The sequence below is a fragment of the Pristis pectinata genome, chromosome 13, assembly GCF_009764475.1.
Source record: "Pristis pectinata isolate sPriPec2 chromosome 13, sPriPec2.1.pri, whole genome shotgun sequence".
Lineage (NCBI taxonomy): Eukaryota > Metazoa > Chordata > Chondrichthyes > Rhinopristiformes > Pristidae > Pristis > Pristis pectinata.
Window position 1 is genome coordinate 48,133,491 of NC_067417.1, and position 1,153,433 is coordinate 49,286,923.

Here is a 1,153,433-nt window from a genome sequence, read left to right on the forward strand (position 1 = left end):
TGATATGACAGCATCAATTTCTTGTCTGATAAGTCTTATGAAATGCCTTGGGGATTTTTTGCCACGTTAAGGGTGCCATATAAATGCTGTTGTTGTTGAAGGATGGTTCTGGTTGCTGGGACATTGGGACCACTTCACAGGGTTAGGCAACTAGCAGTTAGCATAACGCTATTACAGCGCCAGTAACCTGGGTTCAATTCCCGCCGCTGTCTGTAAGGAGTTTGTACGTTCTCCCTGTGTCTGCGTGGGTTTCCTCCGGGTGCTCTGGTTTCTTCCCACATTCCAAAGACATATGGGTTAGGAAGTTGTGGGCATGCTACGTTGGCGCCAGAAGCGTGGCGACACTTGCGGGCTGCCCCCAGAACACTCTGCACAAAAAGATGCATCTCACTGTGTGTTTCGATGTACGTGTGACTAATAAAGAAATCTTATCTTACACTGTACTTCAAACAAACACGTCAGCTTGTGAATGTTGGTGTGGGTGTGGCTTGTAATTCTGCCTTGCTGAGTATCCTCAAGTATGGGGACGCCAGGACCCAACCCTGTCGTCTGATGCCTGTGTGATATAGTGCAGAGCGGTTCATTTTGCATTTATATTCCTGTATAATATGGGACTGTTAGCAACCCTGGTTCCCCTCCCTCCTTCCCCCTTCCTATTTCACCTGGCTCCCTCCCTCCTTTCCTTCCCATCCCACCTGAAGAAGAGACATATAAAATTGGTAAGTTGGTTTATTACTGTCACATGTACCGAGGTACAGTGAAAAACTTGGTTCTGCATGTCATCCATACAGATCATTGCATCACAACAGTGCATTGAGGTAGTACAAGGGAAAACCAATAACAGAATGTAGAATAAAGTGTTCCAGTTACAGAGAAAGTGCAGTGCAGGCAGACAATAAGTTGCAGGGGCCATAACGAGGTAAAGGTCAGGAGTCCATCTTATTGTACTAGGGAACTGTTCAATAGTCTGATAACAGTGTGCTTGAGCCTGGTGGTACCTGCTTTCAGGCTTTTGTATCTTCTGCCAGATGGGAGGGGGGAGGAGAGAATGTCTGGGGTGGGAAGGGTCTTTGATTATGCTGGCTGCTTTACCAAGGCAGTGAGAAGTGTAGACAGAGTCCATGGAGGGGGGGCTGGGTTTCCGTGATGTGCTGAGCTGTGTCCACAACTCTCTGCAGTTTCTTGTGGTCCCAGGCAGAGCAGTTGCCGTACCAAGCCGTGATGCATCCGGATAGGATAGTTTCTACGGTGCACCAATAAAAGTTGGTGAGGGTCAAAGGGGACATGCTGAATTTCTTTAGCCTCCTGAGGAAGTAGAGGCACTGGTGAACTTTCTTGGCCATGGCGTCTACTTGGTTGGACCAGGACAGGCTGTTGGTGATGTTCACTCCTCGGAAATCTCGACCTCAGTACCGATGATGTAAACAGGAATGTATGCACCGCCCCCCTTCCTGAAGTCAATGACCAGCTCTTTTGTTTCGCTGACACTGAGGGAAAGGTTGTTGTCATGACACCATGTCACTAGGCGTCATGTCTCCTGTATAAGTTGATTAGACTGCACTTGATAAATCAGCTCAAGTTAATTTAAAACCTCCGCCGCCCTACATTGCAACTCAAATTAGCTTTTTGTGAAGATGCACAATGGTGGGGTGAGGGACGGGAGGAGGGTGGTGTGGTCAACCTCGTCGAAGGCCGGCACTGGGTTAGGGCGGACAAGGGAAGCACTTAACGTGATCACACAGGACGTTTTGGCAACTCTGATTAGCACCGTTCCAGTACAGTGAGAGAAAACCAACTGGAGGGCCACAAGCGAGAAGTTCCACATGAGATGGACCTGAATTTGGGAGTCTACCGTGCGATCAAGGACTTGAAAGAGGGGGTGGGGGGTGGTTTGGGTGGGTCATCTGGCATCTTTTCATCAGGGAAACATCCTCATTTTGGTATCAAGAGATCACCCCCCTTACATGACTGATCTCTGATCTTATTCCTGTCTCTAGTTGGAACTCCTGCTCCTACTGATCAGTTTGAACATGACCCTGATATTGTTGTACGAGTATCAATAGAAGAGATTTCATTGTAAGTTTCCAAAACAATCCCTTAAGTGGCCTCCTGCTGTGTACTGGCAGCCTGTAATCACTGTACAAGTATCAATAGAAGAGATTGCATTGTCAGTTTGCAAGCAAATCCCTTATGTGGCCTCCCGCTGTGAACTGGTAGCCTGCGATTGGTATTCATGGTAATCTAATCAGTTGTCTGTATAAGTCCCTCTGTGGTATCCTCAACCAAGGTATACACCTTCCAAGTACAGAAACTTCTAATTGTCATCTTGCATTCAACAATTCCACATATTTGGTAGGTCCTGTGCTGTGGAGTCTCCCACAGTGCTATGAATTAAGTTTTCCTGCTCTCCAATACTGTGAACATCACGCTCCCAGGAGGTTCTTGTATTCACTTCCCACCCACTCTCCCTGTAACTGCCAGCCTGTGTGCACTCCACTACCAGGGCATTTGCACAATACCTGCCCCTCTCTCTTCCCTTCCCCCCACCCCCCACCCCCTGCCAGTCTGCCCTGAAAACTCCCAGCTTCCCACAGGCATCATAATGGGTCCAGTTGGCCCCCACATGGAGAGCTCGAGCCCGAGCAGGACTCTCAGTGTTGGCAGATTTACATTCCAGAGCTGCGTGAGGGCCCAGATGTGCAGAGGGCTGTCCCAGACCTTCTGCCCCATAATGGAATTGTTTACCCTTAAAGCTATTTCACTATTTAATCTACCATGGAACATTAAAATCTCAAACGGACAATAAATACTGCGTACCCCAAGGTTACAGAGGGGGTGTGTCCCTAGAAAACTCGGTAAGGCGATTTTCCGAAACATGAAACATTGAATCCCATGTTACAAGTGGAGATGCAATCCGACGGGAAGTTTTTCCCTCAAAATTGCTACCCCTCTGGGTGTGCGGTCTATAGGCAAGGGAATTCTGTAGGCAGAAGAGAAAGGGTTGTTGTTTTAATTAACTAGAAATGGCTGTTACATTGTTTGATGAAGTATCATTCTGTGAGCATCAATAGAATAAATTGCCCTCTCAGTTTCCAAAGCAAATTCCTTAAGTGGCCTCCCGCTGTGAACAGGCAGTCTGCAATCATTGCCCTTGGTAAGCTAGGTCAGTTTTCTGTACACATTCTGTGTTTATTTTATTTCACATACATTTATTAAGATCAAATTTTTATTACATATCTCAGTTTTTTTGGTTGTGATATGTATACTTGGTAAGGGTGAATGTCTGTTAACTATTAATGTTAACTAATTAACTAATTAATGTTAACATTTATGGCTTATGTGTAATGGAAACACTGGCCAACCAAACCAACATGAACTTAACACTGGCCAACCAAACCAACACTGGCCAACCAAACCAACACTGGCCATGTCAATAAAATGGAGACGTGTATCTACTTCCTTTACCGTATGGCGAAAAGATGATTTCCCTTTCCGACATCCTTGTCCATACCTCCTACAACCACACCCCTCCTTCTCCTTCTCTCCCTGCTCCACATCTTTCCGGGACACAAGGTTTCAGTGTGGTCCTTCCAGTGAAACAGTGACTCATTTCCACTTGTGCTGGTTTCATTTCCATTTGTCAAAGCCCCCAGTTTCTGGCTGCCTGCCAGTTTAACTTCTTACCCATCTCCCATTTTAACTCTCTATCTAAAGCCTCCCACACTACAGCAGTACATTCTCTCCTGGACATTCCTCACCGGGACATTCTCTCTTCTCTCCTCTTCCATCGGGTAGAAGATACAGGAGCCTGAGGGCACGTACCACCAGACTTAAGGACAGCTTCTACCCCACTGTGATAAGACTATTGAACAGTTCCCTTATACAATGAGATGGACTATGACCTCACGATCTACCTTGTTGTGACCTTGCACCTTATTGCACTGCACTTTCTCTGTAGCTGTGACACTTTACTCTGTACTGTTATTGTTTTTACCTGCACTACATCAATGCACTCTGTACTAACTCAATGTAACTGCAATGTGTAATGAATTGACCTGTACGATCAGTTTGTAAGACAAGTTTGTCACTGTACCTCAGTACAAGTGACAATAATAAGCCAATACCAATACCAATGTTCAACAGAAGCTGAAGCAACACCTTTCAATCAATCACTTGCGAGCTGTCTGACTACTACTGATTCAATCATTTCAAAGCAAAAGTACAGCTTCTTTTTTTGGGGGGGACCAGGTGGCAAGTCATGAATTCACTGGCCTTTAATTTACACCAGCGCTTCACCCTTCTATAGACTTTCCCTTTAATTCTTCACCCTTGCCCTCTACCTCCATCTAACTTTGCTTAATCCATGTAGTACATGAAACATTCGCACCCCCACCCCCCCCCCCCAATTCTGGTGAAAGATTGGTATTGGTTTATTATTGTCACTTGTACAGTACAGTGAAAAACTTGTCTTGCATACTGTTCATACAGATCGATTCATTACACAGTGTAGTTACATTGTGTTAGTACAGAGAGCATTGAGGTAGTGCAGGGTAAAAACAATAACAGAATACAGAGTAAAGTGTCACAGCTACGGGGATGTGCATTGCAGACAGACAATAAGGTGCAAGGTCACAACAAGGTAGATTGTGAGGTCAAGAGTCCATCTCATTGTATGAGGGAACTGTTCAATAGTCTTATAACTGTGGGATAGAAGCTGTCCTTGAGCCTGGCGGTACGTGCCCTCAGGCTCCTGTACCTTCTGCCTGATGGGAGAGGAGGGAAGAGAGAATGACCCAGGCGGATGGGGTCTTTGATTATGCTGGCTGCTTCACCAAGGCAGCAAGAGGTAAAGAGTCCATGGAGGGGAGGCTGGTTTCCGTGACGCGCTCTGCTGTGTCCACAAGTCTCTGCAGTTTCTTGCGGTCCTGGGCAGAGCTGATGTGAAACAGGTTGTAGATTGCTCTGATTCTACCAGAAGTGGTAGAGGCAGGTACAATTACGATGTTTAAAGGACAGTTAGACAGGTATTATTTAAGTTTAGATAAGAAGTTTAGAATAACATATTTAGATAGGAAAGTTTTAGAGAAATATGGGCCAAATGCAGGAAAATGGAAGTAGCTTAGGTCTAGGTCGGCACGGACAAGTTGAGCCGAAAGACCTGTTTCCATGTTGTATGACTCTACCCTCAAAGGCTGGATTCAAGTAGGGGTGCACCTTTTTGTCTGCCTGCACTGCACTTTCTCTGTAACTGTAACACCTTATTCTACTTTCTGTTACTGTTTTCCCTTGTGCTACCTTAATGCACTGATGTAATGAAATGATCTGTATGGACAGCACGCAAAACAAAGTTTTTCACTGTACCTCGGTACATGTGACAATAATAAACCAATTTACCAATTTACCAATCCTGCCTGGGGAGGCAGTTGGATGCATGTGGAAGACACCACATATTTAGGGTGAAGCAGTGGCGCAGCTGGTCGAGTCGCTGCTTCACGGCGCCAGAGACCCAGGTTCAATCCTGACCTTGGGTGCTGTCTGTGCGGAGTTTGCATGTTCTCACTGTGACTCCACAGGTGTGTAAATTGCCACGTGTGTAGGTCAGTCTCAATGGGGCGAAGGTCCTGTTTCAGTGCTGTATTTCTCTGTGACTCTGGGTGAGTCTTGTCCCTGCTAGAATCTGGGAAGTGCTGACAAGAATGTTGGGAGAACATAAAAAAATTGGGATTAATGTAGGATTAGTGCAAATGGGTGGTTGATGGTTGGCGTGTTGATGGGCCGAAGGGTCTGTTTCCATGCTGTATCTCTCTATGACTCTGTGATTAAGAGGGCATCATCATAGAGAAAAAGTGCAGAGAGATGGAAGTAGAGCAGAACTCCGATGTAGACCGTTGCACCACCACTAGCCCCACACCACCAGGTTCAAGAACAGCGAGTTCCCTTCAAACATTCGGTTCTTGAATCAACTGGCACAACCCTCATCACTAGAATTTAGCAACACTGTGACCACTTTGATCACCTTGCAACGAAAATAGACCTTTTTTTTGTTGTGTTCTTTCTTATAAAAAATGCATTTATGTTTTTCTTGTGAATGTTGCGTATCTGATGCTCTGTGCCTGTGATTCTGCTGCGAGTAAGTTTTTACTTTCCTTTTTCAACCTTTTTATTGAATTTCAGATGAATTCAAATTAATATACATAACATTAACGATTATACACATGGTGCGAAAGGATCAGAATTACAATCATAACAGTTAATATTTATACTCACAAGGAGTAAAATATGTAATCTGGACCTCCCGCTCTCCTGCTAAGTGAACATGATACAAAAAAAATTGAAAAGAAATTTAATTATATGAAAAAGGAACCCCCAAATTAAAAAAAAATATTAAACAAAAGCAAACCAAAAACTTCAAAAAAACTGGACTGAAATTTCTTCAGTTAAAAAAAAACACATTCTTATGTCGTCAGCTCTGCTCCTCTGTATTCAAAGGTTATTGAAAGGGATTCGAAAAAGGTCAGCTTATATCATATGGAAATACTGACTCCAGACTTCCTCAAATTTAAGTGAAGGATCAACAGTACCTCTCCTAATTTTTTCTAAGTTTAAACATGTTATAGTTAGAGAAAACCATTGAAATGTAGTAGGGGGTATAGGGTCCTTCCATTTAAATAGAATGGATCTCTTGGCCATTAATGTAACAAAAGCAATCATACGACAAGCAGAAGCAGATAAATGGCCAGAATCCATCATTGGTAACCCAAAAATTGCAGTAATAGGATGGGGTTGTAAGTCAATATTCAATACAGTTGAAATAATATTAAAAATGTCTTTCCAATATTTTTCCAAAAGAGGAATCATAGAACCATAGAACCATACAGCACAAAACAGGCCCTTCGGCCCACCGTGTTGTGCCGTCCATCAGACCACCCTCACACTACCTAACCCCTTCCTCCCGCATATCCCTCTATCTCACGTTCCTCCATATGCCTATCCAACAAGCTCTTGAACCTGTTCAATGTATCTGCCTCCACCACCACCCCAGGCAGTGCATTCCATGCACCAACCACTCTTTGGGTGAAAAACCTCCCTCTGACATCTCCCCTGAACCTCCCACCCATAACCTTAAAGCCATGACCTCTCGTCTTGAGCATTGGTGCCCGGGGAAGGAGGCGCTGACTGTCTACTCTATCTATTCCTCTCAATATTTTATATACCTCTATCATGTCTCCTCTCATCCTCCTTTCCAGTGAATAAAGCCCTAGCACCTTAAGCCTCTCCTCATATTCAATACCCTCCAATCCAGGCAGCATCCTGGTAAATCTCCTCTGCACCCTCTCCAATGCCTCCACATCCTTCCTATAATGAGGCGACCAGAACTGAACACAGTACTCTAAGTGTGGCCTAACTAGAGTTTTGTAAAGCTGCATCATCACCTCGCGGCTCTTAAACTCAATCCCGCAACTTATGAAAGCCAACATCCCATTGGCCTTCTTAATTGATCTTTCCACCTGTGAGGCAACTTTCAATGAACTGTGAATATGAACCCCCAGATCCCTCTGCTCCTCCACACTGCCAAGTACCTTGCCATTTACCCTGTACTCTGCCCTGGAGTTCGTCCTTCCAAAGTGTACCACCTCACACTTCTCCGGATTGAACTGTGGACAGGACCAAAACGTGTGTCAGGGAAGCCACCTCCGAATTATGTCTGTCACATATAGGGTTTATATAGTGATAAAAACGGGCTAACTTGTCCTTCGACATATGGATCCTGTGAACCACCTTAAACTGTATCAAAGAGTGTCTAGCACACATTGAAGATGTATTAACTAGCAGGAGAATTTTCTTCCACGTCTCTGTAGGTAAAAGTATCTGGAGTTCTCTTTCCCATTCAATCTTAATTATATCAAGTGTCTCTAGACGTATTTTCATAATCAGATCATAAATTATTGCTATCAAGCCCTTCTGATAAGGATTAAAACCCAAAATTTTTTCCATAATTTCAATTTTATGTGGTATCGGAAAAGAAGGTAAAATAACTTTTAAAAAATTTCTAATCTGTAAATATCGAAAAAAATGTGATCTAGGCAAATTGTATTTATTAGACAACTGTTCAAAAGCCATGAAACAGTTATCAATGAATAAATCACAAAAGCATGTTATTTTCTTCATTTTCCATAAAGAAAAAGCTAAATCAATTCTAGATGGTTGAAAGAAAAAATTGGATTGGATAGGACTTGATAAAATGAATCTATTCAATCCAAAAAATTTATGAAATTGAAACCATATTCCTATTGTATGTTTAACTATTGGGTTAGTCACTTGCTTACTCAATTTAGTAAGTGCGAGAGGGAGTGAGGCTCCTAAAATAGAAGTTAATGAAAATCCTTGAACGGACTCATACTCAAGATACACCCATTGAGGACATTGAATTACATCTAAATCTTGTGCCCAGAAAATTACATACCTAATATTAATTGCTCAATAATAAAATCTAAAGTTAGGCAAAGCCATACCACCATCCTTTTTTAATTTTTGTAAATATTTCTTACTTAAGAATGGGATCCAAACTGGAGAGACTGGGGAAGATGTGTTTGGCTCTCAAATAGAGAAAGCTAATAGTGGGTACGAGAGGGAGGAAAGGCAGGTGATAGAGAAGGGACGTGCTCAGACTGGTTTGAGATGTGTCTATTTTAATGCAAGGAGTATAGTGAACGAGGCAGATGAGCTTAGAGCTTGGATAAATACTTGGAGCTCCAATGTGGTGGTCATTACAGAGACTTGGATGGCTCAGGGACTGGAATGGTTGCTTCAAGTGCCGGGTTTTAGATGTTTCAGAAAGGACAGGGAGGGAGGCAAAAGAGGTGGAGGAGTGGCACTGTTGATCAGAGATAGTGTCACGGCTGCAGAAAAGGTGGACGTCATGGAGGGACTGTCTACGGAGTCTCTGTGGGTGGAGGTTAGGAACAGGAAGGGGTCAATAACTTTACTGGGTGATTTTATAGGCCGCCCAATAGTAACAGGGATATTGAGGAGCAGATAGGGAAGCAGAACCTAGAAAGGTGTGAGACAGTGAGGGGTTTGGATAGGGTGGAGTTTGTTAAGTGTGTTCAGCAAGGATTCTTGACACAGTATGTAGATAGGCCTACAAGAGGAGAGGTTGTGCTTGATTTAGTATTGGGAAGTGAACCTGGCCAGGTGTCAGATCTCTCAGTGGGTGAACAGTTTGGTGATCGTGATCATAATTCTATCTCCTTTACGTTAGCACTGGAGAGAGATAGGAACAGACAGACTCAAAAGGTGTTTACTTGGAGTAAAGGGAACTATGAGGCTCTCAGGCAGGAAACTGGAAGATTAAATTGTGAACAGATGTTCTCAGGGAAAAGTACGGAAGAAATGTGGCAAATATTCAGGGGATATTTGTGTGGATTTCTGCATAGGCATGTTCCAATGAGACAGGGGAGTCATGAGAGGATACAGGAACCGTGGTGTACAAAGGCTATAATAAATCTAGTCAAAAGGAAAAGAAAAGCTTACAAAAGGTACAGAGAGTTAGGTAATGTTAGAGATCTGGAAGAGTATAAGGCTAACAGGAAGGAGCTTAAGAAGGAAATTAGGAGAGCCAGGAGGGGACATGAGAAGGCCTTGGCGGGCAGGATTAAGGAAAACCCCAAGGCGTTCTACAAGTATGTGAAGAGCAAGAGGATAAGATGTGAAAGGATAGGGCCTATCAATTGCAGCAGTGGGAAAGTGTGTATGGATCCGGAAGAAATAGCGGAGGTATTTAATGAATACTTTACATCAGTATTCACTACGGAAAAAGATTTGGGGGTTTGTAGTGGGGACTTGCAGCGGCCTGAAAAGCTTGAGCATGTAAATATTAGGAAAGATGAGGTGCTAGAACTTTTGGAAAGCATCAAGTTGGATAAGTCGCTGGGGCCGGATGGAAGGTACCCCAGGCTGCTGTGGGAGGCGAGGGAGGAGATTGCGGAGCCTCTGACGATGATCCTTGCATCATGGATGGAGACGTGAGAGGTTCCAGAAGATTGGAGGTTTGCAGATGTTGTTCCCTTATTCAAGAAGGGGAGTAGGGATAGCCCAGGAAATTATAGACCAGTGAGTCTTACCTCAGTGGTCGGTAAACTGATGGAGAAGATCCTGAGAGGCAGGATTTATGAACATTTGGAGAGGTATAACATGATTAGGAATAATCAGCATGGCTTTGTCAAGGGCAGGTCCTGCCTTATGAGCCTGACTGAATTTTTTGAGGATGTGACTAAACACATCGATGAAGGGAGAGCAGTAGATGTAGTGTATATGGATTTCAGCAAGGCGTTTGATAAGGTACCCCATGCAAGGCTTATTGAGAAAGTAAGGAGACATGGGATCCAAGGGGACATTGCAATGTGGATCCAGAACTGGCTGGCCCACAGAAGGCAAAGAGTGGTTGTTGAAGGGTCATATTCTGCATGGTGACCAGTGGTGTACCTCAGGGATCTGTTCTGGGACCCTTACTCTTTGTGATTTTAATAAATGACCTGGATGAAGAAGTGGAGGGGTGAGTTAGTAAGTTTGTGGATGACACAAAGGTTGGGGGTGTTGTGGATAGTATAGAGGGCTGTTAGAGGTTACAGCAGGACATAGATAGGATGCAAAGTTGGGCTGAGAAGTAGCAGATGCAGTTCAACCCAGATAAGTGTGAAGTGGTTCATTTTGGTAGGTCAAATATGATGGCAGAGTATAGTCTTAATGGTAGGACTCTTGGCAGTGTGGAGGATCAGAGGGATCTTGGGGTCTGAGTCCATAGGACGCTCAAAGCGGCTGCGCAGGTTGACTCTGTGGTTAAGAAGGCATATGGTGTATTGTCCTTCATCAATAGGGGAATTGAATTTAGGAGCCGTGAGGTATTGTTGCAGCTATATAGGTCCCTGGTCAGACCCCACTTGGAGTACTGTGCTCAGTTCTGGTCACCTCACTACAGGAAGGATGTGGAAGCCATAGAGAGGGTGCAGAGGAGATTTACAAAGATGTTGCCTGGAATGCGGATAATGCCTTATGAAAGCTGGTTGCGGGAACTTGGCCTTTTCTCCTTGGAGCGACAGAGGATGAGGGGGAACCTGATAGAGGTGTATAAGATGATGAGAGGCATTGATCGGGTAGATAGTCAGAGGCTTTTCCCCAGGGCTGAAATGGTGGCCACATGAGGACATAGGTTTAAGGTGCTGGGGAGTAGGTACAGAGGAGATGTCAGAGGTAAGTTTTTTACTCAGAGAGTGGTGAGTGTGTGGAATGGGCTGCCGGAAACGGTGGTGGAGGCGGATACGATAGGGTCTTTCAAGAGACTGTTGGACAGGTACTTGGAGATGAGTAAAATAGAGGGCTATGGGTAAGCCTAGTAATTTCTAGGGTAGGGATATGTTCAGCACAGCTTTGTGGGCCGAAGGGCCTGAATTGTGTTGTAGGTTTTTCTATGTTTCTATGTTTTATGTTTCTTAACCTTGGGTTTTTATTCTGCCATATATATGAAAGAATTTTAGAATTAAAAGTATTGAGAAAGGATTTTGAGATGAAAGTTGGAACCGCCTGAAATAAATACAAAAATTTTGGTAAAATATTCATCTTAACCGCATTAATTCGGCCAATCAATGATAGAGACAACAGGGACCATTTAGTAAACAATTGTTTAACATGATCAATTAAAGGTAAAAAGTTAACCTTGAATAAGTCCTTGTGCTTCTTGGTAATTTTAACACCCAGATACGTAAAATAATCAGTCACTAATCTAAATGGTCATTGCCTATAAATTGGGACTTGCATATTTAATGAGAAAAGTTCACTCTTATTAAAATTTAATCTACAACCAGAGAAATCACTAAACTGAGCAAGCAATGATAGTGCTGCAGGGATAGATTCCTCTGGGTTAGAGATACAGGTCATCTGCATATAGTGATATCTTATGGATCCCTTTTCCACGAGTAACACCAAATATGTTAGAAAAGTCCTGAAAGGCAATTGCCAAGGGTTCCAAGGCAATATCAAATAATAAAGGACTTAAAGGGCAGTCCTGTCTAGTGCCTCAAAAAAGCCTGAAAAAGGGGGAAATCTCTGATTATTAGTAAGTATTGAAGCCACAGGTATATGGTAAATCAATTTAATCGCGGATATAAAATTTGGGCTAAAATTAAATTTCTCAAACGTGTTGAATAAATATTCCCATTCGACTCTATCAAATGCCTTCATTGCACCTGTGCACACATGTACGTGTGCACATGACAATAAACTCGACTTAGACTTTGCACTTGGTGGTGGGGGGATGAACGACAAGGTTCTGTCCTTCATTCTGTTCAAGGTACCCTCATCTTGTTGACAGGTTTGATAATTTCACAATTAACCAAGTTTTAAGGCTTGGTTTCCATTTACATGATGAGGCCATGTTAATTGTACTAGAATGTAGTTCTGAGGAAACACTAATGTTGTACCTCAGCTGAAGCAATAATGATACCCCATTGACCCCTCTCACCCAAGAGACGATGCAAAAATCTCAAGGGCAGCACAGTGGCATGGTCTGAAGAGATGATACCTCACAGTGCCAGAGGCCCGGGTTCGATCCCGACCTCGGATGCTGTCTGTGTGGAGTTGGCACGTTCTCCCTGTGACCGGGTGGGTTCCCTCCGGGTGCTCCTGCTTCCTCCCACTTCCCAAAGGGTTGTGGGTTGGTAGCTTAATTGGCCGCTGTTAATAGTCCCCAGTGTGTGGGTGAGGGGTAGAATCTGGGGGAGTTGATGGGAATGTCGGGAGAATAAAAAAAGTGGATTAATGCAGGATTAGTGTAAATGTGTGGTTGATGGTGGGCACAGACTCGATGGGCCGAAGGGCCTGTTCTCCTGCTGCATATCTCTACAAATCTTGCAGAGACTTGGCTGTCGCCAGGGCAGGAATGGATACTGAATATTCCCGGATTTCAGTTTCTTAAAGGGGATAGGGAGGGGGGTAGAAGAGGGGGAGGCGTGGCATTACTGGTCAGGGATACTATTACAGCTGCAGAAAGGGTGGAAGTTAGGAACAAGAAAGGAGCAGTTACTCTACTGGGAGTATTCTATAGGCCCCCAGTAGCAGCAGGGATACTGAGGAGCAGATCGGGAGGCAGATTTTGGAAAGGTGCAAAAATAACAGGGTTGTTACCATGGGAGACTTCAACTTCCCAAATATTGATTGGCACCTGCTTAGTGCCAAAGGGTTAGACGGAGCAGAGTTTGTTAAGTGTGTCCAGGACAGATTCCTGTCACAGCATGTTGACAGGCCAACTAGAGACAATGTCATATTAGATCCAGGTCAGGTGACAGATCTCTCAGTGGGTGAACATTTGGGGGATAGTGGCCACCGCTCCCTAACCTTTAGCATTGTCATAGACAGGGATAGGAGCAAAGTGGAGAGGAAAATATTTAATTGGGGAAAGGTGAATTATGAGGCTATAAGGTTAGAACTTGCGAGTGTAAATTGGGATGACATTTTTGAAGGGAAATGTACTTTGGGGATGGGGTCGTTGTTCAGGGATCTCTTGCAGGAGGTTTGGGATAAATTTGTCCCGGTGAGGCAGAGAAGGAATGGCAGGGTGAAGGAACCGTGGGTGACAAGAGGTGGAACAACTAGTTAGGAAGAAGAAGGCAGCATACATAAGGTGTAAGCAGCAAGGATCAGACAGGGCTTGTGAGGAGTATAGGGTAGCAAGGAAGGAACTTAAGAAGGGGCTGAGGAGAGCGAGAAGGGGACATGAAAAGGCCTTGGCGAGTAGGGTTAAGGAAAATCCCAAGGCTTTTTTCACTTATGTGAAGAACAGAAGGATGACGAGAGTAAAGGTAGGTCCAATCAGAGACAAAGGTGGGAAGATATGCCTGGGAGCTGTGGAAGTGGGCGAGGTCCTCAGTGAATACTTCTCTTCAGTATTCACCAAGGAGAGGGACCTTGATGACGCTGAGGACAGTGTTGGTAAGGTTAATGTTCTAGAGCATGTTGATATCAAGAGAGAGGATGTGTTGGAGCTGTTAGAAAATATTAGGACAGATAAGTCCCCAGGGCCTGACAGAATATTCCACAGGCTGCTCTGCGAGGCGAGGGAGGAGATTGCTGAACCGTTGGTTAGGATCTTTGAGTCCTCGTTGTCCACGGGAATGGTACCAGAGGATTGGAGGGTGGCAAATGTTGTCCTCTTATTCAAAAAAGGTAGTAGGGGTAGTCCAAGGAATTATAGACCAGTGAGTCTTACATCTGTGGTGGGCAAGCTGTTAGAAAGGATCCTTAGAGATAGGACCATTGGGCATTTAGAGAAACATGGTCTGATCAGGGACAGCCAGCATGGCTTTGTGAAGGGCAGATCATGTCTCACAAGCCTGATAAGGTTCTTTGAGGAGGTGACCAGGAAGATTGATGAGGGTAGTGCAGTAGATGTGGTCTACGTGGATTTTAGTAAAGCATTTGACAATGTTCCACATGGTTGGCTTCTTCAGAAGGTCAGAGGGCATGGGATCCAGGGAAGCTTGACCGTGGGATTCAGAATTGGCTTGCCTGTAGAAAGCAGAGGGTTGTGGTGGAGGGAGTGCATTCAGGTTGAAGGGCTGTGACTAGCGGTGTCCCACAAGGATCGGTTCTGGGACCTCTACTTTTGTGATTTTTATTAATGGCTTGGATGAAGGGGTGGAAGGGTGGGTTAGCAAGTTTGCAGAGGACACAGAGGTTTGTGGTGTTGTGGATAGTGTGGAAGATTGCAGAAGATTGCAGAGGGACATTGATAGGATACAAAGCTGGGCTGAGAAGTGGCAGATGGAGTTCAATCCGGAAAAGTGTGAAGTGGTACTCTTTGGAAGGACAAACTCCAAGGCGGAGTACAAGGTAAATGGCAGGATTCTGGGCAGTGTAGAGGAGCAGAGGGATCTGGGGGTTCATATCCACAGATCACTGAAAGTTGCCTCACAGGTGGATAGGGTAGTTAAGAAAGCTAATGGGATGTTAGCTTTCGTTAGTTGTGGGATCGAGTTTAAGAACCACGATGTTATGATGCAGCTCGACAAAACTCTGGTTAGACCACACTTAAGAGTACTGTGTCCAGTTCTGGTCGCCTCATTATAGGAAGCGTTGGAAAGGGTGCAGAGGAGATTTATGAGGAGAGACTAAGGGAGCTAGGGCTTTAATCTTTGGAGAGAAGAGGGATGAGAGGAGACATGATAGAGGTGTATAAAATATTAAGAGGAATAGATAGAGTGGACAGCCAGCGCCTGTTTTCCAGGGCACCAATGCTCAATACAAGAGGGCATGGCTTTAAAGTAATGGGTGGGAAGTTCAAGGGAGATATCAGAGGAAGATTCTTTACCCAGAGAGTGGTTGGGGCGTGGAATGCGCTACCTGGGGTGGTGGTGGAGGCAGGTACATTGGTCAAATTCAAGAGATTGCTAGTTAAGTATATGGAGGAATTTAAAATAGGGGGATATGTGGGAGGAAGGGGTTAGATTGTCTTAGGTGAGGTTTAAAGGTCGGCACAATATTGTGGGCTGAAGGGCCTGTATTGTGCTGTACTGTTCTATGATTCTATGAAAGTCCTCTCTGTATCGGGTAGACATATAAGGAACATGTGGAAATGTAGCATCCATCTCCCTGCAGATTCCTGTGGGACTTAGACTCACTTTCACTCTCTCTGTCTCTCCCTCTCCCCAAGAACCTCTTGCTCCTAACAGCCTCAAACTGAGACGTAACCTTGGCAGACACTTGACTAAATTACGATGATTTGGAAGCAATGCTGTAGGATATTAGGAAATATGTGGCTATCAGCAAAATCTTAATTGTTGCAGGAAAAGTAATGTGATTCAGCAGACAAGTCCTTTGGTTAATATTTCCCATCTGGAAGCTCCTTTCAAATTTCAAATATCCTTCTGCAGAATTCCATATGCTATTCCTGGAGTGATTTAAGAACCAGCAGAATCCCTACTTGCCAACTAACCTGCCTGCCAGGCAACAGTGAGATTCCAACCCAGCTGTGAGCAATGGGCAGAGAGCCAGGTGATGATGTCATTCTGCTGGATCCAACCCGACGTTTCCTTCTTCATTCAAGGGATGTGCAATTCACAGGCTGAGCCAGCATTTCATTGCCCGTCCCTAGTTGCCCGTGAGAAGGTGGTGGTGAGCTGCCTTCTGGAACCGCTGCAGTCCGTGAGGTGTGGGTGCACCCACAGTGCTGTTAGGGAGGGAGTTCCAGGACTTTGACCCAGCGACGGTGAAGGGACGGCGATGTATTTCCGAGTCGGGACGGTGTGCGGCTCGGAGGGCGACTCCCAGGGGGGTGGTGTTCACCGAGCTTTTGCTGCCCTTGTCCTTCTCGCTGGGAGGGGTGGTGGGTTTGGAAGGTGCTGCCTGAGGAGTCTCGGTGAGTTGCTGCAGTGCCTCCTGTAGATGGGACAGACTGCTGCTGCTGTGTGTCGGTGCTGGAGTGAGTGAGTGGGTGTGGATGGGGAGCCTGTCAAGTGGGCTGTTATGTCCTGAATGGTGTCGAGCTTCTCGAGTGTTGTTGAAGCTGCCCTCACCAAGGCAAGTGGATAAGAAGGGGGACTGTAGTAATTGTAACTAGCACCAAGGCATTGCCAGCTGAGTATGTTAGGTCCTTATTATCCCTGGTTTACTACCCACAGGTCAGCATACACCCGAGGTCAGAGCTGGAGTCTGGAGGGTGATCACCATAGTTACGGTCCAGAACCAGGGTCTGGAGTACCAAATGTTCCAGCTTTCAGCAAACTGAAACCTACATCGAAGTTGTTCAACTCATGGGGGAGTTGACCTGGATGTCATTGCGGACTTGAGTGACATTGCTAATGGCCCTCGTGGCGCAGACTGTCCCCAGGGTACGACAGGGCTCTGTCCCTGAGAATTGGCCATAACGACCTCTCATATGCTGAAAGAAGAACTCTTGATCTTATCGTGGCCCTTGCACCTTATTGTCTGCCTGCACTGCACTTCCTCTGTAACCGTAACACTATATTCTGCATTCTAAGATAAGATGTCTTTATTAGTCACATGTACATCGACACACACAGTGAAATGCATCTTTTTGCGTGGAGTGTTCCGGGGGCAGCCCGCAAGTGTCACCACGCTTCCGGCGCCAACATAGCACGCCCGCAACTTCCTAACCCGTACGTCTTTGGAACGTGGGAGGAAACCGGAGCACCCGGAGGAAACCCACTCAGACAGGGGGAGAACGTACAAACTCCTTGCGGACAGCGGCGGGAATCGAACCCGGGTCGCCGGCGCTGTAAAACGTTACACTGACCACTACGCCACCGTGCCTGCCTTTCCCTTTCTGATTTCCTTTTCGTTTTCCATTCTGTTTTCTTTTTTACTACCTCAATGTACTTGTGTATGGCATGATCTGTCTGGAGGGCACACCAACAAAAGCTTTTCACTGTATCTCGGTATATGTGGCAATAGTAAACAAAAACCAATAACTGAACTGTTAATAAACTCATGCAGATACCTGAACTGTTCATAGATCAGAAATGAACAACATTGTACGGGAGAGGGTTCTCCAAAGCACTGCCAGTTCTACCAAGTCTGACAATTCAGACTCTTACTGCTTGGGGATCCCAATGGTTTAATTTCTGGCTCACTTATTAGTCCCTGAAATTGGTAGTATTATTGTCACATGTACCAAGACACAGTGAAAAACTTAGTTTTGGATGCTATCCAGACAGATCATTCCAAACAACACACACAAAGTGCTGGAGGAACTCAGCGGGTCAGGCAGCAACCGTGAAGGGAGATAAACAGTTGACGTTTCGGGTCGAGACCCTTCATCGAGGCTGGAAAGGAAGAGGGCAGAAGCCGGAATAAGAAGGTGGGGGGGGGTAGGGGGAGGAGCACACGCAGGGAGGGGAGAGGTGAGTCCAGGTGAGAGGGGGAAGGAAGGTGGGTGGGGGCGGGGGGAAATGTAAGAAGCTGAGAGGTGATAGGTAGAGGAGGCAAAGGGCTGAAGGAGGAGGAATCCGGTAGGAGAGGGCAGTGGACCATGGAGTAAAGGGAAGGAGGTGGGGAATAGATGGGCAGGTCATGAGGGCAGGGGGAGGGAAAAGCGAAGGGGTGAGGGGGCCACAGGAGTAAGGGAAAACAGAGGGTGGGGAGTGGGGGGAGAAGGCGGGGAGGGGTTACTGGAAGTTAGAGAGATCGACGTTGAGGCCGTCAGGTTGGAGACTCCCAAGGCGGAATATGAGGTGTTGTTCCTCCAACCTGCGTCTGGCCTCAACGTGGCAGTAGAGGAGGCCGTGGATAGACATGTCAACGTGGGAGTGGGATGTGGATCATTCCAAACATAAGTACATCGAGGTAGTACAAAGAAAAAAGCAATAACAGAATGCAGAATGTAGTGTTACGGTTACAGAGAAAGTGCAGCGCAGGTAGACAAATAAAGTGCAGGGGCCACAACAAGGTAGACTGAGAGATCAGGAGACATCTTTATCGTACAAGAGGTCTGTTCACCAGTCTTATAACAGCGGGATAGAAGCTGTCCTTGAGCCTGGTGGTACGTTCTTTCTGGCTTTTGTATCTTCTGCCTGATGGGAGGGGGTTTTTAATTATGTTGGTTACTTTCCCAAGGCAGCAAGGAGTGTAGACAGGGTCCATGGGGGGGAGGCTGTTGATTACTGGGAATACGCAGCCTCTCATTATCCATGGACTATGGATCAGGTGAGCAGCTGTGTACTACTGCGGTTGGGAAAACCCAGCGTCCAGAGTGCTTGTATTTTCCGGCCTGTTAGGCACAACCTGAAACTCACCGTCTCAGTTTCCCGCTCCCTTCAAACTCACTGGGTTCACGGGGAAGTGTATTACACTACCATGAAATGTGGTTTTATAAAAAGTGAAATGTAAGTGTGCAGGTGTATTAAGATCTCTTTATTAGTCACATGTACATCGAAACACACAGTGAGATGCATCTTTTGCGTAGAGTGTTCAGGGGGCAGCCAGCAAGTGTCGCCACGTTTCCGGCGCCAACATAGCACGCCCACAACTTCCTAACCCGTACATTTTTGGAATGTGGGAGGAAACCGGAGCACCCGGAGGAAACCCACGCAGACACGGGGAGAACGTGCAATCTCATTACGGACAGTGGCCTGAATCCAACCTGGGTCGCTGGCGGTGTAATAGCGCTGCGCTAACTGCTCGCTACCGTGCCTGCATGATAGAAGTAACATCCATGAGTCTGAATGAAACGTCACCACCCAGGTTATCAGAGTATTACTGTGTGTTCCTATGCGTCCGAGAGCATTGAAATACCCTCCCTCCCCATCCCCTCATCCTCAATCTCCCTCTCCTCAGGTACAGGGCAACAGGTCACTGTTTTGGTCATCGTCGCACTGCACAGAAGCAGGCCCTTCAGCCCAACTAGCCCATGCTGGCCATCAACCACCTATATACACTGATCCTATATCAATCCCATTGTTTTTATCGTCTCAGCTGCCCCAGATTCTACCACTCGCCCACACACTTGGGGCAATTTACAGCAGCCAGTTAACCTACCGACCTGCACGTGGATGCGGACACCGGAGCACCCGGGAGGGAAACTCACAGGGTCACAGGGAGAACGTGCAAACTCCACACAGACAGCGCCAGAGGTCAGGATCGAACCCGGGGTCTCAGGTGCTGTGAGCTAGTGGCTCTACCAGCTGTGCCGATGTCTTAGTTGGTGAGCGATCCACTGAGTGGACCACATCAATTGACTGACAGCCATAAGACATAGGAGCAGAATTATAGGCCATTCAGCCCATCAAGTCTGCTCCATCATTCGATCACGGCTGATTTATTTTTCCCTCTCAACCCCATTCTCCTGCCTTCTCCCCGTAACTCTTGACGCCTTTACTAATCAAGAACCTATTAAATATACCCAATGACTTGGCCTCCACGGCCGTCTGTGGCAATGAATTCCACAGATTCACCGGCCTCTGGCTAAAGAAATTCCTCCTCATCTCTGTTCTAAAGGGACGTCCCTTTATTCTGAGGCCGTGCCCTCTGGTCCTAGACTCTCCCACTACTGGAAACATCCTGTCCACGTCCACTCTATCCAGGCCTTTCAATATTCGGTAGGTTTCAATGAGTTCCCCCCCCCCCCCCCCCCCCCCCCCCCCCCCCCCCCCCCCCCCCCCCCCCCGACCTCCATCCTTCTAGACTCCAGCAAGTGCAGGCCCAGAGACGTCAAACGCTCCTCATACATTAACCCTTTCATTCTCGTAAACCTCCTCTGGACCCTCTCCAATGCCAGCACATCCTTCCATAGACATGGGGCCCAAAACTGCTCACAATACTCCAAATGTGGTCTGACCAACGCCTTATAAAGCCTCAGCATTACATCCTTGCCTTTCTGTTCTAGTCCTCTCGAAATGAATGGTAACATTGCATTTGCCTTCTTTAGTACTGACTCAGCCTCCAAGTTAACCTTAAGGGAATGGTGAACTAGGACTCCCAAGTAACTCCCAAGACTCACTTTGCACCTTCGATTTGTGAATTTGCTCCCCGTTTAGAAAATAGTCTGCGCCTTTATTCCTTCTACCAAAGTGCATGACCGTACACTTCCCTACACTGTATTCCATGTGCCACTTCTTTGCCAATTCTTCCGACCTGTCCAAGTCCTTCTGCAGACTCCCTGCTTCCTCAACACTACCTGCCCCTCCACTGATCTTTGTATCATCCTCAAACTTGGCCACAAAGCCCTCAAATTCCGTCATCCAGGTCATCATCATCAACAGGAGGACCTCACAACAGGAGGACCATGTCGTCAATCGACTGACAGCCACTGACTTGGTATGACCCTTGGAGCCGAGCATGATCTCAGGTGCTGAGCACTACGGGAGGCAGCATATTCTGTCGGGAACCCCCGGCGTGACCACGGACTGGGTCAGCCACACCTGTCAGTCCAAAGTCACACATCTTCAGCTCAAAGGTAGGACTGAGCAAACGGCTGGATAGTTAGAGATCCTGGTGAAGGACACCGGCAGAGTGGATGTACTTTGACACTTGGAGAATCTAATGCAGGAAGTAACAGATGTGACCATTGCTAAGGTGCTGAGATTTCACTGCGTTGAACTGAGTTGTACGAGACATCTCATAGAGGTGTATAAAATCCTGAGAGGCACGGACAGGGTGAGAGGTCTTTTTTACAGCTTTGGGGAATCGACAAATAGAGGACATAGTTTTAAGGTTAGAGGGTGAAAGGAGGGGCAACTTTTTTTTACACAGTGGGTGGTAGGTATATGGAACCAGCTGCCAGAGGAAGTGGGGGAGGCAGGTACATTAGATACACTTAAGAAGTATGTGGACAGGTATATGGATGACAAGCATTTGGAGGGATGTGGGCCAAGTGCTGGGAGATGGGATTGGCTTGAATGTACATCTTGGTCGGCATGGACATGTGTGGGCTGAAGGGCCTTTCTCCGTGCTACACAATGTGACTCTATTTGCCCACTATTCCTGGCTCTGTCTTCAGCAGGTCTGAAACTCTGGAACTACCACTCTTCAAGGCCGCTTTAACCCCTTCCTCTTTGACCGAGCATATTGTTACCTCCTTCCGAGGCTTGGATTGTCCCTGATGACCCTCACCAACTTTTATCGATGCACCATAGAAAGCATCCTATCTGGATGCATCACAACTTGGTACTGCAACTGCTCTGCCCGGGACTGCAAGAAACTGCAGAGAGTTATGGACACAGCCCAGTGCATCATGGAAACCAGCCTCCCCTCCATGGACTCTGTCCTCACTTCTCACTGGCTCGGCAAAGCAGCCAACATAATCAAAGACCCCACCCACCCTGGATATTCTCTCTTCTCCCCCACCCTTCCATTGGGCAGGAGATACAAAAGCCTGAAAGCACGTACCATCAGGTTCAAGGACAGCTTCTATCCCGCTGTTATAAGGCTACTGAACAGTCCCCTAGTATGATAAATTGGACCCTTGACCTCACAATCGACCTGGTCATGGCCCTTGCACCTTATTGTCTGCCTGCACTGCACTTCCTCTGTAATTGTAACACGTTATTCTACATTCTGTTATTGTTTTCCCTTGTACTACCTCGATGTACTGATGCGATGCAATGATCTGTATGGATAGCATGCAAAACAAAGTTTTTCACTGTACCTCAGTACATGTGACAATAATAAAGATATCTTAATTCCTATCTTAATTTTAATAAACCAATTTACCAAATCCTCCAATCAGCACTTGCCATATTTTGCATTAAAGGCAACACTAATGCAACACTGCAAATGCAGGAATCTGGAGCAATGAGTAAACTGCTGGATGTTGTATGGAAATAGAATGGCCAACGGCCAACGTTTCAGGTCGAAACCCTGCATCAGGACAAGCTGTTATTGAGTCACAAGGCCCATCCCCCAACTATGGCAGGGGAGAGGGCCAGCACTCCTCAGTCTTCATAGGGCTGAAGGTTAGTGGTAAGCTTTCAAGCAGCACTCTGATTGATGATGATTGGCAATGAGCAGGCTTTGGGTAACAGCTGAGGCAAATTAAGCTGAGCTCTCAATCTAATCTGCACATCAAAAATACAAAGAAAATCAATCCATTTAGTTTCAATAAGAGCAGTGAAGAAGCTGTGCTGCTAATTAAGGAGCCAATTTGTCTGTTGCCCCTTGCATTTTAACCCCTAATATACAAGTCAATAATGTGTTGGGAGAGGCAATGTGGTTCGTCTGAATGATGCATCCACAGACTCTCTGGGTCAGTACAAACCATTTGTGCACTCTCCTGCCTTGTAGCTGTTTGTGGAACAGGGGCAGAGAACATGTGGGCAACCCAAAAGTGTACCCAGTATTGGCCACAACCTTTACTTAAACAGGAATGTCTCCTTGGGCCTCCCTAGGTAGCTTGTGGCAAAGAGGCTGTGTTGCCACTGACCACCTGGTGATGGATACTACAAGCAAAGGTAAGGAGGGTGAACATGAACCAGTCTACATTGCTGGATCAGCGGCAGAGAGGGTCAGCTGGGTGTTAACCTGTCCTGGGCCCAGCACATAGATGCAATCACAAGGAAGGCGTGCCAGCGTCTTTACTTTTTTGGAAGGTTAAGGAGGTTCAGCTTGTCACCAAACACTCCAACGGACTTCTGACTGGTTGAAAGTATCCTGACTGGTTGCATCATGGTTTGGTATGGCAATTCCAATGTACAGGAAGACATGAAACTGCAGGGAGTGGTGTCCTTTGCCCAATACATCACAGGCATGCCCCACCCTGCCATCGGTAGTATGTACAGGAGGTGCTGCCTCAAGAAGGCAACATCCATCATCAAAGATCCCCACCATCCAGGCCGTGCCATCTTCTCGCAGCTACCATCGGGCAGGAGGTACAGAAGCCTGAAGTCCCACATCATCAGGTTCAGGAACAGCTACTTCCCTTCAACCATTTGGTTCTTGAACCAACCTGCACAACCCTGATCACTATCTCAGTATAGCAACACTGTGACCACATTGCACTGCAATGGACTTTGTTTTATTCTATTTGTATTCTTTCTTGTATAATTTGTTTTTCTTGTGAATGTTCTGTTTCTAATGCTGTGTGCCTGTGATGCTGCTGCAAGTAAGGTCTTCATTGCACTTGTGCATACATGACAAATAAACTTGACTTTGACTTTAGTCAAGGTGTCCCTGAAGAGGGAGCACGCAGTGTCCACTGGCTCTCTGGAGGTCTTCTGGGACCTGTTGGCACTGCAGGGGCTGGAGTGCATCCTGGACAGGGATGGCAATGTTTAAATTTGATGTATATTTGTAAATACTGAATTGAGAATGATATAAATATGTTAATAAATCCTTTTTTAAAAAAAACAGAAGCTGGTCAGCAGTCTCAGAGATAACCAATATTGTTCTGGTATCTGCCTACCAGTGCTACCTGCAGTTGTACATCTGTGAACAATCTTCATTCATTTTTTTAGGAATTTCATTGCACCCTGGTGTAGATGACAATAAACTAATCTGAATGTCGGTATCATTGGCAAGACCAGCATCGATTGCCCACCCCAGCTGCCCTTGAGAAGAAGCGGTTATCACCCTGAACCGCTGCAGTCCTTCTGGTGAAGGTGCTCCCACCGTGCTGTTGGGGAGGGAGTTCCAGGACTTAGACCCTGTGACAACAATATACTGGGGACAGTGTGCGAGGGAAGGTGGGATTGAACCTTTGACATTTCCCCAAGACAGTGTATAGTATTTTATTCATATCCAGATGTATTAAGTACACACGTTGGCTGTGCAAACAGCCCAGAGTCACAGCGTCGTACAGAATGTAAGACATTAGAAGCAATCAGACATTTATTATTCAGTACATCACCTGATCACCAACTGTAGGTAGAAAGATTATATGGAATGATCGTTTTACTGGGCAGTGACACATGCAGACAATATCTCCGAGTCTCCAACATCACGGACAGTCCGTTATAGTAGAAGTGGATGCAAGAAATTCCTGCACCTCTGGCATTAAAATTTCCAAGGAAGCTCCTTGCAGCGGGTTTGAGGCTGTCGAGGTTTCTCATGTCTGTGCTGGATAACAATGAGAAGGTCTCTGCAGTGATTTATTAAGGGATTTTTGCTTCAAGTGGTTAATTGTGTGATTTCTCCCAGTATCTGAATGGATAGACGGGTCCTTCTCACTAAATTGCCAGGCTCCAGTCTCCAGCCCATGCCCTCTGCCACGCATTACCCGATGTCCAAGTCCAAATGAGCCGCAAACATTACTCCTTCAGAGAGTTCCATTATTTTGGCTTCCTCTTTTGTCTTGTGCACTGTAATGATTCTGGTCATGACGCAGAATTGGATACACCGGTCTCCTGAATCACAGAAGAGTTCCATGAGCGGTTGGCAAGGCAAGTGGAGGATGGAACTATCGAACTTGGCGTTTGTAGTGTACGGACAGAAAGTCACAATGGGATTTGACCGGGTTAAATAATTACAAAAGAAATAAAACCAAAAGGAACGGTAGGGTGGGTGGGGAGGAGTTAGCAAACTGGTCACTGTCCACAGGTCCTCATCAATAAGTCCATTGTGATCCTTCAGCCATTGGCAACCCAGTCCTGCATCTCCACACGAGTACTTGGGTGAGAGCAGGCATAACTATCTCGGATGCTTCTGATGTCAACAAGGGATTGTAAAACCTGGAAAAGCAGGTGCCTTTCTTTCAAGCGGCGATGATGCAGGAGTTGGGTGGCTTGCTCAAGGAACCCAGTTGCCTGCAATGAAGCACCAAAGCAAAAAATCAGTTACCAGACAGCGCAATGGATGCTCCCGAAGTTCCAGCTCTCTTAAAACGTTCAATACCCTCTCCCGAGCCAGGTGGCAAAGGCAAAACCATTGGAATTGGCACTCAGCTGAAAGCTGCCCCATTACCCGTGCACCATGTTGGTCCGTCACTCAGTAGGAGCTCCACTCAGAAGGTGGAAGGTCCACTTCTTCAGGAGCAGTGCGTGTAATCCAGGCCGACACCTCCGTGATGATAGGGTGTTCTACCGAGACACTGCTACCCCAGGCACCAGATCCCAACATGTTTTTGAAGAGCCAGGGGACTCTCCCTAGTGTTTATCCTCCACCCAACATTAGCGGGTCATACAGTATGGAGACGGGCCATTCTGCCCATCATGTCCATGTCGACCAATGGACACCTATCCGTATTAATCCCATCTTCCAGCACTTGGCCTACAGCCATCCATGCCCAGACAATTCAAGTGCTCATCTGAACACTTTTTGGAAATGTGGCACTGACAATAAATGGTAGGGCACTGAGGAATGTCGATGAATGGAGGCAACTTGGGGTTCAAGTCCATAGTTCCATGGAAGTGGCAACACAGGTAGTTAGGGTGGTGAAGAAGGTACCTGGCATACTTGCTTTCATAGTCGCCGCACAGGTTGATGGGGTTGCTAAGAAGGTGTATGGCGTGTTGGCCTTCATTAGTCGGGGGACTGAGTTCAAGAGCCGTGAGGTAATGTTACAGCTCTATGGAACCCTGGTTAGCCCACCCTTAGAGAATCGTGATGAAAAACATGACGATGCTGGAGGAACTCAGCAGGCCAGGCAGCATCCGTGGAGAAAAGCAGGCGGTCAACGTTTCGGGTCGGGACCCTTCTTCAGGACTGAAGATAGGAAAAGGGGAAGCCCAATATATAGGAGGGAAAAGCAGAGCAGTGATAGGTGGACAGAAGAGGGGAGGCGGGGTGGGCACAGGGTGGTGATAGGTAGATGCAGGTAAGAGACAGTGACAGGCAGGTGCGGGGGAGGAGGAGAGAGCAGACCCACCGGGGGATGGGTCACAGGTAAAAGAGAGAGGAAAAAAAGAGGCTAGGAAAGGGAAGAAGGGAAGCATGGTGGGGGGGGGGGGTGTTTGTGGGGAGGTGGGGTGGGGATTACTTAAAGTGGGAGAATTCAGTGTTCATGCCGTTAGGCTGCAAGGTTCCAAGACGGAAAATGAGGTGCTGTTCCTCCAGTTTGCGCTTGGAATTCTCCTGGCAGTGGAGGAGGCCGAGGACTGACATATCAGTGATAGTGTGGGGGGGGGGGGGGGGCGCGAGTGACTGGGAACAGGGAGATGCAGATCGCGGTTACAGACAGCGCGTAGGTGTTCTGCAAAACCGTCACCTAGTATTACTAAAGTATTGTGTTCAGTTCTGGGTGCCACATTATAGGAAGGATGTGGAAGCTTTAGAAAAGGTGCAGAGATTTACCAGGATGCTGCCTGGATTGGAGAGCATGTCTTATGAAGATAGGTTGAGCGAGCTCGGGCTTTTCTCTTTGGAGAGAAGGAGGATGAGAGGTGGATTGATAGAGGTGTACAAGATGATAAGAGGCATAGATCGAGTGGACAGAGACTTTTTCTCAGGGAGGAAATGGCTAACATGAGGGGACATAATTTTAAGGTGATTGGAGGAAAGTACAGGGGGATATCAGAGGAAAGTCTTTTTTACACAGAGTGGTGGGTGCGTGGAACATGCTGCCAGGGGTACTGCAAGCGGCAGATACATTAGGGACATTTATGAGACTCTTAGATAGCCACATGAATGATAGAAAAATGGAGGGCTATGTGGGAGGGAAAGTTAGATTTCTCTTAGAGTAGGTTAAAAGGTCGTCACAACATCATGGGCCGAAGGAGCAGTACTCTGCTGTAATGTTCCATGTTCTATGGGCCGGGGCATGGAATATTAAAGACTCAACTTCACAAAACACCAGTTAAACCATACTTGGAGTACTGTGTGCAGTTCTGGCCACCACACTACAGGGAGGATGTGGCTGCGCTGGAGAGAGTCCGGAGGAGATTCACCAGGACGTCGCCTGGATTGGAGGACCTCAGTTACAGGGAGAGATTGGACAGGCCATGCTTGTTTTCCCTGGAGCAACGGAGGCTGAGGGGTGACCTGACAGAGGGATATAAGATTATGAGGGGCATAGATAAGGTAGATCTTTCTCCCATGGTAGGGGTATCAAGAACAAGAGGGTATAGGGTTAAAGTGAGAGGAAGGAGGTTTAAAGGGGATCTGAGGGGAAGGTTTTTTTTCCCACACAGAAAGCGGTTGACATCTGGAACGTGCTGCCAGAGGAGGTGGTGGGATCAGATTTATTTAAGAGGCATTTAAACAGGCACTTGAAGAGGTAAGGCTTAGAAGGGCACAGACAATGCGAGCAAATCCTTTCGTGGGATTAGTGTAGACAGGTAAAAAGGCCAGCATGGACGTGGTGGGCTGAAGGGCCTGTTTCTGCACTGTATGACTCTATGGTACATTTCTTGGCAGGAATACTAAACCACGATGTCCCACCCTGTACCCTATTTCAGAATGCTGTCTATACACCTGTCACCAATATTTACACACTTCCAGGTTTAACATCCTAGTTTATCCAATACTTCCCAAAAGGTTTCCATGCTAGTCCTGCCAACCACGCCCCATGCCAGTGAGCTCTATCTCACCAGGGCTTGAGTGTATCATTTACCTCTGGTTCCTTCACTGGATTAATCACTATCTTACATTTAAGGCCCTTGAACCCCTGCATGTGGAAGATTATCACGGTAATCTATGCCCCTTACAAAGTTTCACGTCTAATTCTATGTCCCCCTACTTTTTCAGTTTCATTTGGGAAATGAAAGCCTTGAATTGGCTCTGCCGACACTTACAGTGGAAGATCTGTTTCAATACTCGGTAACAGTTGTCGAACAAAGCCTTGGGCCGGATTCGCCGCCTCCTGCTCTCCGCGTCCATGTCACTGATTCGATAGAGTATTTCCTCTACCCGCTCATCCTCAATGTCTTCAATCTGAAAACGAGGAAGGATTCACTGAACAGCAGTGACTTCATTCAACTCAACCCCAGGAGGTTGCATCCAACTGCAATCCAGGATTTTGTAACCTCTGGGTAAATTTGCAAAATGGGGTGCTGGAGGAACTCAGCAGGTCAGGCAGCGTCTGTGGAGGGAAACAAACAGTCGACGTTTCGGGCTGAGACCCCTCATCGGTTGACTGTTGGTTTCCCTCCGTGGATGCTGCCTGGCTTGCTGAGTTCCTTCAGCGTTTTTGCATGTGTTGCTCCGGATTTCCAACATCTGCAGAATCTCTTGTGTTTCCTAGAGATCCTATACGTTTACTAAGAGCAGGAGGGTAACTAGGGAGAGAATTGGTCAGTGTGGCCGTCGGTGTGTGGAGCCACAGGCAACGAGCAGGATCTTAAATAAGTACTCTGGAGAAGGTGACGGAGGCTAGGGAACTTGGGAAAGAGTACAGTGATGTCCTGAAACATACCAACATCATGAAACAGGAGGTGCTGGAAGTGTTGAGGTGCATAAAGGTAGATAAATCCCTGAGGCCTAACCAAGTGTGTCCTAGGACGTAAGTCCCTGGGGCTTAACCAGTTGTGTCCTAGGATGTTGTAAGAAGCAAAGGGAAGAAATTGCAGGTGACCTGGCAGGAATTAGTATCTTCCTTAGCCACGGGTGAGGTACCAGTAGACTGGAGGGTGGCTGATGTTGGTGCTTTGTGGTGCTAATGTGGGCAGGCACAGTACTGTAGCGGTCAGCGTAACGCTATTACAGCGCCAGCGACCCGGGTTCAATTCCCACCGCTGTCTGTGAGGAGTTTGTACGTTCTCCCTGTGTCTGCGTGGGTTTCCTCCGGGTGCTCCGGTTTCCTCCCACATTCCAAAGACGTACAGGTTAGGAAGTTGTGGGCGTACTATGTTGGCGCCAGAGGCGAGGCGACACTTGCGGGCTGCCCCCAGAGCACTCTACGCAAAAGATGCATTTCACTGTGTGTTTCGATGTACATGTGACTAATAAAGAAAGAGAAAGAAATCTAATAATTAATCCATAACATACCAAATTTCCGACCCTGTAGCACATTCTTTGGAGTTTAGAAGAATGGGGGGTGGTCTTATTGAAACATAAGATCCTAAGGGGGCTTGATGGGTCGGGACGTTGAGATGTTTCCACTAGTGGGAGAGTCACGAACAGTGGGACATAGCTCCAAAAGAAATGGCCGGTCATTTAAAGCTGAGGTGTGTCAGAACTGCTCACAGAGGGTGACGAATCTCTGGAATTCTCCACCGCAGAGGGTTTTGGAGGTTAGACGACTGGAAGTATTTAAAGACTTTGATGGATTTTTGAAAGATAAAGGAATTTAAAGCTATAGGGAGCTGGCACAGGAGCCTGCGAGGGGTCATCCATGATCATATTCAATGGTGGAGCAGGCTTGAAGGGCCAAATGGCCTACTCCTGCTCCTGCTTTCTTGACGTGTTATGATCCAATGATGTGCTTGCATTTGGCACCAGATTCCTGTGGCATCACACGAAAAGTTAAGCCCTGGTGACGTCATCAAGACCACTGGGTCGCAAGCTGAGGGGTGTGACCTTCTCTTGAGAGAGGGTGCAAGGGTCACACGAAGCCCTTGAGGATTTATTGGGTGATTCAGTCTGAAACCAAATGGGAACACATTCGGCACAAATAGCTGCCCCGACGTTACGGGTGCAAGCAGAAACAAGATTCCTTCAGAGGAGCGGCCTGTGGCATCATCAGGAATTCATACTGAGTGTGAACGGGAGGTCAAGAGGGGGATGGGGGCTTTGAGAAAAGTGGGAGTGGCTGTTCTTGACCAGGGTAAGAACCACTGGTATCACTGGATGTGACACCACCGCCGTAGCCCACACATTGATTTCAGTGTGAACCACGCAGGTAGAGGTACCCTCACAAGTATATGCACTTAACACACATTTGCCATACAGTAACCAAAGATGTTAAACAGTGTCCGAAAAGCACAGCTTTTGTTTAACCATTTTATGAGGATAGGTTGAGTGAGCTAGGGCTTTTCTCTTTGGAGAGAAGAAGGAGGTGAATTGATAGAGGTGTACAAGATGATAAGAGGCACAGATCGAGTGGACAGTCAGAGACTTTTTCCCAGGGTGACAATGGCCAACACGAGGGGACATAATTTTAAGGTGACTGGAGGAAGGCATAAGGGGGATGTCAGGGGTAAGTCTTTTTAACACGGAAAGTGGTGGGTGCGCGGAATACACCACCAGCAGAGGTTGTAGGGGCGGAAACATCAGGGACATTTAAGGCACTCTTAGATAGGCACATGAATGATAGAGAAATGGAGGATTACGTGGGAAGGAAGGGTTAGCTAGATCTTAGAGCAGGATAAAATGTCGGCACAACATTGTGAGCTGAAGGGCCTGTACTGTGCTGTAATGTTCTACGTTCTGTAACATTTTCTTTGGAAAGGTGAAGATATATCTGCAAATGCTGTTTCTATATGACCATTAACATTACAAACTCAGTAATGGTATTTACTAGAGCAGAGGTTTTCAACCTGTGATCCGTGGCGGGTTGCCAGGGGGTCCGCGAGCAAGCCAAGAAAAAAATGGAAAAGCGACGTATTACAAAGACGTAGCTTACTTGCTTGCTCCAGTTTTCCACCATTCAGAAAATCGGCCATATCTATTCTATCTGTTACAGGCGACAATCTTAGAGACTTAGATGGTGTTCCCTTCTGGTAAGCTGCCGCTTAATATTTGATTTGTGTAGTCAGAGTAGTCAGTAGTGTTCACTACTCACTACTGTTCTGTTGAGCACTGTAGTGTTAGCGAGACTGAGTGACGTTGCTGTGCCTTAATAATATTGCTTACTTACCGTGCATTTACGCCACAGTGATGTCACTGTTAAACGAAAAGTGCGCAAGCGTGTAAATTTTAGTTTTGATAATTTTGTTTATCAGTAATAGTAATTAAACTGTCCAGCATGTATTGCTGAGTATGGAGAAATTTCCGAAGAGAAAAGCTGACCAGAAACAGGAAGATTCTGATGACGAAAGGGATAAGGGTGACCGAAAGAGAGAACAACCCAAGTACGATCCAGAATACATTTCATATGGCTTCATCGCAGTGGGGACAAATGCGGACCAACCTCCCTGTGTTGTGTGTCTGCAAACACTGTCCAACAATGCAATGAAGCCAGCGAAGTTGAAGCGCCATTTAACAACAGTGCATCCAGATATCGCCAGTAAGCTGAAGGGATATTTTGAGCGGCAAGAGGAGCTGTACCTCAAGCAGAAAGGCAAAATGACAGCCTGCGCCACTGTAAATGAGAAGGCTCTTCGCACATCATATTTGGTAGCATTACGAATAGAACGTTCCAGAAAGCCTCACACAATTGGAGAAGAGCTTATACTGCCTGCAGCAGTAGATCTGTGCGAAGTTGTACTGGGAAAAGAATCCAGTCAAAAGCTGAAAGCCATTCCACTGTCTGATAACACAGTAAGCAGAAGAATTGGCGATATGGCGGAAGATATACAGAGCCAGCTGATGGCACGTCTTCAGCAAGTCAGGTTTGCAATTGAGCTTGATGAAAGTACTGATGTTGCCAGTGCTGTGCAGTTGATGGTTTATGTTCGATATTGCTGGGAAGGAGAGGCTTTCGAAGACTTTTTGTTTTGCAAGGTGCTCCCAGGGCGTACAACCGGTGAAGAAGTTTTCCGTGTACTTGACACTTTTTTTGTACAATTGGCATTGGCGTGGACACAGTGTATTGGAGTATGCCCGGATGGTGCTGCCGCAATGACAGGACGGAAGTCGGGTCTAATCGGACGAGTGAAAGAAGTAGCTCCACATGTAGCAGCGACCCACTGCATGATTCACCGTGAGGCTTTAGCTGCAAAGGATATGGATGAAAATCTTGCGGATGTGTTTTCCACGTGCATTAAAATCATTAACTTTATCAAAGCCAGGCCGCTTTGATAAAGTCACTATTTCAGTAGGGCCTATGTGCAGTAATTTAAGTGTTGTATGCATGAATTATCGATTGTTTGATTTTGTGGGTCCACCGTCTAACAAGGACATGTTCTGGGAGGCCGCAGCATGAAAAAGGTTGAAAACCACTGTATTAGAGTATTTATTTTGGAGCTATATCCCATTGTTCATGACTCTCCGACTAGTGGTAACATCTCAACATCCCTCCCCATCAAGCCCTCTTATGTGTACAGCACAGGAACAGGTCCTTTGGCCCATCATATCCATACTGACCCTTTTGCCCCACTGCACTAATCTCATTTGCCTGCTTTAGGACTGTATTCTCCAATGCCTTAAGGTTATCAGATATTACAGGGGGATCTTGATCAGTTAGGCAAGTGGGCCAAAGTTTGGCAAATGGCTTTCAATTCCAAAAAATGCGAAGTTTTGCATTTTGGGAAGTCAAACTAGGGTAGGACTTGTACAGTGAAGTATTGTCTTGTGAAACAGAGGGACCTAGGAGTACAAGTACACAGTTAGCTGAAAGCGGCGTCACAGATAAACAGGATGGATCTCTGGCCTTCGTCAGCCAGGGCACTGAGTGTAGGAGTTGGGATGTTATGCTGCAGCTGTACAAGGCATTGGTGAGACCACACTCGGAGTATTGTGTACAGTTTTGGACCACCCTGTTATAGGAAGGACTGCAGGGAAGATTTACAAGGATGCTGTCAGGACTCAAAGGCCTGAGGTTGGGCAGGCTAGGATCTTACTCCTTGGAACATAGGGGTGACCTTATAGGGGTGTATAAAATTATGAGGCATGTAGGTAGCATGAACACACACAGTCTTTTTTCCCCAGGGCAGGGGAACTAAAAACTAGAGGTCATAAGTTTAAAGTGAGAGGGGAAAGACTTAAAAGAGGGAACTTCTTCATGCAGAGGGTGGTGTGTATATGGAATGAGCTGCCAGAGGAAGTGGTTGAGGCAGGTACAATAATAACTTGAAAGACATTTGGATAAGTACATGGATAGGAGGGGTTTAGAGGGATACAGGCCAAACGCGGGCAAATTGTGGGCACCATGGTCAGGATGGATGAGATGGGCCGAAGGGCCTGTTTCCATGCTGTATTGCTCTATGACTCTATTTAAGTGTCCGTCTAAGTGCCTCTTGAACGTAGTAATTGTATCTCCCTCTGGCAGCACATTCCAGATATCAACCGCTCTCAGTGTAAAAAAAAACTTACCCCTCAGATCCTCTTTAAATCTCCTTCCTCTCCCCTTAAACTATGCCCTCTGTGTTTATCAGTCACCAAACAACTAGTCACATTGGGATTGCTGGGTAGCCACATATTGGTCAGGGTGAAGGTCCTGCACCACACTGGTCTATCGTCAGTGAATCTCCCACCATCAACATCCTGGGGGGTTGCCACTAATCAGAAACTCTCAAATATGTCACGCTTTTTCCAGGTTAGGTGAGAAGTTGGACATTCTGCGGTGAGCTGTCACCAAACCTTCCCAGCACCAGCAGGCCAGGACTCAGACGGAATACTGCCCACTTGATCCCAGTTGTGTAAAAGGCCCCGTCTCCACCCTCTGAACCTTGGATGCACACAGACTTCCCCCAAGGCTACGTGCCAGACTCACAGAGTAAGATACGAGGCCTTTCCAAAAATTATTTTCACCCTGTGAGAGCAGTGCCATTTTCCTTGGTTGTTTGCGACATTAAAGCAATGCACTTCTCGCTGGGAATCTTCCTTTAGTGGTTTCGTAGCTCAGAGAGAGAGAGAAGCAAAGAGTGTCTTCTCAAATCCTCCCTCCCCCCAGTAGCGTTGTCTTCAGAGAAAGGTGTCCCAGAATGGTAAACCCATAAAACTCCTCTTGTTACTGTATCATTCTGTACCAACAAACACAAGGTAATGGGTACACTCCTCCCTGATTATTCCACCTCTCAGTATATTAAAGATGGATCATTCCCTCTCTCCAGTCCCCCTCCCTTTCCTCTAAACTTAACAGGTGTGTGTTAAACAACCGTTGGAGCCTGTTCTCTTCACTTTGATTGCAGTTGAAATATCTCTAATCCCCTCACATACTTAGAAACCACCCGGACACCTTCCCATTTTATCGCACCGATTTTTCGACTTCATTTTGTGTTAAAACATATTATTACCAAGAGTCTGTGCTTCAATGACTTCTGCTTCTCCTCTGGCCACTTAATTCTACCGAGGAGTCTGAGGGAATCCAGAGACAAGCACGTGAAGTGGGGACGTAAGTCACCTGAAGGTCAGGTCAGGTTGGAGTGGTAGGTGTGTGACGCCAGCCCCCAGTGACCAGGTTAACTTGGTTGCTAGTCCAGTACCCATTTACATTAGATCACGGGGGTGGGGGGGGAGGTAACAAAGCTGCTCGTGTCATTCTTTTCTTTTCCCCCCGCGCTGAGTCCAAATTTCCTTTCCACTGCTAACCTTAAAACATACCTCGCAGAAATGATCCCAAGCCCATTTGAGTGTCAATCTGATTTCTATACCTCACATTTTTATGTGAAGCTTTGATTCAAAATTTCAGAACTTATTGTGCGCAGTTTTGGTCACAGCATTACAGGAAGAATGTGGAAGTCTTGCTGAGAGGGAAGAAGGGGTTCACCAGGATGCTGCCTGGGTTAGAGAGTATTAGCTTTAGGGAGAGTTAGACTGACTTGGGTTGTTTTCTGACGGAGGTATATAACATTATGAGAGGCATAGATAGGGTAGACAGTCAGAATCTTTCTCCCAGGGTGGAAATGTCAAATACCAGAGCGCATAGCTTTATGGTGAGAGGGGGAACATTTAAAGGAGATAAGCGAGGTAACTTTTTTTCACACAGGGAATGCTGGGTGCCTGGAACACACTGCCAGGGGTGGTGTGAAAGCGGACACAATAGTGTCATAGAGTCATACAGCACAGAAACAGGCCCTTCAGCCCAACTCATCCATGCTGAATAAGTTGCCCACCTAAGCCAGTCCCATTTGCTTGCATTTGGCCCATATCCCTTTAAACCTTTCCTATCCGTGTACCTGTCTAACTGTCTTTTATATGTTGTTATCGTACCTGCCTCAACCACTTCCTCTGGCAGCTCGTTCCATACACCCACCACCCTCTGCGTGAAAAACTTGCCCCTCGGGTCCCTTTTAAATCTTTCCCCTCTCACCTTAAACCTATGCCCTCTAGTTTATGTTCCTTTTTCCCCTGGGAAGAAGACTTGGTGCATTCACCCTGTCTATGCCCCTCACAATTTTATACACCTCCACAATGTCACCCATCAGTCTCCTACCCTCCAACAAATAAAGTCCGAGCCTGCTCAACCTCTCCCTATAAGTCAGGCCCTTGAGTCCTGGCAACATTCTCACAAATCTTGGCACCGTTTCTAGCTTAATGACATCCTTCCTATAACAGGGTAACCAAAACTGTCTACAATACTCCAGCTGCGACCTTACCAACGTCCCCTACAACTGCAACATGATACCCATGTTTAAGAGGCATTTGGACAGACACATGAGCAGCCAGCAAACAGGGGGATGTGGCATCATGGTCAGCACACACACTGTGGGCCGAAGGGTCTGTTCCTGTGCTGTACTGTTCTACGTTCTATGAAAAGGCATCTCACAGCAAGGCTACCAGTCAAAATTAAACCCCAAGCCACATTACGGGACAGATGACCAAAAGATAAGTCAAAGTGTTGCAGAGTGGTGCAGCTGGTTCCATCCTGACCTCGGGCGCTGCCTATGTGGAGCTTGCACGTTCTCCCTGTGACCTGCGTGGGTTTCCCCCGGGCATTCCGGCTTCCTCCCACATCCCAAAGATGTGCGGTTTGGTAGATTAATTGGCCGCTGTAAATTGTGACGTAAGTTGATGGGAACGTGGGAAGAATAAAATGGAAGGAGTGTGGGATTGACGGTTAGTTCAGACTCAATGTGTTGAATAGCTTGCTTCTATGACCATATGACAAAGAAATTATGGGTCTTAGAGATGGATATGGTATAGTTTGGGGGGGGGGGGTGGCGGGGTGGTTCCAGAGCTTAAGGCCCAACCAAAAAGATGCAGTCGCTAAAATCCGGGCCACTCGAGTGGCCAGAGGTGAGGAAGGACGGAGGCTTGCAGGAGATTACAGAGATGGGGAGGGGTGAAACCTTGCATTCGGAAGGAAGGCCGGAAATTCCAAAACTGAGCTGTGCGTGGATCGGGAACCAGGGCAGCTCCACAAGCACGTGTGTTGAGGGCAAGGAGGAGTTCCGGAGCCCTGGACGAGCCCAGCTTACACTGGGACACCAGGAGTGAAAGAACACCTCTGCTGTTTCTGCACACGTACTTTCGATCCGTCTCAGGTCACTCTTTTGCCTTCAGAGCAGGACTTACCATTTCTTCTACACCCAGCCTCAGGTAAGTAAACAGCATGGCAATATCCTCCACATAAGCTCTTGAAGGGTGTCTTTTTGGAAGAACTTCAAGGACTGTCTCCAACACTTGAGAATTGATGTAAATCCATAACAACTTCAGATCGACTTCAGTAAAACCTCTGTTTCTCTATTGGAAAAGAAAGAGGGACATTTTATTGGGAAGTAGATTCGACTGACCTGCAGAGACTAGCAGATACGCCCTACAATTTCACACATGCCTATAACCCCATGGCTTAAATTCTTGGGATGTTTTGTATCTTGGAAAAGTTTACTATAGCCCAAAGCTTTAGGTGATGCATGTTATCTCAGTTGCCCAGCAAAACATCCTTATACTTTCAGTCCCTCACTTTCTCCCTCATAGAATGTTCCCTTGGATGGTTTAAATTACACCTTTGAAGAGATCGTTATCCCGTTTTTAGAAAATGAGGCTGAAGGGTAGGTTTTGAACGGTGATCACTCCTCACTCATAAAGGCCACTCGCTTCAACGATACAAGTCCAGGGGGCGAGGCCAAGCAAGGAGTCTTACCAATGTCTCGTACAACTGCAACGTAACACCTTTGGGCAGACACATGAACAGGCAGGGAATAGAGGGATGTGCACCATGTGCTGTTCTATGTTCTATGAAAAGACATTTCACTGCAAGGCTAGCAATCAAAATTAAACGCCAAGCCACATTACAGGGCAGATGACCAAAGGTTAAGTCAAAGTGTGGTTCAATCCTGACCTCGGGTGCTGCCTGTGTGGAGTTTGCACGTTCTCCCTGTGACCACGTGAGTCCACTCTTACCTCTGACTTGATTAACCAGTGCGGGGCTCACGAACAGGGTTAAACAGCACCGATCAGTAGAGGGAGCCACAGGCTAAGTTCAACTGTACCACAGCCAGCACACACGACTTACAGTTTAAAGGAGGCCCACTTATTGATCCAATTCACTGACCTCATTAACATGTCCATGTGTGCAATAAATTAGTGGCACAAAAACTTTCTTATAAACATCCACTTCTGCCATGACTAATTCTCTTGTTTTGATTGCAATGGATTAGTGTCATTAACAGGATAAGGACAGACCTGAAACTCCTAGCCACAGGGGATCAAAGAGCACATGCAACGATCATACGAGCCAGGAGATGGAAGAAAGGGCGAGATACAGGCAGTCAATGTTAAGGGGGGTAGCTTGACGTTCAAAGCTCCCTCTCTTCCTCCTGTCTGTCCCATGCTGGCAGTGTTTTGGGCACCAGCTTTTCACAGGTAGTCAAGTCGAGGTAGCTGAAATTGTAGAGTGGAAATCTCCCTTCCCAGAGACAAGACACCCCACACCCTCAGCTGGATTATTCTGCCGGTTTTAGTCACAGGGCCCAGGTTAAAGGACAGGACCTGCTATGGAGATCAACTCCACCAACCTGCTAAAGACTAGTGGGCAGCACAGTGGCTAACACAGCCGCTGCCTCACATCTCCAGCGACAGGTTCAATCCCATCCTCCAGCGCTGTCTGAGTGTGGAGTTTGCACGTTCTCCCTGTGACCGCCTGGGTTTTCTCCCACATCCCAAGGACATGCGGGCTGGTTAACTGTCCACCGTAAATTGCCCCTCATGTAGGTGTGTGGTTGGAAAATCCAGGGGAGTCAGTGGGTATGTGAGAAAGAATAGGTTACAGGGAAATAAGTGAGGGAATGGGCTTGCTCCCAGAGCGAGCATCAACAACTTCTTGTTAAGAAGGCGTATGGTGTGTTGGCCTTCATTAGTCGGGGTATTGAGTTAAAGAGCCACGAGGTAATGTTGCAGCTCTACAGAACTCTGGTTAGACCACACTTGGAGTATCGTGTTCAGTTCTGGTCGCCTCATTACAGGAAGGATGTGGAAGCTTTAGAGAGGGTGCAGAGGAGATTTACCAGGTTGCTGCCTGGATTGGAGAGCATGTCTTATGAGGATAGGTTGAGCGAGCTCGGGCTTTTCTCTTTGGAGAGAAGGAGGATGAGAGGTGGATTGATAGAGGTGTACAAGACAAGAGGCACAGATCGAGTGGACAGTCAGAGACTTTTTCCCAGGGCGAAAATGGCTAACATGAGGGGGCATAATTTTAAGGTGATTGGAGGAAGATATAAGGGGATGTCATAGGTAAATCTTTTACACAGAGAGCGGTGGGTGCGTCGAACGCACTGCCGGCAGAGGTTGTGGGGGCAGATACATTAGGGACATTTATGAGACTCTTAGATAGACATATAAATGATAGAGAAATGGAGGGCTATGTGGGAGGGAAGGGTTAGATAGATCTTAGAGCAGGATGAAATGTCAGCACAACATCGTGGGCCGAAGGGCCTGTACTGTGCTGTAATGTTCCATAACTACATGGGCCGAATGGTGCATGGAAATATGGGAAATATGATCTATTGTTGCCCTCCAGAGTTATAAACAGTATCCAGCAATGCAGATTGTGAAGATGAAATACAGGGTTAGCCGGGTGTCTGTAAATTGGATTACAACCTACCTACACCCATCCTAAAATCACCAGACTCTCTTCAGATTGTCAATAACCCTTGGAGTTTTTATTCAGTTGATTCACTCTCAGGAGGTGAGCACTGTTGGTATGGCAGCACCCACTGACTGCCCAGTGGTCATTGGGTCACCTTCTCAAACTGGAACCTGCAACCACCAGAGCAGGCTGACGTCCCACACTTGAGGGGAAATCCCGAGTGCGGGACTGGAGTCACATGGAGCCCCGGACCGGGAACAGGCACAGGGTTTCCTCCTCGAAGCAGATCGGTAGCAATAACCGGCTGCCTCGGCCACATTCTGAACAGGAATAGATTTATAATTCTGGCATTTGGAAACAACTTCAATCTTTGGCTGCTTTCTCAGGGTTCTCCGGATGCTTGAAATGAAACCAGAAAATGCTGGAAACACAATGAGGAATTAGGAGGAACATACAGTCTAAAACTAGAGGGCACAGGTTTATGGTGCGAGGAGAAAGATTTCAGGACAATCTGAGGGGCAAGTCACACAGAGACTGGTGGATATATGGAATGAGCTGTCAGAGGAATTGATAGAGGCCAGAACTGGGAAAACAATTTAGTTTTCAGTGGCAGAGAACGATTGGTAAAATGAAGGGAATATCTCTACTAGGGTGAGACCAAATGAGTTAATGCAGCAGGTAAAAACACATAATACTTCTTTCTGCAATGTGTTGTTAATAGCAGGGCTGTGGGATATACCCAGCAGGTCAGACTATACTAATAGAAGCAGAACAACTGATCCAAAATGATGACAGTTGGAAATTCTGAAGTTTAAATCAATTGCCAATTTCCTGCGTTATCAGGGAATTAATCTAATTTCAAATAATTTCACTACAAATGCTCAAAGGATGAAAGGTGCAACACTCTCTCCTGCACCCTGGGCTGTTTGGCTGGGAGCGTTGTGTGTCCAGCTACACTATAACCGAGCTCACTCCCAGCCACTGGTTCTTCCCTCCCGGGTTCTGCGCTGCAAGATGGGTGCAGGAGAGAGTCATGCCTCAGCAGGCTTTCATCCGGTGAGAGTTTTCAGTGGAGCTATTGGGATGATTATTAATTCGCCAAAAGCAGAGGAAACTGGCAACTGATTTACACTTCAGAATTCATACTTCATTTGGAAACATTTCTTTCTGAACAACAGCAGCCTGCCACGTTACATCGAGCTGTGTGTGGTTTTACTAGCCTCTCGAGGACATAATCTCTTTCCAACCCCAGGCTGCTTGGACTCTCTATAAATTACATTCTTGGGTATCAAGTATTTAAATTCTTTCCCCTCAGGCTCATTCCCTGGTGCTTCAGAGGCTCGACGTGGTAAGATTTCTGAATACCCACACCACTCTCCAATATAACAAAGTCATCAGAGGGAGCCAAGGAGAAGTTACTTAAAATAAAATGTGCTGGTGGTGTACATTGGTTTATTATTGTCACATGTACTGAGGTACAGTGAAAACCTTTGTTTTGCATACTGCCCATACAGAACAATGTGCATCAAGGTAGTACAGGGTAAGACAGTAACAGAATGCAGAGTCACAGCTACAGAGAAACTGCATTGCAGGTAGACAGTAAGGTGCAAGGTCACAAGGTAGAATGTGAGGTCGAGAGTCCATCTTATCATACTAGGGAACTGTTCAACAGTCTTATAACAGAGGGATGGAAGCTGTTCTTGAGCCTAGTGGTACATACTTTGTATCTCCTGCCCGATGGGAGAGGGGAGAAGAGAGAATGTCTGGAGTGGGTGGGGTCTTTGATTATGTCGGCTGCTTTACTGAGGCAGCGAGAAGTATAGACAGAGTCCACGGAGGGGAGGCTGGTTTCCGTGACGTGTAAGGCTGTGTCCACAACTCTCTGCGGTTTCTTGCGGTCATGGGCAGAGCAGCTGCCATATCAAGCCATGATGAATCCAGATAGGATGCTTTCTATGGTGCATCAGTAAAAATTGGTGGGGTCGATGGGGACATGCCAAAATTTTTTAGCCTCCTGCGGAAGTAGAGGCACTGGTGAGCTTTCATGGCCATGGCATCAACGTGGTTAGACCAGGACAGGCTGTTGGTGATGTTCACTCCAATGAACTTGAAGCTCTCAACCCTCTTGGCCTCAGCACCATTGATGTAAACAGGAGCATGTGCACCGCCCCCCCTTCCTGAAGTCAATGACCAGATCATTTTTGTTTTGCTGACATTGAGGGAAAGGTTGTTGTCATGACACCATGTCACTAGGCTCACTATCTCCCTCTGACTTATCGGTATCTGAGATACGGCCCACGACGGTTGTGTCATCTGCAAACTTGTAGATGGAGTTAGAGCAGAACCTGGCCACACAGTCATGAGTGTATAGGGAGTAGAGTAGGGGGCTGAGGACGCAGCCTTGTGGGGCACCAATGTTGAGAATAATCGTGCTGCAGGTATTGCTGCCTATCCTTACTGATTGCGGGCTGTTGGTCAGGAAGTCGAGGATCCAGTTGCAAAGGGAGGTGTTGAGTCCCAGGTTTAGGATTTTGGTGATGAGTTCCCAACCCTCCTGCTTGGGTCAGGAGACCGCAGAAATGGGTGACCATCTCCCGGGCAATGGTGTGCATTAGCGGAGATAGGGCTCCCCTTCCGAGCTTGCAACCAAACCTCATTTTGTGGGACTGGAGTCACTTCGAGGCCAGACTGGGCAAGTGCACCGTGTTTTCTTTTGGAGACGCACAGCAGGGAAACAGGCCCTTTGAGCCACCAAGTCCGTGCCGACCATCAACCACCCATTTGCACTAATCCCACGCTAATCCCGTTTTATTCTCCCCACACTCCCATCAACTCTCCCCAGATTCTACCCCTCACCTACACACTGGGGGCAACTTACAGCGGCCAATTAACCCACCGACCCGCCCGTCTTTGGGATGTGGGAGGAAGCCCACCCAATCACAGGGGGAACGTGCAAACTCCACACAGACAGCATCCTAGGTCAGGATTGAACCCGGGTCTCTGGAGGCAGCAGCTCTACCAGCTGCACCACTGTCCAGAGTGTTTGTTACTGCAACATTCATAATCAATCCTTTAACAAGACCAGGTTTATGGTTCTGGATTTTGAAAACAACTTTAATTTTCAACCTCATTTTCCCAATTCAATTTTTACTTCCCTTTCATTCAAGTCCTCCCCTCTGCAAAGCCCTGCTCCAAAGCTGGTCGCAAGGATGCTGCTGCTGTAGAGAGTGCGGAGAAATAAAGAACAAATTCTAGAGGGGGACAAAGGGAAAGACGGCGAGATATCAGCCTGTTGTAATGGGTTTGTATTGTAGACAGGACAACATTGTTAGAGCCACAGATCTGTGGGATCTGGACCGCAGTGATGAATCATGACAGGCGATGAAAATAATGTCGTTTGTTTTGATTTGTTTTACAAAACTTGCTGTGTTGAATTTCACAGAAATCTTAATCAAAATCTACTCTTTATCCATTATGGTTTTGTTAAGTCAATGATTTAGTTGATGTTTTCCATTGTGATAGTTTTCCCATATTGATTGCAAAGTATACTCCCACGCTGTTCAGCATTAAACCTCTTCGCTTGATTTTGAAATTTATAAATTCTATTAATTATCTCAACATACAATCAGCAGTAAACTACTATAATCAAGACTGGGTGGTACTGAGATACTAAGCTCACTATCATTTGCAAACAGTGGACAATCATAATTTACTCAAATGTCACCTGATCATCTCTTTTAGGATTAGAGTCGTAGAGTAATATAAACAGGCCCTTCGGCCCAACTCATCCATGCCGACCAAGGTGCCTATCCAAGCTAGTTGCATTTACCTGTGTTTGGCCCAGATCCCTCGAAATGTTTCCTATCCATGTACCTATTCTACTGTCTTTTTAATGTTGTTACTGTACCTGCCTCAACTACTTCCACTGGCAGCTCGTTCCACATACCCACCACCCTCTGTGTGAAGGATTTGCTCCTCAGGTCCACGGTAGTGTAGCGGTTAGTGTGACGCTATTACAGCACCAACGACCCGGGTACAATTCCCACCGCTGTCTGTAAGCAGTTTGTACGTTCTCCCCGTGTGTCTGCGTGGGTTTCCTCCGGGTGCTCCGGTTTCCAAAGACATACAGGATAGGAAGCTGTGGGCATGCAGTGTTGGCGCCAGAACTGTGGCGACACTTGCGGGCTGCCCCAGAACATTCAATGTAAAGATGCATTTCACTGTGTGTTTTGATGTACGTGTGACTAATAAAGATATCTTATCTAAATCTTTCCCCTTTCACCTTAAACCTATGCCCTCTAGTTTATGATTCCCTATTTATCCTATTACAGGAAGGATGTGGGGGTTTTGGAGAGAGTGTAGAAGAGGTTCACCAGGATGCTGCCTGGATTACAGAGTATTAGCTTTCGGGAGAGTTAGAGTGTCTACCTGTGACACTGCTTTCAGCAAACTATGTGCTTGTACTCCTAGGTCCCTCTGTTCCACAACACTCCAGGGCCCGACCATTCACTGTATAATTCCTACCCTGGTTTGACTTCCCAAAATGCAACACTTCGCACTTATCCGAACTGAAAGCCATTTGCCAATCTTCGGCCTAGCTGATCAAGATCCCCCTGTAATTTTTGATAACCTCTTCACTGTCTGCGGTACCACCTATTTTAGTATCATCCACAAACTTACTAACCATGCCTTGTACGTTCATATCCAAATGGTTTATGTGGGTAACGAACAACAAAGATCCCAGCACCGACCCCTGAGGCACACCACTAGTCGCAGGTCTCCAGTCTGAGAAACGACCTTCAACCATCACTCTCTGCTTCCTACCACTGAGCCAATTATGAATCCAGTCAGCCATCTCTCCCTGGACCCCATGCAACCTGATTACTTCAGATCAAAGATTTTTTTCACTTCTGTTTCAGGATCTAGGCAGCATGTAAGATAAGATTTCTTTATTAGTCACATGTACATTGAAACACACAGTGAAATGCATCTTTTGCGTAGAGTGTTCTGAGGGCAGCCCGCAAGTGTCACCACGCTTCCGGCACCAACATAGCATGCCCACAACTTCCTAACCCGTACATCTTTGGAATGTGGGAGGAAACCGGAGCACCCGGAGGAAACCCACGCAGACACAGGGAGAACGTACAAACTCCTTACAGACAGCGGCGGGAATTGAACCCGGGTCGCTGGCGCTGTAATAGCGTTACGCTAACTGCTACGCTACCATGCCTGCCTTATTGCCCATCCCTAACTGCCCTTGAAAAAGATGGTGATGAGCCGCCTTCTTGAACCACTGCAGTTCCCCCACTGAAGTTGTTCCTTCAGTGCTGTTGGGGAGGGAGTTTTGGGATTTGGACCCAGTGACAATGAAGCAATGGCAATGGATTCCCAAGTCAGGAGGGTGACTTGCAGGGAAACCAGCAGGTGGTGATGTGCCCCTCACCTCCTGCTCTTCTCCATTCTGAGCTGGAGGTTGTGGGTTTGGGAGGTGTTGTTGAAGCGGCCTGGGTGAGTAATGCAGTGCATTTTGCGATGGTACACACTGCAGCCACAATGGTGAAGGGAATCGTTGTTTAAGGTGGCGGACAGGGCGTCAATCAAGTGGGCTGCCCTGTCCTGGATAGTGTTGAACTTCTTGAGTGTCATTGAAGCCACACTCATCCAAGCAAGTGGAGGATATTCCGTCACACTCCTGACTTGTGCCCTGTAGATGGTGGAAGGGCTCTGAGGAGTCGGTCACTCACCATTGGATACACAACCACCCCCATTATTAATGTGGTTGGTTCAGTTAAGGTACTAGTCAATGGTGACCTCCAGCATGTTGAGCAGCGGAAGTAGACAACGGTAATGTTACTTGCTACTTATCAGCCCATGTCTAAATTCTTGCTGTATGCTACTTCATTTGTTGAAGGGTTGCAATTGGAATCGAACATTGTGCAATCATCCATGAACTTGTGACCTTATGATGGAAGAAGGGTCATTGATGAGGCAGCTGAAGTTGGTTGGGCCCAGGTCACTGCCCCAAGGGACGAGAAGTAGGCATTTGGTAAGCTCGTCTACATAGGCCGAGGCGTTGAGTGTAAGAGTTGGGACGTCAGGTTGCAGCTGTACAAAACATTGGTTAGACCGCACTTGGAGTATTGTGTACAGTTCTGGTCGCTGCGCCGCGGAAAGGATGTGGTAGCAATGGAGAGGGTGCAGAAGAGATTCGCCAGGGTGTTGCCCGGAATGGAGGGCAGTAGTTATAAGGAGAGATTGGACAGGCCGGGTTTGTTCTCACTGGACTGCAGGAGGCTGAGGGGTGACCTTACAGAGGTTTATAACATTGTGAGGGGCAGAGATAGGGTAGGTGGTCAGAATCTTTTTTTTTCCTGGTGTCTCGAACTAGAGGCCATAGATTTAAGGTGAGAGGGGAGAAACTTAAGGGAGACCTGAGGGGTAAGATTTTCCCCACACACGGTGGTGGGTATATGGAACGAGCTGCCAGAGGAGGTGGTAGAGGCGGGTACAATAACAATATTTCAGTGGTATTTGGAAATGTGCATAGGAAAGGAGGAGAGGGATGTAGGCCTAATCCTGGCAAATAGATAGGCAACATGGTTGGGATGGACAAGATGGGCCGAATGGCCTGTTTCTGTCCTGTATGATCCTAACAACTGCAGTGAGGTCCTGGGGCTTGGATGACTGATCTTCAACAACCACAACCATCTTCCGTTGTGCAAGGGATGACTCCGACCATGGGAGAGTTCTTAACCATGGTGGCCAGAAACACCAATTTTGCCAGGGTTCCAAGATGCCCCACCAGGTCAAAGACTGGCCTGGTCCAGGGCAGACACATCGCCCCACCTTTGCAATCAGCTCTTCACACCCCTAGAGTTGGTAACTCCAGTGGCTCAGGCAGTTGCAACTGTGATACTGAAAACAGAGGTCAAAAACACCGCAGATGCTGCAAATCCAAAACAAAAACAGAAGATGCTGGAAACTCTCAGCAGGGTCAGGCAGTATCCACGGAAAGAGAGACAGAACCAACATTTCAGGTCATAGGACGAAGGGCTTCGACCCAAAAACCTTGGTTCCACTCTTCTCATCATAGACCCTGACTGGCCTGCTGAGCAATTCCCAGCATGTTCTGGTTTTGCTTTTGACATTGAAAACTGAGACGGATATTTGTTGGACCACAAGGCAACGTGAGTGGATCGCGTGGTAAAGAAGACGTAGGGCATGCTTGTCTTCATCAGTCAGGGCACGGAGTATAAAAACCGGGAAGTCACGTTGCAACTACATAAGGCTTTGGTTAGGCTGCATTTGAAGTACTGTGTGCAGTTCTGGTCGCCCCATTACGGGTAGGATGTGGAGGCTTTCAAGAAGGTGCAGCCTCGATTAGAGAGTATTCGCTCTGTGAAAGGTTGGACAAACTTGGATTGCTTTCTCTGGAGCGTTGGAGGCCAAGGAGCAAACTAATAGAAATAAATAAAATTACAACAGGGTAGATGGTCAGAGTTTTTCACCCAGGGTGGAAATGTCAAGTGCTAGAGGGCATAGGTTCAAGGTGCAAAGGGGAAAGTTTAAAGATTTGCGAGGCACGGTGGGTTTTTTTAAAAGAAGAGTGGTGGGTGCCTGGAAAACACTGGCAGTAACAGAAACGAGAGCATTTAGACATACATATACAGTACCTCTTGCTGCCTTGGTGTAGCAGCCAGCATAATCAAAGACCCCACCCACCCTGGTCATTCTCTCTTCTCTCCTCTTCCATTGGGTAGAAGATACAGGAGCCTGAGGGCACGTACCACCAGGCTCAAGGACAGCTTCTACACTACTGTGATAAGACTATTGAACGGTTCCCTTATACGATGAGATGGACTCTGACCTCACGATTTACCTTGTTGCACTGCACTTTCTCTGTAGCTGTGACACTTTACTCTGTACTGTTATTGTTCTTACCTGTACTACATCAATGCACTCTGTACTAACTCAATGTAACTGCACTGTGTAATGAATTGACCTGTACGATCGGTATGCAAGACAAGTTTTTCACTGCACCTCGGTACAAGTGACAATAATAAACCAATACCAATATGAACAGGCCAGGAATAGAAAGATATGGACCACATGCAAGCAAATGAAGGTATTTCAGATTGGCACCTTGGCCGTCGAAGACATCGTGGGCTGAAGAACCTGTTCCTGTTCTACGAATATCTCTTTCAAAGATCGGTCTGCTTTTGCACTGAGAAATTTCCTGAGAAACGGGAGATTGGGCTGAAGGAGCAGATCAATGTTGACGTTCCTTCCACTAACAGTTAGTTATCGTTGAGTACGTTCAGTTTCTATTAAACTGATTACGGGCAAAGCTGAAGTAGAAATTCCATCTGATAATGGCAACCTGTCTGCATTCTTAAAACTGGAATTGCTGCAAATATGCAGATAACATCGTCTCTCTGGAGATTAGAGTTCTGGGAAGATCTCACTAACAATGCCAACTGTCCTGGTAGTATTTTTGTTTTTAAGGGCTTTCCAGATCTGCATTGACTGATTTTGCAAGCAGGAAGGATGACAATGGATCGGTAAAACCTCCAGAAGTGTTTCCTTAACATCTGTCAGGGCCGTAGAGGAGGCCTGACCCAAAAGCAGAGCAGCGGGGACGATTCAGCAGTGAGTGACGACTTCAATAATAGACCACAAAATAACAAGGCACGAGGGGCCCCAAAACCGGAGAGGACAGAAACTAAACAGTGCAGGCAACAAGGTGACCTTAGGCAGGGGGAGTAAAGCTAGGGGCAACTGGTTGGACCCGGATGAGTGAACAAGGACTGTGGATGAGAACTGGGGTTAAATAGGCTGCAGGTGATGAGTCTTGAATGAGCGGCAGGTGAATCCTATTAGCTGGGTGGAGACTGGGAGATGCAGGCTGGGAGGTGTCCATGGGAGTAGGCCCGACAGGACCCCCCACACCCCCGCCCCCCCCCCAGCAGCCCAGGATGATCCGGATGGGTCTGTTCGAACTCAAGATGTAGCTGGACAACACCCAAGACCAGTCGACCAGGTACGGTGCACCCCGTCCACGATGAAGCGAATCCACCGGATCACCTTCCACCAGCCCAGATGTCAGATGAGCAGGCTCAGGTGGGTCGAGTGGTCCCTGGACAGCGGGCTGGAGGGAGGACACGTGGAAGGTGGGTGCAATCCTCAGGGTCCGAAAGGCATCACCAAGTATTTGTAGTGGCTCAGTTGGGGGTTAGGAACGCCATCCTCCACTCAACCCCCCTAGCGGATTCGGATCAGGTTGTACGCACTCTGTAGATCCAGTATGGTGAAGATCTGGGCCCCGCAGAGAGTTTCAAATGCACTAATCCATCGAGGGGAGAGGGTAGCGGTTCTTAATGGTCATTTGTTGAGTCCACAGTAGTCAATGCAGGGACGAAGGCCGCCGGCTTTCTGTTTGACAAAGAAGAACCCTGCACCAGCTGGGGACTGGCGTGGGCGGATGAAGCCGCGCTGGAGTGCTTCGGCGATGTGGTCACTCATGGCTTGGGTCTCAGGAGGAGAGAGGGAGAACAGACGGCCTCGGGGAGGGGCGGTGCCCAGGAGGAGGCCGATTGCGCAGTCGTGTGGTCTCTGAGGCAGCTTCCCTTTTACTGAATGCGATGGCTGAGTCGTGATATTCCTGTGGGAGTTCGGCGAGGTCGAGGGTTTCCTCCGTCTCCGCGGATTTACAGGGTGAAGTCGACTGAGGTGGTCCGGCAGGTGGGTCCCCAACTCGGCAGTGTACCAGGGGCCCAGGTGAAGTGAGGGTGGTGAGGGGAGAGCCAGGAGTAACCCAGGAGGAGAGGAGTGTCGGGCAAGTCGATCGGGAGGAATTAGATGGACTTGCGGTGCTCCCCAATGCTCACGTGCACTCTCTGACTATCCCCGGCTCCCAAGGGACATCTGTCAACAGCCGTGATGTTGAAGGGGTGAGAGACAGGTTCAGCAGGGAGTCCAAGCTGCACGTACCAGGGTCCGATCCAGTAAGTTGTCCGCTGCGCCGGAATCCACCACAGCCTCCTGCGTGTGTGGAGCAGACAGAGTGTGAAGGAGAACAGAGAGAGCGAGACGATCTCTTGTACTGGGATGAGGATCTGGGGAGACCGTACCAGATAGAACGCCCTCGTCCCTACCTGGGGGTGCCACTTCCCGGACACAGTGGGCATTTGGCGCGCTGGTAGTCGGCTGCTCTGCAGCAGGCGCACAAGTCATTGCTCCGCCAACTCTCGTGCTCAAGAGGGGTTAGGGGAGCTCTCCCTAACGGCATGGGGTATGGAGGTGCTCGTCAATACGGAGAGCCAGAGTGATGAGGCTTTCGAAGTCGGTGGGCATCTCCCGGGTGGGCAGCTCATCTTTCAAGCGCTCCGAGAGAGGACCAGAAGCGCATCTGCATTCCCGCCGCGAGGGTCCTGAATTCAGCACAGAGTGCGAGCCTTGACGCAGGCGAAGTAACAGATCCGCTGCTCCCCTTCCACACCCCGGATGGTTGAAAACCCGGTGCATCTCAAATATGAGGTGAAATCCTCACATCTGTTGCAGACGGTAGCCTTCTTGTCCCAGTTAGTGACGGCCTAGGTCAGCTCTTGCCCAGTCAAGAGAGAGAGATGAGAAAGACGATCTTGGCCCAGTCCGTAGAACACAGAGACGGCTGGAGCTCGAAATGGAAGGCGCACCGGGACAGGAGGGTTGGAGATCCGTCGAAGGGTTCGGGCACGGGAATCCGGGGCCCAGGGGGGCGAGGTTGACTGGCGCGGAGACCCTGCGCCGAGGCAGAGGGTCGGATGAGAGTGGCGGACAAATCGGTCAGTGGTTTCCTGATGCCTCTGGGTTGCGTGCTCGTGTCAGCGGACATCTTCCTTCAGGTGAGCGTACTCTGCTGGGGTCAATCGTGGGTTCACTCATCCTCTCAGGGCCGTGGAGGAGGCTTGACCCAAAAGCAGAGCAGTGGGGACGATTCAGCAGTGAGTGGCGACTTCCATAATGGACCGCAAAATAACAAGGCATGAGGGGCCCCAAAACAGGAGAGAACAGAAACTAAACAGTGCAGGCAACAAGGTGACCTTAGGTAGGGCGAGTAAAGCTAGGGGCAACTGGTTGGGCCCGGCTGGTTCGATGAGTGGACAAGGACCGTGGATGAGAACTGGAGTTAAATAGGCTGTGATGAATCTGGAACAAGCAGCAGGTGAATCCTATTAGCTGGGTGAAGACTGGGAGATGCCCGCACGTGCAGGCTGGGAGGTGTCCATGGGAGTAGGTCCGACAACATCAAAGAGAAACTGGGTCGATGCTCAACCGTAACTGCAAGCTTGGGTTCAATCTGGGTAGGGCAGGAAGTAAAAGCAAGATAAAGATGGGAAATTATGAAGAACACAGATAAGGTAGATAGTCTTTTTTCCCATGATGGGAGTATCTAAAACTAGAGGGCATAGGTTTAAGGTGAGAGGGGAGAAATTTAAAGGGGGTCTGAGGGGCAAGCTTCTCCAAACAGAGGGTGGCAGGTCTATGGAACGAGCTGTCAGAGGAAGTGGTGGAGGTGGGTACAATTACAATGTTTAAGAGACATTTGGAGAGGTACATGGATAGGACAAGTTTGGAAGGATATGGGTCAAATGCAGGCAAATGGGATTGGCATAGATATGCATTTTGGCCGGCATGGATGATCAAAATCTATAAAGATGGAAATGCATCAGGCGTGTAATTTTACGTAAGAGATTAACTCTGGTCCAAAATAGGTAATGTAGGTGGCAAATGGAAGATAAAGAGGAAAATGTATAAGGAATGTAACTTAAGCAACTGGCCAGCTTCCAACTTAAACAGGGGCAGGCAATCTACAGAATAGCAGAACCTACCAAATACTCCCTCCTGTATGTTATATCTTTTTACAATTAGACGTATCTGTAAGCAAATTGGCTGCTGTTTTTTCCACAGTTACAGTAGGGACCATATTCTAAAGGTATCCCGTTGGCCACGGAGCACTCAGACAATGACCTGCGGTTGTTATGGGCACACACTCTACAAAAGCAAGCCGTTCTACATCCAGTGAGTCAACTCCTCCTCCTACACACAATCACACAACTGCGGCAGTGTGAAATGGCTTCTGGTAAGGAAAGCGGAGTTCTTTGGAAAAAAATCTGGCATGCTACTTACTAAAATAAAAACTCGGCAACACGGGTTCGGAGGTGGTTGGGAGGGGGTGGGAGCAGGAGAGAGAGGAAAGAAGTCTCCCCCACACCACTTGCCCGTCCTTCTGGAACCCAATGGCACAGGTACAGAGACATCAGGACGAGGATTCTGAACCAGCAACAGGTTCACAGCCCGAAGATTCATGATCCAGAGACAATTTAGGATAAGCAAGAAAGAAAGGTTGAACTTTCTGCATTTGAACCTACCATTCGAGTAACATTTATCGTTCGATAAATATCTTCGTAGTGAACTTGAACGGAGTAGCTAATTGGAAGGTAATCTTTCTGCAAATGAAATAAAACCAACCATTAACCCCACATAACAGCGTAACGTTAAAACATGCTGTTGCCTCCCCCCCCATCGCAACCCTCAGTGCAAGATCCACCCAATGCCCCTTCACAATCAGCGAAAGCGCACTGCTCACGTTCTCGGTGGCTGCCCTCCGATTGCATCTCCTTATCACATGGGTCTAAATCCTCAAGGACTATCCCAAAAACCAATGACACAGTTTGCAGGAAACACATGGAGCAAAAATGGACAGGGAGAGTTTTGAACTTCCACTCAAAATGGGAAGAGGTAGGAGTGGATGATGGAAAAACTCCCACTTCCAACACAAACTCGGATTAGGTACCTCACTGGGGAACCGTGTCCCCAACACTTCATAATGAGTGATGCCACTTCATTTCCTCAATTCACAGCTGTAACCAAGTTGAAGAACAAGGCTAGTTATGAAGATGCCACGGTCAAACAGCTTACCCACATTGGCTGGCTCCTCGGGTTGGTAGACCAACAGTCACTGCCAACCACAGATCTCTAGCGTGGCAGCGATCAGTGACTTCATTTGAGGGAAAACAGGTAGGAAGTGGGTCGGGGGGAAAGCAGCCAGAATCCCAGAATTTGCCACTTTTCCAGCCAGAGAATTTTGGAACGAAAGCACTCACGGGAGCCTCGGCAGGGGTACGTGCTATTGCAACGTGAAGCACCATTTACCATGTACTTGACCCGTTGTCTGTACTGCAGCTTATTGTGAAGCTCCTCCAGATGGATACAGAGTGAGTCAGCAGTCACCAGTGCCCCGAGGAGACTTAAATCTGAGGGAAGAGAGGCAAAACTCTGAGAAATCGCAGTGGTGGTGTGGAAATTGGGTTACAAGCATCGGAAATCAAACCAAGCCCACTATTCTAACATTGCCGACACACCCGCCAACCAAATCCTGTGGATGAGAGGTTAAAGTCAGGAACCCTACCCCCACCCTCTCGCAGCGTAAGGGAGATGTCAGTGGTGCCCAGGCTAATGTACATCCCTCATCTCTGAAAGGGAGCATATGGTTAGTATTACTTTGCTGTTGTGTGATTTTCTTGTGTATAAATTGACAGTCACATTATTTAACGGATGGAAAGTACTATGGGATATACTGAAGTTATAGAAGGTCTTACATAAAAGTTAAACCTTTGTAACTCCAATTCACTGAAACCAACCCACCCTGTAACCCAATCCATTCAACCCAACCTACCCTGTAACCCAATCCATTCAACCCAACCCACTCTGTAACCCAATCCATTCAACCCAACCCACCCTGTAACCCAATCCATTCAACCCAACCTACCCTGTAACCCAATCCATTCAATCCAACCCACTCTGTAACCCAATCCATTCAACCCAACCCACCCTGTAACCCAATCCATTCAACCCAACCTACCCTGTAACCCAATCCATTCAATCCAACCCATTGAACCCAACCCACTCTGCAAACCAACCCATTCAACCCAACCCACCCTGTAACCCAATTCATTCAACCCAACCTACCCTGTAACCCAATCCATTCAACCCAACCCACCCTGTAACCCAATCCATTCAACCCAAGCCATTGAACCCAACCCCCCTCTGTAACCCAATTCATTCAACCCAACCCACCCTGTAACCCAATTCATTCAACCCAACCTACCCTGTAACCCAATCCATTCAACCCAACCCACCCTGTAACCCAATCCATTCAACCCACCCATTGAACCCAACCTACCCGGTAACCCAACCCATTAAACACAACCCACCCTGTAACCCAACCCATTGAACTCAACCCAACAAACCCAAACCACCCTGTAACCCAACCCATTGAACCCAACCCAACGCACTGAACCCAATCCACTGTACCCAACCCAACCCATTGATCACAACCCATGCTGTAACCCAACCCATTGAACCCAACCCCCTCACCTGCGACCCAATCCATTGACTGGATCCCAGTTTCTCCTGTTCTGACTGCCTGATTTGTGGTGTCAGATCATTTTTTTTGAAAAGCCAGTGCTTCTATTACAATGCCTGGCGAATGGTCCCGAGCATTTCCAGGATACAGGGTGGCACAGCGGCACAGCCAGTAGAGCTGCTCCCTCACAGCTCCAGCGACCCGGGTTCAAATCTGACCTCGGCCGCTGTCTGTGTGGAGCTTGCGACCGTGTGGGTTACCTCCGGGTGCTCCGGTTTCCTCCGACAACCCGAAGACCTGCAGGTTGGCAGGTTAATTGGCTGCTGCACATTAGTGTGTAGGTCAGTGGTAGAATGTGGGGAGAATAAAATGGGATTTGTGTAGATGGATAGCACAGACCCAATGGGTGAAGGGCCTATTGACGCGCTGTACGACTGACTCTACGATGCTGGGAAAACCACAGAGGTGTTAGAAGGAGATACATTTCTTCATTTTATTTCATCATTTAATTAATCAAACACTGGGGGGAAGGGGGAGGGATGAAAAGGGGTGACCAGTCCTGGGATGAACCTTCAGAAACAGCCCCATGTCATACAGTCATACAGCACGGAAACAGGCTCTTCAGCCCACCTGGTCCACGCCAACCAAGATTCCCATCTAAGCCAGTCCCATTTGCCCATGTTTTGCTCTAAACTAGGTGCAAAGTGCACCAGTCCTGAAGCAGGGTCCCGATCCAAAATGTCGACCATCCCTCTACCTCCACAGATGCTGCTCGACCCACCGGGTTCCTCCAGCAGTTTGTTTTTTTTGCCGTTTTGTGCATCTCTAACAAACATTATGCACTGGATTCCGGTCAAATCAGTTCAGATCTGGGTTCTGTCTAAACATTTGTGTTCAACCAGGGTCGAGTCCTGTTTGTGCTAGGGCCTTTATCCGGGTCATCCCTCTAAACCTTTCCTATTATGTACCTGTCCAAGTACCTTTTAAATTCTGTTAATGTACCTGCCTCAACCACTTCCTCTGGCAGCTCGTTCCATCTACTGACCACCCTCTGGGTGACAAAGCTGCCCTTCAGCTACCTCTCACCTTAAACCTGTACCCTGGGAAAAAGTCCGAGTGCATTCGCCCTAGCTGTGCCCCTCATGAGGTTACCCATCATTCTCTTACACTCCAATTGAATGAAGTCCTAACCTATTCAACCTCTCTCTGAAACCGAGTCCCTCGAGTCCTGGCAACATCCTCAGATATCTCCTCTGTGCTCTTTCCAACATAATGGTATCTTTTCTATAGCAGGATGACCAAAACGGAACACAATATTCCAAATGTGACTTTGCCAACGTTTTGTACAACTGCAACGTAACATCCCAACTTCTATACTCAGTGCCCTGACTGATGAAGGCCAGCGTGCCACATGCCTTATTCACCACCCTGTCTACCTGCGATGCCACTTTCAGGGAACCGTGTACTTGTACTCCTAGGTCCCTCTGGTCTACAACACTCCCCAGGGCCCGACCGTTCACTGTGACTGACGGATGTTGCAGGGGTTGGATGCATGGCTTCAGATTCAAGACACCCGATCCCAAAAGGCAACAGTGTGTGGATAATTCTACTGAGATTTTAACCCCGGCAGTGCTGAAGCCAGGGTTAAAATCTCAGTAAAATTATCAGAAACGGACCGTGTGGTGTGGGGGTGAGAGATTTCTCAGGAGCAGCAAGGTAGAGAGAGAGAGGGGTCCAATAGAGCAAAGAATCAGATGCAAACTGCGCAAAGTTTGCAACTAGGTGCAAAGTGCACCAGTCCTGAAGCAGGGTCCCGATCCAAAATGTCGACCATCCCTCTACCTCCACAGATGCTGCTCGACCCACCGGGTTCCTCCAGCAGTTTGTTTTTTTGCCGTTTCGTGCGTCTCTAACAAACATCATGCACTGGATTCCGGTCAAATCAGTTCAGATCTGGGTTCTGTCTAAACATTTGTGTTCAACCAGGGTCGGGTCCTGTTTGTGCTAGGGCCTTTATCCGGGTCAGTTCGACTCGGGATCAGGACGTGGGGCTGTGCTGGACAGACATTCAGCCAGGGAGCTGATAAGCAACATGATGTGGGACAGGAGGGTGATTTTTTTTGGGTGAAGATTTTGACTGGGTGTGAGCAGCGGGCAGTGATGCTCAAGAGGAGAACACACTCAGGTTTTCAGTGGTACGTTTCTCTCTTTCCACCTTCCTGTACCTTCTTTGATCTTCCCTAGTTATTCGTTTCCCCTCCTCTCGGACCAGAGGGCACAGGTTTAGGGGGTAAGAGGATTTTTGAGGCAGGCACGGTAGTGTAGCGGTTAGCGTAACGCTATTACAGCGCCAGCGACCCGGGTTCAATTCTCACCGCTGACTGTAAGGAGTTTGTACGTTCTCCCCGTGTCTGCGTGGGTTTCCTCCGGGTGCTCCGGTTTCCTCCCACATTCCGAAGACGTACGGGTTAGGAAGTTGTGGGCGTGCTACGTTGGCGCCGGAAGCGTGGCGACACTTGGGGGCTGCCCCGAGAACACTCTACACAGAAGATGCATTTCACTGTGTGTTTCAATGTACATGTGACTAATAAAGAGATCTTATCTTATCTCAGAAGAGATTTGAGGAAGAATGTTTTTCACCCAGACGGTGGTTGCAACCTGGAACCCACTGCCTGAGAGGGTGATGGAGGCAGAGACTCTCACAACACTTAAGAGGCAGCTGGACAAGCCCTAAAATCACCAAGGCACAGAAGGCTACGGACCAAGTTCTAGTAAGTGGGATTAGTAGATGTAGGTACCTGATGACTAGCATAGACGTGGTGGGCCGAAGGGCCCGTTTCTGTGCTGTATTATTCTATGACTCAGACTTTTCTGAGAATCTAGCAGGCAAAACATTCTATTCATGCCAACCTAAAGTGCTAACTCTGTTTCTCTCTCTGCACATGCCGCCTGACCTGCTGAGTGTTTCCAGCCTCTTCCTTTTATTACAGTGCATCTTATGTATGGTAACACAGTGCGGCCACAATGTGATAGTTGTTAGCTGGATGGGGTAGAGTTTGAGTGTTGCTGGACTTGTGCTCAATGAGGTAACTAGAGAGTGTTCCATCGTACATCTTATCTGTGCCTTGTAGTTGGTAGAAAGGTTGTGAAGTGCAGTTAGCTTCAGGAGAGCAACCTGCCATCAATTCTAAAAGGCACAGTCTTTCAACTCAATAGTCCAGTCATTTCTGACTCCCAAGAAGCTGGTGACAGGGGATTCAATGATGGTAATATCTGAACATCAAGGGGAAGACGTTAGACTCTCTCTAGTGGAGATGGCCATTGCTTGGTACTTGGGAGACGTCAGTGTTACAGTAAAACTCCAATAATCCTGCACAGTGGGAACTTCGGCGGTGCCAGCCTGGAACTTTTTCCAGACTATTGAATTAATACCCTAACACACCTTTAATTCACCCTTTTTGTTAAGATGTATTGTAGTAAGTTTTCCAGTGAACCTAGTTAGCTTAAAGGGAGCACAGGGAATGGGCCTGGTAAACGTAAAGGGACCAGGGGAAATATCAGCTCGTGAACCGGATGCTGAGCCGTCAGGATTCCCGAATAGTCGGACAGTGGACGACCGGAGTTTTGTCGCACTGTTGTCCAGGTGTTGCGACAGGCAGGTACAGGTTACTTCATTAGTGGAAAGGAACACTGTCATCAACACACAGTCCCCTCTCTGACCTTACGACAGAGTGAAGGTCATCAGTTGAGCTGCTGTGACCAACTGTGCCTCCACCGGCATGACGGACTGCAGCCCCACTAACAGTGTTAGCTGGGGTTGAAACGTTTGTAGCTCCAGCCACCTTCCTTGGTTTGAAGGATGGCTCCAGCCATGCGGAGGTTCCCCCGACACCTCATTATAGGAAGGATGTGGGAGCGTTGGAAAGGGTGCAGAGGAGATTTACCAGGATGCTGCCTGGTTTGGAGAGTATGGATTATGAGGAGAGACTAAAGGAGCTAGGGCTTTACTCTTTGGAGAGGAGGAGGATGAGAGGAGACATGATAGAGATGTACAAAATATTAAGAGGAATAAATAGAGTGGACAGCCAGCGCCTCTTTCCCAGGGCACCAATGCTCAATACAAGAGGGCATGGCTTTAAAGTAATGGGTGGGAAGTTCAAGGGAGATATCAGAGGGAGGTTTTTTTTAAGCCAGAGAGTGGTTCGTGCATGGAATGTGCTGCCTGGGGTGGTGGTGGAGGCAGGTACATTGGTCAAATTCAAGAGATTGTTAGATAAGCATATGGAGGAATTTAAAATAGGGGGATATGTGGGAGGAAGGGGTTAGATAGTCTTAGGCGAGGTTTAAAGGTCGGCACAACATGGTGGGCCGAAGGGCCTGTATTGTGCTGTACTGTTCTATGGTACACATCTTCTTGAGCTCCTTCATGTTTCTCCTCATCGTGCTGCCTCGATCTCACCCTATCCTTGCCACCCAGAACCCATTCATGCCCTTGTAGGGACCAAGTTTACAATAAGTGGTCTTGGCAAAATCCAATGCAAGTATCAGCAGACAGGCTATTAATGAGCAAGTGCCACTTGATAGTGATGTCAACGTTCCATCATTATGCTGCAGCGTAGACTTGTGCAGCAGCAGTTAGATGGTTTGAAATATAACTGTACAATCCTCCACTTTCTTAGATTGTGATTTCAGTTCCACAACCAAAGCCAGGAGCTATCAACCTTTGCTTGTGCTCTTAGCCACTGCTTCATGTCACCTGGATCAAACTGACACATCTGGTTTCCGTAATGGAGGAGATCTCAGGAGAAGGTCGAGGTGGATCAGCCGCTTGACACTGGTGCCTCAGAATGGTTGAAGAGGCCTCATCATTTTCTCCTCTACCATCGCTGTGGATGGCAATGTGTGCTCTGCACACTCTAGACTTTGGCAGCTGCGCCAAATGACTACTCCCCTGTAGGGCCATTACAGCCAAAGGCCAGACTGGCATGTGGCTCTCTCTCCCTCTATGTGCCCCTTTGTGTGTGTGTCTCTCTCTCTATGACTCCCAATACCTCTCTCTGTCTGTCTCCCTCTCTCTGACTCCCACTGTGTGTGTCTCTCTCTCTCTTTGACTCCCTCTCGACTCCCATTCTTTGTGTGTGTCTCTTTCTCTGTCTCTCTCTCTCTAACTCCCACTCTCTGTGTGTATGCGTCTCTCCCTCTCTCTGACTCCCATTCCGTGTGTCTCTCTCTCCGACTCCCTCTTCACACGTCTCTCTCTCTCTCTCTCTCTTTATACAAGTGTCCTCACACACACACAGCTGCCCATGCACACAGGCACAGTGTCCAACGGGACCATTTGCTCCCGAAAATTGCAAGGATAGCTATTATATCATTCCTGTTGGGGGAGATTTTGTTTTCCACTAAAATACTTCAAAAACTACTTCCTTGGCTGCAAAGCACTTTGGATTGTCCAGAGGTTGTGAAAGACAATACAACTTTAAGCTCTTTCCTTTCCAGGTTGGCTAATTTCCCGGACACCAATTTTTTTTTTGATCATAAATATTTGAACAAGGGGCTTGATACTGGCCACTGGCTCCCTGGTTTGATGCATTCCTCCTGGACGGACTGAAACTGCATCAGTTTTCTCTCCTCCATTACAACTGGCATCCATATGTACATTGTAATTATTGAGGGGCACAACTTGAGTCCAAGGGACCCCTCTGGAGAATTTCATCGCAGCCCTCCAAACAAACTTCAGCAGTGGCAGAAAGCCCAATGCATGTTTCACTTGGGTCTTTAAGTGCCTCGACTGATTGATCCTACACAGCAGCACTCAATCTGGATCTAGTCACCTCACAGAGGGTGTCTCGGAAGCTTGGAGAGCTGTAAAGAGCAAGCAGCTGAGGTTTACTGGGCTCTGGAGGCCACTGTGGTCCAGATGTGGCCGGGGTAATGCATCACAAGATGGTGCTTCAGCCCTCTTGGTTTCAACAGTCACAGGGAATGAGAAGATCCCACAATTTGGAGTTTAGTCCAAATATATTATCTTCAGGTGTTCAATGTGTTATCCAAATTCTTCACATAGCTCTCTTGAGTTTCATTTCACTCGACGTTTTGGCCTTTTACCCTCTCCTCTATTGATGGGCAGAGCTGAAATCGGCTGTTAACGCTGCCCGGACCTTGTGTGGGATGGGGGTGGAAGTGTGGCTGATTTAGTCTGGGTCACCATCAGCAGAATTCGGCTAGGATCATTGGAGCAGAGGTTTGGCACAGGGACAGACTGACAAGTGGCAAGTAATGTTCACACAACAGGCAGTGACCATCTCCAGCAGGGCACTAAATAGCCAACCTTTGACATCCAGCGTCGTTAGGGACAGGCACGGTAGTGTAGCGGTTAGCGTAACGCTATTACAGCACCAGCAACCCAGATTCAATTCCGGCCGCTGTCTGTAAGGAGTTTGTACGTTCTCCCCGTGTCTGCGTGGGTTTCCTCCGGGTGCTCCGGTTTCCTCCCACGTTCCAAAGACGTACGGGTTAGGAAGTTGTGGGCATGCTATGTTGGCGTCGGAAGCGTGGCGACACTTGCGGGACACGCTATGCAAAAGATGCATTTCACTGTGTGTTTCGATGTACATTGAACTGATAAAGATCTTAATCATCACTAATTCCCATAACAATATCCAGTGGGAAAGGGTTCACCACTGATCAGAAACTCAACTGTAACAGACCATTCTGCAAGAGCAGATCAGTGGGTGGGTATCCTGTGGTGAGTGAATCCCCCACTAACACCCCAAAACCCTTCCATCATTTACAAGGCACAAATCAGGATGGCAGACTCTACTGGCCTGGATGAACACTGCTCAACACAGGGTGCTGCTCCTCATTTCTGAAGAGAGGCGGAGAAGGGGATTTTCTTGGGTTGCCTTGTGCCAACCGTGTGCCTGTTGTGACGCACTCTGCCAATTTTCCAATAATAGAAGGATGTGGAAGTCCCAATGAGTCCAAGTGACTGTGTGCCTTTCCTCCAGGTATTCTGGTTTGCTCCCAACATCAAAGACATATGGGTCGGTAGGTTAAATGGCCACTGTGAGATGTCCCGAGTGTGTTGATGGGTGGTAGAATCTGGGGGGAGTTGACAGACATGCAGGGAGAATAAAACGGGTTAGGGTAGGATTAGGGTAGAGGGGAGCTCGATAGTCAGCACAGACCTGGTGGGCCGAAGGGCCTGTTTCCGTGCTGTAGTGCTCTAATGACTCTAAGAGTCATACAGCATGGAAACAGGCCCTTTGGCCCAGCAAGTCCATGCCGACCACATTGTCCACCCAGGTAGTCCCAGTTTCCTGCGTTTGGCCCAATATCTCCTCCACCTATCCAAGTACTTCTTAAATGATACCACTGTACCTGCCTCACCCACTTCCTCTGGCAGCTCGTTCCATATACTCACCACCCTCTGCGTGAAAAAGTTGCCCCTCGGGTCCCTTTTAAATCTTTCCCCTCTCACCCTAAATCCAGGCCCCCTAGTTTTGGACTCCTCTACCCTGGAGAAAAGACTGTTACCGTCCACCTTATCTAGGCCTCTCATAATTTTAAACACTTCTATAAGGTCGCCCCTCATTCTATGTTGCAAGGAATAAAGACCTAGCCTGGCCAACCTCTCTCGATAACTCAGGCCCTCCAGTCCTGGCAGCATCCTCGTAAATGTTTTCTGCGCTCTTTCCAGTTTAACCACGTCTTTCGTATGACATGGTGATCTTCTGACTAAGTCAGACCCAAGCAGATATCGCCACGGTCTTTATCCTTCCCTCGTCTCCAACATTCAAACAAGGTTGCTCTGGATTCTCATGATAGTCATCGATCTAGTGCACAAATTCTGTTTCTCCCTCTCCACAGATGCTGACTGACCTGCTGAAAATTTCCAGCATTTTGTGTTCTTATTTTGGATTTCCAGTATTTGGCTTTGGGACTCAATTTTACTTGGAGGTTATAGACAAAATTAAACCTGTGAAATGAGGTGGTTACAGTTGGTACCATTCATACCAGTGAGCTGGGTTCAATCCTGACCTCTGGCGCTGTCTGTGTGGAGTCTGCATGTTCTCCCTGTGACTGGGTGGGTTTCCCCCAGGTACTCCCAGTTTTCTCCCACGTCCCAAAGACGTGTGGGTTGGTGGGTTAATTGTTGACTGTAAATTACCCCCAGCGTGTGGGTGTGGGGTAGAACTGGGGGGGGGGGTGGAGTTGATGGGAATGTGGGGAGAATGAAATGGGATTAATGGAGGTGGGTGGTTGATGGTCGGTACGGACTCGGTGGGCCGAAGGGCCCGTTTCTGTGATGTACAACTCTGTGAGAGGTCTCTCAGCCATCTTACTGGTTGTGGCACAGCCTTGTCCAACTCCACATGCAGTGGGAGGCAAGGGGTCTACCACCTGACCATAATCAAAATAGAAACACATAATGTAACCAGAAGGCTGGTTTAGAAACAAGTGTGAATGTGGGTTGCCTCTCTCTCTCCCCTGCATGTCCTTCTATTCTCCAATCCAGTCCACTTGCAGTCAAGCGTTCTCTACCCCAGGCGGTTGTGGAGGCTACATCAGTGGGAGTATTTAAAGAGGAGATACAGGTTGAATCTCTCTGATCTGGCACTCCTGTGGTCTGGCATGTTTTAAATCCGTGGTACAGACCTGTACTAACTAACTAATTCTAATTAAAATTAACTGGGATCTGCACTAATCTGTCACTAATTAACCTACCAGTGCAACTGCTCCCAATCTCAGCGGACAGCGTTTCCGACTTCTGGAAACTTCGGAGCAGGTAGTTCTCGGAACCCTTGTGTGACCCAAGGAGTGTCTATGCTTTTCAAAACAAAAACCAATTCTCCTGCTCAGAGGAAGATTATCGGGGGCAATTTCGGTGGTCCGGAATTGTACTGGACTAGAGTGTTTCAACGTGTCGATACATTTTTTTTGAAAGACCATGGAATGGAGGGCTAAGAGAAACTGGCACAGGAGTTGAGGCCTGGGGCAGATCGACCACAATCCTATTGAATAGCAGGGCGGGCTTGAGGGGCTAAGTGGCCCACTCCTATTCCTATTTTCTCATGTTTTTATGCCAAACCTTGGTCCCCTGTGGCAATGCACATTTCCCACATCCCCTTTCTGCAGTCAGACCCTCACTCCACCCTTCTGTTACTAAAAGAATTGAATACCTGAAGGCTCCCCACACCACCCCGTCAGCTCATCCAGAACTCTCTCGCATCGATGTCCTTCCTCGAAACCCTCCCGTTTACACCGACCTCAAGATCCTCACGTTAGGGAGCTTCCCCAGGGTCGCGGTTACTCCATCCACTGTATCCAACCTGGTGTTGCCCCTCCCAGTTCTGGGCCCCTATCCACTTCACTGCTCTGTCGCCGAGATACCGTCCTGACTGTCGACTCGGTCTATGCTTCTTATCATCTTGTACACCTCTATCAAATCACCTCTCATCCTCCTCTCCAAAGAGAAAAGCCCTAGCTCACTCAACTTATCCTCATAAGACATGGTCTCCAATCCAGGCAACATCCTGGTAAATCTCCTCTGCACCCTCTCTAAAGCTTCCACATCCTTCCTATAATGAGGCAACCAGAACTGAACAGGTCGTTGCATCTCAATTTGCACATCAGTGCTCGCCCTCCCAACCAACTTGACTCCCTCACCACATTACAAGCCAAGGCCTGGTTGGCCAACCACCCACTGTTCAGGGTGGGGGGGGACAGTGGGTGAGACAAGAGCAGCAGAGACTGGGTTCAACGTCACGTGTTCAGAAGCTCACCTGATCAAACCTCCAGGTGCTGGTAAATGGCGTTGGTATAGAAATGTACGAGGGCTGGCATGGACATGATGGGCCGAAGGGCCTGTTCCTGTGCCGTACAACTCCATGAGGGATCCTTTCCCCTCCAACCTCACCCCACCCTGTAGCAGTGGTTACCAATTTACCCTCAGATTCCTGCCTACAGTTAATTCCCTTGATAGATTTACAGTGAAAGGAGAAATGTCTCACTTGTAATGGCTCTGCAAGCAAACCACTGCTCTCTCCAAGTTGCATCTGTTCCTTTACAGATTTTATTATACAATCACATTCTCAAATAGATACTCAGAAATTTCTACCAGGGGTTTGTAATCCAGAGCTGGGACCTGTGCTCCATCTGTAACACTGCAGCCTTTGACAACAAACAGAGGAAGGAGAATTCCTGTTCTAACTGGCGTCAGCTTATTAGCAAACATCTTTCACTAATAAAGTGCCGAACCACATCTCAGAATGCTTTCAAGATGCTTTGCATACTTAGAATTATATGCACAGACTGTGGCTCATGAGGGGAACACAGCCAGCCATTTGACGGCACAAGATCAAGTTAAATGATTAGTGAACGTCTTTTCCAACTAGTTGACAGTTAATCTTGCATAGTTTTTTTCAAATGCAAATTGGCAGTCTTCAAACCTCCACCCTGATGGCAAGCCTCCAACTGATGGCATTGTGGCCAAGTTTGCAGTCGATACCAAGATCGGTGGAGGGACAGGCAGTGTCGCGGAGGCAGGGAGTCTGCAGAAGGGCTTGGGCAGGTTGGGAGAGCGGGCAAAGAAGTGGCAGATGGAATACAGTGTAGGGGAGTGTGGGGTTATGCACTTTGGTAGGAAAGATAAAGCTGTGGGCTGTTTTCTAAATGGGGAGAGAATTCAGAAATCAGAGGTGCAAAGGGACCTGGGAGTCCTGATTCAGGATTCCCTTCAGGTTATCTTGCAGGTTGAGTCGGTAGTAAGGAAGGCAAATGCAACGTTAGCATTCATTTCGAGCGGACTGGAATATAAAAGCAAGGATGTACTGTTCAGGCTTTATGAGGCGTTGGTCAGACCACATTTGGAGTACTGTGAGCAGTTTTGGGCCTTGGATCTAAGGAAGGATGTGCTGGCATTGGAGAAGGTCCAGAGGAGGTTCACAAGAATGATCTTGGGAATGAAAGGCTTGATGTATGAGGAGCGTTTGATGTCTCTGGGCCTGAACACGATGGAGTTCAGAAGAATGAGGGGGGGGATCTCATTGAAACCCACCGGATACTGAAAGGCCTGGATAGAGTGGACGCAGAGAGGATGTTTCCATCAGTGGGAGAGTCCAGGATCCGAGGGCGCAGCCTCAGAATAAAGGGATGTCCCTTTAAAACTGAGACGAGGAGGAATTTCTTCAGCCAGAGGGTGGGGAATCTGTGGAACTCATTGCCACAGAGGGCTGCGGAGGCCAAGTCATTGGGTGTACTTAAGGCAGGGATTGGTAGGTTCTTGATTGGTGAGGGGGATAAGGGTCACAGGGAGAAAGCAGGAAAATGGGGTTAAAGAATCAGCCATGACTGAATGGTGGAGCAGATTCGATGGGCCGAATGGCCCTGATTCTGCTCCGATCTCTCATGGTCCACTCAGAAACCTGGGATGGGCAAGTACCAGCCTTGCCAGTGAGAATCAGGACGGCACGGTGATACGATTGGTACAGCCGTAGCCTCACGGCTCCAGTGACCCCGGTTCAATTCCGGCTTCCGGCGCCGCCCGTGTGGAATTCGCACACTCTCCCTGTAACCATGTGGGCTTCCCCCCGGGTGCTCCGGTTCCCTCCCACATCCCAACGACGTGCGGGTCGGAAAGTTACCCCTAAAGTGTAGGTGGGAGGCTGGAGAATTATAGTGGGGCGTTAATGGGCATGTGAGACAGAACAGGGTGTGGGGGAATGTGATTGCACCAAGCACTGGCATAGACTCGATGGGCCAAATGGTCTCCTAGGTTGAAACTTCCCTTTCGCTTTGATAACAGACACGTGATCCTCAACAGGAAAAGAGCCTCGAGTTCAGTGCTTACACACGGGCTCAGTCACCGCACAACAGCATCAGCCTAGATTACGAGACAGGAGTGGGGACATAGCCCAGCAGGCAGCACCAGACCAGCGGGGGCTCGGTTTCCAGCTACGGACTCCCGGGGGTATTCCAACAAACTCCCCAGCTCCAGCAGTGGCCCAGTGACTTGTTACTGGGGCGGATCTCAGTCTGTGCCCCCGTGGGACCCCTCTCGCCGTATAGGGTCCAGAAAGCCTGCAGCCCACCCCTTTAAAAACTGAGTGCAGTAAACTACAGCTCTGCAACAGCAGTGCAGTACTACAGGAGGCTGCCTGGCCTTTACCTGTCACGGGCGTTGGGTGGAAAGCCCTGTGTCGATCATTCGTACCCCCTTCGCTTATCAGGAGAATCGGGGCAGGTTGGGTGTAATGTCACACAGAGGCAGGAATGAACATAGAACATTACAGCACAGTACAGGCCCTTCGGCCCACAATATTGTGCCGACATTTTATCCTGCTCTAAGATCTATCTAACCCTTCCCTCCCACATAGCCCCCCCATTTCTCTATCATTCATGTCGCTATCTAAGAGTCTCTTAAATGTCCCTAATGTATCTGCCCCCACAACCTCTGCCGGCAGTGCGTTCCACGCACCCACAACTCTCTGTATAAAAAACTTACCCCTGACATCCCCTTATATCTTCCTCCAATCACCTTAAAATTATGCCCCCTCGTGTTAGCCATTGTCGTCCTGGGAAAAAGTCTCTGACTGTCCGCTCGATCTATGCCTCTTATCATCTTGTACACCTCTATCAAGTCACCTCTCATCCTCCTCCTCTCCTAAGGGAAAAGCCTTAGCTCAGTCAACCTATCCTCATAAGACATGCTCTCCAATCCAGGCAGCATCCTGGTAAATCTCCTCTGCACCCTCTGTAAAGCTTCCACATCCTTCCTATAATGGGGCGACCAGAACTGAACACAATACTCCAAGTGTGGTCTGACCAGTGTCCTACAGAGCTGCAACATCACCTCGCGCCTCCTGAACTCAATACCCCAACTAATGAAGGCCAACATACCATATGCCTTCTTAACAACCCTATCGACTTGCGCAGCAACGTGAGAATGAAGCCAAGGATTAATTCCCACTTTGAGGAAAATTAACCCAATGGTGTGACATCAGACGACCTGGGAAAGTCCTCCTCGTGAACATCTGGGAATGGGAGCCTAAACCGAGAGAGCCGTCCCACAGAGTAGTCACAACAACAGTTGTGCTCGGAGAATCGGACCTCACAGACTCCTCGCTCATAGTCCCCACACATGGTATGGTCCCATTGTCAGGACAGAGACAAGAATGGCAGTACAGTGTGGTCCAGGGAGGATGGATTGGCTCTGAAAGTCTCACAGCATCAGGGCGAACTTCCTCCAGCGCATCACCCTCTGTCCCCCCCCTCAACTGGTGAATCAGTGCTCCATGTTGAGAGACACTTGGAAGCAGCACTGGAAACAGCAGGGGTACAGAATAAGTGGGGTCTTCAATGTCCACCACCAATGCAGACCAGAGACCCAAGGAACAAAGCTGGCAGACTGGGTCTACGGCAACGCCTTGCCCTCACCAATCTACCTACTGCAGCTATATGTGTCCACAACAGCACTGCTAGAAGCGATTAGCTAAACAGCAAAAGCATCAGGCATTAGACAAAGCGAAGCAACCCAACACAACCAACGGATTAGATTAAATCAGTAAATTGGTTTATTATTGTCACCTGTATGGTGGTACAGTGAAAAACTTTGTTTTGCATGCCATCCATGCAGATAATTTCATCACATCCGTGCATTGAGGTAGTACAAAGGAAAACAATAACAGAATGCAGAATAATGTGTTACAGTTACAGAGAAAGTGCAGTGCAGGCAGACAATAAGGTGTAAGGTCTCAACTAGGTAGATTGTGAGGTCAAGAGTCCATCTTATTGTACTAGGGGACCGTTCAATAATCTTATAACAGCAGGATAGAAGCCATCCTTGAGCCTGGTGGTACGTGCTTTCAGGCTTTTGTATCTTCTGTCTGATGGGAGGGGGGAGAAGAGAGAATGTCCAGGGCGGGAGGGGTCTTTGATTACGTTGGCTGCTTTGCCAAGGCAGCGAGAAGTGTAGACAGAGTCCAAGGAGGTTTCTGTGATGCGCTGGGCTGTGTCCCCAACTCTCTGCAGTTTCTTGCGGTCCCGGGCAGAGCAGTTGCCGTACCAAGCCGTGATGCATCCAGACAGAATGCTTTCTATGGTGCATCGATAAAAGTTGGTGAGTGTCAAAGGGGACATGCCAAATTTCTTTAGCCTCCTGAGGAAGTAGAGACGCTGGTGAGCTTTCTTGGCTGTGGCATCTACATGGTTGGACCAGGACGGGCTATTGGTGATGTTCAATCCTAGGAACTTGAAACTCTCAACCCCTCTCGACCTCAGCACCACTGATATAGACAGGAGAATGTGCACCGCCCCCCCTTCCTGAAGTCAATGACCAGCCCTTTTGTTTGCTGACACTGAGGGAAAGGTTGTTGCCGTGACAACTCTCTACTCTGTACTCCGTAGATTAAAGCTCTGCATCCTGCCTCACCTCACTGTGAACAATGGTGGAAAATTAAACAGCTCCCAGGAGGATGAGACAGTGACGGTGGGGCCCAGAATGTAAATTCTAAAGATAAGGCATCCATCGCCGCAAGTGTTGAGTGGATGATTCATCTCGGCTTCCCTCCGGGGCCCCCACCACCATCGAAGCCAGTCTTCAGCCAACTCAACGCGACATCAAGAAACTGCCGAGACCACTGGGCACAACACAGGCTATGAGACCAGCTGTGGTGCTGAAGGCCTGCTCTCCAGAACCAGCTGTGCCTCCGGCCAAGCTATTCCACTATAGTTACCGCATCTACTAACATTGACAAAGATCGCCCAGGCAAGTCTTGTTCACAAAAAGCACGACAAGTACAAGTAAGCCAGTCTACCCTCTATTATCAGCAAATTAGTGGAAGGAGTCATTGACAGTGACCTGCTCCTGGACACATGGTTTGGGTTTCACCACAATGTCTCTCTACAGCCTTGATCCCAACACAGACCAAAGAGCTGAGGTCCAGAGGTGAGGCGAGAGCAACTGCCCTCCATATCGAGGCAGCAGTTGACTGAATGAGGCATCGAGGGAGGCCCTGGTAAAACTGAAATCGATGTGCATCAGGGAGAAACACCCCTACGTTTAGAGTCATATCTCACACAAAGGTGGCTGTGGTTGTCAGAGGTCAATTACCACCCCCCCCACCACCCCCCCAGCCCCAGGACATCACCACAGGAGTTCCTTAGGGCACCGTCCTAGACCCAACCACCTTCAGCTGCTTCACCGACGACCGTCCTTCTGCTGTAAGCTCACAAATAGGGATTGAACAGCAGATGGTTGAAGAGCTAGATTCTTAATTCACCAGTCGTCGGAGCTTTCTGTGTTGTTCGGATGAAGGGTTTTTCACCTGAAGCATTAACTCTGCTTTTCTCTCCACAGATGCTCCCTGACCCGCCAAGTGCTTCCAGCATTTTCTGATTTTTATGTCACAAGTGGGGATATTTGATGATGACTGCGCAATGTTCAATTCCTCTAATGTCTATACCTGAATTCAACAAAGCCTAGACAACGGCCGGGGCTGGGCTGATTCGCACCACATAAGTCAAACGACCAAGCTTGATATCCAATGGCATTGTCCCCCACTACCAAATTACTGACCAGAAACACCACCGGACCAGCCACATAAATACCACGGTAACGAGGCTGGGTATCCTTGGGTGACTGACTCGCTTCCTGATGCACCAAGGTCATTCCACCAGTTACCAGTCACAAGACAGCGGCGTGTTGGAAGGTACTCCACTTACGTGGACGAGTGCAGCTCTCAAGCAAGGGCCCTCCCCCATCTGCCTATCACCCGTCCCCACCGGGATCCACCTATCGCCTGCCAGGTCTTGCTCCACCCCTTCCCCTCACCCTCTTTATGCAGGCTCTCTCCCCGCTCTCCTTTCAGGCCGGACGAAAGGGTCTCAACCCGAGACGCCATCCGTCCATTTCCCTCCGCAGATGCTGCCCGACCCGCTGAGATTGTTGCAACAGAACTGCCCGCCTGATTGGCACCATCTAAACCTTTCATTCCCTCCACCACCAGCGCACAGTGGCTGCAGTGTGCACCATCCGTCAAACCCACTGCAGTCACTTGCCCCGACTGCTCCAACAGCACCTCCCAAACCTGTTACCTCTATCCCCATGAAGGACAAAGGCAGCAGGAACAGGGCAACACCGCCACCTGCAGGTTGCCCTCCGAGCTGCACTGCATCCTGACTTGTTCCTTCATCGCCACTGGGTCTCAGTACCGAAACTCCCCAACAGCACCGTGGGGGACCCTCACCAGGCGGGCAGCCGCGGTTCGAGGAGGTGCCTCACTATTAGGGGACAACTGAGGGTGGGAAATAAATGCTGACCTTGCCTAGATCCTGAAAAACGAGTAAAACAAAAGCATAGACAACAGCCAAGCATACAGGGGGGTTGGGGGGGGGGGGGGGGGGGGGCCTTGGATCACTATTTGAGGATTCAGGAAAATAGCATGAGAAGTCGGAATGTTTCAGAAGTGGGTCAGTCACAGGGGCCAATCAAACGCTTTGGACTCTTTCATCCAAAGTAAGCAGCCCTCTGACTTCCCGGCATCTGCTTCCCATTGGAACGACTGGCTTCAATTAGTCTACCGAGCACTGGTCCCAGCTGATGATCACACGGCGTGCAGTTGACGTGCCTCCAGCCACCTAGCCCGGATCTGCCTCTCACACTCTGAACCTGGAGCCATCTCCTCTGCTGTTCTGTCCCAAAAACTCTCGCTAGAGTCCCTCAAACAACCTTCAACACTCCTGCAGCTGTATCTGTCTAATCAAATCATCTCAGGCACCCTATTTAAAAAAAAATTAACAGCACCAAGGAGAAAACCAAGTGAAGCTGTCTTGGAAAAACCACTGCATCAGAACGCTACTGCTGAAAAGAGGCCACTCAGTCCATCGAGTATGTGCCAGCCCTTAAAGATCTGGTAAATTAACCCTCATTTCCACCACTCTCAGTGTTTTCCACACACTGCAGAAGTTGTCGCTTCCAGAATTTACCCAATTGCCTTTCAAAATGGGCAGGCACTGTAGTGTAAGTGGTCAGCGTAACGCTATTACAGCGCCAGCGACCCGGGTTCAATTCCCGCTGCCGTCTGTAAGGAGTTTGTACGTTCTCCCCGTATCTGCGTGGGTTTCCTCCGGGTGCTCCGGTTTCCTCCCACATTCCAAAGACGTACGGGTTAGGAAGTTGCGGGCGTGCTATGTTGGCGCCGGAAGCGCGGTGACACTTGCCCCCAGAACACACTACGCAAAAGATGCATTTCACTGTGCATTTCAATGTACACGTGACTAATAAAGAGATCTTATCTTATAAAAGTTATTTGTGAATTATAAGCTGACAATTAGCCGGAAGAGTTATTATCTTCATTTGCTGCTTATTTTATTTTGAAGATGTGGCTGTCTTTCTCTCCCTCTCACACACACACAGCTGGATTGAGATCTGGAGACTAACAATGTGGTCTTTACTTTCAGCGAGAGTGACCAGCTTTGGGCTCTCTGCTGTCTTACTGGAACCACTTCAGCAACGTCCTTCATTTGGTTTTCAAACACAACTTCCATTCCAGTCGGAGACCCCGTTCCTGGTTCGGTTGCTGCAGTAACTCTCCTCAAGCACTGCGTGAAATGCAGCGAGCTCCCTTGGAACTAAATACACACAGCTTTCACCATGACAAAGTTCTGCTTGAACAGAGTTGAAAGTTCAGATGATCTAAGACATTCATTGCAGACAACTCCAAAAACTAGGAAAGAATTTAGAGTCTGCATCTTCACTGACTGTTGGTGGTAAATGATTTCAAAGCTATGACATAGGTTATATGATTTACTTTTGTGTTTAACTCCATTCTAACAGTCTTCCTCACTCTGGTGATTATTGGACTATTAACCTGGAAAACCTGTAGGTTTTTTTTTCCTTTCAGTGCTGTGTAGTTACAGCCCTCATTTCTTTGGCAAGTACTTTTCTCCCCCAAAAATAGAACAGTAGTACTGCTAGTAGAACCACTACCTCTCAGCGCCAGAGTCCCGTGTTCAACCCTGACCTCGGGTGCTGTCTGTGTGGAGTTTGCACGTTCTCCCTGTGACCGCGTGGGCTTCCTCCAGGTGCTCCGGTTTCCTGCCATATCCTAAAGGCGTGCAGGTTGGTGGGTTAATTGGCCGCTGTAAATTGTTCCTACCCTGTAGGGGAGCGGTAGAATCTGATGGGAGTTGATGGGAGTGTGGGGAGAAAATATGGAATTAATGCAATGGATGCTTGACAGACAGCATGGACTCAGCGGGCCGAAGGGCCTGCTTCTGTGCTTTATGACTCTACTTTATTCACGATAGATACAGTACATGTCATGGAGTCATCGAGTTCAAGAGCACGGAGACAGGCCCTTTGGCGGCATGGTAGTGTAGCGGTGAGCATAATGCTATTACAGCACCAGCAACCTGGGGAATCCGGTAGAAGAGGGCAGTGGACCATGGAATAAAGAATGGAGGAGGGGAGTCTTCCCTTAATCCTGTGGCTCCCTTCCCCTGCCTCAATGACCTGCCCATCTCCTCTCCTCCCTTCCCCCGTCCTTTATTCCATGGTTCATTGCCCTCTCCTACCAGATTCCTCCTTCTTCAGCCCTCGGCCTCTTCTACCCATCATCTCTCAGCTTATTACATCTTCTCCCCCCCTCCCCCACCCACCTACCTTCCCCCTCTCACCTATCACCTGCCTGTGTGTACTCCTCCCCCTCCCCCCCGCCACCTTCTTATCCTGGCTTCTGCCCTCTTCCTTTCCAGTCCTGATGACGGGCCTCAGCCCGAAACGTCAACTGTTTATCTCCCTCCGTGGGTGCTGCCTGACCTGCCGAGTTCCTCCAGCACTTTGTGTGTGTTGAGAAAGACAGGGGAGAGTGGGCAACCCTGCCTGACTCCAGACTTGATGGGGAAGCCGTCTCCCCCCCACTGATTTCGACTGCAGTACGGATGTCTGTGTAGAGCAGTTGGATCCAGTTCCTGATTCCCTCCCCAAAGCCTATTTTGGAGAGCACATCCCTCGTGTATGCGTCCTTCTCCTGGTCCAAGCTGACCAGCTAGGTCAACACACACACACACAAAATGCTGGAGGAATTCAGCAGGTCAGGCAGCATCTATGGAGGGAAATAAACAATTGACATTTTGGGTTGAGAACCCACTCCCCCCTGTCCTGTGTGTAGGCGATGGTATCCCTGAGCAACGCAAGGCTGTCAGAGATTTTCCTGCCGGGTACAGCACAGATTTGACCCAGGTGGATCACCCGTCCCAGAGCAGACTTGACCTGGTTGGCGATGGCCTTGGGCAGGATCAACATCCACATTCAACACTGAGGTGGGTCGCCAGTTCCTAATGCCCTCCTTCTCTCCCTTTTGCTTGTAAATGAGGGTAATGATGCCCTTCCTCGTGGACTCTGGCATGCTGCCTACCAGAAGTATAGCGCTGTACATTTCCAGCAGGTCCAGGCCCATCCACCCCCACAGAGCTGAGTATAACTCAGCCGGTACGCCATCAATTCCGGGAGGTTTATTCATCTCAAAGGAATGGATATCAGCTCCTCCAGGATCGCTGGCTGGTCCAGACTCTCCTGCTCGCTGTTGTTTAACACCTCCGTGATGGAGGATAGGAAATTCTGTGGCCTTTCTGTCACACAGACCAGCATAGATCCTCAATATGTCCGTCTGCAATGTTACTGAGCCGCCCTCTTCCTTAAGGCCGTGGATCACGGAGGTCCACTGTGAACCTTACAGAAGAAGAACTGTGAGCACGTTTCATCCCCTCTGGATCAGAAGATGATGTTGGAGTGTTCTGAGGTAAAGAGCAAGGCCTGCTTTAACCCATAAATCCAAATGGGGACAACCTAAAACCTTTCAAAAGAGTTACAAAGACAATCCAGGTAAACCGGAGATTAAATTAGGAGGTAATCAAAAAGGAAAAGATGAAAAGAAGCCAGGGCTGGAGAAACCTGTTGAGCGTACTTGTTATTACTGTAGGAAACCTGGCCATGTGATATCTAATTGTGCCCTTTTGAAGAAAAGGAAGGAAGCTGTGCCCAATGCTTGCTTTCAGGCAATTAAAAATCAAAAAGGTTTAGGAGATTGCTGTTAAAGATCAGTCCTTGCAAGAGGGAAAAGTGGAAAAGTTGGAGGAGGTGAGAAAAGAATTCCGTTCGTATGTATCAGAGGGTTTTGTTTCACTGAATGATGAGTCACCCCAGGTGCCAGTGAAAATTCTTAGAGATACTGGGGCTAGTCAATCTCTCTTGCTGGACAGTGTTTTAAATTTTGGTGAAGAAAGTGACACTGGTGAAGTAAATCTAGTGCGAGGCGTTACAGGTGAGACCATGTCTGTCCCTTTTCACAGGGTGATTTTAAAGTCAAAGTTCGTAGAAGGACCAGTCGAGATAGGGATAAGACCTAGTTTGCCAGTGGAAGGAGTTTCTTTGTTATTGGGAAATGACCTTGCAGATGGAGAAAGTGATCCTGTGGTACGGTTAACAACCAAACCAAGGATTGATGAGTCTGAGAATGATCCAGATGTTTACCCATCATGTGCGGTGACTCGAGCTAGAGCTAAAGAATTAGCCAAGACAGACAGTCCGGTGCAGTCTGATGTAGTTCCTTGTGACAGTCCTAAACAGGAAGAAAATTATGATGCCTTATCTGAGACTTTTCTGTCTTCACTGGAGGATCAACATCCTTATAGTGAGCCTGAATTTAAAGATTTGTCTTTGTCGAGGAAGGATTTTATGGTGGAACAGACAAAGGACCCTGAGTTGACAGAATTGAAAGAAAAAGCTCTCTCATGTGAGGAGATTGAAAAAGTGCCAGCTGGATACTATGTCAAAAATGGAGTGTTAATGAGGAAATGGAGACCTCCTCATGTTCCTGTTAATGAGGAATGGGAAGTTATTCATCAGGTTGTTGTTCCAAAAGTTTATAGGGATGAGATTTTAAACCTGGCCCACAGTATGCCTTTGGGTGGTCATTTTGGTGTGAATAAAACTGTAGGGAAGATCTTGAAACAATTCTATTGGCCTGGTTTGAGAAAAGATGTGGTGATGTTTTGTCGAACCTGTCACACATGTCAGATGGTAGGTAAACCAAATCAAAAACCCCCTGTGGCTCCTTTGAAGCCAATTCCTGCTTTTGGTGAACCCTTTTCGAAGGTGATTGTGGACTGTGTTGGCCCCTTACCAAAGTCTAAGACTGGAAATCAGTATTTGTTAACCATCATGTGTGCCACTTCTAGATTTCCAGAGGCAATACCCCTTAGAAATATTAAGGCCAAGACGGTGTCAAAGGCTCTTGTAAAATTTTTTTACCTTGTTTGGTTTGCCAAAAGAAATCCAATCTGATCAAGGTAGTAATTTTATGTCAAAAATTTTTCAACAAATAGTCTATGAGCTGGGAGCAAAGCAGATTGTATCATCTGCATATCACCCAGAATCTCAAGGAGCTCTGGAGAGATTTCATTCTACTCTCAAAAATATGCTGAAGACTTATTGCTTTGAAAACACCAAGGATTGGGACGAAGGTATCCATTTACTTTTGTTTGCCGTTAGAGAATCAATCCAGGAGTCAATAGGATTTAGTCCGTTTGAGCTTGTATTTGGACATAGGGTGAGAGGACCTTTGGAGTTGTTAAGAGAGCAATGGGTTAATGAGGAAGTTCACTTGAGTCTGTTGGACTATGTCCAAAAATTTAAAACTCGGTTGGAGAGAGTCTGCCAGCTAGCGAGAGAGAATTTGAAAACAAGCCAGATAAGAATGAAGACATATTTTGATAGACGTGCTCGGCCTAGGACATTCGCAGTGGGGCAAAAGGTGTTGGTATTTTTCCCTAGCCAAAATAATCCCTTGCAATCTCGTTTTTCTGGACCCTATGTTATTGAATCTCAAGTGACTGATCTAACATATATAATCAAAACACCAGATAGACGCAAGAAAACACAACTCTGTCATGTAAACATGCTAAAACCTTATTATGAGAGGGATTCAGTTGTGGCCTTGGTGGATGGTGTAAAGGTTGTTTCTAGAATGCCTGATGTTGATGTTGAGGAAGGCCAATTTAGACCAAATATTGTTCCATCAAAACTAAAAAACCAAAATATCCTGGAGAACCTTGAAACGAAGTTGGACCATTTACAAGTTTCACAAAAACAACAGATGAGAGAATTAATTTTAAAATTTAAAAATCTGTTCCCAGATGTTCCAAACAGAACATCGATAATTACCCATGATGTTGATGTTGGGGATGCAAAACCAATCAAACAACACCCATATCGAATGAATGTAGAAAAAAGTAAACTTGTTGATCAGGAAATAAAATACATGTTGGAAAATGATATTATTAGACATTCTACTTCAAATTGGAGTTCGCCCTGTGTTATTGTACCTAAACCTGATGGAACTGTTAGATTTTGCACAGATTACAGGAAAGTGAATGCTGTAACAAAGTCAGATGCTTACCCTATTCCTAGGGTGGATGATTGCATAGACAGAGTGGGAAAGGCAAAATTTCTTACAGAGATTGACCTATTAAAAGGGTACTGGTGTGTTCCATTAACAGATAGAGGAAGGGAGATTTCAGCCTTTGTAACCCCTTCTGGATTGTATGAATACAATGTTTTGCCATTTGGAATGAAAAATGCTCCGGCAACATTTCAAAGAATGATTAATTCAGCGATTCATGGGTTAAAACATACAGATGCCTACATTGACGACTTAGTGACTGGGAATGATACATGGGAGTATCACATCTCTGCGTTAGAAAGGTTGTTTGAAAGACTTTCTGAGGCTAACCTTACAGTTAACTTGGCTAAAAGTGAATTTGGCCATGCCACTGTGACGTATCTTGGTTATGTTGTAGGTCAAGGCAAGCAAGCTCCTGTTCAGGCAAAAGTTCAAGCAATATCTGAGTTCCCTATTCCCACAGGTACGAGGACTGTTAGAAGATTTTTGGGAATGGTTGGATATTACCAAAAATTTTGTAAAAGTTTTGCTGATATTGCTCTTCCCCTAACTAATCTTCTGAAGAAGGGAGTAAAGTTTGTTTGGACAGATTCTTGTCAAGAAGCATTTGAGAAGCTGAAAGCCATTTTATGCTACCATCCTGTGCTCAAAACACCTGACTTTGAAAAGCCATTTTCATTAGCAGTAGATGCCAGTGATGAAGCTGCAGGAGCTGTGTTATTGCAGAAGGGTGACCTTGATGATATTGACCATCCTGTAGCTTACTTTTCAAAGAAATTTAATGAGCATCAAAAGAATTATTCCACCATAGAGAAAGAATTACTGTCGCTTGTTTTAGCCTTGCAACATTTCAGTGTATATGTTTGCACCGCTCAGAAACCATTGACTGTATATACAGATCATAACCCATTGGTGTTTCTGAGCCGAGTCAAAAACAAGAACAGAAGGCTGTTAAACTGGAGTTTAATTTTGCAAGAGTTTGATCTCATGATAACTCACATTAAAGGCAAAGATAATGTGATTGCTGATTGTCTTTCCCGATGTTAAATGGGAAACATGTATCCGTACTAATCTGATAGTCTGTAGTTGTGTAGTATGATAATCATTAACATTACTAACTGTATGCGCAGTTAAATTTTTCTTGGGAAAAATTTTTTTTTAGGTGGGAGGTGTTACAGACTCAGTGAAAGTCCCTTTAAGATAGAGAGTGTGTGTGTATGTGTGTGTGGGGCGTGCTTACGTCAATAGAAGATAAAGGACGTAATGACATTGTTGAAGAAGAAGAAGAAGGAGAGAGAGAGAAGGGAGAGAGACACCAGCCTGCTTGTTTTCTCTATCGATGGATGAGAAACAATAACTGTGTTTGCCATAGAAATCCATGTATGGAAGTTGGAAGTAATCCGGTGGAGTTCACTTTGTTGCTGACCTGTAGAAGGAAACAGGTATTTGTGTGTGGACGACCACGATTCGGATGCTTTTCGGGGTGAGGAAGTCACTACCGAGTAAACACTGAAGTGTCGTTTGGGTTCCATCGTGGAACATTTGGATTTTGTATGTACTCTCTCTATGTTTTTCTACATCTACATCTTATCTTCAGACGACGGTGGTTGTTGAAGAAGCCCTTGCTCATGTTTCACCTTATGGCTTGCGGAACTGAACTTTAAGAACCATTCCGGAACTGGGAGTTTTGGACTTTGTCACACACACACACACAAAGAGTTTAGTTTTGGGGTTAACGTTCGAGGTTTAACATTTTTGAATTCTAACATACTAACATTTTTACTTTTATTTTACGTATTATCATAAGTAGTGATTAATAAAATAGTTTTTAACACTGAATCATGCTCAGTGTGTTTCTTTTGTTGCTGGTTTGTGACACTATGAGGAGGTGGTGATCTTCCTCTGAGGATCAGCAAGCAGCAGCCCTGAGAGCAAAGGGAAAGACCCTTCCCACCACCAACCAGACGGGGCCTCGTCTGAGAGGTCCGCTGACGAGGCCCTTTGCCAAACAAGCGACAGTTGCCTCGCGGAACCATCCCACTGGATCCGTAAACGACACGAGTAATTACCTCAAGGCAACGGTGCAGAAATGGGCCATTCGACCCTTGTGGTTTATGCCAAGGTTGGACACACAGGCCTCCTCTGACCCATCCCGGGCTCACACCGGGGAGCAACAGATCAACACACTCAGCGCTCTTCCTGAGAGCACCCTGTAAGCAGACAGGGCCTGGTTAGAACATCAAGGGACCACCATACGTAGTTTGCTCGTTGCCCGAGGACACAGACTGGAAGACCTGAGTTCATGCCTCAACAAGAATCATATCTGCACACACTAAAAAAAATCTCACTCAACTCCATTCTCTGCCTTGCCCGTTCACATTTTTTGCTTTTTCTTTCCCCTGTCCAAAGGAGTTTTATTCAGTGATTACAGTACCACATCATTACAATACCACAGTATTCCACGATTCACACTATTTACAATTATTAGCTTCCTTTATAGCTTTGCGGTAAGGGCACAGAAGTCACTCAGCACAGCCACGTACAGGAGCAAATCCCACACTGTCAACACTTTATGGGTAAAGAACAGATTTATTACGTTGAAATGCTCCTTGTTCTGACTGCCTGTCTGAATGCAGCCCGGGTGACCTGTCCTGGGCCCAGCACATAGATGCAATCACGAAGAAGATGCATCAGCACCTCCACTTTCTTAAAAGCTTCAGGACACTTTGCACGTCACCAAGTACTTTACCAAACTTCACTGTAGAAAGTACCCTGATTGGTTGCATCACAGGCTGGTACGGCAGTTCTAATGCACAGGAATGCAAGATGCTGCAGAGAGTAGTGGACACAGCCCGGTCCATCACAGGCACAGCCCTCCCCACCACTGACAGCATCTACAGGAGGCGCTGCCACAAGGAGACGGCATCTATCACCAAGGATCCCCAGCATCCAGGTCATGCCCTCTTCTCGCTGCTACTGTCAGAAGCCTGAATTCCCACACCACCAGGTTCAGGAACAGCTACTTTCCTACAACCATCAGGTTCTTGAACTGACCTGCACAACCCTAACCCTGCCTCAGCAACGGAACACCACGGACCACCTCTTGCACTGCCGTGGACTAGTCTCTATGTTTTGTCGGCACTAGTGTCTGGTTTTGCCGTCTTTTTCCTCAATGTCTGGTATAATTAATGTTCTGTGTGTTGTCCATACCTACGTGTCTGTGATCTGATCTGCAAGCAAGTTTTCCATTGTACCTGTACCTCACTGTACTCGTGCACATGACAATAAACTCGACTCGACTTGAACAGGACCACACAAAAGCCAAAGGGCCTATTTGTAACAGAACTAAAAGAGAATGTACACTGAGGTTAAGGAGTGGGTGGGTGAGGCAATTGATAGCTGGCCTGCTCCAAATGAAGGAAGCTGTGGATAGCACAACTTTCTTCCCACTACTCCCTCCACGGTCCCCTACCTCGTACCCCCAGTGATAAATTCCTCCCCCTTCCCCACCCCCCACCAACCTGCAAGCTGGGAAACCCAAGCCCCAGTGTAGAATTAGCAAAGGAAGTGTTAAAAGGGGATGTCGCGTTAGAACCTTAATATCATCTGATAATAACAAGAAGAAATCAGAGCTGAGGCAAAATATAATCACACAAACACCAAGACCTTGCATCTTCAGAGTAAGAGGTCCTTAAGAGATTGCAGTCAACTGTGGGTAACACTGCTGAATCTACAGGCTGGTCAAAGAGGCAGGTTCAAACCAGCAGCTAGGAGTTAGAGAGTTATACAGCACGGAAACATGCCCTTCAGCCCATCTCGTCCATGCTGACCAAGATGTCTATCTAAGCTAGTCCCATTTAGAACATAGAACATCACAGCACGGTACAGGCCCTTCGGCCCACGATGTCGCGCCGACATTTTATCCTGCTCTAAGATCTACCTGACCTTTGTCTGCATTTGGCCCATAACCCTATAAACCATGTATCTGTCCAAATGTCTTTTAAACATTGTAATTGTACCCGCCTCTACCAGCTCGTTCCATATATACACCATCCTCCGTGCGGAAAAGCTTGCCCGTCAGGTCCCTTTTAAATCTTCCCCCTCTCACGCTAAACCCGTGCCCTCTAGTTTTCGACTCCACTGCCCTGGGGAAAAAGGACGGTGAGCGTCCACGTTATCAGTGGAGGGAGGAGAGGAGCAGAGCTTGCACCTCGACAGCCTAGGACAAGGCCACTGAAGTGGAGGTAAGAGACAGGTTGAGATCTCGGTGGGTTGTAAGGTTTGGGAGGAGGAGACGGGGCAGTATGAGGGCTTTAAGTCATGCAACCCAAGAGCCACGTGCCACCTATCAATTTGTAACAGTCAGGCTCAGCTCATCAGGTGGGAGGAAGAGATTGCCGGCCAATACCAACCATTGTCCCCGCAGCCCTTCTGTGTTCAGCGGGATGGTGACCCTGGGCAAACTTACTAACCTTCGAATCAAAACCGCTTCTGCAAGCAGAACTAAAAGATCATATTCACTCACAGATAGCTCTGGTGAAATCCCACAACATCTTTGTTGTCCCAAGTGCAGCTCCCAGCAGCAGACCTCGCTATGCCTTTTCCCGCATCGGATTCGATCACTGTTCCCAGCTCTGGATCATCTGTAGAGAGGCAAGACACAACTTCAGGCCTGCTTCAGACTTTTGCTCTTCGTAGATAATGCAGCGTGAGGTAGAAAATGAAGCACTTTCCATTTCCGTTCCAGGAAGGTCTGGCACAGATTAAATACTGCCCAAGGCTCCTCTATATTGCCCCACCAAACGTTCCCAAAGCAGGTATGCCAGAGGTTAGGTATTACAAAGACCCCGCTATACGCTCTCCCATCTAATATTCCTAAGGCAGGTACAGCAGAAATTAAGCATAATAAAGCTCCCCTCTACACCATCCCTTCAAGAAGGCGGCATCCATCACTAAGGACACTCACCACCCAGGGCATGTCCTCTTCACGTTACTACCATCGGGGAGGAGGTACAGGAGCCTGAAGACCCACACTCAATGATTCAGGAACGGCTTCTTCCCCTCCGCCATCAGATTTCTGAACGGTTCATGAACACCACCTTGTTATTCCTCTTTTGCACTATTTATTTATCTTTGTAACTTATAGAACTTTTATATCTTTATGCCTTGCACTGTACTGCTGCCGCAAAACAACAGATTTCACAATGTATGTCAGCGATAATAAACCTGATTCTGAAAAACAGGTATTCCTCAGTAAGGCATGGTAGAGATTAGATGTTACAACGCTCCCTCTACACTGTCCCATCAATATTCCTTGAGCAGGAAGGCAGGGGCTAGACAGTAACAAAGTTCCCTCTGTAACTCACAGACTGGATGCACAATTGGCTTGATGGTTGGAAGCAGAGTGTGATGGTGGAAGGCTGTTTCTCGGTCTGGAGGCCCGTGACGTTCCCCAGGTCTCGGTGCTGGGCCCATTACTATTTGTCATCGATGTCAATGATTTGGACGAGAACATCCAAGGCATGGTTAGTAAGCTTGCAGATGACACTAAAATAGGTGGTGGTGTTGACAGTGAAGATGGTCCAGGATTTACAGAGGAATCTTGATCAGCTGGGTAAGTGGGCCAAGAAACGGCAAATGGAGTTTAATTCGGATAAGTGTTGCATTTTGGGAAGACAAATGAGGGTAGGACTTTCACAGTGAACAGTAAGACCATGGGGAGTGTTGTGGAACAGAGGGACCTTGGAGTACAAGTACATGGTTCCCTTAAAGTGGCATCGCAGTTAGACAGGGTGGTGAAGGCAGCTTTTGGCACGCCAGCCTTCATCAGTCAGGGCACGGAGTATCGAAGTTGGGACGTTATGTCGCAGTTGTACAAGACGTTGGCGAGGCCACAGTTGTTCAGTTTTGGTCACCCTGCTATACGAAAGATGCCACTGAGCTGGGAAGAGCGCAGAGGAGATTTACCAGATGTTGCCAGGATTTGAGGGACTGAATTATGGAGAGAGGTTGAGTAGGTTGGGACTTTTCTCATTGGAGCGTAGGAGAATGAGGGGTGATCTTATGGAGGTGTTTAAAATCATGAGGGGCATAGAGAGGGTGAATGTGCACTGTCTTTTTCCCAGGGTTGGGGAAATCAAGAACGAGAGGTTTAAGGTGAGAGGGGAGAGATTTAATAGGAACCTGAGGGGCAACTTTTTCACCAGAAGGTGGCCAATATATGGAATGAGCTGCCAGAGGAAGTGATTGAGGCAGGTACATTCACATTAGAAGGTACTTGGACAGGTACATGGATAGGAAAGGTTTAGAGGGATATGGGCCAAACGCAGGCAAATGGGAATAGCTCAGATGGGAATCTTGGTCGGCATGGACCGGTTGGGCCGAAGGGCCTGTTTCCATGCTGTACGACTCTCTGACACGTCCAAGGCTCCCAGAATGGATTCAGTGAAAAGCCTACTGTTGTTGTGATGTTGCTTCAACAAAGAGCAAAGGTAAATACTATTGCCCCCCCAACTGCGAAGTATATCCTCTTGAATCTTCCCTACTTCAACTACAAATTGATGCAAGTTTCCTCAGCAGATTTATTGATAAAATCAAGTTCAATTTTTGGTACATGACAACCAAAGTGAGCAGTTTTGTGTGAAAACTGTCATTGTCCAGGCTCAAGAACCGAAGGTTAATCACCGGGGAATCAGGAAACTGCTAGATGCCAAATCGTATCACATTCATAATCCTTAAATACACGGTGTTAGTTGTAACGGAAATAGGGGAAGGATCAATAAACTGCCTCCCTGGGTGGTCGGATGTCACGTGGTTAAAATATCCGAAACACAGTCGGCTGCCTGGCAGTCAAATCTTGGCCAAACTGCAACCCTGCCTCTCCATGGATAATCGTTTGGGACCTGTGGACATCTTGTCAACTGATTGGCTCCTCACCTCTGGAATTGCAAGAGAAATAAAAAGTGCCAATGGTCTCTCCTGTCATTCAGCCAGGAGATTTCCTTCCAGAAAGCAGACTGCTGAAGGACTTCCCCTTCCAACAAGGCCCTGGGGAATCTTCACACACGTTGCTCATGAATCATAATTTCCCATCACTATACCAGCAACTGGTTCAGACGGACTGATCAAGTGCAAATTCAAAATCCTGACTCACCGGGTCACTGAGGCAGACAGAGGAACTGCCAAAGCATACTTCATTCAGTCGTCAAAATACCAAATGGTAACAGGATGAACTGCAAGAGAGGCTAAACATAGTGCAAGAGGCCAGATGAGGAAAATAGCACAAGAGTTCAGCAAAAACTGGAGGCATCAGACTAAAGATACGTGCTAACTAGTCTGTACTAGGTTCAGGCTGCTAGGAAAGTATTGAATAAGGTACATCGGCTATAGGCACACCACCATGCGAGGTTATCACGTTGAGGCAGTAGGAGAGATTGGGATAGTTGCAGAATAAACAAAGAGGGGTAGGATTCCAAATTAAGAACGGAAAAATGCTGGAAATACTCAGCAGGTCAGGCTGCATCTGTGGGAATGAAGCGTCAGTGAAAAGCTTACTGTCGTGATGTTGCTTCAGCAAAGAGCAAAGGTAAATACTATTGCTTTCCACTGTGAAGTATAGCCAAGAAGAGCTCTTGAATCTTCCCTACTTTGGGCAGGTAGCGATTAGCGTAACGCTTTACAGCGCCAGCAACCCGGGTTCAAATCCGGCTGCTGTCTGTAAGGAGTTTGTACGTCCTCCCCGTGTCTGAGTGGGTTTCCTCCGGGTGCTCCGGTTTCCTCCCACATTTCGAAGACGTACAGGTTAGGAAGTTGTGGGCATGCTATGTTGGCGCCGGAAGCGTGGCGACACTTGCGGGCTGCCCCCAGCACACTCTACACAAAAGATGCATTTCACTGCGCGTTTCAATGTACATGTGACTAATAAAGATAGCTTATCTTATCAAATTGAAAAACTGTCGATGCAAATTTCCTTAGCAGATTTATTGGTCATCAGAAGTGGGAAGGAGATAAAAGAAGCTGCAGGGAGGGTGGGGAAGGGGGGAGGGGAGATGTCTCTGACAGGGTAAAACCAGGGTGACCAGGGGGATAAACTGTAAACAGGATTATCTGGTCAGTGAGTGAATGGGAGCAGTGAGAGAGATCGTGGACAAAAGGATGTAGGAATTGTGAAATGCAGAGCAGGAGGATGTGCCCGGCAGGTCGGGGTGGGAACGTCCTCCACTCCCAGAGAGGGAGGAGATAAAAAGAGACAGGAAACAAGCTGAGCCACCATTGCAAATGGACGACCGATACAGACTGAAATCAAAACAATGACACAAAGTGACTGCAGACACTGGAATCTGGAGCAACAAACAAGACGCTGGAGGAATTCAGCAGGTCGAGCAGCATCTGTGCGGGGGTGGGGGCGGTGTGGAGAAATGAATTGTAGATAGAGTCAGAGTTAGAAACTTCGGCCCAATCATCCACATCAACCAAGGTACACACCCAAGCGAGTCCCATTTGCCCGCATTTGGCCCATATCCCTCCAAACCTTTCCTATCCCTGTACCTGCCCAGGTATCCTTTAATGCTTTCCGTGGGAGGTTCTGTTTGATGTTTCGGGTCGAGACCCTGCATCAGACAGAAATCAAGTTACCCGATGGGATTCCCTTGGGTACAGGAGAACACTTCTGATCACTGCATTTCCGGCGCCAATAGGGGGAAAAATATGTTGGATTTAGTTCTGGGGAACTGAGATAGAGCAAGTTTGACTGGAGAACCATTTGGGGATTAGGATCGTTATCGAAGAGGACAAATAGTTAACTTCACTGAGTTGATAAGGGATTGGGCCCTAAAACATTAATTAAAACACTGTTCAGGCAGATACTCCCGTGAGACAAAGGAAGAGTTTGAGAGGTCAAATATATAATCGTAGGTGTGTGGATGAAACAGTGCAATGGACCTTTTGACAAATGCATTGGAAAGCAAAACTCCCTACACGAAGCACCGAGGAAAATATTAAAAAGAAAGTAAAAGGTAAAGAATGGGAAGTATATTAGCAGTAAGCAGAAAAGGGAATCTAGAAGTCTTTCACAGTTTTTGTAATTACATAATTATCAAGGTGTAGTCAAAAGGAGGAGTGGAGAAATTATGGCCCAAAAGAAGAGATAATTTGTACAACCCAAGGCCATACAAATGATATACTGTAAGCTTGCAGATCTTCCCTGCAGCGAGGACAGAAAGTAGCAGCAGTTGGTAAGATCTGGATCTTTCGGTGGTGCTGTTGGTGGTGAGGGGGCTGCAGGGTGACACTGATCAGTGGGTAAGGTGGGCAGAGCAACGGCAGATGGAGTTTAATGCTGCAAATGTGAGGCCGGACATGCACAGTAAACGGAGGGACCTTGGGGGCACTGAGGAATGGAGGGACCTCGGTAAACAAGTAAGGACCCCTGAAAGTCTACCAAACTCTGGTTAGACCACACTTGGAGTACTGTGTCCAGTTCTGGTCACTTCATTATAGGAAGGATGTGGAAGCGTTGGAAAGGGTGCAGAGGAGATTTACCAGGATGCTGCCTGGATTGGAGAGTATGGATTATGAGGAGAGGCTAAGGGAGCTAGGGCTTTACTCATTGGAGAGAAGGAGGATAAGAGGAGACATGATAGAGGTGTACAAAATATTAAGAGGAATAGATAGAGTGGACAGCCAGCGCCTCCTTCCCAGGGCACCAATGCTCAATACAAGAGGGCATGGCTTTAAAGTAATGGGTGGGAAGTTCAAGGCAGATATCAGAGGAAGGTTTTTTACCCAGAGAGTGGTTGGGGCATGGAATGCACTGCCTGGGGTGGTGATGGAGGCAGGTACATTGGTCAAATTCAAGAGATTGTTAGATAAGCATATGGAGGAATTTAAAATAGGGGGATATGTGGGAGGAAGGGGTTAGATAGTCTTAGGCGAGGTTTAAAGGTCAGCACAACATGGTGGGCCGAAGGGCCTGTATTGTGCTGTACTGTTCTACGTTCTCCCCACAATCTTTTTCCCAGGGTCCAAATGTCTAGTACTAGAGGACATGCATTTAAGGTAGGAGGGGATAAGTTCAAAGGAAACGTGCGGGGAAAGTTTCTTTTGTACACAGAGAGCGGTGGGTGCCTGGATTGCGCTGCTAGGGGTGGAGGCGGAGGCGGAGGCAGAGGCAGATACGATAGAGGCAGTTAAGAGGCTCCTATGAATATGGAGAGAATGGAGGGATAGGGACCTCCTGAGAACAGAAGGGACTAGCTTAGTTAGGTGTTTAATTACTCGTTTAATTAGTTTGGCACAACATCGTGGGCCGAAGGGCCTATTCCTGTGATGTACTGTTGTAGATATCTATTCGCCCCAAGCATTGATCTCCAGAGCATAATTTAATGGACAGCATAGTGCACAAAAATCAAAATCATAGGTAGACTGATAAAATGTGTAGACAAGGGGCTAAATATTTAATGGGGAGAAGAACTACATAATAACTTTTGGTAAAAGGAGGATTGCCTGTGTAAACTAATTGGTACAACTTTAAACTGAATGTAGGAATTGCGCGTCCCTGGAACATGAACAGCAAAACCTTTGAGGATACAGAGCCTTGAATTTCATTAGGAGACAGAATGGAAACGCTTGAAGGTTATAAAACAAACCACAGAAGTAGTTGTGTTCTGGGTGCCAAGTTTACTATGGAAGGGTGTCTCAAGCCTTGAAGGGGAGATTAACTACGGTGTCAGAAATAAGGGGCTTCTGTTAACAAGAGCCTGAAGAAGCTGCGATTGCCCTTCTTGGGCCAAAGTAGGTTATCGGCAGATCTGATTTTACAATGACACAGGAGGCAATTCTGTCATCTGGCTCCATGCCAGCTCTCAGGAGAATAATCCTATCAGTCCCGTTACCCTTATATCTCTGTACCCCTGCAGCTTATTCTCTCCCACGTAATATCAATTCTTTTTTGGCTTATTTTGCCAATAATCTACATACAGGACAATTTAGAGTGGCCAATTAATCTACCAGCGAGTTCCTGGGATGTGGGGAGGGGGAAAACAGGAGCACCCGGAGGAGCCCACAGGACCACGAGACGGTTGTGGAAAACCCGCACCCGAGGTCAGGTTCGGATCTAATGGGGCAGCGGCACTACCTGCTGCGCCGAGGGGCCGACCGTCGAAATTTTGGAGGAGGAAATAAGGTTGCTGGCCACAGAATGGGGAGCACCAGAAGGACAGACAGCAGGAAGAAAAAGTTGTTGGAAATTCATCAAATGTCATCTTCCTGAGCACTGCAAGTGTAAAGTAATATTCAAGAGAGGAAAATATAGGGTTACAGCAAAATAGAGTCATGCAGCATGGAGACAGGCCCTTCAGCCCACCGAGTCCGTGCTGACTACCATGCACCCATCTACACTAACCCCATTTTATTCTTCCCACATTCCCATGTACTCCCCCCCACCCCACCCCCAGATCCTACCCCTCACCTACACACCAGGGGCAATTTACAGTGACCAATTAACCTACTGACCTGCACATCTTTGGGATGTGGGAGGAAACCGGAGCACCCGGGGGAAACCCACGCGGTCACAGGGAGAGCGTGCAAACTCCACACAGACAGCGCCCAAGGTCAGGACTGAACCTGGGTCTCTGGAGCTGTGCGGCAGGGGATCTACCAGCTAAACCACGGTGCTGCCTATTAAGATGGTGGGGGGCTAGACAGGCATAAGAAATGGATTAGAGGGCATGAGCTATGAGGAGAGGTTGGACAAACTGGGGTTGTTTTGTCTGAAGCGGCGGAGGCTGAGGGGAGACCTGATAAAGTTTATAAAGTGACGAGGCTATGCTCCTTCACCCTGCATACAAACAGAAGCTGACAGCCGTCAATGTACCTGTGCCCACAGTCACCATTGCGGACACCAGATCAGTCTCCCAGAGAGTGAACCCACAGAAAACATCCCCAGCCGCGTCCTTAAATCCTGTGCAGATCAGCTGGCAGAAGTATTTGCAGACGTTTTTAATCTCTCCCTACTTCCATCTGAGGTTCCCACCTGCTTTAAGACGACCACTATTATCCCGGTACCTAAGAAAAACAAGGCCTTAATGACTACTGCCCAGTGGCTCTGACATCCACCATCATGAAGTGCTTTGAGAGGTTGGTCATGGCACATATCAACTCCAGTCTCCCAGACAACCTCGACCCACTGCAATTCATCTACTGTCGAAACAGGTCCACAGTGGACGCCATCTCCCTGGCCCTACACTCAGCTCTTGAGCATCTAGACAGTAAAAACACCTACATTAGACTATTGTTTATTGACTACAGCTCTGCCTTTGATACTATAATTCCAGGCAAACTCATCTCCAAACTCCTAGACCTAGGACTCAACACCTCCCTTTAAATGGATCCTTGACTTCCTGACCAACAGACCGCAATCAGTGAGGATAGGCAGCAACACCTCCAGCACGATTATCCTCAACACTGGTGCCCCACAAGGCTGCGTCCTCAGCCCCCTACTCTACTCCCTGTACACTCATGACTGTGTGACAAGATTCTGTTCTAACTCCATCTACAAGTTCGCAGATGATACCACCGTAATGGGCCGAATCTCAAATAACAATAAGTTGGAGTACAGGAAAGAGATAGAGAGCTTAGTGACATGGCGTCATGACAACAACCTTTCCCTCAACGTCAGCAAAACAAAAGTGCTGGTCGTTGACTTCAGGAGGGGGCAGTGTACATGCTCCTGTTTGCATCAACGGTGCTGAGGTCAAGAGGGTTGAGAGCTTCAAGTTCCTTGGAGTGAACATCACCAGTAGCCTGTCCTGGTCCAACCACATAGACACCACGGCCAAGAAAGCTCACCAGCGCCTCTACTTCCTCAGGAGGCAAAAGAAATTTGGCATGACCCCATTGACCCTCACCAATTTTTATTGATGCACCACTGAAAGCATCCTATCCGGATGCACGGCTTGGTATGGCAACTGCTCTGCCCGAGACCGCAAGAAACTGCGGAGAGTTGTGGACACAGCCCAGCGCATCACGGAAACCAGCCTCCCCTCCATGGACTCTGTCTACACTTCTCGCTGCCTCAGTAAAGTGGCCAACATAATCAAAGACCCCACCCACCCCGGACATTCTCTCTTCTCCCCCCTCTCATCGAGCAGAAGATACAAAACCCTGAAAGCACGTACCACCAGGCTCAAGGACAGCTTCTATCCCCCTGTTAATGAGACTGTTGAACGGTCCCCTAGCACGATAAGATGGACTCTTGACCTCACAATCTACCTCGTTATGACCTTACACCTTATTGTCTGCCTGCACTGCACTTTCTCTGTAGCTGTAACACTTTATTCTGCATTCTGTTATTGCTTTTCCCTTGTACTCCCTCAATGCACTGATGTGATGAAATGACCCGTATGAATGACATGCAAAACAAAGTTTTTTCACTGTACTTCAGTACATGTGACAATAATAAACCAATTTACTAGTTTAATTAGTTTGGCAGAAACATGGTGGGCTGAAGGGCCTGTTCCTGTGCTGTACCGTTCTACAAATTCCAGACCTATAATGGACAGGCTGTCCTATCACAAGCGGCTAATGAAATTAGATCGATATTCTTCAGGGCTTAGAATGAGGGCTGATCTTATTGAAAGATACAAGCTGATCAGGGGGCACGATAGGGCGGATGTTGAGATGCTCCCACTAGTGGGACTTAGCTGCAAGATCAGCAGGCTGTCAGCTGAAACCGAGGAGTGTAGGAACAACTTCTTCCAGCGGTGAATCAAAGATTTCTCCACATCAGAGGGTTGCTGAGGGTACTTAAAAGATACATTTTTGAAAGATCGAGGAATTAAGGGTTATGAGGAACTGGCACAGAAGAGGAGTTGAGGCCCGGGACAGATCAGCCCTGACCATATTGAATGGCGGGGCAGGCTTGAGAGGCAAAATAGCCTCCTCCTGCTATTTCCTTGCGTCCCATGTCCTACTTAGGACCAGTAATCCCACAAATGTGCCCCTTAAAACAGAGAGAGTGTCTGTAGTTGTCACCCCTATTTTGGGAAGTAATGATACATCCCCCAGAACTGCAAACCAATTCCCCTTCATTGCCTACAGTCGATGCACGAGCCCATCGCTGTACAAAATGCTCTGCAAAAGTTGCATCAAATTAAACAAGATCCTCACAAAAGCAAGTTTTTGTAATATGTACGATGGCATGGCACATCCCTCTGGCATTCCTCAAGAGGGGAAGATAACACTGCTTCTTAGAGCACTTAGAGTACTGTGTCCAGTTCTGGTCTCCTCATTATAGGAAGGATGTGGAGGCGTTGGAAAGGGTGCAGAGGAGATTTACCAGGATGCTGCCTGGATTAGAGAGCATGGATTATGAGGAGAGACTAAAGGAGCTAGGGCTTTACTCTTTGGAGAGGAGGAGGATGAGGGGAGACATGATAGAGGTGTACAAAATATTAAGAGGAATAGATAGAGTGGACAGCCAGCGCCTCTTTGCCAGGGCACCAACGCTCAATACAAGAGGGCATGGCTTTAAGGTAATGGGTGGGAAGTTCAAGGGAGATATCAGAGGGAGGTTTTTCACCCAGAGAGTGGAATGCGCTGCCTGGGGTGGTGGTGGAGGCTGATACGTTGGTCAAGTTCAAGAGATTGTTAGATAAGCATATGGAGGAATTTAAAACAGAGGGATATGTGGGAGGAAGGGGTCAGATAGTCTTAGGAGTGGTTTGAAGGTCAGCACAACAATTGTGGGCCGAAGGGCCTGTATTGTGCTGTATTGTTCTATGGTTCTAGAAACACAGAGCTGTACAGCACAGAAGCAGGCCCTATGCTGACCATCGTCCAGTCTCATTCACCTGCATTTGATCTGTGGCCTTCTATGCCTCGGTGATTCAAGTGCTTGTCTCAACGCTGTGAGAATACTTGCGTCTACCGCCTCCCCCGGATGTGCGTTCGAGGTTCCAATCACTTGGTGAGAACGTTTCCCCTCCAAAATTCCCACCTCTCCCCTTATACCTATGCCCTCTTGTTTTAGACACCCCACCATGGGAAAGAGATCTTTGCCATCTACCCTCTCTAGCCCCCTCAGCCTCCTCTGCTCCTAGGAAAACAAACCCAGCCCGTTTTAAGTAGATGTATCTATACAGCCCTCACTGCAGAGCGTCCTGGGCCACGACGTTCCCCATAATACACCACAGACTGAGCTGCTACAAGGTGTGATTGGTGCGTGGATAATCGTCAAAAGTCGGTCAGGAATCCCAGGAAGGGAGACTTGTTAACCTGGTACAAGGTTAACAAGTGTCCGTGCCACCCTCTAAGAGGCCAGCAGTGCATCTACTTGTGGTCAGAGTAGGGACATGGCCCGAGGTCGCAGGGGAAACAGGCTTTATATTCCGAGTTCTGTCATGGATCAGGGTGCAGAAAGTGGGAGAGCTTGGAGACTGGAGGTTTGGGTGATGTGGGGTTGATTACATAATCAATAACTTCCAGCATCCCCTTGTTCCAAAACCTTGAAGTTTAAAAGTCTCCCTGAAGGGGGGGGGGATTGTTCCAAACTGGTTAACCCTTGAGAATTGGTCATATTTTGCTTCTGAACTGATTTCAAAGTATGAGAACGCACTGAGTTTTAAGATGTTGTAAGGGGTTTGATAACTTCTGAATCCCTTTTGATTTACCAAGGAGAGAGGGAGAGTGTGAATGAGCAAGGTGGAGAGGAAATGACAAATCTGTTACGTGTTTTGTCAGCTCTGTTCTGGGAGGAAGCTTGCATTGATCCTATGTTCTGTGTAAACTATAAAATGCACTGCAACTAAAAGGCTTGGTCCTATGTAACTGAATGCAAAGTAAAAATTGCGGCATCACATATTTTAAGGGGCAGTGTCTCTTTAAGAACAGTGTGACTGCGTAAGCAATGCGAGGCTCCATTTTCAACACTCATCCCAAACAAAGGGAAAATTTCACTTCACTATGGACATCGACGATTTATGCATCCCAGAGGAGGAGGGCTCAAACCTGGATTTTGTTTTTTTTCCCCTTCCCCAGGTGTTATTTGGCTTCCTTTTCCCTTGGCTTATAGTTAATGCATTTAATTCAAAGATAATTTTTACCCTAATTAGTACTGAAGATTCATAATGGTACCTGGATTTCACAACTGCAGTTAATGCTGTAAATTTTATGAAATTGTTAATTCCAGGTAACAGCAAGCAGCAATTAGTGAATAATTAGATTTGGCATTTTAGAAACAGCTGGGGTGTAACCTTCTTTAACCAGGGTGTTTACTTCCCTTAGATTAACAGCGATACTAGTTGCGGTTTCTGACATTTTGATTTTGGATCCTTAACACAGACTTCATGAGAGCTTTACAAATCAAAAAGCAGTTTAAAACTAAATAAATGTACTCTAATTACACTTACGTTCTATTGAAATGCTACAAGAGGGAATAACCCTACAGAGAGATTAACCCTTTCCACTGACAGCTCCTTCATTAAAGTTGTTTAATTTTAAATAGATCTTTTCCAAAGTGACAAGTTAATAAGCTCCTGGCTCATAATCAGAGGCACAATGGATGACGTTTTTTCTTAGTAAAAGATGTGATGATAGCTCTTAAACCACAAGAACTCTGTGAACGTCAAGAATTCTAGTAATCCTCTGCAAACAAGTGGCACTGTGACACATTGGACTTAACCCATTTGGGGCTGTTTGTTCCTTTCTGGAACAGAGAGTTCAAGGGAATGATCAAACCTTGATAGAAGCTTCATTAAAAAGTGGTGCATATCAAGAAGCTTCATTTGGGGAACAAAGCTAAAACTGTGAGAAGAGCTGTCACTCCAACAATAAGTTTTGTTGAGCAAATGGGGATGGGAACGTCAGCAATGAGGACACATATTCGGACATTTTAGGATATTTCTTGGACTTAAATAATCAAAGACAGGGCTGGTAAATCCATGTATTGACAGCTTTGTGGAAACGCTGTATTGGACAGTGACGATTTTCTGGAGCTCCTGAATATGACAAAGTGGTAATTTCAGTCATATAATTCTACATTGGAACCAGAAAGTCACCCCATCATTTTGGAAGTTTTACCCAAAGATGTTTTTGAGTACGATTACCTGAATACTTGGTTATAATTCACTAACAGATACTAGCTACATGTTGAAATTGGGAAGGGTGTAGTTAAAAATAGTTAATTAATCTCTGAGAAGTTTACATCCTAATCGATGAACATTTTAGGGAATCTGACCGCTGGCTAGATAGAGAGAGACACACGGACTGAAGCTGGCAAAACTGCAGTAAGTATGCAAGCACATCCCCTCACTCTCAATATGCCGAACTTGTACTGAAGAACAGCTCCCAGACATGCAACTACTCGACGACAGCCCGTCATCACTGTTTAAACCATCAAGGCACTGATGCAGAATTCAGTTGGTTATTATACATGGGTTTTAATAAAGCAAGTCAGACTTGGGATTAAAGAAGGGACAGAGCTTGTGGATGGGGATAGCTTAATGCAAAGGAGAAGGATGATTTGCGATGATTACTCAGCCCCCTACCTGCAATTGACAAATCCTTCTCCACAGGCCAGGTGCAGAGTCTGCTCCATTGTCTACACCTGCTTTCAAGTGCTTGCTGCACACCTTGTATTAATAGGTTTCTCTGAATCAATTTTGCACAGGAACCATTAAGCAGGCTTTGTTGGTGACAACACACACCCAGGGATGTGACTAAAGGCCTTGTTATACTCTCGGAAGCACCAATCCTGCTTTGCGATCAATTTTACATTTCATCACGTAGCAGATATTTCTTGTGTGCAATGTGATTACATTAGGACAATGTTTTTTGAGAGAGGGAGGGAGGGAGGGGGAGGGGGAAGAGGGAGGGGGAAGAGGGAGGGGGAAGAGGGAGGGGGAAGAGGGAGGGGGAAGAGGGAGGGGGAAGAGGGAGGGGGAAGAGGGAGGGGGAAGAGGGAGGGGGAAGAGGGAGGGGGAATGAATATTATGGACCAAGATATTGTACAATTTTTGACTGGATTGAAGAACTAGGAGTTCAAACAGCAAGACTGTCCCAAGTGAATTCCCTGCTACAGATGTCTCCATTCATTCACTGAGGCAGAAAATGTAAAGATATTATAAATAATTGTTCTAAAATAAACAAGAGGAAACAGTAACAAAATAATTGGAAATCAGATTTAAGCCAAGGGAAAACCAAAAATATGTAAAGTTATTAGACAGGGAAAAAGACATACGACGTCTATGATTTAAGAGTGCTTGGCCCAGATTATTAGTTATACAAACATTCAGTACAATGAATCAAACTGAATGAGGGACAGATACCATTTCAACTTTGTGGGCAGTCATTACAGAGAGGTGGTCAGGACTGGGTGGTAAGTATTCACGTTGCAAGGTATCTAGAAAGGTTAAAACAAGCAAAGGAGAAGAAATAGTCTTGGTGATTAAGGATGAAGGCACTTTGGTGGCAAGAACAGACATTGAGAGGTAATCCATCTGTTGAAACTTTGTGGTTAGAATTGCAAAATCACAAAGCATTTAATGCTGTTAAGTGAGTTGTGCATATGTATTCTGGTACTAGCTGCTAATTGGAAAAACAATTATATTGATTAAACAAATGTAGCAAATTCAGGGTGGTTTTTAAAAGGGAAACATTGCTCCATAGAGATTTAGATCTATATCTGAAAATTTTGTAAGTAATTTTTTTCTTTAATTATTTTTTGTAAGCAAGTAATATAATAAGGTAGTCTTCTGCAGCAATATGCCCCAGAACCAATATTAGATGAACTGACATTCAAAGAGTCAGGTTTATTTAAAGCATTTCGACACAGGAGACGGCAGATGCTGGTATCTGGAGCAACAAACAATCTGCTGGAGGAACTCAGTGGGTCGAGCAGCGTCTGTGAAGGAGAGGGGAATTGTCGACGTGTCAAGACAAAACCCGAGTCCTGATGCAGTGTTCCCACCTGAAACATCGACAATTCCTCCCTCCCCACCCCTAAGATACTGCTCGGCCCAACTGAGTTCCTTCAGTGGAATGTTTGTCAGTCAATAGCAAGATGGTTTGTTAACCTTTATCTAAAAATGACCAGAACATAATGAGTTTAAGGTAACAGGGAAAACACGAGGTTGAGATGTGGCAAGGTGGAGTCACTGCAATAAGGCGGAGGCTGGGCAAATCTGTAAGTGGGTAATGGCAGTCAAGCATCAGTGGGAAGTGTCCTTTAGAAACAAATCATAACCTTAAGGTGGAGGGGTGAGGAGGGGGGTGGGGGGAATGAGGGCGAGACGGGCTTGCACACAGGTTTCTGCAACCGATTAAACCTCTGAGCCCAAGTATCACTGGTGAATCTACCGTGTACCCCGCCCAACCCCAACTTACCCTGTCCTATTAGGTAGAGAAACTTCCCTTGTGAGGGGAACGGAGGGATATGGATGATACACAGGAGGAGATGGGCAGGCACGGTAGTGCAGCGGTTAGCGTAACGCTATTACAGCACCAGCGACCCGGGTTCAATTCCAGCCGCTGCCTGTGAGGAGCTTGTACGTTCTCCCCATGTCTGCGTGGGTTTCCTCTGGGTGCTCCGGTTTCCTCCCACATTCCAAAGACGTACGGGTTAGGAAGTTGTGGGCGTGCTACGTTGGCGCCGGAAGCGTGGCGACACTTGCCGGCTGCCCCCAGAACACTCTATGCAAAAGGTGCATCTCACTGTGTGTTTCCATGTACATGTGACTAATAAAGAGATCTTTAGTATATATTGGCATCAAGACTGGCACAACATTGTGGGCCGAATGGCCTGTCCCGTGCTGTACTGTTCTAATAAACAGAAATATGGCAAATATATTCCAATACTCCTGGGCTGACTGCATCTACCAAGGATCTCAACATTCCCATTTTATTAGTCACACCTCACACTCTCCCTGAGCAGGGTGTAAGAATAACTGCATCTGCTGACGGACAGTACCCTTCCCTGTCACAAGTCCAGCTATAATCACCAAATGTACATCCCGGTCCCAAAGTTCATTGAAAAGTCAGTGCATAAAGCACACAGGCTATTTCAGTAGTCATTATAACAAATGGAACACAAAATAACCTTTCAGCTGTGGCTAACACCTTCTTTTGTACACATCCTCCAAGTGTCACATTAAAAGGGCAACGCATCAACTCCAGTCACTTCATCTCCCCCCCCCCCCCCCCCCCCCCCCCCACTCCATCACTGATACGTCAGTCCTCGGCCTCCTCCACTGCCGGGAGAAGTCCAGGCGCAAACTGGAGGAACAGCACCTCATTTTCCGTCTTGAGACCTCACGGCCTAACGGGATAAACATCGAATTCTCCCACGTTAAGTAAACCAACCCCCCCCCCCCCCCCAACCATGCCTCTCCTTTTCATCCCTTTCCCAGCCTCTCTTTTTTCTCACCTTTTCCTCTCTCCTTCCCCCCCACCCACCACCCCGCCCCCCCCATGCCGCCTGTCTCCACACCCTTGACCCATCCCCTGGTGGATCTGCTCTCCCCTCCTCCCTCACATCTGCCTATCACCATCTCTTACCTGCATCTACCTATCACCACCTTCCCTCTTTTGTCCACCTATCCCTGCTCTGTTTCTCCCCCCTTATATACTGGGCTTCCCCTTTTCCTATCTTCAGTCCTGAAGAAAGGCCCTGACCCGAAACGTCGACCGCCTGCTTTTCTCCACGGATGCTGCCCGGCCTGCTGAGTTCCTCCAGCGTCATCGTTCTTGCATCTTTGTTTTGATAATGTTAGCAGCAGATTTACAACAGATGGTGTCTCCAGATCTTACCAGTTGCCTTCTTATAGAGCATTAAATAGGAGTATCCTGTATCTCTCAAATTATAATTCACTTGGCACATCCCCCAAAGGATCCCTTCAACCACAACTCAGATTTAGAACAGAACCAGTTATTATCTCCTGGGTGTTTTCACAGATCAAGTTAACCGCATACACACACACTTGACATTACACTGTAAATCCCAGAGATGGTACCAAGAAAATAACTAGTGTTTGCACCTAAGGCTATGATTTTCTCACTGGCCTTCCAGAGGTATAAAATCAGATATCCCGCACCACATCCATCATTAAACCAAAGTTCTTCTCTCTCCCACGTGTGCCACACACATCCTATTCCTCTTCCCCGTAAAAAAAAATAATGAACTTGAAGTCTACATGGCCTTTCTCCGCAACCAGTGAAACACCATAAAGATGTAATGCTGTTACAACATAGGGAAGTGCATCCTCCAAGGAAGGATGCAATTTGGTGCAGAAGAGACCCACAAGGATGCTGCTGGGACTGGAGGGCTTGAGTTATGAGAGACTGGATAGGCTTGGACTATCCCTGGAGCGAAGTAGGCCGAGGTCTGACCTTATAGAGGTTTATATATTTATGATGGGCGTAAGTAGATAGATAATCACAGTCTTTTCCCCAGGGTAGGGGAGTCTAAAACTAGAGAGCATAGGTTTAAAGTAAGAAAGATTTAAAGGGAACCTGAGGGGCAAGTTTATCACACAGAGGATGGTGGGTATATAGAACAAGATGCCAGAGGAAGCTGTAGAGACCAGTATAATTACAACATTTGAAAGACATTTGGACAGGTACATGGATGGGAAAGGTTTAGAGGGATATGGGCCAAACAAATGGGAATAGTTTGGATAGGCAGTTTGCATGTGTTGGGCCGAATGGCCTGCACGGTAGTGTAGTGGTCAGCATAACGCTATTACAGCGCCAGCAACCCGGGTTCAATTCCGGCTGCTGTCTGTAAGGAGTTTGTCCGTTCTCCCCGCGCCTGCGTGGGTTTCCTCCGGGTGCTCCGGTTTCCTCCCACATTCCAAAGACGTACGGGTTAGGAAGTTGTGGGCATGCTGTGTTGGCGCCGGAAGCGTGGCGACACTTGCGGGCTGCCCCCAGAACACTCTACGCAAAAGATGCATTTCACTGTGTGTTTCGATGTACATGCGACCAATAAAGAAATCTTATCTTATAACTCTATGAATCTATAAACACATGGTCTCCACGATAACAAGAACACCATTGAAATAAATGACTGCTCAGTGTCCCGTTTAGTTATGACTCTGGAATCGTTCACTTAATGCCAGGGCATCTTTTGCATTTGTACGGTTGAAGAGATGGGGCCCTCATTTTAATGTTCCCTTCAGTACCGGATTGAGTGCCGTCGCTGGAAGGGGACTTCCTCTCGGGGTCGAGCGCACAATGGCTTCACAAAGCGATATTTCATTCCCTCCCTCAATCAATGCCTTCCACAGCCTCTCATTTCCCCAACCCCCACCTCCCCGTCTCACTTTGCACTCACTCAGTTACCAAGTGGATCCTTGCTGCCTCTCTCCCCAAGAAGCAGCACTGCCAATGCCAAAAGATCTAGGAGTCGAATCATTCCCCATTCTCTCTTCCGTTGACTTGCGGATCTAATTATCTGACAAACATGTTGTGGCCCCTTAGGGTACAGTCAGATTAAAATCAGCCCTCTGGATTCAACATGACATCAGTCTCATCAAATTTATAAAAATGCTTTTAGTTTTATAAAGTCAATCACCCAGTTACACTAATTCAATTTTATTCTCCCTACATTCAACTTCCCCCAGATTTTATTCACCTACCTACATATTAGGGGCAACTTACAATCCAATTAGCCTACTGACCCGTACGTCTTTGGGATGTGGGAGGAAACCGGAGCACCCGGAAGAAAGCCACGCGGTTACAGAGGGAGCATGAAAACTCTGCACAGACGGCGCCAGGCGGTTGGGATTGAACCTGGGTCACTGGAGCAGCGAGGCAGCAGTTCTAATCGCTGTGCCACTCAGCTGGGGGCCGGTGATCCTGGGAGCCCTCAAGCATTGACACTGGGCACCTTGAAGCCACAGGCAAGAAACTTTCCTGACGACCGCCCACCTTCAGCTGAGGGTTCAGTCCTCCACACTGAACTCCACTGGGAAGTAGTAACAAAGCACAGAAAGGGTTCTAGGAGGTATGAATATGACACAAATAACGGTCGGGTTGTGGATAGCGAGGGGGATGGTTTGGATCATCAAGAATAGCTCGATAGCACTAGCACTGACTAACCTGGCCCAGCCTTGAAGGACACAGTTACCAAAATGGCTCAGGGCAGGTGGTAAGGTAGGATAAGGGTAAGATAAGGCACGGTAATGCAAGATATCTTTATTAGCCACATGTACATCGAAACACACAGTGAAATGCTTCTTTTGCGTAGAGTGTTCTGGGGGCAGCCCGCAAGTGTCGCCACACATCCGGCGCCAACATAGCACGCCCACAACTTCCTAACCCGTATGTCTTTTGGAATGTGGGAGGAAACTGGAGCACCCGGAGGAAACCCATGCAGACACACAGGGAGGACATACAAACTGCTCTCAGACAGTGGCGGGAATTGAACCCAGGTTGCTGGCGCTGTAATAGCCATGCAGACAAGAGGGGAAACACTGATCCACTCTCACCAATCTGTCACAGCTATATCGGTATGGATGACCACTTTACACATTGTCACTTTCATGTCACCCTCCAGGTTGTATGGGACTGACCTAGAAGATCCGAACCAGGCATCAGTAAAGTGCCAAGGGCCTTCTACAGCAGCGGAACCGTATTCCCTCCCAGTCCGGCTCCTCGTGGCCTGGCACGACCCTCACCCCACCACCAGGTTCCAAAGCAAAGTGTAGGAAGGCATGGCAGGGCAGCACCTACCTACAGACTATAGGTGCCAATCTGGTGAAGCTACATCACACCAATACATGCATGCTGAACAGCAGAGTTCTCGTAACTTCTTAAGCTGCAAAAGGCCATTCAGCCCATCGAGTCTGTGACAGCTCTCAGATCCATCCCACTCCCCATTTATTTCCCTGTAACCCATTCACATCAAATGCTCCCTGATTCTCCCACAACCCAGCTACACTGTGTGGGTATTTTACCACAAGCCAATTAAAGCACATTGTGGGAGGAGACCAGAGCACCCGGGAGGGAAACCCACGTAGTCACAGGGAGAATGTGCAAACTTCACACAGACAACACCGGAGGTCAGGATTGAACCGGGGTTGCTGGAGCTGCAAAGGTAGCTGCTCCACCAAATGCACCACTGCGCCACCCCTTGTGGTGTAATTTCCCCTGCCCTGCCAGACATTTTCAGTGGTCGGCAGCTCCCCCGTGAACGGGCGCCGGAGGGCGAAGGCTGCCCTCGACTCACCGGCTGCGGAGGGACTCCCCCAACTACAGACACCGCGAGGGGCTGAGGCAAGGCAGTCGACACCCTCTTTCTCCCGAAGACGTTCTGGAGCCAGAGCCCAGGGGCCATGAAGGGTAAACTCTGGAGGAGGAGGAGGAGCAGGAGGAAGGGAGTGGCCAGAAGGGGGCGGTGACTTTGTTCAACGTCCTCACCTTCCGGTTGAGTGGAGGGCCCAGACGCTGATCGCTCGATAAAAGGTCTTCCGCCCCGCCACGGGCAATCGTGAGTCGCGATGGCCAATCAAACAACTAATTCTCCCCTCTCTGCAGAAAACATTAGAGGGCATGCATCTAATACCAGAGGGCGTGCATTTAAGGCGAGGGGGGAAACGTTCAAAGGAGATGTGCGGGGCAGGTTTGTTTTTTTGTACACGGAGAGTGGCGAAATGCACTGCTAGGGGTGGTGGTGGAGGCAGATACAAGAGAGGCATTTAAGAGGCTCTTAGGTAGGCACATGAATGTGCAGAGAATGGAGAGACATGGACAGAAGGGATTTGGTGTCAAACACAATGATGCTGGAGGAACTCAACAGGCCAGGCAGCATCCGTGGAGAAAAGCCGGCAGTCAACGTTTCGGGTCAGGACTCTTCTTCAGGACCCACATCATGTAGCGGTTAGCATAACACTATTACAGCGCCAGCAACCCAGGTTCAATTGCGGCTGCTGTCTGTAGGGAGTTTGTACGTTCTCCCCGTGTCTGCCTGCGTTTCCTCCGGGTGCTCCGGTTTCCTCCCACATTCCAAAAGACGTACGGGTTAGGAAGTTGTGGGCATGTCATGTTGGTGCCGGAAGCGTGGCGACACTTGCGGGCTGCCCCCCAGAACACTACGCAAAAGATGCATCTCACTGTGTGTTTCAATGTACATGTCACTAATAAAGAGATCTTGTCTTTTTCATCTAGATTCCAGCACCTGCAGTCCTTTGTTTCTCTAGGGATTAGGTGTCATTAGCTTAAATAGTTCATCACGACATTGTGGGCCGAAGGGCCTGTTCCTGTGCTGTAATGTGTCGTGTTCCAAGCTCTAAAAACTAAACTGCTGGAGGAACTCAGCGGGTCGAGCAGCATCTATGGAGGCAGAGGGATGGTCAACGTCTGTCGAGACCCTGCCGCAACACCCCATTGTCAATGTCCTGGGGGTTACCATTGACCAGAGGTAGCCACAGTGTGGCTACAGGAGCAAGTCAGAGGCTAGAAACTCACCGCCTAACTCCCCAAAGCCTGTCCACTAGGCTCAAGTCAGGTGTGAGGGAACACTCTCCACTTGCCTGGGTGAGGGCAGCTTCAACAACACTCGAGAAGCTCGACACCATTCAGGACACAGCAGCCCACTTGACAGGCTCCCCATCCACACCCACTCACTCACTCCAGCACCCACACACAGCAGCAGCAGTCTGTCCCATCGACAGGAGGCACTGCAGCAACTCACCGACACTCCTCAGGCAGCACCTTCCAAACCCACCACCTCTCCCAGCGAGAAGGACAAGGGCGGCAAAAGCACGGTGAACACCACCCCCTGGGAGTTGCCCTCCGAGCCACACACCGTCCCGACTCGGAAATATATCGCCGTCCCTTCACCGTCGCCGAGTCAAAGTCCTGGAACTCCCTCCCTAACAGCACTGTGGGTGCACCCACACCTGACGGACTGCAGTGGTTCCAGAAGGCAGCTCACCACCACCTTCTCACGGGCAACTAGGGACGGGCAGTTAAATGCTGGCTCAGCCTGCGAAGCCCAAACCCTTTGAACAAGTGAAAAAGAAAGCAGTTTTCTTTCTGCTCCAGATTCCAGCATCTGCAGTCTCTTGTGTTTCAACTTTCTCTCTCTCCCTCCCTCCCTCTCTCAACCTTGGCTAAGGTCAGCAGCAGAATCCAAAGGACTTTCATCCAAGAAGTGATCCATCCCAGCTTCCCGCCCCCTCCCCTGCCAATCAGGTTTCCAGCAGCACAAAATCCAATCCAATCCCCTCCATGTAACAACAGGAAACAGCCGAGTTCACTGCATACAGTAAAGGTCACAGCCCACACCCCAACTGTAGTACAGAAGACCCATGCTCCAAAACTAGCTGCACCTCCAGCCAAATTGTCCCACTGACAGCTAACTCACAATTTGGAAAGTTACTCAGTAGTGCCTTGCCCACAAAAAGCAGAATAAATGCAATCCAGTCGGACTAGCCTCACTCACCATGGAGAATGCTGTTGAGAGTTCAACCAAAGGCATTTATTCACCAGTACCTAGAGACTGACACTCAGTTTGTATTCCGCCTGGCCCACTCAGCTACAGCCCTCTCACACAGTCTTATGCCAAACACGAACAAAGGCAATGTATTCTCCAAGTGAGGCAAGAGTGTCGACCATCAACAGTAAAATAGCTTGCGCCCAAGCACAGAAGAAGACGGCTGTGGTGGTTGGAAGTCAATCACCTCAGCCTTTCAAGGTCAGAGTTCCTGAGGGAAAGGCTTTGGGCCCAACTGCAGTCAATGGAAATCGATGCAAATATAAAAAAATGGATTTGCTAATGATTGCACTATGGTACTTGTATGCAACACCATCTCGAGTTCACATGTGGAAAGATCTGAACAACAGGTTGGCATGGTAGAGTAGAGGTTAGCGTAACGTTATTACAGCGCCAGCGACCTGGGTTCAATTCCCGCCGCTGTCTGTAAGGAGTTTGTACATTCTCCCCGTGTCTGCGTGGGTTTCCTCCGGGTGCTCCAGTTTCCTCCCACATTCCAAAGACGTACAAGTTAGGAGCTGTAGGCATGCTACATTGACACCAGAAGCGCGGCAACACTTGCGGGCTGCCCCCAGCGCATTCTCAGTAATGCAAAAAGATGCATTTCACTGTGTGTTCTGATGTACATGTGACTAATAAATAAATACCTATCTATCTACATTCAAACTTGGGTTGATAAAAGGTAAATAACATGCACTCCAAGCAAAGAGCACTACTGACCCATCCTAAGAGGGTCTAATCATCTCCCCTTAACATTCAAAGACATCGCCACGATTTAATTCCCTGCCATCTATATCAATTAGTAGCATGGGTACATACATACTAGACGCAAAAGCATTAAAAAAAAGGGCAGTAGGCCATTCTGCCTCTCGAGCCTCCTCCATTTGGCTCGTCTTCTATCTCAGCACCACTCTCCTGCCTTATCCCCACATCCATTGATTCCCAAGTATCTACCAATCTAAGCTTTGAATGAGATCAATGATTAGGCCCCCACAGCAAAGCAGGGTAGAAAATTCCAAAGAGTCACCAATCCCTGAGCGAAGGAATTTCTCAGTCCTGAATGGCCTATCCATTACTTTAAAGTTGTGACCCTAGTTCTAGACTCATTACCAGGGGAGACATCCCCACTCCCAATGTATACCTGACCAAGCCTCTTAGAAGTTGGTATACTTCAATGAGATCACAAAAACTCCAGAGAATAGAGGTCTAGTCTCATATGACTGACCTGCCATTCCACAGACCGGTTTCTCTCTACACTCCCTCTGTAGCAAGTACATCCTTTTTTTCAGGCAAGGAGACCAAAATTGTAAACTATACTCCAACAACAGTCTCACCAAGGCTCTGTATAATTGCAATAAGATATCTTTCCTCTTGTACTCAAACCTTCAATCAATAATAGCTGATTATACCATTTACCTTCAGTCCTGAAGAAGGGTCCCGACCTGAAACATAGAAAAACTACAGCACAATTCAGGCCCTTCGGCCCGCCCACAAAGCTGTGCCGAACATGTCCCTACCCCAGAAATTACTAGGCTTACCCATCGCCCTCTATTTTACTCAGCTCCATGTACCTATCCAACAGTCTCTTGAAAGACCCTATCGTATCCGCCTCCACCACCGTTGCCGGCAGCTCATTCCACCCACTCACCACTCTCTGAGTATAAAACTGACCCCGACATCTCCTCTATACCTACTCCCCAGCACCTTAAACCTATGTCCTCTTGTGGCCACCATTTCAGCCCTGGGGAAAAGCCTCTGACTATCTACCCGATCAATACCTCTCATCATCTTATACACCTCTATCAGGTCCCCCCTCATCCTCCGTCGCTCCAAGGAGAAAAGGCCGAGTTCCCTCAACCTGCTTTCATAAGGCATGCTCCGCATTCCAGGCAGCATCCTTGTAAATCTCCTCTGCACCCTTTCTATGGCTTCCACATCCTTCCTGTAGTGAGGTGACCAGAACTGAGCACCGTACTCCAAGTGGGGTCTGACCAAGGTCCTATATAGCTGCAACAATACCTCCCGGCTCCTAAATTCAATTCCACGATTGATGAAGGACAATACACCATATGCCTTCTTAACCACAGAGTCAACCTGTGCAGCCGCTTTGAGTGTCCTATGGACTCGGACCCCAAGATCCCTCAGATCCTCCACACTGCCAAGAGCCCTACCATTAATACTATATTCTGCCATCATATTTGACCTACCAAAATGAACCACTTCACACTTATCTGGGTTGAACTGCATCTGCCACTTCTCAGCCCAGCTTTGCATCCTATCTATGTCCCGCTGTAACCTCTGACAGCCGTCTATACTATCCACAACACCTCCAACCTTTGCGTCATCTGAAAATTTACTAACCCATCCCTCCACTTCTTCATCCAGGTCCTTTTAAAAGGAGATAATCTTCCTCATCCTTTTAAAAGGAGATAATCTCATATTTCTCCCACACACATCGTTACCACTACTCACATTTCCACTTGGATACATAAATACCGTGGCTTTGCACAAATCAAAGGCCGTGAGCCTTCCGAAGAGGTATCCCCATTCCCAAGTCACAATCTAGAACACACTGCTTGAGAAGTTGGGGCAGCTCACATTTAAGAAGCAACTGAATGAGCCCTTGAGTCACCAAGGCATACAGACGGTGGGCTGGTAAATGGGATCAGTAATGGAACATAGAACAGTACAGCACAAAACAGGCCCTTCGGCCCACCATGTTGTGCCGACCTTTAAACCTCACCTAAGACTATCTAACCCCTTCCTCCCACATATCCCTCTATTTTAAATCCCTCCATATGCTTATCTAGTAATCTCTTGAATTTGACCAATGTACCTGCCTCCACCACCGCCCCAGGCAGCGCATTCCATGCCCCAACCACTCACTGGGTGAAAAACCTCCCTCTGATATCTCCCTTGAACTTCCCACCCATTACTTTAAAGCCATGCCCTCCTGTATTGAGCATTGGTGCCCTGGGAAAGAGGCGCTGACTGTCTACTCTATCTATACCTCTTAATATTTTGTATACCTCCATCATGTCTCCTCTCATCCTCCTTCTCTCCAATGAGTAAAGCCCTAGCTCCCTTAGTCTCTCCTCATAATCCATACTCACTAAACCAGGCAGCATCCTGGTAAATCTCCTCTGCACCCTTTCCAACGCTTCCACATCCTTCCTATAATGAGGCGAACAGAACTGGACACAGTACTCTAAGTGTGGTCTAACCAGAGTTTTATAGAGCTGCATCATTACCTCGCGGCTCTTAAACTTGATCCCTCAACTTATGAAAGCTAACATCCCATAAGCTTTCTTAACTACCCTATCCACCTGTGAGGCAACTTTCAGTGATCTGTGGATATGAACCCCCAGATCCCTCTGCTCCTCCACACTGCCCAGAATCCTGCCATTAACTCTGTACTCCGCCTTGGAGTTAGTCCTTCCAAAGTGTACCACCTCACACTTCTCCGGATTGAACGCCATCTGCCATTGTCCTGTCACCTTGGATACAACTGTGTTCGAGAGAGTGTACATGGTCAGCACGTACGTGGTGGGCCAAAGGGTCTGTTTCTGTACACAGTCTTTTCCCCAGGGTTGGGGAGATCAAGGTATAGGTTTGAGAGGGGAAGAGATTTAATGGGAACCAGAGGGGGAACTGTTTCACCCAAAGGGTGGTCCATATACTGTATGCAACGAACTTCCAGTGCTTGAGGCAGGTACGTTAACAGCATTTAAAAGACACTTGGACAGGTACAGGGATGGGAAGGGTTGAGATGGATATGGGCCAAATGCCTGTTTCCGTGCTGAATGACTATGATGGAAGATAAGATCTCTTTATTAGTCACATGTACATCGAAACAGACAGTGAAATGCACCTTTTGCGTCAAGTGTTCTGGGGGCAGCCCGCGAGTGTCGCCGCGCTTCCGGCGCCAACATAGCATGCCCACAACTTCCTAACCCGTACGTCTTTTTGTAATGTGGGAGGAAACCCACGCAGACACAGGGAGAACGTACAAACTCCTTACGGATTGTGGCCGGAATTGAACCCTGTAAAGCGTTACGCTAACCACTACACCACCGTGCCGGACATTTCAACTGTCAAGAAGCTCAGCACCACCCAGGTCAAAGCAACCTACGTGTACTAAAGTAATCCCACATACTACCCCTGGGATGTAGTGCACACCCTTATTTAAGGAAGGATGTATGTTGGAAGATTCAATGAAGATGAACAAAATACCTGGAATAGGCAAGTTGTTATATGAAGAAAGATTGGACAGACTAGGCTTGTATCTGCTGGAGTTCAGAGAAGTGAGAAGGGATTGAAGCATACATATAAGATTCTGAGGAATCTTAACGTGAAGAGGATGTTTCTTCTTGTGGGAGAATCTATAACTTGGTGTCACTTTAAAAACTAATGAGTCCCCCATTTAGGACAGGGATGAAGTGATTTTTTTTTCCCCTTGGGACGTTCATTAGCTTTTGAAACTCTTTTCCTGAAAGGCAATTTAAACATTTTTTTTCTTTAACATTTTAAGGCAGAGATGGATAGACACTAGAAGAAAAAAAAACTGCTGGAGGAAGTTCAGCAAGCCAGGTAGCATCTGTGGACACAGCCCAGTGTGTCACGGAAACCAGCCTGCCCTCCATGGACTCTATCTATACTTCTCACTGCCTTGGTGAAGCAGCCAGCATAATCAAAGACCCCACCTAACTGGGTCATTCTCTCTTCTCTCCTCTCCCATCGGGCAGAAGATACAGGAGCCTGAGGGCACGTACCACCAGGCTCAAGGCCAGCTTCTATCCCACTGTGATAAGACTATTGAATGGTTTCCTTATGTGATGAGATGGACTCTTGACCTCACACTCCACCTTGTTTGACCTTGCACCTTATTGTCTACCTGCAATGCACTTCCCTGTAGCTGTGACACTTTACTCTGTATCCTATTATATACTACCTCAATGCACTCTGTATTAACTCAATGTATCTGCACTGTGTAATGAATTGATCTGTAGGAACCGTATGCAAGACAAGTTTTTTCACTGTACCTCAGTACAAGTGACAATAATAAATCAATACCAATACCATGGCTACGGTGTGCACCATCTACAAAATGGGCCTCCCACTCTCCTGACATCCACCAGCAGGGCAAACGGCTGCTCGGAAAGACTAGCACCTGGATTTGCCTCCAAGTCACACACTGCCCTATTGTTGAAATATGTTGCTGATCTTCAACAGCTTGCAGATGAGATTCCTGGTACTCTCTGACCTTCAGAGGTTCGAACATTCCAACACCACCTTATCAAAGAAGGTAGGGTTGGTATTAAATACTGGTCTTGGCACCGATATCCACGTTCCCGAAGTCGAGAATAATTTCACTTCCTAGCCTCATCACTGTGTTGAGCTTTGCAGATTGGGTCAGTTCGAACTATTTTGAGTTAAAATACTACACTAAAAAACAGGCATAGGAAATCTGGAATAAAGTCAGGAAATCTGGAGTAAAGTCAGGAAATGCTGGAAACACTCAGCAGGTCAGGCAGCAATTGTAGGGAAACAGTCAGCATTACAGGTTCAAGATCATCAGAACTTTGAGACTAATTCGTCTCTCTCTTTCTCAGTTCTAACAAGGGGTCTCCAACCTGTAACATTAACTCTGTTTCTCTCTCCACAGATGCTGCCTGACCTGCTGAGTGTTTCTCTCTCCACAGATGCTGCCTGACCTGCTGAGTGTTTCCAGCATTTTTTGATTTTATTCGAGTAAAAATGGTCCTTTCATTACTCATTTATTCTGAGTAACACCATACTTCATGACTGAGTTCACTGATTTGGCACTGAGTAACCACAAATGATTCCTCCCGTTCCAAATGATTCCTCCCGTTCCAAATGATTTTTCCCTGTTGCTTCGACAATGTGGGTTAACTGGTACAGCAGCTTTCTATTCCGTCATCAAGTGCGAGCAGCGCCACGAATCATTCCCCAGCATCAAGCTTCAGAAGAAGCCACTACACTATTCTCCCGAGGTGTCTCTGTGGCAAAGTCAGCCAAATCTCCGCAGCACTTTCTTAATCAGCGCATGTCAGATAATTATCACACAAAAAAAAATCCAAGTCAATTGCACCTCAGTAGGATGGGGCTAGCAAATCCAACTTTAAAATGCACCACAGAAATTCATCAATCCCGAATAATCGCCAAATTGCTCACCAACTGTACTTTCCAATCACTTTGTACATTAAATTGCATTTCACTAAAACAGCACACTTATTTATTTTAGAAACAAAGTTAAGCAAAAATATATTTATTTAGGAGTAAAATGGTTAGTTGGAGTGCCAAATTAGAAGGTTGCATCCAACACGGAACACCTAAAGTGTACATGAAGCTTTGCTGCAATATTTTCCAGGTGCACTAACATTATAGTTTGCTGTAACAATGACAACCGCAGCAACGATTAATATAGTGGACACTGTCGAGAAATCCTGTCCAGTCCGAATGCAAATGACCCGATTCCTCTACGCTGGGATCTGAATATTCCAGCATCCAAGTTACAGGCTGCTAATGGTGAAATAACGCAATCGTTTGACTTCACAGATTGCAAACCAAGTCAGTGTGCATTTCCAGAGAAAAGCGACTAGAACTGACATTCTCACGGGAAGAAAGGTGTTAATTGCAAATGAAAGTTGTTAAATACAATGCAAATTTTACCGCTCCGGTGCGCACTTACTTCGCCGGTTGCTCAAAGTAACAGCTGTTGCCGAACATCGCCGCCGCTGTTCAGCTCCTGTCCGCGGCGCAACCTTCAGCTCCAGCCCGGCAGCCGGGTCACGTGCGCTCCGGGGACCTGTCACTCACCCTCCTCAGCCCTCGCCGGCCGGCGTCAAGGGAGCATGCGCGGCCGCGCGGCATGCCGGGGGTTGTAGTCCATCCGTGAGACCCGACTCTTCGCGCCTGCGCGGTGGGTGTGCCTCCCGCCCATCCCACTGCCCTGGGCTTGTGGTCCTTGTGCTTGGGAAGCATTTGCAAGGGCGGGAGGACAGGGAGCAGGAGACAGAAGAGCAGCAATGTAGAGGAAAAGCAAAACCTAAAGAGAAGATCCAACCTTGCCAACCATTCTCCATCTTGCTGCACTTCACCATGTGACTGCAGGGAATGCAGCACCTCTTCCCTTCCCAACATCCAGGTGAGGCAGTGATTCAACCTGCACTTCTTCCAATCCAGTCACTGCATTTCAGTGTTCACAGAGTGGTCTCCTCTTCACTGGAGAAGCCAAATGCAGATTGGGGGTGATCTGCTTGTGGAGCAACTACCTTCAGTGAGCGGGAGTGACCCTGAGCTTCTGGTTGCCCACCTCCACTCCCACTCTGACCTCTCTGTGGCCTCCTGTACAATTATCACAAGGCTCAATGCAAGCTGGGGGAACATCACCTTCTGTCTGGATACGTTGCAGCCTTCTGGACTTGTTATCAAATACTTCAAATTTAGGTAACTCTAGTCTTTCTATCTGTCTGTTATCAGAACTGGCCATCTCTGTCTGACGTCATTCTGACTTTTTTCTATTTTTCTCTTGTTAGGCATGTCCCACAGCCTTGTTAGCAGCTGCACAACACACAAAGAAGCTTAATCTGATCCTACTCTAACTGCTATACTTATTTATTTTGTCTCAGCCTTCCCTTTGTTCTGTCCATCCCTCCCCTACTGAAAAGTAATTTGATTTCTCTCTTTCCCAGTTCTGATGAAGGGGCTCCGACCTGAAACATTAACTCTGTTTCTCTCTCTACAGATGCTGCCTGACCTGCCGAGTGTTTCCAGCCTTTTCTGATTTCCAGCATCTGCAGTTTTCTGATTTTCATTTTACTAAAGAGAAACCTTGCTTATCCTGCCACTCCTGATGAGAGATTATACCCCTGAAGTGTTAACTCCCTATCTCCACAAATGCTGCCTGATCTGTCAAGTATTTCCAGAATTCACTGTACTTATTAAAGAGCTGCCAGACTGGAACTCATCTGTGAAATCCCAGGGCTAGTTGAACTTGCTTTGTCCTCACCACCTTGTTCATCCCCTTAGTGCCTGCCTTCAGTGTGCTCCATCCTGCCCTCAGCTCCTGGACAGGGCTACTTCAGTGGTTGTTGCATGAACCCACGTGTGTCTCTGTCTTCTCTCTCTCTGTCTGTCTCCTGCCTCTCTCTCTGTATCTGTGCCTTTCTGTGCCTCTCCCTCTCTCTCTCGATCTCCCCCTCCCTTTCTCTCTGTATCTGTGTCTTTCTCTGTCCCCCTATCCCTCTGGTTATGTATCTCTGTCTTCCTCTCTCTGCCTCTATCCCGCTCTCTGTCTACCCACCAACCCCATCTCTTGGTGTATCTCTCTCCCTCTCTCTCTCCCTCTCTCTCTCTCTCCCTCTCTCTCTCTCTCCCTCTCTCTCTCTCTCTCTCTCTCTCTCTCTTCACCACTTATGTGTGTGTGTTGATGTCCATAAGTGGGGGCAAAGACCGCCTTGTCCTAAAAGGCAACTTCCACTGCTCAATTTGATGCTCAGGACCTGGAATATCCTCAGGGACCGACCCTACAATCACCTGGCTATCGTAGTCCAACTCTTGATAAGCTTGACACCATTCAGCCCAGTTGATGGATACCCCTTCGGCCACCAGCACACAGTGCCTGCAGTGTGCGCTATCCACAAAGTGCACTGCAGTTACTCACCCAGATTCCTCCGGCAGCAACTCCCAAGCCCACAAGCTCAGCCCCAGGCAAGGCCAAGGGCAGTAGGCGCATGGAAACACTTGGGAACACAGTCCTTCATCGTCCATGGGTCTAAATTGGGACCTCCCTCCCCAACAGACTATGGGAACGGTTTCACCGGAAGGACTTGCGGCAGTTCAAGAATGTGGCTCACCACCTTCTCAAAAAGCAATTAAGTGTGAGCAATAATTACCCAACATTGCCAACAAAACCCACATTGCATGAATGAACAAAAAAAGGCATCAAGCAGTCCAAGCCGCTCATGTTGTTGAGGGAGTCAATCAGTCAGTAATGCAATTACCATTGGCTGGGTGCTCTATCTTATGTAATAGGCAGGTAGGTCAAAGTTGGAGCAGTAAAGCTTTCGACACATTGCCTCATGGTAGGCTGATCCAGAAAGCTGTGATTTGCTAGACTAGATTCAAAAGTGTCCTGGCCATGGAAGGGTAGTGGTGGAGATGTGTTATTCTGACTGGAGGTCTGTGACCAGCGGTGTTCCGCAGGGATCGGTGCCGGGACCTCTGTCGTTTGTGATATTTATCAATGACTTGGACGAAAATGTAGGCGGAAAATACACAAGGAAAAGTGCTGGAGGAACTCAGCAGGTCAGGCAGCATCCATGGAGGGAGACAAACAGTCGACGTTTCGGGTCGAGACCCTTCATCAGGACTGGAAAGGAAGAGGGCAGAAGCCAGAATAAGAAGGTGGGGGGGAGGGGGAGGAGCACACGCGAGCAGGTGATAGGTGAGCCCAGGTGATGGGGGGAAGGTAGTGGGAGAGGGAGAAGATGTAATAAGCCGAGAGGTGATCAGTAGAAGAGGCCGAGGGCTAAAGAGGGGCGGGGTTCCTAGAAGTTAGAGAAATCGGTGTTGAGGTCATCAGGCTGGAGACTCCCAAGGCGGAAATATGAGGTGTTGTTCCTCCATTTTGACTGCACACCCAATGTGGTTCCACCAAACGGGTGCAGTTAGAATCATCCCTTGCATCTACAAGTCACCCACACTCAACAATTCAGGAACAGCTTCTTCCCCTCCGCCATCAGATTTCTGAACGGTCCGTCAACCCATGAGCACCGCCTCATTATTCCTTTTTGTTTTGCACTATTTATTTATTTAAGTAATTTATAGTAATTTTATGTCTTTGCACCGTCCTGTTGCGGCAAAACAACAAATTTCACATCGTATGTCAGTGATAATAAATCTGATTCTGATCCTGGTTCAACGCACACAGGTGTAGCCCAGAGAAGAAAAAGGATTGGCCTTATCTCTCCTGCACACAAGCATCTGAGCTTAACTGAGAGTCCAGTCTATGCACTGCAAACGTCCCTCTGCTGCAGAGAAGGAGGCTTCTATTTCTCTGTATCTTTTTTTATTTTATTTGTATTTTTTCAATAATTAATTTGCATTTTTCTTCTGTTCCTCCATGCAGATGTGAACGTGTGTGCGCTTTTGTACATGTATGCTTATATTTGTGTGCATATTTACTTGCAAGCATTCATTTGTGCGGCAAAAGAATTCAAACAGCTACCCAGACACACCACTCATTTCCTAAATTTTGAACTTCGGTTGGGACAAAATGTTGGTGTCAGTGAAATCACAGACCCGTGTCGGTTGGGCTTTACCTTTAGGGGCATGAAAGCTGGGGAGGAGTTAAGTAGCTCAGGCAGTGGAAGGTAAGTCAGCCTCTGACTGGGGTATTTACATCCCTGACCAAGTTGAATTTCTGCTCAATGGTATTCCCAAGATGGTGATAGATGTGGGGTCATAGCAACAGTGAGGACACAAGGGGTTCAGATCTCTCTTACTGGAGGTGGTCACTGCCTGTTCAGTAGTGCCTGCCACACTTCCCACAACTTGCTGTTCCAGGGAGTCAGCCTGATGATGAGCGGCAGCAACTAACCCAAGAGGGACAAACGTGGCTGGGTGACCCAGATCCCAGAGAAGGAGGTGGCATTGGACAGCTTTGTATGTTTATTGATGAGGTTGTGATAAGAGAGGGGAGCTGCAATGTTTTGGTATTGGTTTATTATTGTCACTTGTACCGAGGTACAGTGAAAAACTTGTCTTGCGTACTGTTCGTACAGATCAATGCACTTCCCTGTAGCTGTGACACTTTACTCTGTATTCTGTTATTGAGGTAGTTAGTACAGGGTAAAAGCAATAACAGAATACAGAGTAAAGTGTCACAGCTACAGGGAAGTGCAGTGCAGGTAGACAATAAGATGCAAGGTCACAACAAGGTAGATTGTGAGGTCAAGAGTCCATCTCATCGTATGAGGGAACTGTTCAATAGTCTTATCACAGTGGGGTAGAAGCTGTCCTTGAGCCTGGTGGTATGTGCCCTCAGGCTCCTGTATCTTCTGCCTGTTGGGAGAGGGGAGAAGAGAGAATGTCCCGAGTGGGTGGAGTCTTTGATTATGCTGGCTGCTTCACCAAGGCAGCGAGAGGTATAGACAGAGTCCATGGAGGGGAGGCTGGTTTCTGTGATGCGCTGGGCTGTGTCCACAACTCTCTGCAGTTTATTGCGGTCCTGGGCAGAGCAGTTGCCATACCAAGCCGTGATGCATCCAGATAGGATCCTTTCTATGGTGCATCGATAAAAGTTGGTGAGTATCAAAGGGCACATGCCAAATTTCTTCAGTAGGAGAGTCCAGGATCCGAGGGCACAACCTCAGAATAAAGGGACTTCCCTTTAAAACTGAGATGAGGAGGAATTTCTTCAGCCAGAAAGTGGCGAATCTGTGGAATTCGTTGCCACAGAGGGCTGTGGAGGCCAAGTCACTGGGTGTACTTAAGGCAGAGATTGATAGGTTCTTGATTGGTAAGGGGGTTAAGGGTTACAGGGAGAAGGCAGAAGAATGGGGTTAAAAAAAAAGCAGCCATGATTGAATGGCGGAGCAGACTCGATGGGCTGAATGGCTGAACTCTGCTGCTCTATCTTATGGCCTTATGGACGTAGTTGACTAAGTGGCTGTCTCTGTGCTGGATGACTCTGTGAAATGAGACACAAACAAATTGAAAGAGTGGTCAACTGCGCAGCAAATGAAGTGTCAGGAAATGTGAAGGGCATCGCACTGGGGCCAAATGTAAATGAAGAGAAGCTGGGAACTGCAAAGACATCAGATCACTAACAGTTGGTGCAAGGGTTAAATGCTGAGAGGAAGCACGATGTGAATCAGTGGTATGGAGCATTGGTCTTGATTCATCCAGAGACCGCACTTGGTTTTGGGAAACACTGTGGGAAGGGTATATTGGCCTCGGAGAGGTGTAGAGTAAATTCACCAGAATACAACTGAGGGATTTAAATGATGAATTCAAGTCATATAAACTCAGCTTCCCCTGAGTTTAGAGGAACGTAGAATGATGTAACTGAGATGCTTAAAGTGCTGTCAGGTTTTGATAAGTTAGACCAGTTCCCCTACTGGGGAAATTGGAAACAAAAAGGGGATTTGATGTTAAAATTAGAGACAAGTATTCAGGATAAAATTAGAAAGTGCTTTTTCAAACAAAGAGTAGTGGAAACCTGGTGTTCTCATCCAAGAGGATGTGGCAGCCAAGTCAACTGGAGCTTTGAAGTCAAAGATCAATAAACTTCGCTGGTTAAGGGCATTCAAAGCACAGGGAGGGGGTGCAGATTGTTAGGGATTGTCAGGCATGGGACATCCTTCAAGAGTTATGGGGATAGCAGCCATTAAAGCAAGTGAGAATGAGTCTTCAATCTAGGGCAAGGATGGAGTCATAGAGCTATACAGCACAGAAGGAGGCTCTTCAGCCCAACTCGTCTGAGCCAACCAAGGGGCCTACCTGAGCTAAGATATCTTTATTAGTCACAAGTACATCGAAACACATGGTAAAATGCATCTTTTTCGCGTAGAGTGTTCTGGGGGCAGCCCACAAGTGTCGCCACGCTTCCGGTGCCAACGTAGCATGCCCACAACTTCCTAACCCATACATCTTTGGAATGTGGGAGGAAACCAGAGCACCCGGAGGAAACCCACGCAGACACGGGGAGAACGTACAAACTCCTTACAGACAATGGTGGGAATTGAACCCGGGTCGCTGGCACTGTGATAGCATTACGCTAACCGCTACACTGCCGTGCCAATCCCATTTGCCTGAATTTGGCCCATATCCCTGCAAACCTTTCCTATCCATGTACCTGTACAAATGCCTCTTAAATATGATAATACCACTTAGTTCTTAATTCCATAAACTCACCACCGTCTGTGAGGAAAAAGTTGCCCCTTGGATTCCTTTTAAATTTTTCCCCTCTCACTTTAAACCTACGCTCTCTGGTTTTGAGACACTGTAGTTGCCGGAAATCTGAAGCATCACACAAAATGCTGAAGGAACTCAGCAGGTCAGGCAGCATCTGTGGAGGGAAATGGACAGTCAACATTTCAGGTCGAAACCCTTCTCGACCCGAAACGTCGATTGTCCATTTCCCTCCACAGATGCTGCCTGAACCGCTGAGTTCCTCCACCATTTTGCGTGTTCCTCTCTGGTTTTGATTCCCTTCCCCGGGAAAAAGATAGTGACCTTTCACCTTAGATGTGCCCCTCATGATTTTATAAACCTCTTTAAGGTCACCTCTCAGCCTCAGGGATAGCTTGTTGAATACATACTATTGTCTGCTGAGAGATCCATGTTTCAATACAGTACTAAAAGGAGGCTGTTTTGGGTATCTGGATTCCCAGCAGAGGTGTCTGAATATTGCAGAGGTGCTCCTGTCTGTTGAGATGCGCTCCAATGGTAAAGTTAATTGCATGGAGACGTTTTTCCGCATGGAAAAATGTTGAAGTTGAAATTGCGTTTAATCACATGTTGTTATCTTTGTGCTTAAGAAGTATAAAAGCTCATTGTACTTTAAGTTCAATGGAATTCATTTGAGATTCTCCCAGAATACCTGCTTGCTGTGCTCACTGAAAACCGTCCACATCAGCTCCTGTCTCTGTGTGGCTCACAATACAGGTCAGTCAGATTCTCAGTGAATGCATTGGAGGGGCTTGACTTGGGGGTGCTGAATCATTGTTTCCTCTGTAGCTCTTGGTGTGTGTTAACCAGCAGCAAACTACGAATGGGTTGCACCACTGACATCATATCACAACGTGTGCAAGGGCACAAGTTAAACAGGAGAAACAAAGGGCTGCAGATGCTGGAATCTAGATAAAAAACATGATGATGCTGGAGGAACTCAGCAGGCCGGGCAGTATCCGTGGAGAAAAGCAGGTGGTCAATGTTTCGAGTCAGGACCCTTCTTCAGGACTGAGGATAGGAAAAGGAGAAGCCCAATATATAGGGCCAATATATAGCTGTTCCAAACTGCTCCATCCTTAAGTAGAGTGAGGAGGAGATCTTTTTTCCCCCACTTAGAGCAGCAAATTGCAATTCTCTCTGGAGCTGAAACTGACCTCCTGCCTTTGTCTCAGGAGGATGCCAGGGATACTCTGTCATTTACTGAATGTTATTGCCTGATGTTGCTTCAACTCCGGTTAAAACGACCATAGTTCTTATATTTTCTTACAAAATATGGGCCATTTGGCCCATCAAGTCTATGCCAGCTCTCAAAGCAATCCCATTGCCCCATTTAGTTCCCTTGTAATCTATTTTATTTCACATGCTCATTAACTCTCCATTGATTTTCCCACCATCCACCAATGCGAGGGGCAATGTACCGTAACCATTTAACCTACCAATCTTTGGGGTGTGGGAGAAAACTGGAGCACCCTCGGGCAAACCCCCCACCCCTGATCGAAGAGCGAAGGTGCAAACTGCACACAGACAGCACCCGAGGTCAGGATTTAACCGGGATCACAGCAGCTGCAAGGCAGCCATACTAAATGCTGCACCATCGTGAATCCCCAAAGCCACGGCAGGAATCACTGGGCCTCCCCTGTAAGATATGAGGGCCAAGTTTTGTTTCCCTTCCCTGACCGTCAGCGAACCCGCCCCCACCAGAGTCGGGAGCAGGGGACGTCTCTCACTGCTTGTCTGTGAGGAGATCACAGTTGTTGAAGCACTTAGAGGGATTTCATCACTCACCTGAAAAGCTTTAAGAGTTCAATCCATACCTTCTTTCAAAAACTTCTGGAAAAATGAACAGAAGAAACTTCCAATTAGCCTCGGGAGATTCCGGTGCCGTGGACGGCAGAAGAAGCTGAAAGCTGCTCAGACTTTGAAGGCCCTGAAAGGATCGCCCTTGGATTTCCATTACGCCCTTCATCAGCCCCGCGTGTCTGGAAGTGCCCTGCAGCTGACAAACTACTAATGCAGTGCCGTCTCTGTCCAGTGGGAGCGCGGGCTGTTCAGATCAGCTGAAACAGAACATAGAATATAGAAAACCTACAGCACAATTCAGGCCCTTCGGCCCACAAAGTTGTGCCGAACATGTCCCTACCTTAGAAATTACTAGGCTTACCCATCGCCCTCTATTTTACTCAGCTCCATGTACCTATCTAACAGTCTCTTGAAAGACCCTATCGTATCTGCCTCCACCACCGTTGCCGGCAGCCCATTCCACACATTCACCACTCTCTGAGTAAAAAACTCACCCCTGACATCTCCTCTGTACCTACTCCCCACCACCTTAAACCTGTGTCCTCTTGTGGCCACCATTTCAGCCCTGGGAAAAAGCCTCTGACTATCCACACGATCAATGCCTCTCGTCATCTTATACACCTCTATCAGGTCACCTCTCATCCTCCGTCGCTCCAAGGAGAAAAGGCCGAGTTCACTCAACCTTGAAGAATAAACTTTGATGTAAGGTAAAACAAAACAAAAAGATCAGTGGATTAACTCTGTCTCGTCACCACGAAGTATGTGATGTTTAATATTTAGATCCTTACACTGGAGAGTGTAGAAGGTAGGGTTACAAAAGTATACCAGCACTGGCTGAATGTTTTCCTGGAGATTTCATCACATGACCTTCTGCTGTTCACCGGGCAACACGGAAGGGTTGTGAGGGCACCAGCCTTTTCTCACCACGTCCCCGACCCCTCCCTCTCCCAGCCTGCCTGCTGGAGACATGCCTATCCGGGAGTCATGCAGCTAGAGTCATGCAGCACAGGAACAGGCCTTTTGGCCCAACCGGTTTATTCCGACCAAGATTCCTATCTAAACATCCCAGTTGCCAGCATTTGGCCCATATCCCTCTAAACATTTCCTGTCCATGCACCTGTCCAAGTGCCTTTTAAATGTTGTTAATGTACCTGCCTCAACCACTTCCTCTGGCAGCTCGTTCCATCTACTGACCACCCTCTGGGTGAAAAAAGTTGCCCCTCAGGATGTATCTCACTGTGTGTTTCGATGTACTTGTGACTAATAAAGATATCTAAATCAAAGACCCCACCCGCCTGGGTCATTCTCTCTTCTCTCCCCTCCCATCAGGTAGAAGATACAGGAGCCTGAGGGCACGTATCACCAGGCTCAAGGACAGCTTCTATCCCACTGTGATAAGACTATTGAACGATTCCCTTACACGATGAGATGGGCTCTTGACCTCACAATCTACCTCGTTGTGACCTTGCACCTTATTGTCTACCTGCGCTGCACTTTCTCTGTAGCTGTAACACTTTACTCTGTACTATTATTGTTTTTACCTGCACTACATCAATGCACTCTATACTAACTCAATGTAACTGCACTGTGTAATGAATTGACCTGTACGATCGGTATGCAAGATAAGTTTTTCACTGTACCTCGGTACAAGTGACAATAATAAACCAATACCAATCCCAGTCTCTGCCCTCTCACCTTAAAGCTATGTCCTCTAGTTCTTGATTCCCCAATCCTGGGAAAAAGACTGTGCGTATTGACCATATCTATGCCCCTCATGATTTTATACACCTCTGTAATATCACTCTTCATCCTCCTACACTCCAATGAATAATGTACCAACCTGCTCAACCTCTCTCCATAATCAGTCCCTTGAGTCCCAGCAACATCCTCGTAAATCTCCTCTGCACTCTTTCCAGCTTAATGGCATCTTTCCCACAGCAGGGCGACCAAAACTGAACACGATATTCCTAATGCAGCCTCACTAATGCCTTGTACAACTACAACTGTTGAAAGTATCCTGACTGGGTGCATCATGGTCCGGTACGGCAATTCGAATGCGCAGGAACGTAAGAAGCTGCAGAGAGTAGTGGACTCAGCCCAGTACATCACAAGCACGTCCCTCCCCACCATTGGTAGTATCTACAAGAGGCACTGCCTCAGGAAGGCAACATCCATCATCAAAGATCCCCACCATCTGGGCCGTGCCATCTTCTCACATCAGGCAGGAGGTACAGAAGCCTGAAGTCCCACACCACCAGGCTCAGGAACAGTGACTTCCCTTCAACCATTCGGTTCCTGAACGAACCAGCACAACCCTAATCACTGCCTCAGTATAGCAACACTATGACCACTTTGATCACTTTGTACTAAAACAGACTTCATTTTGTTTTTGCTCCAATTGTGTTCTTCTTTGTAAAAATTCTGTATAATTCATGTTTAATTTACGCTTTTCTTGTGGATGCTGCTTATGTGCCTGTGATGCTGCTGCAAGTAAGTTTTTCATTGCATATGTGCACACATGAACTTGTGCATGTGACAATAAACTCCACTTTGACTTTGAACATAACATCCGAGTCGTGCCCTCGCACTGCAACATTGCTCCACAGCTCAAAACCAAGATTCTGTGTGTCACGGTGGGTCTTCGGTAGCAGCGGCCGAGCTATACTCTGCCAGTGCCCCACCGCCTGACACATTCCTCACTCTATCACAGGCACCCAGCCCTGGTGCCAAGCTGGGCACGGTGCACTGAACCACAGGCAGCACCAGCTCCACCCTGATGTTCAGGTACACTGCCAAATCCCATTGTCAACATCTTGAGGGTCACCAAGTTCCATGGGAAGATTGCCGACACTACAGGAGGACAGGGTAGAAATCGGTGGCTTAGGGTCTGAACTTGTGCAGGGATATGGGACCAATCCCTGTATCCCTGCAGAAGTTCAGACCCTAAGCCACCGGTGCACTCCACTTTTATCCCTCAGACAACAAAATGGGGCAAATCTCCTGTCCAGAGGCTACACTGGGACCAATCCCTGGTGTAGCCTCTGGACGGGAGATTTGCCCCATTTTGTTGTCTGAGGGATAAAAGTGGAGTGCACCGGAAGGTGATTAGTGTCTTTTTAGGGGTGTTCATGGGATCAACAGCACACTTCACCATGTGACAACATCCAGTGGTACTGGTTTGAACCTCACTTGAAAGTTGAGAGGGATGGGAAGAGAGGGGGAGGGAGAGAGAGAGATAGGGAGAGGGAGAGAGTGGGGACAGAGACAGATGAGGGGAAAGAGAGCAGGAGGGAGAGGGGGAGAAGGAGAGGGAGGGTGAGAGATGGGAGATATAGAGGGCGGAGAAAGATGGGGGAGGGGAGAGGGGGAAAAGGGGGAAGGGAGGGAGCAGAGAGAGAGAGGAGGGAAAGGAGAGAGAGGGGCGAAGAGTATGGGGAGGGAGACGAAGGGGGGAAAGAGGGGGTAGAGAGAGAGAGATGGAGCAGCCAAACATGTATTGGATGAGATCACAACATCAATGCAAAATACATCGTCCCTCCAGAATATTTTTTTAAAACAAAAGTTGGAAGTAAAATCCCATACGTGTGATTCATGGCCAACATCTTCCAGAGATCCAGACTGAGAAATAAAGTAGAGCCAAACACAAAATAAGCAAAGGAATAGTGGAAATAAATCTGGCCCAGTGCAGTCATCGCCAAGAGCAACAACGCTGAAGAGTAAGTCAAGACGATAAAACCAACAAGCTCCACAGTTTCTTAAGATTTTTTTAAAGATCTCTTTATTAGTCACATGTACATCGAAACACACAGTGAAATGCATCTTTTGCGTAGAGTGTTCTGGGGGCAGCCCGCAAGTGTCGCCACGCTTCCGGCGCCAACGTAGCACGCCCACAGCTTCCTAACCCGTAAGTCTTTGGAATGTGGGAGGAAACTGGAGCACCCGGAGGAAACCCACGCAGACACGCGGGAAGAACATACAAACTCCTTTAGGAAGTTGTGGGTGTGCTATGTTGGCGCCGGAAACGTGGCGACACTTGCAGGCTGCCCCCAGAACGCTCTACGCAAAAAAGATGCATTTCACTGTGTGCTTCGATGTACATGTGACTAATAAAGAAATCTTATAAACCAATTTACCAATTTAATGTTTCCTGCAGTCCACCCCATCTATACACCTCATAATTTTATATACCTCAATGATGTCCCCTCTTAACCTCCTCTGCTCCGGGGAAAACAGACCCGGCCTCTCCAGTCCCTCTCGTAACTGGAACGCTCCATCCCCGGCAACATCCTGGTGAATCTCCCCTGCACCCTCTCCAACATTATCATATCCTTAGATCTCCTCTCCTCAAAATGTGGGGGAGGTGAAAGCAGAGCCTTTGAATATTTTGAACGGAGAGGTAGATAAGTTCTTGATACGTAAGTCCATAAAGGGTGACCAGGGATAGGCAAGAAGGCAGAGCTGAGATCACAATCGGATCAGTGGTGATCTTAGGAAATGATAAGGCAGGCCCAAAGAACCAAATTACCCACTCCCGCTCTTAATTCCCTTATTTGTAGGTAAGCTCGTGGGGTGTAAATTCCACGTTACAGCCGTTCATGAAACAGAATTTCCTTTTCTGGAATTCACAAACCACTATGAAAATTTTGGAGATGTGGAATAAAAATGCACTTTTACGGAATATATATGAGGAAAAATAACTAAATAAACACAAACGGTAAAGAAACAAGAAGTTTGGTCATTTTTTCGTCAAGGGTTTTGCGTTATGGAAAATTGCGATTCTGGGAAGACCGCCCGTCTGTAACGCATGGGTTTACTGTACGTAGCTATGACTACAAGCATATTACCAACACTGACAACCCAAAGTAGTTCCCGGTGGGCCTTGCGAAGAATGAAATATTCAACCACAAAACTTCTATCCATGGATGAGACATCCATTAATCCTGGTAACGGGGGTGGGGGTGGGGGTGGGGGTGGGGGAAAATCCCACCGGAGGGGAGGGGTACCTAAAATTGGAACACTCCATGTTCATACCATTGGGCTGTAGACCACCCAGGCTGAACACGGGGTGTTGTCCCTCCAGTTTGCGTTGGGCCTCACCCAGGCAGTGGAGGGGGCCGAGGATGGGCAGGTCGGTGAGGGAATGGGAAGGGGAATTGAAATGGTGGGGTGACCCCTCCCTTCACCATCACACCCCCCCCCCTCTCTCTCTCTGTCTCCTTCCAATCCTCCTCTGGCTCTCCCATTTTTGTCCCTCCTCCCACCCACTTGTCTCCAGCCCTACACATTCCCTCCCCCCCATCACGCGTCTTTGTCCCCCTCCCCCTCCTGTTTCCACCCACCCACTACACACACACAGGCTCCCACCCCCTCCATTCCCCCCATTTCCCCCCGGCTGGTTCTGGCTCCATCTGCCATACGCCTCTCCCCTAATGGTTCCCGCCCTCAGCTCCTTCACTTACCAGATTCCAGCACTGGTGTAGCGGTTAGCGCCGACGCTATTACAGCGCCAGCGACCCGGGTTCAATTCCGGCCGCTGCCTGTAAGGAGTTTGCACGTTCTCCCCGTGTGTCTGCGTGGGTTTCCTCCGGGTGCTCCGGTTTCCTCCCACATTTCAAAGACGTACGGGTTAGGAAGTTGTGGGCGTGCTACGTTGGCGGCGGAAGCGTGGCGACACTTTGCGGGCTGCCCCCGGAACACTCTACGCAAAAGATGCATCTCACTGTGTGTTTCAATGTACATGTGACTAATAAAGAGATCTTATCTTATATGTTCCTGCTTATCTCCCTCCAGCAGCCATCTCCAACCTTCACCCTCCTCTCCCCCCGCCTGGTACCATCTGCCTCTGCCTTTTCTTTTGCCTACCTCCTCCTATCACCTACCTGCCCGTGTCTCCCAGCTTCACGACCCTCCCCCATCCCCTTCCTGGCTCAACCTGCCCATGCTCAGTCCACCAATCACCTCAGGCCCCCACCCCCCTCTCCTCTCTACACCGGCCACCTCCCCTCTCCATTCTCGGTCCTGATGCAGGGTCTCGACCTGAAACGTTAACGGTTCCTTTTCCCCAACGAGATTGTGTGTCGCCCCAGGTTCCAGCATCTGCAGTCTCTTGTGTCGCCGTGGTATTACTTGTGTCTGGGTCTGCAAGGTGGGGATCAGACTCAATCCACAACTCACCTTAATTTTGACCAGTGACCTTCCATAAGCTAATGTCAGCCATAAGAACACAGCAGCACAACTGGCAGAGGTGCTGTCTCACATCTCCAGTGACCCAAGTTCGATCCTAACCTCCGGCGCTGTCTGTGTGGAGTCTGCACGTCCTCCCTGTGACCACGTGGGTTTCCTCTAAGTTCCATGCAAAGACGTGCAGGTCGGTAGGTTAATTGCCCACTGTAAGTTGCCCCTAGCGTGTAGATGAGTGGTAGTATCTGGGGAGATGCAGAGAGAGTAAAATGGGATTAGTTTAGAATTAGTGTAAATGGGTGGCTGCCGGTCACCATGGACCCACTGGGACGAAGGGCCTGTTTCCACGTCGAATGACTCTGTGAAGGCACAAGAGACTGCAGCTGCTGGAACCTGGAGCAACGCACAAGATGCTGCAGGAACTCAGCGTGTCAGGCAGCATCTGTGGGGGAAAACGGACAGTCAACGTTTCGGGTCGAGACCCTTCATCTGGACTCTGCATCATGGGTTGCAATGACTCAGTCACTTTATTACACATGAAATAGAAAGGGCAGATTTGGCCCTTGGAACCACTTGAAATGATCACAGCTGACCTCTGCATCACTAATTCCTTTAACCTCCAACCAGACACGGCAGCACTGCAATCCCTAAAGTTCAAGTTCAGACCTGACACTGAAAATCCATTCACCAAAATACCCTTATCCTTAGCAATCAGTCTACTTTGTGTCCCTCACGTAACAGCCCTAAAAAAAATTGTGAGTGAACACAGGGAGATGTATTCCTCTCGTCAGAGCTCTGAATGTGAGACTCTCCCTCAGAATCACAGAGAAATCATGCACGGATGTGCAACAGCCTTGCTGGGGTCCCGGGACACCGCCACGTGCCAGAAGTACTTGGAGTGTGAGTGGAAGGCTTGGATTTCATACATTCGACCTGCCAAGCCTGAAGGCTCCTATTGAAATTCGAGAGAAACTCACGCTACAGACAGTGCGGACCTGCCAAGCTGGGCTTGTATGACAATCAGCAAGCCAGGCAGCAAATCCAATACCAGAGGGCATGCATTTAAGGTGAGAGGGGGCAGATTCAGAACAGACGTGAGGGGCATGTTTTTTTCCTCAGAGAGCGGTGGATGCCTGGAATGCGTTGCCTGATAGGGTGGTGGAGGCAAATTCATTGGGGGCTTTTAAGAGGGGCTTGGATGGGCGCATGAATGAGAGGAAAATGGAGGGATATGGGATTTCTGCAGGTAGCTATGTCGGCACAACATTGTGGGCCGAAGGGCCTGTTCTGTGTTGTACTGTTCTATGTTCTAATTGAAAGAAGCCAACTGCCCAGAATCCTAAGAAAGTGCAGATGGTTTCCCCAACGAGGGTGCTGAACTGCAACAGAAGGGCGAACGTCTTCGGACTGTGCTGGAATCCCAACGCACTTCCTCCGCCATCTCAGACCCATGGCTCAAACGTGGATTCTGAGCCAATGATCGGGAGGGCGGCCGATGTCCTCCGACCTTCCTCGCGCGAACCATTGCTTATTATTCTGCCACAGCTGGGGAAGGCAGCCAGTGAACTCAGGGGCTGCAAGCTAGCCTTACTGCCATCTACAACCCACTTTTTGTTTTACAAACGTTTATTCTCTAAAAGCACTACAAAAGAACATCCAATGTCAAAACTACAACAACTAATATAAGAAAGAAGCAGAAAAAACTACGCAGACAGATTCTAACTATAGCAAATAGCGTTAACTAACGACCGCAAAATGCACCTGCAATACTTTAGATAAGAATCTCGTTCACACCGTCCACGACACACGCCATCCCCTGAGGGGCCCACTGATGGCGGAATTCCCCCAGGGTGCCCACGGATACCATGTGCTCCCTCTCCAAGGACACCCGGGTGCGGACGTAAGCCCGGAAGAGGGGCAGGCAAGCGGACCAGCCGGAACTCTCGGCCACCCGCCGCCTGGACCCGTGGATGGCCAGCTTGGCCAGGTCCAGGAGAAGACCCACCAGGAGATCCCCTGCGCGACCCGCATCTCCCCCCCCCCCCCACCGCACCGGGTGACAGTAGATCAGCAGCGTTGGGCTGAAGTGCAGCCAGAACTTGAGCAGCAGCCCCTTCAGATAGGCGGAGAGAGGCTGCAACCTCACGCAATCCACGTACACGTGGTACACTGTCCCCTCCCGGCCACAGAAATGACAGGCGGCCAGGATGTCGTGAATCGGCTCAGGAAACGGTTGCGTGACACCGTCCGGTGCAGCACCCTCCCCACTAGGTCCCTGATGTAAAGGGAGAGGACTCCTGTGTAGAGAGACCTCCATCGGGGACCCCCCTCGCCGCCTGACGGCAAGATGGACCGCCATGGCATGTCCAGGTGGCAGACAAGGGCGAGGTGTCTACAACCCACTAGTTGCTGTAGTAAGGGCAGTAGACAACAATAATACTAACCCAAGACAAACGAAACTTACTGCCTACGGCCAACATAGCAATCATCGACTGTCCAGCAGTGACCCACACTGTGCTTCAACCCTTCCCATTTCTCCCCAGTGTCGGACTGTTTGGACTTTACCATGTTTCTACATAATTGGCAAGTGGACCAAGGATCTGATACAAGTACCAAGGATTGTAAGAGGCGTTAGAAGGGGTAGATGTTCAAATGTTTTGCCATGGTAGGGGTATCAAAAGAGGGCATAGGTGAAGGTGAGAGACAACCCAAAGGGGACTTCACACGGGGAGCGGTTGATATCTGGAATGCGCTGCCAGAGGAGGGGGTGGAATCAGATACAGTCACTACACTTAACAGGCATTTAGACAGACACTTAAATAGGCAAGGCATAGAAGGATACTGTCCTGATCGGGGTATTGAGTTCAAAAGCCGTGAGGTAATGTTGCAGCTCTGTAAAACCCTGGCTAGATCACACTTGAAGTATTGTGTTCAGATCTGGTCGCCTCATTATAGGAAGGATGTGGAAGCTTTAGAGAGGGTGCAGAGGAGATTTGCCAGGATGCTGCCTGGATTGGAGAGCATGTCTTATGAGGATAGGTTGAGTGAGCTAGGGCTTTTCTCTTTGGAGAGAAGGAGGATGAGAGGTGGATTGATAGAGGTGCACAAGATGATCGAGTGGACAGTCAGAGACTTTTTCCCAGGGCGACAATGGCTAACACGAGGGGACATAATTTTAAGGTGATTGGAGGAAGATATAAGGGGGATGTCAGAGGTAAGTTTTTTACACAGAGAGTGGTGGGTGCGTGGAACACACTGCCGGCAGGGGTTGTGGGGGCAGATACATTAGAGGCATTTAAGAGACTCTTAGATAGACACATGAATGATAGAAAAATGGAGGGCTATGTGGGAGGGAAGGGTTAGATAGATCTTAGAGTAGGATAAAATGTCAGCACAACATTGTAGGCCGAAAGGCCTGTGCTGTGCTGTAACGTTCTCTGTTCTATGTAATGCAGGCAAATGGGATTAGGGTTGAGTAAGTGTCAGTGACCATAGAACATTAATGTATGGAGAGACTTTGGGGTGAAAGTGGCAACACAAGGGGATAGGATAGGGTAGATTTGGTGTGCTTGCCTTCATAGGCTGAAGCATTGAGTATAAGAGTTGGGACGTCAGGTTGCAGCTGTACAAAACATTGGTTAGACCGCACTGGGAGCGTTGTGTACTGGTCTGGTCGCCGCACTACAGGAGGGATGTGGTAGCAATAGAGAGAGTGCAGAAGAGATTCTCCAGGGTGTCCCCTGGAATGGAGGGCTGTAGTTATAAGGAGAGATTGGATCAGCTCTCAGCCTCCTACGCTCTCACTGGAGCGTAGGAGGCTGAGAAGTGACCTTACAGAGGTCTATAACATTTTGAAGGGCAGAGATAGAGTAGGTGGTCCGAGTCTGTTTCCCAGGGTAGGGGGTCCAAACCAGAGGGCACAGGTTTATGGTGAGAGGGGAGGAATTTAAAGAAGGTGTGAGGGGTAAGTTTTTCACACAGAGGAGCTGCACACAAGAAGTCACCTCTCTCCGGCACCGTCTTTGGTCTCCCTCCCCACCACTGAGGACATCTTCAAGAGGAGGTACCTCAAGAAGGTGGCATCCATCACTAAGCACCCTCACCACCCAGGACATGCCCTCTTCTCGTTACTACCATCAGGGAGGAGGTACAGGAGCCTGAAGACCCACACTCAACGATTCAGGAACAGCTTCTTCCCCTCCACCATCAGATTTCTGAACGGTACCTCATTATTCCTCTTTTGCACTATTTATTTATTTTTGTAACTTATGGTAATTTTTATTTCTTTATGTCTTGCACTATACTGCTGCTGCAAAACAACAAATTTCACGACATATGTCAGTGATAATAAACCTGATTCCGATTCTGACAGAGGGTAGTGAATATTTGGAACGAGCTGCCAGAGGAGGTGGTAGAGGCAGATACAGTTACAACATTTAAAAGGCATTTGGACAGCTACTTGGCCAGGAAAGGTGTAGAGGGATACGGGCCTACTGCAGGCAAATGGGATTAGTGTAGACGGACATCTTGGTCGGCATGGACAAGGTGGGTGAAGGGCCCATTTCTGTGCTTTACTTTTGTAGGATTCCATGATTCTGTTGGTGGGCAAAAGGGTTAGCATAGACATGTGGGCTGAAGAGCCTGTTTCTGTTCTGTACAAGTCTATGACTCAATGGCCCTAAATAATGGTCTCTGCAGGGCTTTTTCCCACAACCTCCTCAAGGTTTCTACAAGCAATGTGTCTGCTGTTCCGAATTGCATTTGCCAATCACCTGACTTCAAACTGTGCAGGAAAAGACTTTAAAAGAGGTTGAAGACGCTTTGACTTAAGACCTGTTGATAACAGTGGAACGTGCCTTTAACTGGAAGCTGTGGCCAGATACAGCTGATCCTGTCATCTGAGCATTGTGCCTCAACAGCCAAAGAGCACATGTTCCTCTCGGTGTTGTCTGTTGTGAGAGCAAGGCTTGGTATGATCCAAAACCGGGCTACTGAGATGCGGCTGTCGACTGCATGTTGACCTTCTACAATCACCTTTGAAAACCAAGGCCAGATGATGGGAGTGTGAATGTACACCTGAACGAGCTGGAGAAGCAACTCAGGAGACTTTAGCTCCTCTCCTTTGTGATTGGTCCTTCCTACATCCAGAAGTGTACACCCTCCCGGGCTGCCAACTCTCAATCCAAGTGTGTGACATCGGCAATGCACGCTACCACCAGGAAACCGAGACCACCAGTTCATTGAGACACAAGCCACTGTTGGAATCTGGAGCAACAAACTATTTGCTGGAGGAGCTGAGCAGTCGAGCAGCATCTGTGGGGGTGTGGGGGGGTGGGAAAGGAATTACCTCCCGAGGCAGGGTTTTTGACCCAAAGCGTTGACTAGTCTCCTCCCACAGATGCCGCTCAGTTCCTCTAGCAGATTGTTTGCTGCACCAATTCATTGAGTGTTGGTACCGGCCAGCATTGCTCCTCTAGATACTTACCATGCCAAATCTACCCACAGAACAGTTGCCTCTAGTGGCAATAACCTAACCAACCCCCCCCACCCCGCCCCCCGCCCGTGGGGATAAACCAATCTCCCCGCTCACCACTGTCGGATCCGGTTATTTTCGAATCCACAGGTTCTTTCAGGAGTCCAGGAATGAGTTGAAAACAATTTGGTAATTTGGTGCTTCACAAAGTTTTATTGGAAAAGTTTAAAACAAAGGAACAGTCACGGAGCACGTGGCACTGGCTTTACTACTGGGAGACGAGCCGAGACAAGAGGAGCTAAAGATGAGCTCGGGGGAGGGGGCCAAGATAAGCAAGAGAGAGATAGAGGCAGAGAGAGAGAGATAAGCAAGAGAGAGATTAACAGAAAGCGACACCTTTTATACCTGAGATAAGAGGTACTCCTGAGCTAACAATAGTCCAATCAGAAAACTATTAGATACCTGTGGCAAAACCAACCAATGAGAAAACACGTATTCACCTGATGGATGAACCAATAAGCCAGTAAGCGGCCATTCCTCGTGCAGCCACTTGAGGTGTACTAAACACTATACATGTTAAAAAATCTACTTAAAACAGTCGAATCCAACACCACTAATTCTCCTGGAAACCAGTTTCTAGGCGGGTGCCCGAGTCCTGGAAGGACACAACGAGATTTGGAGGAAAATGTCATCTGAAGCACCATATAGAATGAATCAGTGACCTCTGACCCAACAGATTGAACTGCCACATAAAACACAGAAGGCTGTAAATCAGATCCAAGCGAGGTGCATTGTGATCACTTGAGCAGAAATGATGCATTAGGCGTTCTGCTGAATGTGACAGTGGCAGCCCTAATCAGACAATGGACCATGTAACAATTTTTTTACAGATGCCCCTTAGAAAGCGTCCTATCTGGATGCATCACAGCTTGGTATGGCAACTGCTCACCCAAGATGCAAAGATATTGCAGAGAGTTGTGAACACAGCCCAGGCTGTCACACATGCCAGCCTCTCCTGCATGGACGCTGTCTACCTGTTGCCTTGGGAAAGCAGCCAACATAATCAAGGACCTCTCCCAGCCCGGACATTCTCTCTTCTCCCCCCTCGAATCGGGCAAAAGCGTGAGAACATGTACCACCAGGCTCAAGGACAGCTTCTATGCAACTGTTATAAGACTCCTCTTTATTCAATAAAGATGAACACTTGATCCCTCAGTTTACTACCTCATTGCCCTTGCACTATCTGTCGACCTGCACTGCACTTTCTCTGTAACTGTAACGCTATATTCTGCATTCTGTTTTTCCTCACCTTTTGCACTACCTTGATGTACGGCATGATCTGTGTGGATGGTACGCAAATAAAAGTTTTTCACTGTATCTCGGTACATGTGACAATAATGAAACCAATTACCAAATCTCTTCCCTCTGTCTTCCTGTCCCCGGGCAGTCCCTCAGGGTCGTGGTTGAATCACTGCCACACTTGTTGTCTTGGTCCTGACTGACAGGTGAGCTCATTTTGCCAACTGCTGGTCCATTCATTCTGATAAAGGCTTCATGTATGAGAAGCATCTGATGTCCCTGGGCCTGTGCTCGATGGAGTTCAGAAGTATGAGGGGGGGATCTCACTGAAGCCCACCGAGTACTGAAAGGCCTGGATAGAGTGGATGTGGAGAGGATGTTTCCATCAGTAGGAGAGTCCAGGATCTGAGGGCACAGCCTCGGAATAAAGGGACGTCCCTTTAGAACTGAGATGAGGAGGAATTTCTTCAGCCAGAGGGTGGTGAATCGGTGGAATTTGTTGCCACAGAGGGCTGCGGAGGCCAAGTCATTGGGTGTAGTTAAGGCAGAGATTGATAGGTTCTTGACTGGTTAAGGGGGTTAAGGGTTACGGGGACAAGGTAGGAGAATGGGGTTGAAAATAAAAATCAGCCATGATTGAATGGCGGAACAGACATGATGGGCCGAATGGCCTAATGCTGCTCTTGTATCTCCTGGTCTTATGGGCCTAGATTTACTCTGGGCCCCTGTGGGGTCCAAAGGCATCTGCTTCAGGAGTCTGGTGCTAAGCATGCAAGCACATTGTCCTGTTCAACTTAGCCAGCCTTGTGTAATTAGGGCCTCAGTGTTGGGAGACCATGTTGTTCACTCATCTTGCCAGTGTATCTGGAGAATCATGCACAGACATCAGTGGTCGTATCTTTCCAGTTCCTGAACCCTTCAAAATCCTTTCTAGTTATCTCTTGACACACACACAAACTGCTGGAGGAACTCAGCCGGTTAGGCAGCATCTATGGAGGGACATAAACAGTCGACGTTTCGGGTCGAGACCTGGTCCTGATGAAACGCCGACTGTTCATTTCCCTCCATAGATGCTGCCTGACCGGCTGAGTTCCTCCAGCAGTTTGTGTGTGTTGTTCCAGATTCCAGCATCTGCAGAATCTCTAGTGTCTAACTATCTCTCGAACCTGTGTATAACGTCCAATTTAATATCCTTCCCTGTTAGCTTATTCTAAACCTTGTTTGAACAAACTCTGCACAGCATAAGGGCAGGTTCCCAGGTTTGGCAGTCCTGATGGAAATTATTCAACTCCAGTTGGAAGCTTTAGGTCCACTGAGAATCATATGCCTGAGAATATATATTTTCCAAGAAATGTACCAAAAATGTGCAAGAAGGAGCTTTGGCCCACACTCCTCAGATTCCAGTTGTTAAATTATAAACTCTTGGCATTTCTAATCTTCAAAATGATTTTCGAATTCTCATCCCTGTAACTGAATTGCACCATCGCCTCATTTGTCAGCGGAGTCTACAACTAAGAGGGCAGAGGTTTAAGGTGAGAGGGGAGCGATGTCAAGGGAACCTGAGGGGCGAGTTTTTCACACAGATGGTGGTGGGTGTGTGGAAGAGGCGGGTACAGTTAAACATTTAAAAGACAGGTAAATGGTGAGGAAAGCTTTAGAGGGATACGAGCCAAACGCGGGCAAATAGGACTAGCTTAGATGGGCATTTTGGTCGGCATGGACAAGTCGGGCCGAATGGCCTGTTTCCGTGCTGTCGAACTCCATGAATCTAATCAGGGCCCACTAACTTTTCACGCGACCAAGCTGTAGGTGAACGACTTCCACACCAGAGCTGGAGGCAACCTTGACACGATGAGTTTAAATACCAAGCTGTGAGAAACCTTGACTTGGAAATGTCGATTGCACCGGGAAATGTGCGGGGAATGCGACGCACAAGAAACCTACTCCAGTCTGACCTTCTGCAGGTCAAGCCTGAGATTCGCTGTCAACCAGCGGAACGTGCAGCCAGCACCAGCTTCAGAGCGTCAGTGTGCTAATTCAGGAGTGACCAGCACCTGTCAAGCGAACTGAAGTTGTCACAGAACCTCCCAAACAGGAACAGCGCATCAGAGCACAGGTAATGGAAGCAAGAGGAGACCGTTTGGCCCTCACTCCTGTGCTACCAATCAATAAAATCATGGCTGATCTCTTACCTCAGCTCCACTCTCCCGCACCGACCCCGTATCCCCGATTCCCTCGTTCTCTCAGCCACCAGGCAGGAGCCTTTTCTGAGCCTTCCCGTGGGAAATCAGGCTGATTTTCCGACCCCCCCCCCCCCCCCCCCCATGATGCCGGTCCAAGAGGTGGAGAGACAGAAAGAGTTCTCCGCGCCCAGCGACCCAGAACAACCCGCCGAAAAATTATGGAATAACGGTCAGATGAGGTGACAGAGGAGATCCAGGTCCTTCCGGGACCTGGATGTGGTGTGTTTGGTGATCTTACACCCAGGGTCAAGGTCAGCCAATAATACATCAAGGGAGCCCGCCTCCGTCAAAAATATAGCTTCACGTGACAGCAACCATTGCCTTCCCTTGACAACGCCCTTCTATTAATCGCCATTCATGTCCTCACCTTCGACACGTATCACTGCTCATCACGGTTACTTCCACATCTCACGGATGTTTCCAGAAATTCGGCAATGACTTGCTTGTCACGGAGAGAAATGGCCATGCGTTACTGAGGGAGGTATCACACAGCAGGCTGACGCTGTCTTCCAGGTGTGCCAAATTGGCAGGAGCTGGTTGAACAAGTAGGCACATAACATGATATCAACCTAGGCACTCCCTGCCAAATACCAGTTGTTTGATAGTGTCAGCCAGTGAAGCAAAGCTGCACTGCAGCTCAGTCAGTTCAGCAGGCTGTGTCGGAAGGTGTGTCGACATGGCACAGCGAGTAGAGCCACTGCCTCGCAGTCCCAGAGGCCCCGGTTCAATCCTGACCTCCGCTGCTGTCCATGTGCAGTTTGCACGTTCTCCGTGACCGCGTGAGCTTCCTCCCACATCCCAAAGATGTGCGGGGTCTGTCGGCTAATTAGCCGTGTAAATTGCCCCCAGTGCGAGGGCGAGGGGTAGAATCTGGGGGGAGCTGACGGGAACGTGGAGGAGAATAAAATGGGATCGGTGTAAATGGGTGCTTGATGGTCAGCACGGATTCGGTGGGCTGAAGGGCCTGTTTCCGTGCTACATGACTCTATGAGGAGCCTATGACGTTTTAAGAGAGGTTGCTACAGGGTTTGCGACCAGAGGCACAAGAACACAAGAAAATAGCAGGAGTAGGCCACTCGGCCCCTCAAGCCTGCCCCACCATTCAGTACGATCATGGCTGATCCACCACAGGCCTCAACTCCTCTCCTGGGCCAGCTCCCCAGCACCCTGTTCCCTGATCATAGAACATAGAACATTATAGCACAGTACAGGCCCTTCAGCCCACAAAAGAGCTGGTCATTGACTTCAGGAAAGGGGACGGTGTACATCAATGGTGCTGAGGTCAAGAGGGTTGAGGGCTTCAAGTTCCTGGGAGTGAACATCACCAACAGCCTGTCCTGGTCAAATCACGTAGATGCCATGGCCAAGAAAGCTCACCAGCGCCTCTACTTCCTCAGGAGGCTAAAGAAATTTGGTTTGTCCCCTTTGACTCTCACCAACTTTTACCGATGCACCATAGAAAGCATCCTATCTGGATGTATCACGGCTTGGTATGGCAACTGCTCTGCCCAGGACCACAAGAAAGTGCAAAGAGTTGTGGACACAGCCCAGCGCATTACGGACACCAGTCTCCCTTCCTTGGACTCCGTCTTTACCTCTTTGTTTTGGTGAAGCAGCCAGCATAATCAAAGACCCCACCCACCCAGGACATTCTCTCTTCCCTTCTCTCCCATCAGGTAGAAGATACAGGAGTCTGAGGGCACGGACCACCAGACTTAAGGACAGCTTCTACCCCACTGTGATAAGACTATTGAATGGTTTTATTGTTTTTACCTGTACTACATCAATGCACTCTGTACTAACTCAATGTAACTGCACTGTGTAATGAATTGACCTGTACGATTGGTTTGTAAGACAAGCTTTTCACTGTACCTCTGTACAAGTGACGATAATAAACCAATACCAATACCAATGTTGTGCTGACATTTTATCCTGCTCTGAGATCTATCTAACCCTTCCCTCCCACATAGCCCCCCATTTCTCTATCATTCATGTGTCTATCTAAGAGTCTCTTAAATGTCCCTAATATATCTGCCCCCACAACCTCTGCAGGCAGTGCGTTCCACGCACCCACCACTCTCTGTGTAAAAAAACTTACCCCTGACATCTCCCTTATATCTTCCTCCAATCACCTTAAAATTATGTCCCCTCGTGTTAGCCATTGTCGCCCTGGGAAAAAGTCTCTGACTGTCCACTCGATCTATGCCTCTTATCATCTTGTGCACCTCTATCAATTCACCTCTCCTTCTCTCCAAAGAGAAAAGCCTTAGCTCGCTCAACCTATCCCCATAAGACATGCTCTCCAATCCAGGCAGCATCCTGGCAAATCTCCTCTGCACCCTCTCTAAAGCTTCCACATCCTTCCTATAATGAGGCGACCCGAACTGAACACAATACTCCAAGTGTGGTCTGACCAGAGCTCTGCACCTCGCGGCTTTTGAACTCAATATCCCGACTAATGAAGGCCAACACTCCAGACGCCTTCTTAACAACCCTATCGACCTGCGTGGCAACCTTGAGGGATCTATGGACGTGGACCCCAAGATCCCTCTGTTCCTCCACACTGCTAAGAGTCCTGCCATTAACCTTGTGTTCTGCCTTCAAATTCATTCAAGTAAAGTATGGTCTGCTCATATCTAACCTGCTTCTCATTCCATTTTCCCGTCAGTTCACTACCTAATGATATGAGGGCAGATTGCCCAAGTATACACAGCTCCCAGGCCAATGCCACCACCCCAACTCCCACTGTCATAACCCTACCAGGCAAGAGAAACCAAGGACTGCAGATGCTGGAATCTAGAAGAAAAACACGATGATGCTGGAGGAACTCAGCAGGCCAGGCAGCATCCGTGGAGAAAGGCAGGCGGTCAACGTTACGGGCTGGAGCCGAACCGGGAGGCCTGGAAGTGGACCTGGAATCCACGTGGAACAAGGTGGCAGTGTGGACACCGAACGAGAAAGGTCACATGGCTGCGGAACCGAGTCTGAGTGAGCGCATGGTCGAGGAACGTGTGGATGGTCGAAGACCCGACCTGGCTCCTTCCCTGCAAGGAGCTCGCCGCCTAGGCGCTGGTGGCCGAGCAAGAAGGCAGCGGAGGTCTCCAGACAAACCACTCCGGCATTCCCAGCTCAGGGAACACTCAGGGTACTGTAAAGGTCTCGATACACAATCTACTGGTAGTGAGTCATAGCGTCATAAAGCACGCAAACAGGCCCTTCGGCCCAACTAGTCCATGCTGGCCAAGATTCCCATCTAATCTAGTCCCATTTGCCCTTCGTTTGGCCCACATCCCTCTAAACCTTTCCTACCCATGTACCTGCCCAAGTGTCTTTTTATATGTTGTAACTGTACCCGCATCTCCCACTTCCCCTGGCAGCTCATTCCATACACCCACCACCCTCTGTGTGAAGAAATTGCCCCTCAGGCCCACTTTAAATATTTCCACTCTTGCCTTAACCGTATGGCCTCTAGTTTTTGGTTCCCTTTCAGAGAAAAAGACCGCACACGTTCACCCCTGATGATTTTATACACCTCTATAAGGTCACCTCTCTGTCTCCTACACTCCAAGGAATAAAGTCCTAGCCTGGCCAACTTCTCCCTATAACTCAGGCCCTCGAGTCCTGGCAGCATGCTCGTAAATCTTCTCTGCGCTCTTTCCAGTTTAATGACGTCTTTCCGGTAACAGGGTAACCGAAACTGTACAATACTCCAGGTCCCCAGGTGATGAATCTTCAGGTTCCAGCTGAAGAGTCCCCCAGGTCCCAAATAAAAACTCTCAGGTCCAATGTGAAGAATACCTGGTCCCACAGGGAGAGTTGCAGGTCCCAGATGGAGAGCTCCATATCCCTGGTGGTGATTCCAAGGTCCCAGGTGGTGAATCCCCAGATCTCAGACCGATAGTCCCAGGTCACGGGTGGGGAACAGGTTGTGAGCCTTCAGGTCCCAGGTGGGGAGTTCCAGATCCCAGCTGGTCACAGGTGGTGGGTCCTGAGGTCCCAGGTCTGGAACTGCCAGGTAGAGAATCCCTACACCCAGGTGTGAATCCCCGGGACCCAGGTGAAGAGTCACAGTTTCCAGTAGAGGGCAGGAAGAATGGGCAGTTGGACGTCTCCAAGGGCAAGGTTGAACAGTGATCTGCAGTGGGTAAGTATTTTATCGGGGCAGTCTATGGAGGTCGGTTGCAAACCTATTGAAACAATTGCCAGAACTGCCCAACATTAAATGAGGCCTCAGGGAGAATAGGCGATGTCAGCCTCAACCTTGCTCGGGAGTGGAGCCTGGAATGTAACACCGAACTGTAGCCGGTCTCTCGTTCAACAACTGCAGACCCCGTCATCTTGTAGCAATTGGGGAGTGTTCACTAAACACCGTCCTCCCAGAGATTCACACAGGGTGTGAGTGACGAGGAAACAACATCCCTCTTGATGCGAAGTTCCCTCCTTCCCCTGTCGGTCATCACACAACAAGAAGGATGTGGCAGCGCTGGAGAGGGTACAGAGGAGATTCACCAGGACGTTGCCTGGGATGGAGAGGTTCAGTGATGAGGTGAGGCTGGGTCTGTTCTCCCTAGAGCGGAGGGGGTTAAAAGGGGACATGACTGAGGTATATAAAATGATGAGGGATATAAACAGGTTGGACTGCAGGAAACCTTTCCCCATATCAAAGGCAGATAAAACTAGAGGACACAGATTTAGGATAAGGAGGAAGAGATTTAGAAGGGATCTGAGGGGGACCTTTCTCACCCAGAGAGAGGTAAGCACCTGGAATACACTGGCGGAGAGAGTGGTGGAGTTTGGGTCACTGATATCAGTTAAGAAGTGTCTGAACGAGCACTTGAACCACTTCAGGTACAGAGGACTATGTGACAAGTGCTGGAAGATGGAATTAATACGAATGGGTGCCCATTGGCCGGCACGGACAAGGTGGGCCGAATGGCCTGTTTCCCTGCTGTGTGACTCTGTGACTCTACCTCAGCGGCAGAATCAACTGCCCTCACGGTTCCGCCGAGGGAAGAGCAGCAGTAATCTCACCACCGAAACTGCCAGTGCCCTCGCTACAGTTGGCCATTCAGCCCAGACCACTAGTAGGACATGACCCTTTCCATGGCTGCCTGAGGTTGTCCTACGTGGGCACCTACAGCTTCATCCACATCAAGGGGTGGTGTGCTCGGCTGGGCCAAGGGAAGGGTCACGGGTGTGGGGTCTGCACGTGCTGATTAGCTGATGGTTTCAGGCGACCGAGTCCTGTAGGTAGAGTTGGACTGTCGATTGTTGAGTCTTGTGATCTGTGACCAGGCAGACACTACGGCGGTCAGGAAGAGAGGGACGGTAAAGTGGGAATGAGGAATTTTCTTTCCTTTTCCTTCGATACACAGGATATGTGCATCGCTGGGAGGTCAGTATTTAATGATCCCCTCAAGAAGGGTGAGGTAATCTTGTCCCACTGACAACGTGTGGTGACGATGGCCCTGCCCCGGGACCACCCCAACCACAAGCAAGAAAAGGCAAGATATCATGGAGTCATTGAATCACAGAGCTGTACAGCAGAGAAACAGGCCCTTCAGCCCATCACATCCATGCTGACCTTCATACCCGTCTACCCTGATACCATTTGCCTGCATTAGGTCCACTTCCTTCTACACCTTGCCTATTTGAGTCATAAAGTCACAGAATTATACAGCACAGAAAGCAGGCCCCTCGGCCCAACTCGTCCATGCCGGCCAAGATGTCTATCCGAGCTACTCCCATTTGCCTGTGTTTGGCCCATATCCCTCTAATCCTATTCTGTCCTTGTACCCAACACTATACTGCCTTAAATTCAGTGACTGTATCTGATTCCACTACTTCCTCTGGCATTGTTTTCCAGATATCAACCGCTCTCTGTGTAAAAGAAACTCACCGCTTGGCTCTTCTTCAAATCTCCTTCCTCTCACCTTAAACCTACACCCTCTTGTTTTCGATACCCCTTCCATGGGTAAAAGGATTTGACTATCTACCCTATATATGCCTTCTATCAGGTCACCCCCTCTTCCTCCTTGACTTCAGGAAAAAATAAGCCCCACTTATCCAATCTCTCCCCATAACAGAAGTCCTCCAATCCAGGGAACATAAGCTTCCAAGATCAGGATGAAGTGTTTCCTGGAAGTGACTTTGCAGGTGGCAAGGCAAGATGCAGCCTTGAATTTTTAGATGATATAAGCTTCTGAGAGTGTGTGGGTTGCTCTCGCAGAAGCCCCGGTGCGTTGCATTTTGTAAATAGTGCAGCCAGGAAGCTCGGAGAGTGAAGGTCTGAGAGATGGCAATGAAGGAGGTTGCTTTGTCTAAGATGATGTCCAACTCATTCAGCATGGTCACAGTTGGGTCCACCCATCAGGTACAGAACATCCGTCTGCAACAGTGATATGGCTTTAAAAGGGTGGTACAGGGCAAGGACCGATTCCCTTCCGAAAGAATACCAACTCTTCACATATCTCCCGGCACATCCATCCACATGAAGTGCTTGGTCCGGGCAGTTCCCTGGACGCAGTGGTGTTTCCCTGGATGCAGTAGGTGAGACTTACTTACAAGGGATGTGGTTAGATTCTCTTGTCATTAACTCACAGTCTGAGTCGTAATGTTACCCAGGCTTTGGTGTGTGGATTTTCCCTTAGTGTGAGCTGCTGGTCTGTGGAGCAGTTGAATCCTCAGCTAATGTGGAAATCAACCCTGTACTGACGCACATCCAGGGACAGTCACCCATTAGTGCTTCCTGCCTTAACCTTCACTGAGTCATAGAAAGAATCAGGGTAGAAATGGACTCACCAGGACTTCAGTGGGAGCACAGCCACAGACTCACAGAACCTATACCATCTACAAATTCAAGGGTCCATTTTGTCTGGGTACGCCGCCCCCTGCAAGGTCACTTCCAGGAAATACTTCATCCTGACCTTGGAAACTTATGTTGCCTGGATTGGAGTACTTTAGTTATGAGGAGAGGTTGGAGTCCACTCCAATCCTCAAGCACTCAATTTTACATTAATCTTACCGTAACCCATTTTATGCTTGCCACATTTCCAACACCGGGCCCCAGAATGTACCACTCACCTACGTACTAGTGGCCAATTAACCTACCAATTAACTACTAGTGGCCAATTAACCTTCCATTTAACCTACCAGCGGCTCTTGGGATGTAGGAGGAAACCAGAGCATCCGGGGGGGATCCCACGCAGTCACAGGGAGAACACACAAACTCCAAACAGACGGGGCCCGAGGTCAGGATCGAGCCCGGGTCTCCGGCGCTGCGCCACTGTGACACCCAGGGCGTCTCCTTGTGCGGGAATGGGCTAGAAGCTGGACATGTGGCTGATCTCGGTTACCCCAGCCTGAAACGCTCCAGTCTTGTGCCCGTGGCTGAGGTTCTATCTGTGTCTCACTGCCTCCTCAATGTCGATCTTCTATGGGGGGGTGGTACATAGAAGGTTGAGATATGGACCCTCCTGGCCAGATTCCTCAAGGCCTCCTCCTCTTCACCTCCCTCCCCGGTGCTAAGGCCTTGTCCGCTCACTCTCCCCCTGCTTGTGGTTGGCTGTGCTTGAAGGCCCAGCAAGCTCCCAGTGATGGGCCCCCAACGGCACCCGTCACTACAACCCTGCCTTGTGGGTGAGGATCTTGAGTGAACTCAGGAGCTCCGGATGGACACAACAGCATTCCAAGGAACATTGAATTCTCCCACTTGAAGTAACCCCCACAACCCCACCCCCACCCACCATGCTTCTCTTCTTCCCTTTCCGAGCCTCTTTTTTTCCACATTTTCCCCCCCTCTCTCTCTTTTACCTGTGACCCATCCCCCGGAGGATCTGCTCTCCCCTCCTACCCCGCACCTGCCTGTCACTGTCTCTTACCTGCATCTACCTATCACCACCCTGTGCCCACCCCGCCTCCCCTCCTTTGTCCACCTATCACTAGCTCTGCTTTCCCCTCCTATATTCTGGGCTTCCCCCTTTTCCTATCTTCAGTCCTGAAGAAGGGTCCCGACCCGAAACATTGACCGCCTGCTTTTCTCCACGGATGCTGCCTGGCCTGCTGATTTCCTCCAGCATCGTCGTGTTTTTCATCTAGATTCCAGCATCTGCAGTCCTCCAGCATGGCAAGGATCTAGTACTGAATCACAAGGTCATGTAAACAGGCTCAAGAAGTCCATGCTGAGCATTAATCATCTATTTAGACTAATCCAAACCTGTTTTCCCACATCCCCATCAACTGCCCCCCAGATTCTGCCACTCACCTACACACCAGTGACAACTTACAGTGGCCAATCAACCGCCCGCCTGCCCTGTGTTACAAATCTGAAAGCAGTCAGCCGCATGACCCCGCGCTTAACCAGGAACCAGACTTAAAGCAAGACACAGCCACTGGGATTGTACCGAACCGTTGGTCTTGCAAAGGTTCTGAAACAATTCAACACCCCCGGTTCTGCCTACACCATCCCCAACGGGCCCACAAAGGGGTCGAAGACACCGCCGTCACGATCAGCACTAATGGAAGTACGAGGTCTGCCTCTCTGCTCGACAAAGTTACCTTTCAGAACCAAGGCCCCACTCAATCACCGCACATTTTTCTAATCTGCACTCAGGCAGCCAGGAATGGAAACTCTGCCCAGCGTCGACACACAGAGGAAACCAGAGCTTTCCCAGTGTCTCGCTGAAGACGATTATAAAAGTCTGTCAAGAGTCAAGAATTTTCCCAAAGGCAACAGCTGCTGAGATATTAAGGAGATTTTCCATCTCAGCAGCCCACAAACCGGGGGCATAGTGACGAGTCCATTAAAATGTGTTGAATAACCGTGGTGTGCAGGTATCTGAGGTTTGCTGAAAAGCTCTTGCAGCTTGCTCCAGGAGCTTTGCAACAAGAGGTCCACCCTCTAATGTTATGATGAAGCACTCCTGACATTTAAAACACAGGAACTTTTAATGCCTCTTGTTAAGTCTCAAAATGTTTTACAAGCTGAGGAAAGAGCAAACAACGGGGAAGAAAGGAATATAGTCAGTGAGGACAACAAGGTTAACTGGACCAATGGGTTGTGGGCGTAGGAGGATGATGTGTATAACGTCCTAGACCTGGGGGGGACTCCGGAGCTAAGGATCTGAAGGTGAAGATGTGCATCTTATAGGTGGGGCGGCGCAGCTGGTGGGGCTGCTATCCCACAGCTCCAGCGACCCCGGGTTCGATCCTGACCTCCGGTGCTGTCCATGTGGAGTTTGCCCATTCTCCCTGTGACCGCGCGGGTCACCCCCTGGGTGCTACACTTTCCCCCCACATCCCAAAGAGATGGTGGGAATGTGGGGAGAACAGTGAACAGGGGAAATCAGTACATTGTTTTTAAGACCTCGTTTTTGCACAGTCATTTTTCTTCACTCTCTTCACTGTCTTGTATAATTTATGCATAATTTATATTCTGTGTGTTGTCTGTGCCTGCGTGCCTGCAATGCTGCTGCTTGCAAGTTTTTCCTTATACTATTGTTGTGAGAAAGGTTCTTTTAGTATCTTAAAAATAAAGGTCTGGACACAGTCTTTGTAATTTAAAAATGGTTTATTAACAAAGACAGACACGGGGACGGAATGAATGTGAACAGATGCACATCACACACTCTCAAGCAGGAGATCGCGAATGTGGAGGGAAATCGCGACAGAGGGTGAGGTGCGCGCGCGCGCGCGCGCACGCACACACACACACACACACACACACACACACACACACACACACACACACACACACACACACACACACACACACACACACACACACACACAATAATTGGTTACAAATGATCAAGGAATAAACAGTACAATGTTTGGACACCCTGATTCTGGACAAACATTGGCTCTTTGGTCTCGGGAGTCCTTAACTAACTGCCCTGAAGTAGTGCACAGCTTACCTCAACATCCTCGGAGACAGAAAAAGAGATAGAAAACCAAACGTGCAGCACTTTTATGCTGCTGGGGGGCTGGGTGGCCCAGCAAGGACAAAGGTGTTTTAAACGGGCCAATAGTAGATGTGCCCAGGAATAAAGGTGCTTGCACAGACCAGTCCGAGTGGTCCAGCAAGACATAATGGGGTGGAAACAAACCTTGATTGACTGTGGTGTAGCTTCTGACCTAATAGGCAAGGCTATCATCCGATCATGGGGGTCAGTAGTGTTGTCACTGTCATCTGACCCCTGGCCTTTCATACTACAACTATACCTCACCGTAAGTGCACATTACAATAAACGCGACTTGATTTGACTTAAAAGGGATTGATCTATGAGCCAGCATTGATTTGATAGGCCGAACTGGCTGCTTTCCATGTGTCGTATGAAAATAAGTGAAGCACTGACCTGGTGTAGCTTTGGGAGGTCAGAGGGTGATTAGGGAGCAGCCTCTTTTGGACGTTTGGGATGATTTGTGGTTTTGTAAGTGGTCGAAGCAGTGAATCTGCCAGAAAAAGCCTCGGAGGAAACCAACCACAAGGAATAGGAAGGGATTAAAGATCAGGGTTCGATGGTCTGGGAGCTTGAGGAAGGTTGGAATAGTAAAGGACTGAACCGGGGAGGAAGCTGAGCACAACAGCATGGTGTGATACTTCCCCAATCCAATGCTCAGTTGACGATTAAAATCGGCCATCTCAAAATCATAGTCACACACCCTGCTCAAAGATATAGCCTGAATTTAGATAGCGCCTTTAACGTGGACTGTTTCTCATTCAATTTCAGGATATCAGTGATATTGGCAACGAGGGGCCAAGTCGCCTTCCCCTCGAACCATTGCTGAAGGCGTTCACTCAAACCTCACGAAGGATGTGGCAGCAATAGAGAGAGTGCAGAAGAGATTCACCAGGGTGTTGCCCAGAATGAAGGGCTGTGGTTATAGGGAGAGATCGAACAGGTTGGGCTTGTTCTCCCTGGAACGTAGGAGGCTGAGGGGTGGTTTATCAAGTTATGAGGGACATGGATAGGATAGATAGTCTTTTTCCATGGAGAGAGGAGCCTGCAACTAGAAGGCATGCCTTTGACGTAAGGGGGGAGAAATTTAAAGGAGATCTGAGGGGTAAGTTTTTCACACAGAGGGCGGTGAGTATCTGGAACGAGCTGCCAGAGGAGGTGGTGGAGGCACATACATTTACAACATTAAAAGGCATTTGGACCGGTACTGGGATAGATCTCTTTATTAGTCACATGTACATCGAAACACACAGTGAAATACATCTTTTGCGTAGAGTGTTCTGGGGGCAGCCCGCAAGTGTCGCCACGCTTCCGGCGCCAACATAGCATGCCCACAACTTCCGAACCCGTACGTCTCTGGAATGTGGGAGGAACCGGAGGAAACCCACGCAGACACGGGGAGAATGTACAAACTCCTTACAGACAGCGGCGGGAATTGAACCCGGGTTGCTGGCGCTGTAGTAGTGTTACACTAACCACTACACTACCGTGCCTGCCCTGGAAAGGGATAGGGAAAGGTTTAGAAGAATGCGGGCTTAATATAGGATTGGTGTAAATGGGTGGTTGATGGTCAGCATGGACTCGGTGGGCCGAAGGGCCTGCTTCCCTGCTGTACCTCTCTACGACTCGACGACTGTGCGTCATCTCGGCTGCCGTCACATCGCAAGTAAGTCCAAAGAGCGGCAGGAAGGTGGAGGCCAGAAGTGGGAAGAGTCACCGGAGGAGACCGAGGATAAGCACTGGAAATCAAAGGCTTGATGAGAGATACTTAAAATAAGAACAGGAAATGCTATGTAAGTCCTTCCCTGGTTTGACTTCCCAAAATGCAATACCTTGCACTTATATGAACTGAACCCCATTTGCCAATCTTCAGCCCACTTACCGAGCCGATCAAGATCCCCCTGTAATTTTTTGATATCTGTCTTCACCGTCTGCAATACCACCTATTATAGTATTGTCTGCAAACTTGTTATCCACGCCTTGTACATTCAAATCCAAATCACTTACATGAATAATGAACAACAAGGGTCCCAGCAACGACCCCTGAGGCGCACCACTAGTTACAGTCCTCCAGTCCGAGAAACAACCTTCAGCCATCACCCTCTGCTTCCTACCACTGAGCCAATTATGAATCCAATTAGCTATCTCTCCCTGGATCCCAGCTTCTCCTCCCCACAGCTGCTGCCTGACCTGCTGAGTGTTTCCAGCATTTTCTGTTCTTATATTTGTAAGCCCTACCTGACATAAAGCCAATCCATCCACATCAGAGGTCCCCACATTGTAATCTTTGTTCACGTACTACTGGTCGATATTGGTTTGGGCCTGAATTGGGCTGTGGTACGTTGGGATGTGGATATTCGTTGACGGTTACAGTATCCCTCTGCTTTAACTGTCTGCCCAGACTCACTGTCAGTGAAGAAGCAAATCTATTCTGCTGAGGCACCTTGAGGGTCACAGGTACCACTTTGTACTGGACACGACTTTTTGGTCTCAAACGAGAAACAGACGTTTTGAATTCTGCCCCTTCTTAATCATTTAATTACCCTTTCCTATCTTTTATACGGAACTGAGAAACAATTAAGGAACTGCATGACTTAGAAGTTGATGAGCAACATTTCGAGAAGGGACTTTCCAGTCTTGTGTGCTTTTCAAAGTACTTCTGGAAGGCCGCTATAATGATCCAAATGAGAATAGTGCAACAGAATCAGGTTTCATTCTGGCAACCTTCTGCTGATATTTTTCTGCCACCCAGAGCAACTAGTTACATTCCTGATTATTTAAATAGCTCAAGCAAAGCCCTGATTCTACAGTGTATTTTACAAACATACGTATTAGGAGGAGGTGTCTCTCACTTGGTCTCTCAAGCCTAGCTTCACTTTTTAACTGACTGATTGATTATAACCTTGGCTTCCCACACCCATCTACCCCAGTAACCTTGCACCCCTTTGTTAATCAAGAATTTATCTACCTCTGCCTTAAAGTATTCAAAGACTCTGCTGCAACATACTTTCGATGAAGAGCATTTCAGAGGCTCACAGTTCCCTGTAGCAGTTGTACAAGATGTTGGTGAGGCCACATTTGGAATGTTGTGTTCAGTTTTGGTCTATAAGAAAGATGCCATTAAGCTGGAAAGAGTGCAGAGGAGGTTTATAAGGATGTTGCTGGGACTCGAGGCATTGAGTAATGTAGAGAGGTTGAGCAGGTTGGGACTTTATTTATTGGAGCATGGGAGAATGAGGGGTGATCTTATAGAATCATGAGGGGCATAGATAGAGTGAATGCACGCAATCTTTTGCCTGGAAAAAGGGAACCAAAAACTAGAGGGTGTAGGTTTAGGGTGAGAGGGGAAAGATTTATTAGGAGCCTGAGGGGCAACTTTTTCACACAGAGGGGGGTCCATTTATGGAACAAGTTGCCAGAGGAAGTGGTTGAGGCAGGTACATTAACAACATTTAAAAGACACTTAGACAGATACATGGATAGGAAAGGTTTAAAGGGATGTGGGCCAAATGCGGGCAAGTGGGACCAGCTTAGATGGGTGCTTTGGTCGGCATGGACGAGTTGGGCCGAAGGGCCTGTTTCCCTGCTGTATGATTATGAGAACATCTTTTGACCCATCTCTGCCTTAAATGGGTGACCCCTTTGTTCTAGCTTGTCCCACAGGAGTAAACACCTTCTCCACACCCACCCTGTTAAGACCCTTCAGGGGCATATACATTTCAATCAAGTTGCTCTCTTTGTTTTAAACTGCGGCGAATAAAAACCTAGCCTGTCCAACCCTTCCTTACAAGACAACCTGCCCATTACAGATATCAGAATAGGAAACATTCTCTGAACTGCTTCCAATGCATACCTGCCCTTTCTTAAATGAGACAGATACAGTGAGAGTTCCAGATGTGTCCTATCCAGTTGAAGCATAAACTCTCTACTTTTCAATTCCCTTTGCAATAAATCATAGGCTTGTTCATTTCCTTAATGACTTGCTGCACCTGCACGCTAGTCTTTTGTGAATTGTGCACTAGGACACCCTGATCTCTCTACAACTCTCTGCACTCTGCAGTCTCACACCATTTAGATAAAGTGCCTTGCTCGTAGCCAAAACAGATTCATACTTCCCACGTTATATTCCATTTGCCAGATCTTTGCCCTCTCACTGAACCTATCTATATCCCCTTGTAACCTCTTTATGTCCTCACTACTTACTCTCCCACCCAGCCATCTGTCCTCACCAAATTTAGCAACCGTACTTCCAATCATTGAGTCGTAGGGTTGTACAGCATAGAAACGGGCCTTCAATCCAGCACGTTCATGCCCACGTCTCAGAGGATCTATCCTGGGCTCAACACATTTGATGCAGTCATGAAGAAGGCACGCCAGTGGCTCCACTTCATTAGGAGTTTGAGGAGATTTGATACGTCACCAAAGACTTTTACAAATTTCTACAGATGTACGGTGGAGAACATTCTGACTGGTTGCATCACCGCCTGGTATGGAGGCTCCAATGCACAGGATCACAAGAGGCTGCAGAGGGTTGTAGACTCAGCCAGCTCCATCACGGGCACAACCTTCCCCGCCATGGAGGACATCTTCAAGAGGCTGTGCCTCGAGGAGGGGGCATCCATCACTAAGGACCCTCACCGTCCGGGACATGCCCTCTTCTCGTTACTCCCATCGGGGAGGAGGTACAGGAGGCCTGAAGACCCACACTGAACGATTCAGGAACAGCTTCTTCCCCTCCGCCATCAGATTTCTGAACAGTCCATCAACCCATGAACACGACCTCGTTATTCCTCTTTTTTGCACTATGTATTCATTTTTGTAACTTATAGTAACTTTATGTCTTTCCACTATACTGCTGCCGCAAAACAACAAATTTCAGGTTGTAGCGGTTGCTACCGCGGAATAAAACAAGACGCTAGTCAGAGGATTGCTGAACAAGAACTGGTTTATTTTCCCGCCTTGCACGGGCCCTTTAAGGGAGACTGTTCCCGCCCAAAACAACCGGCAATGACGTAAGTCCTACGTCATCAAGACTTTCCCGCGCGCGGGTTCTCCCCGTCGCTCGGAAAGACGAGGCCCGCTGCCATCTTGGGCCTCGTCGCTCCGACGCCGCGCGACCCGACTGCCGAGCCGGTTTGCCCGACTAAACGGTGAGTCGCCACACAACCTCCCCCAGAACCGGCGATACAGTCCCCAAGGTCCGTGGGCTGTGCCAGCTGCCGCTTAGGGGGCCGGCCTCTGCGTCGCGGCGTTGCAACCTCGACAGGTTGTTGCAGATCCAAATGGGCCGGTTTGAGGCGGTCCGCCGTGAAAACCTGTTCCCTGCCTCCAATGTCCAAAATAAAGGTGGATCCGTTATTGCGTATGACTCGGAACGGTCCCTCATATGGTCGTTTCAATGGCGCCCGAGGTGTGCCCCTGCGAACGAAAACAAACTTACAGTTCCGTAGTTCCTTGGGCTGGCAGGATGGGGCTTGACCGTGCCGTGAGGTGGGAATCGGGGCCAAGTTGCCAAGCTTCTCACACAGTCTTTGCAGGACTGCTGGGGGTTGTTCCCCTTGGTCCCGAAGGGCAGGTATGAAATCCCCGGGGACAACTAGCAGTGCCCCGTACACAAGCTTAGCTGACGAAGTGTGGAGGTCTTCTTTGGGGGCAGTGCGTATGCCGAGCAGGACCCAAGGTAGCTCGTCAACCCAGTTAGGACCCTTCAGGCGGGCCATCAAGGCTGATTTCAGATGGCGGTGAAAATGTTCCACTAACCCATTTGATTGAGGGTGGCAGGCCGTGGTGGTGTGCAGCTGTGTCCCTAGCAGGTTCACCAATGCAGCCCAGAGACTGGAAGTGAATTGGGTGCCTCTGTCTGAAGTGATGTGGGCCGGAACACCAAAACATGAGACCCAAGTTGTGAGCAGCGCCCGGGCGCAGCAATCAGTTGTGATATCACTCAGGGGGGTTGCCTCAGGCCACCTCGTGAACCGGTCCACGATGGTAAGGAGGTACCGGGCTCCTCTGGAAACCGGCAGAGGGCCCACGAGGTCGACGTGTATGTGGTCGAACCTCCTACGGGTAGGCTCGAACTGCTGTGGTGGGACCTTGGTGTGTCACTGGATTTTTGACGTCTGGCAGTGCGGACAAGTCCTGGCCCACTCACTGACCTGTTTGCGCAGGCCATGCCAGACAAACTTGCTGGTGACCAGTCGGACGGTAGATCTGATGGACGGGTGCACCAACCCATGTACCGAGACAAAAACGCGTCTCCGCCAGGCTGCAGGGACTATAGGGCGGGGCTGACCAGTCGCAACGTCGCAAAGTAGGGTCCGCTGACCTGGACCAACCAAGAAATCTCGGAGCTGCAGACCCGAGACTGCGGTTCTGTAGCTGGGCAGTTCGTCGTCCGCTTGCTGTGCGTCAGCTAGGGCCGCGTAGTCGACACCCAAGGATAGGTTGTGGATGGTTGGTCTGGAAAGTGCATCAGCAACGACATTATCCTTTCCGGAGACACGTTGGATGTCAGTTGTGAATTCGGAAATGTAGGATAAATGTCTCTGCTGACGAGCTGACCAGGGATCGGAGACTTTGGAGAAGGCAAAGGACGGAGGCTTATGATCGGTGAAAGCGGTGAAAGGCCTGCCTTCTAGAAAGTATCGGAAATGCCGGACCGCCAGATACAGTGCTAGAAGTTCCCGATCAAAAGCGCTGTACTTCAGTTCGGGCGGTCTAAGGTGCTTGCTGAAAAATGCCAAGGGTTGCCAGCGGCCTTCGAGTAGCTGTTCCAGTACCCCACCCACCGCGGTGTTGGACGCGTCCACCGTGAGGGCAGTCGGGATGTCAGTCCTAGGGTGTACAAGCATCGTGGCGTCTGCCAGGGCGTCTTTGGCCTTAACGAAAGCAGCCGCAGCCTCGTCAGTCCAGGTGATGTCCTTGCCCTTACCAGCCAGCAGCGAGAACAGAGGGCGCATGATACGGGCTGCTGCAGGGATGAACCGATGGTAAAAATTGACCATCCCAAGAAATTCCTGTAGGCCTTTGACTGTGTTGGGGCGGGCAAAATGGCAGATAGCGTCCACCTTGGCGGGTAGAGGTGTTGCCCCGTCGCTGGTGATTTTGTGGCCGAGGAAATCGATAGAGTCAAGTCCGAATTGGCACTTGGACGGGTTGATCGTGAGACCGAAATCGCGGAGGTGGCAATACAGCTGGCGGAGGTGGGAAAGGTGTTCCTGGCGGTTACGGCTGGCGATCAGTATGTCGTCTAAGTAAATGAACACGAAGTCCAGGTCTCGGCCTACCGCGTCCATCAGCCGCTGGAAGGTCTGCGCGGCGTTCTTAAGGCCGAACGGCATCCGAAGGAATTCGAACAGGCCGAATGGGGTGATAATCGCAGTTTTGGGGATGTCATCCAGATGGACCGGGATTTGGTGGTATCCCCTAACGAGGTCCACTTTGGAAAAGATGCGGGCCCCGTGTAAGTTCGCTGCGAAGTCCTGGATGTGAGGGATGGGATAGTGGTCCGGGGTGGTAGCGTCATTCAGCCTGCGGTAGTCGCCGCAGGGCCTCCACCCTCCGGTGGCTTTGGGGACCATGTGCAGGGGGGAGGCCCAGGGGCTGTCTGACCTGCGAACAATCCCCAGCTCCTCCATGTGACGGAACTCTTCCTTTGCCAGGCGGAGCTTGTCTGGAGGTAATCGTCGTGCTCGGGCATGAAGGGGTGGCCCTGTAGTAATGATGTGGTGTCGTACCCCGTGTTTGGGCCTAGAATTTGTAAACAAAGGTGCCAAAATTGATGGGAATTCGGCTAGGAGCTTGGCGAAATCGTCGCCAGAAAGGGAAATGGAGTCCAGGCGCGGGGCTGGTGGGGTGATTTCTCCCAGGGGATAGGTCTGGAAGGTGCTAGAGTGGACTAACCGCTTCCCTCGCAGGTCGAATAACAGGTTGTGGGCCCAAAGGAAATCGGCTCCTAGGAGTGGTCGGGCGACGGTGGCAAGGGTAAAGGTCCAGGTAAAACGGCTGTCGCCAAATTGTAATTGAAGTGTACGGGTGCCGAAAGACCGTATCGTTGTACCGTTGGCGGCATTGAGTAGAGGACCTGGTGGCCTGGCACGAGTGTTGCGGCCGGTCGGGGGCAAAATACTGACCTCCGCTCCAGTATCAATGAGAAAACGCCGTCCAGATTTCTTGTCCTGAACGAAGAGGAGGCTCTGTCGGCGGCCAGCCGCCGTAGCCATCAGCGGCGGCTGGCCCTGGCGTTTCCCTGAAACTTGCAGGGTGGGCGGCATCGACGGGCCTCCGCACCCCACCTCTGATGGTAGAAGCACAGCTGGTCACCCGTGTCGTCGTCTGCGTTCCTGGGGTGTGGCTGCTCGGTTGCTGGGGCCGGGCGAGACGGGCGTTGGGCTCGCAGCCTGGTGATTTGACTGACGGACGAACCACTCTCGTGCTTGGCCCTCCACAGGACATCTGCCCAGGCGGCCACTTCACGGGGGTTGCTGAAGTCGGCGTCAGCTAACAACAAGTGGATGTCATCGGGGAGCTGTTCGAGGAAGACCTGTTCGAACATCAGGCATGGCTTGTGTCCCTCGGCCAATGCCAGCATCTCATTCATTAGGGCGGATGGGGATCTGTCCCCCAGGCCATCCAGATGAAGCAGGCGGGCGGCGCGCTCACGACGGGAGAGGCCGAAGGTCCGAATCAAAAGGTCTTTGAAAGCCGGGTACTTATCTTCCTCCGGAGGTGACTGGATGAAGTCTCCAACCTGGGCGGCTGTCTCCTGGTCCAGAGAGCTAACCACATGGTACTTCGTGGAGTCGGAGGTGATCTGCCGAAGGTGGAATTGCGCTTCAGCCTGGTCAAACCAGACGCTGGGCCGAAGTGTCCAAAAGGTGGGCAACTTGAGGGCCAGTGCGTTGGCTGCTGCGCTGTCGTCCATTGCGTGGGTCCAAAAGCCGTTTGGACCGTCGAGGTCACCAATGTAACGGTTGCTACCGCGGAATAAAACAAGACACTAGTCGGAGGATTGCCAAACAAGAACTGGTTTATTTTCCCGCCTTGCGTGGGCCCTTTAAGGGAGACTGTTCCCGCCCAATGAAACCGGCAATGACGTAAGTCCTACGTCATCAAGACTTTCCCGCGCGCGGGATCTCCCCGTCGCTCGGAAAGACGAGGCCCGCCGCCATCTTGGGCCTCGTCGCTCCGACGCCGCGCGACCCGACTGCCGAGCCGGTTCGCCCGACTAAACGGTGAGTTGCCACAAGGTCATATAAATCAGTGATAATAAACCTGATTCTGACCTTTTTGCCCATCTGCTCTATTCCCACTTGCCCGCATTAGTTCCATACCCTTCCAGCCTTGGTGAATTTAAGTGCCCGTCTCTTAAATGTAGTAATTGTATCTGATTACCACCTCCTCTGGCAATGAGTTCCAGGTATCAACAACTCCCTGTGTAAAAAAAACTCCTTATTCATTCAAGGGGTGTGGGCTTCGCAGGCTTAACATTTAATTGCCCATCCCTAGTTGCCCGTGAGAAGGTGGTGGTGAGCTGCCTTCTGGAACCGCTGCAGTCCGTGAGGTGTGGGTGCACCCACAGTGCTGTTAGGGAGAGAGTCCCAGGACTTTGACCCAGCGACGGTGAAGGGACGGTGATATATTTCCGAGTCGGGACAGTGTGCGGCTCGGAGGGCGACCCCAAGGGGGTGGTGTTCACCGAGCTTTTGCTGCCCTTGTCCTTCTCGCTGGGAGAGGTGGTGGGTTTGGAAGGTGCTGCCTGAGGAGTCTCGGTGAGTTGCTGCAGTGCATCCTGCCTCAGCTAACAAAGGAAAGCATTCTCCATGCTTTTATAACTATTTTATTGACCAGTCCTGTTACCCTTAAGGATAAGGACATACACTCTAAGATCTCTTGTTCCACCACCACTCTGTGTCCTCTCATTTGCTGTATATACCCTTGATTTGTCACCTCTTTGACATCCCGTATGTGTTACCTTAATTCTCTGAAATAAATTAAACTTACCAGTGTTCTGACGGCCTGACTACATCACCAATATCTTCCTGCAGTCTAAATCTTTCCTCGTCACACACCGGCCACTTTTTGTATCTTCTGCAAAGTTATTTATCCTGCCCTTTACATTTAGGTCTAATTCAATAATAAATTGTTCCAAACAGCAAGAGACCAGGGAAACAAAAGACTGCAGATGCCAGAATCTAGATGAAAAACACGACGATGCTGGAGGAACTCAGCAGGCCAGGCAGCACCCGTGGAGAAAAGCAGGCGGTCAACTTTTCAGGTCAGGAGTCCTGAAGCTGACCACCTGCTTTTCTCCACGGATGCTGCCTGGCCTGCTGAGTTCCTCCAGCATCATCGTGTTTTTCAGCAAGAGACTAGGCACTGAGCCATGTGGAACACTTCTAGTAAGAGTCTTCTAGTCACAAGAACACCGATCAATCATTACCCTTCTGCTTCCTGCCACTGAGCTGATTTGGGCGGCATAGATTCATAGAGAGAAGGTGAAAGGAAACAGGCCCTTCGGCCCACTGAGTCCATGCCAGCCGCCAACCAACCATTTTGCCATCCTTGGATACCATGGGCCTTCACTTTTTTGACCACCTCACCATATGGGACCTTGCTAAAATCCACTGACCTTCTGTGTTACCTTTTCAAAAAATTCAATCAGATTCATCAATTTCCCTGACTAAATCCCCGAGTTCATTGCAATTATTCAGTTTATCCCTTTTTAAGCAACAATTACAACACTAGCAGTCCTTCAAATCCTCCAACACCACTCCTGTACACTGGGAGACTTGAAAGATGGGAGCCAGAGCCTTCCCTGTTCTAACAGCCTGGAATATAGTTCATCAGAGCCTTCACTTTCCATGGACTCTGCCTATACTTCTCGCTGCCTTGGTGAAGCAGCCAGCATAATCAAAGACCCCACCCACCCGGATCATTCTCTCTTCTCTCCCCTCCCATCAGGCAGAAGATACAGGAGCCTGAGAGAACGTACCACCAGACTTAAGGACAGCTTCTACCCCACTGTGATAAGACTATTGAACAGTTCCCTTATACGATGAGATGGACTCTTGACCTCACACTCCACCTTGTTGTGACCTTGCACCTTATTGTCTACCTGCAATGCACTTCCCTGCAGCTGTGACACTTTACTCTGTATTCTATTATTGTGTTTTTTTTAACCTGTACTACCTCAATGCACTCTGTACTAACTCAGTGTATCTGCACTGTGTAATGAATTGATCTGTACAATCGGTATGCAAGACAAGTTTTTCACTGTAGCTCGGTACAAGTGACAATAATAAACCAATACTTACTTTCAAACATGCTAAAACCTTTGGACAGAAATGCACATATAGCTTATCGTTTTGATCCTTTGTAGACCCAATTCTTTCCTTAGTTACGCTCCTGTGCTTTATACACTTAACTGTCTCTGCATTTTCATTGAGTTTTACCTGCCAATAACTTTTCATGCCCTCTTTCCACTTTCCTAATTCCCCTTTTGATTTAATGCCCACATTTTCCGTAATTGTCTGGGCCTCCTGCTTTTGGTATCTCATATAAGCTTCCCTTTTTGCCATTAATTGCCCCATAGGTTCGTTGTCAGCTAGGAGATTCTGGACTTGACTGTCTCACCCTTATTCTTTGTGACACAGCATGGAAACAGGCCCTTCGGCCCACCGAGTCCGTGCCGACCATCGACCACCCATTTACACTCATCCTACACTAATCTGAGTTTGTTCTCCCCACCTCCCCATCAACTCCCCCCTGGATTCCACCACCCAGCTACTCACTAGGGGCAATTTACAGTGGGCCGATTAACCCACCGACCGGGACGCGGGAGAAAACCAGGGCACCCAGAGGAAACCCACCCGGTCACGGGGAGAACGTGCAAAGTCCACACGGAGAGCGCCGGAGGTCAGGATCGAACCCAGGTCTCTGGCTCTGTGAGGCAGTGGCTCTACTCGCTGTGCCACTGTGCTGCCCAGAACCCCTCCTAATTGGCTCCCATTGCTCCAAGACCCATTTACCTAGAGGTAGCTGTTTGGCATTGACTTTTGCTAAATCATTTCTCAGCCCAGTAAAATTGGCCATATCCCAATTTAGATCTAATGCTTTTGTATTACCTTTGCGTTTTTCCACAACTCTGCCAGATCTACCTCCGTTATGATCAATACCATCACTTCGCTCTCCTACTGGTACTTCTTTCCCACTTTGAAACTAAATCCCTTAGCCCTCCTACATCCCTTCTTACGCTTGCTAAATTTTGGCTAGGAGTATCCTCTTGAATGCAATTTAGGAATTCTGTGCAGAGTTTAATATTCGGTTAATTGAAATCCAGCGGTCCTACTGACCCAGAGACTTCCTGACGAGTTTATTCTTCTATCGGCTCAAGACTCTTTGGCAGACAGATGCAACTCCCAACTGTGTGGAATGCCGTGGGATGTTCCGAGGTTGTGAAGGTACTGAGAGGTAAATCAGTCCCAGATCGATCAGTGCCATCAGCTCCTGACACCAGGAGAAGGAAAAGCAGCATGCTGCAATTGTTAGGTAGGGGACGAACCAGTCAGTGCTGTCAAGAACTGGACTGAATCACTCATGCTTCACTTGAAGAACTTCCTACAACTGCAGCGATTGTTCGCCTTAAGGATCCTGAGGGTTGCTTAAGTTCATTTCTTGGGGTGTGGCACAGCTGCAAGGCCAGCTTTAACATCCTTAATTGTCCTTGACCTGTTTTGCTAACCCATTTAAGAGTCAACCATGTAGGGTGGGTCTGCATGTACATATCGTCCTAACCAAGTAAAGTTTGGCAGGTTTCCTCCCATGAATAACATCAGTGAACCAGATGGTTTTTATTTTAGTTTTCTTTTCACCATCATCATTATTAGAGTCATACAGCAAGGAAACAGACCTTTTGGTCCAACCGGTCCATGCCAACCAAGATTCCCGTCTAAGCTGGCCCCAGTTGCCCGCATTTGGCCCATATCCCTCTAAACCTTTCCTATCCATGTGCCTGCCTGAGTAGCTTTTAGATGTTGTTAAGGTACCTGCCTCAACCACTTCCTCTGGCAGCTCGTTCCACATACGGACAACCCTCTGGGTGGAAAAAGTTGCTCCTCAGGTTTCTATTAAATCTTTTCCCTCTCACCTTAAACCTGTGCCCTCCAGTTCTTGATTCCCCAACCCTGGAAAAAAGACTGTGCGCATTCACCCTATCTATGCCCCCCACAATTTTGTACACCTCTAGAAGGTCACCCCTCAGTCTCCTACACTCCCAATGAAAAATGTCCCAACCTGCTCAACCTCTCTCCATAACTCAGTCCCTCTAGTCCCGGCAACATCCTCGTAAATCGCCTCTGCACACTTTCCAGCTTAATGGCATCTTTCCTGTAACAGGGTGGCCAGAACTGAACACAATGTTCCAATTGTGGCCTCACCAATATCCCAACTTCTATACTCAATGAAGGCCGGCATGCCAAAAGCCTTCTTCACCACCCTGTCTACCTGCGACACCACCTTCAGGGAACCATGAATTTGTAATCCTAGGTCCCTCTGTTCTACAACACTCCCCAGGGCCCGACCGTTCACTGTGAAAATCCTACCCTCATTTGTCTTCCCAAACTGCAACACCTCACACTTATCTGAATTAAACTCCATTTGCCACTCCTCGGCCCACTTACCCAGCTGATTGAGATCCCTCTGTAAACCCTGAACCATCTTCACTGTCAACGGCACCACCTATTTTAGTATCATCTGCAAATTTAATAACCACGCCATTATTACTAAGATTTGATGTGGGTTTTGTTTTCAAATTTGAGGTTACTAACTGAATTTACGTTCCACAACACCCGCAGTGGGATTTGAACTCAATTCTCTGGATTGCTACTCCAGTAATCTAACCACTGTACCACAATTATAACCTTGAGTTGTCGCAGATTAGTTTATTGTCATATACACCAGGGTGCAATGAAATTCCTTGCTCACCTCAGCAATGTGCGCAGAACAACGGAATGATGCAAAGATTGTCATGTAGTGCAAAAAGAAATGCTGAAGTGACAACAACGGAATAACCGAGAGAGGTGGAATTAAGAGTCCAATATTCACGGCATATATGGTGGATGTGGAGGGGATGCTCTTACTTGTGGAAGGATCCACAATGAAGTGTCATCTCTCGGGAGTTTGTAAGTCTCTTCCTCGAAGGGCAGGGACTTAAATTAAGACGGAGGTAGATAGATTCTTGATAAGGTGGTGAAAGGTTACTGAGAGTGAGCAGGAACGCAGAGTTGATGTCAGTCATGATCTTATTGAATGGTGGGGCAGGTTTGAGGGGCAAGTGACCCTCTCCAGTTTCTAATTTCTATGTTTATAACTCCAGCTTACTCTTCTGATGGCCTCTTCGAAGCTTCTTTGCAGATTTCGAGATACATATGTTTCGTATTATCTAATGTTTGGAAATTCTATGTTGTTTCCTTGAAGTAATTCCTTCACCTGCCTTTAAGCCTTGCATGCTCCTCATAGTCAGAGAGAAAGCACCTTGCACTTGAGCACTGCCTCATCACTCCTTCAGGAAAGTCCAAAAGCACTTCGCTTACTTTCACCTTTAAAAAATTATGGTTTTCAAATTTATACAAGACCACGTGCAGAGAAGAAGTCATATCATGAGCAGAACACACTTACACTTGGGGGAGTACAGCAAAGGTACACCAAGGGTGGTGGGTGTCACATGAAGAGAGATTCAGCAGACTGGGGCTATGCTCCCTGGAGTTTAGGAAAAGGAGGGATTTGGGAAAAGATGGAGCACGTCCAGCGGGCCACGGTGTACAACCCCCCAGAGAATGGGGGCAAAAGTGTACCCAACTTTGCCCTCATCCTGATGACCACCTTCATGTGTGGCTGCATCAGGCTGTGCGAGGATCCAAAGTACGTGGGCACCAAGTGTCACTACGTGCCGAGGTTCTACCTGACCCTGGTGTTGCGGAGGATGGGTCTGGCCCTGTTACCGTGCAACGTCCCAGTCAGCTAGACTTTGCCGCACTACCTGTCCTTTGTTCTTCCAAGCAAACACCTTTGAACAAGTCCATCAGGCAGGGGTCAGCACGGAACATCCTGCAGACACTGTGGAACAAGGATACTCTGGATACTGTGGGGTGGTTCCCTGAGCAAACTGTCCAAATGACCTGGCAGAACGCCTCATGGCCAGAAGTCACCAACAAGCACCAAGACCTCGCTTGGCTGGCGGTGAGAGGGTCCCCTCCCAGTCAGATCCTTCCTGTACAGATGATATATCATCCCCAACGCACGCTGCCCTCGGGACGGCTGTGGCGGGGAGGAGACGGTCACCCACCTCTTTGCAGACTGTGGATTTACTGAGAGGGTGTGGAGACGGATGCGAGGGTCCGTGTCCAGGGTCATCCCCAGCAGCTGTGTAACAGAGGACTCTCTGATCTACGGGCTGTTCCCAGGGATGCACACCGGGACATACATCAACTGCCACTGGAAGGTCACCAACTCGGTGAAAGGGACCCTTTGGTCGGCCCGAAACTTGTTGGTCTCCCAGCACAGTGAGATGTCCATAAGAGAATACTGCTAACTGGCACATTCCAGGCTGCAGGAGTACGTGCTGAGGGACGCACTGAAGCTCGGCGCAGCCAATGCAAGGGCTCGATGGGGAAGGACCACAGTCTGGGCTCCTTCCCCTACCACACATGGAGGTGCTGAGTCGAGTAGGGAAGCCCCTCGAACAATGATATGGTGCATCACCCAGGGGGGCCACATGAGTGGTAATGGAGCTATTGTAGCCGGTCGCAGTGCGTGGCAGAAAAGAAAACGCAGAGACGTAGAGGCTGGACCGGAGCACACTTTACTGAGAGAAGCAAAACGCGCGCAAAAGTACCCAAGAGCCTCTCCGGCGGATGTGACGTAAGGACCCTGCCGGAAGGCCCGCCCCGTGGTTAGCCTACGCCGCACTCCCGCGCATGCGCCCGCGGCCATTGATGGCGGTTTGAGTTCTGTGAGTCCGGGCCACTACACCAACCCCCCCCCCCCTCCAGAAACGTCCATCGGGGGCGTGGGACCCCCAGTCTGTGCGTACTTCTTGGGTGGCCTGCCCCGCTGGCGCGGTGAGGGCACCTTCACGGGCTGCCCGATGTCCAAATGCCGCGGTTTGAGGCGGTCCACTGTGAAGGTCTCCTCACGGCCACCCACCTCCACGACACGCGTAGATCTGTTGTGCCGGATCACCTTGAAGGGTCCTTCATGCGGCCTCTGCAGAGGTGACTTATGCATGCCCCTGCGAATGAAAACGTACTCACAGTCCCGGAGATCCTTCGGGATAAAGGGCGGTGTAGCGCCATGTCTGGAGGTCGGAACCGGTGCCGGGCTCCCCACCTTGTCCCGCAGCTTCGTCGGCACTTCCGCTGGCGTCCCTGCTGGACCTTGGGCCTCTGGCACAAGCTCGCCCGGGACCGTCAGGGGGGTACAGTAAACCAACTCTGCCGAGGAGGTGCCCAGGTCCTCCTTGGGGGCTGTGCAGATGCCCAGTAGAACCCAGGGAAGCTCATCTGTCCAGTTGGGCCCCCTGAGGCGCGCCATCAGGGCTGACTTGAGGTGCCTGTGGAACCGCTCGACCAAGCCATTGGCCTGAGGGTGGTACGCCGTGGTGTGGTGTAACCGGGTACCCAAGAGCTGCGCCAGTGCTGTCCACAACCCTGACGTGAACTGTGCCCCTCTGTCGGAGGTGATGTCCGCTGGGAGCCCGAACCTGGCGATCCAGTTTGCGATGAGCGTCCTGGCGCAGGATTCAGTGGACATGTCCGCTAGCGGCATGGCCTCCAGCCATCTGGTGAACCTGTCGACCATGGTAAAGATATACCTGGCGCCCCAGGAGACGGGCAGGGGGCCGACGATGTCCACGTGGATGTGCTGAAACCTGCCGAGCGTCGGCCGGAACTGCTGGAGGGGGGCCTTCAGGTGCTGCTGGACTTTGGCGGTCTGGCAATGTACGCAGGTCCTGGCCCAGTGTCCGACCTGCTTGCGCAAACTGTGCCAAACGAATTTGTCTGCTACCAATTTGATAGACGCCCGGATGTATGGGTGGGCCAGGCCATGTAGCTTGCCGAAAACCCGTCGCCTCCATGCTGCTGGTACCACAGGTCGAGGTCTGCCAGTAGGCATGTCGCACAGGAGCCAAATCACTGTTGGGCCGACGGGGACGTCCTCCAACTGGAGTCCCGAAACGGCGGTGCGATAGGCCGGGATCTCGGTGTCCATTTGTTGTGCCTGCACCGGCGCCATGTAGTCGATCCCTGGGGCTGAGGTGGTCACTGAGTGGATGTGGGGGCAGGACAGCGTGTCGGCGATCACGTTGTTCTTCCCCGCGCTGTGGCGGATGTCTGTGGTGAACTCCGAGATAAATGAGGGGTGCCTCTGCTGCCGAGCCGACCATGGGTCCGATACTTTTGCAAGGGCGAAGGTGAGGGGCTTGTGGTCCGTATACGCGGTGAAATCCCTTCCTTCGAGGAAATACCGGAAGTGCAGGATAGCCAGGTAGAGCACTAGCAACTCCCTGTCGAAAGTGCTGTACTTCACCTCCGGTGGTCGCAGGTGCCGGCTGAAAAAGGCGAACGGTCGCCACTGGCCCTCGACGAGCTGCTCCAGGACTCTGCCGACCGCCCTGTCGGAAGCGTCGACTGTGAGCGCCGTGGGTACATCGACTCTTGGGTGTACTAGGATGGCCGCCTTCACCAACGCCTCTTTGGTCTGCTCGAAAGCTTCCGTGGACTCCGTGTCCCATACCACCTCCTTGGCCCTGCCGGCCATCAGACCGAACGAGGGTCTCATGATGCGCGCCGCAGCCGGCACGAACTGATGGTAGAAATTTACCATCCCCACAAACTCTTGCAGGCCCTTGACCGTGCTGGGTTTGGGAAACTGGCGGATGGCCTGGACCTTGTCCGGCAGAGGGGTGGTTCCATGCTGGTTGACCCTGTGGCCCAAGAAGTCGGTTTCTGTCTGCCCGAACTGGCATTCGCCGGGTTGATTGCCAGTCCGTGGTCGCACAGGCGCTGGCAGAGTTGGCACAAATGTGCCACGTGCTCTTTGCGTGACTTGCTGGCCACCAGGATATCGTCTAGGTAGATGAAGATGAAATCTAGGCCTCGCCCCACCAAGTCCATTAGCCTCTGGAAAGTCTGAGCGGCGTTCTTGAGGCCGAAGGGCATCCTTAGGAATTCGAACAACCTGAATGGGGTGATGAGGGCTGTCTTGGTCATATCGTCAGGGTGCACGGGGATCTGATGGTACCCCCGGACCGGGTCGATTTTTGAAAAGATGGTCGCCCCGTGGAGGTTGGCTGTGAAATCCTGGATGTGAGGTACCGGCTATTGGTCGGTGGTTGTGGCGTCATTGAGTCTCCTGTAGTCCCCGCAGGGCCTCCAACCTCCTGCGGACTTGGGCACCATGTGCAGCGGAGATGCCCAAGGGCTGTCTGAGCAGCGGATGATCCCCATCTCCTCCACCTTCCGGAACTCCTCCTTGGCAAGGCAGAGATTGTCAGGTGGAAACCTATGAGCCCAGGAGAGCAGCGGTGGTCCTTGTGTGGGAATGTGGCGCTGCACGCCGTGCTTGGGACCGGTAGTGAAGAACTGTGGGGTGATGGCAGAGGGGAAATCCGCCACACCCTGGTGAACTTGTCACCCGAGAGTGTGACGGAGTCCAGGTGGAGGGGCGGAAACTGGGCTTCCCCGAGCTCGAAGGTTTGGAAAGTCTCGGTGTGGACCAAACGCCAGCCTTTCAGGTCGACCAGAAGACGGTTGGCCCGTAGGAAATCCGCCCCTAGTAATGGCCGTGACACCGCCGCTACCGTGAAGGTCCAGGTAAAAGAGCTGGGGCCGAAACGTAGCGGGATGGTACGCGAGCCGTACGTCCGGATGGTGGTGCCGTTCGCGGCGGTGAGGTCGGGGCCTGGGGCCACGGTACGGGTGTCCATGTTTGAGGGGGGAAGGACGCTGGTCTCGGCCCCGGTGTCCACCAGGAAACGTCGCCCGGAGCGTCGGCCCTAGAGGAACAGGAGGCTGTCGTGATGGCCAGCTGTCGAAGCCACTAGCAACGGCTGGCCCCGGCATTTCCCAGAAAGGCACACGGTGGACAGCAGCGGCGCGCGTTTGACCCCCACCTCTGATGGCAAAAGCACGATTGATCTGAACCCTCGTCCTTGTTCCCCGTGGGTCTCCGCGGTTTCGGTTGTGGGGTCTTGGCCTTAGGCTGCGCAGTCATGGTTAGGCAGATGGAAGCCGCTCCCTGCTACTTACTCTGCCATAAAATGTCCGCCCTGGCCGCGAGGCCGCGCGGGTCACTGAAATCTTCACCTGCGAGGAGGAGGCGAACGTCCTCTGGCAGTTGCTCAAGGAACAGCTGCTCGAATAGAAGGCAGGGCTTATGGCCATCCACGAGCGCCAGCATGTCGTCCGTCAGCTCGGATGGCTTGCGGTCGCCCAGGCTGTCCATGCGCAGAAGCTACGTGGCTCGGTTGCGGCGGGAGAGTCCGAAAATGCGGAGGAGGAGCACCTTGATCTTAGCATACCTGTCCTCCGTAGGTGGATGGTGCAGGAAGTCGATCCGGCCTGCCATGGCCTGGTCGAGCGCGCTGACCACGTAGTAGTACCGCGTGGCGTTGGCTGTAATGTCTCTGATACTGAACTGGGCCTCAGCCTGCTGGAACCAAATGTCGGGCCGAGCGGCCCAGAAAGTCGGGAGCTTGAGCGAGACTGCGTTGTTCGAGTCGTTGGGCTTCATGTCGCGGGTTCCAGACACCGTCTGGAAGCGTCCGGGTCACCAAATGTAGCCGGTCGTGGCACATGGCAGGAAAGAAAACGCAGAGACGTGGAGGCTGGATCGGAGCACACTTTACTGAGAGAAGCAAAGCGCGCGCGCTCGCAAAAGTACCCCAGAGCCTCTCCGGCGGACGTGACGTAAGGACCCTGCCGGAAGGCCCTGCCCCGCGGTTAGTCTACGCTGCACTCCCGTGCATGCACCCGCCGATGGCAGTTCGAGTTCTGCGAGTCCGGGCTACACTATAGTTTTTTATAAAAAAATAAGTTTACACCACTGAATGTAACGACCACGAATGTAAAATTTTGCACTATTTCTTCTTTTGTATGTATTTTTTTTATTATAAATAAAGTCTAGTTTTGAAATTTAAAAAAAGTTTAGGGAAATGAGAGGTAATCTCATTGAAAAATTGGGGCTCAATAGAGTCGAGGCAAGGTAAATATTAAATCAAAAACTAAAGCATGCAAAGTGGCAAAGCCGGTGGTAGATCAGTGGAATTTTTCAGGAACCATCAGCAAAGGACGAAGAAAGCTAATGCAGAGGATGGACACTGCTCATGAGAGTAAACTGGCAAGTAACACCAAAGCAGACAGCGAGAGCTGCTCTGAGTATATAAAAAGAGGGCAGGAAGGCTCAGTGCGGGACTTGTGGAGAGTGAAACCGGGGAATTAATAGCAAAAAAGAAGAAAGTGGCAGATAATTTAAATCAATACTTTGCACCGTATTCACTCTGCAAACATCACAAAGATAACAGGTGGGCGGGTTTTAAATAGAAGTTAAGAAGTTGTAACAAATTATAAGATAAAGGAGCAGAATTAGGCCATTCGGTCCATCAAATCTGCTCCGCCATTCAACCGTGGCAACCCCATTCTCCTGCCTTCTCCCCGTAACCCTTAACCCCCTCACCAATCAAGAACCTAGAGATCTCTGCCTTAAATACGCCCAATGACTTGGCCTCCACAGCCCTCAGTGGCAACGAATTCCACAGATTCACCACCCTCTGGCTGAAGAAATTCCCACTCATCTCAGTTCTAAAGGGACGTCCCTTTATTCTGAGGCTGTGCCCTCAGATCCTAGACTCTCCCACTGATGGAGACATCCTCTCCACGTCCACTCTATCCAGGCCTTTCAATCCATATGACGAGGGGCAAGGTATTGTAAAAGCTCATGGGACTGAAGGCACACAGGTTGCCAGGATCTGAGGGCCTGCTCCCAAGGGTTTTAAAGAAAGCAGTTGCAAAGACAGTAGAGCCGTTGGTTGAAGCTTTTCAAAACTCCCTGTGTCTTGGGAGGGTACCAGCAGATTGGAAAACCAGAAGTATGTTCAAGGAGGGAGGGAGACAAAAAGTAGGAAGCTAAAGGCTAGTTAGCTTAACATCTGTCATTGGGAAGATGCTGCACTCTATAACCAAGGAAGAAATAGCTAGTTATTTGGATGGTCTTATAAAAAGATTATATTTGACACATCTTGAGTTTTTTTGAGGATATAACAAGCAGAGTCGATAGAGGGGAATCTGCAGGTGTAGCGTGTTTGGAATTCCCAAAAGTGTCACTTAAACGGCTGGTGCACAAGGTAGGAGTTCACGACATTGGGGGAAGCAAGTTAACATGGACTGAAGACTGGTTATCACAATAAATGCGTCTTTTGCAAACTGGAAGGATCAGTCCTTGACCCTCAGTTACTTGCTACCTCTGTTACTGAAGGAAGGGGAAGAGTGTAAGGTATCCAAGTTAGCTAAAGACACGAAAATAGGTGGGTAGGCGTGCTGTGATGAGGATATTGTGGCGCTGCGATGGGATACAGATAGGTTGAACGAGGGGGCAACGACTTGGCAAATGGAGTTTAATACAAGAAAGTGCGAGGTCATGCACTTCGGTAGGAGGACTCCATTTCTCAAGTTGTTGCCCCCATATACGTGTCTTTTTGCAGGGGCAAGGTCAAAGCGGAGTTTATTGTCACATGCACAAGTCCACGTGTGCACAGGTGCAATGAAAAACTTACTTGCAGCAACATCACAGGCACACAGCATCAGATAAGCAGCATTCACAAGAAAAACGTGAATTTAACCTAAATTATACACAATGTTTACAAGGAAGGACACAATTAGAATAAAAAAAACAAAGTCCATTTTAGTGCAAAGTGATCAAAGTGGTCATAGTGTTGCTAAACTACAGTGATTAGTTTTTTTGCTAGTTTTCAAGAACCGAATGGTTGAAGGGAAGTAGCTGTTCCTGAAACTGGTGGTGCGGGACTTCAGGCTTCTGTACCTCCTGCCCGATGGTAGCTGTGAGAAGAAGGCATGGCCAGGATGGTGGGGGTCTTTGATGATGGATGTTGCCTCCTTGAGGCAGTGCCTCGTGTCAATACTACCGACGGTGGGGAGGGATGTGCCGGTGTTGTATTGGGCAGAGTCCACTACTCTCTGCAGCTTCTTACATTCCTGCGCATTCGAATTGCCGTACCAGGCCACGATGCACCCAGTCAGGATACTTTCAACAGTATATCTGTAGAGGTTTGTTAGAGTGTTCAATGACAAACTGAACCTCCTAAGGAAGTAAAGACGCTGGCACACCTTCCTTGTGATTGCATCTATGTGCTGGGCCCAGGACAGGTCATCTGATATGTTAACACCCAGGAATTTAAAGCTGCTGACTCTCTCCACCGCCGATCCCCCAGTACAGACTGGCGCACGTTCACCCAGCTTCCCCTTCCTGAAGTCAACAATCAGCTCTTTAGGTTCACTGACATTGAGCGAGAGGTTGTTGTTGCAGCACCCACCCAGCCAAGTTTGTTTTGATGTTACCTGCCGGATTTTTCTCATGATCAGTGTCGTTCTTCTGCATTAGCTCTTAGTCCTCTGCTGATGGATCCTGAAAAAATTGTCTGATCTACCACCAGCTTTGCCACTTGGTATGCTTTAGTCCTTGGTTTAATGTTTTCCTTGACTCGACTCTATCAAGCCCCTTTCAATGAGATCACCTCTCATTTTCCTAAACTCCAGGGAGTACAGACCCAGTCTGATAAACCTCTCTTCGTGTGACAAGACCCACCACCCTCGGTGTACCTTTGCTGCATTCCCTTTAGTGCAATTGTAGCCTGCTCACAATATCTTCATCACAACCTGCCCTCTCACCTATTTTGCAGGTGGAGTAAGTAATTAAAAAGGCAACCTTGGCCTTTTACTGGTGGAGGGTTGGAGTTTAGAAATGGGGAAATATTGTTATGATTATACAGGGTGTTGCTGAGGCCACACCTGGATACTGTGCGCATTTCTGGGCCCCTTCATTTCAGAAAGGATAAACCAGTATTGGAGGTCGACCAAAAGAGATTCTCTAGTCTAATACTCTGCACCCCCAATCACTTTGTCCTCTCATTCGAGACTCCCCCCACTGCTGGAAGCATCTCAGTGTCTGCCTGATCACACCCTCTTTAGACCTTGTGTTTCAATAAGGTCACCACTTGTTCTTTCAAACTCCAAAGAATGCAAGTCTGGATTTTTTAGCTGTTCATGTTAAGACAACCCTCTCATCCCAGGAATTATCCCGGTGAGCAAATACACTGTACGTTGAAGACTGCAATTACTACAGCCACAGTGTGCCAGTAATGGAGGGAACGAATGCTTAAGGTGCTGAATGCTCATGAAGTGGGCTCCTTTCTCCTGGATAGTGCCAAGTCCCTTGTCCTTTGGAGCTGGATTCATCCAGGCAAGCGGAGAATATTCCATTGCACTCTTCATTTGTGCTTTATAAATGATGGAAAGTATCCCTGCCCCAGGACACCTGGGTTCTACCCTATCCAAGTAACCACAGTATTTACGCAGCTGGTCCAGTTGACTTTCTGGTCAGTGGTGACCACCATCCCCCCCCACCCCCCCAACATTTTAATGGTGGAGGTCTTAGGTGGGATAGTCAGACCCCGTCTCTTGATGGACACTGCTACTTATTAGCCCGAATGTTGTCTCTGCAGGCATGGACTCTTTCAGTTCCTGATAGTGGCAAAAGGGATTGAACATTGCGTTTAGCATAATGGACACCGTGCATTTGTATTTTTACAATTCGACATGTTGCCACATGAAACATTACTACCTAAGACAAGAGTAAAGTGAACAGGAACAGAGAGTAACAAAAGGTTCAAACTTCCTTATGACCGAGGAGGCCACTCTGCCCAGCAAGTTTGTGCCAGCTCCTAAACCATTCTGAATCCCCCACTTATTTACCTGTAACTTATTCTCTCTGACATGCCCGTCAACCCCATCCGGACTCAACATCCCACCTACACTGGGGGCAATTTACAGCTGGCAATTAACCTCCCAACTTGCACGCTGTTGGGATGTGGGGGGAAACCCATGCAGTCACAGGGAGAACGTGCAAACTCCACACAGACAGCACCAGAGGTCAGGGTCGAACCTGGGTCTCTGGAGCTGTGAGGCAGCAGCATTACCTGCTGAGCCACTGTACCACACAGCAGAGGGTAGCAAAACCTCCCTATTTCGATACTCCATCCCCTTTGCAATAAAGGCCAAGTTTCCATTCACCTTCCTAATTACTTGCTGTACCGGAGTAGCGAGCTTCTGTTTGGAAGGCTGCTATTAGCTGCGTGCCACTGGGATCAATACTGGGGCTAAGATGGAGGGACTGAGAGGATCCAGGTTTGCTGAGATACAAAATAATACATGGGAAGGTAAGTTGGGAGGACTAACGAAGTACTCCCCTATGAAGCAAAACTCGGTCCATCTCAGTCAATGACTCAGCCTCCACTGCTCTCTGGGATAAGAAGAAATTCCTCATCGCCCTCTTAGATGGGCTACACATTCCGAAGCAAGAACGCCCTAAATCTAGCTTCCCTACCCATCCGCTGGGGAAACATTCCCTCCACATCTACCTTGTCAAGCCCCTTCAGGAGGATCACCCCTCATTCCTATAAGCTCTTAAGAGTATCAGTCTGATTCTTTCCTCATGGGTAAACCCCTTCATCTTAGCAATCAACCCAGTGATCCTTCTCCAGATTGCTGCTAATGCAAGCATATCGCTCCTTAGATAAGGAAACCAAGACTGTACATGGTACTCCACCCATGGGCTCACTAACGTCCTATAAGTTTAGCGAGGCTTCTCCACTTCTAGGCTCTTCCCCATTTGCCTTCCCAATTACTTTCTGTGCCTGCATGTTAACTGTACATTTCATGCGCAAGGAAACCCAGCTCTCTCTGTACAGCAGCAATGCGGTCACCTTCTGGTTAAACAATACAGACCGTCCTCGGGTTATGAACGCACGACTTATGGACACCCCTACGTACAAACAACCTCCCGTAATATTATTGAATTAAAAAAATCTGATGTATGTACATGCATTTGTTCCTATGAATGGTAGGACTAGTTTTCTCTCTCTCTCCGCTGCAAGTAATCGTTCTTTCTTATCAGTCTGATGTGCTTTTGACGCCATTCATTACAATACTGGAGGTATGGTTACCGTATCGAGTGACTGTTGTGTATTTTCTGACTTAAAGACAAATTGACAAGGATGTCTGTAAAAACGAAACCCATTCGTTACCTGGGGACGGCCAGTATTCTGCTTTTCTGTTCTTCCTACGAGTGGATGACCTCACATTTCTCTGCATTATATTCTATTCACCATACATTTGCCCCTTGATTAACCTACAGTCAAAGAGTCATAGAACGGTACAGCGTTGAAACAGGCCCTTCGGCTGACCACGTCCATGCCGGCCTTTATGTCCACCTGCACTATTCCTATTTACCCACTTATTCTAAATCTTGCCTATTTGAGTGTCTGCCTAAATGTCTCTTATACATAGTGACTGTATCTCACTCCACCTCCTCCTCTGGCAGCAAGTTACGGGTATAAAACCCTGGGTAAAAATCTTAGCCCTTAGATCTCTTCTAAAACTCCTTCCTCTTATTTTTAACCTATGCCCTCTCAGAACATAGAACACTACAGCACAGTACAGGCCCTTCAGCCCACAATGTCGTGCCGACATTTTATCCTCTTGTTTTGTTCACGGCAGGCACGGTAGTGTAGCAGTTAGCTTAACGCTTTACAGCGCCAGTGACCCGGGTTCAATTCCGGTCGCTGTCTGTAAGGAGTTTGTACGTTCTCCCCGTGTCTGCGTGGGTTTCCTCCGGGTGCTCCGGTTTCCTCCCACGTTCCAAAGACGTACGGGTTAGGAAGTTGTGGGCGTGCTATGTTGGCACCAGAAGCGTGGCGACACTTGCGGGCTGCCCCCAGAACACTGCGCAAAAGATGCATTTCACTGTGTGTTTCGATGTACATGTGAGTAATAAAGAAATCTTATGATACCATGGGGAAAAGATTCTATCTACCCTTTCTAAGCCACTTACAATCTTATATACTTTCCTCAGGTCACCCCTCAGCCTCCTTCACTCTCAGCCTGTCCAATCTCTCCCTGTAGCTAAAGTCCTCCAATCCAGGCAACATCCTGGTGGACCTCCTCTGCACCCTCTCCAGCACAACCACCTATGTCCCTTGGCAGCCTCTGCTTCACCTTCACAACTTGCTTTCCCAGCTATCTTTGCATTGTCACCCCCGCAGTGAAGCTTGTATTCCACTTTCTGACAGCCCAAAGCACACGTCAGCACCGTGATGGGACATGCTCTCTTTGCCTGGATGAGTGCAGTGCAAACACAAGTTTGACGGCACTCAGAACAAAAGCCTCGCCTGACTCACTCGCCACCCACCACAGCAATGGGCTCAAAACCAGTTCCTTTTTCAGTTACGTTATTCGGGTAAGAAATTATGTAGTCTCTTCATGCTACTTTGAATAGTACAAAGGCTTTGATCAACACATGGAATTACAGATCAACATTCCATCCATTCTGTCTCTCTTAGTACTGTATTAAAGGCTTCGGCTAACTTATGTAGTCAGATCCGAAACTGGAGCGAAAGAGTAATCAGTTAATGGTGACACAAGAGACCGCAGATGCTGGAATATGGAGCCAAGCACAAAGTGCTGGAGGAACTCAGCGGGTCGGGCAGCATCCGTGGAGGGAAACGGGCAGTCGACGTTTCGGGTCGTGACCCTTCACCTGGACTGAAAGACGGAGGGGAGACGGCCGGTGTAAAGAGGTGGAGGGAAGGGGTTGGAGCAAGAGCTGGCAGGTGATAGGTGGATCCAGGTGGGGAGGGGCGATGGACAGATGGAAGGGGAGGGTGGGAATGGGGACATAGAGGCCGGGAGGTGATTGGTGGAGGCAACAAAGGGCTGAAGATGATGGAATCTGATGGGAGAGGAAGGTGAAGCCTGGAACCGAGGGAGGGAGGTGGGGAGGGCAAGAGGGGAACAGTGGGGGGGGGAGGGGGAAACCAGTGGGAGGATGGGTAGATGGAGAGGGTTTGGGGGGGGGGGGAACCAGGAGGAACAGAGGGGGAGCAGTTACTGAAAACTGGAGAATTCAATGTTCATGCCGTCAGTTTGTAGAGCAGCCAAGCAGAATGGGTATTTAGTTAATGGCAGCACTTGTACCTTACAACTTCTCAATGCCAATTTTTAAATAAATGATGAACGAAATTCCACCAGGAAAATATGAAATACAGGTATATTGTGGTCAGCACCACTATTTTTATAAAGTGGACCCATCAAACAATAAGGCAGGGAACTTTTTCCACTTTGTAAACAAATGAGTCAAGCAAAAGCTGCTTGTTCTGAGATGATAATTTTCTCAGCAAGATGACTGAGGTTCATTAACAGCTATCAGCAAATGCTTATCAACCACAGAGATAAAAACAGTACACTTCTAATTATAGCTCATTGAAAATCCAGTTTTTTCAGTTGGCGTAAGATTTCTACTGTGTTCACGATCTAATAGCACATTGGTAAAGTATACAGGAACCCACGGGTAACAATGAACCTTGCAGAACCAAACCTGTCGAGATGTAGACATGGAATAAATCGTTACCATGCTTTCTACTCAGTTGTGGGGCCTGTGTGAAAGTAAAAAAAACCATAAATATGTTGTCCAGAAAATCTCAGCTGAGGATGTAGAATACTTGTAAGGAATAGAACTCAAAATTCAGATTCAGATTAGCTTATTGTCATATTGCACCAGGGTATGATGAAATTCCTTGCTGGGGTGAAGCTCACAGAATAAAAACAGCGTACGTGGTGATAATAAATACGATGACGAGCGCAAAATGGTGCAAAGGTTGTACTGCAGACAGAAATAGTGCAGAAAGAAATGGTAAAGTGACAATAATGGAATAACCGAGAGATGTGGAGTTAAGAGTCCGAGAACGCGGCAGCATCTCCAGGAAGGGGATGTGAAAGAGGTGATTAGTTCAGAAGCCTGACAGCAGTGGGGAAGAAGCTGTTCTTGAGTCTGGTCACCTGGGCTTTCGAGCTCCTGTGTCTTCTCCCAGAAGGTAGAAGAGAGAAAAGGTAACGGCCAGGGTGGCAGACATCCTCGACGATACCGTTAGCCTTTATGAAGTAATGCACTGTGAAGACGGACTGGGGCAGGAAGTGACAAGCCTGTGATGGACTGGGGCAGTGTTTACCCCTCTATGTTCCTTCGGTCCAGAGTAGAGCAGTTGCCATACCAGGCTGAGATACAACCTGTCAGAATACACTTTATAGCGCATCTGTAGAAGTTTGAGAGAATCCTCATGGACAACCCGAATCTTCTCAGACGCCTAAGAAAACGAAGACGCTGATGCATTTTCCTGATCACCGCATCACTGTAGAGGGACCAGGTGAGATGCTGGTGATACAGATGCCAAGGAACTTGGAGCTATCGACCATCTCTACAGCGGCTCTGTTGATGCGGAGAGTGTTGTGTCTGGGTTAAATATACAAGGACTATTAAGACGGGCTAAACACGTGCACAAATGTTTTGAAAAGGAATGGGGGACCTGGGCTCAATCCTGACCTCCGGTGCTGAGTGTAAAGTTTGCACATTTTGTCCATGACCTTGTAGACTTCCTCTGGGTGCTCCACCCTCTTCCCACAACCCGAAGATGTGCTAATTCACTAACGTAAATTGCCCCTTAGGATAGGTTAATGGCAAAAAGCATCCAAGGGAAGTTATTGGACATATGTGAGAAAGAAAAATAGTGGTAGTACTGGGAGAGGGGATATGGGACTAATAGAATTACTCAGGTGGGAAATGGCAGTTTATACAGCACTGAAACAGGCCATTCAGCCCAAGTCCATGCCAACCAATGGGCACCCATCTGTAATTTGGCCTGTAGCTCTCTCTGCTGATTCAAGTGCTTGTCCAAACGCTAATTAAATACTGCCAGCAACAAACAATTTGCTAGAAGAACTCAGCAGGTCGAGCAGAACCTATGGGAGGAAAGGAATTGTCGAAGTTTCGGGTGGAAACCCTGCATCGGGACAGAGGGCGGGGAGGCAAGATGGCTGGTGTAAAGAAGGGAAGGGGAGGGGGCGAGACCGGAGTCCGAGGCAATGGGTGGACTGAGGAAGGGTGTAAGATGACAGGCAGGTAGGGGAGGGGAGCGGGGGTGGAGTAGGGAGATGGTGGCAGGTGAATGATAGTGGGGGCAAAGAAAGAGAGGGAAAAAGATTAGGAGCAAGGTGTGGGGAGGGGAGAGGCTTGGAGACAGCTGCGGGAGGGAGATAAGCAGGAACACAAAGGGCTACCAGGGCTGGACTCTGGTAAGTAAAGGAGGTGCGAATGGGAACCACTAGGGGAGAGGTGTTTGGCAGATGGAACCAGAACCATCTGGGGTGGATGGTGAGGAACCTGTGGGTGAACTGCATGTGTAGTGGGTGCATGGAACCAGGAGGGGTTGGGGAGTAAGATCGGTGATGGGGGGCAGGGGGAGGTTGAGGTAAAGGGAGGAGCGGAGGAGGCTCATTAGGGGAGGGGGTGGGAAACAACCCACCAGAAGGGAGGCTCACCTAAAATTGGAAAACTCCACGTTCGTGCCATTGGCCTGTAGACTACCAGGAGGAATATGTGGTGTTGTTCCTCCAGTTTGCGTTGGGCCTCACCCTGGCAGTGGAGGAGGCTGAGGGTAGACAGGTCGGTGTGGAAATGGGAAGGGGAACTGAAATGACACGCAACTGGGAGCTCGGGATGGCCACTGCGGACAGAGCGCAGGTGCTCTGCGATGTGGTCGCCCAGTCTGCGCTTGGTCTCAGCGAGGCTACATCGGGAGCATCGAATGCAGCAGACGAGGTTGGAGAAGGTGCATGTGAATCTCTGCCTCACCTGGAAGGCCTGTTCTGCTTCCACTGCTCCCCCCGGCAAGGTGTTCCAGGTGCTCACCGCTCTCTGGATGAAAAAAAAAGTCCTCTTCAGATCCCCTCTAAATCTTTTACCCCTTAACTAAAAGCTATGTGCTCTGGTATTATCCACCTCCAGTACGGGGTAAAGTTTTCTGCAGAACACCCAATCTATACCCCTCAAAATTTTAAATCGTGAGCCCTCTCAACGTCCTCCATTTCAGGGAGAACAGACCCAATCTCTCCTCGTAACTGAAATGCTCCATTCCCGGGCAACATCCTGGTGACTCTCCTCTGCGCCCTCTCCAGCGCTGTCACAACCTTCCATAACTGCACGTGGTACTTCAGCTGAGGTCTGACCAGTGTTTTGTAAAGTTTCAAAACCTCTGTTTTTGTATTCAGTGCCTTGACTAATGTAGGTCAGTATCCCAAATGCTTTCTTAACCATGTTATCTACCTGCACTGCCACCTTCAAGGATCTTTGGACTTGTACACCAAGTTCCTCAATAATCCCTAGAATCCTTACATTCACAGTGAATATCTAGCCTCATAAGATGTCTTTATTCGTCACATGTACATCGAAACACACAGTGAAATATATCTTTTGCATAGAATGTTCTGCGGGCAGCCCACAAGTGTCACCACGCTTCCGGCGCCAACATAGCATGCTCTCAACTTCCTAACCCATACGTCTTTGGAATGTGAGAGGAAACCGGAGCATCCGGAGGAAACCCACGCAGACACGGGGAGAACGTACAAACTCCTTACAGACAGTGGCGAGAATTGAACCCGGGTTTCTGGCGCTGTAATAGCGTTACGCTAACCGCCAAAATGCATCACCTCATGTTTATTAGGATTAAAGTCCATCTGCTATTTCTCAGCCCATTTCACCAACACATTGATATCCCTCTGTAGCCTAGGACTAGCCTGCACACTGTCAACAACTCCACCAATCTTCGTGTCATCTGTGCTGTACTGAGCAGATGGGCTGAATGGTCCCCTGCTGTGCTGCTACAAGTATTAAACGAACCCGCCTTTTGTGTGATGCCCTTTCAAATAGCATTCACTATTCCAATCCACACCCTGAACAACAACACCCCCGACCCTTCAGCCTCGGGTGATTTCCCCCGTGAGAGCCAAAACGAGCACAGATAAATAAAAACAGACTGAAAGGCAAGCAAAGAGTTTCTGAGACTGTGATAACAAGTGATATTATTATTCTGAGCTGCTTGTCAACCACAGTTTATAACCTAGATTATTGATATTACAGAAGTTTAACCAGGCATTCAGCCAATTAAGTCAGGAACGCTTCCAACATTATTTTATAACTAATCCATATTTGCTGCACATCTCAGTAATGTGTACTAATGATTCAGAAGAGAAATCCTTAAGGTCTAATCTCACTTCTTCCCTGCATCAAGCCTCCTTAGTTCTTACAACACTGTCCGCCTCAAGAAATCAATCATCTGGACAGCATCTACACTCTCCATTATTTAAGAAATGCACAAATCACGCAGTCAAATCTCATGTTTTATAAAATATGCCCAATTTCTCTGAGTTGTTTTGGTCTTCGTACTCTCTCATATCAGTAACTAGTTAACTGTGGTATGCTTCAACGTTCCTCATCGCTGAAGTCCAAAGGTGCATCTAATACTCTGTGATCTTAAAAAGTTTTTTTTAGAAGAGATAAGTAACTTGGCCCTTTGGGGTTGCTTCACAATTCAATAACATCGTCGTTAATCACCTATCTGCATTAACCCGATATAATTTTTATATCTAAAAACCCTACCAATCTTTGTCTTGAATATAGTCAGCACTGAACCTCTGCAACACTCTTGAGTAAAGAATTTCAAGACTCCATGAAGAAATTTCCCTTCTCGGTGCCAAATGGCCAATCATGTATTTTAGTAGTGTGACCTCCCCTGCTTCCAGACACCTCAGCCCAGGGAGTTGTGATCCCCACATCTACCCTGTTATTCTCCAAGCGAATTTTGTATCTTTCAATGAGAGCACATCTCAATCTTCTGAGCTTCGGAGTATAAACATTCTTTCCCCTTGAAGGACAGACCCACCATAGAACATAGAACAGTATAGCACAGGAACAGGCCCTTCAGCCCACCATGTCTGTGCTGACCATGATGCTAATCTAACTTATCCCATGGTCTGTATCCCTCCATTCCCGGCCCGTTCATGTGCCTGTTTAAATGCCTCTTAAATTTTGCTATGGTATCTGCTTCCACCACCTCCCCCGGCAGCGTGTTCCAGGCACCCACCACTCTCTCCCTTAGAAAACTTGCCTCATGCATCTCCTTTAAATTTTCCCCCTCTCACCTTAAAATGATGCCCTCTAATAGTTGACATTTTCCACCCTGGGGGAAAAGACCACCTAACCTCATCTATGTCTCTCATAATTTTATAAACTTCAGTCAGGTCACCCCTCAGCCTCAGACGCTCCAGAGAATACAATCCAAGTCCGTCCAACCTCTCTGATACTCTCCAATCCAGGCAACATCCTGGTGAACCTCTTCGGCACCCTCCCCAAAGCCTCCACATCCTTCCTGTAACTCCAAGTATGGCCTAACCAGTTTTCTACAGCTGCAACATGACTTCCTGACTTTTATACTCTATGCCCCAACCGGTGAAGGCAAGTATGCCATACACCTTCTTTACTATCCTGTCCACTTGTGTTGCCATTTCCAGGGAGCTATGGACTTGCACCTCAAGATCCCTCCGTACGTCAACGCTCTGAGGGGCCCTGCAATTAACTGTATACTTTCCTCTTGCATTTGATCTACTAAAGTGCAGCACTGATTAAACTCCATCTGCCATTTCTCTGCCCACATTTCCAACTGCTCCATATCCTACTGTATCCTTTGACAACCTTCCTTGCCATCCACCAACTCCACCAATTTTTGTGCAATCCTAGGAATCGACCTGGTGATGACTTCCTCACGAGCATACTTTTCCTTGGGTAGGGAGACCAGACCTGTGCTCAATATTCCGGGTGTGGTTTCACCGGGTTCCATCCAATTTCCGTAAGACATCTTTACACTTCACTCAAATTCTCCTGCAATAAAAGCCAACCACCATTTGCTTCCCAAATTGCTTGCTGTACCTAGATGTTAACTTCCAGTGATTAGCATAAAAGGATGGGTTGAAGGGCCTGCTTCCATGCTGTGCCTCTCTATGTCATTCAAGGATCTCTGAACACCAACACCTTTCAATCTTGCTTTCAAAACAAATTACTCAATTGTTCTGCTTTTTTTCTACTAAAGTAGATGACAACACATTTTATTCTATCAGTCATGTCGCTGCCCATTCACTTAGCCTGTCGATATCCCCCTGAAGTCATGAAGTAACCTCCTCACAACCCAGTCTGAAAACTAGCTTTGTCTTGTGAACAGACTTGGATATATCACTCATGCTTGCCACATTCAATTTATTGATATGGACTGTGAACAGTTGGGGATGGAAAATACAGATTTTCCATTACAGTTCTGTGTCTGAATCCTTGCCATCCTGTACTCTATTACCTCTGTCCTTATCTGTTTGAAGAACTTTTTTTTAATGTCTTATAAATATGAACCCTGAAATCTGGTCATTCACACATCACCCAGCTTTTCCCCATACAGAGTCTAATTATTCCCTTATGTACAGAAAAGTACAAATTCATTTTTACTGTAATTTTTTTTGTCTGTTCTTCCATTTTAACCATGTCCTATTTATATCCCTTAGTTTTGCATTATTTGCACTTTTTAAAATATTCCCTTGAGTCTTCAATCTAAATCACCGAGGCACAGTTAACAGAACCCAACACTGACAAGGTGATTTAATCTTTAATCAAGGTTAGAAAATTCCCCTAACAATCTGCAATAACTGAGTTACCTCTGTCTCTCAATAAGGATGGGAATTATACCGGACACAGTTAGGACACTTTCATACTTAATAGGAGCCCTAAGATCAAGTTCATACAATCTATGTTAATTTCTTTTCTATTTCCATTAAAATCCTTTGATTTATTCTATCACATCCCAAATTTTCTTCTTTTATATTATTTAGAACCATTAATACAGTAAAATGCCCATAGTTCACACAAGTCAGGCATATTCATAAGGGTATTTGGGTAGGTGTTCAGAAGCTTGGTCAGAACTAAGATTTAAGGAGCATCTTAAAGGAAGAAAGGGAGAAGTGTGACAGACAGATTCAGGGAGGATATTCCAGAGTTTAGGATCTTGGTAACTCAAGGCACGGTCAACAATAGAACAAAGGAGGTCACGTATGCAATATTATCATTGGAGGAGCAGAGATTAGGGGTGAGCTCTTTAAAACCTATTGATATCAGATTGCCGATTCAGGTTTTATTCACTCCAATTTACCACCCTTCTTTTTATTGTAAACACTGATGAGAAATACATGTTATATATCCTAGCCTAATTTCTTATTCTCTGCAAACTCATTATCCTCCCTCATTGGGAGACCAACCTCACAAATAATATTTGAATTTCCTCATACATGTGTTATTTGTTCTTTTTAAATATTTTGAGACTCAAAATTTATTTTCTTTATTCCTATTAACCTTGTTCTTATTTCCTCAAATAGTAACTTATGCCACATGAGAAGGTTCTCCAGCTTATTCCTAACCACCATTTAACTGAGACAGCCTGAAAGAGTAAATGTTTTAGTGATAGGCTCCTCTCAGGGGAAAGCAAAAGATCCCATTGTTCCTTCCCCAGTGCCCTTGCCAATATTTATCACTTGCTTCTTACTAAAAATCAGGCATTATCATATCGGGAGGTTGTTGTGGACAAATTGACCACTGTGTGTCCTACATCACAGGGTGGTGAATCTATGGAATTTGTTGCCACAGAGGGCTGTGGAGGCCAAGTCATTGGGTGTATTTAAAGCAGAGATTGACAGGTTCTTGATTGGAAAGGGGGTTAAGGGTTACAGGGAAAAGGCAGGTGAATGGAGTTGAAACAAAATCAGCCATAATTGAATAGTGGAGCAGAATCGATGGGCCGAATGGCCTAATCCTGCTCCTATATCTTCTGGTGCTTCCTACACCACAAGCGAATCCTGTACAAAAGAAGTCCATTGACTGCAAAATGCTTTGGAACATCCAGAGGGAAGTGAAGGGTGCTACATAAAGGCAACCTTTTCTTTAATATTGTACCTTCCTTTTTAAAAATATCCTAGAAATAGTGTGCGTTATGTGAGAATTTCTCTTTCATCTCATTCATCTTTCAAAAATCTCCTGTATGGCAATTTGGTTCACCTGCATTTGTACGAAGTTCTCTCCTTTTTAAATTTAAGCCTCACCACATTAAAGCTATTTAACTCAATCATTTAGAATATTAAACTGGATCTGGAAATGTCTCAAGGGATCCTGCACTCAATTTAGGAATTGTGCTCTCCTAGTTCCATTAATTGCCTCTTCCAGTCATTGACTGGATAATTAAAACCTATTAGAACAATGTTGTTATGCATACATAATCATCCTATGTATTATTTACTAATTCCCTACTTAGCTAGATTAAATATACAACCCCATTACTTTTGATTGCTGACCACATTGCATGTTGGATGATTACTCAAGTGTCTCCACACAAAACTCATACTACCACCCCCACTTCAAAAGGAATGTTGATAGTCTAGTCTCGGCTCACTTTAAAATGTTCTTGAATGTGCTCAACAAATTGGATTGAATTAGCTTGGGTACAAGCTGAATGATTTATGAGAGTGATATTGGACTCTCTTGCAACATCTATGTTGGTTGCTGTTCTGCAGACAGAATACAGCACCGCATCAAGCTTAAGATCATCCTGCTGGAGTTGTACAGGACTTAGGTCAGCAAAGACCTTAGATGTGGTAACCAGTTTTGGTCAAAGGTATTAACCAGAAAATATGCAGGGAAGTGCCAGGACACTGATCTTCTGCATCAAAGGATTATGAGAACAGACTGTAAAAAAGACTCCCACTCTTCCTGCCTTGAGAAATGATAAGGGGGAGCCTGATTTAGACAATATGTAAAATAGAAACCATTCAAGTTAAATACACATATAACAAGGAGTATAACAGCTAATACCCAACAACTAATATCTGGATGACATGCTGTCCTTTGAAGAAAGGTTTGAACAGGCTATCCACTAAAGTGCAGGGAGTTGATCGAAACACTTGATCCAGGATGGTACTGACAGGATGGATGTGAAGAGGATATCTTCCGTTGTGGGAAGACCTAGACGAGGCGGTCACTGTTTTAAACAAGGGATTGCGTATTAATACATGGCTGAGATGAACTTATTCTCTCATGTTACAAGTCTTTGCTTTCTACCTCAGAGTGATGAGGACAGAGTTTTTTGCAGGTTTGACCGATTCTTGACTGCAGATTCTTGATAACAACAAGATTAAAAGATTACTGGTACATAGATTGGAATGTGCAATTGAGATTACAATCAGATCATCCAAAATTCTCAGTAAATAGGATAGTAGATGTCAGAGGTTGAGTGGTCTACTCCTAATTGCACTTCACTTTACAAACATGCCCTCTGGCTTGTTTTAACACCTCTGATGCAGGCTCAGGTTTTAACTAGACCACTGTCCTGACTTGAGAACTTGACTGGATCATGTTAGGCAGACTTACAACTGAAGATGGCCCTAAAAAGAAAACATGAGCTAACTGGTTAAATGCTGAATAGGGAAATAATCTGTATGAAAAGCTTGGAACCAAAGTTTTAGCTATTTGTCTCAAAGCTAGAATGTAACTTTTGCTATTTAAAGTCACCAAAGTTTATTGTCATATGCACAAGTGCAATGAAAAATTTACTTGCAGCAGCATCACAGGCACATAGCATCAGATAAGCAGCACAAGAAAAAACAAATTATACACAAGTTTTACAAGAAAGAACAATTAAAAACAAAAAAAAAGTCCATGTTAGTGCAAAGGGATCAAAGTGGTCATAGTTGTTCCTATATTGAGGCAGTGATTAGAGTTGTACTGGTTTTTAAGAACCGAATGATAGAAGTAGCTGTTCTGAACCTGGTGGTGTGGGACTTCAGGCTTCTGTACCTCCTGCTGATGGTAGCTGCAAGATGGCGTGGCCCGGATGGTGGGGGTCTTTGGATGATGGATGTTGCCTCCCTGAGGCAGTGCCTCCAGTCAATACTACTGATGGTGGGAGGGATGTACTATGATGTATTGGGCTGAGTCTACTACTCTCTGCAGCTTCTTATGTTCCTGCGCATTCGAATTGCTGTATCAGACCATGATGCACCCAGTCAGGATACTTTCAACAGTACATCTGCAGAAGTTTGTTAAGAGTGTTCAGTGACAAACCGAACCTCTTAAGTAAAGACACTGGTGGCCTTCCTTGTGATTGCATCTATGTGCTGGGCCCAGGACAGGTCATCCAATATGTTAAGGCCCAGGAACTTAAAGCTGCTGATTCTCTGACATCAAAACATCACCTCAAGCATGGTACATTTGCATTTCACAAAAAAGACATCTATGAAGTCCCTGAACAATTTATTTAGAATAGACAATCGTGACAACTGAATTGGCATACTGCTGCTTAGTTGGTCTAAACCCCTTGTGGCACTGAGGAGCTGGTTTCAAATGTATATGACAATTTTTCATTGTGGGCAATTGCACAATTGTCAGCTGTTTGCTCAAGCAATGAGTTAACAAAACTCAGGAGAAAAATGTACTTTGCAAGACAAGTGATGCACCATTAAGAATCCTGTGCACGATAGGTGTTTGGCTGTGAGCTCCTTTGTGTATTCTTGTACATCAGCTCTTTGAAAGGGATGAGTGAGCGAGCCAAGTTAGCAAAGTAACTACTTAAAACAAGACCTTTCAGAATCAAGGATGCAAAATAAAATGTTTACTTCCAAAGAATGAGGAAGCTCAATGCTAGTAGCTCAACATTCTTCCTGCTTAATTCCGCATTTTCATGCAAATGGCTCAACAGGTTCATGCACCTTCAGATCCAAGTTCACATAATGACTTTACAAGTAACTGCGTTTGAATCTAAAAAAAAGTCCATGAGAAAACATAACCTGTGAATTGAGTACTTAATTTACCCAGTGGCTTCCAACCAGTTGTTGACTAAAAACAGGTTATTAAGAGTACCACCTTGATAAAAGGATCATCAAGTGCAGTACTCAGGTCACTCAAGTTTAACATACAATTAAGGGCTGAAGTCTTTAAACTTAATGGAATTTCTCCTAAACTGTACAAGGGTAAAAAAGTTACATTCTTGCTGAAATTCCTTATGTTTAGAAGCATCAAGAATAGATCCTTCTCACTGTTGAATCTCTTCTTCACAGTCCAGACTGACACACGAATCAGGTGGCAACTTGAGTAATAGTAAAAGAGCGGCAAATAGCAGTTTTATTCATTCACAAGACAGGAGTCTGACAGAGCAAGGCTAACCAGCATCTATTGACCATCCATAATTCCCATTTCTGAAAGCATATCACTGATCCTACCACAACAAAAGAAAACGAGCTGCTGGAGGAACTTAGTGGGTCAACCAGCATATGTGGAGGGAAAAGGATGGTCAATGTTTCGAGACCCTGCATCAGTGTTGAGTAAAGGGGAGATAGCCAGTATAAAGAGGTGGGGGGGGTGGGAGGAGGGGTAAAGCAGGAGCTGGCTAGTGATAGGTGGAACCAGGCAAGGAAGGGTCGATGGACAGATGGAGCCACGTAGGCGAAAGGAGCAGTTGAGGCAGCAAGAGGCTGGGAGGTAAGTGTAGAGATGACAAATTCTGATTCTACAGTCACTTACATCAGTGGTGGCTCGTTCAGAGACGGCAAAGCCAGACCAGGTAGAGATAGCAAATTTTTTTCCCCCAAAAGATTAGTTTAAAAATATGCCTTTTTAAAAAAAGGTCCAATAGTTAATTAAATGAAAAGCTGGCATCAGTAATTTGATTTAATCTCCCCAGCTTCCACATGGGACTGGAACAGAATCCTGCTATTAATTCAGGCATCTGTATTACTAGTTCAGCAACTTAACTACAAATGTTAATTAACAGCTGTTGACGGATGCAATCAGCAACTGTAAATTATTGCACGAAAACTCGTGGTAATCTCTTCAATTGCCAAAAATAATAGATTTAAAGTGTTACTACTCACCTCTCCACCTTGAATCCTGCAAGCAGCTTCTTCATGTGGGAAACCAAGTCTGGGTTCAATGAACTGTTTCATAATTTTCTTTTAATTAAGCGTTCCATGTTATTCTAAATTCCACCATGTTAAACAACTGATCTTTAGCAAAATGAAAAAAGAAAATCAGCCCTAGAAATTAGAATAAAGACAACACAATTTTTCCAGCGTTTACAAGCAGAACAACCGTTAGACCCTACCAAGTTTCTCCAGCAAGGTAATTGGGCAAATTAGTTTTCAGAGGGCATGGGATGGGGGAGAAAGATGTATGCAGAGAGGAATGCAGGGTATCCTGATCTTTCCCAGGTATAGAGTTCTGACTCACATTCATGGACTTTTCTCCTCCCCCCCCCGAGGTTGCGATGACTAGTTCCACAATGTCTGAAGCTCCATCCAGATTGGAATCCAACTCTGCCCCCCGCCCCAGGGTGAATCACATCCTTCAGAATTACCCCAAAACTGACTCTTGATCAGTCACCACACAGAGGTTGTGAGCAAGGGCGGTCAAACCCAAGTCTGTCTCCCCAGGCTCATCGCTGTTCTCCCAGATCATTTCTGGTTCCCTGATTCTCCCAGCTTGCGGTATTTAGGCCAGAAGAATATTCTCAGAATGCAAGCTATTTGGTGAGGGGCATAGACAGGGTCAATGCGCAGTCTTTATCCCCCCCCACCTCCCCCAAGGTAGAGGAATCAAAAATTGGAGGGCATCGCTTTAAGGTGAGAGATTTAATAGGAACCTTAGGGCTAACCTTTTCACCCAGAGGTTGGTCAGTAGATGGAACGAGCTGCCAGAGGAAGTAGTGGAGGCAGGTACGTTAACAACATTTAAAAGGTGCTTGGTCAGGTACACGGATAGAAAAGATTTAGAGGGATATGGGCCAAACAGGACTCTTGATCGATTGGATGGATTCTTGATCGGCATGGACTGGTCAGGCCAAAGGGCCTGTTTCTATGCTGTAGGGCTCTGACTTTAGAAGGGCCACAAAAGGTAAAGTCAGGAATGAGCACTGGCCAGAATGGGAGGACAGCGGGAACGCAATACTGGAGGGCAGGCGCACAGCAGGATTGCAATTTCAAATTACACTGCAGATTATGAAAGCTCCTCAGACATCAGTGCCTATTTTACTGTTAAAAATATTGGTATTCTATTAATTTGTTAAAAGAACAAATAAAACTATTATTGACCTTGCTCTTAAACAAAAATCACTCAACAGTCTTAACTTTAACACCTTCAGACCTAACAAAGGCAGACATTAAATACGGGCATTACTTCAGATGGATCACATGTTCCAGCTTGGCGACTTTGTTGAAGGTAATTTCCTTGAACCCAAATGCCAACTTGCTCCGTGAAGAACGAGGTACAAAAAGGCTCATGCCTAAAGCTGACAGCTGAGTTCAGGTTAGCCAGCAATCATTGTGCTACAATTAGCTTTAAGAGGGGGTTGCTGTCAGGTAGAGCTACCAATCCTATTAAACGGTTGGTGAACTACTATACACAAGGGACAAAAACAGAACATAACCTTGATGATATAACATAATTAAACAATTTCTTCAAATGAAGGTGGCAAAATATGCACCACCCTAATCTTATTTTATCCTTCCAGAACCTTCGAGTACAGAGTCGATTTGCAGTTTGGAAGCAGCACAAAGCAACAATTATGTTATTAAAACAGGGATTTTATTCTACCGTAGCCACAACTGAAAAGCAACAGTTTGTCTTAGGAAAATGGCTGCTAATCACACAGCAGCCTCCGAAAGCGCTTGCAAAAACATTATATCCAGCCTCGAACCCTGTGCCCCCCCCCCACTCAACAAAATCTTTAAACATTTTTAATGTACAAAACCATATTTACAAGAGAAGGTTACAGTCCATTCAATATGGATAAAACTTCAGCTGGGTGAATGGCGAGAGTGCTGGCATTATTGCTCTTTCTACCTCCTGGCATTGTACAATGCCACCAGCACAAGTTAATGACACCAGCACAAGTTAATTAACACAGCACACTTTAGAATGCATAACGTGTTCTGATGTCTTCCAGTTTTTTGGACACCTCGGCGGGTGTTCTGTCCAACTCTTCTGCCACACTCTTTTGTTTAATCGGATCCATGGAGTTAAACTGTTCACAAAGATCACCGTCGATTACATTCTGGAAAAGCAAACAAAAGTACATTAATCAGGTCAGTTTGTAACAAAGCAGGAAACAAGAACAGAGATTTAAGCCTCAAGTTTGATGTAATGACTCAATAGAGGTACACGTGGAAACTGGGAACAAAGATATGGTGAAACCCATTTTCCCCATACATGCTTCCCACTGCTCTCATTTAAAATTACTACTTTGAAGGCAAACCCAGAGAGACCTTTTGTGATCAATTGGATGCAACTGCCTGTTTGAGACAGCTGTGGAGAGCTGGGGAGGGGAAGGGGAAGAACTAAATCAGCAGTGCCAACATTCTTTAAGGCATTAGAAAAATCAGTCATCTGTATCTTAAAAATAATCAAAACTTTTTATCTTTTTTATACATAGTATCCGTGCCAAAATACCTGGCATAGCTGCTTTCATTTTATAATCTGACACAATTGGTTGCATTTGAAAAGAATTTCTCCTCCTCACTCAGCAGCTGGCAGATCTCAGCAATTATATAATACGCCCCATGGACAAGGAAGCACTGCGTTTCTGATTTCAATGTTTCATTAACCTCAGGAAATCATTCCAAACCTTCCCCAAATGAATTTTCCATCTTTATTCCCTGACTGGATTTCATTCTGTCTGCTCACAAGCCAGGCAGTATTTATACGAAGGAAAATTAGCAACTAAGGGTCCTGTCACCTAAATACTGTAGTCAAGGCACATGGATTAGACTATCAGATTTCAGAGAGTCTGTGCTGTATATTCAGACTGCCAATGAAGTGTTAGAGGTGTCTTTGTGCCACTGCATACCACAAGCTGGGGCTCTCAATTAGTTGTTATACAGAGACCATCCACACTGCACAGTCTCCCCCCTTTGGAAGTGTATACATTTGAGAACTGGATCAAGTCCAGTGACTGGCAAAGACTATCAACAACACAAGGGTAAAATATTCCTGCAGGCACTCTGTAACCAGCAAACAATTCTAGAGGCACAGTGCAAGTGGTGTTATCTGTCTCTCCAGCTTTCTGCTCATGGAAACTCTGGGTGTCAATGTCATGACTCACTCATACAGGAGGGTGGAGCTTTCATGATTTACCATGCGATGTCCAAAGTACATTTCTTAAGAACACTTAAACTGTTAAACCAATCAGCAAATCCCCAGCAACACTGTTCTACTTTCTTTTGTACTTGGTTTAGGCTTGCAAGGGACTGCTTTAGCATTTAGCTTGTTGCCTCACTTGTTGATAAATAATAAGTAATTAAGTTGACCATTAATGACTTGGAATATATATAAATGAAAAGGAGTATGCACTAAAAACTTTAATTATGGTTGCAGGATACAGTGAAGAAGGCTGTCAAAACAAAACACAGATCAGTTACAGATATGGGCAGAGAAATGGCAGATGCAGTTTAATCCGGGCAAATGTGAAGGGTTACACTTTGGGAGGACAAATTCAAGGGGAAAGTATACAATTAATGGCAGGACCCTTAACAGCACTGATGTACAGATGGATCTTAGGGTCCAAATCCATAGCTCCCTGAAAGTGGCCTTCATTGGTCGGGGCATTGAGTATAAGAGTAAAGAAGTTATGTGGCAACTTTGGTTAGGCCGCACTTTATTGTGTGTAGTTCTAGGTTGCTCCGTTAAAGGGAGGACGTGGAAGCTTTGGAAAGGGTACAGAAGAGGTTTACCAGGATTCTGCCTGGATTAGAGGGTACAAGCTACAAGGAGAGGTTGGACAAACTTGGTCTGTTGGAGGCGAGGGGAGACCCGATAGTTTATAAAATTACGAGAGGCATAGATAGGGTAGACAGTCAGAGTCCTTTTCCCAGGGTAGAAATGTCAAACACTAGAGGACATGTATTTAACGGTGAGGGGGAAAGTTTAAAGGGGAAAGTGTGCAGAGCAAGTTTTTTGTTTAAAACATGGAAAAGGCTGTCAGGTGCAGTGGTGGAAACAGATACAATACTGGTGCTTAAGACCTCTTTAGATAGATACATGAATATACAGGGAATGGAGGGATACAGATCATGTGCAGGCAGAAGAGATTTAGTTTAATTTGGCATCGTGTTCCTGTTCCATGTTCTAATACAGGTAGTTCTGCGAGAAAGCATTTCCATAATTTGAATTGGTTATAACATGACTGATAGATTTTTAAAAAATTTTTTTAAAGAATTTCTTATTTACAGCATGGTAACAGGCCCTTCCGGCCCAACGAGTCCACACTGCCCATTTTGTTTTAAACACAAATGAACCTACCTGTACGTCTTTGGAACGTGGGAGGAAACCGGAGCACCCAGAGGAAACCCACGCAGACACGGGAGAACTTATAAACTCCTTACAGACAGCGACGAGAATCGAACCCCGATCGCTGGCGCTGTAATAGCGTCGCGCTAACCGCTACACTACCGTATTTGCATTACATGGGCCGCAGTGGTTATAGTGCAATCACGATCGTGAATAGCTGTTTAAAGTTGTGCTTTGAAAGCAACTACAGCCTCCTCTGCTGTACTGCAACTTTCTATAACGCAAGGTTTCTTAGGAATTTAACTACTGCATTATAGCAGAACTACACACCCAAACAATTAAAAAAAAGCTTAGATACTCCATTTAGAAACAAGGATCTATTGCTTTACTGTCAAGCTGCAAATCCCACAGAATAAAGCTGTGATAGCTTTAATATTAATTCCTTAAAGCAAGGCTCAACAACAAGAACAGCTAAAAGTGTATCTACCTTCACAGGGAAGTAGTAGCAGCGGAAACTCAGATGGTCACGACCACACAGGGGAGGGTGTTCTGATCTCATGTGCATCTCCAGGTGCTGGAAGAAATCATGGTCCTAGGCAAAAAATAGATCAATTACGAGTTTAAAAAGGGTTAACGAAGCTCAAATGAACTTGAGATTTACTCAGAAAAAGCTCAATGAACTCAAAATTTACTCAGAAAACTCTCCCCTTAACACCATTGGCTATTTTAGCATCATTTTGTGGTAAATCCACTATTCCAAAACAGAATGGGAACGAACCAATTTGATCAACAGGTGAGGCCATGACATTGTACTCAAGGTTTGTCCTTGGAAGCCATTCTCAACAAATTTAGTGACGTTTATTTTGACCATTTGTTACTTAGGCTGCTAATGCAGAGTTGAAGTAGGGAGCTCATTCAACAAAATGGATCTTGAAGCATATTGATATCAAACCAACACACATGGAAAATCAAATGCATCCAATTTCTAAAAAAAAAGAAATAACAGTGCTTTTTAGGAATGCTTTTAAGTTTTGCATTTTTTGTGGTCTACTTAGCAATATGACAATATAAGACTTGAACCGAGGGCGGTGGCCTCAACCATAGCCACGGTTGAACGCAACGGATCAATGACTGTGGCATCCGTGAGGTAGGTGGGAGGGAGATGCAAGCTACTTTCTCCAAGTGCCGTCTAGACAAACCTACTAACAGAATGTCAGGTTATTTGTCCATACTGACATCAAGTTTATTTAAGATCACAAAAAAAATGTCACTTCTGCATTCATCTGCAACTTACCAACAAAAGTTTACACTTTCAGCAAAAGAATTTAAAATAAAAAATCGTATCACAACACCAACCAGGCATTACATCAACTAAGACCTAAAGAAAGCTAACATCTGACAATTTTACCTCATGTGACGTGAATGGGACCAGGATCCCAATGCCCCCAGAGAGTGTTGTATACACAAGAGATTCTGAACCGCCAGGAATTAATGTTGTCTTCTGCAGCGAAAGCACAGATTCTCCCACATGGTAATTAACAATGATCTCAGCCTGAATGAAGAACAGAATTACAGTTACATCGGACCTCACCCTGCCAGTTGTTAACTGATATCTGATCTTACTTGAAAGATTTGTAAATAACTAATCCATCTACCCAACCCACACTCCCAAATAACTAGACCAGTTTAAATAATCCATTAACAGTTGATCAGAAGCAGTGAAGAAAAATGTGGACAAGTTAGTCAAATGCAGTTCCTAAGAAGCACAAACAAAACAAATCCTAGAGAGTAGGCTATCCAGAGATGCCTAGAAAAGTATTGTGTGATCATATCATCAGAGTCACTATTTTTAAAGACTGCCAGTTAACATGTGGGTACAATGAAGGAACATTAACATTTTTTTTACAGCATTCAATGTCCACATTAACACGAGAAAGCACATCTGAATATAGGATGGATCCTGAAAGCTGAGATGTACTTTTCAAATCCCAGCTGCAGCTCATTCATGTGGACTTTGCCTAACCCCAGTGTCCTGTCATTACATCCTCTATATTAGATTCTAGAAACGTTCCCATAATTGACATTCCCCATTTCCCTGCCTTTTTTTTTAAAAGTGGGGTTACACTTGCCACATTAAATCTGCGCGAATTTTTCTACGTTATAGAAAATATGAAGAGTCTCGACATGAAACACTGACTGTCCATTTTCCTCCACAAATGCTGTCTAACCTGCTGAGTTCCTCCAGCAGTATATTTTTTTTAAACTGGAGATGAGGGTATTCCAGTTAATTCTCTTCCAGTAAAAAGGTCCCCAGCCCTATTTCTGAACCATCTCCTATGTGCAATGAATCACAGTGCAATGATTGGGGATGTGAATTGGGTTTGCATCTCATGACTAAGGTTGTTGACCACTGTAAATATGAAAATATACGCATACTTACCGCCAATTATTTAATGGCCAAGGTCAGGATTGCTTGTGCCCATAACTATTCTATCAATTCAAATTTTATTACACATGAATGATGGGCACATGAATAATGCACTGGCAGGTACTTCAGATTAAATAACAAGTCACTCTATTCTATTAGGATGATCACACACCAATGATACACTTTAGACCTATGCCCAGAAATGGAACTGCCTCTACACCAACAATACCAGCATACCTTTTGGGAAGCTCCATTGAGAAGACCTCTATCCCACAATGCTTTGTTCCCAGTGGGATCCTCATCAACATCATCACTTGTGTTTGGTGGCAATCTCACCTGCAATGGTTAAAGCTGCTTCTTAATAAAATTTACTTATACTTCTCTGTTTTCTCCCAGAAACACACATAGCATGCTAATGAGAACATTTTAATACATTGCAGAGATACTTCATCTAAGAAAACACAGCAAATAACCTGCCAATCAGAAGAACACACAATGTATGACAGCTATTATTTGGGGCAGTATTTTTTTAAACAATTTCTATATATAGGACTCTGATAATTTACAACATAGTTTCATATCACGAACTGCCTGCATACAAAAGGGCAGTGACTATGAAGCACGGGCTGAGTCAAGTGCCATCTGGCCAACTACCTACTCATGTTACTGGTGATTCACAGTCATTTTGGGCTAAGCTGCTTGTGCTTTCTATAAATGTCCTGCATGGGAGGAATCTTTCAAGTTTAAGTGCAGGATAGGCAGCTGTACTGCGCAAATTGCAAACAGTAAGCAAATTCAGTAATTGCAGCCAAATAATCAGTGGAAGAACCTTAGTGATCAAATACTTGAACTTATCAAGAGCAGGGGTGGGGGGTGCGGGAGTCAGGAGTTGGAAACCAGCCTGCACGCAAGGATCCTCTGGTGGAAAGTTTGTGTTACACAACGGGGCCACCACAGCAAGACTGAAGCAACTGTATTCCTTTTTTTTCCTCATAATGGGTGCAATAACAGATGAATGGATTTCTTATGGTTGAGTAGCCTCTGTAACTGCATCCTATTACATTAGTTCTACCTCGGTCACTGGGTCCGTCAGGAAACCAAATAGCATCACCTTCAGCTGGTACCCAAACCAGTGCCCCAAGGCACCAGACACGTCTAAGAATCAAACCTCCACCCACTATTCGAATTCACAGGGGGTAGAGAAAGCGCAAGATTTCACTTACCACACTAATGTTGCCGAATTTATCAGCACCGGCCATGGTTTCGTAGTCCAACAGACAAGCCGTGGTGATCCAGCGGGGTAATGTATCGTCAGCAAAGATGATAAGCTGGTTCTCGTTTCTTTTGTAACGAATCCAGAAGAAGCTTTCCTGCACATCTGAGACTATCACCCTATGTCCGATGGTGTGGATTGCCACTATGAAATTTGGAATGTGCTGAAATAAATGAAGCAAGTTACAAACAGTGCTCATTTCATAATAAGATCCTTTACTTCAGGTTTATTACACAGCACGCTGCCTTCTATTCTTCTTTCACCTGGATATGTTACGAATTGCAGTGCAATGGCCACAGTAATGCCTCCAAAACATTAGGAGAGGGTAAAGGGCCATCTCCTCTCCCTCCCAGCCGTTTTTCCCTTCTTGCTTTTTCAATGCCATCATAGTGAGATTGAAGTTTCAATCAACACCTCACCATCAGGACCAAAAATAACATCAGAAGCATAAAAGGCAGCTTTCAATTAACACCTCTCCACCAGGAGCAAGAATAACATCGGGAGCACAAAAAGCAGCCTTCTTCAGGAGCATCAGAAGTTTTGTCAATCGTTGTTTGGAAAACCGAACATTAAGAAAAGCTGGCGCTCCCCATCAATATCGATCACTTCAGATGCAAATTGTTTCTCCGCAATATCCATAAAATGATGAGGGTAGAGAGACAATAAATGCTGGATAATGAACCAGAAGGCATCACTATAACTAGTTCTGCACACATAGATTAAAAAAAGTTGCAATGGAATAACTACCAAGCTGGGAAGTAGACATTGCCAGTGCTTCACTGGAAGTTTATTGTACAGCAACGGCTCAGTGAAACTTTGGAACTTCCCCAATTAGAGCATTCTGCACACAGCTGCATGGAAGCTGCACTTCTAGCACCGAATTCCAAGTTATATTGTAAAATTCATTTTTAGAACAGAGGCATCGCTGACAAGATCAATGTTTATTGTCTATCCCTAACTTCCTTTAAATGGAGCAGCTTGCTATGAGGATTCAGAGGTTATTTGAAATCAATAGGATTAGTGGCCCCTGAGTCCACAAGGCCAGAAAGGGGAGGATGGCAGATTCTTGCCTTAAAGGGTGTCAATGAACCAGATGTTCTTTTAAAACCATTCCAAACTAGGGTTTACAGTCCCGAAGTAAGAAGTCAGCTATTCAGGACAGACATAAGAAATTTCTTCACTCGTGAGTGATGAATTATTGAAATTCTCTACCCAAGAGGGTTGCGGAGGCTCTGCCCGAGTATATTCAAGACAGAGTGATTTTTGGATGTTAAGGGAATCAAGGATATATGGAGTAGTGCAAGAATGTAGGGCTGAAATTTAAAAAAAACAGCCATGATCTTTTAGAATGACAGCTTAGGCACAAGGAGCTATATAGCCAATTCCTGCTTCTATTTCTTATTCTTTTGCGTACATGCCCAATTCGAGTACAAATCCCGAGAAGCTATTAACAAGGTAGTGGCCCATCGTGTGAAATTTGGCTTTTCTGTAGGTACATTTGTTTTTGATATAGTTTTTGGATGTCACCTTCAGCAAAATAGGGAGTTCAACTAGTTTACCCCCGTCACTATGGATTGAACAAAATCCTTTCATTTCACACACAGTTCTGTGCTGTACACTGCCACCTTGAGTTGTCCTTATTGCCCACATTTGGGGACTGACAGGAAGCTACTGCAAGGGAATGTGCAGTGATCATGATTCCATGAAAGTTCCAGACACTATTCAAAAAAATAGTTGTTGTAAGAGCTGGATGCCTTGTAGGTTGCCTGCTGTATCAGAGTGCCTAGTTGTATTTTACCATAAAAATTACTTGGGTCAATGTCACATTTTTTGAGTGCGCCCATTTATCCAGGTCTCACTATTTTTAAATGCCACACCTCCCATTATGTTGTTAGTATCTTTGCCCCACTAAAATTATCCTCCAGTGCTTTTAATATTCTATCCGACACTGCCACCAACATCGTCCAAGCCGAAGTTCTTTACCTTGGCAGAATACCTTATTTGCATTCTATCGCCATGCGGAACTTGAGAGAGATTTATTGCACTTGGCCACATTGGATAACCATTAATGACTATCAGCTCCAAACAGATTAGCCATACAAAATCTAATGCACTCTCAGAAATCTTTAATAGTTCTACCTTATTTTCACATTTTCTCAGCAGCTTCTTCTTCCCCAGGTCATAGATGCGCAGGAGCTTTCCCAAACCCACCAGAACACGGCCCTGGAAAGGGGCAATGGCCGTTGGAACATCTTCAATGGATGTCTGTTGGAGGAAGGTTGAGGCGGGGGATGGGGGATAAAGGGAAGAGAATTAAAATAAAAATGTAAGAACACTGTTGCTTGTATCGCGGTAATAGATTATTGGAGTTGTTTAATTGAAAATACCAAATTGTGTTATATTGGTTGGTACTGAAAGGTACAACTGGAATTCATACATACAATTGTATCCTGTGGTTGATGTTCGTATCAAACTAGAATAATGGAAATTAGACTTAGGTGCAGTATTGAACCATGGGGCTTCATTTTAAGGCCCATTTCAAGTTTTGAAAATGCCTTAAATATTGCCTCAGATACATCATTAGGGACCCTTAAAACTGTACTAAGCACTCTTCAATTTGGGGCTGTTACTATGTTTCCCAATATTCAACAAGCGAGGCAGGACTAGGCTCAACTAAGAAGCCATGCAATCATGGTCAGTCTGATTGTACACCAATTCTAGGTGCTTACATTCAAGCTACTGGAGTGAGTTACTAGAAGGAAAGAGGTAAAGAGAAGCAAGCTGGAAAAGTTCCACAAAAATAGATTCAACAGAATGATCCCAGCGGTCTTGAGCTGTGTTACAAGTGTTGGAAACACGGGGGACAAGGAAAACTTAAAATGTACAATTTGCAACCTCTTATATGCACTGCAGCCTCACCTTGTGCACGAATTCCAGTTTCTCGCCACTGTTGATGAGTTTGTATGTGTAAATGAATCCACCTCCAATTGAACGGGGATTGAGGATCAGGTCCTTGCCGACCCCAACTAGAACGTACCAATCATCGCCACCATTTGCAAACTTACAAACAGCAACACTGGGGACACAGAACATCTGCGTTAATATAGGCTAACTCCTCAAAGAGCATACCTGGCCCAAATCTCAGCACATTCATGGAGAGGAATAAAAGCATGAGCCACAATCTGCATTTAAAGAAAATTATTCAAACGCCACTTTACACGTTCCCTCATAATTTTGAGAGAACATGTCTTGCTATCAAAGTTCCACGAATCCTGCTCCCCACAACTAACCTAAGCAAAGAGGAATCAAAGATACTCAGGTTTATGAGATGTCCTTGCAGTAATAATGAAAAGCAGTGAGACCCATTTTATATTTCAAAGAGCCAAGCACTCGGTAAGTACCACAAAATTTTAACTAAAGGAAAACCAATGCCAATTCAGTAATGATATTAAGATAAACTATTTGTTTTGCACACCTGAAAGCTGCCTCATTCTGTTCCAGTTGGATTTGATCATACACGTTGCCCTGAATAGGGTTCATTACTCGAACAACTGATGCCCACTGTCCACTCCCTGCCTTGGGGGATCCAAAGATGGATTCGGGCAAATTCTCATTCAAGAAGGCAGCTGCCATCTCTGCTGCCAATTCTCGCTCATCCTCTCCAGCAGCTTCCACCATTTCCTTTGTAACAAGTAACACTTCCATGATTAATGTTAAGATGACATAGTAAGAACAAAATAATTAATCTATATAACTCTACGTTTTCTGCTGTTAAACACAATGTGTCAGTAAGTCAATAATGCTCCAATTCAGTAACTCAAAATTTCTGCATTGTTGTGAAAACACAAGTCACACATATACAAAGAAACAACTTATCCAGTAATCTTCTTCCAGTCCAGGTTAAGTCTGATGTTGTGCAGTAACTTGCATTTCTATACGGTTTTTAAAAAAGATTTACTGGATCGAATGCGAATTGCAGCAATGATTATCCAGTTACCTCAGCCATCTGTTGCTTGCGTTGGGCTTTGGTGGCCTCAGTGTAAGCATTATGATCAGTCTCGATGACAATGATGTTGTTGCTCTCAGGGTGAATGACAAACTTCCTCGGGGTATACTGCAGAGAAAAGGAAACCTGATTGAATACCGCCCCCAGCTTCTCGAGAGCCAAGATTCTGAAAAGAAAGCAAAAGAAAATAAATGGAAACCTTTCAGCTCACAATCCTCCACACCACACACACTTACATTAGAGCGTTACCTTACATCTCCTGAGCAAGGTTAAATTGATTTATGGAGTCACAATGAAGCACGGACGAGAAAGAAACCTACATGTGGTTTATCCTCCAGTTGAATGAATGGATGAATAAACATTGCCCACTTTTTCCACCTACAAAATGTGTAAATTATGCTCTTATAATTAGAGGTGTCACCAGAAACATACAACACAACCTCTAGACGAGGTTATGCCTTAAATATTTTAATTGATTTGAGTGGATGAAGCAAATCTAGTTGATATTGTTCACTTTAAATTTCAGAAAACCTTTCAGAAGGCCCCTCATGCTAGACGAGGCAAAGCCAAACTGCATATATAGTTTCAAAGAACAGTAGTGTCAGATGCAAATGTAGACTGGCAAGAGTTGCTTTGCCAGGACTTGCTATCCATGGACAAAACCCAAACAATAAATGAAAGGAAATAATCTCACATTTACAACTGTGAATAGTGAGCCAACTTTAAATCAGAAACATTGCTGTAATCACAAGGTATCAGGTGAAACACAGACTAAATGCATCATCATTTTTTTTTAAAAGTTGACCACTTCTGTTTCTACGCTATATCTAGATTAAATCCATTTGCTGTTGACATTTATTTCCCCAGTCTCTTAACTGCACTCCACCACACTCTTAGTCTATTCAGATATTTTAACATTTTGAAACAATATGATCATTCTCCCAATAATATCGTCCTGGTCTTTGAAGGTAAACTGCAGTAACAGACGACTAGGACATCATTGATAGCATGCCTCCAGACTGATCCACATCTGGTGATTTTTCAGTTGCATTAAGAAATTTTTTCAATCGATTTATTGAACTTCTACTAATGCAAGTATGAAGTGACAGTAATTTTTAATCGCAACAACTTCAATATCAGAGATCTTGCCCAATCTTCTGATCGTCAACAGTCTTCTAAAGCATCTTAGTTGAATGTGGTCTGATTCCCTCTCCTCAGATGTTCACTGACCTGCTGAGTACTTCCAGCATTTTCGGCTTTTATTTCAGACTTCTAACATCTGCATGCAGCCTGTTATTCAATTAGCTGAATGCTCTTTGGTTTCTTGGTAAGGTAGGGTTGTGCCAATTACGCCTCATAGGCATTAATCACGGTCATCGCCACAGAAGCCTTGTATGTCTTAAGTTCAATAGTTAGGCAAGCCATGGCGGTGTGACTCATGATTAACTGGACAGCATTTTTGATATGCCAATACGTCAGTCAATCCCATGATTCAAATGATTCACTATGAAAAATCAAAAAACTGCAGATGCTTTAAATATGGAAGAAAAACAGAAAATGCTATAAATGCTCATCGGGTGAGGCAGCATTTGTAGAAAGAGTAACAGTAAATATTTCAGGTTGAACCCTTCATCAGAACTGGGAAGAGGATAAAACAAGATAGTATAAAAATGCAGGGGACGGGTGGGGAAGGTTGGCTAGAACAAAGGGAATATCTCTGATAGGACGAGGTCACATTTACCTTGGGATAAGCTGTAAATACAGACGGTGAGTTAATGGGGACAATTAGGGAGGAATAATACGGTCTTTTTACAAAGTGCAATGCTGCAGGTCAGGATATCCTAATAAAAAGAGAAAAATTGAGCCAATATCACAGATGAGAGACTTGGCCTATTCTGATACAGACAGAATAAGCAAGTTAGATGAGGTTGCAACATGCCCAGACAGAAGATGAAGTATTGTTCTTCTAGCTTGAGGCCAGCCTCATAAATGTAGGAGGCCACAGACAGTTAGGACAGAGTAAGGGTAGTGTTACGAAACAAAGTGGCAGGCTTCTGGAAGTTCAGGGTCACCTCCAAACTGAACAAAGGTGCTCTGCAAAAGAGTCACACAATCTGTGCTGTGTTTCTTCAACACAGAAGAGACCACATTAAGAACCTGAATGCAGTACACTGGACAGGGAGAAGTGAATTGGTTGAAAGGACTGTTTGGGTCCCAAGATGGTGGGAAAGGGAGAGGTGACAGAATAGATGTTGCATATCCTGGAGTTTCATGGGAAAGTACCATAAAGGGGAGAGTGACTATTCTCCGGCATATGGATCTGCATCAAATCTCACTACATTTCCAAACCAGTGTGCTCCAATAATCAAAACAAAGACGAGAAGATTTTGCTCATGCCAGGTTGTTGAAGAAAAAATTAGCATTTTTTTGCCTCTCTTAAAACAAACAGGCCCTCAGATTTAAATTTAATAGGAATAGATAAACTAAAAAATCACCTAGCATTTGGAAAAGATAAAGTACCAACACTCACCCCTAAAACCTTGCATCATATGTCTACAGCTTTTGTTTGGTCAAACTTACCGCAGTGTGTTAGTGGAGATGGCTACAATACCCTCAGGACATTGTTCGGAGGCAAATCCAGACGCATATTCTAGAGTTTCATAGGACAGTGGTGTCAGGTGGAAACGGGACTGGTATGAGTAGCTCAGCCATGACCTGCTGGACATGGCCAAAACCTACATTGGAAAGAGATCAAGCAAAACATCATCAACAGCAAGGAACAATGAAATTAGAAAGCATTGCTTGAGAACAGTAGCAAGCCAACTTTAAATCAGAAGTAGTACATTAATCATAAGATATCAGATGAAACACAGACTGAAGGTATCATCATTTTAAAGCTGTTCAGGTTTGTGGGTTGTGGGATAATGACTTCACTGAGCTTAAAAGCAGCATGGGAGATTCTGTAGCATTACACTAACACTGGAGGAAACATTCGGAGGAATCCACGATCACAAAAACTGCCCCAGGTTCAGAGTGTGGCAAAACTACCCATTAATGCCCAAGGTTAGCAATACAAAGGCATTTCGAAGCATGTACCCATGGAAATATAATACACTGGTCTAAGGGTAGATTAGAGAATGGTTTCTGCTGCTTGTATTTGTTAAGCAGCAAAAACTTCAGAACTCTTTAGTTAGGCTTCTTTAGTTGCCAATTTCAGGACAGAATCCCTTTAATGTATGACAAGAAGGAAACTGCAGGCAGTTAACGACAGTTCAAAGAAAAAAATGTAAAAATAATTCTGATTTTTTTTTGCTTGTAGCATAGTTCCAAGCAATAACATCCAGCATTAGACTTTTTTCCAATTTAGAACAGTCAAGTGAGCCTTTTAAGATTATGACTCACGGTAACGAAGAATCAAGGCAGCGCAAAAAAAATTGTCATTATCATCCAACCCTTCAGACTGCGAAAAGCCGAAACAATAATTGTGCACACTCACTGCTTCTTGACCTTGCATCCTGACCCTAAAAAGCTTGACGGGTCGTGATCCCAGGTATCTGGTTCTTGTGTCAGACAGGTCTCCAGTGACTGGGTCCAACACTGTCCTTAGCAATACACCGTTCTAAAAGAATCATAGAAAAATCTTAGAATGCACTACATCAAGGAACACTCAACTTTGAATAAGGTACACCAGGCAATGCTACCCACAGACAAATGGTCTTTTGCTCTAGGTTGTAGTCTTTCAACGATGTGTTAGAAGAGTCATATTCTAAACCCTGCATAGCATAGGCCTGTTTTAATCTGTGCCACTACAATGTAACAATCATGATGTAAATGTCAGTGACTCAACTGAGAATGAGCAAAAGGTAACCAACCAGCTGATCAGTTCAGTAGGATTAAGATGCGAGCAGTCCTTCACATCACACCAGGGTGACAGCAACTTTCACATTCTCACCATGTTCTGAATAAAGATTTTTCTCCAAAATTCTGGATTTGCTGATGACCATATGATATTATGGGCTTTCACTCTGGAGGTTACGACAAGCAGAAAAACCCTGATATCTACTCCAGTAATTCCTTTGACTGTTTCAGAACAGCACCTTTTCCCTAGGGAAAGCCCCAGCCTCTAATGGTGGTGGTACACAAGGTTGGGCTTCTTTAGTTATGAAACTGAGAACTTTTATTCAATTCCTACATACTTAAACTCCTTGCCCCAGGTAGTTTACTCACCTGTAAACCAATGTTTAGGTACAAGAAGCCAATGGAACCCTTCTCTCCTAGTTCATCTTGTTTTTCTGCACCTCCCATCTCAACTATACAGAGAGATTCAGGCTGTGCAGGAAGAGCTTGCATACTGAGAGGCTGCAGACAATCCTGAAAATGACAAAAAGGACAGGTCAGTGCAGCTCGTTAAATAGGAAAGTTAGTGTGGTAGAAAGCAATACACTCTAGAAAGTCCAAGTTCAACCCCCGATCTATGTAGTCAATCCCGAAATATTATTGATGAGAATGAAATGGTTTCAATGTTCTGAATCAAAGAAGAACATATTTAATGTTCACTGAAGGTGAACTGCAAGTTACAAGCTAATGACACCACTATACTGGAAGAGCAGAGGTGATGGTGGGAGACAGCCAATAGAATCTCCACTTAAGATTAGATAAAAAAATGTCAAGATATTGCTTGCCGTTTTACTCCTACAAAGAAAAACTGCAGAGACTTTAAAGGTCACAACACCAAAACTAAAATTCAGAGGCAGCAATGAAAAGATACCCATTAGGTTATAAAGTTCTTTGGACTAGGGTCAAACAACTGGAAAGAGTTCCACTTTCACATTCCAGGATAACAAAAGGATGAGAGGTTGCGATGAACTTTCTCAGAATATAACATATTATAGAATTATAATAGTTGAGAAATAATTAGTGTAAAACATGATCAGCAAGAAGAAATGATCATGGAAAAGATATACACTGAAAAAGAGATCGAAGCTAACATATTCAGATCTGAAAGCTGGCTATTTCTTCCTATGTGCTGTTGTTTTCATTGAGAAATAGCCACACTTTAGAAGAAAAACTAAAGGAGTTTAGTCTGCACGTTTATGTCATGCTGGCATCTCGTGGAAGGAATGTACCAATGTAGCAGTAAACCCTTATCACCAGGAAGTTCCAAATCTTGTGGAGTTATTGCTTAACTAGCAGATTCAGTCACCACACAACTTTCTGAGCAACTGCCCCATCTACTGATGAGAAGTCAAACAGCAGTCTCTATCAAAGCTCCTCTCCACAGGTTAGTAGACCACCGGCTTAGAACTTAGCCTACACTAAATAAAACAGGCTCAACAGATTTGTTGCAAGTTTCTTGGAGAATCAACCCTAGCTAAATCCATATATTTGACAGGATTTATTTTAAACAGGGTAAGGATTGGAAATAAGGACTACTACTTAGTACATCTAAACAGTTTTACCAAAAGAAATTGCACAAAACTTACCGAGGGGTCCAGAGAAATAATCCTGACCGTGTTATCTATGAGACCCACAGCCAGAAATCGGGAACGCTGCTCCCCTGGAGGAACATTTGCTAAACTCATGCAGACTACATCAGTTGACATCTCTTTACGCTCTGTGTATTCATTCAGTTGTCCAGACTATAAACAAAAGTTTAAAGATGCAACACATGAAGTATCTGACGGAATGCACTATAATAATTTAACTTAATCAAAACAGCTATATGATTACAATAACCATTGACCAAGAAAATAATTGCTTCAAATACAATTTGACCCAAAACGTAAACATTTTAATACCGCTCCCCTTTCCATCTTTCCCTGCAGTTCTTTTGTCCCAACCCCAAATACTTCTAAAACTTTACTGGCTAGCATAATCTAAATCTATGCTTTCTGCACATCAGTATTGTAGTAACCTGGCTTCTCCTTTCACTTATTTCCATTTCGGAAGCGAGACCAATTTTCAAGCACAAGAGCTTTAATCGGAAACCAGATCTTCGAGTATTGCCCTTATGATTTTGCAAGCTCCGAATCTAGAGCTGAACACTTACACCTGGTCACCTTTGTTAGTTGCATGCATAGAGCAGTGATGCCCAGGAACAAGTTACACGCTTGGAAGGAAACATTGAAATAATAAGACGGCAAAGTCTGGCCAGATGCATCCATTTTAGTTGAAAGTTAGGAACATTGACCTATTAACTAAAATATCTCTGCATAGCACTTTACTCACCGGATCCATCTCAAAGTAAACTAGCTCCCCGCCTGTCAGTGCAATCACCACCTGTCGCTGGTTCACTGCACATTTCACAATTGTCTTTTTACCAGGGGTCTTCCACTCATTGACTCTCTTATCTGCACGGATGTGACGGATCCCATCAGGGTATACCTAAAAAAATGAAGCAGAAAGGGAGTTAACCTGGGCTACTGAACAAAGCAGATATTCAAGTCCATCTTGTTTTTTTTTGCAAGGTTAAATGCATTGCTGAATTTCTATTTAAAAGAGCTACATTGCACCACATCACAACATGTTTAAAAAATTAATTATTAAGAAAATTCTCTCATTCCTTCTGCTCATTTCAGTTGTTCAATCAGGGTAAGAAACCTCACAAGTCTAACCTTGGTTACCACAAAATAACAGCAACGTACGTGACCTAATTATTCTAAATCATCTTTATTTCATGTTGTTCCTGTCAAAATAGATAATGTTCCTTTTAAACATACAATCTCCACTTCAATAAAAAAAACTATGGAAAAGAATGCCATACTTCCATAAATTATTGAATGTAAAAATCTAATATCCCCAGCAATCATTCCGTTATAATCCCAGGTCCATTCTTGTTAATAACATGCCGATTGGCAAGAACTTTCTATTAGTATTTATCCTCTGAAAACCTTCCATCACGTCCCCCCTTCGTTCTATTTCTGCTTGTGCTGGTCCTCTTCCTACTTATCTGAGATTAGAAGGCTAGCAAAACATTAGTGGGCTAGGTAGATTATTCAAGAACCCTTAAAGAATAACTTAAAGAACTCTAACTGCAACCATTACAAAATGTTTAACTGAACACTCATCAAATCAGTACCTCCTTTACAAATATTGCTTGAAATTCAGTTCTTTAAACTACACAAAGCCATGCATTGGAACAGAGGTAGGCCACTAAGCTACTCAAACTTGTTTCATTGCAATCAACGGTAGCCAAATCAGTAATTTAACTCCAATAATCTTTGTTCAGTAATTCTGGCCAAATAAAAATCCATTATTCAATTTATGGTTTTTCAACTTATCCAATTCTAGTAGCTTTTAGGCAAAGAGCTCCAGATTCCTATTTGTTTGAATATGTACTGTCATCAACCCTGAACGGTCTAGCTGTAACATAAATTATCACATATTAACCACTCCAAGCAACACAATCGCACAGCAATTTTCTATACCAAGAGAAATACAATCCTAACTCATTGAAACTGTCCTCATAATTCTGGCCCAAATATTATTCTGGCGAGCTTGTGCTGTGCCTGCGTCCCATGGTCAATAAACCCTTCCCATGCTAAGGGCTCAGAAATGAATGTAATGTTTTCAGTGGGGTCCAACAATAGCTCAATGCAACTTGCAATTTTTGCATTCCTGACCCTGGGATAAAAGCCAGCATTCATTAGCCATTTTTCTTGAAAAGTACCATTCTAATTAAAGCAGAGATTAATTAAATCATGCTTCAGTGAAATATGTGAAATTATCACTCAGTCAATAGAAACCTCAGGTATTCTCTAGGATTTCATCATGTCACTGGGACACAAAATTTTTGTTCTCAAGGAAAAAGCCATGCACTTATATATTCTGTCTTGCCACTCTGAGTTGAATAATGCTGGATGAGGCACTAGAGGTCACCAGGCTGGATTTAGGAGAAGTAACACAATGTTACCAATTAAAAAGACTTCATCTGTGGCTTACAAGCTCAAGACTTCCCATTGAGACTGAATATACCACCTTTTAAAAAATATACGGAAAAGGCTCAAATTCAATAAATTAGATGCTGCATATTTTTCAGATAGCAAAATAAGGGTGAAATAAGAGGGGTATGCTAAACTCAGGGTATTCCAACATTCACCGAAATTCTGGTAATAGCCACCAAAAAAAGTTATACTTTGAGTTGAGCCACTATACAAACTAAATTTTTTCCCCCCGCAGAATATGTGTACTGCCAACACACCTTTTACTATCTGTCCTCATCAAAGGGATGACAAGCTTCCTTCTTGAATTGCTGCAGTCCATGTGTTTAAAGTACTCCCAGTGCTGCTACGTAAAGGGTTCTAGGATTTTAACCCAGCAACAATGAAAGAACATACATTTCCAAGTTAGCATGCAGTGTGACTTGGAGGGGAATCTGCAAACAGTGACATTTCTACACTCTCGTTGCTCAAGTTTAGATTTGAGAGGTGCTGCTGAAGCCTGGGCAGGAAGCTGCACGTACCTTGTAGACGTCACACAGGACAGTCGAGGTGTGCCATGATCTACGAAGGTGGCTTTTGTGTGCAGGTTTTATTATAATACGGCACAACCATTTTACTTTCCATGTCAGTGAAAGAAACTGAAGAACCCATTTTAGAATGCAGCAAAACAAAAAAACAGCAGCAGGCAATAAAATATATCCAAATGTGGTATATCCTGGAGTAAACTCTGTGCCCCTACCTGAACCAATGCATCCTCACCAAGCAAGGAGCAGGAGAGTGTAGGGGTGGTACCCAGAAATCCAGAGTCTGTCACTTCCTCTACGGTCTCACCAATAGACAGTACCAGTGTGGCATTCACGAAAGACACAATGATGTATGCATCATATTCATCTAAACACACACAAAAAAGGTGCAAAATACACTTGCAGGTTAACATTCAACACTGTTAGTACAGAATACAATTTGCCAATAAAAGTGTACCTTGCCTTTAATGGAAATCACTTTAAGCTTTAATTCCTCATTGCATCTTGTGGGTTTCATTTTTACTGTACAAATAGTCCCTCCTCTCAATATCAAAAGAAATAAAGCTGACATGTTAGGATAACCATATTTTCTGCTGAACGGAGTCAAGTGTCCCTTACAGATTTGGTCCTATTTGTTTATTTTGTGCTAGAGGACTTGGAGAGGACAAGGGGAAAAGGACCACCATAAAAAGATAAATATTTGTACAAGTGAAATACCACTTAGTGCTACGAGTTTCTGCTAAAAAGTCCTTAGCTAAGGTAATATTAGCTACAAGTCAAAGAAGTTGCATGAAAGGAAACAGAATAAATTCCATCATGAAATTTTTTAAATGCATAAACCACTTTGGCTTGAGACTGAAAAATTTTAATAGTAAAGACAATGAGGCTAATTACACATTTCCAAATCAAGAGTTTTGCTATCACTTAGCCACTGTTAATTATGGTCTGGAAGATTACAACCTAGAGCAGCTAACAGGTTGCTAAACTGTCTGCTTGTAGCAAACCCTGCTTAGGAATTGGTAAGATAAAAAAGTAAACTCACAAAGGAAACGTTAAAGATTTATTTGGTGAATTTGGACAATCCAAATTGAATTAAAAGATCAATTAAAGATCCTTAAGTACAATAAACCTCACGATTTGGATGTTCCTAAATTAATCTTGCACTAGGCTAAACAACACTGATTTGGGATTTCTTATCCTTTCCTACGAAAATCTGCCAACCTTGTATTTTACATTATCAGTATGACCATCCCAGACCAAAATTTAGCATTTATTATCTCCTACTATAGCTAGAAAGGAAACCTGACCTAACGAAATGTAACAATTACTATATCTTGTCTTCATAAATGCCCAAATAAACCCAATTCAGAATCACCACAATAAAACACAATAAATATTATCTAGGGATGTTAATTAAAGCATCTCAACTCTTCCATCCAAATGCAGTTACCAAGATTTCAGGTGTAATCACTGCCATGGTGAACAGTGATGTACAATGATATATGATGAACTTCCAAACTTGAGTCGCATTTGGAGGGGGAATTTTGACTTTCATATTGAGTTAAACTTTTGGTGGCTGAGGAGCTTGCAATTTAGGGTGATAATAAATCAAGAATTGCAAAGCATCACATTTGTAGTGCAGTTCTGCATTAATACCGATAAAAGTACATGAGACCTAATGACAACAGTGACAATATTCTTGCTGATTCTTGTAATGATTCTAGTGTTGGGATGGGAAGGTTGGGAACGTTGCAGTTTTCCATTCATGTAGAATATCTGTATCGACAGTACTTTGCTTCATGTAATCACTGATTAGGACCGTTCTTTACAATGTCTGTCCTAAACCAATATCCCGGAGGCCCTACCAGCAGGTACGCACCTAGAATGAGTAGCACCTTCCCCGGCCACCTGTGGGAGAGAAACAGAGGCTTGGTATTGGTAGAGATCGAGCCACCACATACCAGCCAGGGTTAGTACTGCTCTTTCAGACTCAAAAGAGACAACCAGGGTTTAAACTATAAACAGCAAAAAGATCACTTAGGCTAGGCGTATCGAAACTTCTTACCCACCAAACACTGCAGGCAAGGAGTCAAATGTAAGTTGCCATTATAAATGAAACAACAATCTGGGAATTAAACGAAATCCACTAGCCAATTTAGAAGACTGAATGATTTTGCAACAAAAAAGAGGGTGTTGTAATGGCAGAGCAAGTTTACATTCTTTCCAAGTTTATATCCTAAGGAACTCATGTAAAAAGCATCACTAATTTGTAAAGAATCCATCAAAAGGTAGCCATTTCCATTCTCGGCATTTAAAGTTGCAGGAATGTCACATGCAACTCATTCCCAACTAAACACTAGAAGTAAATTTACTCAAATGACTGAAAGAAAATCTTTATCCCATCTTTGCTAATATTTTTGGTTGCATTGATAAATATATTTGCAAGCAATTGTACTATAAGGGCAGTCTAAACTTGCTGTGCCCAGCCCAAGAGATCAATATTGCAGTTTTCACTTTTGTACAACATTTACAAGAAACACAATGACAGAAATCACAGCATGCCTCTCCCGATTAACCCCAATTTACTTTCAATAACCTAAATTCATCTTAAGTAGTTGTGGAGAATATAACTGAGTGGTGTACACTGGGCTAGGACCAGAAATTCATCCAACGGTCCACTCATAATTGCTATTCCATGGAAGGAGCAAATACAAAAACACAGGCACAGCTCTGATAAAGGTACTTCCCAATGCTTTTGGAAATCTAGTGAAAATGAAGGACTGCCAGTATATTTCCAAGTCAAGTTGGTGTACAAGGGAAGCATGTGGGTGATGGTCCCCCCGTGCCTCTGCCCTTGGTAGTAGAGGTCACAGTTTCGGAAGTGCCATCAGAGTAGCATTGGGGGGAGGGCGGGGGGAACTGCAGACCATTTTCTACAAGATTATATGCTCCAGCCACAAAGCCAGTAGTGGAGGAAATGAACATTTGGGGTGGTGGATGGTATACCAATTAATCCAATGGGCTACTTTGGCCTGGATGGTGCTGACCTTCTTAGTGTTGTTGGAACCGTACTCATCCAGTCAACTGGTGAGCATTCCGTCAAGGACTGTGTGATGATCAATGTAATTATGGACAGATGCTTCTTCCACGGGTAGATCGGAAAGGATGAGGTCAGGTGTTAGTTCACTCACCACCTGTAGTGGAAGCAAACTGGCAGCCACATCCTTCAGGACCCATCAGCTTGATGAGAGATGGTGTTATCGTGCACCTCTTGTGATGAAGTCCCTCACCCAGAGTACATACTGCACCTTCTCACTTTCACTGCTTCTTCCAATCATTGTTCAATATGGAACAGTACTGATCCATCAGCAGAGGAGACAGAAGCCGGCCCACGTTTGACCCGATATCATGAGACTCGGGAGTCAAAGCTGAGCCTTTTTACCTCTGTGGGTCTATCCCAGGGTTGGAGGAGGGTTTTGGCTTGAACACTGTATGAATCTGGAGGATGACTAGGCTTGACAAGTTTGTGGGACAGCTGTCCCAATTTAGACACCAGTCCCCAGATTATTTATGAGAAGGACTTTGCAAACTTTATGAGAAGGACTTTGCAAACTTGGCTAGAGGCTGGGAACAACTTTGCCCAATATTAGGTTTTGTTCTGTTTCAACATTCTAATCTTTGCCAAACTGTGTGGTCTGTCAGTCATTTCAGAGTTAAACAAATTGGTGGGCGTGAAGTCACACAAGCTAGGCCAGGTAAGTTGGCAGGTTTCTTTCCCTGAAGACAATCCAGTAGTTCTATTATTATTACTAATGATGTTTGAAAAAAAATCCAGAATATTAACTGTATATAAATTACACAGCTGCCCTAAGCAGATTTTGTACTCAGGTCCTTGTACCGTACCAGCCTGGTAACTTAATTACTGTGCCACCACCGTACCCCAGATTTGAGGTTTGCAAAATACCCACAAGTTTAATTGGCACATTTTAGTGTTAAATCAATGAGACAGTCACTCTAAATATGTAAAACTAACTTATACATTCAAATGTACAAGGACTGCAGTTCAAACATCAGAACTGCAACATAGATAAATAAAAAATTCTTTCACTCCCAGTAATTTTAATTTCAGAACCAGGATGAAGTGGGCGACAATAAGGATTTTGGGGTGACATGAAGCAAGAAATAGGCAGATAAGGTAACGAGGACAAAATGCTGAAATGCCAGTCTGGTTGTCATGCAATACAATTTTACAAGAAAAAGGGAATTTAGGGAATCAGAGGGTTTACCCAGTGGGTTAAGCAAGTCCACATGACAAAATTACATTTACCATTCAGCAAGGAGACATGTTAAGTCAGAATTTTTGCTTCCCTCATTTTGAATTGTCATGAATTCCATCACTTGCCAGCATCATTGCTGGATACAGTCAGGTGAATATTACCGTATCTTGTCCAAAACAAGTGTGTGCCTTACATTATTCAGACCATACCTTCCACGTGTCTTCTTACAGTCCATACAGCATTAGGATTACCGGGCAGCTCAGAGACAGCCATTTCTGATACCTGTCAAAAAAACAGTCACTTTCTACATTATTCACTTTAAGGGAATTACAAGTGTAAAATCCTTCAGTATAAAATCCAATCCAGCTAGGAATGAAATTGGTCATCATTGCACATTGACTAGGATGGAACCACATACAATGGCTTTGGTCTTCTCAGTGTTAAGCTGAAGGAAATTCCTGCTCAGAAAACTAGCAACTTGACAAATCATAGTCATGGAGAGCTATGGACTGCTGAATCAGAAAAACAGAATTTTCCCCAAATACATTTCGGAGAAGAGACATGATTAACATCATTTCAGCAGCAGCATAAGTAATAACTCAGGCCTTTCCTTACCAAACATACAGACATAGGTGGAGTCCTATGAGAACGAGAACCTTCACCAATACTTTCCTGCCATCCTGCCTCAAGCACAGTGACAACAAAGCCTATCATACCTTCTATCTGCAAATAGCCAATGAGGCAACCTACAGATGGAAACCAGGGCCAGCTACAGGTCGATTCTATGAACTTCCGGATTCGAAAGTCTCAAAGTGACTAAAGGTGAAGCTACTGCTGTCCTTATACAATCTCAAAAACAAACCATACCTCAAGACCATGTCTCAAGACTCTCAACGATGACCTTGGCCCTCTCCCACAAGCGACGTACAACTGAGGTGTATCTTCATTTGCCAAATCAGCAATCTGCCAGTAAAATTACCAACAATGGTTAAACACCAGGGGCAAACAATCATCATACCAATTCACAAATAACTGAATCAAATCAGAGAACTAAAACTTTCCTCGAGTGTATTTTTGGTGAAGAAACAGAATTAGATTCATTGAGTCAGCATTATAAGCAGCAGTGACTAATTCTGCCAACATAAAGAGCGCAATCAATTCCTAAATGTTACTTGGTCAGGCAATCGATAGATCATGAAACAAATGGAAGTACCTGCAAAGCAAAGGATTTTGAATGCATTGTGTACCTGGCACGTCAAAATTGGTGACAGGCTGTCCAGCTCATCCACTAATACCAAGTTTTTGAGAGGTCGTGGTTGGAAGAAAAAGGTATCTCCTTCCTCCAAGGGCATGGCTGAAGAAAATTCTGGTTCATCATCATCATCTCCCAGATGTGCAATTTGATAAAGGTAACTGCAATATGAAAGTTGTGTATTTATTTAAAAAAGGCTCACTAATTGCACTATATCTATCAGCTCTCAATCAGTGAGCCTGTGATCTGCTTGGTAATTTCATTCCAGCAAACTCAGATACTCCATACATACTCATATCGAAACTGGTTTGAAAACTAAGAGAACGTGACACCATTGTCTTCTAAAAAGTGAAAACAATTAATTAAGAGTGTGAAGCCAAGAACAATTGATTAGCCTGATTAAGAGATCACCATATTCTCCTTTGCCAAGGTATAATGAGAAATGACTAGCAAAGTAGAGACCAAGATATCTTTAATTAGAGGGAGAAAAGTGATACACAAATTTAATATTTAAAAGAGTGGAAAAAAGAACTAACGTATTGTGACTTCTAGCCAGAACATTGCTGAGGAAAGGGATAAAAATGCCTGTACACAAATATTCAAAACCTGTTGGACATTGCATCAACTGAAATTTGAGGCAGAGATTGACAGATTCAAAGGTCAACCCTGAGACATAATTCATTTTCTCTCTCCAAAGATGCCGCCCGACCTGTTGATTACCACCAGCACTTTTTGTCTGTTTCGGATTTCCAGTATCCATAGTTATTTTTTCTTTCTGACTGATTACTGATGGGCAGGGTATCAAGAAATATGGACATTACAGACAACATAAACATCAAATAAGAGTAAAATGGGGCAGGGGGAGATGGTGTAGGAATGGGAGCCATAGAGGTACTGGCTGTTCAAAGCAAGGGAAGGGAACTAAAAAAGTTATGTAGCCAGCCGCTATAATCTAGAATGCATTGCCCGAAAGGGCATGGAAACAGATTCAATAATAGCTTTTGTCAGAAAATTGGATAAATATGCAAAGATGGGAAATTTCCAAGGCTGTGGAAAAAGCAATGGTGTGGAACTAATTAAAGAGTTCCTTTAGAGAGATGGCACAGACACAACAGGTCATATGTCCATAAACTGGACCAAACTGTTCCATTGTACATACTATAGCAGGATTAGACACACAGGGTTCCTTTATTACAAATACCAAAGCTGACTCCCTTGGCCCATGTACTGAGCCAAGGCACAGAAATCGAGAGACTTGGTCCTAATTTCTGTGCTTATTACCTTCTAAGTTTTCCAGCTGGTAATAATTCTCATAGCCGGTAACACAACCAGCTAGGTTAGTGAAATTAGGCATCTCAATTGGAAACTGGATTAACAGTTTGAATCTGCCCTCCATGACATGTACTTATAAGGCCCACAAAGTTTTAACATCCTTCAATTATCACACTGAGGTATGTCCTCAAAGGAATTCAAACATTAAACCACTTAGGGCTATCTTTCAATTAGATGTATGACAACACTCACTCAAGTCAGAACAGGAACACAGAAATATAAAAAATGGATTTAAAATGTCTGGCATAACTAACGCTAAAACTGAATACGTACTGATTGCCAAATTCTGAGGCAACAAAGAGGAATCCAGTCTTCAGCACACACATGGCAGTGGACACAGGAACAGTGTCAAAATACTTCAGCCTGATTTCAGTCACCTGTAGACACACAATGAACACAGCTTCAGATAACTGGTCATGAATTCCACTGAGAGTAAGAGCAGCAGGATGTTGGAAGGGGACAGTGAATGAGTGTAAACAAGAAAGACAGAAATAAAAAAATACAACTGTAATGGATACCAGAAGTTAAAAGGGGAATTCAACAATATTTTATTATATTCGCTTCAAGTAAATCTATCCGGAATTGAGCTTCAGGGATACTTGAGGGGGCAGGGGATGTAGAAGTTTGATTTGCTTTTTCTCTTTATTTATGGAGTATGGCTTCTGCCAGCATTTAATGTCCACATTTAATTGCATTAAGCCATCAGAAGTTTTGGAGTTTTAACCTAACCACAATGAAGAAGTGGCAATATATTAAGGTCAAGATGGGGAAATAAGTATTTGGCAGGAAACCAGAAACAAGATAGTAAATTTAAAAGTACATGCGTCACTCATTTAGGGAAAAAATAAAACACATGAGAAGAGAACCTGTATTCAGCAGTAAACCAAGAACTGTACATCATGTGGTCTCTCAGCTTCCTCAACTGTGGTTAATTCCCAAACTAAGACAGTGCTTTCCTCAACTTAAACAGAACCACTCGAGGAGGGGGACAGAATAAGCCCTGCCCACAAAACTGACAGGCAGCTCAACCACGTCTTGGGCTTAACTGGGTGCCAAAAATATTGAATGCTTCTGACAGTCGGAATAGTCAAAAATATTAAGACTATTTAAGTTCTTTGTTAATAGACCCAATCAATTAGAATCTAAATTAATTAATTAATATGGTATACCCTTACAGTCGTTCCCTTCCACTGAATAAACAGAATGGGGGAAGCCATCCTGGGCACAGAGCATATTCTCTAGAATTTGACAGGTGGTAGTGGCACTGGAAAGTCACCACAATTTCACACACCCACTCATCCAAGCAGGTTTATCTACGTATCCAGGAATTTCATTCACATAGAAGTGCCAAGCAGTTCACAGGGATAAACATGGGAGACTGCTGAGATTTCAATCACCGCAAAATCCAAGCCATTGCTTCATTTATTTAACTTGCATTTTGCAAAGAATACTTCTTTCCAAGAAATTACCATTTGCAGCAAGCTTCATGGATCTCAAATGCGATAGTGTTACAGGAAATAGGAGGGGGGGATGGGACAAATAGGATTGCTCTGTTCAGAGCTGCCGTAAACCTGATGGGATGAAATCCTGCTTCTGCATTGTAAGAAAGAAAATTAACAAGTCTATTTTTGCTCATTGTCATCAAAATGGATTGTTCAAATTCTGGATTCTGGTGCAAGAACATTCCCATTAGGAAATGGCAAAACACACCAGATCTTGGGTGAGTACATATTTTTTTAACAACCTTAGAGCGGCAGTTTGATTGTAGATTAACACCAAAGAAAGCCAAAACACAAGAAGGGCTGAGTTGGACAGATCAATCAGGATTTTACTGACTCTCCCTAAGTCAAACCTAAAACGTGAAACGCAAGGGCTTGCTTACCATGTCTTCATCTGTTTCGAGTGTGATTTTGAAGATGTCGCCTTGTTCAGTTTGTGCCAGGAAGAAGAACATGGACTTTGTTTTGTGTGTTGCAGAACAGACAAAGATCATTCCTCTCTCGGGATCATCCAGGTCATTCTGGAAGGGAAACCAGAAGTCATGTTTAAAATGCCATCTGTGGTACAGTTCTAGAATTAATCAATCCTATATAATTGCAGCTTCAACGTAACAGTTTGATTTGCCCCTTTATTTAATGGAGTATGGTTTCTGTCAGCATTTAATGCCCATGTTTAATTGCATTAAACGGTCAGAAGTTCTGGAATTTTAACTTGGCGATGATGAAGCAATGGCAATATATTAAAGTTAGGACGAGGAACAACCTGGGAGGACACCTTACCCACAATGAAACACCCTACCTTCAGAGTGCACTCCTAGGTTGCAGGCGTCATAGTTCTGGGAAGTATTGTTGAGGAAGTCCAAATTTCTGAAACGTACTTTGCACCCTGCAGCAACAAGGTGCTGAAGGTAGGGTGGGAACGTTTAGAGCAGAAGACCTGGTGTCAGTCAAACAGGCTACTTTGCCCTGGAGGATGTCAGCTTCTTCAATATTGATGGATCTGCACTCATTCAGGCAAGTGGACATTACACCCTAGGTTTGTGCCTTGTACTTGAGGCAAAAGACTAGTAATTTGCTAAAAAATACCCAGTGCATAGTCATAGTCAATGTCAATGCCCATAGTCAATGTAAAATCCTGACTCCGTATGCACATCACCAGCAAAGAGAGGGGTTAGGAGAATAGGGAAGGCACATGCAGAACATCAGCTAACGTTACCCCTCTACATTGGGAGAATGAACCTCAACACTTCAAAATACAGAGCGACAGCTAGCCAGTAGTACACTGATAAAGAGGCTAAATATACTCAAACCAAACGCATATACATTAGAACCCGAGAAATAAGAGGTCATGGGCCCTCTCAGACATTCAATGAAGTTATGGATGATGTGATTATCAACCTCTCAACTCCATTTCCTATCCGATTCCCTTAACCCTAATTCCCGTTTTCTAAAAATCTATGTTGTTCAGCTTTGACTAAACTTACATTCCGCATTGAGCCACTCATTCTCTACTCAAAAGGAATACGTTTCTTTTTCAATCTTTTTATTAATTTTCAAATCAGTACAAAATAATATATAACCTTAGTAATTCTACATGTGGTGCTAAGAGATCAGGATAGCAATCATAAGGAATAAATAAAAGTAATCTAAGACCTCCTGCCCTCTTATTAAGTGAACAAATACAAAAGATTGAAAAGAAATGAAAGTTAATTATATGAAAGAAGAACCCCCAAATCAAAAAAAAAATTGATAGTAAACCAAAAAAAAACAAAAACTTCAAAAGAAAACTGGACTGACATTTCTTCAATTAAAAAGAAAAAGAAACATTACTATGACATCAACTCTGCTCCTCTGCATTCAAGGGTTATTGAGAGGGATCTGAAAAGGTCAGCTATATCATATGGAAATATTGAATAAATGGACTCCAACTTCCTCAAATTTAAGCGAGGGATCAACAGCACCACTCCTAATTTTTTCTAAGTTTAAACATGCTATAGTTTGAGAGGAGGACCATCTTTGACTACACAAAACATAGCCAAGTCAAATACTCCCGAATAAATCGCAATAAGCTGAGCAGCTAATAGATGTTCATTACGAGTGTCAGTATGACTCAGCCAGGCCAGAAGTTTGCAGAACCAAGCCTCACTCAGCAGCACAATGTAGATGTGAAGTGCAGCATTGCTACGGCTGCTGCCGTGGATTGGGCACGAAACACCTATTACCACCTGAAGACCAGGGTCCTTCCATCTTCATGGCCAGCGATTGTCCTTGTTTTAATGTTGCAAAATTAAATTACCATTGTCCACCATTTTTATGACATTTGGCTGTACATAGATGTGCTGTTGCGTTCTGCTACAACAGCAGCTACAATTAAAAGGCCTTGAAAAGTTTTGGGACACCCCAAAAAGGTGCAAGTTATTTCTACAGCATTAGCCAATTTTCAACATTCACATTCCACACGTCGAAATTCCTCTCTTCGCTGCAAGGGTGAATGATGTGCGAGTAACCATGAAGTGCAATAAGGTTCTTACCCTCCTCCTGGGAATGGGGCATCGGATGTCAGGCTGGTCTCCAAAGTTCTTATATGTGATGTAGTTTTCAGAGCAGATTAGTACACCACTGGGCCCATCAGAGCCTCCTGGAACTGTGAGAGAAAAAGATTTCATTTTCAACACACCAAAACTTTGTGGCATTTTTAAGCTTTAAATTAAATTACAACCTAAGAGTATTTGTAACACAACACTCAGTGGCACAATTGGTACAGCTGTTGCCTCAAAGCTCCAGCAACCTAGGTTCAACCCTAGTGGATTTTGCACATTCTCCATGACCAGAGTGTGTTTTCTCTCATATTGAGTAGTACAGGATTGTACCAGGCCCTTTGGCCCAACTTGTTCATGCAACCATGGTACTAGTCCAATTGCCTGAGTTTGGCCCATATCACTGTAAACCCCTCCTATCCAAGTACTTATCCAAAGACGTGTGGTAAGTTTATCGACAAATGTAAATTGCCCTAGTGAGAGGTAGAATCCAGAATGAGCTGCATGGAATTGTGGAAAGAATAAATAAGATTAATGCAGGATTTGAATTAAATGAGCACTTGATGGCTGGCGCAGACCCAGTGGGCCAAAAGGTCCATTTCCTTGCAGCATTACTTCATGACTCGGTGAGATAAGAAATAGAAGTCCAGTCAATGCAAGATGTATTTGGAGGGACTGGTTAAATGTTTCAGGTAAAGACCATTTGTCAAGGCTTTGAGATTTCCCTGCCAGAATCCTTGCCCTCTTTCATCAAAGAATGAGAGATCCCAAAGCAAAGATCTGCCAGTTTTGTTAGCTTCAATAGCCACTGTCTATCCCACTCCTGGTAGAGTTAGATTTGCTTGGTGCTCTCATGATACAAGAGATTTTCGTGCTCACTTCCCTCACCATACTTAACCAGACACAATCCCAACTTTCACCCCAAATTGGAGTCACCCTTCTCCCAAAACTCCACCGTAGATTCTTTACGTACTGGGACATCAGCCTCTTAGTTCAAAACCACTTTTGTTGGTCAATACTGTGTTTTTCCAAGAGCATCAATAACAAATACTCTCCAGACAGGTATAATGTGGGTTCAGATACAAACTAAAGCAACCACAATTCTGCGGAACATGCAAAACTAGACTTTATGCTGCTAGTCAGATCTTTACTATTAACTTTTATCATTCCCTTCAACGTTAGGCAACCTTGGTAAAATTTAACAAGTACAAGAGCTTTTCCTATTGCCCAAGAAAAGTAAAACCAAGCTAAGATTGCTCTCCTTTCATGCCAGACTTTCACAACAAACAGATAAATCTTCAACCTCATTAGTCTGATATAAATTTACACCAATCCAAAGATGGTAATTTGGTCTTTAAGCAACTTCCCCAACTAATTTACCATAACTCTGGTGAAGAGTGTTTAAACTGAAACGTTAACTCTGTTTCTCTTTCAACAAATGCTGCCTGACTTACTGAGTGTTTCAAGCATTTTTTTTATTTCAGATTCCCAGCATCTGCTGTTTTTTTTGACTTTCTTTCCCACCGTGAATTATTTCATCATACCTAGGTGTGTTTCAGCACAGGTGACAAGGTCTATGACTCTATATGCCTATTGAACACAAACTTATGCTAGCTCACCAAATGTGATTCAATCACCATGCAGCCCACTCTTGCCATACCTGTAATCAGGAAGTTGCCATGTTCTTCTAGAGGCTCACTGTATTTCCTGACAACGTGGTTCAGGCCCAAGTCCAACTCGTAGAACGTCAACGTCTGCTGCGTATTAGCAGCAGCTTCACCTGTAGGATCGCTGTCTGCCTCCTACAACAGAGAAGAAGAACACTCAAACCACGGAAAAGACTGTTTAACTCACAAATGCTTTACTTAAAAAAAAAATTTTCAACATTTTATGACTGAAGGTACAACAAATTGTTTTTCATGTATGATCATTAACCTGAATATCAGGTCAATATGGAATTCAACATATCTCCAATTTTATTCCTTTATCTGTTGGAAGCTGACTCAGTGGCCAGATCTTCATATTGCTACACTTCCCCACAATTGTTAATGAATGGCAATCAAGAATTGGAATATTGCCAAAGATTTAGCATCATATTAATTCCGTGCAATAAGTTCCTGTACATGCTTTAATGAAAGATCAACACAAAACATTAACTGTCAATTTCTCCGCAAATGCTACGAGACCAGCTGGGTATTTACATTGTGTTTTTTATTGCAGGATTTCCAGCATCTACATTATTTTACTTTTTAATTTCTGGTGCTCAGCTGAACCATGAATCAAAGAACTTGTACCTTAACACCTATCAAATGAAGCCTGCTCTGAGGAAAGTAGCAATTAATCAAAGATTTCATCAGGAGAAAAAAGCTCTTCAAATGATAAATTTTCTCCTCGTACAAGTACAAAAGTAAAAGGGACTAGAATCTCATCTGTCCCTATATAGCCAAGTTATAATCGATAAATTGGATGCAGTCAAGTTTAACTTGGCTATATAGGGACAGATGAGACTAGAATCTCATCTGTCCCTATATAGCCAAGTTAAACTTGACTGCATCCAATTTATCGATTATAATTGTTAAGCAAAACACAAGCACATCTTCATTGTACAAAACAATTTTTCCCCTAATACTGCATGATAAGAATTTTTTGTACATGTATACCACACTCTTGAACCCCATGTAGCACTAATTCACATTAGAGCTCCAGCTCTTAAAGGACACCTTACCATTAAGGAAGACTGCTGCTAAGCAACAGTGATTATGATACAGAGAGAATTTCTGCATGTGCAATAAAAGCACCTGACAAATTATAGACAGTGAAGGGTTCATGGAGTACGAAAACAGAGAACTAAAACTGTCCCCAAATAGATCCTCAAGAGGAGATATGATTCACATTTAATAAGCAATATACACGATTGCTCAAGCCCAATTCGTTACACATTAGGCATCCATGTACAAGCCACTGCAGCGGTTATTGTACTGCAAGCAGCAGAATTATTTATCAATTGAATCATTAAGGGAGTAATATGTGGTTGAGGGTTTCAGAAGCAGATGAATTGAAGATAAAGTTACTGATGTTATAGAAGAGACGTAGGCAACTGAATCCAATCAATACTCCATAAATTGCTGGAGCCATAAAACTGGTCACTTGTACAAGGTTTATATTAAAGAATTTAGAGCAAAATCTCCCCTTCTAAAAAAGTGACTGATTTTGTACCGAACCACAAGTACCAGATGTGAGATTCAACTTGGTCAGTCCTGAAGTAGCTGATCTCAGCTGGGTCTTATAGTTAGCCAATGCCCAAGGCTTTTAATCACCAGCCACAGCTTCCAAAAATTTCACATTAAAGAATGGGCATGACTGAACTTGCCATGATACTCCCCAAAGCTAAACTGCAGAGTCCAAACTTCAAACACAGCTGTTTAGGAAGAGTCGATGTCCTGAAGACATTGCAGAAAGTGAGAAAACTTGAGGAAGCGTTGTCATTTTCCTGAAAAATTAGCTGCAGTTTCATTATTTGGCAATAAATGTCTCAGGAACACAAAAAAAATATTTACTCACACAATATTAGTCATACAATTCCCTAAAGCCAAATACCTCATAGTCCATCTCAAGGCAAGCAAACATAGGATTTTCAAAGCCCACGTCGACACCAACTACATGATACACCAGAGTATTTGCTTTATGTGCTTCTAGCGGTGAAGAAATGGTGAGACGAGCAGCAGCATCTCTGTTCAGAATGTAGACCAGCTTTTGCTTCTCAATGGCACCTGGTAACAAACCAAGCCATTTATATCATGGAACCAGAGAGTACAATGAAAACAACTTTCTCTTAAAAATATTAATATAGATCACTCAAAGGCACTGTGATGAACGTATAATTGAAGCAGAACAAAGCCACATATTGTGAAATGCAGATTAAGATCTGCCTCATCAAGGGATACACAGTAACCTTCAGATTAGTTTCTGGGATGAGGGAAGGACAACAGAAATCTTCCAGGTTTTCTACTTCTGAATTTCACTCCCTTCCAGAAAGTAGACAAATTTCAGGTCAAGTCCAGATTAGTCTTTCAATATCCAATATCAGATTGTTGCTCCCATATGACTTGTGGCATTTTCAAGAACAAGACTGGTACAATGGGACAATAGTGGGATGAACAGGTGATGCAGCAGATTAGTCATAATCTAACTGAATGGTGAATAAGCCTCATGATGAATTGCCTGGTTCTTACTTTCACCCGTCACTCACCTATCATGACAGCGCGGCCTTTCGGATCAACTGCCAAGTACTGGCCAGGTACAATGCGACGGCACCCACTCTTTCCGAAGGTTTCCTGATGAACCTTGTCAAAGATATTCTTGGATGGCTGGTATTCCAGGATAACAATTCTGCCAGAGTCACTGCCGACTACTATGTAATCTAGGGATAAAAAAGGAATAAGATTTATGACAACAGTGTACCGACGCAATGACAAGATAACGCAATGATACATTGTCATATGGTTGGTGTATATAATAAGCAAAACCCAGATCATCGGAGCAATTAGCAACGGAAGTAACCGCGGTGCCCTTATTTGTGCACTGGGACTTCCTATGGTGTTTGCTTGTGGAAAATGGCAATTACTTTTACCTGTCGGGTTAATTTTCTTTTCCATCTGACAATTTTAACTGCCAGAATGGTGAAGCAAACTAATGATATGGCAATGATTACGATGGCCACGTGTGAGAGGAGGTGGACCCATGGATGAATTTGTACATTCAAGCCCCAGTTCCAGAAATCATCCCATCATTTGGTGACTTTGATTTCTTTCATCTATCCTTCAGATCTTTGGTGCATTGGATGACTTGGGTAGAAGATTTATAGGTGCACACTAACTGTGTTGGAGCCTAATTTAACTTCAGACTAGGGTAGAACTTTCACAGTAAACTGTAGGGCCCTGGGGAGTGTTATAGAACAGAGGGACCTAGGAGTACAACTACACATTCCCCTGAAAGTGCATCACAGGCAGACAGGGAAGAAGGCATTTGGCATGTTGGCCTTCATCCATCAGGGCACTGAGTATAGGAGTTATGTTGCAGTTGTACATGACATTGCCCTGGAGCATTATGCAGTTTTGGTTATCCTGTTATAGGAAAAATGGCATTAAGCTGAGAAGAGTGCAAGAAGATTTACAAAAACGTTGCCAAGACTCAAAGGTCTGAGTTTAAAGAGGGAGGTTTGGCAGGCTAGGACTTTATTCCTTGGAGCATAGGAGTCTCAGAGGTGACCTTATACAGGTATATAAAATCAGGTGAGGCATAGATAGGGTGAATGCACTCAGTCTTTGTCCCAGGGAAAGGGAATCAAAAACTAGAGGGCATAGATTTAAGGTGAGAGGGGAAAGACTTAAAGGGATCTGAGGGGCAACTTTTGCCACACAGAGGGTGGTGTGTACATGGAATGAGCTGCCAGAGGAAGTGGTAGAGGCAGGTACAATAACAACACTTAAAAGACATTTGGACAGGTACATGGATCAGAGGGATATGGGCTAAATGGGACCAGCTTAGATGGGCATCTTGGTCAGCATGGATGAGATGGGCCGAAGGACCTGATTCTGTGCTGTATTACACGATGACTGTATAAATACTTAGTGTTTTTAATCAAACAAGTTTAAATTTACTAATAGCAGTCACCCAGGTATGGTCAATTACTCAGAGAGACTTAATCCTTGAATAAACCCCGTATTTGCAATTCAAAGGCACTGATTAGAGAACAAAAATTGAAAACATCATTGTGGGAGTGTGAGAACTTGAATTCAGTTTTATTAATCTCAAACTAAAGAGCTAATATCAGTAAAAGTAGCCATAATGCTTTCAGATTCAGAACCTAACTGGTTAATTTATGTTTTGCAGGAAAGGAAACCAGCAGACTGCTTCATATGTGACTGTAGCTTCAGACACACTTAGTGAACCCTTAATTATTCTCCAAAGTATATTTGTGTTGAATGAAAACCCCACATCCACCTTCCTAAAGGCAATCAAGGACAAGCACATTCCTAGAATGAATAAAAACTATGAATCTTTCCTTGCACGTTTCAAGTAACTAATGGATAATTTGAACTCTCTTCATCCTAAATCAATAGAAAAGTTACAATATTTACTCGGACTACAAACTCCCAAATGAGCACTTCATACAAAATCAAATTTCTTAAAAGTCAACTGTTTGTAAAATTCATTTCATCCAGCTTTCATTACCCCACACTACTCCAAAACAGCCTAATAGCTAGAAGCTAGGGTTAGCAAGATACTCAGAACAGCCACTGAAATATTAAATTAACATCAACCCAAATATTAGTCAACACAAAAGATTCAATAACCACTTCGTGCAACCTTTAAGACTTTGTGGTATAATGAGTAGCTACAAGACACAATTACAAAATGTTTAATGAATTTTAGTACATCAGACAAATCTTTCGTCTAATAAATATTAACAAATGCAATTAATTCAGATTGATAGCCAGCCCAGTTAAATTAAGAGAGTTCACAATTTATTTCAATTTCCATCACCATCATCCTGCACTGTTTTTATTTTAAATTGTGCAGTTTCATTAATCTAGTTTTCAAGCATTTTATGGATGCTCCCAAAGCCAATCCATTTCTTTGAATCAGTCAAAAATCGAAAATCCAATCTTTTTCATGACTTCCTATGTGGGGCTCACACACTTCCAACTACTCTATGCAATAGCTGAATTGTGGCTCACCACATCCAACCACTGGGAGACGCTCTTTCAAGCAGACCTCTAATCCACAATGCTCTGGCGAATAAAGTCAACAAGTCAGATAAGTCTAAAAGGGATCCAATTAATCTCCCACACCACTATCGCCCACAGTGGTAAATTGCATGACCTCAAACATCCCTTGCATCCACTAGGATCAGGAATAACGTATAACAAGACGGTGCTTCTACATATGATTTGGAGAGTCATAATGGAAAGGTGTCCATATGGAACTGAGAATAAGATCCAGTTCATGCCATTCATGATTAGGTTTTCACTTAAGGAAACCATTTGAACAAAGCACTAAAAGCCACTCCAAGTCAGGTGAGCTGATAGATGAATTTAAAGTTGCTGAATTCACAAACATTTTTGTAGTGGAGGTCAACACTCATTTACCTTTGGTACCTCCAGTTAACCGGAAGGCCATCAAAGAACGAATGATCCCAAAGGCCTCCACCGTCAACAGTGTGTGCACCTTCCCAGTATTTGCATCCGGACGGAGCAACTCCAGGATCTTTCCCCTGGAAACAACAATCTCCTGCATTTTGGTGCCTACAATGAAACACATGAGTCAATCAGAAGGACATTTCAAACAATTTTGAAACTTTTGTTCCGTAAAGGCAGGTAATTCAGGATTGACAATTTTGCAAAATAATCTCCTGCAGCTCGGATTAGAGAGCCACATGATTAACGATGCTGGAAACAAAATCCATTTTGCAGAAATTACTTGATTTATAGTTTAGATGCAAAGGACCCATGCTAAAATTTTATAAATCACTGGTTAAGCCTGTTGGCATATTGTCTCAATTTTTGGGCACAATGCAGAGGGATGGCCAGGCTTTCAAGTAAATAGATTTACTTGGATATACCAGAAACAGGAAAAGGTTACAGAGCAAGAGAAGTGCAAACTTCTGAAGGGTTTTGATGAAGCAAATGGGAAAAAATATTTCCCATGACAAAAAAGGAGAGAAAAAAAAACAAATCAGATATTTGGCAAAGTAAGTGTGCATGATGAGAATTTTTAATGTGCAACTTATGATCTTAAATTAAATTTGAAAGGCTGGTAGAAACAGATTCCCGAAGAATATTCAGAAGAGAACTGAATAAATAGTTGAAGGGTAAAGATGTGCAAGGGTAAGAGAAAGAGCAGATCTACTTGGTTAGCTAATTCAAAGTATTGGGCCAAATACCTTTTTTTGATTATTTTAGTGACTATCAATTACAGAAAATCTTTTTAATGGTTTTAGCTCCGCTATCTGAGGTCCTCCGGTTCACGTATCATCACCATCTCGAAAGCACTTCCAAAGAGCGCATTGAAAAGAATTCTCCAAAGAAGGGACATTAACTAAACGGTTTTTGTTCCCAAGCACAAGAAAAAAGCATTCTCTCCCACCCTAGCATTTCCTTCATTTTCTAACACAATTAAAATATTAATCAGATTCTGTCCCAATTGTTTGAGGATGTTATCCAATTATTCACCAATTAGAGGGCATGACATGAAATTTTTCAACATATTTATTTGAAAAAGCTCACATTTTTGAAGATTTGTATTCATTCTACAGCATCTTTCATGACCTCAGGACACTTTAAGGCACATTTAATATATTTTGCCACATTTATAATATGGGACACAGGGCAACACTGTGTTTGTAGCAAGTATCACATATAAGTGATGGATAATGACCAGTTGTTTTAGTGCTGCAGACTTGAGGAATAAATTTTGGCCATGACATGGGGATACCTCCTTGTTTGAAAAAATGCCAGGCAGGGTTTAACATCCACCTTGATTTATCCGAGGATTCCCCAGTATGGAAACAAGCCCTTTGGCCCACCACATTCATGCCGACCATCTACGTGCATCCCATTTTTCCTCTCCCATCCCTATCAACTGTCCCCCTCCCACACTTGGGGAAACTTACACCAGCCAATCAGCACGTCTTTGGTCTGCAAGAAGAAACCAACATGGTCACGAGAGAATGAACAAACTCCACACAGATAGAGGGCAGAATCGAACCTGGGTCTCTGAAAATATAAGGCAGCAGCGCTGACTGCTACGCCACTGTGTCATCCCTTAGCAGTCTACTGTAATGTCAGTTGAAATTTTTGTGAAGTCTCTGGAACATGACTTGAATTCACAACATTCGCAATGGAGTGAGATAGTCAAGACAAGACTGGAACATAAAACTATAACTTTATGGATAATGTAGGTGGGACCAGGTCTAAATAATAAAAGGAAGTTTCTCATGTCAGGCTCTGGGGTTCAAGAAAGAACTGGAACACAATCCTACAGTCTAGTGCTGCAGTTGCGTATTATGGAGATACTTCCACTCTTTACGGATGCCCCAGAAAACTGATGGCGCAATCCGACTCCTTAATAGCAGAAGTCAAACAAGACTAGCCCGCCTGCAGATCCTTACCTGAGAAGTTTCCATGAATGGCATGTGATATGCCAGTTGCTCTTTGAAGGGTCAGATTATACAAAAACATGATTCCACAATTTCTTTTATCACTTAATAAAGAAATTTGGATCCAGCTTCCAGCGGTTAAGAGTGGCTGCAGAAAGAATAAAAATCAGACTGAGTAGCTGTATAAGTATTATAGATTACAAAATCAGATGAAAATTAACAAGACAGAGATAAATGAAAACTGATGAACATTAACTCTGTTTCGCTTTCCATTGATGCTGCCTGACTTACTGAGTATTTCTAGTTTGTTTCAGAACCACAAGATAGCTGGGAAACTTGACAACTGTTAGTAAGTGTTCAAAATCTGCAGCCCAGGTGCCACACTTTATTTGCCAACCACAGAGCAAAACGGACTATGTCACAACGGCCACTTGATATCTAAAAGTTTTTAAAACTGAATAACACCGACTTCAGTGGTTAAAAGCTATTCTCAAACACCATTCTGAACAGAATAGCCTGAAAATAAACCATAGTCACAAAAATTAAATTTTGAGGTTCATCCTGCATTTCGAGGTACCAATGGTGATGCATGTATTTGAAGGGTGGAGTCCTGTAGCTATGGTGCATTGATTGATCCCAGCAAGAGCAATTTATAGGAATGCAACAAGTGCCTCAGCATTTCTAGTTATGAAAAGGAAAATACACCAATCTTTTACAGGTATGGAGAAAGCCTCAACTTCATACAATTCATCGCCAGGACCAGGGCTCTGATAATAGAGCATTTACTCAGTACTACACAGGAATGCCAGTCTGAATTCATCCAGGTGGTTTAAACTTCACAAGCATCTATCCAGAAACAATGGTGGATACAGCTAAACTTGAGATCTACTTTGTGTCAATTGTGTAACATATTTCCCACTCAAAGCAATTGTAAAATGCATTGAGTATAAATTTTGGCCACGACACAGGGATATCTCCGCTTTACTAGTTTGAAAAAAATGCCAGGGGGTGTTTAACATCCACCTTGATTTATCCGAGGATTCCTCAGTATGGAAACAAACCCTTCGAGCTGCAACATCTTTAGCAAGTTAGGGGCATTCACTTGTGCTAAATTTTGGAATATAATGATGCCATTCCACAAAGATCCTTCATTGCAAGCACAGAGGCCATTAAGTTCCTCGAACTGCAGGAGACAGGTAGGGAAATCTGGATCCAATTTTAAACTACACTGTCTTCAAATTTATTCCAGCTTCCGGTTACCTACAACTTTCAGATCATGCTCTTCATAAAACATTTAACAAGTCTACAGATTCTGAGTTTCAACTGATAGCATAACTGATGAGCTCCTACACATTACACAAAAGGACAATTTTACCCTGGAGTCATTTTTGTTTCAAGGGGATTAGACTCTTCCTGCTCCAATTGTGAAATCTAGCTCACTCGATCTATCTACAGATCCATAAAATAAAATTTTTGCGAAGTACTAGTTAAAAGATTCTAGCATCCAGACTGAAACATCCCAACAAGAATAACCAAGTTTGATCTTTCAACGTAACTACGTTAAGGAAAAACTGATTATTCCTGCTAGCACACTTTCTAGAGAATATACCAAATAAACAGTGGAACGAGATTAACATGGAAACCTCAAACTTCTGGAACTCAACAGGGATCAACTGCAGCCACACACGAAACGCTGGAGGAACTCTGCAGGTCAGGCAGCACCTATGGAGAGAAATGCACAGTCGACGTTTCGGGTCGAGACCCTTCATCCGGACTGAAGGATAGAGGGGAGATGGCCAGTATGGCCAGGGATGGAGGGAAGTAGAGGGCGATCACTGAGTCACACAGCAGGCAAACAGGCCCTTCGGTCCATCTGGTCCATGATTGCAGTTCGTTTCCTGGAGCAAGGAGTAAATGTAATAAGAGATCTAACATGAGGAGGAACGGTTTTGCATGGCCATGTAAGAGGCTCACAGGGGAGGGGGGGGTCTGGCTATCAGAAGCCAGTGGCCAGCAGCCCATGCCGGTGGAGGGACCCACGCTGGGCGAGACGTCGGCCGAGGCCGAGGCGTTTCTGCTGGGGATTAACGTGCGGATTCAGCGCACGGAGCTCAGCCAGCCCGAGGCAGAGGCGGCCGGTGGCCCAGCGGGCTTCAAGTCACTTCGGCGCCCGGCGCTTGGCCACGGCCCAGCCCAGCCCAGCCCGGGGACAATGAGCAGCCAGCTAGGCCCGAAAGCCTGGCCCGCCGCCCGGCCGCCTCCCCTCACCGACCCACCGAGCGCCATCTCGCCGCAATATCGCCAGCCGCAGCAGCGCGGCGGCGCCCCGGGTCGGCGGCGGCCGCCCTACCTGCCGAGGGAGGCCGGATGCCGCCGATGTCCGCTCAGAGCCGCCCGGCCATCGCTCCCCCACTCACCGCCGGCCCGCCACAACCCAGGGTCCTCGCTGCACCCGCCGCTGCCCCGCACCCGCCTGACCCGGCCCACAGGCACGGCCAAGTCCAACGGGCAGCACACCCCTCGGAACACTGCTCCTCGCCGTCAAATAGTTATAAATTATATCTCAAAGCGACCCTAACAAATATGAACACCGTTGACAGACTGGTGCAAAACATTTTTTCAGGCAGTTACTCAGACACCTCCACTGCATGGCCAAGTTCCTTTGTCTGGGTGCATGTCTGCAGGGAAAGTTTGTCTCACATTGTTGTAGATCAGATTTAATATCTTCCAATAGGTTACCTTAAAATGTAGTTGTTTCTTACTTTGATTTAGAATTGCATCATGATTTGTATTATAATATAATTTGCATTATACTCTTTTAACAGTCTTAAAGCAGTTCATGCAGATAATTGGTTTATTATTGTCCCATGCACCGAGGTACAGTGAAAAACTTGTCGTGCATACCGTTCATACAGATCAATGCACTGTACAGGGTTACACAATAACAGTGCAAAGTGTTACAGTTACAGAGAAAGCGCGGTGCGGGTAGACTAAGGTGCAAGGTCATAACAAGGTAGATTGTGAGGTCGAGAGTCCATCTTATCGTACTAGGGGACTGTTCAATAGTCTTATAACAGCGGGTTAGAAGCTGTCCTTGAGCCCGGTGGTACGTGCTTTAGGCTTTTGTATCTTCGGCCCAATGGGAGAGGGGAGAAGGGAAAATGACCGGGGGTGGGGTCTTTGATTATGCTGGCTGCTTTACTGAGGGAGCGAGAAGTGTAGACAGAGTCCACGGAGGGGAGGCTGGTTTCCGCGACGTGCTGAGCTGTGTCCACGACTCTCTGCAGTTTCTTGTGGTCCCAGGCAGAGCAGTTGCCATACCAAGCTGTGATGCATCTGGTAGCATGCTTTCTATGGTGCATCAATAAATTAATAATTTATATGGGTAAAATCAACATTTATCATTCATTCTAAGGTGTCCCTTGAACTTCCAGTCCTAGGCAATGTCCTAGAGAAGTTAAGAGTCAGCTAGTTGAAGGGTTTCGACCCAGAGCGGCAACTGTCCCATTTCCATCCATAGAAGCTGCCTGATGCGCTGAGTTCCTTCTGCATCTTGTTTGCTGTAAGAATCAGCCATATTGACATTGGTGAGACTGGAGTCTTGCATAGCTCAGACTAGGTATAACTAATGGTGATTTTCTACCTCAAAGTACATTCCTGAACCAAAGTACAGCCCACTTTCCTATCCAAGGTCATTGCCAATCATGTCAAGTCCATTCTGGGTTGGGTGATCGACCTGGACCAAACCTGTGCTGTACTCAGCAGGAAAATATCTGGCAGCTTTGTGCTGCTCAGGGATAACCATTGCCTACGTGCAGGGCATGCCTGGTAGGCTTGCACCAGAAGACCTTTGACAGGATATCACACACGGACATGATGGACGTGCTCTCCAAAATGGACTTTGGGGAGGGAATCAGAAATTGGATACAACTGCTCCAATCAGGCCACAAGAGATAAGTCAGGATACTGTTTGTCAGTTACAGCTCGGTGTTCAACACCATCATCCCCTCAGTGCTAATCAACAAGCTTCAAAACCTGGGTCTCTGTACCTCCCTCTGCAACTGGATCCTTGACTTCCTTATCGGGAGATCACAGTCAGTGCCAATCGGTAGTCATATCTTCTCCTCGCTGACAATCAACACAGGCGCACCTCAAGGCTGCGTGCTGAGCCCACTGCTCTGCTCTCTCTACACTCATGACTGTGTGGCTAGGCACAGCTCAAATGCCATCTATAAATTTGCCAATATAAATTCGTTGTTGGCAGAATCTCAGATGGTGACAAGGAGGCGTACGGGAGTGAGATAGATTAGCTGGTTGAATGGTGTTGCAGCAACAACCTCGCACTCAAGGTCAGCAAGACCAAGGAATTGATTGTTGACTTCAGGAAGGGGAAGTTGGGAGGACACACACCAGTCCTGATTGAGGGGTCAGCGGTGGAAAGGGTGAGCAGATTTAAGTTCCTGGATGTCAACATCTCGGAGGATCTATCTTGGGCCCAACACATTGATGCTATCATGAAGAAGGCTCTACTTCATTAGGAGTTTGAGGAGATTTGGTAAGTCACCAAAGACTCTTGCAAATTTCTACAGATGTATGGTGGAGAGTATTCTGACTGGCTGCATCACTGCCTGGTATGGAGGCTCCAATGCGCAGGATTGAACAAGGATGCAGAGGGTTGTAGGCTCAGCCAGCTCCATCACGGGTATAACCCTCCCCATCATCGAGGACATCTTCAAGAGGTGGTGCCTCAAGAAGGCGGCATCCATCATTAAGGACCCTCACCATGCAGGACAAGCCCCCTTCTTGTTACTACCATTGGGAAGGAGGTACAGGAGCCTGAAGACCCACACTCAACGATTCAGAAACAGCTTCTTCTCCTCCGCCATCAGATTTCTAAACGGTCCATGAACACTACCTCGTTATTCCTCTTTTGCACTATTTATTTATTTTTGTAACAGTAATTTTTATGTGTTGCACTGTACTGCTGCCGCAAAACAACAATTTTCATGACATCCATCATTGATAATAAATCTGATTCTTCTTCATAGTCCAAACTAACAGGTGGGAAACATAAAGCTTCTCCGTCGTGTCTGAAGTCAGGCAAGGCTGCCCACTCTATCTTGTTTTCATGTCTTATTGAACCACTTGCCGAATCCACAAGAATGACACAGGCATCAGAGGGGTGAAAATGCCAGGCAGTGGAGGCACTCAGATTAAAGCCTCCCTGTATGTGGACAATATCATCAACTTGGTATTGGTTTATTATTGTCACTTGTACCGAGGTACAGTGAAAAACTTGTCTTGCATACCATTCGAACAGATCAATTCATTACACAGTGCATTGAGGTAGTACAGTGTAATAACAATAACAGAATACAGAGTAAAGTATCACATCTACAGAGAAAGTGCATTGCAAGTAGACAATAAGGTGCAAAATCATAACAAGGTAGATTGTGAGGTCAAGAGTCCATCTCATCATATAAGGGAACCATTCAAGAGTCTTATCACAGTGGGATAGAAGCTGTCCTTGAGCCTGGTGGTACGTGCCCTCGGGCTCCTGTATCTTCTACCTGATGTAAGAGGAGAGAAGAGAGAATGTCCCGGGTGGGTGGGGTCTTTGATTATGCTGGCTGCTTCACCAGGGCAGCAAGAGGTATAGACAGAGTCCATGGAGGGGAGTTTGGTTGGCAATAATAAACCGATACCAAATACCTTAAATCACAAGTCCATCCGGCAGCAGTAAGCATGGAACGTCCTGGAGAAGGACACAGTGCATCCTGTGGGATGGTTTCCCGAGCAGACTGTCAAAGTCATTTGGCAGAATGCATTATCAAGAACCAAGACCTCGCTTGGCTGACAGTCAGAGGGGCCGTCCCTGTCAGAACCTTCCTGCACAGCCATGGTCTCACTCCCTTCGGAAATTGCTCTCAAGATAGGTGTGGTGCGTATGGGACGATTATTCATCCCCTCGTGATCTGAGTGTTAGCCAAGAAGGTCTGGAATAGGATGCAATGGTCCTTATCTAGATTCGTCCCAAGCAGCTGCATTACAGAGGACTCTGTGATCCACAGACTGTCCCCGGGAATGCCCACTAAAGCAAACGTCAACTACTGCTGGAAGATCATCAACTTGGTGAAAGATGCACTTTGGTCTGCCTGAAACTTGGTGGTCTTCCAGTGTAAGGAGATGTCTGCAAGCAAATGCTGCTGACGGGCACATTCCAAGGTGCAGAAGCTCACGCTGAGGTATGCACAGAAGCTCGGTGTGGCCACTGCCAGGGCTCTGTGGGGATGAACCACAGGCTGGGGTCCTGCCATCACTGCACACTGAGGGGCTCAGTCCTGTATAACAGCCTCTCAAACATTTAATGGGTGCATTGTTCAGAAAGGAACATGAATGGCATTGACATATTGTAAGAAAATGGTATGGTATAATGAACATAGAGAAAGACGTCCCAACTGCATTTACTGTTTTTTGGGGAAAAATGAAATCAAAAATGCTGGAAAGACTCAGCGGGTCAGATGGCATCTGTGGAAAGAGAAATATTTCCAATTCATGTTTCTATCATTTTCTGTTTTTATTTCATATTTCCAGCATTTGCAGTTTTTTCATTTCAGGAGGTACAGGAGCCTGAAGACCCACACCTCAAGGTTCAGCAACAGCTTCTTCCCCACTGCCGTCAGGTTCTTGAACCCACCTGAAAAGCCCTAACACCACCTCGGATGATATTTCCTTTTCTCTCAACCTTGCACTGGTGTCATTATATTTACCTTGCACACATGTAAGGTATATATATAACTTATGTTACTTTACATTTATGCTAACATATGTTTGTCCTTGTCTTGTATCGTACTGTGCTGCTGCTATTGCAAAAAGCGAATTTTCATGGCATTTACACCCTCTGCACGTATGTCTAAGCCAACAGTAAACTTGAACTTGATTGGTTTTTACCCTGAACCTGGGTACAGTCACTGGAAGGGCTCTGTGGAGAAGGGTCAAAGTTTAGGGCCATCCTACTATTACAGACAAATTCTGTTTTATTACATTGAAATCTGTAATTAAAATCTGTGTCAAAACTCCCAAGAAATATTTGCTTTGAGATTGTGAATGAATGCACTAATGTTAGGTAAAGGGAATGACACGATTTGTTATGAAGATATTGACTTGAGCATTGTGTATTGCACACATTTTAATTTTTTTATGAATAATGTATACCTTAAATTAAAAAAAAAGGTTCTAACAACATTTTAGTAGTCTCCAGGACAGCAGTTGATATGCTACTGTTATGAAGACTTAAGATGCTGGAATCTGGAGCAAAAAACAATCTGCTGGAGGAGCTCAGCGGGTCGAGCAGCATCTGTGGGAGAAAAGGAATTTCTAATGCAGGGTTTTGACCCGAAACATCGACAGTTTCTTTCCTCCCACTGATGCTGCTTGACCTGCTGAGTTCCTCCAGCACATTGTTTGTTGCTAATGTTATGACATCAGTTAAGAAAGCTGATTATAAAGATTAATTATTTTTTAAATTAAATTTTTAAACGTTTTATTTACAGCGCGGTAACAGGCCCTTCCAGCCCAACGAGTCCGTGCCGCCCATTTTAAACCCCCATATTAACCTACCCGTACGTCTTTAGAATGTGGGAGGAAACTGGAGCACCCGAAGGAAACCCACGCAGACACGGGAGGACGTACAAACTCCTTACAGACAGCGACGGGAATCGAACACCGATCGCTGGCGCTGTAATAGCATCATGCTAACCGCTACGCTACCGTGCCGCCTATATAAGGATAGATAAAATCTATATAAGGATAGATTTTAGGCCAGTCCTTTGAGAAGAGAGATTTATGCTGGGAATTCCAGACAGTCACACCAGGGCTGCTGAAGTAAAATCCGACATTTATAACAAGCCTGTCTTGACCTTAGCACTTCCCAAACTATTTACAATCACTAAAATATTTTTGAAGTGTGACATTATTGTAATGCTAGATATGGCAGCCAATTTGGTCAATGCAAGGCCCCACAAACAGCAATGTAACAGAGGCATTTCAGAGGCTCTTAGATAAGCACATACATTTGCAGAGAATGGAGGGATGTGGACATTGTGTAGGCAGAAGGGATTAGTTTAGTGAGGCATTTAATTACTAGTTTAATTAGTTCAGCGCCACATTGTGAGCCGAAGGACCTGTTCTTGTGCTGCACTGTTCTATGTACTAATGACAAGATAATTCAGTTTGTTGGCATTATTATAAATATCAGCCAGGGCAGAAGGAAGAATTTGAAATCAATAAAGTGCAGATGTTGGAAATCTAAAATAAAAACAGAAAATGATGGATACACTCAGCAGGACAGGCAGCATCCATGGACATAGAAACAGTTCACGTTTTAGGTTGAAGACCCTTGGTCATAACTGGGAGAAAAACATTTAAAATAAAGGTAGATTTAGGTTGCAGAGAAGAGGTAGGATTGGACAAAGATTATTACACTTTTTTGTGCTATTACTCCCCAACTGCCTTCGTTAATTAACCTGACCAGACGAACCCTCATTGTTATGGCCTTACCCCAATCACAGATATTCCCATTGTCCTATCCTGATAAACACACTCTTCATTTGATCTCTTGAGCACAAATCTGTACATTCTGCAACGGATTTCATTAACAATTAAGAAGCCACAGATACCAAAATTGTTGAAGAGGGATTCATTTATAATTTACACTTCCAATTGTTCAAATTTCTGTACATTTAATACCTGATGGCACAGGTTTATTGGGTAGACAGGTTTATTGGAATGGTAATTGAACATACATTCAAATCACTACAAGCAGTACTCATTATGTGCGTTTGGGGATTCAAATGTGTTACAAGTCTGAGCTTAGCTTCTGTAAATGCACATACAAGTTACAGATATCCCATTTTCAAACCTTTTCCTTACTTCTTCCATATAATGATCCCTACAACCCAACAAAATTGCTTGATTAAAATACAACTCCCTAAAAAGATAATGTAATTGATTTATTTTTATTTATAGTCTTCAATGCGTTATTTCTCCATAGATACGTAACACACCACCTCTTCTGTCATTCTAGTGATAGTTCCACCTTCGTCACACGTAAATTCAAGTTCAAGTTCATTGACATAGGCATATATACCCATGAAAGTTAGCTTTTTGCAGCAGCAGCACAGCACGTTACCAAGATGACAAACATAGACTTAAGTTAACATAAATTATATATAACTTGCACGACAAACTAAAATACGATAAAAAATAATGACATCAGTGCAAGTTAAGGGAAAAAAAGAAATATAGTCCAAGGTAGTGTTAGGGTTTTTCAAGAATTAAAAAAGATTCCTTTTTTAATTAAAAAAAATTAATTGTTAGGGTCCCAAGATTTAAAAATGGTGCTGGAGAGGGGCAACTCTTTGCATGCACGTGTAAGTAATTTCATCAAGTGAAATTTCTTATTGTGATTCCGCACCAGTTTAAGTAAAATCATTTCCTTCATTGTCATTGTGCTTTTCAACATATTAAATTTTTCTGAACTACACACTCAATAGCAGTACGTCACCAGCAGATTACAAAACAATCCGATTAACCCCTTCGTTACAAACACCATCCGAGGTCATTGTACAGAATTAAGAAGCAATTTTTTGGTAATATTAATGTATATTTACACTGAGTATATGAGGACTTTTCTTCAGATCATTTCAGCATCAAATATTCCTGTCAAGATACCGTATGAGAAGAGGCAAAGCAATTTACTCCTTATTGTTTTAGCACCTTTCCACTACTGTAGCAATGCACTTTTTTCCATCTTATCACTGTCAGAGGGCCACTTTACAGTTAATAGAGCTAAGCATAAGGATTTTCCAACATCCTCTCTGTAACAAAAAACAAACTGCTGTAAGAACACAGCCAGTCAAACAGCACCTGTGGATGGAAAAGGATGATCAATATTTCAGGTCAAGATCCTTCATCAGGACTGAGAACGTAGAGGGAAGATAACCAGTATATAGAAGCAAGAGGGAGGGGTGAGACAGAGTCTAGAAGGTGATAGGTGAAACCAGATGAGGGGGTAGGGTGATGGAGCCAGGTGAGAGCAAGGAGAGCAGGGTAGAGAGAGAGGCTGCTAGGTGATAGTAGGAATTAATTGAGGGAGGGATGATGGGCAGATGGATGTTTCCACCTATCACCTACCAGCCTTTGTCTCAACACTTCTCCCCCCTTACCTGGTTCCATCTGGCCATCAGCCCCCCTCCTCAAACGGACATGCCCAGAAGGACAGGTTTAGTTTTTCTCACAATGTGATAGAATTTTACATTGAGTTTTGAAAGTGATGAGGTTCAATCTGAAAATAAGGTATTCAATCTAATTAAAGAAACTAGAAGGGTTTGCGTTGGATGCGATTGCTTGGGGAAATACATTGAAGGGTATGATAGTAGGCAGGTATTCTGTATTTTAAATTACAGAAAAAAAGTATTTTCTTTTAGGGCACAAAAACCCAAGAAAAAAAACATGCTCCATTCAAGGCTGAGAAGAGAAATAAAAAAAAAGTATTAAATCAAAAAAAGATGCTTTTAAAATTGCCAGGTATCGTAATTTACTCAGAATCAGATTTATTATCATTGACTTATATAACAGGAAATCTGTTGTTTTGCAGCAGCAGTACAGTGCAAAGCTATAAAATTACTATAAATTACAAAAATAAATAGCACAAAAAGAAAGAATAATGAGGTAGTGTTTATGGACCATTCAGAAATCTGATGGCGAAGGGGGATGAGGATTGGAGTATTTTAAAATGTAGAAAAGTAGGACAAAGGAATTGATAAAGAAAGGCAAGATAGAAAATGAGAGTAAACTGGTAAGAAATAAAATAAATGGACTGTATAAGCTTCTATAGGAATGTACAAAGGAATGTACAAAGGGCCAAATGTGGGTCACTTACAGACAGGAACAGGAGAACTTGAAATGAGAAATAAGGAAATTGCAGAGGCATTAAACGACTACGTTTGTGTCTGTCTTCAAGGAAGAAGATATAAAAAAGCACATTGCCAGAAATGACAGGGGAACAAGGGACCGACAAGAATGAGGAACTGTAGGAAATAAATACTAGTAAAAAAAATTGTACTGCAGATATTGATGAGATTAAAACTTGATAACTCCCAAGGATCTACATCTCAGAGTTTTGAAAGAAGTAGCTAGAGACAAAGTGAACATTCTGGTTATCTTTTAAAATTCTATAAATTCCAGAATTGTTCCTGTGGATTAGAGGTCAGGAAATATGTTTATATTGAAGAATGTACTAATAGAATACCTTGAAAAGAATAGTAGCATTCAGCAGAGTCAGCTTTGATTTATGAGTGAAAATCATGTTTGATTAACCTATTGGAATTCTTTGAGAATGTTACTGGTAGAAAAGGTAAGGGGAGACCACTGAATGTAGAGTATTTGGATTTTCAGTTAGCTTTTAATAAGGTCCCTCACAGGAAGTTGGTCACCAACATCAAGAGTACACAGGATTGAGGGTAATATACTGACTCAGATTGAGAATTGGTCTTCACACACAAAGCAAAGGGCACGAATAAATGGACCTTACTCAGGTGATCAGGCTGTGGCTAGAGGGTACCAGAGTAATCGGGCCACAGCTATTCTCAATCTAATAACAACAATTTGGTTGAGGGGACCAAATGTAATATTTCCAAGTTTGTTGATGATAGAAATCTAGTTGGGATTGTGAGTAGGAAGGGAGATGTAAAGAGGCTTCAAGGGGATATCGAGAGGCTGAGTGAGTGGGTAACGATATGGCATATGCAACGTACTGTGGAAAAATGTGAAGGTATGCACTTTGGTGCAAAAAACAGAAAAGCAGATTTTTTAAAAAAATGGTTTGGATAATGTAGAGGTTTAAAGGGACCTAGGTGTGCATGTACATAAGTCACTGAAAGCCAAGATGCAAGTGTAGTAAGCAATTAGGAAAGTAAATGGCATATTAGACCTTATTGGTAGGGGATATTAGTACAGAAGTAAAGATGTCTTACTGCATTTATACAGGGCCTTGGTGAGACCAAACCTGGAATATTACATACAGTTTTGGTCTCCTTACTCTAGATATACTTGCCTTAGAGGGAGTGCAGTGAAGATTGAGTAGATTTGTTCCCAAGATGGCAGGTTAGCCATATGAGGAGAAATTGAGTAGACTAGGCCTGTATTCGCCAGTGTTTTGAAGAATGAAAGGAGTCTCATTTTAGGGCTTGATAGGCCAGATATAGGCAGGTTGTTTCCCCTGTCTGAAGAGTCTGGAGCCAAGGTTCACAGTATCAGAATAAGAAGTAGGCCACTTAGGACTGAGATGAGGATAAGTTTCTTCACTCAGAGGGTGGTGAATCTTTGGAATTCTCCAGTTCAGAGGACTGTGGAGACTCAATCATTGAGTTCATTCAAAACAGGGATTGATAGATTTGTGGATATTAGGGGACTCGAAAGATATGGGTATAGTGCAGGAACATGGCATATAAATAGATGATCCATCATGATTTGCTGAATGGCAGAACAGACTCAAAGAGCCAAATGGCCCACTCATGCTCCTATTTCTAGTATTCTTATGTTTTGTTTGATTAAATACCAAACTTGTATTGTCAATTTATATGAAATAAAATTTATAGAAAGCTCCTTAAAGCCAAAAGAAAAACAGGGCAAATCTGATATAATCTGTAAACTACAGACTTTCTAAACACAATAAAGTGTACAATGGTGGAGTATTACTGAGAGCAGTAATTCAGTCCCATCCAACCTTATGGGAAAGTGTATCAGAAAAACTCACTCTTTACAGCTTTACAGCTAAGTAAAATACTGATAAATCATATTCAGTTAGAAAATTGCATCACTTATCATCGTGAATTGCATTATTATCCAGGTAAATACATAAAACAAAATATGAATTGCAGAGACTCACCTGCTGTGCCTCCAGCAAACACTGAACATTGCACCGGACAACCCAAACTTCAGTTTCTACTTTGTAATGTTAGACAGTCTGTTACCATGGATTTTTGAACCATTCTGGGTCTTCTGAATCTTTAACTCAAGGTGATGCTATAAAGTTTAACTTTGCGGCTTGGAGACTCTAACAAAACAACATTGAACGTTTTGAGATTAAATGTTAAGTAACTCCATTTCTGTACATTTGAAGCATCAAGGCTGTTTTCAGGGGTGGAGAACTGAGTTTGAAAGCTCTACATTTTTCAATCAAGTATGATATTTGATAAAAAGTGTATAAATCTGCATCTGGAAAATTATAAGAGCAGGTGAATCAAACTGGATAGATTTGATTTTTTTTGTTGCTGTGGTGTGGGTTGCTGAGGGGGATTAGTTGGGACTACCTGGGGCAGATGAAGCAGGGTGAAGTCAACTGTACAGGTGGTAGGTACCTGGCTGGGAGTGTTTGGATCAGGCAGCCGCCGGCCAGCCCGGGGAAGGGTCCTCGGCCTCGCCACCGGAAGCGGTTGCCCAGCGACGGCGAAGATGGCGGGCGGCTCCACGTCGGCAGCGGGCTGCAGCTCCAGCCTGTCCATGGAGTTTCTGGAGGGACTGACGGAGATCGCGGAGCTGCAGGAAGCCTACGGCCAGCTGTGCAGTGAGGAGGTGGGGGAGAGCCGGGGGCTGGGCGGAGGGGCGGGACCAGGGCCTCAGTTGCGGGGGCCCCAGGGCGGCCCTGCCGGGGGTGGGTGTGTGGCCGTCCCGGGCCGTGCACAGGGGATGGTGGTTCTCTGTGAACCTGCTCAAGTTCACTGTCACACGCACAAGTCCTTGTGTGCACAGCTGCAATGAGAAACTTATCTCATAAGATCTCTTTATTAGTCACATGTACATCGAAACACACAGTGAGATGCATCTTCTGCGTAGAGCGTTCTGGGGACAGCCCGCAAGTGTCGCCGCGCTTCCGGCGCCAACATAGCACGCCCACAACTTCCTAACCCGTACATCTTTGGAATGTGGGAGGAAGCCGGAGCACCCGGAGGAAACCCACGCAGACACGGGGAGAACGTGCAAACTCCTTACAGACAGCGGCCGGAATTGAACCCGGGTCGCTGGCGCTGTAATAGCGTTACGCTAACCGCTACGCTACCTTTTTCAATCCTTTTATTAAATTTCAAATTAATACACATAACAATAGTAATTATACACATGGTATGAAAAGATCGGGATTACAATAATAATTGTTGACATATACAAACACAGGGAGTAAAATATATAATCTGAACCTCCCAATTTCTTACTAAACGAACATGATATAAAAGAATTTGAAAAATTTGATTATGTGAAAAGAGAACCCCGAAATTTAAAAAATCATAACAAAACAACAAAAAAAATGACAATAATAAACAAAAGCAAACCAAAAACTTCAAAACAAAAAAGCTGGACTGTCATCTTTCTTCGGTTGAAAAAAACATTATTACGTCGTTAGCTCCGCTCCTCTATATTCAAAAAGAAAGTTATTGAAAGGGGAACCGCTACACTACCGTGCCTGCATCACAGGCACATAGCATCAGAGACGCAACATTCATTAGAAAAACATAAATTATACAAGAAAGAACACAATTAACCACAACAAAATTGTTCTACAACTCCATTGTAGTGGAAAGTGGTCATCGTGTTGCTATGCTGAGGTAGTGATCAGAATCAGATCTATTATCGCTGACTTATATGTCGTGAAATTCGTTGCTTTGCAGCAGCAAAGACATAAAATTATTATAAATTACAAAAATAGTGCAACAAAAAAAGAGGAATAACGAGGTAGGGTTCATGGACTGTTCAGAAATCTGATGGTGGAGGGAAAGAAGCTGTTCCTGAATTGTTGAGTGTGGGACTTCAGGCTTCTGTATCTCCTGCCCGATGGTAGCTGTGAGAAGGTGGCATGGCCTGGATGGTGGGGATCTTTGATAATAGCTGTTGCCTTCTTGAGGTAGCGCCTCATGGGTACTACCGGTGGTGCGGAGGGATGGGTCTGTGATGTATTGGGCTGAGCCCATTACTCGGTGCAGCTTCTTGCGTTCCTGCACATTCAAATTGCTGTAACAGACCATGATACAACCAGTTAGGATACTTTCAGCAGTAGAAGTTTGTTAGAACATTCATACAATGCATATTCCTACGGAGACACAGGAGACTGTGGAGACACAACAGACTGCAGCTGTTGGAATGTGGATCAACACTCTGCTGGAGGAACTCGGTGGGTCGCATCAGGACTGAGAGGGGAGATAGCTGGTATAAGGGGAAAGGGCGAGTGGTGAGACGGGCTGGGAGGTGATTGGTGGACAGAGTGGGAGGAGGGGTTGTGGAAGGATGACTGGCGATGAGCCAGATGGGAGAGGGGGACTGGTGGAATCAGGAGATTTGATAGATGCCGCAGGCAAAAAAAGGAGGAAGATGGAGCCAAATGCCAGGCGCAGACAGATACGTTCCTACAGTGTCTGTCACCATCCCAGGTCACTGGGAGCGTTTCATATTTCGAAGTGTGATTGCTGTTTTTTAATGTTGGAAATGTGACAGCTGATACGTGCACAGAAAGCTCCCACGAATGATCAGGTCGTCTTCTTAAATGTTGATTGAGGGTCAAGTGTTGTGGCCGTGGTGTTGGAGATAACCTGCCAACTCTTTGAATAGGGTCGCGGTCTTCTTGGCTGAACGTCCTTTCACTCATGTGCTCTGTCCTGGATGGGGATGATCCTGGAGTCTGTTTGTTAACTCTTCCATTTTCGACTGTGATAGATGACTGGATGCAGCGGAACTTTCATGTGATTTTAGCCTTTAGCTTTATTTATGTGATGTTTGAAGTTACTGCCTCCTGTACAAGTGCTATTTCTTGTCCAAGAAATGGTTTGATCTAAAAGATGGTTATTCAAAAGATTGTTGAAAGATAATTTGAGTTTGTTTCATGAATGGAAGCAGGTGGAATACCTTTCATGGATCGACATGTACAGAAAGCCAAGAAATCAAGACAGACTGCAATTAGGCCTATTGTCAAGGAAAGACAAACTGCTGGAGGAACTCAACACATCAAGCAGCATCGGGGGGGGGGGGGGGGGGGGGGAGGAAGTCGATATCATATAATGCTCCTTTTTTTCTCTTCTGTTGGTGTTGTCTCCTTATGAGAAATATTTTCAATAGCTTCCTCTAAACTGCAATGTTAGCCAATTGTCACAATGGGTGTTACAACTGAGCCTGATCTTGGATTAATTTAATTTCCAGACATTTGTTCTTTTCAATGGGGGATACTGGATTATGACCAGGAGCAAGAAATTTTTTTCCTCCTTGACCCTAATCTGGGAGGATAAAGGTAATTCTAGTAGCTCAGCTGTACCATAATTGAAATTATTACATACCACAAACCTGGAATCAAACATAGGTCATCCCTGGTTTGTATGGCTTAAATTCAGCTGAGAAGGTGTCTACACTCAGTCTATAATTCTCATTGCTTCGGTAAAGCAGCCAACATAATCAAAGACCCCACCCACCCAGGACATTCTTTCTTCTTCCCCCTCCCATCGGGCAGAAGATACAAAAGCCTGAAAGCACTTACCACCAGGCTCAAGGACAGCTTCTATCCCGCTGTATTAAGACTATTGAATGGTTCCCTAGTATGATAAGATGGACTCTTGACCTCACGATTTACCTCGTCATGGCCTTGCACCTTATTGTCTGCCTGCGCTGCACTTTCTCTGTAACTGTAACACTTTATTCTGCATTCTGTTATTGTTATTCCTTGTACTGCCTCAATGCATTGTTGTAATGAAATTATCTGTATGGATGGCATGCAAAACAAAGTTTTTCACTGTACCTTGGCACACGTGACAACAATAAATCAATTTACCAAGATGTTTTGATACCACAGTCATTTTACACGTTGTAGAGACTCTCTGTTCAGACTTACTAATGCAGAATACCTACTTAGTTGAAAAAGTGGAGATTGTAGAGCAAAACCTGGTGTGTTTGGGGAAAGAATGCTTTTGAGCACCTATACCAGCGAGGAATGTGGTGAAATTCTGTGCTATCGGAAAGGTTACTTTTCGTGAAAAGCTCTTGTGTGGTCTTATCGTCGTTTGACTGCAAGACATATTTATGTGAAGTGTGTTTGACATTGGAACCCTTTATAATTTAGTGTCTCTGTAAGATGTGTTTATGCAGAGTTTTACTGTTCTTTGGTAAACAGCTAATTGATTTCTTATGTTCTTAATGCAGAAGGAAGTTGAAGCAGAACTTGAGGCTCTTTTTGGACAACAGAGCAGCCTGGAGGGTAAAATGGTAGCTCTGCACCGGATGGGGTAGGTACCAGTTGTAAGAAGAAGTGAATAAAGAGCTGATGCACAGTGGGCTACTGTCAAAAGCCAAGAGCACTTTTTTTTGGATCGAGTTCTCAATTTCACTAATTGCTTCCAAACCATTGTGTTGGGCAAATTGTTTCTAAACAGCGTGTTTTGCGGTATAGTTTGGATCTGTTTAGTGCACTGGTGCTAATACACTTCAGGAAAATGCATTCATTTAAACTTACTTAAAGACGTACAGAGCAATTATTCATTTTATGGGAAATTCCGCCTTGGTTTTCTTAGGCTTCTGTCATGAACTTCATTTCTACCTCTACACATCATTGGTCTGGTTGAGCTGCTTAATCATTGATGTTCGCCAGGTCCTCATTTTGGATGTGTGGCTGCACTGCACATGTCAGGAGGTCATCAGTAGTCTGTGGTGCATCACCGTACACACATGTTAGGCTGTTCTTTTAATCAATCCTATAGGATGTGGCACTAAAGCATCTGGCTCCATAACATCCTGTTTAATCCATTAGTTGCAGATGTTCATACGCAGATGGAGTGGATGTTGGTGTGTGTATGAGGTGGTTGAATGGTGAATTAGGTTAACTGTGTCAGCTTGATTGACACCAATGTTAAAATCATAAAACATACCACAGAGCTGGAATCAAACATAATTCATGTCTGGCGTACAATGGTTCAAGTCTCATTGGGTGAGAACTTTCACACTATGTGCCTCTAATCAGAATGTATTTCTTGAATTTGATTGTTTAAGTATTGGATGCTCCCTTATTGATGCTCATAGTTTTCACATTGAATTAGGCCAAGGTTGCCTTGTCCTTTTAGTTGGGGAGGTGTTCTGATGGTATTGACAAAGTGTCAACATGAGTTCATTTTACAAACTAAGTTACTATTCTCATTGTTGAATTCAGGGCAACTGATTTTATTGCTGTGGCTCTGGCTGTAATCTTCCATTTCAGGGAAAGTGCCTGAGAACTGGAAAATTGGAAATGTTACAGTGTTTCAAAAAAAAGCTATAGAGGCAAACCCAGTAATTACAAATCAATCAGTTTAACCTTGCTGATGGGAATATTCTAGAACCAATGATCATGGACAGAATTTGAAGGGTGCAGAGGATGTTTACCACGGACAGTTGAGTGGAGATTTAATAGGGGTGTACAATGTCATGATGAGTTTAGATAGGGTTGGAAGAAGCTGTGCCTGTTACTGCATTGTTCAAGGACTAGGGGATGCAGATTTAACATGATGGGCAGAAGTTACAGATGGTAAAAGCTGATGGTGGGGGTTGGTGGGGAGGGAGGGGACGGGGAACGATAGTGGAAGTCTGAGGAAAAATTCTTCCTGTGCGTGGATGGTTGAAATCTGGAACTCACTGCCTGTGGAAACAAAGTCGATCAGGGCGTTCCAAAGGGAATTTGATAGGCACATGAGGGAAAGTAACTTGCAGGGCTACGGGAAAGTAACTTGCAGGGCTACAGGAAAGAGCAGAGCAGTAGAGCTGACTGGATTGCTGCATAAGATCCTGGTATGGGTTTGATAGGCTGAATGGCCTTGTGTTCCCTAATGATTCTGTCTTTTTGGTTCTAAAAGATACATTGGTTATATGGGCAATCTAGAGAGGGTGAAGTTGTTCTCAGAGTAGCGGAAGCGTGGGAGATTTAATAGAGGTGATTGGGATTGTGAAGTTTAGTAGAATTTAGGGAAAAATGAGGATTGGTGATCAGAGCACACAGGTTTAGGCTGATTGTTTAAAAAAAACTGCTGGAGGAACTCAGTGGGTCAAGCATTATCTGTGGAGGCAAAGGGACAGTTGACATTTTGGGTCAAGACCCTGGACCAGGATTCAGTTTCCTATTCAGCCTTCTAATCTAATTTAAATCTACGATTATGGAGGGCCCTGGTACTATTGGTGGACCCAGGTTCAATCCTGACTGGGTGCAGTCTTTGCAATTTCTCCCTGTGACCACGTGGCTTTCCTCTGGATGCTCCGGTTTCCTCCCACATCCCAAAAAATTGGCCGCTGTAAATTGGCTCTAGTGTGTAGGTGAGTGGAAGAATCTGGGGGGAATTAATGGGAATGTGGGGAGAATAAATTACAGGGAAAAATTAGTAGGGAAATGGGATTGCTGTCTGAGCTGGCATAGATGATGGGCTGAATAGCCTCCTTTGACATATGGTCAGAAATCTTTATTTCAACATTGAGTTTGTCAAATTTGACCCAAACACACACGAATATGCACTAAATTTATTCATGTGTTCAAATGATTAACTATTAGGTAGCAATGCAACAGTGACACTGTTGTACTGCAGTTAGTGCTGCTGCCTCACAGTTCTAAGGAGCCAGGTTTGATCCTGACTTCAGTTGCTGTCTGTGTGAAGTTTGCTCATCCTCCCTGTGACTGTGCATGGGCTTACATCTGGTGCTCTGGTTTCCTCCCACATCTCAAAGACGTGCTGGTGGGTCAACTGGCAGTTACTAATTGCCTGTTAGTATAGGTCAGGAGAAAACAAAGGGGAGTTGATGAGTTTGCAAGAGAGAATAAATTGGGGGCTATGGAGAACAGGTATGATATTGCTCTGTTGGGAGCTGGCTTGGACCCAGTAAACTGAATACCTGTGCCTTCAAGTAGGTAAGTAAAGCATCAGGAGCCATGTGTGTATTTTAGTTTTTTGTGAGAATTTTTTATTTTGTAGTCTTAAGTTCTTTTGAAATGTTAAACTTGTCCTTCCTCTGCCCTGACGCTGGCTAATCTACCTTCTGCTTCCACATTTTCTGTGGAATGTTCCATTGTTTTTATTGCGCACACACCTAATGGTGTTGTAATGTTCCTTTCTCATAGTCCCCTGTTGCTTTCTTTTCTAGTCCGAATTTGCAGCTGATTGAGGGGGATGCCAAACAACTTGCGGGGATGATCACGTTTACATGCAACCTGGCTGAAAACGTAAGCGGCAAAGTTCGACAGCTTGACCTAGCCAAGGTACACATTGCTTTTTAACTCCAATACAACTGCTAGGTAGAGTGTTATTATGGCATCCATAAATCAGAAATGGATAGTGACAGCTTTTGGGAAGTCTGGAAATCCTAATTTCTTAAATACTCAGTTGCATGTTAATTGCACCATTTTGGCCAGTGGATACAATAGAAGTTCTGATTCCTGGACCATTAGATATCATACCTGGTCTGGTTATTCAGTTTTACATCCTCTTCTGTTAAAGGTATTGGCTCAGGTTGGGGCACTGCACTATGAACATTTAATACAGTTGCCAATTCATCAGAACCCTTAATGGCTTTTGCTAAGAATTTAGTTTGTGCGTCCATTTAACATTTTGGAAATTGAATCCAACAATTTTATAAACTATAGTAGAGGTGACATCCCTGCCCCACCCCCCCCCCCCCCCCCCCCCCCCCCAACATTAAAGCTGTTCTGGTAATGGAAATTTGCCTTTGCAGCATTTGCAAACCACTACCTAAAAATTTGAGATATGGAATAAAAATCTGCTGTCACGGAATTTACACGGAAAAATGTAAATAAATATAAAATTTAGAGCAACAAACAGGAATTGTCAGCATTTCGGGTTGAAATCCTTCGACCCGAAACTTGGACAATTCCTTTTCTCCCACAGATGATGCTTGACCCGCTGAGTTCCTCCAGCGGATAGTTTGTTGTTCCACCATTTGCAGTCTCTTGTGCCTCAAGTATAAAATTTACTTGTTTTTCAACTCGCTTCTTGATGCATGTGCAGATGACATGGCATCGTGATACAGGCCATTTCTAGGAATGCAACCCCCTTCTGTAATGTGAGGATCGGCTTTATAGTCATGTTCTGCAATACAACTTATCAGTCCCCATGAGGTCACTGATTCTCCTGTAATGGACCCCTTTTGTTGTGCACATCCCATGAGTGTCTGTTCTTCATGCCCTGGCTCTGATACAGGTATCGTCAGTGTTTTCCCCTGGATTAGCGTCAGTGTTTTCCCCTGGATTAGCATCAGTGTTAACATAAGCAACACCGGATGCTGACCAGGTTTGGGAGTCTTTAAGTAACTTTCCTTGCCTGGGAGACTTGCAGTAAGTTGTGCACTTCAGCTGCTTCCGTATCCAGCCCTCCTAGCTCTCACCCACCTAAGGTCCATGTACTGGGAATCCACTTGCAGATTTTCTGATCTATGAAACCCAATGGACCAGTACCTTACAAGTCAAGGCACTTGAGCTACTCTGCAGTTCAAAAAAAAATGAGGATTATTAAAATCTGAATTGCACTTGGCTCCATCACAAACTGTAGATGAAACATTGCATTGGTCAAGGCCTTGAGATTGAGCTTGTCCATCTGCTCTGTTGGTTAGTAGGTATCTGTGATTCTCAGCTGATAGAGCCTGAGGGGAAAAAATACGAACAGTAGAAGACTGGGAAAAGGTTTGTGTGGTAATCATAGTCTTAAATATGCCTTATAGAATCGGATTTACCAGGCCATTCAACGTGCAGATGACATCTTGGATCTTAAATTCTGCACTGATGGAGTGCAGACAGCCCTGCGCAATGAGGACTATGAGCAGGCAGCTGCACATATCCATCGCTACCTGTCACTCGACAAGTCTGTAATTGAACTCAGCCGGCAGGGGAAGGAGGGTAAGGATTTTAAAATACTAACTCGTTTAAATCTCCAGTCTCATGATTGTGAAGGGTGCCTTTGGAACCGAGGTTCAATTCTTACGTTATTTTTCACTTCATTAGTGATAGATTCCAGTATTTACCCTATACTGGTTTCAGGCCAACTGGCTGGTATTTTGCTGTGTTTCTTCTCCCTTCTGAGATAGTGAGGTTACTTTTACTATTTTCCATTATAGAATGAATCTATGGAATTTTGGAAGGTGAAAACTAGAGAGTGCATCCTCGGTCAACATATCCACCCCTTCCAAAATCTTTGGTCATCAGATCCTGGAGATTTATTGTTTTTTTTTCATTGATTTTTTCCAGTACTTTTTTTTGTTTAATCAATGTTAATTTCTTTTAGCCCTTCATTCACTCTAGATTTGTTCTCCACTATTTTCAGGAGGTTTTCTGTGTCATTTTCCCTGAAAACACAAAAGTTTTTACACAGTTTCTTTGCCATTCCATTTTCTCCATTATAAAATCTTTGGTTTCAGTCTGTAAGGGACCAACGTTATTATTTTGTTAATCTATTTCATTTTACATATTTATAGGGACTCCTATTAGCCTGTTTTTATGCTTCTGGCTAGCTTATTCTCTCATTTTGCTTTCCCTTTATTTACCAATTTTTTTTGTCCTCCTGCTGAATTCAAAATTTTCCCAATCTTCAACTTGCTGTTCTTCAGCAACAGTATAAGTCTTTCCTTTGATCTAACACTGTCTAACACCTCTTGTTAACCATGGATATTTGTGCTATAGCTGGTCCAATTTTCCTGGGTTTTTTTGTGTGTCTTGAAGCAACAGTTATTTGATGTAGCTGGGTATTCTTTACATGTAAACCATCGTTTGCACACTGTCCTACCTGTTAATTTAATGTCCCCGTCTGCAATAGCCAACTCATACTTTATACTTTGGTAGTTTGCTTTGTCTGGATTTAAGATCCTGATTTCAAATTAAGCTAATGCACCTTTCCCCAAAGACCCTTTAACTACCAGGTTGTTAATTAACCCTTTCTGACTGCGCAGTACTAGGTCTGAAATAACCTGTTCCCTTGCTAGTTTCTCGCATGCTGATGAAGGAAATCATGTCATGCATCCTTTATGCTGGTGACATGAAAATGGGTGGAAGTGCAGGTTGTGATGAGAATACTTGTGACCTTCCAATGGGATATAGACAGGTTGAATGACAGGGCAAAAACTTGGCAAATGGAGTTTAATGTGGGAAAGTGTGAGGTCATGCTCTTCAGTAAGAGGGATCAAAAGGCAGTTTATTATGTAAATGGAAAAAGACTGCAAATGAATGAAGGGATGTATGTGTTCTTGAGTATGAATTACAAAAAGTTAGCAGGTAAATACATCATCGTTAAGAAGGCAAATGGCATACTGGCCTTTGTGATGCAGGAGTTGTTAAGAAATGGGAAAGTTTTGTTACAATTGTACAGGGTGTTGGTGAGTCCACACCTGGAGTACTGCACACAGTTTTGGTCCCTTAATCAAGAAATGATTAGTTGCAATGGAGACAGTCCAAAGGAGATTCCCCAGGTTAATTCTTGGGATGAGAGGATTGTCTATCAAGAGAGACTAAACAGGTTAGATCTGTAATCTTTGGAATTTAGAAGAATGAGGGATGATCTTATTGAAAGAAGATCTAGAGAGGACATGTTGAGATGTTTTTGCCAGTGGGAGAATCTTGAACTAGGGGACGTGGTTTCAAGAGGCCTGTGATTTAAGACCAAGGTACATAGAAATTTCTTGCAGCAGGGGATGGTAAATCTCTAGAATTCTCTACCCCAGAGAGAGTCCTGGAGCCTAGCTCATTATAAGTATTTAAAGTGGAGGTAGATAAATTTTTAAAAGATTGAGAGATGGTCGGATTTGGTACAGAGGAAAATTTGAGGCCTGAGTAGATCAGCTATGGTTACAGTGAATGATGGGCAGGCTTGAGGGGCCTTCTGCTCCTATTTTCTTATGTTATACACACCATTAATATGTTCTCCATCTATTACTATTTATTTGGTTTGCCCAGGCTATATACACACTGCTGTGTACGTTCACACAAAGAGCCCTGGCTTTTGTTTCTTCCACAATTTTTCCCTGCCCTGACTTACGCTTGTGTTCTCCTTCCCTTTCTGATAGTCTCTGATTATCATTACCCATTGCACTGGTCTGCACAATTGTCCTGTCCTTACTCCTTTAATTTTCTAAATTTTCCCTCAGCAGAACCCAATCTCCCCCCCTCCACTCACTGTTTAGTTTAAGGCCTTATTTGTAGACCCCAAGTTCTAGATTCTTCTGCAAGAGAAAACATCCTGTCCACGTGTAGCCTGTGACCAGTGGTGTGCCTCAGGGATCGGTGCAGGGCCCACTGTTGTTTGTCATCTATAGTAACGATTTGGATGACGATGTTGTTAATGTGGTTTGCGGATGACACCAAAATTGGTGGTGTAGTGGACAGTGAAGACAGCTATCTAAGATTACAACAGGATCAAGATGAACTGAGGAAGTGAGCCAAGGAATGGCAGATGGACTCTGATGATTGCGAGGTGTTGCATTTTGGTTAGGGCAGGACTTGCACAGCAAATGGTGGGGCTGTGGAAAGTGTGTAGAACGGAGAGACCTTAGGGTACAGGTATACCGTTTCCTGAAAGTGATGACACAGCTAGATAGGATGGGGAAGGAGGTGTTTGGCAGGCTTGCCTTCATCAGTCAGGGCATTGAGTACAGGAGTTGGGACGTCATGTTGCAACTGTATAGATCGTTGGTGAGACCACACTTGGGGTATTGTGTGCAGTTCTGCTTATCCAGCTATAGGAAGAGTGTCACTCAGCTGGAAAAGGTGCAGAAAAGATTCACAAGGATGGTGTAGATAAGGTGGATGGTCACAGTCTTTTTACCCAGGGAGGGGTCTCTAAAACTAGAGGACATAGCTTTAAGGTGAGAGGAGAAGGATTTAAAAGAGACCTGAGGGGTAACTTTTCCCACACAGAGGGCGGTGAGTATACGGAATGAGCTGCCAGAGGAAGTGCTAGACACAGTTACAATGTTTAACAGACATTTGGTAGGTTCATGGATAGGAACAGTTTGGAGGGATTCCAGCCACTGGAGTGCTTTTCCCTTGATGCCCATTGGCTTCAGTTCTCCTTGATGCTGTACTTGGTCAAACTAAGCCCCCATACCACCACCACCCCCCCCCCCCCCCCCCCCCCCCACCCTTGGTCACCACATGGGCCAGATGGATCAGCTTAGATAGACATCTTGGTCGGCATGGATATTGGGCTGAAGGGCCTGTTTCTGTGCTGTATGTCTCTATGACATTTAACCTGCTCTTGTGTCTACAATACTTACTTGGTTAACCTGAGTTTCATGTCTGTTGTAACCTCCAGAATGTTGATTGTGGAGGACTTGTTGATTGTAATGCCAATGAATGCCAAGGGCAGGTGGTTAGACTCTGCCTTGTTGGACATAGTCATTGCCGGTGCTTTTGTGGCTCAAGTATTCCTTGGCTGTTATCAGCAGTGTAAGGTGGTTGGGTTGGGGCATCACCATGAGGAAAACTTGCAGCAATGTTTAGGATGATTGACCTCCAACCATTGTGTGACGTTTGATTCCAGCCACTGGAATGTTTTTCCCTTGATGCCCATTGGCTTCAGTTCTCCTTGATGCTGCACTTAGTCAAGTGCTGCCTTTATATCAAGAGCAATTACCCCTCCTCCCCCCCCCCCTTCCCTTGGTCACTACATGAGCCACACCAACGGTGGCTCATGTAGTGACCAAAGCTGCAATGAGGTTTGAGAGCGGTCCTGGTGAAACCCAAGCTGACTGTCAGTGGAGACTAATCCTTTCTTGATAAAGGGACCAAAACTGTGAACTCACCAACACTGACGTCACTGTCAATGGTTTCGCTGATGATTGGGAGTAGACTATTGGGCATTAATTAGGTGGATTGGATTGGATTGGATGGTCCTGCTTTTTTGAGACAGGACGTATCCAAGGGTTGTGATGAAGCAGTTTGGCGTATTATCTATAAGGTGTGTTGAGCTCTAAATCTATACATGGAATAATAGGCAGGAGGTTGATTGACGAACATGATAGGCTAATTATTAGTAGTGGCAAGTTTAGTTAAAATGAGCACACAGTAGGCAGCAAAAGGAATGAATAAATGTGAAACAAGGATCTCTAATGTTCGCTCAACTAATTGTAGCTACGTTTCCCAACAGCTAATGTCATTGATGCAAACCTCAACCTGTTGCAAGAGGCAGAGCAGCGGCTCAGAGTGATTGTTGCTGAGAAGTTTGATGTAGCCATCGTGGAAGGTGACCTGCCACAGGTGGAGCGCTTCTTCAAGATCTTTCCGTTGCTGGGATTGCACGAAGAAGGCCTGAGCAAGTTCTCCGAGTACCTTTGTAAACAGGTAAAGGGCACGGAGGACAGAAGGATGGTCTTTTTCTTGGGACAACTAGGCTGCTCCCTTTCACGTGGCGACCCCCTCCTGTGTTACCATGTCGGTGTTTCTGTGACTCAGTCATGGAGTCGTATGTATTCTGAATCATCATGTGTTGAAATCTGGACCCATGTTGTTATGCAGCACTAAAGGATTACCGCACTGTTGGAGGTGCCAACTTTTGATGACACATTAAATGAAGGTCCCAAATGTTCCTTCAGATGGACATCAAGGGTATCAGGGCACTTCAAAAAAAGGCTCCAGGTTAAACCTAGTTATTATTTATCCCTTGAGCATCATCAATAAAAAAACACAAGATATCTGGCCATTTATTTCATTGCTGCTTGATAGATCTTGCTGTGTACAAATTGGCTACTGACTTTCCAGCATTACACTAGTTTTAGACTGTACTTCATTGCTTTTAATGAACTTGGGACATCCAGACATCATGAAAGATGTTGCATAAAGGACGAGTTCAATGAGGATTAGTTGTGTTTGTCATTGGATCAGCAACACAAAAGGGAAGGAGGTGGGTGGAGTTTTAGATTGTAGTTGCTCTTGCAATGTCCTTGGCTTGGATGCGAATTAGATTTTGCTAAGTCCTTATACTACTTAGATGTTTTCTTTCATTATTGAAGATTGCAAAAAAAGCTGAAGAAAACCTTCAATTGGCACTGAGCACTGAGATGAGTGATCGCAGGGCAGCAGTTACCTTTGCTGATACCCTCACACTGCTCTTCGAAGGTAAGAATATCTTTGTGAATCTAATTAAAGAGCTGCAATCGAATGCAAATGAAACCCCTAGGTAACAGAAGGGTTACAACAGTGGCGGTAGCCTGGTACTTTCTAATCCTGAGCTTGAGCCCAGTTTATTCTATGATACAGAGTCGCCGTTCATGCCAGAAGCACCGCCAAGCTTAAAATTCATTCAAGAGCATTGTTTAATATCCTTTCCTGGCTGCCCTGTGAAAAGGCTGAGCCAACCTCTGGAACTGTTACTGGTGGCTTGATTCAATTGTACGTTAAAAGTCAACCATGCTGCTGTGGGAACAGAGTCATCTAAAGGCCATACGAGATAAGAACAGCATCAGTTGGGTTTTTGACCACAATCCTCGTGGTCACTTGCTGACTGTGAGGGTCTGGTGAATAATAAGCCTGTGTAGCAATAGATTGGCTTTGAGGATGTTGTTCCCATAACTGCCTATTTGGCAAAAGCATTCTGGTGACACCATTAGTTGGAATATGATATCTAGTGTTAGTATTGTTAGTAGTGTTAGTATTATGGAGCATGATATCTAGTGTAGGGAATAGGGAAAAACCTCAAACTGAGACAGATGGTTGAGGTAGAGTGGAGAGAGGTTTACTGTACATCTAACCTGCCAAATTGACCTTGAACTTTGAGGGGTGGGTTTTATGATGCAGATGACGTGTATGGTTGTGTTGATCTTTCTCACAGGGATCGCTCGAATAGTGGAGACTCACCAGCCGATTGTTGAGACGTACTATGGGCCTGGGCGGCTTTACACACTTATAAAGTATCTGCAGGTAGAGTGTGATCGACAGGCTGAAAAGGTGGTGGACAAGTTCAATCAGCAGAGGGATTACCACAGAAAGGCAAGCAAAGCATTTTTTTAAGTTTTACAAGAAAATATACTTTTACCTCTTGCAGTTTTGTAGGTTTCCTTTCTTTTCACTGCTGAAAAGTACAGAATTATAGACTGATGTAGCACTGACTAAGGCATTTCAGCCCATTGTACTGGTGGAGACCAATTAGCTATCCATTTGGTCTTTCTTTCTTGCTTTTTTTTATGGTCTGGCAATTTTTTCTCCCTTCAGATCTTTCTCCAGTTCTCCTTTGAATGTTATTACTGAATTTGCCTGCATCACCATTTCAGATTGAGTATTCAGATCATAGCAGTTAATTGTTTTTAAAAAAAAATTGCTCCTCTTTTCTTCTCCGCAAAGCACAGGCAGATCACTTGATAGTAAATGGCACAGGGCCCAGTAACACTGTACAGCCCAAAGTCGAGGGATTGTTGTAGATCAATGCTGCTGTGGAGTTTGAATGTGGATCTGAGACTGGACAGTATATGTGCAGGTATACATAAAAACCATGAGTTAGAATCATGTCTTTGTTTGAGCTTTCTATCTACCTTTCTTACTTTTGGTGTAAATTTTCTAATTCAAGTCCCAGTCTGTCAATTGTGATGTTGTGGCTGGAAGAAGAATTGTTTCAGTTATTTGAGATTTTCTGTCCATTTGCATACCATTATCTGTTCTGATGTATGTGATACGAAGTGTTATTATTGGAAAGAGTACAGGCAAATATATGTTTTATGACCATGACCATCCCTATCTCTAATCTCCTTTAGCCTATGAACCTGTAAGATGTGTGAACTCCATCAGTTTTGGCCTTTTGATCATTTTTGAATTTAATGACCTTTGCCGACTATCCCCAATATTTGAACGTCCTTCCCTAAATCCCTCAGGATCTTTGACTTTCTTCAACATGCTTCTTAAAACCTACTACTTTAACCAAGCCTTTGCACGTTGGCTTTAATACCTTCAGTGGCAGCGTTAAATGTTGTTTGATGATGTTCCTGTAATGTACCTTGGGACATTTTGTTGTGTTAAAGGTGCTATATGAATATAAATCTTTGACGGGTACATGGATTGGAAAGGTTTAGAAGGTTATGGGTCAAATACTGGCCAATGGAACTAGCTTGGATGGGGCATTTTGGTTGGCATGGAGCACTTGGGCTGAAGGGTCTGTTTCCGTGCTATATGACTCTGTGACTCCCACTCTATGTTGACAATTCAGTTTTTTATTTGAGCTGATTGGCCATAAGTTAAAGCCTTGGGCAGTGAGAGTAACAACCATTTCCTCTTCCCCAGCTTCTCTGTTCTTCCCAGTGATTCAAAGGTACTACTCGCATTCCAGTAGGTTATCCAAGGGTGCACTGTTCGTGTGGGTCATCACTTCTGACTGATCCCCCTTGCTGACAATTGCCCATGGTGAGGACAGGATTGAAGCTGCCTGTAATTCAGCCACTCAAAATGGATCACTAGCAGTGTCAGGTTAGGGTCACATAGATGCATAGAATAGATAACAAAAACAGAAATGCTGGAAGAACTCAGCCAGTCAAACAGCATCTGTAGAAAGAGAAACCAGTCAATGTTTTGGGTCAGGGATGCTTCCTGAGAACTGGGGGAGGAATGGATGTCAATTTTGGGAAAGGTTGCATCTATGTTAGGCTGGCTATAGGCAGAAGAGCTCACATTAGGGACTGAGTTTCTTCAGCATTGATCTCTTTTATCTCCAGGACCCTGGGGTTACCCTTGCCACCCTCCCACCAACCATGGCACAGACTGTGCTGCCCTTTCTGTTTTGGTTTCTCACCACACCATGCAATCGAAGCATTGAGGGGGATTATCATACCATCCCACCCTGAAGCATGGCTATCTTAACCTGTGGCTCAGTATTCTTTTTTGTGTGTGGTCTTCATTTTGTAACGCACTCAACGGATGACAGTCACCCTTCCTGGATTGAAGTTCCTTGAGTGACTGCTCTCTGGTAACTTGACTGCACAATTTTCCAGTTTGAATTTGGATGCCAAGACTCAGATTATTTAACATTGTGGACCTCTGCCGTTAAATTCAGTCTTATCCCTTCAATGCAGACTGTAGCTGTTTACCTCTTACCCATAGCTAGTACATAGGCAGCTGCAGACCTGCACTAAAATTGCACGGTGTAACGTGGTATTACATGGTCCCTCTTCATTTTATCTTGCTTCAAGTAATACCCTATGCCACACACACACCTCTACAAGGAGGGCAAGTAGTCATGGGACCCACAAAAATGTCTCCTGGGAGGTGTGCTTATGTGTGTGCATATGCAGCCTGATCTATTTTTTATTTTCAGCATATTCTATCTTGTGGAAATGCGCCTACTCTGTAGTTGACAGAAGCTAGAGAGTCTCTTCCAAAGAATGGTGACTATAGATATGGGTCTAACCTTTCACAGTCACAATGATATGCTGGATTGTAGTACAGAGCCAAGTCCGGTTCTGCATTTACTATTTAGAGTTAAACTTGCACTGCCACACCTGTGCTTTCAGTAAGACAAACACTGACCATTCATCTTGTGTCTTTGCAGTTCCAACGTGTGCAGAACAGTATGATGAGAAGTTTAACAATGGACAAAATAGAACCCAGGTATGAATATTCTTTGAGTAACTCTACTATTGCATTTCATAGTAAAAGTAGTGTTTATTATTCTCTCATTTTTGATTGGTGTCTCCCCTGAATCCACAATTTTTTGAGGTACAAGAATTATCTATGACTTTGTTTTTAACAACGATTATTGACATAATATTAGGCTTCAAAGACACAGGAAGCAGCAATCTGGCTCATCTTCCTTATGCTGGTTCTTTGGTAGAATTACCCAACTAAAATCATTTCCTTCTCTTTTCATTTCTTTTCCTTTTGTACTCTTACAATTCTCTCTTGAATGTAACTACTAAAAATTGCTTCCACCACTCCTTTAGGCAATGCATTCCAGATCGCAACGACTCATTGTACAACAAACAGCTTCCTCAACTTGGCTCTAGTTCTTTTACCAAACTGTTCACCAACCCATCCCTCATTGGAAATGGTTTCTCATTATTTTTATATCTAAACCTTTCATGGTTTTGAGGTCCTCAATTAAATCTCATCTGTTGTGAAGAGACTGATCCCAGCTTGTCCTGCCTATCTGCATAATTAAAATATTTCATTCCTTCTTTGGTGGTTCTTATTGTGGAAGTGTTGGCCCTCCAATTGAACAGAGATGGAATGGAGACTGTCTTCTGCCCGTGCATTGCCCTGGTCATGTTTTTCCCTTGGTTTCTCCCCAGCCCTTCTTGCTGTAATTCTAACATGCTATAGGGGGTTATGGAATTAGCTGTTCTTCTCAACAGATGGGGAATTTTGGAAGGCCACTTGACCTAGAGAGCATCAGAGTGGATCCTAATTCTGTCCCTGAATAATTTTGATAGCAATGTACCTTCCAGCTGAAACCACTAAATATTGACCAAGCGCCGTGCCCTGGAAGGCTTCTGTGTCCCGCACATAAGTGCTGAGAATAATTAAGATGGATTGGCTACCTTGTAATAGACCAGTAATCTGGTGTCTTTGTCACTCAGCAATGCAGTACACGTATTTGAGTTGTTTCCTTTTGAAGCAGAAAGTTTAATAACACCTTGTAAGACGTGTCAATATTCAGTTTTATCCGTTTGTAATGGTATGGTTTTCGGTGTTAAAGTTAATTTTAAACACATTGTTAAGATCTCATCTCAATAACATTCATATTGACTAGGCTTACAGCACAGAAACAGGAGCCATTTCCTCCCTCCCCACTTCACTGCACCACATCCACACTTCTTTCCTCCTCATGTACTTACCCTGCTTCCTTTTAATTCTATCTATGTAATTCACCTCAGCCATGTGGTTGTAAATACCACATTTTCCAGGTAACACCAGCTTCTCCTGTTTCACCATACAACTAAATCCTTCAGTCCTTGTACCAGTCTAATAAATCTCTTCCGCACCTTCCTTAAGACAACGCACGACTCCAAGTGTGACCTAATTAGTGTTTTAAAGAAACTTCCTTGCTCTTGTGTACTTATCCTCCATTAATAAAGCCAAGTTTCCTGTATGCTTGTTTCAACACCATTCTTCAATGGTTCTGCTGCCTTCAAAAATATGTATCCAGACCTCTCCCACGTTCCTCAAAGATGGTAGCACTCAGCTCTTCTCATTCCTCCTACTAAAATATACTGCTCACACTTCTGTGTCTCATTTTATTTGCCATGTGCCTCTCCATTTCACCACTCTATGCCCTTCTGAAGTCTGTTAAAAATCCTCATTATTTACTTCAATTTGTATCACCAGTAGACTTTAAACTTACTCTTTTTATATCTGGGTTTATGTTGTCAACATGCATCAAAAAGCCCAGGGATGACACCATTGTATATTTGAAAAGCAAAAGTCTCCAAATGCTGGAAATCTGAAATAAGGTCAGAGAATGTTAGAAATGCTCAGCAGGCCAGACAGCATCTGTGGAGAGAAAGAGGGCCAATATTTCGGGTCAATGTTCCTTCATAAGAAATGCTTAGAGTAAGAAATCAGGCATATATTGACGAAACATTAACTCTTTCTCTCCCCACATGAGCTGCCTGATACACTGAGTTTCTCCAACATTCTTTGTTCCTGCTTCCTGAGTACTTCCCTGGAGCTTGGCAGACAACCATTCACCACTACCCTCTGCGTTCTGTCCATTGGCCACTCATAATCCCTTTAATGCCGTGGGGTTTAATTTAGTTAAGTCTATAATGCTGTTGTTAAACACCTTTTGAAACTCCATTTAGACAGCATCAGTTGCAGGCCTTCACCAGCCTCTCCATCAAAAAAAGCCTGATCAATTTATGCAAACGTGATTTCACATTTTGTATGGACTTTCATTCATTTGTCCATGTTTTTTAAAGACTAATTGATTATGACTCAGATTATTTTCTCTTAAAAAAGACCACTAAGATCAGGCTTATTGGCCTGTATTTGCTTTGTTTATATAGGGAGGTAACGTTTGCAAACCTCCAGTATTCTGGCACCACACCAATACCCAAGCAGGACTGGAAGATTGCTACCACTGCCCCTGAAACTTCCACCCTTCGCTCAGTAATCCAGTCTGCATCACATCCTAACTGGCTGACTTCAATGTTGAAGACTGCTAACGTTTTAAATGCATCCTGTTAATACATTTATATCATGTCCAATTCCTCTGTTACACTGGCAAGCTACACATCTCTATATTTGAACATAGAACAGTATAGTACAGGAACAAGCCCTTTGGCCCACCATGTCAGCACTGACCGTGATACCAAATTAAACTAATCCTATCTGACTGCACGTGATCAGATCCGTCCATTCCCGGCCTGTTCATGTGTCTGTCTAAGTGCCTCTTAAACATCACGATTGTATCTGCTTCCACCACTCTCCTGGCAGCATGCGTGTGTGTATCTATATGACGCGCGTGTGCGCGTGCGCATGCACGCACACACACACACACGCACGCGCACACACACATACACACAATATATATACACATCTCCTTTAAAGTTTCCCCCTTTTCACCTTAAACCTATGCCCTCTAGTATTTGACATTTTCACCCTGGGAAAAGTCTTTGACTATCTATCCAGTCAATGCCTCTTGTAATTTTATGATTTTCTCTCTTTATCGCTTCCTTTCTCCCTTTCTCAACAAGGTCCACATGATAATGATCAGGAAGCAAACTCCTATTTTTTTAAAACTATCTCTCGCTCTCTCTCTTTCTTTCTTTCTTCTAAAATAGGTTCCTTAATTGTTGGTCTGATGCAGCAATCACACCTGAGAGCATATGGTCATTATAGCTACATATACATGTAGAAGGTTTGGATTATTGTGCATCAGCAGTATATAGATGAATACATGTACCTGAAAGAGTTTATTTTTGATTTGTCTTAGGGAACTTGACACTATTTTGGCAGAGGTTACTTTGATGAATGCTCGCGCAGAACTATACCTGCGCTTTATCAAAAGAAGGATCACTGCTGATTTTGAGGTTTGCGATGCAGTAGCCTCGGAGGAAGTCAAACAAGGTACCTGACTATAAATGGTGGGCTTTCTCTGGATCATCAGAACGGCTTGTGTGAAAATAGCTTGAAAACTGTTTTTCCTTTGGTGTTCTTTTCCTCCTGCTGGCCTATTCTCTGCTGGCCTGTACTTCTGTCTGAGAAGTAGGGGGACAGGTGAGTAGGTGGCCTGATCTGATTATAAACAAAACACATTACTTGTTCTTTTGTGGAGGTGCGAACCAGAACAAGGAAGTGGAATTTGACCGCTCTTCTGCCTGTGCACGGTCCTGTGTCATGTTTTCCTCCTAGTTTCTCCGTAGCCCTCCTACAATTCCAAAGTGTTATGCTGGGTTATGCAAGTAGTTCTCCTCATCAGATGGGGAATTTTGGAAGGCCATTTGACTTGGAGGCCACTAGAGTGGATTCTGATCCACGCCTAGTTTTAGTACAAAAATATTTTCCAGCTGATGCCACTGGATATTGACCAGGATCCAATGTAATGTTTCTATGTCTCCCACACAGCAGTGCTAAGAAAATTAAGTCAGATTGGTAGACCAGAAATATGATATCTGTTACTTAATATTGTTATACACCGTATTTCTGTTGAAGCAGAAAGTTTTAATAACTTCACATAAACCATGTCAACATCCAGTTTAAACCAGTCCATTTGTAGTGTTGTGAGGTTATGTTTTGGAATTGGTTTATTATTGTCACATGTACTGAGATACAGTGAAAGGCTTTTGTTTGCGTGCCATCCAGACAGGTCATTTCACGCGTAAGTACATCAAAGTAGTAAAAAGTAAAACAGAATGCAGAATATAGTGTTGCAGTTACAGAGAAAGTGCAGTGCAGGCAGACAAATAAAGTGCAAGGGTTACGATTGTGTAGGTTGACAGATCAAGAGTTCATCTTCCAGCATATTAAAATTAATTGGGTAATACAAGGGTGTTTGCACTTGTGGGGGATAGTAAAGACCATTAAATCCAATATAGGAGAAACTTCTTTACCTGGAAAATGTGACACGTGAATGATAGAGAAATGGGGAGCTATGTGGGAGGGAAGGGTCAGATAGATCTTAGAGCAGGATAAAATGTCGGCACAACATCGTGGGCCGAAGGGCCTGTACTGTGCTGTAATGTTCTACGTTCTATGACACTCACCACCACATGGTTGAGGTGAATTACACAGACACAGTTGAAATGAAACTACCGAGTACATGAAGAGGAAAGAGAGGTTGATGTGAAGAGCGTGGGAGAAATGGCTCTTGTCGGGATGAGTGGCTTGTTTCATCCCTGCAAGATAAGGGAGCTATAAGCCTGGTCTATATGAGTGTTACTTCCAATTGCAACATCCCTTAGTTCATTGTTATTTTAAATGTTTCTTGATTCTACCAGAGCATCAGAAGGCACTGGATAAACTCTGTAACCTATGCTTGCTGAGTCGGAATATGCAGGAACTGATAGGATATTATATCACCATGGAGGAGTACTTCATGAGAGAGATGGTCAACAAGGTATTGTATAACGTGGGCTGCATACTCTCTTACTGATTTTCTATAATCTTGTCTCATGGCTCTTGCTCCACCAGTATCATAGGGTGAGAACGTGTAGGGATAACTCAGTGATTCCCTCTCTGTGTAACGTGGCCTCCTGTCATTAACCTTCCCAGCTCACCCTTGGGCAGAGCACAGAGTTCAGAAGAGGAAGCTAAGGGAGAAAGGCTTCATGATAATTATGAAGAAAACAGTTATTGATTTGTAGCCTTCTCAGATTAATCAGATGACATCGTTTAATACTGGCATTAGCCCTCCTGCTCAACAGATGAAAGAGGGGGTTAGCATACCACCCGAGAAAGTTTACTTTCTGCTCCGTGTTGTTCAGTTTCACCCAATGCTTACTGTTAAGGGGTGAAGTTAACTCAGGCACATTTAAGAAGATGACCATTGCATGGCATACAAAGAATTCTGCACATTCAGTTAGAATTCTAAGCCAGACTTTGGGTTCAGATGTTGGAAGACGTAAAAAAAAAGATCCAAGGAAGATCAGAATCACAGTGCATTCTACTGGAGAGTTCCGTCCAAAACATTTACTGAGCATCCCATTTCAGGCCCTGGCTGATCCGCGCAGTTCCAACTGATTTTGCTCCAGAATCTGATGTCTTGGCACGTACCTTGATTCCTAATCCTGGCACCTAATTGGACAGTGCCATGCCAATTTAACCATCTGATGTTCTCCCAAGCCATGTGTTCTTACAGTGGTTCAAGTAATGCAATCCTGCCTCTAAAGTATTCCCTGATGGCTTCCCCAGCACATGTACATGAATTTATTGTACACTGACCACATCCTGTCAGCAAGGGTACGGTAATTCTGGATTAGTGATCCAGAGATTTGAATTAATAATCAGAGAATAAAAGTTAACATTTTACCATAATAGTTTGAACATTTAAAGTAGTTTAAGCAAAATTCTGCAAGTACAGTGCTGCTGTCAGTAAAAGTCACTTTGAAGCTGTTGATTGTTGTAAAATGCCAATCGTGTTGCAAAATGCCCTCTTGTATCTCCTCTTGTATCCATCGGTGAAAATCATGGATTCTTCTATCAGCAGACACATTGGTACTTGTTTACATGGTGAATGTTAACGGTGGGTTCTTTGTACAGAAGGGCTCCCAGAGATGTGATGTGGATCCTCACGCCATGGCCCAAAACCCAACTGATTCACAAGTGTGATTTTTTTTTGAAGAAAACTTGCTCTCCTTAACTAGTTTGGTCCGTATGTGACTTCAGTCAGACACCATTGTGGATGTCTCTTAACTAGTCTTAGGGTTATTATAGAGGATGCACAATAAATGCTGGGCATCCTGAGAATGAATATCTAAGCATTGCTCTTGACTGTGCAGTTCTGGTGGCCATCCATTAGTTCAGGCTAGGGAAGGGGATTTGCCTCCTTACCTTCTGTTTTGTACCCTGGGACTCTGCTTGTCCAGAGCCTGGACAGGACTGGTTTTGTGAGACAGGGCAAGCTGGGGATGGACAGAGTTCAATTCGGACAGGCGAGTTGGGTGAACTTCAGCAAAATCACACAGCACAGGTTGGTGAACTGGAGTTGAGGGGACCAGAGGGTCCAAAACCTGGGCAGGAGCAAGGAATCTCAGCGGGAAGACTGATAGGTAGACAAGTTGGAGAATAATGCTGGATGGTCCATGGCAATGGGGCTGAATACCAGTTAAGTGACTAGTTTGGATATTTACTATCAGATACTTTTGAGACTTATTCTGCCACACATCTTGTTTCAATCCACATTTGTCTTGAACAGTAATCAGGATTCTGGCATTTTCCCATGCTTATTTATATTATTATTATGAGGTTAGAGCATCCAGAGACGGGGTGACTAATTTTGGTGTCTAACTACTGCTCTGCCTGGGATCATTCTCCATGGCAACGGAAACTTAGGTTTATAATGTAGGGAAGCCCACAAAGACGAACATTGATCCCGTGGGTGTTTGAAGACATGACTGGTTGAAGAGAACTGTGTTCAGAGGAAATTTTCACAGGCGGGGATAAATCAGAAATTGAATTTGGGACTTTCTTGATCGATGGATAAGTTTGCCCAGGCATTTAAAGGTTGAAATGTTTGATTGCAGGCTGTTGCAATGGACGTCTGTGAGAAGGGCCAGTTGACGTCCAGCATGGTGGATGATGTATTCTTCATTGTGAAGAAGAGCATTGGCCGTGCTCTGGCAAGCTCCAATATCGACTGCCTGTGTGCTATGATCAACCATTCCACCACTGTACTGGAGTCGGATTTCAGGTGACTAGGATGGATGTGACGGTGTGCCTCACCTGGTCCCTATTTTTCTTGGTGTTCCATTGCTGGAACTGCTCACTGGCTGCCACAGTGCATTAGTTGGTTGAAACTATCTCTTGCACTGCAGCTCTGCTGACCGCACTATCACTAATAAATCCACATGTCAGTCAGATCACTGCCAGACGTTCATTTGAGTTTGTTGTTGGCTCAGTGAGTTGAATGTCCTGCTCTGATCCACCTCTTCTTTTTGTATTCTCTCCCTTCAAACAGTTAAACTTTAAATATCTAGATTAGGAGTCACTGGATAGTATTCCTAATTTATCGCCTTATATTCTTTGGAACCCTATTAATGCACGCATTAATGGTTGAAGCTGATAAATTGCCCAACAAATTTTAAAAAAATGATTTTTCTCTGCATTTTTGGATCACACTTGGAGACATCTCACTCGTCATGGCTTTGTAGGTCATCTTTACTTATGTTTCAGTTTCACCTCCATTCCCAAATCCTGTTGTGCTATAGGGATTGAAAAGATGCCAGGTTGCATCCCCAGCCTTTGCTGAGTTACCTATTTTAAGACTTAGAGCGTTGACTGGGGCTAGGGTTACTGTCCAGTTATCTCTGCTGACATATGCATGTGGATGGGTGTGTGACAGGTAAGAACAGGTCAAAGTTTGGCTTTCATTTCTGCTCTGCTGAATAGCCTGACCCCGAAAGGCAGCCTTGGGACTATAAAGTATCTTGAAGCGGGTATTGGAGAATCTGACTGAAAGAAGGACATAAATTTTAAACTTAGCTGGACAGTAAACATAGAGATTTTCTGATTCCTTTCCATATTTTCAGAACATTCCACACCCTTTCAATAAAAGCTCGCTGTCAATTAAAACCTTTTACCTGCATCACAATCTTTACAATAAAGTTATATTACACCACTACTGTTTATGAGGGAATAAATTTGTCTGTGATCTGTCTGTTTCCTCCAATATCACAATGATGGCTCTGGATTTTCCTGCTTTATTCCAAATATGCGCTGATGTAATAAAAACAGAAAATGCTGCAAAGAACTTGAGTTGGGCAGCATCCATAGAAGGAGAAAGAGCTAATATTTCTGGTCAAAGAGCCTGTCGAAGGATCTTCAACCTGAAACATTAACTCTGTTCCTTTTTCCAGATGCTGCTTGACCTGCTGTTTCCAGCTTCTGTTTTTCTTTCAGATTTCCAGCATCTGTAGATTTTGTGTTTTTTAACATATATATACGTATATATATGCGGCACCATACATTGTTCCTTCACTTTACCTTGACAGCGTTGAAATAACAGGCTTACCACACTGTGTCCACTCAACCCACCCCCTTTCGCCAGAGCCAAAAATATAGACTTCTTCATTTTGTTTTCTCTCCCTTCAAACAGTTAAACTTTAATTATCAAGAATAGCTGTCACTGGATAGTATTGCTAATTTATTGCACCTTATTCCACCTTTCTCTGGAACTCGATTAATGTATCCGTCAATGGTTGAAGCTGCTAAATTACCCAACAGTAAAACAAAAAAAACCTTGATTTTTCTCTGGGTCACACTTGGAGACATCTCACTAGTCTTGGTTTTGTACCTCCATTTCCAAATCCTTAAAACATTTCTGGAGCTATTGCAGCTATCAGGATATGTTCTCAGTTTGTTTTCATTCCCTCACAGTAAATGGGATGAATACATTGTCTTGATGGACATATTCAACATAATTTCTCAAGTTGACAGATTAAAACATTGACACATAAGCACTTTCAACAATGGCTTGGTGGTCACTGCTAACTGCAACCGAGTGGTCTCTCGTAACCATGGTGGTCATGATAGCTGAGGAAGATCAAGTAAAATAAAGCTTTCCCTGAGCTACAAACACTCTGCTGGAAGAACTCAGCAAGTCAAGCAGCATCTGTGGGGTGGGGGGGGGAAGGAATTGTCGAAGTTTTGGGTCGAAACCTTGGATCTGACCTGATGCAGGGTTTCGACTCGACGTTGACAATTCCTTTTCTCCCACAGATGCTGCTCGACCTGCTGAGTTCTTCCAGCAGATTGTTTCTTGCTCCAGATTCCAGCGTCTACAGTCTCTTGTAAGTCTCTTTACCTGAGCTGGTTCTGTAATCGTCCAGGTCTTGGCAGCCTTTGTATAATGTGAGTTCATAGCCAGTCTTCACAACTGTTCTACTATGTATTGTAAAGTTACACAGCAGCTTTACGGCTGGTGATGCAGTGTGATATAATTCTGTCTCTTTCTGTTATGCAGGGAGGTGCTTTATAACAAGCTGCAAATGGGGTTCCCGGCTACAACCCTTCAGGATATACAGCGTGGTGTGACCAGTGCAGTGAACATCATGCATTCCAGCCTGCAGCAGGGCAAATTTGACACTAAGGGCATTGAAAGTACAGATGAAGCCAAGCAATCCTTTCTGGTATGTTTTTTTTGGTTTACCTCTTGTATTATGGATGATGTGTTGTGGCTTCATCTTCCCTAGTATGCCAATGTTGGGAAATCGGTGTGTGGCGAATGATCAGCAGGTCAGGTTACATCTGCAGAGAGAGAGAGAGAGAGAGAGGGAGAGAGAGAGAGAGAGAGAGAGAGAGAAGAGAGAGAATTAATGATATAAATTGGGCCTACATTTTCTGTTTTTGTTTCAGATTTCCAGCATCTGCGGTATTTTGCCTTTGGATTGTGTGGAAAATTATTGGCGTAACCCCACATCTCAAAGCTTCCTTGCTCACTGACCAAATTCAACTCTTTTTTTTAAAGTTGTTAATTTTATGCTTGAACGAAAGATGCTAGTGATGAGGAAAAAGGTGGTGTCCATTTTGTACTCCCAGTTCTAGAAGCAGGTATATCTAAACTTGCCAAGTAATATTGCTGTGACCTTTGTAATAATTCGCTTTGGCCACTGAACCCCCGTGGGGCCAGGATCCTATGCTACAGTGACTGCATTAGGCTCTTGATGGTATTCACTGATGCTGGTTGGTTAGAGCAATCTGCTTTTTCTCACACACTCAGTTTCTGCTTCAAATACTTCAAGTTGATAGCTACAGCACGGAAACAGGCTCTTCAGCCCAACTGGTCCCTGCTGACAAAGATACCACATCCAAGCTAGTCCCATTTGCCAGCGTTTGGCCCATAACCTTCTAAACCTTTCCGATCCATGTACCTGTCCAACTGTCTTTTAAAAGTTGTTGCGTCAACCACTTCCTCTGGCAGCTCATTCCACATAGTTACCACCCTTTGTGTAACAAGGAAAATCTTTCCCCTCTCACTTTAAACCGATGCCCTTGATTCCCCAATCCTGGGAAAAAGGCTGTATGCATTCACCCTATTTATGCCCCTCATGACTTTATACACCTCTATAAGATCACCCCTCAGTCTCCTATGCTTTAAGGGATAAAGTCCTAGCCTGTCCAACTTCTCCCTATAACTCAGGCCCACAAGTCCTGGTAACATCCTTGTAGATCTTTTCTGCACTCTGTAGTCTGTTATATGAAGAGTGAAGCTCATTTGGCTTGGTGTGTACAGACTGCCGGTATTGGTTTATCATTGCATTGATGTAGTACAGGTAAAAACAATAACAGTACAGAGTAAAGTGTCACAGCTACAGAGAAAGTGCAGTGCAATAAGGTGCAATGTCAGAACAAGGTAGATTGTGAGGTCAGAGTCCATCTCATTGTATAAGGGAACTGTTCAATAGTCTTATGACAGTGGGGTAGAAGCTGTCCTTAAGTCTGGTGGTACGTGCCCTCAGGCTCCTGTATCTTCTACCCGATGGAAGAGGAGAGAAGAGAGAATGTCCCGGGTGGGTGAGGTCTTTGATTGTTCTGGCTGCCACACCAAGACAACAAGAGGTAAAGACAGAGTCTGAGGAGGGGAGGCTGGTGTCTGTGCTGTGCTGTGTCCACAACTCTCTGCAGCTTCTTGCAGTCCTGGGCAGAGCAGTTGCCGTACCAAGCTGTGATACATCCAGATAGGATGCTTTCTATGGTGCATCGATAAAAGTTGGTGAGAGTCAAAGGGGACAAACCAAATTTCTTTAGCCTCCTGAGGAAGTAGAGGCACTGGTGAGCTTTCTTGGCTGTGGTTGTCTACGTGATTTGACCAGGACAGGCTTTTGGTGATGTTCACACCCAGGAACTTGAAGCTCTCAACCCTCTTGACCTCAGCACCATTGATGTAGCCAGGTGCATGTACACTGCCCCCTTTCCTGAAGTCAATGACCAGCTCTTTTGTTTTGTTGACATTGAGGGAAAGGTTGTTGTCATGACACTAAGCTCTCTATCTCCTTCCTGTACTCCGACTCATCACTGTTTGAGATATAGCCTACAACGGTGGTATCATCTGCAAACTTGTAGATCGAGTTAGAGCAGAATCTGGCCACACAGTCGTGAGTGTATAGGGAGTAGAGTAGAGGGCATTATCTCATTATCATCACATCGATTACCAGCTGGTGGTCCATGTTGAATTAACATATTTTCTGTAGGTAATGCAGAAGCCAGAGGCATACTTGCAGTGCCCTATCCAGAGTCTCAACCAATCCAAGGTCAACTTTCTGATCCGTTAGGGCGATCTGACTCTCGCACCTGCTGGTGTTGTAGATCTGTTATGTTTGGTTCTGTGCTGTTGACTGTATCATTTCTTCTCATTTAGGTGACTCTGAACAATGTGGAAATGTGCAGTGAAAATCTCCTGACCCTGAAAAAGAACCTGGAGGTACGAGAGAATTTATGAGGGCAGATGTGTTGCTGAGGATTAAGTTATTTTTGTTTTCCCTCTTTGCTGTGGAAGGTACTGACTGCTGTGGGTTACAATCCACAGGCAGACCCTCATCACAACTGAGTGCCCTTAATTAAACAATCATTATATTTTCAGAGACTATGTGAGCTGATTCACAATGAAATCCAATCCATTGCCACGCAACAGCTGGACACATGCTTCTGACCATTGGCACCTCTCCAGTACAGAGGACTGAGGCCAGACTAATTGTTCATACACTTGGATTTACAGCTTATAGACAGGGGTGCACCACTCGGTCATACTTGGCATCCCTTTGGGGGCAAGAAAAGAGGCAGGAAGGCAGCTTCAGGGCATGAGGGCTGTATAGTTTAGAAGATACAAGTATGAAATCCAGACCTCAATTGGCTTTCAAATGATTTCCTTCTCCCTCACAGTCCCCATGCCCAGCCAATTAAAATCCATTTAAAACCTATTTCTTGATGGTATTAAAAACAATAGTCTTATTTTTCCAGAACCATATGCTAGAAGTTTATAAGATTATGAGAGGCATAGATAGAGTAGATAGCCAGTATCTTTCTCCCAGGGTCAAAGTGTAATACTAGAGGACATGCATTTAAGGTGAGAGGGGGTAAGTTCAAAGGAGATATGTGGGGCAAGTGTTTTTACACAGAGTGTGGTGGGTGCCTGGAATGCACTGCCAGGGCTGGTGGTGGAGGCAGATACGGTAGAGGCGGTTAAGAGTCTCTTAGGCACACGAATGTGCAGAGAATGGAGGGATGTGGATGTTGTGTAGGCAGAAGGGATTAGTTTAGTCAGGCATTTAATTACTAGTTTAATTAGTTCAGCACAACATTGTGGGCTGAAGGGGCTGTTCCTGTGTTCTACTGTTCTATGTTCTATATATAAAATAAATAATTTTATTAATATTAGTCTCAAGGCTAGGCTTATTACAAAATTTGTCAAAGACCTTTGAGATTTTTAGACATGTACTTGTGAGAGTGTCTCACAAGGGCTACATCATCAGTAAAGGCTAGCATGGTACAATAAAAGTTGTCTGACCCAAGATAAAACCTGCACCCATCCCTATCAAGTGAACGTAATAGAATGTCCATAATGATACTAAATAAATTGGAGGGGGAAGTGGGTCTCCCTGCATCACTCCTCCTGTTAGGGATGGGCCCAGTTCTGGCCTTGCTGTTTTCAATAGAAGTTGTTGGATTCGCATAGCTGGGCTGCAGCATGGGCACAGTTCTGTTTTTGTGAGGTTTCTCCTTTTCTGAATGAACCTCCTCGTGTGGGGGAGTTCCAGGGGCAGTGTCAACATTCCACTGTCTCTGGGTGGAGGGTAACTACAAGAAATTGAAGTACAGTACGTTTCTTCACAGAGTGACTGTACCAAGCTGTTCAGCCAAGGACTGGGAGCGGAAATGGCACAAGCAAAGATTGACAGCTGCCTATCGGACCTGGCTGCGGTGTCCAACAAATTTAAGGACCTCCTGCAGGTGAGTTGCATGCTGACTGTCTGCTCCTGTTCTCTTTCCGCTGGAGCACGTCTTACTAAGGACTCCAGCTTCCTGTTGTGAAAATCTCCTGGCGCTACAAATCACAAACGTTTGGTACTGGGATCCTGCCATGGTAATTCTGGAAGTTGGTTGATGGTTTAAAATCAATTTTTACCACATCTATCTTCTGACAAATGCAGACCATAAGACAACAGGCCCATCAGTTTATGTGGGTGAAACCTATTACTGTCCTGCCTACCCAATAATGAAAACCTGTTAAAATCCTTAACCAGTTATGATGTCAGGACATAGAGCATGTGAGACCACCCAAATACCGGCAGCAGTAGCAAACCATAAAATGCCTGCCATAAATTTTTCTGCTTTTGGGGGAAGATAAAAGTAAAACCTAACTTGAAGTGTATAAAATATTGCACATCTCATAAGCTTGGATGTCAAACCGGGCTAGGACCTATTACAGTGAATGGTAGGGCCCTGGGGAGTGTTGTGGAACAGAGGGACCTGGGAGTACAGATGCATACTTTGCTGAAAGTGGCATCACAGGTAGAGAAGGTGGTGAAGAAGGCATTTGGCACGCTGGCCTTCATCAGTCAGGGCATTGAGTACAGGAGTTGGGACACTGTGTTGCAGTTGTACAAGATATTGGTGAGGCCGCACTCAGACTGTTGTGGACAGTTCTGGTCGCCCTGTTGCAGGAAAGACGTCATTAAGCCGGAGAGAGTGCAAAGAAGATTTGTGAGAATGTTGCCAAGACTCGAGGGCCTGAGTTATAGGGAGGGCTTGAGCAGGCGAGGCCTTTATTCCTTGGAACATAGGTGACTGAGGGGTGATCTTATAGAGGTGTATAAAATCATGAGGGGCATAGACAGGGTGAATGCGTACAGTATTTTTCCCAGAGAAAGGGAACCAAAAACTAGAGGGCATAGGTTAAGGTGAGAGGGGGAAGATTTAGAAGGGACCTGAGGGGCAACTTCTTCACAGAGGGTGGTGGGTGTGTGGAACGAGCTGCCAGAGGAAGTGGTTGAGGCAGGTACAACAACAACATTTAAAAGACATTCGGATGAGTACATGGATAGTCAAGGTTTGGAGGGATATGGACCTAACAAGGGCAAATGGGACTAAATTAGGTGGGTATCTTGGTTGGCAAGGATGAGTTGGATGTACTGTTTCCGTGCTGTATAACTCTATGACTCTAATTCATCAGTTTTCCATACTTTTAAATCAAATGAAATGTTTGAGGCACATTCTTTGCCTCAGTGTTGTCATTAAAAAGAGGAAACGGGTAGGAGAATCTTTTTCCCCCACTTGAATGTGAGCACATGTATGAACACTCCAAATAAATGACACTTGCACTGAGGTGCAGCCTTTTGTGACCCAGGGACATCCCAAAGTCTCTAACAACCAATGAATACCCCTGAAGTATTCCAATGTAAGAAACACAGCAAGCAGTTTTTCCCACAGTAAGGCTGGCGAAGCAGCGATGAAATAATGAGCTGATAATCGGTTTCATTGCAGAGATATTGAAGGTTTGAAGGTGGAATACAAAGTTAATGGCAGGATTCTTAGCAGTGTAGAGGAACAGAGGGATTTTGGGGGCCATATCCATAGATCCCTCAAAGTTGCCACACAAGTCAATAGGGTGGCTAAGAAGGTGTATGGTGTGCTGGCCTTCCATCAGTTGGGGGATTGAGTTCAAGAGCCGCGAGGTAATGTTGCAGCTCTACAAAACTGTGGTTAGACCACACTTATTGAGTTCTTGTCACCTCATTATAAGAAGGATGTGGAAGCTTTAGAGAGGGTGCAGAGGAGACTTACCAGGACGCTGCCTGGATTAGAGAGCATGTCTTATGAGGAAAGGTTGAGCAAGCTAGGGCTTTTCTCTTTGGAGCGGCGCAGAATGAGAGGCAACTTGACAAAGGTATATAAGATTATGAGGGGCACAGACAGAGTGGAAAGCCAGTACCTTTTCCCCAGGGCAGCAATGGCCAATACCAGAAGACATCAGTTTAAAGTCAGAGGAGGAAAGATTATGGGAGATGTCAGGTAGGTTATTTTTTACAGAGTGGTGGGTGCCTGGAACGCACTGCCAGGGGTGGTAGAGGCTGGTACAATAGGGACATTTAAAAGACTCTTAGGCACATGGAAGTAGGTAAAATGGAGGGTTACGGGCTGGGTAGGAGGGAAGGATTAGATTGATCAGGGAGTGGTTATTTATATAGGTTGGCACAACATCGTGGGCTGAAGGGCCCGCACTGTGCTGTACTGTTCTATGTAGATACTGGATAGGTGTGGGCTCCACTTGACATTTCTTTGGATAGATGGCACCTCCAACAGTGAGGTGTTCTCTCAGTACCACGTGCTCAAGAGTGGGACTTGAATGAGCCTTACCACTTGGCCAAAGTTGACTTTGGTACATGATCAGACACGCAGTTCTTCAGATGAAATGTTGGACCGTGGTCTTGCCCTGCAAAGGTTCTGTGACACAGTTGAAAAGTCCAGCAAGAATACATTTGCTGTTACAGCGCTCAGTCTACATTAACAGTTTGGATTTTGTCTTCCAGGAAGGCTTGGCAGAACTCAACGCCACAGCTATCAAACCACAGCTGAAGCCCTGGATAACCGGGTTCCTCTCCATCTCCCATAACATTGAAGAGGTAAGAGCAATTAATCTCATATGTTAACTCTCCATTGCAGTCATCTCTGAGCAAAGGTATTTGCCCAAGCCACCCTGCAGTGTAAATACATGCAGCCCTCAGAGTTAAGGTCGCATCATGTAGTTTGGGCCTGCTAATTGACTGGAGGTTGTTTGTTCTATGAACCTCCTCACCGACCTTAAAACCAAAATCTCGCTGTCACTTCTCCCAGCGTGTAAAAGTATCAGTCTACCACCTATAAGCATGATATTTTACTGCTTCATGTTCCAAACTTTATGCATCCAGCAATCTATTAATCCCTCACTGTTGGTGTTTAAAAAGTCTCTTCTTTATCTATTAGAGGCCATCATTCCACTCCATGTTACTGAATACCATTTGATCAAATGTAAAACCAATTCACCTCACTATTTATAATTCATGCAGCAGTGAAGTATCCTTGCTATCATTTCTGGATGCTCATATCATCATTGCTGTTGAAGTTAAGCCAGAGCGTTGCTTTTATTGCCATGGGATCTAAATTCTGGAACTCCCTATTTAACTGCACTGTGGGAAAACCCTCAGCAGGCTGGGCACAGTGATGCAGCTAGTAGAATCACTGCCTTGCAGTGCCAGAGACCCAGGTTCATTCCTGACAGTTGGGTGCTGCCTGTATGGAGTTTGCATTTTCTCTTTGTAACTGCGTGAGTTTCATTCCACGTCCCCAAAGACATGTGAGTTGGTAGGTTAATTGGCCACAGTAAATTGCCTGGACTGTGTAGGTGAGTGGTAGAATCCGGTGGGGGGGGGGGGGGGGGGTGCGGTGTTGATGAGGGATTAATGTAGGATCCATGTAAATGGGTAGCTGATGGTTGGCGTGGAGTTGGTGGGCCAAAGGGTTTGTTTCCATGCCGTATCTCTCTGGCTCTATGGACTGCAGCAGTTCAAGAAGGTGGCTCACCACCGCCACCAAGGACAATTAGGGATGGCTTTGCAAAGGTTGCAAAGTTCTCCTGCATCCAAAAGTTGAATAGTTAAAAATAATATTAACCAAGGTACTGCTATAACAGACAAAATCTCACAGAATGGACTTGACCTCAATTGCAGACGTTTCTTTCACGTACATAATGTCCAGGAATGTTCTGATACCAATCACTGATACTCTGGATTCCATGAATTTGCTGCAGAATATTCTGCAAAAGTGAGCCATAATGATAGGAAAGCAGGTCATTGAGCGTAGGGTGCTCACGCTTAGTCCTGAAGAATTATTTCAAAGAGAGTAAATTGCTGGGTATCCCAAGCTACAGTCTTTACTTCTGTTTAATTTACATGATTGTATTCCAGGAGGAGTTTAATGATTACGAGGCCAATGATCCCTGGGTCCAACAATTTATTCTCAACTTGGAGCAATTAATGGCAGAGTTCAAGGTGAGTGTGCAATGTTTGCTTCATGTCCCCAATGTGACATGACGTGCAGTTTCCCCAACCATTAAATCTAAAATTATGTACATGGAGCAGTAGTGGGGAATGTCAGTGGCTCTCTCACATTCCGTCCCAAAGATCTTAAGGCTTTGGAACTCTTTGCCTCCCTCCAGTCTTTCTGTTCCCATGGAGCATTTAGCCCTGCAAAATGCAAGGCTCTGAATTACTGTCCTCATTTACTTGTCTCTTATGTTTTTTTGCTATCCGTATGGCACTAGAGCACTAAAGCTCTGGATCCTTCACCTCTTTAAAAGACTGAACTAATTTTAGTTGGTAACTGGTCAGCAGTCCAGCTGAGTGGAAATAAAATACATGCTAGAGAGGGAGATGCCAGACTCCAGCACCTGGACTCTCTTGAGCAATGAACAATCTGCTGGAGGAACTTAGCGGGTCGAGCAGCATCTGTGAGGAGGAGGGGAATAGTTGATGCTTCGAGTCAAAACACCATCCGGACTAAGGGTAAAGAGGAGAGATAGCCAGTGTATGGCTGATTTACAACACCACTTTGCAATGGAACCTTAAGAGCTATTCTCCTTGTGTTTTTAGAGGCCATTTTTCTTCAGTGATGTGTGTAGGGCCGGTGGCTGGTCTTGTATCAACTCGCTCCTGGTGTTCAAGGAGTGGAAATATGAGATAAAGAGTGTGAGACTTGCTGTATTTGTGAGGTTACTGATGGGACGGGCCAAATGACTCAGTGGATGGGTCCTCTGCTTGGGGTGGAACTGGAGTACATGGACCACAGGCAGTCTGGGGTTTGGACACTGGTGTTGGCCATCTGGTGGTGGGAGGTCCTGAGGACCCTGGAACTGGCTTCAGTGTCCTTGGGTCATCCAGGATAAACTCATCCCTCGATTCCACTTCTGACTCTCACTTATAGATGTACGTGCGAGAGCAGGGAATGCAGGTGACATCTGGTTTCACTGGGACACCCTTCCCACTGCCGGATAGTCTGGTCACAGTGGGAAAGATGCAGGTGATCGGTACCATGGAAACGCATCCATGGACGAGTCAGTTATTTGAGGAGCAAGGAGATAAAGGAATGAAAATAGATCTAACTGCCACCTTGTGTGCTGACTCGCTGAAGTCCGTCTTTTTACTGATTATTTTTCAATATTTCTTGTAACGTGGGGAAACACTTTGAATTTAGCACCCATCCTGTGTTGCTAGAGAAACAAAGGACTGCAGATGCTGGAATCTAGATGAAAAACACAATGATGCTGGAGGAACTCAGCAGGCCGGGCAGCATTGGTGGAGAAAAGCAGGCGGTCAACGTTTCGGGTCAGGACAATTCTTCTTGAGTCCTGAAGAAGGCTCCTCACCCGAAACGTTAACCACCTGCTTTTCTTCATGGATGCTGCCTGGCCTGCTGAGTTGTGTTTTTCATTCCTGTGTTGGTTCCATTTGTAGTTTTTGTTTCAGACTTTTACTGTTCATTTGTTCTCCCTCAAGCAGTGTGGTGATGCAGCAGTTAGTGTCTAAGCTCCAGGATCACTTATTCATTCCTGACCTCAGGTGCTACCTCGGGTTTCCTCCGGATGCTGTGGATTCCTCCCACATCTGGTAGGTTAACTGGCCACTGGAAATTATCCCTTAGTCGAGTTAGTGTAGGTTAATGGCAAAAAGAATCAAATGTTGATGGGCATATGTGAAAGAGAAGTTGTTGCTGGGAGAGAGGGAAATGGGATTGATGGAATTGTTCCCCTGGGAGTTGGCCTGGACCCAATGGGTTGATGGTCTTTTTTCTTTGTTGTTACAGGTAAATAGCAAGGTAGGATGTGGCGTGGCTGGAAGAGAGTAATCAGTCCTGTCCATACTCTTGTGTTCTGCAGGTTGGATTGTCCCAAGTGATCTACGATAACCTCACCAGTCTGATGACCAGCCTGATCGCAATTGAACTGGAGAAGGTGGTTCTCAAGTCCGTGTTCAGTCGGGTATGAGCAAAATAAGTCCTCGAGTATGTTGGCAATCTTCGCCCCTTTGGATCCATCTTTGTCCCCCTTCGCTTCTTGGTTCCATCCACCAACTTCACACACAGGTTAACCCCAACCCCCCCCCCACCAAAATCTGGTTCCAACTGTCCATCACCTCTCTCCTAATGAATCCCATTCCTCCACTGGTAGGCTTTGTGTTCCTGCGATCTCCCTCCAGTAACCGTCTCCTGTCTCCACACTCCCCTGTCCCCACCTTGCTCCATCAGGTTTTTTTAATCCCTTCTTCCTCTCTCTGTCCGCCTCTGTCTATCATTCACCTGCCACTGTCTCCCAACTCCACCCCCACTCACCTCCCTTACCTGGCACTACCTGCCTGTCATCTTAAACCCCTCAGTCCACCAATCACCTTGGAATCCCTTCTCATCACTCCCCCTTCTCCTCTTTACACCGTCCATCTCGCATCTCCACTGTCAGTCCTGGTGCAGGGTTTCGACCCGAAACGTCGACAGTTCCTTTCCTCCCACAGATGCTGCTCGACCCGCTGAGTTCCTCCATCAGACTGCTTGTTGTTATGGATCAGCCATGATTTGAATGAATGGTCTACTATTATAAAGTTGGTATTATTCCAGACCTGATGCATGGTCTGTGCGGAATGAGCTGATGTTAGTGCGATTGAAGGAAGGCACGGTGTTTGACATCTGCATTCCTGGAGGGGAAACTCTTGTGTTCCTAGTCCACTCACTTACCTGGGTCCATGCTGGAGGATGGAGTATGCAGATATTGACCAGGGAGGAAGGGATAAATCAAGTGATCGCAGGGCAGTTAGTTGAACTTCGGCGCCTGGCAAATAATTACATTCAATGGTTTTTTGACTGGCATGGGCACAATGGGCTGAACAGCCTTCTATTGTGTGGGAGTCCTAGGGCAGGATTCCCTAAAGGTTAACTTGCAGGTTGAGTTGGTAGTAAGGAAGGCAAATTTCAAGAGAACTGGAATATAAAAGCAAGGATGTAATGCTGAGGCTTTATAAAGTGTTGGTCAGACCACATTTGGAGTATTGTGAGCAGTTTTGGGCCCCATGTCTAAGCAAGGATGTGCTGGCATTGGAGAGGGTCCAGAGGAGGTTTACGAGAATAATCCCGGGAATGAAAGGGTTAATGTATGAGGAGTGTTTGATGTCTCTGGGCCTGTACTCGGTGGAGTTTAGAAGGATGAGGGGGAATCTCATTGAAACCTACCGAATATTGAAAGGCCTGGATAGTGGATGTGGAGAGGATGTTTCCAGTAGTGGGAGGGAGAGTCTCAGACCAGAGGGCACAGCCTCAGAATAGAAGGACAACCCTTTAGAACAGAGATGAGGACGAATTTCTTGAGCCAGAGGGTGGTGAATCTGTGGAATTCATTGCTACAGATGGCTGTGGAGGCCAAGTCACTGGGTGTATTTAAAGCGGAGGTTGATAGGTTCTTGATCAGTAAGGGCGTCAAAGGTTACGAGGAGAAGGCAGGAAGGAGAATGGGGTTGAGGGAGAAAAATAAATCAGCCGTGATTGAATGATGGAGCAGACTCGATGGGCCGAATGGCCTGATTCTGCTCCTATGTCTTATGGTAAATTTTCTTTGATCCTCTGAGGAGGAAGGTCAATAGGTGAACACATATATCTACATAGGAACTGCAGGATGTACTCAAGTACTGAGTATAAAATGTTAGTTAAATTTACTGCTCTTTTGACTTAAATCGTATTCTCTGCTATTCTTTTACACGTTGGAACTGATTTAATGTCTTCCGCCTAAGTGACTTTGCAGAATGAATACCACCTTCCACTTTATTTTGTAATCATTTTCTTCTCCAAGGTACTGACTTTCAACGGACATCAGGTGTCCTCCGGTCCATTCCCTCACTCTACTAGTTTCTACCTGTTCTGATTCTACATTATAAACATATCTGTAGCACCACAGAACATGATGGAGGGTGACCTCTGTGTGCAGATGATACTTTCTGTTCACAACGACTGCGTGATGGTCACTTCAACAATGCATCTGCTCTTGTTAGATTGACGAGGATGAGGTCAAGTAGGTTTATTTCCCGTATTGGTTCGCTCACTTCTTACCATAGGCCCAATCCGACAGATACGTCCTTCAGAGCTCCATCAGTAGTGGTGCGACAAAGCCACACAACAAAGTCTCCCACGCAGTGTACATTCTGTGCCCTTGCTACTTTCAGTGCTTCCAGGTGTTGTTCCACGTGGAAGGGCACTGATTCGTCATTTGAGGGAGGACAGTAGGTGGTAATCAGGAGGCAGTTTTCTAGTACATGTTTGACTTGATGCTGTGAAACTTCAGGGGGCCTGAAGCCAGTGTTGGCAACTCCCAGTGCACTCCCTCCCACTGCTCTACCACTGTAACGCCACCTCTGGTGGATCTGCCCTGCCAGTGGTTCAGGACGTTCCGAGGGATTGTGATGGACGGGTCTGGCACACTGTAAGATGTGGTTCTGTGAATACGTCTGTGTTGGGTTGTTACCTGACAAGTCTGTAGGACAACTGTCCTAATTTGGGCACGAGTCCCCCGACGCTTGTGAGGCTAAACCTTGTGAGGTTGGCAGGTCTGGGAGAAACTTCACTGTGCCTGAACTCAGTGCCTACATGGATGCCGAGTGGTCTGTTTGGTTTTATCCTTTGTCAGATTTGATGCAGCAGTTTGACAGAAATGGCTTGCTGGGCCATTTCAGAAGGTAGTTATTGTTGTGGTTTTGGAGACACCCATCGGGAAGACTGAGTGAGACGGCAGATTTCTAGATGGGTTTTCACATCAGTCTGGTCTTCATTGTTAAGCCTAGTTTTTAAAAAAAAAATTTCAGAATATTAACTGGCTTTAATTTCCACAGCTGCCCTGGTGGGATCTGAACTGACTGTTAATCCAGCCTCTGCATTACTAGTCTGTAACCACTGCATCACCACTATTCCCAATGCATTTGCAAATAAGGCTGTATGATCAAGGAATGAGGACTCAATTATTTCAATAACCATGGGTTGAACAAAGGACGTATCTTTTAAGTTTCATCTACCCGATGGGGTTGCCTACCTTTATAAATATCCTCTCGTTTTTGAAACCCAGCTTCACGCTCTCGCCTGACTTTTTTGTTGGTATTCCTCAGCTTGGTGGGTTGCAGTTTGACAAGGAGCTCCGTTCGCTAGTGGCTTACCTGACGTCAGTGATCACCTGGACCATCCGAGACAAGTTTGCCCGTCTGTCTCAGATGGCAACGATACTGAATTTGGAACGGGTGAGTGTGTTGTGTGAGATTCAGTAAGCGGACTGGGAGCAGGCTCAGATGTAGTATCTTTCATGATCTCAGGACATCCCCAAAACCCTTATAGATGTTGAAGTACTTCTGAAGTGCAGTCATGGAATTGGGGATAACATATTCACATGGAGAAGGGAATGGTTAAAGGGCAGATCACACAATGGGTTATTTCAGGGTGGCAGGTTTCCTATTGCATTGGGTTTCCTAGTGGGATCAATACTGAGTTCTCTGCTGTTCACAGTTTAGACGGATGGATATGGTGTTAGGTTAGTGGAAAACTCGGTTGTAAGGATACAGAGACCATGCAAAGATTGGCAAAGTTTAAAAGGATGACGGGTGATCTTATTGAAACATATAAACTCCCTAGAGGGTAAGATGGGGTATGTTATGTATGCACGGAGCAAGAGCGACAACGGTGCGGTAGAATAAATATCTTTACTGATTCATATTAACCAAAATAAAGAAACTGAGCAACTTAAGTTGTAGATCAATGAGAAGGTCAACAGAGACCTAAAAGCGTGCAAGTCCCCGAAGTCCTGCACCAAAAGTGATGTTCCAGGCTTAGGAAGTGTCGTCACTCCACCGAGCGATTGACCTGCAGGTGCATGCTTGCGTACTTGCCGTGTCGTGCCGTCAATCCGCTGGGTGGTCAATGGCCTGTGTGTGCACATTCACTGCATTCTCCGTACAGTTCGTCCGTACAGTTCGTCCATACAGTTCAGGGTAGATGCCAAGCTGTTTTTAATAGTGGGAGAGTCTTAAATCGGGGCAGTTACAGGATAAGTGGACGGTCATTTTAAACTAAGGTGTGTAGTGACACAGTGCACTGGAAAATGATGGTAGGTCCATTATTAAGGGGAATGGGACTGGTAGGGTTACTCTCCTGGGAGCTGGCATGGACCTGATGGTCTCCTTTGCTACAGGTAAAAGACAGAAAAACACAGTGGTACAACAGTGTTGCACAGGAACCACAGAATCCACCCGAGAGGTCAATTGGCCTCATAAACAGGCACCATTCCCATCTTGGGCTGTTGATTTCTCAATTTCAGCAACTTGTCCCTCTGGTGACATTCGCTGACTTTTGCGGGACCCTACTCCACATTGCCATCATCATGTTGGAAAGAAAAAGTCCTTTCTTTAATCATGCACGAGACTTGTGGATGATCTACTTGTCTCCTAACCTAAACACCTGACTATGGGTATATGTTTCATTATCTTAACAGTCTGAGTTTCATTGGATTTTTTTCCCCCAGTAATTATTTCCATGTTTCATTCCTTCATGACTTGGCCCCCTCAAGCCTGAAATCCTGGCCATTCCTCCCTTTCTCAAGCGCTGGGACCTTTTTGATAATGAAAACTGCATGTCATGTTCCAGAACTGGCCTCCTCGTTGGTGGGGTTAATGTCTGTTTAATTTGCTTTGAATTTCTGTCCAAAACTCCCTCAGTGTCCCACTGGACAAAATGCCTCTCACTGACCAGATGTTTCGAGGTGTATTCAATTACTACTTCCAAAATCTCTCAGTCAGTCTCTGACACTGGAGATCCTTTCAGTTGGAGCACGTCCATTTCCTATTCTCTCACGTCCACTATCACATTAATAGCCATCTTTAGTATCTCAGTGCAGTTATCAAAAAAAACATACAACTTAGTTGTAATGTGTTCCAGATATTAGAATAAAGTGTGGATTTGCAGTAAATGTCTCCTCTTGTTTTCTGTGCCTCCAGGTCACTGAGATCTTGGATTACTGGGGCCAAAACTCTGGGCCATTAACCTGGCGTCTCACACCCGCCGAGGTGCGTCAGGTACTTGCCCTGCGGAACGACTTCCGCAGTGAGGACATCAAGAGGCTTCGCTTGTAGACTCAGCCCCTGGACAGTCTTTATAGAATTGCTTGGGCAGTAAGACACAGACCCTCCTATCTCCAGGTAGTGGAAGCTGAGCCTCATCAATATGCATTGAAAATGGCTCCCACATATTTCTTCCCTTGATAGGAGGTTCATTGTGCATTATTTCACAGACTCCTTGAATGTGTCAGCTTCAGTGCTTCTGGGAGGGTTCTACGACCATGCACTTCCATACTCTGCTATGGAAATAAAGGGGGTTACTCCACAATACCTGCACTTTGCACTACAGGTTTTGCTTTAAGTTGCAGCTAATAAGAGAGTTGGTTTGCTTTCCGAGTATGATTCCCACACTATTCAGAGCAGCCTGTTACTTTGCTGAGTTTTCAGACTGATCCCGCCCTGGGGCATGTGACACTGTCTGATCTTGTCTGGATTAACAGAAGGACTCCATCCAAAGTGAACACGTGACTATCCAGCTCCTGGATACTGTTCAGTGAATCCTGTTGGAAAACGTAGGTGTGGGTTAAGTGCCTGAAGGTAATGACTTGTCTGGTAGTGGTGGGAGAGCCTGCCAGTACCCAATGTGGGTGAAGTACCAGAGATCAGAGTGCAGCTTGGAATGAGTCCATTTCTGGAGTGGGACTTGAGCCCACCACCTCAAGAGATCAGAGTGGTGTTTCGCCATGGTTAATTCACAACTCAGTCCAATTATACTAATGGTTACAACAGGCAAGCTATTATCTGCAGAGCTGTCTGACATTGAGAGAACTGTATTTAACTCTTAAATGCCAGGCACAGATGAAGCCAGGTACAAATGCATTAACTTGGGTTATTTAACAACTTGTGTGATGACATGTTGAACATGATCACGGTGATCAGCATTGAGCGGGCCCGCACTGTGTGGGCATACTATTCAATGTGAATTATTTCAGAATTAACTGGAAAATGACTGCAAAGATTCGGGTTGGAAAATATCCATGGAGAGAATTTGATGGCATTGACTGTAAATGTTGACTCAAGGCTTTTCACTGTAACTCTTGTTATACCCAACCACTACAGCAATGGTGAGGTGCACCATTAAATAAGGGCATTAAAATCACTGTTTTTGAAGATGTTTTATTCCACCTCGAGCTGTGCGGAAATGGTACCTCACTGTTCAGCTGCCCAAAGCAGTGCTTTAAGCAATGGGTAAAACAAAACTAATATACTGCAGTTGATGGAGGTCGTGAAATAAAAACAGAAAATGCCAGAGAAACTCAAGTCATTGGCCTGAAGCAAATAACTCCTTCCACTGACATTATGTGTCCCTCATTTTGTTTTCATTATCCTTCTAATGTTGTGATGTGTATATTAGTGTCAAACAAATTCCCTGCCATTGAAAATTAACTATTATTTGAGTAGAGTTTTATTCTGGCAGATTTTTTAAAAATGTTAAAATTAATGTTTCTTGACTTAATAGAATGTTTTTCGGTGCCTGATTTGACATTGAATTCAACTACTGTACTTCTAGCTCAGTCCTTGTGGTTACTTTAGTTAATCTGATTCATTATTTGCTCTCTTCCTTCACATTTCCTGCCTCTGAAGTGATTTACTTCAGTTTGGCATTAATATTGCTTGTTTTATGACCTCATGATAGAGGTAATTGAACGTTTGGTACTGCAGTATGGGTTAGTTTGTGTGTCTGTTATAACTATCAAACACTATTATTGCTCTTAAATTATGGCTACTAAAGATACAAGCACTTAATGTTCTGTAATTCATCTTTTAACGGCAAGTTCTGGGCCATAGTGGTTGCTGTCTTCTGTCAGTGTCTTAGTAACTTAATTTAACAAATATCACACAATTTCAGCTCACTGAATAAATGCTAAGCCCTCTTATACAGAATATCTTGTGTTTGCTGACCACTTGTTACTGTTAGAATTGAATTTGCTGCTTATGTATTTCAACCTTGTAAGTGTATGTCAGACTGTAAATTAGCCCCATTTTAAGAACTGATTGAGCAGCAATTGAGGTCGAGGGAGATGTACAGGAGCTGGGGGTTGTGCAGCACCCACTTGGTCAAACATTCACGCAGTAGTGGTTGTACAAAATTCATAGAATCACAAAACACTGGAAGAGGTTGTCTGGTTTGTCATGCGCATGATTGGTCTGTAAAAGAGCTGCCCACTTTGTCCTGTTCCCCAGATCATTCTCACAATGATCCCTTTGGAATCATTGTCCTTTCTTCAGCAGAAGGATTTCAGGACTTGTACGGGAACATTGGATCAGGTGTGTAGATTGAGATATGGAAAGTCGGAAGAAGATCAGGATGGGAATAACTGAACAGCTTCAAAGGCCCATTGGAGAAAGACAAGGATCAAGGTAGGTAGCAGTGAGTCCACCGTCCTAGGTACAGAAGAGGATATGAATCTCTCCTTGGCTTTGACATGGCAAAGACAGAGCTTACATAGCCAGCTGAGCCTGGTCATAGACGTGATCAGATTGAGATAGCCAGTGTGAACTTGTTGCAGAAAGAAAAAGGAGTGAGTGAAAGGAGAGAGAGTCAAGGTGAAGGAGAAACCACAAGTGACAGTTTTTCTAGACTTGAACCACGTACAATTTTGAAGGAAGCTGTGGGGCTGCTGCGTCTGTCAGAGGAATGAAAACTACGTCATGTTCTCAGGGTAAGGGGGAAATCATGGAGTTGGGTGAAATACTTTCACTCAGAGGGTTGTGGATCTTCAGAGATCGCAACCTTGTAGACTATGAAGGTACAGTTGTTGAATATGTTTAAAATGAAGATAACAGTGGCAAAGCAGGGATGTGAGAATAGATGGACGAAACAGTGTTGAAAATAGCCACTAACTGAAAGCAGGAGCAAGCTTGAGGGGTAAATCACCCGCCCTGCTCCTATTCCATCAATTCTAATGTTAGTAACTGTTAAGAAGTGTGATTTCTTCCTCTGAAGTCTGCATTAAGCTATTGCTGTGAATGACTAAGTCTGGAGATCAAATATACTGATGATGTGTTGGCAGTAGCCATTGTAGGTTGGAAATGGTGGTAGTTTCTTTGTTACTGGTTATCAATCGACACGGAATCATCAATATTTAAACAGGATGTGGATTTTTCATTGTTGCAATGTTGTGTTAATGTCAAAACAAAGGAGGCCATTTGGCCCATTGTGCCCTGTCTATCCCTGTCTAGGGCAATCCAATATAAATCACAGTAATTTAAAGTCAAAAAGACTGCAGAAGCTACAAAACTGAAATAAAAAGCAGAAAATACCGGAAACACTCAATAGGTCCAGCAGCAACGTTTCAGGTTGAAGACCCTCCATTGGAACTGGATAAGACACAAAGCAAGTGGGTGATAAAGGGACAGGACAAAGGGAATATCTGAGGGTGAGGGCAGGCCCATCCAGCTGGTCCCTATGTTTATGGGGTGTTTGCTTAATGAAAGCAGTTAAAGAAAGCAAAGGAACAGGTTAAAGCCTTGAAATGCAGGTCAGAGCCGCTGCTGAAACCCAAAAACAAAAGGAGAGCGGTGGAAATGTCCGGCAGATCAGGCAGTGTCTTTGGAGAGAGAAAAGCTGAGTTACTTTTACAGCAGAACCGGGCACTTCTGAAAAGGTGAGTTATCTGAAATCATTGACTTCAATATTGAGTCTGAAGGGCGAACCCTGCCGGGAGACAAGATTTACTGCTGCTCCTCACACTTGCTTTGGGTTTTGTTGTAACGTGTTAGGAGGCCATGGATGGGTCAGAGTGGGATGGAGAATTAAAGTGACAGGCAATGGGAAGCTCATGGTGGTTGTGCAGATTCAATGGATCCATCATCATTGAGGACGGGGATGTTTATGGAGCCCCCTGCTCTCGTTGGGTAATTAATTGTCCACCGCCATTCGTGACTAGATGTGGTAGAACCGCAGGTCTTCAATCTGATCTGTTGGATGCAAGACCACTTTGCTCTGTCTATTGCATATTTTTGATATTTAACATGCATGTTGTAGTCCTGCATTACAGCTCCTCCTGACTGGTGCCCGGCCGGTTTTTAGGTATGCCGACTGCTGCTCTTGCTTTTCTGACTCTTCAGGAAACCAGGTTAATTCCTGTCTTAAAGCAAAGGTAGAGTGAGGAATATGCCAGGCTGAGGTTAAAGATTGAGCTCCACAGCATCTCATGTCCAGGTTTGAGCTGCCACATCTGTCTGTCCTATTTAGCGGATTTGTAATGTCACACAGCACAACGCAGTGTGTCCTCAGTGTGATGATATGATTTTGCCTCCACGAGGACTCCGCAGTGGTCACATACTAATGCTATCGTTGACAGATACATCTATCACTGATAGACTGACGAGGTACGTTTTTTCAGCCTGCTGGTTCACTCAGTACATGCCAGAGACCCAGTCTGGCAACTCTATCCTTCAGGGCTTGGCCAGCGGTGGTGCCAGCAAGGCATTTTTGGCGATGGGCATTGAAGTCTCCCACCCAAACTATACTCCGTCCTTGTTATATTCAGTGCATTTTCCAAGTATTGTTCAACGTGGAGGACCACTGGTTCCTCAACTTAGAGAGGATGGTTGCGTCTGACTAAAGATTGCCCATGTTTGACTTGATGCCATGAGATCTTGAGGTCTGGGGTCGATGAAGACGCTGAGGGCTAGTCCTCCCTTCCTCCTGTAAAGCACTGTGCCACCATCTCTGGTGGGACAAGCGACACCCAGGGATTGTGATGGAGGACTCTACCACCATTGTACAGTACAATTCTATAAATCAGTATAACTGCTGATAAATCTGTGTGACACCTCTCCCAGTTTGGACACCAATCCTCAGATGTTTGTAAGGAAGACTTTGCAAGGTTGACTGTGTCTGGATTTGGAATCTGGGTCATCTGTCTGGTTTTATTCTTTCTGCTTGAACGTAGCAGTAGTGGTACAAGTGAATGGTTAGTAATGCTGCTCCGGGGGTGTTTGAGTCAACTACAGGGGGTGGCTCTGGAGTTACAGACCAGGCAAGGATGGCAGATGGGTTTTTACAACAATCCAATAGTTTCAATGCTCATTATCATTGAGACCAGCTTTTTTTCCCCCCTGATAACAATAACAAGAAAGTATTTATTCTAGACCCTCTCAACAAGGAATGGGATTAAAGGACCTTGCAGTGCCCCTTCAGGGCTCTAACCCTGAAGTATGAATCGTTACAAACCACTCAAACTTCATTTGTTTCATCACGTCACCTGTATTCTAGAAAAATACTTACATCAGGTTAACTTCTGATGTGTGAGGCAGATAGAGGAAAGTTCTGATTAGTGTGTCATAATCAAAGTGAACTATACAAACAAAAATTACTAACACGGATGTCTTGAACTACTCAAATACCAATACCAATAAATGTAATCAGGTCCATCAATATTTTCAGTGATTTTCCTTAGTTCTTGATAGAACAAAGTCTGTTTTGGTTGGTCAGGTAATCAGTGTGAGACTTGGGTGTCCCTCTGGTCCAGTCAGGCACACGGTGAGTCCAGTCTCATCAACCTCCACCTCATGGACGCTGAAGTTCCCCAAACCCTGCGGGAAGGACAGAATTCACAGCCGTTAACAATCTAGCCTCGATCTTCCCGCCAATGGACTAGTGAGCTCCCTGTATGTTTCCAGCTTGGGTAAGATAGGGAGTCTGCCACATTTTGAAACTTGGGTCAAGGTGACTACATTGCTAACAGAAACAGGACAGGAGAGGATTGAAAAAAATATGGATTATTTCACAAGAACAGATTTTTAATACTTAGGTTGCATTTTAGGATTAGAGGACAGAGAAGACCTCACTGGAAATGGAAAGTCCTTCCAAGAATCTGGGAGTGAGCCTGGGGCTTGAGGGTCAAGTCACTGCCCGAAAGGTTGACACTTTCTTCCACAATCTACACTCCGTTTTCAGCTCTGAGCTGCGCAGGGCAGTTCCTGTCAAGTTCGTAAGACCAGGGGGCAATCCTTGCAGTCCCCTGAACCTGTTCCGTCACCCAGTTAGAGCACAGTTTGATCTAACTCTGTGTAACAGTCTTGGTTCCACAGTTCTTAATCGGATTGCTCTGTCCAGCGTACCTTGTCCTTGCACATTTGCTAGCTAGATTACTCCTTGTGCTTCTGTTGGAAAGGGAATGCAAGTTACGTAGATGCATCCTGTCCCGATTAGTTTAACCCCAGCAGCCTTCTGGTGGAACTGCTTGCCAGCTGCCGACCCTTTCCTTCCAGAAGGTGCTAACTTCAGGAGTTTCTGATAGAGATAGTATCAGATAGTAGGGATGGAGAGAGTATTCCCAGCTGCTCTGACACTGTCCATTGGCTAGCTGAAGCGTGGGGCTTCGAGGATGTAGCAACAGCTTCCCCATCACTCTGGGTAACAAGTAGTTCATGGGAGAATCCGAACAGAACAAAAGAACTGAGTGACCACAACAGTTTGGGGTGTCAGGGCTTCAATGGGGAATGGTATCACCACAGAGCCACACACAGCAGACGACCTGAGTCTGTTGGCATCAGCCAGGGCAGCAGTGGGGAGACTGGGGACAGAGAGTGGATTACGTCCCTGGGGATGAAGCAGGTTGGAGAGAGGATTGAGATGTTTGGGGGGGGGGGGGGGGAGCGGAATGGCATCAGCTGGAGGATTTACCGGGCTGGGTGGAAGACAGACAGTGGTGGTGGTGGGGGAAGCAGCAGAGATGGGGGTTGGATGGAGGTTTGTGTGAAGGGATTGAGACTTGAGTGTGGGGTTTCAGTCGCACAAAGATCTGGTATAAGGGTTGGGAGGTGGACAGGCATTGGAGAGAGAATCGAAAATGAGGAGGGGTTTTGATTCTCTCTCTGACCCTCCCCTCACCCCCCCCCCCAACTACCTCATAATCCTCTCTCTGACATCCTTGATCCAATCCCCCAATACTCCCTCTACTATCTCACCAGCAGTGTTGGGACGTCATGGAAGAAATTTGACTGAGTACAACTCCTTGTGCGCAGCAGTCTGGGAGTTATTCAGCAGACTGTGCCAGGAGTTGCTGTGGGCTGAATTTGGCCATCCCCAATTTAGACTCTGTTCCACCATTCATTAAAATCAGGGCTGATCTGTAATCTAACTCTGACAGCAGGTTAACCCTGTCCCCCTCTTCGTAGCTCGAGCCTGAGGTGTTGAGTATTTCAGCCTTCCTGCATCTGCACCCAACGCCCTGTCCCTTTCCCTACAAACCTTCACGCCTTCAAGTAACTAAATCTATCAATCTCAGGTTTCACATTAACAAATGACTGTATTCAACAGCAAATTGCAGAAGTGAGTTCCAAACTTCTACACCCCCTCTGTGTACAAGTAGCTCTTATCTTTACTCCTCGAGGTCCTGGCCTTAAGGACTTCCTAAGAATGGTTTCTTGTTACCTGGCCCGTCAATTCCTCTCAACGTCTGCAGAAGTTGAGTCAAACCTTCGAAATGCCAGGAACAAACCTGCTTCGTGTAATTGCTGCCTTTAAGACAATGAGGACTGTGCTAGTGGGCAAAGGCTACAGCTCCACAAAGTCCTGGTCAGGGTGCATCCGGAGTATTGTGAGCACCTCTGGGCAAAAGGTCCACCTCTTCTGTAACCAGTTTAAAGAAAAATCAACAGGGTTGTCAGGTGTGGTCTATTCACTTAAAAGCCTTTTTTTTAAGCTCTCCCTGATCAAGTGAAAATTTAAGGTGTGCAGTCATTCAAAAGTGTGTAACAAAAGAAGAGTGGTTTCTAACAGAACATTGAAGCAGAATGAGGGATCAACCACTTGTGACGAGGATGAGGGGACATTTCTTTGTGCAGGTGGCTGTGAATCTTTGGACTTAGTTGAGCTCTGTAAGGTAGATGACGCTCAATGATTGAGTGTATTCATTGGTGAAGGTCGATAGATTTTTACACACGTGGTGCACTGAAGAACATGAGGATGCAACAGGATGAGGCACATAATGAGCCGGGATCTGGTGAATGATGAAACCGGTCCTCGGGTACATGGTCTACAGCAGGTGATACCATCCAACACCTTCCACTGGTCTTTGCAAGATGAACAAAAGAAATATCAAAATCAACATTTATTTTTACAATTGGGTAAAAGAGAGTGATCAGGGCACCTTGTGGATAGATGATGTTGATTTTATAAAAACAGCAAACATGTTGAATGATTACTTTGCATCAATATTTCTATTAACAATATACACGTCCCAAAGAAACAAATATTAAATTGGGCTATGGGGGGGGGGCCTCATGGAAATTAATACAAACAAAATTGAATAATGGTCCTAAAGAGTGATACATCCCTCAAGATAGTTTCTTTCCCTTCGTTATAATACTACAGCTGTCCTGGCTATAGTTTTACAAAGCTTTCTTGATTTGGAAATTGTGAAGCGCTGTCATCTGTGATCACTGCCTTTCCTATTTTTCCATCATCCTTCTAGACTGGGTTTTTATGTTATCAGCTCTGTGTCCCTTGGAACCACATCTCAGCGAAGGTGACCGTACCAAACTCTCCAATTCATTCCGTGTATTTCTTATTCTCGTGGCTTTGTGCACAGAATGCTTATTTGGACTACACACCCTAACCTGACTGTCTAATGTTTTACGCTTGGATTTCTCTTCTTTTTCCACTTTATATCCTGCGGCCTTCCCTTTACTAAAGTACTAGTTCCAACGATTAACCTTCTCTTCCCTTCATTTCTTTTCTATTTACCACCTTCTCCTGAGCTCTCCACAACCACCACACCCTCACCTAGCCTCTTTTGCCAAGTATCTGGTTCCCATGGCGGTACTAGTGCCAGAGATGCACAAAACAGAACCCCGCTCAAACCCTTGGCCACTTTTCTACAACACTCCTCCTCTCACTTGTCTATACCTGCTTACTCCTCGGCCAATTTGCATGGACCTCAGTTAGCAATCCAGAGATTATAAGTGGAGAGGACCTGTACATTAATTTGGCTCCAAGCACATTGCCACTTTCCATACGGTATCTCCTTCCTTGTTGTTGGTCCCAACACAGGCCACAATGATGGGATTCTTCTTCCATTCAAGAGGTTCATTCATCCGTTACCTAACACTAAGCAGGCAACACATAGCAAGTGGACTCCTGGTCACATTCGCAAATGCCGCTAATTGTAACCCCAATTATGGAATCCCCCAAAGCTACCACATCGTGCTTTCTCGCCGCCTCCTCTGGATCGCCTCCTCCTCCAACCCATGATTTGCATTCAGACAATATGTTACTTGTAACACTCAAGTGATAAATGCATTTGTTGGAGATGGTCAGTTTCTGCGGATCCTCATTCCCCATCTCCCTGGAGTTCACCTAACACGATACCACCAGTCACACCAACTCTGCACCTCGCTATCAGGTGTAATGAAGGTCTGGAGCAAATTGTACGGAAGCTCCTCCCCCTCCCTAATGTGTCAACGATGTTGAGGCAGAGAGATGCATAACCCAGACATCTGCTACAGAAATGTTCGCTCGCCACATTCTCCCTGCTACAAACCCCCACATTCTGCAGTCCAGACACACAACCTGCTTGGTCAAGCTTTGTCTAAATTATTCATGTTTTACTTATTGATTTATTAGAGATTTTATTTTTAATTAAACACACTAGCTTGCACTAAGCAATGAAATACTGGACAAAGTCTTGTGTACTGCCTTGAAGGACAACAGGTATTGGAGCATTTCCTTCCACCCACCCCCCCCCCCCCCCCCCCAACAACTAAATCCACTGCTTGGCACTTTCTGTCTACTTTGTGTGACCACTGGCCATCCTACCTCGCTTGCTCTCAGTATCCTCTCGATTGCTTCTTTCTGCCGAGGTTTTCTGGTTAGGAGATAAAGGAAGCCGCCACCTCCTGCCCCAGCCAAGCTCTGCCCATGTACGTGGGGCTGCAGGATGGTCATCATCTCCCGGACCGCCAATGGCTCACACCCAGGTGCCATGCACTTCTTCTGCTGCCAGTAGGTATTCAGGCACCGCCCGATCCAGGAGAGGTCGCCTGTCAAATGTACAAAGTATACTTTGTCATGTGTAGTTCTTCTCTACGCTGTTCTCCCTCTTCTTCTCCTGAACATGTCAACTATAGCTGGACAGGAGAGCAAGAATTGAAATTTAGCCCCCGTCTACTCACCAACTTTTATCGATGCACCATAGAGAGCATCCTATCTAGATGCATCACGGCTTGGTACGACAACTGCTCAGGACCGCAAGAAACTTCAGAGATTTGTAGACACAGCCCAATGCGTCACAGAAACCAGCCTCCCCTCCTTGGACTCTGTCTTTACCTCTCGCTGCCTTGGTGAAGCAGCCAGTCCTGTGGCTCCACCCAACTGGGACATTCTCTCTTCTCCCCTCTCCCATCGGGTAGAAGATACAGGAGCCTGAGGGCACGTACCACCAGATTTAAGGACAGCTTCTACCCCACTGTGATAAGACTATTGAACGGTTCCCTTATACGATGAGATGGACTATGACCTCACGATCTACCTTTTTGTGACCTTGCACCTTATTGCACTGCACTTTCTCTGTAGCTGTGACACTTTACTCTGTACTGTTATTGTTTTTACCTGTACTACCTCAATGCACTCTGTACTAACTCAATGTAACTGCACTGCGTAATGAATTGACCTGTACGATCGGTATGCAAGACAAGTTTTTCACTGTACCTCGGTACAAGTGACAATAATAAACCAATACCAATACCAATGTCCCAGCTGCTAATGCACAATTGGTCACTGATGTAATGTGTGAACACAAGGTCCCATAGGGTACAAGAAGATAAATGCCTTGGTGATGCTGGCCAGGACTTGAATTCTTTAATAAAATATAGTGCCACAGGAGCAGATGTGAAGGGGCAGGCCATGTCTGTCACATCTGAAAGACAGCTTCTGCCACTTTGCAGAACACACTCACTACTGCAACCCTTCCGATCTATAACATGTGGCCGAGTCTCTGGAGTGGAGCTCAACGCTACAAGGTGGAGCCCGACGCTACAAGGTGGAGCCAAGGTTGTTACTAGGAGTTAGGCTGTAATAGGAGTTGTAACTGCACATGAGGACTCATTGGTAGCTCAGTCCCGAGTAAAGCTGTTGGCACACACAGGCTCAGCAGAAACCCCAGGATCAGTACCGACAGTGGCCTCCTCGAGCAGCCGTTCATACACACACACACACACACACACACACACACACACACACCCGCCCCCAACACCACCACCCCCCGCCCCCCCCCCCAACCTTCCAATGCGGTTCAGTAGAGGGATTAGGAACAGTAGCCCTATTGTTCATCACCTTAGCCCAGGAGCACTGTCCAGCTGGTTCTCCATCTACTTTCTACCCACAGACATGCAAAGAGGAGTTTTTAAAAATATGTATAAAAATTATTTGAATTCAACAATATAATTAATGAGGCAAGCAGACAAACATATGAATTAGGAGCAGAGGTAGGACATTTTACCTCTCAAGCATGCTCTGCCATTCAATGAGATCATGGCTGATCTGACCGTCATTTCAGCTCCACATTATCCAGTAACTGTGCACCTCCCTTGTTCATCAAGAATTTACCTACCTCTAGCTTAAAAATGTTCAAAGACTCGGCAGGGGGAAAGAGAGGTGCAAACAACATCGGATTCCAAGCAATCCTAGCCTGTCCAACCTTTCCTCATAAGACAAGTCTATTCCAGATATTTTAATGAACCTCCTCTGAATGGTTATACCCTGCCTTAAATGAGGAGACCAATAACGTACGGAGTGTTCTATATGAGGTCTCCCCAATGCCCTATATAAAGCATTATTTCCCTACGTTTGTATCAATTTCCCCCAGCATTGAACAATAACATTTTCTTAATTACTTGCTCTACCTGCATACTAGCCTTTTGGAGATTATCCACTTGGACGCTCTGCAATCTCTCACCAATTAGATAATGTTCTGCTCTTTGTTATAGTTTTCCTAACAAAACGGACAGTTTCACATATACTCCACTTGCCTGCTCACTTAACCTACCCTCCTTTTGTCCTGATGCAGGGTCTCGACTCAAAACGTCGACCATCTCCCTGCCTCCACAAATGCTGCTCGACCCACTGAGTTCCTCCAGAATTTGCTTTTCGCTCCAGGCTCCAGCATCTGCAGTCTCGTGTCTCCTTTGGTGACCTTTACAACTTAGTTGTGGAAAAACTCCATCAACTTGAATTAAACTATTCATGCTGGTACTGTGCGGCCAACTCAGCCTGGAGCATGGAGTGAATCCAATGTAACCCGGGGCGCAGGGAGACTCTGGCAGGGAAAATTGCTTCAGGATCTTTTACTCCAAACTAGCTTACCTTTGATAAAAGCTTGTGCACATTCCTCCGCGTTCCTAACCAGTGCGTCTGTGTTCTGCACGATACTGGGCAGTCTGGCGTACCAGTTCCGCAGCACATCCTGGAAAGCAACCAAAACCATTGTGGAAACTTGCACAATGTTCACCCGAATCTCATTGAAACCTACTGGAAAATGAATGGCCTGGATGGAGTGGACGCGGAGAGGATGTTTCCATCAGTGGGAGAGTCTAGGGTCTGAGGGCACAGCTTCAGAATAAAAGGGACGTCCCTTTAGAACTGAGATGAGGAGGAATTTCTTCAGCCAGAGGGTGGTGAATCTGTGGAATTCATTGCCACAGAGGGCTGTGGGGACAAGTCATTGGGTGTATTTAAGGCAGAGATTGGTAGGTTCTTGATTGGTGAGGGTGTTAAGGGTTACAGAGAGAAGGCAGGACAATGGGGTTACAAAAAATCAGCCATGAGTGAACGGTGGAGCAGACTCGATGGGCTGAATGGCCTAATTCTGCTCCTGTATCTTACGGTTTTATGGACTACTCTCTATCTCAACCTCAATTACTTGTCTTTGATATCCTGACCCAACAAAAAACCCACAGATCACAATCTTGAAATTCCTATTGGCCCAGTATCAACAGCTGATTTACAAGCTGAGTTCATCCAGTGTGGTGAGGTGAAGTTCTGCTCCAAAAGCTCTTAAGCATTCCACTAATGAGTGCATTTGGAGAAGCATAGTCTTATTAGGGACAGTCAGCATGGCTTTGTGAAGGGCAGGTCGTGCCTCACAAGCCTAATAGAGTTTTTTGAGGAGGTAACAAAACAAATAGATGAAGGTAGAGCAGTGGATGTGGTGTATATGGACTTTAGTAAGGCGTTTGACAAGGTTCCCCATGGTAGGCTCATCCAGAAAGTCATTAGGCATGGGATCCACAGAGACTTGGCCACATGGATTATGAATTGACTTGCCTACAGAAGGCAGAGGGTGGTAGTAGATGGAGAATATTCTGCCTGGAGGTCAGTGACCAGTGGTGTTCCACAGGGATCTGTTCTGGGACCCCTGCTTTTTGTGATTTTTATAAACGACTTGGATGAGGATGTGGAAGGGTGGGTTAGTAAGTTTGCAGATGACGCTAAGTTCGGAGGTGTTGTGGATAGTGTCGAAGGTTGTCGTAGGTTACAACGGGATATGGACAGGATGCAGAGTCGGGCGGAGAAGTGGCAGATGGAGTTCAATCGGACAAGTGTGAAATGATACACTTTGGAAAAATGAACTTGAAGGCGGAGTACAAGGTTAATGGCAGGATTCTTAGCAGTGTGGAGGAACAGAGGGATCTTGGGATCCAAGTCCATAGATCTCTCAAAGCTGCCGTGCAGGTTTATAGGGTGTTTAAGAAGGCATATGGTGTGCTGGCCTTCATTATTCAGGGGATTGAGTTCAAGAGCCATGAGGTAGTGTTGCAGCTCTACAGAACTTTGGTTAAACCACACTTGGAGTATTGTGTTCAGTTCTGGTCACCTCATTATAGGAAGGATGTGGAAGCTTTAGAGCAGGTGCAGAGGAGATTTACCAGGATGTTGCCTGGATTAGAGAACACGTCTAATGAGAAAAGGTTGAGCGAGCTAGGGCTTTTCTCTCTGGAGCGACGCAGGATGAGAGGCGACTTGACAGAGGTGTATAAGATTATGAGGGTCATAGATAGAGTGGACAGCCAGTACCTTTTCCCCAGGGCGGCAATAGCCAATAACAGAGGACACCAGTTTAAGCTTGGAGGAGGGAAGTTTAGGGGAGATGTCAGAGGTAGGTTTTTTGTTTTACACACACACACAGGGCAGTGGGTGCCTGGAATGCACTGCCGGGGGTGGTGGTAGAGGCTGATACAATAGGGTCATTTAAAAGACTCTCCAATAGGCACATGGATGTTGGTAAAATGGAGGGTGATGGGCTGTGTAGGAAGGAAGGGTTGGATTGATCAGGGAGTAAGTGTTTATATAGGTCAGCACAACACTGTGGGCCAAAGGGCCCGTACTGTGCTGTACTGTTCTATGTTCTAAGAGAGTTTCCGAACCCCAGTGTGGTTACAGCACACAAGGAGACCTCTCGGCTTTTTAAATCTGTACTGGCTCTATGCAAGCCTGGACCAGCTGGTCCCACTACCCCAGTCTCTCCCCTGGGCCTGGAACTTCTTTCCTTTCAAGTACTGAAAATGGAGACACGGGTAGACAGGGAGGTAAAGAAGACACTTGGCTCGCTGGCCTTCATTGGTCGGGGCACTGAGTACAGGAGTTGGAACGTCATGTTACAGCTGTACAAGTTGTTGGTAAGACCGCACTTGGAATACTGTGTGCAGTTCTGGTCACCCAGTTATAGGAAGAAAGTTATTAGGCTGAAATACCTCTCAAGGATGTTGCTGGGACTGGAAGGATTGAGTTATTAGGAGAGACCGGACAGGCTGGGACTGCTTTCTCTGGAGCGTCGGAGGCTGAGGGGTGACCTGATAGAGGTTTATAAAATCATGAGGGGCATAGATAGGGTGAATCGTCATAGGGTGAATTCTAAAACTAGAAGGCATAGGTTTGTGAGAGAGCAGAGATTTAAGAGGGACCCGAGGGGTAAGTTTTTCACACAAAGAGGGTGGTGGGTATGTGGAACGAGCTGCCAGAGGAAGTGGTAAGGTAAAAGCCATTTGGACAGGGACGTGGAGAGGAAAGTTGAGAGGGATATGGGCCAAATGTGGGGAAATGGGACTAGCTCAGGTAAGTAACTTGGTCAGTATGGATGAGTTGGGCCAGAGGGCCTGTTTCTGTGCTGTCTGACTCTGTGACTCTTATCCAGCTGCCTCCCTGGAGTACAAGAAGCACATTCCAGACCCTAACCCCTCACTGCCTAAAACACTTCTCCTCACTTTTGATTCTTTTGCCAATCAACTTCATTCTGTGTTCCTTACTTCTTGACCCTTCCACCAATGGAAAGATATTGTTCTATTAACTCTGTCTTCATCCTTTATAATTTAAATACCTCTATCAGAACTCATCACAACTTCCTCTGTTCCAAGGAGAAGCATTACAGCTTTTCCAGCCCATTCACTGAAGAGTTTTGTCCCTGGAATCACCTCAGCAAATTGTCTCCTTGCCCAAGTCCACACTTCTCCAGGGCTCTCACATCTTTCCTAAAGTCTGGCACACAGAACTGGACACAACATTCCAGTCAGTCTCGTCCCTGCTACACCCAACGCCAGATCCCCCATGCAGGTCTGGTCACCACACTGTAGAATGGATGTGATTAAGCTGGAGAGGGTACGGAAAAAATTCATGAGGATGTTAATTGCATTTGAAGACTTGAGTTATCAGGAGAGATTGGATAGGCTGGGTCTGTTTTCCCTGGAGCGAAGGAGGCTGAGAGTTGGTAAATTGGTTTATTATTGTCAAATGTACCGAGGTACAGTGGAAAAACTTGTCTTGCATACCGTTCATACAGTACAGTAGCGTAGCGGTTAGCGCGACGCTATTACAGCGCCAGCGATCGGGGTTCGATTCCCGTCGCTGTCTGTAAGGAGTTTGTACGTCCTCCCGTGTCTGCGTGGGTTTCCTCCGGGTGCTCCGGTTTCCTCCCACGTTCTAAAGACGTACGGGTAGGTTAATATGGGGTTTAAAATGGGCGGCTCAGACTTGTTGGGCCGGAAGGGTCTGTTACCACGCTGTAAATAGAATTTAAAAAAACGATCAATTTATTACACAGTGTATTGAGGTCGTACAAGGTAAAACAATACAGAATACAGAATAAAGTGTCACAGCTACAGAGAAAGTGCAGTGCAGGCAGACAATGAGGTGCAAGGTCATAACGAGGTAGATTATGAGGTCAAGAGTTCATCTTATCGTACTAGGGGACCATTCAGTAGTCTTATAACAGTGGGATAGAAGCCGTCCTTGAGCCTGACATGAAGTGATGTGACAGAGGTACATAAGATTAAGAAAGGCATGAGCAGGGATCGGTTTCTCATAGTAGGGGTGTCTAAAACCAGAGGGCATAGGTTTAAGGTGAGGGGGAGGAGGTTTAAAGGAGATCTGATCTGAGGCAGTGTAGCGGTTGGCGTAACGCTTTACAGCGCCAGTGACCCGGGTTCAAATCCGGCCGCTGTCTGTAAGGAGTTTGTACCTTCTCCCCGTGTCTGCGTGGGTTCCCTCCGGGTGCTCCGGGTTCCTCCCACATTCCAAAGACGTACGGGTTAGGAAGTTGTGGGCATGCTGTGTTGGTGCCGGAAGTGCGGCGACACTTGCCCCCAGAACACTCTACGCAAAAGATGCATCTCGCTGTGTGTTTCGATGTACATGTGACTAATAAAGAGATCTTACATTAAGGAGGGGTAAATGTTTCACCGAGGGGAGTTGGTATGTGGAATGAGCAGCCAGTGGACGTGGTGGAGGCGGGAACCATAACAAGAGGCTTCTGGACAGCTACTTGAATGAGCAGGGCACAGAGGGAGACGGCATGAATGCGGGCAGGTGGGATTAGTGTAGGTAGGCACGACAGCAGGGACACAGTGGGCCGAAGGGCCTGTTTCTGTGACTCTGTGAGGGTGGGCTGTCCTAGTGAACATTTTACACCCAAATGACAGGGACACGAAACCTGGGTCCATCACCTGGGCTGAAACGCAGCCCCTCTGACAGTCAGAGTGCTTTGGGCTGCTGCTTGTGGGAGTGCTCACCTGCAGAAGGTTGCGGGCCAGCCGTGTCTTCCCCGTGTACACCAGCAGCAGGTGGTCATTCAGGGTCTTCACAAACTCGCCAGTCGCCGGGATACGCTCAATGTCCACTCTGAGGGGCAACTGGGGCTTGGAGCGACCGACCTTGATCCCAGGCACCAGCCCTCCCACTTGATCTTGCCAGCCTCCACCTGGGGAAGGGAAGGAAGATTTACCAATGACAAAGTGCCTTTCACAACTGCGGGATGTTCCACAGTGCTTTAACTGCTGATGATATACTTCCGAAGTCTAGTCACTGTAGAACAGGAGACACAGTGAGGCAGCACACAAATGAAATGAGACCAGAGCAAGGGCCAGAAATGGGTGATAACTCTTGGACTGACGGCCCACAATACAATCGGCCTCCTGCTCAACCCTACTGAATTCAAAAGAACTGAACTCACAGTTAAGGCCATAACAGGCCATTAGTCTGATAATGCCCACTGGGGACTCTACCCCATTGGTTGAGAAACAAGTACAAGTAGTGGCCAGGAAACCAGCGAGAATATTCTGCTCTGAATAATGCTGAGAGATCTTCTAATGTTATAGAGGAATTGAAGAGGCCTCTGTGTAGAATCAAGAGCCTGTAGTACAGAATAATACTGGGGAGAAAATGAAAAGTTGCACAATTGTGTTTTGGAAGGCTGCAAAGGTGGGGTGGGGTGGGGTGGGGAAGGTGGGCTTGGAGTCCCATGGTACTCGCAACAGCACAGGACCCCTTTTCAGGTTAGAGAAACACGATGCCCTAGAGGTTGGATCTCAAGGTACCACCTTTGTCTGTGATACAACACAATTCATTAAAAGAGAGGATGTGATTGAAAAGAGGTGACTTGATGAATATTACAGGGTCTGTGATATTCACCCTGGTTCCTCTGTATGCACGGAGGAGCCCTGCAGTGTTGTGGCCTCCAGTGCACACCTGGATGTTACCTCTGCAACTTTCAAACACACAGGCCCTGCATTACCAAGTTTCCTTTGCTCTGAGTCTTGTGGCTTCACTGAATTTTCCAGTGGCAGAACCCTGAACAAGACACTCACTGGCTTGCTGCAAATCGGCTGAGTAATGGACCTTTAGAGGCACCGTCCAATTTCCAGCTCCCGTGTGCAAACGCATCCTCGCCCGGCTATTCACTGAGTCACAACAGTTGGCCATTTAGATACATAGTTGGCTGGTCTGGAAGGTTAGATCAACATGGGTTCCAGGGTGAGCTGGCTAAATGGATACAAAATTGGCTTAGTGGAAGAAGTCAGAAGGTGGTAGTGGAGGGTTGTTATTCAGATCAGAGACCTGTGACCAGAGGTGTGCTGCAGAGATCAGTGCTGGGTCCACTGTTGCTTGTCATCTATTAATGATTTGGACGAAAATAGAGGTGGCACCAAAATTGGCAGTGAAGAAGGTTGTCTAAGATTACAACAGGATCTATATGATCTTGGGAAGTGGGTCAAGGAACGGCAGATGGAACTTAACTTGGACAAGTGCGAGGTGTTGCATTTTAGACAGTTAAACCAGGGCAGGATTTACACAGTAAATAGTAGGGCCCTGGAGATCGCTGTAGAACTGAAAGACCTCGGGGTACAGGTACATTGTTCCCTGAAAGTGGTGACACAGGAAGGCAGGGTGTTGACGATGACGTTTGGCACACTTGCCTTCATCGGTCAGGGCACAGAGTACAGGAGTTGGGGCGTCATGTTACAGCTGTACAAGTCGTTGCTGAGACCACACTAGGAGCATTGTGCGCAGTTCTGGTTGCCCAGATATAGGAAGGACGTCATTAAGCTGGAAATGGTGCAGAAAAGATTCACGAGGATGTTACCGGGACTGGAGGGCTTGAGTTATATGGGGAGACCTGGACTTTTTTTCCCCTGGAGTGTTGTAGTTTGAGGGGTGACCTTGTAGAGGTATATAAAGCAGGTTATATACAATATAAAAGGAGAGCAGATAAGGTGGTTGCTTGCAGTCTTTATTGTGGGTGCAGGGGAGTCTAAAGCTAGAGGGCATAGGTTTAAGGTGAGAGGGGAAAGATTTAAAAGGGGTCTGAGGGTCAAGTTTTTCACACAGAGTGTGGTGGGTAGATGGAACAAGCTGCCAGTGTAGAGGCAGGTACAATACAACATTTAAAAGACATTTGGACAAGTATCAGAATCAGATTTATTATCACTGACATATGACGTGAAATTTGTTGTTTTGTGGCAGCAGTACAGTGCAAAGGCATAAAAATCGATAAATTACAAAAATAAGAACATGGATAGGAAAGGTTTCGAGGGATATGGGCCAAACACAGGCAAATGGGACAAGCTCAGGTTGGCAACTTGGTCGTTGGGCTACAGGACCTGTTTCGGTGCTGTGTGACATACAGTTGTGTTGTATCACAAAGACAAGGTGGTACCTTGAGATCCAATCTCTAGGGCATCGTGTTTCAGGAATCCTCATTGCTCTCAGCATTTTTGAGCAATATCGCAAAATACACTTGCCTGTGAAAAGTGTATTCACTAGTAGCTCAGTGAAGGCACTGTAACTAAGAGACTAAAAGGCACCTGCTTTAATCTCTTGTTTTCTACGAACGGAGCTGGTGTCTGCTATAACAACACTCAGAACCACACAGTTTGTCTCAGTGCCTAGAGCCTTCCAGTGATTCCTTCTGATTTGGTCCTTGCAGAACTGTAGGGTGACAGTGACATGCCATGAGGAATGATCCATCTGCTGAGGCTTGCAGGGTTGTGCCCTGAGGGAGAACGAGTGATGAGGAACCTTTTGTCAGTGGCGTCAAAAGAAGAACTGAGGAGCTGTATCCCATGAGGTATGAGCAAGTGGGAGAGATGACAGTGAGTGATTTTTCACGAAGGCCGACGAATAAGGCTTGGTTTGGACATCTGCATTCCAAAGTCAGTGCCTTCAGGTGTGGAGACAGTAAAAGACAAGACATGCACAAGTCAAAATATCTGTTTAAAACCGAGTAACTGATGAGTTGTTGCAGTTAAATGTCATTGCCTGTGGCTGCAAGGGATGTTCTTGTTTCCTAAACTCCCAGGCAGGAACATAAGGAATTTTAGAATCATCACAGACCAACAGAGATGTCTCTCTTTGCTGAGGTTCAATTACATCTCCCCACTTTCTCACCATCTGTAGTCTCTTTGCGCATTGAATCATCTCTTGAACCCATTACAATTCCCTTGCCTGTTAAGTTGTCCCAGAATATGATCTCCCAATCCCCTCTTTACTTCCAATTGACAACTTGTCGCTCCTAGAAATGACCACAATAAAGGAATCACCTGGATCTATTCCCTTGACAATCACAGAGCCTAGATGTCTGGGATGGTCCCGCTGATTACCTGTTGTCAGGATCTGCTCCAGGTGAAGCACAACATGGATAAGGGAAGTGGTATCACAGGACTTCCCAGCTGCTGAGATCAGGGCTGCTACCACCGCGCCTGCCAGGATGCTACTTGTTCCTAAGAAAACAAACAGTAAATAATCTAGAAATGACAGCAATGCATTAGCTGAACCTTAAACGTTCATTGTATCATTGTGACAGATGGCATCCACTATTATTGGCTTACTAATAGCTTGTCAGATAAGGAGAGGTTAATGGCACAGCTCGTCGAGCTGCTGCCTCACAACTCCACAGACCTGGGTTCAATCCTGACCTTGGGCACTGTCGGTGTGGAGTTTGCACGTCTTCCCTGTGACTGCTTTGGGTTTCCTCTCACATCCCAAAGACGTGCGAGTTGGTAGGTCAATCGTAAATTGCCCCCGGGTGTAGGTGAGGGGTAGAATCTGAGGGAATGTGGGGAGAATGGTGTGGGATTAGTATATAGTCAGCATAGATTTGATGGGTGGAAGAAGCTGTTTTTGTGCTGTATAACTAAGAGGGGAAGCAGACAGAGCCTGTACTCTTAAAGGATAGTTCAGAAGAATGAGAAATGATCTCATTGAAGCATACAAAATTCTAAAGTTTAAAGGAGATTTGTGAGGCAAGTTTTTTTTTACACAGAGTGGTGGGTGCCTGGAACGTGCTGCCAGGGGAGGTGGTGGAGGCAGATACGATGGCAATGTTTAAGAGGTATTTAGACAGGCAGGGAATGGAGGGATAAAGACCATGTGCAGGCAGATGGGATTATGTGAGTTGACGCTGGGTGTCCAGAACCCGGGGTCACGCTCCCAGAACAAGGGGTTGGTCATTCAGGACACAGATGAGAACCTTTGGAATTCTCTACCCAAGAGGGCTGTGGGGGTTCAGCCGTTGGATCTCAGTCGGGATAGAGATCAATAGATTAAGGGAATCAGAATATGGGGATAGCGTGGGGAGGTGGTTCTGAGATAAAAGATCAACCACAAAGGGGTTTGAATGGCCAACTGCTGCTCCCATTTCTACATTACACTCAGTTCCCATTATTGCTGATTTGCTTTCCAAGGACACTTGAAAGTTTGGCCCTAGGCCCCATCTCAAATTTTTTTACCAGAGGTTTTGAGCCACATCAGAAAATTTCTGAAATCCTTCCAAAAGGGAGGGAATGCACACAGATGTAGAAAAGCTTCATACTTTAGTGCTTATTAATACCCGACCAAACATGATCAATGCTTTCAGTGGAGAGTCACCGTGGTCAGTTTCCAAACCACTAGTATAAGTGGCTGTCTGCTTTGAAACATCACAGCCACTGTTCTTATACAGAGCGGTCTTTGCTCCTGAGATTTTAGAACTGATTGCTGTTTGTAGGTATCAGTACATTTAAAATATTTGAGTTTATTTGGAGAGGGGTTTAGTGGAATCTGTGTGTTTTGTAATCTGTAGTAAGTTGTGCCCTTATCCCTAACAGATAATGAGGACTATGTGTAATCAAAGAACAAGATTCATCTTATATTCAGTGTCATGTACAGTGACTTTGGCCTGGGCTAAGGATAATGTGCCTAAATGGGTTTGGTACACTACAGTCAAAGAGATATAAACTTCAGCGAGGGCTCCTCCACATGTGTGGGTTTATAAGGTTCAAGCACTTTAACTGAGGTGCAGAGGTGAAGAGCCAAGGGCATATAGTGAGGCAACAGCAGGTTATATAGTGTGATAAATTAGGAAGGAGTGAACAGCTACAATCAGCCTTGAGTTTTAAAAGCTCAGTATAGTAATGAAGTAAAGAGGGAGATAAGATATTCTGAAGAATGAGAGAAGAGCAACGAAACTTGATTTTAACACAGGATATACTTAAAGCAAATATAAAGTGATAGATATCTCTCCTTCCTTACTGACTGATCAAATGAAAGTTTCTTTTCCCCCCGAATTACGTTTCAGTTCACTCAGGACCCAGGTGTTGGAGCGTTAGAATGAGAAGTGTGATGGAGTAACTGCAGATCAGTGTGATTGGAGGAAGGAAAGGAAAACTGGAATTCAAAGAGGGAAGGAAGCAGAAGTTATCTTTGACCCCAGCAGTGCTGCCGGTCCCAGGCTGGTCTCGCAGTTACTCACCCATGCCAGATCCATGGGGCAGACTGGACCAAGTGTGAAGCTCAAAGCCGCCGCCAAACCCTGCCATCAACTGATCCCGCAGCGACACCTGGGAGGGGTACTGGATGATTTCTGTGCAGATAAAGGCTGCCTTCAGCAAAGCCCCTGTCAATAAATGGTATACTTATTAATCAAAAGAACAATTCTAATGTATAAAATTACGAGAGGCATAGATAGGATAGATAGTCATTTCCCCAGGATGGAAAAGTCAAATACTCGAGGACATAGGTTTAAGGTGAGAGGGGGAAAGTTTAAAGGAGATGTGTGAAGCAAGTTTTTTTTTACACAGAGCGGTGGGTGCCTGGAATGGACTGTCACGGGAGGTGGTGGAAGCAGATAGCAATGTTTAAGAGGCATTTAGACAGGCACCTGAACAGGCAGAGAATGGAGGGATATCGCAATGTGCAGGCAGGTGGGATTAGTTTAAAATTGGCATCACGGTTGGCACAGACACTGTGGGCCGAAGGGCCTGTTCTTGTGCAGTAGTGATCTGTGTTCAGTTGTTCTATTTCCAATGTAAATTCTACAATAGCTAATTTACTGGCAGGATTGTTTCACTTTAGCAATTGTGGCATCAAACTTGAGACTGAAAGGCAAGAATTGGTTATGATTCCCTCTGGATACACCTCTCCTCACATCTGTGCCTGTGGCAGACAAACTCATAGAGCTTGATTGGCCTGTTTAATCCATTATTGTCACATTATCAACAGGTTGTATCTATATAGAGCCTTTAACATAGCAAAATATTCCAAGGCACATTACAGTACTCAGATATTGAGGTACTTTAGGAAATATTGGGGCACATGTCTTCAAAGGTTAGGGATGGACTTCTATAGGTGAAGGTCTCAGCTGTCCAAGACGAGAGACACTAATGGTTGAGCAATGAAGTTTGGGTGTGCTAGGGTTTGAAACCGGAGGAGTGCAGGGATTCTGGGGCCAGAGGAGGAAACAGAGAAAGGGAAGGCGAGGCTAGGAAGTGATTTGAAGTCAAAGCAGAGAATTTGAAACTGGGACATCATTTAACAATCAGACAATGTGAGTCAACAAACCCATGACGGGAGTTTGGAAAAGTTAGGGCACATGCAGCAGAATTTGTGATGACGTACAGAGGCTAAGAACCATAGAACCATAGAGCACAAAACAGGCCCTTCGGCCCACCATGTTGTGCCGTCCATCAAACCTAGGCACATAATTATACAGCACCTTTCAAGACACCCCAGGGAACTTTTTTTTTCCAATTTCACATGAAAGGGGTTATAGTTTTAAGAAGGGAAATTCAGCAGCCAATCAGTGCACAACATGCTGCCACAGACAGCAGTGCTACAATAATCAAATAACCTGTGCTTTTGTCAGTAATTGTTGACTTCAAGACAAATATTGGTCAAGGTAATGGGGAACTCTGCTTCCAGGGATATTTTGTATCAGATTAGAAGAGCTGACAGGGGCTCAGTTTATTGCCTCAACTACATCGCTGATGGTGCAGGATTCCCTCAGTACTACAATGGAGCATCAATATAGGTTTTTGTATTAAGATCGTGGTAGTGGGGATTGAAATTATTTCTTTCTGATTTAGAGTCTTGGCACTCAAAGCTGAAGACTTTCTTGAGCTACCATCAATGCACCATGGCTTCAGGGCATGCCACCTACAAAATTCATTGCAAATAATTCAACAATGCTTTCAAAACATGTGACCTCTACAACTGAGGAGAAGGGCAGAAGGTGAAGTGTAACACCACCATCTTTAGGTTCCCCTCCAAGTCGCACACCATCCTGGTTGGAAGCATACCACCAATCCTTCTCCATTGCTGGGATCATATCCTGGAACTCCCTACCAGGCAACATCGTGGGAGTAACTTCATGGTTGAAGCAGGCAGCTCCCCACTACCTTTGCAAGGGCGATTAATAATGGGCAATAAATGCTGGTCTTGCCAGCAGATCCCATATCACATAGCTACACCTTCTACCACCTTGGGCCCAATTAGGCAACTTAGTACAGAGCAGGGCTTTTCCCTGGGACTTTCCATGCCCAACTTTCTATGGTTCAGGATAACAATCAGTGATGAAGGTACCTGGTGCATGGGGCTGACAGTAGTCCTTCAGATCATCCAGACTCTGGCACGTTATCTCCAAGGGCATCCCCTGCTCTCTGCCGCCTCTGCTCATGACCAGGTGCAGCTTTGGCTCCAGGATGCGGCGCGCTTTTGCGCCAATCGGTTTCTGCTTGTCCACCAGAACGGCGACATCCAGCACCACTCCCCCGTGTTCGTACGTGATGGGTGGTGTGTCACTCCAGCCACCTACGGGAGACAGTTGGAGATCTTAGACTTCCACATGGAGTTACGAGGGGGATGTGGGAATGGAATAAAAAAAAAGATAAAAACTTTAGGAATGATTCGAAATTAACACTCACAGATCATGCAACGACACAGCCAGATTTAAGGGTGACTACATTAAACAGTGCAAGAGGCCACAGACCAATATTAATGCAGTATTTCCCTCAGCTTCTATTGTGCGGGCCAGAATTTCATTTGTTTATTTATCATCTCATCAACTCAAGATATCCTTAATATTGGATGAAAACCAAATAAAAACTTGAAGATGCTGGAAATCTGAAATTAAAAAAAAGTGCCAGCAACACTCAGCAGGTCAGGCAGCATCTGGAAAGAGAAACAACGTTTTAGGTCAAAGATCCTTCTTCAGACACTTTGACCTGAAATTTTCACTCCATTTCTCTCACCACAGATGCTGCCTGACCTGCTGAGTGTTTCCCGGTTCCTCCACACCATTTGATCCTGTACCCCTATATTGAGGACGTTGCACTTACCCGAGATGTCGATACGAGCCGGACATTCGGCGACCAGCCAGTGGTTCATGGGAGGAAGCTCCGCCTTGCTCATCGAGATGAACTCATGGGCTGACATGACAGCCTGTCGGATCAGGATTTGCTCCGCCCCCTCGTAGTGACGGGCAGCCCTCACAAGCAGGTCAGGTCTACAGGTGAGGCAGTGTACCAAAGACATAGAGGGGAAAAAAAGCTACGTGAAACAATTTCCTCTGTAACACACTCTGATGCATTGAAGTCCATGTATGTTTGTGAAGTCCTCAGATTTTAGTTCTCCAGTATAATATATTAAATATCCTTTTCTGTTTTATTGTTGTAAACCAATAAAGCAATAACAACCTTTTGTTTTCTTGGAACTCAAGCACTTTACTCTGTATTCTGTTATTGTTTTTACCCTGTACTACCTCAATGCACTCTGTAATGAATTGATCTGTACGATCGGTATGCAACACAAGTTTTTCACTGCACCTTGGTACAAGTGACAATAATAAACCAATACCAATACCAGCACCAACAATGTTTTCCTTAGAGTAGCTGACAATCTGTTGGTCATTTGGGCAGGGGCATCCCAACATTTGCCCAGACACTAGTTCAGCTCACCTCAGAACCACACCCAGTAATGAAATAGTCTTAAACCCACTCTCAGCTCACGGCCTTCTCCTAGGTACAGTTCCGTTTACAATGCACACACGAGGCGTCTCCCTCAAGAATTCTTATTTGCATGTGTGATTCCAGACAGCAAATGTGAGGATGCTATTCAAATACAGGGGGTATTATGGCTGTGCAAGAGACTGTCCTCAATTGGGAAGCACACATGCGTGCACACACCCATTTTGTAGCTCTCTCACCTCTGAGTCAGGGGTTGGGGTTTCAATAAAAAAACACCTTGCCTGCATTGCACTGTTGCAGGACTGCAGTAGGAGATACTGTCTTTCAGATAAGATTTTGGACCTAAAAGTTCTTCTTTTGAAGAAGTTTATTGGCTAATGATTGTCCCACCATCAAGAAAACTAGTAAAACCAAACTATCTGGGCACTGTAACACTAAGCTGTTTTGAAATTGGCTGCCTAAGGTCCCAGGCTAATAGAGTGACTACACTTCAAAATGCATTTCACTGTTTATAAAGTGCTTTAATATCCTGAGATTGTGAAAGGTGCTGTGGAAATGCAACTTTTTAAATCCAGAACACACATACAGTTACATGCATGAGGAGCAGAAATACTGGCTGTTTTACTGTATTGATCCGGAGGCAAAAGGTAGCAGATCTTTACTATACCTTGTGGTACCTATATCCTGTCTCCTTGCCGGTCTACACTGAAGGACCAAGGGAGAGATGGATCATTAGTGCTGCAATCATTTTATTTCAGTGACTGACACCCTGTGAATCGAAGCTAACATTTCCATTATCCACCAGGGGAGGTTCCAATGGATTTTAAGCAAGTTTGTCCAAAAGTGTATTTGATTTTGCAGGGGAGAAATTCTCCACAGAGTGAGCCTTGCTGACAGCCTGCCTCACAGGAGTGAACCTTCACAGCTGAATCTTAGAGCACAGAACAGTGCAGCACAGGAACAGGCCCTTCAGCCCACGATGCTGTGCCAAACTAATTAAATGCCTAACTGAAGTAATCCCTATTGCCTACACCGTGTCCATATCCCTCCATTCTCTGCATATTCACGTGTCTTTTCAAGAGCCTCCTGAAACCCCTCTATTGTATCTGCCTCCACCACCACCCCTGGCAGCGCATTCCAGGCACCCACCACTCTCTGTAAAACACTTGCCCTGCACATCTCCTTTGAACTTACCCCCTCTCATCTTAAATGCATACCCTCTGGTATTAGACATTTTGACCCCGGGAAAAAGATACTGGCTGTCTACTCTGCCTATGCCTCGCATAACCTTATGCTGGAAGGGTGAAATGAAAACATGGGCAGAGAATATCTGGGTCCCTGGTCTGTTGTTGGCTGTAAACTCCACACAAATATTTCCACCACCAGGGGCATCACAGAGCCTAATGCCGCACACACGTCCACACCTCTGAGACCACTCCCCAACACTAAGCAGCCCAGAAAACTCTTGTGCTGTCTCACCATTGCCTCTACTTCCTCAGGAGGCTAAAGAAATTCAGCTTGTCCCCTTTGACTCTCACCAACTTTTACCGATGCACCATAGAAAGCATCCTATCTGGATGTACCACGGCTTGGTATGGCAACTGCTCTGCCCAGGACCACAAGAAACTGCAGAGAGTTGTGGACACAGCCCAGCGCATCACGGAAACCAGTCTCCCCTCCATGGACGCTGTTTTTACCTCTTGCCGCCTTGGTGAAGCAGCCAGCATAATCAAAGACCCCACCCACCTGGGTCATTCTCTCTTCTTCCCTTTCCCATCGGGCAGAAGATAGGGCACATGCCACCAGGCTCAGAGACAGCTTCTACCCCACTGTGATAGGACTATTGAATGGTTCCCTTATACGATGAGATGGACTATAACCCCACGATCTACCTTGTTGTGACCCTGTACCTTATTGCACTGCACTTCCTCTGTAGCTGTGACACTTTACTCTGTACTATTATTGTTTTTACCTGTACTACATCAATGCACTCTGTACTAACCCAATGTAACTGCTGTGTGTAATGAATTGACCTGTACGATCAGTTTGCAAGACAAGTTTTTCACTGTACCTCGGTACAAGTGACAATAATAAACCAACTGCAATACCAATACCAAGCCCCCACAGCACTTGCTCGGCAAGACGGCGGCCCCCAGTGGTCCAGCAACCCGTGGGCCTGGTGGGAAGCCCGGCCCTCACCTGCTCAGCCATTTACTCCGCTCCTCTGTCAGCTTCTCCACCCCGAGCGCCACGTTCCCGCTCTCCAGCAGCCGGAAGGCTCCAGTCCAGGTCCGATTGGCAGCAGGCCCGCTTCGGAGCCCGCCCCGCCCCCTGGCCATACAACCCAGGACATCGGCCACGCAGGCAAGGGCACGGGCCGCCACTCCCAGGTCCTTGGTGGTGGCAGCCACTGTAAACCAAGACAACAGCTGGTGGGTAGCCTGCTCAGCAACATCCTCCCCGACTATCAACGCTGGCTGTATAACAGGCCGCTGATCCGTCACTGTCAGCGCCATGTCATGCTGTCTGCTCCTGGTGAACTTCACCCCTGTTCAAACAGGCTGGCAGCAGTACAGAGGCACCAGAGAGGCCTCAGAGGCTGGAACCTGGAGCAACACACAGAGCGCTGGAGGAACTCAGTGGGGCGGGCAGCACCTGTGGAGGGAAACGGACAGTCGACGTTTTGGGTCGAGACCCTTCATCTGGACTGTCTATTTCCCTCCACAGATGCTGCCTGACCTGCTGAGTTCCTCCAGTGTTTCATGTGCGGCTGTCATACAGGCCAGTCCTGTGTTACGGCTGTTCAGGTTACAGAAATTTGCCCTTACAGAATTCGTAGATCAGTACCCAAAAATGTGAGATAATGAGTTAAATTCGCTCTTATGGAATTTATGTGGGGTAAACATGAATAAACAAGCACAAGGTGCTAAAGAAACAACAGATTTTCTCAATTTTTATCAATGTCAACCAATGCGTTGGTTAGGTTGGCAGTCACAGCCGAGTCCCTCCTCTGCCACACCCTCTCCGGTGCGAGGACGCATGAACAGACGTTCAGCACTGCAGATCTCTTCATCCGCCAGGCATTTTCTCTGACACTGTGCTGTGGGGAGCCGATGGAGCCATGGCCAGGTCCTCAAAATAACCCCTTGGTGTTTTAACCCATTACCTTCCCTGAACTCTTTCTACACTACCATGAACCCCAATCCTTAAATCCCATCCCTTTCCCTGGTATCCCCACTTCCTAATCCCTTTCCTAATCCATGAGTGTCAGAGAAAATGCCTCACAGGTGAAGAGTGCACCAGGCCTGCACTGTGAGATGTCCGTTCATGCGTCCCTGAACTGGAGAGGGCGCAGCAAAGGAGAGACTCAGCTGTGACTGCCAACCTAACCGACGCAGTGAGGTCACACCCAAATGCGGGGATCGTTTGTACTCTGGTTCCACTTAATTACATTGGTCAGTGAGTCAAATTTAACTGGCATCTAATATAGCATGTCACGGTAGTGCCGTCACAGCAGTGTAGCGGTTAGCGTAACGCTTTACAGCACCAGCAACCCGGGTTCAATTCCGGCTGCTGTCTGTAAGGAGTTTGTACGTTCTTCCTGTGTCTGCGTGGGTTTCCTCCGGGTGCTCCGGTTTCCTCCCACATTCCAAAGACGTACAGGTTAGGAAGTTGTGGGTGTGCTATGTTGGTGCCGGAAGCGTGGCGACACTTGTGGGCTGCCCCCAGAACACTCTACACAAAAGATGCATTTCACTGTGTGTTTCGATGTACACGTGACTAATAAAGAAACCTTATCTTGTCTTATATTGGCATCTGCACAGTTTGGTTTGGTTTCTTCCCATCTCGGATTTGAGAGGTCTTGGGTTGAAATGGAGTTGAATTTGAACTCCAGACCACTGAACAGCAGAGTACTGGGGGTGCTTCGCACTGCCAGAAGAAGCTGTCATTTAGGTGAGGTAGAGTCTTAGAGTTGTACAGTACAGGAGCCTTCAGCCCACCACGTCCATCCTGGCCTTACTGCCCATCTATGCTAATCCCATTTTCCTGCATTGTCCGTATTTTTCTATGCTTTACCTATTTAAGCCTCTTAAATGTAGTAATTGTGTCTGATTTCACCACCTCCTCTGGCAACGCATCCCAGATATCAACCACTCCCTGTCTAAAAAATGTGCCCCTTGTTAAAACTCAATCTGCATCTCTCAGTTACAGGGGCTTGGATAAATGTTGAAGATCCCAGTACAGTGTTATGAACAGCAGGCAATTTTGTTCTGGCAAAGCTCTAACATGCTTTCTTTATTATGACATGTTCTTCTCAGAGACACAATACATATTCCCAATGTGGTGGAGCAGAGTCCAAGTATATCAGGACGAGGTGCAAAGTTACATTTTTCCAGGCTCCCTGATGGTTTGTCTGGCAATTGTGATGGCAGCATAGCACTCTTAGAGAAACCACAGCAGAAACAGGCCCTCTGACCCACTGAGTTCATACCGAGGATCAAGCACCCATTTTTACACTAATTCTATGCTAACCCATTTTATTCTCCCCACGTTCCCATCAACTCCCCTCGGATTCTACCATTCATTCACACACTAGGGGTAGTTTAACAGGGGCTAGTTAACCTACCAACCCGTACATTTTTCAGTGGTGGGAGGAAACTGGAGCACCCGGAGGACACCCACGCGGTCACCGGGAGAACGTGCAAACTCCACAGGCAGCACCCGCGGTCAGGATCGAACCCAGGTCGCTGGAGCTGGGAAGGAGAAAACCCCAGTGGGGTCACTCAGGCCACTCAGTGTGTGCGTGGGCAGGAAATGTCCCAGACAGAACAGAGTTGGGCATTGTTGCTCTCTGGCCATCTGGGCACACCCAAGGTAGAAGAATCTCTCCCCTTGGACCCAACCCCTGAAGGATTCAGCACCTTCAGAAGACAGATAGGGAGGAAGGTAAATAAACTCTACAAAACTCTGGTTAGACCACACTTGGAGTATTGTGTCCAGTTCTGGTCACCTCATTATAGGAAGGATGTGGAAGCGTTAGAAAGGGTGCAGAGGAGATTTACCAGGATGCTGCCTGGTTTGGAGAGTATGGATTATGAGGAGAGACTAAGGGAGCTAGGGCTTTACTCTTTGGAGAGAAGGAGGATGAGGGGAGACAATGATAGAGGTATACAAAATATTAAGAGGAATAGATAGAGTAGACAGAGGGAGGCTTTTCACTCAGAAAGTGGTTGGGGCATGGAATGCACTGCCTGGCGTAGTGGTGGAGGCAGGTACGTTGGTCAAATTCAAGAGATTATTAGACAAACATATGGAGGAATTTAAAATAGGGGTATATGTGGGAGGAAGGGGTTAGATAGCCTTAGGCGAGGTTTAAAGGTCGGCACAACATTGTGGGCCAAAGGGCCTGTATTGTGCTGTGCTGGTCTATGGTTCTAAACATACTTAACAGATTTAAAAAATTAAGTTAATTGGATTGATAAACCATAAATGTATTTCTTAAAGCTATCTAAATAAGGGTTGCATTTATATATAGCACCTTTCAGAACCCCAGCACACTCCAAACCCATTACAGCCAACTGAGAGTAACCCCCATGGCAGTGTATGAAATGCAGTAGTCTGTGCATAGCAAGATCCCATAAACAGTGTTAAATGACCAGACTTCCTATTTTTATTGCTGCTAATCTGAGGCCAGTAACTAGCCTAAACTTGGGGAGAATTTCTATGTTAATAAAGCTCTTGAGTCTGTCATCTCCTAAGAAACAGAAGCAGGAAAACACCATTTAGCCCCTTGCGCGCACTCTGATATCCACTAAGATCGTGCCTGCACTTTCACCTCAGTGCCATTTTCCTGCACTAGCTCCATATCCCTTGATTCCCTTAATATCGAAGGATCTATTGATCTCTGCAACTGAGCTTCCACAGTCCTCTAGGGCAGTGAATACCCAAGATCCACCACCCTCTGGGTCAGGAAGAGTCTCCTCATCTCAGTGTTCCTGGACTGTGAAACCCTGGTTCTAGGCTAATCAGCTGGGGGAACTATCACATCTATTAATTCAAACCCCATTGGACCTTGTACATTGCAATAAGATCATCTCTATTCTTCTGAACTCAATAGTCTAGGCCAACTGTACATAATCCCACCTTCTAGAACAAACACAACATCTCAGGAATTAATCTGGTGAACCTTCACTGCACTTCCTCTGCACCAAGTATATCCTTTCCTAGGTAGGGAGAACAGACGTACATAAAAGATAAGATTTCTTTATTAGTCACATGTACATTGAAACACACAGTGAAATGCATCTTTTTGCGTAGTGTTCTGGGGGCAGCCCACAAGTGTCGCCACACTTCCGGCGCCAACATAGCACGCCCACAACTTCTTAACCCGTACGTCTTTGGAATGTGGGAGGAAACCGGAGCACCCGGAGGAAACCCACACAGACATGGGGAGAACGTACAAACTCCTTACAGGCAGCAGCTGGAATTGAACCCAGGTCGCTGGCGCTGTAATAGCGTTACGCTAACCACTACACTACCGTGCCTGCCACCAGGATCCTTTATTATTGCAGTGAGACAGTCCGATTCTAATACTCTAGTTCTCTTGCAATAAGACCAACATGTTGTTGATGGATGTTGGTGGAGCTTTAGTCTAACCTCATCTGGAAGGTGACACTGCTGGCAATGTGGTACCAGCCCACAGCTCCACTGAAGCTTGAGCCCAGAGTGTGAGCTCAGCCATTCAGGTGGGGCTTGAGCCCAGGAGCTCCTGACGAACTAAAATCCATAAGCTGCCGTTCAGCTTCCAGTTCTACCGACCCTTAGGGAAAGTTGCCTCTCACCTGTATCGAGGGTGTGGAGTATCTGCTGCTCATGTCCCTCACAGACAGCTGCTCTGATCAGAGGGCAGAGGCTGCTGTCTCTGCGGGTGTGCAGGGTGCTCTGCACTTGGTGCTGGGCCCGGGCGAGGAAGAGCTGCTGCCTCCAGGCGAGCTCAGCCTGCTGGTCCAGGCAGCTCAGGATCTCCCTCATCGACAGGCGCCAGGCGGACTGCCACTTCCTCAGATCCCGTCCATCCTGCCGTCCGAGGAGCCACAGCACATCCTCCAACCCGATGGGCTCGGATGCATGCAAGATCGGGAAGAGCTGAGCATTGAGCAAGTTGTTTTCCAGGCGGCTGGGAGCCCACATCTCCTCTTTCCTATGAAAGACAAGTCAATCAGGCAGTGGTCAGCATGGAACATCCTGTAGATACTGCGGGACAGGGACTCTATGGGTACTGTGGGGTGGTTCCCTGAGCAAACTGTTCAAACCATCCGGCAGAACGCCTCATCGCCAGAACTCACCAACAAGCACCAGGACCTCGCTTGGCTGGCAGTGAGAGGGGCCCTCCCAGTCAGATCCTTCCTGTACAGACCACACATCATCCTCAACGCACGCTGCCCTCGGGACGGCTGTGGTGGGGAAGAGACTGTCACCCACCTCTTTGCAGACTGTGGATTTGCTAAGAAGGATGCAGGGGTCCTTGTCTTGGTTCATCCCCAGCAGCTGCATAACAGAGGACTCTCTGATCTATGGGCTGTTCCCGGGGACACACACGAGACAGATATCAAGTGCTGCTGGAAGGTCATCAACTCAGTGAAAGACATCTTTTGGTCTACCTGAGACTTGTTGGTCTCCCAGCACAGTGAGATGTCGGTAAGGAAAAGCTGCCGACCGGCACAGTCAAGGCTGCGGGAGTCAGTGCTGAGGGACGCACTGAAGCTCGGTGCAGCCAATGCTGAGGCTCTGTGGGGAAGGACCACAGTCTGGGCTCCTTCCGCTACCACACATGGAGGGGCTGAGTCGGGTGGGGAAGGCCCTCGATCGATCAAATGGTGCATCACTCCAGGGGGCCACGAGTGGTAATGGAGCTATGGTTTTAAAAAATAAGTTTATTCTACTGAATGTAATGACCATGAATGTAAAAATTTAGCACTGTTTCTTCTTCTGTGTATATTTTTTATTATGAATAAAGTTTATTAAATAGTAAAAAAACAAGTCTCTGATTTGCAGCCTTCCACTTTACCTTCTCTCATGCCGGCTTAAGCAGCAGACAATGCTCGTGTGTCCAGGGCCACTCCGTAACCATCTCCCCCACAACGGCTAGGCTTTGGGGGTCTCTCTGATTACCCCTCTGCTTGGTCAGGGAAGGCTGTCTTGAATTGGTGCATCCACTGATGACATCCAGAAACTCACTGCAGGCGCAGACGTGGACACACCTCCCTCACGTCAAGATTGATGATAAAATGGACACGGGGTACATATCTGCCTCCCACCACCATTGGTGTAGGACCAGAAGATGTAGGAGCAGAATCAGGCCATTCGGCCCATCGAGCCTGCTCCGTCATTCAATAATGGTGATTTTTTTTCCCTCAAACCCATTCTCCTGCCTTCTTCCCACAACCCTTAACCCCCTCACCAATCAAGAACCTACCAATCCCTGCCTTAACTACACCCAATGACTTGGCCTCCACAGCCGTCTGTGGCAATGAGTTCCACAGATTCACCACCCTCTGGCTGAAGAAATTCCTCCTCATCTCAGTTCTAAAGGGATGTCCCTTTATTCTGAGGCTGTGCCCTCGGATCCCGGACTCTCCCACTGATGGAAACATCCTCTCCACGTCCACTCTATCCAGGCCTTTCAGTATTCGGTAGGTTTCAATGAGATCCCCCCTCATTCTTCTCATCCAACAGGCCCAGAGGCAAGTTCACACGTGGCAACCATTTTGGGATTGCAGCAACCAGCTGCGTGGTGGTGAGTGAATAACCTGAGGCAGGGGTAGCAGGCTCAGAGGGAAAGGCTGCGGCATTGAAGCAAAGAAGGGACTCCTCACTGGGGCCCAGGACAATTAATAGCCCACAAAACAAGGCCAATAAAAACAGATTATTTTAGTCACAGTGTGTTCCCTCTGATCCTGCTACACTCAGCACAGGTCACACCTCAAATTATTCATATACTATTTCTTAAAGTCTTAATTTCTAAAAGAAACCTGTCTAATTCGTGTATGGATGAACATTTTCCATCCTTTCCCCAGTGCAGCAGCCAGAGCAATGTCAAGTACCCCATTGTGCTGCCTAGGAAGAGATGTTGGAAACCACAGAACAACGGGGCACAGTGAAGGAAGGTCATGTTATCAACAACTGGTCAGTCTCAAGTGAGAACACGGCTGAGACAGCTTTACAGACCTGTGGACTATCCCACTGTGAGCTATCCAGAGGACAGAACAAGCAGCTAGGGGTATTTGGGACCTGACGTCTTGTGGAAAAGGACATTTGGCAGATTACAAATCTCAGATAAACACTCTGGCAATTTAGGAACGAAACAGTTAAAATAATTGTAGGACAGCACCAGCAGGAATTTGAAGAAGTTAAGGAAACGCATGCTCGTAAGGATAATGATCGGAATTAAGGCTGTATAAGGCAATAAAGAACTAAGCAATGTTTGGGAGGTATGTGAAGAAATGCATAGAACGTTGCCTTATGAGATGACCAGCAACACTGACCCCAGAGACCAACCACTGAAGGCGGCGGCCCTGAATCGGGGACTCAGAGAAGAACTCGCCAAGATTGAACCCTGGCCAGGTTCCTCAAGAGTGGGTGATATCTGAATACAGGTGATGGGTTTTGGAAGTTGTGAAAGTAAACTAAAGGGTTATGCTAGTAATTAAGAGTTAAGCGATTGAAACTATGTGGTCAACCTTTGAGCTGTTTGAATCAATCGTGATTAATAAAGAAGTATAGTTGTTAGGCAAAGTCATTGCCTGGTGTGTTTCTATCGCATGCTGTATTTAATTGGCAATACCAGACCATACTCAAAGTCATAGAGAGAGACAGTAGAGAAACAGGTCCTTCAGCCCATTGAGTGCGTGCCAACCATTAAACACCAATTTACACTAATCCTACCCTAACTCATTTTATTCTCCATATAATCCTATCGACTCCCCCAAAAATAGGCGATATACAGTACATTCACCGACACAATAAGGGCAATTCACAGCAGTGAGTGAATCTGTGGTCAGTGAATCTGCGCCAGACCAGGGGAGGCAGTTTCCAATCCGTCTCAACCGTGGCACTTTGATGGAATGCTGCCTTTTGCAGTCAGTCTGAAGAGAAAGAGACGTTTAACCCAGATGTCTCTGGGACCAGCCTCTGGTCTGTGGTAAACTTAGGACCTCCAGCAGGAGAAGCAGGCAGCTGGGAACACGGTTGCCCCAAAGTCACACTCAGTCCTCTCGTGGACATTTAGCATTGCTCTTTTCACCACTAGCTAAATCACCAGTAGGATTGCACTGATTGAAGAAAGCAGCTCATGACTGGCAACAAATTCTGGTGTGGGCAACATATAAAAACCATTTTTATTTTAAAAGAAGTAATGGAATGCTTGGTATCAGCTCATCTCTGGCCACCTTCCACCACGGTACCCTGCTTGCCATGTGAAATGGATGGAGAAACACTGAAGACTAAATTTGAGGAGGCCCTGCTTCACTGATCAAAAATCATCAGTAGTCCGCTGTAAGTGCTTACAAATCCTTGGCTGCCAAACCTCCCAGTGAAGAGAGCCAGCAAAAGAACCAGGAAAATGAGGAGGAGAAATTTCTCTCTCTCTCTCTCTCTCTCTCTCTCTCTCTCTCTCTCACACACACACACACACACACACACACACACACACACACACACACACACACACACACACACACACACACACACACACACACACACACACACACACACACACACACACACACAGAGGGAGGCATTGTTTGAGAAGCCTATAGCTGCAAATCCAATTGTAAGAGAACTGGCTATTTACTTGTAAAGGAAACTTCAGGGTGACAGCAGGGAAATGGGATTAATCGCATGAGATTAATGGGATTAATGAGCCTCCTGTGCTGCACGTTTCTATGATGCTACCACTACGATACTACTTCCAAGGTGCATGCAAGGAATGACGTAGGTCAGCCTTACTTGATTCCTGTTCTTTCAAAGAACGTGGACCATGGTACGTTCAGGAAGGTTGAGGACCTATTGCTGAAAGGCACCTGTAAGAGAGACCACAAGATCCAAATGTTGAGAACGGTTCAGATCCACCACAGGAAACTCAGAAAGGGCTGGTTTGTGCTCAGCATGTTGGGTTCTTGCAAATCAAAATCTGAAACACTTAAAGGAACTGGGACTGTTTTCAAGGACAGATATCCCATACTTAACCAAGTCCAAAAATGGCAATTCAGGTGTAATCCAGGAGAGCAAGTTCCATTCCACATCAGTTTTACTCCCAAAAACATCCACCTCTGCTGTGAATGTGTTCAAATAACAGAGACAAGAACTTAAGGGTGAATGCACGAGCCATGTTTTTTTTACACTTAAAAACAGGAGAAAACAATGCAGAAGGTTGAGCTGATCCCACCATTCAATAACATCCTGGCTATCCCGTGCTTCTAACCACAGTCCCTGACCAATCCCCATATCCTCTTAATTCCCTCAATGGACTAGCATCAATCAGACTCAGCCTGGAATATCCTCAATGTCCGAGCATCCACAGCTCTCTGAGGTAAAGAATTCCAAAGATTCACAACCCTCCATGAAAAGAAATTTGAATCCTAAATGGTTGACCCCTCACCTTGAGACCAGGCTTCCTGCCCCTGCGAGACTAGAGGAAGAAGGTTCTCAGTAACATACAGAATCTTGTGTGTCGCCATGACAACACCTCCCGCTCTTCCCTACTCCAGTAGCACAGACTAATTTAAAACCTCTTCAAAACCTGAAACCAAAATCAAAAGGGAAGAAATGAAACAGAAAACACTGGAAACACTGAGCAGGTCAGGCATCACCTGCAGAGAGGGAAACAGGGTTAATGTTTTGGGTCCAAGTCATCTGTTCTGATGAAGGGTCTTCGACTTGACATGTTGAACTTTTCTCCCCCCCCCCCCCCCCCCCCCCCATAGAAGCTGCCTGACCTGCTGAGTGTTTCCAGCATTTTCTGTTTTTATTTCATATTTCCAGCAATTTTATTTTTTGATTTTCAAAAGGGATCGAATTGGGATAGAAAATCAAGCAGGGTGTAAAATGGATTACCACCCAACCTATTTCAGTTCTACATTGTCTGGCCTAAACCTGACACAGGGCAATACTAAACATCAAATTTGTGGATGACGCCAAAATCAGTGATGTGATGGACAGTGAAGAAGGTTGTTTTGGGTAACAACAAAGTCTAGATCAAAGTAGGCAAATGAACGGCAGATGGGATTGGCTCAGACAAATGTGAAGTGATGTATTTTGGAAAATTAAACCAGGGCAGGATATACACAGTGAATGACAGGGTCCTGGGGTGTGCTGTAGAATAAAGAGACCTAGCGTACAAGTACATAGCTCCCCAAAAGCGGTGACGCAGGAAGACAAAGCGGTGATGAAGGTCTGTGGCACTCTTGCCTTCATCAGCCGTGGCACTGAGTACAAGAGTTGGGACATCATGTTACAAGACGTTAGTGGGACTGCACCTGGAATATTGTGTGCAGTTCTTGTCGCCTAGTTACAGGAAGGATGTGAATAAGCTGGAGAGGGTGCAGAAAGGATTCATAAGGATGTTGCCAGGACTGGAGGGCTTCAGTTGAAAGCAGAGGCTGGAGAGGCTGGGACTTTTTCCCCTGGATCAAAAGAGACCATGGGGTGACCTTATGGAGGTTTATAAAATCATGAGGGGCTTAGATAAGGTGGAAGGTCACAGTCTTTTTCCCAGGGTAGGGGAGTCTAAAACCAGAGGTAAGAGGGGAAAGATTTAAAGGGGACCTGAGAGGAAACTTGTTCTCACAGAGGGTGGTGTGTATGTGGAACGAGCTGCCGGAGAAAGTGGTAGAGGTGGGTACAATTACAACGTTTATAAGATATTTGGACAGGTACATGGATAGGAAAGGTTTAGATGGAGGGAAATGGTACTAGGTCAGGAAGGAATCTTGGTCAGCATGGACCCATTGGGCCGAAGGGTCTGTTTCGATGCTGTAAGACTCTACGATTCTATTGTATGTCTCAGAATCAGATTTATTATCAGACATATGTTGTGAAGTTTGTTGTTTCGTGGCAGCAGTACAGTGCTAGACATAAAAATTACTATAAGTTACAAAAATAAATAAATAGTGCAAAAGAGGAATAACAAGGTCGTGTTCATCGGTTCATGAACCGTTCAGAAATCTGATGGCAGAGGGGAAGAAGCTGTTCCTGAATCATTGAGTGTGGGTCTTCAGGCTCCTGTACCTCCTCCCCGAGATGGTAGTAACGTGAAGAGGGCATGTCCCGGATGGTGAAGGTCCTTAATGATGGATGCTGCCTTCTTGAGGTGCCGCCTCTTGAAGATGTCCTCACTGGCAGGGAGGGTTGTGTCCGTGATGGAGCTGGCTGAGTCTACAACCCTCTGCAGCCTCTTGCGATCCTGTGCATTGGAGCCTCCATACCAGGAGGCGATGCAACCAGTCAGAATGCAATTTGCAGAAATTTGCAAGAGTCTTTGGTGACTTATCAAATCTCCTCAAACTCCTAATGAAGTAGAGCCACCGGTGTGCCTTCTTCATGATTGCATCAATGTGTTGGGCCCTAGACAGACCCTCCGAGATGTTGATGTCCAAGAACTTGAAGCTGCTCACCCTTTCCACCGCTGACCCCTCAATGAGGACTGGTGTGTGTTCTCCCGACTTCCCCTTCCTGAAGTCCACAATCAGTTCCTTGGTCTTGCTGACGGTGAGTGCGAGGTTGTTGTTGCGACACCACTCAACCAGCCAATCTATCTCACTCCTGTACGCCTCCTCATCGCCATCTGAGATTCTGCCAGTAACAGTGGTGTCATCGGGGAATTTATAGATGGCGTTTGAGCTGTGCTTAGCCCTACAGTCATGAGTGTAGAGAAAGTAGAGCAGTGGGCTAAGCACACAGCCTTGAGGTACGCCTGTGTCGATTGTCAGCGAGGAGGAGATGTTATTACCGATCTGCACTAACTGTGGTCTCCCGATAAGGAAGCCGAGGATCCAGTTGCAGTAGGAGTTACAGAGTCTGCCCTTGACACTGATGCCACACAACACAGGTCTACTGGTTCTCTATGTCATTGCTGCATCAAAGGTGAATCTACAAAGAGGAGGCCACAGTAACCTGGCATGTTACAATTGATGTCAGTACTTCAGGATGGGGAAGGAAATAAAACCTTTCAAGGTTCCCTCTCCTCATCATTTTTGAGTGCAGTGGTTGGACACATTATTGAAGGATGGCACTGGGCTCAGCCGCACTGGCCTTCATAGTTCAACGCAGTGTTGAGTTTCACTGTTTTAGCTCAGACAACATAAACCTGTGAGAGGTACCGAAGAGCAGCAGGCACTGGTGGATCCGCACAGCAGTGTGAGATGATACCGTCAGGCAACAGTGAGAAGAGCAACGATGAGAATCTAGAAACTCAAACTGGGCAATGCCGCGCACATTGGACTGGCCTTAAGGGAACCATGCTGAGATGGGCTGGTCGGCAAGGAGGGAAATGATGTTACTAATTGATGTGCCAGGATATGGAAACTTGGCTTGAACAAACCAGTGATTAGGAAAGTCAAAAAAACTGCAGAAGCTGGAAATCTGAAAACAAAAGCTGGAAATGCTGGAAACACTCAGCGGGTTAGGGCTGCATCTGTGGAAAGGGGACACAGAATGAATGTGCCAGGTTGGAGACCCTTCATCAGAACTGGGAAAGAGATAAAAAAAAAACAATTTTAAGTTGCAGAGAAATTGGCAGGAGAGATGGGTAGGACAAAGGGAATATCTGTGATACAGCAAGACCAAATTAAATGGGTTAATGTGACAGAAGGTTACTAGAATGGGAGGTGATGTCATTGAGACTCGCACGATTCTGAGAGACTTTTCAGTATGTCACTGAGAATCTATTTCCTCTAGTCAAGGATAGAACTAACGTGGTCTCAGGGTAAGGGTAGACTACCATTTAGGACAATGATGAAACAAACTTTCTTTACACTGAGGGTTGTAAATCTTTGAAATTCTCTACCTCAGGTGGCTGTGGATGCTTAGACATTGAGGATATAATGGCACTTTGTCTGTGTTATGTGTGGCTAACAGCAGGGCTGTGGCACGTACTAGTGGAGAGAGAAAAATCACTGATGGACCACTTACAGTAGAAATGGACAGTTCAGATACAGACAGAAAATGCAAGTTACCTAAAGTTGGAGGGTTCGATATTGAGTCCAGAAGGCCGCAAAGTACCCAGATGGAAAATGAGGTCTTGTTCCTCAAGCTTGTGTTGGGCTTCATTAGAACAGTGCAGGAGGCCACAGAGAGATATGTCACAGTGGGAGTTGGATGGAGCATTAAAATGGCCAGCGATAAGGCAGGTCCTGGCACATTGACTAATGATATCCTTTCCCTCTGTTCTGGCCAACCCATCTAGGAGCGTGAAGTTCCCAGTCTACGATGTAGTATTGAGTCAGCCCATCTCAAAACAACATCCGATAAGTGGGAGGCGTTTAAAGGTGAGATAGTAAGATCTCAGAGACAGCAGGTCCCTGTAAGGGTAAGAAGCAAAGACGGTAAGATTAGGGAACCTTGGTTAACACAGGAAATTGAAGCTTTGATTGGGAACAAGGGAGAAACACATGTTGTGTGTAGGTATCATGCGAGTCCTTTGATGTAGGACAGAACTTAAGAAAGAACTTAGAGGGCAAAAAAAGAACATGAAGTGGCCTTGGTAAGCAAGATTAAAGAGAAACACCAAACCTTTTATAAGTACATTAGAAGCAAGGGGGTAGCTGTGGAAAGAGTAGGTCCCTTTAGGGACCAAGGGGGAAATTTGTGTGAGAGCCAAGAGATATAAGTGGGATCTTAAATGAATACTTCTCCTCAGTAGTCACCAGGGAGAAGGATGTGGAGGATGGAGAGTTAGGGAATGGGTATGCTGATATTCTGGAAGATGTCTCTGCAGGAAGCAGCAAGAGATACTGGCACATATTAAAGTGGGTTAATCCCCAGGCATAATGGGATCTATCTACAGATGCTATGGGAAGCAAGGGAGGTGACTGCTGGATCTCTAACGGAGATTTTTGCACCTTCATTACCCACAGGTGAGGTAAGAGAAGACTGAAGGACGGCTAATGTTGTACCCTTATTCAGAAAGAGAGTAGGGAAAAGTCAGGTAAATACAGGGGATGAGCCTTATATCGATAGTAGGGGAATTACTGGAAAAAATTCTAAAGGGATAGGATTTCTGTTCACTTGGAAGGACAGGGACTAATTAGGATGGTTTTGTGCAGGGGAGATCGTGTCTCGCAAATCTGATTGAGTCTTTTGAGGAGATAACTGAGAAAATTGATGAAGACAGAGTGGTAGATGTGGTTTACTTGTACTTCAACAAGGCTTTTGACAAAGTCCCACGTGGTAGGCTGGTCCAGAAGGTGAGGGCACATGGAACCCATGGTGTGTTGGCAAACTGGATCCAAAACTGGCTTGGCAGAGGGTAGTGGTGGAAGGGTACTTTCCTGACTGGAAGTCCGTAACCTGCGGTGTACCGCGGGGATTGATGCTGGGTGACTTAGCTGAGAACGTAGGCGGGTTGATTCGTAAATTTGCTGACGACACAAAAATTGGTGGAGCAATAGATAACGAAGAAGGTTGTGAAAGGATAAAAGGGGACATGGATCAGTCGGAAAGTTAGGTGAAGCAGTGGCAGGTGGAATTTAATGTGGACAAGTGTGAGGTGATACATTTTGGGACATCATATACTAATAGGAAATAGACGGTAAATGGCAGGGACCTCAGCAGTGTTGATGTACTGAGGGACCTTGGGGCATGTTCATATCTCCCTGAAAATGGAAACGCAGGTAGACAAGTTAGTGAATAAGGCAGTCAGCATGCTCGCCTTCATAGGCCAAGGCACTGGGATGTTATGTTGCAACTGTACAAAACATTGGTCAGGCTGTATCTGGAGTACCATGTACAGTTCTGGTCGCCACACTACAGGAAGGATGTGGTAGCATTAAGTGTGGAAGAGATTCACCAGGTTGTTGCCTGGAATGGAGGGCTGTAGTTATAAGGAGAGATTGGATATGCTGGGTTTATTCTCAGGTTGAACAGAGGAGGCTGAAGGATGACTTATAGAGGTTTATAAAATTATCAGGAGCATAGATAAGATAGTCATAGGCTTTTTTGTAGGAGGGGTAAGTCTTAAATAAGAGGGCATAGGTTTAAGGTGAGAGGGGAAAGATTTAAGATCTGAGAGGTAAGTTTTTCACACAGAGGGTGGTGGCTCTATGGAACGAGCTGCCAGAGAAAGTGGTGGAGGCAAATACAGATACAATACTTACAATGGACAGGTACATGGATAGGCAAGGGTAGAGGGATCTGGGCCAAACGCAGGCAAATGGGATTAGCATAGATTCCATCATGGTCAGCATGGACGAGTTGGGCTGAAGGGCCTGGTTTTGTACTGTATGACTCTACGACTGTGACTCCGGATAAGGTGTTGGTCACTTAGTACCGAGATGAGAAGTAATTTCTTTCTGCAGAGCCACTCCCTCCCTCAGGTGCCTGTGGATGCTCGGTTACTGAGTCTGTTCAAGGCTGAGTTTGGTAAATATTTGGACACCAGGAAAATCAAAGGATGTAGGGACTGGGTCAGAAAGTGATCTTGAGGCACAGAGTCAGAATGAAACTCTAAATAGAATTGTGGTAAGAACACATCGCTGAACTAAACTATCAGAGGAAAAAATGGATCAGGTTAAAGAAAATAAATTTTTTTTGCAACTGGTGGAGTCTAATGAAGTGTAAACTTTGACACAGGGCCAACTGGTAATGGATGAGAATAATATGATATCATGATTGGTGGAAAATCCCTTCTCCAATAATTCTTATGAAACATTTTACTGTCCTTCAGGACCTTCTATGTATCAACGTCAGGAAGACACCATTGCAGGCAAGTTGTGGAAATGGGAATAGGAAAATGTAAGGTCCCACTCTGGGATTGACGTTACTGGAGCAGGACACCTTGCGGCTCATCCCATTACTTACACACTTTCACCTATCCATCTCTACAGAACCAGTTTGCAGCGTTTCTTGTTGCAAGCACAGGACGGCAACAGAACGGCGATGGTGGGAATCTTGCTGGGCAACGAGACATTTGCCCAAGCAATGAGATTCATGGACTGAGGATCAGGAATGACCAAAGGAGGAAAAATGAGGGTCAAATGAGATTATGAGAGGCATAGACAGTGTAGACAGCCGGTACCTTTCCCCCAGGGTCGAAATGTCTAATACCAGAGGGCATGCATTTAGGGTGAGGGGTGCAAGTTCGAAGGAGATGTGCGGGGCACGCTTTTTTTTTATTACACAGAGTGTGGTGGGTGCCAAGGGTGGTGGTGGAGGCAGATACGATAGAGGCGGTTAAGAGGCTCTTAGATAGGCACATGAATGTGCAGAGAATGGAGGGATGTGGACGTTGTGTAGGCAGAAGGGATTAGTTTAGTTAGGCGTTTAATTACTAGTTTAATAAGTCTGGCACAACATTGTGGGCCGAAGGGCCTGTTCCTGTGCTGTACTGTTCTATGTTCTAAACAAAAATCAGGTACAGAGTGAAATACAGATGGAAAGAAACGATTGGGAAGAGTGGCACAGTGGTGGAGCTAATAGACCTGCTGCCTCACAGTTCCAGGTACGCAGGTTCGATCCAGACCTCTGGTGGTGTCTATGTGGAGTTTGCACATTCTCCCTGTGACTATGCGGGTTTTACCCCGAGTACCCCAGCTTCCTAACACATTCCAAAGACATGCAGGCAGTTTACCACGTGTATGGGCAAGTAGTAGAATTTGGGTGAGGGGGTAATGGGAATGTGGGGAGAATGGGAGGATTAGTGGGTGAATGGGACATCTCTGTGAGCCGGTATCAACCTGATGGGCCAAATGGCCTACTTCTATGTCATAAAGAAATATGGAGAAGTAAAAGATTAAAAAAAAGCATCACAGGAATAATCTTAGGATAAGGACAGAGAATCATGAATCTCTGGAGGTCTGTCACTGAGTAAATTCAAGGCAAGATCATTAGAATTTAGGACACCACAGGATGTGGGGTGTGGATGAGGCAGAGAATTGTGGAACAGGCTGGAGTCACTATAAAATATTTGAGTCACTATTTCTTATATTCTTAAAAATCTGACTGCATCGTACCCTTTCTGGCTTGGAGAGGGAGATTGACATGCCCTTCATATTTAACATCAAGACAGCGCTTGTAATTATCAACCCAAATCTTTTGGTCCGAGTTTAGTGAGCAATTGCTGCACAAGTTCTTCAAAATAACAGGCAGATTAAGGGCGAGGTCCGAGGCAAACCTCCCTGCAGGTCTTGGGGATCTGCAACCCATGGCGTCCTTTCTTAATCGGGAGCATGGTGAGCACACCATGACGTTTCCAGCACTGATTGGTCCATTGTGTGCCAGAGTAAGCGATAACATTTTGACGTGAAGGGAGGTGGGATCTGTGAGATATGTGCCTCAAGACCAGCTATAGGTTTTGCCCCCTTTGCCCCCTGAAGGTGCCCTCAGCTCCCTGGACCGCGATCCATGGCAATGGAAACCCTTCCAAACCTCCCCCAGTGAGCTTTGAAAGGTGAGTGTCAGCTGACCTGAGAAGTCCTCAGGTTGTTAACGCTCAGGGTCCAAATGCTGGAAGTGCAAGATAATCGGCCACTAAGTGGATCGCAGGGATGCAGGAGTTGGAGGAGCCACCTTTGCTGCAGCAGCGGGAAGTCCTGTGAGATTGTGGCTAAGCTGGGTTAATGTAAAGAGCAGAGGGAACTTTACATCTGTGCGAACTCTCTCTGATACCGAATATTGCAAAGACGGATATCGTCCATTTGCAAACAATGCAGGGTTCCCCAAGGTGAAGTTAATGAAGTTCCCAGATGAGGAGCATCTACCGCACCTGCAGGTCATCCAGACGTCCCATGATGGTGAAAGTCCTCAGTTGCAGGCCCCTCAGCCTGATGTGGTGCCCCTGGATGATCACGTCACAGAGCTGGCGTCGTTGGAGCGCGAGGGATGACGGCACATCCACCCCCGACAGAAGACAACCAGACCCCAAGTGAATGGACCCCTGGCAAACAAAACGCAGAGAGAGAAAAACATTCTTCAGAAACCAAGTCGAGATCATCATCTCAAACATCAAAACCACATCAGCCCCCTGTTTTTAATGTCCGGCTACTTGCTCGTGGACGCAGTATGGCAACAGGCCCTTCGGCCCACTGACTCCACACTGACCTCTGGTCTTTTGTCCCACCAGTTTCCTGCCCCTTTCCTCTTCCCCAGAAGCTGTGCGCTGTAGCAGGCACCCACATCTCGGCACCTCACCGACACGGTCAATTCCCAAGTGCAGACACAAGAGACTGCAGATGCTGGAATCTGGAGCAAAAGAAATCGAGCTGCCAGAACAGCACATCACATTCCACCTGGGTACACTACAACCCGATGGCATGAACATTGAATTCTCCAACAACAGACCATCTGCTGGAGGAACTCAGCGGGTTGAGCAGCACCTGTTGGGGGTGGGTGGGGAGGAATTATCAACGTTTCAGGTCGAAACTGTGCAATCAGGACCAGATTGCAGCAGCAGCAGTCCCTTGTCTCTCTACTGAAATCTCTAATTTCAGGTAACCTGCTCCCCCCTCTGTCCTCTTCTCTCTCTTTCTGATCTGTCCTGGCCCCCTCACACACACTTTTTTCCAACCCACTAGGATTTGGAGAGGAGGAGGACGAGAGGTGACTTGATAGAGGTGTACAAGATGATAAATCCGGTGGACAGTCAGAGATTTTTTCCGAGGGCGACAATGGCTAACATGAGGGGACATAATTTTAAGCTGACTGGAGGAAGATATAAGGGGGGATGTCAGGGGTAAGTTTTTTTTACACAGAGAGTGGTGGGTGCGTGGAACACACTGCCGGCAGAGGTTGTGGGGGCAGATACATTAGGGACATTTAAGAGACTCTTAGATAGACACATGAATGATAGAGAAATGGAGGGGTATGTGGGAGGGAAGGGTTAGGTAGATCTTAGAGCAGGATAAAACGTTGGCACAACATTGTGGACCAAAGGGCCTGTACTGTGCTGTAGTGTTCTATGTTCTGTGATTCATACCACAGCCTCGACAATAACACCAGAGCTCAGGACCCTCCCACCTTCACCCAATGCCCACACACACCTGCGCTGTACAGCAGGGCTTGAGGATGGGAATGAGCTGTAGATTCTCTATTCATCCTAATCCAGAAATAACACAGAATGGCAGCTCATTCACTGTCCATGGCAGGTTCAATCGGCATAAATCAGGGGGCGGATCTTTAGATCTCCCTGTATGGATTAATCTCAGCGATGAAACCCTACATCCAGTCTCACAGCTCAATAACCACCTTGCAGAAAGATCAGGCAGATGGCTTTCATGCAGTCTAGACTGGCTTGACCCCTTCTTGGAGGTGAGAGGTCAGTTGCCCAACTAACTGCACTAGTGAGTTCAATTTAATCAAAATATTGCCAAAATCTTATTCTTCCCATACATTAATTGACATAGTTCACAACATCTCTGGTCTTTGTCTTAATAGAAAGAATATCAGTTTGGTCCAGAGGCATTCAAGCTAGAGAAGTATCTTGGGGGGGAGGGGTGGGGAAGGATGCTTATGTTGGTAGCTTGAGACAAGGTCAGGTGAAAGGAAGCTCAAATGGAGCAGAAACCTTCTGGCTTGTTTCTCTTCAAGATTGCCTTAAAATTGCTCATCATCCACAAAGGGGTGACAGAGAGTCTACCTCTGGCTCAAAGCACTGTGTGCCACTGAACAGGGCTTGTACACTTGACATCTTTCCTGTGGGTGCCCAGAGTCTCAGTGTGGGTGAAAGGTCAAGGTTGGGATGAGGGGCTGGGCTTGGGTTAATGGAGTTGGTTGCTCGGGTCAGTAAGACTGGTAGTTGGAGGGTAAGATTAGTTGTTGGGTGGCGAGTAGTTGGTAGGTTTGGCAGTAACGAATGGGGTTTGGTGATTTGGTGGAGTGAATGCTGGTTGAGGGTGTAAGTGGTGGTTGCGGGGGGGAATCCCAGAATGTCGATGCTGAGTGCCGTTTTGAATCAGCAGATTTGTGGATGGTGGGGACACGGGCAGGGCTACGAACCTGGGGGTGCGGAGCAGAGGGATGGGGGGATGCCAAAGGACAGCAGAGCATGTACCTACAAGTATCCTAATGAGGACCTATCCACGTCAGCCCAGTAAACTATCTCAGACAGCTCCCTTTTAAGTTATGGAGAAACAGGCCTTGCAGGCATTGGGAAAGTCTGCTCTTAAGCGAGGATGGAACACGTGAATGAAAGCTATGAAAGAGGCTGTGTGTTGCAAGCCAGTGGATGTTATGTTTGTTCTTCATCAAGAGACAAGCTTCACGTGGGTTTAACATCTGAACATTTTATTGACCAACACCAGGCTGGCTTGCTTTCCCTCGCTTTTTACAGCCACCTCCTGTTCCCCCATGTGACCCCTTGCATTGCCGACTGGGAACTGTAGTTCTTTATTATAACTACATAATAACACAGTGGATACTGACGTGCACGTCAGTGGTCCTGCACGTGTTAACATGGCACACCCATGGGGATCATCCTCCTTGGGACCTGCACACAGTCCCTAGAGTTCAACTGGCTTCAATTTTTGGAGACACAGGAGACGGCAGATGCTGGCATCTGGAGCAACAAACAAACTGCTGGAGGAACTCAGCAGGTCGAGCAGTATCAGTGGAGGGAACAGATGACCTTTTGGGTCGGCACCCTGCATCAAGCAAAATCTTGTCCTATGCAAACCAATTTCTAGGCATGTGTAAATTAAATACATGCAAGTAAATAGAATGGTACCATTGGGGGATTAGAGAAGAAATACCATCTATGACAGGCAGTGGAGATACTTGTTCACAGCCTGGGCTTTACCTCTAGGTGGCAGTGTTGGACCACACTGTTTGCATCGACTCTGGTCTCTCCATCCAGGAGGCTATTGATGACAGAACAATTCTCGTTCAGCAGAGCAGGGTGCTTTAAAACAAAGCTGAGTTAGAAGGTAAGCTTCATCCCTTTGTTTTGTACCAAAGTGAAAGCAACAGTTTTTAAGTTATGCAATGAAGCCAAGTATCATTTGGATTTAGCAATATCTATCAATATCAGAAGCTTGCATCAATCTAGTGCCTTCCATGTAGCAAAATTCTCCAAAACTCTTTGCAGGAGGACAAGGAGGCAGAATTTTACACAGAGCAAAACGAGATGATGGAAGGAAGGTTACTGAAACATCGGTTCTGGAGGTAGGTTTGAAGAAGTGTCTTGAAGGAGGAGATACAAAGAGGTTCTAGGAAAGAATTCCAGAGCCTAGACAGGGGCGGGTGGAGATTTTTAGTGGTTATCCAAATGCAGGATAAGTCAGCCTTTGTGGCCTCCCCTCGTTTCTGGTTTCAAGGAGGAAGAAGGAGGCTGAGATTTACGGCAGCTTGAGATTATGACTCTGAGGTGGGAGGTCACAGGGTGTCCAGGAACCTCCATTAGAATCTGCGTAAGCTCTTGAATTCACTGTAGTTGGAAGCTGATGTGAAAATCTAAACAGAATCTGATCATCATTTGGTTAGGTAATTTTAAGCAGGGAAGGAGGTTGGGTGGCAGAAATAAACTGGGCAACAATTTTGTCTTGACCCCTGACCTGTTGAGTATTTCCAAGTAGTTATTTTATATTTCCAACATCTGCAGTAATGGATTGATCTGTACGATCGGTATGCAAGACAAGTTTTTCCACTGTACCTCGGTATAAGTGACAATAATAAACCAATTCCAATACTAATACCAGTTTTTTTTTGATTTGAAACAATTTTGTCTTTCGTTGTAACGACAACACTGTTCGCTTTGGGATGATCATACGACCGATTGCTTTAAGGTCAATAAGGTAAAACCAGCAGAGATGTTTAGCTCAGTTCTCAAGCAGAGGTGGCACGTTCACTGCAAACCGATCGGGAGCAAGAACTGGGGCTTTCCCTCTGCTCCCATCACTTCATACCATAGAACTGAGGGGAAAACACTGACAACTATGTATTTAATTAAGGTCAGATATGGGAAAGGTACTGAAATTATTATTGGAAACAGCCAGACTTGAACAGTCAGCTTGTATCAACTGATTGAAGGGAGTAGGCATGCATCTATGAAGGGTGTTTGATTAACGTAGTTAAATTATTTGCACTAATTTGACATTCTGGCGCTTTCAAGAATCACTGAAATGAGATTTTTAGCTAAAATGGAAGTCCATCAACTTGATGGTAACCTTGTGGCTTGGGTAACCAACTGTTTGACATAGGAGTACAGGAAACGTTTGCTGAGAATCAGGCTGTTTCTCTAAAGGATCAGTACTGTGCTTTCTTCTTTTCAGCTTGGATATTAATAAACTGGAAGGAAAGGAATAGAGTGTTGGATTAAGAGTTATATCCGAATGTGAAGATGGCACCAAATTAGGAGACAAACTGAGCCGTGCGTTTGGGAGGAGGAAGATGTACAGAGGGACAGTCAGATGAGTTAAACCATGCCAGAAATCATTGTGTGTGGTAAAATTGTGAGGTCATCCACTTTGGATTCAAGATAGACAAATTGGATTTTTATTTAAAACTGAGAGAGACGAGGAGTTGTGGAGAACCAATGGGACTTGGATGTCCATGAATGCTGATAACTAACAGCTTCTGTGGTCAAAAATGCTAATGGAATGTTGCTCTTTAATCTCAAGGGGGCTGGAAGTGATGCTTCAGCTATACACATTCTTGACTGGATCAAACCCCATTTGGAGTTTTGTATTTGGGGTGGGAGTGGGCACTGGTTACAGAAAAAGCACGCTAGCCTTGGAGAGGGGGAAATGACCAGAATGACACTAACTTTTATGTGTATGGCAGTTAAATTACTAGAGTGGCAGCCAGAGTTCAGGACTATTTATCCAGAGATACGAGTTCAAATCCCAGCAAGGCAGCTTGGGAATATGAATTAAATAAATTAATTAAATTAATCAAGTAATTACATAAAGTAATCAAGTAATTAAATAAAAGTGGAAGTTAAAAGCTAGTCTCAGTAACCATAGTCATGAAGCTACCAGACTGCTGTAAAAACCCACATTGTTCACTAACATCCTTCAGGGAAGGAGATCTACACTCTTTGCCTGGATGTAATCCACCAATGTGGTTGACTTTTCACTGCCTACTTAGTTTAGGGCCAATTAGGGGTGGATATCAAATGCCAGCATTGCCAGCGACATCTACGTCCCGTCAATGAGTAACAAAAACGTCTGAAAGGATTAAATGGACAGTGTGCAGAAACAGTCTGTGAACCTTAAAGTCTGCAAAATTGCAAGATGGTCCAATTACAGCACTTAAAATGACAAAGGTGTTTGATGGGATAGGTACAGAGACTCTTTTTACTCTCATGGAGGTTCTAAACAAGTGGAATAATGCAAGTATAACATTTAGGAGAAAAATCAGGAAATATTTTTCGCAAACAAGAACACCAAGAAACAGGAGCAGGAGTCGGCCACTCGGTCCCTCAAGCCTGACCCACCATTCAATATGGCTGACTTACCCCAAACCTCAACTCCTGTGCCAGTTCCCATAGCCCTCAATTCCTCGACCTTCCAAATATGTATCTGTCTCCACCTTAAATATATCCAATGATCTGACCTCCAGAATTCCAGAGATTCACCACCTGAGAGAAGAAATTTCTATGCACCTCAGTTTTAAATGATCAGCCCTTAACTTGTGGCTGTGTCCCCTTGTTTGTGGCTCTCCTGCTGGTGGAAACATCTCAACAGCTACCCCGTCAACCCCCTTTTGGATCTTATATGTTTGAATAAGGTCACTCCTCATTCTTCTAAACTCTAAGGAATACAGGCCCGACCTGTCCAGCCTCTTCTGATGGAACAACCCTCTCATCCCAAGAATGAGCCTGGTGAATGTTCTTTGGACCATCTCCTGTGCTTCTACATCCTTTTTTTAGGCAAGGGGAACTTAAATTCAAGTAATTAAATAAAATTGGAAGTTAAAAGGTATTGGTATTGGTTTATTATTGTTACTTGTACCGAGGTACAGTGAAAAACTTGTCTTGCATACCAATTGTACAGATCAATTCATTACGCAGTGCATTGAGGTAGTACAGGGTAAAAACAATAACAGAATACAGAGTAAAGTGTCACGGCTACAGGGAAGTGCATCGCAGGTAGACAATAAGGTGCAAGGTCACAACAAGTCTCAGTAACTGGAGTCATAAATGGGAAATGCTACCTGAAAGTGTTGTCTATGTTGGATCAATTGAATCTTTAAGGAACGAGACCAAAAGATTTTTGTTATGCAAAGGGTCACAAGGCAGGTAAATATAGTTGTTATAGATCAGCCCAGGATTAATTAAGTGAAAAGCAAAAACAAAATGCAGAAGCTGGAAATTTAAAGTAAAATCAGAAAATGCTGGAAACACTCAGCAGGTCAGGCAGTGTCTGTGGGGAGAGTTAACGTTTTAGGTCGAAGACCCTTCATCGGAACTGGGATGGAGAGAAAAGAACCCCCCCTGAGTTTCTTCTGCCTCCTTCCCTGCTCTGACGTAGGGTCTTTGACCTGAACCGTTGACTCTGTTTCTCTCCCCACAGATGCTGCCCGACCTGCTGAGTGTTTCCAGCACTTGCTGTTTTTATTTTAGGTTAGACTGAGTGATGGCAACATCCTGAGGTGTTGTCTGGCCTGCTGACGTTCCTAGGTTCAGAACCACACTCACTCACTGAACTACCAGTGGGGGTGTTGCACTGGGTTGTGGAACTGGATGGCTGAGTCCAATTGCAGGAAGTATCTGTGACAGAAGGAGGAAGGAGTGAGATGGGAAAAGAGGCATTAATGGGTTACATACTGTCAGCTTAGAGTACACAACGTGACGGCTCACGAAGCAGTCAGACACATTCCCTCTCCGGGTCAGGTTCCGTATGTGATCATCGGGTGACAGGCTCATGTAGTCATAGCCACCATCAGTTATAAGGACTGCAAAGCACAATAGACACCATTACCATCGTCAGTCTAGGCTCAGCTGGTAGCACTATCTCCAATTAGCAGGTCACAGGTTGAAGTCCCGCTTCAGAAAGCTTAACCCAAAACGTGCCAGTGCAGAACTGAGGAAAAGCTGAACCGTCACAGATGGTATCTATAGGATGAGACATTGAACTAACATCTTGTCTGCCTTTGCATGATAAAAAAAATGATGCCGTAGCAGGGCAGTCCGTCACGTTGTCCTGGCCAAAGTTTATATTTCAGCAAACGTCACAACGTCCGATGACCTGACCATTTATTTCGCTGTGGTTGATAGAGCTGGCCGTGCGTAAATTGCCCACAACATTCTCTACAATAGTAGGGTCATAGAGTCATATACCACAGATACAGGACCTTCGGCCCATCCAGTGTGTGTCAACCATTAACCATCCATTTACATTAACCCCATTTTATTCTCCTTACATTCCCGTCAACTCCCCCTGGAATCTATCACTCACACTCAGGGTAATTTACCGCGGCCAATTAACCGAGCAACCGAGCAACTTTGGGATGTGGGAGAAGACGGGAGCACCCAGGGGAAGCCCACGCGATCACAGAGAGAACGTGCAAACTCCACACAGACTACACCCGAGGTCAGGATCGAACCTGGGTCTCCGGTGCACTGAGGCAGTGGCTCTACCTGCTGCGCCATCCCAAATAGTAGTTATATGCCAAAAGAATGTTGCAAGTGCTTCAGGATGTTGTGCGATTGTGAAAGCAAATGTATATTCATTATATAGTGGCAGGAAATTCCCACAATGGCTTGGGTGCCCAAGGTAAGCCTGTACCCTATGGATTAGCATAAGCCCAGAGTAGACTCAGCAATGTGACACCAACTGGCTCTGTTGCCCCTGAACATTCTTATATACTTGTAGGTAAGTGGGGAGAAGAGAGATTAGGTTGTTGCAGCAGTAATTATGTACAAGGACTGACGTACCCGCGCCACAAGTGTGAACCTCACTCACCCGCAGTGATGGGAATACCTCGGAGCTCCTGCCAAAGAGCAGCCCTGGCACTGCTCATCGTCGCCGCGTCCGTGCTGGGGGGAGTGATGTCGCCGCTCTGCAGGATCCTTCTGGCCCCGTCCACAAAGGCCTCCTTGCCAATGTGGCGTGCCATGCAGAGCAAGATGTCAAAGAAAATGGACAGCTGTGGGAGCAATGGAACATGTTACAAGTGGGAACAGGCACAGTTCACAAACATTGGTTACAGGCACGACAAAAAGCATTTCACACCACACAGGTCCTCCAAGTGTGGAACGACTTCATCTGAAGGCACAGACTCATAGAATCCCTGTCGAATGGCCTCTGATACTGGAGCCCTGACAGTGGAGTACAATCCCAAGCACTGGGGAGCACTCTCACCTGAGTTAAGGTCAGGGATTTAAGTCCCATTCTACTGACACTCCTGTGCAGTACTGAGGCAGTGTTGCACTGTTGCAGGTCCCATGTTAAACCATTGCCATGTCTGCCCTATTAAGTGATTACAGGTGACAGATCACCCAATGACAGTGACTACCAACACCATGCAAGATGTGGCTGAAACCTACTTGAGTAATTTGTTTGGAGACACAAGATTTTTTTTCTCTCTAACTTCTGGTAACCATTCCCCTCGGTCCCTTCCCCCTCCCCATTTTTTTTCCCTCCTGAGCCTACTGGCCCCCACCACCCTCTCTCTCACCTCCCCCACCCTCTCTATCTGCCCATCACCCACACACTCCTCCCACTGGTCCCCCCCCCCCCACCCACCTCCTTCCCTTCATTCCATGTCCCACTGTCTTCTCCTATCAGATTCCATCTTCTTCACCTGTCACCTCCACCAATCACCTTCCAGCTTCTTGCATCATTCCCACTCTCCTCCCTCCCTCACCTCCCAGCTTCTGCCGTTATTCCCACCCTCCCACTCACCTGGATCCACCCATCACCCGCCAGCTCTTGGTCCACCCCTTCCCCCCACCTTTTATACTGGCCACCTCCCCTCTATCTCCCCAGTTACGATGAAGGGTCTCGACCCGAAATATCGACCGTCCATTTGCCTCCGTAGATGCTGCCTGACCTGCTGAGTTCCTCCAGCTTTTTGCGTGTTGTGTAATTTGTTTGTTCATGGTTCATACGTGACATCAGACGGGGCAATCTTTATTCCCTGATGCCACTGTGAAGCTCAGTGATTCAAACACGTGGTTACCTGAACAGGATGAGCCCCTGAGTCCAGACCCATGTAGGTGCAACCGTCCAGTGGAGGAATGACGTGTGTAGCCAGGAGTTTCTCAGCCGTCTCTGATGAAAAGAACACGATACCGGATACCTGGGGAGCAGGAGGGCGTGGATGAAGGAGACGAGCCTTCATCTGTTCAAAGTGCAGCTGATGATGGACCAACCAAATAATCATCGACTTCCCTGTTGGTTTCAGTTACTCTCCTTTCTGCCGTCATTTAAGTATTTAGTTCTTTAGTGAAGGTGCACTCTCCACCATTGGCCCCGAGTGGGCATGCTTCACCAGTAAACTAACACAGAGTGTCAGGCTGGGGAGAGCAGTGGACACCCTGGGGTGAAGTATTTGACCTGCTCTGTAATAGGAAATGTGTTCCTATTTTGCAGGACAGGCAACACCCTACAATAAAGAAATCACTGCAGGGGTAGAGCAGTGTTGGTGGAGCATGTAAAGAGTGTCCCAGCTGTTGCCTGAACTGTGAAGCAGGTGAGGAAAACATTAATGGCAAAATAGGTGCAGCATCTGTATTAATATGCTCCGTGAACTTGGTCAACCAAGGCAGAAGCAGTAGGGTTCATTCGGAGATTCAGTTGACCCTTGCCACCTGTACTAATATCCCTTTATCAGCAAGAAGGGAAGAGTGTTAAAGCCGGGAGTATGTGTCCAAAACACTGTCAATAATAGGAGGCAGATGGGAGGCTCTGGATAACACTCCTATGAAGCACTTTGGGCCACAGTATGACTCTTGCAACCACAGCTTTTTGGAGACAGGGTTCAAGATTTCCGGATTTCCACTAAACATTGCTGGACATAGAGCTTCCTAATTTCACTGCTAAATGACCAGCGATGTTCAGCGCTCCAAAAAGCTGTGGTTGCAAGAGTCTTAAGATTGTGCCTCCCTAGTTTAGACTTTACCACCAGAGGAAACGGGAGCAGGAGAAAGGTGATCAAAGATTCAGAAATTCCTTCTACATACCAGAGGAACTCTGCCGTCCTGTAGTGCACATTCCTTTATCTTCTCCTCTGTTCCCTTGTAGATGATGTCACAGATGTAACCCTAGGAAGAGAAGTGCAATCCATCTCTACACATCCCACTACAGGAACTCCTTTGCTACAACCAGCGCCTTCCTCCAGATACCAGGAGACCAGGGGCTAACCCACTGCTCACACTCCAAATCTGGGGTCCCTTACCCTGACTCAGGAAACTGGGTCAAACATTCTGTCCCTCATAGAGTTAATGTATCACAGCAGTGTCAGAAACCTGGCTCAAACTAGCGCAGGAATGGGCAAGTACAAATTCCTGGCTGCAATGTGCAAGTGAACGGTGCAGGAAAGAAGGGTTATGGCATTGATCAAAGGTACTGTTGCACGTGTGGAAAGGGGTGAAAAGCTCGAGAAGGTTCAAAAACAGAGGTACAGACATTCATCCACAGTCACACACTCAATGTGAGATGTAGCTGCGTGCGTGCATTATATCCACTTTTGAAAGTTGGTGCCATTGAAGTCCATTCCACAACAGTCCAACTTCATGCATATATATATATAGTAGCTACATGCTACTATATATATGCATGAAGTACACATGCTTGAAGGCAAATGACTACCTCAGGATCCTCAGACTGAGATATTTATCTTGGCAACCAATAAACCAAGAGAGATATATGCCCCTGTAAAATAAGAACAAGCTAGCAAATGATACACCATGGATTAATAAAAATGAAGAGCTACAGGTAAAATGGAAACTAAACATGGAGGTATAGACGAGACAGAGATCGTAGTCCAGGGCACGCAGGAGTGAGCCAGTTCATAGATGGAAGAGAAGTGCAATCCATCTCTACACATCCCACCACAGGAACTCCTCTGGTACAACCAGCGCCTTCCTTCAGATACCCTCAATGTCAACAAAAGAGCTAGTCATTGACTTCAGGAAAGGGGGCGGTGTACATGCACCTGTCTACATCAATGGTGCTGAGGTTGAAAGGGTTGAGAGCTTCAAGTTCCTGGGAGCGAACATCACCAACAGCCTGTCCTGGTCAAATCACGTAGATGCCAGGGCCAAGAAAACTTACCAGAGCCTCTACTTCCTCAGGAAGCTAAAGAAATTTGGGTTGTTCCCTTTGACACTCACCAACTTTCACCGATGCACCATAGGAAGCATCCTATCTGGATGTATCACGGCTTGGTACGGCAACTGCTCTGCCCAGGACTGCAAGAAACTGCAGAGAATTGTGGACACAGCCCAGCGCATCACAGACACCAGCCTCCCCTCCATGGACTCTGTCTATATCTCTCACCGCCTTGGCGAAGCAGCCAGCATAATCAAAGACCCCACCCACCCGGGTCATTCTCTCTTCTCTCCCCTCCCATCAGGTAGAAGATACAGGAGCCTGAGGGCGTGTACCACCAGACTCAAGGACAGCTTCTACCCCACTGTGATAAGACTATTGAACGGTTCCCTTATACAATGAGCTGGACTATGACCTCACGATCTACTTTGTTGTGACCTTGCACCTTATTGCACTGCACTTTCTCTGTAGCTGTGACGCTTTACTCTGTACTGTTATTGTTTTTACCTGTACTACCTCAATGCACTCTGTACTAACTCAATGTAACTGCACTGTGTAATGAATTGACCTGTATGATTGGTTTGCAAGACAAGTTTTTCACTGTACCTCGGTACAAGTGACAATAATAAACCAATACTAATACCAGGAGACCACAGGCTAACTCCTGCGTGCCCTGGACTACAGACCCTTCCCCTTCTTCCTGCTGTCTCAACAGTTCACGTTAATCAAAGTGCAGGAGTGAAGATTGAATCTACTTGACGTGACTTGTTCAGGGAGTCCTGCCCTCAGCTCTGACTCCCACTGCCCATTGATATGCTCAACAGCAGGAGCAACTGTGAGAGCTGGAGTGGGCAGGGATGGATGGAGAAAAGAGAAAGAGTAAGAGAGAATTGGGGGTGGCAGGAGGAGAGAGGGAGTGGACCTGAGAATTTTAATTTACATCAATAAAGTCTCAGTTAAGCGGACAGGTTGGCTGTCATGCATGCTTTTGCATGTGTCCTTGGGGCTGGGGAGACTACAACCAAATATTATAACACAAACTCGGCTCAGTTAAAAAAAACTCATGCATTAAGTAAAATTGGTAAATTGTTTTTTTTTGTCATATGTATGGAGGTACAGTGAAAAACTTTATTTTGCATGCCATCCATACAGATCATTTCATCACATCAGTGCATCGAGGTAGTACAAAGGAAAAGCATGCAGAATATAGTGTTACAGCTACAGAGAAAGCGCAGTGCAGGCAGTCAATAAGGTGAAGGCCATAACAAGGTACATTGTGAGGTCAGGAGTCTATCTTATTGTTCAATAGCCTTATAACAGCGGGATAGGACAGCAGTCCTTGAGCCTGGTGGTACGTGCTTTCAGGCTTTTGTATCTTCTGCCCGAATTGGGGGGGGGGGGGGTGGTCTTTGATTACATTGGCTGCTTTACTGAGGCAGCAAGAAGTGTAGACAGAGTCCGTGGAGGGGAGGCTAGTTTCCATGATGTGGTACTGAAGTGTGTGAAATACTGAATGAGGGAGGAGTTGACAGATGGGAAAACAAATAGGCTAGGAAAGAAGAAATAAATTAAGTATGGGGAAACTAAGAAATTAAATAATCAAGGTGTATGAAGAAAATACTTGAAGTGTCGTCCCGAAATCAATTTCCCTATCCGTCCGCTGTAAATAACACAGTGCCATGAGGTCAATTCGAACAAATACCTTTATTAGCAGTGCACCGCTAGGAGAATTCTCTTCAGCACTCACTAAGAGTCGCTTCCCGAGTTCTCCCCGCACAAAGGGCAGACAGACATTTATACAGGAATTGTCACGCACATCCCATGCAAACGGCGCCGGGAGTTTCGGTCAAGCTATAGAGATCCGGAGACAGCTATCACACCTTTTGTCTTAGTATAATTGAGTTAGAGTCAAGGCTTTCAAAGGCAGGTATCACCCTTCATTGTTCAGACCAAGTCTTTACCTCGATGTTAATTACACTCGGTATCACCACTGTCTGACATATCGGAATGGTCCGTTACCCGAAACAAAGGCAGTTAACATACTTAACATTCCAACCTAACTAGTGGGTCAGCAGCTTGCTAGCCCTTGCTAAAGAAATATAAATGCATATATATTTTTTTTTCTTTGCCAGTTATAGGTATGGTTGTAATTCTTAATCCTTTGCTTCCTCAGAAGGATCCTACAGAATAAATACAAAAGAAATAGAAGAGGGATAAGAGCACTGTGGGATGTCCAAGCTCAGCAGACGTGTATAAAAATAGCAGAAATATTAACAATGATTTGCCTTTGTTTTGACCAGGGAGCCAAACAGAGGAACAGGAGTGGGTAGCTTAGCCCTGAGTCTGTTCCTCTATTTGAAGAGATAGAGATGACCCAACTGCATCCTGCCTTTTCTGCCCTTCCCTAATACTTTCCATTAACCAAATCTAGCAATCTATCACAATTGATTGAGCATCAACCGCTGTCTGCAGAGGAAAGTTGCAGATTTCTACTGCTGCAGCTGGTAGAAGTGTTTTCTATCTTCTCTTGAGAAGCCTGGCTCTAATAATTAGACTCTGCCTCCTTGTCCCAGATTCTCCAACAAATGGTAGGTGTTTCTCTTTACCCCTTCACTTGCCCTTGAAAACGCTCATCAAATCTCCCCTTAATTTTTGAAATTCCATGGAATACCATGGAATGTGAATTCTTTAACCTCTCCTTAGAATTAAGAACAGGTCCTTAGGCCCACAATGTCTGTGCTGACCACTGCACATCTGCCTGCACATGGCCCATATCCCTCCATTCCTGGCCTGTTCATGTCTCTGTCTAAACGTCTCTTAAACGCTTCTATTGTATCTGCTTCCACCACTTTACCTGGCAGCCTCCACACGCTCTGTGTAGAACACTTGCCTCGTAAATCTCCTTTAAACGTCCCCTCCCTTTAAAGCTAAGGCCCCTAGTGTTTGATATTTCCACCACTGGAGAAAGACTAACCTTCTACCCTATCTATGGCTCACATAATTTTATATAATTAGCTTAACATTTGGGAGTTCAGGTATCATTCTAGTAAATCTGCACTGCACTCCCTCCAAGGCCAATGTATTCTTCCTGCTCACAGTACTCCAGATGTGAGCTAACCAGAGCTTTGTTTAGCTGAAGCACAACTTATACCCGTGTCCTCTGGATTTAAAGGGCAGTATTTTATTAGCTTCTTCAACAATTTTAATGATCTATGTACATGGACCTGGTGTCTCCATGGACTCACTGCTTCTAGCTTTCCATCATGTACTCTGTATTGTACTTTCAAGATCCAGAACAGATGACCTCACATTTACACAAGGTGAAATATATTTGCCAAGTTTTGCCTATTCACTCCCTCTGTGATTTACTATGGCCAAATTTTTGTCATCAGTAAACTTGGATTACAGGTTTTCCAATCAGATTATAAATCCAGTTAAGAGTTGTGTTCCCAGCACAGACTCATGCCAGAAACTAGCCACATTTTGGCATCACGAGTCCCTGCACATTATCCCTACTCTCTATCTCCTGCCTCCAGCCAGGTCAGTAATTTGTTTTCAATCCCAGGACCTTGAACTTTAACTCATAATCATGTATGAGGGACAAGTGACTTCTGGAAGTCCATATAAATGACATTCCCCTGCCCAATTACCCTATGCAAAAAATTCAATCAGGTGAGTCACTCATGATACACTGAGTTCTTCCTGATAAGCGAAGACTGAAGCTCTTCAGTCTCTCTATATTTCCTGATGACAGAAGCTGGCCAACTGATCAATAGTTTCCTGGCTTCCCTCCCTGTTGAACGGCACTGTCATATGTGCAATTTTCCTATCTAATAGAACAGGTCTTGAACAGACAGAACCTTGGAAAGTTACCGGAAGGGTCTCACCCACTTCTTTTCAATATCTAAAAGTAAACTATTTCTCTTGGGGATTTGTGTGATGTCCCTTTTTTCTACATTGTCATTATTTGCTTACATTTATTTTTGCAGCTCTTGTCTCTGATTTAATATTCCTCAGGTCATTATCCATTTCCACTTCTGTATATAACATTGTAAAGTAAATATATCTGCCATTTACTTGTTTTTATTTAGAGTATCAACATTATCTGTCATTAAGGAACCCACATTGCTCCAGGCCATCCATTTCTTAATAACATTGTAAAAATATTCATGTTGATTTTGATATCCCTTGCAAGTTCCTTATCTTAACCCCTATCTATTTTCTCACCTGTGGTTTACCATATCTTGCTTAGTTGACAGGGGTTGGACTATTTTCTGTCTTTGAACACTTTTTCTTTTAGTTTATGTTGACCATTCCCTTGTTAATTCTGCACTTCTCAACAATTTGCCTGCATATTTGCTACTCCATCATCCCTGATGATTGGGGTGCATCGTTTCCGATGTTTGGGAGTGTATCATCCCATCCCATTTTTTGGACTTCAAGCCACATGGCTTTGTTTTGTTGATCTTTTGAGTATTTCAACCCTTCCACACAGCTGTGATTATTTTCCTAATACAGCTACCCTCCCCTTATTTTACCCACAGTAGATAGGAATGCCCATCTTTAAGCCACGTTTCAATAATAGCCACCTTGTCACACTCTCATCTGTGCCATCAGTTCACTTCTATTCCTTATATTACACAAGTGAGCACTGCCAAATAATCTTGTTTCCTTTCTCCAGCATTTGTTTCCTCTGTAATCCAAACTCAGTCCCCTCCTTCTAGATGTTTACCAAGCCTCTATCTTCCATGCCCAATGCTACCTCCCCACCATCTGAAACCCATGTCATATACCCTGCCAAGATATCCCCAACAGCAACAGTAACGGTAGTGGCTCCCAGTCCTGCCAAGGTGTAACCCATCTGGCTTGTCCAGGTCTGGAATATCCCAGAACCAATCCCAAAGCCCCAAGGATCTAAAGCCCTTCCTCGCCCCAACATCTCCACAGCCACACATTCATCTGCAATATGCCCTTACTTCTGTACTCACTGGTGTATAGTGTGGGGAGTAATCTGCCTGCAGGACCTCATCCTTCTTACTACTTACGTCATTAGTGTTGACATTTTCATATATTATTTTCATTATCATCGTAGGACACAGAAGGAGGCAATTCTACTCATCAAGTATGGCCCAGCACCTGGTGTTCACCCCCTCACCTGCACCTGCTGCCTAATATCCCTGAGCCTGGCACCTGACAGGCCGTACGTCATCCTGCCCACAGAAAGACCTAATTGACCCCTTAACTATTCAGTCACTGATGCTTCCAGCACATCTGAGGCATAGGTAGGGTAGATGGTCAGAATCTTTTTTCCCCATGGTAGGGGTAGCAAAAAAACAAGAGGGCATAGGTTTAAGGAAGGAGTTTTAAAGGGGATCTGAGGGGTAAACTTTTTTTTAAACACAGAGAGTGGTTGATATCTGGAAATCACTGCCAAAGGAGGTGGTGGAATCTGATACAATCACTATGTTTAAGAGGTATGAAGACAGACACTTAAATAGGCAGGGCACAGGAGGATACGGTCCTAATGTGAGCAAATGGGTTTAGTGTAGATGGACAAAAGGGTCGGCTTGGACATGGTGGGCCAAAGAGCCTGTTTCTGTGCTGTAGACTCTATGATCTCTTGTCCAAGATGCATGAAGCATCCTGGATTTGCCACATGAGATGAAAAGTGCAGATTAAAGGACTGAGGATCCCCGCCATGCCTCTATTTACCAGGAGTATTAAAATCCAACTCTTGCCTGACATCAGCACTTCCTTAACCCTCAGCATTTTTACTGGTTTAACTGTTAAATGGTTGTTAATTTCTGATTCAGGTATCCCAATTTTCTTTGTTTAAATAGCGAGAAGCTTCACTGAATTCCATGCCTCACCAAATTCCCCATCTACACTAGAAACTGCTCCCTGTTGAACATGCACTTGGCAGCACAGAGCGTCTAGTGTCAGGGAACAGGCAGCAGAATAATTAGCAAGCTGGCAACAAAACAGGAAGCAAAGACCAGGGTTTGTGGGCAACTACTCTTACTGGCTGAAGTTTTCACAATCTGAACTCGGGAGTTGATAATACAAATTCAGAATCAGAATCAGGCTTATTATCACAGACATATGTTGTGAAATTTGTTGTTTTGTGGCAACAGTACAGCGCAAGACATAAAAATTACTATAATTTACAAAAATAAAAGTGCAAAAGAAGAATAACAATGTAGTATTCATGGGTTCATGGACCGTTCAGAAATCTGATGGCGGAGGGGAAGAAGCTGTTCCTGAATCGTTGAGTGTGGGTCTTCAGGCTCCTGTACCTCCTCCCCGATGGTAGTAACGAGAAGAGGGCATGTCCCGGATGGTGAGGGTCCTCAGTGATGGATGCTGCCTTCTTGAGGCATCGCCTCTTAAAGATGTCCTTGATGGCGGGGAGGGTTGTGCCCGTGACGGAGCTAGCTCAGTCTACAACCCTCTGCAGCCTCTTTCGATCCTGTGCATTGGAGCCTCCATACCAAGTGGTGATGCAACCAGTCAGAATGCTCTCCACCGTACATCTGTTGAGGAGTCTTTGGTGACGTACCAAATCTCCTCAAACTCCTAATGAAGTAGACCCGCTGGCGTGCCTTCTTCGTGATTGCAGCAATGTGTTGGGCCCAGGATAGATCCTTTGAGATGTTGACACCCAGGAACTTGAAGCTGCTCACCCTTTCCACCGCTGACCCCTCAATGAGAACTGGTGTGTGTTCTCCCGACTTCCCCTTCCTGAAGTCCACAATCAATTTCTTGGTCTTGCTGACCTTGAGTGCGAGGTTGTTGTTACAACACCACAAAACCAGCCGATCTATCACACTCCTGTACACCTCCTCATCGCCATCTGAGATTCTGCCAACAACAGTGGTGTCATCAGCAAATTTATAGATGGCGTTTGAGCTGTGCCTAGCCACACAGTCATGAGTGTAGAGAGAATAGAGCAGTGGGCTAAGCACTCATCCTTGAGGTGCACCTGTGTTGATTGTCAGCGAGGAGGAGATGTTACTATCGATCCGCATTGACTGTGGTCTCCCCATAAGGAAGTCGAGGGTCCAGTTGGGAGGTACAGAGCCCCAGGTTCTGAAGTTTGTTGATCAGTACTGAGGGGATGCTGGTGTTGAACACCGAGCTGTAATCCATAAACAGCAGCTGTTTTGCTGTTATCTAGGTGCTCCAAAGTCGAGTGCAGAGCCAGTGAGATTGCAGCCGCTGTAGACCTGTTGTGGCTGTAGGCAAATTGCAGTGGATCCAAGCCCTTGCTCAGGCAGGAAGGAATTAATTCTAGCCATGAGCAACCTCTCAAAACACTTCATCACAAAGCATTTCAAAATCTACAGGGTGGGGATTGCAATCAATTCAAAAGAAGACTGTGAGAACACACAAAAAAAATCAACCAGAAACTTACAGAATAACCATAAATGAGTTTCAGAAGAGGCAAGTCAAAGCTGGTGGGTTTTGTTAGAAGGAATAAGGAGGTGTACATGGTGCTTGGAGATAAGTGGGCTAGAAGAACATGGGTACCAAGGATACAGATTAGGATAGATGACACAAGAAGTTCTGCAGATGCTGGAATCTGGAGCAATACACAAATAGTGCTGGAGGAACTCAGCAGGTCAGGCAGCATCCATGGAGGGAAATAAAGAGTCGACGTTTCGGGCCGAGACCCTTCATCAGGACTGGAAAGGAAGAGGGCAGAAGCCAGAATAAGAAGGTGGGGGGAGGGGGAGGAGCACACACAGGCAGGGAAGAGGTGAGATCAGGTGAGGGGGAGAAGATGTAATAAGCCGAGAGGTGATAGGTAGAAGAGGCTGAGGGCTAAAGGAGGAGGAATCAAGTAGGAGAGGGCAGTGGACCATGGAATAAAGGATGGGGGGGGGGGGGGGAGGAGAGGAGATGGGCAGGTCATCAAGGTGGGGGAAGGGAGCCATGGGAATAAGGGAAGACAAAGGATTGGGGGGGGGAGGTGAGGGGAAGAAAAAGAAGGGGAGGGGTTACCGGGAGTTAGAGAGATCGATGTTGAAGCCGTCAGGTTGGAGACTGCCAAGGCAGAATACGAGGTGTTGCTCCTCCAACCTGTGTCTGGCCTCAACGTGGCAGTAGGGGGGCCATGGATAGGATAAGATAAGATATTTATTAGTCACATGTACATCGAAACACACAGTGAAATACATCTTTAGCGTTGTGTGTTCTGGGGGCAGCCCGCAAATGTCGCCACGCTTCCGGTGCCAACATAGCATGCCCACAACTTCCTAACCCGTACGTCTTTGGAATGTGGGAGGAAACCGGAGCACCCGGAGGAAACCCACACAAACACGGGGAGAACGTACAAACTCCTTATGTCGGTATGGGAGTGGGATGTGGAATTGAAGTGGCTGGCCACCAGGAGCTCCTGGTTGTTGCGGTGGATGGAACGAAGGTGCTCGACAAAGCGGTCACCCAATCTGCGTCGGGTCTCACCGATGTACAGGAGGCCGCACTGGGAGCACGAGATGCAATAAATGACACCCTTGGACTCACAGGTGAAGCGCTGCCTCACCTGGAAGGATTGTTTGGGACCCTGAATGGTGGTGAGGGAGGAGGTGTAGGGACAGATGTAGCACTTCTCATTCTGCCCTCTTCTGCCAGATTCCTCCCTCTTCAGCCCTTTGCCTTCTCTACCTATCACCTCTCAGCTTCTTACATCTCCCCCCTCCCCTACCCACCCACCTTCTTATTCTGCCTTCTGCCCTCCTCCTTTCCAGTCCTGATGAAGGGTCTCGGCCCTAAACATGGACTGTTTATTTCCCTCCGTGGATGCTGCCTGACCTGCTGAGTTCCTCCAGCACTTTGTGTGTGTTGCTCCAGATTCCAGCATCTGCAGAATCTCTAGTGTTTCAGCTTTGGTGGGAACCTTGGTCGGCATGGACGAGTTGGGCCGAAGGGCCTGTTTCGATGCTGTACTATATGATTCTATAATGATTTGTGAAGCATTATATTTTGTGAATCCTTACCTCCCGGTCAATGAGGTAGACACCATGATTGCGAGCATAACTGACAGTCCCAGGTATGGACACCACTCGAACACCACTGAATCCATCCCAACATATATCTGGAAAAAGAATCACATCTTTAGATCATTGATGGAACTTACGGACTGGCAATCAAGATCAGATCCATTACATCTTGCCTACTGAAGTTATGACACACCAGGGTACGGCATCAAGTCAAATCATCCTTCAAGGTTAGGTCTTTTGACCTGTCAAGTGCTGAGTTGGATAAGCTCAGTTTGGGCAACAGATGGACACAACTTGTTATGAGAAAGCAGGAAAGAGGTCAGGTGAAGGGGATACCTCTGGAGCAAAAAAATAAACTGCTGGAAGAACTCAGTGGGTTGAGCAGCATCTGTGGAAGCAAAGGGACGGCTGACAGTTCGGGACCGGAGTCCTTCCAACAGTTTATGTTTTGCTCCAGATTCGGCATTCGCTTGTGTCTCCAATGGGGATACCTCTGTTTGTCACATAAAGCACTGAAGGGGGCTATTCAATCCACCTCAATTTGACTTCATCAATCTTCTCCCTTTACACAGAATAATCCTACATTCTCCAGATAATTAAAACCTGTCACCCTTGATAACTATAGAATAAATACCCTTTTGCACCCTCTTCTAGGCCATGAAGTCCTTTCTAAAGAACAATGCTCAGAATTGTAAGCAATATTCCAGCTCTAGCTTGAAAAAGGTGTAGCATGACTTCCTGGTTTTTGCGATCAGTGAGGTATAAATTCATTATTGATCACGTGTGCATTTTGCTTTCAAAATTCAGTCCCATTAAAGTTAATGTGAATGTCAACATACAGCATGTGAGAAGCAGAAGCAGGAGGAGGCCTATCAACCCCTTGGATCTCTTCCGGCATTCACTAAGATTACAGCTGATCCAATCTTGGCCTCAACCTAACTTACCACTCTATCCCTGTGTCCCTCGACTCCACCGCTCTCTGGGGAACTGAATTCCAAAGATTCATTAGGCTTTGAGAGAAGAAATCCCTCCTCATTGCCATCTTAAACAGGTGACCCCTTATGAAACATAGGGTGGACTGATAGGATGATCAGTTACCCCTCTACCTCTTCTTATCAAGTTGTATGTTTTATTAACTTGTCCTGCCACCTTAAAAAGATTTACATACGTACACACTCCTGGCTCTCTGTGACTTTAAAATTTCACCAATCAGGATAAGCTGAATGCTTCATAGAACACTACAGCACAGCACAGGCCCTTCGGCCCACAATGTTGTGCCAACATTTTAAGATCTATCTAACCCTTCCCTCCCACATAGTCCTCCCATTTCTCTATCATTCATGTGTCTATCTAAGAGTCTCTTAAATGTCCCGAATGTATCTGCCCCCACAACCTCTGCCAGCAGTGCGTTCCACGCAGCCACCACTCTCTGTGTAAAACAAAAACTTACCCCTGACATCCCCCTTATATCTTCCTCCAATCACCTTAAAATTACATGCCCTCCTTTCAAACTTACCCCTGACATCCCCCTTATATCTTCCTCCAATCACCTTAAAATTACATGCCCTCCTGTTAGCCATTGTTGCCCTGGGAAAAAGTCTTCCTGCCAAAAGTGATAACCAGTTACCTATGCTTATATTTATGCAATACTCTGGTGAGTTATATTTTGCCTATGTAGCTCAAGCTGAATTTCTTTAACTTGTACTTCTGCAACACACACATGGCTGTCCACCTTCATTGTATCCTCCTCAAACAGGAACACAAGAAAATAGGAGCAGGAATAGGCCACCAGACCCTTCAAGACTGCCCTGCCATTTACTGTGATCATGGCTGATCTGTGCTGGCCTCATCTCCTCTTCTGTGCCAAATCTCCATGTCCCTCTATTCCCCAATCTGTCAAACTTCTCTCTATCCACCCACTACAAGAGGTAATGTGGCATTAAATCTGTTCACCATCAACACTCTATTCATATATTGACATTTGCTTCCAGTACACAGTGCCTTAATATTAAGATTCTCAGCCTTGTTCAAGCCACTCTATAGCACCACTGCTTCCAATCTTGGTGTAACTCTCAGATTCCTGGTCACCACACTACAAGAAGAAAGTGACAGTGCTGGAGAGGATACAGAGGAGATTCAACATATGGGGCCTGGGATGGAGCATTTCAGTTATGAGGAGAGACTGGAGAGACTGGGCCTGTTTTCCGTGGAGCAGAAGAGATTAAAGGGTACACAAAATTATCACATATATAGATTGGTATTGGTTTATTATTGTCACTTGTACCGAGGTACAGCGAAAAGCTTGTCCTACAAACCGATCGTACAGGTCAATTCATTACACAGTGCAGTTACATTGAGTTAGCACAAAGTGATACGGTAGACTGCAGGAAATTTTTCCCTTTATGAGGGGTGGATAAAACTTAGAAGACATAGATTTAGGGTAAGGGAGGGAAGAAATTTAGAGGGGATCTGAGGGGCACTTTTTTCACCCAGTACCTGGGACACACTGCCTGAGAGAGTGGAGGAAGCAGAGTCACTGACAGCACTTAAGAAGTCTCTGGATGAGCACTTGAATGGCCTTGGCAAAAAAGGCTGTGGCCCAAGTGCTGGAAGATAGGATTAATACGGAGGGGTGCCTGCTGGTCAGTATGGGCATGGAGGGCTGAATGGCCTGTTTCCCCGCTGTGTGATTCCATCTATTCCTGTGCTCTGCCAATTCTGCCCAGTTGATTTTACTTGCACCGCCAGAGGGTGCTGTGCCTTCAGCTGTCAGAGCCCGGACCACTGGAACTCTTCACTTCACTATCCGTTAAAACCTAACTTTTCGATCAAGCTTTTGATGGTCTGCCCTAATATTGCCCCACATGGCCAGCTGTCACGTTTTGTTTTGGACCACTCCTGGACAGCACCTCGCGATGATTTACTAAGTTAAATATGCTAAAGAAATACAGATGTCTGGAAATAAGGTGGCACGAAACAGAACCCAGGCCCATTGCTACTGCTGCAGTCTGGATGCAGTCTTCAGCTGTCAATGCCCTAGTTAGGTCGACACACATCTTGAGCATGTCGTGCTGCATTATCTTTTTAACTCCCAATTCAAGATGATCAATAACTCAATGCCACACAACTACTGAACCCTAAGACCATACAATAGAGGAGCAGAATCAGGCCATTCGGCCCATCGAGCCTGCTCCGCCATTCAATCATGGCTGTTCTTTTCTCTCAACCCCATTCTCCTGCCTCCTGCCCGTAACCTTAACCCCCTTACCAATCAAGAACCCAGCAATCTCTATCTTAACCACACCCAATGACTTGGCCTTGACAGCCCTCTGTGGCAATGGATTCCAGATTCACCACCCTCTGGCTGAAGAAATTCCTCCTCATCTCAGTTCTAAAGAGACGTCCCTTTATTCTGAGGCTGTGCCCTCAGATCCTAGACTCTCCCACTGATGGAAACACCCTCTCCACGTCCACTCTATCCAGGCCTTTCAGTGCACCAGTCCTACACTAACTGACATTAAGCCTTCAGCAGTTAAAGGGAACCTCTCCACTGAGCCACAGCAATGCTGTACTCCGGTGTAAGGGCTGCATAGGAGACAGTGCAAGGCAAGGAGTGTGCCCCCAGTTTTATTGGGAATGAGGGTGAGAGGAGAAGACATGTCCTTGCTGACAGGAATGCCCCCAGTAAAGAGGTAGTTACAGGATGTGGCTGGAGAGAAAATTGCACAAAATAATCACCTAGTACCTGAAAACATTATGGAAGGAACTCCTTGAGCTTACGAGACGTGTCAGGATTCATGCTCTGACACTTAGCATGCATCTTTGAAGCACACACAGTGTACCCTTTAGACCTCAGTTCTCTCCCTCTGTCTCCCACACACACACAACTTCCTACAGCAGCCACTAATTCTCCAGTTACTCACTTTTCAATACCTCACTCTCCTCTGCAACTAACATGGTTCAAAGCACACCACATGGAAAAAACAATTGAAAACAATATCATGACTATACTTTGGTATTAAGCTTAATAAAATCACCCAAAACAGGCATCCGACTCAACGAACCAGACGAGGACCCTTCCAGTCCCAAAGCCTCGCTGGGCTAGGGCAGAAAGTCTTCCTCCTCAAGGGTCACACAAGCTGTCAACCCCACTCCAGTTGAGAATGACACTGGGTTACAAGGTAAGCATGTCCTTGCAGGAAATGTGTCTCCCTCGTCCCCCAGTAGCAATAAATGTCTGATATATATCAGCGTATATGCTGGCACTACCTCCTAAAAGCACCATGCGTGTTCTTTGTTTTGCCGTTCCCAGTGGAAGACCTCAAATACCTGCATAGCCCTCACCCCACATGGGAACAGCACGTCATGAAGCAGGAGGAGGAGGAAGATGCTGCATTGTTGAGCCTTATACCACCCAGTGCCAGTTCAGGATACTATCACCATGAGGGTTGAACAGATTAGAGACGTGCGCTTCAGATGGAGACACACGTGGCATTAGCAGGCTCCGGTTAGATTGAAGGGATACTGAGCCAATATGTGGGGCGTGGTGGTGCTGCAGGTAGTGCAGCTGTCTGACAGCTGCAGCAACCCGGGCACGATCCTGACCTTGGGTGCTGTCTGTGTGGAGTTTGCAAGTTCTCCCTGTGACCGCGTGGGTTTCGTCCAGGGGCTCCAGTTTCCTCCCACACCCCAAAGATGCGCTCGTTGATAGATTAATTCGCGACTTTAACTGACCCCTAGTGTAGGTGGGTGGTGGGGAATCAAGGGGCACAGGTGAGGGCATGGGTTGCAGAGAAATGACTGGGGGAATGAGATTGCTCTGAGAGCTGGCATGGACTCGATAGGCTGAATGGCCTCCTATGCCATAACGTAATATGGAAACACATTCCAACTCCCTGGATGCGAGATTCTGCTGTTAGTGACTCACATGAGGACTACAATGGTGCAATAGAAAAGGAAGCTGATGCACGTGGGAATCCTTAGTGCACTGACCAGCCAGCTTAACAGCAATGTCCAAGATGTCAAGATCCACTGGCGCAGCAGCTGATGGCATAGTTTTTTGCTTCCAGTGATGTGACTGAGGGACTCTCAGGTCACTCCAACAGAGTTCTGTTTTATTTGCATTATGAGCAAACTGCTGTTCTGCAAAAGCAGAGAGATTCCACCTGGGAACAGATTACTGCCACTTGGGAGTAGACTGCTTTCCTACAAGAGCAGGGAGATGCCACTTGGGAGCAGACTGCTTTTCTACAAGAGCAGGGAGATGCCACTTGGGAGCAGACTGCTTTTCTACAAGAGCAAGGAGATGCCACTTGGGAGCAGACTGCTTTTCTACAAGAGCAGGGAGATGGCACTTGGGAGCATACTGCTTTTCTACAAGAGCAAGGAGATGCCACTTGGGAGCAGACTACTTTTCTACAAGGGAGCAGATTACTTTTCTACAACAGCAGGGAGCTGACAACCAGGAACACACTGTTGCCTTCAGGGAGTGGATTAGTCTCAAGTGGGAGTTGATTGGGAGCAGAGGCACAAATGGCATCTGTATGATCTGGGTCACAGCAAGGTCACAAGTTCCAGGCAAGTTCCACTGGCATTGTGGTGTTTGAAAGTGCTGCCCTTTCTCAGGATATTTGTATCTTTCTTCTCACCAGTAGCTTTTGGAGACTGCCCTCACATGCATCATTGTTACTCTACACTGCAGCCTCTCATTCACAATCATTCCTTGCAGGCCAGGAGCTACTTGTAATTGCCAGTTGCAAAGAAATAATGGGATCAGCAAAGTTGGAGGGTTATCACTGTGGATCAGTAAAAGGGTGTTCAGTTATTATTGTTAAAACATATAAAATGAAAGGTCCCTCTAGCAGGCTGTGGCATTCCAAAGGTCACAGATGATCTTCTACCTCAACACCATCTTCCTGCCCATATGTCTGGAATCCATTAATATTCAGAAATCTTAGCGATCTCCATTTTGAATGAAATCAATAACCTCTTAGGTAGGGAATTCCAAAGAAGTGTACAAGTTCTACCCAACCAGGTAGATAGGGCGGTAAAAGGCAGTGTTTGGCACGCTGGCCTTCATCAGTCAGGACTCTGAGTCTCGGAGCTGGGAATGTTGCAGATACATAAGTCATTGGAGAGACCGCACTTGGAGTATTGTGCACAGTTCTGGTCGCCCTGTTGTAGGAAAGACGTCATTAAACTAGAAAGAGTGCAGAAAAGATTTACCAGGTTGTTGCCTGGACTTGGGGGCCTGAGTTACAAGGAGGGGTTGCATAGACTAGGACTTTATTCCCTGGAGTGTACGAGATTGAGGGGTGATTTGATAGAGATGTATAAGATCATGAGGGGCATAGACAGGGTGAAAGCACATAGTGTTTTTCCCAGGGAGAGGGGGGTGGGGGCTAAAAACAAGAGGGTATAGGTTTAAGATCAGATGCAAGAGATTTAAAAGGGACATCAGGGGCAGCTTCTTCACGCAAAGGGTGGTGCATATTTAGAATGAGCTGCCAGAAAGAGTGGTTGAGGCAGGCACATTAGCAACGTTTAGAAGCCGTCTAGATAAGTATATGGATAGGAGAGATTTAGAGGGCTCTGGGCCAAACACGGGCAGATGGGACTAGCTCGCTGGGCAGTCAGCATGGACAAGTTGGGCTGAAGGGCCTGTTTCCATGTTGTATGACTCTATGATGCTTAGTGAATTGGGTTTCCAATTTACAATCAGGCTCATTTTCTTCCCCATTCAATTTTGAGTCCAAGCTCTTCGGAACAGCGAAATCTCTCCTTATTTCTGTCCTAAATGGCCTATCCTGTAGTTTGAGGCTATAATAGCAAGTTCTAGACTCCTCAACCGAAGAGTGGATATCACATAGTAACCTTGTTGTGTGGGCCATGGTAACCGAACAATAAAGGCAGTGCCACAATGGCAGCCAACCATTTCTTCACCCATTACTTCCCTGCCTGAACACACAGCCCGTGGAGTGGAATGCTCAAGGGAATTTCTCAGCAATAAGATTTGCCCCAATGTTGTATCCGTGGGGAGGGGTGGGGGCTCTCTACACTGTCATCTGCTGGCATCCTCCTCTGCCAACTGCGCTGCCTACTTTTCCTCCTCCTCAACCTCTTCCATCTCCTTCTGATGGTCTCCGGCAAAGGCCAAGCTCTCCTGATGGCAAGATTATGAAAGACGCGGCAGATGGCAGGGAAGTATCCAAACCTCTAGGAAGAGTGCTACAGGGTGTGGAATGGTGCAGGCACCAAGAGTTCAAGTCGAGGACACCGAGGCATTCATCACCAGGTCCCTGGTAGTCCTGTAGCAATCTTTAAGAAGTTACTCTGGTGTAATAGTTGGCACATGGACCAAAACCAAGGAGGTGGTGAAAGCCTTTTTCTCCAAGATGTGTTGGGTAGCAGCTGAAATACAGGGGCAAGGCAGACTGGCAAAGTGCTACATGTCCTGAGCTTGTGACCCCTGGTTAGTCATAGAGTCATAGAATACGGAAACAGGCCCCTTGGCCCAACTGGTCCATGCCAGCCAAGATTCCCATATAAGCTAGTCCCATTTGTCCATGTCCACGTTTGGCCCATATCCCTCTAAACCTTTCCTATCCCTGTACCTGTCCAAGTAGTTTTAAAATGTTGTTAATATACCTGCCTCAACCACTTCCCTTGGCTGCTCATTCCATATACTGACCACTCTCTGGGTGAAAAAGTTGCCCCTCAGGTTCCTATTAAATCTTTCCCCTCTCACCTTAAACCTGTGCCCTGTAGTTCTTGATTCTCCAACCCAAGGTAAAAGACTGTGCACATTCACCCTATCTATGCCTCTCCTAACTTTATACACCTCTCTAAGATCACCCCTCATTCTCCTATGCTCCAATGAATGAAGTTCCAACCTACTCAACCTCTCTCCATAACTCAGTCCCTCAAGTGCCGGCAACATCCTCATAAATCTCCTCTGCACTCTTTCCAGCTTAATGACATCTACACACCCGGACAAGGAGAAATATCTTCATTGTATCCAGCCTGTCAAGTCCTGTCAGAATTTTATACACTTCAATGTGATCCCCTCTCAATCTTCTAAACACAAGTTAATCAATGCCTAGTAGACTCAATCTCTTCTCATGCACAGTCCCAGCATCTCAGGGATCAGTCAAGTGAACCCTCACTGCACTCCCTCTAATGGCAAGTATATGTTTTATGAGGTAAGGAGACATAAACACCACACAATACTCCAGGCGTGGTCTCACAAAGACCCCGTCTAAATGGAGCAAGAAATGGTTGTTCCTGAACTCAAAACCTGCCATGAAGGCCAACATACCATTTGTCTTCTTAACTGCACCTGCATGTTTGTTTTCAGTGACTGGTGTGCAAGGACACCCAGATTCCTTTGTATATCAACATTTCACAATCTATCACCATTTAAGTAGCAGCCCTTCTCTCTTTCCTACCAAAATGGATAACTTCACATTTAGCCACATTATACTGCATCTGCCATGTTTATGCCCAGGGATTCAACCTGCCTACATCGTCTTGAAGCCTCTTTGCCTCCTCTTCACAACTCACAATCACACCCAGATTTGTAGCACTGGCAAACCACCCACCTACCTTGCCCCTCTCACCTCTCACCTGCCAGCTTGTGCTCCTCCCCTTCCCTTTTTATTCTGGCTTCTGCCCTCTTCCTCTCCAGTCCTGATGGTGGGTCTTGACCCGAAACGTTGACTGTTTGTTTCCCTCCATAGATGCTGCCTGACCTGCTGAGTTCCCCCAGCATTTTGTGTGTGTTGCTTAGAAATATTCAGTTTCCTCACGCAAATCATTGCTGCATCTTGTGAATGGCTGAGTTCTAAGCACTGATTTCTGTGGTACGCCACTAGTCACCGCCCGCCACTCTGAGAAAGTCCCATTTATTCTTACTCTCCGTTTCCTGTGTCTGTCAATCAATTTCAATCCATGACAGTATCTTACCCCCAGTTCAAGGGAATCAAGCAATGTCAGCATGGATTTGTGAACGGGAAATCATATTTAACCAAATTATTGGAATTCTTAGAAGTAACATGCGCTGTGGTAACGGGGAGTGAGTGGATGCAGTAAACTTAAGATGTTGCATTAAAGGTTATTGTGATAATAACAGCTCAAGGTGTAGGAGGAACATATCCGCATTGATAAAAGATTGGCTATTTCTCAAGAAAGAATGTAGCCATAAATGGGTCTATGGTTAGTTGGCAAGAATGAACGAGTAGTGTGCCACAGGAATCAGTGCTGGGGCTTCAACGTTTGGAGTATAAATGACTTGGATGAAGGCACTGAAGATATGGTTACTAAATTTGCTGATAACACAAAGACAGGTAGGAAAGGAAGTTGTGAAGAGGATGTAGGGAGGTCAAACGTGTGGCACAGATCTGGCAGATGGAATACCATGTGGAAAAATAGGAAACTGTCCATTTTGACAAGAAAAATTTAAAAAAGCATGTTATCAAAATAGTGAGAGATTACAGAAGTTCAGTGATCTGAGCGGATGAGCTGTCTTATGAGGAAAGGCTGGATAGTCTAGGTTTGTATCCACTGGAGTTTAGAAAAGTGAGAGGTGACATGATTGTAACATATATGATCCTGAGGTACTGAGATGGGATGTGTGGACAGGATGTTTCCTCTTGTGGGAGAATCCCGAACTAGGGAGGGGTGACTGCTTAAAAATAAAGTGTTGCCCATTTAAGACAGAAGAGGTGAAGGCCTTTCTCTCCGAGGGCCATGGGCCTTTGGAACTGGAGCAGTGGAATATTTTTAAGGCTGAGGTAGGAAGTGAAAGGTTACCAGAGGTGGGTGGGAATGCAGAGTTGAGGGTGCCATCAAATGACCCACAGTCGCACAGGCCTGAGGGGTTGAGTGGCGTCTTCTCCTATTTCATATGTTGTCATGTACGTACGTTGACTATCAACTCTACAGCTAACTCAAAACATCAGATTTAAGGCTGGAGGGAGACAAAGCTCTCTCCTTCAGACTCAGGAGAAAAGCTGTAATCCTGCATAAAGTGGTAGGAAGTCACTTGCACTGAAAAATGGCTCAAACAATTAGTTTTGTGCAGCTTAGTAAGGAAAGAAATAGATTTATCAAATTGCACTTTCATTGTATTTTTAAATAACTATCTAATCATTTCCTCTAACTGTGCAAACTCCATACTATTCATTCAAGTCTGTTATCTAAATAAACCATTCCCTGATTCTGCATCATCTTTTAAAGAGGATTTTAATAAGCTCTTGGGGTATGGAGAGAAAATGCACATTGTGCTCCCAAGTGTGGCTTAACCGAGGTTTTACATAACTTTAACATTACTTCATGCTTCTTTTCCCTCAACAAATCCACGTCAGCGTTCTTTATGGTCTCTTCATGCTTCTTTTCCCTCAACAAATCCACGTCAGCATTCTTTATGGTCTCTTCATGCTTCTTTTCCCTCAACAAATCCACGTCAGCGTTCTTTATGGTCTCTTCAGCTTGCATTGCTACTTTCAGTGATTTATCCCTGAGTTCCCAGAAGTCTCTGTTCCTTTCTCCGATTTAATTTTTTGCCTTCCAAGGAATAAATGACTTCCTTGTGTCTCCTACCAAAATGAATAAACTCATGCTTGGCTGCACTGAATTTTATTCACTACTTACCCATATCAATTTAAGCTTTGAGGCAGAGATTGCACACGGGATACTAAATGACTAGTTTGCCTCTGGATTGACCAAGGCGAAGGACATGCAGGATAGTGAGAACAATGTGGAGCGTGCTGACGTGCCAGGGTATTTTGAGATGAGGAAGGTGGTGGTGCCTGGTCCTTTGGAAAGCATCATTGTGACTAGGTTTTGCAGTTCAAGGTTTTAATCATTTTTCTTTGGTCAGTGGGCACTGCTAATGAAGGATTGCGGCAGCAGGATCCCCAGGAATGGGCTTGTGTCAGCTGGCCCTTGGGAGGGCAGGCACCACAGCAGTAGATTGCTGACAGTATGACCCCCCCGCCTCCCCGGGGTCCACTCATCTTTCTTCCAGCAATCCCTAGGCCAAGGGAGTCTTCTCCTCTTTAAGAACATAAACAGAAACCAGAGAAGACCATTCAGCTCTTCGTTCCTGCTGCTTCATTCAATACGATCATAGCTGATCTTTTGCCTCAGTGACACTTACCTGCACCCATTTTCCTTGGATCCTTTGAAATCCTAAAAGCTATCGACGGTCATCTTGAACATACTCAGCAGCTGAACCTCCACAGTCCTAATTAGGAGAGAATTCCATGGAGTCACAGCCCCAGTGTGAAGGAATTTCTTCTCATCTCAGTATCAATGGCACATCTTATCCTGAGGTTCCTCTTGCTAGATTTTCCTTCTCCCCTCAATGTTATTCAATCATAACCAGTGCTGGCTCCCTGGACACAATCTCCTTTTCTTTACTTGTCCATCATCATCACTACTACCTTCCTTTACCTTGCCCATTACATTTGTTGCTTAATCACACCTCCCTTTCAGTCTTCCTGTGGCTCTTTTTATAAGCAAGTGCAGTGGCAAGAAAAGTGTTCATCTCAAAGTTCTGATGATATGAAATAATAGTTTTGTTGCTTCAGGCCAAGTGACCTACTGAGTGCTTCAAGCATTTTCTGATTATATCTGATTTCCAGGATTTGTCCAATGCCTGGTGGATTGGTTCAAGTCTCGAATAGACCAGTCAAACACCAGAACAGTTATTGAGTATCAGAAGGTGACTATATTTGCTGTTGTTTCAAAACACTCTATTCATGAAGAAAATTGTTTGAAAATCTGATGCATCAAGTGTGACTGATATTAAACGACCTCTGGAATGATACAAGTACAGACTGCGAGAATCTCATACATTAATCTATAGACTACCATTTGTGCCCTTTACACTATTTCAGGGTACAGCGTTCATCAGGTCACACCTTGGTTCGTAAAGTTTGGGCTTACTTACCTCACGGAGGTGACATTTGCATTGGCAATCTTTACAAAGACTTTGACCAGAAACAGCAGACCCACTGATAGCTCTCTTCAATAATCAGGCTGCATAAGGATACTGGATTACAAATCCAAGCTAAAACACCAAGGTTGTATCATCCTTTAATGGCATCTGCCCCACATACACAGCCACAATATAAACTCAGAATACTGTACTTTTGGTGCTCACTCCCTAAGGCAACAAACATCCCTACAATTTCTTCACTGCTCAACTTGCACAGCACACATACATCTGAAATTTTTGGTGCATTCAGATCTTCATAGGAATTTTTACAAACCAATCCTTCCATTGTACCTTAACTATATAATATCCATCCAGTTACCAACATGCACAATGGGGCACAAGTATGTGCTCCCTGAACTTATAAAATCCTAAGACTACTTCTCTAATCGAACATAAAAAGATAGAAATCTTGCCTTTGATAGGTGGCACAGCGCTTCTTGTGACTGTGAGAGTTTCTTCCAAGTATTCTGGAAGTGCAGGTTGGTGGGTTAATTGGCCACTGTAGATTGTCCCTTGTGTGTAGGTGAGTGGTAGAATCTGGGGGAAGTTGAGGGAGTGTTGAGGAGAATAAAATGGGATTAGTGTAAACGGTGCTTGATGATCGACATGGACCGAAAGGCCTGTTTCCATGCTGTATAACTCCATCAGTGCCACTAAAGAGATGTCAGTGATGTTCTCCGCTCCTGATGTTCAGTTCCAAAGACCAGGGAGGGAATTTGAAATTATGGCACCAGTTTAACCCAAAACACTAAGGATGCATTTCTATTTCAAAATTTCCTTGAATAAGTGTCATGAGCAAAATGGCAGTGTATCGGTATTGGTATATTATTGTCACTTGTACTGAGGTACAGTGAAAAACTTGTCTTGCATACCATTCGTACAGATCAATTCATTACACAGTGCATTGAGGTAGTACAGGGTAAAAACAATAACAGAATACAGAGTAAAGTGTCACAACTACAGGAATGTGCATTGCAGGTAGACAATAAGGTTCAAGGTCATAACAAGGTAGGTTGTGGGGTCAGAGTCCATCTCATTGTATAAGGGAACCGTTCAATAGTCTTATCACCGTGGGATAGAAGCTGTCCTTGAGCCTGGTGGTATGTGACCTCAGATACCTATGTGTATCTTCTGCCTGATGGGAGGGGAGAGAAGAGAGAATGACCCAGGTGGGTGGGGTCTTTGATTATGCTGGCTGCTTCACCAAGGCAGCGAGAGATATAGACAGACTCTGTGGAGGGGAGGATGGTTTCTGTGATGTGCTAGGCTGTGTCAACAGCTCTCTGCAGTTTCTTGCCATGCACTGCACTCTGCAGTGTCTATAAATTGAAAATTTATGGCTCTTTGGGCTTCCAAAAACACCCAGAGATTAGAGGCAGATGAATCTCAAAATCCCACCCAACTAGGACAACCCAACTACAGTTTTGTGTCATTCCCCTACTCATTTGCTGTGCAACCAAAAAAAAAAAATTCATCCAAAACATACCATGCAAGTTAAATAAAATGATGCTTCTGGGTCGGCATCACAACACATGATCACCTTTGGCTGTTGTAGGCCTGGAAGGGGAGTGTCTAAACAGGTCAACACCTCTCACCAACACAGCCACGGAGATCCTAGCTCCCTGCTACAGTTCGGTGGCCTGATGCTTGCCTGAGTCAGAAGGTTGATAGTAGGTGCTATTCCATACACCCTGGAACAAATTCCAGCCTGACACCACGGTGTAGTACTGAGAGAGTGCTGCACTATTAGAGGTGCCTTCTTTTAAACGAGACACTGAACCAAGACATTAATCTGCCCTTTTGCGTAGATGTAAAATATTTCCTCGCACCATTTTGAAGAAAAGCAATGGTGTTCTCTGTGGCTTCTTGGTCAATCTTTATCACTGAACAAACGTTACTAAAAATAAACAGATTATCTAGTCATCATCTTCAGATGATTTTTGGGATCTTGCTACATGGTAGTGAATGCTGTGTTTCCAAAATTACAACAGTGACTAATTTCACAGATACTTCAAAAACTGCAAAAGGAGGTCTGGAAAATGTGAAGGGCACTTTATAAATGCATTTCTCTTTCTCCAGAAGACAGAAATAAACAGTAAGGTTACCATCACACCCAGTTAGTCATGTTGGAGAGAAAAGCTGGGTCAAGGAAGATTCAAGGAAGAGCCGTGCAGATACAGCATACAATTTTAATTGATGCTCGCCATTGAAAGAGTCAAAACTAAGGTGTTAAAACTGTGCTAACTTACTATTGTGGTCTGTGAAGTTCTCATTACCTCTTGCAACATAGGAAGCCATTCAGCTCACTGAGTCTATGCCATATCTCAGAACATTCTGATCAGTCCCGTTCCCCTACATTTCCCTGGAACCTATTCTCTCTCATGTGCCCATGAACTCCCCCCTTCATTCTCCTCACTCCTCACCTACACATTAGGGGCAATCAGCCTACCAAGCCACACATTTGCAGGACGTGGAAGGAAACTGGAGCACCTGGGTTTAACCCACATGATCGCGGGGAGAACATGCAAACTCCAGGTGAACAGCGCCGGAGGTCGGCGCTGAATCTGGGTTGACGGAGCTGTGTGGCGGCAACTCCACCTGTTGCACTACTGTGCTGCCTGTTTACCAAAATATGTTGCTGAAATGAAGAAATCACAATTGACCACCCTTACCTTTGTTGGCAAGGCTCCAGACTACTTCCTGCCTCAAAGATTTTAGCTGTCACTATAAGGCGCTCGTGCAAGTAAGCCTCGTTTCCTTGCAGTCTAAATTTAACATGCTGACAATAACCAATTAGCTTCTTTCCCCTGACCATGCTGTGTTGGAAACACTGCTCGGAGGGTCCAGGTGCTGGAGCAACTGATTATTAGGGAGTACGGCTAAAGGTAATTTTAAATATGCTGTTACAGCTGTACTCAGGAAGAGAATGGAATTGAATCACTCTATTCTTATAAGCATTGCAATTATCCTAATTTGTCCTTGATTGGATCGCCTCAATTAAGAATTAAGCAGCACCAACCCTAAGGAGTTGGGGTCAGATTTATTATATGTGCACAGTTGAGAAGTGAACATGATGGGCGTCAGATCAGGAACCAAGTGGTCGCATGCATCAGGTAGCAGGTTCTTCCTCCTTTGGGACCAGCAGGTTGTTTTCAGATGCTAAACTGTTACAATTATTGTTTTGCCTCATTAATTTTCATTTACTTCAGAGATTTTTTTCACAACATTTTTTCTTTGGTTCTGGTCTCCCATGGAAGGAACATGTAAACTGCTGGGGAAGTTTAACATTTAGCATGATCAGTGATTCTGTGCACATATTTGCAAGCAGTACACCTTTGTCTTTCAGATTGTTGCTGTTTGGCGGAGTGAATAGTCGAGCCCCTCTTCAAACTCACAGACAAATCTCCCAGTTGAAAGGCTTGCTGAGTTATCAGAAAGTGTGGTAGGTGATAACGAAGGCTGACATGAATCCTCCTCCTACCAGGAGGCCATCATCCGGCTCTCTGAGGTGCCAAGACAGACTACATCAGGACTTTGGAGACGAACAGCTCATTTCTCAGCACCAATCACCTGATGTAACTCATCAATCTTGGTAAAGGAAAAGCAGAGCTGATTAAACAGAGTGCTGTTTCTCCAGAGGATTACACAAAGAATGGACGTTGTCAGCATCCTGCTGCAGATTATGGTGCTGCATGCGATTGAAGGCTTTGCATTTAAATCACAGGAAACCATTCACACTGAGGACAAATTTAATCAGCAGGTCACCATATCAACATATTGCCAGTAGTGGCAGGACTGATAATGCACACAGTTTTAACTGCTCTGTGCCAGAGGTTGGGCTAAGGAGATTTATTGAAGTAAAAGTCCAACACCAGTTTCTGCCTGAACTTCACTTTGAACTTTAAATTAAAGAACTGAAAGTCTGCGTGAACATTAATGGAATCAACAAGGTAGAATGAAGACTTGGAAAGTCCCGTTTCAGAGATTTGAACACATAATCCAGGCTAAATTGTGCAGAGCTACTGAATGTTACACTGTCCATCAGGTGAGACATTAACCCAAGGTCCTAGCTCCATATGTATATGGAACTAAAAGATACCAAGACTGTGTTTCAAAGAGAAGGGGAGCTCTTGCCAGAGTCCTGTGTAATATTTATCTCCAAACTAACATCACTAAAACACCATCTTATTCACACTTGTGTAGCTTTGCTGTACATAGATTGGCTGCTGCATTACCCATGTTAAAACAATGACTGCAATTCAACATCAGTTTGTTGGCTGTAAAACAGTGATATCCTTTGATGCCTTAAAATGCATAACATAAAGATTCTTCCTTTTCTTTCTCTTGAAAGTCCTTGATTGGAAGATTGACTCTTTGTAGTTCAAAGAATTGCTCAGAAATTTCAAAGCTGAACACTTTGAAATTGATGCATCAGGGAGGCAAATAGAGGCTGGAAAGTGATGCAGAAGTCATTGACAGCAAGTTGAATAGGTATGACAGGCAAGAGAATGGCAGGGAGTGAGGAAAGCCTATTGGATTAAATTGTACTTATTTCATTTAAGGGGTCCTACAGGTAAGGCGGATGAACTTAGGGCTTGGATAGCTACGTGGGACTGGGATATTGTTGTTATTACAGTAACACGGCTAAGGGATGGACAGGACTAGCAGCTGGATGTTCTGGGATACAGGTGTTTTAGGTAGGATAGAGGCGGAGGAAAGACAGGAGGGGGAGTTGCATTTTTGATTAAGGGGAATGTCACAGAGGTAGTCAGAGATGAAGTCACTGAAGGATCATCAATGAGGCTTTATGGGTGGAGCTGAGAAATAAGAAGGGGTGATCACATTGTTGGGTTTGTACTATAGGCCCCCAAATAGTCAATGGGAATTAAAAGAACAAATATGCAGGGAGATTGTGGAGAATTGTAAGAATAATAGGGTTGTCATAGTAGGGGATTTTAACTTTTCTAATGTAGACTGGGACCGCCATAGTGTTAGGGGCTTAGATGGGGTGGGATTTATTAAGTGCATTCAGGAAAGTTTCCTTGGGCAATATATTGAAGGCCCTTCTAGGGAGAGGGCAAACCTCGACTTACTCTTGGATAATAGGGTGGGGCAGGTGACTGAAGTGTCAGTGGGGGAGCACTTTGGGACCAGTGACCATAGTTCTATTAGTTTTTAAAATAGTTATGGAGAGGGACAGATCTGGTCCACAGGTTCAAGTTCTAAATTGGGGCAGGGAAAATTTTGATGGTATGAGACAGGAGCTTGCAAAGGTTGATTGGAGTAGGTTGTTTGCGGGCAAAGGGGCCACAGGCAAATGGGATGCATTTAAAGGTGAGACAGTGAGAGCTCAAGGTCTGCATGTTTCTGTTAGAGTGAAGGGCAGGGCTGGCAGGAGTAGGGAACCCTGGATGACGAGGGATATTGAGTCCCTGCCAGGAAGAAGGAGGCAGCATGGGTCAGGTACAGGCAGCTGGGATCAAGCGAATCCCTGGAGGTGTATAGAGAATGCAGGAGTGTACTCAAGAAGGAAATCAGGAGGGCAAAAAGGGGGCATGAGATAGCTTTGGCAGAGAAGGTTAAGGAAAATCCAAAGAGATTTTACAAGTATATTAAGGAAAAAAAGAGTAACTAGAGAGAGAAAAGACCCCCCTCAAAGACCAAAGGGGCACCTTTGTATGGAGACGCAGGAGATGGGCGAGGTCCTTCATGAATATTTCTTCTCTGTTTTTACCATGGAGAAAGACACGAAGACTTTGGAACCAGGAAAAGTATATGGGGAGGTCTTGCGGAAAGTCTGCATTACAGTAGAGGAGGTGCTGGATGTCTTAAAAGGCATGGAGGTAGACAAATCTCCAGGGTCTGATCATGTATGTCCAAGAACACTGTGGGAGGCTAGCGAAGAAATTGTGGAAGCCCTGGCTGAGAAACTTGCATCATCGTTAGCCATAGGTGAGGTGCTGGTAGGCTGGAGGGTGGCAAATGTTGTGGCTTTATTTAAGAAGGGCGGCAAAGAAAAACCTGGGAACTATAGACCAGTAAGTCTTGCATCTATAGCAAGTAAGTTATTGGAGAGGATTCTGAGGGATAAGATATACATACATCTGGAAAGACAGGTTGATCAGAGGTAGTCAGCATGGCTTTGTGCGTGGGAGATCATGTCTTACGAACTTGAGTTTTTTGATGAAGTGACCAAGAAAGTTGATGAGGGCATGGCAGTAGACGTGGTTTATAAGGACTTCAGTAAGGCCTTCGATAAGGTTTCACATGGTAGGCTGCTCTGGAAGGCTAGATAGCATGGAATCCAGGGAGAGCTGGCTAATTGGATACACAATTGGCTTGATGGCAGGAAGCAGAGGGTGATGGTGGAAGGTTGTTTCTCGGACTGGAGGCCTGTAACGAGTGGTGTTCCCCAAGGGTCAGTGCTGGGCCCGTTGTTGTTTGTCATCTATATCAACGATTTGGATAAGAATGTAGAGGGCATGGTTAGTAAGTTTGCAGATGACACCAAAATAGGTGGTATAGGTGGACAATGAAGAAGGTTATCAAAAATTACAGGGGGATCTTGATCAGCTGAGTAAGTGGGCCGAGGAATGGCAAATAGAGTTTAATTCAGGTAAGTGCGACGTGTTGCATTTTGGGAAGACAAATCCAGGCAGGACTTTCACAGTGAACGGCAGGGCCCTAGGGAGTCTTGTAGAGCAGAGGGACCTAGGAGTAGAAGTCACTGAAAGTGGAATCACAGGTAGACAGGGTGGTGAAGAAGGCTTTTGGCATGGTGGCCTTCATAAGTCAGGGCATTGAGTATAAAAGTCGGGAGGTCACGGTGCAGTTGTACAGGACGCTGGTGAGGCCGCACTTGGAGTATTGTGTTCAATTTTGGTTGCCCTGCTTATAGCAAAGATATTATCAAACTGGAAAGAGAGCAGAAAAGATTTACAAGGACATTGCCAGGACCTGAAGGACTGAGTTATAGGGAGAGGTTGGTCAGGCTAGGACTTTATTCCTTAGAGTGTAGGAGACTGAGCAGTCATCTTATAGAGGTATATAAAATAATGAGAGGCATGGATAGGGTGAATGCACTCAGTCTTTTTCCCAGGGTTGGCGAATCAAGAACTAGAGGGCACAGGTTTCAGGTGAGAGGGGGAAGATTTAATAGGAACTATAGGGGCAACTTTTTTTTTACATAAAGGGTGGTATCCATGTGGAATGAGCTGCCGGAGGAAGCAGTTGAGGCAGATACAATAACAACTTTTAAAAGACAGCTGGACAGGAACATAGATTGGAAAGGTTTAGGAGATTATGGGCCAAACGCTGGCAAATGGGACTAGCTTGGATGGGACATCTTGGTTGGCATGGACCAGTTGGGCCGAAGGGCCTGTTTCCATGCTGTATACCTCTATGTTTGCAGAAGGGAGCGATGCCCAAGGATGGGAAGATCTTAAGGTTCAAAGCTCTATGGTCTTGGGAAAGAATGCTACATCAAGGAACTGCTCAATGTTGATGGAACTAAGGATTGCAAAGAGGGTGACTGCATTGGACAGTGAATTGATAGCATGAGAAATAGGAGCAGTTTGGGTAACACAGCACCTTGAGTCTGCTCCAATATTCAATAAAATCATGAAAGACAGTCAATCTCAACACCAACATCCTGCCAGTTCCCCAAGAGTCCAGAGATGTATCAACCTCCATCATGAATATACTCAATGACAGAGTATCCACAGACAGATTCTGAGGAATTCCAAAAATTCACAATTGCAAGTAAAGAAATCATTCCTTGTCTTAGTTATAAATGATTGGCCCTTTATCCTGAGACTACTCCACTCACCTGTCCTGCTTACACTTATTCCTGGCCTCTTTATACAGGGGAATCAGCATTTACTCTGTCAAGCCCTCGCAGAATCTTTTGTTCCAACAGGATCACTTCTCACTCATATAAACTACAGAGAATCTAGATCCATTCTATTCAATTTTTCCCCATTGGACAATCCTCTCATCCAAGAATCAAACGAGTGAACTTTAGTTGTAGTTCTAACGAGATCAAAATCACAGACAGTACTCCAAGTATGTCTCAACAAAAACCCTATGCAATTGGAGTAAGCCTTCTTTACCTTATTCTCCCTTTTGCAATTTGGGTCAATTTACCATTTGTTTTCTGAATTACTTGTTCCTGCATGTTAACTTTGTGTGATTTATGTAAAAGGATTCCCAACTCTCTCTAAACACCATTGAAAAATTATTTCTTTTTTCTCTTTTAATCCATATAAATAATTATCTTGGGTAAATAACTATAAAGAAGATAAAGCTCTGAAAGTTCAAAAAGCCATTCAAGTGCCAAACAATGACTATATTCAGAGTCTAACAGCCTTACCATCATAATAATTTAACACTATAACAACTTTATTCATCTTTAGCCACTTACCATTATTAAAGCAACAACAAAACCATTATGTACTATGTGAACTTTTTTACCTGTGAGTTCACTCCTGCTCTTTTGTTACTGAGTGTTTACTATCATCAACTGTTCAACAAAAGGCAGAATTGTACAATACTTTGGGAAAGAAACTGCTGATCTCCAGATTCACACTGTTGAAAGCATTAAAACCCTCTACAAGTTCTGCAAAAAGCTGTTGACCTAAAAAGGATGAATTAGTAATTTTAAAGTTATTATCCAAATCAAAACTGAAGTCCACTTCAGTTCCACAGATTAGTGGAGCAAAATGTCTGGAATGAGCAAACTTGTAATGCTCCAAGTTCAAATGGCATACAATGCAACTTCACTGTGGTACGAACCTGCTTGCAGTCAGTGGCTTTGGTCATCTCGTAGGTGCAAAAGATGAGAGCAAACGTTTAGAAGCAGACCATCAGAGGATTGGCCATCAACGGTAACCAGTTACCCACTGAGAGGAGGGAATCATTGCTCCATGCGAACCACCAAATTGTGGCTCACATAGGCAACCCATCATTATGGAACACTGATGACTGCAATGTTCAGGTCTATTTGCAACCTTTCAGATAATGAAAACGTCCATCAATGTATGTAACAAGACATGGAAAAGATTAAGGCTTGAGCTGATAAGTGACAAGTACCACTTGTGTCATTCAAGTGCCAAGCGATGACTATCTCCAGAGTTTAAGAACCTTACCATTGATCAATCGCTCATCATTAAAATCATGGGGCAATCACCATTGACTGGAACCTTAACTGGACCAATTACATAAACACATCAGAGGCTGGGTTCCTGCGAGTGACTGACCTCCTGATATCCCAAAGTCTTTCCATCATTAACAAAGCACAAATGAGCAGTGTGTGACGGAATGCTCTCTGCATGAATGAAGTAAGTCTAGCAACGTAGACAGCATGACTGACACTGCATTTCATCACTTTAAACATTTAATCTCTCCAGCGTCAGTGCACTGTGACAGTCGTATGTGCCACCTGCAAAATGCATCCCTGCAGCTAGCCAGGGCCTCAGTGATGGGATCTCCCAAACCTGCAACCTCCACCACCTGGAAGACTATCAGATGTAAGTGACACACCTTTTAGATCTGTCCTCAACATCACTCCTTCATTACTGCCATGTTAAAAATCCTGTTTGGTTAATCTCCAGTTTGGAAACATGGAGAGACTGTTGGGATGCAAAGATATCTTGGCCAAAATAAATGGCAAGATTAATATGGACTGCTTGATGATTCTCGTAGTCCCTATGTTTTGTGTTGGCGCCTTGTTAAAGTTAGGGGCTAAGTAAATGAGACCATGTCATCCTTCAAAGGGGGAGGGTGACCAGTAGTTGGCAAGGGAGAAAATGCTAAGTGAAATGCAGAATTCAATCTTTGCCATGCTCCAGCTCACACATCATGGTTCACACTTCCAATCACCCATCATCGGATGAGTCCTAGGTTCATTTGTTTTAATTAATGCTTTTGCTTTGGCAACATAACTTCATTTGAAGGCTTGAATGAACTAACATACAGCTAATTTAAATTATCTTACTGATAAGCAAGTTTAAATTAAACATAAAACACCCTGACGTAGTCATCCATCCAGATAAAATTGTTGCTTCTATAATTAATGTACCTAACCCAAACTAGCATATGTGGCAGAAACATTCAAATCAGGCGATCTACAGTGATATATTTAACACAGATGACCATTTATAGGTGATATATCTAACCCAGACTACAACCTATAGGGTTTTATCTAATCTAGACTACCATCTGTAGATGAAATACACAGACTGTGCTGAAGTAATGTGGGCGATACATCTTATCTGAACTACATTTCAGAGAACACATCTGAGTAAACCATTGGAGATGCATAATTATGCAGAATTAGACAAAATATTCAGCGCCCAGTAAAAGGCCAATAATACAAAAGGTAAAAACTGCGAATGCCATAAATCTTAAATAGAATTAGAAAGTGCTGTAGGGACTCCCTGACAAACTGATTAAGAATCACTTACTTGAAAGATCATTTCTGTTCCTCATTCTACATCCTGACTAATATCCTCCTGAAACTTTTTAAACTTGGAAAAAAGCTGGTAGAAATATCTTTCTCTTAAAAGCAAAGGCACCAACCTGAAAAGTAAGGTATAGTTGTTCAATTAGACAAATAGAAACAGGAAACAAGAAAGCAAATAGGAGCAATCTGTCAAGAAAGAAAAAATTGCTAAGTTCTATATATAAAAGTTCATTGTGCTTTTGTAATATCCCTCAGTGGTAGTTACTCTTCAGCACTCACATGATGTCAAGGCCGAATCCAGCTTGGCTACAATGCCTCTACAGCAAAATGGACTTCCAACATACTCGCACATTAAGCAGAAAGAAGATGAAAGCACTGGATTCTTGTAATGTCCCCTCCTAATCTCTGTTATAACCAATAGTCATACAACTTTTCCAGAACTTCTCGATTATCCAGTACTGGCTTCTTGTGCATTCCCTCTCCCTCCCTCCTTCTGCTACCAACTCCCCTTCCTCCCCATCCTTCAATCCATATCAACAGACACATCTGCATCTGTCCAGGCCCCAAGGTCTGTAATTCCCTTCTGAAATCTTCTGTCTCCCCATCTCTCTTCTTTAAGGCGCATTTTAAAATGGCTCTGATATCTCCATTTTTTGTTTGCCTTGGTATCAACCCAGGATAGAGCATGTCTGGATAATATCCTACATAAAAGGGTGTGTGGGTGTGGGTGTGTATGTGTGTGTAAACAGCACAGGGACATGGGCATCTGCGGCTTGAGAATTTACAGACATGGAAATACTTGCACTACTCCCATTTGTACACAGAGTAGGATCTGGTTGTAATAATGATCAACAGTCATTTCCTGGAACAGACATGACTGCAGGTTTGATGTTTTGAACTGCTTGTGAAGTCTAAATCAGTCATACTACTCATTTCCTTTGGAATGTTCTTTTAATCTGATTTCTATGAAGTCAAGAGCTTATGTTATGAGTCCCAGCTTTACAACAAGGCTACACAGGCCAACTGAAACACTTACCAAGCATTGGCAAGTCAACCGTTTTGAACTTTTCCACTCAACAAACAAGAGAAATGAAAAAAAAAAGTGATTAAATGTTCTTGATACATTAGGTCAGTGGTAACTCCCTGCAGTAACATGCTCACCTCTGCCAGAAGATTGTGAGCACAAAATTTAGGTTGATCTACAATGCTATGTGCCTGTGATGCTGCTGTTAAGTAAGTTTTTCATTGCATCTGTACATGCATGTACTTGTGCATATGACAATAAACGCAACTTTGACTTTGACACTCCAGTGCAGTGCTGCATTGAGGAAGTGTTGCACTGTTGTGAGCATTATCTTCCAGATGTGACATAAAACCAAGGTCTGAAACAGAAGAAGTGCTACAAAGCCTCATCCAACTGATCCCTGGGTTGATGGATTTATCTTATGAAGAGAGATTAAGCGCTTTCTATAATTAGAATAGAGTGATCTAATTGAAATATATAACTTTTTTTTTACAGTGTTTTACAGAGCAGGTGTAGGAATGGTGTTTCAGCTGGCTGGGGTGAACAGAACAAGTCTCTAAATAAGGGTGCAGTCAATCAGCATGAAATGTCTTCACTCAGAGGTAGTGAATCTTTGGAATTCTCCACTTAAGAGGACTGAGAAGTCTCAGTTACTGAGCATATTCAAAAGAGAGATCGATAAACTGTTGATGAACATTTCAGATCTAGGACTCTTCAGCTCTGAGGAAGGGTCCCAGACCTGAAATGTTAACTGTCTCTCTTTCCCCACATTTTGCCTGACCTGCTGACTGATTTCAGCATTTTATTTTTTTTATTTAAGATCTCCAGCATCTGCAGTTTTTTGATTTTTCACTATTGATAAATTTTTGGATGTTAAGATCCATGGGATTCATGGAGACTTGGTGGATTGGATTCAAAGTTGGCTTGACCACAGAAGACAGAGGGTAGTGGTGGAGGGGTGTTATTCTGACCAGCGGTGTTCCGCAGGGATCAGTACTGGGACCTCTGTTGTTTGTGATATATATAAATGACTTGGACAAAAATGTAGATGAGCTGATTAGCAAGTTTGTGGATTATAGCAAAATTAGTGGAGTTACAGTTAGTGAAGATGGTTGTCAAACGATACAGCAGGATATGGATCAGTTACAGATATGGGTGGAGAAACGGCAGATGGAGTTTCCGGGGAAGTGTGAGTTGTTGCACTTTGGGAGGTCAAATGTCAGGGGAAATGGCAGGACCCTTAGGAACACTGATGTACAGAGGGATATTGCAGTCCAAGACTATAGCTTCCTGAAAATGGCAAAACAAGTAAATGGGGTAGTAAAGAAGGCATATGGCATGCTTGCCTTCATCGGTTGGGGCATTGAGTATAAAAGTCAAGGAGTCATGCCGCTGTATAAAACTTCGGTTAGGCCGCACTTGGAGTATTGTGTGCAGTTCTGGTCGCCCCAATTGCGGGAAGGATGTGGAGGGTTTGGAGAGGGTGTAGAAGAGGTTCGCCAGGATGCGGCCTGGATTAGAGAGTAATAGCTATAAGGAGAGGCTGGACAAACTTGGACTGTTTTCTGTGGAGCGTCAGAGGCTGAGGGGAGCCCTGAGAGAGGGTTATAAAGTTACGAGAGGCAGAGATAGGATGGACAGAGTCTTTTTCCCCAGGGTAGAAATGGCAAATACTGGAGGACATGCTTTTAAGGTGAGAGGGGGAACGTTTAAAGGAGATGTGTGGGGCAAGTTTTGTTTTTACACAGAGAGTGGTAGATGCCTCGAACAGTGGTGGTGGTGGTGGAAGCAGACATGATAGTGGCATTTAAGAGGTATTTCGACAGGCACATGAACATGCAGGGAATGGAGTGGTATAGATCGTGTGCAGGCAGAGAGGTTTAGTTTAATTTGTCATCGAGATCTGCACAGACATGGTGGGCTGAAAGGCCTGTTCTTGTGCTGTTCTGTTTCATGCTCTATGTTATGGGAATCAAAGAATACTTTATATTTTCTATTTTTATTTACAGCGTGGTAACAGGCCCTTCCGGCCCAACAAGTCCGCGCCGCCCATTTTTAAACCCAATTAACCTACCCGTACATCTTTGCAATGTGGGAGGAAACCGGAGCACCCGGAGGAAACCCACGCAGACACGGGAGAACGTACAAACTCCTTACAGACAGCGACGGGAATTACAGGAAAGCGGCTCTGAGATAAAAGATCGACTGTGATCTTATTGAATGGTGAGCAGGTGCGAGGGGCTGTTAGAAAAAAAACAAGAAATTCTTCCCAATATCCTGGCTTATTGCTCAGCCTATATCACCAAAAACAGATCATTTGATCGGTATTTGAAAGCTATTTTTGTACACTGCGGTACCACAATTCCCGCATTACACATGCAAGTATATTTCAAGAATAATTTACATATGTAAAGGACTCAGGATAACATCAGGCACAAGAGAAATGCGAGATCCTTCCTTCTGTCAATGCTTTTGAATCTGCAAAATTTCTGGCAACAAATTAGTGAATGATAATATTCATGAGTGGACAGAAAGGGAGATTAATTGACTATTGTAGATTACCCCTACTGTGTGAACACATGGTTGAATCTGGGCGAGTTGATGGGAATGTGGAGAGAATAAAATGAGTTGGATTAGTGTAAATGGGTGCTTAATGATCAGCATGTACTCGATGGGCCAAAGGGCCTGTTTCCCTGCTATATTGCTCTATGGCTCAGTACTATGCCCGCCATTACTGGAAACTGCACCTTGGAAGCAGAAGAATATTATTAGAATTGGTTTATTGTTGTCAGTTGTACCAAAGTACAGTGAAAAATTTGTTTTGCATACTGTTCATACAGATCAATTCATTACACAGCGCATTGAGGTAGTACAGGGTAAAACAATAACGGAATGCAGAATAAGGTGTTACAGTTATAGAGAAAGTGCAGTGCAGGTAGACAATAAGGTGCAAGGTCGTAATGAGGTAGATTGTGAAGTCAGGAGTCCTATTGTAATAGGGAACTGTTCAATAGTCTTATAACACTGGGATGGAGGCTGTCCTTGAGCCCAGCGGTACATGCTTTCAGGCTTTTGTATCTGCTGCCCACTGGGAGAGTGGAGAAGAGAGAATGTCTGGGGTGGGTGGGGTCTCTGATTATGCTGGCTGCTTTACTGAGGCAGTGAGAAGTGTAGACAGAGTCCATGGAGAGGAGGCTGGTTTCCATGATGCGCTGAGCTGTGTCCACAACTCTGCAGTTTCTTGCGGTCCTGGGCAGAGCAGTTGCCGTACCAAGCTGTGATGCATCCAGATAGGATGCTTGCTATGCTGCATTGATAAAAGTTGGTGAGGGTCAAAGAGGACATTCCAAATTTCTTTAGCCTCCTGAGGAAGTAGAGGCACTGGTGAGCTTTTTGGCCGTGGCGTCTACGTGGTTGGACCAGGACAGGCTATTGGTGATGTTCACTTGTAGGGACTTGAAGCTCTCAACCCTCTTGACCTCAGCACCATTGATGTAAACAGGAGCATGTGAATTGGCCCCCTTCTTGAGGTCAATGACCACTCTTTTGTTTTGCTGACGTTGAGGGAAAGGTTGTTGTCATGACACCATGTCACTAAGCACTCTATCTCCTCCCTGTACTCTAACTCATCATTATTTGAGATTTGGCCCACCACGGTGGTATCATCTGCAAACTTGTAGATGGAGTTAGAACAGAATCTGGTCACATAGTCATTAGTATATAGGGAGTAGAGCAGGGGGCTGAGGACGCAGCCTTGTGGGGCACCAGTGCTGAGAATAAATATCTCTGAGGTGTTGCTGCCTATCCTCACTGATTGCGTTCTGTTGGTCAGGAAGTCAAGGATCCAGTTGCAGAGGAAGGTGTTGAGTACCACGTCTTGGAGTTTGGTGATGAGTTTGCTTGGAATTATAGTATTGAAGGCGGAGCTGTAGTTAATAAACAATAGTCTAACGTAGGGACCTTTACTGTCCAGATGCTCCAAAGCTGAGTGTAAGGCCAGGGAAATGGTGTCTGCCGTAGACCTGTTTCGGCGATAGGCAAATTGCAGTGGGTCGAGGTTGTCTGGGAGGTTGGAGTTAATTAGTGCCATGACCAGCCTCTCAAAGCACTTCATGATGGCGGATGTCAGAGCCACCTGGCAGTAAGTCATTAAGGCACGTTACCTTGTTTTTCTTAGGTACCAGGATGATATTGGTCTTCTTAAAGCAGTGGGAACCTCAGATTGAAGCAGGGAAGAGGTTAAAAATGTTTGCAAATACCCCCACCAGCAGATCTGCACAGGATCCAAGGACACAGCCAGGGGCACTATCCGGGCCAGATGCTTTCCGTGGGTTCACTCTCCAGGACTACTGCATATTGTCGACCTGGGAAGAGGACAATAATGCCTGACAACGACGGGGAAGACCTGTCAGTACAGGCTTAACCAAACCTGTTTGATAACTGATATTATGTTCTGTTTCAACCTGTATACACTGGCCAAAATAGGAACAATAGAACTTGTCAGCATGCACAAGTGTGAGTGGTTATTAATGTCAAGGAAGGCGTCAACCGAGATTTAACAGAGTGGCTACGGGGAAATGAATATTCTATACCACCTTTGTTGGATCATCTGAAGAGATTTGTTGCAAGAAAACTCTAAAATCTAGTCTGTGGAACTGGGGGCTCAATGTACAAATGCATCCTTGGATTAGAATTATTTTCCACACCCTCATAGTAGTCCTGGTGACATTGATGTTATACACCATGTGTGCAATTCAAAAGCTTTATAGTCAGAGTCTAATCAAAAACTGTAAGATATTAAATGACCTAGGAGAGTGGATGCCACTACAACAGAAGAATAAACAAGTTAGGTTTAAAGTCGATACCTGCTGACTACGGGAGCAGTGGGTCCGGCCGCAGTAACTGATGTAATTTTGGGGTGGCACGGTAGTGTAGCGGTTAGTTTAACGCTATTACAGCACCAGTGACCGGGGTTCAATCCCGGCCGCTGTCTGTAAGGAGTTTGTACGTTCTCCCTGTGTGTCTGCGTGGGTTTCCTCGGGGTGCTCTGGTTTCCTCCCACATTCCAAAGACGTATGAGTTAGGAGCTGTGGGCGTGCTATGTTGGTGCCGGAAGCGTGGCGATACTTGCAGGCTGCCCCCAGAACACTCTACGCAAAAGATGCATCTCACTGTGTTTCCAAGCACTTCTGACAAATAAATAATTATCTTATCTACATTACCTAGGATTGCTGAAGTATAGGAAAACAAAAGGCGAACGTTTGGGAAAATCACTGTGACAGCAAAAGGGCAACGGTGGGCATAGGATAGAATAAGAAAGGGTTAAGAATCAGAGATGGTTGTCTGCTCGCTAATTGTGAAGCTAAGTGCCCAAGTCCCCAGAAGCATTGATAGGACCCTCACATGACCAGATTCAGAGGCTATAAATTTTGCAATATAATAGGGAGAAGACAATGCTTGCTAATTGTGTTACGTCTTGAGAGAACAAAGACCATGAATACTGCAAGATATCAGGGGCTGAGTCTCAATTCATTCAGAACAAAGGCTTCTAAAAAGGAACAAAGGGTTTAATTCTGCCAGCTCCAGCAAGATTTCACCATCAAATATCTAATCCCTTTCAGCATTTTGAAGGGCAGCTCTCTTTGTGAATCCCTGGGCTGCTCTTCCATCCCCATCTACTGCTCCCCATCCTAAACAACCGCAAGAGATGCAAAGCCTGTCCGTTCATCCCTTTCCCACCATTGGGGCACCCAAACGGACCTTCCTGGTGAAGCAGCAATTCACTTGCACTTCTCTCAGTCTCTGTACTGCATTCAGTGTTCACAGTGTACCGTTACACTGCCTTTAATGCCTCCTTTACACTGGAGAAACCAAATGGATATTGGATGATCGCTTTGTGGAGCAACTACCTTCAGTGTGTAGGAGTGACCCTGAGTTTCCCGTTGCCTGTCACTATAACTCCCACTCTGACCTCTCTGTCCGTGGCTTCATCCACTGTTATAACAAGGCCCAATGCAAGCTCAGGGGACAGCTTCTGTCTGGGCATTTTGCAGCCTTCTTACTCTTCCTTTCTGTTGAGAACTCGCCATTTTTGCCTGCCATCCATTTCTGTTTTTCCGTTTATTTTTTCTAGTCAGACTATACAACATTACACAGTCTACACGAAAAACCAACAGCTGGAGGAACTCAGTGGGTCAGGCAGCATCTGTGGAGGGAGATGGGAGTCGACATTTTGGGTCGAGACCCTTCATCTGGACAGTCTCTTGTGTCTACAGCCTATACAACATTAGCAACACATGACAGAGACAAAGAAGCTTAATCTTAACTGCCCCATTATTTCACTCTGTCAGAGAAACCCTCCTCCACCTTGTTTGCTACCAAGACTAACTTGTTTCTCTCTTTCCCACCGCTGGTGAAGGGTTCTGGGCCTGAAACATTAACTCTTCTCTTTCCACAGATGCTGTCTGACCTGCTGAGTTTTTCCAGCATCTTCTCTTTTTATATCAGAACAAAAATAAAATCAGTGATCAGAGTGCTTGAGTTTCGAAGTGCAGGGTGGGGGTAGGTCTTGGAAACAGGATTGTCCCATCCCTGAATGTAACTCAGAACCAACTGGAAATTAGGACCTCCCAGCACCAGCTTGTGCAGCACCCCCAGCAGGAACACAACAAAGGAACCATGAGAAAGGGATAGTGACCAGAGAATCGGCAGTGCACATCACCAAAAGTCATGTACATAGCTTATAACTGTCTCCTATCTTCTCTCCCCCATCCAGACTCGAGTATAGCACACTGCACAAGCGGTTGGGTACCCCTTTAAATAATGCAGCTGCTATGAAAAATGCAATCTAATTTCAGCTGCACATGCTTCTCATAAGCCCTGCACAACAGTTATCCATGCATGTCCTATGTATCAATTGCCTTACGTGTTCTAGTGCACTCTCAAATACCTTCGGCCTTGGGATCTGTGGGACTGAATCGCTCTTCCCCTCTTCTCACAGGATAGTGCTGTATGCAGTTTCGTGGTTTTTGCAAATCACTTGGAATGACTGAGTTTGCGTAAGCTAAACAAAAATTCTTCAGTGTCATGAACAAAAATGTTCTGCAAGTGAAATAAATTTTGAACTTTCGGTTTACGTAAAGTTTCATTCCTTGTTTCCTCTGAGCTAGCTGAAGTCAATTGGCATGGTAAGCACTCCACGTTTGTTGGAGGTGAATTTATCTAACATTGCCATTCTAAATCCTGCATGCCATATCCAGACAGCAGCTATGATGGACTGTACAATCTACCAATATGCACTGGTTTAAGATCACAGTTAAGGCTTGGGCTTCTGGCCAAGTGTGACAACGTTGTGTGTAAAGCAGTCCCTCAGTGATCCTTTACATTTGAGGTGTTGGTTTGTTAATTAAATGGTACAATTTGTTGTGACAACTTTACACAATACATTTTGGGTTCATTACCTGGGTAGGAAGGGACAGTCAGGATCATATCTGTGCTGCACACCCATACACCTGGTGGACTGCCTGGTCCCAGCTGTAATAAACAATAACATTGACGTTATTGTGAAGCATTTTGTGTAAGTCCTCACAAACCCCTTTGTCTTTTGCACACTTTTATCAGTTGGTACATTAACACGATCCCTTTCAGCACACCTACAATCACAGAGAGCTACAGCACAGAAAACAGGCTCTTCAGCCCACTGACTCCGCACCAACCATCAACCCCCACTTACACAATCCTATATTAATTTAGTTTTTTTTTAAAAAAAGAATTCTACCCACATTCTCATCAACTTTTCGGGACTGAACAAGCCCAGTCTTTACACAGTACACATGGCTCAACCTCAGTTTCAAGTTCCCACCCCCGTTCCCTTTAGGAATCACTCAATATGCAACAAACCTACTAAAGTCATCCTTCTTCTTTCATTCTCTTTTTGCACTATTTATTTATTTTTGTAACTTATAGTAATTTTTATGTCTTGCACTGTACTGCTGCTGCAAAACAACAAATTTCACGACATCTGTCAGTGATAATAAACGATTCACCTGGTCAATTTGCTATTGCTCTATGTACAATTCTCTTGGATCCAATGAGGTATACCTCTGAAAACACAGGTGGAGTATTTGATGCAGTATAGGCAAGCACTAAATCACAAAGAGGACAAGGCCCTTGGTCTGATTCCTTGCTTGTGCTGAAACATTGATCTCATTGGAGCTGGAAGACTGATTTTACAGATCCTGGCATGGGAAAAGGGAAGGAGGGTCACAATTGCTGACCCTAAGTCCCCTTATTTAGAGACAGTGTGACAACCAGGCCAGGCTTGACTTCCAATGGCTCCAAGTAAAGCTGCTAGTCCGGGCCTCCCCATGAGCCTGACTCCTTGAGTGGAGTAAGTGAAGTACTGTCAGTATCTGTAAGGGTCCCAACACGTCCAGGACTTTCCCAAGAATCACTGGCAGCTTTGCAATGAACTGAAGGCATTTCTCCACAGATGTGGAATTCCCAAATTTCTTGACAGATGTTCGCTGGGGTTTTCTGTGCTCAACATCTGGATTCCAGCAGCAGTGTGAATTTCCTGCAATTCCCATCACATACACAAGGGTAACTGCTCACTCAGACTGTGCTGAGTCGGACCTGGTGCAAAAACTCAATTCATTTCAATGGAGAGGAAAGGCATCAATGAACTGAGTTTAACATTTTTAATTATTTCAAGTGGTTTGTTTGTTTTCTTTACATTTTTAATAATGCTTAATTTTCTTTTCATAGTTTTCATAGTTTGCATATTTCTTCCAAATACCTTTTGATATTCCTGAATGTCGGAATTTGAAATCAGCATTTCTGCTTGATCAGAGCCAGCTACGTGATGAGATTTACATCCAAAACAATGAAGACAACTTCTGTGAGTAAGTTCTTGCTGGGGGTTATGCTAAAGTCAAAAGCGGACTCAACACATAGGTGAGCAGTGTGCATGGTCAGCATCCCGCTGTCAGGAAATTCTGCATCGATGTTAAGAAGGAGTGTTAAAAACTGAGGAGAAATTCAGCCACAAACTTATCAGGAATTTGGACATTGGTCCATGCAACTACTATTTATTGAAATTAAAAAACCTTTAGCCTTTTAAATTACATCTTGCACCTGCCCATTTGGTTATATGTGTACATGGAATCTCAATCTCTCTTCCATCCACAGTTCCTGGGTTCACACCACTGAAAAAAACTCAGCCAGCATACGTAGGGTTAATGTTGATGACCACACTTTCCCCTCTCTACCTGGAATCATTCACAAGTAACTGACCTTGTGTGTCATGAGGTGCAGCAGAACATCGATGTTACAGACAAGAGCCTCTGCTTTTCCAGTGGGGTTCTCCATTGGGAAGCAGGTAAATGAACGGCCACAGTCATCGAAGGGAAAGTCTCGACCCTGCACATGACAACAGAGAGAAAAGAAACAAAGATTTTAACATTTCAGCTTAATTTTTGTCCTTGTTCTGAAGTCAACGGTTGCTGGGCCATGGTCTCCAAAGAATGTTGCAATCTTTCCATTTCTTATCAGAGTCGACCATCTCCATGTGCAAGTCTGAGCAGGAGAAGAAATGGAGGCATGATTGGGAGCAAGGAAAGAGATAGGCAGTAGCTGGGGGCAAGGGCAGAGGTGGGAGCAGTGGCTGGGAATGGGCCAGGGAAAACCCGGGAAAGCAGAGGCTGATCCAGTCTTCACCCAACATTCCGTACTTCATCTCTCATGGCACAGAAGGAGGCCATTCATCCCATCTATGTTAGCTCTCAGAACATTCTTATCAGTGCCATTGCCTCAATTATTTTCCTGCAACTTACCCTCTCTCACATGCCGATTGACTCTTCCCTGATTCTCCCACTGCCCACCAACACCAGGGGTAATTTACAGTAGCCAATTCACCTACTAACAAATCTTTGGGAGAAGCACCCAGGGGGAAACAGGGAAAACATACAAGCTCATTTATGATTTGGGCCCAACACATTGATGCAATCACGATAAGGTGCACCAGTGGCTCTAATTCATTACGAGTTTGAGGAGGTTTGGTATGTCACCAAAGACTCTTGCAAATTTCTACAGATGTACGGTGGAGAGCATTCTGACTGGTTGCATCACCACCTGGTATGGAAGCTCCAATGTGCAGTATCAAAAGAGGCTGCAGAGGGTTGTAGACTCAGCCAGCTCCATCATGGGCACAACCCTCCCCACCATCGAGGACATCTTCAAGAGGCAGTGCCTCAAGAAGGCGGCATCCATCATTAAGGACCCTCACCATCCGGGACATGCCCTCTTCTCATTATTACCATTGGGGAGGAGGTACAGGAGCCTGAAGACCCACACTCAACAATTCAGGAACAGCTTCTTCCCCTCCGCCATCAGATTTCTGAACGGTCCATGAACACTACCTTGTTATTCCTCTTTTGCACTTTTTTTTGGTAACTTACAGTAATTTTTATGTCTTGCACTGTACTGCTGCCGCAAAACAACAAATTTCATGACACATGTCAGTGATAATAAACCTGATTCTGATTCTCCATACCAGACAGCACCGGAGGTAAGGATTGAACCCAGGCTGCTGGACAGCTGCTGCACCACCATGCCACCTGTTACTTACACTCTCCCACATTCCAGCAGGCTTCATGGGATAGTAATCAGGAACCAGAATTCTGGCTGATTCCCCTTCCTTCTCAACGCTAGTGCACTGAGGTCAATAGCAGCACTTCTGTTAATACTGACTAGTCCTGCACTGATGAAGGATTTAACCATCGACCCTCTGCAAGGCGTTGTAGCATCTGTCCCTCAACAGGAATCTCATGCCTGCACCTCAGAACGTAACTGGGTCAATGCCATTCTGCAATCTCCATCTCATCCACCATTCCTGGCTTCTTGCTGTTGAAAGATGCAGAGTACAATAGATAGATTTCTGATCTGTCCATGAACATTACCTCGTTATTCCTTCTTTTTTGCACTATGTATTTATTTTTGTAAGTTAAAAATAATTTTTTTATATCTTTGTACTGTACTGCTGCCGCAAAACAACAAATTTCACGGTATAGAAGTCAGGGATAATAAATCTGATTCTGAGAGTTCTGCACATTTCAGCGAGAAGTTAGATGTATGCTATCGGGTGGATGCAACCATGTTCCTTCTGAGCCATTCAAAAGGCATTCTTGATGTCCTGCCAATACTTATCTTGCAACCTACATCAGCAAAACACATTGCTGTTTGTGGGACCTTCCTGTGTGGTAAGTTGTGATACATTTCCCCAAATAACAACAGTGACTACATTTCACTTCAAAATTAATCCATTAGCTGCAAAATATGTTGGGATGTGCTGAGGTCAGGAAAGTATATAAATGTATGTTTGTTCAATCTTACTGGTTCTTTTATCTACTTAGCCATTGACAGGCACCTAATGACTTTAATGGCTTCAAAGTTAAACAAATCCTCAGTAATGAAAAAGTGAACTGCCTATTCTACTGGTTGTGAGGAGTCAATGTGCTGAATGATTGGCCTTCCTCTGATTAACAAGACCAATTGCTGACGAGTGCTGTTGAGGCAGAGGCTTAAGAGTTTGCTGACTCTTACAAGACATTTATTTTACAGTCACTTTATTAAACTGGGCAGCTGCCAAACGGCAACAATCATTTCTCAGCTTTAACGAGACATATACTTGACATTTACTGCATGCTGCCCAGTGTAAAATACAGCCCACTCAACGGAGTTTATAGAAGGTTTTGAAAAGTCTGTCCAGAAGCAGTGAAACCACCATCAAATAAATAAGGGGAAGCTTACTAATGAGCTGAACTAGGATTTCTCCCAACATTTTAAGGGGATAAATGTGGCACGTTTTGGAGCAAGGATTCATGCAGAGCAAGTTAGATCCATGATGCTGTAGGAAGCAGGAGGAGACTCCAGTTGGTCCCAGGATTCTTGGATCATTGAAGGGAACAGAAAGCATCAGCTCAACTCCCAAAGTTGACTGCTTCCAGTGACTTCTTACTGCTTATAGGGAGAAGGCTTCTGTGGTTTCATGAGAATGAATAACCTGCCAACTCCATGAAAGGGGAAGTACTGCAACGTGCCTTCAATATGGAATTGGAACTTTACTTGAGAGATAACAATATGCAGGGCTATGGGGAAAGAGTAGGGTATGAGACTGATGAGATTGCTTTACTAGGAGCCACTGTAGCCTTGATGAGCCAAATGGCCGTAAGATTCTGATGATTTGATAATTGCACATTTCTTACAGGGGAATGGAGAGTGAACTAGGAAACGTCAGGTTGATGAACTCAGTATCAAATCAGGTAAGGAAAGCAAAATAAAGAGAGCAGAGAGAGGGGAGGAGAGAAAGGGGTGGATGAGGGAGAAAGGAAAAATAAATAAAATCTTTTAAATCATCAACAATAATTAAATTCCAAAGCTATGAGACTCCAAACTTGCAGAATTAATTTTTAGTGCCAGAAAGGATGTTTGGCAATAATAATGTGCTTACACTGGAATGATCATCCTGATTTCTCCTGCATCTGCAATTTTTCTGATTTTCACTCCTAATAAATCTTCTACAAATATACGAGACATTCAGGGTAATCTCAAGATATTCAATGCATTTGAACATTACAGCGCCAGCGATTGGGGTTCGATTCCCGTCGCTGTCTGTAAAGTGTTTGTACGTTCTCCTGTGTCTGTGTGGGTTTCCTCCGGGTGCTCCGGTTTCCTCCCACATTCCAAGGACGTACAGGTAGGTTAATTTGGGTTTAAAATGGGCGGTGCGGACTCGTTGGGCCGGAAGGGCCTGTTACCACGCTGTAAATAAAATTGAAAAAAAATATTTTCATTGTACAGCTTTTGGAGCAACTCGGGAGCTCTGAGAGAAAGTTACTGATTTGTACATTTAATTGTGTGCTTAAGCTCAGTGGAGGCTACAGACTGATCATGTGGACAATGTAACAATAGCTTTGTTAGTCTCACCATTGTTTCTCCTACAAAATTCCACCCGATGCATCGGTTTCTAGCCAGATCAAGATTTAAAAGCAAATCCAAACATCAATATCAAATGCTTTACTGAACAGCATGGAGCACACTGCGGAGAGGACAGGGAGTGGCAATAGTAGGATTCTTTTTGCACACAGCCAGTAGGGACGGATGGGCTGAATGGCCTTCTTCTGTGCTATAACCATTCCGTGATTCTGTATACAATTGGGAGTGAGTGTCTGGCAATAACAGAGGCCTGGTCAAAAACTGGGACAGGAATTGAGTTCTAAATATTCCTGGATACAAGGCAATCAGGGAGGATAAGAAGGGGAGAAAGGAGGGAAAGTCCCAGTACTGATTAAGGAGAATATTGTGGTGCTGGAGAGGAATGATGACTAGAATGAACAAGGACAGAAACCAGGGAGGGCAGTAAAAGGGAGGGGGGAGTGGCATTGCTGATCAGGGACAGTATCACAGCTGCAGAAAGGGAGGACGTCCTGGAGGGATCGTCCACTGAGTCAGTGTGGGTGGAAGTCAGAAACAGGAAGGGAGTGATCACTCTATTGGGAGTATTCTATAGGCCCCCCAACACCCAACAGGACACTGAGGAGCAGGTAAGTAGGCAGATTTTGGAAAGGTGCAAAAGTAACAGGGTTGTTGTCATGGGTGACTTCAACTTCCCTAATATTGATTGGCACCTCCTTAGTGCAAAAGGTTTAGATGGGGCAGAGTTTGTTAGGTGTGTCCAGGAAGGATTCCTGACACAGTATGTGGACAGGCCGACTAGAGGAGAGGCCATATTGGATCTAGAACTACGCAATGAACCTGGTCAGGTGACAGACTTCTCAGTGGGTGAGCATTTTGGAGACAGTGACCACAACTCCCTGAGCTTTAGCATAGCCATGGACAAGGATAGGAGCAGACGATATGGGAAAGTTTTCAACTGGGGGAGGGCTAATTACACTGGTATTTGGCAGGTACTTGGGAGCGTAAATTGGAACAGATGCTCTCAGGTAAATGCACAGCAGAAATGTGGAGGTTGTTTAGGGATCCCTTGCATGGGGTTCTGGATAGGTTTGTTCCACACAAACAGGGAAAGGATGGTAGGGTAAAGAAACCATGATTGACAAGAGAAGTGAAACATTTAGTCAAGAGGAAGAAGGAAGCATACTTAAGGTTTAGGAAGCAAAAATCAGGCAGGGCTCTTGAGAATTATAAGGTAGCTAGAAAGGAGCTTGAGAAAGGACTTAGGAGAGCTAGAAGGGAGCAGCCTTGGTGAGTAGGATTAAAGAAAACCCCAAGACGTTCTACACGTATGTGATGAACAGGAGGATGACTAGAGTGATGGTAGGACCGCTCAGGGATAAAGGGAGAAAAATGTGCCTGGAGGCGGAGGAGGTAGGAGAAGTCCTGAATGAATACTTTGCTTCAGTGTTCACTAGGGAGAGGGACTTTGACGAATGTGAGGTTAGCGTAGAACAGGCTAATGTGCTGGAGCATGTTGAGGTTAAGAAAGAGGTAGTTTTGGAGCTTCTGAGAAACATTAGGATAGATAAGTCCCCAGGGCCAGATGGGATATACCCCAGGTTACTACAGGAAGTGAGGGAAGAGAATACTGGGGCGTTGATGATGATCTTTGTGTCCTCCCTGGCCACAGGATTGGTACCGGAGGATTGGAGGATGGCAAATGTTGTTCTGTTGTTCAAGAAAGGTAATAGGAATATCCTGGGAATTATAGACCAGTGAGTTTTTTGTCAGTGGAAGGCAAGCTATTGGAGAGGATTCTTAGGGACAGGATTCTTAGGGACATTTGGAGAAGCATAGTTTTATTAGGGACAGTCAGTACGGCTTTGTGAGGGGCAGGCTGTGCCTCACGAGCCTAATTGAGTTTTTTGAGGAGGTGACAAAACAAATTTATGAAGGTAGAGTGGTGGATGTGGTGTATATGGACTTTAGTAAGGCGTTTGACAAGGTTCCCCATAGTAGGCTCATCCAGAAAGTCATTAGGCATAAGATCTACGGAGACTTGGCTGCATGAATTCGGATTTGGCTTACCCACAGAAGGCAGAGGGTGGTAGGAGATGGAGAATATTCTGCCTGGAGGTCGGTGACCAGTGGTGTTCCACAGGGATCTGTTCTGGGACCCCTGCTCTTTGTGATTTTTATAACTGACTTGGATGAGGAAGTGGAGGGATGGATTAGTAAGTTTGCAGATGACACGAAGGTTGGAGGTGTTGTGGATAGTTGTCGTAGGTTACAATGGGATATAGACAGGATGCAGAGTTGGGCGGAGAAGTGGCAGATGGAGTTCAATCGGAAAAGTATTAAAAAGTCTCTTAAATGTCCCTAATGTATCTGCCCGCACAACCTCTGCCAGCAGTGCGTTCCACGCACCCACCACTCTGTGTAAAAAAATTTACCCCTGACATCCACCTTATATCTTCCTCCAATCACCTTAAAATTATGGCCCCTCGTGTTGGCCATTGTCGCCCTGGGAAAAAGTCTCTGACTGTCCACTCGATCTATGCCTCTGATCATCCTGTGCACCTCTATCACGTCACCTCTCATCCTCCTTCTCTCCAAAGAGAAAAGCCCCAGCTCACTCAACCTATCCTCATAAGACATGCTCTTCAATCCAGGAAGCATCCTGGTAAATCTCTTCTGCACCCGCTCTAAAGCTTCCACATCCTTCCTGTAATGAAGTGACCAGAACTGAACACGATACTAAAAGTGTGGTCTAACCAGAGTTCTATAGAGCTGCAACATCACCTCGTGGCTCTTGAACACAATACCCTGCCTAATGAAGGCCAACATACCATACACCTTCTTAACAACCCTGTCGACCTGCTTGGCAACCTTGTGGACCCCAAGATCCCTCTGATCCTCCACACTGCTAAGAGTCCTGCCATTAACCTTGTATTCGGCCTTCAAATTCAATTTCTTGAAGTGTATCACTTCACACTTATCCGGGTTGAACTCCATCTGCCACTTCTCAGCCCAGGTCTGCATTCTATTAATATCCTGTTGTAATCTACAGCAACCTTCTGCATTATCCACAACACCACCAACCTTTGTATCATCAGCAAACTTACTAACCCACCCTTCCACATCCTCATCCAAGTCATCTATAAAAATCACAAAGAGCAGGGGTCCCAGAACAGATCCATGTGGAACACCACTGGTCACCGACCTCCAGGCAGAATATGCTCTATCTACCACCACCCTCTATCTTCTTTGAGCGAACCAATTCTGAATCCACACAGCCAAGTTTCCCTGGATCCCATATCTCCTGACCTTCTAAATGAGCCTTCCATGAGGAACCTTATCAAATGCCTTACTAAAATCCATGTACACCACATCCAGTGCTCTACCTTCATCGATGTGCTTTGTCACATCCTCAAAGAATTCAATCAGGCTCGTGAGGCACGACCTGCCCTTCACAAAGCCATGCTGACTGTCCCTAATCAGCCTATGCTTCTCTAAACGCCCATAAATCTTCTCCAGTAGTTTGCCCACCACTGAAATAAGACTCACTGGTCTATAATTCCCAGGGTTATCCCTACTCCCTTTCTTAAACAAAGGAACAACATTTGCCACCCTCCAATCATCTGGCAGTACTCCTGTGGCCAGTGAAGATGCAAAGATTGTCACCAAAGGCACATCAATCTCTTCCCTCACTTCCCTTAAAATCTTGGATATATCCCATCTGGCCCCGGTGACTTATCTATCCTGATGTTTTTCAAAAGTTCCAGCACATCGTCTTTCCTCACATCGACATGCCCTAGCATATCTGCCCGTTGTACGCCATCCTTCCAAACGTCAAGATCTCTCTCTCTGGTGAATACTGAATTGAAGTATTAAGGACCTCCCCTACCTCTTCCAACTCCAGGCAAACGTTTCCTCTTTTATCCCTGATCGGTCCTACCTTCACTCTAGTCATCCTCCTATTTTTCACATAAGTGTAGAGCGCCTTTGGTTTTCCTTGATCCTACTCGCCAAGGACTCCTCATGCCCCCTTCTAGCTCTCCTAAGTCCATTCTTAAGCTCCCTCTTGGCTACCTTGTACCTCTCCAGAGCCCTGTCTGATCCATGCTTTCTAAACCTCAGGTAAGCTTCTTTCTTCTTCTTGACAAGATATTCTACATCTCTTGTCAACCACAGTTCCTTCACTCTACCATCCTTACTCTGCCTCAATGGGACAAACCTATCCAGACCCCCATGCAAGTATTTCTTAAACAACCTTCACATTTCCACTGTGCACTTCCCCAAGAACATCTGTTCCCAATTTACGCTCCCAAGTTCTTGCCTAATAGCATCATAATTCCCCCTCCCCCAGTTAAATACTTTCCCATATCGTCTGCTCCTATCCCTCTCCAAGGCTATGGTAAAGGTCAAGGGGTTATGGTCACTATCTCCAAAATGCTCTCCCACCGAGAGATCTGAAACCTGATCAGGCTCATTGCCTAGTACCAGGTCCAGAATGGCCTCTCCTCTAGTCGGCCTGTCCACATACTGTATCAGGAATCCTTCCTGGACACACCTAACAAACTCCGCCCCATCTATCCCCTTTACACTAGGGAGGTGCCAATCAACATTAGGGAAGTTGAAATCACCCATGACAACAACCCTGTTATTTTTGCACCTCTCCAAAATCCACCTCCCGATCTGCTCCTCAGTGTCCAGTATCCTGGTGGGTATTGGGGGGGGGGGGGGTTCTGTAGAATACTCCCAATAGAGTGATCGCTCCCTTCCTGTTTCTGACTTCCACCCACACTGACTCAGTGGACGATCCCTCCAGGACATCCTCCCTTTCTACAGCTGTGACACTGTCCCTGATCAGCAAAGCCACTCCCCCACCTCTTTTACCTCCATCCCTGTCCCTTTTGAAACATATAAACCTGGAATATCCAGCAGCCTTTCCTGCCCTTGTGACAGTTTCTGTAATGGCCACCACGTCATAGTTCCATGTACTTACCCATGCTCTAAGTTTATCAGCCTTGTTCCTGATACTTCTTGCATTAAAGTAGACATACTTCAGCCCATCCAACTGATGGCAATTTTGCCCTTTCAACTGCCTATCCTTCCTCACAGTCTTTCTACACTCCGCATCTACTTGTACACTAAATGCACCAACCTCTGACCTATCACTTGGGTTCCCATCCCCCTGCCAAACTAGTTTAAACCCTCCCCAACAGTTCTAGCAAACCTGCCTGCAAGAATATTGGTCCCCCTCCAGTTCAGGTGTAACCCGTCCCCTTTGTACAGGTCGTACCTTCCCCAGAAGAGATCCCAATGATCAACAAATCTGAAACCCTGCCCCCTGCACCAATTCCTCAGCCACACATTCATCCTATTCTTACCCTCACTGGCGCATGGCACAAGCAGCAATCCAGAGATTACTACCCTCAAGGTCCTGCTTTTCAGCTTCCTATCTAGCTCCCTATATTCCGTCTTCAGAACTTCATCTCTTTTCCTACCTATATCATTGGTACCAATATGTACCACAACCTCTGGCTGTTCACCCTCCCCCTTCAGAATGCTGTGGACCCGAGCAGAGACGTTCCTGACTCTGGCACCCAGAAGGCAACATACCATCTGGGAGTCTTTTTCAGGTCCACAGAATCTCCTGTCTGCCCCCCTTACTATGGACAGGTTGCAGCTCTATAAAACTCTGGTTAGACCACACTTAGAGTATTGTGTTCATCAGATCTGGTTGCCTCGTTAGAGGAAGGATGTGGAAGCTTTAAAGAGGTTGCAGAGGAGATTTACCAGGATGCTGCCTGGATTAGAGAACATATTTTATGAGGAAAGGTTGAGCGAGCTGGGGCTTTTCTCTGAGTGGTGAAGGATGAGAGGCAACTTGATAGAGGTGTATAAGATTATGAGGGTCATAGATAGAGTGGACAGCCAGTATATTTTCCCCAGGGCAACAATGGCCAATATCAGTGGACATCCGTTTAAAGTGAGTGAAGGAAAGTTTAGGGGAGATGTCAGAGGTAGGTTTTTTTCTTTTACACACAGAGGGCAGTGGGTGCCTGGAACGCATTGCCAGGGGTGGTGGTAGAGGCTGATACAATAGGGACATCTAAGAGACTCTTAGATAGGCACACGGATGTAAGAAAAATGGGGGATATGGGCTGTGTAGGAGGGAAGGGTTAGATTGATCATGGAGTAGGTCTATATAGGTCAGCACAACATGGAGGGCTGAAGGGCCCGTACTGTGCTGTACTGTTCTATGTTCTAGAATCCATTTAGAACTAAGAATCAATGGAATTGCATCCATATATTACATCTGATGTCTTCGAGGATCTCACCCCTCACCTCTCCCTCTCACCTCTTTATACTGCCTATCTCTCCTCTACAATCTCAGTCTTGATGCAGGGTCTCGACCTGAAACATCAATTGCCCACTTCCCTCCGCTAGATGCTGCCTGACCCGTTGAGCTCCTCCAGCACCTTGTTTGTCACTCCAGGTTCCAGCATCTGCATGTATCCATGTGCTCATTTGAAGAGCCCTCCAAGATATACTCCCTCAACACTGCAGTGATGGTCTCCTTAATCAATACTGCAATGCCTCCTCGTCTTCCTCCCCTGTCACGCCTGAGGCTTCGCTACCCTAGAACATCGACTTGCCAGTCCTGACCCTCTTTCAATCACGTCTTCAAGACTGCAACAACATATTTCCACGTTCTGATCAACACTTGACGTTCATCTGCCTTACCAGGCATTAGAACTCCTTGCATTAAAACAGATGCAGTTTAGCCTTCCAATCCTCCCATGCACTTTTACACGCCCATGTCTACTCTGCTTACTGGACTCACCTAATTTTCCTTCTATATTTGACTCAGCCTCCTCCCCAACCATACACTTATACCCTGTGTCTCATTCCACTCTAAAACCCCGAGTAAACCCCTGCAAGGATATTGGTCCCATTCTAGTTCAGGTGCAACCTGTCCTGCTCGGACAGGTCTGACCTTTCCCAGAAACGGTCCCAATAGTCTAAAAATTTAAGGCCACCTGCACCATTCCTTTAGCCCCACATTCATCTGATTTGTCCTCATACTCTTTCTCTCACCAGCATATGGCACTAGAAGTAATCCAGAGATTACAACTCAAAAGTCCTGCTCTTTAATCTATGGCCTAGCTCTAAATTTGTGACCTCATCTTTCATTTTACCTCTGTTGTTAGTAACAATGTTGACCACAACCACTGCTGTTTGTCCTTTTAGGCGGCTTTGAGACATCCCTGACATTGGCACCATGGATGTAATGTATCATTTGAAACACCTGTCTGCTCCCCTTACATCAAGTCCCCTGTCACTATAGCTTCTCCATTCCACCCCTCCTGTGCAGCAAAGCCATCCCTGGATGCCATAAACTCGGCTGTTGCTGCTTCTCCCGGGAGGCCAACCCTGCAACAGTATCCAATGCTGTAGACGTTTGACAAGGGGATGGCCACAGGGGACTTCTGCTATACATGCCTGTGCCGACTGTCAGTCAGGAGCTGCAGCTGGACACGCATCCTGCACACACAGTCGCCAGGGACACTAGGGGTGTCTCTGAGTTCCCACATAGTACAGGAGGAGCACACAATAGGGCCGTGTACTCCTGCCACGAACCCATGAACGATGTTAGTATTTTAAATTAAGGGAATAACCAATTAAGCCAGGAGCTTTGTTCTTCTCTAAGCACAACCTACTACAATCTGAAGTCTCTCCCTTTACTTTCACTCCAGTAAATAAAAGAAGTCAAGAAAGGTAGAAACGGTAGAAACGGTACAACAGACGTAAGGGGTAAGTTTTTTACTCAGAGAGTGGTGGATGCCTGGAATGCGTTGCCTGAGAGGGTGGTGAAGGCAAATTCATTGGGGGCTTTTAAGAGGGGCTTGGATGGGCACTTAATGAGAGGAAAATGGAGGGATATGGGCATTCTGTAGATAGGAGGGATTAGCTATGTCGGCACGACATTGTGGGCCGAAGGGCCTGTTCTGTGCTGTACTATTCTATGTTCCATGTTCTAAATACCCACTTGTTGCTACTCCAATCACCCTCCCCAGTGAAGCCCCCTTCCTCACTGAAGCCCACACTCTGAGATCACCGCATTCCGAGATCTACTGTGCAAACCCACACTGTGGTTTCTCTGCCTCTCTTTTTATCCCCTCAAAGCAGCTCCAGTCTAGATGGTTGAACTTAATTGACTTCACAATCACAGTGAAGGGAGGTCCCAAATCAAGGTACCGTATTGACCTGCAACCTTCAGCTAAAACGAAAAATCAGCCTGCAAGAAAATGACTAGTTTTGACTATTAGAATAAACTTAGTAAAATAATAAACACTTACACTTCCTTTATCTTCCCTTACTCACCAAGCCTGCAATGAGATTGCTGCACTTCGGGATCTGCTGTGCAAAACCTTGAAATCTTACAGTTTTCATCCTTGCTTTCAAAACACCCCATGCCCTCGCCTCTCCAGATCTCTGATCTCCTGCAACTCTCTAGTCCTCCGCTATATCTGTGCTCCTCTGTTTGTGGTTTCCCGATCATTCGTGATTTAATCACTCCACTAACAGTGGCCACGGACTAAACTACCAAAGCCCTAAACTCTGCAATCCCCTTCCTAAACCTTTAAACCTGTTCCATTTCGTTCCCCTAAGAATCTAACTTCCTGACCAGAGTTTTGATCTTCACCCAAAATATCTGTGTGTAGCTCCATGTCAAAATTTGTTCAGTGGTGCTTCTGTGAAGTCCCTTTGGTAGTTTTATCTTTCACCCAAGTTGCTGTTCTTTTCCTGAATCTCGACTTGATTCACCTTAAATACGTTGCGAGATATTAGTTGGTCCATGTCAAAAGATAAACAATATAAGCGTAGACAGAGAGAGGGAGGTAGAGAGAAAGATTGCTTTTCATGTTTTTAATGTGGACTTGTGGGGGAGGGAAGTCAGCACTAGAAAGTGGAACACTCACTAATTTTAGCACCAAGCACTCACAGGTCAGATTGTAGCAGAGGCTTCGAAAGTGAGATTTCTATCTCCTGTAAACAAACTATCCCTACAGCTTTGCTTAATAAAATTGTTAACAGGTGCATAATGATAAGCTGAATTATGTTGGCAATTTACAGATGTAGGTTAAGAATGCCCCAGGCTCATTTCTATCGTGACTTCTACAGTTAGTAGAAGCAGTATTTTCAGTTTGGTTGGATCCCACACTAAGTCCCAGATTGAAGACCTGATTTTCGAAAGGCACAATAAATTATAACTTCAATGTGTATTGTTCCATCTTTTCTACGGAACACTGCAATTGCTCTAAATAAAGAAGACCAGTGGTAGGAAAGTGGAGTCAAAAATAACCCCAGTACGAAAAAAATAAGTGTCTCCAGTGCTGGCATCACTGAATGTTAGGTGTCGGAGAGCTAACATTCCTTTCAGGTGAGACAGAGATTCACCTGCATCTCCCTTAATATCATCTGCTGCATTCGGTGCTCCAAGTGTGGCCTCCTCTCCATTGGTGAGACCAAACGCAGACTAGGTTACTGTTTCGCAGAACACCTGCGCTCTGTCTGTAACCACAATCTGCATCTCACTGAATGTTATGTATTGAGCTAGATTTTGGAGAGGCAAGATAGTGCCCTGGATCTTTGTATTCCACCAAAGAGGAGTAAGATGGAGTCTTCTGATCCTAAAGTCAATAGTAGCGACAATGCAGCACACTCTCAGTACTGCAATGAAATGTTAGTCTCTGGAATGGTACTTGAGCCAATGATCTTCAAACTCAGATCAGGAAGGCTGCCTCCTGAGCCCTGTGTGGTAGTGAACCTACATTCTCACTACTCTCTGCATAGTGTAAACTGATACAAAGGTCACTTCTGTTGACTTGTGCTGGCTGCTGGGTCATGCACCTAACCTTTTCTTAAGTGAGCTTTTGCCTTGCCTGGGATTATTCTAAGCATTATTAGTGGTTTGAAGCAGTGACTATTATCCTCCTCACTGACCACAGGTTTGCTAATTTCATGTTATCCAATACTGCCTTGACCAATATAAAGTCCAATTTCTCCCTGTAGAACAGATCTTCACATCCTTAGGAAAAGTAAGGGAGAAAGTGGACATTTAAACACTGGAAATAATCTAAATGGCTCTTTCTCTGCTTCCTGTTGGAATGATTTATTATCCAATTTATGACTTCCTCCTAGCTACGTCTCCTGTGAAAGCCATTTCCTGAAGATGATATTCATAATACCAAGCACACGATGTCTGTCATTGACTCAGGTCACCCTGAAACTAAAATTATACAGCATGACGGGTCCCCAGCTGCCTTTAGTGTAAGTGGTTTTCTACAATTATTCTGCAGTCAGTTATCCTGTCTACTGATATCCAGGCTAGCTGGTCTGTGCTGCTGACTGTTTGAGTGTCATGTTATCAGTTTCCCAGCTTGGCAAAAAATCCACCAATGCAATCCTTTCTGTTCAAAATTTATTTTTCACAGTATTCCCTACTCCTCACCTCAAGTCTTAAGAGGTTGCAGCTCATATTGCTCTTCAGGGTGGCACAGTGGTGCAGCTAGTAAACCCGCTGCCTCACAGTGTCAGTGAGCCAGGTTCAATCCTGACCTCCGGTGCTGTCTGTGTGGAGCTTGCACGTTCTCCCTGTGACCACATGGGTCTCCTCCAGATGCCTCAGTTTCTTCCCACATCCCAAAGGTGTGTGGGTTGGTGGGTTAATTGGCCACTGTAAAGCACCCAGAGTGTACGTGAGTGGTAGAATCTTGGGGCAGTTGAAGGGAATATAGGGAGAATAGGTCATGGGGAAATCTAGTGGAGGAATGGGATTGCTCTGTGTGCCAGCATATACTCCACAGGTTGAATGGCCTTCTTCTATACCATATGGAGATGTGAACTTGGAGAAAGTGTGTCAACATCATAATTATTTAACTGTTGGAGCATTATATCGGGCACAGACTGACTTCAACAAGTGCTTAGACACATGTATGTGTGTGCACACAGGCTCACCCAAATTAAGGCATTAAGAGTGTCCTCTAAGCCACTGTTCTTTTCCCTGAATCCAGAAATGCTGGAGTCCACTCCAGTCCTCCCACTGCAGCAGGGATTACCTTACACAGTACAAATCACAGATCAAACCTGGAAGCTCTTGCTACATAAGGCTCAGCATAAGCAAGGCAAATATTGAGTGGTATAAGGGCAGTGCAGTGCTGGCCATTTTATTGCAATGTTGGAGCTAGGATGAGGAACAGTTTTGAGGTGTTCCTCTCGGCTCAGTGGGTATCAGTCTTGCCTCTGAGTCTGAAGGTTGTAGCTTCAAGTTCCAGTTGCACAAACTGAAGTAGGTACTTCTACAAAGCACTGCAGTGCTGTTGTACCGTTTGATTTGCTGGTTCTCGGACGAGATGCTAAACTGAAAATCTATCCCCATTTTAGATGGATTTAAAAGCTTCATGGTATTTCCTGAAGAGTAATAGGGAAGTATTTATGCCTCATGAAAGAATCGTGACAAAAATTGCCTGGTTGTTATCATGTTGGTATTTGCAGGAGCTTGCTCTGTGCAAGTTGGCTGCCACATTTCATACATTACAACAGTGACTATACCTCGAAAGTAATTTATGGGCTAGAAAGAGCTGTGACTCATCTTGAGATCATGAAAGGAGATACTATAAATGGATGATCTTTCTTTCTTGATGAAACTACATGCTGGAGAGAGCTGCTACTCTAATTACTAAAAAAACTCTGGAATGCACTGAGAGAACTCCGCACGAGAGAAATACGTTCATCCCAAAAAAACTGGCGAAAGGTCTAACTTAAAGAAAATTAGGAAGAGATCCATTTGATGTTCATCTGCATTTTTGTTCTCTAAAGTCAGATACAGCTACTTTACCTCCCTCCTTATGACGATTACATTACTGGACTTAAATGACTCACCATGTGGAGGATCAGTAGTCGTGCTGTCTGCAGTACATCAGAGGTGACAACCTGGAACAAAGAGGTGAGACACAGTTAGAATACCTTGGTTCTTTGTCTCACATGCTCCCAATCCCTTCGGAAGATATTGACTAATAACTGGGGTATTGTTTCACAGGTACCAGTGTCTCAGTGGAACTTGTATGAATTGTCACTCTTCTTCTGTGAGACTAGATAGGGAGTTTCACTAGAATCCCTGTGGAAGCATCAGAGTCAAACTGGGGCCTGTATCTGCTTGCCAAGGACAAAAATCCAAAGTTGAGCAGAGTCACTGGGTAATGAGACCCTGGGGTATATTTTTCCCTCGAATACACGAATATGAGGAAATAACCACTGTGCTGTTAAACTGTGAACAAAACTCAGATCAGATAATTAGTTAGTTTCAAAATTTAACTCTTTCAGGTCTAACATTAAGATGCTCCTCTCTAACCCAACCTTTTTAATATTACTCAGCTCATTATATCACTTACAGTTCATAGAACACAAAACCATGTCATCAAGCATTCTTATACATGTGCACAGACAGCCTCTCTCAACAAAGCTTTCTCTTTCATTATTACTTACAGAAAACTAATCTGTAGAACCTGTGAGGAACCAAAGAGAAATATTCCACAGTGCAACTCACTGTACAGGACTGATGCACAAAAGGAAATTCAATACACAGTGCATTTTCAGACTGCATAATCCAAACACAATGCAGAATTGAAGTTCTAGGAAAAATACTATCAATCCAAGCCCATGCTTTTGATAAAGCCCTCAGGCAAAATCCTCAATAAAAGCAATGGAAAATATAAAAGAATATTTAAAAGCTACAGTGAAATATTAGTCCAACATTACTGTGGAAATATCAACAGTCATCTCCATAATGACGAACATTTACCCACATAACTGAAAGCAACTTCAGGGTCATGAATGTAGAAGGCCTGAAGCTGCTATCAGCTGTCACTGACATGCTTCAGTAATTTGCTCCAATGTTGGAATGTGTGAGGGAGCACAAAGTTGCAGCAAGTCGACAGTGAATCTATCCTAACAACCTGCAGTGTCAGGGTCCCCATTTATTTGAATGGAGAGGAACAGCTGTGAAGGACAAAAGGTGTATATTAGTTAATTTGCATTTTATTAATTGTTTGCTCTGTATTGTGAAGGTGTTTTGAACCCCGTTAAAAGATCTCAAGCATATTTTAGAGCAATCACACTAATAACTCGGTGGAATTTAGCTCTTTTGTCCACCTTTGCTCCTAGTCTGCAATGAGTTGTGCAGTCCCGGTAAAGCCTAAACTGAGCATCAATGAGACTGTGCCATTTAGTAACATTACCAGTAGGCAGGTGGCAATTACCAGATCAGATTTGTCCTTTTTTGTGGAGAGAACATCTCCGTAATTAAGTGCATGATAGATCTCCAGGTACACTGTAATGAGCCGGTTGGAGGTGCAGCTAACACAGGACTGTAAATCTTCAGCACTAAACCACAATGCTGGGTTCTGAAGCCTCCACTGTATCCAGCGCTCTTAGCTGCTTCTTGATGTCAGGTGGAGTGAATTGAATTGGCCGTAGACTGGCCACTGCGATGGTGAGGATCTCAAGAAGAGGGTGTGATGAATTATCCACTTGGCACCTCCTGGCTGAAAACACTTCATCCTTGGCACTTGGATGCTGGGCTCTACATCACTGAGGCTGGGGGTGTTCTCAGAACCACATTCTCCCTTTGGTTGTTTAATTATCCGGATGCTGGGATCTACATCACTGAGGCTGGGGGTGTTCTCAGAACCACATTCTCCCTTTGGTTGTTTAATTATCCGGATGCTGGGATCTACATCACTGAGGCTGGGGGTGTTCTCAGAACCACATTCTCCCTTTGGTTGTTTAATTATCCACAACTGTTTACAGCCGGATGTAAACTGCTTAACAGGCATGTAGTTGCATATTGGTTCCTCGTTTATAGGTTCTTCTCCTGACACACTTTCACTGAAATAGGGTCGGTCCCCTGCATCGGTGGCAACGGTAGAGTCTGGGATGTGCCAGGCCACTGGGTGAAGTACAATCCTGCTGCCCCACTTAATGAATGCTAAGTTCTGAGCTGCTAGATCTATTTTATCTCATTTAATGGGAATGGCGCACAATACAGTAGAGTGTGGCCTCAATGTGAGGGTGGGGCTTTGTCACCACAAAGTTTGTGTGATGGTTACTCTGCCAATAATGTCAAACATAGAAGCATCTGCAACAGGTTGGAAGATGATGTCAAGATCAAGTAGGTTTCTCCCCACATTGGTTCATTTACTAACTATCATAGACCTTGTTTGAAGGTTGTGTCCTTCAGGACTCAGTCAGCTTGTGTAGTGATGATGTTACTGAGCCACACATGGCGATGGACATGGAAGTCCCCCACACAGACTATATCTGTGTCATTGCTACTTCCAGTGCTTCAAAACAGGTGTCCTGATTCATCGGATGCGGGAGTGCAATAGGTGGCAATCAGCCCACATTTGACGTGATGCCTTGAGGTTTCATGGGATCTGGAACCAATGTTGAGGATGTCCAGGGCCATTCTCTCCCTACCAACTACTGCGCTGCCAACTCTGGTGATGCACATACTCCAAGCGATACTCAAGTAGGATACTATTGGAAATGCCATATTTATGGAGTGCATCAGCACGAGGTCCTGGATCGCTTCTCAAGTGGATGAGAATGATCTCATTCCACTATTCGAAGAAGAGCCGGGGAAATCTCCCCAGTGTCCTGACCAACACTTCTGCTACAACCAACACGAAGAGACAGAATGTCTGGTCATTATACTATTGCTTTTTGTCAGATGTTTCCAATACCTTCATGCTCCTGCATGTGACCAAAGCCTCCAGAAATTATAACAATAATTAAAGGAAAACATTCTGAAATACGGTGTATGAAGGCAGAAACATGGGAATAACTCCTGCTAGGTCTTGCCTGAACTAAGTTCAATGGGCCACATCAGAATAATAAGATCACGGCACAGTTCCATGGGCAGTCTTCCTGCAATTGGCCCAGGGTCTGCTGGTAATAGAGCAGCATGGTAAACAATGCTGCTGCTATCAATTCCAAGTAATGAGAGCTCCCTCCAGCAGTCTTCTGTCAAGATCCAGATCGACACTAACGACGCAGATATAGAGCTCTGTTTACAGACACCACATAACAAATCCAGAATATTGCCAATACCATGACAGGACCGACTGGGATAATACAACACTGCGGTGCAGTAAACTATCTCAATTGATTTCAAATTAGGATTTTGCTTTAAACCAGCAAGGGATTGAGAGACACAGTCAAATAATTTAGAACGACCCACCACACCCCCACCCCCACCCCCACCCCCAGTATCAGCGAATGAGATAGGGAGGAGGGAGTCTGAAGGCTTTTGTCACGGTCCTGAAACACCAAAAGCCCCAGGGCCCCTCACTTTCTGACTGCAGTAAAACTCTGATAATCCAGCACCCTCAGGACTTTGGTTATGCTGGACTAGCAGATTTTCCAGACTATTGGATATTACTCCAAACAATACCCCAACAAACGTTTAATTAACATTTTATTTTACAAGTTGCACAGCAGCATAATAAATTTTCCAGTGAATCTGGTGGGTTTAAAGGGACGAGGAAATCTAGAAGTACTGACCCCAGCTCCAGCCGCATATCTACCCAGCTTCCTGACCCATGGTGCTCCAGACCCGCACTCTGGCCACCACCTGGCCCACAGTCTGGATCCCGGTCCCAGCTGCACTCCAGTTCCCTGGCTCTGGCTGTGTAGCACCGCGCATACCCTTGCTCCCTGGCTCGCTTTCTGAACTAATGAGTGAGCCTGATACTGAATTGTTAGGACTTCTGAACAATTGGACATTGAGCAAAAAAAACGAGCTGCTGGAGGAAGTCAGCAGGTCAGGCAGCATCCGTGGAGGGAAATGGACTGTCGAGACCCTTCGTCTGGGCTGAAAGAGTAGAGGGGAGGTAGGCAGTAGAAAGAGATGAGGGGGGAGCGGTAGGGCAAGAGCTGGCAAGTGACAGGTGGATCTAGGGGAGGACGGGTGACAGGCAGATGAAGTCAAGTGGAGGGAAGGGAAGGGTGGAGATAGCGACAGAGGTTGGGAGGTGATAGGTGGAGGCAACAAAGGGTGGCAGATGATGGCATCCTATTAAGAAAGGAAGGTGAAGAGTGGAACCAAATAAGGGAGAGATGGTGGGCAGATGGGAACAGTTGGGGGTGGGGTGGGGATGGGGACCCAGTGGGAGGGGTTTGTGGGTGATGGGCAGATGGAGTAGGCAGGGAGGCGAAAGAAACTGGGTGATAGGGGGCTGGGGGGGGGGTGGTTTGGAAAGAAGTGAGAGAGGATCTGGATAGATCAGAAGGAGATAGAAAGGGAGAGTAGGTGGGATAATTGGCGTTTTACTGCACTTAGTTCCTGTTAGAACTGAGGGGAGAAGGCTCTGGAAGTTGGTGGAAGTGTACACATTTTAACAAAAGAACCGCAATTATACTAGCAATGCCCAATTTTGCTGGTGACAACTGATTTTTTGAACTTGCCAGTCGCTTGTCATTGAACCACACTATTTCTTCCAGTAAGGTCCTGGGCACAGTGTTCTTCTGGGAGGTTGGCACCCAGCCGATCAATGAAGCCCAGACTAGCATCAGGCCCTGAGCCCAACATCATCTTCAGAGTGGCTTTAACAGCTGAGGAGCCCCCATCCCCAGGTAAAAAAGCTGTCAGATAAACTGGTACGGAACAGCTCAGTTCATTGTCCCAAGTGTGCCGATGAAGTTTATTGCCAACCCAACACAACACCAAGCACAGCACTCCTGCTCTTATTGGCTTCAAATCAAAATAAAATTCTTTAATAGCCCCTTTTGGCAGCATGAAAGGTGAGCAAGGGCAAGATGTATGAAAGTGAAGAGGTCTGAGATGTGTGTGAATGTGTGAACATGTCCATGGTGTGAGGCTACGTGTCAATCTGGCAGGTGTAAGTTTATGCATATGAATAGATTGTGTGTGCGAGAGCAGACATGAATTACTGAGTGAGAGTATGGGAGTATGTGTGTGTGAGGGTGCCTAGATGGCATGACTGTGGAGTACCTTAATGGCCAACTCTTCAGTCACAGTGCTAGACTGGAGCTTGGATCATTAAACGAAGTGACTGATTTTCCACAGCCCAGCCTCCCATCCTCTTCTTTCTCTCTTCTGCACAGTGCAACTCCACCTGCTCTGCCACTTGTCTCCTTTTGAGTTCCTACTCTTGCCCTCTTCACCCCAATTGACTTTGCCCCATTTATCCATCTCTCTATGTGAAGTCTTCAATCAATTGCCAGTACTAGGAGGTGAGCAAAAACCCGGAGAAACACAACCTGTGCTGATGTAACTCTTGAGCATTATCTAATGGCACTGCAAGTGGCCAGGGAAAGACTGAACCAAGGCCATTGTAGTGTGGCAAGGGCAGAGCTCCAAACATGTCATGTCACACATAAGACAACTGACTCAGCAATCAAAAGATTATTTTAAAAGGCCTTTCCCCACATCTCCTGAAAGCATTGGCAGGCTGCCAAAGCAGACTAATTGGTAGCAGCCTCTCTTTTAAGCCAGAGGGTCATGGATTCCAGTTGCAACCTAACTCATCATCTGGGCTGACAATTCAGTACAGAAGGTATCCCTCAACTAATAATTAAATGAGATTATTTTATCTAATGTAATTTCCAGGAACGTATGAAAATTGCCTGTCACATTTTTTTTAAACATGAGAAGTGTACAAAAATGTGCAATGTGAGAGTCTGAGAGAGAAATCCAAGAAAGGCCAAGATCCAAGTGGCTTTGATAAACCTGAAAGTTTTGAGAAAGATCAGAGTGAGTCGGATCAAAGAACCACATGCTAATTTGAAAGACAGAAGAATACCTCAAAATACACTAAACCTTTGAGAAGGAAGTCAGACAGAAGCAAGATCAAGGAAACAGAGATGCAGGAGGGAGAAATCTGGACTGAGTGGTGAGACACTACGACTAGTTAAAATGAAATAAGAACTTGCTCTTTAGTATACACATGGTGTATAACACTACGATCTTCTATACAATGAACATGATGAATAACAAATCCAGCAGGGTAACATGGACACCAAAAGCTGCTCTCTGTTGATGGCAATATGGAACTTTCTTTATACTAGTCACTCATGGGAATACATTATTTTCTAATTAAAGTAAACAACAGTGTTCAAATTGCACCTGGTACCAAACTGATGAATAGGCACCCATTGATCCACACGGGCGTTGTATATCATTGGATCCACACAGGACAGAAGCCTCAATGGGCCACATGATAAAACATAAACTAGTGCTGCCTTGGATGGCAGCATTTGGGCACATCCAGAGGCAAGGTTTACCTCTTGTCTTAAAACACAGCGAGATATCGGCAGCACGAACAATATATAACCAGCCTAAATGATAAACTGTTTTAGAAAACGTGACTGCACTTCAGAAATGCTCCTTTGGCTGGGATGTTCCAAAGCCATGAACAGTGTAACAGAACCCAAGTCTCCCTTCCTATAAACAAATCCCATCACTGGAGCTGGACTGTGTAATCAGCAAAACGTGATTGTACAGACTGCCCTGCGATAAAGGAAACTTAGTCATTAAGGAGGCCTGGTAATAACATGGGAACATTCCTATCAAAGGGAGGTCGCTTCCAAACTCATTTGAACACGATTTATTTGCAAGGGTAGATATGTCAAAATTGGTGATACTTTCATAGCAAAATGAACCAGCAAACCAATGATGCTTGGCAGGTCTGCCAATTGCAAGTAGAGTAATTCTGCTGCAGAAGAAAAGGATCAGTAGTTAATAGCGGACACAAGAGATGGCAGATGCTGGAACCTGGAGCAAAAAGAAGCTGCTGGAGGAACTCAGCGGGTCAGGCAGCGTCTGAGCAGGCAAAGGGATAGTTGACATTTCAGGTCAAGACAAATGTTGACTACCCTTTTGCCTGCACAGATGCTGCCCAACCTGCTGAGTTCTTCCAGCACCGCCACTGAGAACAGTCTCTGGATGAACCCTAACCTCAGGACAAGACTCTCCCTGTGATGCGCCTATATACTTTCTATTCATTGCCCTAATTATTCAAATTAGATCATCTAATTAGTGTGGATTAGCACTGAATTACTGGCTTTCCATCAATGGTGGATAAACAACATGAAAGCAGCTTCTAATGGCATTGGTTTATCAACAGTCTGATAAACCTTTGTTGATGAAAACCATCTGCTACCTTATGTTACATCCCTGAGTGGATGGGTCAACATTATTTCCAGCTCTTCCAGTTAGGATCTAATGGCAAGTCAAAATCATACCTGAAAGAACATCCTCTTTGGCTTTCCATGGTATAAAAGTGTTTAGTAAATGGAGCCAAGGTCCTTTCTAAACAGCAATGGGCTGTGATGTTCAGTCCAACAGCAAAAGCAGCACAGGCTTCTGCAAGCACTTTGCCAGTGGGCCAGAAGTACCTTATTAAAAGGTCTCATCCTTCTAATAGTAGTGCAGATGGAGAGGAAGAGGTTTCTGGAGATAATTTCAGAGACTGAAGACTAGATAGCTAAAGGCTCAACCAATAACAATGGGACGAAGGAAGTGGGAATTATGCAAGAATGTGAGGAATGCAGAGACCTTGGAGATTGGAGGAGACTACAAAGCATGGAGGGGCTTGCATAAATATTTGAGAACTTTAAAGTTTAAATTTCAAAGTCACATACCGAAAGAACACATTTTAGAAACGTAAATGGAGGATCCACATCACACTTCCATAAAGATAAAAAGCACACTCTTCTCAAGATTTTGTAATTTTGCATTTAATTTATTGAGATTGGGCCAAAAAGTGTATATTTGTGGCTAATGTAATTGAATAACATGGAATATAACTTTAAAATATACTTGTGTTAAAAGGTAGGAGGGGTACTTTTTTATGTAAATAAACCTGGCAATTGAAAATACTGGTGTGGAATTGGGGAGAAATCAGCCTTTACTGTAATAAAAGGTTTAAAATTAAGAGGGAGGAGCACCAATGCGAGCATGAATTCCAATGAGCCTGCACCCTGGGGATAATCAGCTGAAGAGTACAGCTGGAGTGTGACGCTTCAAGCTCTAAACAAATATGTTTATGAAGCCCAATCTGAAAGCTGATTCCAAAAAGCAATCACTCTTAGTCCCAGTAATCTAAAGGACAAACTTGTACAACGAATAACCTGAGAATGTGCATTCTGCTGAATAACATACATTGATTACACACTCAGATCACTTCAGAACATGATTTTACCATTAGCTGTCAGGCATTCTCAAGAAGTACAAAATTACCAAAGCAGTATCCTTAGGCAGAATCTTTTACAGCAAACAGCATTTAAAACTTGTGTCAATCACAAGTTTAAATTTCACAAGCTAGTCAACCATTTTAGCTATAAATAATATTTAATATCAGATCACAAACTAACATGGAACAGTCACGACAGAGCAGTTAAGATACCAAACTAGTAACCCGGTAACCCAAATTCAAATCACGCCACGGGAGTTGTGGGATTTAAATGTAGTTAGAAACCTGGGTTATTTAAAAAAAAATACTCCTAAGTAATGATGATCACAGAACTAGTAGATTTTTGCAAAAATTTATCTAGGTGACAGGGGAGGAAATTTGCCACTCTTTTGTGGTGACTCTAAACCTCCTAATGAGATTGATTCCTCAATGAGTAAACTTCTGAGGTCCTCACCATTACAGAAACCACTCAGTTGCAGCACTATAGTGAGACTGAATAAAAAATGAAGACACAAGAGAATGTCGATGTTGGAATCTGGAGCAAAGTGCTGGAGGAATTCAGTGGGTCAGATAGCACTTGTGGAGGCAAAAGGATGGCCAGTGTTTCAGAAATGAGACTCTGCATCAGGACTGAGAGTGTAGAGGGAAGATAGCCAGTATAAAGAGGTGAGTGGGAGGGGTGAGACAGGGGCTGGTAGGTGATGGGTGGAACCAGGTGATGTGGGGTAAGATAGGCAGATGGAGGGAGGTGAGATAGGGAGGGGAGTTTAGAGACAAAGACTGATGAGTGGTAAGTGGAAACGGATAAGGAAAACAAAAATTAGGTGGATGGATACAGGTAGGGGGAGGAGAGGGTGCAGGTAGGGACGGAAAACAACTGAAATTGGAAGGACCACCCACATTGACCTAGGCAGCAAACTCAGACACAATTCAGAATTCAGTCACTCCCAGTCAACCTTGCAATGTCCACCTCACAACTATGGACTGGCGTCTAAATTGAGAGACCTGTGTCACAGATGAGTCAAATTGTACTCACAAAATTGTGTCCAATTCCTCCTTCACAATCCCTGGATGTGCTCTGACCCACAGTAGGGCACAGCCACCAGCGAGCCCTTTGAATCTCAACATTGGCTCCAGACCCCATGATGCCTCATGGTACTGAAAGTAGTGAGGGTACAGAATGTGTTCTGGGTGAGAAATTCAATCATCACTCTCAGCTAGCCCAAGCTGGGACAGGAAGTGAGTGTACTAACACAAGAGTCTCACCTCATCCTCACCAGTCCATCTGCATCAGGTGAGACCATAAGACATAGGAGCAAAATTAGGCCACTCAGCCCATCAAGTCTGCTCCGGCATTCTATCAAGTCTGATTTATTTTTCCCTCTCAACCCCATTTTCCTGCCTTCTTCCCGCAACCTTTGACGCCCTTACTAATCAAGAACCTACCAACTTCCGCTTTAAATATACCCAATGACTTGGCCTCAACAGCCGTCTGTGGCAATGAATTCCACAGATTCACCAACCTCTGGTTAAAGAAATTCCTCCTCATCTCTGTTCTAAAGGGACATCCTTCTATTCTGAGGCTGTGCCCTCTGGTCCCAGACTCTCCCACTACTGGAAACATCCTCTCCACGTCCACTCTATCCAAGCCTTTCAATATTCGGTAGGTTTCAATGAGATCCCACCCCCCCCCCCCACCTCCATCCTTCTAGACTCCAGCGAGTACAGGCCCAGAGCCATCAAACACTCCTCATACATTAACCCTTTCACTCCTGGGATCATTCTCATAAACCTCCTCTGGACCCTCCCCAATGTCAGCACATCCTTCCTTAGATATGGAGCTCAAAACTGCTCACAATACTCCAAATGTGGTCTGACCAATGCCTTATAAAGCCTCAGCATTACATCCTTGCTTTTATATTCTAGTCCTCTCAAAATGAATGCTAACATTGCATTTGCCTTCCTCACTACTGACTCAGCGTGCAAAGTTAACCTTTAGGGAATCCTGCACTAGGACTCTCAAGTCCCTTTGCACCTCTGATTTCCGAATTTGCTCCATGTTTAGAAAATAGTCTACGCCTTTATTCCTTCTACCAAAGTGCATGACCGTACACTTCCCTACACGGTATTCCATCTGCCACTTCTTTGCCAATTCTCCCGACTTGTCCAAGTTCTTCTGCAGACTCCCTGCTTCCTCAACACTACCTGCCCCTCCAACTATCTTTATATCTTTATAACTTGGCCACAAAGCCCTCAATTCCATCATCCAGATCATTAACATATAACATGAAAAGTAGCAGACCCAACACCAACCCCTGCGGAACACAACTAGTCACCGGCAGCCAACCAGAAAAGGCCCCCTTTATTCCCATTCTTTGCCTTCTGCCAGTCAGCCAATCTTCTATCCAAGCTTGTACCTTTCCTGTAATACCATGGGCTCCTATCTTGTTGATCAGCCTCATGAGCGGCACCTTGTCAAAGGCCTTCTGAAAATCCAAATAAACAACATCCACTGACTCTCCCTTGTCTATCCTTCCTGTTACTTCCTCAAAGAATTCCAACAGATTTGTCAGGCAAGATCTCCCCTTAAGGAAACCATGCTGATTTCGGCCTACTTTACCATGAGTTTCCAAGTACGCTGAAACTCTAAAATCTTACTAACCACTGAAGTCAGGCTAACTGGCCTATAATTTCCTGTCTTTTGCCTCCCTCCCTTCTTAAAGAGTGCATCTGATAGCGTTGGTAAATGGGTTTATTATTGTCACATGTACTAAGGTACAGTGAAAAACTTGTCTTGCATACTGTTCATACAGATCAAATCATTACAACAGTGCATTGAGGTAGTACAAAGGAAAACAATGACAGAATGCAGAATAAAAAGTGTTACAGTTACAGAGAAAATACAGCGCAGGCAAACAGTAAGGTGCAAGGTCATAACGAGGTAAATTGTGGGGTCAAGAGTCCATCTTATCGTACTAGGGGACCATTCAATAACCTTATAACAGTGGGGTAGAAGCTGTCCTTGAGCCTGGTGGTACACGCTTTCAGATTTTTGTACCTGCTGTCTGATGGGAGGGGGGAGAAGAGAGAATGTCCGGGGTGGGTAGGAAGCAACCACCACATTGTCCTTGTGGAGACAAGGTTAGAGTCATAGAGTTATACAGCACGGAAACAGGCCCTTCAGCCCAAATCTTCCATATCAACCAAGATGTCTAGCCAAGCTCGTCCCATTTGCCTCTGTTTGGCACATAGCCCTCTAAAACTTTTCTATCCATGTACCTGCCTAATAGGCTTTTAAACATTGTCATTATGTCTGCTTTTACACTTCCTACAGCTTTTTCTGGCAGCTTCATAAGGTTCCAGCCTCAGACCAAGGACACTCTCTACCATGTTGTGTGACATTACTATTGTGCTAGACTTGGAGCCAGCAGCTCAAAGCTGTGCATTCTTGAGGTGCCATAGATCATCAGCAACCGTACACCACCACAGTTTGTAATTGCCTGGCTCTTCATGTCACTACTGGCAGGCACAGTAGTGTAGTGGTTAGCGTAATGCTGTTACAGCACCAGCGACCCGGGTTCAATTCCAGCTGCTGTCTGTAAGGAATTTGTACGTTCTCCCCGTGCCTGCGTGGGTTTCATCCGGGTGCTCCATTTTCCTCCCACATTCCAAAGACGGATGGGTTAGGAAGTTGTGGGCCTGCTATGTTGGTGCTGGAAGCGTGGCGACACTGCCCCAGAACACTCTACGCAAAAGATGCATTTCACTGTGTGTTTCGATCTACATGTGACTAATAAAGAAATCTTATCCTCTTATCTACTATCAAGCTAGGAGAAATCGACCCCGGCTCAAGGAGCAGGACCATGCATGCCTAATAATGAGGTGCCAACAGAGTGAAGCTGCTACACAGGACTATATGCATGCTAAATGGCAAAAGGAGTGCCAAGCAATCTCACAACCCAGGGATCAGATCAAAGCTCTGCACATCTACTAGTGGGCAATTAAACAACTGACAGCAGAAGGATGCTCCAAGAACATGCCCATCCTCAACGATGGTGGGGCCCAGCGTGCAACCACTAAAGACAAGGCCGAAGTATTCATAGCCATGTTCAGCCACAAGTGCCAAGTGGATGATCCTCCCAGCATCCTCCCGAGATAGTCATCGTCACGGGGGCCAGTCTTCAGATAGCTTGATTCATTCCCCATGTTATCAAGAAATGGCTGAGAACACCAGCTACCGCAAAGGCCATGGAACCAGACAACATCCTGGCTGCAGTGTCGAAGACCAGCACACCAGAATTAACTGCACCTCTGGCCAAAATGTTCTGTGCAGTTACAATATATCGGTATCTACCCGACAATGTGGAAAATTGCCAAAGTGCGCCCGGTTTTAAAATGAAGAACAAATGCAATCCAGCGGTCTCAGAAAAGTAATGAAAAATGACATTGACTGTGATATCAGGTGTCACTTACTCATCAATAAACAGCACAATGGTGCACAGTTTGGGTTTCACCACAATTGCTTTGATCTAGATCTCATCATAGCCCTGGTCAAACACAGGCTAAAGAGCCGAGGTGAGAATGACTGCCCTTGACATCAAGGCAGCATTTAACCAAGTGCAGTACTAAGCAGCCCTGGTAAAAGTGAAATCAATGGGCTTCAAAGGGAAAGAACTTCAATAATTGCAATCATACCTTACACAAAGGAAGATGGCTGTGGTTGTTGGAGGTTGATCATCCCAACCCCAGGTCACCACTGCAGGAGTTCCTTAGGGCAGTGTCCTCGGCCCAACCATCTTCAGCTGCTTCATCAATGACCTTCCTTCCATCACAAAGTCAGAAGTGGGGAAGCTCACTGGTAACCGCACAATGTTTATTTCCATTTGCAACTCCTCAAAACGTGAAGCAGTCTTCCCTACATGCAACAAAACCTAGGCAACATTCAAGCAACTGGCAAGTAACTCTCATGCCTTAAAAGTGCCAGACAATGACCATCTCAAGAGGGGTTTAACCACCCACTTTTAATATTCAATGGCATTCCATCACCGATTCTCTTGCCACCAATATCGTGAGGGTTGCCTTTAACTAGAAACTCAACTGGATCAACCATATAAATATCATGGCCACAAGAGCTGGTCAGAAGCTGGGTGTCTTGCGACTCACCTTTGACACCCCAAAGCGGTCTCATTATCTACATGAAACAAGTCAGAAGGCCAATGGAATACTTTTCTCTTGCCTGTATGAGTGCTGCTTCAGCAACAATCAAGCCTTCAGCACCATCCGGGTCAAGCAGTTCACCTGAATGGCACCTCATCCACCAGCCTAAACATTCATTTCCTCCAACAACAGCACATGGTGGCTACAGGGTGCATCATCTCCAAAACACACTGCACTTAATTTACCCCGACTGCATCCCCCAAACCTCACACTCTGCAACCAAACAGGGAAAGGAGAGCAGGTACATGAGAACACCACAGCTTGCAGGTTCCCTTCCACGTCGCACACCATCCCGACTTGGGAATATATCAGCTGTTCCTTCACACACTGTCGCTGAGCCTAACTCCTGGAGTTCCCTACCCTATAGCACTGTGGGAGTACTATTACCAGACAGACCCTGCGGTTCAAGGCAGCAGTTTACTGCCATCTTCTGAAGGGCAGTTAGTGTTGCGCAATACACACTCAACATGCAGACATGCAACAACTCACCAGTGCCACCCACAGCCTGAGAAATAAATGAGAAAATAAATTAATATGGTGGCCGTTGAGATCTCAGATTTGTATGTGTGTTAACTCGTTACTGTCTGCATGTTGAGTGTGTATTGATGCGTGTTGTGTTTGTGCATGCAAGTATGTGTCATGCCTGTGCGTGTGTGTGCATGCTATGCACGTGTAGTGTTTGTGTTTGCACTTGCCCAAAGTGACACTTCTCTCCAATTGCTCCCACTGCAATTCCCTGTTCTCAACAGCTTTCCAACTCTGGTCCCTCAAATGTGATGGTTATTGGCACTTGGACTTGATTAATAATGGTGGAGTTAAAATCAGTCCAGCATTAAACATGGTTCTTCATCAGTCTAAACTTCCACATAACTTACACATTGTTCAATCTTCATTCATCCCTGATCACCTTTATCCACACAGCCCCATTACTTTGACATATTGCAGATAATCCTGATGCAAACATTTCACACTATTTCCTGACATAATACTTATGGAAAAATTTGATAAGTAATGTGACCTGATAAACAGGATTGATCATTAAATTGGTAACTTAGAATGGCTTTTGTCTCATATGTTGATTTAACCCGATCTATTGCTCAGCCCTACAATCTAATTAATGAGCAAATCAGCACTGTGCGGAAGGTTCAGTTCTAATTTCAGACTTTGCAGATCAAGCAATACATCAATGAGCTCATTAATCCATCTTTAATTTTAGTTAATGCCCAATTTTGAAATTAACATAGAATGAAAGAATAATTAGAGTTCAGTGAAGGATGGCAAAAAATGAGCAGCATTCTGCAAGAGGTAGCTTAAACAAACAGTAAAGTACTTCAAATGTGTAAGCCTATTTTAAAAGTTTTCCTGATGCTTCCTGAAGTTTTAATACTGTTGCTGCAATGGATCAATGTAAAAGATAATAATGCAAATACAACATATATTAACTGTATTAAAAAGATCCAAGTTTGAGAATCATAGCACGTCAGTCAATTCAAGAACAATAAAAACTGCAAAGAATATGGTGAAGCAGAATAATGCTTAAAACATGAAGGACATGAGAGTTTAAATTAGTCTGTGGGGTTATATTTACAGCAGACAGATAGCCTGACACAAAACAAGTACCTTAAATCTATCAGGAATATGCTAACAAAGTGTGGGACTTCAAACAAGTGAAGTAGAGCCAGAAAACTGATGAAGAAATATAGAGAACAGAGGGGTTGAAATATCCAAAGGGCCATGTTGCTTGAGACAAGTGACATTCATCACTAATTATTAGGAATAAGGGTATCAGGGCAAGAGTGAACAAGGATGTTAAAGAAAGGCTTAACATGCAAAGGAGACTGGATTACTAACTGATGAAACATAAAATTGTATTTTTGAAAGAAACAGATCAAAGAGAAATGTATAAAGAATGGGTATGTGAGAGAGAGGAGAGAGAGAAAACAATGAGAAACAAGAGAACCTGCAATCGACAGGGCACAATGGGAGGAAAAGAAACCGCACCACAGTTACTTGGAGAGTGAAGCTCCAAAGTTTCAAAGAATGTACTGTGACTGTTAAGTGCTGCTTCTTTGCGCTGGATGCAACTTACTGAATAAACCTGCTGTGATTATAATCTATATACCTGTACCCAGAGTGGTTTGTTGCAGACACAAACAAGATTTTTGAGTTAGGTTATATTAAGTCTCATAACTCCTTGCGATGTTGAATAAAGATTGGTTAATGGACACAAAACAGTGGAATTAATGGGTCACTTTCAGATTGGGAGCCCGTAACAAGCAGCGTGCCACTGGGATTGGTACCGGGGCTCCAGCTGCTCCCTATTTTTATAAATGAGTCGGACAATAGAACAAGGGAAAATATATCTAAGTTTGCTGATGGCACAAAACTGAGTGGCAGTGCCAGTTGTGAGGCGCGTGTAGAATGGCTTCGGGGGGACATAGTCAAGCAAGTAAATGACGGAGGATGGGACAGCTGGAATATAACGCAGAGTCATCCACTTTCTCGGAAAAAAAGGAAAATCAAGAATTTGTGGCGACTCACCGTCTAGTCGGGCGAACCGGCTCGGCAGTCGGGTCGCGCGGCGTCGGAGCGACGAGGCCCAAGATGGCGGCGGGCCTCGTCTTTCCGAGCGACGGGGAGAACCCGCGCGCGGGAAAGTCCTGATGACGTAGGACTTACGTCATTGCCGGTTTTTTGGGCGGGAGTTTTTCTCCCTTAAAGGGCCCGCACAAGGCGGGAAAAAAAACCAGTTCTGTTTGGCAATCCTCCGAGTAGAGTTTTGTTTTATTCCGCGGTAGCAACCGCTACATTGGTGACCCCGACGGTCCAAACGGCTTTTGGACCCGCGAAATGGACGACAGCGCAGCAGCCAACGCAGTGGCCCTCAAGCTGCCCACCTTTTGGACACTTCGGCCCAGCGTCTGGTTTGACCAGGCTGAAGCGCAATTCCACCTTCGGCAGATCACCTCCGACTCCACGAAGTACTACCATGTGGTTAGCTCTCTGGACCAGGAGACAGCCGCCCAGGTTGGAGACTTCATCCAGTCGCCTCCGGAGGAAGATAAGTACCCGGCTTTCAAAGATCTTTTGATCCGGACCTTCGGCCTCTCCCGTCGTGAGCGCGCCGCCCGCCTGCTTCATCTGGATGGCCTGGGGGACAGATCCCCATCCGCCCTAATGAATGAGATGCTGGCATTGGCCGAGGGACACAAGCCATGCCTGATGTTCGAACAGGCCTTCCTCGAACAGCTCCCCGATGACATCCACTTGTTGTTAGCTGATGCCGACTTCAGCAACCCCCGTGAGGTGGCCGCCCGGGCAGATGTCCTGTGGAGGGCCAAGCGCGAGAGCGGTTCGTCCGTCAGTCAAATCACCAGGCCGCGAGCCCAACGCCTGCCTCGCCCAGCCCCAGCAACCGAGCAGCCACGCCCCAGGAACGCAGACGACGACACGGGTGACTAGCTGTGCTTCTACCATCAGAGGTGGGGTGCGGAGGCCCGTCGATGCCGCCCACCCTGCAAGTTTCAGGGAAACGCCAGGGCCAGCCGCCGCTGATGGCTACGGCGGCTGGCCGCCGACAGAGCCTCCTCTTCGTTCAGGACAAGAAATCTGGATGGCATTTCCTCGTTGATACTGGAGCGGAGGTCAGTATTTTGCCCCCGACAGGCCGCGACACTCGTGACAGGCCACCAGGTCCTCTACTCAATGCCGCCAACGGTACAACGATACGGTCTTTCGGCACCTGTACGCTTCAATTACACTTTGGCGGCAGCCGTTTTACCTGGACCTTTACCCTTGCCACCGTCGCCCGACCACTCCTAGGCGCCGATTTCCTTCGGGCCCACAACCTGTTAGTCGACCTGCGAAGGAAGCGGTTAGTCCACTCTAGCACTCTCCGGACCTATCCCCTGGGAGAAATCAGCCCACCAGCCCCGCGCCTGGACTCCATTACCCTTTCTGGCGATGATTTCGCCAAGCTCCTAGCCGAATTCCCATCGATTTTGGCACCTTCGTTTACAAATTCTCGGCCCGCACATGGGGTACGACACCACATCATTACCACAGGGCCACCCCTTCATGCCCGAGCACGACGATTACCTCCAGACAAGCTCCGCCTGGCAAAGGAAGAGTTCCATCACATGGAGGAGCTGGGGATTGTTCGCAGGTCAGACAGCCCCTGGGCCTCCCCCCTGCACATGGTCCCCAAAGCCACCGGAGGGTGGAGGCCCTGCGGCGACTACCGCAGGCTGAATGACGCCACCACCCCGGACCGCTATCCCATCCCTCACATCCAGGACTTCGCAGCGAACTTACACGGGGCCCGCATCTTTTCCAAAGTGGACCTCGTTAGGGGATACCACCAAATCCCGGTCCATCCGGATGACGTCCCCAAAACTGCGATTATCACCCCATTCGGCCTGTTCGAATTCCTTCGGATGCCGTTCGGCCTTAAGAACGCCGCGCAGACCTTCCAGCGGCTGATGGACGCGGTAGGCCGAGACCTGGACTTCGTGTTCATTTACTTGGACGACATACTGATCGCCAGCCGTAACCGCCAGGAACACCTTTCCCACCTCCGCCAGCTGTATTCCCGCCTCCGCGATTTCGGCCTCACGATTAACCCGTCCAAGTGCCAATTCGGACTTGACTCTATCGATTTCCTCGGCCACAAAATCACCAGCGACGGGGCAACACCCCTACCCGCCAAGGTGGATGCTATCTGCCATTTTGCCCGCCCCGACACAGTCAAAGGCCTACAGGAATTCCTTGGGATGGTCAACTTTTACCATCGTTTCATCCCTGCAGCAGCCCGTATCATGCGCCCTCTGTTCTCGCTGCTGGCTGGTAAGGGCAAGGACATCACCTGGACTGACGAGGCTGCGGCTGCTTTCGTTAAGGCCAAAGACGCCCTGGCAGACGCCACGATGCTTGTACACCCTAGGACTGACGTCCCGACTGCCCTCACGGTAGACGCGTCCAACACCGCGGTGGGTGGGGTACTGGAACAGCTACTCGAAGGCCGCTGGCAACCCTTGGCATTTTTCAGCAAACACCTTAGACCGCCCGAACTGAAGTACAGCGCTTTTGATCGGGAACTTCTAGCGCTGTATCTGGCGGTCCGGCATTTCCGATACTTTCTAGAAGGCAGGCCTTTCACCGATCATAAGCCTCTGTCCTTTGCCTTCTCCAAAGTCTCCGATCCCTGGTCAGCTCGTCAGCAGAGACATTTATCCTACATTTCCGAGTTCACAACTGACATCCAACATGTCTCCGGAAAGGATAATGTCGTTGCTGATGTACTTTCCAGACCAACCATCCACAACCTATCCTTGGGTGTCGACTACACGGCCCTGGCTGACGCACAGCAAGCCGACGACGAACTGCCCAGCTACAGAACCGCAGTCTCGGGTCTGCAGCTCCGGGATTTCTTGGTTGGTCCAGGTCAGCGGACCCTACTTTGCGACGTTGCGACTGGTCAGCCCCGCCCTATTGTCCCTGCAGCCTGGCGGAGACGCGTTTTTGACTCGGTACATGGGTTGGCGCACCCATCCATCAGATCTACTGTCCGACTGGTCGCCAGCAAGTTTGTCTGGCATGGCCTGCGCAAACAGGTCAGTGAGTGGGCCAGGACTTGTCTGCACTGCCAGACGTCAAAAATCCAGCGACACACCAAGGTCCCACCACAGCAGTTCGAGCCTACCCGTAGGAGGTTCGACCACATACACGTCGACCTCGTGGGCCCTCTGCCGGTTTCAAGAGGAGCCCGGTACCTCCTTACCATCGTGGACCGGTTCACGAGGTGGCCTGAGGCAACCCCCCTGACTGACATCACAACTGATTCCTGCGCCCGAGCGCTGCTCACAACTTGGGTCTCACGTTTTGGCGTTCCGGCCCACATCACTTCAGACAGAGGCACCCAATTCACTTCCAGTCTCTGGGCTGCATTAGCGAACCTGCTAGGGACGCAGCTGCACACCACCACGGCCTACCATCCTCAATCAAACGGGTTGGTGGAACGTTTTCACCGCCATCTAAAATCGGCCTTGATGGCCCGCCTGAAGGGTCCTAACTGGGTTGACGAGCTGCCTTGGGTCCTGCTCGGCATACGCACTGCCCCCAAAGACGACCTCCGCACTTCGTCAGCTGAGCTTGTATACAGGGCGCCACTAGTTGTCCCCGGGGATTTCATACCTGCCCTTCAGGACCAAGGGGAACAACCCCCAGCAGTTCTACAAAGACTGCGCGAGAAGCTCGGCGCCTTGGCCCCGATTCCCACCTCATGGCACGGTCAAGCCCCATCCTGCCAGCCCAAGGAACTACGGGACTGTAAGTTTGTTTTCGTTCGCAGGGGCACACCTCGGGCGCCATTGCAACGACCATATGAGGGACCATTCCGAGTCATACGAAATAACGGATCCACTTTTATTTTGGACATTGGAGGCAGGGAACAGGTTTTCACGGCGGACCGCCTCAAACCGGCCCATTTGGATCTGCAACAGCCTGTCGAGGTTGCCACGCCACGACGCAGAGGCCGCCCCCCTAAGCGGCAGCTGGCACAACCCACGGACCTTGGGGACTGTCTTGCCGGTTCTGGGGGGGGGGTTGTGTGGCGACTCACCGTCTAGTCGGGCGAACCGGCTCGGCAGTCGGGTCGCGCGGCGTCGGAGCGACGAGGCCCAAGATGGCGGCGGGCCTCGTCTTTCCGAGCGACGGGGAGAACCCGCGCGCGGGAAAGTCCTGATGACGTAGGACTTACGTCATTGCCGGTTTTTTGGGCGGGAGTTTTTCTCCCTTAAAGGGCCCGCACAAGGCGGGAAAAAAAACCAGTTCTGTTTGGCAATTCTCCGAGTAGAGTCTTGTTTTATTCCGCGGTAGCAACCGCTACAAATTTGTTTAAACTGTGGCAGATTAGAAAGTGTTGATGTTTATAAATACCAGGGTGCCTTTGTAAACACATCACCAAAAGCTAACATAAGAGACTACAAGAGACTGCTGATGCTGGAATGCGGAGCTGGAATCTGGAGCAATAAACAATCTGCTGAGGAACTCAGCAGGCCGAGCAACATCTGTGGCAGGGAAAGGAATTGTCAATGTTCCGGTTTGAGGCTCTGTATCAGGTCCTGAGATTAGGGGATTGTTGTACGAGGAGAGATTAAGCAGACTAAAATTCAGAAAAATCAGAGGTGATCCCTTTTAAACATACAAAACTCTTACGGGACATGACAGGTTAGATGCAGGTTAGGATAATGTTTCCCCTGACTAGGGAGTATGGAGGCAGGGTCACAGTCTCAAAATAAGGAGTCGACTATTCAGGAGTAGGGTCAGAAGAAATTTCTTCAGCCAAAAGTTATTAAGGGAACCAAGGGGTTTGCGGTTAGTACTGGAAAGTGGCAATGAGGCAAAAGATCAGTCATGACCTTACTAAATGGAAGTCAAGCACAGGGGCCAAATGACCTACCCCTGCTTCTATTTCTTATGTTTGTTCTTTAGGATTTTTCTTCCAATTTTCTTTTTTCCTCAGTCATCAACCTTCTACATCTAGACTGAAGATATAAACACGTCGTGTCTCATACATTCCAGGAGGTGATCACTCCAAAGCCACAGACAGTAAGCAGGAAGTGTAAGGATGTTAAGGGAGCATGTGCTGAGCATGAGGGAGTAGGGGAGGTGACGACACCATGAAAGTATGCATTCCAGAACATGGCCTCATGACACAAAGGACTGCACAGGGAGGAAGAGCAGAGCATTGAGAGGCAGTGATCACAGCAATAGTCAAGGGGGCAGACAGGTAATTTGGTAACCCTTAGTGTACGGCTACATGGTGTGTATATACCTCTGTAGACACCACATTGGAGAGCAGAGAATACTCTATGGATGGAAGGAGGTGAGCCAGAAACCTTAGTAAAGGTTAGCACCAACAACAGAGGGAGGGTAGGAGTTGGGGTTCAATGGTCTGACTTTTGGGAACTTGGGATAACATTTGAAGAGAGAAATCTCTGAAGTATTATCTACAAGGAGAGGGTGGACAAACTTGGGTTGTTTTCTCTAGAGCATCGAAGGCTGAGGGGCAACCTGACAGATATAAAATTATGAGGGGCACAGATAGAGTAGATAGTCAGGGTCTTTTTCCAAGGGTAGCAATGCCAAACACTAGATGGCATAGGTTTAAGGTGAGAGGGGGAAAGTTTAAAAGAGATTTAAGGGACAAGTTTTGCTTTATACAGAGAGTGTTAGATGCCTGGAATGCACTGCCGGGGAAGTGGCAGAAACAGATATGAAAGCAATGTAATAAGAGGCACTTAGATAGACATATGAAAAAAGGAATACAAGGATATTTCTAGGCAAATGGGTTTAGCTAGATTGGTATCATGGTGGGGAAGAGGGCCTGTTCCTGTGCTATATTGTTCTGTGTTCTATTACTAGTGCCAAGCACTAGCAGGTGTGGAAATAAGATGTGACAGATTGAGGTGGGCCGGAGGGAGGGCGCTAAGTCCTTATGGGAGGAAGGCCCCATTCAAGATGTTCTGCAGGGTTGGGGAGTGCGTCACTAGAAGTTCACTGACAGAGTCAATCAAGGCTTTCAAAAGGGAATGGTATATACACTTCAGGGAGAATAATCTGCAGGCTATGGGGAAAGACAAGGAGAATGGGTTAACTGAAATGCTCTGATTGAATCCAGCATAAACCCAATGGGCCAAATGGTTTCTTTCTCTGTTTCACATTAAGTGGGAAGACTATTGCACCAGAAGCTTCGTTTTCACCATAGCCAATGAAACTTGAGAATGAAGTCTTGGACTGGACACCGTGTATGGATGCCCAACTCTCGACGCCTCAAACAAGTTTTATACTCTCTGCTTAGTCATAGCCTCTGTTTGCTTTTCTTTTCCCTTCTTTACTTTCTGTTACCCTTTTTCCCGCAAACATTTTGGTCAATTTCCCAGAGTGTTGGTGACTATAAGACAAAGGAGGAGAATTAGGCCATTTGAGCCCTTTGAATCTCAACACTGGCTCCAGACCCCATGATGCCTCATGGTACTGAAAGTAGTGAGGGTACAGAATGTGTTCTGGGTGAGAAATTCAATCATCACTCTCAGCTAGCCCAAGCTGGGACAGGAAGTGAGTGTACTAACACAAGAGTCTCACCTCATCCTCACCAGTCCATCTACATCAGGTGAGACCATAAGACATAGGAGCAGAATTAGGCCACTCAGCCCATCAAGTCTGCTCCACCATTCAATCACGGCTGATTTATTTTTCCCTCTCAAATCCCATTTACCTTCCTTCTCCCCGTAACCTTTGACACCCTTACTAATCAAGAACCTATCAACTTTCTCTTTAAATATACCCAATGACTTGGCCTCCACAGCCGTCTGTGGCAATGAAGTCCACAGATCACCGCCCTCTGGCTAAAGAAATTCCTCTTCACCTCTGTTCTAAAGGGACGTCCTTCTATTCTGAGGCTGTGCCCTCTGGTTCTAGACTCTCCCACTACTGGAAACATCCTGTCCACATCCACTCTATCCAGGCCTTTCAATATTCGGTAGGTTTCAATGGGATCTTCCCCACCCCCCCCCCCCCCCCATCTTTCTAAACTCCAGCGAGTACAGGCCCAGAGCCATCAAACGCTCCTGATACATTAACCCTTTCACCCCTGGGATCATTCTCTTAAACCTCCTCTGGATCTTCTCCAATGACAGCACATCTTTCCTTAGATATAGGGCCCAAAACTGCTCACAATACTCCAAATGTGGTTTGACCAATGCCTTATAAAGCCTCAGCATTACATCCTTGCTTTTATATTCAAGTTCTCTCGAAATGAATGCTAACATTGCATTTGCCTTCCTTACTACTGACTCAACCTGCAAGTTAACTTCAAGGGAATCCTGCACTAGGACTCTGAAGTCCCTTTGCACCTCCGATTCCTGAATTTGCTCCACATTTAGAAAATGGTCTATGCCTTTATTCCTTCTACCAGTGACTCTGCAGAAGGTGATTGAACAGCATGTTGGTGAAGGTAAGGAAACAGGGTAGATATTTCAATCAGCTAGCAAGTGCGGCTTTAAATGGAGCTGGGAGTGTGATGGTAAAATAGACAAAAAGGTAGCTGTACTATAACTGATAGGCCAGTTAGTGTGGGGACCCAAAAGCTTACTGCATCACTATCTATAATCTCCACTGTAAGGTTCAGCCTCATGTTGCTTTCCCAAATGACTCTTCATAAGAGGTTTGATCTTGGAGCTTAAAATGAATCGACAAGAAAATAAATAAGGATTCAATGTAGTTTAAGTTGGATGTTCCCCATTGGTCTCCACATTCTGTATTTTTAACATGTTTGAAGAGGCAATTAATTTATCTGTTTAAGGCTTAGTGCAGAAACCCTAGATGAGTGTTTCTATATTAATAGATCCATCAACCTCAAACACAATACCAGCAACACTTAAAATCTTTAAGAAATGATATCCATTAGCTAAAGCTTCTAAACCTCATTACATAAAAAGAAATCAGATAATAATGAATCTTGCTATCTCAGTCAGATTACTGGCAGCCTCAACAGAAAACCTCTTTTCTGCTCTCTGTTGTTGGATATAATCCAGAAAGCGTTGACTTTTGCGTGGATCTGCATCCTACCCTTGGGCACCAGACCACAGTGACCTGTTTTCTCTGAAACGAGCCATTGGTTCTTCGTAGGGTATTCAATCATAACTGCCACTCACATTCCAACTTGTCTCAGCAGGATGCTGACAACGTGTCAAGAGGTTAGCAGAGGAGGTGCTGCCTTGTTTGATAGCACTGCACACCATCGTTATTATATATTAGTAGACTTGGTCCCCAGACTGGTTCAAGGCCAAATAGTCTGGTCCCAGTTTTTGTTGGAACAAGTGCCAGCCCTCCTCATCCCTCAACTCTTCCTGCTAATTTTCATCCAGCATGTTGGAGCTGATATTGTCTCCACAAGTGGTGCAATTGTGTAGCATAGTAACAAGCCATTGGCTCATCCAGCTTGTGCCGCTGTTACTTTCTCCACTGGTTCCTCTCCAGACCCTTTCACAATCCTCCTCATTTACAAGCCACCATCCACCAATGTTTTAACATTGCTAGGCTCTGCTTTAACAATACCTAGTGTCAAAACATTAATCACTACACGTTTAATAACCTTCTCCCCTTTAATTCTTGCAGTGGTTCATTCAAAAGGCCCCCAGTAAGTAAACAGGGCTGTCTGCACAACACGATAATTACACCAGACTCAATTCAGCATTTAGCTTTGCTGCAAACCTTTATAGGTATAACTTGGTGACAACATTCACAATAATTACTCTTATCTAATCAGTGGTCAGGAACAAAAGGGCATGACTTCAAAAGAGAAAAATGGGGGCAACCAGAGGTTGTCTAACATACATGAGGTTCTTACGCCTTGTTTGGACAAGGGTGGGGCCTGCAGGAAGGAATTGCAAACTGACCATCGTACGATGGCACAGGGGCCACTCAGGTGGGGGGGGGGGGGGGGGGGGGTTGTAGAAGAAAGAAATTTAGCACTCATAGAGGCTGGCACAGGAGGGGAATGGACACTGTCCTCTGCAGCAGAGAGAGGGAGTCCCAAAGATTGTGTGGGCTGTCCAGTGCCAGGGTTAAGGACATCTTTTCTGGGTTGGAGAAGGATTTGAAGTGGGAGGAGGAGGAGTCATGCACCGATGACATAGGTAGGACTAGGAAGGAGGTTCTGCTGAGGGATCATGAGCAACAGGATGGAAACTGAAAAGCAGAAATACACAATTAATAACATATGGTTTATTACTTGATCCATGTGCAGACTGGGAGAGGGTAAATAAGGTTGGAGAAGTAAATGCGTGGCTCAAAGTTTGCTGTGGGAGAAACGGGTTTCCCGATTTATGGAGCTCAGGCACCAGCGCTGGAGGAAGAGCAACTGTTCCATTGGGACAGGCTTCATCTGAAGTGTCCTGGTGAATCATAAACTGGATTTAAATTAAACTTGGGGGGGGGGGGGGGGGGGGGGGGGGGGGGGGGGGGGGGGGTGGGGGGGGGGGGGGGGGGGGGGAGGGGTTGTCCAAGTGACAGTAAGTTTAATAAATTAAAAAAATCAGAGAGCAGTGACAGTGAATGAAAATCAAAATGTGACAGGAAGGGGCAGACCACACAGAGAAATATGCCCCAGAAATCAGAACTGGGGCAAGTGACAAGTGAGAGCTTAAGGCTCTTTACTGAATGCACGCAGCATTCGTAGCAAGATGGATGAGCTGACAACACAAATAGAGATAACTAAGGTGAGCTTAATAGCTACTACAGAGACACGGTTGCATGGACCAGGACTGGGACCTCAATATTCCTTTGGGACTCCCTCTCTCTGCTGCAGAGGACAGTGTCCATTCCCCTACTGTGCCAGCCTCTATGAGTGCTAAATTTCTTTCTTTACCCCCCCACTTGAATGGCCCCTGTGCCATTGTACTATGGACAGTTTGCAATTCTTTCCTGCAGGCCCCACCCTTGTCCAAACAAGACGTAAGAACCTCATGTATGTTAGACAAGGGTAAGGGCTGACGCTCCACCGGAACTATCCTCTGGATGCCCGCACCTTTCTCTTTTGAAGACATGCCCTTTTGCTCTGACCACTGATCAGATAATAGTAATTATTGTTGTTTGATGTTCCAAAAGAATAGGGAAAAGGAGTTGGGCAAACACTGTTAACTAAGAAAAGTATCAGTGCTGTGGTGAGTAGGTGGAGTGGATCATTATGTAGAATCAGACTGTATGGATACAAGGAATAGCAGGGGAAAGAAGACATAGATGGGAATGATCTACAGCCGACCAATGTGTTGGCTCATGGTCGGACAAAGCATAAATGGACAAATATTGAAGGCATGAAAGAGGGGACCTGTAATTATCATGGGTGATTTTAGTCTGCATATTGAATAGACAAACCAAACTGACATGGGTACCATGGAAGAGGAATTTGTAGAGCGTATCAGGGATTATTTCTGACATCATGGAACCTACCCAGAAGCAGGTTATTTTGGTCACCTGTGATAAGGTAGGAATTTTAAGAGATCTCATGGCTGACGATCCTCCAGGTGGTAGTGAGCATACCATGGTAGAATTCCAGGTACAACTGAGGGCAAACAGTTTGGGTTCAAACCAGTGTCTTCAACTTAAATGAGGCTAAATGCAATGGTATGAAGGAAGAGTTGTTCAGAGTACACTGGGTAAACACTCTAAAAGCAAGGTCAGTAGGTGAGCAGTGGCAGATTTTAAACACTTAAGCAATTTTATCATAACACTCAGCAGGAATTTATCCCAATCAGAGAGAGGGACACAATGAGAAAGATAAACCATGCGTTGATAACAAAGCAGGTCAAGGATAATATTAAATCAAAAACTAAAGGTTACAAGGAGGCAAAAGCCAGTGATGGGTCAGAGAGAACTGGAAATTTTTCAGGAACCAGCAGTAAGAGGACTAAAAAAGCTGATAAGGAGGGAGAAAATTGATTATGAGAGAAAATGGCTAATAATATCAAAACAAGCAGCAAGAGTTTCTATGGATAACCAAAAAGAGGGTAGTTACAGCGGGTATGAAACCTCTGGAGAGTGAGACTGGGAAAAAAGAAATGCTAGTCAATTTAAAACAACGCTTTGCATCGGCCTTAACGGTGAAGTACACTGCAGATATCCTGAGGATCAGGAAGTAAGAAACACCCCACAGGTTCTGGCTCTGCAAAAGTCTAAAGAAACCTACCTAATTCTTCATTAGATGATAAGTGTCCTAAGAATTCTATGGTCTGCTGAACTAATTAGAAAATTCCTATCCACATTATTTGTTATCAATTACTGCTTGCCTCAGTGTGAAATAAAAACAATCAATCCACCACCATTTTACTGTCACTCCCAAAAGTGAGAACAATCAAGGCAGTGTGACAAATATTCAAATATCCCAACCACTGATCAGGTCGGAATGCTACTTATGGTCTGATGCACGAAGGTACTGATTGCAGCAATTGTACAGCAGAGATTAGAGAACAAGCTCAATCCAAGACAACTACAACATGGGCAGAATATTCATACATTTTTCTCTGGCCTTGCTGGAAGACTTGTATCTTGGGTCTATTAGAAAAGCACACATTTCTTTTAGTTTTTAATCATTTATAACCACTCCTACTGGAGAATTTCCTTTTGCCCTACATTATAATTGCAGGAATCAATTATATGAAGGCTGCTTACAGCACATTAACTGGTCAGCTATTTCAAGCAGACTCAGCGGTTTAGTGCGTTATTTTATTGAGTTCTTAACCCTCTGCACTTAGCATTTTAGAAATACTCCAAAGCAAACTTTTTGTTCTTGATATTCTAAGAGTATCCTTCAGGATGCGATATCTTATACCTGCTTTAACTGACCATTTTTAAACTCCTTCGAACAATTATTATAAACCTAGGAAAGTAAGCAACTATCAGCCTCTAGAATAAGCTTACTGTTGTGCCATTTCTTTTGAAACAAACATTATTGTTGCATCCAGTCACTAGGTGTAGAAATCTGTTAAAGCCAATGCACAGGTCTTTTATTTTACAGATATAAGTATTTATTTATATATAGAAAGAATGAACTTGCATTTATACAGAGTTTTGCATAGCCTCAGAGTGTATTAAAGTACCTTACAGAGAAGTACATACTTTTGAATTGCATTGTTATAAGAAATGTGGCAACCACCTCACATGTTGCTGAATCCCACAAACAGTGAGGAGGAATGACCATCACTTTTGTTTCAGTGACATTGACTGAGAGATAAATGGCAGTCAAGCTGCTGGGGAAAACAGCCCCCTGCTTTCCTTTAAAACAGTGGGAGCTTTTACATCTGCATCCAGAGTCAGAAACAAGAGTGTTATTAATGAACTACAGATGACACCATTGGCGTGGCTAGCTTGAAGCAATAGATTAATCATTTGTTATAATATCCAACTCAGAAGAGCAAATTCAATCTAAGACAGCTAGAGGAGAGGCAGATGTCTCAAAATTTTATTCTGGCCTTGATGGAAAATTTGCACCTTGGATCAATCAGCAGAGCGCAAATTTCTTTAGGCCTCTAACCATTTTGAACATTGCCATCACTTGTACCACCTATAAGCAACTGTCTACACCAGGCAATTCCCTACAAGCCCTAAACTAATATTGCAGGCAAATTGTGCCAATGTTGACGTTGAGTGGTGATTACTGCAATACGTTGACAGGCACTGATTTAAGTGACTACACCTGCCTAATATACGAACCTTGCTTTTCATTTTGTATTTTCCCCTGTTGCCCCACATCTCCTTGTGTTTGTTAGTTCTACATACAGGCTGCTCATACTATATATTGGAAGTTGGGGCTCACAGTTGTGGATGGGATAATCTGCTTAGATTTTACATTACATCCTTGTAAACTGGACAACTCACAGGATGGCCACCTTGATATCCCTCCATCTTCTATCACATAGATCACCAGGAATGTAAGTAAGACACAGAAGCAGAATTACCAACAGGCACAAATCAATAATACTTCAATTCAAAGTATGATCCATTAACAAGGGGATAATATGTGACAATATAGGCAAACAGAGTAAGTTCCAGCTTGTTAAACTTGCACACTGCTTGCATGCACAATGTGAAAACTACAAGAAAATCCTTAAATTCTTATGAAGTTTAAGGGCTGCTGAAACCGGTGCTATCAAGCACTCATGATCAAAGGCACGTTAGCTACAGATTATTAGGTGGAATGCTAATCCCAACAGCACACACCTCATTCTGTACCAAGATCAAAGGTGTCTTGACTCAATTAATTTGCCAATCAATCAACCTTGCCTGGTTTTCACCCTCCATTTTTAACCTTTGTGGGGGAGGATACCTTCCATTTAAACTTTTGCCAATTTAATTTTTATAACAGTATGAAATAAAAGTACATTTTGCCCATTAGTCACATCCTGTGACAGCTAATAATGATCAATTATCCACTTAAACTAGTTGTATCAAGAAAATGAGGTAACTGTGCTTTGTAAGAACTGCAACAATTCAACATTACAAGTGATCCTTTATAAATATTGTTTCAGTACAAAAAAACATAAAATGTGAGACACAGAACTGAGAGTCAAACCTGTCAGTCTATCATCAATTTGGTAAACTTTGATGTGGCTACAAAGATGGACTGAATCAATTGAACAATTTCTCGCCTCATCACTTCCTATATGTGAAGAGAGAAGAATTCTAATAGAGTCATAGAGTCATTCAGCATGGAAACACTTGGCCCAACCGGTCCATGCCGACTGTGTTGCCCAGTGAGCTAGTCCCATCTGCCCACATTCGGCCCAGAGCCCTCTAAACCTCTCCTATCCATGTACTTATCTAGATGTTGCTAATGTGCTCGCCTCAACCACTCTTTCTGGCAGCTCATTCCAAATACGCACCACCCTATGTGTGAAGCTGCCCCTGACGTCCCTATTAAATCTCTCGCATCTGATCTTAAACCTATGCCCTCTTGTTTATAGCATCCCCTCCCTGGGAAAAAGACTGTGCTTTCGCCCTGTCTATGGCCCTCATGATCTTATATACCTCTTCTCAGGTGGGCAGGCCAGTAGTGTAGCCGGTAGTGTAGCAGTTAGTGTAACACTATTACAGCGCCAGCGATCCGGGTTCAATTCCAGCCGCTATCTGTAAGGAGTTTGTACGGTCTCCCTGTGCCTGCCTGGATTTCCTCCGGGTGCTCCGGTTTCCTCCCACATTCCAAAGGCATACGGGTTAGGAAGTTGTGGGCATGCTCAGCTGGCACCAGAAGTGTGGCAACACTTGCGGGCTGCCCCCAGAACACTCTACGCAGAAGATGCATTTCACTGTGTGTTTCGATGTACGTGTGACTAATAAAGATATTAATCTCCTACGTTCCAGGGAATGAAGTCCTAGTCTACGCAACCAAGTCCAGGCAACATCCTGGTAAATCTTTTCTGCACTCCTTCTAGTTTAATAACATCTTTCCTATAACAGGATGACCAAAACTGTACACAGTACTCCAAATGTCCATGGCACAAGCAGGGTCTAGGTATAAGCACCAGAATATCAACTTGCATTCATAAAACATCTTTAACATAGAAAAGCATTCCGATACAAAGGTGTAAAACTTCTTTGTGGGCAGGGCCAGATTGACATCCAAATCCTTTCCAAGGTCACTCACACAAAAGTAGAACACGGTAGTGTAAGAATTTGTAGTTGCAGGAGATCACTCACTTCCTAAATGTCTAATACTAAAGGGCATGAATTTAAGGTGAGATGGGAAAACTTCAAAGGAGGTGTGCGGGGCAGGTTTTGTTTTACACGCAGAGTGTTGCGTGCCTGGAATGCGTTGCCAGAGGTGGTGGTGGAGGCAGATATGATAGAAGCGTTTAAGAGGTTCTTGGATGGGCACATGAATATGCAGAGAATGGAGGGATATGGATCACATGCAAGCGGAAGGGATTAGGTGTCATTAGCTTAATTAGTTCGGCACAACGGAGTGGGCTGAAGGGCCTGTTCCTGTGCTGTACTATTCTATGTTCCTCAAGACTGTTCCATTGTTTAATATGATCACGATGGCTGATGAACTCTGCATTAAAAAGCATCCTATCCAGATACATCACGGCTTAGTATGACAAATGCTCTGCCCAAGATCGCAAGAAACTGCAGAGAGTTGTGGACACAGCTCAGCACATCACGAAAACCAGCCTCTCCTCCATGGACTCTGTCTACTCCTCACTGCCTCAGTAAAGTAACGTCATCAAAGACCTCTCCCACCCTGGACAGTCTCTCTTCTCCCCCCTCCCATCGGACAGAAGATACAAAAGCCTGAAAGCACGTACCACCAGGCTCCAGGACAGCTTCTATCCTGTTGTTATAAGACTATTGAACAGACCTCTTGTACAATAAAATGGACTCTTGACCTCAGAATCTGCCTCGTCATGGACTTTGCACCTTACTGTTTGCCTGCACTGCACTTTCTCTGTAACTGTAACACTTTATTCTGCATTCTGTTATTGTTTTCCCTTGTACTACCTCGATGTACTGAAGGGATGAAATGATCTGTGTGGATGGCATGCAAAACGAAGTTTTTCACTGCACCTCTGTACATGTGGCAATCATAAGCCAATTTACAATTAACTCACTGTCACCTTTTACCATCCCTCCCTCCCCCCCTCCCCCTACCCCAACCCACCAACCCCATCTCCTCGCATATCAGGAACCTATCTACTGCTGCCTTAAATATACTCAAAAAGTCTGCTTCCACTGCCCTTTGAGGAACAGAGTTCCAAAGACACAAGACCTCCTTAGAGAGAAAAAAAATCATCTCATTCCCAGCTTAACAAGGAAATCCCTTATTTTTAAAGTGAGCCCTGGCTCTTAATTCTCCCACAAGAGGAAACATTTTCTCCACATCCACCTTGTCAGGATCTTATATGTTTCAATCAAGGCCACTACTCACTCTGTAGACTCTAGGGGACATACTGTCTAGCCTGTTCAATTTTTTCTCATAAGGCAATCCTTAAAATCCTAACATCTCACACAGAACTTCTGATTGGTCTCATTAATGTATAAATGTAGCATAACCGCCTAACAATCAATTATCGTCTGATAGCTTTGCTAATTACCAAATATATCTACATACTACCCTTTTGTGAATCATGCACTAGGATACCCAGAACTCTCAGAGCTTTGCAGTCTCTCATCATTTAGATAACGTGCTTCTTTACTTTTCCTGCCAAAATGGACAATTTCACATTTTCCCACATTATACTCCATTTGCCAAATCTTTTCCCAGTCACATATCCTTTTGCAGGCTCCTTATACCCTCTTCATAACTTATTCCCCTACCTATCTTTGTCATCAGCAAGTTTAGTAACTATACCTTCTGTGCCTTCATCCAAGTCGTGATCCCTGCGGAATGTGACACATTAGGACTTGCCAACCAGACCCATTTGTGCCTACTCTCTGTTTCCTGTTAGCCAGTCAATACGTGATATTCTAATCCATGAGCTTTTTATTTTTTTCAGTAATCTTTGATGCTCCATTATATCAAATAACTGATGAAAATCTAACCATATTACATCTTACTTTCTGTCAGATCCTTTCCAATGTCTTTCTGATTGCACTCTGCCATTGGACTCTTCATGGCTTCACTCAGCAGAGCACGAATTTCCCACAGTTACACTGGGAAATAAAGGTACAGTAAGTGAGGCCTGGTGAAGGTTCAACAACTCTGTTCATTACAATGCAGAGAATTGCAAAGGAGTCACAGGCTATTGACCAAATATCTGAATGACTGAGTTAATTTAAATGTATTTAATAGCTCATGTGAAAGTAGTTAACGTTTTTATTATAATTTCATAATATTTTAAGTGTTTCAATTTTTTTAAATACGTAACTTAAAATTTGTAATAATCTTCAGAAGTTTTTGACAGCATGATTGTTCTTTAAATTGTTTTTGAATTTTATTAAATATTTGTGAATGTCAGAGTAAAGCTAAATGCACCATGAAAATGAACACACCAAGATTTCTTTAATGAGTGGTATTTAAATTTCCACATTCACAAGTAATAGCATACTCAGCATTGGCCAGGGCTAATTATTACTGAATAGCAAACTGCAAAGTAAAGACAATACCGAGTTAAATTACAACTTGAAGAATAAATCAATTCTAGTTATGTTGATGCTGCTCAGGTTTTGGCCAGACGACATTGTTGTGGTTCTAGTCCTCTGTTCTATTTGTAGAGGCATTGATAAACCTACAAACAACCAAGGAAGGCAAGAAGAACCTTACTGAGGGATGCAGGATATAAAATGGAAAAGGAATGCTTGGAATCATAGAACATCACTGCAAAGGAGGTAATTTGCCCCCATCAAGTGTGTGTCACCTTTTTCAAAAGGCAATCCAGTTCGATCCTCTTCCCCAATGTTTCCACGTTCAATATTTTTCTACTTCAAGTATGCAAACCGATCTTGAAGGCCACTGCTAAATCTATTCCCACTACTGCATCAGATATGTGTTGAATCACAGTTCACCAAAACCAATGCAAGCAAAGCAAGAATAATGAATAACAGTATTTAATGACAATCCTACATTGGCCGATAAGTTGGATGTTAGTACGATCCATGGTAAACAGGTCATTGTCATGAATAAAGAATATTGCCTTGAATGACGTGCAGTTACTCAGAAGGCAGACTTTGTTTTTTAACGAGTAGGAAATAAAAACTCCACAACTTGGGTGGCAGTGACACAGCAGTTAGTAGTGCTGTCTCACAGTTCCAAGAACCTGGGTTCGATCCTGACCTCAGGAGCTGTCTGTGTGGAGTTTGCACATCCTCTCTGTGACCATGTGGGGTCCCTCTCAGTGCCCTGCCTTCCTCCCACATCCCAAAGATGTGCTGGTTGATAGATTACTCAGCTAAATGTAAATGGGATGGGTGGCAGAAGAATTAGGTGGAGAGGGGAGTAGTTGATGGGGATTGTGAGGGATTAGTGTAGATGGATGTTTAATTATCGACATGGACATGGGCTGAAGGGCCTGTTTTCATGCTGCGTGATTCTCTGTGACTAACTTCTTAAAATAAATGCAGATTCATTTCTCTAGTGGAGGACAGTTATAAATATAGTTGCATCACATCAATCTCACTCACCAACTGCAGTGTCAGCACCATCTAAGTGACAGGTGAATTCTTATCTTATAATGACTCTGAAGGCGCTCATTCAGCCCATGAGGTAGTTGGCTTCCAAAGGAATAATGTCATTTGTCCTCACATCCCTGAACTGCAGCAACTAATTCTCCCTTACACATGCTGATTCTCCTAACACCAAACTACACACTGGGGGCCAGTTACAATAGGAAAGTGACCTAATAAGACATCTTTGGAATACGAGAGGAAACCACAGCACCCGAGGGAAACCCATGGTCACAGGGAGAACGTGTAAAGTCCATGCGGACAGCAGCAGTGGTCGAGATCAAACCTTGTCACTTAGAGCATTGATGAACCATCACACCACCACTGGCTAACAGATAATTATCCAATCTTGGAGACACAAGAGACTGCAGATGCTGGAAATCTGGAGCAACACACAAAGGAACTGGAGGAATTCAGCAGGTCAGATTGTTCAATCATTTCCACTCTAGCTATGATATCATTAAAAACAGCCATACAATTAAAAGTGATAAAGTTCCCAGGACCAGTTGGTTTCATTTCAAGGTTTAGAGGAAGTGAGGGATTGGTTAGGGAACTGATATGGGAACCAGAGAACCATAGAACAATACAGCACAATACAGGCCATTCGGCCCACCATGTTGTGCTGACCTTCAAATCACACCTAAGCCTATCTAACCCCTTCCTCCCACATATCCCTGAATTTAAATTCCTCCATATGCTTATTTAACAATCTCTTGAACTTGACCAACTTATCAGCCTCCACCACCACCTCAGACAGCGCATTCCATGCACCAACCGCTCTCTGGGTGAAAAACCTCCCTCTGACATCTCCCTTGAACTTCCCACCCATTACCTTAAAGCCATGCCCTCTTGTATTGAGCATTGGTGCCCTGGGAAAGAGGCGCTGGCTGTCCACTATATCTATTCCTCTTAATATTTTGTATACCTCTATCATGTCTCCCCTCATCCTCCTTCTCGCCAATGAGTAAAGCCCTAGCTCTTTTAGTCTCTCCTCATAATTCATACTCTCTAATCCAGGCAGCATCCTGGTAAATCTCCTCTGCACCCTCTCCAATGCCTCCACATCCTTCCTATAATGAGGCGACCAGAACTGGACACAGTACTCTAAGTATGGTCTAACCAGAGTTTTGTAAAGCTGCATCATTACTTTGCAGCTCTTAAATGTGATCCCATGACTTATGAAAGCTAACATCCCATAAGCTTTCTTAACTACCCTATCCACCTGTGTGGCAACTTTCAGTGATCTGTGGATATGAACCCCCAGATCCTCTGCTGCTCCACACTGCCCAGAATCTTGCCATTAACTTTGTACTCCGCCTTGGAGTTTGTCCTTCCAAAGTGTACCACCTCACACTTCTCCAGATTGAACTCCATCTGCCACTTCTCAGCCCAGCTCTGCATCCTATCAATATCCCTCTGTAAGCTTCGACAGCCCTCCACACTATCCACAACACCACCAACCTTCATGTCGTCTGCAAACTTGCTAACCCACCCTTCCACCCCCTCATCCAAGTCATTAATCAATATCACAAAAAGTAGAGGTCCCAGAACCGATCCTTATGGGACACCACTAGTCACAGCCCTCCAATCCGAATGCACTCCCTCCACCACAACCCTCTGCTTTCTACAGGCAAGCCAATTCTGAATCCACACGGCCAAGCCTCCCTGGATCCCTTGCCCTCTGACCTTCTGAAGAAGCCTACCATGCGGAATGCCTTGTCAAATGCCTTACTAAAATCCATGTAGACCACATCGACTGCACTACCCTCATCAATCTGCCTGGTCACCTCCTCAAAGAACCTTATCAGGCTTGTGAGGCATGATCTTCCCTTCACAAAGCCATGCTGGCTGTCCCTAATCAGTCCATGATTCTCTAAATGCTCATAGGTCCTACCTCTTAGAATCCTTTCTAACAGTTTACCCACGACAGACATAAGGCTCACTGGTCTGTAATTCCCTGGACTATCCCTACTACCTTTTTTGAAAAAGGGGACAACATTTGCCACCCTCCAATCCTCTGGTACCATTCCCGTGGACGACGAGGACTCAAAGATCCTAGCCAACAGTTCAGCAATCTCCTCCCTTGCCTCACAAAGCAGCCTGGGGAATATTCCGTCAGGACCCAGGGATTTATCTGTCCTAATGTTTTCTAACAGCTCCAACACGTCCTCTCTCTTGATAGCTACATACTCTAGAACATTACCCTTACCAACACTGTCCTCAGCGTCATCAAGACCTCTCTCCTTGGTGAATACTGAAGAGAAGTATTCATTGAGAACCTCACCCACTTCCACAGCTTCCAGGCACATCCTCCCACCTTTGTTTTTAATCGGACCTACCTTTACTCTCGTCATCCTTCTGCTCTTCACATACGAGAAAAAAGCCTTGGGATTCTCCTTAACCCTACTCGCCAAAGCCTTTTCATGTCCCCTTCTTGTTCTCCTCAGCCCCTTCTTAAGTTCATTCCATGCTACTCTATATTCCTCACGAGCCCTATCTGATCCTTGCTGCTTATGCCTTATGTATGCTGCCTTCTTCTTCCTAACTAGTTGTTCCACCTCTCTTGTCACCCACGGTTCCTTCACCCTGCCATTCCTTCTCTGCCTCACTGGGACAAATTTATCCCTAACATCCTGCAAGAGATCCCTGGACATCAACCACATCGCCATAGTACATTTCCCTTCAAAAATGTCATCCCAATTTACACTCTCAAGTTTTCGTCTTATAGCCTCATAATTTGCCTTTCCCCAATTAAATATCTTCCCGTCCTCTTTGCTCCTATCCCTGTCCATGACAATGCTAAAGGTTATGGAGCAGTGGTCGCTATCCCCCAAATGTTCACCCACCGAGAGATCTGTCACCTGACCCGGTTCATTACCTAAAACTAGACCTAATATGGCATTCCCTCTAGTCGGCCTGTCAAGATACTGTGACAGGAATCCATCCTGGACACACTTAACAAACTCCGCCCCATCTAAATGTTTGGCACTAAGCAGGTGCCAATCAATATTTGGGAAGTTGAAGTCTCCCATGATAACAACCCTGTTATTTTTGCACCTTTCCAAAATCTGCCTCCCGATCTGCTCCTCAGTATCCCTGATGCTACTGGGGGCCTATAGAATACTCCCAGTAGAGTAACCGCTCCTTTCTTGTTCCTAACTTCCACCCATATTGACTCTAGAGAGGATCCTTCTACATTATCCACCCTTTCTGCAGCTGTAATAGTGTCCCTGACCAGTATCGCCATCCCTCCTCCTCCCCCCCTCCCTATCCCTTTTAAAACACTGAAAACCAGGAATATTCAATATCCATTCCTGCTTCATGTCAGCCATGTCTCTTTAATAGCCACAATATTGTAGTCACATGTACTTATCCAAGCTCTCAGTTCATCACCCTTATTCCTGATGCTTCTTGCATTGAAGTAAATGCACTTTAGCCCATCCACCTTACTACTTTTATAGCCTGAACTCTGCTTCTCCTTCCTCAAAGTCTCTCTACCTGTTAGATCTGACTTTTCCCCATCCTCTCCTTCCTCTGAACTACTCCTCCAGTTCCCATCCCCCTTGCTAACTAGTTAAAAACCCCCCCGAACCACCCTAGCAAACCCGACTGCAAGGGTATTGGCCCCCCTTGGGTTTGGGTGTAACCCGTCCTCTCTGTACAGGTCCCACCTTCCCCAGAAGAGATCCCAATGATCCAAAAATCTAAAACCTTCCCTCCTGCACCAACTTCTCAACCATGCATTTATCTGCCATCTCCTCCTATTCCTACCTTCACTATCCTGTGGCACTGGCAGCAATCCCGAGATTGCTACCCTTGAGGTCCTGTTCTTCAGCCTTCTGCCTAGCTCCCTAAACTCACTTTTCAGGACCTCATCCCTCTTCCTACCTATGTCGTTGGTACCAACATGAACCACGACTTCTGGCTGTTCTCCTTCCCGCTCAAGAATTCTGTGGACCCGATCAGTGACATCCCAGACCCTGGCACCTGGGAGGCAACATACCACCCGGGATTCATGCTCACTGCCACAGAACCTCCTGTTTCCCTGACTATTGAGTCCCCTATCACTACTGCTTTCCTCTTCTCCTCCCTTCCCTTCTGAGCAGCAGGACTGGTCCCAGTGCCAGAGACCCGGCTACTGCTGCTTGATCCCTGCAAGTCATCCCCCTCAACAGCTTCCAAAGTGGAAAACCTGTTATTGAGGGGAACCACCTCCAGGGTCCTCTCCACTATCTGCCTGTTCATTTTCTTTTTCCTTTTCTCTCCCCTGACAGTCACTTCCTGGACCCCAGAAGTACCTGCTCTAAGGGGAGTGACTGTCTCCTGATGTACAGTATCTACATAACTCTCTCCCTCCCTGATGCTGCGCAGTGTTTGAAGCTGCAACTCCAGCTCATCAACTTTGAGCCGAAGTTCCTCCAGCCTCAAGCACTTACTGCAGACGTGGTCATTGTGGACCACAGCAAGGTCCACGAGCTCCCTCATCAAGCAGCTGCAGCACACCACCACGTCCTCCATCTGAACTAATTCCTTTTTATTCCCCTACCCAGTTTTTTTTTCCTACTTAAAAATTTATAAGAGATAACAGGTAAACCTTACCCTTACTTACCAGCCACTCTCCCACCTTGGCCTTTTACGCCGAAGCCCCTTGAGCCAAAGCCCAAAACACTCTGCTCCCTTCAGGAACTGTTCCTTAACAATAGAAAATTGTGCAGACCACAATGCTAATTAAGAGAAGTGATAGAAGGAAACTGGGAATTTTTGACCAGTTTAGCCCAACATTTGTTGGTGATAAATTATTGATTCTATAATAGTGTTTTTCTTTTCAATCTAGAGACTGGAGTACAAGTAGGTACAAGTTATGTTACAACCATACGAAGCTCTGGTATGACCACACATGAAGTACTGTGACCATTTCTGGTACCTTGCTTTAGGAAGGAGATATTGGTTTGGGAGGAAGTCAAAGTCAAAGTCGAGTTTATTGTCACATGCACAAGTCCACGTGTGCACAGGTGCAATGGAAAACTTACTTGCAGCAGCATCACAGGCACATGGCATCAGATAAGCAGCATTCACAAGAAAAACATAAACATAAATTATACACAAGTTTTACAAAAAAAAACACAATTAGAACAAAAAAGAAACAACGTCCATTTTAGTGCAAAGTGCTGGACTGCTTGTTCGGAATGACAGCAGGACACACTAGAATACACAAACTAAGATTGTGATCCCTGGTATTTAGAGGGTTAAGGATGGAGTTAAGCATTTTTCACTGGTTTGGGGAATCCTGGTCAAAAGGCCACAATCTTGAAATCGGAGCCAATACTTTCTGGAAGAAGTTAAGGAACACTTCAACATACAGAGAGTGGAATATCTGATGACAGGTTACTCACTAATTGGGTAAGAAAATTATGCTTCAGGTTTTATTTTTGGCCAATCACAATAAATCTGTACCCACTGATTATCCACCTTTCAGCCTTTGTAAATAGTTTCACTTTAACGCTCCATCCAAGCCCTTCATTGTTTGCACATCGTTATTGACTTGTGTTTAAGCGTTTTCTACTCCAAGCAGAAATAACTCCAGCTTCTCCACATAACTGTAAACACTCATTCCAGGAACCACATCTTCAAAGCCTTCACAACCTTCCAAAAGTATGGTGCCCTGAAATAGAAAGACTGCTCCAGCTGAGGATTAATATGCATTTAACAAGTTTTGGACTTTGTACTTTTGCACTCTCTGCTTCTATTCATGAAGCATTAGATCCCATATGGTTTATTTATCTGTTGAGCCCTGCTCAGTGGACTGCTGACCCAAGGGTACAGAGGAAGGGTAGGAAAATGGACCCAAGGCGCAGATCAGCCATGATCTATCTGAATGTCCTCCTCTTGTTGTAAAGCTCTTGAGGTACTGCTGCCTTAAAGGATTCCCTGAGCTAATATTTCAAAATCAATCAGGAACACAGCCCGAGCCCAATTACATAACAGATCCACTGCTGTAAGCTTGACTATTATCTGCAGTGAAACCATGACATAATGGCAAAGTGAAATGGTTGGAAACAACTTTGAGACTGCCTTGATGCACTTCTTAGGTCAGTACGTGGGAAGACAGGGCAGTGAAGGAAACTAACTCAGAATTGTTTGAGGTAAACTGATAGATGGGAAAGGAATGCTGTGTTGGTCATGGTTTATCATCCGATGGAGCAAATGGCTTCCCTCACTTACACTTTTTTTTTGATGAGTTCTTCCGAGGGCTTCATGATGGCTCAATTGATACAGATGAATTAAGGATTCTTGGGTGTTGAGTGTATTCATACTTCCAAAGGTCCACCAAGCCTACGTCTGCCCTCAAAGCAATCATCGCTTGCATCCTCCCATTTATTTCTCTGTAACTTCTCTCTCACACAAGCCCATCAACTCCCCTGCCTCCCATTCTCTCATCAGCAACCTATGCTGAGATTAATTAATGGTAGCCAATTACCCTATCAACCAACACCTCTGAGATCTATTCAGGGCCTTTCCACAATCTACCTCCATCCTGTCCAAACAAACTTTTGCTTTAATGGAAATCTCTCTGATTGGGGCACCCGGGCATCAGATCGGTGTTCAAGCACATTAATCTCGGCCTGCTCATTGGGGGCTGGGGTTAGACTTTGGCACATCTATAAAGACCAGCAAGACCTTGGCTGAGTCGGCAGCTAGCAGCTCACAGACACGGTAGTACAAGAATTTACAGCTGGTGTCAGAAACTAGAATACCTGACCTTAAATGTTTGGATTTAAAAGAGGAAAACTAAACTCAGCCATGTTACCCATGTTCCTCTGATGGAGGAGTTAATGCTCACACAAATACTGGCCATTTGGCCAAGGTAAAAGAAAGTGGCAGATATTTATGCAACTGTACTCCAGCAAAAGAAATTAGTCCTTAAAATGAGTGACTGGGGGGAGTAAAATGGAAGAGGAGGACATGTAACAAAGAGAGGTTTGGAAATTCAGTGCTGGAGAGGTGGCATAAGGATGGAGACAGGCAGTAATGTTAAAATTAAACAATATTTGTGTTGGGGAAAATAACGGTATGAAGATCAGTTCAAAGTCAAACAAGAATCATAGGAGCTACTGTGGGCCTCTACCTATGCTATATCGTCAGTATGGAGTTAATGAACACAATTTATTCCCATCTTGTCTAAGTCCTTGGTTGCCTGAGTTGCAGGCTTAACTTTCAATTCAATTACTTGAAAACCCCCAGTATTTTCAGTGCAGGCTGACTGCAAAATGTGAAGCAATTAGACCGTTGCGGAGCGTTTCCCCTCAGGTTTCCACACTGTCCCCTTGCTCCACTGAGAGTGCTGATGTCCCAAGCTGATGGCCATTATCGGACGAGCGTCAACCTTTGACTGACAGAAAATATGGCTCCTAATCTGGTCAATGGCTCGTGTGGCTGCAGACTAAATCACAACAGAATTCTAGCTGTAATCTTCTGCTTGGACCAATATCAGTCAATCATTCTGACAGTGCAGGCAGCTACGGTTTGCTGCATTCATTAATATTGTATGTCCCAGGCACTGATCGAAAAAGATGCAGCTCGAGACAGTCAATCATGCCTGCTGCTGATTTATGTTTAAACGGGTTATCTCGATGGGAGACCCAGAATAATCAGTTGTCTTAACGCAGCACTGCTGACACAGCAACAGTTTTTCTCCCCCTGTCAATTTTCTTCCCTCACTGTCTGATGTATTTATTGTTGGTACAGGGTTTAACAAGCTTTAACTCTCTGTGTCTCACCTGTTAACTTTGTCCAGAAGGGCAACAACACTTATACCTGACAAGCCATTCCACCACAGAAAATATCACTGCTGAGGCAGGTCCACTTCTCGTCAGATGACCACACTTTCTTTTAAGGGCATTGTCATGTAGAGAAGGTGGCCCACCATTGTTTGCTAACCCATTCTGAAAGTGTAGATCAAATGTTTCAAAACAAAGACTCACAAGGGAAAACATTCAGCCCAGTTAAGTTATTCCAAAATAGCCCCCCTCAATCATACCTCAAATGAAAGCCCAAAAAAATCTGTATTCATTACTTTCCAAAGCTCATCGTCCCTCCTCATCCCAGCCCACTGCCCCTATTTGTACACCGTGTCCCAGCCTCTGAACACTGGACATAGACCAGTACAGCACAGGAACAGGCCCTTCGGCCCACCTGCATATTCATGTGTCTATCTAAAAGCCTCTTAAATGCTACTATTGTACCTGCTACCACCACTACCCCCACAGACTGTTCCCGGGGCCAACCACTGTGTGTGAAAAAAACTTGCCCTGCACATCTCCTTTAAATTTTCCCCCTTTCATGTTAAATGTAAGAGTGGTACAGTTATTTCATCATATTGTATATCTTCCAGGATCAAGTGACGCATAACTTCATACTCAACAAGGAAAAGATCAAAACCTTCATGTTTGGTCCTAACACAAGCTCTGTACTCTTGCCAATGACTCCATTCCTCAACACTATGTCACATAAATCAAAGTGGTTACAACCTCCCCAGCTGTAGGACCCAAAGTGAATCACTGCTTTCACAACAGAGACTCTGGAAGTAAAAAAATCATCTCATCTCTGTGTAATTTGGGTGACCCCCCCAGTTCTCTATGCTTTCACTAGGAAATGTCCTCTCCACATCCATGCTGTCAAGACTCCTCATGACCTTATATGCTTCAATCAAGTCCCCTCTCACTCTTCTAAACACCAGTGGAACGTGAGCTAATCCTGTCCAACCTTTCTTCATAAGACAGTCTGCTCATTACCAGTAACCTTACCTGAACTGCTTCCAATGCAATAATATCCTTCCTTAAATAAGGAGACCAACAGTGTACACAGTAATCCTACTGAGGTCTCACCAATACCCATTAACGCTGAAGCATCACCTCCTTTACTTTGTTGCAATTTTTTTTAAAACTGCATTACAGCGCCAGCGACCCGGGTTCAATTCTGGCCGCTGTGTGTAAGGAGTTTGTACGTTCTCCCCGTGTGTCTTCGTGGGTTTCCTCCGGGTGCTCCGGTTTCCTCCCACATTCCAAAGACGTACGGGTTAGGAAGTTGTGGGCGTGCTATGTTGGCGCCAGAAGCGTGGCGACACTTGCGGGCTGCCCCCAGAACACTCTACGCAAAACGATGCATTTTACTGTGTGTTTCGATGTACATGAGACTAATAAAGATATATTATCTTATCTTAAATGCTGGAAATCTGAAATAAAAACAGAAAATGCCGGAACACTCAATAGGTCAGGCTGCATCTGTGGAAAGAGCAACAGAGTTGATGTTTTAAGTCAAAGGCCCTTGCCTGACTTCCTGATGCTTTCAGCATATTCTGCTGTTGATCTCTATTTTTTTTAGTTCTGTTCTCCTCATAACAGATGATAATATTCTGTTAACCAGGAGATCAGCTTCAGTGACCTTATTTTATCTATGATCAACTCAGATCAGGAAGTGAACACCAGGGACTTAATTATCCATATGCCTAGTCAATGTCTTTATGAAAGTGTGCACCAAAGATGTACCCAGGTCATTACTGAATAAAGCTTTTTAACTACTACTGAAATACACAATGGCTACATATGTATTTTCAAAAAAGAAAATCTTTGGGAAAAGCAACTAACAGACCAAACCCATCAACATAAAGAATGCTAAATGTCTGACACTGAGCTAAGGCAATAATGCAGCCCTAGGGTACTGCTAATATCTATAAACTACACAAGACAGAATTGCTGCTGTGAATTAGTCCCCTATTAACTCAATACCAGGTTTTCATTATGGGTTATTATACAGAGTTCAAAACATCGTGTTCTATTTCATATATTGCCACCACATTGGCAGGGAAAGATTAAGCACACTTTACTAGATACGCGTGAAAGTTTTGTTACAGGTAAATTGTGAAGTGGTTGAGATGAATGATATTTTGACGGATAAGCTAAAGATTTTAGGCAAACTAAGAAGGCTAAAGGAAGACAAAGTATTAGGGCCTGATGGGATTCATATCAGAATCTTGATGATTAAATTGGCCATGCCATAAATTATACCTAAGACTTTTTTTTTTGAGTATGAACATGTTACAAGAAGATTGGGGAGAAGCTAATATGGTGAGTGTTTCTTCAAAATAGGAGACAGAATACTTACAAGCCCCCTTCACAGTCTTTAAGGATTATCTAAAGGGGCAGGGCTATTAGTAGCATATACATGTTTCAAAAGGGCTGGATGTATTTTACAAGATCTAGTATTCTTTGAGGTGTACAAACTATGGTAACTGGGGAGTACGTTGTGGATACAGTGTATGCAGACTTCAGAAAAGTCATCAGTTCGTGGAACATCACTGCAAAAGAATAAGTGGCATGGAATGGGGGCAGTAAAGGACAACAATCTGTGATTAAAACTGATTCACCAGCCACATAAGTACTGTGACTACAAGAACAACTCAGAGGCTGGGTATCCTGTAGTGAGTGATTAACCTCCTGATAACCAAGTGATACCCAATGCCTTTCCACAATCTCCAAGGCACAAGTCAAGATGTGCGATGGATTATCCTTCAATTGTGCAGCTCAAACAACACTCAAGAAGCTCAACAACATCCAGGATAAAGCATTGTGCTTGACTGGCACCCCAACCAGCTCCCTAAACATTCAATCCCTCTACCACTGGTGTATCACAGCTGCACTGCAAGCCTAGGCTAGTCTAACAACACCTTCCAAACCTGCTCTGTGTTTCATGCCGTCCTGACTTGGAATTATGTTGCCATTCCTTCATCATCGCTGGATCTAAATTTTGGAACAGCCTCCAGTGGAAGGACATTCACTACAAGTACTCCACCTTACAGACACCTTCTTAAGGGCAATTAGGGAGAAGCAATAAACACTGACCTTGCCAGTGGCACCCAGATCCCCAAAGATGAATAAAGAGAAAACAGAGAATTGGAGTTAAAAGTAGGTCTGAGAATAGCTTGAAGCAGTGAATAGTGTCCTCAGAATTCATTTGTGGGCCCCTTCTAATAATTGCGGAGATCAAAATATTGATCATAAAGGATGGAAAGAATGTGTTTGGATTTCAAGGTGATGGCAAAATAGGTGGTTCAGTTCACTCTTTTAAACAAAACTCAAAGGAACCCATATGGAATATTGGTGCCACCTTCACCAACTTATCTACCTGCACTGCCACCTTCGGGAACCCTTGGACTTGTACATATAGGTCCCTCTGTTCCTCAGTACTCCCATCAGGCCTAACCATTCATTGTGCAAGTCCGGCACTTATTAGTCCTGCTGAAGTGCATCACTTCAGACTTGTCAGGATTGAAGTCCACCTGTCATTACTCACCCATCTTACTAACTGATCAATATCATCCTTTATCTTTTAGACCATCTTCCTCACTATTGACAGCACTACCAATTTTTCTTGTCATCTGTAAACCTACTAATCACATCTCTTATATTGGTATTGGTTTATTATTGTCACTTGTACCGAGGTACAGTGAAAAACTTGTCTTGCACACCGTTCATATAGATCAATTCATTACACAGTGCATTGAGGTAGTACAGGGTAAAAACAATAATGGAATACAGAGTAAAGTGTCACAGCTACAGGGAAGTGCATTGCCAGTAGACAGGGTGCAAGGTCAAACAAGGTAGAAGTGGATGATGAAATCTCTGTATGTCCTATAACCCTTTAAAATACTGTGTTTCTCTGAGGCCTCACCAACCCTAATGTCCCACCAATGGAGGTTGTCTTCAACTGCTCACACTTTGAAATTCTCTCCCTAAACTCTCATGTCCCTCTCTTTCTTTCTACAAGGCCCTCCTTAAAACCTCACTCAGCGACTTGCTCTATTATCTCCTTACGCAATTTAATGCCAAACTTTGACAGAAAATGTTCCTGTAAGTACCAAGGTGACAGTTCATTGTTAAAGACATTGTATAAAGATAGAAGAAAAATGATTTTTGTATGGAATCAGAATACCTCATAGTGCTGTACAATCAATGTAGTACTTTCTGAAATGTAGTCATAGTTGCAACAAGGGAAATCTGGCGGCCAATTTGGGCACAGCAAGCTGCCACAATACATCAGTGAAGTATCAGCCTAGATTTTGCACTAAAATCTGTAGAGTCGGACTTGAACACACAACCTTTGCGATTTTCTTTTGATCTCTCCTGCAGTGACCGTACTCTTTGATCCAGACATAGAGTGTTTCCCTGCCTTCCAAAGCTCCAGCTTCTTACAATCCTTTTGATCTTGAACTCCTTCTCACTTTTGTCCATGAAACTACGGTGTGGTTCAGGGGTGGGGCCAGCCGCTTAGAGTCTGAAAGCCTTTGTAGTATGCTCGAATAAACAGCACACTCATGACAGACTTCAACCTCTGAGGTAGATCCAGTTAACAGCGTTTCCTTCAGATTTCGTGGTTTGCTGTGACTTTTGCTACCACACTTAGACCTTCAGTCACCAGTACTTCATCCTAGTGTCCTATACCTGAAAATCCTACTTATATCTTCAATCACCAGTACTTTATCCTAGTGTTCACAAAAAAAAGTATATTTAAAAAACACACCTGTAAAAACACCTAAAAGAGTCATTTTTCTTTTCCAGAGGAACAATGCAGCAGAACCTGCCCATCAAATTAACTGGGCCAGTACCATTAAAAACTCCAGAAGGGCAGGCTTTAGATAATCTTTACTTTATAAGTAAATATAAGAACTGTTTTCTGCTACAAAGCTACACGTTCCTTAAATGCTAGAAACATTCAGTGGGTCAGAGAGCATCTGTGGCAGGAGAAGTAGTTAATGTTTCAAGTCCAGGATCCTTTGTCAGAACTGGGAAAGAAAAAGAAATGGGGGAAAGGAGGGACACAGCTCTGATAAGGTGAGATCAAATAAGTTAATGGGGGCAGTTATAAGCACATTCAACAACGCAATTCATATACAAAGAATAATTTGCATGTAACTGTCCTCATTAACCCATTTGGATTCACCTTACCGGAGAAATTCCCTTTGCTCTACCCATCCCTCCTCTCCATACGTGCTACTGAACCCTAACATGTTTTTTCTTCTCTTTCCCAGTTCTGACGTTAACTGGTTTTCTTTTCACAGGTGCTGCCTGACCTGCCGAGCGTTCCTTGTATTTTCTGTCTTTACATATTACAGTAACTGGCACTGAAAAGATCCCAATGCAGATCGTCAGCACAATCGTAACTGCAGCAGGGACTTGAGAGCTCAGTACTAAGCATGGATAAGGCTGGTCCTGCCAAAATCCCTTGCTCTGATATTGTTATGATTATTGTTAAATGCACAGTATGACCAGGAGGATTAAATCTGTTGCATAGGTTATACCAATGACCGGAGTTGCTGCTGTCTGAACATTATTACAATGTTTGAAAAATATCTGTCCCAAGTTTGCTTGATTAATAGCTAAGATATTGGAGAATTAATTTGAGTCATCAATGATAACCGATAAAATACAGGTAGAAACGGACATGGTGAAAGTTGACATTAGAGTCTATAAAGGGGCTTGCGAGGTAATTTTAGGAAGTCAAATAGGGGTAAGACATATACAGTAAATGGAAGGGCATTAAGGAATGTTGATGAACAGAGAGATTTAGGAGTCCAAGTTCACAATTTGCTGAAAGTGGCAACACAGGTGGAAAGGGTGGAGAAGAAGGCATATGGCACGCTTGCCTTCATAGGTTGGGGCACAGAATATAACAATTGGGATGTTTTGTGTTGCAACTTGATAAAATACTAGTGAGGCTTCAATTGGAGCATTGTGTGCAGTTCTGGTCACCACAAGGAAGGATGTGATTATGCTGGAGAGAATGCAGAAGAGATTCTCCAGGACGTTGCCCGAATTGGAGGACTTCAGTTATGGGAACAGGTTGGATAGGTTGGGCTTGTTTTCCCTGGACTAAATGAGGCTGGGGGGGGGGGAGGGGGGGGGAGGTGACCTGATAGAGGTGTATAAGATTATGGGAGGCATAGATAGGGTTGATAGAATCTTTTTCCCATGGGCATAAATTTAAGGTGTGAGGTAGGAGTTTTAAAGGGGATCTGAAGGATAAGTCTTTTGCACAGAGAACTGTTGATATCTGGAACATGTTGCCAGAGGAGATGGTGGAATCAGATACAATGACTATGTATAAGAGGCATTTAGACACACACTTAAATAGGCAAGGCAAAGAAGGATACTGTCCTAATGTAGGCAAATGTGATTAGTGTTGATGGGCAAAATGATTGACATGGATGTGATGCTGTATAACTATAAATCTACAGCTTCATAAGTTTTCTCCTGTGGCAGAGTCTGAGACTATGTCATCAATTTAAGACAATCATTAATTCATTCAGTAAGGAATTCAAGAGAAACTTCTTGGGCCAGAAAGCAGTTAAAATCTGAAACTCACTACCAGATGTAGTACAAAACCGTAATACGACTGGTGCTGGAAATATGAAATAAAAACAGGAAATGTTGGAAATACCCAGCTGTTTAAGCAGCATTTAGAGAGAGAGGAACAGAGAATGTTTCAACTCCATGACCCTGCAATTACCCACTGAAAATTTACAGCACATTCTGTTGTAGTTGCTTTACATGTAGTAGTTGTCTCTTACAGCAAAGATGTACTTAGGTGTGAATGAGAGGGAAAGTAATAGAAGATTAATGCTAATAGGGTTATAGAAAGAGAGATAGGAGGCTGAAACAATACGTCATAACCACTGGCACAGACTGGTTGGGTCAAAGCCCTGTTTGTGCACTACATACTTTAAGTAATTCTATGATGCATTCTGCAGATTCAAAGGCAAATCGGGGATCAGATGGGCCAACATAACCAATGTATAACTGGAGGCACATCCTAACATTCTGATACTGCTCTGGTCCCCAGTGGTGCTGGGTCATTTCACGCGATGGTCTGTGCTCTTGATACAACTCTGCAGACCGCATGCAGAGTTTGTGCAATAATCTGTGAGGCACACAATATACTTAATACCTGTCAGATTTGATCACAATATTCACTTAATCACATAGTCTAGAACCGTGATAAAAATGAGGAAAAAAATAGTTTGCCATCAACTGGGAATACGAACACATGGGACGAAGTCATCAAAATAGTTGATGTACTCCTTTTAATGAGTTATATGCCTGTTGTAGGCAGGTACCTCAGGGCACTGGAGAGACACCAGCATTGCCCTCTGCAAAATATTCCAAATCTACTAGAAGGATGTGTCCTCTCTCCAGCCAGTATCTCCAGCATTGAGACGTTGGCCTTGATGGGCACGCAGTGTTGCTTGCATATCCGACACCAGACTCCCAAAACAGGCACTCTAATCCGAGAACTATCACAGGACAAGATTACCAGGTGGACAGAGAAAAAGATTCAAGGATGTTCTTGAAGCCTCACACCCTGGTGACTCCTGGGAATCTGGCCCATGACCACTCAGAGTGGAGAAAGAGCACTGCAATAACACTGAGAACTTTGAATCCATGCATCAGGAGCACATGGAAGCCCAGTGGAAACAATGCAAGAAGTGTACCACTGCACAAGCAATTTAACCACCTAACAAGCGGCTAATCAGTTAGTTTAGAACCCAGAGCAGTGGAGTGACAGCACATCTTCCTTGATCCCGGAGAACCACCTCACAAGAAATTATTAAATACCTTCATTCAGTCAAGAATCAATTTGAAGAGTAAGACCTAATATTCAAGTAAACAATAATTCAGGATTTACTTTATAGATCATCTTTTAAGTCAAGATGATATGCAAGAAATAAAGAAGATTGAACATAAGAAAACCTACATCTACCAGCTACTCATTGCTGATGCCAAGCCTTAATTTGAAAATTAGCACTGGTTTCCTAAGGTTTGAAGCTCCCGCTCCTCAGGAAGAAAACTCACAATAAATATAAGATTTCTTTAACCAATGTATTCAATGGAAAAGGACCCTTGGGACTCTTGAAGATAAGCAGGAGTGTCTTAGACAATATTTATCACTCGAACAACATCACTCAGACAGATGATCACTACCTTGTTTTTGTTAATGGGATCTTGCTAATTGGCTGTTGTGTTTTCTACATTACAATAATTACTACACTTTGAAAAAGTACTTGATTGATAGTAAAGTGCTTTGGGCATTTTGAGGTCACGCAAGAGGCAATTAAAAAATTGCACGCCACCTTCTTTCTCACAAATTATTGACCCATTGAAAAAAGGTGAACTTTTTTCCCACTTTGAAGATTACAGGCTCATTTTGCACTTCAATGGTGCCTTTATTCTTTTAATGCCTCTGAAATGATGCTGACCCAATTGCCTGAGGATCTTTTCTGATTAAGCCTCAGAATCATCAAAATTAGTTGATACAGTACTAACACGGGCCAAGTTCGTAATCGAGTTCATTCAAAGCAAATTCTTTGATTCCTAACAGCTGGTACAAGAACACTGGGGGGAGCAACCCTTCACCACAATCAGGAGCCCATTGTAGCTTTTAAATTAATGCTTGCTCAAAAGGACTAGACAATCTGGTTTTTATTTATCGGTTCTGTAATGCTGCCTACCACTTCACGAGTACATTTCTTCGGAAGACACCCAGTCAGTGTAGGAAATGGAGGAACTGCAATTTTCTCATAACATCTGGATGACTCCATGCAGAGCTTCTTCTAAACGCCATCCCCGCCTCACCTTATTAAAGACATTCCCCTTGTCCTACCCATCCCTCCCACACCCTCTCTGCAATTTAAAACTGACTCATTTTCTCTTTTTCCCAGTTCTGACAAAAAGTCTTCAACTTGAAATGTCAACTCAATTTCTTTCCACAGATGCTACCAGGCCTCTGAGTGTTTCCAGCATTTTCTATTTATATTTCAGACTTCCAGCACCTGCAGTTGTTTGTTTTTTTTTATCTATGGTTTAGCCCTTTGTGTTAGGTTGCTTGAAACATGGAGTTTTTCATTCTTTACACGTCAGCGTAACCACTCATTTACTTGAGGTTCTTCGACACCTTCAGCTCACTCAGGTCTCACATACAAGCTTCTCTTCAAAAGCAGAGCAATTACCTAGCCCAAGCTTCTTCTAGGTGATATTTTTGCCCCAAAACTTGGGGTGTGGAGAAATGTTCATTCTGGTTCTTCTTGTTATTATAGGTCCCAATTGGTACCAAATATCCTTGAAAACTGAGCAACCATAGCACTATTACAGGAGAAATGAGGAAAGGAAAAACTAGACAGAAATAGTGGTTCTTTTGTTCAGGGTTCACAAGAAAACCAAAAGGTACAATCACTGAGATTTTAATGTTCCCCCACCTGCTCTCCACAGAAATTCATAGCAAAGTTTAATCGCTCTTTTCTTCCATCTTTCAAAATATCTGTAGCACAGAAAATGCTTTTTGTTAAGTTTATATGTTCATAGGATGTGGACATCGCTATCAGTACTGGCATCTATTGTGCCTCAAAACTGAAAAAGCAGTTGAGAGACTACCTCATTGGTGGTATTGGAGTCACTTATAGGCTAGACGTCCTTCCCCGAAAGACATTAATGAACTAAATAGGTTTTTAATGGCAGCCCAGTAGGTTCACGGTTGCCTTTTCTAATACTAGTTACAAGTCCAGATTTACTTAATTCTGTGAAGTTAAATTCCCCAGCTGAAGTGGTTGGATTCAAACTCATGGCTCTGGATCAATAGTCCGAAGCTCCAGCTACTACTCCATAGGAGCCCTCATCCTTCATCAAATCCTTTCAACAATTACTTCTATTCATTATCCCACATGTACTTATCTAGCTTCCCCTAGACTGCACATGTGCTTTTTTTGTTCAACTGTTCTCTGCGGTAACAAAAACTGCCCAGCAGGGCATCTGACTCCTCTGGATGCTCGTTGAACTGCTCAGTGCTTCCAGCAATTTCAATTTTATTTCAGATTTCCAGTATCTCCAGAATCCTGTTCAAGTATTCCGTGAGGTTAGGTTCTTCTGTATTACAGGTAGACAAGTCTCTCCTAGTTCCCCACTGGATTTATTAGTGATCAATCTTACATTTCTGGCCCCTGGCTCTGGTCTCACCTGCAAGTTCAAACCTCTTCTTCATGTTTACCTCTATCAAACCTTTCATAACGAACCTCTAGATGTTACCTCTCAGTTGTCTCTTTTCTGGAGAAAAGAGCCCCAGTTTCCTTAATCTTCCCTGACAGATATAAATGCTCAGCTTTGGTGTCACCCGAGTTTCTTACAAAGGCAGTAGTTCAATAGTTGGTGATCATCCTGCATCCCTCATCCAAATGAACCCTTTTGACATCAGCCTATGCAAAGAGTGCTGGAAGGGTATGTAACTAAGAGAAAACATTACATTTGTTTCTGCGCAAAGGCTCACTGGGCAGAGATCAGAAACAGGAAATAAATCCTAGTTGAATTTTCCCCTCCTTACCGCAAGAAAGCATGCGTGGTAGTTCTAATTAAATAAGAGACCACAGAGATCCTGTTCAATTCAACTTAACCAAAAACTTTCCTTCAAACTCCAGCAGATAACAAGCAGCCAAAACAGTTGAACATCTTCCGTGAAGTCAGCATCAATCACTTGAGGTGGATTAAATTGTACGGATTACTGTAATGACTCCCCCTTCAAAGGCTGGAGTCAATTATTTCCATTCTATCAAAGCTCTACAATGACAAAGAGCCAAGAACTGTCAAAACAAAAGAGAGCAAACACTGCTATTTAATCTAAAAATTGATCATAGAAACAGGTTTTCAAAATATTTGGCCTCATGCTGTCTCCTTTTTTTAAATGAAAGAAATTAAAATTTATCATATTGCTATGTAATTATGGACCAAAACCAAAGTATTCTGTGAAAATAGGCATGCACTGTATGGTTTAAAATGGAGAGTGAATGACAAGTGCTGATTATGCTACTCCTGTCCTCAGACTTGCCTCAAAGTCGAGATTTGGTCAAATCGTCATGACCCATAGCTTGGAGATAACCGAATCTATTAAGAAAGAAACACATCTGCGTAACTTCCTGAGTAGAATTCTTGTTTCATTTTAGCTGCTCTTTTACATCAGTTCTGCACTACTTTAAATGCCTATATATACACATTTCTAATGGATGTTTGCCGGTGTAAGTTCAGCAACATTATAATTATATATTCTGAACAATGGCTAGCACTTCCTCGCAAATCAATTGAAATTAAAACAAAACAGAGGATATGAAATTAATCATATTTTAATATACATCAAATTAGACTGCCTGTGTATTTGTCTTTACCTCTCTTACTCTGTTTCACGAATGCTGGTAATTGTAATCTACTTCTTTAGCTGTTAGTCGCTGTAAAAAAACAAGCAGGCAAGAAAATAGCTTCGTTCCTTTTGAACTATGAGCATCAAGTTTCTCCCACTCATTCCTCTGATGCACAATACCGTGGAGTGAATAAATTTACAATATATATTTCAATGGTTTATCGCACAGATTTTGAACATTAGAAACTTTGGCAAATCATGACATGGAGTGGGGGGAGGGGGAGGAGAAATGGAACACGAAACTTTTCCAGAAGTTGCTCCGAGTGATTTGAGCCAAAATGTGACCAAGTAGCTGGAGGACAAAGCTGCGGGAGGATATTTGGGAATAAAACAAAAGAGATTAGGAGGGGAAAAAAAAAGGCAAAAGTGGCAAATGGTAAAAAATAGTAAAAAGTGGAAATGAGAAAACAGCACAGAAAGAGACATAAAGGCAAGAAAGAAAATACGTTATAGTTTGTTGAATAATTTGTTGCAAGTTACTCATCCTAGATCAGGAAGTTTCGACTTTGGTCCATAATCTAAAATGCTAGCTTGTCTCTTACCCAGTTGTCACATTTAGACTTTGCTTCCATATTTGGGATATGGGTGTGTGAAGAGATGATTATAGCAGATTACTGCACAGTGACCAGGTGAATGTATCAGACTCAGCTACAACATATTAACTGTTAACTCTCACTGTAGCACTCACTGCCCATGTATATCCACCAATCGCAGAAAGGTGCAGGAATAATAGGGTTGTAATAATAAGTGATTTTAACTTCCCTAATAGTGACTGGGATTGCCACACTGTTAAGAGATTGCATGGGGCAGAATTCTTTGTGTCTCTAGGGAAGTTTTCTGAAACCATATATGGATGGCCCTACTACAGAAGGAGCTAAACTCAACCTCCTCTTAGGAAATGAGGCTGGGCAAGTGGTCAGTGGGGGAGCACTTTGGGACTAGTGACCATAACGCTTTTAGTGTTAAAATAGTTATGGAAAAAGAGAGGACTGGTCTACAAGTCCAAGTCCTAAATTGGGGCAAGGCTAATTTTGATGGCATAAGACAGGAATTTGCCAAGGTTGACCGGGAGAGGCTGTTTGTGGGTAAAGTGGGAGCTTTTGAAAAGTTGATAGGAAGATTTCAGGGCCAGCGTGTTCCTGTTAGAGTGAAGGGTAAGGCTGGCAGGATTTGGAACCCTGGCTGACAAGGGATATTGACACTCTGGTCAGGAAAAAGGAGGCATATGTCAGCAGTAGGCAGCCGGGATCAAGTGATTCCCTTGAGAAGTATAAGGGATACAGGAGTACACTTCAGAAGGAAATGAGGAGGGCAAAAAGGGGACGTGAGATATTCCCAAAAGGTTCTAAGAGTAAAAAGGTAACTGGGGAAAGAGTAGGTCCCCTTAGGGATCATTGTGGTAATTTACGTGTGGGGCCATGGTGGACGGGTGAGGTCTTAGGTGAATACTTCTCGTCTGTATTTACCATAGAGAAGGACATGGAAGCTAGTGAGTTCAGAGAAGAGAATGGTGATATCCTGAAGCGTATCGACATTCCCAAAGAGATGGATAAATACCTGGAACCTTATCAAGTGTGTCCTAGGATGTTGAGGGAAGCAAGGGAAGAAATTGCTGGGGCCCTGGTAGAGATTTTTATATCTTTGTTAGTCACGGGTGGAATACCAAATACTGGAGAGTGGCTAATATTGTGCCTTTATTTAAGAAGGACAAGCCAGGGATCCACAAGCCAGTGAACCTTACCTCAGTGGTGGGAAAGATACTGGAAGGGATTCTGAGAGACAGGATTATTTTGCATTTTGGGAGACAAGGACTGTTTTGGCAGAGTCAGCATGGTTTTATGTATGGCAAATCATGTATCATGAGTTTTGAGTTTTTTCGAAGAGGTGACCAAGAGGATTGATGAGGGCATGGCAGTAGATGTCACCTGAAAAGACATTAGCAAGGCCTCTGACAAGGTCCTGCACAGTAGGCTGGTCTGGAAGGTTAGAACACATGGGATCTAGAGTGAGCTAGCCAACTGGATACAAAATTGGCAGTGGTAGGAGGCAGAGGGCGGTAGTGGATGGTTGTTTGTCCAGATTGGAGGCCTGTGAACAATGGCGTCCCGCAGAGATCAGTGCTGGGTCCCCTGTTGCCTGTCACATATAGTAATGACTTGGATGAAAATGTTGCTGGAATGATTAGTAAACTTGCAGATGACACCAACATTAGTGGTGGAGTGGACAGTGAAGAAGATTGTGTAAGGTTACAATAGGATGTTGATCAACTGGGAAAGTGGGTAAAGGAGTGGCAGATGGAATTTAACTCAGAAAAGTATGAAGTGATGTATTTTGGGAAGTTAAACCAGGCCAGGACACACACAGTGAATGGCAGGGCCATGGGGAATGTTGCTGAACAGAGAGACCTCTGGGTACAAGTGCATAGTTCCCCAAAAGTGGCAACATTGGTACACAAGGTGGAGAAGAGGCATAGGGCAGTCTTGCCTTCATCATCTGTGGCACTAAGTACAAGAGCTAGGATGCCATATTACAGCTGTACCAATCGTTGGTTGGGCCGCACTTGGAGTATAGTGTGCAGTTCTGGTCGCCACACTATCGGAAGGATGTGATTAAGCTAGAGAGGGTGCAGAAAAGATTCACAAGGACGTTGCTGGGACTGGATTATAAGGAGAGATTGGATCATTTGGAACTGTTTTCCTTGGAGCGAAGGAGGCTAGAGGGTGACATAGAGGTTTATAAAATTATGAGGGACATAAATAGGGTAGATAGTCACAATTTTTTTCCCCAGACTAGGAGAGTCTGAAACTAGAGGGCAAAGGTTTTAAGGTGAGAGGGCAATGAATTAATGGGGATCTGAAGGGTAAGAGGGTGATGGCTAAGTGGAATGAACTGCCAGAAGAAGTGGTAGAAGTGGGGACAATTACAATGTTTAAAGAACATTTGGACAGGTACATAGATGGGAAAGGTTTAGAGGGTTAAGTGCCAAATGCAGGCAAATGGGATTAGCTTAGATAGGCATCTTGGTTGGCACAGACAAGTTGGGCTGAAGGACCTGTTTCCATGCTGTATAACTCTATAAATCTCTATTAATCTATGAACATGAGTAACTTATGCTACTCTGCATCCTTTTGATTCATGCTGAGGCAGAGAAACACACAGGAAGGGAAGGCAATATTAATGAGACTGCTGCAGTGGGATCAGCAACATGGTAGTAACTTTCAGCCGTTGTTGCAATGTATTTGCTGATATCAGAAAGGCTGCAATTCATTGAAACCGTTCAGGTCTTTGGGACAGAATCCAAGATGGACCTTTTTAAAAAGTTTCTTCTTTCACAGAGGATGCCTAATATTTCACATCCCATGGTTTAATATTATATCTCATTTTAACTTAACCATGAATGATCTGTCTTGACATTAGTGTGACTTATTTTATAACAGGTGATCAACAGGGAAGTGAAGAATGTCCTGCTTCTGGTGACACCGCCATTTCGGATACATGTCTAGCTATCTATGAACATCTCATTGTAATTATATTCTTTTATTTACACTTTCTGCAATGCCGTCGAGCTCTGTTTCATGAGCATCCTTGGACATTTTCTTTTTCTTAGCCCTCAAGTTTTGTTTTTCTTTGCATCTCACACAGGTTTCTGTACTAGTGTTTCTGAAAGATTTTGTTTTATGTTGTTCCTTAGCTTTAGTCATTTATGGATTTTCTTTGGCAAGGTGAATTTTTATCCCTTGGGGGTAAGAATTGCTTCTCCATCATATTAAATTCTCTTTCAACACCTTAGTCTCCATCTCACTGAGTGGAAATCGGCCTTACTCAAATCCAGAACTTTAATGTCCATTTTCATTTTCTTTCTTTTGAAGACTATATTGTACTTGACATACCTTGCAGGACATTTGATCAGGATTATTCAGCACCTTATCGCATTTTCAACATTGCCATGAAGCACTTCACTACAAATTAATTATTTCTGAAGTGCAGTCCATGGTATGAAGACATTTGCATTTAGTTCACGGTTAAAATGCCCTCTGAAGTGGTCCAGCAAGTCACTCTGTTGAACATTCACAGCTGTGTTCAAACAGCGAGAGAATAATATCAGATGGACCACCTGCTAGCAACCAAAGAAAGTCACTTTCTACCGAGTTGACCTTGCAAGGTCCTCCTCACAAACATCTGGGGACTGGTATGCAAATTGAGAGCTGCCTCACTGACTAATCACACAACAGCCTGACAGAATTGCACTCACAGCATTACACCTTAGACAACGTGCCAGACTTCTCCACTTCTGTCCCCTCAGTAAGACAGACCCACCAGAGATGCTGGCACAGTGGGATGGGGGTGAGAGGTGTAGATGTTCGAGTCCTTAACATTGCCTCCAGACCCCCTGAAGTCTTATGACATCAGATCCAACGTGGACAAGGAAACCTCCTCCCCATCACCATCTATTGTAACCCCCCACCCACCCCTACATCCCTCAACTAATGAATCAGTGCTCCTCTGTCTTAAACAACACTTGGAAGAAGCACTGAAAGTAGCAAAGGCACAAGAAAGTACTCTGGGTAGGAACTTCAATGCCCATCACCAAGAGTGGCTTGGTAGTATCCCACTGACTGAGCTGGCCGAGTCCTGAAGAACAAAGCTGCCAGACTGGCTCTGTAGCAAGTGGTGGGTGAACCAATGTGAGGAATAAATCTATTTGGCCCTTCCTCAGTAATCTACCTGTGATAGAAACATTGATAGTGGTAATTACCTTGCAGGGTGGCACGGTAGTGTAGCAGTTAGCGTAACGCTATTACAGTGCCAGCGACCTTGAATCAATTCCTTCCGCTGTCTGTAAGGTGTTTGTACGTTCTTCCCATGACTGCATGGGTTTCCTCCAGGTGCTCCAGTTTCCTCCCACGTTCCAAAGACGTATGGGTTAGTAGGTTAACTTGGGTGTAATTGGGCAGTGCGGGCTTGTTGGGCTGGAAGGGCCTGTTACCGTGCTGGATAAACAAAAGTTTAGAAAAAAATCTTTGTGGAAACGGAGTCCTGTCTTTACATAGATGACGCCACCTAAATGTAACCGAACAGATCTGGTAAGCTCAAAACTGGGTATTCATGACGTGCTGTGGACCATCAGCAGAAACGAACACCTTCATCAATGACCTTTCTTCCAATAATAAAGTCAGAAGTGGGGATGTTTGTTGATAAGTTCATAATGTTCAATTCTATTTGCATCTCCTCAGTAAATGTAGCAGCCCATGTCTGCAATGCAGCAATACCCAGATGAAATTCAGACATGGGCTGATAAATGGCAAATTATTCTGCACTAAAAGAGGGCTAGGCATTGAGCACCTCCGACAAGAGATAGTATAACTGCCTACCCTTGGCATTCAAAGTCATTATCATCACCAGCATCAATATCCTTATTTTTAACCAGATACTCAACTGAATCAGCCACAAAAATACCACAGCTATAAGAGCAGGTCAAAGGCTGAGCATCCCCCCCCCCATCATCAGGTGTGCACTCACTGTAGTGCATACCATCTAAAAAATGCACTGCAGTTATTTGCCTTGGCTACCCTGACATCACCTCCCAAACTCGCAATCCAAGAAGGATAAGAGCAGCAGATTCACAGAAACCCCACGGATTATATCACTGGTGGTTCTCCGTCACTGGGTCTTCCTATCCAATAGCACTGTGGGAATACTTTCATCAGAAGGGCTGCAGTAGCTCAGCATGAACTTCTCAAGGGCAATGGTTCAAGAAGGTGGTTCAGCACAAACTTCCCAAGGGCATTTACAGATGGGCAATAAATACTGGCCTTGTCGGTGACACCCAGATCACGAGAAGTAAATAAATAAATAATGGAAGCAAGCAATCTGCACACAACTAGATTTTGTAAACAATTGTTATCAAGAACATAATTATCTATTTCTGTTAATATTAGCATGGAACTTCAGAAAGGCACAGAAATGTTGGTTTTGTTCAAATATAGTCTTGGACTTTCGACAGCCACAAATGAGGGATCTAGTTCTGAGGCAATGACAGTAATCTAATAAAGGGATTGAATTAAGCATCTGCCAAAAAAATGATTTTGGAATGGTGGTTTGCAAGGACGGAGAGGTTAAAGGTTTGTTTTGAGTACAGAATGATGACACCAGAGTTCAAGGCCAGGGATATCATATCTAAGGGAAGTGAACTATAAACAGTAACAACTAACCCCGAGTCCAGAAAGGAAAGCTCTGTCGTTATCTAATGTGCAGGAGAGGGTTGTTGGAGTAGAAGAGTCTCATAGAGAAGTTGATAATGAAGGAGTCAAAAGGTGAGACAGAAGAAAAACTTATGAGAGTGGAGTTGAAGATTATTCTGGGTAAAAACCAGGATAAAAGTAATAGGTTTAATGGGAGTAGATCATTAAGAGTGCAGTTGAGATCGTGTGTTAACCACGGAAACATCATGAATTGAAAACTTAAAAATGGACATTTGGGATCTAGAAGTTGCTGTTGTTTCCAATTTGAAGAGGTTTTTTTCCCCCGATCACTGAAAAAGCGGAACTGGAGAAGTGGCTGGAAAATGCTGCAAGGAAAATGATCAGAGATAGCCTTATCACGTCAAAAGCCACATGAGGTGGTGAAACTAAGAACACAGCCATGATAACAGGTTGGGTAATTTATATGAAGGGAGAGATTATGGAGGAATAAGTGAGCAGTGAAGAGAGGCAGTGTAATGAATAGAGATGGTAAATGAAATTGCCAAGAACAAGAGGGGATCTGATATAAAAGAGGATAGAGCAAAACAGTGAAAATAACTCAAGAAATTGTTTGTAATCTTTAGATAGGGAGTAATGAATGAGGATTTTAAATGAGAGTTGAGAGAAGTGGAACAATTTGAGTTGCTCAAAAGAGAAAAAAATACAAAGGAGCAGGGGATGGATTTACTGTAAGTGTCATGAAGACTGGTGACAGAATGGCTTGTTAACAATTATTTTTTAAATAATGTCCTGAAGGTAGGAGTACAGACGCAGTGATGAGGGTTCCAGAAGCTGAGGGTCCTATGCAGATGAAGGCATGGTCTCCAATGACAAGGACAAAAAGATCAGGAATGTGTAAAAGGCCTGAACTGGATATGCACAGAATTCAGTGCTAGGCAGCTAGAAGTATCAGCTATGCAACTGAAAACAGAAGAAATGGAAAGTGGAGTTTATCTGAAGGTGTACTGCTGGCACTTCAGTCATTAACAATTCCAACACTATCACCTGACTGAAGTTTTTCTAAAATGCTATAGTTTGTCAGCATTACAATGAGACAACACCACCTGCTTACTCTACAACAAAGCTTCCATCGATCATTGTTGTGCAAAGCACCAACGAATGCAAAATAAGACAGTGGCTGCTGATACAATCCACCATAACAGAACAAACATGAAGAAAGGCTTCAAAGCTCCCCCTCATTTTTATACCAAAAACACATATTGAATTGAATCCTTTATTCCACCTGTCAAGCTGCTCTGTCACTTCTCCATTCAATGCCTGACGGTTGGTTCACAAGTTTTAGATATTACACTGCAGCCTTGGAGGATATTCTGCCCATGAACAAATGTTTTTCACATTATGATATTTTCCAATAAAAACTGGGCAAGTATTTATGCCCTCTTCTCTTCTTCAAGCTTCTGGCACTGTAACTACAGTTGCCAGCTTACTGTGAAAGTATTTGTTGAGACTTGACTATATGACTTACCAACCACTTGGCCCAATGACAGGGTCAATATTTTTAATAACTAATAAAACAATAAATCCCTGTTCACCCATTCCCTCAACTTCAATGAGACTTTTCTCTTCTATTGAAGGTATTGACCTTTTTCTGATGCACAGTCTACAAGTGTTAGCAGAACTCAAGTTCAGTACATGCATGCTGTGAGAATCAATGATGTTTATGGCTTGCATGCATAGAGTGAGAGGACATCAGTGCCAAGCATGTTCCTCTGCTCACCTCACATTTCATCCAAGGTCAAGGTTGCTAGTTTCCATTGCCATAGGAAGAAAAATAGCATGGTGAATGCAAACACCCTGGAAAATATTATAACCGCCCTCACTAATGCAATTTGACAAGATTTACCTTTCAAACCAGTAACCTTAAACAGTGAGTATGGGTCATGAGCAGGAACTTGAATCACTGCCTCCTCCGAGGGGATGCTGAGGTTAATTTGGAACTCCTCTTTTTATAATCAAGAAATATTCAAAAAGGAAATTAAATAGAAAAGTGGAAATTCAGGTCTCAGGAATTCACTAAGGAGAAGGAGATGAAATAATTCAAAGAATATGTCCACCTAGCATTAAACTCCACTTTCGAGATGACATTTGTGCATTTCATATAGGAAACAATTAGAGGTTTTAAGGCCTTGCTGGCAGCTTGGGTTCTAAAATATTAATTTGCGACACCATCACCTTCGGGAATCCACTATAATTAAATTGCTTGGACTTTCAGAGGCCCAAGATACTGCACATCATCAGCACTGATTTAATTAATTTGTGCATGTGTAAGTACGTGCACGTAAAACTCAATAATGCCGATGGACAATGCCAGAATACTGCCTTCAAGTACCGGGGTTGTGGGGGGGGGGGGGGGGCGGGGGGGGGGTGGGTGGCGGTGGTGGATAGATGCCTGTAAAGTCATATGTAAATACTACAGGACAGAGGAGCTATTTTGAGAGGATATAGACGAAATGGCAAGATCTGCATGGGTTCTTTTCAATTGCTTTCAGAAAAATAAATGAGACTCTGAAACCTAGGTGTGCAAAACCAGCATGTTGCCCACAATGTTATAAAACTAATTATTAACACAAATCCTCACGTCCTTTACCACCTTCAGAATCTCTCTGAACTAGTTCCATACATTATCACAGACATTTAATTGAATGTGCATTCTTGATACTGTGAAGAGAATACCCAATTAGTAATAACCTCTAGGAGAGTGCAGATGAAGAGTCAATTGGTGGCACAAAAGGAAATCCAATATTAATAATTCAACAATAATTAAATTCTCTGCTACAACCAAATAGCTCTTACCAAATATTCATCCATATTTTTCAACTGGGATTGCCAGATTACAATTACAGGTGGGTGTCGCTCTTAATTTAATCCCAGCCATGATAGTCAACACACTCATGACTCTGTTTCAGGTTCCTAACTAATACTTGGGGTGAAAGGAACTGTCGAGATTTCTGATGAAAACCCTGCATTAGGACTGGTGCAGGATTTCAACCCGAAACGTCAACAATTCCTCCCCCCCCAACCCCACTGATACTGGGTTCCACCAGCAGGTTGTTTATTGCTCCAGATTCCAGCATCTGCAGTCTCCTGTGTCTCTGAAATAATACCAATCCCTGAAATAAGACCAGCCAACTAACAACAGACCAGGAGCTGAGACTGGGAAGCAAATACTGTAGAAAGCCAGATAAGTCTGAGAGTGCCATTCTAATGCCTCCAACAAACATATCTTGTCCCTCCACTCCCTTTTCAGCATTCTGCAGACACCATTCCCTCCAGGACACCCTAGTACATTCCCTCATCTCAGCAACATCTTCTCCTTGCCATGGCATTTTCCCAGGCAACTTCAAGAGATGTAATGTTCCCTCTTTTACCCTCTCCTCCCCACTGTCCAAAATTCCAACATCTTTTCTAGTGATTTACTTGTACTTTTTCCATGCAGTATACCGCATTCAGTGCTCATGATTCACTCCCGCAAAGGCAGACCAAACGGAGATCAGGAACTGCTTTGTGGAATACTCTATCCAGTCCACAAGTGTATCCCCAGAGGATCCAGTTGCTTGTCACTCCTACTCCAATGTCCCTGTCCTCAATCTTCCACAATGTTCCAACAAAGTTCTACATAATTTTGAGGAGCATTCTTCAGCTTTTGACCAGGCACATTAAAGTCTTCCAGAATCAACACTGCTTTCAACAATTTCAGATAATGACTCTACTACCTCTGTTGTTCCTTCTCCAAACTGAATTTTGTTTCTTTACTTAGTACATTATCAAGCTCTTTTGATTTCCACTACGATCTTTTTATTTATTTCATCTCACCTGCATTCTCCCCATCATAGAACTTGCTCTTGTTCTCCTTTTCTCTCCATTTTAAACTTGCTATTTCTCTAAACCTTTTCAAATTCTGATGAAAAAAAAAATCACAGATTTGAAATGTTATTGAAAATCAGACAAGTGCAGATGCTGGAAATCTGAAAAAAAAACAAACGATAATTGCTGGAAACACTCTGAGGCAAGAGAGATGGAGTTTCAGAAGGGTGACATGATCCAGGCCAGTTCTGATGAAGGGTCATTGACCCTTCACCTTAACTCTGCTTCGCTTTCTACAGAATGTTGCCCGATTTGAAAAATTAACACTTTTTCTCTCAGCAAATGTTGCCTGGCCCACTAAAGACTTACAGTGTGCTGTTTTTAGTTGTGTCTGGCATGTGGTTAATATGGCTCAACACCACAATTTCCAAAGCATTGACAAGCTAAGCCACCAGGAAGGCTGACAGTTTAAAATTATGTTGAACTTGTGAAGGGTCCTGATAAGGTAGGCAAGGAGAAGCCATTTCCACTAAGAGAAGGACTAGTCACCAAAAGATACAAATTTAAGCGAATTAGCAAAAGAACCATTAGGCAAATGAAGAAAGGATTTGATATTACACAATGTCTTATAATCTGAAATGCTCGGCCTGAAATTAAAGAATGGAAGCATATTCAACAATAATTTTTAAAATGGGAATACAATAAATACTTGTAAAAGGAAAATTTATCAGGACAATGGAGAAAGAGCAAGAACATGACACTAACTAGATACCTCTTTCAAAGAGCCAATGCAAATGGCCTGCTCTGCTGTAAGACTCTGTGATTCTACAAGCTGAAATCTTGCCTTTTATTCATCACCACAAAAGACTTAAGTCTTAAATTAAAGACATATTGATACTTAATCAACGTACCGTATATCCTGCCCTGGCACTGAGGTGTTCGGCAGCAACCAACAATGCATTGAGGGTTGCACCTCCACTGCCAACATGAGCCTCTGGATCCCCAACGGTAAGTAGGACCACACCAGGAGCAATAGACCCTTTGCGCTGGCGGATTTCAAGCTCTGGAAAACAAGAGACAAGAAGTTAATATGCAAGGGAGATTGGACAAGTCATCGGTGGCAGAGATGATAGTGACTTGCACCACTGGCTTTTATTTATGTTTCTTGTCAGACGTTAGATACCCTGCAACAATCAGGTCATGACCTGACTGTTTTAAGCCCCTCAACCACCTTCAAGGCACAGGTTAGGTATTTAATGTAATGATCTCCGGTTCCATGGATAGGCGCAGCTGCAAGATGCCAGGTTCACATGTTGACATAATCCAAGCCAATACTGTCTGCTTGATCAGCATCCCATTCTCCACCATAAACAACAATTCCCTCCACCTTCAATGTGCCCTGGCTCCAGTGCACATCATATACTAGACATATGGCAGCAATTTGATAAGGCTGTTGTCACAGCACCTTCCAGACTCATGACTCTCACAACATAGAAGGCAACAGTTGCCTGGAACACAACCATTTCCAAATACTCCAAGTTATACATTAATCCTATGTCAGCCATTTATCATCTTTGAAAATCAAAAATCTGAAACAAAAAACAGTAAATGCTGGAAACACTCAGCAGGTCAGGCAGCATGTTTGGAAAGGTAAACAGTTACTATTTCAGATCCAAGACCCTTCATCAAAAGTTCTGATGAAACGTTTCACACCTGAAACATTAACTTTTTCTCTTTCTACAGATGCTGCCTGACTGGCTGAGTATTTCCAACATTTACTGCTTTTATTTTTCACCTTCCCTTCATTCACTGGACGGAAATCCTGAACTCTCTTTTCAATAGCACTTTAATGACAATGGTTGCAATAGCACAAGAGTGTCTCCCTCGAAAGCAATAAGTGCCTACCCTACTTTTGACACTCATGTTACACCAATGAATTAATAAATCTGTGTTAACTAAAAACAACCTACAACAGCAGAATAACAGACTGCTCTAGTTCAAACATATGGCTCTTTACTAATTGTCTCTCCAACTCATTTAATGTACAGTTGTCACAAGGTTTAATTAGCAGTGGTAGAAATGGATTATAAAATGCACAATCAAAGAAAGAAAGACCTTTCGTTCATGCAGTGCGGTGACAAAAATGCAGCAACTTCATTGATGAAGGATTTTTTATTAGATTCATTCCTGTTAGTCATGGTATACACACACTGTAGGGATTTCTGTAGGGACCTTTCCAGGGTCCAGGGTCTCCAACTAGAAATCTTGGTTGATACTCCAGTGCACTACCGGTAGGCTGCTGCACTGTCCAAGTTGCAGTCTTTCCTCAAGAGAGTTGTGAAGTTTGTGGAACTATTATTGTAGAGAGTTGTGTATGCTGCATCATTACATATACTCAAGGCAAAGAGAGATAGAATTTGAAATGTTCTTAGGGTCACCATCCCTCATCTCTTTTCCCCTGGATTTCCCCTTGACAGAAGCTGAATTGGAACTATGTCCAGTGCTGGTTAAATTCCTGATACTGACCCTTCTCTGTTGGTCCAGTCTCAGGAGGGATTGAGAGTCACATTTTAGAGGATGTAAGATGTAGAAATCCTCCTGCTTATTCGAGCAGGAAAGGATCGCTGAGGATAGAAGCCTCCTACCTGCTGCTGTACCAGCCACTCTCTGCTGGATCTGGTAATGACCCAGACCAGAAACAGTTCAGATGGAGTGAATTTCAAACAGAGAACTAACACTAATAGGCCAGTGATTATTACCATAACATTACAGGTCCTTCTCATCAGAGGACAAGCAGAAGGAAAAGGTTGGAAAAGAGAACCTGGGACTAGACAAAGCTAACAGTATAGGGACCCCCAAAGTATTATAGGCTGATTCTGATTCTATTAATAGTAGGGAGATAGTAAGAGTGGGAATGGGGCCAATGGTGACCGACAAGCTGCATCTCTCAGCGGGTGTATGAGCAGCAGCCCGCCTCTGGCTAATGTTGACTGCACTATTTCACCCAATAATGGAAGCGTGATTGCTGATTTCACTGAAGAAAGCTACAAAGTGCTTTTCCTAGGTGGTCACATGCACAGCTAAAGTGAATTACAAAGCTTACAAATGCTTCTCAAATGGTTATAATTTTATCCCTAAGGTTGCCCAAATAAAACCACTCAGCACAAATTCTGCAAAAAAAGCTGTTCACAGTGTCATTGAAGGCTTCAATATTTATTGGCAGATTTGCTTGTCAACATTTTAGCTCCTGTTCAATGTCCCTCTGTTCTTGCTTTTAATTTCGGGAAGCTCAGGAAATCCATGTACATGAGTTGATGCCCCAACCATCTATTAATAAAGCTCAATGCCACACCCTAGGGAGCTCCCTTCATCTACCTTGAATTGCATGGGTTAAATGTGAACGTTAGTGGGTTGGCACCAAGTTTCTCATGTGCCATCAGTTTTTAAACACACTGAACCTCCCACCTGCCCCTAAATCTCACAGGAGCTTACAGAAAATAAATTCAACGGCACAAATATTAGGAATCAGACTACAGTTTGCAGAATCCATATCAATTATGTGGCAAGCGGTGAGGGAGAGCTAAGATGTGAGAGGTGCTTCCTTTTGGATATAGCATGGAATGGAACTGTACTTGCTGTTGCAGGGTATTATTTTTGGACTAAACCTGCTCAGACCCTCCATGTGCCGAGGAGAAGCTGAGAGCCGCATCCCGAAGTGCAGCAATACAGGTTTCGTTATGCTTACCCATGTAAAAACAGCAGGCCTGATCTGCTCACTCATTTGGGGTTTACATCGAAGAGGAGCAGGGATCTTCTCCTGGCTGGTCTGGTCAATATTTTTCAAATAGCTTCACTTAAACAGATGATCTCATCATTATCTTTAATTCTCAACTAGCATCCAGGTTTGAATGGGATGGAATCACTTGACTGAGCTACCAAATCATCATAGTTGGCAGTCTGCAAAGACTGATTTGTAAACACATAATTTGGGAAATGGGACTAGGTCAGATAGATAGCTTGGTCGGCATGGACAAGTTGGGTCGAAGGTCCCATTTCATGCTGTCTAACCCTATGATTCTAATTTTGGGTACTGCATTTCTCCATGAAAGGAAAAGGATTCTGGTAACCCATTTATTGTATTATCTCCAACCCCATTCTCCGTTTTACACTTGTCTGTCAAACGCCATTGTTCAGCAGCACAGTCTATAGCGTGGCTGCCTCACAGCTCCAGTGACCTGGATTCAATCCTGATCTCGGGTGCCGTCTGTATGGAGTTTGCACGCTCTCCCTGTGACCACGTGGGTTTCCTTTGGGTGCTCCGATTTCTTCCTACATCTAAAACAAAATGTGGAAGTTGATAGGTTAATTGGGCACCATAAATTGCCCCTATAGTGTATAGAGGACTGGTCGAATCCAAGGGGATTTAATGGGAAATAAGGTCAGTGTAAGATTAGTGCAAAAATGGGTGATTGATGGTCAGCAGAGACTTGGTGGGCTGAAGGGTCTGGTTCTGTGCTGCATCTTTCTACGACTATGCCACCATGGAATATGCCAGCTATGTTTCAATGCACTGATCTCTTTATTAGTCATGTTAACAGCCAAGAGATAATTTTAATAAACAGTTAAAAAAAACACTGCCTTTATCATTTCCTGATGAGCTAATGTGCATGTGCTGTGACATATTCTGTTCCTGTAAGGTGTTATTGCTGGTTAGTAGCAGCTCAGAATCCCTGGAATCTTGCTGTTAATGATTAAATGCCTATGATAATCCAATATTTAAAATAAATTATATAAACTTATGATTTTCAGTTCACAAGTACATTGTTAGGCATGATTTGGTGTTCTGGGGTAGAAACACAAATATGTATGATCTGAGCTCAGAAATAGGACAACTGATTTTGCGCAATCTCCATAGCAAAACTCTAATATTTCAGGAACAGTAGCGGCAATCACATTCATTTTGTTCAATGCTTAGTTATAAAATACTGTAATAAGACCATAAGAACATATGTAGGCCATTTCGCCTTTGGGTGGAAAATTGTTTGAAATCTGAACTGGATATTTGAGTTTCTTACTGTGTGCTTTCTTAACAACTTCAAAGTAAACCCAGATATCATTTGGTAAGATGAGACCACACATAAATTGTTAAGCAGCTTCATTTCACAACATTGAATTAATTATAACCCGGTGTATTCAATCAGCATGACTTCACTTTGTACAATAATACAAAGTAATGAAAACATAACCTTCTCTCAGTCAATGGGTTGCTTTGTTTGATGTTATTAAAATATCTCCAACCTATTCTCCCAAGTTCTAACCTTATTACTGGATCTGACTGCAGTCACCAAACTCTGCTCTAAAATTACCAGCCTTTGATAGAACACCCTGCCCGTATGCTGTTAGTCCTGGCTCAATGGCTGTATTCTTACCTTGGGATCAGAAGGTTATGGATTCCACATCCTGTTCCAGATATTTGAGCTAGGCTAATACTTCAGTGTAGTACTGATGGTGTGCTGCACTGTCAAAGGTATCATCTTTTGGTTGAGTTGTTAAGACTGAAGCTGTGTCTACCTCAGGTGAAGTCTCCACATTAGTCCTTCTGCTAATGAGAAAACCTGCTTCCACACGGTATCTGTCAGGGAATGTATTGTATCTGCCTCATCCCCTTGCTCCATGATTGATTCTCTGTTCTCATCTTTATTTTCTCTTTAATGCTTTTTCCCCCATCTTTCAATTTGCTTTCCAATGCATTTCCAATTAGGAGAGTAAATTGCAGTCCTGTCCTCAGACCTCTACCAAGCACGATCCTGAGTAAAGGAAAGCAGGGTGGACAAAACACCAAGTTTCTGTGAGCTGCTTCGCCACAGGCTCAGAAAGGAAACCAGACACTCACAACGTTGGAGTTCATGGGTGAAAACCATGAGTGCACAGGGGATTAGAATATCAGCAACTTGGTGTATTGTCATACTTTATGTTATGGTCTTATGTCAACCTGATAAAGACTGCATTGTATGTTTTATGTTTCTCTGTTCCTGCTGTGTTCACTGTTAGGGTTAGGTTTGATTGTTTTAACACTTTAGAGGGGACTGTCTGTGATGCATACTTCAAACCACTCAATTAATTGAATCTAGGACCAGATTTCACTCTGAAGCCCAATCGGTCATTGAGTGGGAATATTTCAGACCTGACCAACTGACAGTAGCGGCATCCACTCACCGAATCAACTGGGTATTCTCCAAGTCTGAACCAGGAGTAATCCCCATTCCTGGTCACTGAAAGAGGTTAGTCCCGATGACAATAACACCTTTCCATGCAGGCCTTATTATAAGCATTTACAACTTGTTCTATCCCATCAAATGATAATCGGCAACACAATGGCTTACAACTAAGCAACAGCCATTTTAAAAAAAGGATAGATATGTTTTTGTATTGAGTTTTCAATGGACCCTATCAACAAGTTTATCAAAAAAAGTCACTGAGACCAATCACCCACCTTTGCGGCTTTTTTGGCTAAAGAACTTCAATACAAATTGATATTGGTTTATTATAGTCACATGTACTGAGGTACAGTGAAAAACTTGTCTTGCATACTGTTCGTACAGATCAATTCATTACACAGTGTGTTTGAGCATCCATGACCCCAAAGAAGTAAGAACAGACTTGACGGACAGTTCACTAGAGGCCATGGAGTCTGGAAATCCATCTTTCTTTCGCTCACACACAAATGTAGAAAGAAGAAAATCATCTATTCCATCAATGTTCTTTTGTTAGGTAAGGGCATTAAAGAAACAGGCCAAGGCGAGTAAATGGAGTTGACGTGTACATCAGCTGTGCTTTAATCAAATGATGGAATAGGGTTGAGAGGATGAAGGGCCTTTTCCTGTTCCTATGTAACACAGGGTTTATCCATGGCACAGCACAGACCCACTCCTTTAGTTGTTCAGTCTCCTGGAAGATGCAAAATAAGACAGTGCAGCTCCAAAGCCACTCGTCACCCTGTAGTACCTCACCCAAGTGGGCTTTCTTCAGGTATCAGCCTGGACAGTGCATCAGAGCTGAATCCCACTTTGTCCCCAGCTGCTATGTACACACCAGCTCTTTCTAACAAGAGCATCTTTACAGTGCACTGAAAAGTCAGCCCCCTTTGAACCATTCAACCATGACAGCATTTAACTGACAGTGAAATTGAAGAAAGGGGTGGGTGGTGAAGGGTGGGGAGTAAACTGCAACCAAAAGTACTTTTTTCTTTCTTGGAGAAATGGAAAGTCCAGTTCATACATCCCATCAGCAAACAAACAAAAATCTAACGGGTCACCTTAGGAGGCTGATGTGTGATCCTCATGAAACATCCACATCAGAGGACAGGAATAGAAAGGACTGAATAAGAAATGCAAAAGTCAACATCGTGAAACATGGTGCACACACACTCCTCTCTGAATTTTCTATGTTTTGCCAAATAAAAGATCATAAGGCTGGAGACAAATCAATTCATTTAAGTGGTAACTTAACCTTCTGTCTCCACACCACAATTGCCTTGATGAATCTGTAACAGTGAGCACGACAGGAAAATCTGCTGTAAGATCAGGTTAAACGTTGCTCACATTGCCACTTCAAGCCCCAGTCAACAGTATTCTCCCTAGAATTACTTTTTCAGATACTGGGCAACCCACTATATATTTTGAGAGAATGTGGTTCTCTGCTAAGTACCTCAAATCACTTAAGCCAAAATGACTGATTGGTGGGACAGGTTGTGCTCAGGGTCTCTCAATACAAGTATGTGGCATCAAAAGGATTATACTGGCAAAACCTTTTAATCTTAGGAACTGTTTGGTTCCTAGCTTTAATGCAATTCCTTCTCAGAATACAATAATTTGGCTTTCAAGATTTATATTTTATATGGAGCTCGAGTCTTTCTATTGGAAAGATATGTCACCTGCTTCAGATGAATGGAGAAATGTCATGGCATAAAGCTGAACACTAGGTTCATGGGTGTTGCATTAGGAAGGAATGGCACACTGTCAACTTTAGATTACAGACAAAGAACGCAGTCAACAAAACAAAAAAAGGAGTGTTCACTGAGATCCTAGCTTGCCTAACCTCTATGAAAGAATATTTTCTTGCAACAATAATTACACCTGCAGCTTGTCTTTGCTTCCTGAAACACACTATTTTTAAACTCAGTCTTTAAATTCAATGCAGGTAATAAATGCATAAGAAGTGTCTTCTCCACAGCCCCAATATGAAGGTGTTCACTTGCTCTAAGTATGGTTGCAGACAGTATCTGGTACCTCAGCCAAGAGTCATTCTCCTCATGCAAGTCCGAGCAAGTGAGTATTGGCAGGTTTTTGATCATGGTGGCATGACATGTTCTGTGCTATCTTCAACTGATAACCACCCATGCAAGCCCTGACGGTGTTATCAGAAACTATTGAAGAGCACGAATTCCAAAATATTTCGTTCCTCATGAGTGAAAAGATTTTCAACTTGACGAGGACTTGAGATCTAACCTGGGACACTCAATATATATGATATAGTATACACAAAGCATTTACCAAGTAAAGCACTGGCGGAGGTTGAAAGCATTTTTGGAGAACTTGTTAGAGGAGGTACATTTGTGACTACAATACTGTCCTTTTTTTTATTGATCTCAGCTACATCACTTCAGAAACACACAAAGCACAAGCTAATCAGTTCTCCCCAGACTTGTCACCTTCCTTTTCAATTCTTTAAGTGCATCACCAGCATCAACAAACTCTAGGCCACTCTTTTTTTTAACTGCTCCCTGATCAAGTTCTTTTGATCTCATTTCTAAGGCAGTATTGAATTTGGTTAAAATCAATGACACCTTGTGACCGTGACTACATTACTCCCCCCTTCTATTTGATCTCTCTCCAACTTTCAGCAATGGTTATTCACCTCTTCTCAGAGTCCACTGTCATCACATCTCACTACATGAACTGCACATCATCTACATTAGCGTCTCTTCCAGCAATCATACTGGCAGCCCCAACGTTTGATGGTTGACTCCTTCTATGCTGAGTTGCCCCTCAAGACATTGCATTGGGATAGCTCCCAACACTACCCTTCCATCACCATTGCCTGCTGTGCTAACCAGCTGCCCATTTAACAGAAATTTGTAAATAAGCCAGAACTTTTACCAAGGACTTCTTAAGACCAATGCCATCGTGTTTGCCTTCAGTAGGGAAAAAAAACAGCTGTGCAAATCTGATAGAGAGCAAATTCATTGAAGTCCATCATATGGCTTCACCAAAGTTAAATTTCAATCCCTATACAATGTACTAGCAGCTAGCTAATGGCTAGATTACCTTTTCGGTTCTCAAAAACAGTCAGAAAATGCCAAGATCAGTCCTTGGATTATGAACTCTGACGTTGGATTTAAGAATATCAGAAACTCAGATTGGTTACAGCCACCTCATTTTTGCAGGACTATCCCTGGAGTACTGGAGTAACTTTCTATCTCACCTATTGCTTCATTAGGGATGGTCCACCATCACAAATTAATTTCAAATGAATTATGAATATCATTTCATACCCAATTATCTTTTCCTATGTACTTTCCAATAAACTGGTTACGTACTGATCTGAAAATGTTATCATTCAGGAAGAATCACTGGTCGACAGTGTGATGGAGGTGAATTAACAAATATAGCTAAAACTGAGAAGACCATTAGAGATTCCTGGATTTTCCTGTCCCTTACTACAATTTAATCCCTACTCTTCAAAATAAAAAGCCAACTACTGCTTTAGTGGTTAATCATCTCTTCTCAAAGCCAGTCAGTCTGAAACACCTTGACCATATTCAAGGATGAGGCAAGACAGCCTGGAGCTTTTCAGCAACAGGAAGGAAGGAAGGAAAACATTAACATCAATCCTGTGCTCGTTCAAAACCAGTGTCATGCGCTCCCCACTATGGGCAATAAGTTGAATAATCTTGGTTGATTTTTCCCCTCCAATTTCAGGGACACTAAAAGTATTAGTGAACACTGTGCTCACTGACAAAGCATGGCTCCTCTCGGTGCCCTCTTTATCCCCCCCCAGCTCTGCTCATTCAATCCTGGCTCTTGAAAATCTCCAGTTTTAATTCAAATTGGTTTACCATTGTCACGTGTACCAAGGTACAGTGAAAAAAATTGTTTTGCATGACCTCCATACAGGTTATTTCATCACATCAGTAGCACAAGGGAAAAGCAGTAACAGAATGCCGAATCAAGTGTTACAGTTACAGAGAAACTGCAGTGCAGGCAGACAATAAGGTGCAAGGCTATGAAGAGGTAGATTGTGAGGTCAAGAGTCCACCTTATTGTTCAAGGGCACCATTCAGTAGTCTTATAATAGCAGGATAGAAGCTATCCTTGAGCTTGGTGGTACATGCTTTCAGGCTTTTGTATCTTCTGCTCGATGGGAGGGGGGGGAAGAGGGAATAAGAGGAGAAAGAGAATCTCTCCACAACCGGTGGCTGAAGTTAACTACTATAGCCTTAGATTCAGAAGTTCCCTCTCCGAATTTCTCTGTCTCTTTTCCCCCCCTGTATAATTAACTTGAGGAAGAGAGACAAAGGCACCACATATTACAAGTTGTGATTTGATCTGAAAGGCGGCGACTCCAAGGGTCATCACATCATGTTGCCCAAGCTTATGACCCAAGCTATAAATGAGGAGATCAAAACGTGCTAAGTTTCTGTTTCTGAAGGCTGATAAAGTACATAACATCTGCCTTTCCAAACAATAGATTTGTCAAACTACACAGTCCAGTATCATTTGGGAAGCCATTTGTTGATTCCAATATTGTTAGATTCTTCTTCCTGTTATCTACATCTACATATCTATTGGTCACTGCTTCTAACTTTCACGTTACTTTTAAACATCTTCCCAAGATCAATATATTAGTTTGCATCACCTTATTTATCTTTCCAGAGTATGGACTTAACTGGCCATGATGCATTTATTGCCCATTCCTAGTTCCTCCTCTCTTCCACCCACTCCCCCTCCGAGAAGGCAATTAAGATAAGACCACATGGTGGGTCCGGAATTACATTTAGGCCAGACCAGTCCAAATTTTTGAACCAGATAAGGTTTTACAACAATTCAGTGGCTTCATAGGTCACCATTACTGAGGCTACTTTTCTTACATTCCAGATATAGTTAATAGAATTTAAGTTCCCCAAATGTCATGACGAAATTTGAAATAATGTCTCAGGAGCAATGATCCAGACCTCTGCCTGCTAGTCCATTAACTTAACCATGATATTCATTCAGCAGGGTTATTACATTTCCCCAAAGCACCTGTCATTTTAATTCTCCGTTCACTCCCACTCTGACCTCTCTGCCTTTCGCATCCTACATGCTCTAATGATGCCCTGTAAGCTTGAGGAACAACACCTCTTCTTCCATTTGGGTACACTGCAGCCCTCCAAACTAACTATTGAATTTAACAACTTCAGGGAACCAACCCCCTTATTTTTTTCCTCACACTCGTGGTTTCACCTCTCGGTTTAACTTTGTTTTACTTTTCTGTCTCCAACTGGCAGATTTAAGTAATTGTTACTTTGGCAGTTTTGACCTGCACACTATGACAGACACTCCCTTTGATCTCTCCAGTTTCCCCCTCCATGCAACTTAAGCACATTTATTTTTCCAGTTCCAAGGAAGGATCCTTGACCCGAAACATCAATTCTGTTTGTCTCCCCACTGCTGCTGGCTGACCTGCCGAGTACTTCCACTGTCTTGTGTTTTTGTTTGGCACGATTTTGTGCCAGCTAACTATCCACCCACAGCAAATCAACTCTAAACAACTCAGTTATCTCTGCAGTTTCCTTTGCTTTTAAGCGGTCTTTCATTCTTTTCTTTAAAAAATATGCAAGAAAAAGATACAAATGAAAGATGAAAATGCTTGAATTTTTAAAAAAATTTTTTTTTAAATTCAGGCACTGGTAGCAAGAGGACAGAAACATTAAACTGTTCTTTTCTTCAGTTTTTCTACAGACAGACGATAAATGCTGGCCTCGTCAGTGACATCCACATCTTGAGAGTGACCGGGTGCAACTAACAGAGGAAGAGAAGATTAGAGTGCATTGAAAATAAAGGTAAAGTAATCAAAGTTGAGGAGAACAAAACCTTGGTCTGGATGAACTAAACAGGCACTTTAATAAAATCTAACAGGGACAGCAGATACACTATTATACGATGACATATTATACATTGCACCATCATACATATTTAATAATTTGTTATAAAAAGACGTGGTGCCAGACAAGTGGCAGGCAGCTGAAGTTGCATCACTTTTTTCTAAGAAGGAAGATAGAACATGGCTAGGGAACTGTGAATCAATTAGCTTAACACTGGAGGAAAGAAAAATAATGGAATCCCAACTGGAGGAGAAAATAGAAAAACACCTACATAATAATGAATAATCAACGTGAATTTCAACAGATAAAATCTTATGTGGTAAACCTCATTGAATGAAGAGGAAAGACAGAAAGTAGCCATAAGAGAAGCAGTCGATGTAACTTGCTCAGATTTCCAGAGGCCTTCCAAAATGTGCCAGATAATAGATCTATGAACAAGTCCAGGACAAGTAGAATGGATAGCTAGCTCACTTCAGTAACAAAAACAGGTATGAATAAAGGGGTGATATTTGGAGTGGCAGGAGGTGGAAAGTACTGGGAACACTTGCTCACAATTTATATTAACGATAGAGATACTGAAATCCAAAACTTAACTCCTAAATTCGCTAATCACCCCACCAATGAGAAGGCATAAATAAACATGCAGGATGAGAAAATCATTGGCAAATGTATGCTTGCCTTCATAGGCCAAGGCATTGAGTACAAGAGATGGGACATTATGTTGTAGCTGTACAAAACATTGGTTAGACTGCACTTGGAGCATTGTGTACAGTTTTGGTCACCACACTGCGGGAAGCATGTGGTAGGATTAGAGAGGGTGCAGGAGAGATTCACCAGGGTGTTGCCTGGAATGAAGGGCTGCAGCTATAGGGAGAGATTGGATAGTTTGGGTTTATTCTCACTGGAACATAGAGGCTGAGGAGTGACCTTTTAGAGGTTTATAAAATTATGAGGGACATAGATAGGATAGATGGTCAGAGTCTTTTTCCTAGGGCATGGGAGTGTAGAACTAGAGGGCACAGGTTTAAGGTGAGAGGAGAGAAATTTAAATGAGATCTGGGTGGCAGCCTTTTCACACAAAGCGTGTTGGTTATCTGCAATGACCCGCTAAGAGGAAATGGTAGAGGCAGGTACAATTACAACGTTTAGAAGGCGTTTGGACAGGTTAAGGCTCTCGACCCGAAACAGTGACTGTTTACTTCCCTCCACAGATGCTTCCTGACCTGCTGAGTTCCTCCAGCAGTTTGTGTGTGTTGCTCCAGATCCCAGCATCTGCAGAATCTCTTGTGTCTGTGGACAGGTACTTGGATAGGAAAGGCACTGAGAGGTACAGGACTAATGTGGGGAAATGGGATTAGTATAGATAGGCACCATGATCGGCATTGAAGAATCTTAATGGATAAAGCGTCAGAAGAGTACAAAGGCATCAATCTCTTCAAAATTGGGGTTCAGGTCAGTGAACCATAACGAAAGGAACCCAAGGATTGAGCTCATCTCCAGAGAAGTTGTGCAAAATTTACACAGGGAAGATGCAAACAAAAACTACAAGGTTAACCAGAACTGCAAAGCTTATACCTGCTGGTTATGACAAGTCATATTGGTCAAACGCAGGCAGAACTACACAGCAAGATGGTCCAGACCCATCCAGGTGGAAAAGTTCCCAAAGAGAAACTCTTGACCACAAATCCACAGTGCAATGGTTAGCCTAGATTCCTGAGCAGAGAGAGTGAATCCAGTTGACAATTTCTCCAACCAGTCAACCTCATCTGGAAAGATGTTTTGTCACTGAGACTGTTTGACAAAAACTAGGATGTAGCCTTGGAAGTGGTGAGGAAGGTGCTCCCTATGTAGTCCCCCCAACACATTCAGAAACTCATGTCATCAAAAATTTCCCAGAGACCCTGACAGGGTTGAGAGCATCAACACCTTCTGTTGGAATGCATCTTTGCTTGAAAGGTGTTTGGAGCTGTCCCAGTTCATCCACGATAACATAAGTGCTCCATGGGATGTTCCCTGAGACACATACTAAGGCAGATCAATCACCACTAGAAGATGGCCAACTCAGGCTCTGTGGTCTGTCCAAAATTTGATGGTATTCAAGCAGAACTCTCCATGGCTGAGTATTGCTGACCATCACACTGCAAGATTCAGGAGTACAAACAGAAAGTGCTGGAAATACTCAGCAGGTCAGAGCCCATCTGTGAGAAGACACTCTTCATCAGAGCTGAGAAGGAGACAAAAGGAGCTGCAGTGAGGGTTGGGGAGGGGAAGTCTCTGACAGGGTAAATCCAGGGCGACCATGGGCATAAGCTGTAAACAAGATTAACTAGTCAATGGAAGCAGATAGAGAGGGAAAACTAAAGTGTAGACAAAAGATTCAGGAGTACTTTCTGCAGGTACAACCTATGCAAGACAAATGGGGGAAGGTTACAATGCAAGCTGTACCTTCCAAACCCCCTCTGTACACATTGTACAAGAGAGTTAGCCTATCTGGAGCGCCTTAAAAATGAAATTGCACAGTATACGGCATGAACTGTATTGTTAAGAATGTGACACATTGCTTACTTTTGCGTGAACATGTGCAATTTTTTTGTCTCAGCATGTGCAGCACAGGGGTGCCTTAATGCTTTCGTACAGTTCCACTGACCTTGTTTTGAACCCGAGTAATATCCATGTAGAGTTTGTACATTCCTCTTTTGTCTGCATCTGGGTGCTCTGGGTTTCTCCCTCATTCCATAGATATGCTGGTTGGTAGGCAAATTAACCCAAGCATGGGTGGCAGAACCTGGGAAGGTGTGGAGTTGTTGGGGTATGTAACAGAGAAGAGGTTGCAGAGAAATAAGTGGGCGAATGGGATTGCTCTAAGAGCAGCAGAGATTTGTTGAGCCAAATGGCCTTCTGTGTCATAAGAATATGTGTTAAAATAATTTCACATAATAATAGAAAATTTCTCACATTTAAGTCCTTAACTGTAAAACATACATGCTGGGTCCCTTTTCACTTGAAAAGATTGAGGTACTGCCTTTAAAATTAGAGAGGGTTTTGATGGAATAAACAAAAGAGCTTCCACTAGCAGGGAGGGGTAAAATTTGTGACCATTAATACAAGAGGGTCCACAAGAAATAGAGAATTCAGAAGAGACGTTCCTACCAAGGGAATGTTTACTTGCTCTCATAGATGTTTGTGTAAACAACCTAAATACATTTAAAGGGAAACTCGATACAAGAGTAATAGAGGCTTATACTAATACAAGCTTAGAGGCTCACGCTGTTATAGGTCTGCTTTTCTAGTTTTCCTTTGGAATAAAATTATCCAGCAGCTCCATTTATCTGCCAAACTGCCTGCATTCGTGGACAGTGTGATTTGATTCTTGGCAGCTGTACGAAGAAGGTTGGGAGTGTGCTTCAGTAAAGCACAGCTGCCAACTGCACTGACACAGCTGAAGGATCAGGCTCTCTGCTGAAGTTTCTGGTTTATATTGCTGGTTCAGTCTGGGGATATTTTTTTGTTGAGTCTTTTATTAGCACTTGGCAAAATCAGTTAATTTCAGTTACTAAAAAAACTCTAGTCAACTTTCAGCCTTTATAAGAAAACTGTGCTGAGTGTGTTGAGAACTTTTCCAAGCAGTATAGGAATTATAGACTTGCACCATTTCCACATCGGCCATTACAATATTCCCCACATCATCTTTCCTGGCATCACATAATGCAAACAGAACATGTACCTTGGGGTTTTCATCAAGGGTAATGTGTTTTTTTTTAGTTATTGGTAAATTGGTTTATTATTGTCACGTGAGGCACAGTTTTGCATGCCATCCATTCAGATCTTTTCATTACAACTGTGCATTGGGAAAACAATGACAGAATGTAAAATAAACCGTTACAGTTACAGAGAAAGTACAGTGCAGGTAGACAATAAGGTGCAAGGTCAGAACGAGGCAAATTGTGGGGTCAAGAGCCCATCTTATCATACTAGGGGACCATTCAATAGTCTTATAACAGCGGGATAGAAGCTGTCCTTGAGCCTGGTGGTACACGATTTCAGGCTTTTGTGTCTTCTGCCCGATGGGAGGGGGAGGAAGAGGGAATGTACTTCCCACTCTTGTCATTTGTTACAAATTATTTCCAAAAACTCTGGCAAATATTTGTTGTAAAGATGACATGCATGTGGCAGAGTTCTTGCTGAAGAACAGCTAACTGAAAAGATTTAACTGTTTGATCCAAATTGGTCCGATAGTGTAAGTTCACAAGTGACATCTGCCTCTTCTTCCTGCTCCCTTTTTACCTTGAATGCAGTTTCTCTTCATGATATCAGCGCTACTACAGAAACTGAGACTGGATTTTTAAAAATTTATGTGCAATGCACTGTGCAGATCTTTGAAATTTGATAGGCAGTTTTACAGGGAATCACTGAAGTAATTACTGTGCAGATTAGTTCTGGCTTTCCCTTCATTACTTCTTTGACTAAATTTTCATTTCTTTCATAACACATAACTTACTTCCTGCCTCATTTCAATCTTTATTCTCCACATTCAGGCAACCGACCAGTGCATCCCACAGATGAAAGGAGTTGGTCTATTTATCTACTGATTATCACCTGCAACATTCTGAAAGCAAATTCTGCAAAATGATTTTTGCTTCTCACTGGCAACAAATTTTCCCATGCAGAGCTCTGGGAGTGTGTTTTTTTTGCTTTACACTAGTTAAAAATAATTTATAAAAATAAAGTACTTTATATATTTGAGGTAATTCTATGTGCGGTTGTGTCCCTGAGAAACACACCAAGAGAGAGAAGGTATTATAACATCTTTCTATAAAGTACTTTACAACCAATGAGATGCTTTTGAAGCATAATTACTGTAGTAACGTAGGTAACACAATTTCTACAGTTACATCCAAAAAAAAAAACAGCACAGCGATATAACCAGATCATCTGTTTACTGATTTTGATGGAGGGATAAATATTGACCAGGATACCAACGAAGATCTCCTCTGCTCTTGGAATTAAGCAGCAGGTTTTTTTTTCCCCTCCAGCTAAGAGCACAATTGGTGCTTTGATTGAGCATCATACCAGAAATCTTCAGGGCATTTGGACAGGCACATGGATAGGAACGGTTTAGAGATTATGGGCCAAATGCAGGCAAATGGGACTAGCTTAGATGGGTACCTTGGTTGGCATGGATGAGTTGGACCAAAGGGCTCGTTTCCATGCTGTATTACTCTATTACACTACAGGTCCCCTTGCACTGAAGCTCGAGTAACCAAGTCTCTGGATTGGCATGAACCCACAACCTTCTGACACAAAGACTGGATTGGTACCAGCTGTGTTACACAGGCTGCTCTGCTGGCATAAATTGGAAGTAGGTCAAATATATCCCTGCACAGTTTCCATCATTTTTATGCTGGCGTTTTGAATTAACCTTCTGAAAAGGAAGTAGCCGTGCTGAACCTGAATGTTACCAACAGAATGCACCAGTACCCAACTTCTTTTAACCTGGCATTGCCTGATGGTTTGAGAAGTTAAGAGAGCCAACTGGGGGTGAGGTGCTGGTTTCTGAAAGTCTATGACCCGGCTCAGCTACACAAAGGGGTAAGAGCAAGAATCCAAGGGTGGCACAATGCAGGGACCTTGGTTCAATCCCGATGTCGGGTGCAGTCTGTGCAGAGTTTGCACGTTCTTCCTATGACTGTGGGTTTCCCCCGTGCTCTGGTTTCCTCCTACATCCCAAAGACGTGGTTGGGAGGTTAATTGGTCACTGTAAATTGCCCCCAGTAAGATATGTAGGCAAGCAGTAGAATCTGGGGAGGTGGGGGGTGGGGGGAAAGAGGAGTCAATAAGAACGTAGGGAGAATAAAATGGGATCAGTGTTGGATTAGTGTAAAAGGGGGCTCATTGGTCAACTCAGACTTAAGAGCCTATTTCTGTGCTGTACTCTCCTTGACTCTACAGCTTTCCTTGGATAAAGGAGGCTGAGGGAGGACCTGTTAGAGGTGCACAAAATTATGAGGGGCATAGATATGGTAGATAGCAAGAATATTTTCCACATGACAGAGGTGTCTCAGACCAGAGGGCATAGGTTTAAGGTGAGGAATAAGAGATTTGGGTGGGGGTGGGGGGGTTCTGGGGAAGATTTGTTTTTCACCCAGATGATGGTTGCAATCTAGAGCATACAGTCAGAGGTGGTGGTGGATGCAGGTACTCTTAAAACATTTAACAAACACCTGGATGAGCACAGCAAAACATATAAGGTGAAGTGATGGTAAATGGGATTAGCATAGGTACATTGAGCATGGTCAAGGTGGGCCAAAGAGCCTGTTTCTGTGCTTAAGATCCTCTGACACAATGAACTGTGTAGAGTTTTGGCTACACCATCCCCTTGGACAACTGGTACACCTTTGATCACCTTAGAGAAGGATGTACTTGTAGGCTGTGAAGAAATGGGTCCCTGCATTGATTTCTGGGGTTTATTTTATGAAGGGAGGTTGTGTTTGGGCCTGTGCCCTCTGGAATTTGGAAGAAGAGGTGATTTTCTTTTTGAAACATGAAAGAGTCTAAGGGACCTGGTCAGAATGGCTGTTGTGAGGATGTTTCCCTTGGTAGGGAGGCCTAGAACTAGGGGCATAGCCTCAGGATAAAGGGATATCCCAGATGAGGAGAGATTTCTTATCTAAGGATTTTGATTCTTTGGAACGCTCTACCACAGAAAACTATGCATGCTGAGTCATTAAATATATTCGAGACCACAAGAAAGATTCAGGAAAGTGTTGGAGCAATGATGCTGCATTGTTTGACCTGGTACTTCATTGAGAATGGTCTGTGTAGATCAATTGGTTAATATTATGGTTTTCAAATTGGCCTCATCAGACAACTGAGAACCCACAAAACTGTAATGGAAGTCATCATCAATTCCAAGAGACCATCTAAGAAGAGGTAGATATGCTTTTAACTATAAAGGAATCAAGAGATACAGGCATCAGAGATAAAAGTGAAAATGGGTATTAAGTCCAAGACAACACTTAATTCACTTATGACTTAACAAAATGGTGGGGGAGGCTGCAGGGATCGTGCTTAACATTATGTTAAATACAGTGAGCTAGAGCCAGCTGGAAATTGCAGCACTTCCAGTCCAGGAACGGTAAATGAACACATGCATGCTTCCACTCCATTGAGCACACTTGGATGTTGTGTTGTTGACAGTTCCCACCTCAGGTATTAATTCAGCTTTCTACTCCAGGTACTAATTTCCAGTAATTCAGCTGTCATAAGCTTCTTCTTTAATCGTGTTATTTCCCAATATTTATCTAGCACTCTAAAAACATTAATTAAAAATTGTGCATTCTCTTCCCAGGTTGTGGAAAGAATTCTTCAATATGACTGGCTGATCAGCCAACTTGGTAACATCACTGCTAATGTTTGCCAGGCAAGATGTTGGACTGACACTTGGCAGTGGTCTATAGCACAGAAGATTGAGTCCACACTACAAGAAAATTATGGATCTTTGAGGACAGCTGCCATCAAAGTCAATGACATATTGTTACTTCCTGCTAACCACAAAATCCAGGCTACATTTCAGAGTGCTCCATGGTAATTTTCTTTCTGCTTCCAAATATCTTTCATGAGAAATGTGATTTATTAGCAGCAGCATCCAAGCTGCTAATTCTCCACTAACAACCATCATTTAGAAGCATATTTGATAATAGCAATATGTCTGAAGGCTCTTCACAGTAATGCCAGCAAGTAAGAGTTGATGTCAACCAACTTCATAAGGAGACATTAGGGCAGATGATAAGAGCTTGGTGAGTTTTAAAGTAAATTCCAGAACTGAGGGCCTTGGCAGTTGAAAGAATGGTTCTGAACGACAGAGGAATTAAATTCAAGAATGATCAAGAGGCCAGAATTGAAGTGGCACACGTATTGTATAAACAAGAAGAAAACACAGAAATATGGCGGGCAAAAATATAAAGGAATCTTAAAACAACGAGTATGATGGGCTAAGACAAACAGGAAGTGGTAGAAAATATGTGTCATAACCACACTTGGAAATCATAAGTGACAGGGACGGAGTGTTTTGGCAGATCAGCTGAGATTGATTGCAGGAAATCAAGGAAAGAGTTCAGGGTAGGATGAGCATAAATTTGGGAATCTACAACAAGATGAAAAGGAGAGAGAGGTTGGAGATAAGGCAAGGTGAAGGTGTGATTGTGCAAGATGGAGGAGGAAGTAGCACCTGAAGGAGGAAGTGAACAGTTAATAATTTTCGCTAACAGGGGCCAGGAAGAGGATAGCACTGACCGAAAGGAGGTTGGTTGCGTGGGTTAGGTAGAACACCAGGAGAATGTGAGATGCTGTCTGATGCACTGTGTTCTTCAAGTATCTCATGTATTGATCCAGATCTGCAGTCTCTTGTGTCTCCCCAAGTGCTATTGATGCCATTTATTACAATACTGTGGAGGAGAAGGTACCATAGAGTGATTTTTGTGTATTTTCCGACTTATGGATAAAATTGACATTTCTTACCAGGAGATGGCCTGTATTACAATAGAGATCATCCTTCCAAAGTATTTACAAGGCTCCAAGGCATCTTGGTATTTGCCTTCCTAATTACTTGCTGTAACTGCACACTAACTTTTGTGTTTCATGTTAAAGACACCCAGATGCCACGTTGCAGTATTCTGTAGTCTCTCAATTTAAACAATATTTAGTTTCTTTCTACCAAAGTAGATAATCTCACACTTTCCTGAATTATACTCCATCTGCCAAAATTCTGCCACACCCACTTAACACATCTGCAACCCAGAACCTGAGTTCTCCACACAACTTGATTTGCCCGTCCTGGTATTGTCAGCACATTTGGCTACCTGGTGTTCCGTTCATTCTTCTAAGTCAGTAAATAGTTCAGTTGCAGCTCTGAGCTCTGTGGCATCTCTTTAGTCACAGCTTGCAACCTGAAAATGACCAATATATCCTAACTCTCTTTTCTGTAGCATTCACTCAAAGTATTAATCCCAATGACAAGCTCTTACCTTGAGCAGTAACATTTTATGTGTTACCATTTCGAATGCCTTTTGGTTGTAAAAGATAACCACATAAAAGCAAGATTTCCTTTCCTTTCAATGCAAATTCCAGCAGATCAGCATTTACAATGAAGTATTGAGCAAATTGACACGTGGCCTTCAGATTTACTGACCATTTCGTAAGTTCTATTTTATCTCAGCAGTTCCAGAACTGAAGAAAATACCTAAATCATAATTACACCAAACTGATAGTACGCTCCCTTATTTGTGTACGTGGAAGTTGAGCGGCTTTGATTTTTAATGGAAAAGTAATCATGTTATGTTGCTTTAATCCTCTCAGAGGTTTCACATCGCTAAACTTCATTTGCTTAATGGTTCTTTGTTTGTGTAGTTCCTCTTTCATATGTTAACATGCCAGCTGTGTTCTTCTATAACTTCATATACTTATTTTAAACTGGGTATTTATTACTTAGAGACTTGCAAGAAAGAGTAAACAAGAGTGACCAATGTATGCAGGAGCCTGACCCATCTGTCAATCTGCTGTCTGCAGTACTTCCCACATGCACACCCTAATTTATGGTGGGAATGCAATTACAGCATGACAGGCATTCATTAACTCAGGCATAACACACTCGCCTCCCGAAATAATAGGTTATGATCCTAAACCCACTCAGAGTCTCAAGGACACAACCTAGTATGGGATTTCAATGCTGTCGCAAGGGAGCACTGCGCTGGCAGTGAAGCCAATTAAATCTTTTCTATTTCTGAGATGAAGAGAAAATATTCCATAATATAATAGACTATTGCCCATCTCCCTTGGTCAATGTTACTTCCGCAAACAACATCGCTAAAAACCTTACCTGGTCACAGCGGATAGACAGTTTGGATCAGTGTTCTCTGGAGTTTAGAAGAATGAGGGTTGACATTATTCAAATGTATAAGATCCTAAGGGGTCTTGACAGGGTAGACATGTAAATGTTTTCACTAGTGGGAGACTCTCCAATGAGAGGAGATAGTTACAATGGGCCGAACATTTAAAACAGTGGCAAGTAGGATTTTCTTCTCTTAGAGGGTAGTGACTCTCTGGAATTCCATGCCCCCAAGTGTGGTGGAGGCCAGATCATTAGATATATTTAAGGTGGAGGTAAGTAAATATTTGCAAGACTGAGGAATTGAGGGTTATGGGGAACTGGCACAGAACAGGAGTTGAGATAAACCATGATCATATTGTGTGCCAGGACAGGCTTCAGGGACCTCATTGCCTACTCCTGTTCCTATTTCTTGTGTCATCAATTTAATTGCTGTTTGTGGTACATTGTTGCAATTTCCTGCATTAAAATGAACAAGTACATTAAAGTTCCAATGATCTTGCTACCCAATTGTTTGGAACTCCTGATGGTTCAGCATCTGGCTGATGAGGGTCACGTCAGGCTCCTTTTAAACTCACTGGCATCCTGTTTCTGTACTGCATTGACATTCACCTGGTTCACTGGAGGATTTATTATAGCACTGTATAACATCTAAACAAATAGAATTAAAAGTGTGTTAATATCCATTAATATCCATTAATAATCATTAATAGGAGTAATGAGCCAAATTTGGCAAAGTCCCAAGAGTGTCGGATTATCCGAGTTTTATTGTATTTCATTGGTTGAGAACTGCTTTGAGATGTCCTCAGGACGCTAAGTGTAGGCACAAGTTCTTTCTTTCTAGTCCCCTTTATAAATGTGGACTTGGAAATGTAACGTTGGCCAGAATGTCCTATGTGCAAAATGCCCAATGTGGTGCTCGCCAGCTACTTGCTGTATAGTTACGACCATGGCATTGTGCCACTGGACAAATGCTTGCTGATCCTGCCAAGCTCCTAATGATCTTTGGCAAGCCTGTCCTTAAGTGAATTGTGCACTTCACTGGTTGCGTGGGCATGCATTGTATAACATGACGAGCACTGTACCCTTCTCCCCTCCCAAACAAGATCTGTTTTGACTCACAATGTAACCTAAAGGTGTAATTGCTTTTCTTAAGGTCACTATATTAAGATCACATTATATTTAAGAAGAGCCAATAAAATATTCACTACGTCTGTCTTTAAAGTCTTAACCATAGGCATCATTACAATAGATCAGAAACTGAGGATTAATATTACTGGTTTTCCAATCTTCTTAGGGGGCAGATGTTTTAAAAGCCGTTTCTGCTGTGTGGCAATGTTGAGTAACCATAATGCAGTGACACAAGTCTGCTGTTGCTGAGAACTTCACGCATTACCTGATCCATTGCGTCAACAGAAAAATAAAAAAAGTAACTTGCATCTTCTTAACCGATTTTATAGTGGAAAAAAAAACCCCAATAGTATGTTATTTTATATAAAACAGATTTTAAAAGTAAATTCCTGAAATACTGGAATATTGACTGCTGGTACTCTTTGCTTTGCAGAGTTTGAATGAAGAGAGTGGTGCTAAACAAAAAGAGAAAGCAGGAGTGTGCAAAACAGACAACCTGGCTACTATTCCTTGCATCAGCAAACTCCACAACCAACAATGGAAGAAGGAGGTTTCTCCCAAATTTCTTTCTACATTTATTAGTGGGTTTTGTTTAAGGTCAATAGATCTGGTTTCACCCACCAGTGGAAACATCACTGCACTTACCTGATCAAACTTTCAGAATCTTAAAGATCTTGCTTAAACCATCACTCGTCTTTCTGCTAATTACACCATTTAGAAAGATAAAGATTAAATCAAGGAAAGTCAGTATGGATTTGTTTAGGGGAAGCTTGTGTTCAAAGGAACAATCGAATTCTTTAAGGAGGCAACAAGAAGGGCTAATAAGGGCATTGCATTTGATGTAGTTTACATGGTTATTAACAAAGCACTTGACAAGGTCCCACTCGTAGACTGGTCACAAAAATAAAAGCAATGGGATCCACGGTAGGTTGTCAAATTGGATCCAAATGTGCTTCAGTGCAGGAAGTGGGTAAGTGGTTGATGGATATTTTTTGAGTGGAAGACAGGTGTTTGGTTCCTTGCTTATTATTGTAATGACATTAATAATTTAGAAGGGCTTGCATAAGTAGAAGGACCTGTTTCCTTGAGTAGAGGGGTAAAAAAAAAGGGAACATTGACTGAAAGTTATTGTGCAAGGACTAGAAGGGAAATAAAGAAAATTTGCCTAGAGGGTGATAGGGGTCTTGAACTCACTGCCTAAAAGGGAGGATAGAAACCCTCCTCTCTTTTAAACAGTGCTTGTATGTGTATTTAAACAGCTGTGACAAGGAGGGTTACAGAGTTGGTGCTGGAAGGTGGGATTCAGTTGCATAGCTCTTTTTTTCAAGCCAGTACAGAGATAATTGGCTGAACGCCACATCCAGTGGTATAGACTTTCAGTAATTCTGTGATATATTCTCTAGTCACTGGTAGCCAAGCATCTACGATTGCAGAGGCTTATGCATGACAATCGGAGGCTGATGAGAATTAGGAATTTCACAATGCTCTCCTGAGTCTTATAAGCTACTTCATTAGCATTGTTTATCCTCTGTGGGTTTTTGGAATGTGTTATTGAAATTTTGTTTGCTTTTTGATCTGGAGTTAAGATTAATCATTTGGAAAAACTAGCTTTTTGTTTTGAAGAATGAAGTTTTGATATTTTTTCATCTGCAGATTAATCTTGTTAGATTAATGCTATTTAAAGAAAAAAAAGACCTAGACCTACATAGCACCTTTCATAGTCTTGGGATGTCCCGAAGCACTTTACAGCCCGTGTGGTACTTTTGATGAGCATTCCCCGCTGCAATAAAGACCTACTACTCCAGCTCAGCTTTCAGTACGTCCTGTTTATCTGAAATTCTGCAGTACTGAACAATGAGGAATCCAATTATCATGCCTATCAGTCAACAGAAAGAATATGATATTTATTACTGATTTTAAAACCAGTCCTAAAGATTGAAAGGCCACAAATTAATAAAAGTAGGCATGTGTGTCTAACAGGGCAAAACAAAGGGAAACTCATCCAAATGGAGGCACTGATAATTTTAAAAAGCAAGAACCAGTTATTGAAAACCCAACAAACCAGAATATAAGAATGCCTTCCTAAGAAGGATATTTAGATATTCAAAAAAAAGTGTTAGAACAAAAAGCTAAGCCAAAATGGGAGTGTAAGCATTCAATTTCTTTTTAACAACAGTTTGCAATGCTGTAGCAAAATGGCTCCTCCTTACCTCAGGTACCTCCACCTGCCATCCAAGTACCTGAGATCTCGGCATTGCACATTTCAGATTTCCTTCATACCACCATAGGCAATCAAGCCTTTAGTTCCCTGGGCACCAAGTTCTAGAATTCCTCCTCAAAAGAGGAGAGGAGGCACAGGGGTTTATGATGCTGTTTACCTCTTACCGATGTTTTGGTCATCTGTCCTTGTATATCCTTGTTTTGGCTGTATCAAATTTTATTTGGTAATGTTCCTGTTAAGTGTTCTGAGATGTTTTACAATGTTAAAGTTTGTGTACAAATGCAAGATGTTTATTGAAACCTTGTGACTGAACAACTTGTGTTGCTTAGAAAAGGAAAATAAATTATTCATCATAATAATTATTTTATTACACCTCTAGGAACCACCTTTGGATGTTTTTTCTACATTAAAAGACCATATAAATGCAAGTTGCTGTTTCAGGGTAAACATAGGAATATTTCAGTCCAATATTAAACTTTATAATTTGCCCAACTAATCACAATGAAAGCAATCCACCTTAAGCTGAGTTGAAGTAATTCACAATTACCATTAGTGAGAGCATTGTTCCTGCTTCCAGTGTTTACAGATAGTTGAGAGATTTTCATACTTGGTCATACATAAAGGAGAACCCTACCTAGCAGCACTCAAGCTGAGAAATCATTCAAAGATGATAGAAACATTCTACTAGTAGGAAAATTGCACTCAAATTTCCACTAGAGTTCTGCAGAATCTCTCGCTCTTGATCACCACTGCCTGCTTTCCATTTTCTCTGGAGTTTACATGATCCGTCAAACCCCTTGTGCCACTCTTCCCACTCCAAATCGTTTCCACAATTGTTCCATTGAGGTATACATATTCTTACAGGGCTTGATAGGGTAGAAACAGATACATTTCCCCTGGCTAAGGCATTTCAAACTAAAGGTTACAGACTCAAAATATAAATCGAGAATTTGGAATTCACTACCTAAGAGGACTGTGGAAGTTCAGTTGTTGAGTATATTCAAGTCAGAGATCAATAGGTTGACAGATATTATGGGAATCAAGAGCTATGGGGTTAATGCAGGAAAGTGGTGCTGAAGTGAAAGGTCAGTCATAATCTTTTTGAATGATGGAGCACATGCAAAGGACTGATTGGCCTTCCCCTGCTTTTAACAGACTTGGGTATATTTGGTCTTTGCAATATCTGGGAGTGGTGGACTAGACCCTGAGCTTGGGGTAGATATTCTCTGTCAGTATGCAGCCAGCAGAGTGGTCCACATCAATGAGATCTTTCCAAATTCCCTTTGCCACTGAAGTCTTTTCCATATTGCAATGCTTTCCTCCCCCTTTGCTACACAAGAACAATCCTGCTAGCCCTACTCCAACTTTTACCCGTAGCCCTGCAAATTCTCAAGGAGGAAGTTTAAACAGTGGCAGTCACTTTCACCACTTCCCTGATCAACTATTATATCCAGCTGAACCTGCAGTTGTATAAAATGTCACGACTGAAGTACTCAGTCCAAGTTAGGCATCAAGAAGTGTGGTTGGGGTATGTGGTTACAGTGAGCCTAACTGATATGGTCTCGGGCACCAAACATAGGCTTGACACTTTGAGGAATTTTCTTGAAGCAGGAAAGTATACACAAGAACACAAGGAAATAGGAGCAGGAGTAGGCTAGTTGGCCCTTGAAGCCTGCCCTGCTATTCAATATGATCATGGTTGATCTATGCAGGCCTCATCTCCTCTGTGCTAGTTCCCCATAATTCCCCAATTTTTCAAAAAGTTATCCATTTCCACCAAGATGTGGGGTTGTAGATAGTAAGAGGGATTGTCCTACGCATTGATCAACTGGAAAGTAGGGCAGAACAATGGCAGATGGAACTTAATCCTGACAAGTGTAAAGCAATGCATTCTAAATAGGTCAAATAAAAGTAGGCCGTACACAGAAAATAGTAGGGCTCTGGAGATTGCTGATGAACAGAGGGGCCTAGGGTGCAAGTCTATCAATCCCTGAAAGTGGCAGCATAGGTAGACAAGGTAAGAATCCACAAGGGATGTTCACCTTCATCAGCCATGGCAAAGAATAAAAAGATGTCATGTTTCAATTTTATAAAACTGTGGTTAGACCACACCAGGAGTATTGTGTGTAGTTCTAGTAACCACATTATAGGAAGGAAGTGGAGACAAGAGATTCTGCAGATACTGGAATCTGGAGCAACACACACAAAATGCTGGAGGAACTCAGCAGGTCAGGCAGCATCTGTGGAGGGATATAAACAATCCACGGTTTGGGTTGAGACCCTTCAATCAGGACTGGAAAGGAAGAGGATAGAAGTCAGAAATAACAAGGTCAGAGAAGGGGGAGGAGCACAGGCTCTGTTAAGTGGAGAATTATCCATAATATGTCCTGTCCACGTAAATAACAAATCTAATCCAGCAACTACTTTCTCAACAGTCTATTCTCAACCAAAGTGATAGAAGATATCATCAACACGACTATCAGGTGACACTTACTCCCATTAACCTGTTGATCGTTGCCCAAGTCAGGTTTCACCTGGCTCACCAGGCTACCACCTACAAAATGCACAGCAGTTACTTGTTTAGGCTACTCTCTCAGCATCTCCCGAGCCTATGACATCCACCACCCAGAAGGGGGAAGGTAGCAGGCACACGGATCACAAATAAGGTTCCCCTCCCAGCTGCACAACATCCTAACTTACAAATGCACCAATGTGAATTTTACCAGCAGAATCAAAAAAGACTACCATACCCCTTTCAGAACTCCCAAAATGCTTCATTGCCAAAAAAGTACTTTAAGTGTGGCCACTGATGTAAAGTAGGAAACACAGCAGGCAATGCGTATACAGCAAACTCCTACAGACAGCAGTGTGATAATCGATGGATAATTTATTTCAACCACACTGATCGGTGGATAAATAATGACCAGAACACTGGGGAAGACATTACTCTCTGCTAATTTTTAAAATACCATGGGATCTTTGATGTCCACCTAGAGAAAAGGGCACCACTCATTTTAACATCACATCTAAAAAATATCACTTTAAACAGTGCAGCTAGCATGTCCTCAGTACTACACAGGAATGTCAATCTAGATTATTGGTCTCAGGCCTCCAGATTAGGATTTGAACACAGTTTTAACTAGAGGAGAGGGTGTTGGCTAACAAAGATACCTGATCCAAGATTAACTGTACAAATTATTATCTGGAGAACTAAAAAATGCTTTGCTCTTGTGTAACTGCCAGCCCCCATGGAACCATACCTTATCAGAGCCCATACTCTATGAGGCAGCACATGAGGAAGCAGTGACAGAACAGGACTCTTGACCTCACAATCTACCTCGTTATGACCTTGCACCTTATTGTCTACCTGCAGTGCACTTCCTCTGCATCCTGTATTGTTTTACCTCGTACTACCTCAATGCACTGTGTAATTAATTCATCTGTATGAACGGTATGCAAGACAAGTTTTTCATTTTACCTCAGTACAAGTGACAATAATAAACCAATTCCAATTATGAAAGTGGAACAAGCCGTAGATCACTAGTCCCCTTTCAGCCAAGTCATTTACTGTGGAACAATATTCCAAATGTCTTGTGGCAGAAATTAAATGTTAGCCCATCCAATGATAAAGCTATCAATGACCTGCTTTGCGATAATACTAGTTGTTTGCTACTTTTTATTTCTCACAATGCCCATTCCCAAATGCAGAGTCAGTTAATGGTTAACTACTGTGGTGTGGACTTCAGGCCAGATTAGCTGAAGGAGATTTTCTTCAGTTTTGAACAGTAATAAGTTTTATGATAATCTGACAGCTACATACCCATTCCATTTTTTTTAAAAGCTCATTTTTTTAAAACTGAATGTGAATTTGAGCTGCCACAATAAATATTCCATGCCTGGATTATTAGTACAAAGACATAACCATAAATAAAAAACAAAGTGTTAGAAATATGCCACATTTCCAGCAGTATCTATGGAGAGAGAAACAGACTGAATGTTTCGGGTTGATGACCCTTCATCAGAAGTCTCTTACAAAGCCATTGACCCAAAACATTAACCCCGTTTCTCTCTCCACCAAATGTGTCTGACTGCTGAGGACTTCCAACACTTTCTGTACTAATTTCAGGATTGTAGTTTTTTGATTTTCAAATGCTGAGAGCACATGGTCAAAATCACTGAATCAACAAATAAGGTACTACTGTGAAGTGGGAGGGCTTTTTGTTTCCATTCAGTTTTACAAAAAGGTAAAAAAAAGGCAATTTAACTCAGTCAAAAATGTGCACTGGAAAGGCTTTGCGATGATAGTATGTGCTCCAGCTAAGCATGAGAGAGTTGAACTACCAAGTTAAAAAATGTCCAAGTTCTTCTTCTACTCTATCTTACCAGAAACTAATTCAACAGAATCCCAGGGTATAAATTCAACTTTTAAGAACTACATTACTCAACCCTTTACCAGGAGCAATTTCCACACCACAAAGATGTTTCATGTCCCATGTCTTCACTCTTCTACATTTATACTTATCCTTGAACAGATTTTTATCCAATTCCAGTTTGGAGTTAATTGGCACAGTAACTATTTTGATGTCTATTTTTATATAACCACACTCTAAGGAAATTAAACATTATATCTATAATCTTGCTTGAGGCTTGCCAATTCTACGCTCAAACTGTGATCTCATGACTAGAGAATTTAAGTTCAACAACTCACATAGACATTCGACATTGTAAGAACAGCACAGTTCCACCAATTTAATAAACAAGGGTGTATTTCCTTCCAATTCAAAATATTAAACATTCTTTTCTAGCCTGATTTATGATGGCCTAGGTACGATAATAATCTTTAGAACAAGATAAAATTCTGAGACCAAGTTTGGGAAGAATTTCAGATATGGATAAAGAACCTTCTTAATCTCAACTGTTGGAAAAATATGTCAAGTTATCAGCATCTGGTCATGGCTTGGTGAAGCTTCAATGGTTTGGACTTGAAACACACTACTTTGAAATCCACTTCCAGAGACTTTAAAGAAGCATTAGTCATTATGTGGTACAAAATTAAGATACTATGCTGTTATGTAAGCATTTTCTTTCTAAATTAGACCCATTCAATAAAACATCATAAGAATCAAGTTAGGACGACTACAATTTGCCCAAGACTATATATAACTTCCTACCTTAAATCATGGGAGGGAATGGAATTCATAGCCAGTATCACAAAATCACTCAGAACTTGGCATGAGGTTGCAAATCCGTTACATTTAACACTCATTGCCAATTTCTTGTATGAATCATTTAGTGTCAAATACCTGAGCCCACATTGGTGATAATGATTATACTTTACTCAGCACAATTAAAACTTGACCTGTATTTGAGCAGTGATTTTCAGAGCACAAAAGAGACATATTGCCCCATTATGCTCTTAGCAGTAATTATGTGCATCTACATCCTCTGGATTTTGCTTCTGGTTCATCTGCTAGGTCTCCCATAAATTCTGCCTAAAGTTGTCTACGCTAAAATTAAGTCAGGATCCCATTCTTCTCCTAATAAAACACAAGACAATTGTTAAATTACACCAAACCTTCCTTCCCAATCACACACACTGAACACACATACAAGAGATTTGTCTCCAGATCAGATATAAACATGGATAAAACAGGCCAATCTGTGACGTTTGGCCGTTTCTACTTTTGCTGTTGCTGGTGAAAGCAGCACTACTGGATTTAAGCAAAAACAAGGAGCAAATGTTTTTCTTTTAAATGTGTGCTAATGCCACAGAAACTCAATGAAACTTTCAGTGGTCAGTAAATCTATATGCCCTAGATCTTTCAAAGCAGTGAAGCATTCATCAGAGGAATACAAAGCTCAAAGAAATGTTTCATTACTCACTCCATCACATTTATATTTGGTGTTAGCATTTTCAAATGAAATCAGAAAAGTGGAAGATAGCAAATGTATTCTCCTGATGGACAACTGTCGTACTCACATTCACCAATTAGAGATAGTTTCCAGAGATACATTTAGCATCTTCTTGTTTCCTAACGTAACATCCCTGAATGTGACATCTTACTCTGCATTCTGTATCGTTTTACCTTGTACTACCTCAATGCACTATGTAATGAATAGGGCAGGCACGGGAGTGTAGCAGTTAGCGTAATGGTTTACAGAGCCAGCGACCAGTGTTCAATTCCGGCCACTGTCTGAAAGGAGTTTGTACGTTCTCCCCGAGTCTGTGTGGGTTTCCTCCAGGTGCTCCGGTTTCCTCCCACATTCCAAAGACATACGGTTTAGGAAGTTGTGGGCATGCTATGTTGGCACTGGAAGCATGGGGACACTTGCAGGCTGCCCCCAGAACACTTCACGCAAAAAGGTGCATTTCACTGTGTGCTTCGATGTACATGTGACTAATAAAGAAATCTTAATCTGTATGAACAGTATGCAAGACAAGCTTTTTCACTGTGCCTCGGTACAAGTGACAATAATAAACCAATTCCAAAAATGAAAATGGAACCAGCTGTTGATCACTGGCCCCCTTTCAGCCAAGTCATTTACTGTGGAACAATATTCCAAATGTCTTGTGGCAGAAATTGTTAGCCCATCTAATGATAAAGCTACACTGTTTAAACTTTACACTTGAGGATGAACAACTTGTCAACCATGGTATTGTTCAAAACATTTTTAAAAAAGGGAAGCTTTTCTAAGAAAGCTGATAAATCATGATGGTATGATTCAAGATTTACAACATTGAAGACATAGTTCATAATATCACTCGTGCATGCAGTGCAGTTAGAAATAAGAGTTTAAATAGTTCGAGAAAATTGTGGCCCATTGTGATGTTTGCTGAAGGACTGTTTAAAGACTGATTTGAAGACCTTAATGCCTGATACCAAAAATTGACCACAACAGAAGTTGTTAATGTTGTACAGGATACACCTGTCACAAACCCACTGTGATATCAAAATGTTAAAAATATAGCACAATGGGTTGAAATGGAAGCAGTTGATTTAATATGTTTTGAACGATGCAGGAGTCACAGACAGGGTAATAAATCCCAAAAAGCTAAAAGAAAGTTATAAAACTCTCAAAAAGATATTGATTAAAAGAATTAAATAACTTGAGTGGGTGCTGTTTCAGCATTCAAAGCAGTTCTCATATTTGCAGGAGTACAGCACAGAAATTTTTGCTGCATATTTTGCACTCCACTGTGCAAAAAGAACAAGAATCAACTAAGCAGGCTACATGCATGATTTATTCAAGAGAGCTCCTAGGACTAGCCATAGGACTCAAGAGGACACCCCTTTGGAAGTGCAACAAGATATGAAAGAATTGAAAGCCAAATCTCTACCAATTGCAATAACACTTGATTAACCAAAACAACCAACAAGTGTCAAGCCCAGCACGTGCCAGTTAACAAGGTTTTACTATAGCCTCCTACCTTACATCATTTGTTTTCCTAACAGTTGTTTTGTTATCAGATGCCAATGCTGCTACACAATGAATAATGCCTTTATACCAAAGAGGTGGGCCCCCTCAATATTTAATGATCCATGCGAGAAGGCCTTATTATGGAAAGATATCTGCTCTCTCTAGCGTTTATACATTTCATGCTGTGAGACAGACCTCGATTCCAGGAACAGCTTCAACTAACAGCTGGGCTTTTACCTACTTCATTTCTTTTACTTTGTTTTAGTATTTTTGTATTATATTCTAACAGCCATTGGTAAGAGCAAATGGACTAAGTGTTGAAATACAACTCCTCTATCAAAATTATATATGCATATACATATATTGTTGATTTATTATGCAATTAATCATTAGAAATATAGAAAAACAGAATAATGTAGGATACTCAAGATCTTATAGCTCATTCTGCAAGACATCAATCTGCCATGATTAAGTGTCAGGGACAGAATGTTATTGTTCCATGCAGAATGTTATTGGTCCGTTGATGGTCATGGAGTCTCCTAAAAATTAAGCTTTAATCTCTACCTCCATTCAGCTATAAATCCAGGAAAAACATTAGAGCAGCCTTACTTTTTTTTAAACAAAAAAAAGCACAAAGATGCAAATAAACTTTTGACTGAAATCAAGGAATATTTGACCCCAATGCAAAGTGCCAGTATTAGCTCAGTGGTAACATTTTCATTCACAGCAAAAATTCAGAAAGATGTGGGTTCAAATTCCACTGAAAAAATTAGTGCGTTATCAGTGCAGCACCGAGAAACTAAAGATGTTCCTCAATGCCTGCAGTTATCTTTAAATAGATTGATTTCATCTAGAACTATTTTACCTTTGTTAATTGGCCAAATTTAACCGATTTTTTGCAAGTTGTTTTCTCATAGTACCTTTCATAGAATGCAGTTATGTCTTTGGGTGTCCATCTAGACATTATTTGTACAGATGTACACCCAAAAGTAATGGTCACTCTGACCATTACCTCCTAGTAGTGTATTGTGATCTACTGCAAAACTGGAAGGTAGGTAGGGGCACATAGAAGCTGAACATCAAACCCCAGAAAATATCAAGGAACTTAAAAAGGGATTACGCAGGTTGGATAACCAAGGAATCCCCTTGATTCCAAGATGCACTGTTGAGAAGAAATCAAGGTGAATATCAAAAGGTTTTCATCCTTAAATGTACAGAAAGCAACATCGAGTCAAAGGGAAATGTGTTAACTATAAAAAAGCATGCAGAATCTACTCCTGTCGCAGTCAATGAGTTCAAATGTTGAGGAGTTCTCCAAGAGCTAAAGAGCTAGCAAGCCTCACTCTTTGCTTCGGAGTCCTCCAGGATCATCAATCATCACCATCGAGCAGAGGTAACTTTGTGCTTCTTCCAAAACGGTCACAAAGGGAGCTTTATGATCAGCACCTTTAAGGAAGAGGATGGCTCAGTAACATCCTCACATCAGGCATATCAAGGATTCAAAAATCCTATGCAAGCTGTGATTTAAAAGGCAAAAGACTACACGGTCTCCCAGAACTTATCGTCTTCTCTAGGTGTGGTAGTCAAATAGTTAAATGGCCATCAAAGAACAAAATGGACAGTGTTTTCAGTCTGGACCAACATCTGTACAGTTAATGGTCTGCAAAGTTCTCTGAGAACATTAGGGAATCCCAGCACTATATACCCAATTATACTCAGTTAACTCTGTTGGATAGGCCACATCACTCGCAAGCCCGACACCAGTCTTTGAAACAGAACCTTTAGTCCGAGCTCTGCCAATGTGAAGAGACTACCAGGTAGAAAAATGAAAAGATTCAAAGTTGTGCTCAAAACTTCCTTAAGTAAAAGGAAATGCAACATTTCCACTGAATCCTGGGTACCTCTGTCCTATCACCGCTCCACATGGAAATGGTGCATTCAGGAACCTTGAGTCCATCACAGCATATCATAGCAAAAGACACACATTAGACCACAAGTTCCCACAACACCTTGAAAACACTTGAAAACCCACAAAACTGCAGGGGAAGCAAGTTGACCTTGATTCCGAAGCACCAAGACTATTGCTAATAAACACAAAACAAAAGGTGTTTAAACAAAAGTTAAAGTATTTTATTGCCCCCATGAGATAGGCTGATTGCCCTAGAGATTCCAGAACAACCCTGGAGAACTGATAATCCTGACAAATGCCTCATTTGCTTCCCAAAAATCCACCACATTCACAGAATATTAATGGGAACGGTAGATCAACATTTTCAGAATGGGGGTTTGTAAGCCTAAATCCTAACAATTTGACCACAACTTACAGAAAACAAGTGAATTAACAAGTCAGCTGTGCAAGATTCATGTTAATACCAGCACACTTCCCAGCCAGTACAATATCATGTTAGAAATGAACTGATCTAGAACACGAAAATCAAAATACCAGATTTAAAATATGCTGAAGTGCAAGTACATGAGTCATAGAGACTGTGTGAATATCTCATCTTAATTTGCCTTCCAAGTAGCAACACAATGAACTTGCCAATCATGACCCAAGGCTGCTAAGTGGTCACTTTCTTTTTTACTCACATATTCTACAATGCATACAATTGGCAAGAACTGAAGTTCATGGAGTTGCAGACAACCTGATAATTAAGTGCGAGGCAGAACAGAATAGGGATAATGTGTTCAGTCTCTGATTGCCAGGTTGTGATAAGTGGCATTTCTTGAGAACTACCCTGGGGTTGAAATTTTCAATATATATTTTGATTATTCTAACAAAGCAACAAATAACTGAGTTAGGAAATGGAGATGCATGGTTAGGAGCAGGAACATTAATTAATCATTCCTAGTTGCCCTTTCAGTAAAACACAGATAATCTGCTGTCGAATTATTCAGAAACCCCAATGGTTCGGCATCTGGCTCACAACATGCCGATTGCCACATCCCCTTTAACTACTGGAATCCTGGTTCCTGCACTCCCTTGAAACTCACCTGGTTCCATTCCCTGTGCTCCCTCGAAACTTACTAGAACCGTATTTTTGCAATCACTGGAAAATTTGTTATTCTATGTAACATCTTAAAAAAAAAAGTGAATTAAAAGCACGTTGGATTATTAATTGGGAATAATATCCAATAATCCATAAATTCTGCTAGCCCAGCAGCACCAAAGTACCAGATTAACTTCATTTTACTATATTGGACTTTCATCCTGAACCGCATTGATTAGGTAATGAAGGCTACCTCACAGTGTTCTTTTGCAGGGAGTTCAGGATTTTGATTCAACAATGTTGAAGGACAATGGCATATTGATGGCAGTTCAGATTGATGCACATATTGAAAGATGTGGTAGTGCTTTCATGTTCCCACTGCTCTGGGACCCACAGCTCTGCTCAGTTTTCCTTTGCTCACTATGCTATGGTGAAAGGAGCCAAAGAAATGTCTTCAAATACCTTCAGCATGCAAGATTTATTCCACTGCACATAACTCCTTAGGACACCTCCACAACAGTATTCTGGTGCTGGGTCCTCACAAAACATCAGCCAGCTCCCCATGCATTGCAAGTTTAATACAGACAGCAAAGAATGAATAGACAGCCCATCATCACACTCAGGTGGGCAAAAGTCCCATGGCATTATATGAAATGCAGGGAGCATATCCCTGACATATTAGGCAATATTTATACACAAATAAATATTTGTACATAAATATTTTGTGCAAAAATTAAAATCACTACACTAATCATCATTGCAGCTGTTTCCTCATTTCCTATGTTACAGGAGTGATCGCACTTCAAAAATACATCACCGGCTGTAAAACTCTTCCAACCAGCCCAAGGTTGTACAAAGTGCTATATAAATGAAAGTTCTGTCTTTCTTAACCATCCAGTTATTAAAGTTTTTAATCACCACTCATTAATTAACACCAAAACAAAAAATGGTCACTGCCTCAGTGATAAGCAGAATGTCATAGCAAGAAATGAAAGTTAACTCCCTGCTGTTAAAAATTTATATGAGGGTTGTTTACTCCTGAAGCGGCAAGACTATTGCACCATTCTGATGAAGAGTAGTTGACCTGAAACATTAACGCTATTTCTTTTTCCAAAGAAGCTGTCTAACATGCTGAGTATTTCCAGTGAATTCTGTTGTTTCTGTTTTGTTTTCACCATTGTAAATACTTAAAGCTCAATTTCTCTTCTAACAATGTACTCTCACCTTTGGACCATATACAGCACCCGAATAACCTACCCACAGCCCCATCAAGAACTTCCAGCCTCACTCGTTGATAGTGTGCAGATGATGCAGGGGTCCCATCACCCACATCAGAACCCATAGAACTGGGGTGGAAGCAAGACATCTTTGACCCCAACTTCCAATGAGGGTGAAAGATAAATCCATAAGCAACTTTTCAAATGTTTCAACTGTATAAAGCCAATTAACGAATAAATTGTGTGTTTCTTACCTGCATTAAATACTTAGCCTTTTAGCTTTCACACTGGTGGTTTTCCCCAATGCAAAATATTTTATCTAAATAAAGAACAGGAACACTATCAAACCAGGAGAACTCAATGTCTCTGCATTCACTCAACGTTAGCATATTACATCTATATATTGTTTAGTTAGTTGGTAATGGGTTCCCTTTGATCCATTTGGACAACTCAATTAACTTTTCACCGACTGTGGTTTGGGGAGGGCCTGGTGTAGAAGGTAATGGCTGTAGACAGGGCTTTAACACACAAATAGCAGGCAGCAGGGGAGTGTGGGCAAAGCAATGATTATAAATTTAAAGGAAAAGGTCATTGCCATAGGGTAAAGTAGTAATTTATGGAATAAGACAGGACGGATCAGAATTTAATAATTACCCAGTAAATAATGTTATTTTTCATCTTTTCCTTTACTTTGTCAAGACTTCTGATTTCTCCCACTGTAGTCCATTAGAAGAAAAATGGATCCAAAAGGTTCGTGTAAAATTCATTCCATCTATTCGGTATCTCATTACATACGTCTCTAATGCTTCAGGGATTTTCACACAGAATGAATCATTGAGTGCAATGACAGTTGGTAAGTATTCAAGCATGAAAGGCATTTTTTCACCTAAGAAACCCCACAAACAGATCTATTTCAGATGTTGATTCCAAAAGAAAAATCCACCATGATGCCAGGAGAACTCAGTTTAAGTATTAATATGGGATCTGTAATACTCATTGGAAATATCAGGGTGTGCAGATAGGCCTTTGCTTGACACATCATAGAAAGAAAGGCAACTATAACATTGCTTCAATACTGTAAGAAGCGATTGCTACATCAATTTAGATTGTCAGCTTGTATTTTTAAGTACACCACAATTCCCTCACACAGTGCCAGCAACTGAGCCAAGCTGAAAGCGAAAACCCCAAATGTATTTATGCTTCTGGTCCAGCCCCATGTTGGTTACCATAAAGGGTTAATAGCCATTTCAAGTATAATTACAGCAACAATCACACGGTCCGGACAGCCATCAATACTCACAAGGGAACAATCAGCAACATTAATCTCTAAAAAATCCTTTCACCCGAGGGTATGCCAGAAATAGGCCAGTCTCCTCTCGCAATTAATCACAGAAATCCTATTAAATAAGGATGTTTTCTGCATGGTCTCATTGATAATACTATGAAGTAGGAATGGCAGCAAATCAAATTTCCATAGCAACTGCCTGGTCTTCTGAGGTTAGTTTCTGTTCTAAATAATCTTTTCCACCTCTCAGGTTCATTATGCTACATTTGCAATCTGTGAGGTGCATAGAGGGGCAAGTGAAGTACAATACTGACCTGACCAGCAAACTATTTAGCAAAATACCAACAGCACATGTAATACTGAATGCAGATCATGTTAAAATGGAAATCGTAACTTTGAATAATATTCTTAACAAGTACCCTGTATAAACAGTGGGATCTGCTGAATTGTTGATTGAAAAGGTAAATGTTAGACAGGAGAGTGGAAGAACTCTCCTGTCACAGTCCATTATGGGGAAGTGCATCAGAGTCTACCAATTAATACTTGGCACATGTATTCTCTGTGGATTCCCAATATCCAAAAAAGTCCAGACGAATTGTGCAGACTCAAGACACAAGGAGCTCACAAGGTGTGTCCCTCTTTACTCAAGGGTTCCTCACAAACTAAAGATGAAAAACCATGTGGTAGAACATCTTGATCTACACATTATTTGTTTGGTGCAACACATTCAACTTAGATTAAGGAAATCTTACTTTTGTGCACCTCATTTAAAAATGGCATTTGCTTTCTATCTCACTGCTAAAAAGGTTTATTGCAAACATTTGACAACTGTAATATTTATGGCAGAGATTTAAAGAATAAATAATGAAGCTTAAGGAACAGACAATGTTACAGTGAAGTGGAGGAAGGGACTGAGAAAAGAAAACTTTGCCAACCATTTCCAGGCCATCCCCTAGGACCAAGGTGGGTGGCAGTACTACACTGCCAATCCAAGATCTGTTCTGTTCCAAACGCTGGTTAGAAAAATAAAGTGAAACATTCATGTTTTCCAATCCCAATTCATACCTTGCAAGCTAATACATCCAGCAATGCCAGATGTGGACAGATCCTGTGATTGGCTGACACATAATCAAAGATCCTGCCAACTTCATGGTCAAAAACACTTGCGTAAATTATTGCACAATAATCTGTTTTTTTTACAATTATACCCTTGTGATTTCCCACAGAGGAAGGAGAAAAATGGGAGAAAAATGAGAGAAAATAGAAGCAAACAATATTGTACACAAGTGATGCAGACATTTCAGAGATTCACTTTATAATTTTCTTCTTAGTCCAACAAAGTCTCAATATAGCAAAATCATAAAATGTATTTGGATTCTCACTCATGACCTGGCTCCAGTCTCCTCCTGTCTCCAGTCTCCTCCTGTCTCAGGCATACACTTCTACTATGTTCCCTAGTTTAGCCCAATTTAAACATAGTCCCCACAGTACCCTTCAGCCCTGAGGGGCCCCCCTTGGCTCCAATTCCCTGCTAGAATGCAAAGCAGTCAGAGACAGAATGGGAATCAACAGTATTCTTATCTATGCTTCCAAGTTAGTTTGCTTTAAAACTAATGGGCCAACTGCCACAGGAAATACCTAATGTGTTTATGCTGGTCTCCTAATAGCAGCATCAATCTGTCCAAGACAACGACAAGCCTGAGAGCAGAACAAGAAAAAGCAGCCGAACAAAGTCACAAAATTTGAGAGACAGACCAAAGTAAAATACAGTGTAAATTGATTCTCGAAAGACAATCATAGCAAAACTATGCTATGACAATTCCAGTCCAAAATTGAGTCCCAGACCAGCCGTCGGTTGTGGCAGAGCTTACATGCTATGACAGGCTACAAGACTAAGTCGGGCAGCATTGCGGACAATAGCACATTGTCACAAACCAGCAACAAAAGAAACACACTGAGCATGATTCAGTGTTAAAAACTATTTTATTAATCACTACTTATGATAATACGTAAAATAAAAGTAAAAATGTTAGTATGTTAGAATTCAAAAATGTTAAACCTCGAACGTTAACCCCAAAACTAAACTCTTCGTGTGTGTGTGTGACAAAGTCCAAAACTCCCAGTTCCGGAATGGTTCTTAAAGTTCAGTTCCGCAAGCCATAAGGTGAAACATGAGCAAGGGCTTCTTCAACAACCACTGTCGTCTGAAGATAAGATGTAGATGTAGAAAAACATAGAGAGAGTACATACGAAATCCAAATGTTCCACGATGGAACCCAAACGACACTTCAGTGTTTACTCGGTAGTGACTTCCTCACCCCGAAAAGCATCCGAACCGTGGTCGTCCACACACAAATACCTGTTTCCTTCTACAGGTCAGCAACAAAGTGAACTCCACCGGATTACTTCCAACTTCCATACATGGATTTCAGTGGCAAACACAGTTATTGTTTCTCATCCATCGATAGAGAAAACAAGCAGGCTGGTGTCTCTCTCCCTTCTCTCTCTCTCCTTCTTCTTCTTCTTACTTCTTCAACAACGTCATTACGTCCTTTATCTTCTATTGACGTAAGCACGCCCCACACACACATACACACACACTCTCTATCTTAAAGGGACTTTCACTGAGTCCATAACAACATCCTTTCCTGATGAGCTTAACGCATTTTATGCACATTTTGAACAGAAGGGGATAGGAATGTCACACCCACCCCGACAGCCTCCAATGCACCTGAACCCATAGTCACTATTGCAGACCCAAGAAATCAGTCTTCCGGAGAGTGACCCCCCAGAAAGCATCTGGCCTGGGTGGTGTCCTTAGATCCTGTGCAGAATCAGCTGGCGGGGGTATTTGCAGACATTTTCAACCTCTCCCTGCTTCAATCAGAGGTTCCCACCTGCTTTAAGACCACTATCGTCCCAGTATCTAAGAAAAACAAGGTAATACGCCTTAATGACTACCGACCTAGTGGCTCTGACATCCAACAACATGAAGTGCTTCAAGAAACTGGTCATGGCACACATCATCTCCAACCTCCCAGACAACCTCAACCCACTGCAATTTGCCTACTGCTGAAAAAGGTCTATGGCAGATGCCATCTTCCCAACCCTACACTCATCTCTGAAGCATTTGGACAGTAAAGACACCTACATTAGACTATTGTTTATTGACTACAGCTCCGCCTTCATACTATAATTCCAAGCAAACTCATCTCCAAACTCCGAGACCTGGGACTCAACATCTCCCTTTGCAAATGGATCCTTGACTTCCTGACCAACAGACCACAATCAGTAAGGATAGGCAACGACACCTCCTCCATGAATATTCTCAATACAATGCCCCACAAGGCTGCATCCTCAACACCCTACTCTCTATACACTCATGACTGCATGGCCACCTTCTACTCTAACTCCATCTACAAGTTTGCAGACGATACCACTGTAGTGACCCATATCTCAAATAATGATGAGTCGGAGTACAGGAAGGAGATAGAGAGTTAGTGACATGGTGTCATGACAACAACCTTTTCCTCAATATCAGCAAAACAAAAGAGCTGATCATTGACTTCAGGAAGGGAGGTGCACACATGCTGCTGTTTGCATCAACGGTGCTGAGGTCGAGAGGGTTGAGAGCTTCAAGTCCCTAGGAGTGAACATCACCAACAGCCTGTCCTGGTCCAACCACAGACACCAGGGCCAAGAAAGCTCACCAGCACCTCTACTTCCTCAGGAGGCTAAAGGAATTTGGAATATCCCCTTTGACCCCCACCAATTTTTATTGATGCACCACAGAAAGCATCTTATCTGGATACATCACAGCTTGGTATGGCAACTGCTCTGCCCAAGACAGCCAGAAACTGCAGAGAGTTGTGGACACAGCTCAGCACATCATGGAAACCAGCCTCTCCTCCATGGACTCTGTCTACACTTCTCATTGCCTCGGTAAAGCAGCCAGCATAATCAGAGACCCCACCCACCCACAACATTCTCCCTTCTCCCATCCGGCAGAAGATACAAAAGCCTGAAAGCACGTACCACCAGGCTCAAGGACAGCTTCTGACCCGCTGTTGTAAGACTATGGAACAGTTCTGTAGTATAAGATGGACTCTTGACCTCACAATCCACTGCGTTATAACCTTGTACCTTATTGTCTGCCTACACTGCACCTTCTCTGTAACTGTAACACTTTATTCTACCTTGTACTACCTCAATGCACTATAATGAATTGATCTGTATGAATGGTATGCAAGACAAGTTTTTCCACTGTACCTCGGTACATGGGACAATAATAAACCAATTTATATATCAAAACAGCATGTGGATATTAACATTGCTTCTATGTTAGTACTCTCACCTAATTTACAAGATTTCAGTTATGTGCTGAAATTTCTAGATTTTTGTTTTAATCTAGGCTGACATTCAGTGCAGAACTGAAAAAATGTGCCACCTTTGCAGAAAAGCAGGCAAGTTCTCCCACTATCCCATCTGACATTTACTTTTCATACAACAATTTAGCATATCCCATCATTTAGCTCATTGCTCCTTGTGGAATCTCGCTGCACACAATTACTACATTTCCTACATTTCAAATGAGATGATCAGACATCCCGATAATACTGGGATCATCCTGATATAAGGTCTTTGCCCCATGACCCCAATTAAGACACACAGTCAGGTTATCATTTATACCAATTTTTGACAATTGCTATCAGGTCATTTAGAGTGAACCAAGCGTAGCAGAAGCTTGTCTGTCAACTGCAATGTAAAAAGGTAGTTGTAGTCAATGCAACAGCACAAGACACAATTGTAATGCAGCAGAAAGTCTGCCTGTATGTACCATTTCTGCCTTACAAGGAATAAGCAAGTTTCCAATCTTGACTGGTCAAGTGCAATGACCCAATGATCTCCCAAATTCTTTGAATAACATCCTGGAAATTGCAATTAGGTATTTAAACATACTGAACATTAACATAATCAACTTAGTAATGAGGTCTAGGTAGCAGCAATGGAACAACAGCCAGGCATTGCACATCTGAAAGGTAGGGTTGGTTTCCAATGGAGGGAATCATAAATGAAATTGGGAAATGGATTCCAGCAGAAAATACTGCATTCTCCATTCTGAAGGGGAAGAAGTTTTAATGAGACCATACTATAAATACAAACTATTCAGATAACTGCTGCAAAATAATTGTAATTAATGGAAGTTGATCTTGCAATTGATTCTTCAAGATGCTTTGTAAACCAGGCCCTTATTCCTTGAGCATCAATATTAAACAAATATTGAAAATACCCAAGTCAATGCAGACATTTTGTCAAGTGTTCCTTCACCCACAACCTTACTACCCTAAACACCCATCTTTCAAGGAACCTATTCCACATCAAATGAAACCAGAATTTCCACCATTGAGGACATCGTCAAGAGGTGGTGCCTCAAGAAGGCATCATCTATCACTTGGGACCCTCACCATCCAGGACATGCTCTCTTCTCATTACTTTTTATTATTATTCCAAAATAAACTTTATTTAGCATAAAAAGCAAGCTATATACAAATATAAAACAGTGCAGACCTTCACAGTTGTGTACGGATCAATCATTAGTGTTACCTTTTTTAAACCCACAGCACCGATGCCACTTGTGTGGCTCCAAGGTGTGATACCCCAGTCCCATATTCACACCATTTAAGGGGCTTCCTCGCCTGACTCCGCCCCTCCATCTCCAGTGGCAGACGAACCCTAAACTGTAGTCCTTCCCCACCGAGCCCTTGTGTTGGCTGCACCCAGCTTCAGTGAGTCCCTTAGCACGTACTCCTGCAGCCTGGAATGTGCCAGTCTGCAGAATTCCCCTACGGACATCTCAGTGCTGGGAGACCAACAAGTTTCGGGCAGACCAAAGGGCCTCTTTCACCGAGTTGATGACCTTCCAGCCGCACTTGATGTCTGTCTCCATGTGCTTCACCAGGAACAGCCCGTAGATCAGAGAATGGGGATGAACCATGACAAGGACCCTTGCATCTTTCGCCACACACTCTTCGCAAACCCACAGCCCGCAAAGAGGTGGCGACCGTCTCGTCCCCAGCTCAGTCAACCCAAGGGCAGCGGTGCTGGGAGTGATGTTTTGACCACGCAGGAAGGATCTGACTGGGAGGGCCCCTCTCACCGCCAGCCAAGCGAGGTCTTGGTGTTTGTTGGTGAGTTCTGGCGGTGAGGAATTGGACAGTCTGCTCAGGGAAACACCCCACAGTATGCAGAGTCCTTCTGCAGTGTCTGCAGGATGTTGTGTACCGACCACTCCCTGATGGACATGCGGTCAAAGGTGTTGGTCTGGAAGAACTTTTCCACAAAGAACAGGTAGTGCAGCAACGTCCAGCTGACTGGGACATTGCGCAGCAACGGGGCCAGGCCCATCCTTCGCAATACCTGGGACAGGTAGAACCTTGGCACGTAGTGACACTTGGTGCCCACGCACTTTGATTCCACGCACAGCCTGATGCAGCCACAGACGAAGGTGGTCATCAGGATGAGGGCGACACTGGGGACAATTTTGCCCCCATTGTCCAGGGACTTGTCCATCTTGGATCCCCAGATGAACCAGAAAACGGCACAGGTGATTTCCAAGCAAGAGGAGCGGGGAACAGGCCACACCTGTGCCAAGTACAGCAGCCCTGAGAGTACCTCACACTTGATGATCAAGTTCTTCCCAGTTATTTATAGGGAGCGCCATTCCTACAGTCCCAGTTTCTGCTTCACCTTCCCAATCCACTCCCACCAATTCTTGTTGCATGCCTCAGCCCCTCTGAGCCAAATCTCCAGCACCTTCAGGTAATCAGCTCTGACAGTGAAGGGGATGCTGGATCGGTCGGCCAGTTGCCGCAGAGCATGGCCTTGCTCTTTGCGTGGTTAACTCTGGCCCCTGATGCCAACTCAAAATGGTTGCGGATGCTGATCAATCTGCAAACTGACCTTGGGTCTGAGCAGAAGACAGCGACGTCATCCACGTACAGGGAGATTTTCACCTTGGTGCCCCCACTGCCTGGCAACGTCACCCCTTTTATGCTCTCGTTCTTCCAGATGGATTTGGCAAAGGGTTCTATACAGCACATGAACAAGACAGGGGAGAGAGGGCAACCTGCCTGACTCCAGACTTATCACCCATTGATTTGGGCCGCCCTACTGACGCCTGTGTGGAGCAGTTGGATCCAATTCCTGATTCCCTCCGGAAAGCCCATTTTGGAGAGCACGTCCAACATGTACGTGTGTGATATCCTGTCGAAGGCCTTCTCCTGGTCCAAGCCGACCAGGCAGGTGTCCAGTCTGCTGTCTTGCACGTAGGTGATGGTATCCCTGAGCAGCACAAGGGTGTCAAAGATCCTCCTGCCAGGTACAGCACAGGATTGTGTTATGAGCCAGGTTGCTATTTGGTGAATGTCCCTTTAAGGCACCTGGACAGTAGAGTAGGTGTGTGTGTGTGTGTGTGTGTGTGTGTGTGTGTGTGTGTGTGTGTGTGTGTGTGTGTGTGTGTGTGTGTGTGTGTGTGTGTGTGTGTGTGGTGTTATCAAGACAGCAAGACTATAGCAATGTGCTGGCTGTTTTGCTCAGTGAGGGGAGAGCGAGAGACTGACTGCTGGTCTCCGTATCGATGGATGAAGAACAATAGCTATGCCAGTCACTACAATCCATGTATGGATTTTTGGAGCAACCAAGTGGAGTCCACTTTGTCGTTAACCTGTGCTGGAAAGCAGGTATTTCTGTGGACGGCCACGTATCGAATGCCTTCGGGGTGACAGATACTTCGGAACAAAGCAGTGGAGATCAGAGATTGAAGTGTCATATGGGTTCCATCGTGGAACATGTGGATTTCATAATTTATCTCTACATTTTCTCTTCAGTCGGTGGTCCTGCAAAAGCCTTTGCTCACGTTTCACCTGATGACTTGCTGAACTGAACTTTGAGAACTATTCCTAGACTCGGGGTTTGGCAATTTGCCACACACACACACTTTGAGTTTATTAGATTTGGGGTTAATGTTTAACATCTAACGTTTTTGGCTTTTCTCATTGTCACAAGTAGTTATTGATAAAATGGTTTCTAACACTTATACATGACTCAGTGTGTTTCTATTTTTGCTGGTACGTAATATTTGGTCCGGGTGGATCACCTGTCCCAGAGCAGACTTGACCCTGTTGGCGTGGCCTTGGACAGGATCTTATAATCCACATTCAACAGTGAGATGGGTCTCCAATTTCTCATGTCCTCCCTCTCCCCCTTCTGCTTGTAGATGAGGATAATGGTGCTTTTCCTCATGGATTCTGACATGCTGCCAGCCACAAGCATAGCATTGTACACTTCCAGCAGGTCTGGGCCCATCCATTCCCACAGAGCAGAGTACAACTCAGCCAGTAAGCTGTCGCTTCCAGGAGTTTTATTTGAATCAAAGGAAAGGATGGAGCTGGTCAGCTCCTCCAGGTTCAGTGGATGGTCCAGACTCTCCAGCTTGCTGTCATCTAAGACCTCCATGATAGAGAACAGGAAGTTCTGGGAGGCTGTGCTGTCTGTGGCTTTTTTGTCATACAGACCAGCATAGAAGGATCTGCAGATCCTTAATATGTCCATCTGTGAGGATGTTACTGAGTCGTCCTCTTCCTTAAGGCTGTGGATCAGAGCTCCCCCTGTGCACCTTTTGGAAGAAGAAACACGAGCACATCTCATCCTGCTCCACAGACCGGACCCCAGATCAGAAGATAATCTTGGAGGATTTGGAGGCGTGGAGCTGGGCTTACCGGCTCTTCGCCTCGAAGTTCCTCCCTCATAACCACGCCCCCCCTCAACTGCAGAAGAAGTTGCTGCAAGTTTGTCTGGAGTTAGCACAGTTCCCTCTGACTGTCTTGCTTTCTGGACCCCTCTGCGGATGAAGAGCTTCTCATTACTACCATCGCGGAGGAGGTACAGAAGCCTTAAGACCCACACTCAGAAACAGCTTCTTCCTCAGTGCAGCAGTCAGCATAACGCTTTACAGTGCCAGCGACCAGGGTTCAATTCCAGCCACTGTCTGTAAGGAGTTTGTACATTCTCCCCATGTCTGCGCGGGTTTCCTCCGGGTGCTCCGGTTTCCTCCCACATTCCAAAAGACGTACGGGTTAGGAAGTTGTAGGCATGCTATGTTGGAGCCAGAAGCGTGGCGACACTTGTGGGCTGCCCCCAGAACACTATGCGAAAAAAAAGATGCATTTCACTGTGTTTCAATGTACATGCGACTAATAAAGATATCTAAAGATTTCTGAATGGTCCATCAACACTACCGTTATTATTTTTGCACTATTTCTTCTTGTAATTTGTAGTAATTTTATTACTTTGCACTGTACTGCTGCAGCAAAACAACAAATTTCATGTCATCTAAGTCAATAATAATAATAATTCTGATGGGCTCACCTACGTGCAAGTTCCATTACTTGAAATTATGTGCACAACTATCCTAACCCCCTCCTCTCTGGTTACCTTAATTACAGCAACGATGCACTTCAAAAGTGTTCTGTCAAGCATCTTAAGAGATGCAAGTGTCAAAAATTAATACCATTTTCCAGCAACAGCATCATTTCTACATGCTATGGAAAAACAAATTGCAATCCACAGTGGGCAATTTACATGTCATACTAACAGCAAGAATGGTTTCTTCTTTAAATACTCTATCACAGAATGAACAGTTACCAACTAATGCTTTGTAATAAGTGGCTGGATAATTTGCTCATGCAACTCATACCTCTCTGGAAGGCATACACACTATCTTTGTACTGGCACGTGAGGATAATGATAGTCCATTCCACTCCTGTGGCTTGAGCACCAAAGTTCTGCTCTTCTGATACCAAAGTTTCACCGCCTACATTTGCCATTCTTATTGACATCTTCACCTCATGCCATCCAGTTGATCTTCAGATGCACCACATGACCAGATTGCTTCCTGGGAAGAATGCAAAATAATTATTACATGGCGAATAGTGGCAATTGCACAAGGAAGGATAATACAAAATGTAAAATTTAAAATTAAGGTGGAGAGAAAGGGATAACAAGAACAGAACAAGCACACACGAGTCCATACAGTAAAACTCAGTAAATCCAGCCGTCTCAGGACTTCAGTGGTGCCGGACTAGCAGATTTTCTGGACTATTGGATATTATTCCTACTAATATTCCAAAATGCTAATTCACTTTTTGCATGGAAAATGTTTGCAAATAATAAATTTTCCAGTGAACCTGGTGGATGGAACACAAGCAAGCTCAGGAACCAGAGCCGTGGTGTGACGCAGGTGAGTACGAGAACTGGGGCCCTAGTGTTTTAGAGCAAGGGCAGGGTGCAGGGCCGTGGTGTGGTACCGGGAAGCATGGATGCTGGGTCCCCCAGTGCGAGAGGCAGCATGGGAATCAGCGCCTGGACTTCCCAACAATCGGATAGCAGGTTATTGAAGTTTTACTGTACTCTGTTCCTGTTTAATTATACAGTAAATTCTTAGCTAATATTTCTAATGGGAACTGCCATACAAATTTATAATGCTATAATTGTTTCTGGAGTGGGATAACTAGCTTGGCGTACAAGTTTGCAATGACAAACTAGTTATACTGCTCTAGCACACCAACTGATGCAACAATAAAGTAAAGCTTTGGGAGGTAGTATCAATAAGAATGAGAAGATAAGAATGGAAAAGATCAGGATAGAATATCTTTAGTCACATGTACATCAAAACACACAGTAAAATGCATCTTTTGCGTAGAGTGTTCTGCGGGCACCCGCAAGTGCCACCATGCTTCTGGCACCAACATAGCATGGTGACAACTTCCTAACCCGTACGGCTTTGGAACGTGGGAGGAAACCAGAGCACCCAGAGAAAACCCACGCAGACACACAGGGAGAACGTACAAACTCCTTACAGACAGCGACCGGAATTGAACCCGCTAGTCCTCAAGGATCATTTCTGTGCATTGTACATAAGGAATGGAACCTCCAGGTGAAGTGAGATTAGAAGGCAGGGATGGAGATTGGACTAGGCACAGAAGTGTAGTTGTATAAAATGTAATGAAGCACAAGTTGGGAAGTGGGTTGCCTGCAAAACAATAACTCTGAAAATCAGTATTAAAGATGTTCTCTTGCTTCCTGTTCTACCAAAGTAAAAAGAACTGATAAATCTAGAAATCTGCTCAGGTATTAAATTAAAACCCCACCGACTCAGAGACCTGGGACTTAACACCTCCCTTTGCAACTGGATCCTTGACTTTCTGACCAACAGACTGCAATCAGTGAGGATAGGCAGCAACACTTCCAACACAATTATCCTCAACACTGGTACCCCACAAGGCTGCGTCCTCAGTCCCCTACTCTACTCCCTACATACTCATGACTGTGTGGCCAGATTCTGCTCTAACTCCATCTACACATTTGCAGATGATGCCACCGTAGTAGGCCGTATCTCAAATAACGATGAGTTGGAGTACAGGAAGGAGATAGCGAGCTTAGTGGCATGGTGTCATGACAACAACCTTTCCCTCAATGGCAGCAAAACAAAAGAGCTGGTCATTGACTTCAGGAAAGGGGGCAGTGTACATGCACCTGTCTACATCAATGGTGCTGAGGTCGAGAGGGTTGAGAGCTTCAAGTTCCTGGGAGTGAACATAACCAATAGCCTGTCCACGTAGACAACACAGCCAAGAAAGCTCACCAGTGCCTCTACTTCTTCAGGAGGCTAAAGAAATTTGACATGTCCCCTTTGACACTCACCAACTTTTATCGATGCATCATAAGAAGGCATCCTGTCTAGATGCATCACGGCTTGGTATGGCAACTGTTGTGCCTGGGACCTCAAGAACCTGCAGAGAATTGTGGACACAGCCCAGCGCATCACAGAAACCAGCCTCCCCTCCATGGACTCTGTCTATACCTCTTGCTGCCTTGGTGAAGCAGCCAGCCTAATCAAAGACCCCTCCCACCCGGGTCATTCTCTCTTCTCCCCTCTCCCATCAGGCAGAAGATACAGGAGCCTGAGGGCACATACCACCAGGCTTAAGGACAGCTTCTATCCCACGGCGATGACTATTGAACAGTTCCCTTATACAATGAGATGGACTCTTGACCTCACAATCTACCTCGTTATGTCCTTGCACCTTAGTGTCTACCTGCACTGCACTTCCCTGTAGTTGTGAAACTTTATTCTTTATTCTGTTACTGTTTTTACCCTGTACTACCTCAATGCACTGTGTAATGAATTGATCTATACGAACAGTATGCAAGACAAGTTTTTCCACTGTACCTTGATACAAGTGACAATAATAAACCAATACCTGAATAAGAACCACAATGTGAACTCAACCCAACCCACTCAGACAGATAGCCAGGCTCTGCAGTGACGCCATGCCTTGACAATTAGGAAACACTTCCTGCCCTGCCAGCACTATCCCAGCTTGTTGAGAACAACCAGACCTATTACTGGTGCAGCAGGTAGTGCTGCTGCCTTATGGCTCCAGCCCCTGGTTCAGTCCTGATCTCCACTGCTGTCTTGCAAAGTTCTCCCCATTTCCTTCCACATGGTGGGTTAATTAGCCACTGTAAATCATCCCTGGAATAGGTGTGTGGCAGGAGAACAGGGAGGATGTTGACGGGCATTGAAGAAAGAATAGCATATGGAGAAAGTAACTGAAGGAATGCCATTATGAAATGCCTTTGAGAGTCGGCATAGGTGATGAGCCGAATGGTTTCCTTCGACGTTGTCAGGAAATATGAAATCACAAACCACAGTACTGAACATTAGTCCATTTACAGAAAAACTCCGATAATCCGACGTGCTCAGGGCTTTGGTGGTACCTAACTGGCAGATTTTCCAGGCTATTGGATATTGCTCTTACTAATACCCCAATTTACTTTTAATTCACTTCTTCTTACAAGATGTTACAAGCTGTATAATAAATGTCCGTGAACCTGGTGAGTTTAAAGGGAATATGGGAAACAGGACCCAAGCAACTTTAAAAGGGGGCATGGAAATCAGGGCCCCAGGGAGGTTAAAAAGAGCATGAGAGACAGGGTCCCACTGAATTTAAAACGGAGTGTGGGGAAACAAAACCGGGTGGGCCTAATACCAAACCATCAGGATTTCTGACAAATCAGGCAGCAGGTCATCATGTAGTCATAAAGATCTGCTGAAATCCAATCCGATCCAAACCTCAGGACTAAGAATTTTCTTTTGATACTTCATCCAACTCCAACACATACAGTCTGGCCCCACTGGGCTTGGGTTCGGTGGGCTGTAACTCAAACATTCTGCATATCCGGAAAATAAAGGAGGTGTGTTTAAGTGCTGACATTTTAAAAGCTGGATGTATTCTAATAAAAAAAAAGGAAATGCTGGAAACAGTGAAAAGGTATGGGTGAAGAGAGAAGGAAAGAATGTTTCAAGTCAATGGTCCTTCATCATAAACCTGGAAAATTGATCTATATTTTGCAGCAATAGCAGAGAGGCCATCAGTGATCATATTTATTATGGGCTAAATAGGACAACAGTGTCTGCACCTGCACAGTCAAATAGGGAAAGTTCTGTCAGAGCTATCCCACTCCTCCACAAGGTGTGCTGATCGAGTCCTCGCCAACAGACTGTATTCAAATGAATGCAACAGCATAAACTTGCTGTGTCTACTCAGTAGTGTTGTGCTAATTTAGGCTGAAAACATTGCAGCTAATATATTCAGGAGTAGGCCTTGATTTTTATAGTGTTATCATTGTCAATTACTTCTAAACAACCTCCATGACTCTGGAAACTTATTCCTTTAGAAATTAAAATCATTAAAAACAATTCAGTCCATCTGTCTCTTTTAAAAATATCTGCCTTTCAATCTCATCTGTGTTTCAAAATTTTCATTTTACTCTGTAGATCTAATTTAAACATGTGCCTTTATACTTCCTGGTTTGGACTTTGCTCATCTCAATCAGAATGCTTCAATCTGATAAACTGCATCTTTCCCCTGGTGTCACACATTACAAAATCCACAGTGGAAAGTGCCACTCTGGAATAGATTCCCAACAACAGGAAGTTTCTACTTGTCAAATCTTTTGTGGATGGCTATCAGAAAACAGCATTGCTTCATGTTGACTGCAAAAAGAAAAATGTCCATTACCTTGGTACAGCACAGAAACAGGCCCTTTTGGCCCACTTTGTCCAAGCCGACTGTGATGTCTATCTATGCTAATTCATTTGCCTGCATTGGACTGTATCTCGCTACGCCTTTTCTATCCAATTACCTGTCCAAATGCCTTTTAAACATTGTCACTTTATCTGCCTCCGCCACCTCCTCTGGCAGCTCGTTCCAGAGGTTCACCACCCTCTGAAAACCTAATCCTTTATATCAGATCTCCTTTAAATGTCTCCCCTCTCACCTTAAATATATGCTCTGGAAAATAAAAGTCTGAGCATCTATCCTATCTATGCACCTCATAATCTTATAAACCTCTAGAAAGGCATCCCTCAGCCTCCAATGTTCCAGTGCAGAATACAAAAAGAAGTACGGGTTAGGAAGTTGTGGGCATGCTATGTTGACGCTGGAAGCGTGGCGAGACTTGTGGGCTGCCCCCAGAACACTCTGTGTATTTCATTGTGTGTGTTTGATGTACATGTGACTAATAAAGATATCTTAAACCCAGCCTATGGAAGAAGCCTGACCAGTTAATGCAGATGAACTCAGAGCATAGATGGGCACATGGGACTGGGATGTTACACTGTTACAGAAACATGGTTTGGGGAAGGGCAGGACAGCAGCTCAATGTTCCGGGGAACAGATGCTCCTGCCATGACAGAGGTGGAGGGAAGAGAGGAGGGGAAGTTGCACCATTGATGTGTGAGAACATCACAGCAGAGGATATGCCTGGGGGAACATTCAGTGAGGCCATGTGGGTACAACATAGATATAAGGAAGTGGGTGATCACTTTTGATGGGATTGTACTACAGGCCCCTCATTAGTCAGCGGGAATTAGAGGAGTATGTGTAGGAGATCCCAGCTAGGTGTAGGAATAATAGGAATGTAACAGTAGGTGATGCTAACTTCCCCAATAATGACAGGGAGTGCCACTGTGTTAAAGGATTAGATGCAGCAGAATTTGTTAAGTGTGTTCAGGAAAGTTTTCTGAAGAAATATGTAGCTGGCCCCACTAGAGAGGGGGCAGTACTCAACCTCCTCCTCGGAAATGAGGCTGGGCAAGTGGCTGATGTGTCCGTGGGGGAGCACTTTGGGACCAGTGACCATAATTCTACGAGTTTCAAGACAGTCATGGAAAAAGATAGGACAAGTCCACAAGTTCTACATGGGGCAAGGCTAATTTTGATTGAATTATACAGGAACTTGCAAAAGTTGATTGGGAGAGGCTGTTTAAAGGGACATCTGGCAAATAGGAGGCTTTTAAAAGTGAAAATAAGGCGAGTTCAGGACAGTGTGTTCCTGTCAGAGTGAAGAGCAAGGCTGACAGGATTAAGGGTCAGGAAGAAGAAGGAGGCATATGTCAGATATAGGCAGTTGGGATCAAGCGAATCCCTTGAGTATAAGGGATGCAGGAGTACACATAAGAAGGAAATTAGAAGGGTAGAAAGGTGACATGAGGGTGGTGGGTGCCTTAAACACAGTGCTGGGGGAGGTGGTGGAAGCAGATACAATAGCCACATTTAAGAGGCAGTTAGACAGAGGGATACAGACCATATACAGGCAGATGGAATTAGTTAGATTGGCAACATGATTGGCACAGATAAGCTGGGCCGAAGGGCCTGTTCTGTGCTGTACTGTTGTGTTCTGTACCTGCAGATGCTGAATGACCTGCCAGCCATTTCTAGCAGGTTTTGACTTTATTTCAAAATTCCAGTATCCGTAATATTTATTTTTAATATTAGATATTTGATACATTAAAAATGTATCAAAATAAAAGATACAGAGACAGAGGATATGCTGGATGAAGTTTCTTCCCCCAGAAGAAATAAAACTAGTATGTTCCAGTTTATTGTCATAGGCATATATACGCGGGGTATAAATGCCATGAAAATTGGCTTTTTGCAACAGCAGCAGAGTACGTTACAGACACAAGTTAACATAAACTTAAATTAACATAGCAAGTAACTTTTTGATTAAACGGAAGGCATCTTTTAAAGATGGCAACAGAAAAGCCCCTTGATTTCTGTTGGTAATGCGAGGATAAGAAACAAAAGTTAAATACTATTTTTTTGGACATCAGGCAGCACAGGCAATCAGGTGTCACAGGAGGGAGGTTGAGTTCTGCCTCAGGTTGAAGTTAACCTAAAAGAGTTGTGCTGCCTCAATCAAGCAAGAAGACTCAATGAAGTGGCTGATATGTTCATTCTTTTTATGTTATTACATGGAGATAAGTCATAGTGATTAAACTAACAAGTTGGAACATAACAATTACTCTGTGCACTTTATTGTAGATTAAAAGTAGTTTAACAATTCGAACCATGCCTTGCACCATCTAAATGTTAACACTGTTCACTGTCAGAGAGATTGATGAAGTACGTAAGCAAAAAGGCACAGATATTTAGTTCGAGTCATGAGAGAGTTCCCTTGTTATACACTCAAATACAGGTGGCATTGAAGTAAACATAGGCAGTATGCCCATAAAAGGAAAGGACTCAAATCTCACAAGCAGGACAGATGCAAATGAAGCCAAATTGGAGCAGCTGTTTGTGCCAAATTCACAAAATAAAATTAGCTCTTGCAGTTAAGGTGTTGTGGGAAAAGGTTCTTTCGAGTCTCAAAGGCAGAGGAATCCAGACACAGTCTTTGGATTTAAAAAAATTTACTTACAAAGACAAACACGGGAATAGAAGGAACGGGAATGGACGCACACTCACACACTCTGGTAATCGTGAAACGTGAGGGGAGTTGCAATGGGGGTGAAGTGCACACACAAACACACACAGTAAGCTAGTTACAAATGGTCAGGGAAAAAACACAATATGGTGGCTGAACCTCCTGCCTCTGGGCAAGCAACTACTCTATGCTACTGGGAATCGACTTAAAAGCACCCCTAAACCCCTGTGGACACTCAATCTTACCAGTGGTCCCTTGATGTGGTTTCGACCCTGGCAGCAATCAAAAGAGGAAGAGCTACACACGTGGCATCCTTTATTGTGATGGAGAGCTGGGTGGGGCTAGCTCAGGTAATTCAAGAAATCCAAAGGGTCATGGCCAGGTATGAGAGGTGTGCACAGGGACCAATGGTCAAGAGTGTGCTGCTAATGGCTGGGTGGGGCTAGACCCCGATTGACAGTGGTGTCACTTTCAACCAGTACTCGATGGGATCACATGACAGTCATGACCTTTCACATTACATAAGGATACCTATATTGTCCCATAATAATAGTTATCTTTGCAGTCCCTCAGGAATAACACAGAATGGGAGATGCCCATGTGTGACTTCTCCCAATGTGGGTCAGTGTTGCACACTGCCTATCATGTGGTTCCAACAGAGTGAGGTATTGGTTCAATGGCAAGGAGCTGCAAGATAACTGGAGACCAAGCTCACAGATTCTCTCTCTCACACACTCTTTCCTACATGCTCTTCTAGAGCAGCACCACCTTCTTCCCCTCCCCCAACCCCTTCCTCTCGCAGAGCCCCTCCTATAAGCTAATAACAGCCCATCAGCTTTATGAAGTTACATGCAGAATATCAGCAGGAAAGAGAAAAAATCTGAATGAAAGGGAAGCACATTGTCAGAAGTTAAGATTATCTGATATCAGACTGATCAGCACTATTATGATTGAATTTCACCTAGTATCCCTGGGTTACAAGGGAGACACCACTTTTCCTTACATCATCAGCAGAATCTAACAACTATCTCCAGGCCAGATGTAACCCATTAAACTCCAAACATTAGTTGGAAATACTATCTCCATAACATAGTTTGATCTGGTCACTATAGTAAGTATCTGATAGAGAGGACACAGAGCAGATTTATCAGGACACTCCCAGAACTACAGAATGTTAGCAACAAGGAGGGATTGGCTTGACCAGGGTTGCCTCCTTCAGAACTGTGGAAGACGAAGCAAGATTTAATTGAGCTGCACTATATAATGAAGAGTTTGGATCGGGCGAACAGGAAGAATCTATTTCCCTCGGTGAGGTGCAGAACCAGGGTGGAATTGTTTACAAGTATTTGGTAGAAAGAGCAAAGGGTTGCAAATGTCTTTCATCCAGCGAAGGATGGGAGGCTGGAACTCAGACATCTTCTCACGTTGCAATACCACCAATGAACTCCCCCGCTCTTTTTAGCCTCTCAAATTCTAACAATTGGAAGCAAACCTTGGTCCGGCAACAGGAAGACAACGATTCATCACCTTTATCAATGATAAAAATCAGACCCCTTCCATTAAGTCACCTAAGTTCTCCCTCCTAGCCTGATTGAGAATGACAGGGCTGCAGTCATTTTTGCTTTTTGGTGAATTCTCTGTCCAGAAGCAGATCTTCCAGCTGGAGTTCAAGAACATAACAAATGAAATAGTACCTATATAAACTTCTTCCAAAAATTCACCAGTAGGACATGGGCAATGCCAGTAGGACATCATTTATTGGACATCTCTAATTGTCCTCCAAGTATTGGTGGTGTTGCCTTTGAGAACTGCTGCAGTCCTTGCAGCAGATACTCCCATGCAACCATTGGGTGTTGGGGGAAGGGAGGAAGGAGTTCCAGAATATTTACCCAGAGACAATGGAGGAAAATGGGTCTCACAGAGAGGAATTTGTAAATAGGGTTAATCTTTTTAGAGAAGGTTAAGAGATTTGATTGAAGTGCTCAAATTCCTATAGGATATAAACAAGGCAAATCAAGTTAAATTGTTTCCATTTCCAGAATGGTTAAGAACTAGATAAGACGGGCAAAAAAAAAATGATAGAATAGGACTAAAAGTTGACCCTCGCATTGAATGCACATTGACGCAAGTTCCAGCTGTGAGCTCAATGTCAAATTATTTTTCTGCACTTAGATTTACATGTCTTTTGAGCGCCAGTATGCATTGAATTTAAAACACACCTGTAGAAAGAGCAGAGGGTTGTAAATGTTCAGCATCCTGAGAAGGGTGGGAGTCTGGAACGCAGAAGTCAAGCATACTGTTTCTGTTCACTTTCTTAGATATTTTAAAGTATGTACTGTCACGAACCAGCAACAAAAGAAACACACTGAGCATGATTTAGTGTTAAAAACTATTTTATTAATCACTACTATTGATAATACGTAAAATAAAAGTAAAAATGTTAGTATGTTAGAATTCAAAAATGTTAAACCTCGAACGTTAACCCCAAAACTAAACTCTTCGTGTGTGTGTGTGACAAAGTCCAAAACTCCCAGTTCCTGAATGGTTCTTAAAGTTCAGTTCCGCAAGCCATAAGGTGAAACATGAGCAAGGGCTTCTTCAACAACCACCGTTGTCTGAAGATAAGATGTAGATGTAGAAAAACATAGAGAGAGTACATACGAAATCCAAATGTTCCACGATGGAACCCAAACGACACTTCAGTGTTTACTCGGTAGTGACTTCCTCACCCCGAAAAGCATCCGAACCGTGGTCGTCCACACATAAATACCTGTTTCCTTCTACAGGTCAGCAACAAAGTGAACTCCACCAGATTACTTCCAACTTCCATACATGGATTTCAGTGGCAAACACAGTTATTGTTTCTCATCCATCGATAGAGAAAACAAGCAGGCTGGTGTCTCTCTCCCTTCTCTCTCTCTCTTTCTTCTTCTTCTGACTTCTTCAACAACGTCATTACGTCCTTTATCTTCTATTGACGTAAGCACGCCCCACACACACATACACACACACTCTCTATCTTAAAGGGACTTTCACTGAGTCCATAACACCTCCCACCTAAAAAAAAAATTTTCCCAAGAAAATTTTAACCGCGCATACAGTTAGTAATGTTAATAATTATCATGCTACACAACTACAGACTATCAGATTAGTACAGATACATGTTTCCCATTTAACATCGGGAAAGACAATCAGCAATCACATTATCTTTGCCTTTAATGTGAGTTATCATGAGATCAAACTCTTGCAAAATTAAACTCCAGTTTAACAGCCTTCTGTTCTTGTTTTTGACTCGGCTCAGAAACACCAATGGGTTATGATCTGTATACACAGTCAATGGTTTCTGAGCGGTGCAAACATATACACTGAAATGTTGCAAGGCTAAAACAAGCGACAGTAATTCTTTCTCTATGGTGGAATAATTCTTTTGATGCTCATTAAATTTCTTTGAAAAGTAAGCTACAGGATGGTCAATATCATCAAGGTCACCCTTCTGCAACAACACAGCTCCTGCAGCTTCATCACTGGCATCTACTGCTAATGAAAATGGCTTTTCAAAGTCAGGTGTTCTGAGCACAGGATGGTAGCATAAAATGGCTTTCAGCTTCTTAAATGCTTCTTGACAAGAATCTGTCCAAACAAACTTTACTCCCTTCTTCTGAAGATTAGTTAGGGGAAGAGCAATATCAGCAAAATTTTTACAAAATTTTCGATAATATCCAACCATTCCCAAAAATCTTCTAACAGTCCTCGTACCTGTGGGAATAGGGAACTCAGATATTGCTTGAACTTTTGCCTGAACAGGAGCTTGCTTGCCTTGACCTACAACATAACCAAGATACGTCACAGTGGCATGGCCAAATTCACTTTTAGCCAAGTTAACTGTAAGGTTAGCCTTGGAAAGTCTTTCAAACAACCTTTCTAACGCAGAGATGTGATCCTCCCATGTATCATTCCCAGTCACTAAGTCGTCAATGTAGGCATCTGTATGTTTTAACCCATGAATCACTGAATTAATCATTCTTTGAAATGTTGCTGGAGCATTTTTCATTCCAAATGGCAAAACATTGTATTCATACAATCCAGAAGGGGTTACAAAGGCAGAAATTTCCCTTCCTCTATCTGTTAATGGAACACACCAGTACCCTTTTAATAGGTCAATCTTTGTAAGAAATTTTGCCTTTCCCACTCTGTCTATGCAATCATCCACCCTAGGAATAGGGTAAGCATCTGACTTTGTTACAGCATTCACTTTCCTGTAATCTGTGCAAAATCTAACAGTTCCATCAGGTTTAGGTACAATAACACAGGGCGAACTCCAATTTGAAGTAGAATGTCTAATAATATCATTTTCCAACATGTATTTTATTTCCTGATCAACAAGTTTACTTTTTTCCACATTCATTCGATATGGGTGTTGTTTGATTGGTTTTGCATCCCCAACATCAACATCATGGGTAATTATCGATGTTCTGTTTGGAACATCTGGGAACAGATTTTTAAATTTTAAAATTAATTCTCTCATCTGTTGTTTTTGTGAAACTTGTAAATGGTCCAACTTCGTTTCAAGGTTCTCCAGGATATTTTGGTTTTTTAGTTTCGATGGAACAATATTTGGTCTAAATTGGCCTTCCTCAACATCAACATCAGGCATTCTAGAAACAACCTTTACATCATCCACCAAGGCCACAACTGAATCCTTCTCATAATAAGGTTTTATCATGTTTACATGACAGAGTTGTGTTTTCTTGCGTCTATCTGGTGTTTTGATTATATATGTTAGATCAGTCACTCGAGATTCAATAACATAGGGTCCAGAAAAACGAGCTTGCAAGGGATTATTTTGGCTAGGGAAAAATACCAACACCTTTTGCCCCACTGCGAATGTCCTAGGCCGAGCACGTCTATCAAAATATGTCTTCATTCTTATCTGGCTTGTTTTCAGATTCTCTCTCGCTAGCTGGCAGACTCTCTCCAACCGAGTTTTAAATTTTTGGACATAGTCCAACAGACTCAAGTGAACTTCCTCATTAACCCATTGCTCTCTTAACAACTCCAAAGGTCCTCTCACCCTATGTCCAAATACAAGCTCAAACGGACTAAATCCTATTGACTCCTGGATCGATTCTCTAACGGCAAACAAAAGTAAATGGATACCTTCGTCCCAATCCTTGGTGTTTTCAAAGCAATAAGTCTTCAGCATATTTTTGAGAGTAGAATGAAATCTCTCCAGAGCTCCTTGAGATTCTGGGTGATATGCAGATGATACAATCTGCTTTGCTCCCAGCTCATAGACTATTTGTTGAAAAATTTTTGACATAAAATTACTACCTTGATCAGATTGGATTTCTTTTGGCAAACCAAACAAGGTAAAAAATTTTACAAGAGCCTTTGACACCGTCTTGGCCTTAATATTTCTAAGGGGTATTGCCTCTGGAAATCTAGAAGTGGCACACATGATGGTTAACAAATACTGATTTCCAGTCTTAGACTTTGGTAAGGGGCCAACACAGTCCACAATCACCTTCGAAAAGGGCTCACCAAAAGCAGGAATTGGTTTCAAAGGAGCCACAGGGGGTTTTTGATTTGGTTTACCTACCATCTGACATGTGTGGCAGGTTCGACAAAACATCACCACATCTTTTCTCAAACCAGGCCAATAGAATTGTTTCAAGATCTTCCCTACAGTTTTATTCACCCCAAAATGACCACCCAAAGGCATACTATGGGCCAGGTTTAAAATCTCATCCCTATAAACTTTTGGAACAACAACCTGATGAATAACTTCCCATTCCTCAGTAACAGGAACATGAGGAGGTCTCCATTTCCTCATTAACACTCCATTTTTGACATAGTATCCAGTTGGCACTTTTTCAATCTCCTCACATGAGAGTGCTTTTTCTTTCAATTCTGTCAATTCAGGGTCCTTTGTCTGTTCCACCATAAAATCCTTCCTCGACAAAGACAAATCTTTAAATTCAGACTCACTATAAGGATGTTGATCCTCCAGTGAAGACAGAAAAGTCTCAGATAAGGCATCATAATTTTCTTCCTGTTTAGGACTGTCACAAGGAACTACATCAGACTGCACCGGACTGTCTGTCTTGGCTAATTCTTTAGCTCTAGCTCGAGTCACCGCACATGATGGGTAAACATCTGAATCATTCTCAGACTCATCAATCCTTGGTTTGGTTGTTAACCGTACCACAGGATCACTTTCTCCATCTGCAAGGTCATTTCCCAATAACAAAGAAACTCCTTCCACTGGCAAACTAGGTCTTATCCCTATCTCGACTGGTCCTTCTACGAACTTTGACTTTAAAATCACCCTGTGAAAAGGGACAGACATGGTCTCACCTGTAACGCCTCGTATTAGATTTACCTCACCAGTGTCACTTTCTTCACCAAAATTTAAAACACTGTCCAGCAAGAGAGATTGACTAGCCCCAGTATCTCTAAGAATTTTCACTGGCACCTGGGGTGACTCATCATTCAGTGAAACAAAACCCTCTGATACATACGAACGGAATTCTTTTCTCACCTCCTCCAACTTTTCCGCTTTTCCCTCTTGCAAGGACTGATCTTTAACAGCATCTCCTAAACCTTTTTGATTTTTAATTGCCTGAAAGCAAGCATTGGGCCCAGCTTCCTTCTTTTTCTTCAAAAGGGCACAATTAGATATCACGTGGCCAGGTTTCCTACAGTAATAACAAGTACGCTCAACAGATTTCTCCAGCCCTGGCTTCTTTTCATCTTTTCCTTTTTGATTACCTCCCAATTTAATCTCTGGTTTCCCTGGATTGTCTTTGTAACTCTTTTGAAAGGTTTTAGGTTGTCCCCATTTGGATTTATGGGTTAAAGCATAATCATCTGCCAACCTAGCAGTTTCTTGTAAAGTTTCCACTGCCTTTTCATTTAAATATGTTGTTAATTCAGCTGGAACACATCTTTTAAAGTCTTCCACTAGTATCAATTCTGTCAATTTATCATAATCCCCATCTACATTTTTAGCCAGGCACCATCGTTCAAAACATATTCTCTTTCCATTGGCAAATTCCATATAAGTCTGATCTGCAGATTTCCTCAAGTCTCTGAATTTTTGTCTATAAGCCTCAGGAACCAATTCATAGGCCTTCAAAATAGCTTGTTTTACCTTGGTATAATCAGCTGCATCCTCAACAGACAAAGCAGAATAAGCTTTTTGAGCTTTACCTTTAATCACACTCTGTACCATAAGAGCCCATCCTTTCCTTGGCCAGTTTGAACTCACAGCAACCTTTTCAAAATGTTGGAAATACTGATCAACCTGATCTTCTTCAAACGGAGGGACTAATCGAACCTCCCTGCTGGCTGAAAAACCATCATCAGAATCAGATTCCGAACTCCTACGCTTCATTTGTAACTCATGCTGCCTCTGTTTCTCCTTCTCCTCACTATCCAGCTCCATCCGCTTCATTGCTAGATCAGCCTCTATCTTCATCTGAGTTAGCTTTTGTTCGGCCTCTATCTTTAACTGGGTTTGCTCTCGTTCAGCCTCTAATCTCTTTTGCTCTCGTTCAGCTTCTAATTTATTTTGCTCTCGTTCAGCCTCTATCTTTAACTGGGTTTGCTGTCGTTCAGCTTCTATCTTTGCCAGCTGCACCTGTGCCTCAGAAATTGCTATTTCACTGCCAGGAAACTGTTTTAACACTTCCTTCTCAAACACCTTCTTTTCCACATAATGGCCAGCTATCAATCTCTGAATATCTGCCTTTCTCATAGACTGCTTTACTTCTGTAAGGTTTAGCCTTGTAGCAATCTTTATCAAATCATCCTTTTTCGCCACCTCCAATCCCTTTTGGGTTGGTGACTCCAAAAATGCCTTAATATCCATTGCTGCTGGTTTCCACACACACAAGCCAATTAAAAAGAATTTATCAGACCTCCCTCAAAAATCTTTGGATTGAATCCCGAACAAATCTCATCAATCTGGGGTACAATCCCAGACGACACTCATTAACCTTGGGAACTATCCCGGACGAGCCCCCAATTTTGTCACGAACCAGCAACAAAAGAAACACACTGAGCATGATTTAGTGTTAAAAACTATTTTATTAATCACTACTATTGATAATACGTAAAATAAAAGTAAAAATGTTAGTATGTTAGAATTCAAAAATGTTAAACCTCGAACGTTAACCCCAAAACTAAACTCTTCGTGTGTGTGTGTGACAAAGTCCAAAACTCCCAGTTCCTGAATGGTTCTTAAAGTTCAGTTCCGCAAGCCATAAGGTGAAACATGAGCAAGGGCTTCTTCAACAACCACCGTTGTCTGAAGATAAGATGTAGATGTAGAAAAACATAGAGAGAGTACATACGAAATCCAAATGTTCCACGATGGAACCCAAACGACACTTCAGTGTTTACTCGGTAGTGACTTCCTCACCCCGAAAAGCATCCGAACCGTGGTCGTCCACACATAAATACCTGTTTCCTTCTACAGGTCAGCAACAAAGTGAACTCCACCAGATTACTTCCAACTTCCATACATGGATTTCAGTGGCAAACACAGTTATTGTTTCTCATCCATCGATAGAGAAAACAAGCAGGCTGGTGTCTCTCTCCCTTCTCTCTCTCTCTTTCTTCTTCTTCTGACTTCTTCAACAACGTCATTACGTCCTTTATCTTCTATTGACGTAAGCACGCCCCACACACACATACACACACACTCTCTATCTTAAAGGGACTTTCACTGAGTCCATAACAGTACACCCATCTGTAGGAGTAAACTTTCATTTGTATCTATAGTTTTTTTTCATTAAACAAAATGAAAACAAGCAAATAAGCAAACAGAACTCAACCTGTGTGCATTACTGGTTTTGTTACTTTCCTCACATTTTATACCCTCCTGTTCTGGCTTGCTTTCCCCTCAGCAATAATGATTATTTTGTGTTTCAGAGCTTTCCCCTTCAGCAGATGCGCTCTCATTTTTAAGACCGGGAATATCTTCAGTGACTGTGCTCAGAAATGGGTTTATTTTTATTTAGTTGAATAGGACAAAAGAAAGTTACATTCACACATTTTGTGGCATTAATCTCCAATTCTTGTTTCCCCCCTCCCCCCCCCACCCCGATTGTCTGAGCTTTTAGTTTTATTGGGTGGTTTAACTGTCAGTATTTGTGACAGTGCACTCAGGGTTTATTTCAGGTTTATCCAGCTTTTCCCATCACTGAACGATTAATAAGGCTATTCCATGGAAATCATAGAGGACATCTCATTGAAAAACACAGCTTCACTTGATTTAGCGAAACAGTGGCATCATAGGTAACACATGCAAATCAGAGCGCATATAGATAAATTGTGGTTGGGGCATTTGTTATTTTGACACTGATTGTGGTTCCTGATTCATTTAATTTGTTTTTCCACAAGGATCAGCCTCCAAGCCCCTGGGTGCACCAGCCCTTCTGGTATTTGTTAGACTGCCAAATGGCCAATCCAGGCCTGCTGGCAAAAGACCCAATGGGTGAAAGAAGGCAAACAGTCTTCAAGCAGCAAGTGGCAATGATCTGAAATTCACTGCGTGCCAGGGTTATCGTAGAAGATTCAACTGTGACTTTAAAACTAAAATGAAGTATCTGAAGAGGAAAATATTGCAGGCCAACAACCTAACAGAGCTAGAGAACCGAGCTAACTGACTGCTCTGACAAAAAGCCAACAAGGTTGCAATTGGCTGAAAGTACTCTTTCTGTGCTATATGGTTCAGCGGGTGGATAAGGAAATTGTTGGTGCTTTGATACATTTTCTGTTGGATATGGGTCTTACTTGAGTGTTGAGTTTGCTGCTTAGCAAGCATGCCTAATCCCATGTTGTAACTTTACTGGTTGGCACCTCATTTTTAGGAAAGCCTGGCCCTGTTCCTAGGATGCTAATAACACTCTTGATTGAACTGGAGTTGGTCCATACAGATGTGCTCCCTTAATAACTTCGGCTGACATTCCCTCTCCATTGTCCGTGGATGCAGTTGTCAATTATAACATCCCAACAAAGTTAAGGACAGCAAACATTGGAAACTGGTTTATTGCTGACTCCAGCTGTGTCAGCCAGGACCATCAAGAGAGCAGAATGTGTAATTTTTTAGCTATAGTTATAGGGAGAAATAGGATAGGCTGGGATCGGTTTTTCCTGTAGTGAAGGAGGCCGATGGGTGTCCTGATAGAGGTATAGATAGGGTAGATAGTCAAAATCTTTTACTCTTGTAAAGATATCAAAAATAAAAAGGCATAGGTTTACAGTGAGAGGAAGGATTTTTTAAAGGGGATCTGAGGGAAAGTTTTTCTTTAAAATACACAAAGTTGTTGATATCTGGGATGCGCTGCCAGAGGAGGGGGTGGAATCAGATACAATCAATACTTTTAAGAGACATTTAGACAGACACTTAAATAGGCCAGATATAGAAGCAGCAACACACAAAGCAACGGAGGAACTCAGCAGATCAGGCAGCATCTATGGAGGGAAATGGAGAGTCGACAGTTCAGGTGAAGGGTCTTCTGAGTTTCTCCAGCACTTCGTGTATTGCTCCAGATTCCGGCATCTGCAGTCTCTTGTGTATCCAAGGCATAGAAGGATATGGACCTATCTGGGCAAAAGGGTCAGCATGGATGTGGTGGGCCAAAGGGTCTTTCTGTGCTGTATAACTCTGCGATTACCTATGCAGCATTCTTGGGAATGGAATCACCAAGTCTCAAAAAGATGCCCTTTTCAAATAACTGAGCATTAACAGCTGCAATAATTTGATCTTAAAAGTTACTTAAATTCAAATGTTTCCAATAATTACATTACAAGAAAATATTCATCCCCATCATTGCTGTGAAGTGATGAAAGGGAATTTAGGAGTAGTATCACAAAGGAAACCAGTGTGTTCACCAATATTTTAAGACTAGTATTTTCCCTTACAATTAAATTTCAAAATATGCATAGAACAATTACAGCACAATTCAGGCCCTTCGGCCCACAAAGCTGTGCCGAACATGTCCTTACCCTAGAAATTATTAGGCTTACCCATAGCCCTCTATTTTACTCAGCTCCATGTACCGATCTAACAGTCTCTTGAAAGACCCTATCCTATCCACCTCCACCACTGTTGCCGGCAGCCCATTCCACACACTCACCACTCTCTGAGTAAAAAACTTACCCCTGACATCTCCTCTATATCTACTCCCCAGCACCTTAAACTTATGTCCTCTTGTGGCCACCAATTCAGCCCTGGGGAAAAGCCTCTGACTATTAATATTATGTACTATTTCCATTTTATGCTTTGAGCAACAAGATGCCAGATTTGATCTGGATTTTGTTGAAGGAAGGCATTACAGGAATCATTACTGCAAAATTAAATCTGTTCTTTGATTAGCACAAAATAACAAGCACAGATCAACTGCTAAAGACTTAGTATGTACTTAAGGGTTCCTGACCAGTTCTCAACCTCCTGCATTCTCATCACAGCCTTACTACCACTGTTCTCTCTCTCATATTCTCACATGTCTGGCCTTTGAACTTGCCCAATGGAAGAGGCAACTTTAACTGGTCCCCATTTCTAGGAATGGTTACAGATGGACACAGCCCTTTGGAAAGCCACCAAATTCCAACTGCTATTCTGTGACGTGCTCATTATTACAAGCATTCAGGTATCTGTTAACAGTCAGAAATAACAATTGCCATCAATGCCAACTGAGTAAAAAGCCTGATGGCTTGAGTTTCTATAGACACACACACAGCCGAGGGATGACAACGGGGGAGGGGGGGGATGTGGAAACGAATCCTATGGCCTATTAGTAGGGATCAATGCTTTCATGAGGCAGAATAAGATTGGTGCCAAATATAGACCCCTTTAAATAAATGTATTGAGAAACCCTGTATCTCCTGTGCATGATTCACAGTACATCCCCAATATTAACCAATTATCTAACCCTACATGTTCCACAGTTATTATCTGGTACAGATATTTTAAGTTGCATACTTCAAACACATTCTGATATTAGCAATTATCCTACACTGGTCATTCAGGCTAAATAAAAAGGAATTTGGTAGGCACTAGGAGAACCAAAGTAGAAAGTACTTATTCTAGATTCAAAGCACCAAATAAACTTAGATAGCTGCAAATGCAATGTTTTATCTAATTGCTTTCATACACTTTACATCGCTATAAACAACAAATCACAGGTGCTAACGAACAGAAATATTAAGCAATTTTTCCCCACAGGTGCTAATGAAATTGCTGAGTATTTTGCCCACCAAGAACTTATATTTTTTCCATCCCATCAAAAAAGCCAAATAAAGATACATGGAGTATAGGAAAACATAACTGAAGAATGCAATACAATTGAACGATGCAACATTCAGCACCAAATATCCTTGACTGCAATAGGTTAACTGCTTTTGGCTAGGATACATTTCAGGTGTGACAATTTTTTTGGTGGTTCTTCTCTGCTGAAGAAAAACCTTTGACCTAGGTCCCTGTTATCCAGGATATTACCATCCAATGATTTCCACTTGAAAAGGTGCAGATGTGCGTATGCACGAAATGAAGACTGAATAATTATCATGCTGCCCTTGGCATTATTGAGAGATAGAAAGATACAGCACAGAGGCCCTTCGGCCCATTGAGTCCATGCCAACAATCAACAACCCATTTACACTCATCCTACATGAATCACAGCTTTTGTTTTTATTCTCCCCACGTTCTCATCATTTCAGATTCTCCCATTGACCTAACACTAGAGGCAATTCACAGCAACCAATTAACCTACCAACTTTTGTGTCTTTGGGATGCAAGAGGAAACCAGAGCATGCGAGGGGGAACGGGAACAACTTGCAAGCTTCTCGTAGACAGCACCCAAGGTTAGGATTGAACCTGGGTCATTGGAGCTGTAAGGCAGCAAGTTCTACTGGCTATGCCACTTTACTTTTGCTTCCACATGAGAAAAGCCATTAGGGAAAGTATCCATGTAATTATGCTGTAACACAAGTCACTAACTTGGAAATAAAACAGGCAGGTCATGCATCATTGTCATGAAAATATCATTTCAACACCAGGAACAAAAGCTTAGATATTAATATATACATCACCAGAACAAACATTAAATAGGATTCTTCAGGCACCCAAAGATGTGAGCAGCATGGCAGTGCAGTGGTTATCACTGCAACCTCACGGCTCCAGAGACCTGCGTTTGATTTCGACCTTGGCTGCTGTGTCTGTGGAGTTTGCATGTTCTCCCTGTGACAGCAAGGGAGTCCCCTGGGTGCTCTGGTTTCCTCCCACATACCAAAGACATGCTGGTTGGTACAGAATTGGCTCCATAAAATTGCCCCCAGTGTAGGTGGGTGGCAGGAGAACTGGGGAGAGGGTTGATCGAGGATGACTTGCTTCCACACTGGTTTGTGGGTTGAGGTAACGAGAGAGACCAATGTGGGAATTGCAAACTCTTCCACAGATGGGGCAGAAAGTGGCTGACAGGGTGGATAGTTTGTGAAGGGGTGCACTCCTTGAATTTTCCCCCCCCCCCCATTTGCCTGCTAATACCTCCCACAACAGAGCCAGAACAATCTGTTTTGGGCGTCTGACACTGGGCACACAAACAACGTGGCCTGTCCGATGTAGCCAGTTGAGAGTAACCAGGGCTAAAATGCTGCGATGCTTGCCTTGGAGAGGACACTAATGGTGGTTCTCTTATCCTTCCATGAATTTGGAGGATCCTGAACACAAGAAAGTAGGAGCAGGAGTTGGCCACTCAGCCCTCAGGCCTGTCCTATCAATCAGACCAGTGATGATCAGCCACAGTCATAACTCCCCTTCTGAGCCTGTTCCACATAACCCTCAATTCCATGATGGTTCCAATATTTATCTACCTCTACCGTAAGTACTAATCATCTAGTCTCCACAGCCCTTGGGGCAGAGAAGTCCAGAGATTCACTATCCTCTGCAAAAATAACCCTCCCCTTATCCTGTAATTACGTCCCCTTGTCTGAGACCCTCGTACTAGCAAAAACATTTCAATGTTTCAACATCTGCCCTGTCACATCCCCTCAGGATCTTATATGTATCGAGAAGGTCACTCCTTGTTCTTCCATATGCCAAAGAATACAGACTCAACCTCTCTTGATAAGACAATTCTCTCAAAGGAATTAGTCTGGTGAATCTCTTTTGGACTGTCTCTGTTGCTATTCTAGGTAAGGGAACCAGAACTGTGCACAGTACTCCAGGTGCAGCCTCACCAACACGTTGCACAATTGAAATAAAATTTCCCTATTTCTGAACTCCAACCCCTTTGCTCTCTAAAGTACTTATTGCACCTGCCAACTTCTGCGATTCATGCCTTAGAACACCTAGATCCCTTTGTACTTCACTCAGTTGCAGTCCCTCTACATTTAGGTAATATGTAGTATATTTTTCCAGTGTTCTGAAACTCTGGCTGTAAGTAGTCCAGGTCTCAGGAACATATGGAAGGGCAGTGATCACTGCTTTATCTTTAAGTACCCCTTTTATTGAAGGCGGTGTGAGTGCATTGAAGGCAGTGGCAAATTTCATCATTGATGTGTGCCTTTCCTGAAAGGCAGCTTACAGATATGGGAAGTGGTCTGTTTTCTGAGGCCTTGTCATTAACCTTTATTGTTGGAGAGCAGTGTGGTGTAGCAGAGGCCAGTTGATAGAGGACCTAGGTCTTGCAGATTTTCAGTGCAAGGTCCATCCTCTCATATTGCTTACGTGAACAAATTGATGATGTCTTGAAGTTCAGTCTCTGATTGTGCATAAATGCAAACTGCCTGCATACTGTGCTGCTGCTGCTACTGAGAATTAGATGACATTGGTTCTGGAGTGCAGTCACTACAGGTCGAACAGTTTCCCATTAGTTCTGAAAACTATTCCACTCTCATGGGAAATTTATTGGAGGGAAGGTGCAACACTGCAGCAAGAAAGATTAAGAAAAGATGAAGCTTCACCAGTACTCACTCCCCTCTCACAGCATCTTACCATGCAACCACAGCAGAGGAACCATCTGGGCCTTTAATGGTTTCCTTCCAATCATCCATGGAAGAAAACAGTGAAAGTATTTCTTCCAAGTGAAGCTACTTTACTCCCTATACATTCATGATTGCTGGTCAGATTCTGCTCCAACTCCATCTACAAGTTTGCAGATGATACCACCGTAGTAGGCAGTATCTCAAATAACAATGAGTCAGAGTACAGGAAAGAGAAAGAGAGCTTAGCGACATGGTGTCATGACAACAACCTTTCCCTCAACGTCAGGAAAACAAAAGAGCTGGTCATTGACTCCAGGAAGAGGGGCACCTGCCTACATCAATGGTGCTGAGGCAGAGAGGTTGAGAGCTTCAAGTTCCTCAGAATGAACATCACCAATAGTTTGTCCTGGTCCAACCACATAGACACCACGGCCAAGAAAGCACACCAGTGCCTCTACTTCCTCAGGAGGCTAAAGGAATTTGGCACGTCCCCATTGACCCTTAACAATTTTTATAGAGGCACCATAAAAAGCATCCTATCCGGGTGCATCATAGCTTGGTTTGGCAGCTGCTCTGCCCAGGACCACAAGAAACTGCGGAGACTTGTGGACACAGCTCAGCACATCATGAAAACTAGCCCTCCCTCCATGGATTCTGTCTACACTTCTCACTGCCTTGGTAAAGCAGCCAACATAATCAAAGATCCCACCCACCCTAGACATTCTCTCTTCTCCCCACTTTCATCAGGCAAAAGATATAAAAGCCTGAAAGCACGTACCACCAGGCTCAGGGACAGCTTCTATCCCGTGGTTATAGAACTATTGAATGGTCCCCTTAAACAATAAGAATGAACTCTTGACCTCACAATCTACCTCATTATGGCCCTGCACCTTATTGTCTGTGTGCATTGCACTTTCTCTGTAACACTTTATACTGCATTCTGTTATTGTTTTTCCCTTGTATTACCTCAATATACTGATGTGTTGAAATGATTTGTATGGATGGCATGCAAAACAGCATTTCACTGTACCTCAGTACATGTGACAATAATAAACCAATTTACCAATTATTCATTTGCACTTAGTGCACTTCATCTGCTGATCACAATGTGGACTCTTCCACACTGGGGAGGTTGAACACCAAACTGAGTCGCCGACATGCAAAACACATCCATTCAGTCCACGAGGATAAATGAGCTTCCAGTGGCAAGTTACTTTAATTCTACAAATCACTTTAACCTGTCTCTGGCCTACCATGCTTTTCTAGCAAAGATCAGCTCAAGTTCAAGGAACTGCACTTCACCTTGCGACATGGCACAGTTCAGTCTTCAGCATACAGCATCAAATTCCAGTTCTGACGAAGGGTCTTTGACTTGAAACATCAACTTTGCTTCCCTTTCTATAGGTGCTGCCTGACCTGATGTGTGTGTCCAGCATTTTCTGGTTTTATTTCAGATTTCCAAATTCTGCAGTTTATTGACTTCCATCAAGTTCGATAATATCAGATCTCTCTACTACTTTCTGTGGAAACCTAAATATTTCCACCTTTTCTCAGTTCTGATGAAGTTATTCACATGAAATATTAATTCTGTTTTCTCTCTTGGTGAATAGTACAGAACTAATGGGCCAAATGGCCTACTTCTGCTCCCTTGTCTTGTGAATCAGAAAATGCTGATGTCCAGCATCTGCAATTATTGCTTTTGTTTCCCTTAACTGCTCCCATTGAATGCGCAGTTTATTAATTCTTTTTATATTCAGTTAAATGCCTCGATTGAACAACAAAAACATAATAAAAGATCTTGCAGAGACTGGAAGTCTGAAACATAAACAGAAAATGCTGGAAACACTCAGCAGGTCAGGCACCTGGGGAAAGAGAAACAAAATTAAAGTTTCAAACGGAAAACGTGTTCTGACGAAGGGCATTCGGACCCGAAACATTAACTCTGTTTCTCTTCCCACCGATGCTGCCCGACCTGCTGAGTGTTTTTGTACCTGCTGTTAAACCCAGTGGCGGAGGCTTGCTCCCAAGATGAACAGGATTTTAAATAAAGACATAAATCGAAATAGTAAACCACTGCATTGTTATGAAAGGGAATTTTTGAACACTTCAACCTTACCTGCCCCACTCTTCAATATCAACACACAACCACTGCCCATACAGACATCTTTCCACCTTGTCACCACGGTGTTGACCTTTACCCTTCCTGGCTGGTTGCGTCATCGCGGCCGCACGGAGTTGTAGTCCGGGCTGCGGGCTGCCGAGTGCGCATGCGCGGAGGCATTCCGCGCCATCAGGCCGGCGGTTTTCCGTCGTCCGCCGCCGATCCCTCTGCGCCGCTTTGTCCGGTGACAACGGTCCACACGCTCTATCGAATCATTCCTTCTGCAATAAATAAATCCCCGCCCCTTCCCTGGGATTTTTAAGGGGTAGATTATCCACGTCTTTAGCGCAGTCCCAATTCAGCTTCCCCCCCCCCTTCCAAATCTTTAGGGTATGGTGTCTGAGGTAAAATATCTTTATTAGTACGTCTGCGTCCGACAAAGCTAACAAAAGAGTGAGATCTTACTACATTTTACGTGCTTCCAAAAAAAAGGCAGCGCGGAGAGTGCTGTTAAATGGATGGAGACGTCGTCGCCCCCACGCCTGCACTGGCCGCGCTCGGCCCGATGGGAGTTGTAGTTCCAGTCGCCTGCCGTTCTATTCCGATGAATGGACGAACCTTCCAATTAAACTACAACTCCCAGCAGGCCCCGCGACCCATTCAAACTGTTGTGTGGATGTCTGTAGTTGCCCCCTGTGCACTGCTGATGCTGATAGGGGTTGTGGTTCACGGGGGGGTTAGGAGAGATAATTCGTTTGCAAGAAAGAGAGATTCAGCCCTCACAGTCCACTCGCTGCAGGAAGATTAGTGAGAGAGCGAAGGAGCCACTCCCCCCTACCCGTCAGAACGGAGCCAGATTACCATCACCACCACTACTCACAGCTGTGATTAGAGAGCCAGGCTCCAGAATCGCAGAGACCAGCTGCAAACACCATCATCTTCCAATTCAGTCATATACTGTACACTGGCTTTGTTGCTGGAGCACGCCAGAGCGGTAAGTGTTATGCATGGACTCAATCTTAAAAAGCTTTCCAGTACTGGGCAGCGAGATGTTGCTGCATTTCGGTGAACTGGTGTTCCTTCATCAAGTAAACGTTTCATTAATAGTTTCTCCCACTCCCAGCCTCACTCGGATTATGATTTACAAATGGAATCGGGACTTTTTCATTTGTATTGTGTGCGCGGTACATCTGCGCTGGCACGTTTGAAGTGTCCAACTTTGTTGCAGTTTGCATTTAAATTAAAATAGTGTATATAAAAACTCCCAGTAGTTTCAACTTTCTTCCCCCACCCCCCATCATCTGCAAATTAAGGCAAGCCGACTGCCCGATCACAGCTGCGTTTAGATTTAGTTGTATTAAACTCGTCAGACGAGCTGAAACCGAGAGGTGCTTCCTTGGGTATGTATGATTTTTTTTAATGCCTTCGGTGCCATTAAATAAAACAACCGGATGTTTAATATTTTAATCGTTAAATTATATCGTTTAAAGTTACAATTATAATATTTGAGCACTCAGCAGATTTTTTCGCAGCGGGTTTCATGCAAGTGTGTTATTTAACTCTTGTCAACTTTACAGAAGAGAAGCTTAATAATTAAGCCTTTATAAAACGAATCGAAATTTGCCTCCCATTCTATAATAATTTTGCTTGAGGAAAGTAATTGTAGTTCATCCTAGTGAAATGAAAATTTGTTAGGATGAACAGTTTTCTGGTGTATAAACATGTGTAGTAAACTGTTGTTTTCTAATTAGCGTACTGTATTCTTTTTACAATGCAAGCTCTTGGAAATGGACATTCCGTTAAGAGATACGAAACAATAAACATAAACTTTCCAAGTCAATTTCATACAAGGGTTATGTATTGGAAATCCGCTGGAGTGCTAAAATGTTGGAGAACAATCGGCAAAACATGTAAAATGCTAAAATGTGTAGTCAGAACAATGGAGTGCTTATCACAAGAAACAGTTTGGTTTAGTTACGGCTTGAGTTAGGTGTCCAGTTTTGGGTGTCATTCGTGACAATAGAAAAACCATGAAACAGTCAGACTAGCACTTAAGACACTGAGGAAACACTGAAGAAAGAAAACTATACAAGATAATAAATGGTACTGAGCATGAGGTCAGTGTAGCCATAAGATAAGGAAGGAGATGGGTTCATAACAGTAAAAGGCAAATATTGGGATGCGACTAGTATTTACAATTTTATTATCAGAGACAAAACAAAAAACACCCGGATAGCCTCAAATAAAAAAAATGGGTTCTGGATAGATTGGTTTATTATTTTCACGTGTACCAATATACAGTGAAAAGCTTTGTTCGCATGCCATCCAGCCACATTATTCCATACATAAGTAGATTGAGGTAGTACAGAAGGAAATCAATACAGAATGCAGAATATAGTGTTAAGAGTTACAGAGAGAGTGCAATGCAGGTAGTCAAATAAGGTGCAAGGGCTATGACCAGGTAGATTAAAAGATCAGGAGTTCTTTATCGTACAAGACGTCCATTCAAGAGTCTTATAACAGTGGGATGGAAAATGTCCTTGAGCCTGGTGGTACATGTTCTCAAGCTTGTGTATCTTCTGCCCAGTGAAAGTGGGGAGAAGAGAGAATTAGTGGTGGGAGGGATCTTTGATTCTGTTGGATGCTTTCCTGAGGGAGGATGAAATCAGTAGAAGGGAGGTTGGTTTTGATGATGGACAGGGACTGTGTTCACAACTTTCTGCAAATTCTTGCAGTCTTGCGCAGAGCAATTGACATACCAAGCTTTGATGCATCCAGATAGGTTGCTTTCTATGTTCCATCTATAAAAATTGCTGAGGATCATTGGGGACATGCCAAATTTCCTTAGCCTTCTGAGGAAGTGGAGATGCTGGTGTGCTTTCTTGGCCATAGTGTCTATATGGTTGGACCAGCGCAAGTTATTGGTGACATTTACACCAAGGAACTTGAAGCTGTCAACCATTCCCACCTCAGCACCTTTGAATCAGACAGGTGTGTACTCTGCCCTCAATCCTGATGTCAATGACCTGCTCTTTTGTTTTGCTGACATTGAGAGAAAGGTTGTCGTCTTGACACCATGCCACTAGGCTCTCTATCTCCTTTCTGTACAACTCATTGTTGAGGCTTCACCTGATTGCTATCTGTGGAGTGAAGACAACTTGCCTCAATGTAGTTCTGAAGAGAATTGCAAGTCCAAGTGCACAGGAAGATAAAGAAATTTAATAATATGAAATACTGGCCTATATGGCTAGAAGACTGGGGTACAAAAGCCTGGAAATAATTCTCTGGAATTCCCTGTAAAAAAAAAATTGATCACTTTTCATATCTCAAACTAGTTCTTGTCAAAGTTAGACATCAATAACAAATTATCACTGCCTCTTGTACACCATTACAGCCTACAGCTAACTGAGGAAGAGTTTAAAAGACCAAGTCATCAAACTGAATACCAAACTAATGGTTTAGCCAGGAGTTATGTATGATCTCTGTCCCGCTGTGTAGTTTTAAGATGTGGATGACCTACAGTGGCCATCTCAAAGCACTGCAGGAGTACCACAAATGCTGCTTTTGCAAATCCTCAATGTTGGCATCGTCGCCCTGGCTGGTATCGTTCACATCAAGGCTCTGATCACTCAAGGCTCTGATTTTGGAAAGGAGGGTGGGAGACAATTCACCCACAAGCCTGAGATCTGTCTTCTGAAGCGAGTGTTCTGCTCTGTGCTCCATCACATCTAGAGATTTCCAGGATGACAGAGAAAATGCTTCAAGAGCCTTCTCAACATCTTGAGAAATTTGTAATATACTAATACCAAATCGATGCCACCTGGTCTTTGAGCCATGCACTAATAGGAACTGGCTCCCTCTCTTTCCCCTGTCTGAACCAGTCAAGATTTAGTGTATTTCTATGAAATCTCAATACCATACTCTCTAGTCTAACCTTTTAGCTGAAAACTTTTATCCCTTGAACTATTCTAGAAAATTTATTCTGCATCCTATCTAGATCCTTTCCATCCTTGCTAAAGTTTGGCATCCAAACCTGGATTTAATATACCAGTTGTGGCCTAAGCAGTGTTTTGTGTAAATTCAATATACAAGAGCAAGGAAGTTGTGTCTCTGCTTATGAATCCCAAATGGTTTATTAACCAGTCTAACTAATAAGATTTTGGCACAAATACCCTGTGGTCTCCCTATCCTTGCACACCCATTAGAAATGTACCATTTAATGCATATTGTCTCTACTTCAATTGGATCCCCTCTCATTCTGTAGACTTCTCATAAATAGTGATTGGTGCTTGAACATTGGCTGTTTATAATCTATAGGAATGATTTAGATAAGGGAAAACAATGTCATATGACACTAAACTGAGTGTGATTGTGAAATGAGGATGGAAAGAGCCTTCAAGGTGCTTTACTTTGAGCGAGTGGGCAAAAACATAGCAGATGAATACAATGTGGATAAATGTGAAGTTAACTACTATGACTGGAAAAGCAGCATATTATTGAAATGGTGTTAGATTGGGTTCTTGTACACCAGTTACCAGAAGCAAACATGCATACACAGAAAGCAGTTGAAAAGGCAAATTGGTATGTTGGTCCTTATAGCACGATGATTTGAGCACAAGGCCTTGGAGAGACTGCACCTGGAGTACTGGTTTGTAGTTTTGGTCTCCTTATCCAGAAATGGTTCTATAGAGGGAGTGCAACAACTATTCACCAAACTTATTCCCAGGATGGCGGGACTGCCTTATGAGATCAGGCTGACCAAGTTGGTGTTCACCAGAGTTTAGAAGGGACCTAATTGAAACTTGCAAAATTCTGACAGGTCAAAATACATTGGACACAGAGATGACCTATTCCCTGGCTGGGGCATATAGAAAGATGGTCACAGTCTCGGGTTACAGGGCAAGACTTTAAGGTCGAGATCAGATAAATTTCTTCCTTCAGATGCTGATGAATCTGTGGAATTTGCTACCACAGGTTTGTAAAGGCCAAGTTGCTGAATATATTTAAGAAGTACATAGATACAGTTCAAAAGGCATTGAGGTGGGAAGAAAGAGTGGGAATGTGGTATTGAAGTAGATGATCAGCCATGACTATGTTGAATGGCAGATCAGAGACAAATGACCTACTACTGGTCCTATTTTCTAAGTTCTGTTTATTCTTTCTACCAAAGTGATCAGAACATACTTTTCTGCATTAAACTCTACCTGCCAATTATCTGCTTAAAAAAAATCAACCTACCTATGTCTTTTTACGTTGCCAGTCTATGATATTACCACTGTTTGTATCCTTGTTGCTACATTTCCCTCTAAATTATATCCAGCAATTCTCTTTACAGCCAAGACTACCTTTTGTCTTTTCTGATGTGACATCTTCTGTACTACATAAAATTTTGCCTCCAAAGCTGTCGAATACATTGGAGCTCTATATTTGTCATTGATATTACATTGGAGACTGTTATTTTCAGTGGCTTCTCTCCATGCGTTTAACAATTATTTTCACTCTTTGAGACGGTGCAATCCCTTTTTTTTGTCCAAGTCTTTTAAAGCTTTTCCAGTCAGCAGGTAGATTGCCAGCCATTTCTAGGTTAGATGGGAATTGTACATTATGGGTAATCTGCAATATGTATTGTATTTCAGTTAAGTAAAATTAACAGTTCAATTTTTCACTTTATAAATGCAAAAGTATCTGGAGTTAAGAAAATGAAGATTAGGATTTGTGTTCTAAGAATATTTGGCTCAAGACTTTGTTTTTCCTGCTTTACGTGTTATCAGTCTTTAATGATGATTCAGAATGGGTAAGTTCCATTCCGATATCATGTGTTATTTTCCCCTTTTTTCTGAAAGGGCTCATTAAATCAAGATCTAGCCTGTGCACTTAGAGCATGACAAATCTCATTGCACTCTTCCAAGAAGAGGAGGGTCTCTTGTGCCCTGGTGAATATTAATCCTGCAACCAACACCTAAAGCCAAAATCACCTTGCTATAAGCAAATTTGCTTTCGTGTTACATGCATTAAAATAGTCGTAGTGTTGTACAGCTTAGAAATGGGCCCTTCAGCCCAACATGTCTTTGTTGATCACCATGCCTATCTATACCAATCCCACTTGCCTAGATTAATCCCATATCCTCCATGCCTTCCTCATTCAAGTACCTGTCAAGATGCCTCTTAAATGTTGTTACTGTTCCTGCCTGCACCATCTCCTTTGGCAGCTAAATCCAGATACCAACTAATCTTTCTGTGAAAAATTTACCCCTCAAATCCCCTAAAAACCTCCCTCTCACCTTAAACCTATGCAATCTAGTTTTAGAAACCCCTACCATGGGAAATAGCCACTGGCTACCTACACTAGTTATGCCTCTCATACTTCATATACCTCTATCATATCACCTCGGCCTCTTTCACTCCACGGAAAACAGATCTAGCCTATCCAATCTCCCCTTCTAACTCAAGCCCTCCAATCCAGGCAAAATCCATGAGTCTCTTCTGCACCCTCTCCAGCTTAATCATTACCTTTCCTATAGTGTGGCGACCAGACCTGCATGTAATGCCCTTTGAGTCCTTTACTATTTGACATTGCCTTGGAACCCTTGGCAATTGCCCTTTGGGACTCTTCTAACATATTTGGTGTTACTTCTGGAAAAGGGATCCATAAGATATCACTATATGCAGATGACCTGTATCTCTAACCCGGAGAAATCTATCCCTGCAGCACTATCATTGCTTGCTCAGTTTAGTGTTTTCTCTGGTTATAGATTAAATCTTAATAAGAGTGAACTTTTTTCATTAAATATGCAAGTCCCAATTTATAGGCAATTACCATTTAGATTAGTGACTGATTATTTTACGTATCTGGGTGTTAAAATTACCAAGAAGCACAAGGACTTATTCAAGGTTAACTTTTTACCTTTAATTGATCATGTTAAACAATTGTTTACTAAGTGGTCCCCGTTGTCTCTGTCATTGATTCGTCGAATTAACATGATTAAGATGAATATTTTACCAAAATTTTTGTATTTATTTCAGGCGGTTCCAACTTTCATTTCGAAATTCTTTTTTTATTCTATTGATTCTAAAATTCTTTCATATATATGGCAGAATAAAAATCCAAGGTTAAGTAAGAAATATTAACAAAAATTAAAAAAGGATGGTGGTATGGCTTTGCCTAACTTTAGATTTTATTATTGGGCAATTAATATTAGATACTTAATTTTCTGGGCACAAGATTTAGATGTAATTCAATGTCCTCAATGGGTGTATCCTGAGTATGAATCAGTGCAAGGATTTTCATTAGCTTCTATTTTAGGGGCCTCACTCCCTTTTGCACTTACTAAGTTGAGTAAACAAACAATTAACCCAATAGTTAAACATACAATACGAATATGGTTTCAATTTCGTAAATTTTTTGGATTGAATAAATTCATTTTATCAAGTCCTAGTCAATCTAATTTTTTTCTTTCAACCATCTAGAGTTGACTTAGCTTTTTCTTTATGGAAAATGAAAGGAATAACATGTTTTCGTGATTTATTCATTGATAACTGTTTCATGTCTTTTGAACAGTTGTCTAATAAATACAATTTGCCTAGATCACATTTTTTTGATATTTACAGATTAGAAACTTTTTAAAAGTCACTTTATATTCTTTACAGATACTATATAAAACTGAAATTATGGGAAAAATCTTAGGTTTTAATCCTTTTCAGAAGGGCTTGATAGCAATAATTTATGATCTGATTATGAAAATACTTCTAGAGACACTTGATATAATTAAGATTGAATGGGAAAGAGAACTCCAGATACTTTTACCTACAGAGACGTGGAAGAAAATTCTTCAATTAGTTAATACATCTTCAATGTGTGCTAGACATTCTTTGATACAGTTTAAAGTGGTCCACAGGACCCATATGTTGAAGGACAAGTTAGCCCATTTTTATCACCGTATAAACACTATATGTGACAGATGTAATTTGGAGGTCACTTCCCTGACACACGTTTTGGTCCTGTCCTCTTTTGGAAAAATATTGGAAAGACGTTTTTAATATTATTTCAACTGTATTGAATATTGACTTACAACCCCATCCTATTACTGCAATTTTTGGGTTACCAACGATGGATTCTGGCCATTTATCTGCTTCTGCTTGTCGTATGATTGCTTTTGTTACATTAATGGCCAAGAGATCCATTCTATTTAAATGGAAGGACCCTATACCCCCTACTACATTTCAATGGTTTTCTCAAACTATAACATGTTTAAACTAAGAAAAAATTAAGAGTGGTACTGTTGATCCTTCACTTAAATTTGAGGAAGTTTGGAATCCATTTATTCAATATTTCCATACGATATGAGCAGACCTTTATCGAATCCCCTTCTATAACCTTTGAATATAGAGGAGCGGAGCTGACGACATAAGAATGTGTATTTTTTAATCGAAGAAATTTCAGTCCAGTTTTTTTTCTTTGAAGTTTTTGGTTTGCTTTTGTTTAATATTATACTTTTTTTTGATCTGGGAGTTTTCTCTTTATATAATTAAATTTCTTATCAATTATTTTGTTTCCCATCATGTACAGTTAGCAAGAGTGTGGGAGGTCTAGATTACATATTTTACTCCTTGTGAGTATAAATATTAACATTATTATTATCCCAATCTCTTTGTATCATATGTATAATCATTAATGTTATGTACATTAATTTGAATTAACTTGAAATTCAATAAAAATATTGAAAAAGACCTGCATGTAATACTCCACATGCAGCCAAACCAACGTTTTGTCCCAACTCTGGTACTCAATGCCTTGGCCGATGAAGACAAGCATGCCATGCATCTTCTTCACATACCCCTCTACCTGTGTTGCCAATTTCAGGGTACTATCTACTTGTACCCCTAGGTGTCTCTGTTCAACAACACTCCCCAGGGCCCTTCCATTTGGTAAGTACATGGTGACTACATTTCAAAAATACTTGCCTTACTGATATCCTGAGGTTATAGATGGAACTATTGAAATGTAAGTCATTGTTTTTAATTATGCATCTTCAAATTCTATGCGGGTCCCCCATCATAAAAACCTTCAGCTATCAACCATACAGTGAGTGTGAAACAGCCAGGCAATTTCCTGTATTTACAATGGATGCAGCTTCACAGTGATCTCAATAGAGCATTATGTAACTAGCTTTAATGTGCTGGAGTTCAGAAAAAAATTGGAAAAAGTTCCTGGTTCTGCTTGCTTTGCAGTAATTCCAACTGGAAATATCTGGGGATCAGCTGAATCTAACTCGATAATGATGTCCCAACAATCAAGTAGTTTGCTTTTAGTTAAAGAATTAGCACCACAAAATTAGCACTTTTCCCTTGTCTATGTATCCCAAGAAACAATCAATGGCTTTTGGTGAGAGAGAATCTCCCTCACCACTACTTCTCCACTTGCCCATGTATGTATTTTCCCTTCCAGCTTGAGTACTTCTTTATGACTGTACTTTAGTAATTGCAAAGAGGCAGTAACCACATTCTTACTGATGCATGGATCAGAATTTATAAATATCTGGTGACTCATTATAACTAATTATACAAAGTTATAGAGGGGAGTGTAGAACGATTATGCTTGAGCACTCAACTTGCTAAAGTTATCAAGCAGTCGCCACTTACAAGTTACTTAAAATGGTTCTTTAGAATGCTTGTCTAAACAGTTGATGTTTTCTGCTCAGTCTTTATTGAATAACACATTTCTGAAATTCTGACCTTTATCCTTGACTTACCAAAAGTTATAATCGAAATCTTTATTTTCATTTTGCTAATGGCTTCTTTCTTATCATGGAAAAGGACATTTAGCTGGCTGCCAGCAGAACAATCCCACCAGTTCCAGTTCCTCTCTCCTTATTTCCCTTTGGCCCTGCAACCACCTCCAAGATGGCACTGGAGCATGACTCTTTGCAAGCTGACCTCAGCAGATCCACTCGGTACACTTATAATCATTGTCAACTCTATGTTCTGCATTCTGATTTTCTTTTTACTACCTCAATGTACTCACGTATGGCATGATCTGTCTGGATGGCACGCGAACAAAAGCTTTTTGCTGTATCTCGGTACATGTGACAATAATAAAGCAATAGAATACAATGTCTGACATGCCCATCAACTCCCTTTGATTATTTTCCACATACCTATACTGTGGGCAATTTACCATACCCAATTTACATACCAGCATGTCTTTGAGACATGGGAGGAAATCGGAACACCCAGTGGAAACCCCTCAGTCACCAGGACAATGTGCAAACTCAAAACACACAGTGCCCATGATCTGGTCAAACCCGGGTCTCTGGAGCTGTGGGACACAAGTGCTGACTGATGCACAACTATGTCCTTCAACGAATGGTACTACTGGATACGATTCACTTGAATATGAGACCGGCTGTGATTTTTGTAATTCATGCGGTCAGATTTCTTGGAAAAATAAAAGCGGTATGGTGTGCATATCTATTCACTGCCTTCTATTCAATTGTGTTAGGGTGTCAGTAAATCTGACTCCAGTAACTATGGCAAATGGCTGTTTTAAAACACATTTGCTAATCCTCTTAAATTTCTGTTAAGATTTTGTGTAATTTCTGCAGTAACAGTCATCCATTTGCATTTCCAGGAAACGTTTTTGAATAAATTATTAAAGTTAACTATTTATGGTTCAAGCTTCTCTAATTTTCTCTTTTAATATTTTATCTTTTGTTTAAACTGAGAAAGGTAAATGGCTCCACCTGCTTTTTTTCTAATTAAAGCAGTTAGGAGTTTCACAATATGAAAAATAGAGGTCCTGGGGTGACGTGAACTGTGCTGTGTCAGCCAATCATCAGGGCATTTTAGTCACCCCCTGTAACTTCCATTTAGGGAGGGAAGGGTGGGAAACATTTAGATTCCTCCTACTTTTGGTGATTCTTCCCAGAAATGTATTTCGCTATGAATGTTGGTTGTCAATACTTTACAAGTGAACCTGTTTATGAATGTTTGGTAGAGATGAAATTGGAATCCGCTGTATCACCACAGATCAGGATTTCAACTTGTGACATTTGATCCCAAAATTAAGTGCTGTGCTGGTTAGCGCAAAGGAGCTCATCAAGAGACCTATTCCTGATAGTTTATACCACTTGATGAATTATACATAATAAGTATTTACAAAACAGAAACATGTTGAATGGGAACTGTTGAACTGTGCAAAGGAACGAATGTGTCTTAACGTCTCCCCGGGAGAAATATTTAGTGACTGCATCCATTCACTATGAATCACAGAGCATAGTGACAATTGCTGAAGGTAATTTGGATTATGGCTTGAATTGAACTGAAACAGAATGGATTGTGATTTTTGGAGACAGCATTTCAAATAGATGTGAAATGGTTTCTTTGTGTCAGTGCACTTTCAGGAGAACCTGGAGCAGGTGTAATCTAATTGGAACAAGTGATTATTTTCTTGTTCTTGCCTCAAGGTACATGTGCATTTCCAAATCATGAAAAAAAGTTTAAAGCACTATTTGCAAATGGGTGGTGCCAATGAGCCCATTTTTCACAAAAGGAACCTGATTAGTCAACCTGTTCTTTTTCCCTGAGGTGTTGGTTGATCTTATCTCATTATCACGCTTACTGAGCTGTTATATTTGGGCTGAATTTTTTGTGCAATGTTCCCCCTCTGCTGTAACCATTGGTGTCATGCTTGGGATAATAAGTATGTGATGAATGTGAAAACAAGGGTGATTTCTCCGGTGGTCTTAACCAACATCCTTCACCCAACACCTCAGAGAAAATGGGCTAATTGGTCAAGTTCTGTTGTATTTGTTCATTGGATGTGAATACTACTGGCATTTTATTGACCATCTCAATTGCCCATGTAACTGAGAAGACAGCCTTGACGGATCTGGAGTTGCATACAGGCCAGACCAGGTAAGGATGACAAATTTCCTTCCTGATGAATCTTAATGAACTAAATGGACTTCTATGACAATTTGGTAATTTTATGGTTACTGTTATTGAGTCAAGCTATGTTTTGAAATTCCAGACTTATTTCATTATCTGAATTTAAACTCCCCAATGTACGGTGGGATCTGAACTTGCCTCAGGATCAGTGGTCAAGATTGCTGTATATGAATCCAGTAGCTTAATCACCACCCTTAGATTATTATACTGCTGTCTGTGGATTTACATGCAAATTGGCTGTTCCATTTCATACATCAGTGAATACACTTCAAAAGTATTTCATTGTTTGCAATGTTCTTCGGGACATTATCCATTCTGTTTACAAGTTCTCTTTTTGTTTTGGAAAAATTCTAAATCTTATTTTTATATGCATTTCATGTAAAATAATCTGATTTGTTTGTTTTCTTGTGGCCTCATTTCACTAGAAGGCTTGTAATTTTGCCTTCTGAATGATGGGACTATCTAGAAGTATCAAAGTGTGTGACCTGGAGGCTGTAACACTAAACTTAGTTGAGGAAATGGTATAGATGCACTTAAGGTGAAGATAGATGAGATATGGGGTAATGGTGATGGAGGTAGATGGGGAAGGATGCAAGAGGCTCAAGTGGAGAGCCAACTATATAGCATGGACTGGCTGAATCAATTGGTCTGTTTCTGTACTGTTTGGTTTTGGTGTCCTCAGGCACACCCAGCATTTGTAATGATGTTCCCTCATACTTCATTAACAAATTAATTATTTAAGCTTAAAATTATCACAAAACTTTTTAATCAAAATTTTCATGTTGACTTTTTAAAGAGAAGATTAAAATTTGAATATTTAATTTGAAGTAGTCCTGTCATTTCATAATTACTAAGGATGGAATCCTAAAAATAGAAAACTTAACTAATTTAGTTTTATTAACAGTGACAGTATTTAGAAGTTAGCACATTTACAGTTAACCACAAGTGTTATTTATGCAGTTCTGTAATTGATTTTACATGATGGTCAATGGCTCTGGACAATCATGTTCTTCATTCTTAAACATGCACCTCTTCTGGGTCAGCTAAGGTCCAATGCTTAGCTCCTCTCAAGAGTTTTATTTTGGAGAGGCTGGGGGCACAGTTAATCCCTGCATAAAGTAAATTGTTTGTGTTCTTCTGTTACTGGGTTGGAAGCACATTCAGCTGAGCTAGAAAATTCCAGGTTCAGTTCAAGTACGAGATTCCAGGCTGATACTTGCCTGGAATAACAATGGAGTGGTGCATTATTGGATGTGCGTATCATGTGTAACATTAAACCAAGACCCAGTGTGCTTACAACTAAGCAGAAGATCCCATGGTATAATTTCAAAAAGGAATAGAGAAATTATTCTTGTTTCCCAGACCAATATTTATCATTGAAAAAGCTGAATATGTACCCAAAATGTGTAGGATGACCAAACAGTACAACTTAAACTGCTTATTCACGTTTCAAGCTATTGTTAACAATGGTTAACCTTGAGTATCAAGAACTGGCAAAAACTAAAATCTTGCCCAAATTAATCATGGCAAAGTCAGGAATATTTCCTTTGAGTACCCAAGATTGTGGCATATTAACTTTAATTTTGTTTTTATTGCTTCATTCATTTGTGGATTGACCACCAGTCCTTGAGGATGGTGGTGAATGTTGATTTATTCCATAAGACCATAACATTTGGGAGCAAAATTAAGCCATTCAGCCCATTGAGTCTTGCACCTGTCATTTTCCCTCGTATTCATTTTTCATTTACTTGGTTTATCAATGTCTTTTAAATACTTGAAATTAAAGTCACCCTTTCATAGTGACTAAATAATAAATCAGCTGTGATCCATTTAGATTTAAATGGCAATTTAATGGTATTCCTTTTGTCAAACCTGTTATATTAATTTAGCTAATTTTGTTTGTGCAAATCAATTTGCATCTTGCCTCCCAATTCTACATACTGTACCTGATTTCAAATGCCATAAAAGGAGCCAAAAGTAAACCCTAATTTTCCCCACTCTTTTGCATCCCAAGCAACCAGAGGAGATTGAAGAAATATTAGAATGTAATAGCTGGACAAGAAGGAAGTGACTCACTCCAGCTTCCATATATATTTTTATTTAGAAAGTTCTTTAAGTAACTGGAAAAATATTACTCCAAATGTATGTAAACACCTTTATGGAAGGATCAGTCTAATTGTTTGAAGTGGATGTTTCCTATCAATTATTATGGTGCAGAGAGATCAAAACTTGAGGCTTATATCCCTGAATAGAATGCCAGGACTAGCTGTAATCCTCTATGATGTCTGACGTGAAATCTTGAAACCACTTTTGCTAGACTGCTTTTAATGTAAGGCCCTCTTATGTATGCTTTCAGCTAATTTGCCTGTGATTACTCTAATATTTCCAATTGCAATGTTTGAAAGATCTAGGAATGTACAAATTACTATCCGGTAGTAATGTTTCTCCAGCTTAGCAGTGTCAGAAGGATATGATTGGTATTGGTTTATTATTGTCACTTGTACCGAGGTACAGTGAAAAACTTGTCTTACACACTGATTGTACAGGTCAATTCATTACACAGTGCAGTTACATTGAGTTAGTACAGAGTGCATTGATGTAGTACAGGTAAAAACAATAACAGTACAGAGTAAAGTGTCACAGCTACAGAAGAAGTGCAGTGCAATAAGGTGCAAGGTCACAACAAGGTAGATCAGGAGGTCATAATCCATCTCATTGTATAAGGGAACTGTTCAATAGTCTTAATCACAGTGGGGTAGAAGCTGCCTTAAGTCTGGTGTTACGTGCCCTCGGGCACCTGTATCTTCTACCCGATGGAAGAGGAGAGAAGAGAGAATGTCCCGGGTGGGTGGGGTCTGCTACACCAAGACAACGAGAGGTAAAGACAGAGTTCAAGGAGGGGAGGCTGGTGTCCGTGATGCGCTGGGCTGTGTCCACTTAAGCCTATCCACTTCCATTTTGTTCAAAACGCGCATAGAATGCGTTACGTTCATCAGGAAGGGATGCACTGTTGTTAGCTATGCAGCCCGACTTCATCTTGTAGCCTGTTATGGCATGTAAGCCCTGCCATAACTGGCGGCTGGTCAGGGACTCTATTTTGAGTTGGTATTGTCTCTTGGTATCCCTGATAGCTTTTCGAAGGTCATACCTTGATCTCTTGTACAGATCGGGATCACTAGATTTGTGTGCAGCAGACCTCTCCTTCAGTAGGGAGTGGATCTCCCGGTTCATCGATAGTTTCCTGTTTGGGAACACCCGTATTGTCTTCCTTGGTACACAGTCCTCCACACACTTGCTGATAAGATGTGATCTTAAGGGAAGAATAAAAGGCAAATATTTTGTTCATTTAAGAAATGTCACAAAATGATGAATTATCTAATTGGTCTTTACAGAACATGAGGCAAACTTCCATTTTTATTTTCATATTAAAATATTGCTGGTTTACAGTGACTGATCAGCTGCTTGATCAGTATTTGTAGGGGAAATGCAGATGTACTGTATGATTGGAAAAGAACCCCCTGATTAACTTTTATGGTCAGACTCGGTCCAAGTTAAAGTACAGATCTGCAAACTACTTTTTACAAGGAGAAATCCAATGAGTTCGCTAGCTTATAAACAGATCATAAAATGTAGGGTAGAAGGATATTAGTGAGTTACACTTTGTACAAAAGCACAACACTGTTCCATAGAACCATAACTACAAATCAGAAGACTTTGGGAGAAAAATAGGAAGAAACTAAAATTTTCAACTTTGGAAGGAAAATGTGCAGAAATGAGAGACCTGAGAAACTACATTGCAAGATTAGAACAAGAATGTAAATCTTCAGAGTGACAAAAGGAAATGTTAGATCTGATGTCATGGAGTTTTGCACAAAATGTAAAGATTAGAATGAACTTCCAGCCGTGGGAGAATTCCCTCAAATCAGGATTCTGTAATGGGCTTCCAGAAGTCATTTTGTATGGGCGAACTAAGATTGCTGTCAAACAGACTTTCCCAGTGCGAATTTGGTGTGGCAACACATCAATTCCAATTTCCAAATGTAATGATTCTGCTCCTGTAAGTGAACAGGATCAACGTGCTTGTGATTAGCCCTAGCTTAACAACTCGGCTAGCCTAAAGTGCAATTATTGATCCAGATTTTAAAAAGATGAAACAATTGAATGCAACCATTGAAGCTGGGTTTTCAGGCTTCAACAACAACAGCTTGCTTATCACGGAGCAAGAATTATGCTGGAAATTAAAGAGTCACTTCTGTATTAAAATATAATAATTTCGTCTTCATTTTAATTGTAAATTGCTTCAATAGAAGAAATTCATTAACAATAAGAAGGAAAGTAATAGTTACTGAAAGCAAGGCACAGACACTATGCATTCTGCACTCCTGATTTTATTGAGTCTGCTAATGAACCATTTATCTGCACTGATGGATGATCTCTGGTCACATGGGACATCATGAGTTTAGAAAGATTCCCATTCTGCATAATGATTTGGAATAGTAAAATAATTTTTCTGTTTATGTTCAAAATTACTGTATAAGAAATTATATAGCACATAAAACATCTACTAAAATGCCAGTTTGCCAGGGATCCGTAACTATTTGTTCCCTTGCCACTGAAGCAGCATTTTATTCTGCACATCTTGTTCAACTGTATGTGGGTTCTGAAACAGAAGGTTGCATGTTTTTCCCTGTTAGAATACATTAAGCTATGGTCATGGAGTTGTGAATAGACCAGTAAGCATTCATAACACAAGCAGCTATTCAGCCTATCATGTCTGTGTTCATTGCAACAGCTACCTAACTTAATCTCACTTTCCAGCACTAAGTCCATAGCCGTGCAGTTTACTATCCTTTGAGTGACTGTCCAAGTACTGTCAGATATAACTAGGAAGGTAGGGTTGCCTCCTCCATCTTTTCAAGCGATGAGTTGCGCAACCCTCTGGCCATGATATTTTTCTCATTTCCTCTGTACATTCTACGAATTTGTTCAAATCGCTGCCTGTTTATTTTTAACCTTTCTGCGAAGGAAAATAAGTCCTTTTCACATTTTAAGCCCCTCATAATTTTATGCACCTCAATTAGATCATTTCTCGTATTCCTTGATTCCATAGAAAACAGCTCTAGTTTATCCAATACTTTAATCATGAGTGAAATCTTCCAGTCCCAGCAATATCCTTACAAATCTTTTCTGCCTTCCAGTGCAATCCCATCTTTCCTGTGATGTAACAAGCAGAGCTGTATGCAATACTCAAGCTATGCCCCAACCCAGTGTTGTAAATGGTTTTTATTATAACCTTCCTATTCTTGTATTCTATTCATCAGCTTGTAAAGGAAAGCCTCCCCGAATGCCACATGATCGTGGAAATCAACCAGCCTCAACTGATGTAGAGGCTCCAGAGTCAAAGGGGAGCACATCACTGCCAGGAGACATTTGCGCAGTATCTCAAACACAACCCTTCATTATGACCACACAGGAATTGGAACACTAACAGAAGTGGGAAGCCAGATTCACAGATAACCTTGAGACCATGGTAGAAAGCAAGGAAATCTGCAAGCTGCGGCCCATCTTCCATCAATGCACTCAGATGAAGCAGCATTGGAAGGAGCTGCCAAGTGACATCAGTGCCAGGAATGAGAAAGTCGTGCAGAAAAAAAGGTTTAATAACCTTGATCACCTAGTCATTGGTGGAGAGTCTCAGATCCCATCTGACAGCACGAGCAGTACTATGTTCTCTCGCTTGACACTGCTCCAATGCTCACGCATCTTCGACATCACACATATCATGGCAGCCATTTCATTCACGCCCTTGAGAAAACACTCACTAAATGTTCTTCCCTTCGTTTTGCAGGAGGTTTGCTTGCAATAAATACCTGCAAAGCAAACTTTGGTAGGGGGACAGGGGAATCTTTCTGATCTTCACAGCTCGCTCTTTGGAGTATGGGCTCTGCTGCCACTCTACCAGTCACCATTGAGGGATCAGAAAGCATGCTGGTGACTGGATGCTCATAACTAGTAGGTCTCCTCATGCCACTTCCTCCTCTTCAACATCTTTTGCCGAACATTTCCTATGAACTGCTTTCACCTATTGCCTCCTTCCACCATGACTATACACTTTTGCTTTCCTCACGCGATTTTCAGCAGATCCCATCTGTGCAGGCCCTTTCAGATGTTATCCTAGACCCTGACGATACCATTGCTGCATCTGTCTTCCCTATCAGTTCAATTCTCAGCATTTCACAGAATCTAAAGTGTAACTTAGAGGCACTGTCTTCATGATGTGTATTGCAGGTACAGTGGACTGGAAAGGGTATTTTGTGTACCATTCCGCAAAGGACAAGGACACATACTGTGTTCTGCTCCAGTGAACTCTGAGGATGATGACGAATGTCGAGAATGGAATGAATAGAGCATTGGGCTATGTGCTGAAATATCCAGTACAATCTTTAACAGGTTTTTGAGTCGTGCTTGAAGTTTATAGTTTCCAGTAGGCAAGTGGCATAAAGCTCTGTGTTACTCATGCAGACCCACCTGTCGGGCACTTGCTAATGGCAGAGGCTACAGCTTCCACTTCAGCACGCGGAAAGTCTGCAAATACACTGGGCCCACCTGCTCTGGCCCTCCCCACCGATCATGTCTCTGTGCTGCAGTGTGAGCTTCAGTTACTGCCATTTGGGCTTCCTTGCTGCCATTATTCCTGGAGCCTTAAGGTTGTGATGACAGTTTTCTGGTACGTCCTCCAGCAGGTTGCAAGATTATTAGGTGCCCTGATCAGGAGAGAGAGCTAGGAGCTCCATGGAGCAGGAGGAATCCCTAGTCTGGCTACTCCAAGCAGAATCCTGAAAGAAGGCTCTCAGCCACCGAGTTTGGATTCTGCTGCTCATGGTACGATGGAGTACCCAAATGGGCCAACCGGGCCATCTGTTTCCTCCAATACAGGCTGTCACATACTGTCATGGCTGCAGCCATGAACGGAGCACTGCATGGAAGAAATGGGCCAGGCAAAGAAATTGGAAATCGGCACAGGCAGTATGCACAAGGCTGATGATGCAGGGCATGTTTTAGGCAACCCTCCAACTGAGCATGTATTAACTACCTGTTCAGTGCACTAGAGCATCAGGTGCATCGAAGTGCCCAGAGAAAATTTTCCAATAGCATGTTTCACACTATTTGACTACGTCTGGGGGTGGCAAACAATTTGCCCAGTGAATTGCACACAAAAACCAACTAATACTCTATGGAATTTTTTTCCACAGTGGGTTGCTGCTTCTGTACATACTGAAGTGTTAAGTATGCCAGTGTGGGTTAATGCTTATGCTGGAGCATCTTTTTTTAAAAAAAATGATGGGCTGCGTAAAGTACTCCCTATCATAATTAATTTCTGCCTTATACCGTGCTTGAGCAGGGAAATTATTTGCTTATATTGAAGATCATACGAGCAATAAAATTACATAATTTTACCACCAACATTTTGTGGTCCACCATTTGTTCCAACTGTGACATGATATGGCTTAGAAAATGAGCTGTTCAGTGCTTTTATTACTTGCAGATTGTTGTTATGCTATTGTGCAATTTGAACTTTAATTATGGTTAAGTGTGTAAAATGGAGCCAAGAGATACTGACTCTAAAGTGAATGAAAATAGGTTACTGATATCATCGATGGCCCATCGTCACATGGGCAGTATCAAGTGTGGCTGGCAATTGGAATGAGACAGAACAGACTTGAGAAGAACTTGCAGATAAAACAAATTTTTGTAATAGCAATGAAGTGTAATGGATATTGTCATTGCAGTAGGTTTTCATTTTTTTTTTACTCATTTTGAGGGTAAAGAAGTAAGTGGGGTTGAGTGATAAATTGGAGGACTAGAAATCGCTTGCCTACTGTACACAGGCATTGCAGATTACAATAAGTTTCGTTCACTTGACTACACTAATGAGAAGGGGGAGGGCTTCAGTGATGGGATCTTTAATATTTCAGGAAGAAATTAGAGAACAGTGACACAGAATAGTGAAGGGGAGAATGACAATGTACGGCAGGAGCAGGCAGAAAATATAAGCAGGTATACAGTAGAAAGGAATCTATTATAAGAATTGTGAAACAAAATCAAAGTTTAAGCCTCTATTTGAACATATGTAGCATGCGATAAAATGGATAAGCTGACGGCACAAAAAGTGACACATGAGCATGATCTAATAGCTATTATTGGAGATGCGTTTGCAGGTTGATCACGAATGGGTGCTCAATATTCCAGGTTATACAATGTTCTAAAGGAGCAAAGAGGTATTAATCAAGGAAGATATCAGAGTGGTATCAAGTCATGATATAGATACAGTGATGTGGAATCAGTTTGGGTGGAAATAATGAATAGCAAGGGAAAAAAAGACACAACTGAAAGTAATCTATAGGCCCCCAAAGTGTGTCCTGTTCATAGCGCACAGCACAAATGGAGAAATATCAAAGGCATCTATGAAAGGAACTGCAATTATCATAGGAGATTTTAATCTGCAGTTTGACTGGACAAACAAAACTGTAAAGGGTATTGTCCAAGAGGAGTGCAATAGGGATTGCTGCTTAAAGCAGTATATTACAGAACCTACCTAGGAACAGTCTATTTTAGATTTGGTCATGTATAATAAGGAAGGATTAATAAAAGATTTTGTGGTTAAGGATCTCCTAGGAAGTAGTGACCACACATGGTAGAATTCCAGAAACTGTTTGAGGATGAACATACCAGGTCCAAAATTGGTATCTTCCACTTAAAGGCAATTACAATGGGGCTGGAGTTGTCCAGAATGGACTGGTTAAATAAGCTAAGAGAGGTGTCAATAGATGAGCAGTGGCAGATATTTAAACAGTAAGATCATAAATGCTTAGTGAACATTCCTCCCAAACAGGAGGAGCAATCTGTAGTTGATGAAGATGGGAAATGAACCAACCCTGTCTGCATGTAGCAAGACACAAACAACATTAGGGCATGGGCTGATAACTGACAAGTAACATTCATGCTATTAAAATACCAGACAATGACTGTCTCCATGAAGAGGGAATTTAATCACTCATCCTTGCAATGGTGATGTCCTTGTATGTCAAGTATCACAGGTAATATCTTTGGAATCCCTATTAACCAGAGACAACCTGAACAAAGCATGTAAATATTATGCCTCCAAGAGCAGGTCAGAGGCTGAATATCCTGCAATAAGTGACTTGCTTAATACCTTAAGTCCTTTTGCACCATCAACGAGATACAAGCCAGGATAGCGATGCAACACTCTCCACTTTCCTAAATGAATGCAGTGCCAACAACTCTCAAGAAGCTCAAATCAACCCAAGGCAAAGCCGCCTACTTGACTAGTATGCATTGATCAAACTAAACATTTATTTCCTCTGCCATCAGTGCTCAATGGCTGCAGCATTTACCATGTACAAAATGCAATATAGTTACTTGCCCAGGCTACTCCAACAGCACCTCCCAAGCCTGTGACCTCTAACACCAAGAAGGACAAGGGCAGCAGGTGTATGGTGACATCACGCACTGCAGGTTCCTTTTCGGGTCATACGCCATCCTGACTTGGAAGTATGGCACCAGTCTTTCATCTTTGCTGGGTCTAAATCCTGGAACTCCCTCCCCAATAGCACTGTTGGAGTGCCTTTATTAGAAGGACTGCAGCAGCTCAAAAACGAGGATGACCACCACCGTCAACTAGGGTTGATCAATAAAAGCTGGCATTATCATCGATACCCTTATCCCAGAAATGAGGATGAAACACATGTAGCTAATTGCTACTTTGAGGAAATTAATAAATTTATGAAACGTTTATTTATCTCTACGAAAGCCATATTTACTTTGCTGAATTGTGGTATGATTTAACTGCATTTTTGTCCTAAAACTTGACAGTGAAGGGCTTCAATTGAGAGTCCACAATTTCATTGTCCACATCTGGAAAAAGATATATCAGAGGATCTTTAGAAGTGCTGTAATTGTGACCATTTTTAAGAGACAAATTGACATTAGTAACTACAGTCTCCTTGCTGTCTGCCACAGGGCAAATCACCTTGTCATCTCAGTGGCTGAAGAGCTGTTGCCCAAACTGCAGTGTAGACTCTGTGCACTTAGAGGCAGAGTGGACGTGAACTTCATTGTGTGCCAACTTCAAGACGAATACAGGGAATAGCATCACCCAAACTATGTGACCTTTCACAAACTCCCCAAAGCCTTTGGCTTCATCAACCAGCAGGGATTGCCACACATTCTTAAATTCTTTGAATTCTTACTTTTGCTTCATGATCACATGCAAACTTTAATCCTAACCAATGTGTCCATGTCAGACCAGTGACTAGCATTATCCCAACAATGTTTTCAATCTGCCTTGATGCACCTTGCCTCCAACTAACTTCCTACAGTAGTGGAGCTAATCTTCAGAATTAATGGGGAGCTATTCAACATATGACAATGCAGAACCAAGGCCAAGACCATTTCAGTAGTTGAGCTGCAGTATGCTATCTTTGGCTCATTCACTGAAGCATGTAACAGGATGAACCTTGGATAACATCAGCAAGACCAAGGTCTTCTACTAAATGCCCTGCTGTACAACACCACCTTTTGACAATAAAGGTTTACGTGAAACTGGAAATGTGGACCACTTCTCACATCTAGAGAGCCATCTCTCAGTGAAGGCAGACATTGATAAAAATTCACCATTGTCTTCTATGTGCAGACTGAAGGAAAGATTAAGACCTCAAACATGGCACAAGACTCATGGCCTACTGGTGCAGTAATCCCTGCCACCCGATGTGTTTCAGAGGCATGGGCTACCTTAGGCAGCTCACAGTGCTGAGAAGCTTCCACCAATACTGTGTCAATCCTCCAAATCAGCTGGAAAGTTAAGTGAACGAACATTAGCGTCTTCTGCCAAGCCAACATTGCTATCATTTAGTCAGTTCCATTGGATAGTGGATTGTTTGCATGCTGAGTGGCAGACTCCTAAAATGGACACTATTGTGAGCTCTGTCCTGGGATGAGATTGCCAGGTGAACAGAATGAAAGATTTAAAGATGTGCTCAAAACCTCAGAAAATGCAAAGATCACCACTCCTGAGAATCATTTCCTCATGAGAAGGAATGTTTGGGCTGTATCTGGGAGTCTAGAGTCCATGCATTGCAGCACAGAAGCTCAGTGTTAGTGGTGAAGGGAGTGCAGCACCTCAAAAAGCTACTACGCACCCACTTATCAGGCACCTCCTGCCTCATTTGTGGTCCAGTCTATTGCCCCACATTGGCCTTCATCTGTCACCTCAGAACCCCCAGAACTGGAGAGGAAGTTGGTCATCCTTAATAACAAAGAAATTGCCTAAGAAAGTTTCCTCACTACCCTATTACAGCTCTCTCAGTTAGACGATCATTCCCCCCACAGCAGATGTTAAGCTAACTTGCATATGGTTCCCTGATTTCTTTCTTTCTCTATTTTTTGAATAAGAGTGGCCTTGCAGTTTTCCAGTCCATGATGCAACTGATGCATTGATTATCTTTGCAGTCATTTTCTTTTAGTACCCTGAGGACTTGCCTTAGTTTACCTAGTACTTTGGTGACTTTTGTTTTAAGTTCCTTCCTTCATTTTTGCCTCCTTATTTCTTAGTATTTTTGGTATGCCTTTGGTATCTTCCATGCAGAATATTTGGATAACATCTCTGCTATTTACTTATTCACCATTATTAATTCATGTGTTTCAACTCCAAAGGGACCAGCATTTACTTCTGTTTATCTCTCAACTCTTATATACTTGTAGAAGCTGTTATAATTTTTTTATTTCTTGTTTGTTTGCTCTTGTGTTCATTTTTTTTGCCTCCTTTAATATTTTATTCATCCTCTGGTTTCTAAAATTCTCTCAATCCTCAGGTGTTCACATCAGTATATGGCACCATACCCTAATTTACCTGAGAAAGGTGTGAGGACCTACGTTGCTATTGTATTTATTATTACCATGTATACTGTTTGTTCTGAGCTTCTTGCAAACTAGAAATTTAATTGCATCCTGGTGTATATGATGACAAATTAATCTAATTTAATCTAAGCTCTGTGTTCTAGAATCCAATGACAGTAGCGTTTAAGAGTATTGCATTGAGAAGACTCCAGCACTAAAAGAAAAACCCCTCTGTGTGGCAAAGCTGAGGATGGTGTTTTGCTGGCTGTAAATAAAAACTAATTGATTTTTAATGGTTTTTAAGTATCACCGACATTCCCAGACATAGAAACATCGAAGTGAAATAATATATAGTTTATATTTCCCTTTGTCTCCTAAGTTTTTGAAAACAATGGGTGCTTGGATCCTGCAAAAGTCATGCTGGATTTATTAGATGAATAAATACCCAAATATGGTAATGAACATTGATTGCTGTGAAAATTCCATCATAACATTCCAAAGTTTACGATTCATGTTAGTCAAATGATTTTAAACAAAGCCTGTGATTAATCTTAACTGTTACTAATAATGGATTCTCTGGATAAACTCCCCTCTGAGACAGCAAAGGAGGGTTAGAGGTTACAAATTGGCAGGCTCTTAGAATAAGAATTATTGCTGTTAATCATAAATGTAGAGGTAGCAGTCATCTAGGACCTGCAACTTTGAATCTTTTCAGCTGTGGGTGATGGCTGTGGAGAAACTCTACGAACTACACTTCTCAAATATTTCAAACAAAGTTCTATTTTAGGATTTTTCTTAAAGTATATATTTTGTATCTTTTATAGTTTGTAAATTTGGAGCATCTGGTAAATATGGAATACATCACAACATCCAAAACTCACATTTTGAAAAATTGGCATTATTGAAAGTTTCATTTGACACATCCCTCATGAACAACTGCTTGGGAACTGCAGTCACATTTTCTTCAGAAGATTTACTTCCTCAGACCAGGTCCATACTTTGTGATTGGTATTTTGTGCTAAATCAAACTACATTTTTTTTGTCATCTCAAAAATAGTGTCTAATGACCTCCTTAAAATTGGGCAAGGGACACAGGAAGGTATAATTTTCAGTAGGTTTACATTGAGAGTGTAGTCCTTGCAAACCATATACTGTATATTGTCAGTCTATAATGGCAGTGCTGGCTCTTCAATCATAAAATATGTGGTGATTATGCATTCACAACTTATGATTGGAGATTTGGCCTGTTGGTTTGGGTCACATAATTTGCATGAGATCATGACACAGTTTTTTGTGTAAGGATTAACCTCTTGTGGGAAAACGTTGTTACAGGAAGTCTTGCAGAATTGATAATATGATTACTGGATCAGAATTGTGTGTAAAATTAATAGGGAAGCCAAAAATAACGCTAACTGGTGTTCAAATTGAACAATCAGATTCCATCAACTACGCATTACATTGTTGCTCCTGCTAGTATTACCTGCTACCCCAAAGGCTGCAGAAAAACAGTATCTCTTTCAAATGTATTGCAGAGTAATATTGAACAGAGTGAGATGGCCAAATGGATTTCCTTGTTAAATGTGTTAGAGCAAATTTATTCCAGGATAATGTAATCTTTTAACACTACCAAATATGTGACATTGAAAATTAATTATTGCAAAATTGGGGCTTGTTCTTTCAGTTTTTATTACTGTTGGGGATTCTTCTTTTACTTATTCTTTCTCAACTTGCCTATCTTTATCTAAATTTTTCTTTCCTCCATTTCCCTTGAGTTTGAATTTGAAGTTGCCATAATAACTGATGTTCCCTTACTTAACCCTACTCTGCATTAACAGCTCTTTAATCATCTTCTGATATCAGGTACTCTCTATGCTCCGAAATGTTCATTGTTTTTTTTGATGAATAAAATAAGTGATAGACTGCAATAATTATTATCTTCATTTGTCTAGCAACTTCAATGTTCCTTTCTGGACATCCCAATGAAGTATTTCTGAAGTGTAGGCACTGTTGTAATATTGGATAAAGATAATAAATGTAGCTTTGAAGGATTAATACATGATTTCTAATATTTGTTCTGCATTCAGGTAGTCTGGCTGAAATCATGCAGATTGTCATCTTGTAGTCTACCAAGCTAACATTTTGTTTGCTTAACTTCCTAAATAAAATCGTCTCCAGAGATGAGAAGATTGAATATTCTAGATCTGGCTGCTATTGTTTTGTTCTATCATGGATGAATTAAGCTCACGTTCTCCCTTGCTACAAAGCACTATATTCAGAATATGTCTATACCTGCTTTTTGTAAGAGTTATTTAATTTGACCAACTCCTTTGTTACTTTCCCAAGTATTTATCAAATTCCTTTTTGTAAACTTGTTATTGACTTTACTTCCATCAACCTTTTATGGTAGAGTATTCCAGATCATAGCAGCCAATCCTGAAAAGTAGTCCTATGTTGTAGCGTCACTAGGTTGTCATCTCAGGATTGCCGATCCCAGTTGCTGTTCTTGGCGTGTTCTTCCATACTTCTCTTTAAACCTGAGTTAATGTCTGGACTTGATAGGAATGGTAGAGTGACAGATGCCATGTTGTAACATCATGGAAAAATAATTTTGTTGCTGTAGTGCCTTTTAGGTTTCATGGATGTCCAGATTTATAATGCTAGATCTTTTCTGCAACTATCCTATCTAGCTTCATGGCAGTGCCATAGAGTGGCAATAAAGCTGAAGAAATCGGAGGTAAACTGAAAACATTTCATGGCTGCCCACAAGAATTAATTTGCATTTCACATTTACTTCACAATGGCATGTAAGGCATGATCCTAACCAGTGGGTCCACAACAAAGCCAATCTCAATAAAGACCGGTATCAAACAAGGCTGCATCTTTGGCCCAACAATTTTTTCAATCATTTGTGCTGCAATGCTGCGTCACATCTTTAACAAACTTCTTGCAAGAGTGAAGCTAATCTTTAGAATTAATAGGAAAGTAATTTACAGTGGCACTCCAAAACCAAGGTTATCCAAACTTGGTAGTCAAGCTCTCAGACGCATAGGAGAGGCAGGGATTTTTGTGCCAGGTTTGAGGTCTTGATCTTCAGAAAGTCTTCAAATGATCATGGCTGTGCTGGTACATTGAAGGCAGTGGCCAATTTCTTCATTGATGACTGACTTCACTTGGAAGTGGTTTCCAAGATGTGAGGAGTGGTCTGTGTTTTCAGGGCTTTGCTATGAACCAGTTGTTGAAAGGCAGTGTAATGCAGCAATTGTTAGAGGGCATTCTGTCCTGCAAATGGCAAGTGTAAGGCACATCCTCTTGAATGCTTAAGTGAAGAAGCTGAAAATGACTTGGAATTCAGCCTCCAATGCAAGTAAGTTCTGCAATGGTCTTCACCAAGACTGGCTCTGTTGTAGACCAATTGGTTAGAATCATGGCTTCCATGCCACCATGAAGCAAATGCAAGATATATTACTGTGGGCAGCTGAATTTGAGGGAGACCCCTATGTAGTTACCTATTCAGATGTGTTTCCTTTCTTGAAGATAACCACAATTACGGTATTTCCAAGGTGACGTGATATATCCTGCTCTTCCCAGATATAGACATTGACAAAGGAACAGACAATAGGTCAGATATGGGGAATGATTAATTTGCATGTCCAGGACAACTTCTGTTGCTACTGTTTAAAAACGACTTGAATTTTCAAACCAAAAATATAACGTCAAAAGAAATTTGAATCCACAGATTAGCATACTCCTCCAAATGCCTCTCCATCATTGTCCAGGTAAGTGGAACTGCACTCTGATTCCATGTAGATTTCTAGGCACAGCCAAAGAATTACCCTCAAATCTCTTCTCATTGCTGGATTGTTACCGAACATCTTTCCTCAACCCATTTCTATTTCGCGTGGGCATGCTCCTATTCAATGACTAAACACTAAAAAGGATCAAACTTCTTTGTACCCATGAATTGTTTCCAGTGAAGCTATCTGTGAAATATTTTTCCTCACATCGTCACTTGTTCCTAAATGTGGGGAAATATGAAATACTTCCTGGAGACTGTGATTTATAATGTTTAGTAAAGCTTATACAGTGGAGGCGGAAGGGCATAGTATTATTCCGTATCTTGCGAGCTTTTTGTTTGTGCTGGCAAAAAAACATTACAGTGAACAGTGAAGGAATTATGATCGATCAGCGGATATGTCAGGCTTTATAGCCATTAAATATTTTTAAATAAAGACTAATATATTCACCAAATCAGTTAAGATTTTGAAATTTTGTAGAAAATAATTGTACAGGAGGAGGCCATGTGGCCCATCGTAACCATGCTGGCCAAAATTTGACATATTTAGCTTTGTGCTTTGTCCATTATGGGTATTCAAGTGGGGATGCAGGAGTCTGTGATCTGGAGCAAAAATCTGCTGGAGGAATTCAATGGGTCAATTCAGTCAGCGTCTGTGGAGGCAAAGTGATGATTGATGTTTCAGTTAAAAAGAAATAGATCCAAGTAATTATTTGATGCAAGGTCTTGACTCGAACCATGGGGCTATCCCTTTTGCCTCCACAGATGCTGCTTGACCCTCTGAGTTCCTCCAGAAGTTTGTTTTATTGTTCAAGTGTTAATCCTGGTACCTTTTAAGTGCAATGAAGGTTCCTGTAGCCACCACTCTTTCAAATCAGTTCCAGAATCCCACTATTTAGGTGTGGGGGTGGGCGGAAGTTCCTCACTAATTTCTAATACTTCTACCAGTTAACTTAAATCTATGCACGTTGTTATCAGTCACTCTGCCATTGTTGTTACAGTTCATGTTCTCCAGGCCTCAATCAATTTTGTACACTCAACTAAATGTCCTCTTTCTTGTTGCAAACTTAACAACTCCAGTTGAGTTGTCACTCATCATAACTTTAATTCTCCAGCCCTGGCACCATTCTCGTAAATCATATCTGTATACTCTCCAGTGCTATCAGTTGATGCCTAAGTGCAGTGACCAGAACTGTATACCCCTATGACCCAACTAGTGATTTGTTCAGGTCTAGTGTCATCTTCCCCTTGTATTCCATGCCTTGATCAATAAGAACAAGAATCCTGTAGCCTCAACCGCTTTATCTATATATCTCACTAACTTCATGGATCTTTGATTGTGGACTCAAAAGATCCCTCTGTTCCTCTACATACCCTATCACCAACATTTTTTGTGCTCACCTAACCAGTCCATTATTTCTACGTGATCTGGAATACTCTGCCATAAAGGTTGATGGAAATGGACTTCAGAATAAATTTATAAAAAGGAATTTGATAAATACTTAAGGGGATATACATTGTCATGGGGAAGGAACAGAGAGTTGGACAAATAAAGTAGTTCTTGGAGGAAGCACATACTATACATATACTAAATGCTCTCCTTTGCCATGATGTGGAATATGTGGACAATAAAGGTATGACCAATGATAGAACTCTGCTGTCACAAAAGTTCTCATTGACCATTATCCTTTGCTTTGCTCCACTGAGTAAATTTTTAATTCTGCTTTTCCTTGGATTCCATAGGCTTTTGCTCTCCTATCAATCTGTCATGTGTGATTGTTAAGTACCTCAATAAGTAGGCAATATCAAAAGTGCTACTCTGTGACCGACCTTACCTCTCCTCAAAAAAGATTCAAATTAGACGTGGCCTTCCTTTAACAAATCTATGCTGACTATTCTTGATTAACCTGTGCCTCTCTCAGTGCAGATTTATACTGCCCTTCAATTTTTTTTCAATGATTTGCCCAACACTGATAGTCAACAAATTACTTGGGTCTATTTTTTACTTAAATGAGTGCACCCACATTAGACATCTTCCACTTCCCTGCAGGCAAAGAGCATTGGAAAATGATGACTGCTAGGCTCATAAAGAGCCTGGAATACATTTATCCAGATGTGTCAATTTTTATTCACTTTTAAAGTTGTCCTTAAAGTCTTCTCTTTCACTCTTTTTCTTCCTTTGTTTTCTCTTCCTCACTTTCTCCTCCAACCACCCCCCCAGTCTCTCTTTTAAATTCCATATGCAGGCTACCATTTTGACCGCCAACAGAATCTATTGCTTCATTTGTTGCCCTGCTTTACATGCTACCAAAATAATTTTAGAATTTTCCTTAATTTCACTTGTAATACTTTTTAATGTATTCTTTGTCTTCCTAATTTCCTTTTATATTTCTCCCTTGAAGTTAGGGCCTCTAGGAAAAAGAATGATATGTAAGCAATTTATAAAAATCCTCAAGTATATCTTGGGCTTTAGTCACATGATAAATTGCTTGACTTGTGTGATAACCTCAAACCTGAAGGTAGTATTGCCTTGAAGATTATATATTAAACCATGTTCATTTTATTATGTGCACCCAATTAAATGCTACTTGAGTGCAACAACTGCATTCTGTAACTTTTCTTGGGTGTGCAATAAATTTGCTTTTACTCTGACTTTTTTTGTTGGTGAAATGGCCGACTCTAGATATCATCCCACACATTGTGATCCCTCTGGGATTTCACCCAGGTGGCCATTTGTTAACTGAGTTGTAATGCAAGTGCCAGGAATATTGATCATTTTAGTGTTAAACATCACTGCTCCCTTCAGTCCTTCATTCCTTACAGAAGACTAGAATGTCAGTAATTTTTAGATTGATGTGGTGCTGTGCCAGCACTGTCAACATTTGATGCATGAATCTTGCACTAATGTAAATACTAGCTAAGCCTGATGATAAGGAAAGCTCAATTTTAAAAAAACAGTCTGCTGATTACAGCCTGCTACCTGACCTGAGGAATATAGTGATTTGGGTCAGGTTGGCTTTGAAAAATATCTTAAGTTCTCAGGCTGCTCAGCCTTGATTAGCTCTTCATAAATGAGTACACCTAATGTTCGGGGCTTAATAAATAAATGAACTATTTTATATACAATAATACTACTATGTATTTATGGGAGTCAAAGAGGAGATCTGCAATGCTGAGTTGAATAGGTACAGGCAATGTGTCTTGAGCTTGAACTGGGATTCTGAATGCGGATGGTCAGGTCAAGCATGAAATAAATATATCTCAGTTTCAGATACGGTTCAGCTTGACCAGAGTTGGGTCAGATTTTGATTTTTCTAATCTGTTGTTGATCCTTGGTTGAGTCTAGCATACCATCTGAAGTTATTTGTACTGTGTTTGACTATGGACATCGTGAGTATAAATTAACTGTTATTATTGTAATCCCGATCTCTTCGCATCATATGTATAATTATTAATGTTATGTATATTAATTTGAATTCATTTGAAATTCAATAAAAAGATTGAAAAAGAAAGAAGTCTATGGACAAACACAAAACAATGCATCCCTCTGCATGTGGGGAGTAAGTATATAAAGGCAATTACTAAATTAATATATTGTCCATTGTAACACTTGTAGCACTCTGTCCTCCTGCATTTTCAGTAATTGTTTTCTTTCTCTTTGTTTGTCAGAGGACTTACAGCACAAATAAAGTCATTGATTGCATTTATTTCAATAAGATGAGCTATGCATTGCTTTTCTCAAAACAAAAAATCAGCCTGGAATTAGTGCTAGTAAATTGGTAAGCCTGTCAGGACTCCCCATTATATTTGTAAAATCGACAACAACTTATGATGTTTGCGCATGGGCAGCTAAATGCAGAAATTGGAAGTTGCTGAAATAAGCTCCTTGATCCTGAAAAACCTCTTGCGAGAGTACAAATCATTTTAAAACCGTTTTTCTAGTATTCGTAATTCTTCCCTAAATCCAGGTACACCTCCAAATCTTTATTGAGCGTTCTGTACTGTGGTGTGGTTTATCTTGCCTGCTGGCTGGATGCAACACAAGACCTGAAGATACTATTGCTCATTATTAAAACAGGTATTGAAAATGAGGAAATCTATGCTTTCTGCCCTCTTAGGCTTTGTGGTCAAGCTCATGCAAGGTCAGAGGTGAGCACTCCGTTACCAGACTATTCATCTTCCAGTAGTTGAGCAAAGCAGTGCAACCTCCTGTGTGGAAGTGGTTGCTTTTTCTTTTTCAGGTTTCAGCCTTGCATTCAATTAAAGCTAATTATCTGCCACTGCTAGATTGAAATGATGTGAAATGATGTTATTGACTTAAAATTACTTAGAAATTCAAAACAAGAAAAAGGCCATTTGACACTACAGTTCATTTAATTGATCTGATACTATTACCAAATACTTCTGTTTCTTTCTCTTTCATGTGCTTTGTATACCTTCACCTTATCATACTACATGCCTCAACTACTCTTTATGGTGGTTTAGGCATGTGCCACATTTCAACTACAATTTTTATTTCAGAATTCATCATTGGATTTATTAATGGTTCGAGTCTGGGTCTTGATTTTGGATCATAGCCTAATACTTCATCAGTGGTAATATCTTCTCTATATTCAAACCCATTTTTAAAAATCTCTATTAGATCAGTTGGACCCTTGGAGGTGGCTATTGCCTAGCATTTGTTTCATACAAATGTTAGATGCAATTTATCAGGCCATACCTACATGTTATTCAGGGGTTGCTTCATTCTCTGAAGGATTACAGATTGAATTGATCATCATTGAGCATTCCCACCTCTGATCTTGTGATGGAAGGAAAGTTACCGGTGAAGTTATTAGCTCAGGATGGTTGGGCATATGATGTTGCCCTGAGGAAGAAAAGAAAAGCAGAATTTGATTAAATGGAGAGACTACAGGATGTTGCTATATTAATGCATGCATTAATTCCAGATCCCTCTCTGCTCAGATCATTCATTTACCTGTCCAGATGCCTCTTAAATGTTGTTACTGTTCCTACCTCCAACACCACCTCTGGCAGCTCAATTCTTTGTGTGAAAAATTTACCTGTCAGATCCCCAATAAACCCCTAAAAAGATTAGGTGGTGTTATTCATGAAACATAAATGTAGCATGCAGTTGTAAATAATAACCAGCAACATAGAATGTTAGTCTTCATTGCAGGAGGTGATGAGTACGAAAATAGGAAAGACTTGCTTTTACTGTGTAGTTTGTGTACCAGACCATACTGGAGAACTGTGTTTTTATTTATTTAAGGAAGGATTATGCTTTCTTTGGATTTGGAGTTTAACCAGGCTGATTCCTGAAAGACGGTGTTTTCTTGTGAGGAATAGTTGAGAGGGCTGGGTATATACTCATTGGAGTTTGGAAGAAAGAGGTGGTCTCATTGAAAGAGGGGAAATCTATGGGGTCACCCACTAAGACTAAAATGAGGAGGAATTTCCAAACTGAGGATTATGATTTTTTGCAAGTTCCTACCAAAGTGAGCTGTAGAGGATGAATCGTTAAATACACTTAAAGCTGAGACAGATTCTTGGTGTGTTGGGAATTTGAGGATTATGGAGATTGGCAAGAAATTACAATTGGGGCCAAAATCAGTTTAGCCACAATCCTATTAAATGGTGAAGCAAGTTTGAGGGGCATATGGCTAACTTCTATTTTTCATGTTGCTAAATACTGATTAGGGATAGTCAGCATGGCATTATTCATGGGAAATAATGTCTCTCAAATTTGATTGAGTTTTTTGAAGAAATGACCGAGAGGATCGACGAAGGCAGAACAGTAGATGATGTCCACGTGGATTTTATCAAGGCCTTTGACGTGGTTCCATATGGTAGGCTGGTCCAGAAGGCTAGGACACGTGGGATCTAGGGTGAGGATCTAAGATCTTGGGTTACAGGGAGAGATTGGATAGGCTAGGTCTGTTTTCCCTGGAGTGAAGGAGGCTGAGAGGTGATGTGATAAATGCATATGAAATTATGAGAGGCATAGATAGAGTAGAGAGCCATTGTGTGTTTTCCGTGGTGGGGGTGTCTAAAGCTAGAGGGCATTGGTTAATGTGAGAGGGAGGAGGTTTATCGGGGATCTGACAGGTAAATTTTTCACACAAAGAATTGTTGGTTTCTGGATTGAGCTGCCAGAGGAGGTGTTGGAGGTAGGAACAGTAACAACATTTAAGAGGCATCTGGGCAGGTAAATGAATGATCAGAGCATAGAGGGATCAGAGCATGCAAGTAGGATTAGTGTAGACAGACAGGGTAGGTATGGATGTGGTGGGCTGAAGGGCCTGTTTGTAGTCTGGTTTTACAACAGCAGTGACATCTTTATGCTGAGGCAATTGACCTCCAAGCAGGACCATCTTCCAATGTGGACTATAGGCAGTGGAGAATTTTTCCCCTTGACACCGAATTTTACTCGGGCTCCTTGATGCCACACTGAGCAAATGCTACTTTTGTATCTGGGACAATCTCATCAGACCTCTAATTCAGCTCTTTTGTGCATCTTTGGACCAAAGATGGTCAAAACTGAGCACGGTGAGCCATTGGTGAAAGTAACATGTGGTTACCAGCTGATATCACTGGTAATGACAACTTCTATCATTTAGTTGATGTCTGATAGTAGACTGGATAGTAATTAAATTTCTGGACTGAACTTACCAGGACATCTCCCAGGATGCCAGACAGTTGGCTGTGTTGTAACTATTACTGGAACAGTTAGGTGCAGCTAATTCTGGAAGGCTAGTCTTACTAGAGCCAGATGTCTTCTGTATGAACTGTGACTCTGCAGTGGATGATACCTGTCTAGGTCCGCCTGTAATTGGTACATCAGTGATTATGAGGTAGAGTAGGTCAAGTTGTCCCTTTTTGTAGTTTCACTCACTGCCGGCTGCTTAAGCCATGTTTTTCAAGACTCCGTCAGTGATGGTTCTACCAAGCCACTCTTGGTGATGGATATTATAGCCCCTAACCCAGAGAATATTCTGTATCTTTGTTCTCTTAGTGGTTCCAGGTGGGGTTCAGCATGGAGATTTCTTTGTCCATGTTTGAAATGATGCCATATACTTAATGGGGTGTGGAGTCAATGTTAAGAATTCCCAGAATCACATTTTCATGACTGTGTACTACTGTGCCACCACCTCTGAGAAAGGACAGACCCAAGAATTGTGAGGGAGGGGGCTGAGAAGTTGGCTAAAAGGTATAATTCCATGACCACCATGTTGAGCAATCTGTGGGAGAGCTATCCCATTCTGGACAGTAGTTCTTAGATGTTTGTGAAGGAGGATGTTACAAGATTTGCTCAACTGCAAGTGACCTTGCCATGTCTGAATCCGGTGCTTTGGTGGATGCCCAGTGGTCAATCTAGTTTTATTGTTGTGTGAAACAACTGAGTGGCTTATTAGTACAGTTAAAACTGAACTACACAGAGTGGACCAGGCAACAAATTTCCTTTCTAAAGGATATTGATGGACCAGGTGAGTTGCTGCAACTGTCCAGTAATTTTGTTGTCTTCAGTTCCAGGACAAACTTTTTTTCCACATATTTTATTTAACCAAGTTTAAAGTCCCCAGTTACCATGATGGGATTTGAACTTGTTTCTCCAGATTACTGATCCAAACCTTTGGACTGTCAGTCTGTTATTTTAATTACTGCCACTGCCATACTAAAGTGACTATCATGGTACTGCAACTAGATAAACTATCTGAAAGATCTGAGATTTGAAAATGACTGATGACCTTCGTGGTGGTTTAGTAAGGACCTGTAGAATGAACTCACAAACCAATGTACTGTCTTATTAACACAGTAACCTGTTTACCAAATACATTTATGTAGGGAAAAAGTCAAGTGAGTTGACTATCGTTGTTGCTGTGAGAAAGGGGTCTTGAAGGAATATAGTTTAGAGAAATGTTCCGGAACATGTGCCTGAAAGGGGCAGCAATCAATGTTCGATGAAAGGGAAACAAACGGATGGCTAATGCAATTATAGGGATTAGGGCAGAAGGAGTTGGAGGGTCAGCAGTTCTGTGGGAAAGAGTGTGTACTTTTGTAATGGAAGCACAAGATTATAAGAGCAAGATTAGGTCACCTGGCTCCTCAAGCCTGCCCTGTCATTCGATCTGATCATAGCTGATCTATCCCAGGCCTCTGCTCCTGTACCAGTGGAGGAGGATATGGGTTGTGCCTGAAGCAGGGATGTCCACAATTCAGTTCCTCATCTTTGCTGAGATAGCAGATCTAGGTTGAGATCTTGCAGGGAAATGTTAACGTCTTTTGGATTCCTGAGTAGGTGTGTGCAAATGTGGAAGTCCCATTTGTTTTGGTAAGTTGTTTGCCGGTGTTTCCACAGAGGTCATCCTTCAAGGCCATTTTTGGTCTTCTCCACTGGAAGTCAGCAGCCTGCCAGTGACTCTGCTGCAGTCTGTGGGGTGGCATTGTGACAAGCAGACACACGCCGACTACAGCTACTAAGGGATGTGTGTCTGATTAGATGATGCTTACAGACTGTATTGCATGATTTAATTTATACATTTCATTTGTAATATTTATTTTGATGTGAATTTTGCTTTTGTATTCTGGCCAATTGAACCATGTGCTGATCAGTGACAGATGGATGATAATGTGTGGACTGTTGGTGAAGGGGGAATTTGTGTTTTCAGTTGTTGCAGTCACATTCCAATTAATCCTTTGTATACGGGCAGCAGAAAGCGTTGTTTATATTGTTTTATCCCTCCTCCTCCTCACTCATTCACATTCTTCCGCTGCAACTACTAACCAGGTTGCTTGGTCAAGGGTTTTCTCCCCATTATGGGAAAATGATGCAGCAGACCCCCACAATACTTCATAGCATCTCTGTTGGGTATTGTAGAAATCCATCAAAGGAAGCATTGTCACAAGATGTCAATATTCTGCTCTGGCAGGTCTTGTGTGCCAGTGTGTATATATTGTCATTGATGGATTGGCTTTGTAGTAGTGCAGCTGACCTCTGGTTTGTGATGGTTGTTCAAAAGCACCAGGCACAGACTGGGCAAGATAAGTGCATCTGGACTGCTTTCAGAATGTCATTGACCTGCATGATGCACTGTCTAATGTCACACAATGACATGATATTGAACAGATAGAATCTCTTTTGTTCCCTTCTGCAGTGGTGGACAACAAATTGAGTTGTTGCAGATATCTTTAGCTCCAGCCCAGAAATAACAAGATATGGTCAAGATCACGTTGATGGGCACTTGCAATGGAATCCATGTCTCTTGGTTTGCAGGAGGTGACAAATTTCAGAGATGATGTCCTTATTGAAATGCAGAAGTCTCGCGTATTGTTTTTCAGTGTTGTTCAGGAAGGGGAGCTGCTTCCTCAACACAGTGGGTGAATATGGCAACTTATTGAGAACCTCCACCACCACCACCACCTCCTCCCACTCCTCCTCCTCCTCCTCCTCCTCCTCCTCCTCCTCCTGTCATCTCCCAGCTAATCCTCTGTTTGCCTTTCACCCTTTCTTCCAGTCTTGCTCTCAAGGAGAGAGCCTGCTATTGCACCTGTAATGAGCAACTGGTTTGTGATGAAACCTTGAAATCAGGAAAATACCCTTCACTACTTGCCATATCATTTCCTGTAGCCTAACTTGAACCAACTCCAGTGAGTACCAAGCACTTACAGAATCATAACTGGAAGAGTAAAGCAACTGGCAACAAACCTGTAAGTGGGTGATCCTTTTACATGGAGTTGGTGAGTGTCTTTCCTGCTCCTGTTCACGTTTGGCCATATGAGTTTAGGAGAAGATGCAAGATGGAGCATTTAGCTTCAAAATGGCAGGGTGGGCATCTAATCACACTAGTTGTTACAATCTGCCTATTCTGCATACTTCCAATAGATGTAAACTATATTCTCAACAACATGAGTGTCCACAGTTCAGCCCACAAATGTGTCTTGGGGTCAAAGGTGTTGCTTTGTTGGCCTAACAAAAAGAAACTAGCACAATTGAACCCAATATTTCCCGTTTTCATTGTGTAATTTTTTTTTTACAGATTCCTACAGGAAACTTTAGACTTATCAGACTTGCACTATCCTGCCATTTGTTTATGTAATAAAATATGTTCCTTTTTATTAGATTGCAGGTCAGAGTTATTGGTTTAACTAATAGTGTTTTATTGTGTGCTCTGCAAACTACTCAGGAAAGGCGGCACGGTAGCGTAGCAGTTAGCATGATGCTATTACAGTGCCAGCGATTGGGGTTCGATTCCCGTTGCTGTCTGTAAGGAGTTTGTACGTTCTCCCGTGTCTGCATGGGTTTCCTCCGGGTGCTCCGGTTTCCTCCCACATTCCAAGGACATGCGGGTAGGTTAATTTGGGTTTAAAATGGGCGGCGCGGACTCGTTGGGCCAGAAGGGCCTGTTACCACGCAGTAAATAAAATTTTAAAAAATTTTTTTAAATATTAACTATCACTTGGAAGAGAAAGGGTTAACATCTAGCTAGTGCAGGCAATTGAAAATATATATATATATATATATATATATATATATATATATATAGTCTGTTTTAAATTAAGCTAAAGTAACTTTTGCATAATTTGGAAAGCTTCCATTAAATCTTACAGTCCTTGTCCAGAATTCAATGCTCTCACTTTACTTGAGTAGTTATTTTTTCTGATGAAGTGGTGCACTGCTGATGTTTAAGTTCCTGTCCCATGCCTAGATGAAAAACAAATAAAAATAAGAGCCAAAGGCTTTTTGCACTCTGTTGGGCTAGATAATAGATTTTTATGTATAAAGTGGTAATGAAAGTATCAAAGAAAATATATGTGAGCAATTAGAGTGCCTATGATTTTTTAGTAAGTAGTAAAACATGAAAGGTGTACGTGTAATGCAAGTTGTAATGTGAAGTATGTTGTTATATTAACCTTAAATCAAGCCAAAATTATGTAATTACAGAGGCAGATGAAATCTCACCAAATTATAACTATTTTGGATCAATGCATATTTCTAAGAGCACTGATGCCCCAATTTATCTCCTTTTGTAAAAAAAACTGTTATAGATCTATGAAATTCGTTGGCTTTTTATCTGTTTACATATATCAACATGGCTAATGGCACCAGGCAAAAGAAGGTTTTTTCAGGATACTCAGTGTGACAGAGATTCTCCCCAAGTTTCCAAGTGGTTTCCCATTCAATTTCCAACCAGACAAGGGTCTGCATTACTCAGTACTCTGCACTCCAGAAACCGAAACACTGGCCCCTGCCAAACAAATGATTAGCTTAGCAAGTAGGAAAGCATAGATGACACAACAAAAATCTGGGGGGAATTGGAAATTAATTTTGTGAATTCCTGATTTTATTGGGCCTTCCCTGGGCCTTCAGGATCACTTCCAAGTCACTACAAGAGTCATAGCTGAGAGCTTTGTTCTTGGATAGCTATCTTAATTTGCAAACAAAATACTTAGAAAAGTTTGGGAAAATGAGTCAATGAGCGCAAAATATTGTCTAAGAAGGGAAATTATGCAAATACATGATAACTAAAATAAAATGGCTACACAACTGTGTTTGGGGAGTATTTGCAGATAGTTCATGAAAGCAATCAGCACAATGTGCAGCAAGAATAAAGACAGTTGATATATAGGAATATGTGGCAAGACGAAGTGGAAAAATTAGCCTTTTAAAACTCACCCTTGTAGAAACTAGATGTAATAGGAAAGCTTGTCCTAAGGACCAGAAAGGACTGTCTGACCAATTTATCCAAATAAAAATTAATAACTGGACATTACGCCATCAATTCTTCCTTAGATTTTTGAACATTATCCTCCTTCATTGTTTTTCCAGCCTTGCATTCTATAAGTTCAGCATTGTCTTCGTGCAGCTGTTAACCTCCCCCCGCGCTTGCCCCAATGCTAGGTTTGTGCCAATATGGAATTTATTATTTAAGTTTAATTGAACAATTCCCTCAAGTAATTTAAAACTTCAGATAAAACTTCCTACGTTTTCTTGCTAAATAGCTCCAGGCTATTCAAATTCTCCACACAATGTGGATACTTTATGCTGGATATCAGTTCCAGTGCACCGTTCTCAATGTCAGGGAAAGCTTTCTGTAGCACAGTACTGCATCCAGGATATCTGGTACCATGGAGACACGAGATTCCAGATGCTAGAATCTGGAACAACAAACCATCTGCTGAAGGAATTTAGCGGGTCCAGTAGCATCTCTGGGAGGACGGGAATTGTCGATGTTTAGGGTAGATGAGCCCTTTCAGGGTTCCCATTATCACCTCCTTTACTTATCAGATTCCAGCAATGGTAGTCCTTTGTGTTCCTGCTTTTCTCCCTCCAGCAGCTGTCTCCAATCTATTAATCACCTGCTCTTGTCTCCCAACTCCACCCACTTCCCCCCCCCCAACCCCACCCCACCCCACCAGTGCAACCTGCTTGTCATTTCACACCTCTCCTCAGTCCACCACCAATCACCTCGGACTCTTATTTCACCACTCCCTTTCTTCTCTTTATACTGGCCGTCTCACCTCTTCACTCTGTCCTGATGCAGGGTTTCAACCTGAAATGTCGACAATCGCTTCCCCCCGCAGATGCTGCTCAACCCACTGAGTTCCTTCAGCAGATTGTTTGTTACTCTCTTTCTGGTACTGTGGCAAACACATCTTGGGACAGAGGCCAGTCAGTAAATTGGACCAGCTGCTTAAACCAGGTTTGGTTTATTTCCACTGAGGTTATAGCACTATAGTGTTAGATCTTCTTGAAGAAGCAATGCAGCTATTTTCATGCATTATACATTTTAAGCTGGAACATAAAACATCTCTGCTCCTCATCCCCCACATTCCTGGAGGAGCAGGTTTGTGCTGATGTACATTCATTTTCATGGCCACTGTGCATCTTGTATTCCACTGAAATGTTTTTTTTCATTTTGAGCTGAGATGGTGAATATTGACAAAGCACTTCACTGATGAATTTGTACTCAATGACCTTGTGCACATTTTTCGACATGTCGTTGAATAGTATTTAGGAAAAGAATGAGGAACCATCTGAGATTTTTTTGGACTGAGGCTAATTGTTCTGCTGTCCCCAAGTAAAATCCGCTAATTTAGATTTTACTAAATTAGTGGGTTTTACTTGGGAGCAGTGGAACAATTAGCCTCCGTCTAATTGATCTTTCTGGCCTGTGTTGCTCTCTGCCGTATCTGGTGGTATCTGGCCATTAGTGAAGAGGATTGTCAAACTAAATCACAACTCTCTGGTAGAGTGGAATAGCTATCCTTCCACATAAGTATCTGAAAATTGATGTTAAGTACTATGGCAGATTAAGATGGAAAGTAAGTTCCATTTAAGAAAAGAAGGTGCAGATCCTCTCCTGAGTGACTGCAAGAGTAGATGGATAACTTACAAGACAGCAAAGCTCCACTCAATGACTTAATCTGTATAATCAATCCTTCAGGTTTAAAAAACAAATCAGATTTGCTGCTGGCTCAACTCCGTAACACTGAATTGGAAGTGAAATGCTGCAAAATGAAATGGATAGTGGAGGAGATTGGAGGAGGAGCTAGTAGAATAGTGCTGATTTGGAATGATAGCCACAGTGTGAGCTTGCATGACAATTTGAATTTTGCAAAACTGATGTTTAATGATTTCTGCTTGTACTGTAGCAGAAACTAAGATATTGTAGCGGTTGCTACCGCGAAATAAAACAAGACGCTAGTCGGAGGATTGTCGAACAAGAAGTGGTTTATTTTCCCGCCTTGCGCGGGCCCTTTGAGGGAGACTGTTCCCACCCAAAGCAACCGGCAATGACGTAAGTACTACGTCATCAAGACTTTCCCGCGTGCGGGTTCTCCCCATCGCTCGGGAAAGACGAGGCCTGCCACCATCTTGGGCCTCGCCGCGCGACCCGACTGCCGAGCCGGTTCGCCCAACTAAACGGTGAGTCGCCATACAACCCCCCCCCCCCCCCCCCCCCCCCCCCAGAACCGGCGATACAGTCCCCAAGGTCCGCGGGCTGTGCCAGCTGCCGCTTAGGGGGCCGGCCTCTGCGTCACGGCGTTGCAACCTCGACAGGTTGTTGCAGATCCAAATAGGCAGGTTTGAGGCGGTCCGCCGTGAAAACCTGTTCCCTGCCTCCAATGTCCAAACTAAAGGTGGATCCATTATTCCGTATGACTCGGAACGGTCCCTCATATGGTCGTTGTAATGGCGCCCGAGGTGTGCCCCTGAGAACAAAAACAAACTTACAGTTCCGTAGTTCCTTGGGCTGGCAGGATGGGGCTTGACCATGCCGTGAGGTGGGAATCGGGGCCAAGTTGCCAAGCTTCTCGCGCAGTCTTTGTAGGACTGCTGGGGGTTGTTCCGCTTGGTCCCGAAGGGCAGGTATGAAATCCCCGGGGACAACTAGTGGCGCCCCGTACACAAGCTTAGCTGACGAAGTGCGGAGGTCGTCTTTGGGGGTAGTGCGTATGCCGAGCAGGACCCAAGGCAGCTCGTCAACCCAGTTAGGACCCTTCAGGCGGGCCATCAAGGCTGATTTCAGATGGCGGTGAAAACGTTCCACCAACCCTTTTGATTGAGGATGGTAGGCCGTGGTGTGCAGCTGTGTCCCTAGCAGGTTCGCTAATGCAGCCCAGAGACTGGAAGTGAATTGGGTGCCTCTGTCTGAAGTGATGTGGGCCGGAACACCAAAACGTGAGACCCAAGTTGTGAGCAGCGCCCGGGCGCAGGAATCAGTTGTGATGTCAGTCAGGGGGGTTGCCTCAGGCCACCTCGTGAACCGGTCCACGATGGTAAGGAGGTACCGGGCTCCTCTTGAAACCGGCAGAGGGCCCACGAGGTCGACGTGTATGTGGTCGAACCTCCTACGGGTAGGCTCGAACTGCTGTGGTGGGACCTTGGTGTGTCGCTGGATTTTTGACGTCTGGCAGTGCAGACAAGTCCTGGCCCACTCACTGACCTGTTTGCGCAGGCCATGCCAGACCAACTTGCTGGCGACCAGTCGGACAGTAGATCTGATGGACGGGTGCGCCAACCCATGTACCGAGTCAAAAACGCGTCTCCGCCAGGCTGCAGGGACTATAGGGCGGGGCTGACCAGTCGCAACGTCGCAAAGTAGGGTCCGCTGACCTGGACCAACCAAGAAATCTCGGAGCTGCAGACCCGAGACTGCGGTTCTGTAGCTGGGCAGTTCGTCGTCGGCTTGCTGTGCGTCAGCTAGGGCCGCGTAGTCGACACCCAAGGATAGGTTGTGGATGGTTGGTCTGGAAAGTGCATCAGCAACGACATTATCCTTTCCGGAGACATGTTGGATGTCAGTTGTGAATTCGGAAATGTAGGATAAATGTCTCTGCTGACGAGCTGACCAGGGATCGGAGACTTTGGAGAAGGCAAAGGACAGAGGCTTATGATCGGTGAAAGGCCTGCCTTCTAGAAAGTATCGGAAATGCCGGACCGCCAGATACAGTGCTAGAAGTTCCCGATCAAAAGCGCTGTACTTCAGTTCGGGCGGTCTAAGGTGCTTGCTGAAAAATGCCAAGGGTTGCCAGCGGCCTTCAAGTAGCTGTTCCAGTACCCCACCCACCGCGGTGTTGGACGCGTCCACCGTGAGGGCAGTCGGGACGTCAGTCCTAGGGTGTACAAGCATCGTGGCGTCTGCCAGGGCGTCTTTGGCCTTAACGAAAGCAGCCACAGCCTCGTCAGTCCAGGTGATGTCCTTGCCCTTACCAGCCAGCAGCGAGAACAGAGGGCGCATGATACGGGCTGCTGCAGGGATGAACCGATGGTAAAAGTTGACCATCCCAAGGAATTCCTGTAGGCCTTTGACTGTGTCGAGGCGGGCAAAATGGCAGATAGCGTCCACCTTGGCGGGTAGGGGTGTTGCCCCGTCGCTGGTGATTTTGTGGCCGAGGAAATCGAGTCCGAATTGGCACTTGGACGGGTTGATCGTGAGGCCGAAATCGCAGAGGCGGGAATACAGCTGGCGGAGGTGGGAAAGGTGTTCCTGGCGGTTATGGCTGGCGATCAGTATGTCGTCTAAGTAAATGAATACGAAGTCCAGGTCTCGGCCTACCGTGTCCATCAGCCGCTGGAAGGTCTGCACGGCGTTCTTAAGGCCGAATGGCATCCGAAGGAATTCGAACAGGCCGAATGGGGTGATAATCGCAGTCTTGGGGATGTCATCCGGATGGACCGGGATTTGGTGGTATCCCCGAACGAGGTCCACTTTGGAAAAGATGCGGGCCCCGTGTAAATTCGCTGCGAAGTCCTGGATGTGAGGGATGGGATAGCGGTCCGGGGTGGTAGCGTCATTCAGCCTGCGGTAGTTGCCGCAGGGCCTCCACCCTCCGGTGGCTTTGGGGACCATGTGCAGGGGGGAGGCCCAGGGGCTGTCTGACCTGCGAACAATCCCCAGCTCCTCCATGTGACGGAACTCTTCCTTTGCCAGGCGGAGCTTGTCTGGAGGTAATCGTCGTGCTCGGGCATGAAGGGGTGGCCCTGTAGTAATGATGTGGTGTCGTACCCCGTGTTTGGGCCTAGAATTCATAAACGAAGGTGCCAAAATTGATGGGAATTCGGCTAGGAGCTTGGCGAAATCGTCGCCAGGAAGGGAAATGGAGTCCAGGCGCAGGGCTGGTGTGCTGATTTCTCCCAGGGGATAGGTCTGGAAGGTGCTAGAGTGGACTAACCGCTTCCCTCGCAGGTCGACTAGCAGGTTGTGGGCCCGAAGGAAATCAGCTCCTAGGAGTGGTTGGGCAACCGTGGCAAGAGTAAAGGTCCAGGTAAAACGGCTGCCGCCGAATTGTAATTGAAGTGTACGGGTGCTGAAAGACCGTATCGTTGTACCATTGGCGGCATTGAGTAGAGGACCGGGTGACCTGTTACGAGTGTCGCGGCCGGTCGGGGGCAAAATACTGACCTCTGCTCCAGTATCAATGAGGAAACACCGTCCAGATTTCTTGTCCTGAACGAAGAGGAGGCTCTGTCGGCGGCCAGCCGCCGTAGCCATCAGCGGCGGCTGGCCCTGGCGTTTCCCTGAAACTTGCAGGGTGGGCGGCATCGACGGGCCTCCGCACCCCACCTCTGATGGTAGAAGCACAGCTGGTCACCCGTGTCGTCGTCTGCGTTCCTGGGGTTTGGTTGCTGGGGCTGGGCGAGGCGGGCGTTGGGCTCGCGGCCTGGTGATTTGACTGACGGACGAGCCGCTCTCGCGCTTGGCCCTCCACAGGACATCTGCCCGGGCGGCCACCTCACGGGGGTTGCTGAAGTCGGCGTCAGCTAACAACAGGTGGATGTCATCGGGGAGCTGTTCGAGGAAGGCCTGTTCGAACATCAGGCATGGCTTGTGTCCCTCGGCCAATGCCAGCATCTCATTCATTAGGGCGGATGGGGATCTGTCCCCCAGGCCGTCCAGATGAAGCAGACGGGCAGCGCGCTCACGACGGGAGAGGCCGAAGGTCCGAATCAAAAGGTCTTTGAAAGCCGGGTACTTATCTTCCTCCGCAGGCGACTGGATGAAGTCTCCAACCTGGGCAGCTGTCTCTTGGTCCAGAGAGCTAACCACATGGTACTTCGTGGAGTCGGAGGTGATCTGCCGAAGGTGGAATTGCGCTTCGGCCTGGTCAAACCAGACGCTGGGCCGAAGTGACCAAAAGGTGGGCAGCTTGAGGGCCACTGCGTTGGCTGCTGTGCTGTCGGCCATTGCGCGGGTCCAAAATCCGTTTGGACCGTCGGGGTCACCAATGTAGCGGTTGCTACCACGAAATAAAACAAGACGCTAGTCGGAGGATTGTCGAACAAGAAGTGGTTTATTTTCCCACCTTGTGCGGGCCCTTTAAGGGAGACTGTTCCCGCCCAAAGCAACCGGCAATGACGTAAGTGCTACGTCATCAAGACTTTCCCGCGCGCGGGTTCTCCCCGTCGCTCAGGAAAGACGAGGCCCGCCGCCATCTTGGGCCTCGTCGCTCCGACGCCGCGCGACCCGACTGCCGAGCCGGTTCGCCCGACTAAACGGTGAGTCGCCACAATATCACATATTAGAGTCTACTACGTGGTTATGGTAGTTACAAATTTTAAAATTTGTTTACCCAAATAGCAAATTCAGAGTGGCATGGTAAGAACAGGAGTGTTGATGATTAGGACTTGTTACAAGTTAGGGCATAGGCAGCAGAGTTTTCAAAGACCTCAAGTAAATGGAGGGTAGGTGGGAGGGAGACTGGCAGGACTGCGTTGGAATTGTCAAGTCTGGGGTGAGAAAGGCGTGGGTGAGAGTTTTAACAATAGATGAACTAGAGCAGGTGTGAAATTATTCAATGTTATGATCAATGCAAAGGTTGAAATAGGTAATGCTGGTGATGATATAAATATATAGGTTTTGGTCAGCAGTATCACAAAGGCTGAAAGCAGTCTGGTTCAGTTTCAGATAGTAGCCCAGGGTAGGGTTATGATTGAAGCCTAGGGAATGTAGTTTGTGACATGGACTGAAGACATTTTCTTGTTATCCATTCACAGGATGTGGATACCACTACCAATGCTAGGATTTTGCTGTCCATTCCTAATTGTCCCTGATCTAAGGGGACAGTTAAGAGTCAACCATATTAGAGGGACTGGAGTCATGTATAGGCAGATCTGGTAAGGATGGCACATTTCCTTCCCAGAGGTGACATGGGAAGAGAAGATGTAGGTTATTCTTTGCAGAGATTAGTTTGATACGAATAGAGTGAGATGAGTTTGTAAATGTTCCTCTGAATGACCCAGGTGAAATGTAGTCAGAGGGACCAGACAAGGACCAGGAGAAGAATATTCAAGATATTGGATTGGTTTATTATTGTCACGTAGTGAGGTACAGTGAAAATCATGTCTTTCATACTGTTCATACCTATTAATTCATTACACAGTGCATTGAGGTAGTACAAGGTAAAACAATACAGAATGCAGAATAAAGTGTTACAGCTACAGAGAAAGTGCAGTGCAGGTAGACCATAAGGTGCAAGGTAGATCAAGAGGTCAAGACTCCATCTAATTGTGCTAGGGGGCAGTTCAATTGTCTTACAACAGCGGGATAGAAGCTGTCCTTATGCCTGGTGGTATGTGCTTTCAGGCTTTTGTATCTTTTGCCTGATGGGAGAGGGGAGAAGAGAGAATCTCCAGGGTAGGTGGGGTCTTTGATTATGCTGGCTGCTTTACCAAGGCAGTTAGAAGTATAGACAGAGTCCATGGAGGGGTGGCTGGTTTCTGTGATGTGCTGAGCTGTCTCCACAACTCTCTGCAGTTTCTGGTGTTCAGGGGCAGAGCAGTTGCCATACTAAGCCATGATGCATTCGGATTGGATGCTTTCTATGGTGCATTGATTAAAAATTGGTGAATGTCAAAGGGGAAATGCCAAATTTCTTTAGCCTTCTGAGGAAGTAGAGGCGCTGGTGAGCTTTCTTGGCCGTGGCGTCCACATGGTTGGACCAGGAAAGGCTATTGGTGATGTTCACTCCTAGGAACTTGAAGCTTTCAATCCTCTCAACCTCAGCACTGTTGATTTAGACAGGTGCATGTGCGCCGCCCCCCCCCTTTCCTGAAGTCAAAGACCAGCCCTTTTGATTTGCTGACATGAGGGAAAGGTTGTCCTGACACAATGTCACTAAGCTCTCTATCTCCTTCCTGTACGCTGACTCATCGTTATTTGACATATGGCCCACTACGGTAGTATCATCTGCAAACTTGTAGGTGGAGTTAGAATAGAATCTGGCCACGCAGTCATGAGTGTATAGGGAGTAGAGTAGGGTGTTGAGAATGCAGCCTTGTGGGGCACCAGTGTTGAGAATAATCGTGCTGGAGGTGTTGCTGCCTCTCCTTACTGATTGTGGGCTGTTGGTCAAGAAGTCAAGGATCCAGTTGCAAAGGGAGGTGTTGAGTCCCAGGTCTTGGAGTTTTGTTTGGAATTATAGTATTGAAGGCAGAGCTGTAGTCAATAAACGATAGTCTAATGTAAGGACCTTTACTGTGCAGATGCTGTGCAGAGATGAGTGTAGGGCCAGGAAGATGGTGTCTGCCATAGACCTGTTTTGGTGGTAGGCAAATTGCAGTGGGTCGAGGTTGTGTGGGAGGCTGGAGTTAATGTATGCCATGACCAGCCTCTCGAAGCACTTCATGATGGTGGATGTCAGGGCCACTGGGTAGTAGTCATTAAGGCACTGTTGTGATTACGACAAAGATAATGAGTTAGATCAGAACTGACGAGAGTAACAATTGGACAAGTAGATCGGAGGCATTTGGGGAAAATAGTCATGAACGAAGCTATAGCATGTTCAGTTATAAAAACTGAAAATGCTGGAAACAGCTGGTAAGGCAGCATCTGTGGAAAGAAAGAGTTGATGTTTTAGGTGGAAGACCCTTCGTCAGAACTGAAAGAGAAAACAAATTAGATTTAAATTGCAAAGTGGGTAGGAGGGAGATGGATCGGGCATAGGAAATGTATACTATTGGGTGAGGCAAGGGTTGCCATGGGGATAAGTTGTGGATGAAATCATCTGGTTGATAGGTTAATGAGGAGAGTTAGAGAAAAAAACATGAAAAAAGGAACATTAAAGTTATGAATTGACAGCAAATAGAAATACACTGACAAAGGAATGTAAAAACTGCAAAATGCAAAGCTTTGCGAAATGCCCAGCAGGCCAGGGTCTGCTAGGAATAAAACTGAGCCATTACAGATGACCTGCTGCAGATATAGCAAATATTTATTCAAGCTCTTGGTTGCAAAGACAAAGTATAAACAGTCATAGTTTGCACAGACATGAGGTGATTAGTCTTGGTCAGACTTGTGGTACTCAGCTTCTCTGAATCACAGACTCGGACTCTCTCCTTCTGGATGTCATGCTGTTCCAGAGTTTAGTAAGGAGTTAAATCCCCTCCTATTCCTTCTGTTCCCCTGCAATAAGACTATCCACCTTGATAGTTTAGTCCATGTCTGAGCTGTTTTGTACATTTTTATCCCACTGTAGCTGGACTATTGATTGCTATTACGCATCACATTCCTTTGACCATTTCGCCAATGTGTAGCATCTCATTTATTGGTACCGAGCCAATCAGATATGCAGAGGAGCATAGAACTGATTTGCTCCTGAAACTATATTTAGTTTAACATACATTTGGACTCCATTTACCCACATGGCTCTTGCGCTAGGCCTCTTCACTTAGGTATTTTTCTGTCTTAACCTAGGCCTATAATTATCTCATTACCATAGTAATTACCTCAGCCTGCTGCTAAGGCCCTAGATGCTGTTGGGGTTCTTAGAATGGTCTCATTGTTTCTTATCTCACTTTAGCCAGCTGGTCATTGCCTCTGTGTGATGATTTTATTGCTGCAGCCAAGTGAAACTGAGAGAAAGGTACGGCAGGGTGTTGTTCTTTATCTCATGCTGGCGTGATTCCAGTCTGTAGTTATGCCTATTTCACAGAGTCTGAATTGCCATAGATAGCTTCTCAAAACAATTCCAGATTTGGAATTCTGTGATCAGTCAATCCTGGAGATTTACCACTCCTTCAATTAAGTGTTATTAAATCCCCTTGCATATTCTCGGAGAACTTCCTTTCATGTGGCAACCTCCAAATGTATGTTAAGGTTGAACACACTGTCCATCCTTCTATTCTGTAATGCTTGTTTAACTCTCTGACTACCACAAGGTAAGTGGAGTATTAGTTTTTTGTTGCAAAGGGATGGAGTACAAGAAATCCTGCTGCAATTATCTAAACCTTGGGGTTAGAACAGGAAAAGGCACTGAAGTAAAAGATCAAACGTGATCTAATTGAATGGTAGAACACAAGAAAGGCCAAATGACCACCTAATATTTCTTGTGTTCTAATGCGAGATACACCTGCAGTACTGTGTACAGTTTTAGCCTCATTTCAGGAATGATGTCCTTCTGGAAACAGAGTGAAGAAGATGCACTAGATTTATTTTTGCAAAGAGGAGCTTGTCTGATTTATTTTTATAAAGTTCACTGAGCAGAATGGACCTATGTTGTCTAGAATTGAGAAAAATAAGAACTGAACTCCTTGAAACGTAAGATTCTGAGGGGCTTGGCAGGATAGATGCTGTGAGGATATTTCCCCAGTAGGGAGAGTCTAGAATTCAAAAGGCATGTCTTCAGAATAAGGAGTTGCTTATGTAAAACCAAGATGAGAATTTTTTTCTTTGAAAGTTGTCAGCCTTTGGAATTCTGTACCTCAGAGAGCTGTGTGTATGTGTATATTCAAAGATGAGGTGGATAGATTTTTGGGTAAAAGTTCAGTTCTGGTCGCCCCATTATAGGAAGGATGTAGTAGCTTTAGAGAGGGTGCAGAGGAGATTTAGCAGGATGCTGCCTGGATTGGAGAGCATGCCTTATGAGGATAGGTTGAGTGAGCTAGGGCTTTTCTCTTTGGAGAGAAGGAGGATGAGAGGTGACCTGATAGAGGTGTACAAGATGATAAGAGGCATAGATCGAGTGGACAGTCAGAGACTTTTTCCCAGGGCAACAATGGCTAACGCGAGGGGACATAATTTTAATGTGATTGGAGGAAGATATAAGGGGGATGTCAGGGTAAGTTTTTTTTACACAGAGTGGTGGATGCGTAGAACGCACTGCCTGCAGGGGTTGTGGGGGCAGATACATTAGGGACATTTAAGAGACTCTTAGATAGACACATGAATGGTAGTGAAATGGGGGCTATGTGGGAGGGAAGGGTTAGATAGATCTTAGAGCAGGATAAAAGGTCAGCACAACATTGTGGGCCGAAGGGCCTGTACTCTGCTGTAATATTCTATGTTCTAAAAGGGGTAAGTGTGGTTTTGGGGATCAGAGAAAAATAGAGTTGAGGCCTAATTACAGAATAACTATGATCGTATTGAATAGTGGAACAGACTCAAGAGGACACGTGGCTGGCTCCTGCCTTTTATTTTGATTTTTACACACACACACACACACACACACACACACACACACACACACACACACACACACACACACACACACACACACTCCAATGAGAACTGTCAGTGAATGGTAAAAGAAGTTGTCCCTCAAGTGCCCTGAGGCTGCAGGTTTGGGGGTGTGAGGCCGTGGGTGGGGTCAGTGGTGGTGAGGGCCATTTAGGAAGCAGGGATGAATTAGAAAGGTAAGTTGCGCATTATTCCGGTGTTCAGAAGAATGAGTTCAGTGTTACTGGATGTCTGTAATTGCTATTGTCAAATTATTGTTGAAGATTAGGAAAATTTGGAATCGAGAATCTTTTGAAGGAACTCCATCCTCTCATATCTCTTTTATGATTGGCCTTGTTTACTATAGAGATGTGGCTGTATCTTGCTACGGCTAAAAAAGATGAATGGATTGATTAATTAAGTCTCACTTTTTTAAATAAAAATCACAATTCTTCAAATGTTCCCAGTAAAGTGAAATTGGGACACAATTTGGAAGTTACCAAAAAAAATTTCTTTCTGGGTTCAATGTTTTCCCCAAACTTCAAGATGAAAACAGAACAGACATAGTTTCAGTTTAATATCTCATCCAAAGCTGGCACCCATTCTAAAGTGACAGGAGTGGTTCTTGAACCCACAGGCCCTCTGACTCAGAAGTAAGATTACTAGACCTATGGCAAAAGGGTTAGATTGAGCTTACAGGTGTGTGCTCGTATCCAGCTTTCAAAGGGTTTACAGACATGCTGCAACGCTATGGACACGATGCAATAGAATTTCTGGATAACCTGTGAAAGTATTACTCCTTTTGTTCAAGGATGTCAATGAAACATTCCACACACAGTAATCCCTCGGGTCAGGCTTTATTTTAAAATCCCCCTCCTCCCTACCATCGTCCTGGCTAATGTACAGTCTCTGGAAAATCTACTTCAAGACCTCAGAGCAAGACTGCACTACCAGAGGGACATCAGGGCCTGTTGGGTACTCTGCTTCAGAGACATAGATCACCCCCATCACTCCAGACACAATGCTCCAGCCCGAGGGCTTCATTCTCCACATGGACCGGACAGCGGCATCAGGTAAAGGCAAAGGTGGCAGCGTTTGCTTCATGATGAACACATCATGGTACACAGATGGCGGTTCTGTCTCAGTCCTAGTCCCCCAATCTTCAGATCTGAATATGCCACAGCTGTCACCAACTTCCTCGAGACCTGTGTGGATGTGTGTGTGCCGTTGAGAACATACTGAGTTTTCCCAAACCAGAAGCCTTGGATGAACCAGGAGATTTGCAGTCTGCTGAGAGCTAGATCTGTGGCATTCAAGACTGGTGATCCAGAAATCCAGGTACAACCTACGAAAGGCTATCGTAAGAGCGAAAAGGCAATTACGTGTGATGATAGAGACACAGTCGGGTGCACAACAGCTGTAGCAGGATTTGCATGCCATTACTTCCAATAAGGTGAAACCGAACTGCATAAATGGCAGTGATGCTTCACTGCCTAATGAAGTCAACGCCTTTTAATGCACACTTTCAAAGGGAGAATAACCTGTGCAAATCCCCACAGCATCTGGCAAACCAGTGATCTCTTGTCTCGGAGGCTGACGTCAGAACATCCTTCAAGAGGTGTCAGGCCCCAACGGTGTACCTGGCAGGGTACTGAAAATCTGTGCCAACCAACTGGCTGGAGTGTTCAAGGATATCTTCAACCTCTCACTGCGGCAGTCGGAGGTTCTCACCTGCTTCAAAAGGACATCAGTCGTACCAGTGCCAAAGAAGAACAGGGTGAGCTGCCTTAACAACTGTTGCCCAGTAGCACTCGCATCCACTGTGATGAAGTGCTTTGAGAGGTTGGTCATGGCTAGAATTCTGCCTGAACAAGGACCTGGATTTGCTGCAATTTGCTTACTGCCACAACAGGTCTACGGCGGACGCAATCTCATTGGTTCTCCACTCGGCTTTGGAGCACCTAGGCAACATATGTCCGGCTGCTGTTTATCGATTACAGCTTGGCGTTCAACACCATCATTCCCTCAGTACTAATCAACAAGCTTCAAAACCTGGGCCTCTGTACCTCCCTCTGCAACTGGATCCTCAACTTCCTTATTGGGGAAACCACAGTCAGTGTAACGGGTGAGCAGCTTCAAATTCCTGAGCGTTCACATCTCAGAGGATCGATCTTGGGCCCAACACATTGATGTGATCACGAAGAAGGCAAGCCAGTGGCTTTACTTAATTAGGAGTTTGAGGAGATTTGGTATGTCACCAAAGACTTTTGCAAATTTCTATAGATGTACAGTGGAGAGCATCCTGACTGGTTGCATTACCACCTGGTATGGAGGTTCCAATGCACAGAATCACAAGAGGCTACAGAGGGTTGTAGACTCAGCCAGCTCCATCGCGGACACAACTGTCCCGTCCATCAAGGACATCTTCAAGACGCAGTGCATCAAGAAGGCTGGATCCATCATTAAGGACCCTCGCCATCCAGGACATACGCTCTTCTTGTTACTACCATCGGGGAGGAGGTATAGGAGCTTAAAGACCCACACTCAATACTTCAGGAATAGCTTTTTCCCCTCCACCATCAGATTCATGAACAATCCATGAACACTATTATCTCATTATTCTTCTTTTGCACTATTTATTTATTTTTGTAACTTACAGTAATTTTTATGTTTTGTACTGTACTGCTGCCGCAAAACAAATTTCACGACGTGTCAGTGATAATGAACCTGATTCTGATTCTGTTGAAGGTGGAGCTATAATAAAAAAAAATAGGAGTTTGACATAAGTATTGCAGGGAATTATATCGAAGTAAAAGTACAGAATAAAGAATCTAAGTGATATTACTGAACTAGGTTCTTTCTCCAATTGCAAGATTATTACTTCCTTATCACCTTATTGCAATCCTTCCATGATTGTTCATTTAGCTGACAGTTCCTTTATATACTTAAAACACAATCATGGGTTGACTTTCAGGAATTCATTGGAGCTATAAAGTTTAAGTAGTAATTAGACATATAACTTGTCTAATCTCAAACTCGTAGCGACGTTAATGCACCCACGTGCCATCGGCTTATCACCCTGTGATGACACCTAGCTGTCATAAATATGTCACTCTCCCACAGCATCGTGAAGCTGGTAAGATGAATGCAGTGGGAGCAGTCACGCTGTTTCAAACTTGTTTACTCTAACTCCATTCTGGATGTCAGAGGATTGTTCATATCTAAGGGGTATTAGATTAACCACAATTCCAGATTATTTTATCAACATTTTTAACTAAGAACCTAATAGCCCATATCTTAAACATGCATGAATAAACTAAATAAAACAATCCTATACTGTGATTAGACTTTCATTCTATTCTTATGACTGTACTTCCAGTCTAAGTTCATCAGTACTCTCCAGTACCCAAGTGCAAATCATCTTTCTCTCGAATCACACTTGGTCAGAGTATATTTTAAAATGGGAAGAGGTGTAAGCCCTTGCACAGTGGAGAACAAAATCTACAAACTTCACATTAAATATGCAAAATAATCACCTAATCAGATGGGTAAACTGGCAAAACCACAGTTGTTAACTGCAATTATACCTAATGGTTAAATTGGCCTAAATGTTACCATGCTTTGTTTATTTCACAATAGTTTGTCGCAGTTGTTAGACACTGTGCTGTTACTGCTCCAGAACTGCAAAAACTTGTCTTTATTTGTATCTGTATGCTTCCTAATAGGTCAGCATGTTTACGATGTGAACAGAGGAGGTATGTGGGTCAGGAAAATCCCAGGTTTGAAATGGGGCTGACTTCAGCCAGTGAGGTGGGAAGTGCCTGAGAGATGGCCTGATTTCAGAAAAACAAAGTCAGCCAGAATCCTTTGTTTTTCTGGCTCCTCCATACCTTCCTTTCTTGCTCTCAGCATATACAATACCAGTGGTGTCAGCCCTTCTATTAATTTGCAATCTTCAGAATTGACTAATGCCTTTCTTGCACAGTAATGTTTCTCAATTAATTTGTGGTTTGATTGTTCAGCGGTGGGAATATCATGTTTCCTCATATTGACGTGAGAACCTCTTATGATGCCACTTGAATAAGAGTTTCACTGAGAACATCACCATTGCATGGCTAATATTTCATTTTCTAGTAAGGAATCAGCTTGCCTCGTTTGGTAGTGTTATTACCTCTTGAGCGGATGTTTAAAGGTTCAAGCCGTGCTTTCTGTATTCATCTTTCTTGGGCAGATCAACAACTTGTTTCCATTGCACCTCTATGGTTTCTGAGGTGGGTGATGAGGCCTGTAGGATTTGCAGACTGCCACAGGTGTGGCAGGAGGTTCTTGGGAGGGTTATTTGAAAGGAGTAGAATCCTTCCTTGTATGAATCCACTGATGGATCTAGCATGCTAGTTCTAGGTTGGAGTGAGGTCAAGGGTCATGAGATGTTCACCTTCTAAAGGGGGAATTGCTGACATGCTAGAGACTATCTTGATTGTGATGGTGAAATCCATGCCAAGTAGATTTCTTTTGGTTTTGTCCTTCCAAAAGTTGGTATGCCCACCAGCTATTTCTTTCAGCTGCCCTTCTGCCTGACATGGCTCAGCCAGGGCTATGTTGTTAAAGTGTTGGAGCTTGCTGGGTTGTGGTGGCAGGGTGATATTCAGTTCTGTTATTGTTGGGAATGTTCATGAGTACTGATATCGCAAGTCCCTAACCATTGAGAAGTAAAAGACGCCCATGCATGATTTCTTTTTACACAAGATGGCCATTGTACAGCAGCTGCCACATGGGCTTGACAGAAGTGGTAAGAGAGTCCTTGATGATTGGAGAATGCAAGGATATGCGTGTGTGTGCACACAGGAGCATGGACTTTTTCACTGTTTTCTTTGTTTAAAGAAATCGTCGACTAACAGGTTTGTTGTTGATTCTTTCCAGCTTTGTTGCATTTCTGAGTGTTCGATGCTTTAGACTTGGCTCACACTATAGAAGCATACAGGATTGGTGTGATAGGTCCTGAGGGACTTTTAACTGACAAAGCACTTGCTTCAGGACATGGGTGAGCAATACTCGGACAGCTGTTTTGTTGCAGTGGAAGTTGCAACATCATTTGTTGGATGGTATATAATGATTAGGTCCACAAGTAGATAAAGCTGTGGTTGCTTACACCTCCATACTGGATGGGCTTCAAATTCTGCATAAAATATTGTGCCATATTGATGCTGGACCTCCCTATGATCCATGACATTGAGTAAAAAATCTTTTTGACAAGATTTCATTGTGCCTACCCATCAGGCTTGCATCCTGTTGAAATACTTATCTGAATCCTTTGGAGCAGAATTCATGTGCAACCTTTCACTTTGGGCTATCTTTCCCCCTGAATGTCTGCAAGCTACTTGTTCTCGATGTCTCACTAAATGCAGATGATTATCTGAGCTTGTGGCTCTGATTGATAAGTTTTCACCTGACTTGTATTTTTGCTGTTTCTGCCAGTGTCTGGCACAGAGGTAAGCTTATGCTACAGAGTTAATATAAAACACATCTTCTCCACCACCAAGGCCTTCCAGTGCAACATCTGAAAGCTCTGGATTCACTTTCTCCCACATTGCACCATAAATCATTTGAGGTCATTCAGTTGATCTAGTTTGCAGAAGTCGTCTAAAATACTCTGCTCACTTACCCCTACCTCTCTCTATCCCAGAAAGTTCTTGATCTATCTAATAATTTCTGCCTGTTTAATACTGCACAGTTATATTTACCTTCCTATATCCCAGGAAATTCAAGTTAAATGTTTTTAATATGGTTGAATGAAAAGCTTAAGCATACTGAGTTAAGTTACAGCCAGATGTTTCTCTGTAGTAGCAGAGTGAAGCCTGGGTAGCTGGATAACTGCCTGCTGCCTTTAATCTAATAAATGGGTAAACTCAAGGAATTAAATAACATGTACATACTTGTAGGCCATCTTATCACATCTGCAGGATGTCACAAACTGCTTACAACCAAATACTTTTCTAGCATCGTCTCTGACTTTATCTAACAAGCATGGCAGGCAGACAGTGTACAACAGGGTCCTGTTATTACTGTGGTGTTTGTTGCTCATCACTGCCTGTCTTCAAGTAGTGGCCTGGAGTCTTTCAATCTGGTTTTCTTCAATCTTTAAATCTGTTTCCCTGTCCTCTTATTGTTGTAATATTGTTGTCATTGGATAAACTTGGTTTGGGTCCTCTGTTCATATGGCTGCCAATCATGCACGGTTCATTTGCCTAAAAATATGCTCCAAAAGGCCAGGGTTTAAGGACTTGTAGGAACAACGTGAATCTTTTGGAATTTGTGGTCCATTTTAAGATTTCTTATTGCTCCTCCTCACAACCCCCCTCTTGCCCACCATTTTCCCCATCCCCTCAAGAGTTTTTTGGGCCTCCATTTACTTCCCAACACCTTTTGGATCCCTGCCCAAATAAATCCTCACTGTGCTCTGGTGTGATTGAATCTGTGCCACGTTCCCAGCTCCCAAAGTCCCAACCTGACTCTCAATGCCCCAGGCAACCACCTTCCACCTGCCACTCCCTGGTCTACCTTCAAGTGCACCTCACTTCCCCGACTCTCTACCCTCAACCTGCAACTCATGAACTGCTTGTTTTAATCCACTTGTTCTACGGTGGTGCATTAGAATGTTACTATATGGTGGGATGTTGAGGGGAACAAAACAAGTGTGGGTTTTCCCCTCACATCACCAGTTTACTGCACCTTTTGAAGCAATGTGTTTAATTCCCAAGTTGTCAATATTGATTACATCAGGAACAGTCACTGAAAACCTGCCAATACATCAGGGATAATTTTAAACTAGCTTGTGGGAAGGCAAATGGAGGGGTTTGGTTCACCAATGCAATATGCCACCCAGAGTTTACTCCACATTAACTTCTAAACTGAGCAGATGTGAAAAAGGCAGCCAGCTCAAATATGTGCATTTCCTGCCAGGCAGGTTAGGCTAAAAATACCAGCTGGAGGTGTTATTCTGTGTTACAGTACTTGTTCTATGTAGTTATGATTTGCAAAGTTCCCAGCATCTGCAGTCTCTTGTGTCTCCTTAATTTTTTTATTGCAGTCTGATGAGATCTGTGCCAATATTTTGGGTGTTTATCTCATGAGTAAAAATTGCATTAGGTGCAGGTAGACCACAAAGGTCCCCATTATTTTGAGGGACCATTCCTGACTTAACAGAAAGCTTAGACGAATGAATTCTGGTTAATAATTACAGAATTTAATTTCTCGGTCCTGATGCAGGGTCTCGACCTGAATCATCAGCTGTCCCTTTGCCTCCACAAATGCTGCCTGAACCACTGAGTTCCTCCAGTAGCTTGCTTTTTGCTCCGGGTCCCAGCATCTGCAGTCCCTTGTGTCTCCATCTTAAATTTTTATTATAGCAGGCTGGTGAGATCTGTACCAATATTTTGGGGGGCTTACCTCATGAATAAAAATTGAATTGGGTGCAGATCGGTGTCGTGGATTACCGAGATTCAAGAAAGGCCAGGAGGCGCGGAGGATTCCTCAAGAATTTAAACTTTTATTTGCAAACAAAAGCTGTGACAGTCAGAGAGCCAATCACCGATCATGCTGGATTGCCCACTGACTGCCCACTGAATACAGCACACAGTCCCCCTTTATAGTACAAGAGTACATGATTCCAAGCATCCAAGCCCAAATAGCAGAAATTAAAAAAACAGAACCAAACGGCCAAAAAACAGAACCAAATGGCCACACAAAGTAAAATTAGATGCCTAGCGGACAAGACGTCAGATCTCACCATATCGAACGACATCACCCCATCACCATATACGGTCAGCCCTTAGTTATCGACAGAACATTACCATATTCAGATACAATAGAACATTAGTTACCCAGAAGAACATTCTCGATTAGCTTTTTAGCCATCTTGTATAGAGCCATTTTGAAAAACAGAACCAAAGTTATCTAGCCATTTTGTATCAATCAATTTAAGCAAATACCAAGCAATTTAAGCATGCTTTCCATATACTTTCCAATAAATCTCCTATACCGGCCACAATCCTTTTAAAGACAGGCATCCCGTTACGAAGGTTGACTCTGTTTATATTACTATGGTTAAGGGATTTTTATTATTGTTTTACAGATTGTATTTATAGTACAAAGTTTATAGTTGAGAAATGGCCATTAGGTCCAACTGATCTATCCTGGATTTGTGCTCCTACTACTTGTAATTCTTTCAGCATATCTTTCTGTGCCTTTATCCCCGTCTAGCTACTTGTGTTATTTGCATTATTTGCTGCATGTGGCACCATTCTTTTTTTTTACCTGGGATGATAACCTATTGGGATATTTTAGAGGAACTGCCTGAGCAATTGGGAAAAATGTTGAGTATGTGGGTTAAGCAGTCCTCCACGTAGTTGGAGGACATTCATAATCAATACTTTTCAAATGATTATAATTATTTGTTTCATTGATAATCAAAAAGTTATATGATAATTTTAACTTTTGAAGCTTAATGTTTTTAACTTTTGAAGCTTAATGTTTTTAACAGGTGGCCCACTGTATAGACATTTTCAAAATGAAATAGAACTTGCAGCAGTTAGCTTTGGAATTTTTGAGAACTTGAGGTTAGTCAGCAGATAAATGATCATGCTGCTTAAGAAGAAATGGAAACTTAAGCCCCACTGATTTCACTAGGTTATAATAGCCCCATAGTGGATGAACTTCAAAATAAATGAGGTGAAGCAGCTAGCTTCAGAAATGCTGAGGCTGATGGCGAGACCGCTGGAGATGGCATCATCACAGGCGGCAAAGTACTCCACAACTGTAGGGAAAAAGAATGGAGGCCAGAAAATGAAGTTGCACATCCTTTTATTAGCTGCATTCTAATGAACTGCCTGCGTCCACTCTGTTAAAGCTCGCAGTGCCACTTACCAACTGTGAATTGCTGTTTGCAGTTCATTTGTTCATCACTTGCTGTTTCTTTCTGCAGGTGCATTTATAGTGGGCTTTGTGTGGTTTCTAGCTTTTGACGTATTCTCCAGACAATTCCAAAGTAATCGTTGCGATATTGCCAAAGGCAGCCATCAGGAAGGCTTACCATTTACTGACATTGGGAACTCAATGATATTGTTTCGATGTAAAAATAGAAAATGGTGGAAATACTCAGTGAGCAGGGAAAGAAATAGAGTCAACGGTGTAGTTTTAACAGACAGGTTATGTAGGATAGTAGGCCAAGGAGAGTGAAATTTCGGATGGGAACAGTGAAGTTTTAATTTCACAGCATGTATTTTTTGTACCTTGTGCGTTTTATTCCACCCTGAACCTATCATCACCTCCATCACCATCTCTTCTGATTTACCCCCAGATCATCTTTAGGTCATTCCCTCCCATCCTCTTTGCTTTCTCCTCATAGTGTGATGCTAAAGACTTGATGGCCTATCAACTGGACTAACTACAGCCAGGAAGTGGAAAGAGAGAGTGCTAATCCTGTCCTACCATTGTTTGGCAAGACGTAAAGTAAACTAGTTTTTTTGTCATGGAGTCAGCCATGCAATTCACCCTCATGAATGAGCTTTTTGTCATTCTGTGGATCATGATTTATTTGAAACTGAAACCTGTCTGCTCCCATTTACTCCATGTATCTTGACTACACCATAGAACTGTAGTGAGCAAGGCACATGTTGTCAAGCCAGTTCAGCATAGTTGAGGTTTACATAGTTGCATCGTGCTTTAATCTTGTTTACTTGATCTAACTCTGAAACTAAGACACAAAGGAAATGAGTTTCTGGAAGTAAAGCTTCCCAAAACTGATCAATGATTTTAAAGTTAACAAAATCAAGATTGTTTATTCGTGTGGGAAGATGAATGAGAAGGACCCTTAATAAGTTAAGTAAGAGTAAATAACAATTATCTGGAGTACCTTTGCAAGTTTAACACAATTACACATTAAGGGATAAAAATAAGAGTTGAAAGAAAATTAGGGATGTCATGAGGAGTACCTGTTTGCATCATCTGTAAGTAGGACCTAGAGCAAATTTGTGGATACAAAAGTTCGAGAGTTAATCAGAAAGCAAGTATAATGGGGGAGCTGTGTGTTTATAATAGGAGCTGGCTGATCCCTGCAGGTATATAGTTAAAAGGGTCCCAACTTTCCTCCTATGCTGTCCAGTGGACAATTTAAAATAAATTGCAACTGGTCAAGCTCCCATTCCATTCCCAAATGGTCATTCTTTAAGCTTGTGGTTACATGATTATTGGTGAATTATTCAACTGTGGAGGGCTTTGGAGTGGAACTCGTTGCTTTTCTCACTAAGTGTGAATGGTCCAACATTAAATCATGTGACCAGAAAGATCCTCGTTAGCAATCCCACATCTGAACCAAGTTAACTGATCTCTGCCGGCATAATAATGGAGTGTAGCCAAACGTGACACGTTCCCGAAAGGAAAACTCGGAGACGTTGTGGCTGAATCGGAGCACACCTTACTGTGTGAAGCAAAACGCGTGTGCGCACAAAGATACCCGAGAGCCTCTCCAGCGGATGTGATGTCAGGATCCCGCCAGAAGGCCCGCCCCGCGGTTCACTCACGATGCACTGCTGCTGCTGCCGATGGCGGTCCGAGTCTCGTAAGTATGGGCCGATACACCACATTCCCCCCCCCCCCCCCCACCCCCAGAAGCATCCATCAGGGACGTGGGACCCCCAGTCTGTGTGTCCCTCTTGGGTGGCCTGCCCCGTCGGCGCGGTGAGGGTACCTTCACCGGCTGTTCAATGTCCAAATGTGCCGGTTTGAGGCGGTCCACCGCAAAAGTCTCTTCGTGGCCACCCACCTCCATGACACACGTAGATCCATTGTGTCAGAGCACCCTGAAGGGTCCCTCGTACGGCCTCTGCAGCAGTGACTTGTGCATGCCCCTGCAGATGAAAATGTACACAGTCCCGGAGGTCTTTGGGGATAAAGGATGGTGTAGTGCCATGTCTGGAGGTGGGAACCGGTGCCAGGGTCCCTACCTTATCCCGTAGCCTCATCAGCACTTCCGCCGGCGTCCCTGCTGGATCTTGGGTCTCTGGCACGAATTCGCCTGGGACCGTCAGGGGAGTGCCATAGACTAACTCCACAGAGAAGGTGCCCAGGTCCTCCTTGGGGGCTGTGCAGATGCCCAGTAAAACCCAGGGGAGCTCGTCTGTCCAGTTAGGCCCCCTGAGGCGCGCCATCAGGGCTGATTTGAGATGCCTGTGGAACCTCTCGACCAAACCGTTGGACTGGGGATGGTACGCTGTGGTGTGATGTAACCGGGTGCCTAAGAGCTGCGCCAGTGCTATCCACAGGCCTGACGTGAACTGTGCCCCTCTGTCGGAGATGATGTCCGCTGGGAGTCCGAACCTGGCGATCCAGTTTGCAATGAGCGTCCTGGCGCAGGATTCAGTGGACATGTCCGCTAGCGGCACGGCCTCCAGCCATCTGGTGAACCTGTCGACCATGGTAAAGATATACCTGGCGCCCCAGGAGACGGGCAGGGGGCCGACGATGTCCACATAGATGTGCTGAAACCTCCCGAGCGTCGGCCGGAACTGCTGGAGGGGGGCCTTCACGTGCCGCTGGACTTTGGTGGTCTGGCAATGTATGCAGGTCCTGGCCCAGTGTCCGACCTGCTTGCGCAAACCGTGCCAAACAAATTTGCCCGCTACCAATTTGATAGATGCCGGGATGGACGGGTGGGCCAGGCCATGTAGCTTGCCAAAAACTTGTCACCTCCATGCTGCTGGTACCGTAGGCTGGGGTCTGCTGGTAGACATGTCACACGGGAGCCGAACCACAGTTGGGCCGACAGGGACGTCCTCCAACTGGAGTCCTGAAACGGCGGTGCTGTAGGCCGGTATCTCTGTGTCCGCCTGTTGCGCCTGTGCCAGCGCCTGTAGTCGACCCCTGGGGCTGAGGTGGTCACTGAGTGGATGTGGGGGCAGGACAGCGTGTCGGCGATCACGTTGTTCTTCCCTGCGATGTGGCGGACATCCGTGGTGAACTCCAAGATAAAGGAGAGGTGCCTCTGCTGCCGAGCCGACCATGGGTCCAATACTTTTGCAAGGGCGAAGGTGAGGGGCTTGTGGTCTGTATATACGGTGAAATCCCTTCCTTCGAGGAAATACCGGAAGTGCAGGATAGCCAGGTAGAGCACTAGCAACTCCCTGTCGAAAGCGCTGTACTTCACCTCTGGTGGTCGCAGGTGCCGGCTGAAAAAGGCAAGCGGTCGCCACTGGCTCTCCAGGACTCCGCCGACGGCCTTGTCGGAAGCGTCAACTGTGAGCGCCGTGGGCACGTCAATTCTCGGGTGTGCCAGGAGGGTTGCTTTTACCAACGCTTCTTTGGTCCGCTCGAAAGCCTCCGTGGACTCTGCGTCCCATGCCACCTCTTTGGCTTTGCCGGCCATCGGACCGAACAAGGGTCTCATGATGTGCGCTGCTGCTGGCACGAACCGATGATAGAAATTTACCATCCCCACAAATTCTTGCAGGCCCTTGACCGTGCTGGGTCTGGGGAACTGGCGGAGGGCCTGGACTTTGTCCGGTAGTGGGGTGGCACCATGCTGGCTGACCCTGTGGCCCAAGAAGTCGATTTCCATCAGCCCAAACTGGCACTTCACTAGGTTGATTGCTAGTCTGTGGTCACTCAGGCGCTGGTAGAGTTGGTGCAAATGTGCCACGTGCTCTTGGCGTGACTTGCCACAAGGATATCGTCTAGGTAGATGAAGACAAAATCTAGGCCTTGCCCTACCGAGTCCATAAGCCTCTGGAAAGTCTGGGGGCGTTCTTGAGGCCGAAAGGCATCCTTAGGAATTTGAACAACCTGAAGGGGGTGATGAGGGCTGTCTTGAGCACATCGTCGGGGTGTACAGGGATCTGATAGTACCCCTGGACCAGGTCGATTTTCGAAAAGATGGTCGCCTGTGGAGGTTTGCCGTGAAATCTTGGATGTGAGGCACCGGGTATCGGTCGGCGGTTGTGGCGTCATTCAGTCTCCTGTAGTCCCCGCAGGGTCTCCACCCTCCTGCGGACTTGGGTACCATGTGTAGCGGAGATGCCCAAGGGCTGTCTGAGCGACGGATGATCCCCATCTCCTCCATCTTCCGAAACTCCGCCTTGTCGAGGTGGAGCTTGTCGGGTGGGAGCCTATGGGCTCGGGCATGCAGTGGTGGTCCCTGTGTGGGAATGTGGTGTCGCACATCGTGTTTGGGACCGGTAGTGGAGAACTGCGGGGTGATGATGAAGGGGGCATCGCCCGAAAGTGAGACTGAGTCCAGGTAGAGGGCCGGGAAGTGGGCTTCTCCGAGCTGGAAGATCTCTGTGTGGACCAAATGCCAGCCCTTCAGGTCAACCAGGAGGTGGTTGGCCCGTAGGAAATCCGCCCCTAGTAATGGCCGTGATACCGCTGCTACCGTGAAGGTCCAGGTGAAGGAACTGGGTCCGAAACGCAGCAGGGTGGTGCGTGTGCCGTATGTTCAGATGGTGGTGGCGGTGAGGTTGGGGCCTGGGGCCGCATTACAGGTGTCCATGTTAGAGGGGGGAAGAACACTGATTTCGGCCCTGGTGTCCACCAGGAAACGTTGCCCGGAGTGCCGGTCCCAGAGGAATAGGAGGCTGTCTCGATGGCCAGCCGGCGAAGCCACTAGTGATGGCCGGCCCCGGCATTTCCCGAGAAGGCATATGGTGGGTGGCAGCGGCACGCATTTGACCCCCATCTCTGATGGTAAAAGCACCATCGGTCCGAACATTCATCCTTGTCCCCTGCGGGTCTCGGTGGCTTCGGTTGTGGGGTTTTGGCCTTGGGCTGCATGATTGTGGTTAGGTAGATGGAAGCCGCTCCCCGCTGCTTACTCTGCCACAGAATGTCCGCCCTGGCCGCAGGTCTGCGCGGGTCGCTGAAATCCTCACCCGCGAGGAGGAGGCGAATGTCTTCCAGCAGTTGCTCGAGGAACAATTGCTTGAATAAAAAGCACGGCTTATGGCCATCCATGAGCGCCAGCACGTCGTTCATCAGCTCTGATGGCTTGTGGTCGCCCAGGCCGTCCATGCGCAGAAGCCATGCGGCTCGTTCGCGGCAGGAGAGTCCGAAAGTACGGATTAGGAGCGCCTTGATGCTAGCGTACCTGTCCTCCGTTGGTGGTTGGTGCAGGAAGTCGATGATCCGGCCTGCCGTGTCTTGGTTGAGCGCACTGACCACGTAGTGATACCGCGTGGCGTTGGCTGTAATGCCTCTGATGCTGAACTGGGCCTCAGCCTGCTCAAACCAGACGTGGGGCTGAGCAGCCCAGAAAGTCGGGAGCTTGAGTGAGACTGCATTGTGCGAGTCGTTGGAATTCACGTCGCGGGTTCCAGATGCCATCTGGAAGCGCCGGGGTCACCAAATGTAGCCGAACGCAACGCATTCCTGGAAGGAAAACTCCGAGACATTGTGGCTGAATCGGAGCACACTTTACTGTGTGAAGCAAAACGTGCGAGCGCACAAAGATACCCGAGAGCCTCTCCGGCAGACGTGATGTTAGGATCCCACCAGAAGGCCCACCTCGCAACGCGCTACCGCATGTCCGCCCGCGGCCACCGATGGCAGTTCAAGTCTCGTAAGTACGGGCCGCTACAGGAGCACTATTTTTGGTCTCTGTTTAACTGTGCCAAGTAGACAAAGCATCCCTTCAAACTTCTACTGTTCATTGAGTCCAGCTGAAAAATGTCATGTGGATAGCAAATGAGAAAAAATCCAGGTAGAATTAAACTTGTTCATATTTAGCCTGCCACAGTCAAATAACTTGGCAGCACTCCATTGCCTGGGCTCCTATGTGGCATTTTGGATGAAGATGAGGGCATATGATAATGATTCATTGGCTATTGCTTTTTATTTAGAAATGTATCATGCGGCTGCAGATCTCTTTGGTGAGAAGATTCAACTGACTCATTTTCCAGAAAATACTTTGCTGCAAGGAATATTTTTATTAGTGTAGCCTCTTTTTAAAAAAAAAATCCAAAATTCACATTATTATTTACATGAAGTCTAATTAAGTCTCTGGCAGAATTGGGGGGTATATAGAAAGCTGTAATTAAAGTGTCTTTCAAAGCTACTGACTTGTTTTCCCCTTTTACTTAGCAGTGTACAGCCTTCAAATTGGTTTAATCAATCTCTCTCCTGATCATGTGTACACCAAGTAGAGCGGGTTTTGCATCATTCTTTTACCAGTTTCCCTTTCATTATGCTTCAGGGGGAAAAAGAAAGAATTGCCAGAATGTTTTGAGCAACTTTAAGAAAAGTAGCCTGGATGGTGGAAGCCTTAATTAAAACCGTAAATGCCGGAAATACATAGCAGTACAAGCAAACTGAGACCGGTGCCTTCTGCTTTTACAACTGATAAGTGCTGAATTTCAGACATTTTTCTTGATCAGATGACATACCCATGTTGTTCTGGGATCTTCCGTGTCATATTTTGGAGTCCATTACCTCTGATATTGAAGTAAACAAACTAAGTATGATGTGAAGGTGCAAAGTGATAATGAACTAATTTAAGGATTATTCTTTCCCATTATATGTTACTGAGTAAGTAAAATTTTACTTTTTTGGAGGGAATGTTGCCATTCTTCCACCTAATGTGCACTCCATTAGGAAGGTGGTGGGTACAATCATCTCTTGTGCACGAGTCTTTACTCACTAGAAACCTGTCATTTTCTCAATTTTATGATGTTGATATTGCTGTCTGGCTTGTAGTGGTGTTGCGTGCACAACAAAGTCAAAATTACGTCAATGGATGCTAACATGCTCCAACGTGCTAAATCAACAAACGGCACAGGAAATGGGACCTAATTTGCTCAAATCAGATACTCCAATACAAGTAAAAGTATCATTGTGCAGTTTGTGAAATAGCTCAATTGGTTAAAGCAAAATAAAAGTGAGATATACAAGTCACTATCTCTCAGGATTAATGCACAGCCTATATTAAGTTGGCTGATTCTGGTCATGATCGAATGAGGAAAAAATTTACCCCATGATTCACTGCTTATTGTTAACCACCAATTCCTTCTGGGTGCCAAATTGATGGCCAGTTCCATTTTCAGTGGTTATTTGTGATGCAAGATTAAAAGTGCACGTTCAGTCTGATGCAGGTACTACTACAACCTTCTATTCTGGCTTCTTTAGATATTTATAGCATCTAGCCAGTATTCATTCATGAGGGCAACTATTGCAACTGACTAATACAAGTCAAGACTGGTCTATGCTTCTTTCAAAATAAACTGTACCCTTTATGGATTTACACCCAGTTGCAGTGAAGAATAGTGATACTTTTCCATGTCAAAATGGAGTGACTTTGAGGCGGTGGAGCTCCCTTCCATCTGTCATTCCCCTTTTTGTTGCTGGAGTTTGTGGGTTTGGGGAGTACTGTCACAGTAGCAGGCAAGTAACTGCAATGTATTTTGTAGGTAGTGCACACTGCAGCCCTGGTGGCCTTTTAGTGGAAGGAATGAATGTTCAGGGTAAAGAATGAGATGCCAGTTAAATGGGCTGTTTTGTCATGTATGGCATTGAGCTGCTTGAGTGTGTTGCAATCTAAACAAGTAGAGAGAGAGTATTGCACCATATTCCTGATTTGTTCCTTTTCGATGTTGAGGACATTTCAACTAGAGAAGGGTACTGGCAATGGTTATTTAGCTTAAGCTGAACCTGGAAATTGAAGAATGGCACCACCTGGGAAAGTGAAGCATTCTTCGTTTTCACTCCTGATGCAGGGCTTCAACTCAACGTTCACAATTGCTTTCCTCCCGCAGATGCTGCTTGACCAGCTGAGTTCCCCCAGTAGACTGTTGCTCCAGATTCCAGCACCTGCAGTCCCTTGTGTCTTCATTTTTGGATGTTGCGCTGGGATATTTGGTGGAGGGGACGGAGAAAGAGAAAAGGATAACTTGTACATCACATTTCATGATAACCGGGCGTCCCAAATCACTTTGCAGCCAGTCATAGGGAACATGATAAAAAATTTGCACACAAGCTCCAATGAGCAACAATGTGATAATGACCAAACAATCTGTTTTTACTTTTGCAATGTCTTGCATCCATAGGAGGCCCTCTAAACATGTGCTCATGGGGTGTGAGGAAATGAGTTCTCGCTGCAGGGTACCTAGTCTTTGATCTGTTCTTATGGGGAGAGTATCCATGTGACTAATACAGTTGAATTTCTGGTCAAAAGTAAGCACAGGACATTGATGGTCCATGACTCTGTGATGGTAGCAGTATTGAATAACAATGGTAGGTGATTGGAAGCTCTTTTGTTGGAGGTGGTCTTTTGTGACACAAATTGTACTTGCTGCTTATCAGCCCATGCCTAAATGTTCTCTAGATCTTGCAGTTTGTTGGCATGGACTCCTGCATATGCTGAGGAGTTGCGAGTGGAATTGAATGTAAATTGTTAATTTGGTTTATTATTGTCACTTGTACCAAGGTACAATGGAAAAACTTGTCTTGCATACAGTCGATACAGATCATTTCATTACAACAGTGCATTGAGGTAGTACAGGGTAAAGCAATAACAATGCAGAATAAAGTGTTACAGTTACAGAGAAAGTACAGTACAGGTAGTCAAGATGGGGCAAGGCCATAACAAGGTAGATTGTGAGGTCAAGAGTGTAGTTTATAATAGTAGGGGACCATTCAATAATCTTAACAGCAGGATAGAAGCTGTCCTTGAGCCTGGTAGTATGTGCTTTCAGGCTTTTGTATCTTCTGCCTGATGGGATGGGGGAGAAGAGAGTGTTTGGAGTGGGAGGGGTCTTTGATTATGTTGGCTGCTTTACCAAGGCAACGAGAAGTGTAGAGTCCATGGAGGGGAGGCTGGATTCCATGATGTGCTGAGCTGTGTCCACAACTCTCTGCAGTTTCCTGTGGTCTCGGGCAGAGCGGTTGCCGTACCAAGCTGCTCCAGATAGGATACTTTCTGTGTTGCATTGATTAAAAGTTGGTGAGGGTCAAAGGGGACATGACAAATTTCTTTAGCCAGACACGAGAGACTGCATATGGTGGAAATCTTGGAGCAACACACAAAATGCTGGAGGAACTCAGCAGGTCAGGCAGCATCAATGGAGAGAAACGAACAGTCTTTCCAGTCCCGATGAAGAGTCTCGATCAGAAACATTGACTGTTCATTTCTCTCCATAGATGCTGCCTGACCTGAGTTTCTCCAGCATTTTGTGTGTATTGCTCCAAATTTCTTTAGCCTTGATGTCAATTTCAGTCAAATGTCACCTTGATCTCAAGGGCAGTCACTCCCGCCTCACCTCCAAAATTGAGCACTTTGATCGACCACGGCTGTGGTGAGTTTGATGCCAAGTGGTCTGGCGAAATCCAAGGTGAATGTCATTGAGCAAGTTATGGGAGTGTAAGTCCCACATGATAGCACTGATGGCAGAATGGCTTTGGCTGCTGTGGACATCTTCTGTCATGTGGGAACTTGTTTGCAGCCATATTTCCAACTTGCGAATTGTTTGGGTTATGGACAGTTCTTGGGGACAATGCCCTGTGGAGGGCCTGTAATTGTACTAAAACAGCTTGGATAGAGGCATCACAAGTTGTGAAGCCGTGTTTTCAGCCCTACATTTAGGATGTTATCCGATCCTTTACTCTTTTCTGTATCTAGTGCTGTTGGTTGTTTCTTGATAACACAAGGAGTGAACTCAATTGGATAAAGACTAACTGCAGTGATAAACTCGACAGTGATTGCTGGTATGATTGCAGATACTTCAGCCTTGTCTTTAGCACTCACATTCTGGGCCCTGCCATCAATGAGCATTGGAATATTCTTGCACCTAGCTCCTCCTGTTTCTTGTTTAATCGTCCACTACCATTGATGATTAGATATGGCAGATCTGCAGAGCTGTGATCTGATCTGTTGGTTGTGGGATCTATGTATATTTCAAGCTGGTTTTGCTGTTTAGCACTCACGTACATGCACTCATATATTGCAGATTCACCGTGTTGGCACATCTCTGCTTTGTGTTGAACTAGGTTGATTCCTTAGTTTGAGAGAAATGGTCGAGTGAGGGATATGGTGGGCTATGGGATTGAAGATTCCAGTGGTGCAGATTTCTGCTGCTGCTGATGATGAAGAATTATAGCTGCAGTTACTGAAGACACGAGACTGCAGACGCTGGAATCTGGAGCAACGAACAATCTGCTGGAGGAACTCAGCAGGTCAAGCAGCATCTGTGGGTGGAAAGTTTCAAGTCGAAACCCTGCATCAGTCCTGCATTTGACTCTGTTCTTATAGTCAGCTTAGCCAGAGAACAGCAATCTAGTTGTCTCCTCACTTCCACTTCCTCCTCTGACTCCTCCTGCTCTTCCAGCTCACCAACATCAGCTTAGAAATTGGTAAGAGCTGTGTTTCATGTTGATGACATGGTTCAGAGGAGCAGGTTCCCCCAAATCAAGGTACTCGCTCTGCTAAGAGCTGGATGGCTCCTCCAGACCAGTCCAGACTGCTGATAGCAGCATGTCAGATTTTGTGTAGCTGCATGGGTTTCATTTTGTGCCTGCTGGATGTGCACCAGAGTCGTCATTTATGTTGGAATATTAGGCATGGTTCAGTATATATAATCAAGTCTATCTGGATGCTGAGGATGTGTGACCATTTTGGTTGTGGTGCATGGCAGAGATGGCAGGACCTGCAAACTGATGTACATGCAGTCAGTGATGCCCTGGCAAGACATGGAATTCTTGCAAAGCCACTTTACTTGGTTATTACAGGACAGGAGGCCATTTGGTCTACCAGGCTCATGCCAAGTCCTAGCAGAGCAATCTCATCGGTCCTATTCCCCATCTCTTTGTTTTCCTATAGCTCCTACTACTTATTCTCTCTCACTTGCTCATCAACTTCCTTTCGATTCTTTTGTAACTTGCCTACACTACAGGGTCAGTTATAGTCGCCGATTAGTCTACCAGAATGTGAAAGCACCCCCTTCTGCAACTGGATCCTTGACTTACTGACCAACAGACCGCAATCAATAAGAATAGGCAACAACACCTCCTCCATGATTATCCTCAACACTGGTGCCCCGCAAGGCCGAGTCCTCAGTCCCTTACTATACACTTATGATTATGTGGCCAAATTCTGCTCTAGCTCCATTTACAAGTTTGCAGATGACACCACTGTAGTGGGCTGGATCTCAGACAATGATGAGACAGAGTATAGGAAGGAGATGGAGAGCCTAGTAGCATGGTGTCAAGGTAAACAAAACAAAGGAGCTGGTCATTGACTTCAGGAAGCAGGGTGAAGTACACACCCTTGTCTGTATCAATGGTGCTGAGGTGGAAATGGTTGACAGCTTCAAGTTCCTGGTGTAAATATCACCAACAATTTGTCCTGGTCCAGCCATGTGGACGTTACGGCCAAGAAAGCACACCAGTGCCTCTACTTCCTCAGCAGGCTATGGAAGTTCATCATGTCCCCAATGACTCTTACAAATTTTTACAAATGCACCATAGAAAGCATCTTATCTAGATACATCACAGCTTGGTATGGCAACTGCTCTGCCCAAGACCACAAGAAATTGCGGAGGGTTGTGAACACAGCCCAGTCCACCACACAAACCAACCTCCCCTCCATTTGACTCCAATTACACTTCCCGTTGCCTCAGGAAAGCGGCCAACATAATCGAGGACCCTTCCCACCCCGGTCAGTCTCTCTTCTCCCCTCTCCTGTTGGGCAAAAGGTACAAAAGTTTGAGAGCACATACCACCAGGTTCAAGGACCAATTCTGTCATGCTAGTATCAGACACTTGTTTGGACCTTTCATACCCTAAAAGATGAACTTTCGACCTCTCAATCTACCTCATCACAGCCCTTGCACTTTGTCTACCTGCACTGCACTTTCTCTGCAATTGCGTTTTGTTTTTCATTTTTACTACCTCGATGTACTTGTGTATTGCATGACCTGTCTGGGTGACATGCAAACAATAAGCTTTTCACTGTATCTTGGTACATGTGATAATAATAAACCAATAACAATGGAAGCTCATGGGGAGAAATGCAAAGTCCATACAGACAAACATCCAAGGTCAGGATCAAACTTGGGTCCTTGGAGCTGTGGGGTAGCAGTGAGGAATATAGTTCACTTTCTTGGAGAGAAATGGCAACTTAATGCAACTGTTTGAAATAAAGAGGCTTTAACGGAGCTAGCCAGATTTTTCATGATCATTGTGACAGCTGCTGGCAACGTGGATTCTCAGAATTCTGAAGGGTCATTGACCTGAAATGTTAGCTCTGTTTCTCTTTCTACAAATGCTGAGTGCTTCCAACATTCTCTTGTTTTTAACTCCACACTGTGTTTAGTTTTATGTCCCATGATCAGTAATTTCTTTATCTTTCTGGTCACTTTTTCAGCTGCTACAACTGATGGGAAAGAAGCCATAGAGGTTTTCAAGCACACAGTGATTTCCATTCTTTTGGGGACATCAATAATTTAAGCTTCTGCTTACAACATTTTGTCTGGAATTGCATTGTCTAGTGAGGGGGGAGGGGGGGTGTAGAGACACCAGCAGCTGTCACGACTGTGTAACACCTGTGCTGACATCTTCTTGGTTTCGATGCAGATGATTTGATGTAATGTTTGGGTTGCGAATCAAACAAACTAGTTCTATTTTTTAATATTAGTTTGATGCAATTGCCACATTTCGATCGATTGTTATAAATGTTGCAAGAACAATAACGTTTCATTACACAACTGAGAGTTCCTGAAAATGCTTTTTGAGAATCGCTTTGAGGAATCTTACAAGGCTTTGCTTAATTACACAAGCAAGAGTAAAACTGACAAAATACGACTTGGTGTTTGATCATGGAATATCATCTTTAATTTTTGCAACTGGGGCTCTTTTTTTCATGTGATGTTGCAAATGATTTGATAATCTGACAGCTGATTCAAAATCTACTTTTTTTTCCCCAGTGAGCTGTCTAGTATCACTACATTCTAAATGATTTCTGCTCATTTGGACAGAGTTTGCATAGCTACTCTGTGCCAGTGCCTATGACTTTTTGGAAAAGTCATCAAAAATAACAGACTAAATAAACAGATCTACAGGCTGAATGGATAATGATTTTCAGCACTGAAATTAAGCAAGTAACATGAGCAAACTGATGCAACTGCATTCTGATTTATATGAGAAATCTGTTCCTTGGGGCCCTGAATTCTCCCTATGTTACAGTTTTCCCATAGAATTCCTTACTTAAAGAAAAAGTTACTGGTGAGGTTAAAATTTGATTTGCTGTAGAACTGTTGCAAACATCTCAAACGTTCCCAGTCCAATTTCTCCTTCTTGCAAGAAGTGAAACATCAAAGGATACAGTTTGTCTCTACGCATATCCCTGCTTCCATTGATGTATAACGTAAAGGTTTTGTTTCACTTTAACACTGAATAATAGCAACAGAACTCCATGGTGTCAGAACATTATTAATTATGCACATGGAGATTGTACAACAGTTTTTTTTCGATAACCAAATCACTGAAAATCCTTTTAAACAGTGATCTGCATGACCTTTTGTTGCCAAAGGCAGATGTGCTCAATTTAAAAACCCCATACAGTCCTTCCCAGGTTATGGCAGGGTTCCATTCCTGAGAACTGTTCGTAACCCGAACAGTTTGAAAGTCAGAAATGTGGCCATGAACCAAGTTCCCACACAGCAGAAGATGCCTGCAGTTCCACAGCAGCTGGCAAATCCATCCCGTCGGTACCCCTAACACTCATCCGTATGAATGAGCTGTACATAAGTCGTGTGTTCGTAAGCTTAGGAGGACCGATGAAAGAGTTCTGACTTCACTTGTCTCTTTCCCCAACTTCTATCGCCCTATCATTCTCGTAAAGAAACCTTTGGTTACAAGCCACAATTGTGTATGGCCAAACAAAACATACAGGGATCATTTCTTCTCAGGTGCCACCAGCAGCAGTTGGAAGTCTGTTCATTGATTATAACATGCATAGCCTACCCCAGTATTACAAAGGACAGGCCTGACCTTGTTGCCTCAAAGTACCAATCAGTCGGACCATGCTATATCAGCTGTCCCTTGTTAGTTGGGCATTGGTATGCATGGAGTGTCCTGGAGATCCATGCAGGAGGAGGAGACATTGAGTAAGGTCAGGTAGTTACCTGAGCAAACTGTAAAAGCCATTTGGCATAATATGTCATCATCAGAAGATTCACGAGGTTGTTACCAGGACTGGAGGTCTTTAGTAATAAAGAGAGGCTGGGACTGTTTTCCCTGGAGCACAGGAGGTTGAGGGGTGACCTTTTGGTGTATATAAAATCATGAGGGGCATAGCTAAGGTGGATTGTTACAGTCTTTTTCCCAGGGTAAGGAGTCTAAAACTAGAGAGCATAGGTTTAAGGTGAGAGGGGAAAGATTTAAAAGGGACCTGAGAGGCCAATTTTTTTCACACGGAGGGTAGTGGGAAAATGGAATGAGGTGGTAGAGGTGGGCACAATTACAAGGTTTAAAAGAAATTTGGACAGGTTCGTGGATAGAAAAGGGTTAGAAGGGATATGGGCCAAATGCAGGCAAATGGGACTAGCTCAGATAGACATCTTGGTCAGTGTGGATGAGTTGAGCCAAAGGGCCTTTTTCCATGACTCTAACTCTCAAGCAAGCACCAAGACTTCACTTGGCTGGTGGTAAGAAGAGCCTCCCTCAACAGGTCCTTCATTCACAACTAGAGTTTCGTACACACCGCCCACTGTTCTTGAGGTTGCTTCAGTGTGGATGAGATGGTCATTCATTTCTTTGTGGACTGTGTGTTTGCCAAGCTCAGAAAAGGTTGTTGAGATTCGTACCAAACAACTGCGTAACATGGTATTCTAGTCTGCAGGGTGTTCCTATTAAGACAAACATCAACTGCTGCTGGAAGATCATCAACTCAGTGAAGGTTTGGTTTGCCTGAACCTTGAACCTTTGGTGCAAGAAGCTGTCTGCATCCAAGTGCTGTGCAGACTGGCACATTGCAAGGTGAAGGAGTACGTGCTGATCGATGCCCCACGCAATTGCTGTAAAGGTTTCGTGTGGAAAAGCTAGTGTAGGGTCCTCCTGTCACTAGACATTGAGGGGCAAGGCCTCCCTGAAGGAACGTTTGTGAATGAAAAATTGATGACATATGTATTGTAAGCAAGTGTAATGATCTGTTTGGTACAGTGATTGAAGACCAAGCACTGTTCCCCATATTATTTAACTGCACACTTTAAAAATAAAGTGTATTTTTGGAAAAATATACATAGCTAGGAATAATCTAAATCCAAGAATTCCCCATTATGACAATGATAAGCCTGCAGTGACTGATTTTATGCCTCAAGTAATGAAAAACTCTAGTAGCTTTTATGAGACTCTCATGAATTTCCTGATGTGTCTGAGAGGAAAGAATTTTCTGTTCCCATTTTTTAAAAAGTATTTTTTTAATACTGACTATTAACTCCTATCAGGGTCATGAACTTTCAAGACTATAGATTTGAATCATTATACTTAAAATGTTATTAATATCAAAAGGAACGGTATGCTTTGTCAGTACAGTGAAAAGAGCTCCCAGATTTAGCTCCAGATTGGTTCTGACTAAACTGATTGCAGCAAGGACAACTACAATTAATTTTTGGTGTTGCCTAGGAATGGAAGGTAAAGTTCAACAGTGGTTCCTGCTCCTGATTGAAATTCATTGAGTGCTGTTGAATGTGGTTCAGGAGACCTATATCTCAGATTGGGTGCAGGTAGCAGATTTCCTTCCCCAGTGGACATTAGTGAACCAGACGTTGGAAAACAATCTGGTCGTTCACAGACACCATCATTGTTCATCTGTTACAGAGTTATTAAATTAATTAAGCTGCAGTAGTAGGAACTGCACTCATGTCTGCAGATCGAGTCTAAACCTCTGGAGGTGAGTAACCTAACACCCATAGCACTGTATCTCAAAGCTTCTGATTGAATTTTTCTGCCATGTCTCCCATTATCACTATTCACTTGCTGACACAATTGTTATATTTGTGTTGAGATAAAGGGATCTGCCACTATTAGTGAAAGAGCAGGTAGAAAAGGGCTGGTGTGGCTGAGCAAGAGGCAAAATTAGCAATTACTAGAATGAAAGCTGTCAGGAAAATTCTTTTCAATTTGCTGGTTTTATAAACCCTCCAGTTGTCCAGAGACATGCTTATAATTCTGATTCATGAAGAAGTTCCCAGGTAATAAAAAATATTTTTTTTATTAGTTACAGTTGGATTCCAAAATAGTTGGAAGGGTTGGAGCAGCAGCAGGATCATTGTGCTCCTGGTATGGCCAATGGGAAGTAAAATAAGTTTTAATTAAATGAGCTGCATGCTTTTGCTTTGTGTCAATAGTGAAATCTCTTTTTCAGTGTGCATTTATCCTTGAGCTGGACAGAGTTTTTAACGTAGAACATACAGCGCCAGACAGGCCATTCGGCCCAGGATATTGTGCTGATCTAGATGTCAATTTATACTAAATGTCCTCCTCCTGTGTATCATCCATATCCCTCCATTCCCTTCATATCTAAAAGCCTCTTAAACTCCATCAAAGTGCCTGCTTCCACAACTACCCTGGCAACCCATTCCAGGCACCTACCACTCTCTGTGTTTTTGTTTTAAAAAAACTTGCCCCTCACATCACCTTTAAACTTCCCCCCTCTAACCTTAAATCCATGTCCTCTGGTGTTTGACATTTCTACCCTGGGGATAAGATTCTGACTGTCTACCCTATTTATGCCTCTCATAATTTAAAAAACCTCTATCAGGTCTCCCCTCAGTCTCAAGTGCTCTAGGGAGAACGACCCAAGTTTATCCAACCTCCCCTTATAGCTCCTACCTTCTAATCCAGGCAGCATCCTGGTGAACCTCTTCTGCACCCTCTTCACAGTCTCCATATCCTTCCTATAATGGGGCGACCAGACTGCACACAATACTCCAAGTGCGGTCTGACTAATGTTTTTTATAGCTGTAGCATGACTTCCAATGCAAAGTACTCATTTAGTACCTCAGCCACTTGGTCTGACTCCAAGCACAAGTTCCCTCCTGTATCCTTGAGTAGACCCACCCTCTCCTTACTTATCCTCTTTTTTTCTTAATGCAAGTATAAGATGCCTTGGGATTCTCCTTGATCCTGCTTGCCAATGACATTTCAAAGCCCCTTTTGGCCTTCCTAATCACCTGCTTGAGCACTTTCCTACTATCTTTATATTCTGCAAGGGTGCAGTCTGATTTTAGTTTTCTAAACCTTGCGTATGCTTCCTTTTCCTTCCTGACTAAATTTAGGACCTCTCTGGTCATCCTAGGTTCCCTTATTTTCCTGTCCTTGTCCTTACTCCTTACCGGAACATGCAGATCCTGAACTCTGATCAGCTGGTCTTTAAACAACTTCCACATGTCAGACGTGGACTTGTCCGACAGCAGCTGCTCCCAATCAATGTCCCTTAGCTCCTGTCTTATCCTGTTGTAATTTGCCCTGCCCCAATTTAGTACCTTCCCACAAGATCCAATTTTATCCTTGCTCATAACTATCTTAAAACATAATGAATTGTGGTCACTATTCCCAAACTGTTCACCCACTATCAGGTCTGTCACCTGGCCTGGCTCATTTCCCAAAACGAGGTCCAGTATGTTCTCTCTTCTAGTTGAAGTCTCCACATACTGTTTCAAGAACCCCTCTTGGATGCGCTGAAGAAATCCCACCCCATCTAAGCCCCTTGTATGAAGGAAGTTCCGATCAATACCTGGGAAGTTAAAGTCCCCCACTATGACAACCCTACTGTTTGTGCACCTTTCCGTAATCTGTCTACATATCTGTTCCTCCATCTCCCAGGTGGCTATTGGGAGGCCTGCAGTATAATCCCATCAGTGTAACTGCACCTTTCTTACTTCTGATCCCCATCCAAATTGCCTCTGTGGATGAGCCCTCCAGTATGTCCTCTCCGAATACTGCTGTAACATTCTTCCTTATCAGTAGTGCAACCCCTCCCCCTCTTTAACCCCTCTCTCTATCACGTCTAAAACAACAAAACCCAGGAACGTTGAGCTACCAGTCCTGTCCCTCACACAACCAGGTCTCTGTAATGGCAACAACATTGTAATTCCATACACTGATCCAGGTTCTAAGTTCATCCTCCTTACCTGAAATAAACACAGTTCAGCCCACCAGTCCCACCATGTTTATTAGCCTGCCCCTTGCTGTCCTTCCTTTCAGTCTTACTTGTCAAACTATCTTTCTTGCCTTCAACCCTACTACCTGTTGCCCTGCTGCTATGGTTCCCATCACCACCACCCCCCCCCCCGCCCCCCAACTCTGGTTTAAGCCCTCCCTAGCAGCACTAGCAAACCTCCCAGCGAGGATATTGGTTCCCCTCCAGTCCAGATGCAGACTGTATTGTTTGTACAGGTCCCATTTTCTCTGAAAGAGAACCCAATGATCCATAAATCTGAAGCCCTCCCTCCCGCACCGGTTCCTTTGCCGTGTATTGAACTGTACTATGTATCTATTTCCCGCCTTACTAGGACGTAGTACAGGTAGTACTCCTGAGATTACAACCCTGGAAGTCCCACTTTTTAACTTTCTACCTAGCTCCCTAAATACATTTTGTAGGACCTCATCCCTGCTTCTGCCTAGGTCATTGGTACCTATATGGACCACAACCTCTGGTTGCTCACCCTCTACCCTCTTAGAATGTCTTGTACCTGCTGTGAGACACCCTTGAGCCTGGCACCAGGGAGGGAACACACCATCCTGGAGTCTTGCTTGCAGCCACAGAAACACCTTATCTGCACCCCTTACTATCAAGTCCCCTATCACTATTGCTCTGCCTGACTTCACCCTTCCCTTCTTTGCCTTAGAGCCAGGCACAGTGCCACTGACCCAGCTACTGCTGCCGGCCACTGATAAGTCATTCACTCCCCCCCCCAACCCCAACAGCATACAAAGGGGTATACCTGTTGCTGAGAGGAATGGCCACAAGGAAACCCTGCACTGTCTTCCTACTCCCTGTACTTCTCCTGGTGGTCACCCATCTATCTGTAGGCTGCACTTGAGGTGTGACCACCTCACTGAAACTCTCATCTATGATATCCTCAGCCTCCTGGTTGATCCTGAGTACATCCAACTGCACCTCCAGTTCCTTGACCCAGTCTGTCAGGAGCTGTAACTGGGTGCACTTCCCACAGATGTAGTCATTAGGGAGACCGTAAGGTTCCCTGACTTCCTACATTTTGTAGGAGTAGCATTCCGCTGTCCTGACTGCCATTTTATCTACACTAACTCAAAGGTCATGGATTAAGAGGAAAATAAAAAGCTTACCTGTTCCTTCTCGCCAAAGCCTCTTGAGCCAAAGCCTCAGCTCCCTACTCCTACACTTTTGTTGCATTGTTAATTTATTTTTACTATTGTGAACATTTACTGTTCTGATTTAGCAATATCCAGTGACCTTGGTCTTGTGGTAGATTTATCAGGGAGGCCTGTGTAATAATAGGAGCATGACATGAAGGCTGTTATCGCCCTCTCTAGTCATGCCACTCTTAATTAAACCCACACTGGGAAGTAAGTTACAACTACTTGCTGCGCAACTGATAGATTACAGGTACCCCTTTGTTCTTGGACATTCAACTGTGCATGGCAGCGTAGCAGTTAGCGTAATGCTATTACAGCGCCAGTGACTGAGGTTCAATTCCATCTCAGACCTCAGTCTGCAACTATAATACTCTTTACAAAATGTGTATCATTTGGAATGACAAGGGTACAAAGCATGAAACAGAAGTCTTTTGTGGTTTCTTCTAACACAATATATTTTCGTCACAAAATATTGGACACGCACGGTCTTTCTAAACATTAGATTGTTATCACAGTGGTGCAGTGTGTGGCAGTGACTGTCACAAATGGATCGAGATGGCCATCTGGAAGCTGATGGTTTTAATTACAGTGTCAGAGGAGTGAGCATTGGATAAAGCTGTGATGTTTGTCAAGTTTTTTTATAGAGGCATTTGTCTGGTTACAACGAAAAACAAAGCAAAGATGCATGTCTGAAAACTTAGCTTAATTCACACTTGCTTTTCATGCACAAATTGCACAAAAGTATTTAAATTGGGTAGGATCCTCATTCTTAGTGAAATTGTGCTTGAGAAATTGGACTGGGCAGCTCTGTGCACGGTTCAGTGATGTTTCTCTGTTGTCAGGTGTGTACTTCCTGACATTGCAATTCACACAACGGCCATCCCTGCCCTTACCAATATGAATTGGAGCTTCTAGGTATAACTTAGGACTGTTCTAATGAACAGTACATCTAGGACCACATTATTCTACTTTGTTGCATTTATGTCTATTAAAGAGACACTCTACTGACATCAGCAGATTGAAACTTTCCCCTTTTTCAAAGCTCATTGTGGAATCGGAGAGAGGACCAAGTACTGTAGCTACATTGAAACTGCAATGAAATAGTCTCAATGAGGAACAGATAGCATCTTGGGCACTAGGATATGTTATCGTTGCTGACTTCCTACGAGTGTAGGGCTCCCCTTAAGCTGGATTTTCAACGTAAAGGGGTTCCACTTCCTAAAGGTCCAAGTGGTTGTCAATTAGCAGAAGACTTTCATGATGGTGAATACCATGCTTCCACGAAGCACATAATGTCTTCATCCTTAGACTGTTTCCACAACCAACAACACCTGAAGAGAAGGGGAGGCGTGTGAGGCTTTGACCACTTGGTTCTACCATTGTTGAATGCCTCTGCAATAAGAACAGCACAAGCATTAGAACTGTCATGGAAAATCCCATTATCCTTATGAAAATGAGGTCCCAGTGTCTGCATCAGTCCAGGAGTATCATCATGGATATGCTGACAAGTTGTGTGTTACCTTTGCACAACCTAGCTATCCAAATTTAGCAGATGGTTGCAGAAAAAGAACAGAAAGATAGGAAGACCTGAAGGATTTGATGAGCAAGCTGAATAACAGCAGAAGCAAGAAGATCAGCAGGACCGGGGAAGTTCCAGCAGAACACCAGCAGGGCAGAAGAGGAAGGCTTTGACCACACTGGCATTAATAGACTTATTGACAAAGGGACAGCTGCAAAATTATAGTCCCCAATCCACATTCCATTCCTTAACACCAGCATACTTCACTACTAAGCAGCCAGGAGAGCCAAGATAACATGCTAATTCTTTACATCCATCACTGCAGGACCACCAACACTGAATACAGCTTGGCAGGAAATGATTCCCTGACCCTATAATGTCAGTGGCTTGAGGCCAACAATCAGTATTTCCTCTCCAGCAGCACTTTGCTTAAACAACTATGACCTCTGCGCAAAATACATTTTCCTTGCATCAGCTAAACTCTGCTAGTGTCGAGCATTGGTTGAGCTCTTGATCCCTTCAGAGTGCTGCTCAACCTTGCAGCTGTCTCATCAGCATTATTGCCACAGCAGCTGAGAGCAATGTACATAACATCCTGATTGGATTGTCATTCAATGGGTTAGAGGACTTGAGGGGCTAACATTTGAAGCCAGTGAAACATAAAAAAACCTACAGCACAATTCAGGCCCTTCAGCCCACAAAGCTGTGCTGAACATGTCCCTACCCTAGAAATTACTAGGCTTACCCATAGCCCTCTATTTTTCTCATCTCCATGTACCTATCCAACAGTCTCTTAAAAGACCCTATCGTATCCGCCTCCACCACCGTTGCCGGCAGCCCATTCCACACACCCACCACCCTCTGAGTTAAAAAAAAACTTACCCCTGTCATCTCCTCTATACCTATGCCCCAGCACCTTAAATCTATATCCTCTTGTGGCCACCATTTCAGCCCTGGGGAAAAGCCTCTCATCATCTTATATACCTCTATCAGGTCCCCCCTCGTTCTCCTTCAGGCCGAGGAGAAACATGCAATTATTCAGTGAGGTATCCCTAATGAGACTCCAATTTATATTGACATTAAACATTTCAGGGTGTGCAATAGGGTACAACCGATGAAGCATCAACAGGAGAAGGGCAACTTTTCAGTCAGCTCACAACAGTTGGAATTGATCAATGTACTGATCAATGTACTTTCCTGGATAGGCTATCATTTTGCTAATTTTTTTTTCACATAATCCTATCCCTTTCAGTCCCCAACATTAAGCAGGAGCAGGGCTGTCCCAGAGAAGTGGTGCCATACAGCAGAAATGTTACCTCAGTGTGTGACCCTCCTCAAATTTTTCTATTTCTCTGAGGGAATCCCTCTGTTAGAGTTGTTCTGGTTAACTATTGTAAGAACAAACAAGTAGGGAAAAGAATCACATGAGTGGCAGAACAACATGGCAGTTGTAGCATTTGTTCAAATACTTTGCATCAAGTGTTATGGATTTTTAAGGGAAAGCATCATTCAGTGTGTAGATATTAATCATGGTTTAACTTGTGAATGTTACCCAACAGGCAAGACATTAAACTTTTTTAGTTGAAACATGGTAGGTTCTGCAACAATGAAAGCAGCTGCCACACCTGCGTAATTTACCTTGGCACTATTAAACATGCTGTTGGCACTAAATAAGAGCCCTTATTGCAAGTTTTTTAGGTAAGCTTTGGTATAGAGGAGGAGGTTTATACTGCTGCATTCAGATATGTGACTGTTAATGAAATTGCTTACAAGTGTAAAACAGACATGGTGTATCACAATCTTTTTTACACAGCTGCAATGCATAGTTTAATCTATCTGCATATCAGGAGTGTTCTGTAACCACACTAATAACGGCAACTGAAGAAACATGGTAGAATGCCATTTACCATGCTGAGTGAGTCAATTTCTTATTACTCGGATCTCTCCGCATCCTCCTCACAGTCTGCATGATGTGATATGAATTGCAAATAGCTGAAGGCCCCAGCACCTGTTTCTGAATCACCCCACTGCTTACGGCTCCCAAAATGATTTGTTTATTCCTACTGTTTCCTGGTTGCCTGCTAATTCTCAATCCAGCCAGTACAATGGTTCTAATTTTGATTCATAAGCTCTTGTGAAACACCTTGTTAAAGCCTTTTTCAAAAATCCAAATACACCACATCAGCTGGTTCACCCTTACTGCTTACAACAGATTTATCAAATGTGATTTCCCTTTCATAAATTCATGTTGACTCTGCCCGATCCTACTATTATTTTCTAAGTGCACTTTTGTCACCTCCTTAATAATATGGATTCATGCAGCACAGAAACAGGTCATTTGGCCCACTATGTCCATGCCTATCATTAAATACTCCTATACCAATCCCAGTTGCCAGAGTTTAGCCTGTAGTCTTGTATGCCTTGGTGATTTAAGATGCTTGTCTAGGTGTGTATTAGATGTTGTGAGAGTACATCCTCCACCAGCCCCTCAGACCTTTAGATTCAGATTCCAACCACCTTCAGGTGAAAAAAAATTCTTCCCCTGCTCCCCTCTAAACCTTTTCCCTTTACCCTACACGTATACCTTCTAGTTTTAGACACTTCTGCTATGGGGAAAAGTTTTCTACTATCTGGTTAGACCACACTTGGAGTATTGTGTTCAGTTCTGGTCGCCTCATTATAGGAAGAGATGTGGAAGCTTTGGAGAGGGTGCAGAGGACGATTTTACCAGGATGTTTTCTGGATTGGAGAGCATGTCTTATGAGGATAGGTTGAGCGAGCTAGGGCTTTTCTCTTTGGAGAGAAGGAGGATGAGGGGTGGATTGATAGAGGTGTACAAGATGATAAGAGGCATAGATTGAGTGGACAGTCAGAGACTTTTTCCCAGTGCGACAATGGCTAACATGAGGGGGCATAATTTTAAGGTGATTGGAGGAAGATATAAGGGGGATGTCAGGGGTAAGTTTTTTTACACAGAGAGTGGTGGGTGTGTGGAATGCACTGCCAGCAGAGGTTGTGGGGACAGATACATTAGGGACATTTAAGAGACTCTTAGATAGACACATGAATGATAGAGAAATGGAGGGCCATGTTGGAAGGAAGGGTTAGGTAGATCTTAGAGCAGGATATAAAATGTCGACACAACATTGTGGGCCAAAGGGCCTGTACTGTGCTGTAGTGTTCTATCTAGTCTATTTATTGCCTCTCATGAGAATGTAAGAAGATAAGAGCAGGAGGATGTCACCTCCCCCCTCAAGCCTGCTCTGCCACTCAGTGTGATCATGGCTGATTTCCCATAGTCATCTCCTCTTCTGTGCCAGTTCTCTAAAGCCCTCAATTCTCTGATGTTTCAAGATTTTATCTACTTCCTTCTTTAAGTACCCCCAATAATCAAACCTCCACAACTCTCTGAAGTAGATTATTTGAGTTTCACGCTCTCTGCAAGTTGTAGTTCCTGTGCACCTCAGTTTTAAATAACTGCTCCCCATTCTTGTAATTGTCTCCATGTTTAAGATTCTCTCACTAGTGAAAACATCTCAACATCCACCCTGTCATACCTCGTAAGTATCCTGTATGCTTCAATAAGATCTTCCCTCATTCATCTAAACGTAGATCTAATTTATTTTAATCACTCATGATAAGGCAACCCTCTCATTCCCAGGAATTAGCCTAATGAATCTTTTTTTTGGTCTGTCTCTAAAGCCATTATATCTGTGCTTAAATAATGTGATCAAAATTGTGCAAGGTACTCCAGGTGTGGCCTTACTAGTACCCTGTACAATTGTAACAATACTTCCCTATTTCTCAACTCGCACTAATGGCTAATATGCCATTTGTCTTCCTAGCCCTTTGCTGCAACTACCTGTTAACATTTTACGATATATGCACAAGAACAGCTAGATCCCTCTGTATTTTGCACATCTGCAATCTTTCCCCATTTAAGTAATTATCTGCCTTTAGATTCCTCTCATTGAAGTGTATAACTTCACACTTCCCACATTGACTCCATTTGCCAGATTTTTGGCTACTCACTCAACCTATCCATATGCATTTGCGGTGTCCTAATATCCTCAATGCAACATGTCCTCCTACCTATTTTCAAGTGATCAGCACAGCTGGATACCTTGCACTCTGCCCCTTCCCCCAGGTCATTAATACAAATTTTAAATAATTAAGGACCAAACACTGATGCTTAATTAAACTGGACACAATTCCAGCATTTTCCCTGATCCTGCTGTTAGGCTTTAACCGACCTATAGGTTACAGTTTCCTCTCTCCCTCCTTCCTTAAATAATAGTTACATTTGTTACTTTCCAATCTGCGGAAATCATTCTGGAATCGATGAAACATTGGAAGGTGACAAACAATGTCCGCAGCCAACTCCTTCATAACCCAACACCACAGATCGTCAGGTCCTGGGAATTTATTGCCAATAAATCCCATTAACTTCTCCGGTCCTAATTTTTTTTTACAATTTCTTTGACCTCCTCATATTCTCATATGGTATAGAAGGAGGTTGTTCAGCCCATCAGGTCTGTACCAGGTCTCAGAGCAATTGCATCCTCCACTATGTATCCCTGTAACCTATTCTCTCTCATGCTTGTCAACTCCCTCCTGATTCTCCTGCCACCTACCAACGCGGGGGGTAATTTATAATACCACTATCATCCCGGTACCAAAGAAAAGCAAGGTAACATCCCTAAATGACTACCGACCCGTGGCTCTGACATCCACCATCATGAAGTGCTTTGAGAGGCTGGTCATGGCACGCATCAACTCCAGCCTCCCAGACAACCTGGACCCATGCAATTTGCCTATCGGCGAAACAAGTCTACAGTGGATGCCATCTCCCTGGCCCTACACTCAGCTCTGGAGCATCTGGACAGTAAAGACACATATTTTAGACTATTGTTTATTGACTACAGCTCTGCTTTCAATACAATAATTCCAAGCAAGCTTGTCACCAAACTCCGAGACCTAGGACTCAACACCTCCCTCTGTAACTGGATCCTTGACTTTATAACAAACAGACCGCAATCAGTGAGGATAGGCAGCAATACCTCCGGCACGATTATTCTGAACACTGGTGCCCCCCAAGGCTGCATCCTCAGCCCTCTACTGTACTCCCTATACACTCACGACTGTGTGGCCAGATTCTGCTCTAACTCCATCTACAAGTTTGCAGATGATACCACCGTTGTAGGCCGTATCTCAAACAGCGATGAGTCGGAGTACAGGAAGAAGATAGAGAGCTTAGTGGAATAGTGTCATGACAACAACCTTTCCCTCTAATGTCAACGAAACAAAAGAGCTGGTCATTGACTTCAGGAAAGGGGGCGGTGTACATGCACCTGTCTACATCAATGGTGCTGAGGTCGAGAGGGTTGCGAGCTTCAAGTTCCTGGGATAGTGAACATCACCAACAGCCTTGCCTGGTCAAATCACGTAGATACCACGGCCAAGAAAGCTCACCGCGCCTCTCTACTTTCTCAGGAGGCTAAAGAAATTTGGTTTTGTTCCCTTTGACTCTCACCAACTTTTACCAATTGCACCATAGAAAGCATCTTATCTGGATGTATCACGGCTTGGTATGGCAACTGCTCTGCCCAGGACCGCAAGAAGCTGCAGAGAGTTGTGGACACAAGCCAGTGCGTCACGAACACCAGCCTCCCCTCCTTGGACTCTGTCTTTATACCTCTCGTTGTCTTGGTGAAACAGCCATATAATCAAAGAGCCCACCCACCAGGACATTCTCTCTTCTCTCCTCTCCCATCAGGCAGAGAGATACAGGTGCCTGAGGGCACATACCACCAGACTTAAGGACAGCTTCTACCCCACTGTGATAAGACTATTGAATGGTTCCCTTATACAATGAGATGGAATATGACCTCACAATCTACCTTGTTGTGACCTTGCACCTTATTGCACTGCACTCTCTCTGTAGCTATGACACTTTACTCTGTACTATTAGTTTTTACCTGTACTACATCAAAGCACTTTGTACTAACTCAATGTAACTGCACTGTGTAATGAATTGACCTGTACGATCGGTTTGTAAGACAAGCTTTTCACTGTACCTCAGTACAAGTGACAATAATAAACCAATACCAATAATAGCCAATCAGTCTGCCAACCAGCATGCCTGTGGGATGTGGGTGGAAACTGGAGTGGCAGTGGGGAAATGCATGCAGTCGCAGGGAGAATATGCAAATTCTGTATAGCACTGGAAGTCAGAACTAAACCAGGTCAATGGAGCTGTGAGGCAGCAGCATTATGTGCTGGGTCACTATGCCTCCCCATTCTATGTTGTTCTCCACTATTTCTGGAAGCTTTTCTGTTTTGTCTTCTGTGAAGTCGGGCACAAAATATTTGTTTAATTTCCCTGCTATTTTCTTATTCTCCTGTGTCGATCTGTAAGAGATCCACATTAACCTCCACTAATTTTTTTGCTTTTTACATATTTATAGAAGTATTACAACTTGTTTTTATTTCTTTGCCCACCCCCCTCGTCATTTTCTACTCAGCATGTCAGTCTGTACTTGTGGAGTGAAAGAGAGTTAAAATTTCAGGTTGATGATGAACCAACTTTAACTCCTTTTTTCCCATATCCATGGATGTTATCTGACTGGCATTTCCAGCATTTTCTTTATAATTTCTATCAATCATCATCTTTGACACACTGTCCTCCTGCCTTCCTACACCAATGGCAAAACACTTTCTTGTCCTACCTTATCAGTTAATTACCTATTTTCCCACTTCCAATATTTCAAAGTTGACTTTTTTTAAAGAAAAGCACACTTTTTCTTAAAAAAATACTTTGTGACCACCTTTTCCGGCTGCATGCAGCAATGTCTTAAAGATTAATAGTTAAAGCCTGGACACTCCAGTGCACTGCTGGAAGACTGGCAATCCTAGTTTAAGCAGCAAGATATCTTTGCCTGTTCAGGTGCACATTAAAGATCCCTGTCTGAATTAAAGATAATGAGAAAGCAGTATACAATGAATGGAACAGACATAGCAGAAGTAAACTCACCGTACACCCAAGGTAATAGTTACATCACATTTAGTGTTCAGGGCATGTAGAGAATGAATTTAAACAACTTAACAGATTGTTAGAGTTTTCAGCCAAGACAGGTGAGTAGTAGTACGGCTTTGTAATGCACCAGTCAGATAACATCTGAGGTGTAAATTCGGTTTTGGCCAAAATACATCTTCCTGGATAACGATAGTCCTGCAGCGTTGCAGGTCACTACAGTGGGAAGATGATGAGGCGCCTTTTTTTGATTTTTCCCCCCCCACCACCAACCCTTCATATACTAGGCTCTCTCTAACATGGTGAGAGATTATAGGCAAGCAACCATAGGTAATGCCCCTAAATACTCCCAGGTAGTTTGTGCCGAGAGGTTGAGGGGGGAAGTTCGGCAGCAGGTCACCAGGATATGGCTGCAGTATACCCTAGAGGAGCAGAAAATGGAACAGAAAATATGAACTGTACCTTTTTAGATGTAAAAGAAAACAAGAGTTTGAATGTTGCCTTAATTTTTCACCCATGTGTATGCCTAGGAATTTGCCTCTGGTCAGTAGTGCCAAACCCACACTGCAAGCTGCAGATGCATGTTTGACTCTGCCTCTAAAATTACACTGAAATATAGTAGTTGGAGCATAAAGCTTTAATACTACATTCATTTGGATATTTAGGATGCTGTATCTTAAGCAGTTTATTGACTTCACAGGAGTGTTCAAGGTCAGTGAATGTATCATCAAATGTCACATCATACCAGCTGCACGACTATGCTTATGTGTAGTATCCATATACTTAATCTCACCTTCACAAATTTAATATTGATGCAAGTCTCACACCCACAATTCATATTTCGTAGACACTGATGAGTATTTAACATTGAAGATCTCTACAGGGACATCTCCCTTCTCTAGCAGGGCTAGATGGTGCTGAACTGGAGGCAGCATTAGTGAACTGGAGGGGAATGACTGTTCCCATTAGCAGATGGTGCAAGGACCAGGATGGTAGGTTTTAAATTTTGGTTGAAAAATGCAAGGGAATTGTAAAGAAAACTTAGTTGTGCAGAGTGGTTAGGAGCTGAAATTCACTACATGCATGGAAACAATCAGTCAAGGCTTTCAACAAAAATTTGGATAGGCATGAGGGAGCATAATTGGCAGTGCTATAGGGAAGGACAGAGCCAATGAGTGACAGAATTTCTCCACTAGCAGCCAGTAGAGCCTTCTAGGGCAGAATGGCCTATTTCCATGTCATAACTGTTTTATGATTCCTTTCTTGATTCTGCCTGTCCTATCCCCATAGAGGAGGTGGTGTGGGCCTTTATTAGGATGGCTGTAGCTGAGGCTATTGCCGGTGGCCAGGCCAGAACATTGTGAATGAAAATGTCCTTGTATCTAATCCAACCTGCATTTCATTTCCTCAAAACCTACACCTGCTTGTTTTTCACAGGCTGGAAATGCCATAAGGAAAGAGACTTGCACTGGTACATTTTCGTACACATTTCCAGAATGTGCCAAAGCACTTTACAGTCAATAAACTTTTAAAATTTAGACACTTTTGCATGTAGGAAATGCAACAGCCAATTTGCACACCTCACATTCCTACAAGCAGGAATGATGCCTATATAATCTGTTTTTGTTTTATATAAATATTGTTTGAAGAAGAAATATTCATCAGATCACCAGGAATAATATCCCAGCTCTTCATTTTAGCACTGCAATCATTACTGTTCTCAGCATGAGACTTAGAACCCAGAATCTACTGAACAGAAGACGAGTGCTTGCAGCTGAGCTTCTAATGCTATTTCACAACTTTCTCTCACTATAGCCAATAACTAGAACCTCGCCAGGAATTTGTCAAAGAGTCAGTGATGGATATACATTTTTCTCCAATTTCACTTAAGCGGCTGCCAATCCAGATAAAGGCAGTGCACAAGTTAGGGAGAAAAGTGCAGAGGAAGGATTTGAACTTGGCATAACACAGGAAAAAAAAGTATGCTGCAGGCAAGGAACAAGGCAGGAATAATCAGAGAACAGCCTAAGAATGTACCAGCTTTTGACAACTTTAGTGGGCCAAGCTACAAAAAATAGTTGTGGCTGTACACACCATGTTGGGAAATGTGCCTGAATGCATAAGGTCAGTATAATTGAGTGTGGAGGTATCCAGCACAGCTTGGCACATAGCATTCAGAGCGCTTGGAAACCTTGCTTTCCAGCTTGGATTTGGTGCCCTACTCCTTCAACACATTTGTGGAACCAAGCATAATGCAGTTTCTCATGGCTGGCAGCTCAGCTTCCTTCCCAGCACGAGCAGGGGCCACCTCTTGTTTGAGTGCTGCAGTGTAAGCATGGACTGCTTCCATCTTAGCATTGCATTAGTTCAAAGTAACTTTTAGAATGTTACAGGAGTTCAGCAATCTGTCCTTAAAAGTGCTCCTGGCATTGATGGGGTGCTGCCCTGGGGAAATGGTAGTGGCAGTATGCAGCACAAAACCTTTGTCCTCCGAATGCTAAAACCCATACTTCCATTGTTGCTCTGGCTGTTGCTAGCAGGCTGCTGCTGACTGTGCCTACAGAACCTGTTTAGGAAATGTAGCTAGCCAAGTCGTTGAAATGTCAATTGAAGAACATTTTGGAGATAGTGATCAAAACTCAAGTTTGAAGGTAGTTATGGAAAGGGATAAGGGTGGACTGGAAATTAAGATCCTGAAGTGGGAGAAGGCAGATGTTAATACTATAAGACAGGACCTGGCAAAACTAGACTGGGAGCAACCACTTGTGGATAAGTCTACATCCAACAAGTGGGAGTCATTCAAAAGTGAAATAGTGAGAGGGCCAATGTGTTTGTGTAAAGGTTAAGAGTAGGACAGCAGACTCGAGGAACACTGGATGTCTAGGGACGCTAAGGAAACAGTATATAAAGAAACAAAAAGAAGCATATGGCAGGTATAGAAATTGAAAACTGGGAGGCCTGTCAAAAGTATAGAAAGTCTAGGGGGTGGGGTATGTTCCTAAAACAAAACTAGGAGGGCAAAAAGGATTTGTGAAATATCACTGACAGCAAAATTAGGAAAAAAACAGTTTATAAGTGTAAGATGGTAACCAGGGAAAGATTAGGGTCTATAGGCAGCCAAAGGAGCAATCTGTGCATGGAGCCAGAAGATCTAAGTGAAGTCTTAAATGAATACTTCTCATCTGTATTCACTAAGGAGAAGGATATTGTGTTTGGAGAATTCAGGTAGGGAGTGGTGAATTATAGAACATTTAAGGAGATATTAGGTGACTTAGTTGGTGGATAAGTCCCCAGGGCCTGATGAGTTGTACCGTAGGCTGCTATGGGGGGAGATTGCTGGAGTCCCAGTAGAATTCTTTAAATCTTCACTGGTCACAGCTGAGGTCCCATAGGATTGGAAATGTGTACCTTTATTCAAGAAAGGCAGCAGGGATAAGGCAGGTAATTACAGGTTGGAGAGTTTAATGTTGATTGTCAGGAAGTTATTGGAAAAAGGATGGGATTAACCAAAGATAGCATGACTTTGTTAGGGGGAAGATCCTGTTGACCAATTTGATTGAATTTTTCAAAGAGATAACAAAACGGTTTGATGGGGCAGTGAGGTTGTTGTTCAACCCTCTCGACACCTCCCGCCACGCCCTCGCCACCCCACCCCACCCCACCCCACCCCACCCCACTGCATTCCATCTGCCCATCATTTCCTCTCCATCTGGTTCCACCAATAACCTACCAGACTCTGTCTCACCCCACTCCCTACATACTGCTATATACTGGCAATTTTTTCTGTTGCCTCTCAATCCTTATGCAAAGTCTCGACCCGAAACGTTGATTTACACCTTTTGCTTGCACAGGTGCTGCTTGACCTGCTGAATTCTTCCAGCATTCATTTTTTGTTTGTGGTCCAAAAGGTTAGAGCCAATGGGATTCAAGGCAAGCTGGGAAATTGGATCCAAAATTGGCTTGGTAATGGGTTGGCTTGGTGATAGTGGATTAGAAGTCTGTGACCAGTGGTGTACCATGGACCAGTTGCTGTTTGTTACATACATTTAATGATTTGGATATGAATGTTGAAGGTATGATTAGTAAATTTGTAGATGAACGAAAATTAGTGTTAATGGCAAGGAGAATATTCTTAGACTACAGGACAAAATTGATCAGGTGGATAGATAATGGCAGATGGAATTTAATCCTGATAAGTGTGGTGATGACCTTTAGGAGGACTAAATACTGTTAATGGTAAGATGCTAGAGATTATTGAGGGACAGAGGGACCTTGGTGTACAAGTCCAAAGATTCCTGGAAGTAGTTACACAGGTAGATAGAGTGATGAAGAAAGCATTCAGGATACTTACTGCCACACTTCTGAAGAGTCCTCTTCCATTGACCCTATTTCCCAGGCTAGAGGTTGGGAGCTGATGACTGGGGCTAGGGGCTTGATGCTTGCTGTGGCCAGACCTTCCTTCCTTCAGCTCCTGATGGCTCTGCCTGGAGCCTCATCAGGAGGAGGGAAGCTGTTGTGAACATCTTGCAATTGCAAGGCTGGAGGAATGACAGTTTCCTTTCCACTTCAACCATCACTTTCACCTGTCATTTTTTCAGTCAAATCCCAAAGCAACTGTTAGGTTTGATGTAGTTTCCTGCTCCCTTAATGCTTCAGGCAAGGAAGGTCACAACAGCCACAACAGAATGTGAGAGTTGTACATGTGTGTGGTCACAGCCTGGTCTCTTTGGGTGAGGAGAATTGGCACATTCTCGCCTTCAGAACCAACAGTGGCACCTCACTCCCTTTTGCTCTGAAGATCTGCAGCATTTTCATGCAGCCAGCGGTGTTCTTGAAGGTCATGTCAAAATGTCCATTACCTGGGAAATCCCACAGGCAGAAGTGTCTGGCAGTGTTGCAGGCTCCTTGGCAATCTGCCAGTTTAGCAGGCCTGGCTGCTTTGAAAGAGCAAGCTACTGTTGCATTAGACCAGTTCCTGGTTATTACTGAAGATCCCCCTCTACACCAACAGTTAACATAAATCCACACCCTAAGAACACAGCAGGAAGCCACAGAACTCTCGGTGCATATCCTTGGATTGCAGTCCAGAATATTTATAGAGAATAAGCAACATACTTGACCTTGGCCAAAATTCATGATTTTCCTGCAGCCTGACAACACAACGAGGTCCTCACAGCCTGGTGCAGGGTAAAATTAGTGAGAAGATGAAAATAATTGCTTAACCCTTTGTGTTAACCTAGCCCACCAATCCATTTCCTCACCATGTCCCTTCATCCCAGTGCTTGACTTCTTCCTGCCTACTACTGAATTACCAGCAAAATCTCAGGAATCTGAGCTAGCTATGCTGTATTACAGTGAACTGCACAGGCAGCCCTCTCTGTGACAAGAAAGTTGAAAGTACCAGACCTGATCTGACCTTCGAACCTTAGAACACTACAACACAGAAAACAGGCCATTCGGCCCTTCAAGTCTGTGCCGAAATTTATTCTGCTAGTCCCATTGACTTGCACTCGGTCCATAGCCCTCCAGACCTCTTCCCTCCATATATCTCTCCAATTTATTCTTAAGAGTGAGCCCACATTTACCATGTCAGATGGCAGCTCGTTCCACACTTCCACCACTCTGAGTGAAGAACTTCCCCCTAATGTTCCCCCTAAACCTTTCCCCTTTCACCCTAAAGCCATGTCCTCACATAATCTTCACATAATGCCCAAATAAATATACGTTACAGCATGGGTTAGTCATTTTCATTCAGGAGTAGGAATGCATTGGCAGAAGGTAGCAACGATTCTGGCACAAGTTTATGCCCGTGTCAGCCACAGATATACCATGAGATCAACTGGGGGTGGGCAGACAATATAGTAGTTTTTTTTCCAACAGCCAAAGCAGTTTGTAAATTTATTTAGGATTGCAATAAAATATACCTTCATCCCTTTATTTTCTCCTTTCTTTAACAAGAAAGACTAAATTTGTTCGGCCCCAAAAGCAGTCCTGTAGATTACTATGCATGATTAACTGTAACTTATTCAGTGTAATGCAAGCATGTCTACCTACTAATTTGAAATGAAGGTGGCATCCAGTTGGTGTTAACTGTGCTGTTCATTGACTGTATGTTTCAGCAGGGACCTAATATCATGAGTGGCTTAAGTGGCAGATGCTAGCAGACTTTCTACAACTGTAGCTTATCTGGAAAATGGTGAAAAAAAAGATAAAATTGAGAAGAGAGAGGGCTCTATAGTTTCTAGTCATGGCACTAGTGACCTTGGTGGATCAGCTGGAAAGGGGGGGTGCTGCTCTGTCTCTGTAGTGAAACAGTGGGCCCTAAAAACTTATGCTCAGAAGACTAGTCGTCCCAGACACCACTGAAAGAAGTACTTGCATGACTTTTATAGTATGTTTCATATCTTCTTTTAGATGTCCCAAAACTCTCTATGGTCAATTAATTCCTTTTAAAGTGTTGTCTCTATTGTAATGAAAGAAATACCACAGTTAATTTATGCACAGGACTTCCATTATAGGAGGTGCCAATAATAGAAAACTGTTTACAGAAAGCAATCTGATAATGACAATGTGAAAATCTATGTTTTCGTGATAATGGTTGAGAGAGAAATGCTGGCCAGGGTAAATCATCTGTTCTTCAAAATATTGCCATGGTGTCTTATCTGGCCAACTGAGAAAGCAGACAGGGCCAAGGCTTAACATTTCATCTGTAAGGAAGCACTTACAACAGTGCAGGACTGCACTGAAGTATCATCCTAGATTTTTTTTTGCCCAGAATCTCTGGGGTGGGACTTAAATCTAGAACTTGGGTAAGAATGCTCCCATTTGAGCCACAACTGACCCTCAATGATATCAAACCCCAGGAACCTGTATGGTGACACAAAACTGCTCAAAGCTGGTGAATGTACCTTCAAATGTAGTATCCCACAGACTGTTACACCAGTCTCAGGCACAGTTGGTTCACTACACATCAGCCAGAATTTTTTTGTTAAGAGATCTGAAGTGGGACTTGAACCTAGAATTCAGTCTCTAAAATTAGCAACCTCCTACAATCCATTCTGCGGTCACTTGGTTGTCTCTGGGTAGGAACACCAGGAAGGGAAAAAGATGGCACCCAGCTAATGTACAAGCATGATTAATTGTCTAGGTTACCTCATCCTCCATTCCTCTTTCCTCAATTTGTTCTTCTCTTCTACCTTTTAGAAAACACAACAGGCATAGAAGTGAGTAACAGTAAGAAGAAATCAAACAGCATCCAAACTGTAAGTAGATGATCCCTTTAAAATGTATTACTGGTTTATTGTTCCTGTTGATGTATGAGGAAAATAGTCAAGATTGTCTTCAAAGCCCCTTTGGGAAAAAAGGATAACATCCTGACCAACACAAATTATAGAGTCATAGACTCCTACATTCCCTGGTCCATGACTGCTCAAAGTGGAAAAGAAAACACTGGGTACCGAGGACCATGCAGCAGGAGCACACACCAACTCCACGTTAGTGACAGAAGTAGATGCCAGCTTCCAAACCTCTTATCTGCCTGCTCTGCCAAGTACTTCCTGCCTCACCCATGCCAACCTATAGTCTAACAGAGGCCTTATTGGTCACCTCAGAATTAATGGCGTTGGAATGGAAGCAAATTATCCTCAGTCTTGATGGACTGTCTAAGGAGAAGATTAGAAGCCTCAAGCGTGTTTAAGAGAAGGTGTTAGCTGCAGCCTCCAAACGTCAGTGTAGCATCAAATAAGTTGAATGGTGATTGATATTATGATTTGCCTACACCACATCCTTCTGATGGGCATTCAGTGGCACATGCTAATGCCCACAACGTCTGCATCTAGCTAGTCTTAGATTGCTGAAAACTCTTGGAAAAGCCTAGTACTACCAAGTTCAGTTTTGTAATATGATGAAGCTTTGAGCTGGAAAGAGGAGATTGATTTTGTCAGACCTGCCCTGTACTGCAATTCACATACATAGTTTAAACTGTTCAGTTCCTGTACCGTATTCAAGGAAAGTGATTTAAATGTTACTGCAGGCGTGTAGTCATTGAGCATTTGTTCTACTGGAAAGTCAGTCAATGACACAAAGGGATGAATTGGTCGATATCAAATCTTTGAACGTGATCTTCAGTAGACAGAAGGTCAATAGGAAAGAGTGCTATATTTGCATTTTCCAGCAATTTTACTTATTATTATCCTTTAAAGAATCATTTACACTTTATAATAATTTATTTTCTGGTGCTTTAACTTCCAGGTAATAGATAACAGAGTCAGCAATTCTGAGTGCCTGAAATCAGCCTGAAATTGACAAATGGATCAATAACTCTGGGCATTCATGTGGCATTTTCAGATTAAAAACAGTTCCAAATTCCTACACAGGAGCCAAAATGGTTAGTTGGAGGGGGGAACTGAGTTTTTAAAATGGTCTTAAAAAAGATGGGGGAGGTGGGGAATTTGAAGCAGTAATTCAAGCCGTCAAGGACACTGACATAATAGAACTCCCTGTGGCTGACGATGATACTGAGTTGCTTAGCCGTATGCATCAAAAAGGTCCAGGTTCTCTCTCTCAAATTAGTTGATCTTGGGCAGATAGGAAATTTACAGAGTCTTTTACAACACTGGTTTAGGAATAGAAAATTAGTTTGATTTCTTAGCTGTGACCATGGGCCCGTGATTCTCGTGTAAACAGGATCAGGCTCAATTGTGAAGATTATTTAGTTGATTAGCATACCCATAGTCAAGATCAAAGTCTGAATATTGAAGAATGCCCATTGAGGCAAGGAATTAGAAGGCTCCCTGTGCCTGTAAAAAGCAACAAGTGATTGTCGGTGTTAACAAAAACAAAAAACCTGCCCTGATACTACTTTTAATATAGGAACTTCCTGAAGCGTTATCAAATCAAATTTGACTGAAACCACCAACGAAGTATTAGGACAACTTGTCAAAGAGGTATATATTCATGAACATCTCAAAGAAAGAGAGAGAGATGTGTGCAGATCAATGGATGGAATTCTACAGGCAAAGACTCCATTAGCAGAGAGAAGTGCAAAGGCCAGAATTGGAGGAGCCTGGAGATCACAGAAGTTTGTAGATATAGGTCAAGCAACATAGACAGAGTGCTGAAGGGCATGCACCAGGCATTCTTAAAAATGAGATCCTGAGTTGACATAATTTTAACGTGTGTGCTGAACAACATATAATGGATAGATCTAAGCAATCCCACAAACAGTAGATCGGATGAAAGGTCTGCTAAGTCTCATTATGAATGATGATGAATAACTAAAAAGCTGATGGATGGAGGAGCCTCTAAGAATATCCCCCTCCCTGCAAGACTAAAGAATTTCCAGGATGTGAAAAGGGCCAAGCAAATTTCTGTATTTCTTCATGACATAAGAGGCCATTTTATTCTGTTAACTTTGTACCAGTTCATAGAGCAATTCCTTTCACCAACTAATTTTCCAGTAATCTATTCATCCCCTATTCCCATCACTACCACCCCCCATGTTCCACCACCCAGCTGCACTACTAGGGGCAATTTACAGTGGCCAAATAACCTACCAACCTATGTGTGATTGGGATGTCAGGGAGGAAATCTACATGGTCACAGGGACAACATACATACTGCACACTGACATCACTGGAGGTCAAGATTGAACCTGCGGCACTAGAGTTATGAGACAGCAGCTCTATAACTGCACTACCATGCCACCTCCAGCTGATTAATCTCATCTTCCTCCTGAGATCCTCAATGTCGAAGCCGCTCTTCTGCCAATTCAAATCACATAACAATATCAAAACATCGAAGAACATGGATACAGCAAAGTCTATGGGACCAAACAACATCCGAGCAGCAGCATTGAAGACTTACACTCCAGAAGTAGTCATACCTCTATCCAAAGTTTTCCAACTTTGGCCAATGCCTAACAATGTGGAAAATTGTTTAGATATACCCTGCTTACAAAAGCCAGGACAAATTACCAAGCTGACTACCACCCAGTTAATCTACTCACACTCAAAGGCAAACATCATGACAATGCTATCAAGTGGCAATTACTCACAAAAACCTGCTCACTGCCCTGTTTGGTCTTTGCTACTATCAGTCAGCTCCAGAACTTGAATCAATCTTAGTCTAAACAGGGAGAAAAGAGCCAACTACCAGAGGTAAAATGAGGCCTTTGACATCAAGCCTTTAACAAAGTGTGGCATCTCAGTGTCCTGGTGAAAACTGAAGTCAGTGGGTATAAAAGAAAAAAACACTCCGAAGGATAGAGCTATACCTTGCACAAAGGAAAATGGTTGTGGTTGTTGGAGGCCAATCATTTCAGCCCCAGGTCCTCACTGCAGGTGTTCCTCAGAGCAGTGCCCTAGCAGCATATCTATCTTCAGCTGTTTCATTGAGGCCTCTTTCCATTATAAGGTCAGAAGTGGGGATGTTCACTAATGATTGCATGATGATGAATTCCTTTGGTAGCTCCTCAAAAAGTGGTCTGTACTTGAAGGCACTACGTATATTCTACTCTACTCTCTACTATACTCCACTCCCTATATACTGATGACTGTGTGGCCAGATTCTGCTCTAACCCCATCTATAAGTCTGCAGATGATACTAACATAATGAGCTGTATCTCAAATAATGATGAGTCAGAATACAGGAAGGAGATAGAGAGCTTAGTGACATGGCGTGATAACAACGACCTTTCCCTCAACGTCAGCAAAACAAAAGAGCTGGTCATTGACTTCAAGAAAGGGGGCGGTGTACATGCACCTGTCTCCATCAATGGTGCTGAGGTTTAGAGCTTCAGGTTCCTACGAGTAAACATCACCAATAGCCTGTGCTGGTCCAACCACATAGACACCATGGCCAAGAAAGCTCACCAGCGCCTCTACTTCCTCAGGAGGCTAAAGAAATTCGGTTTGTCCCCTTTGACACTCACCAATTTTTATCGATGCACCATAGAAAGCATCCTATCTGGATGCATCACAGCTTGGTACGGCAACTGCTCTGCCCAGGACTGCAAGAAACTGCAGAGAGTTGTGGACGCAGCCCAGCGCATCACAGAAACCAGTCTCCCCTCTATAGACTCTGTCTATACCTCACGCTGTCTTGGTGAAGCAGCCAGCATAATCAAAGACCCCACCCACCCGGGTCATTCTCTCTTCTCCCCTCTCCCATCAGGCAGAAGATACAGGAGCCTGAGGGCACATACCACCAGGCTCAAGGACAGCTTCTATCCCACTGTGATATGACTATTGAACGGTTCCCTTATACGATGAGATGGACTCGTTTGACCTTGCACCTTATTGTCTACCTGCAATGCACTTCCACTTAGCTGTGACACTTTACTCCGTATTGTTATTGTTTTTACCCTGTACTACCTCAATGCTCTCTGTACTACCTAAATGCACTGTGTAATGAATTGATCTGTATGAACAGTATGCAAGACAAGTTCTTCACTGTACCTCGGTACAAGTGACAATAATATACCAATACCAATATTTCTAGACAACATCAACTGATAAGTAGTAAGTAATGTTTATGACACACAGTGATGAGCAATGGCCATGACCAACAAGACAGTCTAACCACCTACCCTTGACATTCAATGGCAATACCACTTCTGAATCAACCTCCTAGGGACCAGAAACTCAACTGCTTAAGCCACACAAATACTGCGGCTAGAGCAATAGCTTAGAGGCTGGGATTCCTGTGGTAAGTCACTCACTCTGGACACACACGATACAAGTCAGGAGCATAATGGAGTATGTTGGCCTGATGTGGCCTGCACTGTAGAAGATGGTGGGGGGTGCAGTGGAATCAAGAGACTGGCAATGTTCAGATAGTGAGTGGGGCTGAGGATAGAATCAAGATACCTGCAGCATATGGATGGTTGATGGTGGAGCTGGAGGAGAACTGGGAGACCAGCAACGTTTTGTATGGGTGAGCTCAGAGGGGGTGGTGGGGTGGCTGGTTTGGAGCCAGGCAGTGTTTGGATAGTTGGGAGGAGTTGAGACATTGGGCTGGAGATCAGTGGTGGGTCAGTCAGTACAGTGTAGTAGCAGAAACCCAACATGAAAATAAGTTATAGACTTGTCTTCCAGGTGTCCCGGTTCAGTATTATACCGGTGTATCCACATTCTCCAAGAATACCCAGTGATGGTTGCACCCAGGGCAATTTAGTATGAATTCTTCTGCAGTTCTCCAAGAGGAGAATTGCATGGAAATAATGTCGTCCTGTACAAAGCTGAGATGGAACTCGCAAAGATTACATGTGCTCAGAACTACCCAGTTGAATTTGCAGAATGACATGAAACGGCCTGGAAATGGGAATGGTGTGGGGGGATTGCTGATTCGAGTAGGATTATGTAATTGATTTACAGGCTGTCAAGTAAATTGACACACAGCCTTCTCTACTCCAATGGAAATAGTCCAAAATATTCTTATAAAGAGACTTTCCCATTCCAGGTATTATTACCCCATTTAAGGTGGCATGTAAAAAATCCACTAGGCTTTTGTGTAACTTTGCACCCAAATTTATGCACATTACTAGCAATATTTTTTTGGGCCCAGCTACTGTTTTATATAATCTTATCATAATATCTCTACTCTTTATTGATAAAGGCCAGAATACAGTTTGCCTTTTAATGATTTTACTTGTACTTTCAAGAAATGCTTACGAAAAAAAACCTCTGAATCCTTGCTGCAGAATCCTACTGTGCCAGAGTCCTAAGATGTTGGGCACCATGGAGTCAGATTTGCATAATTTGTGCATTCAGAAACATTTCCTTTGTTCTTTATACCATTGTAGTAGAATCTGAGTGCATTTGAGTTTGCAGTTGTAAGAGAAGCATCAGGAGAGAGAGAAATTAGGGATTCGAAGGTTGGATTGAGGGATCAAGAGATTTGGATTAAAATTGGTTGGGGATTCGCAAACGATTGTTGAACAGGAGGCTGTGGAGGCTTAATCATTGAATGTACTCAAAACTGAGATTGATAGATTTTTGCATATTGAAGGAGAAAATCTTCAAACAATAAATTGACTGAAAAACAGTTTGCAAAGAAGCAGCCAAGCATTTAGTTGATCTTTAATCTATTTTTCAGCAGGGCAGTTAGATTGTAATGGATATAGGTTTAATGATGTGCTTTAACAAAAGCAATAGTCATCCAAGGCACTTTATAATAAACTGTTGACAATAGCCCAGTATAAAGATGCCATGCTGAGTAAAAGACCTGCTGCTTCTCCTGTTGAAACACAGTACAAATGTGACACTGCGTTGTTACAGAATTTGATACCAGCAATAATGTATTTCAGTTGATATGGTTTGAGACTGTTGTGTTTCTTTTCTAGATCTGTTGTTGAAGAGCAACATTATAATGTAGATCATGTTTTACTCTATGCCCTCTCCTTATTCTCCTGGTTACACTGTAGTCCAAGAGAAGAATGCTTTCTCATGTCCTCACATCAATGAGCAACTGGTTTGTGTGAAAGGCTTGAAATCAGCAATTGCCACATCCCTCCCTGCAGACCTTTTGTTATTTGAAACAATTATAGAAGGCATCACAGTTGTAGAATTCTTACAATCAGAAGAATCAACAAGCAATTAACATAAAAACACAGAAAATGGAAGTAGGAGTAGGCCAAATGACCTGGTGCACCATTCGATATTATTATGACTGATAATCAGTCTCAATATGATATGCCTACTCTCTCCCAATACCCCTTGCCTTTTGTCACTATGCTTTTTGTGCCTAGAGATTTAACTATCTCTATTCTAAATATCTCTAACTATTCCTGAATATATTAAGCAACTTGGCCTCTACAGCGCTTAACTTTCTGAACATCATTTTCCCTAATGAAAGGTCATCAACCTGAAATGATTGACAGATTTTGCTGGTCTACCATCTCCCTAAATGCGGAATCAGTGGCCACGATAAACATCCTCCTGCACTTATCTTGTCCATATCCAGGTGTGGATGGCCAAACTCACTGGTCTGCTGCATGGCTCAGTGGCAGCAGGGTGACAGACAGAGCAGTAAGGAGTTCCCATTCTGAAGTAACCCTGATAGTTTTTGACAACTGGCAAAGCTTGATACAATACCTCTAAGAGTTTTCATACCTTAATTTTAATAATTTTTAAATATCTCTCACATTCAGACATAAATAATTGAAAAAGCAAAAGAAAAATCATGGAGCTTTTCCTTTGCTTCCCAAATCTTTGCCCATCAGTGTCCAATGCAATCAATTGGTCTTTGATCCCAAGCCAGGTCTAACCTAAGGCAAGACCTGGGTGTACTGCTGAATGCCGTGGGATTCCAGTGGTGGAGTGAACTGATAGATTCGGCCTTCCAAATCTATCAGAAAGACCCAGAGTTCACTATACATACATTAAAGTCCAGGATTTACTTCTGTTTCAAAGTGAATAAGCAGTGAGATCCAACCCATTTTCTCTGTTTTTCTCCCCATAGATTCTGCATGACCTCTTGAATATCTCCCGCATGTACTGTCTTTATTTCAGATTTCTGGCACCCGCAGTATTTTAGCTTTTGTCTGATTGTTTCTTCTCTTGATCTTGTCAATTTTTGTCTGATAACATTATTGTGATTTCCCTGAGGCATTTTCTTGCATTATAGATGCTTTAGAAATCCAAGTTGTGATTTGATTCCAACGTGCTGAGGTCTCACGAGAGGAAAATATGATAAATGAGCAGTTAATTTTTTAATGCTGTAATTTGATGGATTTTGAAGACATAGTTCGAACAACTTCGGAATAAAAGTTGTTCTGCAGTTGCCTAAACATTGAAGATTTTGGCTTATAATTGCATCCAAAATGTAGCATCTCCAACAATGTAACACTTCCAAAATAATGCACTGAAGTGCAGTATTTATTACATACTCCAGTCCTGGATTCAGGCTTGCACCTTGTGAATCAGCAAAATGATGGCGCTGTTACAGAGCCAACAGTAAACTGGTTTCAAAATTTCTCACTTATCAGGACATAAGTGACTTCTGAGTACTTGCCTCATTTATAACTCTGTTAGCACAGAGCTGGCCTGTGTGCCAGGTGAGTTGCCTTTAATCTTTAGCAGGAGTGTTATGTCAAGTGAAGGTTGTTGTCATAGTTACAGGGCAGTCTGGCTTCTACAGAGAATTTCTGCAACAGAGTGCTGGGTAAAGGGAAATCCGTCCACTGGCCAGAGTCATGCCATGCACAGAAGGAAATGGCTGTGGCTGTTGGAGTTGATCATCACAGCCTCAGGGCAATGTTCTAGGCTCAAACAACTTCAGCTGACGTGTCATTGACCTTCCATCATATCAGAGTGAGGATTGTTAGTGATGCACAATAATGAATTCAGTTCTCAACTCTTGTATTCAATGAGACCTAGATAACATTTAGGCATTGGTTGATGACAATTATCATTTGCATCATGCAATTCTCATAGAGTCAGAGCACTACAGCACAGAAACAGGCCCTTCAGCTCATCTAGTCCATGCTGCCTGATTTTCTGCCTAGTCCCATCTACCTGCACCCGGACCATATCCCTCCAAACCCCTCCCATCCATGTACATATCCAAACTTCTCTTAAATCTTACAGTTGAACCCGCATCTACCACTTCCGCTGGCAGCTCGTTCCACACTCACACCAGCCTCGGAGTGAAGAAGTTTCCCCTCTGATTCCCTTTAAATATTTCACCTTTCACCCTAAACCTATGTCCTCTAGTTCTAGTCTCACCCAACCTTGGGGGAAAAAAGTCTGCATGCGTTCACCCTATCTATACCCCTCATAATTTTGTACACCTCTATAAGATCTCCCGTCATTCTCCCGCGCTCCAGGGAATAAAGTCCTATCCTTTTCAACCTATCCCTGTAACTCAGGTCCTAAAGTCCCAGCAACATCCTTGTAAATTTTCTCTGCACTCTGTCAGGCTATAGGAGTCTCCAAGAGATGGCCGAACCATCTCCCTCTGTTGTTCAGTGTTATTACTATTGCTGAATCCCCAGATATCTGCATTCTGAAAGTATCCAATAGCCAGAAACTTGCCTAGACCAGCAATATAAACAGGATGGCTACAAGAGCTGGTCAGTGATGGGTATCCTGGGGCACAACACTCAACTCTCAGCTTCCCAAAGCCCTTCCATCACCATAACACTCCTGACATATGCCCAGCCTTTGGGTGTATGTCCAGAGAAGGATTAAATACCCTCCACTGTCAAAATGAGTGCACTTAAATCTTAACACCATGCAGGTTAAGGCAGCCTGCTTGATTAGCAGCTAACTTCACCACCATCATCATTCATTCCTTGCATTTGTATCATTTACAAAATGCACCTGCAAGTTGCCAAGTCATAACCTACACCCTCATCCTTCAACACTTGGAAGAACAAGGATAGCCCAGTGTTCAGGAAAGCATCTCTTTTACGTACCCCTCCAAGTGGCACAATGTATTGACTTTGAAGTATATCACCATTCCTTCATTGTCACTGGGTCAAATTCCTGGCACTCCTATCTAACAGCACTGCAGGAATAACCACAAGAACTTCAGCATTAGTGCATCACCAACAACTTCTAAAGGGTACATAAGAATAGTAGGTAATGCTATCTTTTCCAATAATGTCAACATTCCATGGATTACTAACAAAAAATCGTTTTAGTGTTATTTGACAAGAGCTGAAGTGCATTTTTAAAAGCTTGGAAGAAAGAACATTTTTAACACATGGGATTAACAAGCTGTGCCTATAAACTTGACTCTGTATTTCTTTGTGTGGTGTAGTTTCACATCCAATGTCAGATGACTATTGGGATTGACCACATGCAGTTTTATGGCCCATGTTGCATGCAGAATTACAGCAGGGGTAGACTCCTAAACAAACGCAGATGGTGACAATGCCTGGTCTTTTCAGTTCAGAAGATGTGATATGGAAAGTAAATGAATTCGTGCTGAGCAGAAATATGTGAGCCTGACTGAAATTGACCCAAGGGAGTCTGCACTGGGTGTAGAGGCTAAAGGCTTTTTATGGAAACACTTTTGAATCTCTGCAACCCCTAGTTATAGTTGGGCATTTATATTTGCTGGGCAGGCACAGTAGTGTAGCAGTTAGTGTAATGCTATTGCAGCACCAGTGACCTGGGTTCAATTCCGGCAGCTGTCTGTAAAGAATTTGTACGTTCTCCCCGTGTGTCTGTGTGGGTTTCCTCCGGGTGCTCCGGTTTCCTCCCATATTCCAAAGACGTACCGGTTAGGAAGTTGTGGGCATGCTATGTTGGCGCTAGAAGCACGGCAACTCTTGCGGGCTGCCCCCAGAACACTATGCAAAAAATGTGTTTCGATGTACATGTGACTAATAAAGATATCTTATTTAATGTAAATCTGGAGTTTAGTGTATATTCATCAACTTTACTGCTACAGTTAGAGGTATAAATTTGAGTTTTCATGTCTAACAGTTTAATTGCACAACTTCCTGCCTCAATCCATCGTACCCCACATCCCTGCCATTAATTCATCCTCCAGATGCAATGCCTTCTCATTATTAAGTGTTGTATCTAAACCTGTGCCTTGCCAACAATTTCTAATACACGATTCTAAATGTAACTCAGTTTTCCTGCTCTGCAGTATTTCTATAATGTTTAAATCAATGAAAAAATAGACAACATTATGTAATGTTTCCTATGTTTGTATTTCTCCCTGGGTTTGTTTCCAACAGTTTCTTGAGATTAATCTTCAGTTTCTCAAGACTGCAGAACATTTCTGGAGGGTGTCAGCCCTGCTTGTGATACACATGCTTTACCCTATTTTTCCCTTTAGTCAATTGGTATTGGTTTATTATTGTCACATGTACCAAGGTACAGTGGAAAAACTTCTGTTTGTGTGCCACCCAGGCAGATCATGCCATATATAAGTACATGCAGGTAGTAAAAAGAAAACAATGCAGAATATTGTTCTTCCTTCTACCTCTTTTCCTTGCTGTTCTCTTTTGCTCTGTATAGTTCTTGGCAGTAATCTCTAGTATGTGGCTATTGATTAGAGAGCGCTGGTATCTTTACAACCACAAAAAATTGTGATCATATTTTCAAAGGATGTCTAGGGTCAACAGATGTTGATAAGGACTCAGAATCATGGCTGATATCTGGTTTGAGGCCAATTGCAGCTCCACAGCTGCTACACTGATGGAGATGTTAACTCCTCGTGGATTGGAAATTCATCTTTGGGCCCATGAGGTGCAATTTACTGAATGAACTCGCATTATGCGGGACTAGAAATAAAATTTTATTTTTCATCATTTTTGGGTACAACTACAAGAAAGATGATATTCTTGCCATGAGATTACACTTACTGCAGGTCAAATAAAATTGCTGCAATTATTGCATGGAACTTCACAAGTGTTGAACCAAGTTTGTCACCAAACTCCGAGACCTAGGACTCAACACCTCCCTCTGTAACTGGATCCTTGACTTTCTAACAAACAGACCGCAATCAGTGAGGATAGGCAGCAATACCTCTGGCACGATTATTCCCCACAAGGCCGCGTCCTCAGCCCTCTACTCCCTATACACTCACGACTATGTGGCCAGATTCTGCTCTAACTCCAACTATAAGTTTGCAGATGATACCACCGTTGTAGGCCGTATCTCAAACAGCGATGAGTCAGAGTACAGGAAGGAAATAGAGAGCTTAGTGGAATGGTGTCATGACAACAACCTTTCCCTCAATGTCAACAAAACGAAAGAGCTGGTCATTGACTTCAGGAAAGGGGGCGGTGTACCTGCACCTGTCTACATCAATGGTGCTTAGGTTGAGAGGGTTGAGAGCTTCAAGTTCCTGGGAGTGAACATCACCAATAGCCTGTCCTGGTCAAATCACGTAGATACCACGGCCAAGAAAGCTCACCAGCGCCTCTACTTCCTCAGGAGGCTAAAGAAATTTGGCATGTCCCCTTTGACACTCACCAGTTTTTACCGATGCACCATAGAAAGCATCTTATCTGGATGTATCATGGCTTGGTACGGCAACTGCTCTGCCCAGGACAGCAAGAAACTGCAGAGAGTTGTGGACACAACCCAGCGCATTACAGACACCAGCCTCCCCTCCTTGGACTCTGTCTTTACCTCTTGTTGTCTTGGTGAAGCAGCCAGCATAATCAAAGACCCCACCCACCCAGGACATTCTCTCTTCTCTCCTCTTCCATCGGGTAGAAGATACAGGTACCTGAGGGCACGAACCACCAGACTTAAGGACAGCTTCTACCCCACTGTGATAAGACTATTGAACAGTTCCCTTATACAATGAGATGAACTGTGACCTCACGATCTACCTTGTTGTGACCTTGCACCTTATTGCACTGCACTTTCTCTGTAGCTGTGACACTTTACTCTGTACTGTTATTGTTTTTACCTGTACTACATCAATGCACTTTGTACAAACTCAATGTAACTGCACTGTGCAATGAATTGACCTGTACGATCGGTTTGTAAGACAAGCTTTTCACCGTACCACGGTACAAGTGACAATAATAAACCAATACCAGTACCAAGTATGGCTGAAAGAGATCACGATATTGTCCAGCAAGGATTGTTCAGAATAGTCCAGCATCTTGAATTTTAAACTGTTTTGGACCACTGCCTGTGAGAATGATGCTTAACTTTTCAACTCAATTATTTATCTATGTGTTGTGCACTATATCCAGATATAGATGGGATTAATTACATTTCTGATTGGTAAATATAAATGCATAATGGATATCATCATTGAGCATACAAATACAATCATAAGCAAGTATAATGCACCTTTTTGTGCATTTTGTGGTTAAATGGTAAGAGAAAAGAATCTGTCATCGTAAAACCTGTGTCATTGTGAGTGCTTCACTTTCTTGGTATTGTCACTTGTACTGAGGTACAGTGAAAAACTTGTCTTGCATGCCGTTCATACAATCAATTCATTACACAGTGCATTGAGATAGTACAGGCTACAAACAATAATAGAATACAGAGTAAAGTGTCACAGCTACAGGGAAGTGCATTGCAGGTGCAAGGTCATAACAAGGTAGATTGTGAGGTCAAGAGTCCATCTCATCGTATAAGGGAACCGTTCAATAGTCTTATCACAGTGGGATAGAAGCTGTTCTTGAGCCTAGTGGTATGTGCCCTCAGGCCCGATTGGAGAGGGGAGAAGAGAGAATGACCCAGGTGGGTGGGGTCTTTGATTATGCTGGCTGCTTCACCAAGGCAGCGAGAGTTATAGACAGTCCATGGAGGGGAGGTTGCTTTCCGTGATGTGCTGGGCTGTGTCCACAATCTCTGCAGTTTCTTGTGGTCCCAGGCAGAGCAGTTGCCATACCAAGCCATGATGCATCCAGATAGGATGCCTTCTATGATGCATCGATAAAAGTTGGCAAGTGTCAAAGGGGACAAGCCAAATTTCTTTAGCCTCCTGAGGAAGTAGAGGTGCTGGTGAGCTTTCTTGGCCGTGGCATCTACATGGTAGAACCAGGACAGGCTGTTGGTGATATTCACTCCTAGGAACTTGAAGCTCTCAACCCTCTTGACCTCAGCACCATTGATGTAGACAGGTGCATGTACACTGCCCTTTTTCTTGAAGTCAGTAACCAGCTCTTTTATTTTGCTGACATTGAGGGAAAGGTTATTGTCATGACACCATGTCACTAAGCTCTCTATCTCCTTCCTGTACTCAGACTCGTCATTATTTGAGATACGGCCTACTACGATGGTATCATATGCAGACCTGTAGATGGGATTAGAGCAGAATCTGGCTACGCGGTCATGAGTGTATAGGGAGTAGAGTAGGGGGCTGAGGACGCAGCCTTGTGGGGCGCCAGTGTTGAGAATAATCATGCCGGAGGTATTGCTGCCTATCCTCACTGATTGCAGTCTGTTGGTCAGAAAGTCGAGGATTCAGTTGCAGAGGGAGGTGTTGAGTCTGAGGTCACGGAGTTTGTTGATGAGTTTGCTTGGAATTCTAGTATTGAAGGCAGAGCTGTAGTCAATAAACAATAGTCTAACGTAGGTGTCTTTACTGTCCAGATGCTCCAGAGATGAGTGTAGGGCCAGGGCCACTGTGGACCTGCTTTGGCAGTAGGCAAATTGCAGTGGATCGAGGTTTTCTGGGAGGCTGGAGTTAATGCGTGACGTGACCAGCTTCTTGAAGCACTTCATGATGGTGAATGTTAGAGCCACTGGTCGGTAGTCATTAAGGCATGTTACCTTGTTTTTCTTAGGTACAGGGATGATAGTGGTGGTCTTAAAACAGGTGGGAACCTCAGATTGAAGCAGGAAGAGGTTAAGTATGTCTACAAGTACCCCCACCAACTGATCAGCACAAGATCTGAGCACATGGCCAGGGACACCATCCGGGACAGATGCTTTCCTCTGGTTCACTCTCCAGAAGACTGTTGTTATGTCCTCAATGGTGGCCATGGGTTCAGTTGCATTGGAAGCTGTCAGGGTGGGTGGTGACAAACCAATCCCCTCCTGTTCAAGGTTACTGAATAGCATTTGTTGTTTGTTGAATAAATGTGTACCTGAAATATGCACCATTGTGTGATTGAATGGAAAACTTTCCTCCTGAAATGAGTGACTCTTTGTGGTTAAAATGGTGCCTAGTCAACAATTTCAATTGAATAGGTATTCAACTTCAGAAGCATTTTTTTTCATGTTCATGTTTGTGAAGAGAGTCTGCATTGTAATTGTGTGGCTGTCATGATTTTGTGTTTTTTCTGTCTAAGTGCTGGACTTAGCCAGGCTTGGGGAATGTACATCTCAGGGGTCTGGGTGTTGGACTTCCCAGAAAGTGATTTATAAATGAGATTCACAGTTATAAACATGTGCCCTGTAACCTAGCATGTGGGATTTCACTTTTATGTGCAAGTCCTTGGTTTCCATTTCATAAACTGCCTTAGCTATTGAATATGCCCTCTTATTCCATATTTAGATTGATCAATGATGTTTATGAGTGATTACAAGGTAGTAATCTCATTAGGTATGCTCAGGTCAAGTCATCATCTGTGAGAGTGCTTGGTTGAGCAGTTTATAGCTATCACCTAAAGCCCATCTGAAATTGCAGCCATGAAATTGCTCTTGTTACGCGGCATCATTTAACAGCTGTTACTCATAGACATATTACTCTGGGCAAAGTTAACTTTGATTTAAATTTTTGTACAGCTTGCCAGTTTATATACTTCATGTAGTTTCTAGTAATGTGTATTTGTTTCATTTTGGCAAGTTACCTTGTTGTTATAGTAACCAAAATATTGATGATGAGGTGTTTTTCCAACTCATCTAGTTAGTATCAACAGATTTAACTGAAAGTGAAAATTTCACTCAACCTGGATGCAGGAAAGAATTCCCCAAGGTTTCCAATTTGCACTACATTGTAAATTCTTAACATCCTTTGTGTGAGCAATGACGTGACAATGTTGTTGGCAGTAACAGATATTCAACCACATACTAGGATTCTCCTGTCAGTCTCTCATTCTAGTTAATCAATACTTTGAAGGTGGGTCTTGGGAAGTACAAACTCAATGTTACATGTATCCCTGTTTGCATTGCAGATCACACAAATGAAGAGACACCAAGGCCAGGTTTGGAGTGTGAGAGTGGAAAGGGATCGGTGGATGATATCAGTAGGACCTGGCCTGAGGTGACCTCAGCCATAGGAGGATTGGAGCCTGGGTTGGGGTTCGTTGTCAGATAATGGGACCTACAGGAATGGGGTTCATCCATCAGCCTGGGGCCTGGAGGTTGGTGTTGATCTACCAGAGGATTGAAGCCTAGGGGTATGGGGTAGGGAGATTCATTCATCAAATGTTTGGGCCCTGTGGTTGGAGTCATCCATTGGTGGATTGGAACATAAGGGTGGGGTTCATTAATTAGCTTGGGGTTTAGGGAGTGGGATTAATCCATTGAAGGACTTGGCCATTGGGGGATTGGGTGTTGCGGTCATCGAGCCAATAAAAGGGGTCAGGGTTGCCTTTGGTTTTTGAAATCAGAGCCTAGAAAAGATGCAATGGTGGGCTTTAGCCATTAAAATGTTGGGCCTGTGGTGGGGAGGGTGATGCTAAGATCATTGGAGGTATGAGGGGGATGGAGGGGTGGGGGTGGGGGGGTTCTCCATCCTGTGGTTAGTGGGGAGTTGTGAAGATTAGGGCATTGAGGAGTCTTGGGAGATCTGGGACCAGTGTGGGAAGGGATGAAGGAAGGTTGATGCCAGGATCGATCAGCAATTGAAGAGTTGGCATCTCAGGAGAAGCAGAGGGAAGTTGCAAAATTATTAACTGCAAAAAAGACTTTGATAGAGGGATTAGCATGTTCCTACCAGTTACCCAGCTCCAGTGAAGGGTCTTCAACCTGATTCATCAACTCAACTCTGTTTCTCTCTGTACAGATGCTGCCTTATCTGAATGTTTCTCATTTTCTGATTTTATTTCAGATTTCCAGCGACCTGCATTTTTTTAATTTTTATGTGGTTATGTATAATTTTTTCAAAGAACAAAAGAGCCATGTTTCAAGAAAATTGTTCATCTGTTTATGTTCAGGGAAAGCTCATACTGTGTGATTGATACTTGCAACGTTGTATTTGTGTTTTGAATCTTAGTTTTATTCTTTAATAACCTATTTGAGTTTTTCTTTAAGCTGGAAATTAAAGGTTATATGACAAAAGATCTTTTTTAGAATTTTTTTTAGTTTAATTGAAAATGTGTAGTTTGAGTCCTTGGAATAGACTTGAAAATTGGTGAGAGGAATTCTTGCATTGTTTATTGTTAAGGCCTTGTCTCTGTTAATGTTAGATTGGGGAAATTATGAAAAATATGTCCATTCCTTCTATTTGTGAATGTATAAGCTACAGCAAACAAAACTCAATTCAACATGCATTGACCTTGTTTTAAAACACGTCATTCTGTTCAAGGATCACCCAATTATTTTTGTATTTGATAACCTGAAAATAACATTTATCTTCCATGGATGTTTTTTAAACAAGTCTTCCATTCAGTCTGTGTTTTGGATACTACTGTGTGTAAAATGGATGGGATAAAGTTCTCAAGGCTTTTTCATTGGCACATGGCAAAACCTCAGCCTCTTCCAATGGAAGGATAACAGCTGCAGTTGCTTGGGTTTTGCTTGTCTCACACTGCCCCTATGTTCCCAAGTGCCTAATTAATCAATGTAGTGGAGCTGCTCACTGAGCAGCACTGACAGAGTTCCTTCAGCACAAGCATTGCAGTGAGTCTCCTCACCATCTTCATTGCAGTTAGGGATTATCAGAGAGATGCCCACAACTGATTACAAAAATAAAGGAAATCCCTAGTCCTCATGGTGATACTGTTCCCTAGTTATCACCCTCTGTAGCCAAAAGTGTCAAGTGTCTCATTGAGCATAAATTATGAAGACAAGATCCAAACATATAGATATGCCAAAGACATCTTACCATATCTAAGCCATAGAATCATTGACAAATCACTCATCTGCCTCTTAGTGCCTGGCTTCTGCATGCCTTTACCTGTCCTACCTCTACAAAGATCATCCTCAGTGGCTGGAGCTTTACCGGTGGATGCCTACTGAATTGCAGTGGATGCGGATGAAGGGTGACCAACTTTGGGCCTGGGTGACCAACAATAAAAGCTACCATACCGTTTGCCTTCCTAATTGCTTGATGTTCCTGCACGTTAACGATGAGCGGCAGCAATCTTGGTGAACTGGCTGAAAGGAAACAACGAGAGCAGTGTGTCAATAGCAGTGCTGGAAAACCATTGCTTTCATACCAAGAGAGGGCCAATCCACATACAATGTGGGACTGCCACCACTCTGTCACTCTGCCAAGCATCGTAATTCAGTGGAGGGAGAATTATGGAGTACTGTGACACTCTCAGTGATCATCAGACCTCTAGAATTCTTAATGTTGATGGCAGCAGTTTGAGGTCACATAGCAGCAAGCTGCCCTTGCTTGACAGAAGGCAAGATTTCCATTTCAGCACCCAATGTTGGGTGGCTTCTGCCCTTTGTAGCATTGGAAGCTGAGACATTAATCAGCAGATATTAACCGTGGTTAGATCCAAATGTGTTGTCATGGGAGTAGCCAGAAAGATTAGACTTTGAGCTCTATGTGAAGTTGTGAGCAAGGTCGGAAACTGACTTTGTCATGCTCTTAGACCTCCGTCACAGGCTTTCAGACAGACCTGACATTGCCTCAAGCATCTCCATGTGCATGCCCATCAGCCCTCGTCTCCAGGGTGTGCACTGAAGTTCTTGTCTGGAGCTCCATTGTGTGCAATCTCCCAGGATGCTGTCCAGCATGCTATGATTTCCTTCAAGCCTGGCAGCAGGTCTACTTGTGCATGACACCCATCATATGGATATCCAACCTCTAAACCATCTCCCCCACCTCTGCCCACCTTATGCAAAGCAGCAAGATCTCAGGTGCTAGATGTGAGTGTCTGATGCAATAATGTAGTCTTGCTAAGTCTATAGGCTCAACATCCAAACCTGGAGCCATGTGGATGTCATAAACTTTTCCAGTGGTGAGGGGTCACATTTAAACCATCTGATTCTTATGTTGAAAGAGATTTGTGGGATGAGGAAGATGTGATTAGATATCAGCACCATCTTGAGCCCACGATTGTATTCACCCTCCCTTTAGTGCGCACAGCATGGCCTACCCTTTGTCGGCTGCTGCAGTTGGCAGTTTCTCACCACTTTCTGAAAGGGAAACAGAAGTTTGTGTTTTGTGGGTCCACGATATTACCAACTCTTCTGTCCCTTAAAGGCATTTGTCTTTGAGATTTACAACACGTATAAAACCTTTCAGGTTATGTGATCCATTCTCCAAATGCTCTTAGTACTAACACAAATCACTATTTTCAAATCACTTAAATTGTTCTACTCACAGTTCCAACTTCACTGGGCAAAATATACTTTCCCGAGTTTGACTGACTGGGCCAACCTCTCCAATTGCAGCACTATTGTCTCTGACTGCAATGCCTATGTTAATACCTCCAGGTTTATCAGCCTTCTGTCCTTTTATGAATTGCAAGTTGTCCTTCAAGCAGTGTTTTTGAACTGTATTTTTTACTCAAGGTTTTCACTGTTTACTATTTAGAATCAGGAGATTAATTCCATAGTTGTAGTCAGTGTAAGCTGTGAGATGTGCTGTATGCTTTGGAGTAATCATAAGTTTGTGTTTGTTGGAGCACATTGCTCCATAACCTTTAAAATTGTCATGGACAGGGACAGGTGCAGAGAGGACAAGAGGTTTTTCAATTGGGGAAGGGCTAACTACGAGGCTATAAGGAGAGAACTTGGGAGTGTAAATTGGGATGTCCTTTTTGAAGGAAAATGTACCATGGGGATGTGGTCGATATTCAAGGATCTTATGCAGGATGTTAGGGATAAATATGTCCCGGTGAGGCAGAGAAGGAATGGCAGGGTGAAGGAACCGTGGGTGACGAGAGAGGTGGAACGACTTGTTAGGGAGAAGAAGGTAACATACGTGAGGTATAAGCAGCAAGGTTCAGACAGGGCCCGTGAGGAATATAGGGTAGCGAGGAAGGAACTTAAGAAAGGGCTGAGGAGAGCTAGAAGGGGACATGAAAAGGCTTTGGCTAGTAGGGTTAAGGAAAATCCCAAGGCCTTTTTCAAGTACATGAAGGGTAGGAGGATGGCTAGGGTGAAGGTAGGTCCAATTAAGGACAAAGGTGGGAGAATTTGCCTGGAGGCGGCGGAAGTGGGAGAAGTTCTCAATGAGTACTTCTCTTCGGTATTCACCAGGGAGAGGGGTCTTGATGACGCGGAAGGGAGTGCTGGTAGGGGTAATGTTCTTGAGGTTGTTGATATCAAGAGAGAGGATGTGTTGAAGTTGTTAAATAATATTAAGACAGATAAATCTCCAGGGCCCGACGGGATTTTCCCCAGGCTGCTTCGAGAGGCTAGGGAGGAGATTGCTGAACCGCTGGTAAGGATCTTTGAGTCCTCGTTGTCTACGGGGGTGGTGCCGGAGGATTGGAGCATTGCGAATGTGGTCCCCTTGTTCAAAAAAGGTAATAGGGATAGGCCAGGGAATTATAGACCGGTGAGTCCCACGTCTGTGGTGGGTAAGCTGTTAGAAAGTATTCTAAGAGATAGGATTTATGAACACCTAGAGAATCATGGACTGATTAGGGACAGCCAGCATGGCTTTGTGAAGGGAAGATCTTGCCTCACAAGCCCGATAGAGTTCTTTGAGGAGGTGACCAGGAAGATTGATGAGGGCAGTGTGGTGGATGTGGTTTACATGGATTTTAGTAAGGCATTTGATAAGGTTCCTCATGGTAGGCTTCTTCAGAAGGTCAGAGGCCGAGGGACCCAAGGAAGCTTGGCTGTGTGGATTAGGAATTGGCTTGCATGTAGAAAGCAGAGGGTTGTGGTGGAAGGAGTGCCCTCGGATTGGAAGGCAGTGACTAGTGGTGTCCCGCAGGGATCGGTTCTGGGACCTCTACTTTTTGTGATATTTATAGATGACTTAGATGAGGGGGTGGAGGGCTGGGTTAGTAAGTTTGCGGACGACACTAAGATAGGCGGTGTTGTGGATAGTGTGGAGGGCTGTCGGAGCTTACAGAGGGATATTGATAGGATGCAGAGGTGGGCTGACAAGTGGCAGATGGAGTTCAATCCGGAGAAGTGTGAGGTGGTACACTTTGGAAGGACAAACTCCAGGGCAGAGTACAGGGTAAACGGCAAGGTACTTGGCAGTGTGGAGGAGCAGAGTGATCTGGGGGTTCATATTCACGGTTCGTTGAAAGTTGCCTCACAGGTGGAAAGAGCAGTTAAGAAGGCCAATGGGATGTTGGCTTTCATAAATCGTGGGATTGAGTTTAAGAGCCGCGAGGTTATGATGCAGCTTTACAAAACTCTAGTTAGGCCACATTTAGAGTACTGTGTTCAGTTCTGGTCACCTCATTATAGGAAGGATGTGGAGGCATTGGAGAGGGTGCAGAGGAGATTTACCAGGATGCTGCCTGGATTGGAGGGTATTGAATATGAGGAGAGGCTTAAGGTGCTAGGGCTTTATTCACTGGAAAGGAGGAGGATGAGAGGAGACATGATAGAGGTATATAAAATATTGAGAGGAATAGATAGAGTAGACAGTCAGCGCTTCCTTCCCAGGGCACCAGTGCTCAAGACGAGAGGTCATGGCTTTAAGGTTATGGGTGGGAGGTTCAGGGGAGATGTCAGAGGGAGGTTTTTCACCCAAAGAGTGGTTGGTGCATGGAATGCACTGCCTGGGGTGGTGGTGGAGGCAGATACATTGAACAGGTTCAAGAGCTTGTTGGATAGGCATATGGAGGAACGTGAGATAGAGGGATATGCGGGAGGAAGGGGTTAGGTAGTGTGAGGGTGGTCTGATGGACGGCACAACACGGTGGGCCGAAGGGCCTGTTTTGTGCCGTATGGTTCTATGGTTCTATGGTTTGTGGTATATGATTGTTAGGTGAGAGCGTGCTGAAGACTGAGTGACGAAGGTATCATTCATGGAGAATGCGTGCGTGTGATTGTATTGTTGTTGGTAGACTGGTCTTACCAACGCTTTTAATCACCTTCATCTAATGTTGTGATCGCTAAGAACCCAGATCCTCTGATAAAAGACTGCACTTACACAAGTGAGGCCTCATCAGATTTCATGCTCTTTGTCAGACGTTTATGAGGGATAGCTTTCAAGATTGGGATATGCTCAAATTTCTCCAGTCTTTTTATGAGTCTCTGCTGACAAAGTAGAGACTAGGAAGTTGTTAAAGGATAGCCTCAGTCAACTGAATCATATTTTGACAGCCCCATTTTCTTAAGTACATTGACATATCTGTTGATATTAGATTCAAAACCAAGCTCATGGTTTATCAGGTAGCTGGAAAACCATTCCTATCCTATAGAACTGAGTAGTTAACAATGTATAGAAAATTTCTCCTACTGAATAAGCATCATCATTGCTGCTTTCAGAAGATATTACAGTCTGCACTCAGAGGAAGCATCCTCTTCCAAGTGAACACAATAACCATCATAACAGTAATCAAAATAAACTTTTGCAATGTTATCTATGTCATTTAGAAGATAGATTCCCTCAGCAGCCTTTTTCTCTAAGTGTAGTTGTGGTACATACTCAAGACAAAGTCACAGAGTAATTCAGGGATGTCCTTAAAGCAAACATGGAAATGTGGAATGTTTTAGACAATTACACAGGAACATTGTAAGTAGACTGACAGTTTGCTTTGAAACCATAAGGCAGCAACCAGAAATTGGGAAGTGGAAAGGACAGGAGCAGCTTTGATGTGCACCAACCTAGCAACCCAGGTCCAACCATCCCACTTAAAAGTATAAATCCGAGTTGTAGCAGAGTTTGAACAATTCTGAATTGTCCTGTTTAGGCCTACAAGTAAAATTTTCCTGAGAGATAATCATTCTCAACTACAAGAGACTACTAATGAATGGATGACTGATGTTGACCACCCATGTAATATCATAAATTCTTTTTATTACTGACACCTGATCTTGAGTTCTTTTCCTGATACTCATCTCCCCAGCAACCTCCACCCATCACAGCTTCAGTTCTGTTTTAGATAGCTTATTGGACCCTATTTGGAATGTGCAGAGCCTCTCTTCTACAGGAATGTCCAAGATGGGGAAGTCTGTCTGACTGGCTTGCCATCTTTCTACAGTGCCTTCTTGTGCTGTAGAATGACTTCCAGCAATGGTTGGAAGTAATGTGCATCTTCTAAAAGATGCAGACATGGCTTCAGTATATCCAGGTTCCTTTCACCTGATGCACAATGCCTCTGAAGTATATTACAGGAACAAACTGGTGAGGATCCCGCATTTTAGTAGCTGGTTTCCAGCATGAGCAAATTTTTTATTCTTATTCATTTTGTTCCACATAGACGGTATGGCCAAGAAAGCTCACCCGTGCCTCTACTTCCTCAGGAGGCTGAAGAAATTTGTCATGTCCCTTTAACCATCACCAATTTTTATCAGTGCATCATAGAAAGCATCCTATCTGGATGCATCACACTTGGTACGGCAACTGTTCTGCCTGGGGCTGCAAGAAACTGTAGAGATTGTGGACACAGCTCAGCACATCACGGAAACCAGCCTCCCCTCCATGGACTCTGTCTACACCTCTCCCTGTCTTGGTAAAGCAGCCACATAATCAAAAACCCCACCCACTCCGAACATTCTCTCTTCTCCCCTCTCCCATTGGGCAGGAGATACACAAGCCTGAAAGCACGTACCACCAGGCTCAAGGACAGCTTCTATCCCGCTGTTATAAGACTATTGAACAGTTCCCTAGTAAGATAAAATGGACTCTTGACCTCATAATCTATGCTGTTATGACCTTGCACGTTATTATCTACCTGCACTGCACTTTCTCTGTAGCTGTGACACTTTACTCTGTATTCTGTTATTGTTTTTACCCTGTACTACCTCAATGCACTGTGTAATGAATTGATCTGTATGAACAGTACAGCAAATACATTCCATACCTTTCACCTTGGATTCTCCCCTCTTATCTAAATAGTGCCAGAATACATTTCATTGTAATCAGCCACCCTCCAGTACTGATGGTTCTTTCTCATCTCAACTGTTGACTAAACTTCAGTCAAGCTTAATGCTGTGCCCTCCTGACTCTATACATCCTCACTATGTAATAGCAGTCAGTTGATAGTGATTAAGAGTGAGAGCATATTCCAGTTAAACAACCCAGGAATGCACTGGTCAGCAGTAGAACTCCTAACTACTGCTGTGGTTGGGAGGACCAGGAATGAACCTTGTGACTACTGGTTAGAATGGCCCAATGCAAAGAAACCACAGCTGTAAATCAGGATTTGCTCTATTCTGTTCCACTCAAGCTTGAAATAAACTAGACCTTGGCAGATCACAGGCAGAATAGAATGTTGAGTTCTAGTTTTCACTCTGCAAAGGACTGACACATTTGGGATTACATGTTTACTAGGGGCAGCATCCTGCAATATACCAACTTAGTCATGGTTATTTATAGTGAGGTGAGAAATAGATACATAGTGCAGTTCAATACATGGCTGAGGAGCTGGTGCAGGAAGGTAGGCTTCAGATCAATGGATCACCGAGTTCTCTTCCAGAGCAGCTGGGACCTGTACAAACAATACAGTCTGCATCTGAACTGGAGGGAAACCAATATCCTTGCCGGGAGGATTGCTAGTGGTACTTGGGAGGGTTTAAACTAGAGTGGGGGCGGGGGGGAGGGAGGGGGATGGGGGGGGAGATGGGAACCACAGCAGCAGGACAATGGGTAGTAGGGTTGAGGGCAAGAAAGATGGTTTGACAAGTAAGACTGAAAGGAAGGACAGCAAGGGGGGCAGGCTAATAAACATGGTGGGACTGGTGGGCTGAACTGTGTTTATTTCAATTCTAGGAGTATTAAAGGTAAGGAGGGTGAACTTAGAGCCTGGATCAGTACATGGAAAAGACATATGAATATAAAGGGAATGGAGGAATATGGATGACAAACAGGAGGAAATTTAGTATAAATCGGCATCAAGATCGGCACATCATGGTCTGAATGGCCTGTCCAGTGCTGTACTGTTCTATTTCCCTGTACTTGCTTTATTCCTGATACAGATTATGGACAGCAAAAACCAAGTAGTGACTGCTTGGCTAAATATGGTAATCCTTTAGAACTTAACCAGCAAAACACCTCCATGACCTCATTCCATTCCTCTCCTTCCTGCCCACCCCCCACCACTACTGCCATCCTTTCTCATTCCTTTCCTCTTCCGCGCCCCCCCCCCCCCTCCACCACTACCGCCATGCTTCCTTGTTAACCTCTTTTAGTCTACAATCATTTAAAACTTTAAAATTCTTCTCCCAAAGGCAGGAGAGCAATCTTTGGAATTCTCAAGTAGTTTGTGGGACGTGGGAAACTCAGTATATTTAAAACCGAAATCATTAGATTGAATATTAAGGGAATCAACAAATATTGGAGTTAATCTAGGAAAGTGGTGCTGAGCTGAAAGATCCGTTATAATGTTATTGTAAAGCAGTCATGAGGGGCCAAATGGCCTCCTCCTTCTACTTATGCAGTCGTCCAGGCCTGAATTTCATCATTTCACCATTGTTGGCTATACTTGCAGTTCCCAAAACCTCAAACTCTTGAATTCTGCTCTCACAAATCCCTGTAATCTACCTCTCTCTCCACTTTTAAGTAACTTGAAATCAACCTCTTTGCCCAAGCTATTGGTCTCCTGCTTCCACACCAGTGTATATAACTCTCTGTCAAATTCCAACTGATAATATTGTAGCGAGCCAGTTTAGGATGTTTACTTCTAGATCTGATGAATTAGATAACTGGGACTGTGGATAGGGCATTAAACTAAATGTGAACAGGGTTCTGGTATGATAACAGTTATAGAGTTAAAGGCACAAGTCAAAGCCATAAGGCAATTTGGATGATGATAAACATGTGATGTCAAGAAATGACTGAGAGAACTTCATTCAGCAAAGTCTTTCAGACCAGACAACATTCTGGATGTAATAATGAAGGCTTGCACTCGGTCCCCTTTTGCCAAGCTCATCCAGGACAGTTACAATGCAATGTAGAAAAGTGCCCAGGTACATCCTGTTGAAAGTTTCAAGGGTATTTTCTATCCTCGTTGAAGTCTATGGATCAAGTGAATGGTAAATGGGATTAATATTGATGGGTACTTGATGTTGGCATGGACATGGTGGGCTGACGGTCCTGCTTCTGTGCTATATGACCTTATGACTATAGCTCGATTTTTCTTGTCCAAGACCAGTGATCTTACAGTTACAGACTGCACTGTCAGCTACCGACCCGTACCCCTACTTCCAGTCACAATCTGCAATTACCAACCCAGATCCTGACTTCTGATCACTTCTGACCAGCATCCAAACCCCCACCACCTATACTTGCTCTCAACCCCCTCGGACATGTATATCAGCATTGACCCGATCCCCAACTCTTCCTCCTGATCTGTACTTCTTTCCACATGTCCTTCCCCAATCTCCCTGCCTTCCCTTGCTGCAGAATGCCAGTCCAATTTAGTTGTGTACAAGGCCCACCAAATTCCAAGCCCACAGGTGATCACGGCCTGTTCTTTCATTGCCTCTGCTGTTCAGAAATGGGGAGAAAGAAAGCTTTGAAGGCTGCACTGAGAACATGGAAGGGTGAGTGGAAATCTTATCGAGATGTTCAGGTTATTTGTAATTGTTTTATTATTGTCACATCTACCAAGAAACAGTGGAAAGCTTTTGTTTGCATGCCATCCAGACAGATCATTCCATACATTAGTACATTGAGGTAGTACAAAAGGAAAAAATAACAGAATGCAGACTATAGTGTTACAGTTACAGAGAAAGTGCAGTGCAGGTAGACAAATAAAGTACAGGGTCATGACCAGGTAGACTGAGAGATTGCGAGATCATCTTCGGCGTATAAGAGATCCATTCAAGAGTCTTATAACAGCAGGATAGAAGCTGTCTTTGAGCCTGGTGGTATGTGTTCTCAAGCTTTTTCGCCTGATGGGAGGCAGGGCGAAGAGAGAACAACCAGAGTAGGAAGGGTCCCTGATTATGTCGGCTGCTTTCCCGAGTCAGCAGGAAGTGTAGACAGAGTCAATAGAGGGGAGGCTGATTTGTGTGATGGGCTGGGCTGTGTCCACAACTCTTTGTAATTTCTTGCGGTCTTGGGCAGAGCAGTTGCCAAACCAAGCTAGGATGCTTTCTATGATGCATCTGTAAAAATTGGTGAGGGTCATTGGGGAGATCAGCAATTGCAAAATCCTAACACCTGTTTATCATAAGTAAGGAAGCAGTATGACTTTTTTAAACTGGAAAAGTTCAAAATCAACAATGATACCCAGTATTATAAGCTTGTCTTTATAAGGATAAAAGCACCAAAACAGCAGAAAATAACACCAGCTTTTTTCTTCCATGGCAATCTTTGCTGGCATATACCAGGCACTATTGCGAAGCTCTCTGACGCTCATTTCTATGTAATTTATATAGGAATATTCTTCTGAGATGTGATTTGATGTGGGTGAATTAGTTTTTGCCAGTGGCATCAAATGGGTTCATAGTCATTGGGCAAGGTGTGAAATAGTCTGCCAATTCACTTTACTTTGTTCATTACTTCTGGCAAAGACTAATTTCACCTTCGATAAAGGCCATTGAGGAAGTTTGGATGCAGCGCTCTTATGAAATAAATGGGTCAAATAATTAGTATTCATTTCTCTGTCACATTGTGTTAATTTTTGTAGGACTTATTTTGGAGCAGGGTAGAGGAAGACTGCCCACAGTAGCTTGAGCCAAAACTGCAAATCCGGGATCGTTAAAGCCTTTTGTGCATTTTTAACAAAAATGAAGTTGTTACTCGGTACATCTTTGGAAGTACTGATGTAGTCAGGATTATCAATTTAGTTGGGTGAGGGGGAGGAAAGACTACTTTGGATCTTCTCTGTATTACCGTTCCATCTCTGAGATTCCTAGAACCACATATCCAACCATGTATTGTATTTAACCTGCAAAATACAAAATTGTTTTATAAAAGTAATTATTGGAATGAGGTTCATTACATATTGCTCCAAAAATATAACTACATTACTTCGAAGTTCTCCCTGATGCTGCACAATTTGTAATTAACATTTTACTTTGTCTGAAAGGTTTGAAGTATTGTAATGCAGCAATGGGAAGGAATCCCTTAATTTAACTGCATCACTTGGTCCTGGAATCAGCTACAAAGATCATAAAATTCTGAGGTTTGATCTGTCTCAGTTAATCTCAGGGAATGTGCAGTTGGCTTCAGCCTATTTGGGATGGGAATGCCCATTATTAACCAAGCTTCCTTTTCCAGATCCCTGCTATAGAATGTTAACCTGTAGAGACAGGATAAATATTTAGTCCACATCTGTATACTGACACCGATACCTTGTGGTCTAATTTTGTTTGATAACCTCTTATGTGACACCTTATCAAAATCCAAATATATAACCTACTGGTTCCCCTTTCTCTATTCCACTAGTTGCAACATCAAGGATGTCAGATATGAATTCCCTTTCATAAATTCATGCTCTGCCCAATCCTATTTTTATTTTCCAGGTGCCCTGTTACCACTTCCTTAATACTAAACTTGAGCATTTATTCTACTACTAATGTCTGGCTAACTTGTTCCCCTTTCACTCTCTCTTTGCATGTTGGAAGGCAGGAGAGATTCAGAGAACAAAAGACGTGATAGTACAAAGCCCAAAGTGGGTGAACATGCAGAACAATTATCTTAAAAGCACCTAAAGAATTTGTGAGAATTGCTGGAAATCTGGAATAAAAGTGCTGGAACACAGATTATTTGAAAATGTGGAACTCATTGAGTCCAGGCTACATTGAGCACAGCTGAGTACTCATGTTGAGTTCACAGAAGGAAGCTAAGAACACTGGTGTCAGAGTGGGAGAAAATCAGAATTAAAGTGAGGCAGAACTGGGTGTTTTGGGGTTATGTTTACAGACTGAACAGGGGTCTTCTAAGCTGCTAAATTGAAAAAAGTGGAAGTAAATATTGCTTCACAAGAGTTGAATTTTGGACCCTGGACAATAGGAAGGAGGGAGATTAAAGGGCAGGTGTTAGATATTGTATAATTACAAGAGAGGGGAATGGGTATTGGTGGGGATGGAATTGGGAACCAGAGCATTACAGATGGAATTGTACCTTTGGAATGTTGAAGGAGGAGGAGAAGATGTGAATGGTGGTGCCATCCTGGTAGAGGTGTCAGAAGTTGTTGGAAATACTGGGTGCTTTACAAATACCTGCACGCAATTTGAGTTAACAGTTTCAAATAGTCTGTTCCATTTCACAGCACAAATGTACTAGGCAATGACTTATCTCCAACAAAAGAGGTTAATCACCTTCTCTTGATGTAAAGTGGTACCAACATTGGTGAATCCTCCCCCATCCATATTCTGGGAATCATTATCATTATTTGCAAGGAACAACTGTCCTGCCATTTAAACACTGTTAGAGGCTGTGTATTTTGCTGTGAATGACTCATTTCCTGATTCCATAATGGGTTTCTACATCTGCAAGGGAGAAATCAAGAGTGTGATCGAACACAATCTACGTGCCTGCTTTAATAAGTCTCCAATAACTTTTGAAAAGCTTGTCGCCATCCAGGAGAAAGAACCACACGCAATTGGCACCCACATTAAGCATTCACTCTTTTCACATTAACTGCAGCATGAATTATCTACAAAATGCACTTCAGCAACATGTCAAAGCTTTTTCAACTGCACTTCACAAGCCTGCAAACTCAGCTGCAGAGGAGATGAAGGCAGGAGACAGGTGGGAAAATCATCTACCTCCAACTTGCCCTTCTAGTTATTCCATCCTGATTTGGAAACTTGGTTGCTTCCTCATCTGTGGGTCAATATCCTGGAAGCGCTCCAAAGAGCACTGCAGCAGACTGCAGCAATTCAAGAAGGATGCCCAGCGCCACTTATTTGAGGTCAGTGGGAGTTAGGGAATTGATGCTGGTCTTTCCCAGCAATGTCCACCTCCAGGAATAAGTAAAAATACTTCAAGGAGGTAGATTAAAAATTACAGAATGAGTAATACAAAATATATAAGAGGGCAAAACAAAAGAAATGAAATTAATGGAGATGAGTAGAAAAAATAGTTGCTCTGCCAAACTGAGGTTTGTCACCATTGTCTCTACTTCAACATCTTGGAATTCCATAAGAATATGTGGGAGCATCAGAACACACCCATCATTGATTCAAAAGGACAGCTTACCACTACTTTCTCTGGAGCAATTAAGATCCAGAGAAATTTTTTTTTAATTTTATTTACAGCGTGGTAACAGGCCCTTCTGGCCCAATGAGTCTGCACTGCCCATTTTAAACCCCAAATTAACCTACCTGTACGTCTTTAGCACATGGGAGGAAACCGGAGCACCCGGAGGAAACCCACGCAGACACTGGAGAATGTACAAACTCCTTACAGACAGCGACGGGAATTGAACCCCAATCGCTGACGCTGTAATAGCGTTGTGCTAACCGCTACGCTACCGTGCCACCCAGAGAAAATAAATAGATTGATGGAAAGATAGAAAGTAGCAGCAGATTTTTCCCTGTCCCCAGATGACATGTATATTGTATAAATAGCACTGAAGTACTGAGGGAGGACTTTGAAAGAGACCTTTTTTTTCATTTTTTGGGTATCGTTGGTAAGGCTAGCATTTATTGCCCATTTCGAAGAGGCCTTGAACAGGTTGAAATGCTGCAGTCCATCTGGTGTAAGTGCTTCCATTGTGTTGTTAAGTGGGGAACTTTCTATGATGTATTTCCATGTCAGGATGGTATATAACTTGGAAGGGAACCTGCAGGTGGTGGTGTTCCCATGCACCTGCTGTCCTTTGTGCTTCTCTGACTTTCTGTCAGAGTAGCCTAGGTGAGTAACTGCAGCACATTTTGTAAATGGTTCGTACTATAGCCATGGTGCACCGGTGGTGGAGGAATAGAATATTTAGGGTGGTAGATGGAGGGCCAAGCAAGAGTTTTACTTTGACTTAGAGAGACTGGTGGAATTGTACTCATTCAGTCAGTTGGAGTGTATTCCATCATATTCCAGTGCCTTGTAGGTGATGGAAAGACTTTGGAGTGTATGGTGGGGAATCATTTGTTACAGGAAACCCAGCCTCTGACATACTTTAATAACCACAGTATTAACGTGGCCAGTCCGGATGAATTTCTGGTCATGGGTGAGCCCAGGATGTTGAAGCTGGGGAATTCAGAGATGGTAGACTGGGATCAATGTCCAAGGGGGATTGTTTGCTAGTGCTGTTGGGGAGGGTTTAAACTAATGTGGCAGGAGGATGGGAATCCATGCAGAAAGACAGAGGGAAGCAAAGCAGAGACCAGAACAAAAGTTAGAAAGGAGAAGAGTAAGAGTGGAGTACAGAAATGTCAAGCGCAAAGGACGCAAAGGTTACTAGATTCTAAAAGGACAATGAGTGTAAGGGCACTTTACCTGAATGCCCGTAGTATTCAAAACAAGCTCAGTGAACTTGTGGCACAAATCAGTACAAAGGGGTATGATTGAGTGGCCATTGCAGAAACATGGTTGCAGGGTGGAGATGGGTGGGAATTAAATATCCAAGGGTATCAGGTAATACAGAAGGATAGGCAGGAAGGTAAGGGAGGTGGGGTAGCGCTCTTAATTAGGAATGAGATCAGGGCAATAGTGGGAGACGATATAAGATCTAGGGAGCAGAATGTTGAGTCCATCTGGGTGGAGATTAGGCATCAAGCTAAAAGCTCATGCATACAAAGTCGCCAAGAGTAGTGGGAAACTGGAAGACTGGGAAAACTTTAAAACGCAACAAAGAACCACTAAGCAAGCAATAAGGAAGGCGAAGATAGATTATGAAAGTAAACTAGCACAAAGTATAAAAACAGATAGTAAAAGTTTTTATAATTATAAGCAAAAAAAGGTGGCTAAAGTGAATGTAGGTCCCTTGGAAGATGAGAAGGGGGAATTAATGTTGGGTAATGTGGAAATGGCCGAAGCCTTGAACGACTATTTTGTGTCAGTCTTCACGGTAGAGGACACCTCTAATATGCCAGAGAGAGATGTTATGGATGCAATGGGGGTTGAGAACCTCAATGCAATCGCTGTCACTAAAGAGGTGGTGATAAGCAAACTAGTGGGTCTAAAGGTAGACAAGTCCCCTGGTCCTGATGAGGTGCATCCCAGGGTACTGAAAGAAATGGTGGAACTTTTAGTAGGGGCATTTGTGATAATTTACCAAAAAAGTTCTTTGAGGATATAATGAGCACAATGGATAGAAGGGAACAGGTGGATGTCGTATACTTGGATTTCTAGAAGGCATTTGATAAGGTGCCGCATAAAAGACGTATCCATAAGATAAGGATGCATGGAGTTGGGGGTAATATATTAGCATGGATAGAGGATTGGTTAACCAACGGAAGGCAGAGAGTTGGGATAAATGGGTGTTTCTCTGGTTGGCAATCAGTGGTGAGCAGGGTGCCGCAGGGGTTGGTGCTGGGCCTGCAACTGTTCACAATATACATTAATGATTTGGAAGAGGTGATCGAGTGTAGTGTACCTAAGTTTGCTGATGACACTAAATTGAGTGGAAAAGCAAATTGTGCAGAGAATGCGGAGAGTCTGCAGAGAGATGTAGATGGGTTAAGTGAGTGGGCAAGGGTTTGGTAGATGGAGTACAATGTTGGTAAATGCAAGGTCATCTGCTTTGGAAGGAATAATAGAAGATCAGATTATTATTTAAATAGTGAATGATTGCAGCATACTGTTGTGCAGAGGAACTTGGGAGTGCTTGTGAGTGAGTTGCAAAAGGTTGTTTTGCAGGTGCAACAGGTTATCAAGAAGGCAAATGGAATGTTGGCCTTCATGGCTAGAGGGATTGAATTTAAGAGCAGGGAGGTTATGCTGCAACTGTATGGGGTACTGGTGAGGCTGCACCTGGAGTACTGTGTGTAGTTCTGGTCTCCTTACTTGAGGAAAGATATACTGGCTTTGGAGGTGGTGCAGAGGAGGTTCACCAGGTTGATTCTGCAGATGAGGGGGTCAGCCTGTGAGGAGAGATTGAATCACTTGGGACTATACTCACTGGAATTCAGAAGAATGAGAGGGGATCTTATAGAAACATATAAAATTATGACAGGAATAGATAAGATAGAAGCAGGAAGGTTGTTTCCACTGGTAGCTGAGACTAGAACTAGGGGACATAGCCTCAAGATTTGGGGGAATAGATTTAGGACAGAGATGAGGAGAAACTGCTTTTCCCAGAGAGTAGTGAATCTGTGGAATTCTCTGCCCAGGGAATCAGTAGAGGCTACCTCATTAAATATATTTAAGACACAGTTAGACAGACTTTTGCATAGTAGGGGAAGCAAGGGTTATATGGGAAAAAGGCAGATAGGTGGATCTGAGTCCATGGCCAGTTCAGCCATGATCTTATTGAATGGCGGAGCAGGCTCGACGGGCCAGATGGCCAACTCCTGCTCCTATTTCTTATGTTCTTATGTAGTGCCATTGAATATTAAGGATAAGTGGTTAGATTCTCTGTTGGTATAAATGCCACTTTTATAACTGTACTGGTGTAGCACAACTGTACTGTCTGTAGCACAACTCTTTAGTACTGTAGTGGAGCATCATCTGGTCCCATTATCTTTGGTGTATCCAGTGTTCTCAGCCAGGCAGTTTTGTGATGTGAATGTTATTTGTCTCTTTTCAGTACAAGCCAGACTGTTGCCTTTGTCTTGCTGCATGGAGTTATGGACTGCTTCATTTACTGAGGAGTTCTGAATGGAATTGAACATTGTGCAATTATCAGCCAACATTCACGCTTCTAACTTTATGATAGAACGAAGATCATTGATGAAGCAGCTGAAGGTAGTTGGGCCTAGGACATTGCTCTGAGGAACTGTGATGACTGACCTCTAACAATCATGATCAATTTCCATTGTACCTCATTGGAGTGCTTTCCTCTGCATACACATTGACTTTAGTTTTACCAGGGGTCCTTAATGCCACTCTTGGTCAAATGCTGCCTTGATATCAAGGGCCGTCACTCTCACCTCAGTTCTGGAATTCAGCTTTTTGGTCCAGATTTGGAGCAAGGCCATAATCAAGTCTGGAACGGAAAAGTCCTGAAGAAACCCAAATTGAGCATCAGTGAGCAGGTTATTGAAGAGTAAGTGCCACTTGATAGCACTGTTGATGATACTTTCTATCAGTTTGATGATGATGGAGAGTAGACTGATTGGACAATAATTGGCTGGATTTGTATTGCTTTATGTGAAGAGTACGCACTTGGGCAATTTTCCACATTATCAGGTAGATGCCATGTTGTAACTATACTGGAACGGCTTGGTTTGAGGCACAGCTAGTTCTGCAGCACAGGTCTTTAGTACTACAGCTGGGATGTTCCCTGCTCCCATTGCCTTTGCTGTACCCAGTGTTGTCAACTGTTTCTTGATATCACAGGGAATGAATTGAATTGGCCGAAGTCTGGTTTCTGTGATGGCTCGATTCTCGGGAGAAAGCCAAGATGTATCATTCACTCGGCACTTCTGGCTTAATCTGTTTCCAATTGCTTCAGCCTTGTCTTTAGCACTCACATGCTGAGCCCCACCATCATTGAGGATGGGGATAGTCTTGGCACTGCAACCTCGCATCAGCTGTCCAATTGACCACCATCATCCATGACTAAATCTGGCAGGAATGGAGTGCTTTGATCTGTTGGTTGTGAGATCACTTAGCTCTGTCTACCGCATGCAGTTTTTGCTGTTTAGCATACATACAGTCCTGTATTGTAGCTTCACCAGCTTGACACCTCATGCTTGTTATGCTCCAAGCATTATTACTGCTTGCACTGTTTTTCTACTCTCCTGAGCCAGGGTTGATCCTGTGTCTTGAGACTGAGGGATTTGCCAGATCATGGGATTATCATTGTGGTGATGTACGTTTCTGCTACTGTTGATGATCATGTGTGATCATGTGTGATCATGTGATGATCATGATGATCATCACTGATGCCCAGTAAGCTCAACACTAGACATATCCAGACAATGCAGAGCAGCAATCAATAAGCCCAATGGAATGTTGCACTATATCGGCTAAACAGTGCAAATCAAAGGAAATAATAACCAAGCCACATGGTGCTTTAAGCACAGCACAGCTTGAGAACCAGGTCCATTTCCAGTTACAAAGTGTAAATTTCAGTCACTGAAATCATGTTGTGAAGTGTATCGTGCCTGATCTCTTGTGAGCAAAGAATAGAGAAACCAGGCCTTATCAGCTTTCTTGAAAAAGAGAGATCTCAGAACTGATCTTATAGAGATGTATAAAATGTTTAACAATATGAAACCATTCAAATTAAATTGGTAGGAGTAGGAGGCTCATTTAAAATATGTTAAAAAAATGCAGAACTGATTACCTTCAGATTCTTCATGCAGAGAGTAAACAATGCGTAGAATTAATATTTTGTATGCTTCAGTGAGGTCCCTGCTTGTTCTTCTAAGATCTGGTGAATACAGGCCTGGTCAACCCAACCTTGCTTCATACAGCAGTGCTGCCATCCCAGGAATCAGCTTGGTGAATCTTCACTGCACTCCCTCAATGGTATGTCTAGCCTTCCCTAGAGAAGGAGACCAAAACTGCATATTCCACTCCAGGTGTGGTCTCACCAAGGCCCTGTACGGTTGTAGTAAGACACACTTGTTCCTATACTCAAAACATTTTACAGTGAGGGCCAAGGTACCACATGCCTTCTTAACTGCTTGCTGTACCTGTATGTTTGCTTCCAGTGACTTGTGTACAAGGGCACCCAAGTCTCTTGAAACATCAACACTTCCAAATCTAGCATTATTTAAATAACATGCATGTTCTGTTTTTCCACTCAGAGTAGATAACTTCACATTTATCAATGTTATGCTGCATCTCACATGCTTTTGCCACACACTCAACTTGTCCGAATTGCCCTGTGGCCTCTGCATCCTACTCAGAACTAACGATCCCACCCAGTTCAATGTCATTGCAAACTTAGAAATATTACATTCAGTTCCCTCATCTAAATCATTGGTATATATTGTGAATCACTGGGACTCAAACTCCGGTCCCTATCTACCCCATTAGTAACCTCCAGCCATTGCTTTAATTTTGCACACAAACTCTTATGTTGGACATTATGAATAGCCTTCTGAAGATCCAAATACGCTATATCCACTGGTTATCTCTTATCTATTCTGTGTTACATTCTCAAAGGACTCCAGTACATTTGTCAAGCATGAGTTCCCTTCCAGATCTCCAAGTTAAATTTGTCTAAACCCATTGATATTTCCCAATTGTCCTGTTACTTCATCCTTTAATGTAGACACCAACATTTTCCTGATTCCTGCTGTTTGGCTTATTGGTCTATAGTTCCCTGATTTCTATCTCTCTATATTATTAAATAGTGAGGTTACATTTGCTACCCTCCAATCTGCAGGAAATATTCCATTGTCGATGGAACTTTGGAGGATGAGAACCATTGCATCCTTTATGGTACTTGTTGGCTTTCAGTCCTATTAATTTCTCCAGCTCTTTACTTTTTTACTAATACCAGTTTCCTTTAAATCCTCTCTTTTTAATGAGACTCCTAGTTCCTAAGCATTTCTATAAAATTATTCGTTTCCACTGCTGTTGTTCAGTCATAAATGCTCTGCCATTTATTTGTTCCACATTATTATTTCACCCAGTTCTGACTGTAAGGGACCTAAATTTGGCATCACTATTTTTTTCGACATACTTACAGAAACTTTTACAGTCCACTTTTATGTTCCTTTCAAGTTTACCCCCAGACTCTATTTTTACTCCATTGATCAAACTCTTAGTTCTGTTTTGCTGAAATACAAACAGTTTCCGATACTCAATCCTGCTACTTTTTCCTGCTACATGATTGCACTTATACTTCTGAGAGAAATTGGTTAACCTCTGCATTAGGTCTCCTCAAATGTGCATAGTATTGGGAATTGACAAAATACAAGTATTCGTTATCAGTTTGATTCATTCCATGACAGTATGGAAGAAATATAACTGATATTTCTTGGAGTATTTTGGAGCTAAGCACCCACAACAAGAAGTGCATCTGGTATTTACAAATGAACTGCAAGCAGAAACATAGATGAGTTTGCAGTTGGCTGATGCTAGTCTTGATAAATGGCTTTTCTGTCCCACATCCTTTCCTTCTGGCCAGAAATTTATTAGAAGCACATAATGCTTATGTTGAGGATTTGCCCAGTCATGGGTGTGAACTTCATTGTAGCCCGGAATGAGCATAGAAAGAGCAAGAGAGCGATCCACCTTGTGATCATTTGGTAAATTCACCAGGCAGAAATTGTGCAGTATCAGATGTTAAACATCACCTGCTTTTTATTTCAATTAATTTGTTTAGTTCAGCATGTAAAATTAGCAAATGTCATGGTTTGCCATCTTGTTTGCCATGTCTTAAACAATTTAAAACTGCATCCATCACTTTTGTCTAAAAAATCTTCCATGATTTATGTGTCTCAAGGAATCTTTATGCTGAAGGCACATTTATCAGTTTTGTACTGTATTTTAGTTATGTAGAGAATGTTTGTGATTGGTATTGAGACAAATAAGAATCAACAGTTTAAGCACATCTGTCTTTCATGAGATCAAACTTTTAATAAGCCATTCAATAAACAGAAGTTAGCAAGTTGGGTCATTAAATGTAAGTGGAATTTTCTCCTTCCCTGTGATAGTGGAACGTTCATCTTCCTTGGGCACGAATGGTACGGTGACATTCTCAATTATTCTTCATGTATATCCATGGGGGATGCCTCCAGCTGCAGCACATTTATATTACATTGCAACCTGTAATCTGACAAAGTGAATTATTGTCCAGGGATGTCCTATCCATTCAAAGCAGAGCAAAGCAAATGCTGCAACAACAGTCTAGTCTCAATATTCACTGGTGATGAAAGGGATCCATGACGGTGTTATCATTGCATCAATTCAACAATGTCCATTGCCCAAAATATCAGGTGTACTGACTGGCTTTGTGTGCTATGCCATTAAGGCTGGACAAAGGAAAGTAGTAGGTAAGTCCATGGGCCTGTGTGAGGGGGAGGGCTTGGGGAGAGTGAACAGGTATTCGACATTTGGATTAGGGCCACATTTAGAGGTCAGGTCAGTGGGTTGTTTTTGATCCTTGATGAAGACTTGAGAGCTGGGACCAATTTTGGGAGTGATCAGATGTTATGAAGAAAGAGGGCAATTGGAAAGTTGAATTGTGGTCAAGGTCAGATGTCTTTGGGTCATCGAAGAAAGTCTGAGATTGTTGTTACCCTCTAGAGACAGGAGGACATTTTTGCAATATAGAAGTGCAATGTTGCTTGAGATGGTCAATCCTATCTGATCAGGGACAACCAGGTCAGATAACCAATCAGGACACTCAGCTGCAGGCCTCAGAATTCAGGGAGCAGAGGTGAGAACTCTACAGCCTTACCTTTGTTCCCTTTGCAATAGAGGCCAGCAAACAACTTGCCTCCCTAATTGCTCACTGTACCCATATATCTTCTTTCTATATTTCATGAACTACTGCACCAGCTGGATTGTTGTTCAAGAAGCATTGTGGTTTTCTATACTTCCTACAAAGGTGCATAATCTTATATTTTCCACATTATGTTTCATTCTGTTCTCTTTGTATCCTGTTCAGCATTTCCTACAGCTCTATATTTCACAGCTTTTACATTCCTTTGTTTATTCTCTCGCTCTCTCTCTCTCCTGCTCTCTCTCTCTCTCTCCCCCCCCCCTCATTTCAGAGCTCTTACATTCCATTGTTAATGTTCTTTCTCTCTCTAACCGTACTCATTAATCTGTCAATCAGATAATTCATCTGCAGCTTATGGAATTTAACTTGGACGTGTGAGATGTTGCATTTTGGTTAGTTAAGCAAGGGCAGGACTTGCATGGTAAATAGTAGGGCCTTGGAGAATGTCGTAAAACAGAGAGGCCGAAGGGTACAGGTACACAGTTCCCTCAAAGTGGCCACACAGGTAGACAGGGTGGTGAAGAAGGCATTTGGCATACCTGCCTTCTTTAGCCAGAGCACTGAGTAAAGCAGTTGTGACATCATGTTGCAACTGTAAAGTCATTGGTGAGATCACACTTGGAGTATTGTGCGTAGTTCTAGTCTAGAAGGATGTCATTAAACTGGGAAGGGGGCAGAAAAGGTTCATGAGGATGTTACCAGAACTGAAGGGCTTGAGTTATAAGTAGAGGCTGGATAGGCTGGGACCATTTACCCTGGAGCTTGGGAGGCTGAGGGGTGACCTTATAGAGGTTTATAAAATCAAGTGGAGCAAAGATACAATGGATAGCCACAGTCTTTTTCCCAGGGCAGGGGGTCTAAGACTATAGATTTAAGAAGAGGGGGAAAAGATTTAAAAGGGACCTGAGGGAAAACCTTTTCACATAGAGAGGTGGTGGGTATATGGAACGAGCTGCCGGAGGAAGTGGTAGAGGCGGGTACAATTACAATGTTTAAAAGACATTTAAACAGCTACATCGATGGTAAAGATTTCGAGGGGTATGGGCCAAACACAGGCAAATGGGACTAATTCAGATAGACACCTGGGTCAGTATGGACAAGTTGGGCTGAAGGGCCAGTTTCCCTGCTGTATGACTCTATAATCCTGGCCTCACCATATCAAACATATTCACTTTGTCCTATCTATTTCTCCCCTTAAAACTAACTTGTTTTCTACCTTTTCAAGTTCTGATGAAGGATCTGAAATATTAACCCTTTTTCTCTTTCCACAGATGCTGCCTGAATTACTGAGTATTACCAGCATTTTCTTTATCTTTTTCCCCTGTCTTATTGGTGCTGAATAATCCAGCAAGTATTTATTTCAAGATGCCTTTTGTGTATTACTGGTAAAGGAAGGAATTAAGAAATCTGATACAGAAGTGGGCAAGTGAGACGTAATTTGTGAAATTGAAAGGTCAGAATTTTTCAGCCTTTAAGTTAAATTCTACAGAGTCCCTGTTCTGGTTAACTAGATTGTTATTATTTTGACCAATATCAGGCTCAACAAAATTAAATGCTGATGAAAGCAGAAAAGTTACTTTCCCTGCTGTTCAACAGGTGGCAAAGGTCTCTAAGGTAGCCAGGATAGGAAATTGAGCTGCAACACCCCATTATCCATCCATAGCCTGAAACACCCTTTGATGAAGGAATTTAAGACAAGAATGGCTGCCCAGACAATGATGAAGCCTCGAACTACTAATTATATTGTCTTCAGGGGTCAATGAGAAAACTGCATGTCATTTTGCTGGGCTGGCAGTCCAGTACATGAGTTCCAATAACAACAGGTTGAACCGGAGCAAAGAAATTGTTGGGGAGGGTTGAGATTAAGATTGACTACACTGCATTTGATGCTCAAATGGAGATTTTCTGAGGGTCCCTGTCATTCTTGTAACATGTGTTCCATGTGGCTATACTTACATGCTTAGAAAGTCAACAACATATTGCTGCTTTTTTTGTTTACGGCATTATGCAATTGAAAATCAATTTTTTTCCAGAGTGAAAATGACCATTTCCAGGTCATTTCCTGTGACCCTGAAGTCTTAGCAGGTAGATCAGGCATGAGTCACCCTTGTACCTGGCACAATTTCAGCAGGATGACATCATTCCCTCTGGAGCATTACAAGACTACTTGGACCATCATTGGGCACTCCTGGGACAGTTAGGTTTTACTACTGCACACCAGATTAAGACACTTGCCAGGTAAGTCAACAACTTATCTGGCATCATGAGGGCCTGTGAGGAATATTGAGAAGCAAGGAAGGAACTTAAGAAAGGGCTGAGGAGAGCTAGAAGGGGACATGAAAAGGCGTTGGCTAGTAGGGTTAAGGAAAATCCCAAGGCCTTTTTCACATACGTGAAGGGTAGGAGGATGGCTAGGGTAAAGGTAGGTCCGATTAAAGACAAAGGTGGGAGAATGTGCCTGGAGGCGGCGGAAGTGGGAGAAGTTCTCAATGAATACTTCTCTTCGGTATTCACCATGGAGAGGGGTCTTGATGACGCGGAAGGGAGTGCTAGTAAGGGTAATGTTCTCGAGGTTGTAGATATCAAGAGAGAGGATGTGTTGAAGTTGTTAAATAATATCAAGACAGATAAATCTCCGGGGCCTGATGGGATTTTCCCCAGGCTGCTTCAAGAGGCGAGGGAGGAGATTGTTGAACCACTGGTAAGGATCTTTGAGTCCTTGTCATCCACGGGGATGGTGCCGGAGGATTGGAGGGTGGCGAATGTTGTCCCCTTGTTCAGAAAAGGTAGTAGGGATAGTCTAGGGAATTACAGACCAGTGAGTCTCACGTATGTGGTGGGTAAGCTGTTAGAAAGGATTCTAAGAGATAGGATCTATGAACACCTAGAGAATCATGGACTGATTAGGGACAGCCAGCATGGCTTTGTGAAGGGAAGATCTTGCCTCACAAGCCCGATAGAGTTCTTTGAGGAGGTGACGAGGAAGATTGATGAGGGTAGTGCAGTGGATGTGGCCTATATGGATTTTAGTAAGGCGTTTGATAAGGTTCCTCATGGTAGGCTTCTTCAGAAGGTCAGAGGCCAAGGGATCCAGGGAAGCTTGGCTGTGTGGATTAAATTGGCTTGCCTGTAGAAAGCAGAGGGTTGTAGTGGAGGGAGCACCCTCGGATTGGAGGGCAGTGACTAGTGGTGTTCCGCAGGGATCGGTTCTGGGACCTCTACTTTTTGTGATATTTATAGATGACTTAGATGAGGGGGTGGAAGGCTGGGTTAGTAAGTTTGCAGACGACACTAAGATCGGCAGTGTTGTGGATAGTGTGGAGGGCTGTCGGAGCTTACAGAGGGATATTGATAGGATGCGGAGCTGGGCTGACAAGTGGCGGATGGAGTTCAATCCGGAGAAGTGTGAGGTGGTACACTTTGGAAGGACAAACTCCAGGGAAGAGTACAGGGTAAATGGCAAGGTACTTGGCAGTGTAGAGGATTAGAGGGATCTGGGGGTTCATATTCACAGTTCACTGAAAGTTGCCTCACAGGTGGATAGAGCAGTTAAGAAGGCCTATGGAATGTTAGCTTTCATAAATCATGGGATTGAGTTTAAGAGCCGCGAAGTGATGATGCAGCTTTACAAAACTCTAGTTAGATCACACTTAGAGTACTGTGTCCAGTTCTGGTCGCCGCATTATAGAAAGGATGTGGAGGCGTTGGAGAGGGTGCAGAGGAGATTTACCAGGATGCTGCCTGGATTACAGCATATGGAATATGAGGAGAGGCTTAGGGTGCTAGGGTTTTATTCACTGGAAAGGAGGAGGATGAGAGGAGACATGATAGAGGTATATAAAATATTGAGAGGAATAGATAGAGTAGACAGTCAGCGCCTCCTTCCCAGGGCACCAGTGCTCAAGATGAGGGCATGGCTTTAAGGTTATGGGTGGGAGGTTCAGGGGAGATGTCCGGGGGAGGTTTTTCACCCAGAGAGTGGTTGGTGCGTGGAATGCACTGCCTGGGGTGGTGGTGGAGGCAGATACATTGGACAGGTTCAAGAGTTTGTTGGATAGGCACATGGAGGAATGTGAGATAGAGGGATACGCGGGAGGAAAGGGTTAGATAGTGTGAGGGTGGTTTGATGGACGGCGCAACATGGTGGGCCGAAGGGCCTGTTTTGTGCTGTATTGTTCTATGGTATTCCCCTGCACCCTTCTGCTCCCCCACCATTAATGTTCAAACTGCCAGTATATCATTATTACCAGCATCACCCCAAATAGATCCTGATGGCACCAGCACAATGAGCATGCTAAACCCATCGGAAAATGTGCATCTCCTGTCCAGTTACATCTGAAATCTTGGGCACAACTGATATTTTGGCAAGGTCCAACAAAGTTGCCTCACCACTGCAGTATGCATTTGGTGCTCTGGAACTCCCAGGCAATAGATGTTCGGAATCGGGGAGGGATTCCAGTTGCTCAACATGCAGTTTATGTGTGGCTATGTTTCATGTGGTTGGAAGTCTGCTTTCCAGGGATTGTAGGTCCATTAAGGTTGACCATCTGCACTTAATCTTCTGATTGCACTCACTTGAAGAACAAATAAAAATACCACCAATTGCGCCACTACCTACACGATGAAAACATTGCAACACCAATTTTCTATTCCAGAAGGTTATGGGGGCTAAATCATTAGTTTTACCAACCTTGCTATAAAAGGCCTTGTTTGTTCTGGAGGTTTTACGAAATGCATCTAAAATGGTAGCAACAGGCCAGGTAGATGGTCGCTGAGGTGCTGAAGAAGGTAGTTTAAATGTTTTCCTACAGTGCCTTCCAGGGCTGTAATCTCGCCTCACACTGCACCATCTCAGCACAATTTTGAGCAGTCAGGACTGTTTGGCTGGCAGAGAAGTGGAAGTGCAGAGGTGGAATGACAGGGGAATTCTTTGGAATGCTGCGGTTTGCCGAGAGGCCAATAGACTTCTGTTCCATAATTTTTCAGAGGGTCTATTCAGTGGGCCATTGACCTGCAGGAAGACCATGCATATTTCATCAAACATATCATCCACTGATGCTGCCCGCTAATGCCTCATCGATACCTAGTTTATCCTAGCCTCCAAGGTGCCCCGACAGTGGCAGAAGTTAATACAGTTCCTCCTTCCCCGATCTCCCTTCAGTGGACTGGTTCTTTCATTGCTTCCTGATCATTTCAGTGCAGTGTGGAACTATCTGAAAAGATACATCTGGAAGGCTTGCGGTTCAGCTTGTGAAAGAGCATAGCTTCAGGAGATTAGAGTTCAGGAATGGCTTTGAAAGCTGGAGTGACCATGCACCTCTAGCGACTATGTTTCATGCAATACCTGTTGCCACACACCTCTTGATTACTGATAGCCATCCCTCGTGAAGACTTTTTCATTGCCCTGAGGCACCAACGTTCTTTAGAGGCTAGGCTAGTGTACCATAGTTCCCTTCACTGTGGACATCTTTAGTGTGCTATATAAATGTAGAATGCCTGAAAACAGCATCTGGGAAAGAAAGACAAAGTTAGCATTTCAGGTCAATGACCCTCCAGCAAGTCTGTTATGTGCTCTGTCATACTGCGAGGAAAGAATGATGATTATGAGTAAATATTTTGTGATGCCTCATGTGGTTGAAGAACAGTGAGATGAACCTATGACATGAGGTTGTACTCATGTGTTTCTTTGAATTCCAGTGCTTGATTGAATGGTGGAGAGTCCATGCTAGTGGTGGTGCAGTTGTTGAGAAATATGATTGTGACATGGGATCTTACTTTGAGTACTTGTGTTAAATATTTATTAATTATTTTGGGGCTTGAACTGGGGGCCTCCTCAGTACATGAGTGCTAAATAAAACATGTCCAGGTGACCCCTCTAGGTGGATCTAAATTTCAGCAATCAGCAATTCCTTCCCTCCCCCCCCCCCCCCCAAATCTGTGGATTAAAACTAAACTTTTATACATGTGTCATACAAACACTGTACTATTGACAGCTGTTACACCCATTCCCCAAAACCACCCCTATGAACAATATTAGAAATTGTTTATAAATGCAATATTCAGAACAAATGCACAAATAATGTTTCAGATAATGATCATTTGTTGCACCATGGCTAATTCTTCAGTTGTTGATTATTTAGCTGCTGGGATTAGGAGACAGAGCTGGTTAAAGAAATGCTGGAATGGTCTCAGGGACATTGTTGTGTGGAATTAGGACTGCTCCCATTTTTGGCACAGGTGTGTTTAACCAGATGTCCTACAAGAATTTGTGCAGTTGGCTAAAATCCAGTTTGAAAAAGCATAAGGATGGTTAATAACCAGAAAAAGACCTATGCAATTCCCTATGGCACCTCATCCAATTTCACACATCTGCTGATGCCTTGCTGTGCATCATTCAGACAAGGGCACTAAAAGGCCTTTAAGATGTCCTTCAAGGCACTCTCCCCATGGCATCCACACAGAAGCAATATGCATTTTGGAGGAGACAGAGGTTTAGGGAAAAGGAGATAGATCCCACAGTCAAAGCAATATGCAAGTTCTAGTTAACTTCATGCATGCCAAGAAGAAAGTCCTGTGCATTGGAGGGAAGAGGGGATGGGGGAAGTGGGGGATGCAGACTGGAGACCTACTGGGCCTACTGTGAGAACTTGGCAGAAGAAGGTTACAGTTGTCTCCCCCAGGAGTGAAAATCCTCAAACAATAGAGTATTGCTGTTTTCTCCATCAGAGTGGAATCCTCGCAGAAAATATAATTCATACTGATGTCTGAGTTCCTTGAACAAGGTTCTTGAATATCAGGACATATATACATGTTCGTGCAAGTCATTAAAGTAATTAGAGCATGGATTCAGTGGTTCATGTTATATTCAGATCAGGTGGACCTTCACAGCAGGATGTAAAGGGAATTAATGCATCATCTGTGCTCTTCTAGTTGATTATTGGTGTACTGTGTCAGCAAGGATTGTAGTATGAAGATGATCACTTGGTTTGCAAAGGGGAATTTTATTTGCCGGCTTCTTTTGAAAATCATCTCTCTAATTAAGGAGGAAATCTCATATGAACTGCATGCCAGTGCTGTGCCAGGAGATGAGTGTTTGGATGTCGAGCACTTTCAGCCCCTGGCAGCTGATGCCTTCCTTCTGCTGCACTTCAGAGTCACCTCATGGACCTCAGCCTCCAGGTATCATTGCTGCTCTTCCTCTGGCACCAGCTGATGCCTGTGGTTTGCTAAATTATGCAACGTGCAACACACAACTCTGCGTCTGCTTGGTGTGTACTGCGGGGCACTCCCGAACTGATATGGGAAATTAGATCTCATCTTGTGGAGACCAGTGACGTTTTCCATGACTATACTAGTGCTTGCATCTCACTCATATCTGGGCACAGCTGCTGTGTTTGGAGAGCACCCTGGTGTGAGGAGCTAGAGAGGTTGAGGAAAGTGTTTCTCACCAGCATACATCTTTTCAAGCAGTGCTGAATGTGTCCCAGTAACACAGGCTCCCTCAGGAGTCATAGCATTCACCATGAGGAAATCCTTCTTATGATCCACAATGCTGTGCATGTTGAGGGAGTGGAAACCTTCCTGCTTGTAAAAAAAGTCTGCAAATAAACAGCCTATGATTCTTTCTGCCCCTCTGTAATATTATACAGTCAAATTCTGACAATCGGCTATCCAACTATCTGGAAGTCATGAAGGTTTGGCAACTGGCTTACCAGGTGATGTAGGCCACGTTCCCTGTCCACTCACCCGCTTCTGTCGGCCGTGTTCCCTGTCCACTCACCCGGTTCTGTTGGCTGATTTCCCTGCCACTCACCTAGTTCTGTTGGCTGATTTCCCTGCCACTCACCTGGTTCTGTTGGCTGATTTCCCTGTCCACCCTTGAAACTTACCAAGGCCTTGTGTCCTGTGCTACCTTTAAACTTGGGGACATGAGACTGCAGATTCTGGAATCTAGAGCAAAAGATTCTGCATCGGCACTGATGCAAGGTCGCAACCAGAAACATCGACCATCCTTTTGCGTCCACAGATGCTGCTTGACCCACTGAGTTCTTCTAGCAGTTTATCTTTTGCTGCCTTTAAATTTACCAGGTTTGCTGGATGAAAATTTATCCTGCATTGTAACATGTAGGATAATGTATGTTAATTGGAAAATCTGCTAGTCTGGCGCCATCAAAGTCCCATGTGTGTTGTATTAGTGGAGTTTTATCGTAATTAATATGTGGCAATGAGGGAAAATTGACCTGAAGTGGATACTGCAAATGTCCTCTTGATCCTAAAGTAACTTGTAACATTAATTTATTCCAATTAAACCTTCACAGTTGAGAAAAACTGAAGAGCAATAAAATGCTAACAGTCATAAGGTGTAGGTTGGCATTTGAGGGTTCAAAAGGTTTTGATTCTTATTAGTATGTTTTGAATAATGGTTAGTGGCAAATTATGAGAAAAAGGCAAATACATTCCTCACTATTTTCATCCATACAGGTCTTGGACTAATGAATAGTCTGATTACATGAAAAAATTCAAGCCCCAGCCTGTTCTCACTGGAGAACACTTCAGTAGAAACAAAAGTTAGAAAATAGATGAACAGAAAAGGAGTCTGGCTCTGCTTGATGGTATATATCTAGATGCACTGGGTGTTATGAATGAGGCAGATGAATTGAAGTCACAAATAGACCAATGCTATGAAATGTCAAGTACAGGGACAGGACTGGTGAATTAATGGTCTTAGTTATGGGTGTTCAGACGAGATCGAGGTGACTATAAAGAGGAAAAGGGGCACAACTGGTGGAAGAAGCAACCACAGCTGAGATAAGGAATGATATGTGAGATAGGTCATCATATAAGGCTCAATGTGGTGGTCTAAAGAAAATAAAATGGACCACCATACTCTTGAGAGTGTGCTGTAGACCTTCAAATAGTCCAAGGGAGATGGAAGAGCAAATTTGTAAGCAGGGTAAAAGTGCAAAAGTACAAGGGTAGCAATAGTGATGAATTTCAGTTAGCCTAATGTTAATTGAGATCAGTGTAACAGGTACAGAGGACACAGAATTCCTAAATTCCATTCAGGAAGACATTTTGGCCTGTATATAGTATGCGCAACAAGAAGGAGTGCAATCCTGAATTTAGTTTTGGGAACTGAAGCTGCGTAGGTGAAGGAGTATCAATGGGTGAGTATTTTTGTGGTAATGATCATAATTCAGTTAAATTTAGCATAGCTATGGAAAAGGACAAAGTTCTAAATTGGGGTACGGCCAATTTTACTCGACTAAGAAGTGATTTAGCAAAAGTGTACGTGAAACAGCTACTTGAAGTTAACACAATCTCGGAGCAATGGGAGACATTTAAAGGAATTTCAAGGTGTTCAGGATAAGCATGTTCCCACAAAGAAAAAAGATGGCCCTGCCAAATTTAGAGCCCCCTGGACATCAAGAAGGTAGGATAAGGCAAAAAACAGGGAAGCTTATCTCAGATACCAGGAGCTTAATACCACAGAAAGCCTGGAAGATTACAGGAGGCATAGAAGTGAAATCTAAGGAGAAATTAATAAAGCAGAGAGAGATTATAAAAAATATTGGCCAGTAATATAAAAATCCTAACTTGTTTTAGAAGTACTGCAGGAGCAAGAAGCTTACTGTGGAAAGAGTACGGCCCATTAGAGATCAAAAAGGTAGTTAGTAAGTAGCAGCAGAGGATGTGAGTAGGGTTTTTATTGAATATTTTGGATCAAATGAGGGGCGCTGATGATGTAGTTAAGACAAACAAGTGTGAAATATTGGATGAGATAAACACTGCTAAAGATGTCAGGCTGATCAAAAAAGTAAAATCCCGTGGGATACCAGGGAGTGGGCAATTTGGACCTACATCTAGCTGTGGCAGGAAACAAAGGATAATGTTTGACAGGTATTTTATAATGGGAGACTGTTCCCAGCAGGGTTCCACAGGACTGAGTACTCAGTCCTCAGTCCCATGATATTTTTTGAAAATAAACATCAATGATTTAAGCATAAAGAAAGGGGCCATGACAGAGAAATTTGCAAATAATACAAAAACTAGGCATGCAATTGACAGTGAGATTATAATTTAAAATTTCAAAGAATAGGAATTGCATGGTGGAAATGAAAACCTCTGCAGTGCACCAGGCACGGCAGTGCTATTAATTGCATGTGGAACTAATCCAGGTTACTCATGGAAGGATGCATAAATCCTATTAATAAAGGCTTGACTGGCCATGTACATCTTTAGTGAGATCACCTCTGCTGAGAATCGTCGTCATGGCTGTCCCTCGAGATCGAGAATGATGGTCTTATGTTCCGTACAGAGCGAAGACGCCTGTGCGTGTATTTGTTTAACGTGTACTTGATGTTGCACTGCAAAAAGCACACGATACTTCACAAATCAACCAACTGATTCCAATGGCATGGAAACCACGACGATTGGAGCTGATGGATTTGTTGCAGCCTTCATCTGCCTTCACAGGCGTTGAGTTCAAGTAACTTCGTCCGCCTGTTCCACCATTGAGGTCTTGGTTGGATTGTTCTTTGTCAGGGACTTCACCATCGACCTTACCGCCATGGGTGACCCTACCAGGAGCATAGCTCCAGACGGCATTGCTCTCGGGATCTCAGGACCACACAAGCTTCTCCACCACGACAAGGTGACAATCCATGGAGAAGCGCTGGGAATCAGTGTCCATACGAACTAAGTGAAACTGCCATTCTTTCTAGAGTTTGGGGAGATTTTCTATGAAGTGTTAAATCATCTGGTTCTGCGGATAGTGGTGTAAGATTGTGTCCCTATAGTCTAACTCTGAATGTGGAGTTTACCCTTATTCATTCTGAGCCTAATTGAAGGCAATCAGTCTATTACATGAGGAAAATTTTGAGAAATTTGTATGTCTGTTCTTTTCTGTTTCATCTTCCTTCTATTCAATGTTCCCTGCTGGTCTCCTGAAGATCCTCATTCTACCTGTAAGATGAATTCACAAGTTGCCAGCTCTGCTGCGCCACATCTGTTCATCATGTAACAGCCAAGCCTGTGAATGTAGGTCATTTAACTGTGGAAAGTATCATAGCCTGGCCTTATCCTGTTCCTATCTTCACAACAGAATCATTTGATACTGGTAAGGACTGGCAGATGTGCCTAATTGCTTTTTCCTTTAAGTGTCTAGGACCTCTGGCCAATTAAAGGTCTATCATTACACCATCTGAGATTAATTAACACAGCACACAAAAGAGAGTGATTTGGGTACATGCTAGATGCTATGATATTATACCAATCAGTCCTGCATAATGTGGCTGGTCAGCTGATTGGGGTATTCTTCGGAGCCACTCTAATGCTGACTATTCAAGTATCCCTAGTTTTAGTTGTTTCACTTTTGGGGGCCATCCTTCAGCTGCTGACACTGTATGCTCTCAGATTCCCTTTAAGATGCTCTTCTAAGTATACCTCAGTATTTTGTAAATTGTGGAAATTTCTACAATAGAATAAAACCAGATTGACAGAACTACCACAGAATATTTGTTTACTTTGGGCGAACGCCTCACAAAGATTTTTTAATGCCAATCTGTAAGTGGTCATGCATCAGATGGAGGTGGAGCCAGAAGGAAGAGTGACGAGGATGCAACTTCTTACCTGCCCTGGTCAACAGGTATGTAGGAGCAGTAATAAAAGACTCCCCTAATTGGGCAGGAGCAGGAGTAAGTATTGGAAGTCGGTCAGGGAAAACTGTCACATCTGCAGCTTTAATGGCAAATACCCAGGTGTGAACAACAGCTGTTGGTGGGTAGCCCCTACATGAAGCAGTGGATTAGTAACTGAGGTCAATGTGGATAAAACCAGATTTCTAGGAATGACAGAGAGACATTGAGAATTATAATAAAGAAGGAACATAGGACTACTGAAACATCTTGAAAGTGTAATCTTGGAAAGTGGCAGATATGTCAACTTGATTAAAGCAGCTTCCGTTATGGAGTTGTGAAGGTCATTATGCAGTTCAAGTGGTGAGGCTACATGTCATTAGAGGTTCTGTAAGAATAACACAGATGCCATGCTGGCAAAGAATAACTTATGTGGATGGTGCTGCCTTTGGATACTTGGTAAAGGACTATCTAAATGTGTATCAGAGATTTTACAAAGGCAAAACAAAATTATGTGTATTTCTATGGGACCTTTTACATCCCTTTCAGGAATCCTAGAGTGCCTCAGTTATAATGCAGGAAAAACAGCAGCTAATTTTTTTCACATAAATCTCTGATGGGATAATGACCAAATAGTCTCTCTTCTTCATGCATCACCCTGAGAGAACAGATGGAGTCTTCTGATTTCTCATCCAAAACATTTCCCAGTGTGTAGCATTCCTTCACTTCAGAGCAGATTTTTGTGCTCAGGACTCTGAATGGGAGTGCCACAGCAGATTAAAATGCTGGAGGCAGTGCTTCCATTTATTTTCATCCACGTCAGGAGACTGCAAAAATAACCTCTTCTTTCCAGCTGAGTGACTGGAATGAACCTCCCCTATTATGGACTTCCTTAAGTGTCTCACTTCATAGAACCACATGGCCATTCTTTTAACAGCACCTCCAAATCTCCTCAATCTACTTTGGACATTTGAATAACTAATTCAACCTTATTCTTGACAACATGAATTTCAGCTCCTGACTTCATTTCTTGTAATTTTGTGGAATGCTGAGAGTCTGGAATGGGTGAATTTTATAAATCGATTCTGTAAATGCTACCCAATTACATTTTGTGCCTTAATCATGTCCACCTGAAACAAATTTTCTGTTCCATTATACTTTTAATTAATTGAGTGCTAGAAATCAAAGACAGTTGCTATGGAAATCCAAGTATATCTGGGCGAGTGTTCATATTGCAGGCATGTCTGTGCTTGTTGACGGTTGCCTCTTAATAATGAATTCAAGAACTCTTTATAATAAATTACCTTTATGGAAATGTGCACTCCATCTTTATACTGTCTGTAATTGAAGTGATTGGAAGAAAAGGTAATTATTCTGTCAGACATAAGGCTCCTAAGAAGCAGTCATCCTGCCACTATCAGCACCACCAAGATTTAGATTATTTTAAGTAACGATGTATTATGCTGCTCCAAGGACTCAACACACATAACTGTCAGTATGGCCAGCCAAACAAGCTAAAGCTAATCACCAGGACAATTTTTCCTGCTGCTCAGCACAAGTCCTAATTCAAGGAAAAGGAGTAGTTTTTAGAGTCATATAGAGTAATACAGCGTGGAAACCCCTTCAGCCCTACTTGTCCATGCCCACTATGGTGCTGACTGTGGTACCCACCAATCTAGTCCCATTTGCCTGCATTTGGCCCATATCCCTCTAAATCCCTCCTATGCCTGTACTTATCCAAATGTCTTTTAAATGTTATTATTGTACTTGCCTCAACCACTTCTCCTGGCAGCTCATTCCATTTACACGAAGTTGCCCCTCAAGCCCCTTTTAAATCTTTCACGTCTAACAAACTTATTCCCTCTAGTTTTTAGTTCCCCCACTCTGGGAAAAAGACTGTGTGCGTTCACCCTATCTATACCCCTCATTATTTTATACACCTCTAAGGTCACCCCTCAACCTCCTACGTTCCAAGGAATAAAGTCCTGGCCTGTGCAACCTCTCCCTGTGACAGGCCCTCGAGTCCTGGCAGAATCCTCGTATATCTCTGCAATTTTTCTTGTTCAGTGGTGTCGTTCCTACATCTGGGTGACTAAAACTAAGTGCAGGCTCACTAACATCTTGTACATAACATCCCAACTACTACACTCAATGCCGTGACTAATGAAGGCCAGTGTGCTAAGCACCTTCTGCACCACCCTGTCTACCTGTGACACTGCTTTCAGCGAACTATGTGCTTGTACTCCTAGGTCCCTCTGTTCCACAACACTCCAGGGCCCGACCATTCACTGTATAATTCCTACCCTGGTTTGACTTCCCAAAATGCAACATTTCGCACTTATCCGAATTGAAAGCCATTTGCCAATCTTCGGCCTAGCTGATCAAGATCCCCCTGTAGTTTTTGATAACCTCTTCACTGTCTGCGGTACCACCTATTTTAGTGTCATCCTCAAACTTACTAACCATGGCTTGTACATTCACATCCAAATTGTTTATATAAATAATGAACAAAGATTCCATCACTGACCCCTGTGGCACACCACTAGTCACAGGCCTCCAGTCTGAGAAGCAACCTTTGACCATCACTCTCTTCTTCCTACCATCGAACCGATTATGAAACAAATTAGCTATTTTCTCCCTGGATCTCATGCAATCTGACGTGCGGGACCTTATCAAAGGCTTTGCTAAAGTTCATATAGAAAATGTCCACTGCCCTACCCTCATCTACCCCCTTGGTTACCTCTTTGAAAAACTCTAAGAGATTTGTCAGACACAATTTCCCACACACAAAGCCATGCTGACTATCCCTAATTAGACCTTGCCTTTCCAAATGTTTGACAAGGTTCCGCATGGTAGGCTTCTTCAGAAGGTCAGAGGCCAAGGGATCTGGGGAAGCTTGGCCACGTGGATTCAAAATTGGCTTGCCTGTAGAAAGCAGAGGGTTGTGGTGGAGGGAGTGCATTCGGATTGGAGGGCTGTGACTAGTGGTGTCCCGCAGGGATTGGTTCGAGGACCTCTACTTTTTGTGATATTTATTAACGACTTAGATGAGCGGGTGGAAGGCTGGGTTAGCAAGTTTGCAGACGACACCAAGATCGGTGGTGTTGTGGATAGCGTGGAGGGCTGTAGAAGCTTGCAAAGGGATATTGATAGGATGCAGAGCTGGGCTGAGAAGTGGCAGATGGAGTTCAATCCAGAGAAGTGTGAGGTGGTACACTTTGGAAGGACAAACTCCAAGGCGGAGTACAAGGTAAATGGCAGGATTCTGGGCAGTGTAGAGGAGCAGAGGGATCTGGGGGTTCATATCCACAGATCACTGAAAGTTGCCTCGCAGGTGGATAGGATAGTTAAGAAAGCTTATGGGATGTTAGCTTTCATAAGTCGGGGGATCAAGTTTAAGAGCCGCGAAGTGATGATGCAGCTTTACAAAACTCTGGTTAGGCCACACTTAGAGTACTGTGTCCAGTTCTGGTCACCTCATTATAGGAAGGATGTGGAGGTGTTGGAAAGGGTGCAGAGGAGATTTACCAGGATGCTGCCTGGATTAGAGAGTATGGATTATGAGGAGAGACTAAAGGAGCTAGGGCTGTTCTCATTGGCGAGAAGGAGGATGAGGGGAGACATGATAGAGGTATACAAGATATTGAGAGGAATAGATAGAGGGGACAGCCAGCGCCTCTTTCCCAGGGCGCCAATGCTCAAAACAAGAGGACATGGCTTTAAGGTATTGGGTGGGAAGTTCAACGGAGATGTCAGAGGGAGGTTTTTCACCCAGAGAGTGGTTGGTGCATGGAATGTGCTGCCTAGGGTGGTGTGGAGGCTGATACATTGGACAAGTTCAAGAGATTGTTAGATAAGCATATGGAGGAATTTAAGTTAGAGGGATATGTGGGAGGAAGGGGTTAGATAGTCTTAGGTGTGGTCTGAAAGGCGGCACAACATGGTGGGCCGAAGGGCCTGTATTGTGCCGTATTGTTCTATGGTTCTATCCTGTCTCTCAGAATCCCCTCCAATAACTTACCTACCACTGATGTCAAACTCACTGGCTGTAGTTCCCTAGCATGTCTTTGCTGCCCTTCTTAAATTAACGGTACAACATTAGCCACCTCCAGTCTTCCAGAACTTCACCTGTGGCTAAAGATGAAGCAAATATGTCTGCAAGGGCCTCTGCTATTTCTTCCCTAGCTTCCCATAAGGTCCAAGGATGCACTCAGTCAGGCCCTGGGGAGTTATCCACCTTAACGCACTTTAAGGCCACTAATACTTCCTTCCTGGTAATTCGTATGCTGTCCAAGACATCATCACTCATTTCCCTCATTTCTATCGCATCCATCGTTTTCTCCACAGCAGAAACTAATGAAAAATATTCATTTAAAATCTCACCCATTTCCTGCGGCTCCATACACAGACGGCCGTGCTGATCTTTCAGGGGGCCTATTCTCTCCCAAGCCACCCTTTTACTCTTAATATACCGAAAGAATCTCTTGAGATTTTCCTTAAGCCTGCCTGCCAGATGCACCTCATACCCTTCTTTTGCCCTCCTGATTTCCCTCTTAAGTGTACTCCTCATTTGTTATCTTCACTGAGATTCGCTTATTCCCAATTGCCTACACCCAATGTATGTCTCCTTTTTCCTGATCAGAGGCTCAATATCTATCAGCCAAGGTTACCTAAACTTGCCACCCTTGCCCTTCACCCAGTCATGCTACCCCACACTCTTGATATCACACTTTTAAAAGCCTCCCATTTGCCACTCATCCCTTTACCAGCAAACAGTCTCACCCAATCGACCTCTACAAGATCCCACCTAAAATGGCTCCAAAATTGGCCCTGCCCCAGTTTAGGATCTAACCTGTAGACCCATCCTATCTTTCTTCATAACTGTTTTAAAACTAATAGAATTATGGATACTGGACCCAAAGTGCTCTCCAACTGACATTTCAGTCACTTGCCCTACCTCGTTCCCTAAGAGAAGGTCCAGTGTTGTACTTTCTCTAGTAGAGCCATCTACATATTGATTAAGGAAACTTTCTTAGACACATTTAACAAACTCCATCCTGTCAAAGCCCTTTTGCTGTGTAAAATACCCTTCCCTCAGTTGGTTCTGTGGGTAGTATATTGCTGGCAGAATATTGTGATATATAGATAATTCATGTTATAGATTCCAGTCCTGATGAAGGTTCTCGACCTGAAACGTTGACTGTTTATTTCTTCCATGGATGCTGCCTGACCTGCTGAGTTCCTCCAGTATTTTGTGTGTGTTGCTGTAGATTCCAAACATTGATTGCAACTGGGACACCACTATTGGTCCCTGCAGCCTTATTTAAAAGAAGCGTGGACAGTGCTCTGCATCCAATCAGTAAACCTCGCTGAACTGTGCTGAAGTAAGAATGGAGTCATGTTCAACTCTGTGCCATAGTAGTACAGCTGAGACAGTGCTTCAGTATTTCAATCCTTGATACCAAGTTGATGCATGCAACACTGATGCATGCATTGTTTTCTGTCAGTCATTGCATCAAGGATCCACAATGACTGGGACTAATTAGTTGTTTACTTCCTTCTATCGGTGATGTTGAATCCACACATACAGCCCCAGTAGAACCATACAGCATAAAACAGACCCTTCGGCCCACCTTTTTTTTCACTTAAATAGAGGCCTCCTTGAAAAATTATAATTGAACAGAAACAAAGCTCCTTCCAAAAAAGGTGTATGCCCATTGATGTTTAAACTTCCATCATAAAGTTAAAACTTCGACTAAGAAAAAGGTACATCTTTAATTTTGGAAATATTAGTATGGCAAAAGTAACTGGAGACTGTAGATCTTCAAAAGAACCTCACTTCATGGAAACGGCTCCTTCAACCCAAAACCTCAGCAATTTCCGGAAAAGCAAAGTCGCCACCGCCTCCTCTTCCTCTCACAACTCCTCCCTGTCTTCACCACCCCCCCGAAACCCTCGTCCCTTCCTCCTGGGAACTTGCCGGGCACTTCGCTCCGCTCGTCCTGCCCCACTGCCCCTTACCCAGGCGTTCAGCCCCTCCGCTCCCTGTTCCCCCCCACCCCCACTGACCGAGACTCCCCGCCCTCGACTCCAAACTCTCCTTCCCACCAACAGCACTCACTGAGGCTAATAGCTTGCTAATATGTTCAATTTTAAGATTTTTTTTCCCTGTGAAGGCCATGCAAACCAGACCATGTGATAGACTAATCAATTGCAATGAGGAAGAATGTACAATAATGTCCTTTGTGTATTCTAATATTCTTTTGAAGCAGTCCCTTGAGGTTGAGAAAGGTTTGCTTCCCCTCCAGTCCTGTGGAGACTCTCCCACAGGTGGAGCAGGAGGTGCTTGAGAGCTGATGGGCATCTTCCACCATTTACACTGCACTTCCAACAAAGAGCCTCAAGAATCTCAATGCCGTTCAGGATGCTCCTTCTCCATTTTAAATGGTCAAGACGCATTAATTCCCATGAATCAGTGAGGATGTTATACTTTGTCAAGAATGCTTTGAACATATTAACTCTTTTTGTTTATCCACCTGGTGATCTCATCACAACAGAGCTTGGAGTAGAGTGTCTGTTTTGGGAGTGCGGTGTTGGGCAAGCAAACAATGTGGCCTGCTCAATAGTGTCGATTGAGTATAATGAAAACCTCAGTTTTGGGGGCGTTGGACTGGGAAAGGGACTCCACCATTGACTCACTTATCTTTGGAGCTTGAGGCTTTTACAGAGACAACATTGGTGGTACCTCTCCAATACTTTAAGATGCCTGCTGATGGTGTCAGAAACATGCAGAAGTCCAAGGTCTCTGCTGCCCCATAAACCATGAGCTTCATATCAGGTTTGAATCTTCAAACCCTCAATGGGCCAGAGGTGGATTTCATCATCAATATCTGTCTTCACTAAGAGGTAGATTTCAGGATATGACAAATCATTCATGTTTTCTAGAGTCTTACTGGGGGTGGGAAGTGGTGTTTCTCAACAGGGGCATGTTGGACCGTTGTGTTGCAAATGTTAGGTGCAGGCCCATTCTCTAGTAGGGTTTCCTCCAGGTGTTCTGGTTTCCCCCCCACACTCCAAAGACGTACGGGTTAGGAGGTTGTGGGCATGCTATGTTGGTGCCGGAAGCGTGGCGACACTTGTGGGCTGCCCCCAGAACACTCTATGCAAAAGATGCATTTCACTGTGTGTTTCGATGTACATGTGACTAATAAAGATATCTTATCTTGTACCTCAGTCAATGAGTCAACACTGACTTGGAGCTCAGCCTACAAAACTGTGTGTATGCAAACACTGTCTGCATTCCTCAGCATGATGACTGAGGTTGGAGGGTCCTTGGTTCCATAGTGGAGGTGACATGGGTTGAACCAATCAGTCCTGTAGATTAAGGTCTATTCCAGCAGGAAACATGGTGCAGCCTTGCTTAACATCACTCTGCACTGAGAGTGAGTCTATTACTCTGCTACTCATTCATTTTGTGTTGTAGAACAGAGGGACCTTGGAGTTCAAGTACATGGTTCCCTGAAAGTGGAATCACAGGCAGACAGGGTGGTGAAGAAGGCTTTTGGCAAGCTGGCCTTCATCAGTCAGTGCATTGAGTAAAGAAGTTTTACAAGATGCTGGTGGGGCTACACTTTGAGTATTGTGTTCAATTTTGGTTATTCTGCTATGGGAAAGATTTTATTAAACTGGAAAGAGTGCAGAGAAGGTTTACAAGGACGTTGCCAGGACTTAAGGGACTGAGTTATAGGAAGAGATTGGACAGGCTAGGACTTTTATCATGGAGCGTAGGAGACTGAGAGGTGATCTTAGAGAGGTGTATAAAATCATGAGGGGCATAGAAGGGTGAAGGCACTCGGCCTTTTTCCCAGGGTTGGGGAATCAAGAACTAGAGGGCATAGGTTTAAGATGAAAGGAGAAAGATTTAATTGGAACCTGAGAAGTTTTTCTTTTTTACACAGAGGGTGGTGGGTATATGGAATGAGCTGCCAGAGGAAGTGGTTGAGGCAGGTGCAATAACAACTTTTAAGAGGCAGTTGGAGAGGTCCATGGTAAAATCTCAGATGGCAATGAGGAGGCGTACAGGAGTGAGATAGATCAGCTGGTTGAGTGGTGTCGCAACAACAACAACCTTGCACTCAATATTAGTAAGACCAAGGAATTGATTGTGGACTTCAGGAAGGGGAAGTCAGGAGAACACGCACCAGTCCTCATTGAGGGGTCAGCAGTGGAAAGGGTGAGCAGCGTTAAGTTCCTGGGCATCATAGCCTGGTACGGAGGCTCCAATGCACAGGATCACAAGAGGCTGCAGAGGGTTGTAGACTCAGCCAGCCCCATCATGGGCACAACCCTCCCCACTGTCGAGGACATCTTCAAGAGGCAGTGCCTCAAGAAGGCGGCATCCATCATTAAGGATCCACACCATCCAGGACATGCCCTCTTCTCGTTACCACCATCGGGGAGGAGGTACAGGAGCCTGAAGACCCACACTCAACAATTCAGGAACAACTTCTTCCCCTCCGCCATCAGATTTCTGAACAGTCAGTAAACCCATGAACACTACCTCATTGTTGCTTTTGTTCTGCACTATTTATTGTAATTTATAGCTTTTTTTATGTTTTTGCACTGTACTGCTGCCACAAAACAACAAATTTCATGTCATGTAAGACAGTGATAATAAACCTGATTCTGATCTGAAGAAAGATTTAGAAGGATGAGGGCCATACATTGGCAAATGGGACTAACTTGGATGGGCATCTTGGTTGGCATTGATCTATTGGGCTGCAAGGCCTGTTTCCATGCTGTATGACTCTCTGACTTGCCAATGTGCCCAAGTATGCTACGATCTTGATAGGGGATGGCTAGGCATAGAACGTTAATGCAAGATTTTGGTTCTTCACTGAGCTGTGCAGTCCAGAACATCCTAGTTTCAATTCCTTGTCATTGCTGAGAGCTGGTTTCAGACATCGTACTTGTTGGTTTCAGCACTGGGTTAGAGAGAGCTGGAAGGCCAGTCATGAATCACCCCTGACTGCTATCTGCTGGAAGTTACCAGCTGAGGCCAGGTTTGAATTTTCCACTCATGCCTTCCACAGATGAATAGTTCTTGTGCCAGCCATTGGCTATTTTACTATAAGACTCCTGATACTTATATGTTAGAGGAGGAGGGATAATTGAAGGCAAATATTATTTTGGTCACAATGACCTCAGAGAGGGAGAGAATGGTGCTGTGTGATATTGCTTAAATACCATTTATATACTATAGTGCTTGTACTATGTATAAGTTTGTTTCTCTCCCGGTTTAGAACTTTGAAAAGAGCTGGGCAATTTTGTCTTACTTACATACTATGTTAACTGAACTCGTATTTTTCTGCTTTTGTTCCAGTGTCTGTCAATTGCCTGCCTGAGAAAGTCCTGAGTAACGGGTCAACAGCAGAATTCGGAAGGAAACCTGGGATGGCTTTGGAAAGCAGAGCACACCCATCTAATTAGTTCTGCTGTTCATGGAAGGGAAAAATTGTGGTTCAGCACTAATGTGATCTTTCACCCAATAGTGGATTAAGGAATCTGAATGGCAGCAATGAACATACAGAGGACTTGTGAGGCAGTACGAAGAGACATTGCTCTCATCTGCAAGCTTTGATTACCTTTTTTTTGTGTACATATCAATTGTCACCTTGGCAACAGCTCTCTCACAGACATACCTCTCAAGAGCAGAAGGCACACGCAAAGCATGCTATGAAATTTCTGAAGCTTCGAACTGGCCTCCAGTTAAGGAAAAGAGAGACTTTTGAGAGGATCTGGATTGTGCCTCACCGTCTTAAGATAATAATAAATCAAACAGCCAGTTCAATGAATTAATCCAAAATCCTATCCCACAGAAATCAAACTGCTTACTGCATTTCTCAGAGGCTCAAGAAGCTAATGAGTGGGCTGTTCGCTGGCATGAAGAGATTAATTCCATTCGGCATATTCCAAAGAATGATAGCGTTTTTTAATTGTCACAAGATCTGAGCCAAAAGGAGATTTAGCAGAACCTTCAGCCACATTTACAAAGGGGAAAGAGAAAAGTAAAAGAGGAAGTTGAATGTCTGGCTAAAAAAGAAATTGCTATCCAGCAACTGGTCTCAGTTGGGATCTTTAACTCCTACATGCTTCTGTTTAATGGAACTGCTGAAGTCTTGTCTAATAGTCACCAATTAAAACCACAAAGCTGCAATGAATTAGACAGGTACAGAAAGTGTAATTGGGTTTTGGAACTCCTCCTCTTTTGACATTTGCTCTGCTTGCTGAAGTTACTTAACAGCAGAGAGGACTTCTCGTCACTATAAGAGGCCACAATCAAGGGCAACAATGAAGTGCTCACTTCGCGTATGCATCCTTTTCCTTGGACTGCTCATTGTCTTTCTGACGTCAGTGTTTTTCACTTACACACTGACGGGTGTGACAAACGTGGCCTACCTAGAGAGCCAATCTATGGAGGATGTTCCCCGGGTCAAGCTAGTACCTAGCTACTTGGGTATTCAGAAGTTAACTAAGGACCTTGCGGGCCAGAGAACATGTGCTTGTAATCGTTGTGTGGGTGATCCTGGTGTGTCACAGTGGTTCGATGAGAAGTTTGATCAGGACATTCTGCCGCTTTGGACAAAAGCTAATATGATTCTGGAGCCCAATGTGTACAACTGGTGGGTGGTAAGTATACTCAAACTGAGAAAATTGATCTGAAAATGAATGTATTTTGCATTTTTTCTGAAGCCATTGACTCCTCTGTGGATGCTGGTCCCATTCCACAACTTCATCCAAATGGCATTGTTCTTGTGTGAGCCCAGGCAATTAGTTTTGGAAGATACTTTAATACATTAATCTTAAGCAACAATGATTCTGTTCTTACCTGACATCCACTTTATAATCTAAAGGTCACTTACATACCAAACAGGAGCCACAACGTTATTGATTTTACCAGCCCTCCCAACATTCCCTCCTCAAACCCTATCCCCATCTCTTTCTCTCCTGCCAACACTGAAACTAATTATGGACCTGCATTGCCATCTCTGCTGAAATATGCTAATTAATAAAATTGGTAAACTCAGGAGTGTGGGGGGGGGGGGGTGGAGGGGAAGGAGGTGGTGAAGAGAGAGAGACTAGAAAGTTACCAGCTATAGAAAAAGTGCAGTTGAGGTTGCTCTTCTGAGGTTTATTCTACATCCAAACATGCTAAATAGAATCAAAGAATCTGTAACAGAGAAGGAGGTCATTCACCCTGTGCCAGCTTTCATTCCAATAGCATCACAGGTTCTTCCTTTTCATGTGTATATTCATTTCAAAGTGGAAAGTTTCTATTTATCAGCTTCAACTGCCCTTTCAAGCAGTACATTCCAAATCATAACAGCTCAATGTATCAAAGACTATTCATCCACCATTTTGTTCTTTTGTTGTTTATCTTCAATCTAAGTCCTCCCGTTACCAAATCTCTTGCTGTTAAAGACAGTTTCTCCTTTTTTACTCAATCAAACCCTTCATAATTTTGAACTACTTCAAGGATAACATATATCAACTTCTTCAGATCTCCAAATAACTAAAGGCATTGATCCCTAATGAATCTCCTCAAAAGTTGTTCCAAGCCAAATGTAGTGCCCAAACTAAAGCCTAACCAGTGATTAATAAAGGTTTAGCACACCTAACTTGCTTTTTAAAGTCATGGAGTTGTACAGCATAGAAGCAGGCCCTTCAACCCAACACGTCTATGCCGACCATCTATCTATCTATACTAATAGCTATACTATCTATACTAATCCCAGTTGATTGCATTAGTTCAATATCCCTCAATGCCTTGAGCAACGAGCAAGATGCTGCTGAGTTCCTCCACTCCAGCATCATAGTGTTTTTCATTCAATTACTAGTTTATTTAGTTTGGCACAATGTCGTAGGCTGGAAGATCTGTTCCTGTGCTGCACTGTTCTGTGATCGATGTTTTATGTTCTTCCAGCATGGATAACCTCACATTTTCCCACATTATACTCCGTCTGTAAATTTCTTGCCCACTCACTTAATCTATCCATTATTAGAACACTAGAGGTAACTCCTTTGCTTTCTTTGTGCTGGTGCTCCTTGACCCTAGCATAGACACCAATCAGCTTCAAGGTTTAGTTATAAATGGCACAGTATGATACAAGAGAACTTATACAAGGCATTGGTGCAGAGCAATTTAGGCTCAGAAATTCAGCTCCTTGCCTTGTGAGTGGAGTCTTTATTGTATGCTGTGGGATGTGGAATATGAGATGTAGTCATGATTTCCCATAAATTAAACATTTGCATCAGCACCCACTGTCAGTGTTCACACATTACACAGTTGAATATGGCTGTTGACATAAGTGTGTCTTCTAAAATTCACATATTATGTTTCCTTATGATGTAGAAGTAGGCCATTCAGCCCATCATGTCTATGCCAGCTCTCAGAATGATCCCATTGCCCCTCTTATTTATCTGCAGCCTACACTCACTCACATGCCCTTCAATTCCATCCTGGTTCTATTACCTACCAACTGGGGCTAAATTACAATAGCCAATTAACCTACCATCCGATGGAAATAAATGGTCTTAGAGATGGCATGGAAATGGGGTCCAAATCTTGTTCCACAGTGATTTAAAACACTGAGATTATGAACATTTTGGAGCAGTTTCAGACAATTGCCCAAGAATGGGATGGAGTTGGCGGCTGGGAACAGGATTGTGATGTGAGCCAGGGACAAGGGTTTCTGTCTCCTCATAATTTGGCTGGAGATAAATGATTTTAAATTATTTTCCAAGATCCAAATTGATTACCATTGGCAATGATAGTGACAATAATTAAAGGAGGCCTTAACATAGATGCAGAATTCAGCACATCTGATGTTAAACTCTTAAAATTAAATACAAGAGAAAATGCACACAGCACATTATAATGAGGTGTGTTAACAAAGCAGTTCGGTCTTAGTATACAATGTGCAAAAACTGTAGTTTCAGCATTCAAATATAACTTAAGAATAGCTGAGACCATGTCTGGAGAACTGTGTCCAGTTTTGGTCATCTTTCGGGAAAGATGCAGTTTTGAGGTGGCATGGTGGTGCAGCAGTTAGGGCTGCTACTTCACGGCTGCAAGGACCCAGGTTTGATCCTGACCACCTGCTGTCTGTGTGGAGTTTGCATGTTCTCCCCCTGACTGTCAGATGCTCCAGTTTCCTCCTGAATATCAAAGATTAACTGGCAACTGTAAATTGCCCCTTAGCATAGATAAGTATCAAAAGAATCAAAGGGAAGTCGATAGGCATGTGGGAAAGAGAAAATTGCAGAGATACATGGAAATAAGGAAAGGAGAAACAGAACTAATGGGATTTCTCCCTTGGGAGTTCGTAAGGATCCAATGGGCTGAATAGCCTCCTTTTCTGTTACAATAAGTAAGTATTACTTAGGGAGCCCAGAGGCCAATTCATATTTAGAGGAGTGATTAATTGCCTGTAGCTATATGTTGTGAAAGAAGGATAATAAATTAATTGCTTATGGGTAACACCTGCTATGATTTGAGGATACCTTGAGGTAATCGGTACTCTACAGCCAATGAAGTGCATTTGAAGTGCAGTCAGTACTGTAATATAAGAAATACTGCAGCCAGCTTGTGCATGGCAAGCTACCAAAACAACAACGATGATATAACCGGCCGGATGATCTTGGTATTGGTTGAAGGAGAACTCCCTTAGTTCCTCAGAAAGAGCCATCGATTCCACCTAAGAAAGCAGACTAGCTCAGCTTAACTCTATAATCACAAGGCACATCCAACAGCATTTCTCAGGATTGGATCCCTTAGAATCTTTTTAATTCTTAAAAAGCAGACTACTTCAACCTAACCCTCGTAAATTCTGCTGGAGGAAATTACATACTATATTTTGCTTATTACGACCCAGAAGGATGCCATTTAACCCATCAGGTTCGTGCTAGCTCCCAGCAGAGCAGTCCCATCAGCACCATCCCCCCTCATTTCCCTGGAGCTCCACAACTTATTCTCTCTCACATATGCCCATCCACTCCCCTTTTTGATTCACTTGCCAGTTATCTACACTAAGGATAATTTAGGGGTAAACTACCAGCACACCTTTGGCACATGTGAGAAATCTAGGGTACCCGGCAGAAAACCATGTGGTCACAGGGAGAATGTGCAAACTCCACACAGACAGCACTGGAGGTCAGGTTCGCTGGAGCTGTGAGGCAGCAGCACTGACTGCTACACTGCCTGATTATTCTACACATCACATCACTCCCGATGTCTGCTGTATAGGGAAAGCTAGGATCATACTGTGAATTACCAGTGGACACTCCCAGGGAATCCCAGCTCATCATCTGTGTAAAAAGTTCTACCTTTTATAAGCCAGTTTAAGAAACTCCCAGAGACGTAACATTACTCAGTCTCCTTTTTAGCTGAATTGTGCCGGAATTACTTTGGGCAGAATACCAGCAGAACCACCATGAAGTTTCAGACTATGTTTTTAATGAGGGGGCGGAATTGTGCAAAAGATTACCCAGAGGAGCGTTTTGTATGTAGCAAAATGTCCTAGGAGAGTGTTGTCAATCGAAAGTTTTACTCTGAGCCCAACCTAATGATATAACAAACAGGAGTGGGAGGAGACCATGGGGACTATGGAACCTTCTGTCTCATTCAATAAGATTATGAACTGAAAATTTGGGCAGAGTGGGAATTTGCTGATAACTACTTGGAAATAGATCTCAAACTGAAATATAGTACTTTAAGATTTAACAGTACTTCAACAGCTGTTAAAAGAGCTTCAAATTTGACAACAGTTAATACAATGGACTCATTCTGCTCATTAATGACAGCTCATAGTTAATCAGCTGTAGTTGTTTATCTCAGTAGGGAGTAATTAGGGAGCTGAGGCATTCTTGCAATTTGGGTTGCCTAGAAATTTTTGTTCCGCTTATCCAATTGAAAATCAATCTTCTCCCTCCCAAGTGTGAAATGAGGCAACAACTATGTCCAGGTCACTTTCATCACTCTGGAAGTTTGACCAGGTACTTGCAAGCGTAAACCCCCTGAAATCCACATCAGGGGCGCACGGAGTTGCATGATTGGAATTGGAATTGGTTTATTATTGTCACTTGTTCCGAGGTACGGTGAAAAACTTGTCTTGCGTACCGTTCATACAGATCAATTCATTACACAATGCATTGAGATAGTACAAGATAAAACAATACAGAATGTCGAGTAAAGTGTCACAGCTACAGAGGAAGTGCATTGCAGGTAGACGATAAGGTGCAAGGTCATAACGAGGTACATTGTGAGGTCAAGAGTCCATCTTATACTAGGGAACAATGGAATAGTCTTATAACAACACAATAGAAGCTGTCCTTGAGCCTGGTGGTACATGCTTTCAGGCTTCTGTGTCTTCTGCCTGATGGGAGAGGGGAGAAGAGAGAATGTCCCAGGTGGGTGGGGTCTTTGATTATGTTGGCTGCTTTACCGAGGCAGCAAGACGTATAGGCAGAGTCCATGCAGGGGAGGCTGGTTTCTGTGATGTGATGTGCTGAGCTGAGCTGTGTCCACGACCCTCTGCAGTTTCTTGCGGTCCCGGGCAGAGCAGTTGCCGTACCAAGCCGTGATGCATCTAGATAGGATGCTTTCTACGGTGCATTGATAAAAGTTGGTGAGGAAGTAGAGGCGCTGGTGAGCTTTCTTGGCCGTGACGTCTACGTGGTTGAACCAGGACAGGCTATTGGTCACTCCCAGGAACTTGAAGCTCTCAACCTTCTTGACCTCAGCACCATTGATGTAGACAGGTGTATGTGTGCCGCCCCCCTTCCTGAAGTCAATGACCAGCTCTTCTTTTTTGATAACACTGAGGAAAAGTTTGTTATCATGACACCATGTCACTATGGTTCCTCGAACAATGCTCCTTTGAGAGGGTTGTGAGGGAACTTGAACCATGTTGTCCCAGGACCATTCATCTATGGGCACTCCCCAGCCCTTCACATGCAGCTGAAGTTTACGGTGAAGCCCCATCATGAAACAGTCAATAATGGCCATTACAGTGCCCATCTTCTGTAGCCTTTAGGATGCACTGGAATTTCAAGACTGCTGTTTCTGTTGCTGCACTGGGTTATCTCACAAGGTTATATTCAACAGAAATACAGTGGGAATTAGTCAGAGAGGAAGATGGTGCAGGGGGCAATGGGTGATTCCACTTGCCTCTGTAATATAGTGGTTCATGCAAATGTGCATCTCAAAGTACATTTTTCTCTATTCTTTTTGTACAGTACAAACAAATATGCTTATTGTAAAGAATGAAAGCTTCTGTTACAGATACAAAAATATGACACATATTTCAGATTAAATTCTGGCAGAACAGGTTTGTGTGAGAACTGCAAAATACAGGAATAGGACAGACCGAGGCTGTCTCAAGCAAACATATCTGCAGTTTACGTCTCCTTCTCTAATCTTGGTAGGTCGGAGTTATTATTGAGAGCAAGTGCAAGCCCTTGTTTACACATAAGGGATGGGTAAGAGTATCTCGGTAATTTGCTCCAGAACTTAATCACATCTTCTGGGGGGTTGCAGCGTTTCGAGTAACTGCTGGAGACAGAATAAGGAGCTGGAGAATAAGAATTTGATGTATTCAGGCAGCACTGTTTACTTCCTACCTGTGAGGCTAAAGAGACAGATTGTCAGGTCAGTAAAAATACTGTTCAAAGCACATTGAACCAGAAGTTGTCCCAAAGGGGGAGGAGGTGGTGAGTATAATGCCACAATTAATGAGACACAAAGTACCCCTAGGAAGCAGAATTGTGGGCTCTGTATGGTACAATGCCTACTCGGTGCCAGGGTAAAGGACATCTCAAGTTGCTTGAAAGGATATTGGGGAGGAAGTGAATTTCCAGACATTAAATGCAAGTTGGTGGGTTGGGGGGGTGGAGGGTGGTTACTATTAATAAAAATTCTGCAACAGATGAAGGAGTAGGCTGGTGGTCAGAAATGGTCAGGTCATTCAGAGGGAAAACAAAAGGTTGCAAAGTGAGTAAACCAAGGACAAAGAAATGGGGAATCTGAAATAAACGTTAGTGCAGATGGGTTGGTAGAGTGTGTGGCTCAAAGGAGCATTCATTGCCCAAATGCCACAAAGTATAAGGTATAAATTGAATGATGTTAGACCACATCTGGAGTACAGTGAGCTGTTTCAAATACCATGCCTAGTGAAGGATGAATTGGCTTGAAGGATTGAGGTGTAGATTTACCAGCTGATATCTAAATTTAAAATCTTAAACCATCATGACAGATTACAGAACTAGAGTGTATTTTTTGGAAGCCAGGATGTTATTTATAGTGGGAACTGGTAGGGTAAATGAAGGTTAACTATTTCTCATGGTTTTGGTTAATAGTGTTTGGAGACATGATTGGGCTAGGCTATTCAAGAGTAAAATTAGGAAACATTTCTAAAAAAAACAGTTCTACAACTGATGCTATGACAATTATTAATTTTAAATCAAGATTGAATTTTGATAGCCAAATTTAATTGGGAATATTGATAAATGTTGAATTAAGTCAGAGGCCAGTCACTGAATGGAGAAAGAGATATGGAGGGGCTAAATCCCAAAGATTCACAACTATCTAAGTAGAAGAAATCAGAACGAATGAATAGGGAGTCACTGAGATTTGGGGATGGAATTCCAGAGGTTCTGACCTGGACAGCTGAAAGCAAGGCCACCAATGGTAGGGAGCACACAAGATGCTAGATTTGGAGGAACTCAGACCTCAAAAGCTTTGTAGGTCTTGCAGCGGGATGAGAACAAGGAGGGATTTGAAAGTTTTATGGTTTGGAAATAACAGAGAAAGTTGGAAAACAAATCAGACTGCAGATGCTGGAATCTGAAACAAGAACAGAAATGCAGGAAGAACTCAGTCGGGCAGCATCTGTGGAAAGAGAAACCAGTCAACATTCTGGGCCAGGGACCCTTCCTCAGAACTGGGGGAAGAGAGAAGTGGTTTCAGTCTTCAAAGCACAGCTGAGGGGAAGAGTGAGACTGGTTAAAACAGATCAGATGATAAGGTGCATCGGTATTGACTGTGGATAAGGCTTTTTAAAGAAACTGGGTGAGGATGGGACATAAGCACGAGAATGGGAAACAATGTGCAGTGTACCTGAAGTTGGAAAATTCAGTATTCATTCCAGAAGGCTGCACAGACTATAGGCAGAAGGTAAGATGTTGTTCTAGTTTACCTTGAGCCTCGCTATGGCAGTGGAAGAGGCCGCAGACAGTTGGATTAGAATAGGAGTAGGATTGAGAATTAAAGAGCCATGCAACAAGAAGCTCAGGGTCACCCCCGTGGACTGAGTGCAGGTTCTCTGCAAAGTGATCACCCAATCTGCGTTTGGTTTCTCCTGTAGGAGAGGCCATATTGTGAACACCGAATATAGTGCACTAGTGTGGAGGAAGTGCAAGTTAATCATTGCTCTGTCTGGTGTGATTGTATGGGACCCTGGTTGCGTGGGAAGGTGCCATGGGATGGGAAGTGGCAAGTAGGGATAGAAGAGTGGACCCAGGAGTCACAGAGTGAGTGGCCCTTGCAAAATGCAGAAAGGGGGGCAGAGGAAGCATCTGAAACAAAAACTGAAATGGTGGAAGAACTCAGCCAGTCAAGCAGCAACTGTGGAAAGAAAATCTATTTAACATTTCAAGTCAGGAGCTCTTCCTCAGAACTGGGGGAGCAGTGGACACCTGACCACTTGATCTTTCCTTATCACCTGATCTGTCTCAACCAATTGCCCTAATACCTTTTGTCTTACACCTCACTCCCCCCTTCAGCTCTGCTTTGAAAACTGACACCTCTTCACTCAGATTCCCCCAGTATTAACATTAACTAGTTTCTCTTTCCACAGATGCTGCATGACTGACTGAATTCTCCCAGAATTTTTGTTTCCTGTGACAGAGAGGGTCGATAAGGGATATAGAACCTAGAAAACCTACAGCACAATTCAGGCACTTCGGCCCACAAAGCTGTGCCGAACATGTCCCTACCTTAGATATTACTAGGCTTACCCATAGCCCTCTATTTTTCTCAGCTCCATATACCTATCCAAAAGTCCCTTAAAAGACCCTACCATATCCACCTCCACCACCATTGCCGGCAGCCCATTCCGCGCACTTTTGGAGGTGCAGTTGATGTCGAATATATAGGCTTCCAAAACATTTTTCATAAGGTGCCATGTAATGGAATTGTTATCAAAATTGAAGGCCACATAATAACACAGTTTTTAACAGTAGCGAGAAAATTGCTGAATAACTGGAAGAAAAGAGCAGTAGACAGAGTGTAGCAGAACTCTGAACTACAAAGGGGGCAGTGATGGATTGTGCCAGGCCAGTGGAATAGACTGAAGCTCAGTGTGGAGGAGTGTAAGGGGATGTATTTTGGTATGAAACATGAGCAGAGGCAACACAGAATAAAGGATACTGTTCTAAAAAGGGTGCAGGAGCGAAGGGGCATGGGTGCACAGATCATTGAATGTGGCAGTCCAGTCCTGATGAAGGGTCTTGGCCCGAAACGTTGACTGTTCATTTCCCTCCATAGATGCTGCCTGACCTGCTGAGTTCCTCCAGCATTTCATGTGTGTTGCTGCAGAAGATTGAAAAAGCAGTTAATAAGACATATACAGTTCTGGGCTTTATCAGTCAAGGCATGGAAGTCATGCTGAATCACTCGTCTGGACTGAACTGGAGTGTTGTATTCAGTTCAAATTACCATGTTATAGGAACGAAGGCAATAGAAAGGGCGCATAAGAGATTTATAGTTCCTGAGATGAAGGACTACAGTTACAAGGATAGATTAGAGAGGCTGGGATTGTTTCTCTTGGAAAAAGAAGGTTGAAGGAACATTCGACAGAAGTATAGAAAATGCTGAGGCATCTGAACAGAGTGGATAGTGGAAGAATGTTACTTTGGTGGAGGCATCAAGGACTGGATGTCAAAGGTATGAAACAAAGGGAGGGAGAATTAAGAATGATGTGAGGAAAACCTGTTTACACCTTGTATGGTTGGAATCTGGAATGCACTACCTGCAGATGTGGAGAGAGGTCCATTGTGGCCTTCAAGATGGAATCAGATAAATACACGGTGGAGAAAATTTGTGAGGTTATAGAGAAAGGATTGGTAGACGAAACTTGAGATTTTCTCTGGTAGAGAACCAGCACAGCCATGATGGGCTGAATGGCCCCTTTCTGTGCTGTCGCCATTTTATAATTCTGAAAGGTTGTTTTATAACTGGAGGAAAGTTTAGAGTAGAATTCTCTGAATCAATACTAGATCTATGGCTTTTCTTACTACAATGGTTTGGACATGAGTGCACAGAGCAGAATTTCCAAATGTGCAGGTAGCACAAAACTTCAGCAGTGAAGTTTTGAGGAGGATATTTACAGAGTTCAAGGAGATAATAAATATATTTTGGAATGGACGGATAGGCAGCAGGTGAAATTTAATGCTGAGAAATGTGAATTGATACCTCTTGATGGGAAGCGGCAATATAAACTGGAGGGGGACAATGGGGTGCAAGAACAGAGAGATCTGGGGTATATATGCTTAATTCACTGAAAGTGGCAGGAAAGGTTGAAAAAGTGTCTTAAAAAAAGAATATGAGTACCCGGGATTTCTAACTAGAAGGCAGAGAATACAAGAACAAGGAAATCATGATGCATCTTTATAAACTACTGGTTTGGCTACAACTGGGTTATTGTATCCAGTTCTTAGGAAAGATGTGAAAGCTCTGGAGAAGATGTGGAAGACATTTACCAAAATGGTTACAGTCCTTAAATTATATGCTTAGACTAGAGATCCAGGGCTGTTCCCCTTCAAACAAAGGAGGTTGTGAGGAGATTTGATAGAGACATTTAAAATTATGAAGACAGAATAAATAGAAAGAATCTGTTCCTATTGGCAGAGGGGTAAAGAACTCAAGGATGTAGAAATAAGGTGTTTGATAAAATAAATAGTGATATATGGGAAAATTATTTTTATGCAGGGAGTGTTTGGGTGTGGAATGCATGGCTGGGGTTAATAGTGAAGGAAGAATTGATTGGAAAAGGAGCTGGAATAGTATCTGAAAGGAAAGGATTTGCAGGACTGTTGGGAGAAGACAGGGGAGTGGAACCAATTGGATTCCTCTTGCATTTAGATTGATCTTATAGACACAATGCATCAAATGGCCTCCTTCCCCGCGATAATCTTCTATGATTCTGTAGAAAATTGGGAGACTAACCGGATAAGCCCTGGAATAATCAAGTAGTAAGTTTCCAGCGGTAGATGAGGTGAGGAAGGGATAGGATCAGTTGATGTATAGGAGGAAGAAGTTGGCAGTCTCGCTGATGGAGATAAGGCAAACAAAAAAAAACAAATTCATGTTTAAAAAGAACTGGATGAACTCCTTTTGGGAAAAGTAAGGAACAAGACAGAAACCTGAAAGAAATAAAAGCAGAGAATGATAGAATTATTCAACAAGTCAGGCAGCATGTATGGAAACAGAGTTAACATTTCAGATCAATGACCTATCATTAAAAATTTGAATGTGTTGGTAAGATGAACAAATCTTACAAGACATACAAAGACATTACAAAGACGTACGGGTAGGTTAATTTGGGTTTAAAATGGGCAGCGCAGACTCGTTGGGCCGGAAGGGCCTGTTACCATGCTGTAAATAAAATTTAAAATAAAATTTTTAAAAGTAGTTCTTGTGTTATTTTGACCAGGCTCATTGGCTAGTTGTAATTGTTTGACTTTTTGAATTGTTACTGTCCAGGGATTTCAGAGATTATAATGACCATTTAAGATTTCAGATGTTAGTGGTGCTTTGATATTTTTAATGGCTCAACACAGAAAAGTTGATGCAACATAATTTGCAGTTAAAACAACAGCAGGGTTAATGACACACACTATTACTGACGTGTAAATGGTGTGGTAACAGCAGGCAAGGGAAAGTGCCTGCTGTTCCCAGTGTTTGTATGCAAGATGTACCACTTCATGGTTAGTTTCATGAAATCAGCATGTCACTGTCTACCTCACTGCTGAGTGCACTGATCAACATGAAGTTGCTTTACTGTAATTGCACAATGGATGCAAACCAAACTCACAACCATATGAGAGTTCTTGCCATTTCAGCCTAAACAGCTTTTATAACAATGTGATAAATACTAGCACATTGTAATTACTTTTGCAATTGTTTTATGTGAGAAGTTTTGTTCCTTTAATTGTTGCTAGAGATCTTTAAAATGTAATTTTTTAAAGAATTATTTAATCTTTCCTATTTTTCTTTCTGAATGTGATTTAACATTAAATTCACAAAATCTAAGTCATATTTCTTCTTAGTCCTCTGTTTATTTCACAAAACCTCTCACTGACTTGCTGATGGCAGTGTTACTTCCTCTGATCATTTGTCCTAGATGCCTGTTTTCCTTATTGCAGCATCATCTGCTTATACTTAAAGCAATTGCCTCATAAAAGATACTAAAGAATCCTCAATGTTGTAATGACAAGCATAACTAATAGCAGTCAGCGTTAAATGCCCTGCTCCAGTAAATTATTGCATATTACAATAAGTCAGCACAGTGTCGGCACAAGGGAACACCTCATCTGTAATGATGTGAATGTTCCAGGTATGTTGCTTCTCACCAATCACATTACACTTCATAACCATGTAGTCAAACTGGTTTTTCCATAACAGGGATCTGGACCAACTACAAGTGCAGTAAAATCAAACTGACTGGGGGCAGCATAGGGATTTGGTGGGTTTAATTTACATAGTAATGCAGCAGTCTCTGGAAACCATATGGCTGTTTACAGAGTAACCATTCCTCAGTTCATTAGGCAAAATGGTTGCTCCACAGCAACAGTGGGACAGAATGATCCCATCTATTTTCATTTTATTCCTTATAACTAAGTTGTAGCGACTCACCGACCGAGCAAGCAAACCGGCTCAGCGGTCGGGTCATGCGTCGTCGGAGCGGCGAGGCCCAAGATGGCACTGGGCCTTCGTCTTCCCCGAGCGATGGGGAGAACCCGCGCGTGGGAAAAGTTTGCTGACGTAGCGCATACGTCATTTCCGTTTTCGGTGGCGGGAACCATTCTTCTTAAAAGGCCTGCGCAAGACAGGAAAATAAATCAGTTTTGTTCTGCAGCTCATCGACTAGTGTCTTACTTTCACATCGCGGTAGCAGCTGCTGCAAAATCACATTAGTAGGAATCAATAAAGATGTCATTGAAGCAGTTCAAGTCACTTTTCTTCATCAAAAGCAACTTCCAATCATAGATCTATTACAGGATTATGTGCAGTTTAAAATTGGAGGGCCCATATTTCTTCATCTTTATTATACAAGTAATGGAGATAGATATAATACAATGAAGAGTAAATGAATAGTAGGATTTATGTACTAAAGCAAATACATTGTGCATATTACAGCCTTCTAGTCTAATCTTTTGAGTTCAACAATTTTAAATAATTAGCTCTTCCAGTTTTTTTAAATTTCAGATTTTCAGCATTCACTCCTTCATCATTTGGTACTTTCGGATAATTATTCTGCATTTACTCACAAGCCTGACCTTTTGTTCACTATCTTTCACCTTTCACTTTCATGCCTTCACCCTCCTGCCTTCCATCCGATTACAAACCTTCCCTCCATTTCATTCTCTTCTCCCTCTCCTCTCTCCCTTTCTCAGCATCTTAAAAATTGTTTGCTCCCTAACTACTCCCAGTCAACCTGAGACATTAACTCTGTTTCTCCTTGTATAGGTGCTGCTTGACTTGGTGAATATGTCCAGCACTTTCCATGAAATATAATGCTGTGTGTATAATTTACATAATTCTTTAAAATAAAGTATCAAGGAGCAGCACCACTCAAGGCTGAATAGTTCTCATTCATCTGCAAAATGATTTGCTAATGAGTACATCTTTATTAAACTAAACGTATCTCGGATCAATCTTTATCCTCTCTGGTAAGCAATTTAACTCTAAATGAGTACACATATCAATCATTGAACAGCCAACTTCCCATGTCATGGAAAAGTAGGCACTCACTCACACACACATTTTCTTCTCTCTCTTCAAGTAGCAATGACATGTTTACAGGAAATGGAGTCCCATTTAATCATAATAACACTCTAAAGGTCGGAGCTGGCTTGCATTTGAAGGGGAAACCAGCATTCAATCAACAGGAGACCAATTAAAATAGCACTGGTTTTCTAACAGTGTCTTGTATGTCGGTTGTCTCAATTAAATTGGTTCCATTTGTGGATCAAACAAAATCCAAGATGGTATGAGAAAACAATGTGACATTTTTGTATGCTAATGGTATATAATGGTAGGTTGCAGTTCCTAAGAGTCAGGATAAAACATCCAAGGAGATTCTCATTAGAGAAAGCAAAGCGAAGGGCTCTCATGATGTTGGGGTAAAGAGACATTTTTGCAAATTCAAAAGGCAGAATGGCACCATGAGCTTACGTTAGCATGAAAATTATCTTTCAAACAGAGCAGAGGTCAATGGATGGAAAGGGAAAATGTACACTTAAGTTGTGTGGTTCACTGTTGAAACCAGCTGGACTCTTTACAGGCAATGAATAACTGCTTATTTAGTTATCAGCCATCAAACCATCTGTGTTCAACGCCTTTCTAAGTAACTACTACTTGCAATTGCCCACAATTATGCTCTCAGCCCACTATTTAAAAAAACTGAAAAGTAAATGTAGAACCAAATGCCATTAAAGGATTTTTATTCTTCTCTCCGCAGTCTTCCCTGCTTTGAAGGTGTTGGCTCTGTTTCATTCCATTGGCACTGAATGAATGGCCTCCATCTGTGGGCCTTGCAATGAACGGATGTGCCACCGAGCAAAAGTTCCTTTTGGAATGCTAACGGGGAAGGAGAGGGAAAGATTTATTTGGTGATGGCATTGGATTGGAAGTGTCGGATATGCATGGGATGATCCAATACTTGTAAGAGCTGGTGTGGTATAAAGTGAGGATAAGGAGTATATCTTGATCCTGGGAGGGAGGGGAAGAGTGGAGGGCAGAAGTGCTGAAAGTAGATGGTTGAAGGCTCTGTCAACACTTGTGGAAAGAAATTCATGATGGAGCAAAAAGTGGAAAAGAAGACGTATTGAAATAGTCGTATGGAAGTTGATATCGTCAGCTCAGAAGTAACAGCAACATAAAAGTTGGGGAGTGGAGTGGAGTACTTGAAGGACATAGGGTGGAAGGAAGTGTAGTCAAAGCAGCTGTGGGCTTATGATGAGGTTGGTTACTCACACAACATCAGCAATAGAGGTGAAGACACTGAGGATGAGACCGTGAGGAAAAGGTGGAACATGGTAGCAAATTTGACAAAATTTTTCATTTCGGGCAGGAAGCACTAATGCAGTCATTAATATACCAGTAAAAGGAGAAAGGGGGAGTGCTATACATATTGAATAGAGATTGACATGATGCACAATGCAAGCCATGATATATTATCCCACCAATTTAAATAATGCCTTGTCTATCCAGATGGGACATTTCATATGAAAACTGTCTCATGCTTTTCATGTTCTGTTCTTTTATGCATTCTGTTTCTTATCGACATAGGTTATTGGTAACTGAATATTGATTTCTCTTGATCAGAAACACAAGAACACAAAAGGAGCAGGAGTAGGCCCTTGGCCCCTAAAGTCTGCCTCACCATTCAGTATGATTATGGCTGATCAATGCTGGCCTCAACTTCTCTTCTGTGCCAGTTCCCCTAACCTTCAATTCCTCGATCTTTCAAATATTTATCTCTCTCCACCTTAAATATATCCAATGACTTCCACCACCCTCAGGGGCAGAGAATTCCAGAGATTCACTACCCTCTGAAAGAAGTTTCTGTACACCTCAGTTTTAAATGACTTGCCCCTTGTTTTGTAGCTATGCCCCTTTGTGTGTGACTCTCCCACTAGTCAAAACATCCTCACATCTACACTGTAAAGCCCCTTAGAATCTTGTTTTAATAAGGTTACCTGTCATTCTTCTAAACACAGGGAACACAGGGCCAAACTGTCTAGCCTCTCTAGATAGGACAACTCTCTGAAGCTAGGAATTAACCTGGTGAATCTCCTTTGCACTGCCTCCAATGCTGATATATGCTATTTTAGATAAGGAGACCAAAACTGCACACAGTATTCCAGGTGTAGCCTCACCAACACCCTGTACAACTGGAACTAAACCTTCCTATTCTTAAACTACAACCCCTTCACAATAAAGGCCAATGTGCCAGTTACTGTCTCAACCACTTGTTGGACCTGCCTGCTAACTTCTTGTGATTCATGCACTAGAATACCTAGATCCCCCAAACTTCACTCATTTCCCATCTCTCTATTGAGATAACAGTCCTCCTTTTGATTCCTCTTATTGAAGTGCATGACCTCACTCTTCCTCACTCCATTTGCTAGATTTTCGCCCAATACTAAATCTATCTACATCCCTTGTGCAGAATCATGATGTCCTCATCACAACATGCTCTACCACCTATTTTCATATCATTGGTAAACTTGGATGCCTTATATTTTGTTCCTTGGAGGCAATTAATATGAATGGTTAGCAATTGAGGGCCGAGAACTGATCACTGGGGTACTCCACCAGTTACATCTCTCCAGCCTGAAAAGGGCCCATTTTTTCCAACACTTTGTTTGCTATGTGACAGCCGATTTTTAATCTGTGTTAACACACTTGCCGCAATACCTTGGGCTCTTAAGTTGTGCACGAGATGTGACACCTTGTTAAGTGCCTTTTGGAAATCTAAACACAATACATATACAGGTTCCCTTCTATTAACTCTTTCTGTCACACCTTCAAAGAATTCAAACAAATTTACCTTTCATAAAATTTTGATGATTAGGTTTTACACTCAGCTTTTCTCAATGATTAGTTATTTACTCTTTGATTATTGACTCTAGCATCTTGCCAACAATAGATTAAATTAATTGCACCATAGTTCCCTGCTTTCTGTCTTCCTTCCTTTTTGAACAAGCGAATCACATTGGCTGTTTTCCAGTCTTCTTGTATCCTCCCAGAATTTAGAGAGTTTGAAAATTTTCAACCACTATTGCTGCAGCCACTGCCATTAAAATCCTTGGGTGTAGGCCATCAGATCTTGGTGATTTGTCCACCTTTAGCTCCATGAGTTTCTCTAATACTTTATCCCTTGTGATTGGGATTTTTACAAATACTTTCCCTGTTATTTGAAATTAGCCCATTGGTTATCTGAAGGATATTTGTAGTGTCCTCCACGGTGAAGACGAGTGCAAAAAATGGATTTAGCACAGCTACCACTTCTTTCTTTATTCATCAGCCTTCGTCTCCAAAGGTTCCACACCCACCTTAGCCCCCTTCTTCCTATTGACATATTCATCGAAATTCTTATTGTTTGTTTTGATATTACACACAAGTTTTCACTTGATATCAATTTTCTCCCTTCCTATAAGCTTTTTAGTCTTTCGTTGCTGGACCCTAAAACTTCGCAGTTCTCTGGCCTACCACCAACCCTTACCACTTTGTATGCACTACTTTTCAATTAACATCATCATTGACCTTTCTTAACTACAGATTGTGCCTCTTTCTCATGGAACGCTCCTTTCTAATTAGATAAGTTTGTGGTGAGTGATATGGACCAGGTATTTGAATATGTGTCACTGTTCATAGTGTAGCGGTTAGCGTAATGCTATTACAGCACTAGTGACCCGGGTTCAATTCCGGCCGCTGTCTGTAAGGAGTTTGTACGTTCTCCCCGTGTCTGCATAGGTTTCCTCCAGGTGCTGTGGTTTCCTCCCACATTCCAAAGACGTATGGGTTAGGAAGTTGTGGACGTGGTATGTTGGCGCCGGAAATGTGGCGACACTTGTGGGCTGCCCCCAGAACACTGTACACAAAAGATGCATTTCACTGTGCGTTTCAATGTACATGTGACTAGTAAAGATATCTTATCTTAACTTGTCTCTTAGCTTTTTTCCCAGTCCACATTAGACAACCATGTTCATATCATTATAATTGTCCTTATTTAAGTTGAAGACAGTGGTTTTGGTCTTGTGGAGTTCACCCTCAAACTATATCTGGAATTCTATCATTCTGTGGTCACTACGTCTTGGGGAATCTTTTACAACAATATTTATTAACCCTTCCTCATTACTCATGACCGAATCTAAAATGGCCTTTTCCCATGTAGGTTCCATAATACACTGTTCTAAGAAGCAATCTCTGATGCACTCCACAGATCCTTCTTTTATGATACCCTCGTCCGTTTGGTTCATCCAGTCAATATGTAGATTAAAATCTCTCATGACAATTGCAATTCCCTTCAAACGTTCCTTGAATAATTCCCCATTTATGCTCCGCCCTATCGAGAGGTCACATTTTGGGGCTCTGTAGACTACTTCCATCCATGTCTTCTTTCCCCTACTATTCATGATGTCAACCCAAACCAATTCTACCCTACTATCCACTGCCTCTATATCATGACTCATCACCACTCTGTTACCTTTCTTGATTAACAGGCTACCTTGCTTCCTTTCCCTTTTGGCCTGTTCTTTTGGAACATCATATAATCTGTAATATTGAGCATGCAGTTCATGTCACCATGCAACCATGTCCCCGTAATAGGTGTTAGATCATACTCATATACCTTTGTCAGCTCATTTATCTTACTGCAAATGCCATGTGCATTCAAATAAAGGGCATTAAGCTTTTTTTTCCAGTTTTTACTAACTCTGGGGGTATTCTATTTCCAAATAATGAAAACAATTTTATGTTTAAAATTCTTGAAAATTACAGTTTTAAGCAGCAGTAAATTTGTCCAATCCAGATATGTTTTCTATTTCAATATTTCTGAAAATAGGTGTAAAAATCAATAGAAGTTGTTTCATGTTTACTCAAGGGCAACTGAAAGACTGGGATTAAATTCCATGAGAAATGGTAAAAGGTGCTGACCCTGCTGCATGTGATTCATAAAATGTGAACCTTGACACCAAGGGACTTTTACTCTCACACGTTGGGCAGGACGCAGGCCAGTTTTGATTGGATGGTCATTTTATACTGTATTCCTATATTAATGTAGATCTTACTCCATATCTATATGGGGGCGGGGGAGAACCATACTTTTTTAATGCCTCTGAGACCCATCACCAGTAGCTACAAAAGGAAGAGCCCTGATCACACCCAAAAATAGAAAGCTTTACCTGCAAGCTCTGAGAGAGCCAGTGCATTCAGGATTTGTTGTGATCTTCTGTGGCCATACCCTGCAACTTGGCGCACATATATCAAAAACAAGGTGGAACCTTGTTAGACTAGAAAACTACGAAAGAACATTGGTCTTTTTAAGGAGCCCTCGTACAGGCCTTACTTGCCTGATCCAGGTGCAAGCTATTTTGTATTTGCATGCCCATTCTCCACAGTTGCAGCTCAATGTCAAACCTGTGATATATGCCTATTGGTGTAACTGTTGATGTATATTCATTGTCCTTCATGCACAGGACTGCCGTGTGTACACAAGTGCAGTAGGAATTACCATGATCAATTTTGCACGTCAATCAAATGGCACGTAAAATAGCATTTACTATGCGACTGAATTTCTTGCCCGTTAAGCCAGAGTTTATGGTCATTCTCATTTGTCACCTTTGTCATAATGTTGTTGCCTCTGTTTTACTTTTTATTTTGCCCTCTCTGCTTCTCTCTCTTGCTTTCTGCTTCTCTCTGAGTTATGGAAAGGAATAAATACCTTACATTCACTTTAAGCCAGGCTTATAAAATGGTGGATAATATATATGAATGACATGTTTGTAAGGCCTGCAATATGACTGAGGTGTGTAATATCTTTGTTTCAACTCCATCTCATCACATATTATGGTTCAGCAAATTAGGTGCATTACAATATGCCTGCAGAACAGCTCAAAACAATATGTGTCTAACCCAACAAATTTGCTCATACAGTTTAAAAGGCAACTGATATGGAAAATGCAAAGATATTGCACATCAGACAGCTGTGGTATGCAATGGATGGCTTTTTAAGGTCAAGGGCACATTTTTGGCCCTGGGTAGATGGAACATTTTTGATCCTGTTTCTGTTCTTGAGAGTGCTTCAGGCAATGAATGTCTGAAAAGAATCCTTCATCCTGATGCAGATAAAGTTTTCCTGCAAAGTTGAGAGTAGATGTTGGATCCAATCAGATGGCGGAAGTTGACCTCATTCTGAATGGGCTGGAGGAGAGAAGGATTTGGGGTTACAGGGGATTGTAGAATGTTTAACTACTGAATCTTTCCTGCTGCTTTCAGACTGGGTGAAGTTTAAAAGACTTTCTCAAACTCGATGTGAGTGGTGTGAAAATTTGACATGCTGCTGATTGTACAATCATAACACTGTGGCAGATTCATTGGGTTTATTGTGGCAAACAGATGCACAAAATTATGGAAAAGGAAAGTACCATGGGAATAACTTTGTGGGTATTTTGTTGTTGTAAGATCTTTCCTCCTACATTCCCTTCTTCCTTATTGAAGGTGCAGGCCTTGTTGTGGTGCAGATCTGTACTGCCACAGAGCCATCCAGTGCATCATGCTAAATGTCCATTCTTCACTGTGAGCCAAGTGGCAACAAACTGATCATTGGAAGCATTGTGGACATTCCAGCTCCTGACATCATCTGTTCTACAAGGAGCCCTCTTCCACCAGAGGCTGCTGCTTAGCAACCCAACTCAGAGCTGTTCTTTACATTTCATATCCCAGTGCCTATTATTCATTTTGTTTAGCTTTTGCTGCTGGTCTCTAAAGATTAATCCATGGAGAATTAAATTTGGTGTGAACTTGGAAGCTAACTGAAATATTATAGAGATTGGAGTGCAGGTAGAAGGTGCTTGTTGAACAGACAGTTAGTTATCTCACCACCTGCAGTCTGGAATTCCAACTCTCAGCATTCAGTGTGAGAGCTGCCAGCCAGTACCATCAGCTGCTGACATGTTTATACATGCCAACTGAACAGATTTGGGAAGAATTAGTTTGTTTCCAGGATGACCAACAAAGGGTATAATTTCTCATCAATGGAGAAAGGGTACTTTTTAAATCGACAGAGGATCACCTCCCTGGTTGTGTCAAATCATGTGGCTGTGGACAGCTGTTTGCATTGAAGTCTTGGACTTGTGTAAGTCTACTGTGATACCATTAATCACCTGGGCATTCAGGGTGTGAATAAGTAGTCTTTGGAGCATTCGTTCATTTTTGCTTGCTCTCTGTGAGAGAATGCATCAGACATTCTCTATTCTATAGTGTTACCTAAATGAAAACTATGTACACCTGAATAAACCAGCAATCCTCACACATAGCACAACATTTTTAAGAGTTCATTTAAAGCATGAATTATAGACTTGCCTCTTAAACCTCACTGCAGTCTTCCAACATGGAACTATCAAATAATTGGAAGTCTCCTGCCTAAGGTCCCATTAGCACTCTGAACACAATCTGTCTTGTTATCCCAGGGAAACAAGAACTCTTAGCGTTATCAACAGTTTGTATCAGTATTGTTATCACTGTGCCACATCTTTGCCTTATTAGTGCTGAGCTGCTACGACTAGCACCTCATTTATAACAAGGAATGAAGGTTGGATTTAGCTTGGTCTCTGACACCATCTGCCACTCATCACCTCGACAAATTACAAGAGGTGATGCTCAGTGCCAGGAGCATTACTGCCATCAGGGAGGAGGTACAGGAGCCTCCTCAATGATTCAGGAACAGCTTCTTCCCCTCCACCATCAGATTTCTGAACAATCCATGAACCCATGAACACTACCTCATTATTCCCTTTTTCTTTGCACTATTTATTTATTTTTATAATTTATAGATGTTTATGTCTTTGCACAGCCACAAAACAACAAATTTCATGTCATATGTCAGTGATAATCTGATTCTGAGCCACTAACTTGCTTTGGAGCTGCCATTCTGTGATGGGAGAGTAGTTGAAGCACATATACCCAAAGCAAGTTGGAACCTTGTTAGACCAGAAAACTACCAAAGAACCTTGGTTTTTGCATTGTCATAACACAAGGAACAAATGCATTTGAGGCCCTTGCTGTAACAGGAATGGACCAGATTACATTTGTTTCAGGGCAGGCGTTAGTTTTATATGAGATTGTGCAAAACTTAATGAAAACTTGATGGCATGGCTTCCATCAGTTTTCATGAGACTTTTCACTTGGTCCCTAGTTGGCCAAACGTATGAAATGAAAGTCATGAGAATTGTTCACTGAATCTAGAACTTTATCTGGTAGATATGGCCCAACTCATTAATAGGCACAGATTGGAAAGAAATGAGATATATATGCCTGTTGTTCATTAACATTAGTTCATATCATTCAGTATTGGGGATTCTACCCAATACCAATTTTATCTTAGACCTACTGCCCCCAAGGACCACACTGAGAAGGGGTTAAAGACACTCGGTTCTTACTTTTCAGCAATTGTAGTCAAGTTCAAATATAGACTACACCTGTACCTATAAGGCATGTTTCTATCCAAAGCTCAGGGCCCACCATTGCAACTGTGGAAAATAAACTCAATTAATAACTGTGAAATAAGTAAAACAAACTATTCATTAGTAATGATAACCACAAAGCTGCCAGATTTGTTGTAAGAGCCCACCTAGTTCACTAATGTTCTTTGGTGAAGGAAGAAAGTGGTATTGAGGCCAAGACTGGATCAGTCATGATCTTATTGAATTGTGGAGCAAGTTTGAGGAACTGTGTGGCCAACTCCCATTCCTACTTCTTTTGCACTAAGCCATATAATTCCCCTATTATGGAATATCATGGTTATTCTATCTGTAAACCATCCAAAGCCATTGATTACATTCTACCTCATTGTTATGAATGAAGATTGGATCTGGCCACTGCTGTGACAGAGGTCTGTCTAGATTAGCACAAATGTAGACACAAGTTTGAAGTATTAACCAGTTCCTGGCAGTCCCTATTACCAGAAGTGTTTATTTGTGTTTGATTTGGGGGAAACAATATTCATTTTCCCATCTCTCAGGTTACAAGTTTCCTGCTCTTGCAATGAAAGTTGCTATGGTGTCCGAAAAAGAGAGAAAAGTTATTAAGGAATATAATGAACAATATGTCCTTGGACAATGAATCGCATTTGGATAAGTTGGTCTGATAGAGTGATATTTGTTTCTATTACAAAGACACATAAGTCTAGAGTTTCATCTGTCTCTTCCTCATCTAATCTCTGCCCTGTCTCTTTCATCCTTTGCTCCTCCCAGATGCTTCAGCCCCAGTTCAAGCCACAAGGCCTGAAGGATATTTTGACCAAACTCTTCCTCATTGTGCCTGGAGAAAACCCTTATGGCTCGTGGAACCATTCTCGATGTCGGCGTTGTGCAGTAGTGGGTAATTCTGGAAACTTGCATCAATCTCGTTATGGACAAGACATCAACGCGCACGATTTCATCATGAGGTAAGCTACAAAACTACAAAGTGTGTGTGTGTGTATTTTGCACAACCACATGTGCTTGTATGTTTGATCTGTGCATGTCTTCACGTATGTGTTGCTCTTATGTGTATGTGCATGACCACGTGTGCATCTATTATACCCACACATCTACATGCATTGTACATGTGTGTATGTGTGTACTGTACATGCATGTGTGAGTGCATGTACATGTGTGTTTCTTATCTGATGAGGAAAAATTGAGCAGAGAAGTTTGTATCCTCTGAAGAAAATGAGAGGTGATCTTATTCAAACATATGATTCCTAGGGAGCTTCACTGGATAAGTACTGTAAGAATGTTTCTTTTATATGGGGGAGTCTAGTCTCAGGATAAAGGGTTAACCACTTACGCCTGAGATGAGGAGGGACAACTTCCCTCAGAGGATTGTGAACCTTTGGAATTCTCTATCGTGGATGGCTGCGGAATCACTAAATATGTTTGAGGTATTTTAAGAATTATGGGAATTGTGCAGGAAAATTGAGCCAAGGCCAAAGGTCAGCCATGATATTAATGAATGGAGTAATGGTCTCAAGCGGCTTCATCATCCATTCCTACTCCTAGATCTTATGCTTTTCCATAAACAAGTACATTGTTTTAAGTGTCTTAAATTACAGACGTGTTTGCTTGACGGTGAAACATGAAAACACTTGAATCTATATTACTTGTTTAATACTGAGGAAACTAAAGGCAAAAATGCTGGAATACAAAATTGGTCAGTCAATGTCAGAGGAGGAAACAGGTTATTCTTTGGGTGCACATCTTACATCTCACCCTCATTTTATTTCATGTGGTGCTTGTTTGAAATTTGTCACATTTCCTCTTTTACTTCAGATTCTCAGTAACAAAGATAGACACTAGTTCACTTTCTACCATCCTGGCAGTGTCACAATGCAACGATAATGGAGTCATTGATTTATTGCAGTAAAAACTCTCCATCAGTTGGGCTGCAACAGGCCTAGCCACAAGATGTGGCAGGCCCTGGGGTGCAAAAGCTTTGAGAATCAAAGGTTCTTGCGAACATGCTTCATTTATCACATATCTCAAATTATGCATGCCCTGTATCCCAGAAGGTTAATTCCTGAAAGAAATCTAATCATCTTTTATTTGAGTCAATACAATTTGCTGCCAATTTCTCACCAGGGAACCCATTCCCCAGACTGATCACTTGCTTACCGGAATATTTTGCCAGATTTCACTGTTAAATGTAAAAAAAAATTTTCTAAATTCACATCCGCAAGCCACACACTTTTTACTTGCTTAATTTCTGAATTGGAGGGGTTGATTTTAAACAGTTACCACATTGATAAAAAGGCAGCTATAAATTAATTATTACACTTGACAAGTTAATATGTAGTTACATCTTCTTGAAAATTACAGGAAAGTTAAAGACAAGATGCCGTTTTCCTGAAGCCCAGCTGTAGAGCACAGCAAGTTGCCCAGCACCATGCCACAAGTTTGTGGCAAATTTGTATGTTAATAATGTTGTGGGATATTCGACCTGGGATGCTGCTGCAGGTAGTCCAGGTCTCAGAAGCACATAGGAGGGTAGGGATCACTGCTGCCCAGCGGAGCACGGGTTTTGTGCCAGGTCTGAGGTCTAGGTGCATCACAACTTGGTATGGCAACTGCTCTGCCCAAGACCACAAGAAATTGTGTGAATGCAGCCCAGTCCATCACACAAACCAGCCTCCCCTCCATTGACTCTGTCTACACTTCCCACTGCCTCGGGAAAGCAGCCAACATAATCAAGGACCCCTCCCATCCCAGTCACTCTCTCTTCTCCCCCATCCCATCGGCAAAAGATACAAAGGCTTGAGAACATGTACCACCAGGCTCAAGGACAGCTTGTCTCCTGCTGTTGTAACACTCCTTTACAGACCTCTTATACAATAAAGATGAACTCTTGATCTCTCAATCTACCTCATCGTTGTCCTTGCACTTGCTCTGTAACTGCAACGACTATATTCTGCATTCTGTGTTTTTTTTTCCTTTTGTACTACCTTGATGTACTGATGTATGGGGCTGTCTGGACGGCGTGCAAACAAATGCTTTTCACTGTATCTCAGTACATCTGACAATAACAAACCAATTTACAATTAGATTGTCAAACACTCATTTTCTCAAGTGACCAAAGGCTATGCTGGTGCACTGAAAGCGATGATGAATGTCATCACCAATGTATGCCCTTGCTGAGAGGTGGCTGCCAAGGTATGAGAAGTGGTACACGTTTTCCAGGGTCTTTATGGCTGGAAGCTGCTGTCCCTACAAAATCCTCCAAAGCTACTGGAAAGATAAGTGAACCAATGTCATCATCCTCTCCCAGGACTGAGTGCTTAATACTCAGTCGGCTCTTTTGAGCATGCCACATCATTCAAATGCCTAACACCAGACCCCTGAAACATACACACAACTCTAACATCTGTAACAGGAAGAGAGGCATTAGAGGAAAAGATTGAAGGGTTGAAAAGATTGAAAGCTCTCTTGAAAAAGTGCAAGCTCCCCCACTGTCGGATCCAGTTATTTTCAAATCCGCAGGTTCTTTCAGGAGTCCAGGAATGAGTTGAAAACAACTTGATGCTTCACTAAGTTTTATTGGAAGAGTTTAAAACAAAGAAACAGTCACAGAGCACATGGCATTAGCTTTACTACTGGGAGATGAGCCAAGGCAAAGGAACTAAGGATGAGCTTGGGGTGGAGGGTGGGGGGGAGGAAGAGAGCAAGAGGGGGATTAACAAAAAACGAAAGCTTTTATACCTGAGATAAGAGATACCCCTTAGCTAACAATAGTCCAATCAGGAAACCTATTAGATACCCGTGGCCAAACCAACCAATGAAGAAAACACATATTCACCTGATGGATGAACCAATAAGCTAGTAAGCGGCCATTCCTTGTGCAGCCACTTGAGATGTATTAAACACTATACATGTTTAAAAAATATCTAATCAAAACAGTTGAATCCAACACCAGTGACTCCTGGGAATCAGCTGCATATCCTTCCTCAGTACTTGTCTTCACTGCAATCTTGTCCCTCATGGCTGCCAGCTCCATTTCCAGGCCTCCCAGTTTGGCACCAGCCAGGATCTCAGATGCTTCAGGTTCCAACATCTGCAGTCTCTTGTGTCTCCTGGGAATCTCTGATCCATGACCACTAAAAGTGGAGAATGCATATCAGGGATGACACTCCAGAGAACCTGGAATCCATGCATCAGGAGTTTGCAGAAACCCAGCATAAACAGGGAAGGAGCACACCACCTTACAAAGTGCCCACCTGCCCATGCCCTCAGGCACCTCCTGCCCATTTGTGGAAGAATTTTCAATTCCCACATCGGCCTTATTGGCCACCTCAGAACCCACAACAAGAGTGGAAACAAGCTATTCTTAAAGGATTATTCACAATCCTGGCTCTTTGTTTCTGCAGACTAGCCTTGAATTTTTCTCCAACAGGTGATCTTTACTCTGCTCCTACTGTTCTGGACAAACAGGTGGCCATGCCTCCACCGGAGCTTCTGAATATTTTCATATTGCGAGACTGTTTTGAGACTTACCAGCTTCCCCAGTACCCCAAGAAATGAGAAGAGCATGGATGATGGCAGAGTGACAGCCAGAAGCTGGCCTCACCTGCCTGAAAAGTAGATGCCAGCCAGGAAGCCAAAACAGGCTAGCAGGCAGAGGAAGCCAAGGAACCAAACAAAACACCTAGGTTAGGCAGATAGGACAGCAGCCAGATGTAGTTGAGGCTGAGCCTCTGGAGGCAGTGCAGTGTGCTGGTGGTAGGGACAGATGTGCTGGTTACCAGGGACCCATCCAACACATCTGGACCTCCCAGTCCACCAACTGACTGCCTGCTGTCTGGTCTCAGAGACCAAACTGAGAGGGGATGTGTCTTTCCCAATTCTGACAGAACCTTGCACAGATGCTTGCTGACCTGCTGAATGTTTCCAGCATTTTCTATTTTTATTTTGCATTTCCAGTGTTGGCAGTTCTTTTTTGATTTTCCCTTGATCGGAACCCTTTTAAGGAGCAGCTTACTGTGAGATATGATTTCCAACCACTGTCTAGACTGTAAATTGATGTCAGGGTTTCCTGTATGAGGAGGGAAAAGGGATATTGTGATGTGGCATAAAGGCCAAACTGGCAGCAAGTAGTTTCAGGAATTATGCTGCATGCTTCTTTTAGAAAGATTGTTTTAAAAAAAAGCCAATGTTTACAGTTACCCATTACTTCAGATTGCCTGAAAGCATGTGTCACAGCCAATTGTGAAGTATGTCTACTATTGAAATGAAGGAAACATTGCTGCTAATTTGTGCACAGACAACAATGTGACATCGACCAGATAATCCACTTTAACAATGTCTGTTGAGGGATATATGTTGGCCGGAACACTGGAGAGAATTTCCCTGCTCTTTGAAATAGTGTCATGTGATCTACAAAAGAACTCTGATCCTATTTCTGGCCCCACTTGCATGCCAAGTACCTGAGATGTATATGAAATTTCTCAGTAGTGGCACTTAAAGAGAAACTGGAAAAATAAGCATTTTAATCTACTTTAATTATGTGGCTAGAGGCAGACTAGAAGTATTTTGAGAGGATTTGGTTTACACCAGCCTAAAGTTATAAATCATTTAACAACCATTCTTTTATAAATGTTCATTTCAGGAGGTGATTATAGCAGAAACTGGTTTAAGGTTACATTCCAAGGCACTATTGAATCAGTGATTGTTTGGTTTGGACCAAAGGCAGCCAATGCATTGTCCTGTTTATGAAAATAATTTGCCCAGATTGAGCAGCTAAGCAAAAGCTAGATTTAGTCATGTAAATGTGAGACACTATCTCCTGCAATTGGGATACACATGAAAGTACCTCAGAATGATCTGTTTTTCTTCAACACCCTGATTATAAACTGAAAACCCACAGTGTGTTAATTTAGGACCATTGCTTATATAGAACTGTACCTATGTAGACTGAGCAGGTTCTGGTTCAGTCTCAAGTCCATGTAGAGTTAGCTGATCTTAGTCAAAGTGTCAACCTTCCAACCTCAAGGTTAGGAAGGGTAAAAGTCAGCTGATGTTCCAGGTTCTGATTGACGGCAAGGAATCTGTAGCTGGAATGTGTATGAATAGTGATGTTGTGGCCCTGCTGGTCACTCTCTGACACCCTCCATCTCTCGCTTTTCTGCACTCAGTAATGGTGAACTGTCATTTGAGTGACAGCTGGTACCTGCAGAACTGTTGCAAGAGGGAGAAAGAGCAAAAGAATGACAGTGAGACAGAAATATATTGGTAATTGGTTTATTATTGTCATATGTACCCAGACACAGTGAAAATCTTATGTTTACTTGTCATCCAGACAGATCATTCCATACATTAGTACATCAAGGTTGTACAAAGGGAAAAACAAACAGAATGCAGAATATCGTGCTATAGTTACAGAGAAAGTGCAGTGCAGGTAGACAAATAAAGTACAAGGGCCATGATGAGGTAGATTGAAAGATCAGGAGTTCATCTTTATCATGTCAGAGGTTCATTCAAGAGAGCTATAAAAGTAGCATAGAAGCTGTCTTTGAGCCTGATGTTACATGTTCTCAAGCTTTTGTATCTTCTGCCTGATGGGATGGGGGGAGAATAGAGAATGGCTGGGGTGGGAGGGGTGCTCGATTATGCTGGCTGCTTTCCAGAAGCAACGGGAAGTGTAGGCAGAGCCAATGGAGGGGAGGCTGGTTTGTGTGATGGATTGGGCGGTGTTCACAGCTCTCTGCAATTTCTTGTGGTCTTGGGCAGAGCAGTTGCCATACTAAGCTGTGATGCATTCGGAAAGGATGCTTTCTATGGTGCAACTGTAAAATTTGGTGAGGGTCATCGGGGACATGCTGAATTTCCTTACCCTTCTTAGGAAGTAGAGGCGCTGGTGAGCTTTCTTGGCCATAGCGTCCACGTGGCTGGACCAGGACATATTGTTGGTGATATTTACACCGAGGAACTTGAAGTTCTCAACCATCTCCACCTCAGCATCATTGATACAGACAGGGGTGTGTACCCCACCCTGCTTCCTGAAGTCAACATCCAGCTCTTTTGTTTTGCTGATGTTGAGGGAGAGGTTGTTGTCTTGACACCATGCCATTAGGCTTCCTTTCTCCTTCCTGTTCTCCAGTTTCTAATATGTAATCCATTCCCAATGCCTGTAATATCAGTCTCCATTGAATCTCTCCTTTTACTGGCAAAGTCTTCAGACATCTTTGTCTCACATTCTAGAGCTCTCTTCTAAAACTTTGCCATTTTCTTGTTCTCTCCTGCTCCTCACAAAACCTACCATTGACATACCTTCAGTGTCCTCCTCAACCTTCCTTCAAAGGTTAATTGCTCTCTCTATTTTTAAAGCACTTTGGGTGATTTTATTAAGTGTCAGCACTAGTACATTTGCCTCAGACTTGTAAGGAATGCTGTGTTGTCAGGCGCACTCCCAAATGTATATATTATGAAGCAATCCATTGTGAAGTTTGCCTGTTGAGCACGGCTGTTCTTCTGGGTGTATCTTTCTGAGGCCTTGCCCTTTGCAAATAGCCTGCTCTTTGCCTACCCAGTGGTAAAGGGTTCAGGCCGGGGGTGTGATTCATGGGGTGAGAGAAGCAGTTCAAATGTGGTAGAAAGGATTCAGGGTGAGTAAGTGGTGAAAACATCCATGGAATCAGAAAGGATTCAGGAGGTGGGGTAAAAAAAGTTCAAAGGGGTCAGAAAGATTCAATGATGTGCAAAAGGGCTGCAGAAATAGTTTAGAGATGGGACACAAGAGATTCTGCAGATGCTGGAATCTGAAGCAACACACACAAAATGCTGGAGAAACTCAGCAGGTCAGGCAGCATCTATGGAAGGAAATAAACAGTTGATGTCTCAGGTCGAGACCCTCCTTCAGGAATGGAAATGAAGAGGGCAGAAGCCGGAATAAAAAGGGAGGGGGGGGAACAGAAATAGGTGATAGGTGAGTCCAGGTGAGGGGGGAAGGTAGGTGGGTGAGGGAGGGGAGATGAAAGGGAGTGACGTGAGAAACTGAGGTGAAAGGTGGAAGAGACAAAGGGCTGAAGAAGAAGGAATCAGGCAGGAGAGGACAGTAGACCATGGAATAAAGGGAAGGACATGAGGAATGAGAGGGAGGTGAGGACAGGTCATGAGGGTGGGGGAGGGGAAAGAGAAGGGGTGAATGGGCCACAGGAATGAGGGAAAAGAGGGAAAATAAAGGGGGGAAGGGGGAAAGGGGAAAACAGAGTTGGGAAGTTAGAGAAACTGGAAGTTAGAGAAATTGATCCACCCTCCCCCACCCACCTACCTTCCCCCTCTCACCTGGACTCACCTATCACTGCCGGCTGTGGCATCTGTGGGGAAACCAATGTACCCGAGGGAAAGCCACAGAATCACGGGGAAAAAGTGCAAACTCCACACATTCAGCTCCATGGGTCAGAGTCAAACCTGGGGCCCTGGAGCTGTGAGGCAGCAGCACTAACTACTGCACCACTCTCATGGGGATTAAAGTGATTTTTGAAAGGATTAAAGATGAGTTAAAAAGGTTCACAAAAGTGGTTAAAATGAGACTTTAAATGCAGGTTAATAGGTTTTACAAATGGGTATAAATAGGGTGGAGATGGTTTTGCAGGCTGCAGAGGCTGAATGATCTGTCCCTTTATAAAATAGGGTTGAATAAAACATGAATGACGTTTATCAAGTGATTTTAAAATGCTGTAAATTTTTATGAGAGATGTGTGGTTACAAGCTCACCAGAAATGCATTGAAAAAATTTGTATTTATTTATTTACATTTTTTCACATAAATTCTGTGAGAGGGAATTTGATTCCATATCTCAGATTTTTGGGTAGTGATTTGTGAATTCTGTAAAGGCAAATTTCCATTACCCAAAACACCCGTAGTTTGAGGTGACCAGCTAGCACAGCCTTTTCTCAGTCCCAACACTGGGTTCCAGAGCCAGATGACTCCATCTCCTCGAGTGCAGTGCAGTCTCAGCAGTTCCGTTAGTGGGACCTTTCTCCGCTGTGCTGCATTGTGGAAAGGTGGAGGCAACTTCTGTTTGACTGTATAATGGAGCCTTTCTCACAAACATGACAGCTGTTGCAATTGGACCGATCCAGGTTAGATGTAGTAATTTTGTTCAGTTAAAATGAATGATGTTTGTAAAGATTGTTTTATCATTAAAAAGTCATTAATATTGTGGCTATTTTGGAGATAATACCTTACCCGTCACCTCAGTTTCCTGTGGTTAAAGGATTGATAGCCAGGGAGCACAAATTTAAAGTGATTGCAAAAACAGCCAAAGTAACATGAGAAGACTCTTTTCACACTGTAGTTGGTTATAGTTTGCAATGTGATGTCTCAAGAAATTTACAGATTCAATAGTAACCCTGAATAAGAAGCTTAATAAATAATTGGAGGAAAAAGATATTGCAGGGATGCAGGAAAGAGGAACGAGACTAACTGAATTGCCTTTCATAAAGGCTGGTGTAGATTCATCAACAACACCATTTTGTATCCATGTAGCGCCTTTAGTGTGGCACTGTGCCCTCTGTCCTCCTTTATGTTCCTGAAAATCTACCACTTTGAACAAGCATTTGATCATCTGCTCTAATATTAGTTTGTGATGCACAGTGGCAAATTTTGTTTGATAATGTTTCTTTGAAAAGCCTTGGAACATTTTGCTATTTAAAGGTGTTACATAAAGAGGGGTGGAGGAATGGAAACGAGAAACGAAGGGAGCTGAAGGCATGGCTGCCAATGGTGGTATGACTGAATTTGGAGACGAGCTCAGGTTAGATCATGATCATAGACATCATGATCGGCACAGGCATGGTGGGCTGGAGGGCCTGTTCCTGTGCTGTACTGCAGAGGGCTGGAGGAGCACAGTTATCTCAGGTGTTGTGGGACTGGAGGATGTTATAGAAAGAATAAGGCCATGGAGATGTTTGAAGACAAGTATGAGAATTTTAAAACCTTGCCATTGTGCTCACTGGGAGCAAATGGAAATCAACAAGGACATGGCTAATGGGTGGATGGCCATTGGTACCAGTTGGACAGCTGAGTTTTAGATGGTGTGTACAACAAGGAGGAGAGCCAGGAAAGTTTTGGAATAACCTTCTAGAGGTAGCAAAGGCATGACTAATATTAGAGCAGTTGAGCAGAAGAAGTGACCAGGTAGGGCAGTGTAATGGAGATGTGAATTGGTAGATTTAATAACGCTGCATATTTGTGCACTGAATGGACCAAATAGTTTTCTTTTGTGCTATACTATTTTAGTTGGCTCGGAAACATTTTGGCATATCCTGAGTGTGTGATGGTGCTCTAAAAAATCAGTTATTCTTTCTTCATCAGTCTGGGTTAGTGCCCAGACAAACCTTTTAGTCTCAGAGTTTTAAAAGAAGGGCGATTATGGATGAATGATGGATTAGACTTACATTACATGAAAGTTGGTCACAGAAGGTGATCTGCTTTCTTAGCAGGCAGCTGTTTTAACAATTGCAGAGTCTCAAAGATGAGGTTCTGTTACAGTGATAACACTGATAATCTGCCGGATGGTTACCCACTTTGGCCATATTCTCAAAAGGTGGCACAACTGAAGTAAGATGAAGGAGAAAGTTATTTGGGTCTTTACAATAGTCCGTTGCCACAATGCTGTCAAACTCAGTAGGTTCCAGACATTGCAGTAATTTTTCTTCCCATTCTTAATAGTTTTATAGTTAACGTCTTTACTTTGTATTTCTCCTTCCTGAAGTGTTGCTTTTTTTATAAATTTCTCTGGGTGAAAGTTACCTGCTTGTTGACTGAAATGCTGTTTCCTTATTTCTGTTCAGTGGTGTGAATGAACACCCAGGACCAGGTACAACGCGGGATGGGCCTGCTGTCAAATTATTCTTTGTGACCCATGTATCGATTGTCCACAAAGTTAACAAGCCAACTTCTAGCAATGTGACCCCTTCATGTTCTGCAAAATCAAACCCAGAAACTATCCTGAAGAAACAACCCTGCCATGTACAAAATATATTATGAATTGAGTCAGAATACAGTTTGGTTATGATGGGCTATGAAGTAAAATTAACATCAGCATTTCCCTTCTTCATTTGTATCCTGTGACTGGAAAGAGCATGTTTGTGAACATCTAGATGGTGGGCTTGGCATTGAAACAGCCTGCTGACATTGCTATTTAGATGTTTGGCCTAGGCATCAAACAGTACCTCTTTGGAACTATGGCCCACTTACATAAGAGAAGATAAGAAAATTGAGAAAAAAGTTTAATCTTCTTGCAACTTGTAACTGTTGATTGTTGTCTTGTTTATACAGAATGAAAGCAAACAACAACATTATTTGAATCTATCCTGTACGGGACATATTTACATTGTTATTGGCCACTTATAGTAATTAAGAGATGTTTCCCGTAATCCAGTTGAGTTAGTTGCTTTGGAGTTGTGAAATTCTTGCTTGGAAACCATAAACGAGGTTTAATTTTTAATGCATGCAACGCCAGAAATGAGATCACAGAGTACAGTTTATTTCGGCACTAGACAATTGAAAATGGAACAAGAAGTAATGATCTTTCCTAAATCGTTCCATGTCACTCCTGAAATTAGAGTGGGCACTTCTCAGTATGAGTTATCACTCCTGTGAAGCACTGCAGGGTGAAATTAATCCTGGGAATGGCTACCATTGGGCACTGACTCAGTTTCTTTATCTTGTTCACTCAGTAAGATACTGGACAATAGCCAGTAATTTAAACCAACAAATTGCTTTCTTAAACAAAAGAACTTAGAGCAACATTTTCACCATGTGCTGGCAAGAAAACCAATCCTGCCCAGTCTAACACTGAAATGTTTGCAACAACAGAAAATAGTTGGTCACGTGGTTCGATTCTTAAGGGGGTGCTCACCAAAGTTACATAAACCACATATGTTGCAGGCAGCTCCAGGAGGATAGCAAATGTGGTTCATTTTCTGAAGAAGGGCAGCAGGGATAAGCCAAGGCCAATGAGCCTTACATCAGTAATAGAGAAATTGTTGGAGATTATCCTAAGGGACAGGATTTGTGTACATTTGGAAAGGAGGGACTGATTAGGGACAGTAGCATTGATTTGTGAGGGGAAAATCTGGTCTCACTAATTTGATTGAGTTTTTTTGAGGTGAATGATGAAGGTAAGGTGGTAGATGTTTATATGGACTTCTATCAAGACATTTGACAAGGTCCCGCGTCGTAGGCTGGTCCAGAAGATTAAGGCGAGTTGGCTAATTAGCTCCAAAATTGGCTTGGTGAAAGGAGGCAGAGGGTAGTGATTGGAAGTCTATGACAAGTGGTGTGCCACAGGGATCGGTGCTGGAACCTTTGCTGTTTCTGATAAATATTAATCACTTGGATGTGAATGTACGTTTGTAAGTATGCTGAAGACACGAAAGTTGGTGATGTTGTGGATAGCGAGGAAGGGTGTCTAAGATCTACAGCAGGATATGGATCAGTTGGAAAGTTGGGAGGAGCATTGGCAGGTGGAATTTAATCCTGACGTGTGCAAGGTGATGCCTTTTGGGAAATCAGATAGGGGTAGGACATATACAATAAATGGTAGGGCACTCGGGAATGCTTAGGGAGATTTTGGGGTCCAAGTTCATACTTCCCTACAGCAGCAACACAAGGTTGATAGGGTGGTGAAGAAGCCATATGGCTGCATGCCTTTATAGGTCAGGCTGGGCAATATAAGAATTAGGATGTTATTTTGCAACTTTACAAAACACTGAAGTAATGTGTGCAATTCTGGTCACCACACTATAAAAAGGATTTAATTGTGCTGGAAAGTCATACAGTTATACAGCACAGAAGCAGGCCCTACATCCCAAATTGTCCCTACTGAGCTAGTCCCATTTGCCTTTGTTTGGCCCATATCCCTCTAGGCCTTTTTAATCTATATACCTCTCCAAATGTCTTTTAAACAGTGTAATTGTACCCACCTCTACAGCTTCCTCTGGCAGCTCATTCCATATACCTGTCATCGTCTGTGTGAAAAAGTTGCCCTTTAGGTCCCTTTTAAATTTTTACCCATTCACCTTAAACCTATGACCTCTAGTCTTAGACTCCCCTACTCTGGGAAAAAGACTGTGAGCATCTACCTTATCTAGTCCCTTCATGATTTTATATACCTCTATAAGGTCACGCCCTCAACATTCTTATGATCCAGGGAAAAATGTCCCTGCCTATCCAGCTTCTCCTTATAACTCAACACCCCCCCCCCCCCCCCAAGTTCGGTAACATCCTGGTGAATCTTTCCTGCACCCTTTCCAGCTCAATGACATCCTTCCTATAGCTGTGTGACCAGAACTGCACACAATACTCCGATTGTGGTCTCACCAATGACTTGTACAGTTGTAACAGGACGTCCCAACTCCTGTACTTCGATGCCTTGACTGATGAAAGCAAGTGTGCCATACACTTCTTCACCATCCTGGCTGCCTGTGTCACCACTTTCAGGGAACTATATACCTGTACCCCTTTGTCTCTCTGTTCCACAACATTCCCCAGGCCCCTACCATTTACCTTGTAGATCTGCACGATTTAACTGACCAAATGCAACACTTTGCACTTTGTCCGAGTTAAGTTCCACCTGCTGTTCCTTGACCCAGATCCCCAGTTCATCTAGATCCTGCTGTAATCTTAGACAACCTTCTTCATTGTCCACTACACCATCATTTTGGTGGCATCCGCAAACTTACTAACCATGTTAACTATATTGTCATCCAAATTGTTAATATAGATGACAAACAACAGTGGACCCCAACACCGATCCCTGTGGCACACCACTGGTCACAGGCCTCTGATCTGAATAACAACCTCTTCACTACCACCCTACGACTCCTTCCGCTAAGCCAATTTTGTATCCAATTGGCTAGCTCCCCCTGTGATCTAACCTTCTATGTCATCAATCCTCTTCATCACCTCTTCAAAAAAACTCAATCAAATTTGTGAGAGTGCAGAGGAGGTTGATGAGGATATTGCCTGGATTGGAAGACTTTAGTTATGGAGAGAGATTGGATAGCCTGGGCTTGTTTATTCTGGAACGAAAGGGTGAGGGGTGACCTGATAGAAGTATATAAGATTATGAGATGCATAGATAGGGTCTCTCCGTGGTTAGGGCTATCAAAAAGAAGAGGCTGTAGATTTAAGGTGAGAGGAAGAAATTTTAAGGGGATCTGAGTTATTGAGGTGGTGGAGTCAGATACAATTACTTTGTTTAAGAAGAATTTAAACAGACACAAAATATTCAAGGCATAGAAGGACATGGTTCCAAGTGGGCAAATGGGATTAGTATAGATTGGACAGAAAGGTCGGTATAGATGTGGAGTGTGTGACTCTACAACTAAGTCTTCATAGTACAGCACAGGGCTGGAACCCCTTTACCTTTCATTCTTTGGGCTGATCCCAAAGTACAGACCCTTCCTCCCAAGACTAACAATGCTCCACCTCAGCCCTTCAATATCCAGAGGCCTCTAACCACCACAACCCCCACTCCCCCATCCCTATGCACAGATTTCCCCAGTGGGCACTGTATCATCTAAGACTTCTGACCTAGTTATTCCTGAAGGTCCCTGATGAGGCCCCATTTGCCACATTGTTATCCCATTCTGCTGCTACTTACCTGATTGCTTATTGGACTCAACCTTCTGGATTTCAGTCCCCTCCCCTACCAATACTTGTCAACAACCAGTCTCCCTCAGATCCTCCAATGGTCCAGCTATCTACTTAGTCACTGACGAGACCTCAGTCCCAGGCAGCTCATTTTCATTTGTGCAAAGCCCCGTTCAGTAGCAACCAAGGTTACGACCATCAGTGACCATCCTTAGGATACTCTAGAATTCCTACACCATAGTTTCTCTGAAATGCTCCAGAAACCCATCATTCTTCACATCCAAAGAATATATCTTCCTTATAAATAATCAAGGCTTTTGTTTGTTGTAACATTTGAAGATGATTGCTCTGTTGAATAGTACATACCTGTACTGCCTATACAAGTGAAACATGATATTGAATCCGTTCACCATTTGAACTCCCAGTGTTGTGGTAATGGGTGGTTCATGATGAATGTACTGAACACCGTGGCCTATTCATGTGCTTAACATCAGTGTTCCAGGAACCAAGTTGTGGGTGGATGGGTGGGTGTTGGGCACTGTGTAGAAGTGCCAACAGACTGCAAGTTTGAAAGCCATTAATTAGAGCTAGACATAGTACTGATTATGAATATTATTGCATAGCTTGTAAATTTCCTTTGATGCTAATGACCTGAGACTTATGCTCATTCCCATCTTTAGTTCAAGTAATTCCAGCCTAACTGCTTCAATGAAATGTGCAGATGACACTGGGGAGATGAGGGAAAAAGGGGGAGCACTGAAAAACACAGTGCTTGTTGTTTATGTAATCTTTGTCTTCTATTTATTTTGGACAAGAAATTCATTCACGCAACTCCAAAACAAGTCATGCTGTACTGTTGGAAATTGGCTTAACCTGGAGTAGCTTAATCTTTGGCCTATTTCTGGATTCCTTATGTCCATACCTGTCATCTCATTTTTCTGCCGAAATGTTGTACTCCCTTGTACTTTTTTCCAGTGTAAATCTGTCCCAAATAACGTCAACAGTAGAGCCACATACAAAATGTGCCAACATTGAGATTTTTACCCGACGTGATCTTGGAGAATGACCATGTTCTACTAACCCCATTACCCCAGAAACTGTAATTTAAAGGACCAACATCAGCATTCTCTTAGGACAGACAGGAGCATGCTCAAGGGGATCATAAAGACCAGCATGGTCTAGTTGGGCTGAATGGGCTTCTTCCGTGCTGCACATCTTGTGTAATCCTATGTAATTTGTGCCCTATGTTTCCGTCTAGTTACAAATGCACTTTGAGGTGAATTCTGTGATACACCACACTGTCAACTGAACTCAAATGCAGTCAGCTGGGATCACAAAGCTTCAGGCATTGAAATCAATGGATGGAAAATTACAGACAGAGTGTGCATGATTGGTGCCAACCCTGCCTGCTTTGTGTGATTCCCTGCTGGCAAAAGGCCTGCAACATCCACTCTTAGCCTATCAAATCAGATCAGTTTAATATCCACCAGCCTGAATTGAGATTTACATGCCAGCACAAGACTGCAATGAACAGGCAGGATACTCATTTAATCCTCTGTCATGCAATGTTACAGTGGACAATAAAAGTCACAAGGAGCACAGTCCACTTGCAGAGCCGCTGTGGAACTGCTGACAGATGTAACAACTCATTAAAGTGAGACTCTCCCAACACAGAGAACATAAGCCGAAACCTGCACCTAGAGACACTTCTGTTGTTAAAGGAGAGTATCTCTCTAACCATCGGACTCGGAACCATGCAAACCTCACTGGTTAAAGACTTTGTACCAAATCATTTCACAAACTGTTTAGTTTGTACCATAAATAGATAATTAAAAAAATTTTGTATTAATAAGTAGATGGATATCTATCAAGAAAGAAGCACATTTATCCAGTGACCCAGTTTCCATTTCCTTACCCCATTTAAATAAAGGTTGAAACCTAGAATCTTGATCCAAAATTATATTGTTTTGTTGCAGTAAATTTACTTAACAGCTCATTGTTATCTTTCTGTTCTGTACCCCAGATCTTTTATAGCGTGAAGATCTTGGGCACTACTGACATACTGGTTTGTCAAGAGAGGATATAAAATGGTGTGATTTACGTGATATCCAGACAATAATAATTGATTGAAAAAGGGTTAATTTACTGAATTAATGTAAACAGGATTGAACAAATATTTCCGAGTACATGGGAAAGGAAGGGCTATCAGATTTCTATAGAATATAAATGAGTAAGAATGTATTTGTTTCAGTGAAATCCACTTCTGTCAGAGGGGACAGGTAGAAAATTAGTTTATCAAAGTTCTATAAGTCATATTATCTATAAGTGAGTGTTATGAAAGTGATATTTATGTAATCTACAGTAACTAAAAATAGGACTGAAGTAGTACCGCTAAAACTGACTCAGTAAAATCCTCCACAGCTATTGGTAAGATAGGCAAACCAATCCATTGCCAACATCCCCAGCATCAAAATTTTGATTATGCTCAACCAGACACTGTGAGTGGCAGAATTCTCCTGGCGGTGGAGGAAGCCGAGGACTGACATATCAGTGATGGAGTGGGAGGTGGAGTTGAAGTGACTGGCAACGGGGAGATGCAGATCGCGGTTACAGACAGAGCGCAGTTGTTCTGCGAAACTGTCACCTAGTCTGCGTTTGGTCTTGCCAATGTAGAGGAGACCACACTTGGAGCACCGAATGCACCACGATCTGCATCTCCCTGTTGCCAGTCACTTCATCTCCCCCTCCCACTCCATCACAGATACGTCAGCCTCCTCCACTGCCAGGAGAATTCCAAGCACAAACTGGAGGAACAGCACCTCATTTTCCGTCTTGGAACCTTGCAGCCTAATGGCATCAACATTGAATTCTCCCACTTTAAGTAACCCCCACAATCCCACCAAACCACCCCCCCCCCCCATCTATGCTTCTTCTTCCCTTTCCTAGCCTCTCTTTTTCCTACCCCCCTTTTTTCCTCCTTACCTTTGACCCATCCCCCGATGGATCTGCTCTCCCCTCCTCCCCCACACCTGCCTATCACTATCTCTTACCTGCATCTACCTGTCACCAGCCTGTGCCCACCCCACCTCCCCTCTTTTGTCCACCCATCACTGTTCTGCTTTTCCCTTTTATATATTGGGCTTCCCCTTTGCCTATCTTCAGAGCTGAAGAAGGGTCCTGACCCAAAACGTTGACCGCCTGCTTTTCTCCACGGATGCTGCCTGGCCTGCTGAGTTCCTCCAGCATCATAGTGTACCTCTGTCTCTTGCTCTCTCTCTTGTACCATTTTACTGTAGCACATTGGAAACAATTTATTCATAATGCTTCTTATCTGTGGAGAAATTCCAGTTTTATTTTGTTTAACTTCAAAGCTGAGAACATATTGTCAGAGATTGTAAGAAAGGTAGATTGATGGAAAATTATGGATGGTGTGCCCTTTTATTAAAATATGCACTGGAAGTGTGTTAGGTATCTAACAAAACATACACAGGAAATCTAAGCTGGCAGCTATATACAGCTCCCCCTCAGCTTACAAACACCTGACTTATGTGCAGCCCGTCCATACAACTGAGTATTTGGGAGCCCGGTGGGATGGATTTGCCGGCTGCTGTGGGGCTGCAGGCATCTTCTGCCGGGTGGGAACTCTGTTCGTGGCCACATTTCCAATTTGTGAATTGTTGGGCTCACCTGAGTGCAGCAATCATTGTTTAACTATTGGAGGACTCCTGTGTACAGAAACAGGACTGAATTCACTCCTGTCTGAGTTACAGTTTGGAACTTCAACCTGCAAGATTTTCTGTTTTGGCTCTGCTTGAGGGATCAGTGCACCTGCGTGCATATTTAGGTCATTCTCTTGGGAGAGCCTAGGTAGTATGCAGCCAGTGACTCTTCTCAGGAGTGCAGAGCTACTCTCCAAGGTGCCCATATTTCTGGCTGGCAAATAGTATTAGGCCACAAGTCTTCACTCAGTGCATTCAAGTTCAGATCTGGCAGATGCAATATAATGTTGGATATTGTGAGATTGTCCACTTTGGTAGGAATAATATGCAACAAGCACTTTATCTAAATGGTGAGAGATTGCAGAGCTCTGAGATGCAGAGGTATCAGGGTGCCCTAGTGCATGATTCACAAAAGGCTACTGTGCACGTACAGCAAGTAATTAATAAAGATAACAGAATTTTATTGTTTACTATGAGGGCAATTGAATGCTAAAGTAGAGAAATTGCGCTTCAGTTATATAGGGTGTTGGTAAGACCACATCTGGAGTACTGTGTACAGAATTGGTCTCGTTATTTGAGGAAGGATGTAAGTGTGTTGGAAGCAGTTCAAAGAAGGTTTACTAAAGGTTGACTGGAACCGTCTTAAGAAGGAAGGTTGGACAGGCTGGGCCTGTATCTACTGGATTTTGGAAGAGTGAGAGCTGACTTGATTGAAACATGTAAAATCCTGAGGGGGTCTTGACAGGGTGAGTTTGAAGAGCATATCTTCCTCTTGTGATCATATCTGGAATTGGGAGTCACGACTTGTAATAAAAAAAAGAGTTGCCCATTTAAGACAGAGATGAGGTGGAACTGTTTGCTTCCAATGCCCTTTAAGGAAGAGAATCTTTGACTATTTTTGAACCAGTAGACAGATTCTTGATAAGAAAGGGAGTGAAAGGTTACCATGGGTAAACAGGAAAGCAGATTGAGGTTACAATCAGATTGGCACGATTTTATTAAATATCAGACTATGCTCAAGGGGCCAAGTGGCTTCCTCCTGCTCCTAATTTGTATGTCCCCAGCAATTATTCCTACCAGTTCATGGAGAGCTTGACAGTTTTTGTTTTGCCTTCTTTAGCTCAGGAACATTGTTGTCATTGGCCAGAAGAACTTTGGCAGAACTTGACTATTTGGTTTGGTTTAGTAGCTTAATGGATAGCCTAAGGGCTCAGTAGTTTAAGCTGGTACAAAGCAAATCTAGGACAGTCAGGCAGTTCCTGTGGACCTGTAGGGGTTGGTTTTGGATTCTCGGCAGCTGAACACGGGAATGCCTCAGCCTGTGACCCAAAAGAAAGAGCAATGGAGATTTGGAGACATGGCCTCGATAGATTATCAGATCTGTTAAGCTGTCTGGCAGAGAGTTTGTGAGTATATTAACAGGTTTGACAGTAAAATATTGTGCAATGTGATTTCAAAGTATTATAAAAATAAAACAGCAGGTCTGTCAACTTCTGAAAAGAGCAGTTTCATGTTTGAGCTGTCGCATTTGGTAATCCAGCCCACATTTCCAGTTCATTTGCATACCTGACCAAATGAAATCATTCCTCAGTTAACGCTCTAAAATTTTCAAATGTGAATGCTTTACAAATTAAATAGAAATTTTAACCTCTTGCGAATGTGTCTCTGAGGCTTGTCTTCTCTTACTCGTAGTCAGTCCCATAGGATTGAGGACGACTTGCTTACACTCTGGTTCAGGGGACTCTGAGGTGACTGATGAGGTCAAAGTGGGATCTACAGACTTGTCCACAGGTAGGGCAGGAGGTTCCCAATGGGAGGAGGATGTGGGTAATTTGGCAGGTGGTGCATTCCTTCCTGTTTACACTGGGCTTCTACATTCTCCTGACACATTGACCCGAGGTTCTCAGTGCTATCTTAAATATTCCTTCTCCATTTTGAGCAGTCAGGGGAACTTTGAGAACATTTTTGATTCTTTTCCTCTGTCTTCCTGGTTATCTCATGTCATGACAGAACTCAGAATAAATTGTCTGTTTGGGAAGTCTGATGTCTGGCATGCAAACAGCATGGTCTTCCATCAGAACCAAGTAGTTATTATTAGTCCCTTGGTGTTGGTCTAGGAACTGACATTTGTTCTCTTATCCTGCCAGTGCATTTAGGAAACAGCATTGGCAGTATCTCTGCATTGCTTTGAGCTACCTATTGTAGATAGTCCAAGTCTCAGAACCCTACATAAGGGCAGGGATCACTGCTGCCCTGTAGATTATGAACATTGTACTAAGTTTCTTGAAGCCTCTTTTTCTCAGGCAGTCTGTGCTGATGCACTGGAGGCGACGGTGGGCCTTGACACCACCCCAGGCTGACGAGAAGTTAAAAACAAGCCCTCAGGAGCAGATGATATCCCTGCTGAAGGCTTAAAACTTGGCAGAGCAAAACTTCTGTCATTAATTTACAACCTCATTTCCCATGTCTGGGAGTGGGAGGACATGCCAGGGGCTTCAGAGATGTGGTAAAAGTAAGTAAAGGCAGTAAATCTGATTAGGGTAACTACAGAGTGATCTCCCTGCTTTGTGCCATAGGGCAAATTAACCCAGTGACTGATCTGCTGCTCCCCATATCACAGTTTGGATTCTGTCTCTCTACAGCCATCTCACTGCACAACAACTCCAAGAGAAATGCAGGGAGCAACATCAACCACTATACATGGTCTTTCCTGACCTCAAAAAAAAACCTTTGACTCTTCCACTGTGAAATGTCCTTGTCTTATTTGGCTGCCCACAGAAATTTGCCTGCCTCACGATGGCATCGTGACCATGGCCTTGATCAGCAGACTCACAATAAACCCAACCTCAGTGCAGACTGCGGTCAAGGAAGGCTGTGTCCTTTCGTCAATGCTTTCTTTAATCCTTCTTAGCACAATGCTGCCACTCACCAACAGGCTTCACACTGGAGTGGAGCTAATCTACAGGACAGAGAGGGACCTGTTCAACATATGTTGCCTTCAAGCCAGAATCAAGGTCTCCACAACTTTAGTTATCAAGTTGTAATACACAGACAATGCATGTCAACATTGACTCTATCACTGAAGCATATAAGAGAATGGGTTTACCCTAAATATCCACAAGATAAAATGTCCTCTATCAAATTGTCCTTGCTGTACTTTATTGCCCTCCAATAATAAATGTCTGTAACAAGATCCTGAAAACCATGGACCTCTTCTGTGGCATGTGAGGTCTGTGTCTTTGCCCATTCTGGATAGTGCATGCTGTATAATTACATTTGCTTTTATAATGAAAGTTCACTTTTTAACCAGGAACTATTAAAGTTTAACCTGGCATAATTAAACCAGGTGATATAATGGTTTGGGAGATATTCATTTACCTTCTAGATAGATCAAACAAATCTGTTTAGAGAATTTCAGCAGCTAGTGACATGCCAAAAGCTGTTTTTATATATTTTTCATTAGGATCCAGGAGTGGTGTAACCATAGTCCTGTGTCTAACCAAGGCCGAACTGGGAATATTGTGGAGAAGCTATGGTTAAGTGAAATAATTGATGGGGAGAATAAAATGGGTTAGGGTAGATTAGGGTAAAATAAAGGGTATTTACACGGACTCAGTGGGTCAAAGAGCCTGTGTCCATGCTGTATCTCTCTATGACTCTGTGAGTATCTAATAGCAAACAGAGCTATGTTAGTTATCCTTGTATTGTAGAATTTGCACATAATCTGAACATAATGGCCAAATCATGTAGTATTAAATATTGTTTGGAAGAGATGAAATATACCCAAGCAGGAGGATATAATAAGAAAATTGAACAACTGCATTAAACTTGAACCATATTTAAACTGTTTAAAAACAAATACGGGGGAGCTTCCATGAGTCTATCAGCAATCTTTTACGGGTCCTTGGACATCATATGGAACGGTTCATCCTGTAGAACCTCTGTTAATCTCCTTGCTTATCCCACAATGTCTCTGTATAGTAATAAACAATGGACAAATTATATCAAGTGGTTTGTTTCTGTTCTAATTTCCATGTGAGTCTACTGTTACCATCATTACATGGTAACTCACTCACACAGGTGTGAAGGCACAGATTTCAGTTCATGGCATGCTCGATCCCCTTATAGAACTGTTGTACTACCTACCTTACTACAGTGATCACAAGTTAAGTATGTTGGGAGAGAGCATTGGCAACAAGAAACAGAGAGAGAAGCAGCTCTTCAATAGCTGCTACCTTGAGCCCTAGCCTTTTCTCTGTAACGTTAACATTTGCAATGTTGCTAAAGCCATAAGAAACCACTCTGGCTGTTATGAACTGTTGCATCTATTTTTAATGCTGCAGTTGCCAAAGTAGAGTGTGAATCTCTTTGCAAGATTCTGTACAACAGGAAACTCTGGAAAGTGAAACATCAGGAGCCCTTACTTCTATCCATCAGTTGCAGGGAATAAAAATATCTGCGATGGCAGCCACACTGTTTCTGCATTTGACTCCTGTGCATCAGGCCACTGGTTTGAATACCAGGGTTGCCAAGGCTATTGCACAATGAGGAGATTATGCAGAGGACGATGATTGTCTCCCAAGGTATATTTTGTTTATGGTTCCAAAGACAGCTGAGAAGGTCGATCTAGGTTTAGCAGGCTCTGCTGCAACTTGGGAGATGCAGTTCCAAGTGGGATTGGTGAGGAAGCAAGTCTACAACAGGTTGTTAAAAAAACAAACTGCTGGAGGAACTTCGTGGGTTGAGCTGCATCTGTAGGGGGAAAGGAATTGTCAACGTTTCAGGCCGGAACCCAGCATCAGGTCCTTTCGCCCTGCAGATGCTGCTCGTCAGGAAGATCAATCACCTTGTATCATTTTCACTTTTATACATGTTTCCTGGTTTGCTTGCAGCAGTGTCCTGGAGATGAATCAATTCCTGTAAACACCAAGCAGATTCTGAACTCTTGGATATCCTACTCTGGATTATTGATGTGAAGCATGTGCACCCTGGTTTGATTTAAGCGTTCAGTGGTGTCTCATGAAATGCAGACCCATCCCTTTCCAAGCAAGCAAAAGGCAGTAGCCCCATGAGGGAAAGGGGTTTCATAAACAGCTCTTTTTAAATTTAAATTTTATTTACAGCGTGGTAACAGGCCCTTCTGGCCCAACGAGTCCGTGACGCCCATTTTAAACCCATATTAACCTACCCATACGTCTTTGGAATGTGGGAGGGAACCGGAGCACCCGGAGGAAACCCACGCAGTCATGGGGAGAACGTATGAACTCCTTATAGACAGCGACGGGAATCAAACCCCGATCGCTGGCACTGTAATAGCATCACGCTAACCGCTACGCTACCGTGCTGTACAGTACAGGGAGGCTGATGATGGGGGAATGAGACAGTTTAACACCTACACAGGAAGGAAGATTCTTCCCAAGGTTGGACACGAAGTAGAAATCTTTAGCTATTGCCAGTGGTGTCCAAAATATGCAGAACGTTGATGATCTAAGCCTCAGAAATTACACTATTGTGGTATGAGTAGAGTTCCAGAGATACCAGGTCAGTGCATATAACAATTTTATAAATTATCAACATTCAAAAGCAGACTTTTCAAGATCAAGATGTTTCCATGGAAACTAGATTATCGGTATTTCTCATAAGGATCAGAAAATTGACAGATTAATTTTTTAGCTGTGCCCTTTTTCGTAAGAGGAACAGTTTGGAGCCTTTTTAAGCAAGGGGCCATGATCTTTTCTGTTTCTCTGTTTATTTCTGTTGTCAAGGAAACACGGGCAATTGTCATGGTGATTTCATGTTTCCTTCAACCTATATTGCTCCTATACTTGCATTTTAATACATTTGAGGTTGTAAGTCACTGTGAAATATAGATTTGTCCAATGTAATATGTATTAAAGTTCTAAATGTATGAAGTAACATATGCAGAAATGAATCACTAGCTGAAAATTAATGGAGATATTTAGAAGAGTACAAGTACATCAACTAGAGATACAAGCTGCATCTAATTGAGATGCAAGTCTGGTTTATTTGTGTGGAATAAAAATCAGAAGTGAGGTTAGGCTAGAATTTATCAATGAGATGTCATGGTTTATAGACAGAATAACAGAGGCTTGAAATGAGTTGCAGATTGGAATCTAATTCAGGGATTCAGATGGATCATATGTATAGATAATAGTTACTTGAAGCAAGTAAAAATAATAAGTTCTATGGAAATTCCATAGAAATATGATACCAGATCTTCATACCTGAAGACATTTGGATGATATATTTGAAGGATGATATATGCCTAGGAATGAGTTGGCTCTGTGTGTGTGTGCACGTGTGAGTGGTTGGGGGGGGGGGAACGGGGGGGGCGGTGCACAGGAGGAGGAATTGGTAGGGGGTCACTACAGTCAGAGAGAATGACTGCTTTATTTACTCATTGCTCATTTGGGAATGGGAGTAGAGCGCCTAATTCTCTGCCCAATCCCAGGTGAGAATATTTCTCTCTGTCATGGGCGTTGATTGAAGTTTGTTTTCTACGGAGGGAGCTTGTAGAATATTAGCTAAGAAATTTCACCACAGTAGGGTTTGCTTTTTTTTAAAAGAGAATTGCTACATGAGTGAAAACTTGCATTTTAGAGTGCACATCATGTCAAAGCAGCAAAACCAGAGCATTAAAAGTTCTTGCCAGCACCTTTGTGCATGTCAAGAGGTAGCTCAGGGTTTGCACAAACTTTGGTTAATCGCCACGCACCCTTTGTTTTGGATCTCCCACTGAACTTCTGTTATTGCTGGTCACTTACTAGGGAATGAGCTTTTAACATTGTCCGATTACTTAGAACCTCATTATTTAAGTTTGCAGTCAATCACTTCTGCCTTTGTTGGTAAGTCTGTTTCAATCCACTTCTGAGGCTTGCAGTAGCTTCAAGAGTGAAGCAGCAACTTAAAGCTGACCTCTTGTAGAACCAATTTTTCCAATAATGCCTTAATAAAACCACCATAGATACTTCAGTGTGGACCCACTGGACATGCTGCACAACCAGAAACAAGAAGGGAGGACCAAAGGATAGGCAAGTTTCCAGAGCACTTCCAAGAAGAATGGAAAAGAAAGGGGTCTTTCTGAAGACTCTACCACCCAAGAATCTACAGGGAGCCTTCCACTGCCTTCAGGCTAAGGATTACAAAGTCAGTGGTGACGGATGAATCAATCACTGCAGGCAGATCTCCAGCCAGACACACCTGTGAGTGGACTGCTCTGCCTGTTGAAGTAACGATAACAGTTGCCCTATTCTCGGTGCCCAGCACACCATTGCCTCATAGCTCCAGTGACCTCAGCCACTGTCTGTGTGGAGTTTGCACATTCTCCTGTGACTGCGTGGGTTTACCCCGGGTGCTCCAGTTTCCTCCCACATCCCAAAGACATGCACATTCGGGGGTTAATTGGCCACTAAATTTCCCCTTGTGTGTAGGTGAGGGTAGATTCTGGGGTGAGTTGATGTGAATGTGGGGAGAAAATAAAATGAGATTGTGTAGGTTTGGTGTAAATGCTCGTGCTCAATAGTTGGCATTGACTCTGTGGGTTGAAGGGACTGTTTCTGTACTGTATGCCTCTATGTTGTTCTAAACTTCCTAGTAATCCCATTTGACAGCTCATTGCTTTAACAAAGACATTTCTGATGTTCTCTGTTGAAGATGAGCAAACAATCTCCAATACTTTGAGCAGAGATGAGCAAGTGCAAAAGGCATGCAGGCCTCCTGAAGACCGGGAAGCAATAGACTGTACTTATGGTGTACCGCATTTGAATCTGGAGCTCTGCCTCAATCACACTCTCTGGCAATGCAATTCATCTGTAACCGTGGCATCTAAATACTCACACTCAGTGCCATGTTTTCAGAAACTGACATGACTCTTCCATCTCAAGACTATTCCTGGTTCCCAGCTTACTTCAGCCATCACACCACTCTTGGAAGACAAAGGAGAAAGTTAATTGCTGATTTGGTTGTAACAGTTTAAGTGTATTCAGCTGTGTAAATTGCTGAGAGAGGGTAAGTAAGTAAGGAGTTATGAGGTGATAGTTGGAGAAATGACCACCATCGTGTGATAGGTGGGTATGAGTAATGAAGTATTACAGCCGGCTGTGCTACAAGGCAACATAAGCAAGTATGGTTCAATGTGCTGGAGCAACAAACTTGTAAGGTCATAGAGACTTACTTCTGGAGGTGATCTCTGCAGTCATTTTCCGCCAGTTGCACTTCATCTCTATTCTGGCTGCCCTCACCTCCCCCAAAACTCCTGACAAGAAAGGGCAAGGCTCCTGCACTCCACATCATCCAATCCATCAGATTCTGAAAACCTGGGGCTGACATACCTCGCACAGAGCTTCTCCTCCGGTCTTTTCAGCATTCAGGAACAAGTGGGGACTGTTGTTTAATGGGCGGAGCCCTGATGTCATTTAGCAGAAGTTTGCATATTACTGAGGCAATAATGACTGGGAGCTCGATATTCAGAAGGTCTAAAAGGCAGGGTTGCACACTCAAAATAAGCTTAAGATTTTCAGCCAAATGCCACATCTGACCTGCTCCGGTATGAATGGGTGCAAGTTAACCTCACAGCACAAGTCTATTGCCTCTTTGTAGGAGTGATCTAATTTCACAGCAACTTTTTATTCAATGGAAGCTGAAGGCTGGTACCCAGAGAACAACCTTGTACTACAGTAGAGAGTGGCTGTCAACATAAGTGGACTATAGAAACCCTGAAACATGTTGGTTATTGATGCATGGGAGTAGCCGGTGGAAATGCCAGTACTCTGTCACTTGCATTGCCTTATCATTGCATGTTGCTGGAACCAGTGGCTCTGTGCTGGGGTGGTGGGTGATTTGAGGCTGATAATTTGTCCATACGCTGCAGTATCTGAGTAAAGTCATAGCCCTTTTAAGAACCCTTTTAGTATAATTGCACCTGGAGCAGGAGGAGACTTTCTTCAGCCAGGTGAGTATAAACATGAAGATACAGTGAAAATGGAAGCAAGGATTGGGAAAGCTTTGGAAAGTGTTGGAGAGCTAAAAGATGTGTTACTTTGCTTTGTGTTATGTGCATTTATCAACAGTGTTTTCAACTCAGCCTTAAAGACCACAGTTTGTAAAAGAAAGGAAGATCCACGACAATAAGATCCAATAATAAAATACTGCAACCTTCTTTGCTTAGATCAGCTAACTACACACATACCAGGAGCTCAACCTGGAAGGTGGTATAGCTATGGTGTTACATTGGTAGTTCCTTTGCATGTCAGGGGTGGCTATAGACAATTCCTAAACTCACTTCAAAAGTAAACTTAGCAGAAGAAAGGTTTAGTAATGTGTAATGTCAACTTCATGTGTGAGCTACTCTGTATAAACCTAGCTCCACCTTTACTTTCCCTCAGCTTATATTCAGAGGGTTAAGAGATCAGCATTCTGCCTATTTTAAGTAAACTCAATGTGCCCGTCTGTTACAGAATGAACCAAGCTCCAACTGTTGGCTTTGAAGCAGACGTGGGTAGCCGTACAACTCATCACTTCATGTACCCAGAAAGTGCAAAAAATCTCCCAGCAAATGTCAGCTTTGTTCTGGTTCCCTTCAAGACGTTGGATCTCCTTTGGATTACCAGCGCTTTGTCAACAGGTGACATCAGATTGTAAGTATTACCCTCACATTTCAGATTTGTATTTGTACATGTTGTCACCAAGACCACTTGGCCTCTTGGTACCAAAGTTCTATAACCAACCATTACCACTACCGATGACATATTTGTTGAGGTCAGGAAATATTGAGACATAGAAAATCGGAGCACAAGGAGGCCATTCAGCCTTTTGGGCCTATTCCACCATTCAACATGGCTGATCATCTGCTGCAGTAACCTGTTCTTGTCTTCTCCCGATATTCCTTGATCCCTTTGGATTATAAAATATCTCTCAAGATCACAAGACAAGGGAGCAGAAGCAGGCCATTCGGCCCATCGAGCCTGCTCCAAGATATCTACGTCCTTCTTGAATGTATTTAATGACATGGTCTCTACTGCCTTCCACAGGTTCACCACCCTCCGGATGAAGACATTTCTCCTGATCTTGGTTCTACAAATAACACCCTGTATTGAGGCCATGGCCCCTGTTTCTGGATGCTCTAGCCATTGGAAACATCCTCCCTGTATCTAGTCTGTTGATTCCTCCTAGAATTTCTCCATGAGATGCCCCTGCCATTCTTCCATACACTAGTGAATATAGGTCTGAATATAGGTCTAACTGACCCAGTCTCTCCTCATCTATTAGTCCTACCATTCCATTATAGCACTCATTTCAAAATGATCTCTCCCCTCACCATCAAGGTTTACTAACAATGTGGATCAACATTGTGAACATTAATGGGGACAGTAACTCTAGGAGACAGTGTATAGTATTAAAGGGGATAGTAACTCAGTATGTATTCCTTCCGTGCTTATTGAACTAATTGCAGGTAAGTATCCCCAGTGTTGGTCACTATGTGACCACTGCGTTTTCAAATTTATTTTTGATGTGAGGCTTTGTGATTGAACTTTAAGTTACAGAGGGTGGGAGTGACATCTGATGCTGTTTCCTGAGCTATTCACTGTAGGCAACACTATGCCTTAGTGTAATGGCTTCTATTACACTCACTTTGCTACCTCTTAAAACCCTGCACTCTTGCAAAGCTCACTTCTCATAGGGCTACAGTGAAAGTTTAAAATAATCAGAATAGAACTAACCACTCAGTTGCATTGAAGAAGGCTGTGAATTTAATGGTGAATATTCCTTCACTGTAAAGTTGATTGTTAAAGTATTGCTCTTGCCTTTAGTTTCTGACCAAGTTCACCCAGCCTTGACCTTTACAGGATAAATTATGTGAGCCTGATTTCTGACAAGCAGAAGCTGCGTAACGTATTGGCCCAGAATTTCCTAATGACTGTGACATCATGATAGAGCATGTATGTCATTGAGCACTTTGAATGGTATAAAGGAATAGGTAATTTGCTCTGTACCGCAGTTTCCAGGGAGGTTTATGTTTCTTTGTTGTCAACCACATCCGAAACAATGAGAAGGGAAACAATAATTGCATTTACATAACACGTCCTTTCGTACCGAAACATCCAAATGTATGTAATACGAGTTCTATCAAACAAACATTTGATGCAAAGCCACAGAGGACTTGTCAGGTAAGATTTACAAAGATTAGGTTGAAGAGGTAAGTTTAGGTAATATCTTAAAGGGGAAGAGAGAAGTAGAGGCTTTTGGAAGGATGATTCCAGAGCCTTGGGCTAAGGCAGCAGAAAGCACAGCTACCAGTGGCGGAACAATTAAAATTAGAGTATGAAACCTCATTAGCCTGGAAAGTAGGTCACATGGTTATGTTTATTTCTACAATTTTGAAATTATACAATTGAAAATGCACCTTGGGTGTAGTTAGAAGCGAACATGTCTCTCTGAAAATGGAACCCATTTCCCAGCAAGAGTCACACTTGCCGTTAATTACCAAACTCCGGCTCTTTTGGAGCATTGCCAGAGAAATTAATCCTCATTGTTCATAAAGTAACTGTCTTGTCACTTTAACATCACCATGTTATCATAGTGCAATGCTGGATTTGGATTCCACTGCATTAAGAACCTTACATGCATTTTATATTTCAGGCATTACTCCACTTTGCAATCGATCACACCCTGATCAACCAAAGCTCCTGACCCACACCCACTCTGATTTCCCAAGGCACAGGTATCTCCTGCCCTTAGATCCTTCCACATCCCAATGGCCCAACCCTCTGATCCTCAAAGCTCTATCCTATAGCCCTTGTCACCTGACCTTCCATTTTCCCATCAGGACTGGATTCCTCTGCCCCCACCCTCAGGCTGTGATAGAACCTCTGATGGCTGACCTTGTCTCCTCCCTGGTCACCCAGCACCTGGCCACAGTCTCGGATGGAACATCATCAATGTGCAAAAGGCATCGTACAGACTTAGTACAGCTTCTAAAATTTAGAGCAGCAGGTTTGCAACAAAACAGCTGTTGAAACACCAGGAAGTGTCCATAGAGCGTGCCAATGGCTGTTTATCTGTCCTATTTATACCCCTCAATTTTGTAAACCACTATAACGTCACCCCACAGCCTCCTATGTTTCAGTGAGAATAAACCCAGCCGATCCAATCTCTCCTTATAACTCCAGCCCTCCATTCCAGGCAACATCCCTCTTCTGCACTTTCTCTGGTATATGTGACTGCAATAAAGACCATTTCAGTTGTACAGCAGGGCTGACAACCAGATTGGGGTGATTCAGAAATAGAATTTAAGGTGAAATGGGCATAAATTTGGATGAAGTAACACCTTTCGAGAAGATGGATTGGAAAGATGGTCACCCTATCACTGCAGTTTTTGGATTACCAAGGATAGAGTCCAGCCATCTATCTGCTTCCGCTTACTGTATGATTGCTTTTGTTACATTAATGGCCAAACGATCCATTTTGCTTAAATGGAAGGATCCAATCTCCCCTACTACTTTTCAATGGTTCTCTCAAACTATATCATGTTTAAACTTGGAAAAAATTAGGAGTGGTACTGTTGATCCTTCACTTAAATTTGAAGATATTTGGAGTCCATTTATTCAATATTTTCACATGATGTAGATCCCCTTTCAATAACTTTCTAACTTAGAGGAATGGAGCTGACGACATAATATTGCTCTGTTTCTATTGAGAAATTTTAGCACAGTTTTTTTTTTCTTTTTTTGTTGTTTGTTTTTTTTGCAATTTTCTGTTTAGTTTCTATTGTTATAATTTTTTATTGATTTGGGGTTTTTTTTCTTTCTTTTTATTAACTTATATAATAAATCTTTTTCTTTCCTTTCTTTTATATTATATTCATTTACAAAGATCATTGGATCTACAGATTTTTTTTATATTTTATTGTTCTTTATGATTATCTATGCCATGATTGTTATCCTGATCTCTTTGTATTACATGTATAATTATTGATGCTATATATCAATCTGTATTAATTTGAAAACTAATAAAAAGATTGAAAAAGAAAGAAAGGAAAGATGGGGTTGACTTTAGCAAAGACAGAAGAGTCAAGGGTGGAGTTTGGAGCTGAAGGGTGATGATGGCTCACTTGAAAGGAAAGGCAACCATTATTACCAGGAAAGGAAACTGGGTGATCAACAGTGTGGTTGGAAAAGGATCAAGGAAACGAGAGGGGGATGTCCAAGCAAAATAAGTTCAGCCATAAGGTAGAATTTAGAAAAAGCCTCTATTTCTGTTCTGGGGCAACAGTGAACATAAGAGGAAGATCTCCCGAATGAGCTAGAGGTAGAGAGGGAAGTGGGAGGGGTAAATAAATGGACAGGGTTGTAACTGCTGACGTATGGTGGAGGTGAGGATAGAAGAGGAAGAGGAGTAACTTTTAGGGAGGTGGATTTTGATGGAGAAGCCAAGAATTATCATGATGATCCTGGATAATCTTGGAATAGTGATCAATTTTGAAAATATGGATAATGCTTAATGGAATCCAACCATTATCTGCCAAAGGATAATTAAACCAATTTCCCACCAAAAAGATTTAAGCCAGAACTATTTGGACATAAGAGTGCAGAAATGTTAGCCTAGAAATTCTGTATCTATTTATTTGCTGGTGTTATAAAGCATAGTGTGGTGTGTCAATGCTACTAATAAATTGCCATAAAGATCATGTCCTTCTTGCACTGGAAGTTATACAAAACTGCTCTGTGAGATTTACAGAAGTTCTGAGATCCACCAACATACTGTGTTACTTCTGGCATGCACTAGTTGATAGATTTATTGCAAGCTACCAACACAAAGCCTTGCAATGATGGGAGAGGGGAGAGAGAGTGCTCCCATGATGGTCAAAGAGGGGCCTGAAGTGGCTGATGGAGAACATTATCCAGAGGGGGAGCGTTGTTCATTGTACTAGGGAGCCATGGAGGTCCTCCAATGCTACAACCAAATGCTTCTAGTAGGAGGTTACCAGGTCACCAGGATATCTGTGAGGCATAGTGCTGCATGAATGTGGTCTACAAGTCATTACAACCATTCAGCCAATTGAGTCATGGTGGGTTCTCTAAACACCAAATCATTCAATCCCACACTTCCACTCTATCCCCATAGCCTGCAAGGATTCATGAAGGAAATACTATGGATGGTGTCCATATCAAGTACCTCAAAAGGTTGATTAACAAAGTTGAGGCCCATGGAAATGGTGGAGACAAATACCCATTAGAAGTAAGTTTTGATTGCAGCAATGTTGAAGATGGCTGATGTTCCCTTTTGTGTAAGCAGTGTGTAGAATGAAGGTATGGTGTGCTTAGAAGTCTGGCCAAAGAATCACTTTGAGTGCCAACCCTTTAAGTAGCATGGTGTCAGGGGAAATGGCCCTATTAACAAGTGGTTGTTCTGTAAATCAATAAAATCTGTAATTTCTCAGAAGAGTGAGAATGAAAATCACAACTGGAACCAAACGCTCTGCATTGACATCATTTTGTGGAGTTTTACACTCACACCATCTTCCTAACTGGTGCCCAAGAAGAGCAGGGTGAGCTGACTCAATGACCATCACCCAGTAGTGCACACATCTACCGTAATAGAGTGCTTCGAGAGATTGATTATGGCTAGAATTACCTCCTGCCTGAGTAAGGGCTTGGACCTGCTGCAGTTCACCTACCGCCACAAGAGGTCTATAGCAGACGCAGTCTCACTGGCTCTCCACTCTGCTTTGGAGCACCTAGATAATCACAAAACATACGTCAGGCTGCTGTTTATCAATTACAGCTCGGTGTTCAACACCATCATTCCCTCAGTACTAATCACTAAGCTTCAATTTTGGGCCTCTGTACCTGCCTTTGCAACTGGATCCTCAGCTTCCTTATTGGGAGACCACAGTCAGTGTGGATCGGTAATAACATCTCCTCCTCGCTGACAATGAACACAGGTGCACCTCAAGGATGTGTGCTTAGCGCACTGCTCTACTCTCTCTACTTTTATGACTGTGCGGCTAAGCACTACTCAAATGCCATCTATAAATTCGCCGATGACACCACCGTTGTTGGTAGAATCTCGGATGGCGACAAAGAGGCTTACATGAGTGAGATAGATCAGCTGGCTGAGTGGTGTTGCAACAATGACCTTGCACTCAACGTCAGCAAGACTAAGGAATTGATTGTGGACTTCAGGAAGGGGAAGTCTGGAGAACACACACCAGTCCTCATTGAGGGGTCAGCGGTGGAAAGGGTGAGCAGCTTCAAGTTCCTGGGCGTCAACGTCTCGGAGGATCTGTCCTGGGTCCAACACATTGATGCAATCATGAAGAAAGCCACACAGCGGGCTCTACTTCATTAGGAATTTGAAGAGATTCAGTATGTCACCAAGGACTTTTACAAATTTTTATAAATGTACAATGGAGAGCATTGTGACTGGCTGCATCACAGCCTGGTATGGAGGCTCCAATGCACAGGATCGCAAGAGGCTGCAGAAGGTTGTAGACTCAGCCAGCTCCATCATGGGCACAACCCTCCCCACCATCGAGGACATCTTGAAGAGGTGGTGTGTCAAGAAAGCAGCATCCATCACTAAGGACCCTCGCCATCCAGGACATGCCCTCTTCTTGTTACTACCATCAGGGAGGAGGTAAAGGAGCCTGAAGACCCACACTCAACGATTCAGAAACAGCTTCTTCCCCTCCGCCATCAGATTTCTGAACAGTCCATGAACCCATAAACACTACCTCGTTATTCTTTTTTTTGGCACTATTTATTTATTTTTGTAATTTACAGTAATTTTATGTCTTTGCACTGTACTGCTGTCACAAAAACAACAAATTTCATGTCATATAAATCAGTGATAATGAATCTGATTCTAATTCTAGTGCTGACAAAAATCCTAACTGAAATGGACCCACTTTTGCTCTGCTCCAGGTTAAATCCCTAAACTCTTATACCATGAGGAATGATTAAGATGAGGGAGAATAATAGCTTTGAGGAGGACAAGATCAGAGGTACTTGAGAACGTGTGATCTAACAGATTGATAACTGCAGAAATGTCAGGTTGAATAGTGGACCATAGACTTCCTTTCACGCACACTTACATTGCCTGAATAAATTACTTACAATTGTTTCATCAACAGGTTTGGACACGAAACAGCATCTGTGGTTAGAAAACGGTGCTCAGTATGAGCTCAGAGGGACAATTAAAAACACTAATGTTTGCTTTATCCATTTGAGCTTTGATGCCTGAGTGAGATAGAGTGAACATAGCTCTGAACCACTGATCCATGCAGAATTGCATCAATCAGGAGTCACTAGTGCAGGATAATCAAAACTGTAATGTGACTTTTATGATCTTTTCTTTGACACCCACAACTCCTATAATTGATATAGTTTGCAATTGATTTTCTTAATAACTGAGAGACTAGGACTGTGGCAGGCAGTGAGAACCAACACACGGTGAAAACCCACCACCTCGTCCTCCTACTGCTTTCTCCTTTGTAGGTGATTCTTTGGGATTGAGGATAACTTGCAACCCATTAAGTTCTGTGAGTTCAGACGAGCCGTTGTAGGAACTGTAGACTCTTCTGGAAAAGGGGAAGGAGGTGGCTCGTGGGGCGGGTAGTTTGTGAGGTGGTCTATTCTGTCCACCACTTGCGCAGGACCTGCGTGCTCCTGTTGCATACTCCAAGGTTCTCAATACTATCCCAAATGCTCTTACTTCTCATCCTCGTTATCTACTTGCTGCAGATATATCTGTCCATGACAGAATTAGTAGGAATGACCATCATACAGTCCTTGTAGGGATGATAACAGCACCATTTGCTGTGTTGTGATATACCATTCTGCAGTATGAGATTAATTCAGAACAGATCTTGCATCTGAAAACTGGATAAGGCACTATGAGCATTGGACAGCAGTGGGAATATATTCCACCACAATCTGTAAATTTATGGCTGGCATATGCCTCATTCTCCCATTACCATCAAGCTAGGAGACCGCTGATTCAGTGAAGAGTGTGGAAGGGCACAGAAAGAACAGCACTAGGCACCAAAAATATATATGGTCCCATCCTAGCACACAACTATATGCAGACTAAACAGCAAAAACAGTTTACGATGCACAGAGCCAAGTGATCCCACAATCAACTGCTCAAATCATCATCCTGTAATGGACAATTAAATAGCTAATTGCAAGAGAAGGCTCTAAGAACGTACCCATTCTCAGTTATGGCTGAGCACAGGACAAGTGCCAAAAACTAGTTGCAAAGTTCATCTGGAAGTGCTTGGTGGTCACGGGAGCCAGTCTTTAGCCAACTTAGCTCATCTTGTGAAAGCAGGAAAATGTCTAAGAGCATGGGTACATCTAGATGAATGCTCCATAACTGTCCACACCTCAAGCTGAGCTGTTCCTGTGCGATTTCAACTCTGGTATCCACCTGACAATGTGGAAAGTTGCTCTGGTACCTCCTGCCACAAAGAACAGGAGAAATCCAATCTGGCTAATTACAATCCGTCAGTCCACTCACAATTGTCAGCAAGGTGATGGAAGGTGTCATCAGTCCTATCAAGCAGCATCTACTCACCAATAACCTGTTCACCTGTGCTCTTTTTGGGTTTAACCTGGACCACTTGGCACCAGTCCAAACATGAACAACAGAGCTGACTTCAAGCTGTGGTGAGAATAACTGTCCTTAACATCAAGGAAGCTTTGATATACATGGCATCAAGGAGACTGATATAATTGAAATCAAGGGAAAGCTCTCCGCTGACTGGTGCCATACCACACAAAAAGAAAGACTGTTCTAGTTGTTGGTCAGTCATCAGCTCCAGGGAATTGTGGCTGGAATTCCCCAGTGTCCAGGCACATCAGTCTTCAAATCCGACCTTCCATCCATGACAAGGATGTTCTCTGATTACACAATGTCTGATTCCATTCATAGACCGTCAGTTAATGAAGCAGCCCTTGCTGTATGCAATAAAACCAAAGAAACATTAAGGCATAGGGTGAGAGCAGCAAGTAACATTTACAGTGCACACATACCAGACAGTCATAGTCTACAACAAGTCCCTTTGACATCTAGTGGCATTACCATGTCAAGACCACCACATCATGATAGGTATTAGCTTTAACAGAAATTTAACTCTGCCTTCTGCAAAATCAACGTGACTACAAAAACAGGACAGATTCTGGGTATTCTGTCGTAAGTGACTCACCTTCTGGCTTCCCAAGCATTTCCATTATCGACAAGCTATGTCAGGACTGTTATGGAATGCTGTCTGATTGCCAGAATGAGTATAGCTCCAACATTTGAAGCTTGACAGCATCCAGGTCAAAACAGTCTGCTTAATTGGCACCTCATCAACTACCCTTGACTTGCTTCATCACTGAGTGAAAAAATGTACTGCAGAAACCTGCCAGGGTTTCCTTGACATCACCTCCTAAAGGCCTTCACCTCTACTATCTTGGAATTTTACTGCCTTTCCTTCATCATCTGACTCTACATAGTGGACTCCTTCCACAGCTGAACTGGGAGTATATTTCAACCCGGGGACTGCAACAATTAAAGGTGACTCACTACCACCCTTACAAGGGCACAGCTAGGAATGGACGTAATGCTGTGACCCCCACATCCTGTGAATAAATGTTATCAAATCTTTACCTCTTAAACTATCCATTTCTACCATCAAAGTTTAATTGACCCATCGTCCACAGCCCTTTGCAGGAAGAGTTTCACTCTTCAAGATGAACTGCAGCAACTCACCAAGACTTCTTAAGCTGCATCTTCCAAACCCACCACCTCTACCAACAAGAAGGACAAGGGCAGCTAAGGCACTGGGAACACCACCTGGAAATTGCCCACCAAGCCATACACCATCCTAACCTGGAAATAGGTCGCCGTTCCTTCACCGTCGCTGGGTGAAAATCCTGGAACTCCCTCCCTAACAGCACTGTGGGTACACCCCCAACTCAAGGACTACAGCATCTTGAGAAGGCAGCTTACCACCACCTTCTCAAGAGTAACTAGATGAGCTTCATGCATGAAGCTGATAAGTGCCAAGGAATATTCGTGCCACAAAAGAGCCAGGCAATGAACATCTCCAACAAGAGAGACTCTAACCACCTACCCTTGACATTCAAAGGTCTCATCATCATTGAGTGGCTCCCAATCAATATTCTGGGGGGCCACCATTGACTGGAAACTCAATGGAAAGAGCCACATCAATACTTTGGCTACAAGTGCTGGGTACCCTGCAGTGAGTGACTCACCTCATAACACCTCAGAACCTTTCCACTAACTACAGGAAACATGATGGTCAGGAAACATGATGGAATACACTCCACTTGCTTGGCCGAGTGCAGCTCCACCAACTTCAGGAGCTTGACACCATTCAGGGTAAAGCAGCCCACTTGATCGGCTCCCCATCAACCACTCTAAACATCTATTCCCTCCACCACTGGAACACAGTAGCTACACCATTTACAAAATGCTCGGCAGTTACTCACCAGGCTATTCCGACAGCACCTCCCAAACCCACAACCTCTACCTCTACCAAGGATAAAGGCAACAGGTACACTGGGAACTCCACCAGCTGCAGATTCCCCTCCAAGCACTTACTTGACTTGGAAATATATTTGGTTCCATCTACCTACTACCCACATATATCACCCACCAGATCCCCTCCCCTCCTGGCTCCATCTGCCCATCATCTTTCACCCCTCCTCAGTCCATTATTCACCTACTGACCCCTGCCTCACCCATCCCCCTCTCTTTATACTGGCTGTCGTCCCACTCTTCACTCTCAGTCCTGCTGTAGGGTTTCGGTCCAAAACATCAACAATTCCTTTCCCCCCCACAGATGCTGCTCACCTACCGAGCTCCTCCAGCAGTTTGATTTGTGCTCCAGATTCCAGCATCTACAGTCTCTTGTCTCCTTGGAAATATATTGCCATTCCTTCATCATTGCTGGATCTAAACCCTGGAGCTCCCTCCCTGTTCGTAAGGTCTCAAAGGGCAAGGACTCTGGACAAGTCTTTGGAGTCAAAGCAAAGACAAACATGGGACAGGATGAACGGGAAGGAACGCACACTTACACACACACGGGTGATCACTAATGTGGGGGAAATCACAACAAGGGTGAGATGCACACACACACACTCAACAAACTGGGTACAAACAAATCAAGGAAGGAACAATACAGTGCCCGCCACCCCTTGACTCAGTGCAAGCATCGGCTCTACACTCCCAGAAATCTACTTAGGACACTCCTAACCCTTGTGGAAATGCATACTCTACCAATGGTCTCTTCAGCATTGTCTCACGATTCCTGGAGCAATCAAAAGAGAGTGAACCACGCACATGTGGCATTCTTTATAGTGCTGGAGGGCTGGGTGGTGCAGCCCAGGTAATTCAAACAAGCCAACGGTTCAGGGCCGGGTACAAAGGTGTTTACAGGGACCAATAGTCAAGTGTGTGCACCAATGACCTTGATTGACAATGATGTGGCTTTCGACCCAGGTGATCAATGGTGTCACGTGACAGCCATGACCCTTCACAGTACACTCCCCAACAGCTCTGTGGGACCAGCTTCACCAGCAGCAGCTCAGCACCACCTTCTCAAGGGTAATTGGGGATGGGAAATAAATGCTGGTCTTGCTGGTGACACCATGCTCCTGAAAATGAATTTTACAGAATTTCTTTTTATCCTGTTGAATCCTTTTGTGTCATTTGAAGACCTCTATTGATCACTCTTCAATATTCTGTGCACACCCGCCTAGTTTATGCAATCTGTTCTCCTAAGCAACACAGTACTTGTGAGTTAACCTATTGCATCTGTGCTGAATCCCTTCTAAAACCAATATATCCTTCCTGAGCTTGGTGTCAAGAACTGAAGGCTGCATTCCAGATGTGGTATGACCAAGGCAGTATTCAATTGCAACATAACCCTCTTCCCTTTGCATTTCAGTTCCTTGGGACAAGAGCTATCATTCCATTTATATTTTTTGTGGCTGTCCACAAGCATCTGTAATTGTCTATATGATATCCGCAACTGCTTCACAATTCCTAGTTTCTCATCCGGTGCAAGTTACCAGATTTGTCTATCTTGTTTGAAAAGTGGATAATCTCACATTTTCCCAGGTTTCAACTCCTATTAGTTTAGTGTCTAAATATCTCATGGAACATAGAACAGTACAGCACAGGAACAGGCCCTTCAGCCCACGATATCTGTGCTGACCATGGTACCAATCCAAACTAATTTCATCTGCCTGCACCTTCTCTATATCCTCCCATTCCCTGCCTGTTCATGTGTCTTAACGTCTCTTAAACAGCACTATTGTATCCATTTCCACCACCTCCTGTGGCAGCACATTCCAGGCACCCACCACTCTTTGTGTAAAAAAAACTTGCCTCATAAACCTCTTTTAAATTTCCCCCCTCTCACCCTAAAGCTATGCCTTTAGTATTTGACATTTCCACCCTGGGGAGAAGGACTCTGACTATCTACCCTATCTATGCCTCATAACTTTATATACCTCTGTCAGGTCTCCCCTCAGCCTCCGACACTCCAGAGAAAACAACCCAAGTTTGTCCAACCTCTCCTCATAGATAATAGTCTACAATCTAGGCCACATCTTTTTAAACTCTTCTGCAACCTCTCCAAAGCTTTCACATTCTTCCTGTAATGCAGCAACTAGAACTGCACACAATACTTCAAATGTAGCCTCACCAAAGTTCTATTGATCTCTTAATTACTCTTTATTTATCTCTTTTTTTTCTCTTTACAACTTTTTGCACTTATCTGTGCCACTCAATTTAACATAAGCTATGAAGTTCAATGTTCAGCTTTCTGTTCCTTCTTCATTGATAGACTTGGTTAAAAAGATGACATCTTGTAACAACACACACAAAATGCTGGAGGAATAAACAGTCGACGTTTATTGGAAAGGAAGAGGGCAGAAGCCGGATTAAGAAGGTTGGGGGAGGGAGGGGATTAAAGGGGTCTTGACCTAAAACGGCGACTGTTTATTTTCCATAGATGCTGTCTGACCTGCTGAGTTCCTCCAGCACTTTGTGTGTGTTGCTCCAGATTCCAGCATCTGCAGAATCTCTTGTAACCTTGTGGACATCTCGACACATCTCCCTCAAATAACAGTGAATGAATTTATAAAGCAATCCTTTGAGATGCCTGGAGGATATGAAAGGTGTTATATAAATGCACATTTTCTTCCTAATAACACCACCTTATGCAGAATGTGAACATATTTTCTGAAAGATGGACCGAAGACTGATGTGTAATAAGTCTAGCTAAGTTCTCAACCCGTTTCTTTTTCAGTATTATGGTGTTGAACATTACTCCTGTTTGTTGCATTCAGATTTGCAAGCTTTACAGTTTTTCTTCGTATCTCCTACTGCCCTGGAAGATTAGTGTTCCATCTGATGCTGAACCAAATGAATTGTAAAGTGAGCAGGAGGGACCCCACACAAGATTGGCTACCTAGCATTTCATGGCTGGCAGCTTCAGCTTGTATCTGCACTGTGATGAAATATTGAAAAAATTCTTGCAAGGTTGCAAAGAAAATCTTTATCTGCCAACCATATTCTCTGATACAGCACAAAAGCATCGCTCATCATGGAACTGAGAACATTAAAGACTCGAGTTCTGTCCCAGTTGCCTGAGTTAGTTGTTCTCAGCCAGGCAACAGGTCTGGGGCTAAGATTTCTTAATATTTTCTTTTTGATGGAGAAGCAATGTCAGCCCAGTGTAACTGAAGTATCTGAAGGCTGGCTTACTGCAGAGCAGGAGGAGATTATTTGGTCAAAACAGGTCCATGATGGCTCCCAGCAGAGCAATTCCATTAGTCTCATTCCTCCTCTCTTTATTTCCCTGTAGCACTGCAATTTCAAACATATCCATCAATTTCTCTTTAATTCTTTTTTTCCATTTATGTGCTCGAAGGGATGGTTTACAGTAGCCTCGTTACCACCAATGTCTTTGGGATGTTCGAGGGAACTGGAGAACCCAGTGGAAACCCTTGTGGTCACAGGGAGAATTTGAAAATACCACATAGACAGCACCCAAGATCAAGATCAAACCCTGTGAGGCAGTAGCCATGCTATCATACCAGCGTTTATGTAATTTAATTTAATTATCATCTATCCATCCATATTTCATCATATAGAAGAAGTTCTGGATAGTGAAAAAAGTAATTAATTTGTACAGTGAAAATATCTTCTCATAGTTTCTTTAACGAGTCCTTTATATTCTGTAACACTCTATGTAAAATTATTTGATTCTTCCTTCATTACAGGAATTAAGCTAAGTATTCCTCAAAGAACAATAATGACTTTTTATTTTGGTAGCATCTCCTGTTTCATTATAGCATAATTTATTGTCTCTCTACTAAAAGTTGGCATGAATGATTAACATGGTTAACTGTGAACTTTCTGCTCTTTAATTCTGAGCTGAGTCATGGAGCTCACAGTGCAGAGTCTATAAAAATAGGAACCTATGGTAACTTCAGTGATGTGGTCACTTTATAGAGGGTCAATTCTCTAGTTGTAGAATTACAGAAAGAGCATAACAATTGTCATCCCTTCAGTTCAAAACTCTGTCTCTCAAGGAAATAATTTCACTAAATATTGACAAGTCCCTTGGAGCATGTGTTTCCACCCAATGTTTTCAAAGAAATAGACAAATAAACCACAGATCATTTTGCCATAATTTTTCAAAGGAATTTTAGAATTTTCGTTTATATTGGTATATTGCAAATGTAATTCTACTTACAAAAGGTGTAAGAGAAATCAGGAAACGATAGAACTGTTGACTTAACATCAAAGAAGTGATTGAAATCTGCAAGGACAGAGTGTCAGACCAAGTGGAGAAAATTGAGCTGATTAAAGAGAAAGTTTCACTACAGATGTGCATAGTCCTGCACATCAAGAATACAGTGTACAGTTTGATTATCAAAGTTAAAGACAATATGTATTTGTCTCAGACGGAGGCAGTCCAAATTCATCAGAACTGTTTCAGAGCTTCTAAGGGTTAGATTAGTAGGCAGGGTTGCATAAGCTAAGCTTGAATTTTTGATAATAAAGGGCTAATTTTGATTTGAGTTTTAAGATTTTGATAGAATATATAAAGAGAATGATATCCTGCCAGTAAGGGAATTTACAACAGGGGTCCATAATCTTAAGATTAGAAGCAGACTATTGATGTGAGGTTAGGAAGCACTCTACACGAAGGATGATAGAAGTTTAGAACTCTCTCCTACGAGAAGCAGTGAATGCTAGCTCAATTAGTAACTATGAAGTTCTTAGATCTTTGCTGACCAAGTGCATTAAAGAATAAGGGACAGAGGCGAGTGTGTGGATAAAATACTGATTGGTCGTGGTCTCTTAACCGGTCAGAATCAGGTTTATTATCACTGACATATGCCTTGAAATTTGTTGTTTTACAGCAGCAGTACAGTGCAAGACATAAAAATTACTAAAAGTTACAAAAATAAATAAATAGTGCAAAAGAGGAATAATGAGGTAGTGTTTATGGGTTGATGGACCGTTCAGAAATCTGATGGCAGAGGGGAAGAAGCTGTTCCTGAAACGTTGAGTGTGGGTCTTCAGGCTCCTGTACCTCCTCCCCATTGAAACAAAAGTGAGGAGGTAAGTAGCTAACTTGTTTCACCAAACAGAAACATCCATTTATAAAATACCTTTAACAGCCCAAGACCACCTACAGGAAAGTTATAAAATAAAATTTGATGCTGAGCCATATAGAGGAACAGTAGGACCGTGACAGAGTCAGAGCTTCAAGAAGAGTCTTAAAAGATGGTGGAGAGGGATTTCCAGAGTTTGGGGCTGAAGCAACTGATGACAAAGCTGCCAATGGTGGAGTGACTCTAAAAATCAGGGAGGCACAAGAAGCCAGAATGGAAAGAGCACATAGACCTCAAATTAAAGACAGGTGTAGTTGTAGAGGTAGGATGAGGTGAGGTAGTAAGGGGATCTTTGTACAGGAATGGATGATAATTAATCCTAGAGCAATCCTCTGGCGTATGTCCTCGACCAATGACGTGGACAGGGATACCCTACCAACTGATTTCACTTCCCTATTCAGAAGTGACCTGTGTTCTATTCAATGCAATAGCCAGGATACCTTAAAAAAAAGTCTTTCTTCAGGGGAGCCTCTTTCTGTGGAGCATGATTATCATGAGGAGCTTGGTATCAGAGGGAGGGCTTAAAGCATCAGTTAATTGGGCAAGGGGTGGGGAAGCTGGATTACTATGTGATGGGGAGAAAAAGGTTATGATGATGAGTTGGGATGAAGTAAGGAGACTTGTATGGAGCCGATATGTCAACCAGTTGGGCAAAATTCTGTGCTGTAGGTTCTGTGCAATTCTGTGTATCTATTTTTAAAGTATGTAGTTATTAAACAGAAAGTGATCTTGCCTGAGAGCAGGTGTTCTATGAAAATAGTTATTCGTGTTATGTATGACTAAGAGTACCTAACAGTTTTATCTTAAATTTTTTAAAAAAATTTTATTTACAGCGTGGTAACAGGCCCTTCCAGCCCAACAAGTCCGCGCCAGCCATTTTAAACCCCCACGTTAACCTACCCGTACGTCTTTGGAATGTGGGAGGAAACTGGAGCACCCGGAGGAAACCCACGCAGACGCGGGAGAACATACAAACTCCTTACAGGCAGCGACGGGAATCGAACCCCGATCGCTGGCGTTGTAATAGCGTCGCGCTAACCGCTATGCTACCGTGCCGCCCCCCACTTGGTTAGTTTTACTTGGTTAGTTTAGTTTCCCTGCTTTTAACATTAACTACCGATGCTGCTGATGCCAAGGAAAAGGTGAGAACAAAATGGCTTCTTTCAGTTTAAAAGTTCAAAGTGTTACTCCCTGGGTGGATGCTTTCTCCAGTGCGATACTTCACCCCAGTCCTTGAGTTAGTTATCCTGACTGAGGCAGCAAATGAGATGCTGCAGTAGGGAGTGGCAAATCAGTCTGAGTTTCTGCTGCTGATTGCTGTTGAGGACCTCTTGACAGAAGGTACATATGTATGAACCTCAGATATGAATGTAACTGGACTGTGATGCCCCACAGTCAAACAGCCTGCAAAAATTCACCAACTGGGGTCTCATATAATTTATCACCATCTCAGTAAACTATCTGAGGGTTTATGACTCATCCAGATTCGGTGCCTTGTGAAGGGGTGACAAAATTGAGAGAATTTTCTTGGTATTTGCTGGTAGTTGCCTCTTTAAGGAACATCAGACCTATTAATGCTGCGCCTTCCCCTGCAAGACAACTGAGTCCGCAATATAATTAGCGCTAAAATATAACACTTCACCCTGAGTTCAATATTTGTTCATTCAATTGTATTTGGTGCCAAAATCCTGCCTCTTACCTTGTCTTTCCTTTGACCCCCATTCTAACAGTGAGCAGAAAGAGAGAGTATGCCTGGGTTAGGATTTGATGGATTTGCTTCAGGAGTGGAAACATATACATCAAGCTTACTGGCCCATGTGTTGGGGATGGGAACAAGGATTGGTATCGCATCAACACTTCACTGTTTATGCTCACAGAAGAGGAATGGCCACTTGCTGGAGGGCTACCGTCACCCCTGGAACAGTATCATGCAAGAGTCAGCATCTGGAGTGGAGAAATCACAAGGAAACAAACCATTGAGTCTTACTGTCCTAACGTCTAACCCTAGTTGGCTGAGGAGGCACTTTGCAAACAGCTTTCCTCTAATCAGTGCATTGCATGATAGGGTGGTGGAGGCACATTCATTGGGGGATTTTAAGAGGGGCTTGGATGAGTACATGAATGAGAGGAAAATAGAGGGATATGGGCATTCTGTAGGTTGGAGGGAATAGATATGTCGGCACAACATTGTGGGCTGAAGGGCCTCTTCTGTGCTGTACTGTTCTATGTTCTATGTTAACTAGGCACAACAAGACAATGGGTGGGCACTTAAGTTCACTCAGGATCTAGACTGACTAATCCAAAATGGTGCACGTATCAAGGACCTGCAGGATTATTGCTTCAAGTGACTTTTTTCAAAGGGATTTCCTAGGATAAGCACATTACTTTAAATGAATTTTATCCCCATTTGTTCTAGACGACCCAAGCTGGTTTCCTCAAGCTACCTGTTCAATTGGAGCTGTCAATCATCCACTCTAGGATCAATAATATTGGAATCAGTACAGTGCCTTTCCACAGTGAGCTTGTGGTTAGAGCAAAGAGCATTCCAGACAGGAAGTCCCAGGTTCCATCCTGATGCATGCCAAAGACCCTCTGCTGGAAAACACCAGTGTAGAGATATCGAGATTGGACTTAACTTGGCACCATCCACAGTGGAATATCCCAATGGTACTCATTGTCATGGCCAACAAGGTCCACACATGAGGGAGACACTAGTGCAGCTAGTGGTGGCAATGACGTCAGAAACCAAGAGTTATAACGAAGACTTAAGTTAATAAACCTATTCTTCAGAGATTCAGGATTCAGCTTCTCTTGACTTGCCCATATCTCTTTTATTTACAGCACCTATGCGCCTGTCAAACAATTTCTGCGGGTGGATAAAGACAAGGTGAGTCAGGATCTGCTGACGGTCTTTTATGGGTAAATGGATGGTATGGAGCAGATGGAGGCAACTCTTAGAAGGACTAAGGCTCCAAAGATCTCTGAATAGTTGACGGCAGCAGAGAAGAGCTTGGAACAATTTAAACCAGGCTTCTTCCAGTTTGATTTGTGCTTCAGCAACACTGTTCAGTTAGAATTAGTTAATTCTTTTAGTTTCTATGTTAAGAATTGCAGGAATCGGTATTTTGGGAGACATTCTGCAGTCATACAGGTGAAGGAGCAAGTAATGGAATGTACAGATTTATAAAAATGTTTCTTGGCTTGTTGTTTAGTCTTTCTGTTCTCGTCTGCCAACTGTATGCAGCTCAGTGTACACTAGTCAAGGAGCTTGTGATAACTTGATTACAGGGTATGGAGCTTCTGATCTTAATAATGCAGAAGATGTTAAACCAGCAAGACTTCTACTTGCAGCTCCCAGGCACAATTTCATTTTATCACACTGACGGGAATGTTAGCCCAGGTCCCAGAGTCAAAAGGACAGTAGCTTGTCCTAGTGCACCACCCAGTGTCCTGTTTCCATCAGCTGCTTGCTCTGAATAAGTAACAACTTAGTGTCATTAGTTGTGGGTTTTGGACCACCAGAGACTGGATTGCTGCTGACTAAATTAGGAGTTTTAGGGCAACAGGTAGAATATTTGGGCAATGTCCCTCTTAGGAACCCGGGCTGAGAGTCAACAAAATGGCAATGGGGCTAGTAGCTGGCTGATGCTGCCTCAGTCTCTGAGAGAGTAAGGCAGGTTCCAGAATGTGCAGTAAAGCAGATAGCGAACAGGAGTCCACTCCTGAGCTTGTATCTCGGTCATTTGTAGCAGAATAAAACTTACCTTGTTCTGAGCATCAATAGGTTTAATTTTCAGTTTAACACCTGGACATTGAAGTAATCAAATGAATGAATCTTAATGAATTAAATAAATTAATGAAATAAAAATTGAAGTAATCTTAATGAATGAGTGGCAAGTTGAAAATCAACCCTTGCTTTTTAAACCCAGACTCATGAATTTCCCCACTCCTTCACACATCAAAATCTTGTCAGCCTCTGAAATAGTTTGCTACTGCTCCTGAATACATATGCAACACGTTTGTTCTCTATTAGTAATTTTAGTAAACCCTGAATATAAATATTTAGGCTATTGGTAAATACTCCAAGTATCAAAGCAAGGAGCTACTTAATGCAGAGTTAAAGATGGCACGCTGCCACAATTCATAAAGCCGCTGCCTCATAATTTCCAAGACTGTGGCTGAATCCTGACCCTTGGTGCTGTCAGTGTGGAGTTTGCACATTCTTCCTGTGACCGCATGGATTTTCTCTGGGTTCCTGATTTCCTCCACGTCCCAAAGACATAGAGGTCGGTCGGTTAATTAGCCACTGTAAATTGCCTCTAGTGTGCAGGAGAATGGTAGAATCTGGCGGAGTTAAATGGGAACATGGAGAGAACAAAATGGGTTTGGCATAAGTGCTGAGGTCAGTTAATTCAATGCAAACTGGGGATCACACTCAAGCATCATGAGGTCATGCAGCCCACAGGCCCTTCCGCCCACCATGGGCTTGGTGCGCTGAAGGGCTTGTTTCTGTGCTGTATGATTTCATAACTCTTTTGAGTGTGATCCCCAGTTTGTATTGAGTTATCTGAGCTCAGCAGGTGACTTTTAGGGCTCTGGGAATATGCACATGAGCTGAAAGGACAGGTGTCCTACAACAGATGCAGTAATCCTGCTGGAAGGCGTAAGCTTTAGATCACGACAGCATCTGTTAATGAAAGGCCTACACATTAGGGGAATTTACAATGGCCAATTAACCTACCAACCCGCGCATCTTTGTGTGGGAGGAAACCGGAGCACCCGGGGGAATCCCACCCGGTCACACGGAGAACATCCACCTCAGGAGTGAACCCATGTCACTGCAACTGTGAGGCAGCAGATCTACATACTGTGCATTCTTAGCACTGCGCTAAGTAGTCCTGTGCTATGATAAGTGGAGCATTTGCAAACAGCCCAAGTACTTTATATTCAGGGCTTGCTGAAATTACTGACAGAGAAGGAACACGTGAGAGGGGGAAAGTTCAAAGGAGATGTGCGGGGCAAGTTTTTTTACACAGAGAGTGGTGGGTGCCTGGATTGCGCTGCCAGAGGTGGTGGCGGAGACAGATACAATAGAGACATTTAAGAGACTCTAAGATAGGCACATGAATGTGTAGAGAATGGAGGGGTATGGACCGTGTGCAGGCAGAAGGGATTAGTGTAATTAGGCATCGTTAGCTTAATTAGTTCGGCACAACATCGTGGGCCAAGGGGCCTGTTCTTGTGCTGTACTGTTCTGTGTTCTATTTATTGGACAACAGTAGCACAAAGAATTAAACAAATGAAGAGCGACCACTTGACCAAGGTCTTAGTCGATTGCTAGCACCTGAGGAACTGTTACTGTAGCAGAACTCAGATCCTGGAAGAGGCGGTGAGGAAAGTTAACAAGTGTTTCATCCTTCAGTACTAACACTGTTTAAAAACTGCTGTTTATAGTCTAACCCCCCTGATCTTCACTCAGGTGCAAATCTACAACCCAGCATTCTTCAAGTATATCCATGACAAGTGGACAGAACATCACGGGAGATATCCGTCCACTGGAATGCTGGTCCTGTTTTTTGCTCTCCATATCTGTGATGAGGTAAGTGCCTCACCTCTGGAGCAGTGACTGTTTACAACTCTGAGGTAGGGACAAGGGCCAGTCTTGGAAATCTGGAAGCAGAGGTGAGATAGCACCAAGCCAAAGGAATAGGGTCCAGAGTCTGCACATATAGGAAAGGATAAAAGCAAGAGTGTGATAATTGTTGAAGTTAATACAAAGCAGAGCAACAACTACAAAACTTCAGAAACAACTTCAAAAAGTTGTTTCTGAAACCTAGGGGGAAAGCTCATTGAGCACTATCCAGTGTTGAAAAATAGAGGAAGGCAAAAAAATAGCTTGATAAATTAGAGCAGGGATTACCTGGCAGCCAACATCTTTTTTCCTATACCCTGTTCAGAGAAATGCCAAAAGAATGTTCCCAGATATTGGAGCTGTTTTCAGTTCCACAGCATGGAGATGCCTAAAGCTTAGCATAAGTGTGTTCAAAGAGACTACAGCATGGCTGTTTATAGACCCACATATTTGTACTATTAGCACAGAATAAAGAGAGATTATTCAGTTAAATTCTCAAAGTAAGAAACACTTAACCTAGCTGTTATAATCTTCTCTGTGTATGTGCCTTTATATGTGCATTGACTCATTATCACAAGGGTGTGCTTTAAAATACATCTCCCAGGATGTTCATGAAGCAAAGTAGTCAATACACCTGCCTGCCCACATTGCCTTTCAAAGAAATAGCTGATCAGACATTGCCAGACTATTTAGCTGTGGTACCAGATGCAGAGATCCCTCTCCTACTACTACAAGGAGAGATCCGTTGTCATTTTAGATCCTTGTCATAAAGTAATACAGCATGGAAACAGGCCCTTCAGCCCAACTCGTCTATGCTGACTATGATGCCCATCTAAGCTAGTCCCATTTGCCTGCATTTGGCCCATATTCCTCTGAACCTTTCCTATCCATGTACCTGTCCAAATATCTTTTAAATTTTGTTATTCTACCTGCCTCAATCACTTCCTCTGGCAGCTCATTATATGTATGTACCACCCTCTGTGAGAAGCAGATGCCCCTCGGGTCCCTTTTAAATCTATCCCCTCTCACCTTAAACCTATGCCCTCTAACTTTTGATTCCCCTTCCCTGGAAAAAAAGACTGTGAAAAAAAAACCTTATTGTATTGCTCTTGCGTATTGTATGAATACAGAAAACTCACAGTTAATGGCTAATGTCAGTCAACCAGATCTGGGAATCAGGACAGGTTCACATAACCCAGGTTCCATCCTATCTGTATTGGTTCAAGGCTTCACAGGGAGTTAGAATGTCTTTGTCAGAACATGGTGCAAACACTAGGCAGCTACACAGTAAGGTAAGCGAGACCTTGCAGCACCTCCTGTCTCATCATCCAGCAGTCACAACAGATCGGTGACCAAATACAAAAGAAAGAGGTCCTCGGCCTCTCTCGTAGATTGGATGGTTACAAGTCCATTCTGTACTCAAAAAGGTAAGTGGTTTGGCATGGGCTGTCAGGCCAGGAGAGCAGCCAGCAGTTATTACCCATCTTAAGCTTGCAGCAGCTGTCGCATCCTCAACATTAATCCTGGGCTTGGGAACATAGAGGATCTATTAATGACTTTTGCCAGGAAATGCAGGCAGTTCAGGCAGGCAGAGCCCAGATCAAGTGCTCTCTCCCAACAAGTGTGAGGTGGTAAATGGGTTATTGTATTTTGTAGATGGTTCATTGATGTGTGTTGTTCCCAGTTACCCTGTGTCTATTTACACACTTTTACTGTTGCGGAGCTGCACAATTTCCACATGCAGTTGCATTTGTAGCTTGTCTGACTTTGACAGAAAGGTGACACAGGTTAGCAATGCTAAATGTGCAAGAATAAAATGGCAACTCACCACCACAAACCCTCAGTCTCTGGATTTATGAAGGCTGCAGAGTGTACGTGACAACATCGTAGGCACAGAGAAGGCTGCTGTTACTGGTAAAACTGCAGTGCCGGGATAGTCAGGATGCTGTAGAGCATTCAGGTGAAGTTCACATGAAAATGCACAATATAAATCCTGCATTCTTATGTGTCCTGTGTAAAAGAAACGGGTTACATTCTGCCCAGCAATTATCATACTTTGTTCTGCTAGATCCAGCACTCAGAATGATGCTTCCACCAATATGTACAGGCCGCCGATGCCATTATAGAGAAGGTCATGATCCAGAATGAGCAAGTTAACATTCACATAGCACAGAATCAGATTGTTGGAACAGTTGTACTTCTGTAACAAGACATCAGTGAGCCCAAGTTGTGGTACTGAGCCACATTCCAAGAGAATGCTAAGTCTGTCTGAACACAAGGTCTCCCATTTTCAGAAGAAGCAGGACCAGGTACATTTACCACCTCCACCAATAGTCCTTGCCATTGGTAATCAAGTGATAGGACGTGTGTTGAAAGAGATTGCCAAATAGATCAGAAATTTGAGCCTCATTGAGCAGGCAGTTGGAGAGGTGCAAGAATTGAAAGCCAGCTTCCACTGCCTTATTGAATCCCCTTACTTTGCCTCCTCAGGTCAACGTGTACGGATTTGGTGCTGATAGCAGAGGGAACTGGCATCACTACTGGGAGAACAACCGGTATGCTGGAGAATTCCGGAAAACTGGAGTTCACGATGCAGACTTTGAAGCAAAAATAATAAACTCATTGGCTGAAGTTGGAAAAATCAAAGTTTTCCGAGGAAACTGAAAGGAAACCGATAATTATGCAATTGATCTTCTAAGAAGAGGGCATGGACCACAATGTTCACCAAATGGATATGAGACAGATTACCCTGTAATTATATATATTGAACATAGTTTTCTTTAATCGTGTTTGAAAATTCAGGCAGAACTCTGAACCAAGGAAAACAGAGCAGCTGCTAATTTATTAATACCTTCAAAGGTTTGCCATCAGAAATGGCATTATTTTATGGATCAATTTTAAGATAACTGTCCGATAACCTGGTGGACACAAGATAACTCAATGTGCAATTTATTATCAGATAATCTAGGAGTTACTAAGAAAAATTTTCATGTTTGAGTTGTAAGATCAAGTCAGGCTGAGACCAACTAGAATATGAGCCAAAGGCGGAGAGAGGTTGGGGGGAGGGGTGGGGGGAATGTCCATCTTTTTGGATAATGTTTTGTGTTATTGACTGAATCGTAGTGCACTTTCATTGGGCAGTTGCTGATTTGCCACTTCCTCAAGTGGCAAATTGGTAACATTCAGACTGAAGGAGCTTTGACATCTGCATCACAGGAGACAAAGCCACTCAAGCCTTTCAGACATGCTACAGTTTTGAGAGTGCAGCCAGCGGTAAAAAAGTCATTCACCTGTTGGCAGCACTTCAGGTGAAGCCATCATCCCACAGCAACAAAAGATCTGCATTTTCATGATCCTCGCAAGTCACATTTGAATCTGTATTAGAGAAAGACATGCACACTGGCAGGGTTCTAGTGGCCTTGTAGTTAGTGGGTTACATGTCTCTGGCTTTCAATGTGAATAGTGGGTGTGTGTGAGACCAACAGGGAACGCTGGTGCACAGAAAGGATAGGAATTCATTTTAAATTTGCTTCGTCCAAATACCTAAGCCAATCTGATGTCATCTTGATTGTTTCCCCGTAGCCTTTAAACATAAACAGTTACATTTTCCTCACTGTGGTGCCTGCAGCTCGACATCATAGGTTTGCACTAAGGGTCTGTTCAAGAGCTTGGATTGCTGTCTCTGGAGGATTCATAGCATATTCCCCAAGCCCCACCATCACTATGAATCTTATGCCAAGAATGGGGAAGGGAGGCAGGAGTGTAAGCAAGGATCTCAAGTACTTCTGGCTGCTACAAGCTACCAAGGGCTGGAAATTCAGTGGATGCCTGAAGAAGCAGTTTACGGAATACCTAGAAGGTCCTGTTGGTCATGTTGTTAACTCCTCCAATTCTCTGCCCGGAGTGCAATGCCTTGTACCAATGTCTGCAGTTGCACTGGAACTAAATGAGGTTTAAAGGCTAAGTATGCCTCCCATCTCAGCATTGTGGCAACACCAGGTTGTCCCCACACTGGGCTTAAACTCTGCATCCGGAGAATCCCCAGGCAACTCAAACAGGGAAAAAACAGAAAGCATTGAGTCTTCTCCCTTATTCTTCCCAGCAGCACCTGGTGTAACTGCAGCACCACAGTGAGGACTGGAGGGGCCATAGGTTCTGTATGTATTGCTGGAAACAGCATTGGCCCGAGGCCAGAATAGGCAGCTACAGTTTCTTGTCTGTCCCTGATATAAACTTGGCAAGAACCACAGCACCACCATCAAGGCACAGTTAACAGTATTATATGACATTTGTTTATTAGAAGTTCTACATATTAAAGAAATTGTTAGGAATTACATTGAGGTTTTTATATTTGTTGTCCACATTCCTTTCCCATTAAAAAAAATAAAAAGGAATCCATTCCTCCTCAAATCGCATTTTGAGGGAGGAAGTGGCACTCAAAATTGAAGTGTGTCATTGTGTCTTTTGCTTCTCTTGTTACTTTTTGCTCTACGTTCTGGCAAGCGCTGTGACAGCCCTCAGTCCAAACCATGGTTGGTTGCTGCAATCTAGTGCGGACTATTCTCAAACTTTTTCCAAAGATGGTGATTCTAGCCTCCTCCCTCTAAACATCAGATTTCAGAATGAAATTTCAGATTTTTTTTTGCTCTAACAGTTTAATGAGCGAAAGAGGTAACCTGGCTTCGAGGAAGGTTAGCTGCTGGATAAGTGTCAGTGCTGATCAAGGCGGCTGCTGGAAGGAATCACTTCTACATCTTATGGGGTGATGCAGCACCCTTCTGCAATGTTCCATCAGAGGTGATACCACTCATTAAATCCAAAGCCACAGAAGTAACCGGTGCACTCTAATACCGCAGTAGTAAGTTAAATTAAATTGTCATCATTATAGAAATGCTGGCCACATACTCCTGAGTTCCAACAGATGGATGAGGATTTAAAATTGATTGGTGTTTCATGACTCCACAATATGGTAAGAAAATGTCTTCTACTCTCCAAGGAACCAATTCACTGAAGTCCTGTGGCTGCAGTTACTCACAACAGGCAGGGTTCAAATCCATAACAATTAAACATTTAGCAGGGTGAAAAGCTTAGGCTGTTATTCCACTCAGCAACCGTGTTGTAATTAATATTTTTCAGCAAGGTCATGAAATTCATCAGCATAGGCTGCTTTGCAGGTCTTTTTCCTCATTTTATGTTTGGAAATACTGGCTGGGAATCTCCTGCGGGGCTCCTGTAGATTGCTCTCTGAAACTTGAGCAGGAACCCCGATTCTGCATGTTGTGAAGTTACGGTGGGGAACAAGAGGAGCCTGGAGAAAATCTTTAGTCGATGTTTGTTTCTTCTGAAGGTTTGGTGGCACATTAGCTGCCTCACCCCAGTGCCAAATAGGAGTGTGCCTTTCCCAAATGAACCACCCCAAATTACTTAAATATTCCTTTACTCTCCCTTCCTTCCAAACCCATCAAATAAAAAATATATTCATACTTTACATAGACTGGTCTCAACAACCCTTTTCACTTGGGCATTTAAATCCCCAACTATAAACCTGCCAAGACTGGGGCAAAGTAGCTTAGTGACTCACCTTTCTATTGTAGGATCTGGGTTCAAGAACAGGACCAACTGCAGGAAGAGCACACAAAACTCATATGGGGCTAGACAGGATAGATGCGAGCTGTGAACCAGCGGTCACAATCTCAAAATACGTCACCCATTCAGGACAGAGGTGAGGAGAAATCTCTCCACACAGCGGGTGATTAATCCTTAGAATTCTCCACCAAAGAGCTGTGTAGACTCAGTCATTGAGTACATGAAAGATGGACATCAATGGGTATTAAGGAAATCAAGGGATATGGGATTGGTGCAGAAAAGTGGGGCTGAAATAATAAGTCAGTCACAATTTTATTGAGTGATAGAGCAGGCACAAGGAGCAGGTTGGTGTTTCCCTGCTTATATTGTATTCTTATGAAGTAGCGAGAGGGCTAGTGGACAGTTGCCTTCTCCCCCTGAGCCCAAACTGAAGTTAGTGGCACACGGCCCCAGGTTAACATTTACCCCCCTCTAACCCCTGTGCCCAGCAAGAGAAGCTCCTCGGCCACTGGTCCAAACTGACAGAATTAAAGGGCTCATTTGGTAGTCACTGAGTCAGCTGGTTGCCCATAGAGTTATACAGCACAGAAACAGGCCCTTCAGCCCAACTCGTCCATGCTAACTTGTCCATACTAATCTCATTTGCTTGCATTTGGCCCATATCTCTCCAAGTGTTTCCTATCCACGTACCTGTCCAAATGTTTTTTAAATGTAATTGTACCTGCTTATACCACTTCCTCTGGCAGCTCGTTCCATCTACCCACCACCCTCTGTGTGAAAAAGTTGCCCCTCAGATCCCCTTTAAATCTTTCCCCTCTCCCCTGAAACCTATGCCCTCTAGCTTTAGACTTCCCTACCCAGAGAAGAAGACTGTGACGATCGACTCTATCTATGCCCCTCGTGATTTTATAAGCCTCTGTGAGGTCACCCCTCGCCTTATCTCCAGGGGAAACAGTCCCAGCCTCTCCAGTCCTCCAGTCCAGGCAAGAAAGATGTCAGCACAACCCTCCAGTCCTCCTCTCCTGAGACTTCAGCACAAAAGCCCAGGCTGATACACCAGTGTTGCACTGAGAGAGCATGTCACCGCTGGAAGTGCAGTCTTTCTTCAGATGTTCAGATGCTCATTGTAAAAGATCATATACACAAAGCAGAAAGTTAGTGAGTTAGTGCAGGCCAGTCAAATAGTTGGAAAAAGTCTGAAGGATGGCATGAAGCAGCATTTAAAGAGGAGCAGGTTAACCAAGGCCAGTCGGCATGGATTTATTAAGGAATGGTTGTAAATAATTAATTACTAATTTTTGAGGAGCTAGTGACATGTCGATAAGGATAGAGTATTTGATGTAGTATACACGGGCTCTAGCACCGGCATTTGACAAAGATCCACCTGTTAGATTGATGAAGAACATTAAAGCTCATGGGAAAATGGCAATTGATTTACGATTAACTCAGTGGGAAAAAGCAAAATGTAATGATTCACAGTTAGGTGTAATTGTCTTTTTAGTGATGGAGGACTTAATGCAGGTTCTCCCCAGGGCTCAGTACCAGGACCCCTGCTTATTGAGGTGTCGATAAGTGAGTTGGGGGAAATATAGGGTCATGATTAAGAACTCTGCCAATGATATCAATGATGCAGCATGGTTGATAGGATGAAAGTTCTAGACTGTAGTAAAATATCAATGGATTGGTTGTGTGGGCACAAACGTGGCAAATGAAGTCCTGTCTGGAGAAGTGTGCAGTCCCATGTTTGAGCAGAGCAAGGGAGTACTCGATAAATGGTAGGCCACTAGGAATTAAAGTGCTTATCCACAGATCCCTGAAGGAACCAGGATAGAGGACAATGTGATTCAGAAGGCGCACAGGAAACTTGCCTTTATTGGCCTAGTCACAGAAAACAAGAGCAGGAAACACTAATTAGGCCACAACAAGGTTAATGTGTACAATTCTGGTCACCACGCGACAGAAGGGTGAACTGGAGAGGGTGCAGAAGGTATTGTCGGGCCTGGAGAATTATTGTTACAGAGAGACTGACCAGGAAATTCCTTCTCCTCAATTCCCCTCTGTTTCTTCCACCAATCAACTTGAATCAATATCCCCCTAGTTATTGTCCTCTCTGATAAGGGAAATAAGTCCATCCTGTTAAGCCAGGCAGGGGATGTTTCCTATGGGACAAAGGAGAATGAGGAGAGATTTGTGTCTGTGTGTTATGAGAAGCCAAGACAGCTGGAATATAGTATTGAGATACAGGATCAGGCGCGATCTTAAAAGGTGGAGGTGACTCAAAGGGCTGAGTGTCCTACTCCTGCTTCTAATTTTCAGTGCCCTAAACAGTGACTTCATTCCTTTCCCTGGTCCCTGCCTGACACTGAACTATACCATTTCTAACTTTTTGGGTCACCTCTAATCCTGAGATCAGCTTCGGAACCCACATAACCAAGAGTGCCTCCTTCGCTTCCAGGACCACCTCACTCTGCCTCTCCTTGCTGCTGCAACCCTTCTCCTTGCCTCCTCTGCCTCTAGTCTTCACAATCCCAGTGTTCCCTGGCCGGCCTCCCTCACTCCACCCTGCATGGCTCTGAGGTCACCCATAAGTTGCGTCATCCCCTTCGACCACCCTGTCCGAGCTTGCTGACTGACTATGGTTGAACTGCTGCTTAATTGTAAAGTGTTCATCCCAGCTCCCATACAGCTCTCTGACCTTAGACCCTTTGAAATACCTGCACTCTTACAGTCCTGGCCTAATTATCATCCTTGAATTACTTCATCGGGCATGGTTCCATCTCTGGACTTCCTTCCCTGAAAATCTCCATCCCTCTACACTCCCCCCCCCCCACCCCACTCTCCCTCCATTAAATACCCCTTAAAATCCCACCTCTTTGGCCCAACCTGCCCCGATATCTCCTTATGGGCTCAGTATCCAATTCTATTCAATGACCCTCCTGTGAGGTGCCATGAAACGTTGTGTTATGATACATAAATTGATTGCGGTGGCTGCTGCAGCTTGGTGGGTGACCTTCAACCTCTGGAGTCTAACCTTAGCTGAAATTTCTATTACTAAATCAAAATCAATAACAGTCTGCGGTTAAATCACCCTTCACCCTTCAATGAGTGCAATCATTTGCACAATTTCCCTCTTTTAAAATCAATAAGTATTTTTATTTAGCACAAAAAAAATGGATAGGGAGAAGATATAATCTGATGAGAGTTTACAAATGTGTTTCATTTTTAACCGAGATTACGTAAGAGCAAAGGGTGACTGTTTTGTCCATTTAATAGTTTTCCACAAATCCTGTGTAATTTGCTCCATCATTTTCCCAATTTATTAAGCATCCTGAAGGAAGAAGGTTTTACAAAGTTTCATTCTTTCACCCGCTGAGCAGAAGGTCATTTTTAGGGACCTCGACCACAAATACTGTCCTTTAACCCATTAATTGCTGGATCAGGAGAAGGTCCCAGAGGTTTGCAGGACTGATGTGATGGTGATGTTCCTCAGAGCCAGCTCCATGCTGCTGCCACCTTCGCTGTGCATGTGTCCTTTCTGCCATAGCTCCACTGAACTTGCAGTGAATGGAATGGGCAAAGCTCAGAGGAAACTTAATCCTCTGCTAAGCAGAGTGGGAACCATTTGAAGATCCTCAGGGGCTGCAAATCCCAAGGAGGCATAAAGTGAGTCTTAGATATATTTGAGAGACTATGCAAAGAAGGGAAAGATTTGCATTTCATGTTGCTCCTTCCAAAACACAGAACACAGAACAGTACAGCACAGGAAAAGGCCCTTCAGCTCACGATGTTGTGCTGAACTAACTAACCTAGCAATTAAATGCCTAATTAAGCTAGTCCCTTCTCCTTACACAATGTCCATACCCCTTCATTCTCTGCACATTCATGTGCCTAAGAGCCTCTTAAAAGCCTCTAATGTATCTGCCTCCACCACCACCCCTGGCAGCACATTCCAGGCACCCATCACTCCCTGTGTAAAAAACTTACCCCACACATCTCCTTTGAACTTACCCCCCTTACCTTAAATGCATGCCCTCTGATATTAGACATTTCGACCCTGGGAAAAAGATACCAGCTGTCTACTCTATCTATGCCTCTCATAATCTTATAAACCTCTATCAGGTCTCCCCTCAGCCTCTGCCACTCCAGAGAAAACAACCTAAGTTTGTCCAACCTCTCCTAATAGCACATGTCCTCTAATCCAGGCAGCATCCTGGTGAACCTCTTCTGCACCCTCTCCAAAGCCTCCACATCTTTCCTGTAATGGGGCGACCAGAACTGAGTGCAATACTCCAGATGTAGCTGAACCAGAATTATAAAACTACAACATAACTTCCTGACTGTTGAACTCAGTGCCTCGACTAATAAAGTCAAGCAGGCCTTACGCCTTCTTTAAGGCATCAACCAGTGCAGCCACTTTCAGGGAGCTATGGACTTGGATCCCAAGATCCCTCTGTACATCAATGCTGTTAAGAGTCCCGCCATTAACGGTGTACTGTCCCTTTACACTTGATCTCCTAAAGTGCAACACTTCATACTTGGTTGGATTAAACTCCATCTGCCATTTCTCTGCCTATATCTGCAACTGATCCATATCCCGCTATATCCTTTGGAATTCTCCTACACTATCCACAACGCCACCAATCTTTGCGTCATCTGTGAACTTACTAACCCACCCATCCACGTTTTCGTCCAAGTCATTTATATACGTATATCACAAACAGCAGAAGTCCCAGTAAGGATCCCTGAGGAATGCCACTAATAGTGGACCTCCAGCCAGAAGAAGTCCCATTGACCACTACCATCTGTCTTCAATGGGCAAGCCAATTGTTAATCCAAACAGCCAAATCACCGTGGATTCCCATGAATCTCAATCTTTTGGATGAGTCTACTGTAAAAGTAACTGAGTACATAAGGGTTAATGTTATTCAGCTTCTGTGGCCTCACCATGGCGTGACTATAGTTGAGATGCATGATGTGCCAGGTGCCTTGTGTAGTTAGTTAAGGAGTATCCTGTCTTTGCTAGCTGTTTGCGATAAGCAGTTATCCTTGGAGCCTGGAGCTGTCTGTGACTTCAGATTGTAGCGTGATGAACTGTCGCTGAGTTACAGACTGCTCAAAGATAATGAAGCAAAAAGTAAATCGTTAGAGATGGCTTGGTATGTGAGACTTACCACGTAGGCTTCTTTGTTTTAAGTATAAAAGGAGGGACCCTGGCATGTGAATCTCTGAGTGGGGATCAGTACAGAGCTCGGGTTACACTGTTTACTCTTTCTCTGTATCCCTCACTCCCACTAGCAAAAGAAAAATAAAGCACGTGTCGTACGCCCCTTGGTTCTGTTTGTGTTTGCTCTATTACAGCGCGGGTCGACTTTCACACTACCGTGAGGGACCTTGTCAAACACCTTACTACCATAGAACCATTGAACCATAGAGCACAAAACAGGCCCTTCGGCCCACCATGCTGTGCCGTCCATCAAACCACCCCCACACTACCTAACCCCTTCCTCCCGCATATCCCCCCATCCCACACTCCTCCATATGCCTATCCAACAAGCTCTTGAACCTGTCCAACGTATCTGCCTCCACCACCACCCCAGGCAGTGCATTCCATGCACCAACCACTCTCTGGGTGAAAAACCTCCCCCTGACATCTCCCCTGAACCTCCCACCCATAACCTTAAAGCCATGCCCTCTCGTCTTGAGCATTGGTGCCCTGGGAAGGAGGCGCTGACTGTCTACTCTATCTATTCCTCTCAATATTTTATATACCTCTATCATGTCTCCTCTCATCCTCCTCCTTTCCAGTGAAATCCATGTAGACAACATCCACAGCTCTACCCTCATCAATCACCTTGGTTGCCTCCTTGAAAAACTCGATCAAGTTAGTAAGACATGACTTGCCCTGCACAAAGCCATACTGACTGCCCCTAATTAAACCATGGTTCTCCAAATGCTCATAAGTCCTATCCCTAAGAATGCTCTCCAATAGCTTCCCTACCACTGGCATGAGACTCACCGGTGTATAGTTTCCAGGATTATCGCTCTTTCCCTTCTTGTATAATGGAGCCACGTTAGCTACTTGCCAGTCTTCTGGGACCTCGCCTGTGGCTAGAGAGGACACGAAGATCTTGGTCAAGGCCCCAGCAATCTCATCTCTTGCCCCTCTCAATATCCTTGGGTATATCCCATCAGGCCCTGGGGACTTATCCACCTTAATGTTCCTCAGGAGACCCAACACTACCTCTTTCTTTATCTCAAAATGCCCTAGCATATCAGCACGCTCCACACAGATCTCAGTGTCCTCCACGTCCTTCTCCTCGGTAAAGTATTCATTTAGGAGTCGCCCACATCCTCTGCCTCCAAGCACATGTTCCCTCCTTTATCCTTGAGTTGCCCTACCCTCTCCCTCATTATCCTCTTGCTCTCAATGTACGTATGGAATGCCTTGGGTTCTCTTGAATCCTACTTGCCAAAGAGTTTTCATGGCCCTTCCTGGCTATCCTAATTCCCTCAAGTTCTTCTCTAAAACCTCAGGATTCTTCTTTGACAACGAAGCACTGAAATGTAGGAATCATGACAGCAAGTGACTGCAGACACTAATGAGATAATGACCAAAAAAACACACTGCTGGAGGCGGAACAAACTCAAGGGCCGAGCAACATCTATGGAGGCATTGGGATGGTCAACATTTCGGGTGAGATGCTGCATCAGGACTGAGAGTGTAGAGGGGAGGTAGCCAGTGTAAAGAGGTGAGAGGGAGGGGCTGAGGCAGGGGCCGGTAGGTGATAGGTGGAACCAGGTGAGATGGGGAATGATGGGCAGGTGGAGCCAGGTAGGGGGAGTGCTGAGACAGGTAATGACCACATGATCTGTTTTGGCCATGGTGGTTGGGAGATAGCTATTGGCTGAGACACCAGGAGGAATTCCCTTTCTCCTTTCACGCTGTGCCCTGGGGTGAAGCATTAAGATGAGCCAACTGTCACCTCAAGGAGGAAGAGAAAATCACATGGATTTTACAAGCTGTGCATTTTGAAGTGGGGCCTTTGGGAGATGCAGATACATGCTCCCAGGTCTGTTTGGCTTGGGTGCAGGGAGGAATGTAGAGCAGTGGGTTTTCTTGAGATTTAAATTATCTGTGTGCAGTGTAAGTGGATCACATTTCTTCAACTCCACCCTTTCACCTGAAATTCAAACTCTCACTTCAGTCCTTCCACAGAACAGCTACACTCAGCCCTTTCTCAAAAGACAAACTCTCTTCCTGCCCTCCAGCGCATTAGCACATGACACGTGCTGAATAGAGGTTACCCGCAGTCCTTGCCTGTGACCGCACCATTAAATCCAGGATCTCACTGTCACACAGCTCTAACACTGGACCTGATTCCGCTTGCTCTACTCCCTACTTCCCTCTGTTCTCCTAAGGTACCAACTCCTACACGCACTAGACTGACAACTCCACCACATTCATCTCAGACTTCCAGTGCCTCATATTTTATTTCATGTTTCCTAATGACATAGAAGGAGAGCGTTTGGCTCTTTGAATCCATGCCCAGTCTCAGAGTAATCCCAGCAATCCCAGTCCCCTACGTATCACCCCATTAATACAACCCCCATCCCCTAATTCTTCTACCAGCTACCTATACTGTGAGCTTTTGCAGTAGTCAATTGACCTACCAATCTTTGTCATGCATCGTTCTAGGCAGCAGGTTAAGAAGCAAAAGACTGCAGATGCTGGAAATCTGAATTAAAAACAGAAAATGGTGCAAATACTCAACAGATCAGGCAGCATCTGTGGAGAGAGAAACAGGGTGATCGTCAGAACATTTATGGGCCACTTGGCCACAGAAGAAGTTATCGCAGCCAAGTTTAACCCACCTTCCCATAATGTCCATGGAAGTCACTGAATGGCAGAAACATGGAATCTTTATGACGCAGTAGAAGGTTGTTCGGCCCTTCCTGTCTGTGCTGGCTCCTGGTAGAACAATCCCATCAGACCCATTCCCTCATTCTTTCCTCATTGGATGCTGATCAGTGAAGTAGGCGGTTGAGTTTTCCCTCCTCTGTAAGCTGAGGTACTACGCTGCAATGCACCTGAGTCTTCTCCTGGTCTCCACGTCATAGAGACATAGAGAGACATAGAGTTAAAGAGAGATGCAGCACAGAAACAGACCCTTGAGCTCGCTGAGTCCACACTGACCACCAACCACCCACCTACACTCTTCCCACATTGATCCTAATCGTCAGTCCCCCAGTTTCCACCACTCTCCTGCACACCAGGAGTAATTTACAGTGCCCAATTAATCTACCAACCCGCACACCTTTGGGACATGGGAGGAAACCCTCGCGGCCACAAGAGAAATATGCAAACTCCACACAGACAGCACCCAGAGGTCGGGATCGAACCTGGGTCTCCGGCGCTGTGAGGCAGCGGCACAACCAGCAGCACCACTCACCCTCCACTCATTGGGAGCTCAGGGCTGCACCGTACGCTCGTGCAGGATCACTTTGCTGTGAACGTTTCCATCCTCCTGCAGAAGGTCAGGCTGGGAGCAGCAACAGATCAGATAATTTATCCCACCGGATGCAATGAACAGGCAGCGAACCTGACTGAAGGATGCTCCAGCCTTTCCACCTCTGACCTCTTGGACTCCTTGTGGGCTGCTTTTACTGAACCAAAGCACCAGGAAATAGATTTGATTAGAGGTAGAGTAATTTTGATTTTACCCCCCCCTCTCCCCACCACCCGCCCGCCGGCAATCTCATTGACGTCTATTAGAAGGTAATGTTGATGAATATAAAACTGGCTTTTCGTTAGTAAGGTTAAATCATGAGGTGCAAAGGACCCACACACTTTCCGTGACTTCATCTAACTGACCACAGATCTGAAAACTTCATAATGTTCAAGGTATGTTATCTTATTAAAATATCTTATGTTATTTCATTCCAAACAGGGACTCTTTGATTCAGCTATTCCGGCCAATAGGAAATCATTGATCTGCTCCAAGGACCCCCTCTCCTCCGTCCCCACAACTCCTGGAGAGACCATGAACCAACCACTCAGCCCTCACAACATCCACCCAGGTTTTCCTCTCTAGACTCAGCTCATGCTTCTAGCCGTTATATAAAGGCTTCACAATAAATCGTGTCCCATCACATTTTTTTCATTTGGAACTCAGCCCCTGTATTCCAGGACTTGAGTGATTCTCAACCCACCAATCATGAGTTGGGAGTCGACCACTGGATTGAGATTTACATTGGGACTGGAAACCAGGTAGTTTCCAATAATAAGGAGTCCAATGCCAGGTTCACACTCAGGTAACAAGTTGAAAATCTACTCAATGTCCCTCAGGACTCCTCAGAGTCTACCACTCTATTTGTTCCATGCTTATACCATCTTACATGGTCCAGCAATGCAGGATACCCCCAATACTCCGCTCAGTTTCTCACATCTGGTCTTTTTGTAGCTGTTTTGTTTTACATTTAGTTCAGTACTCAGCCTGATCTCAAACAAATGGTGAAAGGTTGATCTCCCTAAGGAGATGACAGAAACACTGAAGCAGTGAAGAACTAACCTGAAATCCGCATTGCCTATTATTTCTATGGTAATGTGTCCTGTAACATTTCCTGGATGTTTCAATGTGCTATTGGTTTATTTTTCCCTTGAGCCCTGGTTGGAGAAAGTCCAACATCAGTGTGAGGGTGGATTAATGTCCTGTAATGAACAAGGCTTCACTCTTAGATGGGAATCCTTATAATTAATAGTTTAGGAGTCCAGGGATTGTTTTTGATTTGTTTTAGTCAGCAGGAGAAAGTGGCTTACTGCAGCTGAGTTGTTGATTAGTTAAGTGTTTGATATTAAGAACAGCTGAATCTACAAGGTTTAGTTTTTTACAGTGAAGGAAGAGGTGTCTAACCTTGCAGGCACTATGGAGCTGGATGTGAGACGAAAGGTTGGCAGTATACACTGAAGGGATACAAATGGTGTTGTGCCGCTGCCAGCAATAACAATGCATCTGACGGGTCAGAACTAATTGGAAACTGGACAGCAAGTCAACCATGGGCAGGTCCAATGAAATCTACAGATCAGGCGACATCTGTGGAAAGAGAAACCAAGCTAACACTTGGGGTTGAAAACCCCTTCTCAGAACTTAAATATTAACCCTGTTTCTCCTGCCTGATGCTGCCTGACTTGTTGAGTGTCTCCAACATTTTCTGTTCTTGTTTTAGATTTCCAATAGTTTTTAATTTTTCCTAATTACACCCTGTTAGTTCCATTGGGCAGGCCAGATTACTTGCATACCTCTTGCACCAGACTCCTGAAAACAGACACTCTGTCCTGAGCTCTGTCAGGCCGGCAGATGGAGGAAAAGGTTAAAGGACGTTATCAAAGTGAGGACATAGACAAGTGGCGATGTCTCGGGAAGGCGACATCCACCATCAGGGACCCCCACCGTCCGGGCCGTGCCCTCTTCTCGATGCTGCCATCGGGCAGGAGGTACAGGAGCCTGAAGACCCACACCTCAAGGTTCAACAACAGCTTCTTCCCCAGGTTCTTGAATCGTCCTGGAAAACATCAACACTACCTTGGACGATGTTTTTTTTCTTTCAATCTTGCACTCATGTCGTTATGTTTACTTTGCTGTTTATTTTGTACACATGTGAGTTATATTAGTTTAAGCTCACGTAAACCCATGTTTGTCCTTGTCTTGTGATGTACTGTGCTACTGCTGCAAACAGCTAATTTTCATGGCATATATACCCTGTGTATGTACAGGGTATAAATGTACATACAATAATGAACTTGTAGTTGAACAAGAATAAACTTGAACACTCAGAAACCCCATATAAACAGCAGAGGAGTGCACCATGCCTGTCTGTGGGAGAATTTGTGGTCCCTCCATTGGCCTCACCAGTCACCCCAAAGCCCACAAACCCAAGTGGTAGGAAGGAGAAGAAATAAGGACAAACAATAACTACTGGCTGCTATAGTACGCTAAACACACCGAGCACGGAGAACCGTGTTAACCATCCCAAATTCAATTCCTGCTCTTGTTGGAGGTGAATATTTATCTGTATCAATAGAGGGAGAGACTAATGCAGCCATGGACACCTCAGAGCACTTCACAACCAATTAATTATTTGTGTAATAAGAGATACATTTGCACATAGTTAGAGCCCACGGTCACCCGATAATCAAATTCGGTATTTAAACTGAGGGAGAAACAGTGACCAGGATAATGAGGACTTGCCAGCTCGCTATGGTGAGCAGAGTCGTAGAGATACAGCATGGAAATAGGCCCTTCGGCCCACCAAGTCTGTGCTGACCATCAACCACTCATTTACACTAATCCCACTTCCTAACTTTCCCACATTCTCATCAGCTCCAAATTCTACCGGGACGATTTACAACATCTTTGGGATGTGGGGGAACTAGAGCACTCAGAGAAAACCCATGCAGTCACAGGGAGACCGTGCAAACTCCACGCAGACTGCACCCGAGGTCAGGATTGAACCCGGGTCTCTGGAGCTGTGAGGCAGCGGCTCGACCAGCTGCACCACTGTGTCGCGTGAAGTGGGACCTCTTATTCCTACCTGTGAGTACAAAGAGGGCCTCAGATTAATGTCACCCTGTGGCACCAGAAACAATGCAGCACTCCCTCAGTGCTGCCGGGAGAGACGGTGTGCGCCCAGCTCTGAAGGAGGACATCAACCCATCATCTTTGGGCTCCATGGAACAGCTGCTACGCATGGTATCTGTTCCCTTCTCTTGTCAACTGAGTGTCAAACTCCAGTGGGACAGACCCCGGGTGACCACATGGGGAAGCTGTGAAAGTGTTGCGTGGAGTGACAACGTTCAGTCGAATTACCTGTCAGCAGCTGTCAAACATCCACAAACACAGCCCAATTGTATTCATGAATAAATTGCTAAGTCCTCGTACATGAATGATGAACGTTCCCAGCTAATGTCCCATGGGTCAATTTTTCAAAGATTCATCGAGTTAGACAGCATGGAAACAGGCCCTTCTGCCCAGCTCATCTATCCTGACCAAGATGCTTATCTGAGCTAGTCCCGTTTGCCTGCCATTGGCCCACATCCTGCTAACCCCTCCCTATCCATGTACCTGTCCAAATGCTTTTTAAACACTGTAATTGTACCTGCCTCTACCACTTCCTCTGGCAGCTCCTTCCACGTACCCACCACCCTGTGTGTGAAAAACCTGCCCCTCAGATCCCCTTTAAATCCTCCCCCTCTCACCATAAACCTATGCCGTCTGGTTTTAGACTCCCGTACCCTGGGAAAAACTGTGACCATTCACCCCATCTGTGCTTCTCATACTTTTATAAGCCTCTGCAAGGTCATCCCTCTTCTCCTTCACTCCAGGGAGAACAGTCCCAGCCTCTCCAGTCTCTCCTTATAACTCAAGCCCTCCAGTCCTGGCAACATCCTTGTGAATCTGTTCTGCACCCTCTGCAGCTTAATCATATCCCTCCTACAGCTGGGCGACCAGAGCTGCACACAGTACTCCAAGTGCGGTCCAGCTGAAGATGTATAGAACAGTAGCTGTAGACAGCAGTGATATCTGCCCTCTTGTACGCCTCTGAGACCTGGATTACCTACAGCAGCCATCCCAAGGCACCTTCCACAGCCTCCAATCACAAGGGATCAGTAACCTTAAAGAACCCAAGAAGGAGCACTGGGGACTCGCTGTGCAGGAGCTATGTACAAGGACGGTGGGTTTCCACTGCTTGAGGTCCACCTGTGCAGGGATGGGATTGCAAGGGGGTTTGGAAAGAGAGCCAGGAACCTGGGAACCAGAGCATTGGGATCCAAGAGTCTGGAGCCCCAGGATTGGTGGGGGGTGTGGGCAAGTATCCAGTCGATACAGAAACAGTTGAGGGTCAGTCACGTGACAAGGACTTAGGGGAAACATTGTCTGATGGACTGGCTGGAACCCAAGGCAGCAGGGGCTCACAAGGCAGGGCAAGGTATGGATGCCACCCCATTGCCCTCCCACAAACTGGCAAATTTAAGGTCTTGCTCATGCCCCCACCCGCAGGCCTGGTGAGGCACGCCAGCGGGAGCAACAAGGATTTCAGCAGGGAGATGAGCTGGGGAGGACAAGCTGAGAAAATCCTTCCTCTCGTCTTAGGCGGTCCCTCAGGACTGAGGAGGAGTTGCTGATGAGGCCAATGTAGGAACTGCAGACTCTTCCACAGGAGGTGGCTGTTGGGGTGGGTGGGTAGTTTGTGAGATGGTGCTCCTTCTGTCTGTTCCCAATGCCTGGCATCCAGATTAGTTCCGTCCTCAATGTTCCTTCTCCACTTTGAGCGGGTCCTGGGCAGAGGTTGCCAAAAGTCAATGAGGAAGTTACGTTTCTTCAAGGAGGCTCTAAGGACATCCTTGAATCTTTTCTTCTGTCTGTCTCTTCTCATGACAGAGCTCAGAATACAATGTCTGTCTTAGGAATTTGGTCATAGCATTGCACAGCACAGAAGCAGGCCCTTTGACCCAACTTGTCCATGCTGCCCGTGATGTCTACCTATGCGAACTAACAGTGTTGGGCATGTGAACAACTGAGAGTAACTCAGCCCTCAGTGCTGGGGATGTTGGTCTGGGAAAGGGCATTGACATTGGTTGGCTTATCCTTGCAGTAGATTTGGGCTATTTTTTTGGAGACACCATTGGTGGTATCCAATGACTTGAGAGGCTGCTGTTGGTAATGCAGGTCTCAGAAGCATATAAGGGGGCAGAGATCAGCGCTGCCTGGTAAACCTTGAGTTTTGTGCCAGTCAGCGGTCTGAATTGTCAAAGACCTTTTTTTGTCCTCAATCAACCAAAGGCTGTGCAGGTGCATTGAAGGCAGTGGTGAGTTTCATTGCCAATGTCAGCCTTCATGGAGAGATGGCTCCTGCCATAAACCTATGTAGTCAGAGGGCAGGGTGGTGCACCAGGCTGGTAAAGCACCTCTGTCTTGCCGGTGTTGAATGTATCCTCCTGTATGCTTCTTTGGAAGTTGACAATGTCTTGGATCTTGGCCTCTTGAATATGTGCAGGTGCGAGTATTGTCTGGCTACCACACCTCAACTACTGAGGTTTGGGAGTTTTGTGTAGTGGCCGTGGATTGAACAGCTTCCCATTAATTCTAAAGAATAGCTCCACTTCCGAGGGAAGTTTGTTGGAAATGCGGTATAACATTGTACTGAGAAAAGTTGAGGGTAGTTGTAGATCTGTTGGTTATTACCGTGGTTTGCCTGCAGTTGTGGAGCAAACGAAAGATAGAACATAGCACAGGAACAGGCCCTTCGGCCCACCATGTCTGCGCCGACCATGATGCCAGTATAACTAATCCCACCTGCCTGAACAGGAGTCACATCCCTCCACTCCCTGCCTGTTCACGTGTCTGTCTAAATGCTTCTTAAACATTGTGATCATATCCGCTCCCACCATCTCCCCTGGCAGTGGGTTCCACGGCACCTACCACACTCTGTGTAAAAAAACACGCCTTGTCAATCTCCTTTGAACTCTCCCCTTCTCACCTTAAACCTATGTCCTCTAGTCTTTGACATTTCCACCCTCTCTATGCCTCATAATTTTATATACTAAATGGAGATGAATTGCTGTGGGCAACTGAGTTTGAGGGGGGTTTTCCACAACTCGTTTGGATTAAGGTTTCAGCGAGGTCAATAAAGGGCGTATGTGGTGCCTGGTGCAGCTCCCTGGCGTTGTGGTGGGGAAGATCTCCTGTCCCTCCATGGCAGGAAGGGGAGCAACTGTTCTCAGCTGGGAGGAGGACTTTCCCTGTGGCAGAGAGCAGGGAGACAGACCCTTCTGCAGCAATCACAGTCAGACCTGTGCCCTTTCTTAAAGGAGGTCCGCCTGGGTAGAGGACGGAGGGACGGGCTCTCCAGCAGCTAAGTAGGTGAGGTCAGGTCCCCTTTCACTCGAGCCAAAGCAGGCCTCAGCTCTTTGATGAAGGCCTGCTTCAGTGAGAGTGGGTCAAGCCAGATGTGGGCCTCAAATACGTGCGCACATCACTGGTCATGCATCAACTGAACAAAACACAGGTGGGTTTCTGGAAGACTTCTCCACAGGCACATTCAGCCATTGGGCTTTAATTAAAATTTACTCGCATAGTACAAGAGGGTCTCAATTCTGAAGGGTTTTCCAGACAAATGGATTTCATTTTGTTCCTCTTATGCAAAGGTGTAAATTAAGGTAATTTGTTCTTGGGAGCAGCAGGGAATGAAGCTCAGGGTGACGAACACTGGTTGAAGATCCGTTCACACCATCTTTAGCTTGTGGCTGACACCCAGTGGCCTGTGTTGAAAAATGCAGGCGAGGTCTGGTTCGGAGCTGGGCTGCAGGGAGTTCATCCACATTGAGCTGCAGTTCTAGTGCACCGCATGGTTGAATCTCAATTGCTTTGTGCGCAGAACGCACAAATGCAGCAGGGCTTCAAGATTCATGAATCCCGCTTACTTGCTCCTGGCACTACTGAGAGGTTTGGTTCGGTTCAGATGCACACAAGAGGTCAGGTTGGTCTGATTCAGAATGATTGTGGGTCCCTCACAAGGAAGCAGCATCTCTCAGCACCCACCCACTGCAGCTGCAGTACCCCAAGGGCTGTCCGGCTGCTTTTCACTGAGTAAATTGGGGCAGGACTTACACAGTAAATGGTAGGGCCCTGGAGAGTGTTGTAGAACAAGAGGGACCGAGGGGTACAGGTACATAGTTCCCTGGAAGTGGAAGAAAAAAAATATCTTTATTAGTCACATGTACATTGAAACACACAGTGAAATGCATCTTTTGTGTTGTGTGTTCTGGGGGCAGCCCGCAAGTGTCGCCACGCTTCCGGCGCCAACATAGCATGCCCACAACTTCCTAACCCGTACGTCTTTGGAATGTGGGAGGAAACCAGAGCATCCAGAGGAAACCCACGCAGACACGGGGAGAACATACAAACTCCTTACAGACAGCAGCGGGAATTGAACCCAGGTCGCTGGCGCTGTAATAGCGTTACGCTAAACACTACACTGTGGTGGTGAAGAAGGCATTTGGCAGGCTGGCCTTCATCGGTCAGGGCATTGAGTAGAGAAGTTGGGACGTCATGTTACAATTGTACAAGTCGTTGGTGAGACCACACTTGGGGTATTGTGTGAAGTTCTGGTCATTGGGGTATAGGGAGGATGTCACTACACTGGAAAAGGTGCAGGAAAAAGTCACAAGGACGTTATCAGGACTGGAAGGCTTGAATTACAAGGAGAGGGTGGACAGGCTGGGACTTTTTTCCCTGGAGTGAAGGAGGCTGAACTGAGGTGTAAAAGTAACTGGGTGTGTAAGGGTTAATAATGTGCGGCTGTTATTGCTTCAACCATGGCGTGACTATAGTTATGACTGCAAGATGTGCAGGTGCTTGGGAGTGCTTAAGGCATATTTTGTTTTTCTAAAGGTTTGCTGTAAGCAACTGCCCAAGTATGTGCAACTTTGCATGTAGGCATCTGTATAAAAGGAGGGACACAAACATGTAAATCTTTGAGTGGGGATCAGTACAGAGCTTGGGTTACACTATTTACTCTTTCTCTGTATCCTTCACTCCCGCTAGTGTTAAACAATAAAGCATCAATCGTACGCTCCTTGGTTCTGTTGTCTATTACAGTGCGGGTCTACTTTCACAGAGGGGTGACCTTATAGAGGTTTGTAAAATCATAAGGGGCTTAGATAACGTGGGTGGTCACAATCTTTTTCCCAGGGTAGGGGAGTCTAAAACCAGAGGGCTCAGGTTTAAGGTAAGAGGGGAAAGATTTAAAGGGGACCTGAGGGGCAGGTTTTTCACACAGAGGGTGGTGGGTGTATGGAAGGAGCTGCCAGAGGAAGTGGTAGAGGTGGGTACAATCACAGTGCTTAGAAGATACTTAGACAGGTACATGGATTGGAAAGACTTAGAGGGATATGGGCTAAACGTGGGTAAATAGGACCAGCTCAGATAGACATCTTGGTCAGCATGGACGAGTTGGGCCGAAGGGCCTGTTTCCGTGCTGTATATCTCTATGACTCTGATGCAATGAGCTGCACTGAGGGCAGAGGAGGGACATGCAGTGTCTCCGAGCAACTCAGGATGAGATGCACTCACATTTCTCCAGCTATGACTCCTTTTACCCTGGGTGTTTTCATGGTGGCTACACTGTGTCTGGATGTGCTGCAGGAACTACCAATCTGGCATCAAAGACAAGGCTGACTCGTCCAGGAACCCTGTGGGAAGAGAGGAACAACGGCGAGACAATGAATATGCGCCATTCCAGGCACTCGGCAATAAATGTTTGGTTTGATTATTTAAAATATGCAGCATGTTCAAGTAACAGGAACATTGTGGATGTTGGGTCCCATATCCGCGGACCCGAGTGCGTACAGGACGGCACGGTGGCGCAGTGGATAGAGCCGCTGCCTTGCAGCGCCAGCAAGCCGGGTTCGATCCCGACCTCGGGTGCTGTCTGTGTGGAGTCTGCAGGTTCTCCCTGTGGCCGTGTGGCTTCCCCCCCGGGTGCCCCAGTTTCCTCCAGTTAATTGGCCGCTGTAAGTTGCCCCCAGTGTGTGGGTGAGGGGTAGGATCTGGGGGGGGGGAGGTCAATGGGAATGTGAGGAGAATGTAGGGTTAGTGTAAATGGGTGGTGGACGGTCAGCACAGATACGGTGGACTCAGCTGCATCTCTCTATGACCCTATTGCTCCTGCCCCCACCTTCCTGAGCAAAAATGTTAGAATCATAGAGATATACAGCACAGAAACAGGCCCTTCAGCCCATCTTGTCCATGCCGACCATGATGCCTGTCTACGCTCATCCCATTTGCCTGCAGTAGGCCTGTAACCCTCCACACTTTTCCTATCCAAGCACCCGTCCAAATGCCTTTTAAACATTGCACTTGTATCTGCCTCCACTACTTCTTTGGCAGCTCGTTCCAAATATTCACCACCCTCTGTGTGGAAGACTTACTCCTCAGATCTCCTTTAAATCTCTCCCCTCTCACCTTAAACCTCTGCCCTCTAGTTTTAGACTCCCCTGCCCAGGGAAAAAAAAGATTCAGATTATTTATCTTATCTCTGCCCCTTATACTTCAAACTCTATAAGGTCACCCCTCAGTCTCCGACGTTCCAATGAGAACTAACCCAGCCGATCTAATCTCTCCTTATAACCACAGCCCTCCATTCCAGGCAACACCCTGGTGAATCTCTTCTGCACCCTCTCCATTGCTACGACATCCTTCCCGCGGTGCGGCGACCAAAACTGTACACAATACTCTGCCTAACCAATGTTTTGTACATCTGCTACATGACATCCCAAGTGCCTTCCAAGGTTGTCCAAAGCAGTGATGATGGAGATCCATCACTTTCTGTGGGCAGATCTCCGGCCAGGTACTGGTGTCTAGACTGCTCAGTCTGTTGAGGTCAAGGTCACTGGAAAGATACTGTTCTCTTCCAAGACAACATGCCCACAACTGAGGCCCTGATTACATTCTCGCAGATCAGGCAACGTCTGTGGAATGAGAAACAGAGTTAACACTCCAGGCTGAAGACTCCTGCTTGACTCTCAAATGCACAAGTAAACCACTCAGTATGAGGGCAACGAGGGATGGGGAATAAATGCTGGCCGTGCCAAAAATTGAATAGATGAAAGAAAAGGCTCCTTGAGTTTAGACCACCCAGTGGAACAGGTACGTGGATTTGTGGGAACTGTGGGCTACATGAAGCCTCAGGAATGGACTGTGCTCATGGTGCTTCACTGCACCCTCAGAATCCGGATCACTGAGTGAATTGTGAGGACCATTGCTCCCCAAACCTACCACCAAAAGAAGAAATTTCTCATCATCAAGGCAACGGGTCTAGGAACCCGGATCACTTACTTATTCTCAGGCAGTCTGTGGTGCTGGGCATGTTTTAGTCACTCCAACACATGGACAATGTCTCTTGCCCTTGAATTGAGTGGTTTAACTAGGTTTTTTAGGGGGCACGTGAGAGTCATCCACAAATGGGTCAGAACGGCGGATTTCCTGTGCAGCCACAAGGCAGCGGGAGGCTGGTGGGGAATGGCACTGAGGTGCTCAGGATAATATTCCAGTGTCTGCACCGTTCTTTACTCCCAGAGAACAACCTGGCCATCCTGAGGCTCAGCCCTCACCTGAAGGGCAGCAACAGGTCGAGGAGAGGCAGGATAGGCAGCAGAGGAGGTGGATGCCCCGCAGATGGTGACAAAGGGAGTCCATGTACCACCAGTGCCCAACCTTTTGCTCTGAGGTTCTCTGGAGAACCCCAATCCACCGGTTCAGGGAGATATCTTCAGCCTTGACCTACCTTGACCCAACATGACTGTAGCCAAGGTGATAGTGAACTGCAAGTATCCACATCAGGTTAAACCGTCTCAGTTACTGTGACCTCTCCAACCCATGTCTAGGGCTGCATTAGATGCTGTGAGCATCCGCCGTTAATCAAAAATAACTAAAGAGAACAACATATAATTGCACAACGACGGGCACAGGTCAGAAGATTGGGCAGGATATATAAAAAAAAGCAAAGAGTCATGAAAATAACTCTTAAGAGTAATGCATTAATAAACTAAATAGTTTAATAGGTTCCCTTAACCCCAAGCGTTCATGCTGGTGTTACTCTTAAAATATACAATGCCAACACCTTGGGAAGACATCTTGGACCAACTTTCATATTCAACATCCCTCCAATCTCCTAGGACTATAAATCTCCTATAAAGCCAGACTGTCCACCAAAAGAAGGAAAATTTAAAGTACAGAACAAAACCAGCTAGAAAGGTAAAAAAAAACTCGGTCAAAAAAAGATCAGGAAACAAAGTCATAAAGAAAGTGAGGCTGGGAACTAATAATGGGAAAAAAAGGGATGCAGATGAATTAAACCTCATGATGCAGATAATGTGATAGGTTTATTTTAGTACGGTAAGTTCGTTTGCTGTCTAGCAGGTTTTTTTCAAGAGTTTTCCATACTATTTACCCTAAAGACACCAAAATTGGTGGTGTAGTGGACAATGAAGAAGGTTGTCTAAGATTACAACAGGATCTGGATGAATTGGGGAAGTTGGCCAAGGAACGGCAGGTGGAACTTAACTCGGACAAGTGCAAGCGGTTGCGTTTTGGTCAGTTAAACTAAGGAAAATGGTAGGGCTCTAGAGAGTGTTGTAGAACAGAGAGACCGAGGGGTACAGGTACATCATCCCCCTGAAAGTGGTGACACAGGTAGACAGGGTAGTGAAGAAGGTGTTTGGCGCTCTGCCCTTCATCAGTTAGGGCGCTGAGTACAGGAGTTGGGACTGTACAAGTTGTTGGTGAGACCACACTTTGTGTACTGTCAGTCTGATGAAGGGTGTCAACTCGAAACGTCGACTGTTCATTTCCCCCCATAGATGCTGCCTGACCCACTGAGCTCCTCCAGCATTTTGTGTTCGTTGCTCCAGATTTCCAGCATCTGCAGAATCTCTTGTGTCTCCATCTGGTGTACTGTGTACACTTCTGGTCTCCCAGCTACAGGAAGGATGTCATTAAGCTGAAAAAGGTGCAGGAAAGATTCACAAGGACATTACCGGGACTAGAGGTCTTGAATTATAAGGGGACGCTGGACAGGCTGGGACTGTTTTCCCTGGAGTGTAGAAGGCTGAGGGGTGATCTTATAGAGGCTTATAAAATCATCAGGGGCGTAGATAAAGTGGATGATCGCAGTCTTTTCCCCAGGGAAGGGGTGTCTAAAACTAGAGGACATATATTTAAGGTGAGAGGGGAAAGATTTAAAAGGCACCTTTTTCACACAGAGGGCGGTGGGTATATGGAACGAGCTGCCAGAGGAAGCTGCAGACAAGGGTACAATTACAACATTTAAAAGTCACTTGGACAGGTACATGGATAGAGAAGGTTTAGAGGGATATGGTCCAAATGCAGGCAAATGCGACCAGCTCAGACAGACATTTTGGTCAGCATGGACAAGTTGGACAGAAGGGCCTCTTTCCGTGTTACATAACTCCCTGACTCTAAGATATCTGAAACAGGGCCAGCAAGTTTAATTACAAGTTGTAAACCTAAATGACCACTGTTTGTGGTGAGTTATGTCATTAAACATCTTACCTATATTTGATACGCTTTTAAAAGTCTATGTCTCCATTCAGACTGAAGGCCGGAAGGTGTTAAGCACCTGCATTCACTGGTGTCTCCAAATGCAGCTGCCGGCCCCTTAAGAGATGCCTTGTTGGTTTCCAAAGCAAATCCCTTAGGTGGCCCCACTGCCATGAACCAGCAGCTGCTCCTCATTACTGTTGAGAGAAGAACATCCGTGGAGATGCATCTCCACTTGCAATATGGGATTCGACAGGAAATTGGGTTTTGGGTTACAGAGAATCACGATACAGGTGGTTTCCCAGGAACATAACCGCTCCACAATGTGGGGCCTCTGGACCTACTTCACATCTAGTGGCTGCTTCCTGCATGCTTAATCATTGAGTACTCTGGGCTCTCAAGGGCAGGAATCTGGCCCCACTGTAGGATTAGTCTCCAAGCTTGAGCCAAGTAGAGGTTGAGGCACAACGTTTGGCAAGAGGACCTTGAGGAGGAATGATAAGTCAAGGTCCATGTAAGCTTTCTACAGACATGAGTAGGATTCCCAGTTCCCACCTCCGTGTGGACAGTGGGCTGAGGGCGGCGATAGTTTAACTGTTATGATTGCTTCCTTCTATGGAGGGAAGTCCTGGATCCCTTCTTATCCAGGTTTCGGTGGATGAGAACCCAACAATAAAGGTGCCATTAGACTCCCAAGGTTTAGATAGCAAGTGAAGACGAGCAGTTGTTTTGAATTTCACAGCGCGTAAAGCCCACATGAACGAGTCGTCTTTACGCACTGTGAAATAATGAGTGCAGCCAGCATTCTTGAGGATGTGGTGTCCAAATGTCAATGTAGGTTTTGTGGAGATCATTGTGCATTCATCAGATGGTAAATCTCCCCCTTAGCAAAAAAAAATTGCCGGAGGAACTCAGCGGGTCGAGCAGCATCTGTGAGGGGAAAGGAACTGTCGAGGTTTCTGGTTGAAACCCTGCGTCAGGACTCGCTGAGTTCCCCCAGCAGTTTGCCTTTTGCTGCATCTGCAGTCTGTCATGTGTCTGTCTCAGGTGATCTCCCTTTGCCTTTATTCCAGCTTTGCTGGACCTTCTGCCAAACCAACTACCCTTTTTTCCTCCTTGGACAGTCTACAGGCTGCAATCTTGTCTAAAGCCCCTTGCAGAGAAAATCTTTAGCATGAGCTGGACTTAAGTCGAGTAAGATGGCAGCACAATGTGTCGCACTTTCATAGATTCATAGAGAGGTACAGCAGGGAAACAGGCCCTTCAGCCCACCGAGTCCGTGCCGGCCATCAACCACCATTGACACTAATACTGCATTAATCCCATATTCCCATCTACTGCCTCCAGGTTCTACCACTCTGGGGGAAACTCACAGCAGCCAATTAACCGACCAGCCCACACGTCCTTGGGATGTGGGAGGAAACGGGAGCACCCGGGGGAAACCCAACAGGGTCACAGGGAGAATCTACAAACTTAACACAGACGGCACCAGAGGTCAGGATTGAACTATGAGGGGGAGCTATGGAGGACAGTCTCTGGAGCTGTGAGGCAGCGGCTGTACTGACTGGGCCACTGTGCCGCCCTTTTCCTAGTATTTAACTTTTCCTTTCTCTCGGCAAAATGTCAATAAATTAGTTGATTGAATAGCAACGTTTCGCTGCACATAGCGTTTAATCCTTTTTAAATCCCATATGTGGTGTTAAACAAAGACCTTGTAAACCACAGCTTACTGTAAAGCTTTTTCCACAATAACCTTAAACCCGTGGTTATCCTGAAGGCAAGAACGTGGAAATTCGTATGTAGTCTGTCCTCCCATCCCACCTAACAATTGGATTACAGTACCATTCGATCAGTTGGCTCTAGTAGGAGCCTTGAGAGCAAATGCTGTGTTGGAGCTTTGCCTCACTGAGAATTTTCTAGGACTATAAATCTCCCATAAAGCAAAGCCATTCCTATTCCAAGAACTGATCTGGGATTTCATTTTGAGGGTAGGACAGTTCCAACAGTCGTAGGCTTACCTGACACTGAAGGAACACCGCTCATTCAATGTCTATTTACCCAAGGTCATGGCTACTTGATCATTGACTGGTGAGTTCATGCTGAACAAAGGTTTATCCGCTACAGGAAATCCAACAGAATGGAGGAACTCTTCAGATGATACCTAGAAACAAAACTCCTCGACAATATTTTTGTAAGTTTTTTGCCCCAGTGATGGGGCACAGCTCTTCAGCAGTGAATATGTTCCGCTGGAAATGAAGCCCTTTATGAGACTTTCACTTATTACACCAACCTGACCCGGACTAATTACAAGGTAGTGGATAGTGAGAACACTCAACTGAATGATTGGGAGCGAAATAAGGTTTTGCCTTTGCCTTTTGAAACTCTGCCCCTGCATCTGAGACTGTTCAGGTGATGTAAATCCTCAGGGAAGAAGGCCAACATATGAAGAACAAAATATGGGCCCCTGCAGTTGAGACCTTCGGCATAATTTTGCAACTAATTGGGATGTGAACCACGTTTGCCTATTGCACCTCGTGTTTCCCAAACGTTTGTGTGGTGTAAAGAACAGGTGGTGGTAAAATGTCTTTTGCACCCAAGTGGTAGGACTGGGGATTTATCGTTCTGTGTGCAGGTGGGGGAGGATTTGGAAATTTGTACTGAGGCCTGGGGTCTCTGGGCAATTGCTAGGTTGTTATTTTTCATTTTGAGATCAGCCTTAACAAGTTAGAAGTTAAGAAAGGGATGCTGTCAGCAGATTGAGAGGGCTCTTGGTCAGGGTATGGGTGAGGGGAACTGATTGTGATCAAAGTTAAAGGAGTCGTCTCCTTCGAGACATAAGAGACTGCAGATGCCGGAATCTGGAACAAAAAAAAACAATCTGCTGGAAGAACACAGTGGGTCAAACAGCATCTGTGGGGGAGAGGAATTGTTGACGTTTCGGGTCGAGACCCTGCATCAAGAGCTGTCACCTTGAAGCTGGGTTGTCCAAACATATTACCTTAAGGTTGTAAACCTTTTTAATTTCGCTGTGTTTGTTTTCACCTAAATGTCTTTGGTTGTTGCCAATAAGACCTTACTGTTTCTTCCCTGAGACTTCTTACCCATTGAGTAAACTTATCTTAATTGCAAATTAGTATTAGTCTATAGTAGCCTTCACTTGCTAAATGACATCCCATTGTGCCCTTTGCAATCTGAACCTTGCATTTTCTGGGACTTACTCAGTCACCCCACCTCCTTTACTGGGGCAGACCCTCAGGATCAAAGGCGGCTTGCTTCCACTCTGGTTTTATGGGTTCTGAGGTGACCGAGGACAACGTGGGACCTGCAGACTCTTCCACAGATGGGGCAGGAGGTTCTCAATATCACACCAAGTGCTCCTCTACTTTAAGCGGTCATGGGCTAGGCATTCCCAGGAGCTGTTGCATTTCTTCAGGGAAGCTTTGAGCACATTCTTGAACCTTTTCCGCTGCCCATCTGGTAATCTCTTCCTATGACAGAGCTCGGAATCGAATGTCTGCTTCGGGAGTCTGGTGTCAAGCAGGCGGATCCAATAGCGCTAACTGAATGTAACTGGGGCCTCAATACTGGGGACGTTGACCTGGGAAAGGACACTGACATTGGTTCACTTGCCCTGAACAGTGAATTTGGAACATGTTGCAGAGTCAGTGTTTGTGGTGTCTTCCTGGTGCCTCCTGTAGGTAGTCCAAGCCTCAAAAGCACAAAGGGTAGGGATACTCCCATGCAGTTGGAACCCAATTAATCAATGAATACTTGTCACTTTAATAAGACTGTTCAGATTTTTGAACTGATTTGAGTGCCTTTGACTTTGTTTGTGGAAGTAATCAAACTATCAGCCACTTCTGGCTCATGTTTAAGTGCATGCAAGGGTGCTAACCACAGACACAGATGAACAAAATCACCTTGCAGACCCTCAGATCCGAAACCACATTTCATTGACCATTAACTGGAAATGGCAAACCCCACTATCCGATTAGAGGGATTAGTAGGTAGCGTGTCCTTTCCTAGACCCCTTGCACCTGGTGGTTTGGCAGGCACAGTAGTGTAGCGGTTAGCGTAACACTATTACAGCGCCAGCAACCCGGGTTCAACTCCGGCCGTTGTCTGTAAGGAGACTGTACGTTCTCCCCATGTCTGCGTATGTTTCCTCCAGGTGCTCCAGTTTCCTCCCACATTCCAAAGACGTACGGGTTAGGAAGTTGTGGGTATGCTATGTTGGCGCCGGAAGCGTGGCGACACTTGCGGGCTGCCCCCAGAACACTCTACGCAAAAGATGCATTTCACTATGTGTTTCAATGTACCTGTGACTAATAAAGATATATTTTAAAAATTAATGGATTTCAGGGTGATTGTAGCCAGGTTCCACTAAACCTCCAAACATTGCATTCCTGATTGCTAAATAATCTGTTGAGGGAACCCTGTCAAAATCACTATTAGGCTAGGCAGAGCAGTAATTAAAACCAAGTTTGTTTGGAATGTTAAAATAAATAAGGTTTTGTATTGAGTGACTGCTGTTGTGCTTAAGGAAATACTACATCCCTTACAGAGGAATATTTGCTGCTAATGCTGGTCTAGTATCAGATTTTAAGTGAAACAGTAGTTAGAGAAGTATCCACAGTGGGTACTCTTCAGAGGAAGGATGTGAATGCATATAATATGGAATAATTACCAGGATTTTGGGGAGGAGGTGAAATGATCAGAATTCAGATTGGATATTTTTCACTTTTTAACCAGAACCATAGAACCATGGAACACTACAGCACAGAAAACAGGCCATTCGGCCCTTCTAGTCTGTGCCGAAACTTTATTCCACTAGTCCCATTTAGCTGCACCCAGTCCATAACCCTCCAGACCTCTCCCGTCCGTATCTATCCAATTTATTCTTAAAACTTAAGAGTGAGCCCGCATTTACCACGTCAGATGGCAGCTCGTTCCACACTCCCACCACTCTCTGAGTGAAGAAGTTCCCCCCAATGTTCCCCCTAAACCTTTCCCCTTTCACCCTAAAGCCATGTCCTCACGTACTCATCTCTCCTAATCTAGGTGGAAAGAGCCTACCCACATTAACTCTGTCTATACCCCACATAATTTTGTAAACCTCCATCAAATCTCCCCTCATTCTTCTACGTTCCAAGAAATAAAGTCCTAACCTGTTCAATCTTTCCCTGTAACTCAACTCCTGAAGACCCGGCAACATTCCAGTAAATCTTCTCTGCACTCTTTCAATCTTACTGATATCCTTCCTATAGTTAGGTGACCAGAACTGCACACAATACTCTAAATTTGGCCTCACCAATGTCTTATACAACCTCACCATAACATCCCAACTCCTATACTCAATACTCTGATTTATGAATGCCAGGATGCCAAAAGCCTTCTTTACAACCCTGTCTACCTGTGACGCCACTTTCAGGGAATTATGTATCTGAACTCCCAGATCCCTTTGTTCCTCTGCACTCCTCAGTGCCCTTCCATTTACTGTGTATGTCCTACCTTGATTTGTCCTTCCAAAATGCAACACCTCACACTTGTCTGCATTAAATTCCATCTGCCATTTTCTGGCCCATTCTTCCAGTTGGTTCAGATCCCTCTACAAGCTTTGAAAGCCTTCCTCGCTGTCCACAACGCCTCCAATCTTAGTGTCACCAGCAAACTTGCTGATCCAATTTACTACATTATCATCTAGATCATTGATATAGACAACAAACAACAATGGCCCCAGCACAGAGCCCTGAGGCACACCACTAGTCACAGGCCTCCAGTCTGAGAAACAACCATCCACTACCACTCTCTGTCTTCTCCCACACAGCCAATTTTGAATCCAGTTTATAACCTCTCCATGGATACCTAGTGTCTGAACCTTCTGAACTAACCTCCCATGTGGGACCTTGTCAAAGGCCTTACTAAAGGCCATGTAGACAACATCCACAGACTTTCCTTCATCTACTTTCTTGGTAACCTCCTCGAAAAACTTACAAGATTTGTTAAACACTATCTACCACGCACAAAGCCATGCTGACTATCCTTAATCAGTCCTTGGCTGTCTAAATACTTGTATATCCGATCTCTCAGAACACCTTCCAATAATTTACCTACTACTGATGTCAGGCTCACCGGCCTGTAATTACCTGGTTTACTTTTAGAGCCTTTTTTAAACGACAGAACAACATGAGCTACCCTCCAGTCCTCTGGCACCGCACCCGTGGCTAAGGACATTTTAAATCTATCTGCCAGAGTCCCTGCAATTTCTACACTAGTTTCTCTCAATGTCCGAGGAAATATCTTGTCAGGCCCGGGGGATTTATCTACCTTTATTCGCTGTAAGGCAGCAAGCACCTCCTTCTCTTTAATCTCTATATGTTCCATGACACTACTGCTCGTTTCCCTTCCTTCCAATATACACTACGCCCGTTTCCTGAGTAAATACTGATGCGAGAAAACTGTTTAAGATCTCCCCCATCTCCTGAGGCTTCACAAATAGACGACCACTCTGATCTTCTAGGGCAGTGGTTTTCAACCTTTTTCATGCTGTGGACCCCCAGAACATGTCCTTGTTAGATGGTGGACCCCCAAAGCCCACAAAGTCGAACAATCGATAATTCATGCATACAACACTTAAATTACTGCATACAGGCCCTATTGAAATAGTGACTATTTCAATCACCAATAATTACCAGCGGTGTCTTTCATTGTTCAGTTCAATGTGAAGGTTGTGCCTGTTTGGCACTGCAGAGTTTGTCCAAACGTGGTGGTATGTGTGACAAAGACATGCGTATGTCATCCTCAATATTCAGTCTTGATCTGTATTTGGTTTTCATGGCAGTGACTGCAGAAAATGCTATTTCGCACAAGTAAGTGGTTGCAAATGGTAACAGAACATTGACGGCTTTGCCGGACAGCAGTGGATACTCCTGGGAACATGCTATCCAGAATGACAACAGTGACATTCGGTTGAACTGCAAGCGCAAAGTCCTGTCAGATGACAGTTCAGCCAATTCTTCTTGTTCACGTCCAGTTAAATCAATAAGCATGCATTCAAACAGATTTCGAATCCAATCAAACATGCTTGTGTCATCGTCGCCGAAATACTCATGGAAATAATGTGCCAGCTGTTGAAAATGGTTCAAAACGGTGCTCGCAATGGCCTCTGTCTTAGTCTCGTTCACTGTCAGAAAGTCAGCCAGCAACGGAAACATATCATAGATGCATTGCTCGCATCTTCCCTTCCAGGTACGGAGTTTTTTCTGGAAGGCATTGATTTTGTCATGCGTTTTCAGAACATTTGAGCCAGGTCCTTGCAATGATAGATTTAAGCCGTTCAAAATGTTGAAAATATCTGCAAGATAAGCTAATCTGGCAACCCACGTCTCATCTGTCAAGAACTGTGCCAATGATCCGTTATGCTCATTTAGAAAAATGAGCAGTTCATCTCGCAATTCATGTACACGCCGCACAACGTGGCCTCGTGACAGCCATCCGATTTCTGTATGTAGCAACAAATGCTCGGCTTCCATTTCATGGCATATGTTTTCAAACAAACAATGATTGAGCAGCCTGGCTTTGATAAAGTTAATGATTTTAATGCACGTGGAAAACACATCCGCAAGATTTTCATCCATATCCTTTGCAGCCAAAGCCTCACGGTGAATCATGCAGTGGGTCGCTGCTACATGTGGAGCTACTTCTTTCACTCGTGGGACTAGACCCGACTTCCGTCCCGTCATTGCAGCAGCACCATTCGGGCATACTCCAATACACTGTGTCCACGCCAATGCCGATTGTACAAAAAAAGTGTCAAGCACACGGAAAAGTTCTTCACTGGCTGTATGCCCTGGGAGCACCTTGCAAAACAAAAAGTCTTCCAAAGCCTCTCCTTCCAGCAATATCGAACATAAACCAACAACTGCACAGCACTGGCAACATCAGTACTTTCATCGAGCTCAATCGCAAACCTGACTGCTGAAGACGTGCCATCAGCTGGCTCTGTATATCTTCCGCCATATCGCCAATTCTTCTGCTTACTGTGGTATCAGACAGTGGAATGGCTTTCAGCTTTTGACTGGATTCTTTTCCCAGTACAACTTCGCACAGATCTACTGCTGCAGGCAGTATAAGCTCTTCTCCAATTGTGTGAGGCTTTCTGGAACGTTCTATTCGTAATGCTACCAAATATGATGTGCGAAGAGCCTTCTCATTTACAGTGGCGCAGGCTGTCATTTTGCCTTTCTGCTTGAGGTACAGCTCCTCTTGCCGCTCAAAATATCCCTTCAGCTTACTGGCGATATCTGGATGCACTGTTGTTAAATGGTGCTTCAACTTCACTGGTTTCATTGCATCGTTGGACAGTGTTTGCAAACACACAACACAGGGAGGTTGGTCCACATTTGTCCCCACTGCGATGAAGCCATATGAAATGTATTCTGGATCGTACTTGCGTTGTTTTCTCTTTCGGTCACCCTTATCCCCTTCGTCATCAGAATCTTCCGTTTCTGGTCAGTTTTTCTCTTCAGAAATTTCTCCATACTCAGCAATACACGCTGGACAGTTTAATTACTATTACTAATAAACAAAATTATCAAAACTAATCTAAAATTTACACGCTTGTGCACTTTTCATTTAACAGTGACATCACTGTGGCGTAAATGCACGGTAAGTAAGCAATATTATTAAGGCACAGCAACGTCACTCAGTCTCGCTAACACTACAGTGCTCAACAGAACAGTAGTGAGTAGTGAACACTACTGACTACTCTGACTACACAAATCGAATATTAAGTGGCAGCTTACCAGAAGGGAACACCGTCTAAGTCTCTAAGATTGTCACCTATAACAGATAGAATAGATATGGCTGATTTTCTGAATAGTGGAAAACTGGAGCAAGCAAGTAAGCTACGTCTTTGTAACAGGTCACTTTTCCATTTTTTTCTTGGCTTGCTCGCGGACCCCCTGGCAACCCGCCGCGGATCACAGGTTGAAAACCTCTGCTCTTGGGGACCAATTTTGTCCCTTACTATCTTTTTACTCTTAATATACTTGTAGAAACTCTTTGGGTTTACCTTCACATTATCTGCCAAAGCAACCTCATGTCTTCTTTTTGCCTTCCTGATTTCCTTTTTCAGTATTTTCTTACATTTTCTATACTCTTCAAGTACCTCATTTGTTCCTAGCTGCCTATACCTGTTGTACGCCTCTCTCTTTTTCTTAACCAGATCGCCAATATCCCTTGAAAACCAAGGTTCCCTATGCTTGTTAACTTTGCCTTTAATCCTGGCACGAACATGCAAACTCTGCACTCTCAAAATTTCACCTTTGAAGGCCTTCCACTTACTGAACACGTTCTTGCCAGAAAACAACTTATCCCAATCCACTCTTCCTTGATCCTTTCTCATTTCCACAAAATTGGCCCTTCTCCAATTTAGAACCTCAACTCAAGGACCAGATCTATCCTTATCCATGATTAACTTGAAACTAATGAGATTATGTTCACTGGACCCAAAATGTTCACCTACACCTACTTCTGTCACATGACCTGTCTGGTTCCCTAATAGGAGATCAAGTATTGCATTCTCTCTCGTTGGTACCTCTATATATTGATTTAGAAAACTTTCCTCCAGCCCTTTCACAGTGTGGGAGTCCCAGTCAATATGTGGAAAGTTAAAATCCCCTACTACTACAACTTTCTGTTTCTTACATCGGTCTGCTATCTCACTACAGATTTGTTCCTCCAATTCTCTCTGACTATTGGGCGGTCTATAATACAACCCTATTAGTGTGGCCACACCTTTCCTGTTCCTCAGCTCCACCCATATGGCCTCTGTAGACGAGCCCTCCGGGCTGTCCTGTCTATGCACAGCTGTGATATTTTCCCTGACCAGTAATGCCACTCCTCCCCCTTTCATCCCTCCCCCTCGATCACGTCTGAAACAATGGAATCTCGGAACATTAAGCTGCCAGTCCTGCCCCTCCTGCAACCAAGTCTCACTAATAGCAATAATGTCGTAATCCCACGTGCCAATCCACGCCTTAAACTCATCTGCCTTACCTACAATACTCCTTGCATTGAAATAGATGCACCTGAGAACATTTCTATCATGTACAAACCTTTGATTTTTGATTTCAGAACTTGACGTTTTAACTAACCAATGGTTACAGGATAAGAGGCTGTATGGCTCATTGAGTCTGTACTAGCTCTTTGACTGACCAATCCAATTTGTCCCTTCATAACCTTGCAAATACTTCCCTTTCACATACTTATCTTTTGAATAGTGCAATTGGATCTGTTTCTAGCTACCCTCCACAGTCCACTCTTGGATTTCTTTAAAGATCCTCATGTCATTTGGTTCTTTTTACCTATTGTCTTCGTTCTGTGTTCCCTAGTCCCTGATCACTCCATCAATGTGAAGTTCTCCATCAACTAACCATAGCTTATACTTCTATTATATCCCCTCAAACTCTTCTGTTCCAAGAACAACCCCAGTCTATCCACATCACTAAAGTCCTTCACCCCCGGAATCATTTTGGCAAATCTCTCCTGCACCCTCTCCAAAGCCTTCACTATTGAACGTTTCCTTTATACGATGAGATGGACTCTGACCTCACAATCTACCTTGTTGTGACCCTGCACCTTATTACACTACACTCTGTAGCTGTGACACTTTACTCTGTACTGTTACTGTTTTTACCCTGTACTACATCAATGCACTCTGTACTAACCCAATGTAACTGCACTGTGTAATGAATTGACCTGTACGATCGGTATGCAAGACATGTTTTTCACTGTACCTCAGTACAAGTGACAGTAATAAACCAATACCATTAATAAACCAATACCAATACCAATACTTGTAGAAAGGCCCTAAAAATAGGAACAGGAATAAGCTTTTCAGTCCCTTGTGCTGCTCTGCCATTCAATAAGATCATGAATGATCCAGCTTCCACGCCTATCGTGCATAACCCTTGACTAAAAATCTATCTCCATTTTGGATATATTTAAGGATTTAGCCTTTATAGCTTTCTCAGCAAAGAGTCACAAGTCTTTGAGAGAAGAAATTCTTAAATGGGTGCTCCCTCATTTCTGAGACTATGTCTCTGGTCATAGACTTTCCCAGCAGTTGCCCTGTCAATTCCCCTGAAGAATCTTATATTTCAATAAGATCACTATTTAACATTTCAGGTTGAAGACACTTGGTCAGAACTGGGGACAAAAGAAGCAGCAGGGAGGGTGGGGGAGGGGATGCCTCTGAAAGGGTAAAACTGGGGTGACCATGGGGATAAGCTGTTTTTTTCTCTTTTGTTTCTTTCTTCTCCCTGGGAGTGGAGGATGTGCCCAGCCTGACCTGCTGGGCATGGCTTCCTGCTCTGCATTTCACAACTCCTATGTTCTCTTGTCCATGTTCTCACTTTCTAACTGCTCCCATTCACTCACTGACCAGGTAACCTGGTTTACAGCTTATCCCCACGAAGAATAATTGAAGGCCTGTGAACTAGGAGCACACACACACATACAGTAGTAATTTCAATGAAAAATTAAATAACTATGTATGTGAAATAGAAACACTCAGCAGGTGTCTTGGTGAAGCAGCCAGCATAATCAAAGACGCCACCCACCCAGGACATTCTCTCTTCTCTCCTCTTCCATCGGGTAGAAGATACAGGAGCCTGAGGGCACGTACCACCAGACTTAAGGACAGCTTCTACCCCACTGTGATAAGACTATTGAATGGTTCCCTTATACAATGAGATGGACTATGACCTCATAATCTACCTTGTTGTGACCTTGCATCTTATTGCACTGCACTTTCTCTGTAGCTGTGACACTTTGTACTGTTATTGTTTTTACCTGTACTGCATCAATGCACTCTGTATTAACTCAATGTAACTGCACTGTGTAATGAATTGATCTGTACGATCGGTGTGCGAGACAAGTTTTTCACTGTACCTCGGTACAAGTGACACTAATAAACCAATACCAATACCAAGAGAAACGGGACTAACGTCTCAGGTCAAAGACACTTTGTCACAGTAGTAATTTAAGAGGATTTCTGATGAGTTTGATTACATCTAGTAGTTTTGAGTGTGGGAGCTACCGTTCTGGTATCGTTTTGCTCCTGAGCTTGGTAAAATTGTTTTTTTAAAGATAACCCCTGCAGGGAAGAGAAGCTATAGCGTGGTGTAAAGAGAGCATTTTCTAAAGGCCGGTGCGTGTGCACGAAGGTCCTCTCAAGTGACCTGGCACACAGTTTTATTTCAACGATACCTGAAGGTTATTTATTCACCAGCTGCTCTTGCAGAGCAGGGAGGTGCCTGCCCCAGCTGATACCCTGGCCTGTGCAACCTGCTGTGTGCCGGGGCAGGGATTGATTGACAGCTCGGGCCCGCAGTCACGTGGGCCCGCGGCCCTCCGTTGCATCAGCCGGAGCGAAGCGCGGTGCTGACTGCCGGAGGGCACCGGCCCCGCGTGATTGATTGGCCTTTCAGCCAATCGGAGAGTAGAGATCGGGTCACATGACTCGGCCACAGCCAACCAGCGCGGCGGACGGGCGGGGTGGGCGGGTGTTCGGCTGGGAGCTGGGCAGAGCTGGCGGCGGCGGCGGCGCTGGGATTGCGGTGGGTTCGCTGAGGTGCTTCGGCTGCCGGTGAATCGGGTTACCGGCGGGGCTGAGTGTGCGGGCCGCCGGCGCTGTGGCCGCTCAGTTGGGTCGGTGAGGTGGGAGGGCCTGGTGGGTGAAGCTGTGTCCGGTGTCCTGGGCCGGACCCCTGGTCAGTTCACCCACTGCTGGTGGGTGAAGCTGTGTCCTGGGCCGGGACCTCTGGTCAGTTCACCCACTGCTGGTGGATGAAGCTGTGTCCAGTGTCCTGGGCCGGACCCCTGGTCAGTTTACCCACTGCTGGTGGGTGAAGCTGTGTCCAGTGTCCTGGGCCAGACCCCTGGTCAGTTCACCCACTGCTGGTGGGTGAAGCTGTGTCCTGGGCCGGACCCCTGGTCAGTTCACCCACTGCTGGTGGGTGAAGCTGTGTCCTGGGCCGGGACCTCTGGTCAGTTCACCCACTGCTGGTGGATGAAGCTGTGTCCGGTGTCCTGGGCTGGACCCCTGGTCAGTTCACCCACTGCTGGTGGGTGAAGCTGTGTCCAGTGTCCTGGGCCAGACCCCTGGTCAGTTTACCCACTGCTGGTGGGTGAAGCTGTGTCCGGTGTCCTGGGCCGGGACCTCTGGTCAGTTTACCTACTGCTGGTGGGTGAAGCGGTGTCCTGGGCTGAGACCCCTTGGTCAGTTTACCCACTGCTGGTGGGTGAACCGGTGTCCTGGGCTGGGACTCTGGTCAGTTTACCCACTGCTGGTGGGTGAAGCTGTGTCCGGTGTCCTGGGTCAGGTCCTCTGGACAGATTGGCTCTGCTGGGGCTCCAGTGACTTGAATACAGCAAATCAGGCTGACATTTCAGTGCAGTGCTGAGGGGGTGCTGTACTGTCAAAGGTGCAGTCTTTCAGATGGGACGTTAACTGCAGTTGTCCTGGTATTGCAGTGTTTTGAAAAAGAGTGGGGGAGATGATGCCTTGTCAGCATCACCGAAAGATTTCTGCAGTGATTTATCACATTGCCGTTGTGAGAACAGGATGTGCATACATTGGCTACTGTGTGTCTTGCATTGCAAGGGAATGCAAGTAATGCCGTTCTATGGAAGCACACAGTTGCCTTGTAGTAGATGACATCCAAATCTGAAGGAGTGATGGATCCTCTTGGTCATCTCTTCAAAGCAAAACCTTTGTTTTTGTTCGTTGGGTGATTAATCATCAGGGAGTACTAACTGCTGACTTAGCCCTTATATTTTTTCCCATTGGTCACTTTTCTGTAAAGTGTATCCTTTAAGGAGAACATCATGGCAGTAGTCCGAGATGAAATCACTGAGGGATCGCCCAGTGAGGCTTTATGGGTGGAGCTGAGAAATAAGAAGGGGCGATCACCTTGTTGGGATTGTACTAGAGGCCCCATAATAGTCGGAGGGACTTAGAGGAAAACATATGCAGAATGACTGCAGAAAGTTGCAAGAATAATAGGTTTGTCATAGTAGGGGATTTTAACTTTCCTACTATAGACTGGGACTGCCATAGTGCTAAGGACGTAGATGGGGTGGGATTTGTTAAGAGTGTTCAAGAAAGTTCCCTCACGCAATATATTAAAGGCCCTCTAGGGAGAGGGCAAAACTTGATTTACTCTTGGGAAATGAGGCATGATGAATTACTGTGTCAGTGGGAGAGCACTTTTGACCAGTGACCATAGTTGTGTTAGTTTTTAAATTAGTTATGGAAAGAGACAGATCTGGTCCACAAGTTAAAGTTCTAAATTGGGGCAAGGCAACTTTTGACGGTATTAGACAGGAGCTTGCAAAAGTTGATTGGAGTAGGTTGTTTGCAGGCACATAGATGCCTGTCTAGTGGGAGGCTTTTAAAAGTGAGAGATTGAGATTTCAAGATCGGCACGTTCCTGTTAGAGTGAAGGGCAAGGCTGGTAGGAGTAGGGAACCCTGGATGATGAGGGATATTGAGGCTGTCAGGAAAAAGGTGGCATGGGTCAGGTACAGGCAGCTGGGATCAAGTGAATCCCAGGAGGAGTATAGGGGTTGGTGGAGCAGTGTCCTCAAGAAGGAAATCAGAAGGGCAAAGCAGGGGCATGAGATAGCTTTGGCAGAGAAGATTAAGGAGAATCCAAAGAAATTTTATGTATCTTAAGGGGAAAAGAGTAATTAGGTAGAGAATAGGACCTGTCAAAGACTAAAATGGACTACTTTGTGTGGAGCCACAGCAGATGGCATTGGTATTGGTTTATTATTGTCACTTGTACCGAGGTACAGTGAAAAACTTGTCTTGCGAACCGATCGTACAGGTCAATTCATTGCACAGTGCAGTTACATTGAGTTAGTACAGAGTGCATTGATGTAGTACAGGTTAAAAACAGTAACAGTACAGAGTAAAGTGTCACAGCCGCAGAGAAAGTGCAGTGCAATAAGGTGCAAGGTCACAACAAGGTAGATCATGAGGTCATAGTCCATCTCATTGTATAAGGGAACCGTTCAATAGTCTTATCACAGTGGGGTAGAAGCTGTCCTTAAGTCTGGTGGTACATGTCCTCAGGCTCCTGTATCTTCTACCCGATGGAAGAGGAGAGAAGAGAGAATGTCCCGGGTGGGTGAGGTTCTCAATGAGTATTTCTCCACTGTTTATACCATGAAGAAAGACATGAAGACTCCAGACCTTGAGATAGTTATGGGGAGGTCTTGGGGATAGTCTGCATTACAGCAGAGGAGGTCCTGGATGTCTTAAAACATATGAAGGTAGATAAATCTCGAGGGTCTGATCACGTATATCCAAGAACACTGTGGGAGGCTAGAGAAGAAATTGCAGGAGCCCTGGTTGAGATAGATGCATCATCATTAGTGATGGGTGAAGTGCTGGAAGACTGGAGGGTGTGGGAAGACTGGTGTTGTGCCTTTATTTAAGAAGGGCTACAAAGAAAAGCCTGGGAATTATAGACCAGTAAGCCTGGTCTGTGGTAGGTAAGTTAATGGAGGGAATTCTGAGGGATCAGATATACAAACATTTGGAAAGACAAGGGGTGATTAGGGATAGTCAGCACGGCTTCGTGCATGGGAGATCACATCTCACAATTTTGGTTGAGTATTTTGAAGAAGTAACCAAGAAGGTGGATGTGGGCAGGGTGGTAGATATGGACTTTGGTAAGGCCTTTGATAAGGCTCCACTTGGTAGATTGCTATGGAAAGTTACATTGCATGGGATCCAGGGAGAGCAGGCTAATTGAACATAGAATCGGCTTGATGGATGGAAGCAGAGGGTGATGGTAGAAGGTTGTTTCTCGGACTGGAGGCCCGTGACTGGTGGTGTTCCCCAGGGCTCGGTGCTGGGCCTATTTGCTATTTGTCATGAATGCGAATGTACAAGGCATGGTTAGTAAGCTTGCAGATGACACTAAAATAGGTGGTGCCGTTGACAGTGAACGTGGTTCAGGATTTACAGAGGGATCTTGATCAGCTGGGTAAGTGGGCCGAGGAGTGGCAAATGGAGTTTAATTTTGGTAAGTGCGAGGTGTTGCACTTTGGGAAGACAAATGAGGGTAGGAATTTCACAGTGAATGGTAGGACCCTGGGGAGTGTTGTAGAACAGAGGGACCTAGGATTACAAGCACATCATTCTCTGAAAGTGAATGTCAGGTAGACAGGGTGGTGAAGAAGGCTTTTGGCATGTTGGTCTTCATCAATCAAGGCATTGAATATAGAAGTTGGGATGTTATATTGCAGTTGTACAAGACATTGGTGAGTCTGTATTTGGAATATTGTGTTCAGTTTTGGTCACCCTGCTATGGGAGAGATGCCATTAAGCTGGAAAGAGTGCAGAGGACATTTACAAGATGTTGCCAGGACTGGAGGGACTGAGTTATGGAGAGAGGTTGAGCAGGTTTGTTTTTATTGGAGCATAACAGAATAAGAGGTGATCTTATGGAGGTGTATAAAATTATGAGGGGCATAGATGCACACAGGGTGAATGCCAGCAGTCTGTTTCCCATGGTGGGGAAAGAACTAGAGAGCACAGGTTTAAAGCGAGAGGGGAAAGATTTAATAGAAACCGGAGGGGCAACTTTTTCACCCAGAGAGTGGTCAGTATATGGAACAAGCTTCCAGCAAAAGTGGTTGAGGCAGGTACATTAACAACATTTAAAAGATACTTGGATGTACATGCATGGGAAAGGTTCAAAGGGATATGAGCCAAACGCGGGCAAATGGGACTAGCTTAGATAGGCATCTTGGTTGGCGTGGACCAACTGGACCAAAGGGCCTGTTTCCATGCTGTATGACTCTAAGACTATAGACATGGATAAATTACATCCACATTCATTGGCAGTTTAGCTAATGCAAGATTCTTTTTGAGATTGTAGGCTTGGTTTGGTTTTGTCGGTTTTAGATCCAGTAGGAATTGGAATTGGTTTATTATTGTCACTTGTACCGAGGTACAGTGAAAAACTTGTTGCGTACTGTTCGTACAGGTCAATTCATTACACAGTGCACTGAGGTAGTATAAGATAAAACAATACAGAATGCAGAATAAAGTGTCACAGCTACAGAGAAAGCGCAGTACAGGCAGGCAATAAGGTGCAAGGTCATAATGAGGTAGACTGTGAGGTCAAGAGTCCACCTTATCATACTAGGAAACCGTTCAATAGAATCAGGACTATCTTGGAGGAAATTGTTAAATTTTTATGCCACACCGTATTAAAACTGGACAAACTTGCATTTTTCTTGTGTTATAAAATGAAATGAGGAAAAATGAATGACACATCATGCAGGGTGAAAGGTGCTCCCCTGGATGAACTTCAGAACATGTAGAAATGACTTAACAGGATGGTAACGGACACACACATACTCATAATTGTTTTGATGTTAGTGTTGCAGTTTGATTTTGGCTGGCTGTTATGGGGCAACCAATTAATGCAGTGATTAGTTGAGTTTTCATGCAGCAAGATCCCAGTCAGATTACCAATCTGATCTGATTTTTCTGGTATAACTCTGGGATTGTTATGCTTTCTTTCAGTATTTTTGGCTTGGTGAAGGTTTTTGCTCTATTTCTATAAGGTAACTTACTGGTTACTTTATAGAAACAGAGGTCTTATCTAATATCTATGAATATTAGATAAGAGCACTGACTGTTGCCTTTCTGCCATCGAAACACTCCTATTCCTACTGAAATAGCCTGATGTCCAGAAGAGCTAAATAATGCCAGAGGCAATTTTGCTTGCCAAGACATGACTTTCTTTTGGAAGGTAAATTGGCATGGAAATAAGATTAATGTTTGTTACGTACTCTCATTTCCTGCAGACCCTGTGAATTGCTCCAAAATGGCTTTGCCACTGAGCGCTGGACAGATTCGCCAGAAATTTATTAATTTCTTCAAACAACACAGCCACGAGTATGTGCACTCCTCAGCGACTATCCCTCTCGATGACCCTACTCTTCTCTTTACTAATGCCGGCATGAATCAGGTAGGTCAACAGACTGCCACATTAATGTGGAAGTTCCTAATCTCTCTGCCCTTGAAATTAAGCTGTATAAATATTAGTGCATAACAGATTTATAAATTAGTAGGGGCATCAAACTGTATCTATAATAGGCCTATAATTCAGTCTGCCATTTCGTTATTCACTCTTGGTCAGACTACAGTGTAGATTGGATGAAGAAGAGCCTTTAACCCATTTTATCTTGTCCCAGAGCGCCAATCCATTTATCTTCCCTTTACAGCATTGAACTATTTCCATTTTGAATAATCGCTGACTGGTAGGTAACTAATGAGTGGACATTAGTTTTTACTCATATAATATTATATCAGTTTTTAAATGTATTGATGATATTCACTTTTTAAAGTTCCACAAACATTTTTACAATTATTATTTTAAAGGCTAAGAAAATAGTGAACCATCGTGAGTTTGTGCCCACTTGAGTGCAGAAGACCTTATGCTGATCACTAATTAGTTTCCTCATTTACCTCCTTGCTGGTATACCCCGAATTTGGCGTCCTGTGGTTATCAGCATGTGCTGTGATATCACAGGGCGCTACTCTTTTGTGTACAGAGCACATTGGAAGAAATGCCGGAAGAGTTCGTTCGCCTCTGTTGCTTCAAAAACATTCATAACTACGTTCCACTACAATGGGAGATTTAGTCCATTAGGATTCAGTGGTTAGAGTAATCCACCCAGATTAACTCAAGGACAGAAATTTACAACAGATCTTTCAGGATCTGTAAAGAGAAGTCAAATATACATTTCTGAAGCATACTCTTCACGAGGTTATCCTTTGGGGTTAAATTTTGGGCATGTTGCAAAAAGCAGGGGTTTGCTCACGGGTCGATGTGTAAGCAAAGGCTGATGGTATGACTGGCTTACTTACCCTTTTCATTTTATTGAGTAATGTCAGGCTCGCGTTAATATCTCTTGCTAATCTGGTTAGTCATCTTGCAAAGTGGGGAATCCTGGGTGTGAAGCTTAATTGTCAGAGTTGGGTTATATTGCAGAATAGGTCTTGTAATTATGTCTTCAGTAAGATAAATTTGGCTGTTAATCTTGCAACCTGATTGATATGAAATATTCACTTTAAGCCATAATTATTATAAAAGTTTAGATTTTTAAGGAGTCTTGCTTTAGATTTGAAAGGATTAGAGATGCATTTCAGTACATCTTTCCAGAACACTGTTGAGATTGTTGCGTCTGAGGTTAGTGAAAATTGTCCAGCATTTCAACTCTTCCATAAACCTGGCACTGAACTTGTAAATGCTCCAATTTGTATCTCTGAGCATGGCTGCTCTCTCATTGTTTTCCGTTATCATTGTTGTGTCCTCACCCTGCTTCTATAAAAATGAATGTGGTGGTTCCTGGAAGTTGCCAAGTGCATCAGAAGAAACTTGAAAATGTGCTTTTTCTATTTAAGTCCAGAAGGGCCAGGATTTCTTGCCTTGAGTCATTAATGTGGCATAGGGAGCCAGGCTTGGGACCTAGCACTTGCAATAGGTCAGACCTGCAGTTGGGTTTTTAATCCTGTTGAGCTTGGGACCTACTGGTTGGGAGAGAGAGGATGAGGGCCTCTGACTTGTGTTAGCAGTTTAGGAAAGACTAAAAGGCTGCTGGACTCCCTGTCTGCAGCTCACAGATGCCTTCAGCTGGGGACTATCTGTCACTATTTCAGAAACTAGCTGGGTTTGAAGTGTGAAAATGAGGTTGATACTTAGGAATATCTCTTGCCATATACCCATGGCTGATTTGAATCTAATCTCTGCCCTTTTGTCTTGGCCTGTGCCACAGGGGAAATGGGTATTTCTTTGTGGGAGCCAAAGCCAGAAATGTTGGCCTTGATTGTTAATCAGAAAATATACAGGAAGCATCTTTATAGCTCCGTTATTTTCTGGGAATGGAGGCATTTGCAAATCAACTCCAGAATAAAGGGCCTCTGTGATTGGTACATGATTTCCCTGGTTTATACCACTGATCCCATACTTTGTGCATGTGGGAACGTAACACCAGGGCAATCGTGAGATGCACAAGCCTAATCATGGATGAAAAGAGAGTAGCAAAAAAGTCAAAGTCGGGTTTATTGTCATATGCATAACGGCATATATGCACAGATGCAATGGAAAACTTTCGTAGCAGCATCACAGGCTCATTGCATCAGATATACAACAGTCACAAGAAAAAAAACAAATTTAAACAAATTGTACAAGCGAGAACACAATTAGAACAGAAAAAATAAGCAAACCCAAAGGTCCACTGACAGGAAGGGATTTAAAGTAATGGGTATCATTAAAGATAAAGTGGTGAAGAGATTAGAGGGTTGTAAAGGGGACAAATCCCGTGGAGTTGATAGCCTGTATCATAGTTCTAAATGAGGAGGCTGTGTAGATAGTAGGCACAGTTGGGGTGATCTTACAAAAGATTTGTGAACAGTCGCAGCAGTTTGAAAGATGAGAGGGGAGAAATAGGGACAATAAACTAGACATCGAACGTCTTCGTTAGTAAATGTTGGAATCCAACAATTAGGATGCAGCAAGGTATTTGGAAAATCATAAAAGTAAACTTCTGTAGTTGCTGGAAACCTGCAATAAAAACAATGCTGGAAATACGCAGGTTGGGAAGGTCTGGGGAAAGTGAAACAGTAAATGATTCAGGATGGATGTAAATGTTTCATTGGAACCCAATGCTGGCTGACCTGCTCACCGTACCCAGCACTTCGTTCTTATTCAGAAATCCATGTTTCACAAATCTAATACTCTTTTGAGTAAAATCCATTTGATAAGGTACTGTACGGAAGTTGTTACATAAAGGTGTATGGACTTGGGAGTAACATAGTAGCATTTAACCATAGATCGGTTAAAGGACAGACAGTAGGCATACTTGAATGGTAGACGGTTACTAATGGAGGGCTACAGGGATTAGCACGGAGTCCTCGGCTCTTCACAGTTCATGTTCAATGAAAGACATTGCCGTGTATCCAAGTTTACTGATGTGCACCTAGATGGAAAAATGAGTTGTAAGGAGAATGCAAAGTCTGCAAAAAGATGTAACAGTTTAGGTGAATGAGCAAGAAATTGGCAGATGGAGTATAATACGGGGAAATGTGAGGCTATGCATTTTGGTAGGAAGAATGTCAAAACAATTTTTCTTTAAACAGTGGAAATCTAGCTGGTGTACAAAGGAGTCTTACTGTGGTGTGGGAGACGGTCAGTGCATGGATCCAATGGCAATTTTTCTTTTTGCCAGGATGTTGAAGTACAAAAGGTGAAGAAGTCTTGCTGATAATGTGTAGACCCTTGGTGAGACCTCATTTGGAGTATCAAGTGCAATTTCGGGCTCCATGACTATATTCGTTTGTTTGATTATTAGTTTGATTCCTGAAGTAAAGGTGTGACGTAAAAGAGAATGAATAAAGTTGACCAACATTTTCTGGAGTTTTGAAGAAAGAGAATGTAATTGAAAGGTTCAAGATTCTAAGAGGGATTGACAGATAGATGCTGAGAGCCTGCCCGTTCCCTGTAAATGGAAAATCCAGAACTAAGGGGTCAGCTCTTTAGTGTTGAGATGACAAAATTTGTTTACACAGATTGTTGTAAACCTTTTGGAATTTGGTACCTTGGAGAACTGTGCTTAGTCACTGAATATATTTAAAGCTGAGATTGTTAGATTTTTGACTAAGGAAATCAGGATTATGGGAATTAGGAGATATTTAAATCAGCCATAATATGGGGGGAGCAAACTTGAGGGGCTATTTGGCCTACTACTGATTCCCATGTTGACCAGTGCAACTCGCATGCCCTTGAGGTAGACAGGTGTTAATCTTTTGTTTTAAAATCTATCCTATGTTCTTCGTACAGACCAATTTCTTAATGTTGATGTTAAAATTTTGTCTAAAGTTTTGGCCCGCAGATTGGAAAATATTTTACCCTCAATTATATCTGATGATCAGACTGGTTTTATTAAAAATCATTATTCCCATTTTAATATTTGTCATTTACTGAATATTATCTATTCTCCCTTTAAGGAAATATCCGAATGGGTGATATCTCTAGATGCTGAGAAGGCCTTTGATCGGGTTGAATGGAGCAACTTACTTAAAACTGCAGAGAAATTTAACTTTGGGCCCGATTTCATTCAGTGGATTAAATTACTTTATTTATCCGCCACTGCTCATGTTCTTACTAACTTTCAGAATTCTAAACCTTTTAAACTTCAGCGTGGGACCAGACAGGGATGCCCTTTGAGCCCTTTGCTATTTGATTTGGCTTTAGAACCTTTAGCTATTGCTATTCGAGAATCTACAGATATCGCTGGTATCTTTAGAAGAGGTATTACCCACAAAGTTTCGCTCTATGTCGATGATTTACTGCTTTTTATCTGTAATGTTGAGACCTCGTTACCTCCTATGCTTTCTCTATTTTCCTGTTTTAGCCAGTTTTCAGGATATAAACTGAATTTACACAAGAGTGAACTTTTCCCTTTGAATAATCTGATGTCATTTGATACTAACCCTCCTTTTAAAATTGTAAGAAATCATTTTATCTATTTGGATGTAACAATTACTAAAAATTATAAACACTCATTTAAAGAAAACTTCCTTACTTTATTGAACTATGTGAAAAGGGTCTTATCAAATTGGTTACCCCTCTCCATATCGTTGATTGGCCAAATTAGTTCTATTAAAATGAATATTTTACCTAAATTTATATACTTATTTCAGGCTTTACCTGTTTTTATTCCGAAGTCCTTTGTTGACTCTCTTGATTCAGTTATATCTTCTTACATATGTAAAAACAAACATCCTAGATTAAATAAAGTTCATTTTCAGAAAGTTAAAAAGAATGGAGGTTTTGCCTTACCTAATTTTAGGTTTTATTACTGGGCAGTCAATATACAAAATCTTATGTTTTGGTTGCACTATATTAATCATGAGGCTTGTCCAGTATGGGTTTCTTTGGAAGCTAATTCTGTTAAAAAATTTTCTATTATTTCTTTGCTTGGCTCTTCACTTCCTTTATCATTAAATAAACTAACTGATAATTTGGTAGTTAAACATGCTTTGAGGATTTGGCTACAATTTAGAAAATATTATGGTTTATCGAGATTTTCTTTGTCTAGTCCCATTTTTGCTGATTGTTTTTGTTTAAATCTTCTGTGACAGATGTAGTTTTTAAAGAGTGGGATAGATTGGATATTACTTGTTTTCAGGATCTGTTTGTTGAAGGAAATTTTTCTTCGTTTGAACAATTGTCAACTAAGTATAGTTTACCAAAAACCCACTTTTTTCGATATTTACAAATCAGAGACTTTCTCTGATCTCAATTACATACATACCCTATCAGTCCTGATAAGAACTTACTAGATGTAATTTTTAATTCGAAGTCTTTTTATGGTGGCTCAATATCTAATATTTATGGTAGGTTATTAGGAACGAGTAAGGTTCCCTTAGACAAAATTAAAAATGCTTGGGAACAAGATTTGCCGATTTCAATTTCTGAGGAAACTTGGAATGAAATTTTTATATTGGTCAATACTTCATTATGTGCGCGTCACTCCCTCCTTCAATTTAAAGTGGTTCATAGAGCTCACCTGTCCAAAGACAAGCATCTCATTTTTATTTGGATATATCTCCTTATTGTGATAAATGCAATAATGGAGAGGCTTCTTTAATCCACATGTTTTGGATATGTCGGAGTCTTAAAAATTACTGGATAGAGGTATTTCAAACATTTTATGTGCTTTTTAAAATAAATTTTAAGCCTAATCCTCTGACTGCATTATTTGGGATTGTAGGAGAAAAAAATATAATTTTGGAGACTTCTGATTTATACATATTGGCCTTTATTTCTCTTATAGCCAGGAGGGCTGTGTTGCTTAAATGGAAGGAAGTTACTCCCCCCACTCATGTCCAATGGCTACAGGATGTTATGTCATACCCAAATTTAGAGAAGATCTGTTGTTCAATTTCTGAATCTAATTTAGACTTTCAAACAGTGTGGGGACCTTTTTTGAACTATTTTCAAAACCTTTGATTTGGTGGTTAAAGTACAGATATTGGCTAATTACTATTATCTGTTTAGGATGGGTTTTTTTGTCTTTTTTTTAACAAACAGCTTCAGTCTTGGCAGTGGGTTTAGATTTTTTTATAATAGAATTATTCCAATTTAATTGTTATTAAATAACTGTCATTTTTGTTTATCAATACAGGGTATTGTGATTTCAAGTATGATTTAACACAATGTATTCTGTAGTATTTTGTCTTTTTTTATGATTCATGTACTCTGTATTTTCTGTGTGGAATTAATAAAAATATTGTAAAAAGAAAAGAAAATCTATCCTGTGATTATTGCTAATGGTAAAGACATTGTGCCATACAGCATTAAACCAGAAAAGTCACAGCTAGGAGCTATAAAATGACACTCCAACAACTGTCGATATCTTTTTAGGGAGAATATTTGAAGTCTTTAATCAGTGACTTGCTTTTATTCTTTGCAGTTTAAACCAATTTTCTTGAACACCATCGATCCATCCCACCCAATGGCAAAATTATCAAGAGCTACAAATACTCAGAAATGTATACGGGCCGGAGGGAAACACAATGACTTGGATGATGTGGGAAAGGATGTTTATCATCATACTTTCTTTGAGATGTTGGGTTCTTGGTCCTTTGGTGATTACTTCAAGGTAAGACAACTGTTTACTAAGTAACGGTATTGGATTAGCCAAAAAAGGAACATTAATGGTAAAACCAAAAAAGGCTAATGGTACCTTGTGATGTTTTTATTCTGATGCGGGTTTAGACGCTGTGAAGAAGGCAACAATTATCGCCCATCCCTAACTACCGTTGGAAAATGTGCGAACAAGCTGTTGCCTGAATTGCTTTAGACCTTGTGGTGAAAATAGTGTTGGGTGGGGTGTTCCAGGATTTTGCCCCATTGATGAAGCAAGTATATTCAAGACAAGATACTATATTAAAATGGAACATGCTGTAAATACTCAGGTCAGGCAGCATATGTGGAGTGGGAAAGAGAATTATCATTTCAAGTTGAGTTCCTTTCTTTAAAACTAGGAAATCAAACATGCCTCAAGTTGCAGAGAAGGGGGAGGGTTGGGAAGAACAAAGGAACTATCTGTGCTAGCCTGGCAGCCACGAGAGACTGAAGTGGCTGTGATGCCATCTGAAGGTTTCCCAAACACAGCTGATACTTCTAGAGGAAATGTAAATTGGAGATGAATGAGAATGGGTCAGAGAGCAGAAAAAGTAACAGTGAACTTGTGAGTTACAAAACACTGCAGATCTGAAATAAAACGGAGGATGCTGAAATACTCAGCAGGTCAGGCCACATCATATTCTTGGTATTCTGCATGGAGTCGTTCACCTCCTGACTCCTCAAAACCTTTCCACCACCTCCTGGGCATGTCAGGAATGTAATGGGATAATTGCTGGATGAATGCAGTTCCATTAACGCCCAGGACAGAGCACCTGCTTGATTGGCATTTCATCTTCCAGTTAATAAAAAAATTTCTTCCCTCCCCCAACACTCCTCACAGTGTGTGCAACATTGACACTGTGTTTGTTTGTCATGTCCACGATGCATTGAAGCAGGTTGGGTCCTCTACAACAATACCCCCTAAACCCATGACTCCTACCTGGAAGGACCAGGGCAGACACATGGGATCACCACCACCTTCAAGTCGCGCACACTATTCTGACGTGGTAATATATTGCTATACCTCATCGTTGCTGGTTCAAAATCCTGAAGCCTAGAAGTGTGAAAGGGTCTCACCTCTCCACTCTCTTAGCAGTATCTACCACAGACCTCTGGTGCAACCCCACCCCATTCAAAGTAGGGTGTAGGAAAGTAGATGTTACCTTGTATGTCCAAGGTGTCATTAAGGAATAAGACTGTTTCGTACATTGCTTTGGTTGAAATGCTGGGAATTGTCTTGGGAAAATAAGTACGTGTAACAATGAACAGCAAGGAGTACAAATGGAAGCCTTCACCCTAAGGTCAGTGCCACTAGATTGTAGTTACCTTTTATCTGCAAGTGAATATACTGCAAAGTTTATTGTCTGTTTTGGGGACCAACCTTTATTATTACAAAGTAATTTAATGTATTGATTGTGCTGTAATTACAGCACAGAAAAGGGACGTTAAGCCCAACTGATCCATTCCAATGTTTACAGCACACATGTGCCTCCTCTCAACCCTCTACAGCCAATGCTCCTCAAGTGCTTACCCAATTACTACTTGAATGCATCTGTCCTCTTTGTCCCAGCTGCTTTGTCATATTAGTACCTATCGTGTGTTTATTGTCTCTGGTCTGGTCTCATTCATAAATGGGAGCATCTTTATATTAATCTTCAGTTAAAATACAATTCAAATTGGAGTTCCGTTGAAACTAAAAGGTATATTTCAGAACAAAATTGTAGAAATCAATCTGCAGTGATTCAGTCTGTTTTAAGGTACTTTGTTTCCCTCCCTCCCTGTAGGAACTGGCTTGTGAGATGGCCTTGGAACTGTTGACAAAGGAGTTCGGGATCCCCATCGAAAGACTTTATGTGACTTATTTTGGAGGGGATGAAAAAGCAGGGCTGGAACCAGATCTTGAATGCAAGCAGATCTGGCTAAACCTTGGGTGAGATTTTCTTTCACAGTTGAAGCAATAAGTAATTTTTCTCTGAATTAAATGGAATGTTGTCTATAAAATACAGTTAGAGCTTGGTGTTTTTTGCATTTGTATTAAATCTGGTTAATTTTTTTGCAAGAATGGCAGAAGAAAGGATTCTACCAGGCAGCATGAAGGATAATTTCTGGGAGATGGGCGATACTGGCCCTTGTGGCCCATGCAGTGAGATGCATTATGATCGTATTGGAGGACGTGATGCTGCTCACCTGGTCAACATGGATGACCCTAATGTTCTGGAGGTCTGGAATCTTGTGTTCATTCAATTCAACAGGTAAAATTGTTACCGAGCATGCAATAAATTTACCAAACTCTCCTGTTCATATTTAAAAATTGCCTCAGTGTTATTAATTATGATATGCAAAATCTGTGTTGCCAGGTAAATTAGTGTTGTTAGTTCCATCTCTTTTTACCTGTTCTCTAATGTACTGTAGTTGGGTACTACCTTGCCCCACAATGGGTGCCTCACTTTACACCTTGTTACATGTAAATAGTTTTCTTTCTATTTCCTTACAGAAACAGGGTAAATTTGGCCAGTGCTTGTACTGACCACATTTAGATGTTATGTAGTTCATTGCCAATAAATTGGTGCACTCGTATGTAAGAGATCTCATAATTTTTTTTTAAAAACACCCTTAGGAATTGATTGTTGACTTAGTGTGACAGGAGTATTGAATATTGATCTCCAGTTTGCTCTGGTAGAACTGAGTACTGAACTGACAAAATTTCACAACAGGGCACTTAGCGGCCATCGTTTTACACAGATATTTCCAGTTCTGAACTGATTGCCTCTGCTTCCATTTCTTTAGAGAGGTTGATGGCAGTCTGAAACCCTTAGCTAAGAAGAGCATTGACACTGGAATGGGTTTCGAACGGCTGGTGTCAGTCCTACAAGAGAAGATGTCAAATTATGACACAGACTTATTTATGCCTTATTTTGAAGCAATTCAGAAAGTAAGTTCTGAAAATACTCATTTTATGAAGTGTGGTTTCAAGTTACTGTGGTTATTACTGTTAATAAAATCTCTCTCCAAACATCATGCTCTTGCTCTCCATGAGAAATAGTAACAGGAGTAGATCATTCAGTCCATTGCTCCTGCTGCAACACTAAATAAGAACATTGCTGATCTTTTACCTTGGTGCCACTTTTCTGTACTAACCCCATGTCCCTTGATTTCCATAATATCCCAAAATCTATTGATCTCTGCATTTACCCTGTCGTGCTCCATAAGAATTTAGTACATTTCAATGAAATAGTACATTTCTTCCCAGCCTTAGAGTAATTAGGCCCAGTTTCTCTTCATGGAACAAACCTCCACTTAGGAATCAATCTGGTAATCTTTGTTGCACTCTGTCTATCCAAATATATCCTTCCTTGGGTAGGGTGACCAGCCCCGTACACATTGTTCTTGGTGCCGCCTCACCAGCTGTCAACCATCCACATCAGCAACTTGGATGAGAAGACTAAGTGTAGGACATCCAAATTTCCTGATGTTGGGTGCTTCAAGGCGAAGTTTTGAGGGGATATAGAGAGTATTAGTGAATAGGTGAGGACAGGATGGATGGAACATAATGTAGAAATATGTGGGGTCATTCTATTTATAATAATCGAGAAAGCAAAGTATTTTTCAAATGGTCTGAGATTTGACAGGTGTCAGTTTTGGGAGAGACTGAGTATCCTTGCAGCAAATCACTGAAAATTTAAAGTCCTATTACAGCAAGCAGCTCAAAAGGCAAAATATATTGTCCCTAATTGCTAGAGGACTTGGGTGAAAGATTAATGACCTTCTTGTACTAGAATATATTGGAGACACAGAGACTGCAGATGTTGGAATCTGAAGTAACAAACAAGATGCTGGAGGAATTCAGCGGGTCTGGCAGCATCTGTGGAGGGAAGTGGACAGTCAACATTTCGGGTCAAGACCCTTCTTCAGTCCCGATGAAGGGTCTTGACTCAAAACATCGACTGTCGATTTCCCTCCATGGATGCTGCCTGACCTGCTGAGTTCTCCTAGAATATCTAGAACCTTGGTAAGGAGTGGGCCATTCAGGACTGGAGTGAGAAGGAATTTCTTCATGCAGATGGCAGTAAATCTATGGAATTCTCTACCTGAGTGTGCTGTGGAGGCTTAGACATGGAGTATATTCAAATTAGAGATTGGTGTAATGCAGGAAGGTGGCCTTATCAGCCTTGATCTTACTGTCTGGTAGAACAGATATGAGGGGCCGAATGATCTTGGCCTGTTTCTATTTCTATATAATTGTAATAACGTGTCTGTATTACTGTACCCAAATTCTCTTGTACAAAAGCCCAGGATACATTTGCCTTCCTAATTGTTTGCCGTACCACCGCGTTATTTCTCATTGACTTTCTACATCCGTTTGTGCGTTGAATAAGTGTTGCAATCGTTGGTAAAGAATGTTGACGAATGGTACAACAGCAAAATAAGCATTCAGCTTTTTATTTTAAAACACATGATTATATAAGACCTGAACCTAGTAAGTGGTATTCAGAAATGAACTCTTTTTTTCTTAGAACCATAGAACAATACAGCACAATACAGGCCCTTCAGCCCACCATGTTGTGCCGACCTTCAAATCACTCCTAAGACTATCTACCCCCTTCCTCCCACATATCCCTCTATCTTAAATTCCTCCATATGCTTATCTAACAATCTCTTGAACTTGACCAACATATCAGCCTCCACCACCACCCTAGGCAGCGCATTCCATGCACCAACCACTCTCTGGGTGAAAAACCTCCCTCTGACATCTCCCTTGAACTTCCCACGCATTACCTTAAAGCCATGCCCTCTTGTATTGAGCATTGGTGCCCTGGGAAAGAAGCGCTGGCTGTCCACTCTTCTTCCTGATAAATGGCCACATTAAGTGGGCCTTTGTATGGGACTCTTCTTCTTAATACATATCTGAGTTTGCAGACATCATTACTTAAAGGAGGTCAACATTGAATTGAGAAGCTCGCTACATTTTACCCAACAATTTCTCTGCTGGCTTCTTCGAAAAAGAAACAAGCTGTATTTCAACACCACCCTCCATTTTGAAACTTCCATAAGGGGCCGATTATGTAGGTGGAATTAACTCTGTCAGATGTGGGTTTTTGCCTAAACCAGTTCCTCTCGTTCTTATGGCATTCCTGTCAGTGAGCAAAGTAGCAAAAATGCTGCATGGTGCTAAGCCGTTCTTTCTTCTGTTGTGATGCTCCACTTGCAAGCGAGTTGTATTGTAGTGTTAATTTTTAATTCATTTATGTGATTCTAGGGAACTGGTGCCAGGCCGTATACAGGGAAGGTGGGAGCTGAAGATATTGATGGAATTGACATGGCGTACAGAGTGTTGGCAGATCATGCACGGACAATAACAATTGCTTTGTCTGATGGAGGCAGACCAGATAATACTGGTAGAGGGTAAGTTGGAAAGACATAATAAATCATGCAGGGTTGTGGAGAGTCATGTTCTTCATTCCTGTGTTCTTGCTTGTTTATATGAAATATCCATCACTGCCATTGCGCCGGTCCTGAGCAGTGGAGGGACCCTATTTACTCCGAAGCAAATATCCTTGGTGCTGGAAGATCTCAGCTATTCAGACAGCACTCATGGAGAGAGAAACAAAATGATTGCTTCAGGTCAATGACCTTTCATCACAACTAGAACTGGTTAGCGATGTGCAGTTAGAGCCAGGTAAGAAAGGAATCATAGGGAAAGGATTGAAGTGGGAGGTGCATGGTAGTGCAAGGGCAGCAGTGCTTCACTGGCAAACATAATATTGTGCCCCTTCTATTAAGATTACCCCCATCAATGTTCAAGACATTTCTCGTAGTAACCATCCAACAGAAAATCTTTTAGTATAGTACTGGCAAGTGTCTATTAATGGACAATTAAAAGGAATGATTTGTGCTCCTGGTTGCTAATAACTGTGGTTAGAGATAGGAATGCTATGATTTCAAAAGCAGAAAATGTAAACTAGGTTATAAGGTGTCTGTGATAACCATTAAGAGGAACTATTAGCCGTACAGAAAGGCACAGCTGTGGACTTTTCCCCTCCCACATGTTAGCCAGATTGGCTTTGAGGCATTGATCCTTTCTTAATCCAGAATCTCTAATGTAAATTTGTACTAGCAGCACCAGAAACAATATTATTTGCTGCTTCTATATATAACCATGTTTCTTTATACATCCAAAACACTAACAAAGCACCTTTTTAGTTTGTGATATATTTTGAGAGATGTTGTCATCATCATTGCATATCATGACAGTACTATATGGGTGGGAAATGGTTGTCAAACTTGTCTTTCTGCTTATTACAAAAAATTTAAACACAAATTGGGCATTAAAGCTTTTAGTATAATTTTGGTCATGTAACAGTTCTTTAGTATCACTAAAGATGTTTTTCTACACAGGTATGTTTTGAGGCGGATTTTACGAAGAGCAGTACGATACTCCCATGAGAAATTGAATGCATCAAAGGGGTTCTTTGCATCTCTGGTTGACGTGGTGGTGGAATCTTTGGTACGTACATGATTGGTCATTACTGCAGTTGTATGAGTGTTGACCTTAGGTCTGGGTAAGACAGATTTAAAAAAGTTTGGCGTTTTTCTCCTTATGATCCAGTGACCAAGGTTTAGATGTGCTTGTTCAAGTGAAAGCCAGATTGGTTTGCCTGTGGTGACCTGATTAACATTCGATGACCAGGCCCTTTCAACCACTGACCTTCAGTAGACAGTTGTTTCTTTTACAACCACAAGAGTTCGTAGTTTTAGGAAAAGAAGAAAAAAGATTTGGATGCTGAGTGCAAGTATTGTCCTGAACTTGCATTTATTGACTGTGTACCTGGCCAGGTATTGAAAACCTGTGCTGACAAACTGGCTGGAGTATTTGAGGACATCTTCAACCTCTCACTGTTGCAGTGTGAGGTTTCCTACTACTTCAAAAGGGCAGCATTCATACTGGTACCCAAGAAGAGCAGGGAGAGCTGCCTCAGTGACTATCGCCCAGTAGCATTCACATCTACTGTGATGAAGTGCTTCGAGAGGTTGGTTATGGCTAGAGCTAACTCCTGCCTGAGCAAGGACTTGGACCCGCTGCAATTCGTCTACAGCAGATGCAACCTTACTGGCTCTCCACTCTGCACTGCAGCACCCAGACAACCACAAAACCTATGTCAGGCTGCTGCTTATTGATTACAACTCGGCATTCAACACCATCATCCCCTCATTACCAATCACCAAGCTTTAAAACCTAGACCTCTGTACCACCCTCTGCAACTGGATCCTTGACTTCCTTATTGGAAGACCACAGTCAGTGCAGATCCGTAATAACATCTCCTCGCTGACAATCAACACAGGTGCACCTCAAGCTTGCGTGCTTACCCCACTGTTCTGCTCTCCATACGCTCATAACTATGTGGCTAAGCACAGCTCAAACGCCATCTATAAATATGCTCATGACACCACTGTTGTTGGTAGAATCTCAGATGGAAATGAGGAGGCGTACAGGAATGAGATAGATTAGCTGGTTCAGTGGTGGTGTCGCAACAACAACCTCACACTCAACGTCAGTAAGACCAAGGAATTGATTGTGGACTTCAGGAAGGGGAAGTCGGGAGAACACACACCAGTCCTCATTGAGGGGTCAGCGGTGGAAAGGATGAGCAGCTTCAAGCTCCTGGGTGTCAACATCTCGGAGGATCTATCCTGGACCCAACACATTGATGCAATCGTGAAGGCATGCCAGCGGCTCTACTTCGTTAGGAGTTTGAGGAGAATCAGTATGTCACCAAAGACTCTTACAAATTTCTATAGATGTACTGTACTTTGGAGAGCATCCAGACTGGTTGCATCACAGCCTGGTACGGAGGCTCCAGTACACAGGATCGAAAGAGGCTGCAGAGGTTTGTAGACTCAGCCAGCTCTTATTACGGGCACAACTCTCCCCATTATGGAGGACATCTTCAAGAGGCGGTGCCTCAAGAAGGCGGCATCCATCACTAAGGACCCTCACCATCTGGGACATGCCCTCTTTGCGTTACTACCATTGGGGAGGAGGTACAGGAGCCTGAAGACCCACACTCGACTCAGAAACAGCTTCTTCCCCTCTGCCATCAGATAACCGATGAACACCAACTCATTATAGGTTTTTTTGCACTATTTATTTAATTTTGTAATTTATAGTAATTTTTGTTTTTTCTCTGTACTGCTGCAGCAAAACTACAAATTTTACATCATATAAGTCAGTGATAATAAATCTAATTCTGAAAATTAAATGTGGCAGATCTTGTACCACATTCCTATCCATCAGCAACCTGTTTACCATAGCACAAGGGATTTGCTTCTAAATCAGATAAGGTATATAAAGAAATTTCATAATATACATTTAAAATGACAGATGTTAAGTTCTTGTTATCCACCAGTGATCAGAGCACAACTTCCTGTGGATAACAAAAAATGTGGATCCGACAAGCCCTCTCCTTTCTACCCAGCACACCCTTCAAACATGCATGTGGCCTTAAATGTTTTAAAAGCATTAACACAGTTAGTAAATGCATTAAAAGATTTTGATACTGAAAAGGAAACGATATTAACTAACAAACTGCTTTCTGTTAGATCACACAGCAGAGAGCCATGACACTCTTGTATATTTTGAACAAATTTAGGCTGGGCTGGGGCTGAACTTGTAAATACGTGGATCTACAGATGGCAAATCAGCGAATTATGAGGACTGAGTATAGTTTATTATTTTATGTTTAGGGAGATGCATTCCCAGAGCTAAAGAAAGATCCAGACATGGTGAAGGATATTATCAATGAAGAGGAGGAGCAGTTCCTGAAAACCCTAAACAGGGGGAGGCGTATCCTGGAGCGGAAGATCCAGAGCTTGTCTGATAATAAAGTCATACCAGGTTAGTAAAGGGAACAAAGAACCACTTATCCAAAGACAGATTTAAAGCTGCTGTCTGAATTGTGAGTACTTTGGGTTTTCTCTTACTGTGAAGCTGCAGTTCCCTCACTCCTGAAGGCATTGTCCAAAGCTAGAGCATTGAAATCCCTTTGGCACCCTCTCTTTCTGCATATAAGTAAAGCTACTTGTGAGTCACGTTGATGGAGTAACTAAGAGGAGTAAGAGTAAATCAAAAGGGGTCAGTAAGCAGACAAGCATAGATTTACGGTAATTGGCAGAAGAACCCGTGGAGAGGTGAGAATTTTATTTACGATGTTTTTTGATGTAGAATGTGCTACCTGAAATAGTAGTGGAAGCAAATTCACCAATCTTAATTGCTTCACCATGCTTTCAGCTGCATCAGCCCTAACCTCTGGAATTTCCTCCCTGCACCTCTCTGTTTATCTTGCTCTTTCAACCAAGATGCTCCTTTAAAACCTGCTTGCAGAGCCAAGCATTTGGTCACCTATGCTGTTGTCTTGAACAGCTTGGTTTTAAAATTTGTCTGACAAAGCTACTGAGAAGTTCCTTGGAATATTGTGCCACTTTAAAAGAGCAGAATGAGACCAAGTTATTTTTGTGGAAAGGTTGCTGACACCTGCAAAGCTGCACTAAGCCTCGAGCTTATCTTTCAGTGGAGGAAGGGAAGGTAGACAAAAAAAAATTATACTGTTGGGGACACAATAAATTCACACTAGTGGAATGAGAAATAATTTGGGGAAGCAAGGTTGGCCTTTTTTTTGGTCTTTCATTACGTGCACCAGTTATCTTAATTTGGACATTTTGCATCATTAAGCTGAAGTATAAATTGTTGAACCTGTTTTTGTTTTGCTTAAAACTTACCTTGTACTGAGAGACACAAGTAATCCCATTTCTTGCTTTCTGCCTCCCTGAGTCTGAATTCGTGGATTCTCAGATGGCTGGCCCCTGATCTTTAAAGCCATCATTGTTGGTTGAAGGAATATTTCAGGCATGTTCATTAATTTCTGAGGCAAAGGCAAAAGCATCTATTCGCAATGCATTTAGCAATTAATTAAAATAAACTAAATCATTTGTTATTGATTCTTTGCATGTGATGATAGAGGTGTTTTGTTTTGTCCCCAGGTGATACAGCTTGGCTGCTTTACGACACCTATGGTTTCCCTGTGGATTTGACTGGACTGATCGCTGAAGAGAAAGGACTCCGAGTAGACCTCGAGGGCTTTGAGGAGGAAAAAAAAGCTGCTCAAGTATGTTTGTGATTTTCACTTGGATGTTGTTCCATAGATGTGAGGTGATTGGTGGCTCTTCGTTGCTGTTTTGGTTACCTGAATTGTGCTAGAAAGCTTCTGAACTGTGTTTACCCTGAGCTTGTTTTGCAGCAGAAAAGATGCAAATTGACATTATCTGATGCAGTTGGGTCTCTGAAATATTCTGAGTGTATAATCTCTTTGCACTGCATCATTTATTTGTGCATTTGTTATTATTAACAATACTTACTAAAAAAATTGGAATTCTTCAGGTAAAGTTATCCTGCCAATATTTATCCCCCAACTATCAGCACCAAAACAGATGATTTGGTAGTTAATCACATTCCTTTGGTTTAAATTATAATAATCACTGCATTTCAATACTTGCCATATGCTATAAAGCACTGGAATGTCCTGAGGTCAAAATATAATCATAGAAAAAGTTTTGTACAATTTTTCACCACTCACAGATAGAGGTGCTTTAGTAATTTTGTGGAGAAAGATATCTCTTTTGACTTGTTAATTGTTGGTGAACAAGGTGTTCAGAAAGAGTAGATCTAAAGAATGTGCTGCGGCACATTTGCCAGGGGTAGATCAGAAGTAAATGAAGTTGATGGGTAGTGTGAAGAGAGATACATGTGAATACTCTAGAAAACATCCATATTTAAAAACAAACTCCTGCAAATTGCTGTATACTGTAATAGGCATTATATGTGGATTATTTTAAAACTACAAACAGCAAATTGTTGAGGAAAGTTACACAGTTTTAAAACAGGTTGGTAATTGTAATGTGGACCTAGTTGGTGCTGCAAGGAAACAACAAGGAGCAGGCCTTATCCTAATGTGATTGTATTGAAACACATACAGCATTCAGAAAATGTTTGCTGCCCTTCTAAAGTAAGGTCCTGGGGCTGGAAGTGGACTTGGTAACATATTAGAATGATCAAGTTTAACGTGAACTGAGGTTCAGAAATAGCCATGATCAGAAGGTGGGTTAATAAGTTTTAAGGTTAAATTCAATCAGGTGAGGGAATATCTAAAACATTTAGATTACCAGAGTTTGTCCAACAAAGGGTAATCTGAGCAATCAGCAAGCTGAGTCTAAGTTATTTCCACTCAGACATTCCCTGACTCCACCTTTGCCTTGGCTCATTTGCTGAATGCCTCATTCATGCTTTTTAAAAACCTCTTGACTTGACTATTCCAACACTCCCTTGGTCAACCTACCACTTTGCTCCATCAAGAAATAGCTCATGCAAAATTGGTACTTGTATCTGAGCTCAGCAAGTGCTTTTCACCTAGAAACCCGTTGACCTACATTGATAATGGCTTGGCTTAGAAGTTCTCATCTGTTTTTAAATCACGGTATGGTACGGCACGGTAGCATAGTGGTTAGCGCAATGTTATTACAGCGCCAGCGATCAGGGTTCAATTCCTGCCGCTGTCTGTAAGGAGTTTTTACGTTCTCCCGTGTCTGTGTGGGTTTCCTCCGGGTGCTCTGGTTTCCTCCCACATTGCAAAGACGTATGGGTAGGTTAATTTGGGTTTAAAATAGGCGGCGCGGACTCGTTGGGCCGGAAGGGCCTGTTACCACGCTGTAAATAAAATTAAAATTAAATTTAAATTTAAATTAAAAAAATCCCTGCATGGTTTTGCCTCTTTCTGTCCATGTAATCTCTTCTAGCCAAACAACTCTCTACACTTCTGCCTCGTTACATATCCCTAATTTTCATTGCTCCACTGTTGTCAACCGTGCCTTCTGCTTAAGTTCTAGAATCGTACTCCTGAGTCTCCACCTCTGTACTGTTGATTCTTCCTTTAGGGTCTTTTGAACAAACTGTTAGTTAGATTTTCTGTAGTACCACTTTGTGATTTGCTGTCAAATTTTATTTGATGTAAACCAATGAATCGCCTTGAGGTGTTTTCTTATAATAATGCAAATTGATGTTATTGAAAACATCTGACCCACAAAATTAAAGCTGACATACGAAAGTGAATTGCAGAAACACTTCAGGGTGAATAGGAAAGTGTTAACCATACGGATAAAGGAAGAATTGTGAAGCTTGGGAAAGGCATTGTGGAGCAGGTCCTTAACATAACAGGAACTACTTTCTCAGTAATATGGTGGTAAAATTGTTAGGAAAGGAGAGAAAACTGCAAGTTGCTAGACTGAGCATAAACAGAAACTGAAAATGCTGAACGTCTGAGATAAAAGCAGGAAATGCTGGCGACACTTGGGTCGGTCAGCGTTTGTGGAAAGAGAAGGTCTTCGCCATTGCTGCCTGACCTGCTAATTATCTGCAGCATTTTGTGTTCTTATTTGAACATTAGGTAGTCTGAATGATTCCTTACTTCAGGTTTGTGCAAAGCTATAAATGAGCAGTGTAACTGTCTAAATCTAGTTACATAAAACCAACACAAATTCACATGAGATGACTCAAAACTAAATAAAAGAAAAAAGATGTATTGCACTAATCCCAGAATGTAAAAAGGGTTTAAAAAGGAGATTTGTGAGGCTCTGATAATAAGGGTATTATTAGATATCTGGGGGAGAAATAAGGAAATTGAGAAGATAATCTGGTGCCCACCTAAAAGATGCTGGAAACATACACTGATAGCCATGGATCTGTTAATCTTCTATTCACTATGTTTTTATAAAAAAAGAAATTTATCAGAAAGGAACTTGAAAGATTTCCGACGATAACCAAGTCCAAGGAGGGGAAGATTCTGTCTATCCAACCTTCTTAACGCATTCAAGGACGTAACTGCTAAGATGCAGTGTAAAAAGTATCTAGTCTTGTTTACCCAGTATCCTGCAGATTTTTTGCTGTTTATCCAGGATGGTGGTGGTATTGACCTACTAATGTCAAGTGTTTAGGGTGTTCTTTCAAAAAATTAAACTTTCGCTTTGTAGTTCTGCAAAATTGACATCAGTGTTTTAAATCTGCAGCTGAAATCCCAGGGGAAGGGTACAGGTGATGATGATCACATCATGCTAGACATCTATGCAATCGATGACCTGCGCGCTAAGGGCTTTGAAGTCACTGACGACACATCAAAGTACAACTACACGTCAGATGACAGTGGAAACTATGGTAACTTCTGCTTTATCGCTTTAACTTGGAAATTGTTTTCATAGATGTAAGCCTGGAGGGGGAGGGGCGGGAACAGATAAATACGTGAATGTCCACTTTTACCTGGTGATACACCTTGTAGATTGGTGCCAGAGAGCTCTGAACTGTCATGAGTGCCACAAGTAATAAACTGCAGGCACAGTTATGTCAATGTGCATTAATTAGCAGGATTTACTGGAGCGAGTGCTGAGGTGCTCACTTTTCATTCCCTGTGCCAGTCCTCCCACCACCACCATCTCTCTCCCTCGATCTGAGTTCTTGTTGCCAGTTGAGTGTCTACTGCCCCCCTGATCTGAGCCTAATTCTGTTAGTACAGTACAGGGACCAGTGTCAGGTGGCTGAACCTACTGAGTCATGCTTGCATTGTATGAAACCAGCCATGTGGAATCTGACCACAAATGTATTTGACCTTCATGACAAAAACTTATGTTTTTAAGGCACTGACAGACGGTCCTGGTTACAGAATGTCATTTCACCTTTGTAACCTCAATGCAGATTCATCTGAGGCAGATGGTGACTATTTTGTGTGAACTGGACAGTTGCATGTGCCCATAGCACCAAACTGTCCCTGTTATAGAGTCACTGTGTGGACTAAAATGCTGCTATGGTGTTCTGTAGGGAATGGATGGTGTACGGTTAGACTGTTGATACTGAGCTTTTCTCCCCGACAATCAGCATGGTTCCAAACCTGGAAGTGCTTGTTGCTGACGTTTTTTTCTTAGTGTGACATCTGGGACACATAGAACACTACAGCACGGTACAGGCCCTTCGGCCCACTATGTTGTGCTGACGTTTTATCCTGCTCTAAGATCTATCTAACCCTTCCCTCCCATGTAGCCTCCCACTTTTCTATCATTCATGCATCTAAGAGTCTCTTAAATGTCCCTAGTGTATCTGCCCCCACAACCTCTGCTGGCAGTGCATTCCACGCACCCACCATTCTGTGTAAAAAAAACTTACCCCGACGTCCCCCTTATATTTTCCTCCAATCACCTTAAAATTATGTCCCCTCGTGTTAGCCATTGTCGCCCTGGGAAAAAGTCTTTGTCCACTTGATCCATGCCTCTTATCATCTTGTACACCTCTATCAAGTCACCTCTCATCCTCCTCTCCAAAAAGAAATGCCCTAGCTCGCTCAACCTATTCTCATAAGACATGCTCTCCAATCCAGGCAGCATCCTGGTAAATCTCCTCTGCACCCTCTCTGAAGCTTCCACATCCTTCCTATAATGAGGCGACCAGAACTGAACACAATACTCCAAGTGTGGTTTAACCAGGGTTCTGTGGAGCTGCAACATCACCTCGCGGCTCTTAACCTCAATACCCCCGACTAATGAAGGCCAACACACCATACACCTTCTTAACAACCTTATCGACCTGCGCGGCAACCTTGAGGGATCTATGAACATGGACCCGAAGATCCCTCTGTTCCTCCACACTGCTAACAGTCCTGCCATTAGCCTTGTATTCTGCCTTCAAATTCGATCTCCCGAAGTGTATCACTTCACACTTATCCGGGTTGAACTCCATCTGCCACTTCTCAGCCCAGGTCTGCATTCTGTCAATATCCTGTTGTAATCTACAGCAACCTTCTACACTATCCACAACACCACCAACCTTTGTATCATCAGCAAACTTACTAACCCATCTTCCACGTCCTCATCCAAGTCATTTATAATAATCACAAAGAGCAGGGGTCCCAGAACAGATCCCTGCGGAACACTGCCACCACCTCCATCTACCACCACCCTCTGTCTTCTATGGGCGAGCCAATTCTGAATCCTGGTTCCCTGGATCCCATGCCTCCTGACTTCCATGAGGAACTTTATCAAACGCCTTACTAAAATCCATGTACACCACATCCACTGCTCTACCTTCATCAATGTGCTTTGTCACATCCTCAAAGAATTCAATCAGGCTCGTGAGGCATGACCTGCCCCTCAAAGCCATGCTGACTATCACTGATCAGCCTATGCTTCTCCAAATGCCCATAAATTCTGTCTCTAAGAACCTTCTCCAGTAATTTGCCCACCACTAAAGTAAGACTCACTGGTCTGTAATTCCCAGGGTTATCCCTACTCCCTTTCTTAAACAAAGAAACAACATTTGCCACGCTCCAATCATCTGGCAGTACTCCTGAGGCCAGTGAGGACGCAAAAATCATCGTCAAGAGCGCAGTAATCTCTTCCCTTGCTTCCCGTAATAACCTTGGGTATATCCCATCCGGCCCCGGTGACTTATCTATCCAAAAGTTTTTCAAAAGTTCCAGCACATCCTCTTTCTTCACGTTGAAATGCCCTAGTGTATCAGCCTGTCATACACCATCCTTACAAACGTCAAGGTCTCTCTCACTGGTGAATACTGAAGCAAAGTATTCATTAAGGACCTCCCCTACCTCTTCCGACTCCAGGCGCATGTTTCTGCTTTTATTCCTGATTGGTCCTACCCTCACTCTAGTCACCCTCTTAGTCTTCACATACGTGTAGAATGCTTTGGGATTTTCCTTGATCCTACTCGCCAAGGACTTCTCATGACCCCTTCTAGCTCTCCTAAGTCCACTCTTAAACTCCCTCCTGGCTGCCTTTGTAACTCTCCAGAGCCCTGTCTGATCCATGCTTTCTAAGCCTCAGGTAAGCTGCTTTCTTCTTCTTGACAAGATATTCTACATCTCTTGTCAACCACAGTTCCTTCACTCTATCATCCTTACCCTGCCTCAGTGGGGCAAACCTATCCAGAGCCCCATGCAAGTATTCCTTAAACAACCTCCACATTTCCGCTGTGCACTTCCCCAAGAACATCTGTTCCCAATTTACGCTCCCAAGTTCCTGCCTAATAGCATCATAATTTCCCCTCCCCCAGTTAAATACTTTCCCATATCGCCTGCTCCTATCCCTCTCCAAGGCTCTGGTAAAGGTCAAGGGGTTATGGTCACTATCTCCAAAATGCTCTCCCACCGAGAGATCTGAAACCTGATCAAGCTCATTGCCTAGTACTAGGTCCAGTATGGCCTCTCCTCTAGTCGGCCTGTCCACATACTGTGTCAGGAGTCCTTCCTGGACACACCGAACAAACTCCGTCCCATCTATCCCCTTTACACTAAGGAGGTGCCAATCAATATCAGGGAAGTTGAAATCACCCATGACAACAACCCTGTTATTTTTGCATCTCTCCAAAATCCGCCTCCCGATCTGCTCCTCAGCGTCTCTGCTGCTAGTGGGGGGGTCTGTAGAATACTCCCAATAGAGTGATCGCTCCCTTCCTGTTTCTGACTTCCACCCACACTGACTCAGTGGACGATTCCTCCAGGACATCCTCCCTTTCTACAGCTGTGACACTGTCCCTGATCAGTAAAGCCACTCCCCCACCTCTTTTACCTCCGTCCCTGTCCCTTTTGAAACATATAAACCTGGAATATCCAGCAGCCGTTCCTGCCCTTGCGACAGTCTCTGTAATGGCCACCACGTCATAGTTCCACGTACTTACCCACGCTCTAAGTTCATCAGCCTTTTTCCTGATGCTTGTCGCATTAAAGTAGACATACTTCAGCGCATCCAACTGACTGCAGTTTTGCCCCTTCAACTGCATATCCTTCCTCACAGTCTTTCTACACTCTGCATCTACTTGTACAGTAAATGAACCAACCTCTGACCTATCACTCTGGTTCCCATCCCCCTGCCACTATTTTATTATTATTACAAATTATTGTTTTGAAACAATTCCATCCAATGAGCTTATCTGCTTGATAAGTTGATCCAATACTTACCGCCTCACTATATTGTTAAACATTGCCATTCTTTAAAAAACATTTTTGGTTTTTCAACTTATTCCATGATTTTATTATCCCTTTAGTGATGGTGTACTGCCTGATTCCTTCCTTGGTCTGGCAACGTGAATCCCTAATATTGAACAAGCTTGAATGTTTCACCACGAAATGTTGTGCACCAAGCATTACCACCTTCTCCCCTCAACCATTTCTAGTTTCATATAATTGACCCGTACCCTCAAAGACTCTCAGTTTACACCTCTAAAGGGATTCAGGTTTCCTGTTTCTTTTTCCTTCTGATCATTACACAAAAAATAAAACATGACATGATGCAGGCACATTGGAGTATTTCCTTTGCTCATATTCTCACTTTAATGCAAATAGGTGACCCCTTAAGATATCTACCATCAACTGTCTGGTTCGGACTACTTAGAAAAATGAAATGGGAAAGATAACACGACCAAAGTGATGATACATTGCAAATGTTTTGGTAGAGAAACTACTTTTTAATGGAGCTTGATAGCTTGCTTGTATTTCGTCGATGTTTGAATTTTGCCATTAGTGACCAACAGCTTCCGACCTCCTCTACAGTTTTTGAGTCCATAGAGGCCACGGTGAAAGCGATCCGCAGGGAGAAAATGTTCGTGGAGGAGGTGAAAACAGGTCAAGATTGTGGTGTGTTGCTGGATGCCACGTGCTTCTACGCTGAGCAAGGTGGACAGATTTATGACGAGGGCTACTTGATAAAAGAAGATGACAGCAGTGAAGACGTAAGGGATTTTAACTTAATGTTTCTACTTTTAGTGAGAGTTCCCCTGGGCAGCTAAACCATCTCCGTCTCACCCCAAACGCAACAGTTCTATTTCCCATGTTCTTTTGAACAATATTTAGTACTCCATTTAGCCTTAAGATTTGTGTAGACCCACTGTCACAAATATCCTCTAGTTTCCCAAATGATGTGGAGGCAACCCCTGTTGCATTGCATGCCACTGACCAAGGCTAGGAACATCTAAGCAGTACTGGGGGCATCATAGTTTGATTCTATCCATGAAATGCAGGAGTCAAATGAGCATTTAGGAGCAGGACCCCGAGCTAATGTGTTTTCCCCATCCCAAGGGCATGACTGTTGAAGTCAGCCATAGCTAGATAGGATATGGATACTGATGGAGAAGTGAACTTGTAACTCTCTAACCTCGCCATGTTTATCTTGAGGACATGAATTACTGGCGTGGTCCAACATAGCTGTCATCCTCTGCTACTGTGAGCTGGGGCGACACACACAAAATGCTGGAGGAACTCAGCAGGTCAGGCAGCATCTGTGGAGGGTCGAGACCCTTCATCAGGACGGGAAAGGAAGAGGGCAGAAGCCGGAATAAGAAGGTGGGGGGAGGGGGAGGAGCGCACGCAGGCAGGGGAGAGGTGAGTCCGGGTGAGAGGGGGGAAGGTAGGTGGGTGGGGGAGGGGGGATGAAAGGGAGTGATGAAAAAGCTGAGAGGTGATGGGTAGAAGAGGCAAAGGGCCGAAGGAGGAGGAATCTGGTCGGAGAGGACAATAGACCATTGAATGAAGGGAAGGAGATGGGGACTAGATGAGCATGTCATGAGAGTGGGGCAGGGGTGTTGCTCCAGCATCTGCAGAATCTACTGTGAGCTGGGGGCATGTTTGAACCTTGATGTAGAATTATAGCAGACTTTTGATCCATAGGATCCTTACCAAAGTGCGCGCACACAATGCCATTAACCTTGATGTCCAAGCTTTTTCATTTTACTTTGCATTCATGGGTATGAAAGCCGTCTATACTACTAAATTCAGTTCTTCGTAATTCCTTCCACAGAAAACTGAATTCACAGTGAAAAATGTACAGGTACGAGGCGGTTATATCCTACACATCGGAACAGTTTATGGACAACTGAAAGTTGGAGATAAAGTTCATCTCTACATTGATGAGGTAATACCCTTTTGGTGTTTAAAATCTCGTTACCATTCCCCATTTTGTGGCCCCTTCCCATACAATTACTGGGATACAGTATCTGACCTTTTGCCTCCTTGCTACTTGTCCTTCAGGGACCCCAAACCCTCCCAGATGAACCCAAGATTTCTACTTCCAGTTTACTATACTGCATACTCTGTTGGGAAGCCAAATGCAAATTGAGTGATCACCTTGACAAATATTTCCATTCACTCTCAGGGTGACTCTGAGATTCCTGTCACTATTCTGCCTGACCTCGTCCTTGGCCTCGCCAATCTGACTTGCAGCTGTATCTCATTGGTGGAAGTGGCCACGAGACAGTGCTTATGGAGGCAAAGTCCTGTCGTCATACCAAGGACATCTTCCATCCTGTTTGTGGCACTGAGATTGTACTGAATGAGATATACAAGGAATACATCTGGCAGTTCCATGAGGGTCTGTGGACACTCACCAGCAGCAGAAATGTATGCCGCCACAATCCGTAACCTCGTGGCCCAGCAGATCCCTCACTGTACCATTACTGTCAAACTAGGCGATGAAGCTGCATCACACGTGCTAGACAGCAAAAGAAGCTTATAGACAGGACTAATTGTTCTGACAACCAGCCAATCTGAACAAAGCTCTGCAGTGCTGCATGCTAGGGACTTTGGTGTTGGACTGACCGATTTGCCAGTCTGTTGAACGTAATTCCTATCAATATCCCAAGAACCCTAATTCACTTTATTTGGACGTTGCACAGTTTTCCAGTGAACCCAGTGATTTTAAAGGGAACCGGTGAATTTAAAGGGAAATATCACCTGTTGATTTATCGACCTCAGACATGAACTCTTTCTCTCTTTCTTCCTAAAGGTTACCTGGCTTGCTGAGTATTTCCAGCATCGTTTTGCTTTGTATTTCTGATTTCCAACATATGCAGTATTTTGATTTTGGACTTAAAATCTCATAATTTGATATGTGACTCAAGTTCTAACATATTAACTGTGACTGATTTTTATTTTGTAATTAGGGGTGTGTATTGTGGCATGAAAATATTTTTATGATCCCTGTCATTTAAAATCCTTTGTATTTATAATTTGTTTCGCACCAGGCCAAGAGACGAACTGTCATGAGCAACCACACCAGCACCCACATGCTGAACTTTGCCCTGCGGTCTGTGCTGGGTGAGGCTGACCAGCGGGGCTCTCTGGTGGCACCGGACAGGCTGCGCTTTGATTTCACAGCCAAAGGAGCAATGAGCACGCAGGACATCAAAAGATCTGAAGAGATAACAAACAAAATGATTCAGGATGCCAAGGTAAAGCTCACCAATTTGATTTTAAATATATTTTCCAGTTTTTAACTCTTCAAATTTAAAACTCAGATGCGTAGAAATTTCCCTTTCATCAGGTAGAGGATCTCTGGAATCCTGTACTCCAGAGAGTTGTGGAGGCTGGACCACTTAGCAGTTAGCGTAATGCTCTACAGCGCCAGCGACCCAGGTTCAATTCTGGCTGCTGTCTGTAAGGAGTTTGTACGTTCTCCCTGCATGTCTGCGTGGGTTTCCTCCGGGTGCTCCGGTTTCCTCCCACATTCCAAAGACGTACGGGTTAGGAAGTTGTGGACGTGTTATTTTGGTGCCGGAAGCGTGGCGTCACTTGCGGGCTGCCCCCAGCACACTCTACACAAAAGATGCATTTCACTGTGTGCTTCCATGTACATGTGACCATCTTGTTACAAGTATTTAAGGTGGAGGTAGATTGATTTTTGAAAGACTGGAAAACTGAGGGTTATGGGGAACTGGCACAGAAGAGGAGCTGAGGTCAGCACAGATCAGCCATGATCATACTGAATGGCGGGCAGGTTGAGGGGTGTGGTGGTGGGAGAACAGTGGGGATTGATTCTGAGCTGCCTAGTTTTGTTTTATGTTTGTCTCTGTGAACCAGGTATAGTCACGTAAGCAGTCATGACATGAACCATGGCGTGGCTGCACATGTTGGCTTCAGTGAGTCTCTCCTATGTTATTTTCTGGGGGAGGTGAAGTACTGACTTGGCTTCAAATCCAGGCACGTGGGTTGAAGGGCTTTACTATCTTGAGAGTGTAAAGGTCCCATATCAAATAGGTGAGTTATCTCAGTTGTACAATATGCAGTTACCATTAACTGTTAGCCTTGTTGATAATTAATGTGAGAAATAGCACAATAGTGGGAGCAGGTACACTGATATTGGAAAGCAGATAGAGTGAACTTGAAACAATATCCATCTATTCTCCAAAGGCTGAGGAGCTCATTCTAACTGCTATAGGAGACCTAGAGACCCTCCTCCTAAACAATACCTGACCCACGGGACCCATTTCCTGAAGTGAAGGTTCCAAATCCCACCACCAGCACCCCTCACTTTAAGTTGCAAAGTTATTTTTCTTTATTCTGAAACTCCATGTAAAGAGTACAAGAAGGGAAATGAAAATTTATTGCAGTTGTAGACAGGATCTGTAACAACTTTACGTATTTCCTTCCAGCCAATTTATGCCTTGAATGCTCCCCTTGTTGCTGCTAAAGCTATTCAGGGCCTTCGCGCTGTATTTGACGAGACGTACCCTGACCCTGTGCGAGTGGTGTCCGTGGGAATTCCAGTGGAAGATATGCTAGCTGACCCATCAGGACCAGCGGGGTCTGTCACTTCAGTGGAATTTTGTGGTGGAACGTGAGTGCATTGCCTCAATCCGAAAACAAGGGGGTTACATATAGCTTGGAAAATAAGGAAGAACTGTTCAAGTTTTTTATTAAAACTATGCCCCATTGGTATATTTGCCAGTTCAGTAAAGAGCGCAAAGTATTACTGGGAAGCATTGTCCAGAGAAAAGGCCACAACAGAGGGGGAGTTGATTTAGTGATGAAAAGCCACTGGTAGGAACATGGGAACAGGGATAAGCCCTTTGAAACTGGACTGGAACCTCATTAAACGAGTTCTAACCGATCGTCGACCTAATGTTTGAATTGTGCCCATTGTATCCAAGTCATTCATATATATCATCAAAAGCAGTTGTCTCAGCACCAGCCCTGGAAAATATTACGGTTTATCCCTTGTGCTGAAAATTTCAATTGAATGACTCCTTGAAAATCTAAATTTCAGGGAATTTAGCCATGGTTTAAGAAATCTCAATGTGTTCATTTTGTTCCAGGCATCTGCAGAACTCGCACCACGCTGGCCCTTTTGTGATTGTTTCAGAAGAAGCTATTGCTAAAGGCATCAGGAGAATAGTCGCAGTCACGGGATCTGAGGCTCAGAAGGTTGGTGATTGTGCTTAATAAATTTTAATTCCTTCAGAGGAAAAGAATTTGGGTTTCTTTGTAGTTGGATTCTTTTTAGATTATGTTTTTCATCTGACCAATTTTTAAAGAAAATGTTTTTCAACTCGCTTTTGGTTTTGCTGAAATTAGCCCTCATTTTTTGATGAGGATCATTTGTTCTGTTAGTAGCCTAGTTTTGAATGCACTGGTGTAATAACGAGCTATTCCAATCAGTTCAGTGACTCCGGACAGGTTGAATAAGCTGCTCAGTTGGAGCATGTATGATGGATGCTGCACTTGGGCTCGGCACTTGTTCCTGATCACACCTCTGCTGGAAAATCTCCTTGGGTTTAGTTGAGGGCAGTATTATGATCAACAGTGATGCATGTACTGGTGGGCTTCTGTTCTTCATAGAATTACAAGTCAGCAGAAGACAAAGAATTACTAAATGTTTGAAATGCTGGATGTTCCACCTTGTGATAAGTTGTACAAATCCTTGCGATAAGACACAAAGTTCAAGCAGTCTTTCTGTACATGCTGTTCCTTGTATCTTTTCATAAAACGCTCAGAATTCCTGTTTCTCTTGTGAATGCTGCCTCTTTTCGTGTTATTTCTAGCATGCTACTCCATGCATGTTCTAGCATACGTGTTCTTTGCATGTTCTGCTGGCTCTCCTGGTGTTTTACATAGTCTGTTTCATGCCTTAGCTTTGTTCAAAGTGCCTCTCGTAAATGGTCTCACTCACACGGTCTCTTTTACCCCACGGTGGAAAGAAAATTGCCGCGTGACTGTGCAGGTTTTCGGCCTGTTTTTGACCTTTCTCCCCTCCCACCTCTCATTTTATTCACTCCCTCTCCCCAATTTTTGTTGTTGCTCTGGCTCTAAGTGCCAGCTTGCTATCACTCAGTGCAGTTGTACCAGTTAAGATGTTGGAAGTAGTAAGAATTCCAAGGATTTTGTGATTTTAATGCCATTATCTTGTTGTAGGCTCTCAGAAAGGCAGATGCTCTCCAGAAGTCTCTTACCGCACTAGAGTCAACGGTCCAAGTCCAAACCGCTCCCAGTAAGGAGATCCAGAAAGAAATTGCTGACCTTACAGAGGTAAATCAAAAATGTGGCATCAAGCATGCTCATTTATTTTAAAACCATTCAAATCTAGAGGTCCGAGCAGATTTATAAAAAAAAGTGTATTGGTGAAAACTTGTGTTACTGACTGCACACTTTCAGAATGATTAACACTGAAATGGCTCCCTGCACAGGATGGAGAGTTCACAATGGTTTGACTGGGTGTGGTCGATCTGTGGAATCTTAATGGAGTAGGTAGAAGTGGCTGATAATCTTTCTCATTTATGCTCATCTTTGGGAGTATTTGTTTCAGCTTTGGTACATAAAACTTGTTCAGTATCATGAACATCAACAACAATATGTAACATTGCACTGAAGGTGACTTACATCAGCATGCAGCTTTAATAAAGCCATGGGATGATGCAGTAACCAAGGACTGAACTGGGTCAAGAAGCAATTTGCCAAGACTGGAATGAGTTTCCAGACTCTGAGAACTCTTACTCTTAAGTAACCAATTTTGGTCAAATGGGTCTAGTGGAGGCTAGAATGAAAACTAAGCCTTCAGAAGAAGTGAAAATCCAAAAACTGCAGATGCTGCAAATCTGAAATAAAGACAAAATGCTAGAAATACTCGGCAGGTCAGGCAGCGACTGAGGAGAGAAATGGTCAATATTTGGGGCTAATGACCTTTTGTCAGAACTAAGAAGTGAGAGGGAAACGGGTTTAATGTTGCAGGGAAAACGGAGAGGGGAAGAGAGAATCCAAGGGAAGGTCTGTGACAAGGTAGAAGATGAGACTGTTGATGAAAAGTTTTTGATGCGAGTTGGGGATGGTGTTTATGTGCTGAATTGGCTGCCTTGGGTTTTGTTATCGGGTGAGGTATATTGAGTGGTCAATACACTAGCACCCGCTTTGTTGTTGCAAACAATTTCAATTACCCTTCCTGCTTGTTTTCTTAAATCTGTTATTTGCTGTAGAACTGAAGCCAACAAGATAACAAACATTTACCCTAACAAAATAATGGTCCAGATCTTACCAGCATTCATGGTCATTATAACTACAGTGCAGGCTTAAAAGCAGATGTAGCTGTCAGCGATGGCCTGCTCTAGTATCATCTGAAGTTAATGGTCTGTTGAGAACTTGATTTTCAAACTATTCACTGAGGTTGAAGGGCAGTGGGGGTGGGGTCCTGAAAGTCTTTGCTGCATGAGAAATTGTTACTGAGCAGCCACATCCTCCGTCCTGTACTGTATCCATTAATTAGCACGTCTGTCTTTCCCAATTACCCTAAAAGTACCTCATTTTCTTTATGTGGATTGTAATTCCCACAGAAATTTAAAAAATGGTGGCCCATAAATGCCATTGTGCAATGCAGTATTAATGTATCCTAAAAATCGGTTTTCTGATTAAATTCTATCGCTGAACCAGTCTGGATATTTACTCTATTCCAAAGCCCGTAACTTTGCTTTCGTACTTGTGCGCAGCTGTGCCTGGAAGTGTGCCAGGGCTTCACCCACTCGCAAGGCCCGTAATACAGGCCACTGGTGCAGAAGTGGATCTTCACCACGTACACAAAGCCTACTTCGGCAAAACTTATAGGGACCGGTGCAGGGAGCTGGCTGCATTTAGCTGCTCTTTAACTTAAAAAGAAAACTTTCCCCTGAAGTGTAGGTTGTCCTTGTAGTCCCCCCACCATCACGCATCTCAGACCATGCTCCCCTCTGTCCCACAAATGCTCTGACCTCAGCCTACATCCCTGAACCCACCCCCATCTCCATCAAAACTACTGGCCAGTGGACAACTGTCCCTTCTACACCATTGCCCAAAAGGAATTTCTACTCAAATGGATTTTAACACATTTTCTACATAAAGTAATGATGTCTCAAGCCTCTCTGTTCTGTTGTTCATTAGTTGGAAAGTATTTTTCCCTCTAGCTTGATGACAGCACTGTTGCTGGCAGCCGAGGTTTTCTGATGCCAGATAGTAACCAGATTTAGGAAAAGGGGAATTTAATCCTTGACTACTGTCTGGCACTGCACTACCCTTGACAAAATGGTTCAAGTTTGAAAACAAGAGGATGCCCTTGTACTGCTGGTGTCAATGAGTAGGTTCCCACAAGACACCAAGAATTTATGCTTGGGTGATGTTTTGGAGAGTTTCCAGTGTCTGTGCATCTATAATCCAACAAAAAACATCCATTCGGTGGAGAAAATTGGAAAAGTACATAAAGAAATAACTCTACCACGGAAATAGTACTCACGACAAAATGATTGGTCTTTTAGCGCAGTGTTTTTCCATCCCTTGCAATATTAAGTCTTTGCCATTAATAATATTTTCTTGTCGGTTTAATTACAGATGATTGGCACTGCAGTCATCCCCCAGTGGCAGAAGGATGAACTGAGAGACAAGCTGAAGTCATTAAAGAAAATTATGGATGACCTCGACAGAGCCAGTAAAGCAGAGCTGCTGAAGAAGGTAATCAAATTCGTGATGGGTTATGAGTTACTGCTCCTCTGAACATAACTACTTCACTCCCAAGATTCCTGTTTTGTAAATAGATGCTGTTGTTTTTGCTCGTAAATCTTAATAGGATCATTGGCCTTCGCTCGGGAAGACCGGTGCTTCATAGTCTGTACTGATGGGTTTCATGTCTTGGGAGGGAAGCGTCAATGAATCTGTGCATGAACCTGCCTGGTTCTTGCAAGTGAATTACATCACCTCTATTTCCATGGAGTGACTGACATCAGTTGATTTAACTCTTCCAAATGATGAAGGGAATCCATTTAAAGCATAAAGAAACTTCAGGATTAGAAAGCTTTAACCCCCTTTTCATGGATCAGCTCCACATATCCTCCCTTCCAGCTGTACACCCAGTTATTACCTGAGCCTGCTTACATTTGCATTTTTATAATTAATTATTTTAGAAATCTACTCCAATGTGGGTGAAGAGTTTCCTCTTGAGCTGGAAATAGTTATCTGGGCTTTCATTTAAGCACAGAGCTATGTGATAGATTCCTTGTTGGAGCTACCTGTTCTTCCTATGAAAAGCTCCAGGTAAATGTAAAAGATCCTATAATATTAAGTCTTCAGAACAACATCATTCCCTCAGCCAACTTCATCGAAAACTGTTCCTTCACCTTGTTCGTTGCAGGATCTTATGTGTGGATTTGCTTTATTTACCAACCCAACAGGATAGGAGGCATTTTATGATATTTAAAGGTAGTTGGAAGAGTTGTTATAAATTTATCTCCATTTCCATTCCTTCTCTGCGCGTCCTTTAATGCTTATGTCCTGGTAGTTGAACGCTGCCAAAGTGAACAGTTGCCTGGATTAGCTTCGTACAGAAAAGTGAACAGAATAATATTGTTGTTGGCTTCATTGACAGGTACGGGAGAAGACCAAGCAGTTCATAGACACTAATCCAAACCAGCCTTTGGTGGTAATGGAGATGGAACCAGGGGCACCGGCAAAGGTGAGATCTTTTCTGAACGGTGACACCAGCTGTGTTTAATTGTTGGACAGTACTGGGCCTGACCATGTGTTGTTTTCACCAGGCGCTGAACGAATCTCTGAAGCTGTTTAAGACTCACTCTCCACAGACTGCAGCAATGTTGTTTGCTGTGGATAGGGATGCAGGAACTATCACGTGCTTGTGCCAAGTGCCCCAGGTAAAGTCGGATATTTGGTTGTTACCAATTCCTGTGACCACACAAGCAGTCTTTCTGTTAGGGGAACTTGTGGGTAAGGGTACTCGATTGTGTATATATTTTTCTATAATAAATTTAGGTCAAGCAATTTCAAATGTTGGTCTAAGTTGGGATGTATAGTAGATATCTGGAACAGGTGACAGGTTGGATTCTGACCAGAAGGTTCAGATGGTTTATATATAGTTTGCATCAATGTCCTGTGCTTGGCACTTTCAAACGGTCTATGTGCAGTACCCAACGTGCCCATAGAACAAGAATTGGGGAATGAGCTACAGGCTGGAATCTGACTGAGAAACTTAAATAGTTAATATATATGGTATCAGGGTCTGATTTACAGGCTGGAGCCTAATAAAGGGGCTTATGATGTGGGAGTGGTCTGATGGTGCGAACTGTGAGAATACACTGTAACGTATATTCAGTCTGCCTGAGATTTCAGTTTACAGAACTGAGTAAAACCAAAGCCATGTATGAATGAATACCGACACCAAGCAAGAGCTCAGGACTGGAACAGCTCACGTTCTGGAGTGTTACAGTGCTAAAGGGTGACAGTTGTGCCACTTATTGTTTAAGTAAAGCAGTGGTACCTGGGGGTGGAGTGTGATTATCTGTCTGTGGCTGAACGTGCAGGCTGCTGGGTGTTATGAATTGGTACAGGATGAGTACATTCTGATGCCTCTAACAATGATTCATTGAGGCCAAACAGTGAGTCTCAGCAGACTGTTCCACCATTAAGTATGTCACCTTCAGGCTCAAACTTGCCTGTCTGTCCTGCACACTTCAGAGTGGCGACCATTAACCAGAGACTGGATCTCCAGTTGTGTTCTCCATCCTGTAACCATGGGGAGGCATTCGGTGCACCCCACCTACTTGTCCTGGGTGAGACACCTAGGTTGGCATAGCCGAATATTGAACTGGTGTCCTTTCACTGTGCATGTGTCTGAAACCTAGAGCTGACCCATTGCGGGGGAAGCATTGCCTGAAAGTCCAAGCACTACTCTACATTGTGCAAAGCCACACAAAGTTACTGACGTGTTAATTCTCCCTTCCGTTTCTAAACTTGCAGGAAACTATAAACAGGGGTTTGAAAGCCAGTGATTGGATTGGTCACATCTCGGAATTGCTGGACGGAAGAGGAGGAGGAAAAGACATGTCTGCTCAAGCCACAGGGAAAAATATCAACAGCCTTGAAAAAGCACTGAAGCTGGCAACTGAGTTTGCTAAACTTAAAATAGGAGACCTCAAAAACTAACAAAAAAAGTATTCTAATAACTTGAAAGACTTTTATGGTGCGGGGAATGGGTCTAGTGCCCGTGATGGCCGAGTGCTTCACCGTCCACTAGCTGACATAAAACAAAGCTGCCAACTGATATAAAGAAAAATGAATGTCTAGAAAATTCATTAGATAGCTTTTAAGTAACTAATCATCTTTGTCAAACCTGTGTTGAAATGTCTGCTATTGATCATTAAGTCTAAATAAAGGGAATGGCCATAAAAAATTTGCTTTTATTTTTTTTAAATGGCCATAATTTATTTAAAATAAAGATTTGCACTATTATAACTCCTTCCACGACCTCACTGCACCTTTGGTGCTGTTACTCAGTGTAATGTAGGAAATGCGGCTACTAGTTTGCACATCTCCCGGTTTACACCAATGTGATAATAACCATTTTTTTCAGTGATTTTGATTGAGATAAATATTCAGCAGATACCTGTTCAACTTTCTGAAATAGTGTCAGTGGGACCTCGTACATCCACCTGAGGGAACTGATAGAGCTTTGGTTAATGTCTCATCAAAATATAGCCTCCCAGTGCATTGTTTCCTCAGTGCAGCACTAGCTAGGAAACCTAGATTTTTATGCACGCATCTCTCGTGTGGCTTGAACCCATAGCCTTCTAACCTAGTGTTACCCATTGAGCAACAAAAAAAATGCAATCCTAAACTAAACATTGTACCCGTTTCAAATGTGGTGTCTGAACTAATTATTCTAAGCTTCAGAATTAGCTGTTGTTTGTAATAAATCCTTGTGATCAAGAATTTACCATTGTTTCCAAGTGTCTGATGATAGTGCTGTACAGGAGCCACCGCAATGGAGTTCTGCTAACTCCCAAATGACTGATTCATTCAAACTTTCATGAAGCATGGGCAATTGCTAAGCTGGTGTTTTTACATTGGGGATAAATGTAAATATACATTTATAGTAAATCTCGCCCCATTTCCATTTTTTCCCCCTCTGGTTTGTACCTTAGTTTTAGCATTGTTTCTGTGCTTTCGTTCATCTTCTCGACACCGCCAGGCAGATCATCGGTGACTACCGAATCTTTACTACTCTCTCTAAGCCCACATCACCACCGTCATTTGGTCTGCAACCTATCACGTATTCCTTTTGTTCTCTCCACTCCTCCCCCACTCTGCAACTTAAAATATGCCTGATTTCTAACTCTTTCAATTTTCAAGAAAGACCATCAACTTGAGACGTTAAGTCCATTTCCCTCTCCAGTGATGCTGCCCGACCTCCTGAATATTTCCACCGCTTTTCGTTTTTATTCCTTGTTTCAACTTTATTACATGGTACCTTACTAAATATTAGAAAGCATCGCACTATCCACGATGGCATGTCTTCTGCTGAATCTGATCAGCTTGGTTGAGGGTGATCTCAGTGTATTTATAATTTCGTGGTTCCCACATGCTTATTATTTTGCAGATAGCCAGGGGGCTAATTTCTGGCCCCCTCTCAGCTGTATTGGTTTGGGATTTGCCAGTCTCACTGCTAATTATCCTGGCTATTTCATGCTCCCACTGCTTTCCATGGGGGGGGGCTGAGGTCCTTGAGATGATCTGTTATGGAGCTTAGATGATTTGACAGCGCACAACATGTAGAAATATCCAAATTATTTTTTTTAAATTGCTGGTCAGGGAAATGAATTTTTTTATGTGGATAATCTTTCCAGAAAAAAAGTCATCATTTTGACTGATCTAGGTATCTTTGGCAGTTGCAGTATTTTACTTAAGTTGTAACTTTCATCACCTAGACTTGAAGTGCTATTTATAATCCAGAGCCTGGCTACCCAACCAGAGCTCAATGTGATCCAACTGTGTGTGTTGGATTTGGGCTGATGGTGTACACTGATAAATTACTTGGGTTCAGTCAGGTCCAGCCTGAAAAATAAAGGCAATTTGATGGATGTATGTAGGAGAGAATACGTTGCAGGACTACAAGGAAATAGAGGGTGTGATGCTACTTAACTGACACTTGGAACTCGGAGTTAACAAATCTATGCTACCTGTGAATTATTAAAATGAAATATTGTGTAGCGGTTAGCATAACACTATTACAGCGCCAGTGACCCGGGTATAATCCCAGCCACTGTCTGTAAGGAGTTTGTACGTTCTCCCCGTGTCTGCGTGGGTTTCCTCCCACATTCCAAAGACGTACGGGTTAGGAAGTCGTGGGCATGTATGTTGGCACCGAAGTGTGGCGACACTTGCGGGCTGCCCCAGAACACTACGCAAAAGATGCATTTCTCTGTGTGTTTCGATGTGCATGTGACTAATAAAGACATCAAATTCTCTGAAGTGACAGAGGGCTGGAGACTGTTGATGTGTATACAGGCTCACAAAAGGACTGCATAATCATCATTCATAAAATAAAAAACCCTAGGAATTAAAGGGAGAGTGGATATGATCTTTTCACCCATCTACACTAATCCTTTTCATTTCCTTGCATTAAGATCATGTCCTTCTCTGCTTTGTCTATTTATGTCTGTCTAAATACCTCTTACACACAGTGATTGTAGCCGATTCATCCACCTACTCTGGCAGCATGTTCCAGATATCAACCTCCCTATGTTTAAAAGAAACTTGCCCCTTAGATCCCTTTTAAAATTCCTTCCTCTCAGCGTAAACCTATGCCCTCTTGTTTCTGATACCCTTACCGTGGGAAAAAGATTTTGATTAAGCTATGTATGCCTCTTGTATACTTCTTGGCCTCTTCTGCTCCAGGGAAAACAAGCCCAGCCTGTCCATTGCGCAGCACCCTGGTGAATCTCCTCTGCACTCTGCAGCACAACCACGTCCTTCCGATAGTGTGGTGGCCAAAACTGTATATGATACTCCAAGTGAAGTCTAACCAGTGTTTTGTAAAGTTGCAACATCCCAACTCTTGTCTTCGTAGGTTAGGGCATGGAATATAAGTATGCCAATATACTGCTTTCACCACCCTATCTACCTGCATTGCCACTTGCAATGAACCGTGGACTTAGACCACTCGGTCTCTATAGGTGGAAACTTCCCTTTCCTGATTACATGTTGCTCCTATGGATGATGTCACTGAGGAAATCTGTGCACAATAATGGCACTACAGCAGGTGGTGGGGTCTTGTGCACAGCAGTAGACTACAGTGGGGAAGAGTCATTGTAGCCAGAGATGAGTTGCTGCAGAGAGAGAGATAGGAGAACCATTCAAGAACGATCTGCAGAGGAAGAGAACCACATGATCAATCATACTGGCAGCTTTAGAGTGAATGATAGATCGAGCTTTATCTGGAGAGTGCTAGGATGACAGACTGTGAGGATCTGGTGAGAATGAGGTACTTGAAAAGATTTTTACTGATTACAGATAAGGCTCCACATTTGTTCCGTGGTATTGGTCAGATTTTTATTATTAATGGGCTTGAGTTTGTGTTGGATGAGGGCATGATGTTTCTTGGCAATGTGTGCTCTGTGATTGAACAGCTCACAAACAACGTGTACACACAAACGAGGAACAAGCACTAGGTGATGTCAACCAAAACAAAAAGGCAAAACAAAGCCACAGTCTAAACCATTTTCTCTGTCACACTTACTAAAAATTAGATTAAACCTTACTTAGCATTTTCTGCAAGTTCATGAACTTTTTCCTAATTAAGAAAAGTAGCAAACTATTTCTGCAACCAGCAGACACTAATTTAAAATGAAAACCAAAAGAACCAGATGTGACTCAGGACAGGAATGTTTCTCATGTTGTGATCAGGATTGTATTTCCTAAGAGGAATGGTTCAAGAGATTCTATAGTAATATTCAAGAGAATTAGATAAATGCTTCAAAGACTGAGTTTTGATGAAGAGTCATTGACCCGTTTCTGGCTCCACAGATGCTGTTTGACCTGCCGAGTATTTCCAACACTTTCTGTTTTTAACACTTGAAAGATGGTAGTCAGGGGATGAGATTACCGTCTACAAACTTTTCACTTGTCTCCCAACTAACCTGACTGCAGTTCCAACTCTCTCCCACCAACCACCCCCAACCAACTCCCCCCCCCCCACCACACCAAACAAACCCCAACCCCAAACCCTCTCCTATGGTGCTGAGAACAGACTTGTCCATGAGAATGTATCTGCCAGAATCAGGTCCCCAGCACAAGGTGGCAATACAACCTCTCTCCCTCCTCCCCCCGTTCCTCCTCCACCCCTATACCCCCTCAATCCTCCACCCCTCCCCCACCCCCTCAATCCTCCACCCCTCTACCCCACCCCCTCCACCCCCAACCCCACCTCTCCCCCACCCTCTTCCTCCCCCCTCCCCCCCCTTCCTCCCCACCCTCCCCCCCCTCTTCCTCCCCCTTTCCCCCCACCCTCCCCCCCCTCTTCCTCCCCCTTTCCCCCCACCCTCCCCCCCTCTTCCTCCCCCTTTCCCCCCACCCTCCCCCCCCTCTTCCTCCCCCTTCCCCCCCTCCCTCCCCCCCCTCTTCCTCCCCCTTCCCCCCCTCCCTCCCCCCCCTCTTCCTCCCCCTTCCCCCCCTCCCTCCCCCCCTCTTCCTCCCCCTTCCCCCCTCCCCTCTTCCCCCCTCCCCTCTTCCTCCCCCTTCCCCCCCTCCCCTCCCCCTCCCCCCTCCCCTCCCACTCCCCTCCCTCCCCCCCCCTCCCTCCCCCCTCCCCCTCCCCTCCCACCCCCTCCCCCTCCCCTCCCTCCCCCCCCTCCCTCCCCCTCCCCCCTCCCTCCCCTCCTCCCTCCCTCCCCCTCCCCTCCTCCCTCCCTCCCCCTCCCCTCCTCCCTCCCCCTCCCCTCCTCCCTCCCCCTCCCCTCCTCCCTCCCCTCCCTCCTCCCTCCCTCCTCCCTCCCCTCCCTCCTCCCTCCCCCTCCCCTCCTCCCTCCCCCTCCCCTCCTCCCTCCCCCTCTCCCCTCCCCTCCCCCTCTCCCCTCCCCCTCCCCCTCTCCCCTCCCCCTCCCCCTCTCCCCTCCTCCCCCCCACCCCTCCCCCTCTCCCCCCCTCCCCCCCACCCCTCCCCCCCTCCCCTCCCCCCTCCCCCCCTCCCCCCCACCCCTCCCCCCTCCCCTCCTCCCCCCCACCCCTCCCCCTCTCCCCTCCTCCCCCCCACCCCTCCCCCTCTCCCCCCTCCCCTCCCCCCTCCCCTCCCCCTCTCCCCCCCTCCCCTCCCCCCTCCCCCCCCCCTCCCCCCCTCCCCTCCCCCTCCCCCCCTCCCCTCCCCCTCTCCCTCTCCCCCTCCCCCTCTCCCCCCCCTCTCCCCCCCTCCCCTCCCCCCCTCCCCTCCCCTCCCCCTCTCCCCCCCTCCCCTCCCCCTCTCCCCCCCTCCCCTCCCCCTCTCCCCTCCTCCCCCCCACCCCTCCCCCTCTCCCCCTCCCCTCCTCCCCCCCACCCCTCCCCCTCTCCCCCCCTCCCCCCCACCCCTCCCCCTCTCCCCCCCTCCCCTCCCCCCCACCCCTCCCCCTCTCCCCCACCCCTCCCCCTCTCCCCCCCTCCCCTCCCCCCCACCCCTCCCCCCCACCCCTCCCCCTCTCCCCCCCTCCCCTCCCATCTCTCCCCCCCTCCCCCTCTCCCCTCCCCCCCTCCCCCTCTCCCCCCCTCCCCTCCCCCTCTCCCCCCCTCCCCTCCCCCTCTCCCCCCCTCCCCTCCCCCTCTCCCCCCCTCCCCTCCCCCTCTCCCCTCCCCCCCGTGGTCGGTGACCAGGAGGTGCCGCCGGTGCCCGGCCCTCCCGGCCTGCGGGCGGCGCTGCAGCGGGAGGCCGGGGGAGGGAGTTGGCGCCAGTGGCGGCCCGATGCCGGGGGACAGCAGGCGGGTGCGGGGCCCGGAGGAGTCGCAGCCGCCGCTGCTGTTCGCGCGGGCGGACGCGGAGCCGGCGGCGGGGCCGGCGCTGCCGCGGGTCGACGGGCGGGCGGCGGCCGAGCCGAGGCCGGTGTTTGCCCGGGCCGGGCTGGTGAGCCAGGCGGACGGCTCGGTGTACGCCGAGTGCGGCCGCACCAAGCTGCTGTGCGCCGTGTACGGGCCGCGGGAGGCCGAGCGCCGGGAGGAGCGGCGGCGGGGCGGCGCGGCCCTGGGCTGCGAGTTCAGGTGCGCGGGCACGGCGGGCGCGGGCACGGCGGGAGCACGTGGTCGGGCGCGGGAAGGGCGTGGGTCACGTGGGAGAGGTGAGGTCGGGTCACGTGCGAGAGGGGGGAGGTTGGGGTCACGTGGGAGAGGGGAGGTTGGGGTCACGTGGGAGAGGGGAGGTTGGGGTCACGTGCCCAGGTGGGCGGGGTCTGGAGGGCACGCACCAGGGGGTGAGGGGTGGGGAGGGCACGTGCCTGGGGGTGAGGGGTGGGGAGGGCACGTGCCTGGGGTGAGGGGTCAGGAAGGCACGCACCAGGGGATGAGGGGTGAGGAGGGCACGCGCCGGGGGGTGAGGGGTGGGGAGGGCACGTGCCTGGGGGTGAGGGGTGGGGAGAGCACGTGCCTGGGGTGAGGGGTCAGGAAGGCACGCACCAGGGGATGAGGGGTGAGGAGGGCACGCGCCGGGGGGTGAGGGGTGAGGAGGGCACGCGCCGGGGGGTGAGGGGTGGGGAGGGCACGCACCTAGGGTGAGGGGTCGGGAGGGAACGTGCCTGGGGTGAGGGGTCAGGAATGCACGTGCCTGAGGTGTGAGGGGTTAGGAGGACATGCGTCCAGGGTGAAGGGCTGGGATTCAGACCCTGTTCCCTGCGAAGAGGAGTTGTTGGACACGTGTACGTCTACGGACTCTTCCAGGGTTCATTTTTGTTTGTCGGCCGCTTGCTCTGGTCACAAGTGTCCGAGCCATTCCTGCCAACCTGGTCAGCTTAAATCAGCATCTTCAGAAAGAGCCTCAAGAGTACTTCGTGACTAAATAGAATCAGAATCATTTATTACCACAGACATATGACGTGAAATGTGTTGTTTTTGTGACGGCAGTACAGTGCTAGACATAAAATTACTATAAACTATAAAAATCAATAAATAGTGCAAAAAAAAGGAATAATGAGGTAGTGTTCATGGGTTCATGGACCGTTCAGAAATCTGATGGCGGAGGGGAAGAAGCTGTTCCTGAATTGTTGAGTGTGGGTCTTCAGGCTCCTGTACCTCCTCCCTGATGGTAGTAACGAGAAGAGGGCATGTCCCGGATGGTGAGGGTCCTCAGTGATGGATACCACCTTCTTGAGGCACCGCCTCTTGAAGATGTCCTCGATGGTGGGGAGGGTTGTGCCCGTGATGGAGCTGGTTGAATCTACAACCCTCTGTAGCCTCTTGCAATCCTGTGCATTGGAGCCTCCATACCAGGCGGTGATGCAACCAGTCAGAATGCTCTCCACCGTACATCTGTAGAAATCTATAGAAATACTTGACTTATTCAGTAAGTACTCTAGGCTCTCCATCAATCTATCCTATTCCAGTGCTTTCGAAGGGCTACTCTGTTTGTCGAAGGCCTTGCCATCTAACCACAACACTAGAAAGGTTTCTCTTTCCCATATTGAATAATTAAATCCTTTGCTTGTTTTGTTTTCTTTCTAGATTTGCCCCATTCTCCTGTAAGAAAAGAGCTGCTTGGATTCAGGGCAACCTGGAGAAGGAGTACTCCTCGATCATGGAGCAGAGTTTGCAGCCTGCCATCTGCCTCCATAAGTATCCCAGGTCCCAAATTGAGGTGTACGTAATGGTTCTGGAGAATGATGGCTCCACCCTGGCAGCTGCTCTGACTTGTGCCTCCATGGCACTGGCAGAAGCAGGCATTGAGATGTTCGACGTAGTCGTGGGCTGCTCCCTGAGGCAGTGCGGCGCCACCTCCCTCTTAGACCCGACTGCAGTTGAGGAGTTCAACGCAGCCAGCTCCAAGGGTGTAGATCACGGCAGTATGACTGTGGCATTGCTTCCCACTCTTAACCAGATCTCAGGGCTGGTGTCGAAGGGAGAGTGGGAGGAGCAGACATCGGTGGAAGCAATCAAGGCTTGTGTCGAAGGTTGCCAGAAACTCTACTCCGTGGTTCAGCAGTGTCTAACCAGATCAGTTAAGAGGAAGATCCCACAATTTGTCAATAAGGCTTAGATGAACTCTTACTCCAGGACATTCCAGTAAATATTTTTCTTAATGTGACAATTTATAAGTTTTTTACCAGTATTTGCTAAATTTAGATGATTCAAATTATAAAATATACCTTGTTAAAATGATTAACTGTTGGATTGAACATTAGAGTCGCAGGATTGATCTGCAGCATAAGACAAGTTGCTGGAGAAACTCAGCAGATCAGGCAGCATCTGTGGAGGCAGAGAGATAGTTGACGTTTCAGGTCGGAACTGGTGCAGGCTCCTGACCCGAAACATCAACCGTCCCTCTGCCTCCACAGATGTTGCATGGTCCAGTGAATTCCTCCAACAGTTTGTGTTTTTTTTACTCCAGCATCTGCAGTCTCTTGTGTCTCGATCTGCATCATGCTGGGTTAGTTAATCACTGGAGATGAAGTAACAGGGTCACTTAGCTCAGCTGCAGTTTTACCTGCAGTCTTGGCTCACATTCCAATAAGTTGAAATGGAGAGAATACTTGCAAAAGAGATTATAAAATAATTTGCAAGCTGTTCTTCAGCAGATAATGTTACTTCATTGCCAGATTTCCCAACTGAGAAATCAGGCGGTGCTGAATGTCTGGGATCTGCTGGCTAAGACAGGTCGGATGAATATCTTCAATGTGTCCCTGGTTTGCTTCCACCATATAGTTTAAGTCTAAACAAAGCCATCCTGTTCTATTCAGAGATTTTGAATTGAAAGAGAATGTTGTCTTGTAGCAAGAGGAGAATGTCTGCTGACTATGAGTTAATTGAACTGGATCAGCCTCGAGGTTGTAAAAGAAAAAGAAAATTGTTCTGAAGTCAAATTTGATTCTAGGCCACGATAGCAGCTGGAGTGAGTGTGACTCTTCTCCCTGCTGTAGTAACAGGGGCTAAAGTACATCAGAGGGCAAACAAAAACAGGGAAAAGATCATCCAGTCATCAAATTTCCCGGCTTCTGTGTTTAATTTTTTTTTAACAAATAAAACCAACAATTCCTGATGGCAGTTATATCTTTATTCTACATGTACTGAGTTGTAACTTGGAGGAAACATGCGGCAATTTCATCAGCCGTGGTAAGTGACAACATTGCTGAGTTGCAGAACAGAGCATCAAGAACAATACCGTGTTGGATCAGGTGTGAATTTTCCATTACAGATAGAGGTGCAATAGTTTTCTTTGTCAACTAAACACGAGGAACTCGTTTAATTGAAAAGGAGACAAAAGAAGCTTGTTAACCTGTGGGGAGGGGATGTCTCTGATAGGGTACAACTGGGATGATTATGGGAATAAACTGTAACCAAGGTTATCCGGTCAGTGAGTGAATGGCAGCAGTTAGGAGACAGAACATGGACAAGTGTCCCAGCTCTGCACAGCCCCCTCCTATGTCTTCCCCAAAATCCACAAGCAGGACTGCTCAGGTAGACCCATTGGTTCAGTCTGTTCTTTGCCCATACCGGTAATCTATCCTTTCTCCTTTGGTCCAGTCCCTTCCCACTTGTATCTGTGGCATCTCCAATGACCTCTGCCATTTTGACTTTTTCCAATCCCCTGGTCCCAACAGACTCATCTTTACCATTGACCTACAATCCCTCTGCACCTCCATCCCACATCGAGGGAGTCTGGGGGCCCACTGCCTCTTCCTCGAACAGAGGCCCCTCCAGTTCCCCTCCAACAACACACTCACTCACCCGGCTGAACTTGTTCTCACGTTGAACAATTTCTCATTCACTCACTTCCTGCAGATCAAAGGTGTAGCTGTGAGCACTCACCGGGGTCCAAGCTCTTTGTGGGATGTGTGGGCAGTCTGTGTTCCAGTCCTAGCTGGACCCACTCCCTCAACTCTGGTACGTCGCTGACTGCATTGGTGTTGCCTGCAGAACTCAGCAGTTTCATTACTTTTGCTGCCAGTTTCCTCCCTGCCTTCACCTTCAATGGTCAATCTCTGGATGTCTCTGTCTTCATCTCAGGAGATAGGTTCGCTCCTAACATGCAGTACAAGCCCATTGACTCCCACAACTATCTCACAACTTCCTCCCACCCTGCCTCCTGTAAGGACTCCATTCCATTCTCCCAGTTCCTCCGTGTCTGTTGTATTTTCTCCGACGATGAGACTTTCCGTACAGGTGCCTCTGAAAGGTCCTCCTCCTCCCTGAACGGTGGCTGCCCCTCTACCATTGTTAACAAAGCCCTTGACCACATCTCATCCATTTTCCGCACCTCTGTTCTCACCCCTTCTCCTCCAGGACAGAATGAGGATAATGAGTTCCCCTGGCCCTCACCTTCCACCTCACCAGCCTCTGCATCCAACATGTGATTCTCCGCAACTTCCACCACCAGACACATCTCCCCCCTCCTCTCAGCGGTGCGCAGGGACCTTTCCCTTCATGACTCCCTGGTCCGTACTTCCGTTCCCACCAACCATACACCTTCTTACAACTTCCCCCTGCAACCAACGCAACACTTGTCCTCTCACCTCCTCTCTTCCCACCATCCAGGGACCCAAAAAGACTTTCCTGGTGAAGCAGTGATTCACTTTCCCTTCTTCCAATCCAGTTACTACACTTGGTGTTCACAATGTCGTCTCCTCTGCATTGGAGAAACCAAATGCAAATTGAGTGACCACTTTGCTGGGAACCTACATTCAGTCTGCAGGGGTGACCTTGAGTTTTCTGTTACCTGTCACTTTAATTCCCCATCTCACTCTGACCCCTCTGTAGCCTCCTGTACTGTCACGGTGAGGCTTAATGCAAGCTTGAGGAACAACATCACTTTGACTGGGCACATTGCAGCCTGTAGGCTCAGTATTGAATTCTACACCAGAGGCACAAGAGACCTGCAGATGCAGGAATCTAGAGCAAAAAATAAATTGCCGGAAGAATCCAATGGGTCAACCAGCGTCAGGACTGAGTGGGAAGATACCCGGTATATTGGAAGGGGTGAGACAGAGGCGGTGGGGGGAGGGTGGTGGTGATAAGTGGAAACGGGTATAGGAGAGGTTAGGAAACGCAGGTAGATGGGTATGTGGGTGATGGGTAGGCAGAACCAGGTGGGGATGGAACTGATGAACAGAATGAGAGAGGCCCTGGGTGGGAAAGGTACAGAGTGGGTGTGGGTTATGTGAAATCAGAAAATTCAATATCCATGCCATTGGGCTGTAGGCTGCCCGAGCAGAATGTGAAGTGCCGTTCGTCTGGCCTGCAATGTGGCCTCACTGGCGGCGGAGAAAGCCGAGGAAAGACGGGTCAGTGCAGGAATGGGAAGGGGAGTTGAAATGGCACGCAACTGGGAGCTCAAGACGGCCACTGTGGGCAGTGTTGCAAGTGCTCTGCAGAGTGGTTGCTTAGCTTACGTTTGGTCCCGCCGATGTAGAGGGCACATCGAGAGCATCAAATGCAGTAGGGCAGGTTGGAGGAGGTGCCTGTGAATCTCTGCCCCACCTGGATGTGTTTAGGTCCCTGCATGGTGGCGAGGGAGGAGGTGTTGAACCTACAGTTGCCAGGGGTTGGGTTGGGGGGGGGGGGGGGTATGAGCGGGCCAGAGAGTCATGGATAGAGTGGTCCCTGCAGAAGGAGGCAGGAGTGGGCAGAGAGAAAGATGCGGCTGGTGCTGGGGTCCTGCTGGAGTAGGTGGCAGTGACGAAGCAATGATGCGGAGGCTGGTGGGGTGAAAAGGCGAGGACCGGGGGGAAGGACATCTCTTCTCTGGGGGTGGTGGGAGCGGAGGTGCGGGACGCCGAGACAATGCGTGTGATGGCTCCGTCAGTCGGGGCAGAGGGGAGCCCACCTTTCCTGAAGAAGGGACACTTCGGAGCAGAAGGATGTGGCAGAGACCAAGGGGATGTGCCCTTGCAGGAGGCAGGGGGTACTCAAGGCAGTTGTGGGAATCAGTGGGTTTATAGTAGATGTTGGTGGATAGTTTGTCTCCTGAGATAAATAAATAAGGAGCCTTATGTCCCTTGGTGAATCTAACCTTCAACCCATGATTTTGTGGGCAGTGGGCTGTATCACTGCGGACCCCGTGTTCTGCCCACCCTCCCCAGCTGCCTGCGGGCTGAAGCTGACCCTTCCCCAGCGGCCCAAGCCGCCTTCATGGTTTCTGAGTGTCTGATGCAGGGCGTCAGCCTGAGATGTGCCCTGTCCACCCCCCCACAGACGCTGCCCGACCTGCTGTTCCTCCAGCGTGTTGCTAGAGCCGCAGACTTACAAAGTTATAGAGTCATAGACATAAAATTATAGACTTTGGGTTACAGAGTCATAGACACAGAGCCAAAGACATAGACCTGCAGAGCTGCAAAGTTGAAAAGTTACGGTGTTGACGACTTGTGGGGCCCACAGACACCGCCGGCCGCGGCCACTTTAAGGGGGCGGGACCTCCCACCCCCCTCCCCCGAGCCGGAAGTGACGGTCGCGCCGGTTGCAAGATGGCGTCCAGGGCCAAGAAGCCGAGGGTCGGTCCGGGGTCCAGGGGCCGGGGTCCGGGGTCTCCTCACCCGGGGTCCAGGGGCCGGGGTCCGGGGTCTCTCCACCCGGGGTCCAGGCTCTCCTCACCCGGGGTCCAGGGGCTGGGGTCTGGGGTCTCTCCACCCGGGGTCCAGGGGCTGGGGTCCGGGGTCTCCCCACCCGGGGTCCAGGGGCTGGGGTCCAGGCTCTCCTCACCCAGGGGCCGGGGTCCAGGGGCTGGGGTCCGGGGTCCAGGGGCTGGGGTCCAGGCTCTCCTCACCCAGGGGCCGGGGTCCAGGGGCTGGGGTCCGGGGTCTCCCCACCCGGGGTCCAGGGGCTGGGGTCCAGGCTCTCCTCACCCAGGGGCCGGGGTCCAGGGGCTGGGGTCCGGGGTCCAGGGGCTGGGGTCCAGGCTCTCCTCACCCAGGGGCCGGGGTCCAGGGGCTGGGGTCCGGGGTCCAGGGGCTGGGGTCCAGGCTCTCCTCACCCGGGGTCCAGGGGCCGGGGTCCAGGGGCTGGGGTCCGGGGTCTCCCCACCCGGGGTCCAGGCTCTCCTCACCCGGGGTCCAGGGGCCATGGTCTGGGGTCTCTCCACCCGGGGTCCAGGGGCCGGGGTCTCCCCACCCGGGGTCCAGGCTCTCCCCACCCGGGGTCCAGGGGCCGGGGTCTCCCCACCCGGGGTCCAGGCTCTCCTCACCCGGGGTCCAGGGGCCATGGTCTGGGGTCTCTCCACCCGGGGTCCAGGGGCCGGGGTCTCCCCACCCGGGGTCCAGGCTCTCCCCACCCGGGGTCCAGGGGCCGGGGTCTCCCCACCCGGGGTCCAGGGGCCGGGGTCTCCCCACCCGGGGTCCAGGGGCTGGGGTCTGGGGTCTCTCCACCCGGGGTCCAGGGGCTGGGGTCCAGGCTCTCCTCACCCGGGGTCCAGGGGCTGGGGTCCGGGGTCTCTCCACCCGGGGTCTAGGGGCTGGGGTCCAGGCTCTCCTCACCCGGGGTCCAGGGGCTGGGGTCTCCCCACCAGGTGTCCAGGGGCCATGGTCTGGGGTCTCCCCACCTGGGGTCTGGGGTCTCTCCACCCGGGGTCCAGGGGCTGGGGTCCGGGGTCTCCTCACCCGGGGTCCAGGGGCCGGGGTCTCCCCACCTGGGGTCCAGGGGCCATGGTCTGGGGTCTCCCCACCCGGGGTCCAGGGGCCGGGGTCTCCTCACCGGGAGAGGGAGGGGGGCATCACCGTTCCGTCCAGCGTGGTAATGGGGGCAGTGGGAGGCCACTCAGCCCCTCCACGGCTGGCCTCCCTCCCTCGGCACCCTTGTCCCCACAAGCCTCGGTGCCCAGAGACCCAGGGGTGAGCTCAGTGACCGGGTCTCTCCGTCCGATGGTTCCCCACCCTCCGAGGGAAGGGATTTAGGATCAGAGCCATCCAGCAGGGAAACAGGCCCTTCGGCCCATCGAGTCCGAGCCGACCATCAACCACCCATTTACACCAATCCCACACTAATCCCATTGTATTCTTCCCACATTCCCATCAGCTCCCCCCCCAGATTCCCCCACTTATCCAAACACTGAGGACAATTTACAGCGACCAGTTAGCCTGGGGAAACCCACATGGTCACAGGGAGAGCGTGCAGACTCCACACAGACAGTGCCTGAGGTCAGGACTGAACCCGGGTCACTGGAGCTGTGAGGCAGCGGCTCTCCCTCTGTGCTGCCCCCACTCCAGTCCTAAACAACTGACCCCCTCATTCTCAGACTGGGACCATACTGCTCAGGCCAGGGCAAGCACTCTCCCCACTCTCCCTGTATCCAGCCTCTCAAGCCCTGTAGGATTCCTCATCAGTTGGACTCCGGTTGCTCTATGCAACACACACAAAATGCTGGAGTAACTCAGCAGGTCAGGTAGCATCTATAGAGAGAAATGAACGGACGATATTTGAGGCCGAGACCCTTTATAAGGGAGAGTTGGCCCGAACCGTCGACTGTTCATTTCTCTCCATAGATGCTGCCTGACCCGCTGAGTTCCCCCAGCATTTTGTGTGTGTTGCTGCAGATTCCAGCATCTGCAGAATCTCTTGTGTCTCCATTTGCTCTGTGTTGTCTGTGATCTTCAACCCCCTGGGGTGACACATGCTGCAGCTGTCCCAATCCCCCATCTGTGGGGATCAGTGCCCTGGCTGATGTAACCAGGAATGGGGTCAATTCTGGCTGAATTATCTTTTCCCAGGGCTGCTGAGGCTAATTTTAGCACCATTTCCATGCTCTCATGGGATTGGTTACCTCCAGCACTGGGCACGGATTGGGCTGGAGCCTAGATGCGATACTACCGAGCCAGGAACCAATCTGAGGCTGTGTGTGTGTGTGTGTGTGTGTGTGTGCGCGCGCACGCTCTGATCTTTGATGTTTCCTGTAGGTGGAGTCTGCAGAGGGGTCCAGAAATCAGGACCAAGGTACTGAAGAAACACTGAGCCAATTCCTAAATTGGTGCAGAAAGTTAGGGCTGCATGTCAGCCCAAAGGTGAGCTGGCCATCTTTCTTACTATGTTGGGAAATTCATAAAGTGTAAACAAGCAGGATACCCCGACTAACACGGCTACTTCAGTAACTCAGGAGTGTCCAGTTGCTCTTTGATCCTTGCGACACTTGGGGGTAGGATGCTTGTTTGCCAGAGATTGATGAGGGCTCTGCCGAGTCCTTGGGAAGGCAGCATTCTGTACAGCCCACTGACAAGATTTTTTCCCTTCCCAAACATATACTTTATTCATAAAATATGCAATATGCTCAGTTCTGGTCGCCTCACTACAGGAAAGATGTGGAAGCCATAGAGAGGGTGCAGAGGAGACTTACAAGGATGCTGCCTGGAATGCAGAGGATGCCTTATGAAAGCAGGTTGAGGGAACTCGGCCTTTTCTCCTTGGAGAGACGGAGGATGAGAGGGGGACCTGATAGAGGTGTATAAGATGATGAGAGGTATTGATAGGGTAGATAGTCAGAGGCTTTTCCCCAGGGCTGAATTGGTGGCCGCAAGAGGACATAGGTTTAAGGTGCTGGGGAGTAGATATAGAGGAGATGTCAGGGGTAAGTTTTTTACTCAGAGGGTGGTGAGTGTGTGGAATGGGCTGCCAGCAACGGTGGTGGAGGCGGATACGATAGGGTCTTTCAAGAGACTGCTGGATAGGCACATGGAGCTGAGTAAAATAGAGGGCTATGGGTAAGCCTAGTAATTTCTAGGGTAGGGACGTGTTCGGTACAGCTTTGTGGGCCGTAGGGCCTGAATTGTGCTGTAGTTTTTCTATGTTCTAATACAATTGACCCGTATCAGTCACTTCATTGACTGTACTAAACAATTTTCTATATTCACTTACAGCACGTCAGTGTCACGTGTGTACAGTTCTGGTTGCTACACTACAGTAAGGCTGTGGTAGCAAGAGAGAGAGTGCAGAAGAGTGTCACCTGGGTGTTGCGTGGAATGGAGGGCTGTTGTTACAAAGAGAGACTGGGTAGGCTGGGTTTGTTCTCACTGCGTGTAGTAGGCTGAGGGGTGACCTTACCGAGGTTTACAGAATTATGAGGGGCATAGACGGGGTAGATTGAGTCTTTATCCCAGGGTGGGGGGGGGGTCTAAAACCAGTGGGCATGGGTTTAAGATGAGAAGGAAAGAACTTAAAGGAGATCTAAGGGGTGAGTTTCAGGGTGTTGGTTATCTGGAACGAGCTGCCAGAGAGCTGGTGGGGGCAGATACAGTTGCAATGTTTAAAAGGCACCTGGACAGGTACTGGGATAGGAAAGGAGTAGAGGGGTGCAGGCAAATGGGATTAGTGTAGAGACGTGTCGCATTGTGGGCCGAAGGGCCCGTTTCTGTTCTGTATGGACTCTAATGTTTCATTCCCAAACTGTGTGTATGTGAAATGTTTGAGAGACTGTTACACGGGGCCCAGGGTGAATTCATTCAGCATGTTGGGCTTGAACAGGGACGGCTGGTTGATCTGAAGCTGGGGCTGGTTTGCCGAGGTGAAAGTGCAAGTTCGTGGAACTGGCAAAGCTGGTGGTAGTGAATTCAGTTGTTAAAGGAAGGCCTTCAGGAGACAACACTTCAGGGTATAGTATGTGTATAATCTGAGTGGAGATAGTGTGGCAAGATTCCGAAGGGGCTTGACAGGATAGTGGGTGTGAGGGAGCTTCCTCTGGTGGGTGAATGTAGAATTAGCGGTCTCAGGATAAGAACGAGATGAATTTGTTCTCTCAGGTTGTAAAGCTTTGGAATTCTTTATTCCAGAGAGTTGTGGCTGCTGAGATTTGAGGCTGAATTGATTAGATTTTGGACCAAATGAGATTTTAGGTTTATGGGGGTGAGGCGGAGATGTGGAGTTGAGACCAGTGATCAGTAAGCCACAACGGTGAAATAGACTAGAGGGTCTCTTGGACGACTAAACTTTTGCTTCTTATGAGGCAGGTGGTGGTAAGGAGATGGAACTAGACGTTATTCTATTTGGTTAAATATAATGTCAAGGTTGCATGTAGTTTGGCTTCAGTTGCCAAGTATTAAAACTGCGATTAGTCCTTAAACCTGTTGTTTATATATCAGCACTGTCTGCACTTAAAGTCCCCCTGCCGCCACCCCTCCTTAATCTTGCTCCAATTCTACTTTATTTATTCTTCATAACATTGTTTCACATAGAATCGTAGAATTTCACAGTGTGAACTGAGGTCATGTGGCCCAGTTGGTCTTGCTCCTTGAAAGATCTGTTGGATTGAGACCCACATTCATAATGTGTGCAAACTAATTTTCTCCGTGTCCGCGTGCCTTTTGAAAGTTCCCATGGAATTGAATTGTATCACCCCTTCTTAACCCTCTTAAAAGAAATCCTCCTCAATCCTCACCTACATCTTTTGCCAACTATTGTAAATCTGTGATCCTGGATACTAACAGTGACCCGATTTCCACGCACACATTTTAAAGAGGTTTAAAGTAATTGCAGTTTGCATTCTACACATTCTGTGTTTCCTGACCCCTCAGGTACACGTCAGTAAGGAGAGCACCGTGGCGGATTATGGGTTGGTAGCAAAGGATGACATTGAAGAAGGGGAGCTGTTGTTTTCCGTTCCCAGGGCAGCACTCCTCAGTCAGCACACCACGGTGATTCGTGACCTGCTAAAGAAAGGTACGTCAGCCAGGATCAGCGCTGGTGATCTCCCTAGGCAGGAGGCTGGTTTAAGTGGACTGCGTGGTGTCATGTTCAACCTTATAAGAGATGAGTAAGTCTCACATTTCGTCTTCCGCCTCTGATGAATCATCACTTCTGCAGTTGTCCACAGTGCCCTGGGCAAGGAAAAGGCGAATCAGGCAGAACTTTGAATGTTGTCGTTAAACCTCACGGATCTGAGGAGCACAATCCCAGTTTTCTGTGACTCCCCACAAGTGGAACTCCTCTTTCCCCCCATTCTGTCCTGTGGATCTCTGCTCAATCCTTTGTAGTGTGGTGTCCAGAAAGCAATTGATAAAATTTTAGTACAAGTTCTTTGCTTTTGCATAATTAGCTGTTATTTATGAAGCCAGGGGCCTGTATACCTTTTCAGTGGTCTTGATTTATCCTGGCTCCTTCAGATTTTTGTCTCCATCTACATGAGGTCTTTTGAACCCAAATCCCCTTTAATATCGTACTGTTTAGATAACGTTGCTTCTTATCATTCCTACTAAATATTGCTTCACACTTCTATGGATTAAATTGTTGTTGGCTCCTTCTCCATGGGCAATCTTCTTTCATCGATGACAGCTTGCACCCATGTTGGAGGTGACTGACGAGGCCATTGTGGGACCCGGAGCCTTTTCCGCAGGTCGGGTGGGACGTGTCTGAAGGTTGGGGAGTTTGGGAGTGGTGTAACTCCTTCCACTGGGCTACACGGACCCAAGGTTCTCCACACCATCCTGAATGCTCCTCCTCCACTTGCCGTGGTGGTGGGCTGGAGATTCCTAGCAGTCAGTGAGGATGTTGCAGGCTTTGAGCTCCTCCCTGAACCTTTTCCTCTGCCCACCTGGTGATCTCATCCTGTGGCAGAGATTGGGAGAGAGGATCCATTTCAGGGGTCTGGTGACCTGCCCAACGGAACTTGCAGAGTGTAATCAGGGCCCCCTTGCTGGGGATGTTCGTCAGGTGGACAACACTGACATCGATTCCCTGCAGGTGGAATTGGATTATGCAGGATCCCTGCTGGTAGACGGGGTGAGGGATTGGGGGGTGCTGGCGTTTGATCCCTTCCAGTCTCATCTCAAAGTTCTCCGTCTACAGTTATCAGTGTAACTCTCCCCTCTTCCTGCTAATACTTGCCCAACCTCCCTTTGCACTCCTCGCCTCGGCAGCTTCCGCGTTCTGTTTAGGTTAAAACTTTTCTTCTCAGTTTCCTGTTGGGACTTCTTGGTGACTCTGATATTGATGGGATCCTGTCCTGCTCTTCTCCACTGCTGGACCATTTCCAATCCACTTCTGTCAAAACCTTTCAATGCTGGTCATTCCTCCGATTCCTTTTTTTTCAAGAGAAGAGAGACCCAATCTGTTGGTCCATTGCTGATGTGTATAACCTTACATTTCTGGTACGGCCTTGGTAAATCTCTCTGCACCCTCCCTAGTGCCCTTTTATATGGCAGCCAGTGCTGTACTTGGTACTAAGTATGGTCAAACCAAGCTCCTGTGCAGGTAAACCATCATAGAACATAGAAAACCTACAACACAGTTCAGGCCCTTCAACCCACAAAGCTGTGCCGAACATGTCCCTACCCTAGAAATTACTAGGCTTACCCATAGCCCTCTATTTTACTCAGCTCCATGTACCTATCTAACAGTCTCTTGAAAGACCCTATCGTATCCGTCTCCACCACCGTTGCCGGCAGCCCATTCCGCACACTCACCACTCTCTGAGTAAAAAACTTACCCCTGACATCTGCTCTATATCTACTCCCCAGCACCTTAAACCTATGTCCTCTTGTGGCCACCAATTCAGCCCTGAGAAAAAGCCTCTGACTATCTACCCTATCAATACCTCTCATCATCTTATACACCTCTATCAGGTCCCCCCTCATCCTCCGTCTCTCCAAGGAGAAAAGGCCGAGTTCCCTCAACCTGCTTTCATAAGGCATGGTCCGCATTCCAGGCAGCATCCTTGTAAATCTCCTCTGCACCCTCTCTATGGCTTCCACATCTTTCCTGTAGTGAGGCGACCAGAAAGTGGGGTCTGACCAGGGACCTATATAGCTGCAACAATACCTCTCGGCTCCTAAATTCAATTCCCTGATTGATGAAGGACTATACACCGTATGCCTTCTTAACCACAGAATCAACCTGCACAGCCGCTTTGAGTGTCCTATGGACTCGGACCCCAAGATCCCTCTGATCCTCCACACTGCCAAGAGTCTTACCATTAATACTATATTCCGCCAACATATTTGACCTACCAAAATGAACCATTTCACACTTATCTGGGTTGAACTGCATCTGCCACTTCTCAGTCCAACTCTGCATCCTATCTATGTCCCTCTGTAACCTCTGACAGCCCTCCAAACTATCCACAACACCCCCAACCTTCGTGTCATCCGCAGACTTACTAACCCACCCCTCCACTTCCTCATCCAGGTTGTTTATAAAAATCACAAAGGGTAAGGGTCCCAGTACAGATCCCTGAGGTACATCACTGGTCACCGACCTCCACTCAGAATACGACCCTTCAACAATCACTCTTTGCCTTCTGTGGGCCAGCCAGTTCTGGATCCACACTGCAATGTCCCCTTGGATCCCATGTCTCCTCACCTTCTCCATAAGCCTCGCATGGGGTACCTTATCAAACGCCTTGCTGAAATCCATATACACTACATCTACTGCTCTCCCTTCATCGATGCGCTTAGTCACATCCTCAAAGAATTCAATCAGGCTCGTAAGGCGGGACCTGCCCTTGACAAAGCCATGCTGACTATTCCTAATCATATTATACCTCTCCAAATGTTCATAAATCCTGCCTCTCAGGATCTTCTCCATCAGCTTACCGACCACTGAGGTAAGACTCACTGGTCTATATTTCCCTGGGCTATCCCTACTCCCCTTCTTGAATAAGGGAACAACCCTCCAATCTTACGGAACCTCTCCCGTCTCCATCGACGGCGCAAAGATCATCGTCAGAGGCTCCGCAATCTCCTCCCTCGCCTCCCACAGCAACCTGGGGTACATCTCATCCGGTCCCGGCGACTTATCCAACTTGATGCTTTCCAAAAGTTTCAGCACCTCCTCTTTCCTAATATCTACATGCTCAAGCTTTTCAGGCCGCTGCAAGTCCCCACTACAAACCCCCAGATCTTTCTCCGTGGTGAATACTGACGTAAAGTATTCACTAAGTACCTCCGCTATTTCTTCCGGATCCATACATACTTTCCCACTGCTGCACTTGATAGGCCCTATCCTTTCGCATCTCGTCTTCTTACTCGTCACATACTTGTACAATGCCTTAGGGTTTTCCTTAATCCTGCCCGCCAAGGCCTTCTCATGTCCCCTTCTGGCTCTCCTAATCTCTTTCTTAAATTTCTTCCTTTTAGCCTTGTACTCCTCCAGATCTCTAACATTACCGAGCTCTCTGTACCTTTTGTAAGCTTTTCTTTTCCTTTTGACTAGATTTATTATAGCCTTTGTACACCACGGTTCCTGTATCCTCTCATGACTCCCCTCTCTCATCGGAACATGTCTGTGCAGAGCTCCACACAAATACCCCCTGAATGCCACATATCTTCCGTACTTTTCCCAGAGAACATCTGTTCCCAATTTAATCTTCCAATTTCCTGCCTGAGAGCCTCATAATTCCCTTTACTCCAAGTAAACACCTTTCTAGTCTGTCTGTTCCTATCCCTCTCCAGTGCTAACATAAAGGAGATAGAATTATGATCACTATCACCAAAATGTTCACCCACTGAGAGATCTGACATGTGACCAGGTTCATTTCCCAATATCAAATCAAGCACAGCCTCTCCTCCTGTAGGTCTATCTACATACTGTGTCAAGAACCCTTCCTGAACACACCTAACAAACTCCACCCCATCTAAACCCGTCACTGTCTGGAGATGCCAGTCAATGTTTGGGAAATTAAAATCCCCCATCACAACAACTCTGTTATTCTCACACCTTTCTAGGATCTGCTTCCCTATCTGCTCCTCAATAACCCTGTCACTATTGGGCGGCCTATAAAATGTCCCCACCTTTCAATACTATTCCTCAAGAAACAAGCCCTGGTGCTTTGTTTGCCATTTTATGGCCTTGCCGACCTGCGGTGCAGCTTCTCGAGATTGGTGTATGTGTACTCTGAGATCCATCTGTCTTTTGCCCTACCGAGTCACACAACTTTCAACTCCCACTTACTTACAGCCAAAGTCGACCACCTTGCGTTTGTGTGTTGATCTTCCTGCCAATTATTTGCCCATTCTGCAAGTTTATGAACGTCCTTCCATGATTTATCGCTGTCCTCTCAGTATTGACCCTACACCCCCAAAAACTCCTTTGAGTATTCCCTCCCCACCCAGCCCCCCAACCTCCCTCCCTCTTACCATCTGCAAACTTAGAAATTGTTTGATTCCAAAACCTGAACCATCAATGTAAATTGTGAACAACCAGGGTGCTAGCAGTGGTCCTTTGTGGAACACCGCTCTCCTTTCAGTGTGAATCCTTCCCCTTTACTCGCACTCTCTGCACTCTGGCTAGCAATCCATCATGGCACTTGTCTGCCCATTATGTCCTCGGGGCCAATTCATTTGTCTCACCATGCGGTACCTCAGCAGAAATCTTTTGAACATCTGGTAATGCAACCTATCCATTGTCTGATCCCTCTGTTATTTCAGAAATTGTTTGTGAGATTTTTCTCTTTTGGTCCATGCTATCTACTTGATTTAGTAATGGTCCTCATGGCAACTTCTAGCAAGTACCACTACTTTACCTTTCCATGAACAAACTGTTCCTGACTGCTTTTGGTTCTCTGACTTTCTCCTGGCACAACCTTCTCTGTTACTGCATCAAAAAGAACTTGACCTAGTTTATCATCCATCATTTTCATTTAATAAATCAGGGTCGGTAGGTTAATTGTCCACAGGAAGTTGCCCCTAATGTGTGGATGAGGGGTAGAATCCGGGGGGTTGGTGGGGGGAGTTGGTGAGAATGGGGGGAGAATAGAAAATGGGAGGAATCTTGGATTAGTGTAAATGGGTGGTTGGTATCGGCTCGATGGGCTGAAGGGCCTATTTCCCTGCTGCCTCTCTATGACACTGATTCTCAATCTGTACTGGCTGCCATTTATTAAGCCCTCTATTCCCAGGTGAATGTTGATATTGTCTCAGAGGGTTGATTCTGCAAGACTCCCTACCACCAGAGTTGGGTTAACGAGCCTCCAGCTCATTCTGCACGATTCTGCAATAATCTGGCGCCACTCTTGTTTCCAAGGCCTCATGGAATTGAGCTGCATGGAATAGTCACCTTGGCCAACCTAACTCCCTGAGTGCCTTGTTAGTTTGGATCCACTATTTGCAGTCTGTCTGCCCTTTCTGATTATTTAGTTGGTTACAATGATGTGTGGGCACTGACCCTTACTGTAGAAGTGTGCACAAGTGCTGGGCACCTTCAGTATCTTGTCACGTTGCCCATTCTGTAGAGTCAGCCGACTCCAGCAACGTCATGTGTGACACCCGCATCAGGAACGGGTGGACGGCGTCAAAGAGTTGGGAACCCTGGCTGTTGGTGACCTCCCGGTCTGTGGGTTCCTCACCACAAGAACCAGGGATGGATGGGGATCTTACAGAGTCATAGAGTTATACAGCACAGAAACAGGTCCTTCAGCCCAACTCGTTCATGCTGACCAAGGTGCCTACCTGAGCTAGTCCCATCTGCCTGCATTTAGCCCTTATTCCCTCTAAACTTTTCCTATCCACATACCTGTCTGAATGTCTTTTAAACCCTGGAATTGTACCCGTCTCTCCCACTTCCTCTGGCAGCTCGTTCCATGTACCCACCACCCTCTGTGTGAAAAACTTGCCCCTCAGGTCCCCTTTCACCTTAATCCTGTACCCTCTAGTTTAAACCCACCCCCCCTACTCTGAGAAAAAGACTGAACATCCACCTTGTCTGTGCCCCTCATAAACCAGTCCCAGCCTGTCCAGCCTCTCCTTATCACTCAAGCCCCCCAGTCCCAGCAACATTCCTGTGAATCTGTTCTGCTCCCTCTCCCATCCTTCCTGTAGCGTGGTGACCAGAACTGCACACAATACTCTACGTGTGGTCTAACCAACCATTTGTACAACCGTACTCAATGCCTCAACCGACGAAGGCAAGGATACATAGACCTTCACTACCTCATCTACGTGGCTGAGCGCCTCACTGAGTAAGTTCATTGAATCAGATTTCTCCACCCCATTATTAGACTACTGAGTGAACTTAACTTGCATAAGTGATCACTTTGTTTTCTAAATCAAGTAGAAAATATGTTTTTTTCAAACGTACCCATGGCTGCTGAATTAGGGAGGTGTGCCTGAAAACCAGGAGCCTAAAAGATGAGGTAGTGTGTGCTGTGGGGAGCAGGTGTATCTGCGACTGACTGCTGGTTCTCTGGGTCTGTTTCCAGAAGAAGCAGCGTTGGAGAGCCGGTCGGGCTGGGTGCCACTCCTGCTTTCCATGATGTTTGAGATCACAAGTAGCCAATCCCACTGGAAGCCTTATTTCTCACTCTGGCCTGGCTTCAGCAGCCTGCAGCACCCCATGTTCTGGTAAGGGCTCCCTGTGGGGGGAGGGTGTGATGGCGTACTGAGGGTCCTTCAGCTGGTTATCTCAGCTAAAGAAACCTCCTGAGAACCTGATAACGGCTCTTCTTGCCCCTCGGTCATCCTCTGCCTTACAGCTTACGTGGGAATGCAGCTGCCGGCTTTGGTCTTGTACTGATTCAGGGAAGCACCGCGTTACTGTACAAGAATTGTCAGCTCCTTGATTCAGTGCAACGTTACAGGGGTGGGATGGTGTTGGGCTCGGGTCTGGGACTTATGGGAGGGCTGGCGCAATATTGTAGTAAGTCGTATCAGGAACCCATCTATGTAAACGGAACCCAGGAGTGGGGGCAGGAATTTGGGTAAACTGGGATCCCCTCCGTAACTGAACTTCCTCTTAACATTCACTGCTTTGGCTCAACCTGGAAAAGTGTCTAAGTGCAGGAGCAGGTTTGTCTGTTTCCCCAGTGAATCCCGGGGGCCTTGAGGGGAGCACCAGAGGTGTTGGGGCGGCAGTGTAATGTGTGTTTGATTTTGATTTATCTGCTTGTGCAGGTCGGAGGAGGAGAGGAACAGGCTACTGATGGGCACGGGTGTGGCGCTGGCAGTTGAGAAAGACCTGATGAACATAGAAGAAGAGTACAACAGCATTGTGCTGCCTTTCATGAAGTCTCACCCGGACACCTTTGACCCACACAGACACACCCTGGACCTTTACAAGAAGCTGGTGGCGTTTGTTATGGCTTACAGGTGAAGGCATTCCCTACCCGGCTCAAAGCCAGCCGTCATGGTCATCTGTGTGCTTCAGGGAGGAGAATGCTCTCCAGCCATCCCTGCTGGGAACTGTCTCTTGGATGTGGGTTAGTTGGAGTTGGTCTGAAAAGCTGCCTTACACTCTGTAGCTTAGAAGATAATGAGCAATCAGTGAGCGAGGTTGTCTCCAACCAGCCACCATTGTAAAGATTAGATATAAATCCTGGCTTTTACGAGGAAAAGAAATGTTCGTGCAGAGATTGAGTGTTCAGCTTGGGGATTTTTTTAAGAGCTTTAATCACTGGGCCACACTTGCTCACGGGGTATATGGTGGCAATCCGAGGCTTCATATAAATGTTTCCCAATCTCAAAATACTCACTGTTGCAGCAAGCCAGGACTGAGGATCAGAGTGCAGTCTCTTTACACTTCCTCTCTTATAGTAACCCTTCCTGAGCTCCAGCCGTTGGGACCTGTGCCCTTACTAATGCTGGAGATACCCAGCAGGTCGGGCAGCATCTGTGAAAGGAAAAGCAGGGTTAATGTTTCGGGTCTCAAGGACCTGTCATCAAAGTTAGGAGCTGTGATTTCAGCACTGGCTGCAGTTTGATTATTTAAGATGTGACCACCATTTCCACGGTCCACATATGGATGAATGCCGATAGGTTGAGTGGCTCCAGCTTGGTGCTGTCAGGTACTAGTGGAATGGTTTACATTGGGGAGTTCCTGTCCTGGACCAGTGCTTCTTACTGCGGGACACATCACTAACAAATAGTAGGACTCAGATTGGGTTTTGTTTCCAGTTTCCAGGAGCCCCTCGAAGATGAAGATGAAGATGATGATGATGATGAAAAAACTCCAAACCCTCCCATGATGGTCCCAATGGCTGACATATTGAACCATGTGGCCAATCACAATGCTAACTTGGAATTTACGCCGGTGAGTGGGGAGGAGGAAGCAGAGCTGGGAGGGAAGGTACTAGGAGTGGATTGTCTGTGTTCAATACGAGTAATATGTTTCCTGTGTATTTACAGGAGTGTTTGAAAATGATTTCCATCAGGAAGATCAGAGGAGGTGAAGAGATATTTAATACATATGGTCAGCTTGCCAACTGGCAGCTCCTGCACATGTATGGGTTCACCGAACCCTACCCCAGCAATACACACGACGCCATGGATATCCAGAAGCAGATGGTCTATGAGGCTGCCCTGCAAGGTTGGTCTTGGAGCAAAGCATCCAGCCCCAGCACGGTTTAGGAATCTGATGTGGAGAGGAGATGTGACCGGAATGTTCTTTATGTTTTAAGCTGTGCAAACAGAAGAGGAGAGGAAGCTGCTGGCAGAGAAGTGGGAATTCTTGACTGAGTTGGAAATAGTCGGAGAAGGGGATTTTGTCATCGGACAGTCTGGAGTCCTAACAGAGGAGGAACTTTACAGCACACTAAAGGTGAGGACCGTCTGCTGTTAAGACACCCAAGCTGTGGGCGTTCTCTGGTCTGACACATAATTGTGTGGCAGTCTGTGGAATTCCATACGGCTGGGTTAGTGTGATTGGTGTTATCGTCTGTAGACTTGTCCGATGTTTGTTGCATTTATTTTAGAAAAGTTGGGTTGAAGGAAGCTGATGTTCAGAAGTATGAAGGGCACTGATGGTTTCCCTTTATCGTCAAGGAACAGAGGCTCAGTAAGTAGATGATGCAAGGTCATTGGCAAAAGAACCAGAGGCAAGATGAGGAGAAACACATTTAGCTCAATGTTATATTCTGGAAAGGACTGCCTGAAAGAATGATAAAAGCAGATTCAGTAACTTTTATAATTTTGATAAATTCTTAGAGGATAAAAGGTAGTGGTGGTGGAATTAATTGGATAGGTCTCAAAAGGCTGGCACAGAAGGGACCCCATCTGATCCTGTTTTATGAAGGTACTGGAGTTGCAGATTTTACCTTTGGTTGTAAAGTGATGTTTCGACAGATTCCTGCTGGTAGGTAACAGCCTCGACTCATTGGTATGATTCTCTCACACACAATAACCAGGTTCTGAGTATGTCACCAGAAGAATTTGAAGAATACAAAGCCAATGACGGGTGGGAGGAGGAGGAGGAGGAGGATGATGATATTTCCAGTCTTACCAATTCTGTGATCCCCAAACTCAAGCCTGCCTGGAAGCAACTTCTACACAACACTGTGAAAATGAGGCTAAAGTCATACAGCTCGGGTCTACAGGAGGAGGAAGCCACATTGGCTAACGTGGAGAAATACCAGCAGCTCAGTAAACGGGAACGTGACTCTCTGCAGGTCCGATATGCACAGAAGGTGATTTTGCATCGATTGCTGCAGCTCACGGAGTAGTGGTAATGGCAATTGAGGAATAAAATCCTGTGTTTATATTCTTATTTAGTGTTATACTTGGGGAAAAAACAGGCTGCGACTGCCCAAGGTGAAGGATCGTTAAATACATTCTTTCTCCATGGAAAAATATATCTTGGCACTTTTGCCCATCAAGTTCAGAACTTGAGTTATAAAACCAAGTGAACTAGATAATGTTTCTAATCTCTTTAAAGGAAGATGCCTTGCTGCTCAATAGTACCAATTCCATACCTTGGTCTCCCTTAGGAAGTGGAGCATGTTTCATCAAGAATTACGAAATGGTCTTTTCATTTCTTGAATCCAGCCCATGTGGCTTTGCTCAGTGGAATTTACAGAGTCTGAAATGTTTTGAATCTCAATCCGTACTCTGTTCTTTAGCTGGCAAGAATTTTCATTCTAAAGTTTGATTTAGAATTTATGGGATTCAATTCTATCTTTTCTAGCATGTCATTGAACAAGCTTCCCTAACAGCTAATTTATTACAGCTGCCCACCTAATTAATTACAATCGGCAAGAACTCAGTCAGCACTTGAGAGGTTTACATCAATAAATAGCTTTTACTGCTGCAGTACTAAAGCTGGATGTTTGGTCAGCAATGGAGTTTGCTGCTGAGTGGTTAGGTACGATCTACCTTAAATACTTGTCTGTGGAATCTTCAGGCAGTAAGTCTCTAAACATCTTGTTTTTAGGTCAAGTTGGTTTATTTAATGTTACAGGGGTATAAAAGGCAGTTTTAATTAACTTTTAGTGGATTAGTTTAAATACGAGTAAAACCTCAAACAATTGAATGTAGAAAAGTTCTGTGAGACTGCAGCATTGTCCAGTGAGACAACTGAGCTCCCCACAATCGCCACACAAGTAATGGCTGGATAGTGGGTAACATGGCTGAGTGTTGCATCAGAAAAGGGGAGAGTAATCTGGGAAGTTTGATTCAAGTAGCAGCCACTGGTATTGGCCTGTTTCAGGGCGGTGATCAGGGGTTACAATGATATGGCTTTGAAGGATAGAATGAAGTTGGGTAGGAGTGGAGCCTCAAGTAATGCAGGAGCTTTCAGCCTTTGGCTAGGTCCAACATGTAGAAGGTACTTGCTGTCTACACAGCTGAGGAAAAAGATCTCAGTGGGAAACATGCTAACGAGCAGCAGTATAAACGAAGGATAAATGGTTTTCTCCAGCCACAAAGGAGCCCTGAAAGCTGTGTTGGCTCCCAGGGTTAAGGACTTTGCTCAGGGGCAGCAGAAGTTAGAGGATCCAGTTGTAGAAACTGGGAATACTAGAACTCTGAAAGAAAATAAACTGCTTGAAATGTGTAGCAGGTCAGACAGCATCCATGGAATTGGGGTGGTGGTTAACATTTCAGGTCAGTGCCTTTCATCAGAATTCTGATCTTTGCTCCAGTTTCTGGACATATTGATCAATAGTCACCTAATCACAGTTTCTTGACTCAATTTTCACTAATTACATTTAAAAAGCTGACACACCAGCAAAAGTAATTGTTCAGCTATGTAAAGCAGTGAGTAATTAGCCTTGGAGAACATATGTGCAGAAACAAGCATGCACAAGTACCATAAGGGCAAGGTCTGATGTTTGGTCAGCAGACAGAAAGTTAGTGTTTCCGAGCTATACCTTACGCTTGTACTGTACTTCCTCACCCTCCCCTTATTCCTATAACTTTACACTCCTTCCCATCCCCACCAAAAGATACACACCATACTGCAGTAAAATAATCCTAACTGGAGAAACGATGCATCGACACAATCTCTTCAGAGACCAATTGCTACCAAGGGAAAGAAATTGGTTAAAACAAATCAAAACTTAAACACAGAAACCTGAGTGTTAATGAATTGCAGTAGCAAAGTGCACAAATTGACCCATAAGGAACCAGATAATTAATCAATCTACAAATATTCACATTCTCTCACCCTATGTTCATAATGAACCAGGATTCACCAATCCAGGTGAACATTGGGAATCAATTAAAGCACAATCCAGAAACTACCACCTCTACAAGCATCATTAGCTCATGGCCAGTGACCAACTGCTTTTCCTCTTAGATGTTCTGCTTTAATGGGAACAGCTTAGTGGTGAAGATAGGATTTTGATCAGTCACAGCAAGCTTTGGTGCATCTGTGAAGGTGCCACCAAATCTTTGAAAACTGGGGGAAAGTTGCAAGTGTGAGATTTATTTTTAATTTTGCAGTACATAACTGGAGAACATGTGTATAGAGGCTACACTACAGCAATTCGAGCCCAAGATAGATCACACCTGTAACATTGCTAACAAAGCTTCCCATCACATTTTTTTTAGGATTGTATTGGTCTTGGAGTAGATTCACCTGGACATTAGGGGTTAAACTGAGGTATTACACAATACGATTGTATTCCCTGGAATTTAAATGATTTGGACATTATTATAGTTATGGGGAATAGATGGAAAGAAGCTTATTGTTGCATTTAAGGGAGTCTAGGACTGGAGGCTATATCTAAAAATCAGAACCAGTTGTGGGAAACCACATTGAACCTCAGTTAATGGGCAAGGCAGTGAAATAGATCCAGGCCTTTCATCTTCAGAGGTGGTGGTTCAAATCAGCTCATTCTTTGTTCTTGCTATTGGTTGCAAGACCCCATGCAATCCCAGTAGTTCCAAGGGTGCAAACAACAAAGATCTGATGATTTCTGCATAAATTGATGAGTTTGTTTACAGATAGCTGTGCAGGAAATGAGACCGATACTGCACAGTACAAATATTGACCACTCTTCTGAAGTCTGAGATAGAGTTGAGTGAGCTTCACTTGCAGTCAAGTTCAACATGCTGAGCACAGGGTGCTTGAAATGGAATACATTTCATTCCTCAGCATGACACGCAGGCAAGAATAGGATCTTGCAGCTACGGATGCGATTCACGTTGCAGTTTGGAAGGAACAAAAATGCAGATAGTGTTGAATACTTAACCCAGGCTGGTTCTGAGCATGCAGTTCACCAAAATTTAGGTGTGAATTTATCTTCCAATTTTGGCCTCCACAACAAAGATTAAAGATTGCATCCACAAAATACATGTTACAATATAAACAGACAAAGCTCTGGGTTGGCGATAAGTGACAAATACATTTTAAAAAATGACTGATATTCAGTCGGGTTCAGAACCAGCCCGAAGTGATGTGATGAACGTAATCTGGCCTTCAGTGTCTGGAGGCAATAAACAAAGAGGAGGTTGCTGCATGACATGGGTTTTAATGCATTAACTACAATATGCTTACATACAAGAGTGTTAAGTGGCAGAACTAGAGCCAAGGAAACTACAAAGACTACAAAATACAACACATGGACCAATACATTTACAAAACAACATTCAAAATCCTTACAAAATGGCCTGTATTGGTCCTTGGTTTCTTTTTACAAACTTAATCGACTTCATGCCGCAAAACTGGCTCTTTTTATCCCACAATTTACAGAATTCAGGGAGAACCTTTTATTTTCCTTTGCATTAACATCGTGAACGCCACAGTCAGCCTCGACACCCCCTTTTAGTTAAAGGACAGAAGGAGCGGCTCATCTCGAAGACAAAAACCTTAAAAAATAAAAACCTTTTTGCAAATCATACTGAACCTCCATTCTAATCTGCTGGAGGACTTTAAATATACAAGAAAACGGGCAAATAAAAGTCAATACTGCTTTCCTCCTCTCCCTCCCCCCACCCCAACAAAATGGGGAAAATGCATCAAATAAAGAGCAGCTCCTGTTACATCTCTGGAGGATCTGTGGCTTGGCTGTAATTTGGAACGGTGGGGAATCTATCCCAGACATGCTTCATCAATGTGTCATCAGCTGCCAACACCGGTAATAACTGGATAAAAGTCAGTTTAATACAATTTGCACAGATGGAGATAGTCCAGTTTAAGGTTGCACTCCCTTTTATTTACATTTTTTATATCATTTCAAATGATATTCACAGCATTTGTTTTTTTTGGCCAAGTGACAAATGAAAAATAAAACATGTCCAACATGAAATCAGTTCTTCACCGACCACTGTTCCTATGTCTGACTCATGCAGCTGACTGCATTTGATTGGAAGAACCAGCAAGTTACACAACCAATGACAGTTTTCAAGAAAAACACAGGCTGCCCATCACTCTCTCCACGTTGTTTCTCCAAGGAGGTATTGCTTCTCCGTTTTAACTCGCGCCAGTGCCTTCCATTACTTGCTGTGCCTGCTTCTGTCCCATACAGCACTGAGCTACAGACTGGAACAACCTGCAAAACGGTCATCAGCCAGCATTAGTCTGCAGTGAAAACTAACCGGAAAACAATGTAACCTCAGGGCACCCCACTGTGCTTCATAGTCAATCACTTTTATAATAAGGTGGGAAACATGACAACAAGTGTGCAAAGTAAGATCCCACAATGAAACAAACTGCTGTAATGATGCTGGTTGGGGCTTCAATACCACCCAGCCCCCTCTGGAGAATCCCCTTGCTCTTTTTCAAATGTTCAATTGGACCATCCACATCCACTGAGGCCGGGCAAGTCCTTGGTTCAGTGTCTCACCTGATAATCAGCACCTTCAGTGCAACACCCAAGCGTCCTCATGGATTATGTGCTCAAGCTCCTGGAATGGTGAGAATGTTACCACTGGGACTTGGGATCAACTGTCAAGGAGCTCTTCCTCTCCGCATCAACTCCCCAACCATCATACATTTTCTACAATCTGTCCTCAACACTCACTGATGGATCACAATGTGGTAATAAGCCAAATAAGTCAGATGGTATCAAGTGCAATGCCATTTGCGAGGTATAATTGATCCTAGGTTTGAATAAGCTATGAATGAAAAAGGCCAGGGGTCCTTTTCTTGGCTGTTAGTGATTCGATGTCTGTAAACATGGCAAATGCAGTTATGACAACCTCTGTGACTGACACCACTCATGACGGCTCACATCAAGGACTACAAGTTGATCACAAGCACAGTTAAGAAATGGTTGCAAGGAAAATTGGAAAGAAAAAAAATTATTAATCAATTGAATTAACTTGCAAACATTCACCCTTTTAACTGGTGTAGTGCGTGGGGTTTCAGTGGTTGAGGAGGTGAAGAAAAATAAACTTACAGAAAGGTCATAAACAGGAAACGAAACAGCTGGAAAAACTGCAAGAATATAAATCCATAAAATGGACAAAGTGTTTGAAACAATCCAGCCATTCCAATTGTACAGCACGCCTTAGCTGTATTTCTGAAGGCTGTGGCCTGGCAGTTGAAACAAGAATACTCGACTAAGTCCTAATTTGGTGCAATAGCGTACCTGGGGCTCGGGTCAGATATTTGGAGAGAGGTATAAGTTGCAACCTACAGAAGCAAAAGACAAACTCAATAACGAAGGTCTGATATCCAAGGAGGACTCAAGGAAAATAAAAGATAAAAATAAAAACACTTACTTCTCAATCTCAGGAGCACAGTGGACAAACTCATGGTTCCAGAACTTGAAGGCTGGATTTTTAATTAGCTCAATAAAAGTGATGAGCAGCCCCCACGGATGAGGTCTGTTTACAATCAGCCTTTCCAACAGCACCCTGGCAGAAGAAAAAGCAGAGTTAAAATTAAAGCTCAATACCTAATTAGTGGTCAAATCAGGGAAAGGAAATGTATAGAAGGCAAAAATCTTATTCATGAACTTGCCTCAAACGAAGGTCACCACCGTGCTATGAGTTGCACTAGTTTTCTGCATGTATGATTACAATCTAGTTCAATTCCCCACTCCTCTAATTATGATACTAACCTTTTGTACTACTGGGGACTCAACTCAGGAGAGTTTGAGATACATCAAAAGGATTTTTTTTTAAACAAATCAAGGCAACAAAATGGAAGCATAAAGCACTTGTGGCATGGAGCAGTTTCAGCCCAGGACTGATGTGCAGGTTAGTGAGAGATGTCCTCAGTTGCTCACCTGGTGATCTGTTCCTGGATTGCTTCTGTATTGGCTTCAGCGAACAGATACAGCATAGTGCAGCTGAAATAGTGGGTGTGGCTGTTAGGGTAACGCAGCTGATTGGCGATGGCATTCAGGAACAAGTATCGACCTGAAAAATGGAACAGTGATTATTCCAGGAGGTCATTCATGGAAAGATTAAAACCTCAGCTATAAATATTTCTGAATACAAAAACATCAAGACTGATCTGCTCAAAACCACACATGCAAAATCCCTGCTGAGCCACACAAACCTCCACCAAGGTCCATGCATAGAGAAAGCAGATATTTGGGATAAACACCAACTGTTGCTTTTTTAACCATTTAAGACCAAGAATATTAGCCACTGGTTGTGTTCCACGAACACTGGAAAGGAACTTAATGAGCCAATCTAATAAATTGGGACATGGCAGGTACCCTATACCTGTGGAATGTACATCCTGCACCATGTGGAGACTCCAGGACACTTGCTGTGTGCTGGACAACCACAGGTGTAGGTGGTGTCAAGAGCTGGAGGAACCTGACCTCCAGTTAACATCTCTGCAGACTACCCCTGAGAGTGTTATACAGATAGCACATTTGAGGGTATAGAAGGAATGAGTGACTGAAAGATCAACAAAAAAGCACGGCCAAGGTAGTTCAGGAGACACTGGAGGTATCTCACTCTCTCTAATGAATATTCAGTTCTGAGGACTGATGGGGGAGGAGGACACCGTGGGGAATGCAGCCAGAGCCAATACCACAGCACCATTGGGTGGCTTGGCTGTACATGGGACAGAAGTTGGGGTCAGACTGGTGTTTCTATTGTCACAGACATGATCCCCTGATACCCATGGTCAGGAATATCACTGGAGCAACTATAGAACTTTGTGGAGTCAAGGGGCAAACAGCCAGAGGTTGTGGTACATATTGAGACTAACAGCACAGGAAGGAATAGGGATGAAGTCCTGTAGGCAGATTTTGAGTTAGTAACAAGATTAAGCTGGACTTCAAATGGTAATCATCCCTGTGCCATGGACCAGTGAGTATAGAAACAGGAAGATAGTGCAGGTGAATGCAGGGCTGGAGAGACGATGCAGGAGGCACGGCTTTAGATTCCTGAGGTACTGTGACCAGTTCTGGGGAGGGTGGGATCTCTACAACCACACAGAGAGGAGGCTAACGTCTTCACGGGCAAATTTGCTGGTACTGTTGAGAAGGGTGATTTGGTGTGGCAAGGAAACGAAGTTGAGCAATGATTCAAAAAGGTGAAAAACAGAACTGGAAATAGGCAGAAAAGAGGAAAAACAAAGGATTAACTGTGCTCAGCAGGATATACCTAAATGCAGGGAGTAATAGTGTTTGAAACCGAATGAGTTAAAAGAACTGAGATATGTGGCAATACAACATTGTATCTATTACTAACGAGGCTTGGGGGACAGGACTGAAAGCTTAATATTTGTGGTTGTAGGTTTTCAGATGAGATGGAGAAGGGGGTAACTAGCTGTGGGGGGAGGAACATTGTTTTAAGGAGCACAATTGTGAGAAGTGAAGGCAAGTTAGTAGTATAGTCTAATCAGGCCAAATGGGTTGAACTAAAGATTACCAGATTACTAAACCAGAGCAAGGGAGCAGCAAATTTTTAAGTACACTTCTGAAAGATGCAAAACTATGAGCTCAGTAACCAGAATATTTAGATATAATAACAGTGAAAAAGGTACAGAGGGTAAGGAAATTCCTTTGTCAGTATGTAGCGAGGTCAACAAGAGGGGTTGAAATTCAGTGAATGAAGCAGAGTAGGGGAAAGAATCAATAGGAGAATAATTTTGTGGAAGTGACCGTAATTCAGTTGGATGTAGTATAATTATGGAGGACTGGTAACAGGCACTTGAAGGGAAATCACTTTCAGATCAATGAGGGGCATTCAAGACAGGGTTCAAAGTAAACACGTTCCCACAAGAAGGCGGGACTGCTAGTTACATGGTCCACTGAATATCAGTACACAGATAAGGCAAAGGGAAGTTTATGTTAGACACAAGGAGCATAATACAGCAAAAGCTTTCACTACATATTTTCAATCCTCCCTGTTGACAGCTTTGGGGCCACAGGATTGAACTAAATAGTTGGGAGGACACTTGGACTACGTCTGCATCGGCTTCCTACCACAGCAACTCATTAGTTCCAACCCCAAACCCACACTAAGCCTGTAAGTTTGCAGTTTTTCTCCATGTATTTATCTTGAATATTATAATGGAACCTGCCTCCACCAGATATGCAAACGTTCTTCCTTATAATACTCCTAACTTTTCCCCCCTCATTTCATACCTGTGGCCTCTAGTCCTCAACCCCCTCCCCCTTAAAAAACCAAAGGGAACAGCCTCCCACTATCCATTCTGTCCAGACATTATTTTCTATACTTCTGTCAAATCTCCCTTTAGTCTTCTCTTTCCCAAAAGCATATCCCAACTTCTCAAATCAATCCTTGTCCCAGGAACTATTCACATCAATCTTTTCTGGGCCCCTCTAACAGTTCATATTATGGTGCCTAGAACACAATGCTCCAGTTGAGGCAAACGTTCTACATCGTCTCTTGTCCTCACACTCTCCACATTAAACTTCATCTGCCATATGTCTGTCCATTTCTCTGGCCTGTCAATATCCTGCTACAATCTATCACCGTCCTCCTCACAGTTCACAATAGGCCATTAAGGACCTATCTAGGTCATTAACGTAGATTAGAAAAAAAGCACCAACTCTTGGGAAAACCTATTATTCACTTTTTTCTACACCAAACAACAACCATTCACTATGCCCTTGTCTTCTACTAAACCAACTTTGCATCCATGCTGTTAATGGCATGTTCTTCAACTTGCTGATAAGCCTTTTGTGACACTTTATCAAAAGCATTCTGGAAGACCATGTGTGTGAGAGGGATGGGGCACAGAGTTTCTGCAGATAACAAAAAATCTGGATATAACCAAGGCCCAGTCCTTTGTACCCAATACACCAAGTAAACATAAATTTGCCCTTTAATGTTCTAAAAGCATAATACATTAACACATTTTAACATTTATATACCCAAAAGGAAATTATATTTGCTAACAAACTACTTCCATTGAATTAATTGACACAAGCAGTGACTGGCTTGAAATCTCAAAGTGTAGTTGTGCAAAAAAAAAAATCCCTCTCTAGTCCAACAACAAAGTTGTCTAGAAACCGATGGCCATATTTTATACAAAGATTGGCAACTCATTTGTCTGAAAAATTCGAGATGGGCACTGGAGCTAACCTCACAGGAATGCAGATCCCAAATCAGCAGATAGTGAGGACCAAGGACACAATGAGTGTGTTACTTCCATTAATTCTGTTATCAAAAAAGTCTATCAAATTTTTGAAGGTTATATTACGAAAGCAGGAGGAATGGAATAGAAAGGAGGACTGTTTCAGAAAGCAGGTAAACAGGCCAATTTGTTAGACACCCTTAGCCAAACCACTAAATTCATCTACAGCATTCACTGCTGCTTGACGGCAGATTGGTTAACTCACTGCTGGTCTGCATGCCTCAGATTCACATTCGCACTATTCAAATGAACCATCCAATGGGTATCTGCTCCAACATCTGTTCATTAAAATGCAAAACCATGAGGAAAAAATAGAGATGCTAAATGTCAATCTTGACCAGTGCCTTACCTTCAGTATCAAGGTCCACAGCCAGGTTCTGGAAGATGTCCATATGGGCTGAGTGTGTGATAGTGCTCATGGATGGCGTGCTGCCCTTGTTATGGATGTGAGCAATCGCCTGCGTTCCCACATACAGCACCAGGGCGTTGATTAGCTGAATGTTGTACCGGTTACCAGGTTCGTTTGATACCTGAGGTACAAAGATTAGTTTAACTCACTTGGACAAACTAATTATAGTATATATTTTGTGGCAACTGGATAGTAATCAGAAGCAGGAGATTGCCATTAACATTCCCCCTCTGTGACAAAAGGACACTGAGACCAACTGTACCTCCTTGACTGATGTCTTAGCAGAGATCCACTAACTGACTGTATAACTAGCAGGACATTTTACCAATAGGTTCAACAAATTTATTCTCGCATTTCTATTCAAGCTTTGTGTAGTTCATTCAAATTTAAACAGTTTAACAAATCTGAGATAAATACTATTGCAACTGCATATTTAAAACGTACTTTTAACCCATTCTAAATGATAGCCTGTAGTGACATGAGAATGGAGACAAGAGATTCTGCAGATGCTGGAATCTGGAGCAATACACACAAAATGCTGGAGGAACTCAGCAGGTCAGGCAGCACCTATGGAGAGAAATAAACAGTCGACGTTTTGGGCTGAGACCCTTCATCAGGACCAATAAGGGTTGTGTCCTGTTGTCCTGATGAAGGGTCTCGGCCCAAAACGTCGACTGGTTATTTCTCTCCATAGATGCTGCCTGACCTGCTGAATTCCTCCAGTAATTTGTGTGTGTGACTTGAGAATGCCCTTGTTATTCAACAACATCTCCCTCAAATGAACCTCCTGGCTACTAGACGTGTGATCTGACCGCATGTTCCAAAACAGGAACCTCTAGTCACAAGGAGCAGCACACCCATTTAAACAACTCAAATAGGACATGTCAGCTGCTGAGATTATGCAGTTATTTTTGTTGAATATTATTTAAAAACCATACAACAGTGTGTGTATTTGATTTGCAATGTGTTAATACATTTCCTGTTGCCCTGAAGCACTTACCAGCAACTTTTCCCGTAACACACAGAGCGTGGTATTCATTTATTGGGCAACGTAAGCAAATAACCATCTTAAGCATAGGATTTACAAGGTGGGCTGACTATAGATAGTCAATGAACTGCCACTGTATAAATATGCAAATTATATCAAAAGGAACATGGCTAGTATTGTGCTTTTTTTTAAGAATTTCTAAAATGTATCACTTTTCCAGAGCATTAAAAGTTCAATAAAATACCCAGAATGCACTAAACAGCCTGCAGTTGCGGGAACTAAATCCTGAACCTTCCTTAAATCTAATTCGCCTAATTCTATACAGCCATACCATTCCTGCACTGGACCAAATTCACAGGAATACAGCTACTCTTACTCATACTTTATTATATTGGACTCACTGTATAGCAACTGGACAATACAAATCCACTTAGACCAAAGGCCAGATATATGCAAGTTTCTGACGTTTGTTGGTACAGGATCACTATCAGCTCCTTGTTTCGATGTCCTGAGTAGCGGCTCTGATATCTGGAATTGTTGCTCTAATTCGGTGGTGCACAAAATACAGCTTGTGGTCAAATCCTGTCCTCTTCCCCACCTCCTCGCTTCAGTGACCAGCGAGTCAGCCACTTCTGTCTCCACATTCACTTAAAGGAAATTCTCCAAAGCCAGCTCTTGACGAGCAACACCTTGCTTCCCCAAAAATACTACGAAAGCTGGTAAAAACATGGTTTACCAGGTGACAAAACTGTCAGAGAGCATGGAGTGTCTGGGAATGTCTCTTGACATGTAAAAACATTCATGTCAATTTATAATTGTCACTCAGTTAAATCTTGCCCCCTCCCCACTTTGCAGCTGCTCCTCACCATTGAAATAGAATATAGCACAGAAACAGGCCCTTTAGCCCACGATGTCAGTGCTGACAATGATGCCAAATTAAACACAAACTATCTGCCTGCATGTGATCCACGTCCCTCCATTCCCCACCTGTTCATGTGCCTAAGTGTCTCAAACGCCACTTTTGAGCCTTCTTCCACCACTACCCCAGCAGCAAATTCCAGGCACCCACGACTCTGTGCAAAAAAAACTCGCCCGCACATTTCTTTTAAACTTTCCCCCTCTCACAAAGCTACGCGCTCTAGTATTTGATATTTCTACCCTGGGAAAAAGACTGTCCACCCTATCAATACTTCTCAATTTTATATACTTCTATCAGGTCTCCCCCTCAGCCTCCAATGCTCCAGAGAAAGCAATCCAAGTTTGTCCAACCTCTCCTTATAGCCAATCCTCTCTCATCCAGGCAGCATCCTGGTGAACTACTTCTGCACCCTTTCCAAAGCCTGCACATCCTTCCTGTAATGGGGTGACCAGAACTGCACACAATACACTAAATGTGGCCTAACCAAAGTTTTATATAGCTGCAACACAACTTCCTGACTCTTTTACTCAATGCCCCAACTAATGAAGGCAAGCATGCCGTATGCATTCTTTACCATATCTACTTGTGTTGCCACTTTCAGGGAGCTATAGATTTGGATGCCAAGATCCCTCAGGAGCATTGATGTACTGAGGATCCTGCCATTTACTGTATACTTTTCCCTTTCATTTGACCTCCCAAAGTTCAACACCTCACACTTGCCTGGATTAAACTCCATCTGCCATTTCTCCACCCATATCTGTAACTGATCCACATCCTACTGTATCGTTTGACAACCTTCTTCACTAACTGTAACTCCAATTTGTGTCATGTGCAAACTTAATAATCAGCCCACCTACGCTATTGCCCAAATCACCAGCAGTGGTCCCAGCACCGATCCCGGCGGAACACCACTGGTCACAGACCTCCAGTTGGAGAAACACCCCTCCACCACTACCCTCTGTCTTCTATGGCCGTCAATTTTGAATCCAATCTACCAAGTCACCGTTGATCCCACGCATCTTAGTTTCTGGATCAGCCTGCCATGAGAAACCTTGTCAAATGCCTTACTGAAGTCCATGTAGACAACATCCATTGCCCTACCCTCATCAATCATCTTCACCTCAAAAAAGTCAATCATGTTTGTAAGATCTCCCCTGAATAAAACCATGCTGTCACTAATAAACCCATGCTTTTCCAAATGAGAAAATTCTATCCCTAAGAATCCTCTCCAATAGCTTCCCAACCATTGATTTGAGGCTCACCAGCATATAATTTCCTGGATTATCTCTACTGACAATAGAGATAATCCTTCATAAACAAATGAACAACACTGGCTACTCTCCAGCCCTCTGGGACCTCACCTGTGGCTATACAAATATATCTGTCAAGGCCCCAGCAATTTCCTCTCTTGCCTCTGGCAATAACCTGGATAGATTCCACCAGGCCCTGGGGACTTATCCACCTTGATGGTCTTCAATAGACTCAATACCACCACCACCTTGATCTCAACATGCCCTAGATTATCATACCCTATGATCTCACGATCCTCCATGCCCTTCTCCTTGGTGAATCCTGATGTGAAGTACTTGTTTATTACCTCACATCAGGAATGAATGATGTCACTGGGTAACTGCAGGAAGCTGGCCTTCCACCACTAGATCCAATGGAGTCCAGCCAGTGACATTGGGAAGGGTCTTCCAGGAAGTCTAGGTCTTCCACATTTTTGCGAATGGCATTTTGGACATTATTCAGATTCTCAATCTAGCCCTGCTCACAAGTCTGCAGTAATTTGTTTTGTGGTATACCACGAGAATGGAGGTCAGCTTAGGAAAATCTACTCTCAGTAGCACACACCTACTCTTACCATCCAAGATTGACAGATTACAAGCTCAATACTATGTGTGCATCACATCTTTATATCTATAAACATCATGTCTGTAGGTATAACGTTTGGTCCAAAAATCTCTTCAATGCAGTCTATGCCACAGGCTGATTTCAGTAATTCTAAAACGAGTTGTTATTGCTCTTGTTCTGCTTACCTGCAGGTTACTGCGCAACTCTGACAGGAAGGTCACTGGAGAACGCGTCTTCAAATAGGAGTCCAAATCCTTCTTAAACTGAGGCGGCATCACTCCAGTGAAGTTGGTCAGTATTCGGGGAGCAATGTTGATTTCACTCAGCATATCCACCTAACAGTCATAACATACCTCTCTTTAGTTAGTGATTCACAATGGGCCTTAGTCCTAAACACTGAAACAGACATCTTACTTTATCCTGCAAACCTTCATACAAGGCAAATCGGCATAGTTCCACTCACTAACAAAATTTCAGAAATTTTCAGAAACACAATCTTTTAGATACAGGTGATATGCTGACACTACAACAAAATTAAGCGGTTGCCCAGTGAGAGACCAGGAGAGGATATCAATGGCTGAATGAGCACCTTCTAGGCTTATGATTCTAACAAACTCAAACCATAGAAAACCATAAAACAATACAGCACAATACAGGCCGTTCAGCCCACCATGTTGTGCCGACCTTTAAACCACACCTAGACGAACTAACCTCTTCCTCCCATATATCCCCCTATTTTAAATTCCTCCATATGCTGATCTAACAATCTCTTGAACTTGTCCAACGTATCAGCCTCCACCACCACCCCAGCCAGCGCATTCCATGCACCAACCTCTCTCTGGTGTAAAACCTCCCTCTGATATCTCCCTTGAACTTCCCACCCATTAACTTAAAGCCATGCCCTCTTGTATTGAGCATTGGTGCTCTGGGAAAAAGGCGCTGGCTGTCCACACTATCTATTCCTCTTAATATTTTGTACACCTCTATCATGTCTCCCCTCATCCTCCTTCTCTCCAATGAGTAAAGCTCTAGCTCCCTTAGCCTCTCCTCATAATCCATACTCTCCTCTCCAATCCAGGCAGCATCCTGGTAAATCTCCTCTGCACCCTTTCCAACGCTTCCACATCCTTCCTATAATGAGGCAACCAGAATTGCACACAGTACTCCAAGTGTGGTCCAACCAGAGTTTTGTAGAGCTGCATCATCACTTTGCAGCTCTTAAACTCGATCCCATGACTTATGAAAGCTAACATCCCATAAGCTTCCTTAACTACCCTATCCACCTGTGAGGCAACTTTCAGTGATCTGTGGATATGAACCCCCAGATCCTCTGCTCCTCCACACTGCCCAGAATCCTGCCATTAACCTTGTACTCCACCTTGGAGTTTGTCCTTCCAAAGTGTACCACCTCACACTTCTCCGGATCGAACTCCATCTGCCACTTCTCAGCCCAGCTCTGCATCCTATCAATATCCCCCTAAGCTTCGACAGCCCTCCACACTATCCGCAACATCACTGTGTCATCTGCAAACTTGCTAACCCAGCCTTCCACCCCCTCATCTAAGTCGTTAATAAATATCACAAGAAGTAGAGGTCCCAGAACCGATCCTTGTGGGACACCACTAGTCACAGCCCTCCAATCCGAATGCACTCCCTCCACCACAACCCTCTGCTTTCTACAGGCAAGCCAATTCTGAATCCACACGGCCAAGCCTCCCTGGATCCCTTGCCCTCTGACCTTCTGAAGAAGCCTACCATGTGGAACCTTGTCAAACGCCTTACTAAAATCCATATAGACCTCTACTGCACTACCCTCATCAATCTGCCTGGTCACCTCCTCAAAGAACCCTATCAGGCTTGTGAGGCAAGATCTTCCCTTCACAAAGCCATGCTGGCTGTCCCTAATCAGTATATGATTCTCTAAATGCTCATAGATCCTATCTCTTAGAATCCTCTCCAACAGCTTGCCCACCACAGACGTAAGGCTCACTGGTCTGTAATTCCCTGGACTATATCTACTACCTTTTTTGAACAAAGGGACAACATTTGCCACCCTCCAATCCTCTGGTACCATTCCCGTGGACAACGAGGACTCAAAGATCCTAGCCAACGGTTCAGCAATCTCCTCCCTCGCCTCGCGAAGCAGCCTGGGGAATATTCCGTCAGGACCCGGGGACTTATCTGTCCTAATATTTTCTAACAGCTCCAACACATCCTCTCTCTTGATAGCTACATACTGTAGAACATTAACCTTACCAACACTGTCCTCAGCGTCATCAAGACCTCTCTCCTTGGTGAATACTGAAGAGAAGTATTCATTGAGAACCTCACCCACTTCCACAGCTTCCAGGCACATCTTCCCATCTTTGTCTCTAATTGGACCTACCTTTACTCTCGTCATCCTTCTGCTCTTCACATATGAGAAAAAAGCCTTGGGATTCTCCTTAACCCTACTCGCCAAAGCCTTTTCACGTCCCCTTCTTGCTCTCCTCAGCCCCTTCTTCCTTGCTTCTCTATATTCCTCACGAGCCCTATCTGGTCCTTGCTGCTTACACCTTATGTATGCTGCCTTCTTCCTCCTCTCGTCAACCATGGTTCCTTCACCCTGCCATTCTTTCTCTGCCTCACCGGGACAATTTAATCCCTAACATCCTGCAAGAGATCCCTGAACATCGACCACATCTCCATAGTACATTTCCCTTCAAAAATGTCATCCCAATTTACACTCTCAAGTTCTCGCCTTATAGCCTCATAATTTGCCTTTCCCCAATTAAATATCTTCCCGTCCTCTTTGCTCCTATCCCTGTCCATGACAATGCTAAAGGTTATGGAGCAGTGGTCGCTATCCCCCAAATGTTCACCCACCGTGAGATCTGTCACCTGACCTGGTTCATTACCTAAAACTAGATCTAATATGGCATTCCCTCTAGTTAGTCTGTCAACATACTGTGACAGGAATCTGTCCTGGACACACTTAACAAACTCTGCCCTGACTGAAACTCAGTTTCAGTCATGTTAAGCAAGAAGAAAACATTAAAGTATCAAGTTTTTAAGTGCATTAGGTATTATTTGCAAGTGTTATAGAACCATTCATTAGCCATGACAGCTCCTGATGTTGCAAGCACACCTCCTAACTACATGATGAAGCTGTTGTACAGTATGGAGGGTTTGAATAAAGCATTGGTAATCCTGGATAGACTGGGAAATTTTTAATAGTAGATAATGCCAACTCTGTTTCATTTGTTTAGACTGATTTGCTCTAATCACAGTACAAGTCCCTGGGTGCAGGGTTTTGTGTTGTAGTACCTTTAGATTAGGTGTGAATGGATCTGGCAGTCGCATGTTCCGTGGGAAGGCACTCAGGATCAAGTTACGCAGCTGAATACAGTTCGGTGGGATCACATCACAGAAGCCATAATGGTAGTCACAGAGAAACTCTGGAAAGTCGTGCAAAAGGACAAGCAAGACACGCAGAGTGCCCTATAAATATGAAACAACAATCCTCTTTAAAATTAGACATAATGGAAACATTCTCAAAGCAGCAATGTGCATTTAACTAAATTGATGGCAAATAGCAAACCCACGTTTGTGCACTGACATTTTGAAACCAGCATCTCATATCACAATGGGAAAGGAGCTAAAAGTATTTTTTAAAAACCTTTCAACCCAAAGTTTTGTTTATTAAAAATCTTGCATACACAGAATTCCCAGACAGGTTGGACAAGCTTCACTTGTTATTTTTTGGATTGTCGAGAAATGCTGAGGAGGTAATATTGAAACCAACGGATATGTCTGGCACAGTTTAGAGGTTTCAATACTCAAATTCTCATCAAAGAGGACTCCTGTCAGCCACAAGGCAGCATAGAATTCTGAGCTGTGTTGGAACATTCATTGCTAGACCATGGGAGGTCTAATCTGATGAAGTGCCTCGTTAACTTTCTCTCCACAGTTGCTGCCTGACCTGCTGAGTGTTTCCAGCATTCCATCATTTCCAGTACCCGCAGTCTTTGATTTTCATTTATGTGCCACTCTTACTGGTACTATGCCTCTGTCACCAGTTCTTGTGCTAAGAAGTTTTATTGTTTTGGGGGTGGTGGGGGGAGCCAAAATAGAACAGCCAATCAATGGAAGCTAAGGCTATAGCAAATGCGAATCTCTTTAAATTAAGCTGCATCCCAAATACTATTTTCATTGAACGTCCAATTGTCTGAAACTGAGACTGGCAAAGCATTTCACCAGTTATTTGTACTCTCAGTAAGTTAGCTGAATTTCACATCGGTGTTGGTTATGCACAAATGTCCTATTATTAGAAACAATCGTGAATAGTTTTTAGATCCACAGAAATCTTTAGGCTCCCAGTCATGCACTATATCTAGAAGAGGAATGAGCTAGTGACCTGTTACAAGGCCACAATTGCTGTCCCAAAATCACTGAGTATTCACAACATGTCACTGATCTAAATGAACCCTCTTGACTCAGAGTGTCAGCTGTGCTCAGTTCTGTGCTCACAGCTGGGGTAGGCATTGTATGGTGAGTATGGCACATACTGTCAAATGCAACTAAATTACAGAATGCGGTAGAGGAGACTTTAAGCAGCTAGTCTCTATTCAGCTGCTTCAGTGACCTTCCTTGTTTCGTAAGATCAGAAATGGGGACGCTCCCTGACGACTGCATGATGTTCAATTCCATTCATGGCTCCTTAGCACATGAAGCAGCCTGTACCTGCTTTCAGCGAGACCTGGACAACATTCATGGACTAATTAGTAGCAAGTCACATTCGCACTATACAAGCGCCAAGGAATGCCCATCTCCAACCACCCAACCTTGGCGTTAACAACATCAAGGCCTACACCATCAACACCCTGGTGGTCACTACTGGCCAGAAGCTAGAGCAGGTCAGAGGTCAGGTATCCTGCAGCAAGCAACTTAAGTCCTCACAGCCCAAAACCTACCTACTATTTGCAAGGCACGGAAATGCACTGGGCGAGTGCAGTTCTTGCCATGTAAGTAGCTCAATGCAATCCAGGACAAAGCACCACACACCACCAAACATCCATCCCCACCACCACCAGTGCATTGCGACATTACATAATGCTGTACAGTTGCTCATTTTGGCTGCTCCAAAAGCACCTCCTAAACCTGTGACTTCCAGCATCATGAAGCAAAATGGCTATAGGTGCATGAGAACACCACCACTTGCAGGTTTCCTCACACACCATCCTGACTTGGAAATGTATCACCATTCCTTCACTGTCAGATCTAATCCAGGAATCTTCTCCCAACGGTACTGTCAAAGTACTTTCACCAGAAGCACAGTGAAAGCTCACCACTACTTTCAAGGGTAATTAGGGAAGGGCAATGCAATTCCACATGCCGAAAAGACCACAGATTTAAAATGTTAGTTATGTTTTCAAGTATAGTCTGTGCAGGGCAAAGGCACTCACCTTATAAAGAATTTGCATAGGTTTTGTCAACTCCACATTCCTCAAGTAAGGAGCCAGGAACTTAAATAGATCAATCAGCAGCTGGGCATACATGGGCCAGCCCTAGGGAACAGAACAATCATATTTCACAGGGTTACAAGATTTCACACGTGAATAATCTGTACAGAGAGATTACACTACTTCAGACATAGGAACAGGCTAGCACAAACTTAAATCCATCATCACAAATCATTTATCCATTCATGAAATATCACATAAAATTATCACAGAATGCCAATGCATTTATCACGACCAAAGTTTAAAGAAATCCCATCCACCCTGTTCACTTTGTATATACGTATTAGCCCAGAAATGGGATCTTGGAGCACTTTGTTTTGGAATAAGTCACAAAGCAAATATTTTTGGATGAAATCACACCAATTAAGAAAACTGAACCATACACTTCCAACATGCACCCAAAGGCAATTTCAGAATTCCCTTCAGGCTGCTCACAGGTCCCAAAGTTGACAGCATGCTTAAACCAACAAAATGTTTTCTCCAGCATTTATAAGGTGAGAAGTTGCAGAAATAGGCCATACTTTATGCCTGCTCTATCATTCACAAGAACACAAGAAATAGGAACAGGAGGAGGTCATCTGGCCTGTTGACCCTCCTCTGCCATTCAATAAGATCATGGCTGATCTAGTCGTGGACTCGGATCCACCTACCTGCCTTTTCCCCATAGTCCTTAATTCCCCTAACCATGCAAAAATCTAACTGTGTCTTAAATATATTTAATGAAGTAGCCTCCACTGCTTCCCTGGGCAGAGAATTCCACAGATTCACTAGTCTCTGGGAAAAGCAGTTTTTCCTCATCTCCATCTTGTCTATTCCCCCGAATCTTGAGGCCATGTCCCCAAGTTCTAGTCTCAGCTACCAGTGGAAACAACCTTCCTGCCTCTATATTATCTATCCCTTTCATAATTTAATATGTTTCTATAAGATACCCTCTCTTATGAATTCCAGCGAGTATAGTCCCAAGCGACTCACTCAATCTCTCCTCATAGGCTGACTCTCTCATCTCCTGAATCAACCTAGTGAACCTCCTCTGCACCACCTCCAAAGCCCTTCCTCAAGTAAGGAGACCAGAACTACATGCAGTACTCCAGGTGCAGCCTCACCATTACCCTGCACAGTTGCGGCATAACCTCTCTGCTCTTAAATTCAATCCCTCCAGCAAGGAAAGCCAACATTCCATTTGCCTTCTTGATAACCTGTTGCACCTGCTAAACAACCTTTTGTGACTCATGCACAAATCACCCCCAAGATGTTAAGCTAACTGACCTATAATTACCTGCCTTTTGTCTACATCTTTTTTTAAAAGGTGTTGTGACATTCGCAGTCTTCCAATCCGCTGGGACCTGTCCAGAGTCTAGAGAATTTTGGTAAATTATCACAAGCACCTCTACTATAACTTCTGCCATTTCTTTCAGTATCCTGGGATGCGTCCCATCAGGACCAGGGGACTTGTCTACCTTTAGGCCCACTAGTTTGCTCATCACCACCTCTTTAGTGACAGCGATTGTATTGAGGTCCTCACCTCCCATCGCATCCATAACATCTCTCTTTGGCATGTCAGATGCATCTTCCACCGTGCAGACCGACACAAAATAGTCGTTCAAGGCCTCGACCATTTCCACATTACCCAATATTAAATCCCCCCCTCCTTATCTTCCAAGGGACCTACATTCACTTTAGCCAACCTTTTCTGCTTAATACAACTATAAAACTTTTTACTGTTTTTTATATTTTGTGCTAGTTTACTTTCATAATCTATCTTCCCTTTTCTTATTGCTTGCTTAGTGACTCCTTGTTGCTTTTTAAAATTTTCCCAATCTTCCAGTTTCCCACTACTCTTGGCGACTTTGTAAGTATGAGCTTCTAGCTTGATGCCTTCTTTTATTTACTTAGCTATCCAAGGCTGGCTCTCCCCACCCTTACTGTCCTTGCTTTTAACTGGAATATACTTTTGTTGAGCACCGTGAAAAATCTCTCTGAAAGTTTTCCACTGTTCCTCAACTGTCCCACCATATAGCCTGTGTTCCCAGTCTACACTGGCCAACTCTTCCCTCATCCCGTTTCAGTCTCCCTTGTTTAGGCATAATAGACTGGTTTCAGATTGAACTATTGCATCCTCTATTTGTATGAGAAATTCAATCATACTATGAACACTCTTTCCAAGAGGATCCCTAACTACAAGATCATTAATTTTACCCGTCTCACTGCACAGGGCCAGATCTAAGATAGTATTTTCCCTTGTAGGTTCACTCACACGCTATTCAAGAAAGCTATCACGGATGCATTCTATGAAGTCCTCCTCAAGACTGCCTCAACCACCTTGATTTGCCCAATGTGGAAGTTAAAGTCCCTCATGACAACTGCCGTTCCATTCTTACATGCATCAAGTATTTCCTGGTTTATTGCCTGTGCCACTGTAATGTTAGTATTTGGTGGCCTATACACAACTCCTACCAGTGATTTTTTTTCCCCTTTACTATTCCTAATCTCCACCCAGTTGGACTCAACATCCTATTCTTAAGAGCGCTACCCCACCTCCCTTACCTTCCTGCCTATCCTTCCGTATTACCTGATATCCTTGGATATTTAATTCCCACCCATCTCCACCCTGCAACCACGTTCCTGTAATGGCCACTCAATCATACCCCTTTGTACTGATTTGTGCCACAAGTTCAGAGCTTGTTTTGAATACTACGAGCATTCAGGTAAAGTGCCCTTACACTCATTGTCCTTTTGGAATCTAGTAACCTTTGTGTCCTTTGCATTTCCTGTACCCCACTCATACTTTTCTCTGTTCTAACTTTTGCTGTGATCTCTGCTTTGCTTCCCGGTCTTTCTGCATGGATTCCCATCTCCCTGCCAGATTAGTTTAAATCCTTGCCAACAGCACTAGCGAGCAATCCCCCTTGGACATTGATCCCAGTCCTGCCCAGGTGTAGACCGTCCAGTTTGTAGTAGTCCCACCTCCCCCAGAACCAGTACCAATGCCCCAGGAATCTAAGACCCTCCCTCCTGCACCACTGCTCAAGCCACATATTCATCCTACGCTGCTATTCCTACTCTGACTAGCATGTGACACAGGCAGCAATCCTGAGATTACCACCTTTGAGGTCCTACTTTTTAAATCCATCTCCTAGCTCCCTAAATTCAGCTTGTAGGACCTCATCCTGCTTTTCCCCTATATCGTTGCTACCTACATGCACCACGACAACTGGCTGTTCACCCTCCCCTTCCAGAATGCCCTGCAGCCGCTCTGAGACACACCTGACCCTTGCAACTGGGAGGCAACACACCAACCGGGAGTCCTGTTTGCAGCCACAGGAGCTCCTGTCTATTCCCCTCACCATGGAATCCCCTACTACTAGAGCTCTGCCTCTCTTTTTCCTGCCCTCCTGTGCAGCAGAGCCACTCACTGTGCCATGATCCTGGCTACTGCTGCCTTCCCCTGATGAGCCATCTCCCCCAACAGTATCCAAAGTGGTATATCTGTTCTGGAGGGAGATGACCACAGGAGACTCCTGCACTACCTTCCTGCTACTACTCTGCCTATTGGTCACCTGTTCCCTATCCTACCCTGGGCCCTTAAACTGCAGTGTGACCAACTCACTAAACGCGTTTCCACAACATTCTCAGCATCGTAGATGCTCCAAAGTGAATCCATGCGCAGCTCTAGTGTCATCATACTGCCTGTCGGGAGCTGCAGCTGGACACACTTCCTGCACACAGTCATCAGGGGCACAGGCAGCCTCCCTGAGTTCCCACATTGTGCAGGAGGAGCATGACACAGATCTGAGCTCACCTGCCCTGACTAAAATGCTTTGACAGAAAATAAAGACAGAAAAAACGAAAAAGAACCTCCCCTCACCTGAGTGTTGCTCGCCCTCCTCACTGAAGCCTGGTATTCACCAAAGCCCACACTTTCACAACCAGCAGCACTTTGACTAGACAGCAGCCCCTCTCAAAATGGCCGCTCCACTTGACCCTTACTACTTTTTATTGGCTGCTGTTAACTAGCCAATCAACTACTAACAACTTGCAAATATGCCTCTTTTAGACTCCTGCAAGGTGAAACTCGCAAGCACAAAGACTCACCTCTCAGTAAGAACATGGCTGTTCTCTTACCTCAGCACCACTTTCCTGTATTATCCTCATATTCATCGATTTCCTTAATATCCAAAGCTTTACCAAACTCAGTCTTAAATACACTCAGTGACAAAACCTCCACAGCCCTCTTAGGTAGAGAATTCTCACTACCATCAGGTGAAGAAATTTCTTCCCAACAGTCCCAAATGGCCAGTCTTTTTTTTTCAGTCCAGATGAAGGGTCTCAACTGAAACGTCGACTGTCCATTTCCCTCCATAGATGCTCCCTGACCCACTGAGTTCCTCCAGCATTTTGTGTGTTGCTCCAGATTTCCAGCATCTGCAATCTCTCACGTCTCCTTTATTTTTGGACTATTTCACTGAGTTTGTTACATCCCGGTCCCAGGGAAACAACAACTCCAAATTTACCCTGTCAATTACCTTAAGAATTTTGAATGCTTCAATGAGATCAACTGTCATTCTTCGAAACTCCAGAGCTTAGGTCCAGTCGGCTTAACCTGTTCTCATACGACAAACCTGTTTGTCCCAATGTCGTGAATCTTTGCTGCACTCCCTCTAACGTAGGGAAAAACTTGTATATACTCATGGTGGAAATGATTGCTGAATCAGTCATTCCATGGATACCTCAATGATGACACCACTGGCAGCAGTGTTATGACCACAACTGGCCACAGTGTGGTCTGGGGAACTTGGGGCTGGAGGCAAAGGAACTATTCCCTGAGAGCCTAGTGTGGTCACTTCCTGTAGAGTCTGGCAGGTCTCCTTAATCCCTTGTTACACAGGACTGCCCTCCTGGCATGCATCTTCTTGACCGACTTGCATACCCTTTGACTGAACATGGGGGTCGTCTCTTTCACGGCAATCAAGGTATCTGTTGCTGTGCCTGACTGCCATTGGGTTTTTAAGTACCAATACCCTTCTCTGACTGCTGTGTAAAGTGTTGGGAGCTGTGTGAAATTGGGTAATGCCCCTTGGGAAATCACACAGATCCCCTCTTGGCACTTGTGGGGGTTGGAAGGGCACCCTGATGTCACTTCACGTCTTTTTTAACAGATTTCATGGGTTTTTGCAGGGGAGCAGGTTTGGTCTTAGCACGAAACACACGTTTTAGTGCACCAAGAGGTACAATACTATATCTAGGCAATTGGCCTTTTAGGCAACCTTCACAACAGCTACACAGACTTATGCTGGGATCCCAGTGCTTCACCTGAACATTCACTTGAATTAAAGATTAAAATATGTGTACTTACTGTCACATTAAAATTAACTCAACAGATAGGCAGCAGAGTAAAGTGGTAGCTTAAAGTTGCTGTCTTGTACACAATCAGATCTACAGACACATCCCAAGTGGTTATTATTCATGTGAGAATTGTGTTGCATTGCAGCAACCTGGATCAGCAGGGCAAGGGGGGGGGATAGGTGACACTACAGCTTGGCCTGTTCTTTCACAGCTTCAGAGTTCCAACCCCACATGCTTCAACATCTCTGGTGGAACCAGAAATTAAGCCCTGTATTTAACAGCCACTTTCTGAACCATGGCATTAAGTTGTTCTTAAAACAAAGAACAAATGCAGGACCCAAGCAACTGTGTGGAGAGAAAACACACACAGGATGAAGTGTACTGACAGCAATTAGCACAAGTGGTGCAGGCACTGAAAGCATTGTTCCTACCTTCTGTTGAGGTGTATGCGCCAGCATTCTTGCAATGAAGATCCGGTGGGAAATCAGTTCCAGCCAGGCATAGACAAAGCCGGGAGCTTTAGTGGGCCGTAAAATGTGGAATGTGTTGCTGCATGAAAGAACATCTTAATTTAAACCAAGATAATCCAGCTCATTGCAATGTCTTTAAAAACTTAATTAGCCATTCCCAATAACAAACTTCAGTGTGATTATTAAAAGCACGTTTACGCTGGCTGCAATTTGAAATTAAATCAGCAAGCTATCTATGCTGATATAAAAGCTTATGTTTGTAGCTCGACTAGGGCACAAACACTCCTTTCCTGCCTCAGGTTTCAAGCCAGCAGAAATCCATATAACTATACCAGCAGTGACAGCGAAGGCCTTATTTTGACCTGATAAGGAAGTGGCGTGCAACTGCTCAGTATTGGAAATACACAAGGTTATAAGATATTTCATGTGTGGGGATTTTCGTTTTTAAAATTTAAATCCCTCAGGGACAGAGCAACTCAGACATCCATCCTCCTTCAGATGCCTTGAATTTAGCACATCACAGAACCTTGTCAAAGAAAAGAAGCCACTTGGCCCATCAGGCCTGGACCTATATGGACTAAAAGCTCGACAAGCTAATTCCCCATCCTTGATCTGTAGCCTCAGAGTAACTGGATGAATATATATGTAATGGGGATTTACATATACATGTAAAGCCTCCACCATTCTTTCAAGTACCAAGTTAAGGTAGTGGGAAAAAGACTGTGTGTTCACCCTTTCTGTGCCCCTCATAATTTTATACACCTCTAAAATCACCCCTCATTCTCCTACACTCCAATGAATTAAGTCCCAACCTGCTCAACTGCTCTCCATAACTCAGTTCCTCGAGTCCAGGCAACATCCGTAGAAATCTCCTCTGCACTCCTTCCAGCTTAATGGCATCTTTCCTATAGCAGGGCGACCAAAACTGAACACAATAATCCAAACACGACCTCGCCAACTGCAATGTAACACCCCAACTTCTACACTCAATGCTCTGACTGATGAAGGCCAGTGTGCCAAAAGCCTTCTTCACCACCCTGTCTACCTGCAATGCCACTTTCAGGGGACCATGTACCTGTACTCTTAGGTCCCTCTGACCTACAACACACCCCGGGGCCCTACCCTTCACTGTGAAAGTCCTACCTTCATTTGTCTTCCTAAAATGCAACACTTCACTCCAAATTAAACTCCATGTGCCATTCCCCGGCTCACTTACCCAGCTGATCAAGATCCCCCTGCAAATACTGGTAACCACCTTCACTGTCAATGCCACACCTATTTTAGTATCATCTGCAAACTTATTAACCATGCCTTGTACATTCTCATCCAAAGGGTAATGAATCTCTGGAATTATTCTCTGCCCCTGAGGGCAGTGGAGGCTGGATCACTAGATATTTTTAAGGTGGAGATAAATAAATAAAATTATTTGAAAGATCAAGGAATTGATGTAATGGGGAACTGACACAGGAGTTGAGGCTTGGGATAGATCAGCCATGATCATATTGAATGGTGGGGCAGGCTTGAGGGACCTGGTGGCCACCTCCTGTTCCAATTTTATTGTGTTCTAGTGGCAAAGTACATAAGAGAGCATCTTAGATAAACATCGGTTCCTCAGAAGGTGAGGCTGAGGAACTAATATTGGGAAATAAGGAAGCAGCAGAGACCTTGAACAAATATTTTTTACTTTTCTTCATGCTGATGTTAGAAGCATTCCAATAAGAATGGAAAATCCAGAGCCAAAAGGAGGGAGGAACTTAAAACAAACACTATCACAAGGGCGAAGGTACTAGGCAAAATAATGGGACCAACAGCCAATAAGTACCCTGGAGACCAGAGAGCCTACATTTAGGACCTTAAGTGAAATGGGTACGTACATACATTGCTTGCAAACTTCTAAAATTCTCTAAGAAGGTTGCAAGAGATTAGAAAATCACAAATGTAATCCCACCATTTAAGAAAGGAGACAACAAAAAACAAAGGAAATACAAGAGACCACAGATGCTGGAATCTGGAGCAAAAAAGACAAAGTGCTGGAGGAACTCAGCAGGTCAGGCAGCATCTGTGGAGGGAAATGGACAGCCAATGTTTCAGGTCAAGACCCTTGTCATAAATTGCAGGTTAGGTAGCCTGGCATGTGACATGGGTTAAGTTTAGGAATCCATTATTAAGGAAGTAATAGCAAGATTTTGGAAAGACATAAAATAATCAAGCAGAGTCAACATGGTGTTATGAAAGGGAAAGCACTATTTATTAGTGTTCTTTGAGGATGTACTGAGCAGGGTGGATGAAGAGGAAAGAGTAGAAATCCAAATCCCATCTGTGTCTCCCATTCTCTTTTAAACAGCACCTTATTTTCCAGCCATCCTGCATCACAACTATAGTGAAAAAGGTTTGGAAAATGATAATCGGAATCTGCTTTATTCCCTCTCTTGCTTCTCCAAGAGCCTGGGGTATATTTTATCTAGTTCTGGCTATATTTAAAGATGCTGGAACCCTTGTATATCCTCTCAATATATTATTTTCTATATTTCACACTGTTCCTACTCCATGCTTATATCTGTTTTAGACCCTTTGCCTTGAAGATAGATATACAGCTTTCATTTAGATCTATCCACACCTTTGCGTTCAGTCTGTTCTGTCTCCACCATCAACCCTGCTCTGTTGTCTTTTATCCTTTTGCTTATTTGTGAAATATTGTAAGAATTCCTTTGAACTTAACTGCTAATATTTGTTCATAACACCTGTCATCCTAATTTCCTTATTAATTTTACCCCTGCAATATACCCCCAGCTTTTCTGTATCATTAAGCTCTCAAAATCTATCATAGATTCTTTTTTTTTGTTTTATCGTGCCTTATATGTTCTTCAACACTAACAAAAACATAAGATTTCAACTCTAACCATCTCTTTGAATGCCTCCCACAGCACCGATTTACATTAAAGAAGTTGTTTCCAGTTCACTCCTGCTAAATTAAACCTCAGCCTGGTAAAATTACCCTTTACAATCCCCCTCCACCCCTCTCCATATGCTCAATTTGCACATTCAATGCCTTCAAACTGATCTTCCCCTATTATCCTATCCACTTGTCCTAGCTCATTTCCCAAACCAGTATCACCCCATGTCTTGTTGAAATTGCAACTGAAATTTAAAATTCTCTTGAATGCATTTGAAGAACTTTGTGCTTTCTGTAGCTTCTACTCTATCACTATCCCAGTTTGTGTTAAAGTAGCCAAAATCCTCTATTGGCCATCTTGTTACTTTTTTTTACACTTTTCAGAGGTTTGCACTTATATTTGGCTGTTTTCATTCTGCTAAAACGAAGCGATGGCTTTTTTTTGTTCCTTAATTCAAACCATGCAGTCTCATTTGTTCATCCTTCCAGCATAATATTGTTTACACCTACAATTTAACTAATATAATTATACTATCTACAGCCTTTTTAAAATGTGATTACAGTAAGGAACTTAGCACTGCATCTCGCAAAACCTCATTTCATACAGCTTTTTAGTCAATAAATCTCCTTGATTTTCTCCTACTGAGCAAATTTTTTTAATCCAAATTGCCATTGAATTCCTTGACTAATCAGTCTGCCATGTGTGACTGTGTCAAATATCTTACAAAAATTCATGTAGAATTACATCAATCCCTCCGTTACCTCAACAAATTCAAAAGTCAGTCGGACATGTCTATCCCTTAACAAATCTATTCTAAAGGTCCTTCACTAACCTGTCTCCCCTTACGTGTTGCTTTATAGTATCCCCCTGTTTACCAAAGGTTTGTTCACTTTTCATTACTGACTTTAACTACTGACTAGTTACTTGGCCTATCCTTTTCTCCTTTTATTAGCAGTTTTCCAGTTGTCTGACACCACTCTTGTAGCCAGAAGTTTGCAATGCCACATGCAGAGCTTCCACTGTTCCCTCTTTTTTCTCATGTCTGAGAAATGTTTTATCCAAGCTTGGCAATTTTTCACTTAAAATCATAAACCCCTTAAATACACCCTCTCTCTCTCTCAATGTTCATCATTTCCACTACTGCACATTCTTTCTCCTTATCAACAGCTCCTGCAGATGTTGATTATCTGCATGAATAAAACAGGGAGAATATTTCCCTTTGTTAATACCTACCAGAAAGCGGTCAGAGTCTGGAAATTGATTGTTTCCAGCACATGCTCAGGGGCATTTAACTCCAGCAACAACATGATGAAGATTCGATGGTATGGCAGCTGCTGAAACTCACTCTGACGTACTTCATGATCTTGCAGTAGGACTCCTACAACAATCCCCAGTACCTGCACAACATTAGATTTGTAAGTATTAAAACAAACTGAATTCCTGCGAAGGTGCTAGTTCATACAGCTCCAGTTACTCCACTCACCCATGACCAATCTTCAGGACCTTCTAGATACATGCACCAGCAGGGTACCCGATTATGAAAAGACTGATAATGTCCACACTTAATATTAGACTTTTCTGCACGGGTTCAACAACTGCAAGCTTGCCCAACTTTCCCCCTTCAGGTGCACTGATATTAACTGAAACACTACAACTGTTGTCCAAGTGACACTGGCTGCCTCAGCACAGCCTCAAGCTTGAACTCTGGACCTCAGGTTTCTACAGCTTAGTCTTACGTCATGAAAAATTGACACTGATGCTGACAGACCAACATTGGTAACAAGAGATCAGCTACTTTGAGGCTTGTTACCAAATTGCATTGTCTGGATTAAAGGTGATCCAGTACTTTCATTTTGGCAATACATTTCTCAACGCATTTCCTCCTCCTCTCTTCTTCCCTATATGCCTCTAACTCCCACTACCAGGCCAGTTGAAAGTTAACTGCTCTGATTAGCTCAAGGCAATAAATGCCAAAGACAATGGTTAACAGATCAAACTCCTCCAGAATTTTAACGTGACATTTTGTTTGAAAAACATTACCCAATTCTACTGAGGCTTAACCTGTTGGTGATTTTACATTTGAAGGACCAACCTGATCATTAAATTCTGTACAATTCTAAAAAAAAATTATTGAGTGACCCAGCTGATAAATAATAACAAAAGTGGAAACTGGCTCCTACCTAACTACTGTTAAATTGTTTTGATAATACTAGAAAGCACAGAGCTGAGTATTTGACGTATCTAGAACAAAAGGATAACTATCACCGATTCAGAATGGCCTCAGTGCTGACCTGGAAGCGGATCAGCCCCTGAATCAGTTAATGGACTATTCAAGGGAGACCAACAACTGAGGGAGTGAAATGGTTCTGTACACATCCTGCAATTCAAACTCATCAATCCAAATGAAAGCCGAGTCCGAGTGATGAGAGGAACCTGTTGATTTGGATGAGCTTTGCTCCCTTGCCAAATCTCACTCAACAATTAAACAAAGCCACCGGTGGCAAAGGCATTTGCCTGTAGAATCTACTCACCTTGTTGAGAAGATTGATTTTAGTGACCGTGTTGGTAGCCTCTCCAGAGTGTTTGACCAGCAGAGCTATCAATCTGACAAAAGCATCTAGGTTGTGATAGCACTTGGCCCTGATCATTGTGGGATTGGCGGTAGGATTATGCTGTTGCTCCTGTTGTGCGCGGTAACTAATTTCAACACACATTTCAGTACAGAGACGGAAAAAACGAGTAATCAGGTCATCAGTCTTCAAAATTCCCTGCTGGTGCATCTGTAGAGATAATAGAATTTCAACTTCCAACAAGAAACACTGCATCAACAAATTCCATGTTCACACTTACATACTTTAATAGATCAACTGCAAACGTTCTATGGTATCCAACTGTCAAAGTGAGAAGTAAAATAAGGTAGATCACCATTTAGATTATTCCTCAGTGATTGAGAGGCCAGTAGACGAAAGGAATAGTTGTTATAACAAAAAAAAAATCCAAATTATACCTTATAAAGAGAAACAGGTGACGTGAAAGAGCAGAAAGATTGAAAATCTCACAATACAAGCAACACACCAAGTGATTTAAAATTCAATTTTCCATTTGTTTTTAAGGCTGGAGTTCAGGAGTGAGAACTGACAGGTGTTGGGGATTGGCAAGGAGGAGAAGCAAGAGCTAGAATGTGTAGGGACCGAGTGCTGAAGGTGTGTGGGGGAAGCAAGAGTAGTAGGTGTTTGGGAGAGGGGTGGTGAGAGAGTAAGATAGAAGAAAGTGGGGAAGCAAATGCTAGAGCATATTTACACAGTTCTACCCCTCTCAGCTTTCTAGTCCCCTCTTCACCACCACCCTCTCCTGCTCTTACCCCACAATCTCCCCAACCCATTCACAGAACAAGTGGCACTAGTCAGAACCCTTATCTGAAATTCTGGAGTTTTATCAGGTGAAGTCACTCAAAGTAGGAGGAAGGAGATGGAGGATGCAGGGCCCCACATTAGGGGAGAGATCAGTATGAGAATGGGGTGGCTGATCCAAAACCTGAGGAGACGTGATGGGAAAATGTAGCCCCAGTTGATATTATAACACTAAGCTTGGAAAGACTTACCGATATGCACACTGGTACGTAAGTGACACTCACTTTTTGGATACTTAGGAAAAAAAAATCCTTGGAAAATCTACTGATACACCAGATTTAATAGTAAATTAAAATGCAAGGAGATGTGGGGTAGACAGTGGGAGGTTTTTTTTGGAGAGTTAATGAACTGCGGAATACACTACTTGAGTTGCTGACTGAAGCACAGGCCATATCAACATTTGAGATTAGAATCCCTTTTATTCCCTTCAATTATTAGGATTACCCACATCTTTACAACAAATACCACATGGACCATTTGTGCCAAACAGCCTATTTCCTTGCTTCAAATTCCACAATCACGTGGGTTTCAACAGTTTTTCACCTTGCACATCAGACAAGATTGCACTGGACTGCAAGTAACTTCCATTAGCTATCTCCATGGTTATTCTCAACCACTACCCTTGTCCTTACCTGCCCAACAAAGGCAGAAAACGCTTTAGTGCTGTCTCGTCCAGCCGCTGCCGAGTGGTACAGGTTTACCCATTCCCTCAGTAAATACTCGGCTTTCTCCCGAAGCCCAGGCGGGTCGTCATATTCTGAGGCCTGTGATATCCCAGAATGCATCATAAAGTTGGGACCACCATGTGCACGATCCATCATAGCTTCGTAGTTTGCTCTAAGGAGATCCATGAGCTGTGGTAATCTGTTCAGGAAACAAACCCTAGATAGTCATCAGCACCTCTGAATCATGGTGGAAGTCCCAAATCATAAATCTTACTGAAAACTATCATATCGAGACTGATTTACAAAATATGCTTTTTGCAACATGTATAGACAAATACCAATGTTCCGGAACACTGAGGTCCTTCGCAGACAAGGAAACAGATGAAAACAACAGAATGGAGACAGAAGAGACTGCAGATACTGGAAGTCTGGAGCAACACACACAAAATGTCAGAGAGGTCTGACATTTTTGTGTGTGTTGTTGAAACCAGTAGATTTGAGAGAGGTGATTGACGACAAGATGAAATATGCTTTGGGATGTTTTGACAATAGCCAGTTCAACAGGAAAAATGCCGCACGACCTCCACTAATAACATCGAGTTCCCCAAATCTCATCATTAAAACTTGGTTTACATCATTCTGAAAGGACTAGATTTCAATTACCATCTTAAACCTATTCCCAAACCAACTCTAATACATACCCTTCAGGTGCATTTCCTCTGGAATGAGCACTGATCCTCATAAGTGTTTCAATAGTGTTGAATAAATCTGCTTCAGTAACATGGCTAATGCTTCTCTCGTCTACCAAAAGAATCTTCACCAACTGCATGGCAAAGGCTACAGCCATGTAATTCAGGCCGTTCTCCATTGACTGTCAGAATAAAATCATTCCCATTAGTTCAGAAAAAAGGACCACAACATACATTACAGACATAAAAACCCTCGAACCCATCAGATTAGGAGCAACATACAACTTCCACAAAATGTTCTCTCAAGTTGTATTTCTGAGACTCTCACTAAAGAGTTAAGAGTTCACACAGTGCTCTACACATTCTATCTTCACTTTTAATTAGAGCACCAAAGAACAGCATTATCAGAAATTATGTAAAATAACTCCCCACACAAGGGAGCTCCTGCAGGTGGGAAAATGCAACTTGATGGAGCTTCCAAGCAAACTATTTGTCATCCAGCTGCAGTCTAGGATCGATTTCATTGCAATAGCATTGCAGGGTGACTGCACCAACATCCTTCACCAAGTCGGAGCCAAATAATCTGTATGTTAAAGCTCAGACATGTAACGAGTAAGCGTTGTCAATTGTCTCGTTATAAAATGCTAATAGTAGTAATTTTAACAACTGTTTAAATTTTTGGCATAAAGCAAGACCATTAAAAAGCCTCCAAAAATCACAAGGATTTACTGCTGAGTTGAAAGCGTTGACAGTTTTATTTAAGTATTCTACACTTGAAATATCTTGTAGCTGGGAACAAATGTAATCTCAGGCATAACATAACCTCCTATCCCATTTCCTCTCTTTTACAAGGACACAGTTTTTGTTAATTGTGGAGATTAACATTATCATTATTAGTTTACACCTAATCTTCTCTCCCATGACCAAAGCAGAGGTGGAGCTTTCAAGATGGTATTGAGAACCTTGAGGCCATGCACGAGGAGCGCACAGAAATCCAGTGTAAGCAGGAGTGTATCAGCTCTCAAACTACCTACCCACCTGCCCCATCAGCCACTTCCTGCTCCATCTATGGAGGATCTGGAGTTCCCACACTGGCCTCATTTCCACCTCAGAACCAAATCATCCTTAATCCTGAGGTACGTGATGATGCACCAAACCATTCAGCATTCTATACCATTCTAAAATGCCATGTAATAGGTATAACCTCATGGCTAGTTATAGTGATTGCTGTTTCAACTAGAAGTTTCTTCATTGCTGAGGTGTGTATTTTCAAACTTAACTTTGCAGTGCCTGAACACAAAATACTTTTCCATTCACTGAGTTGGTAAAGCTTTTAAAATTTAGACATCTTTCTGCATATTGTTATTACTGGACACAATTATCTCTCTCCTTCATTCCATGTTAAACCATTTGCATTAAAGTTGTTTAATAATGCAACAAAATAGCACTCCAATTGTTTCAGTATTCCTTGGGAATATTATAGATTCCAATGGTTTTCCATGGCTTGGAGTTTTTAAAACAATGGGAAAAATGTTCTGCCCAAGGGTTGAGTGGCTCATTGGCCACTGGATATTGCCCCTAGTGTGCAGGTGAGTGGCAAAATTTGGGGGGGGTAGTTGATGAGCATGTAGGACAATATATAAAAAATGGTATTAACACAAAATTAGTTAAATGGGTAGTTGATGGTCAGCACAGATTCGGTGGGCTGAAGGGCCTGTTTCTGTGCTGTGTCCCTCTACAACTCTCTAACAGTTGCTGAATTCAGAAGCTAGTAACATCCGGATTACTAAATGCAACTCCCATCGTTGAAAGCTCAAAGCAGAACACGCAGTGTTCTGACTTAGACTGAAAAGTTGCTGAGACACACTGCTCACAAGTTAAAGGAAAAGCACAGGACCCTTGGTAAGAACATTTTGCCTTTGATTTAAAAATTGGAATGTACAGTATTGATTGCAATACACCAAGCTTCATGTTTTCTGACCTTTACATGCTGGCTTGTATGTCCTTACCTGGGCTAGGTGGATATCATACTGCTGCATGTTCACTAGATGATGCCTAATGAGCAATTCCACAGCATCCACATTATACTTGTACTCATCACGGCACTCAATTAGGCACCTATTTGAACAAACAAGGAACCAGTTACAAGCTGTCTGAACAGAGGCCACATACAAGTATAATCATTTGTACTGCGTTTATATGCTGATGGCATGGTGAAGATTCCTCTTCATCATTGCTAATCTCTTCTATCGCTCAAAACATCTGATCTCTAATTAAGGCCTATCGCACATTTCCGATTTTCTCTGCTCTGCTATTGGTGGCTGAGTCATCAAATGTCCAGGCTCCAAAAATTATATTCCTTCAAACTCTTAACAGCTCAACCTTAGCCTCTTCCTTTATTAGTCCCTTAAAACCTAACTCTGAACAAGATTTTGATCACTTGGCTTAATATTTTGTTGTGGCTTGTGCATCATTTTAATTGATAACATGTTTATTTTAAAGATTCTTTGTGTCATTGGACAGCAAAATCTCTACATAAATGATAGCCGTTGGTGGTTTGCATATAGTTCACAATTATGCTCAGTACCAGAATTTCTAACTGAACCAGCATTAAGGGAAAGAATTACACACAGTGGCAGAAGTGCTGTGACAGATTTCTCTCCACCCATTAATAATAAACATAGGCAGCTAATATTTGGAAATTCAAAGACACCTGCTATTCATCAGTAAATGGTAGTTGTGTGTTAAATACCACGTCTCACAGCATCTGCCACCTCTGAAGATTGAACACTATTTAGTATTAAGTGATATTTGCTTTTCCATGCCACTCTGGCTTGACAAGAACCCAGCACATAATCTACTCCCAGATTAAAAATGGCTCTGCACAAATCTTAAACATGAGACTCCCTACTATTTCTCAAACTCTTCTTGAAATTGCTTATAGTGATAATAACCCAGTGAGAACTGCATCAGTAGGCATTTCTGCTTTAACATCCAGGGTCCCGTGGAACAAGCTGCAAAGGCAATGAAATATCACTCCACGTTGCTTACTCACCTGGTGATTTTATTGTTACACCACTGAGATCCATAGGCACGCCCATCCTGCAGAGCTTTCAAAACCAACAAATGGCATTCTCTGTATCGAAGCAAGAGGTCTGAGTCTGCACCACTAGTGGCGTCCAGCAGTCCCTCCACGGCCTTCAATTAAAAGTGTCAGACATCATATTCATGCACAATTAGTTCTAATATCAGGAAGTTACAAAATCATAGTCCTGGTTTCCGAATAATCAGATTCATAGAGTAATAGAGTTGTACAGCACAGAAACAGGCCCTTCGGCCCACCACGTCCATGACAACCTTTTTGCCCATCCACACTAATCCCACTTGTCAGAACTAGGTCCGCATTCTTCTATGCCTTGTCTATTTAAGTACCTGTCTAAATGTTCCTTAAATGTAGTGACTGTATCTGACTCCACCACCTCTTCTAACAATGACTTCCAGATATCAACCACTGTATAAAAAACTTTCCTCTCAAATCACCTTTAAATCTCATTCCTCTCACCTTAAACCCATACCCTCTTGTTTTTGATACCCCCACCATGGGAAAAAGATTGACTATCTATCCTATCTAGGCCCCTTATCTTTTATATCTCTATCAGGTCACCCCTCAGCCTCTTTCACTCCAGGGAAATAACTCAGTCTATCCAACCTCACCCCATAACTGACACAACATTCAGACACAACATCCTGGTGAATCTGCTCTGTACTCTCCAGTTTAGCCATATCCTTCCTGTGGTGTGGCAACCAGAATTGCAGACAGTACTCTGCCTAACCAGTGTTTTGTGAAGTTGCAACATAATGTCCCAATGTTTATATTCTATGCCCCTCTGAAGGCAAGCATGCTGTATGCCTTTTCACCACCTTTCCACCTGTGCTGCCACTTTTAGGGTACCATGGACTAAACCCCCAGGTCCCTCTGTTCATCAAATGTTCCTTAGCGCCCTACCATTTACTGTATCTCCTCTACTCTTACTTGACTTCCCAAAATACATCACCTTGCATTAAATTCCATCTGTCAATGCTCTGCCTAAATTTCCACTTGATTTAAATCCTTCTACAGCCTTAGACAACCTTCCACAACACTAAGTTTCATGTCATCTGCAAATTTACCAAATCAGACCTCCTCCATTCATACCCAAGTCATTGATATAAAACCACAAACAACAAACTGATCCCTGCGGTACACCATTACTGTCACAGACTTCCATTTAGGAAAAGTACTCTTCCACCACTACCCTCTGCCTCCAATGGCATCTTGCATGGATCCCATGTGCCTTAACCTTCCGGACGAACCTACCACATGGACCTTGTCAAATGCCTTACGCAAGCCCATATAGACACTTCTATCGCTCTGCCTTCAACCTTCTTAGTCATCTCCTTAAAGAACTCAATCGAATTAGTGAGGCAGGATTTCCCCCACAAAAAGCCATGCTGACTGTCCCCAGTCTGCCCCTGTCTTTCTAATTGTACATAAATCCTATCCCTTAGGATTTTCTCCAATAATTTCACTACCACTAACATAACTATCACCGGTATGTAGTTACCCTGGCTTATCCCTGCTACCCTTAAATAAAAGAACATTAGCAATCCTCCAGTCCTCTGGCACTTCACCTGTGGCTAACGAAGATACACAAATCTCCGTTAGGGACCCAGCTATCTCCTCCCTTGTTCCCAATGCAACCTGGGATAGATCTCATCCTGGGTATTAGTCATCCCATAACATCTAACACTTCTTCCTTCTTACTACTGACTTGTTCCAGATTATCCACGTACCCTGAACTCATCATCTTCCATGTCCTTCTCCTTGTTGAACATAGACGAGATGGGTTCATTTCAGACCTCACCCACATGGCTTGACTCCACACAAAGATTACCCCTTTGATCTATTTCCCAGGCTACCCTCTTGATGTATTTGTAGAATGCATTGGGATTCCCCTTGATCTTACTTGCCAAGGATATTTCATGGCCCTTTTTTTGCCTCTTAATTTCTTTAAGTCCTCTCCTTCCTACTGTATATTCCTCAAAAGACTTCCTTGATTCCAGTTCCCCATACCTGCCATACATTTCCTTCTTTTTCCTAATTAAACCTTTAATATCCTTGGTCATCCAAGGTTCCCTAATCTTTCCATTTTTCTCTTTCACCCTTACCAGAACATGAACTCTTTTACTCTATTTTAACACATTCTCAAACATCTGTCCCCAATCTACTTTCACCACATTCTCTGCTATATGCTATTGAAGTCGGCCTTGCCCAACTCAAGACCCTAACTTAAGAACCAACTTCCAGAATCATGGTCACTAAAAGCCAGTTCCAAATAGAGCTCAGTTTCTTAAATACTCAAGTTAATAAAGATAAGCTACCTTGGGATATTTCAGTAGCTAAGTGACTGAATAGGGTACTTACCTTCTGCAAGAGGCCAAGAGCAGCAATAGCATCACGTGAATTCCTGGCCATTACCACAGCTTCCAGTAGATTACGAAGTGCCTGAGCCTGAGGGTTCATGGCCAGAGATGGTGGAATTGCATGCAGGTGTTGTTCCAGTTCTGTGATGCACTTGTCATAAATCTGTGCAATATCGTCAGTTGCCCAAGCTTGCTGTGAACGGTCAAAGATAAGTGTGAAAGACATTGCTGGTTTTATAGAACGATGCAAGAAATTGTTCACAGTTTCTATGTAAATAGAATTCTATAGCACAACTAAACCATTATGTACTGAAATACCACATTAGCAAGAATTTAAGTTGTAATCACTAAAATTGAAGCAGCAAAACTCAGAATTCAAAACTATCAACATTTTGCACAACATTGGCAATAATTAATCAGTAAAATTTCACAAAATCAGAGGGAAAAAAATCTGTATTATGTTATAGCTTCTAAAATACCTGCATGGGCTTGGCCAAGAAGCCCGTGGGCTGTGAAATATCATTGCTTGGTAAGAATCCTGGGATGTTGCGTGCAAACTCTTCATAGACAGCCAGTTGTTTGGGATCTACACCACCCACCTAAAAATAGAAAAAAATGATAGACTAAGCCATTCATACCCCCTTAGCACCAATCAGTTAATATTTTAAATTAGTGCTAAATGAGAAACTCAATTCCCATAGCAATTTATATAACAATTAATTCACTATTTCTGCACTGTGACTTAAGTGCTTAGCTGATTAAGTTGGGAAGGAATGTAGGCGTAGCATCAAAGTCATTCTTCACAGATGTAATATTTAACGAACAATACCATTTCTATAGACATTTTCTTTTACTGAGACACAAGGTGCTAAAATTGTTCTGCTAACACAATTTCACTCAACTCAAATATCTGGACACAGAGTTGATATACACAATTGAAAAATAGTCAAGAAAAGTACACCCATTCCAGGACAGGTGAAATGGGGTGGGAAGAGATATTATTGAAATTTCTTGACATCTGCTATGTGGTGGATGTTAATTATTTGTCTGCCTGGACACTTCAGATAAAATCTCTACAGCAATTCCAGGATGTCAAAATGGTCCAAAGTCTGCAAAGTATCAGATCTCATGGACAAGTTTTATTTGGTCCTTATTTCTGTAATTTTTTTTCCCCCAATTCCATGAAACCTTTCAGTCAAAAGTGTTATAGGGATAACATTTCGATGCATTTTATTAGCCTGTAATCAATTTAAGGCTACTTCAGAAGAAAACATATTAAAATACATGCATGACCAGCGGTGTACTACAGAGATCAGCACTGGGACTCTTATTGTTTGCAATATACATTAATAACTATTTGGATAAGAATATAGAAGACTTGATTAGTAAGTTTAGAGATGACAAGAAAAGCTGGTGGTGCTGTCGATAGTGAGGAAGATGGTCTAAAAGATAAAGGACGATATTGATCAGTTAGTAAGATGGGTGAGTAATGACAGGTGGACTTCAATCCTGACAAGTCTGAGGTGATGCACTTCAGCAGGACTAATAAGTGCAGGACTTGCACAATGAATGGTTAGGCCTGATGGGAGTACTGAGGAACAGAGGGACCTATATGTACAAGTCCAAGGATTCCTGAAGGTGACAGCTCAGGTAGATAAGGTGGTGAAGAAGGCACATGGATGAGACAGGACACAGAATACAAGAGCGGGGAGGTTATGGCGCAACTTTTATAAAACATTGGTTAGGCCACAGCTGAACTACTGTGCGCATTTCTGGTTGCCAGACAAAAGGAAAGAGATGACTGCATAAGTGGGTGCAGAGGAGATTCACCAGGGCGTTGCCTGGGTGAGAGCAGCTCAGCTGTGAGGAAAGACGGGAAAAAAAACTAGGCGTTTTTCTTGGAGCAGTGGAGGCCGAGGAGGGGCTGAAAGAGGTTTACATAATTGTGAGGGCCACTGATAAGGTAGATAGTAATTTTCTTTCGATAGCAGAGGTATCCAAAACTAGAGGGTATAGGCTTAGGATGAAAGCTGAGGTTTCAAGGTGATCAGAAGAAGAACATTTCTCCCCCCACTGAGGATGGTTGGAATCTGGAACGCACTGCCCGACTGATGGAGGCAGGTACTCTCAGAACACTGAAGTATTGGTATTGGTTTATTATTGTCACTTGTACCGAGGTACAGTGAAAAACTTGTCTTACAAACCGATCTTACAGGTCAATTCATTACACAGTGCAGTTACATCAAGTTAGTACAGAGTGCATTGATGTAGTACAGGTAAAAACAATAACAGTACAGAGTAAAGTGTCACAGCTACAGAGAGAGTGCAGTGCAATAAGGTGCAAGGTCACAACAAGGTAGATCATGAGGCCGTAGGTCATAGACCATCTCATTGTATAAGGGAACTGTTCAATAGTCTTATCACAGTGGGGTAGAAGCTGTCCTTAAGTCTGGTGGTACGTGCCCTCAAGGCACTTGTATCTTCTACCCGATGGAAGAGTGGAGAAGAGAGAATGTCCCGGGTGGGTGAGGTCCTTGATTATTCTAGCTGCTTCACCAAGACAATGAGAGGTAAAGACAGAGTCCAAGGAAGGGAGACTGGTGTCCATGATGCACTGGGCTGTGTCCACAACTCTCTGCAGCTTCTTGTGGTCTTGGGCAGAGCAGTTGCCATACCAAGCTGTGATACATCCTGATAGGATGCTTTCTATGGTGCATCGGTAAAAGTTGGTGAGAGTCAAAGGGGACAAACCGAATTTCTTTAGCCTCCTAAGGAAGTAGAGGCACTGGTGAGCTTTCTTGGCCATGGCATCCACGTAGTTATCCTGATGAGCACTTAAATCACCAATGCATAGAAGGTTATAGACCAAGTGCTGAAAAATGGGATTAGTATAGATAGGTACTTGACGGTTGGCATGGACACGCTGGGCCAAGGAGCCCATTTCTGTGCTGTATGGCAGTGCTTTTTAAGGGCGATCTTTATATCCATCCAATAAAGATTTCCCACAGCAACTTTTCTGTAAATTTCACAGACACAAAATTTAAAAAAAAATCAAACCTTCAATCTGATTTGCTCAGGCATACGCTCAGCCTGGTAGGTCAGTACTACAGGATCACAGTATCGCCGACCTTCCTGCCTGGCATGCTTCCGAAGTTCAAATTCCTACAAAATTCAAACAAAATATTAACTGGATGCAGAATGACAAACTTGGGATAGGAGCAAAGAGAAGGCGAGAAACTTACTGTTGCAAGTCGTTTGTCCATTTCAGGGCCTGCTTTTTCAACAGCTGTTTTCTGAATAAAACAACATGCAAGCTCACAGTTGTCTTGTGCTATCTGGGCAGCTGCTTGTTCCATCATCTCCCTCTGTTGTGGGGATGCAGCCTACAGAGAAAATTAACAAATTTCAGATTCAATGAGAGAATGCACATCAAGCAATTATCCAACAGTTTTTTGTCCAAACAACCTAAACTGATTTTAAATTCTCTGCCTTCAGAACATTTGCAAAAAAAACTACTCTGGGCTCAACCAATACTTCTTTCAAGCAAGACATTAACAAAGCTACTTAATAGATCATTCTAGACATCAAGTGGAAACCCCGAAGCACCCAAACCACATTAAATTTTGTAGGTAAATTCAAACAAAACTAGCCTATTTTAAACTGTTCCTTGGTTTGAATGAGAGCATCAATAATCAAGAGAGCTCATATTAAAAACCAAGGATATCCTTTAGCACCATAGCGTAGCCTATGTTGGTATGAAGGCCCAGACACAGGTTTAAAAATAGTGCAGGAAAAATGGACAAGTCAAAAGTCAACAGGTCAATAAAAGTGGTAAAAGTACAAGTGCACACTGCTTGAAAAAAGTATTGATGGGATGCTAAAACAACACTAGGTAAAATTAAATACCAATATACAACTTACTTATTAAAGCATATTGCTCCAATGTAGTTCAGAACCGAAGTATTAAAAATTGTCTTCATGTTTAACAGGCACCCAAGTATCCCTTCTCGGCACACTAACTCCTTGGATATCCTGCAGTGACTTATTTAAAACTCACTATTGGCATGCAGATAATTTTTTGATAACCAGATTTTGTTCAATTGCCTATCCTTCAGCTTTAGACTCCAACCCCATCTCCGATGGTCAGCCCATTAGTGATAATCATGGCTTCAGATGCCATTGTGAGGTACACAAAATTTACAAATGTCCTGATGTAGTCAAACAGGAAGTCCCTCCATTACACGTTAGTTATTACATCAGAATGGAACCCACATGGCTAAAAAGAAATCCTAAGGAAACATTCCATCATCATCCGAGGTTATGGACTTGCATCGTCCTGGCGAGTCCATAGCCAGGCACCACGGAAAGAGCAATAATTTGCATGAAATTTCCTTCTTTCAAGAGCATGTTAAAACCAGCAAGCACTTATCTAACTGCAGGCTCTAGTAGGAAAGGAATGCATTCTACTCAAGGGAGATTTACTAACCCGTAGAGCAGTGGCAAAGTTGTTTTTTAGGTTTGTAGCAATGCTCATTAGTAATGGCTCCCTGCACGTAATCATGGCCATCCCTGCCGTCAAGTTACGCATCATGTGGTGTGCTGCAACTCGCATCCGCGACTCCTCAGAATCCAGAGCAAAATCTTTGCGGACTATCTGTTCGCAGGTGGTCATGGCAATTTTGATTGAACGGTCAACGACAGGATGAACAAGCTCCTGCACAGCACGGTCTATTGCTTGCCGAACATATGACTTCAGCTGTGGATGGGCTTGGAACAAAGGAATCTGAAAAGTGAAGCAATAAATTAAACAGAGCCAGGTTATCAAAGTGCTTTGCACAAGCAGATGCTCCTGAATTTAAAATTTATTAACAAAATACTTCTTAAACCAAAAGGAATCTTAGATCAATTCTGAAGAAACTTGGAAAACAAGTTTATTTAACTAGTTTAAGTAAACCAAGGTTAAAAGCACAAATGCAATCATTTGAAAGCCATTAAAATTCCAATACAAATTGCATACATCCATTGTATTTAAGGGTCATTAATTATGGATATTAACATACTATTTTCCAAACCAACCAGTATTGCCCTCAGAATGGGAAGTCTCGATATTTCCTCGCAAGGGCTGAAGGTGAAAATTAAAATCAATGTTCTACTTGAATAGTACCTTCTGCAATCAGTAAAAGTTGGAAGTAGCAGCACTATGGGAGCACGTCTGATGTACTTCCTCAGATAAAACCAGTATCCAACCTCGCAGATGATTAACAAATGGATTGAGACAGGGTGCATTGACAACAGTGGAGCTGGTAATGGCAATGCTTTGCATGTTTCTTGTACATAATTTAATCTCCGCACTCCATCCAAAACAGAAATCATATCTGTAAAAGTTTAATGTTATCTTGGAAATAGATTTTTGCATCACTTTGAAACTATGAATTAATTATTGTGTAAATGAAAATGTGAGAGCCAAGCTAAAGAAGAAATAACCAAAAATAAGCTCAGAATCATGTTGCTTCAGGCACATTATCACAGCTGAGTAATAATTCTTCAAGCTGTATTATAACTGCCTTAGTCAGTATTGGTTTTGTAGTGTTGGATGTACAGTAAGTGTGACTGTGATACGACCCCTACCTGCTCTGAGACTTCCAGAGATGTTGAAAGGTGCTGAAAAAAATGCAAATCTTTGCGCTTTTTTTTCTTTCAGCAGCCTTCCCATACACTCAAATCTGACTCATTATAACATCTAATTTAGCATCTTGCTGTTCCTTGGTTAAATTGCTGATGGATTTCATGCCTAAAGTAACTAGAAAGAATTTAAGAGCTAATGGAATGAAGGCTAGCACTGTATCTTGTGCTTGCACTAAACATTTACGAGGCATAGATGTTGAAGTATCACAGATACTGAATGTCACCTTGCCTGTTATTGATACATTATAAAGAAACAACCTTACATTTGGATTGACTGTAATGTGAGGAGCCAAGGCAGCCAGTGAATATACATTGATGTCGTGGTAGCTGAACTGTGGCTGTGGAGGGCCAGTGGCGGTACACGTGGTGGTTGTTGCTGGAGTCACTGATGCAGCTGGAAAGCAAAAGCGCAAAATTAATTCTACAAATTCTTGTCTTGTTGCTGACTTATAAAATTCCAAGACCCTGCAAGTGGTATTCATGTTTCAGGGAGTAAAGTTCATTTTCCAAAGAAATGCAGAAATACATCAGTGAAATTTAGGGATACAGAGGCACACTTCCAGTAACTTGGAAACAAAAGAAATAACAACAGAAATTAATACGTTTCAACTGCAATTTATATCTACAGACCAGAATCAATTATTCTGTATAAATAATACAGTACTCAATTTAAAAATAAAATACCATATAATCTTCTTATCTGAAGTAAAAAATGCACACAGTTGGAGTATTCCAACGTGTCCAGGTGTGACAAAGATTACTCTGTGACCCATCAGCATCAGGCCCATGTCAGGAACCCTTGTACAAGGAATGTCATGTTTCAGTGCCACACTTTCCCAATGCAGCACTGATGCCAGACCCGACTGAGGTTTCACAAGTTGTATAGTAGGAAATATTTGTCAGTTTGTCACCAATTTTTCACCTATAATCTTAATAAACCTCATTAAAAAGAACGCTTTAAAATAATTTAGAAAAAACATCACAGAGTACTCAATTAAATGTTTCTAGGAATGCATGGATTAACACAGGTACATTGAATTACAGGTGAATTATTGTAATGATAGCCCAGTTAACCTTCCATTAGCAAGCTCCTCTGGAAGATGAAATGGGAGCAATAACCTATTGAATATTAATTACAAAGCGCTGCATTAGGATAAATTTGTGCAGTGTAGACAGATTTAATCTGCAGTAATCCAATGGGCATTTAAAAACATCACTACTTCCTCTTTATGGTATGGTTCCCTCCCCTTCCCATGGACTGTGGAGCCTAGAAGGAAACATTCAAATGATCTTTAAGAAAGAGGTCAGATAGCAAAGAAATTTAGTTGGTCAACTATTTCAATGGTACATTAATAAATCTCAAATCTCCATGGAAAATTCATGAGCTCCTTCCATCACAGAAAATTTTGTAAAATTGCAAAAAATTTTAAATTACACATAAAACCATGTTGTTTAACTTTCACATACTACTACAACATTGAGCACCTCCAAGGTGGGAGAAATATCAGATTAATGCTTCATTCAACTGCTCTGTCGAGGGAAAAGTAACCATACAGGGTATTAGTTATGTACAATCCAGACCATATTCTTGCTTATCTGAATGCTGGAAATATATCAAGACCCTATCAGAAATGAAATACTGCTGTACTCTCAGCAAGACAGCTGAGAAAGGAAAAGCAGCAAGTTTTCCGAGTTATGTGGAAGGTCTAAAGCTGAACTGATGGCGGTCCCCCAAATTTCTGGAATGATGGCAACATTTTGTTTGGATACAGAAATCTGACGGAACTGAAGTTCCTTCATTGTTCCAAATGCTGCCACGGATACAGCTCAGTTGTGACCAGAATTTCAGGGACAGATATTCTTTTGTGATCCAGGGCACCAAAATGGCAGCACAATAAAGCACTGCGAGTACAAGGAACGCTGGGAGGGAAGAACCAAGTGTAATTGTTTACAGATATTGGCTAACAACTGCAAGACAAAGCAGCTGACTTCCTACTGAAGAATCTCTGACCTGAAACTGTTTGTCTTTCCACAGATGCCGCCTGACCTGCAGAGTGTTTCCAGCATTTTGTTTTTAATCTACAACCTTTTTTTCTCTAAAGAGCTGTGATATGACCGAATGGTGCCCCATGTAGGAAAATACCACAGTTAGTGAATGTATGTTTGTTCCAACATGAGTGGAAACACCACTTCAAAATGTGATAAACCAGAGCAACTGAAAAAGATGTTTATTAAATTTAATTTTTCCAAACGTCAATTGTCTAAAATATAGTGCTTTTACAAAACAAAAAATTGACATGGTTTCCCATGAAATTTAAAAAACAGCTTTAGTTGCAGAAGTCATGACAAATTTTACATCTATTGGGAAAAATAGTTACTGAAACCTGTGAATAAGAATATTTGAATGTACCATTAACTGTTTGGCCCTGATCATCATTTGTAAGAATATAAACAGAATTTGCTTCCCATTGAAAGATAAGCAAATCAACTGCAAGCTATTTATTTTGCACTACTAACAGCTAAATAACTTTCAATGTAAAAGTATTTGCATCTGTGCTGCTGTTGTCTTACTTTTTGTAAATAATGTCTCTTACTACCATAGAAGCAGATTCTTGATTATCTGGGCAAATAAAAAGAAACAACTTTTGGATGTTGGAAAGAGAGATGTTTGGGTATGAAATGAAAACCTGACCCAACCACCAACTGATCAGAGCCTCACCAACCACAACTTATTTTTTTATTAAAAAAAGCACTCGACCCTGCCATTGTCACATCAGCAACAATTCAAACACGCTACTGGTTTAAGAATGTAACATCAAATTAACACACCAGAAACTCTCAACTTTCTGAAAATTACTTTTTCACTAGAGAAATCATCCTGATCATGGCACAACACAGTTCAATATTTTATAAGAAACACCCAGACTAATAGCAAATTTGGAAGAAAATTCTTTATTCGAAGTGCACCGAGAATTTGGAACTTGCTACCAGAGGAAGTGATCAAGACAAGTAGTACCGATACATTTAAGGGGAGGCTGGACAAGTATATGAAGGCAAGGGGAAGAGATTGTTATGTTGATAGATTTAAATGAAGGAAAAGGCTCAAGTGGAACACAAAAACCAGCATGGACAGTTTGCCCCATCCATATGGCATTATTCACATGCAATCCTATGAACCCAACACACAGTAGAGACAAACATGATCTCAGAAAAATCTAAGATGAAGAAATTCCAGCGTTCCACCTTTTATCATTGCTTATCCTCAAAATAGCACAGTAGACTAGAATTCCCCTGAGTCACTTCCTAATCAAATCCAGAAGTCACAGTGATAAAGCATATCATAAATAGAGGTTATGAAACTATAGGTTAGAACCAACCATGACCATATGTACTGAGGAATGTTGACAGGGAGACTGTACTGTAAAAGAAAATATGTGCAAGGCTCTCTTAGCTTTCCTCTAGTTTAGTAGAGATTTTACATCTGTAGGGGTGCAGATTCATAGATGCTGGCTATTGGCCATGCTTGAGAACCACACCCAAACAGCTAGTTTCTATATTTGTAAGCTTAAAAGAAACGAATGCTGGTGGACTATATGACACTGCAGATCACATAACCTTCCTCACCACCTCGACTTTCTACAAGAGGTTAACAGATAACCACAAGCTCAGATATATGTAGCAATGCAGCCCCATTGGTGTGCTGCATAAGGTTACATGGGGATTCGTTCACAGCGAATAGCCTACAATCTCTTTAGAACATCTACTGTAAAGGAAGTGCAAACCTTGGATGGATACATCATGCCGTAAACACAGAATAAACTCAACAAATAAGCATAGCTGGGAATCCCTGCAGTCCAATATAAACAGCTTAAAATCTCTACAGACAGAATTTCATTTCTTTGCCACGGTTTTAAGAACAAAGACAAAGTGAAAATCAATTCTCGCATGAAACATTGTGGGTAGAAAGATAAAGTAAATATATATTTAGCTGTACACCCACACCTCCGCACCAACTCCCTCTTTAATTTAACTGCAGGGGCAGTGAAAAAAAAGCACTCGACAGATTTCTGGCGCATCAGGGTCACGAGCGATAAGCACAGCCAAGGCAGTATAATTGGAAACAAATGTTAAGTTACAAAAATTCCATTAATAACCAAGCTGGATTAATTTTGGAAGAGGTAGGTAGACAATTCGGATATTTCAAAGACAAATGGCTAAACAGGACAAGTTAGAAGGGACAAACAGCCCTTCCCTCTTAGTATTACAAACATCAGTCACCCCATTTAGCTTTATTTTTAAGATACAAAATAAATCTGAACAATTAACATAATATCCAGAAACTTTTCCCTAAAAAAAAATCATTTATCTGCTAAATTAAAATGAATGGCAAAATATTAACACAAAAATGCAGGCATACCAAACCCTAGGATGTTTAATTCCAGTGTCCTCCGTTCTACATCTTACATTACAGTCAGGACTGAGGCGGTAGCGTCTGGTACAGCACATCATGAATTCTAGAATTATATAGCAATTACATTAAAATAGCTGCTGCACCCCAAAAAGATTGCACAATGGCCACGGCTGTTAGAGTATTAGAACCTGCATTTTTGAACCTTCAGAAGACTGACTCCTCCACTGGAAAAACATTTCCCCTCCCAGCTGCTGTGGAGCCACTTCTCTTCTTTTGTCAGCTAAAGACCAAGGCTTCAATCTGGCCTACTGGCAACGCCTGCAAATGCACTTCTCCCTGGGTCCTAGTGCACTCTGTGTTAGTGAAATCTGACTCTCCCCATACTTTACACCAAATGCTTCCACCTGCATTACGCAAACAACCAAAAAGGTCAATGACCACGTACAATTTATAGTTTTCTGCTCATAATTTAAATCAACAATGCAGTATTCAACATCTGTTTTCTATGGAAGTAAAATGATTTAACACTGAACAAAAATAAAAGCATTTTACCAGTGGTGACAACTACTGGCAGTTCCTCAGGTATTTTGGACTCTCTCTTTGGAGCCGACAGTTGTTCTTCTAGGTTTGTCAATTTTTCTTTGTCCTTCAGTAATGTTCCAGGCTTCAAGTCATTGATATCCAAAGCCAGATTTTTGCACAAGACCTCGATTTCAAACTTCAGGTTTAACTAGAAAAAATATTTTTGAAAAAGACAGAAGACAATTAAATAAACTTGCAATCCAATACCTGGGCAAGAGGAAGCATATATAAATTACCAGCAAGGTGCATGATATAGTTATTATGGATCCTGACCCAAAATTCTTGAAAAATACAATGACCAGAAGTGCATTCCAGGTTGAAATTAGACCCAGCGTTTGTCACGTGGGTGTATCTGCAATTTGATATAATGCTCAAATTATTTTTAACAAATGAAGTTTCCTTAAGCAGCGGTCTTATTCATCCTGCCAGCTCATGAAACCAAAATCTCACAGGGAGTGAGGTCTGTTTCTGTATCTGCCTAATATACATTAAAAGCTTCTCAACATCGAAAGCAACAGACATTAAGGTATTGAAATGCTAAAGCAAACCAAATATACATCAAACTCATCACTTGAGAAAAAAGCAGAACCTCAAATACCCAAGGTGTGTTTTACTGGGTACTAGTAGCTGCCAGATATCAGGCACTAGCACCAGACTGCTTTCAAACCCTCTGGGAAAATTAACTCTGGACTGGTTCTGGGGTAAGGGAGACAAAGTGACCAGATATCAGTAAAGGTTTTTAAAAACTAAGTCTTGATAGAACAGAGGTCCTTAAATTAGTGCTTCAGTGGAGGGCAGTTTCAGCAAGTGAAGGCAGAATGTGCTAGCGTCAACTGGGCGCCTCAGTTATGGCTTAAGAACAAAAGAGAAAACTAATACAAACTTTAAAACATTTCACGTAAATGTGGTGCTGCCTACTCCTCAGGAGAGGTACTTTAAGTGTTGGCTTCCATGTGCAAACAGCATAATATAGCCAGTTTACCACTGGAACTAATACTTCAGTTCAGACTCAGTCCTCCACCCTACAGTAGACATGACCTCATTCCAGCTGCTTTCTCAGTTCTTTGGAGGAAACAGTTTTGAGACCAGTTACAGCAAGTTGTCTGAATCATACAGTGCAGCAATTCCCAGCTGAGCTTAATCAGAAAACAAAATGAAAGGTCGACTGACGGGACCATTTAATCTCAGAGATAAATCATCACTCAAGCGAGAAACTGGCTCTTGATTAAAACACAAGTTGCGATGTTCTGTTCTTGGTTAGTTGGCACATTTAAATTCATTCCCTGAGAAATGGTGAAAAGTTGGAGACACTTCCAGTCTTTTGCATGAATTATGCATAAAAAATACAGTTAGTTATTTGGCTAAGGTACAAAAAAACTACAGTTAGAATTTTATTTCAGTTATTTTAAACATCTGTGCTAATAATGGTTAAAAGTATTATAATCATCAGATATTGTTCACCACCAGTAAGCACATCTATCTGCCGGTTCTTTGATAAACCTTTCCCTGTACTTTACCCACATAGCTCCAAGACAAATGTCACAAACTGCCCCAGGGATCAAAAAAACTGTGTTCCAAAACCTCTTGACAGCAATTCTGCATGGACAGAGCACAAGGCTTCAATTGTTTGCCATTCAAGCCAGAAGCCTTGTACTTCCTTGCAGCAATGAAAATTTCCCCATTTCCAGTATATACTTAATTCCATTTTGAAGGTTATGCATTGAGCCCACACCCATCCTTTCTACTTGCTGCAAAAAAAAAGCTAATTTCCCCTAGGTTTTCATATTAATTAACTTGTACTTCTGTTTACTGAGGATCTTTTCAGTGAAATAGCTTCTCCCCAAGAAAAAAATGTTCCAATAGAGAGCACTAATGTTAACTTGATAATCAGAACAGCCATTACAATACATTTAAGATTCAGAGCACAGTAGAGTGAATTCTCAGTGTAGCCTGGTCACAACATTGACTGGTTTCTTTCCCAACAATGTACAAATATATAAACAAATTGCTTATAAATACTAACCCCCTCGACTGCTTCCCTAACCTTTTAGGAAATGGAAATTCATACAGAAGTATGGCAGGTTATTTGTAGCTTTCTGAAATTGTATCGTAGTAGCAAAATAAATTTTACAGACCCTCTAAATATAGATTAAAATAAAACAGCCACCTCAGTTGAATGAAACAGGATCTCTTAAAAGTATAGATTTTGAAATTCTCATTCAAGGCAAAATGTTTGGTTTAAAAACAGTGTAGCTTTTCACCATAAAAAGCAGATGTTGTTGGAGCAGTACGTCATTATCCAGATGAGTACATTCTTTTAGATGGCATGCCAAAAGTCCTTTTGTACCTTATTGTACTCTAAAGGTTCTATAGACGTTCCACAACTTTGAAGCAGTGTAATGTGGTGGGATAATACTAAAACACAAAGCAAAATCAATACATTTATGTATCTTACCCCACCTTAGTGCTGCACCCTGCACTTGCATCAAACGTGGAAGAGTCCACGTTTTTTTTTATATTCATGGACTGTACCTGATGTCATCACTCAAACCCAACGTGACTGAGTAAAATATGATTTAGTCACTGGTGGTATGAATTTAGGAAAATAGATTTTTTTTAGACAATAGCAGCAAAATTTAGCAAGCAATGTGAAAATGTTTCAATTTAGCAGTATATATTGTCAAAATAACAGGCTCTCAAATCTTTGAGTGAATAAGTGGAAGGAAGAAACCAAACTTTACATGCTTGGATTTTAAAATCACATCCACAAGGTCTAATACCATCTTCTGCTAATTTCTCCCCACTCCACTTCCCCCTACAAAGGTCTCTGCAGGAAGTTTAGTCTCATGTTTAAAATGACTTGAAAGAGCAAAATATTTTTGTTTTCTTATTTTGTACAATGTTCAGCAAAATCAAGAGAGCTTGCTCTACAACACTTAGCTACTTTTCAGCAATGCAAGTTTATGTAAACTGTATTCTAGAGTGGATCCACAGTGTAATTGCTGGTAGCAATAAGTCATAAAGAATTTAAAACAAATATAAACCTACCTTCAAATCATGCTCTTGATGTAGTTCTGCTAGTACATTCATGATAGCCATCGTCCAAGGATTTGGAGGCCTGAAAACCTATAGAACACAAAATAAGATCAGATATTTTGACACCCTTAGAAAGGAAATCCAAGAACACTTCCTGCACTCTTCCCCTCCACCCCACATAGATCTCCCTCTTCACTCCACTTTCTAGCCATTAAACCTACATTATACATATATTAAACCTGCAGCCATTATAGTTTTTCAGTTCCTATATTTTTAGGAAATATATCTTCCAATTATATCCATTTTTTTTTATTGATCTGAAATTAACTTGGTTGTATTCTTCAACAAAAATGCCCCATGATGTATCAACAGAGGTAGATATGACACAATAAACTGATGCAGGCAGGCTCTGTGGAAGGCATTGGTTTAACATGCCTGACAAAAGATACAAGTACTACAACAATAGCAATATACCCAAACAATTTAAAAAAGGAAAAACAGCATTTTAAACTGTGGGTGATTGGTAGAATAGGGTACCATAATAAATTAGTTATGCACAATGAATGGTCATCCTTAAAATTTAGTTTACCTAATGATGGTGGTGATTTAAAAGTGTTCAGGCCTTTAAATTTCTTTTGATAACACTCCTGTGACACACCTCAGGAAATTTTAATGTACTAAGGCACAATATAACTGCATAAGTACACCACGTGAATTCAGTTCAAAGGAGTGTCTGCCTACTGAACAAGTGCCAGTACCTTTCAGTACTGATTTCACCAAGGGGTGTGGGGCTAAGGGTCAAAAAGTTATCAGGTTAGAGAAATGGCTTTAATGAAGTCAGCAGGGAGTGTTCTTCTATCAGCATGAAAGAGTATTGTTAAGTCGCCACAGAGTGATAGAAAAATGGCTCTGGTGAAAGGGCATCAACTTGAACAGTTAAGCCTATCTCTACAGATGCTGCCTGACCTGCTGTATACTTCCAAAACATTGTTTCTATTTCAATGCAGTCAAATCTATGCTGTAAATCCAGAAGCACTTGGTGCTAAATAGTCATGATGAAAAGTGCTCCATTGTCTAGTAACAAGATCTCTCAATAAATGACAATTATAATGAAAATAAAAATTGTAGGTATGTAAAGACAACAGCCAGGCACAGACAATAATCTGAAATCCATATGCATCATCCTTGCAAAATGATTTACAGTTTCAGCTAAATCCCCAGAAAGGTGTAAACAGTCGAGCAGGGATTTTTTTTTTAAATGCTCTTATACTGAAGGATCCAAAATAGTTAAAGCAATCAATCACTACTGTCTTCAAATGAAACTTAAAAAATAATTCTATACTACTACTCCCCCACAGCAAAAGTTACTCACCATACAAGTGAAAGATTCGCAGCTATTAAAAATGTTTTATCCCTATAAAGAGTAAAGCAACTCTACTTAAATGAAAAAAAAGCAGTAGATGACTGCAACTTCTGTCCAATTACAGCTACTATACACTGAATTTTACTTTTGTTTTAAACACTACTCAGGAAAACTGGCATAATATCATTTCAAACATCAGTACTCCATGCATTGAATAAATAATTGCATTTATTGGGCACAAGCAGCACTTATGATGAACATTTGGTCCTACTATTAATAAAATGCATCCAAACCTGGGACCCTTTTTTCCTGCCCAATTCCCTTAATCCCAGATCATTTACTAATGGCTTTGAATACACTTAATGACCAGGCAACTACAGGCCGCTGTAGAAGAGAATTCTAAAGATTTGAAACAGTCTGTGTAAACAAGTTTTTCATCTCAACCCTAAAAGGTTATCTACCCTGTGACAATGCAGCCTAGTTATAGAGCTTCTCTGACTAGAAGAAACAGCCTCCCTCCAATTCTTCTACTAATTATTTTAAAACCAACAGCCCTGGATTTGACCCCTCCATCCCAGGATTTAGATCCTCTACCTCAGTCCTTCATAATTTTGTACATTTCAATTGTTTCCTCTTAACCTTCTCTGTGACAAAGAAAACAATCCTAATTTATCCAGTCTTTCCTCACAGCTGCAATTTTCCAGCTCTGGCATCATCCTCATAAATTTCCTCTGCACGCTCTCCAATACAATCATATTTTTTCTACAATGTGGTGGCCTGAACTGTACCTAGTGCTCAAGTGGTAGTCCAACTATGTTGTAAAAAGTTCTACCATAATTCCTCTGCTGTTATATTCTGTGCCTCCACTAAAGGAGGAAACCATCCTGTGTCTTTTCAAGCATCTTAATGACCTTAAAAGGTCTGTTGACGTACATTTGAAGGTTTTGTTCCTCCACCTCACTCAATATCCTCCCCATTTACTGTATATTCCTTGTCTTGCTGTACTTCAAGTGCATTACAACATATAAAACATAGAACAGTGTAGCACAGGAACAGGACCTTCAGCCCTTGATGCTGTGCTGAACTCACTTAGCTAATAACACCTAATTACACTAATCCATTCTGCCTGCACATGGTCCATATCCCTCCACTCTCTGCAGATTCATGTGCCTGAACCTCTTAAACTCCTTTATCATATCTGCCTCAACTACCACCCCTGGAGGTGCATTCCAGGCACCCAGCACTTCTGTGTAAAAATAAACTTGCCCTGCACATCTCCTTTGAACTTACTCCTCTCACCTTAAATGCATGCTCCCTAGTATTAGGGATTTCAACCCTGGGTAAAGGATATCGGCTGTCTTCTCTATCTAGGCTTCTCAATTTTATAAACCAAATAAATTTCATTTGCCACTACTACCAAGACCATCTATATTTTCCTAAAATCTAAAGCTTTTGTTCTCTGTCAACCAGTGTTAACATTTGTATCATCTGCAAACTTCTTTATCATGCCCCCTGTATTCAAGTCCAATTCATTAATACATATTACAAAAAGCAACCAAGCTGCATGGAACCCCACTGATTACAGCCTTGCTGTCACAAAAGCACCTATCATTACCCTTTGTTTCCAGCTACTGAGTCAATTTTGGATCCAGTTTGCAAATCTTATGTAGGTTTATTCTTTTTTGACAAATGCAATGTTCTCATTGACCCTCCTTGTTAGCACCTTAAAAAATTCAATCAAGTTAGTCGGGCACAGTCTCCCCTTCACAAATCCATGCCATCTCTGATTAGTATGAAGGTTACTGTCCATTAACATTAATTCCAATAATTTGCCCATCACCTAGCATAAACTGGCTAGTAATCGCTTGGTTGATTTCTTCTTTTTATCACTCATGAAGCCAAAGAGGATCAGAAACAGAATATCCAAAGCCTCCAAAATTTCCTCTATCTCCTTTTAACAGCTTGGGATACATTTCTTCTGGGTAGGCATTTATCCACTTGTGAAGGTGCTAAGCTCCTTAATAATGCCATTTTTACTATGTCTACTCTACCTAATATTTCACTCTCATTCTCCTTAACTACAACATTGGTAACCATCCTCCATACTTGTGAATACAGCCACCAAATATTCATTAAGAACCAATACCCACATCCTCTACCTCCACACACAGGCTACTTTTTGGTGGCTTAATAGGCCCTCACTTTCCTTAGATATCTGTGTGCTCCTTACATACTTACAAAACAGAATTGATATTTGCCAGAATTTTTCATATCTTCTTTTTGCTTTCCTAATATCCCTCTTAATTTCCTTCTATATTTTACTTGGGCTTTCTGCTGTATAAAACTTTTGGTGTCTCACATGAGCTTACCTTTCTTTTTAAACCATACCTTACCCTTTATGCACTTTGCTATCCAGGGGGAGATAATTTGGCAGTCCCACCCTGAACCCTCTGAGTATCTCCCATTGCTCTGAGACCAATTTAGCATCAAGTATCCTTTTCCAATCCAATTTTGCTAAATCATTTCTTACTCAGGTACTCACTCTCACTTTCAAGATTTAGAACCTTTATTCCCAATTTATCTATATCCTTTGCCATAATGATTTTAAATGTAACAGAATTATTACTACTATAAAAATGCTCTCTCAGTAATGCTCCTTCTAATCCAGCTTCATCCCCATAAAACTAAACCCAGAATTGCCATCTTCTCACAGCGCAGACAAAATAAATTGACAGTCCTGTGATCTTTCATGAATTTGCTAGCTTATTCTGCTTTACTTGCACCAAATGAAAATTGCTTCATCTGACTCAATGCAGTTTCTTTTCACACATCTATTACTTGAGACAACCTGAGCTCTGAAAGGTATGAAGGTGGACAGGCAACAGCTGGTGGTTGAGGAATGAATGCAGGAATTGCAACAATTATACGTTCCTTCCTGGCACAAAACACACAACAGCAAAAGCAACCCAACGGCCACCAAAAGTAATCAAAGTAATATTAGATCCAAAGAGAAGACATATAAAGTTGCCAAAAAAGTGGCAAGTCTGAGATTGGGAGCAGTTTAGAATTTAACAAAAATAGACCATGAGATTAATTAAGGGAGCAAAAATAATTAGAATAAGCACAAAAGCAGACTGCAAAACTTTTGATGTAAAACAAAAAATATTAGTAAAGACTAACTGTAAAGTTCCTCACAGACAGAAATAGGTGAATTTATAATGGGGAATAAAGAAACAGTAAAGCAATTAAACAAATACTTGGTTGTCTTCATGAAAGTGGACACAAATAATTTGCCTGAAGTGCTAGGGACTCAAAATCTAACGTACACGAGGAATTAAAAATAAATTCGTATTAAAGTACTCAAAAATTAAAGACTGAAAGCAGAGTCATAAGATGAATAACAGGATACTGAGAAATGTAGAAGATTAGACAAAGTCAAAATGGATTTGTGAAAGGGAGATGGTGTTTGACAAACCAAATGGAAATTTTTAAGGCTGTAACTGGCCCCCAGCTACCCACAATATACATCACCACTACGGACGAGGGAACCAAACGTACTATTTTTAAGTGTCCAAGCCACAGAAATCTGGATTGAACTGAGAATTGTGAGGAGGATATAAAGCAGCTTCAAGGCAATTTCAACAAATTGGGTGACTGGGTAAATCTGTGGCAGATGCAGTCTAACATGGGTAAATATGAAGTTATCCCCTTTGCTGGGAAAAACAAAAGGCATAGTATTATATAAATGGTGCTAAATTGCAAAATCTTGATGTACAAAGGGATCCAGCTGTCATTCTACACCAGTTACTTTAAGATAACATGCAGCAATGTTAAGGCAGCAAATAGTATGCCGACCTTCACTGCAAGAGAATTTGAATACAGGAGCAAGGAAGTCTTATTACAATTATACAGGGCCCTGGTGAGACTACACCTGGTGTATTGTTTGGTTTTGATCTCCTTTTTGCAATAGTGAGAAAGCAATGAAAACTCATCAGGCTGATTCCCAAGATAGTCAGAGTGATCCATGAGAATAGATTGGATTGATAGATCTGCATTCACTAGAATTCAGAAGAATGACTAATCTCAATGAATCATACAAAATTCTGATGGGACCTAACACATTGGACACAGGAAGGACGTTTCCCCTGGCTTCAGGGGCTAGAACCATGGGTCACAGTCTTAAGATAGAGGACAAGACATTCAGGACTGAGATAACAAGTTTCTCCAGTCAGAGGGTGGTGAAACCCATGGAATTGTCTACCACAAATTGCTGAATATAGTTTTTTTTTTAAACCGATTTCTGGACATGAAAGGCATTAAGGTGTACAGGGAGCGAGGAGGAATGCGATAGCAAGATCCAGCAGCCAATTGTACGGAATCCTGACCACTCCACTTCTACTTTTCTGTCTCATCCCATGTACCTTTGAACAGGTGAATAATAGCCATAGAAAATGACACAAAATAACCACAATGGCCAGTAGGTCCCAAGTTTGATCCTGGTTGGTACATAATGGATTTCAGCATGGACAAGAATGGTACATTCCAATTGCACGTTGATCTGCTGATTGTTATCTAATGATCCTGACCTGGATGATGTTGGCTTTTGAGAATGGGATGAAGATCAACTGCAATGCTCATCAACATCAAATGACCCACTGGCACTAAAATTCATAGATTTCCTATCGAAGAATGACCACTTGAATAATGTGCCAAAGGGCACTGGTAACCATACACAGCAAAACATCTCTGGGCGTGTGACATTGCGTTTAGGTGTTTAATCTGGTTTATTTTCAGCAAATGATGGGTTGCCCATTCCCAAAGGCAACTGCTCTGTATTTTTTCCATTCAAACAGTTCACTTTTTCAGTTCCAACAATACGATCACAAGCCAGGCCTTCAGCAGAAATGAGCAATACTCTTATTGATGCAAATAATTACTGTATATTAAAAAAAACTCTACATTCAAAAATGAAAACATGGCTAAATAATAACATTATCCAAAGACAGACATATGGTGTACAGCTATCACAATGCTACCAAAAGACATTTAAATTACTAAATCAAACATGCCAAGTTTGCAGTTAAATTTTGCAGTACATGCTGTTCACATTTATCCATCACACCGGCAAGAGATCATACCAAGATAATCACTGTAGTAAAGTAATTTCCAACTGTATCTGTTGAAATACCGTCATTGTAATATTTATTGAAGTATTCTACTTGAACACTAAGAGCCAGCATGTGACCAAGTATTTTGTTTTACATAGTTCTACTAAGAATGCTAATTTTCAACACTGCTGACTAGGTGTGCAACCATTATAACACTTACCATTGTGAACCTTGCAGATTAATAACTAGCTTTACCAACTACATATTTTCTCAGTGCAGGTTTTCCCTGTTGCTGCATTGAAAACTAGCCTCTATTTCAGCTCTTTCAAATCTCAAGAGACAATTAAATTTTTAAAACTATGTTCAGATCACTCCATAATGGTACCAGTTGATTTAATGATGTACAAGTGAAACAGTGGAATGCAACACGTTATGACATTTGGCATCCATGTGTTGTGTTTTGTTCTAGTGATGATCCAGTAATGTTGTCCATTTCCATGCCATCTTCACTCAATCCTGCCAATGAATTCTTACTGCCTAGTGACTTCAAGCTGCACCTCCCTTTGGCCAGCAGCACACATCTTTTGTTGGTGCCTCTTATTTCCCCACACACTCCAATGTCCTCCATAATTAACGGACTTGTGCTATCCTCTCCCCGATGCTGCAGCTTAACCTTTATATGTCTACACAGTCCCACACTGACCCATATTGCAGTCATTTTCCCCACTATATCAGTTTTCTTCCTCATTACTTAAATATTAAGGCACTAAAATTTTCAACTTCCTTTTTTGTCTGAATTTTGATTGAATCTGTAGTCTTTTTATTTTCACTACATACTCTGGTATAACTGGAACAGCTCCCACTCAGCCCTCACTCTGCTTACACAAACATGACACCCTAATCAAAGTTACCATAAACATTCACAATCCTCTGTTCCTCCTCCACCTCACCGTCAGCTTTTCTATAGCTCTCTGCTTTCCTCCACCACCGGCCCCAATTCTGATCAGCAGTCTTTCTGTGCCTCAATTTGTTGCCTCAAAGCATTTTCAGTTGCTTAAAAGTAGAAGCTGCACTGACACAAACCTATTGGTCTACAGCTTTGCCAATGATTCATAAATGGACAACCTGCTCTGCTGCCAAAAACTGAGAGCCCTGCCTTGCTACCAACTTTGCCAAATACAATAATAGCAGAGGAATGAATAGCCTTGTAGAAGAAGATATGAAGCTGCAATACAGGTCAATAAATTCAAATGAAGTGAATTAAAAACAGACAGTTCTACCAAACCCATTGGCAGAGACCCATCTCAATCTGTGCAAATGGTTCAGAAAGGAATGCAATAAGAGAAATTTGAAAGCTAATCACATGGAAGCTTCTGAATTTCCAAGTCAGCTGAACTGAATGCACTCATGTGGTTACAACACCAAAGAAATGACTACAACCTTTCTCTATTTTGTTGAAGTAATGCACAGATCAAAGCTCCAAAAATTTTGTATCCAAAAATCTACATTAAATATTTATGAAACATCAAGTTTGGAAATACTTGCACCCTTCTTACACATGCTGAACATAATCCTACTATTCAATTTTAAAGTTGTATTCTGTACAACAAAGCAAAATGATTAAAAGCAGGGCTATCAATGAATCCAAAGCAAAATACTGCAGGCACTGGAAATCTGAAATAAAAAAAAGAAAATGCTGGAAATACTCAGCAGGTCAGACAACATGGGTACAGAAGCAGAGTTTGTTTTAGAATTGGGAAAAGTTATAAATATTGATTGCAGAGAAAGTGGGAGAAGGGCAGGGAGCACCTCTGCTCTACTCCCTATTCACAAATGACTGTGGCTAAGCACAGCTGATGACACTAGTTGTTGAATGAATCATGGGTGGTGATGAGTCAGCATAGAGGAGTGAGATAGGATACCTGGTTGAGTGGTGCTGTGACAACAACTTCTCGCTCAACATCAGTAAAACTAAAGAACCGACAGTTGAAGGAGGGTGAACATATGCCAGTCTACATTGGTGGATTGGTGATTGAAAGGGTCAGCAGCTTTAAATTCCTGGGCATTATCATATCGGATGGCCTGTGCTGGGCCCAGCACATAGATGCAATCACAAGGAAAGCGTGCCAGCATCTTTATTTTCTTAGACAGTTAAGGAGGTTCAGCATCTCACCGAACACTATCACAAACTTCTACAGATGTACTGTTGAAAGTATCCTGACTGGTTGTACCATGGTCTGGTATGGCAATTCAAATGCACAGGAACACAAGAAGCTGCACAAAGTAGTGAACTCAGCCCAATACATTACCGACACATCCCTACCCACCATCGAAAGTATCTGCAAGGCGCTACCTCAAAAAGGCAGCGCCTCCTTCCCAGGGCACCAATGCTCAAGACGAGAGGGCATGGCTTTAAGGTTATGGGTGGGAGGTTCAGGGGAGATGTCAGGGGGAGGTTTTTCACCCAGAGAGTGGTTGGTGCATGGAATGCACTGCCTGGGGTGGTGGTGGAGGCAGATACATTGGACAGGTTCGAGAGCTTATTGGATAGGCATATGGAGGAGTGTGGGATGGGGGGATATGTGGGAGGAAGGGGTTAGGTAGTGTGAGGGTGGTTTGATGGACGGCACAACATGGTGGGCCGAAGGGCCTGTTTTGTGCTGTATGGTTCTATGGTTATGGTTCTATCATCAGAGACCCCTACCATCTGGGCCACGTCATCTTCTCACAGCTACCATCAGGCAGGAACTATAAAAGCCTAAAGTCCCACACCATCAGGCTGAAGAACAGCTACTTCCCTTCAACCATTTGGTTGCTGAACCAACCTGCACGACCCTAATCGCTGCCTCAGTGTAGTAATATTATGACCACAATACACTACAACGAACTAATTTTTTTTTTAGTTCTGTGTTCTCTCTTGTACAATTCTTGTATAATTTATGTTTAATTTATGTTTTGCACTGTGTACTTGTGCATATGACAATAGCCTCAACTTGAGGAGTACAAAGGGAAATGCTTGTGATAGAGTGACCCAAATGGTGGTGCCGGCTGAAAGAGGGTGGTACATTGGTGAACAATAAAAGATGGGTCTGGAGAAGGTGAAAAATAATTGAAATTACGAGGGGAAAGAGAGGGAAAAAAGTGCTGGAAATGCAAGATACAAAGCTGGAATGACTGATTATCTGGAAGTGCTGCTTTCAATGCTGAGCCCAGATGGCTATAATGCGTCTGACTGAACGTATGGCTCCTTAAGCTTATGCTCAATTAATCACTGTTAATATGCACCTATTGCTTGCCAGCTCTTACCCCACCCCCAATCTCTAAACTTATTTCCCCTCTACTTTTTCAGTCCAGATGAAGGGTCACAACCTGAAATATTGACTTTTCACTTCCCTCTGCACATGCTGCCTGACCCACAGTTCTTCCAGCAGTTCACTTTTTGCTACAAATTTAAACTGGGCAGGTCCAAAAAACTATAAAAATTAAAACAAGGCTCCTCCTATTGCAGATGGCAAATTTGATTCTATGAGAATTCCATAAGATGCACGGTGGTAGCAAAGCATGAGTGAATACAGCAAAGTGACAAGGATGTCCCACCACATGGCCAACACAACTATATTAGCATCTACCTTCTAATGACTGGGCTGAAGGCAAGCCAGTGGTAATCACAACCTCAACATCTCAGGGAATCACTAAACAGATCTTCACAGAGGCAGGAAGCATTGTTTGCGAGATATCAAGGGACTGCTATCATAATAGAGCCAAACACTGCTCCTTCAGTTCAGCATTTGTGGGGAAGTTACTACATTTCCAGCAAAAATACAAGATAACAGCTGCAGTTTGGACCTAGAACTACAGCACAGAAAACAGGCCATTCGGCCCTTCTAGTCTGTGCCGAAACTTTACTCTGCTAGTCCTATTTACCTGTACCCAGACCATAATCCTCCAGACCTCTCCCGTCCATGTATCTGTACAATTTATTCTTAAAACTCAAGAGTGAGCCCACATTTACCACATCAGATAGCATCCCGTTCCACACTCCCACCACTCTGAGTGAAGAAATTCCCCCTAATGTTCTCCCTAAACCTTTCCCCTTTTACCCTAAAGCCATGTCCTCGCGTACTTCTCTCTCCTAATCTAGGTGGAAAGAGCCTACTTGCATTTACTGTCTATACCCCTCAATTTTGTAAACCTCTATCAAATCTTCCCCTCATTCTTCTACGCTCCAAGGAATAAAGTCCTAACCTGTTCAATCTTTCCCTGTAACTCAACTCCTGAAGACCTGGCAATATTCTAGTAAATCTTCTCCGCACTCTTTCAATCTTACTGATATCCTTCCTATAGTTAGGTGACCAGAAATGCACACAATACTCCAAATTTGGCCTCACCAATGTCTTATACAACCTCACCATAGCGTCCCAACTCCTATACTCAATACTTTGATTTATGAATGCCAGGATGCCAAAAGCCTTCTTTACAACCCTGTCTACCTGTGACACCACCTTCAGGGAATTATGTATCTGAACTCCCAGATCCCTTTGTTCCTCTGCACTCCTCAGTGCCCTACCATTTACTGTGTATGTCCTACCTTGATTTGTCCTTCCAAAATGTAACACCTCATACTTGTCCGCATTAAATTCCATCTGCCATTTTCTGGCCCATTCTTCCAGTTGGTCCAGATCCCTCTACAAGCTTTGAAAGCCTTCCTCGCTGTCCACAACGCCTCCAATCTTAGTGTCATCAGCAAACTTGCTGATCCAATTTACCACATCATTGATATAGACAACAAACAACAATGGTCCCAGCACAGATCCCTGAGGCACACCAACTACTCACAGGCCTCCAGTCACAGTCATCCACTACCACTCTGTCTTCTCCCACACAGCTAATTTTGAATCCAGTTTACAACCTCTCCATGGATACCTAGTGTCTGAACCTTCTGAACTAACCTCCCATGTGGGACCTTGTGGAAGGCCTTACTAAAGGCCATGTAGACAACATCCACAGCCTTTCCTTCATCTACTTTCTTCGTAACCGCCTCCAAAAAATCTACAAGATTCGTTAAACACTATCTACCACGCACAAAGCCATGCTGACTATCCTTAATCAGTCCTTGGCTGTCCAAATACTTATATATCCGATCTCTCAGAACACCTTCCAATAATTTACCTACTACTGATGTCAGGCTCACCGGCCTGTAATTACCTGGTTTACTTTTAAAGCCTTTTTTAAACAACAGAACAACATGAGCTACCCTCCAGTCCTCTGGCACTGCACCCGTGGCTAAGGACATTTTAAATCTATCTGCCAGGGCCCCTGCAATTTCTACACTAGTCTCTCTCAAGGTCCGAGGAAATATCTTGTCAGGCCCGGGGGATTTATCTGCCTTTATTCGCTGTAAGGCAGCAAGCACCTCCTCCTGTTTAATCTCTATATGTTCCATGACACTACTGCTTGTTTCCCTTCCTTCCATATACACTATGCCAGTTTCCTGAGTAAATACTGATGTGAGAAAACTGTTTAAGATCTCCCCCATCTCCTGAGGCTCCACACATAGACGACCACTCTGATCTTCTAGCAGACCAATTTTGTCCCTTACTATCCTTTTACTCTTAATATACTTGTAGAAACCCTTTGGGTTTACCTTCACATTATCTGCTAAAACAACCTCATGTCTTCTTTTTACCTTCCTGATTTCCTTTTTTAGTATTTTCTTACATTTTCTATACTCAAGTACCTCATTTGTTCCTAGCTGCCTTTACCTGCTGTACACCTCTCTCTTTTTCTTAACCAGATCTTCAATATCCCTTGAAAACCAAGGTTCCCTATGCTTGTTAACTTCGCCTTTAATCCTGGCACAAACATGCAAACTCTACACTCTCAAAATTTCGCCTCTGAAGGCCTTCCACTTACTGAACACATCCTTGCCAGAAAACAACTTATCCCAATCCACTCTTCCTTGATCCTTTCTCATTTCCACAAAATTGGCCTTTCTCCAATTTAGAACCTCAACTCGAGGACCAGACCTATCCTTATCCATAATTAACTTGAAACTAATGACATTATGGTCACTGGACCCAAAATGTTCACCTACACATACTTCTGTCACCTGACCAGTCTGGTTCCCTAACAGGAGATCAAGTATTGCATTCTCTCTCGTTGGGACACTGGTCTCAGTGGGCATCCAACTTATATTCACGACACTTCACAATACCCATTTCAAATGAAATGTCTCAATTCTAGGATGTATCTGTATCAAACCTCTTGGACCACATGACTTTGAAGTAGCTTTTAGGAAAAACAACCCTAAGTTACTTTAGCCTCAGCTGAAATAATTGAAGAATGCTACTATCCTTTGATATTCATTTACACGGAACTTGAAAAGATCTAATCTTGAGCCCGTGAATTGTTCAATGAGATTAAAACTGAAACTAAATTGATTTTCTTTAACCAAAAAATTACTTGACCCCCAAACCCCATATGTATTATTCAGAAATTTTATTTCCAGCCAATGGCTTGAATGACATTAAAAGCAGTGAACTGTATAATTCTGCCCATATGCATTAGAGTCAAGTTGTAGTAAACCATTAACAATTGTCTCACCCAATCCAGAAATAATTAATATACCATTTTAATTAGGTTAAAATAGCTGAACATTAAAGTTGGCCCAAATTTCACTTACAGATTTAGCCTCAGATGTTACATGGGACTTTCATTTTATGGACTCATTCTGCATTAGTTTTTCCTTGTCGGATAAAAACCTCCCCCCACCCCAACACTTCACAAAGTGTACCAGCCACTTCTCCGTTATTTGATGTAAAGAGGAGAGGAAAGGAACTCACCACCATGTTTAAGACCAGAACAATATTAACATCTTTTAAAGTAAAACAAAATTATATGGTGTAGCTCCCTCTGGACCTGCTAATTCATTAATGCTTAGCTAATTTACTACCACTGATTTAATACTTCATTATAATTATGAATAGTTCTACAGCTGTCAGAAGATTATGTTTATCATCCCTCAGGCTATTCCTTTGCATCATTTTGGGATTAGCAGAGATGTTGAAGGGTCATGGGCCAAACAAAGCTCTTTAGGTATCAACATAATGCAGTATCTGCTGGATTTCACGTTAGATGGGATGAATTCTACAACCCAAATGCATCACAGCAGAAAGTAAGGGCTTGGTACTGAGCACTTCCAGGATAGCACCATAAACAGGATAGAGTCAGAATCATAGTAATATAGCACAGAAATAAACTTGCCCATGCTGACCAAGGTGCCCACCGAAGAGAGACCCATTTACCAATGCTTGGCCCTTATCCCTCTAAACCTTTTCCATCCATGTCTTTTAAATGTTTAACTACTGCCTCAACTACTTTCTCTGGCAGCTCATTATGTGTATGCACCACCCTCTGCATGAAGTTATTGCCCCTTAGATCCCTTTTAAATCTTTTCCCTCTAGTATTTGGTTCCCTTTCCCTGGGAAAAAGACTGCATTCACCCTATGCCCCTCATCATTTTATACTCCTCCATAATGTCACCCCTCAGTTTCCTACATTCCAAGGAATAAAGTCCTAGTCTGCCCAACCTCTCCCTATAACTCAGGCCCTTGAGTCCTAGCAACATTCTTATAAATCTTTTGACTCTTTCCTATGAAGTCTTTCCTATAATAGGGTGAGCAAAAATGTACACAATACTCCTAAGTGTGACCTCACCAACATCTTATGCAACTGCAACGTAATGTCCCAGCTCTTGTACTCAGTGCCCTGACTGATGAAGGCCAGCGTGCTAAATGTCTTCTCCATCACTCTTTCCATCCGTGACACCACTTTCAGCAAACTATGTACCTGTACCCCTAGGTTCCTCTGTTCCACAACACTTCCCAGGGCACTACCATTCACTGTACAAGTCCTACGCTTGGTTTGACTTCCCAAAATGCAACCCCATTTGCTAATCCTCACCGTACTTAACTAGCTGATCCCAGATCCCCCTGTAATTTTTAGTAACTTTCTTCACTGTTTACAATAACACCTAAGATATGCAGTTTCTGGTCAAATTTCAGCTTCCCAATAATCTTATTGCCAGTGGCTTATTTGCTGCTAAGTCTGGTGTTTTTATTTGCTGAGTGTTTGGAAGAGGAGTGTCTGGTTTGCTAAAATTAAGACAATATGTTATTATCAAGCTCACAAGGGGTCAGTGCAAACAAGAATTTAAGTGTTGTCATATTTACTTTAACAGCAAAATTGCAACAGAGTTTCATCAGATCTTTCTCAAAGTAGTTTCTCTCTTAGGACTGAGAAGTGACCAATATCTAGCTGTAATAAAAATACCTGAACTTACCATACTCCTAACGCTGGATTCTAAAACTTTGGCAACAAAAGGGACAACGTAGAGCATCTCTTGCTGACCTTTCATGTAAGCTTCTAGCAGCAATGACTTCACATCCAGATCCTATGTAAAATATTTCAATAAGACATGAGTTTGGAAAATAAAAGCAAGACCACCTAGATGTAATCAGCTTATCCAACAACACAGTTACAACTAAAAGATCTTTAACACCAAAACAGACTCAAACATAACTGAAGAGTCAACAATGTGAATGTACTTACGATGTGCAAGATGGGTTTATTTTTGGCTAAGGTGATCATGCCCAACCAGTGTCCCAAGTTCTTCAACAACGATCGGTCTGAAAAGTTTGCCGCTGCCTTGTCTGAGGTCAGCAGTACCTAAAAAGGGCCAAGAGAAACTGCTGAAACAGGGCTGCAACTAGCCAATTGATACTTAACACCCAAGTTAAAATAACTTGATTTTCACTCAATGTTACAATTCATTTAGCACTTTTAGCTTGTCAAATGGCTTCTGAAAATGAATCACTGAGATTAGCTGGAAATAGCAGAGGAATTTGCTCTACAAAATATTACATAACAATGCATAAACACATTGGAGAGAACAGTGATTAATGCCTATACAGTTCTATACAATACTGGATCTTGGGTTTAACAGCTCACCAAATTGTATTATGAACAGTTACTCTACTTTGGCAAGTGTACAGATACTTAATCCTGTTTCTTGCTCCTTGCAATTTGCATATAATTAAGCCCAATGAGGAAGTCACTGAATATTTAGAGTAGGTAAGAGTTGACATAGACTCACTGATTAGAGAAAAATTGACCCAATTCTTGTTTATAAGCAGGGACCCTCAAATTAATGCTGCAAACCTTTTGACTCAGTGGGTAAAAGAACTGGCTGCACGTAACTGAGGCATACAGATGAACAGCTCTCAATTTCAATCCCGAGTTGTTTTAAGATAACAATAGAGCAGCTTTACTGTACCAGGACCTAGAGCCCCATTTCTAATTAATCCCTGGAAAATAAAATTCCGTGATCCTTGTGGGTTCATAGTGAAGAGGCCATGAGATGGGTTTCTGGAGAGCTGCCAGTCTGCCTTGAATCTAAGTCTGAACGTAATAGTTGCAATTACGTCTCTGAGAAAATAAACTACGAGGATAGAAGGTCACATGCTAATTTACTTTATAGGTATGAACAGGGTAGAGAACAGAGGGGTTTCTACTTTTGCCTATCCAGTGACCTTGACCAGAAAACACATATTTGTGAAATATCAAAGAACAAGATTGGACTTTGCAGTTGTGTGCTCTGTGGCATGAAGCTGCTGCTATTCACTGCCCTGGGTTCAATAGCCCAAGGCAATTAGAAAGTGTTAGAATGTAACTGCCACCATAGAACAACAACCTGGCAAAATGTGTTCCTTTAGGAGCTGGGCAAAGGAAATTAGAGGAGTGGAAAAAGAGGAGGGCTTACAATGTTAACAGGCACAGATTAAAAATAAAACATCGCATAATAGTGCCACCTGTTCATACATCTACAAATCTTACCTTGATGTTTCTGTACGTCTCGGTGAGCACCATTTTGTTAAACTCGGGGTTTTTTAACGTGTCCATAAAGTTTGAGTAAAGACTGTGAAAGTTTGGTTCAATGCTAACCCGCTTCATTACCAAATATTGAGATACCCAGGGCATAAACTCATCCTTCACGGTCTCCTTCAGCTCCTCTACCTGTAACACCACAAGGTAACAACACATCATTCTTACATTAGTCACAAAGCTTAAGAATATTGTAGTAATTAAAAGTGGGTAATAAATGCTGGCCTGGCCAATGATACCCAGCTTAAATTTTAAAAAGTGTGCTGAAATCAGTTAACAACATACTTAAGTGAAAATAATTCAATTCAAATCAGCATTTGAAAGTTATCCCAAAGCAAGAAACAACGCCATTTACAGTAGCAAAGTAAATTAGCTATCGTTTTCAAATATCAGTGTTGTTTTGACCAAACATTAGTTAGGTACTGAAGAGCAGAGTATCATCTAAATAGGTAACCAAACATGAAACAACTTATAACTAGGAATTCCCCAAAATCTTCAGCAAAGGTTTCATTCAACCCCAGTGAGAACCAGAGCACCCTGCTGTTAAACAGCCAGCAGCTTTGCTGTGAAGTTAAATGTTTGAGAGAATACCTGTCACCTGCCTGCAGAAACTGTAGGTTCTTGGCTTAGTGTTTGAGGGAGATATGGATCATAGACAAGTGGCCAGCATTCAATTAAGGGTTTGCAATGGGAAATTAACTTCAGTGAAGTGAAATTTGATTCAAAGTTATTAAAAGGTGTCTACAAATCTGAGTCACCAACTAATGAAATTATTCTCCATCCCCAGCCAAAATGCTTCCTTGCACAAGTCAATGAACCACAAAATTAATTGATTGTATTTGATGCACTCGAGATCTCAGTAATATATAATTTCAGTTATTAATCTACATTCTATAGCAAGTTCAAAAAATTGCATTTATACAACACACATCTTCTGGGGACTATAAATATTTCAGTTTAATAATTATTTTTGAAGGGCAGTCATTGGATTATTTTTGAAGGGCAGCCGATCTGCACACTCCCAAGGCCCCGTGAACAAATTTGTTTTCTTGCCCTTCTCCACTTTGATAGGACTAAGGAAAGAGAAGATGAAAAAAATATTGAAAACAGCACGAAAGGTCAGTCCGCTGGGATGAAACAATAGGAACATGACGAAAACACAAAAGAAGCCTATCCCACTAAAAAGCAAGGTCCAAGCTTGCAAATTTATTATCTTTTGAACTATTTTCTGTCTATTGCAATACCTTTACAAAAAGCATCCAAAGGGAGTTCAGTATCTGGAAGATTTGAACCCTGATGCACTGACATATTAAAACATTTTCCTGCTAAATGTTTAATATAGTTCCCACAATTAAGTAATACAAGTAGGAAACAAATTAATGGGCTGTTTAATTTCACCCTATGGTTTTGACCAGATTTGCTGGAAACCTACCCATTTGTTTTTAACCACCACAGATGCCAATGGGCAGTCAATGTTTACAACTGACGATGCTTACAACAATGCTCTAGTTTGAGCTCAAACACAAGTACCTTTAGTTTTATTGTAATCACTGCCACTGAGCTGAGTGGGTGATAGACTCCCGCAGCAACTCAGATGGCATTTTTTTTAGAAAATTAAACCCAATTTAAATGGAACACCGCCAAATATTAAGGCATCTGTACTATCCAGTGGTTGCAACAGACTTTGAAGTCAATGCATTTGCTGGAGAACCTGTTTAATAGAGACCATTGATTTCATGCACAAAGATTCAAAGCATATCAATAAGTGTTAAGACAGACAAGGCCACTATACTAAATCTCAGAATACCTACCTTTTGTGTCATGTTGGACTGCGAGAGGTTGTTGAAGATGAATGCTACTTTTTCTTGAATATTCTCAGGTGGTTCCACTATCCTCTCTGCTTGGTCTGTGGCCACCAACAATGTTTCAATGTTTGTTGTATTAATGGAGGGCTAAAAAAAATAAAACAAGGACTTATTTAACATACATTTTGCCAATGGAACGGCATTAAAACATTGTCCAATACAAAAATCTTCACTTGGTAAAAGCAACTCACTTGGTAAAAGTTTCAAGTTCAAAGGAATTGGTAGCTACAAAGATTTTGTTATCATCAAGGACATCAAGATCCATGAATATTACAGTGAATGAACAGTCATCTTTTATTGTGGGCTCTCACAAGTTTTCAAATATCTAAGAATATGAAAATCACCACAACTGCAGACATACAAATATCTCATCAAGCTGGATAAATTTCAGGATTTGCTTTCATGGCACAGCATTTAAATTTTGTACAACATTCAATACATTTAGATGACTTGTTTAAAATTTCAGTCATTATTTACAGGAACAGTAATGTAACATTGTTGAAACAGTAACATGCAGTATTATAAAAGAACCATTAGGTGGAGATAAAATCTTTGAAAAGCCATAAAGTAACAGCTCAAAAAGTTTATGCCCACAGTTTGTTGTAATAGCATATTAAAAACACAAATTGAGTTTTGAAGCTACTAAGCAGCATTTATAAATGCTAGATCAGGACACTGCATATTGAGAAATCCAATGATAACAAGTCAATGAGACCCGAAATGTGAATGGTACCTTTTGAAAGTTGGTGGTGATAAACTAATCATGAGATCTCTCTTACCCTTCTCCAACATGTGGGTAGGGGGAAATAGAAAAATTAAAAAACGGTACACGAAATATTACAATACTCATTTCCATTTGCAGTACTAGAAAGTTCTCAATCTTTTAATAACTTAACTACCCAGTATAGAGTCAAACTATCAGCTCCTGAAAGGAAAATGAAAATGGACCAAAACTGCTGCTGGGCAAGCTGCCCATGCTTACAGCTAACGCATGAACCAAATACTTTTGCAGATCTGCTCATGTTGACTTGCTGCTCAAATCCATCACCATTCATAATGGTGAGGCCCAGCATGGCAGCATTATGTAATGCCAATGCCATCACAAGCAGGGCTAGGGGTGAAAGGGGAAGGCTCATGAAGTGGCCAAATGCAAAGACAGCAAATGCCACACAGCCAGTTTTTGCCAGCTATCATACGTGTCAAGAACACAAAGCTTCTGAATGTTCCTGACATTCAAATGCTTAAAAAGTTTTTAAAAAATTAAACAATTAAACCAAAAATTATGAATTACCTTAGGATAACTCCTGTCCCTTGCATTTGCTCCTCTCCATTCAAATGGATGGATTCATTGTCCTTGATTGAGGTTATAGCTGGCAAAGATTCAGTAGGAAGATTCACCAGTGCATCTGCTCAAGAACTGAAGCAAATTCACTCACCGACACCGGACTTCAAGAAAAGGCCAATGAAGGAGTGGAGTTGGGGAATCAGTGGAGAAACTGGCTGGAAGAATGCATAGGAATCTGCTTGGTGGTACTTAAACTGAGAAATGTTAGCAGTTTGACATGGAACTGCTGGCATTTCACAGGAAGTTCCGGTCCAATATTCTAAAACAATTTAATCTCTGCTGCCAGTGTAAAACCATCATAATACTCACCGGTACATCTTTCTTAAAGCTCACTCCAGTCGGCCTGGTAACTGTAGTTGCTTTGGTGACTGTGGTGGTTGTGGAAGTGGTTACTATGGCACTGACCTGTCTGGCCATAGGGGTCTTATTCTGAGCCTGTGCTTGAGCCTGAGCCTGTGCCAAAGCAATACTGCCAGGGGTTGTAATGCTACCCTGCATTTTCACAGGAGGGTCTCGGGATTGCTGGCCATATTCAATGTACTAGAAGAAACAGAAAATTAAAACAAAATCAATGACAATATTATTCCTGATGTTTGTAAAATTACCCTAACATAGCCAAATTTATTTTCACATAATCCTAAAAACACAAACATATCTAGCATCCTAAAACTGCGTACCACTGTTTCCTGCTTCCACCAAACATATTTGAAGTTATGCAGGGCCCATTAATGATCCCTAGCCATGGAATTAGCTGATTTCAGTTTGGGGGTGTGATTTTTGGGGCTGGGTGGATGGTGTATTCTGGATTTTCTCTCAATTACTGGGTGAAGGGAGCAGTGGAGAAAGGAGAAGAAAGATTAGCTAAAGCTGATTTATCAGTGGTCCACCCATTCTGGAAACACAAAATTGAATACCCCTGTAGTCTACTAGGTGTCACTGGTGACCTGGATGATATGTTCATGGATCTGAACTTCAGGAAATAGCTCATATTTTAAGAATAGGGGGTAAGTTGGTTGATGATAAAAATATATCACCCTAGAATTGTATCATGTATCAAAGGAAAAACAAAGCACACACAATTCACCAACCTTTCTTCTGTGGCAACTAATGACAAGGTGAATATATTAAACAAAAAGACAAGTTCACATTAACACATTTTATGCTGAGGGACTTTGAATCAATTTGTGCAAATTAAGTACTGCACCTAAATTCATAAGTGCCCACAGAAAATTAGTTCCAAATGTAAAATGGGTAAGATAATGCCACAGGAAGCAGCTTATGGGGCTATTGAAAAAGAGCTATTGAGATTAACCTCACTTTCCAGCTCTTGACCCAAGTGCTGTAACTTATTGCTACCAAATGCTCAGTAATGTGGAAAAACTAATGAAGACAGTAATTTCCAGAGAACATTTCACTGGAAGAATTGTTTTTTTTCTTTACTTCCACTCCTACTAGTCCCTTCACAAATTATGTAAAATTGCTACTGACCTCTTTGCATAGGAAACAAACCCTTCGTATTTACCCTACCTGGGTCTCTCAATTTTATATATTTAAATTAAATCTCCTACTAGTCCCTTCCATTCCAAAGCAAACAAACTCAATCTACCCCATGTTTCATAATAATCAAAATTCCCCAGTCCTGGAAGGGCCCTTCCAAATCTCCCTTGGACCACCTCATATCCCTCCTGTAATCTAGTAACTAGAACTGTTCACAGTATCATCATAGTATTGTTTTGAATAGTTCTAACTCCCTCTTCTGAAAATCAATGCCTCAGTCATTAAAGTAAACTATATGTCTTAATCACGATATCCATCTGTGCTTTCATCAGGTGTCTATACAAATTAATTTCAAGGTGCCTCAGTTCAACTGCATTCCTCAGAATCCTACCATTTGCTCTGTGCCTATGTTGTTTGCCTTTTCCAAATACATCACTCCACATCGCTCTGGAGTGAATCCTATTTGTCACTTATCTGTCCACCTGACCACTCCTTTGATATCTACCCGCAGTACACAATTCTTTTTTCCTGTATCATCAATCATTGCCAACTTTATGATTTATAAACTTCATATCTAAAATCACGAGAAACAAGGGACCTAACAGTAGACATTGTACACGACAAAGTAAATGGCTGCTGAAATGCTCTTTCCTCCTCACCAAGTCTACTTTGAATTAGACTTGCCACTTTCACTTAGATTCCACAGATTTATCATTTCCTGATGGGAATGCTAGGTGGCACCTCGTAGGGCTTTATCAAAATCTACCTACAGATCGATGTAGACTGCATCAAGATTGCCTCTCTCATCAACCCCTTTTAATTACCTCAATAAATTTATTCATTAATATGTTCTGTTTAACAAACTGTTCTTGATTCACCCATGCTTTTTTTTCTGAAATTGATTTCTCTGCTCCTCAGAACTTTTTCCAGTGACACCCAAGTTTGGTTGACTAGCTTGTAATTACTCAGTCCAACTTCTGCATTTTAATTGTATATCCTTTCTCCTGACACAACAACTGCTACCAAAGGTGGCTGCAAAATGATGAACAAAACCATTTCTATTTTCTCCCTTGCTTCACAGTACTGCCTTGGATACACTTCAACTTGGCCTACCAATTTATCTATTTTTCAAGGTATTAAACGCCTACATATTTGTCCTGTTTATACAAGAACATGCAGGATCAGGAATAGGCCAATTGGCCTCTTGCACCCCCTCTACAATTCAATAAGACATGGTTAATTCAAAGTTGGCCTTAACAGCATATCCCTCGACTCCCTTATAGTTCAAACGTCTCCCAATAGCCACCTTGAATATATTCAGTGACTCCGCTGCTACAGCTCTCTGCGGTAGAGAATTCTAAAGTCTTAAATGCGCAACCACTTATTCTGAAACAATGCCCTCTTATACTTTTGACAGCCCCATGAGGGGATACATACTCTTAGGATCCACACTGTCCAACCTCCTTGGAATCTTACAGGTTTCAATTCTCACTCTAAACTTTTCATTTTTTTATCTCCTTAATATCTGCAACTTTGCTCTTCATGAAGACTGGTGCAGAGTTTTGAAGAATCAGAATCACAAGCTGATCACAGCAAGGAAGGAGACTATTCAGCTGTTGAGTTCATAGCAATCCAAAAGCAATGCAGTAGCTTATATACCTCCAATTTAAAGGCCTTCCATTCTTGCATGCCAAATTTTCATTCTAATTTATTCAGGCTAGTTTTGTCAATCAATAGTGTTTAATCTACAGTGGCATGGCAGGACATCTCAGAACTGTGCCACACACGAATGTCAAAACACTTCTGAACTGGGTGTGCAGTAAACTTCTTCAGCTGGAGAAACTTAAGCTCCAGGCTTTGGAGTTTGAATAACAGCTGCCTTTACTATAGCCCATCTGTGAGATTGAATGCTTCACGCATAGTTTGTGTGGGGGCCAGGGATGAACCCTGCAGCCCAAGACAGTGCAGGCAGAGGCAACGCCTGACTGCAGATGGGCAAATCAGGAGACACCCTCCCCCCTACCCACCACCACCACACACACACACACAGAAGGCAACCTACTCTCAAACCAGGATTCATTTCTGAGTCGTAAAGGAAGGAGAAAGATCAGGAGACAAATAGAAGATACTATATAGTTAGGGTAGCAGACTGGATTTTCTCTGAATGCAGAAGTGGTTCCAGGATAGCACAAGTCGATAGGGTGGTAAAGGCAGTGCATGGCATGCTTGCCGTTATTAGTCGAGGCATTGAGTTCAAGTCAGGAAGTTATGCTGCAGCTTTATAAAACTCTGATTAGGCCACATCTGGAGTACTGCATTCAATTCTGGTCGCCCCATTATAGGAACGAGGTGGAAGCTTTGGAGAGGGTGCAGAAGAGGTTTAACAGGATGCTGCCTGGATTAGAGGGCAAGTGCTACAAGGAGAGGTTGGATGAACTTGAGTTGTTTTCTCTGGAGCAGCTGAGGCTGAGGGGAGACCTGATTGAAGTTTATAAAATTATGAGACAGGCATAAATACACAGCCAGCATTTTTTTTAAACCAGAGTTGAAATGTCTAATACTAGAGGGCATGCATTTAAGGTGAGAGGGAGAAAGTTCAAAGGAGATGTGTAGGGCATTTTACTGACCCCACCCCCCAAGGTGGTGGGAGACTGGAATGCAGAATGCACTACCAAGGGTGGTGGTGGAGGCAGATATGATACAAGCATTTAAGAGGCTCTTAGATAGGCACGTGAATGTACAGGGAATAGAGGGACATGGACCACGTGCAGGCAGAAGGGATTAGGTACCATTGGCTTAATCAGATTAGCCCAACATGGTGGGCTGAAGAGCCGGTTCCTGTGCTGTACTGTTCTATGTTCTATTGTGTGTTGCTTCCCTGGTGTCTAGATTGCAGAAATTCTGAAAGGGTGGACAAACAGCTGAATGCTGTGGGACTTACCAAAACTAATCACACTGCCAGAGAAAAGGACGATGTCCTGCAGGCAGATTTTATGGTATTAGGAAATTAAGCAGGATCTCAAAAGGTAGTAATACCCAGGTGTCACCCACTAGTGAGAATAAAAGGAAGAGGATTGCACCACGAATGTGTGGCTGGAGAGATGGTGCAGGAGGGAAGGCTTTAGGTACCTGGTGAAGTAGAACCAGTTCTGGGGAATGGAATCAGTTCACAGGTTTGTAGGGGCTGTACTGGCTGGGCAGATTCTATCTTAACAGTGCTGGAACCAATGACTTTGCTTGAAAGTTCACTAGTACTGATGGGGAAGTTCAAATTAATTTAGCAGGAAATTTAGCACAGAAGAGTTGGAATAAAAAGGGAAAAAACAGGTGCAAAAAGCAATGGGGGAGTTAAATAGCACCAAGGCAAGTAACAGTTTTTTTTGATAGAATCACACTATGAAAGAGAACAAGATCGACTGTATTATGTAAATACAAGAAACGCAGTAAGCAAGGTTGTTAGCTGCAGATGTGATTAACCATCTGGAATTACAAATTTGTGGCAATAACAGTCAAAATGAAAGCATAACTACTCCACGATAGATGTTCAAGAAAGATAGGGAAGGGAAGAAAGGAGAAGTGACAGTACAGATTTAGGGAAACATTGTTAAAGAATGTCCTAGAACAATAAAGGACAGCATTCATTTTAAATTAAGAAATTGTGGGCAGGCACAGTAGTGTAGCGGTTAGCATAATGCCCTACAGCGCCAGCGACCCAAGTTCAATTCCCGCCACTGTCTGTAAAGAGTTTGTACGTTCTCCCCGTGTCTGCGTGGGTTTCCTCCGGGTGCTCCGGTTTCCTCCCACATTCCAAAGACGTACAGGTTAGGAAGTTGTGGGCGTGCTATGTTGGCGCCAGAAGCGTGGCGACACCTGCAGGCTGCCTCCAGAACATTCTATGCAAAGATGCATTTCACTGTGTTTCGATGTACACGTGACTAATAAAGAAATCTTAATCTTATAAACAATATAGCTGTGATTACACCACTGGGACTATTCTGCAAGTTGCCAAGTGGAAGGACATTTAGAGGCAAATATGCAAGGAAACCACAGATGAACAAAAATGATAATGGGTGACTTCAACCATAATCATCTGCCTCTGGACACATTTACATTTCCGGTCTCTAACTATTCTTTTCCTTTGTTATCCTCCTGCTCCATGTATTTACAAAACATCATTGGACATTCCTTGATTTAACTTTCCAATATATACACATATTCTCACGGTTTCCTATTGCACCACATTTTTCTTTTCAATCTTACAACTGTACTTTCAATACTTCAAGAACCTTTGCAGTATTGAGCATTCAGCAATGGTTTAAGCTTTCCTTTTTGCCTAATCCAACCCTGTATGCTTTGATGTGGGATTGTAGTTTTGGATATCCCGCAATTTTTTTTTACTGGTAATACAACTGCTTTGAGCCTTCCCCGTCTTCTCTTTGAATACCATCAACATTAAAGTAACCATTTCCAACCCATTTCTGCTAAATCACATCATAGACTGATAATACTCAACTTCATTTGAGTACTTTTACACTCTAAATTTGTCTTATTTCACAAATATGCTAATTTTAACAGAATTATGACCATTATCACCAAATAGTTTGAGGCATCTGGATCTGTGGTGTAAGACAATGGAAAAATTTAGGTCTTTCTAAATTCATCAAAATCAGATTCCAGTTGTGTTGAAACAACACACAAAAGTCTACAAATCACAGTTAAACAAATATGACCTCAGCCATGAAGACCGCTGGCTTGGCTCTGTGTAAAACAGAATAAACTAAGGAATTATCATTTAGTTACACACTTGTGCCAATTATTAGTGTACCACTTACCTCCTGTAAATGATGAGGAAACTGTAAAAAGTGGCCAATAGAAGCCAAATGTTGACAATACTGGGGATAGTCCTTCAATCTACAATCACAGAGTTCATTGTTAGAATAAGTTGATATTCATACTAAGATGATATATATAGGAATACAATATGTATGTTCAAAAAGTACAGCAGTTGACCACGAATTCAATCAACAGAGGTTTACTAGAAAAGGTTAGCAACCACACACTTTGCTCCTCCTCCTCAGAAATGAATACATTTAGTATCTTAATTCATTGATACTATCTACTTCAAATAAATTGTTCCCAATTTCACCATACCAAGTCTTTTGCTCATTACATATTAGCTTTTATTAAATTTCAGCTTTTGAACCTTTCACCAGGGATATCAATTTGAAGAGCAGAAATTTCAGATTTGAGCAGTTGTGTGGCAGATGGAATATTATAGAGAAGTGTGAGATGATGCATTTTGGGAGAAGGGATAAGAAGCCATACAGACAATGATGCAATTCTAAAGTGTGCTGTAACAGAGGAACTTGCGGGCTTCACATGCATAGATCTTTGAAGATGGCAGGATATACTGAATGAGTGATTAGCAAAGCAAATTTCAAATCTTGGATTTCAGAGGTTTTGAGTAAGCAATGCTTGAACTATGCTGTTGAATGAACCACTATCTGAGGCCTAACCAGAGCTTTAAGCCCTGTTCTGATCAAATTTTAGGAAGCATGCAAGGCCCTTGAAATGGTACCAAAGAAGTTTATCAGAAAGATTTCCAGGGTGAGGAAATTACAGCCACAAAGTTAGGTTGAGAAGCTGGGTTTGTCCTTGGAGCAAAGGATGTGGAGGGGAGATTTCTTGTAGAGGCATAAGGTTATGACAGGTTTAGAAAGGGTAAACAAAGAAAAACTGTTCTCATTGGCTGACAGAACAAGAACCAGGGAACGTAGATTCAAGGTTTAGTCCAAGAGATATAGAGGCTTGTTAGAAAGAACTTTTTTCTTTAAAAAAAAATGCAGCAAGGCATAATGACCTAGGACTTGATGCTTACGAGGGTGGTGGAAGCAGAGGCGATTAATGTCCTCAAAAGGAAATAGGATAGGCCTTTGAAGAGAATAAACACAGGGCTTGACCTGAAACGTCGTCCATCCCTTTGCTTCCATAGATGCTGCTTGACCCACTGAGTTCTTTCAGCAGTTTATTTTTCACTCCAGATTCTGCAGTCTCTTATGTCTCTGGGCTAGAGGGGAAAATGGGGCCAACTGGATTGCTCTGCAGAAGGCCAGATTGGACTCAATGGCCTACCATACTGAAATCACTAAAAACACTATCTGCTGTGTGTTACAGAGCTGCATTGTTTGATACATTTAGGCAGGAATAGTTAAAGAGGCCATTGGAATTAAATAGTACAATGTTAGAAAGGGTGCAGAACTGATCATTTGGGTTAAGAAGCTTATCAGAATTTATGGGTTTTAATAGAATAAGAAAACAATGGTAAACCTTTATAAAGCACTAGTTAGACTTCAGGTACATTCAATTCTTGACATGCCAAGACAGATGTCAAAAAGTGGCATAAAAAGATTTATGAGAATTGCACCAATGCTGAGGGACTTCAGATATATTCAAATGTTGAGGCTGGTCTCCAGTAAGTTGAAGGATAAGAGGATACTTGGCAGGGCTGACGAAAACATAAATAGTTTTAGTAGAATGTTTCTCGTGCAGAGGGGACATAACACAAATATATAAAGTGATTGGCAAAAGAACCAGAAAAATCTCAAATTGACCAAGGGTCTTTGACCTGAAATGTTAACTCTGTTTCTCTTCCCACAGATACATCCTGACCTGCTGAGTGTTTCCAGCATTTGTTTTTTTTATATTAGATTTCCAGCATCTGCAGGTGTTACTTTTGATTTTTCACTTAAATTGCTCTTATCTGGATTGCGCTGCCCAAAAGGATAGTGGGGGAGGATTCAATAGCAACATTGAATCAGATAATTAGAAAAGGAAAGAACAGCACAGGGCTGAGTAAAATTAGACAGCTGAATAGAAGAACTGAGATGGGACTGATGGGCCAAATTGCTTCCTTTTGTGCTCATCAATTCTACGATTCTGTGTCACAACACAGCAGAGCAAATAACCCATTGACGTTCAAGAACACATTTATATACAAGTCTAAGGACAGCAAGACTGTGATACAAATCCTTGACTTTGCTATAAATTCTAACTTTCGTATTTGGTAACTAACTTGATCAGCGAGTGAAATCGTGAGAACAACATTTCGTAATTCCCCTTTGAGCTAGCCATAGGATCAACTTGCAAAAACCACACAATAAACAAAATGAACATTATGTAGTCAAGTACCCCAAAGCACTTCACAGCTGTGGGCAGACTACAACGGGGATGAAATCAAGGATAACGTTGTTCAGAGGTAAGTTTTAAGTAGTGTGCGTGAGAAAGAGATACAGGAGTAGGGGGATGGATGGGAAACAAAAAAAGCAGTTCAGCAACAAGGAAAAAAGGTCATGTTGATGCAGATGCAAAAAGCTCTTCAGTTTAGGATCTGAACTGAGGTTGAACCTAACAATTTGTAACTTCAGGGAGGCGAATGGTAATAGTGTGAGAATAGAATTTGCAGAGGAAGACAAATAATATGATTCAGTTTTTAAGTTGTTACTAAGGTTGATTCTTAGCCATTGGCAGATCCAGGGTCAACAGCAAAAGTGCCATATATGTAGTTACGTAGAATACATATTGCAGACGACGAGGAAGTGGATGATAAAAGTTACAGAAACCTGCAAAGATAAGAGAGTGTCTTGGTGGTCTAATAGGCTGCATAAAAGTGCAGGGAGCAAGAGCATTTCTTCACATTTCCTTACAATGTAAGAGGAGACGAATTGAACACATGCCAGCTCTCAGAGCATTCTGATGAGTCCCACTGCCCCACTTATTTCCCTGTAATTTATTCTCTCTCACATGCTCATCAACTTCCCCAATTCTTCTGCCACCTACCTACTCTACAGCCAATTACCTGCCAACACTAGCCAATTAACCAACTAATCTGCAGGTCTTTTGGATGTGAGAGGACACCAGAACAACTGGGAAACTTGCACTATTACATGGAGAATGTGCCACTCTGTAAGCACCCATGTTCAGGAGCAAACCCAGGTCACTAGAGCTGTGCAGCAGCAGCACTACCTGCTACACCACTGTGCTGCCCTGTACCAAAACATTGGCCAAATTCAATTGCAAATTCCAGTTTATGGTTTGACAATCATAGAATTTAAGAAAAATTTACGACATGGGAAAAACTACAAGAGAGGAGGATATTCAGTCCATGTGTTGGTGCCAGCTGAAGAGAACTACCAGCTTTATTCCACTTATTTCCATAATAGGTGGGAGGGCATGATGCAATGAGGATAGCTGGACTCTGCAACAGGATACAAATAGGTTGGGTGAGTGGGCGAAAAGATGGTAAATGGGAGTTTAATGTAGGAAAGGGAGGTCATACACTTTAGTAAGGGGGAGCTAAAGGTGGATTATTTCTAAATGAGAAAACTTGAGATGAGAGAAGTCCAGAGAGACCTTAGAGGTCTTGTGTATGAATCACAGAGCTAGCAGGCAGGTACAGCAAGTGGGTAGGAAGGCAAATAGCACATTAGCTTTAACTGAAAGAAGATTGGAGTTTAGAAATGGGGAAGGACTTTTAAAACTGTACAGGGTACTGGTGACTAGATACCTGGAGAACCTTGTACAGAAAAGATACACTGGCAATGGAGACAATCCAAAACAGATTCACTAGCCTAATTTCTGGGATAAGAAGGTCACCCATCAAAAGAGGCATAAGAAATTAGATCTACATTCTTTGGAGTTTAAAAGAATGAGGGATGTGTTTTTTCAAAAATACAAGATTCTAAAGGGGCACGACAGGAGAGATTTGAGACACTCCTCAAGAAAATACCTCAACGTGTGGGGGGTGGGGGGAGGGGGGGTGCGGGGGTGACGTGGTTGCAAGATCAGAGGGCGGCCATTTAAAACTGAGATGCATAGGAATTAGTGGAAATGGAAGATCTGAAGATCACTGGGGATATTTAAAGATCAAGTATATAAATTTTTGAAAGATCAGAAAATTGAGGACTATGGGGAACTGACACAGGAGAGGAGACGAGGCTTGGGGCAAATCAGCCATGACCATATTGAATGGTGGTGAAGGCTTAAGGGGCTGAGTGGCCAACTCCTGCTCCTATTTTCTTTTGTTCTTGTCCCAAAATTTGTATTATGGTATTGCTTGGTCAATTTTCTAACTACTTATTGTATCTTGAACTATTTACACAGGGTTAACAAGAGTGATGTGATATTTGTTCCAGAATAGAGATTCAAAACTGAGGAATGAAGAAATTCCTCGAGATTTTGCAAGTAATTTTCACGTCACACCCACTTAGTACAGATGCCTACATAATGTTCTAATGATCAATACTCATATGAGTGACAATTCCACTTCATTCATCTGAAGAAAGCCATCTGGTCCACCACACATATCCACAACTTCTGTGGCGTGGATGCTCAATGGAACCAGCCATTTTATAGCGATATCAGATTAGAACCGAGATGTGCAAGGATAATTCAATTAATTTGATATCAATGAGAGTTACTCAAATAAATTAATCCCCACAAAAATTAAAATACTAGCAAGATCAATTGTGCTCCCCTCAAATGTTGATATCCATTAAGATCAATTTTCCTCTTTAGTGAAGTTGTACCTATGCAAAACCTATTCAAAACAATTTGAATAAAACATACCTGTTTTTAAATCTGTCTAGTGCAGCAATGCCAAAGTAGTACATCTTGGAGTCAAACGGTTTGCGCAAGGCTTCAAGAACATAGCGCAGTGCAAGTCCTAATGCCATATATGTGACCAGCCCCTTTTCAATAATTCCACCAAATAGGCAGGCTGTGATGTGCAGCTCTTTATCTGGATACTGGGGGAAGAAGCGATACTCTTCGAACAGGTTACGAAGCATACAGTTAAAAACTTCCCTTTCACGCTTAATGGTGGAATCCTTAAACCTCTGCAGCATTTCCAGAACCTGGAGAAACAAGAACAAATTTAAATCAGCAACATTTTCCTGAGTTGGCACTTCTCAATAAATGGCACACAAGGAAAACAGTCCTTCAGCCATTTGGGCATATTTCACCATTCAATTCACAGCTGATTTGTATCTCACCTTCATTTCTTACCTTAAAAAAATGTATTACATTCAGAAATTTTTCAGAGTACTTTGAGTTTGAGTTCCTGGATCTCAGATTACAAAAATGAGCTGATCAGTTTACTTTAGAGACAACTTCCTTTCCAATATAATGGAAACATACTTTAGGTGTTAAATGTAGGGTGGTAGGGCAATTAAAACATAACTACCTTAATCTTGGTTTTAATCCAACTGTTAAGCAAAAGAATACCAATATTCTTGAAAGATCCAATAGAAAATGCTTTGCCTTTATAAGCTTTAATGATGCAATTTGAAATTCTCATCATCTGCTTCCCATGCAACTTCCAATCCAATAACCTGCAAGATCCCCACATTTCTGGCATCTTGCATGTCCCATATTTTCCTCACTAAAAGGCAGTTGCATGACCCTGTTGTTGAATAGTTGGGTTACACTTACTGTTAATTTTACACACTGAGGAATTTTCCTTGGATGAGATGTTATAAGGAGAGGGAAAGAGAGAAGGCAGAGGAGGTCTCAGTCAAAAGGCACCAGATGCAGACCTTGAAGAAGAGGCCTCTACTGGATCTCCTCCCTCTGCATGGATCGATATTGACTGGTGTAAGCCAATAAAGTACTAAGCGTGCATTTCAATTCCAATCACTGAGCGCCAGAGCACACCCTTGGACAACCAGTTACTTAAATTATGTTTGCACTGTTCCCTGTAAAGATTATTCCATTCTCCCAGTTTACATATCACATACGTTTCATTAACATCACTTCCCTTTTCCCCAGTCATGGGCTCCCCTCCAGTATAGTAGACATGGACCTCTGATGAGTTCATTCCATTTCCTGCACTTCTCCCACCACCCCCCCAACTCTCAAAACCAAGATAGGGTTTGCCTTTCTCCTCCCCTCCCCTTTATCCCACCAGCTTCCACATTCAATGGTTTATCACCATAGTTTCTGATCTCTAATGCAATATCAATACCAAACATCTTTTTCCCCTTGCAACATTTGGAAGGGACCATTCCCTCCCAGAGGCACTGATTTGCTCTTCCATTTCCATTCATACACACCCCACTTCCCACAGCACATTCTTGACCAACTGCAAGACACCATACTTGCTCTTTTCCTTCCCACTTCCAGCTTTTATTGGGCTCCAAGCACACAAATTAATTGTACTTAGATTAAGTCCAATTTAGCAATTGCATTCGCTACACACTTCACTCTACACTGGACAACACAAATGCAGATCACAAATGTGTTCTTAGCCCCTTAGACTATTCCAAAAGAAGTCAATTTAAACTGAAGGAATGACATCATCTGAATAGGCATATTGTCTTCCTGACTCAAAACAGTGCAATTCATATATCCACCATTTCGCTGTATTTTTTTTACTTCTGGCAATTTTAGATAATTATACTGCTTTTCTCAGTTACACCACCCATAGACCCAACTTTTCATTATGCACAAATCTCTTCACTACTTTCATCTTGCATTACCACTCATGCCTTCCATGCCAAAGACCTTCCTTTGTATTCTCTCTGCATCTTAACACACTTGCCCTGCATCCTAACATGCATCTTCTCTCTTCCTAGTTCCCATAAAAGATCATAAACCTGAAATGTCAAGTCTGTTTTCCACAGGTGCTACTTGATCTGATATTTTCCATTTCTATGCCTGTTTCTGTAGTTTAGAAGTATTAAAAGATGGGATGCAATTATTCCTAGATGTTCAATTCAGAATTTAATGATAATCAATTTCAATATTCTGCATTAACATGTTCAAATTTTTGCAGTCATATTTAATTTGCCAACTAGGATAGAAGATAGATCCCATTGCAATTTATTTATCCCTAAACTTCAGCCATTATCCAGAAAGGACGGACAATCAGATTCTCAATCGAGACTTATAGTCCGAGTAGTTCTCAAATGGAAGGACTCTTGAATTTTACATGCAAGTCACATGATACAAGTTTTTAAATGAAGGTTCACTTCTAAATTTAACATTCACTGTGCCTCTAAGAAACGTGAAGTTTTTTTTTGGCTGGGAGACTATTGCAACAGCTGGAGGGAACTCTGAACTGCAGCTGCCATGAATTCTTGACAAATTGGATTTTTTTTGTTTTTAAGAAGTATTTTCTTTAATATGTTTCAGCAATTGTATTGCCTGAAATCTCCTTACACAAATCATGGTTACTTGCAGAACAGGAAGCCTAAATTAGTTCTATAACAAATATATCACAATCAAAATGCCTACAAACCTTCACCTATGTACTCAGTGATTTGCAATCGACATCTTTTCACATTCTAACTTTAAGTGTCTTGATTTCAGGCAGGTAAATTAGCAAGAACCCAATTCAACAGTACAACTCCTGTTTCAAGTGCATTTTACCAGTTAACTCATTGAATGCAACTAAAATGACAGCACATGGATTTTTAACATTCATTGGCTATAGATACTAACCTCATCAACAGACATGGTAGGGTGGGGTGGATGGTTGTAGATCCGCTGGAAGTAACTGTTTGCTTCATCATCAATCTCCTTGCTAAAGTGCTGATTTGCCTCCGGCCATACCTGAGAAAGGTCAGCTGTGTAGACGAGATGGAAAGGAACAGAAAATCTCATCACAATCCATTTGCTATGTGCTATTAAACAACACATGCAAAGCCACAAAAACTCACAAATAAGCAATATGCAGTGCACTTGCCAGCACTGGACTGTCATCACAATTTAAAATCAAATAATGAATTAATTGCTATTAATTGTACAAATGATTTCCAAAGTTTGCAGTGTGTTTGCTAGAAGTATTTCAGATTTGGCTCCACTTGAATTTATACTACTGCTGAACGTTCATCTTAAAACATGATTGATTACAAGCCAAATTTAGAGTTATACCTGGGTTATGCCCTCCATCTCCTCCTCCCTACACTCCCCCACCCCAAAAAATTGCAACCCTATGAGAAAAGCTACAGGGAAAGTGTGAATAAAAGGTAACCCATTCTCAGTAAAACAAATGTCTAATTGCTGCTTTAACTGTTGAGAACTTCACTGATCAATTTTACTGTCCCCTATAAAAAGGCAAAAACAAATTCAGTGTCTTTAGTCAACTCTCTGTTCCACACCGACCAAGGAGCCCATTGATACTGGCCTACAATTCTCCAGGGTTAACTTCCCAGCTAGATCAAATAGAATACTACAACTGGCAGGAGTACAGAGTGTCCAATGCCCAAGACTCCCACCTTGTATTCACAATCTATTAGAAAAAAAATGGAAGCACAGGCTTGTCAGTCAGCTGGGAAAGGATGTGATTAAGTTGTGATAAATTCAGTAGACAGAGAGCACCACAGACTCTTTTAATGGGAATCCAGAAAAATAGAGCAACACCTTCAAATCAGAGTTTAGCTAGAAGCACTTATTCACGCAATTTAGAACTCCCACAACCAACTTCCCACCCCACTCCTGCCTTTCTACCTCCCCTGCACCCCCCCCCCCACCCAACCCTGAAAGTTATTACGTTAAGTTAACAGAAAATTTCAAAGTGCAATAGATTATTAGTCATTGAAGGATCTCGGGAGCAAAAGTGGATGAATGGAATGAATACATGTCAGCAGTGATTTATCTGGCATTGAACAGGCTCGTGGATGTTAATAAAATGCTGCTAATTCCAAAAGAAGATAAATTTCTGCTGGCACTTGCAAATGAAAATTGCTATTTGAATAAGGTACTGAAAGCCATCTTCAACACAGAGGGAGTAAAGGACTGAATACATTTATGCAAGGAAATAGAAAACTCAACTGGGATACAAGCATATTGTAAAAGGTTGCCAAATAAAAATTAGCCTTGTTCTTTAAGAAAATATTTATAGAAGCATAAAATCAACTTCAATTGAAACCAATTCCAAACACTTCCACTTGTTTAAGAAAAATGATGAATTATAAAAAAAGAAGCCACAATTTTTGTTTGCAAAGACTGGGCACTTCAAGCTGATACTGCATAGATTTCACCTTGATGCATAAATAAATAACCAGTTTGGCAGAACTTTTTACTGAACTCTAATATAGCCAGAATAAAACTTCTTACAGAACAAATATTTTCAGAAATACACTTTTTTTTAATTTGTTGAATTTTGGTAGGATATCCAAACAGGAATCAGCTTTGAAAAAGCCAATTGATTCAGCAAAAATTCTACCCTAATGGAATAGATACAATATCTGCATTAGGATTGGCACTATTTTTCATCTAAATAATTACTATATGAGCATTTTTGTTAAGTGACAGTGTTTGCAATTAATTGAAGATGAAAACTCTGGTGTTGATAAATTCCAACATGGACGAACATTTCACAAACATGCAGACAAGCATTCGTAACGGACATGCATCCATTGGTACATCCTAGAATAGTGCTCAAAATAGAGGAAGCTTATCCCTCGTCATTGGCAAGAGTCAACAATATTGTTCACCAATTTATATGGGGTGCAAGAACAACCCTTTTGCCCCAGTTGTCAACCTTCATGCATCATTTTCCACTATTCCCTCCCTCCCGACAAAAAATCTTTGGCATAATCCCCATCAATCCATCTTCAGACTCCCTGTTATTCCTGACTAGATTAATGGAAACTTCTAAAGCAGTACCTGCTCCAGCAACGAGTGGTGATTTCCATAATTCCAAACTGAACCCATCCCCTATCCATAATCTTGCAGCTGGATCTTGACTCCTCTCAGAACCAACTCAAACTCCCATAGCTATTTAATAAAGTTCCCACACAAATAAACAGTTACACAAAAGACTCATGAGATTGAAAATAGTTAGCATAGATAGAAGATTGGTTAATGGACTAAATAGGAATACATTGCTCATTTACAAAACTAACATGCTGTTATTCAAGGGGCACCACAATGATCAATGCCAAAGCATTATCGGCCAAAAATCAGCATTAATGACTCGGATATAGTATATTATATTTGTTGATCTGTGGGACAGTGAAGAGTGACAAGCATCCAAGGAGTCAAAATGCTAAAAAAAGAATTAATAAATGATGATGCTCAGAACCATCTGTGTGCCCTTGTACACAAAGTTAACATGCAGATAGAACAACTAGGAAAGCAAATAGCACGTTGGGCTTTGCAATAGTGTTGGAGTACAAGAGTAAGCAAGTCTTGCCACAATTGTACAGACCCTTCAGTGAGATCACATCCAGAGCAGGATGTGCACTTTTGATCTTTGTACTCAGATAAAAACAAGCCTGCCTACTAGGTTGATTCAGAATGGGCAAATTGCCCTATGAGAAAGAATTAAGGATGAGCTTATCCTCATTATTTAAAGTGATGATCCCACTGAAACACACAAAACCTAGAGGGACTGACCAGACACAGGAAAGTACAAAAGTGGAGCAAGCATAGGCCACCTGGCACCTAATTCTGCCCCACCATTTGACATTATCCTGCTCAGGTCTCAATTCCTCTTCTGTACCAGTTCCTCATAGCCTCAGTTCCCTGTTCTTTCAAAAATTTATCTTCTACCTCTTTAAACAACTCCAGCGATTTAGCCTCCACAACCCTCTGGGGTGGGGAATTCCAAAGGTTCACTACCTTCTAGGAGGTGAAATTCCTAAGCACCTCATTTTTAAATGACCACCCCTTCATCTTGTAACCATGTCCCCTTCAATTCTTTCTCAATCAGAGAAACATCTTAACATCTACTCTGTTATGCCCCCTTAGGATCTTCTGTTTCTGTATCATTCCTCATTCTTCTAAACTAAGGAATATTAGACTCAGCTTCTTTTGCTGCTTGTGACAGGACAACCCTCTCATCCCAGGAATTAGTCTAGTGAATCTCTTCTCAAGATAAGACAGGCCACTTCCTTCAATTGGACAACAAAGATGTTGGGTACATTAAGACTGAGATGAAAAATCTCAAAGGTGCACTGCCATTGAAGAAATTCTCCACTCAGGTGGTTGTGGATGCTCCGTCCTTCCATATATTCAAGGGAATTAAGGATATAATCAGACAGGAAAAGAGACATAATGTAAAGAATCAACCACAATCCTATTCAACGGACAGCAGGCTTGAAGGCCTTATGAACTACCCCGGTCCAATTTTTTTTAATATGTTGTGTTTTCAATGCTGATAGATTTTTGTGCACCCCTAGCTTTTTGAAAGTTCTTCACATGATTAGGTTCAAGTTAGAACATTCAACAGCACTTAAACTTTTTACTCAACTTTCTGGCAATAGACTTGTCTTCCCTAAACTGCAATACTGGCCAGACTATTATCCTAGTTGCATTGCATGCGAGTTTGCATTAAATGACCTTCTACCCCCACAAAGAGTCAGGTTCCTCACAGAAAACCCAACTCTGGTAAGTGGAAACAAATTCCTTGCTTTGGATTCTAATCATTATATTTTGGTTAATTCGGTAATCATGGATTCACAGGCAGATGTTCAAGATTCCCAATTTTTAAATAAAAAAAACCTGCAAGATAAAATGCAAAAAATGCTGGAAATAGTAAGCAAATCAAATGGCACCTGTGGAGAGAGAAAAGGGGCTAATATCTTAGATCCATGGCCACACTAGGACAAAGAAAAGTTAAAAGGTAAGTTTTTGGATGGGGAGATAAGAACAAAAGGAGAACAGGACAGAAGCCAGGAGGAGATTAAATGACAGCAAAGGATGATAGTGCAAGGCAAGAAAGTGGAAAGGGACATCTACCTCCCTTCTTGGGCACCTCCCCTTTTCATCACAGACCTTCTGCTTCTCCACCTCTCCCCCTTTCTTTGCATCTCAAAACCAGCTTCCGTAACTTTTCCCAATTCTGATGAAAGGTCATTAACCCAAAAGATAAACTGCTACCTGATTTGCTGAGTACTTCCAGCATTTTTAATTTCAGCACCCTTGGTAGTTTGCTTTTGTATAATAAGATGAAGCTTAAGCTGTAGTGAGTGTACATCAGGATACCATAAACGTCCCATAAAAGATTTTAACAGATTAACCAGTGTAGAATTTATAAGAAAAGCAGTACACAAACTCAATACCCACAACCACTTTGATTCACTATCTGAGAAAACCTATTTTGAGTCTTGGCTGGGTGTATCATCCTGTGTGAACTAGTCCTCTCTAAACCAAAGTAACAGCATAAGCTAGGCCACACTCACAACAGTCACAGACAACACAACCACTTACAAGGTTTCATCTTACTCTGCTGGAATGTTTGTGGGTTCAGTCCAGATGTGCTCATCTTTCGCTGCCCAAAAGGGTCAGTGTTCACAGTTGGTAGTGCAAGTCCACCAGTTCCCATGCCAGTCAAACTCCCTGTGCCCAAACTTCCTGTAGGTATAAAATCAAGTAATGTTTCCCATCAAATCTTTGGTGCTTTTATCCTTATCCTTAAGGAAGTTAAACACACAAGGCTGCAAGCATGACATGAATTAGAGTTATTTCTTTTGAAAACATCATCAGAATCAGTTTGATAGTGTAGAATTCTCTTCACCTCCCTTTTGAGTACAATCCCCATGGCTAAAACAATATCTTTCAAATTGACTGTCTGGGTGTTTACATCCCAGGACACCATGCAAATCAGCTGACAAACTTAGAACAAGCAAAGCTCTTCAGTGATCTTCTCACCTCAGTGGGATACATCTCCATAGGGAGGATTGTGAATCATATACTGTTTTCACATTCATCCTAGAAGATTATGAGAGACCAAGTAATCTTAGCCAATTAATAGTTTGTGGCGCCAACCTTGAAGCAAAATACCATGGCAAATTTTTAAAACTGGGTTTGTTCTCCAGGGAGTCTGCTTGTCAACCAACGATATTTTTCCTCCCCCCCCCCCCCCAAGAGATTCTGTAGATCTATAACGTATTATTCTTTCGATACACACCGCAAATGACACGCAGAGGGAAGAAATTCATCCCCTGCCCTAATTAACAAATGCTTCAATCAAATCAAAATTTAGAAGCAGAGTTCTTGCACATTACTAAATTGCACATTTAACATATAGAACAGAGGACTACTTCCTAACTGTGGGTAGAGCAAAGTCAATGACAGAATTTGCAGAGCTTAAATTACTTCTTTTTGATAGTTCACTGGCCAATAAGGGAGAGATTATTGAACCAACCACTCCCAGGACAGCAGTCCGAGAAGTTCCTGAGAGTCTATCAAGGACGTAGGTTTACAGATAAAGGCTCACGTTTTCTGAAGAGGAAGATGCACTATAACTGCACAATGAAAGTTTGGGGTGGGGGGTTTATTTAATCCAAACAATGACAACAAACTTAATCTGGGATGATTCCATTGTTCAAATAGTGTCATACAGACGTAGTATAATGTTAAAGGTGCAGGACCTCTTAAATTTTCTTCAGTCATGAACAGGAGACATTGGTACTGTAGCTTCCACCTGTATCAAGGCCCAGGTTGAAACAGGGACATCATTTAACCTATTTTTACATGCAATCAGAGCACTTTAGTGATGTATTTATCCATGATTGGCATGACCCATACACATTATGGATAAAGATATATTAGGCATCAGAGAATTGCAGTGCACACTTGCAATGGCGTGGTTGATCATAGGTCTTCAAAAACACTCTCAAGGTCTTATCACATTTCAATATTTCTCTGAATTTGCTGGCATTATAACATGTTCCTGCTCCTACAAAATCAGTGGGTTCTTTTTGGTTATTCCTACATCCTTCAGAAACCAGAGCTATATGGAGACCTGGGAGTGCATCAATAACCTCCAAAAATTCTCTTAAATGTCGAGCTCAAAGAAATCTGTTAAAAATATATACAAGTAAAACAAACAAAATACAAATTACTACATGCAGTGATAACACTAGATTACACAAACACACTTGGCCTCTTGAGCCTGCTCCACCATTCAATTAAAACCATGGCTGATTTGAATGCAACCTTAACTTCCCCACATTAACATTTCACCTCCTTATTTATCAAGAATCTGTCTACCCTTGTTGCAAATATATTTTAAAAGTTCTCTTCCTCAAAGGATAATGTAAACAGAGTTCTAGAGATTCTCTTGGTTAAAAACTCTACCTCATCTGTTGTGCTAACTCATTTTTTTTTAAACAGGGGAGCCAAACGGAGTATGATGATACATCGAGTAATAAATTTATGTACATGGGGCATGAAGATAATAAGCCCATTCTCTACACATTCCTTAAATTACTACTTTCCAGAAACTCAGATTTAAATCTTTTGCATTCTCCTTTCCCAGTTTTTAAATAATCACCTTCAAAACAACTTGGCATTCAACAGCCAAAACCCATTATAAAATCATGTCATTTCAGCAATTCAGAAGACAGAGCAATGAATTGCAGGGTATGGAATTAACACACCATTCTTTTGCTTGTAGAACTCAGAAATAAACACAGGCCAGACTGATAGGTGAAAGGAACTGAAAAGTCCTTGGTGAAACTTAAACCATCTCAATATAGCTACCATTAAGCCTGATATTCATTGCACACATCTAGAAATACAGCAGCTAGTTTGGCAGATGGTGTTGGAAGTTGTTTCAGAGCAGGAACTTCAAAACTGCATGATCCACAACAAACTACAGCTAGCTCAAATGGATAGCAAAAAAGTACAAAACCAAGTCCTATTCCCAGTACTGCCCTCCTACCTTTATTAGCTATAAAAAGTCAAAAAAGGAAATTAAAAATTATTGAAAACACTAGCCAAGTTAATACTGTATAGGCAATAAACATTACTTTGAAAAGGAGGGAAGTGATCCACAAAGTAATGCTTAAAAGTTTAAAAAAATCAAGTAGTTAAAACAGAATACATGAAAGAGCAACTAGCAATAGATAAAGTTAGCTGGTTAGCCATATTTCTATAGTAAACTGGAAGTTAGTAGAGATTTAGTCATTGCATGACAGAAACCAGTGATATACCTCAATGCTTTTAAGAATTTAGGCTTGAGAGAACTCAATTCCACTTCATTTATACAGGAGTGGAAAGGTATTATGTCATAATATGCTTAAATAAAAACACTACTGAAAAGTCACTCATTGCAATATTATAATTTATCCTTAACCAAACCAAAGCTGATTAATGTGGAGACAGGCAAGTTACCACCACCTGGGTAAGCGATACAAATGAAATTACATTTGACCACGGTCACCGTAGGGTCACCATTTCTAACCTGGTAGTTGGGATGGAAGAGCGCCGATACCACTGAAGGGAGTTGTCTGGTTTGGTGTTGAGAGTGGAGGAAAGGCTTTCGCTGGTGATTGAGGGGTATTGAATGCAGAACTCAGGTTAGTTGTGAAACCCTGCATACTCGGAGTGAGGGATGCAGCTGATCCACCAATTGTCAACGAAGCCATGCCTGACAAAGGATCGATCTATAAAATGGACCGAAGTGGGAGACTGTATCAGAATCAGAGAAAATAATTAAAATTTAAACATTCTTGTATTACATTTAGCTACCAAAATCCTTTATAAAACAACCCATTGATAAATTGTAAACTTAATGTAAACTTGTCCATAAGTAGAGAACAGTAACAGATACAATTCTTCCTGAGAGCATACTTTTCCTAAAAATATTACTGAGAACAGCTTAAGGCAAGGCTATATATATTTGAAACAAGTTTTAACTTAATACTGTTGGCAAACACACAAAATGCATTCAGCTCTGATTAACAACGCTATCCAAAATTTAAATGCCTCTTTTCCACAAACATTACCTTACTTTCTGCAAAGCTACTAATTTCATCCCTCCCCTGCTTCAGCCATAAAATGGAAAACATCAGAACAAGCAGTAACTTTTGACACACTCGGCTGCAGTTTGCATAAGTTTGCCTCCACCTATTTTTTTCCCTTCCTCATTCCAAGTTTCTTCTTCCTTTACTATCTCTGCTGAAAGAACCACCTCCTCTCCACATATTTCAACTACTAACTCCTTTCCCAGAGAGCCAGATTTGGGGTGTGGGGCTCAAGTTGGCCCTCCATAATAAATTGATCCACAATGATGGCGAAGTTTTTGGACCAGTGCAAGCTTCTCCTCTATTATTAGGCTGAATAACAATCTTATTCATGAAAAGCCAAGATTCAAATGAAACCAACAGAGTTAGGGAATATGAAATTTGGGTCATAAGCTACAACCAGCATTTCATGGAAAGAAGCAAGCTGTAACACCTACACTGGGCCAGACAGAGATTCCAGTAATCTTCACACTGTCTTCAGAATTGACATGACAAGCTAATAAACATACAGGCCAGAGAAAAACTCGAGGCCCAGGTTAGAAGACAGCTTTCAAGATTTCCTTCTCTCTTGGAGATCAACTACCTGAGAGGAATCCAGGGAAGTGGAGGTATGCTATACAAAACTGCATCAATTAATAATGATATGCTCCCAATTCAGTGCATGATACCAGAATTATGAAATGCATTTTGTGGGTACAATTTATTGGATTTAACCTTAAAATCAGAGGCAATATAATATCTGTAGTATTTGTCTTAAGCAATGGAGTACAGCAAAAAAATACAAAGACTCAAATCTTCATGAAAGTAAAACAAAGTGTGGGGATTATTTAATATACATACTCATGCACCACAGGCAACATCTACAGAAAAGGGAAAGCAGGGTTAACATTTTAGAACTGATGATCAATCTTTCATCCCACTTTCTGCTGCTGTTGCTTGGTTTGCTGAGTTTCTAAAATTTTCAGGTTTTCATCTCAATTTCAAAATGTTGCATTTAATAGGGCTAAATGCAGAACATAAGAACATTTCTCCATTTTAAAAATATCACAAGAATATTTGTTGAATGTATAGTTGGATAGTGAATGGATGAGTAATATGGCTGTAAATTCAGACAACAGAAAATCACTTCTGATTACTGCTTTGTAGCATTTCAAGGCAGAACTTAAATTACCAGTCACCTGTAAAACTAAAAGTGAAACTTTGCCTTGAATATGCATTTCAAACAACTATCAGTTACAGTGCAGATTTTCATTTTAACCCAGAAGTTTATATGATAAGGTAATATATCAATAAGATAACAGCCAAATAAACATTAAACCTGAAATTGTTACCACATGCTATGTTTTTGTTTCAAACTCTCAATGTAATTTGAGCCATTTTCCAAATGTTAAAATCCTCCCTCTTTTAAAAAAAAATTGGTCAAAGTTGCATAAAACAATGACTTAAAATCAGAAACCGGACAATCTTGTCCACTTAACTGTTTTTACCTGTACAGGTGACATGGTTTCTATACTGCTGGTACTAGGTGCGCGGACCTTGGGCATTACTCCTGGAGGTGGCTGGCGGGCTTTGTTCATGACATTGCCACAGTTAGCCACCATTGTGAGAATAGTCTCCGATAGCTCCTGTGACACACTCCTGAGAGGGAAAGGAATTGCAACATCATTGCATGCAAGGAATCGCCAACAACAAAACAAGAACAATGATGGCACCCAGAGTTATGAGGTGTCTTACCATTTGCAATATTTCCATCATGCAAAATAATAAAGTCAATATTTACAGAATATGATTGAAATATCTATAAAAGTTTAAGCCGAAAACTAGTTGACCAGGCTGGACACAGGTCAAACACCAAGAAATGCAAACCTATAGCTTGTTTCCTCCTTCCATTAGAGAGGTATTATGAAGCACGTTGGATGTTTTTGCAGCCCAGAACTTTTTTGCCTCAACCTCTTTCTTTAAAACATAAATCTTAAGCGTTCACTCACTTAAACATATTCCCTGAAAATAAACCAACCCCATTTTCCACTCCCCCTCTGGCCCACCCCAGTTACCACTCACCCACCACTCCCCAGTTTAAAGCCCATCTACAGCATGATTCATCCAGTTCAACAGATCACCGCCACCTAGCTAGTTAACAAGAGCCTGCACCAAAGGAACAGCTTGCCCTATTAAGCAGAGAAAGTGCTAGAAAAGCAACTTCTCACACTTTTATGTTTATGCTCAGTATTATTTGTTATTCTATATCAAAGCTCTTTTAAAACAATTTAGAAATGAAATTACAGACTGCAAGTTCACAACCTTAACTTCAAGAATAATCAAACTTTTAAAAGCTACCTTCTTGTATTTCAGCATTCTTGTTGCCAAAATAACAGAGGGAAGCACAGCACCAAACATAACCTACTTTCCTCCTATTGAGCTTCGCTGGGAATACAGCCAACCACTTTGGATATAGATTTCCTATTTTATAATGCATCAGTGGATCACAAATAATTAGCACTTAATGACATGTGGCACTTGTAAAAAGGGCAACCTATTTTAATTTCCAAAATAAAATTATGTTTCCTTACCCTGCACAAGCCTGTAGGCAAGCCAACATTGTAGCCAGCGTTTCTGGAGGAAGCTGAGCACTCTTGGGTTGTTCCTTTTCAGGAGCCAGTCCACCCATGATGGAAGGACACCGTCTTTTTAGGAACGTAACACATGCCTGGATAAATGGTTCCTGTCAAAATAAAAACTCAGCTGACTTTGACATCTTATTCCAAATAGCAACACTGGGCTAAGGAGGAAAAAAACAAATGAAAGAAACTGACCACCACAACAAACCACATCTTTTCACAATCATTTTTACTTTAGTTACAAGGATGATTTAAGACAATTCGGTCTAAGGATACATCTTCTGCTGAGAGTCACCCAGTATACATAAGGGTGGTGCATTAAAATGAATGGAAGAAATCCGCTGCCAGAAGAATAGCAAGCAGAACCTTGCATTTAGTTTGCTAGGGTAGCTGTATTTTAGTCTTTCTATTTGTAACAATATTTTTAAACAACTTATAAGAAATATCCAAAGTGATTTTGACGAGTTGTCACAAACAGTTAATAAGACGGACAGCTTTGCTGGCCGTATGCCTTGAGGAAGAGCCTCACCAGCTATCACAGCCTTTCTTTTTCAATCTTTTTTATTAGTAGTTTCCAAATTAATACAGATTAATATATAACATCGATGTCTGTATATGTAATACAAAGAGATCAGGAGAACAATCGTAGCATAGATAATCAAAGGGAGCAATAAAATAGAAAAAAAAGTCTGTAGATCCCACGATCTCTTAGTAAATGAATATAATATAAAAGGAAAGAAAAAGATTTATTATGTATATAAAAGAAAAGAAAGAAAACCCCCCAGATCAATAAGAAAAATTATAAACAATATATCAAACTAAACTAAACAGAAAAATTTCAAAAAGAAAAAAACTGGACTGAAATTTCTCAGTAGAAACAGAGCAATATTATGTCGTCAACTCCATTCCTCTAAATTGGAAAGTTATCGAAAAGGGATCTATATCATGTGAAAATATTGAATAAATGGACTCCAAATATCTTCAAATTTAAGCGAAAGATCAGCAGTACCACTCCTAATTTTTTCCAATTTTAAACATGATATAGTTTGAGAGAACCATTGAAAAGTAGTAGTGGGTATCGGATCCTTCCATTTAAGAAAAATGGATCGTTTGGCCGTTAACGTAACAAAGGCAATCATATGGTAAGCGGAAGCAGATAGATGGCTAGACTCTATCCTTGGTAGTCCAAAAATTGCAGTGATAGGGTGAATTGTAAATCAATATTCAATACAGTTGAGATAATGTTAAAAATGTCTTTCCAATATTTTTCCAAAAGAGGACAGGACCAAAACATGTGTGTCAAAGAAGCCACATTCGACTTACATCTGTCACATACAGGATTTATGTGGTGGTAAAAAATGGCTAGCTTATCTTTTGACATATGGGTTCTGTGAACTACCTTAAACTGTATCAAAGAGTGTCTGGCACACATTGAAGATGTATTAACTAAATGAAGAAGTTTCTTCCATGTCTCTGTAGGTAGAGCTGTCTGGAGTTCACTTTCCCATTCATTCTTAATTTTGTCCAGTGATTCTGGACGTATTTTCATAATTAAATCATAGATTATTGCTGTCAAGCCCTTCCAATAAGATATTAAGACCTAAAATTTTTTCTGTAATTTCAGTTTTGTAAGGAAGCCTTTCTGTGAACAAAGTTTGCTGGTTGCACTGAAGTGGGCTTTACACTGCATTGTGCCATGCAAATGCACTGTGATTGTGCCCACGGCTCAGCTGGAAGAAACACAATGGATCAAGGACAGGGATCAGTCATTTAAAGACGGTGCTTCCTTCTCCATTCTGTTGTTTCACACCATCTCACCACCAACCTAAAAACACTCCAACCACTTATGTCTTTTTGAACTCTCGTGCAACCCTGAGATTCAAATGTACTGAATTACAGAGCAGTTAACAGATTCCACAAGCTTTTTCTTGTGAAACACTACAAGCGCTATATCATTGCAGTCTGTTCACGTGCCATCTGATCAAGATGGTAAACAGAAATACTTCCTTCCATGACTTTGCCAAAGCCATTTCTAATCCAGCTAGAAGGTACACCACAGAAGACACCTTTACAACTTGGCAGGAAATGCAATGTGGCAGTGTTTTATGAAATTTGTTTAAAACTGATATCTGGATTAACCATGGCAAACACTCAGCCATGTGCAAAAGACACTTATTCAGATGCAATTTTATTTTTGTTCAGCAGCATGCTATTGTGCATGAGAAAATTATACAAGTTTAGCCCATAATTATCAGCAAATTGAAATCAAATGGCTTTTGTTGAACCATTTCACTGTGTATTGAAATTTGCAGTAAATTTCAAGTATACAAATTAAAATTTAATAAAAATTGCTCAATTCACAGTATAACCTCAGACTGAATGGCTCACCATAACATTAAAATTATAAAGTTTAACATTACTATCTTACCCCATGCTCACGGATTTTATCAGTCAACCACTTATCAAGTTTGAGGTATTCTCGGCGAGATGCAAGTGCAGCAAGGTCAATAACAAAGGCAAACGGAGTACCATTTAGCAGCATAGACAAGGCCTGTACAGAAAAAGACAGACAATCATACACTTGCATTCTAATTTAGCTCCAAAGTCAAGGATTTTCAAACTTCTCCAGCCTCAAATCAACAGTTTATAAAGATGTTAAATGCTTAGTCCCCGAGTCTGATGGAGCTACATTTTGGACATTCTCGAATCACACCCTGACGAACAAGTTATTTATCCCCTCACTTCTATTCCACCATTCAAGAGACCATAACCAATCAGTATTTTAACCACACACCTGCCTCTGCCCTGGCAAAAACTCAACCTATTTTTCAAAAGAATATCTACCTACCTCCATTGTACTAGCCTCCACAATGCTCTGGGGTAGAGAATTCCATAGATTCACAACCGTTTGAGAAGAAATTCCAACACCTCAGTTTTAAATGACTGCCCCCTTATCTTGTAAATATGTCTCTTGTAAGATTCTCCCACTCGTAGAAACATCTCAACATCTATCGTGTCAAGTACTCCTAGAATCTGATGTTTCAATAAGATCACTATTCTTCCAAACTCTAAGAACGTAGGTTTAAGCTTTTTTGGCAATTAGTGACCGGACAATCCTTCTCATCCCAGGAATATGCACAGTGCATCTCTTCTGGACTGCCTCCATTGCTGGTATATCCTTTATTAAACAAGGGGACCTAAACCGTACACAGTGCTCTAAGTACAGCCTCAACAACACCCTGTATAAGTGTAAAAATACTTCTCTATATTTAAAACTCCAAACGGCCACCCCCCCCACCCCCACAAACAATAAAGACCAATATATATATTTGCCTTAATTACTTCCTGCACCTGCCAACTTTGTGCTATTCATGTATCTGTTTTGAGAATAGTCTACTTTTTGATCCTTCCTACATGAACTCTCACTTAGACTCCATTTGCCAAAATTTAGCCCACTCACAGCTTTGTGGGCCGAAAGGCCTGAATTGTGCTGTAGTTTTTCTACGTTCATGCAACCTGCATATATTCCCTTGCAGAGACTCATTACTGCACCCTCCCACCTATTTGTGTTGTCAGGAAACTTCAATACGTGCACTCTGCCCCCTCCTCTGAGTCATTAACATAGAAAGTAAATAATTGAGAGCTAAGACAGAACTTCTAATTATATCTTTTCAGCGTGAAAAAGATCCGTTTATTCCAATTGTCCATCTTCTCTCTTCAATCTATGTTAATGCACTTCCCCAAAGACCACAAGGACCCACACCCTATTGAATACCTTCTGCAAATCCAAATACACTACTTTCACATATTCCCCTCTATTGACCCTGCTTGTTAAATCCTCAAAGAACCTTGGCAAAGTTATCCAACATGATTTCCCTTTCATGAAACCACGATGACTTGATTTGATTACATTACATTAAGCTTTTCTAAATGACTAGGTATTTCTTCCTTGATTATAGATTCCAGTAACAGGCATTAAGCTAACTAGTCTATGGTTTCCTGATTGTCGTTTTCTCTTGAATAAGGGCGTCACAATCACAGTTTTCCAATCTGCTGGCATCCACAGAATTTAGCAATTTTTTTTAAACTTCAACATAATAGCTCCACTATCTATGCAGCCCCTTCAAAACCTTTGCACATAGGCCATCAGATTCTGGTGACTTGTCTGTCCTTAATATCATTAGCTTTACAACAAGGTGTCCCTTCTGGAATCTTACAAGTTCTCCTCTCCAATTTGAAACCAGTCCATCCATTACCCTTGGATCACTTGCAGCATTCTCCACTGTGAAGACTGGTGCAAGGTGTTGGCTTAAATTATCAGTAGCCTTCTCGTCTCCCATTATTAATTCCCCGATAACACTCCAGCAGTTCCACACTTACCTTAGTTACACTCTTTTTTTTAATATATATGTCCATAGAAACTAGTGCTATTTTGTTGTTAGTTTCTCTCAATTTTTTCCCTCCATTTTTTTAATCCTCCACTTCCAATTCCTGAAAAATTTCCAGTCCTCTTTTGTCACTTATAATGCCTTTGTTTTTGATTCTGCCTGCTTGAGGCTTTGTTTCTCAACCCTTGGTACATGACATGGAGTCCCTAGGTTACGACAGAGTTCCATTCCTGAGAACTGTTCGTAACTCAAGCCATTAAGTTGGAAATGAACAAAAATTGTGTGGGAGAGGAACAAACAGCTGTGATAGGAGAGTGAGCAGGCGCGGGAAAAGCACCACCAGCCAGCTCCTCTGACTCTGAGTGAGCAAGTTTGCTCAGCACTCTGCTCATCCCAGCTTCCAATTGTTGCACCTGGGGAGGGGGCTTGAGGGGAGAAAAGGGATGCTGAAATGCCCTGCTCCCACCTGGCAGAAGATGCCTGCCGCATCCGGCAAATCCATCCCCATCCAGCCCACCAGTCTCCCAAATGATTGTTTGTATGGATGGAGTGCCCATAAGTCAGGCGTTTGTACACGGGGAGGACCTAAAGCCTCTTTATCTCAAGTGGAGCTGGGGGAAGATCGTGGTTGCAGGGGGGAGAGGGATGAAGTCAAAAACGCTCATGTTAAGCAGTCTCGGCTGAGGGAAATGTAGAACAGTACCCAAGCAAGGAGTAAATATGTTTAAAAGGCACAAGGATTTTTGAATATATGGAACTTCCTTGCGTCTTGAATGCAAAACTTAATTTCAAAGTTGGATTGACACAGCAGAACAAGGTGTTTTATTAGTAATTTCCAGGATTCAGATACCATTGACAAGGCCCACATTTAATGCTTATCCTAATTACTTGACAACATATTGTTGAACCAATTTCTTGAACTGCTGCAGTTCTTCACAAGGTTACTCCCACAGTTCATCTCAATAGGTGCTCCAGGATTTAGATCCAGCAACATCGGAACAATGAAATTATCTCCAAGTCACGACAGTATGCAGGTAGGAGGAGAACTTGCATGTGGTGGCTTTCTAATTCACCCACTTCCCTTATTCTGCCTGGTAAAGTTTATGGGTTTGGGAGATGTGGAAAAAGCCTTGCATGTTGCTGCAGTAGATCTTGTAGGGCTGTATGATGGAGAGATTTTAAGTTAAGGGTGGTGGATGGGGTGCCATTCAAGCAGGCTGCCTTGCCCTGGATCCTTGAGTGTGGTTGGTGCCACACTTATCCAGATAAGTGGAGAGAAGTCCACCACACTCCCAACTACTGCCTTGTAATGGTGGAAAGATGCGTCAGGAGATGAGCAAGTCACTTGAAGCAGGTCACCTGGTACCTGACCTGTTGTTTTAGTGTCAATATTTATGGACTTGGTGCAGTTAAGTTTTTGGTTCATTATGAACCTCAAACCACTCCACCCACACCCCCCCAGGCCCCCCACCACCATACCCTAGCCACCCTGAATGCTAATGATAGGGTGAAACCAAAAAGGGACTGAATGATACAGAAGCTGATCTATTTGTAAGAGACACAAACAAAAGGAGATGAATGAGAACAAAGAGAAAAAACATTGCAAGGCAGTAACAAAACACTACAGTGTTTGTTATTTCCAGTTGTTTTTTTCCTTGCTTTCCAACTATTGTAGCGTCATGCATCACACAACACCAGACATTGTTTTTTCACCCTCTCCTCATTCATCCCCTTCTAGTTACACCTCCAGACAGATCTTGGTATGCCGATTCATGGCAAGCCCATCTAAGTCAAACAACACTAAAAGATCTCTACAAATCTGCACCCACACAAAATTCAGACAGGCCAGCATGCATGAAACGGAAGCATAATAAATTTGAATTGCCTTAGCTTAAGAGAAATGGGCCAGAGGCTCAGGTATGGACATCCCACCAATGTACTAAACAAGCCAGCTAATAAACATTGTGTCAGCTTGTAGTTGCTCTTACCTTCAAGTCTTGAGCTACATCTAGAATGCGAGAGAGCTTGGCCTGATCATACTGCTCACCACGCATGTACCACTCTGCCATTGCGTGCATGATCAGCTGTCGGATTGAGGGGGATTGACCCTGTAAAATGCAAAAGAAACCTCACTAGGGGATATCATATGCATGCTACTAAATGAAAAAACTTTAAAAGATACAGTTTCATTTTTGGTTACAAAGACTATTAAAAATTCTAGTTTCACCACACTGAGGTTAAATCTGACAGACACTTTGAAAAACATCAGGCTTCATTCCTCACCACTACCACAGAATAGTTCTTGTTGTTGGCATCCATTCAACAAAGAGTAACAGTGTCTATTACAACTATTCTACAGACTGGTGGTGCATGTTCTCTTGTTTTAGAGATCAATACTAGACTTGCACGTCACACTACTCTCGTACACTGGATCTGTGGCCAATGCATGGATAGGTTGCTTTCTCCAGTTATGCTTCTGTTGTGCTTGGAGGAACCATTTTTCAGCACGTTAGTTTTCTCCCCACTTGCAATTTGTTCGTACAAGATGCTTACATCTTCCATACTGCATAGATGGCCAATCCAGAGCAGGTACCATGCTTGAGAAGTACACTCATGCAAGTAGCAGGTTGGGTTTGATGATGACCTCCATGTTGGTGCTGCTACCCTGCCACTAGGTGTCAAGGACGTGCCATGAGTAGCATTACAGAATGGTGTGAACTCTGATTCTGTGTATTTACAGAATTTAGTTTTCCACACAATGCATTTAAAAACCATTACATTAACTCTAGTTAAAAATAATCTTTTACAACCATTCCAGTCAATGAATTAAAAGTAATCATGTGCCAGTTGAATGCCTAACATTTCACAAAACTTCTAAAAAAAAATCCTTTGAGCAAAGAAAGCAAGCACAAAGCCACGATTCTTCCCCCCACCTCCCCCCCACCCCCACAAAAAAATTAAAGCTTACCTGTCCGTGCCATGCATAGTGCAAGATAATGGCAGAATTCGGATGATTGCCCAGGAAAATTGGCATCAGTGTGGAAATGAGCTCATGGCGCAGAGTGTGCCAGGTTGGGTTGATCTGGAGTAAGGCCAGTACCAACATATCCGGACAGTGTTTGATAGGGAAATTAAAGAGCTGTTTGACCTGCTCATATTGTCCTAGCTCTGAAAGACGTAGTAAGGTCTCAATGAGGTCCAAGCTTTTCCTGCATAGAGGATAAAACTGAGTTAGTAAAAAAAACAGACATTCAACCAGCAGCACGTTCCAGTGAACAGTGATCTCCCTTGAACAGAATGATCCAAATACCAAGCTACCAGATTTGCACACTTAAGGATCAAGAGGTAAAGATTCTAAACTGCATTTAGGCAACATAATGATTATGAATAATGAACAAATACTTCCGATCTACACTTATTCTCATCATAAAAATTACAGGAATTACCACATAAAACAAAGCCATTCAGCCCATCTCATTTATTTTGGTACATATCAGTATTGAAGTATACAGTACAAAGGCAGGTGAACTCAAATAAGTTGCTAGGATCTCAATGTAGAAAGGAACTGAGGATTTAACTGCTTATATCAGCTCTCAGCTGAGTGGTTTACTTTAATCGCATTGTCATCTTTTCTAACACTTATTTTCCCTTCTATGTCAAATGACCATTATAAATTATCCCTCAAAAGCCACATGGTAAAGAATTCCCATTTTTTAACCACTGCAAGTACTACCAAAAAAATCAAACTTTCATTTGAATGGACATGATCTCTAAATGGTTGATTCATTTCCTCTGAACTTTGCATTTGAACACCTCCATTATATAATCGTACAGCACAAAAACGGGCCCTTCGGTCCACCTCATCCATGCCAACTGTGGTGCCTATCATCACTAAGCCCATCTGCCTGCATTAGGCCCGTATCCCTCTACACCTTCCCTATCTAAGTAACTGTCCAAATATCTTTTAAACATTGTAATTGTATCTGCATCCATCTTCTCTGGAAGCTTGTTTCAGATAACCAACATCTTCTGTGTGGAAAAACTTGCCCCTTACATCTCATTTAAATTTCTCCCCTCTCACCTTAAACCTATGTCTTTTAGATCTACTCCCCTACCCTAGGGGAAAAAAATCTCTATCCTATCTATGCCCCTCAATTTTATAAACCTCTTTAAGGTCATCCCTTAGCCTCCTAAGTTCCAGTGAGAATGAACATAGCCTATGCAATCCGTCCTTTTAACCACAACCCTCCGTTGCAGACAACATTCTGGTGAATTTTTTCTGCACTCTCTTTTGTTACCACATCCTTCCTGTAGTGTGACCAGAACTGCACACAATACTGCAAGTGCAGTCCAACCAATGTATTGTACATCCCAACTCTTATATTCAATGCCTTGGCCTATGAAGGCAAACATACCAAAAGCTTTCTTCACCACCTGTGTCACCACTTTCAACAAGCTATGGACTTGAACCCTAAAGTCCCTGTACCTGTCCTACCAGAATCTGACTTCCCAAAGTGCATTACCCCACACTTGTCTGGATTAAACTCCATCTGCCACCATTCCACATCACTTTCCAGCTAATCTACATCCTGTTGCATCTTTAGACAACCTTCTTCACTATGATTCCACCAATTTTTGTGTCGTCTGCAAACTTACTACTCAGATCACCTATATCCTCATCCAAGTTTATATCCATAACAAACAAATGCTCCAGCACCGACCCCGAAGTACATCACTTGTTAAGACCTCCAGTCAGAAAACACCCATCCACCATGATTCTCTATCATCAAACCAATTTTGAATCCAGTTTGCCAACACGCCTCAGATCCCTTGTGTCAGAAGGTTAGGGCATGAGGGATCCAATCATAACCCCATCAAACATCCAAATTTTAGTGAAAAAAATCTCTCATTCTATAATTTCCCATTATCTATATGCAAGCTTTAAATATCCTTCCAATAAATAAATGCCCAGAACTACATTCAATATTTCAGAAGGCCTCAGCAATGTTCATTATTTATTGCTTTTATATCCAATGCCGCAGAACCAGATAAGTATATTTTGTAAAAACAAAATTAAGTTTGATTTCTGCCAAATTGCACAATTTATAGAATAACTAGATCCAATGCTTCCCTCTATTAAACAAAAGATGATTGGATTGAAGAGTAAAGGGAATATTAGAATAGTGATGGCACTAAACGGACTGGGGAATTTTAGTTATAAGGAGAGACCACCTTGGCTGGAGTTTTCTTCTTTGAAGCAAACAACTAACCAGAAATTTAATGGAATATAAAACCATGGGAGATTATATAGCATGAACAGAAAGGACCCATTTCCATTAGCAAAGAGATCAATGAGTGGGGAACACACTTAAGAATTTGTCCTCAAAGAATAATGTCAGTCTGAAATGCTGAATAAGTGTTGATCAGAAATACTCATTTACAAACTACATGAATGAGCATTTGAAGAGCCACGATCTACAACACCTGGGATCAAGAGCTGGAAAAAATTCACTAATCTAAATCTCAATTTAGCATGGACCTGATAGATTGAATGGCCTCTTTGCTATAAATTTTTGCAATTCTATAATATGATACAAGAAATCTTAAATACAGAGTCAGGAACAGATCCAAACATTAATGCTATGCGATCAATGGAGTCAGGTATGTTTTCCAAAATTGTTCCAAGGCACAACTTCGTAATGCATGCCCCATTCCTCTAAGTATACAGATGATCTATACAAATCCTGAACTTTCATAGCTCTGTGCAGCTACTGGGAACACAACTTTCATGAGAGGTACATACCATGTAGCAATTTCCCGGTTGTCATCCTCTGGAGGGGCTTTCAAGATGTCTGTCACGACAGTATGACATGGGTAGTCAGCAAAACAGAAGATATCTGGGTTCATTAATGAGTGTTGAATAAAGGAGAGCTAAATAAAAAACAAAAGGTGGTCCAATTTAGTATTTCAATTATATCCATGACAAATCAACCTCGGCTAACCATTTTTTATTTTAAAACAAAGCTTTCCCAATATATAACACCCAGAATACACACACACCAGACATCCTATATACTGCATATTTCATGGCCAATGAACTGCCATCTCAAAGCATTGCAAGTTTCAGAGCTGAATTTTCATCCCTTTCCAGCACTTTTTATAAAAACATACATGATAATTCTCTCCCTACGTCCTCCATAAATATTATTTGAAAATTAAACCATGGCATTACAGTTTTGTTTGTATTCCTATATACTCAGCTTTCTAAATCCTTTCCTTCAGCCTCAAAGATTCAGATCTATAACATGGTACCTTACGACTACTACCATTTGAAACAAGCATTTAGAAACACTTTCCCCTTTGCCATAATTTCTAGCCAGAGAGGAGGAAGGAGAAAGAAAAACAAAATAAAGCTGCTTTATAAGTCAAAAAATGAAGCAGCACCATCAATGCACTTCTCTTTTCAAAATCAGGTATTGATTTCCAAAGTCAACTGCATGAATGGAAAGTAGAATTCCCAGCCAATTTTCTAATAACATTTACAAAATTTTTCACAAAACTTAAATAAAATCAGTTAGTTTCAGAATGAAATTTCTTTTTCCTTTCCAAATCTCTAACGCTGCAGTAACAAAATTTTCCCTCCTCCTCTCATAAATCAATACAAACGCTTAATTCAATAAACGTAAATTAAATTATTCTCCCTGTGAATGAACATTTAAAAAGAAATGAGTTATGTAGCAGAATAAAACTATTTGAAATAAGAATCTAAATCCAAGAATCAAGACCAAAATGGGATATTTTAAAGAGTATTATCAAATTAAAATTTAGGCCCACAAACTTTTCACTGTGTATAATATCAATATTTAATCCTGTGAATAATGACTAATGCAAACATGTTAATTCAATTGCACAGACACTGCCAGTAGATGCCATTCATGGTACCACGATCAACCAAGCGCATTTTCCAATGTAAAAGCAATATGATACCTCTCAAGAAAAAGAGAGGATATTAGTTTGAAGACTGCTCATTTGGCTGAAAGAGAGACAAAATACAGTTAACTCCATCTGTTTTGCCTTTTATGATTGTTCAAAAAGTTGATCCTACAATGGAATAAGCAATATTAGACAATTGAGCCTGTTATGAAAACACATTCAAATGGTTATTGCCTTGGAAATTTGTCAACGTTCAAAGCATTCAAAAGTTTGCAAGGCATAATTCTTTAAACCAGTAATTGGTCAACATCATCTCCAATTGCCTTTGTTCAGTTAAGGCAGAGACAAGGTAATCCGCAGATCTAGGTTGGGTAGGGAGAGGACAAGCCAGGGTTCCAGTTTCTAATTTACTCAACAGCAATTTCATTTTGAGGAAACAGTCTTCAGCTTTAGTGCCCTTTGTATTTGAAAAAACTAACACCGAAGTTTTCTGCATCTGCACTTACTAATTTCTACATTAGTTCATTTTACTGGATGGAAAACTACATCCATGTAAAACACTAAAAAAGGTGAGCCTGGTCTTTATTGTCAAGTCTCCAATGAAGGATGACCAAATGGGAAACACACCCAAGAACATATGGCTACCATGGAACTATTTCTTAACTGGGGAAATTGTTAGACAGCAAGATTTGTATTTTGCCTTCCAAGGCCCCAGATCATTTCAAATCACTTTACAATGAAGTTCTGCTGAAAATGCAGCAAGTCACTTGTGATGTAGGAAATGCAGAGACTGATTTGAAAACAGCAAGCTTCACGACCAGCAAAGTGACAAAGACTGAATAATTTACTCCCAAGTGATATTGACTGTGGGACAAATTTCGATCAGGCCACCGGAGAAACCCCGTTCTTCTCCAGAACACCTCTAGAACTTTTAAAATAAAAATCTAAGGGGGCACACTGGCTTGACATCACCTTTGAAAGATGGTAACAGTCAGTGAAGCACTTCCGCAATACTGCGTCAAAAGCTTCAATGCAGATTTTTGTACTCATCTCCACAGTAGGGTTTTTAAATCAACATTCTCACTGAGAGACAAGTGATTCAGGCAATGCTAAAATACGTAGGCACAATGCTTTTTCTGGTGGGAAAGATTTGAAAATCAAGGTTAAATTGGTATCTCTGGTCATTACTGTGAACTATTATAGTCTCCTTGTGTTAAAGATCGAGGCAACAGGGAAAGTGCAAATATATTCACAAGGATGACAGCAAACCAAAGGGATACAATCATCAGTAAAGCCTTAACAAGCCAGGGCTCTTCAGAAAAGAGGTGCCCAGGGGATGAAATATAAAATATATATATATATATATATATATATATATACATACACACACACACACACACACATATAAAATATGTACGTAATGTATAGATAAGAAAGTGTCCAGCAAGTTCCAGTCACATGACTATACCTGTCCTTCTGCATGCTTCCATGGCCGGTAAATGAGATCAACAGGAAAGACTTCAATCCCCATCCCCTTCTGGATTCCATACACTGCTATTTGCAGGCCTTTGCTGTCACGAAGAATGAATCCTGGGTGATCCAGCTCGTAAGTCACCTCCTTAAAATTCAGGTTTGGATTCTAAGGGGTGAAAAGGAAAAAAAAAATCACTTATTTAAAAAACAATTTAATTAAGTACGTCTCAAATATAATGGATACCATATTTGACTGCATGGAAGTGGGAGAAATAAAAGTTTTATGGTTTTAAAAGGGAAGCCACAAATTCCTCAACACTGAAGGTTAGGAATCAGAAAATCCTTACAGTACAAAAACTATTTTGTAGTCTGTTCTAGATCTCTGCAACAACAATCCAGGAAAACCCATTTACATGCAATAGTCTTTCCCCTTCAGGTATCTAATTCTCAATGACTGAATCTACTTCCATTACCCTTTCACCTTGCACATACCTGCTCAATTCATTTTTCTATATTCTCCTGATAGTCTATCACTATTATCCTCTCATTTTCTTGCTTTTGTTCTATGCAAAAGTTTTTTTTAATGATACCACTTCCACCAAAATTCCAAATCATCTACATCCATTAAATTGCGGTCACAGTACCAACCCATGGGAAATACTGCTAAGCAATGATCACAAATCCATTCCAGCTAATTACTTAAAATGCTGGAAACGTCATGCAAGTCAGACAGCATCTGTAGAAAGAGAAGCAGCATTAATATTTGAGGCTGAAGATCATTTGTCAGGGCCCTCCTGTGACTTCAAACATCAACCCTGTTTCACTTTCCACAGATGCTGCCTGACCGGCTCAGTGTTCCCAGCACTCTGTTTTTATTTCAGATTTCCAACAATTGCACTTTTTTGATCTCTGACTACTTATTGCCTAATCAGTTTACTTTCAATTATCAACAAATGATGGTTAATGACATCGACAGTGTCACTAAGCCTCACTTAGTCACCAATGACCTCCTCATTGACACACAATTTGGAATTCACCAGAACCACCTTATCAAAGCATTCGTCCAAACATCAAAATACTTTCTCCAAATGTGACTGAACTTTCGGGGGGTGGGGGTGGGGGGAAGACAAAATCTAAAAGCATTGGTTACATTTTGGGATCTTGCAAGATCTTAAGTAATTCATACAGACAAGTTATTTAACAAAGTGGGTTGAGAATCTTCTAAATGGTGAGATTGCAGAAAATGAGATGCAGAGGGATCTGGGTCTCTAGTGGAACAAAAGGTTAGTGTGCAGGGAGAGCAAGTAATTAAGAAAGTTAACAGAATATTATGGACTATTGCAAGGGGAATTGAATACCAAGGTGGTTATCCTTCAGCTTGGGATCAGATTCAGTTTATTTTCCATTTCTGGAATCCAGGCACCACTAGAAAGGCCCACATTTCTTGCCCTTCCTTAAACGCTCTTCAGAAGGTATTGGTAAGCTGTTGTTTTGAACCACAGCAATCCTTCTAATTAAGGTGCTCCCACAGTGCTATTAGGCAGAGTTCCAGGATTTAAACCCAGTGACAATGAGGGAATGACAATACATTTCCAAGTCAACAAAGCTGTTTGACGAAGGGGAATCTGCAAGTAGTGGTGTTCCAATGTGCCTTCTACCTTTGTCCTTCTCGTTAGTAGAAATAGGTTTGGGAGGTGCTTTCAGAGTAGCCTAGGCAAGTAACTGCAGTGCACTTTGCACCAATGGAAGGAACGAGTGTTTAGGATGGTTGAACAGAAGCCAATAAAGCAGGCTGCTTTGCCCCAGATGGTGTCTGGTTTAACAAGCTGCTGGCCCCGCACTCATCCAGAGAAGCAGAGAGTATGCATCACGCCCCTGATTTGTGCTGCATAAGTGATGGAAAGGTTTTTCACTTGTCCAAAGGCAAGTCACGTCCACAGGGTACTCAGCATCTGACCTGCTCTTGTAGCCATGGTATGTGTGTGGCTGGTTCTGTTGAGTTTCTAGTCAATGGTGACACCAAGATATTGGTGGTTAGTGACTCGGTGATGGTAATGCCATTGAATGTCAAGGGTCAATGGTTAGATTATTTGTTGCGATGATCACCACCTGGCATTTTTGTGGTGAAAATGTTACTTGTCACCTATCACCCCATTTGAATGTGGTCTAGGTCTTGCTGCATGCAAGCATAGGCTGCTTCATTTGCTGAAGAGTTGCAAATGGAACTGAACATTGTGAACACCCCACTTCCACATGATGGAAGGAAAGTTATTTAAGCAGCAGGTGATGGTTAGGCCTAGGATATGCCAAGGAACTCTTTCAGTGAGATCCTGAGGTTGGGATAATTGATCTCTAACAACCACAACCATCTTCCTTTGCACAAGGTATGACTACAACCATTTGATGTCCATTGTACCAGAAGGGCTTGATGCCACACTCCATCACATGCTACCTTGATATCACCCTCACCTCAGGTCTACACTCAGCTCTTTGGTCCATGCTTGGACCAAGGTTCTGACAGCGTCTGAAGCTGAGTGGTCCTAGCAAAACCTAAATTGTTCATTGATGTATTTCATTGTGATGTGGTTTGTTGATGACAGCTTCCCCTGGTTGTTGATTGAGAGTAGACCAAACAGTAATTTGCCAGATTAGATATATTCTGCTTTTAGTGAACAGGATACACCTCCCAATTTTTCCACATTGACAAGGAGGCGCCAATGTTGTAATGGGTACTGGAACAGCTTGACTGGAGGAGCAGTCTGTTCTGGTGTGCAGGTCTTCAGCATTACAGCTGGGATGTTGTCCAACCCTGTAGCCTCCAGTCATATAGAACACTGGTGAGACCACAAGCAAGCTACTGTGTACCGTATTTGTCTCCCTGTCTAAAGGAAGGATTTTAAAGCATTGGAAGCAGTCCAGAAGCTTTACAAAACTAATGAGGAAAGATTGGATCAGCTGGCTTGTATGTGCTCGTTTAGAAGAGTAAGAGAGGATTTGATTAAAACATAGAAGAACCTAAAGAGAGTCTTAACAGTGTGCGTGTAGAGAGGATATTGCCTTGAGGAAGAATCTAAAGCTAGAAGTCACTCTTAAAATGAAGGCTTTTCCATTTAAGACAGATGAGGAGAAATTTCTACTTTCAGAGGATCATGAGTCTTGACACTCTTCCTCAAAGGACAGTGGAAGAAGTCTTTGAATATTAAGGCAAAGTTTCTTGGTTAGCGAGGTGGTGAAACATCATCATGGACAGACAGGAATGTGGAAAGTGGTGGCAACTGGATCAGCTATTATCTTATTAAATGGCAGGAGGCAGCTCAAGGCACCAAGAAGCCTGCTCTTAATTCGCTTGTATGTATATACTGATGAAGCTGACAAGTGCAGATTATAGTTCAAACTTTGTTTGAATTTAAGTGAAAATACCAAGTACAAAACTTGCAAAATTTCCTTTTTTTTAAAAAAAAGTTTAACACCACATAGCACATTTCACTCGACCATGAATGTTTTTTTTAAACTGAAATACTATCAACAACATTACAGCTTTTTCAAAGCATTTAACGTGTGCCTAGATTTACATTTACCACAATGGGAAAAACAGTGATACGCTCTTGTTTATGTTAACTTACATTGCAATCTTCCTGTGTTTGTAACATCACACTAGATGCACCAATTCTCACTCCTAACTACAAGGCTGCTGGACAAATCAAGTTCAAGCCACAACCCAGTTCCTATAGGTTATTAGCCAAAACAATTCACCTTTAATATGAAAAACTCAGGCTGCCAGAGAACAAATGGAGTGGAAAAGGGAACTGTTACTGCAGGTAGGAGCTAAGTTTAGAACCATGCATATAAACTGTCAGATTGACCAGAGGGCTGGTCTCGATTGCCCTGATGTTTAGCACATTGTAGTTCATCACAGAAAACTACAATTAGTTTCACATCAAGTACTGGAGTAGGCGACTAACACATCTTCATTGTTGCTACCTCAATGCCTGGTGTATGCATGCTGGAAATTGTTCAGAATTTTATCCCACATCAACTTTTCTGCCTACATTGCTTTGGAGAGATTATGAAAAGAACAGTTTTCTGGAGAGTGTATGTGGTCCAGCTATTACAAACAGAAAAAGGATACTCTCATTACCACTTAAGAAGTTCTGTCTCCAGTTTAATCCTTTTATCTGTTTTCTGAAAACATCACTGGATTTAAACAGCATTTCACATCATCCAGAGACCAAAAACACAGCATACTGCTCCCTAGGTAAGTGAATATATTCACTGTAGACAGTATGTGGTGGGCCGGTGTGTAATTTTAATAACCTACAAACAGGTAGGGGGTCAAACTTTTGAATCCAAGAGACAATTTTTGATGACCTGGAAGTTCACTGTTTGTGAGAAACAAAGGGACTGGCATCAGCAGATAAAAGAAAATCTGAAATAAATTCTTTATGAGGTTTGGAACTGCCATTGTGCATTTCACATTGCTGGAAGTAAATATACATCCTTCTTTAACGATTTCTACATTACTTCGTGACTATTTCTAAGAGAATAATTAGCTGTAAAACGCATGGGACAGCCCAAATTCAGAAGTCACTATATACATCCATGTTTTTTATCCAAATTTCTATAGCCCCAAAAAAGCACAGAAACAAATTAAGTGCGATACAATACAGAAGCTGGAACATACCATAACTGACTGCATTGGTGACAAGGGAAAGGTGAAAATTTCATCATTCTTGACTTACTGGATTCAGATGTTTTGATTTGCAAAGAAGTCAAAACCTGCACAAAGCCTTGTTATGTACAGTTTGATTTTATAAACTGTTCAGACCAATTTCCACAAAGCTCCAGTTATAAAATCAACTTTCCTATCAAAGGTCACTGGCCTTTAGCAAGTCAACAACTCAAGATTCAAAAACAGCATGAGCACAAGAACAAAGGACTCCCATGAGCTATAGAACAGTACAGCACAGGAACATGTCCTTCAGCCCACAATGTCTGTGCTAACCATGATGCCAATTTCAACTGCACATTTACCTACACCTGGTCTATATCCCTCAATTCCCCACCTGTGTGTCTGTCTAAATGCCTCTTAAACATTGCTATTTTATCGTTATGTCAGCCAAATCTTCAAAGTAAATATAAATCATAAAGAAGCAAATTTGGTCAAAGGCAGTTTCCTACTTAAAAACAATAGATTTAGCTGCATCTTAAATGAGTAATTAGAGAAACAAAATTACTCCTAGCCCATTAACTGACAGACTGTACAAAAATAAGTTTTAAATTTATACATATTTCTCACATCCTTCTTTCACATTCAATAAAACCAAATTAATGTCACTTACAATGTCGTCACTAAAATTGCAATTAGATGGGACAGACTCCAACAGGCAGCATAGCAGAAGGTCCACAAACTCACATTTACCAAGCCCTATTAAATAGTCTGAACAAAAGCTGAGAGTGGCTTTTCAAAAGCATTGGACCAAACCTTGCACTATGGGCCCCAAAACATCTTGCAAATTTTCACATTTATACTACTTCCGTTTTCTAAACATAACATTTACTCATCTTGCTTGGACAAACTTGATGGATACTGCGGGGAAATCAAAGGCTCCTTCAGTGTGTCTTCAGAATTGTTTTGTTAATGGCACTGTTGTATTTGTAGCTTGCTTAAAACTACAGGTTTACATTCAGTCTCCACCCAGCAATCAGGTATCACTCACTCATTAGTTTCAGAAGTTTTATCATCTTTGTAGGCTTTGAACAGAAAATGACAAGATTTGTGAACGTGGCATCACCACTAATTTTATTAACAAGTGGGTTTACTTGAGGGGGTAATCTCTTAATCTATACCCATCCAATAGCAATTTAATCCCCATTAAAAATGCAGATTCCTATCCATCAGTTAATAGCAAAAGACCAAGTCTGAAGATCATTAGTTCAAGTGCCATCTCAGAAATTCAAGTATAAAAATATAGACTGAGCCTCCAATACAATGCTAAGGCCATGCTCCAGTATTGGAGATGGCATCTTCTGTTAAAGCAAGGGCATTGCTACTCCCTCAGGTGGACACAAATGATTCCGTGGCACTATTCTGGAGAGGAGCCAGGTCAATGATGAACTTAACACATTCCTCTCCACAATATAAAAATATGATCCTGTTATCAGGTTAGTTTATGGGAATTTATTGCAAGCAAATTGATTTAAATTTGATGTAAATTGTTGATTGCAACTAAATCAAGACCAGATGAAGGATTCCCACCCAAAATGTGGACTGTCCATTTCCCTCCCGACCTGCTGAATTCCTCCAGCAGCCAATTTGTGCTCAATTCTAGCAACTGCAGTCCCACATCTCCAAATTGTTGATGTTTCTTACATTATTGTTCTCTAGACAACACAGAATTCAACAATTTCATACAAGTATTTCCCAGCATTTTCTTTTAGTTCTGATTTCCAGCAAGCAGTTTCCTTTGGTGATTTCAGTGAAATTATTCTGCTTCCTGAAGCAAATCTCATCCTTGCTGATCATCACCACAAGATCACAAGACAAGGGAGCAGAAGCAGGCCATTCGGCCCATCGAGTCTGCTCCAAGGAAAGGGAAATAGAAATGAGAAATGGGGAATGGGGGAAGAAACAAAAAACTAGTCTAATCCCAATTTCCGGCCTTATCTCCATATCCCTTGATATCCTGACTATTTAGATATCTATCTATCTCCTCCTTGAACGCCCCCACTGCTGTACGTGGCAAGGAGTTCCACAAATTCACCACCCTCTGGCTAAAGAAATTTTTCCTCATCTCTGTTTTGAAACTGTACCCTCTAATTCTAAGATTGTGCCCCCTGGTCCTGGACTCACCCACCAAGGGAAACAGCCTAGCCACATTTACTCTGTCCTTTCCTATCAATATTTTAAATGTCGCTATGAGGTCTCCTCTCATTCTTCTGTACTCCAGTGAGTACAGTCCAAGAGCCGACAAACGCTCCTCATACGTAAGCCCTTTCATTCCTGGAATCACCCTCGTAAATCTCCTCTGAACCCTCTCCAACGTCAGCACATCCTTCCTAAGATCATCATTCCTGTTTGTCATTTAATCTCTGCTGCATTTCATCCCATCAGATCTTCCCCCCTTTTTTTGTTAAAAGATCTCCTCTCCTTCCATTTTCTCTGCACTTTGAAACCTGTATCTAAATTCTGATTAAAGATCAATCTAAAACATTAACTGCTTGCTTCCTCATGATGCTCACTGACTCACCAATGATTTCCCGCATTTTCTATAGTTTATTGCTGTAATTTGTTGTTATGGAGAGGACTTTTTTTTTCATTGGAGCACTGGGGAATGAGGGGTCATCATGTAGAGGTGTATAAAAGCATGAGGGCTATAGATAGGGTGAATGCACTCAGTCTTTTTACCTCTGAATAGGGGTATCAAGAACTAGAGTGCACAGGTTTAAGATGAGAGGGGAAAGATTTAAGAGGAACTTGAGGGGCAACTTTTTTTTAAAACACACAAAGGGTGGCATCCATGTGGAAAGAACTGCCAGAGGAAGTGGTTGAGACCAGTACAATAAAAATTTTAAAAGACTGATGGACAGGTACATGGATTGGAAATATTAAGGTTATAGGCCAAACACTGGCAAATGGGACTAACTTGGATGGGCATCTTGGTCGGCATGGACCAATTGGGCTGAAGGGCCTGTTTCCATGTTGTATAACTAAAAATTAAAAAGGGCAGGAATAGATTCTAAATGTTCTTGAATGCAATGCAGTCAGTAAGATAGGGAAGGCAGTGGTTTTATCAATTGAGCATGTTGCTGTGATGGAGAGAGAAAATGACCTGGAACGATGAATGACAGAGTCTGTTTAGAGTTGAATAACAAAGATGCAATTACATTACTGCGATTATTCTATACATCGCCAACTAATGGAAGGGACATTTAAGAGCAAGCCTGCAAAGAAATTGTACAGATGTACAAAAGCCATGGAGCAGTGATAACTGGGAACTTCAATTATACATGGAACAGCAATATCATAAGCAGCAGGAACATCCTAAGTGTGCTCAGGAGACCTCTCTTAATCTGCATGTTTCTGACCCAATGAGAATGGCAGCATTTGGTGAACTTGGTTCTGGGTAATCAGCCAGACCAAGTGGAGCAATATCTAAGAAAGAGCGATCATAGGTTTGAAATATTAATGGGAAAAGATGTAGACCACCACTAAGTAAAGATTCTGGATGGGTTAAAAGTTTATAAAAAGGGGGAGGAGAAAGATTAGGTGTATTTAAAGTAAATACATCATCTGGTCCAAATGGAATACATCCTAGCTTGCTGAAGGATGGGAGAAAATTGCCAAGGCCCTAGCCGTAATATTTTAAACATCTTTATATTCAAAGTGGCTAGAACCAGAAAGTTACAAATGGACTTCCAAAGGCAATTTGATAAAGTACCAAAGTAGGCAGCCAGGGAGCTTCAAAGGGGCTGTGTCAGCTAATGAAAAAATGGCTAACAGGAAACAGACAGTAGTAAAAGGATGATTTTCAACTGGAGGGAAGTGTACAGTTCCCCAGGGGTCAGTATTAAGATCACTGCTTTCCTTTACACCTTGGACTTGAGAGTAGAAGACACAATTTTCACATCTGCAGATAATATAAAACTTGAAGGTGTACCAAATTGTGAGAAAGGTAGTGATAGACTTCAAGAAAATACAGACAGGCTGGTGGCAAGGACAGATCAGCGGCAGACGAAAAAGGAGCTGGTAAGATTTTGAAAGCCAAACATTTTCAGTACTTTGGGGCGAGCGAGTAGCTGGAATAGATTGTCAGTCATGGGTTGAAGAGCCAAATAACTGGCTTCTCTGCTGTAACAATTCTGTTATTTGGGATAATAGCTGACCTTGCTAGCAACACCATATTCCATAAATACAAGAACTGGCTGCTAAAACCATTTTCTTTCAAAAAAAAGCACGATAGAAAACACAAAATTTAATTAGAACAGCTCTAAGTCACTGTCTGGCATCTGTTCAAATAATGGCAGGATAAATCACGCTGCTGCACTAAACTTAAGGGTTATGAAATGCACCATACCAATTTATATTCCTCATTCCACACATCTACAGATGATAAAATTCCCGAGATATGTAATTTGCCTTCAAATTTGTACTAATTTGTCATTGGCCTGTTCAAAGCCTTTATACATCTGGCAGTGAGTTCCACTAGACAGTAAACACATGTAGGAGTTCTCACTGAGGCCTGAAAGAATGCCCATTTCTTCAGATTTTATTTTGCATCCTTCACTTAAACTTCAGTTAGCTGACATGAGCAAATACAAGTTTTTGAATACAGAAGCTACATGATCAGCTGCATCTTTTAATCCAAAAGCAAATACATCTGGTTCAGATGTGGACCTCATTTTTTGTGATCACATTTATCATACCACCTTCATACATTTAGCTAATTTTTAAATGAGCCCAGTGTCTCACCTCAAGTGCATTCTCTGGCCACCTGGCCCATACCAGTTCACACTTTGCAAGCAAATATATCAGTCTTAAATTTGTATTTCATAATCTAGAACTATTCAAGGCTTACTTTGCCCCATTAAGTAGTTAATGCATCTAGTAGCCATCCTCAGATGCATTGTTTGGAAGGTCCTCAGCCAACCAAGACATCCTTCTTTCTGATCTGATTAATACTACAAAATATTTTTGCTGCTTAGCTATAGAGTTTAGCATAGTCAATTAAGAAACAGTTCACACTCCAAAACAAGTACTGATGAAAAAAATTACTACCCGTTTAGCTACAACTTAGAGGTTTTCAGTGCACTATACAGAACACATGAAAGTTGTGCTGTCTAAATTACTTCCTTCAAATTTCCTGGAAATAAAACAGGTGTCAAAGGGAACTCTAAAATGAAGCATCTGTGAAGTGTTAGTTTCTAATTCAGCTGGCAAATCTGACTTTCTACCTTTTCCCCTTTCCCTGACACTTGATCCCTACTCCTTGGGCTGAATTGTCCAAACACCGACTGACCATAACTGCTGGCACTTATGTTCTTTCCAGGTCAAATGGTGACTGCACTGGCAGAATCAATGCTCACCAAGCTGGCAACCTTCCCATCATCCATTTGCTACTCCCTTAAGTGAGATATTTCCTAGTTTAGACATTGTTGGATTCCTCCAGCAGCAACAATTCCAGCTCATACTTCAACTAAAGTATTATTAATGCTGTGAGAAGCCTGTTGAAGGGTCTCAGTAAGCAGCAACATAATAAATGCCTCAACAGAATATGTCAATCGCTACTCGAATGAATATACAGGTATCAGTGTTGCAAACACTACAAACATACAGTCTTTCGTTTGCAGCTGGAGTGTCAGGCACTGGTACAAGCATTGCTCCTCCATTCCTCACCTACTTCCAAAGTCAGATTATCCAGATCTGTTCTGGTTAACATTCACAAATTAACTGGTTATTTATCACACTGTTTACCTTGAAATGCACGATTGCAATTTTCTGTCAAGTACCAGAGACCGCACTTTATAATCAATGATTGGTACTATGCACTTTGATACATTTAAGACATCTAACTATGAGCAATACAAATTAATTTTTTCTATCTGGAGCAAGTTGTACAAGTCACTTTTTTCTTATGAGCCACTAAAATAAAGGTGAAAATTAAATTAAAATAACCTATTTCACCAATATTTTTATGGCAAACTATTATACCTTCAGCTATATGGTAAATGGAACTCACTGCATTTTGCACAGTGACCAGATTTCTTAAGATGATGTGACTACTCTCTGCTGAAATTTGACAAGTCTATCTATTTTTAGCACACACAATACTACTGGATAACTGAGTTACACATTATACCATGCTTAAATCCATAAACACATTTACTGCATGAAGTAGAATGGGGATGACTGAGTAGATGCACTCTGAAATTCTAATCCTAGATGACAAGAGTTACCCAGGTTAGACAAAACCATAAAAAGACACATGTGTACAACATCTATAATTTTATTATTAACGAGATCTGGCTTAATGTGGATTAAAACAACACCAGTTAGAAAACATCCACCGTATAGTTTATATGAAAGTGGAGAAATAGAAGAGTTGGCCATTTAGGCCCTGGGCCTGCTTGCACTAAGATCATAGCTGATTTTTTACCTCTCTGTGACTTTCCCATTCTAAACCCATATCCTTCCATTCCTTTAAAACCAAAAAAATGTCACCGTGTTCAATAGACTCAACTTAGCCTTCACACTCCCCTTGGGTAGAGAATTCCAAAATTCACCATTCTATAGATGAACAAATTTCCTGGAAGGTTTATTTTGAGAATGTGATCCCTTGTTTTAGACACCTCAGCCAGGAGAAACCATCCCTGCATTTACCCTCTGAAGCTCCTAAGTATTTTGTGTATTCTCCTTCTTCTAGAGTATAGGCTCAGTTTTCTTACTGCCTCCTCAAAGGACAATTTCTACCATCCCCCAGCCCCATCCCTGGAATCAACCTGTGACCACTGATCGAATTGTAATCACTTTCACAGATGAGAAACAGCAAAACTGCTTAATACCTTGTCTCTAATGCCAATCTAGTTGAATGGAGTTAATTACCTCTGTGTGCCTTTGTAGGAAAAGAATAACAGGACATTTTTGTTCAAGCTTAGCTGCCAATAGGCAGGAATAATCTCCTGTCCAAATCACTTTCATGCCATTGTGCTGTTAGAGGATCTAAAAATCACTTCTTTAAAATCTATTAATGAGACGTGGTCATCTCTGGCAAGGCCAGCATTTATCACAATTCCTGCCCTTCAGATAGTGATAGATCTTTCTTAAAGGCAACAAATTTCCTAAAACAGCTCTGCTTAGTCATTTAAATTCGTTGAGTCAATTAGACGATTAAGTGATGATGCCATTTCTGGTCACTCAGCCAAAATAAATAGAACTAAGGTATAGATTATAGAACAGTGGAACTTTTCAACTACACTTGCTGAGGGTGATGTAGCAAAATAATTGACTATATTAGAATGATATTCTTTTAGCAGACAGCCAGTGAGAGAAATAACACCTTTTAGACATTTGGAATTGGTCTGCTAGTTGGAAGCAACTTTTCACAGTGCAGAATGTCAAAATTCAAACCCTGCTAATGGCACATAATAAGATTTTAGCATTGGAGTGGCATTTTGATTGTCAGAAAATCTAATAAATCAAGCATACTTTCTATAAGCCAACACAATTCTCCCTACATCAACTGCATCACTGTATACAATCCAATGACAAAAGAACACTTTAATCCAAACTGTATTTGACAGCAAAAAAGTAAAACTTATATTCACTATGTCAATGGTTTACTTACCACTTCTTTCACAACATCAATAAATATTTCTACATTCCAAGTATGGGCCTGTGCAGAGTCTGTTTTATCCTTCCCATCACTCCAGATTCCACTTCCAGGGGCTGAGATGGACTGTGAACAAAGGTAAAATTTTCATTGATGAATAAAAAAACAAATTAGTGATATACTTACCTAGTCCCTTCTAAATGATTTACCAATTTAGTTATCACCACTAAAATGCATAGGCAGAATACATAGTCATATCTTTCAATTTTTTTCTTAATACAGAACTCAAGCATATACTTTATCTTGTCAATTTTTCCACCAGACACTAGTATCAGCTTGGATCTCATCTAACAGTTAAGAGGTTGCACATTTAGGCTTCACCATGACCAGAGTACATAATCTAGGCAAAGAGAATACTACAGTGCTATAGGTGCTGCCTAATGATGTAATGTAATGCAAGGCCCCAGCTATATTGCCGGGCATGGGCAAAATGTAGAAAGGAACTAAAAGAAAGGCATCTGCATGGCATCACATATCTTAAAGCAACATCATCAAAACTAACTTTCTTCATTTTCTTTGCAACTATTAATTGTCACTACCTACAAAACATCAAGACACAAGAAAGTGAGATCGGAATTTTGAGTTGTAAAAATCAGAGCATATGTGCAAGTTAGAGAAAGTTTACCATCGTCACTGAAAGAGGACAGCTTGCAATTGTGATAATATCAAAGCAGAACTAGTGAAGGACAAGAACGCAGAGGCAATGGTGGTGTCCTGCTATTATTCTAACAGCAATTTGAGGAAATGTAACAATCCTTCCAACGATGCTGTTCAATTTAACACTCCACAAATTCAGAATGCAAAGATAACGACTGCAGCAGTAAAAGGCAACAGAACAACCACTGGGTGGGTGAGTGAGCATGTAGTACAGCAGATGGAGAGAAGCCTGAAGTTTGCATACAATTCTGTTCAAGAATACAAAATGCTGGAAATACTCAGCAGGTCAAGCCTCATCTGTGGGATAACAGAGTTAACACTTCAGATGCAGCCTGCTGAGCACTTCCAGCATTTGCTGTTTTTATTTTAGATTTCCAGAACTTGCAGCTTCTTTTCTGTTTAAGGAGAATCTACTATAGAAGCCCCCAAGTTGACGAAAGGACTTTTAACCAGGTTAGCCAAACTATCTGAAGAATGGAGAAAGTACTTCTGATTTGGAAATTGAAATCAATTACTCCATTAAGTAGACTGTTAATTGCAAAATTGTAACACCACCAAAAATATAGTAAAACTTCGATAATGCACTATTCAACTATTGAGAAATCTCTAGCAACAAAAAAGGTGCAGTGGGTCAGGCAGCATCTGTGGAAACAGATACAGCAGCAGACAGAGGCATGTATGTACATGCTCCGGAAAGGGCAGAAAATATACAACAATTCTCTTGTTCTCATTGGAACCTTGGCTTTATGACATACTATTGTGGAGAAATGGCTCCCAGCTGGGAAGTTAATCAATAGAATTACAAAACTGTATCCCATTAGTTCAGCAGCACAACTACACGTTTTTCATATATTTGTATGTTCTTATTTGCTGTAATTATGCTTACTTGCAAGGAAATACCATCAGTCAGGCCTGAATGTGTCCGAGCCATCATTCCCAATACCCTGGCAACCTGAGAAGCCGTCACTTCCCGAACCCCAAACTGCAAAATGATTTGACGGCATTCTTCAGCGCTGCAAAAAAAAAAGTTAACATTCAGATAGTGAAGTTTTCCAAAATTCAATTTTTCTCTTTAAGTATTAAACAAAAGTAACGGACTACATTCAACAAGAACCTCGAAGCAAAGTTGCAGTTCCTGTTAGGACAGTACCTTTGATTGTCAATGTCATCTTTGTTGAGTACCAATGCCCCCTCCTTTGGAGGAAGATCATTTTAAATTTGGAATGCTATGAAGGGAAGTGGGTTTGGCTTTTTCCAACTGTACATAATCAAGTAAAAGCTATTCAACTAACAAAATTCTTCTGTAGGTGGAGTACATATTTAAGTAGTTCATGTAGCAGCACCCCAATGATGACAGCAAGTTTCAAAACATCCATATCAACCACAAACAATCTCTACAATCTGCAGTAAAAGACTTTGTAAGGACTAGAATTGACAATCAGGATCTCAATAGTTTTACTTTATTCACAAAACATTGAGCTCGTGGTGAATCACTTGTCATGAAAAGGTGAATGAAAGGTGGATGTATAGATTTATCCCAAGCATATAAAAGTGAACAGTGATACAAGACATGCATTCTCAATCGTAAACTTAGTATATCACAAACTGATGAGCAGTGAACAGATAAAGAGATTCCCAAAACTTGAATACGTGGCTTATCTGGGGATTTAAATCTGCATAAATAAATTCAAGGGCCTACAACTATTGAGCAATATTACTTAAATGATTCTCTAGAACATTACTACCTTTGACAATTTTTATAATGAACTTTCACAAAGTTAGTCTATTAATGTAGTTAACTGATTAGAGTCGTAGATAGAGTTATACAGCACAGAAATAGGCCTTTCAGCCCAACTTGTCCATGCCAAGCAAGTTGAGCGAGTCCAATTTCCACGCTTTTGATCCTTATCCCTCTAAACCTTTCCTAGCCACATACCTGTCTAAATGTCTTTTAAACACTATAATTTATACCCACCTCTATCACTTCCTCAGGCAGCTTATTCCATATACTCACCATCTTCTGTGTGGAAAAAGTTGGCCCTCAGATCCCTTTTAAATCTTTCCCTTTTCACCTTAAACCTATGCCCTCTAGTTTTAGACTCCCCTACCTTGGGGGGAAAAAAACTCTGACCATTCACCTTATCTATTCCCCTCATGATTTTATATACATCTATAAGGTCACCCCTCAGCCTTCGATGCTCCAGGAAAGAAGTCCCAACCTATCCGTTCTCTAGTTATAGCTAAAGCTCTGCACTCCTGGTAACATCCTTGCAAATTTTTTCTGCACCGTTTCCAGCTTAATGACATCCTTCCTATACCCAGGTGAACAGAATAGCACGCAGTATTCCAAGTGGGGTCTCACCAACATCTTGTACAGCTGTCCCAACTCTGAAATGCAATGCCCTGACTGATGAAGGCAAACGTACCAAACAACTTCTTCACCACCATGCCTGTCTCTCTACTTTCAGGGAACTATAAACCTGTACCCCTCAGTCTCTGTTTTAGAACACTTTTTCAGAGCCCTACCATTTACTGTGCAATTCCTGCTCTAGCTTAACCTACTAAAGTGCAACGCCTTGCTCTTCTCCAAATTATATTCCATCTGTCAGTCTCTTGCCCACTTCCCAAGTTGGTCTCGATCCCCTTGTAAACTTAGATAACTCTCTTCACTGTCCACACCAACAATTTTCGTTTCATCCACAAACTTCCTAACCATGTCAGCCAAATCGTTAACACAGATGACAATCAACAGTGGACCCAGCACTGACCCGTGCAGTACAACACTGGTCACAGACCTCTAATGTGAAAAACCCTCCACTACCACCCTCTGCCTCCTCTCACCAAGCCAATTTTGTATCCAATTGGGAAGCTCGTCCTGGATTCCACATGATCTAACCTTCCAAACCAGCCGACAATGCAGGACCTTGTGAAAGGCCTTGCTAAAATCCATGTGGACCACCTATCACCCTGCCCTTGTCAATTATCTTGCTCACCTCTTCAAAAATAACTCAAATTCGTGAACCACAATATCGCATGCACAATGCCATATTAACTATTCCTAATTAGTCCTTCCCTTTCTAAAATGTTGGAAGATCCTGTCCCTCAGAATCCCCTCCAGTAAATTTCCCATCACTGATGTCAGGCTCACTGGCCTAGAGTTCCCTGGCTTGTCCTTGTCGCTCTTAAGTAAAGGCACAACACGAGCTACCCTCCAGTCTTCCAGTACCTCACCCCTAGCTAAGGAAGATTCAAATATCTCTGCCTGGGTCACTGCAATTTCTTCCCTAGCTTCCCACAATGTCCTAAGATACACTTGGTCAGGTCCTGAGGACTTGCCCCCCTTAATATGCTTTAAGACTGCCAAAATCTTCTCCTTCATAATGTCAAGATGTTCCAAGACATCACTATTCATATCCCCCAATTCCTTAGTTTGCATGACCTTCTCCACAGTAAATACAGGTGAGAAATATTCATTTAAGATCTTGTCCATCCCTTGTGATTCCACACATAGACAACTACATTGATAAGGATAAGGGGACCTATTCTCTCCCTTGTTACCCTTTTGCTCTGAATATACTTGTAGAACCTCTTAGGATTCTCCTTTATCTTATCTGCCAGAGGTATCTCATGTCCTCTTTTTGCCCTCACAAGGATGACTATCAGGACATGTGAATGAACATTTGAATCCTCCCTTAACAATACAGGTGGCACGAATTATTACAAACCACATCATGGCACTGTGCATCCAGACAAATTTGTGGCCATGATTTCCAGTGGTGTATATTCATGACACAACTGTACCACTCAACAGTACTCATGTTCTTATCCACAGTGAGAATCAGAAAAGCAAACAAAAAGTACAAGAGGCTACTTGTGGCACCAGTAAAAACTTGTGTGCAGGTATCCTGTCTGCATTCTTAACAAGAAATGTTTACTTTTCTTTTGCAGAGGAAAGCTTCAAAAATTGTTTAGATTGGACATCTGGTCATTTCAGGGGGTCCAGATGCCTGATATGAATGCCAAATCTTTATACAAATGGTGATTTGTTTAAGGACAAAATAAAATATGGAATTGGAATTTCACAACACAATCAGTCATTCAGCCCATTGGAATGGCTCTCAAAGCTCTTCATTTAGTTTCTAATTTTTACCTTTCAAATATTTCCTACTTCCCCTTCAAGAACCATTACAGGATTATCCTTCCATCATTGCTTCTGGCTGGCCATTTTATATTCTGACACACCCATGTTAAAAATATCTAACTTCTTTCATTGTTCTCCAATTATCTTAAGTCAACAAATAATACCGTAAACTTTTCATAGTTTTTTAATACCTGTAACTCGGAGCCTTCTCTACTCTGGTGAAAATAGCTTCACTAATTTCCTCTCAAAATAAAGAGCCACTTTTTCTTTGAAGTTATATTATATTCCATATGCATTCTGAGGGCAAGCACACAAACACTGTAACTGCTGTCTGACACTATCCAAATGACCCAGTTACAATTTTTTTTAAATTGCATCAACTATTTCTTTCCTTAAGTCAAATCACAAAGTACCTCATCTTTTCGCCCTACACTTTAAAAAAAAGTTCCAAGTGACTTCAAGACATACCGCAATATTTCTATTTAAAACCTGGTAATGCTTTTCAGCTTTTTCACCTGTATTAATACAGCCTATATCATTAGCCTATAACTCTAGCTTCAAGTTTACAGGAGAAAGTCATTTTCTAGCAGAGAATAGAAACATTCAAGGAACTCCAGCAAAATAACATTCTCAATGAACAACCTGGTAGGGAAATACTTCAGCTTCTGAGCAAAACTGGCTGGCTGAGCTTATTTAGAATTAATCCCACAAAAGTCAGTAATAAGTACACTTTTACATACCTTGTACAAAAGCTGTAGCCTACTTCTTGCATAAAATCTGCTAGTGAGCTGTCCATCATGGTCTTCACTATCCCTCCCGAATCAGACAAAATCCTATCCATCAGAATGTCCCGTTTTTCAGGATATAGCAGTGGTGCAAGCACCACAGGACAACGCTCTTGCGGGAAATCTGGTGTAAAAAAATACAATGCGTCACAAAAATAGTAACTTGGAAGTGTCAACTGTTAAAGAAATCAATGGGTCTATTGAGATCCCTCCAAAGAATTAGGTATATTCATCCAGAAAGTATAATTTGAAAATAATTCACAGCAAGCATTGAACGTTTCTTCAATATATATCCATTTTCTTTGTCTGCTAGCCCACAAACATAATATGAATCTCAAGTCATCAGCAGAGACCATCCAAGCATCATTCTCAATTCTTTCTCCCCCAGTGTATCAGTACCCTTGCCTTTCCATAACTTCCAAAATGTGAGGGGGCATAACCTCATTACAGATTTTCTCAATGTAGCAGGGATGAGAGAATTAAACACTTTACAGTTAAAATCTTCCCTATTCTGTGCAAAGGAAAACCTGTTTGAACAAGATATCAGATGGTGACCAGAAAGCATGGAAATATGCCTCAGAAATTAGAGTTTAATAATGCAAAGTATGGAACTTGCAACTTCAAACTGCAGTAATTATACATGGTTAAACTAGTACTAAGACAGGTCAGAATCTCCTCTTCTCCCCACCCCAACCTCCCCCAGAAATGGCCCAAATCGTTTTCTGAAGTCACTTTAGCGGTTCAGTATGTTCCAAATGATTTCACTACCATTTTTGGCAAGTGTTGCTTCCCCCGCGCCCCCCCTTAGTGTTAGATCTTAGAATATTCTTGTGAGCATCTTCAAGCAGTTCAAGGAAAGAAAGACAGAACATTCTCAGGGAAAATGTGAATGGAAAACAAATGCAAGTTTGAAAATATTTGAAAAGGTACGAGGATAGAGATCACGAATTATTCCAGATTCACTCTTTGGTTCAGACTTCTAAAAACCCTACAAAACCAAAAACAAACTAGTCCTCACACAAGCTGCAAGAACAAAGACATAAATAACCTACTGTTATATGCAATTGTTTAAACTACCCACACTTCCCCATTCCGGCACAGCATTTTCTTACCCCTTCGGGAACAGAGGATCAATCAACCATGCTTTGCTTACCTCTGCGCAATGTCTTAAGGAAAGCGTCAATCTGTTCCTGTCCAACACCAAATGCTCCCTTTTGCCCAAAAAGAAGGTGGGACAGGAGCAGGTGCAGGACTTCTATCGCAATATCCTGAAAGCCACCTTCTTGGTTCCCACTCACGTCTGCGTCGATGTAGGATCGCAGAAGATCCGGAAGCTTCTGTTTCACAAACTGGAGAGCTGAAATTGGAGAAAGATGTGTGATACATGGGCAAAATCAACCTACATTTTGCCTCAATAGCTAAACTAGCATTTGGAACAGCAGGTGACTGTATGAAGAAAATTAGTACTACAAGTTGCCAGATCACTAATAACTTTGCTGAACCTTCCAGTTGTGAGGCAGGTGCTGTTGGAAAAGTTTGGGCAAACTAGAGGAGAGGTAAAACATTTACAAATTAACACATCTTGGGACACTCCAAATTAATGCAAATTTCTGTAACATGGTATCCTGTCAAGATTTGAGCTGGTAAAGAAACAAATCATTTGGAATGAGGGGTGGTGGGGAGGGCAATTAAACTCACAGCTCAAGAAAATTTATATCATACACTGTTAAACCAATCATCCTTTTTCATCCAAAGCTTTTCAGTAACAAATGTTCCTTTAGAAGTACTGTTTTTCTTGCAAAGTACAGCTGCTCTCTTACTGTTGAATCAAATACGCAGAAATAAAGAGAGAAAAAACATTCTTCATTCAGAACCTACCACAACTTAATGAATTCATTAAATAGAATACTGACTCTCGGCAATTTACTTTAAATTTTTATTTACAATCTAATAAAAACTGTTTTCACTGAAGGTCATATAATATTGAATCTGGTAATAGATAAAAACTGAATGAATGCCAACAGATCATCCTAAAACTGTAACCTCCAGTCCTTCATTTTTTGAGAAACTTCCACAAATTCAAAGTGCTAATGTGAACAGCCCTAAGGAACTGGGAAGAGACTTTTTTTTAAAAACTGGAATTTGCAATGAAGGATACTGGAAATACCATTAAAGTTACCTTCCAACCATTAACAATAACTGTAAAGTGTGCTGTACAAATAAATTAGACGAGCCTAAGTCACCAGCTTCAAGTGGTTCTTTTCACTTTATTTATAGTGAAGGTAATTAACAACTAGATATTGCATTTGACAACTGTGCATTTCCAAGTTATTTCACCTGACCAAACTGCTCAAATTAAGCAGTTAAGCAAACAAATCTAACCACAATCCAACACCCAAAGAAAATTCAATTTTTGTATGCTCACCATACTTACAACTTCATTGCTTCTAACTGGCACTGCTGTTATAGTATAGTGCTTTTAAACAAACATTTCCAACATGCCTACACTCCAAGTATTTTTGAGCAATTCTGTCAATTCATGTCAAGGTTTGTGTTCCACACTATAAATTAAGGAGAGGTTAATATTTCATAGCAAACTATTAAGGCCAGCTTAAGGAGAAAATAAGGAAGAGAAGGGCTATCATCTAGTCTAGATATTAGCCAAGTTCAGGTGAAGCTTCCATATGCAACAAATATAATTATTCTGTTTTAACTTTCAAATACAGGTTGAAATTACATAAACAAATTACTCACCAAACCCGCGCAGATCTGAGCTAGAAGAATTCAGCAAGGCAAGGCCAAAGATAACCTGAAACACAGAAGTCCATAACTCAAACTAGAACAGTTTATGTTGAGAATAAATTTAAAATGGAGAGAAGCAAGAACCAAGTCTGCAGAACAGCAATGTAATATCACGTTATCTTACCTCTTGGACCTTGCTTAACTTGAGCACTTTACTAAGCTGAGTAAACAGGTGGGGTGAAGGTTTCAGACTCTGTAAAAAAAAATAGAAACATGGGTTGAATTAGATAACAAGGAAGTAAAACCTAAATACTGCATTTGAAATTTAAAAAGCTGATGGATACTGCATCTGAATCAACAACTGTAAAAAAAGGATCAACTTTTCAGGAAGCAGGACAAAAGCCTTTCAACAGAAAAGTTATAACCAAAACATTAATTCTGCTAGGCATCTAGACATCTTTACTAGACATCTGTTGGGCTCCAAGTTGATCATTCATTGGGAACTTGCAAACAGTCTTATCATGAAGCTTCCTTTTCCAACTCAAACTTAAGTACCACATAGTTTTCTCAGTGGCAAAGACAGTGAATCACATATGAAGCAACAGTTAATCAAAATGAAACAGAAAAAAACCTGACAAATAAGAGCTTCACTGCTCACCCGGCTAATGCCCCAGCTTAATGCACTTTTTCTTGCCAGGAGTTGGCCATTTGCCTCCTTGAGCCTGTTCCATCATACAAAAATCTCATGGCTGATCTACATCAACACCATTTTCCTGCCCCATCTCATATCCTTTGATTCCTCAAATACCCAGAAATCTATCTCAGCTTTGGATGCTAATGACAGAGCATCTACAGTCCTTGTCATTAGAGAACTCCAATGATTTACCTCCCGAGTCAAGAAATCTCTTCATTTCAATCTTAAATAACCTAATTTTGAGACTGTGATTTTCTCCTCTTCCCCCACCCCTTAGATTTAAGATAAGATTTCTTTATTAGTCACATGTACATCGAAACACACAGTGAAATGCATCTTTTTGCATAGAGTGTTCCGGGGGCAGCCCACAATGTCGCCACGCTTCCGGTGCCAACATAGCATGCCCACAACTTAGGAAACATCCTCCTTGCATCTACTCTGTTGAGCCCTTCGAAGTAATTTGTATGTCTCAATGAGGTCTCCTCTCATTCTCCCAAATCCCAGAAGAAATCTAGCCCTACTCAATTTCACCTTCCAAGGAACCAGTCTGGTGAATCTTCACCATCTTCCCTCTACAGCAAGTATGTCCTTTTGAGGTATGACCATCAGAAAATTCCAAGTGTCATCTGGCCAAGGCTCTACTTAACTGCAGTAAGACATCTTTATTCTTGTAGTCAAATCCTGGAGCAATGAAGGGCAATGTACCATTTGTCATGCAAATTACCTGCTGCAGAACATGCACGTGCACAACTTATTGTAAGCTAACGAGGACACCCAGGTCCATTTGAAAAATCAACATTTCCAACCTTTCACCATTTTTTAAAAAAAATGCTCAGTATTTGGGGCGGCACGGTAGCGTAGCAGTTAGTGGAACACTATCACAGCGCCAGCAATCGGGGTTCGATTCCAGCTGCCTGTAAGGAGTTTGTGCATTCTCCCGTGTCTGCGTGGGTTTCCTCCAGTTGCTCCGGTTTCCTCCCACATTCTAAAGACGTACGGTTAGGTTAATTTGGGGGTTTAAAATGGGCAGTGCGGACTCATTGGGCTGGAAGGGCCTGTTACCACACTGTAAATAAAAAAAATTTGCTTCTTCTAATGAATCAGATCTCATATTTTTCCACACTGTATTCCACGGGACCTCCCAGCTTACGACCACCTGACTTACATACAGCCCGTATATACAGTCAAGTGTCTGGGAGACCAGCAGAATGGATTTGCTGGCTGCTGTGAGGGGCTGCAGGCGTCTTCTGCCTTGTGGGAACTTGGTTCACAGCCACATTTCCAACTTGCGAACTGTTCATATTACAAACTGTTCAGAGTAACGGAACCCTACCGTAACCTGGGGAGAACGTGTATTGCCCACTCATTTAGCTTATCCAGTTCCCCTTGAAGCACTGCTTGCATATTCAACTTATGTCATCACCACATTTGGAAATGCAACATTTGGTTCTCCCAGCCAAATCAATGCTGATTGTGAATAACTGGGGCCAAAGTACTGATCTTTGTGACACCCCACTAATCTCACCCTGCCAACCCATGAAGGATACATATACTCCTACGTATCTGTAACCAGCTTTCAATCACGTTGGTATATTACCCCTAACTCCACGTGCTCTAACCTCATTCACTAATCTTATGCAGGACTTTACCAAAAGCCTTCTGAAATTCAAAGTATATCACATCAATTGGCTCCCCTTTATCTACTCTGCTATATAGATTCTTAGAGAACCTCAATAGATCAGTCAAACATAGCTTCCCATTCATAAATCCATCTCTTCCTAGGCAACTCAATAAAGGCTTTGACTGCATTTGATGCAATAGAGAAACAATCTTTGCCTTAAACCCAGTACATAGTCAGAATCTTCAACAGGCTTCAGCCCAACCCAACACCCATGACAAGAGTTACTTTCTTCATGTCCACATCTGGCAAAGGAAAGTTCTCCTTTGAGTGACTTAACCACAGGAAACACAGAAAATATCATTCTGACATTCAATATGCTTGTGACCCTCTACCCCAAATGCCACATTCCTCTTTCCCTATACCATTTGATGCCTTGTGTCTTGAGATGTGTCTAACTCCTTCTATAGCCCGAGGCTGCAAATTCCACAGGATCACCTCTGTCCAAATCTCTTGCCATGTAACCAGAGATTGTAACACCTTGTTCTATTCACCTCAGCCAGAGGAAACACTTTCCTCACAACCAGTCTAGCATGTCAGAATTTTGTTACCTTCAAATAGATTCCCTCCCGTTCTTCTTGTATTCATAGCGATTACAAACCTAGTCCAGTTAATCTCTCCTCATATGGCAGTCCTACCATCCCAGGTATCAGTCTAGTGAACTCTGTTATACTCTTTTTTTTAAAAAAAAGACAAGACCAAAACTGCATTCAATAGCTCAAGTGTGGTCTCGCCAAGGCTTCACATAACTGTACCTGTATTCAAATCCTCTTGCTATGAATGCCAAAATACCAAATAGTTCTAATGGAATTTTTAAAAGTCCTGCAAATGGTTTCAAACACCAGCACTCTCTCATTCTGAAAGCACAAATTGTAAGGGCACCATACTTGACATAACTGAACAAATACCAATGACTTGGAACAGTCTGGTTGCAGATTTATACATCTGATCAGAATCAATCTTTCAGGAGTCACCAATACCAGCGATAGGAACAGAATCCATCAACCCACCAATCACTTTGGACAATTCATTGCTAAAATCAGGATATGAAGCAACAACTCAAGCAAGGACCCCTCCAACCCAGCAAGAATGAGGCAGAGCAACAAGAGATGACAAACTGCTAAACTGTGCAAGAAAGTGACGTTTTAGAGAATTAGAAACTGCAAGGCAGGCAGGGTGGGAAGATGCTACAAAACTTTTCATGTAATATGGAAAAGAATTTTTTTTTTAGGCACTGAAAATACATAAACTGATGTTCATGTAAAGCACTTACTACCCTTATGGAAAAAGTTCCCAAGGCAATGAAAGGCAAGAAATGCAAGGGGATTGAATTAACTTTCAACAGATTAATTTCTTCAATTCACTTTCCAGTACATACAGCAGAACTAGATTTCACTTGAGCATTCAGAAACTTCAATTTAAAAATCTAATTTCATGTAATCTAGCAAAAGGTTTTGAATTTCAAAATAGGAAAAACGGCATTAAAAGCAAAAAGCTATTCATTGATGCTTAAAGTAAATTTTTACAAGTGCTGCAAAAGAAATCGTGCTCATAAACATCCCTGCCTCCAAAAATAATGTAACAAAGTGACACCTGATACAAAGTTTCATTTGCACATAGTACCAGCATTAATAAAAGAGACAGATATCGAGCATGGGCTCTTTGGCAATTCAGTTTTATGGAATCTTTATCCTGAAATCTGCCTGCCATCTGGTGGTAATATGAATCTGCAAGTGAAAAGGGAACTGGAAATTTCACAGGTCCAGAAAGAACAACAATACCTTTATCCATTGTGAACTTAAGTATTCAAACCAAAATGATTTCAAATAGGTATTAAATACCAATTTCAATGGACATCCCATTTACCACTCAAGATTCCCATTATACCGTATTGTATCAAGAACACAAGGACAGAAGTAGACTGTTCACCCGCTTGAGCCTGTTAAGATTGTGGCTGATCAGAACTTCACTTGCCCCGCTTTGCTCCAAATCTCTTAACACCCTAAATTGATAATTCTATTGATTTCAGTCTTAAAAGTTTCAATTGATTCAACAATCATGAGATATCCTCCCTGGTCACAAGCTGCATGAACACTGTCACATCAATTCTGTCTTCAGACTCATCCTCATGGATGATCTGGTTAAATGGTGCACCAAGCTTCAGAATGTTTTAAAGGAGCATTAAAAATACATTGCAAATGCTCTAATTTTTCTTTCAACTTCCGAGTTCAGTTCTCTATGCAAATGGAACAGCTTACATTGAAGTTACAGAAAATTTAACCACCATCTTCTTAGAAAACCTTTCCCAATGGCAATTTAAATTTCCTTCAAACAGAGCCAACTCTAATCCAACATAAATTCATGCTTTTTGAAATAGGTCATGCTGCTCACCAACATACCACCACCGACCCATTTAAATTTTTTCACAATTACTTGTCCTCGCATACATACCACCACTGCCCCATTTAATTTTTTTTTCACAATTACTTGTCCTTGCATTCTCACCAATTAACAACAGACACAAAATTGCTGCTCTAATCTTTCTAATTAAAATTATTAGAGTAGGGACAGTTTCTCCAAAACTTTTTAAAACACTGGAGATCAGGGGCACACATTCACCATCTTAAACCTCCAGAGACATAACCATGAGGCACTTGAATGAAAATTTGATCTTCCATCCTGGGTGCTACACACTCAGGATGCAAGATCCAGCAGCCATAATTAATCACTGGAACTAATAAAGCAATGATCATCTTCAGCACAGAAAATCCAAGCCAATCAGATACTTACATATTCTTAAATAATGGCCAGTGGTTAAAAATGACAATCCTGCATTGAGTCACACAAACTAGGAAGGTCTTAAGTTTAATGCACAGTTTCTGTAAACTAGGTAATATGAGCTCATGTAAATCTTGGCTGAATAAAGAGCAAGACCAAAAAATAACTTGTATGGAGGCAGACAAAGTTATTGGGGTTCTTAATGAATAGCTTGTGGCCACCTTTGAAAAGGACAAGGACAATAATAAAGCTGTATTGAGGAAGTGTGCATACTATTAGATGGGAAAATCAAAATAAGAGAGGAAGAGGTTTAGCATTCTTGAAAGTAGCAAAATATATCCCATGCTACTAAAGCAGCAAGGGAAGAAATTGCAGAGGCACAGACCATTTCTCAATCATGAAAGGTCATTGACCTAAAATACTAACAGCTTCTCTCTCTGACCCGCTGAATGTCTCCAGCATTTTCTGTGTTTATTTCAGATTTTCATCATCAGCAGTTCTTTAGTTTTTAGATTTTCCAATGATCCCAGGCTACAGTCAAGTGATCCCAGATGACTGCTAACATTGTTTAAAAAAGAAAAGGAATAAACTAATTAATTGCAGGCTGCCTAGTTAAATTCAGTGGTGGGCAAATTATTCAAATCAATTCTGAGGGACAATATAAACCAATATAACACTTTTTAAATTAAATTTTATTTACAGCGTGGTAACAGGCCCTTCCGGCCCAAAGAGTCCACGCCGCCCATTTTAAACCCCCAAATTAACCTACCCGTACGTCTTTAGAATGTGGGAGGAAACCGGAGCACCCGGAGGAAACCCACACAGACACGGGAGAATGCACAAACTCCTTACAGACAGCGACGGGAATCGAACCCTGATCGCTGGCACTGTAAATAGCGTCGCGCTAACCGCTACGCTACCATGCCGCCCCTTCATTTAGAGAAAGACAGATCAATCAATCACAGTCAGCGTGGATTAAGGGAAGGTTACATCTGACTACCTTGAAAGAAGGATGGGTCACTAACAGCAGTGCATTTGATATACTCTTCACAGATTTCAGCAAACTGGCTTTTAACAAGGTCCCATGTGGCAGGATGGTCAAAAGTAAAGGTGCATAGGATCCATTGGACAGGGACAAATTAAATTTTTAAAAAATTGGCTCATTGGCAGCAATTGGAATGTAATGATTGACATGCTGTCTTAGTGACTGGAAGGCCATTATCAATGGCATTCCACAAAGTTCAGTGGGTGGTCCTTTCCTTTTTGTAATAAATGCATGAGCCATGATAAAGACATCTATCTAAAGAAAAGTTTTTAAAAAATGGCCAAATGGTTGACAGATACAAAGAAAGCATTCAAGTGCAGAAGTCCAAAAATTGTCTGGTCAATTAAGACAGAAAAATAGCAAATTGAATTTAATCCAGAAAAGTGCAAGGAAATACACTTAGAAGTTACGACCAGCAAGTCAATATACAATAATCGAAGCATATTGGGTGGTGCTGAACAGAGGAAGCTTGCAGTGCACGTCCACACGCTTCAAAATAGCAGGAAAAGTCGATAAGGTTAATAGAGAATATGGCATGTTTTTCTTTTATTTTAGAAAAACAAGGCAGGAATATGCTAGGGAGATAAAGCTACAACTGTACTATGCTCCACAGATGCTGCCTGACCCACTGAGTTGCTTCAGCAGTTTGTTTCCTACTCCAGATTCCAGCCTCTGCAGCTGCTTGTGCCTCTCGTCCTTGTTAAGCCAGAGCTCAAGTACGCCAAGTTTGTTCTCATTGCAGGAAAAACGTGCTAGCCCTGGAGGTGGTGTGGAGATTTACCAAAATGTTCAGTAAAGTAACAAAAAAAATGCTGGAGGAACTCGGGCAGCATCTGTGGAGGAAAATGAACAGTCACCATTTCAGGTCGAGACCCTTCTGGACTGAAAGGAAGAAGGGAGATAGCCAGTATAAAGAGGTGAGGGGAAGCAGTGGAGCAAGAGCTGATGGGTGATAAGTAGATCCAGGTGAACAGGGGTGATAGGCAGATGGAGGAGAGAAGAGTGAAAATAGAGAAGCTGGGAGATGATAGGTGGAGGCACAAAGGGCTGCAGATGATGGAATTTCATAGGAAAGGAAGGTGGAGCAAGCAGATGGGAATAGTAGAGAGAGGGGACCAAGTGGGAGGAGTGTGTGGGTGATGGGCAGATAGAGTAGGTGGAGGAGGGGCATATCTCATGCAATTGAAGAAGCAGACCATTTCTCAATCATGAAAGATTATTGATCTAAAACATTAACAGCTTCTCTCTCCTTCCTAGTCAGGGTTTCAACCAGAAACATTGACAATTCATTCACCACCCCCCCTCTCATGCTGCTTGACCTGCTGAGTTCCTCCAACAGATTGTTGCTGGAAAGTGATATCAGATGACAATTAGATTGGGATCGGCTATAATGAGGAGGCTTGTGAGTGAAAGGCTACCTTAGGATAAAATGGAAAATCCATAACTTGCAAAGCTATAACTCAAGCAAAAAAATTAACCTTCAACTAGCAACATAAATAAAAATGCAATTTCCATCTACTAACAGTCTTGAATTCAATGTGGCAAATAAAATTCAGTGACAGGATTTAAATACTAAATATACACTCTATACTACAACTTTCAAAAGAACATTGATTAAAAAAATGTTTCAGACACAGGCATAGATGGGAGTTTCAAATCAACATACCATGGAACAAGCATCTTATTCATTATGTAACAAGTGCCTACCTTCTGATAGTGCAATGGATTGTCAATGGCGTAGCACAGCGTCGAGATAAAGTTAGGCTTGGTAATCAGCGACGCACACTCCTGAATCAGAAACTGAGTCTGCAACAATAATTTTTTTTGGAAAAGTGGTCAGAATAATTCAAGATAGTATAGTTGTATCCAAGTGATAAACACTCACAAACATTTCACACACAATAGAATCCATTAGTTAAGTTATTTGGCCAAGATATAAGACTGGATGAACCGCACTACACAAACTAAACTGAGCAAACCTCAGTTCTGCACTGTTAACTTACAATATCTCAAAGCCCAACATGGCTCCCTTTGAGATCTTTATTAAACAATGACGAGTTATCCAGCATCTTCTTGATAAAAAGCAAAGCAACTCATCAGTTCTGCAGCCACTGCATGGAAATGCAATTCCTTTACCATCTTTAGTTTTGAATTCAGATTTTTGTACAATCAATTCTGATTGACACTATTACATTACAGTAAGTTGTAATCCAACTCTTAAATTTTTAGTATGCACTAAACATCACTGCAGAAACTGGAAAAGATACTTCAGATTCACATGATTGTAAATTTTGCTTGCATGAGGTTCTCACATGATCTCAGAGTTATTTTTTGGGGAGAAAGGAGGAAAGAAACGACTGCATCTAAAAGGAATAGTATACTTTTAAGGGGATGCTGCAGTTTCATCTAAACTAGATTTGAAAGATTAAATTGTGAGAACAGGTTGCATGAACTCAATTAATATCACTGAATTGGTGTGGTTAAGATTACAGGATCTAGCTTGGTAGATAGAGAAAATATATCCTCTGGTGGATGAATCCCAACAAGGCAGCATAATATTATAATTAGCATGAGACTAAGACATAGGTTTTATTGAAATTAAGTTTATAATTACATAAAAACTTTCCAACTTTGGACAGGTCTTTAACTACATCACGTACCTTGCCCACTAAAAATGCAGTGGATCTTTGTCCAAAGCTGGCCAATTTACAATAGTTTCTTAAACAAAGGTGACACTTTACTCTTGATAAGTTTTTTTTTGCTGCATCTATTAGTTGGCTGTGCTCAGTGGTCCACAATTCCACACCCACCATGTCTTCCTTCATTACCCCAGGTTGTTATTATACAGAGTAAAGACAAGGAATATTTAGGGGTCTCCATAAAAGGAACATTATATTTTCTATGGACCTTATACCATGTTGAAGTTGCTATATGAATGAAGTTGTTTATACGAGGAAGAGATATTAAGCAGGAACACTATCTGAAGAAATTTGGCTCACCCCTGTCATTGTTCTGGATTCCCTTGTTAAAGGATCACAAACCTAATTTGGACTGTCAAGAGACATGCTTTTCATGTCCGCCAGAACAGGGCATCACTTTCCCACAGAAGACAATCACCTTAACGTGAAGCCTTCATGGTACAATATTCTTCAATCCACTACAGGGTACTTCTATCACAACATCCAACATGGCATGGACATATCTTTAAAAGTGGTAATGCTGATTTTTCTAGTAACAATTTCTTTCAATATAAACCACAGAGATGGGTTGAGCCAAAAAAAACTAAAACAGAAAATTAAGCAAGGTCGAAGTTAGGAAGATAGAAAAAATATAAAATACACAATGGGGGAATGACAAAAAACACAAAAACAGTCAGGTCAAAGTTATTTATCCTCTAGCAGATAAAATGACGTTGGAGATTAGAATCAAAACATATTCCTAGAGATGCTTTGCCATCTCATACAAAGGTTCACTTGGAGGTAACTGTAGTGAAAAGTCCTACATGTAGGACCAACGTCCATTTATTAGCAGCCAACAACAAACTTTTTAATTCTTCTTTCAATTTTACTTTCTGAAAAAGCACAACATAACTTTTACAAAGTGGTCTTGCTCCATCCAACGATGCTGGCACTGGAACTGAAATTCAAACTTTGCCAGATAGGAGGACAAAATCGATGAGGGTAATGGTTTCTTACTTTTCAGGATGTTATAAACTTGTTTACTGTTCAATCTTGATTTAAAGTGAGAGGAACCAACAAGTAACAAAACTATAAGAATCAAAATAAATCAAAACTATATCCAAGAAAATTCAAAATTCTTTGATTCTTATTTGTTCTAAATGAAAAAAATAACTAGAATTTCTTATCTATCTGCAAACATAAAAACAAAGCAGTCAGATGGAGAAAACATCTGGGAAAATTCTGGGGGGAGAAAAAAAAATCAAGGAAGGGAAAAACAAACTTGCATTTAACAAAAAAGTACACTGTCTTTAACATCCTCAGGATATCCCAAAGCACTTTACAGTCAACGCAAAGACAATTGGACCTCAGTTACGTGCATAGCAAGGTAAGCAACAAGAAAATCTTTGATGATGCCAGTTGAAGGACAAATGACAGCCAAGACACTGGGGGGGAAAAAAGTTTCATTAACATCATAGGACAGTTTGCATCTTCCATAAAAGCTTCTACCCAACATAAGACTATTGAATGGTTCCCTTATACAAGGAGATGGACTATGACTTCACAATCTACCTTGCTGTGACCTTGCACCTTATTGCACTGCACTTTCTCTGTAGCTGTGACACTTTGTATTGTCATTGTTTTTACCTGTACTGCATCAATGCACTCTGTACTAACTCAATGTAACTGCACTGTGTAATGAATTGACCTGTACGATCAGCATGCAAGACAAGTTCTTCACTGTACCTCAGTACAAGTGACAATAATAAACCAATACTAGTAGTTTGTGACTTAATTATCTTATCTGAAACACTGCATTTCTAAAAATGTACCATTGAAGAATCATGCTCACATCTCTGAAACAGCACTTGAACTCGTGACTTTCTGCCAAAGAGTGCAACCAGCAAGTCAACTGAACAGAGGACGACTTAACAAAATTTGTGGCCCACTTCATTTTCACCCATTTTTCTTAAAACACTGATTTCTTGCTGGGAGTTTACATACAGAAACTCCCCAAAACACATTTCCTTACAGCACTGCACAAAAACAGCATTAGCAAGCCTCTTACATGCTGAGTCAAAGCCAAACATAAGATATTTTAAAGAAGACACCATCCATCTTTGTCTAGACTTCAGTGGGGCTTTCAGGTGTCACTGGACAGAGATCAAGAATGGGAATTCATGATAATTTTTCAGTCTCTGACCTGGAACACTAGTACCCCTCTACCATGTCAGCTTAGAAGACCGACGTGTTTGAACAACAAAGCCAAATAGTCCCTGGAGAACTGTACATCAAGTTATCAAATCTATGTATAACAGCTAGCATCAGATCCATTATGTAAAATTGGACATACAAAACCTGCAAGTTATCACTGCAGTTACATCAATTTTCTGACTATTATATCTCACTTTCCAAACCTCACACTTGAATAAAATTACCATCTGATTTATTCAGATTGTACTTACGGGAACAGGTATGCAAATATTTTCAATTAAAAAGATGCCAGTAGTGATTATAGACCTTGACTACAATGTGCTATTAAATAAAAATATTATGTTCCTTAGAAGCAAATAGAATTTCCAGGAGGCAAAGATGTTGCTATATAATGTGAAACCCTCTCAATCACCCTAGCATGGGTTGTGCAGCAAGTTAGAAAACTGTTTCTACATTTTCCCTGCCATCAGATCCAAGCTTAAGTTAAACTGTTGGAAATATTCCCTAATAAACCTCATAAATGCAGAGTTTGAAAAGATTCAATCCAAATTTCAATGGATCAGTGCAATAAATGACATTCACTTGCTTTTGAAAGTAACTAATGTTGGGGGCAAATTATATCTGCTGTTTTAAAACTGAGATCCAGGAATCTGTTGAAACAGTGATGAAAATGTTTCCTGTATCCTACAAAGAATGCAAGAAAGAATGAAATGAAGCAAAGAAGTCACAAAGGGTCATAGACTGGATCAACAACTGGGCAAGATGAGAATTGAATGCAGAAGTGTAAAATTATCTATTTGCAAGGGAAGAACGCAAAAGTAGGATATTTGATTTAGAAGGCCACGTGTAGAGTGGTCATAGAGCGATACAGGATGGAAACAGACCTTACGAACTACAGAGTGAATACCAACCATTTTTTTTGTTACGCTATCCTAACCTATTTTATTCTCCCCACATTCCTATCAACTCCCCCACAGGTCCTATCACTACACCAGGAGCAATTTACAGTGGCCAACTTAACCTATCAACCCACACATTTTTGGGATGTGGGCAAAAACAAGAGCACTCAGAGGAAACCCACGCTATCATGGGGAGAGCATGCGAAGTCCAACTAGACAGCACCAGGGAGTCAGGAGAGAACCTGGGTCGCTGGAGCTGTGAGACAGCAGCTCTACTAGATGCACCTTTGTGTAATCCTTTCGGTCTCATTAGACAAAAGTTGGTCTCCGTTCAAGTGGGCTGCTCGGTCCTACATAGTGTGGAGTTTCTCGAGTGTTCATCCAGGGTAGGTGGAGAGTGATCCACTAATGTTCCTGACCTGGGAATCGAAGGCGGTGGAAAGGCCTTGGGGAGTCAGGAGATGAAGCAAGAGCTTCTTGGTGTACAAGAGGCATAGATCGAGTGGACAGTCAGAGACCTTTTTCCCAGGGCGAAAATGGCTAACACGAGGGGACATAATTTTAAGGTGATTGGAGAAAGGTATAAGGGGGATGTCAGGGGTACTTTTTTTTTTAAAAACACAGGGTTGGTGGGTGCGTGGAACACACTGCCAGCAGAGGCTGTGGGGGCAGATACATTAGATAAGATGAGATGAGATAATGAGATATCTTTATTGGTCACATGTGCATCAAGGCGCACAGTGGGGTGCATCTTTTGCGTGGAGTGTTCTGGGGGCAGCCCGTGGGTGTCACCACGTTTCTGGTGCCAACACAGCATGCCCACATTAGGGACATTTAAGAGACTCTTAGATAGCCACATGAATGATAGAGAAATGGAGGGCTATGTGGGAGGGAAGGGTCAGATAGATCTTAGAGCAGGATAAAATGTTGGCACAACATTGTGGGCCAAAGGGCCTGTACTGTGCTGTAGTGTTCTATGTTCTGTGTACTTTCCTTGGAGGAAATGCAACAAAGATTTACTAGAATAATTGCTGGATTGAACTGGCTATCCTATCAGATATGACTATATGGAATAGACCCACATCAACTGGAGTTTTGAAGAAATGAAACACTTAAAAGTCAATGGGCTGTAGTTCAAAAGCCACTATTTCTATTCTAGGAGTCAAGAACTAAGGGATCAGTCTCAGAATTGCACACTTAGGTCTGAGATGAGGAAAAATTTGCTCAACTTAAAAATAGTTGTGAATTATTTGAACTCTCTAACCTACAGGACAGATGCATGTACAAGACTGAGTGCAAAATATTGGTAAGACATTAACGGAACCAAGAGTTGTAAGGGTAAGGTGGAAAAGCAGAATTGTTTTAGAAGCTCCACCTTTATTTTGTTGAATGTCAGAGCAACTCTAGAAGCTGCTTACAGATTTTACAGTACTACCATGCACAAATCCATATCAAACAATTCTTGGTTGCTCCAAAGCACTTCACAGCCACTGCAATATTTTTGAAATTCATTATTGAAGTATGGGAAACACAGGAATCAACTTGCACAAGGCAAGCTCCTAGATACAGTCATGTGTAATTATAATCCGCCTAATTTGTGTTTCTTGGAGGTGGTGGGGGTAGCAGGATTGAGAAACAATACGTGTTAAGCTTTAGCCAAGACATAATGGGTAACACCCCTTTCAAAATAAATTAATCACAAACAAAAATAAATGGGTACAATCTAATAGCCATTAAGGAGATCTAATAGCCATTACTGGCATAGATTTAACTATGAGTAACCAATGGGTTAGGAATTAGAAATAAATTTAGAGATTTGCAATTTGGAAAAGAAGTAGTGCCCTTATAAAGGATGGGATGAAGCTGAAAGCGAGTAAGGACCTTGATTTTTCCAACTAAGCAAAATCAGTTTGTGTGGAGCTATGAAATAGCAAGAGCTGAAAACCTCGCTGGAAGTTGTACAACCCCACACAATAGTGGCAATGCAAGGCATAGTATATGTCAATAATTTACGGCTGCACGTACAATGATTCTGGGAGACTATAACCAATATATTGACTGGATAAACTGAATTACCAGTGATAATGATGATGAATTCATGGATTGCATACAAGATGGTTTGCTGGATTAATATGTTGAGGAACAAAATAGGGATCAGGCTATTTTAGAACCCGTATGGTGCCATTATAAAGGATTACTAAATATTCATGTAATTTAGTAGCCCTTAAAAAGGCACAGCAATCAACAACCAATGGATAAATAATATAATTCACAAGGGTTTTTATTGTCAAAAAGAGCAGTAGGTTGAGGATTCAGAACATTTCAGATTTCAGCAAAGGAGGACCCAGGGGAATTAAAATACAGAAGTAATCAATGAGATACAAAAACAGATTGTAAAAGCTCATAGATGCACAAAAAGGAAAAGATGAGCAGAAGTTAATGTGGGTCCCTTATAGACTCAGACAAGGGAAATTATATTGGGGAATAAGAAATGGCAGAGAAATTAAAATACTCTGACCATCTTCCCAAAAGGTACAGAAAACCTCCAGCAGTGCAGAATAGGTCTAGTGTGAAGACGCTGAAAGAAACATGCATTAGTAAAAAAAAAATTGTATTGGAGAAAAAAAAATGGGACCAATTGCCGATAAATCCCTAGGACCTGATAAACCATGTTGCAAGAATTTGAAAGTGCTGGCCACAGACACAGTGGATGCACGGTTTCTAAAATTCCATTGATTCTAAAAAATTTTCAGATCGAAAGGTAATAAATATAACCCCACTATTTAATGAGAGAAAAAAATACCTGGAAATTACAGACAAGTTGCCTGACATTAATAACTTTTAAGCATTTTCCATACCAAAGTTAGCACTTAGAAATTGGGTTTGGGCAAAGTCAATGTGGATGTATGAAAGCGAAACCATGTTGAATCACTTTTGAAGTTGTGACTGATAGAATAATTAAGAACCAATGACTATGACATTTGGATTCTCAGAATACCTTTATAAAGATCTTTATAATCCAATAGGTTATTAAACAAAATTAGAGTACACAAGCTTGGGGGTAATACACTGGTGTGGACCAAGGGTTGGTCAATGGAATAGAATAACAAGGCGATTTTTCAGGTTAGGTGGCTGTGAACAATGGGATGTCCTGCAGCCCCAGCTGTTCACAAACTGGATGGCAGTGTGAATTTTGGGGAGGATGCAGAGAGGCTTCAAGAGGATACGGACAGGCTAAGTGAATGGCCAGGACACAGCAGATGTAACAGCATTTGGAAAAATGCAAGGACATTCACAATGGAAAAACAGTATTTTTTTTAAAGTGGCGAGGGGCATTAGTGTTAAGCAGGACCTGGGTGTCCTTGCACACAAATCACAGAGTTACTCTACAGGTACGGCAAGCACTTAGGAAGGCAATCTTTATATTGATCTTCATTGCAAGGCAATTTGCGTATAAGATTAAAGACATTTTATTACTATTACATAGGAACCTGATGAGTCCATACCTGGAAATGGTACAGACAAGTCAGAGTAATACAGCACAGAAACAGGCCCTTGGGCCCAACTTATCCATGCTGACCAAGGTGCCCACCTCAGCTTTGCCTGTGTATGGCCAATATCCATCTAAACCTTTCCTGTCCATCTTGGCTTGTCTCAAGAAAGGATACATTTGCAACAGGTGCAGTGCAATCTTCAAGATTATTTCCAGGAATGGGGGTATTTTCCAGTGAGGTAAAAGAATACACAGATTCAATCTATAACCTTTAAGAGAGGCAATATTATTGAAATATACATAATACCTACAAGGATTGACGGGGTAGACGTGAGGATGATGTATTCCTATAGCTGGAGGGTTTAGAACCAGCATTCAGACTCAAAATAATGAACTAGCCATTCAGGAATGAGATGAGAAAATATTTCTTTACCTGAGAAGTGAATTTTTAGACACCTATACCAAAGGGGACTGTGGAGGCTCAGATGGCGAGTACACTTAAGGCAAAACTACATTTGTATATTAAGGGAATCGGGAGATATGGGATAAGTACAAGAAAGTGATACTTAGCTAAAAGACCAGACCCAAGATCCCACAGAATGACATAACAGATACAAAGGGCCAAACAGCCTGCACCTGCTCTTTTTAAAATTATATTCCCTGCTCCTCTTTAAAATATATCCACTTGAAAAAATTCAAAAATTATATTTCAATACCTGATGGAAATCTTTGCCGCTACTTTTACCATCGCCACTGAAATCCACATGCGAGAATAGACAGCGTAATAAATGTCTGTCTGCCTCGGGGCCGTGTCTGTTCACAATCTGCAAATGAAAAGAGCAAATTAACTTAAGTATTAAGAAATTAGGAACAGTGTATACACTCAATATGTATTTTTCATGAAGAGTTCTTTACACACTTATAATGACTTTCCTCAGAGAGTATATGCACTGGAACTTATGATGTATTTCTAAACAGACCAGGAAATAACTCAGTCTATGAATCTCCACAACATTAATGGGACTGAAAATCCACAGGTTTGGATCAAGAATGGAAATACTTGCAAAGGAAGGCAAACTTCACTGTATTACCACTCTGTCCAAAGCCTAATATTAAGCTACGCTTACAAATTAAGACCCAAAAACAAGACAAAGGCAGAGCAGCACCAACAGATCCACACCACTCAAGAAAGGTAATGAGGCTGCAAACTACTGGGTACAAAATTCTGATTACAAGCATCAAATTGGAAACTACATGTTGTTAAATTTGTAAACATTTCCCAGGAAACAAAATCAACTCATAGCATCAACCAGAACTAAAGAGATTCCAAAAACTTCAGAAAATATACTTCTACAAATTTACTAAACAAGGAATTCTTCTAAAAGATCTCAACCCAATGTCTTTTCAAATGTATTGATGCAAGAAATACCCCTGTATCAGGTTAGGGGAGCTCCTAATCAACTCAGCAGCACATGGCAGTTACCTTCTGTATTGGGCTGTTATTTTAATTGTACTTCAAAAGATATGTTAATTTCTTTACATATATCATTACCTCAAAACATGAACTGCTTCTCCAATGAACAGAGATCGATAAGTAGCATTCAAGAAGAAATAATGTGCAAATATTTTTATCAACCAATTAAAAGTCACTTCTATATTGAATTTTAATCAATAATGTCATCAAAGCAAACAGCCATTTTTCTTCTAGCCTGCAATGAAGGCCCATTTTTTTCAGGGTATTCTTGGTTCCCATAAGTCTTATTGATGGTGCAGGTGTGATGCCAGAAGCTCTTTGCGCACTGATGGTACTAAGATTTCCTTCTATCTTTTAAGTGGGACTGTAACATTACAATACTGCTTCTCTATATATGCACCCCAAGTAGAATGTCATGGACCATTCTATGCATGCATCCAGCTTAGAGAAAGCATACTGGGGGGAACAAAAAAACAAATATAGAACAATTGGTGAAGCGTGTTCTTGCAAGGAACAAGCTGCAATCCAACACCATGCAGAAGACAGCAACTCCTATTGGGTAGTCAACCAATAAACACCAATTCTGTCATGGAAATATTTAGATAACAGGTAAAATATTATCCTCTTGTACTGAAAGATAGAATCAAAGTCATCCTCTTACCCCAAACCACACCATTTTAATTCTCTCCTTCCTACCTTCTCTTCTATCCCCTACAGTAACACAAATTCTCTTCAAAGAAATGTCCAATTTCAGGTTTAAAAATGCCTGTTCAAGTATATACTGAACACTACATCTAGACACGTGTACTGAGCAAATAAGAAACCCACAGCACTAATTGCATGCATAGCTGCATAGCACTAATTTCCCATTGCATCCAAATTCAATTTACATAAAATAGAACATTATTTTTACTTGCCTCCTGCTCTGCAGGATGAACATGCAAGAAAAGTCAGAGGAAAATTGTTGATTCTCTTTTTAAGTTACACCTTCCCCATGCTTTTTAATACACTATCAAACAAGCACTAAGACTTGGCTTGGCTGGTGGCGAGAACGGCCTGCTCTTGCATCCTCCTTGCAGTCAGTCACAGCACCATTCCACATGGTTATCAAAATAGCTGTGTTGGTGACAAGATCATGCCCCCATTACTGGAATACATGTCCACTGATATCTGGTAATATATACAACACTGATTAGGTTCATTTTGAACAGCAGCATAATACAGGACTTGTTCTCTATGTGCTGTTTCCAGGAATATAACACTGAGACCAATTATTGCTGGAAGATCATGTCAGTGACACATGCCTTCTGATCTTCCCAGAACTCGCGGGCCTTACAGTACAATGAGCTGCCCATGAGCAAATGTTGCAGACTACACATTCTGTGGTCCAAGACTACATGCTGAGAGAGCTACTGAAACTTGCTCTCGTTATATAGGATATACACCACTGAAGCAGGATATTTGGCCCAACTAATCCCTGATGCTCTACTCAAGCCTCCTCATATATTTCATCTAAATCTATGAGCTTAACCCTTTCTCCATCACGTGCTTGTCCAGCTTCACCCTAAATGCAACTATATCATTTATTTTAATTGCCCCTGGCAGCAGATTCCACAGCCGCCACACAAAAGTGGAAAATAAGTTCACCAATCCTTCAGTTAACCATTCATATAGGAGCAACAATGAAGAGAAAATAAAAAATATGATATGATAGAAAAGTCCTTAGAAACTTGGCAAAAATCATGAAATCATACCAATACCAAACTGCAGTCGAATTGCAGCAGTAATGCCAGTTTGACTCTTAAGAGTACAACTTGAAAGTTCGAACCTAATATGCAATTTTCAGTGACTGGACACATTGCCAAATGAGAAGCAATGAAAAACTCTGGAACTTCTAAACTACTTCCATTGTAACAAAACAGAGAGAAATCCAGCATAGATGGAAGAACTATAATCCAAAACAGTATTGAAATAGAGGAATAAATCTTTTTAAAAAAAGAGACGTATTTACAGGTACCTAGAATTTGATGCAGAAAATTCACTTTTCTACCATGCAAGAAAATAAGAACCCAAGAATTAGTAGTAGACTATTCAGCCCCTCATACCCGCTCATCCATTTAACAAGATCATAGCTATTCTTTTACCACTGACACTTGCAGTAATCCCAGTTCCCTTAACATAGAAACGTGTAATTTCTGCCTGGAGTACACTCGGTGACTGAGGTGCCACAGACCACTTGAGTAGAGAATTCCAAAGATTCACTATCTAATTTCATCTCATCCCAGTTTTGAAGAACTTCTAGGCACCCCAGACAGCAGAAACTTATACCCTGTCAACTATGTAGGAATTCTGTTTATTTCATTTTTAAATATATACCAAAAGATATAGAGAAAATAATTCATCTAGGAACCCAATGAAGGAAAAGGTAAGATCTTTCACTTACACTACGATTTTAACATAAGAATACATTAATGATCTAGATTTTGCTGAGAAATCCCGACAGTCAGGAAGTTCAGGACTTGTGCTACAACAGGGAAGTCCTGAATTTCAAGATCCTCACATTTACCATTCCAATCACAGTCAGACCTAGAATTCTTCACAGGAACCTAGCTGTGGTGTGCCAACATCCTGCAGTTTCTCAACAATTACACTAGGGAAACAACCTGCTGAATCTGTACCAGGCTTGAAGCAAATTCAGTACCTTCTTAGGTGGACGATAATAGTCTTTTCCCCAGGGTAGAGAAGTCCAAAACTAGGAGGCTTAGATTTAGGGTGAGAGGGAAAAGATTTAAAAGGGACCTGAGGGGCAGCTTTTCCACGCAGAGGGTGGTGAGTATATGGAATGAGCTGCCAGAGGAAGTGATTGAGGCAGGTACAATAGTATCATTTAAGCAGCATTTGGATAAGCACATGGAAGGGAGGGACCTGGAGGGATATGGGCCAAATGCAGGAAATTGGGACCAGCTGGATGGGCACCATGGTCGGCATGGACTCATTGGGCCAAAGGGCCTGTGTCCATGCTGTTTAGCTCTACGTTTCTATGACTATTATCATGGATAGGAATGGCTGTGATGGAGATGTATGTTGCATGCAATTTTTACTTTTTGAATTTAATTGCATTTTATTTTCAGGTGTTTAAGCATTTTAATTAGAACTTAATCATGATTCTAAAAACATAATTGTTCATGACTCTAAATGTCAGACATACACAAGCATTCAAATTCTGAGGATTCTGACAGCCAGTAAGCTTGGGAATGTGGCTCAACTAGAAATCAAAAAATTACAATAAATAGCAACAGACAATCTGCTGAAGGAACTCTGAGTTGAACAGTAGCATCGACGGGGGGGGGTGGGCCGGTGGATCTTACAAATTGTCAACGTTTTGGGTGTGGACTCTGCGTCAGGACCGATGCAGGTTTTCAACCCAAAGCATCAACAATTCCTGATCCCCACAGATCATGTTCAACCCACCGAGTTCCTCCAGCAGACTGTTTGTTGTTCCAGATTCCAGCATCGGCAGTGTCTCGTGTCTTCCTTACAATAAACAGGTCTTACCAAGTAGACTGATGGCCCCATAGCACCTCATCGATCATGTTGGAGCCAATTTTGTGGACCAATTTGGTGGTGGCAGATTCCTCTGGGTTAAACTCAGTCTAGCAGATAAAGCACAGAATGGCAAGTTTACCACTCTGCGGAAATTATAAGCTAACATATATGGATAGAATACACACCAGCTTGGTTAGAAAAGATAAGAGACAGAGGCAGGTGAGTTCATTGTATCACCATTTTGAAATTGTAAAGAGAGTAAAACAACTTCATTAGCTGCTTTTTCCCCCCCAAAGTAGGCTTTGTGATTAGTCTCCTGAGATACCCAAGAAAATAAAAATCATTTTAAATGGGCTTAAGTATCTGTTCTGTGAAAATTAAACTTGTGAGCATGTCCTAAATAGTTTTGATACTCAAAGATCTCTGAAACATTTGACAGAGTAATCTAACAATCCTAAGTGAATACTATTAATGAACTGAAAGCCATGAAGAGTTGTATGACCAAAGTACAGCTTTAGACAAGGTATGGCCTACATAAGTAGACAAAAACCCCATCATCCAGTTGCCAAGATACATAGGAAGTAGGTAACCCTTCGAATCGTCAACATTGACTTCAGACCCACTTACTCACCAATAATCTGCTTACTGATGCCCAGCATGGGTTTCACTAAGATCACTCAGCCCCAGATGTCACAGCACTGGTGCATACATGGATAAGTTAGCCGAATTTCAGAAGTGTGACTGCCCCGACATCAAGAGAGCATTTGACCAAATGTGGCAGTCCTGGTAAAATTGAAGTCAATGGGCACCAAGGAAGAAACACTCCAATAGTTGGAGTAACACCCAGAAAAGGAAGATGGCTGTGGTTGCAGTAAGTCAATCATCCCAGCCCCAAGGCATCACTGCAAGAGTTCCTCAGGGCAATACCCTAGGCCCAACCATCTTCAACTGCTTCCTCAAGGACTTTTCTTCCATCATAAGGTCACAGGTGGGGGAAATCTGTTAATGATTGAACAATTTCAATTTCATTTGCAACTCCTCAGTAAATGAAACAGCCCATTCCTATATGCAGCTAGAACTACCCAACATTCAGTCACAGGCTGAGAAGAGACAAGAAACATTTGCACCACAGAAGTGTTAGGCAATGATCTCAAACTATAAAGCGTCTAACCAACTACATGACATTCAATAGCACTATTGTCAACACGTCCCTCACCATCAATATGCTGGGGTCACCACTGACCAGAAACTCAAGTATACCAACCACACATGTACCTTAACTACAAGAACAGGTCCAAGGCTCAGCATCCTGTGGCAAGTGACTCATCTCCTGACATCTCAAAGCCTTTCTACAAGGCACAGTCCATGAGTGTAATGGAACACTGTCCAATTGCCTGGATCAGTGCATCTCCAATAACTCCCATGACACCCAATATCAGGTTAAAGAAGCCCACTTGATTGGCACATTGACCAGCCGAACATTTATTCCCTCCTCCACTGGCACACAGCAACATGGATGTGCACTATGTACACAGTGCACTGCAATTACTTGCCTAGGGTACTCCAACAGCACGTCCCAAACCTGCGACTTCTAACACCCGAGGACAAAGGCAGCAAGGCAGTGGGAAGCTACTTGCAGGCTCCCCCTCCAAGTCACAATTCATCCAGATTTGGAAATATGTCAGTGATCTTTCATCATTATTGGGTCCAAATCCTGAAATTCCCTCCCTAACAGCATTATGGGAGTACCTTAACCAGAAAGACTGCAGCAGTTCAAGATGGTGGTCCTCCTCCACCACCTTCTCAAGGGCAATTAAAAATGGATAAAAAATGCAGTCTTGCCAGCAAAGCCCTAATCCTGAAAAATGAATGTTTACCAACATTTCAATGGCTTCATTCAAAAAAAATTCAAGTACTGTGAAATACATAATGCTAAATAAATTTTTATTTCCTTTAATGGACCCAGCGTAGAAATGCCTATATACATTGTTGTGAAATAAATACAATATACTTTGTGTATTATTCCTGAAACTGACAAACCTATTCACTGCAAATATAAAACAAGCCAAGCTATTTTCACAGGATCCCTGTAGTATGTATGCTGATCGACAGTGAAAATCATTTGTTACAAAATATACTGAAAACTTTAATTTGATCAGAAGAGAAGAATATGTGGACATAGCGAGCTTGAGATTTTCAGCTTTTACCAATGGAACAAAAAAAATGCTGAAACTTAAGTTTGCCTTTTTAAGGAAAACCATTGATAACACATTGCTGGCATTTTAGTTTACATCAGCCTCACATTTTGCTTAAAGAGTGCAATTTTTAAAAATGCAGTACTGCACACAAACTACTGACCAAACGTTTGTGGACATGCAATACAACATGCTACGGAACTTTATAATTGGGGTATCTTTGGAGGGAGTGAGCACAAGGGAATAAAAATTAGTAAAAACAAACAGCAATAGATGACTTTGAATGTGCAGGTACAGTTGTCATTGCCAAACTAGTTACAATTCATTATAGATTTTTTTTCCTTACAAATAATTCTAAGAAAAATACCTGCAGCTGAACAGAAAAATGGGAAAATTCAAGCCTAACAATGAAGCATTTACTACCTTCTATAGGTCTCCCATCTGCCACAGAGGAATAACTTTGTACTACTACACAATATTTACTGGTGAAATCCATTGCACAATTAACAAGATAACATGGCACTAGAGCATGGAGAAGAAAGTACTACAATGGCATGAAAGGTATTTTAATATCTCACGTGAATCATCAAGTGCCATTTGACTTTCACAGTCAGACGAGTCAATTGTTGTTACGGTCTGCCTCACAGAGGAAAACTGAGGATGAACTCAAAACCCACCACCAGACCTTTCCCTTCCCAAACTAAGACAAGTGTTAATTTCACTGAATAGTTTCTCCAAGTTAATAAAAAATTCCAAACTAAAAGTGAAAGCAATAAAAATGTTCCTTTTAACTTGTATTTCTTTCACTTTCAATAATCATGTGTGTCGTTTGCCAGTACCTACATAAACAAGTTAAAAAAAAAATTGCTTCTACCTTTTGGATTATCAGCCTAATAATAAAACATTTACTTGATTACTAGTTAATAGATTTCTGAGCATTCACTCCTCGACATTATTCAACATTGCATTATGCTTATTTTCCCTTCCCACTCATTTTTTCTCGACCTTAAAGCCACTAACCCATTAATGGAATACACTTCTATAGGCAAATAACTGATATCTTATGCAAGTCCATCCTGTCCCCAATTTCCTTGGTCTGTCCAGGAGAAGAGGGTGTATGTAGATACATTCTTAGCAGGATCTACAAACAGCAATCAAGAGCTGGAATTCAGTGGCTTTCTACCCTCTAATACAAGCCAATACCCCTCCTTCCAAATGTCCTAGTTGAGTACGTCAACTTTCAAAAGAGATCCTAAATGGTGTCTGGGACGTCTTCCTCTCCTTGCTCGTTTAAACAGATGGCAAATGAACAAATACAATAGATGTAGTGCACATGGATACACGGAAAATCTTCAACAAGGTGGCACATGGAAAATTAATGGAGATAATGAAGGGGTACAGAAGTAATAGGAGTTCAACAAACAAAAATAAAAACCGAAAATCAAAAATACTGCATACAGATGCAGAAAAACAAAAAGAGAAAATGCTGGAAATACTCAGAAGGTCACACTCCATCAATCGAAAGAGAAACGGTTATCATTTCAGGTTAAAGGTCCTTCGTCAAAACTGGGAAGGAGACAAGTTTAAGCTGCGTGGAGTGAGATGTCTTTGATAGAGTAAAACTGAGGTGACCATGGAAATACGTGGTAAACAATGTTATCTGGTCAATAAGTAAATATGAGCAGTTAAAGAGTGAGAACATAGGCAAAAGAACATTGACAAAACAATCTAGGAGTTACAAAATGCTGAGCACAAAGACGCGCCCCGCAGGTCAGGCTGGGCATGTCCTACACTCTCAGAGAGAAAAAAAACAACAAACAAAAAAGTGACCTGCTTAATATTTCCAAGATTAAAAACTGGTTACCAGTGAGTTATGAAACTTTGCAAGACCTCATTTCTAGGGCCATTTCCCTTCATTGTGTCGCTCAAAGCTTGGGTAAATAAATTGTAAATAATTCCACAGGCTCGATTGTTTAGAACACCAAAGAAAACTCTGGATGGACACTTATATGATGAGGAAAGGACTAACAAAGAAAAGGAAAGTGAAACTCAGTGCAAATGCAAGTTGATGGACTTAGTGAAAAAACATTACACCCAGAATTGAACTATTCTCAGTATAGTCAAAGAGCAAAGATCTTTGGAACATTAAATACAAGACAACTGAAGGCCTCAAAAACTAATGGAATTCTAGGCCTCAATCTAAAAATATAAAAAAGGTTATTAGCAGTCTTACTTAAAAAAAACATCAGAATTCAGATACTCATTAATGGAAGGAATTGAAAACTCCAAACAGAGTACCAGAGAGAACAATTCTCTTCACAACTTAAGTTTAAATACTTTACCCCGCTCAACGAGGAAAGCCTATTAGTTATCCCACTAAAACAAACAAGAACCCCAAGAAAATAACTACATCCTATCATTGAAGGACACACTGAATTCTACTACTGCACTAGAATAGAATTCCATAGCAAGTATTAAACAATATTGAAGTCAGATTTATGATCCTTAAGAATAAAAAGGTGCTTATAGGAATTGAAAATACCAATAAATAAGCCTCTAACTTAGGCATTTCTGGAGAGGACAATTCAAATCTGTCAGATACTCACTTAAAATTAGAAAGAGTTCAATTCTAAATTGAGATATCTATTTAAGTGTGCATTACAGTTTACCCTAACCAAGTCTTCTCCTGTTTCCTAAAGGCACAAACTCTGGGGTGCTGTCCCATATGAATTCACTAACTTCTCATCAAAGTGGATCATTCTTCTTGCTTTAAGCATCCAAATACACAAGTCACTTAATCCGGCTGTCCAAAAGAAAGATTGCACAGCTCTGCTTCAGGACAGACAGCAATTAGGTTTAGAGCTTCTAATTTGAAGTTCTAAATGTCAGCCTTTCTGTGAACCATATTTTAATTTGCTGGTACAATGAAACCACCAATGAAGTACTTGCAAATTGCTTTTCAAAGTGTAAAACTAAACCCTATAAACAAAACTCTGTTTTTCATCTTTTAATAAAGACAAGGCCAGAAAAATCTTTTTCAAGTGTGATGTTCTTTTAATTGTTTCAAATTGTTTTGACTTCATCATGACCTGCAAATTGCAAACCTTTGACAGCTGAGGGTGCATCCACTCAAATCCTATTTTGTCCTCTCCTACATAATCCAGCATAATCAAAGACCCCACCCACCCAGGACATTCTCTCTTCTCTCCTCTTCCATCGGGTAGAAGATACAGGTGCCTGAGGGCTTGTACCACCAGACTTAAGGACAGCTTCTACCCCACTGTGATAACACTATTGAACAGTTCCTTTATACAATGAGATGGACTATGACCTACGGCCTCATGATCTACCTTGTTGTGACCTTGCACCTTATTGCACTGCATTCTCTCTGTAGCTGTGACACTTTACTCTATACTATTATTGTTTTTACCTGTACTACATCAACACACTTTGTACTAACTCAATGTAACTGCACTGTGTAATGAATTGACCTGTACGATCAGTTTGTAAGACAAACGTTTCACTGTACCTTGGTACAAGTGACAATAATAAACCAATACCAAACATCATGCAGAACGTTTAGCAGGGGTCAATGTTCAGAAACGGGGTTACAGAGGCCAGAAACAGCATCAATTCACCACAAACTTGACATCATCGAATCTGAACAGGTCGGGGTTGCAGATGCAACTGTTCATTTCGCTCCATAGATGCTGCCTGACCCGCCGTGTTCCTCCAGCATTTTGTGTGTATTACTGAACAGTTTGGTCTTGCACTGGGTAAACTTACTGAATAATCACGGCATGGATGTACAAATTTGAGTTAATAAAGTCTTAATATAAGCTGCCCAATAGTTCAAGCTGGCAATGGTAGAGAGCTACTGAGCGATGCTGACCAGGAACATCAGAGGATTGATGTCAGATGTGTGGTTAACTAGTACCAAAGAGAATGTCTTTGGATGCACCAATCAACTTCAATACTTATGGGGGAATTTGGGGAGGGTGGAAGTTTAAGTTAAGCTGTCAGCATTCCATCCAACTTGCCTAAAAAAACTTGCCATAGAGAGATGCAACAAAGATTCATCAGATTGCTTTCCCCGGCACAGAATTTTTGCTCTATGAGAGATTAAGCAGACTACGTGTTTTCTCTATAGTTCAGAAGATTGAGAGGTACTCTCATTGAAACTTACAAAATTCTTACAGGGGTCAACAGAGTGGATACAAGGAGGAAGTTTCCCTTAGCTGGGAAATCCAGAAATCAGAAACTTCTCACCTGAGTGGCAAGTCTTTGGAATTCTCTACCCTAGGGGGCTGTGCATTGAGTTCACTGAAAGACGGATAGATATCTGGATATTAATGGAATCGAATGATGTGGGGTTCATGCAGGAAAAGTAGAAGAGAAGACTTGGTCTTGACAAATGGCTCAAAAGTCCAGATGGCCTACTCCTGTGTCTAATTCCTAAAACTTATGTTCTAATCATATTGCAGTACCTTTCCTATGGAGTATTTACATGATGCCCTCTCCCCAATTAAATTTACCTTCCCAGAAAAATCCCATTGGCCCTTTTGAATTGGTACTACAGCAAGACTCTGATAATCCAGCACCCTTAGGACTTTGGTAGTGCCAGACTAGATTTTCCAGACTATTAGATATTACTCCCATTAATACCCAAACACTTACTTCATTTTTTAAAAAATACAAAATGTTAAAATATAATAAATTTTCCAATGAACAATTAAGTTTAAAGGGAGCTGGAAATATGTGAGCACTCCAGACCCCAGCTCCAGCCACAACCGTGCCCACGCTCCTGACCCCTGGCATTCTGGATCCAAACTTCAACTCCAGCCATTCACCCAGCCTACAATCCAGGCACCAGACGCACTCCAGACCCCCAGCTCTGGCTGTGTCCCTCGCTTACGCACTGGACTCTCAGCTCACATTCCGGACTAATGAATGCTGGATGCTGACCCATCTGGATTGCCAAACAAATCAGATCCCAGATTATCAGAGCTTTACTGTAATGTGCCAACAACAGCTATGGAACTATTATAACATCTAAGAAAGTTGTTTTTTTTTCCTTAATATAAAAAGCAAAAAACTCTCCAATTAAAAACAGAACTCTTGCCACACCTGAAAGTCTCTCAAACTCCAGAATGTTATTGCTACTGTTTCATAATTGCTATAAAATGCAAAGTACGTAAGTAATTAGAAGATAATAAAAGGCAGTTTGCCACAGTGTACCAATAGTAACTGATTAGTATAAAGCATTTTGCTAATTCTCTTCCAGGTCTCAGTTCAACTTTTCTATACTAACTTTGAAACAAAAATCAAAATTCACAGTGGAGACACAAGAGACTGCAGATGCTGGAATCTGGAGCAACAAACAATCTGCTGGAAGAACTTAGCGGGTCAATTGACTGAGTTCTTCCAACAATTTGTTGATCTAAATTCACAACTTTACTTTTGCAGTACTCATTCAACTAGTTGCAAAAGACCTTTAACTTCCAGTCACCTCCAATTACTAACAATTGCAATCCCAAATTCCTACAAGTGAGAAAGGTTTGTACTTGCATAGCATTTTCAGGGAATGATATGCTTTTAGTAAGCAGTAACGTATGATAAGGAAAACTAAAACACGAAGAGAACTTTATTATTAACTTGAAAGTTGGGCCTTGAAGGGGCACATGAGTTTAGTTAAGCAAAGGTAGGATACGATTTTTTTAAAAAAAGGTAGCCAGATAGTTTCTAAATTGGAAACCAAATGAGTCATTGCTAGGTTACTAAAGAATTTGCTAATATTTTAATTTTTTTGCAAGCTTTCTATCCAAATTGAACAGTACGAAACTTAAGATTAACGCAAAACGTCGCAGAGGGAACAAAAAAGTATATCGTAAATATACCAACTCCTTCCCCTCCCTTCCCCCACTTTTTACTGATCCTTTACTAGGCCTCGTTCCTGAATGAGTTAGTAACACTCGCCGAATTACAAGTTTGACGTTTCTCAACCCTACAACTTTCTCCTCTTTTCCCTTTCAGCAACTAAACAACTCGAATGATAGCACTTTCTTTCTTCTGGACGTTATGGGCTTTTAATATACTTTGTCCCTCTGTAGGCCCTGACTTCACCATGTGAGTTTCTATCCATCCCTCTAGTTCCTCGTTATGCACGTATAAATAATGAGGACGAAGAGTGCACAAAGTTGCCTTTCAGCCCGTTGTTTTTAGAAGAAGTTACAATAGTTTCTCCTCACTCTCACACACTTCGGCTCCCTCTACAAACGCAGCAGGCCTCAGGCTCCCTGGGCCTCTAGTGCACAGTGTGCGAGACTTGTTTCACGGCAAACTCACATGAGAGATCTCCTGCTGGCTGGATTTGTAATTCTTCTTGGTCAGGTTGTCCACAAGGTAGCTGATTTGAGACAAGGCCAGCGATAACGAGTCAAGATTCATTGCTGGTCGGGGCGGTCAGCTGAGGAAAGCGGGAAATGGTCATTATTCCCCTTTCTTTTACTGGAAAAAGAAAAATTTCTCTTCTCGTGTCAGCGCCTTTCCTCTCTCTCTCTCTCTTTCTTATAATATATATATAACGATGGAGGAGGGAAAGGGTCGCCTTCTGCTAAGTGTTCTCACGGGAGAGTCCGGGGGCCCAGTGGTCACTTCAGGAGTGTTTGCTCCGCTTCCGCTCCGGTTCCGGGCAGGCTTCGCCCCCGCCCCCCCTTCTCTCTCTCTCTCGCTCTCTCTCTCTCTCTCTCCCTCTCTCTCTCGAGTCGGTCTGTCTTCAGCCCGTCCCCGGCTCCTCGCTCACTTTTCTCCCGCCGCCGCTGTTCCTCCTCCTCCTCCGTGTAGCCTGAACATGGCGCTGCTCCGCCGGTGGGACAACAGAGAGGCCGAGGTGGGGAGGGGGGGGTGGGTTTAGGAGGGGGGGGGAGGGGGTGGCGGCGGGGAGGTGAGGTGGGGGGGTGGGGATGAGGAGACGAGAGAGGACGCGGTGTCGGCCTGGCCCAGCCCGGCCCGGCCTGGCTGCCTTCGCTCAGCTCTCTCGCCCGCCCGCCCGCTCGGTGCGGCTGCAAATGGCGGCGGCGCGGCCTCACTCACTGCGCCATCTTGGAACCACCGACAAACACAACAACAACAACAACAATATTTTTAAAACAGAAAATTCTCCTCAGAAAACTTTTCTGGGCCGACCGGATACTTTTTTTAAAAACAAAAACTCCACTTTGGATTTTTTTAAAAAAACGATATCGGGAGGAAAACAACCACCACCCCCCCCCCCCCCTCCCGAGCCCGCCGATTAGTCGCGCGATTAGTCGGGCGAGAGCGAGACTGCTCCGAGTTTTTTTGATGATCGGGGAGGGGGGTAAGGTTGAGGGTTTCCGGTCAGCGGGGAGAGGAGTTTGTTGGGGGGGGGCGTTATTTGGTTTGTTTATTTTTATTTCTATAATAGTTTCGTTAATGCGCCTCTTGCTCTGCCCCAACAGCAGCGCCCAGTCAGCGCGTCGCCCTCCCGCCACGGCCCGCGCGCTCCCTGCCCTGCCCCTCCCCCCCACACTGCGCGCTCCCGCCGCGGCCCGCTCACAACCCGCGCGCTCCCGCCAAGACCCGCTCACAACCCGCGCGCTCCCTCCCCTACCCCCCCCGGCCCCGCGCGCTCCCTCCCCTACCCCCCCCCCCGGCCCGCGCGCTCCCTCCCCTACCCCCCCCCCGGCCGCGCGCTCCCTGCCCCTCCCCCCCGGCCCCGCGCGCTCCCGCCACGGCTCGCTCACAACCCGCGCGCTCCCGCCAAGACCCGCTCACAACCCGCGCGCTCCCTCCCCTACCCCCCCGGCCCGCGCGCTCCCTTCCCTACCCCCCCGGCCTGCGCGCTCCCTGCCCCTCCCCCCCCGGCCCCGCGCGCTCCCTGCCCCTCCCCCCGGCCCCGCGCGCTCCCGCCACGGCCCGCTCACAACCCGCGCGCTCCCTGCCCTGCTCCCCCCCCCCCCCCCCAGCCCGCGCGCTCCCTGGCCCGCGCTCGCCCCCGGCCCCGCGCTCCCGCCTCAGTGGCAGACTCCAACGCTCACGCTGCCCGGCACCCAATAACATCCACATCCCGCTGGACTTTTTTTTATTGTTATTGCAAATGTTAAACGTGTTTCACCTCAGCACCGCATTCGCTTGCTCGGCATTTTGTTGTTTTTTAATTTTTTAAAAAAGAGGTGTGTGTGTGTGGGGGGGGGGTGAATATTTGCACCACGTGATGCATTAACCCTGCCAGGCGGGCCGAAGGGGACGTTTAATTTAAAAAAAAAGAAATCAGTGGCCACTGTACGGCCGCTGTGATATTTTTAAAATGTGATGGAAATATAATGTGGGGAAATAAAGAGTCGAATAGTTGGGACGCCGAGTTCAATCACGTGATTTTGGGTCATGTGACCGGGCTATAGCGTGTGTGTGCCCTGTGCCAGCCGCTCCCACGTTATCCAACGCACCACCTTCGTCTCATTAACGTGCAACATTGCTCTTCCGTGCAGCAGTGAGCTGCCAGTGTCTGTCTGATTTTCCTCAGTTACATGTATATTTAAAAGATCTTGCAACAGTACAGCTCTGAGGCATAGGTTCGGCAATCATTTCAAGAGTGGAGATTAACCGTTTAACGCAGAGGTGTGAGTAAAACTGAACGTATTATATAGGCTGTTTAGTCCTTCAAAGTTATCCTTCCATCTAAATGGAGAGTAGCTGAATTATGTCTTCGCCTTATCAACTTCTTGGTCCCATGACTGTTACCACCTTCGTCCAACAGAGGGGTTTTGTGTTTGAATTGACCTCCAGATTCGCCGACATTTGGTGATGGGGAGATTTCCCCTATATTTGAGTAAAGGATTGTTTCCTATCGTTACCATGTAGTTGGTATGACACCAATTTTAAAGTCAAGCTCCCTAGTCTGCACAGTAGAGAAACTATTGTTTTTCCACTTATCTTATCAACACTTTAAACACCTAAATTATATAATACTTAATCTTGTATATTAAATGGAATATAAACACAGTCTACATAGCTTGTGTTCACAGTTTAACCCTTTTTTCTACAATATGCCAGTGAAAGCGGTGCTGCTTCTCATAAAAATAAGTGTTGAAGGTGGTACCAGCACTGAATGGAGTACTCTAGATGAATCTGGAACTTTGTGGAACGTGACTCACTCCATGTGTGTATCCCAGTCATCTTGTGATAAGGGAATCAATTCATTGCTTTTTCAATAGCTTGTCAGGAATACTCAATAAAAATTTCTCTACACATTCAATTTAGAAACATAGAAAACCTACAGCACAATACAGGCCCTTCAGCCCACAAAGCTGTGCCGAACATGTCCCTACTTTAGAAATTACTAGGCTTACCCATAGCCCTCTATTTTTCTCAAGCTCCATGTACCTATCCAAAATCTCTTAAAAGACCCTATCGTATCCGCCTCCACCACCGTTGCCGGCAGCCCATTCCATGCACTCACCACTCTCTGAGTAAAAAACTTACCCCTGACATCTCCTCTGTACCTACTCCCAGCACCTTAAACCTGTGTCCTCTGTGGCCACCATTTCAGCCCTGGGAAAAAGCCTCTGACTATCCACACTGATCAATGCCTCTTATCATCTTATACACCTCTATCAGGTCACCTCTCATCCTCCGTCGCTCCAAGGAGAAGAGGCCGAGTTCACTCAACCTGTTTCATAAGGCATGCTCCCCAATCTAGGCAACATCCTTGTAAATCTCTTCTGCACCCTTTCTATGGCTTCCACACCCTTCCTGTAGTAAGGTGACCAGAACTGAGCACAGTACTCCAAGTGGGGTCTGACCAGGGTCCTATATAGAACCATAGAACAATACAGCACAATACAGGCCCTTCAGCCCACCATGTTGTGCCGACCTTCAAATCACACCTAAGACTATCTAACCCCTCTATCTTAAATTCCTCCATATGCTTATTTAACAATCTCTTGAACTTGACCAACGTATCAGCCTCCACCACCACTTCAGGCAGCGCATTCCATGCACCAACCACTCTCTGGGTGAAAAACCTCCCTCTGACATCTCCCTTGAACTTCCCACCCATTACCTTAAAGCCATGCCCTCTTGTATTGAGCATTGGTGCCTTGGGAAAGAGGCGCTGGCTGGCTACTCCTCTTAATATTTTGTATACCTCTATCATGTCTCCCCTCATCCTCCTCCTCTCCAATGAGAACAGCCCTAGCTCCTTTAGTCTCTCCTCATAATCCATACTCTCTAATCCAGGCAGCATCCTGATAAATCTCCTCTGCACCCTTTCTAACACCTTCACATCCTTCCTATAATGAGGCGACCAGAACTGGGCACAGTACTCTAAGTGTGGTCTAACCAGCGTTTTGTAAAGCTGCATCATTACTTTACGGCTCTTAAACTTGATGCCATGACTTATGAAAGCTAACATCCCATAAGCTTTCTTAACTACCTTATCCACCTGTGAGGCAACTTTCAGTGATCTGTGGATATGAACCCCCAGATCCCTCTGCTCCTCCACACTGCCCAGAATCCTGCCATTTACCTTGTACTCCGCCTTGGAGTTTGTCCTTCCAAAGTGTACCACCTCACACTTCTCCAGATTGAACTCCATCTGCCACTTCTCAGCCCAGCTTTGCATCCTATCAATATCCCTCTCTAAGCTTCAACAGCCCTCCACACTATCCACAACACCACCGATCTTTGTGTCATCTGCAAACTTGCTAACCCACCATTCCACCCCGTCACCTGTCATTAATAAATATCACAAAAAAGTAGAGGTCCCAGAACCGATCCCTGTGGGACACCACTAGTCACAGCCCTCCAAGCCAAATGCATTCCCTCCACCACAACCCTCTGCTTTGTACAGGCAAGCCAATTCTAAATCCACATGGCCAAGCCTCCCTGGATCCCTTGGCCTCTGACCTTCTGAAGAAGCCTACCATTGCGGAACCTTGTCAAACGCCTTACTAAAGTCCATGTAGACCACGTCTACTGCACTACCCTCATCAATCTTCCTGGTCATCTCCTCAAAGAACCCAATCAGGCTTGTGAGGCATGATCTTCCCTTCACAAAGCCATGCTGGCTGTCCCTAATCAGTCCATGATTCTCTAAATGCTCATAGATCCTACCTGTTAGAATCCTTTCTAACAGCTTGCCCACCGCAGACGTAAGGCTCACTGGTCTGTAATTCCCTGGACTATCCCTACTACCTTTTTTTGAATAAGGGGACAACATTCGCCACCCTCCAATCCTCCGGTACCATCCCCGCGGACAACGAGGACTCAAAGACCCTAGCCAACGGTTCAGCAATCTCGTCCCCTCACCTCACAAAACAGCCTGGGGAATATTCCATCAGGCCCCCAGGGACTTATCTGTCCTAATATTTTCTAACAGCTCCAACACGTCCTCTCTCTGATAGCTACATACTCTAGACATTACCTTACCAACACTGTCCTCAGCGTCATCAAGATCCCCTCTCCTTCGTGAATACTGAAGAGAAGTATTTCATTGAGAACCTCACCCACTTCAACAGCTTCCAGGCACATCCTCCCACCTTTGTCTTTAATTGGACCTACCTTTACTCTAGCCATCCTTCTGCCCTTCACGTACGAGTAAAAAGCCTTGGGATTCTCCTTGACCCTACTTGCCAAAGCTTTTTCATGTCCCCTTCTTGCTCTCCTCAGCCCCTTCTTAAGTTTCTTCCTTGCTACTCTATATTCCTCATGAGCCCTGTCTGATCCTTGCTGCTTATGCCTTATGTATGCTGCCTTCTTCTTCCTAATTAGTTGTTCCACCTCTCTCGTCACACACGGTTCCTTCACCCTGCCATTCCTTCTCTGCCTCACCGGGACAAATTTATCCCTAACACCCTGTGAAAGATCCCTGAACATCGACCACATCTCCATAGTATACTTCCCTTCAAAAATGTCATCCCAATTTACACTCTCAAGCTCTCGCCTTATAACCTCATAATTCACCTTTCCCCAATTAAATATCTTCCCGTCCTCTTTGCTCCTATCCCTGTCCATGACAATTCTAAAGGTTATGGAGCAGTGGTCGCTATCCCCCAAATGCTCACCCACCGAGAGATCTGTCACCTGACCCGGTTCATTACCTAAAACTAGATCTAATATGGCATTCCCTCTAGTCGGCCTGTCGACATACTGTGTCAGGAATCCGTCCTGGACACACTTAACAAACTCTGCCCCGTCTAAACCTTTGGCACTAAGCAGGTGCCAATCAATATTTGGAAAGTTGAAGTCTCCACAATAATAACCCTGTTATTTTTGCATCTTTCCAAAATCTGCCTCCCAATCTGCTCCTCAGTATCCCTGCTTGCTACCGGGGGCCTATAGCGTACTCCCAGTAGAGTAAACCGCTCCTTTCTTGTTCCTAACTTCCACCCATACTGACTCTAGAGAGGATCCTTCTACATTATCCACCCTTTCTTGCAGCTGTAATAGTGTCCCTGACAGTATCACCACCCCTCCTCCCCCCCCCATCCCTTTTAAAACACTGAAAACCAGGAATATTCAATATCCATTCCTGCCCTGATGTCAACCATGTCCCTGTAATAGCCACAATATCGTAGTCCCATGTACTTATCCAAGCTCTCAGTTCATCTCCCTTATTCCTGATGTTTCTTGCATTTAAGTAAATGCACTTTAGCCCATCCACCTTACTACTTTGTAGCCTGAACTCTGCTTCTCCTTCCTCAAAGCCTCTCTACCTGTTAGATCTGACTTTTCCCATCCCCTTCTTCCTCTGACCTACTCCTCTCATTCCCATCACCCTGGCAAACTAGTTTAAACACTCCCGAACCACCCTAGCAAACCTGGCTGCAAGGATGTTGGCCCACCTCAGGTTTGGGTGTAACCCACCTCTCTGTGCAGGTCCCACCTTCCCCAGAAGAGATCCCAATGATCCAAAAATCTAAAACCCTCCCTCTGCACCAACTTCTCAGCCACGCATTTATTTGCCATCGCTTGCTATTCCTACCTTCACTATCGTGAGGCACTGGCAGCAATCCCGAGATTGCTACTCTTGAGGTCCTGTTCTTCAGCCTTCTGCCGAGCTCCCTAAACTCACTTTTCAGGACCTCATCCCTCTTCCTACCTATGTCATTGGTATATAGCTACAACATTACCACTCGGCTCATAAATTCAATTCCACGATTGATGAAGGACAATACACCGTATGCCTTCTTAACCACAGAGTGAACCTGTGCAGCTGCTTTGAGCGTCCTATGGACACGGACCCCAAGATCCCTCTGATCCTCCACACTGCCAAGAGTCTTACCATTAATACTATATTCTGCCATCATATTTGACCTACCAAAATGAACCACTTCACATTTATCTGTGTTGAACTCCATCTGCCACTTCACAGCCCAGTTTTGCATCCTATCTATGTCCCGCTGTAACCTCTGACAGCCCTCCACACTATCCACAACACCTCCAACCTTTGTGTCATCAGCAAACTTACTAACCCATCCATCCACTTCCTCATCCAGGTCATTTATAAAAATCACGAAGAGTCAGGGTCCCGGAACAGATCCGTGAGGCACACCAGTGGTCACCGACCTCCATGCAGAATGTGACCCGTCAACAACCACTTACTGAATAATCTGCCTTTCTACAGTCCAAAGTGGATGACCTCACTTTTCTATATTGAACTTAATCTGCTGTAGTTTTCTTTCTTCTCCTTTGCTCTATCAATGTGGTTTTACAACCTTTGATACCCTCCTCCACTATTTATTAACAAAATAAAATTAAAAAATCAGTACAGCACATAAGGCAATCACTGCCTCTTTGTAGAGCAATCTATAGTCAATCCCATGCTCTGTCTCCATAGTCCTGAACTTTACCTGAAAATAATACATCTACAGTTAAATCTCTGTCCACCACACGCAAGCAGTGCAATGCAGATCTGCATAAAAACATTTCTTCTCATTTCACATCTGGATCTTTTCCCAATTATTTTAAATCTGTGTCCTCTGGTACTTGACCCCTCTGCTAATGGAAAAAGGTTCTCTCTATTTACACTGGCTTTATCTGCCGAGATTTTGCACACCTCTATCAAATGTCCTCTCAATTGTTTTTGCTCTAAGGAGAATAACACCTGATTTTTTTGGCATGTATGCATCATTGACAAGGCTAGCATTATTGCCCTTTCTTAGTTGCCCCGGAGAAGGTGATATTGAGTCACCTTGAGGAGCTGCAATCCTTCTATTGAAGGTGCGCCCACAATGTTATTGGGTAGGGAAACTGAGAATTTAGATCCAGTGACAATGAAGAAATGGTAATATAAAAGGCATGCAAAGTTGCAAGGTGAGGGAAGAAGATTGGGAAAAGTCTAGAAACTAACAACATATGACTAAAAATATAATAAAAATGAAGAAAATGGATTATATGCAAACTAATAATAAGTGAAAATAAAAGCTTCTACATAAAAAGGAATAAAATTGATAAGGAAATATTGGTTCCTTAGATTGATTCTTGGAAATTAATAATGGGAAGTAAGAAAATGTGGGAGGGGAGACATTTAAAACAATCTCTATTACTAGGAAAAGATGCTCAGCACACTAATGGAACTAACTCCTGACGTCCCAGGGATCCGTTGGCCTGCCTCTTAAGAAAAGTGGTTGCACCGGTTGTGATCTTCCAAAGTTCCCTAGATTCTGGAAATGTTCTAACAGATTGGAAAACTCCAAATGTAATGCTCCTATTCCAGACAGAAGGACATTATAGCCCAATTAGCCTGGCATCTGACATGGAAAATACTGAAATGCATTATGAAAGAAATAGTAGGATAGTTAGAACATCACATACACTGAAAGGGCCATCTTGTTAAATAAGTTTGTTAGGGATGCAGTGAGATGGATGGATAAAGGGGTTCTTTTTCTGATGTTCTTCTGACAGAGGGGAATCAGCAGATAGTACTGTTCTTTTGTGCCCCTTGCCCTCGTCCTTGATGGTAGACATTACAGGTTTAGGAAGTACTGCCAACAATGCATCTTGTAGATGGTGTTCTGCTGGTGGAAGGAATGGATGATCAGCATGGGTGCCTGTCAAACAGCTGCTTTGTCTTGCATAATATTTACTGAATATCATGAATTTACTGAATATTACTTGCATAATATTTACTGAAAAGGCTTTGGGGTATCAGGTGGTGAGACGTTCACCACAAGATACACAGTCCCCTAACCTGCTATAGTATCCATTGTATTTATGTGGTTGGACAAGTTGATCATCTAGTAAATGGTCACTCCCAAGATGTTAATGGTGTTGCTCTTGGCAATGGTAATGTGACTGAAAGTCAAGTGCAGAAGTCTAAATGCTCTCTTGTTAGAAATGGCTTGATTTACACGTATTGGCCTTTATTTCTCTTATAGCCAGGAGGGCTGTGTTGCTTAAATGGAAGGAAGTTACTCCGCCTACTCATGTTCAATGGTTACGAGATGTATGTCATACCTAAATTCAGAGAAGATCCGTTGTTCAATTTCTGAATCTAACTTAGACTTTCAAACATTGCAGGGACCTTTTTTGAACTATTTTCAAAACCTTTGATTTGGTGGTTAAAGTACAGATATTGGCTAATATTATTATGTGTTAGGGGTTTTTCTCTGTCCTTTTTTAACAAACAGCTTTGGTCTTGGCAGTGGGTTTAGTTTTTTTTATAATAAAATTATTCCAATTTAATTGTTATTAATTAACTATCGTTTTTGTTTATCAATATGGGATATTGTGATTTCAAGTATGATCTAATGCAATGTATTTTCTAGCATCTTATCTTCTTTCTGATTCATGTACTCTGTATTTTCTATGTGGAACCAATAAAAATATTGTAAAAGAAAGAAGGAAATGGCCATTGCCTGGCATGTGAATGGCACAAATATTACATGCTATATATCAACATGTGTCTGAATGCTACTTAGGTCTCATTCCATGCAGATACCAGCTGCTTGTAGCATAGCGCTATTACAGCGCCAGCAGTCCGGGTTCAATTCCAGCCATTGTCTGTAAGGAGTTTGTACGTTCTCCCCGTGTATCTGCGTGGGTTTCCTCCGGGTGCTCGGGTTTCCTCCCACATTCCAAAGACGTACGGGTTAGGAAGTTGTGGGCATGCTATGTTGGCGCCGGAAGCGTGGCGACAGACACTTGCAGGCTGCCACCAGAACGCTCTATGCAGAAGATGCCTTTCACTGTGTGTTTCAATGTACATGTGACTGTTATGAGTGAGGAAACAAATTCAATGGGTTTTAAAAGCAAAGACTCTGAACACAGTCTGGCAGTAAAGGATTTTATTTACAAAAGACAAGCGTGGGAAAATGGTAACGGGAATAACACACACAAGTGATCAGTTTATAGTGAGCGTGGGAAAATCGCATCGGGGGTAAAATAAACACGCACACACACACAAGATGAACTAGGTACATACACTCAAGGAAAAACAATACGATATCCGCCGCCACCCCTTGACTCAGTACAGGCACGGCTCTATGCTACTAGGGACACTAACTAAAACGCTCCCAACCCTTTAACAGTGCACACCTCACCAACGATTTCTCCAGCGCCGTTCCACAGTACTCGGCCTGGAGTGAAGCAGGGTGGTCCCTCGAAGATGACAAAGAGAAAGAGCCGAGCACATGTGGTGCCCTTTATAGTGCTGGAGGGCTGGGGGGTCCAGCCCCGGTAATTTACAAAGGCCAATAGGCCAATGGGCCAAGGCCAAGTACAGAGGTACTTAAAGGGGCCAATGATCAGGTGTGCGCTGATGGGTGGGGTGGGGCGGGGCTAAACCTTGATTTTCAGGAGTGTGTCTTCTGACCAGGTAGTGGGCAGTGCTGTCAGGTGCAGCCACGACCCTCCACAATACTGTGACTAATAAAGATATATTCACTTTCAGAAGAGTTGCAACGGAATTAACATTGAACATTAAACATCACCAAACATCTCCATTTTGAGCTCATGCTGAAGCAACTGAAGGGGTTTAGCCCTAGGACACTGTCCTGGAGAAATCATCCAGTGATATCCTGGGGCTAGGATGACCAACCTCCAACCACCACAGCAATCTTCCTTTTGTGTGAGGTATGACTCCAATCATTAGAGTGTTTTCAACTTGACTTCCTTTAACACCCTTTACCAGAACTCCTCGATACCACACTCAGTCATGTGCTGCCTTGATGTTAAGGGCAGTCACTCTCATCTTAGCTCCATCTTGGCTCTGGAATTCAACCGGGAACACCATAAGCTGTGGGTTCCTCCCAAGTTACCGTCCTTTAGGGTTAGGGCAGCTTGTGAGGTCTGGCCACCTCCAGGATTGAGGAGAGGGGGGTTTGTTGGGCTGCATCTAGGATTGGGGTTCTGGTGGCTACTAGGGTTGGGGGATCAGGACAGAGGAGCTGTTTCCCTTGTCTTTGGGCCGCTGGACAGTTCCAGGATTGGGACGTTGTGGGTGGCTCCAGGATTGGGCAGGGATTGTGGTTGGGCTACCTCCAGGATTGGTGGGTGGGAGTTGGGTTGTGCCTCGGACTGATGCTTTTGGGCTGTCTCGAGGATTAAGACGGTCCAGCCGCTTCTGGAGTTGGTGTGTGGCTGTGTCAAGGATTGAGGGGCTTGGGGAGCCTCTAGGTTGGGGTCGTTGGCAATTATAAGATAAGATTATTAGTCACATGTACATCGAAACACACAGTGAAATGCATCTTTTGCGTAGAGTGTTCTGGGGGCAGCCCGCAAGTGTCGCCAGGCTTCCGGTGCCAACATAGCATACCCACAACTTCCTAACCCGTATGTCTTTGGAATGTGGGAGGAAACCAGAGCACCCGGAGGAAACCCACGCAGACACATGGGGGGGAGAACGTACAAACTCCTTACAGACAGCGGCGGGAATTGAACCCGGGTCATTGGTGCTGTAACAGCGTTACACTAACCGCTACACCACCGTGCCTGCCGTGCATTCCGAGTGTTGGGCGATGTAGACTGTCTATTTTTACTCCCGAGCCTTCCTATCTCTCCTGCAATCTCAGATAGTGCCCTTATCTCTCTGGCACGTTTCCAGGAGCCACCTCGTGTCTTAACCCATTCTGGAGAACATTATCAGTTGTTGGCAAGCGGGTGATGTTTGTATTTCGAGCCCGGTTATATTACGAGCCACTGGACCTAACTGCTTCATTCCGCCAGAGAATCTCCGGGACAGTCGCTGCTCACTGTCCGCACTGCTCACCATGATGCTCTGGTGCTTGTTGCTGTTCTGTGTAAGTGGTGCTCTGGCACAGCCCTCCCAAGATGAAGTCTTCTCCTTGCCAGGGCTGAACACCAGAATCAACTTCAGGCAGTGGTCGGGGTATCTGGAGGCAAGTCCTGGCATACACCTGCACTATTGGTGAGTAAAGGGGGTTGATGCCTGGATTCCACACAGAGAGGCGAGACATCCAGACCCGGCTTCCAGCCAAGACTCCTCATTCTGGAGAAATGGGAAGTGATGACTGGGCATTGCAATTGAGCTAAGCTGTGGAGTTGGGCAAGAGGTACTGGGGGATGAAGGGAAACACTGAAGCTCTTATTGTTTCTAACCACTTCCCAATTAATTGCATCGGAGAGTGAACATCCCACTGGCATTCAGCCTGGGGTCAGCCAGAAAGAGTGAGCAACATTACAGGTGGTCAGAAGTTCTGGTGGAACCTGTACCCAGTGGGATGGATAGTGAGGAAGCAGAAACAAGATGCAGTAACGTGGATCAGCTTTGGTTCCATTTTAGAGAAGGTGACTGCATTTATGTGTTACCTTTTACCATGCCAAAGCACTTAACAGTTGAGCAAGTGTTTTTAAAGTGTAGTTATCCCAATAATCCTATGCAATCTGTTTTGGTGATGTTGGTCGATGGGGGGAATTATTGGTGAAAATTCTGGGAGAGTTCCCGTTTTCTGAAGTGATACCACAGGATCTTTTACATTGACCTGCGAGCGGATCTGTACTTAATATCTCATTTAAATGATAATATCCTAGTTTATGAGAAGACCAGTGTACATTTGTGTTCTCCTGCCTCTGCACCGGACAGCCCACAACCCACTGATTCATGCGGTTTAAAATGGAACAAAAGCTAATCCACGTTACTCCCTTTTGTTTCCGCCTCCTCCCCGTCCATCCAGCCACTTATGAAGAACGTCCAACGACCAGTCGCTTGCTCAGTGCTAATGTGCGCAGTGCCTCTCTTTTTATTTGCAGGTGCCAGAGCGGCAGAGTTTATTGATACAGTGCAGGTCACATTTCAAAGTGTTACAAACTGCTTTCCAACTGATGAAATACTTTTGAGGTGTGGTTATTGTTGTATTGCAGGAAACGCAGTAACCAATTTGTGCACCACAGGGTTTCACAATGGTTTAAAGGGAAAATCTGCTCTTTTAGGGAGAGAAATGTTGGTCAGGAGAGCAAGGAGAACTCCCACCATGTTGTTTAAAATGATGCAATGAAATTCTTTAATCCACCAGGCTCATCCAAAAGGCCACAAATCCAGCAGTGCAGCTCTATCTGCATGGGAGTGTCTGCCTGTGTCGGGTGCTCAATGCCCGGCCATGGGACTTAAATGCCACGAGGTTTTGCCTCTGAGGTGAGAGTGTCACCTCTGGAGAATCAGCTCGAGGTTGCAGCCTTTTGCCCGGGACGGACTCTGTGCTGAATTCGGTGAGGGCAGGAGGTGGGATTATCACCGCACTGCTCCTACTGTGTAAAACCTGTGTAAACCGGCTCCCCTGAGGGTGAGTTTCTAAAGTAAATAACCAACACTTACAGATTAGGAAAGCCATTGATAAATTGACGCTAAGTCTGGGGATGGGCAAGATTCACTCCGTGGCTGTGGGATGTTCCCCTTGTTGTATTTTGCAAATGCAAACATGCACACGCTGAGGATGAATTTTGAGGAGAGGAAGGGGCTGCTTATGGGAAATGTAAGGGGGAGGAGGAATGTATGTGATGCTGAGGCAGTGGAGGATTTGGTGGGGTGACCTGCAGTGCACCTTGAGATACCAGGATACCAGTGACAGAGAGAATGGGTCCTCTAAAACCATGCACAGCGTACGTGGATTTGCATTTGCAAAATACAGCAGGGTGTTAGAAACTAGTTTTAACTGGGATGTTTAATGAATTCTCAAATTTTCAAAGCCAGGAAGTTGCCCTAAGTACATTTTGAGTTAGGTATTTTCCAACATGAAGCTCACAGATCTACTTGCCTCAAGTCTTTGTGCAGCTGAGTGGTGTGTAAGTTAGACCACGGGAGTTCAATCATTGTATCAGGCTCAGATTTCTATGGGAGAAACAAAGGTCTGCAGATGCTGGAATCTAGATGAGAAACACGATGAAGCTGGAGGAACTCAGCAGGCCGGGCAGCATCCGTGGAGAAAAGCAGGCGGTCAACATTTCGGGTCGGGACCCTTCTTCAGGACTGGAGATAGGAAAAGCGGGAAGCCCAATATATGGGAAGGAAAAGCAGAGCAGTGATAGGTGGGCAAAAGAGAGGAGGCGGGGTGGGCACAGGGTGGTGACAGGTAGATGCAGGTAAGAGATAGTGACAGGCAGGTGCGGGGGAGGAGGGGAGAGCAGACCCACCGGGGGATGGGTCAAAGGTAAGGAGAGAAAGGAAAAATAAGGTAGAAAAAAAGAGGCTCAGAAAGGGAAGGAGAGAAGAAGCGTGGTGGGGGTGGGGGTGGGGTGTTGTGATACACTATGGCAGGTTAAGAGAACAGCTTGACCTGTCTTCAATGTCTTCGTGACTATGGTCACCAGATATCAACTGTTATGTAAACTACAACTGGCCGGTATTTGCGTTGGGAATGACAAACCTTTCCCCCAGTCAGTAGGTCGTCCCCTGTTGCAACATCAGTAAATCAGCAGGAAGAGAAGGGCCTCTGGTGCAGGACATTGCCAGAATGAGATAAGGGAAAGGGAATTTCTTTTCGAGAGCACTGCTTCAGATGTCTCAAAGCATTTTGCAGATAATGTTGGACCTTTGAGGTGTAGTCGCGATTATCATGCAGGGAGTGTAGCAAATAATTGGCACACAGCAAGATTCCAGTAACAGTGGTGTGATTATGATCAGGTAATGTTTTTACTGATGTGGGTTGAGGGTCAAATAGACCAGGACGCCAGACATTCTTCAAATTAATGCCATTCGATCTTTAAGTACACTTGAGGGAGCAACTGGGGTCTTGTTTCACATTTCAGTCTGAAATTACTGGAGAAACAAAAGACTACAGATGCTGGAATCTGGATGAAAACCACTATGATGCTGGAGGAACTCAGCAGACCAGGCAGCATCCTTGGATAAAAACAGACGGCCAACGTTTCGGGTCAGGACCCTTCTTCAGGACTGGAGATAGGAAAAGAGAAGCCCAATATATAGGAGGGAAAAGCAGAGCAGTGATAGGTGGACAAAAGAGGGGAGGCTGGGTGGGCACAGGGTGGTGATAGGTAGATGCAGGTAAGAGACAATGAGCATGAACATTGGAGACACCTTTGACCCATCTCCCAGTGGATCTGCTCTCCCCTCCTCCCCCGCACCTGCCGATCACTATCTCTTACCAGCATCTACCTATCACCACCCTGTGCCCACCCCGCCTTCCCTCTTTTGTCCACCTATCACTGCTCTGCTTTTCCTTCCCATATATTGGGCTTCCCGCTTTTCCTATTTTCAGTCCTGAAGAAGGGTCCTGACCCGAAATGTTGACCGCCTGCTTTTCTCCACGGATGCTACCTGGCCTGCTGAGTTCCTCCGGCGTAAAAGTACTGGAGTGTTGGCTGGATCTTGTGCTCAAGTTTCTGGCACACATCTAGGATCCATCACCTTCTGACCCAGAGGCACCTGCTATAACACTGAGCTAAGGCTGGGAGCATTAGATGTCAGGACCTGGTGATCAGGTGATCCAGGGCAGGTTATAGAAAGCAGAAGGCTATAGAAGAAAGAGAGCAAACAAATGCAAGAGGGATCCTTAATGCCCTGGGAAAGGATTGGGTTGTGTTGGATGAAGTGAGATCATTTTAACACAGTGAGGACTTATGAAGGAAGAAGCATAACCAGGATTAGGTACATTGAGTAGGGTTCCCTTGCTTAATATGCAGAAAGAGTGGACCACTTCAAACTACCTCCTTCCTGCCTCATCTGTGGATGAGTCTATGTTTCCCTCATTAGTCACCTCTGAACCCACAAAACTGGAGCAGAAGTAAGTCACCCTCCATGTCAAAGAACAGATAGGTAGCTGTTCCAGAATCCACGTAGACAGCTCAGAGAACCATGGAAACGTACAGCACAGAAACAGACCCTTCCAGCCCACCTTGTCCATGCCAGGAATGGACTGAAGGGATAGGCCCATATCCCTTCACTCCATTCCTGTCCAAATGCCTTTTAAAAGTTGTATCTGCCTCTACCTCTGGCAGCTCATTCCAGATATTCACCACCCTCTGTGTGAAAAACTTACCCCTCAGATCTCCTTTACATTTCTTCCCTCTCACTTTAAACCTGTGCCCTCTAGTTTTAGATTCCCCTGCCTTGGGAAAAAGATTCTAACTGTCTATATCCCTCATAATTTTGTAAACTTCTGTAGGATTTACAAACCTCTCCTCAGTGCCCCCACCATTACACCCTGATTATTATTCTCCAGACATCCTGTGGGATCTAGCAGTCAGGGTGGCCTTGGTGATCAGACAACATCTATCTCTTGGAGATTTCTCACACGTTGGTCCCAGCTTGTTCTTGAATAGTCACCAGTATTACAGGCATGTTGGCACTTTGTGAGCTGCCAATATTCCCTGCTCTCTATTTTTATCACTCAAAGCTCCTCTCAACCTTTGCTAATCCTGCAATCAGTAAAATGCTATCTTATTTACAGTTCCCAATGGTGATACCTGTTAGTTAGATTGACAAGAAATATAAAGAAACAAACTTTGACTAATTGAGATAAATAATCTTTCTTTGCTTCACTGAAGGTCATAAGATCATATTGTAGCGGATAACGCATTGTTCCAAGAGAAGAAGGTAGCCAGGATTATTAACTAGTAAATAATAGAGAGTAGGAAAGGAATTATCAGCAACAGTGAATGTCTTTATAATTTTGAATGAAGGAAGACAAACTGTTAAGAATAGATTTCAACACCATGTTTGTTGTTCTGATGGCTGTTGCCAGGAATTTGCTGAGTTTCCTGATCTTTATTGATGCCCACCAATTGGCCTCACTACCCTGCCCCAGCAAAGTACAAAGCATCCTGTATTCCCAACCCTAATCACTATCCAGTAGCATGCAAAACAGAGGAATGCTTGGATCCTCAGTCCTGTTCCACTGTTCAATTAGTTCATGCTTGATCTGTACCAAAATTCCCAATTCCCAGCTGTGCTCCATATCCCAATACCCTGCCTAACAAAAATCCATGGACCTCAATCCCAGAATCTCCAACTGGTCCTGTGCCCACAGCCATTGTCAGCAGAGCATCCCAAGTTTCTGCTTCCTTTGTGTGAACGATTCCTAGTTTTGTTCTGATTATATCGTGTCCTCCTAACCAGAGGGAATCATTTCTCTGCATCCACCTTATTGAATCCTTTTCCTGCATTGGAGACCACAGTCTATCACTTCTGCTGGAAGGTGTATGCAAGCCCACACTGGTTGTGACGGGATCAGTGCTTCAGAGGGGAAGAGGGTAGAAGTGGTCCTGATGGTGTCCCTCCTTCAGCAGGACTAAGCCCTCTCAGCAGCTGTGTGCTGAGTTGCTCACCTGTCTGTGGTCCTGCAGGGTCCTCGATCACGGTTCTTATTTCCAATGTGTCCTCTGTTCTCCAGGTTTGTGACATCCCAACGAGACCCAACCACTGACCCTCTGGTCCTGTGGCTGAACGGTGGTCCAGGGTGCAGCTCATTGGACGGATTCCTCTCTGAAAACGGACCTTTCCACGTAAGTTTCCCTGTGACTTGACGGTGAAGACTGTGGGTCTGAGGTTTGGGGCGGTTGTTTGACGTGGATCCAGGTTGAACCTCGTTGACCGTGGTGTGTTTGCTTTCAGGTGGACAGCGATGGTAGCACCCTCTACATTAACGAGTACAGCTGGAACAAGGTGGCCAACATGCTGTACCTGGAGTCTCCGGCTGGGGTTGGCTTCTCCTATTCCGACAGTGGAGACTACATCACCAATGATAAGGAGGTATCGTGGTCGATCTATCTTGTCCCAGTCTGCCTGCCCCTTCTGGGACATCCCAGGTTCTATCAACTCACACCACTTAACAAAGGAGAGGGAGTAGAATATATAATGCAAAATAGACGTCACCCGAGTTTTAAGGTCCATTTTCTTCTTGTGCTCAACAAACATCACATCATGCAGCTGACAGAGCAGTTGGTGCTCTCTGTCCCATCTAGCTGATGTAGACCTATCTCTTTCACCCAGGAACCTTTTCACATCCCAGCCTCTTGCACGTTAGTTTCTATCTCCAGATATCTCAACCTACATTTCTTTTCCCCTCCCTCCCTAGTCATTCTGCCACCATCCTGGCCTTTAATTCTGCAGTAACTCACACTGTAAGGTCTTACTGCACTTCATACAAGGAGTAACAATAGTGTGGCGATTGTCGCTAGAGAGGTTCAATGTCCAACCACCAGATCCATTCCTGTTCCTATATTGGAGGTGTTTCCTAAGAAGGTTCATGTCTCCCTGTTCAGAGAAGTCATTTCTCACATTAGGTCCTTTCACAATGCGGTTTGCAAATTTGGAAGGCCAGTGCTTGCCATGGGGAGAACTTGTGAAACAGAAGCAGGGGAAGACTAAACGGTCCCTTGAACCTGCTTCACTATTCAGTAAGATCCTAGCTGATGTGACGAGATAAGATATTTATTTATTAGTCACACGTACATCAAAACACACAGTGAAATGCATCTTTTTGCGTTACTGAGAATCTGCTGGGGGACAGCCCGCAAGTGTCGCCACGCTTCCGGCGCCAACACAGCATGCCCACAGCTCCTAACCCGTACGTCTTTGGAACGTGGGAGGAAACCGAAGCACCCGTAGGAAACCCACGCAGACACAGGGTGAACGTACAAACTCCTTAAAGACAGCGGCGGGAATTGAACCAGGGTCGCTGGCGCTGTAATAGCGTTACGCTAACTGCTACACTACCATGCCACCCTGATTCCTGTACAATTAAAAATTTATCTCAGCTTTGTCTAAGTTCAGTGATTGCACCACCAGAGCTCTCTGGGGTAGAGAAGTCCAAAGATGCATGACTCTCTGAGAGTAGAAATCCTTCAGTAAAAGCCATGCTGGAGGAACTCAGCAGGTCAGGCAGCATCTGTGGAAGGAAACGTGCAGTCAACATTTCAGGTCGAGATCATCTGGACTTCATCTAGTCCAGATGATCTTGACCTGAAACGTTGACTGTCCATTTCCCTCCACAGATGCTGCCTGACCTGCTGAGTTCCTCCAGCAGCTCATTTTTTTGCTTTAGATTCCAGCATCTGCAGTCTCTTCTGTCTCCAAAGACATTGTTAAATGGATGAGCCCCTGTTCTGAAACCATGCCCGCTAATTCTAATTCTGCCCCATCAGAGAAAACTTTCTTCACGCAAGAAAGGGAGCAGCATTTATCCAAACTGCTTTGCATTGCGTTGGAGTGGAACTAAGCAGAGGTGATGCCAAGCACTTTGAGGAACAAACACTGTTTAAACAAACAGTATCTAAATGACTTAAATGTTGTACAAATAACAAGCACAAAGTGCTCTCACTTCCAGTCTGGTGGAAAAAGCCATTCTCTCCTGTTATCTCTGGTAAATACACTTCATGTTCTTTCATTAATCCTTGGGAAAATATAGTGAAACATCTTTTATCTGGCAGTCCCAAAAAGTGATACCTCCCTTGAGTAACTATTGTCTCAAATACCCATTAAGTATCTCCCTTATGTTACCTGCACGTTCACTATCTTACTCACAAAATAGTATAAACAAAACCATTGGTGCAATTTTCCTCTTAAAACCTTTTGCTTGTTTTAGAGTTTGTGTCAATATTGAATTCATCAGTGGGGTTGTTTGACAATCACTGTAAATCCTTGCATGAAGATGGCACCTCACTCAATATTGGCCCTTAGTGTCTCAAGATTATAGTCCCTGGAGTGGAACCTGAACTCAAAAGCTTTGAGTTCGAGGTAAGAATGCTGTTCACTGAAGTTGGAATGTCTTGCTGGGCTGGAGCTTACTCCCAATGGTATTGGGCAGCTGACAACTCCTAGCCTAGAAACACCAAAGACCTCCTATTGATCGTTGGCCTTTCGGCATGGTCTTACCCCACCCCTCTCCCACAGGTCGCAGACAACAATTACCTGGCCCTGCAGGATTTCTTCAGGAAGTTCCCTGAATTCGCAACGAATGACTTCTACGTGTTCGGTGAAAGCTACGGTGGGGTGTACGCACCTACACTGAGCCTCAAGATTGCAGATGGTCCAGCCAATATTAACTTCAAGGTATTTGTTTCTTGTTCCAATGCGACCGGACTTCTTTGTGCTTTTCTGGCCCAGTGTCCCCCTTCCTGTTAGTAAACGGACGTGGTGTCCCAACTGTGGTCAGGATTGCTGCCCCTTCCTCACACCCTAACGTGGGATTGAAGAATTGGATTGGTGGGAGAGAACAAGTAGTGGACACACTTCACCACCATCCCAAAGCACCCCGTGACTAACTAAGTACCTTTGGAGTGCAGCTTTGGGAAATCAAGCGCAGCCAAACCCCGCAAAGGAAGTGAGATAAATGACCAAGTAATCTCTTTTTGGCAGTGTTGGTAGCAAGAGGCCAAGGATCAGAGAAATCAGCTGCTTCTTGCCAACCAACGCTGTGGGATCTTCTCCCTCTACCAGAGTCGGTATTTGGGGCTCAGGGTGTCCCATGGTCTCGGACGGTCAACAGCTGCTCCAGCAAAGTGGGCCGGGTAGCGGGATAGACCCTTGTCCGGTGCTGGTGTAGGTCCAGTCCTGACCCCGGGAGGTCCCACTTACCCCAGTCACATGAGCTCCCCGGATTTTTTAGAACCAGTTTGAATCACTTCTTTTGGTTTCCGTCTGCGGAAGAAACAGCTCGGTCCCGTTCCAGAGACTCTCAATGGCAGAATCAGGTTTATGATCACTGACTAGGATGACATGAAATTTGTTGTTCTGCAGCAGCAGTACAGTGCAAAGACATAAAATTACGATAAATTACAAAAAATAAATAAATAGTGCAAGAAGAAGGAATAACAAGGTAGTGTTCACGGGTTGATGGACCGTTCAGAAATCTGATGGCGGAGGGGAAGAAGTTGTTCCTGGATCGTTGAGTGTGGGTCTTCAGGCTCCTGTACCTCCTCCCCAATGGTAGTAACGAGAGGAGGGCATGTCCCGGACGGTGAGGGTCCTCAGTGGTGGATGCTGCCTTCTTGAGGCGCCGCCTTGATGTGCACAGCTCCAGGCTGACACAGGCTGAGATAAAGGTAACGTACCTGTCCCAGGTGGTCAGAGCTGCCGTCCCTCCCCCTCCCTGGGAGGGATGGAGAACACCTTCCCTTCCCCACCCCTGTGTGTGTGTGTGACTGCCAGTGGTGGGGGCTGGGGGAGGGGGAGCATGCCAACCCCACCTTCGGAAAGAAAGACCTGTGTTCCCCTGCTTGTTTTCACATCCCCAGGACGTCCGGTGCATCGTACACCCAGCCCGGTACTCACTGAAGTGTGGTAATGTGGGACACAGGCAGTGGAGCCCCCACAGACATCAACAACCAGGCAAATGGTTTCAGTGATACGGATTGCAGTTGTGACCCCACCATCCTGGACCCATAAAGGGATATAGCACGGAAACAGGCCTTTCGGCCCAACAATTCTGTGCTTACCCTCAATCACCCAATAGCACTAATCCTTCCTTAACTCATTTTTATTCTTCCCACATTCCCATCAATTTCCACCCCCACCCCCCAACCCTCGGATTCTACCCCTCACCCACACACTGGGGACAAGTTGCAGTGGCCAATTAACCTACCAACCCGCACGTCTTTGGGACGTGGGAGGAAACCGTGGAGCAACCAGGGGAAACCCACGTGGTCAGAGGGAGAACATGTAAACTCCACACGGATAGCACCGGAGGCAGGATCAACCCCTGGCTGATGCACTGGGCCACCACAAGGTGCCACTGCACTCTGGAGGCACAGGGTGAAGCCAACATGACCTAGTGTATTGACACTGTGGTGAAGCTGTGCTCTGTTTTGTAGGGGTTTGGAGTTGGGAACGGAATGAGCAGCCAGTATTACAACGATCAGTCACTTGTTTACTTCGCATACTACCATGGACTCATCGGGGATACGTAAGTGTCACGTTTGATCCTCCAGACCGGGACTAGTAAAGGTTTGTGTGATTGGTCTCTATTGGCCCCAGCCTCCCCCAGCACTTTGTGTCAAAGGCTAGGCAGCCCCTCTCAGTGTGTGATGAACCGTCCCTGTTTCAGGAATGGATCTCCTGTTCCGACTGGTACCATGTGCTGGAGGTGGTGTCTGCCGCAACAGGTCTACTGCCCCTGCAGCTCCTGCCTGCCGGCCATTGATCTGGGCTCTGCAGCCTCAGGGACACGGATGGACTTCCTCACCTCAGCTTGTGGTCTCTAGCAGCGCTCCAGCTGGGATGAACACCGGGAAAGGATCGGCACTGATAAAGGAAACATGACAGAAATAATCAATTGGCATCGTGTCGGTTCCATTGTCTTGTGATAGGTTGAATGTTGAAGCCTAGAACATAGAACACTCGAGCACAGTACAGGCCCTTCGGCTCACAATGTTGTGCTGACATTTTATCCTGCTCTAAGATCTACCTAACCCTTTCCTCCCACATAGCCCCCCATTTCTCTATCATTCATGTGTCTATCTAAGAATCTCTTAAATGTCCCTAATGTATCTGCCCCCACAACCTCTGCCGGCAGTGCGTTCCACGCACCCACCACTCCCTGTGTAAAAAAACTTACCCCTGACATCCCCCTTATACCTTCCTCCAATCAACATTAAACTTGTATTTGTTGACATTTAGAAACGGTAAATGCCGCTCGCTGTCGAATGTCGGGATACAAAGAGAGCAAAGTAAATAGAAATGCTGCTGGCCTCCCTTGGTCTAATTTAACTTTCTTTTTTAAAAATAACTCATCAAATTGAATGTTGGAAGCCACTTTTGGGAAACGGTATCAGATAAAGATGTGATTATATTGTCCAGAGGCCAGAGGAAATTCCCCAGGATGTTGCCTGGGATGCAGTGCTTCAGTTGTGAGGAGAGACTGGGTTTGTTTTCTTTGGAGCAGATGAGGTAGAGAGGGGTTATGATTGAGGTCTGAAAAATTACGAGAGGTGTGATAAAGTAGGTAGTAAGAAATGCTTCCCTAAAGCGGAGGTGTCTAAAACCAGAGGATAGGGGTAGGAGGTTTAGAGGGCATTTGAGGAAGAATTTGGAATCTGGGATGCACGGTCTGAGGAAGTGGGAGACGGGTACTCTCGCAGCATTTAAGAAGTATCTAGACAAGTATTTTCTTCTTTCCCCTTTCTGCTTTCCACAGGGATCACTGTCTCCATATCTCCCTGGTCTGCTTATCCCTCCCCACCCATCCCCCTCCCTCCCCGGGCACCTTCCTCTGTAATCGCAGGAGGTGTAACACCTATCCCTACACCTCCTCCCTCCCCACCATCCAGGGCCCTAAACTGGCGCACCCCATCCACTATCCTAATCTTTCACTTCCTCCTGACCCAATGAAGTACTCCTTGAGGTTGAGCACCATTTGGAAGAAGCACCAAGACTAGCAAGGGTATGAAGTGCACTGAGTGAGAGATCCCACCACCAGCCACATCTCCCCCGCCCGCCCCCCCCCATCCCTTTCTGCTTTCCGCAGGGTGCATTCGCCACAACTCCCTGGTCCACTCATCCCTTCCCAGGCACCTTCCCTTATAACCATAAGAGGTGTAACACCTGTCCCTACACCTCCTTCCCTCCCCACCATCCAGGGCCCTAACTAGCCCTTCCAGGTGAGGCAGACATTCACATGCAAATCCCCCGGCCTTATTTGTTGCATCGGGTGCTCCCATTGAGGCCTCCTCTACATCGGTGAGACCGGACGCACACTGGGCGACCACTTTGTCTAGCACCTGCGCTCTGTCCACCATGGCTATCTGGAGCTCCCTGTGGCCAGCCATTTTAATTCTCCTCCCCCTTCCCACGCCGGACACGTCTGTCCTTGGCCTCCTCCTTGGGCCTTGGGCATTCTGTAGGTAGGAGGGATTAGCTATGTCGGCACAACATTGAGGGCCGAAGGGCCTGTTCTGTGCTGTTCTATGTTCCTTCTCTGCCAGGGTGAGGCGAAACTCAAACTAGAGGAACAGCACCTCATATTCTGCCTGGGCAGTCTACAACCCGGCAGCATGAACATTGAGTTCTCCAACTTCCAGTAACCTGCTCCCCCTGCTTAACACCTGTCCCTTTTCCCTCTCCTCCTGATCTACCCAGTTCCTCCTACACCCACTCCCTGGTCCCCGATCACCCCGTCTCTTTCCCCTCCTCCACCCACTCTGCCCATCACCCACACACCCCTCCCACTGGGCCCTCTACCCCCCCCCCCACTGTTCCCATCTGCCCTCCCCACCTCCCTCATTTGGTACCACGCTCCATCTTCCTCTCCTATCAGATCCCATCATCTGCAGCTCTTTGTCACCTCCACCTCTCACCTCCCGGCCTCTGGAGCTATTCCCACCCACCCCTCCCCCATCTGCCGAGCACCCCTCCTCACCTGGATCCACCTATTGCCTGCCACCTCTTGCCCCTTCCCTTCCCCTCACCTCTTTACACCGGCCATCTCCCCTCTATCTTTCATTTCAGACGAAGGGTCTTGACCCGAAACGTCGACTGTCCATTTCCCTCCACAGATGCTGCCTGACCCGCTGAGGTCCAGTCGCCTTCTGAGTGTTGCTCCAAATTCCAGCACCTGCAGTCTCTTGTGTCTCCATGTATGTGGATGACAAGGCACAGAGCACTACAGGCCAGGTGCTGGAGAATGAGAATAGTATAGATGAGTACTAGATGGTCAGTATGGACAAGATGGGCTGAAGGGCCCGTTTCTATGCTGTATGACTCCGTGGCGAGTTGGAGGGTTCTGACAGTGTGCCAGCCATCCTCGTAGAAGCAGGTTGGAAAATGGTGAGTGGTAGGGGGAAGAGTCCCAGGGCTGTGCAGTTGGGAAGAATCCAGAGGATTAGGGAGACTTGAAGATGGAAGAGCAGGGAGGTGTGAGGAATTGGGAGAGGGAACCCGTTTCCCCACAATGCCCACTCCATATGGAGCTTGCAGCCGTTATGTTTCCTCCCATCGCCTCCCATCTGTAATGGGAAACACAAGAAATAAAGGTGAAAGGAGAAACATTTACGAGGAGAGACTTGGGATCAGCACAAATGAGAAAGCTGTGTGTAAGAGATGGATGTGACTGGCCATATCCTCTGCCTTAACGTGTTCATTATCAGCGAAGGATAGCTGGTCTCCATTATACATTCCTCTGTCTACATTTATAATAGAAAGCACTTTTTACATTGTAATTACCCCTTCTCCAATGTCAGACTCCACCACCTGCACTGTTTGGAAGGGTATAATTATAGCACGACAGCCTTACATTGGTGCACTGTGAGAACCTTGGAGTTCATGATGGGAAAAGCTGACAACTAATATTTTGTAAACGGGAAACAAATGCATCAATAAGGTTTAATTTAAAAAATGCAGGTACATTTTTCACTTCACAGATCCTTAATGTGCAAAGTCTCATACCTTTGGCATGAGCAGTGTCTAATTTATCCTAAGTCACTGTGGATCTAACCCTGAGGTGTGGCTCTCTGTTAACGGTAATGCATTTATAGAGCACCTTTAATAGAGAGAAACATTCCATAGTGCTTCAATAGTAGAGGCGGAATGCAGACAAGTGATGAGATATTGGAAGATCGGCCAGCGACGGTGAAGGGACGGCGATGTATTTCCGAGTCGGGACGGTGTGCGGCTCGGAGGGCAAGTCCCAGGGGGTGGTGTTCACCGAGCTTTTGCTGCCCTTGTCCTTCTCGCTGGGAGAGGTGGTGGGTTTGGAAGGTGCTGCCTGAGGAGTCTCGGTGAGTTGCTGCAGTGCATCCTGTAGATGGGACAGACTGCTGCTGCTGTGTGTCGGTGCTGGAGTGAGTGAGTGGGTGTGGATGGGGAGCCTGTCAAGTGGGCTGCTGTGTCATGGATGGTGTCGAGCTTCTTGAGTGTTGTTGAAGCTGCCCTCACCCAGGCAAGTGGAGAGCATTCCCTCACACCCCTGACTTGAGCCGTGTAGATGGTGGACGGGCTTTGGGGAGTTAGGAGGTGAGATACTCACCACAGCATTCCTCGCCTCTGACCTGCTCTTGTAGCCACATTGTGTATGTGGCAACTCCAGTTCAGTTTCTGGTCAATGGTAACCCCCAGGATATTGACAGTGGGGGGATTCAGTGATGGTGATGCCATTGAATGTCAAGGGGTGACAGCTGGGTTTTCCCTTGTTGGATATTATCACTGCCTGGCACTGGTATGGTGTGGATGTTACTTATGACCTCTCAGCCCCGGCCTGGATATTGTCCTGGTCCTGCTGCATTTGGATGTGGACTGCATCATTATCTGAGGAGTCACAAATGGTGCTGAACATTGTGCGATCACCAGCGTACGTCCGTACTTCTGACCTTACGATTGAAGGAAGGTCATTGATAAAGCTGCTGAAGATGGTTGGACCTAGGACACTACCCTGAGGAGCTCCAGCAGAGATGTCCTGTGGCTGAGATGACCGACCTCCAACCACCACAACTATCTTCCTTTGTGCTAAATATGCTTCCAAGCAGCAGAGGGATTTCCCCCTGATTTCCATTGACTCCAGAAATTTAACCAGAGTTCCTTGATGCCAAACTCAATCAAACGTTGCCTTGATGTCAAGGGCAGTTACTCTCACTTCACCTCCGGAGTTCAGCTCTTTTGTCCATGTTTGGAGCAAGGCTGTAATGTGGTCAGGAGCTGAGTAACTTGGGTAGGACCCAAACTGAGCTTCTGTGAGCAGGTTGTTGCAAAGCAAGTGCTGCTTTATAGCGCCATCGATTATCCCTTCCATCACTTTGCTGTTGACGAGGAGTGGACAAACGGGATGGTAAGTGGCCGAGTCAGATTCGCCCTGCTTTTTGCGGACGGGACATACCTGGGCAACCTTACACATTGTTGTAGCTGTACTGGAACAGCTTGGCCAAGGGCGCGGGAAGCTCTCGAGCACAAGGCTTCAGTACTTTTGCCGGAATGTTGTCAGAGTCCACAGCCTTTCCAGTATTCAATGCCTTTAGCCGTTCCTTAATATCACATGGAGTGAATCGAATTGCCTGAAGACTGACATCTACTGTGCTGGGGACCACTGGAGGAGGTAGCGATGGATCATCCACTCAGCTGAAGATCCTTGCAAATGCTTCAGCTTCCTCTTTTGCACTGATATGCTGGGCTTCCCCCATAATTGATAATGGGGATATTTGTGGAGCCTGCTCCTCCAGTGAGATGTTTAATTGTCCACCACCATTCACGACTGGATGCGGCAGGACTGCAGAGCTCAGATCTGCTCCGTTGGCTGTGGGATAGGTTAACTTTGTCTGTAGCATGCTGCTTACGTTGTCTGGCATGCATGTAGTCCTGTCTTGGAGCTTCACCAGGTTGGTCCTTCATTCTGAGGTGTGCCGGGTGCTGCTCCAGGCATGGCCTCCCGCACTCTCCGCTGAACCACAGTTGATCCCCTGGTTTGCCGGTGACGGTAGAGCAGGGAATATGCAACAATTGACTATGGTTTTCATTCCAGAATTCGAATCTGAAATTATCACGTTCTGCCGTGGTGAGATTTGAACCAGTATCTAGATTATGAATCCAGTTATAGTACTACTGCACCATTGCCTTGCCCCAGTTATTGCACTTGTCCCAGTTGCCCAAGAAGATGATTTAATATGTTTATTATTTGGATTAAAACATTCACAATTCTAACATTTAATAATTTTGTTGTAATTCAATAATCCATAGCTTGGGGTACAATCTGAAAGACCATGGTTATACAGAAGCCATGATGCTTCTCCTTTAGTGCGTGGGATGTGAAAAATTAAACAGAGACTTGGTTAATTTCTATTGGAATCAGTTGAAATAGAACGTGCACTAAACTGGGCAGAATTGTATTAATGATGCAATGTTTAGGATGACTAGGTTTAGTACACATCAGGCATTACGGTGTCAGTAATGGAAAAGAAGAGTCTCTCACCGTCTCCTGTCCGCTGAGATGAGGAGGTGATGAGACAGGTAGTTGCAAAATGAGGTTAATGTGAGGGAAAAGGAAGTCCCCTGTGGTGAGGGTGTCTGGCCTGTTCGTGTTGAATACTACATTCTAGATTACGTTATCTTTGTTTTTCTCCCCCTCACTTTAGGTTGTGGGCCAACCTGAATACATACTGCTGTGCATATGGACAATGCAACTTCTACAGCAACAATGACGTTTACTGCCAAGAATCAGTAGGTTCTTATTCATTTACTGCTTATAATCCACTCACTCACTGGTTCTATGCAATTAACACAGTGCTTTAGAAACCTCAAGTGTCCCAAAGCACTTTACGTTCGATGAAATATATCTGCAGTGACTGTTGCAAATGTCAGAGTGAACGCACACACAAGGAGCAGCAAAGTGACTAGATGATCTGTTGTTGGTTATGATCGGGGGATGGATACTGGCCGGTTGCCTGTTCTTCTTTGCATGGTACATGCTGTCTAATTTGACTAAGATAGACAGGCCTCTGTTTAACACTGCACTTACCACAACATCCTTGCTTTTGTACTCTCTGCCTATGCAAGATACTGAGATTTTATCTTGGTGGCTTGTCCTAGGTGTATGAACATCATCCCTAATCACATGCAAGTGACAAGTCCTGTCCTAGATGTTGGATATTCTGGATGGGGAGGGATGCAGATTCGGCACAAAGGGGATGTCGTTTGGTGAAACCTGAGAAAAATGATTGATCTTTCTTTCAACAGCTCTACAAAGTCTACCAGGTCATCTACGATGGTGGGCTCAATTTGTATTCGTTGTACATGAAGTGCGCTGGGGGAATACAGAAAAATTTCGGACGAATCCAGGCGGAAATGAAGAACATCTTCCAGTTTTACAAGTTTGACACAAAGATGGTACGAAGCTTCCATTTTCTATTTCTGCTTAAAGTACCAAAGGACCCGTCCCCTTTCTAAATAGTATAAAGTTTGAGGCTAATTCCTTTCATTGTTTCCACAATATAAAGTCCACTGGGCACCAACTCATGGACTGACTTATATAACATTTCTATAGTCATTATTCACCTCCAAGTCCGACATTTAATTTCCAGACCCAAATTTGCCTTGAACAAAGAGTTTATGAGTCAACAGACACATTACTATAGCAACGTGCAGAAGCAGGACCTGGTGAGGAAGACAGATTTCTTTTCCTAAAAACATCGGAGATTCAATTAGAACTTTACACCAAGCCTTGGTCTGCATTACCAATCCTAGCTTTTTAATTCCAGGATTTTAATAGCACAGCTAAGCGTTAAACCCCTATTACTAGATCATCAGGTCAGGCATCTGGCTTACCAGTGCAGTAAACTAAACAGTATACCTCTGCACCCTGATATTGGGCTCAACTCCTCATTATACATACCACTGTACAAAATTCTAATAGGCCCAATACCTTCCATTCACTTTACCATTTCAAATCCCAGTAAGATTATCCTTTTGCCATACACTCCTTTGTCAAAGTTGAGTTTATTATCATGTACACAAGTACAGGTGCAGTGAAAAACTTACTTGCAGCAGCATCACAGGCACATAAAATCAGATAAGCAGCATTCACAAGAAAAACATAAATTAAAACTAAATTATACACAATTTTTATAAGAAAGAACACAATTAGAACAAAAAAATTCAAGTCCATTTAGTGCAAAGTGATCATAGTGTTGCTAAACTGTAGTGATTAGTGTTGGCCGGTTGGTTCAAGAACCGAATGTTTGAAGGGAAGTAGCTGCTCTTGAACCTGGTGGTGTGGGACTTTAGGCTTCTGTACCTTCTGCCCGATGGTAGCTGCAAGAAGATGGCACGGCCCGGATGGTGGGGATCTTTGATGGTGGATGTTGCTTCCTTGAGACAGTGCCCCCTGTAGATACCACTGATGGTGGGGAGGGGTGTGCCCGTGATGTATTGGGCAGGGTCCAAATTCCCCAAAGGACTAATCTTCTGTTGTGCATTAAATTCTGAAAGTTCATTGCCATTCACTCACCTACTGATTCCCAGGAGTGAAAGACTTAACCTATGAGGAGTGTTTGATGTCTCTGGGCCCGTACTCGATGGAGTTCAGATGGATGATGTGGGGGATCTCATTGAAACCCATCGGATACAGAAAGGCCAGGGTAGAGTGGACATTGCCATCAGTAGGAGAGTCTAGGATCTGAGGGCACAGCTTCAGAATAAAGGGGCGTCCTTTTAAAACTGAGATGAGGAGGAATTTCTTTAGCCAGAGGGTGGTGAATCTGTGGAGTTCATTGCCACAGAGGGCTGTGGACACCAAGTCATAGGTTCTTGATTGCTAAGGGGGTTAAAGGTTACGGAGAGAAGGCGGGAGAATGGGGTTGAAAAAAAAATCAGCCATGATGAATGGCAGAGCAAACTTGATGGGCCAAATGGCCTAATTCTGCTCCTGTGTCTTAATCTCATGGAATCACGATGGGTCCAACTCCTTCTATTCACACTACTGTGTAGAATTAATGAGCCCAGCCCCTTCCCCTTAACTCTCATCCTGTAGAATCCCAATGGGCCAAACTCCTTGCTTGTGTACCCGGTTCCATTATGCTTCCTTATTGTGGTACTAAATGGTTTCTAAGTATCTGAATAAGTACAGTTCAGAAGTTATCTCACCTGTAACTCTGTAAAGAATTGTGGTTGTATCTGTTGTCAATCGGTGGATTCTCCTGCTGAATGTACACCATCTCTCACACATCACTTACGTTGCCATCTCCCTGTCCTGTCAGGCCGCAGACACATCCAGGAACTTCGCTCCCCCGTGCATCAATGATACAGCTCAGTGGACCTGGCTAAACCGCGCTGATGTGAGAACAGCTCTGCATATCCCAGAAAACGTCCAGGGCTGGGAGCTCTGCAGGTAAGGGAACGTCCGGCAGAGTAGGGACAGCACGAGTGCGGGACATGTATCTCGTTGGATACACAGCTAGGGAGGGAAGACTTGTAGAGTGCTTTCGATGACCTCGGGATATCCCAACGGGCTTTAGAGATAACAAATGTAATTACCCTTCTAATGTAGGAGACATGACGGTACATTTATGCCCAACCCTTTCACGGTAAGTCAAATGCGATAGTGATGTTGACTGGGGAACAATGAATATGGATTTAAACATCAGGGAGGACTTCCCTGCACTTTCTAATAATGTCATAGGATCTTTCATGTCCACCTGAAACAGGATATTGGCTAATGCCTGGCAGTATTGATGGTTAGTCTGATGCTGCACTCTCTCTACAATGGCATGTGTCCCTAACTTCATACCTTGAATTCAGCCACCTCCAAACCTGAAAATCTCCCATTTAATGCCTTTTCTTAATTACACTTTAGTCACCTTCTTAGAGGCATAGAGTCATAAAGAGATATTACACAGAAACAGGCCCTTCGGCCCACCGAGTCCGTGCCGACCATCAACCACCCATTTACTTTAATCCTACGTTAATCCCATTTTTTTAATTTTCCGCACAATCTCATCAACTTCCCCCAGATTCTACTGCTCACCTATGCACTAGGGGCAATTTACACCAGCTAATTAACCTACCGGCCTGCACGTCTTTGGGATGTGGGAGGAAACCGAAGCGCCCGGGGGGAACCCACGCAGTTGCAGGGAGAACGCACAAACTCCATGCAGACAGCACCGGGGCTCAGGATTGAACCCAGGTCTCTGACACTGTGAGGCAGCAGCTCTACCAGTTGCACCCTTGAAACCACTGCAACGTCCTGGTGAATCTCCTCTGCACCCTCTCCAGTGCTATCCAGAGTACTCTTGGAGTTACACTCATTCAGGCAAGCGGAGAGTATTCCACTGTACTTCTGATTTGGAATGTCAAATATGAAAGGCTTTGGGGAAGGGAGTTACTTACAGCAGAACACTAAGCTGCCGATGCTATCTTGTAGCCATGTGGCTAGTCAAATTCCTGGTCAATAGAAATCACCATCCTTTCCACCAACCCCCTTCCTCCCCCAAGGATGTAGAGGTAGAGGACTCGGCAGCAGTGTTGCCATTGAAGATGACAGGGAGGTGATCAGACAGTACTGATCACTGTGGGGGAGTTTGATTGCTGCTTATGCAGTACCATTGACACCCAGCACACACCAGCCAAAGCCTGGCCGTTTCCAGACCTTGCTGTACACTGAGCAGTTGGGAGTGAGACTAAATATTGTACAATTGCCCACCAGTGTTCCCACCTCCGATGTTATGACAGAAGGATAGGAACATGAGAGCAGCTGCGGATGGTTGTGGCTAGGACGTCGCACCAATGGGTCCCAGGGGGGTGAGAGAGTGATCAACATATGTCCCTTGTACTCAGCATTACCCCAGTGCTACTGGAAAATGTTCCCTCTTATCTCCACAGACTTTGCTGTTGCTGGGGCCCCTTCATGTTGTATCCAGCGTGGATGAGGGCTAAACAGCCTCACGCTCTGCAGTAAATCATCAACGGGTCTCTCTTCACTGGTTTATCTTTCTACTGTCTGCTTTGGTTTTAAATAATACTCTTCCCTTACATCGAACATAGAACAGTACAACGCAGGGACATTCCTTCAGCCTACATTCTCTGCGCTGAACACAATGCCGAATTAGACTAAATCTACTCTGCCTGTACATGATCCACATCCCTCCACTCGCTGCACATTCACGTGTCTGTCTAACAGCCTCTTAAACACCACTATTATATCTGCTTCCACCACCACCCCTGGCAGCCCGTTCCAGGCACCCTCCACTCTCTGTAAAAAAAACTTGCCCCCCCACATCTCCTTTAAACTTACCCCCTCCCACCTTAGATGCATGTCCTGTAGTAATTCCACCCTGGGAGGAAGATTCTGTCTACCCTATCTATGCCTCTCATAATTTTATAAACTCCTATCAGGTCTGCCCTCAGCCTCCGACACTCCAGAGAAACCTTATTCATTAATACATACCTACCGTTAGCTCACGGGTTAAATATGCTGATCGCCTCATTAAACATGAATGTCGCAGTGGGAAAAGAAAATCAATCTATCCCTCTTACAGATGGGAGCAATGCATATCTCCATTTATACGGCATTTCCAACATGCAAACCCCCACCCCCATCTGCCCAGGATGGTTATTGATGCATCTTGGGAAGTTAAACCAGGCCAGGACATACACAGTGAATAGCAGGGCCCTGGGGAGTGTAGTTGAACAGCAGGTCCTTGGGGTAGAAGTACATAGTTTTCTGAAAGTGGCAACACAGGGAGACAGGGTGGTGAAGAAGGTGTACAGTGTGCTTGCCTTCATTGGTAGTGGCATTGAGTACAAGGGTTGGGACGTTGTGTCACAGTTGTACAAAACGTTGGTGAGACTGCACTTGGAGTACTGTGTGCAGTTCTGGTCGCCCAGCTATAGGAAGGATGTGATTAAGTTGGAGAGGGTCCAGAAGAGATTCACAAGGATGTTACTTGGACTGGGGTTATCAGGAGAGATTGGATAGGCTGTAACTTTTTTCCCTGGAGAGAAGGGGCTTTTTCCCTTGGAACGAAGGAGGCTGAGGGGTGACCTTAAAGGGGTTTCGAAAATTATGAGGGGCATAGATAGGGTAGATAGTCACAGCCTTTTTCCCAGGGTAAGAGAGTCCAAAATTAGAGGACACAGGTTTAAGGTGAGAGGGGAAAGATTTAAAGAGGACCTGAGCAGCATGTTTTTCACACAGAGAGTGAAGGGTATATGGAACAAGCTGCAAGAGGAGGTGGTAGAGGGGTACTGGTATTGGTATCAGTATTGGTTTATTATTGTCACTTGTACCGAGGTACAGTGAAAAACTTGTCTTGCAAACCGATCGTACAGGTCAATTCATTACACGGTGCAGTTAGAGTTAGTACAGAGTGCATTGAGGTAGTACAGGTAAAAACAATAACAGTACAGAGTAAAGTGTCACAGCTACAGAGAGAGTGCAGTGCAATAAGGTGCAAGGTCACAACAAGGTAGATCGTGAGGTCAGAGTCCATCTCATCATATAAGGGATCCGTTCAATAGTCTTATCACAGTGGGGTAGAAGCTGTCCTTAAATCTGGTGGTACATGCCATCAGGCTCCTGTATCTTCTACCCGATGGAAGAGGAGAGAAGAGAGAATGACCCGGGTGGGTGGGGTCTTTGATTATGCTGGCTGCTACACCAAGACAGCGAGAGGTAAAGACAGAGTCCAAGGAGGGGAGGCTGGTGTCGATGATGCGCTGGGCTGTGTCCACAACTCTCTGCAGTTTCTTGCGGTCCCGGGCAGAGCAGTTGCCGTACCAAGCCGTGATACATCCAGATAGGATGCTTTCTATCATGGTACAATAAAAAACATTTGGACAGGTACCTGGATAAGAAAGGTTTAGAGGGATAGGGGCCAGACATAGGCAAATGGGATTAGCTTAGATGGGCATCTTGGACGAGTTGGGCGGAAGGGCCTGTTTCTGTGCTGTATAACTCGGTGAATCTATAAGTCTCAGATACTTGGACACATTCAATAAGAACTCCCAGTATTGACTCCCCTTGGCATCTCATAACAACAAAAATCTATCCAAACAAGTTGTTGGGAATTTAAACCTTTGCTGAGATCACTGCTAAACTTGCTCCACTCAAATTGGATTGAACCTGGATTAACTTTGATGTACTTCCGAAGTTTATCCTAACCTGCGCTAATCCGTTCTGCTCCACCTGCAGTCAAACAATCAGTCGAACCTACGGGCGCATCTACACCACCATGCACGACTTCTACCTGGCGCTGCTCAGCAAGGGGCTGCGTGTGCTGGTCTACAACGGGGACACTGACATGGCCTGCAACTTCCTGGGCGGCAACTGGTTTGTGCGGGCACTGAATCAGGTGGTAAGTAGGATCCCACTCCGTTTTCTTTTAAGGCCGTGCCTTTGGACCAAGAAGTGTGCATGCTGCTTTAGGGGTTTGACGGTGTATACTTGTGGACACTGTGAACCAGTGGAGGCGGAGGGAAGGGATGTGAATGGGCTGATCGGCTGGAGTGTGGAGACCATCACTGAATGAAGGAATTGTCTTGTGAAAGGTCTCTGAGCCTGAACCCCAGACACCGAGAGACCAGTGCTGAGATGGTCCCAATGATCTGGTGTCCTTTCTATCAAAGGTTCCCCCCTGTCCTGTAGCAGTTCCGCAGCACGATATGTGGAACACATTCTTCCTGTACCCCCTGGAAGATTGTCGCAGTGGGACAACTGTGCGTCTGTTGGGAGAGAGGCTGCGGAGTTCAGAGAGGGAGAGAGGGTCTGTGGGGGTCAGGGAGGGAGAGGGGGAGCTCGGGTCTGTGGGGGTCAGGGAGAGAGAGGGGCTCGGGTCTGTGGGGGTCGGGGAGGGAGAGGGGGAGCTCGGGTCTGCGGGGGTCAGGGAGGGAGGGGGGAGCTCGGGTCTGCAGGGGTCAGGGAGGGAGAGGGGGAGCTTGGGTCTGCAGGGGTCAGAGAGGGAGCTCGGGTCTGTGGGGGTCGGGAAGGGAGAGGGGGAGCTCGGGTCTGCGGGGGTCAGAGAGGGAGCTTGGGTCTGCAGGGGTCAGGGAGGGAGAGGGGGAGCTCAGGTCTGTGGGGGTCAGGAAGGGAGAAGGGGAGCTCGGGTCTGCGGGGGTCAGAGAGGGAGCTCGGGTCTGCGGGGGTCGGGGAGGGAGAGGGGGAGCTCAGGTCTGTGGGGGTCAGGAAGGGAGAGGGGGAGCTTGGGTCTGCGGCAGTCAGAGAGGGAGCTCGGGTCTGTGGGGGTCAGGAAGGGAGAGGGGGAGCTTGGGTCTGCGGGGGTCAGAGAGGGAGCTCGGGTCTGCGGAGGTCAGCGAGGGAGAGGGGGAGCTCAGGTCTGCGGGAGTCAGAGGGGGAGCTCGGGTCTGCGGGGGTCGGCGAGGGAGAGATCGGGTGTGGGGTTCTCAGCAGCAGTTGTGTAATTCCTGAATAACCAATCATCTTCTTTGCCGTCAGAAAACGGTCGATTACCAACCATGGATTTGCAATAACCAGGTTGCTGGGTACTACGAGCAGTATGAAAACCTCACCTTCCTGACTGTCAAGGTAACCACTCCCCTTCACTCACCAATGTTCATTTAGAACATAGAACAGTACAGCACAGGAACAGGCCCTTCGGCCCACTAGGTTGTGCCAAACTAATTAAGCAAACGACACGTAATCCCTTCTGCCTGCATATGGTCCACATCCCTCCACTCTCTGGATATCCATGTGCCTGTCTAAGAGCCTCTTAACTGCCTCTATCGTATCTGCCTCCACAACTCTCTGTGTAAAAAAACTTGTCCCCCTCTCATCTCCTTTGAACTTTCCGCCTCTCACCGTAAATGCACGCCCTCTAGTATTCGATAGTTGATATTTCAACCCTGGGAAAAAGATACCGGCTGTCTACTCTATCCATGCCTCTCATTATTTTATAAACATTTATCAGTTCTCCCCTCAGCCTCTGCCTCTCCAGAGAATTCTCTGCCCCACTCTGACCCATGTAATACCCCACTCCACCCACTATGATAACCCACTCCCTGTCCCACTGACCCATGTGATACCCCACTCCACCCACTCCAACCCCTATGATAACCCACTCCCTGTCCCACTGACCCATGTGATACCCCACTCCACCCACTCCAACCCCTATGATAACCCACTCCCTGTCCCACTGACCCATGTGATACCCCACTCCATCCATTCTCAACCACGTGATACCACACTCTCCCCTTTCTGTCCCACACAGACCTCTGTTATACCCCAATCCCTAAACCCTTTACCACAGTATCTGCTGTGATGACACCAAGACCCCTCCCTTCAGCCTATTGATCTGCACATTCCCAGGCAAGACAATTTATTGCCCACCCTTCAGTCCCCTGAGAAGTTTGTGGTGGGCTGCCTCTCTGGATATCTGGTTCTCCAGGACCCGATCATCCCACCTTCCTTTCCTCCTGTGGAGTCCGAGCCAAGAAACCTGAGGGTTGTCACCATTCTGGGCATCTCTTGCTTCCGGCATTGGCATCTGGGTGGACAACCCTGGAAGCGTTTGTTACCAGGGGGATGCTGAGAACCATTTATGTGGTCTGAGACCAGGTCTGCTTTGTCTATCCCCAGGGAGCTGGACACATGGTACCACAATGGGCACCAAGACGAGCCTTGCAGATGTTCGAGTCCTACCTCTCCAACACTCCGTACTGAGGCAGCACCCACCGCGGTTCCCCAGCTCGCCGGCTTACTCGCCAACGGCCCGATGATTGGCCGCTTTTCTTGCTTCTCTTGCAACAATGGGCTTCTTAATCACAGTACACGAACCAAAGCAACGGGCACCAAGCTAAGCCAAGTCCGGGGGGCAATACCTGGGCTCGGCGCAGAGACAGGATCGGGCTGATGTGCGCGACATCATGTTAACACTGATATGAAGAACTTGAAAGAGGTGGAAGGGCCCTTTCTCGGATTGGCTCCTTTTGTACCTCCAGTCCTGGGAAGCTAGGGCTGGCTGAATTAGAGGTTGTCCTGGGCTTGCTTTTAATCAGCACATGTAACTGGACCCAGGTAACGAATTACAGCAGTAATACAGTGCAGATTATACTGAAAGATAGTGGAAGGTGAACTGCCACAGCTTCAAGCAACATTCATGAACCCTGCTCAATATCCATGAGATGAGAGGTCTCCCAGAGACATGTTCACGGACACCTGGTTAACATTGGGATACAGGCAGTCTCCGGGTTATGGCAGTTTGTAACCCGAACAGAGAACTGTTCATAACCCAAACTGTTGGTAAGTCAGAGATGAACAACAAGTGCGTGGGAGAGGGTCACAGAAACAGCGGTGACGGGACGTGGGGAGAGCAGCTGCCAGCCGGCTTCACTGACTCGGTGAGCGAGCGAGTGAGTCTGCTCAGCACTCCCTGGCTCTGCTTGGCTCCACCCGGCCCCCGATTGTTGTGGGGTGTGGAGAGAAGGCAAGGAGAAATGCCCCTTTCCCACCCGGCAGAAGACACCTGTGGCCCCACAGCAGATGGAAAATCCATCCCCATCCATCCCACCGGTCTCCCAGTTGCTCGTCCATGTGTACAAATTGTCCATAAGTCGGGCGCTTGTAACCTGGGGAGGACCTGTACAGTGTTGTCCAGAGCCAATGTTATCCATCCAAAGCAATCCTGTCCAGTAAACAGGGTATGAATATGTCCTGGGGATTGTTCCCCTTTTCCAGCCCAGACAAACCCATTAGCCTAGTATGGGGCCAGACCCCTACAAGGAACATCCTCTGCCCACTCCTTGCACAGAAGGGTTTCCTTCTGCTCAGTTTGGTGGTGTTGCTGTTTCTAAGTACAAATCCTGTTTTAGGATTTGGCTGTTCTGCACTCAGGGAATCACTGTCAATCACTGGAAATGCACAAACCAATCAGTTCCTTGAAGGAGCTTCTTCCTTAATGATTTACTATGATGTTAATGTGATTTTCAAACAAAAGGCAAGGAGGCAACTGAACAAGTTCAACAACTTCACCGCCTCCAGAGAATGATGCTTGGCCCACAGTATGGGACACGTCTTCCTTCTGGTGAACAAGATCAGAGTTACAGGAGCACCGGGCATGGCAGCAAACACACAGTTTGCATTGACACAGTACCTTGTGTGGACCTGGTCTCCAAGACCTTTAACACTGCTTGACGTGGAATTCTCTGCGCTGGTGGCTGTGCAGAATGGGAATGTGTTGCACCCTTTCAGTGCATGTGCCTGGGGTCAATGCTACAGGGTATTCTGAAGTACAATGAGCTGCAAATAAATCATCCAAAACTTGACTTCCTGCGTCATTTGTGGATCGATGGTTTGGGTTATCAACTGTTCTGGAGTCCCCAGAAATGTAACAGTCCCTGGGAAACTGCTGAAGGAAAGTAATCCAAGGGGGCCCTAAACGTAATTAACAAGAGGAAAATTTAAAAAAATACAGATGGTGGAAATCTGAAATAAAAACAGAAAAAGCTGGGAACACTCAGCAGGTCAGGCAGCATCTGTGGAGAGAGAAGTATTCCAGGCTGAAGACCTTTCATCAGAACTGTCTTGGACCTGGAGAGTTGACTCTGTTTCTGTCTCCACAGATGCTGCCTGACCTACTAAGTGTTTACAGATCTTTTTATTTTTATTTCTTGTTAGGAGCATGTGGATTAGCCTGTGATTAATGTGGAACTGTGGGAGGGTCTTGCTATTTATCTTGAGAGTCAGGGTCTCACTAATCAGGTCAACGTTTGCTGCTGTACAGCGCTCATAGGCAACTGTCTCTTCCCTGAGATTGCTGAGCCCACATGTAAATAGAATACAGAAAATCACATGTAGAAGTTTGGTTAGAAATGACGGGACACTTCCTGGAAATTTAGAGGTTTTAGACAATACTTCCACGAAGTACAGCCCAGTCAGCTGAAGGTTCACTAACTGGGCAAGGGAGGGACCTCAGGTTACATTCCTAAAGTTCAACAGTGATGTGGGAGAGATTCAAGGCTGTGGCAAGTATAGATAAGGCACCATTAGGATGTTGCCTGGGATGGAGAGTTTCAGTTACCTGGAGAGGCTGAGTCGGATTCTCCTGGAGTGGATGAGGTTCAGAAGACACATGACTGAGGTACATAAAATTAGCGGGTACAGATAGAGTAGACTACAAGAAACCTTTCCCCATATCAGGGGTAGATAAAACTAGATTTAGGGTGAGGGGGGAGAGATTTAGAGAGGATCTGAGGGGGACCTTTCTCACCCAGAGAGCGGTGAGTACCTGGAACACACTGGCGGAGAGACCGGTGGAAGAAGAGTCACCGACAGCATTGAAGAAGGGTCCAGACGAGCACTTGAACTGCCCCAGGTATAGGAGGCTATGGGCCAAGTGCTGGAAGATGGGATTAACATGGACGGGTGCCCATTGGTCAGTGTAGACGTGATGGGCCGAATGGCCAGTCTCCCTGCTGTGTGACTCCATGAATCTATGTCTGCAAAATCCCACCATTAAATTCTAGTCCTGCCTTAGCTGATCTGTGGAAACCCTCAGCCGGCCTTTGTTACCTCTGCAGTTTACAGTTACAATGGTTGGTCAGCCTCCAATCCTAAAACTTCAGGAGACACAGTGGTGCAGCAACTAAAGCTGCTGCCTCACATCTCCGGGGAGCCGGGTTCAATCCTGACCTCGGCTACTGTCCCTGCGAAGTTCTCACACTCTCCCTGTTCAGTTACCCCGGGTGCTCCAGTTTCCTCCCACATCCCAAGGAGGTGAAGGTTGGTAGGTTAATTGGCCGCTGTACCTTTCCCCTAGTGTGTAGGTGAGTCGCAGAAGACTCCAATGGGAGTTGACGGACATGTGTGAGAGAATAAGTGGCAGGTGTAGAAGGAAATAAGGAGAGGGAGGAATGGGACTGATGGGATTGTTTCCCTGGCAGCTGGAACTGTCCGAATGGGCAGAATGGCCTCCTTCTCTGTTGTTATAAGTTTTCCATGAACTTAGTCTCATTCTAAACTCTTCCTCCCATATCTTAATGCCTATCAAATCTCCCTTGAGCTCGCTGGCCTTGATCAGCTCCAGATGTGAAAAACTCTCCATTTTAAACCACGTGTATAGATCTGTCCACAGTCTCAACTCCTCAAATCCCCTTTCTTGTTACGCCTGAAAGTTGCATTCAACCAACTCTGGGCCTTTGCACATCCCCAGTTTTAACTGCTCCAGCAACACAGCCGTTTCTCAGGCTGCCTGGCCCCCAGGCTCTGGAATTTAGAACATAGAACAGTACAGCACAATGCAGGCCCTTCGGCCCACAATGTTGTGCCAACCTTTAAACCTCGCCTAATACTATCTAACCCCTTCCTCCCACATATCCCCCTATTTTAAATTCCTCCATATGCCTATCTAGTACTATCTTGAATTTGACCAATGTATCTGCCTCCACCACTGCCCCAGGCAGCGCATTCCATGCACCAACCACTCTCTGGGTAAAAAACCTCCCTCTGATATCTCCCTTGAACTTCCCACCCATTACCTTAAAGCCGTGACCTCTTGTATTGAGCATTTCTTCCCTTAAATCCCACCACTTTGTCCAGTCTGAACATCACTAACCAGGCTGGTGGTCAGCATCACAAAAACACCCTGAAGATACAATATCGGAAAAGTTTCTCCAACTCTGCACAGTTTCTTGAGTTCACTAATCATTCCCAGACACTGCACCCCAATATGCCACAATTTTTAACTCATCTTAAACACCTTTTTTAAAGAAATGCTAAATTATTTTGCCCTAGGACTTAGAAAGTAATGAACCACTTCCAACTGTCCTTTAGCACAAAACTGATGGCCAAATAGTCTGTGCTTGATTGATTCAACAAATGTCAAACCTGAGCAGGTAGATATAATTATCAGGATTTGCCTTTCTGGGTCACATCATCCAATGAGAACACCTGAGCAAAGGCCATGTTCAGCACAGCTCTGCTTTAACAGCTAAACATAACAAGAGTGATCCAGATCATAAACAAGTCATTAGCAATGCTAATAAAGATAAGCCTGCATTAAAAAAATATACTGCTGGAGCAATGCTCTCATTAGGTTATCTGATGAGGTGTCAGAGAGAATTAAATGGGAGGGAAGGAAGCTCTCTGCTTGTTTTTTTTCATCTATAGTGCTGAAGCTGCATTCAGAATAAAACTATTACCTATTTTTCTGTTTGTTAAATATCTGGTCTTTCAGAACAGGCTTTGGAATTTGGGCTTTGAGATACATAAGAAAATATAAAATCATTTTTAATGTATTATTATTTGAAGCTGGAGTTGTACTGCACTCCTGGTGAAAATCAAACCATAGAACCATAGAAAACTACAGCACAGAAAACAGGCCATTCGGCCCTTCTAGTCTGTGCCGAAACATTATTCTGCTAGTCCCATTTACCTGCCCCCAGCCCATACCCCTCCAGACCTCTCTCATTCATGTATCTATCCAATTTACTCTTAAAAGTTAAGACCGAGCCCGCATTTACCACATCAGATAGCAGCCCATTCCACACTCCCACCACTCTTTGAGTGAAGAAGTTCCCTCTAATGTTCCCCCTAAACCTTTCCCCTTTCACCCTAAAGCCATGTCCTCTCGTACTTATCTCTCCTAATCTAGGTGGAAAGAGCCTACTTGCATTAACTCTGTCTATGCCCCTCATCATTTTGTATCATATCTCCCCTATCTCTATCATAACAAGAGAGCGTGACCTGAACTTTAGAGATGGCTCACTGGTGCAGCTGTAGAGCCGCTGCCTTGTAGCACCTGTCAATCCTGACCTTGGGTGCTGTCTGTGTGGAGTTTGCATGTCCTCCCTGTGACGGCGTGGGTTCCCCCCGGGCACTCCAGTTTCCTCCTGCATCCCAAAGATGTGCAGGTTGGTGGGTTAATTGGCCGCTGTAAATTTCCCTGAGGGCATAGGCGAGTGGTAGAATCTGGGGCGGGGGTGAGGTGGGGGGGGGGGACTTGATGAGTATGTGGGAGGAGTATAAAATGAGATCGGTGCAGGATTGGTTTAAGTAGGTCCTTGATGGATGGCATGGACTCAGTGGGCCGAATGGCCTGTTTCCATGCTCCATGACTCCAGAGAAAGAAGGCTGAGGGGAGATTTGGTAGAGATTTGTAACCCAGTGAGGGGTCTGAACAGAGTGAGGAGGGGAAGGCTGCTTCCATTAGTGGAGGGATTGAGCACTTGTGATCACAGGTGTAAAATAACAGGGAAGGGGACTAAGCAACGTGTGGAGAACCTTTTTATGCAGCGTGTGATTGGAATCTGGGTCACGTTGTCTGTGGGGTGGGGAGGTAGGTTTGATTGTGGCCTTCAGTGGGGAGCAGGATAAATATACAGTGAATTAAAATTCACAAGGCCGTAGTGAAATGGCAAAGGGGTGGAATAGTTGCTCCCGCTAGAGAGTCAGTGTGGACACAGTGGGCCAAATGGTCTCCTCTGTGCTGTAATTATTCTATGCTTCTAGGTCGTGAATCATCCCTTTGCCTTTTGGGATGTGGATGGAAGGAATAGAAGACTAGTCTAAGGAAACTGATGCAACTGTTGAAGTGTGGTGTTCATTGAAGTTCTGAGGAAACTAGAGAGTGCTGAACACATGATGGTGAACTGGAAAACCAGAGAACACTTAAAAGTTAACTAGAAAACTAGAGAGCAATGAGCTTGCAATGGTTACTCAATAGTTACTCTCTCTCTCTCACTATAGATATTGAGCAAATTTTCAATCATGTGATCGGGTCATAGAGTCACAGAGCTACCCAGCAGGAAACAGGCCCTTCTGCCCATCTCATCCATGCAACCAAGGTGCCTTCCTGAGCCAGTCCCATTTGCCTGCGTTTGGCCCATATCCCTCTAAATCTTTCCTATCCATGTACCTATCCAACTGTATTTTAAACATCGTAATTGTACCTGCCTCTACCACTTCCTCTGGCAGCTCGTTCCATATCCCCACCACCCTCTGTGTGAAAGTCTTGCCCCTCAGGTCGCCCTCACTTTAAACCTATGCCCTCTAGTTTTAGGCTCCTCTACCCTGCAATAAAGACAGTGACCATCCATCTTAACGATGCCCTTGTCATTTTATAAACCTCTATAAGGTCATCTATTAGCCTGCTCCAGGGCAAACAGTCCCAGCCTATCCAATCTCTCAAGCCCTCCGGTCCAGGCAACATCCTTGTGAATCCTCTCTGTGTCCTCTCTAGCTTAATCACAACCTTCCTATAACTTGTGGACCAACACTATCTTTTTGCGTAACTATCTTAACGCTGTGGTCACTGGTCCCAAACTACTGGGGGGCTGTGTAGCGGAGATCACTCCTTTGGCGCCAGTCGTTGCTGGTGTGTGTGTGCTTTGCATTATGATTACGTTTTCCACCTCCGACATACCACTTTCATGTCTGCAGTCAGCTCCCCCTGTTAACGTGCAATATCGCTCCCTAGTTCAACCGCTCCCTGCGGCAGTGAGAACTCAGCGTCCGGGTGAAGAAGTCCTTTTCAGTTAGGCATGTTTGATCTATTTAAAGGAAGTCCTGCAACAACATCACACAGCTTAGGTTCAAGAGACCGTTTAACATGGAGGACCTCTTACCTACGAGGAACCTCTTACCTATGGAAACGCGGCAAAGATTCATCAGGTGGTGAGTTTGCTCTGTGGGGAGAGATTGAGTAGACTAGGGCTATATTCTCTAGCGTTTAGAAAGGATGGGGAGAGATCTCATTGAAAGGTACAAAACTCTTACAGGGTTTCCACTGGGAGGATGTTCCCCTGCCTGGGGAGTGTAGAACCGGGGCTCACAGTGTCAGGAGGAGGCCAGGCAGGACTGAGAGAAGTTGTTTCACTCAGAAGATGGGGAACCTTTGGAATCCTCTCTACTGGTGAGCTCTGATGGCTCGGTCACTGTGTACATTCCACACAGAGATTGAAAGATCTCTGGATATTACGGGATATGGGGATAATGCAGGAAGTTCAGCCAGGATCTTGATGAATGGTGGAGCAGGCTCAAGGGGTCAGGTCGCTGACTCCCGCTCCTGTGAGTGGAATTGTCAGCTTTAGTTGGCTGTGGTACATAGGAGCAAACAGAGCTTCTCACTCTTCCACTCAAGCAAATAAAATCTCAAATATCTCTTCACGTCATTGTCACTTCTTGGATCCATGACCCTTACCATCCTGGTCGAATAACAAGCTATCACATGGCTCACATTATCCAGTCGACCTCCAGGATGAGCCACATTCTGCAGCAGACATTTCCTCACCTCTTGTTGCTGGCTGACATCTCTCAGTAGCTTCATCATTGAGAGGGGAATCTTTTTTCCAAAATTAAGATAAGATTTCTTTATTAGTCACACGTACATCGAAAAACACAGTGACATGCATCTTTTGCGTAGAGTGTTCTGGGGCCAGCCCGCAAGTGTCGCCACGCTTCCGGCGCCAACATAGCACGCCCACAACTTCCTAACCCATACGTCTTTGGAATGTGGGAGGAAACCGGAGCACCCGGAGGAAACCCACGCAGACACGGGGAGAACGTACAAACTCCTTACAGACAGCGGCCGGAATTGAACCCGGGTCTCTGGCACTGTAAAGCGTTACGCTAACCACTACACTACCGTTCGGTTCACTGGGATTAGCTTCCTTTATAAACCAATAATAAACCAATACCAATACCTTACTGTGAGCTCTTTCAGAACATTGTGTGTTTGTCCCTCGCAGAGTTCTCCAACAGAGACCCTCACTAAAGAAGGTTTAAAAAGTTACTCTGCCTATTTCCACTTTGGGTCCATTGGTGTCACTCTCATCTCTGGGTCAAAAACTCACGGCACCTCAGTCAAAGAGTCATACAGCACAGAAGCAGGCCCTTCGGCCCAGCTCGTCCATGCCAACCAAGATGCCCACCTAAGATAGTCCCATTTGCCTGAGTTTGGCCCATATCCATCTAAACCTTTCCTCTCCATGTACCTGCCCAAATGTCTTTTAAATGTTATTTTCCCTGCCTCAACCACTTCCTCTGGCAGCTTGTTCCAAATAACCACCACCCTTTGTGTGAAAAACTTGCCCCTCTGCTCCCCTTTAAATCTTTCCCTTCTCACCTTAAAACTATGTCCTCTAGTTCTTGATTTCCCAACTCTGGGAAAAAGACTGTGTGCAGTTACCCTTTCTATGCCCGTCATGATTTTATACACCTCTACAAGGTCACCCCTCAGTCTCATACACTCCAAGGAATAAAGTCCTAATAACCTCTCCCTGTAACCCAGTCCCTTGAGTCCTGGCAATATCCTTATAAATCTTTTCTGCACTCTTTCCAGCTTAATGGCATCTTTCTTATAACAGGGCAACCAAAACTGAACACAATATTCCAAGTATGGCTATTTTAGTGTCATCTGCAAACTAACTGTAATCTGCAACCTCGTACATTCTCATCCAAGTCGTTGATATGGATGACAGACAACAACGGGCCCAGCACCGAGCCCTGGGGAACACCACTGGTCATAGGCCTCCAGTCTGAGAAACAGCCTTCCACCATCACCGTCTGCTTCCTGCCATCGAGCCAATGCTGTATCCAGTTAACCATCTCTCCCTGGATCCCATGCGATCTAACCTTCCAGAGCAGCCTACTGTGTGGAGCCTTATTAAAGGCCTTACTGAAGTCCAGGAATGAGCATGTAGTCTCAGTGGATATTTTAATGCAGCACTGAGGGAGTGCTGCAGTGTCTGAGGGACGAGCCTTCAGGTCGAGACCTTAAAGCAAGGCTCCATCCGCCTGTTGAGATATCGTTAGAAATGCCACCTTGCCGCTAGGTGCAGGGAGTTTTCTCTTGCGACCACTCCTCTCGCAGTCAAAGCCAGTGATGCATTCCATGCTGCGTGGGAGGAGGCGTGAGTAAACTGGTGGTCCCAACCTTTACATGAAGTAGTCAATGTGTATAAAGTGGCTGAAACCTTAATGGTATGGCGCTATTTGTTTTGTCCACAGGGCTGTGTAATTCAAACATCCGTACAGCCCCAAGTGAAGGTGGACTGGGCTCTTCCAGTTAAGATCCAGGCTGCCTGATATGTCCCCGGCATCACTTACCTTCAACCCTGCCCAGTATAAGTGGGGAGTCCCCAGATCCAGAAGGTCACTGCTTGAGGTGTGACAGAGAAACGAGGGGCACCACCCCCTGAGAGGCCAGATACAGGGCCACATCTCACAACAGGACTTCACCAGGTAGATCCAACATTCATGGGTGAAGCTCAACCCCTCCCAAACCAGCAAGGAGTCCTTTCTGGAGAACTTAACCTCTTGAAGAACTCCTTTAATGTTTCCTCTGTGGTCTGAGTATCCCAAGCAGAAGGAGTCTCTCCTCCGGCCCAGTGAGGCACTGAGCCCCCACCTCAGTGAGGATGTGAATGAGTAACCCTTGTGTTCCACATAGGTTGGCCGATGTGTGGGGTGTCACTGCCTTCAGACAGAGTGCAGGGGACGGATGGGGAGGGACAACTGTGGATTGGAGATGGGCATGTGTGCTTGCATAGTTCAGGCCTTGGAACATCGGGACCTTCATTGACAGTCCCAACTGCGGCCGACATGAACACCGCTCCACTCACCACGGCTTGGGAACACCCCAATATGTCGGGCAGGAGACGGCCACGTTGAAGAGTCAGGCAGCGGGAACACCTCCTTCTGGAGGGGAAAACGTCACCCTCACGGATTGAGCTTCACCATCAAGAATGATCCAGTCCCATGTCACAGCAACGGCCCTGGTGGAATCTGCGAACACCTTGTGACCCGACAGCTCACTCTGACATGGAACCAGCAGTGCATTCCTTTCAACCCTGGAACCAAGCAGGGCTTCAAATCCAACCTTCAAAATATCTTGGTTCACTTCCCAGGCATCTTTCCTATAGCAGGGCGACCGAAACTGTGCACAATACGCCAAATGTGGCCTCACCAACATCTTGTATAACTGCAGCATAATGTCCCAGCTCTTGTACTCGGTGCCCTGACTGATGAAGGCCAGTGTGCCAAAGGCCTTCTTCACCTCTCTGTCTACCTGCGACTTTCAGGGAACTGTGTACTTGTACTCTTAGGTCCCTCTGTTCTACAACACTCCCCAGGGCCCGACCGTTCACTGTGAAAGTCCTGCCCTCATTTGTCTTCCCAAAATGCAACACCTCACACTTATCTGAATTAAACTCCATTTGCCATTCCTTGGCCCACTTACCCAGCTGATCAAGATCCCTGTGTAAATCCTGAACCATCTTCACTGTCAACGGCACCACCTATTTTAGTGTCATCTTCAAAATTACTAACCATGCCTTGGACGTTCTCATCCAAATCATTGATATAGATGACAAAATAGTAATGGGCCCAGCACCGAGCCCTGGGGAGCACTGGCCTCCAATCCAAGAAACAACCTTCCACCATCACCCTTCAGGGTAACCAATGCCAGGATGGGAAGGAACACAATCCTCCGGCAAGGAAGGAACAGAGAAGGTTAACTCCAACAGGGCCCTTTCCCTGACAAAGTACTTGGAGCACGGCCTCTGCATAACCAACACCTCGTCTTGCCAGAGGGCCAAGCATGAGGTGTCACGGCAACACGGTTCAAGTGAGGGAGTGCAGAGATGGGTTCCAATGACCTCTGGACAGACCGACGTCTAACCCTCTCCGTTATCTCCATCAACCTGGCCCCCAAACATTAGCATCAGCAGAAACGTTCTCACAGGAAAGTCAATGTGCAAGCTTTCAAGGACCCCGCAGAGCCAGCACTTCACCTCACAGCCACCTGTCTACTAACCAGCCTGCAGGAGCTGCAGAGAGCCCACCGTGTGTGGGCTGCCCTCAGGTCCACCATCACTGGCAGCTGTGAGGAGACTCTAGGCTTCCCTTCGGGTTTGACCGGAACATTGAGGGGCTAGTTAGCCACAAACCTCAGGCATTCCTGGACTGGAAACTCCACCATTCCTGAAGGGAAGAGCAACAGCTCTGCAGTCACATGTACATCGAAACACACAGTGAGATGCATCTTTTTGCATAGAGTGTTCTGAGGGCAGCCCACAAGTGTCAACTTGCATGCCCACAACTTCCTAACCCGTACGTCTTTGGAATGTGGGAGGAAACTGGAGCACCCGGAGGAAACCCACGCAGACACGGGGAGAACATACAAACTCAGACTCAGTGGTGAAGAAGTCCACAATCTCATCGTCCACATCTGGGACATCCCAGATTGTGACCACCTTCAAGAAAGGAGACAAGTCTGGCTGTGCTAATGAAAGAGGAGCCTCCCTAGCGCCCACCAAAGGACAGTCATTGTTAGGGTCATAGAGCATAGCACAGCACAGGAACAGGTCCTTGGGCCCACAGTATCTGTGCCAACCATGACGCCAATCCTCCCTGTCTGTCTCCCCATCCCCTACCTGTTCATGTGTCCGTCTAAATGCCCTTTAAACATTGATATCATGTCTGCCTCCACCACCACCCCTGGCAGCCCGTTCCCGGCACCCACCGCCCTCTGTGCAAAGAAACTTGCTTCGTAAATCTCCTTTAAACTTTCTCCCTCTCACCTTCAAGCTCTGCCCTGGGAAAAGGATTCCTATCTCTGCCTCTTGTAATTTTATAACCCTCTATCAGGTCTCCCCTCAGCCTCCCACACTCCAGAGAAAACAGTCCAAGTTTGTCCAACCTCCTCTCATAACTCATCCTCTCTAATCCAGGCAGCATCCTGGCGAACCTCTTCTGCACCCTCTCCAAAGCCTCCACATCCTTCCTGTAATGGGGGGAACCAGAACTGCACACAGTGCTCCAAAGTGTGGCCGAAGCAATGTTTAACACAGAGGGTCCTCCTCAACGGTCTCCTCCCTGTGGCTGAAGAGCTGCTCCCTGTATGACAGGGTGTAATCCACCCATCCAGAGGACGTGATGTTCACTGTGTGACAGCTCCCAGGGAGGTGCAGGGAGCAACGCCAGCCGCTCTGTACATGGCCCCTTCCCCCCCCCCCCCCACCTCACTCCACAGAACACTTGACGCAAAAGATGCATTTCACTGTGTGTTTTGATGTACATGTGACTAATAAAGATATCTTACCTTGTCTTTGATTCCATTATTGGTATTGGTTTATTATTGTCACTTGTACCAAGGTACAGTGAAAAACTTGTCTTGCATGCTGATGGTACAGGTCAATTCATTACACAGTGCAGTTACATTGGGTTAGTACAGGGTGCACAAAGTTACTCAGGCATAACCGTGGAACACCCCCAAATTAGTTTTCTTATTCACCATCTGGCATAATTTGATGGATAATTTATGTTGTGTGTTGTCTGTACCGACGTGCCTGTGATCTGATCTGCACGTAAGTTTTTCACTGTACCTGTACCTCACTGTACTTGTGCACATGGCAATAAACTCCACTTGACTTGAGCTAGCCAGCGAGATCCATCTCCACCCTACCTCTGCTCCACAACACCGCATGAGCCACGATCCTACCACAGGAGACAAGGCTGGGCCGATTGTTCTCACCACAGTGCTACAGCACATCTCCAGGAGGTAACGTCATGGGTCGTGTTGTAGCTTCCAGGTGTTGCTGGTGGTGCACATGTTCTCTCTCCCGTTCGCGTATCTCACCCCCCCACCTCTCAGCACCTGTCCTGTTCATCCTCTCGCTCCCCTGTGCCAGCCACGGGGAGCGTGCTGTGGGCTCACACACTTCTCCCATCTCCTTGGGGGAAAGTGACATCAGCAGGGGTGAACTGGATTCATGCTTTAAAAGCCTCTTTTTGGCAGGAGATCATAAGACCATAAGACAAAGGAGCAGAGGGTGGCCATTCGGCCCATCGAGTCTGCTCCGCCATTCTATCGTGAGCTGATCCATTCTCCCATTTAGCCCCACTCCCCTGCCTTCTCACCACAAACTTTGATGCCCTGGCTACTCAGGTACCTATCAATCTCTGCCTTAAATACACCCAATGACTTTGCCTCCACAGCCGCCCGTGGCGACAAATTCCACAGATTCAGCACTCTCTGGCTAAAGGAATTTCTCCGCATCTCTGTTCTGAATGGGCGCCCTTCAATCCTGAAGTCGTGCCCTCTTGTACTAGACTCCCCTACCACGGGAAACAACTTTGCCACATCTACTCTGTCCAGGCCTTTTAACATTCAAAATGTTTCTATGAGGTCCCCCCTCATTCTTCTGAACTGCAAGGAGATCACACAGATTCTGATTCACACTGATTTGCCGTCAAGTTCACAAGTATTTTGTGTGGACCCACAAGCAAGTTAAATCTATTTCTAGGCAAAAGTAGCTTGAGCCATAGAGCAGAGGCCCTTCAGCCCACCCTGTGCTTACTGACCCTTCGGTACCCATCTACACTAATTCCATTTACCAGCACTTGGTCCACAGCCTCCCATGCCTTGGTGGTTCAAGTGCTCGTCTAGATACTTCTTGAAGGAGACACAAGAGAGACCAGAGCAAGACACAAGATGCTGCAGGAACTCAGCGGGTCGGGCAGCATCTGTGGAGTCCAGCCGAAGGGTCTCGACCCGAAACATCGACCGTCCATTTCCCTCCACAGATGCTGCCCGACCCGCTGAGTTCCTCCAGCATCTTGCTTTCTAGATGCTTGTTGAACCTTGGGAGAGTCTCTGCTTCCAAGCATCCCCTCACACGGCGCGTTCTGGATTCGAAACACCTTCAGTGGAAAAAAAATCTTCCTCAGATCCCCTCTTACCCCTTACCATAAACCGATGCCCTTTAGTTTTTGACACCTACATTATGGGGAAAAGTTCCTCACTGTCTACCCCTTATAATTATGTACACCTCCAGTTCCCACGCAGTCTCCTCCTCTCCAAGAAAGACAATCCTATCTAAAACAATCGTATCTCGGGAAAAACAATCCTATCCAGTTTCACCTCGCAGCTGAAAGATTTGGTCCCACACAACGTCCTGGTGAATTTCCTGGTATTATGCAAATTTCTGCAAACTGCCTAAGTTTCCACGTGAAAGATGAGGGAGACCCTGCGCGGTTTGGACATTAGCTGCTTCCTATCTCGACAAATACACTTGCAGTTGGACTCCGCACGCTTCCCGTTTGGGTCTCTCAGTCCTGGGGCGCTCTGGCTGTATCCCAGATCCTGCCACTAACCCCTGGATCTCCTCCCCTCTCCTCCCCACTTCTCTCTCTCACTCACTCTCTCACTCACTCACTCACTCTCTCACTCACTCTCTCACTCACTCACTCTCTCTCTCTCACACACACACACACACACACACACACACAGGACCTCTGGCACGGTTTCAAGAGGCGACTTCCGATAAAACCTACCAGTTGTTGGCGATCATGTGATGTTTCTGTTCAGACGACCCACTTCCTAGTTCCTTTTGTTCATTCTCCGGGACGGTCGCTGCTGTTCCCTGCCCTCACTGTTCGACATGGTACCCTGGTGTTTGCTGTTACTGTGTGTGAGCGGTGCTCTGGCGCAGCCCGCCCAGGATGAAGTGTCCTCCTTGCCCGGTCTGAGCATCCGAATCAACTTCAGGCAGTGGTCGGGGTATCTGGAGGCGAGTCCCGGCGTCCATCTGCACTATTGGTGAGTCAGGGGGTTGATGCCTGGATCGCACGGGGTCTGAGAGGAGGCGAGGCACCCAGCCCAAGGCTCCTGGTTCTCCTGGAGAAGCAGGTCAAGGAGGCTGGTGACAGGGCATTGCATTAGAACACAGACCAGTACAGCACAGGAACAGGCCCTTCGTCCCGCCATGTCTGTGCTGAACACCACGTCAAGTTGAACTAAATCCCCTTTGCCTGCACATGGTTCATATCCCTCCATTCCCTGCGTATTCATAGCTCTGCCTAAAAGCCTCTTGAACCCCACTATCGTATCTGCCTCCACCACCGGCCCGGCAGCACATTCCAGGCACTCACCACTCTCTGGGTAAAAATAAAAGCTGCTCAGCGCACCTCCTTTAAACTTTCCCCCTCTCGCATTAGAGCTATGGCCTCTAGTATTTCTACCCTGGAAGAAAGATTCTGACTGTCCACTCGATCTATGCCTCTCATAATCTTATAAACCTCTCTCAGGTCTCCCCTCAGCTTCCTCTGCTCCTGAGAAAACAACCCAAGTTTGACCAACCTCTCATACCCGCTAACCCAGGCAGCACCCTGGGGAACCTCTTCTGCACCCTCTCCAAAGCCTCCACACCCTTCCTGTAATGGGGGAGGGAGCCAGATGGGCTAAAATATGGAGATGGGTGAAAGGTAGTGGGGGGGATTAAAGGAAATTTATTGTTTCTTATCACTTCCCAATTAATTCCTTCTGGAATGTGCATGAGAAGAGTGTTGAACGTCCTGCTGGCATTTAATCTGGGGATCAGTCAGGAAGGGTGGGCGAGGTTCCAGATGGTCAGAGCTTCAGATGGACCCTGTACCCAGTGGGATGGGTGCTGAGAAGACACTGCCTTCCAAATGCCAACATCCCATTGGCTGCTAGCACTATGTCCTCCCTGGGATCCGGTAATTAAATGGTTCCCCTTTCTCGGGTTTTTTTTTGAAATAATGACCACGTGGACGTTATCTAACCACTTCTGGAGTTTGCAATAAAATGTGAACTGAATGGAGTGGTGTTAACTTGGGCCCATTTTAAAGGGCACGTGGGTGGAACAGACAGACAGTGTTTAATGCTTTCTGTTGGAAAAGAGAGTGAGGGGAGGTATTGCAAACTTAAAGAGAACAGTTCCAGCAAGGTTACAAAGATCTGAGGGTAAATGTGGTTAGTTTGTGGAAAGTGCCCCAGGCAACTTGTTGATAAAGTCACCAGGGCCCTGGGTTCTATAAGTAGAGAAAGAGACTACAAGAGCAAGGAAGTCACGGTGAACTTTTATAACCACTGTGTCCACAACATCTATAGTATTGCGTCCAGTTCTGGGCACTACGCCGGAGGAAAGGAGTGAGGGTTTTGGACAGGGTGTGGAAGAGGTTTTCCAGAATGATTCCTGGGATCAAGAGCTGTAGTTCGGTGGATGGATTGCAGAAGCTGGGACTGTTCTTCTTGGAACAGAGGAGATTGGACAGAGGGATTTATGGTGGGTGTAGACAGAGTAGATGGAAACTATCCCCATTGGCAAAGGGGTCTCGACACAATGGAAGTGATTGCTGAAAGAGCCAATGATGATGTGAGCATTTCTTGCACAGAAGGAGATTGGGATCTGGAATCACGGCTGGGGGAAGATTCAGCTGTAGTGTCTGAGAGGGAGCTGGGGAGGTATCTAAAAGGGATGTTTGCAGGGCTATGGGAAGAGGGTGGGGGAGAGGGAGCGGCTGGTGGGAAGACCTCCTCTCTCCCTCCCCATTACCATTCATTGACATCTAGTCACAAGGCTTCTGACACCATGAGCTTGTGGCCTAGGCTTGGTGGACCAGGCAGTGTTTCCCCACACACCATCCCTGGGCATTCCTGCTGCTGGGAACAGTGGTCTCTGGGGAGAGCACCCTTGTGCTTAGACATAAGCTGGCTCAGGATTTCAAAATAACACCTCGTGGGCACTAGCAGTGCTGAGCACCTGCTCTCCGTCCGCCATGGCTGCCAGCCATTTTAATTGCCCTCCCCATTGCCACGTCAACGTTCCTGCCTTTGGCCTCCTCCTCTGCCAGGGCGAGGCTTAAATGCAAACTAGGAGCAACAGCACCTTGCATTCTGCCTGGGTACGTTCTCCAGTCTCAGGTCACCAGCTCCCCCTCCGTCCCTTTTCTCTCTCCTCCTGACCTACCCAGTTCCTCCTACACCCAACACAGCCCCCATCACCCTGTTTCTTCACCCTCCTCCACCCACTCTATCTGCCCATCACCCACACATCCCTCCCACTGGCTCCCCTCCCCCTCCCCCCCCTCCACTGTTCCCATCCGCCCTCCCCACCTCCCTTATTTGGTTCCAGGCTCCACCTTCCTCTCCTATCAGATACCATTGTCTGCAGCTCTTTGTCACCTCCACCCATCACCTCCTGGCTTCTGGCATTGTTCCCACCCTCCCCTCCTCCTTCTGCCGAGCACCCCTCCTCACCTGGATCCACCCATCGCCTGCCACCTCTTGCCCCTTCCCTTCCCCTCACCTCTTTACACCGGCCATCTCCCCTCTATCTTTCAGTCCAGACGAAGGGTCTCGACCCGAAACGTCGACTGTCCATTTCCCTCCACAGACGCTGCCCGACCCGCTGAGGTCCAGTCGCCTTCTGAGTGTTGCTCCAAATTTCAGCACCTGCAGTCTCTTGTGTCTCCGTGTATGCGGATGACAAGGCACAGAGCACTACAGGCCAGGTGCTGGAGAATGAGAATGGTATAGATGACTCTTAGAAGTTTGCTTGTGGGTACATTATATTTACAGACCACCTTTATGATCACCGTATGAAGAATGTCCAACGACCAGTTGCTTGCTGAATACTAATACGCGCAGTGCATCTCTTTTTATATCGAGGTGCCAGAGTGGCAGAGTTTATTGATACAGTGCAAGTAAAATTTCAAAGTGCCGCAAAGTGCCTTCCAACTGATGAAATACTTTTGAGCTGTTGTTATTGTTGTATTGCAGGAAACGCAGCAACCAATTTTGTGCACCACAGGGTTTCACCATGGTTTAAGGGGAAAACTTGCTCTTCTAGCGAGAGAAATGTCAGTCAGGAGAGCAAGGGGAACTCCCACCATGTTTTTTTAAATGATGCAATGAGATTCTTTAATCCACCAGGTTCATCCAAAAGGCCACAGATCCAATGGTGCAGCTCTCTCTCATACCTGCATGGGAGTGTCTGCATGTGTCGGGTGCTCAGCGCCCGGCCATGGGACTTAAATGCCACGAGGTTTTGCCTCTGAGGTGAGAGTGTCGCCTCTGGAGAATCAGCTCGAAGGTTGCAGCCTTTTGCCCGAGACGGACTCTGTGCTGAATTTGGTGTGGGCAGGAGGTGGGATTATCACCCCACTGCTCCTACTGTGTAAAACCTGTGTAAAGCGGCTCCCCTGAGGGTGAGTTTCTAAATAATCAACACTTATAGATTAGGAAAGTGATTGCTAAATTGACACTAAGTCTAGGGCTGGGCAATGATTCACTCCCTTCCCATTGGCTATGAGATGTCTCCCAGCTGAAGCCTTGTGTTCACAAGAACTGTTTCTTACTTCAACAAACTGCCCCATTCCCATTCTCTTTGCTTGCTTTTCATCTTGACCTGCTTGATCTATTCTTCCTGACCTGCTTGATCTATTCTTTAATGTTGTTGGTCTCTGCTTCAGTCAGAAGACTTGTAGTAGTGACTGTGCAGAACGCAGCTTGCTGGGCAAGTGCTTGTCTAATGACCACAGCCCCTAACTAATTCACCTCGTCTGGTGTCCACACCTCCGAGAGGGCAGCTTGAAAACGGTACCTCGCATTTTGAGGGCTCCTGTGAGAGTGGTTACGGAAAAGAGAGTGGGGATTGTGTGACGGGAGAACTTCGATGGCAAAGCTTGTGAATGCCCGTTTGGACAAGGAGAAGGTCAAGTGAGGGAGCTGCTCTGCGTTCTCCGGCCTGGGATGGCTGGTTCAAACAGTGGCTCCGTTCCGGCTTCACCCGGTGTAGATGTTTGAGCAGAGGGGACGATGTGTCAGTCTTCACTATCCGATGGTCAGGGTGGAGCGTCGCAGAACTGAACCTGACTCGCAGTGAACACAACGCCTGGCAAAAGGCACACATTCTCCTTTTATTCAGCTAACAAATTCCCTAAAAGCCGTTTGCAAGCCCCCTGTTATATTGTGCCAATTACAAACGCAGTTGCAGTGGGGATGGAAGACGAAATCCTTCAGGGGAATGTGTGGGGGAGGATTGTGCTCAGTTCTGGTCGCCTCATTATAGGAAGGATGTGGAAGCTTTAGAGAGGGTGCAGAGGAGATTTACCAGGACGCTGCCTGGATTGGAGACCATGTCTTATGAGGATAGGTTGAGCGAGCTCGGGCTTTTCTCTTTGGAGAGGAGGAGGATGAGAGGTGACTTGATAGAGGTGTACAAGATGATAGGAGGCATAGATCGAGTGGACAGTCAGAGACTTTTTCCCAGGGCGACAATGGCTAACATGAGGGAACATAATTTTAAGGTGATTGGAAGAAAGTATAAAGGGGATGTCAGGGGTAAGTTTTTTTTTTACACAGAGCAGTGGGTGTGTGGAACTCACTGCCAGCAGAGGTTGTGGGGGCAGATACATTAGGGACATTTTCATAAGGGACACGTGAATGATAGAAAAATAGGGGGCTATGTGGGAGGGAAGGGGTAGATAGATCTTAGAGCAGGATAAAATGTTGGCACAACATCGTGGGCCGAAGGGCCTGTACTGTGCTGTAGTGTTCTATGGATGGGAGGCAGAGGTGAGGGGAGGGGGGGTTGGACGGACAGTGGTTTGGGATCGGGGCTGAACCTAAGGTATTTTTCTGTGGTTAAGATGCAAAGTGGGTTTCTGTAACCGGTGGCCTTCAATGACCCAGAGCCTCACTGCATGAGACACTGACACAATGAAGCAAAATTGGGCTTTAATTTTATAACCGGAAGATGTTGGAGATAAATTAAACTGCCAGCTCTCCTGTCTGAGTCTGAAAGGACACTGAGTCCCCACGTCCAAGCCTGGAACCATGAAGGCCAGAGTGCCAACAAGTGAGTCACAGTGAAGAGGCAGATCCACAGATCTGTCAGGAGAGCGGAATGGGGAGGTGAAGTTTCAGCAGATGACTGTAGAAAAGATGGGAGAGGATGTACCTTCCAGTGTGAGTGAAGATGCAGAGAAATCTCAGTCCATCCAAGTACCACAATCCAACACCCTCTGAGAGAAGAAGTCTCTTCTCACCTCAAAGTGACCTACCCCTTGGTGACTGTGGCCCCAGTTCAAGATCCCTCCTTTGGAGAAACATCTGCCCCTGTATCCGGTCTATTAGAATTTCATCTGTTTCAGTGAGATCTGCTCTCATTTTTCCAAAGTCCCACACAGCAAACCCACCGTCCCTGAACCCCACCCAGAAAACCTTTGCTGCACTACCTCCCTGGCACCTGTCTACCTTTTGAGGGAAGGAATCAGCAAGACCCTCTACATCTTTGCTCCTGGACTTAAATCCTCTCATAACAAAGGCCAACGTAGTGTTTAAAAGCCAACCGCACCTGCATGTTGGCCTTCAACGTGTAAAAGGACATCCAAGTCCCCCTGAACATCACCATTTCCCGATCTGTCACCATTTAACAAACACTCTGCTTTTCCATTTTGGGCACCTCTCATTTTCCCACATTACGTTCTGTCTGCCGCGGACACCTTGAAGCCACTTTGTGTCCTCTTCCCCACTCGCATTCCCGCCTGGTTTGGTATCGTCAGCAAACTTGGACGTTTGGTTCCATCCGCCAAGCCATTGTGAACAGCTGGGGCCCAAGCACTGATCCCTGTGGTACAGTCACAGCCTGGAACCGGACGTGTTCATCCCACTCATCGGTTTCTGTCTGATAACCAGTTCTCAGTCCGTGTCAGTATCTTATCACAACTCCTCATGCCCTGACCTTGCTGACCAACCTCCTGTCTGGGACTGCATCAAAAGCCTTCTGAAAGTCCAAATCCACCACATCTGTCTGTTTTCCCTTTTCTATTCTACTGGTCACGTCCTCAAAAGAAAACTCTAGCCAATCAGTCAACATGATCTTCCTTCCACAAATCCAAGCCGACTCTGCTCAATAGGGTTATTACATCCTCTATTTTCATTTCAGGGTTTTCTCTCAGATTGGTGTTGGGCTGACGGGTTGGTTGCTCCCTGTTTTCTCCCTGCCTCCTTTATAAAATGATGGGGTCACATTTGCTGCCCTCCAGTGCACAGGAACAACTCCGGAACCTGTAGGGTTCTGAAAAATGACAACCAGAGCATCCACTATCTCTACGTCCACCTCTTCCTAAGCTCTGAGATGTAGATCATCAGATCAACTCTCAGTTTCAATGAACATAGAACATTACAGCACAGTACAGGCCCTTCGGCCCACGATGTTGTGCTGACCCATACAGACCTTGTCCACATTCTTTCTATCCTCCTCTCTACTTCACCTCCCATAACCCTCTATTTACCTTTCATCCGTGTGCCTATTTAAGAGTCTCTTAAATGACCCTATCGTATTGGCCCCTACCACCACCCCCAGCAGTGCATTCCAGGCACCCACCACTCTCTGTGTAAAAAAAAACCTACCTCTGATATCCCCCAAACTTTCCTCCATGCACCTTAAACGGGTGACCTCTGGTATTGGCCATTGCCACCCTGGGGAAAAGATACTGGCTGTCTACTCTGTTTATGCCTCTCATAATCTTATACACCTCTATCAAGTCTCCTCTCATCCTCCATCTCTCCAAAGAGAAAAAACCCTAACTCAGTCACCCTCTCCTCATAAGACATGCTCTCCAATCCAGGCAGCATCCTGGTAAATCTCCTCTGCACCCTCTCTAAAGCTTCCACATCCTTCCTATAGTGTGGTAATCAGAACTGGACACAATACTCCAAGTGTGGTCTAACCAGAGTTCTATAGAGCTGCAACGTTACCTCGCGGCTCTTGAACTCAGTCCCCCAGCTAATGAAGGACAACACACCATACGCCTTTTTAATGCTACTTTGTTCTTTCACTAACTTCCTTTAGTTCCTCAATCTCACTGCACCATTGGTTCTGGCAAGTTTTTTATCTTTTTCTGTGGAGACGGACACTGACCATTTGTTTAATTCTACCCTTGCCTTATTCCCCATCGTATATTCTCGGTCTGTCTGACCCAGAGTTAGATCCAGCCGACCATTCATTTGCACAAGAGGTTGCAGTCTTGCATTGGGTGACCAGATGGGGTCAAGGTCTTCCGTCCAGCGAAGGGTAAAATACTACAAAGGATCCTGATCGGGATGGCGGCCTCATCGCCATGGAGATGGGAGCGGAACACCCGAGGATAGTGTGGAGTTTGCACCCTCTCCCTGTGACCGTGTGGGTTCCCTCCGGGTGCTCCCGTTTCCTCCCACGTCCCAAAGGTATAAAGGTTGGTGGGTTAACTGGCCGCTGTAAATTGCTCCTGGTGTGTAGGTGAGGGGTAGGATCTGGAGAGAAGTGATCAGAATGCAGGGAGAATAAAATGGGGTTAATGTAGGATCCGTGTAAATGGGTGGTTGGTGGTCGGCACAGACTCGGTGGGCTGAAGGGCCTGTGTGTGTGCTATACCTCTCTATGGCTCTGTGACAGCTGCTGCGAGAGTACTTAGCAGGTGTTATGAGGAAGGTTCTTTTGGTATCTTAAAGATAAAGGTATCTGGACACGCAGTCTTTGTACTTTAAAAGGAGGATTTTATTCACAAAGACCGACGCGGGAACAGATTGTGAAGGAACAAATGCACCCTCACACACTCGCACTGGGGTGATCGCGAAATGTGGGGGGAATAGCAACGGGTGAAGTGCACACACGCTCGCTCTCTCTCTCACACACACACACACACACACACACACACACACACACACACACACACACACACACACACACACACACACACACACACACCAAACTAGTACAAATGATCAGGGAACGAACAAATACGTTGTCTGAACCCCCTGAATCGGGACAAACAACGGCTCTACGCTACTGGGAATCTACTCAGGACGCTCCTAGACCCCTGTGGGAGTGCACCCTCTCACCTGTGGTCTCAACCCCAGCAGCAATCGGAAAAGAGGACGAGAGCCCACTTGCACCATCTTTTACAGGGCTGTAGCGGGGTGGAGCCGCTCAGGTGAAACAAGCCAATGATTCAGAGTCAAGAACAAAGGTGGGTTACGAGCCAATCCTCAGGTGTGCTCTCTAATGGGTGGGGCGGAGCCGGACCCTTGATTGACAGTGGTGTAGCTTCTGACCTGATAGGCAAGGTTATCATCCGACCATGGGGGTCAGTAGTGTTGTCACTGTCATCTGACCCCTGGCCTTTCATACTACAGCAGGTCATAGAGAGTTTATGTACCTCGAAGTTGTCTATTGGGACTTCAGAATCGTCAAACTGGGGCGGAGGCTGGTCTATTACTGAGCCCTCTAATGTTCAGCATTGCAGAGTTTTGACCAACTTTGGTCACTGAGCCCCCTTGGCAGGTTACTACATAAAGGGGAGCCCTGATTCTGGGGTGAGGAGCAGTGGTGAGTCACGCAGAACCAAGCTTAGAAACAACCGTCACTGGCACCAGGGTTTGTGGGATCCACTGCTGCCGTCCCGTGACCTCCACGTGAGCTGCCGATCACATCCTCTTCCTGCTCCCTCTACCCCGGCACAAATGGGAATGGAGTTGGGACCGTGCCATCGGGGAGCTTGGTTTCAGGGGATGCTGCTCGGTTGGCATTTCACTCAGGTCGGGCACCGTAACCTATTGGGGGCAGAGTTCGGACCAAGGTTGGTCAACCCACCAAAGGTGACCTCCGGGTGTTGCTGGTTGTTGTCGGAGGTTGCCAGAGACACCTGAGTGGATTTGTAGAACCGATGCAGTGTGGCCGTCCACGTGTGGAGCCACGGGAGATGGGCGAGGTCGTAAATGAATACTTCTCGTCTGCATTTACTGTGGAGAAGGTCATAAAAGTTAATGAGTTCAGTGAAGAGTGATGTCCTGAAACATATCGACATTACAGAAGAGGAGGTATTGGTGGTCTTGAGGCACATTAAGGTGGATAAATCCCTGCGTCCTGACCAAGTGTATCCTAGGATGTTGTGAGCATCAAGGGACAAAAATGCTGCGTCCCTGTCAGAGATTTGTGTATCTTCGTTAGCCACAGGTGAGGTGTTGGAAGACTGGAGGGTGGCGAATGTTGTGCCTTTATTTAAGTAGGGCTGCAAGGACAAGCCAGGGAACCACATGCCGGTGAGCTGACTTCAGTGGTGGGAAAATTACCGGAAGGGATTCTGAGGGACAGTTTTTATTTGCATTTAGAAAGGCAAGGACTGATCAGGGATTGTCAGCATGGTTATTGTGTGTAGGAAATTATGACCCATGAATTTGATTTTTGAAGAGGTGACCAAGAGGATTGATGAAGGTAGGGTGGTAGATGTTGTCTACCTGGACTTCAGCAAGGCCTTTGACAGGGTCCCGCATAGTAGGCTGGTCTGGGAGGTTAGATCGCATGCAATGCAGGGTGAGCTAGCCAATTGGATACAAAATTGGCTTGGGTAGGAGGCAGAGGGTGGGAGTGGAGGTTTTTTTTTCCAGACTGGAGGCCTGTGACCAGTGGTGTGTCGCGGGGATCAGTGCTGAGTCCACTGTTGTTTGTCATCTATATTAACGATTTGGATGAGAATGCAATGGCATGGTCAGGAAGTATGCAGATGACACCAAAATTGGTGGTGGAGTGGACAGTGAAGAAGATTGTGTAAGGTTACAACAGGATGTTGATCAATTGGGAAAGTGGGTAAAGGAGTTGGTGGATGGAATTTAACTGAGACAAATGTGAAATGATGTATTTTGGGAAGTTAAACAAGGGCAGGACTTACACAGTGAACAGCAGGGCCCTGTGGAGTGTTGTAGAACGGATAGACCTTGGGGTGCAGGTACACAGTTACCTGAAAGTGGTGACACAGGTAGACAGGGTGGTGAAGAAGCTGTTTGGCACGGTGGCCTTCATCGGTCAGGACACTGAGTACAAGACGTGGAACATCACGTTACAACTGTACAAGATGTTGGTGAGACCGCACTTGGAGCACTGTGTGTTGTTCTGGTCGCCACGCTATAGGAAGGATGAGATTAAGCTCGAGAGGGTGCAGAAAGGATTCACAAGGATGTTGCCAGGACTGGAGGGCTTGAATTGTAAGGAGAGACCGGACAGGCTGGGACTATTTCCCCTGGAGTGAAGGAGGCTGAGGGGTGACCTTATATTGGTTTATAAAATTCGGAGGGGCATAGATAGGGTGGACGGTCACAATCTTTTCCCCAGGGTAGGGGAGTCTAAAACTAGAAGGCAGAGGTTTAAGGTGAGAGGGGCAAGATTTAAAGAGAGTCTGAGGGGCAAGTTGTTCACACAGAGTGGTGGGTATCTGGAACGAGGTGCCAGAGGAAGTGGTAGAGGCAGGTACAATTACAGTGTTTAAAAGGCATTTGGACAGGTACATGGATAGGAAGGTTGAAAGGGATATTGGCCAAACATGGGCAGATGGGACTAGCTCAGGTAGGCACCTTGGCCGACATGGACGTTGGGCTGAAGGGCCTGTTTCCGTGCTGTATAACTCACTGAATCTATTTTGCCCATTGTGTATGTGCTGGTTTTATCAGAGCAACTCTCCAGTTCTACCTTCCTATATTTTTCTCAACCACATTATTCTCAACCACATTTATTGACTCCCTCCTGAAGGCCACATGGAACCTGTCTCCACCACATCTGCAGGCAATGGAATGCAGGTTCCAACTACATGCTGTGTTTAAAAAGAAATCCCTCATGTCACTCATTATGCCTGTGATCTTTTGGCCTTCGATGCCTCTATCAACAATTTGCCCCTGTCCATTTTCTCCAGATCTCTTAACACTTTGTATACTTCCGTCCACCATCTACAGGCTCAAGTCAGGAGTGTGAGGGAACGCTCTCCACTTGCCTGGGTGAGGGCAGCTTCAACAACACTTGAGAAACTCGACACCATCCAGGACACAGCAGCCCACTTGCCAGGCTCCCCATCCACACCCACTCACTCACTCCAGCACCGACACACAGCAGCAGCAGTCTGTCCCATCTACAGGATGCACTGCAGCAACTCACCGAGACTCCTCAGGCAGCACCTTCCAAACCCACCACCTCTCCCAGCAAGAAGGACAAGGGCACAAAAGCACGGTGAACACCACCCCCCTGGGAGTTGCCCTCCGAGCCGCACACCGTCCCGACTCGGAAATACACCGCCGTCCCTTCACCGTCGCTGGGTCAAAGTCCTGGAACTCCCTCCCTAACAGCACTGTGGGTGTACCCACACCTCACGGACTGCAGCGGTTCCAGAAGGCAGCTCACCGCCACCTTCTCACGGGCAACTAGGGACGGGCAACGAAATGCTGGCTCAGCCTGTGAAGTGCACAGCCCTTGAATGAATAGAAAATATCTCCCCTTAGTCTTCACTTTAAAGGAAACAGTCCCAGCACCTGTATCCCTGTCACTGTAGGCTCTCAGATGTTCCTCTGAGGCGTGTCTATCAAGGTTCCTTGTTGGGGTGGGGGTGAGTCGGAACTGGCAGTGAATGAGATCAGACCCCTTCTGGAGAAGACGGCGTGAGCTATGGCTGAGACAAGACTGCCTGAACTGTGGTTACAGACTTGCCATTTCTAGGAGTGAGTGAAGCGCTCAGCAAGTGACAACAGGCCATGCCATGTCTAGATGAACACAAATCACTTTGGCGTAGAGGGCTATGGACCAAGTGCTGGGCAATGGGTGATGGGGATAGTACAGCGGGGTGCCCACCCGTCGGTGTGAATGAGTTGGGCCAAGTGGCCTTTCCCCAAGCTGTGTGATGCTATGCCAGACAATGTTGGTCGACAGACAGCCAGAAGGACAGCTTGACCTGTCGTTAACATCATGGTAAATATGGTCACTAGATATCGGCTGTTACGTAAACTATAACTGGCCGGTATTTGCGTTGGGAATGACAAACCTTTCCCCCAGTCAGTAGGTCGTCCCCTGTTGCAACATCAGTAAATCAGCAGGAAGAGAAGGGCCTCTGGTGCAGGACATTGCCAGAATGAGATAAGGGAAAGGGAATTTCTTTTCGAGAGCACTGCTTCAGATGTCTCAAAGCATTTTGCAGATAATGTTGGACCTTTGAGGTGTAGTCGCGATTATCATGCAGGGAGTGTAGCAATTAATGCTTTACAGCGCCAGCGACCTGGGTTCAATTCCGGCCACTGCCTATAGGGAGTTCGTACATTCTTCCCGTGACTGCGTGGGTTTCCTCCGGGTGCTCCGGTTTCCTCCCACATTCCAAAGACGTACGGGTTAGGAAGTTGTGGGCGCGCTATGTTGGCGCCGGAAGCGAGGTGACGCTTGCGGGCTGCTCCCAGAACATAAAAGATGCCTTTCACTGTGTGTGTTGATGTACATGTGACTAATAAAGACATCTTATCTAACTGGCACACAGCAAGATCCCAGAAACAGTGGTGTGACAATGGTCAGGTAATGTTTTTAAAGATGTGGGTTGAGGGTCAAATAGACCAGGATGCCACGCGTGGATGCAGTTCTGATGAATGATCTTCGACCTGAAAGGTTAACTGGTTTCTGCTTCCACAGATGCTGCCTGGCTGGCTGAGTTCGTCCAGCATTTCTGTTCCTGTTGCAGAGTCCAGCATCTGCAGTTTTGTTTGTTTTCTGTAACTTCCCTGTTCCTCAAATTAGTGCCATTAGATCTTCCAAGTACATTCGAGGGAACAACTGGGGTTCTTGCTTCACATCTCATCTGGACACCGGTCCCTCGGTAAAGTACCGGAGTGTTGGCTGGATCTTGTGCTCAAGTCTCTGGTGCTCGTCTGGGATCCATCACCTTCTGACCAGAAGGTTGCAGAAAAAAAGAAGAGAGCAAACAAATGCAAGAGGGATCCTTAATGCCCTGGGAAAGGATTGGGTTGTGTTGGATCAAGTGAGATCATTTTAACACAGTGAGGACTTATGAAGAGAGGAGCTTGAATGGAACAAAGGAGAGTTAGTGGGGGAGTGGATTAAACAGAGAGGATGGGTTGCTAGGTTTCTAGTCCTTGTGCAGTCAGAGAGTCTACAGCACAGATGCAGGCCCTTTGGCCCACCTTGTCCTACCTATACTAATCCCATGCACCAGAACTTGATCCGTAGCCTTCTACGCCTTGGTGATTCAAGGGCTTGTTTCTTAAATGTTGTGAGAGTCTCTGCTTCCACCACCTCCTCAGGCAGTGTGGTCCAGACTTCAACCACACTCTGAAGGGGGGGGGGGGGGAAGAGGGAAGAAATTCTTCTCAGATCCTCTCTGAACCATTTACTCCTCACCTTAAACCTTTGTGCTCTGCTCTTAGGCTCCTCAACCCTGGGGAAAAGTTTTGGACTATTTGCCCTATCGATATCTCCCATAATTTTGTACACTTCTATTAGGTTCCGTTCCTCTGCTCCGAGGAAAATGTACCCATCCTAAGCGGTGGCTCCTCATAACTGAAATGTTCCATCCCAGCAAACATCCCGGTGAATCCCCTCTGTATCCTCTCCAGTGTAAACACATCCGTCCTGTAGTGTGGTGTCTAGAACCGTACCCGGTGCTCCAGCTGATGCCTCACCAATGGTTTATAAAGTTGTACTAAGACCTCTCCGCTCTTTAATACCCTGGCTCATGAAGACAAACATCCTGTACGCCTTCTTCACCACCCTACCTACCTGTGCTTCTGCCTTCAGGGATCTCTGAGGTCCCTTTGTTCCTCAATACTCCCTAGGGCCCTACCATTCATGATCTATGTCCTAGCACTATTAGAACCCCCAAAATGCATCACCTTGTCAGGGTTAAATTCCACCTGCCATGAGTCTGCCCAATTTACCAGCTGATCAAGTTTGTCCTGAAGCCTAAACTGCCCTGGTCATGATCAACCCCACCACCAAGTTTCATGTCACCTGCAAACTTACTGATCATAAGATATAAGATCTCTTTATTCGTCACATGTACATTGAAACACACAGTGAGATGCATCTTTTGCGTGGAGCGTTCTGGGGGGCAGCCCGCAAGTGTCGCCATGCTTCCGGAGCCAACATAGCACGCCCACAACTTCCTAACCCGTACGTCGTTGGAATGTGGGAGGAAACCGGAGCACCCGGAGGAAACCCACGCAGACACGGGGAGAACGTACAAACCCCTTACGGACAGCGGCCAGAATTGAACCCAGGTTGCTGGCGCTGTAATAGCGTTACACTAACCGCGACGCTACCGTGCCTGCCCGTCCTTCATTCACAGCCAAGGCATTAACATCTCAGCGATAAGCTGGCAGCCTTTGTTGTTCTGATTGCTGGCGAGTTGTTACAAAGGAGCATTGTTATTGTATGATCACGTGTACTTTGGGTGGGGCTTATCACATGGGGGTTGGATGTCACAGCAGAGAGTTTCGCCTCAGAGGTGCCAAGGAGACTCCTTTTCCAGCATCAGAGTGCGTGTAGAGTTGGTATTGCTTTATTATTGTCACATGTACTGAGATACAGTGAAAACCTTTGTTCTGCATGCCATCCATACAGATCATTTCAAAACATCAGTACATCGAGATAGTACAAGGGAAAAGCAATAACAGAATGCAGAATAAAGTGTTACAGCTACAGAGGAAGTGCAGTGCAGGTAGACAATAAGGTGCAAGGTAGATCGAGAGGTCAAGATTTCATCTTTAATGTATAAGAGGTCTGTTCAAGAGTCCTATAACAGCAGGTTAGAAGCTGTCCTTGAGCCTGGCGGTACGTGTTCTCAAGCTTTTGCATCTTCTATCTGGAAGGGGGAGAGGAGAGGATGACTGGGGTGGGAGGGGTCACTGATTTAATTGGCTGCTTTCCCAAGGCAGCGGGAGGTGTAGACAGAGTCCATGGAGGGGAGGCTGGTTTCTGTGCTGGGCTGTGTCCACAACTCTCTGCAGTTTCTTGCAATCCTGGGCTTTTAGCATCCCACTGGGCACAACCTGCTTCGCTAACTAGAGGGGGATGTTCCGATATTTACGGTAAGAAGTTGTCTCAGGGCTCAGAGTGTAGAGGGGAGATAGCCAGTGTAAAGAGGTGAGAGGGAGGGGAGATTAGCGGTGGTGTGCTCCATTGTATTTGAGTAGGTGAAACACCGTGACAACTCCACACTCACGTGAACGGTACAAGGCCAGTGACCCTGCAGAATGCAGCTCACTATTAGCACAGCCCAGGGATCGTACACTTTACCTTGACTGAGGAGAGGGTGCAGTCCAGGGTGTAGGTGACACAAGATCCACCTGTGGAAATGAATAGTAACAATAACGGTGAGTAACTATTTAGCATAATGCACTCAAGAATGCTGTCACGTTTCCTTGGATCCTCGTTAGGTACGAGATGTGTCAGAAGTTTAGGATTCAAGTCTTGGACAGATTTGAACTTTAGGAAGAATTAGGTTTTGAAGGGGGAGAGTGTTGGCCTGAAAGATGAGGCTCCAGTCCTTGGAACAGACATAGTGAAGTCAATAAAAGCTGCACCAACCGTTTAGTGAGTGACAGCTGTCAGTGTGATCCTATCCTTGCATTATATCGGTGATCACACTTCAGAAGTACTTAGGTTGTAAACCACTCCGGAACACTCTGAGGTCTTGTAAAAGCCTCCATAGGTAAGTCTTTCCTCTCACATTTTACTGCAGGCCTGGGTATATATCATTATGGTCACAGGGTCCTTCCTACCTCATGGATTGTAGTAGCTGAACACAACCTGCTGGAGGGTAATTAGGGATGGGCAAAGCTGGCCTTGCCAGTGCCCCTATATCCTATCAATGAATAAGAAAAGGACAAGAGGACCAAGATGACTTATTTATCCAATGAATATGAACTCCCTCAAGTTGTAGGGATAGTCACCTGTAACAAACTCATTGGAAGGAAGCCCAGTCATTGGTCTGTACCAAACTCCCAATTCCCAGCTGTGCTCCATATCCCAATACCCTGCCTAACAAAAATTCATGGATGTCAATCTCAGAATCTCCAACTGGTCCTGTGCCCACAGCCATTGTCAGCAGAGCATCCCAAGTTTCTGCTTCCTTTGTGTGAACGATTCCTAGTTTTGTTCTGATTATATCGTGTCCTCCTAACCAGAGGGAATCACTTCTCTGCATCCACCTTATTGAATCCTTTTCCTGCATTGGAGACCACAGTTCAATCGCTTCTGCTGGAAGGTGTATGCAAGCCCACACTGGTTGTGACGGGATCAGTGCTTCAGAGGGGAAGAGGGTAGAAGTGGTCCCGATGGTGTCCCTCCTTCAGCAGGACTAAGCCCTCCCAGCAGCTGTGTGCTGAGTTGCTCACCTGTCTGTGGTTCTGCAGGATCCTCGATCACGGTTCTTATTTCCAATGTGTCCTCTGTTCTCCAGGTTTGTGACATCCCAACGAGACCCAACCACTGACCCTCTGGTCCTGTGGCTGAACGGTGGCCCAGGGTGCAGCTCATTGGACGGACTCCTCTCTGAAAACGGACCTTTCCACGTAAGTTTCCCTGTGACTTGACGGTAAGGATTGTGGGTCTGAGGTTTGGGGCGGTTGTTCGACGTGGATCCAGGTTGAACCTCGTTGACCGTGGTGTGTTTGCTTTCAGGTGGACAGCGATGGTAGCACCCTCTACATTAACGAGTACAGCTGGAACAAGTGGCAACATGCTGTACCTGGAGTCTCCGGCTGGGGTTGGCTTCTCCTATTCCGACAGTGGAGACTACATCACCAATGATAAGGAGGTATCGTGGTCGATCTATCTTGTCCCAGCCTGCCTGCCCCTTCTGGGACATCCCAGGTTCCATTGGCTCACAGCAACACAAGAAATAGAAGTGGGAGTAGGCCATTTGGCCCCTGTACCTGCTCCACTGTTCCATAATAACATGGGTCCCTGCACTAACCCCATGTCTTTCGATTCCCTTAATATCTAAACATCTATTGGCCACCACACTTGGGATGGTGCAGACCGACTCTGAGAAGCTTAGGAACATCTGCGTCTTGCACTCAGCGACCAATATATCATGGAAATGGAGCAAATGGAGAGCTGACAGATCTGACCTTTTCCTCTGGGACCTTTCCACATTCCAGCCTCTTGCACTTGTCTCTGTCTTGGTGACAGAGGTCGGCGGTGTTGTGGATAGTGTGGAGGGCTGTCGGAGCTTACAGAGGGACATTGATAGGATGCAGAGCTGGGCTGAGAAGTGGCAGATGGAGTTCAATCCGGAGAAGTGTGAGGTGGTACACTTTGGAAGGACAAACTCCAAGGCGGAGTACAAGGTTAATGGCAGGATTCTGGGCAGTGTAGAGGAGCAGAGGATCTGGGGGTTCATATCCACAGATCACTGAAAGTTGCCACACAGGTGGATAGGGTAGTTAAGAAAGCTTATGGGATGTTAGCTTTCATAAGTCGTGGGATCGAGTTTAAGGTCTGCGAGGTAATGATGCAGCTCTACAAAACTCTGGTTAGACCACACTTGGAGTACTGTGTCCAGTTCTGGTCGCCTCATTATGGGAAGGATGTGGAAGCATTGAAAAGGGTGCAGAGGAGGTTTACCAGGATGCTGCCTGGATTGGAGAGTATGGATTATGAGGAGAGACTAAGGGAGCTAGGGCTTTACTCATTGGAGAGAAGGAGGATGAGAGGAGACATGATAGAGGTGTACAAAATATTAAGAGGAATAGATAGAGTGGACAGCCAGCGCCTCTTTCCCAGGGCACCAATGCTCAATGCAAGAGGACATGGCTTTAAGGTAATGGGTGGGAAGTTCAAGGGAGATGTTAGAGGGAGGTTTTTCACCCAGAGAGTGGTTGGTGCATGGAATGCGCTGCCTGGGGTGGTGGTGGGGGCTGATACGTTGGTCAAGTTCAAGAGATTGTTAGATAAGCATATGGAGGAGTTTAAAATAGGGGGATATGTGGGAGGAAGGGGTTAGATAGTATTAGGCGTGGTTTAAAGGTCAGCACAACATAGTGGACTGAAGGGCCTGTATTGTGCTGTATTGTTCTATGGTTCCTGCAGAGATCTCAGCCAGTGCTCCTTTCCTCCCTCCCTCCCCCCTGCCTCCCTGCTCCTGATTTGGGAGCCACACACTGCTGTTGACTTCTGCAGATGTCTCATCGATGTTCTCCACTGGGTCCCATAGCGATGAGTCAGCTGGGTTGTCACCACTTTCCCTTTCCTGGTATTGGAGTATAATGCAGCAAAATGTGAAATTCTCCATTTCTGCAGGAAACATAAAGAAAGTAAAGAATATTATCTAAATGGTGAGAGATCTGGATATCCTGGTTGGTACGCAGGCTCAGCAAGTAATTATTAAAACTAACAATGTTTTTTGCCTATTGTGAGGGGAATTAAATGCTGAAGTAGTGAGTTATCTGAAATGGTTGAACTCAACAATAGAGTGCAGAAGCTGGAACGTGTTGCCTCATTGGAACAGTGCAGGGGGTCAGAGACAGAGTAGGAGTGAGGTGGAGAATTAAAGCGACAGGCGACTGGATGCTCGGGGTCACCCGCGCCGGCTGTAAAGCGATCACTCGACCTGTGCTTGCCTTCTGCAGTGCAGAGAGCTCCATGTCGTGAGGACAGTGAAAGTGCAAGTGAATTTTTGCTTCACCTGGTAGGACAGTTTGGACGCCTGGATAGCATGAGATAAAAGGACAGGCGTTGTGTCTCCATTAGTTACCACGAGAAGGGCAGTGGTTGGTGGTGAAGGGAGAGTGGACCTGGGAGTCACAAAGGGAATGAGTCCCTCTGGAACTCTGAAGGAGGAGGAGGTACGTCTGGTGGTGGAAACTCGTCGAAGGTGGTGGACGTCGTTGAATGTCGGGGGCACCTGTGTGGGAAGGTCTCAGATACAATGGAGACAGAAACTGGGGGGATGAAGTGGAATAGAGTCCTTGCAGGAACAGGTTGGGGTGGGGGGGTGGTGAGTGTTGTTGAACTAAAGCTGAGGGAATCTGTGGTTTGTAATGGACGTTAGTAGATAACCTATCCCCTGAGATGGGGACAGGGATCCAGAAAGGGAAGAGTCAGTCTGGGACCATGTGAAGCTGAAGGCAGGGAGGAAACTGGCAGCAAAAGTAATGAAACTGCTGAGTTCTGCCTGAGTGCAGGAGGCAGCACCAATGCAGTCAGCGACGTACCAGAGTTGAGGGGGTTGGTCCACGTGGGACTGGCACACGGACTGTCCCACACGTCCCACAGAGAGATAGGCACGGTGAGTGCCCACAGCTACACCTTTGATCTGGAGGAAGTGAGTGGAGTTGAAGGAGGAGGTGTTCAACGTGAGAACAAGTTCAGCCGGGTGAGTGAGTGTGTTGTTGGAGGGGAACTGGAGGGGCCTCTGTTCGAGGAAGAAGCAGAGGGTCCTCTGACCCTCTTGATGTGGGACGGAGGTGTGGAGGGATTGTAGGTCTGTGGTAAAGGCGAGCCGGTTAGGACCAGGAAAGTGTGGCCGATGGTCTGTGAACATTGGAATCACAGGAGCGACCCTGGCCTCGTTCTATCGGAGTCATTCCCTTTGTTCCATCCATCCCTCCCACATTCCCGGCAACCTAAAACTAACTCTTCTCCATTTCCCAGTTCTGAAGGTCTTTGCCCTATCAGCAACCTAAAACTAACTCTTCTCCATTTCCCAGTTCTGAAGGTCTTCGCCCTGAAACTTTTAACGTTTGTTTCTCTCTCCACAGATGCTGCCTGACCTGCTGAATGTTTCCAGCACTTCCTGTTTATCTTTCCGTATAACTGTAGTGTGGTATCTTCACTCTTGCTGCAACATAACATTAGCTGTCCAGTCCCAAGGGCACTGCGGTTGGTGTCTTTGGATGGCCAGAGTTTTAACCCAAAGACAAACCCTTCGTCTAGAACTACCAAAGACCGTGCATGTAGATCTTCTGTTAATTTTTGACCTTTCGACAGAAAGCGGACATTAACCCCTCCACCTCTGTACCCACCCCACCCCACTCCCAACAGGTCGCAGAGAACAATTACCTGGCCCTGCAGGATTTCTTCAGGAAGTTCCCGAATTTCACAAAGAATGAGTTCTACGTGTTCGGTGAAAGCTACGGCGGGATTTACGCACCGACACTGAGCCTCAAGATTGCAGAAGGCCCGGCGAGAATCAACTTCAAGGTATTTCTGCTTCATTTCAACGCGGAAACTGAGATCAGCTTTCTTTGCACTTTTCTGGCTCCGGTATCGTCCAGATGCTGCGTTGACCCACTGAGTCCCCCCAGCCCCAGTATCCTCCAGCCTGTTTAGCAAAATGAGGGGTGACCTTATTCAAACATAAAAGATCCCGCGGAGAGTTGACGGGGTAGATGTTGAGACACGAGACCGCAGACGCTGGAGCCTGGAACAACACAGAGAGGGACTCAGCGGGTCGGGCAGCATCTGTGGAGGGAAATGGACAGTCAGCGTTTTGGGTCATGGCTCTTCACCTGGACTGAAGGATACAGGGGTGGTAGCCAGTATAAAAAGCTGGGGGGAAGGGGCGAGACAAGAGCTGGCAGGTGACAGGTGAGTCCGGGTGAGGGTGGGGTGGGGTTGATAGGCAGAAGGAAGAGATGTTGAGATGTTTTCACTAGTGGGGGAGTCGCAAACAAGGGGACATCGCTACTAAATAAGGACTGGTCATTTAAAACTGAGGTGTGTAGAATTTTTTCCCATTTTTTCCCTCTCTCTCCTTACCTTTGACCCATCCCCCGGTGGATCTGCTCTCCCCTCCTACCCCCGCACCTGCCCATCACCATCTCTTACCCGCATCTACCTGTCACCACCCTGTGCCCACCCAGCCTCCCCTCTTTTGTCCACCTATCACTGCTCTGCTTTTCCCTCCTATATATCGGGCTTCCCCTTTTCCTATCTCCAGTCCTGAAGAAGGGCCCTGACCCGAAACGTTGACCGCCTGCTTTTCTCCACGGACGCTGCCCGGCCTGCTGAGTTCCTCCAGCGTCGTCGTGTTTGTCATCCAGATTCCAGCATCCGCAGTCCTTTCTCTATGTAGAAATGTCTTCTCCCAGAGGGAGGTGAATCTCTGGAGTTCTCTGGTGCTGGAGGTCAGATCATTGGATATATTTAAGGTGGAGATAGGTAAATATTTGACAGGTTGAAGAATTGAGGGCTGTGGGGAACTGGCACAGAAGAGGAGTTGAGGCCAGCGTAGATCAGCCACGATCATACTGAATGGTGGGACAAGCTTCAGGGGCTGGGTGGCCTTCTCCTGCTCCTGTTTTCTTGTGTTAGTATTCGGCTATCGTGTCCTAACTGCGGTCAGGGATTGCTGGCCTTGCTCACGACCCAATGAGAGACTGAAGAGTGTGTTGGTGTGGGAGAACTGGGAAGTGGGCACACTTCACCTTCCCCCCCCACCCCCATCCCAAAGTACAGCCTTGGGTGAAACCAAGCGACCAGGTTCCGCACAGCCAGATCCCACAAAGGAAGTGGGATAAATGACCGTAGGATCATGGAAAACTCATGACCCGTGAGGCCCTTCAGCCCATCGTGGCTGAGGTGATGCCCCCTGCCTTACTCCACCTGCCAGCACTGGGTCCACAGTTCCACATCCAGAGACCGTTGAAATACAGGGAGGGGTCCCCCCACTCCCCTTATCTTCTGGGTGAAATAAACACATTCCCCATCTCCCCTTTAATTCTATTAGTTACTTTAGATCTGTGCTACTTGGTTTTTGACCCCACTAATAGCTCTCCACTATTTAGCCTATCCCAGCCCCTTATCATTTTGTACATTGATGTTGGTTTATTATTGTCACTTGTACCGAGGTACAGTGAAAAATGTGTCTTGCATACCGATCGTACAGGTCAATTCATTACACAGTGCAGTTACATTGAGTTAGTACAGAGTGCATTGAGGTAGTACAGGTAAAAACAATAACAGTACAGAGTAAAGCGTCACAGCTACAGGCAAGTGCATTGCAGGTAGAGTTAAGTCGCCTTTGTTCTCTGACTTATCCATCCTTTCCTTATAGATGTTTTCCAGAGCTGGCAACATCCCTGTGGATCCCCTCTGTATCCACTCCAATGCAATCACATCCTCCCTGTAAAGGGGGGACCAGAACTGTATTCAGTACCAAAGCTGTGAGTTAACTGGTGATTCACCAGGGATGTTGCCAGGACTGGAGGCTTGAGTTACAAAGAGAAACCGGACAGGCTGGGACTGTTCTCCCGGGAGCGCAGGAGGCTGAGGGGTGACCTTATAGAGGTTTATAAAATCATGAAGGTGGTAGATAGGAGAGAGAGTCACAATCTTTTTCCAAGGGTAAGGGAGCCTAAAACTAGAGGGCACAGGTTTAAGGTGAGAGGGGAAAGATTTGAAGGAGATTTAAGGGGCAAGTTTTTCACACAGTGTATGGTGGGAATATGGAGCGAGGTTCCAGTGGGAATGGTAGAGGTGGGTACAACTACAGTGTTTAAAAGGTACTTGGATAGGAAAGGAGTAGAGGGATATGGACCAAACCCAGGAAAATGGGATTAATGTAGATCGGCATCTTAGTTAGTATGGACGAGTTGGGCCGAAGGGCCTGTTTCCATACTGTACAGCTCTATGGTGTTGTGTTCAGTGCTAGACTAGCCCCTTGCTCTTATCTTCTGTACATTGGCTAAGTTCTGTTTGTCTTTCAACCACCTTATAGAGACCAGGATGGCCAAGTTGACTAAGGCGCCAGACTCAAGGAATAATCTCCTTCCGTAGTAAAGTGGGTGTTCTGGTCTCCAACTGGAGACGTGGGTTCGAATCCCACTTCTGACATGTATTTTTAGGGCAGGCACGGTAGTGTAGCAGTTAGTGTAACGCTATTACAGAGCCAGCGACCCGGGTTCAATTCCCGCCTGCTGTCTGTAAGGAGTTTGTACATCCTCCCCGTGTCTGCGTGGGTTTCCTCCGGGTGCTCCGGTCTCCACCCACATTCCAAAGGTGTACGGGTTAGGAAGGCGTGGGCATGCTATGTTGGCGCCGGAAGCGTGGCGACACTTGCGGGCTGCCCCCAGAACACCCTACGCAAAAGATGCATCTCACTGTGTGTTTCGATGTACATGTGACTAATAAATAGATATCTTATTGCCCTGCCCTCCTGCCTTTGGAAGTTGATCTGCAGCAGCGGCCCCGAGAAATCAGTTGCTTCTTGGCGGCCGACGCTGTGGGATCTTCTCCCGCTACCGGAGTCGGTATTTGGGGCTCAGGGTGTCCCATGGTCTCGGACGGTCAAAAGCTGCTCCAGCAAAGTGGGCCGGGTAGCGAGATAGACCCTTGTCCGGTGCTGGTGTAGGTCCAATCCTGACCCCGGGAGGTCCCACTTACCCCAGTCACATGAGCTCCCCGGAATTCTTAGAACCAGTTTGAATCACTTCCTTTGGTTTCTGTCTGCGGAAGGAACGGCTCGGGCCTGTTCCAGAGACTCGTGATGTGCCCTGTTCCAGGTGGACGCAGGCTGAGGTGAAAGTAATTTACCTGTCCTGGGTTGTCAGACATCTGTACCTCCCTGGGAGGGCTGGAGAGCACCTTCCCTCCTGTGTTCATTGCCCTCTACTTACCCCTCTTGCAGACAGCTCAGCAGCAATTAGCAAGCCTTCATTCCTCTCTCAGCCAGCACCACTTCTTGGTCCTGCTGGTTTCCCACATCCCTGCAGCTCAACCCATGCTTCTGACCTTCACACCAAAGGAACTGCTGGTCAGGCAGCATCCGCGGAGGGAAAAGACGTGAAGGGTTTCGACCCGAGACGTCGACCGTCCATTTCCCTGCGCGGATGCTGCCTGACCCGCTGGGTTCCCCCAGCAGCTCGTGTGTTGCTCCAGATTCCAGTCTCTCGTGTCTCCATGCATCTGACTTTTCCAGCCGAAATGTTGACTCTGTTCCTCTTCCCACCAACGCTGCCTGACATGCTGAGTATCTCCAGCATTTTCTGTTGTTAGTTCAGGTTTCAGGTATTTGACTATTTTTGTTGTTAGGCAGGGCGCAGTGAGCGACCTCCCACAAACAGTGGTGTGCGTGCGTATGTACACACCCTGGTCGACAGCTTCAGTGACGTTGAGGGTTTCCCTGCTTCAGTCCCCAGAGGATGGCTTGGGTTTGCTGGGCACTGCCTCCTGCAGGACATTACCCACCAAGACAGAGGCTTGAGATGCTTTCTTTGGTGGCTTGGTAGGGAAATGCAGTGAGGGATATACCGACAGCAGCCCCGGAATCAGTCATGTGAGCTTATCTTGGCTGGGGATGGGGAGGAGTTGTTCTCACTGTCCTGTTTGTGGATTTGGGTCCCATTACAGAAGGTGCCCATACCCTCTGATGTATGGTACACGATCCCTGCACATTGATGCTGTTGCTGAAGCTGCATTCTGTACTTGCAGGGGTTTGCAGTTGGGAACGGACTGAGCAGCCAGTATTACAACGATCAGTCGCTTGTTTACTTCGCGTATTACCATGGACTCCTCGGAGACACGTAGGTATCACGTTTGAACCAGACAGGGACGAATAAAGGTTTGTGTGATCAGTCTCTGGGGAGTGCCCCATGCTCCCCCAGCACCTCGTGTCAAAGGCTTGGCAGCCCCATTCTATGTGTGATGAACCATTCCCGTTTCAAGTATTGATTTCCTGTTCCAACAGACACCACATCTCTAAGGTGATGATGGCTCCGGCATGTGGTCTCAGATGGGCATATATGGGTTACATGGAGTGAAGCTCCCTCTACACCGTCCCATCACACACTTCTGGGGTCAGACACAGAGTGAAGCTCCCTCTATACTGTCCCATCACACACTCCTGGGTACAGGGTCAGACACAGTGTGAAAGATCAAACAAAAATGGAGCAGGGCTGCTGCCTCTGCAGCTCCTGCCTGCCGGCAATCGATCCGGGCTCTGCAGCCTCGGGGACACAGATGGTCTTCCTCACCTCAGCCTGTGGTCTCCAGCAGCGCTCCGGGTGGGACGAACACCGGGAAAGGATCGGCACTGATAAAGGAAACATGACAGAAATAATCAATTGGCACCGTGTCGGTTCCATTGTAGGTTGAATATTGAAGCCAACGCATGAAACTTGTATTTGTTGACATTTAGGAACAGTAAATGCTGATCACTGTCAAGTTCCTGGGCTCTGAGTTCAGGATACAAAGTAAATAGAAATGCTGTTTGCATGCCTTGGTCTAATTTGACTTTCTTTTTAATAATTACTCATCAAACCGATAAGGGAAATCGGATTTGGCTGGAAGATTACAGGGTTCTGACTTTGTGCTGGCTATGCTGGAAGCAGGAGCTAGGCAAGTAGAGAGTGGGTGGGGGTAAGCGTCCCAGGGCCGTGCAGGTAGGAAGAGTCCAGAGGTGTTGGGGATAAAGGAAGATGGAAGAGCAGGGAGATGTGAGGAATCGGGAGAGGGAGCCTGTTTCTCCACAATCCCTACTCCCTATGCAGCTTGCAACCGTTGAGTTTCCTCACAATCTATAATGGGAAAGGTTGACAATAATTAATTGGCTTTTGCAAACAAGAAATAGATGCATTAATGAGATTTAAAAAAAATTGCAGATACATTTTTCACCCCATATTCCTTAATGTGCCAGTTTTTTATCGTTCCTTTGACTTAGGGTAAATTAGACACTGCCCCACATCACTGTGGATCTAATCCGGAGGTGTGGGGCTCTGTTAACAGTAACTTGCATTTACAGAGCGCCTTTAATATAGAGAAACGTTTCACGATGTTTCCAAGGACAAGAAGGATTGTGGACAAATGGTGAGATACTGGAAGATTGGCCCAGGCATGGTAGTGTAGTGGTTAGCATAACACTTTACAGCGGCAGCGACCCGGGTTCAATTCCGGCTGCTGTGTGTATGGAGTTTGTACGTTCTCCCTGTGTCTGCGTGGGTTTCCTCCGGGTGCTCTGGTTTCCTCCCACATTCCAAGACATATGGGTTAGGAAGTTGTGGGCATGCTACGTTGGCGCCGGAAGCATGGCACCACTTGCGGGCTGCCCCCAGAACACTCTATGCAAAAGATGCATTTCACTGTGTGTTTCAACGTACATGTGACTAATAAAGAGATCTTATAATGTGGATTCTTTCGGGCCTTGTAGCAGGGGAACAAGGCTCTCTGCATTAACTGCAAACCCCACTCAGTCACAGGCTGCATCACTGGGCAACAGCTTCAGCAGCAAGTGAGCCTGCATCAGTGACCAGCTGACTCCCCGGTCCCCATCAGCTGTAGTCAGGTCCTCAGCCTCTCTGTCTATTCACTGGTGACACATGAGTGTCATTGGGCAAGGTCAACATTTATTACCCTTTCTTGAGCAGTGGGTCAAAAGGTTCATAAATGTAAGACTTTTTTTTAAAAACATGGCATTTAACAATTTCTCTTCCCACCAGATGCAGCCTGACCTGCTGAGTGTTTCCAGTATTTTCGGTTTTTATTTTAGATTTGCAGTATCTGCAGTTTTTTTTTGATTTTTAACAAATGTTGCTCGAATTTATTGATACAAACTGATGCACCCGAGGTCATAATACCTCGCCTTCAATGTGTAGGGTGGGAAAAATTAAACAGGGACTCGGTTAATTCCTATTGACATCAGTTGAAACTTGACCATGGACTGGCCAGAGTTGTATTTGCTGTTACCGGGTTCTGTATGTGTTGGGTGTTATCATGTCAGTAATGGGTCCCTCTGTATCTCCCGTCTGCTGAGATGGGGAAATAGAACTGCAAGGTGATCTTAATGTGGGATCGAGTGAGGGAGAAGGTGGAAGGGAGGGGCAGGGCCCTGCGTGAAGGTTTCCAACCTGCTAGTCGAACCTTGAATGCTACCCACATTATTTTTCTTTTATCTTTCTTTCAAGATTGTGGGCCAAACTGAACCAGTTTTGCTGTAAAGATGGAATTTGCAACTTCTACAACAACACTGCCGATGACTGCATGGAATCAGTAGGTCCCCATTCACTTATTTTCCGAGACGGGCCACCCACAAGCAGGCTGCCTTAATACAGTCCTGCAGCTTCTCATCACTATATCTGGGGCCAAAAATAAACAAACACGATAGGAGTTGCTGCAAGTTCATGGTGTCCCAGCCAGCAGTGATCCCTGGCTTCCTATCCACTTCTGAGACTTGCACTTAACTGAATCGGGCACCTACCTCTGCAAAACCACACGACCTCTGCAAAACCTGATGGGTTGACCGAGCCTATGAGGATAGGTTGAGCGAGCGAGGGCTTTTCTTTTTGGAGAGGAGGAGGATGAGAGGTGACTTGATAGAGGTGTACATGATGATAAGAGGCATAGATCGAGTGGACAGTCAGAGACTTTTTCCCAGGGTGAAAATGGCTAACACGAGGGGGTATAATTTTAAGGTGATTGGAGGAAGATATAAGGGGGATGTTAGGGGTAAGTTTTTTACACAGGGAGCAGTGGGTGCGTGGAACGCACTGCCGGCAGAGGTTGTGGGGGCAGATACATTAGGGACATTTAAGAGACTCTTAGATAGACACATGAATGGTAGAGAAATGGAGGGCCACGTGGGAGGGAAGGGTTAGATAGATCTCGGAGCAGGATAAAATGTCGGCACAATATTGTGGGCCAAAGGGCCTGTACTGTGCTGTAGTGTTCTATGTAAAACCCTTCAGATCCACTGGCAGGATAAGCAAACCAACAGCAGATCCTCCCCAGGCTGATATCCCCAGCATCCAACCCTGATCACATCCACAAGAGGCCACATTGTCTGCCTACCCAGCACCAGGCTCTCGAAGCACACACTCGTGGATAGGGGATACCAGGCGGCCAGAGGAATTGATTCAATGATGCACCAAAAGCCTCCTTGAAAACAGGTCGCACCCTCACCGGCCCACGGGACTCCCTGCTTCCTGAACCGCTCCAGATCTGGAGGACCACTGGGGTGTCCAGCTGTCGAGCACACGGAAGCCCAGAGTGCCACTACCTTCCAAAACCCCCCAATAACAGAATGCAGAATAATGTTACAGTTACAGAGAAAATGCAGTGCAGAGACAATAAGATTCAAGGGCCATGATGAGGTAGTTTAAGAGATCGAGTTCATCTTTATCATACGGGAGGTCCCTTGAAAACCCTTGCAGGCTTGTCCTCCTGTCTTCGTAGGTCTGTGTATGTCGTCAAGTGTTGGTGTAATCCTTGACCCAGATGGTGAGGGTATCTGATCTGGTGGAAGGCGAATAAACCAATGGGTGAGTTTGACCTGAGGAAAAATTTTTTTTAACAGATCCGGCAAGTCAGTCTCATCATCTTCAACAGTGGACTAAATTTATACTCGCTGTATATGGACTGTGCTGGGGGTATGCGGAAAGATTCTGTACGCTTCAATCAAGACATGAACAATCTCTTCCAGTTTTACCAGTTTGAAACAGTGACGGTATGAAAATCTTCTCCCTTTCCTTGAAAGCTCTAAAGGGCCTATCCCCTTCCTACATGTAGAAATGTCTAATGCCCATATTCCCTCCACTGTGTGAAATCCCAACAGGATCCACTTCTTCTCATTTGCTGACATTGAATTTCAATGCACCGGTTACCACAGTGAGAGTTGAATTCATGTCATCAGATCATCAGTCCAGACTTCTAGTTTACCAGGGAAACAAAGGACTGCAGATGCTGGAATCTAGAAGAAAACCACGACGATGCTGGAGGAACTCAGCAGGCCGGGCAGCATCCGTGGAGAAAAGCAGGCGGTCAATGTTTCAGGAAGAAGGGTCCTGACCCGAAACGTTGACCGCCTGCTTTTCTCCACGGATGATGCCGGGGCCTGCTGAGTTCCTCCAGCATTGTCGTGGTTTTCATCTAGTTTACTAGTCCAATAGCTTAACCGACATTATTATTATTAGTTTATTATTGTCAGGTGTACCGAGATACAGTGAAGAGCTTTGTTTGCGTGCCATCCAGACAGATCATTCCATACATAAGTACATCGAGGTAGTGAAAAGAAAACAGAATGCAGAACGTAGTGTTACAGTTACAGAGAAGGTGCAGTGCAGGTAGACAGATAAAGTGCAAGGGCCACGACAAGGTAGATTGAGAGATCAGGAGTCCATCTTTATCGTACAAGAGGTCCGTTTATGAGTCTTATAACAGCAGGATAGAAGCTGTCCTTGAGCCTGGTGGTACGTGTTCTCAAGCTTTTGTATCTTCTGCCCGACGGGAGGGGGGAGAAGAGAGAATGACCCGGGTGGGAGGGGTCCTTGATTATGTCGGCTGCTTTCTCGAGGCAGCGAGAAGCATAGACGGAGTGGCAGTGATAATACCGAGTATAAGTGAAGTTTGTTGATCGATCTCTGGCACCCCCTCCCCAGGAGTGCTGCAGGAGTCCCTCAGCGCAATGTTCCAGCCACGACTGTCCTCAGCTGCTTTCATGCCCTGTCTTAAATTTAAATCACAAGCAGACAACTGTACAATACCCACAACTGCTCAGATAATGAAGGTGTTCAACGAGACCTGGCACAGTCCAGGCTTTGGCTGATGTGTGTTGGGTATCGTGGACTCTTGTGATGATGGGGATCTCAGGAAGGAGCCAAGGTGGACCATCTGTTGGCCACTTCTGGAGACACACGAGACTGCAGATGCTGGAATCTGGAGCAACACGCAATCTGCTGGAGGAACTCAGTGGGTCAAGCAGCATCTGTGGGTGGAAAGGAATTCCTAATGCAGGGTTTTGACCTGAAACGTCGACAATTCCTTTTCCCCAACAGATGCTGCTCGACCCGCTGAGTTCCTCCAGCAGATTGTTTATTGCTGTTGGCCACTTCTGGTTGTAAATATTTCAGCCTTTCTTCCATTGAGGATGGGGATGTTCACCATTTCCTGTTAGCTGTTTAAATATCCACCACTGTTTATGACTAGATGTGGCGGGACTGCAAAGCTTTGAGCTGAGGTGTTGGTTGTGAGGTTGCTCCGCTCTGTCTGATGCATGATGTTTTTTGCTCTTTAGCACACGTAGTCCAGCGTTGTAGCTTCACTGGGCTGCCACCTCATCACTGCCTGGTGCTGCTCCCAGCACATCCCTCTGTACTCCAACTGGGGTCGATCACCTGGCTTGACAGTAATGGTAGAGTGAGTGATAACCTAGGCCATGAGGTTACAGACTGATGGTTCACACTGCCTTGGCAATACCCAGCTTTGAGCTGCCTCATCTGTTCTGAGTCTACTGTTTGGAGTCCCTCCCTGTGTAGAGTTGATGAGCCCCGCTCCTTCCCCTTAACTCTCATCCTGCAGAATCCCCAAGGGTCAAACTCCTTCCCCCCGGTTCTATATATTTCCTTGGTGTTGAATAGAAAGAACATAGAACACTACAGCACAGTACAGGCCCTTCGGCCCACGATGTTGTGCCGACATTTTATCCTGCTCCAAGATCTATCTAACCCTTCCCTCCCACATAGCCCTCCATTTCTCTATCATTCATGTGCCTATCTAAGAGTCTCTTAAATGTCCCTAACGTATCTGCCCCCACGACCTCTGCCGGCAGTGCGTTCCACGTACCCACCACTCTCTGTGTAAAAAAACTTACCCCTGACATCCCCCTTATACCTTTCTCCAATCATCTTAAAATTATGCCCCCTTCCAGTGTTTTGAAGTGTCTGGATAAGCATAGCTTGGGAATGATCTTGTGGTTGCTGGGTGGTAGTTTCTCATGCTGTACGTGCACCATCACTGGCACATCATCTATGACGCAGTCCCTCTCTCACCAGACCAGGAAAGTATCCAGTAACATGGACCCTCCGTGCATCAATGATACAGCTCAGTGGACCTGGCTTAACTGCGCTGATGTGAGAACAGCTCTGCACATCCCGGGAAACATCCAGGGCTGGCAGCTCTGCAAGTAAGCATTTTGGGAGAGCATTTCGGAGACAGTGACCACAACTCCCCAACCTTTACCCTTGCCTTGGAGAGGGATAGGAGCAGGCAGTATGGGGAAGTATTTAACTGGGGGAGGGGGAATTACGATGCTATTAGGCAGGAACTTGGGAGCGTAAATTGGGAGCAGATGTACTCGGGGAAATGCAGAGGTTGTCTAGAGATCATTTGCATGGGGTTCTGAATAGGTTTGTCCCATTGAGGCAGGGTAAGGATGGTACAGTGAAGGAACCGTGGTTGACAACAGATGTGGAATATCTAGTGATGAGGAAGAAAGAAGCTTACCTGAGGTTTAGAAAGCATGGATCAGACAGGGCTCTGGAGAGTTACAAAGGTAGCCAGGAGGGAGCTTAAGAATGGACTTAGGAGAGCTAGAAGGGGGCATGAGAAGTCCTTGGTGAGTAGGATCAAGAAAAACCCCAAGGTGTTCTACACGTATGTGAAGAACAGGAGGATGTCAGAGTGAAGGTAGGACTGATCAGGGATAGAGGAGGAAACATGTGCCTGCAATTGGATGAGGTAGGGGAGGTCCTTAATGAGTACATTTGTCAGTATTCACCTGTGAGAGAGACCTTGACGTTTGTGAGGACAGTGAAAAATGGGCTGATAAGCTAGAACATGTCGGTGTTAAGAAGGAGGATGTGTTGGAACTGTTGAAAAACATTAGGATAAATAAATCCCCAGGGCTGGATGGGATATGTCCCAGGATACTATGGGAAATGAGGGAAGAGATCTCTGAGCCCTTGGTAATGATCTTTGTGTCCTCACTGGCCACAGGGAGTAGTGCCGGATGATTGGAGGGTGGCAAATGCCATTCCTTTGTTTAAGAAAGGGAGTAGGGATAACCCTGGGAATTACAGACCAGTGAGTCTTACTTCAGTGGTGGGCAAATTACTGGAAAATATTCTTAGGGACAGGATTTATGAGCATTTGGAGAAGCATAGTCTGATTAGGGATAATCAGCATGGCTTTGTGAGGGGCAGGTCGTGCCTCACGAACCTGATGTATTCTTTGGGGATGTGACAAAGCACATTGATGAGGGTAGAGCAGTGGATGTGGTGTATATGGACTTTATTAAGGTGTTTGATGAGCGTCCCCATGATAGGCTCATTCAGAAGGTCAGAAGGAATAGGATCCAGGGGAACTTGGCTGTGTGGATTCGGAATTGGCTCGCCCATAGAAGGGTAGGTAGGTAGCTGGACTGGTCTTGCTCTCTCCGACTGGATGTCCCTGGGGAAACCGTCCACATTGAGAGAGAAACGCAAGTGCTGTGGTTTTGCACTGTACTCACTGGAGCCCAATTTGTAACCTAGGAGCAAATTTGCCAAGCGAGGCTCATAGACAGTAATTTGACAATGACTGAGCAACCTGTCTGTGCTTTTTGAGAAATATTGGCCTGGAAGCTTGTAGAAGTTGCTCGCTGTTGGAAGAGCACTTGGGATTAATGTTGGATTTGTTTCCAGGAAAACAGCACAGGCAAGAAACTAGAGAGCCCTCCTTAGGGCTGTGAGTCATCAGTGAGACTATTTTTCCTCTAGATTATATTTCTAACGTCTGCCTTATTTTTAGTTCATGTATATATGGCCACCTCATGGGTTAAATATGTGGAGTGTTTCATTGAACATGTCTGTGGCAGAGGGGAAATCAAGTCTCAGATACTTGGACACCTTGAATGAGAACAAAGTGGACAAGGGGAGGGAGTCAACCCTTGGAGCCAGTCCCAGCAGTCAGTCGGATCCTGAGTCCACCCTGGTAACCCATAACAACAAAACATTTATCTAATCAGATCCTTGGGAGTTTTAGTTCACTGCTGAACTTGCTCCACTCGTGATTTGAACCTGGATTAACTTTGATGTACTGACGAAGCTTATTCTAACCTGCGCTAATCCGTTCTGCTCCATCTGCAGTCAAGAGATCAATAAAGCCTACGGGCGCATCTACACCACCATGCACGACTTCTACCTGGCGCTCCTCAGCAAGGGGCTGCGTGTGCTGGTCTACAACGGGGACACTGACATGGCCTGCAACTTCCTGGGTGACCACTGGTTTGTGCAGTCACTGAATCAGGTGGTAAGTAGGATCCCCGCTCTGTTATAGGACTGATTTGCAGTTACAGGCGGAGAAGTGGCAGATGGAGTTTAATCCAGCCAACTGTGAGGTGTTGCACTTTGGGAGATCAAATGTAAAGGGACAGTACACAGTGAATCAGAATCAGTTTTATTATCACTGACGTATGCCGTGAAATTTGTTGTTTTGCAGTAGCAGTACAGTGCAAGACATAAAAATTACTGTAAGTTACAAAATAAATAGTGCAAAAGAGGAATAATGAGGTGGTGTTCATGGGTTCATGGCCATCTGATGGCAGAGGGGAAGAAGCTGTTCCTGAAAGGTTGAGTGTGGGTCTTCAGGCTCCTGTACCTCCTCCCCGATGGTAGTAACGAGAAGAGGGCATGTCCCAGGTGGTGAGGGTCCTTAGTGACAGATGCCACCTTCTTGAGGCACCGCCTCTTGAAGATGCCCTCGATGGTGGGGAAGGGTTGTGCCCGTGATGGAGCTGGCTGAGCCTACAACCCTCTGTAGCCTCTTGCGATCCTGCGCATTGGAGCCTCCATACCAGGTGGTGATGCAGTCAGTCAGAATGCTCTCCACCGTACATCTGTAGAAGTTTGGAAGAGTCTTTGGTGACGTACCAAATCTCCTCAAACTCCTAATGAAGTAGAGCCGCTAGAGTGCCTTCTTCGTGATTGCATCAATGTGTTGGGTCCAAGATAATTTAATGGCAAGACCCTCAACTGAGTTGACTGAGTTTGGGGTCCCTGAAAGTGGCTGCACAGGTTGACAGCGTGATAAAGAAGGTGTACGGTATGGTTGCCTTTATTAGTCAAGGCAATGAGTTCAAGAGTCAGGAAGTTGTGTTGCATCTTTATAAAACCCTGGTTAGGCCACATCTGGAGTATTGCATTCACTTCTGGTCACCCCATTACAGGAAGGATATGGAGCCTTTGGAGAGGGTGCAGAAGAGGTTCACCAGGGTGCTGCCTGGATTAGAGGGCATGTGCTATGAGGAGAGGCTGGACAAACTCAGGTTGTTTTCTCTGGAGCGGCAGAGGCTGAGACCTGATAGAAGTTAATAAGATTATGAGAGGCATAAAGAGAGTAGACAGCCGGTATCACTTTCCAAGGTCGGAATGTCTAATACCAGAGGTCATGTATTTAAATTGAGAGGGGGAATGTTCAAAGGAGATGTGTGGGGCAAGTGTGTTTACACAGAGAGTGGTGGGTGCCTGGAAATGTACTGCCAGGGGTGGTAGGTGGGGGCAAATGTTAAGAGGCTCTTGGAGACACCAATGTGCAGAGAATGGAGGGATGTGGGCATTGTGTAGGCAGAAGGGATTAGTTTAGTTAGGCATTTAACTACTGGTTTAATTAGTTTGGCACAACACTGTGTTGTATGACAGGCAACCACCGTGCTCTACCTAGATTTTCGGAGCTCTTGCCCCCATTGTTACTGTGGCTTTGTAATTTACACAGCGGGTCTTACCCAGTGAAGCTAGGAAATAGTACGTGATACAAGTTAGTTGTCAAGTTACACAGCATGGAAACAGGCCCTTTGGCCCAACTCGTCCATACCAACCAAGGTGCCTGCGTTTGGCCCACGTCCCTCTAAACCCTTCTTATCCATGTACCTGTCCAAACCTCTTTGCACCCAGCTCCTCCACCACGTCTGTCAGCTCATTCCATGCACCCACTACCTTCTGTGTGGAAAAACTTGCCCCTTCGTTCCCAGGTAAGGAAGGGGGAAGAAAAACAAATCAGTGAGTTTCTTTAGTCATACAGCACGGTAACAGGCCCTTCCGGCCCAATGAACCTGCGCCGCCCAATTACACCCATGTTAACCTACTAACTCTATGGAATGTGGGAGGAAACCGGAGCACCCTGAGGAAACCCACGCAGACATGGGGAGAACGTACAAACTCCTCAACAACAGTGGCGGGAATTGAACGCCGATCGCTGGCGCTGTAATAGTGTCACGCTAACCACTACGCTACCGTGCTATCCAAGATCTGTGGCTTCCTGCTACAGATCCATTGGAAAGTGTCGCTGCCTCGGATTTCCGATGAAGAATTTGCTGAGCATTCACTCTGATTTAAAATGTTGATGGGAAGGACAACTTTTATTGTCCTTGCCTGTCTGCCCTTGTGAAGGCGGGGGGGACACTTTCTTTGACCCCAGTTGTCCTGGTGAAGGGTAATTTAGAGGATTTACAGCCAGTGGCAAGGGAGGGATGTCGATGCATTTCCAAGTCGGGCTAGTGTGGTCTTCCCTTGCTCCAGGGTGCCTTGTCCTACCTAGTGGTGGATGCCACAGGTTTGGGAGGCGTTTTCAGAGAAAGCTGGGCGAGGAAGTGCAGGGCCTTGTGTAGGTGGTACACACTGTGCCCTGGTGGTGGATGGGCTGATCGGCCGGAGACCATCACCAAATGGAGGAATCGTCTCGTGAAAGGTCTCCGAGCCCGAACCCCCAGACATCGAGAGAGCGGCGCTGAGATGGTCCCAATGATCTGGTGTCCTTTCTATCAAAGGTTCCCCCCTGTCCCATAGCAGTTGCGCAGCACGATGTGTGGAACTCGCTCTTCCCGTACCCGCTGGAGGATTGTCGCAGTGGGACAACTGTGCGTCTGTCGGGAGAGAGGGTGTGCGGGGGTCGGGGAGGGAGAGGGGGAGCGCGGGGGTCAGGGAGGGAGAGAGGGGGTGTGGGGTCTGCCTCAGCTGCAGTTGTGTCGTTCCTGAATAACCAAATCATCTGCTTCACCGTCAGAAAACGGTCAATTACCAACCGTGGATTTACGATAAGCAGATCGCTGGGTTCTACGAGCAGTACCAAAACCTCACCTTCCTGACCATCAAGGTAACTACCCCCCCCCCCCCCCCCATTGACTAGCGTAGGGCAGGGGTTCCCTGTCCCACTCTGACCTGTGTGATATACCCCTTTCCCCCTCCCTATACTGTAGAGGGGTGGCTATTGGTGGCAATTGCCCGTCCCTCTGCTCCATGCTGCCGTTTCCAGCTCCTGGTTCCCCCGGATTTGGTCATCGTGACCTCCTGTTGTATGGTGAGACCTGCAGTGTTGCCCTCGTCCAGTCCTTACCTCATGGGTGTTCGCCCTCTCTCGGCTTCCCGCTCCTCACCCAGATGGCCAATGAAACGGATGCTTCTGACTGGGAGGCAGCTGGCTGGGTAACAGGTAGCCAACTCCAAGTCGGTGCAAGTCCATACACACCGTGAAATGTATCACCAGCCTCTGGTCAGCAGGGCAACGGTTATTGTTCCAATAGGTGATGTCACAAAGTGTGAGGTATATCGTCACGGGGAAATGAATTAAGACACCACTGGTACCGTAGTGTCTGAACATTAGGCATTCCGGGTCACCTCTTGGTTCAGGGACTGGACAACTTGAGCAAGACACAACAGAACTGGAGGAACCCAGGAGGTCGAGGGCGGATGGGACACTTCCTTCGACCACAGTTGTCCTGGCGGTGGGTAATTTAGAGGATTTACAGCCAGTGGCAAGGGAGGGATGTCGATGCATTTCCAAGTCGGGCTAGTGTGGTCTTCCCTTGCTCCAGGGTGCCTTGTCCTACCTAGTGGTGGATGCCACAGGTTTGGGAGGCGTTTTCAAAGAAAGCTGGGCGAGGAAGTGCAGGGCCTTGTGTAGGCAGTACACAGTGCTGAAGGAATTGTCCTGTGAAAGATCTCCAAGCCTGAATCCCCAGACACCAAGAGACTGGTGCTAAGATGATCCCAATGATCTGGTGTCCTTTCTGTCAAAAGCTCTCCCTTTGGACAACTCTATCTTTGTTACCAGTTGTTTGGCCTGAGACCACTTCTAATGTTTCTTTCAGGGAGCTGGACACATGGTACCACAATGGGCACCCAAACAAGCCTTGAAGATGTTCGAGTCCTACCTCTCCAACACTCCGTACTGAGGCAGCACCCACCGCGGTTCCCCAGCTCGCCGGCTTACTCGCCAACGGCCTGATGATTGGCCGCTTTTCTTGCTTCTCTTGCAACAATGGGCTTCTTAATCACAGTACACAAACCAAAGCAACGGGTACCAAGCTAAGCCAAGTCCGGGCACGGAGACAGGATCAGGCTGACGTGCGCCATGTAATGTTAACAATGGTAATGAAGGGCTTCTCCGTATTGAAATATGCTGAAGGGCCCTTAAATTGCCCCAGGCCAATTTGGCTGTTTGGTGCTGCTGTTTTTCGTTTTAAAAAGTTAAAACTCTTGGTTAGAATTTGGCTAATTTGGTTTGAGCACTTCATTTGATTAGCAAATCAGTTCCTTGAAGGAACTTCATTGATAATGTGATTTTCTGGGGGTAAAAAAAATGGCAGGGACTTATCACCAAAATTCACTAACTTCACCTCTGCTGGGAAGGGGCAACAAATCCTCACTCTTTTCTATGCATTTGTCCAGAGAGTAACTCTTGGTCTACAGTAAGGGTTATGGTGACAGTCCATGGCCCATCCACAATTCTTCCAGGTCTCTGCATCCTCATTCTAGAGCATCTCCCTTTTAACTGCACTGAGCTTGTGACTCTCTGCTCGCCAGCAGACAGAGAAAGGCTGGGGGAGCGAGAGCGAGAGCCCAGCTTGCAGCAGGGCGGGAGTGAGCACGAGTGAGGCACTAAGGCAGCTGAGAAGTGGACCGTCCATGTCGTCCTCCTGGCAAACCAGGTCAGAGGTACAGGAGCACCTGGCTCAGCAGGCGCTCAGTTTACATTGTACAGGCGCTCATGTTGACCTGGTCTCCAAGACCTTTGATGCTGGTCAGTGCTGTATTTTCTAAACTGCTAAATAGAATGGGGGATATGCTTTGACCCTGAAGTGCCTGTGGCCAGGCTCAACAGGGTATTCTGAAATACACTAAACTACAAATAAATTGTCTAGAACTTCCCGTCTCGTGTATGACTGGGTGGGGTTGGGTTGTTGAGTTTCCAAAGGTGTATGGTCAGTCTCCGGGAAACACAAGAGCATCTCAGAAAATAATGCAACAAGAACAAACCCGAGTGACTTCTGGTCATTTCCTGCAAATTCATCAATTTAAAAAACTACTTGACTGGCAATTAAAACTGTCTAATCATGGAATTCCATTTGTTTTCCAGATATTTTGGGGAGGTGAGACTGGGTGCAGGAGTGAGTGGGAGGGGTGGATGGCGGCCAAAACCTCCAACAACATGTCCAGCCAGAATTGACATCTCGAGAGAGGAGAGAGAGAGAGGAGAGAGAGAGGAGAGAGAGAGGAGAGAGAGAGGAGAGAGAGAGGAGAGAGAGAGGAGAGAGAGAGGAGAGAGAGAGGAGAGAGAGAGGAGAGAGAGAGGAGAGAGAGAGGAGAGAGAGAGGAGAGAGAGAGGAGAGAGAGAGGAGAGAGAGAGGAGAGAGAGAGGAGAGAGAGAGGAGAGAGAGAGGAGAGAGAGAGGAGAGAGAGAGGAGAGAGAGAGGAGAGAGAGAGGAGAGAGAGAGGAGAGAGAGAGGAGAGAGAGAGGAGAGAGAGAGGAGAGAGAGAGGAGAGAGAGAGGAGAGAGAGAGGAGAGAGAGAGGAGAGAGAGAGGAGAGAAAGGAAAGCATTTCCCCCGACTTCCTACCTCTCCCCTGCACTGGTTGATGTTCCTGTAACTTAATGAAGTGACAGAGACGATGAATGGTCTTTGATATTGCAGTGGTCACTACCAGCAGAAATCATCAGCTTCAATCTGGATGCTTGAGCTGTCGAAAGTGTAGTGAATCAATCTTAGATTGGTAGTCTGTAGAATAACCTTACTAGGTGGCGGCTCAGGAGTGGAACCAGTCCTTACACCTTTACAGAACTATTTTTTTGTTAACAGCTTCTGCTTTCATACAAGATTTGCAACATTGCACCATTCTGCTTTTACACAGTGTGCAGCTTTGGGACGGAGTAATTCAGTGAGCTGGAACAGTTTTGTGGAATCCCCAGATATTAACACTGAAGGAAAATATTGTACTGATCCGGACTCTCACACCCAGCACTGCTGAGTTTGCCTTTTCTCATCATATAATGTGTTTTAATAGGAACTTGAGGGGCAACCCTTTTTTAAGCATGAAGAGGAGTGGTATAGATGTGGAACGAGCTGCCAGAGGAAGTGGTTGAGGCAGGTCCAGTAACAACTTTTAAAAGACAGTCGGACAGGGGGATTGATGGGAAAGGATTCGGTTATAGGCCAGATTGGGACTAGCTCAGATGGGCTGCTTGGTCAGCACTGACCAGTTGGGCCGAAGAGCCTTGCTTCCGTGCTTGTAAGACACTATGAACCAGGGGCTAGGAATGCGACAGCAGCACAGGCTGGGTCTGATCAGGGCTCCACGATCCACCGAGTTCCTCCAGATTCCAGCATCTGCGGCTCCATATCTCCTGATGAGCCTAATCCCAGCCTCTAGTACCTCCTTTGGCACTGCAGCAAGTATAAAACTACAGAAAGTATAAAACTACAGAAAGCTCTTAAGAGTTCAGACTTTGTCCTTCACCCTTCATGGCCAGCCCTGGTCCACGCAATGTCTGGATCCAGCTCAGCTCCCCACCTCCAAGTCAATACCCTCACCCTAAAAGGTGAACTCCATCTCCCAATCTACCTCGTCGTGGCCCTTGCACTTTATCCGCCTGCACTGCACTCTCTCTCTAACTGCAACACTAAACTCTGCACTGTTTTCCCTTTTTACTACTTCACTGTACTGGGGCATTGCACTGGAAGGTAGGCAAGCAGAAACTTTACACTGTATCTCGGTACAAGTGATGATAGTAAACAGATTTTAAAAAAAAGCAGCTGGCAATGGCCTGGGAACTCAATGCCACATTGTGCTTCAAACGTACAAATGGTTAGTCAAAGTCTTCGGCCCACTGCGACACCTTCCTTTGAAATCTATAATATTTGCTGACTGACTTCTGTCACCCTGCCCTCGGAGTAGCCAAACCGCAGCAATGCATTCAGCAGCTACTGCACACAGGCCGCATGGCTAGGTACGTTCCTACTCATTCTGATTTCCCTGTTCCTCTCCCCCCACCACGGGAGCTTGCTCACTTCCCTCAAACAGCGAGGGGGCATTTCCAAAGTGGTCCCCTTCTTCTGGGGGGGTGGGAATCTCTTCATATTCTCACAGTTTTTCAGTACCCCGTTGGTTAACGCTTCCTTGCTACCTACTCACCAAAATAATGCTTTACTGCACTCTGACTCTTTCAAAACGGACTGCCGCTGACAGATCCCTTCCCCATTTCAGTGAGTGCACATCGTCCTGCAATGAGACACAATGCCTCAACCTTCAGTCTCACACAGTACATTTCCCAAACCCTGTCTCTCTCATCCCAAAGGAAAACAGAATCCCTGTCTCTTCTGGTTTGTGCTTTCATAAAATCAAAGTGTCAGTTTGAACCACTCCATTTAAAGCAAATAACTAAACAACAACAACACTTGTGAAACTTTTTGTACAGTGAAGGTAAATGGTCCAGGTGAGTTTCCCCAAGGCAACTTACTCATTGAGGAGTGAGAAGAGGGCCCGTTTGTCCGGTTGGACTGTGTCCCTGGTCACCCCCTCCTGTCGCTGGCTCCAGCAAGGCTGCTCTGCACTTACTCGCTGTCACACCCCAGGTGTATGCACCCACCTTCCCCCGTGGTCTGTGAACCCGCACCCTGGGCCTTCATCCTTCACCCCTCTTTGTCCAAAAGAGCTACGGGGAAGTCGTGACCACACCCCAACTCCTCCTCCACACAGCCGGATGCTGTGCCATATTGAAGTGCAGAATAAATTCAGGTTGCTACCCCAATGCAGTAACCCCAATCCATGTTGGCAACCGTGTGACATCTGCGTGACGTGGCTGACTTATAGCTCGGCAAAGTCACATTCCTCAGCTGAGATAGTTCGATTTAGTAATGCTTCCATTAAGAAACTGTACCTTTATTGAAAGCTGTAACGTCAGACATTGGACGCAGATCCTCATTTTCCAACACCAAGGGCAGGCTGGCGATTTGCCACAACGGCCCTCAGAAGACGAGGACAACACCAGGCTGTGCTGAGTCCCGTCCTCGCAGTGCAGAACTTGCTGTCCGCCTCTGCGGTAAAATGAACACTGTCCCGCATGACAGCCTCCTCTCTTCAACTATCATTTAAAAAGGCACTGGCCCAAACTCCAGATTGGCACAAAGAATTCGGGGTTCCGAGCACGCTGTCAAGAGCAGATGTCCGGCGGACTTCCCCGGCCCCTGACGTGGCAAGTGTCGGGTGCCCAGTGCTATTGCACAGAACTGGCCGTAGCAGCAAAGGTCGGGAGATGGGGGAATCGTAGAGCATGTGGGGCAGTGAGGGGTCAGTAGTGGGCTCAGGGAGGGAGCTAACCCAATGAGTGTATCAATGACATCTGGCATGTAGGCTCATGCAGTGTTAGCGGCCAGAGCATTTATACAGGGACCCTTCTATTGAAACGTTCACCAGAAGACCGTGATTTCAAAATGCCTCCACTGCCACCGTTACACATTACAAAGTGCTAGTGATTAAATGACAAACCCTCCCTCAACATTCCGGCTTGATCCCGAACAAAGGCTCCGGCACAACTCACAGGTGGGATTCATGTTTGACTCTGGAAACAATCCCCACCAAACGGTTGCAGGCTCAGGTGCGGAGGAAGCCACACGCGGAAGTGGCCACAGTGGGCGCTGGGGCAGGACACCCGATGGCCTCAAGGGCTGTCAGACACACTGCTACACATTGGGATCAGAGGGGAAGCGGCTGGGAGGTCACTGCCAACAGATGCTGACCCAAAGTCTCTGACGACCTCTGGGCAACAGCTGCCTCCCATTGTGTCACGTACACAGTGGTACAGAGAGTGAGGAGGTTCACAGAAGCAAAACGAGAGAGAGAGAAAACAAAAGATGAATTATCGTGTTCCAGTGTCAGAATCAACAGGAAAAGTGAAGCACCACAGGTCTCTTACTCCGGAGGCCAGTTCTTGCAGAATCCTTCCACCTCCACAGCACAGGCAGTTTTAGTCATATCTCGGCTCCCAGAACATCTGTAAACATTGGACTGTTGGCACAATTCAGTTCACTTTAGACTGGATCAGTCCGCCAGCAGGAATATTTGTGAAATGTGTTGGAGGGACGCGAGGTGGAGGTGACGAGGGCGTCAGGAGGGAGGAGCGGTCATTTGCGTTGGTCCTGGTAGATGGAGCTCACTGTGCTCTGTCCAAAGATGAAACCTCCTAGACACACCATGAAGATCCCAAACAGCACCAAGACCCACCAACTGTGGGGGAGGGAAAATAGACACTCTGTCAGGAGAGATCCAGTCACAGAACCAGGGTAACTCTGAGGGGAAGGGAGCGACCACATAAACACAGTGGCGAAGAGTCATCAGCCCCACCCCGGGCGCGCATTCACTTCTAGAAAGAAGTTGCACTCTCGTTCCAGGACCCGCAATTCCTCAAATAATTAGGCAGTGGGCAAGACAAGCTGGACTACATCCAGGCTGGTAAATTTGTGCCACACACGTGCCAGTCAAGAGAATCTCAAAGCATTCACCACTGGTGGCACCATCGTCACTACCCTCAAACAGCACCCCCCAGGACCCAGAAACTTAACTGGGCCAGGGATATCTCGTGGCTGCTTGGTGCAACATGGATTAACCAGAATATGGTTTTATTCCTCTGGATTCAGAATATTTGGGGTTGGTTTGAATATTAATGGAAGGCGAGGGTCGATGGAGAAACCACTGGCATTAAGACCATAAGACAAAGGAGCAGGTCGGCCATTCAGCCCATTGAGTCTGCTCTGCCATTCTATCATGAGCTGCCATTTAGCCCCACTCCCCTGCCTTCTCACCATAACCTTTGATGCCCTGGCTACTCAGGTACCTATCAATCTCTGCCTTAAATACACCCAATGACTTTGCCTCCACAGCCGCCCGTGGCGACAAATTCCACAGATTCAGCACTCTCTGGCTAAAGAAATTTCTCTGCATCTCTGTTCTGAATGGGCGCCCTTCAATCCTGAAGTCGTGCCCTCTTGTACTAGACTCCCCTACCATGGGAAACAACTTTGCCACTTAGTTGGGAGAATCGAACTGTGGGAGCAAAGTCTACAAACTACAGCCGGGCCTTTTGTGTTGGGAAATGTGTAGAATGTGGCAGGAGTTTGAAAGATTCACATCCCATTTGCAGAAGATGCGAGTTCTTTGGTTAATGATAAACCCGAGAGTGACGTTGTTGGCCGATTTGTGGGATATGGTTTTGGGCGGGGGAAGGAGGAGAGGCAAAGATAGGAGGGGTTGTCACAGGCCGCAGTGACCTCACTGCATGGTGGAACTGGCTCAAAGGAGTGCTCCTGTTCAACGTTCCCATCCAGGGTGGTAGGAAGATAATGAAGGGAGTGGGAATACTGAAGGGCCAGAGATATTCAATACTTGGACTACCTTTCCCCACCCCACCAGCTCCAAAGTCCGAAGGCTCAAACCTTCAAGAGTCAAAGCCAAGCTCCCTACTCTTCAAGACGAGCCTGGTATCTGATGCTGTGACTCCGTCTGGAGACTCCTTGCTCACCCAGCTCAGTATCCAGTCCCAACAGAGCCGTTCTTCTCCCTGTGCTGCACCCAACTGATCCCACTCAGTGTACAAGCTCAGTACATAACCCCAACAGATGCCTCTCCCAAACAGGCCCTCCACACCCATACCAGTATTAACCTAACAGACCCCTCCTCCAGCTCAGTGCGACTCCTCCCACAAGCAATGTACTACGTGTAAAGAGATGCCTCTCCCAAACAGGCCCCCTCTCCTCAATCAGTGTTAACCCAAAAGACCCCTCTCCTTGGGTCAGTGTATTGTCCCAACAGACCCTTCCCCCTCAGTCATCACTCTCTAACAAGTTAGTACAGAGGCAGCAGGGAAAATAAAGTGCACCAGATTATTTGCCAGACCAGACACCGGAAAAAGGATGTAGTTCAGGATGAAGGAATCAGTGCCCAGGGCGTAGAGTTCCCACAAATGCAGCCGTCGGTATTTACCTGGCAGAGTCAGATTGCCGGATCTCAGAGAGCTTCGCTTCGATCAGACAGAGGCCTAAGTGCACAGAAAACAGCATTAACAACGATCCTACAGAACCGTAGCGGCCCCTCCTGTGCTCACCAGCTCTGACAGAGTCACTCTAAGTCCAGCTTCCCCACTCCCCCAATTACCACCTCCAGTAGCTAACCCAACGACACTGTGGAATCAACTTCCAGAACCTTGCAGCTAAGGCGTCCCAGATTTGCTTAACCCATGTCTTACACCACATCTGGAGTAGTGTGTGCAGTCCTGGTCACCCCACTGCCGGAGATGGAGGCTTTGGAGAGGGTGCAGAAGAGGTTCACCAGGATGCTGCCTGGATTAGAGGGCATGTGCCATAAGGAGAGGTTGGACAAACTTGGGTTGTTTCCTCTGGAGCGGTGGAGGCTGAGGGGAGACCTGATAGAGGTTTATAAGATTGAGAGACAATGGATAGGGTGGGGTCTACTTCCCGGGGTGGAAAAGTCAAGCAAACATCAAATACCAGAGGATGTGCATTTAAGACGAGAGGGGGAAAAGTTTACAGGGGTTTTTTCTTAAACACAGGTGCCTGGAAGGCACTGCCAGGAGGTAGTGGAAGCAGATGTGATAGTGGTGTTTAAGAGGCATTTAGACAGACCTGTGAACAGGCAGGGAATAGACCATGTGCAGGCAGATGGGATTAATTTAATTTGGCATCATGGTCAGCACAGACCTGGTGGACCGAAGGGCCTGTTCCTGTCTGGTGCTGTTCTATGACTGCTGAATCTACCTCCATATCCTTGCAGTAAAGTTCCTCTCCGGTAGTAACCTACTGTCAATCCCTGCCCTGTTCTTGCTGACCTTCCTGTCGGTACTTTATCACAGCCATTCAGAATTAGAAATGCTTTAATAAAATCTTCTCCCAAACGTTTCTGCTTTCTCTCCTGAACCTTTCTTCCTCAACATTCCCCTCGTCAAAAAGGGGGAGGGCAGGGGTCCGGGGAGGGGGGGGGGGGGGGAGATCTGTGGGGTTGGAGGAGGACAGGACATGCCCTGCTGCTCTCGCACACTTCCCTGAAATACTGGCTCCTGCTGGGTACTGATCCCACCGTCCCACCCCCACTGTGTGCCAAAGTAGGCATTATCCTGGTGCCAGACCAACTGCAGGAGTCAACAGCTCTAAACCATTCTGAAAACATTCTCCCTCTACAGACGCTGCCTGACCGACCTAGTCTTTCCAGCGTTTGTGTTTTTTTTAATCTCAGGTTTCCGGCATCTGCAGTTTTCTTTTGACCTTACACTACCCGATCACCGGGGGAGGGAGGGTGGCGCGTTCTCTCCCCAGGGACCACCACCAGCCAGCTTGGCCACCCAGGTCTGCAGCAAGTGCGGCAATGCAGCCGTTGCACCTGGTGTCACCCGCATCGCCCCCACTGCATGTTCTGTACCTGGGAACACGAAGATGAAGCAAGCAGCCAATCCACCGATGACGGAGATCACCTTCCCGATGTCTGGGATGAAGAGTCCCAGGATCAGAGTCAGCACGAACCAGGTCACCGTTTGCAGGACCCGGCGCCGTCTCTCTCGAGACCTGTCCACCTCCAGGGCCTCCCCCTTGTATCGGAGCCACAGGCCTTCAATGACAGCCCTGGGTTAGAGGAGATGTCCAAGTCAGACCAAGACACAGCCACACTGAGCAGCTCATCGACACCAACCTCACCAACTCGGGAGATCTTCCCTCCACAGCTTTAAATCACGTAGCCTCCCAACCCCACTCTATCTCCTGCCCCAGATTCACAGACAGGACTGTCCCGGCAGTACTGCTGTGTCAGACTGCTCTTTGCCCCAAACTTATTTCTTCCTACCTTGACTCCATTTTTCCTGCCCTGCTCCAGTCCCTTCCCATTTATATTCACGACACCTCTGACGTCCTTTGCCAGTCTGACAGCTTCCAATGCCCTGGTCCCAGCTGAATTACCCTCTACACCTTCTCAATCCACACCAGGAGGACCAGAGGACCCTCCACTTCTTCCTTAAACAGAGGCCCAACCAGCTCTCCCCCACCAACCGGGCTGAGCCTTGTCACATGAACAACTCCACTCACTTGCTCCAGTTCAAAAGGTGTTGCTATAGACACGCACCTGGGCCCAAGGTACACCTGTCTTTTTGTGGGCTATGTTGGACTGTCTTTGTTTCAGTCTTTCTTGGGCTCACTACGTCAACGACTGCCTTGGGGTTGCTTCTTGCACTCAGACAGAACTCAAGAATTTCATTACTTTTGCTGGTTTCCACCCTGCTCCCAACTTGCATCTCTGACCCTTCCCTTTCTGGATCTGAATCCTCAGCTTCTACCCCACGGTGATAAGCCCTTATACGATGAGATGGACTCTGACCTCACGATCTACCTTGTTGTGACCTTGCACCTTATTGCACTGCACTCTCTCTGTAGCTGTGACACTTTATTCTGTACTGCTACTGTTTTTACCTGTACTACATCAATGCACTCTATACTAACTCAATGTAACTGCACTGTGTAATGAATTAACCTGTACGATTAGTATGCAAGACAAGTTTTTCACTGTACCTTGGTACAAGTGACAATAATAAACCAGAGAAAGGACTAGTTACAAACGTCCATTACAAGCTTACAGACTATGTTGGCTATACCTCCTCTCACTCTGCTTCCTTGAAGGGCAATTCCATGATGATGAGACATTCCATAAAGATGCCCCTTCCTGGACTGTGGCTTCCAAGATTCCAATTGGAACCCACGGAGCCCTTGGCACAGTTCAGATACATGCATCCCATTGATAAACCAATGATGGCTGTATTCTTCCACATCTCTCAGGGATCTGACACGATTCCCATTAGGACAGGCAATCACCAAAGATGCCTTCTCTGCATCAGGAAAAGTGGACCCCCAGCTCAAGGCAGATAGCTACAGGGAATTATGTCCAGTGAGCCTATCTTCAGCTGCCAGTGGAATCAAATTTGTCCAGTTGCCATGGTTACACTTCCAGATTTGAGTGCACGAGTGCAGTTTGCTGTACAGGCACCGTGGCTGCTGTGTGCACCATCTACAAAAGGGTCACGCAGCCACCCACCAGGGTTACTCCGACCGCACTGCGACCTCTACCGCTGTAAAGGACAGGGGCAGCAGGTGCAGGGGGACATCACTGCCCCCCCCAGGCTCCCCTCCAAGTCCAGCACTGTCCCGACACTTATCGCCTCTCCGTTGTTGTCACCTCATCCGAATCCAACATCCGCCCCAACGGTGCAAGCGCCAGTCACGGAGTCGCGCAGCACGGAAACAGGCCCTTCGGCCCAACTCGTCCATGCTGATCAAGGTGCCTTCCTGAGTTAGTCCCATTTGCCCGCGCCCTTCCAAACATCTTTTAAACGTTGTAATTGTACCCGCCCCTACCACTTCCCCTGGCAGCTCGTTCTATATACCCACCACCCTCTGTGCGGAGAAACTTACCCCTCAGATCCCCTTTTCAATCTTTGCCCTCTCACCGTAAACCTATGCCCTCCAGTTTTACACTCCCAGTGGTAATGTTACGCCCACACCACCCCCTCCACACCCCCCTTGCAGGTCAGAAAAGAAAAGCAGTGGATCGGGGCAGGGCACAGCTAAATGCCAGAGGTGGGACAATACCAATTGTTCCATGGTTCGAAAGTTGTTATCTCTTTTGAAACCATTTGGGCGTGTGAATAATTCAGTATCTGCGGTGAAGGATGATTCATGTGTGCAAGATATGATGCTTAACAACGCTACATATTACTTCACTGCAATTAAGCCCCAGGCACATTTGCCCTTCCCTGGTTAAGAATAGGAGCAGTTGCTTGGGAGCTGCTTACAATTAAGATTCTCAGATAGGACAGGAGGGCTGTAGACTGCGTGTCAAATATTTAAAATTAATAAAAGCTGAACACAGAAGGAAGGAAAAACTGCAGGGATTAGTATCAGGTGTACTGTGTGCTGAAGACACAAACCACATTATATCAAGGTCCACATACAGGCTCCTCCACCCACTTATTAAATAGATCCGATCCACAATGGCCAGTGTCACCATCTGACATATCCTCACCTCCCCTCCTGGTATCCCATGGGCCATTCCCTGCCATCCACTTCTATAGGAAAGTTATCAGATGGGAGGCTGTTTAACGCGCTGTTTCGAAAAGAACTCCACAGCCTAAACTCACCTCCCAGTACTGGGTCTGTAATCACAGCTCTTCAAGTGCACAAGTACTGTTTAAGGGAGACATGTGACATAGGAGCAGAATTAGGCCACTTAGCCCATCAAGTCTTCTCCGCCATTCGATCACGGCTGATTTATTTTTCCCTCTGAACCCCACTCTCCTGCCTTCTCCCCATAGCCTTTGAAACCCTTATTAATCAAGAACCTATCACCCTCCACTTTAAATATACCCAATGACTTGGCCTCCACAGCCGTCTGTGGCATTGAATTCCACAGATTCGCCAACCTCTGGCTGAAGAAATTCCTCCTCATCTGTATTAAAGGGTCATCCTTCTACTGAGGCTGTGCCCTCTGGTCCCAGACTCTCCCACTACTGGAAACATCCTCTCCACGTCCACTCTATCCAGGCCTTTCAATATTTAGTAGGTTTCAATGAGACCCCCCCTTCATCCTTCTAAACTCCGGCGAGTACAGGCCCAGAGCCATCAAGTGCTCCTCATACATTAACCCTTTCATTCCCAGGATCATCGCTCTCCAACACCAGCACATCCTTCCTTAGATATAGGGCCCAAAACAGGTCACAATACTCCAAATGTGGTCTGAGACGAGGGTCTCTCCCTCTCCCACCTATTTAGCACATGGGTTCCCAAACCCTACCACCCTCTGGGTTAAAAGATTCTCCTCATCTCCCCGTTCCTCCCCATGAAGCTTTCCTCCTTGCACCACATGGATTATTTGTGTATCTACAGACTTCATCCTGCCTGCTGCATTTTGAGCCTAGATCATGAATACAGATTCCAAGAACCTAAGAGCCAAGCCCAGTTGAACCCCACTGGTAACAGCTGTCCAGCTGCCAAAACACACACCGACCTTTATCCCTGCTTCCCATTTCGGACACATTATCCCAGTTATTTAATTGTACTGCTTCCAGTTTAGAGGAATGTACCCCATCTTCCGACCTGGGGCATTACAGTCGTTGGGACTCACTAACTTTCAGGTAACCAAGTCTCTCCAGTTTGTATCTCACATTTTTGGCAGCTTCTGGTAATGTCAGATTTCACTCATCTGTTCCTATTTACACTTGGTCCAGAGGTACCTTTGGTAGACCCTCCCTCAGCCAGGACCACTCCCACTTGTGGCCAATCACTCTCGCCTGCTCCCACACCACCACAGAGGCTGGGAGGTGATAGGTGCCAGTAACTGTGTCCTCTCCCCTTTTGCTCTCCCCAACTTAAAATCCGTTTCACTTCGAACTCCCTGCAGTTCCGACAAAAGGTCACCAACCTGAAACATTGGTGCTCTCTCTCTCGCCCACCACAGATGCTGCCTGACCTGCCGAGTATTTTGGAATTTTCTGTTTTATCTCTGATTTCTAGCATCTCGAGTATTTCTGCCGTTATATGTCCCCGTGTGCATCCGACATGCAGGCACAGTAGTGTAGCGGTTAGCGTAACGCTTTACTGCGCCAGCCACCTGGGTTCAATTCTGGCCCCTGTCTGTAAGGAGTTTGTACGTTCTCCCCGTGTCTGCGTGGGTTTCCTCCGGGTGCTCCGGTTTCCTCCCACATTCCAAAAAGACGTACGGGTTAGGAAGTTGTGGGCATGCTACGTTGGCACCGGAAGCGTGGCAACACTTGTGGGCTGCCCCCAGAACACACTACGCAAAAGATGCATTTCACTGTGTGTTTCGATGTACATGTGACTATTAAAGATCTTATCCACCTCTCAATCCAGTCCCTACACCAGACCCTCCTCACTACTGCCCCCTACTGACCACTCTGACATCAGTCGGCTGATCAATCCCAGGTCAGAACGCTCAGCTGATCCCAACCCTGCCCTCCAATGCTTCCCAATTCCTAGCTGAGCAGTTAGGTAGTTGGAAGTCCCAGACTGGGGAGATAGACTGAACCCACTCCCCCTCCACCTCCCTGAGGTTTAGAAAGCATGGATCAGACAGGGCTCTGGAGAGTTACAAGGTAGCCAGGAGGGAGCTTAAGAATGGACTTAGGAGAGCTAGAAGGGGGCATGAGAGGCCCTTGGCGAGTAGGATCAGGGAAAATCCCAAGGTGTTCTACACGTATGTGAGGAATAAGAGGGTGACTAGAGTGAGGGTAGGACCGATCAGGGATAAAAGAGGAAATGTGCCTGGAGTCGGAAGAGGTAGGGGAGGTCCTTAAAGAATACTTTGCTTCAGTATTCACCAGAGAGAGAGACCTTGATGTTCGTGAGGATGGTGTATGACAGGCTGATACGCTAGGGCATGTCGACGTGAGGAAGGAGGATGTGCTGGAACTTTTGAAGAACATCAGGATAGATAAGTCACCGGGGCCGGACAGGATATATCCAAGGTTATTATGGGAAGCGAGGGAAGAGATTGCTGCACCTTTGGCGATGATCTTTGCGTCCTCACTGGCCACAGGAGTAGTGCCGGATGATTGGAGGGTGGCAAATGTTGTTCCTTTGTTTAAGAAAGGGAGTAGGGAGAACCCTGGGAATTACAGACCAGTGAATCTTACTTCAGTGGTGGGCAAATTACAGGAGAAGATTCTTAGAGACAGGATTTATGGGCATTTGGAGAAGCATAGGCTGATTAAGGACAGTCAGCATGGCTTTGTGAAGGGCAGGTTGTGCCTCACGAGCCTGACTGAATTCTGTGAGGATGTGACAAAGCACATTGATGAAGGGAGAGCAGTGGATGTGGTGTACATGGATTTTAGTAAGGTGTTTGATAAGGTTCCTCATGGAAGGCTCATTCAGAAAGTCAGGAGGCATGGGATCCAGGGAAACTTGGCTGTGTGGATTCAGAATTGGCTCGCCCATAGAAAACAGAGGGTGGCGGTAGATGGACCGTATTCTGCCTGGAGGTCGGTGACCAGGTGTGTTCCCCAGGGATCTGTTCTGTTACCCCTGCTCTTTGTGATTATTATCAATGACTTGGATGAGGATGTGGAAGGGTGGGTTAGTAAGTTTGCTGATGATACAAAGGTTGCTGTAGATTATAACAGGATATTGATAGAATGCAGAGGTGGGCTGAGAAGTGGCAGATGGAGTTCAACCCAGAAAAGTGTGAAGTGATACACTTCGGGAGATTGAACTTGAAGGCAGAATACAAGGTTAAATGCAGGACTCTTAGCAGTGTGGAGAAACAGAGGGATCTTGGGGTCCACATCCATAGATCCCTCAAGGTTGCCGCGCAGATCGATAGGGTTGTTAAGAATGTGTATGAAGTCTTGGCCTTCATTAGTTGGGGTATTGAGTTCAAGAGCTACAAGGTGATGTTGCAGCTCTATAGAACTCTGGTCAGACCACACTTGGAGTATCGTGTTCAGTTCTGGTCGCTTCATTGTAGGATGCGGAATCTTTAGAGAGGGTGCAGAGGAGATTTACCAGGATGCTGCCTGGATTGGAGACCATGTCTTATGAGGATAGGTTGAGTGAGCTAGGGCTTTTCTCTTTGGAGAGGAGGATGAGAGGTGACTTGATAGAGGTGTACAAGATGATCAGAGGCATAGATCGAATGGACAGTCAGAGACCTTTTCCCAGGGCGACAATGGCTAACACAAGGCGGCATAATTTTAAGCTGATTGGAGGAAGATATAAGGGGGATGTCAGAGGTAAGTTTTTTTTAAAACACAGAGTGGTGGGTGCGTGGAACGCACTGCCGGCAGAGGTTGTGGGGGCAGATACATTAGGGACATTTAAGAGACTCTTAGATAGACACATGAATGATAGAAAAATAGGGGGCTATGTGGGAGGGAAGGGTTAGATAGATCGTAGAGCAGGATAAGATGTCGGCACAACATCGTGGGCCGAAGGGCCTGTACTGTGTTGTAGTGTTCTGTGTCCCCGGACTCCCGCTCTCCTCTTTATACTGGTCATCTCTCCACTCAGACCTGATGCAGGGCTTCAACCCGAAACATCGACAATTCCTTCCCCCCACAGATGCTGCTCGACCCGCTGAGTTCCCGCAGCAGATTGTCGCTCCTCCACCCACGTCTGTTTTGAGCAGGAGACAGAGGTTCACTGACCAATTTATTTACTGAGGAAGGAGGGACATCCAAATGGGTTCCCCTCTTGTCCTTACTGAGGTGTGCTTAAGGCACATCAAAGATGTCAGTAATCAGGCAGAAACTACCTTCTCTGTTGGGAGAGTCTAGAACGAGACCGAGCTCAGCCAGTCAGGAGTGACGTCAGAAAGCTGGCAGCCTGCTCCACTGGGGGGGTGTGTTGGGGTGGGAGGGCAGTGAAATGAAAAACCCAGGCACACGATGAACAGACCCTCGTTATATTACAGGCCCTCCCTGGGCTGGAACACCCAACCTATGGACTCCTGCGCAGACGGACCAGGCGACTCTCAAATTCTCGACCCTGTGAACATTTTTGTGAACCCTTAAACAATTTTTTGAAACAACTCAGGCTTCCCAAACTTCACAGGCGAGGGCAAGGTGGGTTTGGAGTGAGCCAGTGCGGCGGGAGTCTGACCGTACGGCCGGATGCTGCTGACGTGGGGGTGATCCTCCCGGTGGGAATCGGTGGTTTGAGCTACTGTGCGGGGGCCCTGACTGGCTGCTGCAGGCATCATCTGCCGAGTGGGAACAGGGCGTTCCCCTGTGCCTCTCCCCCTCCCTCCCCAAGCCACAGCAACATGGAGCAGCACCAGGAGCGCCGTGCAGACTTGCTCACTGAGTTGGTGAGGCCGGCTGCTCCTCCTGTTTCCGTGACCCTCTCGCACACACTGTGTCGCTCATCCCTGGACAGCTCCCAGGAACAGAGACCCCATCATAACCTGGGGACTGTCCGGAAGGGTTACGGAGTACAGGCGAGTCGCAGTTGAGAAACCAAATCAGCCGCAATCTAAGCCAACGATAGCAGGGCCAAATGGCCTCAGCCCTCCCCCCAGCACAGACCCTGCTGTGGCAGGTCAAGGTGATGAACCCAACAGCAACTCAAGCCAATCCCGTTCCCGGCCCAGGACGCACATGGAGGCCTCACCTGCCGCAGAAGTGAAGGATGGGATAGGAGGTGAGCACGCAGAGGATGATGGAGGCCCGAGCGACGGCCACAGAGACGTCGGCTGACGGGTAGGACAGCAAGACATCGACGTTCACACTGGAGCCGAAGGTCAGGAAACCACAGACACCTGCAGAGAGATTTGGTCAGCGGTCAAAGGTGTGTGTTTTGGGGGGGTGGGGGGGGGGGGGTCATGGGTCAGTCCGACACCTTTCAACGCACACGGACATCAAAGGTGTGGGGAGGGGGAGGAGTGGGGGCCATCAGACACCATCCAATGCACACGGGCATCAAAAGGTATGGGGGTGGGGGCTGTGGGTCAGTCAGACACCATCCAACATACACGGACATCAAAGGTAGGGGTGTGTGTGTGTGTGGGGGGGGGGGGGGGTCCTGTGGGTCAGTCAGACACCATCCAACATACACGGACATCAAAGGTAGGGGTGTGTGCGCGTGTGTGGGGGGCGGGGGGGTCCTGTGGGTCAGTCAGACACCATCCAACATACACGGACATCAAAGGTAGGGTGTGTGTGTGTGTGTGTGTGTGTGTGTGTGTGTGTGTTTGTGTGTTTGTGTGTTTGTGTGTTTGTGTGTTTGTGTGTTTGTGTGTTTGTGTGTTTGTGTGTTTGTGTTTGTTTGGGGGGGGTGTCCTGTGGGTCAGACACCCTCCAATGTACACGGACGTCAAAGGTGTTGGGGCAGGGGGGGTCCCTATGGGTCAGTCAGACATCATCCAACACACATGGACAAAGTCTACAACGAGAATGTCCACGACTTACAACTGGTCACCACTCACCTCCCCGAATGCTCTGCCAACAGATCCTGCACAGGTTCAATTCAGAGCAAAGTCTCAAACGCTCCCGAGGCAGATACAACACTAGGGGGACAAAGGAGCCCTCCCCCTACACCGTCCCACCACGGGCCCCAGCTCCACAACACCCACGACCGCAGCGTTTCTTCTTCTCCTCACCACACATGCAAACTGACAACCTGCTCGTCTGTGAGGGAGTTCCACAGCCAATCAGAATTGGAAGAAGAATACCCAGACTCCCATCCAAGATGCCTGCTGCCAGTTCGGTGAAGCTTCTGCCCCAACAGCCCAGAGTGGATTTTAAACCACACCTGGGAAAGCAGTTCTGCGTTCTACACGCTGCTTCCTTCAGCCTCCCGAGAACGAATTATTGATCCTGACGTCAAACCTCCCTGCAATTGGCTGGTGACCCTGCTCTTTCACCGCCTGCAGTAGGGTGTTCCGTCAGTCTCACTGCCCCTCCTGCAGCCTGTGTTCACTGCAACCTCTCTCATCTGCCGTGTCTGCAGCCAATGTCATTGGTCCCAGCAGCAAACCCATTCTCCAGTCACCTCTTCCTTCCCCCTCCTCCACCGCCGAGAGTGAGGCACAGCGGTTCACGTCTATGGCATCAAGTACAACATGGAGACGGGCTTCTGACCTTGCAACCCCTTCGTTACCATGCTTACTTGTGTACAACCCCACAACCTCTGTCCTGTTCACCCACCACTGAAACCCCCACCTTTGCTGCCTTCACATCTGACCATTCCAAAGTTCCTTTGGTCAGTGTCTCATTTTCATGATGTTGAGTTTCAAAAATCAATCAGTCCTGCCTTCGCCAACCCACCCACCTCCCAGTCCAATATCTTCTCCACTTTTCAAGCAACACACAAAATGCTGGAGGAACTCAGGGGGTCGGGCAGCATCCGTGGGGGAGAATGGACAGTTGATGTTTCAGGTTGGGACTCTACGTCCGGACTGAAAGATAGAGGGGAGATGGTCGGTATAGAGAGGCAAGGGAAAAGGGGCGGAACAAGAGAAAACTTGAGGAAAAAGGCAATGATGCTGGAGGAACTCAGCAGACCAGGCAGCATCCGTGGAGAAAAGCAGGCAGTCAATGTTTCAGGTCGGGACCCTTCTTCAGGACTGAAGATAGGAAAAGGGGAAGCCCAATATATAGGAGGGAAAAGCAGAGCAGTGATAGGTGGACAAAAGAGGGGAGGTGGGGTGGGCACAGGGTGGTGATAGGTAGATGCAGGTAAGAGATGGTGATGGGCAGGTGCGGGGTAGGAGGGGAGAGCAGGTCCACCAGGGGATGGGTCAAAGGTAAGAAGAGAGAGGGGAAAAAAAACGGGTAGAAAAAAAAGAATCTAGGAAAGGGAAGAAGAGAAGCAAGGTGGTGGGGGGGGGGGGGGGGGGGCAGGGAATGGTGTGGGGAAGGGTGGGGGGGTTACCTAAAGTGGGAGAATTCAATGTTGATGCCGTTAGGCTGCAAGGTTCCAAGATGGAAAATGAGGAGCTGTTCCTCCAGTTTGCGCTTGGAACTCGAGGAACAACACTTCATATTCCGCCTGGATGGTCTACAACCTGACGGCGTGAACATCGAATTCTCCAGCTTCCGGTAACCTGCTCCCCCTCTGTCCCAAATCTCCCTCCTCCTGATCTACCCAGTTCCTCCTACACCCACCCCAGCCCCCATCACTTTCCCCTCTTCCACCCAGTCCGTCTGCCCATCGCCCCCATACCCCTCCCACTGGGTTTCCCCCCCCCCCCCACTGTCCTCCCCACCTCCCTCCCTCGTTTCCAGGCTCCACCTTCCTCTCCAATCAGATTCCAGCATCTGCAGCCCGTTGGTGCCTCCACCTATCACCTCCCGGCCTCTGTCAGTAGCTCCACCCTCCCCTCCTCCGCCTGTCCATCACCCCTCCCCACCTGGATCCACCTATCACCTGCCAGCTCTTGCTCCAACCCCTTCCCTCACCTCTTTAGACTGCCCATCTCCCCTCTATCCTTCAGACCAGATGAAGGGTCTCGACCCGAAACATTGACTGTTCATTTCCCTCCGCGGACGCTGCCCGACCCCGAGTTCCTCCAGCGGTTTGTTTTATGCTCTAGATTCCATCGTCTGCAGTGCCTTGTGTACCCAAGATGTCCACCCTCCTCCCAACTCAATCCTACCCCGATATGGATTGGGAATTTCGTGTTCCTCGGCCCCTCACTCAAAGGTTTTGTTTGCTCCTGCGAAGCACAGGGGAGGGGGTTTCTCTGTTAAGTCCACACTCTCTCGGTAGCGGGGTTCATGTGTGTCGTACCTGTGCCCGTGTACACGAACAGGCAGACCACAACGGCGGCTGTTACCACCCAGCCCCAGCGTTGCACCGTCGGCCTCTCCATGCTGTTGAACACCGGGACGCTGCTCACGTGGCACTGAGAGAGAGGCAAAGAGAGAACTTAGCCACAAGAGTCACCACACAGAACGGCCCTCGAGCCTTCCCTTTCACAATCTCTCTCCACATCAGGGGAGGAGTTATTGGCCGCCACTCATTACAAACCCACAGCCATCTTGGCTACACTCCCACTCGGTCCCCTGCGAAGACTCCACGCTCCCACTTCCTCCTCCTCTGTCACATCTGATCCAATGATGGGACTTTCCTTACGGGTACCTGAGACATCTTCCTTCTTGCTGAACCCCAAGCTCCACCCCACCACAGTGCAGTGCAGGAGGTAAGTCCTCAGCCACATTGCACCCATTTCCTGTCCCCCTGCTCTCATCACCCTTCCTCACAGACAAACCAAGGGCAAAATTCCCCTGGTCCTCACTTTTATCTCCACCATCCTGCTTAGTTAATGCACCTTCCTTTGCAACGCAGAACAGTAGAGCACAGGAACAGGCCCTTCGGCCCACAATGTCTGTGTCGACCACGATGCCCATTTCAATTAATCCCAAATGCCTGCACATGGTGTGTGTCCTTCCTTTCCCTGCCTGCTCATGTGTCTGTCTAAATGCCTCTAAAACATTGCTGTTGTATCTGCTTCTACCACCTCCCCTGGCAACATGTTCCAAGCACCTACCAGAAAAGAACCTGCCTCACAGAGCGGGGGAAAGAACCTGTCTCACAGAAAAAACTCCTCGATTTCTGCCACCTTCCATGGAATTCCACCCCTGGACACATATTTCCCTCCCCTTTCAACATTTTGCAGGGATCACTCCGTGGTCCACCCTTCCATCTCCACCAATTGCTCCCCCTCGTGAAACTTTCCCATGGAACTGCAGGCAACGCAGCGCCTGTTCCTCCACCTCCCCCCTTCTCACCGCCCAGGGACACAGACCTTGCAATGAGGCAGCCATTCACTTGCCCTCCTTCCAATCTAACGTGCTGCATTCAGCATTTATCGTGTGGTCTCCTCTGCATCTGAGAATCCAAACGCAGACTGGGTGACCGCTATGCGGACAACCAGCCTTCAGTCTGCAGAACCAGCCCCGAGTTTCCGGTTGCCTGCCAGTTCAATTCACCACCCCTCTCTGACCTGTCTGTGAGCTCCTGCACTGTTAGAACAAGACCCAACGTAACCTTGAGGAACAGCACCTCATCTTCTGGACAGGTTACAGGCTTTTGCATCCAACAGCTTCAAGTAACTCGTGCTCTCTGTTTGTTTAACAGCTGGCTGGTTGTCCAGTGAGTAACCAAGCAGTAACATTAGGTCAACTTTTCTCTCTCCTTTAGCAAGACCTGACTTGTTAAGCAGTCCCTACAGCCTGGCGTTTTGCTTTCCTGTATCTCCTCACTCTATCTACACTCATCTCACAGACTTTACATTTACATTCAAGTTATCTTTCTCTAACTGCCTTCAGCAATGCATCAACCAGGTTACTGCATCAACAACCTATCCCCTGGCTTCACCCTATCAAAGACACCCTTCGTCCCATACATCCCTTCCTACTCTCTCCGCAGGTTAAAGCTAACTTAGACTCTCTCTGTCCCAGTTCTGATGAAGGGTCTTGGGCCCGTAACATTAACTCTGTTTCCAGTAACACTTGCCTGTGGCCGAGTGGTTAAGGCGATGGACTAGAAATCCATTGGGTCTCCCTGCACAGGGTCAAATCCTGCTGAGTACACGTCAACTTTGTGGGCAGGCACGGTAGTGTAGCGGTTAGCGTAACACTATTACAGCGCCAGCGACCCGGGTTCAATTCCAGCCGCTGTCTGTAAGGAATTTGTACGTTCTCCCTGTGTCTGCGTGTGTTTCCTCCGGGTGCTCCAGTTTCCTCCCACATTCCAAAGACGTACGGGTTAGGAAGTTGTGGGCATGCTATGTTGGTGCTGGAAGTGTGGCGGCACTTGCGGGCTGCCCCCAGAACATGCTACGCAAAAGATGCATTTTGCTGTGTGTTTCAATGTACATGTAACTAATAAAGATATCTATCTATCGATTTCCACAAACGCTGCCTGACAATGTTCCCAGGGTGTTCTGCTTTTATTTTTTTTAAAAAAAGATTCACACCAGATGCTTCTCTGTGACTGGAGGTCTGAGTGCTCTGTTCTTGAATCCAGTTCCCCCTCCAACACACTGACCAGACACAGACCCTGGTTACAAAAAGGCAAAACTAATCTTCCGAGGACACTAAAGTTCAGCACTGCCCGAGACCACAGCAGTGTTTGACGGGGCTGATCCTTCTCCCGCAGGCTCAGGCACTCTCCCCATCCACCACCAAAGCTGCCAGTTTAATTCACCATCTCCTTCTGACCTGTCTGTGGGTTCTTGCACTGTTATAACGAGACCCAGTGTAACCTTGTTGACATCCACCTTGCGACACTGGCCTGCCACCACTGAGCGACAGCACTGCTCCACTGATCTAAACACCAGCAGAGCTGACTGGAATTCTCCACAAAGTGCTGGTTGAATTGGTGTACCGTCACATGCATTCTGTGGTCCATTGAGCCAACCAATTGATGCAGAATTCTCCCCAGAATGAACCCTGTAGGCAGCGAGTCACTGACTCAACACCAGCTTCTCCGGTCTAACGCTGACACCACTCGTCCCTGGAATCATTCTAATAAATAATTTCTGTATCCTCCCTGGGATCTTCGTGTCTGTCCCAAGAGCAGTGACCAGCATTGGATGTCTGAACCCTGTTTTGCACAGGCTCAGCACACCCTCCCTGCTTACGTACACTGTGCCGCTGTTTAAGAAGCCCAGGATACCTTGTGGTATACTAAGCCCTCTCTCGACACACCCTACCCACTTCAAACGTTGTTTTGCAGCAAGATATGGGCCAAAGACTGGGAATCAACAGTTGTTATGGTGCACAAGTATGGAGAGGTGGGTGCAGGGAAAAGAAAGAGGGGTTACAATACTGGGATCAGCAAGCACTCTGCCTGGGCTAAATGCACCCTTTGTGTGCCTAGTTTTATTCCCTGCACCTGAAGGAATATTGGGGCTCTGGAGAGGAGCCGACCAGAATAATACCAGATCTCAGGGCGTTGGCACCAGGATTCGGTCCATGGGCAAGGGGTTCTGCTGGAATAAACCCCAAAGAAGGGAGGCAATGTTTTCAGAATGCAGACATTCAGTAGGTCAATTTGCACAACTGATTGGATGTAGATGGAGGAATGGTAGGACCACAAAGGACAAGGAACTGGGAGGGCTACAGAGCACTCGGCATGGTGATAGTCACAGAGTCAGTTGTACACCACAGGCCCTTCAGCCCACCACGTCCATATCGACCCTTTTGACCACCCACACTAATCCTTTTTACCCACATTAGGACCATATCCTTCCATGCCTTGCCTATTGAAGTGTCTGTCTAAATGTCTCTTAAACATAGTGACTGCATCTGGAGGCTAAAGAAATTTGGTATGACCCCTTTGACCCTCTCTAATTTTTAATTGATGCACTATAGAAAGCATCCTATCCAGGTGCATCACGGCTTGGTACGGCAACTGCTCTACCCGGGACCGCAAGAAACTGCAGAGAGTTGTGGACACAGCTCAGCACATCATGGAAACCAGCCTCCCCTGAATGGACTCTGTCTGCACTTCTCGCTGCCTCGGTAAAGCAGCCAACATAATCAAAGACACTACTCACCCTGGACATTCTCTCTTCTCCCCCATCTCATCAGGCAGAAGATAAAAAAGCCTGAAAGCACGTACCACCAGACTCAAGGACAGCTTCTGTCCCACTGTTTTAAAACTATTGAACAGTTTCCTAGTACGATAAAATGGACTCTTGACCTCACAATCTGTCTCATTATGGCCTTGCACCTTATTGTCTGCCTGCACTTTCTCTGTAACTGTAACACTTTATTCTGCATTCTGTTATTGTTTTCCCTTGTATTACATCAATGTACTGATGTGATGAAATGATCTGTATGGATGGCATGCAAAACAAAGTTTTTCCACTGTTCCTCAGTACATGTGACAATAATAAACTAACTTACCATTTTCCCTTCTCTGGCAGCACGTTCCAGATACCAACCACTGTGTAAAAAAAAACTTACTCCTCAGTCCCCTTTAAAGCTCCTCCCTTTCACCTTAGACCCATGCCCTGTTATTTGTTATCTCCGTGCCTGATACCTCCCACTGCAGGACTCCCAACTTCCTGCTCTCTGAAACTCTGTTAATTCAGCTCCTGGACCACGAGCGAGGACACAGAGAGCTTCGTTCATTAGAACTAGTGAGCAGAAGCCGGTGAGGCAAAACTAACCCGACGGGGAGAAGGAGTACCTGGAAGCCAAAGCAGATGGTTGGAATAGCATTGAACACCGCCATCCAGGAGGAAGGGCTACGAACAGAGGAAAAGATGGTTAACCCTTACTGGCAGCTCGACAACCCACCATCTCCTTCCCATTGCCCAACCCCGACCTCAGTAGTAAGGCACTGCCCTCATTCTGTGCTGTACGCCAGCCCAATGGGAAGTCAGGCAACTTTCTTTGGGCTGTTATTGCCCAGGGCTGCCACAGCAGGCGTACAGAGCACAAGCTGTGCTCTTGTTTCTCTGTACAATTCCCCCTCAGCTACACATGGTTTGGCCGAGAACAGAAACTCCAGGTGCGTAGCTCGATTCGCGCATGGAGCAGGGAGCCGCGCAGGCTCCGGGCACGGAAAGAGACCGCTTGAGCCACGTGCCGCTCCTGCTGGAGCGGTCCCAGTCCACATCCGTTCCCCTCCCACCTGCTCTACGTATCCCTGCATTTTGTAAAAGGTGGCACGTTCTCTGGCTGAGCTGCCCCTCGCTGAAGCACACGTAACAAGCCAAGTGCCAAGGAGACAACACTTACCTGGTGGGGATGTCCCCAGTATTGATGCCTTTGTCTGGCCAGATATACTTAATGATAACTATAATGGTCACATACCAAGTGCCCAACACACTTAGGGTGCTAGAGAGAAAGGAAAAATAACAGTCAAAACAGGGCCAACCTTGGCTGTATACATCCCAACAGGGAAGGTGTTAAAAGGCTGCCAAATAGTAAAAAGGTTCAAATCCAAAGCTGCTTAACCTCAATTTGAAGCCTTTGCTTGGATAAATTGCTTCATCCTTTAATGGGATGGAAGTTCTGGTAAATGGTACGCATGTATTCCAGGTACAGTGTCAGTAGCGACCACCCCAGTTAAGTGAATCATGGTTTGATCAGTCCCAATGCTGGACTGCTGTGCAAGACCTGCACAATATTATTGATTCAATCCGAAAACCAGCCAGAGACTTTGGGGTCTACCTTCCATTACGGAACAGCAGCTGGTCAGGCACACAAACCCTCACAACAGGCACTAGTCTGGATTGGATCTAAGCAAAGGAACAAGTAGTGTACAAGCTGTTCCCGACTTAAGAACATACAATTTATGGACATCCCCTACGTAGGAATGAGCTCCCATAAATATCATGTCCGATGTACATACAAACGTTTGCTCCTACATATGGCAGTATTAGTTTCTTCCCTCTCTCCACTTTTAGTAATTATTCTTTCTTGTTATTATGTGCTTTTGATGCCATTTGTTACAATACTGTGGAGGTGTGATCACCATAGAGTGATTTTTGTGTATTTTCCGACTTATGGACAAAAATCGACCCATGAACATCAGTGAAAACAGAATCCGTCGTTCCCCAGGGACGGCCTGTGTTCAGGTTCAAGGGCCAAACCATCTGGGTCCCCTTCTCCAGCACCACTTCCCCCCACCCGTCCCCACACCATAACCCCACCTCACCAAACAAGCAGAGACAACCGACCCACTCTGCGGATTAATCAACACCACTCTCAACTATCCAGGACGCACAGACTGAACAGCTGCAACGGAATTGATGGGGCGGAAGAGGGAGAGGAAGTGGTTGTGCTTCAGTAGCCAAGAAACCAGATAGGTGGAGGGATCAGACACCACTCTGTCAAGCACTACCAACTGGGAGCTTCAGTTTGGCAGGAAAGTGGATCAAGGAGATGCAATATTGGAGAGCGAGGCACGCAGGTCAGTACAAGAAAGTGGTTAACAGAGGCGTCAAATGTCACACTGAAAGCTCGATTAGAATGGAGAGTTAAAATAATGAAGGCACAATGGACAGGTACATGGATAGCAAAGGTTTATAGGGATAACTGGGCAAACAGGACAAGCTTAGGAAGGCATTTTGGTCAGCATGAATGAGTTGGGCTGAAGGGCCTGTATCCGTGCTGTATGACTCTATAACGACAGCCTCATTTACTGAGTTAGATGCTGTTGGACTGCACCAAGAGGACACGGCACAATATCGCCTCCACCTTGCCCCAGCTCCAAAGATGGGTTTGTGAAGATGCCCAGTGCTGAAGGTTACATTGCCCTTGCCCTGTTGTAGGTCTGCTGAGCAGGGTCCACTCCGCGTGGTAACTGAGCCTGATCAACCCGTGGGGTTGTCTCAAGAATTTGGCCCTTCACTTCCAACTACTTCCACCTTGTCTCAAGTGTTCCCTGGAGACACAACGTGTTCTGACAGGTAGTCCCACAGAGGACACAAAAGGGGAAGGCAGGGGGTAGGTGGAGAAGGCGAGTGAGGCCGAGACCGTTTCAGTGGGCGCAGGGTCTGTTGACCTGGTTTGGAACAACTGATGAGCGATTCGATAAGGGGTGGTTTTGGTACTTGGAAAATCCCAACCTAAGACAACGAGAAAAGCTGCAAGATGATGGAGCAAAGGGGTCGGGGAGAGGGGCAATTGGAGATAAGATTAGTGAGTCAATCAACAGTGGAGGTGACTACACGAATAGTCTCAGCCTTCTGGGGATGAGCAATCCGATGGGCTCCTCGCCTCTGTGGAAGAGGAGGGTTCTGGGGGGGATTTAAAGAGGCCATGCCGGGGGCGTTAGAACTACGGAGCTGAAGTCGAGAACTGCAATGGGGTGGGGGTGGGGCCAGTGTGTGAATGGTTCAATGGGGGAGCAGCCTAGGTCTGCTCAGCAGATCGAGCGCAGCCCATCATCAGGGACCGAGGACGAGAAGAGGCAGAACCTCGGGGGTGAAAGGTCAGACAGGTGGGGAGATTGCCTAGGTAGGGTGATCACTTTGCGAAGCACCTGTGGTCAGTCCACGGGGCTGACCCCGAGCATCTCATTATTTGTCACTTCAATTCCCCATCCCACTCTATTGGTCTGTGGCCTCCTTCACTGTTACAGTGAGGCCCCACACAGGCTTGAGGAACAGCACCTCATCTTCTGTCTGGGCACGTTGCAGCCTCCTGGACTCTACAACTTCGGGTAGCTTGATTTCCCTGTCTGTATCAGTCATCCATCTGTGACATCAGTTCAGTTTGTTTCTTTTCCATTTTGTCTTTTTTCTCTCTGGGAGTGGAGGATGTTCCCAGCCTGACCTGCTAGGCACATCCTCCTGCTTTGCATTTCACAACTCCTACATCCTTTTGTCCACATTCTCACTCTCTAACTGCTCCCATTCACTCACTGACCAGATTACCCTGTTTACAGCTTATCCCCATGGTCACCCCGGTTTTACCCTGTCAGAGACAACCCTTCCCCACCCTCCCTGAATCTTAACAATCTTCTTTTGTCTTCTTCCCAGTTCTGACAGAGGGTCTTCTGTTTCTCTTCCCACGGATGCAGCCCGACCTGCTGAGTATTTCCAGCATTTTTTGCTTTTGTTTTAGATTTCCAGCATCTACAAGTTTTATTTTTTTGATTTTCAGATCAGTTTGGGTGATAGGTTTTGAGAACACAAGGTAGGTAGAACAAGAGATGAGGGAGTGGTTTGAATCACGATTTGAGATGCAATAAAAGGTATGGTCAAAGGCCACTGGTCCAAGAGGGGAAGGTACGAGCACAGGAAAACCGAGGAGGAACAAGAGGGATGATCGGCGACTCAATTCACAGGTTGAAGGAGGAGATTGTGGCAGAGAAAAGGGAAAGGGGAACAAGGTGGGATTTGGAGTCGCCGTGTTCAGGGGGACCTGACAGATTGGCTTCAACGAGAAGCGAAGGGCACATTAGAGATTGGCAACCTTTTTCCCCCACAAAGAATGATTAATATGAGAAATAATATGGGCAAAAATCCCAGCTTATTGTTGAACAGCGAGATGCCGGACGTAGAGGGAAGGCTGATTAACATTGCCGCTGCACTCCACACCACTTCTACTTGCATCAACCTTGTTAACCACTGCCCTGGCAGAGAATGGCTTACATCACAGGCTGGGAATCGAATACACCGCTTGTTCCATCCATTGGCACAAGGACCAACAAGTCCATCACTCAAAGCAGTAAAATCACTAACCTGGCATACTTCTGGAACCCAATCTCTTTGGGGATGGAGAGAGGTAGGATGACCAAAATGGAGATGACAGAGATGGTGAACTTACGGTCACTGTACCAGTGGCCGTTGACAGAAGCATCCCCTTCAGGAGTGTGCATCAATGCTGCGAGTACTGCAAAGGCAAAGCACATCATTCAAAACCTTCCCCACACAGAATATCTCCCTCAACACATTTGTTTAGGTTTGGACAACAACCCAAGGGTCAAGGTATAGGGCAAAGTACTCTCGGAGAAAGATCCTTGCGTCACTTTAGGCCTGGTCTACTGATCGAAGTACATTCTCACCTGATTCAATGCTCCAGCTAAACACCACGAACAGTGTTACATCTTGAGGATCAATGTACTAGTTTGACTTGTGCACACTTCACGGCCTGGTACATAACCAACTGCTCGATGCTTTTCTGTGGGGTCTCACTGTGCACAAATGGGCTGCCACATTCCCTCTTTAAACAGTGACCACAGTACAAAATGGAACTTTATTGGGAATAAATTGCTTTGGAACCTCTAGAGGTCAGAGAGTACACAACAGCATCCTAAATTCTTTTGCTATTACAGAAGCATGTTTTTGTGACTGCCCACTTTTACAGCAGCAAATGAAACAATAATGGCACAAATTTCTTCACCCCCTTATACTAGAAACAGGGCAGCATTCCTAAGCCAGTGATCCAAGATCACTCTCTACCCCACCCATGACGCTGTTTCCACCAGCATCCTGCAGTGCAGACCCACTTCCCCGATGACAAACATCACCAGGTGCAGCCCAGTGTCTGTTACCACACAGAATGTGTGCCCTAGAACGTAAATGATGGGGCTGTAAAACTAGCCTGTGTGTGTACATAATCCACCATCTGCAGGAATCCTGCTCGAAGCATCTGGGCCAGTTTAACAATTTTATGTGAGCTTCAGATTTAGTAAACGTGGCACGGGGTAGATTTACTGGGTGTTCAGAGTAATGAAGGGACTTTGACGAAGCAAATAAGGAAACCGCTTCAAGCAGATGTGCCTGAAGAGGACACAACTTTGTGGTAGTTGTCAAAAAAACTACTGGCAGGCACAGTAGTGCAGCGGTTAGCGTAATGCTATTACAGCGCCAGCGACCCGGGTTCAATTCCGGCTGCTGTCTGTGAGGAGTTTGTACGTTCTCCCCATGTCTGCGTGGGTTTCCTCCAGTGCTCCGGTTTCCTCCCACATTCCAAAGACGTACGGGTTAGGAAGTTGTGGGCATGCTATGTTGGCGCCGGAAGCGTGGCGACACTCGCGGGCTGCCCCCAGAACACTCTATGCAAAAGATGCATTTCACTGTGTTTTTCAATGTACATGTGACTAGTAAAGATATCTTAAAACAAAATATTAACAAGTTATGATGATTTAGAAAGTACCTGAAAGAAAGGTGGAAGCAGATTCGATAATAAGTTTCCAAAAAATGGATAGATATTTCTAAAGGGAACATTGCCAGCATTATAGGGGCAGAACAGTGGAACTAGTTGGATAATATTTAAACAGCCAGCACAAAGATGGGCAGAAGGGGAATGATAATGTATCAAGGGGTGTGATAGTGAAGTGGTTAAGTTACTGGATCGGCAGCCAGAGGTCTGGCCCACTGTATCCACAGACAGGTTCAAGTCCCACCAGGGCAGCTGGGGATTTCAAATTCAAGTGCTTAACTGGACACGCAAATGTCTCCCTCGGTTCAGTCAAACGAGAGTGAACAGTAACGCCTCGCTGGTGACGTCTACGTAACGCGAATGAATAAGCATTCTGTGCTGCAACACTTGACTCATTGGGAGGAAAGAAAAGTAATCCCTGTGCTGAAACGGTGAACCCCTCTCACCACAGGTGCTGCCTGAGACTTGACAGACAGTTTAACCAACTCTCAAAGCCCACCCAGCTCAAGGTGGCTGGCGATCCCACTGCACCTTCCCGTGCCAGACCTGAACTGCTGCCCACCCTCTGACCCTGCGCACAAGGTTCACTGCCCAACCCCCCCACCGACTCACTCTTGTCCAGCTGATCGCCAACTATGATCAAGAACGCGATGCAGGTGCCGAAGGTGTAGACGGCGATGAGGATGTCGCAGACCGTGCCCACCACCTGTCCACAGGCTTCCCGCACCACCTCCTGGTAGGTGGCCTTACCGCTGACTTGTGAACAGTACGCCAGAACCACCAGGCCAGCAATTATGAACAGCAGCAAACACTGCAAGAAAACCACAACACGTTTAAACATCAAGAGCTGATTACCAGAGGTTTGGGAGACTCCATTCTCACAGATAGAATAACTGCAATGAACTCTTGATCTCTCAATCTACCTCGTCATGGCCCTTGCAGCTTATTTGTCTGCCTGCACTTTCTCTGTAAGTGTAACACTATATTTTGCATTCTGTATTGTTTTTCTTTTTGTACTACCTCAATGTATGTGCGTATGGAATGATGTGTCTAGATGGCACGCAAACAAAAGCTTTTCACTGTATCGTGGTACATGTGATAAATCATAAACCAATTACCACTCCCACCCTAAAACACTAAAATTTCTCCAAAAGCTATGGGGCAGCACATTGGTACAACTGCAGAGCCACTGCCTCACAGCTCCAGAGACCCCTGGTTTGATCCCGACCTGGGGTGCCGTCCGTGTGGAGTTTGCACATTCTCCATCACCACGCGGGTTTCTCCTCAGATGCTCCGTTTCCTTCCACATCCCGAAGACGTGCGGGTCAGTAGGTTGACTCGCTGCTGTGAACTGCCCTCAGTGTTTGGGTGAGGGGTAGAATCCGGGGGGGGGGGGGGGGGGGGGGGGTGGAAGTTGATGGGAGAGTGGGGAGAATAAAATGGGGATCAGTGGGGGTTCTTTCATGAAATTCTGCACCCTTTTTTCTCCAAACTTTCCTGCGTCCTCACCACAAAATTCAGCATCAGAAGTTTGCAAAGGAACATCTAAACAAGCCTGATGCATTTTGGAAACAAGTCTTGTGGACTGATGAAGTTAAAATAGAACTTTTTGGCCGCAATGAGCAAACTTTTTGGCTGCAATGTTTGGAGAAAAAAAAAGGGTGCAGAATTTCATGAAAAGAACACCTCTCCAACTGTTAAGCACGGGGGTGGATCGATCATGCTTTGGGCTTGTGTTGCAGCCAGTGGCACGGGGAACATTTCACTGGTAGAGGGAAGAATGAATTCAATTAAATACCAGCAAATTCTGGAAGCAAACATCACACCGTCTTCTAAAAAGCTGAAGATGAAAAGAGGATGGCTTCTACAACAGGATAACGATCCTAAACGCACCTCAAAATCCACAGTGGACTACCTCAAGAGGCACAAGCTGAAGGTTTTGCCATGGCCCTCACGGTCCCCTGACCTAAAAATCATCGAAAATCTGTGGATAGACCTCAAAAGAGCAGTGCATGCAAGATGGCCCAAGAATCTCACAGAACTAGAAGCCTTTTGCAAGGAAGAATGGGCGAAAATCCCCCAAACAAGAATTGAAAGACTCTTAGCTGGCTACAGAAAGTGTTTACAAGCTGTGATACTTGCCAAAGGGGGTGTTACTAAGTACTGACCATGCAAGGTGCCCAAACTTTTGCTTCAGGCCCTTTTCCTTTTTTGTTATTTTGAATCCGTAAAAGATGGAAATAAAAAAGTAATCTTGCTTAAAATATTAAAGAAATGTGTCATCTTTAACTTTATGCCTTTTGGAAATCAGGTCATCTTCTATCCGCTTAGCTATTCACAGTAGCAGAAATTTTGACCAGGGGTGCCCAAACTTTTGCACGCCACTGTATAAACCAGTGAAGTACTAAGAGCTAGAAGAAGCATTGAACCAAGTCCCAGTTTGCCTCCTCACGACATGCAAGATTGTGTGATGCCGTTTTGAGGTGGGTTACGTTCTGTGTATGAATTAGTTCCAGAAGCCTGCTCTGCCACAAGACCACAACTGATCTGAACGTACTCCCAACATTCATTCCTGCCAACTCCAGTAATCTTTCTTCCCCCATCTATCCCTGAACTGGCAACAAACAGATTCTTTGCTCATTATCATTGTTTTTGGGAGTTTGTCCTTCTGGGGACACATGGATGGCCAACTGATGGAGCCTTTCTGGTAAAGACTTTCCCTGTGACATGGGTAGCGAGCTGTTGCAGTCTCCTGATTGCCCTGGCTGGTGTACCATGTGATGACGTTTGCACCACGTCTATCTTGCGTCACACAGACACGGGTCTAGTGGTGGTAGCGCCCAAGCAGGGCTGGTAACAGATGAGATTTTCCACACTTCAGCTGAAGTTCCACCCTTGCCAGGGGCTTTGCCACCTGAAGTGGAATCAACAGCCTTCCTAAACTCAAACACTGAAGGTTCCACATCACTCGGGTAACAGTAGAAGATCGGGCCTGGAAAGGCCTGCCTCGGAACCAGGATGGCTCCAAGTACTGCTCCTACCCCATTTGATAGGGAAGGGGACAGTCTTACTGACCCTGCCTTTAATGACAGTACAGAATAGAGATCTAAAGATATATCACTAAGTCCACATCTCAGCAAATCAAAAGCTTTCGCCAAAACAATAAAAACTACCTCAAAGTTTTTTTTGGCCCCACTTAATAAATTGATGCCCTAATTGCAACTGGGGGTAGCCCTTAAGGAATCATTTTGTCAGTCGTTAATCAAGATTGCATCGGACGATCTTTTCACAAGAATCTTTGTGAATGTTCTTGGCACAATGGACCCAATAGTAATGGACCTCCAGTCATGCAAGGCATGGAAGGAAGTTTTCTAACACAACAATCTTCTCTGAAGCAAGGACGTCAGCCATCCCAGCAAAGACTTTGCTGATGTGGGCATCTGGTTGGGACAGATGGCCACACTGCCAAGGAGACTGGATGGGGTGATATCTGAGGCCAAAAGACCTCAGTTTGGGACGTTAGTGAAAGGGAAAGCCTTCAGCACCCATTACAACCAGTGGGAAACTGTACCTGACTATATTATTGCAACCCTTCACATAGACAATGGCAGTTTGACAGGAGGCACCATTGTCACAGCAAAGGCCACAGAACCGTGGATCATCCTGTGCATCGTCACCCAATGACACTTGTGGGTGTGGCATGCCCCAGTCTCTACCCTTCCAGAACTAGCCTACAGAGTCCCCAATGGAAACGCAGTGGGTGACATGCCCTCACAAAGTACAAAAGCTGCGTCTCATTGAGTCAACCAACCAACCTTTTTGGGAGCTGGCCAGGTTTCCGAAAACTGATACAGGAGTTGTTCTCAAGCCATGAAAATTCGAGTCCGTTTTCCCTTGACAGGAGGCCCTGCCCCTGGTAGAAGTGATACTGTCTTAAACACCTGAACTTATGCATCACTGCACCATCGCACAAAATATGCGAGCCTTTGATTTGGTGGTGGGGAGGGCAGCTGGCGAGACAATTAGAAGATAGAAACCAAGTGTTTTCCGTCACTTTCAGCTCTGACAACTATCCATTTGCAGGATATCTTCAAACTTAAGAACAGAAAATGTCAGCCACAGAGTCCTTCAAACTTGCTTCACATTCAATATGCCGTCAACTTGCCCAGACCCATAACCCATCTATGTTCTCTGCACCTTCCCCTCAGCTCACTTCCCCACCCAGCTCCGTAGCACCAGGGGTCTGGGATAAGCTGCACTCTCTCTAGTCAAAACCATTTCTCTCGATGAGAAATAGCCAAGGTCCCAGCAATGATTGTCAAATCACCCACTGTTAACCGTCTGCAAACCTGGAGAGAATTATCCCCACTATATCCTCCTCAGCACCACACTGGCATACATGGAACCAGAGCTGATATAAAGTCAGAGAGACACAGCAGGGGAACAGGCCCTTCGCCCACCAAGTCTGTACTGACCATCAACCACACATTTACACCAATCCCATTTTATTCTTCCCACATTCCCATCAACTCCCCCCAGATTCTACCCCTCACCTACACACTAGGGGCAGTTTATGGAGACCAACCAACTTACCAAACTGCACAGAGACTCAGAGTAACAAAGCACAGAGACAGGCCCTTCAGCCCAACTCGTCCATGCCTACCAAGATGCCCGTCTGAGCTCATCCCATTTGCTCGCATCCCTCTAAACCTTTCCTGTCCATAGGAAATCCATCTTTGGGTTGTAGGAGGAAAACAGACCACCCCGGGGGGCGGGGGGTGGGGGGGAACCCACATGGTCACAGGGAGACCGTGCAAACTCCATGCAGACAGCGCCCGAGGTCAGGATTGAACCCGGGTCTCCGGAGTTGAGAGGCAGCGGCTCTACCCTAGTTTGGGAATTGGATACCAAGCTAATTCCAATGTTCCTGATGGAGAAGCACTGGTTTCCCATCAGAGCCTCTTGTTAACGGCCCAGGTGAGGCTGAAGGGTACGCAAAGTGCTCGAGGGGGTCTGGAATGGTTTGAAGACCCAAGTCGGCAGAGATGAACCCACCCAGAATTGAACAGCTTACCATCTGCAGGACTATCCCAGCCACCACTCCTCCTGCCATGTAGAAGGCATAGGGGAAGTTGAGCAGACCCGCGCCGAGCGCGGCGTTTACCACGATGAAGACTGCGGCATAGGCCGGCGTCCCTCCTCGCTTCCCTGGGTCTCCCGGCCGGTCGGCGGGCGAACTCGGCAGGAGGCTGGTCTGCTCCCCAGGTTTCCCATTCCAGCCCCAGTCCTGTTGGTCACTGTTCACCGTCACCTCACAGCGGGCCATCCCCGTGCACTGCCCGCTGCTTCAAACGGACTAATAGACACAGCCTCCCGGTCAGCACGTCAGACTGCCGAACTTAAGCATCCAGAGAACTGAAAACGATGGGATTCCCTCCTTGGCGTTTCACCCTCAGCATCTGAAAAGGAAGGGGAGGGGGGTGGGTCAGAGAAAGTAAACCAAATCCTGCTATAACCAAGAAACACACTGTACAGTTTTCTCTGCCCCCCTCCACCCAAGTCACTACACACTTACACTTCCCTATCAGACTGCACTGCCCGAAGAGGTGGTGGAGGCAGGTACTCTCAACTGCATTTAAGTAGCACCTGGACAAGCATTTGAATTGGCAAGGGATAGACAGCTACGGGCCAGGTGCTGGAAAGTGTGTACTTGGGTGCTTGACCGTCAGCATAGACATGGTGGGCCAAAGGGCCTTTAACTGAGAGAAACAAAGGACTGCAGATGCTGGAATCTGGATGACAAACACGAATATGCTGGAGGAACTCAGCAGGCCGGGCAGCATCCGTGGAGAAAAGCAGGCGGTCAACGTTTCGGGTCGGGACCCTTCTTCAGGACTGGAGATAGGAAAAGCGGGAAGCCCAATATATCGGAGGGAAAAAGCAGAGCAGTGATAGGTGGACAGAAGAGGGGAGGCGGAGTGGGCACAGGGTGGTGATAGGTAGATGCAGGTAAGAGATGGTGATGGGCAGGTGCGGGGGAGGAGGGGAGAGCAGATCCACCGGGAGATGGGTCAAAGGTAAGGAGAGAGAGGAAAAAAAGGCTAGGAGAGGGGAGAAGAGAAGAAGCATGGGGGGGGGGGTGGAAAGACCCTTTTAACTGTGCTATATTGACAGCAACCTTTCTTCTCTCAGAAGATTATGGGCTCAAAGTGCCAGCCCAGAGACTCCAACACAAAATCCAAGCTGAGAGCATACTTTTCTCATTCTCTCTTCTCCTACTTCCATCGGGCTGAAGATACAGAACTGTGAGAACACGTACCACCAGGCTCAAAAACAGCTTCTATCCCACTGTTAGAAGACTCTTGTGCGATAAAGATGAACTCCTGATCTCTCAATCTACCTCGTCATGGCCCTTGCACCTTATTGTCTGCCTGCCCTGCACTTTCTCTGTAACTGTATCACTATATTCTGCGTTCTGTATTGTTTTCCTTTTGTACTACCTCGATGTACTTGTGTCTGATGGCAAACGAAAGCTCCTCACTATATCTTGGTACATGTGACAATAATAAACCAATTACTGTACTGCACTGTCAGAGGTATCATGATCCAGATGGGATATGAGCACACCCCCTCTCCCCATGGCCCTGTGGTAACTCTCCCCAGTGTCCTGGTCGGTACTCATCCTTCAATCAGCATCATTGACTGTTCTGATGAAGGGTCTTCAGTCTGAAACTTTAACCCTGTTTCTCTCTCCACAGATGCTGAGTGTCTCCAGCTTTTTCCATTTTTATTTCAGATTTCCAGCAGCTGCAGTTTGTTGATTTCCACTAACAGTTTATCTTCTTGATTGAACTGATGATTATGGAAACTTGCTGATGTGCACATTAGCTGGAACTTCCTCACTTTACAACAGCAACCAGAATACATACAAGCCAAAGTCACACAGCACAGAAACAGCCCACTGAGTCTATGCCAACCATCAAGCATCCATTTTATTCTTGCCATACTGGCCTCAGCTTCCTAAGATTCTACCCCTCACCTACACACCAGGGACAATTTACAGTGGCCAATTAACCTACCAGCCTGCATGCCCTTTTGATGTGGGAGGAAACCGGAGCACCTGTGGGAGACCCATACAGTCACAGGGAGAACGTGCAAACTCCACATAGACAGCAGCTGGGGTCAGAATTGAACCCGGGTCACTGGAGTGCAGCTCTACAGAAGCACTTACTTTGCTGCAAGCAGGTTTGGAGTGCACCGAATTTGCAAAAGGCACTATGGAAATATTTTTCTTTTTAATGAACTGAAATTCTTGAGTGGTTTTAACATCCTGTTGCTGAGCCTCCTGTCTTTCTACTGTCTTGTATAATTTATATTGTGTGTTGTCTGTACTTATGTGTCCATGTTGCTGCAAGCAAGTTTTTCATTGTACTGTACCTCACCATACTTGTGCACATGACAAAGCACTGGACTTGAAACCATGTGACCAGACATGTGACCCCCCCACAGCAGAGATGCTCATTCTCCACCCCCTTTTTCTATATTTTTTTCTTTAAAAATGTTGAGCAATGCTAACAAGAGTTCACAAAATCACAGAACAGCTGCAGTGAGGAAGACGGCCATTCCGCCACTTGAGTCTGTTCCAACTCTCTTTTTCTCTGGCTAGCCCCACTGCCCCACCCTCACCATAAACCTAGCCAACCTAACCTCTGGCACAGCAGTCTAATGAACCTGCACTCCCTCTACAGTAAGTATATCCTCTTGGCTAAGCAGCCCAAAGTAAGTGTGATCTGACCAAGTCCCTGTATAACTGCAGCAAGACATCCCTGCTCCTGTATATCAAAGCCTCCTACAGTGAAGACCAACATGCCTTCTGAAACCGCTTGCTGCACCTGTACGTTTGCTTTCAGCGACTGGCGTACAAGGGCACCCCAAGCCTCTTTGTACTCCAGACTTCTTAATCTGCCTTATAAAAAATAATGCACCTCTCTGATTTTCTTCCCCTCCCCCCCCATTCGTTAACTTCACATTTATCCAAGTCAGGTTGCAATGTGCCCTGTTTATGTCCACTGGCTCAATCCAAGCCCTCCTCACAATCCCACCAGTCCAGCGTCCCCCAGTACAACCGGTAACGTTACACTGGGTTTCCTCAAGCAAGTCACTGATACATATTGTTGAATGGCTGGATGGGAGCACCGAAATCAGGCCATCCCCACCAGTCACTGCCCGCCACGGAGTCCCTTTGATCTGTGGACTGGGGTTGCGGTTGGGGGGGGGGGGGTGGGGGGGGGGGGGGGGGTGTTGGGGGTTGGGTGTTGGTTGGGGGCAGGGGTAGGGTGGTTGGGGTTGGGTGGGTGGGGGTTGGGGGTTGGGGTTGGGTGGGTGGGGGTTGGGGGTTGGGGGTAGGGTGGGTGGGGGTTGGTTGGGGTTGGGGGTAGGGTGGGTGGGGTTGGTTGGGGTTGGGGGTAGGGTGGGTGGGTGTTGGTTGGGGGTAGGGGTAGGGGGGTTGGTTGGGGGTAGGGTGGGTGGGGGGTGGGTGTTGGTTGGGGGTGGGGTGGGTGGGTGTTGGTTGGGGGTGGGGTGGGTGGGGGTTGGTTGGGGTGGGGGTTGGTTGGGGTTGGGGGTAGGGTGGGTGGGGGGTGGGTGTTGGTTGGGGGTAGGGTGGGTGGGGGTTGGGGGTTGGTTGGGGGTAGGGTGGGTGGGGGGGTGGGTGTTGGTTGGGGGTAGGGTGGGTGGGGGTTGGGGGTTGGTTGGGGGTAGGGTGGGTGGGGGTTGGGGGTTGGTTGGGGGTAGGGTGGGTGGGGGTTGGTTGGGGGTAGGGTGGGTGGGGGTTGGGGGTAGGGTGGGTGGGGGTTGGTTGGGGGTAGGGTGGGGGTTGGTTGAGGTTGGGGGTAGGGGTAGGGTGGGGGTTGGTTGGGGTTGGGGGTAGGGTGGGTGGGGGTTGGTTGGGGTTGGGGGTAGGGTGGGTGGGGGTTGGTTGGGGGTAGGGTGGGGGTGGGTTGGGGTTGGGGGTAGGGTGGGTGGGGGTTGGTTGGGGTTGGGGGTAGGGTGGGTGGGGGTTGGTTGGGGTTGGGGGTAGGGTGGGTGGGGGTTGGTTGGGGTTGGGGGTAGGGTGGGTGGGGGTTGGTTGGGGTTGGGGGTAGGGTGGGTGGGGGTTGGTTGAGGTTGGGGGTAGGGTGGGTGGGTGATCCCCCGCCCAATGCACTCACCCAGCACCAGCCACCGAACTGCCCCGCCAGCGATCCACACTCACTGCCCCCGGACGCCGGCTCCGCGTCAGGTGATCGCCGGGGTGTCACGCTCACGTGACCGGGGAGGTCTTCCCCACGCGGGGCACGCTGGGAATTGTAGTGCGCCGCCCGTGACGGCGCATGCGCCCGGCGGGTCGACGCGGGCCGGTGGCGGGACGTGGCGGCGGTGAGTCTGCTGGTAAAGTCGCCGTGACCTGAGTCTCCTGGGGCCGTGATCAGCCTCTGTTACCCCCCGCCCGCCCCCCAGCCCCGTTCTCTTCAGTCTTAGAACTGTACAGAAGGGAAACAGGCCCTTCGGCCCACCCCGTCCGTGCTGACCAAGGTGCCCGCCTGAACCTGTCCCATTGGCCTGCACTTGGCGCCCGTCTCTCTCAACCTTTCCCATCCCGCACACTGTGTAGCCGCCCCCACCTCCTCCTCCTCTGGCACCTCCTTCCACCGCCCTCCGTGTGAAAACTCGGCCCCTCACATCCCTTTAAATCTTCCCCCTCTCACCTTAAACCTTTAGACCCACCCTGGCAAGAAGCTTCTGATTACCTACCCCGTCTATATGCCCCTCATCGTGTTATAAACCTCTATAAGGTCACCCCTCAGCCTCCTACGTTGCATTGAGAATAAACCCAATCTCTCCTGATAACTACAGCCCACCATTCTGGGCAGTATCCAAGTGGATTTCCTTCTGCGTCCTCTCAATTGCTGCCACATCCCATAGTGCGGCGATCGGAACTGTACACAGTACTCCCAATGTTTTGTATGGCTGCAACTTGATGTCCCAACTATTAGACCCAATGCCTCAGCCTATAGAACATAGACTGACCTTTTTCAGATCCCTTTCAATAACCCTTAAATACAGAGGAGCGAAGTTGACGACATAATAATGTTTCTTTTTCTTTTTAATTGAAAAAATCAGTCCAGTTTTTTTTGAAGTTTTTGGTTTTTTTTGGTCTATTATCAATATTTTTTTTGATTTGGGGGTTCTTCTTTCATATAATTAAATTTCATCTCTTTTCAATCTTTCCTTTTGTATTATGTTCACTTAATAAGAGAGCGGGAGGTCTAGATTACACAAGGATTTCTTAACTCCTTGTGATTATATATATTAACTGTTATGATTGCCATCCTGATCTCTTTGCACCGTATGTAGAATTATTAATGTTATATATATATTGTACTAATTTGAAAATTAATAAAAAGATTGAAAAAGAAAGAACATAGACAGAACAGGCCCTTTGACCCACAATGTCTGCACTGACCACGATGCCAAATTAAACTAAATCTCTTTTGCCTGCACATGATCCATATTCCCTCCATTCCTTGCATATGCATCTGTCTATCTAAATGCCTCTTAAATGCCTCTATCATAATACAGCCTCTTAAAGCCGCTATCATATCTATCCTTTGAAGGCAAGCACACCGAATGCCTTCTTCGCTTCCACCTGTGTCGCCACTTTCAGGGAGCTGTGGACTTGAATCCAAGGTCTCTCTGTGCACCAACTCTTGTGTTCTGGTGGCCTGGGGTGCAATGGAGAGCAAGAGACCTGTGGGCTGGTATAAAGAGCAAGAAGTCGGTGGGAGCAGAGGCAGCGGGCAAGGGGCCAGCAGTGTTTTGATGGAGTGATGTAATTTACTCTGCCCTCTCAAACTGTTTCCCTCAGGTACTCTTGTCCCTTTTCATATTATCGCTGGAGAGAATGGCTGACACTGCAGCATTTCGCAGTACTGGGAAGCTGAGTGGAACATACACAGACACATGAGCTAAATGCAGCCTGGTAGCAAAACAAACATTCTTTTTGTTCCTTGTGAATATCATGGTAAAGAAAGAGGCCATTTGACCCCCGTGAGTTAATGCCAGCTTCCAGAGCAATCCCATTCCTCACTCATTTCATGTTACCTGTTCTCTCTCACATGCCCATCAACTGCACCCAGATTCTCCAATCTTCTACCTACACTTGGGATAAATTACAGTGGCCAATTAAGATAAGATAGCTTTATTAGTCACACGTACATCAAAACACACAGTGAAATGCGTCTTTGCGTAGAGTGCTCTGGGGGCAGCCCGCAAGTGTCGCCACGCTTCTGGCGCCAACACAGCACGCCCACAACTTCCTAACCCTTGCGTCTTTTGGAATGTGGGAGGAAACCGGAGCACCCGCAGGAAACCCACGCAGTCACGGGGAGAACGTACAAGAACGTACAAACTCCTTACAGACAGCGGCCGTAATTGAACCTGGGTCACTGGCGCCGTAAAGCATTAAGCTAACTGCTACACTACCGTGCCTGCCAGCAATTAACCCTACCAGCATGTGTTTTTGGATGTGGGAAGAAACTGGAGCTCTACACGGTTACAGGGAGAACATGCACACAGCACACAGACAGCATTCTGCCTGCACCACTGTGAAATGTCACCTATCCTCACCTGTATTCAGTGGGGAGACAAGTTAAGGGGTTTAAGGATTCAGGTGTACAAATCTTTAAAAGCAGCATTACAAGTTGTCTAAGATTCTGACAGTGGGATTCATTTCAGGGGGCACAGAACTGAAAAAAAGTGATGTTAAGTCACTTGTAGAATTCTGGCCAGGTCACGTGTGCAGAGTTGTGGATTCTATATCTTCACCGGAAAAAAGTGTAAGATTTACAAGACAGCACCAGACTTGACTGACAGACAACTTACCTATCAGAAAATATTAAGCAGATTGGGGCTTTTTTATTTAGAAAAAAGAAAATTTAGAAGATTGATGAACCATTGAAATTAAATATATGCTGGGGTGTCAGTTGTGTTGAGAATATTTACAGTTGTGAGAGAATCCAAAACCAGTGATCGTATATAGAAGAAAGTTATTACTAGGGGAAAAAGGAGATGTGTCCTGTTTCTGTGCTGTATACTTTAGAGAGTGTTCTGTAGCCTGTTATGGGTCTGGCTCTGACACTGTGGTGGGATAGCCCACCTTCCTCATCGTCCCGAAATCAATTTTCCCTTTCCGTCCGCTGTAAATAACACAGTGCCACAAGGTCGATTCGAACAAATACCTTTATTAGCAGTGCACCGCTAGGAGAATTCTCTTCAGCACTCACTAAGAGTCGCTTCCCGAGTTCTCCCCGCACAAAGGGCAGACAGACATTTATACAGGAATTGTCACACACATCCCCTGCAAACGGCACCACGAGTTTCGGTCAAGCTATAGAGATCCCGAGACAGCTATTACACCTTTTGTCTTAGTATAATTGAGTTATAATCAAGGCTTTCAAAGGCAGGTATCACCCTTCATTGTTCAGACCAAGTCTTCACCTCGATGTTAATTACACTCAGTATCACCACTGTCTGACATATCGGAATGGTCCGTTACCCGAAACAAAGGCAGTTAACATACTTAACATTCCAACCTAACTAGTGGGTCAGCAGCTTGCTAGTCCTTGCTAAAGAAATATAAATGCATATATATATATTTTGTTTGCCAGTTATAGGTATGGTTGCAATTCTTAACCCTTCACTTCCTCATTCCCTCCTTTTTATTATTTCATGATAAACTAGAGCGGCGCTGAGAACGGGGCCAAGAGCTCATTAATAAGGACCTTGCAACAGGTATTCAGACAGGCCAGCACCACACAGCATACTATTATAATCACTATTAGTCCCACAGCTCCATGCAGCAGGTATGATGCCCACGACCCTCCTAGCAGCCACCCTAACCAACCTGTTCCTCCTGTAAATCCCTGTCTAAAGCTATCTACTTGCGTCTGAATGTCCTGAATGGCATGGGAGATGTTGTAGGACTCATCTCTCACGTTGGTGATACATTTGTCCCCAACTATAGCACATACTCCTCCTTGCTGAGCCAACTGGTAGTCCACAGCATACCGGGTCTGCTGGGCATAAAGTCGAAGCTCTGCCAGTTCCCAGTTCACCGCCTTCAGGCCCTCCATAGTACTGTTTCCCAGTGCAGCCAGTCCACAAATAAGGTAGTTCCGGTTGTTTACGGCTATAGTTCCTGCCGAACCCCCCAGAGAGAGAGTACTCAGGAATCCATGGCCTAACAATGCTAAGGGAGATCCCAATGACATAGGATCCCTCCAATCCTCACAGATCTCCTCAATAACTGACCGCACCACAAGTCTTCGTCGGACATGAGCCTTCTGGGGGCAGGGGACCGTGACCGGCCCAATCGTTCCTATTGCAAACCAGGCTGGCAGAGTGGGGGTGGCTGTGGTGAAAGTGCCATTAAAGAGGAACACATACCCTTCCTTAGCCCGGTAGCAGGTTACATTACCCGATTGCTGTGGTCTGGGCATTTGAGAATACCAAGAGATCCCAGCAACATTTCTCCCATGCTCCCTCAGGTAATTCTCCCTGGTTAGCCATTCTAAAGCAACATTAGACAATCTCACGTGGGTCCCGTTCCCTTCTCCACAAACCCATCGCTCTCCTGCAAGTAACGTAGCACACCTGGTGGCAGCACACTCACAGCTAAACCATCCCCCTTTAAACCCGCAATTCCTCTCTGTACAGGTAGTGGCGGCACATGCTATCGTATGCTGTACAATTGCTAGCCCACAACCCCACCCTATGCCGGTGAAACAGTGGGAGAGGGACTGGTGGTGGGCTGTACTACTAGGTCCTGTTACTGTTCCTTGCACCATTTACCCGGCAGCACCCTCCTGTAAGTTCCCATCTGTCCAACACACTTTGTTTTTGAAAATTCATACTTTAAGAGGGCCCTGGGGCTCCAGCTTGGTGTGGCTATAAAAAGGCCTTCCACTGACTCTGCCAAGGGGTAACAAACGGTGCGATTCCCATGTAGCTGCATATGTATTTTGTAAAACAAATTATCCTCTAACGCCCACACAAGAGTACTGGTAATGGTGAGGAGTCCGAATTTAAAAAGTATTAGCTTTCCTCCGGTGGCCATCATTTGCAGTCGCTCAGATGAATCCAACGTTCCTGGCCTTTTACTTTCACGGCTATCGGTGTTTGGAGTAGTATCTGGAAGGGGCCTTTCCACCGAGATCCCAGTTTAGGGTGCTCCCAATCCCGTATCAGTACCGAGTCTCCGATTTCCAGGTCAGGCAATTCCGTGTTCTGCCCTTCAGGTGGTTTAAAGGCACTCTCCACCTGCGAATGAAGAAACTTTAAAGAGGACGTAAGTTGTCTGAAATACCTTTGTAGTTCATCCCCCATGATATTAAAGTCAACCTGTGTCGGGGGTTGGGTGGCGGCGTCCCATGGGGTTCTTCCCGGACGCCCATAGACGATTTCGGCAGCCGATACCCCGGTGGCTGAGTGGGGAGGTGATTCTCATATGGTATAATGCTAAGGGGAGAACCTTCAACCAGTTTAGACGTGTCTCTGACACTAATTTGGTTAGTTTATTCTTAAGGGTGCTGTTAGCTCTCTCTACTACACCCGCTGACTGAGGGTGGTAGGTGCAGTGGAACTGCTGTTCGATATGCAGTGCCTCGCACAATTCCTTATTTATTTTCCCTATGAAGTGGGGGCCATTGTCAGAACTTATCCGTCGGGGTACCCCAAACCTTGGTATAACCTCTGTGAGCAATAACTTTACCACCGTTGAGGCCTTATTGTTGGTGGTTGGAAAAGCTTCAATCCATCTACTAAATACATCAACAATAATAAGACAGTACTTGTAACAATGTACACGCGGTAATTCAATAAAGTCGAGTTGTATGCATTCAAAAGGATCACCTGGCAAGGGGGTTTTGCCTGGGGTGCACTTCACCCCTTTTCCAGCATTGGTTTGTTGGCATATCAAACACGACCGTATTTTGCCTTGTACTGCTTCCTCCAATCTGGGGTGCCACCAGGTACGTAGTAAAATGTTACTCATTCCCTCCTTGCCAAGGTGGGTGTCAGAATGTAGGCAGTCAATAAGCATTGGTAACAAAGAATCAGGTATACATACTTGACCGACTGGAGTAACCCAGAGGCCGTGTAGCGCAGAGTGCGTACACCCGTGCACCTTCCACATTTGTTTTTCTGAGTCAGGGGCGTCCCCCTGGAAGTGCTGCACAGTGACCATGTCTGGGGTGCCTGGCGTTGCTATTTTGGCTTGCAAACAACTGCTTGTTTTTCCACAGTGGAAATGATTTTAGACCCCTGGCGTGCTGCCAATTTCGCTTCTGTATCTGCCCTGTTATTGCCCTGGGTTATTAGGGAGGCATCTGAAAGGTGAGCAGAGCATTTAATGATGGCCAATTTGTTTGGGAGGAGGATGGCTTGGAGGAGGTTCTTTACATAAGCTGCATTCTGTATGGGGCTACCTGTAGAGGTCAGAAATCCCGTGTGCCCAGAGTTGGCCAAAATCATGGGCAACTCCAAAAGCATAGCGGGAGTCAGTGAAGATGTTA

General features: G+C 44.4%; 12 protein-coding genes and 1 pseudogene across 24 annotated transcripts; 8 read left to right on the plus strand and 5 right to left on the minus strand.

The window, feature by feature from the left end:
• Positions 1–24,248: 24,248 nt before the first annotated feature.
• Positions 24,249–109,324, minus strand: il34 (interleukin 34). The gene is made up of 7 exons (XM_052028449.1): positions 109,240–109,324; positions 80,562–80,679; positions 52,358–52,458; positions 51,574–51,651; positions 36,652–36,819; positions 28,170–28,308; positions 24,249–25,244 (listed from the first exon to the last, which is right to left on the minus strand). Exons 2-7 carry the CDS (start codon positions 80,587–80,589, stop codon positions 25,228–25,230), a joined length of 531 nt encoding a protein of 176 aa, XP_051884409.1. The 5' UTR covers positions 80,590–80,679; positions 109,240–109,324; the 3' UTR covers positions 24,249–25,227.
• A 74,019-nt stretch (positions 109,325–183,343) lies between these two features.
• On the minus strand, positions 183,344–224,733 carry sf3b3 (splicing factor 3b, subunit 3). Of its 3 annotated transcripts, none has more exons than XM_052028468.1 (27): positions 223,927–224,157; positions 222,296–222,431; positions 220,275–220,430; positions 217,373–217,543; positions 216,721–216,893; positions 214,784–214,925; positions 213,118–213,230; positions 210,970–211,107; positions 209,361–209,464; positions 207,751–207,916; positions 207,371–207,466; positions 206,713–206,785; positions 202,442–202,593; positions 199,991–200,146; positions 199,246–199,401; positions 197,990–198,133; positions 197,259–197,381; positions 196,343–196,497; positions 193,754–193,928; positions 193,232–193,437; positions 192,676–192,832; positions 191,896–192,021; positions 189,707–189,919; positions 188,721–188,819; positions 187,464–187,607; positions 186,543–186,647; positions 183,344–183,824 (listed from the first exon to the last, which is right to left on the minus strand). In XM_052028468.1, the coding sequence occupies exons 1-27, from the start codon at positions 224,050–224,052 to the stop codon at positions 183,684–183,686; spliced, it is 3,846 nt and encodes a 1,281-aa protein (XP_051884428.1). In that variant the 5' UTR covers positions 224,053–224,157; the 3' UTR covers positions 183,344–183,683. The 3 variants fall into 3 exon arrangements, with proteins under 3 accessions (XP_051884428.1, XP_051884429.1, XP_051884430.1); XM_052028469.1 differs by lacking the exon at positions 223,927–224,157 and adding an exon at positions 224,634–224,733 and having other exon boundaries at positions 183,359–183,824; XM_052028470.1 differs by lacking the exon at positions 223,927–224,157 and adding an exon at positions 224,701–224,726 and having other exon boundaries at positions 183,359–183,824.
• A 10,952-nt stretch (positions 224,734–235,685) lies between these two features.
• On the plus strand, positions 235,686–278,711 carry cog4 (component of oligomeric golgi complex 4). The gene is made up of 19 exons (XM_052028154.1): positions 235,686–235,918; positions 239,516–239,598; positions 242,468–242,582; positions 244,058–244,232; positions 248,470–248,663; positions 249,332–249,437; positions 250,150–250,307; positions 252,850–252,908; positions 256,234–256,367; positions 257,738–257,856; positions 259,982–260,148; positions 262,420–262,585; positions 264,814–264,876; positions 266,286–266,402; positions 268,982–269,074; positions 270,395–270,478; positions 272,362–272,463; positions 275,618–275,746; positions 277,493–278,711. The coding sequence occupies exons 1-19, from the start codon at positions 235,799–235,801 to the stop codon at positions 277,625–277,627; spliced, it is 2,319 nt and encodes a 772-aa protein (XP_051884114.1). The 5' UTR covers positions 235,686–235,798; the 3' UTR covers positions 277,628–278,711.
• Positions 278,712–282,739: 4,028 nt separating this feature from the next.
• LOC127577349 (L-fucose kinase) lies at positions 282,740–528,374 on the minus strand. 4 transcript variants are annotated; one of them, XM_052028477.1, is made up of 24 exons: positions 528,286–528,374; positions 504,097–504,294; positions 456,963–457,114; positions 392,433–392,483; positions 376,818–376,943; positions 374,984–375,056; positions 344,034–344,131; positions 333,945–334,025; positions 332,942–333,061; positions 331,723–331,906; positions 330,585–330,712; positions 326,616–326,717; positions 323,589–323,759; positions 314,618–314,691; positions 310,453–310,811; positions 305,810–306,020; positions 302,984–303,150; positions 302,229–302,456; positions 300,121–300,264; positions 297,992–298,111; positions 294,626–294,813; positions 289,929–290,028; positions 287,385–287,608; positions 282,740–283,156 (listed from the first exon to the last, which is right to left on the minus strand). In XM_052028477.1, exons 2-24 carry the CDS (start codon positions 504,236–504,238, stop codon positions 283,052–283,054), a joined length of 3,348 nt encoding a protein of 1,115 aa, XP_051884437.1. In that variant the 5' UTR covers positions 504,239–504,294; positions 528,286–528,374; the 3' UTR covers positions 282,740–283,051. The 4 variants fall into 4 exon arrangements, with proteins under 4 accessions (XP_051884437.1, XP_051884438.1, XP_051884439.1 ...); XM_052028478.1 differs by lacking the exon at positions 332,942–333,061 and having other exon boundaries at positions 528,286–528,359; XM_052028479.1 differs by lacking the exons at positions 456,963–457,114; positions 504,097–504,294; positions 528,286–528,374 and adding an exon at positions 423,844–423,896.
• Positions 528,375–528,966: 592 nt separating this feature from the next.
• On the plus strand, positions 528,967–758,249 carry st3gal2 (ST3 beta-galactoside alpha-2,3-sialyltransferase 2). Of its 3 annotated transcripts, none has more exons than XM_052028584.1 (8): positions 528,967–529,264; positions 622,989–623,047; positions 681,907–683,213; positions 705,843–706,036; positions 732,919–733,098; positions 751,012–751,057; positions 753,650–753,769; positions 756,293–758,249. In XM_052028584.1, the coding sequence occupies exons 3-8, from the start codon at positions 682,875–682,877 to the stop codon at positions 756,464–756,466; spliced, it is 1,053 nt and encodes a 350-aa protein (XP_051884544.1). In that variant the 5' UTR covers positions 528,967–529,264; positions 622,989–623,047; positions 681,907–682,874; the 3' UTR covers positions 756,467–758,249. The 3 variants fall into 3 exon arrangements, with proteins under 3 accessions (XP_051884544.1, XP_051884545.1, XP_051884547.1); XM_052028585.1 differs by lacking the exon at positions 528,967–529,264 and adding an exon at positions 594,312–594,432 and having other exon boundaries at positions 756,293–756,845; XM_052028587.1 differs by lacking the exons at positions 528,967–529,264; positions 622,989–623,047 and adding an exon at positions 648,831–648,970 and having other exon boundaries at positions 756,293–756,845.
• A 34,808-nt stretch (positions 758,250–793,057) lies between these two features.
• On the plus strand, positions 793,058–835,934 carry aars1 (alanyl-tRNA synthetase 1). 2 transcript variants are annotated; one of them, XM_052028163.1, is made up of 21 exons: positions 793,058–793,127; positions 798,403–798,566; positions 805,078–805,266; positions 807,077–807,222; positions 807,353–807,544; positions 808,080–808,224; positions 810,550–810,695; positions 811,689–811,797; positions 814,035–814,185; positions 815,328–815,452; positions 818,403–818,547; positions 822,941–823,119; positions 824,184–824,297; positions 825,406–825,612; positions 826,813–826,997; positions 827,476–827,584; positions 828,572–828,685; positions 831,005–831,124; positions 832,035–832,121; positions 832,204–832,317; positions 833,420–835,934. In XM_052028163.1, the coding sequence occupies exons 2-21, from the start codon at positions 798,423–798,425 to the stop codon at positions 833,603–833,605; spliced, it is 2,907 nt and encodes a 968-aa protein (XP_051884123.1). In that variant the 5' UTR covers positions 793,058–793,127; positions 798,403–798,422; the 3' UTR covers positions 833,606–835,934. The 2 variants fall into 2 exon arrangements, with proteins under 2 accessions (XP_051884123.1, XP_051884124.1); XM_052028164.1 differs by having other exon boundaries at positions 793,114–793,141.
• A 2,171-nt stretch (positions 835,935–838,105) lies between these two features.
• LOC127577512 (basic proline-rich protein-like) lies at positions 838,106–839,321 on the plus strand (annotated as a pseudogene).
• Positions 839,322–839,336: 15 nt separating this feature from the next.
• Positions 839,337–842,663, plus strand: exosc6 (exosome component 6). The gene is made up of 2 exons (XM_052028169.1): positions 839,337–839,680; positions 841,133–842,663. The coding sequence occupies exons 1-2, from the start codon at positions 839,388–839,390 to the stop codon at positions 841,662–841,664; spliced, it is 825 nt and encodes a 274-aa protein (XP_051884129.1). The 5' UTR covers positions 839,337–839,387; the 3' UTR covers positions 841,665–842,663.
• Positions 842,664–846,051: 3,388 nt separating this feature from the next.
• On the plus strand, positions 846,052–860,996 carry setd6 (SET domain containing 6, protein lysine methyltransferase). The gene is made up of 9 exons (XM_052028165.1): positions 846,052–846,111; positions 848,506–848,610; positions 851,110–851,254; positions 857,727–857,868; positions 858,418–858,612; positions 859,417–859,552; positions 859,648–859,828; positions 859,920–860,059; positions 860,646–860,996. The coding sequence occupies exons 1-9, from the start codon at positions 846,085–846,087 to the stop codon at positions 860,958–860,960; spliced, it is 1,386 nt and encodes a 461-aa protein (XP_051884125.1). The 5' UTR covers positions 846,052–846,084; the 3' UTR covers positions 860,961–860,996.
• Positions 860,997–864,193: 3,197 nt separating this feature from the next.
• Positions 864,194–1,020,845, minus strand: cnot1 (CCR4-NOT transcription complex, subunit 1). Of its 4 annotated transcripts, none has more exons than XM_052028159.1 (49): positions 1,020,068–1,020,845; positions 1,019,611–1,019,731; positions 1,006,767–1,006,874; positions 998,474–998,572; positions 990,756–990,824; positions 990,584–990,638; positions 988,983–989,186; positions 987,785–987,953; positions 983,790–983,916; positions 982,202–982,312; positions 969,856–970,026; positions 967,258–967,385; positions 964,423–964,663; positions 963,443–963,562; positions 959,495–959,617; positions 957,019–957,170; positions 955,936–956,086; positions 953,887–954,088; positions 950,907–951,050; positions 946,191–946,315; positions 943,317–943,603; positions 938,525–938,603; positions 932,505–932,735; positions 930,793–930,937; positions 928,938–929,113; positions 927,654–927,770; positions 927,385–927,495; positions 912,585–912,662; positions 909,507–909,684; positions 904,807–904,937; positions 903,345–903,641; positions 902,101–902,241; positions 901,916–902,020; positions 899,338–899,457; positions 898,860–899,051; positions 896,451–896,593; positions 895,405–895,513; positions 893,408–893,577; positions 892,674–892,905; positions 891,163–891,411; positions 889,865–890,028; positions 885,699–885,816; positions 879,868–879,969; positions 877,730–877,903; positions 874,609–874,758; positions 870,603–870,783; positions 866,913–867,045; positions 866,404–866,538; positions 864,194–865,229 (listed from the first exon to the last, which is right to left on the minus strand). In XM_052028159.1, exons 2-49 carry the CDS (start codon positions 1,019,710–1,019,712, stop codon positions 865,151–865,153), a joined length of 7,128 nt encoding a protein of 2,375 aa, XP_051884119.1. In that variant the 5' UTR covers positions 1,019,713–1,019,731; positions 1,020,068–1,020,845; the 3' UTR covers positions 864,194–865,150. The 4 variants fall into 4 exon arrangements, with proteins under 4 accessions (XP_051884119.1, XP_051884120.1, XP_051884121.1 ...); XM_052028160.1 differs by having other exon boundaries at positions 1,019,893–1,020,845; XM_052028161.1 differs by having other exon boundaries at positions 950,922–951,050; positions 1,019,611–1,020,845.
• A 9,384-nt stretch (positions 1,020,846–1,030,229) lies between these two features.
• On the plus strand, positions 1,030,230–1,058,361 carry LOC127577201 (lysosomal protective protein-like). The gene is made up of 11 exons (XM_052028171.1): positions 1,030,230–1,030,359; positions 1,037,091–1,037,202; positions 1,037,312–1,037,449; positions 1,039,592–1,039,750; positions 1,041,511–1,041,602; positions 1,047,751–1,047,835; positions 1,048,352–1,048,501; positions 1,050,370–1,050,500; positions 1,054,302–1,054,464; positions 1,055,562–1,055,651; positions 1,056,702–1,058,361. The coding sequence occupies exons 1-11, from the start codon at positions 1,030,316–1,030,318 to the stop codon at positions 1,056,783–1,056,785; spliced, it is 1,248 nt and encodes a 415-aa protein (XP_051884131.1). The 5' UTR covers positions 1,030,230–1,030,315; the 3' UTR covers positions 1,056,786–1,058,361.
• A 13,045-nt stretch (positions 1,058,362–1,071,406) lies between these two features.
• Positions 1,071,407–1,109,559, plus strand: LOC127577199 (lysosomal protective protein-like). The gene is given in 12 exon segments (XM_052028168.1): positions 1,071,407–1,071,660; positions 1,088,127–1,088,238; positions 1,088,348–1,088,397; positions 1,088,399–1,088,483; positions 1,091,714–1,091,872; positions 1,096,103–1,096,194; positions 1,098,571–1,098,655; positions 1,099,959–1,100,108; positions 1,102,432–1,102,562; positions 1,104,505–1,104,667; positions 1,107,416–1,107,505; positions 1,108,500–1,109,559. Coding segments are annotated over 12 exon segments (1,359 nt in total). The 5' UTR covers positions 1,071,407–1,071,502; the 3' UTR covers positions 1,108,584–1,109,559.
• Positions 1,101,588–1,147,162, minus strand: slc38a7 (solute carrier family 38 member 7). Of its 2 annotated transcripts, none has more exons than XM_052028167.1 (11): positions 1,147,032–1,147,162; positions 1,142,897–1,143,281; positions 1,138,435–1,138,633; positions 1,136,400–1,136,550; positions 1,132,945–1,133,043; positions 1,132,391–1,132,448; positions 1,127,978–1,128,092; positions 1,124,858–1,125,005; positions 1,117,113–1,117,312; positions 1,115,664–1,115,718; positions 1,101,588–1,101,778 (listed from the first exon to the last, which is right to left on the minus strand). In XM_052028167.1, the coding sequence occupies exons 2-11, from the start codon at positions 1,143,146–1,143,148 to the stop codon at positions 1,101,718–1,101,720; spliced, it is 1,338 nt and encodes a 445-aa protein (XP_051884127.1). In that variant the 5' UTR covers positions 1,143,149–1,143,281; positions 1,147,032–1,147,162; the 3' UTR covers positions 1,101,588–1,101,717. The 2 variants fall into 2 exon arrangements, with proteins under 2 accessions (XP_051884127.1, XP_051884126.1); XM_052028166.1 differs by lacking the exon at positions 1,101,588–1,101,778 and adding an exon at positions 1,112,417–1,113,911.
• Positions 1,147,163–1,153,433: the final 6,271 nt, after the last annotated feature.

Excerpts from the sequence above, each read along its gene's own strand:
- exosc6 (XM_052028169.1), top strand. The coding sequence starts at position 839,388 with ATGCCGGGGGACAGCAGGCGGGTGCGGGGCCCGGAGGAGTCGCAGCCG. Across the intron at positions 839,681-841,132 it reads GCCCTGGGCTGCGAGTTCAG|ATTTGCCCCATTCTCCTGTA; the intron begins GTGCGCGGGCAC and ends TTTTCTTTCTAG.
- sf3b3 (XM_052028468.1), bottom strand. The coding sequence starts at position 224,052 with ATGAAGGGTCTCGACCCGAAACGTCGACTGTGCATTTCTCTCCATAGG. Across the intron at positions 197,382-197,989 it reads ACCTAAACATTGGTTTACAG|AACGGTGTATTGCTAAGGAC; the intron begins GTGAGTAAACTA and ends TGATTCTTTTAG. Across the intron at positions 193,438-193,753 it reads GCAAGCAACAGATGGCTGAG|GAAATGGTGGAAGCTGCTGG; the intron begins GTAACTGGATAA and ends CTTGTTACAAAG.
- aars1 (XM_052028163.1), top strand. The coding sequence starts at position 798,423 with ATGGCTTTGCCACTGAGCGCTGGACAGATTCGCCAGAAATTTATTAAT. Across the intron at positions 810,696-811,688 it reads CCAGATAATACTGGTAGAGG|GTATGTTTTGAGGCGGATTT; the intron begins GTAAGTTGGAAA and ends TTTTCTACACAG. Across the intron at positions 827,585-828,571 it reads CGGGATCTGAGGCTCAGAAG|GCTCTCAGAAAGGCAGATGC; the intron begins GTTGGTGATTGT and ends ATCTTGTTGTAG.
- LOC127577349 (XM_052028477.1), bottom strand. The coding sequence starts at position 504,238 with ATGTCAATAAGAATGGCAAATGTAGGCGGTGAAACTTTGGTATCAGAA. Across the intron at positions 302,457-302,983 it reads GGCTCGTATCGACATCTCGG|GTGGCTGGAGTGACACACCA; the intron begins GTAAGTGCAACG and ends TGTCTCCCGTAG. Across the intron at positions 283,157-287,384 it reads GGATACTGAGAGCAAGCGAG|GGTTTGGGGAACTTCAGCGT; the intron begins GTAGGATGGCCA and ends TCCTTCCCGCAG.
- cnot1 (XM_052028159.1), bottom strand. The coding sequence starts at position 1,019,712 with ATGAATCTTGACTCGTTATCGCTGGCCTTGTCTCAAATCAGCTACCTT. Across the intron at positions 899,458-901,915 it reads CTGAGCAAATCAGATTGAAG|GTGGGTGGTGTAGATCCCAA; the intron begins GTTTGATTTTTT and ends TTCTATTTTTAG. Across the intron at positions 870,784-874,608 it reads AGTTGCGCAGTAACCTGCAG|GTATCAAACGAACCTGGTAA; the intron begins GTAAGCAGAACA and ends TTTGTACCTCAG.
- setd6 (XM_052028165.1), top strand. The coding sequence starts at position 846,085 with ATGGCGTCCAGGGCCAAGAAGCCGAGG. Across the intron at positions 846,112-848,505 it reads CCAGGGCCAAGAAGCCGAGG|GTGGAGTCTGCAGAGGGGTC; the intron begins GTCGGTCCGGGG and ends TGTTTCCTGTAG. Across the intron at positions 859,553-859,647 it reads CTAACTTGGAATTTACGCCG|GAGTGTTTGAAAATGATTTC; the intron begins GTGAGTGGGGAG and ends GTGTATTTACAG.
- st3gal2 (XM_052028584.1), top strand. The coding sequence starts at position 682,875 with ATGAAGTGCTCACTTCGCGTATGCATCCTTTTCCTTGGACTGCTCATT. Across the intron at positions 751,058-753,649 it reads TGCGGGTGGATAAAGACAAG|GTGCAAATCTACAACCCAGC; the intron begins GTGAGTCAGGAT and ends ATCTTCACTCAG. Across the intron at positions 753,770-756,292 it reads CTCTCCATATCTGTGATGAG|GTCAACGTGTACGGATTTGG; the intron begins GTAAGTGCCTCA and ends TTGCCTCCTCAG.
- LOC127577201 (XM_052028171.1), top strand. The coding sequence starts at position 1,030,316 with ATGACCAACCTCCAACCACCACAGCAATCTTCCTTTTGTGTGAG. Across the intron at positions 1,037,450-1,039,591 it reads ACATCACCAATGATAAGGAG|GTCGCAGACAACAATTACCT; the intron begins GTATCGTGGTCG and ends CCTCTCCCACAG. Across the intron at positions 1,047,836-1,048,351 it reads ACGTTTACTGCCAAGAATCA|CTCTACAAAGTCTACCAGGT; the intron begins GTAGGTTCTTAT and ends TTCTTTCAACAG.
- il34 (XM_052028449.1), bottom strand. The coding sequence starts at position 80,589 with ATGTTGTGGGATTTCACCAGAGCTATCT. Across the intron at positions 51,652-52,357 it reads GACAACGGGTCAAGTACATG|AAAGATTACCTTCCAATTAG; the intron begins GTAAATGGTGCT and ends TTTCATTTGCAG. Across the intron at positions 28,309-36,651 it reads GGCTGGGTGTAGAAGAAATG|ATTGAAGACATTGAGGATGA; the intron begins GTAAGTCCTGCT and ends CCTCGTTTTCAG.
- cog4 (XM_052028154.1), top strand. The coding sequence starts at position 235,799 with ATGGCGGGCGGCTCCACGTCGGCAGCGGGCTGCAGCTCCAGCCTGTCC. Across the intron at positions 262,586-264,813 it reads AAGCCAAGCAATCCTTTCTG|GTGACTCTGAACAATGTGGA; the intron begins GTATGTTTTTTT and ends CTTCTCATTTAG. Across the intron at positions 266,403-268,981 it reads AATTTAAGGACCTCCTGCAG|GAAGGCTTGGCAGAACTCAA; the intron begins GTGAGTTGCATG and ends TTTGTCTTCCAG.
- slc38a7 (XM_052028166.1), bottom strand. The coding sequence starts at position 1,143,148 with ATGGCCCGCTGTGAGGTGACGGTGAACAGTGACCAACAGGACTGGGGC. Across the intron at positions 1,132,449-1,132,944 it reads ACTGGGGACATCCCCACCAG|CCCTTCCTCCTGGATGGCGG; the intron begins GTAAGTGTTGTC and ends CTCTGTTCGTAG. Across the intron at positions 1,128,093-1,132,390 it reads CCATCTGCTTTGGCTTCCAG|TGCCACGTGAGCAGCGTCCC; the intron begins GTACTCCTTCTC and ends CCTCTCTCTCAG.